The 1,153,433-nt window shown below is 36.4% G+C and overlaps 6 protein-coding genes across 17 annotated transcripts; 3 read left to right on the top strand and 3 right to left on the bottom strand.

The window, feature by feature from the left end:
- Positions 1 to 104,092: 104,092 nt before the first annotated feature.
- On the top strand, positions 104,093 to 121,653 carry LOC131667448 (dolichol-phosphate mannosyltransferase subunit 1). 5 transcript variants are annotated; one of them, XM_058940885.1, is made up of 5 exons: positions 104,093 to 104,305; positions 104,417 to 104,532; positions 104,604 to 104,814; positions 120,990 to 121,180; positions 121,267 to 121,653. In XM_058940885.1, exons 2-5 carry the CDS (start codon positions 104,435 to 104,437, stop codon positions 121,484 to 121,486), a joined length of 720 nt encoding a protein of 239 aa, XP_058796868.1. In that variant the 5' UTR covers positions 104,093 to 104,305; positions 104,417 to 104,434; the 3' UTR covers positions 121,487 to 121,653. The 5 variants fall into 5 exon arrangements, with proteins under 5 accessions (XP_058796868.1, XP_058796859.1, XP_058796850.1 ...); XM_058940876.1 differs by having other exon boundaries at positions 104,093 to 104,335; XM_058940867.1 differs by having other exon boundaries at positions 104,093 to 104,348; positions 121,267 to 121,652.
- A 99,715-nt stretch (positions 121,654 to 221,368) lies between these two features.
- LOC131667351 (ATP-dependent DNA helicase PIF1-like) lies at positions 221,369 to 222,103 on the bottom strand. The gene has a single exon (XM_058940700.1). The coding sequence runs from the start codon at positions 222,101 to 222,103 to the stop codon at positions 221,369 to 221,371; it is 735 nt and encodes a 244-aa protein (XP_058796683.1).
- Positions 222,104 to 222,136: 33 nt separating this feature from the next.
- LOC131667344 (uncharacterized) lies at positions 222,137 to 223,218 on the bottom strand. Its single transcript, XM_058940687.1, has 2 exons — positions 222,681 to 223,218; positions 222,137 to 222,468 (listed from the first exon to the last, which is right to left on the bottom strand). Exons 1-2 carry the CDS (start codon positions 223,216 to 223,218, stop codon positions 222,137 to 222,139), a joined length of 870 nt encoding a protein of 289 aa, XP_058796670.1.
- A 60,288-nt stretch (positions 223,219 to 283,506) lies between these two features.
- Positions 283,507 to 824,000, bottom strand: LOC131666766 (dystonin). Of its 3 annotated transcripts, XM_058939663.1 has the most exons (38): positions 823,658 to 824,000; positions 792,188 to 792,430; positions 750,052 to 750,113; positions 688,448 to 688,465; positions 688,084 to 688,143; positions 685,962 to 686,051; positions 634,441 to 634,614; positions 558,960 to 559,239; positions 557,582 to 558,885; positions 557,457 to 557,480; positions 555,681 to 556,151; positions 555,348 to 555,590; positions 553,390 to 554,385; positions 553,211 to 553,294; positions 550,495 to 550,716; positions 475,295 to 475,441; positions 475,005 to 475,228; positions 458,859 to 459,659; positions 457,874 to 458,712; positions 457,463 to 457,752; positions 456,314 to 457,357; positions 455,761 to 456,238; positions 455,482 to 455,651; positions 454,587 to 455,408; positions 451,619 to 454,512; positions 450,463 to 451,542; positions 449,274 to 450,333; positions 448,890 to 449,137; positions 444,804 to 444,881; positions 444,360 to 444,531; positions 444,095 to 444,212; positions 442,321 to 442,550; positions 442,119 to 442,236; positions 413,719 to 413,864; positions 401,810 to 401,990; positions 373,470 to 373,583; positions 371,678 to 371,894; positions 283,507 to 284,360 (listed from the first exon to the last, which is right to left on the bottom strand). In XM_058939663.1, the coding sequence occupies exons 2-38, from the start codon at positions 792,327 to 792,329 to the stop codon at positions 284,198 to 284,200; spliced, it is 15,804 nt and encodes a 5,267-aa protein (XP_058795646.1). In that variant the 5' UTR covers positions 792,330 to 792,430; positions 823,658 to 824,000; the 3' UTR covers positions 283,507 to 284,197. The 3 variants fall into 3 exon arrangements, with proteins under 3 accessions (XP_058795646.1, XP_058795654.1, XP_058795663.1); XM_058939671.1 differs by lacking the exons at positions 688,084 to 688,143; positions 688,448 to 688,465; XM_058939680.1 differs by lacking the exons at positions 634,441 to 634,614; positions 685,962 to 686,051; positions 688,084 to 688,143; ... (2 more) ...; positions 792,188 to 792,430; positions 823,658 to 824,000 and adding exons at positions 591,851 to 592,041; positions 592,227 to 592,710.
- Positions 824,001 to 833,857: 9,857 nt separating this feature from the next.
- LOC131667337 (histidine-rich glycoprotein-like) lies at positions 833,858 to 834,619 on the top strand. The gene has a single exon (XM_058940673.1). It carries the CDS (start codon positions 833,858 to 833,860, stop codon positions 834,617 to 834,619), a length of 762 nt encoding a protein of 253 aa, XP_058796656.1.
- Positions 834,620 to 965,717: 131,098 nt separating this feature from the next.
- On the top strand, positions 965,718 to 975,081 carry LOC131666783 (uncharacterized). Of its 6 annotated transcripts, XM_058939694.1 has the most exons (13): positions 965,718 to 965,832; positions 966,396 to 966,519; positions 966,696 to 966,803; positions 966,998 to 967,127; positions 967,268 to 967,346; positions 967,459 to 967,885; positions 970,260 to 970,452; positions 970,657 to 971,070; positions 971,292 to 971,512; positions 971,909 to 971,941; positions 973,979 to 974,153; positions 974,230 to 974,338; positions 974,400 to 975,081. In XM_058939694.1, exons 6-13 carry the CDS (start codon positions 967,463 to 967,465, stop codon positions 974,473 to 974,475), a joined length of 1,644 nt encoding a protein of 547 aa, XP_058795677.1. In that variant the 5' UTR covers positions 965,718 to 965,832; positions 966,396 to 966,519; positions 966,696 to 966,803; positions 966,998 to 967,127; positions 967,268 to 967,346; positions 967,459 to 967,462; the 3' UTR covers positions 974,476 to 975,081. The 6 variants fall into 6 exon arrangements, with proteins under 6 accessions (XP_058795677.1, XP_058795686.1, XP_058795704.1 ...); XM_058939703.1 differs by lacking the exon at positions 967,268 to 967,346; XM_058939721.1 differs by lacking the exon at positions 971,909 to 971,941.
- The last annotated feature ends 178,352 nt before the right edge of the window (positions 975,082 to 1,153,433 follow it).

Raw genomic sequence — 1,153,433 nt, 5'->3', positions numbered from 1 at the left:
AAAAAAGTTATGCTTCAATCATTTTTTTACAGAGTATCATTATTGTAAGAATTATATACTATAATTATATAAAATAATTATCAAAAATATCAAACATATGTACGGGATAAATAGAAAGTTGTATTTTATATATGTTAATATGTATATAAATGTAATTATTAAAAAAAATAAATAAATAATATTTATAATAAACAAAATGTATAATAAAATGTTTTGTTATTGCCACTTTGGGACTCAAAATACAAATTTTTTCGATAAAATTTGATATCACGTTTGAACGTGTAATTTCCCCCATAATTCGAATCTGCCATAAGCAACAGTAGTTTCCATTTGAAATTTTCAAGTTGAGCCAGATTTGGGCCAATTTTTGGAATTGGACCCAAAAAACTGAGTTTCCCATTTGAAAGAACGAAAAACATTACAAAAGAAACACTATAAATCTTTTCAAGTGCAAAAAACACGACTTTTACACATATTTGAGGTTATGTAAGATCATAAGATAATTTCTTTCGGTCAAACTAATTAATATATCTTAAAGTATGAGTCTTTCCCTTCAAAATGAATTTTGAATCGTTCGGATATCTTTTTCTTTCACCGAGATATGATAATTTGAATTTAGGGTCTCGCCAACTTATGCACTTCAAGCGTATGTAGATAATTATAATTGGCAACCCTGTTTTTACCACCTAAATTACCGTATGGGCCGCTACAAAAAAATACGTGTTCAATATTTTTCGATATTCTAATCGTATGCAAAGTTTGAAGTAAATCGGTGACGGACACCTCCCTGCCTTCCCTTGTAAGTAGTAGGGGCTAAGGGGATCCTAAGCCACTTACCATGAGATTTTTCGATGCCTACCCTACCGACGATGGTAACGTTATAAATCTTCATATTGGCGATCTGTGAGCTGCTTTATCGACAGATGTTTATCGACCTGCTTGACTGGAATCGTTTGCGACCGACTGTGTATCGACGTGCAGACCCCATGGACCCCGCCGGCAATTACGGGTTCTTGTATCGACGTGCATGCCCCCGGCCTCATTCCCCATGCCCCATGCCCCATGCCCCCGGTTCCATGCCAAAATAAAAAAAAATGTTTGCTTTATGTTGATTGATTGTGATTGAGTAGAAAGTATAGGTCTATACTTAAGTATAGGTCTATATTTAAGTATAAGAGCTTTTTTATTATCAACTTTGTTTATTAAATAAACAGAGATATAATTTACATGAAAAAAAATCTATTTATTATTATAAATTATAGACAACTGAACAATTATTGAGGTTGAGCATGATGATTATATGCTTACAATGATTATATATGTACATATGATTATTTGTTTTTTTTTCCATTGTCAAACTGTTGATTTGCAGAAGACGAGAGTACTTCACGTTTGGATAGCGGTCCATATTATTTGAATGTTTGGTGCTAAATGATCTGATGATGCTCAAACTGCGTTACTTATAATACCTGACAACTGCATTTGTCATAAATTCGAAAGAGTAAGAAGGATAGTTACGTTCCAATTTTTCCATCATAGTCATCAGAGGTTCTTGTACTTTTTCTTCAAGCCATTTCTGATAAGTTTGAGTTGAGTGAAGAGGAATAGTTTCCACTTTGAACAGCTTGACTTTTATTTTTCATGGAAATTGATTGCTAATTTGTTCTTGATACACAGCTGTAAAGACAATGTCTACTTCCCTTAGAAATGACTTTTTGAGCAAATTAAATACCGTGGCTTGAACACATTCAGCCACATATTTGAAAAAAACCTTGTTTATTGAATAACGAATATTCGTCAATGTTTGTGTAGCTAACCCACTTTGAATAGCACTTGGAATATCATCTAGTTTAAAATCATGAATATAACCATTTCTATGATCAAAAGTCTTTTGGTAATCTTTCATGTACCAAAGAGCTTTCAACAAGGCTACGGAGTATTCGATTCTTCTGCAATCTTTCTCCGAATATTCATAATCATAAGCATCTGTTATCAACTCTACACCTTCGTCATAGTAATATTCTAAAGAATACATCCCTTTTTGAATCGTAGGGTCTGTACCATGAAACATAGAAATAATATGTGCATTCAAGCTGGTTAATACCTTAGCTTGAATAAATCAATAAATTGTGTCACGATTGAGTTGGTGCTGCTACAGATGGCGAACGAGTCGTGGTGCAGATACAGAAAGTGAATGAGGTTCACTTTCTGCAAAAGTTCATGAGCCAAGCTTCTTTATACAAGCTGCAAGCACATCATGGTGGGGGTAACTGACTTTGCTTCAACTTGTCAATGTCTGAATGTACCGCTAGAAATTTCATATCAAGTTCCTCTCGATGACTATCGATCAATGAACTCATTTCTTTTAATTAAGCGTTTAACTTTAATATTTTTTAGTTCGACTAACAGATTCTCATGTAAATTTTTCGAGTTTAATTCGTCAGCTCTACCAAGTTTGCGTCCAAACACATCAATACTCATCGTTGAAATGAATGAAAAAGACTGAAGTATTTATTCGACTTGGGTTTTATTTATGCAATATTTTGTTACATTGATAAAAACTTTATGGTTTTGCAAATTCAAGTAAATATCCGCCAAGATATCTCAATTGCTTTTTTCTTCAGTTCTTCAATTAGAGTAACGTATTCAGAAAAAGTATACATAGCTATTATACGAGTTATACAAGTTTGGTTACATGACCACTTATAGGATTATACTTAACTATACGATCGTGTAAAATCAAACAATATGCAGCTGTTTCCACGGGCACATCATTTTTAGTTTCAAACTCAAGACATACATCGACAGTAGCTTGTTTCAAAGATTCATTTTGCTTTGAACAATCTATCACTATTAACGGTGCATGTGTGATAAATTGTTTTCGATCTAAAAGTGTATTGAACATACAGTCTCTATTGTAATAGTTCAATTGGATTTGAGCATCCATATCATATAAGACAGAGTATTGATTGCTACTTATATCAAGATTCAAATTTCTATATGGATATTGCTGAGAATTTAGAAAAAGTTTAACATTGGTTACATTACAATGATCAAATCTGCTAGGATTTTTAGTTTTATCAGACTTGCGTTTTGTTTGAAAACCTAATACAATATATCTCGGTTTTTCCAATTGATTGAATGTTTTTACAGTCCAAAGATGTTTTGATGTTTGTAGTAATGCTGGATACTCATAAAGTTCCTACGACCGAAAACTCATATAACTTTTTCTGAATGAAATTGAACAATTGTATTTTACGCCTATCGGGCATAATTACATACGGCATTAACCATTCAATTCTTGTGAGTAAACATATTTCTATTTTAAAAGGCTCATATATATCAACATTATCAATTTTCACAGTATCTTTCATGACTGCGTTTAAATTATCTCTTGATCGAGTAAGAATAAGTTCATGCTTTACATTCACAACAATTTTGTGATAATCTTCAGCAAATCCTAAAATCATTGAAAGAGGTATTGACACATCAAAGTTACTATGGTTGTCAGTTATCTTCTTAGTTTCTTCAATATCAAGCCAGCCAGCATTCTCCAGAAACCGACTTTGATTTTTATTCAATGAAACCAAACCTTTCATCGTACTTGTTAGTCCAACATTTTTAGATTTGTCTATCTCAATGGCATTAATTTCATATTGGATATCTTCGAATAGGTGACATATAGCATTATTGATGAACTTTGTTTTAGTAACAATAGTACCATCTTGTCTTCTTATTTTTCCAACGATGTATAGAGAACTTTTTGATGATAAAAGACATAAATCTTGATGTTATTTCAATATGCGAATTTCATCGCTATTATTGGATGTTTGTGAATTATAAGGTTGATGTACATGAACTTTATAGTGAGCTATGGATTCATAAAAAATGACAGGTGCTTGCACACTAAGTATTTCTTCCATCTTTGAGGTGACAACAACAGACAAATATACAAGTTAGTTTTTCAAATTTTTCACGTTTCTTCTTCTTTTTATTGCGACGCTTCCGACGACGTTCAGACCGAGATTTTTTAGGAACTGAATGTTGCGACGTGTTAGACTTTTGGCTATCCGTCGATGACTGACTTTCTGAGCGCATGATGGAGTTGTTATATAGCCATTGCCTACTTTATGATTATAAACTATTCCCATCATAAAACTCTTTTTATGTGTAAACGGATTGTGATTGTTTCACCACGAAAGTTTATTAAATTTCCATCTTGATCAATTAGACGTAGCTGTAAATGATCGATAACTTTGACAGTTACAGGCAAATATATGATCTGTTTAGGAACTTCAATAATTTTATATCCTGGTGGTATAGCTGTAAAGAATTCGTGAATGATATGTCCCTTATTTTGATTGACATATGCTCCAGATGTTATGTTACATTCGACGCGTAGAGCGTTCACTTTGAGAATGGCAACAGACATGTCAGAGACATTATTTATATGTTCGGGTAACAACCGTTTGGTGAAACCTAACAAACGTCCAGTAGAATTATTTGATTGAAAATCGATTGGTTCATTACAAGTTATTTCACTGCATATAGTATTGTTGTTGGGCTTTATTTCAAGATTTATCCCTGTTGACTTCAAGTAATCTTTCAAATATTTATCTATATCACCAATTTCATAACTACCTATTGGTAGTTCAATTTCAATGTCACCAACTTTGAACTTATTGTGTCCAACATCAACATTTGGTATCGAATTGAATGTAAGTAATTCTACCAAACCAAGAACATAAGTTTTATCTCTATCTAGTTCTATCGATGGAAAATAGTATGTTTCTAGTATAGATGATATACCAGACAAACTGAGGGTTAATGATTTAACCATGTTGAGTGATCGTTCAAAACTTAATTATTTATTCACAATTCTCAGTATTTATACAAATGGTAATTGTCATGATGCTCTAGCAAATCACATAAAAATTTCTATGATATTTTTTATAATTGTATTTGATTTGATCAACTTTGAAATATTTCATAAGATCTAGAGGTGGTCTTAAATCACCAAAACTATCAAAGTAATAAACATTTTTGCCACTTTTTCGATATGCTACCCAATGCGTACCAGGTCCTGAACTATCATCAAGATTTACAACAGCACACTCGTTAAATCGGGGACGCATTGGAAGAGAGTTCCTCATAAAAACACCGCGAAAATTCGCAATTTGCAATTCGCGAGCATATTTTTTTATATCACAATCTGTTAGAGGACGATGAGGTAGTTTTACTTCAAGTTTTTTTTTTTTTAGTCTTCTTGACTTTACTTGTTGTATTGAAGGCTACACCAAAACCTTGTTTATATAGTCTCAAATATAGACCTTTACCAATAGCTAAAACTTTAACATGTTGGTTGTGTCTCTTCTTTTCTTCTAATTGTTTTTTGGCAGAACTCGCTCGGTTAAAAGCCTGAGCTATCCCCACTGCACCGCCTGCTAAAGATCCAAGAGCGCTGAGACCTGCAAAAACCGGAACGAGTGCAGGTAGAAAACCTCCTACTTTTGGGATTGGAAGTATTCATGGTAAATTTATATTTTTCTTTCCACCAACACTTTTGATATTTTTACGTGCTGCGTTCAAAGCAGTTTTAATAACAATTTTTGAGCCATTACTAGGAGTTATGGATTTCTTTGTTATACTGATTAATCTTTTCATACTTAAAGTCTTTCTCTTCTTGGAACGTTTTTTCGAAATCTTCTTCCTTTTCTTGAGATGCTTCTTGCCGAGCCCCATTCCAAAGGTTGATTTTGCTTTCGTAATATTTGTAACAGCGTATGCTGTAGCTTTTTCATCTAAAGTAGCGTTAGAACTACGTACACGTTGCCAAGTTTTATTAGCTAACATTTTGTCTGCAGCGTTTCGTGCTTGAATATCTTTATTTTTAGAGTAGGCAATGTCGTGATCTTTACATGCAGCGTCTAAAGGATTAATGCCAGGGTCTCCGCGAACCAATCGTTTATATAGCTTTGTTCCAGGTCCACAATACTGATAACCAAGTAAATGAACTTCAAAAGGTAAGTTATTTATCAAGTTGTTCAATAGCCCTCTATCCGTTTTCCTCTTCTTTTTTCTCTCATGGACGAGCATTGTTTGAGCGTTTGATAATGAATGCATAAAACTTATATATATATAAACTCTTTTATAGTAAAATTTATCAGTTTTAATTCAGAGTTTGATGTAAAATGGATATAAAGGAGCAGTCTCTGAAGCTTCCCATGATAAATTTTGACTCTTTGACAGAAAAAAATGAAAAGAAATCGTAAAAGCATGGAGATCTATTGCCAGAGAGCATACGTGCAGTATGTTGTGGTGCGTCTAATTGTGGAAAGACAAATGCGCTTCTATCTCTTTTAACCCATCCCAATGGTTGAAGTTTGAAAATATTTAAATATATTCTAAGTCGCTGAACCAACCGAAATATAAATTTCTTGAGCAACTTCTTGAACCCATCAAAGGTGTTGAATATTTACCTTTCAGTGAGTATGATCTTGTTGTATCGCCAGAAGAAGCACGACCAAACTCTATCATGATTTTTGATGATCTTGCATGTGAGAAACGAGATAATGTGAAAGCATTTTACTGTATGGGAAGACATAGAAACGTTGATTGTTTTTACTTGTGTCAGTCATATGCTCAAGTACCCAAACACTTAGTGAGAGACAACGTGAATTTTTTAATAGTCTTTTGACAAGATGATATGAATTTAAGACACATCTATAATGATCATGTAAATACTGATATGTCATATCAAAGTTTCAAAGATATTTGTTCTTCATGTTGGAAAGAAGATTATTGCTTTCTTGTGATAGACAAAGATCGAAAAATAGATGCTGGTAAATTTAGAAAAGATTTTGATAAGTTTATTATAAATGCAAATAACTCAACATAAAACTGGTAGTGATCAACTGGATTGCAAGTAGATAACATGGTTGATTTAAGTCAACAGATTGGTGATCTTCGTCAGGTGGAAAAAGCTCGTGAAGCAATACAACAGAAATATAATTTATTGAAGTCAGACAGATTAGAAACTGAAAAATTTGTTAAAGAAACTTTCAAGCCTATGATTGAACCACTTGAAAAGTTGGTTGATGGAACAAAACTTATTCAGCAGAAAAAATCGAAAAATAAAAAACTGTTGCAACTTAAAAAAGAAGAAAAAGAAGATGACGATGAAAAAGTTAGCTATGATATAGATCAATTGTTTGAAAAGGAAAAAAAACCTTTAGAAAAGTTATCAGATGAAGATGGTGGATTGGATGAAGCATCTAATGCTTATGAAGGAAAATGATGATATTGTTGAATTTCAGACACTGAAAGTGATTCACTTAACAAGTATTTATCAATGTTGCAAAGGAATCAAGTAACATCATTGGATACGACCTATGGAGTACGTAAATGAAAAGATGGTTCTTTTATGATAAGTGATAGACCATTGAATTTTGAAGGTGATAAAATTGTCATAGGCAGAGATACTTATGAAAAAAGTCCTGGATTGATTGAACTATTGTTCACGAAAAAACCTGATGCTTCCAAATCCGGTGAATATGGTGGCTGAGGCATGATTATGGTGTTGTTTTTGGCCAAAAAATCTCTCACAAGCAAAGATGAGTGAGCAGAGGCATTATCGTGATGCAAAAGCCATGAATTGTTTTTCCACAATTCTGGGCGTTTTCTTCGTATTGCTTCTCGCAAACGACGAATAACTTCAAGATAATACTGTTTATTGACCGTACATCCATATGGTAAGAACTCCTGATGCACCACGCCATGATAATCGAAGAAACAGTGAGCAAAACTTTGACATTTGATCGAACTTGGCGTGCTTTTTTCGGTCTTGGCTCATCTGGGCTCTTCCATTGGGACGATTGGACTTTGGTTTCGATATCATAAACATATGGGTAATTCTTGCCTATTTCGATTGACTTGTAACCCTTAGGTTACGGATTTTTTTTTAATTTGCCACAATTGTTGTACACATAAAACTGAGATTTTTCCCAAATTTTGAAGACGATACATTAATTATATCAAAAGTTATTAACAATTAAAGAAAAATGATAAAAAATTTTCAAACGGCTATATTTTAAAAACTAATAAAGATATCGAAGTCGGATTTTTGCCAAATTACTTATAATACCTTGAACTTTCGAAATAATTACAACAATAAACAATAAAAATTTTTTTTCGAAAGTTATTAACTTTTTGTTTAAACAATTGCTAATATCACAAAAAGTATATTTTTTTTTGAAAAATTCTTGCTCCTACGTATTCCTGAGGATTTTTGCTATCGAAATCAACCATAAAATTCAAGGGCCCGACATATCGGAAAGCGTAGCCCTAATCAAAAGAAGACGCCTCGGCGTAAGGCTGCGGTAGCGCTCCAGCGGACTCACGGTCGAAAGGTACTTTAGCTTTAATCTAAAAAACTAATAAAGATACCGAATCGGATTTTTCCCAAATTACTTATAATACCTTGAACTTTCGAAATAATTACAACAATAAACAATAAAAATTTTTTTTCGAAATTTATTAACTTTTTGTTTAAACAATTGCTAATATCTCAAAAAGTATATTTTTTTTTGAAAAATTCTTGCTCCTACATATTCCTGAGGATTTTTGCTATCGAAATCAATCATAAAATTCAAGGGCCCGACATATCGGAAAGCGTAGCCCTAATCAAAAGAAGATGCCTCGGTGTCCGGTCGCAACAGCACCCGAGGTCCCCTCACACTAAATAACCTCTTGAATGTCTTTTGGACCTTTATTTGGCTTTCTTAGAAAAAACTCGATCAAGCAGTTACTCTTCTGTGTATTTGAAAGTTATTTAAGCATTATCTAATTACTCAATTATTCATGAAAATAAAATATTTTTAGAAATAGAATATGTTAAATGAATCATAAATAAGTCATAAATCGCCCTATTAACCTTCAAACTATCGGCAGTTTATATACATAAACATCTAATACATCTAATTATAATCTAATACATCTAAACCTATTAAGACCAAATAAAGGCCCAAGAAATAGCCGAGAGGTATCGTGCTGTAAAGCGTCTTCGGAGTCAGCGGGACGTCTTCGTGGTCTTAAGCTGAGGCATCTACTTTTGATTAGGGCTACGCTTTCCGATATGTCGGGCCCTTGAATTTTATGATTGATTTCGATAGCAAAAATCCTCAGGAATATACGTAGGAGCAAGAATTTTTCAAAAAAAAAATATACTTTTTGAGATATTAGCAATTGTTTAAACAAAAAGTTAATAACTTTCAAAAAAAAATTTTTATTGTTTATTGTTGTAATTATTTCGAAATTTTAAGGCATTATAAGTATTTTGAAAAAAATCCGACTTCGATATCTTTATTAGTTTTTAAAATATAGCCGTTTGAAAATTTTTTATCATTTTTCTTTAATTGTTAATAACTTTTGATATAATTAATGTATCGTCTCCAAAATTTGGGAAAAATCTCAGTTTTATGTGTACAACAATTGTGCCAAATTAAAAAAAAATCCGTAACCTAAGGGTTACAAGTCAATCGAAATAGCCAAGAATTACCCATATACCCATGATTCATCACCAGTTATGACCCTTTTGAGTAAATCTGGGTCGTCGTTGACGTCATTCAACAGTTCTTGAGCGATGCTCATGCGACGGTTCTTTTGGTCAAAATTTAGCAATTTCCGTGTGACTTTTTCCTGTTCCCAAAATTGAAGAGACCCATGAAAGGACGGTGTTTTTCCTCGATTGAAGAAATAAAGGCCGAATCGCTGAGAGTGCTCAAGGACATTGCAAAAAGTGAATATCAAGAGTGCTTCGAAGATTGGAAAAAACGCTGGCATAAGTGTATTATATCTGAGGGGGGGGATTACTTTGAAGGGGACTACATTGATGTAAACGAATAATTAAATATTTTTTTGGTCATTCAGCGATTGACCACTGTAGTGTACAGACGTGCAAATACAGCGCTCTAGCCTAAAAGCGAAAGTATAAACCGATCTAAGTGAGGTGACAGTGAATTTACAAAAATTGATTGTAATCAAGAAGTTAAGGAATGTAATTAACAAAGTTCACAAAAGAAACGGCAGAAATGGCCACTCAGTCGGGAGATATTACTCCCAGTAAAAACACCAAGGACTAGAAAATAGCAAGCGTCAAAAGAAAAAGAGTTAGCCCTGACAATCAAACCCACGACAGGGAAAGACAATCAAAATTACCTGAGTATTGGCTAAGTAACACGAAAAACAGGTACGAGCTTCTACAGGAAAATAATGAAAAAGGACATGAAGAAGAAAACGGAGTAAGTAAAGATTTAAATACACCTAAAGTCAAATCACCTCCGATCTTCGTATATAATGTAGAGGATATTCGCCCGCTAGAAAAACTGCTAAATGAGATACCAAAAGACAGCTATACCTTAAAGATAACCGGGCAAAACAAAATAAAAATACAACCGTTAATAACTGAAAAATACTTGCCAATTGTTAGCGCTTTGAAAAAAAAACACACGCAGTTTTACACATATCAACGCAAAGAAGAAAAAGGATTCAGAGTAATTTTAAGAAGTATACACCCTTCAGTAGACATAAAAGAACATAAAGAGGCTATAGAGGAACACGGTCATAAAGTGATGAACATCAGCAACATTCGACATCGTACCACAAAAATACCGTTACCATTATTTTAGGTGGAAATAGAACACGATTACAAAAGTCAAGAAATTTATAAAATAAACAGGCTATTAAATACAGTAATCAAATTCGAACCACCGAATGTTAAGAGAGAAATACCGCAATGTCATAACTATCAAGAGTTCGGACACACAAAAAACTACTGTTTTAAGAGCGCAGTATGTGTTAAATGTGCTAAACATCACTTAACCAAAGATTGCCCAATAAAAGAAAAAATCAAAGAAATAGTATGTGCAAATTGCCTAGGAAATCACACTGCTAGCTATAAAGGATGCCCTACACGAAAACAATTACAGCAAAAATTATATCCTAGACTCCGAGAAAAAATATTACATCAAAATCAAAACAATACTCAAATTCAGTTAAATTCAAATTTAAATCTCGACAACAATAGTATCAGACCAAACACATCATATGCTCAAGCTGTTTCAAAATCAAAACATAACGATCAGAGAGAGACAGACATACCAAAACAAATAGATGTACAAACAGACTCAAATAATTACTCACAAGACCAAACAAATAACAAACTTGTACGCATGATGGAACATATAACGCAAAAAATGGACAAAATGGTAAACTTACTAACAATACTAGTAAATCATATGGCAAAACAATGGAATATCTAAAAACTGTAATCTGGAACGCAAACGGTCTTATGCAAAGGCATCAGGAATTACGAGCATTTCTAACGTACGAAAATATTGATATCATGCTGATTTCAGAGACTCACTTCACAAGCAAAAATTTTCTACACATACCAAAATATTCAGTATACAAAACAAATCATCCACACGACAAAGCACATTGAGGTACCGCAATCATCATCAAAACAAGAATAAACCATTACGTCAATGTACACTTTAGTGAAATAAATATACAAGCAACTAGTGTAACCATCAACGACAACAACGGTCCTATAACTGTAACAGCTGTTTACTGCCCCCCAAATAAAGCAATAACAAAAGAAAACTGGACGTACTTTTTCCACTCATTAGGAAATCGCTTCATAGCAGGAGGCGACTACAATGCCAAACATCCGTGGTGGGGTTCGAGATCATCAACTCCAACATTCAGAGGCAAAGTGCTATACGAGATAATACAAACAAATAATTACACCCCAATATCCACTGGAGAACCAACATATTGGCCAACTGACATGACAAAAAAAACCAGATTTGATCGACTTCGCAATAGTTAAGGGTATTAATAAATCACACATTACAGCTTCCTCATGCTTAGACCTTACTTCAGATCACTCGCCGATAATAGTCACTTTAAACTCCACAGTAAACAGAACAGTAAATAATCTCACAATAACAAAATGGAAAAAATATACAAGCTTCATTGAGAAACGTATCAAATGTAATGTCCCTCTTAAAACAACAAGGGATATAGATAACAGTATACAAACACTCAATTCTCTTCTAACTGAAGCCATCAATAAATGCTCTACTACTGTAACAAGGAGAGAATCTCAACTAAGTATCTCCTCAATAGTAGAGAAAATAATCAAATAAAAAAGACTACTGAGGAAAAGGTATCAGATTACAAGATCGAGCCATGACAAAACAAATTTAAATAGAGCAGTAAAAGAACTGAAGCAAGTATTGATTATAGAGAAAAATGCAGAGATACAGAAAAAACTCAGAACACTTAGCCCAACTGATGCAACGGACTACTCACTGTGGAAAGCAACAAAAAGGCTAAAGAGACCAACCTCATTCATTCCACCCATACGTAGAGACTATGGAACTTAGGCCAGATCGGACGAAGAGAAAACGGAAACTTTTGCTTAACATCTAAGTGAAGTATTCAAACCACATAAACGGAAAATCACAAAACAAGAAGAGGAAATATTACTCGAAGAACATAATGCACAGGACAGCACTTCGTTTAAACCAGTTAAACTAAAGAAAGTATACAAAATCATCAATACCATAAATAATAAAAAAGCCCCCGGTTATGATAGTATTACAGGAAAAATGATTAAAAAGCTTCCAATGATAGCAACTCGATACATAACAATAATATTAAATGCATGCTTCCGTCTTTGCTACTTTCCATCACAATGGAAAAAAGCTGAGATCATCGTAATACCAAAACCAGGTAAAGAAAATGAACTTGTAACATCATACAGGCCAATCAGTCTACTGCCTGTACTTTCTAAAATCTATGAAAAATCCATACTCGCACGAATAAATCCAATCATAACAGAAAAAAAACTCATCCCGGACCACCAATTTGGATTCAGGAGCCAACATTCTACGATCGAACAAGTCAACAGAATCGTATCAATAGCAAGGAAATCAATAGAAAATAAACAATTCTGTACAGGCATATTTCTTGACGTCGCGCAGGCGTTCGATAAAGTCTGGCACAAGGGGCTAATACACAAATTGAAGGGGTCTTTTCCAAAATGCTATAGTGATTTGCTCGAATCTTACCTGCAGGATAGAACATTTCAAGTAAAGATCAACAAAAAAGTGTCAACATGGCAAGAAATCAAAGCAGGAGTACCACAGGGCAGTGTCTTAGGCCCAACACTATATCTGCTATACACATCCGACCTACCAAAATCTTCAAATATATCGACAGCAACATATGCAGACGATACAGCAATACTCACAACACACCAAGAAGCAAAAATAGCATCGGAAACAATTCAAAACTATGTAAATAACTATCTTCAAAATTGGCTAAATTCATGGAGAATAATAGTAAACGAGGGGAAATCAACTCACATCACATTCACTCTGCGTAAAGATACCTGTCCATCTATTTCGCTGAACGAAAAACAAATACCACAGAAGGACCATGTTAAGTACCTAGGTATACACTTGGATAGAAGACTGACATGGAAAGAACACATATTCACCAAGAGGAAACAATTAGGATTAAAATGGAGGAAAATGTACTGGCTAATTGGAGGAAAATCGGAGCTACAAATTGAAAATAAACTTTTACTGTACAAAGCTGTACTCAAGCTAGTCTGGACCTACGGCATTCAACTATGGGGAGCCGCTTTGAACTCGAACATTGAAATTTTAGAAAGATTTCAAGCGAAAGTCCTACGCAATATAACACGCGCACCGTGGTTCGTTCCCAACGATATCATTAGAAATGATTTACAAATTGCATCAGTGAAAGAAGAAATTCAAACCTTCTACGCAAAATATTACACAAGACTACAAAACCACACAAACAAACTCATTAGTATACTTCTGGAGGAATCGATTACAAATACAAAACTAAAGAAACACAAGATAATGAAACCATGACATAACTCAAGATAAAAAAAATAGAACCTTTTTTAATTCATGAACCTTTTAATTCAAAAAAAACAAGATAGAATACTTATTGGAGTACTCTGCTGATATCTAGTAAAATTCTCTGTATAAAATAATTTACTTATTGTCATTTAGTCTTACTTGGTCGATAGATTGTAAATATACTTAGAAAATAAATTAAAAAAAAAAAAAAAAAAAAAATTTTTTTGGAAAAACGATAATTCCGGGACTTTTTGAACACACCTCGTATAATCGAAGAATTGAGAGAGGCTGAAATAATATATCAGTAGTGTTAGTTAGCTTTCAAACTTATTATCGTTATAAGCATTGATCTTGTTGGACGTCATTTGAAAGCATTGTCCACAGATATCACGTTCCACTTGGCTTAGGATTCAAGTTTACAAATAATGGTCAGTTTCATATAGAAAATAAAAGACTTTGTGTAGTTGCTGATGCTACAGACTTGGACGCTGTCAATGTGAAATTTGTATGAAAAGTTGTCAGTGACAAGTCGGAAAAAAATTTTCATCTAAATGCTTAGAAGCTTGAAGTTGATGAAATACGTTCGAATAATCAGTTTTTATACGGTGACATTGAACAAAAATTGATAAGTATCAACAAGAATATTTCAACACTGAATTCAAGATTAAGTGCTATTGAACAAGAACTTTTGAGTTTGAAGAAAAATGGAGAACAATCGTAAAAGTTTTATAAGCCAGCTCGAATTATCGTCGTAATTATCTACGTAGATCATTTGACATTCGTGATATTGATGAGGCATGGCAAATCGATCTTGTTGAAATGATACCATATGAACGAGAGAATAAAAGTTATAAGTTCATCTTGTGTGCTATTGACAGTTTTTTAAGTATGCTTGGTGTGTTGCAGTCATTGCTTTTGCTGCACGCTAAGTGATGATTGCTTTAAAATTTTATTCAAAGTTAGCAATGAAAAAATACATTGTTTTTTCCATCTCTCTATAAGATTCTCATCACGTATATTTTTTGAAATAATAAGATTTGTAGCTTCTTCAATCGCATGAAAATGTTCCAAACCACTATTTAAAATTTCCATTCTTATGGTATGCACATGAATGTAGCAGAGATCAATCACGAATGAGCCACCACCGATGTCATATATACGTATGTGTATCAATCCTCTTCACAGCTGTTGAATATAATTATCATAAGCTCTATTGATTAATTCATCATCCTCACTAAATATTTCTTCGTTTGATTCTATCGCAAACTCCAAAAGCAACTCTGTTAATGGTCGATTATGTGGAATTTCCTTTTGTTATGTGACAGAAATTGAGCAGTGGCTAAAACAAAGTCTCGACACATGGTAAAAGCGTCAAGGCCAAGACTTCAGCGATAAGCTGCTGAAGTCAGCAGCGTACGTGTGCGCGCTTGTTGAGCCTTTGTAGCAGAGACAAAGCAATGAGAAGGAGAGAGGGAGAGTAGGCTGCGGTAGCGAGGCAGGCGCGCGAGTAGTTGCGATTAGCCGGTTCTAGAGTACGGACGCTACTTTCGCCAGAGTATTAATTAAATCTTACCCATTACTTATATTCGACTTGAGTTAAGTCTCCGAGCATAAGAGAGAAAAGAGTTTGCCATTAATTATCGTGTTTCAAATTCAAATAATAAAGCTAACACCACAAATCAGACTTATATAAACGAAAAAAAAGGACCAAAACAACAGAGTGAGTACTTCAACGCTCTATTCTCGATAAAGCGAAATCTCTTCCTTGTTTTCTCTTTCTCTTTATTTCGATAACTACTTACTATATTCAGTGTTCCCCTTTCGGTAAATCCATTTGTTTGCGTACCGGAATCGGGTGCGTAACGACGACCGACCGCATATTTTAGAATAGTTATTTAATAAATCGTAAATTAGATAGTAACGCGATTGAGGTATCAATACTAGATATGTTATCTTCTGTATCTATATATATATAAATCTATCTTATGTTACCCGTGTATTTTCATTTTAATAATCCAGCGAGCCGCACCCCCCTCCCCCATTACTCTCACTTATCCCTCGCGTGGACGAATTTCGGACATTGTCGGCAAAAACGCGATCCATTCGCTGAGATGGTCGGGGTACCGTACCGAAGGTTCAATTCGCCCGGGTCAGGACCAGTTGGAGCTAAAACGGTCTAACACGTGGTCGTTTTAAAAAAACATCAAAACTGCCACGTATCAAATGGTAGCAGAGCATGGTTTTCTGTCTTCGATTAGCTGCCAATAAATCATTGTGTCCTTTTCTTAATTTTATTGATAGGTATTTTTTTTTATATATAATAACGTGTTGGCTCTGGAATTTTTTTTGGGAACGGCACGTGGAGTTGAAACCCGAAGCGTTTCCTCCGCCGTATAACTTGAGCTTTGGCGAGGAAGAAATTTTCGCTCTTTCTCACGCGTTTGATTTCGCTGAAGTCAGCGGGAAATTTGAACACCCTCGAATTTCTTTTGCTGACTGAGTTTTTTTCTTTTCTTTTATCCTCTTCGAGTGTATTCCTCGTGCTTCTTAATTATCTTGCAAATATTAACAAAATTAACTTAGAGGTTTTGTGGTCACCTATCTATTATTTAGTTTTAATTGAATTAATTACTTTTGCTAAGCACTTTTGCTTCAATCCTTTTATGAAGGTGAAGTTTTTTTTCTATTTTCCTCTTTTTGTTTGATAAGTGGTTTGGACTAACTAATTTCACTCTTCTCTTATTTCTTTTAAATGATAAGGATTAGTGAAAAGTTTAAATGGGATTACTAAGAATCCGACACTTTTATCTAATGGGGAGCAACCGATAGAATTTTTATTTGCAACTTTAGTCAGTTTTATTGTCTTATACTTCGCTAGAAATTTATATTATTCACTCCTGTTAGGAAGGTCAGATTAAAATAACGATTCAAATTTCGGTAATTTTGGACTTGTGGATTTGAGTTTACTCCTTTTTTTTTACTTTGTGTAAATTTTATTTGAGTATTATTATCATTCTTAATCGAATTTTCTGTTTCTCCCTTAGCAATAATAATTATTATTTACTTTTATATTATATAATCATTTTGCTTGTGATTTAGTGATCGCGTCTTATTTTTTTTTGTGTGTTTTTGTCTCTTACCACCTGACTCCACGAACAATAAAGTCTTTCTACCATGGCGACTAAACAAGCGACTTTAAATCTTCTAACTAGTATGTCAGCAAGTTTTACTTTGCAAAATATTGTGCAAGGAATCACGGAATTTGATGGGAAAAATGTTCCCCTAAAAAACTTTATTCAGGACATCCGTAACGGAAAGGCACTTATAGCTGATACACAAGAAGCGAATTTTATTCGCTTTATCATAGCGAAATTAAGGGGACCAGCGAGAGATTGCATTTACGGTAAAACCGTAAATACTGCCGAGGGACTAATTAAAGTACTCAAGGAGCGTTTTGCCCCGTGCAAGGACTTTTCTTATTATGATTCGAAGATTCATAGTTTGCGAATGAAAAATGGGGACGCGGTCGGAGATTTTCACGACCGTATCAATATCTTACTAAACTGCGCACAGAATACGCTGAAAGAAGAACTTGGAGTTGAATATAGCGATGTTATGATGACCCCGATAAAGAATTCTACAATTAAAACCTTTATTGACGGGCTCCCAAAAGAAATCTGGGACTTAGTCGATATTAAGCAGCCGAAGTCTCTTGAGGAGGCTTACAAGGAAGCCCTTCGCATAGAAACTAGGAATAAGAATAAGCCGAAAAATGCGGACCTTAATATGAGTAAGTGGCTGTCGATTAACCGTGGATTTAACGTTGGCTATATTCAGGATCAGCAAGTTGAAGCTGAGGAACCATATTACGAAGAATAGGAAGAGTTACCCGCGGAAATCCAACAATTTTTTATCCAATGCCAGAATGGACGATTTTACCAGAATAATCAACGAAAGCAATACCAGAATCAGAACCAGGAGAGCCAGCCTCAACAACAGCAAAATCAGTCCCAGGGGCAAAGGCAGTTTATGTTTAGAAATTGGAGGGTACGCCAGCAGAATAAAAATTTTCAAGATAATGGCGGTCACCCAGGACGATTGTACAATCCTGATACGGACATGTATCAAAATCCTACGGGACGAAGATACGGGGCAATTGACTATGACCAACAACAGAAAACCAACGAGTTAAGACTGAACCCGCCGTATCAGTAGTTCGGAGGAAATGTTGGTAATTTAAACTCCAACGGGGCTCGCCCTGGAGTGAATGCGGCGGGCCTATCTCAGACATCCCCGACACAGAATCATCGGCAACAACAGGCTGATGACGGAAGTTCGTTAGATGCCGGAAGTGGAGAAGCCGGGAGTACCGCCAGCAAAAGTGATGAGAATACTGAAAAATTCGGAGACGTTTCTCCTGAGTCAGTCGTCGCAGTTGCCGCAGATCGGGGACCTAGCGCAAGAGATAATAAAATCTATGCGCCTACAAGAGTAAGATTGCGAATACCCGAGACCGATAAACGGTGGACCGTATTTATGGTCGATAATGGATCGGCCGTAAATCTTATAAACTTTAATGCTTTACATTGGACTACGAGGTTCGACCCAAGAGAGTCGACTACGCTGAGTGGCATAACTGCACACACGGTTCCGACCTTAGGCACTGTATTGCTAACAATAAATGGCAAGCCTGCTAAATTTCATATAGTGTGGAATAATTTCTCCATTGAAGAAGATGGCATGCTAGGAAGGGACTATTTAATAGACACGAGTGCAGTTATATCGTATTATAATGGAACTCTAATGGTAAACAGTGACTTGATGAATCCGATACCATTTGTACCTGTTAATGTACCTGTGGAGCGCTTACAAGACAATCTTATCAAAGCTATGCGCATAGTACCAAAAGACGATGAAATATCAGAACTTGGAGCTGATTCGAACCTGGATTATGCGATAGAGCAACTTGCTAACGAAGGGATTAGTAACACTAAGCCCGGTCGAGCAAAGGACGACGTCAGTCACGGTAAAGTCAGGTACACCATAGGACCAAGGTCCCGTCAAGTTATTCAAATTAACTTGATCAAAACCGAGTTGACAGAAAGCTACTTGCCCAGGATTGTCGTGAAGGACGAAAAGGTATTTCTTGGAGAGGAAGTAGTCGCAAATGTAAATAATACCTGTAAAATCATGGCGATTAATACACATGATGACGAGGAAGTCACCATTGAAGTGGACCTGAAAGAAATTTTACCATTCGAGCAGTTTAAATCGCAGCTTTCCAGCTCTGAAGGCGAAAGTTTGTCGGAGTCCAAAGTAGCCGTGCAGGCCAATAATTAATATAAGAAGAGGGGAAAGAACCTATTACAATTGATAAGGACCGGACATCTTAGTCCAAGCGAGCTCCAAAGCGTTAAGCGACTATTAAAAGGGTACCCACTCGTATTTCTACTTCCTGGAGAACCATTGCCCTGCACGGACTTAATAGAACATGAAATTCATCTTGAAAATAGAATTCCTGTAAATACCAAACAGTATAGGCACCCTCCCGTTCATAGACAATTTATTTCTCAAACGTTAAGAAAACGATTGGAAGATGGAATAATAGAAGAATCGAATTCACCATATAACTCGCTACTTTGGATAGTACCTAAAAGCCCGGCAAGTGATGGGACCCCAAGGTGGAGAATGGTCATCGATTTCCGAGAATTAAATAAAAAAACTGTCGGTGACGCTTACCCTTTACCGAATATAGGGGGAATTAACTAGGGGGATTCCTTTATTTTTCAACGTTTGACCTTGCGAATGGCTTTCAACAAATACCTTTAAGAGAAGAAGACAGGCCCAAGACAGCTTTTTCATCATTTGATGGGCATTTCCAATATAAAAGGATGCCGGAAGGATTGATGAACGCGCCAGCAACATTCCAGAAAATAATGAATGTATTGCTGCGCGGACTACTAAATGTAGAGATGCTAGTGTACTTAGACGACGTAATAGTTTATGTTAAGAACCTTCATGAACATGAAGTGAAGGTTGGAAAACTTTTTGAGAGACTATCGGATGCGGGACTAGTCCTACAGCCCGACAAGGTAAATTTCCTTTGTAGGGAAGTAAAATTCCTTGAACATTTTGTAAGTGGTCGAGGAGTCGAGCCAGACCCTAAACTAGTCGATGCTGTAATGTACTTCCCAAGGCCAAAAGGAGTGAGAAGCGTTAGGTCTTTTCTAGGACTGTCCGGATACTATAGGCAATTTATTCAAGATTATTCGAAAATTGCCAAACCCCTCAGTGACCTTACCAAAAAAGGACAAGAATACGATTAGGGACCTAAACAGGAAGAAGCCTTTGAAAAGCTTAAAAAGCTCCTATGTGTAGCTCCGATTCTAACATTTTCGGACTTCAATAAACCATTTACACTAACTACAGACGCCTCAGATTACACGATTGGAGCGGTACTTTCGCAAGAAGAAGATGGAGTCGATAGGCCTGTAGCTTATTTATCAAGACTGTTAAGTAAACCCGAAAGAAATTATACGACCACTGAGAAAGAGTGTATCTCGGTTTTATACGCGATGAATCAGTTCAGGCCATATCTTTTGTGCAACAAATTCACGCTGGTCTGTGACCATGAACCTCTGAACTATATGCATACGCGTAAGGACCCTGGACAACGCCTTATGAGATGGATGTTCAAGTTTACGCACTACCAATACACCTTCAAGTACAAGGCGGGGAAATTGCATTGTAACGCCGATGCACTGTCAAGGAACCCGGTAAATTTACAAGAATACTTGGATGAAAAGGAACAAAAAGAGAAAGAATTGAATGAAAACATACCGAAAATTTAAGTAATGATGCTGAAAAACAAAGTGACTAAAAGGAAAGTCAATAAAGAACAGACCGAAGAAGATCCAGAACAATCGGTAGCGATACGAAGAAGAGCGCATACCATATCCAACGAGCCTAGACCGAAAGTCAGGCCAGTAGGAGCCAAAACGAATAAAGGAAAACTGCAGCTGGATCATAGCACTGTAGCGGAAAGAACGAAAAGTAAAAGGCCTGTGCCTACGACGTCAAAATATACTAAGAATGTTCGCCCAAATGTTACTAATACTGAAATACATGAGAAAACCTGGGCGACAGCCGATAAAGAAAAGATGCTGTCGAAAAGAGTTCAAGAACTAAAGAATTACAAAGCGGAACTTTCCACAGACGACTCAAGTACAGAACCCATCGAGGAGACCCAACAGAGAAAACGACTGACCAACCAAAACTATGAGTCCGTGGCAAGTACTTCCGAAATAGAAATAATTGTAAATAAAAATGCAAATGAGGACGAGAAACGAAAGTCGGCTCGTCCAAAAGCTACCTCTCCGAAATTACATTGGCGCGTGCAAGAAATTTTAAATCGATTGGACCGAGAGAGTCAAAGCTCGATTTAGAGAAGGGATCAAAGACCAGTCTAACACCAGACGAAGTCTGGACGTCGGCAGAGAAATTCGAAGCCAGTCTACGTCGACCTAGGAGCTTGGACAACGTATCGTACTTTTGGGACGATTTGGGTCTAGCTCAAGATAACAAAACCATAGAAATGCCTTCTCATTTTTCAGACGGTGACGAACCGTCTCCAGAAATACAGGAAACACTATAGGAACTCGACCCATATGACGACGAAAATAATACTAATGAAGAAATGGCTGGACGAATCAGAAAGTTAGTGGAAGAATCTCAAAAGGTCGTTGCCTCTCAAATTGAACAGAGTAGTGATAGCAATGAAAACGACGCGTCACATGAAAACCAGAGCCAACACACGGAGCATTCAAGCGAAATCAATAAAGAGAACCGTGACGACGAGGCGGAAGTGCCGCGTCATAGAGAAATTTCAGTGACTCCGAGCATAAAGGTAGGAGCACCAATTGCCAAAAGTACGCCCATGGTTCAGGAGCGACGCCCTGTAGTGAAATTCAAGGGACTAAACGCTATTACTGAGGAATCAGCTACGAAAGACGAAACGCCGGTAGAATTACATTTTTCATAAGCACCTGTAGAGGATGAATTGTTTCTCATGGTACCCCCACCCTTGGGACCATTAAATCAATATAAAAGACCCGAAAATTATCGAAATCCGACTTCTAGTAGCGAGGGTACTAGCGGTGATCAAACGTTGGGACCTGCGAATTATATCCTTCAAAATAATATCAGCACGAGCCAGCAGTGTTTGAATTATAAGAGGGATAACAACGTTCATTTTATTTCACGGAATTGCGACAATAAGACCTCCATCTCCAAGCTATTACAGGAAATCGAAACGATAGATTTACGGAACATGAAGAATCAAAAGCCTAAAATTGGACAGATTTTAACAACCGAGTACAAAAACAAAAATGTCTTCTCAATTGTTGTTAAGGACAAGTACCACGACTCCACAAGCATGAAAGCCATTAAAATAGGCTTAATAAACTTTTTTTTTAACTTTTTTTTTTTTTTAATTTAATTTTTTTTAACTTAATAAAAAAATTGCTCCTGCTGAAAAAACTGAGCAGTTTTCGTATAGCTCGAAGAGGAGATTATTCTGATGACTTAGGGCACGGACTATTAACCGAAATCTTGATAAGAATATTCAAAAATAGTCCTGTAAAGTTTACCATTTGCTATGGTAAATCCATTATACCCCCAGAGGACGAAAGAAAAGAGATTATCCGAACTTTACATGATAGTCTTGTGGGAGGACATAAGGGAGTCAATCAAACTTACAAAAGATAAGGGCTCGGTATCATTGGACTGGACTACGCAATGATGTGCTGGATTACGTCAGAAGATGTCCGAGGTCCTCGAAAAAAAAATTGACCGGCATAAAACAAAAGAGCTAATGTTGATCACAGATACGCCGATAGAGGCGTTTGATAAAGTATCAATTGATATGTATCATGAGTTATGAGATACATATGATGAAGTTTTAAATTCTAGTTATTACACCTTAGTATCAAATCCTTGCACATACTATTTTTAACATATACTATACTTTACACGTCAAAATTAAATTAATATGTGCTCATTGGTTGCAGCATCATTTAAATCACATTTTGAAATCTTAAATCGTTTGATTTTAAAAATAGTAAATTACATAGATAATGAACTATCAAATTTATAAATTATTTGATAACTGTTTAGAAAAAAACATTATATTATACATTGAGCTTAAATCTGGTGTTTTCTTAAATTAAAGAAAAATTTATAAATAATCTTTTTCCAATAATAATAATATCAATCTTTTCAACTATAATTAACATCACATATTTTTATTTGGACTGATTAATAGCATAACGAAGTTAATACTGCTCAACTTTAAGAAGCAAAATATATTCTAATATATAATAGAACATTTCATCTTAAAAAAAAAAAGAACTTTTAAAACGTTGAAAGAAAGAAATAAATAGTAAAAAAAATAAATAAATAAATAGTAAAAAGAAATAAATAAATCTAAACTTCATTAATCATCCTTTTTTGTGCCGTCAACGGTGTTCTCGAAGTCCATTTTAGCAGATTTCCTTGTTGAATTGTGCAAGTTATCTGTATTATCCTCTTGCAAAAGGGCCAATGGATGACGAGGAGATTTTACACCTTTACGCACCTGTTCTGATGTCATTGGTTTTTCACCAAGAAGGACAGAGATATCTAACATGCTCATGCAATGGATTGTAGTGCGTGGTTCTAAATAATTATGAAACCACTAACAGATATTTTGGTCCCTTTCTTAATTGTTGACTTCTCAAATTACGTAATTTGTATGTTTATTTTAAACACACCATCAGTGATGGCTCCGAATCCCCAACTTGATGTTTTTTTGACGTTCGTTACCAAAGTAAATTCGGTTTTCAAATATCCTTCGATCACTAAAAATAGAAATAACAGACATAAAATTAGTTGCATGATTATAAAAAGAAAATTAATTATAAGTATTTGAATATTAAATACGAGGTGTGTTCAAAAAGTAAGGTGACTTTTCAAATTTCACGGGCAACGTACTTTCGATTATCGATTTTTTTATAAAGATTATAAAGCTTTTACGATTGTTCTCCATTTTTCTTCAAACTCAAAAGTTCTTGTTCAATAGCACTTAATCTTGAATTCTGTGTTGAAATATTCTTGTTGATACTTATCAATTTTTGTTCAATGTCACCGTATAAAAACTGATTATTCGAACGTATTTCATCAACTTCAAGCTTCTAAGCATTTAGATGAAAATTTTTTTCCGACTTGTCACTGACAACTTTTCATACAAATTTAACATTTACAGCGTCCAAGTCTGTAACATCAGCAACTACACAAAGTCTTTTATTTTCTATATGAAACTGACCATTATTTGTAAACTTGAATCCTAAGCCAAGTGGACCGTGATATCTGTGGACAATGCTTTCAAATGACGTCCAACAAGATCAACGCTTATAACGATAATGAGTTTGAAAGCTAACTAACACTACTGATATATTATTTCAGCCTCTCTCAATTCTTCGATTATACGAGGTGTGTTCAAAAAGTACCCGGAATTATCGTTTTTCCAAAAAAATATTTAATTATTCGTTTACATCAATGTAGTCCTCTTCAAAGTAATCCCCCCCCAGATATAATACACTTATGCCAGCGTTTTTCCAATCTTCGAAGCACTCTTGATATTCACTTTTTGCTATGTCCTTGAGCACTCTCAGCGATTCGGCCTTTATTTCTTCAATCGAGGAAAAACACCGTCCTTTCATGGGTCTCTTCAATTTTGGGAACAGGAAAAAGTCACACGGAGCCATATCTGGTGAATATGGGGGTTGGGGCACGACTACGGTATTGTTTTTGGCTAAAAAATTACGAACAAGCAACGACGAGTGAGCAGGTGCGTTATCGTGATGCAAAAGCCATGAATTGTTTTTCCATAAATCGGAGTGTTTTTTCGGATTGCTTCACGCAAACGTCACATAACTTCAAGGTAATACTCCTTATTAACCGTACGACCTTGTGATAAGAACTCATGATGCACCACGCCCCTGCAGTCAAAGAAAACTGTAAGCAAAACCTTTATATTTGATCGAACTTGACGTGCTTTTTTCGCTCTTGGTGACGTTGAATGCTTTCAGGTGGACGATTGTGCTTTGGTTTCGATATCATAACCATACACCCATGTTTCATCACCAGTTATGACGCTTTCAAGCAAACTTGGATCGTCGTTGACGTCGTTTAACAGCTGCTGAGCGATGTTCATGCGATTGATTTTTTGGTCAAAGTTCAGCAGTTTTGGAATGAATTTTGCTACCACCCGTTTCATGCCCAAAACATTTGAAAAAATGTTATGACATCAGCCAATTGATATGCCAACTTCATCAGCAACTTCTCTAATTGTGATTCGGCGATCATTCAGAACCATTTTTTCCACTTTTTTCACATTTTCATCGATTGTTGACGTGCTGGGTCGACCGGAGCGTTCGTCATTTTCAACGTCTTCGCGGCCATCTTGGAAACGCTTATACCACTCGTAAACACTTGTTTTTTTCATAGCAGACTCACCATAGGCTTTTTGTAACATTTCACACACTTGTTACACTTTATTTCATTTTTTACGCAAATTCTTTGATCCATTTCTTTTAAAAAACGAAAATCGCCGAGCTCATAAAAACACGTCAAACCTTAGCGACTACCGCAGACAAAGTAAACAGTGAATATAGCTGAAAATTTTATCATACTTCAGGGGCATGTATACCAACACAATAAAAAAAAATTTTGACAATTGGACTCTCCAGACCCGCGAAATTTAAAAATTCCGAGTATTTTTTTAACACACCTCGTAGACTGAATTTCATTCACATGATTTTGATTACCAGTTGATGTTTCAGCAATTAATAATCTAAGACGTTTTACAATCTCATTGGGATCATCCCAATATACATAACCAGTATGATTATCAAGTCGTGCAATTTTTATACGATGACTTCAAAGAAAATTCTTGGCCAGATGATGAGTTAACTGGTGTGTCTTCAATCAACTTAGAAATAATATCTTGGAATTTATCGCTTGTTTGATAACGTACGAGGTGTGTTCAAAAAGTAAGGTGACTTTTCAAATTTCACGGGCAACGTACTTTCGATTATCGATTTTTTTGTTTTGTTATGTTGGTACACTCTTCCCGAACATCTGTACCAAGTTTCAAGTGTATAGCATTTTTTGTTTGGTTGTGAGAGGCGTAAAGGTTATAAGTGTTTTGCGTGCTCGGCGATTTCTTGCTATCGAAAAATATGGATCAAAGGATTTGCATTAAATTTTGTGTAAAAAATAAAATAAAGTGCTCCGAAACACTTGAAATGTTGACGGTGGCATACGGTGAAACTGTTCTGGACGCCCAAGCACGTCAACAACTGATGAAAACGTTCAAGCAGCGAAGAAAATTGTTCTGGAAAATCGTCGAATCACTATCAGAGAAGTTGCTGAGGATGTTGAAATATCGCTTGGCTCGTGCCATGAAATTTTTTCTAACGTTTTGGGCATGAGACGTGTGTCAGCGAAGTTTGTTCCGAAAATGCTAAATTTTGACAAAAAGAACCGTCGCATGAGCATCGCTCAAGAACTGTTGAATGACGTCAACGACGACCCAGATTTACTCAAAAGGGCCATAACTGGTGATGAATCATGGGTATATGTTTATGATATCGAAACCAAAGTCCAATCGTCCCAATGGAAGAGCCCAGATGAGCCAAGACCGAAAAAAGCACGCCAAGTTCGATCAAATGTCAAAATTTTGCTCACTGTTTTCTTCGATTATCATGGCGTGGTGCATCAGGAGTTCTTACCATATGGACGTACGGCCAATAAACAGTATTATCTTGAAGTTATTCGCCGTTTGCGAGAAGAAATACGAAGAAAACGCCCAGAATTGTGGAAAAACAATTCATGGCTTTTGCATCACGATAATACCCCTGCTCACTCATCTTTGCTTATGAGAGATTTTTTGGCCAAAAACAACACCATAATCATGCCTCAGCCACCATATTCACCAGATTTGGCCCCATGTTACTTTTTCTTGTTCCCAAAACTAAAGAGACCTATGAAAGGACGGAGATTTGCAACGATTGAAGAGATAAAGACTGCATCGTTGGAAGAGCTCAAGGCTATACCGAAAAGTGCTTATGAGAACTGCTTTGAGGATTGGAAAAACCGTTGGCATAAGTGTATTGTATCTGAAGGGGATTACTTTGAAGGGGACAACATAAATATTGATAAATAAATAAATATTTTTTCTTAAAAATACAAAGTCACCTTACTTTTTGAACACACCTCGTATATATTCAGAGCGATTTGACGATTGGGACCGTTTGACGCCGTTCGCGCTTTTCACATATAATACTAGTATTCATAAGGCGACCGGCTATACCTCGTTCGAATTAGTATATGGACGAATTGCTCGGTTCCCGATGAAAATACCGTGAGAAGAAAAATTACGAACATACAATCAATATTTGAAAGACCTTGTTTTACGTCTTACCGAATTAAAGATAGCGGCCGGCGAAAATCAAATACGTGAAGGTAGGAGACTACGCATGGGTCCTAAACGAACCGCGAATAGGGAAGGCCGATAGTTATTACAAACAACCTTTGAAAATTATCGAAATTTTAAATCGAAAAAATATTTTGTTAGAATTCCCGAATGGAAAGAAAGTACGCAAACACGGAGATAAACTGAAATTGAGACATTGACTATATGCTTTTTAAACTTGATCTTTTAAGGCTATAAATCTACACTTACTGTCTCGTACCTTCTAGGTTCTTCCTTTCCATCATGCGAAACTTTCTCTTTCTTCTCCTATGCTCTTTACTCGCATTATCTGTTACGGACCCCCAAGCTTACACAATAGAGAATTTGAGCCAAAATCCAGGATTATATTATAAAAGATTGGACCCCATGAGAATAAAAAGAGCGGATCGGAAAGTATATATTACAGTTGATACGAAGTACTTCTTGGCCAGGACAACTATTATACATGACTTTCATATACTACTTGGGAATTGCACCAAACACCTAGATGGAATGACGTGTAACAACATGCTAAACAAAGATATTTTGGATGTGAAAGAGCTCACGCTTCAACGACTACAAGCGGAAATTACTGAATCAATCGGAAACATGGGAAATACCCAACCACCCAAGGTTCGGGGGCCCGGAAGCATCAGGACCAAAAGACTAATACCGTTTGGAGGGATAGGAAGCTTAAGCCACAGTTTGTTTGGATTGGTAACTGTGGACGAAACGAATAAAATAGACGCAAACATCGATCAATTATACCAAGACCAGAAATCGTTAATCAATCTCTTTAATAAAAGGACACACATTATTACCACGGGAATAAACAAATTATTCAAAATGATAGATATACATGGTGACAAAATCTTTCAGCTTGGGACCCAGATGCAGCAGAAATTCGAAAAATTAGAAAGTGAAAACGCACGCTTAGAATATATGATTTCTGTACAATCTTTTGGAAGAATGTTGGAATCTAGACTAGATTATTTCATTAAAGGTTCAGAAAGATTTCTAGAAATTCTCCGTGCATTAAAAGAAGGAAAAGTGCACCCAGATTTAATAGACACTGATGTGCTGCATCAAATAGCTAATGATATCAAACATACTGTAATGGACCTTGATTTCTCCATTCCAACGGAGCATCTCAGAGCGGAAGAAGTTGTTAGAATTTCAAAAATTGACGTATCGCATCGCGAAGGAAGGACATATATAGTGGTGCACTTGCCCCTTGTGGACAGAAATTACTACAATTTATATAGATTGCATTCTATATTAGTACCACAATTATCGATCTCTAAAAAGAAGTCGGCATATATAAAATATAATTAACCTTACTTAGCTTTGAGCTCGGATCAAAAACAGTATATGCAAATGGACCATCAATCTCTATCAGATTGCATTAGAACTCACTACACCTTTGTATGCTCAGTAAAAGGACCCCTTCTAGATGTTAATCTGAATAAAAATTGTGAATTAAGAATGCTAATACAACCATCCAACCATGAGTTGTACCATTGTGATATAGTACTGAAAAGTCAGGAAACGACGCACTGGAATTATATTTCAATGAACGGGTCGTGGATTTTCTCCGCTCATCAACTGGACACTATACGAATCACTTGTCCGGACCGAATGGACCAGATGATCCACATACAAGGGCTAGGGATACTCAAAATCGCCCCAGGCTGTATTGGATACACGAGCGATGCGACTCTCTTAACAGAAGCTAAAAAAAATGACACAAACATTTATCTATATAAACCAAATTTGAACCTCAACTTAACGAATCTATATTCACCGTACATCTCTTATTCGATTCAGATATAAAATTAGAAAAATGGGTCCCGCAATCTGGAATGTGGACTAGCCAAGAAAAAGCCTTAAATGATATTATGGAGAAGGCAGAAACTATAAGTCAACACAATAAAATTACTACATATTAATCCGGACTGATCTACGGAGGATTAAGTATCGATATTATTATGATAATGTTACTAATCGCACTTGCGTATAAATTTTGCATTAACTGCACATGGACCTCACATAGCACTACAACTCACAAATCACCCGACATTCGTACACCTAATCGAGACCCGATCGCGAGAACCACATCGATTTTCCAATGTCTAAAAATGACTAAGACTAGAGAGGATTCTAAACGCATGGATGAAACAAGAAAACCTGTTGGCCATACGTCAAGCGACGCTTCATTGGACCAAAATGAAACAAAATCACAAGCATCATCTACACCGATACCTAACCCCCAAAAGCGACACGACAATACCCTTGCACTGCAAATCCAAATCGCAGAATTGACTTAATGACTATTAACATACTTATACGACCAACTCACGATTTGTTTCAGAAAAAAAAGAGAAGAAAACACGACATTAGTGAAATAACCAGTAATACGGTACAGGGCCCTAAAAGTATAAAAATTCTTTACCCTAACCATCTATTATTAAATGAACTTCTACGCAGACTGGAACAGATCGGACCAGTTCAGGAGTTTCATGCACTGGAAAAAGTGGCCAAAAGCAGCGTAAAAGTTGTGTTATGTAAATTCGATCAAATCGAACATGCTAAAATAGCTAGGAGGACTAAATCATGGACCCCTGACCCAATAACTAAACATTCATCGCGTATAGAAAGGACCAGAGTCTTTAAGAAATCTTCACCAAGACCAACTGATAACACACGCTTATTCTACAGACTACCGTAGATTATCGAAGAAAATCGAAGAGAAGTGGTCTTTTTCGAGCATTTCGTAGAATTTGGACCCTTACTATATCACAAAGTATTGAAAGACTCGAGGGGATCATTGGCCTTGGGATACGTCCAATACTACGATGCAGCTGACGCCAACAGGGCAGTAGAAGAGTGTGACCCAATATATGGCGCAGAATTCGCGCAAGTACGGAAACGACGTTGAAATCTGGACCATGAAACCAAACACCACTGGTTATGTGATGAACAAATAGAGCTTACGATTTACGAAGACCATGACTTGCATGTGGCAGCATCAGAAAAGGATAAGGGAGAAAAAGGCTAATGGACGTTTTCTCACGTCTCGTGTTATTTTATTGTCACTAATTATTTTTGAATGCCACTTGCTGGTTTTGTTTGTTTGTCTATAGAGTTCTGTACGTTTTTTATCAGTCTTGTTATTTGTTAAGTGTTTTTTGTTTGATCTATTTTTTTCATCCGTCTTATTACTTGTTAAGTTTTTGTTTGATTTATCTTTTTCATCCGTCTTGTCATTTGTTGAATTTTTGTTTGATCTATTTTTTGTTTTATCTGTTTTCTTACTTATTGATTTTTTCTTTTGATTGTGACTATTTTTTTGTATGAGTAAATATGAATCTGTTTTGATGTGTTTGATGTGTTTGTACATTTTTTTACTATTTTATTTTGTGATCCAGACTTTTTATGGATGCGAGGTACAAGGATCATACGATTATTTGGAATTACGAATAAATTACGATTACTTGCCCGATCATCCCTGTGCATAGACGAAGAAAATCATAAATTTGACCCCTACATGACCTTAGGCGGGGTGGGGGGCGCACCCCACACATAATACGTTATCTAAACGTAGAATTTTCCGCTCTTTCCGAATCCGGGATCAAAAATATGGATTCCTATTCAAAAAATGACTTTGACCTTCAAATGATCTTGAAAATAAATCTCAAGGTCAAATCAGATTTCACAGAAGGGTTGCCCCATTGTCCCAAACAACTGTTGTCTGAACAATTTTTTGTACAACGCCAACTGTCGAAAATTTCGGGGTGGTTCCTTTAAAATGGGACACCCTGTATATGTATACATACATACACTTGAAATTTATTATCAGTCTATTACCTGTTTTAAAATTTTTTTCCATTTGAGAAATTCCCTCTGCTGCTCACACTATTAATACAAAAAATTAATACAAGATATTGAAATATTACATGATATGATTGGAAATATAAAAATAATTATATCGGAGAGGGGGGGTATATTGACTATCTGCAGACTACTCTACGTTCTGTACGTGCAAGTACATTTTGTTGAATTCATTTTGCAAATTTTCTACGAAACAAACTCTAAAAAATTCTTTTAAAATATTTCAGCTAAATATATGTATTTCGTCTACAGGGGTTGCAACCCAACCCCCTAAGTCGCCTGAAAGAAAAGCTATGTTTTCAAATAATTTCTTGCAAAATTTTTTCAGAAGAAATAAAGTTTATAAAATTCCGTTTAAAATCTAATACAAAAGTATTCAGTATCCGTCAACAGGGGCTACTACCCCTTCATTGGAGAGTGACCAGAGCATTCATTTGTTACCCTGATCCCCTACCACCCCGAACCCAATTTCCTTAAACCTCGAGCTGGTTACCCTGCTACGCTCTAACCCCGAACTCCTACACCCGAGTTTCATCAACCCTCGAGCTGGTTACCCTGCCACGTTGTAACCCCAAACTCTTAACCCCAATTTCCTTAACCCTCGAGCTGATCACCCTGCTACGCTCTAACCTCGAACTCCTACACCCGAGTTTCATCAATCCTCGAGCAGGTTACCCTGCCCTTTCCAATTTTCTAGCCCGAAACCCGGATCTCTGTTATTCATAATCCCAATTTCGACATATTTGTAATATCTCTGAAGAAAAAGACATAGGCGAAATTATTGTAGAAGATAACGTTAAATTTATTTTATTTTTATGTTATATTTACGTTATGTTAATTCGTCATTTTAGCTGATATTGAGATTACATTTTTTGAATAGAAAAAGACGATCCGCGCTCATTATCACTGTACATATTGTGAACAATAATGATACTCTATAAATAAATGCTGTAGACATATTAGTTTCTTGCACCATGCACATTTTATAATTGCTATTTTCTCACAAATCTCGCAGATAGGCTGTTTTGAAATTTCGAAGCTATTGCTTGAATATTTTCAACAGGATTGTCGAACAAATCACGTTTTTTATCCAATTACTCACTTTTGTACCAAGCATATTTAAATACGCTTTTGAATCTAGGTGAAGATAATTGATTATGTGTGATAGACTGTAATTTTATAATATTATTCCTCTCATGTAAACTGATGTCTGATCCGAATAAAATAATGGCATCAGATATTTTTCTTACAAAGTTTTTCCAAAATCAAAAACCGAATACATCCAGTGGTTGAATTTTTGCCTGTAGTACACTTAGGAATTGTCATCAATCAAAAATTTGTATCTGCTGGTGTCACTTCTCTTACAGTTCGTTCACACTGTCCACTCCATGAGCCTAGTAATAGAACTGCTGTTTTCCCACAGTTAGGAAAAAATACATGTTGCAACCATGTTTGAAGTAATTAACTCGACAGCTTTCCTGATGCATTTGCTCGTAAAAATATAAGGTGCATTGAATAGTTTTTTTGAAACAATGGGTCCAAACTCTCCGTTTGTTTCTTTTAATACCATAAAATGATAGCAATGTACCTTGTGAAGATATTGTCGGTTGAATCGTATAACTATGCGTAGTCGATGATACTGATTGTACTACTGATTCAACTGTCTTCTTACCTTTTTCGCTCAATCTTCTGCCAGTATGCATTTTAAATTAAATCCACTTTGATCGAAATTATATATGTTACTTGCACTTTTGGTTGATAATTCTGTTTTTATGAGGTTGATAAAATTTTGACAATCTAACTTTAAACTAGCCTTATTTTTAACAGATACTTTAGTCACTTATTTAGTTATTTTACGCGATACAATTTTATGCTTTTTTTTAATAGTAATATCCAATTGGGTGAAGCTTTAAACCAAGGCATATCTAACTCATACATCTTTTGTAAAACCCATCTTTTAAGATCTAAATCTTGCACTGTTAACTTCCGATCTAAAGCATCTTTAAGTTGTTGTAAAGTATATTCTGAAACTTTAAACAGATTCTCTCTTTTGGTCCCGCCTGTCAAAATTTGCTGTTTCCATGTTCTCAACTGACGTTCTGACGAAATTTGCTTATATTTACTCTGGACGGAACTTAAAGACAGTTTCTTTTTCTTACCACTTTCCTAGTATTCAACAGCTTTTCTTTTATATCCATCGTCGAGTACCGTATTTGTTACCGTACAAGTAGGTACCTCGGCATAGTCTACACCATGTATTTCGTGAAATTGATCGTCAATTACTTCTGGATTAATATCAAAATCATCATCCAGGAAACATAAGTTCTCACTTGTCTCACATTCAATACCTGAATTCGTTTTAATGCTTCTTCTCAATATATCTTGAACATAATCGTGTAGCTGCTTCTCTGCATCGTTTAACATAGGTATGCTTTCTACAACCGCACTTATATGGAATGTTTTCAGTAATTTTTGAATGACGTTGTGAAATTCAATTGCCATTCTAACACAATTTTGATATTCAAAAACGTAGATGTAAAGCAAAGTTCTATTATTAATTTACTGAAGTATGCTGATCGAATATGCTCATATGTACTGTAAGTGAAGAAAACATAGTTTGAAGTTGGTACCACACAAACCGATATCAAATCAAGGTGCCCGAGGTTCCTCCACTGTTAGATCTTGCCTTATCACATACGTCAACGATTGTGATTTCTATCAAGAAAAAAACAGTTGCAGTTCCAATCTTACTATTTAAATCAGTTTGTCTAATGAATTTTTTCGTAATAACATAATAATCGAATTTTCGTAAAGGGATAGTAGTAATATTTGTTGAACATAATGATTTAAAAATGAAATTCCCCGTAGCCATTTCGAACTTCAAAAATTTGCATGATTTGGTAGTTGCATTTGCAATTTCCTACCTATACATAAATTTACGTAATTAATTAAACGTTATCTTCTACAAAAATGTGCATATGTCCTTTTATTTAAAGATACTATAAATATTTCGAAATCGGGATTATGAATGCCAGGGAGCTGGGTTCCGGATTAAAGAAAATTGGAATGCAGGAGTTACGGGTTACAGAATGTCAGGGTAACCAGGTCGAGGGTTGATGAAATTGGGGTATAGGAGTTCGGGGCTACAGCGTGGCAGGGTAACCAGCTCGAGGGTTGATGAAGTTGGGGTGCAGGGGTTACGGGTTACAGCGTGGCAAGGTAACCAGCTCGAGTGTTGATTTTTCTATTCAAAAAATGTAATCTGAATATCAGATAAAATGACGAATTAACATAACGTTAATATAACATAAAAATAAAATAAATTCAACGTTATCTTCTACAATAATTTCGCCTATGTCCTTTTCTTTAGAGATAATACAAATATGTCGAAATTGGGATTATGAATAACAGAGAACCGGGATTCGGACTAGAAAATTGGAAAGGGAGAGGTAACCAGCTCGAGGATTGATGAAACTCGGGTGTAGGAGTTCGAGGTTAGAGCGTAGCAGGGTGATCAGCTCGAGGGTTAAGGAAATTGGGGTTAAGAGTTTGGGGTTACAACGTGGCAGGGTAACCAGCTCGAGGGTTGATGAAATTCGGATGTAGGAGTTCGGGGTTAGAGCGTGGCAGGGTAACCAGCTCGAGGTTTAAGGAAATTGGGTTCGGGGTGGTAGGGGATCAGGGTAACAAATGAATGCTCTGGTCACTCTCCAATGAAGGGGTAGTAGCCCCTGTTGACGGATACTGAATACTTTTGTATTAGATTTTAAACGGAATTTAATAAACTTCATTTCTTCTGAAAAAATTTTGCAAGAAATTATTTGAAAACATTCTTTCTTCAGGCGACTTAGGGGGTTGGGTTGCAACCCCTGTAGACGAAATCCATATATTTAGCTGAAATTTTTTAAAAGAATTTTTTAGAGTTTGTTTCGTCGAAAACTGTGCATAAAATACGAAAATTTCGCTATAAAATGGTGTTGAGGGGTAAATTTTGGGGGTAGCTTTCACCCTCTAAATAATTTATTCGACAGAACAAAAGTATACATGTGTTTGGCTTTTTTGAGCGTCATAGAACATGAAATAACCAGCATAATCTGCGATTAACAACTGCTTATATTGTATTAATCACATTAAGTGGTAGTTCACCCTCGAAATAATAGATAATAGGAAAACCCCGAAACACGTCAATTTTGTTTTATCATTTTCTACTGGAATATCATTTTTTTAATTTTTTTAACATAATTTTTTGATTTTGTAAGGTAAAAAAACATTTAAAAATACAGTTTTTCCTCTATATAACTTAGGGGTTGCAACCCCCGGGGACCAAATTGTGTCTGATACTTTTTTTATAAGTATCTTGTGTTTTTTTGTTTTATAAAAAAATATTCATTACAGCTAAAGATATTGCTACATAATTGCTTATGGGGCTGTTCTATGGGAGGTGGGTATCATCCCTTAGATAGCTTTTTCCGCCGATAAAAAAAATACGGGTCTCTTATTTTTTTACGAACTATAATATATCTCAATTACAGAAAAATCAGAGACAGAGGGTTGGGGTGGTTCCTTTGTTAGTCGCTAAGATGAAATATGAACTCTGCACGCACGCAAGCTGCTTGACGTTGTAGTACTATCAACACAGCGAGCGGTGTAGAGCGAGGACTTAGTTATCAGAATACGAGATCGACTACGCGTAAAGGCAGTTGCCCGCGTACGCGTTAAATATAATAAGAATTTGGTCGCTTCGACGAAGAGCGCGCACTGAAAATAACTTTGTAATATGCGCGCGCAAGGTGATTAGTTCTGTACTACTTATCACAACGAGCACTATAATAGGAAATTGGATTTTTTTCTTATGTTTTCATGCGTAAAAAAGGATATAGCCAAGCACTGTAGTAGGGGTTATAGATTGAGTGGGGGAAAAATATATAAATTTCATTGACTTATTAATCATTAATTCATTTGATTGAGCATATTAATCATGGCACGTTGTCTACCTTTTATACAGTAAAAAAAAATTCAATACATACTCTAACTTTTCATTTCATAAAAAAGACTAATTTTTTCCGCTATTTCATTGTAGATTCGCTATGTAAATTGTCGTTGACATATAAGCTTTCAAGTTAAATAATGAACTTGTGTTTAAAGAGCTTGCAGCCATCAATCTCAATAATGACCATTTGACACCATCTCATTTTATTTTTTCACCACCATGTCTTTGGGAAGATCTTCCCAATCATTTGAAAAGAGAGAATTTCTGGCTCATGCAAAACTTCTATGGAATCGATTGGAATACAAGCAATATACCATACGATCAACATCCTCAAATTATAGAGAACTTAGGTCTTTCAGCTTCTGACGATGATTCAATGAGAATCTATGTTAAGGGACGGCAGAAGGTAGAGTGGTCCTCACGATACGTGGCTCACGTATTTGATTTAGAGGAAATGGGTTGTCCTTCTTTATACGAACCAGGATTTCGAAGACCCGTTGTCTGTTCTTGCCATCAACCTGGTTGGTCAGAAAATTGTGCACTGGAAAATTTGATGACACTTAAAAAGTGGCTAAAACCTTCTTTTCATTTACAACATATGCCGTCAGACACTGATGATGAGGAAGAACAAATCTTATCATCGCAGAGTAACACTTCTGACGACGACGATGATGCTTATATTGATGAAGCATATTATACATCAGAAAGTACTTCAGTGGCTTTAGCATCCAATAGTGACGATGAAATGTATATTGATGTGATGGATAGATTATCTTTACAGAATAAAGAGGAGGGGTATGACACCATGAACTAGGAGTGGGGACAAGGTTATATACGCAGCATCGATAAGGTGAGCATTCCTTCAGTTTTCTACATCGTGTGTAGTATCAAGCATAATTATATTCATTCAATATTAAAAAGAATATGTATGTAAAAACTTTGACTTTATAACTACAATACTTAAATATTCAATACGTTATTTTTGTAATACATATAACTGACGTTTTCTCTTCCTTTGATCAGTTCACAGATCCAACACCATGGACGTTATCAACCTAGTTGCAAAAACTTCAAGCTTTTTACCCACAAAAAAACTTGAAGTTTTGGAGCAAAATATTCTCTACGCTATCACCGGCATGAAAAAAGTAAACACTAAATATGGTGTGAAGATCGTTCTAGAATTGGATGCATCATTTAATATTTTTCTTCCCAATAAAGTCAACGAACTTCTTGTCCAGAACGAATCTTCATATGAGAATTTTAAGAAAGTATTGACAGAGCAGGATATAAAATTAAAATCTCTCGGTGGATGTTTCATTGAATTTATATAGAGAATTGAAATTTGATAATAAAAAAGCTTTTATACTTACACAGACCTACACATTTTTTCATTCATTTTGACTGAAATTCATTTTGAATGAAATTCATTTTGAGATCATGAAACTCCCATCTATACTTTCTACTCAATCACAATCAATCAACATAAAGCAAACATTTTTTTTTATTTTGGCATGGGGCATGGGGCATGGGGCATGGGGTATGGAGCATGAGGCTGGGGGCATGCACATCGATACAAGAATCCGTAATTGCCGGCGGGGCCCATGGGGTTTGCACATCGGTACACAGTCGGTCACAAACGATTCCAGTCAAGCAAGTCGATAAAAATCTGTCGATAAAGCAGCTCACAAATCGCCAACATAAGGATTTATAACGTTACCGATCGTCGATATGGCCGAATTGCCACTCGACTTCGTGAGAAGACTTTTTTGAGAGTTCCCCCACAGAGTAAAGAACAAAGACATACGAATTTACGGTGCCGCTATATCAGCCTGTGTAAGCTTTATCGAGACGTAACACCTCTGTCCAGAGGAAAAAAAGTATGGAGTCTAAGAAAGAGGCTTCCACTTCTTGGATCTATTCATTTGGCAAAATTGGTTAGAAGTAGTACTATAGATAAGCAATGTATGTTTTGGGACACAAAGGAGCCGACAAAGGATGCCGCCAATGTATAAGGATACGTGTATGTTCTGGGACACAAAGGAGCCGCCCGATGAAGATGTGAAGGTAGTGACACCTTTTAATTTATGGTCAGACCGCATGGTGAGTGTCTAAAAGGTATTTAATGTACCTTTGACACCTTCCGCGTGCCAGTGGGCCCCATGCTAAGTGTTAAAGGGCATTTGATGTTCGTTTGACACCTCCCGCGTGCCAGTGGGCCCCTTCGAGGGGTCCAGTGCCCCCCCGGCCCCTCTCTCGCTCTCCTTTGATAGTAGGGCGTTTCACCCACCCACCCACCTACAGAGGTTGTTAAGGTAGGATGTTGTAGAAGTCGGTAGGGTGTTTGGTAAACTATATGCTTATGCTGGCTGAGTGTGGACCCTCGGAGAGGGGGTAGCGTCTCTAGCTTGCTAGGCGCGTACGCCGTATAGTGTGGATGCTGTTCTCTCTTTTTCTCGCTCTCCTTAGTAAGCTTATGCTGGGTGAGTGTGGGCCCTCGGAGAGGGGGTAGCGTCTCTAGCTACCACCTACCCACCCGCCCACCCACCTTCTACCTTTCGTCTGACTACTCCCTCTTCAACCTACAGCGCCGAAACCGCTGCTTTGAGCGCCACCATAGTGCTTAAAAGCCGTGCTGGATTGGAAAAGAGCGCAGTCTTTCGAGACAGCCCGATTCACTAGCTTTCTTAGCAGTGACAAGCAGTAGTATTAGTAGTAGTAGTAGTAGTAGTAGTACTAGTAGTAGTAGTTGTATTACTAGTTATCCCACGTGCATTTTCATTACAATGGCTTCTATTTCTTGTTTTGAAAATACAGTACGCGATTTATGGAAAGCCTATTACAACTCAGACGCTAATAAGGATGATTTTATTAGATGGAAAAATATAATAATTACCGCTTTGCATTCTCTTGAAGAATATATGTTACGGCCTAACTTAAGTAGAGCAATACGACAGAGATGTCAAACATGCGCTACTCACTTGAATTCAATCGAAGTTAATTTAAATAATTCCATAAAAGTCGGAGGAAATGTTAATTCATTACGAGTCATTCCAAACCAAATTGAAGGGGACGGAGTTATTTGGCGTGAAACAAATTCAGCATTTGAAAAACGTATCATTACTGCATTCATAGCCAATCAAGAACATACAGATATAAAGTCATTCTTAAAAGCAGCAAATAAACTATCACAACTACAAATACCAAAATATCTTTCAATTCATAATGCTCTAAAAATAAATATAGAAATGTCAGCTTAATTTACCGCAATAAAAGATAACGTAGAGGACATTCAAGTAAAGTATTTCAATACCGAAAATGTTTCTATTTATAGAACGACAGATCTTAAATTATGGTTTACAGAAAATATTGAAGATGTTATACTTAAAAATTTAGAAGAATTTCAAGAAAAAGATTCCGGTTGGACATTAAAAACTATCAACGGTATTACTGTTAATATAAATAAATTTAATCCTTTCAAACCTGGCTCATATATTCAACTACCAAAACAAATAGTAGATAAAAAAGCAATTATCAATGTTCAAAATACAGATAATGAATGTTTTAAATGGGCTGTGCTTGCCTGTCTTCTTCCAGCTAGATTTCATAGCGAAAGAGTTCAAAATTATATGCCCTTTGCGAATGAATTGAAATTCGATGATATAAACTTTCCTGTTGAAGTAAAGAATATTCCTAAATTTGAAAAATTAAATAGTATTTCAATAAATCTATACATACTAAAAAAATACGGTTTTAAATTCGAAGTCTCACCATATTATATATCAACTTTAAAACAAGATAAGCATGTAAATCTTTTGTTACTACAAAGCGATTATATTGATGAGAATGAAACAGAAAAATCTAATAGATCAAATAACAATGATAATTTCAAATTAAAATTCCACTATGTATGGATTAAAAACTTATCTGCTCTTGTTAGAAGTCAAGTAACGAAACATACTGCACAAATTTATCTCTGTGAACGCTTTCTCCACTATTTTAATAATAAAGAAAAATTGAATATTCATGAGACAGATTGTTCAAAATTAAATAAATATAGAATTAATCTACCTAATTTTCCTCTTCTGAAATTTAATCATTATGATCGAAAAAAAATGGTTCCGTTTATTATCTATGCTGATTTAGAGTGCTTATTGAAACCAGTAAATAACGGACGATCCTTCCAAGATCATGAAGCCTTTAGTGTGGGGCTTTATATAAAATGTAGTTTTGATGATTCCAAATCAGTCTTTAAGATGTATAGAAAAAAACTGAATGAAGAACAATCACCCGCACAATGGATTATCAAACAATTTCAAATTTTGTTAGATGAAATGAATCAAATATATAAGAATGCAATAGAAATGAATCTTTCATGGCGTAATCAAATGGATTTCAAGATGAGCAAAATGTGTCATATTTGTAGAAAATATTTTCAACCTGATGAAACAAGAGTTAGAGATCATTGTCATTTGACGGGCCGATTTAGAGGTGCTGCTCACGCATCCTGTAATTTAAATTATAAGAATCCTTATTTTATACCAGTTGTCTTCCATAACCTTGCTAGATATGATTCTCATTTTATAATAAAAGAAATAGCTACTAGCTCTGATCTTGAGGGAAATGTGACTGTTTTAGCTGAAAACAAGGAAAGATATATAGCTTTCACAAAACACGTGGACGGTAGTACTATAAATTTTCGATTTATTGATTCGTTTCGTTTTATGCCATCATCTCTCGAAAAACTGTCTTCATACTTAACCAAACTAAATATCGTAGAGCATGAATTCAAGATAGATAAATATACAAAAACACAGATAGAATTATTGAAGCGAAAAGGCGTTTTTCCATATGAGTATGTTAACAGTTTTGAAAGATTAAAACAGACTCAATTATCACCTATCGAAGATTTTCATAGTTAATTGATAGATAGCAACATCTCTGAAGCTGACTATGAGCATGCTCAAAAAGTGTCGAATGCATTTGACATCATTGATTTAGGACAGTATTCTGATTTATATTTAAAAACTGACGTATTACTCTTAGCCGATATTTTTGAAAATTTTCGTAAAACTTGTATGGATGCGTATCAACTCGACTCAGCACACTATTATACTACTCCTGGATTAATATGGGATGCTATGTTAAAGTGTACAAAAATTGAGCTAGAACTTTTAACCGATATAGACATGGTTTTATTCATCCAAAAAGGCATTCGAGGAGGTATTAGTCAATGCTGTAATAGATACTCAAAAGCTAATAATCGATATATGGGCTCAGAATATAATGAAAAAGAACCTAGTAAGACTTTGATGTACTTTGACGTTAACAATTTATATGGATGGGCGATGACGCAATCATTACCATATAAAAATTTTAAGTGGGTCTCTAACATCGATGAGCCTCATTTTTTCAATGTTTCCGATAATAATGAGGTTGGATATATTTTAGAAGTTGATCTAGAGTATCCAAAAGAACTACACGACGAACATAAGGACCTTCCACTTTGTCCTGAACACAACACAACACCTGGATCAAGACAAAAAGAACTTTTAACAACACTGTATAATAAAGAACGGCATGTCATTCATTATAGAGCGCTAAAGCAGGCTATTAAATACGGATTCAAAATAAAAAAAATACACAGAGCACTTCAGTTTAATCAAAAGCCGTGGATTAAAACTTATGTAGATTTGAATACTGATTTGATTTGAATAGATTTGAATAATTATGTAGAAGAGTGGAACAATATCTCTCATGATAGGATTGTGACACTTATTAAATCGATGCCTCACCGATGTGCTGCCGTGATAGCATCTAAGGGTATAGCAACGAAGTTCTGATGACTGTGTTACATTTAAAACCATTTCTAGTTTGTTTGGTTTCATGTTACTATATTTTTTCTACTTGTAATTGCCACATTCATGGTTGGCCGGATACTTATGAATAAGCCATAATTGTTATTATCAATATTAAATTTTGTTGATTGTTAAAATGAATTGTTAAATTACATGTTTTGAGTATATAATAAAAGTACTTTACGATGATGGGTTATATTGTGACTTGGACGAGAAAAGACGTGTCTTGTGTGAGTTCTGAATATAGGCCGATTCTGGAGAGAAGGAGAGCAGGAAGTGAAGAGAAAAGTGGAGAAAAGGTGCAGGAGGAGTGGAAGGGCGTCAGGAGAAGAGAAAAAGTGAACGAGATAAAGGGTGAAGGAAGAAAGGTGAAAAAGAAATAAAGGGAGAAAGGATAGGTTAAGGTAGATAAGTCAGAAGGCGGGAAAAGAGGAGCGTAGGAGAGGGGCATAAAGGCGAAGATAGAGGGAATAAGAGAGAAAGTTAGGCGGGAGCAAGACGGGGAATAGGAATAGGAAACAGGAACGAGATGTTTACAACGACAGAAACAGCGAGAGAGAGAGACGGTAAAGGGGATAAGAGGAAGGCAAAGGGGGTGAGAGGTAGAGAGAGCGAAGAGGGCATGAGAGGGGGAATCAAGGAAGAAGTGAGACAGGCGAAAAGGTACAAAAATGAAAGTGAGGGGAGTAAAACAGAGGGGGACAAAGGGAATGAAATGGACAGAACATTGATAGGGGTGGGGGAGAGTAAAGGAGAAGACAATGCATTTGAAAGAGTACTAGCAGAAATGAGAGAGTTGAGAAGAGAGGGGAAGAGAGAGAGAGAGGAACTGCTAAAGGAAATGATGAGTCGAATGGAAGAGGCGGAGAAAAAAAGAGAGGCAAAATGGGAGAGAGGTTTGGAAAAACTTAGAGAAGAATTAGAGAAAGATAGAGAGGAAAGGAAAAAAGAGAAAAGAGAAGAAAAAAGAAGACAAGAGAAGTGGGAAGAAAGAATGAAAGGATGGGAAGAAGAGATGAATGAGATGAAAAAATACATGGAAGGAAGAGAGACAAGGGTAGAAGTAAAAGGAGTAGATAATAGGGAAGAAATGGATTACATGAAGGAGAGGATGGATAGAGAACGTAGGGTAAATAATATAATTGTTACAGATCTGGAGAGAGAACTAAAATGGGAAAAAAAAGGAGACGCAGAGGAATGGTTAAAGGACAGAATGGGAATAAAGGGGGAAATAATAAGCCTAAGGAGCATAGGAAGACCAGAAATAAAACAGAGACAGGAAGGGATAGAGTATAAAAGGAAGAGGATGTGGCAAATAAAGTGTGCCTCATGGGAGCAAAAGGAGGGAATAATGAAGAAAAAAAGTAAATTAGGGGAGAAAAAAATATATATAGATCACGACTGGACGTGGAAACAAAGGAAAATAAGAGAGGAGGTAAGAAGAAAAGCAAGGGAATTGAAAAATAAGGGTAAGGAAGTTAAAATATGGCACAACGGGCTAAGAGCAGGGGAGGAAGAGTGGAGGTGGAACGAGAGAGAGGAGAGAATGACAAAGAAAGGAAGGGAGGGGTTTCGGAATTAAAGGGGGGAGAGGAGAGAAGAGAGAAGAGGTGAAGGGAAGGAAAACAGTAAAAATGTTATTTTGGAATGTGGCGGGAATAAAGAGCTTGGAAGAAGAGGACTGGAAATATATTAGAAATTTTGATATAGTAGGACTTACGGAGACATGGGTGAAAAGAGAAGAAGCAGAAATAGGAATAGGAAGAAATCTGAATGGGTATAACATTGAATGGAGGGACTCGAGAAGGGAAGGAAAAAGGGGTAGGGAGATAGGGGGTGGACTGATGGCAGTAAGAGAAAGACAAGAGAGAATAAAGGTAAAATGGAAGGAAGAAAGGACAGAAGAAATCATAGTAGGGGAAATAGAGATAGAGAGAGAGAAATGCACGGTTGCATCAGTCTACATGCAGCACAAGAAAAAAGAAAATTATGAGTACCTAACCGAAGAAATAGAGGAAAATAGAGGGAAAATATTAATAATAGGAGGAGACTTTAACGCTAGAACAGGAGGCGAAGGAAGAGAATGGTACAGCGAAGGACAGATAGGAGAAATAAAAACAAAGGATAGTATGATAAACGCAGAAGGGGAAGAGATGGTAAAATGGCTAGGAGAGACTGGATTAGTGATTATGAATGGGAAAAAAAAAGGAGATGAAGAAGGAGAAATTACATATATAGGAGCGAGAGGGATGTCGACAATTGACTATATAATAGGAAACATAGGAGGGGAAGAGAGAGTGAAGAAAATGCAAATGGGAGAGAGAACTAAATCGGATCACCTACCAGTAGAAGTGGAACTAGAAAATAGGGTTGAAGAAGAAGAAAACAGAGAAGAAGAAAGGTTAAGAGAAGACTGGAGCGAAGAAGGAATAAAAGAGTATCACAGATGGATAGGAGCAGTAGAAGGAACGGAAAAATGGGAAGAGATAAAAATCAGAGTGCAGAACGCTGTAACAAAAAAGAAAATAAGAAGTAAAAAAGGAACAAGGAAAAGCTGGTGGAGAGAAGAATGTAAGGTAAAAAGAGACAAGGTAATGAATGCTCTGAAAGAACTAAGAAGAGGAACTGGGGATAGAAGCAGATACTTGGAAGCAAAGAGGGAATACAGAGAGGAAATAAGAAAGGCAAAAGAAGAGAAAGGATGGAAAGTGGCGGAGGAAATAAGCAAAGATAGAACGAGAAGGAAATTTTGGGAAAAAGTGAGCGGAGGAAAGAAAAAAAGAACAAAAATAGACAAAAAAATAAGTAATGAGGAATGGCTAAAACACTTCAAGAAGCAGCTGGGAGAAAAAGAAAAGGACTACAATCAAAAAGAAGAAAGAGAAGAACCGGAAAAAGGTGAAAAAGAGGAGGGAGGGGAAATAAAAGTAGGGGAGGTAGTAGAAGTGATAAAGAGAATGAAAAAGAAAAAAGCATCAGGAGAAGATGGGATTGTAAATGAAGCGTGGATGGCAGGGACAGAAAGCCTAATAAAAGACCTGACAAAATGTCTAAATGGAGTATGGAACGGAGAAGGATTCCCGAAGGAATGGAGAAAGGGAACAATAATACCAGTCTACAAGAAAGGAAAAAAAGAAGAAGTAAGTAATTACAGGGGTATAACGCTGATGGACACAGGTTACAAGATATATGCAGAAATAGTAAGGAAAAGACTAGATAGAGAGATAGAAGAAAAGGGAATACTAAGCTATACGCAAATGGGATTCAGACTAAAAAGAGGAACAATAGATGCAATATACGTGCTGAAAACGGCAATAGGAAAAGAAATCAGGGAAAAAGTTGGGTAATTGTTTGTCTTCTTCGCTGATATGAAAGCAGCGTTTGACAGGATAAGAAGAAAGAAGATTTGGGAAATAATGAAGGAAAAAGAAATAGATAAAAGGATCAGAAAAAGTATAGAAGAAATATATAAAGAAACAGGATGCAGATTAAAAATTAGAGGAGAGATAATAGGAGAATTCGACACAGAAAAGGGAGTGAGGCAAGGGTGCCCGCTGAGCACCACGCTATTTAATCTTGCCTTTGCGGAGTTAGAAGAGAGAATGAGTAAAATTCAGGAAGGAGGAGTGGTAATAGGAAGAAAGAAAATCTGGACGATAGGATATGCGGACGATATAGTAATGTTGGCAAAACATGAAAATGGGATGAAAGAGATGCTGAAAAAACTAAGGATATTCTTAGAAGAAAGAGGGTTGGAATTAAATGTGGAAAAGTCAAAAATGATGAAATGTAAGAAAGGAGGAGGAAGAGGAATGGAAGAAAGTTTTGAGTGGATAGGAAAGAAAATTGAAATGGTAAAAGAATATAACTATCTGGGATTCACAATAAACAAAAATAATGGGAATAAGAGACATATAAAGAAAACAGAAGGTAAAATAAATATGGGACTAGGAAAAGTATGGGGGTTGGGAGAAAGATTATTTAAAGAAAATTGGAAGTATATATATATATATATAAATATAAATATATATATATTAACGAGTGGCGTAATAGTGGGGTAATATATATATAAATATAAATATATATATATTAACGAGTGGCGTTAATGAAAAGCGTGATAATGTATGGAGCAGAAATATGGGGGTGGAAAAGATACGAGGAAATAGAAAGATTACAAATGAAATATATAAAATGGGTACTGGGTTTGGACAGAAACACACCGAGTTATCTGATAAAATGGGAAACAGGAAGAAAAGAAATAAAAGAAAAAGCAATAGAGAGAGCGATGAGATATGAAAATAAAATAAAAGAAGAGAGGGATGGAACAATAAAGAAAGAAGCATGGAGGGAAATGAAGAGAAACGAAAAGAAAAGAGAAGAAAGAAATGAAAAAAAGGAGAGAGAGAAGAAAGACTAGGGGAAAGTAAAAAATACAGAGAGAGAGAAGAAGGAGACGATGAAAGAGAAGAGTTCTGGGAAGAAGTAAGAGAAGAATTGAAGAAGAAAGAAGAAAAAGAAATGGAAGACAAGATGGAAGAATCAAGATATATAAGAGAGTGGAAGGGGATAAGAGAGGAAATGAAGAAGAGTAGACTAATAGAAATACAAAATGAAGGGAAAATAAGAGGGCTACAGATAAGAGAGAGGTTTAGGTTAGGGAACGAGACAAGAGGGTGTAGATACTGGGAAAAAGATGAAAATAGGAAATGTAGATTATGCCAAAAAGAAGAGGAAGACTGGAAACACATAGTAGAAAAATGCGAAATGACAAGAAAAGAAGGAGAAAAGTGGGAAGAAATAATGGTTGGGAGCATAGAAAAAATAACATGGATGAGGGAACTAAAGTGGAAAAGAAGAAGAAAAGAAGAAGAAAAAGAGAAAGAAAAAGAAAAGTGAAAAGAGAGAAGAAAGATAACGGTAAGAGAGAACCGTAGTAAGCATGAGTGAAAGCAGAGGGAGCGGAGGACATCGCAGTAAAGGTGTAAAAGCCCTAATACGGACAAATGAAAGAAGAGGAAAAGGAAGTGCAAAGAAAAAGAAAAAAACACTAACACACCAAAATACAATCACACACATATACAACACAAAACACTAACAAGAAACAAGACACGTCACTCATCAAAATTGAAATGTATATTGTAAATCATTGTAACATTAAGTTGAATAAACTCAATATACTTTACGATGATGTATTTGTGTTGGCACTTTGCACCCTTTGTACATGATTAAAACATAAAAACAACTTTGGCCGGACACTTTTGCCCGCAACTGTAGATTTGATTACAGAAAAAAGAAAACAAGCTAAAAATGAATTTGAAAAGTTATTCTATAAACTCATGATTAATGCAGTATACGGAAAGACTATGGAGGATGAAAGGAAACGAAAAGACGTTAAATTAATTAGTGCATGGAGTGGCAAATATGGAGCAGAAGCAGAGATCGCCCAACCCAACTTTCATAGTAGTTCAATCTTTGATGAAAATTTAGTAGCAATACAGTTATCATGGACGTCTATTAGTTTTAAAAAACCAATATATATTGGACTTTGTGTGCTAGATCTCTCAAAAACATTAGTATATGACTTCCACTATGGCTACATAAAAGAAAGACTACCTCATAAAGCAAAATTACTTTATACTGATACAGATAGCCTCGTATATGAATTTCAAGATGTTGATATATATGAAATAATGAAAGAAGATATCAATAAATTTGATACATCAGATTACTCAGAAAATAATCAGTTTAATATGCCGTTAGTTAATAAAAAGGTTCTCGGTATTATGAAAGATGAATGCAATGGTAATATTATGAGAGAATTCATTGGACTTCGAAGTAAAATGTATAGTATACTAATAGAAAGCCATCAAGCAATAAAGAAAGCAAAAGGCGTAAAAACACATACTGTCATAAAAACAATAGATCATGAAGATTTTCGAAACTGTTTATTGGATTTAGAAATTATTAGGCCTGAGCAATGTAATATACGATGTGTATTGCATCAAGTAAGAACAGAAAGAGTGCAGAAAGTAGCACTAAGTCCATATGATGATAAACAATGTATATTCGATAAAAATCCTGATACACTTCAATGGGGTCATTACAAAACTATTGAAACGTCAAAGCTTAAAATTGAGAGTGCGGAACAACGCAGGAAAAGAAAGATCATAGAAATGGTAGAAAATCCTCAAGAAAGTTGTAAGCTTCTTCCAACCTCCGACAGAAGTCACTCAGAACAGAGTAGTAATAGTGGGGAGGAAGAAGGCCTAGTTAGGAAAAGACTAAGGATAGAATAGTGAGAGAGTGGGGATAACGGTAGAGTGGGGGACAACGGCAAACATAGCGACTGAAGTCTGAGGAGTATGGGCAATGGAATCATATGAGAAATTACTCAAGTGGGGATAAGGCGAAAAGAGAGGGAAATTACGACGGCTCGAGTTCTCAGAGAGGGGACGCATGGTACAAAACGGAGAACACACCTCAGTCCGTCGCAGTTATTCAGCAGTAGGTTGAAGCAACAGCAGTAGTCTCTCTTCCTAGTTCTCCTATTAGACTTCTAGATTTTCTCTTAAAAGTAAGTTTCTTGTATACTAGTAGCTCTCTAACTATATATCCTAGTAGTATTAATTATTGATTGATTTTTTTTATTGCAGAATGGACTTTTCATCAATTAATAAAATAGCCAAATCGGCATTCTTAACAAGAAAAACGATGGCACAATTAGAAAATAATTGCACCTACATGATAACGAAATTAAGATGGCTTAATACTCGTTATGGATTTAGTGTTGTTATAACAGTAGACGACGAATTCGAAATTTTTCTACCTAAGCGAGTAAGCTTAGCGTTAGAAAAAGATGAAGATATGCTGAAAAAATTATTCGAGACTATGGAAAAAAAGGAGTTGTTTATTTACCATAGAGAAGGCTCGAATTTTGAATTTAAAAATTAATCAAGCATAATGTGTAAATGTATAAATAGTAAATAAATTTATATTTAAAATTTTAATTATCTCTTTAATCCTAATTTAATTATTCCTTCAATTCCTTTTTTTTTGGAGATGTTGAAGTAATTACTTATGCGTTCTTTCTGCCGAGTTTCAACTTAGTGTAAAGGTCTCATAAGCAATGTTAGTAGTGGAAGCACCTCACAGGTGAGAGCGATGGTTGGGGCTCTCACCATTCCCTAACAAAAAATAAGAAACAGAGGGGGGGATTTCGGCGGCTCGAAAAGTGAAGTAGTGGGGTTATATTCTAAAATATCGATAAGATGTTAATAGGAATACCATTCTGTTCGAAGCAATGGTAAGAAGAAGAAGTAGTAGTAGAAGCTTAGCCATGCCAGCTATAAGAGACAACAGGAGATCTCACTCCTCTTCTAAGCATGTATGGTTTGCGAAGAATGTTAAAATACATCATCTTCCATACGAAGAAAAAGACTCTAGAAAAGGTATTTGGGAGCAAATAGCACGAGATCACGAACGTTTCCAAAGACGTATTGCTGAATTGAATAAAGTTATATCACGAGTATTACTCAAGAAACGTATATTGATGATGAATAGAATGCTTGGTCCTATATTAGGAAATCATCACACTATATATATGTTAAATAAAATGGAAATCTAATTTAAAGTAGTGTCCTTATTTATCCAAGAATTGTGAGTATTATCAAAGCCAAGCCATTTTACATAGACTTCATTACCCCGTCTTCTGAGAATTTTTTCTACAAGATAAATATCGGGATAGATAGCTTTCTGTAGTTCTTGCTCATAAAAACCACCAACAATGGGATTTTCTTGATAATCTAGTAGGTGATATGTTACAGATTTATTTCTCGAAATACGATAAATAGTAAAAATTTCTGTAGACCAATTAGGCGTATATCCTTTTTCAAAAACGTGTTTAGACTTGCTTACTCGCACTTTATCTCCTACCTGGAATTTCCGTTTTTTGAAAAGACGATGATCGTAAGAGAATCGTGTCAAAACCTGCATTTCATTTTCTTTAGTCACGTCTTTAGGCTTCATATTTATTGTGCGATGTTTTCGATTATTATAAGATTCTATTAAACTAGGGAGAAAGTCAATCCACTTATAATTTCCTATTAAACTGAATTTTTTCCACATAATATTTTTTAGTGTTCGATTGAAACGTTCACAAATTGATGCTTTAAGATTGCTATAACTAGAATAAAGGTTTATTTTATATTTTTTCATTAAACTTTGAAAATTTGTATTGTAGAACTCTTTGCCTCTATCCACTTGGAGATTTTTAGGAATGCGTCCCTTTTTTAATACAGACTCCATTGTGTTAGTGACATCTGTAGCAGTTTTCTGTTTTACTGGAACTCCCCAAGCATATTTAGAGAACATATCTATAATAGTTAATAGATTTATTCTCTCTAGAATAGCTTTGCATCTCAACAAGATCAGCTTGCCACGTCTCATCTATTCCGCGTATATCGACTTTTCGACGAGGATAGTTTCGACGTGCTGGTTTATGTAACTCATCCACCACTCTTTGATGTTTCATTTTTTCAATCTATTTGTTATAATTGAATGAAAAGTCAGACGGCGTAATCCTTATTTCTTTCTCCTTATTATCATTATTATTATTTGTTTGTAAATATTGAATCGCTTCTCCATACGATCGTAATTGTATTCTTATTATATTTAAAGATTTTTTAAAATTATTTATTGTAGTCGTAAGCGTATCGACGTTAACTTCACTAGTTTTTTGCAGATTATTTATTGTAGTCGTAAGCGTAGCGATGTTAGCTTCAATAGTTTTTTGCAACGTTCGTAAGTTTACAGCATCGTTACTCTCCTGAGGATCGGCTATATAACAAATTCTTTTGTCATTCGCGTCATATGGTCCGTCTTTAGTGATATTATACCCTATACCAGGAGGACCTTGATTACCCTCCTTTTTTTCAATGTACGTCCAAACACATCAACACTCATTTTATTACTGAGGAATATTTAGGATTCTCTTAATATATTGTAACGGTAGTCGATTCAATTAATCGAACCGTTCGCGATTCTGATTTTCGCGCGTTAGTTCTAAGTATTGAGAGAGAGAGGGGGCGCGGGATCTTTTGAATTAGCAGTTACATCTCAGCTGTTACGTGTGTAGTACCGCCAAAATAGTTTAGCACAGTGTTACAACGATTTTCCAATAAAAAAGTTTACTTGGATTTTGGATACGTGTACAAGGGTGAGCGAGGAAGCAGCAACAGTAGCAGCATCACGGAAGCAGCAGCAAAAGCAACAGTTATTATACAGCAGATTTGCAATCGAGGCAGCACAGCTGATTCTGATCGGAGGAGCACCTTTAATTTGCTTCAACAATTACGGCTGATCACCGTAATTGCACCGCAGGGTAGGTGCACCTCCCTTAATTATCGCGTGACAAAATACATTTGGTATTTTGTCCAACCGTGTTGGCGTTAATTTTTTGTATTCGCGTCGAGCGTTAGATCGCGCCAATATTCGTATCTTCTCTCTCTCTCTTTCTCACCGAAAGTTATTTAATTGTAAATCCTATTCGCGTGCGTCAGTCTTTCGGCTCGACAAAGACTGTAGAGATTTTTTTATTAATAAAATCTATTAAACTTATTCGCCGATTTCGTCATATAATTTTTCCTAATAGTTTAAACAATTGAAAAAGGCTTAGGTTTTAATCCGATTATAGCTAGGGGATTAAGTGGATTAGGAGCAAAGTCGATTACACTTAAAACTCATCGAGTATCACAAGGCACGTGACTTAAGGTGAGTTCAACTCTGCTTGATCGAAGACAACTAAGTTAAGTCAGCTGACGTTAAGGCGAATACACGTATTAACATACGTGTTAACGGAGCGGCGGTTTGCTCTGCATCGTGGGAGTTTGCTCTTAAATAAATTTCTCATTTTGCAGATTTATCCCCCCGTTACATGGCGTCCAACTGGTATTAAGACCCGTGTCGTGCGAATAGGATTGTGCGTCGAAGGTAATCGACGCACGAGAGAGAGAGACGATTGCGCGAGCGCTTAGGAAGGTTTGAGCGGGTGGTAGAGCGAGATCGTGAGCGGTACGCCCTCTGCTGGTGAAAAAACGAAACCACTTCAAACCTTTTGTTAAAAATTGTTAAGACTATTGTAAAAAGGGCCGAAAGCGATAATTATTAATTATTAATTATTATTAATTATTGGTAGGTCGAAGTGATTTCAGATCGTACGGGATAATCAGGTGTTAACCTATTTCAGCCACAGTTTGGTGAATAAAGGGGGGTTGGTAGCACCTGATCAACGATAAAGCAGAGAGCGCGACCCAAGCGTGCAGTCCAGAGATTAGCCAGGCGGAGCAAGCAAACAGCAGGTTCCAACCTTAGATAGGATATTTTTATAATATTTATAGAAAGTTTGCGGAGACTGCACGTGCTCATAATCTCCTTTTAAAGAGCCTTATAAAAGGAGGCATTAAAAATAGTAACACTAAATAGTGTACACCCCGCTCATACCTTGGGTGATAGGAGGCGGTAGTGGTCGATTAGGCCGAAATTTTAAACCTCAACAGCATCCTACACCCGTGCGGAGGCAAGATGGCTCTGTTGTCAGCTCAAATCGACAATTGGGCATTAGAACTGACCTCCGCACAGCGCGAACGCCATTTAGCGGATTTGGAACTGCGCAAGGATGGAAGTGTCATCCAACAGGCGGCTAGGCTTGGGAGATGGTTGCTGGGTGAGTACACCGCCACAGATTTTCAAGAGACCACGTAGAGCAAAGAGGTGGCGGGGCGCAGGAGGCGAGCCCGACAAGCGTGGCTCGACACAGTCTGTGACGAGTTGGAAAACTCCAACGCGGATGATAACAGCGACCATCCCCTTAGGATCATCAATAGGGAGGGAATATCATTGACTGATATGTCAAGGACATTCACCTGCCCGGATGAGGATTCTGAGGGTGAAGCCAGCCGCCAAGAAGAGGATGAACTCATCCAGAAGGCCCTCCGCACGCAAGAGCAGAAGGAGGGGGAGAGGAGACAGAGCAATCCGGATCCTAGGTCGCAGGAATCCTGTACTCGGAAGGAACCTCAGGAAGAATTATCCTTGAGGGAAGCTTTCCGGGAAATAGAGTATCTGAAGGAGGGAGTAGACCATAAACAAAAGTTGGTAGGTCGAATCCTAGAAACCCTTCAGACTCTGCAGGGATTATAGGTGTGTGCGGAGCGCGAGGCGCAGGACATGCGCATACGAATTCGAGAGCTGGAAGACGCAATGCATGACATGGCCAGTGCTAACCGTGCTTCTCAGCGTGACTCGGTTCAACCGCGCTCCGGACGTAATGTGGACTTTCAGGACACATTCACCTGTCACTACGACTCGGGGATTCCGGGGAGTACACCGGCTCCTCCAAGACCAATACCTAGGAGAAGGGACTTCACCACACCGGAATTCCTCCAACGAAGAGGAGGTGAAGAGGATCCGGAAGTTTATTCAGAGATCCTCGAAGGTAACGCGAGGACCTGGTACGATAACAACAAGTACCAGTGGCTCAGTTATGACGAGTTCGTCGCGGACGCCCGGGATTGGTTTGGCACAAGTACGCAACAGCAACAAAGGCTGTTGCAGGAAGCCAAGAACCGGTTCCAGGATGAGGACGAACTAGTGCGAGACTACGTGTCCAACCTGGTGGCTCTTGTCAATAGACTAGAACCGCCCATGCCCTTGGAGAGGTTATTAGACCTACTCCATGCAAACCTCCTTCCAAGCATCCAAATCCAGCTGCGTCGGAGCGAGATGACGTCAATATGCGAATTCAACAGGAGGGCGACCGAGGTACAGAACACCTTATCTTATGGTCGCCGTCCACGTGTATTCGCTGACCCCAACTCGACGATCTTCCCTCAGCATGCCTACCAGCCGAGCAAAAGAACGGCTGGTAGTAAATCTCAAACCGCTGCAATGGCAAGCGAAGGGAAGGCGCGTGCGAAGAAGGAGGGAGATCCGCAGCGCGGACTGGGCGTGGAGAACCCCGCCAGGAGGCCTACCGAACAAGCATCGGTATCGGCTACGCAAGCTTTCACTTCTGATAAGAAGATGGAAGAACGTCTGGAGGGCATCGAGCGGATATTGCGCAAGTTGGCCACTGACAAGCAAGGCAGCCCTCCAGAACAGCGTAATAGCCGATGGCGTGGAGGAAGGAAAAATTCTCCTTCTTCCAGATCTCCTGACGAGCGGCGAGAAGGGCAGAGGCGGAAGATAGACTTTACTAAGCCTCTCCAATGTTCCGCTTGTGGCAAACTGGGATTTAGTCGCAAGTTTTGCCCAGATTGCAACAAGAGAAACGGCAAGGAGAGCGAAGAGAAGAGGTCATCTTCGCGCCTCCAGTAAATTCGACCTCTCGCTGCGGGTCGCCGATGGGAAACAGCAAGTTGTCGGCGACCCAGGGATCCAAACAAGTCCTGGGAGGGCATCAAGAGAGCCCAGGACATAGCAGTATATTAGAGCGGAAGGCAATTGAACCCGATGTCAGCCCTCGGCAGAATAGGGGAGTGGTTATCGTGAAAGGACCAGATGGCCACATACAGGTTGTGGAGGAGGGGGAAGACTCCAGGGAGAGCCTCTCCACACAAAAAGCTCCTCTGTCGAAGGGATCCACGAGTAGAAGCCAGCCCACCGTCGTCGCGGCAGCGGAAGGAAAAAAGCCGCTGAAAAGCACGATGAAAGGAGGCGAAGATGGAACTCGTCGATATGACCCAGAGGATGAGACCAGGTGGTGGTTGCGGGTAGACATAGGTGACTTTAAAATTAGAGCACTCTATGATACCGGCGCCTCATCCACGGTCATGGGTCAATTAGGGCTGAGATTGGCATCGGAGATGGGACTCGGGTTGAATGTGACCAGGGCGGGCGATGCAAGGCTTGCTGATGGACGCCCGTGCCCTATAATTGGTCACGTGATGTTCCCTTTTAAAGTAGGGGGAATCACGAAGACAATCAGAGTCGCCATTACGCCGCTCCTTACAGATGACTGCTATGTAGGCGCGATCTTTATAAGAGAGTTCCGCGCAATTTTGGATCCCGATGAGGATGAATTATGGCTTAAGGACGCCCAAGTGAAAGTACCAATGGAAGTGGCTGGAATTGATGGTACGGCATTTCTCGTACCGGTAGGACTATGGGAAGCCACGGAATCACAGCTTGAAGAAATTAAAAACCTCGTCAGAAGGTTGATTCCTGACGGGGGTCAGGCTTTAGGTTGTGCCGTGGGGGTTGAGCATGAAATAGATGTTGGAAATGCTCGACCCATCAAACAGAAGTACTACCCAGTCTCAGATAGAGTGCGAGAGGAAATGCACACGCTGGTCAAAGATATGCTGGAAAAGGATGTTATCGAACCAGAGACCAGCGGATGGTAAAGTCCAGTAGTAATGGTAAAGAAGGCAGATGGAAAATATAGGTTTTGTGTGAATTATCAAAAGGTAAATGCAATTACCAAACCTGATGCCTATCCTTTACCATATATGAACGACATCCTAAGACGAATAAGGGATGCAAAGTTCATATCTACTTTGGACTTGAGCAGTGCGTACCATCAAATTCCCTTAAAGGAAGAATCGCGTCCAATATCAGCGTTTACAGTTCCTGGATTAGGGCACTTTCAATTTAAGAGAATGCCTTTCGGACTGTCATACGCAGGAGCGACCTTCCAGAGGTTGATGGATAAGGTGATAGGCCCGGATATGGATCCATTCGCTTTTGCTTACCTTGACGACGTAATGGTGGTTTCGTCGTCCTTTGAGGAGCATAAGCGGCACCTGGAAAGGGTATTAAAAAGAATTCTAGGTGCGGGCCTAACCATCAACAAAGATAAAAGTCACTTCTGTAAGACGGAAGTCAGGTACTTGGGAGTTCTTGTGAACCAGGACGGAGTAAGGCCAGATCCCGAGAAAATACGCCCGATATTAGAATATCCAACACCCCGGACAGTCAAACAGGTGAAGCGGTTCATGGGAATGACCTCGTGGTATAGACGTTTTATACCCGACTTTGCCATGATCGCTGAACCTATAAACCGCTTGAGAAAGAAGAATGTACGTTTCTCTTGGAAGGAGGAGCAAGAGCGAGCTTTCACGAGATTGCAGGAGGCGATGACTTCTGCCCCAATACTGCAATCACCCGATCCGAACGGTCAGTTTGTACTGCAAACTGATGCCAGTGACAGTGGAATCGGGGCAGTTCTCGCACAGGATGTCGATGGAGAGGAGCGTGTAATAGAATACGCCAGCCGATCACTCAACAGTGCTGAGAGAAATTATACGGTCTCTGAGAAAGAGTGCTTGGCAGTGGTATGGGCCATTGGAAAGTTCCGGCCGTATATTGAAGGGCATCACTTCAAGGTCATCACTGATCATAGTTGCCTGAAATGGCTCCACAATATGAGAAATCCTACAGGAAGATTAGCGCGATGGGCGCTAGCATTGCAAGGCAATGTCTTCGATATCGAATATCGAAGAGGGGATCTCAATGTGGTGCCAGACGCTTTATCTAGGGCCTATGAGGAGGAGGGGATTGAAGTGAGTGCTATAAATAGTCGGCCGGAGACCACTGACGCCTGGTATTTGCAACAATACCAGGAAGTATGCCAGGACCCCTACTCTCACCCTACTTGGAAGGTGGTAGGAGGGAGACTGTATCATTATCAGCCTGATGAGGATGGTGAAGGGTCCATCGACAACGAGGAAGCGTGGAAGCTTGCGGTGCCTAGGGAGAAAAGGTACCAGGTGCTCCAGGAAGTCCATGATGCTCCTACTGCAGGACATCAAGGACGAGAGCGTACGTTCTCCAGGGCTAGGCGCTTGTACTACTGGCCTAAAATCTATGATCAGGTCAGGGAGTACGTAATGAGTTGCCCGGTATGTCAGCAGTGCAAGGTGGAACAAAGAGCACCTTGCGGGCTGATGGGTCGTAGACAAGTATCACGACCCTGGCAGGTGGTGGCCGGTGATATCACTGGTCCATTTCCCAAAAGCTCTCGAGGTTTTGAGTATATCTTAGTATTTGTAGACTTGTTTACTCGCTGGGTAGAGTGTGTTGCGATACGCAAGGCCAATGGGAAGACAATCGCAAGGGAATTACACGAGAGGATCGTCACTAGGTTTGGTGCGCCAGAGGTATTCTTGTCGGATAATGGAACCGAATTTAAGAATCAGGAGGTCGATTTATACCTGCAGATGAACGGCATCCAGCGCGCTTTAACTCCCGTGTATCATCCCCAAGCGAATCCCACAGAGCGAGTAAACAGGACACTCAAGACCATGATCACGTCTTACGTAAGCCGTGATCATAAGAGCTGGGATGAACACCTGTCAGAGTTTAACTTCGCGTTGAACTCGGCAACTCATAGCGCCACCGGATATAGTCCTGCGATGCTCATGTTTGGGCGTCAGCCGGTACCTCCTTTGACGTTCAGAAGAACCCAAGATCAACAGGCCCTTGAATGTTCAGAGGGTCAGGCTGTGGAAGATTGGGCTGAACATATGGAGAAGCTTCCTAATTTGTGGGAGAGAGCTAACTCCAAGTCAAAGGAGGAAGCTGAGCGTCAGGCGGCTTATTATGACCGGAAGAGACGGCAACCCGAGTTTAAGGTCGGAGGGTTTGGAAGAGGAACAGGATTCTATCTTCAGCTGCTCGAGGTATTTCAGCTAAATTAGCGCCGAAATATGCCGGCCCGTACGTGATTGAAGAGGTTTGTGGTTCCAACACGTACAGGCTAAGCACTCAGCTGGAGATCCTGTCTGAGCTCTTTCATGCCAAGGACCTTAAACCATATTACGGTCCGGATGAGGATGGGAAAGGCGAGGAGGTCATCGGACCTCGCGAGCCGCCAGATGAACTGCCGTCGGAGGAAGCGAACGATTCCGCGAATGCGCACGAAAATCCGGGAGGGGATTTATCGGATAGCGAGCGGGTCCAATTAGCAGTCCCCACGGCCGTAGATAAAGTTCCCACCGAGGCGTCGGATTTACCGGAATCTGCCCCAACTAAGAGAGATCGAGGTCGACCTCGAAAGGTTCCAGAGACGGTCACCGGTCCAGCGAGGGGCAACAACTCTCCCGTGAAGGAGAATAGAGGGAGAGGTAGGCCTCGAAAGACCGTGCCCGTCGTACAAAGGACGGTTGGGCCGATAAAACCGAGCGGTAACCGACGAAGGCCGGGACGTTCCCACAAAGAATCGCGAGGGAGCGTATAACTCGGTGGGATGCGGCTATTATTAGGATTTTTTCTTCGCGCAGGGAGATTTATCCGAAATTTGTTGTTTTTGGATGTTTCAGATGGACCGGAGAATCGTCGTCGAAGAGAAGACCTTCGAGGTGGTCACACAGATGCTGTTAGATATGCAACTGGGCCCTGATGCGACGCAGCTAATTGAAGATCTGCGAAGCGACGCAATGCCTCGGTGGCAGAGGTTCTCCGGGATTCGTCGTGGGTCGCCCCGAAGAAGGCTTCTCGGGACGCTTCGTCACAGACCGAGAACCAGGACAGTGTCGAACGTCCCAAGTCTACAGTGGACCAGGGGGTGCAGACCCTCAAGTCCGGCGTAACCCTTACGTCGGACAGTGCGAGCCAATGCCCAGGACCCAGGGAAACCTGTGGGGCCTCACACTGGTTCTGCAATCATCCCCGGATCCCTGAGCAGCCTACTCTCCTCCTCGACTTCAGACACGTGCGTCTGGGGATCAACGAGGTGGAGAGTGCATGGCGGTTCACTCAAGTACTGCAGTCTCAGGTGCAGGAGCACCTGAGACGCTTTTTGAGCCACCAGGGCGTAGAAGAGCTGCTCGGGGAGTGGGCAGGGATGGCTCAGCGTCAGAGGGCCTACGGAGAGGCCCTGCTGCGGGTGGATAACGGACAAGAGTCCTCCGCAGCGCTCCCGGCGCCGGCTCAAGAGAAGAGAGCCCCGAGAGTTACTGACGCTGGACCGACGCTCACGGTCCATGTGGACGGGCGCATGGCTCCTGATACTACCATCGTGGTCAGGTCGCAGGATGGACGTGCGACCACCACGGTGGGAGGTGTGACCATCACCGCCTCACAGGGAGTCAGTGCCCAGCAGTCCCCTCTGGCTGCTGAGCAGCCATCACAGAACCGGGAGGCTGCTCAATCTCGGTCGCAGCTGAGGGGCTGCTACATCTGTGGGAAGCCTGGGGTGACCAACTCCCAGCGGTGCCCGAAGAAGGCTACACACTGGCGCTACCCGAAACATCGCGCGCCAGGTGTAGCCAAACGATGATGTAGGCCCTGGAGGGCAAATAAATTAGCCGAAATAAAGAAGGGGGTTATTATTTTGTTTCCTTTCCTTCTTTATTACTTTCAGGTTCCTGATGGCAGCGAATCGCGGGTATTCGTCCTGCCCGGGTAGTCAGGACTTGGAGTGGGCTGCAACGGTAGTCGATTCAATTAATCGAACCGTTCGCGATTCTGATTTTCGCATGTTAGTTCTAAGTATTGAGAGAGAGAGGGGGCGCGCGATCTTTTGAATTAGCAGTTACATCTCAGCTATTACGTGTGTAGTACCGCCAAAATAGTTTAGCACAGTGTTACAACGATTTTCCAATAAAAAAGTTTACTTGGATTTTGGATACGTGTGCAAGGGTGAGCGAGGAAGCAGCAACAGTAGCAGCATCACGGAAGCAGCAGCAAAAGCAACAGCTATTATACAGCAGATTTGCAATCGAGGCAGCACAGCTGATTCTGATCGGAGGAGCACCTTTAATTTGCTTCAACAATTACGGCTGATCACCGTAATTGCACCGCAGGGTAGGTGCACCTCCCTTAATTATCGCGTGACAAAATACATTTGGTATTTTGTCCAACCGTGTTGGCGTTAATTTTTTGTATTCGCGTCGAGCGTTAGATCGCGCCAATATTCGTATCTTCTCTCTCTCTCTTTCTCACCGAAAGTTATTTAATTGTAAATCCTATTCGCTTGCGTCAGTCTTTCGGCCCGACAAAGACTGTAGAGATTTTTTTATTAATAAAATCTATTAAACTTATTCGCCGATTTCGTCATATAATTTTTCCTAATAGTTTAAACAATTGAAAAAGACTTAGGTTTTAATCCGATTATAGCTAGGGGATTAAGTGGATTAGGAGCAAAGTCGATTACACTTAAAACTCATCGAGTATCACAAGGCACGTGACTTAAGGTGAGTTCAACTCTGCTTGATCGAAGACAACTAAGTTAAGTCAGCTGACGTTAAGGCGAATACACGTATTAACATACGTGTTAACGGAGCGGCGGTTTGCTCTGCATCGTGGGAGTTTGCTCTTAAATAAATTTCTCATTTTGCAGATTTATCCCCCCGTTACAATATATAGCCAGCTTCACGTAATTCTTCAATGATTGAATGAACTTCATTAATATGACTAGGATTACCAGCGGTTTGTTCGGCGATAAGCAATCTCAATCGATCAACGAACTCGTTTGGATCATCCCAATATACATAATCAAATAATGTTCCTTTTCTTGCTATTTTATAGTTAGGAAAAAGACCTCTTCCATCAATAGTCAATTTTCGCTTCTTAGCACTACCAATTAAAGATAAATTTGGACCAATATACTTTTTGAATTTATTTACACGCTTATTGCGATATTCTCCATTTGTTTCATATCTCTTACGATGAGCGTTTGTGATTTCAAGAATTTTTATATAATTTTCAATATCTGATGAACTGATTAATTTAGAATTAGGTTCTTTACGAAAGAGAAGTTTCATTAATCCAGGCGTCTTGCTGAATGCTTTATCATTTATAGTCACATTATCGTTTTGGAAAGAAATTGGAGAATTGCCTATGACATATGTATTTTCATACAAGCGAACGCCAAATGTCTTGTCTAAATTACTTTTCTGTTGCGGTTCATGCAATAGTCGAATATAGTTTCCTACAATCAAGTCATCCAATAGCTGTTTTTGTTGTTTTGTAGTTACATTTGAACTAACATTGTCTAAATTTATTGCAGTTCTATCAAGTGTTGATTCACTAGTCTTACTAAATTCGTCTTCATCACCATCATCAGTAGCATCAGCAATAAACATAGCGGATTCAAATGTAGAATCAAGCGGATGTAATGTTGAATTCAAGTCATTAACAGTACTATTGAAATATTGAGATTTATAGGGAGTGTCAGCTGTTGTTTTTGAAAACTTTATCGAACGTAATTTTCTTCTCCTTGTTCGTTTCCTGTTCAGTATTATCGTTAGTTTTATCAATAGCTACCTCCACAAGTTTCTTCAATGGATCAACCATAGGTTTAAAAGTTTCATTCAATGTATTTTCTAAATCAGCTTTGTCACGTTTTATTAGTTGATACTTACGTCTGATGGTATCACGCCTCAGATAATTGCTCGAGCATCTTCTTTTCTTTTTCAAAATTAGCCATGTTGACGCTTGCAATTTCTAAAGTTAAATAATCTTCATTCGTTCACTCCGTTATATTTATAGCAAAAGAATCGAATCCTTTTCTATACCGTCCATGATTGATTGGTCTATCTCTATCAATAACTATAAATCCATGATTATTGTCTCTCCAACATTTTGAACAAATTGCTTTAAACTTCTCAAAAGTCATATCTGAGTTAACATGATCGTTGTAAATATGTTTAATATTCACGTCATCTTGTCGAAACAAAACTAGTAAATTCACATTATCTCGAATGAGATACTTCGGTATGCGAGCGTATGATTAACAGAGATAGAAACTATCTACTTTTTTATGTCTTCCCATACAGAAGAATGCTCTCACGTTATGGTCTTCATCTGAAACCATATTCAAGTGGAAAAGGTTTAAAAAAAAAAGCTTGAAATAACTTTACCTAATCGAGCACTGACAGATCATGATATAAGAAAATATGCTTAAATACTAAAAATTGCAAATTTTCGAGGTGTTTTTATGCGTGATGCTCTACCGACCGATGGACCTCGATATCAAAAGACAGCTATTGTAAATTTGGATAATAAACGGGGGCCAGGTACTCATTGGGTAGCATATAAAAAGAAAGGCGATGAGGTTATGTATTTTGATTGTTTTGGTAATCTACAGCCGCCTATAGATCTATTGCTTTATCTCAAAGTTAATAGAATCATGTATAATTATATTAGATATCAAGATTTTAATACATATAATTGCGGCTATCTTTGTCTCAAATTTCTTTTAAACAAACTATAGAAAAGACAACTAGTATAAAAAATACTCATTCGACAAATGACTGTCATTTGATATGAATCTGTCATGGAGAATACACTAACATTGAGTCTCTCGGGAACATCATCCGTACTCGAATCATATTATTTTCCACCGATCTAATTGATAGCAAACAAAAAATACGTTCTTGGCCTAGTTGAACTATTGACATTTAATTCAATACCAAACATTGACGTTGGTTGTAATAAATTTTACATTGAAGGTCAAGAAGCTATCACTTTACCAATTGGTAGCTACGAAATAGAAGATATTGAAAGCTTTCTCATAGACGAATTAGCACCTAAAGGTATATCGTTTAGCCTAAAACCAAATAATAATACTTTACGCAGTGTCATTCAGTGCAGTCAAAAAATACATTTTGAACCAGAAGATTCGATTGGATCAATTTTAGGCTTCACTAAACGCACGCTCGTTGAAAACGAAACACATAGTTCTGACTTACCCGTCACTATACTCAAAGTCAATGCTTTACGTGTAGAGTGTAATATTACTACAGGCTCTTACATAAACGATCGCAAAGTACATACTATACATGAATTTTTCCCAGCAGTCCCACCTGGATATAAGATTATAGAAGTTCCCTCTCACGTCATTTACCTTCCAGTCACTGTGAGGAGCATTGATCATTTTCAAATTCGTATAGTTGATCAAGACGGAAACCTAGTTAACTTTCGAAGAGAAGACATCATAGTGCGAGTACATATAAAGACCATATCTTAGTAATGGATATCATTTACAATATAAAGAGTGGCCGAGGCTATATTAAAAGACAAAAATGTCGAACAGCAACCAGTCAACAGCGAGCTATCAGACCGCTCACACCTCAGAACATTCAATTCCTGAAAAGCTTGAGACTAGAAGTCGTCGAAAATCGTGGAAGAAAATATTGTGCATATTAGTGTGTTGTATAAAACAACAACAATATGGAGGGATTTCTAGACATTCATTCAGCTGTCGCTTTCGATGAGTCTATAGCTCATTATGAAGTTCATGCGCATCAGCCTTATTCATTATCATATTTCAATAATAGCGATGAAATTCATATAGCAATTCAACATCAAGATTTATCTCTGCTTCCATGGCGCAGTATGATTTATATTTGTGGTAGGTTAACTAAGCCGGACGGTACTACGCCAGTGGAGAACACTTTATTAGTCAACAACGCCCTCTGTCATTTGTTCGAGGAAATACGATATGAAATAAATGCTATTGAAATTGATAAAGTGAAAAATGTAGGCTTAACAACTCTCATGAAAAATTGGCTTTCACTCAATCCATGTCAGAGCTCTATCGCTGAAAATGCCGGTTGGAATGGTGATAACAGTGAAGTTTTAATATGTAATGCTCTAGGTTTTTTTGATGTTACTATACCTCTTAGTATGTTGATGGGCTTTGCTGAAGATTATCGAAAAATTGTAGTCAATGTCAAGCATGAACTTATTCTCACAAGATCAAGAGATGATTTGAATGCTATTTTGTGTGCTCCAATAGGGAATCCTGCTGCTTCAGAAAAAACAAAAATTACTTTAACTAAGGTTGAATGGTTGATGCCATATGTGATGGTTGCAGAGAAAGAAAAAATCAAATTACTCAATTAGATCGGACGTGATCGTGCAATTACAATGAGTTATCGTACTTGGGAAATGTATGAGTATCCAAAATTACCACGTACATCAAAGCATGTTTGGAGTGTTAAGACTTCCAATCAATTGGAAAAGCCTCGCTTTGTTATTTTAGCTTTTCAAACTAAACGTAAAAGTTCGGCGAGTGTTAATTCTAGTAATTTTGATCATTGTAATATTAGTAATGTGAAGCTATTCCTCAATTCACAATGCTATCCGTATGGAAATCTCAATTTGAATATCAATCAAAATCAGTATGCTGTTCTCTACGATATGTATACTAATTTTCAAAACGCTTACTATGGTAAAGAAAACGAGCCGTTACTCAATAAAAAAGATTTCATTAATAAAGTGCCGCTAATAGTTATAGACTGCTCCAAACAAAATGAAACATTAAAAAGCGCGCCAGTCGATGTTCGCCTAGAATTTGAAACTCGGACTGATTTTCCTGAAGATACTGCAGCCTACTGCTTAAAATTACACGATCGTATTGTACAATATAACCCGATTAGTGGTAATGTTAAAAAATTAGTTTGAAATTAACAAGACATTATGTAATCAATGTATACAATGCTTTTCAATAAAAAAAGAAAATAAATTATATATATTGTTGGAATTTAATAAAAACTACCTATAATCATACTATATAGTGACTATGACGCCCTATACTTTCGATTGGTGAGGTATGGTGACTATGTCGCGCTCTACTTTCGAATATTGAGGTATAGGCTTTATATAGAACAAACACGTGCCTCTACTCTCATAACGGTTTTGGGAACTAGTAGAGTTCACATTAACTTCAGCATCTTTTTAAATGGATTTCATAATAGATTTTCAAGGCTTTCAAAGTTTAAACGAGACTTTTGTTTGTAAAGAACTCGCATATCTACCATTAGATGTAGATACTGTTCCAACTGTGTTTTTCTTCGAACCACCATATCATTGGTTTCAACTTCCTTTCAAGTATCGAAAAGTGAATCATTTCTTAGAAACGTGTCATCATGGTTTATTATGGAGATCCGGTCTTATTCCATATAAACATTTAGCACGTGTACTAAACAATCATTTAAATAATTCTAAAAATATTTATGTAAAAGGATTAACAAAGAAACAATGGTTGCACAAAATTTTACCTGAAAAGTAAGTATTTTTATTTATTTATTTTTTTGTTAGAAATTAAAATCATTATTAATTAAAAATTTTTTTCCTTTTTTAGAAAAATTTTAGAACTTGAAAGCGAGATGAGATGTCCACCAATGAGCGCATTACCTTACCCATTAGAAACAATATGTACATATCATTATAATAAACCAGCTAACTTTGTATGTGCCGTTACAAATGCACAAAGATTGTTTTCATGGATAAAAGCTAGACTGAAGCAATCTGAAATGTAAGGTATTGATGAAGTTGACAATATTACATATAAAAATTCAACTCAATATTTCAATATAGCGATGTCAAATACTGAAAATAAAGATTATAGACAGACTGTATTATATTGAATGTATAATTGAATGAACAATAAATTAATAATTAAACGAAAATTCTATAAGTTTTATTAATTAATATTCGAATAAAATCAACTGTGAGGTTGAAAGGTTCCCGAAATCTAATGAAAATACTATAGCGCTTGCTTAGAGAAAGAGAGAGAGCAGCATATAGTTTACCAAGCTATATGCTATCCTCTCTCCAAGGGCCCAAATACCCTACTATTAAAGGAGAGCGAGAGAGAGAGAGAGCAGCATCCACACTATACAGCGTATGCGTCTAGCAAGCTAGAGACGCTATCCCCCTCTTCAAGGGTTATACGGCGCACGCTCCTAGCAATCAGCTAGAGACGCTACCCCCTCTCCAAGGGCTATACGGTGTACGCTGCTAGCAAGCAGCTAGAGATGCTACCCCCTCTCCTAGGACATGCATCTAGTCAGCATGTTTACTGTTGAAGGAGAGTGAGAGAGGAAGGGAGAGAGAGAGAGAGAGATATTTTTTTTTAAATTTAAATCAATTTATTTAATTTTATTAAATTACATTAAATTTAATTAAATTACAAAAATTTTTTAATTTTTTAATTATTTTTCCTTCCACATGGTTTGGTAGGTCGTGTAGGTTTCCTGTTAAAACAAGAAAATACACTAGGGTCCTGGATTATTTTAATACATTTTACCTTAGGTACCACTTTCTGCTTGCTCGTGGTAGGTAAAATCATGCTGCTGCTGCTGCTGCTGCTGCTGCTGCTGCTGGTAGCGATGACTGCCGGTGGAAGGGCATTTTCGATGCTACTCATGGGGCATCTCGATGGTTCATTTCGATCCACAGCATCAGTAGCAACATTCATCTAAAAAATAATATTCATTTTAAAAAAATTTAGTTATTAAATAAAAAATGTATTTATCTATAATAATAAATAATCTTACCTTAAGAAATTTCTTCTTTGGTGGAAGAGATGTAAACGCTGCTAACGGAACAGCGTTTACACATCTTTTTTTGGCTGCTTTTACGGCTGTTGTTTCGCTCGCAGCCCTCGCAGCCTTTTCGGCTGCAGACTTTGCAGCCCTCGCCGTCTTCTCGGCCGCAGCTTTAGCAGCCCTTTCAACCCTTTCAGCTAAATATTTTGCAGCCTTTGCTGTTCTTTCAGCCGCGGCCCTTTCGAGCTCAGCGGCCCTCTCGCTTGCGGCCCTTTCGAGCTCAGCGGCCCTCTCGCTTGCGGCCCTTTCAGTTGCAGCTCTCTCGGCCGCCGCCCTTTCTATTCTCTCAACATCGCTCTGTAACTAAGAAAACAATATATATATATACTTATTTAAAAATACTTATTTAAATATAATTATTTATATACATACCTTTATAACTAATATAATTTATTCTAATATATGTTGAATATGTCGCCTATGCGACGGCTCCGTCACGATTATATTTAGCTGAAAAGAAAAAATAAAAAGATTAAAAATAAATATATTTGATATTATATAAAAAATACTTACCACTCTTAAAATCGCAATCATTAAACAATAAATATGCTAGTTGGTAAACTAGCTAGCAGGATCGGAGGAGTCTGAAAAAATAAAAAATTTATTATAAAAACTATCTTAAATAATTAATAGAATATATAGATGAAATACTTACATTAACCATGAAAATAATCATGGCATTTATTGTACTTATTATTTGTACTCTATCCATTTTAATTTTTTTATAAAAAGCAAAGAATAGTTACTAAAAATATTAAATGCTTCGTCGATGTATACTTCTTGAGCACTACCGAACGATTGACTCCGGAAAAGATTCTCGGAAAAATCAGGATGATTCCTACTCTTCAAAAGAAACTCCAGTCAAATTAATAAAAATCTTTAAAGGAAGAAGAACATTGATTTCGCTTTAGACGCTTAGCATGTTGGAGGATGTTCACGCAACTAAACAAGGCTAACTCAAAAACCTTATCTCTAAGGCAAAAAAAAGCAATAAATTGACTAACAGACAATTCGTCATTAAGATTACTCTATCTCCAATCACCTGCTACGTACATACTTTCGAACGCATCTTCATTGAAAAAGGAACATCGAATGCGTTTTAACCCTCAGCATGAGGTAAAGCGTTATTGGAGAAAGTGCAAGCTGGTGTGGGTGGTCGAAAGTTTCCTAAATTATATATGTGGCCCTGAAAAAGGATAGTGCACGCTGCAAGAACGCATCTTCATTTAAAAAGGAACATCGGTTATGCTTTAGACTCTTAGCAACGACTTCTACAGCAACCTACCTTAACAACCTCTGTAGGTGGGTGGGAGAGTAGGTGAATGGGGGGGGGGCACTGTCGAAGGGCCCACTGGCTTCTGTCTCAGGACATACGCATATACCTTATGCATTGGCGGCACATCTTCAATGCATAAACTACATCGATTACCTTTTAGGTACTCAGCGGGAGGTGTCAAAGGTACATCAAATGCCTTTTAGACACTCAGCATGGGGTCTCACTCTGTCGAAGGGGCCCCATAGCGCCCTACTATCGAAGGAGAGCGAGAGAGAGGGATAGAGAGAGAGAGAGAGAGAGAGAGAGAGAGAAAACAGCATCCGCACTATACGGTGTACGCGCCTAGCAAGCTAGATACGCTACCCCCTCTTCGAGGGTCCACACTCAGCCAGCATAAGCGCCCTACTATCGAAGGAGAGTGAGAGAGAGAGGAATAGATTGATTGATTGATTAATCTTTATTAAACCATGGGGTAGGACCCCGTGTGGTTGGAAGAAATACACAGTTGACAATATATAATAGTGATAATGACAATAGCAGTATTGTAAGCGTCCAAACGGCATGTTTTTGTTTAGCAAGCGGATTATTGCAAGACAGCAGTCGAATCTAGTTGATACATAGAAGTGCAAGGCAGCGCAAATGTACGTGTAGAGACTAAAGCTAATTATAATCTAAGAATACAAATAAGAGAACCTCAGAGAGGTGCGCACGAGCTTAATATATAAACTTAATTTAATGCAGTGGGAGGGGGGCATATTTACAGTTTAGATTGGAGGGAGAGATTTGGTTCATCATTCAGGAATCGATAACGCAAATATCTGCCGCCCACCAGTAGATATGAAGGATTAGGAGCGAACGCAGAGACGTTGTACGGGCGTGAAATATGGGGTAGGTAAGCGAGGGAGGCTGTACCTGTCATTTGCTCCTGTGCAACCCGGATAGCGAATCTGTCAATTTCAAGGAGGAAAAGAAGATCAATAACCAGTATTTGGATGGCAACAGCGTCATAGTGTGAGTGGGATACTCTGTCCTCAAGAAGGGCGAAATTGCCGCCGTGGTTCAGGCGGTTCACATTTGCATGTGCTACACGGAGAATGAGAGGGGGGGCAACAGTTGGGGGCTGTATTGACCCTGAGGGTCAATCGATGGTAGGTGGATTTTCCATAGTGCATTTAGTGGGAAGGGATGCATCATCTGCGATGTGGGAAGGTGGACGGTAGTTCGTGCCACTTGAGAGTGAAGGTTCCGCCGTATCCATTGCAAGTGAAGACATTCGAGGGGCAGCATCTGGACTGATGCTCGGATGATTTTGAAATGGGGGTTGGCTAGTGTGAGAATTGGAGGATGCTGTAACAGCGGGTGAGGGATGAGCAGGCAGAAGAGGGAGCAGATGCGGACCAGAGTTTTGCGCCGATTTCCGGCCACGATTTTTCTGCAAGCATTTTTGTTGGTGCGTGGCTTGCAGGTGCGGTAGCTGGGGCTGTTGGAGTGGCTGATGCTGGGGTTGGGCATAGAACGTTTGGGGCTGGTGATATTGTTGCTGCAGGGACGGGGATTGTTGATAAAGCTGTTGAGACAATTGGGGTGGCTGATGCTGTAGTAGCTGCTGACTGTGCTGAAGTTCCTGTTGTTGCTGCCGTTGAGGTGGTTGCTGCTGCTGTTGCTGTGGTGGTTGTTGCGCTTGTTGGTATTGTAGTAGTGAGGGTAACTGATGCGGGTATTGATGCTGATTACTTTGTGGGTGCTGCAGTCGCTAGGAATTTCGTGGAATGAATGGTCGAGAGCCACGAGTAGGGGTAATAGCGTTGAGTGAGAGGTTTGCTGAGCGATTTTGATTTTGATTGGGGGGGGGGAGCAGGTGTAGATCCTCCTCGCAGAGAATCGGCAAAAGCTCAGAATTAAATGAAGGTCGCACGAAGATACGCAGATTGCGGACTAAAGGACGGATATAGCCAAGAGATGTGCAGGCAGCTCTAGCTTTTGTGAGGAGATCGTAGATGACTTTGGGGTAGATTGGGCGCACGTAGACAGGGGTGCTTCCACCGCACCCAAAAATGGATAGGGCGGTGAGCTCACGAATACGAGCTGTTGCAGCGATAACGCGATCGCGAGAGGAGGTTGATGAGAGGTAGAATGAGAAGGTGAGAAAAGGGGGGCGTGGGTGAGAGGACTCTGCGGGGGCGTCAACATTTTGTTGCGCATTTTGGTAGCGGTTTGGCGGATACCATTCTCGGGTGGCCTCGATAGCAGGGATGTCATGGCCGTGGCCAAAACCAAGGGCGCTTAATATGTAGCGAGCGGCATCATACAGCGAGCCATTAAACTGCGAGGGGAGCCCGCGAACCATAACCTCTGGGGTATCAATGTGTGCAGCAAGTTTATTGTTGATATCATTTTGTTTGACGGAATGCTGGAGAGTGGAGCTGATAGAGTTGATATCATTTCTGAGGTCTTGGAATTCCTCGAGGAAGCCAACAAACCAAGTAGGTGGTTTATCAGACATGATTGGCTCAGATGTAGGCTCTACCTGTATAGTCTGGTGAGAGGCAGTAGAGGAATTCTCCAACGATGCAGGCGAGGATCTGTCTACAGTTGTTGAATTGTGGCGTAACAATGGAGGACCCAGGCAATGGAGTTTCGGTGCGTGTAAGCTAGACAGAGTGGACGAGGCGAGCCGCTTCTTGGAGAGATACGGTAAGAGGGACGCGCCAGCGGCCGGTGGACCTACTGGTGAAGACTGGGGAAGAGCCTCGACGACAGACGCCAACGACGAGTCGCCAACGGGTGATTGCGTGCCAAGCAGACTCTAGCTAGCAACTTTTCCCAGCTGAATCGGTATACAAACGTACAGGCAAAATGTCAACATAAACACAGTATTTGGAAACTCAGCAATACTTATAAGAACGTGTTATATGAAATGCACGATAACGCAAGGGAATACAATAACGCAAATTTATGCAACGCATATGAGGATGCAGATAGGCATGCACGAGATTTGGGTTTTTTCTCTCTCTCTCACCAACATGTAGGTAGAGTGCAGTCGAGGACAGCTACGGCAGGTTGGAGCAAAGTCGAGTGTGTTGAATAAGTGCAGCAGCAACGATATGCAGCTAATGCAGTGGACGCAGATGAGAGCGTAGTGTGTAGTAGCACAGATGAGACCGTAGTGTGTAGAAGCGTAGGTGTGCAGAAGCGTGTGTGTGTAAGGCGTTGTAACTTAAGTTTGTAGGTTATGTTGTGTAGCCGGGTATTTAATCGCCTCCGCGGCTCGAAAAAGGCAATAAAAATTGCGATTTATTGCCCAGGCATAAGAGCCGCAGTTGGCGAATACCCTGCAAAGTGAGTTTTCACTCCAAGAAGGAAAACAAAATGAATAAGGCAGAGTATTAACGGAGCGAAAGAAGGAGGTGTTGTACGTACCACGGAGAGAGAGAGAGAGAGAGAGAGAGAGTGAAAACAGCATCCGCACTATACGGCGTACGCGTCTAGCAAGCTAGAGACGCTACCCCCTCTCCGAGGGTCCACACTCAGCCAGCATAAACATATAGTTTACCAAACACCCTACCGACTTCTACAGCATCCTACTTTAACAACCTCTGTGGGTGGGTGGGTGGGTGAAGCGCCCTACTATCGAAGGAGAGCGAGAGAGGGGCGAGGGGGGGGGGGCACTGGCCCCCTCGAAGGGGCCCACTGGCACGCGGGAGGTGTCGAACGAACATCAAATGCAACACTCAGCATGGGGTCTCACCTTATCGCGATTAAAAGGTGTCACTATCGCGACACCTTCATCGGGCGGCCTCTTTGTGTCCCAGAAGATACACATATCCCTTATACATTAGCGGCGCGCGCGAGGTGTCAAACCAACATCAAATGCCCTTTAACACTCAGCATGGGGCCCACCAGCACGCGGAAGGTGTCAAAGGTACATCAAATGCCTTTTAGACACTCACCATGGGGTCTGACCATAAATTAAAAGGTGTCACTACCTTCACACCTTCATCGGGCGGCTCCTTTGTGTCCCAGAACATACACGTATCCTTATACATTGGCGGCATCCTTTGTCGGCTCCTTTGTGTCCCAGAACATACATTGCTTATCTACTGTTAGAGATTAGCATCCTCTAGCGAGACTATATTGTGGTTTCAGGTAAAATGAATGAAAATACGGAGGTTATAAATTATATTTAGAAATCATACAGGGCCATTCAGAAGTATTGTAGTTCCCGAAAACCCCTTGTAGAAATAAATGTTCTGAATCAAATGGCGTTTTCAAAAAATGTCTATCTTTAATAGTTGAAATTTGAAAATTTTTAAAATTAATATTTCGGCCAATCAGAGGCGTTCTCCGAGGAACGGAGAAAAAAAAACTTTCTTTTTCCTTTCTCCTACCTATTATATTTGTGTTTTTTTTTTATTGATTCTTTTTCTCTCTCTTTCTAAAGCCCCATAATACTCCTCGAGCCCTGAAAGCCATCTCTGATAGGATTGATACTTGAGACAGCCACGTCAGACGATGATTTACTTGACATGTGCTAAATTAGCTACCGTCATATTAAGTAAACCTAGACCTATACAGAGCGATTCAGAAGTATTATAGTTCCCGAAAATCCATTGTAGAAAAAAATTTTCTGAATCAAATGGCGTTTTCAAAAAATGTCTAACTTTAATAGTTACTGTGTAATAGCGTCGGCCGTCTTTGGCCGATAATCCTTTCCCGCTATCATCTAATTATTTAAAGAGGAGATAAGGGAGGCGATGTATCGCTCCCAGCAAGGCAGAAGAGGAAAGGCAATCGTAATAAACATTCTAATCCTTTACCAATCAAATATATTTATTATAAAATCGCCACCTTGAGCGATGACGAACAGAACAATCTATCAAACTTTAACCTAATACACAATAACTTCTTATCAGTTAAATGAAATGACCGGCACGTGAGCACCTTGCCATCTCATCACCGACTCGATACACAATAAAGAAAGAAAACTTATCCACTATTTTAGCTGTGCCGGTCCGCGAGAGCCTGGTACAGCGCACAAGTCGCGAATAGCCAAAAAGGCTAAAACCGATTAAGGAAGAGAAAAGAAATGAGAGAGTATGACCTGTGTAATTGGCGAAATCCACTGGGCTGGCACGTTGATCTTATTTCTTCAGGCTAGTGACTTCCTGGAATATGGCGTGACTGGTGGACAAAGGCCGCTCTCGAGAATACTGTACTGGTGCGTTAGCTAGTATGCTCTCGCTCGCGGGGTTACTTCCTTAATGCTCGCGAGAAACGACGCAATAGTGTGTGAGAGACTGCTTCTCATACCCTCCCTACTCACTTACCTAATCGGCAGCACGCGGCACCGCCACACGTGGCCAGTGTCACGCGCTTAGCCGCACTATAACTGCACTCTCTCTCTCTCCCTCTCTCTCTCTCTCTCTCTCTCCCTCTCTCTCTCTCTCTCTCTCTCTCTCACTTTCAGTGGCTGACGACAGCGCATGTTGTTGCGCGCTCCTGGCCACTAATACTGCTGCTGCTTTCTCTCTTTCTTTCTTGATGAAGAGAGAAACCGATGCTGAAACAAAAGGCTGGCATCAGGCACAAAACATACGTGCGCCAGATGCTCGCCATGAGCCCTTGCCGATGTTGGAGAGAGAGAAGGGATGCACGGTGTAGACCATGACCAACCTACACCGTTACAACTGAAATAATGAATTTTGAAAATTAATTATTTCGGCCAATCAGAGGCATTCTCCGAGGAACGATGATGCTCTCCCCTCGATCGCCGCTCTCCCCTCCACTCGGCCACAACAACGAAAGCAGTTTGCGCTCGAAACGATCATGGCAGCGGTGGCAGATTAACGCAAACAAAAAATAGCTGTCGCACCATTTGTCTTAATCTTACATTCATCATATTTTGTTCACGACATTCATATTTATAATAATCACTTGACGCATCGATAACATAATCATTTTATAATTTATGCATGATGGCGCACCCGTATATACTGCAGCGATGATTACAGAACACTTTAACGCGGTAACTCCCAATTTGCTTATTTTTAATTTTTTATTATTGAAAAAGCTTATTCATTAAACAATAGCTTGGTGCGCGCGTTTGAACGCTGGAATGAACAAAATTACATTTTTTTAGAGCTCCTTCGCTCGCTCTGTCACTCTTACCTAATTTACCACTGCTGTTTTCGTAAGCATAACAAAATTCAATATTCAATTTGATATACACGAGAATAACGAGGAAATAATTCTTAGTATTACGAATTAAAATTTTCTTACTTTATAATACAAATATTTTATTAGAATAATTTCTGAACAGATGAAATTGTCTTAGCATACATTTAGTTTCAAACGGAAGAGCCGAAAATGACCGGAAAATATTAATATAGTATTTAATATCTTGTAAACATCGTTTTAATAAATTACATTAGAATGACAAATTTTTCGGAATGACAAGCACTCCGTAGAAGCTTTCATTTTTTTATGAATTAGAAGGGCTTCCTCATATTTTAAACCCATTTTTTCCGAAATACAATTTTTGTTCCTATAACATGGAAAGAAATTCTTTTAAATATGAAAAAACAACTTTCTCAAACATGGCCCTCCCAAATCTATCTCCTTTTACACTGATCTTCTAAAACTTGTGGTAAATTAACTTTTTTAAATTAAATAAGATGTTATGCAGATTTAAGGTTTTTATAAATACGACAAAGAAAATGAAGGATTCTACCGAATATTAAAATATGGAAAAAATTTTCCTGAAGATATTGTGACGACAGGCCGTAATTTAATTTTTTTTAATCTTAATTAATTAATAAAAATCAATATTAAGAACAGAATGAGAACCTTCAAGATATATAAAAAGAACAGGGTTGAGAGTCGCTACTAATAAAATTTCCCATGAGGAAAGCACATCTGAAATAAGGTGTTGATATAAAACCTTGATAGTGGCTTAAACCTGTGTATTCAGCCTTATAATCACTGCCTTATCCTGCTTTGTTCCACTCGCATGTATTGACAGGAGCCTACGATCATCGTGTATATATTCTGAAGCACTATCTCATCGATAAGAAAAGGGGCCATAAAAATACAATCTATCTTTTTTCCCCACCTAATTTTCTCTTTGTAAGAAACTTTGCCATTAGCCATTGAAATCGATTAAAATAAAATTGTTAAGATTCGGAAATTTTTTTTATTAATATATAATCATGGCTTCTAGAAACCTATAATCGAGTTCTCATTCTGAAAATCATTTTAGTCAGAAAACACTAAGGAATATCCGAAATATTAAATGGCTTTTAATTAATTTTGTAAGTTACTAACAAATAGTGATAGTTCTAATAATGCGCATCTTTTAATGATATATTATTTATCTAGTTCAATCCTTGCAAGAACAAAATAACTAATAAATAATTTCATGTTTTAAACGAAAAAAACAATCGAACCGTAATGCATTTCATAATAACTCTTAGAAGTTTATGGGTTTTTCTATATGTTTTTCTAAATCGTATAAGAAAATTTTCCCACCAATACAGAAAATTTCAATCTTAATCATGTCATGGGCCGGAAGAAAGGGATTTCCACCAAACCATCCACTGCTTATAATAAGCTCTGTACAAGACTGCGGGACCGGTGCTGGAGGAAACACAGAAGGATAGAACATTTTTTAAGAAGAATCAGTAGTGCTGTGTAGTGCCAAGAAGTCAGCCAAGAAAGAGAGAGAGAGAGAGAGAGAGAGGGAGAGAGAGAGAGAGAGGGAGAGAGAGAGAGAGAGGGAGAGAGAGATTAGATTAAACCATTTTTTTTTATTATTTAGCCATGAGGTATAACCCCGTAGGCTTCAAGAAAAATAGAGTACTATTACAATAATAAAACAATAAAACAATAAAAAAACAATAATAATAACCAATAATAAACATTAATAAACCAATAATAAACAATAATAATAAAACAATAAAACACACTAGATAACATACGCGATACATTGGCATTATAACAAGAAACATAACAGGATAAAACGCAATAAGAAAGGCAATAAGAAATTACGGAGTGTGAGACAATAATATCACACTGATAAAATAATAAGAATAACAATACAAAACTGGAGATACGCAGGTCGCAGAGTACAGGAGAAAATAAGTCGCATAAAAGAAAGAGGGGAGAAAATCATGTGAGCAAAAAGGATAGGTGGGCCTCAATGAATGACCTCAAGGAGGCAGATAAATCTAGTTGATAACGACAATTAATGCGAGTCATGTGACAACTACGTTAGAAGGATAGAAGGAGGAGAGGAGGGAGCGAAGAAATAAGGTCTAGACGGAAGACGGAGGAAGATTCAATATTCCAGTTTTTATGAGTTGAAGGGAGGGAAATTATAGGAGAGGTAGGAACCAGGTGTTTGCAGGTAATTTGGACTGTCAGTGAAGGCTGAGACGTTGAAAGGAAGGGATACTGTGGGTAATTTTCGAAGGGATGAGAGATTTGTTAAGGATTCGGACGTGACCCTCTGGATGAAGTGCTGATGTTCTAGGACCGTAAAGAGGGAGAACAGCCATGACTTGAGCTCCTTATATCTGGAAATGTCAAAGTCAGTTATGGATAGTTGATTTAGCAGGTACATGGAACGAACTGTAAAAGAGAGGTTCCAAGTCGAAGTACGCAGAGCTGGATATGAGAAAGCTGAAGGTGGATTGCGGGAGGAACGTTTTAAATAAAGACAGTTTGGTGATTGGAAATGGGTAGTAAGGTATGAGGGATGAGAAAGACAAACTGTTTTGTACGCAAGAAGGATTAGTGAGATGTTTCTGTGAGATTCAAGGGAGAGCCATCCAAGACGTAGTCTATGAAAGGTGACGTGGGATTCAATGTCAGGAGATGGGATGAAAGGGATGTAACCAGTAGCAAAACGGACGCAAGCGTTGTGAGCAACTTGTAGAGCAAGCCGCCTCGTTTTATCCAGGTTGTGGAAAGCAATAGAAGCGTAAGTGAAGTGAGGGAAGATGAGGGATTTGATTAGGTAGGATCGAGTGGAAATCGCAAGGGACTTCCTGTAAAACTTAAGTGAATTTAGATTCATGTAGATCTTTTTGAGCGTATTGTTGATGTGAGTTTTCCAATGTAATGATGAGGATATCGTGAGTTCAAGGCTTTTTACGGATGAGGAAAATGGAATGATGATATTATTGATGGAGATTTGGGGGAGGGAGTCTAGATGTAAAGAGGATAAATAAAGCTCGCTGCCGATAACAATGACAGGGGTCTTGGAAACATTTAGTTGCAGACCATTTGAGGTAGCCCAGTCTGCGACTGCCTGGGCATCAAGTTGAACTTTCGTGAGGGCTGGAATAATTTCAGAGGAAGAGCAATGATGATAAATTTGAGTGTCGTCAGCATATATCATATGCTGACAGAAATGCAGTACCTTGGGAAGATCATTAATGAAAATGGAAAATAGAAGAGGTCCAAGAACGCTGCCCTGGGGAACTCCGGAACAGACACGCAGCCAGCCAGACAATGAGCCCGCCCGATCAACCACAGCCTGCAACCGATCCGACAGGTAGCCAAAAAACCAGCGAAGTGCTGAGTCAGCCAGGTTACAGGCTCGTAGCTTCCGGACGAGCAAGTCATGGGGGATACTGTCAAACGCTTTGGAGAAAACGAACAAGACAAGAATCGTGAGCTGACGCATCTCAACAGCACGTCTGACATCCTCCAACAGACCAATCAGAGCGGTCTCAGTAGAGTGCCTCTTGCGAAATCCAGCCTGTCTTGGGTCGAAGAAATTGCTGGCCTCCAGAAAGTTCAAGAGTTGTTTGTGATGTAAGCGCTCCAGGACCTTAGAGGACTCGCAAAGCTGAGCTATTGGCCGTGTATCAGAGGGAGACTGGGGTGATTTAGTTTTTGAGAGAGGGCAGATAATAGTGCGTTTTCAGGCTGAAGGAAAGACTGAAATGAGAATGGATTGGTTTATTATGAGTGTGAGGAGGGGGGCTAGAGAACTAAGACCAAGTTTTAGCATTTGGGAGGAGAGGCCGTCGTTTCCTTTGCCTTTGGAGCGAAGGGCCAAGACCTCGAACTCAACTTCACGCTGGGAGACAGTAGAAAAGGTGAAGGATTGTGGAAAATGAGAGGGAATCGGTTCGAATATCGGAGCATTAATTATGTCATCGAAAGCTTGTTTAGTTGGAGCAGGGTGACGAGAGGCAACTGAAACGTAGTAAACATTCAGAATGTCAGGGGAAAAGAGGAGTAGTGGAGAAGGAAGAGGGTTGGAAGCTACACCCATGTCACGGAGGGCTCCCCATTTGTGTGTGATAGACTTTGCATTGTGGATGGTGTCATGAATGAAGGAATTCTTTGCAGTGTCTAGGGAATTTGAGATTTGATTACGAAGTGACCGGTATTGGGAGAGTACTTCAATAGAACCTGTCTTTTTGTAGCGAAGGAAAAGATGATCCCGTGTGCGCATCTTGGATCGTAGCTCCCCAGAGACCCAGGTCTTTTTCATGGATGGGATAGTGATCTTACGAAGTGGGGCAAGCTGATCAAAAGCAGCAAGTACATTGAGATTAAAGATAGATTCAAGCTGATCAAGTGAGGGTGAGAGGCCCGGTAACGGTCCGGAGGAGAAAACTGAAAGATTAGTGTCGATTATCAAATTAAGGGCTGAGGGATTAATGTGTTGGAGAGGACGGGAGGAAAAAGTTTTCATGGTATTTTTGATGTATGTAGCTGAGATTGAGACAGCGATTAAGTCATGATAAGGAACAAAGGATGAATTAGATTGTGCAAACTGTAAGATGTTAGTTGAGTGGTTGGTGATAAATAAATCAAGGGTTGTGTGTGTGATTTCCCTAGTGGTTGAGGTAGGATGATGTGTAGGTACAGTAGAAACAACCTTTAAAGCAAGAGAGTCCAGGTGATCCCGAAAAGCACGAACATGTGGAAGATCAGAGGTGAGATCACAGTTGAAATCACCTGTGATTAGGATATCGTTGTAATAAGGAAGAAAAGTAGAGATGGAGTCAAAGAAGAAAGAGGGGATGGAGGCTGAGGGACGACTATAAACTACAGCAAAAAGTAGCCTATTACGTCGATTCAGTTGAATGTCGGCAATTATAAATTCAGGAGTATTGTCATAGACGGGATCAGACTCGGCTAGTATTTTGATCATCAATGGGTTCCGCGCATAAAAACCAACACCTCCACCCTCCTTACCCACACGATCGTGTCGCACAAAATTGTAATCCGGAAGAGCAAGGTGAGCATCTGATACAAATTCATTAAGTTTAGTTTCGGAGATTGCTATTAGGTCGTAAGGGACGGTCAGGACTTCATCTTCAAGAAGAGAGAAATGTGAGGGTACATTTAATCCATTAACATTGACGTGCGCAACAGTGAAAGATGAGTTTGACTCAGTTAAATTGTTGCATTTCTGTGAATGTCAGACTGGGTTAGTGTTAATTTGATGGAGCATAGAGGGTGAGGGGGACGGTCGTCTGTGAGTATGAGTTTGCTGAGAGGGTGGCCTCACAGCAGACGGTGTCACGCGTTGGAGAGGCACGAGCCCGCGTAAGTCAGCCTCAGTTAATATGGGGATCAGCTCAGAGCGCTGAGTCTGCCTGCAGAACACTTTCAGGTTACGGACCACCGGCCACGCGTAACCAAGCTCAGCACTAACCTTTCTCGCTTTTATGAGAAGATCGAAGACCGGCTTCGGCCATATAGGGCGAACGTAGACTCTCGTCGGTCCACCGGTACCAAAGATTGACTGGGCGGTGTGCTCCTTTAACTTCGGGGAGAAACGAAGAATCCTATCCCGGATCGATGGAGAGTCCACTAGAAAAGCGAATGAGCGGGCAGACCGACGAGCATCGCCGGGAAGTGATAGTGAGCTTTGCGAAGAGACAGAAGAATGGTTCCAATCACGTGTATTTATGATTTGCGGCAGATTGTGCATCCCGCCAAAACCGAGCGCAACAAGCAGTGAAGTTGCTGCTTGGAACAGTGTGCCCTGATAGTCTGAGGGAAGACCATGGACGAGAAGTTCCGGCTCGTCTGTGACTGCGAAAAGAGCATCCCTGACCTGGTGCTCCAAGCGCAATTGGGACCACAAATCGCGCATCTCTTGATGTCTGCCGGCATTTAGTTGGGCCTCTAGTTTGAACCACTCAGGTGCATCCGCCATGGTAGTAGAGTGATCTGCGCCTTGGTATGAGATTGAGTGCGAGGACGATTGCAGGTGGTTCTGATTCGCAGCGAAGACGTTGGTTGCAGGAACAAAGGACTCAGATGACGAATGATGAGGCGCAGTACAATATTGCTTGGGTACCGGCGACAATAACGGCTGAGTAGGCGAGGCTAGGCGTTTCTTGGCCCGCAAGAGTATAGATGGAGAGTGTCCGGTAGGCGTCGCGAATAGCGCGGCTGTATTGGCGATCGGTAATTGGTTGGAAGGTGACAAATCAGCACAACATATAAATTCAGTAGTTTTCGATATCGGACTAGAATTTGGGGATATACAATTAAGGTGGTAAAGGGAGTTGCAGGAGCCGCACAAAAGAGATCTGTCGAGTCGTCGCAATGGAAGGTAACACTTTGCACAGTCTCTAATTGACATTAAGAAATCGTAGGGGATTACAAGTTTAGGATTTAGAGGATTAAGAGGGAGTCGAACTACGTTAAACTCAACAAGTAAATAAACTGGAGAGGAAAGAGCGAATTAACGTAGTCGAAAAGGTCAGGATAGTATGTATGTGGTAGATAGAAAATTTAGCGCGAACAAGAGTAAACGAGATCTGTGACTCCTACCTGCAGTTAGATGAAATGCAAGATATTTCGGAATTCGCGGGAATATTAATTAGTAGAGGAACTTAACCTAAATGGCGCTCGGAATTATGAGTACTTAAAATTGGTCGCTTAATAATAAATTGGCTGATGACTAACAGAAACAACAAAACAAATCACTCAGTCAAAAAGGTAATGATGACGGCTACAGGAGAAATTGATTAAGGGCGCAGCCGGATAACGAGGCGAGAATTAGATAAGATTAGATAAAATAAAATTGGTGATTTTGATGTATCTCTCTCACGAAGCGGTGTGTAGGCGATGATAATGTGTTTTAGTAGCCGATGTTGCAGGAAACCGGTGTGCAGGTCAAATCAATGTAGTGATGACAGATGATACCAGTAGCTGCTGAAGTCTCACGTCCATTCAGATTGAGGTGGATCAGGTTATGTGACAACTGTAGATTGAGGTAATGTGTAATTCCAGGGCAAATTATGCACTAACCAGCTCAAGCCTAGCTACCCCTTGGACAACACATCACCTGGAACAAGTTGCTCGCAGAGGTGCAACAAAATTATATTAGTTAAACTGTAAAAACCTGGAGCCGATGTGAAGTGCGTGCGGCGCTCACCAGAGAGAGAGAGAGAGAGAGCGAGAGAGAGAGAGCGAGAGAGAGAGATAGATAGATAGATAGAACAAACTTTATTTACTCCACGGTAAAAATTACAAATTTAGTTACAATACAAATGTAGTGTAACTAATAACAATAGTACAGTTATAACATGTCAGCAATTAAAGTCGTATGACATAAAATTTCCAGTAAGTCACATATCATAAAGTTTTGGTAGGTCACATACATAAAAATTAGAATGAGTCATACACATAAAATCAAAACCAGTCGTATAACATAAAAATTGATTAGTCATACAACATAAAATAAAATAAAACAAAGTAAAATCAGTCATATAACATACTAATTAACGTGCTGTTCATTTGCTGATTTCTATCTAAAACTCCGGTGTTTGATGTTTTAAGTGCTGATTGCAAAGTCAGGAGTTACATTAATCGAGGCTAAGTTTGCCGAGTCAAAAACACTAGTCGGCCCGTGCGGCCACACCGTTGGCCACTCCAGCCCGACCCTCCGGACTATTGTCTAGGCTTAGGATGTACCCCCGAACCGCTACCTTGAATGAGGCAAGCGTTGGAAGCTGCCGGAGCGACTGAGGAAGGGAGTTCCAGTATCGCGCCCCCGCGACCCCGAATGATCTTAGTGCAGCCTCAGTGCTCACCGATGGCACCTTCAGCTCGGCCCTCTCGCTACAGCCCCTCCCCGGGTACCTGGACACGTGCAAGGCAAATAAATGGAATAGGTACTGTGGCTCCCTCATTCGCAGAACCTTGTACAACAGTACCGCCAAAAAGTAATTTCTGCGAGAATTGGAGAGGAACCAGCCAAGCCGTTTCCTGTAAGGAGTTATGTGCTCATCCCTCCTGACACCAAAGATATACCTGATGCAGGAGTTACTGAGCCTCTGCAGCCTTTGTAGCTGTTCCTTGCTCGCATCCAGGCACACGACCGCGCAGTAGTCCAGATGCGGCTGAACCAGGGACTCGACCAATCTCCGTCTAAGTGATGAAGTTGTACAAGCCCTGATAAAGCGCAAGCTGTACAGCGCCCTATTTACCTTTTTGGCCACCTGGTCTATATGCTGCCGCCAAGACAGCTTGCTGTCCAGCGTCACACCCAGACTGACCACCTCATCTCGAAAAGGAACGAAGACCCCGTCCCGCACCTCCACGCCTGGCAAGCACTCACTGTTTAGGGTGTTAATGTTCGGTCTCGAACCACAGATAATTGCTTTTGTCTTACCAGCATAGAGCCGCAGGCCGGAGCACTCCGCCCAGTCAGACACTAAACGCGCCACACGCGACAACCGCGATATTCCTTCATGAAGCATACCCTTGCTCACACTCATGTAGATCTGCAAGTCGTCAGCATACAAGATGTGGCTAATGCCCCGATCAGCAATCACATTCTGCAGGTCGTTGACAAAAAGACAGAAAAGTAGAGGTCCCAAAACGGACCCCTGCGGGACACCCAGATTGGTTTCAAGCCACCCCGAGTCGCCCGCTTTAGAGGATACCCGTTGGGTGCGACCCTGCAGATATGACTTGATCCAAAGCAAAGCCGACCTTGAAAAGCCCATTGAGCGAAGCTTGCACAGAAACTTTGACGGAGAGATGGTGTCAAAGGCCTTGCTGAAGTCAAATAGCAGCAAAAGTGTTATTTTGCCTTTGTCAATAGACATGCGTATGTCATCAGTCAGCTTCAGCAAGGCCGTTTGAGTACTATGATGCCTTCGGAAACCAGTCTGAAAGGGATCAAGAATGTTATTATTACTCAAATACTCCGTGATCTGATCATGGGCCAGCTTCTCAAGTACCTTCGACAGGAAGCAGAGCAGCGCAATCGGTCGGAAATCAGAAGTGGAAGATGGTGTTCCGATCTTCTTCAGAGCAACCAATCGCGACCGCTTCCAGAAACTCGGGAAGGCACCCCTGGCAAATGAGGAGTTAAACAATTTAACAAGATGGTCACCGATAACCGGAAGAGCCTTCATGACCAGCTTCTGCGGGAATCCATCTACTCCTGTTGCTTGAGTAGTAAAGTGTGCAACAGCTCTAGCCACATTGTTACGCCCGATATGGCGAAAGGTGAAACCTTCTTCATTCGCAGTTGTTAATTCATCCATGACATCATCAATGTTCTCGAGCGGAGAGACGGACACCCCCGCAAAGTGGGCATTCAGCTCATCCGGTGTAAAGCCATGCAACTCCTCCTCACCGCTCTTCGGCAGCAAGCCAACGCGCCGCATTTCCTTCCAAATATTTTTACCACTGTCAAGAGCGTCAGTTAAGTGCTTACTAAGGAAGGAATTACGCTCTTGCTCCATGCGCACGTCGACCTCGCCATTAAGCCTAATAAGCTCATCGCGGAGATCAGCACGTCCTGTGCGTTTATATCGCCTGCGCAGTGCCTCACACCTGTCGACCAGCCTCCTCAGCCCGGGACCAAACCAAGGAGCATATTTTTTATTTAAACGCACCGACTTTAACGGTGCCAAGGCATCAAGAGCCAGTTCCAGGTTTGAGCCAGTTCCAGGTTTGAGAGAGAGAGAGAGAGAGAGAGAGAGAGAGAGAGAGAGAGAGAGAGAGAGAGAGAGAGAGAGAGAGATCAAAAAGCGGAGAGTACGCAGCCTAAGTATCAACCAGTCAAATAAAATAAAAAGTAAGTGAATTTCATATGTAGCTATCTTTTCTTTTCTTCCTTATCTGTTCTTTTCTTTCTCTCTAGTTTTTTAAAGCGTGAGTCTGGTGAATTTTCCTCAGAGTCCTATAAGAACACATTAAGTGAGAGTCTGGTGTGTTCAATAATAACACTCAGTTATTATGTCCCGGTTAGTAGTTTCTCTGCGCAACAATATTGCTCATCCTGGCTTATGCGTTGTACGCAAGCCAAATGAGAGCAACCCTGAGCTTACGCTTACTCCAAGCGTACCTGAGAGTGACTCCGACGTCTCAATATCTTTATTAGGACGATTTTTACAAGATAACAAATAAGATTATCAATTCCCTCTAATTTTCTATAAATAAGATTGATAAAAAAATTGTACGTATTCTCAGAGTGATATAAAAACTTTTTATTCTTAGTGATTTCCTTGGTTTCTTCATATTTTCTGACAAAAAAAATTCACGATTATTAATAATTATTAATATTCATAGTTATAAATTATTATATAATTGATAATACTTAATAACGTTTTCTAGATAAATATTAATTTAATAAATTATATACTATTTATGTGATAAAATATCACATTATTAAGTACGATAACATTTGGTTTACCAAGGTAATGGTTTTTCAAAAATGTAATATCAAATAAATAATATTTTAAATTCAGACAATTTAAATAGATAATACTTTTAAAGTATTATACAGCATTCAAACGATATTGTTGTCTTTTTTCAGCCAGGCAAGCAGTTTATCAATACTCGTTTTGCGTGAAGTAACAATAGATTTGTCATTCACCTTCTTACCAAGTAAACTAATAATACCAGCTAATCTAGACGTAGTGTAAACATTTTTAAAATTGTCAATTGTAATCCGAGATTTCACTAATTTTTTTTGAAGCTCTTTACCTAAAACACCATTGAGTGATTGGAACGAAGGAATTAAGTCTTGTACATGCTTATGTGACGGCTAGCCGTAACTTAGTTTTTTTTTAATTTAATTATTAAATATGACGAACGGAGTGGGAACCTTCCTGATTTCCCACGATGAAAACGCGTTCGAGATAAAGTGTTTATAGTGGCTCGAGCCTGCGTACTCGGCCTTACAATCAACGCTCTATCCTACTTTGTCCCACGCGCATGTGTTGACAGGAGCCTACGATCATCGCGTATACATCGTGAAGTGCTATCACGCTGATAATGGAAGGGGACCATAAAAATGCAATCTATCTTTTTTTTCCCACCGAATTTTAAGAAAATATCCGTAATATTAAATAGATTTTCATCAATTTTGTAAGTTATATAATGCGCATCTTTTTGTCACCGAATAACCAATAAGTAGAACAATAATGTATTTTATAATAAATCGTAAAAGGTTTGAATTTTTCTGAATGTTTATAATAGTCACTATGTATCGTTAAAATTAATTAAGTTTAGTACGATTTTGTATAAGTAATTATAAACTTTAGCGTTACTCTTGCTCTTAAAAGTGGCACTCCGAGAGCCATCTCTGGAGAAAAAGGCCCAAGTTAAAAGGGGACCGCCCTTTCTCTCTCTAAAAATTTACGCCCACAGACCAATAAAGAAATCCTAGATATGATTAGAAAATTTCCCACCAATACAAAATTTGGCCATTATCGCTTCATGGGCCTGAGGAAAGGGATTTCCACCCAACCACCCACTGCTTATAAAAAGCTCTGTACAAGACTGGAGGACAGTGTGGAGTGGGCACCAGGAAGTGATTATTACCTAACAAGAAGTGATTACCAGTGAGTGAGTGCTGAAGGAAGCATCAAAGAAGAAAAAGTCAGTCAAAATTCAATTAAGAAGCCACCTAAGTATATTTAGAATATATAGAGAGAGAAAGAGGCCAAAGAGCAGAGAGAGCGCAGCCTTAATAATAAGTAATTAGAAAAAATAAAAGTAAGTAAAATCTTATATCTGGCTATCCTTTTTTTCTTCAAGCAATCCGCCCTTTTTTTTGGAAATTCATTAAGCGTGAGACTGGTGAATTTTCATTAAAGTCCCTTAAGAACACATTAAGCGTGAGTCTGGTGTGTTCGTAATAACATTTGGTTATTACATTCCGCGCTAGCATACAGTTTTCTTAACGCAACAATATTGCTCGTCCCAGCTAATGTGTTACACGATAGCCAAATGAGAGCAACCCTGAGTTTACGCTTACTCCAAGCGTACCTGAGAGTGACCCCGACGTCACACTTATCTTCTTACCATTTTTTCAACTTATCAGAATATTTTTTGACCTTTTCTACTAAAATATCATAGGTGATTTTGGCTTTATATATAATTTTCTCTAACATGGCCACGTCTACACAAGCATTGTTGAAATGAAACGTTTGAAATGTTTAACTACTCAGTTAAACCAGTGAGGGTACATACGCCTATCTTTGTGCGTAAAGTTTGTTTTTTGATAACAACTAAACTATCAATAAAACCTATTACAACATCAGAGAATTCTTCGTGTAATAAGCATACTGTGATTGCGTCAATCAATCGTGGACCATCAAAACCTAAATTATAAGCAGCAAGGTAACATTTTTTTTGCAAAGTCTTTAAAAAATCTAGAAATTTGGCAACAGCAATTCTTAGCGGTACAGTTAAAAATTTTTTTCCAATGTAACATTGGGTCAGCTTCATTTTTTCTCAATCCAAGTACGGCAGAGGCAGCAGCGAAAATTTATTTGGTAGGAATAATATAAACATCAAATTTGTCTTTACCACATTTGGCTGCTATTTGCAAAATATTACAACTTCCTTGAAAGCCTGCAGTGTCTACATCTACATAAACAATAGGATTGTCTTCTTTCTTTGTACCTTCATCTTCACTTAAAATATTAGTACATTTATCAACAGCTGGTTCTGATGATGCATAATTACTTTCATAAGTAATGGCTATTTTTTTCTAGTCCTTCTTTTTGATAACGGGTAGTTTTTTATATTTCTTAAGTATCGTTCTTCTTTGGCTGAATAAATGAGTTCTTATTTTAATTTTTCTATTTGCTCTTATCTTGTCAACTCTAAATACGTAGCGAGAGTGATATCTACCATGTGAAAATTGCAAAACGCCGCTTACATTTTGTGTGTAAATTTCACCTTGATTTTTTTGAGCTATAACTCTACCCCAGCGGATATCTGCTGACGCTATGAAACTCAAACATTTCGATTTTTGAGCTTTGCTCGCCATACTAGCATTTAGACTTTCGTTTATATTGCTGGAAACTCCGACAGAAAACTTTGCTGCATTGATGCTAATTTTTCAAAATTATCTTTGAGAAGTGTAAAAAGGTTTTCATCGAGAAATCCTCCAGGCACTATTTTGTGATCATAATTTTTTGGATCTTGAATATATCCACACTATAGACGACATTGAGAATGGTCGTTAAGAGCATGGTACGGTATGGGACGTACTGCTTGTGCCATATCGACACTTTTTCCCTTATTTTGAGCTACGGAATAAGTAAAACACCTCTGTAAATACTTAATGTCATCTTTTGTTAACTCAGTGTTATATTTTTCTACGTCATATAGTTCTTTTTTTACTGTCTTTGAAGTGTGTTTCGAATCGGAAAGTTTTGTTATTAGGTGAGAAGCTCCGGCACGACAAGCAGCCATGGCCGAGCTGTCGTCGTCACCAACTAGAATGCTTACTTGCAAATTTGCAGATTGTAAAATCAAACTTTCATTTACTAATCTATTAGCATCGTAAGCCTTCATAGTTTTTGCAGATCCGTAAAAATTTAGCCGACAATTATGATTGAAAGGAGAATATCCTATATCACATTTTTTTCATTTTCGATTGCAAGTAAAATAATCTAGAACTAGTTGATTAAATTTGTCAATAATACAACCAAATCCCTTGCAACTGTCGTAATCTCGACCAGAACCTTTTGTTATCCATCCTATGTCGTAAGAAGCCGTTATCTACACTATCGTCTGAAATGTTACAGGAACATTTTCTTCTTGCTCAGGAGAGTAAAAGTATGATTTCATGCATTCAGGCCTTAAAAATAAATAAATAATAAAATCTTATGGAATAATGTCAAAAAATTAATTTCAATTAAGATTTTTAGTTTGCAATGTTATTCTAGTTACATAAAGATAGATAATCAATCAGTTATAATACTTCTTATGTTAAAATTACTTATAAAATATGATATTTTCATAGAATATATAGTTAACTTAAAAACTAAGTTCTTATGTAAAAATTATTTATAAAAATACTCTATTAACAAAATGTGATGTTTTCGCAGCAGAAACAATTAATTTTAAAACTAATTTCTTATATAATTATTACTTAAAAAATATTAAATTGACAAAATGTTATGTTTTTTTGTAAACATAGTTAATTTGACGATTCTTATGTAAAAATTACTTCGAAATTAATTAATTTTCAAAATGTGACGTTTCTTCGTAGATATAATTTATTTGACCATTTAAAAAATATATTTTTATCAATCATAAGTAACGTTAATATGTTTAACTTCAAAATTCATTTACTGAACGTTATCTATAAACACTATCTCAAAGTGCTAAAATATTTATTTGTATTTGTACAATTTAATTCTTAGAATCTTATTTTGCAAATTAAAAAATCTCTAAAATCTTATAATTTTTCGGTACTCCATGCGCAAAGTGCGTCTTTCCCGAATGCTCGCCAGAAAATGTGCGTTGAAAATTGCACTTTTCACACGTCGTATCAAAAGATACGGTATAGCATATGTTCGGGCATGAGTTTCTCGTCTCATGTACCTTTCCACCCTCGCTTCGTTCGGGAGTAAACGCCATACGAAACAAGAATCTATTTTCCCGCACTTGTATCGTAATGTACTATTATGATTTGATGTTATAAAAGTTGCTTGACAAAACGTTAAGAGCGTCAAAAAAAAATATTACAAAATTTCTTGGATTGTTGCTGCATTTTTAATCGTCGATTCTCGTTCCAAGGCAGCAGCATCTTCGCAATTTTTTTTGCAACCAATTCTAGTGCTTTGCCTATCTCTGCTTCGTATCTCTTGAATGTTTTAAAATCAATTATTGGAATATTTAACCAGACAAGCAGTTTAGCGTGTCCAATACCAGCATGAACCATACCTGTTGGGTATATAAAATCATTAATTACACATTATAACTTTACATAAGTAGGCATATATTTGCAATTTGCAACAAAAATATTTATATATGTTTATTAATAGCCAATATGTGTAAAATTTTTTTCAACATCAAACGTGTACAAGTTTTACTCCTTAAAATACTATGATTACATTTAACACTCATGAATAATTAAAAAAGATTTCTATATATAACTCTAAAATAACGTCAACTTTAAACTATGTTTTTGTTAATGAACTAATGGCTTACCTAATGCAGCTTTTGAGTTTACATCAAAACGTGTATTTTTTCGTGCACATCTCCTTTTACTGAATGTTGCTTTCCAGTAATAACTTCGTTTATTATTAAACATTTGTGACACCGTACAAGCAGAACAAAGCCAAACCCTCGACGATATTCATTTTCAATATACTCTAGCGAGAGACATTCTTTGCAGGAACAGCACCACATTTGCTTTCCAAGTACAGGTACGTGTAGCTCGACGAGACGCCGACCTTCTCCAGTTTTTATTTCATTTTTTCTGGATTTATTTTTCTCAAACCGTCTTTTTCGGCTAGAACTATCTTTTTTTTTTCCAACCTCGACTTGAGCTAATCTCTGCTTGTACACTTTCTTTACAATTTTCCTTTCCACATAAATCTTTGAGTTTTCAACATTGTAGTGCGACTGGACTTGTTTACAACAAAATAAAGGAGTGCATATATAACTTTGTAACATACTTTCTCTCTCTTCGCGTGAGCTCTTCCGCCATATCTATTTATTGACAATGCTATAGATCAGTAGACAATGCTGCCACCATTCTTCAAGTAAAATACATTCAGTGATGCGATAATATTTTACATTATTACACAGCAAAATAAATGTATTAAACGTTGATAAAATAATATGTTGGACATTTTTATACCGGGATTATATATTTTAATACTTGGTTTTGTGAGTTTAAATTCAATTATTACTATTATATTAGGTTGAAATAAGGGGATTTTTGTGTTCTAAAGTTAAAGACAGCATTGCGAAAAATATAAGAAATCATTATTACATATACTTTTAAAGTGACTGAATGATATTTTAATCTATTGGCTTACTTCTCCTACTAGTGTTACGTACTTTACACTACGAAAATGGACTTATATAGAGTGAAAAAAAATATGTATTTCAAATTCTTATCACTTTTTGCAGAGACTGTATAGCCAATACAACCTTAACTCTTCCGTTTGAAATTAAATGTTTGTTAAAACAATTTCATCTGTTCAAAAATTATTCTAATAAAATATTTGTATTATAAAGTGAAAAATTTTAATTCGTAATACTAAGGAATAATTTCTCGTTATTCTCGTGTATATCGAATTGAATATTGAATTGTGTTATGCTTACGAAAACAGCAGTGGTAAATTAAGACAGAGCGAACGAAGGAGCTCTAAAAAAATGTAATTTTGTTCATTCCAGCGTTCAAACGCGCGCACCAAGCTATTGTTTAATGAATAAGCTTTTTCAATAATAAAAAATTAAAAATAAGCAAATTGGGAGTTACCGCGTTAAAGTGTTCTGTAATCATCGCTGCAGTATATACGGGTGCGCCATCATGCATAAATTATAAAATGATTATGTTCTCGATGCGTCAAGTGACTATTATAAATATGAATGTCGTGAACAAAATATGATGAATGTAAGATTAAGATAAATAGTGCGACAGCTATTTTTTGTTTGCGTTAATCTGCCACCGCTGCCATGATCGTTTCGAGCGCAAACTGCTTTCGTTGTTGTGGCCGAGTGGAGGGGAGAGCGGCGATCGAGGGGAGAGCATCATCGTTCCTCGGAGAATGCCTCTGATTGGCCGAAATAATTAATTTTCAAAATTCATTATTTCAGTTGTAACGGTGTAGGTTGGTCATGGCCTACACCGTGCATCCCTTCTCTCTCTCCAACATCGGCAAGGGCTCATGGCGAGTATCTGGCGCACGTATGTTTTGTGTCTGATGCCAGCCTTTTGTTTCAGCATCGGTTTCTCTCTTCATCAAGAAAGAAAGAGAGAAAGCAGCAGCAGTATTAGTGGCCAGGAGTGCGCAACAACATGCGCTGTCGTCAGCCACTGAAAGTGAGAGAGAGAGAGAGAGAGAGTGCAGTTATAGTGCGGCTAAGCGCGTGACACTGGCCACGTGTGGCGGTGCCGCGTGCTGCCGATTAGGTAAGTGAGTAGGGAGGGTATGAGAAGCAGTCTCTCACACACTATTGCGTCGTTTCTCGCGAGCATTAAGGAAGTAACCCCGCGAGCGAGAGCATACTAGCTAACGCACCAGTACAGTATTCTCGAGAGCGGCCTTTGTCCACCAGTCACGCCATATTCCAGGAAGTCACTAGCCTGAAGAAATAAGATCAACGTGCCAGCCCAGTGGATTTCGCCAATTACACAGGTCATACTCTCTCATTTCTTTTCTCTTCCTTAATCGGTTTTAGCCTTTTTGGCTATTCGCGACTTGTGCGCTGTACCAGGCTCTCGCGGACCGGCACAGCTAAAATAGTGGATAAGTTTTCTTTCTTTATTGTGTATCGAGTCGGTGATGAGATGGCAAGGTGCTCACGTGCCGGTCATTTCATTTAACTGATAAGAAGTTATTGTGTATTAGGTTAAAGTTTGATAGATTGTTCTGTTCGTCATCGCTCAAGGTGGCGATTTTATAATAAATATATTTGATTGGTAAAGGATTAGAATGTTTATTACGATTGCCTTTCCTCTTCTGCCTTGCTGGGAGCGATACATCGCCTCCCTTATCTCCTCTTTAAATAATTAGATGATAGCGGGAAAGGATTATCGGCCAAAGACGGCCGACGCTATTACACAGTAACTATTAAAGTTAGACATTTTTTGAAAACGCCATTTGATTCAGAAAATTTTTTTCTACAATGGATTTTCGGGAACTATAATACTTCTGAATCGCTCTGTATAGGTCTAGGTTTACTTAATATGACGGTAGCTAATTTAGCACATGTCAAGTAAATCATCGTCTGACGTGGCTGTCTCAAGTATCAATCCCATCAGAGATGGCTTTCAGGGCTCGAGGAGTATTATGTGACTCTAGAAAGAGAGAGAAAAAGAATCAATAAAAAAAACACAAATATAATAGGTAGGAGAAAGGAAAAAGAAAGAAAAAAAGGGAAAGGATTTTCTTTACATCTATTTTGAATGCTTTATATGTGTGCGGGTCAGAGTTTCTCGAACTTTGCGTTTTGATTTTCGAATTTGATCCTTGTTGGCATGAGTTAGTATTTTACTGCTTGGGGGTTAATGATGACGAAGTCTCCTCTACGTGTGCTTGACCCTGCGATTTTTCGGTATCTACCTGAGGCTTGGATTTGGGTTTGGAGAGATAGATGAGGAAGTAGACTAGCGATGTCCAGACAGCTGTGAGTATGTGGACGCTCCAGCCGCAGATAAGATAAAGGGCATAACCGTGTATGATGGCATCTATTATTGATTTAACGGATTGTATAATCATGAATATCGCAATGAGGCCCCACGCTATGGTGTCGAACTTCATAAAGCCATTCCAAACGCTCGGTTAAAAGCTTCTCTGATTGATAACCAAACTGTATAGTGTCAGTTGAGTTAACAAAGTATACGTCGGGAATGTAGGTGACGTTATCATATACCTTGATACCTTGTCCTTGGTATAGGGTTTCGTATTTGTCGTAATTACACGTTGGTGCCGGAGTTATTATCTAGATTGCATAAGCTTCCTTGATGATGATGAAACAATGTCCGTTGGAGTAGACACACTGTGTATCGGTCCGGAGGTATATTGTATCCTTTTCCTTGCGTACGCTTGCGTAGAATTCTTGCACAGCTCATCTTGATTCCTGAAAAGAGCGTCTCTCCATATCTTAGCTCTCCATACCTAGCTAAGTCAAAACATTCATCGGAGGATACTCTTTTGATGGAGTTTTCAACTCCTCCGTTTACGTCAAAGTTATGATGAAATATACAGCATAGGCGGGCCGTTCGTTTTTGGCAAATTTTGCATTGGCGGACAAATACTTCTTCATACTCGACTGTCTGTAGGAGTTGGATATAAACAGGAGTTTGGACGGGATTTAGGTTTTGAAGGTCATACGATTCAATATCTACGAGGGAGACCATAGTCACGTTCGGTTTGTCAAGGCCTCATCTGAAAGCTTGTATTCTGTCGGTGGTGACGATTAGAAAAGTGAGGGCTGCCAGTGGTATTAGCATTCTTCAGCTTAATTATCTACGAAAAATGACATATACCGTTACAGAGTATAGTTTTAATTTAAATTTAACTTGTATTTTTGTTAAGAATTGTACATTTTACCTGAGATTTATTTTTGTTTTTTGCATGATAGCGTTTACAATGTTTCGTTAAGACTTATATTACTATAATTTGTTTCGCTTGTGTCATCCAGGTAACTTGCTTCCTGACTTACGCTCACATTTGCATCACTTATTTCTATTTGATCCATAACTGACGTGCTTAAGTTGTATAGAGCTACTGAACTAATTTCGTTACATCGTAAGTGACTCTGGCTTATTTGGGTAAACTACGCATGTGCTGTTTCTATAAGATATTTTGAGATTCTTTCCATCGTCCTGTATTTCTAAAATTCTGAACGGGCCGTGATACTGCGGTTGTCATTTTCCTTTGCGATGTTCCAGGAGTAGCATCATGTAATCGCCAATTTGAAAATTACAAGGGTTACACCTACGCTCGTAATTTTTTTTGGAGCGAATTTTCACGTGTACTAGGTTTTCTTTAGTAAGCTTTTGCAGGTCAGCTAGTCGCTCTTTAAGATTTAACAAGTAACTAGTATAGCTTTTACTTATTTAATTATCTAAATTAACTCGAAGGTTGGGCACACACTCGGGCCAGCTTACCGTAGACGCATTCGAATGGAGTTAGTTTAGTGCCTTCATGTACACTAGTATTATAAGAGAATGCAGCGCATTCGTACTAGGTATCCCATTCTCTAACATTGTCAACGTTATTGTCAAATTCATGAGCCATTCTTTCATCGATTGATGCATGCGCTCAATTGATTTATTTGATTGACCAGAAGATGCGGTGATTTTGCATGTCTTTATCTTACAAAGCTTGGCTACATTCATAATAAGTGAGCTTGCAAAATTTTTTCCTTGATTAGTCAGAATTATTTTTGGTGAATCATGTATGAAAATAAACCGTTTGAGGAATGTACTGGCTCTGGTTTTGGAATAAATTTTTGTTAAGGGAACGTAGATGTAAAACTTTATAAGTAAATACTGCATCGTCAGCACATATTCGTTTTGTTTTTTTGAAGGGACCAACAATGTCCAAGGCTAATTTTTCAAAATAGTATCTGGTGTGTCAGTTACTACGATCGGTTGTCGTATCTTTTGTCAGCGAAGCTCATAGATCTCGCATTATTCATGTGATGTTTGTATCACTTATAAATAATTCAAACTCTCGTATCTAGTTACGCTAATAATTAAGAATTCGTCTAATGAATCTACTCTACTTATCAAATAAATTGAGAAATCAAATATAAGGTGATAATAATAAATCAAATATATGCGAATATGGCTAAGGTTTTAAGGAAAGTCAGACTATGCCCTAGTTTCTTATGGTGCGAATCGTCCCATAAGCAGAGCTAAAGTCTTCTTGGGATTGGATATAATTCGGCCCAAGTTTCTTATAGCGCGAGATGTTCTATAAGTTGAGCTCGAATTATAGGAGAGGAAAAGTCTTGTTCAGTTAATCACAATGAGAGAAAGAACTTAGGTATTAGCCAAGTTTATTCAGACTCATGTGCTCACTTTGCAAGGCTAGAAGCCAATGCCAGCCTGTGCAATAGTGGGCGTATTTATACACAAATTTTCCCGCCTATTTTCGCAGGAGCGTTTTCTTCGAGAAGTTTTCGAATATTCGAGAAACATTCGCGAATTTTGAGAAATGAGTTTTCTTAATTTACAAGTAAATAAACATTAATAATGAGCTTTCAACGCATGTGAACTTTACAGAATTCGTTATTTGTTGAATTAGTGTAATTTACAATTATTGCAATAGTGTCGTCAAAAGTTATTAACTAATAAAGTTAATTAATGTAATATTACAATATTTACAACAGAAAATTATCAAATTTTTACATAACTTTATAGTTTATTAATTTTAGAAGGATTTTCTAAAAAGAAATATTCAAATTAGTTAATAACATTTGAATTATAACAAATTTTCATATTTTTAACGGTTTTTTCTATTATCTTATAACGTAATTATTAGATTAATAATCTAAGATTTATAAATTATAAAGTTGTCATTATTAAGTATAAAATTAACGCTTTCGTTCTATATACAACTTATTGTTTAAATAAATTATTAATTGTTTATTTATTAATAACAGTTATTATTAATCTGTTATTAATGAAACCAATTCTTACTTATGTTTATTTCTTATTCATTTTGCATTTGGACTATTTACATTTTTCTAATAATTTATATTTTTAGTGTAATAAATAAATTAACTTTGTATATTAAAATTCATTATTATTTAATAATTAAACGCAATTCGTATGACTATATTCTAAATCTACGTACTAAAATCTATATAAGAAATGCTTTGTTATATCAAAATTATCTCTAATTAACATATTTTTCTTAAATAACAAAATCATTATGTCTATATCTATTACTTTGTGACGTCACGCTCCTTATTTTGGTTATGAAATTAGACTCTTGTACTAATACAATCAAATAATCGGTGAGATGGCGCCGTTTAATGTGCTGATTTGAGTAAACAGATAGATGCGTTTGATGGGTTGCAGTGATTCAGTAACATAATCAACTAGCTCATAGGTAGGACCATTACATTCACAAATATCAATAAGTTACTGTATGTCAGATTTCATATTTGGCCAGAAGCAGTTCTGGCGAATTCATTTGTAAGTTTTCGAAACGCCCTTCTGACCGTTTACTGGTGACTCGTGTATTTCCTTAATAATTTCTTTGTACAGGGCTTCTTCCGGCAGTCGAATTAGATTATTACAGATTAATAACTTAGTATAAGAATTATGAAAGTAAATTTTGAAGAAATTTATCTTTTTAATCTCGCACCAGTCGAGGTTATCGATTCTGTCCATTTTCGAGATTCTAATTGACATACGTCAAAAAGTAAGTCAATTGAGTCCTTGAATATTTGAGGATTGACTGGATTTCTCAGATTCTCCTTTATTCTCCTTTATTGAAAGGTTGGTTCTTTACTATGACGAAATACACTAAATTGTCTTTGGCTAGCAAGACATTATCTCGAATTTCTACGATATTAGGAGCAGGGCAAGGAGCATTTAACTCACTACGGCAAAACTCGTACTCTACTTCTAAATTAATTTCGTCTGAGCTGTCGTTATAGTTGGTATCGCTACTAGGGTGTAAACCTCGAGAGTGATAGGATTTTTGTTCGTTCGGTTTGTTGATGTCAGTGAGATCATTGGGTGTGGTAGTTGTGATGCCTCTTAGAATATCCTTACAATTTTTCATTTCTACGTCAAGGTCGGAAGAGGTCAATTGTCATTCGCACGAATGATGTATTGTGTCTCTGAAGGACGGGGGTTTGGTCTGTTTTTTTATCAGCGTCTATAGAAGCTTCAAGTGCTTGTAGAATTTTATCTCGTTCTTGCAATGGAAGTCGGTAGGTGGTGGTACTTTTTCCAATTGTATGTCCGTCAAAATATAAGCAAAACGGATCCTATCGTTGAAATCTAGGTTGAACGATTGTTCGCTTTTTTTACTTTTTATCAACCATTTTATTTTGATCTTTTTAAATTCCTTATTTATGTTTTTTAGAGTTTTACATATAAAAAAATCATCGTCAAAGACACGTATAACGATAAATTTGCCTTCATTATATATAATTTTCTATCCTTGGTTATTTAGTCTTAGACGTTTTTTTGGTTTAGAGATTGTTGGTCGACAAGATCGTACGTTCGTTGCGTCTCCTGATGGGCATTAGTTCCTTTACATTTATTGGTGGGCTACGTGAAAGGGCATCTACTACGTAGTTTGTTTTTCTTGGTTGTAGCAAACTTCAAAGTCGTATTCTAGTAGCTTATAGAACCAATGCTTAAGCCTAACATTGGGCATTTTGAGATTGTAAAGCCATATGAGGGGTTAGTAATCTGTTATGATGGTGAATTCTTGTCTAAAAAGATAATAACAGAATGGCTTGATGCAATATACTATCGATATAAGTTCCTTTTCAACTATTAGTATTTTCGTATTATTAGTTTCGGGTTTAATTAATGCTCTAGAGGCATAGCAAACAAGAAGATATTTGTTGCCTATTTTTTGCCCTAAGAGGCCACCGATAGCATACTGTGAACCATTCGTCATCATAAAGAATTGTTCATTGAAATTGGAATGTATGAATATCGGCTCAGTGGTTAGGCAAGTTTTTAGGATGTGACGAGAGTAAGCAGTTGCCTGTTTCTTGTCGGTCCCTCTGCTTCCCCACTTTGCCCTCGACAAAGGCTCAGTGGTCAGTATTGGGCGCACTTTTTCTATGCGCCTAATACTGTAACTCTTTTTCAGCCGCCATAAATTACCAGGCCCGGCTGAGATAGCCTAAGTAGAGCGAGAGAGAGAGTTGCAGAAGGAAAACGTAAGAATACACTGCAGTTGAATAAAGAGAGAGAGACCTAGAAAGAGCGCTCACATGAGCGTACACTAAGCGGTTATTAGGCAGGCGGGCGACGCGCGACCAATTAGCGCTTTGTCGCACGCCGCCTAAAAATGGGCTAAGTAGGGATAGTTTGCGAGAGAGCGGTCACTGCCCGCGCAGGAGTATAGCATGGCGTCACTTTACGTCAGCCATCAATCGAGGTCAGTTGACCAAGGAATTAGCTCGCGCTGCCATTATCTTAGCAATTTTTCCCTGCGAAGAAGAGGTTGGCTGCCTTCCATTTTGAGCCTCTTCCACGCCCTGGCCTTTCGTCAAAGCGCACCACCTGCAGCAACGACAATGATGAGAAACCGGACAATCGGCCTGCCCTGCAATTGCCACCTTCGCCTCCCAAGAATCATCGAGGAGAAAACAAAGGTCAGGTTATCTCTCTCTCCCGGTTATTCTCTCTCTCGCAGTGATGTGCGGTCGTGCGAATTACTTGCTTAGTGGGCTAGGCGATTACTTGCTGGCTATCTTTGTTTAATTCCTTTTCGTCGATAATTTGTATTGCGTGTTTCGTTTAGTTATAAGTGCGCGATAGCCAGGCGATCACTCGCCGGCTACTTTAAAAGTTTTTTTGCGTTAGAATAAGTCGCGTTTATTATTCGGTTAAGGTGCATAATGTTGTAGTCGTACGATTAAGGTGTTTATATTTTGATTAGTTTAAGCGCGCGTTTGTTTGAATTATGAGATAATAAAAGGTTTGTCATTTGGTATTAAATAAAATTGGTTTATTTACCCGTTTTCTCCTGATTGCATTTAGAGCGAAAGCGCCTTTCTTATTTTCCCCATTAAAAATAGGTAGCAGCGCGTCAAAATTGTTACAAGGATTTCAAACGCATCTTTTTGAGCATCTTGTCAAATAAATATTGTATATTTTTCTTCGTAAGATCGGTCAGAGGCTTGGCTATCTTTGAGAAACCAGAGATGAATCGGCGGTAATAACCGGAAATGCCAATGAACTCTTGTATATTATTGGAAGTACTTGGTGTTAGAAATTCATTGACGGAGCGAACATTGGTAGGACCTGGTTTTATGCCGTTTGGAGTTAAAATGTGGCCCAAATATTTGGCCTCATTTCTGTATGGTCTATATTTTTTAGGGTTAAATTTTAATCCTGCATCAATAAAAAGTTCTGTTATTTGCAGGTATTTCCCGTCGTGTTCGTCAATATTTTTAGCAAAAATATTCAGATCATCGACATAGACCAGGACTCTTTTGCCTTGTATATCTGTGAGTATATTATTGATCATGCTTTGAAATGTACTCGAAGAATTTTTTAGGCCGAAAAGCATCCTTACAAAATGAAAGTCACTGTATGAGATTGAGAAAATGGTTTTATGGTCTTCAGAGTGAAGTAAGATTTAATAAAATTGGTGTCAACAAGAATAACAAACGGAGTCACTTTCAAATATATGTTTTACATTACCTTCTGAATCCAGTTTTATCACAAATTTTACATTTTTTATCAAATTTTATCACAATTATACAAAGTGTGTATCTAATCGTATTCCATTCCTTCATCTAAGGCAATCACGCTCTCGAATTACTGATCTCAGAATGACAAATTGTTGCTAGGGCTTTCGACCGAATTTGCGTTACGAGTTTCGTGGGTTAAGGTTAACTCTAGAGTTTTTCGGTTTGTACAAGTTAAAGCATTATTTTCTCTAGGTTTTGACAGCTTTTATATGCTTATCTGCTTGTAGTTTTGATACCACCGACGTGTTCACGCAGTGGTCTCTCTTGGTCCTTTAGCCCTTGTGTCGAGTCTTCGTTTTTGTTAATTTCTTGAATTATTGAAGGTCAGGGAATAGAAGTAACGTACTCGAATTTGTGAGAGCACGTAAAATAGCGTTCATTTCTCAAATCCACATCTTTATAATTTTCAGAAAAAATAAGCAAGCAATTAAAATACATTTACATACCATTGTTAAATTGATGTCTATAATGTCTGCATTTACTCTCATCATAGATCCTCACAAATATTTTGGAATAGTTACGGTACATGATTTGTTGAAATGTAAGGGTAAAATACGTAATCTTATAAGATAACCTATAACTGTTGAGCAATCAAGCTGCAGTGATGTATATTTATATTATTGAATCCATCTGTGGTCAAAGAAGATTAATTTATTCTACAATAATTTATAACTTCCTACATCCAAATTGAAACTAGTCTGTACTAATTTTAATGAAACAATTAAACTAATAATAATATAAGGATGATTGATGGTTAATTCTCTAAATTGGATTTCGTCAACTATAAGTTCTGATTCATTGAAATATTGAAATATTATATTCGACCATGGAGACGTATACAGTTTCCATGTTATCGACCATGGTACTGTAGGTGACGAAGATAACCCGCACGTGAATATCTTTTTTTATAAAAAGGGATAAATTAATTTTAAAGAAAATGAATACTGTTTTACGATAAAAAAGTATTGCTATTTTGTTCGTAAATGTACATTTTCAAAGTTGAGTGAATAACGTTGAATTTCCTATCTTGAAAAAAAAAATATATTGTGACGGTAAACGTCAAATTAGCGCTAATAATCTAACCTAATTGCTGCCTGCGGGGGCAGCACCTACCGGGGAGACGAAAAACGTAACGAAGGAATTCGGCACGCGAGCAGACGGAACGCGCGCGATTGAAATTGAACCAGTGAAGCACTGACCATCATCACGCTCACCCGCAATTACGACGCTAATTACCGATACGCGAGCCAGAGATCGAACTATACAATCGGAGTGTCCGAATTAGAGCCGAACACCAGCGACCGTTACCACCGAGTGTTGACTTGACCCAGCTGAAAGCCATTGTACCGGCGGCATCGAACAGTGTGTGTGAGGTTTCGCCATCGAGGGTGAAGCCACGTGCGCGCGAGTTCGCGATCCGCGACACGAACTAACAAACAGACCGCTTTCCCGCAGTGCGACTTTTTGCCGTCATCTTCGTGCGTCTGCCGAATAAAGGTAAGCTGGCCAGCTTCATTTCGCGGTCGCGATACGATTGCATGTGTAACGACTAATTTCCCGCGGCCGAAGCGTGCATGTAGTAGCTCTTCGAACAAAGAGCAGCGAGCGTCCCGACACTGCATGTTGTTGTCGAGCGAGCGCCGATGTAAATGTAAACACGCGGGCCGATCTAATGTAGCATTTGATAAAGAATAAATGTGAGTAAGTGAGATTGTTACACACACGCACACACACTTAGAATGATTTTCAAGGTCATTTGAAGGTCACAGTGATTTTTTGCATAGGAACCCCTATTTTTGATTCCGGATTTGGAAATAACGAGAAATTCTACGTTTAGATAAGGTATTATGTGTGGGGTTTGATTGATGATGATGTTCCCGCATATATTTAATATAAATAATTAAATAATGAATATAAAAACTGAATTTAATATTTTGACTGTTTGCGTAGTTCTTTAGATTTTAATTTTTTTGCACATCATGGACAATATTGTGTCGCTTGCACGCCATTTTCATTCGTCTTTCTAAATAGTAAATTATGAATTTGTATGATAATTTTATTACATTATCTGTACAACCAACAAACGCTAGAGAGTTCGTTTTTATTATTTTTTGAACAATGAACTGCATACTATCTCTAGTCATGCCATTATTACACTCAATTATAAAGGTCACACAATTTTCAACCATCTTAAATAATTCAAAAACATTGTCGCTAGACTTAATTAAGCCACCAAAACTCTCTCTAGCATTTGTAAGTTGATGGCATGCAGCATCACTGGAGAACGACTCCAAATGCAGATTGCAATTTTCGCACTCGTTGTCCAAATGTCGCGTCTCCCAATCTAAAGAAGATAATTGATTCATTTTTTGTTGTCATTCAAAATCAAAGTAATTGCCAACATTTAGTTTTTACTAAATTCAAAACAGGTGACAATTACTAACAAGACTATATTTAATATAAACAAAAAATAATTATAATTATTGTAAATTTTTATGTTCAAAATCTATGCTTTTTATACAATTGAATTATGGCTTTCGTAACAATATTTTTCTATTAAAAAGATAACACAGGCCGACAAAAAATTTTACCAAGAACCCGAGTATAGTTTTCCGAAGGTTTTTTGCGCGCTGAATCCGAATCCGAGGTCAGAATTACTCTGGGGGCTCCGGTTTTCGAGATATCCTAACCTTCAAGTGCAAAAAACGCGATTTTTGCCTATATTTGAGGTTATGTAGCAAAGAAAAGAAATTTTTTTTCAAAAAACGGTATACATCAAATTAAAGTATGAGTTTTCTTCTTTCAAATGCCGTTGAGTATGCTCAGATATCTTTTTTTTTCACGAAGTTACACAAATTTGAAAATTTCAAATTTTATGAATTTAAAAAGCACCACACCATTCAGCCCAAGCTATCTAACAAGTAACCATAGTAAAGAGCCACTCACCAATTTAAACCAAACTTGGAAATATGACAAAACACTAAAAAATATTGTGAGCATCGTGCTTCTATTTACAAAATGCTCTCTTACGGGTAGAAACCACCCCTGCCAACCCCTAAACAAGCTCACTCATATAACCCTGGGTAGAGCAAGTTTAATTAACTGCTTTTTGATAAAAAAACTCATTTTCTAATCACAGGTATGCGTACTAGTATGATCTAGATAGGCCTCATCTCCAAATACCTCCTCAACCCTTTAAAACCAGCCCTCCCAACCGCGTACAAAAAATAAGCTGCGTATGTCTATCTGTGATTAATTCCTTCATCGAATTTCACATGATTAAAATAGCTTACCCAGGGTTCTATGATTAGCCTGCCCAAGGGTTTTTAAGGGTTGTACATGTATACAGGGATAAGGCATATCCAGGTTAAGATGTGTATGTCTATTTGTGATTAAAAAATTAATTTTTTCATCAAAAAGTATTTAATTAAACTTGGTGTAACTAGGGTTACGTATATAAGCCTGCAAGGGGTAGATAGGGGTGGCTTTTAACCCTTTTCGGCATACATTTTTCTATTGACTATTCTAGCTTAAAATTTCTTACTCGGGGGTTTTCGGGGTCGCTGAATACGAATCTACAGTCAGAATTTTCATTTTTGAAAATCCAAGATGGCAGATTCAAGATGGTGGATGAAAATCATAGAATTAGCATATTTTTGGTTGGAAATTAGTACTCGGGGGTTTTCGAGGTCGCTGAGTTCGAATATACTACCAAAATTTCGTTTTTTCAAATCCAAGATGGCGAACGCCAGATAGCGAATTCAAAATGGTGGAGGATATTTTTTTGAAATCAATATTTCGCTCGAAAAATAGTAACTTGAAGGGTTTCCAAAACCCCCGAGAATGAGTTTTTTTTACCGAAAAGCAGTTGATTAATCTTGCTCTACCCAGGGTTATATGGGTTAGCCTGTTTAGGGGTTGGCAGGGGTGGTTTCTACCCGTAAGAGAGCATTTTGTAAATAGAAGCACGATGCTCACAATATTTTTTAGTGTTTTGTCATATTTCCAAGTTTGGTTTAAATTGGTGAGTGGCTCTTTAATATGGTTACTTGTTAGATAGCTTGGGCTGCATGGTGTGGTGCTTTTTAAATTCATAAAATTTGAAATTTTCAAATTTGTGTAACTTCGTGAAAAAAAAAGATATCCGAGCATACTCAACGGCATTTGAAAGAAGAAAACTCATACTTTAATTTGATGTATACAGTTTTTTGAAAAAAAATTTCTTTTCTTTGCTACATAACCTCAAATATAGGCAAAAATCGCGTTTTTTGCACTTTAAGGTTAGGATATCTCGAAAACCGGAGCCACCAGAGTAATTCTGACCTCGGATTCGGATTCAGCGCGCAAAAAACCTTCGGAAAACTATACTCGGGTTCTTGGTAAAATATTTTTGTCAAATTCTGTCGGCCTGTGTAATTATTTTACACGGTAAAAATTTCGTGGATAGTTGACAATGACCACATTAATCATCGTAACTATCATTAAAGTTAAGTATATCGAATGTTATTTATTATTAGACATTATATTGTTTAATAAAGAAATATAAAAACAAAAAAAACTATAAAATTATTAAAATCGAGTGATCGAAAAGCGTATTCTACCATATCAAAAAATAACAAAAACGATATATTGCAAGACTTTTTCATCGTAAAATAGTATTAATTTTCTATAAAATTAATGGATTCCTTTTTACAAAAAGATATGCAAGGGCGGGTTATCTTCGTCACCTACAGTACCATGGTCGATAACATGGAGACTGTATACATCTCCATGGTCGATAAGCTGCGCTCATATTGTAAGTCTTCTAGTGGTTCACTAGCTACCGAGCACGGCGCTAAAATCGGCTAATTCCCTCCGAGAAAAAGAGAAAGTTGCCTAGATAAATCGTCTCTGCCTCGCCTCCTGTATACAGTCTCCATGCATAGGAAAGAGCTCTTTGGGTGTACGGCGTACACACTGAAGTTCGTTGCACACTCGGAGCTGAGAGCTCTTTTTTTCCAAATTAAACTATCGAAACTTCACTATTTAACGTGATAAATACTATTTTATTACAGTAAGAATATTTTACAGTTAATCCCATTTGGTAATTTTCCAAAGTAAACTATCGAAACTCCACTATTTAATGTAATTATTACTATTTTATTACAGTAAGAATATTTTACAGTTAATCCCATTTGGTAACATGAAAAAAAATAAATACTCAATATTACTGCCTACTTATAATGAAATTGAAAATTTACCGATTATAACTTGGCTTATTATTAAATATATGAGTGAATTGTAAGTAAATAATACTATACCATACAAATTTGGTTATCCATGAATAATTATTAGTTGAATAAAATGAATAGGGAAATTCCTTATGAAATCATTATTATCGATGATGGTTCTCCTGATGGAACTTTAGATATGGCAAAAAAACTCCAAAACTTATATAGTAAAGATACTATAGTTTTGAGACCAAGAGAGAAAAAGCTAGGATTAGGTACAGCATATATGCATGGCATTAAACATGCCAAAGGTGATTTTATTCTTATAATGGATGCAGATTTATCACATCATGTAAGTATATAGCATAATAGTTCTTATAATATATTGTAACTTCAAAAATAAATACGAAACTTAAAAGACTTTGGTTTCCTTATAATTTCTGAACCGATTGCCATTTAAATATCCAAATATAAAAGGAAAATTAATTGAAGTATGTTTTAAAAAATAAGTTGAGGCAACCAGTCATTAATTAGTAATGAATTTTGAGTTTTCTTGATTATTGTAGAATTTGACTTCATTTCGATATTATCATGAAACTTTTAAATGTATTTTAATGTATTCTCAATAAACAAAAATTTTAATCACAAGTTTTATAAAATTGTCATTTCTATAACATCTTGGTTATAGAAATGTAGTATGTTATGTGTTTTTAAATATTTAATGAACAAAAATAATTTTTAGAAATGATTTATTTTGTTGGAATCTATGTACTAGATGAACATTTTTCACAAATTCTTTTTTTTTCATGATTTGACATCAGTTTTTTAAATTATAGTAGAAAAATTTTTGAACAATCTGATTTGTAAATATTTTTCTAAAAAAGTAATTGTTCAGAGGCAATTTTAATACCACTATTACTCTATTAGAAAATTACTATTAGAAAACTTAAGAAATTCATAGTTAGATCCTGGATGATCCTTTAATAAGTTTGATGACTAATGTTCTTATGAAACTAGTCTAATGTATTCTGTTTTAATTGTTAATGTAGCATATAAGCATGAAGTGAGTACAATCTATGAGGTATTCAATGTGGACACTTCTGTCTTATGTATGAAATTAAATTGAATCATATGGTATATTCTCAGTTGTAATTGTACTAACAATGAAAAAAGTATAATATGGTTAAAATCTGAGTTTAATTCAAAATGAAGATTAGATTTGTTCAGTTACTCTGTGGTTTTTCAATTCCAGATATATATAGAAACATAATAAAAAATACATTTCAAATACAGAATCCTTTTCTTTGTTAAAGTTAGCAAAATATAATTTGGCATTGAAAAAGAAATAAAGATAAAATGCTCCTGCTTTTTTATAAAAAAAAATTTATCATACATTTCAGAAAATGAATAATAGGTTCACTTTTGTTATAGAGGTATTGTTACTGGCATTTGAATATTAATAACAAATATTTTTTAAAGTGGATGAAAAATGAGTGACACTATTTAGCTAAAACAAGAATATTTTATGAGAATTAATTAATTTTTAAACTGTAAACATTACATACATATGTTCATAACTTTATTCAAATTAATAAACTGTCAAAATTTGTGTTTGTTTTTTAATACAGCAAATTTTTTTCCTTGAACCCTCACTGGAAATAAATATACAAATTATGTATAGAAAATGTATGAAATTTGTACAAGAATATATATACAAAATCTGTACGAAGCTTGTTCAATACTCATACAAAATTTGTACATATTATTTTAGAAAAGATGTACAAAATTTTTATAAATTTGGGACAAGTCTTATAATTCTACACTAAATTTGCATGAAATTGATACTCAATAATTGACTTTTTCTTAAACATTGAATAAATAAATAATACATGCATATTATGGATAAAATAACGTTAGCAGCTTTTATAGAAAATTAACTATGTCAGCAAATTCACAGAACTTTTAGATTTGCAATTGAAAAATAAATTTTCTTTTTGAGAGCACATTTTTCATATGTGAAATGCACATCACACCATCAAGACCTTACAAAAACTGCATTCATAATCGATTGTAACTTAGCTACATGGAGATTACAATTGAAAAATATCTTGAAATTTATGTAAAAATTTATTAATTAAACATTTAATAGCTCCTAATGAAGCTTTATTGAAATAGGATATAGACATAACAAAATACACTATATTTTGAAAATGCAACATTCATAGAACTAATTTTGAATATTATAACAATAAAAAATGAAAATATTTATGTGTTTCATAACTCAAATTATTTTCTTTTCTTAATAGCTACTTTTTTACAATTTATTTAACAATATTGTTATTTGGTTTTTATACTGTTGAACAAAAAATTTAGCAGGTTTCAAAGGGTAATAGTTACAAAGAGGCTTATCAATATATGTAGAACAAGATAAGTAGTTTAAAAATAAAGCATCTTTTTTGGAACTTCGTCAGATTATTTGATGAATTTTCATAGAGTTCAGTGCTGATTTCATGTCATCAGACAATAAATTATCAATATCAGTTATATCAGATTCTTTGACTAGAAATGTCTTAATCTTTTCGAATGATCTATTTACAAGGTCGACAACATGTTGTACACAAATCACATCATTACTGTATTGTACGGCCCAGTCACATAAGCTTTTTACGGTACCTACAATATTATTCGCACTTTTGTCGTGATCAGCAGTTGTAAAATTCTATGAAGCGTTCTTAAGATATAACTTTTTATAAAAATGCGCAACCAAATAGAAATTGGTTTTATTTTTGTATTAAGAAGACGACCCGTCACTCTGAATGTGTAAGCTTTTGAGTTTTGGTACAAATTTCTCGATTATTTTAATATTCAATATACCCACACAGAAACAGCATCGTCACAAAGGCATCGGAATTAGTACAGAATGACACACATTGTAACTTGTCATTTTTTGAATTAACATAAATAAATGCTCCTGTTTGCAGAGAAATTTGCTTCTTAGACGCCCCAAAATGAATTTGAGAACTATATTTGCCTACCTAATTTTCAGAAGTCGATGGTCGCTAAACGATCCACAGACCTGGTGCAGCATTCCAAAGAAGCGCTGAAATAGTACATTGCGATACAAGTGCGGGAAAGTAGATTCTAATCTCGTGTAGCGTTTACGGCCGAGCGAAGCGAGGGTGAAATGGTACACGAGACAAGAAACTCTTTCCCGAACATGTGCCGTACCGTATTTTTTGATACGACGTGTGAAAAGTGCGATTTTCAACGTACGTTTTTTGCCGAGCGTGCGGGAAAAACGCACTTTTCGCACGAAATGTCGAAAAAGAATTTTCTTTTACTATTACGCATATTAGAATATGTTTACAACAATTTTAAGAATATTCACATTGATATACTTGTGCGAAAATATCGTTAAACTGATGAAAAGCGTTTTAGAAATTATTCTTTTTAAAAACCACAAAAATAATCTAAAATAATGAGTATTGAACGATGGTCAATAAGAAAAATTGCAACTAATAATTTAACTTTATTGTTTTTATGCTTCCAACGATCAATCTTCTAAATCTTTTTCTTCGCGTGAATAATTTTGCGTGGAAAGTACACAAGCGATTAATATAAAAAAAATTTGCATATGTAACTTATATACATTGACGTTAATAATTTATGAATCGGCGACGATCATTCGTCTTCTTTCTGGTGATGTAAATTTTTAAAACTTGTTCCTCGTTCATTTGGCAAATAATCAAATGTGTTTGAACAAAATTTCATTTCCTTCTTCGACGTTCCTTTTATTTTTATTTACGTTCGTCGAGCGAAATGTAATGAGTTGAAAGAGTCGTCTCGCAGAGTAGTAGCAAAACTCGGAGATAGAAAGGAAAAATGGGTTATAACGGAGATGCGGCTCATGCGGAGAGGAATTAGCAGCACGTTACCAGGTCGTGGAAGGTTGTTCAGCATGATCACGGAAAGCGAAAGAATAAAGACGCCGGAATTAGGTGCAGAGAAATAACACAAAGGTATAAAAGAAAAGTAGAGTTTAGTAAGTTGAAAAAGCGAATACAAAAGTCGTAGTGCAAGAGTGAGAGATAATCAAGCGAGATCTAAGAGAGACAATCGATTTAGCAGGTACTTGTAGGTTGCGGATTTGCAGTAACCTCGGGTACAGATAAATACGGTGATCGCGTTACAGGTGCAGGAGAAACAAAATAAGTCCTCGGGGGAAATGCAGGCGGCAGTTGTTTCCAGCACACACAGTCACCTCATCACTGTGCAACAAATTACGGTTTTTTTTGTTTTTTTTTGTTGCAACAAATCGCGACCACACACGGCAATATATCCGTTAATCTACAATTGATAAGTACGTCGAAACACACAAAGGTCGATCGCTCAGTATCTCGGCAAAAGAGGGCCTGTTTGCGGCTCGAGAGCGTGGTCTGATTGATGGCTTAGTGACACGCGGCAGGACACTCTCCCCTCTCTCTCCTAATCATGGCGTCTTTCTCTGTCTCGTGCTCTCTCGCGGAAATTCGGAGCTCTCTCTCGCTTACCTTTAGCTGGAAAAAAAAGACGCGCGCGCGTGTGTGTGTATATGTATATATATATATATATATACTAGTGGGGCTTCGCCCCCCTACTCGCTCCGCTCGTCAACCCCCCAAAGGAGAGTTGAGTAAGATTGAGTTACATGTTGCAATTTAAAAAATAGGAACTGATAATATTATATTCAATGAATGATATTATTTCCACACCACCGTGGAGGTAAATATCATGGCGCGTTTATTTTTATAGTGGTATCCCCCGTAGGCCTAATCCACTGAAAATATTTTTCAATATATAAACTGTTCTATATTGAATACCTTGATTTATAAAACCTTTTTTTAAGTCGATAACTCACTATATTTGCTTATTGCGTATACATAATATGATAATATAATTTTTTTATTTGTCATATAGTGTCAATATTTTGACATATTTTCTTTTATCATATAGTATCGATACAGTACTACTTGTGGATTAATTAATTAATTATATTAACATTTCATCATTTGATAATTTCAAATATCAAAAAATATTTCTTCCTATACAACGTTTTGAATACAGTTATCATCATTTGAATTATTTTGAATATGAATTTTTTCACGGTTTCGACATCTACTTAATGCAACATATAATTGACCATGTGAAAACAATGGCTTATCAATATACAATCCTACTGAGTCAAAACTTTGTCCTTGTGCCTTATTAATTGTCATACAAAATGCTAAAACGATAGGGAACTGTTTACGGTATAAAATAAATGGTAACGTAGAATTTTCTCCAGTGTTCAATGTTATTTTTGGTATAAAAACTTTCTTCCCCATATTTTCACCTGTTAATATTTGAACTTCAATATTATATTTATATAACTGTATAATTTTTAATCTAGCTAAAGCTTTCTTTGAACTTCTACTATTGATATGCTATCAATATTAGAAGTAAATACATGGCATTCATTAAAAAAAATGCAAACATAAATATATTTTGTTAAAATTCGCATAAAAACATGTAAATGAACAAATGGGGAGGGGGGGGGGCAAAATTGTGGGGTGGGGGGAGGGGTCATTTTTTATTTTTTGATGTGGGGAGGGGCCATGAAAAATTAAAAATTTCATCAAATCACTCAAAAACACGGTGAAAACACGGTGAATTTCTCTGATTTTTATGCAATCTTAAAAATATCAATTGGGGAGGGGACGGGGAGGGGACAAAATTATGGGGAGGGGGGGGGGGGGGAGGGATCAGATTCCGAGGCCCCCTTACGACTATACATATATAGTTAGATATACACACACATGTATATACACTTCTCGCATGAATTAAAGGAACAAAAAACATTTCTAATTTTTTTGCCAATTTTCAACAGGCTGTATTTCAGTGAGAAATTGTCGTACAGGAAATAAAAAAATATAGTTTTTGAAGCTTGAAAACTTTAGATTTCAAATTTTTTGGTTACAAATTTTTCAGAATACCTGTAGCCATGCAATTCTTGGATAAAGCACAAACAAAAAATTTTTCAACATTTGTACTTTATTATTTTACTCTACGGGCATGAAAAAATTTTTTCGAGCTAAACCAATGCATAGGTCGCATAGCCTGTTCATTCAGCTTCAATTTGCTTTTTGTGGGAGACAGATACGACCATTTTTCTTTGAGATATCGAATTTTGAATGCAAAAGGATCCTTTTTCACTCAACTGCCGATATCTGTGGTGTCTCACGCGAGGTCGCTACTGACACCACTCGAACGCCTGTGCCTTCAGCAGCGCTGACATCCACGCAGCGGGGAAATGGCTGTGGTGGCGCTCAGGTGCTGGAGGAGAAGATAGCAGCTCATGATGCTGATCAGAGCAAATCTTCCTTTCTCCTTCCGGACGCTAACCAGCGAACACTCTCTCGCGCACGCAATCGGGTCGATTATTACAATTGCCACGTGGCAATTCAGTTTGTAATTCCGCTTCGTTGTCGACTTGATTTTTGTGCTCCGTCTTGTTGGAAATCTCTAATAATAAATAAATTGTAATTCTGCTCAGTTCACGCCTATCTTTATTTAGTTCCCCCCGCTTGAAGAATTACTAAATATCTCTGAAACTACTGGTCGCCCAGCGAACGGAAAGGGGTTTTCGTTTTCTACAGAAGATTTCCTACAAAAATCTGTTATAGTTGATTGTAAAAAAAATTTTTTTTTTGTTAATCAATCTTCAGAAAACTCAAAATTGAGTAAAAAGTAAGTTGAGTAAAAACCCCCTTTCCGTTCGCTGGGCGACCAGTAGTTTCAGAGATATCGGCAGTTGAATGAAAAAGGATCCTTTTACATTCAAAATTCGATATCTCAAAGACAGATGGTCGTATCTGACTCCCGCAAAAAGAAAATTAAAGCTGAACGAACAGGCTATGCGACCTATGCATTGGTCTGGCTCGAAAAAATTTTTTCATGCCCGTAAAGTAAAATAATAAAGTAAAAATGTTGAAAAATTTTTTTTTTGTGCTTTATCCAAGAATTGCATGGCTACAGGTGTTCTGAAAAATTTGTAACCAAAAAATTCGAAATTTAAAGTTTTCAAGCTTCAAAAACTATATTTTTTTATTTTCTGTACGACAATTTCTCACTGAAATACAGTCTGTTGAAAATTGCCAAAAAAATTAGAAATGTTTTTTGTTCCTTTAATTCATGCGAGAATTGTATATATGATTATGTATATAGTATCAAGAGCAAAGATAGATAATATAGTAGGGGAGAGAGATATACAAGGTGTCAAATAAGTAACGGAACAAGGCTGTAGCTTTTTAGGTACAGATTATTAGACCAAGGTCAAGGTCATTCCTTTAGTAACTTTCAACGCGGAATCCGATGGTGACCTTGGATTTGACCTTGAGATTGACCTTCAAGGTTATTTCAAGGTCAACTTTGTTTTTTTAAATGGGAACCCCTATTTTTGACAACGGCAATCGAAAGAGCGGAAAATTTTACGTCCAAAACGGTATTTTAAAATTTTTTTTCATGGCCTTGAGAAGGTCGATTTAAGGTCAAATGCTTGAAAAACTGCCTAAAAGCGTTTTTTTAATTTTTAAGATATCGAAAAATGACCTCTACAAAATTTGTTCAGAACAGAGTGGGCCACCCAATGCACCAAAAACCTTTGACCTTTAACCTCATTTTGAAGGTCATTTCAAGGTCGAAGTGTTTTTTGTAATGGAAACCCCTATTTTTGACCCCGGATTCGCATATAGCGCGAAATCAGAAAGAAACATTCAAAACGCAGTGAGTGGAAAAAACTTATCCGGCAAAAAAACTGTACCTATGTCTCTGCTTGCTCCTCATTTGAAACAACTTGACTTTCGGTTTGGATAACCCGTTACTTTATTATTCAAACAATCAAAGGTCAAAGATAAGGTCACTGTAACATGCTCTCAGTAGAATTTAATAAATTTAGCCCGAAACATTTTGTAAATGTTTCGCGAATAATATTGGATCTAAATTTCACATGACCTTAGCGATGAACGTCGTGGATCAATCGAAACTCAACATAATACCTTATCCAAACGTCGGATTTCGCGCTATGTGCTAATCCGGGGTCAAAAAGAGGGGTTTCCATTACAAAAAACACTTCGACCTTGAAATGACCTTCAAAATGAGGTTAAAGGTCAAAGGTTTTTGATGCCTTGGGTGGCCCACTCTGTTCTGAACAAATTTTGTAGAGGTCATTTTTCGATATCTTAAAAATTAAAAAAACGCTTTTAGGCAGTTTTTCAAACATTTGACCTTAAATCGACCTTCTCAAGGCCATGAAAAAAAATTTTAAAATACCGTTTTGGACGTAAAATTTTCCGCTCTTTCGATTGCCGTTGTCAAAAATAGGGGTTCCCATTTAAAAAAACAAAGTTGACCTTGAAATAACCTTGAAGGTCAATCTCAAGGTCAAATCCAAGGTCACCATCGGATTCCGCGTTGAAAGTTACTAAAGGAATGACCTTGACCTTGGTCTAATAATCTGTACCTAAAAAGCTACAGCCTTGTTCCGTTACTTATTTGACACCTTGTATAACGAGGAATATATTCACTTGTTATAGGGTTATTAAATTGTTCGCTGCATAGTGGAGGAATTGTATACTTTCTTCTTAATACGATATTAGCTTTATTTGAACTCTCCCAATCAAGTAATCCGTACCAGTGTTTTAGTGAAATAAATCCATCGGACGTCTAACAAATTGTAGTGAAAAAATTTGAAGCAATGCATATAGTTAATTGAAAGCAACAAAATTTATGATACACAATGTAAAACAAAGCATAATTAAAGTATTACATCGTACTTATAAAATTTATTTGTGTTGCTTAGAAAAGAAATTATACAAGCACTCAAATGCGGAAAGTCAGAGAAAAACTAGAGACGACGATTAAAATTGATTGGGTGATCATTGCTGACGGTATCTTCGCTGACTGCGAAAATATTCCATATATTGTGATTCCAAGAAGCACCATTACTCATTATCGCGTTGACTTTTAATCCAGCATTCTCAGTCAAAATGGTTGCTTCTAATAAAATTTTGTATAAGACCGTGTCTCTTGCACTTCCCTTACTAAGAATACTATCTAATGTCTGCATCCACTTGCCTTTGAATAGCTGAAACAAATAACCAATGCATGTTCTCCTTTATTCCCTTTTGATGCTCAAGAGTATATTTTCCTAAATCAGTAAATCCCTCGAATTTTAGTTTTTACTTATTGAACGATAACATTTCAGATTATTTCATCTTAGTAATGCACCTGCAAAAAATGTATTTGTAATGTATCAACTACAACTTATTGCTATTATTATAATGTGAGTATTAACAAATATTAGTATGTTATGTAGTAAAATATGAAGTCATACCGCGAACATCGGTTGGATCCATATTTGCTATCTTCTTTTTAAAGAGATCAAAAGTTTTCTCTTGGAATCCATAACAGCCTTTTATTCTTTTCATGTAGTTAAATCAAAGTTGTGATTGATGGCAAAGCGAGTAGTATGCGCTTGCGTAGATGTTCGTAGCTATTTCTACTTTTTATTCTAAGTAACAAATATTTATATATCCATTATTTTTTGTCGTACCGGACGTTGTAAATGCTCTTTACTCTGAATGCTTTGATACGAGCATCAACATTTAATCGTTGATTCTTCGGTAGCTTCTTAATTTTTGCTTCAATCTTCTCCGTACTTGCTTTCGCGCATTCATTTTGCAAAGCAACGATTTTCAACCTATTTACCTATATAAAATATTAGTAAGTTAAAACGTATGTGTAATTATTGTGAAACTGAAGTGAGTGTGTTCTATGTAACTCCCACTAGACATCATAGCCAACTATACGAGTAGTTTCGTTTTTTTATTTTATAAAGAAATGTACTAGCGCCAACAATTAAAAATGTGTGAATTTTTACAAACGAAGCGAAGGGCAATGAATAAAATCAAAATTATATTGACAGTTAAGCTTCTGCAAAAGCTCGAACTCCCCTGAGCTCCGTAGAGCCAAGCAGGCCGGATCGAGTTAAGCTCCAATTTAGCGAGTTATATTTGAGCCTTGAGCTCTAAACGTCGATTTTCGAGCCCTATGACCCAAACTATGAGTTTCCAGTTACAAGCCTAAATCAAATATTTGATTGGCTTGAAACTTGATCGGCTCGGCTTAGAGCTCGAAAGTTTAAAATTTTCCAGTCGGTTCGGAGCTTCGAGCCGAACCGAACCTTTGCAGTGTAGTCTCCTGTGCGCAGACTTATCATGCAGTTATCCGAAAGTTATCAAAATACAGATCGATGTGCGCGAGCTTGACATTAAGAATGTATGAAACTACATACTTCTTCCTTTTTCGAAGTATATGACAAACAGTGCACTAACAAAATTTATTGGTTTATTATTGCTCAAAGCAACCGATATAATGAACCGAGTCAGTAAATATTGCCAGGATGATGAATTCATAATAGTTTTATAGTAAAAGATTAAAAAAAGTTACTTGTAATTTCTTCATCTTCAATTTCATATTCAAACTTTTGCAAATTATAACCAATGGCTTGCACTTCTTTCTTTTATTTGCAAGACTTTTTTTCATTTTCTTTTTTTTTATAACTTGAGTCACTCTTCTTTGCAATATTGGCAACGATTGACTTTCCGCCCAGGCACAATAGATTGTACAATAATGAAGCTGCACATGTTTGTACTCTAAAAAAAAATGGTTGCATTTATTCATGTCGAGTAATAATGAATGCGAATACGCAATCTCGAAAAAAAAACACATATATACGAGTATATACAGGGTATTTCATTTGAATCCGACCACGCGCATAACCTAGTAAAAACAAACGTTATCAAAAAACGACCTCTACAAAAGTTGTGGGGGACTGAGTGGGCTACCAAATGCTATCATCAACTTTGACCCTTAATTTGATTTTCAAGGTCATCTGAAGGTCACAGTGTTTTTTTTAATTGGAACCCCTATTTTTGACCCCGGAATCGTGTAGAGTGGGAAAAATTACATCCAAAATGCTATTTCAAGTTTGTATTTATGACCCGAGAAGGTCAATTGCTCAAAAAACCTCCTAATAACTGGTTTTTTTAATTTTTTGGTAGAATAAATATTATAAAGATACCTTTTGAAAGTAATTGTGTAAAATGCCATGATGTCTTTGAAGCCATTTTTGCAAGGTCATTTGGATGTTACATCCTGAGACGTAAATATTTCTTCATTTTGATTTCATCAGCAATCGATTAAAAACGAAATAATGTATAAACGACGAACGGCATCTTTACGAAATACAAACTCAGCGAAATTAAAAGATGAGTAGTCCGAAAATTGAGGCGCACGACAATTTGATTTTCTGATTACTCAACACATTAATATGGGCCGAAAAGTCAATGTCCAAACAGAGACTCGACTTTTCAGCAGTTGATTCGCGACGCGCGACTACTCAATAGCACTAAAAAATATTGTTAAAGTTCTTACGAGCTGATTCGCGATGCGCGACGGCCGAATAACGTACAATTTATCTATTGTTATTTTTGAGAAATCATTTCTGTCCTTTGAATAAATAATTAATTACTTGAATCGAGTGTTCGTGCATCATTACCGACCGACTTCACATATACTTCATCGAGATAGAGCTAAGCAGCCAATTTAACTCGAAATAATAAACCCAGGTAAGTTCCTGTCACAATAATAATTATTAACAAATGAATGATCATACATATTCTAAAATCACACGTCACGGCTACGTAGTCGCGATATAACATGGAAGTCACAGTGCTTGTTGTAACAGAAAATTTTTTTTATCAAGGATCCGAAAATGGAAAAATATACATTTTGAATGTGACAATGTCCTGAACCCTATTATTGATATTCAAGGTCATTTGAAGGTCAAATTTTTATCCTACCATTAGCATCGCCCAGGAATAACGACGTGGACGTAATAGGATTGTGTTCCCTTTGGGGTGCTTGATTAGAGTGAGTCCCCTTGGCTCTCACTTTTCTTCAGAATTCAACGTAGGTTTTTAAAGATACTACCATTTTCTTGAATACATAATTGTATTCGTTGCTGAAATTATTCTACTGTTCTGAATAATACAGCCCTTTTGTCGGGATATCGATTTCGATAAACAGCAGCAGCTTGTCGGTAATTACGCCTACATTCACCAAGAACCAATAGAATATCAACCCTTTCAGCCGCTGGGTAATCAGCAATAGTGAAAATTTTGATTATAACAAAGTAAAAAAAAACGAGATAATTTTTCTGCGACTATTAAATTTAAGAAGAAAACAAGGTTAAACAAAAGAAATTTAATTAGTTCAACTATTCAATAAGTAGTGCTATATTAAATATAAACTGTATGTAACAATAAGCAAGGGTCAAAGTCAATATGAAAAATTATTTTTAACTGAAAAAATTATTTACTTCAATAATAAATAGGGGACAAATTCATAATGAAGAATCAGAGAATTAATTAATTTACTTAATAAATTTTACATAGACATCGGTATGAGAAAAATAGTTTTCTGAGCATTTGACCTTTAATTGACTTACTCTGGTCACAAATACAAACTTGAAATATCATTTTCGATGTAATTTTTCCCGCTCTACAGGATTCCGGGGTCAAAAATACGGATTTCCATCAAAAAAGCACTTTGACCTTCAGATGACCTTGAAAAACGTATTAAAGGTCAAACTTGATGATAGTATTTGGTAGACCCCTCTGTCCCCTGCAACTTTTGCAGAGGTCATTTTTTGATAACGTTTATTTTTACTAGGTTATACGCGTGGTCGGATTGAAATGAAACACCCTATATATATATATAAGATTAACCGTTATTTTCCAAAATACTTAAATACCGGCTCTTATTACGGAAACCGTATATATGTATCCTAAAACTAAAAAAGCAATTATAAAAATCGGATTAAAAAGCTATTAATATGTTTCAATTGACGAAAGAAGCTTTTTTCATTTTTTCAAAATTTTCATACTTATACGCTCGGCATTTATACGTATATATTGCTTTATAGTAAACGCCAATCAATTTAGTTTATTAGTATGGTTGAAATCAAAGATTCTAGTAATGATTATAAAGAAGAAAAAATATTTCCTAACCTCTATAGTGCCTTTTTCTTATACAAAAATCTACAAAAACGAACTTTTTGTCGATTTTCCGAATTTTTTGATATGTTATGGTCATTAAAAGCCCAAGTAAGCTCTTTTATCGGAAAGTAGGATTGAAGAGCTTTGATTTGTTTTTTCACAAAAGTTTCTAGCAATAAGGGTCCTGGCCATGCAAAAGAAGTGACTACTCAAGACATGTTCTATAAAGTTCATGATATTGTCAATCCTTGATTGAAAGTGCATGAGATTAATGAGACTCTTAATATTTCAGTAGAGTGCACATGGAACATTTTACATAAATATTTGGGTATGAGAAAGTTGTCTGCTCGATGAGTGCCACGCTTGCTCACAGCTAATAACAAGCAAGTTCGTGTGGTTGTGTCTCAGCAATGTTTGAGCATATTTCAACGTTATCCAAAGAAGTTTTTGCGACACTATGTTACTGTTGATGAAATATAGATTCATTATTATATGTCAAAGATGAAAAATTAGTCGAAAATGTGGACTAGACCAGGTGAATCAGCGCCGTAATAAGTGAAGACGATACGATCGGCCGGAAAAGTCATGGCTACAATTTTTTAGGACTCAAGTGGTATAATATTAATCGATTACGAACAGAGTGAAAGAACTATTATAGGAGAATATTATGTATCATTATGAGACCGATTTAATGCTATACTGAAGGAAAAGCGGCTCCATTTGGTAAAAAAATAGTATTTTCCACCACGACAATGCACCAGCTCACACGAGTTCCATTGAAACGACCAAATTATTTGATTTACGCTACAAAATACTTCCTCATCTACCTTATTCTCCAGATTTTGCCCGTATCGATTATTTTTTGTTTCCTGACATGAAAATTTAGCTTGCAGATTAAAGATTTTTATCCAACTAAGAGGTTACAAATGAGCATTTTGAGGAGTTTGATAATAGTATATTACTATTTTATAGCTCGTATGGCATAAATTCGCCAATAGGATGATTTATGAAAGAGAGGGGTGGGTTAGAGGGGTGAGTGGGAGGATTCGGAGGGGGTCCGCAGGCCCTCCCGAGTGTAAAATAATTAGTAGACAGGATCGAAAGATGCATATTACCTTCGAGTATGCTGCTTTATCATATGATTCTCTCTTCTCTGTCTTACCTACATAGTTTTCTTGTCTTTATGACTTGACTGTGTTGCTGTTCTTTCGTATTTCTTACGTATAATAGTTGCAAATGAGTTTAATTGATCCCACCATCTTGATGGCTGAGCAATTACAAACAATGAACTCATCTAGTAGTGATAGTGATGACAATGAAATTGTGCCTGAAGCTATTAGACAAAAAACCGATAAGATATCTTTAGATTCTTTACCCGATAAATTAAAAAGGTTATACATTAGTTGTTATAATGCTTTCAAAAAGTGGTGTAGGGAACAAAAAATAAACTCGTTCTGTCAGGATGTACTTTTGGCTTATTTTTCTGAACGTTCAAATAAATATGCTCCTAGCCGCCTATTCTCTACATATTCGATGCTAAAATCTACAATTGATTGTTTAGAGTCACTCAACAATAAAAGAATATCTTTTCAAAACATAAATAGTAGAATTAAGGCCAAACTGATTCGTAAAGATGCACAAACAGTTTCTTCGAATAAAGGGAAATGTCAACCCAGAATTCCACTTGCAGACAAAATTAATCAAGTCCAGCCACAATATTCAAGTTTTAGTGAGTGTTTTAAAAGCAAGATGATACAAGTTATAGCTCAAATTCATCAAATAGAACCACAGACATCACATTATGAGTCTTCGATGAATGAAATATCAAATCCATCTCATCGAAGAGAAAGACAGATATCACATTATTAGTTTTCGATGGATGAAATATCAAATCTACCTCATCGAAGAGAACCACAGACATCACATCGTGAGTCTTCGATGGATGAAATATCAATATACCTCATCAAAGAGAACCACAGACATCGCTTCATAATAAACCACTAATAACTTCAAAAATGGGACCTAATGTGTTAAAACAAGTTTATTATGATCCAGATATTGGACTTTATATATTAGATGACCATGATGAGAAATGCAATAACACATTTATTTTCAATAATTGCACTGTTGCAATTAATGGAATGACTTCTGCAGCATGTCAAGTTGGAATTGATCAAGCTGTTCAAACAGATGATTAAAATGTTATTGATTTATAATTTTTTAATATTTTTTAATTTAAAGTTATTTAATGAGTTAAATTCAATAATAATTTACTTTTTTTTTATATATTTCCATATATTTATTCGTAGGGTATACGATGGGATTACTGATTTCATGATTAAAGTATGTTAAAAGTTTTAGAAGTGAAAAACCAGACCTTTAGTTATGTGTAGATTAAAAATATTATTAAATGAAAGTCGTTAGAGTTGTTATTTATCATGGAACAAGTGTTTGTTGACACATATTTTTAATATTAAATAAGATACTCATAACTCGAATTTCTATGCATTAAACACGAGAATTAAAAATGGATTTAATCCAAAAAGTAAAAATTTTAGAAGTAATCTGTTAATTTATTGGTCGTTAATTATCGGCTAATACTTTTATTATACTTAAAGTACTTCATATATACTATTATATGAAGTACTTATCATACATATCATATACATATTTTGGAACTTATCCAGACTTCTTCAAAACTTACTAATAAGCATTTGAAAATTGTGTTGTATTGCTTCTCTCTCTCTCTCTCTCTCTCCTCACTCTTCTTCTACTGCCGCCTATGTCCTCCTTCGCCGTTTGTCCTAACGCTGTACCTTAACTAAGAAAAGGCAAGCATGAGTATGTGCTCTCAACGAACACACTCGCAGCTTGACACGACTCGTAGATCTCGGCGAAAACCCGACGGCAGAACGGCGGCCATGCCGCGATTCTCCGTACACAGCAAAATATAGTATAGCGAAATTTTTTACTCTTTACAGGCACTTTTGATTATCTGCATATTAAACAAAAAAAAATTTATCGGAAAGGTGTAGCATTGTAAACAAATTTCGCGATTTTGGGACTGTAAAAAATGCATTTTTTATATTTACTTGCATACTTTCGTGCACATACATAAGCATATATACATACAAATATGGATAAATATGTACATACGTATATACATACATATATACAATCTGTCATACATTTTTAAACGTTCTACTAAAACAATATTCTTGTAGCTTGTTTGTTAAAACGAATAAATAATTTCATTTCTTGAAATACACTTCACTGACGATGAAAACATTGTATTTTAGCATTAGATAATTAAATCAATCAATGCAGCACTATTTAATTTACAATCTGATGAAAAAATTAAATTAATATAGAAATTATTCCATGATTCTAGCCCAAATTCATTTCTCAAATGATTAAAGAACAAGAAGAAAAGAATCTTGATATAGTAACTGGAACGAGATATAATGGAAATGGAGGAGTATATGGTTGGGATTTTAAAAGAAAACTTATAAGTCGAGGGGCTAATTTTATAACACAAGTCTTATTAAGACCTGGAGTAAGTGATCTTACAGGAAGTTTCAGGTACTGAAAATTACTTTCTTTACGAATCTTCTATGATTATAATTTGTTCTATATATTAAAAATTTCTGAATATACTTTTATTACAGGTTGTATAAAAAAGAAGTTCTAGAAAAATTAATTCAGTCTTGTGTATCCAAAGGATATGTTTTTCAGATGGAAATAATTGTGAGAGCAAAACAGTATGGTTATACTATAGGAGAAGTACCAATATCATTTGTCGATAGAGTTTATGGTGAATCAAAATTAGGTCGCTCTGAAATTATACAATTTATAAAAGGACTTTTATATTTATTTGTTACTACATAACTGATGTTAAAGTGTATTCATGTAATAAATGAACTAATGAACATTACGAAAAATGAAAAAAAGAACTTTTCATAAATTGTCATTAAAAAGAGAGAGAACAATCTGTCTTGTAGCAATTATATCAATACTAAACTACAAAAAAAATACTATAAATAAAAGTTGTTAGGATCTCAAAGCCCATTAGTTATAACGTAATTAATACTAAACCATGGAGACTAATACATAAAAGGCCAAATATAAATGCGTGTATGCCAATGCTTATAAACAAGCTATATGTAAGCTCACCTGTGTTGCAACTAAACTATTAATTGATTTGCATGATTGCAATCCAAACCATTAATTGATACCTTGAGTGGAAGAAAAAAAGCTTATAATAAATCTTTATTTGAAATTTTTTTGGAAAAATTGTTTTCAGTTCAAAAGTTTTAACAAAAATATATTTTCAATAAATAAATTCAATATCATGAATTTTCAGGTAAGATTTTACTGAGTTTGAATTTACAAATTTTACTGAGGCCTTCATACCAAACTGTATCGAAGGCTTGAGCTACATCAAGGAAAACTACAGTACAATATTTATTTCTTTCAAAAGATTGTAACGCTAGAGATAGATATGCGGCAGAGGTGGCGTCTCTAACGCAGCATATCTCCACGCGCGGGGTAACCCCCACAGCCGTGAGTCTACTCGGACTGCTACTAGCTCTGTGAGGATAATTTGGATTTGATACTGAGAAATCGGTAAAGCGCGCCTAATTACGAGAGCGTGACCACGTTGATGATCGGTATCGTGTTGATCGTCGGCAACAACTCGTGGCAACTAATCGACTCGGGGTCACCCCACCCTCAGAGTAACGGGTGAGTCAGTCCGGTAAGCTAAGGCTTACCCGCCGATCAGATGGTCACGTGAGTGGTCGCTCTTAAGGGGGGATTCAAAGGGTTAATTCTCTGGGATTCACCAAAAGTGGTGGGTGGGACGAAATCACCCAGTCACCGTGGCTTGAAGTATCGTCTTTCCTTTATAAGGGATATTGCAATGCTCTAGCCTGCCTTCCCTGGAGGGCATCGGCCGGGTATGTTAAATGCGTATGGTTATCCCAGATCAGGGGTGTGTATGGCCGTCTGGCAGATGTTTGCGGAACCGACAGATAGTAACGGTGGCGTTACAAGATATTTTATTATTGATTGGGGCGAGGTATAGTAGAAATAATTCTTTAAGAATATGCTTATAACTAGTCATTTTATTTATTTTAATTACTGATAGACAATAGTGCGTTGAAGAAATTATAGTTCGAAATACAAGAAAATATGAAACGAGTAACTAACGAAAGTAAAGAAACGCAGTAACTCCACAGTAAACGCCGCAAGGAAAGCAACTTGCTCTTATTCGGGCTCAAGGCGGCGTACGCACGTTTCTTTCTTGACTAAATAAGTCTCGAAACAGTCAATATGATGATAGTCAATAATATGACCGCTATGTGTTAATCGGTATTCCATCTTAAAATTACCATAGATAAAGGAATATAAGCACATTGGCCGCGTCTCTTGACCTTAAATGCCATGCATTTATTATGCGTTGGTTTATCTTGCGCTGTAATGTACCTTTATGCTTATTAACTGTTGCTGGCAAAACTATAGTTGTCCAAATTGATGTCCCGTGTAGTTGTATTGTCTCTACAATTATTTACAGCAACTTCTTGCACGTTGAACATGATCCTCCTATGTTTGGCATGGGTTGAGACAATGTCGTGTATACTATTAACGGTTTCGTTCAATAATTATTCCACTAATTATTTCCAGTTTAATTGCAGTATAATTTCAGTATAATTATAATTCAGAATAATTTAGTAATTAGTTCTAGAGTTTCACTGATTTTACTTTCTCTAGCCTCGCTGTTTCAGCTACCACTATTAGCGCCAAATGGTTGACAAATCCGACTAACGATATATTATTCAGTAGCTGTAGTTTCAACAGATCATCGTACATGTAGATTCATGAAAAGAGATCTTTTATTGATGCTTGTGGTATTCCTGCAAAAAGGTAAATCACAATCTTGCATTCTGAAGTAGTTTTCTGTCCTTAAGATAATTATTTAATATCTTTAACAGATACGATTTTAATAACTCGTATTGTGTTATCTTCTTCTCTTTCACGAGATATTGATAGATGCATTACCAGCTATTGGAGTTAAAGATTCTCAGTTAGCAAAGTTACGCATTTTTGACGTCCAGTGATTTGATGGCACTACATTCTCCTTGATTGGGCCGCTCGTAGAGATTTTCTAAGACTTTTGAACTTTCTCAAAGCACAATGCGTAGACACGCCTATATGTTTGGTTTCCATATATTTTGAAGAGTAATCTTTCTAACAGTTTCTTCCCTGTCGAATCATTTACAGCAGTCTGTACAATTAGGAATTTATCGTAGTACTCGCTTTATCCTTAGGTTGGGTATCAATGCTAACTTCTATCTCCTCCATATTATCATAAAGGTTTCTTTGGCTAGGTATTTATTGAAGATATTCGGTAACATCTGGGTATTTTTTTTTTCAAAATCTCGTTAGGGATACTGTCCAAGCTTGGGCTTTTTCCGGTACTTAATCTACTTGCTATAGTTCTTAGTTTTTTCAGGGTAAAGGATTCTTTTATTGGACCACTTGATTTATTAAGAAATCTAGTTCGAGGTTCCCCTTTCGGAAATAATACTTCCAACACTTCCAAGAGTCTCTGTAAGCTCAGTTCATCGTTTGGCTTGTCTCTTCTTTATGACTTGCGTAATTTACGTATCATTATCTTGTTAAGCAAGCCCCAAGGATTTCAATTTTTTGACTTAAGAAATTTCTTTCATCTCTCATTAATGCGGCGTACGCACGTTCAACACGCCCTCAATATTATCTCTCAATCTTTCTCTCGTTCACTCTCACGCTCGCCAGTTGATCCGACCATGGGATCACCCTTTTCGTCATTTCCGGTGATCTGCAATGCCCGGGAGGACCACGTATTCTCCCTAGAGAAGCATTCAAAGGGCTCGAAGCTACGTAGGCTTTACAACCACGGTACCGCCTTGATGCGTCCGCGCATGTTCAAAGGACGAGCCAGTGCAGCGACAGATGTGAAAGCTTCGGATGCTACTTTTTTAGCGGTTATACCATGGGATTGCAAATATGCGCAATCAACCCAGTCGCTTTCTTTATTTGTTTTTATCGTCTCTTAATCTTACGCTTAACAAAGGAAATCTTAAAGGTTAAAGAGCAGCTAGGAGGGCGAACAATTTTCCACGCAGCGATTTGTGCACGCAATTATCTGTGCCATACGTGGGCCTTAAAGACCGTGTTCGGTGTTTTGGGCCGTCATTTATTGCGTACGTGGGGCCATCCCTTGTTGGGATTTCCCCAAATATTGGCATGTGCCTTGCCAACTTTTTCCTATTTTTTATTTTTTTTCACGTTTTTTACATCCTCCCCTTAGGTTGGAAATTCATTTAATTTTCTCAAACTTCTTTATCTAGATTGAATATTTTTACGAGTTTAGAAACTGGTTGCACAAGTTATTTTTTATTTGTGAGCACTTTTACTACGCTAACTATATTATCAAATCTATTCAAGTAAACTTCGATGACCCTTTCTTTACGAATTTCAAGGCGCTTGATAGTCAACGATGAGGATGATGTCACCGATTTGAAACGGCGCGATCAGATTATGCCATTTAGAACGCGGTAGCAACGACGGCAGACACTCATGTAGCCATCTTTTCCAAAAGCGATTCGTAAGATTCTGAGCCGTTTCGAAAGTTTTTCGTGGATAGAAGGCTTCCACTTCATATTTATTAAACCTTAGGTGTCTAAACGAGCCACCTATTAGAAAGTAGTTAGGCATGAGCGCTTCTTCATCGCGTGGGTTCATCGATTTCTACTATTAGTGTGTGAAGTACTTTTTCCGTTGGCGCGTCGCGAAGGTCGAGCGTGTGCTTAAGCGAGTTCTTCACGGAGCGAATCAACCTCTCCCATGCTCCCCTATATAGGGGCGTCTGACGGATTGAAATGCTATTTGAAGAGGTGTTTCTCTGCGAATCAGTGGTATTATTTTCCGTCCGTTTTTACCGCTTTAACCGCATCTCTAATTTCTTTATCAACTTGGATAAAGTTCATTCCGTTGTCGCTGTAGAGGTGTCACGAAAATCCCATCTTAGCAGCTAGTCACTTCACAGCCATAATTGCTGAGCTCGCAGTCAAAGTTTTCGCGCGCACGGACATGCAAGTGAAAATCACGCCCTAACGTTTTTCTCATTACTTACCGATCTTTATTTCCATCGAGGCAAAGTAATCAACACCACAATGCGTGAATTGTCATTGTTGATACGCTACGCGAATAGGCAGTACGGCACTCGGCGGGTTCGGTCGAATAACTGCCGAACCCGCCAACACCTAGTGCTTGGTAAGTCATCGGAGTCTAGTCCTGAGTCCTATGATATGGAACTGTTGATTTAATTGGTTTAGAACCGTTTGATTGTTCGCGTTAATGTACCACTCGTACAAATTTCTAATTAGCAGTTTTGTTGCGAAGTGACTCGTGTCTAGAATTATCGGGGTGGCTTGAAATTCACTCTTTTCTCTCATCTCGTTTTCCATTGTTTCCAGACGCATCTTTGTCCATATGATGCCTTCGTTATTGATGAATGGTTCTAAATGAACAAGTTTGCTGCCTTTCGGTAGTATTTTTTCTTGCCCAAGCAAAAAATAACCGCAAAAAACAGCAGTTTTTTGCTTGTTTTTGCACATTCCACAAGCGTATAAAAAATCCTAAAAATATGTATTAATATGTAAAAATCCTAAAAATATGTATTAATTGTCGTGAAAAATTCAAAAGGGCATCGATCTTTTTTTTTGGAAATATTGAAAACCTACCCTTAATTGAGGGTTGAAGTCACCCTAAAAACGTATATTCCAAAAAGAACAAATAGTATAAACCGTTGAGTCATACATTATTCCACTGCATATTTTAGTCTGCATCTTTCTACTCGGGTCGCTGATTACGACTATGAGATCAGATTTTCATATTATCTAAACCCAAGATGGCGGATCCAATATGGCCTATTATATCCAATAGCCATGAATTATTATTAGACTACTGTACAATAAGAGACTACACACATCTCTTTATTTTGACTTTCTTGTCACCTTCATATTAGTATTAATTGGCAAAACTAATAATTAATTGTTAGTAACATTAGTCTACTGTGCTCTGAATTCACTGATGTTCACAATTGTTAATTCTTTCCATGCATTCTTTCTACTTTCTGCTATAGAGTACTGACATCTTAGTATCTTCTTTTATCCAGTCGTTCGCGCAGCCGACTCATGCGTCCTCAGTTATTATTTCTCATATATATGTGTGTGTGTGTACGTGTGTGTGTGTTTGTATGTGTGTATTTATATATATCTAACTTGATTTCAAATATTACTCTGTGAGATAAATTGCAATTTGTTTCCGGTATACTTTTGCTTATTGAGCACAAATCAGTAATCAGTTTTTACAAGTACGTGTATTTCTTCTAATCGCTAAAAAAGCTTCAAAACACAGAAGAAGTAACGGGTCAAAATATTTTTTTCTAGTAATATAGCTTTCCAAAATAATAATGACTGATGTACCCTCATTTCTTCATACAAAAAGCATTAATGAATTTTACGTAGAAAAAGGTGAATAAATGTACCCTCTTCAAGGATAATAGAGCCTCAAAAATTATAGCTTCATCTTTTTAGTTAAAATGAATATAATATTTATATTTTTCATGAGTCATAAAACAAAAATATGCTATACTTACAAGGGAACCACCCCAATCCGACCGCACCGATTTTAATGATTTTTAGATATGTTGTAATACTCTAAAAAATATTCGACATCTGTTTTTTTATCGGCTGACATTCACTTTTAAGGGGTGAAATCCAGCCCTGAAAACCACCTCGAAAAATGGTTTTTTTAATATATTTCTGCAACAAATAACCCCTTGGTCTAAAGTTATATCAGAAGAAACACCTACTTATAAAAAATATTTTGACTTTGATTTTATTTAAAAATATGCATTAGATACAGAAAGTCGTGGCACAATCATTGGTTTTACTGGCTTGATTCGGGATTTTGCCATCACGATGGACACCTTTGCGCTACCGTCTCGAATTCGATTCTTAAATACGCGACTGTTGCGTATGCTTTCAAGCTCGTGTCGCAAAAAATATGCAGCTATGTTCTAACACCATCCCTGTCAGAGATGCAGTGGCAACGCGGGATCTTATAATTCTTTATTTCTAACAGATTTTTTACCATCAACCAGATTCTAAATTCCTTTTCCCTAATTTTCGCATCTCATTTTATTCCGCTTCACCAGATATCTTCCACTATCAGCTTCGCTTGCAGTATAAATGGAGAGAGTATGTCTAAGGAATTGTAGACCAATATCGTCACACTAAAAAATTCATGCTTCGTCGTGGGTACTTCGCCTCGCGCCAATTCTACTTGCATTTTGCTTAGTAATACGTTAAAATTAAGTATGTCGCTGCCTCTGTCCCAGTATAATCCTAGAATTTTTTTCTTGGTTATCACAGAGGTTCGTCTTGTCTCCTTTATTCAATTTGCTCTCTTCGGGCACATCACCTTACACTTGTGGATCATTGGATGCCCATCCGTGCATTTTAAAATTCGCTTCTCTGTTGATGAAGATGACGTCGCGCATGCGTTATCGCATTTCGCTGATCAAATTTCTTGACGTGAGATAGTCGTCTTTGTATCTTTCACGATGTATCGTACGGTTTCGGATTTTTTTTTGGAAAATCGTTCGGCGTTCGTATTTTTCACGTATATTGCGAAACATGAAAATGACCTAGAACCGAAAATTAGGCTTGTGTTTTCGTACTCGTCCGGCTTGCGAGTACGGTCAGCATCTCGCCAAAGAAATAATTGCGCGCCACGGTCTCTCTCTTTTTCGAGGTGTTCAATCCAAAATCAATGATGCCCTTTCATGTGCGCTATTCTATTTTTTTGTCACTGCGACTGCGAGATTCTCGATGTCGAAATAACTCTACATTAGATTTTCTAAGTCCGTAGTGTCTAGTTCTTCATTGACTTTTGATGTTTCTGCTTCATAGAAGTTTATTTGTTCGGTAAGAGTTATCGACTCTCCCTACACGCAAAACAATGGTCTTGTCCAATAAGAATGAGCAGCCACGCGTCCGCGTACGGTTCTAACTCTATCTCCGCTCGTTCTTTTACGTAACGTACTATTTTTACGACAAGGACTGATCTGGTAAATCTAAATTCGAAATTGCTACGGTGTGTTCTATTTTTCACTCTCCGACATCGCTCTTCGCTATAAAGCTTAATTTTTTGCACCTTGTACTCACCACGTCACTCCAGAGACCTCAGATAGACATGCTTGTTCGCCTCGTAAACCTAACTTATGGGCGAAATTTTTATCGATTACCGTTATCGTGGAACCGCAGTCGAGTAACGCTACGTGTTCTTTTCGCCGCTCGGATCAATCACTTGCACGAACACAATTTTTAGCAATTCCTATCACACATCTAGACATTTTTTTAGTTTACGAGAGCGCAAGCGCCAATTGCGTTTTCAGTTTCGGATATCACGCTTGTCGCGATCTTTTTTCTCCTTATGATCTCGGCTTTCATCACGGCATCTGTCATCGCGATCCTTCTCGTCTCTATAGAAATGTAGTAACGGGTGATTGTATTTCCAACACGCTAGCAAACTGTACACTCCTCGCATTGATAACGTTCATCTCCAATTCCAAGACACTTGAAGCACAAGCTCATTTTCTTAACTAAAAACTACCTACGTTTGGTGTTTTGTTTTTTAAACTCTCGGCAATTCTTCACAGTATAATTGCTTCGCTTGCAATATTGGCATCTATCCTTCCTTTCTTACGCGCGGCTCCTTCGTCATCACTCTCTTCACTTGATTCTTCGACCGTTAATGCGCAAATTGCAGCTGTTCTCGAAGGCTTTACGTGTCTTTTGAATCGATCGCTTTTATGATGGGAGGTTTTCGGTTCCTCTATGTCGAGTAAGCCAACGCTTAACACTAGAGTACAATCTTTATTTACAAAGTTTATCAGGTATTCGATTCTTACCGACGCTGGCACATATGGGGCATCGTCGTGTGCGCAATAGAAGGCTGTTCTCAAGTCATCAGTGAGTTTCTCGGATATTTTTATACACAAATCGGTGCTGTTAAGATAGTCCGATAATCCCATTGATTATTGATTGTTTTGTTCTTTGTCTTTAATCAGCCTTCTCATGATAAGGTGGCGATTCCCATACTTCCTATCAAACTTATCTACTAAAAGATTGCGTGGTGTGTGAGAGGTTTCCGACAAACTCTTTGACTTGGCCTCTCTGCGCTTTCTTCAGATGAATCATCGGATAACGGAGGATATTTATTTTTTGTCTCCTTCTAAAACAATTTGAAGTGGTTCCACTTGAACAGGTTAACGCAAAATTTGGGAAACTTTCGATACTGCTCAGTCAGCTCCATGGTACGCCCACTGCTCGTACGAGTAGAGCTTACAGAGCCCATGGTGCACAGTGAGGACTGAGACCATTTTAGCTCAACTTGTCTGCCTGCTCTTCAATTTTTCACCGATTATGATCATTTTTGTTTTAAAATGTTCATTTTGTATTATATTTTAACGGATCACTGCCTGTTGTTTTTATATTTGCAAAGTAACCCTTTAAAATTAATCTCGAATACTGAATTTTATTGAATAGCGTATGTTATAGTACATAATGAGACTGATTTTTAACTTTTTTTCTTGAAATACTGCAAAAGTTAAAATTAAAACATTAATAAAAGTCCATAAATAAAGCATAAAACAAATTCTACTATCATAATGCCCCTCATCCCTTCTCTATCCCAAAAAAATGCCCTAATACGATGGTGGTCCGATAAGTACTTAGCCTCACCGCCCGATGGTGCCACTCTCGCAAAAGAAATATTCTATCACGTAGTACAACCTTCTCGATGGCTACTGTTAAGATTTCAGCCGGATCGGAGTTGTAGTTTATTTTTGAGAGCGTGTGAAAGCAAGTGTGTTCGTCGATTTTTGAAAAGTGGAAAAAGAGCAGTATCGGTTGATGATTCGATTCTTGTTTTTGGAAGGGAAATCGCGCAGCGAAATCAAAAAGCGCTTGGATGCTGTGTACAGTGACTCTTCTCCTTCGATGGCGACCGTCAAAAATTGGTTTAACGAGTTTCAACGTGGTCGCACGTCGATTTTTGAAGAGCCACGTCCAGGTGCTCCGAAAACGGCTACCGCGGAGGATAACGTGACAAAAATTCACGATATCGTATTGGCAGATCGACGATTGAAGGTGCGCGAGAGAGCTAAGATCGTAGGCATCTCAAAAGACCGCGTGGATCATGTCCTGCATGAAATTTTGGGCATGAGAAAGCTGTCAGCGTGATGGGTGCCGCGTTTGCTCACTCCGGACAATAAGCGCAACCGTGAGACAACTTCAGAGCAATGTCTGTCGCTGTTTAAGCGCAATCCGAAGGAGTTTCTGCGTCGTTTCGTGACAGTCGACTAAACATGGATCCACTGGTATACACCACAGACCAAGGAACAGTCGAAACAGTGTACTTTACCCGGCGAAAGTGCTCCGAAGAAGGCGAAGACTGCCCTATCGGCCGGAAAGGTGATGGCCACCGTTTTCTGGGATTCACAAGGTGTGATCTACATCGACTACCTGGAGAGGGGCAAAACGGTCACAGGGCTGTACTATACCGAATCATTGGGCCGATTCAACGTCGAATTGCAGAAAAAACGGCCCCATTTGGCGAAGAAAAAAGTGCTCTTCCACCATGACAACGCACCGGCTCACACCTCCACCGTCGCCATGGCCAAATTGGTCGAATTAGGCTACGAACTGCTGCCCCATCCACCGTATTCTCCAGATTTAGTCCCGTGCGACTTCTTTTTGTTTCCAAACTTGAAAAGGTCACTCGCCGGGCAGAAATTTGAGTCGAATGAGGAGGTAATCGCTGCCACGGAAGCCTACTTTTCAGACCTCGAGGAACTGTATTTTTTAGACGGGTTAAAGAAGTTGGAGCATCGCTGCGCCAAGTGTATCGAACTAAAAGGAGACTATATTGAAAAATAAAACGTCACTTTTCCAGAATTTTCGTTTTTCTTTTGTAGGCTAAGTACTTATTGAACCACCCTCGTACACGTTTATCTATCGGAATAATTTTCTTTCCTCATTTTGCATAACTTATCTTTAACTATAATTCTACTCAAGTAAGGCATACGTTGCATAAATTTGCAACTACTTAGCCCTCCTCCCCTCTTTCAGGGTTTTTAGGGATTAAAACCATCCTTACCAACTCCTAAGTAGGCTAACCCACCTGATCCTGGGTAGAGCAGTTTAATCAACTGCTTTTCTTTTAAAATAAATCAACATTTAAACCACAAACAGGTAAATCTACCTTGACCTTGATATACTTTGTCCTCACAAACCCTTAGAACTAATATAAACGACTCCTATCTAGTATGTGTAGTATTCAATAATTTAAGTTTTGTCAGCAGTATATTCGTAAAGATAATAGATGTTAATGAGTTATATGAAGGTGGGTTTGCTTGTTTGTGGTTAATATGTTACTTTCTTTTATACAACAAAAGTTAAGTAAACTTTCTCTACCCAGGGTCAGATGAGTTAGCCTACTTAGGGGTTGGTAGGGGTGGTTTCAACTCCTAAAAAGTTTAGAAAGAGTTTATCATCAGTTTATCATCAGATCTTAATCAATCAGATTGAATCTTTATTCAACCGAGTAAAACCTATTATTTATTAAAGTAATGAAAATAACAAAATCAGAAGTTTATTTTAATAATCCATTAAATTTATTTACAGGATTGTCATTCAATTATATAGTTTTAACTAGTTGAGTAATTAGTTTATTGTAACACTAATTTTTTAGCTTCTTTACTTAGTGGCAACTCTTTCTGTTTTTTTACTATTCTAAAACTACTAAATAATGAATCTGAGTAAATTAGCAAATGATGTAATGTATCTTCATTAGTAACTGTCTGATTGCTCATCCTACTGTTCTCTAATCTTGCTTTTCTAAAAACTCTGTTATTCGCTTCCTGGGGTTCTTCTGATAACTTGCCAATAGGTATTTTACAATATTTAATTATATCAGCACCATGGATTAAGAGTTTGTGGACACTAGGAGGAAGTTTATACCTAGGGTACTTTTCGATGCACATAGATGCAGTTTTTAAGCAATAGGTTTTGAACTCTTTTATCATTATTGGTATAATCTGCTTATCAAAACTTCATCGATACCAGTTGCCTTCGCTACAGCTTCTGATTTACGAAAAAAATCCCGAGCTACGTTTCCTGTGTTTGTTGTTCCAGCTCCTTATTTTACGACATCAACTGTAATTTGCAATTTTTTTAACTCGGCTTGAACAATTAATTTACTTTCCTCTCTTAATTCTTTTTTTGATTTTTTTGGGGGATTATTTCCTTCCATGAAATTCAAATCATAAAGTATGTGTAGAAAATATTCCAAAGAGCAAATTTTGCTATGTAAAGTTGACAAGCCAAATTTATAAAATTTTTCGTTACACTGAAGTTTCTTAACATACTCGAGATTATTTATAAATTTAGGATCAACTTTACGAATATTACAACATCTTGTAGCTTTTTGACCTGTGACAGCATTGCAAACTTTTCCATCAATCATTTTAAGAGTTACATCAAAAGTTATATCAAACTTTATACTTTTGAATTCTATTTTGTATATTTTTATTTTATTTAATAGTTTTTCACAATATGAGAATTCTTGTTTTACCAATTCGTCTGATTCTTTCGCAAACAAAAATTTTATAGGTCGACAATACAGTACGGAATTTGGTGTTTGATTTTCCCAAATTATAACTCCATCAGCTTCCAAATGCAGAGGTACAAACGATATCATAAATACTGACGCATCACTCAAAATGGTATTGGTTTTTTCATTTTTCGATGTACATGTTGCATTGTTTTTGTTGTGACTGTATTTTCGTCTTCTTCACTACTTGTTTCACTTTCACTTTCGGTTTCATCGTTAGAAGATAAGTCTCTTTCACTATTTTCTACCACTGACTCTCCTAACATTATCGACATTCACATTCCATTTTTGTCGTGTGGTTTGCTGGATAGAAGCACCATCCATTCCATACTTTCCATATAGTTTTAATTAAGTTAAATTAATAATTTAATCAAGTTTTAATTAATAGGTAGTAATGAAAGTATTCTTTTTGTAATATGTTCTAACAAAGATGTAATGTGAACACTTGCTCCAGACTCATTTACCTCGATATTTTCTGGATAACAATCAGACTTAGCTTCAGCAATACTCTTGTAAGGTAAAAATATTTTCTGCATGTTATCTCTTTTTATGAGCTATTAAATTCTCATATTTATTCTTTGATAAACGTACATCCATATACATAGCTAATTCCTTTGCTTTAGTTATTAATTGTTCTTTTGATGACTCTTCATTTTTCTCAGGTTCGATGACTTCTCTTGACTCCTTTTTGAAGTGTTGTAGTTCTTTCAAGCTCTTCTTTGGAAAATAGCATGCACATTTCTTGCATCCGTTTTCTCTTGGTATTAGCAAAACCATAACTTACTCTACTACGACTTCTTTTAACAGGTGTATGACTTGAAGGATTATTATTTTTTTCATTTAAATTAATTAAATCGACATCTACATGAAAATCATCTTCCATAAATAAGCTAAATTTATTTGAAAATCTAAACTTATCTCTATTTACACTTTTCCATTTTTTGTTATATTGTGGCAAGAAAGAATTAACATTTTTTTCTGATTGATTGCAGTTGTATTTCAGTAAATGTGTATGAAGTTTTAATGTGTTCTATAATATTATCAGCTCGTGTCAGATTTTTACTGTTATCTTTGTTCCAAATCGCTTCACATTGAACTAAATTTTTAACTGAATAAAGTGTCATTATTGTAATAAAAAAAAAATAACTAGAAAGTTACACAAACTTGATGTGAAATCACATATTTTTACACGCATTTCCCGTAAATTATGCACTTATACTTTACATGAATTAAACGATCCGCGATAGAGAACTAAGAATTCAAATTATACAATAATTAGTTTAGTATAACTCCATTTATCACGAAAAAATATAAGTTATTTACTTCAGAGAAAAGCTGTTAATCTCTCACAAAATAATGTTTATTTCATGTAGGTTATAACGAGCGGCCAGACCCTCGTTATGTCTCTCTCTCCCTATACATAATTATAATTATTCTTATATATGTCTTATAATTATCCCTCATGTATGGCAGCCAAAGGTAAGTCAGAGAGAGCGCTAATAGAGGGCGAGCTAGAGAAAGAATTCGGGAGGCCGGCGCGACGCGTGCGAGTAGAAGAGTTCGGAGAGGCGCGCGATAAGGACTCCTGCTTGTACCGGCGACTTCGAAGCACGTGGACGTGTGACGAGCGGCTATACTCGTGCTTGCGATCTTTTGCTGACCGACTTTACGCGACTAACTTTTGTGACTGATATTTCGATTGTCTGCGAATACGCGAGTGTCCACTCGGTGTGAGATATCGGTGTCGAGATTGCCCCTAGTGCCTTTGGCGGGCTAGTTCCTGCGACCGCGCGTGCGAGCCTTTAAGGCCGCCCGCTTCTTGACTGCACCCGAGCTGTACACTGCGCGTCATCGCGAGCCACGTGCGAGGCGGAGGATATCGCCTGCAGGGCTAACGCCGAGACGTTATTGTAAGTACCTTCTCGAATACATTTCTCTCTCGCTAGCTTTCGCCACTCTCTCTCCCGCTTATGCTGCGTATTAAATTTGTATTACTTTCCGTAGTAAACTCGATGCTATTTGTATATCTGTTTTCTTCTCTTGCGCTTCCTTTTACCTATCGTAATCAATCCCGTTCCGTCCGGCTTTCGCACCTAAATTTCGTGATTATTCCAAAGCGCCCATAGGACTACACGACGCTCTCCGCGGGCCAAAGTAACAGACGCTGCACCACGACGTTCCTGTTGCCGCTGGGCTAGGCTTTGCGCAGCCTATTACGAGGCCCACGCCGAGCTGTTTATTCCCCTCGTAATTTATATAACGTGTAACAGGCTGCCGTTTAGTCTATAATCACTTGAAAGTACCTTTATAATGACTAGACGACGCCTAGTTATCTATGTGCTCAAAGCACATCAACCCACCTTGCCTCGGAGTGCGCCTGCGCAGAGTCTCTTCACTATTCCGAGTTGGGTTCCCCCAACTCACCGCTTGGCGGCGCTGTCGCCCCTTACTAGTAGCGCTCGTGCGGCCGCCGCTGGAACCTAAGTTGACGATTCCCGTCTACCGGTATCCGCGTACTCCGTGCTACGCTACCGGCGAATTCGAATCAACTGTAAACAAATATAGACGCGACCTCCGGACAAAGGAAAGACACAATAACGACTGCTTGACTTAATAAAGATTAATATTCACTTTATTTAACCGTTTCAATTACACGGGGGTTTTGTCGAGAGACTTGCGCACGCTGGCGCGAATAACAACACACGCTAAATGAGAGAGAAAGAAAACCGCGATTACCGCGAACTAACCGCCCGCACGCAACAACTAATTACCTCGCGCACGCTGCGCGGGATCACTCGCTATAACAATAATAAAAAGGGGGAAGGTGCACCTACCGCGAGAACGATGAGGATACGGTGGCCAACCGTATCCGAACAACCAACTGTTGAAGCGCTGCTTCTCTGCTCGCCGCACAGAGCGGTATTGCCGAGCGCTGTGTTCGTTTTCAATAGTCTCTTGGTAGGATAAAGATAACGAAACGCTGGATATCTCAAATTAAAGATAAAAGGGCCTAGAATAACGGGGACGAAGTCCCATGTGATTATTTTTTACTGAAGAATGCAAAAAGACCAATAAAAAATTTTTGAAAAAAAAAAAATTTTTTTTATATTATACATCACAAACAAAGAATGAAAATTTTTTATTTTATTAATTATACTCATTTTTTTATTCTTATGAAATTTAAAGATAAATTTATTTATAAATCAAAGCTTAATTTATTATAATTGGCCAAAAATACTATTAAAATCAGATTTTGTTAAACTGATTTGTCACAAAATATTTAATTAATAGTAATGCAAACAACAAGTATAAAGATTATGTTTCTTCATCCATACCAATTTCAGTAACGTTATGTTACTATCTTATACACTGGTTATTTAGAAAAATAAATGCATTTAAATTAATGTTTATTATATTTAGTACAGTAAACGATCTCAAAAACTCTCTTATTTTTTAAAAAACGCGTATACTCTCCTTGAAACTTTTTTATTAAATTCAAAGACAGATCCAGTTATAAAAGCAGCTCGTATTTTCATTTACTTTACATTTACTAATATGTCATTTAATTAATATATATTGGCAATGTGTTTTCCAATCTTATGCATAATATATCATCTTTTAGTTTAATTTAATTCACTATAAATCAATTTTTAAAACTAAACATATAAAATATGTTAATTCTATTTATAGTTACACTTTTTTCTGTATATTAAAACATGTAACAATTATTTTTATACTTCGCAAATTTAAAAAAAAAATTTAGTGTACTTTAATTGTTATGGTTTACTTACATATTATTATTTAAAGAAAAAATTTCAAAATAGCTGTGGTTTACTTACATATTGTTATTTTAAAAAAAAAAATTTTAAAAATAGCTAATGATGCTTTTAAATACTGCAGTATACCCATTAGAGGTCGAATAACAGCTCCACTTTGAACAGTCGAAACTTTAAAAAAATAACATTTAAACTGCATCTTGCTGTGAGAAAGTGAGTAATATTGCTAGGCAGAACAGAGTGGAGCTCCACAAATAGTGAAGCATGTAAAGACTTACTCTGATAACGCTGCATTATTTATAATTTAATACAGCATAATTTATAAAAAAGAAGTATATTAGCATAAACCAAAGTTAGTGTAAATATAGTCCTCGATTGTAAAATCAAGGTAAGTTAAATAAACATTCTTTAAATTTTGTTTTTGATACAGGCTTGTCCTCTTTATTTATTAATTTTGTTTTATTATAACAATGATAAGTTTATCTACTTGATTGCGTATAAATTTCTTGAATATTTTCATAAAATTATATTATATTTTTCGAACAAATTTAATTATTTATAAGTAAATAAGCTAATAACAAAGGTGGAATAGTTATTAAACTTATAAAAGTTAATAACCAAGGTGGAATAGTTATTATACTTTTTAATGACTCTAACATCTACTCTTATCTATTAAGATCTATTTAATTATTTATTATATTTCATCTTTCATAGTCAATAAATCTCAGATTTTCTTTTATCTTATTTATAATTAGATAATAATGCCAAGAAAAAGATCAAAAAGTAAAACAAATAATGGAAAGCGTGGTCGTGCTAAAAAGAGAGGAGGAAAACATGCTAATTCAGGTCGAAAAAAGTTATCTCTGAAAAATGCTTCTAGATATGTGTTGTATAGACGAGCACATGAATTATTAAAATCCAATGATTATAATTATGAAGTGATAAAAATAGCTGCAAGATTAGGCGAAAAGAAGAATGTTGAAGATGATAATTGTAATAACAATAGTGTTGAAGATGAAGAACAAAGTGAAAGTAGTTCGAGCAATGGTACAAATGCAAACTGTGATCAAAATATAAAAAGTTAGAGACACTCTAATGAATCTGCTTTATCATTTTATTTAGAGTCTGATTACACTATGGATCAGTACAATTTATTAGTAAGTGATAGCATAAAAAGAAAATGTCCGATCTATCCTTGTTATAAGTCTATACAAAAAGCAATGGCTGAATGTAAACCAGAAAATTACACTAATTCCGAGAAGGAAGTGTTTATTCCTTTACAAAATTTATTAAATAAAACAGCTGAAAGATTGTGCGAAAGTGTAGCTTGTAATTGGGACGAACATGATTTGCTTAATTTACAGATGATCGGAACTTCTGGTTTCGATAGCTCATCAGGGCATCTCAACCCTCATCAAGGTTATGAAAACAGCGAAAATGTTAATTTGGATGCTCAACAATCATTACTTGTAAGCAGCATAACTCTTATTCAATTACGAAGTAAAGTCTCCACAAAATGTTGGGTTAATCCAACACCACAAAGTGTTCGTTTTTGCCATCCACTGAGAATTTCACTAGAAAAAGAAGATAACGAGACTATTATTCGAGAATACAGTCGCATAGATAAAAGTATCCAACTCCTTTTACCTCATGAATTCATATTACCAAATGCAAAGTCGGTCAAAGTGAAATTCAACATTGCAACAACATTATTTGATGGCAAATGCTTAAATATCATTACTGGTAACAAAGCTACTTGTCGATGTTATATCTGTGGTCGAACAACACATGAATTTGGTAGACTTCATGAAAAATTTACAGCAAAGGAATCAACATTGAAGTTTGGATTGGGACTTTTGCATTGTGAGATTAAGGCTTTTGAGCATCTTCTTCACATTGCTTATCGCATTCCTCTAAAAACATGGGATGTAAGAGCAGGATTAAAAGGTAAATAAATTACATTTTGGAAATATTAAAAATCGTATCTTTTATTGAAATTAATGTATATTTTCTGAATATCGATGGCTGAGAAGAAGAACCGGAAATTTCGGAACGCTAGAGGTAAAACCGGACATTTCGGCGCACTAAGAGAAGAACCGGCCATTTCGGCGCGCTAAATGTAAATTTACATTTAGCGCGCCGAAATGTCCGGTTGTACCTCTAACGCTCCGAAATTTCCGGTTCTTCTTCTCAGCCATCGATATCAATATTATTATTATAATTCTAAAATAGTTTCAAATTTTTTAAAATCGAAATTATAGTGGACTAGGTATTTATAAGTTATGTTTTTTTTATTTAACGTTAAAGTTTTAATTAATTTCTCGTATGTTGAGCGTCTATATTTTTTTTATTTGCACCGGTTTTTATTTACATAAATATGCAGTTTTTTTCTCAAGAAAGCTAATAAAATTATGGTTACTATTTTTCTAAAAGTAAACTAAATATAGAAATGTTTCTAAAAGCATTCATTCTTTACAGATAATTTTGAAAATCAGAAAAAAATTATTCAAGGAACTGTATATGAAAAAATTAGAGTTAAAGTCGACCAAGTTTTGCAAGGACATGGAACCACAAACACTGGGAATGTTGCACGAAAGTGTTTTCAAAACTCAAGCCTTTTTTCAGAAGCTCTTGGTGTCGACGTTCAATTAATAGAAAACATTTCAACCATAATATCTGCTTTTAAAAGCAAAAAGTATCTTAAACTAGACAAGCTCGAAAAATTTTGCTGGGAAACATATTGTCTACATTACAAATTGTATCCTTGGGCACGAATGAATCCTACACTGCATAAAATATTGACATGGTTGTAAGATAGCTCGTCAATTTGACATCCCGATTGCATATTATGCAGAAGATGCTAATGAATCCTGGCACAAATACTATAGAAAAAATATGACATCACACGCAAGACAAACTAGTAGGGAAAATCGGTTGCTAGATGTTTTCAATCGAGCTATTTATCTTTCGGATCCAAAAATATCTCTAATACAACTGGAAAATCGATTAAAATTTCATAAACATCAACAAGTTTCAAAGAAAGTACAGGAATTTTTTGAAAGCACGTAAGTTTTTGAAGTTATTGATTGTACGTAATAAATTTCTATAAAAAACTTTAATTCTAGTAATGTTTATCTTTATAGACAACCATCACAAGATAGTGACTTTGCCGAAATTAATAGCAATGAGGAATGTGTATCGGATTCCTAAAAATCTATTTATAATAAAATACCAAAGTTTTTAGTTCAAGTTAAATGTATATCTCTGCTATAAGACATTAAATTTTTCAAATATTTTATTTTTTACAAGAAAAACTTGTACATTTTGTTATTTTAAAAAAATATATAGTATCTGCCACTGTAAACATTGATCTTTACATTTATATTTTTGAATTACTGTTAACTAAATATTTTGTGACAAATAAGTTTAACAAAATCTGATTTTAATAGTATTTTTGGCCAATTATAATAAATTAAGCTTTGATTTATAAATAAATTTATCTTTAAATTTCATAAAAATGTAAAAAAATGAGTATAATTAATAAAATAAAAAATTTTCATTCTTTGTTTGTGATGTATAATATAAAAAAAATTTTTTTTTTTCAAAAATTTTTTATTGGTCTTTTTGCATTCTTCAGTAAAAAATAATCACATGGGACTTCGTCCCCGTTATTCTAGGCCCTTTTATCTTTAATTTGAGATATCCAGCGTTTCGTTATCTTTATCCTACTAAGAGACTATTGAAAACGAACACAGCGCTCGGCAATACCGCTCTGTGCGCCGCACCGCCGCGATTACTATTGCTGCTGTTGTTGTTGCTGCTGTCGCTGCGACTGCTGTTGTTGCTGCTGCTATAGCTACTGCTGCTGCTGTTGCTGCTGCTAGCACACCCACGCAAGTTCGCACTGTTCGCCTTAGCACCACCACACGAAAACTTCAAAACGGCTCGAGAAAACAAGTTAACGACATAGGCGGACTGAGTGACACAGTCATACTGCCGGTCGGAGCCTCCCCTCCCGGTCATTGCCCCTACGCGCTTTCTCTCTCTCGCGAACCGAACGCGGCTCCTCTCGTTTAGCCGCTCATTAACCTCGCGCGAGTCTAACGATTTTCGGTAATCGTTGCAAACGAATGACCCGCGCTGGGTCAAAACCCCGTTATAAGGTTCTAACATCAGTAAGAAAATTATTGTAAAACAGAAGAAAAAATTAAATCTGAACTATTGTGATAACGTTTATTTCGTATTTACATATTAGATTGAGATTAGAAATCTTTTTACCTGTTATACGACTTACCTAAGTTTCAATAATTATTTTATTATTCATTATTATACTTCCGATTACTTATAAATAACGCAAAAAATTGAATCGTATATATTAAATTATTATAAGCCAATCGGCTATCATTTATACTCAATTAGCGAGCCAAAAGCACAGTTTTATATTGTGCCTCATAATATCAAATTTGGAGGCTTGCAATGGCTCGGTCAGTAGGGCGACGGACTCGCACCCGGTAGGCCCGGGTTCAATTCCCAGTCCCTGCTAATTGATACAAGCACCACTGAAAAAAGTTGCATGTGCTTTGTTCTCAAACACATAGCAAGCTTTCGTCGCTGATTATCACTGATGGAGCATAAATAGAGCGACGTTAAGTAAAAAAAAAAATATATATCAAACTTGTTTAGGAAAGCCACTAGATTATTAAACTCAAATTTATACACTTACATATTCATGCGAATTGAAAGATTTTTTTAAGGGTTACAATAAACAATTTATGATTTATATATCTCCCAAAATTCAATCGAATATGTAAATTATAAGCTCCTTCGTAGAAGCTTTGTTGCATTTTTATAGAAAGTGAATGGTATTCAAATATAATAAATTCAATTAAGTTTTACATACTGCTGTATAATGTCAAACTTGTCAAAAAAACACAAGATTATTAAACACACAATTGTACATCTTATAATGTGGTCGTAATAAAACAATAGTCTCAAGCCTGAAAACACAGAGAGTAGTTCGTGTTTTTTTCCGATTTTGAGTAACTTTGAGAATACAAATATAGTATTGGTTTGTCTCTGTCTAATTTGTAGGATGTGATTTCAATATACATTCACGTATTAGTCAGGGATGTTATGTATTTTGATAAAATATTTGTTAAAAAGGGAGGTTGAAAGTCAGTAATACTGACTTTTCTCTCCTTTTCTTAAACATATTTTGAGGATTATAAATTCTTGATAGCTCTTTTGAGTTAATAACATTAATAATAATCATACTAACACTTAATAACGCTTAGAAATACTACCGAAGTGTAACTCAACAATCACAATGAAATTTTGCATACCGATAAAATACTAAAAAATTATTATTTGATTTCGGCGGAATCCACTTAGGAATTGAAACCACCCCTACCAACCCCTAAGTAGGCTAACTCATCTGACCCTGGGTAGAGAAAGTTTACTTAACTTTTGTTGTATAAAAGAAAGTAACATATTAACCACAAACAAGTAAACCCGCCTTCATATAACTCATTAACATCTATTATCTTTACGAATATACTGCTGACAAAACTTAAATTATTGAATATTACACATACTAGATAGGAGTCGTTTATATTAGTTCTAAGGGTTTGTGAGGACAAAATATATCAAGGTCAAGGTAGATTTACCTGTTTGTGGTTTAAATGTTGATTTATTTTCAAAGAAAAGTAGTTGATTAAACTGCTCTACCCAGGATCAGGTGGGTTAGCCTACTTAGGAGTTGGTAAGGATAGTTTTAATTCCTAAAAACCCTGAAAAAGAGGGGAGGAGGGCTAAGTAGTTGCAAATTTATGCAACGTATGCCTTACTTGAGTAGAATTATAGTTAAAGATAAGTTATGCAAAATGAGGAAAGAAAATTATTCCGATAGATAAACGTGTATTAGGGCATTTTTTTTGGATAGAGGAGGGAGGAGGGGCATTATGAGAGTAGAATTTGTTTTATGATTTATTTATGAAATTTTATTAATGTTTTAATTTTAACTTTTGCAAAATTTCAAGAAAAAAAGTTAAAAATTAGTCTCATTATGTACTGTAACATATGCCATTCGATAAAATTCAGTATTCGAGGTTAATTTTAAAGGGTTATTTTGCAAATATAAAAAAACAGGCAGTGATCCGTTAAAATATAATACAAAATGAACATTTTAAAATAAAAATGATCATGATCGGTGAAAAATTGAAGAGCAGGCAGACAAGTTGAGCTAAAATGGTCTCAGTCCCCACTGTGTGGCGCCGCTGCGCATAGCATTCATCGCGTCAGCTATCAAGTGTGTTAACCGAATCAACGCATGTTCGGTCGCACTTATTTCCAGACTTGTAGAACTACACTCCGTGTTACCTTGAACCATCTAGTTGACGATGCTGCTGTAGTTCCTCCCCATGGAGCTGGTGGACGTCTGCATTTGTGTCTCTTGCGGTGCGATGATAATCGCCTTGGCGTTCTCGGGATGAACCGATTGTGGTTGTGGCCGCTCTTGCTATGGAGTAGCTTCTCGCTGTTGCTGTTGTTGTTGCTTTGTAGTAATTTTAATTTTTGTGTTCATTTAATCTTATTTGTACGCATTGAAATCAAATTTAGTATATATATATTCTGTTTATTATCATAGTTTCTGTTACGTGACGTTTCATTGTGTTATAATTGTATTTTGTCGAATAATATTTCGCTCTCGAGATTTCCGTTCGGACATAGTATAGCTATTCGTGTGCGCGACTCGGTGGGAATGAGCGGCAGAGGCTGATTCACGCTGCGGCAGCATGCTGCGACAGCATGCTGCAGTCAGCGTGCTTAGCTAGGTAAGACGAGCCGATACGAGAAGCGTAAACGTCTAAAGCATATGTGCGAGAGAGAGACGGAATGCGAGGGACAAGGGATATATAATGAACCGGCGAAAATAACGAGGAGAGATTAGTCAGTTAGCAGTGAGCGCTCAACTAAGAAGCCTGCATTTTTTCTACTGAAGTTAAATCTATAATTTAAGATAAGAGTTTGAAAATATAAGAGTTCGAGTTATAATTAAGTATTAGAAGTGTCGAGTACATTCATTTCAATAATTTTGCGTAAACGAGAATCATAAGAATTATCATTTTATTGTGTGTAGCCACATTATTGGATAAAAAAATATATTGGACCAGTTAATCCGACCAGATTCAAAAAAAGGAGTGATTGCCTGCATAACGAAGTAAACAATATTTCGGACCAATTTATATTTACAATATTAATACGAAGTGAGTAACACTTTTTATGTAACCAAAAAAATAATAGACATCGCGAGGTGAAAATTAGGCGTCTGAGAATTTATATATTGTGACGGTAAACGTCAAATTAGCGCTGATTATTTAGCCTAATTGCTGCCTGTGAGGGCAGCACCTGCCGGGGGGACAAAATAGGTAACGAAGGAATTCGGCACGCGAGCAGACGGAACGCGCGCGATAGAATTCGAACCAGTGAAGCTTAGACCATCATTGTGTCCGCCCGCTTTCGCTATTATCGCCGCCGAATCACATGCCCTTGACGACTACACGCCAGATCAGCGATATCCGAGAGTACCAGATAACCGTGACAGCTGCCACCGAGGTGCCAGGCATCCGTCAGCTCGAGACCAGGACGAGAGAGAGTGTGTGAGGTTTCGCCATCGAGGGCGAAACCAGTATGTGCACGCATTCGCGACCCGCGAGCAAAACGAACATTAAAAACTGTTCCGCGCTCTGCGATTTATCGCTGTGTTCTCCGATCGCCTGCAAATATAAGGTAAGCTGGCCAGCTTAATTTCGCGATCGCGATCGCATGATTTATAACTAATTTCTAATATTCGATGCGTGCATGTAACGGCTCTAATAACAAAGAGCAGCGAGCGTGCCGGCAAAGCGTGTTGCCGATGAGCGAGCGTCAACGTAAACAAACGCGCGGGCCGACCTTCTGTAGATTATAAGGAATAATAAAAGATCTAGTCCATTTTACTAACAGGTATTTTCTTTTGATTCGCTTATATCTCATAGCTTCCAATCACTCCCGATTGATTATAGGTTATTTACACTTTCCTTCGATAAGACGACTTGCTGGTTGACTGGCGACTATCTTTACATGCTCTCCGATTTAAGTACTGAGCATAATTAACTACGCGCGTCCTTTTAGTGTAATTGCGCGAATAAAATAATTAAACGGTTTTACCCCGTTACATGGCGCCCAACGTTAAAGAACCTACGGTGTTTTTGATAGTGCAAAACACCGGTTCTCAATAGTAAACTCGCGCCCAGTCAACCAACGACCCAGGTGGCAGTCAAGTGTTGTTGTGCGCACTTGACACCGAAGGCCACATTAGTAAACAAAACCTGTTAGCTAGCTTGCGAAGGCCCCCCGCGGCGAAAAATTGTAAATATTAGCTGTGAACGCGTGCGAGTGCGACCGAAAGATTCTTGAACGTAAACACCAACGAATTTTGAAAGTTGCCGCAAAGAATATTATACCCGTTGGCCCGGGGAAAACTAACACCGGCAATTTTCAAACAAAATTAATTTAATTGAATAATTTTATTTGACATCATATTGAAGTAACGTAAATGTGTTTTTTTTTAATATTATTAACTGCGGTTATTGGTGATTACGCGCAACGCTCGTTACAATATTTTAAATACTAACTCACACAGCCGCACTAACAAACAGTTAGTGCGTCTGATAGGTAGGATAATTATATTGCGTACTAACGAGCGAAGAATCTTTCGGCAAATAATTCGTAAAACGCCGTTGATCAAGCCCAGTGTTGGCTAATAAAATTTTATTATTTTTTCATTCGGCGTACGAATTATAATACAACACTCGCACCCGCGTAACATAACTGTAAATTTTACAAAGAAGGCAAACGCAAGCGAACAAACAGACAATTATGGACCGCACTCAGACTGAAGTAGAAAATTGGGTATGGACGCTCCAGGAGGAGGAAATCGAAGAATACCTCGACCAGCTGGAGCTCAAAACTAGCGGGAGCAAGCTCTCGAGAGCTGCACGACTGCACAACTGGCTACTCGGCGACTATTCCGCAGCAGATTTCGCGGAAGTCGAACACCAACACAGCAGTCCAGCCAAAAGAGCCGCCCTACGCTCGGGGCTAATTGTGTCCCTATGCCAGGAACACACAGCATCCGAGCAGGAAGGAGAACACCCGCTAGCCCAACTATTACAGAGCGCGAACGTAATATCGCGAGTTCAAAAAACCGCGATAAACATCGCGAATGCCCTGGACAGCGGAGAAAAATCAAATAGTAAGAAGGAAATCACTATAACAACTGACGGAGGCAGCCAGTTTGAACTCCCGCCGGCATTCGCGGTGATGATACAAGACCTCATCTTCCGGTCCAGGGAACATGAGAGGAAATGGGAGGTACAAGACTCACGAAATTCAAATGCGTCTAACCTAACCCATATAGTAGAACAAATCGTCAGTACTAACATCAAGGTGCAGGAACAAATCGATAACCTGTCAACCAGGATGAAGGAACTGGAAGATGCCGTACACAGGAATATGCGGCAAGATGAGTCAATCAGTTCCAGTGAGGAACCACAACCGGAAAACACGCGTAGGAGCATCGCATTCCAGGATACATTTACATGCCATTAAGACGCCAGGCTACCCCAGAGCACTCCAGCCGGACCCGGACTGAGGCCCACGGGGGCCGCCGGCAGGACCCCCCGCCGGACGCCCCCTTTCGGAGAGGGTGGACAGCATCAACTCGGTGGAGTTAATGCTAAAGTTAACAACCACCCGCCGAGCATGTGGTCATCCCAACAGACGTCAAGCCCGCTGTCGACAACAAGGGACGTCGGACGCATCGTCCGAGGATGGAAACTCAGGTTCTCCGGAGAAGGCAACGCGAGTATCGACACCTTCTTATCAAGGTTGGACAACTCGAGGAGCAGCGCTGGAGTTACCGAAGACGAGATGCTCACGGCCGTATCCGAGCTACTCGCCGGTCCTGCCCTCGTCTGGTTCGAAGCGATGCGGAATGAATGGTTCTCCTACGCGGATTTCGAGGCAGACGCCAGAGCATGGTTTGGAACCAGCAGGCAACAACAGCAGCGTCTAACCAAAGAGGTCCAAGACCGATACCAGGGCCCAGACGAATCCGCGAATGTATACATCGCGAACTTGATGGGCCTAATGAGCCGGCTAAACCCCAGAATGACGCACGAGAGCCAGCTGGACCTGCTACATGCCAACCTCCTGCCGGAAATCCAAAGCCAAATACGGAGATCAGAAGTGGACTCCGTACGGACCCTAAACGACCTGGCCTCGACGGCCCAGAACAACTTGCATCAGCGGAGGATGGAGCGGACGATACCGGACCCTCAGTCGACGTTGTATCCTGAGATGGCGTATCACCCCCGCACCGACGCGAGCAAGGGTCGTAAAGGGAAAGTGGCATCAATGTCCGGTGACAAACCGGAAGTCAGCCATAGATTGGACCGCATGGAAAAGGTACTCGAGAAGGTGACGCACCAGGTCGTCTATACACCGACGCCCTCGGGGGCGACACCAAATCCGAGCCTGGAATCCGTCGATGGCGAGAAAAAGGTTCTGCCCATCGACGTGTTTAACCAGTTGCTGTTGTCCATCAAGGAAATGACGGCGGAAATGAAGAATAACCGCGTCGACAAAAGCTTGACTTCCGAGGACCGAATTAAAAGGCCGGAGACTCCCCGTAAACGAGGAAGAGAGTTCTCAGGGCCGATCAAATGTGCCGAGTGCGGCCTACTGGGTTACTATAGGAAGTTCTGTCCCCAGTGTAATAAGGGAAACGAGCAAAGGAGTGGGTAGGTGGGGTTGATCCCACTCCTCAATCCAGTAACCCAAACCCCGTCAAAGAGATCTCGCAGCCTCCGCCAACACAGCCCACGCCGTTAGTAGTGAGCGTGTTGAGCGACGAGAGCGAGAACTCCCCTAGTAACGCCAAAGATAAGCGTGGCGGTAGAGTGCAATTGGAGAAGAAGGGTTACGACGCTAGTAAGGCCAGAGACCCTAGACCAGCCGAGGCAGTGACGTATGGATCGCACACGCCCTCGAGGGCACGGGCAAAGGCGGATAAATCGTCGAAGAATAACCCCAAGGAAACTCCGATCGTCCGAACCAAAGGGGCTCGGACGACAAGTAACGTCACTCGACCACGCAAGAGCACAATGGTTAGCGTTATGACGAATAAAGAGCAAAGCTGTGGAGCCGTCGAAGCTGTTTCCCGATATTCCACGGAACAGGAGACGCGTTGGTGGCTACCGGTGAAAATAGCGTCTGTGCTGGGCGTCAGATTGGACACCACCCACGCGGGAACAGCAGGATTACCAGACGGTCGAAAGTTGACGATCGTCGGTCACGCCATGCTACCATTCACCGTGGGAGGATTGACGATGCCGACGAGATTAGCCATCCTCCCTACCCTGGTCGAAGAATGTATTTTAGGAGCGAACTTCATCAGGTTGTTCAGAGCGGTACTTGATCCAGACGATAACACGTTGCTGTTCAAGGGATCGCAGGCCAAAATGGAGCTAGAAGTAGCTAGCTTGGAGGCTGGTCCGAGATTAGCCACAATCGGACTGGCCGAGGTTACGGCTACACAACAGACCATGCTGCAGAAGACCATCGACGAGGCCCTATCCCGAGCCCCGACGGGCTTGGGATGTGCGGCAGGCATCGAGCACGAGATTCGGGTCGGTGATACGAAGCCAATTAAACAGCGTTACTACCCGGTATCGCACAAGGTCGAGCAGGAAATGCATAAACTGGTAAGGGAAATGTTAACCCAAGGGGTAATCGAACAAGCAGACAGTGGCTGGTCGAGCCCAGTGGTTATGTATGATACGCAAGAAGGACGGTTCGTACAGATTTTGTATTGACTTCAGAAAGGTCAACAAAGTCACTAAGCCGAATGCGTATCCCTTGCCGTTTATGCAAGATATATTAAGGCGTTTGCGAAACGCGCGCTATATATCCACGCTCGACCTCAGTAGCGAATATCACCAGCTCCCACTCAAGATCGAATCTCGGCCGATTACGGCCTTGACGGTACCCGGACTGGGACATTACCAGTTCGTACGAATGCCATTCGGTCTCTCGTACGCCGGTGCCACCTTCCTGCGGTTGATCGATAGTGTGATCAGTCCCGAATTAGGCGAATTCGCCTTCGCCTATTTGGACGATATCATAGTGGTATCGTCCAGTTTCGAGGATCACCTACGACATCTAAAAACCGTATTGGACAGGGTGTGCGAAGCTGGCCTCTCGATCAATCGAGAGAAAAGCGTCTTCTGCAAGTCTGAAGCCAAATACCTCGGCCTGTTGATTAACCGCGAGGGGATCAGGCCAGACCCTGAAAAGGTGCGCTCTATCATGGAGTACCCACGACCAGAAAACGTGCGACAGCTGCGCACCTTCCTGGGGGTTGCTTCATGGTACCGCAGATTCTTGACCGACTTCGCCACACACGCTCAACCGTTAATGAGGTTGACAGGAAAAAAGAGCGAATATGTGTGGGGAGAGGAACAGGAACAAGCCTTCGCCAAAATTAAGGCACTCATGATGTCCGCACCATGCCTGGGATTACCGGAACCCGATGGGCAGTACGTGCTGGAGACAGATGCTAGCGCTACCGGAATCGGGGCCGTCCTGATACAAAAAGTAGGAGACGGCGACCGAATCATAGAGTACGCTAGCAGAGTCCTTAATCCGGCCGAGCAAAACTACTCAGCTACGGAGCGCGAATGCTTGGCGGTCGTGTGGGCCATCCAGAAGTTTCGCCCATACATAGAAGCGTACCCGTTCAGGGTGGTAACTGACCACAATAGCCTGAAATGGTTATACAACCTGAACAACCCGATCGGACGTCTCGCCCGATGGGCCTTACAACTTCAAGGCCATACTTTCGAGACCGAATATCGAAAGGGGGCAGACAATGTGTTGCCCGACGCCTTATCACGCGCTTTCGAGCCCACGAAGGCAGAGGTTGGCGCAATGGACTCGCCGAAGCCAAGGGACAGCGCCTGGTACATGGATCAATTCCGACGCGTCGAGAGCCAACCAGAACAATACCCGAATTGGAAGGTTGTCGGCCGGGTGATGTATCACCGAAAGCCGAATTACGATCATCAAGGAGGAGACCGATATGGCGACGAATAGAAACTCGTCGTGCCCCCGGAAGAACGCAAAGCGGTGTTGTTCGAAAATCATGACCTAGAGACGGCAGGACACTTAGGACGCGAGAAGACCTTCGCCCGCGTCACCCAGTCCTATTACTGGCCGGGAATGTACACGGATGTGAAGGGATACGTTCGAAAGTGCCAGGTCTGCCAACAGTGCAAGGTCGAGCAGCGACCGCCGCGCGGGCTCATGCAGGACCGAACATGGTCTATGCCTTGGCAAGTGGTCGCGGGCGACATCGCCGGACCCTTTCCGAAGCGCCCACGAGGGCACGAATACGTCCTGGTATTCATCGATGTATTCACACGATGGGTCGAATGTATACCCATACGTAGTGCTAACGGCAAGACGATCGTGAAGGAACTTCGGGAACGAATAATCCTACGTTTCGGCACGCCAAAGATCTTCTTGTCCGACAACGGCACCGAGTTCCGCAATCGGTTGGTGGACGGGTACCTGAGAGATCAGGGGATAAAACGGACCTTCACCCCAACCTATACCCCGCAGGCTCACCCTACGGAAAGGGTTAACCGTACCTTGAAGACGATGATAACGTCGTATCTGCGGGGGAATCATAGAGAATGGGACCGAGCGCTACCCGAACTCATGTTCGCGTTGAATACGGCCGTCCATAGTTCCACCGGGGTTAGTCCGGCCATGCTCAATTACGGCAGACAACCGGGAGCCCCGAATACTCTTCGGAAACGGATGGACGAGCTCGCCGCACAAGAGGAGAGTTTGTTTCGAATCGGGCAATGGAACGAGCACATGCAGAATAGCCGTTCCGCCATTCAGCAAGCTCACGAGAGCGCCTCGGATGAGTCCCTGAGGCAGTCCAAGTACTACAATACCAAGCACAGGGACCACAGGTTTAAAGAAGGTGATTGGGTGTGGAAAAAGAATCGCATACTGTCCTGCGCGGCGCAGGGCATTTCCGCGAAACTAGCACCCAAGTTCATCGGCCCCTTTATCGTCACGAAGGTACTTGGTGCCAACTCATATCGCCTCGCCAACCAACAGGAGGATGTCACGGAGCTAATACACGCTAAGGACCTCAAACCCTATTATGGACGAGACGACGACATACCGGAAAATGGGACCCGAACGCGAGATGACGACGAGACCTCTACCACCGAGGGAACTAAGGCGATAAGCGTCCCGCCCAATACGAGCGACACATCGATGTACGGAAACGGGAGCGCCGACACTTCAGATAATACACTCCGAAATGACGACGCGACAATTCCGAAATCACCTCGCCGTACTCGCCGTAATCCCCCCAGCCGAGTCCCACTAGATATCCCACCTACTAACCCGACGAAGCGCCCACGAGGAAGACCTCGTAAGTCCGCGCGAACTACACACACTACACAACATCGACAAACAACACGAGCCCCTCCTCCCATCATCGGGAAGAGGAAGAGGGGCAGACCACCGAAAGCGATAACCGTGGATGCATGATACACGGCGAACGAAGGACCTGGGAGACCGACACCAAGGACCCCACCTTCGACTCCGGCGACGAAGGCCCTGGGCAGCCGAACAGGCGCCCACCTTCGATGTCCAAAATTATTTCAGGACACTAACTCGCTGGATATTTACAGGATGCAGATTACGCTCGAACAATTCGAGCAAGCGGCAGCCGCCCTCATCGGCTTGGACTTAGGTCCCGCCGTCGAGGGGGTGGAGCATGCCGCCCTCCACCTGCTCGCCGCAAAGAAGGAGGAAGAGGAGCGAGCGCGGGTGCGAGCTCACGAGAGCTCGACATCCGTGCTCATAGAGGAGCTCCCGGCAGAAGAGCCGACCGCGATGCCGTCGACAAGCCCCGGCATCGCGCGTGGTGACGCCGCACCGCTGCCCGGGCCCCCATCGGGACCAATCCCCCGGAAGGCCCCAACCTCGACCATCGGCACCCAGACGGAGGAGGGTGCCGCCGACGCGACCTGGCGTCCCAGGTTCACCAGTCAGACACCTCCGTCTGGCGGGCGGACCTGGGGAGACATCGTCGAGGGGTTGAGGGAAGTCAAGCACGGCTGGGCGACCCTCAACACCCTCCAACGGGCTGTGTACGCCGAATACGACACGTACACAGCCGCGGGACACCACCCGGAAGATTTAGATTATTGGGATAAGGTGGTGTCCCGCCGTCGTCAGTTCGCGTCGGCGATCAGAGAGGTCCAGCAGCGCCACCGCCAGGCCATTGAGGGCCCGGCGAGTGGCGATTCCACGAGCCTCCCCCAGTCTCCGATCGCCGGAGCCAGGACAACGGCTCCGGAAACCAGGTTGGGGATCACACCGCACCAGGGCCCGCAAAAGTGCGGGGAAAACCTGGTGGTAAATGTGGACGGGAGCCAGGGCGGTCACGCAACGGGGCCCATCCACATCAATGTGGTTTTAGGCCCCGCGGGTGCGGACTCCACGGTTGAAAGACCATTGTGGTCCGCCCCGAACCGTAGAAACGGGTTACCTCTGACCCCCAGAGAGCGAGGCCTCCCAGGGGGCATCCTTTTCCGCGCTCAGTGGGAAGGGTGCAACGTATGCCACTACCCCGGGGTGAACCGCACGGACCGCTGCCCACGCGTGCGACAACACGCCGACTTGGTCCAAGAGAGGCTGGGGTGGGAGGCGCGCGGCCTACCCCCGTTGGACGACCAGGACCAGGAACTGCCACCGAGACCAGCCAGGTGATGATTCCCTGCCCCCGTGGGCAGGGCCACCGATATATCGCCCTGTCGTACAATAAAGTACAAATTTCACATCACTTGGACTATAACCCTTTATTATCCTTCCTCTTCTCCTCCTCGGAAGGGGCAGCGCTAATGGAATTATCGTCGAGGACCCTATAGGTCCAGACTGGAAGGGGACTGTGACGGTAAACGTCAAATTAGCGCTGATTATTTAGCCTAATTGCTGCCTGTGAGGGTAGCACCTGCCGGGGGGACAAAATAGGTAACGAAGGAATTCGGCACGCGAGCAGACGGAACGCTCGCGATAGAATTCGAACCAGTGAAGCTTAGACCATCATTGTGTCCGCCCGCTTTCGCTATTACCGCCGCCGAATCACGTGCCCTTGACGACTACACGCCAGATCAGCGATATCCGAGAGTGCCAGATAACCGTGACAGCTGCCACCGAGGTGCCAGACATCCGTCAGCTCGAGACCAGGACGAGAAAGAGTGTGTGAGGTTTCGCCATCGAGGGCGAAACCAGTGTGTGCGCGCATTCGTGACCCGCGAGCAAAACGAACATTAAAAACTGTTCCGCGCTGTGCGATTTATCGCTGTGTTCTCCGATCGCCTGCAAATATAAGGTAAGCTGGCCAGCTTTATTTCACGATCGCGATCGCATGATTTATAACTAATTTCTAATATTCGATGCATGCATGTAACGGCTCTAATAACAAAGAGCAGCGAGCGTGCCGGCAAAGCGTGTTGCCGATGAGCGAGCGTCAACGTAAACAAACGCGCGGGCCGACCTTCTGTAGATTATAAGGAATAATAAAAGATCTAGTCCATTTTACTAACAGGTATTTTCTTTTGATTCGCTTATATCTCATAGCTTCCACTCACTCCCGATTGAATATAGGTTATTTACACTTTCCTTCGATAAGACAACTTACTGGTTGACTGGCGACTATCTTTACATGCTCTCCGATTTAAGTACTGAGCATAATTAACTACGCGCGTTCTTTTAGTGTAATTGCGCGAATAAAATAATTAAACGGTTTTACCCCGTTACAATATATATATCTCTCTATCTTGCTTAACTTATTTATGTTATGAAACTGACTAGAATAAATATTATAAATATAAACGTTGTGACGGGGTAAGACCGCTTAATTATTTTATGCGCGCGAATACACTAAAAGGACGCGCGCAGTTAATTATACTCGGTACGTAAATCGGAGAGCATGCAAAGACGGGCGCCAGTCAACCAGTAAGTTCTCTTATCGAAGGAAAGTGAGTGGAAGCTATGAGATATAAGCGAATCAAAAGAAAACACTTGTTAATAAAATGAACTAGATCTTTTATTATTCCTTATACTCTACAGAAGGTCGGCCCGCGCGTTTGTTTACGTTGACGCTCGCTCATCGACAACACGCTTTGCCGGTACGCTCGCTGCTCTTTGTTATTAGAGCCGTTAGATACACGCATCAAATATTAGAATTAAATTATTATTCATAAGATCGCGATCGCGAAATTAAGCTGGCCAGCTTACCTTATATTTGCAGGCGATCAGAGAACACAGCGACAAATCGCACAGCACGGAACAGTTTTTCTATTGTTTTGCTCGCGGGTCGCGAATGCCCGCACACACTGGTTTCGCCCTCGATGGAGAAACATCTGACACTCTCTCTCTCGTCCTGGTCTCGAGCTGGCGGATTGCTGGCACCTCGGTGGCAGCTGTCACGGCTATCTGGCACTCTCGGATATCGCTGATCTGGCGTGTAGTCGTCAAGGGCACGTGAATCGGCAGTTGTAATAGCGAAAGCGGGCGGACACAACAACGGTCAATGCTTCACTGGTTCGAATTCTGTCGCGCGCATTCCGTCTGCTCGCATGCCGAATTTCCTAGTTACGAATTTCGTCCCCCCGGCAGGTGCTGCCCTCACAGGCAGCAATTAAGCTAAATAACCAGCGCTAATTTGAGGTTTACCGTCACAGCCCCCTTCCAGTCTGGACCTATAGGGTCCTCGACGATAATTCCATTAGCGCTGCCCTTTCCGAGGAGGAGAAAAGGAAGGATAATAAAGGGTTATAGTCCAAGTGATGTGAAATTCGTACTTTATTGTGCAGCAGGGCGATATATCGGTGGCCTTGCCCACGGGAGCAGGGAATCATCACCTGGCTGGTCTCGGTGGCAGTTCCTGACCCTGGTCGTCCAACGGGGGTCGGCCGCGCGCCTCCCACCCCAGCCTTTCTTGGACCAGGTCGGCATGTTGTCGTACGCGTGGGCAGCGGTCCGTGCGGGTCACCCCGGGGTAGTGGCACACGTTGCACCCTTCCCACTGAGCGCGGGAAAGGGTGCCCCGTGGGAGGCCTCGCTCTCTGGGGGTCAGAGGCAACCCGTTTCTACGGTTCGGGGCGGACCACAACGGTCTTTCAACCGTGGGATCCTCACCCGCGAGGCCTAATACCACATTGATGTGGTTGGGCCCCGTTGCTTGACCACCCTTGCTCCCGTCCACATTTACCACCAGGTTTACCCCGCACGTTTGCGGGCCCTGGTGCGACGTGATCCCCGACCTGGCTTCCGGAGCCCTTGTCCTGGCTCCGGCGATCGGAGGCTGAGGGAGGCTCGTCTGATTGCAACTCGCCGGGCCCTCGATGGCCTGGCGGTGGCGCTGCTGGACCTCCCTTAGCGCCGACGCGAACTGGCGACGGCGGGACACCACCTTCTCCCAATGATCCAGGTCATCTGGGTGGTGTCCCGCGGCTGTGTACGCGTCGTACTCGGCGTACACAGCCCGTTGGAGGGCGTTGAGGGTTGTCCAGCCTCGCTCGACTTTCCTCAACCCCTCAACTATCTCCTCCCACGTCCTTTTGCCAGACGGGGGCGTCTGACTAGGGAACCTGGGGTGGAAGGTCGCGTCGGGGAACCCTCTTCTGTTTGGGTGCCCACGGATGCCGTCGGGGCCTTCATGGGGATGGGTCCCGCTGGGGGTCTCGACGGTGGCGCGGCGGCGTCGCGCGTGACGCCGGGTATAGTCGTCGGCGTGGTGGTGGTCTCCTCCGCCGGGAGCTCTTCTATGAGCACGGAGGACGAGCTCACGAGAGCTCGTCCTCCGTGCTCGCTCCTCTTCCTCCTTCTTTGCTCCAAGCAGGTGGAGGGCGGCATGCACCACCTCCTCGACGGCGGGAACTAAGTCCAAGCCGATGAGGGCGGCTGCCGCTTGCTCGAATTGTTCGAGCGTAATCTGCATCCTGTAATAATCCGGCGAGTTAGTATCCTGAAATAATTTTGGATATCGAAGGTGGGCGCCTGTTCGGCTGCCCAGGGCCTTCGTCGCCGGAGTCGAAGGTGGGGTCCTTGGTGTCGGTCTCCTAGGTCCTTCGTTTGCCGTGTTTCATGCATCCACTGTTGTCGCTTTCGGTGGTCTGCCCCTCTTCCTCTTTCCGATGATGGGAGGAGGGGCTCGAGTAATCTGTCGGTGTTGTGTAGTGTGTGTAGTTTGCGCTGACTTACGAGGTCTTCCTCGTGGGCGCTTCATCGGGTTAGTAGGAGGGATATTTAGTGGGACTCGGCTGGGGGGATTACGGCGAGTACGGTGAGGCGATTTCGGAGTTGTCGCGTCGTCATTTCGGAGTGTATTATCTGAAGTGTCGGCGCTCCCGTTTTCGTGTATCGATGTGTCCCTCGCATTGGGCGGATCGCTTATCGCCTTGGTTCCCTCGGTGGTAGAGGTCCCGTCGTCATCTCGTGTTCGGGTCCCATTTTCCGGAGTATCGTCCTCTCGTCCATAATAGGGTTTGAGGTCCTTAGCGTGTATTAGCTCCGTGACCTCCTCCTGTTGATTGGCGAGGCGATATGAGTTGGCGCCGAGTACCTTCGTGACGATAAAGGGGCCTATGAATTTGGGTGCTAGTTTCGCGGAAATGCCCGGCGCCGCGCAGGACAGTACGCGATTCTTTTTCCACACCCAATCACCTTCTTTAAACCTGCGGTCCCTGTGCTTGGTGTTGTAGTACTTGAACTGCCTCAGGGACTCGTCCGAGGCGCTCTCGTGAGCTTGCTGAATGGCGGAACGGCGATTCTGCATGTGCTCGTTCCATTGCCCGATTCGAAGCATGCTCTCCTCTTGTGCGGTGAGCTCGTCCATCCGTTTCCGGAGAGTATTTGGGGCTCCCGGTTGTCTGCCGTAATTGAGCATGGCAGGACTAACCCCGGTGGAACTATGGACGGCCGTATTCAACGCGAACATAAGTTCGGGTAGCGCTCGGTCCCATTCCCTATGATTCCCCTGCAGATACGACGTTATCATCGTCTTCAAGGTACGGTTAACCCTTTCCGTAGTGTTAGCCTGCGGGGTGTAGGTTGGGGTAAAGGTCCGTTTTATTCCCTGATCTCTCAGGTACCCGTCCACCAACTGATTACGAAACTCGGTGCCGTTGTCAGACAAGAAGATCTTTGGCGTGCCGAAACGTAGGATTATCCGTTCCCGAAGTTCCTTCACTATCGTCTTGCCGTTAGCACTACGTATGGGTATACATTCGACCCATCGTGTGAATACGTCGATGAATACCAGGACGTATTCGTGCCCTCGTGGGCTCTTCGGAAAGGGTCCGGCGATGTCGCCCGCGACCACTTGCCAAGGCATAGACCATGTTCGGTCCTGCATGAGCCCGCGCGGCGGTCGTTGCTCGACCTTGCACTGTTGGCAGACTTGGCACTTTTGGACGCATCTCTTCACATCCGTGTACATTCCCGGCCAGTAATAGGACTGGGCGACGCGGGCGAAGGTCTTTTCGCGTTCTAAGTGTCCTGCCGTCTCTAGGTCATGATTTTCGAACAACACCGCTTTGCGTTCTTCCGGGGGCACGACGAGTTTCAATTCGTCGCCATATCCGTCTCCTCCTTGGTGATCGTAGCTCGGCTTTCGGTGATACATCACCCGGCCGACGACCTTCCAATTCGGGTATCTCTCTGGATGGCTCTCGATGCGTCGGAATTGATCCGTGTACCAGGCGCTGTCCCTTGACTTCGGTTGGTCGATTGCGCCAACCTCTGCCTTCGTGGGCTCATACGCGCGTGATAAGGCGTCGGGCAATACATTGTCTGTCCCCTTTCGGTATTCGATCTCGAAAGTATGGCCTTAAAGCTGTAAGGCCCATCGGGCGAGACGTCCAATCGGGTTCTTCAGGTTGTATAACCATTTCAGGCTATTGTGGTCAGTTACCACCCTGAACGGGTGCGCTTCTATATATGGGCGAAATTTTTGGATGGCCCACACGACCGCCAAGCATTCGCGCTCCGTAGCTGAGTAGTTTTGTTCAGCCGGATTAACGACTCTGCTAGCGTACTCTATGATTCGGTCGCCGTCTCCTGCTTTTTGTATCAGGACGGCCCCGATTCCGGTAGCGCTAGCATCTGTCTCCAGCACGTACTGCCCATCGGGTTCCGGTAATCCCAGGCATGGTGCGGACATCATGAGTGCCTTAATTTTGGCGAAGGCTTGTTCCTGTTCCTCTCCCCACACATATTCGCTCTTTTTTCCTGTCAACCTCATTAACGGTTGAGCGTGTGTGGCGAAGTCGGTCAAGAATCTGCGGTACCATGAAGCAACCCCCAGGAAGGTGCGCAGCTGTCGCACGTTTCCTGGTCGTGGGTACTCCATGATAGAGCGCACCTTTTCAGGATCTGGCCTGATCCCCTCGCGGTTGATCAACAGGCCCAGGTATTTGGCTTCAGACTTGCAGAAGACGCTTTTCTCTCGATTAATTGAGAGGCCAGCTTCACACACCCTGTCCAATACGGTTTTTAGATGTCGTAGGTGATCCTCGAAACTGGACGATACCACTATGATATCGTCCAAATAGGCGAAGACGAATTCGCCTAATTCGGGGCCGATCACACTATCGATCAACCGCTGGAAGGTGGCGCCGGCGTACGAGAGACCGAACGGCATTCGTACGAACTGGTAATGTCCCAGTCCGGGTACGGTAAAGGCCGTAATCGGCCGAGATTCGATCTTGAGTGGGATCTGGTGATACGCGCTACTGAGGTCGAGCGTCGATATATAGCGTGCGTTTCGCAAACGCCTTAATATATCTTGCATAAACGGTAAGGGATACGCATTCGGCTCGGTGACTTTGTTGACCTTTCTGAAGTCAATACAAAATCTGTACGAACCGTCCTTCTTGCGTATCATAACCACTGGGCTCGACCAGCCACTGTCTGCTGGTTCGATTACCCCTTGGGTTAACATTTCCCTTACCAGTCTATGCATTTCCTGCTCGACCTTGTGCGATACCGGGTAGTAACGCTGTTTAATTGGCTTCGTATCACCGACCCGAATCTCGTGTTCGATGCCTGCCGCACATCCCAAGCCCGTCGGGGCTCGAGATAGGGCCTCGTCGATGGTCTTCTGAAGCATGGTCTGTTGTGTAGCCGTAACCTCGGCTAGTCCGATTGTGGCTAGTCTCGGACCAGCCTCCAAGCTAGCTACTTCTAGCTCCATTTTGGCCTGTGATCCCTTGAACAGCAACATGTTATCGTCTGGATCAAGTACCGCTCTGAACAACCTGATGAATTCGCTCCTAAAATACATTCTTCGACCAGGGTAGGGAGGATGGCTAATCTCGTCGGCATCGTCAATCCTCCCACGGTGAATGGTAGCATGGCGTGACCGACGATCGTCAACTTTCGACCGTCTGGTAATCCTGCTGTTCCCGCGTGGGTGGTGTCCAATCTGACGCCCAGCACAGACGCTATTTTCACCGGTAGCCACCAACGCGTCTCCTGTTCCGTGGAATATCGGGAAACAGCTTCGACGGCTCCACAGCTTTGCTCTTTATTCGTCATAACGCTAACCATTGTGCTCTTGCGTGGTCGAGTGACGTTACTTGTCGTCCGAGCCCCTTTGGTTCGGACGATCGGAGTTTCCTTGGGGTTATTCTTCGACGATTTATCCGCCTTTGCCCGTGCCCTCGAGGGCGTGTGCGATCCATACGTCACCGCCTCGGCTGGTCTAAGGTCTCTGGCTTTACTAGCGTCGTAACCCTTCTTCTCCAAGTGCACTCTACCGCCACTCTTATCTTTGGCGTCACCAAGGGAGTTCTCGTTCTCGACGCCCAACACGCTCGCTATGAACGGCGTGGGCTGTGTTGGCGGAGGCCGCGAGATCTCTATGACGGGGTTTGGGTTACTGGATGAAGGAGTGGGATCAACCCCACCTATCCACTCCTTTGCTCGTTTCCCTTATTGCACTGGGGACAGAACTTCCTATAGTAACCCAGTAGGTCGCACTCGGCACATTTGATCGGCCCTGAGAACTCTTCGTCGTTTACGGGGAGTCTCCGGCCTTTTAATTCGGTCCTCGGAAGTCAAGCTTTTGTCGGCGCTGTTATTCTTCATTTCCGCCGTCATTTCCTTGATGGACAACAGCAATTGATTAAACATGTCGATGGGCAGAACCTTTTTCTCGCCATCGACGGATTCCAGACTCGGATTAGGTGTCGCCCCCGCGGGCGTCGGTGTATAGACGACCTGGTGCGTAACCTTCTCGAGTACCTTTTCCATGCGGTCCAATCTATCGCTGACTTCCGGTTTGTCACCGGACATAGATGCCACTTTCCCTTTACGACCCTTGCTCGCGTCGGTGCGGGGGTGATATGCCAACTCAGGATATAGAGTCGACTGAGGGTCTGGTATCGTCCGCTCCATCCTCCGCTGATGCAAGTTGTTCTGGGCCGTCGTGGCCAGGTCGTTTAGGGTCCGTACGGAGTCCACTTCTGATCTCCGTATTTGGCTCTGGATTTCCGGTAGGAGGTTGGCATGTAGCAGTTCCAGCTGGCTCTCGTGCGTCATTCTGGGGTTTAGCCGACTCATTAGGCCCATCATGTTCGCGATGTATACGTTCGCGGGTTCGTCTGGGCCCTTGTATCGGCCTTGGACCTCTTTGGTTAGACGCTGCTGTTGTTGCCTGCTGGTCCCAAACCATGCTCTGGCGTCTGCCTCGAAATCCGCGCAGGAGAACCATTCATTCCGCATTGCTTCGAACCAGACGAGAGCGGGACCGGCGAGTAGCTCGGAGACAGCTGTGAGCATCTCGTCTTCCGTAAGTCCAGCGCTGCTCCTCGAGTTGTCTAACCTTGATAAGAAGGTGTAGATGCTCGCGTTGCCTTCTCCGGAGAACCTGAGTTTCCATCCCCTTACGATGCGGCCGACGTCCCTTGTTGTCGACAACGGGTTTGACGTCTGTTGGGATGACCACATGCTCGCCGGGTGGTTGTTCACTTCAGCATTAACTCCACCGAGTTGATGCTGTCCACCCTCTCCGAAAGGGGGCGTCCGGCGGGGGGTCCTGCCGGCGGCCCCCGTGGGCCTCAGTCCGGGCCCGGCTAGAGTGCTCTGGGGTAGCCTGGCGTCGTAGTGGCATGTAAACGTATCCTGGAATGCGACGCTCCTACGCGTGTTTTCCGGTTGTGGTTCCTCACTGGAACTGTTTGACTCATCTTGCCGCATATCTCTGTGTACGGCGTTTTCCAGTTCCTTCATCCTGGTTGACAGGTTGTCGATTTGTTTCTGCACCTTGATGTTGGTCCTGACGATTTGTTCTACAATTTGGGTTAGGTTAGACGCGTTCGAATTTCGTGAGTCTTGTACCTCCCATTTCCTCTCATGTTCCCTGGACCGGAAGATGAGGTCTTGAATGATCACCGCGAATGCCGGCGGGAGTTTGAACTGGCTGCCATCGTCAGCCGTTATAGTAATTTCCTTCTTACTATTTGAGTTTTCTCCGCTGTCCAGGGCATTCGCGATGTTTATCGCGGTTTTTTGAACTCGCGATATTACGTCCGCACTTTGTAATAGTTGGGCTAGCGGGTGTTCTCCTTCCTGCTCCGATGCTGTGTGTTCCTGGCATAGGGATACAATCAGTTCCGAGCGTAGGGCGGCTCTTTTGGCTGGACTGCTGTGTTGGTGGTCGGCTTCCGCGAAATCTGCTGCGGAATAGTCGCCGAGTAGCCAGTTGTGCAGTCGTGCAGCTCTCGAGAGCTTGCTCCCGCTAGTTTTGAGCTCCAGTTGGTCGAGGTATTCTTCGATTTCCTCCTCCTGGAGCGTCCATACCCAATTTTTCTATTTCTGTCTGAGTGCGGTCCATAATTGCTGTTTATTCGCTTGCATTTGCTTTCTTTGCAAAATTTACAGTTATGTTACGCGGGTGCGAGTGTTGTATTACGATTCGTATGCCGGATGAAAAATAAAAAAAATTTTATTACCCAACACTGGGCTTAATCAGCGGCGTTTTACGAATTATTTGCCGAAAGATTCTTCGCTCGTTAATACGCAATATAATTATCCTGCCTATCAGACGCACTAACTGTTTGTTAGTACGACTGTGTGAGTTAGTATTTAAAATATTGTAACGAGCGTTGCGCGTAATCACCAACAACCGCAGTTAATAATATTAAAAAAACACATTTACGTTAACACAGTACAATGTCAAATAAAATTATTTAATTGAATTAATTTTGTTTGAAAATTGCCGGTGTTAGTTTTCCCCGGGCCAACGGGTATAATATTATTTGCGGCAACTTTCAAAATTCGTCGGTGTTTACGCTTGAGAATCTTTCGGTCGCACTCGCACGCGTTCACAGTTATTATTTACAATTTTACGCCGCGGCGGGCCTTCGCAATCTAGCTAACAGGCTTTGTTTACTAACGTGGCCTTCGGTATCAAGTGCGCACAACAACACTTGACTGCCACCTAAGTCGCTGGTTGACTGGGCGCGATTTTACTATTGAGAACCGGTGTTTTGCACTATCAAAAACACCGTAGGTTCTTTAACGTTGGGCGCCAGTCAACCAGTAAGTTCTCTTATCGAAGGAAAGTGAGTGGAAGCTATGAGATATAAGCGAATCAAAAGAAAACACTTGTTAATAAAATGAACTAGATCTTTTATTATTCCTTATACTCTACAGAAGGTCGGCCCGCGTGTTTGTTTACGTTGACGCTCGCTCATCGACAACACGCTTTGCCGATACGCTCGCTGCTCTTTGTTATTAGAGCTGTTAGATACACGCATCAAATATTAGAATTAAATTATTATTCATACGATCGCGATCGCGAAATTAAGCTGGCCAGCTTACCTTATATTTGCAGGCGATCAGAGAACACAGCGACAAATCGCACAGCACGGAACAGTTTTTCTATTGTTTTGCTCGCGGGTCGCGAATGCGCGCACACACTGGTTTCGCCCTCGATGGCGAAACCTCACACACTCTCTCTCTCGTCCTGGTCTGGAGCTGGCGGATTGCTGGCACCTCGGTGGCAGCTGTCACGGCTATCTGGCACTCTCGGATATCGCTGATCTGGCGTGTAGTTGTCAAGGGCACGTGAATCGGCAGTTGTAATAGCGAAAGCGGGCGGACACAACAACGGTCAATGCTTCACTGGTTCGAATTCTGTCGCGCGCATTCCGTCTGCTCGCGTGCCGAATTCCTTAGTTACGAATTTCGTCCCCCCGGCAGGTGCTGCCCTCACAGGCAGCAATTAAGCTAAATAATCAGCGCTAATTTGACGTTTACCGTCACAACGTCTATAAGTTTATCCATATGCTTTCCCATTATATTAAAGAAAAACTCTATTACATTTTTCTTTTTTTATAAATAAGCGAAAATTGTTATAAACGTTCTATTAATTATTTTACAAATCCGATATCGAGTGTCGGATTACAATTAATAGGGATTTCATTAATGACGCGCGAACGGGCCGGGGTGCCCGAAAGCCTGACTGCCGCCCGAGTCTAAGGCCGCTCGGCTGTTAAACAGGCCTTCGTACGGGACAAACTCGCCTCGCCCGAGTTGTCACCCATTAGTTTCCATCGGACTTGTATTTACTATTTATTTTTTATTTATTTTTCTGATGATGATTCAGCCTATATTGATATATATTGTTTTTAATTCTTTGAAGAATATCGAAAGGGGTTGTTTTATTATGCTGTGTTTAACGTTCGTAATTCTAATAATATTATGAATATATGATTTAATTTCTCTCTTAAGTTCATTTATATCGCCCAATCGATGCATGTTTTTCAAACATGTGTCGATTGAAAAGAACTAATTTACAAGTTTCGCAATGACCGATATACGACGTGTGTTCAAAAAGTAAGGTGACTTTTCAAATTTCACGGGCAACGTACTTTCGATTATCGATTTTTTTGTTTTGTTATGTCGGTACACTCTTCCCAAACATCTGTACCAAGTTTCAAGTGTATAGCATTTTTTGTTTGGTTGTGAGAGGCGTAAAGGTTATGAGTGTTTTGCGTGCTCGGCGATTTCTTGCTATCGAAAAATATGGATCAAAGGATTTGCATCAAATTTTGTGTAAAAAATAAAATAAAGTGCTTCGAAACACTTGAAATGTTGACGGTAGCATACGGTGAAACTGTTCTGAGTAAAAACAATGTTTACAAGTGTTACAAACTTTTCCAAGATGGCCGGGAAGATGCCAATGACGAGCCTCGCGCTGGACGCCCAAGCACGTCAACAACTGATGAAAACGTTCAAGCAGTGAAGAAAATTGTTCTGGAAAATCGTTGAATCACTATCAGAGAAGTTGCTGAGGATGTTGGTATATCGCTTGGCTCGTGCCATGAAATTTTTTCTAACGTTTTGGGCATGAGACGTGTGTCAGCGAAGTTTGTTCCGAAATTGCTAAATTTTGACCAAAAGAACCTTCGCATGAGCATCGCTCAAGAACTGTTGAATGACGTCAACGATGACCCAGATTTACTCAAAAGGGTCATAACTGGTGACTAATCATGGGTATATGGTTATGATATCGAAACCAAAGTCCAATCGTCCCAATGGAAGAGTTCAGATGAGCCAAGACCGAAAAAAGCATGCCAAGTTCGATCAAATGTCAAAGTTTTGCGCACTGTTTTCTACGATTATCATGGCGTGGTGCATCAGGAGTTCTTACCATATAGACGTATGGTCAATAAACAGTATTATCTTGAAGTTATGCGCCGTTTGCGAGAAGCAATACGAAGAAAACGCCCAGAATTGTGGAAAAACAATTTATGGCTTTTGCATCACGATAATGCCCCTGCTCACTCATCTTTCCTTGTGAGAGATGTTTTGGACAAAAAGAACACCACAATCATGCCTCAGCCACCATATTCACCGGATTTGGCCCCATTTGACTTTTTCTTGTTCCCAAAACTGAAGAGACCTATGAAAGGACGGAGATTGGCAACGATTGAAGAGATAAAGACTGCATCGCTGGAAGAGCTCAAGGCTATACCGAAAAGTGCTTATGAGAAGTGCTTTGAGAATTGAAAAAACCGTTGGCATTAGTGTATTGTATCTGAGGGGGATTACTTTGAAGGAGACAACATAAATATTGATAAATAAATAAATATTTTTTCTTAAAAATACAAAGTCACCTTACTTTTTGAACACACCTCGTATGAACGAAAAAAATGACTGGACGTGTAAATTCCTTTGAAAATTCTTTAATTTTTTCAACGACGATATCTCCGGTTCAAAAAATTATAATCATAGATATAAATAGTGACATAGAAAGCTGAAAAGTAGCCCTTCCTGATGGTTATTTCAGATTTGAAAAATAATAAAAAATTACGATGTGATGGATGCTCAAATATGCCGAATAACCGTGTTTTTCGCACTTTTATGTTAGGGTTACTCAAAAACTTGATGTGATGGAGTAATTCTGAACCCGAATTTGAGTTGTACGCTGAAAATTAATTTAGAAATTTCTATTAGCTACTCTATAACAATCACATCCTCATATTTTGCAGACCTATATTATTTATAAAAAAACACTAAAAACAGAAATAGAATCTGAAGAAATGTTCAATTCAAATTTGATTAATAAAATAAAAATAAAGATTGAAAAAACAAAAGACAAAACTAAAAAATACATACAGTGCTGGTCAGCCACTTTTACCCCCCCACGGGCAAAATCAGTCTAACTTCAAAGTTTTATATCTCTGGTAGAAATTAACGTACAGAGACGCGCGTGAGTGCGTTTGAAAGGTCTTTCGGAGAGCTTTCAAATGATATGACTCACGGTTGCTATTGATTGTTTTTTTAAATTTTGCAACAATTATGCAAAATTGAAAATTCTGAAATTTTTTTATTATTTTTGACAATTAGCCAATTTTGGAAAAAAAATCGTACGAAAATTTGAAGTACACCATTTTTTAGCTATTACCAAGCCCTATCTGAATCACTCATCAAAAATTTATTTTCGTCAAATATGACGCGCGCACGGGCATTTTTTCCTGGAAGTGACAGTTTTTTTCAACATTTTTTATCTCCGTCAAATTGTAACAATCGAAAAAAATTTTATAGGAGAAAAAATGTTTGTTTTTTCACGTAGAATACTGTAATAATTTTTTTTTCGGTTTTTCGAAAAATTTTTTTTTTCGTTTTTTTTCAATTTTTTTTTTCACACAGTCGGTACGCTAAAAAGATGAGAAACCACAAAAAAAATTTTTTTTCCACCCATTCAATAATACTACATAACAAGTATCGTAAATTATATCAAAAAAAAATCTTTTTTTTTTCGACCTTGAAAAATAATTTAAACCGAAAAAAAAAATTTTTCGAAAAACCGAAAAAAAAAATTATTGCAGTATTCTACGTGAAAAAACAAACATTTTTTCTCCTATAAATTTTTTTCGATTGTTACAATTTGACGGAGATAAAAAATGTTGAAAAAACCTGTCACTTCCAGGAAAAAATGCCCGTGCGCGCGTCATATTTGACGAAAATAAATTTTTGATGAGTGATTCAGATAGGGCTTGGTAATAGCTAAAAAATAGTGTACTTCAAATTTTCGTACGATTTTTTTTCCAAAATTGGCTAATTGTCAAAAATAATAAAAAAATTTCAGAATTTTCAATTTTGCATAATTGTTGCAAAATTTAAAAAAACAATCAATAGCAACCGTGAGTCATATCATTTGAAAGCTCTCCGAAAGACCTTTCAAACGCACCCACGCGCGTCTCTGTACGTTAATTTCTACCAGAGATATAAAACTTTGAAGTTAGACTGATTTTGCCCGTGGGGGGGTAAAAGTGGCTGACCGGCACTGTATATTTGTTTTTTCTCTTTCAATAACTATTGATAAAATCCAATCTGAAATTAGCTGCACTATTTATAATATTATAAATTTACTATTATTTATTAATATTATACGACTTTGGCTGTAAGAAAACTGCATGAGATGGAAGGCAATTTATCACACTCTACATCACGTACTAGATAGTACATAATTACGTCCGAAATCGTTGAAAAAGTTGAATGATGATGCGGATGCACGCGTAACGTGAAAGCAAGATGTATGTATACATCATAAGGCTTTACGACAGAACCCAACGGACAGCAAAGTAGATATTAAATCTGTACGGAAAACCAAAGACGGATCGGTATTTCTGCAACTTGATAAGGACGAAGGATGACAGGTGTTTTAAGATGTATTGTGTAATGGATTGAGAAATACCGCTATAGTGAAGGCATGGTTTACAGTGTGACGCTGGAATTTATGAACTTAGACTGTGTTATGAATGTTAAAGACGTTGCAGACGCGATCAATCACGTTATCGGGACTAAAACTAAGAAAAAAACGTGCACGTTTTTGAATCAAACAAGCATGGATAGGCTTTGGTGATATGTGAGTGCTACGCCAAAGAAGCGAAAAACTTTCTAAAAAATACTGAATTAAAATCGAATGGGTTAACTACCGGATTCGACACAGGCTCTGCGTCTCGAGATGCTACAGATTCCTCGACTACGGACACGCGAGGACTAAAAAATCAACAGGCATTCGAAAAAGGAGGTGAAAAACTTTCAGAAATACTCTTGCAGCCTTTTATTAAAACATTAAATTTTCATTTTTTATGATTGATAAAAAAAAGATTAAAAATGTTAAAAATTTCATCAGACTTTAACAGGCTGCAGATTTATATCCTATAGGTGGAAAAAAAACTGTTCACAGGTTCGAAAGCGAATTATTTTAGCATTAAAATCAAAGGTTGAGCACTTTTTCCGATCGTTTTTTACCAAGTTAGAGCATTTCTCATCAAAAACGAAGTTTTATTTAAAACATAAATACATAAAAAATAAGCTAAATGAAACAAACTATAAAGAGAAACAAGATGTAGTTTTATCTATGGATTCCTCCTCAAAGGGTTGTTGACCTTGACGTATGCCTGGAAAAATCGGCGGGGAGGCTTACCTCTTGAGCGGGGAGCATAAGGCCCAGGCTATCAGTAACCGAGATAGATCACGTGAGGCCGGCCGAATCTTTATAAGCAGACTCTTTTACAGGTTGTGATTAATCCCAGGGAGGCTCGGATGTCTGGAACATTCTCAGGGGTGGAACAATCCCCGAATCGGAATGGTAGATATAGTTGGGTATTATATTACCCCCAATCTAAGGTATAGAATACCGTATTGAAGGATACTTGATACAGAGGGGGCTGATCAAGCATTGACACTTCCTATGTAAATGCCCAGCACTAATGGTCAACAGACAGAAGTGGATGGGTACAGGGATATTAGATCCTGAGATATTTAAAGAGGTTGACCTGAAGAGCATACTTGCATTCTGCAAGGTGACAGGAATCACTGATATCTCTTAGGCAGACTCTGGGGAGGAGGTAGAGATACAATAGCGACTGCTAAGTGTCTCTGAGCAGGCCATCTGCACCCCAGACAGAAGTATTCATTATTATTATTATTCTTATTATCTATGGAACGGAGATCTATAGTTTACATTTGGTTTTGAGAAACATTTTTTTTCGATTGTTTTACGTGTTAAAAAATTTAAATAACTTACACTAACATGCAGCCAATGAAATGCACGCTCGAATTTAGCTGAGTCTGTGAAACAGAGTAGTGGCTGTGAACAAATAGTGAAGGAGTCGCGTAGGACTTTAGACCTATTCCATTCGATTCCTCGGAAAAAAATACAAAAGAATCATGCTTAAGAAGTTAAAAAGACGTGGTGCAATTTTGCCAGTGAACCAAAGCTCAACGCACAATCATTGTAACCGTGGTTTCCCCATGCAATAGTTCTCCGCATTGATTGCTATACCGCCACGGGCGCACACAGAAGGGATATCTGTATTTCCGAACATATATCTTTATGTATTTTGATTCGCTGAATCTGAATTTCAAGTCAAAATGATACGAAAACCCCTCGAAATCCTAGAAAAATAAAAAAATAGCCAAAATCGCAAAAAATTGGAAAAAATGATGTTGACGAGTGTGAGAACATTCCATAACATTTTTGTATTTTTGATTCATATTGGGTATGTTTCTTACGTATTTTGATGCGCTGAATCCAAATCTGCAATTATATATAATATTATATGATTAAAAAAATAGTATCGTACATTTATTTTACAGCCACTTTGGAAACTTGAATTTGACAATGTTTTAATTTTTATTTATTTTTATTTATTTATTCAAAACCAAATGCATTACAGTTGTAAAAAGCATACATACAAATTACACTGTACAGCCTGCAGAGGTGATATAATCACCTGTTCGCAGGTTTGGTATCTTAAAACTAACTTACGTACTAGAGAAACTAAACTATATTTGATTTATGCTGATCATGAAATATGTATTTTAATATTCACTGTGGTAATATTGAATGTTAAATGTTTCCAACAATCCAATTTTTTAACTTCTTCTTCAAAGTTTTATTATTACAGTTCAATAACTTGAGTTCACGTGGAAGACGGTTAAAAATCTTCAAGACTTTAATGTAGCCACTGTTTCTATATAAAGATTTTTCGATTTTCGGCAATTGTATATTTTTAATTCTTGTAATACTCTGAGAGTTAACATATTTATCTTTTCATTTTGTACCTTTTCCAACACCAAGTTATAATATTCTTAAATCTAGGTAGAGCCGCCGTAAAATAAATGTACGATACTATTTTTTTAATCATATAATATTATATATAATTGCAGATTTGGATTCAGCGCATCAAAATACGTAAGAAACATACCCAATATGAATCAAAAATACAAAAATGTTATGGAATGTTCTCACACTCGTCAACATCATTTTTTCCAATTTTTTGCGATTTTGGCTATTTTTTTATTTTTCTAGGATTTCCAGGGGTTTTCGCATTATTTTGACTTGAAATTCAGATTCAGCGAATCAAAATACATAAAGATATATGTTCGGAAATACAGATATCCCTTCTGTGTGCGCCCGTGGCGGTATAGCAATCAATGCGGAGAACTATTGCATGGGGAAACCACGGTTACAATGATTGTGCGTTGAGCTTTGGTTCACTGGCAAAATTGCACCACGTCTTTTTAACTTCTTAAGCATGATTCTTTTGTATTTTTTTCCGAGGAATCGAATGGAATAGGTCTAAAGTTAGCGACGGGCCGACTTCCCAGTCAAAAATGGAGAAAAAGATAAAAAAAATGAAAAAAAGTGCTTTTTTTTGTCCGAAAAAGCGCTCTAGCGAGCTCCAAAGCCTCAGAAAAAAAATAAAAACAAATGTATTTGTTAGTAAATTTTCTCACCAGTAAAACTAAAACAAGTACGTTGAAAAATATTGATTTGCGTCTGAGTTACGAGGCCAAAACGTGAAAAAGTCAAAAATCACGATTTTTAGCGGTTTTTTGTGTCCCATTTTGCCCCAAGTGCATTTCGGGAGCTATAACCCGGTGAAAAGTCATCTTTTAGCATCCCAAATATGATCCGCTATTCAGTTTTGAAATCGGTTTCTGGGCCCAGAGCCCCATACAAAGTCGTCTATGGCCTTTACCATTAGAATATAACAACGGCCTTAACCTGATCATCAATACCCAAGATTATTTATAGGTCACATCTTTTATTCTACCTTAAACATTACCCAGGAACAACGACGTGGACGTAATAGAATGATGCGGTCTTTGCTGCGCTTGATTAGAATGAGTCCTTGCTTCTCACTTATTTGCGGAATTCAACGTATGGTCTCTAAGATATGATAATATTGCTGTCTGCATAAATCTATTCGCATCTTAAATTTCTATACTATTCTTAGTAATACAGCCTTTGGGATGTTTGCACACGTGGTTCGTATTCTGAGCACCATATCTTCTTTAGTTGGTAGGTGTTGATAAATAACATTTTTCAAATATCCCCACAGATACAAGTCCGATGACGTCATATCTAGGTGGTCATCAAATATGGTGTCCTGTTGTCGTCTACAATGGAAAACGTCGATCTGTGCTCGTCTAAGATAAAAAATATTGCCCTGTGATTGTCTGACTTTGGAAAAGTTAGCTCTGCATTCGTCTGACCTTAACAAAGCACGCCGTCTGCTCATCTGCATAAAAAAATACGAATACACTGTGCTTGTGTATTCTTTATAATGGTAGTCTTCGATTCATAAATTTATCAGCGGTTGATTTAGTAAGATTACTACCTGAAAATGTACCCAAATAAAGTACCCGCAAATAATTCTGAAATAAATAGTTGATAGACTTCATAGAAATCCATTAATAAGTGCTGTAAAAAGTTCTCACATAAATATTCAAATAAGCACACGAAAAGGATTAAATTTTTACAATAATTTTATTATTACTCAATGCTTATCAAATAATAATTAAATTTCGTTTTTGAAGCACAGTCGCGAGGCATTTTCTTGCTTTTCTTGCTTTGTCGAAGTTCCGGTTTTCACTCGTTGCACTCCTTTGAGTTATTGAATTTATATTTATGACCGGGCGATCGAATGTTGACGTGCTGGTAGATAGAATTTGTAAGAATTGTCGAACTCTTAAGCATACACGGAAGCGCCGCCTACAACCAGATGTTTTGTCTCATGGCATGGTATTTCGTGAAGAAATTGTTTAAAAAAAAGTCCTAATCGAACCTTTCATTCATACACATCCCCTAATTATAATTCATTATAAATTTAGCACTTGATCACTAATTATACCCCACCACCTTTTTCTTGAGAATCGGTTCTGGTGCCGGTTAGCAATAACCAGGCTTGGATTTTCTTCGATGTAGTAATGATTTTTACGTATATTGAAATTTTCATTTCCGCCGAACGACGATTCATCAGAGAATAAGATGAGATAACAAAAATCGGGATCATTTTCCAGCTTCTGTAGCATTCTTTGGCAAAAATCGACTCGCAAGAGATGATCTTGTTCATTGAGCTGCTGTACTTTGGTGAAGTGATAATGATGAAGTCGGTTATCTTTAATAATTATTTGTACTTAAGTACGAAGAAAAGATTTGTACAATCAGCACTGTCAAATGTCGAAGTGAAAATCTAATGGTATATTCGTTTTAGCGATCGTAAAATATAACGTCAACCACCTGTGCGCGTATCAAGACAGCAGAAGTTATAAACTCGGGTTCTGAGATCCGTAGTTGTAGAAAACATGAAGAAGGCTACCCCGTCTACCTAACATCGGAGAAAGGGCTCTTATAATTTGCGTGCGTCAATTTTTTGTAAACTGGTTTTTTCCCGTTCAATACCGGGGTTTTGATGTTGGTCTATTGTTAAATAATAAATAAACCAATAAAAATTATAAATAATCATTTCTGCTGCTCCTCACCCCTTACAGTAGTGATACCAAGACATAGAAAAATTCTTCTCGCCAGAGTTTTGGCAAGTTTGCATAACAAGAAAGTTTGGCTGTTTTATGTTTCTCGTTTTCGTGTGTTAGTTATAAGTAAAATACTATATGTTGCTGGATATAATAGTCACCTACGACGGAACAGGTTAACACATGGTCAATCCTATAGAATCGGTAAGCTAGGAATCGAGAGAATAGACTAGGACGAAAGGAATGCGTACACTATTCAACGCCCAAAGACTGCGCGGAAAAGTTTACAGAAGTTGAAGGGCAAATGGAAGAGGCGTTCGTCGGAAATAGAAAATATCACTCTACTTCTTGGACAGCTAGCGAATAAATAGATCACTTGTTCTTATCTAGTCCTACGCAACATAAACTTTTTAGTATTGTAACGGTCCTGTCTGATTTGTCTCCTATTTTCGTCTGCAAAACGACAACCCGTCATACACGAAACAATTAGAGAAAATCGGTAATTGAGCGTAGGCGCTTTTCACACGTATATGCAAAGGTGTTAGGGCAACTCTGCGAAAACATTACCATATAAGGAGCGTGACGTCACGACCGTGGGAAAATTTATTGTTTACAACCGAAAATAGTTAATTATAAAGTTTTTTAAACGAACAAAAGTATTTCTTAGTCAAATTTGATGCGCTGATCTTGAATTTCATGTTAATTTAACTCTCAAATAGATATTTATTAGTCGAATCTAATTTACAAGTTAACATTGTTAGTTATTTTGCAATAAACAACGATATTGTTATTTCAAGTATGCGATTACAATCTCGACGTGTTAAAACAGAAAAGCAAGAATTTGACACTTTGATAACCCATTATTAACTGAGTTATCAATAAATAAACAATTTATAATTTTTTTAAGCAATTAAAATGACACGGTTAGATAGAAAATCGATCATAAGTATCTGTAAAATTGATGATTAAGATTGTTACTCATTTGCTGATTTTTAAACCGCTAAAAAAGAAAATTGCAAATTTGTTTTTTAATTATTATTCAAAATTAAAGAGCAAAATTAATCATCTTTTATATGGATAACAATCTTCTAACCACAAGCGATTTTTCCATGTAAAAATTTTCCATAATTTTATTGTAAAAATGGCGTAATTTGATTGTTAAATTGTATAGCTTATAACTTTAAAAGGCGATTTTTCCTAGAGATGCAATTTATATTAAAAAATTCATCTTTTCCAGTTTCATTTTTTAAATCACATAATGGTAAATTCGTTCGAGCCATTTTGCGATAAAATATGTATAAAATTTGCGCCAAAGACAAAAATAGCGTTGTAGGGGCTACCAAGCGTAGAAAGGAGCCTATTTCGCATGTATAAATTCGCTCGTCGCTGCGGCAAAAGGACTCATTCTCCTACCTTGCTTAGCAGCGCGAGCACTGTTGGAAATAAAGCCTCAGCTATCTCCTGAGACGAATTTCTTAATCAGTGGTTAGCCTGTTAACTTCCCATCCTATAGATCTCTAAGAGCTCAACTCATGAGACCATATCTCTCATGAGAAAAAAGCAGCCTTAGAGATCTTCCCTTCTAAATACACTTGCTATTGAGAGATCAGATTGAGCAGTAATTGCGGCGCTGTCGGGCCTTTCCCCGATAGATGCAATTGCTCTCAATTACATCTCGAAAACGATTCATCGAGTTGGCAAACGTCGTGGTTTGCCACTCGAAAGATTTTCTTTTGATTTTTCAGACTGCGCGCGTGTCAAATTCTTGCTTTTTTCGGAAACGTTATTGCGAATTTTCTGTAAAGAGTCCGAACTTTTATTAACGTGAGAAATACTCAAACGTTACATTTGGCGCCCGAACAGGGACTCTTTAGAAGTTTGTTAACAATTTTCGAGCGAAAGATTATTGATTTGTCGCGTGCGTATTCGAATCTGTATAATGACGAATAGCCGAAAATTGAAGTTAGCGAAACGCAAAAATGCTGCGTTACGAAAAGAAGTTCAGGAATTGCGAGAACGAATTAATATATTAGAATCGCGATTCGAGACGGTGTGCCATGTAACGGCGACGAATATTCGTACCTTACACGAGGACCTGTTGTTTGTACACAATATGTGTACATTCATGGTCGATTCGCTGCCCGTTCCAGCAGCCTAATGACTAGTGCTTGATATAAACATGCTTTACTTCTTACTCTATTATTCGAATGTATTCATGGAGTTAGAAAATATAGCGTAGTCTTTCATCGGTTTGTTGTTTATTAAATTTGAGTAATTAAAATACGATCTCTTATGTTTTGACTCTCTCATTATTTCTTTGATCAAGGCGACGTTTTAAGCTAATTTCCCAAAATGTCGGGAAATAAACGACGCTCTATTTTCACGTCAACTGAAATCACTTCAGAAGCGATCCTAAACGAGTTAAATAATGACGTTCTGGATGATGATTTGAACGATCACGATAAGAAAACTCGAGAATGGGAAAAAGCGGTTGTTGGGGAGTTAAAACAACTAGATTGTGAACAAACGAAACTATTTCATGATTTTGCTACTATGTCTGAAACTATCAGCAAACTTTGCAACAAAGTCGAAAGACTAACAAGCAAAGTAAATGAACAAGAAACATTGATCTCTACCTTGAAATCAAATTTAGATGACTCAAATGCAATTATCGAACAGTTGAAAGAACGTTGCGATGAAAACTTAAATGATATTATCCGCGCTAAGGATAATATTATTGACGAAATGAAAGAGAATATTTCAGAGCTTAGAGTAGAAGTAGAGAAATCAATAGTAAATGAAAACAGTAAACATACGGTTAACGAGACGATAGTAGAGACTTTCAAACAGCCCACGTTGACGTGCCCAAAGTTTGATGACAGCTACAAATATCGTCCCATTAAATATCTAAATGATTTCAAAAGATATTTACAAGCAAGCAATTGTAACACGGCTCAGTTGCTCTGTTTAATTTTCCAATCAATAGCCGGTGTGAATTCTGCTTGGTATGATCTAGTACAACGGGAAATCAATAATTTTAATGATTTTGAACGTTTGTTTAGAGAAAAATTTGGAATGCAGAAATCCGTAGAAACATTATGCGGGAAATTGAATTTGGAAAGTATTACCCTAGTGGTAAAATATCCAGGTATAATTATGCAATTCGCAAAATAAATTTAGCTTATGATATTAATGAGAGCTTAGAGGAGGAAGAACTCATCGATAAACTCTCACGTCATTTTGATAAGGATGTACGCTTACTAGTGCAAGCTAAAAGCGTACGCAAAGTATCTGAATTTATTAGAATCCTCTCTTCATTTGATAACGACGATTATGTGAGTAATCGCAACTCACCTAAAGAGAACGCTAATGAACACCAAGTCAATAGCATTTCAATCAATTCTTCGATTCAAAAACCTCAAAATAAACGGCGAGAGCGTAAGCCCAAAGTTTTCTTTGAGGAGATCAGTGAAGACTTAGTAAAACTACAAGAAAACACTGCATCCTCGGGAAACGAGTAAGCGTTGCTTCTCGCAACTCGGATAAGAAAAACAAATCTCAGCGAGTAGCAACGGTAAATAATTGCGATTTGAGTAAAGATTCAAATGATAGATCAATATGCACTATATTTGATGATCCTCGGGATGAGATTAAGAATGAGCTTGAAAACAACGAAGATAACACTTATATTAGAAAATGCCCTGAAATTAAAGTTATTATAGAAGGCATTTCGGTTAACGCGTTGATAGATTCGGGTAGCGAGATTTCAGCTATCTCCGATGAATTTTATAATCGAAATGCATCCACTTTCAATCTAAAACCGACCTTGCCTATTAGTGGACATGTAATTAAAGTGGCCACTGGACAAAAAACGGTTAAGCTGAAAAAGCAAAGTTATTTAAATGTTAAATTAGGTGACCTTTGCGTAGATCTAACTTTTCTCATTATTCCACATTTAGTAAAGGAGTGCATCATAGGCTATGATACTATGAGAAGTCTAAGGATGAAAATGGATACTGAGCAGGAAAGTGTAACTTTTGAAATAAATAATGTAGTGGGTTGTTTGAAATATAGTGAAACATCTTTAGATGAAAAAACATATCAGAGTCTGTCGATTTGGCATGAGTATGACCAGAATTTTAGCGAAGAAGCATCCTTATTCGGAAATCTGACCCAAAACCACATAGACGTAGGAGCCGCAAAAGACGACGATACGAATCTGACGTGGACGGAGATTAACGAAAAAATTAGCGTATGCTCAAGCTTAACTGAGAGTCAGAAAAACGAATTAGCAGCATTAGTATATGAATTCAAAGACGTATTCCGCAAAAAACCCGGATTATTGAAAATTTACACTCATAAGTTAGTGCTCCAAGATGAAAAACCTTACTTTTCGAAACAGTATCCGGTGCCTTTGAAACATCGCGAAAACGTGAGAGTTACGATCAAAGAAATGTTGAGAGATGGTATCATACGTAGGTCAAAAAGTAATTTTATTAATCCAGTTGTCATCAGCGTGAAGAAAGATGAATCCGTTCGATTCTGTCTCGACGCTAGACAACTGAACAAAAAACTGATTAAAGATTATGAAACTCCATTACGAATGGAAGACATTTTTCAGCAATGTTTTGGAATTAATTATATGTCGAGCTTTGATTTAACGAGTAGCTTTTGGCAAATCCCATTGGACGAAAAGAGTAAGAAGTATACGGCCTTTATAATCGAAGGAAATACATACGAATTTAACGTCGTACCTTTTGGAACGTGTACTAGCACTGCCGCTCTGGTAAGGGCTTTGAATCTATCCATTGGCGATTTAAAACAATTTGTAATACCGTTTGTAGACGACATTCTTTGTATCTCAAAAACATTCGCAGAACATATGTATCACCTCCGTGCGTTATTCACTTGTTGCCATAGGGACAATTATACTTTGAAATTTTCGAAATCGAAGCTAGTACAAAACGAGATGGAATTTTTAGGTCATGTCATTACACATGCCTCGGGCATCAAACCCCAAAGGGAAAAATTACAGCTTTTAAAAGATTTTAAAGCTCCTAAAAATCTTAAAAGCTTGCAAAGCTTTCTAGGTTTTGTCAATTTTTATACTAAATTCGCTGAAAATTATGCGGCCGTCTGTAGACCTCTAATGGATTTGTTGCGGAAGAGCAGTGGTTACCAATGGTTACCTGAACACCAAGTGACTTTTGAGAAAATTAAAGAGTTATTCATTGAAAATATCACTTTGATATATCCAGATCCTGAAAAACCATATATCCTAACCACTGATGCCAGTTACCATACTGTAGCTGCAGCCCTTTCGCAACTGAATCAGGAAGGCGAAGAAGAAGTGATAACTTTCATTTCGCGAACATTAAAGGGAGCTGAGCTGAATTATTTTACTACCGAAAAGGAGCTTTTAGCCATCGCATGGTCTTGTTCAAAATTAGATACGTATTTAAGAGGCGCGAAGAAAATTGTCGTTCGTACTAATCACGAGGCTCTTAAATTCTTGTCTACTTGTAAGTTCACTAACTCGCGATTGATGCGTTGGTGCCTATTTCTACAAGACTACAACTTGACGTGCGAGTATTTGCCGGGAAGTCAGAATAAAGCAGCAGACTTTTTATCAAGATATATATTAAACGATAGCGACGATGAAGAAGGCGTGATTAGTATAGCCAGTTTGATGAAAAAACCATCACAAGCTCTTATAAAAAACTTTATTAATCTCCAATATCTTCAAGAACAGGACGCTTTCATAAATAGGATCAAGAAACGAGAAAGTTTTCACAACCGATTCGTGGTCCAGCAGAATTTAGTGTTCAAAAGGGACAAAGGTAAAACCAAACTTGTGCTCCCAGAACACATGATTAATGACTTAATAACTGAACTTCACGAAATGTACGGGCATGTAGGATGTCGGAAAATCTTCAAGATGCTAGAAGAAGACTTCTACATCCCTAAAGTACGGAAAAAAGTTAGCAGCATAATTAAACGCTGTGACTTGTGCCAACGTACCAAGTACTACAATCAGAAGATAGATACAGTAATGCAACCAATTCTAGTGAATGAACCTAGAGAACTATTGTCGATTGATTTTTATGGTCCCCTGCCTACTTCAATTGGAGGAGTCAAGTACATTTTGACTACCATTGATGTTTTTAGTAAATACGTCGTAATGTATCCCATGAGACGTGCTACTACCCATACAACCATCAAAAAGATTTTTGAAGACTATGTGCCAAAATATGGGAAACCAAAATCAATCATTAGCGACCATGGTACTCAATTCACATCAAAGAACTGGAAAGAAAAACTGGTATCTACGAACATAAATCTGATTTTCTCCAGTATACGCCATCCGCAAAGTAACTCAGTAGAGCGTATACATAGAGAGTTGGGACGCTTCTTAAGAGCATATGCCCATGAAAATCCAAAAGGCTGGGCCTCGTTAGTCCCAAAAATACAGGATATAATGAATTCTGTTTATCATGATACAACCGAATATACACCTATGGAAATCCACCTAGGAAGGAAACCAGATCGCTTTTGGCATCGCTGGTTTTCCCCAAATAATTCAACAGTATCTAACAGAATCATTAATATCCGCGAAAAAGTTCATGAAAAGCTAAGCAAAAGAGCTCTAGAACACAACATGAATTCCGAACACAAACCATACAAAATAAACGACATTGTGTTACTAAAAAGTCACAATGCTACAGATAAATCCGAAGAACGCTTCAAAAAATTTATGAGACTGTACGAGGGACCATACATCGTACAGTCAATCATAGGTATGGATACCTACATACTCCGTCACAAGAATGGAAAAATTCGGGGAAAATTTCACACCTCGTTATTAAAGCCGTATCACTGTTAGTCGCCAGAGGTCGATTCAATATATGCAAATAGATTCTCCGAATTCATGCCTATATACTAGTCTTCATCGAGGATAACTCTGAACAATTTTTGGCCATGGCCCTCTCAAATAAAAGTCAAGGCACCCAGACCGACCTCTCGGATTTGAGGGACTTTATCCCTCATCCGCAGGGTCGGCCCTTTATACCTTCTTCCAACCTGGTACCTTGGCTGGAGTGCAAGAGAACGCAAACTCCAGCCAGGTTCCCCCAGGTGGACTCCCCTATGGCGAAGCCACCGAAACCAAGGGTGAAGGATGCCCCCATCCCTTTTCTGCCCTCCAGCGTTCCTCGACCTGCCAACACCGAGCCTGTTGTGGAATAAAGAAAGGCCTCCAAACAACAGCTCCGCAGGGTGAGGAAACGCATCGCCAGGCTAGGGGCAAAGATAGCGGAAAAGGAGGAGGAGATCAAGCGGCTACGGGAGGAAGCAACCACCAGCGCGAAAAATAAAAATAAATTGTAAATAAAAAAAAAAAAAAAAAAAAAAAAAAAAAAACACAACAAATCAGACACCATTAATCACATTAGAATGGCTCGTTCGATTCGCCATTCTAATGGGGGGGCTATGTAACGGTCCTGTCTGATTTGTCTCCTATTTTCGTCTGCAAAACGACAACCCGTCATACACGAAACAATTAGAGAAAATCGGTAATTGAGCGTAGGCGCTTTTCACACGTATATGCAAAGGTGTTAGGGCAACTCTGCGAAAACATTACCATATAAGGAGCGTGACGTCACGACCGTGGGAAAATTTATTGTTTACAACCGAAAATAGTTAATTATAAAGTTTTTTAAACGAACAAAAGTATTTCTTAGTCAAATTTGATGCGCTGATCTTGAATTTCATGTTAATTTAACTCTCAAATAGATATTTATTAGTCGAATCTAATTTACAAGTTAACATTGTTAGTTATTTTGCAATAAACAACGATATTGTTATTTCAAGTATGCGATTACAATCTCGACGTGTTAAAACAGAAAAGCAAGAATTTGACACTTTGATAACCCATTATTAACTGAGTTATCAATAAATAAACAATTTATAATTTTTTTAAGCAATTAAAATGACACGGTTAGATAGAAAATCGATCATAAGTATCTGTAAAATTGATGATTAAGATTGTTACTCATTTGCTGATTTTTAAACCGCTAAAAAAGAAAATTGCAAATTTGTTTTTTAATTATTATTCAAAATTAAAGAGCAAAATTAATCATCTTTTATATGGATAACAATCTTCTAACCACAAGCGATTTTTCCATGTAAAAATTTTCCATAATTTTATTGTAAAAATGGCGTAATTTGATTGTTAAATTGTATAGCTTATAACTTTAAAAGGCGATTTTTCCTAGAGATGCAATTTATATTAAAAAATTCATCTTTTCCAGTTTCATTTTTTAAATCACATAATGGTAAATTCGTTCGAGCCATTTTGCGATAAAATATGTATAAAATTTGCGCCAAAGACAAAAATAGCGTTGTAGGGGCTACCAAGCGTAGAAAGGAGCCTATTTCGCATGTATAAATTCGCTCGTCGCTGCGGCAAAAGGACTCATTCTCCTACCTTGCTTAGCAGCGCGAGCACTGTTGGAAATAAAGCCTCAGCTATCTCCTGAGACGAATTTCTTAATCAGTGGTTAGCCTGTTAACTTCCCATCCTATAGATCTCTAAGAGCTCAACTCATGAGACCATATCTCTCATGAGAAAAAAGCAGCCTTAGAGATCTTCCCTTCTAAATACACTTGCTATTGAGAGATCAGATTGAGCAGTAATTGCGGCGCTGTCGGGCCTTTCCCCGATAGATGCAATTGCTCTCAATTACATCTCGAAAACGATTCATCGAGTTGGCAAACGTCGTGGTTTGCCACTCGAAAGATTTTCTTTTGATTTTTCAGACTGCGCGCGTGTCAAATTCTTGCTTTTTTCGGAAACGTTATTGCGAATTTTCTGTAAAGAGTCCGAACTTTTATTAACGTGAGAAATACTCAAACGTTACAGTATGAGCACAACTTTTTCCTTAATACGAGGTTTTTTATGCCGTTCAGTTTATGTAATTTGTTTCTTTAAATAAAGAAAAAAAAATTAAAAAAAAGGAAATTTCTTTATTATGCCAGCTCACCTGAATCATAACAACATAAAAAAATTAAAAAATTATCGTAGTAGATAGTAATCGGTAGTTACGCCTTCGATCGGGAAACATCTCGGCATATAGATGGACGCTGCATTGGCGTTATTTTCTGCCCGGTCGAACAACATTATTATATCGATATGTGGAGGTTGGGTGAGCAAAAATAAGCAAGGTGACTATTCAAATTTATATGACAAATGCTTTATTACGTATACACAGATGAAGACATTAACGACGAAAGGCTGCCTAATAACTATAACCGCACGCGCGCTTAAGCCAGTCAGGCGAAGTTGCCTGAACCGAAGCTGAGCTCAAAGTGGCGAATTTTCTTATTTTCTCTCGTCCTATCTCATCCATCTCTTCTCCGCTTTTCCGTCGCAGTCGTGGGCGTGGCCATATGACCCAATGGACAGTGCGCACCCGCGTGTGCTCATCTTTCTCCTTCTAATGTCTTCTGTCGCGTTGTCTCCTCCAGCCTTGCTGTGGGCTGCTGAAACAGCCTCGGTTATGCCTTGTGCAATTTCTGAGCTGTGTGACCTTCTCCAGGCGTCCGAGGTCAATGCAGCCTCGGAGATGATCTTCGAGTTGTGGGGCTCACCGCCCTGGCTGCAACTATGTAGCAGTCATGCTAGTCATGACGAACAAGAGTACGGAGAATACGCATAACTCCTTATGAGTTGATAATTATATACCCGTGTTTTTATTATTTAAATAAATAACATCATACAATGTAAAAACACGCAATACAAATAAACAGAATTACACGCAGTAGACAAAACACATTACAATGTATACCTATTATACTAACTTAAATTACATAATTATCCTTGAAACAGAGCCACAAAGAAAAAATCAAATTGCGATGCCATGAATTACAAACAAAAACCACATATAGTATTAGCGCAACTTACAAAGAGATTTTCATTCGCGCCTGCTCTTTTCGTTCTCGTAAATCCGTCGAAAGTTTTTATGGCCGCTAATAGTAGTAAAACGCTCGAGTTTTCTCTAATTGTTAAGACGTGCCGTTAGACTATTTTTCGGCGGCATGTGTGCCACAGAAGCAAGGTAAACATAGACCGTAGGCAATAAATTATTAAGAGAAACAAAAAGGAAAGTTGATGGTAATTCTCCGCGGTCGAGCTATACCGTTTCTTGGGGAATACCGACGCATGCTCTCAAAATAAAGCCTCTATTGGGTTTTCCCGATAATCATAAGCTCGATCCGGAACACGATATACTCAGCAGCAATATAAGGCGCATCCTGATTTTCACGAGCCATAATGCGATGAAAAACAACATAAAGGTGTTATATTTGTAAATGTTACAAACGTGGCTACTGAAGAAATGCGAACTGCTTCGTCAAAACAATTGAATAGTCCACATGTTGACAAAATTCTCGATCTTGTAAATTTTAAATTCGAACGCATCAGTCCAAAATAATTATTTTTGCTTTATAAATAAAATGAAATACTTACCGTTAATTAAACTGACCAGATTCGAGGAAACGTGATCAGAAAAATAATATCTTGTGGCGGGCAAGATTATGTTCATGCGACGTCACGTGTAGTTACGCACGCCATCGATCGGCGAGGAGCGGTGGTTCGCGCGTTAGCGGTGAACCTTCTTCGGCCTTACTCTTCGTTACCGATCCTCGTCAGGCCGTGCTCAGCACGCCGCTATCCCGTTAATGTGCTCAAACGTGTTGTTGAGCAACTGCTATTCGACAGGCTAAAATGCGCGAAAAATCTGTTTTATACTTATTTAAATAATAACCATTCATTGATTATTCATTGCATTGAAATGCTAAGAGAGCTCCATAAAAATAGAGAAAATTGTTCCGGACAAGTAACTGTTTCGGGAATAGACACTCATTCGTGCCCGTTATAGTTCGAAGACGTTGGGTTTTCCCAGCGCATGCCGAAAATGTGTGCAAACGCGTTACGGGGAGATTTGGCGCGGTCGATGGAGCGCGCGCGGGTTGTAAAGATAAACGAACTAAAGAGAAATGCGGAGAGGAAAATGAGGGTGCGGCAGAGAGCATGTGTGCCGCACGTTTCTGATCGACGACGATGTCGCGGCGAGATAGCGCAGCTACAGTTTAAAATTTAGATTTACGGTCGCGTTTTGGAAAATCTGAGAAAACAGATGTCTTCCTGTCCGTGTGCCGCCGCAGGGTACTAAAACGGTCAGCGAGCGTCAGGGTCGAGCGCCTTTACAGGGCGGCGGGTGAAGCTCGAATCGTCGAGGTCGCACCCAAATAGGTGCTGCGGATGTAAGCCCTGATACGTCCCGCGTGAATACTGTATGTTCACTAAATATGTGTTATATCGACAGCGAAATTATAAATAGCGAGAAGCGAAACCACCTCATCGCGCGAGCTCCCGAGTTTCCTTTCGTTTGCCTTGGGCCTTTGCAGCTCCACAAAACAACGCCGGCCGCTAGGAAGTTCCCCACGCCTTCATCCACTTTCGTATACCCACGTCATGCAGTGGCTAATGCCCTGCCTCGTTGTCGAAGACGCAACGCCACTACCACCGCCCTCGACGCATACCACTACGCGCCGAGAGCGCTTATCAATAAGCGAGCTCGCGGCCGTGTTTGGGTATTGGGCCGACAACACATCGGTTTTCACGTTCGATACCCGCAAAGATCAGGAGTCCGTCGCTCCCACCACTCGAATCTGCGGAACGGGAGGCTAAATCGGGCCTCACCGAGGCCGACCGGCAGCGTCGCACGAGGAGCGGGGTGGTAGACCGCGCGCACAATTGGCCAAACAGCCGAAGGAAATTACGCCCTCACCTATTTGGGCCATATAGAAGGGGCTAGGACGAGCGAGGTTCGCAGCGGAAAATCCGGCGGAAAGCAGGACACGCCCCGGTCAGGGAGACGGAGTGGAAGGAGAAAACGAGCAAAAACTTCTCTCAGCGGCCGAAAGGGCAGCGAAGTTAGTTCACTCTCAATCGGGCGCTCGAACGATCAGGTGGTTTCGTTATGTAGCGTAGCCGTTCTTCACACTTGCAAGTGTAGATTAGTAATTCCTTTCGCGGCTTAGCCTATAATTAGATTTGCGTTCGTCTCAACTTGCATTAGCGTTAAGCTTTTCTTTGTACTTCGGGACTTAACCAAGTTTTTTTGTAGTTGATTTGTTCAACCATTTAACAATACCATTTATACATTAAAGTACACCTTCACTCTATCGATCGACTATCATTTCACTCTTCCTTAACCCGAACAAAAATATAATGTAACGGTCCTATCTATGAACTCCTAGACTATTTTCTCATTTTCACGGTATTACGGCAACCCGCTAAACTCGTAAATCTACAGCTATCAATTAGCATATAGAACAGCGCCACCTCACGTATTATATGATTGTATTAGAACAAGAATCCAATTCCATGACCATATAAGGAGTGTAATGTCACTCTACTTATAGATAAGTTAATTTTTATTATTCAATGAAAATGCGTTATAAATAGTAATTTTGATGAACCGAATTTTTTTAATGTAAATTTTAGGGCATAGATTAAGATTATCATATTTTCAAGTACTTTTAACTATTGAATATCATTGGATTTTAATGTAAAAACTTAATTTATTCATAACTTTGCAAACATTAATTATTGTAATAAAGCGAATACTCTGAGCTCGAGATGATTTTAGGAACATGAGTAAGAATTCGTTTTATTGATAACAACTTAGTTACTATTTTTATCAATAAATAAATAATTAATAAGTTATTTAAACAAATAAAAGTATATTAATCAAAAGCGTTGATTCTGTAGTTACTGACAAAATTGTTAGAATTGATAATTTTTAATTAACCGATTTTGTATTTACATTATAAGATTTGGCTAAAAACGTAAATTAATTATTATTCAAATATTATTAAATAATTCAAGTATTTCTTATTTATAATTATGTTTACAAGCGATAAGTTATTTTTCTATGTAAAAAATTTCAATTATTTTATTGGAAAATTTGCGCTATTAAATTAACGAACTTTATCAGTTAATAACTTTTAACTACGATTTTTGCGATAATTGCAAATTCTGCGTAAATTATCTATATTACATCCTGTATTTTTTACACTATTTACATTTTTTTAGCGCTGTTCATTTCTTTGAGGATTTCGAGTGTTTGTTTGATATTTTCTATTATTAAGAGGAATGATTGTCCCGTATCAATACATAGTATGAATAACTCTTTTGAATTTATTTTTAGAACTTCTATTTCATTTAGTTTCAAAGGACATCACAGCATTCTTATAGGTAATGGCTTTCGGCTGATTTTCTTGAATCTTTGTAAGATGATAGTCCTTAAGGCATAGAATAAAAGTCTCCATAGGCCTAAAGTTCCAAGGATCTTAGAGCTACAGTCTGTCAAAGTCGAACTGTTTTACCCATACGCTGTATAGCGTAAGCACGGGAGTGATGTTTTTATCGGAGATATATAGATATATATAAATAGATATATACACATATATCGATATAGGTGTTATCTATATATGTATACATATGTATGTATGCATGTATATATATATGTATATATACGTATATTTTGGGTTATTTGGTTAACCGATCTGCTATAAATAACCCAACAGATTGTTGTGATCACACTAACGCTGATATACATATATACAGGGTGTCCCATTTTAAAGGAACCACCCCGAAATTTTCGACGGTTAGCGTTGTACAAAAAAATTGTTCTGACAACAGTTGTTTGGGACAATGGGGGCAACCTTTCTGTGAAATCCGATTTGACCTTGAGATTCATTTTCAAGGTCATTTGAAGGTCAAAGTCATTTTTTGAATAGGAACCCATATTTTTGATCCCGGATTCGGAAAGAGCGGAAAATTCTACGTTTAGATAACGTATTATGTGTGGGGTACAGTTAACCCCCCCCCCCCCGCCTAAGGTCATGTAGGGGTCAAATTTATGATTTTCTTCATCTATGCACAGGGATGATCGGGCAAGGATAAGTTTAATTGTAATAACCCAATAACTCGATAACTCAAATAACCCAATAATCCAATAACCCGATAACCCCAATAATTCAATAACCCCAATATCCCAAAAAAATTGTAGGGTCAAATAACAGTGACCTTGAGCTTAAACTTCAGGTTGATTTTCAAAGTCGACTTCATGTATTCAAAGCCTTCATGAGAAGTGTCATTTTCCATTTTGTGGGATAACATGTTATTTCCATTCTTTTTTCTGTTGTAATTACGGACAAGCCTACAAAGTTTCAACTAAATTGTTTAATAACACTTTTTTAGTATTGTTTATGACAATAGTGATTCGCGAACAGTCCTTCTCAGGATAGTTCAAGTGTAATTTTCTTAGTCGACTTAAAAGGAGGGAATGTGTCGGATTATTCGAGAAACGAAATTGTTGATGTTCTGTTGTCTCTCGGGGCATGTCAAGGCCGATATCGTACTGCGGCAAGGTATTACCCGCAGCACCCGGCTAGGTAATCAATACCTTGCCTTCATTGGCTGGGTAATCAATACCTTGCCTTCACTAGCTGGGTAATCAATACCTTATTAACCTCACCCTTGCCGTGGTAGGATGAGGGGGGGTGAACCGATTCCCACACATAATACGTTATCTGAACGTAGAATTTTCCGCTCTTTCCGAATCCGGGATCAAAAATATAAGTTCCTATTCAAAAAATGACTTTGACCTTCAAATGACCTTGAAAATGAATCTCAAGGTCAAATCGGATTTCACAGAAAGGTTGCCCCCATTGTCACAAACAACTGTTGTCTGAACAATTTTTTTGTACAACGCCAACCGTCGAAAATTTCGGGGTGGTTCCTTTAAAATGGGACACCCTGTATATGTATATGTGTGTATATATATGTTCATGTATAGTACGTAAGATTGAGAGCAAATGACATTTGTTCATAAAAGTATTTTTTCAGGTGTAAATATTTCACTTGTTCATAGATTCCTTCAGTATCTTGTTAAGTAAATCAATTAGTCATTAATTATTTCTACTCCAAGATTCTAAGTATTTCGATTTTCAGCATCCAATGTGGTATTTAGTAAGGATTCATCGGAATACCTGATATTTTCATGATGCCGTGCATATTCTAAAAACCACACTACACTAGCAACGTGTGCGCATGTACCTAGAGTACGTGCTACACTTTGACAGATACAATAATAGCCTAAAATCAGTTCTTTATCATTTTCTTCATCTGTATTGTTCGCATTTCGATCTACGTATGATATAAAAACATGATGTCTAGTCGCATTACGAAACCTGAAATAGACGCACTCTCAAGAATCCAGCCTCATTAATATTTATATCAAGTTGGATTTATTCGTCATTATCTCTCGCCAGCCTGTCTTGAACGTAAGATGAAGAAAGCTTTATTAGATAAGTTCCTACAGTCAGATCTCTAAGGTAATTTAAGTCGAGTATAGGAAAATTTAGATCGTCTTGCAACGGTAGTCGTTTCAATTAATCGATCCGTTCGCGATTCTGTTACTCGCGCGTTAGTTCGAACGATTAAGAGAGAGAGGGGGCGCGCGAGCATTTGAAATAGGCAGTTACGCCTCAGCTGTTTTTGTGACAATACCGCCAAATTATTTTGCACTGTGTTTCGCCATTTACAATGTTTTCTGAGACAATTTTTTACGTGCGAGTGTAACAACCTTATCGCAGCAGCAAGCAGCAACAATAAAGCAGCAGCAAATCGTAGCGAATTGGAGAGCGAGGCAGCGTAGCTGATTTATTGGAGGAGTATCGGCAGTTGATTTTTTCATCAACAATTACGGTTGATCACCGTAATTGCACCGCAGGGTAGGTGCATCGCCCTTTATTATTGCGTGACAAAATACATTCGGAAGTATTTTGTCAACCGCGATATCGAATCTTTTTTGTATTCGCGCCGAGCGTTAATTTCGCGGTAATTTTCGAATCTTCTCTCTCTGTCTCTCACCGAATAATAATAATTCATTGTAAATCCTATTCGCGTGCGTTAGTCTTTCGACCCATAAAAGACTGTAGTTTTTATTGATTAAAGTTAGTTAATTTTATTTGCCGATTACGTCATTTCATTTCCTATTAGCTGAAGTGATTCATAAAGGCTTAGGTTTTAATCCGATTTCATTTAGGGGATTAAGCGGATTAGGCATAATGTCACTCACACATAAGATGCATCGAGTGTCACAAGTCAAGTGACTTACGGTGAGTTCAACTCAGTTGGTAAGAAGACACCGAAACAAAATCATCTGACGTAAAGGCGGATACACGTACAACTATACGTGTTTAACGGAGCGGCGGTTAGCTCTGCATCGTGGGAGTTTGTGTTTAAATAAATTTTCCATTTTGTTAGATAACCTCCCCGTTACAGTCTCCATTATTAAGTCGAGTCCACTGTGCATTTCTCCGCGTTATTTCTGAAATTTCTGAAATGATAGTTTTTGGTATCCCAAGGTCTTTTTCTAGTTCTCGCACAGTCATACGACGATCTTGTTCGATTGCAAGTCACACCCGCTCAATATTATCTGCGGTTTTTGTTGTCGAAGGTCGGCCAGAACGCGAATCACTATCGACAGAAGTGCGACCATCCTTGAACCGTTTATACCACTCTTTTATTCGTGTTTTGCTCATACACTCGCTTCCGAAGGCCTTTTGCATCATTTCAATAGTTTCCAAACTCGTTTTTCCGAGTTGAAAGCAAAATTTGATGCAAATTCGTTGATCTTGTTTTTCAGTCATTTTTGACAATATCAAAATCCGACGAACGCGAAAAAGGCACTGTAAACAAAGACACGCTGCGCATGAATTATACGTCCGGCAGGTGTTAGTAAGTAACCAATAGATTCGTGAGGCTTTACTGTTGATATTTCTGACTGGTAAAGGTCGCTCGAACACTATGGCGCGAAGATATAAATGTAGGCCCGATACTTTCTGGACAGACCTCGTATTTCCACTTATACAAAAGAACAAGCAGGCTAACCCACCTAACCCTAAGAACAACAAGTTCAGACGCTTTTTTAATGAAATATTAGTATGTAAACTACGAGGGCGGGTCAATAAGTCTTTACAAAATCCAAAAGATGGCGCTCGTCACGCTTAAATTATGATGTTTTTGACAAGCAATACTACTAACTAGATATCGTACAAAGTTTCAGCTCGATTCATTAAGTCATTTTTTTTTGTGAGCGTTGGTTGAAAAAAAAGTTATTGGTTTATTTGAAAAATGGAAAAAACAGAGTTTCGAGCGTTGATAAAACATTTTCATTTGAAAGGCCTACACCAAAAGAAATCACAGTTGAGTTGAACGCCGTTCAAGGCAAGTCTGCCCCTGTGTTTGAGACTGTTTATAACTGGATAAATAAATTTAAACGCGGCCGTACAACAACAAAAGATGAATCTCGTTCAGGACGCCCCGTAGAAGTGAGTACACCGGAAATGGTCAACAAAATCTACGATATGGTGTTGAGTAATAGAAGATTAAAATTGTGAGAATTAGTTGAGGCCACAGGGGTATCAAAGGGTACAATCATTTTAATTTTGTTTGAAAAATTGGGGATGAAAAAAATATCAGCAAGATGGGTGCCGCGTTTGCTCACTGTTGAAAACAAATGAACCCATATGATCACCTCTGAGGCTCTTTTGGCACGCATACGTCGTAATCCGGAAGACTTTTAGCATCGACTCGTAACTATAGACGAAACATGGATACACCACTACAGTCCTAAAACCAAAGAACAGTCCAAACAATGAATTACCGCAGGAGAACCAGGCCCAAAAAGGCAAAGACAGTAAAGTCAGCTGGCAAGATTATGGCCACGGTTTTCTGGGATGCGTATGGAATCATCTACATCGACTATTTGGAAAAGGGCCAGACGATCATTGGACAATATCATGGGTCATTATTAGGTTAGCTGAAAGAAAAAATCAGAGAAAAACATCCTCACTTGAACAAAAAAAATGCCTCTTCAAGACAATGCTCGAGTTCACAAGTGTGCAGTTTCGATGGCAAAAACTAATGATTTAAAGTTCGAATTAATTGACCATTTACCATATTCGCCTGATTTGGCTCCCAGTGACTTTTTCTTATTTCCTAACCTCAAAAAATGGCTTGCCAGACAACGATTCACGTCGAATGAAGAAGTCATCGCCGAAACAAATGCCTATTTTGAGGGTTTTCAGAAATCATATTTTTCTGATGGCTTAAAAAAACTGGAAGGCCGTTTAATAAAATGTATCGACCTTCAAGGAGATTATGTTGGAAAATAAAAAAAAATTACATACGCAAAACTTTTTTTTCCTTCTTTTTGTAAAGACTTATTGATCCCCTCTCGTAATGATAAAATAATATTGACCAGTTTCGGAGTTTTTTCGTTATTTAATATTTCGAGGGTGAACCACCCCTAATCTCTATTATTGCTGTATGAATAGTTGCCAATCACCAATTTCGCTGATTTTTCATTTGCTATGACGCTTAAAAATTGATAAGAGAATTATACTGTTGTTGTGCTAGAAAAGTAATTTGGGGTCTGGAAAATATCCTCAAAAGCCACCTCAAAAACCCTGTTACAGCAATATCTTCGGTATTTATGATTATTTTTCGACAAAAAAATTTGAAAAAATCTATATAAAAGAGAAATATAACCATACAGGTTTTGTCACTAGGGGTTCCCAGCCATACGTAGTACAGTAGTATTCCCAGCCATACGGATTCGGAAAGAGCGGGAAATTTTACGTCCAAAACGGTATTTTTAAATTTTTTTTCATGGCCTTGAGAAGGTCGATTTAAGGTCAAAAGCTTGAAAAACTGCCTAAAAGCGTTTTTTTAATTTTTAAGATATCGAAAAATGACCTCTACAAAATTTGTTCAGAATAGAGTGGACCACCCAATGCACCGAAAACCTTTGACCTTTAACCTCATTTTGAAGGTCATTTCAAGGTCGAAGTGTTTTTTGTAATGGAAATCCCTCTTTTTAACCCCGGATACGCACATAGCGCGAAATCCGACGTTTGGATAAGGTATTGTGTTGAGTTTCGCGCTATGTGCGAATCCGGGGTCAAAAAGAGGGGTTTCCATTACAAAAAACAGTTCGACCTTGAAATGACCTTGAACATGACCTCCAAGGTCAAAGCCAAGGTCGTACGGATATGTCCCCCTCGAAGCCCAGCAACTTTTGTCTGAAGCAGTTTTTGATTAATCTATTATTTTGGATTCTAGAGGGGGTGTACGGGTGGTGTGGAACACCCTGTATACGTATGTAAGTGAAATTTCAAGGAAAGTCAGACTTTGCCTAGTTTCTTATAGTACGAATTGTGCCATAAGCAGAGCTAAAGTCTTTTTTATAAAGGATATAATTCAGTAGATAAACAATGTATGTTCTGGGACACAAAGGAGCCGACAAAGGATGCCGCCAATGTATAAGGGATATGTGTATGTTCTGGGACACAAAGGATCTTCAAATTACGTGTCACTATTACATGTCTTTAGCGGCTGTGATACCACGTCTGCTTTTTATAACCAAGGTAAACTCAAATTCGTAGATCTTCTTAGGAACAACATGCAACTACTCGATCAACTAAAAATATTTTACAACAGTACAGCAACGAAAGCTGAAGTCGAAAAAGCTGGCACAGAATTTATAAAATATGCATATGTGTCGAAACCAAATCACAATGAATCGTTAAACATGCTACGATTTACATGTTTTTTAAAATCTTCAGCTAAAAAAACTTTTAATTTAGCAACTTTGCTACCAACGGAAGCTGTAATGAAATTTCATTCTTTTAGAGTGTTTTCTCAACTCCGGTTGTGGGATAAGGATAAAACCATTATTGACAAAATGAAGCCTACCGACTGGGGTTGGAAATTCATTGATAATTATGGCCTCGCACCAGAAATGACTGACGACGTACTTGTACCCGACGAATTATTGAAAATTATTTCGTGTTCTTGTACCACAGGGTGCTCTACTTCCAGGTGTGGTTGTAAAAAAGTTGGCATACATTGCACGATATTATGAAAAATTGCGAAGGCAAAAACTATTGTAACATCGAAATTGTAAGTACAGTACTTGACAATGACAAGGATGATAATGAAACTCTGAGTGATGAGCCGAATTTTGATACTAGTCAATTACTCGATTGTGAACTTGCAATTGATAGTAGCAATAATATCGATGAGGATTTGTTTGCTAATGATAATGAAGAGGAAAATTGTATAGAGCCACTTCCTCAGAGACCAAAAAGGGCGAGAATGTGTAGAAAATAGATGTAAATTTGTAAATAAATATTATTCTTATTATCTACGTTTCAAATTATGTATAATATATATAATAAATGGATTTATAGATATAAGTTATAAATATCATTGTACCTTATTTCTAGCAATATGTAATGGTTGATAATAACCATACTATTAGCAAACCGCAAAATTTTTACAAAGAAAACCAAAATAAAAGCTTGAGCTTCGTTCAATAGCGAACGAGCGCTGACCCCCCACCACAACGCCAAGCAGCTGCCGCCGCACCGTTGAGCGGGCTAGGATTACTATTCTCTTTTGAATGGACCAATTGACGGTAGAAAAATGAAAATTTGTGTTTAAGTTGAGTTGGGATTCGAAAACCTAACAAAGTGATCAAAATTTGAAAATTTCAATCGATATTATCACAGAATCTAACAGACTTTGAATTTGTTTATCTCAGCTTGTAAAAGTCGCATCTAAAAAAATTTTTTTTTAAAATACTCGTCTTTCAAAGACACACATTTTTATAATGTAAAAACATATTTTAAACAAATTTTCCAACGCCAAAATGAGAAAAAACTAGATGGAAAATTTTTTATTTTTGGTCAATGTTCTAAAAAATTATGTAAAAAAATTTAAAAAAATTTTGTTTATGTTATTTATAAAAATATAACTTTCACTCTGCCGATTGCAACAAACCGTTTCTCAATATCGTTAATGTTCATAAATTTAGACGTGATTGAAAAAAAAAAATTTGTTTCCAATTTGCGCAGCCGCCATTTTAAATTTTCCAAATCTGAAAAAATGTGAATTTTTAGAAGTTTTCTCTCTATGTTTATCTATGTTTTGACCTCAATATTAATATTTTATTTATAATTACCAGCTAAAAATATAATTTTCGAAAATTTTTTCAAATTTTTGGAAAATTTAAGATCGGAAAATTTTTTTTTGAAAAAACTATTGACGTCACCTTCAAGACCATAAGATTTGCTTCAATTTTCATCTCTACGATTTTTTTGTAAGAACATATCCAGAAATGACACGAGCATAAATCTCTTGAATTTTAGGTGGTCTGAGCTGTGCTTGCAAGCTGCGTCGCAAGCTCCAGCGGAAATTATTAGATAATCTAGGAGAGTGATGCTGGGTCAATATATTTTCATTTAAAAATGAAAAATCAATTATGGGAAACTTTTGAATTTTATTTCCTTACTTTCTCGGACTATTTGATGTACCTTTGACACCATCCGCGTGCCAGTGGGCCCCATGCTGAGTGTTTAAAGGGCATTTGATGTTCGTTTGACACCTCCCGCGTGCCGCCAATGTATAAGGGATATGTGTATGTTCTGGGACACAAAGAGGCCGCCCGATGAAGGTGTCACGGTAGTGATACCTTTTAATTTAAGACCCCATGCTGAATGTTTAAAAGGCATTTGTTTTTTGTTTGACACCTCCCGCGTGTCAGTGGGTCCCTTTGACAGAGTGCCCCCCCCCCACCTTTTTTGTTTTTTTGTTTTTCAGAGTCGCATGCTTATGTGTTTTCTCAGAATGCACTCTCTGACGGCGTTTTACCTCATGCTGAGGGTTTAAGACGTAATCGTTGTAACTTTTTCTTTTGAAGTTACCTTGTATCTTAATTACGAATCGCATACTGAGCAACTAAAACTAAATTCATTACCTCTTCCATTAAAAAACAATACCTTCGCTATTTTTGAATGGAGTTTCGAGAGTAGGAAACTTTTGGGAGGAACGAAATAAAAACGTCTTCATTTTCAGAAAATCTTTCATTAGTAGACTAAGTCTCCAAGAGAAGACTTCTTAAAAAGTGTGTAAAGTGATTAAAAAAAAGTGTATCATGAATCCAATCAAAATTATAAGAACAATAAATGCCATGATCGTATTCATGGCGAATGTAAGTAAAAAAAAGCAATCTTTATATTAATATTATAATTTAATTTATATATCTTTCTTTAGACTCCTCCAAACCTGCTGGCGGGCATTCCGACAACATCATTTTACCATTTACTACTAGCAATTTTATCAGTCGTAAGTAATTTTATTATATATTTATTTTTAATTATTGTAATCTTATATATTTTATTTTTCAGCTTCATTCAATCATGGTCGATCCTGCTCAAAAACTGATGATTAGCCAGCTGCTGCAGGGAGTAATCGAGGTAAGAAATTTTACTTATTTATAACTTGCTTCATATAAATATATAAATATTTGTTTGTTTTTTAGTTGCAGCAGATATTTGAGTTTGCTGAGCGCTCAGCAAGACAGCGGGCTGATGCCCAAAGGGCCGCTGTTCAAAGGACTGCAGTCGAAAGGGCTGCAGCCGGAAAAGTTGCAGCTGAAAGGGCTGCAACCAAAAAAGCTGCAGCTGCAAGGGCTGCAGTCAAGAAAGCTGCAGCCGAACCGGCTGCAGCCGAAAAGCCTGCAGCCGAAAAGCCTGCAGCCGAAAAGCCTGTAGCTGAAAAGACTGCATCCGAAAAGGTGTTGGTGGAAACAGCGAGGCAAAGGAGGAATCCGTTTGCGTCGTTACCACCAAAAAAAAAATTTTTTAAGTTATAATTTTTTAATAATCATATCATTAATTATAAAATTAAAATTTAAAAAATTATTATTTTTTTTTTCAGATAAGCAATGTTGCTCGAGAGCCCTTATGCAGTATTGAAAATGCTTTTCTAAGGGCAAAGTCTACTGCCGCTGACACCACCACCACCACTACTACCACCACCACTACCACCGATGCCATCGCTACCACTAACATCACCATCATCACCACCACTGCTGCCGCCACCACCACCACCATCACCACTACCACCGCCACCAACAAGCGGAAAATAAAACTTAAGAAAATAGAAACCGTGAATATGATGTATCCAGGAATGGTTCGAAGGTCAACACAACCTTCCAAACCATACGATAAAAAAAAATTAAAAAAAACATTATGTAAATAAATAAATAAATAAATATATAAATAATTGTAATAATTAATATTATATTTAATAATTGTATAAATAAATAAAAAAATTAATAAATTACATAATAAAAAGTCCCTCTCTCTCTCTCTCTGTCTCTCTCTTTTTCTCTCCCTCTCCTCCGATAGTAGGGCGCTTCGTTAGTAAGCTTATGCTGGCTGAGTTAGGCTCACGGAGAGGGGGGTAGCGTCTCTAGCTGCTTGCTAGGAGCGTGCATAGGTTATTGTCAATTATAGGTTGCAATAAATTACATAATACAAAGTCTCTCTGTCTCTTTCTCTCGCTCTCCTTCGATAGTAGGGCATGTGGGCCCTTGGAGAGAGGGTAGCATAGTATATAGCTTGGTAAGCTATATGCTTCTCTCTCACTCTCTCTCTCTCTCTCTCTCATCAAGCGCTAAAATTTATATAAAATAAGACCGTAATAAACCATGATGACACGTTTCTAAGAAATGATTCACTTTTCGACATTTGAAAGGAAGTTGAAACCAATGATATGGTGGTTCGAAGAAAAACATAGTTGGAACAGTATCTACATCTAATAGTAGATATGCGAGTTCTCTACAAACAAAAGTCTCGTTTAAACTTTGAAAGCCTTGAAAATCTATTACGAAATCCATTTGAAAAGATGCTGAAGTTAATGTGAACTCTACTAGTTCCTAAAATCGTTATGAGAGTAGAGATACGTGTTTGTTCTATATAAAGCCTATACCTCACTACTCGAAAGTAGAGGGCGTCATAGTCACCATACCTCACCATTCGAAAGTATAGGGCGTCATAGTCACTATATAGTATGATTATAGGTAGTTTTTATGAAATTCCAACAATATATATAATTTATTTTCTTTTTTTATTGAAAATCATTGTATACATTGATTACATAATCTCTTGTTAATTTCAAACTAATTTTTTAATATCACCACTAATTGGGTTATATTGTACCATACGGTCGTGTAATATTGTTGAAATATGCGAATTTATATCTAACGCACTTATTGAGAATGAATGAGTGCGCAGTACGATACGAGTAAGTTGAATGCCACTTCAGTTAGTCCGGCCGTACGAGACGGGTCGTGACTATGTATTTCACTGTATATAATTTCACCTTATCATTGTTAATAAATAATTGTCATTAAACATGGGCGTGTTGATCCCTAATTAATTGATCCCAAATTAATCCATATTATTTATCATGGTAGCAGAGCGTGGTTAGTAAAACAAGTGATAAGTATAATTGAAAACGTGCATAAAGTGAATGATTGAAATACAAGTTTTGTCAACGATAATAAAAGTTGTTATAAATGAACGAGAATTGAAAAATATTGGTGTCTAATAACAAACGACAACAATAGAACTTTGTTTGCAAAAAGATTTTTTGAAAATTAATGAAAATTTAGGAAGATTCAAACAGATATAAAAGTTCAAGTGAGGTTATGCTATATGAACACCTGGCAGACAGTATACACGTATTGTTCGAAACTTAGTATAACAGAGATACTATACGCCTTTTCTCAATTTGTTGATGAACTTCATGATTGTGTATTGCTTCCTGACTAAGGTAATAGTGCAAATTTATCGATTTTTTGAAAAAGACAGAGATGGTAAGAAAGTGGACTTTTAAACTTTTTTGAAACATAGATTCGGTGTATAAATTTGTTTAAAAGTGAAAAATATTGACACCTAGGTGAAGTTAAAAGACTAATGAACAATTTTCATTAATTTTTTTTCATTCGATATTGTGAGATTCGAAAGATAAGAACGGAAAAATTTTTTTTGAAATCGATTGCACGTGGCTTGTATTGTATGAAGGTTATGTGCAAATATTGAAATCACGTTGTTGCGCATTGCAATCATGAGTAAAGACACGGAAGCTGATGTCAAAGTTCCTAGTTTCAACAGAAAAGATCTTTGTCTTTGGAAAAAAAGAATTCTAGTACATTTAAAATGGAAGCATTGCGATGAAGTTATAACACGTGAGAAAGTAACTGAAGACAAAGATTGGGATCAGCACGAATTGAAAGCAATTAACATAATTTATTCGAGTATCTCAAATGAGCAATTAAAGTTTGTTGTTAACGAAGATTCAGTAAAAAAGATTCTTGAAAAATTTGATCAAATGTATAGCAAAACGTCTACATCTTTACAAATAGTACTCAGAAATAAGCTTGACAGATTGAAATTAAAAGATTTTGAAAATTCTACCATATTTTTTTATAATTTTGAAAAATTAATCAATGACTTAAAAACTGCTGGTGCTACAGTATCTGAACAAGAAAAGGTTGATTATATGCTCAAAACACTTCCAGATTCACTCTCTCATATTGGAGATCTTATTGATACTTTGAAGAAAGATGATAGAACTTCTAACTACGTTAAAAATAAAATACAGATGTACGAGATTCAGCATTCTCAAGATAACAACAAAAAGTCAAGTTTATTCTTAGTAGAAAAAAAGGAGATAGAATGTTTTAAATGTCACAAAAAAGGACATATCCAAAAGAATTATTAAAAGGCCAAGATAATTATGTTTCGAATTTTAGCACACAAATTTTTTCATGAGGAGGTGCAAACAACAGAGGCAACTCACGAGGGAGTACACGTGGACGGAACCAATGGCAAGGAAACAGTTATCAAGGAAACAATCATTCAAATTTCATGCATCAACAGAACTTTGGTGGAATGGAGGTTATGATCACCGAAAAGGCTTTTCAAACGGAAGAAGAGGATTCATCCATCGGGCTGGAAACAGAAATTTCAATCAGCAAAGCTGCTACCAAAACCATTATGATGCGCGATATGTATATGATGATAAGTATTATAACAATAATGAAACTTTTCTTTTACAAATTGATCATACTAATAATAATTTTTTGAAAAATACAAATTTCGTAAATAATTGTAATTATGAAAATCAAAAGAGTAACTTTGAAAATTCTCAAATAGATTGGATTCTTGATAGTGGTTGCACTGATCACATAATTAAAAATGACTCATTTTTCTCTGAATGCAAAATATTAGAAAAACCTTTTGATGTTACAATAGCTGATGGTAGAAAGATAAAATGTGATAAAGTAGGTAATATAATAACTTCATTTGTTGATAGAAATTTTAAAACAGAAATTACATTATCGAACGTATTTTACCTAAAAGAATTATATAGAAATTTACTTAGCATGTCAAGAATAACTAATAGAGATTGTAAAGTTTTATCACAAGGTAATACATCAGAAATATATAATCAAAATGATGAGAAAATTTGTACTGCATACAAAGATAACGGTTTATATAAAATTTCATCTTTGGTTGATAAAAGAAATATTAACATCAACTTAGCTAGTTATATGACAAAAAAAGAAAAACTTCACAAAATTCTTGGCCATATTAGTTTCAAATATTTAGAAAGACTATGTAAAGACGAATTAATTGAAAGTTTGCCAAAGCAATTAGACCCTGAATATATGAAATGTGCTATTTGTATTAAAAATAAAATGCATAATATACCTTTTGAAAATAACAGAACTAAAGCTAATGAAATACTTCAATTAGTTCACACCGACTTAAATGGGCCCCATAGAAACGGTTATGAAGGTTCAAAATATTTTCTGACTTTCATTGATGATTTCAGTAAACGTACTTTAATTTATACTATCAGACATAAAAGTGAAGTTTACAATTGTTTTCTAGAATACATAAATCTTGTTAAAACGGTCGAGAATATATAAATAATAATGTTCGTAATTTAATAAAAGAAAAAGGAATATATCTTGAACCTTGCCCGACCTACGTTCATCCTTTAAATGGCACTGCAGAAAGATACAATAGAACTGCTATGGATACAGCGCGATGCTTACTGTCAGAAGCAAAATTACATATACAATATTGGCCAGAAGTGTTAAAACTGCAGCATATCTAAAAAATCGAACGATTGCAAATACTATTTTGAACAAAACACCTTATGAAATATTTTTTGGAAAAAAGCCAAGTTTGAAATATTTGAAAATTTATGGAAGTAAAATTTTTGTCAGAACACCTGAAGTTAAAAGAATTTCAAAATGGGACAGAAAGTCAAATTTAGGTATTCTAGTCGGCTATGATAATGTAGGATACAGAGTATTAGTAAATCATAAAATTGTAATTGCTAGACACGTCGATGTCGTCGAAGATGATGTAAAATTAGTAGGTTTGAGCGATGATAGTGATACTGATTCTGAGTCAAATAGTTCTGAATATCTCGATGTAAATGGGGTTTTTGATGATAAAATTAAACATGAGAAAAGTAACGATCAAGTAAAGAAAAAGAAATCGAGTCATGAATCCATATCTGATAATGAAAATGTAAGACGTAAGTCAACTCGTGATAAGAAAACACCTGATTGGTATGGAAATCCAGTTACAAGTTTTATTTATGTAAATAATGTTAGTGCTGATACTCCTAAAAATTACAATGATGCAATAAATAGCAATGATTCAGACTTGTGGAATCAAGCTATGAATAATGAAATTAAGTGTATTGAAAAAAATAAAACTCCGACACTAGTGAACAAACCAAAAAACAAAAAAGCATTAGACTTAAGATGGATATATACGAATAAGTCAAACGTTGTACGAGGATATCAACAAGATGAATATATTGAGAATATTTACTCACCCGTTGCCAAAATGCAGACTCTAAAATTATTGTTAGCACATTGTAACCAAAATAAATATAGTATAGAGCAAATGGATGTTGAATCCGCATTCCTGAACGGTAGAGTAAAGTCTGAAGTATATGTTAAACAACCGGCTGGCTATGATAACAAATCAGACAAAGTTTTGAAACTAGAAAAAGCATTGTATGGTTTGCGTGAAAAAGCCCAAGAGCTTGGTATGAATGTTTCAACAAGTATATGAAAACTTTACATTTCAAAAGGAGCGAAAACGATTATTGTTTGTTTCATAAAGTAGATAAAGATGATATAATATTTTTATTAGTATTCGTAGATGATGTATTAATTTGTTCAAAAAGCCAAAAGAAAATTAATGAAATTAAGAAAATGTTAATGAGTAAATTCTCCATGAAAGACTTGAGAAAAATTAAAATGTATTTAGGAATTAACATAGAATATGATAGCGAGAAAAGTATATTGACCTTAGATCAAAAGGATTATATAAATTCGTTAGGAAATCTGTATAATTTGGAAAATAGCAAATTATATGCAACTCCTATGGAGCAAAATTTACAATTAATTCCAGAAAAATTAGCATCGACAGAGATAAAATACAGAAATTTAATAGGTGTACTCCTGTATATAAGCACATGTACAAGACCTGATGTAAGCTATAGCGTTAATTATTTAAGTAGATCCCAAAATTCTTACAATAGAACACATTATAAATATGCTCTAAGAGTATTGAAGTATTTGTACTTAACCAAAAATTTGAAACTAACTATTAAAAGAAACTTGAAAGATGAAATTCTTGATTGCTATGTAGTGTAACGGTAGTTGATTTCTTCGTAAATAAATCGCCGTCCGTTAACAAGATATCTATGATGCCGCCGTTTCCTCTTTCGGCTAGCTGCGTATTGGATGCGCGGCCTGAAAACGAGCGCGAAAACACGAAACGACACGAAAGAGCGGTGGTTGTAGGTTCTCAGAAAACGTTGCGGGGGAGAAGGGAATGTAGAGAGAATTCGGTGTAGTCGAATAAATTCGCCGTCTTACTCAGTACAATCACAGCGGATTTTATTCGTTCTTTGTTTACATACTAGCGCGCATTCCGCATTGACCGAGAGATTCGCGGCGCATGGTCTCCTTAAACGTACGCGTGAGAGAGAGATAGGTGATACAATTTCGGGTGGCGCGTAGCCTGCGCAGTCTTCCGCACGCAAATATTACTATACCTAGGTAGACTTACGCGAACGAACGCTGCTGCAGACAGCTTCGTCTTATAATCCAAGCTTAATTTCGCGAAGGTCGTCGCCCAGAATTGTCGAAGTCGGGCGAACTATGATTTGTTCCTTATGTACTGTGGGCGACGAGCCGCGACGAGCCGGATCCCCTCGCTCGGATGGTGTCTTCCAATCCGATCACTCTGACACGATAGCCGCCGCAGGACACCAACCTCAATCACCGCACTTCCTCTTCGCGATAATTGTTCCACCTCACTCGATTTCTTCACACACCAGAAACGACAAAAAAGATAAAAGACGATGGATACTCGAACGCGTGCTATCCGCTTGCCGGTCTCACGTGTTCTCTTCAATCCGTGTGTCGTAGCTATCTCTCTCTCTCTTTCTCGCTGCGCGGGTCTTTTGCACATGGCGCGCTATTTCAAATTCCGCTCATCTACGAGCCTACTCATTACAGTAGATGCTGACTGGGCTGATGATAAAAATGATAGGACATCAACTAAAGGTTTTTTTAGATACTATGGAAATGTTATTTTTTGGTAAGTCAAAAAACAAGGTAAAGTTGCAAAATCATCCACAGCATCAGAATATGTTGCTCTATCAGAAGCTGTGAGCGAAGTGAAAGTTGTTAAAAATTTATTGAAAGATTTACATATCAAAATTGACAAACCTATTAACATTTATGAGGACAATTCTGCAGCGATTGCGATAGCTAAATATGGAAATTTAACTAAAAAAACTAAATACATTAAAACGCATTTTTACTTTGTAAATGGAAGTTATGAAAGCAAAGAAATAGATATTGTAAAAGTTGAATCTGAAAATAATACTGCTGATATCCTAACAAAAGCATTAGGACACATTAAGTTCGAAAAATTCAGAAAAAATTTAAATATAATATAAATAATTGAAATGGACAACATAATACAAATTAACTAATGAGTTGTAATAAAAATATATTATTTTTTTCGAGATGGTTAAAATTACGTAGAGTAAGTTTATATGAATTACGAAAAATTATATTTTGAAATTTTATGTATACAGAAGAGATATAAATTCAAGGAGGTATGTTGAAATATGTGAATTTATATCTAACGCACTTATTGAGAATGAACGAGTATGCAGTACGATACGAGTATGTAAGTTGAATGCCACTTCAGTTAGTCCGGCCGTACAAGACGGGTCATGACTATGTATTTCACTGTATATAATTTCACCTTATCATTGTTAATAAATAATTGTTATTAAACATGGGTGTGTTGATCCCTAATTAATTGATCCCAAATTAATCCATATTATATATCAAATATTACGCAGTAGGCTGCAGTATCTTTAGGAAATCAGCCCGAGTTTCAAATTCTAGGCGAACATCGACTGGCGCGCTTTTTAATGTTTCATTTTGTTTGGAGCAGTCTATAACTATTAGCGGCACTTTATTAATGAAATCTTTTTTATTGAGTAACGGCTCATTTTCTTTACCATAATAAGCGTTTTGAAAATTAGTATACATATCGTAGAGAACAGCATACTGATTTTGATTGATATTCAAATTGAGATTTCTATACGGATAGCATTGTGAATTGAGGAATAGCTTCACATTACTAATATTACAATGATCAAAATTACTAGAATTAACACTGGCTAAATTTTTACGCTTAGTTTGAAAAGCTAAAATAACAAAGCGACGCTTTTCCAATTGATTGGAAGTCTTAACACTCCAAACATGCTTTGATGGACGTGGTAATTTTGGATAACCATACATTTCCCAAGTACGATAACTCATTGTAATTGCACGATCTCGTCCAATCTGATTGAGTAATTTGATTTTTTCTTTGTCTGCAACCATCACATATGGCATCAACCATTCAACCTTAGTTAAAGTAATTTTTGATTTTTCTGAAGCATCAGGATTCCTTACTAGAATACTTAAAATAGCATTCAAATCATCTCTTTATCTTGTGTGAATAAGTTTATGCTTGACATTGACTACAATTTTCCGATAATCTTCAGCAAAGCCCATCAACATACTAAGAGGTATAGTAACATCAAAAAAACCTAGAGCATTACATATTAAAACTTCATTGTTATCACCATTCCATCCGGCATTTTCAGCGATAGAGCTCTGACATGGATTGAGTGAAAGCCAATTTTTCATGAGGGTTGTTAAGCATACATTTTTTACTTTATCAATTTCAATAGCATTTATTTCATATCGTATTTCCTCGAACAAATGACAGAGGGCGTTGTTGACTAATAAAGTGTTCTCCACTAGCGTAGTACCGTCCGGCTTGGTCAACCTACCACAAATATGAATCATACTGCGCGATGGAAGCAGAGATAAATCTTGATGTTGAATTGTTATACGAATTTTATCGCTATTATTGAAATACGAGGTGTGTTCAAAAAGTAAGGTGACTTTGTATTTTTAAGAAAAAATATTTATTTATTTATCAATATTTATGTTGTCCCCTTCAAAGTGATCCCTCTCAGATACAATACACTTATGCCAACGGTTTTTCCAATCCTCAAAGCACTTCTCATAAGCACTTTTCGGTATAGCCTTGAGCTCTTCCAGCGATGCAGTCTTTATCTCTTCAATCATTGCAAATCTCCGTCTTTTCATAGGTCTCTTTAGTTTTGGGAACAAGAAAAAGTAACATGGAGCCAAATCCGGTGAATATGGTGGCTGAGGCATGATTGTGGTGTTGTTTTTGGCCAAAAAATCTCTCACAAGCAAAGATGAGTAAGCAGGGGCATTATTGTGATGCAAAAGCAATGAATTGTTTTTCCACAATTCTGGGTGTTCTCTTCGTATTGCTTCTCGCAAACAGCGCATAACTTCAAGATAATACTGTTTATTGACCGTACGTCCATATGGTAAGAACTCCTGATGCACCACGCCATGGTAATCGAAGAAAACAGTGAGCAAAACTTTGACATTTGATCGAACTTGGCGTGCTTTTTTCGGTCTTGGCTCATCTGGGCTCTTCCATTGGGACGATTGGACTTTGGTTTCGATATCATAACTATATACCCATGATTCGTCACCAGTTATGACCCTTTTGAGTAAATCTGGGTCGTCGTTGACGTCATTCAACAGTTCTTAAGCGATACTCATGCGAAGGTTCTTTTGGTCAAAATTTAGCAATTTCAGAACAAACTTCGCTGACACACGTCTCATGCCCAAAACGTTAGAAAAAATTTCATGGCACGAGCCAAGCGATATACCAACATCCTCAGCAACTTCTCTGATAGTGATTCGATGATTTTCCAGAAAAATTTTCTTCACTGCTTGAATGTTTTCATCAGTTGTTGACGTGCTTGGGCGTCCAGATCGAGGCTCGTCATTGGCATCTTCCCGGCCATCTTGGAAGAGTTTGTACCACTTGTAAACATTTTTTTTACTCAGAACAGTTTCACCGTATGCCACCGTCAACATTTCAAGTGTTTCGGAGCACTTTATTTTATTTTTTACACAAAATTTGATGCAAATCCTTTGATCCATATTTTTCGATAGCAAGAAATCGCCGAGCACGCAAAACACTTATAACCTTTACGCCTCTCACAACTAAACAAAAAATGCTATACACTTGAAACTAGGTACAGATGTTTGGGAAGAGTATACCAACATAACAAAACAAATAAATCGATAATCGAAAGTACGTTGCCCGTGAAATTTGAAAAGTCACCTTACTTTTTGAACACACCTCGTATGATAATGAATAAGGCTGATGCGCATGAACTTCATAATGAGCTATAGACTCATCGAAAGCGACAGCTGAATGAATGTCTAGAATTCCCTCCATATTGTTGTTGTTGTTGTTGTTGTTGTTTTATACAACACACTAATATGCACAATATTTTCTTCCACGATTTTCGACGACTTTTAGTCTCAAGCTTTTCAGGAATTGAATGTTCTGAGGTGTGAGCGGTCTGATAACTCGCTGTTGACTGGCTGCTGTTTGACATTTTTGTCTTTTAATATAGCCTCGGCCGCTCTTTATATTGTAAATGATACCCATTACTAATATCTGGGTAATTCTTGGCTATTTCGATTGACTTATAACCCTTAGGTTACGGATTTTTTTTTAATTTGGCACAATTGTTATACACATAAAACTGAGATTTTTCCCAAATTTTGAAGATGATACATTAATTATCAAAAGTTATTAACAATTAAAGAAAAATGATAAAAAATTTTCAAACGGCTATATTTTAAAAACTAATAAAGATATCGAAGTCGGATTTTTCCCAAATTACTTATAATACCTTGAACTTTCGAAATAAACAATAAACAATAAAAAATTTTTTTCGAAAGTTATTAACTTTTTGTTTAAACTATTGCTAATATCTCAAAAAGTATATTTTTTTTTGAAAAATTCTTGCTCCTACGTATTCCTGAGGATTTTTGCTATCGAAATCAATCATAGAATTCAAGGGCCCGACATATCGGAAAGCGTAGCCCTAATCAAAAGAAGACGCCTCGGCGTAAGGCTGCGGTAGCGGTCCAGCGGACTCACGGTCGAAAGGTACTTTAGCTTTAACCTAAAAAACTAATAAAGATACCGAATCGGATTTTTCCCAAATTACTTATAATACCTTGAACTTTTGAAATAATTACAACAATAAACAATAAAAATTTTTTTTCGAAAGTTATTAACTTTTTGTTTAAACAATTGCGAATATCTCAAAAAGTATATTTTTTTTTGAAAAATTCTTGCTCCTACGTATTCCTGAGGATTTTTGCTATCGAAATCAATCATAAAATTCAAGGACCCGACATATCGGAAAGCGTAGCCCTAATCAAAAGAAGATGCCTCGGCGTAAGGCTGCGGTAGCGCTCCAGCGGACTCACGGTCGAAAGGTACTTTAGCTTTAATCTAAAAAACTAATAAAGATCCCGAATCGGATTTATCCCAAATTACTTATAATACCTTGAACTTTCGAAATAATTACAACAATAAACAATAAAAAATTTTTTTCGAAAGTTATTAACTTTTTGTTTAAACAATTGCTAATATCTCAAAAAGTATATTTTTTTTTGAAAAATTCTTGCTCCTACGTATTCCTGAGGATTTTTGCTATCGAAATCAATCATAAAATTCAAGGGCCCGACATATCGGAAAGCGTAGCCCTAATCAAAAGAAGACGCCTCGGCGTAAGGCTGCGGTAGCGCTCCAGCGGACTCACGGTCGAAAGGTACTTTAGCTTTAATCTAAAAAACTAATAAAGATACCGAATCGGATTTTTCCCAAATTACTTATAATATCTTGAACTTTCGAAATAATTACAACAATAAACAAACAGCGACCGGACACCGAGGCATCTTCTTTTGATTAGGGCTACGCTTTCCGATATGTCGGGCCCTTGAATATTATGATTGATTTCGATAGCAAAAATCCTCAGGAATACGTAGGAGCAAGAATTTAAAAAAAAAAAAATATACCTTTTGAGATATTAGCAATTGTTTAAACAAAAAGTTAATAACTTTCGAAAAAAATTTTTTATTGTTTATTGTTGTAATTATTTCGAAAGTTCAAGGTATTATAAGTAATTTGGGATAAATCCGATTCGGGATCTTTATTAGTTTTTTAGATTAAAGCTAAAGTACCTTTCGACCGTGAGTCCGCTGGAGCGCTACCGCAGCCTTACGCCGAGGCATCTTCTTTTGATTAGGGCTACGCTTTCCGATATGTCGGGTCCTTGAATTTTATGATTGATTTCGATAGCAAAAATCCTCAGGAATACGTAGGAGCAAGAATTTTTCAAAAAAAAATATACTTTTTGAGATATTCGCAATTGTTTAAACAAAAAGTTAATAACTTTCGAAAAAAAATTTTTATTGTTTATTGTTGTAATTATTTCAAAAGTTCAAGGTATTATAAGTAATTTGGGAAAAATCCGATTCGGTATCTTTATTAGTTTTTTAGGTTAAAGCTAAAGTACCTTTCGACCGTGAGTCCGCTGGACCGCTACCGCAGCCTTACGCCGAGGCGTCTTCTTTTGATTAGGGCTACGCTTTCCGATATGTCGGGCCCTTGAATTCTATGATTGATTTCGATAGCAAAAATCCTCAGGAATACGTAGGAGCAAGAATTTTTCAAAAAAAAATATACTTTTTGAGATATTAGCAATAGTTTAAACAAAAAGTTAATAACTTTCGAAAAAAATTTTTTATTGTTTATTGTTTATTTCGAAAGTTCAAGGTATTATAAGTAATTTGGGAAAAATCCGACTTCAATATCTTTATTAGTTTTTAAAATATAGCCGTTTGAAAATTTTTTATCATTTTTCTTTAATTGTTAATAACTTTTGATATAATTAATTTATCGTCTCCAAAATTTAGGAAAATTCTCAGTTTTATGTGTACAACAATTGTGCCAAATTAAAATAAAATCCGTAACCTAAGGGTTACAAGTCAATCGAAATAGCCAAGAATTACCCATATGGTCTTTATATGTACTCGCACTGTGATGACTTCTCGAAAGTTAACTAGGTTTCCGTCTTGATCAACTATACGAATTTGAAAATGATCAATGCTCCTCACAGCGACTGGAAGGTAAATGACGTAAGAGGGAACTTCTATAATCTTATATCCAGGTGGGATTGCTGGGAAAAATTCATATATAGTATGTACTTTGCGATCGTTTATGTAAGAGCCTGTAGTAATATTACACTCTACACGTAAAGCGTTGACTTTGAGTATAGTGACGGGTAAGTCAGAACTATGTGTTTCGTTTTCAACGAGCGTGCGTTTAGTGAAGCCTAAAATTGATCCAATAGAATCTTCTGGTTCAAAATGTATTTTTTGACTGCACGAGATGACACTACGTAAAGTATTATTATTTGGTTTCAGGCTAAACGATATACCTTTAGGTGCTAATGCTTCTTTGAGAAAGCTTTCAATATCTTCTATTTCGTAGCTACCAGTCGGTAAGTGATAGCTTCTTGACCTTCAATGTAAAATTTATTATAACCAACGTCAATGTTTGGTATTGAATTAAATGTTAATAGCTCAACTAGACCAAGAACGTATTTTTTGTTTGGTATCAATTCGATCGTGGAAAATAATATGATTCGAGTACGGATGATGTTCCCGAGAGACTCAATCATTCTCCATGACAGATTCATATCAAATGATACTCATTCGTCGAATGAGTATTTTTTATACTAGTTGTCTTTTCTACATTTTGTTTAAAAGAAATTTGAGACAAAGATGGCCGCAATTATATGTATTAATTTTTAATATTATTAATTTTCTTGATATCTAATATAATTATACATGATTCTATTAACTTTGAGATAAAGCAATAGATCTTTAGGCGGCTGTAGATTACCAAAACTATCAAAATACATAACCTCATCGCCTTTCTTTTTATATGCTACCCAATGAGTACCTGGCCCCCGTTTATTATCCAAATTTACAATAGCTGTCTTTTGATATCGAGGTCCATCGGTCGGTAGAGCATCACGCATAAAAACACCTCGAAAATTTGCAATTTTTAGTATTTTAGCATATTTTCTTATATCATGATCTGTCAGTGTTCCATTAGATAAAGTTACTTCGAGCTTTTTTTTTAAACCTTTTCCACTTGAATATGGTTTCAGATGAAGACCATAACCTTTACAATGTGGTTTCAAATAAAGTCCTTTACCAATAGCAATAGCTTCCATAGTTTTATTGTGTCTATGAGCTTCTTTCAATTAATTTTGAGCGACCTTAGCACTGTTAACGGCTTTTGCTATTGAAGCAGCTCCTCCAGCTAAAGCTCCAGTGGCGCTCAAAGCGGCAAATAATGGAATTAAAAAACGAAGAGCTCCACCCACTTTACTAGGAATTGGTAGAATACGAGGCATATTTATTTTTCTTCTTCCTCCAGCCTTCTTCACAGCTTCTTTAGCGCCTTTTATAGCCGAACGAATGACAAAGAGTGATTTATTACTAGGTACAACACTTCTCGAGGCAGCGTTAATAATTTTTTTCAATGTAGTTGATAGATTTTTACTTTTTACATGTGTCTTTTGTCGCTGTCGTTGTTGTTGGCGATTTTTTAATCCCTTACTTCGTTTCTTTCCTCGTTTTAAAATTTTAACACCCATACCAAATTTACTTTTAACTTTCATTATGTTGGCTACAGCAAACGCAGCTACTTTCTCACCAAAACTACTATCTTTCCCTTGCACTCTATCCCAGGCCTGTTTAGCTAGAATTTTGTCGGTTTCGTTTCTCGCCTCAATGTTCTCTCGATCTTGAGAATAAGTAATATCGTGATCTTTACAAGCAGCATCTAGCGGATTTTTTCCAGGATCACCACGAGCAAGTCGTTTTTTCAATTTAGTTTCCGGCCCTTAATACTGATAACCAGGCAAATAAGCTTCGAATGGTAAGTTATTAATGATCTTATTCACTAAGCCAGCACCACCAGTCTTTCTTTTGTGACAAATGATCATACCTCATCAGAAGACAAAGTCTTAATGAAACTAAAAAATATATAAACAGTCTTTTTATAGTTAGTAGTCTCATTCGTCGTTCGATCGGTGACTAGAAAACAATATGGACTTCAAAGAGCAACCACTTAAGTTGCAAGTCATAAATTTTGATAATGTGGTTGAGACGGACAAACGAGAAAAAAGACATGATGAACTACTGCCTGACAGTATAAAGCAGTTTTCTGTGATCCTAGTAACTGTGGGAAAACTAACTGTTTGTTAACTCTAATCACACACCCTAATGGACTTAGATTCGAAAATGTTTATGTTTATTCAAAGTCCCTCAATCAATCAAAGTATAAGTTTGTAAAAGATTTATTGGAACCGATTAATGGTATACAGTATTATGTATTCAACGAGCATGAGGTAGTTGTTTCACCGGAAAAAGCTAATCCAAATTCCATCATGATTTTTGACGATATAGCCACTGAAAAGCAGGACAACGTGAGAGCATTCTTCCGTATGGGAAGACATAAAAAAGTAGATAGTTTCTATCTCTGTCAATCATACGCTCGCATACCGAAGCATCTCATTCGAGATAATGTGAATTTACTAATTTTGTTTCGACAAGATGACGTGAATATTAAATATATTTACAACGATCATGTTAACTCAGATATGACTTTTGAGAAGTTTAAAGCCATTTGTTCAAAATTTTGGAGAGACGATAATCATGGATTTATAGTTATTGATAGAGATAGACTAATCAAGCATGGACGGTATAGAAAAGGATTCGATTCTTTTGCTATAAATATAGCGGAGTGAACGAATGAAGATTATTTAACTTTAGAAATTACAAGCGTCAACATGGCTAATTTTGAAAAAGAAAAGAAGATACTCGAGCAATTATCTGAGGCTCGTGATACCATCAGACGTATTAGTATCAACTAATAAAACGTGACAAAGCTGATTTAGAAAATGCATTCAATGAAACTTTTAAACCTATGGTTGATCCATTGAAGAAACTTGTGGAGGTAGCTATTGATAAAACTAACGATAATACTGAACAGGAACCGAACAAGGAGAAGAAAATTACGTTTGATAAAGTTTTCAAGCCAAAAACAACAGCTGACACTCCCTATAAATCTCGATATTTCAATAGTACTGTTAATGACTTAAATTCTACATTACATCCGCTTGATTCTACATTTGAATCCGCTATGTCTATTGCTGATGCTGCTGATGATGGTGTTGATAATGCTGATGAAGACGAATTTAGTAAGACTAGTGAATCAACACTTGATAGAACTGCAATAAATTTAGACAATGTTAGTTCAAATGAAACTACAAAACAACAAAAACAGCTATTGGATGACTCGATTGTACGAAACTATATTCGACTATTGCATGAACCGCAACAGAAAAGTAATTTAGACAAGACATTTGGCGTTCGCTTGCATGGAAATACATATGTCATAGGTAATTCTCCAATTTCTTTCCAAAACGATAATGTGACTGTAAATGATAAAGCATTCAGCAAGACGCCTGGATTAATGGAACTTCTCTTTCGTAAAGAACCTAATTCTAAATTAATCAGTTCATCGGATATTGAAAATTATATAAAAATTCTTGAAATCACTAACGCTCATCGTAAGAGATATGAAACAAATGGAGAATATCGCAATAAGCGTGTAAATAAATTCAAAAAGCATATTGGTCCAAATTTATCTTCAAGTGGTAGTGCTAAGAAGCGAAAATTGACTATTGATGGAAGAGGTCTTTTTCCTAACTATAAAATAGCAAGAAAAGGAACATTATTTGATTATGTATATTGGGATGATTCAAACAAGCTCATTGATCGATTGAGATTGCTTATCGTCGAACAAACCGCTGGTAATCCTAGTCATATTAATGAAATTCATTTAATCAGTGAAGAATTACGTGAAGCTGGCTATATATATATTAAGAGAATCCTAAATATTCCTCAGTAATAAAATGAGTGTTGATGTGTTTGGACGTATATTGAATAAAAAGGAGGGTAATCGAGGTCCTCCTGGTGTAGGGTATAAAATTACTAAAGACGGACAATACGACGTGGATAACAAAAGAATTTCTAATATATCTGATCCTCAGGAGAGTAACGATGCTGTAAACTTACGAACGTTGCAAAAAACTAGTGAAGCTAACGTCGCTACGCTTACGACTACAATAAATAATCTGCAAAAAACTAGTTAAGCTAACGTCGATAAGCTTACGACTACAATAAATAATCTTAAAAAATCTTTAAATATAATAATTATGATCGTATGGAGAAGCGATTCAATATTTACAAACTAATAATAAAGATAATAATAAGGAGAAAGAAATAAGGATTACGCCGTCTGACTTTTCATTCAATTATAACAAATAGATTGAAAAAATGAAACATCAAAGAGTGGTGGAGGAGTTACACAAACCAGCACGTCGAAACTATCCTCGTCGAAAAGTCGATATACGCGGAATAGATGAGACGTGGCAATCTGATCTTGTTGAGATGCAAAGCTATTCTAGAGAGAATAAAGGTTTTCGCTATCTATTAACTATTATAGATACGTTCTCTAAATATGCTTGGGGAGTTCCAGTAAAACAGAAAACTGCTACAGATGTCACTAACGCAATGGAGTCTGTATTAAAAAAGGGGCGCATTCCAAAAAATCTTCAAGTGAATAGAGGCAAAGAGTTTTACAATACAAATTTTCAAAGTTTAATGAAAAAATATAAAATAAACCTTTATTCTACTTATAGCAATCTTAAAGCATCAATTTGTGAACGTTTCAATCGAACACTAAAAAATATTATGTGGAAAAAATTCAGTTTAATAGGAAATTATAAGTGGATTGACTTTCTCCCTAGTTTAATAGAATCTTATAATAATCGAAAACATCGCACAATAAATATGAAGCCTAAAGACGTGACTAAAGAAAATGAAATGCAGGTTTTGACACGATTCTCTTACGATCATCGTCTTTTCAAAAAACGGAAATTCCAGGTAGGAGATAAAGTGCGAGTAAGCAAGTCTAAACACGTTTTTGAAAAAGGATATACGCCTAATTGGTCTACAGAAATTTTTACTATTCATCGTATTTCGAGAACTAAACCTGTAACATATCACCTACTAGATTATCAAGAAAATCCCATTGTTGGTGGTTTTTATGAGCAAGAACTACAGAAAGCTATGTATTCTGATATTTATCTTGTAGAATAAATTCTCAAAAGACGGGGTAATGAAGTCTTTGTAAAATGGCTTGGCTTTGATAATACTCACAATTCTTGGATAAATAAGGAGACTATACAACAATGAATTACAAATATAAATTTATATGTATATAGCTTGTATTTAAATAAATAATTGTTTTCATTTATAAATATTACATTGTTTTTTTTTATTTTAAGGATAAGAGCCCCAACCTTCGCTGTTACCTGTGTGGTACTTCCATTTTTTTTATATTCGACACTAGTGAGTCCATTAAGACAAGTCGAAACCTGCTTTAATAGAAACACTAATGACTCATTTTCCTCTTCAGAAAATATATTTATATAATACAATCTTTATTGAGATATAATAAGATATACAAATACATTTACTTAATATTAAATTGAAATCGATCACATCCATGATATTGAATAAATAATGCATATTTTTGTACTCTATCAGAAAGATAAATAAAAAGATCCAAATGATGAATTATCGCTCTTGACATTCGGTCCGGTAGAACAATTTCAAACTCACAATCAAGTTCAAGAATAATTCAAGATTCATCTTGTCTCATGAATGTTATTAGATAAGTCACATCTTCATGCAATTCATAATGACTTTTTTCAGGAAGTATATCGAAAAGCTTCATTCCAATGTTATTCAACATTTCAAAATTTATCTTGCTATAGGTAAAGAGATCTAGAATGTTACGTATTCTTCTTCTTCTAATACTACATCTACTACTACTTCTACTACTACTTCTACTACTGCTCTCACTGCTGTTGGTACTGATGCTGCTGCTACTGCTGCTGCTACTACTACTCGATTCTTGAGACAGAATGAAGCTCTTCGAGGCTCACAGCTCTTTTAAAACCTTTTCCCACTACTTTGGTTTTCGAGCCGCCACAACCGCCTCCCTCTACTTTAAATTAGTTATCCATTTTATTTAACATATATATAGTGTGATGATTTTCTAATATAGGACCAAGCATTCGATTCATCGTCAATATACGTTTCTTGAGTAATACTTGTGATATAACTTTATTCAATTCAGCAATACGTCTTTGGAAACGTTCGTGATCTCGTGCTATCTGCTTCCAAATACCTTTTCTAAAGTATTTTTCTTCGTATGGAAGATGATATATTTTAACTTTCTTCGCAAACCATATATGCTTAGAAGAGGAGTGAGATCTCCTGTTGTCTCTTATAGCTGGCATGGCTAAGCTTCTACTACTACTTCTTCTTCTTATCACTGCTTCAAACAGAATGGGCTTCCTATTAACATCTTATCGCTATTTTAGAATATAACCCCACTACTTCGCTTTTCGAGCCGCCGAAATCGCCCCCTTCTCTCTTTCTGATTTTTTTTTTTTGTTTTTTATTAGGGAATGGTGAGAGCCCCAACCATCGCTCCCACCTGTGAGGTGCTTCCACTACTAACATTGCTTATGAGACCTTTACACTAAGTCGAAACTCAGCAGAAAGAACGCATAAGTAATTACTTCAACCTCTCCAAAAAAAAGGATTTAAAGGAATAATTAGGATTAAAGACATAATTAAATTAAATTAAGATTAAAGACATAATTAAATTAAATTAGGATTAAAGACATAATTAAATTAAATTAGGATTAAAGACATAATTAAAATTTTAAATATAAATTTATTTACTATGTATACATTTACACTGTGACGGTAAACGTCAAATTAGCGCTGACTATTTAGCTTAATTGCTGCCTGTGAGGGCAGCACCTGCCGGGGGGGGACAGAATAGGTAACGAAGGAATTCGGCACGCGAGCAGACGGAACGCGCGCGAACGAATTTGAATCAGTGAAGCACCGACCATCATAGTGTCCGTCCGCTAACGCTATCGTTTCCATCATTTCACGTGCCCTTGACATCTACACGCTTCGAAAAATAGCAGTAATTGGTGATCCAGGATTGCAGCCGCCAAGGAGCTATCCAGCTACGAGCCAGAGGCCAGAACGAGAGAGAGAGAGAGTGTGTGAGGTTTCGCCATCGAGGGCGAAACCAGAGTGTGCGCGCATTTGCGACCCGCGAACAAAACAATACCAAAACTGTTCCGTGCTGTGCGACTTGTCGTGGTTTTCTCCGATCGCCTGCAAGTAGAAGGTAAGCTGGCCAGCTTAATTTCGCGATCGCGATTATACGAATAATAATTTGATTCTAACATTCGATGCGTGCATGTAACGGCTCTAATAACAAAGAGCAGCGAGCATACCAGCAAAGCGTGTTGTCGACGAGCGAGCGTGCATGTAAACAAACGCGCGGGCCGACCTTTTGTGAATTTTGAGGGATAATAAAAGATCCAATTTACATTACTAACAAGTGTTTTCATTGATTCTCTCATCTCACACAGCTTCCACTCAATTTAGCATAGGTTATTGATGATTATTGGTTGACTGACGCATACTTTCTCGTGCTCTCCCGGAATAGTAGTGAGCATTGACAATTTCGCGTGTCTTTTTAATGTAATCGCGCGAATATAATAATTAAACGGTTTTACACCGTTACAACACATTATACTAGATTAATTTTTAAATTCAAAATTCGAGCCTTCTCGATGGTAAATAAACAACTCCTTTTACTCCATAGTCTCGAATAATTTCTTCAACATATCTTCGTCTTTTTCTAATGCTAAGCTTACTCGCTTAGGTAGAAAAATTTCAAATTCGTCGTCTACGGTTATTACAACACTGAATCCATAACGAGTATTCAGCCACCTTACTTTCGTTATCATATAGGTGCAGTTATTTTCTAATTGCGACATTGTTTTTCTAGGTAAGAATGCCGATTTGTCTATTTTGTTAATTAATGAAAAATCCATTCTACAATAAAAATCAATCAATAATTAATACTACTAGGATATAGTTAGAGAGCTACTCGTATACAAGAAACTTACTTTTAAGAGAAAATCTAGAAGTCGAATAGAACTAGGAAGAAAGACTACTGCTGTTGCTTCAACCTACTGCTGAATAACTGCGACGGACTGAGGTGTTCTCCGTTTTGTACCATGCGTCCCCTCTCTGAGAACTCGAGCCGCCGTAATTTCCCTCTCTTTTCGCTTTATCCCCACTTGAGTAATTTCTCATATGATTCCATTGCTCATACTCCTCCGACTACAGTCACCATGTCTGCCGTTGTCTCCCACTCCACCGTTGTCCCCACTCTCTCCATATTCTATCCTTAGTATTTTCCTAACTAAGCCTTCTTCCTCCCCACTATTACTACTCTATTCTGTGCGACTTTTATCGGAGGTTGGAGGAAGCTTTCTTGAGGATTTTCTTCCATTTCTATGATCTTTCTTTTCCTTCGTTGTTCCGCACTCTTAATTTTAAGCTTTGACGTTTCAATAGTTTTGTAATGACCCCATGGAAGTGTATCAGGATTTTTATCGAATATACATCGTTTATCATCATATGGACTTAGTGCTACTTTCTGCACTCTTTCTGTTCTTACTTGGTGCAATACACTTCGTATATTGCATTGCTTACGTCTAATAATTTCTAAATCCAATAAACAGTTTCGAAAATCTTCATGATCTATTGTTTTTATGACAGTATGTGTTTTTACGCTTTTTGCTTTCTTTATTAATTGATGGTTTTCTATTAGTATACTATACATTTTACTTCGAAGTCCAATGAATTCTCTCATAATATTACCATTGCATTCATCTTTCATAATACCGAGAACTTTTTTAATAACTAATGGCATATTAAACTGATTATTTTCTCAGTAATCTGATGTATCAAATTTATTGATATCTTCTTTCATTATTTCATATATATAAACATCTTGAAATTCATATACGAGGCTATCTGTATCAGTATAAAGTAATTTTGCTTTATGAGGTAGTCTTTCTTTTATGTAGTCATAGTGAAAGTCATATACACGTACTAATGTTTTTGAGAGATCTAGCACACAAAGTCCAATATACAGGGTGTGCCATTTTAACTTTCGGATGAAAATTTCATGGGTATCGGAAAAAATGTTTCAGATGAATGTTTCTCAACTTTGAGGGAGCCATATTATGGTGACCTTTTCGTGACCTTGAAGGCCATTTTTAAGGTCATTTCAAGGTTAAATTCATTTTTTTAAATGGCAATCCCTATTTTTGACACCGGATTCGGAAATAGCGGGAAATTTTACGTCTAAAATGGTATTTTTAAATTTTTTTCATGACCTTGAGAAGGTCGATTTAAGGTCAATTACTTGATAAACTGGCTACGGGTGATTTTTTTTTAATATTTAAGATATCGGAAAATGACCCCTACAAAATTTGTACACAACAGAGTCGGGCCCCTATGGGTATCAACAACTTTGACCTTGAACTTTATTTACAAGGTTATTTCAAGGTTAAAGCGTTTTTTTAATGGGGACCCCAATTTTTGACATTGAATTTGAAAAAAGCGAAAAGTTTTAAATGTAAACTCCCATTTTAAACTTTTTACAATTATCTTTAGAAGATCAAATCAAGGGTAAATACTGAAAATTCGCAAAAAATCGTTTACTTTAAGCTTTTAAAGTTTATGAACGAGTAAATATTAAGATGAACTCGTGAACCAATGACCTTGAGTATTTTGCTCTTGAATGCAGTTTTCAAGATTATTTTAAGATCAAAGTAATATTTTTTATGGCAACGCCTATCTCTGACACCGGATTACCGCGATTGGAAACAATAATAATTTTTAGGCTCTAAATAACTAAATTATTATTTTTAAATTGTAACAAAATAACGTAAAATTGAACATGAAATAATTGTCAAAAAATAATGATCTATGGCTATTAATTAATATTACTAAACTAATATTTTAAAATTATAAATTTGACTCGAGTGTAGTTCAATGTGTTTATGACGGTACGTGTTATTTTCACTGTCAGTGCTTTTCGTTAATAATAATTTTTACTCAATCAACTGTCAAGAATTGAGTTGGCATCCCTTATTAGAAAATTTGCTATGACTAGTATTGTTATGTGCGCTTCATGCAATCTTTCTTAGGAAGCATGATTCTTTCGGCGTGTCTTAGTTTCTACGATACTATTTTGTTTCTCATTATTAAAATAATATGACTTCCGCAAGTTTTTGAATTTGCGATATTTTGAAAAAATATGGCAAATTATTCAGCAAATGAATGCGTTGAAATACTACTGATTCTTGGAGAATGCCGTCGTTATTATACTGCATATACAGAGACGTAGACAAAGAAATTTAAATAGTAATGATGGAAGACTTATTACCGTATTGGCCATGGTTCATTTAAACCCTCATATAAGTACAAGAACAATTGAACGTCAAATCGGAATTCCTCATTCTACAGCTCATCGTATGTTAAGATCAGTGCGTTACCACCCATATCATATTACACTGCATTAGGAGTTGAATGAAAATGACTATTTACTCAGAATGGATTTCTGTAGATGGGCGCTTAATCAGCTAAATGAGGATTCAGATTTTTTTTGGAATATTTGTTTTGGTGATGAGGCTACCTTTAAAAGTGATGGTACCCTTAATAGACATAATTCTCACTACTGGTCTCCTGTTAATCCTCATTGGCATCGAGAAGTAATTAATCAACATCGCTGGAACGTTAATGTTTGGGTCGGAATCTGTAATGGACAGATCGTTTGCCTGCATTTTTTTAATGGCACTGTCAACGCTAATAGATATATCGACTTTCTGGAAAATGATCTACCTGGATATTTGGAAAACATTCCGCTGAATGTTCGACAGCAAATGTGGTGACTACAAGATGGTGCTCCAGCTCATTTTGAAAGAAACGTAAGAGCATTTATAAATAATTGATTCCCAAATCGTTGGATAGGTCGTGCTGCCAGTTCCTTGGCCATCAAGGTCACCGAACCTTAATCCATTAGATAGTTATTTCTAGGGATATTGTAAAAATGTGGTTTACGAAGACGTGCCTACGACTAGATTAGATATGATCGCGAGGATCAGAAGAGCTTGTGCAGCAGTCACTCCCAAAATACTTAAAAATGTTATGAATAATTATCGACACAGACTGGAAATTTGCTTGGCGAACAATGGAGGATCATTTGAGCATCTTATGTAATTAAATTTTTCAAATATTATTAGTTCATTTAATTCTAATTAATAGTTTTTTTGTCGATTTGGAAAATATTGTTTAGTTAAATAATTATCATTATTCGTTAAATGAAATCGTTATCGTAATTTGAAGTTTTTTAAAAAACTAAAATTACTGTAAATTTAATAAAGTTACCTTATTCTAAAATCTCTATCAACATTTATTTTTTTCTACCCATCCAACTTTTCCAATTACGAAATCAGAAATTAAAAAGATCGTTTTATGCAATAAGAACCTAAGTGATAGTATTATGATTTGAAAAATTTTCACGCAAATAAAATAACCCAATAATTTACCTTAAAAGGTTAAATCGTCCCACAGTAAAATTTATAATTTTATAATATTAGTTTACTAATATTAAAAGACCTTGGTCTTTAAATGACCTTGAAGATGAATTTCAAGGTCAAAGTTGTTGATACACTCAGGGGCCCGACTCGGTTGTGTACAAATTTTGTAGGGGACATTTTCCGATATCTTAAATATTAAAAAAAAACCACCCAATAGCTAGTTTATCACGTAATTGACCTTAAATCGACCTTCTCAAGGTCATGAAAAAAATTTTGAAATACCGTTTTGAAAAACGGATTTAATGAATAAAATGAATTTAACCTTGAAATGACGTTAAAAATGGCCTTCAAGATCACGAAAAGGTCACCATAATATGGCCCCCTCAAAGTTGAGAAACATTCATCTGAAACATTTTTTCCGATACCCATGAAATCTCCGAGTAATCTTCATCCGAAAGTTAAAATGGGACACCCTGTATATTGGTTTTTTAATACTAACTCGAACCAGTCAGCGGGCTTCGCGCGCCTTTATTTTCATTGCTAATTAAGATTAGTATTATTGCTATGAGTATTTTGTTTAAAATTCATTAAATTATTATATAGATATGTGCATGCGTAAAGCTAGACAATAAGCTTTTCACGATTAGAGCTCTTTGAAAACATGATTTTTGACTTTATAATTATTCCGTTGTTGATTTCCAAGGTCAATTTTAAGTATATCCCATGAGCGTACTCTCGACTGTAACGGTGCGGTTAATTTTTTGAATAGTTCGTGTTTATGCGAAATTCGCGAATAAACCTACCGTAAACAATCGAGACTTTCGTCTCGTTTCTCGCGAGTTCGCGAGACGTTGCAGACCTTGCACTGGTCTACTGTGCAGCGGCTAGCGCAGTTTTAAAACACGGGCTTACTCGTGTTTGCGGAGGCGGCAGGGTCCTTAATTTTGCGAGGAAGGTGTCAGCAAATAAGTGGGAGAGCCAAATGGTATTTTCAATAACGAAACAATAGACGTTTATTCATTAAATAAAAAGAATTAGAATAGAGAAAATTACAAATGAATGCTCCTCGACGAGCAATATTCGAAAGGGAGAAAACGTTGGAACGTGAGAGAGAGAGTTGCTATATGATAAGAGCTGGCACTTACGAATATGCGCGTACGCTCGCAGATTTTCCAAAATGGATCGGCCGTCACACACGCACGACGCACGCTCTCGCTAACCACCTCCGGTTCGTTCTCCAACACAGTATTTTTCGAGGTAATCGTATTCCTTGTTTCGCGATCTTCCTGAAAACGTCCGAGCTCGCCGCCAGCGTATCTCTTCTGCTCTCCCATCTCATCCCCGCCCAGCTCTCTCTCTCTCCAGCTTACCCTCTCTCTCATCTTGTTTACGTCTTCTCTCTCTCTCTTACAGTTGCGTAACTGTAAACAAGCTATACATATTACAAACTTCTATCGAATATTATATTATAGCTGGTGAGAGTATGACGATTTAAATTTCTTCGTCATACGACATTGCTACGTACAATTGACCATGATTAAAAACATCCCTACGAAGAACAATAGCAATATTTTCAAACGTTTGACCTTGAGCTTTATTGATTTTCATCGCAAACGCTAACTTAACTGAAAATTGGCGTCTTTTGAAAGTAAATGGATACTCATTTATACAAAATAATGAAATACGATTCAAGAATACAATATTATTTGATTTGTCTCCCGCCAGAACTTCGCATTTCAACAAATGTTTAGAAAAATCTAACACCCTTAAACGTGTACCATTGCATAAACCTTCATGAATACTTATATTTCTAATTAACATTACAATACAATTTTTTCTTAATCGTAATTCATGTGGAGGCAAACTGGAAGGATTCAATGAGTTTAAGTATTCTGGCAAAAGTACTTCGTCAAATTCACCATTGTCACAATTTTCGGTGCTATCAATGCCGGTATAAATATGTTCAGTAGATCTATCTAACAAATCAATAACTGATTTATTTAATTCATCTACGTCAATATTTCGGGCGGACAAAATAGCACATTTACTCATTATATCGAATTTCTTGTCTATGATCAATTGTTGAAACACAGTACGAACTATATCATTATTTTTAAGAATACAATGTTCAGGTAAAAATAAATTGTCGCGTTGGTCATTCAGAGTTCCATCACCAACTAATAATAAAAATTTAGCGAAATCAATTTCATGAGGTAAGACTCTCATATTTGTGGTAAGATTATATTTAATAAAATACCGTCATAATGCACTGTATTTAATAGAAAGGTTTAACGTTTCAGCTCGTGTTCCATTAATTTTGATGGGAAGAAGTTGTCTAAAATCACCGCCCAAAATCATAATTTTACCACCGAAAGGTACGTCATTGTTCATGATATTTTGTAGAGTTCTGTTTACTATTTCTAGAGCATATCTTGGAGTCATAAGTGCTTCGTCCCAAATAAAAACTTTTGTTTCCATGAGTAGAAGACCTTCCTTAGATTGTGCTGTTATGTTTGATGATGAATCGCTAAACATTGGAACAGGAAGACTAAATGTTTTATGTACTGTTTTTCCTTTTGGAAGTAATGTTGCTGCAATACCAGTGAAAGCCATTGAAGATACTTTAATATTTTGTGAACATAATAAATTGTAAATAGTAGTATAAATAAAAGTTTTTCCGGATTCTCCTGGGCCATTGATATATATACAATTAGTATCGTGATTATTAGTATCAATAGCTTAATCCAAAACAATATCAACAATTTTTTTTGCTGTTCATTCAACAGCTCATATTGTTTTTTACCGATATCTTCAAATTCTGTTTGTGATAATTCATTATCGTTTTCTGTCAATACATGTGTAGTCACTGTTTGATCCATGGAAGGAAAATCAGACAAACTTTTACCTTCATAATTTAGTAAATTATTTATCTCAGCGTATGCCATTTGATGACTCAAAACACTATTATTCATCCTTGCAAATTCCTCAGATAATACATCTTTGAATTTATCCCACAACTCTTCAGGGTGTATCGGTTGGCAGTGTATTAAAATTCTAGTAAATAATTGTCTAAGTCGACGTGGCATCATCCACATTGTTGCTTCTTCCATTGCTTTAGCCCATTCATGATCATCCTCTATTAAGCCCAGTTCTAAGCACGCTGCTGTAAATGTAGGTTGGACTATGCCATTAACTGTTTTTAATGAATCAAAGCTTGTAGCTCCTTTTACGTGCAACAATAATAATAGCAAGTGAAATAGCTCTACTTGTGTAGGACTGACAGAAAACATTCGTCCAATACAGTTAAACTGTTTTTTACGTGGAACCCATTTAGATGTCATGATCCCATTAATTTTTATTTTTTTATGAGTAAAAAAAGATGGAACATCGCTATAGAAGTACTGGCGTGCATTTTCATTTTCAATGTTTATTTGGAAAAAATCAAGTAACTTACTACTTGCTTGATTCAGATTTTCTACAAAGTTGTCTTCATTAAAAATTATAACACTCTGTTGATTTGGTAAATGAACTAGTAATCTTTCTACAATGTGACTTTTACCTTATAATGATTTACTCAAAATTCGATAACATGCTTCAACGGGTCCAACATTGTTGATAATTTTAGATGAATTTTCAGCTCCAATAGTTACAGTAGCTGTGTCATGACCTTTATAAATATATTTATATAAATACTTGACAGCTCGAATACTTGAAACAATTTCCACATTTATATGACAGTTAAACTTTAATAATTATGGCAATGCGGTACAATCCATCGATTATCAATGACGTAACCATTAGGTAGTTCATGAGTAACACCGTCATTTTTCCTTTGGTAATGATGATATCCGTTTTCATCCATTGTTGTTTCATTTTGAAAATCTTTTGGAAATTTCTTTGAACACTTGTTATCTGTAATACACCAGTCACTACAAGGTCTATGAGTCACGTTTTTTACAAAGATGTCATATAAAATAGGATCACGTTCTTTATCGGGAAGTTTATCTGATATAAAAATTTCAAATAAATGTTAATAATTTCAGGTGTGGTTATTTTATAAGAATGTTTTAAAATTAACAATAAATGTATATGTGGTAGTCCACGCTTTTGAAATTTAACAACATAGACATAGGATGCTACTTCTCCAAAAAATCTATCCTTTATGATTACATCAAGCAAACGATTCTTTTTCAAATGAAATACGCGAGCTACAATATCAGGTCTATCAGATGCCTGCTGACCTGGTAAAAGATTTTCTTGTATCTCTTTCCATCTAGGATTGCAAGTCATTGTAAGAAAAATGTCCGGTTTACCCGTTTTACCGACTATAGCCATTGCATCTTGGTAATTTTGTTGCATGTGGCGAGGGGATCCTATAAAAGTCGAAGTTAAAATGATAGTTTTACCGACTTGACCATTAATGTCATTAGCAGAATTCTGCAAATAATCGTGTAGTTCTTTGTACGTATCTGCCTTTATCTGTCTTTGATTATCTTTGCACCACTGAATTCTGTCTTTTTCAATTTTAACATAAGCATCTACTACCCACTGTTGAAATAATCGACGACCTAACAAAATAGCGTTAAATTCATCTGGCCTTACGGCCATTTTAAATTTAGTGTAGGACATTCGTGTTACTCGAATACTTGGATCATTATCATTCATCTTAATACGTTCTAAGTTTTTATGCCATCCTCGTGATCCATAAGGGTAAAATAATGGATAAAGCCATGGTTCAACGTTAGGATCCATCGTACAAACGTATTGTAACACTTTTGTATTTTTGTTTCGAATAATTACATAAGACTCTGGAATTTCACCATCAGCTGTTGTCGAAAAAATAGTAGCAACTTCATTTGTTCGCTGAAAATTAAATCTCCGTCTATCAAAACCTGGTTTCAACGAAAATAATAACTGTAATTCAGGTTCATGTGCCTCATTCATCTCTAACCTGTGATTATTTATTTCTTGTTTCATCATCTCATAAGACTGTGCAAAAATATTATTCTCTCTTATTACTTTATCTAACATTGAAAGTGTTTCTTGATCAAGATGAGGATTTTGAGTTTTTTTAACATCAAGGGCTTCTTCTTGATCAACAAAAAACAATTGTCCATATGCAGGATTTTCATTTTCACAAGGATACAAACCTGTATTAATTTAATAGTATATCTGACCATGAATTTTGAAACAATATGGTCCAGGGCGGCGTGATTGAAAATTAACAAAATTAGCATTAAAAGAGGCGAATGAAAGTGAATTATTATAAAAACGAATATGTTCAAAAAATTATTTGATTTATAATGACTTCTATCAAATAAAGTGGACAGTTGTGGAGGAAAATTTGGTGTACTTTCTAAAGCTACAGCCCCATGAGAAAAACAATCATTAAAAGAAAAACCTTTATTTGCAACCTTCTCTGATGCAAAATGTTTTGCATTGCAATGTGCACATAATATATCCATTTTTCCTAAGTAATCTTCTACTACAGCATTTACTTGCTGATTATTTAATTTACACCATTGTCACTACATACAACTTGTTCATTATTTAGATCATTATGATGATTTGTAGCGTTACGTCTATTTCTCGCATTTTCAGAACGTCTTAAACGCTTTTGAATTTGATAATTTTGTTCCTCTTCTGTAGTACGTATTATTTTCTTCTACCCATTTTTTGTTTCAATGAAAAAAAACAAAAAAGAATTACTTGTATGATTATATGAAATAAATAATTATACTAATAAATAACTTATTAATTGAGAATTGAGACGTGATAAATAAAAAAATTGTTTTGACCTATTAATTACTTTCTAGTTATTTATTTTTGGAAAAAGCAACACAAAATTTTGTATAGTACAGAACAACTGTCTAATACATGGTTCCAAATTCAAATAAAGTTGTATCTATATATCTTATTTTCATGTATATAAAAAGTTCATATTATGCTCATGCGTAATGATAATGAAAAAAAAAATAAAATGCTGGACTGAGTGTATACAATGAACGTTATTAATACTTTAATGTTTTTTACATAAATATATACAATACGGTATTTAAAATGTTGAATTTATAAATAACTACTGGATTTGATTTTTTCAATTGTGTAATTTTTTGTGAATTTTTGCTAGATTGAATTTTTAGCAAAGACAAAAATTTGGTTTGGTTTCAAAGTTTCGGTTTGGTTTGGTTTCAAATGTTCGGTTTGGTTTAAAATATTTCGTTTGGTTTGGTTATGTATATGTTGATGGCAATAGTCACAAGCAAGGTTTTAACGCTGAATTTTATACGTTTTCAATATCTATGTAAAATCAATTCAACAGCGATGATACCACGGCAACCTGGAAAAAATGAACATGGAATATTAAAAAATGTATATAGAATCAGAGAAATTTGAAAATATGATTAGATTATATGATTAGATTATTAGATTTAAAAGTTTATTATGTCAAATGAAGACATAATCATCATATCATATATTTTTGGAAAACGTTAACTGTCAACGTTATTTATAAGCAATTGCTAAAGCATGTCACTAGATAGAAAGTATAAAGCATGCAGTAAGTAGTAAAAAGTATCCCTTCGAAGGAGAGTATCAATTTACACAATGATCGACTCAATCCAGATACAAATAACTAGACAGCTTTGAAATTTTATCATCCAGTGTATCTCTAATATACAAGGTGTGTTCAAAAAATATCCGGAATTTTTAAATTTCGCGGGTCTGGAGAGTCCGATTGTCAAAATTTTTTTTTATTGTGTTGGTATACATACCTCTGAAGTATGATAAAATTTTCAGCTATATTCACTGTTTACTTTGTCTGCGGTAGTCGCTAAGGTTTGACGTGTTTTTATGAGCTCGGCGATTTTCGTTTTTTAAAAGAAATGGATCAAAGAATTTGTATTAAATTTTGCGTAAAAAATGAAATAAAGTGTAACAAAGTGTGGAAAATGTGACAAAAAGCCTATGGTGAGTCTGCTATGAAAAAAACAAATGTTTACGAGTGGTATAAGCGTTTCCAAGATGGCCGCGAAGACGTTGAAGATGACGAACGCTCCGGTCGACCCAGCACGTCAACAATCGATGAAAATGTGAAAAAAGTGGAAAAAACGGTTCTGCATGATCGCCGAATCACAATTAAAGAAGTTGCTGATGAAGTTGGCATATCAATTGGCTCATGTCATAACATTTTTTCAAATGTTTTGGGCATGAAACGGGTGGCAGCAAAATTTATTCCCAAACTGCTGAACTTTGACCAAAAAAACAATCGCATGAACATCGCTCAGGAGCTGTTAAACGACGTCAACGACGATCCAAGTTTGCTTGAAAGGGTCATAACTGGTGATGAAACATGGGTGTACGGTTATGATGTTGAAACCAAAGCACAACCGTCCACCTGGAAGCATTCAACGTCACCAAGAGCGAAAAAAGCACGTCAAGTTCGATCAAATGTGAAGGTTTTGCTTACAGTTTTCTTTGACTGCAGGGCGTGGTGCATCATGAGTTCTTATCACTACTTATCGTACGGTTAATAAGGAGTATTACCTTGAAGTTATGCGACATTTGCGTGAAGGAATCCGAAAAAAACGCCCCGATTTATGGAAAAACAATTCATGGCTTTTGCATCACGATAACGTACATGGAGGTCGTGCCCCAACCTCCATGTTCACCAGATATGGCTCCGTGTCACTTTTTCCTGTTCCCAAAGTTGATGAGACCCATGAAAGGACGGCGTTTTTCCTCGATTGAAGAAATAAAGGCCGAATCGTTGAGAGTGCTCAAGGACATACCAAAAAGTGAATATCAAGAGTGCTTCGAAGATTGGAAAAAACGCTGGCATAAGTGTATTATATCTGGGGGGGGATTACTTTGAAGGGGATCACATTGATGTAAACAAATAAATAAATATTTTTTTGGAAAAACGATAATTCCGGGCACTTTTTGAACACACCTCGTAGCATTTGTTTAATAGTGGAACCCTGTAAATTATAAATGCACTGACATTTTGCAGTAACAACATAAACAAAAAATAAGTTGTACCTGTATACATACATTTCAGTAAAAAATGACGAAATTAACGATTGAAATATAACAAATGTTACATATCAGTATTTCTACAAATAATAGGAGGACTAATATACGAGTATAATGTCATCCAATTTTGATGATTGTCACGGCAAGTTTTACACGCTGCGGTAGCGATGGTCGAGTTATAAGGCGCGTGTGGGTACTTGCAGAAATCTAGGCGTCGAAGTCGGCAGTTATATAATAATACTTTTTATTATAAAGTGATAGAGCTCCAGAGAGATGTCTTTACAAGGCGAGATCGTGTACAGGACTGACTGCGCTTGTCCCTCTCGGGGGCTCACAAACTTAAGATAAGTCCCTACCATTTCCTTCAGGAATAAGTATATCCCGGGAACCAAGAGAGTCATATCACTTAATTGTTTATTTAGGTTTGCAGCTGTCTATGTTCTATTTCATTTCTGGTCTATCATGTATTTACCGCGTACAGTTTGTTTGTTTCGGCCTATCTTATGTCTTCTACTTCAGTCGGCCCGCGTGTGCAACGAATACGCGTGTATGACATATGTTCTTAGCTACAGGAGATAACTATATTATTTTATTATTAGTTCGCATGATAATAATTGATTAACTTAATAATTAAGGGGATGCCATAACGTAACCAAACCTATAAATTCATAAAAACCATATATACCCGAAGAATATTGACTTTTCATAGAATGTAACAGTTTTTTACTATTCTTTAGATTGTTCCTCAAGGTCGATGACCTCAGTAATTTATTATTAAGAAATGAGTATAGAATGAATGTTGACAATTACAACATCATGCAGCGTAGAGATACTCCGCCAACCCGCTATCGTAGTTTTCGTTATGCGTGTTTATTATTCAGTTTTTAACAAGAATAAGGACGATCCGCGTTTTGGCATGATTAGAAGTGCGGATGACTGCGATATTTATTGTAAACTATAAATTATTCGCGTATAACGGAAACTACTGAGGTGTGAATTTTATTATGACATCCCCTTAATGTTTAGATAACATAAAAAATAATTATTTACATCGTGAATTATAATTTTAATATATTTTTAATTTAAATTTATTGTTGAATATTGATTGATTGATTTAGTTATTACAAAGCAGGTTAGACTTTTTTTTCAATATAAAATTATATATAGTTTGTCAAGCAGGTTATTCATGCTATTCAGTAAAACCAAGTCATACTCACTGTAAGCTACAGCTATTGAAGAATTGTATTTCTTCTTTTTTTATTTAAGCTAGGATCAATATTTTAATAATGTACGCAATTAACAACGTTTTATCAATGTAAAATAGCGTGGTTGATTGCCGCCATCAGCTTTACTATATATAGTCTATATTATCGATGAATGCGTCTATATTCGTTGATATTATATATACAATATAGGTTGGCTCATATAGATCACTATACGCCTGCACAAATGTTATAACTGATGATCATTAGAATAAATTAATTTACGTATCCTATTTATTAATAGATTTTCTTGTTACGATAAAAAAAAGAATTCACCGTAAGAATTTCGATGAAAACATGGAAAATTATTGTTAAAAAAACAATAAGTTTGAGTATAACTTTGGAATAGAAATGTCAGCCGTAATATTTTTTTATTAGAAAAATATTTTCAATATTTTCTATTATTCATTTTTTTAAAACAAAAAAGAAGGTGAAGGTGAGATTTTTATTCATGAGTTATGAGATACATATGATGAAGTTTTAAATTCTAGTTATTACACCTTAGTATCAAATCCTTGCACATACTATTTTTAACATATACTATACTTTGCAACGATTACCGAAAATCGTTCGACTCGCGTAGGTTAATAAGCGGCTGGGCGGAATAGCCGCGATCGGTACGAGAGAGAGAGAGGGCGCGTAGGGGCAATGACCGGGAGGGGAGAGCTCGGTAGCCAGTACGACTGTGACACTCAGTCTGTCAGCATCCCGCGAAATATCGTGTGAACTCTTGGCGAGTATTCCGCGGGTGAGATTCAAGGAGTGGAGAACTTAGTGGAAGCGGGTGGAGTGTGGAGTGTGCGTGCGCAGCCACAGCAGCAACAACCACAGCAGCTACAACCAGCAACAACAACCTCAGCAGCAACACCCACAGCAACAGCAATAACAGCGGAAGGGCAGCGAGCAGGGGAGCGGCAAATCAGCGACTCGCGTATCAGATACGGTTGGCCACCGTATCCTCAACTGTCTTGCGGTAGGTGCACCATTTCCGATTTTGTTTTTGTCGTGCGATTCCGCGCAGCGAGCGCGAAGAAGTAATTTATAGCGTGCGAGCGGTTAGTTCGCGTCGATCGCGATTTTCTCTCTCTCTCCCACCCAGCGTATTGTCAATTGTGTTTGCGTGTGCAAGTCTCTCGGCGAATCCCCCGTGTATTTAATTAACTTAAATAAAGTGAACAACGGTTGTTACTAATTGAGTCTTTGCTTTGTCTTTCCTTTGTCCGGAGGTCGCGTTTATTTACTTTCGATTCGAATAAACCGGTAGCGTAGCAAGGATCACGCAGAGATCGGTAGAGGCGAATCGCCAACCTAGTTTCAAGCAGCAGCCGCAGGAGCGCCGCTAAGCAGGAGCGACAGCGCCGCCAAGTGGCGAGTTGGGGAACCCAACTCGGATTGGCGAGGAGACGCTGCGCAGGCGCACTCCCGGGCAAGGTAGGTTCACGTGCTTCGAGCACATAGATAACTAGGCGTCGTTTAGCCATCAAGTAGGTATATTCAAGGAGAATTACAGGTTAAACGGCAGCCTGTTACAACTTTACATGTCAAAATTAAATTAACATTTGCTCATTGGTTGCAGCATCATTTAAATCACATTTTGAAATCTTAAATCGTTTGATTTTAAAAATAGTAAATTACATAGATAATGAACTATCAAATTTATAAATTATTTGACAACTGTTTAGAAAAAAACATTATATTATACGTTGAGCTTAAATCTGGTGTTTTCTTAAATTAAAAAAAAATTTATAAATAATCTTTTTCCAATAATAATAATATCAATCTTTTCAACTACAATTAACATCACATATTTTTTATTTGGAACTGATTAATAGCATAACAAAGTTAATACTGCTCAACTTTAAGAAGCAAAATATATTCTAATATATATTAGAACATCTCATCTTAAAAAAAAAAGAACTTTTCAAACGTTGAAAGAAAGAAATAAGTAGTAAAAAAAAAAAATATAAATAAATAAATAGTAATAAGAAATAAATTTAGAGGCCTACAATGGCTCGGTCGGTAAGGCGACGGACTCGCACCCGGTAGGCCTGGGTTCGATTCCCAGTCCCTGCTGATTGATACAAGCACCACTGAAAAAAGTTTCATGTGCTTTGTTCTCAAACACATTGCAAGCCTCCGTCGCTGATTAGCACTGATGGAGCATAAATAGAGCGACGTTAAATAATAAAAAAAAAAAAAAAGAAATAAATAAATCTGATTCCTTGTTGAATTGTGCAAGTTATCTGTATTATCCTCTTGTAAAAGGGCCAATGGACGGCGAGGAGATTTTATACCTTTACGCACCTGTTCTGATGTTATAGGTTTTTCATCAAGATCAAGGACATCATCACATCATCAAGGACAGAGATATCTACCATGCTCATGTAATGGATTGTAGTGGGTGGATCTAAATAATTATGAAACCATTAACAGATATTTTGGTCCCTTTCTTAATTGTTGACTTCTCAAATTGCGTAATTTGTATGTTTATTTTAAACACACCATCAGTGATGGCTCCGATTCCCCAACTTGATGTTTTTTTGACGTTCGTTACCAACACAAATTCGGTTTTCAAATATCCTTCGATCACTAAAAATAGAAATAACAGACATAAAATTAGTTGCATGATTATAAAAAGAAAATTAATTAAAAGTATTTGAATATTAAATACGAGTACATACTTATCGGTCCTGTATAACCAACCGTACCCACAAAATCCAATTTTTTTGGAGGCACCTTTGCTGCTTCACCATTTCGTTGACCATGGTACCCATAGAATTCAATGCTAGTTGCGTTTCCAACAAGGAGTTCGAAGGGGACAAATAATGAATCGTCCTTGTGATAATTAGGATTCACAGCCTTGGAGGTAGCTCGTTCAACATGTAGGATCTGAAATTGAAAAATATAGTTCCATTCATATTTTTAAGAGTTTAATATTTTCATTTTTTTTACACTTACACGATTCAAATGAATTTCAGATTGGTGTTTATCAATCACCTCTTGACCCCAAAAAAGTAGAGTAATTTTTCTAGTGCCGTTGCTTAAGCAACTATAGACTCCACGTAGCCAACCACTTCACTGAAACCAATTTATTAAGAGAGTTACGCAGAGTAATACACTATAGAGTATATTTTTCATTATACATCATATAGTACGTACTATAATCATATATAGTATGTTTTTCAGGTAATAAAAATATTATTTTTTCAATACCATTAATAATTATTATTATATTTAGGATAAAACAAACTACTGAAGGTTATAAAAAAAAATCAGAGTATAAAATTGCTCTGTAAATATTCACTGAGCGTGCTATTTAAAACTTTTAACGCTAATAAAGAAAAGTCAAAAGTTGAAAATGTTGCGAAATAAAATAAAAAAAGAACTTACACGCTCTTGTCATTGTTGGATATTTCTAAAACTCTTCGTCTGTTGTGTATGAAATTGAAGCGACGTTGTCCTGCATGTTGAATTGAATGCTGTCGAAATAAGCTGTTCAAAAAGCTGCGATATAAAAAACATATGACATATTATAAGATAAAAAAAGTTGTGCGTGTTTTTCTTTCTTTCGTCACTGATCACCGTGTAAATTTCTAATGATTTTCAAATTATGTTGATACGAATATTAAAAGCAATTATGTATGCACTGAAATGCACACAACACCTAACCTTTAGTTCGGCAAAGCATTCCATGGAATATTTTTTTCTTTATTATAAAAATTATGCAAAAATATTATAGATTAATTACTGTTCTAGATTTTTAAATACAATATTTAAATAAATAAGCTCCGTTCAATTAATAATCACTCAGATCACGATAGATTAATAATGGATTAATCAACTTACCTATCCCTCGTGTCATTAATCGTACAACCTTGTTGAACTCAAATCTGAAGTGTCACTTTTCGTCTTTTTCTATCTCTCTCTCTCTCTCTCTCTCTCTCTCTCTCTCTCTCTCTCTCTCCCTCTCTCTCTCCCTCTCTCTCTCTCTCACTCATTCACTAACTGATGACGACAGTTTCAACCAATCAGATCGCGAATAAAAAGGATACAACATGGCTTCCATCACTTTTTTATAAGGGGATAGACGTCCATGATAACTGTATTGCTACTAAATTTTCATCAAAGATTGAACTACTATGAAAGTTGGGTTGGACGATCCGTGCTTCTGCTCCATATCTGCCACTCCATGCACTAATTAATTTAACGTCTTTTCGTTTCCTTTCATCCTCCATAGTCTTTCCGTATACTGCATTAATCATGAGTTTATAGAATAACTTTTCAAATTTATTTTTAGCTTGTTTTCTTTTTTCTGTTCAGGACAAAGTGGAAGGTCCTTATGTTCATCGTGTAGTTCTTTTGGATACTCTAGATCAACTTCTAAAATATAGCCAACCTCATGATTATCAGAAACATTGAAAAAATGAGGCTCATCGATGTTAGAGACCCACTTAAAATTTTTATATGGCAATGATTGCGTCATCGCCCATCCATATAAATTGTTAACATCAAAGTACATCAAAGTCTTGCTAGGTTCTTTTTCATTATATTCTGAGCCCATATATCGATTATTAGCTTTTGAGTATTTATTACAGCATTGACTAATACCTCCTCGAATACCTTTTTAGATGAATAAAACCATGTTTATATCGGTTAAAAGTTCTAGCTCAATTTTTGTACACTTTAACATAACATCCTATGTTAATCCAGGAGTAGTATAATAGTGTGCTGGGTCGAGTTGATACGCATCCATACAAGTTTTACGAAAATTTTCAAAAATATCGGCCAGGAGTAATACGTCAGTTTTTAAATATAAATCAGAATACTGTCCTAAATCAATGATGTCAAATGCATTCGACACTTTTTGAGCATGCTCATAGTCAGCTTCAGAGATGTTGCTATCTATCAATTAACTATGAAAATCTTCGATAGGTGGTAATTGAGCCTGTTTTAATCTTTCAAAACTGTTAACATACTCATATTGAAAAACGCCTTTTCTCTTCAATAATTCTATTTGTGTTTTTGTATATTTATCTATCTTGAATTCATACTCTACGATATTTAGTTTGGTTAAATATGAAGCCAGTTTTTCGAGAGATGATGGCATAAAACGAAACGAATCAATAAATCGAAAATTTATAGTACTACCGTCCACGTGTTTTGTGAAAGCTATATATCTTTCTTTGTTTTCAGCTAAAACAGTCACATTTCCCTCAAGATCAGAGCTCGTAGCTATTTTTTTTATTATAAAATGAGAATCATATCCAGTAAGGTTATGGAAGACAACTGGTATAAAATAAGGATTCTTATAATTTAAATTACAGGATGCGTGAGCAGCACCTCTAAATCGGCCCGTCAAATGACAATGATCTCTAACTCTTGTTTCATCACGTTGAAAATATTTTCTACAAATATGGCACACTTTGCTCATCTTAAAATCCATTTGATTACGCCATGAAAGATTCATTTCTATTGCATTCTTACATATTTGATCCATTTCATCTAACAAAATCTGAAATTGTTTGATAACCCATTGTGCGGATGATTGTTCTTCATTCAGTTTTTTTCTATACATCTTAAAGACTAATTTAGAATCATCATAACTACATTTTATATAAAGCCCCACACTAAAGGTTTCATGATCTTGGAAGGATCGTCCATTATTTACTGGTTTCAATAAGCACTCTAAATTAGCATAGATAATAAACGGAACCATTTCTTTTCGATCATAATGATTAAATTTCAGAAGAGGAAAATTAGGTAGATTAACTCTATATTTATTTAATTTTGAACAATCTGTCTCATGAATATTCAATTTTTCTTTATTATTAAAATAGTGGAGAAAGCGTTCACAGAGATAAATTTGTGCAGTATGTTTCGTTACTTTACTTCTAACAAGAGCAGATAAGTTTTTAATCCGTACATAGTGGAATTTTAATTTAAAAATATCATTGTTATTTGATCTATTAGATTTTTCTGTTTCATTCTCATCGATATAATCGCTTTGTAGTAACATAAGATTTACATGCTTATCTTGTTTTAAAATTGATATATAATATGATGAGACTTCGAATTTAAAACCGTATTTTTTTAGTATGTATAGATTTATTGAAATACTATTTAATTTTTCAAATTTAGGAATATTCTTTACCTCAACAGGAAAGTTTATATCATCAAATTTCAATTCATTCGCAAACGGCATATAATTTTGAACTCTTTCGCTATGAAATCTAGCTGGATGAAGAAGGCAAGCACAGCCCATTTAAAACATTCATTATCTGTATTTTGAACGTTGATAATTGCTTTTTTATCTACTATTTGTTTTGGTAGTTGAATATATGAACCGGGTTTAAAAGGATTAAATTTATTTATATTAACAGTAATACCGATGATAGTTTTTAATGTCCAACCGGAATCTTTTTCTTGAAATTCTTCTAAATTTTTGAGTATAACATCTTCAATATTTTCTGTAAACCATAATTTAAGATCTGTCGTTCTATAAATAGAAACATTTTCGGTGTTGAAATACTTTACTTGAATGTCCTCTACATTATCTTTTATTACGGTAAATTGAGCTGACATTTCTATATTTATTTTTAGAGCATTATGAATTGAAAGATATTTTGGTATTTGTAATTGTAATAGTTTATTTGCTGCTTTTAAGAATGACTTTATATCTGTATGTTCTTGATTGGCTATGCAGTAATGATACGTTTTTCAAATGCTAAATTTATTTCACGCCAAATAACTTCGTTCCCTTCAATTTGGTTTGGAATGACTCGTAATGAATTAACATTTCTTCCGACTTTTATGGAATTATTTAAATTAATTTCGATTGAATTCAAATGAGTAGCGCATATTTGACATCTCTGTCGTATTGCTCTACTTAAGTTAGGCCGTAACATATATTCTTCAAGAGAATTCAAAGCGGTAATTATTATATTTTTCCATCTAATCAAATCATCCTTATTAGCGCCTGAGTTGTAATAGGCTTTCCATAAATCGCATACTGTATTTTCAAAATAAGAAATAGAAGCCATTGTAACGAAAATGCGCGTAGAATAACTAGTAATACTACTACTACTACTACTGCTTGTCGCTACTAAAAAAGCTAGTGAAGCGGGCTGTCTTGAAAGACTGCGCTCTTTTCCAATCGAGCACGGCTTTTAAGCACTATGGTAGCGCTGAAAGCAGCGGTTTCGGCGCTGTAGGTTGAAGAGGGGGTAGTCAGACGAAAGGTGGGAGGAGGGTGAGTGGGTGGTGGCTGCGCCTAGCAAACTAGAGACGTAACCCCCTCTCCGAGGGCCCACACTCAGCTAGCATAAGCTTACTAAGCGCCCTACTATTGAAGGAGAGCGAGAGAGAGAGGGAGAGAAAGAGAGAGAGAACGGCATCCACACTATACGACGTACGCGTATAGCAAGCTAGAGACGCTACCCCCTCTCCGAGGACCCACACTCAGCTAGCATAAGCTTACTAAGCGCCCTACTATTGAAGGAGAGCGAGAGAGAGAGAGAGGGAGAGAGAGAGAGAACGGCATCCACACTATACGACGTACGCGTATAGCAAGCTAGAGACGCTACCCCCTCTCCGAGGACCCACACTCAGCTAGCATAAGCTTACTAAGGAGAGCGAGAGAGAGAGAGCAGCATCCACACTATACGGCGTACGCGCCTAGTAAGCTAGAGACGCTACCCCCTCTCCTAGGGCTCAGACTCAGCCATCATAAGCTTACTAAGCGCCCTACTATCGAAGAAGAGCGAGAGAGAGAGACAGAGAGAGTGAAAACAGCATCCGCACTATACGGCGTACGCGCCTAGTAAGCTAGAGACACTACCCCCTCTCCGAGGGTCCACACTCAGACAGCATAAGCGCCCTACTATCGAAGGAGAGCGAGAGAGAGAGAGAGAGACCATCATATAGTTTACCAAACACCCTACCGACTTCTACAGCATCCTACTTTAACAACCTTTGTAGGTGGGTGGGTGGGTGAGTGGGGGGCACTCTGTCGAAGGGGCCCACTGGCACGCGGGAGGTGTCAAACAAAAAACAAATGCCTTTTAAACATTCAGCATGGGGTCTTACCTTAAAATAAAAGGTATTACTACCGCGACACCTTCATCGGGCGGTCTCTTTGTGTCTCAGAACATACACATATCCCTTACACATTAGCTTGTGTCCCAGAACATACACATATCCCTTATACATTGGCGGCACGCGGGAGGTGTCAAACGAACATCAAATACCCTTTAAACATTCAGCATGGGGCCCACTCTCACGCGGGTGATGCCAAAGGTACATCAAATGCCTTTTAGATACTTAGTATGGGGTCTGACCATAAATTAAAAGGTGTCACGGGAGTGACACCTTCATCGGACGGCTCCTTTGTGTCCCAGAACATACATTGCTTATCTACTTAATTCAGCCCAAGTTTTTTATAGCGCGAAGTATTCTATAAGTCGAGCATGAATTATAGGAAAAGAGAGGATTTGCTCAGTTAATCACAATGAGAGAAAGAACTTAGGTATTATCCAAGTTTTATCAATCACATGTTCCCACTTTGCAAGGCTTGGGGTGAATCCGAGCCTGAGCAATAATCAGCGTATTTATACACAGATTTTCCCGCTTATTTTCGTAGGAGATTTCTCTTCGAATCTTCGAGAATTATTCGCAGTTTTTGAGAAATGAATTTTCTAAATTTACAACTAAATAAACACTAATACAAAAGTTTTAAAACATGTAAACTTTACAAAATAAGTTAATGATCGTTTTAGTATGATTTCCAATTATCACAAATAGTATCGTCAAAAGTTATTAACTAATAAAGTTAATTAATGTAATATTACAATATTTACTATAAAACAATATTAAAATTTTACATAACTTTATAGTTTATCAATTTTAGAAGTAATTTCTAAAAAAAATACTCAAATTAGTTAATAACATTTGAAATATAATAAATTTTCATATTTGTAACGGTTTTTTCTATAATCTTATAGTGTAATTACTAGATTAATTAATTAAGATTTATAAATTATAAAACTGTCATTATTATGTACAAAATTAACGCTTTCTTTCTATCTACAACTTAATGTTTAAATAAATTATTAATTATTTTTTTATTAATAACAGTTATAATTAAACTGTTATTAATGAAACCAATTCTTACTCATGTTTTTAAGATATTCATTATGAGTTTGGAGTATTCGCATTTTTCTAATAATTAATATTTATAATGTAATAAACTTTGCATATTAAAATTCAATATTATTTAATAATTAAATGCAATTAAAATTATTATAATCTAAATGTATGTACTAAAATCTATATAAAAAATGCTTTGTTCTATCAAAATTACTTTTAATTAACATATTTTATTCAAATAACAAAATTATTATATCTATATCTATAAGCCTGTGACGTCACGCTCCTTATATGGTCATGAAATTAGACTCTTGTACTAAGATAATCCAATAATAGGTGAGGAGGCGCCGTTTAATATACTAATTGATGTAAACAGATTGATGAGTTTAACGGGTTGCAGTGATTCAGTGAAATAATAGACTAGCTCATAGATAGGACCGTTACAACCGTTACAGCCTCCTCCAAGTCCTGAATACCCGGGCAGGACGAATTCCCGCGATTCGCCGCCATCAGGAACCTGAAAAAGAAAGGGAGGAAAGGAACCAAATAAATGGAAAGCTTCCCTCCTTTATTTAGGGCTACTTCATTATTAGCCCTCCAGGGTCTACATCACTTTTTGGCTACACCAGGCGCTCGATGTTTCGGGTAACGCCAGTGTGTAGCCTTCTTCGGGCACCGCTGGAAGTTGGTCACCCCAGGCTCCCACAGATGTAGCAGCCCTTCAGCTGCGATCGGGATTGAGCCTCCCGATCGTGTTGGATCTACTCAGCAGACCGAGGGGGCTGCTAGGCGCTGACTCCCTGAGAGGCGGTAATGGTAACGCCTCCCACCGTGGAGGTCGCACGGCCATCCTGCGACCTGACCACGATTGTGGTGTCGGGAGCCACACGCCCGTCCACGTGGACCGTGAGCATCAACCCAGCACCAGTAGCTCCCGGGGCTCTTTTCTCCTGAACCGTCGCCGGGAGCGCTGCGGGGGACTCCTGTCCTTGTATCACCTGCAGCAGCCTCTCCTGCTCCTGCACCTGAGACTGGAGATCCGCGGCGAACCGCCAGGCACCCTCTAACTTATTGATCCCCAGACGCACATGTCTGAAGTCGAGGAGGAGAGTTGGCTGCTCCGGTATACGGGGGTGGTTACAGACTCAGTGCGATGCCCTATAGGTTTCCCTAGGTCCTGGGCACTGGCTCACACTGTCCGACGTCTGGGGTACACCGGACTTCAGGGTCTGCACCCCCTGGTCCACGGTGGACATGGAACGCTCGACTTTATCCTGGTCCTCAGTCTGAGTCGAAGCATCCCGGAAAGCTTTCTTCGGGATGCCCCACGTCGCGACCCGGAAAACGTGCGCCACCGATCCGTGGTGGTACTCCCTTTGGGTGGCCTCCTCCAATTGGGCCCTGGCGAAGCTCCGCAAATCTTCTATTAGCTGTATCGCATCAGGGCCCAGCTGCAGATCTAACAACATCTACGTGACCACCTCGAATGTCTCTTCATCTACGACGATTCTCCGGTCCATCTGTAACATCCAAAACACAAATCTCGGATGAAACTCCCTGCGCGAAGAAAAACCCTGTTAAACGCCGCATCCCACCGAGTTATGCGTTCCCTCACTATTCTTTGCGGGAACGTCCTGGCCCTCGTCGGTTACCGTTCGGATTTATCGGCCCAACCGTCCTTTATACGACGGGCACGGTCTTTCGAGGCCTACCTTTCCCTCTAGATTCTTTTAAGGGAGAGTTGTCGCCTCTTGCCTGATCGGTGACCGTCTCTGGGACCTTTCGAGGTCGACCTCGACCTCTCTTGTTTGGGGCAGATACCGACAAACCCGAAACCTCGGTGGGATCGTTACCTACGGCCGTGGAGGCTGCTAGGTCGATCCGCTCGTTCGACAAATCCCCCCTCGGATCTTCGCACGCTTTTGCGGATTCGTTCACTTCGAACAGCCCATCTTCGCGCGGCTTGCGAGGATCGTTGACGATAGCTTCCTTGCTTTCCTCTTCCTCCTCCAGACCGTAATACGGTTAAGGTCTTTGATATGGAAGAGTTCGGGCAGGATCTCCAGCTGATTACCCAGTTTGTACGTGTTGGAACCGCAAACCTCTTCAATCACGTATGGACCGGCGTATTTTGGCGCCAATTTGGCTGAAATGCCTTGGGCAGCCGAGGAGAGAATCCTGTTCCTCTTCCATACCCAATCTCCGACTTTAAACTCGGGTTATCGTCTCTTCCGGTCGGAATAACTCGCCTGACGCGTAGCTTCCTCCTTTGACTTGGAGTTGGCCCGCTCCCATAAATTAGGGAGCTACTCCATATGTTCAGCCCAATTTACCACAGCTTGACCCTCCAAACACTCAAGGGCCTGCTGATCTTGGGTTCTTCTGAACGTCAAAGGAGGTACTAGCTGACGCCCAAAAATGAGCATCGTAAGGCTATGGGCGCCATGTAACGAGGTAGATTAGCTAATGCAATAAGAATTTATTGAAGCACAAACTCCCACGATGCAGAGCTAACCGTCGCTGCGTTGATCACGTATGGTTATACGTGTATTCGCCCTTGCGTTTGATACTTTCGTTTTAGTCTCTTCTTTCTAACAGAGTTGAACTCACCTTAAGTCCCCTGACTTGTGATACTCGATCTATATTAGGTGTGAGTAACACGATCTCCTAGATGAAATCGGATTAAAATTTAATCCGTGATAGATCTGTTAAGCTATTAGAAAACGAAATAACGTAATGTGGCGAATAAAATTAATAACGTTTATGACTAGAAAATTACAATCTTTTACGGGTCGAAAGACTAACGCACGCGAATAGGATTTACAATTATTAATAATAATACGGGAAGAGAGAGAGAGAGAGAATTCTAACTTTTGACGCGAACACTATCGCTCGGCGCGAACACAAAAAATAACGCTCGCGATAGACAAAATACTCTCGCTAGTATTTTGTCGCGCAATAAAAAGCTACCCTGAGGTGCAATTACGGTGATCAGCCGTAATTGTTGAAAAGAATAAACGGTGCTCCTCAAATGAGCTGCGCTGCCTCGTTTGCTACCAAACTGCTGCTGCTTTATTACTGCTGCTTTGGTTGCTGCTACTGTAATGCTGCTGCTGTGATTTTTCCTCGCTCATACTCGCACGTAAAAATCCAGGAAAACTTTGTATAAAAATAACGGCGAAACACTGTGCAAAAGATTTGGCGGTACTCTCGTAAAAGCAGCTGAGGCTTAACTGAACTTTTCAAACTCTCGCGCGCCCTCTCTCTCTCTTAGTCGTTCGTACTAGCATCACGAGTATACCGAATCTCAAACGGATTGATTAATCGAATCGACTACCGTTGCAAAGTATATTGAAAAAAAAATGTATTACAATATTTATATTGGACTGGTCTTCATACCGCAACAAAAAAATTTTTATTTTCAATATTTAATCCTAATAAGTCTTTTGAATTTAATTCTGATTGAAATAGGTAACTGCTCAATAGTCAGATAAAATGTTAGGTTTCCTTAATATGAAAGAAAATATTTACAACTAAAATTATTCATACAAAATATTTCAATAAGTATAAATTTATTATTAATTTGATCATAAAAGGTTAATGAACTGTAATAGGAAAATTTTATAGAGAATATTTTTCAATTAAAATTAAAATATGTGAATAATTAGGTGAATTTTGAAGAATCTGTAATTAAAAATTACTATTTACTACAAATGAATACACTGATAAAAAATCCAAACAATAAAGCTAATGAAATTTTTGCACTCTCTTGTCATAATACATTCCTTGTGATTTTTTATTCTACTTTTTTAAGATTAAGTAATTGAGACAACATGTAAATTATGTATAAGTATAACTAAAATGTTACTATTAAAATGTTACTATTAATGTTACTATTAATGCTACTGTTAAGAATTAAAAATTGTTAACTTAAAATAAACGTAATATATTATTTGGCGAACATGTTACGCAGGAGTTAAAATTAATTTTATGTGTGTAAATCTAATGTATCGATTAGAATAATTTTGAATGGGCTTTATAGTAACTTTTTTTTTCTTTATTAAGCTTCAAATCTTAATACAGATTTATTTGTTGAGTACATTAATATTAGTAAAGTACAATAATTAATTACAGATCGGTAGAAGAAAAAAAAATTGATGGTAAATTACATTTTCAATCAGTTTACAGTTTGATGTTACAATTGTTAAAGTATTCGAGGATGATCTCGAATGCTTGTACAGTAGGTTCGGCAAGAATTATTGACATTTTCATCGGAAGTTGGTATCCAATTTTTGATAGATTAGAGATAAGCGGTATACGGTGGCTGTTTAACAAAGAGCATTGCCAGATGACGTGATCGAGATCTTGAGGAAACTCCTGGCAGTTACATTTCGATTCGTTAACTAAGTTCATTCTGGCCAGAGACGCTGCAAGATTGTAATGGTCCGAACGGCTTCGATTTATTGTTACAATAAGTTTTCTGGGAAGTCTTTGCTTGTGAAACCACGTGTACATATATTCTTTGTAGTATAGTTGGAAGTACGTTTTACCTTTTTCTTGGCTTGAAGCTAGAAGACTGGTCCGTGTATTGATATTCATGTGACTTTTGTACATTTTTTTAAAGTCCGAGAAAGGAAAGTTAGGCTTTTCGAGAGCTTTAAGGTTATTTTGCTCTGGCTAGTGAATCGGCTAACTCATTGCCATCTATGAGAGGGAATCCAATAAAATTTAATCGAAAAATTACCGTCAGTTTCTTTGGTATAATCTAAGTATTTGCTTTTTATTTGTAAAATGTACGGGTTCGTTTTAATGTTAATTTCCTGTTTGTTGAGGCTCTGTAATACACTTAGAGAATCTGTAAGTATGCAAAAATCTAGGTTCTTTTTACTTAGCGCAGTGTCAATAGCGTCATTGATGGCAATGCACTCAGCTCTGAATATGGAAGTTTTACTGTATAGATTCCTGACTACACTAGCATTCAGCGTAGGACAGTGGCAAGCAGAGTTTATGAGAATGTTATTAAAATCTTTACTACCGTCAGTATAAATTTCCACGATTTGGAGAGCATCTAAGTGTTTGCATAGTTCCGAGTTTGGATTTGCATCTATTTGGAGTGACATTCCTAGTTCAGTATCAAAGGGTACTGCCGTTTACAATATTTTATAATCATACTTATAGATTTGATACATATCATCTATAATGAGAGGCAAGTATGATCTAAAGAGTTCAATAATGCATTCTTCAAAGAGTTTTTTCCGTTTATTCTTGGATTTTTTCAAAACATTGAGAAAGTACCTTTTTACATTTTTTAAAACCAGTAAACCTTTGTTAGTCAGGATTTTCGATAGGAATGAATAACATAAAATTCTGGCTCTTTCTTTGATTGATGGAAGTTTCGACTCGGCAAGTAAGACGTTCGTCAGAGTAGTCTTGCGGAAGCCCATAGCGGCTCGTATAGCAGCGTATTGAATCTTTTCCAGCTTATTACTCAATTCCTTTCTAGTTGGAAAAAATAGATAACTATTGTAGTCGATCATGGAACGAATAAAACTTTTATAGAGGGTCAGTAGGATAATTGGATGGGAGCCCCACTAAAGCCCTTGCAAGTATATATATCTTTTTTATTTACAATTTATGGTACATTTGGTTTACAATTTCTACTTCACTATTTGTGTCTCGTGTTCAGTTTGTGTAGTTGCTAATGTATGTGTTTTGTGTGTGTATGTGCGTGTGTGTGTGTGTTTTGTGTATATGTGTACGTATGTAGGTGTGTCTGCAAATCTTGTGTCTCTGTCTTCTGCGTTTGTCTGTTCAGCCTTTCTTCCCATTTTTCAGTTGCTTAATCTTCTCTTCCTCTTTCTTTCCAAGATCTGTCTTTTCCACTCTTCTGTTTTTCTCTTTCTTGCTTATTTTCTTTTCGACTTCTTCCTTTGTTACTTTCTTTTGCCTTTTCATCATTGCCTTTTTTTTGCTTTTGCTCTTTTTTTGCTAATCAACTCACCTGTCTTTCTCCTTATTAGGGCTTTGATACCTTTTTCTCATTTCCTATTGCTCCCTCTGCCTTTCATTTCCTCAGTCTCACTTATTTCCCTTAGTATCTTATAATTTTGTCTTCTTGTTTTCCTTTTTCTTTCTCTTCTTCATTTCTTCTTCTTTCCATTTTTACTCCATCATCCAATATCTGCTTCCTTTCACTTGTGTAGTTGCTAGTACGTGTGTATTGTGTGTGTGTGTGTGTGCATGTGTATGTTTGCGTGTGTGTGTGTGTGTTTGTGTGTATGTGTGCGTATGTAGATGTGTCTGCGAGTCTTGTGTCTCTGTCTTCTGTTTCCGTCTGTCCTTAGGGTCTTGTAATTTCGTCTTCTTGTTTTTCTTTTTCTTTCTTCTCTTCGTTTCTTCTTCTTTTCCATGTTGTCTCCATCATCCACGTTATCTTTTCTTTGCTTCCTATTATTATTTTTTCCCATTCTTCCCCTTCCTTTTTGCTTTTTCACATTTTTCTACTATGTTCTTCCAATTTTCTTCCTCTTTCATACACATTCTGCATCTCTTATTTTCTTTTATTCCCAATACCTGCTTCCTCTTGTTTCATTACCTAACCTAAACCTTTCCCTTATTTGTAGACCTTTTATTCTTCCCTCTCCTTGAATTTTCTTTAATCTATACTTTTTCATTTCTTCTTACAGTTCTTGACTATTCTAGCTTTTTTTCTAGTTCTTTTCTTCTTTTTTCTTTAGCTCTTCTCTTATTTCTTCCCAAAACTCTTCTCTCATTTCGTCTCCCTCTTCCCTCTCTCTATATATTTTACTTTTTTTAGCCTTTCAACTCTCTCCTCCTTCTTACCTTTTTTATCTTTTTCATTTAATTTCCTTCTCTTCCATGCTTCTATTTTTATTGAGCCATCTTTTTTTCTCTTATTTTGTTTTCATACCTCATTGCTCTTTCTAATGCTGTTTCTTTCATTTCTTGTCTTCCTGTTTCCTATCGTATTAAGTAACTTGGCGTGTTTCTATCTAATCCCAATACCCAATTTATGTATTTTAGTTGTAATCTCTCTATTTCTTCATATCTCTTCCATCCCCAGATTTCTGCTCCATACATAATTACGCTTTTCACCAGTGCGTCGAACAGGTTCATCCTTAACTCCCAATTTTTTCTAAATAGCTTTTCTCCTAGTCCCCATAGTCTTCCGAGTCTCATATTTCTTTTCCCTTCTACCTTCTTTATCTGGTTTTTATTGTCGTTATTTCTGCTTATCACATATCCCAAGTAGTTGTACTCTTTAATCATCTCTATCTTCTCACCTTCCCATTCGAATTTTTCTTCCTTCCCCCTTCCTCCTCCTCTCTTGCATTTCATAATCTTCGATTTTCCTACATTTAGCTCTTTTCTCTTTCTCCCCTTTCTTCCAAGAATCTTTTTAATTTTTTCAGCATCGCTTTCATTCCACTTTCACTCTTTGCCACCATCACTATATCATCTACATATCCTATTTTCAACCTTCCTATCACTATCCCTCCTTCTTGCACCTGTTTGATCTTAACTTCCAAATCGGCGAAGGCAAGATTAAATAGCGTGATGTTCAAAGGGCACCCTCGCCTTACGTCTTTGTAAGTCTTAAACTCCCCAATTATTTCTCCTCCAACTTTTACCTTTCTCCCTGTTTTATTATATATTTCTTCTATTCTTTTCCTGATATTTCTATTTATCCCTTTCTCTTTCATGATTTCCCATATTTTCTTCCTCTTTCTCTTGTCAAAAGCGGCCTTTATGTCGGCAAAGAATACGTACAGTTTTCCTCCTTTTTCTCTTATTTCCTTCGCTATTAATGTTTTTAATATATACATGCGTCCATTGTTTCTCTTTTTTTCCTGAATCCCATCTGCATATCGCTTGGCGTTTCTTTTGCATCTAATTTTCGTTCCAACTTTTTCCTCAGTATTTCCGCATATATTTTATATCCCGTATCTATCAGCGTTATTCCTCTGTAGTTTTTTACTTCTTCTTTCCATCCTTTTTTATATATTGGTACTATTATTCCCTTCCTCCATTCTTCCGGATATCCTTCTCCGTTCCATATTCCGTTTAAGCATTTTGTCATATCTTTTAACAAGCCTTCCGTGTCTTCCATCCACGCTTTATTTGCTATATCATCTTCTCCTGTATCCTTTTTCTTTTTCAATTTTCTTATTACCTCTTTTACTTCTTTTACTTTGATTTCTTCACCTTCCTCTCCTTCACTGTCTTTGATTTCTTCCCCTTTGCTTTCTTCCTTTTCTTTCTCTCCCAGTTGTCCCTTGCAGTGCTTTAACTATTCTTCTTTTCCTATATTTTCATCTAATCCAATTCTTTGTTCCCTATTGCAATTCACTTTATCCCAGAATTTTCTTCTCGTCTTATCTTTTCTTATTTCTTCTGCCACTCTTTTCCCCTCAGCTTCTTTCGCCTTTCTTATTTCTTTTCTGTATTCTCTCTTTGCTTCTAGGTATTTGCCTCTGTCTCCTTCCCTTTTTCTTATCTTATTTAACTCTACCATCACCCTAGCCGTTTTTATCCTACATTCTTCTCTCCACCAGCTATTTTTTGATCCTTTTTTTTTCCTTATTTTCTTTTTTAAGATTGCGTTTCTCACTCTATTTTTTCTCTCTTTCCATTTTTCTGTTCCCTCTATTGCCTCTATCCCTCTCTAATACTCTCTTATACCTTCTTCGCTCCAGTCGTCTATCATTCTTTCTTCCTCTTCTTTTCTTTCTTCTGCTATTTTGTCCCCAATTCCACTTCTACAGATAAGTGGTCCGACTTTACCCTCTCCTTTATTTAAAACCTTTTTATCGCCTCATTACCTTCTTCGTTACCTACTACATAGTCTATCGTTGACATTCCTCTCGCTCCTATATATGTTATTTCTCCCTCTTCATCTCCTTCTTTTCTCCCATTCGTTATCACTAAGCCCATTTCTCCTAGCCATTTTATCATTTCTTCTCCCTCTGCGTTTAACACTTTATCCTTGGCCTTTATTTCTTCTAGGTTTTCTTCTGTCTCCCATTCTCTTCCTTCGTTTCCTGTTCTTGAGTTGAAGTCTCCTCCTATAATTATTGTTTTTCCTCTGTTCTCCTCTATCTCTTCGCTTAGGTATTCATAGTTTTCCTTTTTCTCATGATGCGTATACACCGTTGCTATCATGTATTTCTTCCCTCTGATCTTTATTTCTCCTAGTATTACCTCACTTGTCCTTTCTTTCTTCCATTCAACCTTACTCATCCATTTCCTCTCTCTTACCGCAATTATTCCTCCCCCTATTTCTCTCCCCCTTCTTCCTTCCCTTCTTGATTCTCTGTACTCTATGTTATACCCTTTCAATTGCTTCTCCACTCCAGTTTTTGCCCCTTGCTTCTTCATCCAAGTTTCCGTTAGCTCTATTATATCGAATTCCCTAACATATTCCCAGTCGTCTTCCTCCATGCTCCTAATCCCCGCCACGTTCCAGAACAGTATCTTTACTGACTCTCTTCCCTCTCTCTCCTTCCCCCTCTCTCTCTCTTTTTTACCTTTTATTTTCGAAATCCTTCCGCCCTTTTTCCTACCATTTTTCCCTCTTTCTCGCTTCATCACCATTCTTCTTCCTTTGACTTCACCCCGTTATGCCACATCTTTACCTCTTTACCTTTACTTTTTATTTTTCTCGCTTTCCTTCTTACTTCCTCTCTTATCTTCCTCTGCTTCCACGTCCTGTCCTGATCTATATAGATCTTTTTCTGTCTCAGCTTCTTTTTCCTCTTCATAATTCCTTCTTTTTGTTTCCATGAAGCGCTAATTTGCCACATCTTTTTTCCTCTATCTCTCCGATCATCCCTCCCCGCTATTCCTCCTATTCTTCTCAGATTCACTATCTCCCCTTTCATTTCTAGTTACTCCCTTAACCAATCCTCTGCCTTTCCCGTCTTTTCCCATCTTAACCCATCCTCTAAGTCTGTCACTATTATATTGTTTATTCTACTTTCTCTATCCATTTTTTCTCTCATATATTCTATTTCTTCCTTATTGCCTACTTCTGTTCCTCTTTGCTTTTCGTTTCCTCCTTCTATACTTTCTGTTAGTATCACGTACTCTTCTTCCAACTAGTTCGTCCTCTCTCCCCATTTTTCCTGCTATTTCTTTTCTCTAACAAGGAAACCCCCCCCCAACCCGACCTCACCGATTTCAATAATCTTTTGATATGTTATAGTTCATCAAAAAATAAGACATACGTATTTTTTTTTATCGGCGGAAAAACACTTTGAGGGGGTGAAAACAACCCTCAAAGTTCACCCCCAAAAATAGATTTTCCAATGTATCTCAGCATCTAATTGATATTTTACGACCAAACAAATTTCATATCACTTCTCATGTGAAAAGCAAACTAGCACATGCAATTCCGACCACAAGGGATGCAACCCTTATTTTTTTTATTTAAAATACTATCTATTTCATGGCTATTTTTATGAAAAAAATTAAAATAACCCGAAAAAAATTGGAAAAAATATTACCCTACATAAAATACAAAAATAAAGTTAATCTAGTCAAGCTTTTTTTCAAACTACCCCCTTAAAGTTGAAAAACCACCCCTAAAAAATTGTTTTCAATACATTACAGGTGGTGTTGATAATTTAGTGTAAAATTTGTTAAGTATCATTTATACTGTACAAAAACAACTATCTCGTGCAGTTTCGACCACAAGGGTTGCAACCCCTAATTTCTGTCATCAAAATTTTTACCTTCTTCGTACCTATTTTTGAAAAAAAGTTCATAATGAGCTTGAAAAAATTAGTAAAAATATTACCGTGGATAGAATAAGAAAAAAAATTTACCTTTTATTTTTAAAACCACCCCTTATGTTGAAAAACCACCCCCAAAAAATTGTTTCCAATACATTACAGGTGGTGTTGATAATTTACTGTAAAATACGTTGCGTATCATTTATAATGTACAAACACAATTATCTCGTGCAGTTTCAACCACAAGGGTTGCAACCCCTAATTTCTGTCATCGAAATTTGTACCTTCATTATTCCTATTTTTGAAAAAAAGTTCATAATGAGCTTAAAAAAATATTACCGTGGATAGAATAAGAATAAAAAATTTACCTGTTCAAACTTATTTTCAAAACCACCCTCAATGTTGAAAAACCATCCTAAAAAAAGTTTCTGACATATCGTTGCAATCTCTTCTAAATTGAATAAGCTATGATTCCATAGCTATTTTGTTGCTCTCTTTTAAATTTTTTACGTTCTATCGTTTATTAATTCTATCAAAAAATAAATAACTTTTATTATATAAAAAAACAAGTCAAGAATAATATAATATTATAAGTATACCTAGAAGATAAGTATAATTTCTCGGATGCGCAAAAATTTTGGTATATGAATGATAGTATTATAAGAATTTTATTTACGTCCTACTATCAGCGTCTCTGACGATTGTCTGTTATTTTCATGATTGATAAATATGAGTAAGTAATTCTTCATCAGTAGCCAACACAACTTTCTTGTTGTTGGACGTATTGTATCGACTATTGAACTAACAGCATAATAAATAGTAATAAGAATATAAGATTATAAGTACAAATAATAATAAGATACTATTCCGTTAATTCGTATTTCGTACTACCTGCTACGTAAGTATAACTATAAAATTATTTTTTATATGCAAATAATTTTACGGCTTTTTAATATTTGTTATTAAAAAAATTGAAATTACACTGATTATGAGGATTTATTAATTAATGATGTTTATAATTATTGTTTACTTATTGATTTGTTTATTATTATTGTTTATTAATTAATATGTTAAATTTTTATTTTATTAATTAATTTTTTTCATGAATGTTTCCTATAAGTTGTAACGGGGGTGAAACCGTTTAATTATTATATCGCGCAATTACATTAAGGGACACGCGTAAATCGTCAATGCTCGCTACTATTCCGGGAGAGCACGAGAAAGTATGCGCCAGTCAACCGATAATCATTAATAACCTGTATAAAATTGAGTGGAAGCTATGTGAGATGAGAGATTCAATGAAAACACTTGTTAGTAATGTAAATCGGGTCTTTTATTATCCCTCAAAATTCACAAAAGGTCGGCCCGCGCGTTTGTTTACATGCACGCTCGCTCGTCGACAACACGCTTTGCCGGTACGCTCGCTGCTCTTTGTTACTAGAGCCGTTACATGCACGCATTGAATGTTAGAATCGAGTTATTATTTGTATAATCGCGATCGCGAAATTAAGCTGGCCAGCTTACCTTTTACTTGCAGGCGATCGGAGAAAAACTACGACAGGTCGCACAGTACGGAACAGTTTTAATATTGTGTTTGTTCGCGGATCACGAGTGCGCGCACACAGTGGTTTCGCCCTCGATGGCGAAACCTCACACTCTCTCTCTCTCTCGTTCTGGCCTCTGGCTCGTACTCGATAGCTCCTTGGCGGCTGCACTCCTGGATCACTAATTACTGTTGTTTTCAAAGCGTACGGATGTCAAGGGCACGTGAATCGATGGAACGATAGCGTAAGCGGACGGACACTTATGATGGTCGATGCTTCACTGGTTCAAATTCGTTCGCGCGCGTTCCGTCTGCTCGCGTGCCGAATTCCTTCGTTACCTATTCTGTCCCCCCGGCAGGTGCTGCCCTCACAGGCAGCAATTATGCTAAATGGTCAGCGCTAATTTGACGTTTACCGTCACAGCCACCTTCCAGTCTGAACCTATGGGGTTCTCGACGATAATTCCATTAGCGCTACCTTTTCCGAGGAGGAGAAGAGGAAGGATAATAAAGGGTTGTAGTCCAAGTGATGTTAACTTATAATTTATTGGGCGGCAGGGCGACATGTCGGTGGCCCTGCCCACGGGGGCAGGGCATCATCACCTGGCTGGTCACGGTGGTAACTCCTGGCCCTGGTCGTCCAGCGGGGGTCGGCCGCGCGCCTCCCACCCCAGTCTCTCTTGGACCAGGTCGGCGTGTTGTCGCACGCGTGGGCAGCGGTCCGTGCGGGTCACCCCGGGGTAGTGGCATACGTTGCACCCTTCCCACTGGGCGCGGGAAAGGGTGCCCCGCGGGAGCCCTCGCTCTCTGGGGGTCAGAGGCAACCCGTTTCTACGGTTCGGGGCGGACCACAATGGTCTTTCGACCGTGGAGTCCGCACCCGCGGGGCCTAAAACCACATTAATGTGGATGGGCCCCGTTGCTTGACCGCCCTGGCTCCCGTCCACATTTACCACCAGGTTTACCCCGCACTTTTGCGGGCCCTGGTGCGAAGTACTCCCCGACCTGGTTCCCGGAGCCGTTGTCCTGGCTCCGATGATCGGAGACTGGGGGAGGCTGGTGGTATTGCCACTCGCCGGGCCCTCGATGGCCTGGCGGAGGCGCTGCTGTACCTCCCTTAGGGCCGACGCGAACTGGCGACGGCGGGACACCACTCTCTCCCAATGGTCAAGGTCATCCGGGTGGTGTCCCGCGGCTGTGTACGCATCGTATTCGGCGTACACAGCCCGCTGGAGGGCGTTGAGGGTCGTCCAGCCTCGCTCGACCTGCCTCAACCCCTCGACTATTTCCTCCCAGGTCCTTTTGCCAGAGGGTGGTGCCTGGCTCGGGAACCTGGGGGGCCAGGTCGCGTCGGGGGCTCCCTCTTCCGTTTGGGTGCCCACTGATGCTGTCGGGGCCCTCATGGGGATGGGTCCCGTTGGGGGTCCAGACGGTGGCGCGGCGTCGTCGCGCGTGATACCGGGTGTCGTTGTCGGCGTCGTGGAGGTTTCCTCGATCGGGAGCTCTTCTATGAGCACGGATGACGAGCTCTCGTGAGCTCGCACCCGTGCTCGCTCCTCTTCCTCCTTCTTCTCGGTGGAGTGCGGCATGAACCACCCCCTCGACGGGGGGACCTAAGTCCAAGCCGATGAGGGCGGCTGCCGCTTGCTCGAACTGTTCGAGTGTAATCTGCATCCTGTAAATGTCCAGCGAGTTAGTATCCTGAAATAACTTTGGATATCCAAGGTGGGCGCCTGTTCGGCTGTCCAGGGCCTTCGTCGCCGGAGTCGAAGGTGGGTTCCTTGGCGTCGGTCTCCCAGGTCCTTCGTTCGCCGTGTATCATGCATCCACGGTTGTCGCTTTCGGTGGTCTGCCCCTCTTCCTCTTCACGATGATGGGAGGAGGGGCTCGTGTCGTTTGTCGATGTTGTATAGTGTGTGTTGTTTGCGCGGACTTACGAGGTCTTCCTCGTGGGCGCTTCGTCGGGTTAGTAGGAGGGATATGTAGCGGGACTCGGCTGGGGGGATTACGGCGAGTACGGCGAGGTGAGTTCGGAATTGTCGCGTCGTCATTTCGGAGTGTATTATCTGAAGTGTTGGCGCTCCCGTTTCCGTGTACCGATGTATCGCTCGCGTTAGGCGGGACTTTCTTCGCCTCGGTTCCCTCGGCGGTAGCGGTCTCGTCGTCGTCTCGTGTTCGGGTCCCATTTTCCGGTATATCGTCATCGCGTCCATAATAGGGTTTAAGGTCCTTCGCATGGATTAGCTCCGTGACCTCCTCCTGTTGGTTGGCGAGGCGATATGAGTTGGCGCCGAGTACCTTCGTGACGATAAAGGGGCCGATGAATTTGGGTGCTAGTTTCGCGGAAATGCCCTGCGCAGCGCAGGACAGTACGCGATTCTTTTTCCACACCCAATCACCTTCTTTAAACCTGTGGTCCCTGTGTTTGGCGTGGTAGTACTTAGACTGCCTCAGGGACTCATCCGAGGCGCTCTCGTGAGCTTGCTGAATGGCGGAACGGCTATTCTGCATGTGCTCGTTCCATTGCCCGATTCGAAGCAAACTCTCTTCTTGCTCGGCGAGCTCGTCCATCCGTTTCCAGAGAGTATTCGGGGCTCCCGGTTGTCTGCCGTAATTGAGCATGGCCGGACTAACCCCGGTGGAACTATGGACGGCCGTATTCAACGCGAACATGAGTTCGGGTAGCGCTCGGTCCCATTCCCTATGATTCCCCTGCAGATACGACGTTATCATCGTCTTCAAGGTACGGTTAACCCTTTCCGTAGGGTTAGCCTGCGGGGTATAGGTTGGGGTGAAGGTCCGTTTTATCCCCTGATCTCTCAGGTACCCATCCACCAACTGATTACGGAACTCGGTGCCGTTGTCGGACAAGAAGATCCTCGGCGTGCCGAAACGTAGGATTAATCGTTCCCTAAGTTCCTTCATGATCGTCTTGCCGTTAGCACTACGTATGGGTATACATTCGATCCACCGTGTGAATACGTCGATGAATACCAGGACGTATTCGTGCCCTCGTGTGCTCTTCGGAAAGGGTCCGGCGATGTCGCCCGCGACGACTTGCCAAGGCATAGACCATGTTCGGTCCTGCATGAGCCCGCGCGGTGGCCGCTGCTCGACCTTGCACTGTTGGCAGACCTGGCACTTTTGGACGTATCCCTTCACATCCGTGTACATTCCCGGCCAGTAATAGGACTGGGCGACACGGGCGAAGGTCTTCTCGCGTCCTAAGTGTCCTGCTGTCTCTAGGTCGTGATTTTCGAACAGCACCGCTTTGCGTTCTTCCGGGGGCACGACGAGTTTCCATTCGTCGCCATATCGGTCTCCTCCTTGATGATCGTGGTTCGGCTTTTGGTGATACATCACCCGGCCGACAACCTTCCAATTCGGGTATTGTTCTGGACGGCTCTCGACGCGTCGGAATTGATCTGTGTACCAGGCGCTGTCCCTTGGCTTCGGCTGGTTCATTGAGCCAACCTCTGCCCTCGTGGGCTCGAAAGCGCGTGATAAGGCGTCGGGCAATACATTGTCTGTCCCCTTTCGATATTCGATCTCGAAAGTATGGCCTTGAAGTTGTAAGGCCCATCGGGCGAGACGTCTAATTGGATTCTTCAGGTTGTATAGCCATTTCAGGCTATTGTGGTCAGTTACCACCCTGAACGGGTACGCTTCTATGTATGGGAGAGAATTTTTGGATGGCCCACACGACCGCCAAGCACTCGCGCTCCGTAGCTGAGTTTTGCTCAGCCGGATTAAGGACTCTGCTAGCGTACTCTATGATTCGGTCGCCGTCTCCTGTTTTTTGTATCAGGACGGCCCTGATTCCGGTAGCGCTGGCATTTGTCTCCAGCACGTACTGCCCATCAGGTTCTGGCAATCCCAGGCATGGTGCGGACATCATGAGTGCCTTAATTTTGGCGAAGGCTTGTTCTTGTTCCTCTCCCCACACATATTCGCCCTTTTTTCCTGTTAACCTCGTTAACGGTTGAGCGTGTGTGGCGAAGTCGTTCAAGAATCTGCGGTACCACGAAGCTACCCCCAGGAAGGTGCGCAGCTGTCGCACGTTTCCCGGCCTTGGGTACTCCATGATAGAGCGCACCTTTTCAGAATCTGGCCTGATCCCCTCGCGGTTGATCAGCAGGCCGAGGTATTTGGCTTCAGACTTGCAGAAGACGCTTTTCTCTCGATTGATCGAGAGGCCAGCTTCGCACACCCTGTCCAATACGGTTTTTAAATGCCGTAGGTGATCCTCGAAACTGGATGATACCACTATGATATCGTCCAAATAGGCGAAGGCGAATTCGCCTAGTTCGGGACCGATTACACTATCGATCAACCGCTGGAAGGTGGCACCGGCGTACGAGAGACCGAACGGCATTCGTACGAACTGGTAATGTCCCAGTCCGGGTACGGTAAAGGCCGTAATCGGCCGAGATTCGATCTTGAGTGGGATCTGGTGATACGCACTACTGAGGTCGAGCGTAGATATATAGCGCGCATTTCGCAAACGCCTTAGTATATCTTGCATAAACGGCAAGGGATACGCATTCGGCTCGGTGATTTTATTGACCTTTTGGAAGTCAATACAAAATCTGTATGAGCCGTCCTTCTTGCGTATCATGACCACTGGGCTCGACCAGCCACTGTCGGCTGGTTCGATTACCCCTTGGGTCAACATTTCCCTTACCAGTCTATGCATTTCTTGCTCGACCTTGTGCGATACTGAGTAGTAACGCTGTTTAATTGGCTTCGTATCACCGACCCGAATCTCGTGCTCGATGCCTGCCGCACACCCCAAGCCCGTCGGGGCTCGGGATAGGGCCACGTCGATGGTCTTCTGCAGCATGGTCTGTTGTGTAGCCGTAACCTCGGCTAGTCCGATTGTGGCTAATCTCGGACCAGCCTCTAAACTAGCTACTTCCAGCTCCATTTTGGCCTGCGATCCCTTGAACAGCAACGTGTTATCGTCTGGATCAAGTACCGCTCTGAACAACCTGATGAAGTTCACTCCTAAAATACATTCTTCGACGAGGGTAGGGAGGATGGCTACTCTCGTCGGCATCGTCAATCCTCCCACGGTGAAAGGTAGCATGGCGTGACCGACGATCGTTAACTTACGACCGTCTGGTAACCCTGCTGTTCCCGCGTGGGTAGTATCTAATCTGACGCCCAGCACAGACGCTATTTGTAGAGCATTACTACCCATGGCTGTGGTGGAAGCTCCCGGATCATAGAGGGCCCGTATTTGGAAGTCCCCCATCTTCACCGGTAGCCACCAACGCGTCTCCTGTTCCGGGGAATATCGGGCAACAGTTTCGACGGCTCCACAGCCTTGCTCTTTATTCGTTATAGCGCTAACCATTGTGCTCTTGCGTGGTCGAGTGACGTTACTTGTCGTCCGAGCCCCTTTGGTTCGGACGATCGGAGTTTCCATGAGGTTCTTCTTTGACGGTTTATTTGCCTTCGCCCGTGCCCCCGAGGGCGTGTGCGATCCGTACGTCGCCGCCTCGGCTGGTCTAGGATCTTTGGCTTTCCCCGCGTCGTAACCTTTCTTCTCCGAGCGCACTCTTCCGCCACGCTTGTCTTTGGCGTCGGCAAGGGAGTTCTCGTTCTCGACGCCCAACACGCTCGTTTCTAACGGTGCGGGCTGTGTTGGCGGAGGCCGCGAGATCTCTTCGACGGGGTTTGGGTTACTGGATGAAGGAGTGGGATCAACCCCACCTATCCACTCCTTTGCTCGTTTCCCTTATTACACTGGGGACAGAACTTCCTATAGTAACCCAGTAGGCCGCACTCGGCACATTTGATCGGCCCAGAGAACTCTCTTCCTCGTTTACGGGGAGTCTCTGGCCTTTTACTTCGGTCCTCGGAAGTCGAGCTTTTGTCGGCGCGGTTATTCTTCATTTCCGCCGATATTTCCTTAAGGGATAACAGCATTTGGTTGAATACGTCGATGGGTGGAACCTTCTTCTCACCATCGACGGATTCCAGACTCGGGTTAGGTGCTGCCCCCGGGGGCGTCGGTGTGTAGACGACCTGGTGCGTCACCTTTTCGAGTACCTTTTCCATGCGTTCCAATCTATCGCTGACTTCCGGTTTGTCACCGGACATAGATGCCACTTTTCCTTTACGACCCTTGCTCGCGTCGGTGCGGGGGTGATATGCCACCTCAGGATATAGAGTCGACTGAGGGTCTGGTATCGTCCGCTCCATCCTCCGCTGATGCAAGTTGTTCTGGGCCGTCGTGGCCAGGTCGTTTAGGGTCCGTACGGAGTCCACTTCTGATCTCCGTATTTGGCTTTGGATTTCCGGCAGGAGGTTGGTATGTAGCAGGTCCAGCTGGCTCTCGTGCGTCATTCTGGGGTTTAGCCGGCTCATTAGGCCCATGAGGTTCGCGATATATACGTTCGCGGGTTCGTCTGGGCCCTGATATCGGCTTTGGACCTCTTTGGTTAGACGCTGCTGCTGTTGCCTGCTAGTTCCAAACCATGCTCTGGCGTCTGCCTCGAAATCCGCGTAGGAGAACCATTCATTCCGCATCGCCTCAAACCAGACGAGGGCAGGACCGGCGAGTAGCTCGGAGACAGCTGTGAGCATCTCGTCTTCCGTAAGTCCAGCACTGCTCCTCGAGTTGTCTAACCTTGTTAAGAAGGTGTCGATGCTCGCGTTGCCTTCTCCGGAGAACCTGAGCTTCCATCCCCTGACGATGCGGCCGACGTCCCTTGTTGTCGATAACGGGCTTGACGTCTGTTGGGATGACCACATGCTCGGCGGGTGGTTGTTCACTTCGGCATTAACTCCACCGAGTTGATGCTGTCCACCCTCTCCGAAAGGGGGCGTTCGGCGGGGGGTCCTGCCGGGGGCCCCCGTGGGCCTCAGTCCGGGTCCGGCTGGAGTGCTCTGGGGTAGCCTTGCGTCGTAGTGGCATGTGAATGTGTCCTGGAATGCGACGCTCCTGCGCGTGTTTTCGGGTTGTGGTTCCTCATTGGAACTGTTCGACTCGTCTTGCCGCATAATTTTGTTTACGGCATTCTCCAGTTCCGTAATCCTGGTTGCTAGGTTGTCCATGTGTTCCTGCACCTTGATGTTGGTCTGGACGATTTCTTGCATTACTTGGGTTAGGTCAGACGCATTTCTATTTCGTGAGTCTTGTACCTCCCATTTCCTCTCATGTTCCCTGCACCGGAAAATAAGGTCTTGAATCATCACTGCGAATGCCGGCGGGAGTTTAAACTGGTAGCCTTCGTCGGTTGTTATAGTAATTTCCTTTTTACTATTTGATTTTTCTTCGCTGTTCAGGGCATTCGCGATGTTTATCGCGGTTTTTTGAACTCGCGATATCACGTCCGCGCTCTGTAGTAGCTGGGCTAGCGGGTGTTCTCCTTCCTGCTCGGATGCTGTGTGTTCCTGGCATAGGGACGCAATTAGCTCCGAGCGTAGGGCGGCTCTTTTGGCTGGACTGCTGTTTTGGTGTTCGACCTCCGCGAAATCTGCTGCGGAATAGTCGCCGAGTAGCCAGTTGTGCAGTCGTGCAGCTCTCGAGAGCTTGCTCCCGCTAGTCTTGAGCTCCAGCTGGTCGAGGTATTCTTCTATTTCCTCTTCCTGGAGTGTCCATACCCAATTTTCTACTTCAGTTTGAGTGCGGTCCATAATTGCTGTTTGTTCGCTTGCGGTTAAATTCTATGTAAAATTTACAATTGTGTTACGCGGGTGCGAGTGTTGCGTTATAATTCGTACGTCGTATGAAAAAAATTATAAAATTTTATTAGCCGACACTGGGCTTGATCAACGGCGTTTTATGAATTATTTGCCGAAAGATTCTTCGCTCGTTATTACGCAATATAATTATCCTACCTATCAGACGCACTAACTGTTTGTTAGTACGGCTAAGTGAGTTAGTATTTAAAATATTGTCACGAGCGTTGCGCGTAATCACCAACAATCGCTTTTAATAATATTAAAAAAAACTTTTACGTTACGGCAATGTCAACTAAAATTATTCAATTAAATTAATTTCGTTTGAAAATTGCCGGTGTTAGTTTTCCCCGGGCCAACGGGTATAATATTATTTACGGCAACTTTCAAAATTCGTTGGTGTTTACGCTCGAGAATCTTTCGGTCGCACTCGCACGCGTTCACAGTCAATGTTTACAATTTTTCGCCGCGGCGGGCCTTCGCAAGGTAGCTAACGGGCTTTGTTTACTATTGTGGCTTTCGGTGTCGAGTGCGCACAACAACACTTGACTGCCACCTGAGCTGCTGGTTGACCGAGCGCAAGGTTAATATTAAGAACCGGTGTTTTGAACAATCAGAAACACCGTAGGTTCTTTCACGTTGGGCGCCATGTAACGGGGGTGAAACCGTTTAATTATTATATCGCGCAATTACATTAAGGGACACGCGTAAATCGTCAATGCTCGCTACTATTCCGGGAGAGCACGAGAAAGTATGCGCCAGTCAACCGATAATCATTAATAACCTGTATAAAATTGAGTGGAAGCTATGTGAGATGAGAGATTCAATGAAAACACTTGTTAGTAATGTAAATCGGGTCTTTTATTATCCCTCAAAATTCACAAAAGGTCGGCCCGCGCGTTTGTTTACATGCACGCTCGCTCGTCGACAACACGCTTTGCCGGTACGCTCGCTGCTCTTTGTTACTAGAGCCGTTACATGCACGCATTGAATGTTAGAATCGAGTTATTATTTGTATAATCGCGATCGCGAAATTAAGCTGGCCAGCTTACCTTTTACTTGCAGGCGATCGGAGAAAAACTACGACAGGTCGCACAGTACGGAACAGTTTTAATATTGTGTTTGTTCGCGGATCACGAGTGCGCGCACACAGTGGTTTCGCCCTCGATGGCGAAACCTCACACACTCTCTCTCTCTCTCTCGTTCTGGCCTCTGGCTCGTACTCGATAGCTCCTTGGCGGCTGCACTCCTGGATCACTAATTGCTGTTGTTTTCAAAGCGTACGGATGTCAAGGGCACGTGAATCGATGGAACGATAGCGTAAGCGGACGGACACTTATGATGGTCGATGCTTCACTGGTTCAAATTCGTTCGCGCGTGTTCCGTCTGCTCGCGTGCCGAATTTCTTCGTTACCTATTCTGTCCCCCCGGCAGGTGCTGCCCTCACAGGCAGCAATTATGCTAAATGGTCAGCGCTAATTTGACGTTTACCGTCACAAAGTTTGTTTATCATTATTGTTTACTTATCAATTTGTTTATTTATTTGTTTTTATCCTAATTTGTTTATTTGTTATTCAGTTTATTTCTTATTCCCCAGCGATATCAGGAGAGACCTATACAGAGGAAAAATAAGGAAAAAAAGGGGACGGATGGATGGACGGACGCACGGAGAATTTCGCGCCTTCTGTTTAATATAATAGAAGATATATAAGATATATATATATATATTTTTTTTTTATTTCAGATTAAAAAATGAAAATTAACGCTCTGAACGTTTTAAATTTATTATTAGCTTACTTTCAAACTCTACAAATACCTGAAAGTGAGACAAATTATAAAGAGATTCAATTGTCGGAAAGAATTAAAAGCATTTTAATAGATTCCGTGAATGATTTCAATGAAGTAGATATGATCGTTGAAGATACATTAGATTTTCAAGAAGATTACAAAGATCATGCTGCAAAAATAGTAGAAGATGAAGTTCAACACCATTTTCCTGACGATTTCGAAGCACCCACCGACCATTGTACCAAAGACAATGAAGATGTCAGTTTTGAATATAAGCAAAGAGCCGTAGAATACTGGAGAAGTGGCAAAAAAAAAAATTTAAGTGTTGAAAGTGTACGTCAAAAATTTAAGAAAGTTTCATCTGTGAGTCAGTTGAAACGTTGGGCTCATACAGTCAACAAAGGTGGTACTTATAGAGAAAAAATTGCAAGAATTTGTCAGTACACTTTTGATAATTTTAAAGCAGCAGTAGACGCTGGTTACATCATTCATGATCGTGACATACGTCGATGGGCATTGCAAGCTCAAAAGATTATAGGATCAGAAGATGTAAGATTCAAAGCTTCGGATAACTGGCTTTGTAAATTCAAGAAAGCTCATAGAATAGTATCCCGGAAAATAAATAAGTTTATAACCAAGAAAACACTAGAAAGTAATTCAGAACTAACGATTAAAGCAAATACTTTTATTGCTGATGTTAAAGCAGGCATAAGAATAATTGGAATTCATAATGTGTTTAATTCTGATCAGAGCGGATTCCAACTGGAAATGCACTCCGGAAGAACGCTAGCGGTTGAAGGAGAAAAGTAGGTACAGTGTTTAGTACAGTCAGTTTCTTCAACAACCCACAGTTATACTATACAGCCACTCATATCAGCCACAGGAGAATTACTGTCACCAATCTTTTTAGTTTTGAAGGAATCTAGCGGTGAGTTTGGACCCATTGTTGAAACCACTTTATTTAGACCCGAAAATATTTACGTAGAAGCATCTAAATCTGGAAAGTTGACTACAGGTATACATAATCCCATCTAGTTACAATTAATGTCATTATAAATGATTTTACAAATAAGATTTTTGATTTTAGATCTCTTTAAAATATGGCTGCAAAAAGTATATTTCCCTAATGTAGGTTCCAATACGATGCTGTTGCTTGACTCCTGGAGCGGTCATTGTGACAGTGCCATAGAAACTGTAACTCCACGTGATAAAATTATAAATTTTAAAAAAATACCGACTGGCACAACGGGAAAAATTCAGCCACTTGATGTTTTTGGATTTCGCATATGGAAGAACTTTGTCCGCCAATTTTCAGATACCGTAATTTTGATGAATTATGATTTGGATTTACATAAAAGAAACAACATTATTAAACTTCAGTCGTTAGTCCACAATCAATTATCTTCACCAAGATATACTAATCTTTTTAAATATTCCTGGTTCAAGAGTGGTTACCTCACTAAAAAACCAGAAAATTTTGACAATCCTGTTGCTTACAGTTTTGGAGATTCCTGCAATACACATTGTGACATAGAAGGATGCAAAAATGTGGCTATTATACGTTGCGGTTGGTGCAAAAAATCATTATGTTTCGAGCACTTCTATGAAGAATATCATTATTGTAAGAAGTATGAACAATAAATCTGTCCTAATTTTTTTGATTGTTTTTAATTGTTAACTGAATGAATTATAGTAACGCATATAAAAATCAATTAAATATATATTACTTGGCAGTTTACAATTTTAGTCACAAGAAAGGAGAAAAACTCAACCAACAAAAACAATAGACGTGAATCGTTGTCCGGCAAGCCATTTTTTGAGGTTAGAAAATAAGAAAAAGTCACTGGGAGCTAAATCAGGTAAATATGGTTGATGGTCACTTAATTCGAACTTTAAGTCGTTAATTTACCATCGAAACTGCACACGTGTGAACTCGAGCATTGTCTTGAAGTAAGAGGCATTTCTTTTTGTTCAAGTGAGGACATTTTTCTCTGATTTTTTCTTTGAGCTGACCTAATAATGACGCATAATATTGTCCAGTGATCGTCTGGCCCTTTTCCAAGAAGTCGATGTAGATGATTCCATACGTATCCCAGAAAACCGTGGCCATAATCTTGCTAGCTGACTTTACTCTCTTTGCCTTCTTTGGGGCTGGTTCTCCTGCGGTAATTCTTTGTTTGGACTGTTCTTTGGTTTCAGGAGTGTAGTGGTCTACCCATGTTTCGTCTACAGTTACGAGTCGACGTCAAAAGTCTTCCGGATTACGACGTATACGGGCCAAAAGAGCCTCAGACGTGACAACGCGGGTTCGTTTGTTTTCAACAGTGAGCAAACGCGGCACGCATTTTGCTGATATTTTTTTCATCCCCAATGTTTCATGCAAAATTGAAATGAGTGTACCCTTTAATACCCCTGTGGCCTCAACTAATTCTCTCAATTTTAATCTTCTATCAGTCAACACCATATCGTGGATTTTGTTGACCATTTCTGGCGTACTCACTTCTACGGGGCGTCCTGAACGAGGTTCATCTTCTGTTGATGGACGGCCGCGTTTAAATTCATTTACACAGTTATAACGAGTCTTAAACACAGGGGCAAACTTGCCATGCATGGCGTTCAACTCAACTGTGATTTCTTTTGGTGTAAGGCCTTTAAAATGAAAATGTTTTATCACCTCTCGAAACTCTGTTTTTTCCATTTTTCAAATAAACCAATAAGTTTTTGTTCAACCAACGCTCACAAAAAAACGACTTGATGAATCGAGTCAAAAACAAAATGATTTTGTCAAAAACATCATAATTTAAGCGTGACGAGCGCCATCTCTTGGATTTTGTAAAGATTTATTGACCCCCCCACGTATATTTAGAGTCCTGTGACATTTTTCATAAAGGTGGCTTATTTGTTGTCGAAAAGTAAGATTGTAGTCGAATATAATTCCTAAAAATTTAGCAGACTCACTTGATTTAATGATTATGTTGTCGCTCATTTTGAGTTCGGATTTTGCAGGACGGATGCCGTTTTTGTTGAAATTCATGAAAATCGTTTTGTGAGGAGCAAGGTCAAGTTCAAGGAGGGATAAATCATCGTCAATTGCCTTAATTACTTTGACGTTTTTGTTCGTAGAACAGAGAGCAATTGCAGAGAGCAATCATCTGCAAATTGATAGATAGAGACCGTTTTGGGAATGTCGGAGACTATACTTAATACATAGATTAAGTAGAGGAGAGGGCTGAAGACCCTTCCTTGAGGAACACCCTTGTAAGTTTGCATACTTTCAGTATGGACTCTTGAATAAATATATCTCTCATAAGTGAGAAATTTGATGAACTTTATGAGTCTGAATAGGCAGCCTATTTCTGCTAGTTTTTTTATTAGGAGATCGCTATTTACGTTGTCCAAAGCCCCACTAACATAAAGAAATACTGCATAGAGACTCTTGTTTTGTTTAAAGCTTTCCTGTATTTTTATTTTAAGATTCATGAGGTTATCTGAGCAAGACTGGCCTTTTTCGAAACCAATTTGGGAGTTTGGCAGAATTTTCTCGCGTTTGATCCACCACTGCATTTTATTTTTGATGATAGTTTTAAACAATTTACAAAACGAAGAAGTAAGAGATATGGGACGAAAGCTTACTCCGTCTGGTTTGATGACTAGGTGAACATAAGATTTTTTCCAGTTAACCGGGAATTTACTTGTTCGGTACATCTCATTGAAGATGTCGACAAGAAGATGACAGATAATTGGAAGTTTTTGAATTGAAAAGTAATCGATGCCATCAAGACCGAGAGACGAGTTAAGCTTGCGTGAGACCGTGAGGGCTAAGTTAAGCTCCACGAAGATGAATTCACCATCCAGAAATTCATTTTCTTTATAGCTAGGTAGATATTCGGGATTTGTAGGAATCCAGAGAGGGCATATTTTATCGATTGCTTTAATTCTATTTTCAGTTTCGAGATTTTCCGATAGATGAGATGGAGTAATTTTCACCCACTTGTTTTTGAGTATTTTTGACGTATTCCATACATATTTTAAGTTAATATGGCTATGAAGACTTTCAGTGAAGCGCTTGAAGCTATCTCTTTTTTTATTTTTGAAAAGTCTGCGCGCGAGAGCTCTGAGTCTTTTAAACTCAATAAAATCTTTTTCATCTTTATTTCTATCCCACTTTTTAAGTGCTTTATTTCGTGAGTCTTTTATTTCTTGGCACTCCTCGTCCCACCAAGGGACAGGATGCGATGGATTTTAATGTTAACTACTTTTTTGGTAGGAGTGTTGTTTTTGGTAGAATCAGAGATAATTTTAACATACCTGTTATACTTTTCGTTAGAAGGAAGAACACAGTAGTCTGATAAGAGAAAATGAGAATAAGCTCAATCAAGATAAATATTAACTTTCTGCCAGTCAGTACGCTTAGAACGAATCTTAAGTGATTTTTGAAGATAGTATGATTTTTAAGTATTTATCTGTATATAGATGGGATAGTGATTGGACCCCCTGATGTCAGGATGAGCCTGAGTTTCAACTTGATCTTTCAGATTATTGCTGGTTACTACTAAGTCAAGAATAGACGCAGAGGATTTGTCTATGTGAGTTATCATATAAGTATTATGAATATAGAATTTCGCCTTTCTAATACATTCAAGTAGGTATTTGCCGTTGTAATCAGTTTTACTACAATTCCATAATTCGTAATGAACATTAAAATCCCCCATGAACACATTATTACTTCTTAAGTCGAAGTTTGAGAAGACTACATCCCATTGCTCTTGACTCAGAATGTCACCGGGAGCTCGATAGCATACATAAATGTTTAGCGCAGGGTTAGTATTAGTTGTACGCAGTCCACAAAGTTCTACTGAATGATTAGGAGTGGTAAGATTTCCTATTTCTTTATAAGCAATATTTTTACGTATTAAAAGCACTATATCTCCACCACTTGCGTAAAGTCTATCTTTTTGGATAGTAGCGAAGCCTGGGAACTGGAACCTTTTGCTTTCGTTGAGCCAGCTCTCTACGCACACTAATATATCAACGTCTTGTAGGAAGGTCTGTAGTTCTTCTTTTTGCTTGATAACGCTTCTTGCATTCCAGAATATGATACGTAGATTGGAGTTGAGCTTAGAATTTTGTGTATTCAAAGCCATCTTTATGAGAATATGAAAAATAAATAATTCAGTCTTTTTCGTCACTTGAACTAAAGTCTTGGTCTCCGAGTTTCTCTAGTTTTTTCTTTAGTCTAGTGATCCTGCCTTTCAAAGGATTACTGTCTATGTTATCATGAGTAGCTTGGAGCATATGCAGGAGACCTTGTATATTTGTAGGAAACTTGGCAGCAGTGCTGAAAACATCGCGAATGCCATACGTTTCAAGAAGGAAGAGTGATAGCTGATCAAACATGAGGGGAAAGTCTGACGCTTTTTCATTGAAAAAGACTTTTGCAGAGCTGAGTTGAGAATCAATTTCATCGGGAGTAATACTTTTCTTGTTTTTTTTTTTGGAAGATTGACAGTTGAAGAAGCTTCAAAAGCAGCTTTTTTGATCTCATGGATATTCGGTAGGTCTGACGAGTTCGTAGACAGGCTTAGAGAGCATTTGATACCCTCACCAAGAGTGACTTGACTTGACTTGGAGTAGAGATTGGCGGTGGCATGATGAGAGCATCATTTTGAATATTTGATGGTGTAGTAAACTTAATGTTGCTATCTTTATGAGAGAGGGAGTTTTCATCACTGTTGGAAAAAGTTGGGAGAGAGGGGAGAGACTCATTCACACTGTGAGATTCCCCGTCTATAACTATCTCTGCAGAGCCATTCGCTGTTTTCGTCGCCAGGCAGTATTTGGCAAGATGCCCCTCCTATTTGTAAATAAAGCATGTGAGCTTTTCACTTGATAGGTAGATCCAATAGACTATATCTTCAAAATTAATTTGTAGACTCTCCGGCAGTTTGCTTATATCTTCAGGTTTGATATACATTTACCTTCGGAAACTCATTATGTGCGCATATTCAGGTTCGTTTATTCCTGCTCTAAGAAACGTTATTTGCGATGTAGGTACGATACCAAATTCAAGGAGTTTTTTTACAATTACTGAGTGTGGTATGATGGGGCAAACATTGGAGAGAATAATTCGCTTGGCTTTTGAAACTAAGAGAGTGAGTTTTGAAACTAATGGGAGAGAGTGAGAGCCAATGTTTACGTTTGAACCTGGAGCGGATAACTTGTCAGCTAGTTCTTGCGAGCTGAGATATAAACAAACTCTTGCTTGAGAAATTCTTGAGACAAATTTGATGTTCGAAGGGCCAACGAGTTTTCCAATTGTTAAAACGTAGTCTTTGATCTGTATACCTTCCACAGCATCAGTGACAATAGCTTGTTCCTTCTTTGGAAATTGAACTGCGTTAAATTATAGGATATTAGAGGAATTTCCTTTATGAAAAAACATTGTGTGGATTGGTACTTGCAATGATAGACCATCCCTGTTGCCAGTAAGGGTCATCGTGAGTGTGTCAGCGACGAAAGGGGGTAAAGTGCAACTGTACTTTTCCGCAAGTCACCAGCACGCAATTCACTTTACTCTATTATACACTTATAACTTTAAGCATATAACACTCGTAAGTAAACACTCGATAGCACACGTAGGTAAACACGTCTTACCTCTACGACGGACCGGTCGAGACTCCCTTATAGTAACTTAATTTAATAAATGAATTTCCTATAAAATTCTTATAAAAACATTGTACTCGATAAAATGTATTCACATTTGTATAGTTATATATATTTTTTCATTAATGACCGTTAGGTTTTACTCATTTGTATAGTTATATTTATTATTATTTTATTATTCTTTTATTATAAAATTAGACTTTTATACAACAAAATGCTTTAATCTTATATAGTCCAGGAAAAATAGGATTTGAGGCGGTTTTTCATTTCGGCAAGACGATTATTTTTTGACAGGTAGTGTGAACGGCGTACAGTAAGATAACAACTATCCATAGTCTGAGAAAGTATCGGAACATTGTTAAAATGTCCATAAACTAATAAATTTTGTGACTTTTTTCGTTATTTTCTTTATAACTTTGTTCCGTTAACATTTACAACAAAATAGTTCCTGTTAATAATAATGAAGAAAAAAAAATGACATTTTTTTATAAATAAATTTTATGCCATTGTTTATAACTTCTGCTCATTTTATATAGCGGGAATAGATTTCTCTCGTCGCGGGGTATCAAATTAAAAAAAAATGATGAAAATATGTTGAATAGTTAACGAGAAAATAGCGATTTTAATTGCGCTGCTGATTTTGAGGGCCAGACTCAATTTTTCTGTCGAGTATTCGTTGGCTTCCCCCACTCCGCCGCCGCGCGATAGATCGTGAAAATTATTGCCGAGGGCTGATTTTCCCAAATTTTTTTAAGCCGTTTACCTTTTTCCCATAGACTTGAAATTTTCATCCCTAAAAACTAGAGGTATTCCGCCAATGACGATATTTTTTTTTTTCCACTAGTGGCATAAATTGTTGAACAATAAGCCAAAAACTTTGCCTCCTGTAACTTTTTTGTTTATCAACGGATCTGTGCCATCGTTGTTTTAAATTGAAGTTTATTTGAATTGCTATCCAAACCCGAAATAATTATTACAAAAAAGTTAATGAAAATGTTATTAATCTATTTTGCAATTAAGGTCGCTTTTGTTTTTTTGCTCCCACGGTCGCAATTTTGATTTTTTTTGATAAATCATTTTGGAAATCGATAGAGGGCATTGAAAGACATAACGTAAATTTTTTTTTCATTAGTGGATAACAATTGGGCTTCAAAAAATAAACGAGTATGTAATTTGTTTATAAGACGATAACTCGTAAACTATTAAACTTACAGATTCGCGATTCCGTACACATCATCTCGTAACAAAAAGACACCATTCAACGAGAAGCGGTGGCACAATGTTTATAACAACGCTAAAAAAAATTGTTTATAAGATTTTCAAAATACAAAAGTTAATAGTTAATGACTTTTTACCTGATGGATATTTTTTGACGTGCAACCTATGGTTTTGTAGGTAATTTATTCACGAACAAAAAAGTATCTAACTATTTTGTTGTAAATGTTAACGGAACAAAGTTATAAAGAAAAGAACGAAAAAAGTCACAAAATTTATTAGTTTATGGACATTTTAACAATGTTCCGATACTTTCTCAGACTATGGATAGTTGTTATCTTAATGTACGCCGTTCACACTACCTGTCAAAAAATAATCGTCTTGCCGAAATGAAAAACCGCGAAACAGCCTTTTTCGGCCTATTTTTCCTGGACTATATAATTGAGAGAAAGAGCTAAAATTACGAGGATGGTCCGATAAGTACTTTGCCTCACCGCCCGATGGCGCCACTCTCGCGAAAGAAATATTCTATCACGTAGTACAACCTTCTCGATGGTTATTGTTAAGATTTCAGCCGGATCGGAGTTGTAGTTTATTTTTGAGAGCGTGTGAAAACAAGTGTGTCCGTTGATTTTTGAAAAATGGAAAAAGAGCAGTATCGGTCGGTGATTCGATTCTTGTTTTTGGAAGGGAAATCGCGCAGCGAAATCAAAAAGCGCTTGGATGCTGTGTACGGTGACTCTTCTCCTTCGATGGCGACCGTCAAAAATTGGTTTAACGAGATTCAACGTGGCCGTACGTCGATTTTTGAAGAGCCACGTCCAGGTGCTCCGAAAACGGCTGCCACGGAGGATAACGTGACAAAAATTCACGATCTCGTATTGGCAGATCGACGATTGAAGGTGCGCGAGATAGGTAAGATCGCAGGCATCTCAAAAGACCGCGTGGGTCATGTCCTGCATGAAATTTTGGGCATGAGAAAGCTGTCGGCGCGATGGGTGCCGCGTTTGCTCACTCCGGACAACAAGCGCAACCGTGACACAACTTCAGAGCAATGTCTGACGCTGTTTAAGCGCAATCCGAAGGAGTTTCTGCGTCATTTCGTGACAGTCGACGAAACATGGATCCACTGGTATACACCAGAGACCAAGGAACAGTCGAAATAGTGGACTTTACCAGGCGAAAGTGCTCTCGAAGAAGGCGAAGACTGCCCCACCGGCCAGGAAAGGTGATGGCCACCGTTTTCTGGGATTCACTAGGTGTGATCTACATCGACTACCTGGAGAGGGGCAAAACGGTCACAGGGCTGTACTATGCCGAATTATTGAGCCGATTCGACGTCAAATTGCAGAAAAAACGGCCCCATTTGGCGAAGAAAAAAGTGCTCTTCCACCATGACAACGCACCGGCTCACACCCCATCCGTCGCCATGGCCAAATTGGTCGAAGTAGGCTACGAACTGCTGCCCCATCCACCGTATTCTCCAGATTTAGCCCCGTGCGACTTCTTTTTGTTTCCAAACTTGAAAAAGTCACTCGCCGGGCAGAAATTTGATTCGAATGAGGAGGTAATCGCTGCCACGGAAGCCTACTTTTCAGACCTCGAGGAAACGTATATTTCAGACGGGTTAAAGAAGTTGGAGCATCGCTGGGCCAAGTGTATCGAACTAAAAGGAGACTATGTTGAAAAATAAAACGCCACTTTTCCAAAATTTTCGTTTTTCTTTTATAGGCCAAGTACTTATCGGACCACTCTCGTAAGTATACTTAAGAACACGGAATAGGATCATCAAATTGACCCTAAAAGCGTACCAATATCGTCAGAGTACACCCGGTAGCTGTCACTTTTTATAAATGGACAATTTTTTTCTTGAAAGTAGAAGAGTTGACGTATCAAATGACTCCCCGCATATCGAAAAATATGAAAAGTTTTCTGAGATACGAATTTTTCAAAAAAACACTTGTTTATTATAGCGTATGTAATCTTCAATTTAAAATTTATAAAAAAATAATATTAATAGAAATTGATATTTGACAGAAATGGGAAAGTACGGAAAGGTAATATATTAAAAATAATTGAAATTGATACTTACAAGAAAAAAAAGATCTTTCATTTCCATACCCTTTCAATGTACTCGTATATTGAATTATATGGTAATCTGACTAAAAAGGTCGGTTACTCATAACTGGTGGTGAACCTTGTAACGGGGTTGCTTACGGTTTAATTATTTTTATTACAATGATCGCGTAAACGTGCTTGCAATCACCTATATCAAATAAGAAAGTCGGAGAGTAAGAGGGAACGGGTGTCAGTCAACCAATAAATCTACGAATCTACAAGGAGTGGAGTCATTACGGAATAAACACGCTGAGAGCACTTGTTAATATCACGAACAGAACCTTTTATTGTCTATCAAATGCTATATTAGATCGGCCCGCGTGTTTATGTTTACATCGGCGCTCGCTCGAGAACAACATGCAGTGTTGTCGGGACGCTCGCTGCTCTTTGTTCGTAGAGCTACTACATGCACGCTTCGGACGAATAATTAACCAAGCCGCGATCGTATCGCGACCGCGAAATTAAGCTGGCCAGCTTATCTTTATATTGCAGACGTACGAAGTGGACGATAACGAGTCGCACTGCGAGAAAATGGTCTGTTACAGCTTTTGTCGCGGATCACGAACTCGCGGGCACGTGGCTTCGCCCTCGATGGCGTAACCTCTCACACACTTCCAAAGTCACAGGACACAGCGCTTTTCCGCCGGCTCCAGTGTATACTCGTGGCCGCTGTACGGCACCTTGGCAACAGCGGTCACTCGGAATCAGCCTGGTACGGACGTTCTGTTCTTGGAATTCACCCCTGCGGTTCTTGTAGCGGTAGTTAGCGTTAAGATTGCGGACGAGCGTAATGATGGTCAAACCCTCACTGGTTCATTTTCAATCGCGCGCGTTCCGTTTGCTCGCGCGCCGAATTCCTTCGTTTCATTTTTCGTCTCCCCGGTAGGTGCTACCCCCGCAGGCAGCAATTAGGTTAGATTATTAGCGCTAATTCGACGTTTACCGTCACAGCCCCCTTCCAGTCTGGACCTACGGGGTCCTCGACGATAATCATATTAGCGCTGTCCGTTCCGAGGTGGAGAGGAGAAAGGACAATCAAGGGTCATAGTCCATGTGATATTTAGATCAATCTTTATTCGGCGAAATAGTGTAGGTGTGGCCCTGCCCACGGGGGCAGGGAATGATCACCTGGCTGGTCTCGGCGATTCCTCCTGGCCTTCGTCATCTAATGGAGGACGACCACGCGCCTCCCATCCCAGCCTCTCTTGGACCAGGTCGGCGTGTCGTCGCACACGGGGGCAACGGTCCGTGCGGGTCACCCCGGGGTAGTGGCACACATTGCACCCCTCCCACTGAGCGCGGGATAGGTTGCCCCGTGGGAGGCCTCGTTCCCTGAGGGTCAGTGGCAACCCGTCCCTACGGTTCGGGGCGGACCACAGCGGTCTTTCGACCGTGGGATACTCACCCGCGGACCCTACTACCACATTGATGTGGATGGGCCCTGTTGCATGACCCCCCTGGCTGCTGTCCACGTTCACCACCAGGTTTACCCCGCACGTTTGCGAGCCCTGGCGTGGCGTGGCCTCCGACCTGACCTCCGGAGCCGCTGATCTGGCTTCGACGATCGGAGGCTGGGAGAGGCACTCACTGGTATGTCACTCACCGGTCCCTCGAGGGCCTGGCGGTGACGGCGCTGGACCTCCTCGAGCGCGAGCGCGAACTGGCGCCGGCGGGACACCACCTGACTCCAGTATCCTAAGTTACTGGGGCGATGTCCCGCGGCCGTATACGCGTCGTATTCCGCGTATACGGTTCGCTGGAGGTTGTTGAGGGTGGCCCAGACTTGCTCGACTTCCCTCAAACCCTCCACGATTTCTTCCTAGGTCCTTTCGCCAGGCGTGGACGCCTGGCTGGTGAATCTGGGGCGCCAGGTCGCATCGCTGAAGGCCGTCTCCTCAGTCTGCGTCCCGATAGAGATTGGTGGGGCTCGCATCGGGATCGCAGCTGTTGTGGCTCCCGGTAAGTGGGGTGTCTCGGCGCGCGTGATCCCGGGCGTCGTCGACGGGTTTGAGGTGGCCTTTTCATAGGGGAGCTCTTCGATTAGCACGGACGCCGAGCTCTCGTGAGCTCGCGCCCGTGCTTGCTCCTCTTCGTGCCTCTTCTGTCCCAGTAGGTGCAGGGCGGCGTATATGACGCCTTCGACGGCGGGGCCCAAATCCAACCCGATGAGGGCGGCCGCCGCCTGCTCGAATTGCTCGAGCGTGACCTGCATCCTGTAATAATCCTGCACGTTAGTATCCCGAATATTTTTCTCGGATATCGAAGGTGGGCGCCTGTTCGGCTGCCCAGGGCCTTCGTCGCCGAGGTCGAAGGTGGGGTCCTTGGCGTCGATCTCCCAGGTCCTTCGATCGCCGGGTCTCATGCATCCACGGTCGGCGTTCTCGGTGGTCTGCCCCTCTTCCTTTTCCCGACGATGGGAGGAAGGGCTCGAGTAGTCTGTCGATGCTGTGTAGTGTGTGTGTGATTAGCGCATACTTGCGAGGTCTCCCTCGTGAACGCTTCACCGCATTAGTAGAAGAGGTGTTTAGTGGGACTTGGTTGGGGAGATTAAGACGGGCGCTCTCGTGAGCTAGCTGAATAGCGGAACAGTTATTCTGCATATGCTCGTTCCATTGCCCGATTCGAAGCAAACTCTCCTCTCGCGCGACAAGCTCGTCCATTCGCCTTCGAAGAGTATTCGGGGTTCTTCCGGGGCGCTTCCGGTTGCCTGCCGTAGTTGAGCATGGCAGGGCTGGTCCCCGTGGAACTATGGATGGCCGTGTTCAACGTGAACATGAGTTCGGACAGCGCTCGGTCCCATTCCCGGTGATTCCCTCGCAGGTATGAGGTTATCATCGTTTTTAAGGTACGGTTAACTCTTTCCGTAGAGTTAGCCTGCGGGGTGTAGGTTGGGGTCCGTTTTATCCCCTGGTCTCTTAGGTACCCGTTTACCAGCTGGTTACGGAACTCGGTGCCATTGTCGGACAAGAAGATCTTTGGCGTACCCAAACGCAGGATTACCCGCCCCCGCAGGGGGGTGTGCAGCCAATTTTAAAAAACTGCTGGAATCACCCATATCTTTTTTTCCTCTCTCATTCCTCACACTCCATCTCTCTCTAGTACATACGTTTTAATTATTTCGTATTACTTAGACTAGGACGCTGAGTGCAGCATGCTGTCGCAGCATACCGCAGCAGCATGCTCAGCGTCTCCCACTCGCTCCCGCCAAGGCGCGCACACGAGTGTGTGGGATTCCCGAAAGCGAGAGTCTAATCAAGCATACGGTTGCACAAAAAAAGAGAATGGTCTGTCACGTAACAAAAAGCATTTCATTTTTTTAATATCATCTATGATTTCTGTTAAAGTCAATATATAACCTATAAATTACGATCGAGAAAGCGAAGCTCGGGATCCGAATCCGAACAAAATTATTATTGACGCGCTAACGGGTCGGGGAGCCTAATAGCTTGAGGGCCCCCCGAGTCAAAGGCCGCTTGGCTGTAAGGAAGGCCTGATACGGTGCAATTCTCCTCCCGTGAATTATCACCTAAAAATTGGTAGCAGAGCGTGGTTTCTCAGGCTTTTATCTTTTCTCTTTACTTTCGCGTTAATAAAATTTTTTTATGAATTAGACAATTTCATAAAATTAGAATACGTATTAATATTTATCCATTTATCATTATTATTATTATTATCTTCTCATATATCATATATTATTTTATCTTAATTTTGTATAATATCTAGAATAATTATAATTGCGATTAAATATTTATTTGTTTGATTTGCGATTTTGTGCTTCCGTAAAAAATTTTTATTGTGAATATTCTGTGCTGTGTGAAACGCGATACGAGTAAGTAAGGCGCTCATTTCCAAGCAGGCTAAAGCCACGCCGGAGACGTGGAAAATTTTCTACTCATCTTTCCTTGTGAGAGATTTTTTGGACAAAAACAACACCACAATCATGCCTCAGCCACCATATTCACCGGATTTGGCCCCATTTGACTTTTTCTTGTTCCCAAAACTAAAGAAACCTATGAAAGGACGGAGATTTACAACGATTGAAGAGATAAAGACTGCATCGCTGGAAGAGTTCAAGGCTATACCGAAAAGTGCTTATGAGAAGTGCTTTGAGGATTGGAAAAACCGTTGGCATAAGTGTATTGTATCTGAGGGGGATTACTTTGAAGGGGACAACATAAATATTGATAAATAAATAGATATTTTTTCTTAAAAATACAAAGTCATCTTACTTTTTGAACACACCTCGTACACAGGATTATAAACGAAATGGAGTCGGTTACCTTACAGTTATTGACTAGTATGTCGGCCAGTTTCACCCTAAAATATATAATGCAAGGAATTACAGAATTTGATGGAAAAAATGTCCCACTTAAGGACTTCATCCAGGATATTCGTAACGGAAGAGCATTAATATTAGACGGACAGGAACAAAATTTTGTTCGTTTAATAATTGCTAAATTACGAGGACCCGCACGTGACTGCATTTATGGAAAATCTATTAAGGCAGTTGATGATTTAATCAGAATTTTAAACGAACGGTTCGCACCTTGTAAAAACTTCGCATACTACAATTCTAAAATTTATTGCCCAGCCTCAATGTCAACTTCGTACATGGTCAACAAAATGATCAAGAAGAACAATTAGAAGACAAGTGGGATGAATTACCCGCAGAAATCCAACAATTATTTGTACAGAGAAATATCGGACAGCAGCCGTATACGAATATCCAGAATAACCAAGGATAACAACAGAATCGACCTCAAGGGCAGAGACCGTAGCAAAATAGAAACTGGAAGCCTCGTTACAAAAATTATTAAGACAATGGACCGCATGCAGGACGGTTATATAACCCAGACACAGACTCGTATCACCATCCCTCTAGAAAACGCTATGGAACAATAGCCTATGACCAGCAGTAAAAAGGCGAGCTTAGATCCAATCCATAGTATCAGTAGCAGAATAACACGAATAATTTAAACTCAGATGGGACTCGCCCAGCAACGAATGGAGCGGGCCTTTGTCAGACGTGCCGCCAGAACCAAAACAAGATCCAACACCAGCAACAGAACGCGAAGACGATGTTGACCGAAATTCAGGAAGTATCAACGTCCGAGAAACCAGAAGTACTTCCGGCAAAGGTGATGACGATACTAAGAAATCCACAATCCCTAATGAACCAGTCATCGCAGTTGCCTCAAATTAGGGACTTGGCGCAGGAAATAATCTATGCGCCAACGAGAGTAAGGTTTCGTATACCAGAAATCTGCAAAAAGTGGACCGTGTTTATGGTTCATAATAGATCAGCCGTGAACTTAATCAAGTTGAATGCACTAAATTGGACTACGAGGTTTGATCCGAGGGAGATTACTACCTTGAGTGTTATTACGGCACATACCGTTCCGACCATAGGTACGGCGATATTAACCATTAATGGAAAATTCGCGAAATTCCACATAGCATGGAACAATTTTCCTATTGAAGAGAACGGAATGTTAGGCAGAGATTACTTAATCAATACCAACGCAGTGATTTCGTATTATCATAACAGACTAATGGTAAATAGTGATGTAACTAACCCAGTACCGTTTTTACCGAATGATGTTCCCATTGACCGACTACAAGATGATCTGATACAAACTATGAGTATTAAAGCTCGTGAGGATGGGGTATCGGATATTGAAACTGCAGCGGACCTAGATCGAGGAATAGAACAACTGGTTTATAAAGAAAATGCAAATAATAAGATTATAAATAGCAAAGAGGGACTGCCGGTCGGTACAGTACGATATATATTAGCGCCAAGGATTCATCAAGTTATACAGATTAACCTGCTGAAGAGTACGCTCACAGAGGGGTATCAACCTAGAATAAACGTGGCCGACGATAAAGTGTTTCTTGGGGAAGGCATAGTCATTAATGATCATGAGACTTGTAAGATTATGGCTATCAATATCCATGATGAGAGAGAAGTAATAATAGAAGTAGACCGGAAGGAAATTATTCCATTTGAATATTATAAATCGGAATTCTCTAGTGACACAAATTCAGACCAGAAAGGTAGCCTTCAGGGACCATAGACTATGGATCAATTCAAGAAACGATGCGATCAGTTGTTGCAATTGATTAGAACAGGACACCTTAGCTCGCATAAACTGAAGAGTGTTAAACGTTTATTGGAGAAATATCCAAATGTGTTTCTACTTCCTGGGGAACCTTTACCGTGTACTAACTTAATAGAACATAAAATACACTTAGAGTACAATAGAGTACCAGTTAATACTAAACAATATAGGCATCCACCTGTATACCGGAAATTTATATCGAACTAAATTAAGAAACGTTTAAGGGAAGGAATAATCGAAGAATCTAATTTACCTTATAACTCGCCGCTCTGGATTATTCCTAAAAGCTCGGCGAGTGATGGTACACCAAGGTGGAGGATGGCTATCGACTTAAGAGAATTAATTAAAAAAATCATTGGTGACGCCTACCCTTTACCTAATATTGCTGATATTCTAGATCAGTTGGGAGGTTCAATGTACTTTTCAACGTTTCACTTCATCAGTGGATTTCAACAAATCCCCTTAAAGGTTGAGGACAGGGACAAGGCGGCATTTTCGACCTTTGATGGACATTTTCATTATATCAGAATGCCAGAAGGACTAATGAATGCGCCAGCGACCTTTCAACGAATGATGAATGCGTTGTTGCAAGGACTATTGAATGTAAAAATGTTAGTGTACTTGGACGACGTGATAGTTTACGCTAAGAATTTACACGATCATGAAGTTAAAGTAGGGAAATTATTTGAAAGACTTTCCAATGCAGAATTAGTTTTACAACCGGACAAGGTAAATTTCCTATGTCGAGAAGTAAAATTCTTGAGACACGTTGTCAGTGCTGAAGGAGTTGAGCCAGATCTTAAATTGGTTGAAGCCGTAAAGAAATTTCCAACGCCCAATGGAGTAAAAAGTGTTAGGTCTTTTCTTGGACTTCCCGGATATTACCACGCTTTATTCAAGACTACTCGAAGATAGCCAAGCCTCTCAGTGATTTAACGAAAAAGGACCAAGCATATAGCTTTTCTTGATTTTGAGAAGACCTTTACCTTAATCACAGATGCTTCGAACTATGGAATAGGAGCGGTTTCATCACAGGAAATGGATGACCATGAAAGGCCTGTAGCGTATCTTTCAAGGTTATTGAATAAAGTAGAAAGAAACTATACTACCACGGAAAAGGAGTGTGTTGCAGTTTTATATGCGATGAATCAGTTTAGACCTTATCTCTTATGCAAGAAATTTACTGTAATCGTTTGTTATGGGAAAATGATTCTTCTACCACCAAACCAGCGGACAGAAATAATTAAAACACTACACGATAGCCTAGTGGGTGGCCATAAGGGTGTTAATCAGACATATCAGAAAATCCGAGTGCGATATTATTGGTCAGGACTACGAAAAGATATATTAAATTATGTACGGAAATGACCGAGTTGTCTTAAGAAGAAAATTGATCGTCACAAGACTAAGAAACCGATGCTGATTACGGACACACCAATTGAGGCTTTCGACAAGGTATCAATAGACACTGTAGGAAAATGCATTAGCTAGACCTCTATATGCCAATTCGGTGCCCCAAGAGCGATATTGTTAAATCGCGGGACGAGCTTTCTTTCAGAGATTGTAGAATAACTATTACACTTGTCCAAATTCATCATTTAACGACTTCCGGATATAGACCTCAGACTAATATGGCTCCCTCGAGAGAAACCATGCACCCTTAATCGATTTCTTACGAATATATTCGGAGCGAATGGATGACTGAGACCGGTTAACCCCCTTTGCCGTTTTTACATATAATACGAGTATACATAATGGAACTGGTTACACTCTCTTTGAACTAGTTTATGTAGTAATTTTTCCCTAGGGAGGAAAAATTAGGGACTTATAACCAATACCTACGCGATCTAGTCTTACGCTTGATAGAACTAAAGATAGCGGCGGGTGAGAATCAAATTCGTAAAAAGGAAAAATCTAAAGATCAATACGACAAACACACTAGACCCTTTAAAGGGAAAGTTGGCGATTACGCCTGGGTATTGAACGAACCTCGGGTAAGAAAAGCCGATAGTTATTATAAAAAACTCCTAAAAATTATCGAAATTTTAAATCATAAAAACGTTTTGTTAGAATTACCCAATGTAAAAACAATATGCAAACATATGGATAAACTTAACCTTCAGGCGTAACTGTATAAATTCAATTATTCACTTATCTTATCTATTCTACATTTACTTTGTTCTGTTCTTTCAGGTACTATTTCTTTTAATATACTTCTTTTCATTTAATATGTATCTGATCTTACTTTCCTTTTGCTCCGTATTCGCCCGGTCTATTATGGACCACCAAGCTTATTCTATAGAAAAGCTAGACAGCAATCCAGGAATATACTACGAAAGAATAGATCAAATGAGAATAAAGAGGACAGACTGGAACGTTACATATCCATCGACTTCAATTTGTTCCTGGCGAAGACCACGGCTATAATTGACCTATGGTCACTACTACAAAATTGTACTGGGCATCTCAATAAGGAAACTTGCAGTAATATAATCAGAAAGGATCATATTGACCTGAAGACAATCGCTCTTGAACAAATACAAACGAAGATTAAAGGACCTATTGAGAACATGGACATATTCAACCAGCCGATGACCAAGGACCTAAAAATATCAAGCCAAAAAGACTGGTATCTTTTAGAGGTATAGAAAGGCTGAGTAATAGTTTATTTGGATTAGTAACTATTGACGAGACTGATAAAATAGAAGCCAATATAAATCAATTATATGCAGACCAAAAGGATATCATTAAACTTTTCAATGACAGGACCCATATAATCACCACAGGAATGGATAAACTTTATAAAATGATGGACGTTCACGGGGACAGAATTCACAATTTAAACCTCCAGATGCGACAAAAATTCAAGAAATTAGAAAATGAATGCTTGACTGGAATACATGATTTCAGTACAATCATTTGGAAGAATGTTGGAGGCAAAACTAGACCATTATATCAAAAATTCGGAAAAACTTCTTGAAATTATTCATGCGTTAAAAAGGGGTAAAGTACATCTGGACCTTATAGACTCTAACATGTTGCACCAGATAGCAAATGATATCAAATTCATGGTAACGGACCTTGATTTCCCAATTCCGACTGAACACCTCAGAATCGAGGAAATATATAAAATTTCCAGCATTGATGCAATCCAGCGAGAAGGGAAGACATACATTGTCATTCATTTACCTCTAGTTGAGAGAAATTACTATAACCTATACCGTCTGCACTCAATATTGATACCACAATTACCAAGTTTAACTGAAAAATCCGCATATATTAGACATAGATATCCGTACTTGGCATTAAGTTGTGATCAAAAACAATATATACAGGTGGACCACTCATTACAAAGTTATGTGCGAACACACTATACTTTTATATGTCCGGTAGGAGGACCTGTCTTAGACGCTAATTTAAATAGAAAATGTAAATTGTTCAAATTGTTTGCCCAAATCAAATGGACCAAAAAACCCAAATACAAGGGGTAGGAATACTAAGAATTGCCCCGGGGTGCATCGGATATGCCAAGAATGCAACTTTGTTTACGGAAACGAACAAAGACAATACGTATATTTACCTATATAAACCAAGACCCTCAACCAAACACATCTTTACCCGACGCTAACCTATTTATCTGAAACAGATATTAAATTAGAAGAATGGACTGCACAAACTGAAACCTGGACCAGCCAAGAAAAGACATTAAGCGATATTATGGAAAAGATAGAAATGATAAGATATCATAAAAAATGACAACATCGCACTAATTTATGGAAGATTCAATATTAATATCCTAATCATAATAATTATCAGTATAATTTATAAATGCTGCATCGTACGCACAAAAGCGTTAACTAATACCATAACACACGAATCATCTCACATGCCTACACCAAAGTCGTCTCAACACGATTCACCGGATCCCCGACACAGATCAATTTTTCATAGCTTCGGACTGACCACGAATAAGCAAACGCCTACCCGGATGTCCAAAGAACAATCTAAGAAACAAATCCTTCATATTCAACCTTCAAAGAAACCGAAACCCTCCGCGACTATACCTAATCCATTGATAAGATCTGAAAGTTCTTCGGGTTTACAAATCCAGACAGCGGAGTCTATATGAAAATTAATCAATAATTTATTGATCATTTGTTTCAGTATTCAATATCATCATCAGTGTCGTATCCGAGCATTGGATTATAAATCCGACGTGCATCAAGATATGATATTTAAAACATAAGTCGCTGAGTGAACTTTTGACACTATTAGAAAATATCAGACCCATACAGGAATTCCATTTATTACAAAATCTCACGAATAATAGTACAAGAATTATTCTCTGTAAATTTACTAAGATTATATATGCAATTGAAGCAAGAAAGATAAAAAATTGGAACATAAATACGATAAACCATACCCGTATTGAAAAACCAAAACCGTTACGAACAAACAATTCAAGACCCACGGAGAAAACCCGATTATTTTGTCGACTTTCCTGGACAATCGAAGAAAATTATAGAGAATTATCTTTTTTCCAACACTTCGTACAATTCGGACCCTTATTGTATCATAAAGTGGTGCGAGATAACAAAGGAACCCTTGCTATAGGATATGCCCAGTATTACAAAGCTGCTGATGCAGCAACATCCTTAAAGGAATGCGATCCTATTGACGGCACTAGATATGCTGAGATACGGAAAAGAAGATGGGACAAAAGTAATGAAACAAGACACCACTGGCTTTGCGGATAGATGCATCAATCTACGAAGTTCATGATACTACCTGCAGGTGGCAGCACCAGAATAAACTCAGGAAAGGAAAAATGAAAAGACAATACCCTAAATCATAAGTGAGAAAAGTAAATAATATGAATTCGACCAAAACAAACCGACCTGGCATAAAAATAGACAAAGATGGACCTTCTACAGACCTTGTTACGCTCACGGAAATTAAATTACTGGACCCTATTCCTAGTCCACGGGTAACTTTACGAAAAACACGACGAATTAACTTAACAGAAAAAGATATGACAACAGGAATCGACCCTGAAGATAGAAGATATTTAGAATCAGCCGTATAATTTATAAGTTATAGGATAAAAATTATTGAACCTCTTGAATCGTATTTATTATTATTTTACTTAGCGGACCCAAAACTCATTAATCTTTGACCTATTTTTTCACTTTTGTCTATGTCTAGCCTTAAATCTATGTATCTTTCTTTCTCTCGACCATGCCACTAACTGGACCATATTTTACCTTAGGATGGAAGAAATTAACGGTATTCGCCTCCGAGCTGTTGGACCAGTAAATAATTATTCTACCGCACTGCAAGTCAGATATGATGATCCTCGATAAGAGGCTGCGATAATTAAATCATTTGGTACTGTGGGGACCAAACGGTCTACTACAACAATATTATCTTCACTTTCCCCATAGTAAGGAGAATTTATAATAGAATTTCTTCAAGAAGATGATTACCTTGCTGTGGTCCTGAAATTCTTCCCGTACACCGTAGGAGATTGGTCTCCTCGTAGTATAGACGACCCTTCTACGGAGGACGAAGAGGAGGAGAAAATAGACCCTGTAAAATTGACACCACAACCAACTACATCGGCCCACACAAGAAAAGATGATGCCGACCGACGCTTATACTTCCTCATACCGAATCATGACGAACAACGAAAACCATAGTCAGAGCAGCGGGTCCGTGATGACTTCGCACGGTTTGGATATGTCGAGCCCTTGAATTTTATGATTGATTTCGATAGCAAAAATCCTCAGGAATACGTAGGAGCAAGAATTAAAAAAAAATATATACTTTTTGAGATATTAGCATTTGTTTAAACAAAAAGTTAATAACTTTCGAAGAAAAATGTTTTATTGTTTATTGTTGTAATTATTTCGAAATTTTACGGCATTATAAGTATTATAAAAAAAATTCGACTTCGATATCTTTATTAGTTTTTAAAATATAGCCGTTTAAAAATTTTTTATCATTTTTCTTTAATTGTTAATAACTTTTGATATAATTAACGTATCGATATCAAAATTTGGGAAAAATCTTACTTTCATATGTATAATAATTGTGCCAAATTAAAAAACAATCTGTAACCTAAGGGTTATAAGTCAATCGAAATAGCCAAGAATAACCCATATACTTATCACAGTACTTGCAAACACTATGTAACTAAAACCGAATTGGAGGCACACAAAATCATTTGTCAATATTAAAATAGAAAAGTACTAAGAACTCATTGGTTCTGCGGAAGAGCTGTATATTTCTGCGATTGGGAACAGCATTTAAAAGAATGTAATCTAGGGACCTATGATTACAACGGGTCCTCTTTTGATAACATAAAGAAGTTGATATTATTTTTACAAAATCCCTCAACCAAATCTAAGGACCAGGATTTACTACTACAAGATCAAACTTCCTATCTACAAGACTTCGAGGGGTTAGATTTAACAGCTGGACAAGATACCCGCCAACTTTCGTTGCGCAGATGAAGAGCAAGTCCAAGACTATAAACTTTTGTCTCTTTGTTATTTTTTTTTGTTTGTATACATAAACAAAGAGGACCATATATATTATTATTTATTTTTATTATTATTTATTATTATTAAGTATATTATTATTTTCTATTCTCTTCCTGTACTATCCTAATTGGACCCTTCTTAAACGTTACCGAGGACGGTAACGATTCTAAGGGAGGAGGGGTGTTACGTGACGGACCATTCTCTTTTTTTTGTGCAACCGTATGCTTGATTAGACTCTCGCTTTCGGGAGTCCCACACTCGTGTGAGCGCCTTGGCGGGAGCGAGTGGGAGTCGCTGAGCATGCTGCTACGGTAGGATGTTCAAATTTGTACACTTGATTCGTGAACAATTATGTTGAAATGATTATTTCATTCTCAGAAACAATAAAGGAAAACATAAATATGGTATAACCGTATGAAAATTTGTGATTGTTTCACAAAATAATTGCTGCTTTAGGTGAAGATATAATATTTGCATAAGTTGATAGAAGTAAACTTTTTATTTTAAAAATTAAAAATAATATTGATATATAATAATAAATGCGATAGTGAAAATTGAATTAAAATTTGAAACGATAAAATTATTAAAAGAATTTGTTAAATATAAAAAATTATATAATTTTTTAAATATGATAAATAATAAAATTATAAATAATGTAATATACGTTAAAAATAGTTATACAATAAAAAATGATGTTTAGCATAAAATTATATATTTAGTAATTAAAATAATTATACTTGATAAATTTTTACAATTTTTATAGTCGATATAGATCAAAATAAATATTAATTCATCTACATAAATAAAAATAGTACATTATGATACAAGTTTAGGAAAGAAATTCTTCTCTCGTGTGGTGTTTATGCTCGAACAAAACAAGGATGGATCTACTTTTCCGCATTTGTGTCATATCGTACTATTTCAAGAAAATTGCTATTCCTTTTCCCTATACTTTATAATCACTTAACTAGCTTCAATGTCTAATAATTTAATAATCACTTTTTGTAATAGTATTATTGATTGGTAAAAAACTAATATTTTATAGACATATTGTTACGTGAATAATACATAGAATTTTTGTTCAGTGAAAATATGAAAATCGTAAGGATGTATTATATTCCATGAAAATATATCTCTTTGCGATTTTATAGGTTCAGATAAAGTAATTAAGAATGATTTATAATTTCTATAAAAATTTTAATATGTTTTCTCTAATAACATTTTGTTTAAAAAAAATTAAATCTATTTTATCGCAACAGTATATAGAGCAACTTTTTTCTGGTAGTTTAGAGTAGCTCGCAACATTATATATATATATATATATATATATATATATTATATGAGAAAAGCTAAGTATATTACATGCTATTATAACAATCAGTAAATGATTTTGCAATAGTTTCTTTCATACATTTATGATCAGTAGAAATTAAATATAAACTATAATCTGAAAGGGGCTCTCTGATCTATAGATGTTTGTTGTTTACTTTTTCTTTGCATATGCGTCGAAGAGGCTGACAAGTCTGAAGCTTCTGATGCTTTTCCAGAAAGTTTTGAGGTTGAAGATGCCGTAGTAGTGATCTCGTTGGATGTAATTTTCGTCCTAAATAGAACAAAAAAAAATAAGTTAATGAAGACAGCTATAAAAAAAGTCGTTCAAAAATGATTATTCTAAGATAGACAATAGTGCGAAAATTATTAATATTAGGGTTCAACAAAATAGCATCTACACAATAGTATACATTTTACAGTTAGTAACTAATATTAGCTTAAACGTTCCTAAAATCGCGGCAACATATATATCCTCAATACAATAGTGAAACCGCTATTTAAGAAATATGAACTTAAAAAAACATGATAAAATATATTAAAAATGTTATTTTTAAAAAGTTTTAAACCGTAAAAAAATTTTCTTTTATTAGTACGAAAAAATTAACTATACCATATTAGTAAAGGTGCGATTTAGAAGTTATTGTATAAAAAATATCATATATCAACAAGTACTCGGCGCAACGGTGCATTATTTATTAAAGAACTAAGTTTTCCTAACTTTTTTATTTGCAGATATTATCCCAAAACAGAAAATAGATTTGTACTCGTATAGTAGACAAAAAAATAATATGAGGTTCAGTTTCATGCAACCTCGCGAAAAAAAAGAAACAAAGTCGCACAAATTGGTTTTTCGATAATATTTAAAAAATTATTGTTCCAATTTGATAACTTTCAATGGACAAGTTGTAAGCATTAAAAAGACCTATCGATATTCGATAGACGTATTTAGGTACTTAAACAGTTTTGTTAATTTTCGTGATATAGGCAATTTTCACAAATTTCGGATTTCATTATAAAAAAAATTTTTTTTTGATATTTTGAGCATATGTTTAAGATTTTTAATATATGTTCCTTCAGCTGTTAGAGTATAAAATCCAACCTGGTGCAATGAGGCCAATCAATGAAGCCAAAAATGAGGTAATTTGTGACATTAATACTATCAGCAAACCGACTATGCAAAGTTGCTTAATACTATGTGTAGATGAAAACGTATATGTTTCCAACTCGCAACTTTCATTTAATAACTTTTTACAGTCGTTTGAAATTTGCAAAAACATGTTTTTCGCGTATAAAAACAAAACTATTGAAGTTAGGTATGTACCTCAATGGAATAAGTTATAGATAATAGAATTATCTATAAAATGAGCTATCGCTCATCTCAATCGAGTAATTAATAATTAATATAATTACAAAAAACATCAAAATTGATCAAAAAAGGTAACATTTCCAAATTCATATCTCCACATAGAGTGATGTTGAAAGAATTAGCTTATGATATTTTGTAGATTGCATTGTCTTCTTCATGTATGCTAAATCTGAGCTATATATAATTATTACTTTCGGCACTACAGTAATGACAATTAAACCTTTTTTTTAGTACATCTTGCATAATGCCCTGTGGCTCAGCCGTTAGAGTTATACATTATTTGAAAAAAGTTTTTTAAATTTCAATAATCAAACTACAACTTTGTCATTTGAACTTTTGCTCTAAAATCAGTTTAAAAGGGTGAAATTTGTCGTTGAATATCGGGCAAAATGCGCCCGAGCGTTAAAGAAAGCGAGTGGTGGGAGATACAGATCCCGCGGAGGGGAAGTATATATAGTAATAGAAAAGCCAGGCGCTCGGCGTTTGGCATAAATCACATTATAAGTGTCCCTAAAACGTAACTCAAACTGTTAATTAAATTTCAGTAAAATAGCGTAATTATATATACATCAAAATAAGTAATATTAAAGTCAAACGCCGAGCGCCTGGCTTTTCTATTACTATATATACTTCCCCTCCGCGGGATCTGTATCTCCCACCACTCGCTTTCTTTAACGCTCGGGCGCATTTTGCCCGATATTCAACGACAAATTTCACCCTTTTAAACTGATTTTAGAGCAAAAGTTCAAATGACAAAGTTGTAGTTTGATTATTGAAATTTAAAACACTTTTTTCAAATAATGTATAACTCTAACGGCTGAGCCACAGGGCATTATGCAAGATGTACTAAAAAAAAAAGGTTTAATTGTCATTACTGTAGTGCCGAAAGTAATAATTATATATATCTCAGATTTAGCATACATGAAGAAGACAATGCAATCTACAAAATATCATAAGCTAATTCTTTCAACATCACTCTATGTGGAGATATGAATTTGGAAATGTTACCTTTTTTGATCAATTTTGATGTTTTTTGTAATTATATTAATTATTAATTACTCGATTGAGATGAGCGATAGCTCATTTTATAGATAATTCTATTATCTATAACTTATTCCATTGAGGTACATACCTAACTTCAATAGTTTTGTTTTTATACGCGAAAAACATGTTTTTGCAAATTTCAAACGGTTCTAAAAAGTTATTAAATGAAAGTTGCGAGTTGGAAACATATACGTTTTCATCTACGCATAGTATTAAACAACTTTGCATAGTTAGTTTGCTGATAGTATTAATGTCACGAAAAAATCTTCATTGATTGGCCTAAATGTTTTAAAGCAACGCACTAAACATTATGAACGTTTTTTAAATGTTTTTTAATTTTTTCGTGATTTTTAACTTATTTTCAAAGAATAAGTCAGTAATGACATGAATAAATAAATAAAAAACCAGTGAAGTCAAATTTAAAAAAATTTTATTCCACGTGAAGGTTATGCGACGAAATCCGCCAAAATATGCACTTTCTAAGTACCGAAAATCGAAAATGTTTTTTTCAATCTAGCATTTTCAAACAAATTTTTTTTATTCTGTATGGAGCAATTCGAAAAATTAGCTGTGACTTTATTTTCCATTTACAATAATTAAACATAAACAATAATTAAAATAACAATAATTAAAAATAAAACCATAATTCTAATCAACTAAGTACAAATGATCAACTTTGAAAAGAAATAAATGTTCAAGTTATTTTAAATAACAAATTTGTGCCCTGATTTTTTAGTGGATTTTTAATGAATTTCATCATAATATACGGTAACGGTTGTAAGGGCTCGAAGTATTCGATCGACATTAATGTATATTCAAAAGACCATACAATGAATTCGACGTCACTTTGAGTTCACTGACATTGAATGCTGCAATTAACACTGCATTCGAAAATGTGTTCGACAAGTTATTAATGTCAGACTTTATCGATTTTTTCATTCAAAGTGTATTTAAACAGAAATTGCATGCGTACTAAATACAAACATTTTCTTGAATTTTTCATATTTTTTTTTACTCTGTAATTTTTAAAATTTTGATAAGTAAAATGGCAAATGAATTTTATGTTAATAGTGTTATAAATAATGGAGCTCAAATGTATTTAGTCAAAATTTTTAAAGACAGATGATTTGCTAATAAAAAAAAGATGCCTTTTTGCTTCTTAAATATACATTTCATGTTTACTCCCTAATTATGGAAGCATATAATTCCACCATGTATAGATTTGTTGCTTTTATACCCTAGAATACTATCCATGTGGTTTTGTTTACGCACCAGTAGCAATGCGGCATAATAGTAACAAATATTAAAAATGCAAAAAAGTAGTCATGTCACTTTGGTACCTTATAACTTTTTTCTTATTAAGATTACACATTTCTAATGTATAATATTTATTACGCTCACTAAATACTTGAAATTCATCACCCATTTAAACATTATCAAAAGACACACCAAATTCTACAGAGAAAAAAATAAGAAAATCACGTGTCGTTTTCTGCAAATTCTCTTATTTTATTTATGTATCATAAGTATTTTTGTCATAAAAAGGTATACTTTAATACTTTTCATTGTGTTTACATGTTGTAAACAATGTATTTAATCTAGTTCTTGGATGATAAACAACCAAAAATATTGTATTAGCACAAAAAATATAGCGTCACACAAAATACCGGACTAATTGAAAATTACCCATATATTTAAAAACTAAAAATACAAATATTCTAGATATCATAAAATGTTGGCACTTCTTATCTGTCTTTTTGTATCTAGAAAACTCTTATTAAACTAAAAATATTTTTTGTTTGCAAAATTTGAAAATATTGATTATATTTTAAGATGCAACGATTTTTGCTAAAAAAAGGCATCTCGTAATATGGAAATTTGTTGACCACATACGAATAAACAAAGACTATTATTAGCTTATTTTCTTTAATTATTATAATAATAAAAAATAATTGCGAATTTATTTGTTTAAACTATTAACAAGTTGTAAAAATTGCACTTTTTTCTGCACGTCTCTTCTTAATAATTTACTTAAATAAACTTATTAATAATTTATTTTGATTAATTATTTTTTCAACAAATATGGCTATTTGTTTTTATTAATACAAATTTTATTATTTTTATACGTTATAATTAATGAATAATAATCAGTAAAACTATTTATTAATGTATATGATGTACATTCGAGACTTGTTATATCCTGTATTATTAAATATTATATAAGGTACGCTAAAAATGGTAAAATATTTAAAATTATGAAATTTGTTAAAAAGTGATTAAATGTGGATGAGAAACACTTTCAAGTTTGAGTACCGCGATTCAACCATCTATTATTCCTGATAAAAAAAGAATACATTGTGACGATAAACGTCAAATTAGCGCTGATAATATGACTTAATTGTTGCCTGTGAGGGCAGCACCTGCCGGGGGGACGAAATTCGTAACGAAGGAATTCGGCACGCGAGCAGACGGAACGCACGCGATTGAAACCGAACTAGTGAAGCTTCGACTACCATTGAGTCCGCTCGCTTTCGCTATCGCTATCGCTGATTCACGAGCCGTCAACATCAACACGCTAAAGCCAGTTATCCGTGATTGTAGCCGCCAAGGTGCCATTCAGCTGCCAGTTCGGAGCCAGGTCAAGAAAGCGTGTGGGAGGTTTCGCCATCGAGGGCGAAACCATATCCGTGTGCGCGCGTTCGCGACCGGCGACAAACATTCAAAAACAGTTCCGCTCTGTGCGATTTATCCGTGTTTCCTTCGATAATAAGGTAAGCTGGCCAGCTTAATATCGCGATCGCAGGTGCATGATTAATAACTAATTTCCGATATTCGAAGCGTGCATGTAGCGGCTCTAGTAACAAAGAGCAGCGAGCGTCCCGGCAATACGTATTGTCGATGAGCGAGCGTAGATGTAAACAAACGCGCGGGCCGACCTTGTGTAGCATTTGAGGAATAATAAAAGGTTTAGTTCGTATTACTAACAAGTGTTTTTCGATTCGCTTACACCTCATAGCTTCCACTCAATTTATTATAGGTTATTTACAATTACCGGTTGACTGACGCACGTTTCCACATGCTCTCCGATTTATGTATTGAGCCTAAATAATTACGCGCGTCCTTTTAGTATAATTGCGCGAATAATATAATTAAACGGTTTTACCCCGTTACAACATAATACAGAAAAAGAAATATTATATGATCTTCGTTTAATCCTTTGTTTGCCAGAGTATGAAAGAAATAACGAGCCGCATTTAACAGTTTTAGTTGTAATTTATTAACCTATGAGCACTGGTGAACTCTTTACTGCATTCCAGCATTTGTCCAGTATCTAGTCTAGTCAATAAAAAGTTGGTGAGAATTTAATTTAATTATTTTCTCACTATTCTTTAATAGTATTACAGAAATCTTTGAGTATTGTTTTATTTACCATTTTCCAAAATATACTAATTAATATTACAGATCATGAAGTTTACTTTAAATTTTAGTGTCTGATAAAGGTTTTTTCATTGCTGAATATTTATTAAAAGAAAAGAAGAAAAAACTAATAATTTTGAAAAAATCTTAAAAAAAAAAATAAATAAATAAAGAACTGGAAAGAAAAGCTGAAATGAATCTTAAATCCTGGAGAAAAATTGACTTGTATAAACGTGATCACAGATAAATCATTAAGAAATAATAATTATGACAGTTTTTTAAATTTCAATGCTAACTTAAATAGTAATAGTGCACCTAATTTAACTATGTTAAGTAAACCTAAAATTAAATTAAACATAAGGTTTGATAGAAAGCTTTTATTATAGAAAAAGACAAATTGCAAAGTGTAATTTTTTCATCCTCTCTTAAAAAAATGATGTGTCGCCGATCATCCGGCATTGTGATTGGTTGAGGTATAAAATGGTGCGGAAATAAGAATTTTGATATTTTTATTTGAAATATTCTTGATCCTCTCTAAAAAAAATGATTCAAATAAATAATTCAAATAAATAATAGTCATAAGCATTTTAATGCGTTGAATTTTAATGCGTTTAAACATTTTAATTTGATTGAAATGATTTCATATTTATTTTTGATTAATTGATGATTTACATTTAATTGATATTTGACAATACCATGATGCAAGATACGACTGCGCATGAGCAATCGAGGTCAATGTCAAGTGTAAACCTAACGTGGCCTACTTCCGCTTTCTTTTTGTGAGTTCCTTTGATGTGTCGGAAGTGCATGTGCATTAAGATTGACAGCTTCGCATATAATTAACAAATTTGGTAAGTTATTTTTTATTATTTTACGAATTTTCTTTTAAGAGAAGAATTCATTATGAAGTTGCGAAGACCGCGTGCGAAATTTCAATCGAAAAATTGTTAAAAAAGTAATTTAATTTAAAAAAAGTAAAAGTACTCATAACCTCTAAAAACCACGTGCAAAAAAGTAATAGTACTAATCACCTCTGAAATCACGTGCGACATGTAAATTCATTTATAGAAACTTTTTTTTAACTAAGAGAAAGAAATAAGAAATACATTTTTTTTATTTAGATAGCTTATACTTCAAAATGATTCGAAATCAAGATGATGCTATTAACAAGGAAGAGAAAATTCTCTATACAAGTGATGAAGATTTAGCAGAAATCATTAATAAAGATACAAATTTGTTAGTACTTTTTCGTTGTTATTGGTAATTTTGCTGTCCAATTAATCTAATGTTATGTTTTGATCTAATAATTTTGTTTAGAGAAGTCGTTGGTTATGTTTCTTCAGTCGTTGCTCCTCTTGAATTAGGTTCAAATAAGAGCAAAAAGTATCTGTTATTTAAAGTAACCCTAAGCAATGGTTCCAGCAAGATTATGGTTTTATTTTGGGGTAAGGAACTTATCAACAAGTATGAAAAAGATTTTACTACGAACAGGGTAATAAATTATACTCAATGCTATGAATGTGACATTGCTATTAATAAATAAAAGTTATAATCGTTAAATTTTTGTTTCAGATTGTGCATTTAGAAAAAACGACTGCAAAATTAGCTAACACTACCTTTAAGAAAGACGACGACCTGATACCCTATCAATTGATAGTTACGAATTCAACTATAATTGAATTCCTCGGAACCCATGATCCAGCATCTAATGTTTCTATTGAACCGAAAAATGTTGGGGATGACGTTTTAAATACAATTGGATTTACTGGATCAATAGGTATTATAATATTTTTTGGAAATTATCAATATTAAATACTAATGTATTTATATTTTTTTCAGTCATCCAAGGTTGGCTAAAAATTTTATTTTCATTAATTACCCATCAAAATGGCACATCCAGCTGGGGAAGTGGTGCAATTACAGATGGCCGCCACAAGATCAATGTGCAAATAGCACAGTTTGCTGAATCCAATATTAAAAAGGGTACAAAAATTGAATTAAAAGGAACTATCAAGTCTAATGGTAACTGTCCAAAATAGAACCTCCAATAACTATTCATTGCATGGATATGACTTGCATCACAGAAGTTCCAAGTGCCAAAGTAATGACCGAACAGGAACTCAGTTCGAACTCCACGTAGGCCGCTGGCCGACGTAGACAATGAAAATTTTAAGAAGAAAATAATTCAAAGATGGATGTAGATAAAGAAAATAATGACCAAGCCGCTGTTTCGAAAGAAGCATAAATTTGAAGAGGATGTCAGAAAAGATCTTTCTTAAATCAGTATATCGTTTTATATAAAAGTATTTTCATTTATTTATATAATTTCAATTTCAAATTTAATTTCAATGCATTTTCAATTAACAAATTACAATTGTTTCAATTTAATTCATTTAAAATTTCATTCTTTAATAATTTTAAACATCTCTGATTCTGATTTTTCAATTCCATGTCGTAAAACTAAACTTAACGTTTCATATTTTTAACTTAGAATGTTTTTTAATGATAAAAAGTAAATTTTAAAAAATGTTATGACTTTTCAAAAAAAAGTTAATTATTATTTATGGAATATTATATAATTAATATGTAACGATTAAGATTATGATTAAGAAATATTTATTTGACTCTAAACGTATTAAATTATGTAAAAATTATCAGCAAAGTATTTTCGGTAATAATAAAAGACTGATATTAGTTTATAGTTGGATGAGTATTAATATTTATTTAAATCTTTATGTAAGATTACGGTTATTGAAAATACTAGCCTGATAATTTCCTTTACAATTTATATCTAATAAAAATGAATAAATAAAAGAAACCTTCCCTTTATATAGCGAAAAATAAAGTTGATAAAAATATTCCTTTTTCTCATTTGATTTATTTTAAATTGAGTCAATGTCATTAATTTTTTACTGCAATTATTAAAAATTAACAAAAATATATACATTGTGACGGTAATCGTCAAGTTAGCGCTAATCATTTAACCTTATTGTTGTCCGTGAGGGCAGCACCTCCCAGGGGGGACAAAAACATGTAACGAAGGAATTCGGCACGCGAGCAGACGGAACGCGCGCGACAAGATTCGAACTAGTGAAGCATCAACCTTTGTTGTGTCCGCCCGTTTCGCTATCGTATCGCCGCTGATCCACGTGCCTTCGCTGACCGTACATCAGATCGACGAGAGGACCACAGCAGATACAGCCGTGATAACCGCCATCCAGGAGCCAGACGTCCGATCACCTGAGGCCAGGACGAGTGAACGAGTGTGTGTATGAGGTTTCGCCATCGAGGGCGAAACCATAACGTGCGCGCGTTCGCGACCGGCAACAAAAACAATACAATTAACTGTTCCGTGCTGTGCAACCCGTCATAGTGTTCTCCGGTCGCAGATAAGTAAGGTAAGCTGGCCAGCTTAATTACGCGTTCGGAATTACATGAATGAATAATAACTCGATGCTAACATTCGATGCGTGTATATAACGGCTCTAGCGACAAAGAGCAGCGAGCGTACCGGCAAAGCGTGTTGCCGATGAACGAGCGTGTATGTAAACAAACGCGCGGGCCGACCTTTTGTGAGTTTTGAGGAAACAATAAAAGATCTGATTTAGCTTACTAACAAGTGTTTTCGTTAGTTCTCTCATTTCTCATAGCTTCTACTCAATTCCGAATAGGTTATTAATGATTACAGGTTGACTGAGGCATACTTTCTCGTGCTCCCCGAATTCGTATTGAGCATTGATAGATACGCGTGTCCTTTCGAATATAATTACGCGATTTAATTAATTAAACGGTTATACCCCGTTACATGGCGCCCAACGTTAAAGAACCTACGGTGTTTTTGATAGTGCAAAACACCGGTTCTTAACAATAAACTCGCGCCCAGTCAACCAACGACTTAGGTGGCAGTCAAGTGTTGTTATGCACACTTGACACCGAAGGCCACAATAATAAACAAACACGTTAGCTAGCTTGCGAAGGCCCGCCGCGGCGAAAATTTGTAAACAAAACCTGTGAACGCGTGCGAGTGCAACCGAAAGATTCTAGTACGTAAACACCAGCGAATTTTGAAAGTTGCCGCAAATAATATTATACCCGTTGGCCCGGGGAAAAACTAACACCGGCAATTTTCAAACGGAATTATTTCAATTGAATAATTTTGTTCGACATTGTATTGTGTTAGCATATTTTTTTTAATATTATGTACTGCGGTTATTGGTGTTTACGTATAACGCTCGTAACAATATTTTAGATACTAACTCACACAGCCGTGCTAACAAACAGTTAGTACGCCTGATAGGTAGGATCATTATATTGCGTATTAACGAGCAAAGAATCTCTCGGCAACCAATCCAATAAGCGCCCTTGATCAAGCCCTGTGTTGGCAAATAAAATTTTTTTTATTTCTCAATTCGGCGCACCAATTATAAAATAACACTCGCACGCGCATAACATACTTGTAATTTTGCAAAAATCAACCGCAAGCAACCTAACAGAAAATAATGGACCGCACTCAGACCGAAGTAGAAAATTGGGTATGGACGCTCCAAGACGAGGAAATCGAAGAATACCTCGACCAGCTGGAGCTCAAGACAAGCGGGAGTAAGCTCTCGAGAGCTGCGCGACTGCACAACTGGCTACTCGGCGACTATTCCGCAGCGGATTTCGCGGAAGCCGACAACCAACACAGCAGTCCAGCCAAAAGAGCCGCCCTACGCTCGGAGCTGATAGTATCCATATGCCAGGAACACACAGCATCCGAGCAGGAGGGAGAACATCCGCTGGCCCAACTACTACAGAGTGCGGACGTAATATCGCGAGTCCAGCAAACCGCAATAAACATCACGAATGCCCTGGACGGCGGAGAAAATATAAACAGTAATAAAGAAATTACTATCACGGCTGATGATGGCAGCCAATTCAGACTCCCGCCGGCATTCGCGGTAATGGTACAAGACCTCATTTTCCGGTCCAGGGAACATGAGAGAAAATGGGAGGTACAAGACGCAAAGAACTTAAATGCGTCTAACCTAACCCATATAGTAGAACAGATTGTCAGTACCAACATTAAGGCTCAGGAACAAATAGACAACCTGTCAACCAGAATTAAGGCTCTGGAAAAGACCGTACACAGAGATGCACGGCAAGACGAGTCGAACAGTTCCAACGAGGAGCCACGTCCGGAAAACACGCGTAGGAGCGTAGCATTTCAAGATACGTTCACATGCCATTACGACGCCAGGCTGCCCCAGAGCACTCCAGCCGGACCCGGACTGAGGCCCACGGGGGCCGCCGGTAGGACCCCCCGCCGGACGCCCCATTTCGGAGAGGGTGGACAGCATCAACTCGGTGGAGTTAATGCTGAAGTGGATAACCACCCGCCGAGCATGTGGTCATCCCAACAGACGACAAACCCGTGGTCGACTACAAGAGACGTCGGCCGCATCGTCAGGGGATGGAAGCTCAGATTCTCCGGAGAAGGCAATGCAAGCATTGATACCTTCTTATCAAGGCTGGACAGCTCGAGGAGCAGCGCGGGACTTACAGAGGACGAGATGCTCCTGGCAGTATCCGAGCTACTCGCCGGTCCCGCCCTCGTTTGGTACGAGGCCATGCGTAGTGAATGGTTCTCGTACGCGGATTTCGAGACGGACGCCAGAGCATGGTTTGGGACCAGCAGGCAACAACAGCAGCGTCTGACGAAAGAGGTCCAAGGCCGATACCAGGGCCCAGACGAACCCGCGAACGTCTACATCGCGAACATGATGGGCCTAATGAATCGGCTGAACCCCAAAATGTCACACGAGAACCAGCTGGACCTATTACACGACAATCTGCTCCCGGAAATCCAGAGTCAAATACGGAGATCAGAAGTGGACTCCGTACGAACCCTAAATGACCTAGCCACGACGGCCCAGAATAACTTACATCGGCGAAGGATGGAGCGGACGATACCGGACCCTCAGTCGACGTTGTATCCTGAGATGGCGTATCATCCCCGCACCGACGTGAGCAAGGGCCGTAAAGGAAAGGTTGCATCTATGTCCGGCGACAAACCGGAAGTCAGCGACAGATTGGACCGCATGGAGAAGGTACTCGAGAAGGTGACGCACCAGGTCGTCTATACACCGACGCCCTCGGGGGCGGCGCCTAATCCGAGTTTAGAAGCCGTCGATGGTGAGAAAAAGGTTCCTCCCACCGACGTACTTAACCAATTGCTGTCGTCCATCAAGGAAATGTCGGCGGAAATAAAGAATATTCGCGACGACAAAAACCTGGCTTCCGAAGATAGATCCAAGAGACCAGAGACCCCCCGCAAACGAGGGAGAGAATTCTCAGGGCCAATCAAATGTCACGAGTGTGGCCTACTGGGCTATTATAGGAAGTTCTGTCCCCAGTGCAACAAGGGAAACGAGCAAAGGAGTGGATAGGTGGGGTTGATCCCACTCCTCAATCCAGTAGCCCAAACCCCGTCAAAGAGATCTCGCAGCCTCCGCCAACACCGCCCACACTGTTAGCAGCGAGAGTGTTGGGCGATGAGAGCGGGAACTCCATTAGTGACGCCAAAGATAAGCGTGGCAGAAGAGTGCGCATGGAGAATGAGGGCATCGACGTTAGTAAAGCCAGCAACCCTGGACCAACCGAGGCGGCGACGAAAGAATCGCACCCGCCCTCGAGGACACGGGTAAAGGCGCGCAAGTCGTCGAAAGGAAGCCCCAAGAAGACTCCGACCGTCCGAACCAAGGAAGCTTGGACGACGAGTGCCGTCGCTCGACCACGCGTCAGCACAGTGGTTAACGCTATCAGGAATAAAGAGCTAAGCTGTGGAGCCGTCGAAACTGTTTCCCGATATTCCCCGGAACAGGAGACGCGTTGGTGGTTACCGGTGAAGATAGGGGACTTCCAAATACGGGCCCTCTATGATCCGGGAGCTTCCACCACAGCCATGGGAAGTAACGCTCTACAAATAGCGTCTGTGCTGGGCGTCGGATTGAACACCACCCACGCGGGTACAGCGGGACTACCAGACGGTCGTAAGGTAACGATCGTTGGTCACGCCCTGTTGCCATTCACCGTGGGAGGGTTAACAATGCCGACGAGAGTAGCCATCCTCCCTACTCTCGCCGAGGAATGTATTTTAGGAGTGAACTTCATCAGGTTGTTCCGAGCGGTACTTGATCCAGACGATAACACGTTGTTGTTCAAGGGATCGCAGGCCAAAATGGAGCTAGAAGTAGCTAGCTTGGAGGCTGGTCCGAGATTAGCCACAATCGGACTAGCCGAGGTTACGGCTACACAACAGACTATGCTACAGAAGACCATCGACGAGGCTCTGTCCCGAGCCCCGTTGGGCTTGGGATGTGCGGCAGGCATCGAGCACGAGATTCGGGTCGGTGATACGAAGCCGATTAAACAGCGTTACTACCCAGTATCGCACAAGGTCGAGCAGGAAATGCATAGACTGGTAAGGGAAATGTTAACCCAAGGGGTAATCGAACCAGCAGACAGTGGTTGGTCGAGCCCAGTGGTTATGATTCGCAAGAAAGACGGTTCATATAGATTTTGCATTGACTTCAGAAAGGTCAACAAAGTCACTGAGCCGAATGCGTATCCCTTGCCGTTTATGCAGGATATATTAAGGCGTTTGCGAAACGCGCGCTATATATCCACGCTCGACCTCAGTAGCGCGTATCACCAGATCCCGCTTAAGATGGAATCTCGGCCGATCACGGCCTTTACCGTACCCGGACTGGGACATTACCAGTTCGTACGAATGCCGTTCGGTCTCTCGTATGCCGGTGCCACCTTCCAGCGGTTGATCGATAGTGTGATCGGTCCCGAGTTGGGCGAATTCGCTTTCGCCTATTTGGACGATATCATAGTGGTATCGTCCAGTTTCGAGGATCACCTACGACATTTAAAAACCGTGTTGGATAGGGTGTGCAAAGCCGGCCTCTCGATCAACAGAGAGAAAAGCGTCTTCTGCAAGTCTGAAGCCAAATACCTCGGCCTGTTAATCAACCGCGAGGGGATCAGGCCAGACCCTGAAAAGGTGCGCTCTATCATGGAGTACCCACGACCAGGTAACGTGCGACAACTGCGCACCTTCCTGGGGGTTGCTTCATGGTACCGCAGATTCTTGACCGACTTCGCCACACATGCTCAACCGTTAACGAGGTTAACAGGAAAAAGGAGCGAATATGTGTGGGGAGAGGAACAGGAACAAGCCTTCGCCAAAATTAAGGCACTCATGATGTCCGCTCCATGTCTGGGATTGCCAGAACCAGATGGGCAATATGTGCTGGAGACAGACGCTAGCGCTACCGGAATCGGAGCCGTCCTGTTACAAAAGGCAGGAGACGACGACCGAATCATAGAGTACGCTAGCAGAGTCCTTAATCCGGCTGAGCAAAACTACTCAGCAACGGAGCGCGAATGCTTGGCGGTCGTATGGGCCATCCAAAAGTTCCGCCCATACATTGAAGCGTACCCGTTCAGGGTGGTAACTGACCATAATAGCCTGAAATGGCTATACAACCTAAAGAATCCAATTGGACGTCTCGCCCGATGGGCCTTACAACTTCAAGGCCATACTTTCGAGATCGAATATCGAAAGGGGGCAGACAACGTATTGCCCGACGCCTTATCGCGCGCTTTCGAGCCCACGAGGGCAGAGGTTGGCGCAATAGACCAGCCGAAGCCAAGGGACAGCGCCTGGTACACGGATCAATTCCGACGCGTCGAGAGCCAACCCGAGCAATACCCAAATTGGAAGGTCGTTGGCCGGGTGATGTATCACCGGAAACCGAATCACGACCATCAAGGAGGAGACCGATATGCCGACGAATGGAAACTCGTCGTGCCCCAGGAAGAACGCAAGGTGGTGCTGTTTGAAAATCACGACCTAGAGACGGCAGGGCACTTGGGACGCGAGAAGACCTTCGCCCGCGTCGCCCAGTCCTATTACTGGCCGGGAATGTACGCAGATGTGAAAGGATACGTCCGAAAGTGCCAGGTCTGCCAACAATGCAAGGTCGAGCAACGACCGCCGCGCGGGCTCATGCAGGACCGAACATGGTCTATGCCTTGGCAAGTGGTCGCGGGCGACATCGCCGGACCCTTTCCAAAGAGCCCACGAGGGCACGAATACGTCCTGGTATTCATTGACGTATTCACGCGATGGGTCGAATGTATACCCATACGTAGTGCTAACGGCAAGACGATAGTGAAGGAACTTCGGGAACGAGTAATCCTGCGTTTCGGCACGCCAAAGATCTTCTTGTCCGACAACGGCACCGAGTTCCGCAATCAGTTGGTGGACAGGTACCTGAGAGACCAGGGGGTAAAACGGACCTTCACCCCAACCTATACCCCACAGGCTAACCCTACGGAAAGGGTTAACCGTACCCTGAAGACGATGATAACGTCGTATCTGCAGGGGAATCATAGGGAATGGGACCGAGCGCTACCCGAACTCATGTTCGCGTTGAATACGGCCGTCCATAGTTCCACCGGGGTCAGTCCGGCCATGCTAAATTATGGCAGGCAACCGGAAGCCCCGAATACGCTCCGGAAACGAATGGACGAGCTCGCCGCACAAGAGGAGAGTTTGCTCCGAATCGGACAATGGAACGAACACATGAAAAAGAGCCGTTCCACCATTCAACAAGCTCACGAGAGCGCCTCGGGTGAGTCCCTGAGGCAGGCTAAGTACTACAACGCCAAACACAGGGACCACAGGTTCAAAGAAGGTGATTGGGTGTGGAAAAAGAACCGCGTACTGTCCTGCGCGGCACAGGGCATTTCCGCGAAGTTAGCACCCAAGTTCATCGGCCCCTTTATCGTCACAAAGGTACTCGGCGCCAACTCATATCGCCTCGCCAACCAACAGGAAGAGGTCACAGAGCTAATACATGCTAAGGACCTCAAACCCTATTATGGACGAGACGACGACATACCGGCGAATGGGCCTCGAACGCGAGATGACGACGAGACCTCTACCACCGAGGGAGTCGAGGCGATGAGCGTCCCGCCTAACGCGAGCGATACATCGATACACGGAAACGGGAGCGCCAACACCTCAGATAATACACTCCGAAATGACGACGCGACAACTCCGAAATCACCTCGCCGTACTCGCCGTAATTGCCCCAGCCGAGTCCCACTAGATACCCCTCCTACTAACCCGACGAAGCGCCCACGAGGAAGACCTCGTAAGTCCGCGCGAACTACACACACCACACAACATCGACAAACAACTCGAGCCCCTCCTCCCATCATCGCGAAGAGGAAGAGGGGCAGACCACCGAAAGCGACAACCGTGGATGCATGATACACGGCGAACGAAGGACCTGGGAGACCGACGCTAAGGACCCCACCTTCGATTCCGGCGACGAAGGCCCTGGGCAGCCGAACAGGCGCCCACCTTCGATATTTAAAGTTGTTTGTAGGATACTAACTCGCCGGACATTTACAGGATGCAGATCACCCTCGATCAATTCGAGCAGGCGGCAGCCGCCCTCATCGGCCTGGACCTAGGTCCCGCCGTCGAGGGGGTGGTACATGCCGCGCTCCACCTACTCGCCCAGAAAAAGGAGGAAGAGGAGCGAGCACGGGTGCGAGCTCACGAGAGCTCGTCATCCGTGCTCATAGAAGAGCTCCTGGATGAGGAAAACCCCACGACGCCGGCAACGACACCCGGCATCACGCGCAGCGACGCCGCACCACCATCCGGACCACCAAAGGGGCCCATCCCTATGAGGGTTCCCACCGTATCGGTGGGCACCCAAACGGAAGAGGGCGCCCCCGACGCGAGCTGGTCCCCCAGGTTCCCGAGCCAGGCACCACCTTCTGGCAAAAGGACCTGGGAGGACATTGTTGAGGGCTTGAGGGAGGTCGAGCGAGGATGGACGACCCTCAACGCCCTCCAGCGGGCTGTGTACGCGGAATATGATGCGTACACAGCCGCGGGACACCACCCAGTAGATCTTGACCACTGGGAGAGAGTGGTGTCCCGCCGTCGCCAGTTCGCGTCGGCCCTAAGAGAGGTGCAACAACGCCTCCGCCAGGCCCACGAGGGCCCGGCGAGTGGCGACACCAACAGCCTCCCCCAGTCTCCGGCTGCCGGGATCAGAACAACGGCTCCGGAAACCAGGTCGGAGATGACGCCGCACCAGGGTTCACAAGAAGGCGGGGTAACCCTGGTGGTCAACGTGGACGGGAGCCAAAGCGGTCAGGCAACGGGGCCCATCCACATTAATGTGGTCCTGGGCTCCTCGGGTGCGGATTCCACGGTCGAAAGGCCATTGTGGTCCGCCCCGAACCGTAGGAACGGGTTGCCTCTGACCCCCCGTGAGCGAGGGCTCCCACGGGGCACCCTCTCCCGCGCTCAATGGGAGGGGTGCAACGTGTGCCACTACCCCGGGGTGACCCGTACGGACCGCTGCCCGCGCGTGCGGCAACACGCCGACCTGGTCCAGGAGAGACTGGGGTGGGAGGCACGCGGCAGACCTCCATTGGACGACCAGGGCCAGGAGATACAACCAAGGCCAGCTAGGTGATGATGTCCTGCCCCCGTGGGCAGGACCACCGATACATCGCCCTGTCGTCCAATAAAGATAGATTTGACATTACTCGAACTATGATCCTTTATTATCCTTCCCCACCTCCTCCTCGGAAAGTACGGCGCTAACGGGATCATCGTCAAGGACCCTATAGGTCCAGACTGGAAGGGGGCTGTGACGGTAATCGTCAAGTTAGCGCTAATCATTTAACCTTATTGTTGTCCGTGAGGGCAGCACCTCCCAGGGGGGACAAAAACATGTAACGAAGGAATTCGGCACGCGAGCAGACGGAACGCGCGCGACAAGATTCGAACTAGTGAAGCATCAACCTTTGTTGTGTCCGCCCGTTTCGCTATCGTATCGCCGCTGATCCACGTGCCTTCGCTGACCGTACATCAGATCGACGAGAGGACCACAGCAGATACAGCCGTGATAACCGCCATCCAGGAGCCAGACGTCCGATCACCTGAGGCCAGGACGAGTGAACGAGTGTGTGTATGAGGTTTCGCCATCGAGGGCGAAACCATAACGTGCGCGCGTTCGCGACCGGCAACAAAAACAATACAATTAACTGTTCCGTGCTGTGCAACCCGTCATAGTGTTCTCCGGTCGCAGATAAGTAAGGTAAGCTGGCCAGCTTAATTACGCGTTCGGAATTACATGAATGAATAATAACTCGATGCTAACATTCGATGCGTGTATATAACGGCTCTAGCGACAAAGAGCAGCGAGCGTACCGGCAAAGCGTGTTGCCGATGAACGAGCGTGTATGTAAACAAACGCGCGGGCCGACCTTTTGTGAGTTTTGAGGAAACAATAAAAGATCTGATTTAGCTTACTAACAAGTGTTTTCGTTAGTTCTCTCATTTCTCATAGCTTCTACTCAATTCCGAATAGGTTATTAATGATTACAGGTTGACTGAGGCATACTTTCTCGTGCTCCCCGAATTCGTATTGAGCATTGATAGATACGCGTGTCCTTTCGAATATAATTACGCGATTTAATTAATTAAACGGTTATACCCCGTTACAACATATACACATTTTTCTTAATGAGTAAAATAATATTTTAGTATAATTTCATTTTTCATAAAAAAAATTAAATTCACTCGTAGCAACATTAATTGATTTATATGGAACGTCAGTTTTTTACCTTTCAAATTATTGAAATCGAGAAAAGCAAAATCAAGTACTAATTAATTTATAGATGGAGGTGTTAAAATAAAGTAATTTTACGCATGCACGTTTTAATTGACTCATCAGTCATCAACTGTTTATTGACTATTGGAAAGCATACAACGAGCTTTTTGTGCTCTTCTTATCAATTAAGTGAATAATTACATTTGTATCACGATAACTATTAATAATAAAATAGAGTTCTAAATTCAGCAACTAATAACAAAAAAGTGTTCAACACTGATCAACATATTTTACTTTCGCAATTAATGTAAGTATTCATTGAATACAATTGCAAACAAATTTTCTAACCACAAATTTAATAATATGGATAATCTGATTAATATATTTCAAATCATAGCAGTTTTGAATTACTACATGAGATATAATTTTGACTTATATTTAGTAGTGTTAATTTACAGATGCTTTGATGATTATTTTGAATGAAGTTATTATACGATTACTTATTTTATACAGAATGTCATTTGCTTTTGTTTACAGTGATGTAAGGTGACCGAGACATTTATATATAAATTTCTATGATAATTGTCGTCACATTTTCAGCGGCTTGGCAGTTAGGCAATTACGTTTGAATTTTGGTTTCGATTCTGAATAGGAAAACCTAATATTTAGATCATCATTGTTTGGATACAAAGATCAGATATAGCATTTGCTTATACTTGCAAGTCTGTTCAAGTGGTCCGGCAATTTGACTTCAGTCTCAAATTGGATTCTACAGAGAAATACACTTTCACAGGTACCTTTTTTATATAAACTTTATATTCAAATTTCATTTAAAATTGTTGAAAAGTTATAAAATCATTTTTCTTCATAATTTTGTAAGTTAAAATTCATTTTAAAAACTTGGCACTGATGTACCATTTATAATTAATATTGTAAATAGATAAATATTAACAGTAAACTAGAAAATTTTATTTACATTAATAAATGAAAATGATTTTTTTACAACTAACGTATTATGTTCATTAATTATTATTTGTTCTTTTTCAGGATCCACTACAATATGAAACGTACTTGAACGAAAAATATTCCTAACTTACGTTAAACTACAACTTAACTAAACCAACGCAACAACCAACTTTAACAAATAATAAAAAAGAACTTATCAATAAATAACAAACAACCGACATTAACAAATAAAAAATAACTTACCAACAAATAACAAACAACCAATTATTGCAAATAATTACATTAACTTAAAAAAAATTTATTTATTGAAATCATAATTATTAAAATAAAACCTCCCGTCTACATTGTAAAGTACATTTCAATTAATATTTATTTGTTATATAATTTTTATATTTTAATACATTAGCTAAAATTTTTATAATTTCTTTACTTTTCATAAGAATAAGAAAATGTAATATTTTTTGAATTAAATAAATTTGGAAGTTTATTGTACATATACATTGGCTGATTTCTTTGATATCATTTAAGTATTAAAATAAAACCTTTCCTCTACATTACAAAGTACATTTCAATTAGTATTTACTTGCTGTTTTATTTTAAATACATTAGCTAAAAATTTTTTTACTGAGTATAAACAAATTTACACTTATTGAATGTAATTAAATAATCAAATATTACTACTTATTGAATGAAATTAATTTGGAACTTATAGTCACATACATAGGGTGATTGCTTCAATATTATTTGACTTCAAGTTTTTCTTATATAATACTTAGTTTTTATTATCATTATGCCTGCTAGAAATGTTAAAGGTACACCAGAAGAACAACAAATCTTTCTCAATGCTAAGCGACTTCGAGATAGAGAAAATACACAACGCAGACGTCAAGCAGCTCGAGATGCATTACATCAACGGACAGAAATTATAGAACAAGATTACTTAGGTCCAATGGATGTACTATGCTCTCATTGTAAAGCTAAACATTTCAAAAATGAAATGATTTCTAATAAAGGTTATTCATTCAGCGACTGCTGTAGTCATGGTGCAGTATCATTAAATCCCTTGCCTGAATTTCCATCAGAACTTCATTCATTATTTACAGGTCAACATTCTAAATCTAATTTATTTATAAAAGATATTCGATATTATAACAATTCATTAGCTTTTGCTTCGTTGAATGCAAATTTATTTAATTTTGCACCAAATCGACCGGGACCATTTTGTTTTAAAATACAAGGTCAAGTTTATTACCAAATATGTACAGCACTTTATCCAAATGAAGGGGAAAATCCATCTTATGGACAACTTTTTATAGTTGATCAATTAGAAGCTTTAAACTATCGATTACGTAACAATTCAAGACTAGATTCTGAACTTTTAACGACTTTTAACGGGAAAAAAATATTTTTGCACAATCATACGAGATGATGAAAGTAGAAATAGATAGACAACAATCACTGTTAGGCAATAATACTGAACGTGAATTACAACTGTTATTTACTTTGAAACCGGGCTTCGATAAAAGACGATATAATTTTCAACGTGTTAACGAAGTTGCTGCAATATTTTCAACTACAGCGGATGGAGAAATTCCGGAATCATACGTAACGATTAGGAATAAACATACAAAAAATTTACAACATGTCAGTACGATGGATCCCAACGTTGAACCTTGGATATATCCTTTATTTTACCCTTACGGTACTCAAGGATGGCACAAAAATTTAATGCGTGTTAATGATAATAAACGCATTTCTCGAATTGCGTATTACAGACATCGAATGGCCATAAGACCAGGTGAATTTAATCCTTTTATTATGGGCGGAAGATTATTCCAACAATGGGCAGTAGACACATTCAAGAGAAGACAATTTCCAATCAAATTAGCTTTTGCAATGACTATTAATAAAACTCAAGGACAAACTTTTAAAAAAACGGTTGTCGACCTTCGAAAAGACGTATTCAATCATGGTCAACTTTATGTAGCAATGTCTAGAGTTAGATCTTGGGATTCTATCAAAATATATTTAGAAAATTATACACAAACAAGAAAGGTTAAAAATTATGTTTACAAAGAATTATTCTTGGAATAAATTTAAATTTTCAATAATTGAAATTACATAATTAGTTGAAAAGAATACTAATAATGTTATTTATTTAATCATAATAATGTTATTTATGAAATATTTTTAGTGCAACGATTACCGAAAATCGTTAGACTCACGCGAGGTAAACGAGCGGCTAAGCGAGAGGAGCCGCGTTCGGTTCGCGAAAGAGAGAGAGCGCGTAGGGGCAATGACCGGGAGGGGAGGCTCCGACCGGCAGTATGACTGTGTTACTCAGTCTGTCAGCGTCGCGCTAACCTCCAATCTTCCTGAGTTTCCCGTGTTTTGCCAGAGACATTGCGAACTTAAGTGCGTGGGTGGGTGTGCTAACAGTAGCAGCAGCAGTAGCAGGAGCAGCAACTGCAGTAGCAGCAGCAGCAGCAGCAATAACAGCAACATCAGTAGCAGCAACAGCAACAGCAGCAACAGTATACGAGGCGGCACAGCGAGCATCGAAGCGGCGTATAGCAACTTGTTGTTCGGATACGGTTGGCCACCGTATCCTCATCGTTCTCGCGGTAGGTGCACCTTCCCCTTTTCAATTGTTAATATAATTTGCGTGCGAATCCGCGCAGCGAGCGCGAAGAATTTAATTGTTGCGTGCGAGCAGGTAGTTCGCGGTAATCGCGGTTTTCTCTCTCTCTCTCAATCTGCGTGTCTTGTCATTCACGCGAGCGTGCGTAAGTCTCTCGGCCAGACCCTCGTGTAAATAAGTTGCGTTAATAAAGTGCATTTTAATTGTTACTTTCGAGTCAAATAGTCGTTATTTAGTCTTTCCTTTGTCCGGAGGTCGCGCCAGTGTTTATTTTCAGTGGATTCGAATTCGCCGGTTGCGTAGCACGAATCGTGCGAATTCCGATAGACGCGAGTCGACAACTTAGGTTCCGGCGGCGGCCGCACGAGTGCTACTAGCAAGGGGCGACAGCGCCGCCAAGCGGTGAGTTGGGGGAACCCAACTCGGAACAGTGAAGAGACTCTGCGCAGGCGCACTCTGAGGCAAGGTAGGTTACTGTGCTTTGAGCACATAGATAACAAGGCTTCGTCTAGTTATAATAAGGGCACTTTTTAGAGATTATCGACTAAGTGACAGCCTGTTACATGGCGCCCAACTAGAATTAAGACACACACACGAGGGAATTTGCACGAAAAGAGAGAGCGACGCGCGCGAGAGAGAGACGTTTGCGAGCGGGTAAAATAACGCGTGACTCGTTCGGTACGTGCTCTGCGGTAGGGGAAAGACGCCTCTCCGACCCAATAACACCTGCTTTTGTGAGCCGAGAGCACACTAACCCCAGGGGTCGAAGAGACGTCCGGAGTCGCTCTAACTCGAATAAAAGAGGTGACAAATAGTATTTTGGTTAACTTTTTGCTTTTAAGTGTTTACATACACGTCGAAGTAATTAAGTGGGGGTTAGTCACCGAGCGACAGTACCAGCAGAGCGCGCAATTGGGGTGTGTGTAGGGTTAGATTTACTAACCCGGTGGAGCTAGCAAACAGTTAGCCTCCACCTATAGGCAGGTAGTTGCGAAGTGGAAGTTCGTACTTCCTTAGAGTACGCGATACCTGCACACACCCACAAGCCACGCGTATTGTTGCCTTGTAAATAAAGGCGTAAGTGGGCAGTTGGCGATAAAAATCGCAACACCCCGCTCGCGCCTTGGGCGATAGGAGGCGGTAGTGGTCGAATAGGGAGATTAACCTCAACCGTCACCTACGCCCCAGCATAAGCGACATGGAGGATACCGCCGACGCGATAACCCGGTGGGCTTCGGAACTGCCTTCGACACAGCTGGACAGATACCTAACGCAACTGGAGTTGCGCACAGATGGTCCCAAGCTGATGCAGGCAGTTCGATTAGCGTATTGGTTGCTAGGCGAATATATCGACCTAGACTTCCAAGGAGCGGCGTTGGATAGGGAGGCCACACAACGCAGGCGAAGGAGTCGAGAGAGGTGGCTGGAGTCCAGGCGACAAGAGTTAGAAGCAGCTGATGCCGAGGATCTTGTCGCCCACCCACTCATGCTGTTATACAGAGATGAGGTGGTAGAGGCGAACCTGACGCGGACTCTCGCGGTCTACGACAACTTAGAAGAGGAGAGTCAGAGCGAGACGGGGGAGCGAGAGCCCGCAGAGGAAGGGGGAACCGGCGAGGTCAAGGGGCCCACGGAGGGGGTCAATAGTGAGCACAAGGGCTCCACCGGATCGCCGGATAGGCGAAGAGCCCGTCGTTTCGAGAACGCGGAGCTACAACTTCCAGAAGAAGAGGAAGAGCGGTGCGTGACCGAACGACTAAAGGAGGAGATTGAGCGCAACCGGGTCGGGATAAACCGCATATTAGAGATGCTGGAAAGAAACGACCAGGTATGCGCGCGGTGGAGCGACCAGGTGACCGCTCTGCAGGTGGAGGTCCAGCAGTTAAGGAACAGGGACCCCACCAATCGACGAACGGTCATACCAGAGCGGCCCCGGAGGACCGTGGACTTCCAGTCCACGTATACGTGCCACTACGACCCAAGGGTACCAGGTAGTACCCCGGAACCCCAGCGACCGACCCCTGGCGAACCTCGAGAGGCTCCCCAAAGGCAGGTGCCTTCAAGGACGGAACAGCCACCAAGAAGAGGACCAAGAGACGCCGACATGGGTGAAGATCAGGCGATCCCGGAAGGATCCGCCTGGTATGACGCTAATGCGGCGTCGGGGTACTATGCGACTCGGGACGCGGGTAGGATTGTCCGAGGATGGAAGCTGCGATACTCTGGCACGGCTTCAGAGTGCGTAGACACCTTCCTATCAAGACTGGAGGATCTACGCGCGGGCTCAGGGCTAACGGACGGCGAAATCTTGTGCTCGGTATCAGAGCTCCTAGAAGGCGTTGCGAGGACCTGGTACGAGCTTAACAAGTTCAAGTGGAGGAATTACGCCGACTTCGTGGCAGGCGCTCGACGATGGTTTGGGTCAAGTGAGTTGCAGCAACAAAGATTGCTGCAAGAGGCCCAAGCCCGATACCAGGAGAAAGGAGAGCTGGTGCGAGAATATGCCTGCCACCTCCTCTTCATGTTAGCCCAGCTACGCCCACCGTTACCAGAGCAGAGGCAGTTAGATTTGTTGTACGCAAATCTCCTACCCGCCATCCGGATGCAGCTGCGGAGGAATGCGTTCTCCAACGTGGACGAATTCCACGCCCGGGCGACAGAGATCGAGACCGCCTTGCGGGACGACGAGCGCCCGAGGACCAGGCTGGAGCCAACGTCCACGTTGTACCCCGAGCACATGGGGGTGTCAGCTAAGGCACCACCGCCCCGGGCAGGACCCCGAACGGCGGCCATGTCCAACAAGCCTCGGGGTAGGGAACAGCTGCAACCCGAGTCGCCGGTTAAAGCCCCGGCCAGGAAACCCGAGGACCGGCCCACAATCGCCGCAACGCAGGCGACAGACCGTTTTGAGGATCTGTCGTCGCAAATTGCGACCCTGCGACGAGATATGGACCGGTACTTTAAGGAGAGGAAGGCTAACTCTCCCAGGCGGCCGAGGGGTCGGCCGCAAGAGAAGGGGAGGAATAAAACCCCCCCCGGGGTCTCCTGGCCAGCGACGAGAGGGTCAGCGGAGGAAAATAGACTACTCCCAACCGATTAAGTGCTCGTCTTGTGGCAAGCTAGGCTTTACCAGAAGGTACTGCCCGGATTGCAACAAGTGAAACGGGCAGGGAAGCGGAGGACGGAGGTCCCCTCCGCGTCCCCAGTAAAAGTGACCTCTCGTCGCGGGTCGCTGGAACGGGGCAGGGGCCCGCCAGCGACCCCAGGGTTCAGGAAGGTCTCGCTAGGGATATCGGACCCTACGAGACCTGGCAGTGCGGTGGCGTTGGAAGCGACAGCGACTGAACTGATGCCTGATCTGGGTAACCGGGCATTTTGTATCCTCGAAGGGTACGGAGGCCGGATTCAGGTGGTGGAGCAGGGGTTTGAATGGGTCGGAGAGGAGACCATCAGACCCAAAAGCTCGAGGAGACCACCTGACACTCCGGAGGATACACCGGCGACCCAGACACCTGCGGGTGAGAGCACGTCGATGCGAGTAGCGGCTGCCCAAGGCAAGAAGAGCCGTGAAAGCCTCCCGTCTACAGAGGGGAGAGAGACGGCGAAAGCTCCCCGCAGGTATAGACCCGAGGATGAGACCAGATGGTGGCTTCAGGTGGGGATAGGTGCCTACAAGTTGAGGGCACTCTACGACACCGGGGCCTCATCGACGGTAATGGGTCAACTCGGGCTCAGATTGGCAGCGGATATTGGACTGGGCCTGGATGTGACACGTGCGGGAGAGGCAAAGCTCGCCGACGGTCGCCCATGTCCCATCTTGGGTCATGTGATTTTCCCCTTCACGGTAGGGGGAATCACAAAAGACGTAAGGGTCGCTATAACGCCACTGCTGTCTGATGACTGCTATGTCGGCGCGAATTTCGTAAGGGAATTCAGCGCCAACCTGAACCCTGACACGGACCAGCTGTACTTGGCGAAAGCCAAAGTGGCGGTACCGTTGGAAGTGGCAAGCGTCACTGGTACGTCGTGCCTCGCACCCATAGGCCTGGTAGAAGCCACGGAAGCACAGCGCCAAGAAGTGGCTAGCCTCGTCGATGGATTAATTCCAGACGGAGGCGAGTGTTTAGGCTGTGCTGTGGGGGTCGGGCATGAGATAGATATCGGAGACGCTCGACCCTGTAAACAGAAATACTACCCGGTCTCCGACAGGGTGCGAGACGAAATGCACGCGCTGGTCAAGGCCATGCTGGACAACGACGTCATTGAACCAGCAACCAGCGGGTGGTCAAGTCCAGTGGTGATGGTTAAGAAGGCAGATGGCAAATATCGGTTCTGCGTAAATTACCAGAAGGTAAACGCAGTAACCAAGCCGGACGTCTATCCATTACCCTTCATGAGTGACATCCTGCGAAGGATCAGGGATGCGAAGTTCATCTCGACACTGGATTTGAGTAGCGCGTACCACCAGATACCTCTTAAAAAGGAGTCGCGCCCCATTACGGCGTTCACAGTCCCCGGCCTGGGGCATTTTCAGTTCAAGAGAATGCCCTTCGGATTGTCTTACGCCGGCGCGACCTTCCAGAGGTTGATGGACAGAGTGATTGGCCCGGATTTAGATCCTTTTGCTTTTGCGTACCTGGACGACGTGATTATTATCTCGCCGTCCTTTGAGGAGCATAAGCGACACCTGGGATTGGTTTTACAACGAATCCTGGGTGCGGGCCTCACTGTGAATAAGACCAAAAGCCACTTCTGTAAGTCGGAAGTCAAGTACCTGGGGGTCCTAGTGAACCGTGAAGGGGTAAGGCCAGATCCAGAGAAGATCAAGCCAATCATGGAGTACCCAGTACCACGGACGATCAGACAGGTGAAGCGATTCATGGGGATGATGTCGTGGTATCGTCGCTTCATACCCGACTTCGCAACCATCGCTGAGCCGATAAACCGCCTGACGAAGAAGAGTGTCCCGTTTGCGTGGCAGCAGGAACAGGAGCAGGCTTTCGAACGGTTACGAGACGCGATGGTCTCGGCACCGATCTTGCAGTCGCCAGATCCCAGCGCGCAGTTCGTGTTACAAACGGACGCGAGCGATAGTGGGATAGGCGCGGTATTGACGCAAGAAATCGATGGACAGGAGCGCGTGATTGAGTACGCCAGTCGCTCCTTAAACAGTGCGGAAAGGAACTATACAGTCTCCGAACGAGAGTGCCTGGCAGTAGTATGGGCTATCGGGAAGTTCCGGCCTTATGTTGAGGGGCACCACTTCAAAGTCATCACCGATCATAGTTGCCTTAAGTGGCTCCACAGTATGAGGAATCCTACAGGAAGGCTAGCGCGTTGGGCGTTAGCACTACAAGGACACGTCTTCGATATAGAGTATCGAAAGGGAGACCTCAACGTGGTGCCAGACGCTTTATCTAGGGTCTATGAGGAGGGAGTGGTAGAAGTGGGTGCTATGACTCATCAGCCGGAAACTGCCGATGCCTGGTACCTTCAAAGATACAGAGAGGTATGCCAGGACCCACATTCTCAGCCTACCTGGAAGGTAGTGGGTGGGAGACTGTACCATTACAATCCGTCTGAGGAGAGTGAAGGGTCCATCGATAACGAGGAAACCTGGAAGCTTGTGGTTCCTGCTGAGAAAAGACCTCAAGTGCTCGAGGAGGTACATGACGCGCCGGCAGCGGGACATCAGGGGAGAGAACGGACGTTCTCCCGGGCTAGGCACCTGTATTTCTGGCCGAAGATGTACGATCAGGTCAGAGAGTACGTGAGGAGTTGCCCGGTATGTCAGCAATGCAAGGCGGAACAACGGCCGCCTTGCGGGCTGATGGGTCGTCGAGAGGTCTCGCGACCCTGGCAGGTGGTGGCCAGTGACATTACTGACCCTTTCCCAAAGAGCTCGAGAGGGTTCGAATATATTTTGGTCTTTTTAGACCTGTTCACTCGGTGGGTGGAGTGTGTACCCGTACGTAAGGCCAATGGAAGGACCATTGTACGGGAATTGCACGAGAGGGTGGTAACCAGGTTTGGGGCGCCAGAGATATTTCTTTCGGACAATGGGACCGAGTTTAAGAATCAAGAGGTCGATGCCTACCTGTCGAGGAACGGCATCCGGCGCGCCCTTACCCCAGTTTACCATCCACAGGCAAACCCCACAGAGCGAGTGAACAAAACCCTCAAGGCCATGCTCATATCGTACGTGGAGCGGGACCATAAGAGCTGGGATGAGCACCTGCCAGAGTTCAACTTCGCGTTGAACTCGGCAACTCACAGCGCGACAGGTTACAGCCCGGCCATGCTGGTCTTCGGTAGACTGCCCACTCCTCCCTCGACCTTTAGGAGGGCCCAGGATCAGTTGGCTCGGGAAGCTTCCGAGGGCCAAGAACTGACCGAATGGGGTGAGCACATGCGCCAGTTACCCAATTTATGGGAACGCGCTGGCTCTAAGTCCAGGGAGGAGGCGGACCGTCAGGCGGTCTACTACAACCGGAGGAGACGTCAGGCCGATTTTAGGGTTGGGGACTGGGTGTGGAAGCGGAACCGCATCTTGTCTTCCGCGGCTCAGGGCGTTTCGGCGAAGTTGGCGCCGAAATATGCTGATCCCTACGTAATTCAAGAGGTAAGTGGGACTAATACCTACCGCCTAGGTAACCAGCAGGAAGAGTTGCCCGAGCTGATCCACGCCAAGGACCTCAAGCCCTATTTCGGCCCATTCTCGGATCAAGACAACGAGGAACCAGGAGGCGGGGACTCGGCACCGTTGGAGGAAGAGGAGGGCGTAGGCGACCCGCCAGCGAAGGTCGAGGAATCCAGCGAGGATCCGATATGCGAGCGCGTCGTGATTGAAGCCCCCGCGAACGAGTGTGAGAAACCCGCGGCGGCTCCAAAGGTACCGATCGAGGCGCCGGTTAAGCGAGGCCGGGGTAGGCCGCGCAAAAACCCTGCGTGCGAATCTCAGGCACCAGGTGGGGAGGACCTGGATGGCAATGCGGTAAGGGGAAGAGGCAGGCCACGTAGAACCGCTCAGCACGTGCGGAAGGTGGTCCTGCCAGCTACCCCCGCAAGTGGGCCATGTTCGCGAGGAAAGCGCAGGGGAGCGGGACGTCCACGTAAGCAATAGCGTCAAGCGTAACACTGCGTCGGTTAGGTTAAGGGCTGAACCTGAGAAATCCCTTAACCCCACTTCTTCTCTTTTACAGATGGAGAGGAAGCTGGTCATCAGTGAAGAGGCCTTCGAGACGGCCACCCAACTGCTGCTCGACATGAGATTGGGTCCGGGCGCCGATCGGTTGATCGGTGATCTCCGTGGGTTTGTCCGGGCCCAGGTCGAGGTGGCCGCTCGCGAGGGCCGCTCACGCCAGCGGGTGGACGACTTCCTCCGGGAAGGAATGAGGGCCCAAACTTCCAGGCCCGTGACTCGGGAAGCGTCCACCCAGACCGACGGCCCGTCCGAAGAGGGCCGTCGGTCTAAGTCCACGACGGACCAGGGGGTGCAGACCCCAGAGCCGATCAAGTCGGCGACGGCTGACGGCTCCACGCAGTGCCCCAGGCCAAGGGAGGCCTGCGGCCAGGGGCAGTGGGTCTGCAACCACCCACGGGTCCCCCAGCAGGTAGGGCTTGAAAACTCCTGGAGGCACGTGAGGTTGGGCCTCCAGGAGCTTGAAAACGCGTGGGAATTCGTCGGGGAACTCCAGCGCCAGGTACACGCACACCTGGGGGAGTTCCTCGACTTCCGCGGCGCCCAAGAAATGCTGGGGGAGTGGGCTCCTGTGGTCCGGCGGCAGCGGGCCTATGGTGAGGCCCTGCTGCGCATAGACCGGGGACCGGAGTCCCCAGCGGCCGCGGGCTCTCCGGCGGTTTTGCCACCGCCAGCGCCAACAGATAGAGTCGCGGCCAGGACTCCGGCCAGGCCCCCGACCCAGACTCAGGCCAAGAGAGTCTCGGGGGCCACCGGTGCCGGACAGGAGTTCACGGTCCGCGTGGACGGGTCGGTTTCCGACCCTACCGTGGTGGTGTGCACCCGAGGAGGGCGCACATCCGCCACGGTGGGCGGCGTTACGTTTACCGCCGCCCCGGTAGCAGCAGCCAGGGGACGGAGCCCGGCCTCAGCAGAAGACCGGGCAAAGGCTGCTATATCTGCGGCCATCCCGGGATTACGACCACGTCCAAGTGCCCCAACAAGTCGGAGCACTGGCGCTACCCCAGGCACAAGGCGCCAGGAGGCTCCGGCAGGTGACGTGGGGGAGTGGTGGCCCGGGATGGGCGAATAAAGCCATATGTTAAAAAGGATGGATTGTGCTGATTTCTCTCCTTTCCCAATCCTGTCCTTAGGGTCGCGAGTCAATGGGGTAGTTCGATCCGGTAGTTCGAAGCTAGGAGGGGGCTGCAACGATTACCGAAAATCGTTAGACTCGCGCGAGGTAAACGAGCGGCTAAGCGAGAGGAGCCGCGTTCGGTTCGCGAGAGAGAGAGAGCGCGTAGGGGCAATGACCGGGAGGGGAGGCTCCGACCGGCAGTATGACTGTGTTACTCAGTCTGTCAGCGTCGCGCTAACCTCCAATCTTCCTGAGTTTCCCGTGTTTTGCCAGAGACATTGCGAACTTAAGTGCGTGGGTGGGTGTGCTAACAGTAGCAGCAGCAGTAGCAGGAGCAGCAACTGCAGTAGCAGCAGCAGCAGCAGCAATAGCAGCAACATCAGTAGCAGCAACAGCAACAGCAGCAACAGTATACGAGGCGGCACAGCGAGCATCGAAGCGGCGTATAGCAACTTGTTGTTCGGATACGGTTGGCCACCGTATCCTCATCGTTCTCGCGGTAGGTGCACCTTCCCCTTTTCAATTGTTAATATAATTTGCGTGCGAATCCGCGCAGCGAGCGCGAAGAATTTAATTGTTGCGTGCGAGCAGGTAGTTCGCGGTAATCGCGGTTTTCTCTCTCTCTCTCAATCTGCGTGTCTTGTCATTCACGCGAGCGTGCGTAAGTCTCTCGGCCAGACCCTCGTGTAAATAAGTTGCGTTAATAAAGTGCATTTTAATTGTTACTTTCGAGTCAAATAGTCGTTATTTAGTCTTTCCTTTGTCCGGAGGTCGCGCCAGTGTTTATTTTCAGTGGATTCGAATTCGCCGGTTGCGTAGCACGAATCGTGCGAATTCCGATAGACGCGAGTCGACAACTTAGGTTCCGGCGGCGGCCGCACGAGTGCTACTAGCAAGGGGCGACAGCGCCGCCAAGCGGTGAGTTGGGGGAACCCAACTCGGAACAGTGAAGAGACTCTGCGCAGGCGCACTCTGAGGCAAGGTAGGTTACTGTGCTTTGAGCACATAGATAACAAGGCTTCGTCTAGTTATAATAAGGGCACTTTTTAGAGATTATCGACTAAACGACAGCCTGTTACATTAGACAACATCTTTCTTAAGAAAACGAGCAAAAATCTCGATAGTACATTGTATATTATTCAAGAGAAATATGAAACTACAGCGCGCGTAGCGCGCTTGATTGTTTCTAGTCTAATAAAAGAACCAATGCAAATTCACTCACTTTAGAAAACGTTGAAAAATCTATTTATTTTCGTGATATTTAACTATAAATTTACAAGTGGTGGCGGAAAGTTTGTATTCCAATCAACACTTGTTCAATGAGTCTCGTGTGTGTGTATGTGTGCGTAAGTGTGTTCGTGTGTAAGGAGTCCTAACCTTCATAAAAGCGGAACACTGTACGTATAAAAATAAATTATAAGGTCAACATGACCTCTACTAAGTTAAATGAAGGTCAAAAGGATGTTGACATAAATCCTGTGGAATCCCTGTATGATCGGTGGTAAAAAAATTATCTATCTCTTTAGTTATTTTTGCCGAAAAATTGAATGGTGACCTTGACATTATCCATAAATGTAATTTTTAAGGTTATTTTCAAGTCACTATTTTTGGAACTGACGGGAAAGATAACTCAAAAACTAATCATCCGATCAAGTTTTTATAACTATAATAAAATTTTTTTCACATATATATTAGTATTTTCCATAACATGAATGTACTTATTCCAAAAAAATTCATGTATAAACCTGTTTAAAAAATGTTCAAAGTACAAAATTTTCAAAACAATAAAGGTTTCTTTCGGATTAATGAAACTATAATAATATATCAATTTTCTATAATATACGCACATTCATATTCTTAAAAATTCACTATTAATATGTTTTTTTTTACTTATTATTTTATTTTAAATTATGTTATTTTAAAAATATATACTGTGATGCAATCTATTCTTATTAATCGTCCGGATGAATTGCTATCGATTGAATTTTATGGTCCCTTGCTAATCTCAACAGGGAGTGTGAAGTATATTTGAACCATAATTAACTTTTTCAGTAAAATGTTATACAAAACAATTTTGCAATTAATAAATGTAATGCGAATTTGAATGTCACACACCGAAACTAGCATCTTAAGAAAGAGAAGCAAGAATATTGAAATAAGAATATTGATATGTTGAAACTAATTTTTTAATACAATTATCAATGAATAAAAAATTACTGATTTATTTAAACATTTTTAATTACGTTGTGAAATAGCGATCAAACTATACATACTTATAAAATTAGTAAAAAAAATTGTTATCATCCATGTTATCGTCAGTTTTATATTTGCAAAAGAAATAATTTGCGAATTCGTTATTTAATCATTATTCTGTTTGTTGAATTGGTAATATTGATTTTGGATTATGTGTATCGTAGATAATTTTTTGGTATTAAAAATTCTTATAATTTTATTGCAAACTTGATTCTATTCATGTAATTAACTTTTTTTGTTTATAACTTCGTAAGGCGATTTTTTTCCAAGAAGCGATTTATATGATAAAAGTCAGCGTTTTTAACTCAATTTTCACTCAAATCACAAACTTTTCACTTCGCGTACGTGATGTCATAGTAAACCTCCTTTAAAGTTTCTGCAAATTTGCGAAAAGAGCGTTGTAAATACAATCCAGCATAAAAAAGGGCCTTTTTCGCACGTATAAATTCGCTCATCGTTGCGACAAGAAGGATTTCAATCCAACTTACCTAGCAACGCGAGCACTGTATACATGAAATAAAGTCTCAGCCATTTCCTAAGATTTGCTTTCAAAATTCAGTGGTTAGCTTTGTTACTCTCCTCTCCTACATGATAGCTGAAGAGGTTAACTCATAAGATTCTTTCTCTTATAAGAAAAAAACAGCCTTAGACTATCTCCTCCCCTGATCATATTAATACAGCCTAGAGACTCGGCTAAGTTTTTATTATGGCGCTGTCTGGCCTTTCTCAAACAGATGCGACAATGCTCAGCAGAATTTTAAACGGTACAGCAAAGTAGTTAACCGTGTCGTATTAGTCTATGTTCGTTGCTTGATAATTGAATTCTCTAGTTATTTTCGAAATATACTTACTCTCTACCACAAGCCATCGAGAATTGTTATTCTTATAGCTTAGACTTGGAGTAATGAATTTCCGAAGGTTTCAATAGTAATTGTTGATGTTCATGTAAAAACACCTCAATCAGTACAAGTAAGCCATTTACAAATATTATTTTGATTATATATTATTATATGTCATCGTCTTGGTTACTCTCGGAAATATGATTTACAAATGTATCTTAGAGTTCGGACTTAATCTATTACAACGTAGAATTGATGAAACGTTACTATATACAGGGTGGCCAATTTCAATTAACCTATTTACATATCTGGATTGGTGAGCGTTTTCTTGAAGAAGTTTTAGTTAAGTTACTTAATTTTGGATGGGGGTGATGGAGGAGCTAATGTTTTGGTAATCTTGGATTTGAACTTGAATATGGTTAATTAAGGTCATGTCAAGGTCAATGTTTTTTTTAAATCAGAATCCTTATTTTTTATCACGGATTTGGATTATACGTGAAATTCTAGGTTCAGAAGATGTTAAATTTGTGGGGTCTGCATACCCTAAGGTCATTCCAAGGTCAACGTTATTTTTTGAATGGGAACTCCTATCATGAAAATATTATGTTGCCTTAATTCTTGGACTAAAATAATGTGGTCTGCATGATATCGAAGTTTGTTAAGAATAGATAAAGCTGTTATTCTACGTAGATAAATTTCTCTTTTGCCTGTTGCTGATGTGAAGATTCAGATGAACAGCTGCTATTAATTTTGAGCTTGTTGAGTCAATCTCCATGAAGTTGTACGCCCAGAATCTCTTCTATTTGAAAAACAATCTGTATAAAATTTTGCCGCTGCTCTGTCACGGTTACGATCAGAGAGTAAGAGAGAAGGATACCCAACGCCATATACGAGAAGTGAGACGTTTCCACCGGCAAAGATCGCCAGGCTCACTTATCGGAATAGCTGACACTAGCTAGCGTCAGACCCCTCTAGCGAGCGCCATTCGTACTGCGTAGTAGGTTGATTTTATCTACCGTTCCCTGTCAACTAACATGCAACAACGTATATGAAATTATGCTTCAAAACTGTGCTTAATTATGATGACGATATGATTTGAGTTGACATAAATGATAAGTTAGCTATTAAGAGACTCAAACCCCAAATACTATAACCATAAACTTAATCACAAGCCCCTCTCAGCAACTTAAATATAAATTTTGACATTTATACAATGATATAAGCACGTTATCCGAGAGGCTAAGGTTTCTGCTTTGATTTGTTAGGATCGCCGGTTTGAATCCTAGAGTTGAATTTTTTTTTTCGTCATTATGGAGAATATTGGAATCATATAAATACGTAAAACTAAATTAAAAATGCAAATAACATATTATTATTGATTCTGTGTTTAAATGATAAAGCACATACAAATGAAATTTTTTGAAGATGATATTTAAAAAAAATTAGCATAGACTTTCACCATTTTTTCCTGTACCTATTCAAAATATAAAATGATAGAAAACGTCCATGAACATTTGAAGAGTTTACTGGGGCATTTTTATCAACAATTTGATATATTTATCCTTAACTGAAATGCGTGCCACAAAAACTAAGCTTTAGCGCTTTTCACATGAATGCTGAAAAAAAATAACACTATGGTATTATACGAAAAAATGAAAAATATCGCCGGTTAGAAACATGTAATACATTTTTCAAAATATATGTTCATTACGCTTGAAATTCAAATAAGTAAAACTAACGCATCAACAGACTGTGCTGTCAGTTCGTTTAATCGATACAAAAAATCAATTTATTTTCTATATTTTTCAAGAGCTACTGAAAATTATTTTCAATAATGCGACGTTTATTTGAGATCTACTTTTTTGTTATACGATATGATGATATTATTCGTATAAGTATAGATAAACGAATGTTGCAGTGATGTTGTATAAAAAAAATATATTTAAAACAATGGAAATGTTATATGAATATGTGTGTGTGTGTGTATAAAGAGGAACATCTGAAAGCTTGTATGAGCGAAAAACTTTCGCCTGTTACCATATATACAAATAATATTGTTTGTGAAGGTATGATATCGACGTGTAAATAAATCATTTTAAAAAATTATACTCGTATAAATACCCTTGAAGTCAATTCCAATTCTCATTTAAAAGACAGTTCAAATTATTTTAATATAATTAACATCAATATATAATGATCATGCATCAATATATACTGAATAAATCGTTTGAAAAAAAATCTGTTAACATCTCAAATAAACGTCGCATTATTAACGCGCTAAAAATAAATTTCACTGTGTCTTCGGACGTTTTTTCGATTGTTGTTTGAGGTATACGAGGTCTGTCCGGAAAGTATCGGGCCTACCTTTATATTTTCGTGCTAGCGTTATTCTTTATCATCTGGTGGATGGCATCCTTCAAAGTAATCCCCACTTGATTGAATAACACGGTTCCATCGATGTTTCCACTTTTCAAAACAATCCTGGAACTCACTTTTAGCGATAGGCTTAAGTACACTCATCGCATTATTTTCAACCGTTGTTTTGTCATCGAATCGGTGTCCTTTGAGTGGTTTTTTTTTTTGGAAACAGCCAAAATTTACAAGAGGCTATGTCGGGACGATACGGAGGTTGTCGAAGAAATGCGATATTGTGTTTGCTCAAAAAATGCTGCACAAGATTGGATGAATGCGCTGGCGCATAATCGTGATGGAGAAGCCAGTCACCACTTTCCCAAAAGTGCGGCCGTTTTCTTCTTACTGCATCACGCAAACGTTTCAAAATTTGAACGTAGTATTCTTTATTGATTGTTTGACCTGTTGGTGCATATTCGTGATGTATAACACCTTCACAATCGAAAACAAACAATCAACATTGACTTAACATTGCTCCGACTTTGACGTGCTTTTTTTGGTCTTGGCGATTCAGAATGCTTCCACTGTGAAGATTGTTGTTTTGTTTTAGGATCATAACCATAAACCCATGATTCATCACCTATAATAACTTTTCTAAGCACATTATCATCATTATTGACCATTTCCAGATTGTCCAGAGCGATTTCTAAGCGAATGTTCTTCTGCTCTGCTGTGAGCAATTTTGGAATGAATTTCGCACACACGCGTTTCATTCTTAAATTTTCGGTTAATATTTCTGAAATGATAGTTTTTGGTATCCCAAGGTCTTCTTCTAGTTCTCGCACAATCATACGGCGATCTTGTTCGATTGCAAGTCGCACCCGCTCAATATTATCTGCAGTTTTTGTCGTCGAAGGTCGGCCGGAACGAGAATCACTATCGACAGAAGTGCGACCATCCTTGAACCGCTTATACCACTCTTTTATTCGTGTTTTGCTCATACACTCGCTTCCGAAGGCCTTTTGCATCATTTCAATAGTTTCCGAACTCGTTTTTCCGAGTTGAAAGCAAAATTTGATGCAAATTCGTTGATCTTGTTTTTCATTCATTTTTGACAATATCAAAATCCGACGAACGCGAAAAAGGCACTGTAAACAAAGACACGCTGCGCATGAACTATACGTCCGGCAGGTGTCAGGAAGTAATCAATAGATTCGTGAGGCTTTACTGTTGACGTTTTTGTCCAGTAGAGGTCGCTCGAACACTATGGCGCGAAGATATAAACGTAGGCCCGATACTTTCCGGACAGAGCTCGTATATAGTGGTAGAAAACGATAAAGAATATTTGACAAATTAGTATTAATATTTTTTTCAACCCTTTTATTCGACATTATTTTAGATGATAATTTTTACCATTTCAAATAGGCGAAAGTTTTTCGCTCATACAAGCTTTTAGATGTTCCTCTTTACACACACACACATGTTCATATAACATTTCCATTGTTTTAAATATATTTTTCTTATACAACATCACTGCAACATTCGTTTATCTATACATATACGAAAAATATCATTATATTGTATAACAAAAAAGTAGATTTCAAATAAACTTCGCATTATTAAAAATAATTTGCAGTAGCTCTTGAAAAATATAGAAAATAAATTGATGTTTTATACCGATTAAATGACTGACAGCACAGTCTGTTGATGCGTTAGTTTTACTTATTTGAATTTCAAGCGCAATGAACTTATATTTTGAAGAATGTGTTATATGTTGCCCCAGTAAACTCTTTAAATGTTCATGGACGTTTTCTATCATTTTATATTTTGAATAAGTACAGGAAAAAATGGTGAAAGTCTATGCTAATTTTTTTTAAATATCATCTTCAAAAAATTTCATTTGAATGTGCTTTATCATTCAAACACAGAATCAATAATAATATGTTATTTGCATTTTTAATTTAGTTTTACGTATTTATATGATTCCAATATTCTCCATAATGACGAAAAAAAAAATTCAACTCTAGGATTCAAACCGGCGATCCTAACAATTCAAAGCAGAAACCTTAGCCTCTCGGATAACGTGCTTATATCATTGTATAAATGTCAAAATTTATATTTAAGTTGCTGAGAGGGGCTTGTGATTAAGTTTATGGTTATAGTATTTGGGGTTTGAGTCTCTTAATAGCTAACTTATCATTTATGTCAACTCAAATCATATCGTCATCATAATTAAGCACATTATTGAAGCATAATTTCATATACGTTGTTGCATGTCAGTTGACAGGGAACGGTAGATAAAATCAACCTGCTACGCAGTACGAATGGCGCTCGCTAGAGGGGTCTGACGCTAGCTAGTGTCAGCTATTCCGATGAGCGAGCCTGGCGATCTTTACCGGTGGAAAGGTCCCAGATTTCTGTTGGCCGGCCATACTCATACGAGTGAGGTCTCCTTCTCTCTTACTCCCTGGTTACGACACTCACCTAAAATTAGAATTATATAATTTTCTACGGGAACATAGTCGGCCATATACAAAATTTCAATTTGAGATAGAACACCCAGTATAAATAATATTTTGTTAATTAATTAAAAAGATATATCTAAAAAATTTGTAGAAAAGCGAATGTAAGATTTTTATACGAATTTCTGCAATCTACTACGCATGGAGATTTCCAATTAAATATTTTTTATCTGTTAAAGATGCGAAGGAAACTGTAATATAGTATATAATATTTATACAATGGTTGCAAAAATAATATAATAATGCTAAAGAAATTTTTGAATATCACAAGTATTTAAAAAAAAAATTAGTTTACAACCAATTGAAAATGTACTTTTCGATAATTTATACACAACACTACATTAAAAAAATCGGATTATTTGAAAAAAGCTTTAAATAAAAAACTAATACTAAATAATAAATACACTTCCCCGATTTAAACTAATTTTTTGAAAAAAGATACTTGGAATATTCAAAGATTTCTTTAGCATTTTTATATTATTGTTACAATCATTGGATATTACATTTTGTATTAAGTACATATTACAGCTTCCTTCATTACTTTAAAAATTAAAAAACACTCTATTGAAAATTTCCATGCGTAGTAGATTGCAGAAATTTGTATAAAAATCTTACATACTTTTCTACAAATGTTTTTAGAAAACCTAGAATATATACATTCGATTTTAATAATATTGATTTGTATTTTTGGTATCGAAATTTTGGATCAGTTAATAAAAAATCTATTCGTGCTGGTTTTTTCTTTCTCAGATTTAAATATTTTTAATATAGCCGATTATTCTTCGGAAGAAATTTTTGATGATTCTTATTCTAGGAGAAAGTCGTAGTAGTTACAAATTAGTGGCAAGATTTTATGCAGAACGTTTTTCAAATAGAAGATATTCTGTGCATACAACTTTACAGAGTGTTAGGGGTGAGTATGAGGAATAATAATAATAATGTATGAGACTCAATATTTGTACAGACTTGTATTTATTTGAATTCGAATTAACATTTAGATTTTCGCGTGTAATAATTGTTTATCTTGAAAAGTTGACGTCATACGACAAAATTTTTAGACTAAAGTTATTCAGGACAGTGGGGGTCATATATGTATTATGTCAGTGTTGACCTTGAACTTCAATTTCAAGGTCATTTGAAAGTCAAAGTGATTTTTCTTCAAAGGGAACCTCTATATTTAACATCGGATATGAAAGGAGCGGGAAATTTTACGATCGGAACGATATTGAGAAGGTCAGATACTAAGATCAAATTAAGGTCAATATCCGAAAGAACATTTGTTAATGAACTGAAGTAATTTGTTGTTATTTGATTTCGAATTCTATAGTTGCATTGTGTTCAGTCGATTTAACCCATTAACGCGCAAAATCGCATTTTTGTGCACACAATTTCAAGTACCCGACTCATACAGAAAAAGACGGTTTCTTTTTCCCAAAATACCACCTTAAATTATCCTGATAATCATGAAAACAAAAAAGTAAAGAGATCGTTTTATTTTGAGAAGAGCATAAAAAATAATTTTGATAAATATTATTTATTTCTCAGCGAAAAATCACATGTAGTCTCTTCATTATTCAGAAAAAACTCACATTCAGTGATGAAATAAAACACATTCCATTTACAGAAACCGACTTAACGTGGTACCTTGCATTTTTTGTTGGAAAATTTATTTTCTTTGAGGGCACTATCGAAAGTGATTTACATGCATAATTGAAAATGGAAAAAATAAATAATAATTTTAGTTAGAATGTAATCTACAGTTACCATCCGACTACTCCCCTAAAATCTAGAACTTTGGTAATTTCTGATTACGGACTTTTTGAAGAGCAGTTACTCAGATGGATCACTCTAAATTGGATGTTAGATCTTAAAATGACTTTGAATTCCGTAACAATTTATACTGTATTAAAATTACTCAAGTTAAAATGCTAACAATTAGTTAGTAACTTGAATTTAAATGAAAATGGAACAAAAACATTGCATACCAAATAAAACAGAAAAAGGATAAATTCAAAAGAAAAATTAACCCATTAACGCGGAAAATCGCATTTTTATGCACACAATTTAAAGCGCCCGACTCATACAGAAAAAGACGGTTTCTTTTTTCCAAAATACCACCTAAGGGGTTTTCGAGGGTGCTCTTTCAGAATTTGGTACCAGTTTTATGTTAAATTGTCAACAACCCTATTTTTTTGCGTTTTAATAAAAACAGACCCATTTTTTCTCGATTATTTTCCTGTTGCGGCATTCAAATCAATATTCTATCAACAGAAATCGCGGTCCCGATGTTTGAGCTTTCAGTAACCGCCCGGGGAAATTTTTTTTTCTTCCAGCATTTTTACAAAATGGCGGTTTATTATGGCAGTGCTCTATGAAAGTTTATAATTTTTTTACTCTAAAAGTATCAACTTTATAAAAAAAGTTAGTACTATAAAAAATACTTCAAATTATTCAAAGAATACATGTGAATTTTTTCAGAGCTGATTAAAAAAATTTTGGATTTTTTTATTTTGACCATATTTTAAAATATAAAAAATTTACGTAAAAATTCTGGAAAAAATCCTATGAGTTTTCTGACTAATTTTAAGCATATTTTGTAGAATAAATTTTTTGTGTTCGGTTTATTTTTTTTAATAAAGAAAATTCTGAAATTTTTTTCATACTTTCATACAGTTGTTCAAAATCACTTTTTTCCAAAATATCTGATGGTTTCATTATATCAGCTTGAAAAATACCAACTGGCTTTTGTTAAAATACATAAATGATGCTTGTAATGTAAAGAAAAATCTCAGTAAGTCATTTATATTATTAGGCCTTTTTGGAGTAGATTGCGGAGAGGTAAATACATTGATGGATTATAACTAATATTATCGGACTGAAAAGAATTGTCCAATATTTTACTTTTTAGTTTTTGATTAATTTGAAAGGTATAGCTGAAGAAAATTACAATGTCTAAAAGGAAAAGTGGTAATGTAAAAAAAAGACGTCGCCAACCTGAAATACAGGTTGCAGAATGTGATGAATATTACGATGTCTCTGTAATACCAGACACCGAAGAATTCTCAAACAAAGTTAAAGAAAAATCACATCTATGACTGGGTTGAAGGCGAAATTGAGTACAATGAAAGTTTAGAAAATGAAATATTAATAAAAGAGTGTGATCGCAAAAAAATTTTGAATAGTTCATTGACAGAAATTTTTGAATTTTTTTTCACTTGAAATTAAAAAAATATCATTGATTGTACAAAAGCAAATGGCTATGAACTTTCTTTGGAAGATTTGGATAAATTTATTGGAATCATAATTTTCAGTTGCTTCGATAAGAAATTATCTCAAAGAGATTATTGGTCAAAAGATGAGTTTTTGAGATCAGATATAGTGGTATCATGTATGGGCATCAAACAGTTTGAAATGATCAAATCTAAATAAAAACTCCATCATCCCGATGATGAAAATAAAGAAGACAAAGTTTGGCGGGTCAGAGATTTTATAAATATTATGAGGGAAAATATTATGCAATTTGTGGTTTTCTCTACAGCGTTATCAATAGATGAAATGATGATGAAATATTATGGGCGATGTTCTTTGAAACAATTCATCAAATCAAAACTAATTAGATTTGGAATAAAAATGTGGGGTCTTGCTAGCGCTAACGGATTTTTATTCGATTTTGATATATACGACTGTGGAAAAAATGGCAAAAGCAATATTTTACCTAAAATTTCTCTTGGTAGTCGTGTCGTAATTCAAACATTGGAACAGTTTTTGTCTCGAACTACACCACGTAATATGTAAAAATACCATTTATATTTTGACAACTTATTTTGTTCTGCAGATCTTTTGGTTCATTTAAGAAAACTAGGATTGCGATGTACTGGAACAGTTAGACAGGACAGAGTACCTGTAAAGCACAACATAGATAAAAAGAAAGATGAACGTGGAAATTATGAAGTAAAGCACGATAAGAACAGCGGTATCAATTATATCACAGTGATGGATTCTAAGCCAGTCTCAGTATTGTCTACTGCAGCTGGTGTAAATCCCACTGGTTTTATTGAAAGGTACAATAAAACTGAGAAAATAAAAAAAAAACTTGATTCACCAAGAGCGTTTTTATTTTTCAAAATATGGTCAAAATAAAAAAAGCCAAAATTTGTTTAATCAGCTCTGAAAAAATTCACATGTATTCTTTGAATAATTTGAAGTATTTTTTATAGTACTAACTTTTTTGTAAAGTTGATATTTTTGAAGTAAAAAAAATATAAACTTTCATAGAGCACTGCCATAAAAAACCGCCATTTTATAAAAATGCTGGAAGAAAAAAAAATTTCCCCGGGCGGTTTCTGAAAGCTCAAACATCGGAACCGCGATTTCTGTTGATAGAATATTGATTTGAATGCCGCAACAGGAAAATAATCGAGAAAAAATGGGTCTTTTTTTATCAAAACGCAAAAAAATAGGGTTGTTGACAATTTAACATAAAACTGGTACCAGATTCTGAAAGAGCACCCTCGAAAACCCCCTAAGTGGTATTTTGGGAAAAAGAAACCGTCTTTTTCTGTATGAGTCGGGCGCTTTAAATTGTGTGCATAAAAATGCGATTTTACGCGTTAATGGGTTAATTTTTCTTTTGAATTTATCCTTTTTCTGTTTTATTTGGTATGCATTGTTTTTGTTCCGTTTTCATTTAAATTCAAGTTACTAATTAATTGTTAGCATTTTAACTTGAGTAATTTTAATATAGTATAATTTGTTACGGAATTCAAAGTCATTTTAAGATCCAACATCCAATTTAGAGTGATCCTTCTGAGTAACTGCTCTTCAAAAAGTCCGTAATCAGAAATTACCAAAGTTCTAGATTTTAGGAGAGTAGTCGGATGGTAACTGTAGATTACATTCTAACTAAAATTATTATTTATTTTTTCCATTTTCAATTATGCATGTAAATCACTTTCGATAGTGCCCTCAAAGAAAATAAATTTTCCAACAAAAAATGCAAGGTATAACGTTAAGTCGGTTTCTGTAAATGGAATGTGTTTTTTTTTATCACTGAATGTGAGTTTTTTCTGAATAATGAAGAGACTACATGTGATTTTTCGCTGAGAAATAAATAATATTTATCAAAATTATTTTTTATGCTTTCCTCAAAACAAAACGATCTCTTTACTTGTTGGTTTTCATGATTATCAGGACAATTAAGGACAATAACTTTAAAATGCTAAAATTGATTGCGTCAAGTATCAGAATCACGGCAACTACTCTCGAACAGTAAATTTATATCATCAACGTTTTCCACAGAGAAAACATCCAAGTGATCATCAGATTGCAAGAATTTTAGTTTTTCAACGATACCTTTAAATAGAAGATGGCGTAAAATGAATGTGCTTGTAAGAGATTATGAGCAAATATTATATTGGGTTACGTAAGTATAAATCCACATAATAGTTTACGACAAATTGAGAAAGAATTAGGTATCTCTAAATCTACTGCTCAAAAAATATTGTCTCTTCATAACTTTAATCCGTATCATATCATGTTGACGGAACAATTAACGATGGATGATTTCCAACGGAAAATAGTATTTTGCAGATGGGCACAAGAGATGATACGACTGTATTCTTATTTCTTCCACTATGTTTTATTTAGCGATGAAGCAACATTTCACAGCACTGACTAATTAAATCGATATAATTGTCACTATTTGGCTTTTGAAAATCTGCATTGGTTTCAACAAATTGATCGTCAACATTGTTGGAGTTTAAATGTGTGGGGTTTATTGATGGTACCTTACCATACTTTCTTGATGATTATGTAAAGGGTGCAAACCATTTACAGTTTTTACAAAACGAATTACCTCAACTTTTTGAAAACGTTGCCTTGCAAACTAGAGCACGTATATAGTTCCAGCAGGACGGAGTAACAGTACATGGAAGTAGACGAGTGTGCGAATATTAGGATCTAATATTTCTAAATAGATAGATAGGATGAGATGGTTGACAGATTTGATAAGTCCAGATTTTTCGTGTGGAGATACTTAAAAAAATGTTGTTAACACTTTTGATGCCTCAAACGTTGAATTTCAATCATTTAACCCAGAGTTATTGAACACCAAAGTTAAGTAGCAGTACGCGGTTGTCAAACAATGACTTCATAAAAATAAGTACCGTCGTATTAGTTTACTCAAATATTTTACATATCCTTAAAACAAAAATACGTTACACATATAAATATTGCAGAACTGAATAAAAAGAAGAGCTAACTCAAGCGAAATCTACTATTCGGCGTTAGAGTTGCAGTAATGGAGGAAGCACGACGCAGCTACGAAAAAGTGAATCGGTGAGTTAAAACTCACTTTGCGCTCTTATATTGACTATTCTTCGCTTGTAATCAACGAATTTGGATGTTTTTTTAAATTTGATATAGCGAATCTCGAAAAATGAAAATATTAAGTTACTTTCATTCCATTTTCAAAAAATTTCGAGTTGTAGTTTTCATTACTCAACTCACATCCATAATTTAGGAATTTTTCTGCTAATTCGACCAAACTATTAGGGCATTCACAGAAAGACTGTTAGGAATAATAACACAAATGCTATTAATCTCAACTCTCGACATCTCGATTAATCGTGTACTGCGCACGTGTAGCATAGAAATTGTAGTCAGTTTATGTATATAATTTTATGTTTCAATTATAAGTAGCAATTGAATTTATTTTGTAAACAAGCACTAAATAACTATTAATAACTGAAAATTTTTGTTAGAAACCGTTAATATTTCAGAATAACATTTGTAAAATACATAACTGCTTAAATCTACCGTTTATAAACTGTGATATTTACTTTGTATAATTAAACAAAATTTAAAATGCTGCAAAATTTAACATACTACCCGTTCACTCCTTCTAGATTCAATATTTTATAATATTATATAATAGTATGTTATTTATTATAGTAATATTATAGTATATTATTATAGTAATATATTTTAATATAATATTATATTAGTATAATATTTTATAATATTAATATAAAATTTTATAATATTATACAATAGTATATATGTTTATTAATATTATAAACAATTTGAATGATATTGCTTGATAATAAGTTTAGTTCTATTTATATAAACAAACTTCCTATTATTAATACCACATAAAAATTGTTTTACAAATAAGCGTTTTATATTGCGTATTCAAACTTTAGATAATATCAAAATTATTAATGATAAAGAGATAATAAATATACAAGACCTTTAGCAAATGATATATTTTAAAAACCTTCCAGAAAATAGTTGATATTTTAGGTATATATATGATGTAACGGGGATTTAGTCCGCTAGACTATTTGATAACCGAGAGATGCGTAATAGATGACGAAGCGGGCTCGTGCAATGGCCTTGCACAACCGACCCAGTAGCACAGACTGCCGATGGATTTGCCGGGTGGCAACGGCCCGCGGAGAGCGTCATAGGTCGCGTAGCTGAAATCGCGAAGGTGTAGGAAACGGAAGGAATGATAGAAGGCGCAGAGTGAAAGAGACGATAAGTGTAATAGAAAAATATATATATTCTACGTGTATTTGTACAGGACAGTGCAGAGAGAGAAGCAAAGCGGGTAATGCGAGAGAGACGCAAAGAACGAGTAGTACTTACATCGGCTGCCGTTGTCAAAGAGATTAGCCACGAGGCTCGACAATAAAAGTTCGGTCTACCGAACGCCAATGCACGCCGCAACCGGTAGCACTCAATCTAGCACTCAATCTATCGCTCAATCGTGCCACGAGGTGACGCAAATCACAAAACGAATGTCGTCGTCAATGGCACAACCAAGCTACGAATCCCTCACGCCGTCGCACGCGTGTCACCAGTTCGAGAGGCGTCAGCTAATTGCCTCTCCTTTGTCAAGCAGCACATGTCTTTCGCGGCACCCGGCTCGCTAATCCTACCAACCTACGCGGTCTCTCTCTCTACTAGCGTTCTCTCTCTTACCTTAGTTCAGCTGCTGTCGTCCGCTGCGGCTGCTAGTAATATAATATAAAAGTAGATACATGAATATGTACATATATTATTGTTATATAATTAAAGTGGAGAGAGACATAACGAGTTGATGACAATCTCGTTATATCCCCCACCCCCAGACGTTGGTAGCACGGTACCAACTCGAACCTTAGGTCTCTCTCGTAATGAAGGGACAAGTCATAGATAGATAAATAGTTTATTCAAATAAATAATAAAAAGAAATAAAAAAAAGGGACTTTTCCTCATCGCTCTCTCTCTCTCTGCGATGACGGGGCCGTGCCAATAAACCAAAAGGGCGTCAATGCCTGATCATACAATGAGGCACGGCTAAGCTTAATACTAGCGCAACGGCGCGAACGAGGTATGGCGCGCAGGCCAAAAGGCGGGAGGAGACGCGAGTATAATAGGAGCTCGTCTTCTTTCCGTCTTCTTCTCTCTTCTCCTCTGGTGGCGTTGTATAGTGTGAGGACGCAGTGAATTTGGGGAATTATTCGTCGAGCTTGCCTCTAGGACGCAAACGCCGAGGCAAAGTTGTGACCGGTAGCGGTACGGCTTTCTTGGAGCCGCGTGGCCGACCCCTTTTCCGAGGAGCCATAGTTATCGGTATCTGAGGGAGCTGGCCCGAACTTGGCTGTGCTTTCAGGTCAGCGTCCACAGACGCCGGGGTATCCGCCACTATCGAGTCACCCTTTATAGGTAGAGATACGGCCCGAAGGCTTTCATCGAGAGCAAGCTCTGGATCTTCCCTGTCCGAAGCATCGTCTGCGTCATGTGTCTCGCCTAAGGGAAATTGCTCGGCATCGTAACAGGGTTTCAAGTCGTAAACCACGACTTTACCTATGTCGACTCCACTTTCAGTCTGTAACTAATAGGAATTCATGCCGAGATGAGACTTTACAATAAAAGGGCCAGCGTATTTCGGACACAGTTTAGCTGCTATGGCCTTAGCGGCCGAGGAAAGTACTCTATTCTTCACCCATACTTTATAACCGATGTCGTAACTGACATCTCGGTGTTTCTGGTTATAGTACTTCTCTTGTCGCAACTGAGCGGCTTCACTCCTCTCCTGGGCATCGGCTCGCAATCTGTCGAGCTTTTGCATGCGAGAGTGCCATTCCTCACGGGCCGTAGATTCTAGCTGCCGTAAAGCGGCACGCTCTTCCTCGCGTCGAACATTATATGGAGGTTCAGGATTCCGTCCATAATTCAGAAAGGCTGGACTAGAACGAGTAGTTTCGTGGATGGTCGTATTGTAAGCGAACGCAAATTCGCCAATGAGCTCGTCCCACTTATTGTGCTTTTCAGCATTAAATGCAGCGATCATAGTCTTGATCGTGCGGTTTACTCGCTCAGTCGGGTTCGACTTTGGAGAGTAAGGAGCGCAAGTGCCGTGAAAAACGCCATGGGCCTCTAGAAAAGAATCCACTAATGAATTCTTGAAAGGCGTGCCATTATCCGATAGAAATCTATCAGGAATTCCAAAACGTAGAAAGATCCGATGGTTTATCTCTCTCTTAATCGTTTTGGCATTGGCCTTACGGATCGGGATGCACTCAATCCATCTCGTGAAAATATCCATCAGGATGAGAAGGTGTTCATTGTTCATGGATCGTCCCCAGCTTCTTCTACCACCTCGGCCACGTCCGTTGCCACGAGGCGAGTTCCCATTCGAACGGTGAAAAGTTCCGTTTGGGGCTGCTTTTCCGTTAGAACTTTCGTTCTTCTCGGATGAAGCAGGAAGCTTGGAGATGTCAGCATTTCCTTTGGCTTTCTTCTCCAGGATCTTCATGATTATATCCTCTAACTCTGACTCCTTCACTAGCTAAGTTTTCTCACTTAGAGAGGATAACGATGGCTTAGCCTTAGTCGCTTTGACTCGCGGCTTGTAGGCCGTTTCAGGGTATAGACTCTGATCGGCTGAGGGCGGTGGCCTCCATTGACCATCTTCATCATTCTCGGCTTCTTGAGCTTTGGCCAGAAGTACTTGCAAATCTGTGAGATTGTCTCTAAAATGCTTCAATCTTTTTCTCAATCGAGGCAGCAGGTTGTCGACGATGAGGTTAACTTGTTCCTGCATGCTCCATGGAGGATCAACTCTTTTCATGATAGTAAGCAGTGAGACAATGTACTCAACTACAGGCTCGTCAGTACCTTGTGTACGCAGCTGAGCTTCTACCTTCAGACTCCTCTTGTCCCTCTTCGATTTGCTGTAAAGCTTAAGGGCCGCTTCCTTAAAGTCGCTAAACGTTTTCCACGAGGGCCTTAAGGCACGATACCAGAAGAGAGCTGCCTTCTCGAAAAGGGGAGTCATTGAATCTAGTAGCTCGTCATCAGCCACTCTATCTAACCGTCTATTTTCCTCAACGCGTTCCAGAAATTCTTCGATGCTTAGTCCTTCGCCTCCTGAAAATTTTATCTTCCATTCTCTCATAGTTTTCCTAAGGGTTTGCTGGGAGAGTACCTAGAGGGTGTGGAATTAAACGTAGTCGCTTGCTGTGGGTTAGCAGTGAAGCTTTGACTACTTATGGGAACGCTACTCGTCGTTTGTTGCGATGGCATTTCTGCTGACGTACTGGGCAGGACCCCCCTCCCCCAGGTCGAGGACACGGGGGTGAATGAGCTTGCGAGGGATATCACGGGGCCGAGCGATGAAGCAATGCGAAAGGACGTTCCCCTCTCCCCGACCGAGCTTGCAGGAAAAGGCATCGCAGGTAAAAACGACGTAGTAATCGGAAATGGCGACGGCATTGGCCTTATAGAAAAAACCGTAGAGGGTTGAGTTGTCGAATTAAACAACGGAGCTTGCGGGTTGAGCAATGATTGTATCTGTGAATGTGCAGTGTTGTCAAATTGGCTTGATAAATCATAATAATTTAATTCGAATGTATCTTGGAATTGTACATTCTTACTTTGCGCAGTAGCCAGCCGTTCTTGCTCTGCGAGATGAGCCATTGACACAACTATTTTTAGTTGTTCCTGCAAACTTTTATTAACTGCATTTAAATCGATCTTTTCTCTTTCAGCTTTGGCTAGTCTCTCTCGCAATTGTGCAACTTCTGCTATTATTTTATCCTTTTCTCGTTTTTCTGCTGCTACATGTCTGAGGCATTCTTTCTGCACAGCAGAATAATCCAATTCTGTTTACCAAGCTCGTCTTAGTTCGGATGCTGCGCCATAAGGCATAAAATGCACTTTAGCGTCTGGCATCGTTACTTTGACCGTGCGTGTTTCTTCTGAAGTAGCGTAGATTCCTGTGGAGTATCTACTCGCATTCGCTGCATTTATTGACGTTGTAATGGTTGTTGTTGTTGCTGTTGACATTATATGTTGTCCTATATTTGGCCGTGGTTCGATTGTTGTGCTGTTGAAATCAAGTCTTCGACGTCTTGTATTCACCAGTTCATATGTACCTTCACTGTCATTATCTCTGTGTTCTTCTTGTATAGGCAGAGTTACAGAATTATCTATGGCTGTGCCATGTGGCGAGCTTGTTGTCAATTGTTCGTTGTCATCTAAGTTCACCTGTTCTGTTGCGTCGAGAGCTTCTTCTGCATTCATTGCGGTTTGTAAATCTCTCTTAATTTCTGCTGGCAGAGTGTCTGACATGAAGAACATACGGCTAAGATTGTCTTGTCTTTCTTGTGCTTCTTCTTCATTCAAATCTTGCGTTGCTATGAAATCTTCCGCTGTATAATCGCCGTTTAACCTACGGAATAGTCGATTCCCACGCTCGTATAACGATCCGTCGGTTCGCAATTCCAATTGTATCAATGCGTCGTCAACTTGTACACTAGACAAGTTTTTAATCCAAGTTGTTAATTTTCTATCAATATCATCTTTGAATATTGATAGATCGCTAATTGACCAATTTGTTGCCATTGTATATCTATTTAGCAATGGGTTCAACGCAACGTTGGCGTTTTACAAAAACAAAAAAAAACGATAGCAAGACAATTCAACCAAGAAAAAAAAACAACAACAATAAAATTATTGTAATATACATGAAATATTTCTGCGTCAAACTGCAGCGATAATTATAATTAGTATATAAAAAAATTGACGAGATATTTGAAATAAATATCAGGCTTGTATTAGTATTAGCAACGTAACGTATAAGCCAAAATGTAACGGGTGCGAGAGAGAGAAGAGAAAACAAAAAAAATTTTATTATGTTATTTATGCGTTGCAATTGGACGCAGAGTTGAATTAGCCAACGCCTCGCCAACTAAACTACTCAAAAGAAAATAACGGAACAAATTATAGATTAATTAGTATATATTGAAATCATAAAAAAAAAATTGTATAAAATATTAATTATATAAGGCTTAGCCACGCAGTATTTACTGTGATTTCGAATCACGCATATAGCATTCGAAATATACAATTTTCGTGTATACGGCCAGCGTGGCAACCTTGAAAATAATATTCGAATAAAATCTATAATTCTCCTTTGCTTAGAATATCGGTGTATCGCTCGACGAGTTTACACTTGTTCGCTAGCGTCGCACATGTGGCTCGCCGCGCGGCTCGTGTTTGTCAACAACACATCGCGAGAGATCGCGCACTCCTTGTCCTTGTAAGAACGCCTATGGAAAAATTTCTCTCGGTGCGATTTTCGCTACACAGCCAGCACCAGAACGTTTGGGCGCCAAAATGTAACGGGGATTTAGTCCGCTAAAATATTTAATAACCGAGAGATGCGTAATAGATGACGAAGCGGGCGCGTGCAATGGCTTTGCACGACCGACCCAGTAGCACAGACTGCCGATGGATTTGCCGGGTGGCAACGGCCCGCGGAGAGCGTCATAGGTCGCGTAGCTGAAATCGCGAAGGTGTAGGAAACGGAAGGAATGATAGAAGGCGCAGAGTGAAAGAGACGATAGGTGTAATAGAAAAATATATATATTCTATGTGTATTTGTACAGGACAGTGCAGAGAGAGAAGCAAAGCGGGTAATGCGAGAGAGACGCAAAGAACGAGTAGTACTTACATCGGCTGCCGTTGTCAAAGAGATTAGCCACGAGGCTCGACAATAAAAGTTCGGTCTACCGAACGCCAATGCACGCCGCAACCGGTAGCACTCAATCTAGCACTCAATCTATCGCTCAATCGTGCCACGAGGCGACGCAAATCACAAAACGAATGTCGTCGTCAATGGCACAACCAAGCTACGAATCCCTCACGCCGTCGCACGCGTGTCACCAGTTCGAGAGGCGTCAGCTAATTGCCTCTCCTTTGTCAAGCAGCACATGTTTTTCGCGGCACCCGGCTCGCCAGTCCTACCAACCTACGCGGTCTCTCTCTCTATTAGCGTTCTCTCTCTTACCTTACTTCAGCTGCTGTCGTCCGCTGCGGCTGTTAGTAATATAATATAAAAGTAGATACATGAATATGTACATATATTATTGTTATATAATTAATGTGGAGAGAGACATAACGAGTTGATGACAAACTCGTTATAATGAAAAAAATAATTTTTTCTATTTTGTGATAAATAGAAATAATTTTTGTCTGCAATATGTGATAGAATGAAAAAATTTATTAAACTTATTATAGTTTGTTAACATAACTGTTACGTGACTGTAATCACGTAATTGTCACTCTTTTGATTAACCAAAAAATTCTTTGATACTCAATTAAACCTCTGTTTTATATAAAGAGGAGGATGCAAAATATTTGAATGATCTATTAATGGTTTATGTATGTTTTTGGTTCCTGGATAGAAATCTACTCTTGACGACCACTCTTTCTGTACAGAGTTTTTGAAGAGGGGAAGTAAGGGACCAAAACTCGCGTGGAGGGGTGGACGAAAATTATTTTTTCTGATTGGAGAGGGGCTATACATAAAATTTTTGTTAAGTTTATTTTAAAAAAACATCCTAAAAATTGTATTTTTAACAGTTATACATATAAAACGTTATGGGTAGGGGGAGGGGTTATAACTCAAGGAAGGAACAAAACTGGTGCCCCCCTTACGTCTCTATATATAGATAGGTAGATACATGTGCATATTTCAACTATTGCAACTCAAGCAGATTATTAATTTACTTATAATATGATGAGAGGACTGTAATATATGGCTGTTACTGCAGAAGAATTAGTCCATATCATTATTTGTATATCAGTAGAAATCATACCTCGGTCGTGCAATAAGTCTTTGAATTTAAATAATAAAATTTATTTAAATAATTCCAATTTATTTTTCAATATTAAACTCCTTAAAATACTCTTTTATCGCAACAGTTACCTCTTCATTAGATGAAAATCTTTCGCCAGCAAGCCAAATTTTCATATCAGTAAACAAAAAATAATTGAAAGGGGCCAAATCTGGAGAAAAAGATGGATGAGGAAATATTTCGTAGCGTAAATAAAATAATTTGGCTGTTGCAATGGAACTCGTGTGAGCTGGTGTATTGTCGTGGTGAGAGATGAGGACGTTTTTCCTTCAATATTCACTTTTTTTGGCGCAGATTCACTTGGCCTAATCCACATTTTCGACTAATTTTTCGTTTCTGGCGTATAATAAAGAATCCATATTCTTAACTGATATTCTGACGTAACTAATTTATACTTATTTTGAACGGAACTCAAAGACAACTTCTTTTTTTTCCACTTTCCTAGTATTCAACAGCTTTTCTTTTGTATCCATCACCGACTGTTGTATTAGTCATAATAAAATTAGGCATCTCAGCATAATCTTCAGCATGTATTTCCTCAAAATCATCGTCAATCACTTCTGGATTGATATCAAAATCATCATTTAGGAAACATAAATTGTCACTTGTTTCATACTCAACGCCTGAATAATTACCTTCAATACTTTTTTTCAATACATCTTCGATATAACCGTGTAGCTGTTTCTCTGCGTTATTCAATTTTGGTATATTTTCCACTATTTTAGTTACATGGAATGTTTTTAATAAACTTTGTATAACATTGTGAATTTCGATTGCCATTATCACACAATATTGATATTCAAAAAAATTATACGATGTTAACAAAATGGTATTACTATCCGACTGAAATATGTTGACATAATACGATATATATGTGTGTGTGTGCGCGTGTGCGTGTGTGTGTGTGTGAGTGTACGTGTGTGTTTTAAGTTAACAAAACATGTTTTGAAGTTTGGACCACATAAAAAGCAATTGATTAATCTTGAGTTGCCGTGTATATATATATATATATATATATATATATATATACGTACCGCATATCATTGCGGTTAACGCCGTAAACTAAGATTGAAATTCGATTTGATTGCGGTTAATGAGGCAAACCTAGATTGAAATTCTATCAGAACAGTTTCTCCCTATTCAGTAAAATAGGCCGATAGAATACGATAACATACGTAACTTGAGGGAACAAAAAAAGTTTTGCAGTTAGAACTACATGAACAGTAAAAAACAGGATTACGAATATTCTAGTAAGACTGGAAGTAAATTCTGAAGCAATTTTATGCGTAAAATTTGAATCCATCCTCAGAATTGAGTAATCACATCACGCTTTCGAGATATCCTAACGTAACGGACCATACACCATAAAGTAGTACTCCTACCCTTCAAAATCCATTTTACAGATTAGGAATACATTTTTCATTATTGAGACGATCGGTAATTCCTCGTGGAGTTAATCAGTGGCTACGCGAGTGGAGTTGATCACGGGTATTCAAGTGGTAAGCGAGTGAAGTTACTGATGAAGTGTTCAGGGGTACGCGAGTGTAGTTAATCAGGAGGTATGCGAATAGGGTTAATCAGGGGATGAGGTTGATCAGGTGATATGCGAGTGGGGCTGAGGGTGGTTTCCAGACCCCAAATTCCTTTTCTAGCACAACAGTATAATTCTCTCATCAATTTTTAAGCGCCATAGCAAATAAAAAATCAGCGAAATTGGTGATTGGCAACTATTTATATAGCAATAGTAGGGTTTAGGGATGGTTCACCCTCGAAATATTAAATAACGAAAAAACATCGAAGCTGGTCAATATTATTTTATCATTTTCTAGATGAAAATTTATTTTTTAATTTTTATGATAATTTTGTGATTCTGTACATTAGTCTAGGCGCTAGAGGGGTCACAGTGGCCTTTTCTGTTTAGATGGGGCCACCCAGATTATTTTTATGTATTTTGACCCGCTGAACACGAATTTCGGGGGTGGCTTTCGATCCGACGGTCGGATAATTTGTTATTAACAATTTAATTGTTTAAAGCGCTATATCTTTTGAACTAATAGAGATAGGAACGATTGGATGGATATGTTTTGTTCCTTATCAAATAACGAACAAATCCCATTTCTATTTATCTCGATAAAGTTATTAGAACCGAAGATATTGTTAATTAAGTGCAAAAAGTCGCTATACCACCGGGCGGCCTGGACAAATGTAGCTATATCTTCGCTCCTAATCAATATTTTTCGTCGTATGTGGTACCATTTTAAAGGAAAAGGTATATCCTATCGTTATGCGAAATAAAAAATATCTATAATTACTTATAAACAAACGGGAGCCGTAAAATGTGTGAATTTTGTCTGGTTTTTCGTGAGTCTATTTGTTTATAAGCGTATACATGATGATTGAGCCGAGAAATCCCATTTGAAAATCACATGAATGGATGGGGGTTTATCTATAGATTAATAATCAACTTGGTTTTTCAAAAAATATCGAGTAGTACTCGAGTTATTGACGTTTTACCGCTCACCGCGCATAGCGTCTACTACGCAACTGTCCAGCTAAGAGAGATTTCGCGACCAAAGCTAATGAAATGCGTCTCACAATGGTTTTTTTATACATGTTGAGTTATCTAGTTATTTAGTTATGTTGATTTATTAATTGTCAATAAAATAATTTATTTAAATGGTCATACAAAATATACATGCGGTCTTACAAAATTTAATAATAACACCAAATTTATAATTTTTCTAAAGGAAATTTACAACTACTTTCAACAAAAATGACATCTCGTAGTATTTATTATGGAAAATAATTTTTTATTTGCTTTTGCATATGAATAGAACATCATTTTATTTGTCTATATCAACTTTTCAAGAATAAAATAATATTCGCTGCAATGAATATTTAACTAATCTTTTGGAGTTTTATATCAGTTAAATGATACTAGCCGTTAAATTTGAGATAAATATATTTTTAATTAATTGTCTATTTGTCATTATATTTATTATATACACATATTTACAAGGGTTCATTTACGTACTATCTAAAATGTTTTCGTCATTGTTTCTTTTGTTTTTACAAAACTTAGTTTTCATGCACGCACAGAAAGAACAACATTTTATACCGTTTTTATTACAAGGACATGCTTTTGTGCTGCAAACTTTGCAGTTATAAGGAGGCACTAATTCATCAATTGCAGGTACTAAAGTGGTAACTTTTTGAATTTTTAATTTTCCATCTTCTATAGCAAAACCGAACATAGTCGGATTAAGCTTAATGGGCGTCATGTCAAGGCACGTTAATTGAGTGTAAACTACGTAAAATGCTCGACGAATATGTAAGTTTATTGAGTTTGATGTCGGTGGCAAATCTTCAATAGAACACATTCTATGACGGTAAGACCATAGTCGTAGTTCATCAAAATTTATGCAATTTGCACCGTTGTTTACGACGCGAGCTAAATATTCTTCAGCTAATCTGAAACTTTCACTAATAGATTCATCTGAGATATCTGTAAATATTGAAGAATGTAAAAACGTATTCTAATCACATCGCTACATGAACATTGAAGAATGCATGTTAATAGTTATTTACCTGTACCAAAATTTTGCAGAAACTTTGTAGAATCTGATTGTAAAGCTTTTAATTTAGTACCAACCTTACTAGTGTAATCAGCACCAGTAAGGTGATGCAGAGCTGGCAAAACTGTACGTAATTCATCCCCATGAAATTCAGTGAAAGAATGAATAGGTATATCTCTTACACTATTACCCATTCCTGCATGAACCCATAGAGTCTGAAATAATAGAAAATTAATTACGTATATTTGATAAGCCAATAGTGTACTTTTTCTCTGATTAAAGCTATTACCTGTAAGCCATGACATTTGAAATATTTATAAAAGTGCATGATCAGAACAATAACATCTGTATCAGATGATATAACAAATATATTTTCGAATCCTTTATTTACAGCATGATCTATATGCAATATAATTTTGACATCTACTTCTTCGATGTCTTTTCTTTGTAATTTGGAATCAATAATACCTTTATAGTTAGAAATACTTGGTTCATCATTAATTGTACTGAATATTAAATGAAATGATAAAAAGCTTTCGTATTTTATAATATAATCACGCAGGAAAATTTGCAATAAGACTTTATTAGTTGAAGATCTCCAAAAAGTATCTGAATCTTTTGGTAAAGCTGTTTTTTCATTAAGAGTGCTGTAATTTATTACAGTAATTGATTTCAATCTTCTTTCATGTTCTGACATTTTTATCGATAAATCAAAGTATGAATCGAAAACGAAATCAATTTGTGTTACATTTTGCAATGTAGCCAAGTAATCAATAGATTTACAAAATTTAGCAGCTAAATCAGCAAACTTTGAACAATTTTTCCACGTAACTCTTCTCATAACTAACATAAAATCAACTATCATACAAGTATTTATATCTACATCAAAAATTTCATCTGTATCGAAATCTTCAGATTCCAACCATGATATCAATTTACTTTTAGCAGTCTCTTTTTTTATCAAACCATTCTCATCGAATAATGGATTTTTATCAGATAATTCGTACTTAAAAAGTTTTTCTACCGGATAGTTTCTTTCTCCTGCAAGAGCTATGATACGATGTGCTTCGCTAATTTTCATCTTTTTTTGCTTCGGAGATTCTTCTGGAGCAGGTACAGTTTTGAAATTTGGCAAATTAAACTTTTTTATCGTAGCTGATAATGGCTTGATTTTTTCCACGAACCTTTCATTTACAAAATTTTCGTACAAGTTCAATCCATTTTCAAAAATATTTAAAATATCTTGTTTCGCAGATTCGTGCGTGATTTCTTGCGATATTAAATTTCTGAGCGCTTGGCTGTCTTGTTTAAAAGGATTTACTTTATGAAATTCGAGATATTGTAATATTGTTTGAACGGCTTTTTCAGAATTGCGAGTTGATGATCTTGAAAAATTATGGTGAATTTGCAAATCTTCATCGTTGTTAGAGAAATTAATTATTTCATTGAAAAGATTACTAATAGCTAAAAACTCGCGGTACGTCAAATCCCAAACTGCAACTCTTTCTTTTGCGTTGAACCTTTAACGCCGCCAGGGCTTTTAGACGTTCTGTTGATCGTCTGTTCTAGGGCCTGATCTGTAGCTACAGATGTGAATGGTAATCAGATCTCTTGACCGTGAACCGACCTTTCATTAGCTGTTCATAAGCCTCTGGATATTTTTCCATTAATGAACGCATATCGGCTAGGTAAACTGCACACCAGCGAGCATAATTTTTTCTGTCCATTACGTGAAAAATAGGTTGAAGTTTTTCTATAACATTTAGGTGTAAAGTAAAATCGCCAGTGCGATCGGCTCGAATAAAATCAAGTAATAGATTTATCAGAATTAAGACATTATTCCAATATTTAAACATTTCTGATTTTTCACATGATTCCTTAACGAATTCATTGAACTCCTCCAATAATTGTTTTACACTAACTTTCAAATTATCAAAAATATTTTTAGACTCATCATTTTCATTTAAATCAATGCACTCTTGTAACATTATTATCGTTTCAATAATATTTTCATTTTCCTCGAGCTTGCGCTGCGTGCAAAATTCTATCAATTGAAGCCTTCTCAATACTTCGGCCAAGTACATGTATGCTTGCAAACAGCGGGCGTAATTAATTCCATCTAGTACTTGTTCAAATACTCTACTACCGAATAAATAAGTTTCTACAAAAATTTGTTCAACGCCTCTGTTTTTTAAGTATTTTCGGATACAGCTCAATACAACTTTGATTATATGAAAATTACCAAGAGCCAAAATAATATTTTCAAATTCTAATCCGCATTCAAACTTTATTTTACGAGCTAATTTATACACACCTTCGTCACAATAAACTACTAAATGTATTTGGTCAAGTTGCTTGAAAATATTATTAAAATTATTCAAACATGTGTAAACTGTACTTGTGTCTGTAATAGGTGCTGGGATAACCGGAAAATAACCTACTTTTTGTTTTGTGCGTTCATCTGTAAAAAGTATTGAATTAAAAGAACTCCAAGTAGGAACTGTTTGATCGGTTGGGCTTGTTGATAATTTACTCCTATCTGTAGAAACATCCATTCGAGTTAGATACCACAAAAAACCGCTTGGATTAAGACTGTTTTTATAACTATCGATAGATAGTTTTTCCTCGCTTTGCTTCATTACAAAATCAGAAGGTAATATAATATCTTTTTTAGATTTATTGTACTCTATAATTTTTTGACATTCCAGTAGTGAATCAAAAGACCTTAAACGTTTATCAATTCCTGATTCCGATACGTTTGGTTTTTTGTTAATATTTTCTGTCTGATCCTGATAAAAGACGATGACTGAATCATGAGACGCATTAAGGCCTGAAATTGTAGCTTCATTCCAATCAAAATTATCGAAAGCGGCTGTTACATAACTCGACCGATCAAATTGACTAGGAATCGGTGCGATGTTCAGAGAATTTTTTACACAGTAAGATGCAAGCTGGGTTCTAATTCTCGCAATCTCATCATATGAAACTGAGACACCTAGGCGATTCAATGCTGTCACAATGTTTTTGCTTTTCGTAGTAGTATAAACAAAAACACCAAGATTGGTGAGTAGTGGACTTCTTGTCAGTGGGTGACGAATCGAACATATTATTTGGAAAACGCTTAGAACTTTTAATAACTTTGAATTATACCTGTGTTTTATATTAGAATCATCGGTTATATAATCAAGGAAATTTGGCTTGTTTAACATATTCATACTTTTATCTAATAAGAGCTCGTCGTCAATATCAAACAATTTTGAAAAAAATGTAGAAAAAGGCTTTGGCACATTCATTGACTCCCACGAACTTCACAAATCCACTTCATCGCAAAATTTATCACTTAATCCAAAATCAACTAGTTCAATAGACTCTTTCAACATCGACGCACAGTTCGATATGCAGTTATGTTCATAAGCTGCTAATATAACATTCTCTGTATTTGTTGAATGAAAAATCTCAGATTTAAACTTTTGTTTTCTCTAGATGAAAGTAATTCTATTTTGAAAATGATTGCTTAAAGCAGATTTTAATTTCGAGTATTTTACATTATCGATTCCATGTTTACTGAAAAGAAGTCTCGATAAATCATCTAACGAAAAAATTTCACCTAAAAGAAATCGTGGTTCAATTGATTTAATGACGTCCAATATATGCTCATCTAACACGTTGACATTTTTATTTACGTCTCTTTGATTATCTACAAGTTTATCAGCTTGTCCATCAATTTGCCTTTGAGTTTGCGATTGTTTATTTTTATATTTATACATATACGAAACCATGCAGTTCTTATGATACTTCAACTTAGCTGCAAGTATTTTTTAGGACTATTACAATCGACAAGCTTGAAGTATACATCATCCTTAATAGCGACAATTGCATTGTAAAAGCATTCCGCGGAATCGTCTTTCTGCATTTCACGTAAGGTCTCATCATTATTTTTTCTCTTACAACTACAAATAATACATAAATCATCGCGTATTTCTGCTTTTAATTTCAATCTTTTCTATTCGCGCACGCTATTTGTTTCTTCAATAAGATCAATAACTTTTTAATATTTTTAATATCAATAAATTTTTATAACAAGTTTGCGAGTGATATTGAAAACCAGCTAAAAAAATAAATAACCTACATAAGTTGCTGTTCTATTGAAATCAGCAGATTTTTTGTTTGTTAAATCATTCGTCCGAATAAATCTTTTATACATAAATTGAATAATTAAGACATACCTTCTTTGTCCAATACTTGAAGTCGTAGAAAAACATCGTCTTTACGTACATTACCAGCGTCTCGTATACACAACCAGGTTCAGTACTAGTAGTTTTAACGTTAACATTTTTTTGACAAACCAAGCACAAATTGAAATCAAACAATTTATTCATTTCTATTTACGATTTCCATCGCCATAATTTTCAACTAAACGCTATTTGTATCAATTTTCACTAACTAAGTCTAACACAGAATGCAGAGTGCGAGCAGAACAAATGCCTGTTGTAACTTGCAAAACGCAACAAAACATCCTGTAGAGTAAACAAGTGAAAAACGCTTACTCAACCCGCGAATTTTTAAAGGTTCCTTTCAAAAATATTATATTGAAAATATTTGATACTTTGAATTATATCGTATACAAATAAAATGCAAAAGCAAATAAAAAATTAGTTTTCATAATAAATACTACGAGATGTCATTTTTGTTGAAAGTAGTAGTAAATTTCCTTTAGAAATATTATATATTTGGTGTTATTATTAAATTTTGTAAGACCGCATGTATATTTTGTATGACCATTTAAATAAATTATTCTATTGATAATTAATAAATCAACATAACTAAATAACTAGATAACTCAACATATATAAAAAAAACCATTGTGAGACGCATTTCATTCGCTTTGGTCGCGAAATCTCTCTTAGCTGGACAGTTGCGTAGTAGACGCTATGCGCGGTGAGCGGTAAAACGTCAATAACTCGAGTACTACTCGATATTTTTTGAAAAACCAAATTGATTATTAATCTATAGATAAACCCCCATCGATTCATGTGATTTTCAAATGGGATTTCTCGGCTCAATCATCATGTATACGCTTATAAACAAATAGACTCACGAAAAACCAGACAAAATTCACACATTTTACGGCTCCCGTTTGTTTATAAGTAATTATAGATATTTTTTTATTTCGCATAACGATAGGATATACCTTTTCCTTTAAAATGATACCACATACGACGAAAAATATTGATTAGGAGCGAAGATATAGCTACATTTGTCCAGGCCGCCCGGTGGTATAGCGACTTTTTGCACTTAATTAACAATATCTTCGGTTCTAATAACTTTATCGAGATAAATAAAAATGGGATTTGTTCGTTATTTGATAAGGAATAAAACATATCCATCCAATCGTTCCTATCTCTATTAGTTCAAAAGATATAGCGCTTTAAACAATTAAATTGTTAATAACAAATTATCCGACCGTCGGATCGAAAGCCACCCCCGAAATTCGTGTTCAGCGGGTCAAAATACATAAAAATAATCTGGGTGGCCCCATCTAAATAGAAAAGGCCACTGTGACCCCCCTGGCGCCTAGACTACATGAAAAATCCACTAAAAAATGTAGTTTTTCCCCTGTATATCGTAGGGGTTGCAACCCCCGAGTCTAAAACTATGCGGTATTGTTGTTTTTTAAGTAAGAAATTTTTTCCATTTTGTTTCATCAAAAATATTCATTACAACCAAAGTTACTGCTGTTTAACTGTTTTTTGGGTTGGGTTTTTACCCCCTAGACAGCTTTTTCGGTTGATAAAAAAAATACGTGTCTCTTATTTTTTTTTATAAAGTATAACATATCTCAATTGCAACAAAATTGAAGGTGGACGATTGGAAATGTTCCCTTGTTAGTTAATGATTTGATTGTTCGCGCGAGTTAACGGTCTTCGCGAATTCTTAGGTGGATCTGAGATTTTTGACGAAACCGACTCGCTACCGAATAAATTTAGTAAGGTAACAGAATTAGTTGTCCGTTTCGCGATAAATTCTGCTCATACCCTGCCCTATACCATAGAGTTGCCTTCGAGAGCTAGCCTAGTCAACCTTAACTTCTGCTCCAGTAAGGGATACAAACGAGTCGTTGGAGGAAGAAAGCGCGCCATTCTGTGAAGGTCAACTCGGCCGTTGAACACCGGAACCTCGAACACCTGTCGCAGTCGATAGGTGTTGTGCAAGGAAAGGTCGGCGTTTTTTCGATTCAGATTCTCGACGACTGTAACACCCAAGGAGAGTAGTTTCGGCTGGCGATATATCCCGAAATCCTCCATTACAATATTAAACTGCATATTATTTCTATTTTATATAAAACGATTTCAATTATATTTATTTAACCAAAAGTATACTTCAAAGGAACGTAGTGCCTTCTGGAAGACGCTTGCTCGGTTCTAACTTAATTTTCCAACAGAACAATGATCCGAAACATACCTTGAGCATTTATAAAAATTATTTGGAGAGCTTGTAGAACCGCGAAATACTACTAGCCATGATATGGCCTTCTCAATCACCTGATCTGAATCCTATTGAATTATTATGGGAAGAACTCGATCGAGCAGTAAGAAAAATTTGCCCTACGTCTAGAGAACATTTATGGACGATACTGCAAGAAGAATGGAATAAGGTTCTAGCTTCCACCCTAGAAAATTTGATCCTGAGAATGTTAATATTCTGCAAAGCAGTTATCAAGAACAAAGGTTGGTATTTTGATGAAAAAAACATTTAATTACAGTATTATAATTCTATAGTTCAATCAAATTCAAATAGATAATATTTTGTGAGATTCTCATACTGTTATGTTATTAGAAGTGACTTGACTGTTTAGATGTTTCTATTAATATATAGATATGTGTGTGTGTGTGTGTGTGTGTATTATTATTTTTTTTACAAGGAGTTGCGGAATTCTTTTTGCGGATTCAGTAAAGATACTATTCTGGAACGTGGCGGGAATTAGGAGCATGGAGGAAGATGACTGGGAATATGTTAGAAGATTCTATATAATAAGGCTAACGAAAACTTGGGTGAAGAGGCAATGTGCAAAAACTGGGGTGGAGAAGCAACTGAAAGGGTATAACATAGAGTGGAGAGACTCAAGAAGGGAAGGAAGAAGAGGGAGAGGAATAGGGGGAGGAATAATGGCGGTAAGAGAGAGGACAGGGATGAGCAAGGTTGAATGGAAGAAAGAAAGGATAAGTGAGGAAATAGCAGGAGAAATAAAGATCGGAGGGATGAAATACTTGATAGCAACGGTGTATATGCAACATGAGAAAAAGGAAAACTATGAAGACCTAAGCGAAGAGATAGAGGAAAACAGAGAAAAACAATCATTATAGGAGGAGACTTCAACGCAAGAACAGGAAATGAAGGGAGAGAATGGGAGACAGAAGAAAACCTAGAAGAAATAAAGGCCAAGGATAAAGTGTTAAACTCAGAGGGAGAAGAAATGATAAAATGGCTAGGAGAAATGGGCTTAGTGATAACGAATGGGAGAAAAGAAGGGAGATGAAGAGAGAGAAATAACATATATAGGAGCGAGAGGAATGTCAACGATAGACTATGTAGTACGTAACGAGGAAGATGATGAGGCAATAAAAAGGGTTTAAATAAAAGAGTGAGTAAATTCGGATCAGTTACCTATAGAAGTGGAATTGGGAGACAAAATAGCAGAAGAAAGAAAAGAAGAGGAAGAAAGAATGATAGACGACTGGAGCGAAGAAGGTATAAGAGAGTATCAGAGATGGATAGATACAATAGAGGGAATAAAAAAATGGAAAGAGATAAAAAATAGAGTGAGGAACGCAGTCGTAAAAAAGAAGATAAGCAAAACAAAGGATCGGAAAAAGCTGGTGGAGAGAAGAATGTACATTGCCGGTCAGTCACTTTTACCCCCTCTCGAGCAAAATTGCTTGAACTTGGAAGTTTCATATTTTTGGTCAGAATCAACGTACAGAGACGAGCGGGAGCGCATTTGGAAGCTCTTTTCAAGAGCATTCGAATAGTATGCATCGCAAAATTTATGAAATCGGGTTTCTAATTTTTTAATCGAATATTCATCAAAGAAACTTCAAAAATTTTCAGTCTATCTTTGATAACTTGCCAATTCTAGGGAAAAAATCCCACGAAAATTCTCAGCACAGCATTTTATTCCTTTTTCTAAACTCTATCCAAATCACTCGTCAAAAAATTTTGTCCATCAAATATGACCCTTGTATGAGAAATTTTCTTTAAAATTGTCACGTTTTTTCAACTTTTTATAACTTTGTAAATAAACATCCTAGAAAAAAGTGTACATTAAAGAAAATGTTTCTTTTTTCATGTAGAATGCTGTAGAATTTTTTCAGATTAAAAAAAAAAATATTTTTTTTTATCCATCTTTCTATGGATGGTCAAAAAAAAAAGTAAAATACGAGGGTGGTCCGATAAGTACTTAGCCTACAAAAGAAAAACGAAAATTTTGGAAAAGTAACGTTTTATTTTTCAACAGTCTCCTTTTAGTTCGATACACTTGGCCCAGCAATGCTCCAACTTCTTTAACCCGTCTGAAAAATACGTTTCCTCGAGGTCTGAAAAGTAGGCTTCCGTGGCAGCGATTACCTCCTTATTCGACTCAAATTTCTGCCCGGCGAGTGACTTTTTCAAGTTTGGAAACAAAAAGAAGTCGCACGGGGCTAAATCTGGAGAATACGGTGGATGGGGCAGCAGTTCGTAGCCTAATTCGACCAATTTGACCATGGCGACGGCGGAGGTGTGAGCCGGTGCGTTGTCATGGTGGAAGAGCACTTTTTTCTTCGCCAAATGGGGCCATTTTTTCTGCAATTCGACATCGAATCGGCCCAATAATTCGGCATAGTACAGTTCTCTGACCGTTTTGCCCCACTCCAGGTAGTCGATGTAGATCACACCTTGTGAATCCCAGAAAATAGTGGCCATCACCTTTCCGGCCGATGGGTTGGGTCAGTCTTCGCCTTCTTCGGAGCACTTTCGCCGGGTAAAGTCCACTGTTTCGACTGTTCCTTGGTCTCTGGTGTATACCAGTGGATCTATGTTTCGTTGACTGTCACGAAACGACGCAGAAACCATTCGGATTGCGCTTAAACAACGTCAGAAATTGCTCTGAAGTTGTCTCACGGTTGCGCTTGTTGTCCGGAGTGAGCAAACGCGGCACCCACCGCGCCGACAGCTTTCTCATGCCCAAAATTTCATGCAGGACATGACCCACGCGGTCCTTTGAGATGCCTACGATCTTAGCTATCTCGCGCACCTTCAATCGTCAATCTGCCAATGCGAGATCGTGAATTTTTGTCACGTTATCCTCCGTGGTAGCCGTTTTCGGAGCTCCTGGACGTGGCTCTTCAAAAATCGACGTGCGACCACGTTGAATCTCGTTAAACCAATTTTTGACGGTCGCCATCGAAGGAGAAGAGTCACCGTACACAGCATCCAAGCGCTTTTTGATTTCGCTGCGAGATTTCCCTTCCAAATACAAGAATCGAATCACCGACCGATTCTGCTCTTTTTCCATTTTTCAAAAATCAACGGACACACTTGCTTTCACACGCTCTCAAAAATAAACTACAACTCTGATCCGACTAAAATCTTGACAGTAACCATCGAGAAGGTTGTACTACGTGATAGAATATTTCTTTTGCGAGAGTGGCGCCATCGGGCGGTGAGGCTATGTACTTATCGGACCACCCTCGTATTCATCTGCAACGTGAAATTGTCTTCTTGTAAAATAAAAGTTGTAGATTTCAAAAACTTGTTGTTCTCATTTTTTTTCCTAACAAGAACGTTGTTTTTCAATTATTTTTCATCGCTGTTTTTATAGCCAGTGCAAAAAAAATATATATTCTACAGGAAACGATAGTGAGTATACGTGTGTGTGTTCACACCCAGTAATCACAGGCTTATTTAGTAGGTACCCAACACGCTGTATACTAAGGTGTTTACAAATAAAGTTATATACGAACGCTCACCATATGAAATGTGGTATCTTCTTAAATATTTCTGTGTCTACGATTATGAGCAAACTAGTCGATAGCGAGCGTTTCAAGTGTGAACAACTGTTTGTGTAATGTGTAGTGAATATGGCAAAATCGCAAAATTTCTCGGTGCATGAACGTAATAAGATCATTGCCATTAATGAACTGCAAATGAGTAGTCACGCTATTTCAAAGCAGTTGAAAATAGACTGGCGCGCAGTGGCTTATAATATTAAAAAGTTCTGTACATCTGGAAGTGTCGAAAATTTTGCTCGAGGGGCGGGAGGGGGGGATAAAGGTGACTGACCGGCAGTGTAGGATAAAAAGGGCTAGGGTGATGGCAGAGTTAAATAATGTAAGAAAAGGGGAAGAATACAGAGGGAAATACCTAGAAGCAAAGAGAGAATACAGAGAGGAAATAAGAAAAGTGAAAGAAGCTTAGGGGAAAAGAGTGGCAGAAGAAATAAGAAAAGATAAGACGAGAATAAAATTCTGGAATAAAGTGAATAGCAATAGGAAGAAAAGAATTGAAATAGATGAAAATATAGGAAAAGAAGAGTGGTTAAAGCACTTCAAGGGACAACTGGGAGAGAAAGAAAAGGAAGAAAGCAAAGGGGAAGAAACCGATGACAGCGAAGAAGAGGAAGGTAAAGAGATCAAAGTAAGAGAAGTAAAAGAGGTAATAAGAAAAATAAAAAAAGAAAAAGGCGACAGGAGAAGATGGTATAGCGAATGAAGCGTGGGGGAAGGCACTGAAGGCTTGTTAAAAGATATGACAAAATGCCTAAACGGAATATAGAACGGAGAAGGATATCCGGAAGAATGGAGGAAGGGAATAATAGTACCTATACATAAGAAAGGGAGGAAAGAAAAAGTAGAAAATTATAGAGGAATAACGCTGATGGACACAGGATATAAAATATATGCGGAAATACTGAGGAAAAAGCTGGAAAGAGAACTAGAAGCTAAGGAAACGCTACGCGATATGCAGATGGGATTCAGGAAGAAAAGAGGAACAATGAAGGTAATATATGTATTAAAAACAATAATAGGGAAGGAAATAAGGGAAAAAGGAGGAAAACTGTATGTATTCTTTGCCGACATAAAGGCCGCTTTTGACAAGATAAAAAGGAAGAAAATATGGGAAACAATGAAAGAGAAAGGGATAAATAGAAAAATTAGGAAAAGAATAGAAGAAATATATAAGAAAACAGGGAGTAAGGTAAAAGTTGATGAAAAAATAATTGGGGAGTTCGAGATTTACAAAGGCGTAAGGCAAGGGTGCCCTTTGAGCACCACGCTATTTAATCTTGCCTTCGCCGATCTGAAAGTCAAGATCAAACAGGTGCAAGAAGGAGGGGTAGTGATAGGAAGGAAGAAAATATGGACATTAGGATATGCAGATGATATAGTGATGATGGCAAAGAGTGAAAGTGGAATGAAAGCAATGCTGAAAAAATTAAAAAGATACCTAGAAGAAAGGGGATTAGAGCTAAATGTAGGAAAATTAAAGATGATGAAATGCAAGAGAGGAGGAGGAAGGGGGAAGGAAGAATAATTCGAATGGGAAGGTGAGAAAATAGAGATAGTTAAAGAGTACAATTACTTGGGATATATGATGTGCAGAAATAATGGAAATTACAAACAGATAAAGAAGGTAGAAGGGAAAATAAATATGGGACTCGGAAGACTATGGGGGCTAGGAGAAAAACTATTTAAAGAAAATTGGGAGCTAAGAATGAACCTGTTCGATGCACTGGCGAAAAGCGTGATTATGTATGGAGCAGAAATCTGGGGATGGAAGAGATATGAAGAAATAGAGAGATTACAACTAAAATACATAAAGTGGGTATTGGGAGTAGATAGAATCACGCCAAGTTACTTAATACGATGGGAAACAGGAAGACAAGAAATGAAAGAAACAGCATTAGAAAGAGTAATGAGGTATGAAAACAAAATAAGAGAAGAAAAAGATGGCTCAATAAAAAAAGAAGCATGGAGAGAATTAAAGAAAAGGGAAAGAAATTAAAAGGATAAAAAGGGTAAGGAGGAAAGAGAGGAAAGGCTAGAAAAAAGTAAAATATATAGAGAGAGGGAGGAGGAAGACGAAATGAGAGAAGATTTTTGGGAAGAAATAAGAGAAGAGCTAAAGAAAAAAGAAGAAAGAGAACTAAAAGAAAAGCTAGAAAAGTCAAGATATATAAACAAGTGGAAAGAACTGAAAGAAGAAATGAAAAAGTACAGATTAAAAGAAATTCAAGGAGAGGGAAGAATAAAAGGCCTACAAATAAGGGAAAGGTTTAGGTTAGGTAATGAAACGAGAGGAAGCAGATATTGGGAAAAAGAAGAAAATAAGAGATGCAGAATGTGCATGAAAGAGGAAGAAAACTGGAAGTACCTAGTAGAAAAATGTGAAAAAAAGCAAAAAGGATGGGGAAGAATGGGAAAAAATAATAATAAAAAGCAAAGAAAAGATATCGTGGATGATGGAGCTAAAATGGAAAAGAAGAAGAAACGAAGAGGAGAAAGAAAAAGAAAAACAAGAAGGCGAAATTTCAAGACCCTAATGATAGATGGAAACAGAAGACAGAGACGCAAGACTCGCAGACACATTTACATACGCACACATACACATGCACACACATACAAAACACAAGTACTAGGAACTACACAAGCGAGAGGAAGCAGGTATTTGATGATGGAGCTAAAATGGAAAAGAAAAAGAAACGAAGAGGAGAAAGAAAAAGAAAAACAAGAAGACGAAATTTCAAGATCCTAAGGACAGAAGGAAACAGAAGACAGAGACGCAAGACTCGCAGACACATCTATTTTTTTTAATATAAGCTTTATTAACACTTTTATAGAGGTTATTTAGCTAATACATATTAGAAAGAATTGTAGTACAAAAGCTATAGTAAGAATATAAATAGTATGACTAAAGATATAAAATGGACGAATGCTGGAGCATCGGGCCTTATCATATCGCTTGGCTATACGGCTATTTTACATTTCTTAATGAAATTAAAAACAATATCCATAGGTACGCTGTTAGGCTGACTAAGTATACATTTAACATCTAGTGGTAGGTACATTTTCTTTTTATATAATGCTGCCAGCATAACTTTACGTTCATTGTCAAAAATTGGGCACTGCCACAAGACATGGTTGAGGTTTTCAGCCTCTTGTCCGCAGTCACAGCTTGAATCATCAATAATTTTAATCCTTGCCAGGGATTCTTTTAAACTATTGTGATTGCTGCGGCTTCTGAAAATCGTAACAATATAATCTCGACTATGAGTAAACCCCACGAACCATGGTCTAATCGTTTCTATATGGTAGTTTTGAAAGTAAAGCGTTCCTGTAGTTAGACTTTTGTTTTTAATATACTTTGACGTCTCACGGCCTGAAATTGTTTTAAACATTTGTTTTAGATCTGTGAAAGGGATTTGGCGGATTAATGGCTGTTGCTCTGATGCCTCTTTAGCGTATCTATCCGCAAGCTCGTTTCCCGTTATGCCAGTGTGAGATGGGATCCAATATATCGTGATTGAAGTGTTTCGGCAGTTGTTGTTGTAAAAGGTTAAATTCTTTTTGCGAATTTCTAAAAGGTGAAAATTAGAGTCGACCTTATTTTTGGGAAAACTGAGTGCTAAGACTGCACTAAGTGAGTCAGTAAAAATTTCGATATTGCGATCTTTATGCATCAGTGTAACGTCCATTGCGTCAGAGATGGCTGTAAGTTCAGCGGTATAGATTGAAGCTTTGTTTATGCTGCTTTTTGTTATAATAAGATTTTCCTCAGGGCATACGCACGCGGTGCCTACAGAAAGACTTTGCTCGCTTTTACTGCCGTCAGTGTATATTTTAATGGCCCCGGAATTGCCGAACAACTGTATAAACAATTTATTAGGATTTTCACTTGAGAGTATTTTTCTTCCGAGTTCATGGTTGGTGTTGATATAAGTATTATTGATCGCGTAGTCGTAGTTGTACAAACAGGGAAGCTCATCTACGTGTATCAGTTTTTCTATACCCACTAAGCTTTTAATACTCTGTTTGAGTACATTAGTCTTTTTCCTAATATCTGTAATTATCGATGGTACTAGTTTTTTAACAGTTTCCTTGACTATAGAATTATTAACGCTAAACGCTTTTAATAAAAGGTTTTTACAATGGATTTTGACTTTGTGTTGGAGCATAATAATTTTTGATTCATCCAACAAAACATTGATGGGTGTACTCATTCTAGCGCCTAGTGCCATTCTGATCGCCGCATGTTGAATACTTTCAAGCTTTTTTATTTTCGTTTTTTGAGCAGGGAAGTAGGAGAATGAGCCGTATTCAATGATAGGCCTAACAAAGCTTTTGTAAAAAGTGAGGAGAGTGGCTGGATGCGCTCCCCACCAAACACCCCTTAGAAATTTAACTACGTTCAGTGCTCTGTTACTTTTTTCCAGTACGTATTTAATGTGTCTATCGAAACTTAATTTATAGTCAAAGTACAGTCCCAGAAACTTAACAGATTCGATCGACGTTAGAGTTGTGCCTGACAAATTTATTTCTAAATCACCAGGGTAGAATCCTATATTATTGAAATGAACTAAACTAGTTTTGGCTGGAGCTGCCTCTAGACCTAGAAATCTCAACCTCTGTAGTACAATTTCTAAAACTTTTTCTATTTTTATTTTGGCGTTCTCTAGGTCGTCGGAAACTATATAAAGAACAAGATCAACAGCGAATTGTAAATCTTTGATATCAGGGTCAAGATCTGTCAGTAATCCCGCCACATATAAAATATACAGCAGCGGGCTGAGAACTCCTCCTTGGGGAACCCCTTTGTAGATATGCCTGGGAGAATCTTGGTTGCATTCAGAAAAGAGTAGTCTATGTTGGGTTAGAAATTGGATAAATTTTAGTACCTTTTGTGAGAAGCCATTTTCTGCGAGTATGTTTATCAGTATGTGACTGAGTACGTCGTTAAAGGCATTGCTGACATCTAGAAAGACCGCTACTGCGTGCTTTTGGTTACTGATAGCATATTCTACATCGAGCTTGAATTTTGTTAAATTGTCCGCACAAGACATGCCTTTCCTAAATCCGGTTTAGGTTCCTGGCAAGATATTGTTTTTCTCTACCCAAGATCTCATTCGGTAGGAAAGCATGAGTTCAAATAGTTTACTAATGCATGAAGTTAGTGCTAGAGGTCGTAGGCCATTTCCGTTTGGTTTGTCCACAAAATGTATATAAGTGCTGATCCAGCTTTCCGGGTAAATGTCATTGTCGTACATTTCATTTAGAATGTCTAAGAGAAGTAAGTGGAAATTTATTGGAATATTGTGTAGGGCTTCATAGTTTATGCCATCAGTACCCGGGGCAGATTTATCACCACGAGATCTTAATGCTGTGTTTAATTCAATATACGTAAAATGCTGATCAAAGAAATCTTTATCGGGAGCAAGAGGTGTAGGGATAGCGTCCGGGTCTGTGGGTACCCAATCAGGGCACAAGTTATCTAATGCAGTTTCGATACTTTCTTTTTTAGGTATGAATGCGTTCCGACTTTTAGGGGTGATATTTGTCCATTTATCTTTAAGGATTTTCGCTTTGTTCCAAGTGTAAGTTAAATTGGAGTGAAGATTTATTGTCCCAGTAAAACTTTTAAAGTACACTTTCTTTTTATTTTTGAAAGTCCACTTGGCAACGGCTCGCATCTTTTTATATTCGATATGGTCAGCACTATTGCCGGAGTAAGCCCATTTCTTATACGCTGCCTGTCTTCGCCGTTTGGCCCGATCGCAATCCTGATCCCACCATGCGACTGGGTTCCGATACTTAGTTTTACTAAAGGTTTTTTTCTTAGGGGTAGCTTTCAATACCGCGCCTGTGACTGTTTCAATATAGAATTCGTATTTTTCAATGGGAGAGAGGGAGTCGTAATTTGGAGAAAGAAATTCGTTGTATTTAATTTCTAATGATTCAATTACTTTAGTCCAATTTGTGCGTTGGGATTGTATTTTATAAGTTTTTTTATAGTAGCAATATTTACTCGTGTCATAGTCAATAGCTATTGGAAAATGATCGGAACCTAGAGAATCGTCCAAAACTTTAACTTTTAATAGGTGTGCGATATTAGTTGTTGAGAAAGCTAGGTCTATGTTACTTTTACAATTGTCATCCGATCTTGTACGAGTGATAGTGTTGCTATTATGCAGGAATAATTCGAGTTTTTCAGTTTGATCTAGTAGCCGCTCCCCATTAAGATCCGTTTTAGAGCAGTTCCACGACTGGTTATGAGAATTGAAATCACCAATCATCAAGCACCTAGTATTTATTTTTGAGTTTTCCATAATAATGCTCCACTGGGATTCATTTAAAATGATTTCTGGCGGTTTATAGCACGCGATGATCGTTACAGGTTTTTTGAGGTTTGTAATTTCAATTCCGCACAATTCAGTATGACAGTTCGCTTGTTTTATACCTTCTATTTCCTTATAATTATACGTTTTCCGAAATAAAAATACAATTCCGCCGCCAGTCGCATGTATCCTGTCTTTACGTAATGTATTAAATCTCGGAAACTGAAAATTTATATCGTCCTTAAGCCAAGATTCGACACAAACAAGGACATCAATATCCAAAATAATCTTTGCAATTTCCTCTATTTTGTTACAGACGCTACGAGGATTCCAGTATAGGATACGTAATTTATTAGAACAAAAGGTATTTGGATCCGACGCTTTCATGTTGCAAAAAATTGTATACTTAAACAGTTAAATGGAGCTACTAGATTCGTATTGTTGATCGTCCTGGCTATTGGAGACCGACGATCCGGCGTCTTTAAGTTCCATGTCCTCCCCTGTGTTGTTTTTCATTAGTTGGTTAGTGATTCTGGTAAATCTTGCTTTAATAGTGCTGCAGGAAAGGTTTTTGCGAACCTCGTTAAGCATAACAACAAGTGCCTGCTTATTTTCAATTTAGTGTTGCTTGAGAACAGTAGAAATGTCGGCAATTTTATAACTATAAGAATCGGCTATGAATTTACTGAGGTTATCAAATGACAAAGGAAAGGTGGGTACAAGTTCAGAGGATATTTTGTTGGCAGCCTCTTTAGTGAGAGTAACGAGGTTATCCGGAGGTAGATTCTCGTGGGTGGTTTTCTTCTTTTTCGTCGTCCGTTTCTCTCTTTTGTTTGTTTTTGCCTCAGTCTTATCTGGAGGTAGCAAATCTGAATTTGTCGTAGAACTAGGAGGGGCCGTTCTTTTCATTTTCGGAGCAGTTTCAGGTAAGTTTGGTTTTTTGAACAGAGTCGTTCCGTTGAATTCCAATGTTTGCTTGGTAGAATCCGTATTGCTTTGTTGGTTGAAATCAGGTTTGTTTACATCAGTCAGTGTGCTGGGTGTAATACTTTCATAATTCCCCGGTTCATTTTCGTCAGTATTTGAGGAGAGTGACTGCTGATCGGTGGTGTCTTGAGTGCTATGTTCTTGACTTTGGGTATTTTTGGCAATAGGGCAGTATTTAGCGGTGTGTCCTTCAGCGTTGCAAATAAAGCAGGTTATTTTATCCGTGGATATATATATATATATATATATATATATATATATGGTGAACGGTGTCTTCATAATTTACTGTGAGCTCCTTTGGTAGTTTATTTACATCGGCTGGGCTTATGAACAGTTGACGTCGAAAGCTAAGAATTTGAGTGAAGCCGACCTCGTCAATGCCAAGTCGAATAAAACTCATGCTAGACTTGGGGGAGATGCCTTGGAGTTTCAATCCTTCAATAATAAGATCGTGTGGGATACATGGGTGCACATTGGAGAAAATTACCCTTTTAGACTTCAGCACGTACGGCCTCATTTTCAAAGTCTGCCCGTTTATCACGATTTCATTATTTCCCTCTTTTGTTAACTGATCTACTAATTTAGCGTCGTTCAAATAACAGCAAAATCTGTTTTGAGATATTCTGGAGGCTGCAACAATGTTTGTAGAAACAGTTTTCATGGCTATGGCTTTCAAATATGTTTTAATCTCGACTCCTTCTAGAGAGTCCACTATGATGGCTTGATTCTTCTTGGGGAACATACTATTAGTGACAACTTTGGAGAAAGAAGGGGCTTGCTTCTTTTGGCCTTGGATGCCTGATTGGGTTTCACCACTATTTGGCATTTGGGTAGGATACCCATTGCCGTTTACACTATCATTTTCAATCATCTTGAGCTACAAAACCTTTACGAACAATTCACAAGATAGAATGTATGTACGAGAAAAGCACGCCGCGGTCAAGCCGCGGCGCAAGTAAACAAACACTCGCAGCGCCTGGCAGAGCAATCGACAACACGTCTCACTCGCGCGACAGCTAAAACCGTACTGGGAAAAAGAAGAAAATAAGAGATGTAGAATGTGTATGAAAGAGGAAGAAAATTGGAAGCACATGGTAGAAAAATGTGAAAAAAGCAGAAAGGAAGGGGAAGAATGGGAAAAAATAATAATAGGAAGCAAAGAAAAGATAGCGTGGATGATGGAGATAAAATGGAAAAGAAGAAGAAATGAAGAGAAGAAAGAAAAAGAAAAGCAAGAAGACGAAGCTACAAGACCCTAAGGAGAGACGGAAACAGAAGACAGAGAAGCAAGACTCGCAGACACATCTACATACGCAAACACAAGACACAAGTAACAGCAACTACACAAGCGAGAGGAAGCAGGTATTGGAGGATGGAGCAAAATGGAAAAGAAGAAGAATCGAAGAAGAGAAAGAAAAAAGAAAACAAGAAGACAAATTATAAGATACTAAAGAAAATAAGTGAGGTTGAGGAATGGAAAGACAGAGGGAGCAATAGGAAATGAGAAAAAGGTATAAAAGCCCTAACAAGGAGAAAGACAGATGAAATGATTAGCAAGAAAGAGAGCAAAAGCAAGGTAAAGGCAAAGGTGAAAAGATAAAAGAAAGTAACAAAGGAAGAAGTCGGAAAAAATAAGCAAGAAAGAGAAAAACAAAAGCGGAAAAGGCAGATCTCGGAGAGAGAGAAGAAGAGAAGATTAATCAACAGAAAAATGGAAAGAAAAGCTGAACAGACAGAAGCAGAAGACAGGGACGCAAGAGTTGCAGGCACACCTACATACGTACACATATACACAAAACACACACACACACACAAAACACAGACATCAATTACACAAACTGGACACGAGACACAATTGTAATATAAGAAGCGAGAACCAAATGTAACATATAAGTTGTAAATAAATAAATAAACTAAACTATATGTGTTATAAAATTATTTTTTCACTTATATGATATATAAAGAATATATTTCTGTTACACAATTTTGTCGAGAAATATCTGATGAAAACTTTAACAAAATATAAGCAAATCTTTATTTACCATCAAACATAATACATATCTAAACGTTACGCTGGAGCTATTTTCATTGCAACAAACAGAAAATTTTTCGAATCAAATCTGAATAAATAATACAAGAATTAAATTACACACGAAATTCTGTTTATGAAGTCAAAAACTATGATGTAGCAAATATAATCAACAGAAAAAGAACGATTTCAAACTTTTATATTTTTAATAACGTTAATAAATTAGTATACACAGTTGTAAGAAAAAGGAATATGGATAGTGAGTACTTGAAATTGGGAATAGACGAAGGTGATTATTTTGCAATTCTCTCTTCCTATATAATCCTTCCTATATATCCTGTTTGAAGTTGGCGTGACAAAAATATTATTACTTGGCTTCGTAATATACACACAGATACTAGAAAATTATAAAAATAATTTGATGTTATGGCAACTTTTGAAATTTAAAAATATTAAAGGCTTCAAATTAGCAAATGTTCTAACAGATAATGTCACATTCAAGTTTGTATCCTTGTACGCGGTGCACTGAATCGAAAAAAAGCCTTGATGAATGTAAAGTTTTTAAAACTAATTCGGAATCGAGAAAATATAAGCTTGCTCTTACAAGGGAACCACCCTCCGCTTCCGATTTTTCTGCAATTGAAATATGTTATAGTTCGTAAAAAAATAATAGACCCGTATTTTTTTTTTATCGGCGGAAAAAGCTATCTAAGGGATGAAACATACCCCCAAAAAACAGCCCTAAAAGGAGTTCTATAGCAATATCTTTAGATGTAATGAATATTTTTTTATGAAACAAAAAAACTCAAGATATTTATAAAAAAAGTAACAGACACACATCAATTTGGTCCCCGGGGGTTACAACCCCCACGTTGTATAGAGGAAAAACTGTATATTTAAGTGTATTTTTACCTTACAAAAGCAAAATGTTATGTTAAAAATTTAAAAAATGATATTCCAGTAGAAAATGACAAAACTAAATTGATGTGTTTTAGGGTTTTCCTATTATCTATTATTTCGAGGATGAACTACCCCTTAGTGTTATTAATACAATATAAGCAGATGTTAATCGCAGATCATGCTGGTTATTTCATGTTCTATGACGCTCAAAAAAGCCAAACACATGTATACTTTTGTTCTGCCGAATAAATTATTTAGAGGGTGAAAGCTACCTCCGAAAATTACCCCGCAACACCATTTTATAGCGAAATTTTCGTATTTTATGCATAGTTTTCGACAAAACAAACTCTAAAAAATTCTTTTAAAAAATTTCAGTTAAATATATGAATTTCGTCTACAGGGGTTGCAACCCCCTAAGTCGCCTGAAAGAAAAGCTATGTTTTCAAATATTTTCTTGCAAAATTTTTTCAGAAGAAATGAAGTTTATGAAATTCCGTTTAAAATCTAACACAAAAGTATACAGTATTCGTCACCAGGGGCTGCTACCCTTTCATTGGAGAGTCAACAGAGCATTTATTTGTTACCCTGATCCCCTACCACCTCGAACCCAACTTCCTTAAACCTCGAGCTAGTTACCCTGACACGCTATAACCCGTAACTCCTACACCTCAATTTCATCAACCCTCAAGCTGGTTATTCTGCCACGCTGTAACCCCAAACTCTTAACCCTAATTTCCTTCACCTTCGAGCTGGTTACCCGGCCACGCTCTAACCTCGAACTCCTACACCTGAATTTCATCAACCCTCGAGCTGGTTATTCTGCCACGCTGTAACCCCAAACTCTTAACCCCAATTTCCTTAACCCTCGAGCTGGTTACCCTGCCACGCTCTAACCCCAAACTACTACCCCTGAATTTCATCAACCCACGAGCTGGTTACCCTGCCACGCTATAACCCCAAACTCTTAACCCAAATTTCCTTAACCCTCAAGCTAGTTACCCTGCCACGCTCTAACCCTGAACTCCTGCACCTGAATTTCATCAACCCTCGAGCTGGTTACCCTGCCACGCTGTAACCTGTAACTCCTACATCCCAGTTTCATCAACCCTCGAGCTGGTTACCCTTCCACGCTTTAACCCCGAACTCCCGCATTCCAATTTTCTGAAATCCGGAACCCAGCTCCCTGTCATTCATAATCCCGATTTCGAGATATTAATAGTATCTTCAAATAAAAGGACATATGTACATTTTTGTAGAAGAGAACGTTTAATTAATTACGTATATTTATGTATAGGTAGAAAATAGCAAATGCAACTACGAAATCATGCAAATTTTTGAAGTTCGAAATAGCTATGGGGAATTTCATTTTTAAATCATTATGTTCAACAAATATTACTACTATCCCTAAGGAAATTAGATTATTATGCTATTACGAAGAAAATTCATTAGACAAACTGATTTTACCATACTAATAGGTATACGTATGTACGTATTTCGCGAGGCGGTTTTAGCCAATATAAAAATACTGACATGAGATAATGTTATTCTTATTTTCCACCTTAAACACACTCGAGTATAAACAATAAATAAAATTTGAAAACATATTCTTTCAGGCGACTTAGGGGATTGGCTTACAACCCCTGTAGACTAATTCCATATTTTTTGCTGAAATTTTTTCAAAGAATTTTTTAGAGTTTGTTTCGTCGAAAACTGTGCATAAAATAAGAAAATTTCGCTATAAAATGGTGTTGAGGGGTAATTTTCGGGGGTAGCTTTCACCCTCTAAATAATTTATTCGGCAGAACAAAAGTATACATGTGTTTGGCATTTTTGAGCGTCATAGAACATGAAATAACCAGCATGATCTGCGATTAATAACTGCTTATACTGTATCAATAACATGAAGGCGTAGTTCACCCTAGAAATAATAGATAATAGGAAACCCCCGAAACACGTCAATTTTGTTTTACCATTTTCTACTAGAATATCATTTTTTTAATTTTTAACATAACATTTTGCTTTTGTAAGGTAAAAATACACTTAAGTATATCATGACAAAGATTAATGTATTTTATTTTCACCTACCTGATTTTTATACCTAAGTTGAAAAAGGTCTAGGTTTTTACAGCGGATAAGCTATGAAGTCATTAAATTTAGACTTCCAAAGTATTTGGTCTAAATATAAAGTAGGTGAATCTCATCCAGATAATACACGAAAATTGTTTAAAGCCGTTCAAAAATATAATTCAAGGCATATATGGGCAAATCCCAGAAACTTTTGATTTTTGTGTTACTCGCTTCTACAGCTGCGTAGACATGAGTTTGGTCAAGTTGTAATGGCTTAAATTGAAAGGTCTGCAACGTGTGTATCAGGAAAAAAAATATTATTTGTTCAATAATAACCTTTGCATGCAATTCTGAAGGTCAAAAATCCAAAAAGTCGGAATATTGATGAATTTTGCATGTTACTTTGCAAAAAAAGAAATTTCGAATTGCTGTAAAACGTGGAGCATTGTTTGAATTCTATTGAAACTTTTAGAAGTTGTTCTCTGTACTATGCCCTTGAAGAAATATCTTCATTTTTTCATGTGCCCTTAATAAAAAATAAATGGGAGTAGCTACAAGTTTTGTTACTGGTTTTTTGCCGAATTCGATAATTGTCGATTTTCGCTTATAGCGATTGGAGCATTGAATGAATCATAATATAACAAATTTTTATGTTTAATTGATGCTTAAGTAAAGCTATTTATGTGCCAAAAAAGTGTGTGCTCGTTAAAACTAGCTTTTTAATCGATGTCAAAGATCGAAATATCTCGCGAAACTTTTTTCCACTATCGTCATATTTTAGTAGCACAAAAATAGTAACATGTTAAAACCGTCGACGATCACTGTGCTCTATTTAATATCACCAGTGGAAGCTTATAACAAAATGCTAACTTAATCACTCTTTTTATTAAAAGAATAGGGCTATTATAAATTTTAATGTCAAAAATCATGGGTATCAACTTTTTTATATTAGTGATTAGAACATTGTAGATTAATTTTACATGTTTTAAATATCTATATTTTGTGTTCTATTATGAAAAATAAGTATAAATAATTAAATTAATAAATTGATAATAATGAACATAATAAATTATTATTAATAATTAAAATAATTAATTATACATGAATAAATGAAAAGTTCATATCTGTATTGTTGAAAATATTATGTCGATGACAAGACTATTCTATTTAAAAGTTTAGTAGATTCGAATTTGTAAATATAGTCTGTTTATCAACACGAATACAAATCTGATTTCGGGCGCCAAATATTCGTCTATTAGTCGGGAGTGAGAAATCAAAGTTGAATTAATGAATGAATATGAAACAGTGAATAATAGCAATGAAAAGCTTCGAAAAAAAAGATTGCAGATGCAACAAAAGCGTTTGAATGAAGGCTTGAAACGCGAGCGAGAGAAAATTAGGAAAGATTAGTACAATGAAAATAAGCGAAAGGCAAGAGTGTCCAAAGAAAAAAATGAGTGAGTATGCTAACTATCATAAAAACACACGAATTAAAGAATTGAATTAAAATATTTATTTTATATTTTATTTTATTACGTTTGTAGATCATCACTCGGAATTGGTCAAATTAACATCACGACATCTACCCGACTGCGTAGTTCGTCAAGAAAAATTAGTTCAACGGAAACTGCACCTTCAAATGGGCAATCCTCAAGCCAAGCGCAGAATTTTATTCTATATTTTATTTTATATTTTATGTGTGTGTGTGTGCGTGCGTGTGTGTGTGTGTGTGTGTGTGTGTGTGTGTGTGTGTGTGTGTGTGTGTGTGTGTGTGTGTGTGTGTGTGTGTGTGCGTATGTATATGTGTAAGTGTAAGCATGTGTTTGTGTACAAATAGGTATGTATTATATGTCGAGAAATACAGAGATATATGTAATATTTTGAGTACTATTATATTGTTAATAGAGAAAGGGTTGCAGCTGGTGGAGCATTATATAAAAAATTAAGCACAACTATTCTATCAATTCTTACACTAGTTCCTGTGATCCTGACCAAATTTCACAGGTGTGCTCCAAAAATTGGCCAATTCTACTTTTTTTGACCAAAAATTAAAAGTTTTTGGGATTTGCCCATATAAGTGATGAACTAATTATAAATTAATTCTCAAAAACTATAATAAACTAGGTTTTACGAGGTCTGTCCGGAAAGTATCGGGCCTACCTTTATATTTTCGTGCTAGCGTAATTCTTTATCATCTGGTGGGTGGCATCCTTCAAAGTAATTCCCACTTGATTGAATAACACGGTTCCATCGATGTTTCCACTTTTCAAAACAATCCTGGAACTCACTTTTAGGGATAGCCTTAAGTACACTCGTCGCATTGTTTTCAACCGATGTTTTGTCATCGAATCGGTGTCCTTTGAATGGTCTTTTTAGTTTTGGTAACAGCCAAAAGTCACAAGGAACTATGTCGGGACTGTATGGAGGTTGTCGAAGCAATGCGATATTGTGTTTGCTCAAAAACTGCTGCACAAGATTGAATGAATGCGCTGGCACATTATCGTGATGGAGAAGCCAGTCACCACTTTCCCAAAAGTGCGGCCGTTTTCTTCTTACTGCATCTCGCAAACGTTTCAAAATTTGAACGTAGTATTCTTTATTGATTGTTTGACCTGTTGGTGCATATTCGTGATGTATAACACCTTCACAATCGAAAAAAAACAATCAACATTGACTTAACATTGCTCCGACTTTGACGTGCTTTTTTTGGTCTTGGCGATTCAGAATGCTTCCACTGTGAAGATTGTTGTTTTGTTTTAGGATCATAACCATAAACCCATGATTCATCACCTATAATAACTTTTCTAAGCACATTATCATCATTATTGACCATTTCCAGATTGTCCAGAGCGATTTCTAAGCGAATGTTCTTCTGCTCTGCTGTGAGCAATTTTGGAATGAATTTCACACACACGCGTTTCATTCCTAAATTTTCGGTTAAAATTTCTGAAATGATAGTTTTTGGTATCCCAAGGTCTTCTTCTAGTTCTCGCACAATCATACGGCGATCTTGTTCGATTGCAAGTCGCACCCGCTCAATATTATCTGCAGTTTTTGTCGTCGAAGGTCGGCCGGAACGAGAATCACTATCGACAGAAGTGCGACCATCCTTGAACCGCTTATACCACTCTTTTATTCGTGTTTTGCTCATACACTCGCTTCCGAAGGCCTTTTGCATCATTTCAATAGTTTCCGAACTCGTTTTTCCGAGTTGAAAGCAAAATTTGATGCAAATTCGTTGATCTTGTTTTTCATTCATTTTTGACAATATCAAAATCCGACGAACGCGAAAAAGGCACTGTAAACAAAGACACGCTGCACATGAACTATACGTCCGGCAGGTGTTAGTAAGTAACCAATAGATTCGTGAGGCTTTACTGTTGACGTTTCTGTCCGGTAGAAGTCGTGCGAACACTATGGCGCGAAGATATAAACGTAGGCGCGATACCTTCCGGACAGACCTCGTATATGTGCCTTATATATTGGTTATGAGTTATAAATGATTTTTTTATGACTTTTTTCGAGAACGGCGCTTAGAAACATTACAAAAATTTAAGTAAGCGTATATTCTATGATTCTGAATCGAACCTTTTTTTGTGGTGCTTTTGTAAGCCATTTAAAGTTGGTTCAGAACCAACGTATAAAGTTTAAAGAATGAAATAAAATGCTTAGGAGTATGTCTTAACATTTAATGATCATTCAAGCCTTATACTAACGAAAATATACGAAACTATCGATGCCATCATTTTTTAAGATATACGATAGCAGTTTGGTTTCAAGATTGTTCCTGGCGAGAATACTGCTTTCTTTTGTTTTGTCTTTTTGCTATTATTGTTGGATATTTTATTAATCTTATCAAATATAAAGTCTATCGATTCATATTTTAACCTTTTTATATTTTTTTTGTATTCCGGATTTTTTGTATATTATTAGTAAAATTATCGCGACAAAAATTTTACTTTTAATAGAGCCTATAATACATTCCTCATAAAATATGAGAAAAAAAATGCTAAAACTTATATAAAATGATATTGACATTTCAGTGCAAAACCTGGCAAGGTACTGCTCAAAAATGTCATAAGAAGAGCTGGAGAAATGTATCAAAAACAAGCTTGAGAGTCTTAGTATTACAGTAAGATATGCCACTTTGAAAAGTTTTTTAAGGGATATTTTATTATACAATATTTTATTGTTTATCATTTAAATTATAAAAAGACCGGAGTTTTGATATCCCTATTTTACTTGAAAAACATATTTAGTCCTATCTTTAACAAAACAAACGAAATTTTTTTTAATTTCAAATATACGAGGTGTGTTCAAAAAGTAAGGTGACTTTGTATTTTTAAGAAAAAATATTTATTTATTTATCAATATTTATGTTGTCCCCTTTAAAGTAATCCCTCTCAGATACAATACACTTATGCCAACGGTTTTTCCAATCCTCAAAGCACTTCTCATAAGCACTTTTCGGTATAGCCTTGAGCTCTTCCAGCGATGCAGTCTTTATCTCTTCAATCGTTGCAAATCTCCGTCCTTTCATAGGTCTCTTTAGTTTTGGGAACAAGAAAAAGTCACATGGGGCCAAATCCGGTGAATATGGTGGCTGAGGCATGATTGTGGTGTTGTTTTTGGCCAAAAAATCTCTCACAAGCAAAGATGAGTGAGCAGGGGCATTATCGTGATGCAAAAGCCATGAATTGTTTTTCCATAAATCGGGGCGTCTTTTTCGGATTGCTTCACGCAAACGTCGCATAACTTCAAGGTAATACTCCTTATTAACCGTACGTCCTTGCGATAAGAACTCATGATGCACCACGCCCCTGCAGTCAAAGAAAACTGTAAGCAAAACCTTCACATTTTATCGAACTTGACGTGCTTTTTTCGCTCTTGGTGACGTTGAATGCTTCCAGGTGGACGATTGTGCTTTGGTTTCGACATAATAACCGTACACCCATGTTTCATCACCAGTTATGACCCTTTCAAGCAAACTTGGATCGTCGTTGACGTCGTTTAACAGCTCCTGAGCGATGTTCATGCGATTGTTTTTTTGGTTAAAGTTCAGCAGTTTGGGAATAAATTTTGCTGCCACCCGTTTCATGCCCAAAACATTTGAAAAAATGTTATGACATGAGCCAATTGATATGCCAACTTCATCAGCAACTTCTCTAATTGTGATTCGGTGATCATTCAGAACCATTTTTTCCACTTTTTTCACATTTTCATCGATTGTTGACGTGCTGGGTCGACCGGAGCGTTCGTCATCTTCAACGTCTTCGCGGACATCTTGGAAACGCTTATACCACTCGTAAGCATTTGTTTTTTTCATAGCAGACTCACCATAGGCTTTTTGTAACATTTCACACACTGTGTTACACTTTATTTCATTTTTTACGCAAAATTTAATACAAATTCTTTGATCCATTTCTTTTAAAAAACGAAAATCGCCGAGCTCATAAAAACACGTCAAATTTTAGCGGCTACCGCAGACAAAGTAAACAGTGAATATAGCTGAAAAGTTTATCATACTTCAGGGGCATGTATACCAACTCAATAAAAAAAAATTTTGACAATCGGACTCTCCAGACCCGCGAAATTTAAAAATTCCGGGTATTTTTTGAACACACCTCGTAGAATTGTAAGAGCTTTCTCTTAACAGCAGAAAAAATAAAAAAATATCAATGTTGCAATAAATATTTGATATCTTAAAAATGGCCACTTCGACAATTATTGGTATTTTTTGTAATAACTAATGAATGAAAATTATCATACAATAGCTTAAAATGTAGCTTTTGAATTTTTCTACAATTTTTATCTAACCATTTTTTATTGTTTTTTATTAAAAAAACCGCGGCTTACAGACTTCTAAACTAATAAAAAATAAAATTTCGAGTTACATGTTATATAGGGCATCTAATTACAATATTTCTGATATATTTCCGTCGAGTTTTTCCATATCTGAATTTTCGTCAAAAATGACCGTTTTTTGTCCTTATTGATTGGACTATATCATAAAATAGTCTATTGAGAAGATCTTATGTTATCGAAATTCAAAATTGGAAATTTAACACAACCCCAGCTACTCTGAAAAAGACTGTTGAGTTAAAAGATTGAATGACAGGTCACGTTATCAATTTTTATATTCTATAACATTCGAATAATAACTTAAAAATACCATAAAAAGTTGTTTTTTTATATTTTTCTCGTAAACTGGATATATAACCTTTTAATTTTATTTTGATTTTAGATTTAGTGTTAATAATGTAGAAAAATGTAATACTTTTAATTAATAAAATTTTAATACTTTTCAACGTCGTAAACAGATGCACAAGCAAATGATCAAATAGCATTGAATACGAGCGCTAGCAAATTATTATGCTAATTATGACTCGCTAGAAACTAAACGTAGCTACCCTAAACTAACGATGCAAAACTAATGCAAATCTTAAGTCACGGAGAAACGAACCTATAAAATGTCGTACAATGCTTGCAACTCAAGTATTCTATTATTGCAACATGATTATCACTTTCAATTGCACACGGGCGCTAATATCATGCTGTGGAATAGCGGGATATTTAAGTCACATGTATAATACACTAGTCTTGCTAGTTAGAAAAATAAATTCGTTTTTTACGTTAAATAAAAAATATATTAATGATTCTTCTGTGTTAATAGAGACTGACGTGAATTGAGACATAGTTACAATTTTGGTGAATTCATTTTTCCATCAAAATATGGAATAAGCTGCAATCATTTGATCTCGATTATACTTATTAATATTCGATTTATTCATAGTTACAGGCTATTTTCACGCAAACAGTTAAAATACATGATTATCTTGTAATTAAAATAGTTTGTATTCTACTCGACATAAAATTATCCAGTTCCTATCGAGAGTCGACAGATAATAGACGTATTTACAAGTCGCTTCTCATAACTCTCGGTGCTATATAGTACAATCACAATAACAAAATCAGGGCAATTGCCCTTACAATTATTGCTCTATCGCGAGTGATAAAACATTCACCATCAAAATGTCTTCGGAAATAAAAAGTCAAAGTTATAAAGATACACAAAACAATGAAATTCCAACGTTCGAACCAAAAAAATCAATTAATCCTAGTTATGCAGCTGTAACTCAATCTGTTCCAAAAAGAAATCAAGGCCTCATTATGGAGTGCGTGGACGATTTAAACTTTACCGACTACGCATGTGCAGTAGGAGAAATAGTGGAACCAACTAATATCATTGCAGCATCTAGGATCTCAAACAACCGAATCTGTTTATACCTGTCCAACAAGAATCTCGTCAACGAAATCACAGATAAGCATGAATTTCTAATAATAAAAATTAAAACAGTTATCATTAGACCATTAATAAGTAAATTAAAAAAAGTAATTTTCTCAAATGGTCCAATTTGTATTCCGAACTATGTATTCGAAGATATACCCGAACAGTTAAATGTAAAAAGAGGCTCACCAGTTACAGAACTGAAAGCCTCCATTGCAAAAGAAGGATACTCGCATATTTCAAGTTTTAGACGCCAAGTTTATATTAACCCAGAGGACATTATAAATATTCCAAAAATTTTCAAAATTTTGTATGAAGAAATAAATTACTTTATCTATACAAGTACTGATTTCCTTAAATGTTTTAATTGTAACGTAGAAGGCCACTTAGTCAAAGACTGTAAGACTCTTAATAGTTCAAATGTAAACATAAACGATAATCCGCAAATTCCAAGCGATGAAACTATTGACGATACTGTCATAACTCATATACTAAACGAAACATTTATGGAAAATATAGCTAACTACAAAAGAACACACTCTCAAATTAGATCGACAGATTCTCAACATGAAACAAGCGTAACTAAACAACAAATAAAAAAAAACTAAAAATCATTTCAAACAAATTAAAAAAGATTTACAAGCCAGTAGTTCTAATAGCCAAACTCAAACAGTGGAAACAATTTAATTAAAGCATGACGAAATGGACGAAAACCTAAAATCTATAAAAAATAAATTAGACAAACCAGGTAATCCTCTAAACTACATTTAATTCAAAAGTTTCTTGGATAATATAAAAGAAGTTAAAAATCCAATAGATATAATAAAACAATACACATAAGATTTCAATGAACTAAGATTATTTATCGAAACGGAAATATATACAGCAGTTAATAGCAGAAGTATAAAAATTCGCTGTACATCACTATTAAAATGCCTCAAAAATCCAAATACAGTAATTACACCATTACCAACTCCTGGAAACTCTGATACCGAAGACATGTAAAGAACAACAACATCAACAACAAAATTACAAAAATGGCGAACTTCCTCCGGTGGAATATAAATAGTTTTAGAGGTCAGTATGAATTTCTACAAGAACTAATAGCTGAACAACACTTAGATATAATATGCCTCCAAGAAATAAATCTAAAAAATGATCAATCCATTCAAATAAAAAATTATACATGTTACAATAAAAATCGATTAAACTGTCTAACAGCTATGTAATAACTAAATAAACTTTTTTTAGACTCGACTTTTAAATAAATAAATGAAAAAAATTATCATAATATTATCAAAGTAAAACTAAGATAAAATCCTATTGATAGAGAAGAAAATTTATTAATTCGTTGAGAAGTTATGAGACAACAAATTGTTATTAATATATTAATTTTTCGAAAAAAGAATTTTATTATCAATATAGTCGAAAATTGAAAATAAAAGAACTTTTCAAAACAGTTCATCTTTTTCCAATAATTTTTTTTTCGTATAGAAATGATTTAATTTCAACTTTCTTTTGATGATATTATAAAATATATCGTATATTATAAAATATACGATTTACTCCTTGTTAGTTTTAGATAAATTCATTGGAATCAATTTATGAATTAGCAAGTTATGAAATAATTATAGTGCTTGTATTTATGTTGAATATTTTGAATATAATATTTAACTAGGAATTCAAAAATCTATAATAGTATTGAAATAAATAACAATATTAAATATTGATGGAAATCAACAAGAAAATCATAACTCCATACCTAGCGGTAAAAGTCGACCCTGAGTTTGAAGTTGACCCGAATATACCACTAGGTGTGCGTGGTCTTGACGATGAGCCATTAAGCGCCGAAGAGAGATTCACATTAGTATGTTGCTGCTGGGAGAACAACTTTTTGCCTGATAGACTATTATGACGACTAGAAGTAGGTGTGCTTCCACTAGTTCTTCGCGGAATGCGGCTTGGCGTACTTAAATCATCTGTAATTTAAAATAATAAAAATAAAGTTACCAAATTTTATTTTTGGAAAAAGAAAATATAACACAGTTCTACAAAATAAAGGTTTTTGTTTATCGCACGAATGTCAGTAACATATCCCAAAACTTTTTGATGTTCCGAATCCGGTCCTAAATTACGCTATCATATCAGATTTTTGACAATTTTTTTAGGGTGTCAAAATACAATCAATTTATCAGTTAGAATCTCCAACTAGAAGAATTCCAAGCTATTCTAAAAAGAACTGCTAAGAAAATTCTACTGAAATAATACACTACAATTGAATCTCTTACTATTCTGAAAAGGAATGTTGATAAAAAAGGAGTACTGGAAAATAAACGAGGAATAAAAGATTATTTATTCGGGCTCCAGTGTTACGACAGTTAGCATATACAAGTTTGTAGTAATAAAGTTGCAGGTTTTCGATCTAAAGGATTAGAAAAATTAATATTTACGGGTTTGAAATTATGAGGTAGCAGAGTTCCAAGCACAGGAGTTGAGAAAACGGGGTGTAAGTGCCTAGTGTATAAAACTGGTAAGGTTTTGTGCTCTGGAATTATAAGGAAGAAAGATTTCTGAGCCTCAAGTTAAAGTATAAGGATTTAGGGTGTAAGGATTCGGAGTTATGGAATAGTAGGAGTTTGTTCGACAATGTATGGTTGCCAGTAGTGTAAAGGAAGATTAGTCGAACGCACCATTCGGGCCTTGTTGCACAAACCTGGCAAATGTTCACGAGCGATATTGCTGACTTGTTCCCTCGAAATATTCAGAAGTGTGAAATAATTCTTCTAGTTTAAAATCTGTTCATTTGACTGATAGAGTGCGTTCGAATCGTAAAGGTGAATATAAAAGTAACACTCAAAAAACTCCACGAGCGGATCGTGATGATATTTAACACGGCAGAAGTGTTACTTTCTGATAACGAACGGAATTCAAGAATAAGGTCATGGATGAACAACTAGAGCGATGCGGAATACGTTGCATAAAATAGGCCGGTCTATGGCCTATTCTATGGAAAAGATTAGTAGTCCCTGAAGGCCACGATCCGCTCTTTCATCAAGAGTAATCACAAGAAGTAGGATCGGCACTGTACACGTTCGAATCATGCTGATCTTACTCCGTTCGAGTTGCATTTTTAAGGGTTAAGGAAATTAGAATGTAGGGGTTCAATATTATACATACCAATAGAAGGTAACGGCGCATTTTATAAGCTGATCGCATTTTAAAGTTGTAAAGAAATTCTTAAAATACCCAGCTTCGATTAATTATACATCGAGGAAAAGAATGATATTTCCGATTTGAAAGAAATGTATTGAAGAATAAGAGTGTTACTTTCCGGTAGTCAGTAAATTAAAAAAAAATCATTCGCGTTTAAATGCATCCTTGAAAAGAACGAAAAACTGTCCTTTTTGCACATTTAGGTAAGAATATCTCAAAAACTAATTCGACAGCGTAATTCTAGGACAGATTTTAGATTCAGCACATCAAAACGCTTCGGGATACGTTACTGATATTGTTGCGATAAAATCTTGTAGATTTGTGTAATCAATGAAACTCACCAGTACTATCAAGAGATTGATTTGAACCGTATCGACTTGAAGGCTTACTTGGTGGTCTACTGGCTGGTCTGCTAGCTGGTCTACTAGCTGGTCTACTAGACGGACGGCTGCCTCCTGTAAATATAATCTCCTTAGAATATGTTGGCTCAATAAAAGTAATACATTATTTTTTTTAATTAATATTTAGTAGGGTACAATTCATTTACTTTTGGGACGATCTCTATATGTAAGGGTTTTCAAACTAATTTATACGTGAAAAAAGCGTTGTGTATGTTCTTTACTCGCTATTCTCTCGTAAGAAAATTTGAAGATATTTTGCATAGTATCTAGTTCTCTAAAATCTTTACCGAAAATCAATATGTACTTTCGTTTATTCAGAAAAAATAAAAATCTCATAAGTTAAGAAATGCGAAACTTTTATAGATAAAACGCTGTTACGAATTGTCGAAAGTGAAAATTTTTCTACTTTTTACTATATTGTTATAGATGTTACTAAAAATTTATGCATCAATTTTGAGATAATAATATTCATAAGAAAAATTATAAACGATTTATTGAAACATCTATGTGTATGTACAGTGTAATGCCTTTCTGTATGAATTTTCAATTAAATTATAAGAAAATTTATATAGAAAGCCTCTGTAGATTCACAAAATTTTGAAGAAATCAAAATTAGTACTTCGTGAATACATAAGTGTGTTAAAAAATAGATAGCGATATGTTTTCATAAGTCATGAACAATATTGTTGTTAAAAACTGATATCACCGTATTATATTGTTCTATTAAATCTTTATTATATTTTTTCTTATGAATATTATCATCTCAAAATTAATACATACATTTTTAGGATCTTTTATAGCAATATTGTATTGAAAACATTGTCATTTTTGACAATTCGTAACAGAATTTCATCCCTTGAAATTACGCATTTCTTAACTTTTGAAGTTTCAATTTTTTCTAAATTAATAAAAGTACATATTGATTTTAGGTAAAGATTATTGAAAACTAGATACTATGAGGAATATCTTCTAATTTTGACACTTCAATTTATTAATAATTATCTTATTATTTATTAATAATTATTAGAGAGTAGAACGTGTACGGTGCTTTTCCCACGCAAAAAGTTACTTAAGAATCATTACATACAAAAGAATGTCTACAAAAGAATGCCTCTTATCTTAGATGTTAAGCTGGGAGTGAAATTAAAGGGAGACGAGAAGAGTGAGAAAGGTGAGAATATTTTTGAAAAAAAAGTAAGTCGGACACGGTTATCCTGCAGGAAAAGTAGGCCTAAAATGGATCCAAAATCTGCTAACGCAGCTAGTTTCTATATCGTTTGTAGATTAAAAACAGTTTTTTTTTTATATTTAAACTTTCACATCATATACAGATTTATTATAATATAAATAATACAATAAGGAAAAAAAAGTACAATAAAAGAAATAGTATTCACTGATACATAATATACATGAGTATATGACTTTGATCTTTGGGATGGAACAGTTATGATCACGTTGAGCCTTATACTAGATGCGCAGGGAACAATTTTTCAAAAAGTTAAGTACGTATGTAGGTGCACACTGTAATATTGGATTCTTTTATTAGGATGTTTATACTGAGCGGTGGTTGTAAATTCAATCCTACTAGTTGCTTGTTCATTATAACTCTCGGATCTATAAATAAGAGACAATGCCATAATATGTGATCTATGTCTTGAGAGTTATAAGAACACGGTCTCTCAATATCCTTTTTTTATAAAACCACGGCTTTCTTGAGTCAGTATAGAATTCATCAAAATAAGTTTTTCCCTTGTCAGGATCTGCATTAAGGAGTACATCGTTTGTATTACGATACATATCACGTTTTTGAACTTTTCCGCCAAATCTGTATATGGAAGTTAATCTAAATCTGTAGGCTTTGCAGTTCGCCGCTAATTTAGCTTGCGTGTCAGCGACTTCGATTTCTGGGATTGCTGAGTGCCAAGAAATCCAATAGAGTTGGAAATCTCCATTTTCATTTTTTCTTTGTTGAAATTCTAAATATTTACGTTTAATTTCATATAGATAGAAATTGGCTTTGATGTTGTGAAGAGGCCTTTGTAGGCTTTCAAGTACTCTCAGAGAATCACACAAAATGCAGTTATAGACATTAACGTTGTTAACCGCTAAGTTTAGAGCGTCCCTTACCGCGATACATTTTGCTGTGAAAACGGACATTTTTTTTTCGATAGACTTCTTTTGATTACAACATTTTTCTTTGACTTTACACAAACCGACCAGGTCGACAGAGAGATTGGGCTTTTGCTTCCGTCTGTATAAAACACATTGGTAAAAGGAGAATCTAATTCATCGCACATTTCACTTGAATTTCTATGTTGATTATCGAGCCTCGTGAAAGGTACAGAGGTAGAGATTACGTCATAACTATATGCATACATGTTATAATTTTGTATTCTGTGATTTTATTATATTTTCAACTGAACAAGATATGTTATGAATGCACGTTTCAAATAGATGTTTCTTTTTCCTTTTGCTCTTTTTAGTTAAAGCGTAATACTTTTTAGTGGTTTTATTCACGAGTAAACTTTCGTTCGATAGAATTTTGGAAACGTACGTATTGCCTAAAAATCTAGCCCTCTCATGAATAGACGGTAATTTGGACTCAGCTAATAAAATTTTGGTTGATGTTGTTTTACAAAATCCCAGTGCTAGTCTTATAGCTTTGTATTGTATATACCTTCTAGCTTTTTTTGTTGACTCTTCCGCGTAGGATAGGATAATAATGCCATAATCCAGGATAGACATCACATAACTTTTATAAAGGTTAAGTAGAGTGAATGGGTCCGATTGCCACCAGATTCCTTGTAGATACTTGATTATATTAGATGGTCTGTCACAACGTGATTTAACTTTATTTATTTGAGGGATAAATGAAAGTTGGTAATTAAATATTATTCCAAGGAATCTGGTAAATTCGCTGGATTTGGTTATTAATTCACCCACTTGAAGTTCTGTCTTACCGGGTTTTATATCGTGTTTATTGAAATGCAAGAAAACGGTCTTTTCAGAGGCTAAGAATACGAGGGTGGTCCGATAAGTACTTAGCCTACAAAAGAAAAACGAAAATTTTGGAAAAGTGGCGTTTTATTTTTCAACATAGTCTTCTTTTAGTTCAATACACTTGTCCCAGCGATGCTCCAACTTCTTTAACCCGTCTGAAAAATACGTCTCCTCGAGGTCTGAAAAGTAGGCTTCCGTGGCAGCGATTACCTCCTCATTCGACTCAAATTTCTGCCCGGCGAGTGACTTTTTCAAGTTTGGAAACAAAAAGAAGTCTCACGGGGCTAAATCTGGAGAATACGGTGGATGGGGCAGCAGTTCGTAGCCTAATTCGACCAATTTGGCCATGGCGACGGCGAAGGTGTGAGCCGGTGCGTTGTCATGGTGGAAGAGCACTTTTTTCTTCGCCAAATAGGGCCGTTTTTTCTGCAATTCGACGTCGAATCGGCCCAATAATTCGGCATAGTACAGCCCTGTGATCGTTTTGCCCCTCTCCAGGTAGTCGATGTAGATCACACCTTGTGAATCTCAGAAAATGGTGGCCATCACCTTTCTGGCCGATGGGGCAGTCTTCGCCTTCTTCGGAGCACTTTCGACGGGTAAAGTTCACTGTTTCGACTGTTCCTTGGTCTCTGGTGTATACCAGTAGATCCATGTTTCGTCGACTGTCACGAAACTACGCAGAAACTCCATAAACTAAAAAATATATTTAACATAAATATCGGATTGCGCTTAAACAGCGTCAGACATTGCTCTGAAGTTGTCTCACGGTTGCGCTTGTTTTCCGGAGTGAGCAAACGCGGCACCCATCGCGTCGACAGCTTTCTCATGCCCAAAATTTCATGCAGACATGACCCACGCGGTCTTTTGAGATGCCTACGATCTTAGCTATCTCGCGCACCTTCAATCGTCGATGTGCCAATACGAGATCGTGAATTTTTGTCACGTTATCCTCCGTGGTAGCCGTTTTCGGAGCACCTGGACGTGGCTCTTCAAAAATCGATGTGTGACCACGTTGAAACTCGTTAAACCAATTTTTGACGGTCGCCATCGAAGGAGAAGAGTCACCGTACACAGCATCCAAGCGCTTTTTGATTTCGCTGCGCGATTTCCCTTCCAAAAACAAGAATCGAATCACCGACCGATACCGCTCTTTTTCCATTTTTCAAAAATCAACGGACACACTTGCTTTAACACGCTCTCAAAAATAAACTACAACTCCGATCTGGCTGAAATCTTGACAGTAATCATCGAGAAGGTTGTACGACGTGATAGAATATTTCTTTTGCGAGAGTGGCGCCATCGGGCGGTGAGGCTAAGTACTTATCGGACCACCCTCGTATGTCTATGTCGGCAAGATTGTTTTTTACTATTTTTATTGCTTTTTGTAGTGACTTTAGATTACTCGAATATGAAGCAATATCATCTGCCAATTAAGAAATCGAGACTCTGTTCGAAATATTTTTAATGATGTCAGCTACATAAATAATGTATAAAAGTGGACTTAACACTCCTCCTTGAGGAACTCCTTTGTAAGTTTTTTTAGGATCGTTAAGCTCGTCTACGTAAACATATCTTTTTATTGTTATGAAGCTAATGAATTTAACTAATATGAGAAGACATCCTATTTTCGCAAGTAAACAAAAAATTTACTTTGAAATGACCTTAATAGACTATGTCAAATTCAAGATCACTATCAGACTTTCCCCTCGATATCCTACAACTTTGGTCATTACCTTTTTTTGATTGGAGTCCTGCCAGAGGACTTCTGCTGGTGGCGTTTAAAACTGGCTGCATGACCTTGAAATGACCTCCGGTACCGCAAACAAACATACCATTTAGAACGTACAATTTCCCGCTCTTTTGTTTTTCGCAAAAAAAAGTAGGGTTCCTATTAAAAAACTCCAAGTTGACCTTCAAATAATCTTGAAAATCTCGTTCAAGGTCAAATCCAAGGTCATCATCTGACTTCCCCCTCGATATCCTACAACTTTGATCTCTACAGTTTTTTCGATTGGGGCCGTCCCTGACGAGTTATTTGCGGTGCCCGTTTATATTGGGTTATCCTGTAGTAAAAAATATAAACAAAAATTATTTTGAAGTGTCATCATGCTTAGATTTATCATTAGATCATTCGCCAGTATTAATTATTCTACATCACCAAGTATTTAATAAAGTAAATAATCATAGAAAAGTCGACTAGGAAAAATATGCTCTTTACATAGAGGAACGGATAACGTGCAACGTTACTCTTAAAACAGCTAATAATATAGAACGCAGCATCAACTCACTCAACGTAATTCTAACTGAAACTATTAACTAATGCTCTAATACAATAAATAAAAATAAAACACAGCAAATCACATCGATTAAAATAATATTTTAATCGATGTGATTTGCTGTGTTTTATTTCTATTTATAAAAACAAAAGAGTTCTATTTTTAAAACCAAAAAATAAAAAAAAAAGAAATTATTAAGAAAAATATATCAGATAACTAAATAGAGTCAAGACAAAACTAAAGTAAATAAAGCATCCAAAGATCTAAAGAAAATGTTATATGAAGAAAAAACTACAGAAACGTAAAATTATATCAGATCACTAAGTCCTACAGAAGTAACAAATTACTCATTATGGAAAGCTACTAAACGACTTAACGACTTAAAAGACCAACTACATGTATACCGCCTATCAGAAAACATGGTGGTAATTGAGCAAGATCGGACAAAAAAAAAGTTGAAATGTTCGCAAATCATTTTAGTACAGTATTCAAGCTTGACCAAAGAATAATCACCGAAAAAAAAGAAATCTTACGAGAAGACTCTGTCGTCTAAGACAGTATACCAATCAAATCGATTAAAATAAAGAAAGTATTACAAATTATTAATAATATTAAGAATAGAAAACCTCTCGGTTCTGGTACTATCACAGGAAAAATGATCAAAATGTTAGCCTCAATTACAATAAGATAACTAAAATTATTTTTAATGCATGCTTGCGTTTCTACTATTTTCCTTCCAAGTGGAAAGTAGTAGAAATTGTTTTAATACCTAAACCTGATAAAAAATTAGAACTGGTAACATCATATAGACCGATTAGCCTATTATCAGCACTTTCTAAAATCTTTGAAAAACTAATTCTAGCTAGAATTAGCCCAATAATACTAAATAGAAAACTTATCTCTGACTAATTTGGTTTTAGGTATAAACATTCCACAATTGAGTAAGTAAATAGAGTAGTATCTCTTGCGAGGAGAGCCGTCGAAGATAAATAATACTGTACTAGTATATTCCTGGATGTTGTCGAGGCTTTTGACAAGTTTTGACATAAAAGGCTACTGCACAAGCTCAAGAGGTTATTTCCTCAGCCCCACTACGAATTGTTAGTCTTATCTACATAATAAAGCCTATCAAGTTGAAATAAATAAAAATGTATGAAAACGTCAGTTAATAAAAACAAGAGTATCGCAGAGCAGTGTTCTAGATCCAACACGACATCTATTATATACCTCAGATCCACCAAAGTCTATTAATATCTTGACAGCAACATATGCAGATGATACAGCAATTTTAACAGTACACCCAGAGGCAACAATAGCAATCAAAACATCAAAACTACATAAAAAATCACCTTCAAAATTGGTTTAATTCCTGAAGAGTAATAGTAAATGAAAGCAAATCAATACATACGACATTCACAATTCAAAACGATAACTGTCGTGATAAATATATTCCGCGAAGCAATCAAGTAAAATATCTAGGTATTCATCTAGACCGAAGACTTACATCGAAAGAACATATATTCACTAACCGTAAATAGTTAGGTCTAAAAAAGAGGAAAATGTACTGGCTTATTGGAACAAAATCAGAGCTGTCAATCAAAAACAAATTGCTGCTATATAAAGCTGTGCATAAACCAATCTGGACATATAGTATTTAACTATAGGGTGCTGCTTCTAACTCGAATATCGAAATCCTTGAAAGATTTCAATCGAAAGCCGTACGCAATATAGTACGGGTCCCATGGTTCGTACCTAATGAAATTGTTCGAAATGATTTACAGATACCTACAGTTAAAGAAGGAATTAAAAAATTCTACACAACTCATAGTTCCAGACTTCAAAAACACCCAAATAACTTGTCAACAAACTTCTAAAGACATCCATCTCGTAAATTTTCTTTTTTATTAGACGAGAATTCAGATTGAACTTTTTCTATAAAGTGACGAAATATAAGTAATTTTAAATGATTGCACAATTCATCAACAAAATTTTCTGTCAAAAGATATTGTTGTACGAGAGTGCCGATCGGTGGATTGCCACGAACTAAATATTACCTGCTCTATTTTATTTTTTTCCAATAATCCAAAAATAAGATAAGAAAATTTTTCCATTCTGGGACATCTCGAGTAATTCAGCAAAAAACAATCAGGTTTATTCTTTTTACATAAGATGAAATCTATGAAACCTTTATAATCTTTAATTCAGTTTCAGAAACTTTGGTTATTATCTTTAAGTTCGCAGCATCGATCTTTATTTTCACAGTTCGACGTATCGTGCAAACACAGACGCTATGTATTCTTGCACTGTCAGCATTAACACATCATTTAAGGCATAGCTCAGCAAATTTGGATGAACCAATAGTAAGTTATGGATCCTTAAACATTTTGTATAAAATTTTAATATTATAAAGAAGTAAATGCTTCCAAGCGGCCGGAATTTAAGAAAGAGACAAAATGCAACTTTGAAGAATATTTTTCCTACAAATGATCTAAATAAACCCCATATATGGGTCGACCAAAATGGTGATAAGATCTGACCTTTCTTGGTTAGGAAGATTTTAGGAAAATATATATTTTTTTTCGTTGAGAATTTTGGCATTTAGTAATATGATTTTTGTAAGAGGTTGTTGAGGTCGCTGATGATGAATCTGATGTCCAAAAAAAGAAATATTGAAATCCAATATGGTGGATCAAATATGATGGAACAATATCGTATATCTAATTTACAGCTTTAGATTTTTTTTCATAGGCTAAATGTACAGTAGGCCTAATGTACAGTTTGATTGTTTTACAATTTTATCGAAATTAGGTTCAGCTCAAATCTCGATCTCAATGCCCCTTAACATCACCCAGGACTAACGACGTGAACGTGGAAATTGTGTAGCCCCTTTTCTTTTCATTTTTTATCATTTTTTGTAATTTTTTTGAATTATGTATATGTATATATATATATATATATATATATATATATATATAATATTATAATTATAATATTATATATATAGTAACGGGGTTGATACCCGTCTATTTATTTATGCGCGCGATTACGTCGAAGAGCGCGCGGGATTATCTACACGTTCAAACCGGAGAGCAGGAGGGAACGGAATCAGTCAACCAGCTTTCTACTAGTGCGAAATAATAACATCGAAATTACAGACAATATCACATGCGAGATCGTTTATTTCCTCTTATTTCTACAATGTATTAGGCCCGCGTGTTTATGTTTACAAAGCGCGCGCGCAACAATAACATGCAGTGTCGGATCGCTCGCCGCTCTTTGTTCGCCGGATTAATACATGCACGCTTCTTATGGAGTACGAAAGATTAGTTATTGGCAATTATATAGCAATCGCGAAATTAAGCTGGTCAGCTTACCTTATTATCGAGCGCACTTCTTGCAATGGAAAAAGGAGACAAGTCAGGTAGCGTCAGTCTTTGACAGGAGCAGGCTGTTCTTGGTTTCGACCTCGATGGCGAAACCTCCACTCACACTCACTCACACACACACTCGCTACCCCAGCGACGACAAAAGTACAGCTCTCGGTTCAGGAGATTTTTCAGCTGGTTCGCTTCAGCACTCGGAAACTCTCGTTCTTCTTAACTACGGCTGGAGATATCGATAGCTAATCCTCGACTGGTTCATTTTCATATGCGCGCGTTCCGTCTCGTCTCCTGCCGAATTCCCTCATTACACATTTTCCCCAACCGGTAGGTGCTGCCCTCGCAGACAGCCGCATGGTTGGGCTGCTAGCGCTAATAAGACGTTTACCGTCACAATATATTAGACGGGTATATTTGTTATTTTTTTATAAGTTCTATATTAGCTTTTTTTTATTTTTTTCCCTTGGTTTTCATTTTTTTATTTTTACAATGCCTCTAATCTATGATATTCTTCAAAGCAAGAGTCTAAGCATAATGATCATCATATTTTGGGCAATAATATGGCGTTTTATTGAAAATTTTGATCCGCGTCTTAGTGTACAAAAAGTACAACGCTTTCTATCACATGCATTGAACTTTATAAAATGTTTGCCTATAAGGCGAGTTGGCTGAGGATAGATTGGTAATTCAATATTTTTATTATCAATTACGAGGCTATTTATTATACACATTCGAATCTCGGTGAAAGAAAAATAAAGCATGTGCATTTATTAAAGCAAGATCAAGTAGATGAAAAAATAGCTTTTTATACCATTTAAGGGATTTTCGTATTGACTGGGTTAAAGCTAATTGACGATCGACATTATCTATACCACCCATGATCTTATTGTAATCAATAATACAGTTTGGTTTCAATTTTATGTCACCAGTTTTGTAATGAACTTTACCTGTAGATGCGTAATTGAACTCATGTACAGTAATGATCATCTAAATTTCTTTTTTATCCTGCCATTTTAATACCAGCCATATCATGTTATATCCTACTTGTGATTCTCCTTTGTCTAACTTACTTTCTAATTTTTGAAGACCAGTTCTATTTTTTCATAGTGTTACAAAGGCCAGTATCATTTTCAAGCAAATATTCTGCTAATTTTGGAGACGTGTACCAATTATCTGAGTAAACAATGTATCTTTTTCCAAAGTAGGGTTCCATGAAATGATCAATTATATTCCTAGTCACACCGAGATCGAATTTAATATGCTCAGTGTCCGCCTGAGTATAAACAATAAATCCTAAAATAAAACCGCTAGTATAATCTACTTCTTGAAATAATTTTATTTTAAATCAAACCCTTTTCAATGGTACAAACTGTTTAAATTTGAGTCTTCCGTTCCACAATAAAAGGCTTTCATCGATACACAAGTTTTTACCAGGATTTAGAAATTTTGAAAACTTTTCATTTAGATTATCTATTACGATTTCGATTTTTATCAAAGGATGGTTCAAAATTTACGTATTTTCGTGAAAATGCATAAATTTTATGATTTGTTCATATCATTTCGTGTCATTGTTTGCGAAAAAATTGGAGTGACTAATAAAGGATTCGTGCTCCAATAATTGTTTAACGAAACTTTTTTATGTGATCCATCAACATAGTCAGCCCAAGAAAGTTTTTGAGCTCACTTATCGATAGATCTTCCCAAGGTTTCATGTGCAAACGATCTGGTTCAGGATTTAGAAATTGAAAAAGGTTTGTTAAATATATTATTATTATATATTTTTATAGAATGGCTCTTCAATCCAAGAATTTAAAATAATCAGGTGGTGTATTAGCTACTTTTCCTTTTAAAAAAGGTAAGAATTTAAATGAAGACGTAGTCGTAAAAGTAATTAAATTCTATGAATCTTAAGATAATAGTTGAATAAAAATAAAAACCTAATAAAAAAGATACTTTTAATCTAAAAATTGATGGCCAAATAAAAAAATAAATAAAAAAAGTTATTAACTTCCAGGCGCCGAGAAGAGTCAGATATAGCGACTAATCTAATCAACTATCAAACTTTATAAATGCATAAAAAATTAATATTTTATTGATCAAAAATGAACTATTTGGCATTGAAATCGATCATGCGCGCCACTCTAAAGACAGATAATGTTCACTAAAAGGCTGATAAATGGCTGGGGATAAATATCTCCCCAAAGGAATTTTTCATCTAGAATACACAAATAGAGGTTCATAGAGGTTCATAAAGGTTTCAAATCAGAATACAACATCGACATAATTGCTCGGTGTAAACATTAGATCGATCATTTCCGTCGTTTGCAGTAAATATCACGACATTTTTTTTGTGAATAAGTGTATTTGTTTTAAATCATATCTTCAGATCCTAATAGTAGTGGCGAAGAAGAGAACGACAATGTTGATCATGACGATGAAGCATTTGATACTCTTATTATTAATGACAGTGAATATATACCAGAACTTGAAATATTGTATGATAATAATTATTATCCATCATTAAAATAGTTCATCGGACAGCCAGTTACATGAATAACAACATTCATTTAGGTGGTTGTTCACCAATAAATTATTTTTGTTTATTTTTGATGAACGTAATAATAATATATTTATATATTATTATTAATATATTTATATATTATTATTAATATATTTATATATTATTATATATAATATATTTATATATAACATATAAAAAGATTTCACGAACGCTTTAATAGTTTGAGGCGGGGTCATATTTTCAAAATTCCAGTTGGGGGATCCAATATGGTGGACAATATTTCGAAAATTTTTATATTGTGAAGAGAAAAAATGTTCTATTCAAAGGAAAGGAAGTCAAAGGTAAAAAGCTCATTTTAACAGGGAAAAGTCTTTTGTAATCTTTTCGTAAAATGCATATTTAAACCGTTATGAACTTTTGAAAGTCGAACATTTGGCATTTTTTGCTATATTTGAATGTCAAAAACTCTTTAACTAGTGAATATTTAAAAAATATAAAGAACCTTCAATACCTTCCCTTCAACCTGATATCATTCAAAATTGAGTCACCGCGCTATAAGTTTAAGTCATGGCTGCTCAAATATAGCGTTTTTTTGGTGACTATTACGTGTATTCGCGTAGGCGAATACTGAGCGCGCGGTGCAAAACCAATGCAGTTTCCTCGCTCGCGAATGTTTCGTTACTTTATTGCATATAATTTTTCTTCAAAAATATTAATGACGAATCGACGTATACCATAAACTATAATTTAATTCAGATACACGAAAAACGCACTGTATGTTCAGATAATCATTAAATGCTTTCCATGTAGATTCTTCAATATTGTTCTATAAAAAAATCGACCACGAAATAATATTCATTGATGCAGGTTCTGCATAATTTAATATTATTATGTTTACAGTACGTTGTCAATAAATAGTAATTCAAATTATTAATTACACAGGATTGCACTACACAAAAAATTAATATTGCACCATAATATTACACATACCTATATGCTAACTTCGATCGGATTCATTGTATTGTATTTGCATTGTATTTTTACATGTTTCATTTTTTTGACAAGAACAGAGAAAATGAGCCGCGACACATATTCGTGCAACAAACACCCGCTCTCGAGATTTCATCTGTTTCTCTACGTAGAACTTAAGTTACAATTTTTAGAAATAAGTTTGAATAAGATGTCTTTGTAATTTAGAATAAGTCTATTATCTTTGTACTCGATGTAATTTAAGCGTTGTGAAAGAGTGAGTGTTCGACTAGATTGTTTTTGTTAGTAAGACGTTGGCTGCAAATGGCAGTGCATCGAGTTGTGTCACTAGTTTTGCGGTGACTCGATCGAGATTGTACCTTTTGTTTAGTCGGTCACTTTGCCTGACCCATTGATGTGCACGAACGCATTGTTTGATGTAGCCGTAATAACATAAATTAGCTCTGAGATATCTCGGAGGCTATCAGACTCTGCGATAAGCTGAAAGCATATGACTTCGAGGTGTGTTGGGTCGCCCAGGTATGGATAGGGGTAATATATGGCTGTGTTAAGCCGGTAGGCTGACAGGTAAAAGCGGGCGATGAAGCAATAAGCACTTGAGACATACAAAAAGGGATGCAATAAAGGAGCGGGAGTAGAGAATTAGCACATAGGCGGAGAAAAGTTACGCGCCGAGAGCCCGGCGTTACACCCGCAACGGTAAGAGAAGTGGGGAGAGCGGAAAATTCGGCATTGCGTAGGAGGTACATGGCCTCGCTTTGTTTGATTCTGCGTTGACGGCTTGTTAAGGCAAGGCACCCGACTATTACGTTAGATATTTACGTGCGTTACCTTTAATGTCTTATTGTTGTTGAATTTCATTAAAGGCAATTCAAATTAATTTATACTCTATTATTTCCACTCAACCTCATCCCTTCTAACTCTACTGATGCTGAAGTTGATGTTAATTTATTGACGTCGCAATTTGTTAAATAGAAATAATATAAGTGTTGGAGTTAGTTAAACGTATAACAATTATTAAATTTGTGAACATCGACTAGATATTTTTTTACCATTTCTATGCAATAATTCGTAAATATTTCTGAGGATTCTGTAATATATAAAAATTGAATAAACTCATAAAATTAAGTAAAAAAAATAGTGTTACCATACATCACTCGAAAGATATTTTTGTGATTCTGTACAGACAGAGTTTAATAATTACATGACACATTTCAAAGCCCAGTTTTATTGCAAGCTTATAAATAGATAATTTTCGAATTTTAGCCCAGCGTAAATTCGCATTCACAATTCCTAAATAATTTGACGATTGAATCCATTATATTTATAATTAAATAATAACGACGATAAAAATCGTACCTATGATCCGTTAGACATAAAGGTATTTCAAAAATTTATATTGAATGTCTATATCTGCTAATAGCATCAATATATTTTTAATGCCTTTATTACAATAATCATTCATGTGATTTATTATTTTTACATCAACTTCCTCTATACCGATCACTGTAACAAGTTCATAAATGGACTTTTTTTCAAATGCAAAACAGTTAAAATGCATTCCAATGTTTTTATTGTACTAAAAACTAGTTCTATATGAGGCCATAACTCAATACATCATAAAAAAATGTAGTTATGTAAAAAAATTTGTAGCATCTTATTTATTTGGTAGTTCAAAATTTATTTTCTTTAGATGGTAGAAGTATCTCTGAATTTATTTCAAATATATGTTATCTGTTTGACGACTACGATCATGTCGCAAGATGGCAAGTGCGATTGGAAGGGGGTAGTATTATAAGTTCGCAGAATAGATTGTAATTTACAGTGTGGTTTGAAACGTTGTACTGGGATACTCAACTATCAAAATAAATATCTTTAACCGATAGTTTTGTTTCTATTAATACCCTCTCAGCTCGGAAGTGGGATAATTCCTGGAATAAGAGCGTGGATAACTGGTCTGGAAATGGAGGAGTACATAAAAAACATAGTTACAATTCAGCAAGAAGGTCGCCAGATGCTGGATACTATGATTTCGTAACTCCCTCAGATGATGCAGTTATTGGATGCACGAGACCTGAGAGATTGTCTAGTTGAGAGAAGAAGCACAACGTACTAGTGAGGCAGAATTGGACCAAACCCGACCAACAAAAATTCATGTAAACAACGGGAAACCACCGTATACGGATATTGCATCTCAAATTCTAACTCTTAGTTTTAAAGAGGACTCCGTGTCGGTAGAGATGTAGTTAAAAAAAGTTGGAAGTATTCAGACAGCGTGCAAGATGACGTCATGAAAATGCTAGCAACAAACAAGTTTTCCGATCAAGTGCGGAGATGGTACCATACACGAGGAAATTTGTGGGAATTTACGTGGGGAGAGCTGAAAATCAAGTTGAAGGAGGTTTCTGGCGAAATCAAGGATATGAGAAGGGTCATGGAGCGAGTGCGCGCCAGGAAATAGAATCGAAATGAGCGACTAAAGGACTATTATATCGATAAACTTAGTTTGGCGAAGCAAGCAGAATTACTGTATGCTGAAATTATCCCGTAAGTAAAATTAATTCCAATTTTGAGAGCCAACCCGTTGTAAAAATAAATCAAACACTCATATTAGGTTACACACGTATGTTTCGTTGGCAGATATCCAACCTCATCAGATCTTTATTAACAATAAATGAAAAAATGGTTACAAAAACAAATATATAAAAAAAAATTTTTTTAAAATCAAACTAACAAACATTTACCTCAATTTATCAATCACAATCCAATTAACAAAAATTAAAGTATCAAAATCATCTTCTAACTTTCTCTCACACAAATATTCAAATTTCAACTCCGACAACAACTATGAAATAATGCAAACCGACCGGTGTCTGTTACCTTTTATATCAAAACAAATCATAAATATATACACACTTAAATGTATCCCCTCTCATATGTCGAGAAGAACCGGTACAGTCAGCATCACTGCACATCAAAACAACATTCAAAAACATTCAATCAAGTCAATCAGATAAAATATCAAACAAACTCTTATATTGCTTACTTAGCAACTTACTATCTTCTTGTCTGTTTATAGTGTTGTCAGATAAATTAATGTATATCATTTCCGAAATCAGTCTCTTATAATAATTCGACTCTCTATCTAAAATTATTGTGTTATCCCAATCAAACGCATGCGAAGGATAATTTTTCAAATGCATCGGAATAGGAAGAGATTTTTCTATAGGTGTTTTACTATGTTCATCTATGCGTTTTTTTAAACTTCTCTTAGTTTGACCAATATACATAGAAGGGCAAATGTCACAATAAAATTTATATACTATATTTGTCTCATTCCATTTATCCGTTGCATCTTTGCCCAGTTTTATTATACTATCCAGCTTATGATTAATTAGTGGTATACAGTGAATATTAAATTTTTTCAAACTAGAGTTACATAAGTGAAAAAATTTTTTATAAAAAGGTAACGGTAAAAATATTGATTTAATTTTCGTATTTTTTCTATTCTCATGAGTAGTAACACTATTACGGAAAATATGTTTACGAATACGATCAGATACACATGCATCAACAAATTTGTCAGGATAATCATTATCTCTTAAAATGCCCTTAACAATTTCAATATTTCTATCATGAAAAGTTGAATCAGACAATAATAAAGCTCTGTCAATTAAATTGTATACGATATTTCTTTTTTGCTGAGTTGTGTGGTTCCAATAAAAGTTTAAAATTCTGCCTGAACAAGTCGGTTTTTGGTACCAATTAGTAACAATTTTATTATTTTTAATTATTAACAAAATGTCTAAAAAAGCTATACTATTATTAAATTGGATTTCATGTGTGAAATTTAAATGACTATTATAATTATTAAAAATATCTAACACCAATTGTAATTCTTCCTTTTTTATACATAAAATTGTATCATCTACGTATCTAAAATAAAACAGTGGAGAACAGTTATATTTTTCACGCAAAACCCTCAAACAATCAGTCTCTAAATCATCCATTACTAAATCAGCAAACAACGGCGATATCGGAGAACCCATAGGAGTACCAAAAATCTGTTTATAAATTAAACCATCAAACTGGAAAAAAGTATTATCAAACAAAAATTTTACCGTATCGACTATTTCAACAAACGGTATTTTAGAAACAGAGTGAATTTTATTAAATCGTCTATCAAGACTCTCAATGACCAAATTACACGGAATGTTTGTAAATAAAGAGCTGACATCTAAAGAAATTAGCATATAATCCGACGGTATTATTATGTCCTGGAGTTTTTCTATAAGTTGAAAACTATTATCTATATGTGAATGTGGACGTAAGTTGCATTTTTTTATTTCTTTGTCTAAAACCGTGGACAAAAAATGAACCGGGCTATTAATAGTTGAAATAATTGGTCTAAGTGGATATCCAGTTTTGTGAATTTTAGGAAGGCCATAAGCTTTTGAGAGTACCGTGCTGGTTTGCGTAAGAGCGTATTTATTATACTTAAATTGTAAATAACCTTTTTCATTGAATTCGCGAAGAATCTTGTAGACATTAGATTGTAATGATCTTAAAATATTTTTGGTAGTTATAATTTTATACGTACTCACATCATTCAACAATTCATTCATTTTTGATTTATAATCATCAACCTCTAAACAAACCGTTAAATTACCCTTATCAGCTCGTGTAAAAAATATATTGCTATTATATCTAAGAAATTGCTTAGTGTGATGTATTTTATGTTTCAATTCTCTCTCCAACTTTGACACATGTAAAGTATTACTAGTAACTCTCTTCAAATTCCCTATTACAGTATCTCTAATCATATAGCTATTTGTTTTTTCTTTCTTCTGAGAAGCAGTATTATCAATAATGTTAACATCACCATCCTCATTGACATCCAATTTATTTCGTAAAAAATACTCAACATTTTTCATTGTCAAAATAATATCTTTTTTTGTAAATTGAGATGTATTGAAATTCGGGCCCATCGATACAACATCTATTATTTCAGTAGGTAACACAATATTAGTAAGATTTTTAACCCATTTTTCACGATGCTCAACATTACAAACAACATACTTCTTTCTGTATATCATCTCAAATTTATCACTCAATGTCCTATTCAATCTATGAAAAATGTTAATACTCTTTATTTCGGTAAAATTTCTAAATGAATTCACAATATCACCATCAATACGCAAACCATCTAACAAACAAGACAAGGAATTTGAATTTGATGCATGTGTATCTGATCGTATTCGTAAACATATTTTCCATAATAGTGTTACTACTCATGAGAATAGAAAAAATATGAACATTAAATCAATATTTTTACCGTTACCTTTTCATAAAAAATTTTTTCACTTATGTAACTCTAGTTTGAAAAAATTTAATATTCACTGTATACCACTAATTAATCATAAGCTGGATAGTATAATAAAACTGGGCAAAGATGCAACGGATAAATGGAATGAGACAAGTATAGTATATAAATTTTGTTGTGACAGTTGCCCTTCTGTGTATATTGGTCAAACTAACAAGGAAGGTACCCGAGGTGTACCTTACCGATTTTCTTGAAATTGTGATATGTTGTAGAACATCAAAAAATATTCGACGCGTATTTTTTTATACGTGCCCATAAGCCCATTTAAGGGGTGAAACCCACCCTTGAAGTTCACCCCTAAAAACAAATTTTTTTTAATTTCTCGAATACAATTCGTAATTTTTTACTGAAACAAAGTGGGTAACACTTGTTATTGAAAAGCACATATTTATGCATTGTTTTTAGTCATCAGACTCGTAACCCCCGTTTTTTATTAATGAAAAACTATATTTGATGACCATTTTTTTCACTATACACATTCCAAAATCTGTTAAATCTTGACAAAATTAATTGTTTTATGCACAATAATCAAAAATAAAGTTGACCTGTTCCGGCATTTTCAAAAAAAAAATCCCTTGAGGGGGTGAGCTACCCCTAACATTTATACTATTATATTTCATTATTCCATTACGATATCATGGTGTAAATCTCTTGGATACTATTAAAATTGTTAAGAAGTTGATGTAGTTTGAAATTTTCTGAAATCAGCCCTTACAAATGAATTCATCCCTAAAACTCAATCTCAAGTATTATTTTTTCATTACTTGAAAATACCCTAGGACTATTCAGTGGCATAAAACGTGTAATAATATTAGTTCACATCCTTGGTATTGAATTAGAATTCTTCACCCCACTAATGTATCAACCCCTATTTTTCAATAAAAAATGACACCCTTTTCCATATGAAAATACTAGTTTCTTGAGTTTGACGAATAAAAATTTTGGCAGTATGCACAATATTCAAATACGAAATCGACTGTTCTCACCTTAATAAAAATAACCTATAATAAGGGGTGTACCAGCCCCACAGGAGATATTGTCGTATCTCTATGATTTTATTCTTTTTCTATGTGACTTTCAAAAGTAATAAAAAATTAATGATTCAAAGCAAGAAGAACTAACTAATTATCGAATAAATGCATACGAAGAATAAACGTATAAACGCTTGGAAAACAAATTAAGAGAAGTGAACAGCTTAAAATAACAAGATAAGATTAAATTTATCATTTTCTTGTTGTTGTTGTCGAGATCGGACGGTGGGAAAAACCTCAACGGTTAAATTATCGTCTTGCTATGTTTTGGATAGATAAGACCTTTTTCGACGATGCGATCACACTCTTGAACTCACAATCAGCTCGCCAAAACAACACTCGAATACTCGATATTACCTCTCATCATCAGTCTTTAGTCAGAGCTTCATCGAGCTCGTTTGAATCAGTATATTAATTGTGAGTGCAGTGTTTGTTGAATTTACAAGAAATTACATTGGAATCCAATAAATGTGCAACCAAATTTCAAACTTCAAATTTCATCAAAGTATAACATAGTATTTTGGAATTCGTACATATTAATTCTACCATATAATTTTTGGTCAATACTTATTTCCTGATTGTAAGTAAAATTTCCTTTTGCGTAAAATTTCTTAACGCGGTAATTGATAGATATTGTATACATGCCCTCGCCATTTTTCAAAAAACGCACAGAAATTGAAAGTACTCTATTTTACAGCTCTTTACAAGCCCTATCTAAAGAAACCATAAAAAATTATTTTCATCATTTTTTTTACTCTACATTTTTGAATTAAATATTTTTCCGAAGAAAAAAGCTCAAAAATTTTCATACTCACATCGTATTTGACGAAAATAATTTTTTAATTAGTGATTTAGATATAGCTTATAAAGAGTTATAAAATGCAATACTTCATATTTTTATGTGGTCTTTTTCCAGAATTGGTGAGGGATCAAAAATGGACAAGAAATTTTGGAATTTTCAATATTCAATTATCGTTCGAAGAAATTAGAAATGAAATTGATACGTAATTGTCAGTGTAATGTTGATTTAAATGATATTAAAAATTATTGCCTGACTTTGTAAAAAAATATTCAAATTAATGCGCTTCGGATTTCATCATATAAAAAACAAATAATAATTATTATTTCTAGGAATTGGAAAAATGACTATTAATCCTATAAATGTTATACAATTATTATTATTATCTTTTCAAGCTATGAATATACAAGAAAGTCCCATTACTAAAGATGAAATTGCTTTGAAGGATAATATAGAAAAACTATTACTTGATTGTATAAATAACTTTGAGGATCCAGAATTCATTGTGGAATCTACATTAGCTTTTCAAGAACCATTTAAGGATACTGAAATGCATATTGTTGAAGATATTGATAAAATCTGGTCAGCGGATGTTGATGAACACTCACTAGTATGTACAGCGGATACAGAAGATCTATCTTGGGATTACAAACGAAAAGCTGTGGACTATTGGAGAAGCGGAGTTACGAAAAATCTCGCTCTGCAAACTGTGCAGCATAGATTTCGAAAAGTCCAATCAATTACACAGTTGAAACGATGGGCGCATACTTTGAATAAAGGAGGCACTTATAAAGAAAAAATTGGAAGAATCAATAAATTTGTATTAGATAATTTTCAGTCGGCTTCCGATGCCGGTTATATAATTCACGATAGAGATTTACAAAAATGAGCATTACAAGCTCAGAAAATCGTTGGACATGAAGATATAAGGTTTAAAGCGTCACGTCATTGGCTACAAAATTTTAAAAAGGCTCACAGAATAGTCAGCAGAAAGATAAATAAATTCGTAACAAAAAAGACTGTTGAAGGGAGAGAATATTTACAAAAAACAGCTGATGATTTTGTTTCAGATGTGAAAAAAATAATTAAAAGCAAAGGTTTGGAATCAATTTACAATTCAGATCAGAGTGGATTTCGAATTGAAATGCACTCGGGAAGAACACTAGCTATTGAAGGCAAAAAGCAAATTGAATGTCTTGTAGAATCTGTAAGTTCGACGACTCACAGTTACACAATTCAACCACTCATTTCAGGTGATGGGAGACTGCTTTCCCCATTATTCATTGTTTTAAAAGAAAGTAAAGGAACCTTTGGACTGGTAGTAGAATCCAAATTATTCAAGCCATCAAATATTTACGTGATGCCTTCCGCTTCTGGCAAACTGACTTCAGGTATGATATTTATTATTGATGATTACAGTCTTTAACTTATATCATGTGAATAAAAATGAGTTTTTTCAATGGTTACAGAACATTTCAAAACATGGCTGAAGGATGTGTATTTTCCCAATGTTGGGCATTCAAGTGTCTTATTAATTGAATCGTGGAGTGGGCATTGCCCTGATGCTGTAAAGGAAGCAGCACCTCCAAACAAAATTGTTGATGTAAAAATAATTCCAAAAGGAACAACAGGCAAAATTCAGCCACTAGATGCTTTCGGCTTCCGAGTGTGGAAAAATTACGTCCGTCGCTTCGAGGACAGTGTAACATTAATGAATGAGGATATAGAACTTCATAAAAGAAATAACATTATAAAACTCCAATCCTTGGTACATAATCAATTGTCATCTCCTCGATACAATAACCTATTCAAATATTCATGGTATAAAAGTGGCTACGTTGAATCAAAGCCAGATAAATTTGATAACCCCGTAGATTTTAGTTTTGGTAATGATTATAATGAGCGTTGTGAAGTTCCTGGTTGCTCTAACTCAGCAATTGTAAGATGCTCTTGGTGTAAGAAATCATTATGCTTGAAACATTTTTTTAATGATTATCATTATTGCCAGGATTATAAAAAGTAACATTAAAACTCGAAACTATTGAAATATTAAATTAAAAATTTTTTTGTACTTTGAATCATTAATTTTTTATTACTTTTGAAAGTCCCATAGAAAAAGAATAAAATCATAGAGATACGACAATATCTCCTGTGGGGCTGGTACACCCCTTATTATAGGTTATTTTTATTAAGGTGAGAACAGTCGATTTCGTATTTGAATATTGTGCATACTGCCAAGATTTTTTTCGTCAAACTCAAGAAACTAGTATTTTCATATAGAAAAGGGTGTCATTTTTTTATTGAAAAATAGGGGTTGATACATTAGTGGGGTGAAGAATTCTAATTCAATACCAAGGATGTGAACTAATATTATTACACGTTTTATGCCACTGAATAGTCCTAGGGTATTTTCAAGTAATGAAAAAATAATACTTGAGATTGAGTTTTAGGGATGAATTCATTTGTAAGGGCTGATTTCAGAAAATTTCAAACTACATTAACTACTTAACAATTTTAATAGTATCCAAGAGATTTATACCATGATATCGTAATGGAATAATGAAATATAATAGTATAAATGTTAGGGGTAGCTCACCCTCTCAAGGGATTTTTTTTTTGAAAATGCCGGAACAGGTCAACTTTATTTTTGATTATTGTGCATAAAACGATTAATTTTGTCAAGATTTAACAGATTTTGGAATGTGTATAGTGAAAAAAATGGTCATCAATATAGTTTTTCATTAATAAAAAACGGGGGTTACGAGTCTGATGACTAAAAACAATGCATAAATATGTGTTTTTCAATAACAAGTGTTACTCACTTTGTTTCAGTAAAAAATTACGAATTGTATTCGAGAAATTAAAAAAAATTTGTTTTTAGGGGTGAACTTCAAGGGTGGGTTTCACCCCTTAAATAGGCTTATGGGCACGTATAAAAAAATACGCGTCGAATATTTTTTGATGTTCTACAACATATCACAATTTCAAGAAAATCGGTGAGGTACACCTCGGGTACCTTCCTTGTAAGAGAAGTTTAAATAACGCATAGATGAACATAGTAAAACACCTATAGAAAAATCTCTTCCTATTCCGATGCATTTGAAAAATTATCCTTCGCTTGCGTTTGATTGGGATAACACAATAATTTTAGATAGAGAGTCGAATTATTATAAGAGACTGATTTCGGAAATGATATACATTAATTTATCTGACAACACTATAAACAGACAAGAAGATAGTAAGTTGCTAAGTAAGCAATATAAGAGTTTGTTTGATATTTTATCTGATTGACTTGATTGAATGTTTTTGAATGTTGTTTTGATGTGCAGTGATGCTGACTGTACCGGTTCTTCTCGACATATGAGAGGGGATACATTTAAGTGTGTATATATTTGTGATTTGTTTTGATATAAAAGGTAACAGACACCGGTCGGTTTGCATTATTTCATAGTTGTTGTCGGAGTTGAAATTTGAATATTTGTGTGAGAGAAAGTTAGAAGATGATTTTGATACTTTAATTTTTGTTAATTGGATTGTGATTGATAAAATGAGGTAAATGTTTAGCAAAATTTTAAACCAATGAGGTAAATGTTTGTTAGTTTGATTTTAAAAAATTTTTTTTATATATATTTGTTTTTGTAACCATTTTTTCATTTATTGTTAATAAAGATCTGATGAGGTTGGATATCTGCCAACGAAACATACGTGTGTAACCTAATATGAGTGTTTGATTTATTTTTACAACGGGTTGGCTCTCAAAATTGGAATTAATTTTACTTAATAAATGGAGAGTGCTACATATAATACATATATTAACGGTCGCCAATGGAATATAGATCAGGTTCCGGGAAGGAGGAACTTTTTTAAATTCATCTCTACGAGATATGGTATTGAATCAGAGAATATTTTGAGAAAATGGACAAAATACAGATGTGACCTTGTGACAGCAAATGCTAGAATAAAGTTTTTAATCAATTGCAGACGTAATGATCTGTTGCCTTCGCATATAGAACGTTTTCGTTCAAAAGGTTTTCAATTTTATAGTGAATCATGCGCGATGGAATTTACAAGCCGTATCCATAGTACAAACCGGGAGATTATGTTATGATTCACCCGACTGTGTTGGATGTTGAGGGTAGCGCTAAGTTGAGTAAAAGATTTATCGGGCCATATCTAATCAAAAGAAATTAGATCGAAACCGCTATGTTGTAAGCGATATTCCAGGTTATCCTATTAAACAAAAGCTGTATGAGTTCGTATTGTCACCCAAACAACTGAAGCCGAGGATTAGTTTGAATAATGATTCGACAAATGATGATTGTTCGACGGATGAGTGTGATAACGACAGGGACGTGGATGCTGCGGTATCGCGTCAGGGTGGGCCGAGCTGTTAGCTGTTTGATAACGGCGATCGTGTCGTACGATGGCAAGTACGATTGGGAGGGGATAGTATTATAAGTTCGCCAAATAGATTGTAATTGACAATGTGATCTAAGACGTTGTACTAGGATAATCAACTATCAAAATAAAGATCTGTAAACGATAGTTGTTTTTTTATTAATATTGATACGCCATTTTACTTGTCTCGACCCTCTCATATATCTTTAAAATCGCATTTTTATCAGCGTATCCTTTCAAATAATTTACGGATAAGTTCGAAATAATTATCAAATACAACATCGATTCTTTGTATGATTCTTTTTTTTATTCAAATAATTTAATTTAATTAAATTACAAAAAGCTTTTGCGAAATCTCCGAAAGTTTTCAAATTTTTCCAGAATACTTTACGAGAGTAAAGCATAACATTGAGCATAATGCACATAGAATGGTTATTTGATACTGTTATCTTTTGCAGGATTAAGATTTTTTTCTAATAATATTATCAACTCACTTTTTTTTTATTTCTTTCTTTTTCGAATCCGTTGCTATCGAATAACATAGATGGACTTATTTCTTAAAATAATAGTTTCTGGATACTGAAATAGAGTAACTTCATGTGTGACGGAGAATCTCGGCTAGGCCGATCTCGTCCGTTTGGCTCTCGCAAATGTCCGTGCGCCGCGCCAGGCTGAGAGTGTGTACGTTTGGCACACACAATCATGCTTGGACCTTTTGTTTGCGAGGTGCTGAACACGGATTGAGCTGACGACTGGAGCGACGCAGATGGCGCAGAAGAAGAGAGAAAGAGAGAGAGAGAGAGAGAGAGAGAGAGAGAGAGAGAGAGAGAGAGAGAGAGAGAGAGAGAGAGAGAGAGAGAGAGAGAGAGAGAGAGAGAGAGAGAGAGAGACCGCTCGAATTGCGGATCACCGCGGAAAAATTCGAGGAGTCTGCTAAGCGAGGAGCAGAGGAAGTCGCGCGCGCGGATAAAACCGACGGTGACAGTTTTTCAAGGTTGGCCTCGCGACCTCGTCGACGATCGTTCGTTTTGGAGACACGCCCGGTGCGCGGACGAGTATCGGAGAGTGAGGCTGGGTCGCGCCCAGCCGTGTCCCGAAGTATACCCGGCACCGGTGCGTGTGAGTTATCGGCGAGGTGCGCGGGTGCGCGCGCGAGCAGTCAGGACGGGCTGTCGTCCAGGACAATAAAAAGGCGGCGAAGACAGCAGCAACAACGATCAACGAGCGGGTTGCGGTTGAGGCGGCAATATTGCGGAGCGATCGAGAGGACGAGCCAGAAGACAGATAGCGACGACAAAAGAATATACCAGCGATACGGTCAGCGAGGAGCACACCAGTGACGTCACGGTGCAGAGCGCTCCAGCCGTCGGAGAGGCTGAAGGTTGAGGTCGGTGCCGTATTTTTCTCTTGTCTCTCTCTCTTGCATGTTTGGGCGTCAGTCTATGGTTGGTAGCACAGCAGACCTGCTGGCTACCGTTAATAGCCTATCAGCGAAAAGTGTTTGTCGGGCATTTGTATAATATCTAGTTTTTATAAGGGAATCGGCAGGCTGACCAGCCACCGATTCACCTTCGCGTTCGCATTTGTTATTGTACCGCTCGTAGTGTATAAGTCCGAGGTTGCCGTATTGTAATCGTTTGTTGACAATTAAAGACTAGCGTATTAATCCGCTGTTGTGTTTATTCGCCGCTGTATCACTCCTCATCCCGACTTCGAATCTGTGCGTTTAACGTGTTTATGCTCAACGCGTTATTCAGTCGTGGGAACGTCTTTTGTTTCCCGAATCCCCGAATAAATAATTTGTGCGGACGGTCGCGAGCAACCCAGACGGGTACGGCCGGAATTCTCCGTTACACATGTGATGTATTATTTCAGAGAATGGTACTTTTTTACGATATATTTCTGTATAGAGTGATTTAATTTTTTGTAACCAATTTTGAAAACATTAAGGATTTACTCAGCTACTTTCTCATCAAATTCTTCGGTAACTATGTTGCGAAGAAGTTGAAAGTCTACTTGAAGAAGGTTTACTTGTTTCATTGAATATTAATTTTAATTTTATTGTACTATAATAATAATAATATTAAACTATGCAGAACTTACACCAATGAATATTATTTCGTGGTCAATTTTTTTTTACAGAATAAAAAACCACAATATAAAGAATATCCATGGAAAACATTCAACGATTCTCTCAACACACATTGTGTTGTCCGCGTGTCTGAATCAAGTTATAATTTGTTATATATACCTTTTCACCATTAACGTTTTTGTTTGAAAAATTGTATGCAATAGATAACGAAACGTCTGTGAGTGCGGAAACTGCATTGGTTTCGTTCCGCACACTCAGTATTTGCACGTTCGGCCATACACTGAAAAATGGCTATTTTTAAATGGCGGTGACTTAAACTTATAGGGCGGTGACTTAATTTTGAAACTGGATACTCTCGCAAATAGCCATGACAAGCAATGAGATTGCAGACACACAAGCAAACTTCGCAGCACACAGTAGGCCAATCGATTTAGACAAACTTCCCTATTTAAATTTTAAAGAAAAATTCAAACTAATTACAAGTATCACAAACACAAAAATAGTTTACTTAAATGTACATTCTGATAAGGCAAAAATATATTTTCATTGAAACTTTTTTTGTGTGGTTTCATAAAAAATAATCTTCAATGCGCCTTAATAGTTATTGTTAATCGATTCGCAGTCAGCCACTATAGTTTAAAATGAATTTCTCATAAAATATTAATAGTAAAATATCATAACTGTCTATATTCTTTTTTTTGTCTAGATATTGACCATATATTGTGGTATATGCTGTAACGATAAACGTTATATTCCTGGGCTCGTCTCGTTGGTGGGACTGTCCGCAGGGTCAGCACCGGCCGGCTAGAAAGTGAGGGCACGCATCGCGTACGCGGTGATACAGGGAGAGAATACGCAGATAAGGACTCACGCAGAGACTGCTTTTGAACATACACGTTCCTTTCGAGTTCCGGACCTTCGAGCTTCGACGGCGGACGAATGCCGAGGCTACCATGTGCGTTCTTTCCCTAAAAGAAAGAAAGGCATCCTAAACAAGCATCAAAGGATACGAGACGTGCATAACCTCCTATAAGCATAATGGTTACCACAGGAAGAACAGGAGAAGCCTTTTTTCCCGATAGCGGAGACCTGAACGGCGTGAAATCGCAGATATCACGAGGTAAGCTAGCCAGCTCCACGTAATATACCCGCACGATCCATTGTTGTCTTATACGTGTAATATAAGGCATAATCCGAGATGGATCGCCAACCGATCTCACGTGAGCTCGGAAACCGCGACGATATATAATTGTGTGCAAGTGAACGATCGCTACGTGCATGTGGTAGCGGACAAGATGGTGACGCCTGCATCTGCCATATGCTAGAAATTATCATTGCAGAGGCCTCAATTTATAACCGAACCATTGTTTAATAAAGGATACCGTCGTGATAGTTAAAAACGACTGATTTAATCATTGGTTGACTCTTCGAAGAAGTGCCCTTCTTCAGAAGTGTCCATTCCTATACTCGCGTATTCGTTTCTGTCATAAGCCTTCGTACTTATGCGTCCCTTTTCAGCTAGCAGAATTTAGCTATATTTCCGAGTGAGGCTGAAGCTGCCCAGTAAAAGTACCGGCAGCAATTAACAGGGACTTCGCTCGGAAGCAAGGGCACGCACCCAAGATAAGGTCTCGATGCAAGATTAGGCTCAAAGGAAGCGCATTCGGTTGCCAGTGAGGGCAGCCCATGAAAAGCACACAAAACATCGCTAAAATGTGCGCCATTATGCACGGCGCGGCGACACTCGCGCAGCTCCTGCTGATTTGTGCGCACACGAAGAGACTTGCCCGCAAACCTTCGCACCGCGTAGCCCACTAAACATCTTACCCCATTATACAATGCATATTATATTCAGATCAGAGAAAATAACTGATCAATCAACAGTCTCAAATCAACTTTGAATGACTTGCAAAGTAAATATTATAAAAAAAATTATTTACCACGCATATAAATAATTATTATTTTATCAGAATAACGTAATAAGTGACTACATTAAGAATTATATAAAATAACTCAATTTTGATACGTAAATGATTGTTTTTGTTCTAATCACACCCATAATAAAATGAATAAATCAATTAATTTTAAAGCTTTAAATAATAATAAAAAAATACGCCTGTAAAATCTTGCATTCCAAAGCTTTCTCAAAACTGCATCGATTTATTTGAAACTTTTTTCGCGTAACAGATGATAATTAAGAATTTCAATTTGACCGATAGAAGCAATGATATTGATTACGTATTTAAATAATAAATTTATTATCTTTACTACAGGTCGCAATCGACATCTTACATATATAGAAAGTCCCACTCTGTCGCTGTTTGCTGTTTCAAGGCTACTTCGTGTCTATTCATATGCAACTCACTACCACAAGTCTAAGTTTACTTTATAAAAAAAAATTTCAAACCTGGAGTAAGCGAAGTTTTACTGGAAATACCACTCTTTCTAAAAGGCGTCCGAAGGGAGTTGCTTTCGTTGTCACTAAGGCTGTCTGGAGTGCCAGCATTTAATGATGTTCGAGATAGCGAAGCTCTCGTTTGTTGATGATGTTGACCCATTGGTAAGCTACGAGCGCTGCGTTCTCTGACCTATATTAGTAGAATAACACCAAATTTCAATTAAATATTATTTTAATTTTGCTTGAATACTATTTTGTTTACCTAGGGAAACGGGTAATGATTTGAGCACAAATTAGGTATATTTTAAAATATTTTGATGTGTACATAACTATTTGTATTATAATGTAAATGCAATCTAAACCACTAAAATTTACGATGCATTAATAGGTTAAGTCATTTTCTGTAAAAATCCTGCCTAATAAAAAGTGGTCAACACGACTTAAATTTTGCATACACTGATGATAAAATGAATATTTTGTATTATCATACATTTTTTAAATATTAAAAATTGAAAAGTCTTAAAAATTTACGATGTATAATGAAATTAGTGCATTTCTTAAAATCATTTTCGACAAACAGAAAATAAATTTCTAAATATATTCATTATAAAGTAATTATTAATATAATATTATGAGCCAGCATTGAATATCTCAGTTGAATACACTAAAGGGACTCAAGGTAGAAGTGTTAAATTAACCAAAATGTATAATAAGTTAACTCAGAATAACCAAGACGCTTCCAATACTTCTTCTCTGATCGATTATTCGAAGTCCGCTCACGGTACCAACGCTTGCTTACACGCCATGATTTTACAATTTCGAGTTTTTAAAATAATTAATTATTATACTGATTTTTATATTTGTAATCTATTAATTTAATTTTTTTAATTATTTATATATTTTTAATCATTTTTATACTGATTTTTATAATTTTAATCAATTATTTCTATATTAATTTTTTACGTGTAGATTAGGCCTGTTCAGAAAAGTGAGGTTTTTTATTTTTATAGCTCCAGTCGACTCAATCGATAACTATTTAAATTAGGAATCACTCTAAATTTTTTCAGAATTTTTAAACAATTTTAAGACCACCCAATATGCGTTATAAAATTTTCGAAAAATTGAGAATTTCTAGAAAGTGTTTAGTGACTCTAACCGCAAAAAAATATGGAAACAAAAATGCTTGTAACAGTTTGTGAAAAATAAATTAACGTGAATTCCGAAATTGCATGGCGAACATGTGTACCGTGGCTGTGCGTCTCCCTCTCGCCGTCGACGCTGAGTGCGCAGGTAGCCGCGTATACCTTGGGATGAAAATTATTTATTTGTCTTGGATTAAATATTATTAATAACATGTAAACGTTTTTTACAATAAAAGAAAACAAAAAGAAATAAATAGATGAATAAGTGGAGAGGGTTTTGGTTATATTTGTGTTTGTTGCACTTGTAATTATTCGTTTTTTACAATTAAAAATTCATTAAACTCGCATTTTAATCAGCTATTCAATTATGTAAATAAATATTGTAATTTTTGCACCATTAACAATGTTCATTTAACAACTAAAAAGGTAGGTAAGGTCATAAAAAGGATTAGCCAACCGAGGGTCCGCGCGGCTACCTGCGTACTCGGCGTCGGCAGTGAGAGAGACGCGCAGCTGCGGTACACATGTTTTGGGTTGACTCGTTATCACTAGGCTAATGGAGTCATCTTCGTTCAAATTTCGCAGAAATTTTCACTTTATTTTCATCAGTTTGACAATGATAAAATGTATTGAGTAAAATGCTATTGACTGTAATCTATTATCATAGAATAAAGCTACATTAAAGTGCTAATTGTAATAAACTCTGATGATTAGAAAGGCCTCGAGAAATCGACAAAGTATGATTGTTGTCATGCATTTATTTAATACAAATTATCTAAATTTTTTTTTTTTATTTATTACTCCAATATATTTACAATCTTTCCTCGGGCAATAAGAAATTGTTATAATTGCAATTCCATCAATTGGTTACAAAAAATTTGTTTGAATTACATGAAGGTCCACGATTAGTACCAGTACTTTAATACCATGCTTGTTTAACTTTGTGCAAATCTGTTTTATATTTTTTGAATCTTGAAAATATCGGTGTTGTGTGTATTAGCTTCTTTGGTAATTTATTTGAGTGTTCCTTTATCCTGTTGGTGTATTTTTGGCGAGCTGTTTCAATTTCTTCTCTTACAGTGTTTATGTTGACGTCTTTCCTTATGTAATCGTTAGAAACAAACCATGGTGCATCAGTAATAGCTCTTATAGTTTTGTTTTGAAATCTTTCTATTATATCTATGCTTGATTTTGGAGCAGTGCCCCGAAGTTGTATGCCGTATGTCCATACCGGTTTAATTATTGACTTATATATACGAAGCTTATTTTTAATTGAAAATTTAGATTTTCTCCCTAATAGCCAGTAATACGAGTACTTCCTTATCTGTAGGTTGAGTTGTTTTCTTCTAGTCTATATGTGGTCTTACCATGTTAATCTACGATCAAAGTGCATTCCAAGATATTTTGATTTATCTCCTTGTAGAATTTGTTGATTTTTAATGTATACTGGTGGACAAGATCCTTTTTTCTTGGTGTAGGTTACTTGAATTGACTTTGTTTCATTTATTGTTATCCTCCATTTATCAAATCAGTCTATAGCTATGTCTAGGTATTTTTGCATATTATAAGAGGCTATTTTTTCGTTAGCATGTGATATTAGTATGGCTGTATTATCTGCGTACGTAGTGATGTCAACATTTTCCTTGATTGGCAGATCATGTGCGTATAACATGCATAATATCGGAGCGAGGATACTTCCTTGGGGAACGCCGGCTTTAATTGGGTATAACTTAGTTGTTTCGTTATTTATTCTTACCTTAAAAGTCCTAGCGCTCAAGTACGATTTTAATAACAGATAGAGATTTTGTCGTATGATTTTTTCAAGTTTATATACAAGTCCTTTGTGCCAGACTTTATCAAAATCTTGAGCTACGTCAAGAAATACTGCATTACAGTATTCGTTTTCAAAACTATTTATTATTTTATTAGTTACTCTATTATTTTGTTCGATTGTGGCGTGATTATTACGGAAACCAAATTGGTGTTTAGGAATTAGGTTTTACTCAATTAAAATTTTGTTTAACCCTTTAATTATTATTTTTTCACAAATTTTTAACAAAGTAGGCAGTAGGCTAATAGGTCTGTAGGACGTGACATGTTGGGGCGGTTTTCCCGGTTTTGGTGTGAGTATTATTGTTGCTATTTTCCATGCAACAGGAATGTAGTGTAAACGAAGTATTGAATTTATTACGATGGTTATATATCTTATAGCTTTTATTGGCAGTTCTTTCAGTAATGTTGCATTTATATTATCATGTCCAGGGCTCTTTTTATTTTTTAAATGACGTATTATGTGGTTTATTTCTTTTACTTTGGTATTGTTAGTTAGTTGATTTTATTGTTGTTGTATTGCATGGTTTTCAATAGATTTTGTTCTTCTACTTCTGTTATTTTACGTTGTGAGAGATTGAAAACATTTTGTAGGTGTTTAGCAAATGTGTTAGCTTTTTCAATGCTTGTTCTAGCCCAAGTCATATCATTTTTTAATATAGGAGGAAAGAATTTTTGTGGTTGATTAATTTTTTTAGTGGCTTTCCAGAGCGAATAATCAGTAGCCTCAATTACAGTTAAGTTAGTTAGATAATTGTTTATATTTTCATTTTTTTCGTCGTAAAGAAGTTTTTTAAGTTCTTTAATAGACCTATTATATGTTGTTTTATCTGTTGATAATCTAGTCTGTTGCCAAATTGTTCTCAACTTTCTTTTTTCTCTTATTTTATCTGTTACTACTTTGGAATTTATTTGTTTTTTATTTTGTTTTATCGAGTACGTAGGGGTTGCATTTTTAATGGCTGTATAGATGTTGTTATTTAAATTTTCAATCGCAGTATCTATATTCTATTCTGTTTTTAGTGGTATGTTACATGTAATTTTATCATTTATTATTGCTCAGTAAAGATCGCAATTTGTTTTTTTATTATACAAAAGGCTATTTTTTTTTTGTCTATTTTTATTGTTGAGTTGAGGTTTATAATAACTGGGGAATGATCTGAGGTTAGGTAAAGACACAATTCAGCTGTTAGGTGTTTAGGGCATAGTCCTTTTATAATAGCGAAATCTATTAAATCCGGTAGTTTATTTATATCTGAGGACCAGTAGGTAGGTTCGCCTGTTGACGTTAGCGTTAAGTTTTTCTTTTTTATTACTGCACATAAAGTTGTTGCACCTTCTGGATTTAGAGTTATTGATCTTGATACCTACCATGGATGCTTTGCATTATAGTCTCCTCCTGCGAGAAAACGGCTTCCCAGGCTATCAAAATATTTTTTGTATTGTTTCTTTTTTATTGTATGTTTTGGAGGGCAGTATAATGCCGAGAGAATAAATTGACCATTGCTGTCGATGATCGCTACATTTATTGCATGTGGGTAGTCGTATTTATGTGGTTCTATTTCGTGGTGTTTAATAGTGCTTTTTGTTAATATTGCCGTTCCTCTATGAGCCTTACCGCCAGGATAGTTTGTATTATATAATGTGTATTGCGGTATCTTTAAAAAGTTTTTATTAGTGAAATGTGTTTCTGATATTAACATGATGTCTATATTGTTTTCTATCAGAAAAGGTTTTATTTCGATATTTCTTTGCGCTAAACCGTTAGCGTTCCAAATTACTATTTTTATTTTTGTGTTCATTATGTCTTATTTATGAGCATGGTAAGCAGATTTAGCATCGTGTCTATCTTGTTTATTAATTGAGACGTCAGTTGAGTCATCATATTTACCAGCTGATTCTTATTGTTATTGTTTACTATTGGTTGAGGTGTCTGCATTTGTTTTGATTTTTCTTGTGCTGTATTTAAATTTTCGGCTGCGGCCAGCGCATATGAGACGTTTGATCGAACGATATTTTCTGTACTTGTTATTTGTTTTGGTCTTAGAGTTGGAAATAATTTTTGCTGAAATAATTTTTTTGCACTGCAGCCTTTATAACTAGCTACGTGGTTTCCTCCGTAGTTTGCACGTTTAACTTCTTTTATTTTTTGTTGAATGGGACACTCCGTTGGAAGATGATTATTTGCATATTTAATGTAAACTGGTGTTTTATCACTATAGCTTTTTGTATGGCCATATTCTTGACATCTCATGCATTGGGGATTTCTCTTTTTTTATATGGTTCTTCAAAATAGATTATTTGGTTCATTAGTTTGTTAATTTTATATATTTCTTTATTGTTTTCATTTATTTTTATTTCTACAAAAAATATTGGTAAAGGTTGTTTTGTTATATTATGTTTAATATTAAAAATTCTTATTACTTTGTGATTGAAGGCTTCAATTTCTTGTTTTAGATCTGTTATATTGACCGATGCATGCATGTTTTTGAGTACGGCTTTAAACGGTTTGTTTTCTTTTTTTTTAATAAGTTTAAAATTTAGTTTGTTTTTTTTCTAACTCGGCTATTGTGTTAGTGAATAGTTCAAGATTACTGATTTGAATTTGAATTTCGTTATTATTCAGAACTTTTAATGTGTATTCATTTTTCGCGACGTTATTAAGAAGGTCAATTAAAGAACTGATGTTTAAAACTCCACTTACGAATATGGGCCGTGATTTCGGCGATGATGATGACGGCTGTCGATATTGCTGGCTCTTTATTTTTGTTGCTTGTTTCATTGTTTTCCATTACTTTAAATCTGTTACTTACTTCAACGGTTGTGTTGTTCGAATTTCTCAGCCAATACTCTTTGATGCTTGCTTGCCTTTTCTTGTTTATTCTATTTTCTTCAAGACTATCTCAGGATCTTTTGTTGTTCACTGTATTTTACTCAGTATCTTGCTCATTTTCTTTATTTCCAGCCATAATGGCTGATTTTAAGTTTATAGGATTTTAACTAGATTTATTTTGTAAGATCTTATATGTATTACTTTCAATAAGTAGCTTAGATTCGGTTTCAGAGAGCGTTTCGATGCAAGTCTGATCTGTACGAGCTCTCGAACAAAAGTGATCTAAATTTAAGTGTTAAACCATCATAAATAATAGGATTTTGGAAACTAAAAAGAAACACAATTTAAGATTAAATCAAAATAGATTATTTAAATGTAAAAATGTGTATTTAAAATGGCGTTGTCATTTTTACGTGCATTTTCCCATAAGAACGAAAAGTTGTAATTGGGAGCACCTAAATTTGTTTAAAAATTCTGAAAAAATTCAGAGTTATTCGTAATGTGACTAGCTACCGATTTAGTTGACTGGAGCCATAAAAATAAAAAACCTTACTTTTCTGAACAGGTCTAGTGTAGATAGAAGTAGTTTAATTTTTTTATGTATGACCAATGAATAAAATATTGTAGAAGTGAAAAAAATTTATATTACTTTTACTATTAAACTTTTATTTTTGTGAGCTAACAATCTTATCAATAACGATCTGTGTGGATAAGATGAATGTAAATTGTATTATTACATAAATAAAGCAATATGACAACAATCTTAGATTAAATGAGAATGCAAAAGTTTTTTTAACAACTGGATTTAATTCTGGTTGGAAAAAGCGAAGGACCGGTTATTCCTATAATAGCCTATCTGATTAGTGCATATATCTTAAATATTGTACTTTTATAAAATATAAAAATTCATTTTGATGATGCTGTTAGTTTTATTTTAGCAAGTATGAAGATTGGCAATAATGTTTCTAAGATACGGTACAGTATTTGGTTTTCACTTCGGTAAAGTTTTATGTTACACTGTTCGTTAAAAATAATGCTTCTGTTTTCAACTTGGACAGTTTAAAGACAATTGTCGCGAAAATTATACGGAATCATCAAAGTCCATGGAACTACATGTGGCTATTGAACTACTTACAAAAAAGAAAATATTCGTTATAGAAAACGTTGCTGTTAATATTTTAATCCGAGAAAATATTAATTGTATAATAGCAGGAGTTCGAAAAAATCTTCTGATGCTATTGAAAAATGGTCCGACTTCAATCATGTACACAAAAATTTGACAAGCTCGCCATACGCTATGAAGTTACTAAAGAGTTTAATACAGTATTTTTCCAGTAATTTTTTATTCTTAAAGTTTTTCGATTGCCGTCAAACAAAACAAGGGTAGTGCAATCAAAGTTAAGAACGCATTAATAGTAGTAGTTCCTTATGTATATAGTAACCATCAGCTGTGTGATAGGTGGTGCATGGTTTTGAAATTGGAAAGTGATTTTACATATCGCAATTGACCAAATGAACAATTGCTGAAGGATCCTAAGCTGCGGGTTAAGCTGATACAAATATTCGCTCATTTTGCTACAAATGCAAATCAAATTACTGACTGTGGTTTAACTCAGGTAAATGAATCTTTGAACAATATTACTACATAAAAAAATTCCAAAAATAGACATTATGGAGCATCAAAATCTCTAAATTTTAACACTTTAAAAAAGATAGCACAACTAGGCATTACTCCTAGAAGTATAGAAAAATCAAGGATAAAATTTACCAAGTAAAAGCTGAACGTAATGTAACAATTACAAATAAAAAATAAAGAAGTTAATTAAAAATATTACACTCTTCACAAAATGTAGCTTCTAAACGAACAGAAGACATCACAGATGAATGTGGAGATGGTTTTAATGATGTTTCAGAATTGATTAAAAACCAAATTTCTTCTATCAAAGATAGGAATTTCAATGATTCATGTAAAGTTCTTGTATATGATCTGAAAACATCTGATTTTTCAAACTCTGATGATATCCTTCAAGTAAAAATATAAACGTAATTATTACTTTCAAAGTACTTTATCATTGCAACTATTAATTTTTTTATAGATCGCTTTTACGTGTGGTAATGGATTAACATTCAACGTCTACATTATTCCATCGAAACCGATGTTAAAAGAAGCATCAAAAGTAACAGATCTTCAAGTAATTGGTGGGGACTTATATGTAAACGAAACTAAGATTCATACGAGGGTCGTTTGAAAAGTCCGTGCAAAGTCAGAGAGACGGCGCTACTAGTGCGTATCAAGGTTATTTTTAGTTAGTGGCATATCTTGGAAGAGCACACACTAAGTTTCAGCCAGATCGGCCAATTACTTTGCGTTTTACATTCGTTTCAATCAAAGAAATCGAGTGGTTGTAAAAAAATGGACGAAAAAGAATTTCGTGTATTGATTAAACATTACTTTTTCAAAGGCAAAACGCCTCAGGAGATTAAACAGAAGCTTGATCAACATTATGGTGATTGTGCACCTTCGATTAGAATGGTTTATTAGTGATTTCAAAATTTTCGGAATGGCCATATGAGCACAAAAGACGCTGAACGTTCTGGACGCCCTATTGAGGTTACCACTTCAGAAATCACTGATAAAATCCATGATATCGTGATGGCTGACAGAAGAGTGAAGGTGCGTGAGATTGCTAGTACTGTAGGCTTCTCGAGCGAACGGGTATATAATATTTTGCACCAACATTTGGACATGAAAAAGCTATCCGCTAGATGGGTGTCGCGATTGCTCACGATTGACCAAAAACGAGATCGTATGAAGTGTTGCAAGAATGGTTTGCAGCTGTTCCAGCAAAATTCGCAAGACTTTAAGCGTCGTTTCATCACTGTAGATGAAACATAGATACATCACTACACTCCTGAGACCAAAGAATAGTCTAAACAATGGGTTACCAAGGGGGAATTTGCTCCGCAAAAGGCGAAGACAATTCCTTCGGCCAGGAAGGTTATGGCGACTGTCTTTTGGGATTCGCAAAGAATAATCTTCATCGACTATCTGGAAAAGGGTAAAACCATTACAGGCGAATATTATTCACCGTTATTGGATCGTTTGAAAACCGAGTTGCTAGAGAAACGTCCACGATTGGCCTACAAAAAAGTCCTCTTCCACCACGACAATGCGCCAGCTCACACCTCAGCAGTTATGGCCGCAAAACTGATGGAGATAAGGTTCCAACTCGTTTCACATCCCCCCTATTCTCCAGACTTGGCTCCGTCGGACTACTATTTGTTCCCTAATATGAAAAAATGGCTGTCGGGGAAAAGATTTTATTCAAACGAGGTGATTGCAGAAACGAATGCCTATTTTACAGACTTGGACAAATCCTATTATTTGGAAGGGATTAACAAACTAGAGCAGCGTTGAATGAAGTGTATAAGCCTAAAAGAAGACTATGTTGAAAAATAAAAAAGATTTATTAAAAAAAATCAAGCAGTTTTTATTTTTGCACGAACTTTTCAAACGACCCTCGTACAGTGTCAGCTACAATTAGAGCGCTATAATTTATTGATTATTTGAGAAAAATGGATTGCCTAATCATTCTACTAGCCTATAACGGCCATAAGTATGTAATTATTAGTGATTTTTATTTATTGAAAACTTTAGTAATAACTTAATTTGTACACAGTTTTGATACAATAAGATTAATAAAATTAAGGATAACTGTTTGGTTAGAGTAAGAATTTACTACTATCGTCAAAGGATTCGTTGATTCTTTTCATTTAGTTCAAGAAATGCTTCTAGATAGAGTAAAAAATAAAGAAAAATTTTTCGATATTGACTCTAGTCAGTAATTATATACCAAAAATGAATATCAACTCTCTTCACAACGCCGTTGACGATGTAGATGTTTTATATAAATTGATTGAGAAGATTGGTATCTTGAATAATTATATTATTGAAAAATCAAAAAATTTAACAATGATTCACAAAGGACAGAGAAAGAAAAATAAAACAAAATGAAATAAAGCTTCTCTCATGGAATAGAAAGAGAACATATTCAGTACTATGATGAATAAAATAGCCGAATGCGGCATTATCAAGCAAGTTTTGCAGCTTGCTTTAATAAAAGGTGAATGTTTGTTAGGAAGAAACATAAAGGGCAAACTATGAATCACGAAAAATAAAAAAGACAAAATTTCTGCTACGTAGTATTTAAAGTTCAAAATACTTGTTTTTTAAATATCACGTATTCATATTACAAAATTATATTCTTTAGTGTAATTGTAACATTTCGTAATATTACTATTGGTCATAATTTTATTATTAGTATTAATAAAAGCTTTTTTTTATGATCTGAAAGACCGGAAGTTAGGTGATAATATGATTATTTATAAAAACTTGAGTATTTGTTTGAAAAACGTAATATTATAACAACATTTTCGAAAATAATAAGTATTACTTATAGGAATTTAAAGTAATGTTGAAAACTGTAATTTACAAGTGTAATATAATGTTGAATGACATTATATACGTATTAATGTATATAAATTTTATTTCCATTATTTTCTTATTTTTACAGTTCATATCTATACGTAATCATTTTTTATTAAAATTTAGTCATTTAAAAAAATTATAATATATAGTAAAATTATATACCGAATATCAAAACGATTATAAGAAATCTTGTTCTAGAAATATTCAAATTTCGGGCTATTTTCCGTTGTCGGTGGCATAGCCACAGTAACCTATTCGCTACCATACGCTAATCCTCATGATTAAATGAGCCGCTTATTTTGAAAGTGGTCTAACTCCATTTATCTTCAAATCGAGATATTAAAAGTTTAAGCCATTTTCAAACTACACGGCTCAGTTATTCAATTAATTCGGAAAACTTATGTGTAAAAAATGTATTATTTTCTCTGAATATAAGCAATCTGAAGTGCGTCACTGATAAATAACATGAAGTTGTACATGTAATCATTGTAAGCGGCAGAAAATTGAAAAACGGAGTTAGGTCACTTTCAAAATAAACGGCTCAAATATCTTTTTAGGATAATCGGTAACCGATATATATTAATAAATCATTAAAAAGCTTGGAATTTCGTCTTATATTTAAGTTTATATTTATATTTATCTTATAAGTTATAGTTTTTGACTAAGATTTTTGATGTTTGTGAAAAGAAAGACTATTATTTCCGGTAAAAAATAGACGTTTTCTGATAATATCTGTGTTAAAAGCCTGCTTTTCAAAAGACTATTTCTCTCATATGATAGGCAACAGGGTATGACATTTTTTTAGTGTCCAATTTATGTTTATTAATAGTCTGCCAGAGTTTTATTAAATTCTATGAAAATTTATTTCGTATGTGAAACTCTTTAAGTTACCTCTAACAAAACCAAACCGTGACGCTATTTTCTAGAATGAGAACTTAAAATCTTCCAATTTTTGATTTTGGATATTATTACGAATTTAGACATAATAGTTGTTATTATTAAAATATTTCGTCCAATTACTTTGTCTTTGTGACATTTATCAGTAATTTCGGATATGCTTGGTTACAAGCAATCATATTCCAATTGTGAGAAAATGATACTCATTGAAGTATCATTTGATTTATAGATATCTTATGGAATAGTACTTTCAATTACAGTACAAAATTGTAAAAGTAAATTTTACAAGTACTACTAAGACTTTTGCAATTTTATACTATAGAAATTTATAATTTAAAAAAAATTCCAGAGTACATTAATAACAACAAATAATAAGTTCTGTATTTCAACATATTTAATAGTTTGTGGATTATTCAATATCCCACTCTTATCATCTATGACGAACTCTTGTCACCTGACATGAAATAGATTTTCATATGAATTTTCCATAAGAAACGTCAAGAAAAATATCTAATACAGATACAGAACTAAGAATAAATGCAACAATCAAATATTAATTTGGAAAGAAACACTTTGCAACTAAGATACCGTCATCTCAATTAATGAGTAACTTTTCAAATAGTTTTGAAAATTGTTGACATTATTATTAAGAAATATCAAATAAAAATAAAGCGAACACGACAGACCGAGTGCATATCATAAGATTAATAATATTTGAGTTGTTTACCTTGGTTATCGGTCCCGCCGATGACAATGGATTACGCTGCAAAGTCGAAGTTGGACTTGACTTCGATCTAAACGCTGTCATGGATTGACTTACACCGTCCGCCAGTATGAATTTTTCCCTCAATTCAATATTTGTTCTTCCCTTGGCTGATAGTTTGTATAAATGTAAATAAAAGAAAATCACAAAAATGTCAAAACATTAAAATAAATAAAATATTATTTTGTAAGTTATTATTAGTTATTTACGTTTATTTAATGTATTCAGCCTATGTACTAGTTATTTACGCATCTAGAGAGAGCCTCAGTGGATTACGTCAAGGCGCGTTGGTGATAGGTGGATACTACGCGGCCTCGGCATCATCTACCCCCACTTATCAACGCGCCAAGACGTATCCGAGGCTCTCTCTTGATACATAAAAAATTTTTCAGTTTTGGACCCCGTAGCGCCTGATTTTCGAGACACAGTGGGATTAAAATTAAAAAATTAGTAATTTTTTTAGAACATTTATTGTGATATTATTTAAATAAGATTAATATACTCTCGCCATAGTACATTACGATACAAGTACGGGAAAGTAGATTCTAGTCTCGTGTAGCGTTTACGCCCGAGCAAAGCGAGGGTGGAATGATACACGACACGAGAAATTCTCTTCCGAACATGTGCCGTACCGTATTTTTTGATACGACGTGTGGAAAGTGCGATTTTCATCGCACGTTTTCTGTGGAGCGTGAGGAAAAAACGCATTTTCCGCACGGAGTGTCGAAAAGTATCTACAGGCCATCATATGCCTAATAGTATCGTCGAGGAGCCTGCGGCTCCTTGGTCATATGATGGTAGTATGGTCCAGGAACCGTAGGCTCCTCGACTATATTCATGATTATGGTCGAGGAACCGTAAGCTCCTCGACTATACTCATGATTATGGCTGAGGAGCGTAGGCAAGTGGAAGGGGAATCATGATTATGGTCGAGGAGAGACGCGCAGAGTATACTCAGCGCTCGTACCTACTGAGTATACTCTGCGCGTAATCAGGCGCATACGGGGTCCTAAACTGAAAAAGTAACTTATATACATCTTTAGGCTTTTACAAATGTTACAGGAGGAATCCTTGTATTTTTTGTAAGATTATATGAATCAATAAATCAATTAATCAAATTAATTAATTACGTAAGGATATAGCAAGAGTGAATAATAGTAATTTTAATCTAAATGGAATTTAAACAACTAAAAATACTATCATTTAATGATAAAATCATTTGAATACGAAAAAGGAACTTGCGTTCTTGTATACGATTTTGCAATAGATACAAAAACGTGATAAAGAGTGTCCACACGGGATCTGTGCCTCTCCTCAACCCCGGGTCCGAGTTTTTGTATGCACACACCATCTTTTCTATCTACAATTTCGAGTTCAGTGGTGAGTTTAATATTGAATGCAAAAAACGCATCTATGATTTTTTTTTAAGTTTATTTGCTTATAAAAACTTACAGTATAGTACAAGATTGAGGCGAAAATAAAATTTACAAAAAAAATCTTAAAATAACGGAGGTCTGCAAACGTATGGCCCCAACGGGCACTCGCACCTGAGCAATAGCGTGATTTGAGAAAAACAGACTTTGGGGTGTTTAAAAGCGAGTGACTGATTCATCGTAATCGCTAGAGGTATCAGTACATACAGCACCGGGAAAAAAGGGGAAGGGGCGTATAAGTGAAAAAAACCTGTACCTTATTAAGATAACTTAAGACTAAAGACTTATGGCTAGATAAAATAATAAATATAATCAGCCGCTTGCTACTTTACATATAGTATAAATGAAATAAATTAAGATTGCAGCGTGTGTAGTCTAACGGAAATATCGGTACATTGTTGATTATGATTTTTTTTTGTGTTTGGCACATTTTCTAATTTCCTCTAGATACTTGGCATCTTTAGTTAGCCTCCAATATTTTTTAAAATTGAGCCTATGCGTATCGTTATAATCAGTATCCGGGATAGAAGTAGAATAACGGATCTCAGCTTTATTATCAGGATCGAGAGAGATTGACTTATTGGCAGAGTTGCGCTTAATGTGATATATAACTGATACGTTACACGCATCTTGGATATAGCCTTTATTGTCGGAATACATGAATTGTTGTGGAGGGAAATAGCCAGAGGTGGCTGTGGCTTTACAGTCAATTTGATCTAGGGAAGAGAGCTTCCTAATAATTTTATTTTTTACGTTGGGTAAATTGGAAAAATAATCCTTGCATAGCTTGACGATGAAGTTATCGATTCGGGGGATTGCGGCTTTATTATAGAGGTCTTTGTTACTTATGAATTCTTTACTATCTTCTTTCCTATAACAGTTGAGCGCCGCTCGGAGGCAGTAACGTTTGAATTTGTAAAGTTTGTCAACAAGACAGGCTCCGAGATTTCACCAAATAGAGCATGCATAGGTTAATATGGAACGGATGAGTAGTTAGTAGCAGATGAATTTAGCACGAGGCGTGAGCGCTCTATTGTAGAAGAGACGACTATATCCTTTAAATGATTTTTTGGCTTTTTGTAATTGGGTATTGATGTGATTATTCATTCTAAGCAGATAGTCTAGGCGAACACCAAGATATTTGACTATTTTTTTATGTTTGATAGGGTGAGATTTGTTATTGTTGTGGAAATAAATTTGAAATTTATTTATTTTATCTCTAATGGAGGGAGTGATGAACCTTAACGGACGGTGGAATAGGATAGTTTCACATTTGCCATAGTTAACTCGAAGATTGTACAAGTTGTAGTAATTATTAGTTTTATTGAAAAGTTCTTCGATTTTTTTTTAACTATGAGTAGATCTTTATCAGCTACTAGTATGACATAGTCATCGGCAAAAGCTGCAGGGTAGGTATTATTACCGGAGTTAAGGTCCAAGAGATTGGAGATTTTATGGGTGAATATATTAAAAAGCTCAGGTGAATTAACAGTTCCTTGCATTAAACCTTCTGCAATGATAAACATAAGGGAGAAGATTTCTTCACCATTCCAGGTGAGGAAGTAGCGGTTGGTAGTCATGCTCCAAATTAGTCGTATAAAATCAAATGGATCTTTGAGAAGGGATAAAGTATGAAGTAGGCCGTGGATCCAGACAGAATTGAAAGCATTTTCGAGATCGACTAAACACGCGCCAATTACTTCACCTTGGTGGAGGTGGCTATTGATATTAGATACAAGTTTGTGGACTGCATGGAATGTTGATGACAGAAGCCGAATTGATTATCAGGAATGATATTGTTTATGGTTGTGAAATTGAGAAGATAGGTGTTGAATAGGCATTCAAAGGCTTTACTAATAGCAGGAGACAGACTAATAGAGCGGTGACTCGAGACTTTGTTAATTGGTTTGCCTTTCTTGGGGATGGGGAATATTTTTTATTTTTTCCAATTATCTAGATAGAATCTATTATTAAGACAGTGGTTGAAGAGGATAATGTAGCTGTTTATGACGTTGTTGGGCAGATGTTTGAGAACTAAACCGGCTGAGGTTTTGTTGGGAAGTGAACAAAAAATATGTGCAGTAGCATAAGTGCTGTGGAAGGTGATACTATTTTCAATGGAGTGCGGGTTGTGGGCTGGATTGTCTGAAGTAAATGAGCAAATGGAGAGGTTATTGCGTATGTTGTTTTGGAAAGAATCGATCATTAACTCTACTGCTGAGTCTATCTCTACTTTTAAGGGCATATTAGTATTGGTGAATCTAGGGGAATTTATCTTTTCGTAATAAGCACTGATAATGTTTAAGATATCGCCAGGGGATTCAATAAGATAAGAGACAGCTACTTTAGGAAGCACATCAGCGTTGATGTTATAACGATTGAGTAGGTTGAGTTCACTAGGACCGATTTCTAAATGGTCTATTTTTATATCACTCCTTAGATAAAAGAATCGGTTAATCATTGGAAAAAAGGATTCTGATTTACGATGGTGAATGGCTTTAAGCTGACATTCCCAATATTTATTGTAAGTAGATTGTTATTCAGTTTTGAGTTTTACATTAGTGTCACAGATAAGGTCACGGAGGAGGGGAGGGTCTTGAGGTAATTTGTAACGGAGCGCGTGATTGAGTGAAGTTATAAGATATGACTTTTACTTGTGTAATTGTTTTATTCTATGATTAACGTAGTTGAATACGAGTACGTTATCCTCAGGTTTTTATCTGGGAAAGTATTTCCCAATTGCTTCTTGGATGATAGTTTCGATTTCAGTTAGATAATTACAAATTTCTTCATTATTTAAGTTACGATCGATGGGAATGTTAATATTGTAGTTAGCCTCCAGTTTTTTTTGTTGTGAATTTTACCCATTTAGTCTTTTTGTACATGAATCGGAAAGAGAGTCATGAAGCAATACATTCAATCAGAAAGTCTAGAGCTACTGTGAAGCAGAGGGCTTTATAATCGAGAGTGAGCAACTTGTTATTGAATAGGTCAAGAAAAGGTTTTCACAAATACAGAGGTCTAGAAATGTGTTGGATTTGGTGAATGTAGCATTAGATGGGGGGAAAATTTTAACTTTAAAAGTGTTGCCGTCGTTAATTTCCCAATTTTTTTGTAAGATGCCCTTTTTTTGGTGACAGTATCTCCCCATTCAGTATGTCTCGCGTTGAAATCACCTGCTATTATATAAAAATTTCTGGGGTTAGCTAAGTTTAAGCTATTACAGAGAAAGTTGAGTTCATAATCAAAGATCTTTTGGGCTTTATTGTTGGCATATCCGGCAATGATGAATAATTTATTGGGGGATAAGTCGATCTGAATAATAGTATGTTCGAGGATGGAATTATTTTTGGAGGAAGGTGAATGAATTTTTTAAAATGGAATAGTGCGTTTGATGAGAATTGCGGTACCGCCGCCTCGAGCGCTATTAGGCCTATCAGATCTAATGAGTTTATAATCGGAAAATTGGGGTTTATATTTGGAATTGAGTTTGGTTTTACAGAGTAAAGCAATATCTATTTGGTAATTTTGAACGAAATTTAACAGATCATATCTTCTATTGAGTACTATAATGGAGTTTACGTTAATGGATGCAATTTTGAAAGTAGTGAGAGAGCAGACACCTTTTCGACTATCTGAGGGGGTGGTGCGGTTATTAGTCGAACCCTCCATCATAAGCGAGATCTTGGAATAGCAAATTAATTCTATTGGTATTTTCGTGTGTAATATCGCATATCTGATCAAAACAGGTATTTATAAAGGTTAATTGGGAGCAAAGTTTTGACATTTGTTGTTTAAGTTCGTTAAACATAAGCGCAACATTATTATTATTTCCACCAACATTGTTAACGTTATTGCTGAAAAGATGTTCATTGCTAGGCAGGCGGCTTTGCCAAGTGGGGTTACGATCAGGAGGGACAGCAGGGGTAGTGGTGTGAGCGAGATGAGGCACAGATAAATTAGGGATGCCCGAATTGTTATTGAATGAAGCATTATAATTATTATTGAGAGATTGAGCTATGCGATTAACTTTGACGTTACGTTACTTAGTCTGTGCAATTCTGGCATTTGTTCTGGATTGCTTCATGAATAACAAATAGGGGCAGCCCCTGTATGACGCAGGATGGCCGTATTGCTCGCAGTTACAACAATATAATTTTGATTTATTGATGTCTTTAGCGAGTTTACATTTATTTGGACCATGAAGGTACGGACATTTTACGCATCTATAGTCTAGCGAGCAGTTACTATTGCTATGATCGGTCCTTTGGCAATTGGTGCATTGAAATTGGTTTTTTTTTTCAAGTCGTCCCAAGAGACGTTTTGATAACTGATTGACTTTATTTTCCGTAATTCTGTACTATTACTACCAGTAGAATTAGAGATTTGCACTAGATAATGAGGAATTTCGGGGTTTAGTTTGCTAAGACAAATTTTTGATATTTTAATTATTTTGACATTATGGGGATTGTTACTCAAGATATCATTTTTTTATGTCGTCGATGCACCAATCGCCATTGACACCTTTCAAAATAAGGTTTTGCGGTTTCCTATCTTTTGGAGTAAAAGAAAAAAACTTAATATTATTGTCTTTTATAATAACTTTTGCGGCATCGTATGCAATAATGTCATTCGTAAATACCGTTTGACAATCTTCTAATTTTTGTTTAACTGTAAACTCGGCTTTTTTGAGTTTCACGCAAAAAATTTAACTATCTTACCTAAGGTAATGTTTTGCGCGTGGATGGGAGGTGGTCTATCACGTAGTTTACTTGTGAAGTTGTCTGGAGAATCTTGTTACTGAGCAGGCGAGGGGTTGTGCTGCTTTTATTGAGAGAGACGGGGCTGCTGCTGACGCTGGGTAGAGCTCTACTGCTGGCAGTGAGTCTGTTGTTTAAAGACTGCTGGAGGCTGTTAATAACTTGTGAGAGAGTTGCCATAAATGGAGATTCCAGCTAGATGAGATGGTTACGAGTCGAATACGTTCTGTATGTTGTTGAAAGGACCGAAGCGGTTTTTGGTAACAATCTGATTATTGAAAGAATGTTCGTGATGAATATTGGTAGTCTTGAGAGATTTCTTTGGCATAATCCAGGTATCTTGATTATTGACTTTATTGATGGGTGAGCCTGCTGGTGGTGTGTGACTAGACGAGGCTTCATGTAGTTTCTTTTCGCTTTGTGAGAGGTTAGGTCTGATTGGGCACGGAATTTGTACACCAAGTTGTTTTCTAGCTTTCAGTCATTCTCGTTCAAGTTTAGCATTATCGTATCGGTCACCTGTCGAAGGCGGGAGCATTTTGTGGACAGCTCCTTTTCTGGGGCGCATTGCTTAGCTGCTGATGGACTCTTTCAGTGATTTCAGTTTTCTGATGAGATGCATCGCTAGCCTGCGTCTCGGTATTGGTGTCCATGACTGAAGCAGTCTCGAGGTTATCCTGGGCTTCTTTCTCAGGTTGCACCATGGTTAAGTAAGAGGGCTTCGTGTGAGAGAGGCCACTTCATCAATGAAAATAACCGTCGATGCCGACCACGCGTCTGGCGCGGCGGTGTGGTTACTATGACTTAACTTCCAAATACACTATTGAGATAAACGAACTTGTTGAGTGAATAATGATGAAGGCAGGGATGAAACAATAGTATGTTCAATCGCGGGAGCCACTGTATTATGAATTTTCACTGCACGCTTGAATAAATTACTTCAGGAATACGATAAAAGTAATAAATGATGCGGGAGCACGAGGCGAGTGTGTTGCCGCGGCCATAGCTCCGCGGGGAATCAGAAACGCATCTATGAAATTGCTACATCCGTGATTTATCGCCTTGTAGGTATTCGTTATATATTTTGCAATTTAATAAATTTAAAAGTATTAATAATTAGTTGTAATTACGGTTTACGATATAATGGAAAGAAAGATTACGAACTCACCAACTTACACGTTGAATAAAATTAGAGCTGTGAATCACGGATATAGCAACTTCATAGAAGCGTTTCTCGCATTCAATATTGAACTCACCACTGAACACGAAATAAATTATAGAGATGGTGTGCGCATACAGAAACTCGGACAGAGACGGATTCTGGGTCGGGAAGAGGCACGGATCCTATGTGGATACTCCCTTACACGTAGACTCATAGCAAAACAAAGATTTTAAAATTACATCTATCTTACGTTTGATAGCATTTGAATGAACCTTACCAGAGATAACAAAATAGATAACAAATAATTATTTCTATTGTAACGGAGAATCTCTGCTAGGCCGATTTCGTCTGTCTGGCTCTCGCAAATGTCCGTGCGCCGCACCAAGCTGAGAGTGTGTGCGTGTGGTACACACACTCATGCTTGAATTTTTGTTTACGAGGTGCTGAACACGGGCTGAGCTGACGACTGGAGCGATGGAGATGGCGCAGAGGAAATGATAGAGAGAGAGAGAGAGAGAAAGCGCGCTCGAATCGTGGATGATCGCGGAAAATTCGAGAGTCTCTGCTAGGCTTTGGGTAGAGAAAGTCACGTGCGGATTAATCCGAAAGTTGACGGTTTTCCAAAGTTGGCCCCGCGACCTCGTCGACGTCTTTTCGTTTCCGGAGACATGCCCGGTGCGCGGACGAGTATTTGAGTGAGAGGCTGGTTCGCGCCCAGCTGTATCCCGAAAGATACCCGGCACCGATGCGTGTGGGTAACGGGTGAGGTATGCGGGTGTGCGTGCGATCAGTTTGGACGTGCTGCAGTACCGAGCAACAGAGAGGCGGTAGAGACAACAGCAACAGCAATCAACGAGCGAGTTACGGATTGAGGCAATAGCATTGTAGGACGAACGAGAGGACGAGAAAGAGGTAAACAGCGACAACAAACACCAGCGAGACGGTCAGCGAAGAGCACAAGGGATGTCACACTGCCGAGCGCTCTAGCCGTCAGCGAGGCTGACGGTCGAGGTCGGTGCCGTGTTTTTCTCTTGTTTCTCTCTCTCTTTTACATGTTTGGGCGCCAGCTTATGGGTGGTAGCACGGCAGACCTGCTGGCTACCCCGTTGATAGTTTAAGTGTTTTGTCGGGTATTTATTGTAACATTTAGTTTTAACAAGGGAATCGGCAGGCAGACCAGCCACTGATTCACCTTCGCGGCCGTGTTTATTATTGTGCCGCTCTTAGTGTATAAGCGCGAGATCGCCGTCTTGTAACCTATTGTTGACGATTAAAGGATTAGTGTGTTAATTCGCTGTTGTGTTTATTCACCGCTGTATCACTCCTCATCCCGACTTCGAATCAGTGCGTTTAACGTGTTTATGCTCGACGCGTTATTCAGTCGTGGGAACGTCTTTTGCTTCCCCAATCCCCGAATAAATAATTTGTGTGGACGGCCGCGGGCTACCCAGACGGGAACGGTCGCTAATTCTCCGTCACACTATTTTATTCGACACGGTTGGATAGAAAATATTATTTGATTAATGAAAGTCATTTAGAGTTTACTTAAAATCTAAAATAAATGTTAAACTTATTTAAAATGCTGATTCCTCACCTATAAAGCTTTTTAATAAAAGATTAACCGTGATTAACGGATATAATCCCTTAAGTCAATTTTTCTTAAATTTTGAACATCTAAGAAGATTTAGATCAATTCTTAACCTTTAGAGGGGCAGAGTTTTGCAAATTTGTAAATCATATTTTTCTATAGTAAAAATGTGGTATAAGGTCCGTACAGTAGGGCCAAATTAAGTTGGGATGTTGGCAGGTCAGACCTCTTGCACCTAGAGGCATATTCTGGTTGGGTAGGGGTAAGGCGAAATATTAAAATTATTAAAATTTCAAAATAACATTTAATTGCACTATTTTTCTCATTCTTAGCTTTATTTCAGTTTTATCTATCAAATAAATTCATTTTATATCATTATTTGTTTCTTACGAGTGAATGAAAATTTACAATGTATCTTACAATATTCATTTAATAGTAGTAAAAATGCTCCATTTCATTGTGTATTACTTTTTGCTTTTATACTTACACACTGAAAAAGATTTACCATAAATGATTAGTTACTATATGTAAAAAATAAATAAATAATTTAATTTTTTTAAGTCTCTAGACGTTTTCCGGTCCTTTAAAGGTTAAGTAAAGTCGCGATGATATGATTGATTTTTGTGAAAATCATGCCTGCATAACAGCACAAACAGAGACAAAATTGATGTTTTTTTAATAAAGTGTATATTCTCAATATTATCATACATTTGAAAAATATCGAACGTTGCAAAAGCTATCAATCTATAAATTGCGATTTTGTATATTTGATGTTTGAATAATTTAAAGAATAAGTAAAATTATAATATTCTATAAAAATGCGAAATTGATCGAGTACAATGATTTCGACACATTTGTAGATTAGACTATGCTATGACTTTCTCTTAATTACTTTATTTAAGTGAACCAATAAATTTCTATTCTATGAGTGAATTCTAAAATAAAATGCAATTTTTTTAGAATGTTAGAAAGTCGCTAATTTTTTTTTCAAAATTTTTGTTTCTCAAATATTTCTTTCTTCTCATTTCTCCCTTTGTAAAGTTGCGTGCAAAAGTATCCGGTCAATGATGAATTTGGCACTTATATATAAAAAGTATAGTAACGTGAAATAAAACAAATTAAATGTAAAATAGTCATTAGTACTTCGCAGCTAACTCGAAGAAGTTATTACGGCAGGACATCGGTGAAGCATCGATTCTATAAGTTTGGTAATTCTATTATGAGGGATATTTTTCCACATTTATTACATTTTTTATCATAAAGCAGCTTTATTAGGATAATTTTAAGTCCCTAAATCTTAATTTTAGCTATTATCATAAATGTTCAATTGGATTTAAATCTGGAGATTGACTAGGCCGCTCTAAGATTCGAATTTTTGTCTTTATAAAAAATTGCTGGAGGAGCTGTGATCGGTATTTTGGATCGTTATCCTGCTGAAATATTCATCCTCTTGACATGTCATGACGAGCATAAGGTAGCATTTGCTGTAGTAAAATATTTTTATATACGTCAGAGTTCATAGTGCCTTCTATTTTAAATATTGGACCTACGCTTTTCCAAGAAAATGCACCCCATAGCATAATGCTACCTGCACCGTGTTCCATAGTCGGTATTTGATATTGGAAATCATATCTACTACCTTGTGGTCGCCGTACGTACTTCCTACCATCATTTCCAAGCACATTAATTTTAGTTTCGTCCGAAAATAGCACTTTCTTCCAGTTCTCAACAGTCCAACTTTGATAGGCGTTTTTTTACACCAACAAGTCCAAAAATCGTACGTCTCTCAGTCTGTATGAAGTACTTTATCTTATGTCTGCTAAATTTTATTCGTGTAATTCGCGTGCAATAGTGGCAGCTTTCTTTTTGATGCCTGCAAAAGCCTTTGTTTTAATCACTTCATTAACGTGATTAATGATTTTTCTGGTCTTCCAGGACATTGTTTACCTTCTAGAATGTGAATATTCTTAAATTTATTTATTATATCGTTTACAGTTGATTTTCCTATTGCCAAAGTTTTAGCTATTTCACTTGAAACTGTTCCTTCGTTGTATAATTTAATCATAAGTTTTCAAAAGTTTAAATACGTGCGCTTCGACATGTTTATTGATTGATATTGATTTCAGAGTTTAATCGAAACGTATTTCCAGCGCTTACATACTTTTATAACCCGTTAAGTAAAGAAAGCGAAGTAAATTGTATCTACTTAATATTTGGTCGGATACTTGTGGATAAGGAAAGTTTGTTATCTTCTCTATAAAACTTTGTTAATTGTTAGAATCAATTTTTAAATTAACATGTTTTAATTACGTAATAAAAGTACTTCATGAAAGTATATTCGTGTTTCCACTTTCCACCCTTTGTACATTGCTAAAACATAAAATTATCTTTGATCGGACACTTTTGCATGTAATTGTATCTCTTCATTAAAATCCAAGTTTTCGATTATCATTCAGAAAAACAACTAATACACCAAGTATGTTTACGTAGAATTAACAGACTTGCTGTGGAGAGAGCAAGATATTTTGCAATTTTGCAATAATTAATTTCTATGAGAAATATAATTTGTTGCAGTAGTAATAAAGTAATTTATGTAATTTTTTTTAAATGTCAGAAATTTTTTTTAAACATGAAAAAACTATTAATAAAGCATTCATTACTTTTTACTCAGTTAACAGTTTTTTTTGGGATTTCACTTATTTTTACGTAAACTACGATAATGAGAAAATACCAATTAAAATTATTTATTTGTCACCATATATTAAATAGCAAATATAATAATTGTAAAATGACATAAGTAGAATTTTTGTGTTATAATTTAAATACTTTGAATGAATAATAATTTTTATTTATATGTCGGTTGATATCTTTTATGAGCTTCAATTTGTTCTGTAACAGGCTACCGTTTAGTCGCAAATCCCGGGTAATTGTAGTTATCAATACGGCCAAACGGTGCTCTGTTAGCTGTATGCTTCGAGCACACTGACTCTCCTTGCTCCGGTGTACGCATGCGCCGAGTCCTCTCAGCGATCTAACTTAGATGCGCGAACTCTCCGCAAGGGGCGCTGATGCGCTTGCTTACCAGCGCTCCATCGGCCACTGCAGGCAACTCGGTCGACGAACAGCTCCTGCTATGACTTTCGCGATCCGTGTTGGATTACCGGCGCGTTCGAATCAAATGTATAGAATAACACCGACACCGGACAAGGTGAGACGAAATAATAAGATCATCTCTTATTGATGTTCAACCACTTTATTTGACGAAATTACCCTGTACAAGGGACGATTTGCCGAGAGTCTGAACGCACGCAGTATCGACACAATAATTCGAACGGGGGGAGAGAGAGAGTAGATTTCGCGGACGTCGCGGACTATTCGCACGCACGCTACCTAAAAACTCGCCGCGCACGCTGCGCGGGATCGCACGCAAAACGTTACACAAAGTGCAGTGCACTTACCGCTGAATCGATAAGGATACGGTGGCCAACCGTATCCGATTATACTAAAATGACGAACTGCCTCTGCTACTGCCCTTCGCTGACGATGTCGCGTTGCGCCGAGGGTGCAACGGAGGTTGCGGTCGCTGCTGCCGACGCCGCACACGTTAAGCAGTGTGCGCACTCGTCACTCCACTCACAATTATCTACACTAACTCCCTGGATCTCACTCGGAAGGAAAAACACGTCGTTGCTTCTAATGCAATAAGCTGCCATGTAGGCAGACTGAAGGACACAGTCATACTGGCTCGCTACCTCTCCCCTCCCGGTCATTGCCCCTAACGCGCCCTCTCTCTCTCTAACCCAAGCCGATCACGGCTATTACACTTACAATTAGCCACGCTCGACAGTCTACGCGAGTCCTAACGATTTTCGGCAATCGTTGCAGTTCTAATAATATATAAATGTCTTTTGTGGCATTTGACCATGGGTTTTTAATAATTTTAGAATCACAAATATAAAAACAATTAGTTTATCTGCGTAATACATCATTTTTGCTATTTGATTATTTCAAAAGGATTTGATTGATAAATATATAAAATTACAGTATACCATTACAGGAAAAAACAAATTCATTCAATAGTTTAAAGCATGCTGATTTTTAATTTAAAAAATAATTGATTCATAATAATGATAGATAAGATGATAATATATTACAGGACAAAGCAAATTCCTTTATCGCTTCTAAGCAAAAATTTAATATCAACTCTTAATCTATTGTTTAATCTGCTTGAATATTTTAAAAAGAATGGATTTATTTATCTACTACACTAAGTATATCTTTTCGACACTCCGTACGCAAAGTGCGCCTTTCCTGCACGCTCGGCCAAAAATGTGCGTTGAAAATCGCACTTTCCACACGTCGTATTGAAAAATAATACTCGCTTCGCTCGGGTGTAAACGCCACACGAGACAAGAATCTATTTTCCCGCACTTGTATCGTAATGTACTATAATCGCTTACAGGTTTATGAGTACATAATGCACAATACGTGCAGACTAGAATAAAAGGTTGTATTGAATTCTTGATTTCAAATGGTGAAAGGTTTCGTTTTTTTTTATGGAAATTGATATAACAGTTTATATAATCATTATATAATTCAAAGTATTAATTCAACACAAATTATTTTCAAAGCAAGTAACTACTATCTCATATTGACATAAACTGTTGCGAAACACCTAATTCTTTCATCCCTTCAAAACAAAATTTTCATATTAACTTTTAATACAGTTAGTTTATACTCATAAATCTTTAACCAATTCAAAACAATCATTTTTCATGACTTTAAATCAAAACAATAACCAGTTCAAAAATTGTAAGTATATAAATCAACAAAATTATAAGTTTATATCAAATTCTTGTTTTGAAATGATGAGGTATTAATTATTTCCTGCATAACAATTCAAAGTATACTATACTACTTAAGAGAGAACTTGGTTGGACGACGCGAGAGTGTGTACATGTGCCTCCAGCGTGTCTGAGCATTAAAGACGAATTTAAAAACAAAAACAAATGATTGATAAAAAGAAAGCGATAGCAATGAGTCATAAAGTGTAAAGAGTGTGAAAATTTAATAATATTTGTTACAATTTAAAAAAATAAGGTGTAAAAAGAAGTTTATACATGTGATCAAGTTTGGAGGTTAGAAAGTGCGAAAACTAAACTGTAATGAAACAAGAGAAGGATAGTAGTACAAGATAACAAATTGGAAATATCCAACGGTGCCTAATTATGAAGATATTTAGTTAGCAAAAGAAATCAAAACAACTTTCTACTTGCAATTATTATATATGTTCAACTAAACGATTTCAAGGTAATTCTAAAGTAGTTAAGGGTAAAGGTCATATATGTAGTTTTCACACCAAAATAGATAAAAGTAATGGTCTGCATGGCGCTGCTTCCAATATTCTACTTCCTTTTACATACGGAAAAAGTAATAATTAAAAGAGAACCACTATAAATATTTGTAGTTACTTTTTAAAAAAAATGCAAATCCTTTTTCACCTAGTGCTCGTAAAAACATCTTGAGTATGGAACGGTCTTATCTATGAGCTATTTTCTTAACTCACTGAATCACTGCAATCCGCTAAATTCATCAATCTGTTTACATCAATTAGCATATTAAATGGCGCCACCTCACATATTATTTGATTAATACAAGAGTCTTAGTACAAGAGTCTTAGTACAAGAGTCAAATTTCATGACCATCTAAGGAGCGTGACGTCATATACTTATAGATATAGATATAATAGTTTTTGTTATTTGATTAAAATATGTTAATTAAGAGTAATTTTGATGAAAAAAAAACATTTTTATATAGATTTTAGAACATAGATTTAGATTATAATAATTTTAATTGCGTTTAATCATTAAATTATATTGAATTTTAATATGCAAAGTTGATTTGTTTATTACATTGTAAATATTAATTATTAGAGTAATACGAATACTCTAAATTCATAATGAATATCTTAGAAATATGAGTAATAATTGGTTTCATTGATAACAGTTTAATTATAAATTATATCAATAAATAAATAATTAATAATTTATTTAAACATAAAGTTGTATATAAATCGAAAGCGTTAATTTTGTACATAATAATGACAGCTTTATAATTTATAAATCTTAATTAATTAATCTAGTAATTACATTATAAGATTATAGAAAAAACCGTTACAAATATGAATATTTATTATAATTCAAATGTTATTAACTAATTTGAGTATTTCTTTTTAGAAATTACGTCTACAATTGATAAACTATTAATTTATGTAAAATTTTATTATTGTTTTATTGTAAATATTGTGCTATTACATCAATTATTTTTATTAGTTAATAACTTTTGACGATACTATTTGCGATAATTGTAAATCATAACGATCAATAACTACTTTTGTATAGTTTACATGTTTTAAAATTACAGTATTACTGTTTATTCACTTGTAAATTTAGAAAATTCATTTCTCGAAATTGCGTAGACAACTCGAAGAGAGCCGTCCTGCGAAAATAGGCGGAAAAATCTGTGTATAAATACGCTGAATTTTGCACAGGCTAGCATTCACTCCTAGCCTTGTAAAGTGAGCGCATAAGATTGAATAAACTTAAGATGAAATAAACCAGTGGCAGACTAGGCAACAAGAAGGCTCCCGGACCAGACGGTATACCGAACATCGCCCTAAAAAAGGCGATAAAAATAGCGCCAGACATGTTCCTCCACATGTACAACAGGTGTATCCAAGAGAGCTACTTTCCGGCTCAATGGAAGCTGCAGAGACTTATCCTCCTTCTGAAAGGGAAAAAGCCACCGGACGAACCAACAGCTTACCGTCCTCTCTGCATGTTTGACTCGATGGGAAAGATCCTTGAAACGATCATCTACAGGAGAATCGAGGTGATAACTGAAACACACCTCTCCGACAGGCAATTCTGATTCCGGAAAGGAAGGTCAACTGTCGACGCTATCAAATTAGTAGTTGACACTGCCAGAAATGCAATTTCTGGAGAACGATGGAAGAACGGCGACAAAAACTACTGCGCAGTAGTGACACTTGATATGGAGAATGCCTTCAATTCTGCAAAGTGGGACAAAATCCTGGAAGCCTTGGAACGGATGAAAGTCCCTCTATATTTGCAGAAACTGATAGTCAGCTACTTCACTGACAGAATTCTGCAGTATGACACGGAGAATGGACCCAGGGAATACAAGATTAGCCGAGGAGTGCCCCAAGGCTTAGTTCTGGGACCACTGTTATGGATCATTACATAGGCCTGCAAAATAGAGAGTCGTCACTGTTCTTTTACAACTTACGGTCATTTCCGAAGTAATTTTTGGCGTAGAATTCGAATCCGTCATCAGAATTTCTCCATCACGTCAGGTTTTTGAGTAATCGTCCCCTAAAGGTCGAAAAAACACGTTTTTTGGCCATATTCAAGGCTTGATTACATCGTGAGTTTATATTCTTTTCAAAAACGGTTGACGGCATCTTAAAGAAGCACTCTTACCCTTCAAAACCCATTTTTCAAATTTAAGATATCATTTTTTTTCATCAAGATATCATCAATTGAAGTTTGCCATTTTTGAGGTTTCACCATGAGCTTAAAAGTTCGGCCAATTTTCCTGGAAGAATACGATATATTTCTTAGTTTTTTTTTTATAATGATTCTAGAATCATTATCCAAAAAAAAACTAAGAAATATATCGTATTGATGAAAAAAAATGATATCTTAAATTTGAAAAATGGGTTTTGAAGGGTAAGAGTGCTTCTTTAAGATGCCGTCAACCGTTTTTGAAAAGAATATAAACTCACGATGTAATCAAGCCTTGAATATGGCCAAAAAACGTGTTTTTTCGACCTTTAGGGGACGATTACTCAAAAACCTGACGTGATGAAACAATTCTGACGACGGATTCTAATTCTACGCCAAAAATTACTTCGGAAATGACCCTCAGTTGCAAAAGAACAAAACCTTGCCGGCCTGTGTTATGTACAATGGCCTCCTCAACCTGAAAATACCAAGAATGGTAACAACTACGGCATTTGCAGACGATATTGCTCTCGTGATCATAGGCAAGTACATAGAAGACATCCAGAACCTATTCAAGAAGACTTTCAGCATATACACTCCCTGGATGGACGACTCAGGACTGAAGATAGCAAAACACAAGACAGAGGCTGTACTTATAAGCAGTAGGAAAAAACGCGAAACGCTGAAGCTACAAGTAGGTGACTGCGAAATAAAATCGCAACCATCCGTCCGATACCTTGGGGTAATGATAGACGCCCGACTCTGCTTCAGGGATCAGGTCGAACACACTAGCAAAAAGGCATCAGCAGTTGGAGGAGCACTGAGCAGACTCGTGCCGAACCTCGGTGGACCAAAACCCAGACGAAGGGCTCTTCTTTCGTCAGTGGTCATGTCAATACTGACATATGGAATTGTCATATGGGGTAGTGCACTACAGCTTCAAGAGTGCCAGAGACGAATATACCCGGTATGTCGGCAAATGGCACTGAGGGTCGCGAGTGGATTCAGGACCGTCTCCAGAGACGCCGCGCACGTGATATCCGGTCTGCTTCCTATCGAGATCTTGGCCGAGGAACAAAGAAGGATATACCGCCACCGGAACAGTAGAGTAGCAGATATAGATGACTGCAGAAAGAGAGAAAGGCAGAAAAGCCTCCAGTGCTGGCAAGCGCAGTGGGATAGCTCGGGCAAGGGCAGGTGGACCCATGAGCTCATCCCAAATCTGGCGGAATGGGTGAATCGCCAACATGGAGATCTCAACTACTACCTGACACAGATGCTCACTGGACACGGATGCTTCCGCAAATACTTGTACAAGTACAAGCACGAGGACTCACCAGAATGTCCAAGATGTCATGGAATAGAGGAGGACGCACGGCACGTGTTCTTCACGTGCCCTAAATTTGGAAACTAACGACGACAGCTTGAGAGCACAATAGACGCGACGATCATGCCATGCAACCTCGCACAGAAGATGCTTGCATCGCAGGAGGCTTGGAACGCCACAACAGACTTTGCTAAAGAGGTGATAACGCAACTTCGGAAAGAAGAGAAAGAGAGGAGAAATAGTAGGAGTGTCAGACTATCGAATAATGGGCTCCATAAAAGAAGAAACTAACTACTGAACCTCCAGCCAACCAACAACGTCTGGAGGGCATAGGGTAGGAAGAGAAGAAGGAAGAGCGAACCAGCTATATCCTCCCCGTGAAGTAATACCTAGCGGCAGTTCCGCGGGGAAATAAAGGATTCTTGAAGAAGCAGACGTGGAGGGGGTTTTAGTCGGTATGCTCCTCGGTTAGATTATACCGTTGAGAATCCGACATAACCCACAACATCCGGGTATCTTTGGAAGATTTCCCCCTCCACGAGTAATAAAAAGAGAAAAAAAAAAAAAAAAAAAAAAAAACACGCACGCACACGCACATCCGCACACACACAACTGGACTAACTAACTTGGTTTTCATCCACTCGTTTGAAATATTTAGATAAAAAAATAAAAATACCCTTATCTAAAAAAAGGACAGCTAGGATTTGAATTCAAGTGGACTTTTAATGTACAATCGAATGTTACAAAAATTTCGCTATAATTGGCATTTTACATCAACCTACTTATTCTTTAAACAAAGAGTGGTAGAAAAAGAGATATTAAAAAAAGGAAAAAAAATTTTGAGAATAAGTGAAAGAAAATAAGACAGATAACTCAAAGTATATAAAAATATGTATAGAAACATAGCAATACTAACAAGACCAGAGTACGTATCTTTCAAAGGGAGTACAGATAGTTTGAGAAACAGAAGTAGATGATGAAAAAAGAACTATTGAAGAGAAAAAAACTCTGTTATTGTTAACCAAAGTAACACGATGAAAAAATTACAGTGCGTCTCATATCTATAGAAATACATTATATGGTATTATACAGTATTATATGGTATTATACAGTATTATATGGTATAAGTAGATTACATTTTGTAAAATTCTATGAACACTCACCAAAACTTTGTGTTCGTTTTAAATATCCATCACTCAGCGTTTGATCACTGAGGTGTGTAAATGTGACAACATTACGCTCTACCCGAAAAGCGAAAACTAATCAGGGAAACGACAGTTAAATTCAAAATTTAATTTAATAAACTCCAAAAAAAGTCAGAAGAAGACAAAACCATTCCTAATAAAAACAACGAAAACTGTTAAATCGTCAGCGGAAAAAGACAAAGAAATAACCCAGAAAACCAAACGGCAAGTCCAATTATCGGACTACTGGCTAAGTAACACAAGTAATAAGTACGAAATGTTACAAGAAAATAAAAAAAAATAAAGAAAATAATAGTGAAGAAGAGAACAATGAAGCAAATAAGTTGAAAAGCAAATCCTTCCCGATCTTCGTTGACAATATAGAGAATATTAAATCGTTAAAAAATATTTCGAATACAATAGCCAAAGAAAATTACACTTTAAAAGTGACAGGATAAAACAAAATTAAAATTCAGCCAAACATCATGACAGCAACATACGCAGATGACATAGCTATTGTTACATTACACTCAGAAGTGAAAATAGCAACGGAAACGATACAAAATTATATAAATAATTACCTACAAAACTGGCTAAACGCATGGAGTATTAAGGCAAATGAAAGAAAATCAGAAATCAGCACATATAACTTTCACACTTAGGAAAAATACCTGCCCACCTATTAAATTCAACGACAAATTCATTTAGATTAGAGACTTACATGGAAAGAGCATATTTAGAAAACGTAAACAACTGAGACTGAAATGGAGGAAAATGTACTGGCTCATTCGAAAAAAATTAAAGCTTACAATAGAAAATTAAATACTGCTTTACAAAATGATAATATAATTAAACCAATCTGGACTTATGGCATTAAACTATGGGGTGCTGCTTCAAACTTGAACATTGAAGCTCTAGAAAGATTCCAATCTCAAGTATTAAGAAATATCGTATGAGCCCCATGGTTTGTACCAAATCATATCATCAGGAATGATCCATAAATACCATCAGTAAAAGAAGAAATCAAAATATTTTATGAAAATACAACACGAGATTGAAAAACTACCTAACAAACTTATTAGCAAACTTCTCTTGACAACTATCATTACTACCAGACTAAAGAAACATAAACTGATTAATATATAATAAAATCAAAATTAATAAAATGTAATACACATATTTGTCAAAAGTAAAAACATAATATTTACTGGAGTAACTATAGAAACACTAAATATTTCTATTTTTTCAAGGAAATAAATAATTATATTAAACATTTTCTTCAAACACTACAAATTTAACTAAACTCAATTACTTAATACTTTGTTTGTGCCTTATTCTTTTGAATAAATTCAAAAATGCGATTCTACATACTGAAAATCAAATTGTTGATAGTGTTTAAGTTAATTTCACACCACGCTCGCAGAACTGCATTTTTCAACTCTTGGACAGTATTATATTGCTTGTTATCAGCATATACTTTTCGAACAATGCCCTAAAGATTTTCCATAAGATATCTGGAGAACACTTGAGCCAATTTAAAACTATAATGTTATTATCGTTAAACCAAATTTTAGTTTCTCAACTTGCATGTATCGCTGCATTGTCTTGCTGGAAAACTAGCTCTAATTGTTTATTATTGTCCACATATGGTAATAGATTGTCTGCTAATATGTGAATATACTCTGCAGAATTCATTGTACGAGTACACGATGGAAAAGACAAAAACAATGTTCCAAGGGAACTGAAAGCTCTCCACATCGTTAAGCTTCCGCCACCAACATTTCTACGAGAAAAGTATTTAGGTTCTATTACTAAATCCCTTTATTATGAATGACTACCTTCTAAGCCATCAGGGTAAAATTTCTTTTCATCGGAGAAAATTACCTTCAAAATTATAAATAATAAAAATTTACTTTTGATTAAAAAAAATCTTATGAAATTACCATTTTCCAGTTAACCCATTAAGTCCTGAATGGACGAATTTTTACAACAACCTTCAATGTATATATTTTTTACGAAAATGTGTTGTAAAATATATGCAACTAAACGTATTCGACATAGAATTTAATGGGCTTTCTGAATCTCTTATCATATTTCCCGAAAAGTGTACCCGCCTAATTCTAAATACGATTTAAATTAAAAAAACAGGGTTTTGAAAAAAAATGTTTGCTCTTCAATTTTCCACATTGAAGTCGTTTAAATTTTTATGTTTGGAGTGAAAATATCGTGGTCTCGAGTCCTGAGCTTCAAAATGTGCTGGTTGAAATTTCGAAAAAAAAGTTTGAAACATACGCGGAAAAACTTTCAAAAACTTTAGAAATTTTTTACCTGAAAACGATGAACTGCCAGAAAAAATTTTACTGATGAAAAAGTTCTTAGAATTGATCAATAAATACACTGCAATTTTTTCAGAATTTATCGAACATTTAAAACAATTTTCAAAATTTTTCGAAATTTGAAAATTGTTTGAGAATTCTGAGATAATTCCAGTGGGTTTTTTGATCAATTCTAAGAACTTTTTCATCAGTAAATTTTTTTCTGGTAGTTCATCGTTTTCGGGTAAAAAATTTCTAAAGTTTTTAACAGTTTTTCCGCGTATAAGCTGCCATTTTGTATGTTTCAAACTTTTTTTTCGAAATTTCAACCAGCACATTTTGAAGCTCAGGACTCGAGACCACGATATTTTCACTCCAAACATAAAAATTTAAACGACTTCAATGTGGAAAATTGAAGAGCAAACATTTTTTTTCAAAACCCTGTTTTTTTAATTTAAATCGTATTTAGAATTAGGCGGGTACACTTTTCGGGAAATATGATAAGAGATTCAGAAAGCCCATTAAATTCTATGTCGAATACGTTTAGTTGCATATATTTTACAACACATTTTCGTAAAAAATATATACATTGAAGGCTGTTGTAAAAATTCGTCCATTCAGGACTTAATGGGTTAACATTCTTATTCAGTTTAACAAAATTTAAGATTGCTTATTTGTGACACGGCAGTAATCTTAGAATTTAGTCATATTCTGTCTTGTAATATTTTGAAATTGTTACATAACTCAATACACAGTTGATTGTGAAACTTATACTGTTAAAAGATTTTTTATCTGATTTAAGCTTTTTGTTGAATTACTAGCTGCGTTAATAATTTGACGTTTCAAGTGAGGAGTGATTGTATTTTTTGGTTCGCCAGTATTTTTACTATCATAAATCACAGGGTTCTTCCAAAAGCTGTGGATAACTTTGACTGTTCTTTTCAATTTTTATATCTTTCTCAAACTTATCTTTTACTCTTTTCTTGGTCTGTTAGATGTTTCCCTCTTGGCATTATGTTTGCGATTGTTGTATACGACGGATTTCGTTTTCTAATAAAAATGATTTAGGTAACAGTGTATGTACTGAACTTCATTCGAACGAGATCCGTTACTCCAACACTGTACGTATACACCAACTACACTTACTCGACTTATACAGGAGATGACTACATTATTGACATCGACATAATAGCAATCAATGTGGCGTAAACGTTCAAAAATATAAATGCATATGCAAAATAAATTTTTATACGTACATTACAATATCAGCAACATGCAAGTAATTGCAAAAAAAAAAATTGACGGTATGCATAGACACTTGCTTATTCCAAATTTGAAGGTATCCAAATGAATGGTGGGTACACCTCGAGATACAAAAAGTATTAAATACAATCAATTTATTCGATTAATTTGTACAAATAAATGAAGTATGTAATTGAGTTTAGTTGAATTTGTATTGTTTTAGAAATAACTAATGTTAATATTTAATATAATTAATTATTTCTTTCAAAAATGGAAATAGTTAGGGCGTTTATATAGTTATGTGTAACGTTTGATTCTATCTTACGATAGTAAAGTAAATAGTTCGGACTCTAATTGTTTTATTTGTTATCGCGTTTCCGAGAGTAAGCAAGAAGTTGACACGTGAATGCTCTATAAGTATTGATATTTCAAAAATCACCGAATAGCGAACACAGTATTCGCTGTTTCGATAAGCCGTTTAAAATACAATTGAGTATTGTTGCATCTATCGAAGAGAAGTCCGCCAGCGCCGCAACGAATATTTAATTTAATTTCTAGGCGATTATTAATTTCAGAGAGGAAATAGTCTAAGGCTACTTTTTCTCATAAGAAAGAGAGTCTTATGAGTTGAGCGCTTAGATTATCATAAGGAAAAGGAATTAGCAGGCTAACCACCGAATAATGAAATCAGTCTCAGCAAATAGCTAAGTCTCTATTTCGTTCAATGCTCGCGCTGCTAAACAATATAGGATAGTGAATCCTCTTGCCGCAGTGACGAACGATTTATACTTGCGAAATTGGCTTTCTACGCTTGGTAGCCCCTACAACGCTATTTTTGAGATTAACATAAACTTTGTACAGGTTTTGTCGCAAAATGGCTCGATCGAAATTGAAAATTAGTGATTTAAAAAATCAAGTATAGAATAACAAATTTTTTAATATAAATCGTTTCTCAAGGAAAAATCGCCTTTTAAAATTATAAGTGATATAAGTTAGATATTTAAATGACACAGAATTTATAATAAATTTACGAAAAATTTTCAGATCAAAAAATCGTTATAAGTGGAACATTATTCAAAATGAAAACGATTAACTTAACAATCCATTTTTGAATAATAATCAAAAAACGAATTTGTAAATTTATCTTTTAGCCATTATGAAATGAATGAATGGGTAACAATCGTTATCATTAATTTTATAGATATATTCAGTCGAATCGCTACCTCGCAACGCAATTTTAATTATTTAAATAAATTATGAATTTTTTATTTATTGATAACTCAGTCAAAAATTAGTTATCAAAGTGTCAAATTCTTGCTTCTCTGTCTTAATACGCTACGATCGCTATTGTACATTCGAATTTGCAATATACTCATTTATCGCAAAATTGCTAGCGATATTTACTTGTAAATTAAATTAAACTAACAAATACATATTTAATGACTATAACTTGAGATTCGAGATCAACGCATAAAAATTGACTGAAAAATGCTTTTGTTCATTAGAAAAAACTTTGCAATGTAAACAATAATTTTCCCACGCTCGTGACGTCACGTTCCTTATATGGTTTTGTTTTCGCCGAATTGCCCTAACACATTTACATGTATATAAGAAGAGCACCTTTGCTCAAGAACCGCTTTTCTTCAGTTTTCTTGTGTACGACGGGTTGCTATTTTGCAGTGAGAGAAAAGGCAAATCAGACTGAATCGTTACATATGAGATAAAAAAATGTATAATAATTTAGACTTTGTTAAAATAATTGATTAAAAAAATTATTTATTTGGCTTCTGATACCATGAATCAATGAATTTCTTCAGAGTTATGATGTAAAACGTATTAAAAGTTTTAGCGAATGCTCATAGAATTTTACGAAACATAATCTACTTATACCCCATAACACGAAGGTATTTTTATAGTTATGAGATACACTGTGTATTTAAATATTATAAAAAAATTATTTCTACTACTTTGAAATCTTTAATGCATAAATAAAAGCCATAAAAATTACTTATTTGTCAAATAGTTTTTCAATAAATGTTGTAACGGGGGGTTTTATTCTGGGCGGAAATAAAAATCTTACCCGTTAAAGAAAAGGATATACGTTGCGAGGCTAACCGTCGCCTCGATCAGCTTGTTCGGACAGCCTCAACCTTCTGACCTTTCGCCCCAGAGCCCGTAAAAACCCACACGTGGAGAACACGTGCGGCGATCCGGGTTGCCCAGTGACTCAAGGTCGGGCAGGTTCTGTTATGGACGATAGAAGAGAAAAACAAAAGGGGATTCGAACAAAATCTCAGCTAATTGTCGCAAGATCTACAAATTTATTCCTCTTTGCCGCGTTCGGTTATACAAAGGTAAAGTTGTGGCCGAGAGATTTCGCCGGATATGTCGCGTTCGCGATAAGAGAGAGAAAGACGCGCACTATCTGATTTTGATATTCGGCCACGCGCATTTACATCCAATATCGGGGACTTACGTCGCGGGAACGAGTCGTTGCAGACAATGGCGTTCTTGACGGTGTCCCGTCGACTTCTGGCCCTTCCTTGCGGCACTCTCCTCAGCCGAGGTTTTCCCTGCCCGGATTCACAGTTGCCCGCGATCCTCGACTGTTGCCTCAGATTGCTCTGGGCAACTGGCTATAATGGGCAGTGGACGATCTTTTCCTCAGCTGCGATTCTCTGCTCCCTTGGAACTATCGGCCCTCCGCACGATGTCGGTCGAGGAGTTCATCAATTTCTTTTTTTGGTCACTTGTCACTCGTGCTTTTCTATCCGCAGGTCCGGACTCGAATGTCACCACGCGCTCCTCTCCTCTCCTTTCGCCTCGCGCACTCCGGCCGGCGGCCTAATCGCTCTCATTTCCTCTTCCCTTTTTCCTACTGTCCCATGTTACGCGCGTTTAACGCGCGCTGACCGATGCCCTAATCTCTCTCCTCTCTCCCACTTTCTTTCGTTTGTTCGTTTCGCGGGCGCTTTCCGCTTCCCCTTATCTGCTTTATTCTCGCGGGCCGATTTTTGCCCCACGCAATGGAAGCGCTTAGGCTCTACCTTTAACGAGCGACACTCGTTACAATATTTAAAAATATTGCAAATATAAATGAAAAATATGGAGACTGAAGCCATGGCATGTGTAGTGTCTCATAAACTACACTTCTGGCCACAGGTCGTTGCCGCGACCTTTGATATCTTGAAATCAGGTTAATAAGATAAGATTTATATAAGGTTTAAATAAGATCTAGTTAAGATTAAGATCATAATCAAGAACATATTAGCAACGCGAGATAGTATAAGATCAAGATAGGTCGAAAATAAGATTTTTAATTTTATTTTCTGTGTAATTCCATTTCGATCCTTTAAACCATAAGAATAAAAAAACAAAAGTTATTTGATGTTATTTTTAATTGAAATATGAGTTATCATAATTTCATTTTTATACTTGGCATTTGGTAATAAATTACTGTAGAGGACTCATATCATCTTTGGAAGAAATGAATATATACTTGGCTTCGAAATATCTAGCAGCTAGGCGTCCAATGAATGCTGTTATATCCTTACTGAGGAATTCAGTCAAACAGGAAGGATGAAATATCTACTAATTTAATTTTTGGAATTTCATTGAAAATTTTGCAAATGACAGCACGCTAAGTTAGTGATAATAATTCATTTTATTATCAGAATTTTTGAGCTGATGATATCGAATGATTTTTTATATTTATCATCAAAAGACGAACTGTTACAATTTCATCTTTAAGACAAATAAAGTTTGGAACCCGTAGCATTGACTAAAAATTTCGCAATTCTGGGACCTTAAAAACTGCATTTTATTTTAGAATTCACTTATATACATGGAGTAGTGTAAAATGCATAATCGCTTACGTCAATTTAATTGGCATAACAACTCAATTTCACTTTACAACCGAAATTGTCGGGAAAGACTATATTTTCGTAACAGTAAATATATTATTCAAAATATATTCTTTCAAAAGCATTTTAACAATAGTTAATTTTTGCCTAAAATTAAATTTCAAAAATAATTGGCCAGTCTTACAAATCTATCACAAAAAGTCAGTGATGAGAATCCGATGAGGCTACAAAAAATTTCATTTTCATGAATTCGTATCGCATGTATATTATTTATACAACTATGTCCAAGATGCTTGGCACTGTCAACTATGAATCTTGGGCATAGTTGTATAAACGATATACGAGTAGATGCAATACGACTTCATGAAAATGAAATTTTTTTTGTAGCCTTATCGGATTCTCATCACTGCAGAAAGAGGATTTAAGCGTTCACATTGAGCAGCCGTAGAATATATTTCTCAATAAAATGATCTATAATTTATTTAAGATCTGTGCAACAAAATTTGTTGGATAAGAACTTACTTAAATTATTTTACCGAAAAGTATGATTCTAATAAAAAAACTAATGATAATATCAAAACTTTCACTTTTAAGACTTAATGTTTTACTTTATTAGTTTTTTTTGTAGATAATTTTTTACATTATTACCTTATTTGTAGGTATAGAAGATGTACAATGTCAACTTAGGCCTAGAAGCGTTTTGGGTTGAGGATGATACAAAAGTTTTCATTAAAACGCGATAAATAAGTTAGAGTTAACAGTGGCCACAATGTAAGTTGATTGTATTTAAAAAATAGCAATTCTTAGGTTTCTCATGTTTCAGAGCCACTTTGAGATACGTATTACTACATATATTTTAAAAATATTACTCTCTCCTCTACACTTTTATTATTATACTTTCATCTGAAGCGATGTCGTTATCGATAATCTCCAAAACAATTTTTGATTAACAATTTCTCATTATTGAAAGATACATATTATAATTTTAAGAGAAAAAATATTTGCGAAAACCCTCCATCGTTAACTAATGATAAATTAATTAAATTAATGACTAAAACCGTTCATCTATTGCATAGATGAGCTGCAATTCAAAAAATTGAGCGTCTATATTGTTGGTTAGGGAACAATCTTCATTTTTTATTTATACGAGGGCTATCTGAATAATTTTCTAATTAAACCTGAAGATGGTAGCACTTATCTACATAAGATAGAATATATGTTTGTGAATGTCTCGAGAGATCCTCATTAAAATTTTAGCCATTTAGGCCAGTTAGCTAATAATAACAGTGAATCAAATTATTTTTAAATGAATTCTAGCGTTGTTTCGGATTATGAAACTGTGGTATCTTGACATTATAAATATTGGTAGTTACTAAGCAAAATAAAATTTTGAAGAACACGTTAATTTAATGGTGGTAGATTATAAAATGTATTGATGTATTAAAAATAGTACGAAAAATAATGGGACTTCAGAAGTGGTAAAATAGAAAGATTAAACGTATGAAAGCTCGGAATAAGCAAAGAGTACGCGATTCACGTAAAAAATCATTTTGTTGAAATAAATATGTATTTTTATGATGGTTAACGAACTGTTAAAGCATTAAATCAAACAAAATAGTGATAATTTGGTGATCAAATGGGATCGATCAAAATATGAATTACATTATCATATTGTTAGGTATTAAATTAAGAAGTATTTAATAGTAATCGCTAATAGATAACCATGAAGTGTTTGAATATTGATAACACGTGGAAGGTTTGAGCCACGCTTACAAAAAAAAAAAGAAATTTCTCTATTATGACAAATAAATAAACCTACCAATAAATAAAGAAGTCAATTTCGACACATGTATTAATAAATTATTTTGCTGGTCTGTAGAATGTCAGAATATTTTACAAAAAATCGAAGAATTCCTGAACTAAGTTCTGCTGTTATTGACATTTAATGAGGTATTTGTACTTACCACGACAGGGATCGTTCTTGACAAGGAATTCATCGAGAGCTACCCATCCACCTCCTACACGTACCATAACGGTAGAGCGAAGAATCCTGACTAAACGAAGTTTTTGGCTATCGCCAAACTGCAAAAAGCAAAGTACATATTAAATATTAAAAGAGAAAGTATACATATCGTACATAGGCTAAGCAAAACTCGCAACACATACTCTATATTTGCCTTCTCCTACTTGATAGACTCGAAATTTTTGGCGACAGGTACAAAGCATGACCAGCCGTCTGACTTCATCGTGAATTTTGTCACTATCATTGTAGGTACGTCGTTCTTGCCAGTCAGGCCTCAGTGCCGCTATAAATTCTTTCCAATCGATAAGTCCTTCGCCATGACGATCAAATAGGTCAGCCACAGCGCCCATTTCTAGTCGGGATGTATCGAATTCTGCGAATACCATCAAGCATCACAAATATGGTAACAGGTTTCGATAATACGAAGACCGCCTTTCCTACTCTCGCTACTGTTCCTTCACTACGTCCACACCGTGATTAAAATCGCTTGCAATAGTTATGATTTTATCTGTTTGATAAGTTTTCAAAGTTTTTGACTGATTCGTTTTACTAATTCATGTATTATTCTGAACTTGAATACTGAGAAACGTGATAATGAAGGTAAATATTACATTTAGGTTAAAGTCCTTCTATAATAATCTATAGTTTTTATATAAACAATGTTTGCTCCAAAGTTTAGCCATGAATAAAGCTTGTAAGGCCTTGAAAATACTATAAATATAATTTAGTAGATTAATTTAAAAGTACTATGAATTAATCAAGGCTCATTTAGTACATTTGTTTTTCTAGAGAGTAATTTTGAATACGAATTTGCAAAGGTCTTATTGGATTGTCATTTGAGTTTTGTTCGTATTCACAATTTAATTTAAAAAAATTTTTTAGAGGAAATTACTGTACTCAACAAACGGTAATATATATATTCAAGGCATTTACATCGTACTAATCTACTGATTTATATGATTTTCAAGCATTGCGATGCATAATCGTAACGAACTCTCGGAACAAAGATGGTGCATTATTTGCGTGTGTGCGTGCGCGCGTGTGTAGTGATATAGGGAGAGGCCTAAAATAGTTATATATATATATATATATATATAGGCTTATATGTATGTATGTATGTATGTATATACATATAAGCCAAGGCAAACGCGAGTACACTCTGCAGCGCGAGATAGTATAAGACTAAAACATCAAACGAATCGAGCATTGATGTTTTATAATCTTACGATAAAATTATAGTTATCGAAAATATTCAAGACAGTATTGACTTTTGTCTCGGCTATGATGCTTTAAAAAATTTTCAATCCTAGCTCGCCCATATTCAGATTTTTCATGTAGCTGACAATCAGTAACTACGTCCAATCAAACTTACACTCCGCGTGGTAAGACAAAATACGCACTAGAACGTTTTACAGCCGGCTGTGTTAAGCGTAATACAGCTTAGGAGCACTAACGATCTCTAGTTATCTGAGCTATACACTATTATAGCCGCGGAGTTTCTCGCGTATTCGCGATCTATTTACCGATGGAGGTCTTCTGCATGGAAAACCTGAAATACGGTAGCCTAGACTGAAAAATAATTAAAAATGAAAACGTTTTTAATAATGTACGTGATTTTGTTCAACTTTTAAAGAATCAAAAGTATTCCATAGATAAATCACTTAATTTCAACTTTAAAAAACTTTTCCAAATATTTCATCTCACGTTGGGCTCTTCAAAAACCGAGATTCGATTTAAATTAGAAATAATTGAATGAATTGAAAATTTGTAAATATAAAACGTTCTTAACTGTTATTGAATGCTATTCATATATGATCATGATTTATTAAATTTCATGTCTTGTTTAAAATATTAATTTTCCGCTACTGCAACCTCCTTGATTATTACTTGTTTTGCCACATTCAAATGAATACTTACTCGTATTCAGAATTCCTTGAATAAAGTCATCTCGAGGAATGAGACCATCATTATTTTTATCCATTTTTCTGAAGAGATCGGTTAGCCGCGACTTTTTGTGGTTCATAAATTTCAAGAACTGCAATAGAAGAAATTTCCAGGGTTAATGTAATTTTCGAAACACTACTCTTAATTTCTATCATAAGTCCGACTGTGGAGTTGTAACTTAGTAAAACTGATTAATTGTAAAGGCAATAATTGATTCCTGTTAACTTTTATTTATTACCCTTTTTCTCCACTCTTCCCAGCTGAAATTGGCTACTCGATCTAACTCATCGATGTAATTGAGCTTATCCTGAAGTCTTCGCTGACGTTCCCAAGCTAACATCCAAACATTTCTCCATCTATCCCAGAGAAGCTTCACCCGGGGATTACGGAATTCTGGTTCAGCCCCTTTACTATAACATAGGCGTAAGCTCCATCAGCATCAACATGACAATGATCGTTCAATTAAAATCTACTCATTACTGCTATTCAAAGCAAATTATTGGAATCTTAAGTCAATAATTTCACTTACAGTACCTATATATTTTAATTATTTTATTAAAGACACAACAATATTGAAGCAATCACTAAATAATAATTTAACAATAGATTATCTTCATGATTCTTGCTCATGTTGTTTTCAAAGTTGATTGGAGCTATAGCATAGCAATAAAATGATACGAACCTTCCTTTTGGTGGGAACCGTGGGCCGATGTGTGGTAGTGATGGATCTGGGGTTCTTTCGCGACCTGGACTGCTTCGTCTAAACAAGAACGAACATGCCTCGAATCACTCAAAAACACTACTCTTAACTATTCATGGAAACATTTCTCAGTTTTTCTTTAGCTTCACTTAAGTATTTTCGCTTCCTTTATTTTATTCTTTTTCAAAAATGTCGGAATGTAACACTAAATACTTTATTACATTGTACTATTTTGCTTTACGGTCGCATTCACGTCAGTTAAGATTATATAATATAATAAAACTTCTCAATTTGATCATTCTTTTAAATTGACAATCTTTAAATTTAGTGAAATAACGTTGGCTTATTTATGTTTTATATCGTAGACTGACGTATTCGAGTTATTACGGACACATGACACTTAGCAGTAAATAGGTAATATGCGCGCGACAAGCTCCCCAGCCATGTAAGGGGAAGGAAGGGGGGGGGGTATACGGACAATTGTGCACTGGTTTATTACACACAGTAACATAGCATAAGAATTAATATACGCTGAGTCACGCTATATTACTGTACAGAATAATTTATGTGTATAATAAAACCGGGTACCATAGTCTGCACGCCTATAAGGACCAAGCGGGTATCCGCAGTCAATCACATCCAACTTTTCTAGATGTATTTTGACTTCCAGGATCTGAAGAAGATGATTAATTAGACAAGGTACCTTTTAATTATTTATTTACAATTTCAATGTTTATAACGTTACATATTTTTTGGTGATGAGTTGAATTGATTGAATTAGCACCTTGTATTGAAATAACTAGATTAGTGTTATAATCATCTGAATCCTGATTTCAAAAAGACAGCTTACGCTCTCGCACGCTACGTCCGGAATCGATTTTGTTAATTTATTATATTTTCAGTTCTACATGATAATGATATTTTTATAAAATATAAAAATCCGCATACTGCTCATGAGACTGAAAATTATTTAATAGATCAAAATTCATCTAGGAAACTTGCGTGTTTCAAGAGAACGTCGATCGGCAACGGGTACTCCCCCTTACCTGTAGACTAGTATAGAAGCTCTGTATAGCCTAGGAAGCCGTAGTGAGAATGGCTACTGGATTATATTGAGTTGTACGCAGCAGTATTCACTCTTGTATATCGGTTTACCACCAGATGAAGGGACTCAGCGGAAAATCGACGAAAATCGACTCGAAATAATTATAGAAAATTCCGCGCCTTTATGTTAATAAAATAATTCCAAAAGTTGAACACTCCTAGATCAATAGAAATTTAATTTGTGTGTCGTTTTAATACGAGTTTTAGAAATAAATGTGTTGAATCAATAGCAAAAATAACGCACAATTTTTCTATCCAATCAAAATATTATTATAAGCATCTGTTAAAGAATAAATATTTTTTTCATACCAGCGATAGATGCACCTGAAAGATCAGTCCGTAACATAGATTTACACCTTTGTGGAATTGTAATTTATCAATGTTAACTATTTGTCAATTCTTTAACCCAAATAAATCTTCAAGTACTTAAAATTATTGGTTATTGAAAAAATAACTCATTAATATCAGTACAATTCTTGCACTGACATTCTTGGGAAGATATTTTCTGTTGAAATAGTTGACATTGTTAAATTTTTGAAAAATCATTTATGCTTATAGATGCCCTTTTCAGAGCACAGTATGTCTTGAATCTACGTTATCTACTGATCTTTCAGGTGCACGTATCGCTGTTACGAGAAATACTATTTATTACATTATAACGGATAGTTATAATGATATTTTGATTGGATAAAATAATTTGTATAAAAATCGAATGAAAACACTATGCAGATTAATTTCTATTTATCTAGGAATGTTTAACTTTTTGGAATTTTTTGATGAAAAAAATCCTAATTGCGCGGAATTATGAATGAGCTTTGCTATATTTGCCAATCGCGCACAGTTTTTCTGTAATTTTCATCGATTTCCTGCTGAGTTTATTCATCCTCTACCACGTGGGTTGTATATTTATGAATAGAATAATACAACGACGATAACTATAGGTCTTAAAAATTAGCATCCAGAATTAGTTTGTTTACAATACTCGATAAACTAATTATACTATTAGATAGTTCATCTAATGAATTTTTGTTATTTTCATTTGTTAGTTTGTCCACAAATATTATCTTAAAAATAATAAAATAAGCCTTGAATGCTAGGCTTCAGTACCCAAGTTTGAATCGAGTTAAAAAATTGTAAAGTGCTTTTGAAAAAATTTTTAATGACCAATCCTTATGAACTAAAAGCATTTAGAATAAAAGCGCTGATAGATCCATTATTTAACGAATAAAAAATAAAAAAACCGTTTTGATCTATAGTTTAAGACATACGACCACTAGTCGAAGTGGCGTACGCATGCGGCTTAGATACGCACGGTAAGAGCTACTACTGTTGGCGAAGCCGGGTGTCAATTATTTTATCGAAGTCCAACTTGGTTTGTCTCAGCTACTTACAGTAATAGTGCATACCCAAGTCGCATGCGTGCGCCACTTCGACTAGTGGTCGTATGTCTTAAACTATAGATCAAAACGTTTTTTTTATTTTTTATTCGTTAAATAATGGATCTATCAGCGATTTTATTCTATATGCCTTTTGTTCATAAAATGAACTAACAATTGGCTAGTTAATGGTTTTTTTAAATGTACTTTATAATTTTTTAACTTCATTTAAACTTGGCTACTGAAGCCCCTAGCACACCAAACTTATTACATTATTTTTAAGGTATTAGTTGTGAACGAACTGACGAATGACAAAGTTGTTGCTTATTCGATAAACTATCTAATGGTATAACTAACTTATCGATTATTATAGAAGAACTGATTCTAGGTGCTAACTTTTAAGACCTATATACTCTCGAAAATTAGTGTATTGTTTACATCGTGCACTTATTAACAGAATCAACTTCATCTGCACGTAATTTGAATATTAACCAAGAATATAATAGTACCAGTACATTTCGATATTATCGCAAGAAAGTGATCTCAGCCTCGTGTGGACGTTTGTGCCCGAGGAAAGTTAGGGTAAAGAGATCGCACGAGGCTGAAATCACTTTCTCTCACATGTATCTAACTTTATTTTTCAATATTACGTACGTGAAATGAGATTTTAAGCATGTTCGATTTTTCGAGTGTGCCCACACACTGAGTGTCAAAACATTTTCTAAGTGCCATAGCAGAGTCATAGCTAATACTACTTTTTGGAGCTTGGCTCACCCAAAACACATAAATAACCAATATTGGAGTTCACTTTTATGTAATTATGGATAAGTTGCAATCAGAATTGATCAGCATAGAGAAGTTTCATTGTATAATATTTATTTAATGATAATGAACATTAAAGCAGAGTAAAATTATAGATTACGATTATTTGTTTTATTTTTTATTTTTTACTACAGTTAACACATTTTTTTCATCATAATAATAACGATTTTTTCTGCATAAATCTAAACTAAATTAATTTAAAAATCTTGCAATCAATTACCGTTTTATAATTTTTCAAAGAATTGTAAATATTTTACAAATAATATACTTTATATCATTAATGCAAAAAAGAAAGACTGATCTATGATCATTTCAATAATTTGAAGATCCCATATTTAAAATGTCAGTTTTCTAAGGTGTTTTAACTGATTGTTTACATTAAAGCATGCAAATTACATTCTTAAAATAAATACTCACCTTCTCCATGTATTAGTGAGTATCAAATAAATAAGTATTCACCTGAAGTTACGTTTCAAATAGAGTCACGTATTTTCTCAACCTCTACCAAACTTCAATTTTACATATTTTCAAAGCCTATTGAAGTGAATGCTTTATGCAACAGTCATACATGCTAACACACCGTGTAAAATATAATATTAGTAAGCAAACAAATAATTATTTGTAAAACAATGAAGTTATATAATAATGAAGTAACTCGTCTTTACTATACATCACAAGAGGTAATACAGACACATATAAGCGTATGTATTTACACACTCACGCACATACACACATATGTATAAAGAGTAAAAGAAAAGCAACATACGCAATTGTTGATGGTTTGATTTTAAATAGTTTCCGAGAGTCCTTTATAGGTTTAATTTGTCTAGCTTTGCAGACTCGATCGACTTCATTTTGACGCCTTGCAGTATTTTCCATGAACTCTCGGTGATCAGAGATTAGCGTTTCGAGTATGGCATGGTCATCAGGCAATGGTTCACCCTCCAGGGTGATGAGAGTTGTTTCTAGACCTTCCAGCCATGTGAATAATTCGTCCAGTAGATTATCTAAATCCTAAATAATAGAGAACAGAATGAACGGAGAAGACCGGATAATAGATGGGGGAGAAAATTGGGACGATAAAGAATATCGATCATTGTGAAATCCAACATATTAAAATAGAAAAATGAATTGGAATAAGCTAAAATACCTGTAGAGCTTGCATGTGAGCCTCAAGTTTTTGATTACGTTGGTGAGCCCAAGTGGCAACCTCATCCCATCTAGACTGTATAATAGTGATCCAATGTTTAATAACGGCAATCCCGTCAGGATGGGATTCAGTTAGAATAGCACGAGCCAGCTCGAGAGTGTTCTCCTTCTCGGGCTCTTTGGTCGCGAGTTCCTTGAGAAAATGTTCATGCTCGAGAAGTTGGATTCTGCTCTCCTGCTCGTCCTCGGGAAGTATTCCAGCAAAGCGTAGCTTCATCTCCGCATCACTAAGCCACTCAAGCAGCAAATGTACAGCCTTGTGAAGTCGCTCCGCATCCTTAAGCGCCTCCTCGAGTCTGTGGGACTTGGCTAAAGAGAGTTGACTAACCGTCTGCCAAAGTGAGTCGAGTTGGCGCAACTGTAGTGCAATGCTTGCGGCGTCCTCGGCGTTAGCTTTGGCCTCGAGCTCGCGGCCGGTTCTGCCAACCGAGTCCATCTGGAGTGCGCGTGACTCAAGATCGGCTTCGAAGCCACGATGCTGTTCGACTAGTTGGGACACGGTGTCAAGGTCACCATGTACAGGACCAGCAGCTTCGATGTCGCGCTCTGCTTTGTGCAGCCAGTCAAGGAGGGCCTGAACGGCCTCCTTGAACTGACCGCTGAACAGTAAAGCCTCCTCAAGCTTGCGCTGCCTGTCTATGCTCTTGGTGCAAACTTGCGCCCATTTAGCCTTCAGTTCGGCGAGCAGTTCGCGTAGCTGGCTCTCATCCAACTTAGGCGCTTTGTCCTTCAAGCTTTTGCCGTTCTTCATGCACGCATCATAGCTGGGTTGCTTAACGCTGATCTCGCGCTGCACTTCACGGTGTCGAGCCAATCGCGACTTTATTTTGTCGGGCTCCTCACCACCCAGGCCTTCGTGCGCTACCTCATCCAGGCTACGCTCCGTCTCATCGAGCCAGGTCATCAGACTTGACCAGGCATCGTGGAATTCGCGTGCTTCCTTGTAACCATGATCGAGTGCCCGAGTTCTCTCGGCTGATTTAGAGACAACTCTCTCCCACCTGTGCAGACAAAAATTAGAATCAGCGTAGTTAAAACTCGTTGCTGGAGCTTTCGGGTATTGAATCAAGATAGTTGCCTAGCTCTAACTACTACTGACACTCGCCACAACTCGACTTACTATTTCTTACCTATGCTGCACGCTAATCAGCAAATTCTTGATAAGAATTACGTCCTGCTTTTGCGAGAAATACTTGAGGTGAGTACCCTTCTTGTCGAGGTTGAGCATTGTCTCGCGATGCACACCAACATCCTTCTGGAAGGATTTGTGCTCGTCTATTTGACCGAGGATTGTTTCCATTACGCGCGACACGGGCTTCAGATTTCCGAGTACTTTCTCAGCGTTGCTCAGCCAGTCGACGAACAGTTGCAGTGCATCGTGGAATTCATTGGCCTCTTTCAACGCGATCTCGAGCTTGATCTTCTTGTCGTTGGCTCGAGCACAGACGTTATCCCAACGTTGTTTGAGTGTCTTCAGGCTGTGACCGAGACTTCCACCGCTTAAACCGGTAGCATCTTTGAGGCTGGCGCGCCTCAGATACTCTTTGCCCTGCTGTAACACTGCTTCGACTTTGGCTCGATTCTGCTCAATCTCGTTATATACTTCCATAAAACGCTCAAGCTGCTCACTCGCCGTTTCTGGCAGGCCACCTACTGGCTTCGAAGCAACGATCGCACTGTCAACGTCGGCCAGCCAAGAAAGTAGGTCCTGCACTTCACCAGTGAATGACTGAGCTTCACGGAGTGCGTCTTCAAGCTCCCGCTGTCGATCAGCTGCGCGCTGCAGCAGCTCACGCCAGCGCCGATTGAGGGTACCAAGCTTGTCCGCAGTCGAGGAGGCCTCAGCACTACCTTTACCATCCTCGATCAACTGCCGGCCCGCGTCGTTGAGCGTGTCCACACTTGTCTGGTGAGCCTGGATGTCATTCACTAGTACCTTCAGCTTGGCCAGCTCGACCTCGATCACCTGCGCTTCGCCCGCCATCACTCGTAACTCATCGAGGCTACGCCCACTCTTTTCAATCCACACGAGTAGTTCGTCAAGCGCGTGCTGGAATTGACCGAGGCGCAGTAGCGCGTTCTCCAGCAACCGCTGTCTCTCCACAATGGCTCGTAGCAGCGCATCCCAGCGTCGGTTCACTTGAGTCAGAGGCTCCTTTATAGCCTGAGCTTGCTCCGAAGAAGTCCGCTCGGTCAGTTCCGCGGCTTGCCTGTAAGAGATGAAATTCAGTTAATACTACTCGATCAAGAAAAATAGGAAAAGGAGAAATTATAATCTATACTTACCTGTTGAGCGCTTCGACCTTAACCATATGTGGATCAACGTCAATCTTAAAATCGGCAAGTTGTTTTATCTGATTCTTAACCTCAAAGATATCGCTGCCAAGCGCGCCCATGACGGCGAATCTGTCCTCAGCTTCTTGCAGGAAGTGCCGCAACTGTTTGAGAATATCGTGGAACTCCATTGCCTTTTCCATGGCGTCAATTAAATTCTCTTCTCGCCTTGCGTACAGGGCTGTGATATTGTCCCACGCCTGATCGAGGTCTTCGATGTGTTTGCGGACTTCGGGCTTGTCAGGTTCGCCACATAGCCCCATCAGTTCGTGACCAGACTGGCGTACCTGTTCCACTTCGGGTTTCGTATGATCGATTTCTTGGCGTATCTCTTGCAAAGCCACCTGCTGCTGTTCGATAGCTGAAGGCTGGGCCGCTGGTGGCATTTGGGCCACGAGAGCATCATGCAGCTCAGCTAGGCTGGCCATCACACCACCGAGCTCGGACCAGAAGCGCTCGGCGCAGCAGAGGGTCTCGTCGAGACTACGAGTACGCTGGTCACTTTTTGAGTGCACTTCTATCCAGAGTTTTCCAAGACGTTCTAGCTTGCGTTTCACTTCTTTGTGCGCCGGATCATTCAAATTGAGGGCCTTATTGATGACCTCACCAGCGGCGCGTTTCACCGCGGCATACGCCTCTGCACGCTGGGCTAACTCCTCCGTTAGGGCGGCATTATCATCGAGTTGCTCACGTAGCCGCGGCGGGTGGGCACTGATCGGCTCCGCTCCTGCTAGCTGTTCAGCCGTGTGTCCGAGAGCGCGTAGCATGCCTTCAAGCTTATCGGCAAACTCGGCCGACTCTTGCAGCGCCTGTTCAAGGGTCTGTTGACGCTGCCGCAGTTCTGCCCGTAGGGCCGCAAAGCGAGCGTTGTCCTGATCAAGAACCTCTTGTACTTTAACCGCCTCCTCGCGATTGCACAACCGCTGTAATGCTTCACCGGTTTTATTCAGCTTATCGATGAGAGGCTTGTGCTCGTTCAAGGCCGCAACTAGAAGTTCATTGCGGTCTTGTTGCTGCGCGATTAGCTCGGGCCTGAGGCCTGGCATAGGCAGCATCGCCACCTGCTGCTCAATTTCGTCTAACCAGGATGCAAGCACGAGATGGGTGTCCCGAAGATGTTCCGCTAACGGCAGCGCTTGCTCGAGAGAGCCTAACCGCTCACCCGACAATCCTGCCACCGTATCAACGATCTCGCGCAGCTCCTCCATACGCTCTCGGATCGCGGTGGCGTCCTCGCCAAAGGCCTGACTAGGAACCCCAGCACCACCTGTGCCTTGTTGTAACGACTCGCGTGCGTTTTCCCTTATAACCTTCTTCGCCTGGCTAATCACCTCGCGTACGCGAGCCTTCTGCGCGGCGATGTCATCATTAAGCGCCCGATGCTCTTTCAGTTGTACCCGAATAACTTCGGGCTCGCTACTTGGCGGTTCAGCCTCGCGCAGCTGCGCGTCCGCTTCACGGAACCACTCCAACAGCTCGTCGATGTCACCAATCACTTCAAGGGACCGCTGTTTGCTCAACCGCAGTCGTTCGGCCCTGCGCTGGATCTGTTCTGCGATCGCGTCGAAGCGGCGTTGGTCCCTCAGTACCAGAGCCTCGATTGTCGATGCACCCTCGCCTGGTGACACCTGACAGAGCTGTGGCCCCAAAGCCTGTATCTTATCGAGAACTGGACGAAACTCGGTGATCTCGAGCTCCAGCCGCGTAATCTCATCATCGTCACCACGCGCTCTTTCGGTAGTTGTGCTGGCACCAGCTAGGGCCGCTTCCGCAGCCTGCATCCAGTCTGTAAGCCGTGAGTGGTGTTGGTGGAATTGCTGCACAATTGGCAATGCCTCTTGTGCACGACGTAGCAACTCCGAGCCTCGCGTCACCAGTTCATCATAACGTCGGCGCAGCGAGTCTAACTTGTCTTTAAGCTGTAGGGCCTCGTCGGCGCCAATGTGGGTCATTAGTTCGTGGCCGGTTTCGCTAGTGGCCTCGAGCTCACTCTGACGCGAAGCCAATTCTTCGCTGATGTCGGCCAAGTCCTCCATTTGCTGCAGTAGTCTTTCGGTATGTACGGCTAAAACACGGTAGCGTGTTAAGCGAACCTCTGCCTCTTCCATCCAGGCCTGCAGCTCTTGGTAGCTAAGCACTAAATGACGCAGGCCCTGCTTCGAATGCTGCAGCAATGTTCCGAGAATCTCAGAGCGCTCGGCGAGGGCCCCATAGCGCTCGGCCACCTGCTGAAGTTTATCGGCTAGACTCGTGGCCTCGTCCTCACCCACCAGGCCCATGAGGCCACTTGCCACGTCAGTCAGTTCGCTGAAAAATGACCGCTTGGCTAGGATATCTTTGTGCAATTGTTGATGCTCGCCTATTTGCTGCTGTATTCTTTCCTCATCCGTAGGTACGAGCTCCATCTCGCGAACACGCGCCTCCGTATGATCAAGCCAAGACGCAAGTGGACTCAATTTGTCTTGAAACTCCTTAGCTACAGACATTGCGCGCTCAAGAGCCAACATACGTTCTTCTGCTGCCGCGTTCAAATTCTCGAAACGGCCCATCAGGTTACTTAACTGTACCTCTATGGTCTTTCGCTCCTTGGCTTCAGCGCCTCGGCTCACTTCGTGGCCCATTTCGTACAATGAGGATATCGAGTGCTGTCGGTCAACCAGCATCTTGCGCAGAAACTTCTGCTCCTGCAGCTGGGCTTTTACTACTTTGAAGTCTGACGATGGTGGTTTTTGATTAGCAACCATTTCCTCGGTATCAGCTAACCAATTTTCCAAACCATCCAGAGCCTCCTGGAACTTACCGGACTGTAGTAGCCCGACGTCCAACCGGCGATCTCGCTCGTTTATCTGTAATTCAAATCGATTAGAATCATATCGACTGTGTTATCACTCGAGAGTAACAAGACGATGCGTTTACTCACCCTCTCCTTAAGCTCATTCCAGCGCTCGTTCATCCGGTCAAGATCTCTCTCGATGCAACTCGTATTAACGTCACGGCCAGCGCTCTGAATGAGGCTCTGACCAAAGACATTAGCCTGTGTGACGGCCTGGCTAAGTGGCTCAATTTGCTTGGCTTTGAACATTCGGAAGTCCTCTTGTTGTGCGCGAATCGATTCTACTTCCGAGCCCACTGGCTTTAATTTGCCCACCTGTTCATGAACTTCGCTCATAAGGTCCAATGCCTGAGCTTGGGCCTTGGCGAACTGTTGCAGCCGGGCGAGTGTCTCATTCAACTCGTCCTCTCGGGCCCGTGCATTTTCTTCGAGCCTAGTCAACTGCCTTGAGAGCGACTCAATCTGCTGCCGAGTGGCTGCGGCGTCGGCGGCGAAACCCAAATCCACCAGGCTCTCGCCGCTGCTCACTAAACGACTAACGTCCTCTAACAGCCGGCCTATCTTAACCAGTAAAGCCCTCGTTTTCTCTATCTGCTCGCGTACAGTCTTGATTTCGCGGCCAGCAGGTTTCATATCTTCGAGTTCTCTCTCGAGAATGGTTAACTCCTGTACGAAACTTCGCAAAATATCTGTGAATTGAGCTACAGCGGTGGCCGCGCTCTGAAGCTCGTTACAACGGTCGTCGAGTTTGGCCTGCAGGTCTTCGATGCGATCGGCCACGCTGTCTACCTCGTCCAAAAAATGACTAGCATCCACACCCTGCTCACGCGCCTTGTGTCCCAGATCAATGGCCTGCTGGCGTACGTTGCCGAGTGGTCGCTTTAAGGCCACTGTCTCTTCCCTTAGTTTCTGTAGCAATGTAAGTAAGTTTTCCAATAAATAATTCGATTGTCCAACTGGTTCGTAACTTATCTTTACTTACCTTGATTCGATCGAGGAGTTTTGGATCTTTTGCCGCTCCTCCCAGAGCATCATGCGATGCCAGTTTGTCCTCACATCGTTCAAGCTCATGTACTAATTCTCGCAAGCTCTCGTTAAAATCGGCAAGGTGTCTCGCTGTGTCCTCAAGCGACTGCGTTCGTTGCAGCAATTCTGTGGGTGGAGAAATGACATCTCAGCTTTATTGGCTAGGCCTAGTAAAGACAAGACTGCACTGGGGGGCAGCTTTTCCAAGTTACACTGAATATACTATTATACTTGCCATTATTTAGTTTATCCCATCTGGCTTGCATGGTATTGAGTTCGTTCTTCACCACATCCTTGTCGATATCGCAGGCGCTAACAAACGTTTCGCCGAGAGTATTATTGTTTTCAAACTCTCCAGATTTCTTCCAAACTTCGTTTCGAAACCCAGACAATTCTTTCAGTTGCTTCTCAATGTCTTTACGCTTGAACGACATCGGCTTGAAACTCTCGAGCTTGTCTTCGGCTACACGCAACCAGGGCAAGAAGAGATTTTGCGCGCGATAGTATTTATTGCAGTGCTCGGCACAAGTTTGTAGTTTGGTGTGTCTATCAAGAGTATCCTTCTTCAGACGGTCCCACTGGAATTGCATTTTGTCGAGATCACGCTGCAGGGTTCGGTTCTCGAGCTTCTGCGATCTAGCAAGTATGCCACGACCTTTATTCAATAGCATTATCACCTCATGTTCCCTGCTCATGACGCTACGATATACCGGCTGAAAGATAAAAATAAAAAATAGTCGAGAAAAAAACTTGGAGTTGTCATGGAGGTTCCCTAATGGACAATTTACCTCGTGATGTTCAAGTTGTTGATGTAATAACTCACGATCGGCTGAGACAAGCAGCTTCTCGGACATGCCACTAAGCTCGTCAGCCAACCAACCAAGAATCTTACTGCATGAAGCATCATACTGGCGACCGTCTTTAAGACTTCCTTCGATTTCAGCTTTCCTGTAGTCCAATTTCTTTTGTAAATTATTGTATAGCTTATTAACGGAGGCAAGCTTAGCCTGGATGTCGGATTTGGAGGCTGGATCACTGAGAACCTGGCATAGCTGCTCACCCGCGGCTTCAGCGTCTGCGAGTAGTGGCCGCTGGCCCTCGAGCTGCCTGCCAAGATGTTCGATTTTGCGCAGCTGTTCCTCCGGATCCTTGTCGAGTGGTAGTTCGTCCAAATTATCCGATATGGTCTGCAGAGCATCGCGTAATCGGCTGAGACTAGCATCGAACTCTCGGCTGGTGTCGACGGCATTGCCCAAGCTTCGTGCACGCTCTTCCAACTCGGCCAATTGATTTTTCCAGCGCTGCAGAATACCGTTGAGTTTTTGGCGTATTTTGTGAGCATCGACTGAATCTGTAGCCAACCTCACGAGCACGCTATCGGCTACGTTTACGAGGTGGTCCAGCTGAGGCTGCTGCGTGCGAAATTCTTCGCGGAGGACCTGCACCTGCTGTACCTGACTAGCCACCATACGTGGGTCTGGCGATATCGGGCCCAGGGCCCCTAGCATCCGCTCCTTTGTGCCAATCCAGGTACTCAGGGCCTCATAAGTATCGTGCCACTGCTTAATACTCTCTAGAAATTTCTGCCTATCCTTGCAAGCTTCGGATACAAACTTCCAACGCTCGGCTACCTCCTCAAGCTGTTGATTCAGGACGTCAACGCCACTTGCTCCAACCTTTCGCCTTACCAACTCACGCACCTGGCTTTTGGTGCTATCGAGTAATGACTGCTTCTCATACATTTCTTCCATAAGGTGCTTAATCTGCTTGCTCGTCTTGTCGGCTTCCATCTTAGTCTCATGCATCGTTTCCTTCGGCAATTGGCGATGCACCTGCCAGAAGAACTCCAGTTATCAACCAATTTACGAGCATCCGTGTAACATTTCAAGAAATAAAAACGATATCAACCATCAACAAGCTAACTTTGCAGCACTCACCTTATCGAGAAATTGCAAAAGCGTCTTCAAATTATCGCGGTATTTGCGCAGCTCCTCGCGGACGTTGTCGAGTTCGTTTTGTCGTCCAGACAGCCTTACTCCCAGAAGCTCGTAGCGATTGTTAATCTCCACTAGCTGCTGTTGTACCGGTGACAAATCCTCTAAAAGAAATCCGTCTTGACTGGAGCGACGGCTACCAAAGCCACTGCTACCACCTGGGGAGACAGGACTTTGAACTCCGTAGGTTTTAGATGGAGACGGCGAGCGAGCATCTTGAGGAGTTCGATGCACTATAGCGGAGAGATAAAAGAAATCAAAGAAAAGTAAATGAGTTACTGGATAAACGAGGTGCAAGGACAAGGTTTAAGTAGCAGATCAAGATCGAGAAGAACGAGATGAGAGGTGACTCACGTGGGCTGGCGAGGCTAGGCCGTTTAGTTGGACTGCTGCTGCCACCGCGACGTCTGCTTGGACTAAAACTGCGTTCCTGAGTCATGCTATTATAGGCAATTCCCAGATCGTTGAGCTTATCGACAGTGGCGGCATGATCACGATACTCCTTATGCAGTGGCTTGAGTTCTTCAAGTTGTTGGTTGATCTTGTCAAGATCAACAGCTACTGGGGCCAGACGCTGCAATCGGGACTCAGTGCGGCTTAGCCACTCTTGCAGCTGCTCACGTAACTTTTCGTACGTGGCCAACCGCTCAGCGCGTGACTTATTCAGGCGCTGGCGCTCATCGAGCGCTACACTGAGTTCCTTCCAGCGCGCTTCTATGGACTTGAGGCGCTCACGTATTGGGCCCTGGTCGGTTACGTCCTTCTTAGTAGTAAGAGCCTTGCCTAAACGCACGAGTTCTTCGTAAGCGGGCCGTTGTTCCTCGCGCTTCGCCGCTAGCTCAGCCAGCTCAGCCTCGACCAGCTCGCCACCCTGCGCCAGATGCTCGGTCAGTCGCGCTGTCCAGCTCTCGATTTTGGTCTCCTCCTGCTGTAACCGTAATAGTTCGCGGCCGAGTTCTTCTAGTAGCTGGCTCCGGCGACTGCAACGTTCATACAACTTGTCGAAACGCGCCTGTGCATCCTGCAGCCTGCTCTCTGCACGTTTGGCCATTAGGCTTGGCGCATCACATAGCATGCACGTTACGGCTTCGAAACTTCTACGATGTCCGTCCAAATCGGCTTGCAATATTCGCTGTTCCCGCTGCTGCTCTTCCAAGCGCTCCCGCAGAAGGCTCGCCGGTCGAACCATGTTTCTGTCAACATTCAGAGAATTATAGATACGAATTTCTAAGAGAAACAGAGAGAGAGAGAGAGAGAGAGAGAGAGATGATGGAAAAAAGTAATCGATACCGTTATCATTGTGAACTTCAGCCACACGGAAAACGGGCAGTGAACTCACTTGAAATGGAGCTCGGCCTGACTGAGCCAGCCGAGTAGTGAATCGAGGGCGTCCTGTAGGCCTTGGCTTTGCAGTAGTCCCGCTTCAAGCTCTCGGGAACGTTCTGCCAAAGCCTGACTCAGCTGAGCGTGCTTGACCAGAAGGTGCTGTACGGGTTCCTCAAGATCATGCCGCTGCTGCGAGGCCAAGTCCGGTACCCCGGCTTCGAGTAGCGCCCGCACAGCCTGTTCGGCTCCGAGTAGCAGCCGTTCATTGGCCAGCAATTCGGCGTACAGAGCCTTCACAGCACGGAGCTGCTCTTCCAACTGCTTGGGCTCAAGTGACTGGCTCTCATCGAGCAGTCGTTGTGCCCGCGGCTCGAGCTCGTTTAGCCATGCCGCGGCTTTGTCCAGGGCCTCACGGTACTCGCGCTGTCTTGATATAAGCTGCGCCTGTAACTCAGCCAGTTGCGAGGCACGCTCCAGCAACTCTTTATAGCTGGTGGTCAGTTGGGCCACCTGGGCCCGCACCAGCGAGTCTTGCGTTGATATAGGCTCCTTGTGCGGGAGCCGTTGTGATAGAGAAGTACGGAAATCGTTTAGCAGCTGCAGATATTCCCTACCCTCATCACAAAACTTCTGCCCAGCCATGGTGATGAAGCGTAGATCCGCTTGGTGGGCGATCACTTCACTCACAAGCTCGCGCGTGCCCTCCTGCTCCCGGCTGCTCGCCAAACCCCGTAGCTCACTCAGTCCGCGTTCCTTTTCCTCAAGCTGCCGCAGCAATTTATTCAGCCAAGTCTTCAACGATGACACCTCACAACTGCAATTGCAATGCGAGGCATCCTTTTAGTATTATCATTACTGTACAGTCGTTGCCTACAAAGATCGCGGCAATAAACAACAATTTTCAATCTCGTTGACTCGCTTCAATTTTTAATTTTATTTTTTTTGTTTAAGATTTTAATACCATTCTATAGTCTTGTTAAGTGATTTGAAAAGTTTAGCAAAGGTTTAAACACGGAAAAATAAAAGGTTAATTTGTTCATCTGTAATAACTACCTAATAAAGGCATCATCACAAAACGTTTTTTACTTTGAAGAACGAGGGAGGGTCATTAAGTCTTTACAAAATCCAAGAGATGTCGCTCGTCACGCTTTAATTATGATGTTTTTGGCAAGCAATACTACTAACTAGATATCGTACAAAGTTTCAGCTCGATTCATTAAGTCGTTTTTTTGTAAGCGTTGGTTGAACAAAAAGTTATTGGTCTATTTGAAAAATGGGAAAAACAGAGTTTCGAGCGGTGATAAAACATTTTCATTTGAAAGGCCTTACACCAAAAGAAATCACAGCTGAGTTGAACGTCGTTCATGGCAAGTTTGTTCCTGTGTTTAAGACTGTTTATAACTGGGTAAATGAATTTAAACGCAGCCGTACAACAACAAAAGATGGACCTCGTTCACGACGCTCCGTAGAAGTAAGTACGCCCAAAATGGTCAACTAAATCCACGATATGTTGTTGAGTGATAGAAGATTAAAATTGTGAGAAATAGTTGAGGCCACAGGGATATCAAAGGGTACAATCATTTCAATTTTGCATGATAAATTGGGGATGAAAAAAATATCAGCAAGATGGGTGCCGCGTTTGCTCACTGTTGAAAACAAGTCACCTCACGGTTTTGTCGGTTTTGTGGGATGCGTATGGAATCATCTACATCGACTTGGAAAAGGGCCAGACGATCACTGGACAATATTATGCGTCATTATTAGACCAGCTAAAAGAAAAAATCAGAGAAAAACGTTCTCACTTGAACAAAAAAAATGCCTCTTTTTTCAAGACAATACTCGAGTTCACACATGTGCAGTTTCGATGGCAAAAATTAACGATTTAAAGTTCGAATTAATTGACCATCCACCATATTCGCCTGATTTGGCTCCCAGTGACTTTTTCTTATTTCCTAACCTCAAAAAATGGCTTGCCGAACAACGATTCACGTCGAATGAAGAAGTCATCGCCGAAACAAATGCCTATTTTGAGGGTTTCCAGAAATCATAATTTTCTGATGGCTTAAAAAAATTCGAAGGCCATTTAATAAAATGTATCGACCTTCAAGGAGATTATGTTGAAAAATAAAAAAAAATTACATACGCAAAAGTTTTTTTTCCTTCTTTTTGTAAAGACTTATTGACCTCCCCTCATACTAAGTAAATTCTATAACGTTATTGAGCGCTCATCATCTTATTAATCAAATAAATAAGCGCCGTGCACACAATTATGAATGTCAGGATTACACGAAAAACATTTTTAAGACCTAATTTTCTGAGTTTCCATCTGTCGTCAGAGTCGAAATATTTTTTCAATATGAAACCATGTTTTCATATTTCCAAACTGATGTTTTCAAACAAATTTTTAAAATTAGTTTCAAAACATGAAGAAAACCCATCATATTTACGATGAATTTATGTTGTGCATACTTGAGATTTTGCTTACGGCTTACAAAAATTAAAGTTTTTGATGATATTTTTATTAAAAATATTTTTATATTTTAACTAATAAATCACATTTTCACATTATGACTGATTTATTTTAATTAAAATTAGTGTCAGATGTACTTTGCGTACTCTATTTTCATTTGTACTGATATTTATTTTCATATATGCTTGAATCAAATCACAATTACTTATGGCGACATGGAAAATTCTAAAATACACCACATACGAGGTGTGTTCAAAAAGTAACGAGAATTTTTAAATTTCGCGGGTTTGGAGAGTCCGCTTGTATAAAATTTTTTTTTATTATGTTGGTACACATGCCCCTGAAGTACGATAAAATTTTCAGCAATATTCATTGCTTACTTTTTAAGTGGCAGCCGCTAACGTTAGACGTGTTTTTCGAGCTCGGCGATTTTCGTTTGTGAAAAAAAATGGATCAAAGAATTTGTATTAAATTTTGCGTAAAAAATGAAATAAAGTGTAGTAAAGTTTGTCAAATGTTAACAAAGGCATATAGTGAGTCTGCTATGAGTAAAGCAAGGATTTATGAGTGGTATAAGCGTTTCCAAGATGGTCACGAAAACGTTGAAGATGACGAACGACCCGGACGCCCAAGCACATCAACAACCGATGAAAACGTGAAAAAAGTGAAAGAAATGGTTATGAACGATCGCCGAATCACAATCAGAGAAGTCGCTGATGATGTTGGCATATCAGTTGGCTCATGCCATCAAATTTTTTCGAATGTTTTGGGTATGAAACGTGTGGCAGCAAAATTCGTTCCAAAATTGTTGAATTTCGAACAAAAACAGCGGCGAATGGAAGTTGCTCAGGAGTCGCTAAATGAAGTCAATAACGATGCAGAACTACTAAAACGTGTTATAACAGGTGACGAAACATGGGTTTACGGATATGATGTCGAAACTAAGGCTCAATCGTCCCAGTGGAGGCATTCTGGATCGCCAAGACCGAAAAAGGCTCGACAAGTGCGGTCGAATGTGAAGGTTATGCTCACTGTGTTCTTCGATTTTAATGGCATAGTGCATTATGAATTCTTGCCACAAGATCAAACAATCAATAAGCAGTACTACCTACAAGTTCAACGTCGTTTGCGTGAAGCAATCCGAAAAAAACGCCCGGATTTGTGGCAAAACAATTCATGGCTTTTGCACCACGATAATGCGCCTGCTCACACTTCATTGCTTGTTCGTGAATTTTTGGCCAAAAACGAAACCGTAACGATGCCTCAGCCTCCATATTCGCCAGATATGGCTCCATGTGACTTTTTTCTATTTCCAAAAATAAAGAGAACATTAAAAGGCCGTCGTTTTACAAGCATAGGTGACATTAAAAGCGAATCGCTGAAAGAGCTAAAAGCTATTACAAAGATCGAGTTTCAAAAGTGTTTCGAGGATTGGAAAAAGCGTTGGCATAAGTGTATTGTATCCGAAGGGGACTACTTTGAAGGCGACAACATTAATGTAGATGAATAAATAAATATTTTTTTCATAAAACGAAAATTCTCGTTATTTTTTGAACACACCTCGTATATAAAAAAATTCTATACTTTAACATGATAACATCCATCAATATTAATTGGTAAATAAACATTCAATTATAACTATATTTGTAGATTTTATTATAATTTCAAATCTAATAACGTAGTAGATTTTTAGGTGTTAAGCTATAGGTAATGGGAAGCACACTACGTTTGTTCCTCCATTTTCGTCTTCTAAATAAATAAATAAATGAAACCGTCAGTTGAGCCTGACAATTATATTTTTTATATTTTTTAACATATTTGTTTAAAATTTAGAACTTTTTTGTACGATATTCCCACATCATTTGATGATATGGATTTGAATGTATTTTGTTGGTAAAAATAGTGGAAGTCATTTTCGGCTCACTTGGAGCATTGTTTTTCACAAATTAAATTTCAAAATTTTCACTTTCAGCAATCAATGTTACTATCATCTTTCATTTATGCAACCGTTACATTTTAACTTTTCATTTACACTTATAAAATTAATTTCACAAAAATTTTTTGACGTGCAGACAATTATGCACGGTTTTATTGTAAACATTAACTATTGTGCACAATAACATGGTGCGAATCAGCGTTTATCAATTCTTATATATTACGTTACTTTACGCAATAATTTGTGCGTATAATAAAATGGTACACGGTGCTCTAGAAGCGACGATAGATATAACAAAAATGTCGAATAAAACCGTTTTCGACACTCCGTGCGGAAAGTGCGTTTTTACCGCACGCTCGGCAAAAAACGTGCGTTGAAAATCGCACTTTCCACACGTCGTATAAAAAAATACGGTACGGCACATGTTCAGGAAAGAGTTTCTCGTCTCGTGTACCTTTCCACCGTCGCTTCGCTCGGGCGTAAACGCCACACGAGACAAAAATCTATTTTCTCGCACTTGTATCGTAATGTACTATTACGTAATTCAATTCTGTATTAGGTGAGATATTCGTTTAAAACGAAATCCTAGCGATTCTCTAACTCGAAATAACATTATTAAACTATAGTACAATTTTATTGATTTTTTTACTTTTAAACTTTCAACTAATGCACTTGTAAACGTCACAATCAATATTAAGTTGTACAGTATCACAACTATAATATATATTTCAATCGACTTCCGGTCGAGAGCTCAGGCGGGATAGACGTGTGCGGTGTAGGATAGCAATAAAGATAGTGATATTAGGATAAAAGAGAGAAGAAACAATTGAAAAATGGACTAGCAGGTCAAGTATAAGTAAGAAGATCAGCAAAAGTGCGGTTATGGCGGTAACGAGCAGGAAGGAAGAGACGAAGAGCGGAGAGCAAGAGTGGACAAAGAAGGGACGGGGCAGACCAAAGAAAGTAGGAAATGAGAAGAAGGAAAATAGTGGAGAAAAGGATATAAGAAAGTTTATGCAAAAGGAGGAAGATAACAAGGAAATATGATTCGCAAAAAGTGTCAAATTAGTGCATACACCACCGAGGAAACCAGATGAAAGGTCATGCGGTAAAGTAGGGAAAAATCACAGTGAAATAATTGAGCAGATAGAGGAAATCTCGTATTTTATGCATTTTACAAGCGGGCTGATTATTCACGGCTATATGCACTCAAATAAAACAATCAAGCATTTGGTAGTCGAAAGGAGCGTTACCTCTAGAGAAATTATATCTAGGGGCCCAAAATTATCCTACTAAATTTTTCGCTCAATTTAGTACTGTACATACGAGTATACCTACTTTTCGATTCGACTAAGACGCTCGCCCCATAATCAGCTGGGGCAAGTGATTAAAAGCAAAATTAAAGGCAAAAGATTAAAAGCCCCATAATAATTCATAAATTGCAAATGAATTGAAGTGATGTTTGAAAGGTTTTCATTGGATTAAATAACAATTAAAAGTAAAATCAAGTTTTTTTCTTTTAATTTCTGTGATAACACGTTGTTTCACGCCCAGTCAAAACTTGAAAATTAAGAAGTACGGCGCTGTCCCAGCAGATAATGACAACTAAATCAAACAGAAAATCTAATAGGATAATTTTGCACCCGGAGATATAATTTCTCTAGCAGCAACGCGGGTCAAAAGTCAAAAGCAGTCGATGTGCGAACGGCCGAGAATGAAGTATCTTTACATAATCTAAAAAGCGCCTGCAGTTACCGGATACCAATCATAATATTCTATTCGGTGCAACGACTCTATGCTATAAATCACGAAAGCTTGCAGTTCAAGTTTCATTCGAATAAGTTGCATTGAATTTTATTTCACTTATAATATTTACTCGTTGTAAGATATTTAACACAAAATATCGAATATATGAGTAGATATCATATAGACATATAATATTGAATTACATAAATAGACAGGTTAAATATCAACATTGAAATCAATCGTAATAAAATTGACAGATCTCAATAATCTTTTTATTATATTAACTTCAGGTTATCATGATTATTACATGTGATGTACGTATCACTTATAAATAAAAATAATTCGAACTCTCGTAATGTAGCTAATGAGTAAGAATTTGTTTCCGATGATTTTACTCTAATTGTCAAGAAAATAGATAAATGAAACAAATATAATAAATAAGTAAATCAAATATATATAAGTAATTGCGATATATCGAGGAAAGTCAGGCAATGCCCTAGTTTCTTATGGTGCGAATTGTCCCATAAGCAGAGCTAAAGTCTTTCTTTGATAGGATATAATTCGGCCCAAGTTTCTTATAGTGCGAGATGTTCTATAAGTCGAGCTCAAATTATAAGGAAAGGTTAGTCTTGCTTAGTAAATCACAATGAGAGAAAGAACTTAGGTGTTAATCCAAGTTTATTCAGACTCATGCGCTCACTTTGCAAGGCTAGAAGTGAATGAATCTAGCCTGTGCAAAGGTGGGCCTATTTATACACAGATTTTCCCGCTTATTATTGCAGGAGAGATTTCATCGAAAATTCGAGAGACATTCGCGAATTTTGAAAAATGATTTTTCTTCATTTACAAGTAAATAACCATTAATATTAAGTTTTTAAAACATGTAAATTTTACAGAATTAGTTATTTGTTGATTTTATACAATATACAATTATCGCCAATAGTGTCGTCAAAAGTTATTAACTAATAAAGATAATTAACGTGATATTACATTATTTACAATAGAAAATTATTAAAATTTCATATAACTTTATAGTTAATTAATTTTGGAAGTATTTTCCAAAATTAATTATTTAAATTAATTAATAACATTTGAATTATGACTAATTTTTCATATTTGTAACGGTTTTCTTCTAATCTTAATATGCGATTATTAGATTTATTATCTAAGATTTCTAAATCGTAAAGTTATCATTATCAAGTATTAACTTAATATTTTCGTTCTATATATAGCTTATTGTTTAAATAAATTATTAATTGTTTATTTATTAATAACAGTTGTTATTTAGCTGTTATTAATGAAACCAATTCTTACTCATGTTCTATGCTTATTCATTTTACATATAAATTATTTATATTTTTCTAATATTTCATATGTTAATAAATAAATTAACTTTATATATTGATATTCATTATTAATTTATAATTGAATGAGATATTGTGAATCTGTATGTTAAAATCTATATAATCGATACTTTGTTATATTCAAATTATCTATAATTAACATATTTTTCTCAATATTATGGATCATTATATCTATGTCTATTATTTGTGACGTCACGCTATTTGTTTTGACTCGACTCTTATTTGTATACAGTCGCGTAAACAGTGAGGTAGCGCCGCTTAATGTATTGTTTTGACTAACCGATAAATACGTTAGACTAGTTGCAGTCATTTAATAAACAGCTCATAAATAGGACCGTTACAACATATGACTTATTTAATGTCAAATGTATTTAATATAGTGCATTATTAAGAAGCAATTAAGGTAATCGTATAAAAATTACACTTTGTTGTCTTTATTTTTATAAATGGATCACGTTAAGTGTACGTACGACAATCGAAAAAAGTTTGCGCTCTTTCCAGTATAAAAATTTCATTCAAAAATCATAATATTGATAGATTTCACATCACAGAAAAACAAAATTACTTGATAGTCAAATTTGTGAATGCATCTTTCGACCTCAATGATTCAAAGTTTCCTTTAAATATATGTGAGATACGTCTCGCGTAATTCTATCAGAACATGAGAAAAGAAACAGAAAAAGACCACTACAAATAATGCTAAATTACTACATGATTCTACCAAAAGAAACTAGTACTCAAGATGATGTATGCAACTGTTATATTTGTTTGACAGGACGAACACATATAAACTTTAAATCGAAAAATAATAGTCGAGGTCACAAAAAAATATTATCGTTAAAAATTGATGTATCTAATGAACTTTATGGAAATTCTGTTATCGATAGCACTACCAAGAAAGAACGTATTGATAATGTACCAAATGCTTCTATAAAAATATTCAGTACTTGTTATCAAGAGATAAGTAAAGGAAAGCAACATGATTGTGGTACTCTAACGAAAACTTATAAAAATGTTATAAAATTAGTCACGGTGGTCTTGAACCAACTTTAAATAGCATGGAAAAGCACCACGAAAAAAATCATGGGGTTCGATTCAGAAACACAAAATGTAAGCTCATTTAAATTTTTACAGAATTTCTGAGGGCCGTTTTTGAAAAAACTCATTTTTGAAAAAAGAAATATAAAAAAGTAAAAAAAAATCACGTTTATGTCAATTTTTTTCACGAAAAAAATATTTGCAACGTGTAAATATATTTTTCGAAGCTTAAGTAAAAGTAGTTTTTCTAATTGGTATTCAAATAAAAAATTATTTTTACAAAAAATTCTCTATTAGCATAAATGATGTACATCTTTTCATTATAGTGCGTATCAATATATCAGTCTTCGTCGAAATGTTGAAACAGAGCGTCGCACTCGATTGTCAGGTGTGTTGTGGAAGTTATTTCTCTGTTTTGATCGCGTCAATGCATGAGAAGTATTGTAGTCTTTCGCGAATATGCATAAAATAAAAAGTCGCGCTCTAACCCACGAAGAAAATCGATCGAAAATATGTTTGTTGTGTTTACAAAAGAAAAATGATTTGAGGGATATTGCTGGTGCATTACTGTTAAAGATTGAAAAAGTTTGCAGTTATGATGTTAATGATGTTAATTTACCCAGTGCTATTTGTAGTTCATGTAAAATTAAAGTATATCGTGCTGCGAAGAAAAAAGAAAATGGTGATAGTACAATTAAAATCACTTTGCCAGATTATTCTGGTTTCAAAAAAGTTATTCGTAATACGAGGAATGTTGATGGTAATATTTGTCAGTGCGGCTTGTGTATGATTGGAAGATCAAATCGTGCTACATCTAATAAAAATGACACTGCAAACCAAGAGAAAAGAAAACGTGCCAAGTGTCAACGGAATTACACTTATGGACGAAAACATATTTGTCGAAAAGTTATGAACTATAAAAAAATAGAACGTGTCACACAAGATTTGACCTTGAAAGAAAAGGAACATTTGGCTTGTAAATTGATTAAAAACATAACAGAAGAAACAAATACATCGTTTGATAAAGGTAAACTAGTAGCATTATCCCAAACTCACGGAAAGAGAATGCGAATAGAAGTTAATAAATCTGAGCCAAAAGGTAAAAAACTTTGTCGACAAATTTCGGCTGAAGACTTTAACAAAATTTCAATAGATCTCAATTTATCATCAAACAAAGCTAAACGTTGTGCTAGAGCTATTCGAGTTGCAACGAATGATAGAAAATTTTTGGAATCCAATCTGAATATTAAATTACAGAAACTAAATCACACACTCGATTCTTTTTTTAAAGTCAAAAACTGTGATATAACAGATATAGCGAATGGAAAAAGAACTATTTCCTCCCAAACCCTCGTATTTTGTAACAATGTTGAAAAATTAGTAAGCACAATTGTAGAAAAAAGAAATATTAATAATAAACACTTGAAATTCGGAATAGACGGAGGTGGGGGTTTCTTAAAAGTCTCTCTTTCAATACAAAACGACGATGACAGTATTATAGAAACAAGAAAAAATACACGGCAAAGTTATAGGGATGGTATTGCTGCAAAGCAGTTTAAAGATACAGGTGTGAAAAAAATATTATTACTTGGCTTGGTCGCACACACACGAAGATTAAAAATATTGAAAGTACAATAGCGACGGACTTGAAATTAGCAAATGTTCTAACAGGTATAATGGCACACTCAAGCATGCATCCTTGTACGTGGTGCACTGCATCGAAAAATAATCTCAATGAATGTGGAGTTTATAGAACTATTCAAAATTGTGAAAATAGTGCCTGTTCCTGGAAGAAAAAGGGAAGTATTAAAACAAATGCTAAAAATTATAATAACTGTACAGATAACCCAGTGTTTTCATCACAAGACAACAATCAGAAAATCATTGATATAATACCACCACCTGAATTACACCTTTTAATTGGCGTTGTAAATACTGTACATAAAGATATGCTCTCTTGTTGCGAAAAAGACAGCTTACAGTGGGCTCACGATTGTAATGTAACTCGTGAATTCGTGCACGGTAGTCCAGCATTTGCCGGAAATTCTTGTAAGAAACTTTTGAATAGTGTTGATTTATTACGAGCGAAATGTTGTATCAATTGCTTGAAATACGTTCAGTGCTTACAAAATTTCCGAATCGTGGTTGACTCTTGTTTTTCTTCTGTGCTTAAACCTGATTTTCGGTCTTGTATCGCTAAGTTTAGAAGTAGTTATATTGCTTTGGATATTTCAATCACGCCGAAAGTTCATGCAGTTTTTTTTCATGTACCTGATTTTTGTGCCAAAGTTGGAAGAGGTCTTGGTTTCTACAGCGAACAAGCTTTGGAGTCATTGCATTCCGATTTTCAAAGTATTTGGGCGAAATATAAAGTTCATGAGTCTCATCCAAACTATGCCGAAAAATTGTTAAGAACCGTTCAAGAATACAATTCGAGGCACATATAAGTGATCGATCAATTAGAAATCTATTCTCGAAAACTATAAACTATGTTATATATGTGCCTTATATAATTGTTATGCGTTACTATATGAAGTTATTTTATTTATTATGTGTTTTATGAAGAATATATTTATTACAAAAACTCAATTGTCATTTTTATTTCTATTTTCCAACGTATCATTTATGCTAATAGAGAATTTTTTGTAAAAATAATTTTTTATTTGAATACCAATTAGAAAAACTACTTTTACTTAAGCTTCGAAAAATATATTTAGACGTTGCAAATATTTTTTTCGTGAAAAAAATTGACATAAACGTGATTTTTTTTCACTTTTTTATATTTCTTTTTTCAAAAATGAGTTTTTTCAAAAACGGCCCTCAGAAATTCTGTAAAAATTTAAATGAGCTTACATTTTGTGTTTCTGAATCGAACCCCATGATTTTTTTCGTGGTGCTTTTCCATGCTATTTAAAGTTGGTTCAGGACCACCGTGTTAGTAGAAAGTTTACCACAAAAATAGCAAGAGCAAGTGGTTTCAAACATTTTGAAACATAAATTGAATATTGAAAATGAAAACGACGGAAATTGCAGTAATACTGAAATGAATTTGAGTAATTGTGGTAAAAAAATGAGATGTGACATAAACCCTGCAAAAGTAAAACCCGTTGGTTTCTCAGCAGAAAATTTAGATAATTATCAAGTAAACGTTGGTGCATCATGTAATGAAATGAAGAAATTAACTAACTTTTTAAGATGCAATATGGGAAGGAAATCTGTACCACCGTATTATGAAAAACATAGGACTAAAAATGCAAAATCCATGGAAAATATGTACAAAGAAAGCTTACATTATTTCGATACTGACATTAGTGATGTAAAAGAAAATAGACCTGTTATATATGTTGCTGTGGAAAAAGTACTTCAGTTTGTAACGGAAACGCGAAATTTAACTGGTAATTTAAATATTAAATGTATGGCAGATGGCGGTCAAGAATTTTTCAAAATAAGCATCTCAATACTTTCAGAAGACTATCTATCAGAGTTGAACGAAGAGGATAAAAATTTAGTGAGTAGTTCAAGAGTTCTAGGCAAAACTACATATTTAAAGAGCGAAAGTACATGTAAAAGAGGGCTATTAACCATCGTTGACAGGTTAATTATTTTGTGTGTTGTAGTCCGTATTGAACAGAAGTATGACAACATAAAATTGTTGTCTGAGCTGACTAATATTAACAATATACCCTTTAAATATGTCTCTGACTTCAAAGTCTTGCATCGTTAATTGTCAACAAATAGCACCAGCGTCTTTTCCTTACCCTTACTGTTTTGTCTCATTGAATGATCTGAGCACTCATAAAGACTTACATATCGAAAGTGAAAATGGCAGTGAGCTAACTGATTGTGTTTCTTCGCTAAAAACTTATGGTGACTTGCGAAATGATTATAATAAATTTTCATCTTCTATAAATAATAAGAAATTTACTAATCAATGCCATAGTACCGTAAGTGCTCCTCTTTTTTATTAAAAATGATAATATTTACGTAATAGAAAAATGCATTTTACCAGAGTTTCATTTTTTACAAGGTTTTGTAAACCACATGTTTTGGAAAGGTTTAGTTCCTATGCTAGGACGTGAGCAAGCTTTGATTTGGCCTTAAAAATTAAAACTTGTGCCGAAACATTTTCGAAGGAAATGCTTGCTGGGTACTTTTAAAAGAAGCCGATAAATTGTGTGATTCAGAAATTCAGAAATATATATATATAAGATACTTCAGATTAGTCCCGTTTATTTCCGCATTCAAAGGAATGGATAAAATTGTAAATAGTTATTTTTCGACAAGACGATTTGATAACTGTGATTTAAACAAACATATAAAATAACTTCACACAACACTTGCAGCTATTGAAATATCTAAAACTTTAAAAATTCATTTATTTTAGAACATCTATAACATTGTTTACAATTTTTGAATGGTATTGGGCTCGGTCTCTGATCCGAACAAGCTGGAGAATCAGTTCATAGAGTATTTATTCAATATTGGAATAAATATAAAATAAACATGAGCAATGATGAACCTTATGTACATCGACTGAAAAAAGCGGTAGTAGAATATTCTTCTTTTCAACTTTTAAAATTTAATTTAATTTTATTTATAAAAAATTATTACCTAAAGGGCTATTGTAAATACATTTCACTTGTTTATGTATAAATAAAATAAATTTAATTATTACTGTTAATGTTGTTGCTTAATTATTAACATCCATGTTATTTATTTATGAAAAATTTGATTGAAAGCTCAAAAACGATATTTATGAACATTATAAAAAATATTAATGAAGGCTAAATAACGTTATTTCGAGTTAGGGAACCGCTAGGATTTTTGTTGAAACGGATTTCTGACCTACAACTTACACAAAATCGAACTACGTAAACGGTTTTATGAAACATTTTTATTATACCTATCGTCTATTCTAGAATACCGTGGGTGCTCTATCGTTATTTTAAAGCTGATTTTTTCATGAAATTATACTGCAGCATATTAGCCGAAGTCACTTCATAGTATTTCATGTAAAACATTGATTTATGATTTTTTTTATTGTTGATTATATTTATATGAATCTAAACTTGATAATATAAAAATTCAACAAAGCTATATGCCCTGAAAAAAAATGTAATTTATATGTATTAAGATAATTTTACCATATTATTGTAAGGTTAGACCATCACGTAAATATGGATTTTTATCTTCCTCTGATACCTATGATTTGTCTTAATTTTTATTAATTTAATCAATCGATAATAACTCAAGCTATTAATTAGCTCCAATTTGCTATTTTTGCCACCAATTAGCTTTCATACCCATACACATCCTTCCTTACAGATAACTCATATGACCATAGTTCAACCAATCAGAACACGAATAAACAGGATTCACTTTCAGACCCTCCTTTTATTACAAGGATTTTTTCGTGGATTATTTATTAATACATTAGTATAAAAAATTAGCAATATTATTCAAAAATTGCAATTTTTCAATTTTGAAACATCTTTAATTCGATAAGACATAATAAATATCCAGAAAACGTCAAAGAATACATATACTTAGCATAATTTATCGAATATTTTGTTTAAATAAAATAATAAAGTTTCTTAAATTACTTTCAAAATTACGATAATTTAAACAAAAACAACCACTTTGGAAGTCACTTGACTATAGTTTTACTGCTTATATGAAACCAGATTAATGAAAATTAAAAGTGAATCTATTAACAAGACAAATAAAATGACAACCCTTATTTTAAAATCTTAAAAATTGACAAAACTACCCTGTATGAAAGTCTGATATTTAATGTCAAGACATTAAATATTATAGTCTAATATTTAATGTCTTGACATTAAATATCAGACTTTCAGATTAGAATAACTTTCTATGTAATAATAAAAATGTATCTTTATAGTACATGTATAAAAATTTTCGGACTGAATAATTCTGTATGTATTATATGTACATATGTCAATTTCTAGGATTTAAACTTTCTAATTACATTTCCAACAGAATTATAAAAATTATAATTTTTCAATTGTAGAAAAAACTTCAATTTTAGGCTAATTTTTACCTACACGGGAGTCAAGATAAGTTATTGATTAGTGGGAAAAAGATTCTTAAATTTTGTTATATTTTGAGTTTTTAATTAACGCAGATAAAATATATATCTTACAAATTTGTTTTATTTTTTTTTCCTACTGTGATCGAAAAATTAAATGTCGCTCTAACACCAACAACTCTTTTCCGCACTGATAAATGACATGCGAGCTAATTAGCTTACGTTAGCTAATAATGAACTCATTTGGTATTTGTTAGATAATTGCTATCACTTATCGACTGAACCGAAAGAAAAGTATTGTACATTATACGTGACAAAAGCAGAATTCAACTGTATCACTCGTATCCGGCTTCACCTTAGGGGGCAATCAATACATCGGGAAGGATGTTTGACTGTCGTCTCAATGTAGTGCAATATATTATTTAACTTATTTATACTAATAATAAAAAAGGCTAAGAATGTTAAATTTTTCAAAACATGAACAATTTTTTTAATTTTACCAAAGAATAGTTTTGAGCTTTAAAATCTAAAAACTAGTAGAATATATATTTATAGAAAAAAAACAAATAAAAATTTATATTCAGTGAATTGACGTGAAGCTGCCTATACATATATACATACCCCTCCTGAAAATAGAGCATAAGATCTTGGGTAAGAACTTGTGTCAAAAATTGCATAAGAAATACCATGGGAACTTATTCTTATGCAAGACCTATCGGTGGGTTTTCGACGTAACAACTTGCGTACGAAATTACGTAAGAACTTAACTACGATTGAACTTAAAAAATTATTTTAATTATTATTTGGCAATAATTCACAATTTATTTATGATTTTAATGCTCTACGCTTGTGCCAATAATCAAGCATAATCGCTATGCACATACGATAACTTTTTACAAAAATTATTCGTCAACCTAGAATTTATAGGATATATGCATGATATCGCATCGACTGATCTATCTTATATAATTACCAATCAGCTGTACGAAATCAATGTACTATTTTTAAACCCGAATCCGTCATTTACCCATGCATCTATGAACTTTTCCAAGAAATAGATGTGATTTATTAGTTCATTAATATTTAGACAGATGGTGTACTCGAAAATAGTACATCGATTTCTTATAGCTGCTTATAAATCACAAGAAAAATTACAACTGGTAATTATATAAGAGAAATCAGTCAGTACGTTAACGTCCAGTTCCATAATTTCTAGATTGGCGAATAATTTTTATGAAACGTTATATTAAGTATATAACAATTATGCTTGATTATCAGTACGAGCGTAGAACATTAAAATCATAAATAAAATAGTCAATTATTGTTAAATAATAATCAAAATAATTTTTTTAAAGTAAATAGTCGTCAAGTTCTTACGTAAGTTCTTACATCGAAAATACACCGAAAGTTCTTAGATAAGAACTTACTTACTTTTATAGTATTTTTTATACAATTTCTTATGCAAGTTCTGATCTAAGATGTTAAATGCTCTATTTTCAGGAGGAACGTTATATAAGGATAGTTTAGGTTACGTTTCATAATAAAATTTGATTCACCTGAACTTTGCTAACTCGTCGCGGGCCATCGTCAGGCGCCGTAGCAGTCTCTCTGCACAATCGGCTGCTTTTTCGAAGCGATTTTTCAGCAAGCATCCATTTTTCTCCATACTCGAGAGCTCGTCACTTGAAAGTACTTCATTTCCAGACAGAACGATTTGCCTTAACTGATCGAGACATAACGATATCGGTCTAGCGTGGACATCGATATCTTCTTTCACTTGCTGCCACAGAAATTGATTGTATTTAATATATTGCGAGTATCAAGTTTGCTATTCATCTATGATTACCTTCAAGCTATTAATTTGATTTCTAAGCTCATCAACGTCCTCATTGACGACATCTTGATGAGAAAGTCTGTCCTCAATTTCAGTGATCCATTGTAGCAGCTTGCCCAGTGTCTCTTCACATATCTTGTATTTTTCTTCCACGGTTTGCTAAAATGTGTCATTTCATTAGTCAGCGATCTTACGAAAACTTTTCACGCGCTGAATGCAATAGGCTCGATTTGCGTACTGCCATCTTACCCAGTGGCAATTACTGCAAATAAAGCATTGCCAAATACCTAATAAATATTTGACTTATAAGCTCGGACATGCAGATATTATATTTAGAAACACGCACGCACACGCACATACACAAACACACATGATAGTTCATGAGATAATGCAATGTAATATCACTTCAATAACGCAGCAAATTATGAACAATAGTAAATATCATTAATCTACTTCATTCATAAAAATTTGCTCTAATGTATCTGTTAACTCGTACCAAATAAAAATTTGGTAGGATAACCGTGTCACCGATAGATAAATGGTACAATTAACTTTCACAATGGTACAATTAACTATACACATTACCAAATTATAAATTAGGTAGTTTATAACAACTAATAATTTTTTTTAATTCTTTTATGAAACGGATATACTAAAGCAGTTGATCAGGATGATAACGACGAAATTTCGGTCTACCCCATTCTTGACGACACAAATGTTAGTTAGATGCAAATTAGAAGTTATGATAAATGGTATTTAATAGAAAATAAATAAATTAAAAGTTTCAGTGCAGTTTCTCTGCTGCTGAAAAAAATATACAGCATCTTTAGTAAATAAAAACAATACTTCAGGATTTCTTTTACAAAGAAAATAATGTATTTATTGAAACCATTTCAGCCTATATGAGTACAGTAGTAGTACGTATAGGTCACTAATCACGAACAATATCATCCATGTAAAAGAGGTCGAAGTTTCCTTTTGTTTATAGTGTGGAAAATGAATTCGCTGGATTGAAGAGGTAAAATGATACCTTCTTTTTTCGATTTAAAAGAAATTACAGACAAATACGCGCGCGCGTATGATCATCTCCAAAGGTATAACTTATTTTAAGAATTCTGAAAAGGTCAGATACATCGATGTATAAAAAATCAGGTACATACACGATAAAAATAAACGCACATTTGGAGGTATCCTTTCCACTCCTTAAGATACATTTTTTTAGTTAACCTGGAGATAGAATGAAAAGTAGCCAATAGGCTTTACTTTATGTGTCTCGGATTCATGTATGTAATGATTCAGAAAATTAAATTGTTAAAAATTAAAATAATTATTAGCTGTAGAATATTTTCTTTAGATAATTTATTTTCCAAATTAAAAAATTTCATTTCAATTTTTTACTAGTATACGAGTTACGATGAACTTATGACTTAAAACAATTATATTTTAATTCAAAAACTTGATTAATTGTAAGGATATTAAATGGAAAGTCCTATAAGTTTCGAAAAAAGTTCTATATGTTAAAGTCTTCAAAGTTTTTCTGTTTCTAAACAAACAAAAACCATTTGTCAAGTTTAGGCCAAAACCATGACCCTCTCTCTTAAGTTTTAGTTCCATTGGTAAGTGTACATGCACAAGATCTTTATTATACAATATCAACAATACGTAATATTTTCATTGATTTTTCAATTTTTATCACCGTCGTTTATAAATTTTTCAGCTAAAGTCAATCTTAGAAGTAAAGATAAGTAACTTCGGACGTGATGGAATACTAGAAAATGATTCAGGGGCAGTCTTTTTTACAAAAATTACTTCACTTATCAAGTTATTTTTATGATATTTTAAAAGTACAAATAAAAGTTTGTCCGTTAAATGTGGAATAGATATAAGATATTTCTTTTACGGTAATCCTGCTTTAATTTTTCGTGCTGTTGTACTCACCTCTAACTAATTTCGCGTATCTATACCCTGCTAATTAAGCTTGCTTTATTTCGTGCTATTGGTTTTGCGTATACGATATAATTTGAATCACGAAACTACCTATAAATATATTAGCCCTGAGAAATAAATTTTAAATTATGGTGTTAGTCTAACATAAGACAAAACTATTATTTCTCAAAGTTTGTTTATTACTGTATTATTTTTCATTGTAATATCTTTGTTGCCATATATAATTTAAATTTTATGTTATTTAACGCAGTGTATAATGCAGTTACAGAAGTTTAATATTAATAATTTATCAAATTATCAAACCGGACTCCAAGGAGTAATAAAGGAACTATCTGTTTTTCTGCGCTCGAAAGTTTGGAAATTGAATGACCATAAAATCGCACAAATAAAAATATTAAAGTAACTTTTCATAAATGATATACGATTTTCCATCGTCAGTTCATATGAAAAATTCAAAATTAAATTTTTCAATTGAATTTCTCTTTTCATATGATTAACCTATTAACGGTCATAGATGTCATTTTTTGGACATGTTGATTGCAAAATTCATATGTAAAACAAAACAATAAATTGATTTAACTTACATTTCCTTATGTTTTTGCTAAATACGAATCCATGCTCAAAAATTGTATTAAAATGTTTTATCAAAAGTGTTCTGCAAAAAATTTGAAAAATTTGAGTGTTCCTTGATCAATTTTAAAACATTTTTCTTCTTTAAAACTTTTTCCTAAACTTTATATGTTTTAAGAAAAAAATGGTAACGAAAAATGAAGTTTTTTTCAGGTTTTTGCATTTTTCCGTCATTTTGGAAAAAAGCTCATATAAAAAAATTTCTTGTTAAAGTTCAACAATTTTGTGTACTGGTAGTTGAAGAAAGATTTCGATATTGACGCGTTTTATGCTACAAAAAAATTGATAAATAAATTTTTTTTGAAATTTCACTATTTTTTTGTAAAAAATCCCGACATATTTAATTTTGCAAACAAAATTTTTTAATTTTGAGCACGGATTCGTATTCAGCATACTCAAAAACATAAGAAACGGTACATTGAATTAATTTATTGTTTCATTTTATACATGAATTTTTCAATCAAAAACATGTCCAAAAAATGATATCCATAATCGTTAATAGGTATAAGTCACTAATTTAACAAATATGGTAGATATATTGATAATTATAGAAGAATTGAAATAAATTTGGTTCGTTTCAACGAAGCTCGAAGTTCATAGATTCGCACGTCTATTTTTTTAAGTGTATGCAAATCTTCGACGATTATACTCTTAAGACTAATGTTTCTAAATTATTTATGTTTCCAAACTTATGATGACAAATAAAAATGCTACATGTGGAAGTTATATTTAAGCCGATCGAAAGTGGTCGTTGAACGCGTGTACAAAAATGTTGAATCGATGATAAATATTCTGAGTAACAATGCACATCAATGGGATCCAACTCACAGATACAGGATTAAGACGCAGATGCATAACAGAGATGAAGTAAAAGTACAAGAAAGTGCGACATACGCACAGTTAGCTAAAAGCATAGCTTGATATTAAAGAAGCTCAGATTTGTAACAATATGTAAGTAATACGTTCATCACTTTTTTTCTGATGCTCAAACAAGCATCAGCCATATGGTGTTACGATCACAGAGGTAATCGAGCATCTCGAGGATCAGCTAGAATCAGACTGTGCGAGAAGCTGATAGGTAAATATCCAACATGCAGCTCTGCTTCACGAACAAATACTTGCCCAACATTAAGACTCAATAACAGTCATGTAGAAACGAGCCAGGCTTAAACTTACCCCAGCTTCGACGGTGAGATTATAGCGAAAACTAGTGGCTGAATACGAGAGTAAGCTGAGCTCCTCTGCAGGCATTTCTCTAAATATTAGGGCCTGACAAAAAGGTTTGTCCAGAAACGGAATTTCTTCAGTCGAAGCTTCCATTGTTTCGAGCTGCACGTGATGACTTTCTCTAAGAAATCCAGACTCTTTGACGCTGACTACTATCTTGCGTTCACTTTTATTTGCTTGGAGCTTTTCCACTGAGACAGACGTACTTTCGGAGTAGCTGGCTGATAAAAGCTTCGTCTGTGCAATTAGTCCCCAACGAACGGCCCCGAACAAAGATATTTCTCGTCCAGTATCTTGATCGAACACGTAGTCAGTGTTTTGGTCGATTTGTGGCTTGACAGAGATTTCTTGCAGGCTATGAAAAGCGTCAGTGTTGGCTCTGGATCGATTTTCGATAAGAACTTTCACAAGATCAAATATTCCAAGGCTGAGAATCGATTCAGAGAACGAAATGGCGTCGTTTGTTCTTGAGTATAAAAATTTCTGATTATTCAAATCGAAAGTCCGTAACTCGATGAATCGACTGGCAATAAGGTCTGACAAGATCGCAATTCTCCACTGAATCTCGTCCTCTCCGGCCGATGTTATACTTTGCTGGAGTTCTTTTGCGACAGGGCTTTGCTGTACTTGTGCTTCTGCCTCGCCAGTGCCAATCGGACCCGCGGCGTTCGCTGCTTGGTGCGAAACTGGTGCACATGTAAGAAGTCGCTCGTCATGATGTGTTATTAGTGTCGAGCCTGAAGTTTCCATTCGACCCTCGCCAGTAATATTGCTTAGTGTTAGAGTGTAAAATTTGTTCTGAGACGAGATAGACTCTAACTTAAATTTATCGATTCCTGTTCCTAAAGTAACTTTTGTAGGCATAACTTCCTTCATACTATCAACTGTTATCACGTTTAAACCTGAATTATTGTACATGATTTTTATTTTATTGGCCATTTTCATTTTTGTGGATGATAAGTAGTTGGGAGAACGATGAGTCGCAGATTTAACTTTAGATACGGATAGATCGAGCGTCGTAGACGCATTTCCGTCAAATGAGATCTTCAGAGAAGCTAGGCTTTTTATCGAGTTGACTAAATGACTTATTACTCTGCTTTCTATTTCAATAAGGCTGTAATAATTGCTTTCTTCGAATGGAGTATTAGTGAGATAACGTTCATCAGGCTTGTTTTGCTTTCCCTGAATGCATCCGATTTTTTTGTTATTCTCTGGCATAAGGCTTTGCTTGTGGAACTTATGCGAAACAGTACTTTCCGCAAAGGATTCGGCATTTCTCTTGTTACGGATTTGTACGTTTATAGGTTTTTTTTTATCATTCTGTAAATAGTTTGACCTATCATTCACCATAATTTCACCAAGTGGACAAATTATCTCGCTTCTTGTTCCTCTGGCCAATATCAGTTCATTTCTTTCACTTTTCCTCTTTAAATAACAATTACATCCAGAAATAAGATCAACCTCCTGGCTTGAGTCACTTGATATGGGTGACGTAACCCGGTCAGGGCTTCCATCGTGATTGCCGGCTGCTGTGTTGACGTATCGATTCACTTGCTGGTCTTGATTGAGCTGATTAACTGCAACCTTGGCGACATCATACTCCAATGTCGACGATGCGTCACGACTGTTTGCGATGAATTTTACTAGAGTTAAAATCGTAATTATTTCTGAAGCTGAGGACAGTCCTTTTTCTTTTTTCGAATCATACGATGTTTCAGCTCTTGCGATATCTGCAGCCGCGACAAGTGAAGTTAGTACTGTGATTGATCTCATTCTGGTGGTATCATTGAACGATCTGCTCATTTTATCATTGCATCTAAGCTTACTCTCTTCCAGGTCGACCAAACTACCATCAACGGCCTCATTTAAGCTCATTTCTCCAGCGCCGTCTACATCCTTGACAACAATTACCACAGATCGCAATTTATCTGATCCCAACAGCACCAAAAGATCCTCCGACTTAGAGGATTCCGTGAAAATGACCGGCGCCTTGACTGAACCATAAAATAACCAACGTTCCGTTTGCACTGGATCCAAAGTGAAAGACTCGCAAGGCTCCTTTGACTGAAAGATATCAAAGCTGAGCTTCACCGCGGCTCCAGTCCCGTCATTTTGACCTCGCTTCAATGCTCGGTACTGCAGCAGGTGCGTCAGCTCGTCGGAACATGGCTCCGATAAAGCTATCTCCCAAACAGATCGATTCTCACTTGACTTAGCAGCGTCGCTCGCGATCACGAGCACGAAGGCCCTTGCCGACTCGCTAGTATCTTCTCTGCTGTACCGTTCAATGTAGGTCGCACGTTTAAAATTGGCAAGGTTCAACTCGCACTTATCCCAGAAGTCAACCGCCTTTTGATATGAGTGTAAGGCGTCGATGACATCTTTGACAATGGCTTTCTCGAGCAGCAAGCGATTATACAGTGAGCCCACTGACGGTGTATTGACAAACTGGTAGCGAGCCACTACTGCCTCCACTGGTAAATTCCAGACGCCAGCTACCTCCTGGCGATCATCGTGGTCGTCGTTACGGTCGAAGTCATAATCGTCGTGGTTGTTGGAAATTCGCGACGCGGTTACCTGGTGCCTTGATTTGAATGTTACGCTGATTCCATCTGAGTTGATGAGTAAGTTATGTGGTTGGTTTTGCCACTGTCGTTCCTTAACTGACTCGTCATCGCTTTCCATGGACGGTGATGGTTCCCTTTCCGATATTTTATTTTCGTCTAATTCCGACTGTTTCCAACGAAGGTTATTCCTAGATAACATGTGATAAATGCGTGGTTTCTAAATAATCGTTCCATAGCTGTTTACGCACACCCAAACTTGGAATAAACACATATTGCCTGGGATGATGGAAATTAATTAGGAAAAACACTATAGCCATAGCGAATAAGAAGCCATCTTGGAACCCGCAAACTACTTAACTTACTCGCTCAAACAAATAGCGCTGAAATAAATCATGAACTCATATAGATCCAAAGGAAAGAAGAGAGAAATATCACGAATAAATAAAAAATGACAAATAATTAAAGGGACGAGGATCAATTGAGTAAGCAAAGGAAATATAAAATCACGATGAGGCGAGAAGTTCCGTGATGCAAGACGCAATAGCACAAACTGACGAATGGAAGCAGAGGGATAAGGAGGGAACGCATGAAGCGATTAGGCCAAAACTACTCACTGTGATTCAGTGTAGTGGCTGATACTGGAGGTGTTTTGCTCTTCGTGTACCAAGCTCTGATGTATGCTGAATTCACTACGAAAAGTTCGGAATGGCCATTGCTCGTGATGAGCATGCTGAAACATCCATGATACAAGGTAAGTTATATGAAACATATTAGCTTGAAAACTATGGATAATGATATGTCCAATCCCAAATGAACGTCACTCGAGCTGTAGTCATCGCTCTTCTTTGCCATGCGGCGCTTGAATGTTGAATAGTGGAAGAAACTTTACGACAGCGACAACCAATATGAATTTCCTAAAAATGTTACAGTTCTTCTATAACTACTTCATTAGTAGGTCCTCATGACTGCTTAACGAGAGTTGTTTCATTAGCCTCAGCTTTTCATTCAAGTTCAACGATCTCGCATCAGTATGCAATCAATCGTAGAGTGATAATACTGACTATGGATTATATTAATGAAACCTTGACCGTCTGTGTATCATGGACTTGTCTATCGATCAGTTACTACCTCTAGATATCCATATAGACGATATATATATGTTATTTGGCCACTTATTCAATTTATCACGCTTTATTATGCACATTCGGCTCATCTAATTAAACAATTTTCGCGTTAGCAAACTGTCAACAATAAAAGTTTTATATTTTATATAAAGGTGACAGAACAGCATTCTTTGAGAAAGCCTAGATCTCGCTACGTAACAGTCTACGATTACACCAGCGTGCTATATTAATAGCTATTATTCGTATTTGACGATGTCGATAATTAATATTCTGAAAATGAGATAGATAGATAGATATAGACGGGGAGAAGAAAAGAAAGAAAAATATACAATTAATAGTAATTTATACGAGTATATCAGAATATGCTTTCGCTTTCCGCTTTCCTATATAACTTGCACGAAAGGTGTTTAATAATAACACATCAAAAACGATCGACATAGAATTGGCATGAATCTGGAGAGTTAAAATACGCTCTTATAAGATTTGTACGTACTTTCAATTTTTGTTTCGTTTATTGACCAGGATGTTTTCTGTGTCTAAAAAATGAGAACACAATTTTTTAATCAAAGTACATAAATAAACTTTATTTCATTGCTTATATTAGCGGTCCCAAACGTCTCCACCAATTAAATTTGTTAGTTTTGGATGCAGATCGAAAAAGTAAAATAATGTCATTGATCGGCATATGAGTAACTACAGAAATCATAAAGCGCTATCATAATAGGGCTATAATAGTCGACTTATGATTCATCATTGAATAGCCCTGCTATAAAAGTTCCATTGAAAACCATTGAAGAATTTCTGAATGGTTTTCAATCTTCGATCTGAACACTCCAAATGACCATTGAATATGATTCCTCATCCAACAGGAAATGTCAAGATATTAAATACTATTGGTTCCAATAATATAGATTACTATTGATTTCTAATCGAGATTAATCATTATCAATAGAAAAATATACTATTAAAGTAATGGTTTTCAATAGGATTCAATGAAATTTCTCATGTATGTTACCCAATCGATTTCAATGGTAAAATTCGTGGTCAAATCGAAGATTTGAAACCATTCGAATGCGATAATCAATTTGATTGAATTGATATCAATGGTTTGTTATTGCAACATTCAAGTCTCGTATCGTTGAATAATTTTCAATAGTTTTGAATATGAAAGTCCTAACATTTCAATAATATGCAATAGAAAATATCAATCTAATTGAATGGGTATTAATGGTCTTTTATCGCATGATCAACTTTTTTTCTGACGTTGAATAATTTTGAATAGTTTTTAATGTGAAGATCACATCAATCCACTATTATACAATAACAGAAATTAATCTCATTGAATAGGTATGAATAGTTTGTTATTGCTTAATCAAGGATTTTTGTGGCGTTGAATAATTATCAATAGTTTTGAATGTGAAAATTGCAACAACTCAATAATATCCAATAGGAAATATCAATCTTACTGAATGGGTATCAATAGTTTGTTATTGCATAATCATGGATTTTTGTGAAAATTCTCGAACATGACGACGATTCATACATTGTTGTACAAACGTACAACGTATTTCCAGAATATCCATTTGAAGGAGTGACTCATATCCGAAAAATTCAAAGCGAAAACGAGATTGATCTCATCAAACCCATTGGTGAAATAGATTGCAAAATAATTTTGGTAGACGTTAGAAATGCTAGATATTTATGCAAAATGCCCAATTCATTTGAAATCCAATAATAATGTTCATGTCAATTTTTGTAATTTGTTGATGTACATAAAAAACCATTTATTTACAATTGAAAAAAAATCGAATACCCATTAAAAATTATATTCGAATATGTTTTTACTTAAAAACTATTAAAATTGATAAAAGTCTATTCAATCAAATCATATACGGAGTTTTTTCATTCATGACCTATATAAAATTATAATATCCAAAGCATAAGATACGATTCTTCAATTATAGTATCGAACAACTATTCAAATTTATAAAAAATCATTCAATTATGGAAATTTTTTCTTTCATCATCTAATGAAAAATTATAGAATAAAATTATATTTGATAAGTTTGTAGAATGAAGGATTATTCAAAACTATACAAACAACTTCTCAATAGAATACGATTGAGTTTTACTTGCATTTACCAATCATTAGATTTCATTAAAAAATATTCAATTGAAAATATTTGAAATTTTTTTGTTTGCCTTTCATAAGAAATTATAGAATACTATACCTCATTGAATGCGATTGGGTTATTTTTATATTGACCAATCATTAAGATTAAAAAAAAAACTATTAAATGAAATATTGCTAAAGTTACAGTATTGCTTTTGCTCATATTGGCATATATGGAAAACCATTCTATAAAATATTATTGACCAACCGTGTAATTGGATAAAAATTAATATCCATATAATATGATTCAATAAAATATGATTGGACAATTATTGTATCGAAAAATTATTAAAATTCATAGAAAGATATACAATAAAATATCATTGATTAATTATTTTATTGAACTGTGATTGATATTCATTCAATGCAATTGGATAGATTATCATTGAAACCATTCCTATACAAAGTATTATTCAGAAAGATTGCATTCTATTAAATTTAATGGTAAGTTTTACTATTAGTTATGCTTACCATGAAGTATTATTGAAAATCATTCAGTTTTAATCGTCATCGGAACATTGAACCATTCAGTTCATTGATTACCATTGAATATGAATGATCCCGAATAGGAATGAATGGAACTTTTTTAGCAGGGAGAGTTTGAAAAATTAGCAACAACTTTGTGTGTATCTGTGTGCGTGCGTGTGCGCGTACGCGCGCGCGTGTGTGTGTGTGTGAATAATCATATACATTTCTTCTATCACCTTTTCGTGATATATTCTATAAAATATGATCAGCACTTGAACGAACGCACCGTTTTAATAGTACTTTAAACTGTCATTATTGTAACGAATTATTGTAACGAATAATAAAATAATAAGATTCTATGTCACTCAATGTGTAGTAATGGTAATTTGTAGTTGATTACTGGCATATAAAATTCTTTTGCAAAACATTCTTCAAATATCTAATTTTCAATTAGTGTCATACGTTTTCAATCAATCATTTTGAGGGCTTCAACAGAAATAATAGGGGATTAAAATATTATTATCTTATATTATCTTCTTTAAAAGCACATTTAAAAGCAAAGTTACTGAGTGTTGTTAAAACCCAAATGTAATTTTGGCTGTGTTTTGAAAATTTTTATGTATTTATTTTTTTTTTATATTTGACAATTTTCATTCTATTTTTTAAATATAAAGGATACATTTTAGGTATATGAATTGTGACGGTAAACGTCAAATTAGCGCTGATAATCTAACTTAATTGCTGCATCTGAGGGCAGCACCTACCGGGGGGACGAAATATGTAACGAAGGAATTCGGCACGCGAGCAGACGGAACGCGCGCGATTGAAACCGAACTAGTGAAGCATTGACCGTTGTTGTGTCCGCCCGCTTTCGCTATTACCGCCGCCGATTCACGTGCCCTTGACCACCATACGCTGAGACAGTGATATCCAGCTGAGAGCCAGTTATCCAGTACTGTAGCCGCCAAGGAGCCATCCAGCTACCAGCTTGAGGCCAAGCCGAGTGTGTGTGTGTGAGGTTTCGCCATCGAGGGCGAAACCATTCCGTGCGCGCATTCGCGACCAGCGAACTAAACATTAAAAACTGTTCCGTGCTGTGTGATTTGTCGCTGTGTTCTCCGATCGCCTGCAAATATAAGGTAAGCTGGCCAGCTTAATTTCGCGATCGCGATTCCGTGATTAATAATCAATTTCTAATATTCGATGCGTGCATGTAACGGCTCTAATAACAAAGAGCAGCGAGCGTACCAGCAAAGCGTGTTGTCGATGAGCGAGCGTCAACGTAAACAAACGTACGGGCCGACCTTCTGTAGATTATAAGGAATAATAAAAGATCTAGTTCATATTACTAACAAGTGTTTTCTTTTGATTCTCTTATATCTCATAGCTTCCACTCACTTTCCTTCGATAAGAGAACTTACTGGTTGACTGGCGCCTGTCTTTGCATGCTCTCCGATTTACGTACTGAGCATAATTAACTGCGCGCGTCCTTTTAGTGTAATTGCGCGCATAAAATAATTAAACGGTTTTACCCCGTTACAGAATATTAAAACTCTTCAATTTTTCATAGCGATTCCACAAATTTTATTAACTTTTAAAAATACTTAATCCCACATAGGCACAGACACACACACACACACGCGCGCGCGCGGCATTTTTTGCCAAATCGATCAACCTCATGTCCAAAATTTGACGCTACGTAGAAAGTCGCCTGACATTTCATTTTAAAGCTATTCGTATGTATTCGAAAAATGATGATAATTCGCTCAATTTTTAGATTATTAATTATTTTAGAAATACAGTATCGCATCCGAAATCACGTTATACTTTCAAGGTTACTAGAATCGTCAAGTACACTTCGCGCGCTTATCTTTTATTTGTACTAATATTTCGTTTCATAAATCGTAAAGAAAAAATTAAAATTATATTTTTATAAAATTGTAATTTCAAATCTAATAACTTAGCAAATTTTTAGGTGTTTAGCTTTAATTAATGGGATGTGCACTAAGTTCGTTTCTTCTTTTCCGTTTTCTAAATAAATAGAAACATCGCAGCTGCGTCTGACAAAATTTTCTTTATTTTTTAACATATTTGTCTACGTTTCAAGACTTTTTGCACGATATTCTTACATCAATAGATTTACTTTATCGAAAAAAATATTGGAAATCAGTTTCGGCTGATTTGGGGCAGTGCTTTTCACAAACTAAATTTTCATAAACTTAATTTTCACTTTTAGTATAATCAAAGTTACTCTTATCTTTCATCTATTTATATTTTTTATTTTATATTTACATTTACAAATTTAATTTCAAGAACGATTTTTAAGAAATTATATACTCTTTATTGTTGATTATATTTATTCAAATTTAAACTTAATAACATGAATATATTAATGTAATTGAAGTGAAGTAAGATTATTTTACCATATTATTTTAAGGTTAGGCTGTCGGGTGAATTTTATTCTTTTTCTGATGCCTATACGAATTGTCTTACTTGTCATTCATTTAATCAATTGTTAATAACTCGAGCCATTTATTAGCACCGATTTGCTACTTTTGCTACCAATTCGATTGTACATACCCATACATGCCATTACAGATAGTAACCCTCCTGAGCAAAATGCAGCTAATCAGATCACGAATAAACTAGCTTCGCTATCAGACCCATCTCTTTTTCATAATTAATTTAAGTTAAACGACTTTGTCGGTTAAGATGACTTTTGACAAATACACGATTCAGACGATTTGTACAACGAACGTACTATAGGACCACATTTCACGACTTATCGAGAGGATAGCTGAAATCTAGAATTAAAAAGATACTCTGACTATTATTATTGAAATACAATTCGTAATGATGAGGTACATGAATTATCATAATTTTTTGAAAATTTTCGATAACATTCCAAGGTTTGAGACGCCATATTGGTGCCGCCATCTTGGATTTTCAAAAAGACCATGGTTTAATAAAATCTACATACGGATAGTTTTAAAGTGCCAGAAGGGTTAATTGATTTTGCAAAAGATGCGCAAAATTAAGTGTACGACATGGTTTGGATCATATTGTTTTTACCTAACTGGTAGTTATTTCCAGAACATACCCTCGATACGTCACTAGTCATTGAATCTTAACTCCTTGTATTTTCCAAAGAATTCTTTAATAACAAAAATATACCATTATTTACTAAATTCCTTATTTGACTAAAATTATCAAATAACATAGTCTATCTCTGATGCTCAAGTTGGACGGATATATATTTATCGATCCCTCCGTAGCTTAAAAGTTTTATATTAGGCAAGCAATAATAATTGCCAATTAAAAGATAGTTAAGACAGTCAACATGCTATATACAATAATTTAGTTAAATGGATAACTCTGAGAACAAAGAAACTAATAAAGATAATGATGTGCATTTTAAAGTAGTTCTATCATCAAGAAGTCGTATCATCGTAGAATACCATACATTAATCTTATTAAAACATTTTAGAAATTTTCATTCATAAATTAACTATAAATTATGTAAACCCAAGCATTTCATTGAATATAAACATTCAACTCCATAACTCAAATATTAGTTAACATTTCTAAAGAGGACACCTACGATTACGATACCGCGAAATGAAATGTGGCAACGCCGTGTCTGATTCATACTGATATTACTAATAGATTAGTTATCGCCGCGGCCGACATATACATAAACAAGTATTCGATTGAATGTGTATTTGAATCATCTTATTTTTAATCAAAATAAATAGAAATGGAGAATTTTAATATTCGATTATCAATTGATAGAAGTAAGGAACAGTTCGAGATACAACTAGTGAAGCTTGAACTTGAAAATTTTACTGACAAATCGAAAGCGAGCACGTTTAGAAAGTACTGATAACAGTGAGCAAGAGGTTAATATAAATTTGAATGATTGGAATACTGAATATCAACTGATCAATTATTAAGTTGTAGATTATTTTTAAAACTTCGTTCCGAGATTTGAAACGATATCGTGTTAGTTAAAAAATTTTAATTTATAGAAGTTTGTTAAAAATCCTAACCTCAAAGGACGTCTGTTTATTTAACTTAAAACATTAGCATCTGAACTATGATACAATAATTGTAATGATTGATATTAAGATATGTTACTAGTAAAAGGAAATTTGGGCTTGCTAATATTTTTATAATTCAATGCTATAGATATCAGAATATTTTAAAAGTACTCACATGCAAATGCAATAAAGAAAACTCGCAGTTTTTTAATGTAAATATGAAAGCAGTACGTAATTTTTAGAGAAAAAAATAACAAAATTAAACTAACAAAAATAAATTATAAATTGTGAAATTTGCCATTATAAAAATTGTTGATCATGCTTTTGGCGAACGTGATAATTGCAGTGAATGGTATAGACATAAAGTAGATTCTAATGTACGATAAAAGTACTTTTCAAAAGGCAAACCTATGTCGAAAAATGCTATGAAAGCTGGTAAACTAGTAAATAAATTCGCTAAAAACGTTTAAAATTTAAACTTTAAAACAGTTACTATTTATTAATGTTGTTTTATAAGATTTGTTAATTAGTTATATTTATTTTTTATAAAAAGAAATCGAAAAGTCGGAATAATTGGAAATTTTTTAATTATTATGTTTTATATTTACCATTCTTATTATTTAAAAAAATTTTAATATGTAAAATATCATGGAACTTATGATATTACACATCCACGTCCACGACGTTACGGAATACTTACTATCAGAGATAATTATTCAAATTACCCCCAAATATGTATTTCAAGTCGAAGTTGTTGATTTTTACTCGACTTAGCTCGGTTTTCCAAGTCCTGCGGCGTCATATTGGATTCGTCATGTCAAATTTCGAAAATTTGACAACGGATTCGTTTTCAGCGAACTCGAAAACCCCTAAATATATATTTTAAACCGACGTTGTTGATTTTTCCTTGATTTATCTCGGTTTTTCAGGTTCTGCGTCGACATATAGGATCCGCCATTTTAAATTTCGAAAATTTGATTACGGGTTCTAATTCAGCGAAAAAAAACTACTCTACAGAATATATTTGCAAGTAAATTGTGATAAAAATACGATTTTTATAACAAAAATCGTTAAAAATTTAGTCGTAGAGGCTTACTTTTAGTGGTCATATTGTTTCCATCATTTTGAAAATCCAAAATCGTCAGAGTTATTTCGAAAGTGCGGTCCAAGACGAACATTTTGAGCCGTCGTATGACTTATTTGGATGTTCTCAATGTTGGCGGAATTCGATAGTCGAGTTGACGCGAAACGCGTCATATATATGGACCATGGAGACTGTGTCTCCATGGTCTAAGCTATCGAGTTCAAGACTTAACAGTGGTTCCAGTACAAAAATCGAATAAAGAGAAATTTTTTTTCAAACATATTGCTTTTAAATATCTCCAAATTTTTTAATTATCAACTAACAAATCTTATAAAACAACATTAATAAATAGTAACTGTTTTAATCTCTTGAATTGGCACAAATAGTATAACAAGAAGAAATCGTTTCATTCAGTATTAAAACCATATTTAACCCATTAAGGCCCATGCCAAACCTGGGAAAGATAGCGCCAAACTAACTATGCCAATCGTAGCTAAATCGAAAAAAAAATACCCGTGTTTTTTCTTTTGCCATTTTCAATTGTTTATAAAAAATTATTTAAACAAATTATCAAAAAGTTATTATTTTCAAAAAACTGATAGCGGCAATCGATTCTACGGGAAAAAACATGAAAGAAATGTATATAACGTTTTTTTGTCAGACGTCAATTTGTTAGTGTAAAACGGCTATAAACAATTGCAAGTCTGTCAGGTACATGTGTATACGCCAAATCCCAAGCAAAATCTATTGCCGATAGCGCCAAACTAACTATGCCAATCGTAGCTAAATCGAAAAAAAAAATACCCCTGTTTTTTCTTTTGCCGTTTGCAATTGTTTATAAGAAATTATTTAAACAAATTATCAAAAAGGTATTATTTTTAAAAAACTGATAGCGGCAATCGATTCTACGGGAAAAAACATGAAAGAAATGTATATAACGTTTTTTTGTCAAATGTCAATTTGTTCCAAAAACAAATAACTGTAAAATAAATGTACTTGAAATGTCTAAATATACTAAAAACTTTTGTAATGAAAACTGAATCCATAATATTACATAAAACCGTTAACCCGCCACTCAAACGTGATCTCTAATACGGTTTAAATAGAAAAAAAATTTTGCAAACTCTTTGCAACTTCGTAACCCAACAATTACTATGTTAGTCAAATTTCCAAATGTACAATTTGTGAAAATTCAAAGCTTTCTGTCCTATTTTCTTAAACAAATTGACGTCTGACAAAAAAACGTTATATACATTTCTTTCATGTTTTTTCCCGTAGAATCGATTGCCGCTATCAGTTTTTTTAAAATAATAACTTTTTGATAATTTGTTTAAATTATTTTTTTTAAACAATTGAAAATGGCAAAAGAAAAAACACGGGTATTTTTTTTTACGATTTAGCTACGATTGGTATAGTTAGTTTGGCGCTATCTTTCCCAGGTTTGTCCTGGGCCTTAATGGGTTAAACTCGATAGCATACAAAGAATTTGGCGTGCATTTCGTATTACTATTGCTGCGCGCCGAGTTTTCTTTACGCAAGTGCGCCGTCATCAGGACTGTGAAGGTAGCCCCCTCGACTGTAAGGGAAATTTTTGAAATAATTTTGACAACGGTATTAATTGCCCTAATTGTCCGTGACAATGGTGATACGTAATTTCCCATTTTCGATTCGTCAACGGAAAATGTGTGAAAATCATGATTTTCCTCGGTACGTGAGCAGACTCGTTTACTCTAATAACTATCTACCAAATTAAAGAAAATAAGTTTATCTTTTCGGTATACCTTTATAGCATATAATATTTTTAGTGAGAGTTGCAATTCCCGTATTTTTCTGTATACTTATTGAACATTTTGGGTAATCTAAAATAACGTTATTAAAATATTCGATATGCTTTGCTCTTGTTATAGAGTGAATTCCACTGTGTTGTAATTCTTTTACACAAACAATTGAGTTTGCTAAAGTTGGTAATCTCAGAATGAATTTACAAAGTCGGTAGGATTTTCAAACATCTCTTTTTATTCGAAAGAGTAATATTCGTTAGATTTAATATCAATTAATTTTGCTGATTTATTCATTATGTATAAAACTTCCAGAATGTTCTCGTTTATATTCTTCACAATGATCTCCTTTTCCATATCGTTCAAAAATGAATCATTGAGACTTGTAGCATGATTTTTGCAATCATCATCACATTTAATCAAGTTTGTGTGCTTATTTTCCCTTATATTTTTCATATTATTTTCTTGATTTATTTCTGTTAAGATTTTTCCTAAAAATCTCTTTTGTTTTTTCGTAATTTTCAACTTCAATTTCGTATGTAATTTACCTAATGAATATCTTTTGTTATGATCAAATATAATGGTATCATATTTCCATTTGATATTGTTAATTTCTAGATATCCTTATTCTAGTCATAGTTTATGGTTTTACAAAATAGGAACGTCTATAACTCTATCATATGAAGCTTGATAATTTTTTAGAGCAACATAGAAATTGAATGATAATTCGTTCATACTAAAATTTCTAATTTCTAATAGAACTTGATAGTAAATAGCATTTCTTTATAATATTAAATGGTGTCCACTATTAACTATCAGTTTCAAGCTTGCGTTAGAGAATGGGTTCGGTATGCGAACATATTGAGATAGATCTTTTGCTTCTATATCATTTATTTGTTCATTATATTAATAGTTAATTTTTTTTGTCAGAAAATGAGACTCGCATTTATTTTCATTTTTAATTGTTAAATCGTAATGACCTACTAAAGCAGGTATATCAATTTCACGAAGTTCATCGTCGTCAGCAGTTTTGACAAAATGTGATGTCGATATATTATCCACTATTATTTACTTATTGTTTGACTTTACACAATATGGGGTATAATTTTTTTCTTCAATATACATTTTGAAATTTTGTAAATTTGGACGACTACTAACTGCGTGATCACTCGACTTACAAGTTTCGCATTTTAATTTAGGATCTCGAGTAATCTCTTTTTGATTTTTATTTTTGATTGTTCCTCAAAAACTGTTATTTTTGGACAATTATTAATTATATGGTCATTTTCACTGCAATATTTATATTTTAGAATGTCACGATATCTTCTGACTCTACAAATTCTAAAATAGCTTGATATACTGGACAACTTTCAATTTCGTAACCGATTTCGCCGCAATACTTAAAAATTATGATGCTAATTCTTTTTGTTTTTTTGTAATCTATAATTAGTTGTACATTCGGACATTTTGCCGACATTGAAAGTTATAAAGTATGTGAGGTGAAATAGTTTTTACTCCAAGGTTCATCATACATTTTTTTTCATTATTTTGCTCAAATGTTAGTCGTCGTTATTTGAATGAAATTAATTTCATGGTTTATTTGTTAATTTACAGTTTTTTTTCTACCCGCATACTTTTGATTATTATTTCCTTTTTATATTGACATTTTTCTATTAAACGAAACACTATATATTACCTACTATTAATATCTAATTTTTTTATTGAATTCTCATACCTACTTATATTTCTTGTGAATTCGAACTCGTATTTTTGCGGAATTGCAGGTGACGGCAGGACTGTGAAGGTGTAGCGCCATCGATTGTAAGGAAAATTGTTGAAATAATTTTGACAACGGTATTAGTTGCCCTAATTTTCCCTGATATCGGTGATAAAAATTTCCCGTTTTCGATTCGTCAACGGAAAATGCGTGAAAATCACGATTTTCCTCGGTACGTGAATAGGCTCGTTTACTCTAATAATTATTGATGAATTTTTATGTTTCATAGCTCAATTTTAAGGTTTTAACTTCCCTCGACAGTCCCTCAAATTGCTATTCGTTGCACAATTGTCAAATTAAAATTATTAATAATTTTCAAGCCGCGGGTGGCGGGAAAACGGTGTTAGTTCATATTTCAGCATTCCATTTCCAACCAAGGACGTATATGAAGCATTGCAACGCCCATGTTTGGCGGGCAGTGTGTCAGCGACATGCGGTTTACCTTTTCACAGCTTAGACGTTGCTGTTTGTTAGAAAGTATATCAAAAAAATGCAAATAGTGCAACATTCTCAGGCAAAGCCTTGTAATGTACGGCATTACATACTAACCCATATAAGGAATCAATTGTTAATTAAAATAATTAACTAAGCACTATTCATTTTTTCTGACTTCAAGTACTATTCCAGAAAAAGTAGCTAAAAACTAAAATTAAAAATATGTTGATTATACAAAACAAAAAAATTTTACTGGAAAAATAAAATAGAATACTATGGCTATTATGGATGATTCTGAAATCGCCTGTAATACTTTAATCAATATGATTAAAAGCATCATAATTAAAACAAATTTAATTATTTCAAGCAGAACTAAAATTAAAAGACCGGTTAAAACTTGGATCTTTGAAGATATAATCATTTCTTTTAAAGAAAATGCAATTATGAGATTTGGCGTAGTGCATCGATGATTAACAAATGTAAAGAAGAATAAAAAAAGTACAAAAAATGTTTTAAATAGAATGAAAAAACACCAAAATCAAAAATGGATCAACCTACTTTACTATGCTTGAAATAGTACATCGGGATACAAGTGCGGGAAAGTAGATTCTTGTCTCGTGTGGCGTTTACACTTGAGCGAAGCGAGGGTGGAAAGGTACACGAGACAAGAAACTCTTTCCCGAACATGTGCCGTACCATATTTTTTGATACGACGTGTGAAAAGTGCGATTTGCAACGCACGTTTTCTGCCGAGCGTGCGGGAAAAACGCACTCTGCGCACGGAGTATCGAAAAAATAGCATAATTATATGGAAATATATCGATGGCAAATCATAAGAATTATTTATAGAATTTCGAATAAAGATACAAGTACAGCCAATAAAATACAATGATAAGTATTCACAAAATCTAGAAGAAAAATTAACAATGATGATATACAAACATAAAATCTACCATTTCAAACTTTAGAGATCACAGTAGGTGATTTTGATGGAATGTGTGTGTGTGTGTGTGTGTGTGTGTGTAAATTTATCTTTAGAGTACATTTTTAATTTGTGAATATATAAAGCAACTTGGCCTTCTGGACTGAAAATAACAGAAATAGTACCTATACAGAAATCGGAAGATAAAACATTGCTAACTGACTACAGACCTATATTATTATTCTCAAATATTTCTAAAATATTTGAAGATTTGACTTACGTGAGATTATACAGATTTCTATCAAAACACAATAGGAATAATAGTTTTAGAAAAAAAGTTGGAAGAAAAAATACACTACCACGTATAGTTAATCAAATAGATAATGAAGTGGATGATGATTAAAGATTTCTAGATCTAGTCAAGGCGTTTGACATTATCGATCATAAAATATTACTTAAGAAGATGGAAATATATCGAATTCGAAGCCTTACATATTTGTTAGCCTTACATATTTGTAAGCTATTTAGTAATTAATCAACGGATTCAAAACAATATGTACTAAAAAAAAAAAGAAAAGTATCAAACATCTGAAAGTAAGAGAACCAAATGATAGCAAGTACCATTCTTAGATCACTGCTATTCATAATATAAATTAATGATTTACTTCATACCTTGCCGGAAAATATAATATCGTCTTATGCCGATGACACTATTATTATTTGTTCGGAATAAAAATGATCTGAATAAAAAATAATAACTACCTAATTATGGTTAACAGTTGGATGGCGTCAAATCACTTATAACTCAATGTCTTCATCGTATCTCAGCTAATTTAAAAATTTATATGAAGTATTTATTTGAGTGTTCTCTTATAAGTATCTTGGGATAGTGATTGACTCTAGAGTTAAGTTCGAAGCATATAGCAAAATAAACGAATTTTATGACACTATTGACAATGTATTACGCGTTATGTCTGAACACGGTTAATTATGGCATTATTGTATGGGGTGGAACTTGTGATAATAAATGTATGTAATTCAGAAAATATAGAATAAATTAATTAAAACTTTACGTAAAAAATTAAAAAATCTCCCTTTTCTAAACATTTTTATTTGGTACTGTAATGAAAAATTTAAATTACTTAGTTGTTAAATAAAAGCCTAATAAAAAGATAACAAGATATGAAATAATTATGCTCAAAATAAATAAAACATAACCAGTAGAAGTTAAAAATATGTTGCTACTAAAATTTTTTCTGAAATTTAGCAGTGATATGGAAGGTCTAGAATTTACAGTTAATAAAAAGAATAATAAATTAATAAAAGTTGATTAAAGAACAATACACATAATCTGCTAGAAAAAATATATTAAATACAGTATAACTACTAAAATTGGCATAAATTTATATATTATACATTGTTATTTTTTAGTCTTCTTTACTTGTTTTGTTTTGGCTGTAGTTTCCCTTATACTTACTTACGTATAGATACCTGCGTGTACTTCTACAAGACTTTACTACATAGTTGTATCAAAGTTGTTTAATAAATGAAATAAAAACTCTATTATACTTAATAATCTATTACAAACTTTCAAATTTATTCCACTTGTATAGTGATGTTTATATTCCAGTCGTATATTCCAGTACGAAAAAAAATTCAATCTACATTTTTTGGTAGCAGTGATTTTTTTTTTAATTTAACTTCTGGTATCTTTAATAATTAATTTCGGAAAACGATAATATTAACAAAATAAATACAACTTTTCATAAATTTAAATACAAGTTTTGTCCGATCGCTCACAAGCAAATTGTTATGAACTATAGCCTCTCAAACTTTCAACTTTAACAGTGTACCGCACCTGTCAGAGTCGTATTTGAACAAATTGAATTATTGTAATAAGTGGGGAATGATAATATTTATCACTTGGCACATTTTTAGATTTTTTTCGCGTTTTTTCACCGAGAAAAAGCTAATAAAAGAAAATTGTTTAGTTGTAAAATACAATTTTATTATGAAGAAAACAGTCGTGAAACCAAAGAACAGTCCAAGCAATGGATTGCCACAGGAGAACCTGCCCCAAAGAAGGCAAAGACAGTAAAGTCAGTTGGCAAGATTATGGCCATGGTTTTCTGGGATGCGTATGGAATCATCTACATCGACTACTTGGAAAAGGGCCAGACGATCACTGGACAATATTATGCGTCATTATTAGGTTAGCTGAAAAAAAAAATCAGAGAAAAACGTTCTCACTTGAACAAAAAAAAATGCCTCTTTCTTCAAGACAATGCTCGAGTTCACACGTGTGCAGTTTCAATGGCAAAAATTAACCATTTAAAGTTCGAATTAATTGACCATCCACCATATTCGCCTGATTTGGCTCCCAGTGACTTTTTCTTATTTCCTAACCTCAAAGAATGGCTTGCCGGACAACGATTCACGTCGAATAAAGAAGTCATCGCCAAACAAATGCCTATTTTGAGGGTTTTCAAAAATCATATTTTTCTGATGGTTTAAAAAAACTGGAAAGCTGTTTAATAAAATGTATCGACCTTTAAGGAGATTATGTTCAACAATAAAAAAAGAATTACATACGCAAAACTTTTTTTTCCTTCTTTTTGTAAAGACTTATTGACCCCCCCCCCCCCCCCCCCCTCGTATACTCATATAGGTATTGATACAAAAAGGAATCTATCGAATTGATATGGCTGAAGATCCTGTTAGCATTGCAATTGAGCATGTTCTTAACAAATAAAAAGCTCAACAAAGTCAAAAAATAATGCTAATTCTGATGACTCATCAAAAGTTGATAATGCAGATGATGATTAGAGTTTAGATTGAATAGTACGTATCAAAATTGAAATAATTAAGCAGTTATATTTGAAACAATATTAAAATTAATACAATGATTGAATGGTTCTTGTAAAAGCTCATAAAAATTTTATAAAAATTTTGTCGCATAAATAGCTTTCATTGTAATAATTGAGATCGATTAAATATTGTAGGAAACTTCGTTTTTTGTACTTCTATATCTAGATATTAACATTCATGTCCATTTTTATACATTAGCTTACAATAGCTCGTAAAAAGAAACCTGGAAGTTTTGATACAGTTATACTGTCTATAGCACATGCGTTGATGACTGCAGTTCGACTGAGAACATTTATATCATCTTTACAACAGTGTTTAGCATTTGTATTAAACAAAAGATACGCCTCAAAAATGTAATCAATATTTTAAACAAAGTTGATTTTTGCACATCGTACAGGGAATCGTTAATTTTTGAAAATTCATTAGTAACTTGTTCTAATAATGAAAATATTACAAATACTTTTGGACAATAAGTCTATGACAATCGATCATAATGTTAATACATTGAATGAGCATAGAACTTTTCATATAATGGGAGCATTCAAATTATAACACCAGGATATTCTATTATTCACGATGGTCCCATTATAAGAAAAATTAGAATATCCGATGAAAACTTGAAAAATCACTTTTTCAGTACTCCTATAATTCATTTTCGTCGAAATACAACCTCTCAAAGATTAAGAGAAATCATTATCAATGATATTCTCCAAAATGAATTGATTTGTTACGATAATAATATATTATCAGCAGATATTTTATGGTTGTATGGGAAATGTGCAAATTAAAAAAAATCAAAGAATGTAATAGTTTTATGGAGATATTAACAATAGAACAATCGTGTCAGAAATCAAAGATTATATTTTGTCATTTATAACGCACCTGCGAGTGACTACGGTACGATATTTACTGCCATTACTGATGCTGCAAACAGACCTAGAAATTTAAAACAAACATATTGTTTTATAACGTCAACCTTATACTGATTCGATTAATCCTTATACTGGAAGGGTAGAGAAGTTTTGGAGTGCTCTGTAAATCAGTTTACTAATGTTAGTTTTCCTTAGATTAGGAGGTTTACATTTAATAATATCCTATCTTGGTTCTATAGGATATATAATGGATGGAAGTGGCCTGAAGGAATTGTTTGCAGTTGTTTATAGCAGTACCCGATACTGCCGACGAAGTTGAAAAGATTCATTATTTTGCGTACTTTCGGGTGAGGAGCAAGAAAAATAATATACGACTCTAGCCAGAATGTTAGATGCCCACAGTGTTCTTGAAGGTCGGAAAAGTTTGATCAAAATGTGGACGAAGTTGCTTTGCGCAGGTTAATTCTACACCAAAAGTAGATTTAAAATTCGCAAAAATTGAAATCGTAGCTGATCCCTTTTGCGATTTATGACATTTTTTCGAAAAAAATACGTTTTTTACGTTTTAAACGTTTTGTTTCGTAATAACTTAAAAAATATTGATTTTAACAATATAAGTTTGAGACAAAATTTGTGTATTTTATTATTTTGAAAAACTTTTCATACTTGTAAAATTTTTGTAATAGATATTTTCCGAAAAAATTGACATAATAGTTGAAAAATTTTCATTTTTAAAATTATTTTCTAACTTGAAATTAATTTTGTAATTATTTATTTAATATTTCATTAGTTACATATAATTTATCTAAAGTACTTTTTTTTACCGCTAGGTGGCTGCTATAATTTTGTACACATACCTAAATTAGAACAGTTAAGTTATAAGTATACCCGTGTTATTGTGTCATTGGTTTACTGTATTATTTTTAATATACATGTTTTTAGTGCAAAAATCATTTTATTTTCGTTTGTTTTAAAATGGGCAACGGAAATAAATCTTCTCATGAAGATAATCAAAAAAAAGTGTGTGGTCCCTGTGGCAAAAAAATTGTTTTTAAGAATAAAACTCAAGATCATTTTAAAATAAATGAAAATACTGAAAAACTTATCAAACAATTTATATCTGAAGACTATGATTTGAAAAATGACAAGTATCCTTTAAGCATTTGTAAAACTTGTCATGTTACATTACTCGATGCTGACAAAAACAAAGAAAAAGGAAACGCTTCAATTGAAAAGAATAATTCGCAAAGACCTTTTCAGAAAATGCCAAATTATGCTGATTTGAAATTACCAAAGACAACTCGTGAATCACGTGATACATCATGCAACTGTTACATCTGTTTGACAGGGAGATACAAAGGACATGCTAAAGTTAAAAAGGGTAAAGGACACAAAAGAGAATTAAAGAACGTAATTAATAAATCTACAGGACTTTATGGAGCTTCAACTACAATAGCTCAACTCCCTGTTTTAAAAGAAGAAAAAAAAAATTCAAATACGACTACATTTTGTAGTAACTGTTATCGAGTGATTGGAAAAGGTGTAAGTCACAATTGTAGCAATCAAAGCGGAAATTTGTTAAAAATAATGGAAACTTTGCCTGAAAAAAGTCAAGAACAAATTGCTTCTAGTATTTATGTTATTCTTAGCACTCTCCATTTTGTTCAGCAAAAAATTTTTTAATCCAATTTTAGAGCCAACCCGTTGTCAAAAAATAATCAAACAATCATCTCAGGTGGTTACACACGTGTGTTTCGTTGGTAAATATCCAACCTCATCAGATCTTTATTAAAAAACAAAACGAGAAAATAGTTACAGATATAAACCAAAACAAATAAAAATCACACTAACAAAACATTTACCTCAATTCGCAAGTCACAATCAAATCAAATATCTCAATAAAGTCAAAAATACATTGTTAAACTCATCTTATAACTTAACATTCGTTCAAATACTCAAAATTCAAATTTGCATTATTTCATAGTCGTCTGATTTGAATTTTGAGTATTTGAACGAATGTTAAGTTATAAGATGAGTTTAACAATGTATTTTTGACTTTATTGAGATATTTGATTTGATTGTGACTTGCGAATTGAGGTAAATGTTTTGTTAGCGTGATTTTTATTTGGTTTGGTTTATATCTGTAACTATTTTCTCGTTTTGTTTTTTAATAAAGATCTGATGAGGTTGGATATTTACCAACGAAACACACGTGTGTAACCACCTGAGATGATTGTTTGATTATTTTTTGACAACGGGTTGGCTCTAAAATTGGATTAAAAAATTTTTTGCTGTGCTTCTAGTATTATTGAAAAAAAGCTTGAATCTACGACTCCACCTACAGTTACGACGGATATTGCTTTGAAGTTATCTACTAGCGGACGCGAAAAAATAATCGTATTGAATCCTAGTTTAAAAAAAATATATTATTTGATAAAGAAAGTTTGGATAACGTTAGAGTAAATTTAAAAGTTTCAGGTAAAAAAATGAATAAAATAGTAAATTATCTAAGATCGAAAGTAGGAAGAAGATGCGTTCCACCGTATTATGCGAAACATTTTTCAGATAAATCTAAGGTTTTAAGTGATGTCTATAAACATGCAGTATGCGAGTTTGATTGTGAAAATGATTCTAAAAAATACCCTCGATCTGTTATCTTTGCTGACGCTGAAGAGCTTTATGAAGCAATCATAGAACATCGGAAGATAGAAGGGAATGTTCTTATTAAAGTTTTTGCCGATGGAGGTCAAGGCTTTTTTAAGATAAGCTTGATAATTCTTCCAGAGAATTATTCAACCTCATCAGATTATGGTGTCGAAAATAATCAATCAGATTTTGATGACGAATGCGAAAATGAATCGACTGGCAAAAGGAAGCTTTATTCAGAGGGCGGCAGTATCAGCAAGAAAGGTAAGCTCACCAGTGTAAATAGATTAATACTTTTGTGCGTGGTTCCTAATATAAAGGAATCGTATGATAATATTAAAACAATATTTGAAATTACAAAACTTAATAATATTCCTTTTAAGTTTATTGTAGATTTCAAACTTCTCTTGATTGTTAATGGACAACAAACTGCAACAGCGACATTTCCCTGTCCATACTGTTTCATCACATTAGACGATTTAAAAAAAAATCCTTTTTGTAAGCATCAAACATGTTCTAGTAGTAATTCGAGTTTGACTGGTAGTTCAGAGATTGAAGATGATGTACAATTAAAAACTTATGGAGATTTGAGAAATGATTACAATAAGTTTATTCTTGTAGGTAAAGATAAAAAATTTAGCAAAGACTCTCGCAGCACTATTAATCTACCTCTTTTTGCAGAAGATGATGAAACTTTTGTCCTACAAAAGTGCATTATCCCAGAACTACACGTTTTACAAGGATTGTTAAATCATTTATTTTGGAATGGTTTAGTTCCTCTTTTAGGTAGAGAAAAAGCATTGTTGTGGCTTAAAAAAGTAAAAGTTATATCTAAAAATTACCATGGAGATGCTTTTGAGGGTAATGCCTGTCGAAAATTGATTAAGCAAGCTGACAAACTTAATGATTATGAAATTTTTCAAAATGTAGGTTATTTGAAAATTGTGCCTTACATTGCTGGTTTCAAAGCAATGAATAAGGTCGTTGACTGTTGTTTTACTTCTGGCAAGGTAACATGTTCACCAGATGCTTATGTACATGAATTAGGCAAAGCATTGCAAAGTATCGATAACCTTTCAGAAACTTTAAAAATTCATGTGATTCTTGCGCATTTAAAAGCAAGTTTACAATTAATTGAAAATGATAAAGGCTTAGGGTTTTGGTCGGAACAAAGCGGAGAATCGGTACACCGAGAATTTTTAATATATTATAGCCGCTACAAAATAAATGATATTCACGATGAGTCATATGGATCAAGGTTAAAAAAAGCAGTGGTTGAATTTTCTTCGCTGCACTTGTAATTTTGTTTTATTTAAACATTTCAAATCAAAATCAAAATTGCTTATTTTTTTCCAATAATGAGGGATTAAGGCACACATGCTAATATTGAAAAAAAATACAAAAAAACAAAAAAAAAGCAAAAAAAGAGATGGGGTCAGATAACCACTACGTCCACGCTGTTGACCCTGGGGTAAGCTGAAAGTGGTCTTCATATAAATTTTCATGGAAAATATCTATTTTATAACAATGGTACGGATTTGGAAAGTTGTTTGCAATAAAAAATACACAAATTTTATTAAAAAATTTCTTTGTTAAAGCTAATATTTTAAACTTATTACGAAAATAATGTAAAAAACATATTTTTTTCGAAAAAGTGTCATAGATCGCAAAAGGGATCAGCTACGATTTCAATTTTTGCGAATTTTGAATCTACTTTTGATATAGAATCAACCTGCGCAAACCAATTTCGTCCACATTTTGATCAAACTTTTCTGACCTTCAAGAACACTGTGTGCCCAGGAAGTCTCATTTTCTGGCCACGCGTCGTAATGTACTATTGATGGGTATCCTGAAAATTCAACTAAATGAATGACTAAGGCTACTGAAAGAATGAAAAGATGTAAGCAAAAACAATGCCCCGATTATGACATAAACTACAATCTCATTCCGTCTCTGTTACAATCGATCTTTTTATCATACGAAAACATTGAACGAAACTTATTTCACATTGAAAAAAAGTGCTAGCAAAATCGAATTACGGAGTGGAGCACGTCAAAAAAGATGCAGATGCGATGATTGTACATACTGCAATTAGGGAATCTTAAGAATATGATTTTATTATTACTGTTGGCCAAGATATAAATTTACTAGTTATACTGACATATGTAGCACCTGTAAATATCAAAATTTTTTTATCATAAGCCGAGTGCTGGCAATGAGCTTACAAAAATATTTAATAATACCTTTTTTAAATATTTTCAGCTTCAATTACCGTGCTGCATGCTTTTATAGGATGCGACACCACATCAGCTTACTTTGAAAAAGGAAAAGCAACTATATTAACCTTACAGCGAAAGACCACACCTTACAGTATTTATGTAAAAAAATTCGCTAATAGAGAAAATTTATGAATACTAAATATAGTGGCGTTAATAGGCTTCAAACTGATAGCATATTTATATGATATTACCGAGTCTTTTGAAGAAAGAACACTTCGAGAAGTTTGATTTGAAATGTTTAAATAAAACAGAAAAACTTGAATTTCTAAATGCATTTTTTACTATCATCAGAAGATGCTGCCGTACAGCATTGTCTATGAATTTATTATCAAATTAAATTATGGGATACTGTTGAACTTAATGTCGAAGAATGGGGCTAGAAGAAAGCAGAATATGAATTAACTTACAACGACAAAACCTTTACTGCCAGATTGTATAAGCAAAACAATATCCTTTTCATGTAAAAGAGGTTGCACAGGTTGCTGCGATTGTCAAAAACAAGGTGTGCTGTGTAATCCATTGTGTAGTTCTTACAAAGAAAAAAATTGTTCCAATGGACAAACAATTAATTTGATAAATATGACTGAAGAAGGCGACAAAACAGAAATTCTAGAAAATAAATTAAGTGTAGCCTATACAAATATTTTTTCCGCAGAATAAATAGAAAATAAGGGCCTTTCTTTCAATCTTGAATTTGATGACTCAGACCCAAATTATGTTAATATGTATGATGATTTTGAATCTTGCAATAGCGACGTAGAAGATAATTCAGTATCGCATAAAAGAAAAAGGCACAATTAAAACTTACAGTTTAATGCGGAGGAAACTCCTCTCGTGTCTTATTAGAATTAAGCTATTTGTATATGAATGTACATTTATTTGTATTATATACATATATATTAAATATGATTACAATTATAAGAGATAATAAATGTATACTTATCAATATGATCTATGTTATGTAAATGTTATTTTATCAATAAGAAATATATTAAGTTATCAAAAAACTATGCATTTTCAATTTAATAAACAAAAAACTATACTTACTTTGTTAATAAATTTAGTTTTTTACGTTATAATACCTTTTACTATAAACGATATGTGTATTAAAAAATATTTTATTTTAAGTAGACGAGATAATTGATTTAGCAGTCGTTTATATTTGATACAAAGCTATAAATTTCGGGGTAAATGTTTAAAAATTAAGTTTCATGAACGAGAATAAACATTTAATTAAAATATACTAGTGAATTCATACATTTCAGAAAAAATACTATTGAAAGAAAACAAAAAATTTTTTTCTACGAGGTTTATAAACCGTTTAAATGAATTATGCAACTAATATTTAGGATTGCTCCGATCAGGGAAAAGACGCTTCCTCTGACACTCCACCAGCGCTACAGCCACACCGTTAGGACTTACGGCGCATTAATTTTACTAGTATTGCATTTAAACATACTAATCAGTGCACTAGAGACTTAAGAAAAATTTAGCTGAGACTGTAAGTATTTAGTAATAGGGATCTGAAAGAATTTTTCCGAAAAATGCGTTAGCAGAGGAGTAATCATTAAAAAACTAAATAACTTTTTCTCGGCTTCTAGCAACATTTCGAAGACAATTTTTTTAAATTGAAGGTTTTTTTTTATTTGCAATAGATTACCGTTTCATTTCATTTGATAACTTGTTTTCTTCATAATAAAATTATATTTTACAACTAAACAATTTTCTTTTATTAGCTTTTTCTCGGCGAAAAAACGCGAAAAAATCTGAAAATGTGCCAAGTGATAAATATTATCATTCCCCGCCTGTTACAATAATTCATTTTGTTCAAATACGACTCTGACAGGTGCGGTACACTGTTAAAGTTGAAAGTTTGAGAGGTTATAGTTCATAAACAATTTGCTTGTGAGCGATCGGACAAAACTTGTATTCAAATTTATGAAAAGTTGTATTTATTTTGTTAATATTATCGTTTTCCGAAATTAATTATTAAAGATTCCAGAAGTTAAATTTTTTCACTTTTTTACAAACACTGACATATATTGTTATTAAAAAAAATTTAATTTTTTAATATACATATCTTTATGTAAAATTATCTCAAGAATCGAATGCCATCACTCCTATTCTGTTACGATAAATAAAAGCAAAGATATTGACGAATAACTGAAAAAAGTGCCAAATTTTCGTCTTTATTTGTTACTAATTAGTTGTTCCCTTATTTCTCATGATTCAACATTATTTTTCCTATTATCTACGAGTTATTCCGCGTTGATTAAAAAAAATTGGTGTTACCAAAAGATGTAGATAAATATACTAGAATGACTGAACTATTAGTAATTTTGAAAGTTACAGATAGTGATGTAAATTCATATAATGGGTTTCAAAATAATTTATTCAAAATAGTTCCTATAACATTTATAGGTATAGTACACACTTCACTAGTACGAGAAAGTAGATTCTAGTCTCGTGTAAGATTTACGATCCAGCGTATCGAAGTGTGGTAAATTTGTACTTTCCGCACATCGTGTTGAAAAAAGATTAACACCTGACCATTTCATTTAATTATAAAGTTGACGGACAAACAGTAGTATAAATTTATATCAATTTTATTTAATACTATGAATGTCATTTTCATTTAATACAAAAAATTGTAAACCAATTGCGAAATTTCTTTGGATTGACAGAAAAAAAAATTAGTAAATGAATAATGAATAAAAAAGTAGGTAGCATAATTATACTTTTTCAAATAATATAACAGATGTATACAAACTCTATTATGAAAATTAGTTTCAAGACATTAAAAGAGCAGTTTTATGTGAAAAATGAGTAGATATTCCTTAATAAATAGGGCCCAAAAGGTTTAACAAGTTGCTGTTTCGTTGTACTTTTGGCGCTATATGGTTACTCATGTAGCTGAATTTCCTAAATAACGAGTGGGTATGGAATGAGAGCCCAAAAGTGATAACATTTGGTAGTAAGGTAATTTTACGATTATTAAATGAGCTTCAAAAAATGATTATGAAATAACTCTTTGATGTGACAAAATTTTGTGTATATCTTTCGAAATATATCAGGTATTATCATGCAGATAGAATAAATTTGAAAGCTTGTAGTACATGACAAGTAGGATTATTATGTGTAATATACTGTAACTTAATAATTTTAGTTATAGGAAATTTAGTAATAAGGCGCTATATGGTTACTCATGTAGCTGAATTTCCTAAATAACGAGTGGGTATGGAATGAGAGCCCAAAAGTGATAACATTTGGTAGTAAGGTAATTTTATGATTATTAAATGAGCTTCAAAAAATGATTATGAAATAACTCTTTGATGTGACAAAATTTTGTGTATATCTTTCGAAATATATCAGGTATTATCATGCAGATAGAATAAATTTGAAAGCTTGTAGTACACGACAAGTAGGATTATTATGTGTAATATACTGTAACTTAATAATTTTAGTTATAGGAAATTTAGTAATAAGAGTAGCAAATTGTTATTACTAATTAATCCTTTGGAAAATACAAGAATGAATTGAGATACCATGACTAGTAAGGTATTGATAAAAAGGTCTTGAAATAAGTTACCTATTAGTGAAAAAATATTTGATCCAAATCTTGTCATATACTTAATTTGACTTATACACATGCGTGCGCAGGCATACACAGGGGGGGGGGGTATTTAATAAATACGTAACTTTTCAGAAGATACTGTCGTTATTGTAACGTGTTTTACGCTCTACGAAAATCCCATCTAGTATGAGTACGTATATAAAGATTCAAGTGAGTACGTTGGTATGAAAATTTTTCCAGCTATTTGAATTTCATGTGCTTATTAAACATTATTTTCCACGAGGAAAAGTAATCGAAGAAAATGAAAGGAAGCTGCGGAAAGACTGAGGACTATTCTATCACATGGTATGGTTCAAAAGTGGTTTATTGAATTTTGTTGCGGCCGTACGAGCACAAGTGATGCTGAGTGTCCAAGCTTTCCAAAAGAGACTTCTACTCAGAAAATGATCGATAGAGTTCATGATATTGTCCTCGCCAATCGTTAAAAGTATGTGAAATTAGTAAGACTCTAAGCAATAGCATGCTCATGGAACATATCACATGAATGTTTGGATATAAGGAAGTTTCTTGGAAGATAGGTGTCGCACTTGCTCATAGTTATAACAAGCGAGCTCGTATGGTTGCATCTGAATAATGTTCAAGCATAGTTCGATATAATTCAAAGGAGATTTTGCAATGTTACGTTCCTGTGAAGGTATGAAAAGTGAGTCAAAAATGTAGACTGAGCCTGGCGAAAAATGTGAAACTTACAATAAATCGGAAAAGTTATAACCACTATTTTTCGGGACTCAACTGTTATAATGTTAATCGATTACTTACAAACGGAACAAACAAACTATCAAAGGAGAATATTATGTCTCATTATTATCCCTATCAGGTGAAAAAAAAGTTTTTTCCCACTACGACAATATACCGATTTACATGAGTTCCATTGCTATCGTCAAATTATTTAAATTACTTTACGATGTAATTCCTCATCCATCTTATTATTCAATTTTGTCCCCTTCGGATCTTTTCTTATTTCTCAATATAAAAATCTGATAAATTGATATTAAAATCAATTTTTAAATAAATTTAAAAATAAATTTTTAATTTTAGCGGGTAAATGGTTATCACCGGTAGAAGTGGTAATTGCTGCGATAAGTGAACATTTTGAAGACTTTGATAAAAATTATTTTACAAAAGGCATGAAAAACTTGTACTACCTTACTATAATAAATGTATAGAGTTGAAAGGTGACTTAAAAAATAAATTGGAATTATTTATAAATTAATTTTTATTTCAAAGTCACAGACTTACTGAACGATACTCGCGCGTATGTATGTGTATGTGTGTGTGTGCGTGTGTGCGTGAGTTTGTAAATAGTAGTGGATAACCCTCTACTCGCTTCAATTTGAAGTCCGGTAATCTTTATACTCTTATTTAATATTCGTTGATAAACTACATTGTTTCTTTTTGAAGATTGAGGAATGTGATTAGTGAAAGACTATGCTAGAAATTGAAAGGTGGAAAAAAAGTGTTAAAATCTACGTTTTTCATAATGACCCATGATGAACATTCCCCTATTCACTACCTAGGGTGGTACCGAATGTGGGATCAGAAACTCGGCATAAAAATGACTGTCTTTCTACTACATGTATATTGAAGTTTTCTTTATTTATAATTATGATCTCATTATACGACAAATATTATCCATTTATTAAATGTAATCCTTTAATTATGTTGTTTTATGTATTTTGATATCAAAATTGACACTTTTGTATAAAGTATTTTTTTTATAATATTTTATATAAATACAAATATTAATATTGTTTTAATTAAGATTCTCTTTTTTTTTGTTTTTTAATTTTTTAATTTTTTAATTTTTTCTTGTTTTTCCTTGTGTTTTTTATTTTTACATTTTTTAAAAGTTTTTACATATTTTTCGATATTTTTTATTATATTTACTGTAACATATCTAATAATAATTTATTTAAAAGTTAAATGAGTGTTATTGAAGCATTGAAAGGAGAAATTGTAATCTTCAGAGAACTTGTTACTTCGCACTGCACATTTTTTTCATTACAATTCTTTGATCCATAAGTTTCATTTTTTTGTATGATCTTGCTTTTTTATCTTAAGACATTGATAATAATCTCAGGAGCATATTCTTTCGTACCAACTTTTCCATCAATCTTGTTACATATGTTGTATAAAACAGTAGCATTAATTATAAACGATTGTATCAAGCATTCAAAAATCATCCATATCCATTTTTTTAATCTTGTTATTGAAAAAAGCTTATTGCAGTGCTGATCACACATATCTACCCTTCCTGAAAATTTATTATAATAAGTCAAAGCAGATGGATGTTGTAAAGCGGTCTTCCACTTCTATATTTTATGGTAACCTTTTACTTTTGATACAGGCTTTGAATTAACGACTATAATAAAATTAGTCTCCTATCTTTGTCGCACACAACAATATAGATGCTTTTTGCAACCTTTTTATCTATTTCATTGTTTTCTGGAACTTTAACACGTCTAACTGTGCCAGTTGCTTTAAAACCAATTGTTTTCATACGGACGAACGAATCTGAACTTGTAAAGAGATTGTTAAAATAAGTATGATATTGAGGTATGTTCTTGGCGTAGCATTTATAAGTAACTGTTGCAACAATTGAAGAACGACTCTACTCCTCTGAGCATAAGATAAAGATTACATCGTTATTGCGCAACGATTTTTTAAATTTCTTGTAAGACCGTATTTTTAAGTTCAAAATGATAATAGGTGACAAAAATATTAAAAACAAATTGTTTTATAAAGACTGTGACGGTAAACGTCAAATTAGCGCTGATAACCTAACTTAATTGCTGCCTGGGAGGGCAGCACCTACCGGGGGGACGAAATACGTAACGAAGGAATTCGGCGCGCGAGCAGACGGAACGCGCGCGAGCAGACGGAACGCGCGCGATTGAAACCGAACTAGTGAAGCACTGGCCATCATCACGTTCGCTCGCCTTTGTTTCACTAACGCCGATTTACGTGCCGCCGATACCGGAAGCCTACAAAAACACGTGCCAGTGATCCAGAGAAGTGCCAGGACAGTAACCGCCGTTGACGTGGTGCCACACACCTGCAGAGGGAAGGATCACGAGCCGCCGAAGGAGAGTGTGTGAGGTTTCGCCATCGAGGGCGAAACCGTGTGCGCGCGAATTCGCGACTGGCAAAAATAAATAAGACAGTTCCGCGCAGTGCGACTACTTTTCGTTCGCTCCGTACACCTGCAATAACAAGGTAAGCTGGCCAGCTTAATCGCGCGATCGCGGTTGCATGTTCAATAATTAACTTCCGACATTCGAAGCGTGCATGTAGCGGCTCTAATAACAAAGAGCAGCGAGCGTCCCGACAATACGTGTTGTCGATGAGCGAGCGTCGATGTAAACAAACGCGCGGGCCGACCGTATGTAGTATTTGAGTAATAATAAAAGATTCAGTTCGTGTTACTAACAAGTGTTTTTCGACTCGCTTACTCCTTATAGCTTCCACTCATTTTATTATAGGTTAATTAGAATTACTGGTTGGCTGACGCCTGTCTCCGCATGCTCTCCGGACTACATTTTGAGCATAGATTATTACGTTCGCCCTTTCAACAAAGTCGCGCGAATAAAAATATAATTAAACGGTATTACCCCGTTACAAGACATAATATTTTTATGATTTTCAACGGAACACCAATACCACGAAAACAATGGCTACGTGCGAAATCAACGATAATGCATGGAAGTTAAAAAAATTGCATTCCGTAAAATTTATTCTGTTAGTTCCATTTATTATCAGCTTAAAAGTTTACATAAAATTATTAATAAAATATTTCATCCAGAAATCATCGTTTCTTATTATTAATCAGGTGCAACCATGTGATTTCCAGTGTATCCATGTCAATTAAACAAACCTCCACCCCAAGAATCTACATTTTAGCAAAATTTCATTTTATATATTACTTTGCAATAATAAAAGCTACCAAAAAGTAATTTATGACCAAGATATTTTATGCGCAAGTTGTTGTTTCTTATTATTAAACAGGTGCCTATACATATTTTCGAACGCATCATAGACAATTAAAAAAATTTCCACCCTAAAGATTTACATTTTTACAAGATTTTATTTGGTACGGGTAATAAAATAGTATGATAATATCAATTGAATATTTCATCTGGACATAAATTAAGTTCTAAAATGTCTTTACAATGAAAATTTTATACATTATCTTCTCTTTTAAGATAACCGAGTACACAAAATGCAAAGTTTGAATGGATACAAATAGTGCAGTTCCCTCTCTGTATAATTTTGCAGTTAACCTAAAAACCGGTTGTATTAAAAACAAAAGACCGGATTTAATATTACATTATTTTTGATATACCATATAATGAAAACGCATTTTTCAAAAACGAAAATCAATTGTAAATTGTGCTTTGGAAAAACAAAAATACACTACAAGATTCTTTATTTTAAATAATCATGAATCGCTCACATACGGTACTGTAATTGGTTAACGCATCTAAGGGCAAAAAAATGTTAACTTGCATATTATGAAACAATTGCATTATTCATGCCAAAGTAAAAATTGTAAATTTTTCCATAGAAAATACCATTTTTCAGAAATAATGTAGATCAAGTCTACGAGAAAAAATGAATGAAGTTATATTTTTATTTCAAAAAATGAAGTACAAAGTGTAAAAAACAGTGCAAAGTGGCCCAAACCAACTTAGTCACAATTATTTGAATATATAATTCTAAACAATAATAGCTCAAAATTTAATCAAATTTGTTTGTATTTCCATATTTATAATAAGAATAGTTGTATAAAAGCAAGTAAATGTTGAAGAGATGTATATCTTATACATGAGATTGTAGAAGACAACATGCAAATTTTCTATTGTAAAATCGTTATAACACTTAACTTACGACCCGATGAAATATTCAATTGGTATTTTGCTTTTGACTAGTTGAGATGGTGGCAAAGTCTGTATGAAATAAAATTTTATAGAAATAAAAAAACTTCGGATGTAGATTGTTTTGGCTAACCGCAATAAGCTGAAAATTATATGTTCGTGTCTGACGATTTCTAGAGAAAACATATTGTTGATAATTTTTTTTAGGTAGCTATTATAATTATAAAGCTATGTACACATTAAAATTTTGTGAAAACTCAGATGCTTCGGATGGAATTTGTTTTTTGACCGTGATGAGCTGAAAATCATATGCGCCTGATAAATCAAATGTTAACAGCCTAGCGTAGTCGTGAAATTCAAATAAGTTATGTACTAATTAGTTATAAACTGATAATAAATAAAAATGATTAAAGTCAAATTATAAATACAATAGTTTGCCGTTTACAGATAAAGATAAATAAGTACATGGCCAACACGGTCGACGTTTCAAAATCTGAGCAAGCCTTGCCAAAAAATCAGAAAATATAAGCGAAAAAGAAACAAACAAGTGGAAAACAGCAAGAAATAAAAGAAACAGGAATAGCGCTATTGAAAACAATATTATTAAGGAAAGACAAATAAACTTTCAGGATACTGGCTCGGCATATCAAACGCATCAATCGAAATGGAAAACTCATTCAAAATACTAAACGTACATACAAATAACGAAAATATCTCTAACAAAAACTCACCAATATAAAAAAAAATCATCGCGCATCTTCGTATGTGGTTTAATAAATATATGCCCGTTAAAAGAACTACTTGATAATGTCACAAGAAATAATTTTACTGTCAAAGTACTCTTTAATAAAATATAGATAGAAAATTCGGAACTATTCGTTCCAATCGTCAAAAAATTAGAAAGTGAAAACATATTATTCTATGTTTCAAAGTAAAGAAAATAAACCACCAAAACTGTCTTAAAGAAGATTTATACATCGGTTGATATAATCGAACTTAAAACAGAAATTGAATTATAAAACCATAATGTTATTAAAATAAGGAATGCTAAACATTGAATACTGAAACAACCCCTCTTCCACTACTCTTCATATAATTAAAAATAAAAGTTAACAATAAAGGAATCTTTAAAATTAAAAAACTGCAAAATCAAATTATTAATTTTGAGCCGACACGTAAAAAGAGAGACACTCCGCAATATACTCACTGTCACAAATTTGGCCACACTAAAAACTACTGTCACAAAATTCCTGTTTACGTGAAATCCGCAGAAAACCACCTCACCGGCGAATGTCTAATTAAAACAAAAATAAAAGAAGTCAATTTTGCAAGCTACGGCGGCAATCATTTAGCAAGTTACGAAAGACGTAGCGCGAGAAATCTACTGCATCAAAAAGTAGTCTCATTATTAAGATAAAAACCAGTTACCGCGAGAAATTTAAATTAATAAAAATAACATTATGGCACACTTCTCATATATACGAATGCAGTAATCGGTAATCAAAACGTAATCAAAACGTAAATTGGAACAGGACTATAGAGCACCGCCATATTGATAGACCGATAGTGTTCGAGTGAGCGCCGCCATTTTTAAACAAGAGGAATGATCGATATAGCTTATTTGATCGATGTTTTCGATTTCGAGTTTAAACATTGGTCGATGTTTTCGAATAGGTGTTTGATGATGAACGACAGTTCACAGTTTTCAGTTAAAATAAATTCACAGTTCGTAGTTCAGTTTAAAATGTTTGAGAGCAACATGCAACTAACAAAAGAGGATTTTACATCTAATGAAGTCATTGAAGAATTTGAGATTGGAGACAACACAGTGTACGTAATATGCTATTTTTTTCTATTATTATTAATTATATTAATTAATGTGCTTTGAAAATTTAATTTTTATTGTGTTGTATTACAGTGATATCGTTGGCTATGTTAAATTAATTAACACCAATGTACATTCGAGTAAAGCATCCAAATATATGAAATTTGTATGTAGTAACGGCACGAAAAATGTTCAAATTATAGCCTGGAACCACTTGATTCCTAAATTGGACTTGGTGAAAGAACTTGGATCAGTAAGTGTTGCCATTTTATTTTTCTTTTTATTTTACCTAATGATTTAACCTATCTAATCAAAATAAACATATAAAAGCTAATAACTTTAGAGTGCTGCCATTATTGTATATATTATATCAATCAATTTTAATATTATTATTTTCTTTCTTTTTATATGAGATTGTTCATGTGACGTCCGTTAAATGTGTAGCTATAAAAAATACAGCATACAACAGTGGAAATGTTAATTTTGAGCTTCTTATCAAAGATTCTTCAGAAGTTAAGGTGTTTGGTTTATACAATGCTGTTGATGTTGATTATAATACCATCGAGGAATTATCAATTGTTGAAGCTTATGAAAAAGTTGGCAGTTTTATCAGTAAGTTTTTGATTTTTGAATTTCAAAAATATTTTAACCCATTAAGTCCCAAACGCACAAAATTTTAACGTTGACTTTGACTGCGCATCATTTTTAAATTTTTTTTTTTTTTTTTTTTATTTAACGTCGCTCTATTTATACTCCATCAGTGCTAATCAGCGACGGAGGCTTGCAATGTGTTTGAGAACAAAGCATATGAAACTTTTTTCAGTGGTGCTTGTATCAATCAGCAGGAACTGGGAATCGAACCTGGGCCTACCGGGTGCGAGTCCGTCGCCCTACCGACCGAGCCATTGCAGGCCTCATGATTTTAAAATAAACGAGGGACTTTGAACTCAAGGCACATATACTTATGTTTTTGAGGTCGCTCTTTCGATTAGCGGTGTCGAAAATTCCGAAAAATAACGTTTAACCTATTATTTTTCAACAAATATAAAAAAAATGCACTTTTTGGACTCGGATTTTTTTTTCAAACCTAATTTCAGCAATGTTCCGAATGTCTAGGCAACTTCTAATACAGATAAAAGGTGTTCCCGATACTTGCACTTCAAAAATATGCAGCGAAACATTTCGATATATAGTGTTATCCAATTCAAAATGGCGTCCGAACGCCAAATTTTTGTTTTAAATTTCACAGATTCTTTTCTCGAAAACTATAGACGTTCATAAAAATTTCCTAAGAATAAAAATGTTTTAGATTTAGTCAAAGAATATACTCAATTTTTTTCAGATTGATCCGGTACGATTTTGGATTTTTCAAAAAGTCAAAAAATCGAAATTTCGAAAAACGTTCGTAAAGACTGAAAAAAATTGAGATCATTCTTTGATGAATTTTAAAACATTTTTGTTCTTTACAAAATTTTATAAAAGTTTATAGTTTTTGAGATAAAATTCTGTAAAAATTTTTTGTCGTAAACGTCCCTTTGCCTTTATTTATAATAAAGTTTTCCGATTCTTACCGCGAGGAGGTGGACGATTGAGAGAATCATGTTTTCTTTTTTTTTTTTAATATTTTTTTTGTTTTTTTTAATTTTATTTATTTTGTTTATTTTTCAATTTTATATTTTTTAGAGAAAAAAACGCTAATCATTAGTATGATTCTTTTCAAAGCATGGTTGACAATAATACGAGGAACACGTATTACAAAATTTTCTTGTTCGTGTCTTGCAGGTTTCAATAATACACTTTCTTGGCAAGAAATTTTTTTCTATTGTATGCTTACTTCGTTTTTTGCATTTGTTCAAATACGTTTTAGTCACATTATAGCAAAATCTTTTGTACTCATTGGAGCTTTCTTACCTTTAGTGCAGATATTATATAATACGTTAGCATTGACGAGAGAAGTTTGTATAATTCTTAAAAAGATTACCCATGTCCATTTCTTAGACCTTATTATAGGTTGTATGTTATTACAGCGTTGATCGTGCAAATCAACGCCGCCCATAAATTCATTATAATTTAGAAATGCTCTGGGAAAATCTAGATCTTTCTTTTGCTTTTTACCTTTTTGGCGACGTTTCACAGTACCTAGTGGTGTTATTCCAGCAGCAGTGGTTAAAACAGAGACAGGTTTAGAGTCCATTACGGTTATGAAATTCATGCCGCTATGTTTATCATGTTGAACGTCATACTTTCCTCGGTCATCCTTTTTGTTAATTGTATTTTTAACAGCAACTCGGTTTTCTCTAACGGTACCCGTAGCGTGTAATCCATATTTCTTCAAATGAACAAGAAGATGGGCTCGTAAATAAATTATCGAAATATATGTGTAATCGATCTCGGTTACGCAGACGTACTGTATTTATGACAACTTGAAGCAGATTTATTACTACGCGACTACCAAGGGCACAATTAGATAATTTATCATCCTTATTGGAAGATTTCCTACAATATATTTCAAAATCGAAGAGGTAGCCACTGGCACTACAAAGAGCTCACAATTTTATTCCGAATCTTATTGGTTTTCCCCTTATGAATTGCTTCAAAACCGATCTGCCGACAAATTTCACCATCATCTCGTCTATCGACAATGCCGTTTCAAAAATTCCAAATCTCATCAAATTTTGTCTAAAAATGTTTACAAATTTTCTTACGCGATAAATTCTATCATTATTATTTTGATCTTGAAGCTCGTGGAATTTAATTTTGGATTTGATATCATAAAATTTGTTACGGCTCATTGCAGACGCCACCAATTCACTTCTCAAGCATGGATCTAAGGACCAATAATCCTTCTGAGACAGTCTTTTATTATACATTGTAAAAATCATAATACCTATAAATATTTCTAGATCGGTAACTGTGATATCATAATCATTTATATTTGAGCATTTGACAATGTAAGATTTAAGTTCGAGTGAAAAGTAGTATTCAAATAATTCTGTCGGAGTACTTTTCAATATAGCAGACACATTATTTTTACTAAGAAAAAGCTCATTTGATAAAGTATTATTGTGACTATATTCTCCTTTGATCCACTCATACTTGTGATTATCTTCCAATTTTTTTTGTGAACTGGTATAACTGTCATACACATTATTATAAGATTGAACAGTAAACTTAGAATCGCAATTATCCATTATCTCAGAAGAATCAAATTTAGAATTATCATCATCCTCATAAATATTGGATGCATCTGAATCGGAATGTTCACAGTCCGTAAAGTCAATAGATGGAATAATGCTTCCGTTCACGAAATGTTCGTGCTCATCATACTCGACTGAATTGAATTGTAAGTTATTTGGCCGATGTTGATTGGCAGGAGCTGTATTAGATTTCCTTTTAGACATTATGTTCTCTGTTTTATATAAAACTTATTAGAGATTTTATTCAAATTGAAATGAACAAAAAATTACGCTCAAGTTTATGACAGGAATTTACTTTGATTTGAATAGTGGCAGTGCGTTGTTAAATTCTGAAACGTAGCGACTTTTTTTGGTTCTTGCATAAAGGTAATTGTGCAGTTTGACAGAAACGCAATTACTGCGTAGGAAAATAATACATGTACAACCTACACCTATAAACTATATTCTAAATCCTTGACAAACTTCGTAAAATTAATCTCCATTCGATATGTTGAAGTCACTGATATGTAAAGATTTCTTTTCGAATTTTTATTCAAATTTCATCTCAAAAACTATAAACTTTTATAAAATTTTGGAAAGAACAAAAATGTTTTAGAATTCATCAAAGAATGATCTCATTTTTTTCAGATTTTTTAAGGACGTTTTTCGAAATTTCGATTTTTTGACTTTTTGAAAAATCCAAAATCGTACCGGATCAATCTGAAAAAAATTGAGTATATTCTTTGACTAAATCTAAAACATTTTTATTCTTAGGAAATTTTTATGAACGTCTATAGTTTTCGAGAAAAGAATCTGTGAAATTTAAAACAAAAATTTGGCGTTCGGACGCCATTTTGAATTGGATAACACTATATATCGAAATGTTTCGCTGCATATTTTTGAAGTGCAAGTATCGGGAACACCTTTTATCTGTATTAGAAGTTGCCTAGACATTCGGAACATTGCTGAAATTAGGTTTGAAAAAAAAATCCGAGTCCAAAAAGTGCATTTTTTTTATATTTGTTGAAAAATAATAGGTTAAACGTTATTTTTCGGAATTTTCGACACCGCTAATCGAAAGAGCGACCTCAAAAACATAAGTATATGTGCCTTGAGTTCAAAGTCCCTCGTTTATTTTAAAATGATGCGCGGTCAAAGTCAACGTTAAAATTTTGTGCGTTTGGGACTTAATGGGTTAAAGAAACTATATTGTATTTTTTATTTTTAGGAATCGAAGGCATTGTAGTACTTAATAAAACATTTGAATTTGATTTTTGAAGTTTATAATAAATTAAAGTGACAAGTTTATCATAAAAAAGTAAGCGAGACAAATGTTAAAAGCGACAATATTGTTAATTTGAATGAAATTACCACGTATTCTGTATTAATATTAACACGAAAAATTGATGTTACTTGGTGTTATTATAAGAAATATATAATTTTAGTTTCACTACGTTAGTTTTGAGAATATTATAAGATTACATGATTTGAAATTATTTTTAATATATTATAATTGTTTAGAAATGTTTAACTGTATTGTATTATATGTACAATAAAAAACACTTAATAAAGAAAATAATTTTATATATTGGATATGTATTTGAATTTATTAATAAAGCATTAACATGAATCATAATAATATAGTAAAAATATCTGTAGAAGAAAAAGAATGTAAACAAATAACTTTAGAAAATCAAAAAGGTTATAGTATTAATCCAATTTATAACGATCATACTTATGTAAAAATCAATAAAATTCACAACCATGTAAAGGCAGCTATTACAGAAAATAATCATAATTTATCAGATTTGAAATGTTTACAGTTTAAAAGAAAAAAAAAACAGAAGAAGAAGATCAAATATTGAAATTACGTAATATTGAAAAAAAGAGAATATCAACGAGTATAGAAAAAAAAAAAGAAATTCACAGATTGAACAAAATGATAAAATTTTGACCGCTGTAAAAGTACATGTTGATTTAAGTAACGTAATAAATTCACACACATGTGATCACAATAGTACAGTTTTAAAGAATAACTATTCAACTACATTTGATGCAATTGTTGATTGTAGTAATTTTGTTGAAATATGCAATGAAATTCATGCAATTAATTCTATTGAACATGAACAAAATATAAATATTTCTACTAATTCACAAAATGTGAATAATTGCAATATTATATATGATAATTCTCAGCAACTACATGATAGTAATATTATTAGGAATACTGATTTGAATCGTTCATTAAATATTATTGATCATATACAAAATACAAATATACATATAAATCCTATATATAATGATCATAATTATGGTAAAAATTATAATAATAATGTAGCACCAATCATATCTGAAAATTATCTTGGTCAAATGGACATACATTATATTCACTGCGATGCTAAACATTTTGTTGGTAAAAAGTACAAAACAAAATTCATGTTAATTCTTTCAATGATTGTTGTAGTCATTGTAATGTGCATTTTCCAAATTATGAATTTCCATAAGAATTAAAATTAATGTTTAACGCAGAGCACGAATTATCCACACATTTCTTCAAGAATATCAGAGTTTATAATAATTTATTTTCTTTTGCTTCTTTTAATTCAAATATCATTAACTTTAATAATAGACGACCAGGTCCATATTGCTTTAAAATACAAGGACAAATTTATTATCAAATAAATACTGCATTACATCCAGCAAACAATGAGAAACCTTCATATGGACAATTATATATTATAGACCCTAATAAAGCAATTACTAATCGAATATCTTATAACGACGGATTGAATTATGACGTAATATTATATATTAAAACAATAATGCGTAATTATAATATTTTTGCCAAATTCCATGTAATGATGGGCGAAGAATTGAAAAAGTTGGATAGTAATTTAGCAGAAGAATTACATTTACTTTTTCCAATAAAATCTGGTACAGATTTACATCGTTATAATTGTCCTAAAATAAATGAGGTAGCTGCTATATTTTCCACTACTGCTGATGAAGAAATACCTGATTCCTATGTTATTATACAGAATAAAAATACAAAAAAGTTACAAAAAGTATCATCTATCGATTCCAATGTTTTATCCAACAGGTTTACAAGGTTGGCACAGATATATGATGCGCAATGATGGTAAAAAAAGAATATCAAGAGCAGCATTTATAAAAAATTTGATAGTTGTTAGAAATTGTTTTAATCCATTTATTTTAGGTAGGTGATTGTATCAACAATTTTTAATTGATTCATATGTAAAAAGTGAAAAAGATAGAATAGAATACCATAAATCTCATCAAGCAGAATTAAGAATTTGGTCTTATAAAGGTCTTATGGATTATTTGAGTACACGTACTAATAATAATGCAAATATGCATATTGGAAAAATACTTATTTTACCGTCAACATTTATAGGATCACTACGTTACATGTAGAGTGCTATCATGATTCTATGGTAATAGTACGCAAAAAAGGAAAATTCGACTTATTTATAATAATGACTTGCAATCCCCAATGGCAGGAAATTCAAGAAAATCTTTTACCAGATCAACAAGTATGCGATAGATCTGATTTGGTTACCCGGGTCTTTCATTTGAAAAATTATTAAATTTAATCGTGAAAACAAAAGTTTTTGGACAAATAGACGCTTTTATATGTTATAGAGCTTCAAAAACGTGGTTTACTGCATTGTCACTTTTTGTTTAATTTATCTACACGAAATAAAATGAATTCTATAGACATAATTAATAAACATCTTTTTGCTGAAATTCCTGATCCAGAAGTATATCCTGAACTTTTTGAAATAGTTATGAATAACATGATACATGGACCGTGTGGTGATTGGTGTTTGATCGATGGAAAATGTTCGAAAAAATATCCTAAGCAATTTCAGGTAGAAACAATGATTGATGATAATGGAACCATTACATTGCGTCGTAGAGATATTGGAAAAAATTCTTACGTCCTAATGGATATGAAGTTGATAATCGTTTGTCGTACCATATGCTCCAATATTGTCATTAACGTTTAATTGACATATTAATGTTGAAATTTGTTCAAGTATCAGGTCTGTTAAATATTTACATAAATATCTTTACAAAGGACACGATGCAGCATCAGTAATAGTTACAAATTCTACAGTTGGATCGGTTATTGATCATGATGAAATTACTCAGTTTATTAATCCACGCTACGTAGGACCAGCAGAAGTAGTTTGGCGTATTTTATTTCGACCACATCATGACAAAAGTCACGTAATTGTTCGTTTACCTGTGCATTTACCAAACCATCAAAATATAACTATTCATACGGATCCTGTTGACTTTGAATCGTCAATAAGGGAGAATACCATAGGTCTACAAGTATCAATGTTGATGGATTATTTCGATTTGAATATTAGAGATACTAAAGTGCGACAATTTTATTATTCTGAAATTCCAGAATATTATACTTTTAAAATAGTTCAAATTAATGGGAAAAACGTTAATCGATGGATTGAGAGAAAAAAATATATTAATTGTATTGGACGAATGTATACCGTTAATCCAGGTCAATATGAATTATTTCACTTAAGAATTTTATTGCTCCGTATAAAAGGATCTACAATTACAGGAAACTTTTACGTCAGCATGTGTAGCTTACGGATTTATAGAAAGCTGCTGCTTTTATGATGCCAATACAACTTAGAAGGTTGTACGTACGAATTGTATTACACTGCAATCCTATTGATCGAATTAAATTTTGGAATGATTTTAAAGATCAATTATACGAAGATTTTATTTGTAAATATAGTAGAAATGAAAGTTATTATAAAGTTATTACGGATATACATTATTTATTTGAAAATGAAGGTAAGAGTCTCGATGAATTTTTACAAATACAAAATTTAATGCAAAATTTTAGTGAACTATTAATTGATAGGGTATACGAAAATACAGAAAACTATTCAACTATAGGTCATGAAAGATATGTAGAATTGAATGAAAAGCAAAAAGAAATAGTTGATAATATTTTGAATATTGTATTAAATAAGATAACGATCAAATGAATCATTTTTATAAATATTGCTTTATAGATGGCCCTGGCGGATCAGGTAAAACATTCTTATACGAAACACTTTGGTATCTTTTAAAAGGAAATGATAAAAAAGTATGTACTATGGCTTTTACTAGGATAGCTGCTACACTGTTAGCTCAAGGAAAAACACTACATAAAATATTTAAATTACCAGTACCATTATTTTCAGATTCTACATATTTAAAGCTACATATTTAAAAGAAATAGATGTATTTATATGGGACGAAGCTCCTATGGCTTCAGATATGCAATGGATGTAATGGATCGAATTTGACGTGATATTATGGATGTTGATTATTTCTTTGGTGGAAAAATAATTATTTTAGAAGGATATTTTAGACAGTTACTTCCTGTCAAAGTAAACAGTACACGCAGTGAAGTAGTTGATTTGTTTATCAATCGTTTTTCATATTGGCAAAATATTGTTAAATATTCATTAACTCAAAATATGCGAGTTTTACTTCAAGACATAGAATTCACAAAATTTTTATTAAATGTCGGTGATGGAATAATAAACGACATTCATGATAATTTGAGTTTACATAATATTCCCAAAAAATGTATTACAATAACTAACAAAGTAGAAGATATAGTTGCTGATATTTATGGTCATATATTCCATTGTAGACAATATAGACAAGCAATTAATTATGCAATTTTATCTGCACGAAATGTGAACGTTAATGAAATTAATGAAAAAGTTGTAAATTTGTTAGATGAAACGACAGAAAAAAATTATACAAGTATTGATAGTACTGAAAACTGTGATAATGAAGGATTTAATGATATTTTATTACCAGAATATTTAAATACTTTGAATCCCTCATCTCTTCCTCCGTATGAATTGAGACTGAGAATAAATTCCATTGTTATGATTATTCGAAATCTTAGAATTAGTGAAGGTTCATGTAATGGTACACGATTAATGGTTTTAAAACTTGCTAATAATATACTAAGATGTGAATTATTAACGGGTGATAAAAAAGGTGACAAGGTATTTTTTAATCGTATAACTTTATATTCATCAGAATATCCGTTTATTTTTAGAAGACGTCAATTTCCTATTAAATTAGCATTTGCAATGATAATTAATAAAGCTCAGGGACAAACTTTTGAAAAAATTGGAATAGATTTAAGAAATGTTTTTAGTCATGGACATTTATACGTTGCTTTATCTCGTGTACGGTCATGGGATTCTTTAAAGTTATATTTTAATTGTTCTAATAAAAATAGCATAAAAAATTATGTATATAAAGAGTTGTATTTATAATTTTTTTCATTTATATTAAAATATTAATGATATAAAATTTGTTATTAATTTTATACTATAATATATTACGTTATATATTGGTACATATATAGTAAAATAAAAAACAATCACTATTGAGAAATATGTTTTAAATATATTATGAATCATATGTTATAGGTTAATTATTACGTCAATTGGCTAAGTCTACCAAGTCTACGAGTACGCTTAGTAAACTTCTAGTGTTTTCAAAACACAAGAAGAATTCAAACAAAGACAGGCTCAACTGTTACCAGTAAATGCCAATAAAATGGAAACTATGATGATGTAAATGTAACTACGAACAAAATGAACACAATGCTAAAACTGATTACAGTATTTATACATAAGATCAAATGAACGCAGAAATTGAAATTGCTGTTTGAAACGCAAATGGACTAGTTCAACAAAGTCTCGAACAAAAAACCTTTATAATAATTAACGATATTGATATAATATTAACATCCGAAATTCACTTCGCACACAATAATTTTTTGAAAATAAAGCACACGGTGGAACAGAACTTATTATTAAAAATACGATTAAAAATCAGGTAAACGAATTTTTTAAACACAACTACCTCCAAGCGCCTAATCTTATAGTTGAAGATAAAAAAGATTCATTTATGCTCTCTGTCATATATTGTCTTCTTAGACATTCTATGACTAAAGAACAACACACAAATACTTTGATAGTTTAGGACATCGATTTTTCACAGGAGGTGACTACAACGCTAAACATCCGTGGTGGGAATGAAGGTCATTAACTCCAAATTCAAAATGAGCTATTCTCCACTCAGTATTTTATGCAACAAATTAATTCCAATATCCATGTATAAACTAAACCAATCGATTTTAATAAATTAACCGACTTACAAGGGAAGCACCCCAACCCTCCGCCGCCGATTTTTCTGCAATTGAGATATGTTATAGTTCATAAAAAAATAAAAGACCCGTATTTTTTTTATCGGCGAAAAAAGCTATCTAAGGGATGAAACCCACCCCAAAAAAACAGCCCCAAAAGCAGTTCTATAGCAATATCTTTAGTTGTAATGAATATTTTTTTATGAAATAAAAAAATACAAGATACTTATAAAAAAAGTAAGAGACACACATCAATTTGGTCCCCGGGGGTTGCAACCCCTACGTTGTATAGAGGAAAAACTGTATTTTTAAGTTATTTTTAAGTTACAAAAACGTTTTACGTTACATTATTTTTACATTTTTCGGGGTTTTCTTATTATCTATTATTTCGAGGGTGAACTACCTCTTAATGTTATTAATACAATATAAGCAGTTGTTAATCGCAGATTATGCTGGTTATTTCATGTTCTATGAAGCTCAAAAAAGCCTAACACATGTATACTTTTATTCTGCCGAATAAATTATTTAGAGGATGAAAGCTACCCCCGAAAGTTACGTCTCAACACCATTTTATAGGGAAAATTTTCGTATTTTATGCATAGTTTTCGACGAAACAAACTCTAAAAAATTCTTTTAAAAAATTTCAGCTAAATATATGGATTTCGTCTACAGGGGTTGCAACCCCCTAAGTCGCCTGAAAGAATATGTTTTCAACTATTTTCTTGCAAAATTTTTTCAGAAGAAATGAAGTTTATGAAATTCCGTTTAAAATCTAACACAAAAGTACTCAGTATCCATCACCAGGGGCTACTGCCCTTTCATTGGAGAGTGAACAGAGCATTCATTTGTTACCCTGATCCCCTACCACCCCGAACCCAATTTCCTTAAACCTCGAGCTAGTTACTCTGCCACACTATGACCCGTAACTCCTACGCCCGAATTTCATCAATCCTCGAGCTGGTTACCCTGCCACGCTCTAACTCCGTACTCCTACACCCCAATTTCATCAACCCTCGAGCTGGTTACCCTCCCACGCTATAACCCCAAACTCCTACACCCGAATTTCATCAATCCGCGAGCTGGTTACCCTGCCACGCTGTAACCTATAACTCCTACACCCCAATTTCATCAACCAGCTCGAGTTTACCCTGCCACGCTCTAACTCCGTACTCCTACACCCGAGTTTCATCAACCCTCGAGCTGGTTACCCTGCCCTTTCCAATTTTCTAGTCAGAAACGCGGTTCTCTGTTATTTATAATGCCAATTTCGACATATTTGTAATATCTCTGAAGAAAAGGACATAGGCGAAATAAATGTAGAAGATAACGTAAAATTTATTTTATTTTTATATTATATTTACGTTATATTAATTCGTCATTTCATCTGATATTGAGATTACATTTTTTGAATATAAAAAGACGATCTGTGCTCATTATCACTGTACATATTGTGAATAATAATGATACTCTATAAATAAATGCTGTAGACATATTAGTTTCTTGCACCATGCACATTTTATAATTTCTATTTTCTCACAAATCTCGCAGATAGGCTGTTCAAAAATTTCGAAGCAATATTCAACAGGATTGTCGAACGAATCAGGTTTTTTATCCAAGTACCCACTTTTGTACCAAGCATATTTAAATAGGCTTTTGAATCTAGGTGAAGATAATTGATTATGTGTGATAGACTATAATTTTATAATATTATTCCTCTCATGTAAACTCATGTCTGATCCGAATAAAATAATGGCATCAGATATTTTTCTTACACATTTTTTCCAAAATCGAAAACCGATTACATCCAGTGGTTGAATTTTGCCTGTCGTACCCTTGGGAATTGTCATCAATCGAAAATTTGCATCTGCTGGTGTCACTTCTCTTACAGTTCATTCACACTGTCCTCTCCATGAGTCTAGTAAGAAAACTGCTGTTTTTCCACAGTTAAGAAAAAATACATGTTGCAACCATGTTTGAAGTAATTCACTCGACAGCTTTCCTGATGCAGTTGCTCGCAATAATATATTAGGTGCATTGAATAGTTTTTTTGAAACAATGGGTCTAAACTCTCCGTTTTTTTCTTTTAATACCATAAAAAGGGGTGATAGCAATGTACCTTCTGCAGATATTGTCGGTTGAATCATATAACTATACGTAGTAGATGATACTGATTGCACTACTGATTCGACTGTCTTCTTACCTTTTTCGCTCAATGTTCTGCCAGTATGCATTTCTAAGTTGAATCCATTTTGATCGGAATTATATATGTTACTTGCACTTTTGGTTAATAATTCTGTTTTTATGGGGTTGATAAAATTTTGACAATCTAACTTTAAACTAGCCTCATTTTTAACAGATACTTTAGTCACATACTCGTATTTAGTTATTTTACGCGATACAATTTTATGCTTTTTTTTTGAATAGTAATATCCAATTGGGTGAAGCTTTGAACCAAGGCATATCTAACTCATACTCTTTTTGTAAAGCCCATCTTTTAACATCTAAATCATGCATTGTTAACTTCCGATCTAAAGCATCTTTGAGTTGTTGTAAAGTATATTCTGAAACTTTAAACAGATTCTCTCTTTCGGTCCCGCCTGTCAAAATTTGCTGTTTCCATGTTCTCAACTGACTTTCTGACGAAACTTGTTTATATTTACTCTGGACGGAACTTAAAGACAGTTTCTTTTTCTTACCACTTTCCCAGTATTCAACAGCTTTTCTTTTATATCCATCGTCGAGTACCGTATTTGTTACCGAACAAGTAGGTACCTCGGCATAGTCTACACCATGTATTTCTTCAAATTGATCGTTAATTACTTCTGAATTAATATCAAAATCATCATCTAGGAAACATAAGTTCTCACTTGTCTCACATTCAATACCTGAATTCGTTTCAATGCTTTTTCTCAATATATCTTCAACATAATCGTGTAGATGCTTCTCTGCATCGTTTAATATAGGTATGCTTTATACAACCGCACTTATGTGAAATGTTTTCAGTATTTTTTGAATGACGTTGTGAATTTCAATTGCCATTCTAACACAATTTTGATATTCAAAAACGTAGATGTAAAGTAAAGTTCTATTACTAATTTACTGAAGTATGCTGATCGAATATGCTTATATATACTGTAAGTGAACAAAACATGTTTTGAAGTTGGCACCACACAAACCAATATCAAATCAAGGTGCCCGAGGTTCCTCCACTGTTAGATCTTGACTTATCACATACGTCAACGATTGCGATTTCTATCAAGGAAAAAAACAGTTGCAGTTCCAATCTGACTATTTGAACCACATGAACCGCATTCGTTGATTGTGGTTTCCACGTCATGCCACAGTTTAATTTTGTTTTGCCACGCACATACTCGAGTGTGTTTAAGGTGGAAAATAAGAGTAACATTATCTCATGTAAGTATTTTTATATTGGCTAAAACCGCCTTGCGAAATACGTACATATACCTAATAGTATGGTAAAATCAGTTTGTCTAATGAATTTTTTCGTAATAACATAATAATCGAATTTTCGTAAAGGGATAGTAGTAATATTTGTTGAACATAATGAAAAAATGAAATTCCCCGTAGCCATTTCGAACTTCAAAAATTTGCATGATTTGGTAGTTGCATTTGCAATTTCCTACCTATACATAAATACGAGGTGTGTTCAAAAAGTAAGGTGACTTTTCAAATTTCACGAGCAACGTACATTCGATTATCGATTTTTTTATTTTGTTATGTTGGTACACTCTTCCCGAACATCTGTACCAAGTTTCAAGTGTATAGCATTTTTTGTTTGGTTGTGAGAGACGTAATGGTTATAAATGTTTTGCGTGCTCGGCGATTTCTTGCTATCGAAAAATATGGATCAAAGGATTTGCATCAAATTTTGTGTAAAAAATAAAATAAAGTGCTCCGAAACACTTGAAATGTTGACGGTGGCATACGGTGAAACTGTTCTGAGTAAAAAAATTTTTACAAGTGGTACAAACTCTTCCAAGATGGCCGGGAAGATACCAATGACGAGCCTCGCTCTGGACGCCCAAGCACGTCAACAACTGATGAAAACGTTCAAGCAGTGAAGAAAATTTTTCTGGAAAATCATCGAATCACTATCAGAGAAGTTGCTGAAGATGTTGGTATATCGCTTGGCTCGTGCCATGAAATTTTTTCTAACGTTTTGGGCATGAGACGTGTGTCAGCGAAGTTTGTTCTCAAATTGCTAAATTTTGACCAAAAGAACCTTCGCATGAGCATCGCTTAAGAACTGTTGAATGACGTCAACGACGACCCAGATTTACTCAAAAGGGTCATAACTGGTGATGAATCATGGGTATATGTTTATGATATCGAAACCAAAGTCCAATCGTCCCAATGGAAGAGCCCAGATGAGCCAAGACCGAAAAAAGCACGCCAAGTTCGATCAAATGTCAAAGTTTTGCTCACTGTTTTCTTCTATTACCATGGCGTGGTGTATCAGAAGTTCTTACCATATGGACGTACGGTCAATAAACAGTATTATCTTGAAGTTATGCGCCGTTTGCGAGAAGCAATACGAAGAAAACGCTCAGAATTGTGGAAAAACAATTCATGGCTTTTGCATCACGATAATGCCCTTGCTCACTCATCTTTGCTTGTGATAGATTTTTTGGGCAAAAACAAAACCACAATCATGCCTCAGCCACCATATTCATCGGATTTGGCCCCATGTGACTTTTTCTTGTTCCCAAAACTAAAGAGACCTATGAAAGGACGGAGATTTGCAACGATTGAAGAGATAAAGACTGCATCGCTGGAAGAGCTCAAGGATATACCGAAAAGTGCTTATGAGAAGTTCTTTGAGGATTGGAAAAACCGTTGGCATAAGTGTATTGTATCTGAGGGGGATTACTTTGAAGGGGACAACATAAATATTGATAAATAAATAAATATTTTTTCTTAAAAATACAAAGCCACCTTACTTTTTGAACACACCTCGTATACGTAGTTCATTAAACGTTATCTTCTACAAAAATTGTGCATATGTCCTTTTATTTGAAGATACTATAAATATTTCGAAATCGGGATTATGAATGACAGGGAGCTGATTTCCGGATTTTAGAAAATTGGAATGCAGGAGTTTGGGGTTACAGCGTGGCAGGGTAACCAGCTCGACGGTTGATGAAATTGGGGTGTAGGAGTTATAGGTTACAGCGTGGCAGGGTAACCAGCTCGAGGATTGATGAAATTCGGGTGTAGGAGTTTGGGGTTACAGCGTTGGAGGGTAACCAGCTCGAGGGTTGATGAAATTAGGGTGTAGGAGTACGGAGTTAGAGCGTGGCAGGGTAACCAGCTCGAGGATTGATGAAATTCGGGCGTAGGAGTTACGGGTCATAGCGTGGCAGAGTAACTAGCTCGAGGTTTAAGGAAATTGGGTTCGGGGTGGTAGGGGATCAGGGTAACAAATGAATGCTCTGTTCACTCTCCAATGAAAGGGCAGTAGCCCCTGGTGATGGATACTGTGTACTTTTGTGTTAGATTTTAAACGGCATTTCATAAACTTCATTTCTTCTGAAAAAATTTTGCAAGAAAATAGTTGAAAACATATTCTTTCAGGCGACTTAGGGGGTTGCAACCCCTGTAGACGAAATCCATATATTTAGCTGAAATTTTTTAAAAGAATTTTTGAGAGTTTGTTTCGTCGAAAACTATGCATAAAATACGAAAATTTTCCCTATAAAATGGTGTTGAGACGTAACTTTCGGGGGTAGCTTTCATCCTCTAAATAATTTATTCGGCAGAATAAAAGTATACATGTGTTAGGCTTTTTTGAGCTTCATAGAACATGAAATAACCAGCATAATCTGCGATTAACAACTGCTTATATTGTATTAATAACATTAAGAGGTAGTTCACCCTCGAAATAATAGATAATAAGAAAACCCCGAAAGACGTCAATTTTGTTTTATCATTTTCTACTAGAATATTATATTTAAAATTTTTTTAACCTAATTTTTTGATTTTGTAACGTAAAAATAACTTAAAAATACAGTTTTTCCTCTATACAACGTAGGGGTTGCAACCCCCGGGGACCAAATTGATGTGTGTCTGTTACTTTTTTTATAAGTATCTTGTATTTTTTTATTTCATAAAAAAATATTCATTACAACTAAAGATATTGCTATAGAACTGCTTATGGGGCTGTTTTTTAAGGGGTGGGTTTCATCCCTTAGATAGCTTTTTCCGTCGATAAAAAAAATACGGGTCTTTTATTTTTTTACGAACTATAACATATCTCAATTGCAGAAAAATCGGAGGCGGAGGGTTGGGGTGGTTTCATTGTTAGTCGACTTTGCAGTCGTCAAAGTCCAATGTTCGAAAAGATCAGAAACTAAATTAAGTTCAGATAATTTCTGAATGACCATACACTATTTTTCAGCAATAAACACTAATACAAAAAATAGTTCTTTTTATAATAAAAAAAATAACTCGGATGTACAGTGCCGGTCAGCCACTTTTACCCCCCCACGGGCAAAATCAGTCCAACTTCAAAGTTTTATATCTCTGGTAGAAATTAACGTACAGAGACGCGCGTGGGTGCGTTTGAAAGGTCTTTCGGAGAGCTTTCAAATGATATGACTCACGGTTGCCATCGATTGTTTTTTTAAATTTTGCAACAATTATGCAAAATTGAAAATTCTGAAATTTTTTTATTATTTTTGTAAAATAAGCCAATTTTGGAAAAAAAATCGTACGAAAATTTGAAGTACACCATTTTTTAGCTATTACCAAGCCCTATCTGAATCATTCATCAAAAATTTATTTTCGTCAAATATGACCCGCGCACGGGCATTTTTTCCTGGAAGTGACAGTTTTTTTCAACATTTTTTATCTCCGTCAAATTGTAACAATCGAAAAAAATTTTATAGGAGAAAAAATGTTTGTTTTTTCACGTAGAATACTGCAATAATTTTTTTTTCGGTTTTTCGAAAAATTTTTTTTTTCGGTTTTTTTCAATTTTTTTTTCGGTTTTTTTCAATTTTTTTTTCTCACAATCGGTACGCTAAAAAGATGAGAAACCACAAAAAAAAATTTTTTTCCACCCATTCAACAATACTACATAACAAGTATCGTAAATTACATAAAAAAAAAAATCTTTTTTTTTTCGACCTTGAAAAATAATTTAAACCGAAAAAAAAAATTTTTCGAAAAACCGAAAAAAAAATTATTGCAGTATTCTACGTGAAAAAACAAACATTTTTTCTCCTATAAATTTTTTTCGATTGTTACAATTTGACGGAGATAAAAAATGTTGAAAAAAACTGTCACTCCCAGGAAAAAATGCCCGTGCGCGCGTCATATTTAACGAAAATAAATTTTTGAAGAGTGATTCAGATAGGGCTTGGTAATAGCTAAAAAATGGTGTACTTCAAATTTTCGTACGATTTTTTTTCCAAAATTGGCTAATTGTCAAAAATAATAAAAAAATTTCAGAATTTTCAATTTTGCATAATTGTTGCAAAATTTAAAAAAACAATCGATGGCAACCGTGAGTCATATCATTTGAAAGCTCTCTGAAAGACCTTTCAAACGCACCCACGCGCGTCTCTGTACGTTAATTTCTACCAGAGATATAAAACTTTGAAGTTGGACTGATTTTGCCCGTGGGGGGGTAAAAGTGGCTGACCGGCCCTGTATACAGAAAATATTAATAATGTATAATACCGCTTAAAATTAATATAGATATAGATAGGACAATAGAAAATTTAAACAAAAATATTTACAAGTAATCAATATAACCGCTAAATATTCAATCAATTTAACATACAACGTATTTATTCAAAAAATGATTTTAAATAAATTAAAAAAAAAGACAATTCAAATAAATATGGTAAAAAAGTGGATTAAAAATTGATAAAACAAATTATATTTGATCAATTAAAAAACTAAAAAAAATTCTCTACAAAGAAAAAAATGTATAAAATCTTATTTAGAGAATTTTTATTTCACCGTCACGGAAGGTACAGACTATTTACTCTGGAAAGAACAAAAAAATTAATTACCCTCAACGGTTTTCTCTTCCTATACTAAAAATGACATATCATGGACAAGAACAGATATAGAAAAAACTACTATCTTTGATATAGGTACTCAAGAAACGTATTTAAACCCTCACCATGTAGCATAATAGAAAAAGTAGAGTTAACCTTACTAATACCATTATAATTAATGCAATAATCTGATGATCATACTTTTCCATTCAATGGAAAAGAGCAATCAAAAGTACGTGGAAAATAATAATTGAAAGATTAAATAAAATATTAATAGAACAAAATTATGACCTGAGTATTAATTTAGATTTTATAATTATTATGTGGCAATAGAACAAATTAATAAAGTAACTACTAAAATTGCATAAACAATTATTTTTGAGTTCTATCTTTTTAGTTATCAGACGTGTTTATCAATTGCTCCACGTCAGATGCGACTCGTAAGTTGTGTTTATATTCCGAAAATCTGGGCCTGGCCCACCTAATGCGCCTTTACAAGTTTCATCGCGAGTTCATCCACTCGCAACTGAAACCGTGATCAAATGTGTTCACTAACGCACTTAGTTCATCACAGCAAAGTTATGTTACAGCCGTTTAAGCAATATAATAGGTTGTATTGATAATTGCAATTTAACAGATTACACTAGTACAGTTGGAGAAATAGTGCAACGAAGTAACATAATTTATGCTACATGTATTTTTAAGAGTCGGATCCAATTTCATCCCGACCACTCGAGTTTCTTCAAAGAGCTCCATCTCTCCTGAGACCGGGCACGTGGTCGGAAGTTTGGATTAGACGCGAAGCTCGCGGAACGCCGAAAGGTGCGTAATATCTGTCACAGAATTGTTTAACAAAATAGAGACCTATAATAACCTACATATTTATCGACATAAGCACACGATTTTTGCAACTGAAATTTTAATTAATACTGATCTCGGATTTAAATTAAAAAGCGAATATAACCTAACCGCAGCATTAAACAATTACATTGTACAAAAAGGCGCAACTGCTATATATATATATATCAATGGCAGCAAACTTAAATACGAGGGGGAATCAATAAGTCTTTACAAAATCCAAGAGATGGCGCTCGTCACGCTTAAATTATGAAGTTTTTGGCAAGCAATACTATTAACTAGATATCGTACAAAGTTTCAGCTCGATTCATTAAGTCGTTTTTTTGTGAGCGTTGGTTGAACAAAAAGTTATTGGTTTATTTGAAAAATGGGAAAAAAAAGTTTCGAGCGATGATAAAACATTTTCATTTGAAAGGCCTTACGCCAAAAGAAATCACAGTTGAGTTGAACGCTGTTCATGGCAAGTCTGCCCCTGTGTTTAAGACTGCTTATAACTGGTATATAAATGAATTTAAACGCGGCCGTACAACAAAAAATGAACCTTGTTCAGGACGCCACGTAGAAGTGAGTACGCCCAAAATGGTCAACAAAATCCACGATATGGTGTTGAGTGATAGAAGATTAAAATTGCGAGAATCAGTTGGGGCCACAGGGCTATCAAAGGGTACAATCATTTCAATTTTGCATGAAAAATTGGGGATGAAAAAAATATCAGAAAGATGGGTACCACGTTTGCTCACTGTTAAAAACAAACGAACCCGCGTGGTCACCTCTGAGGCTCTTTTGGCACGCATACGTTGTAATCCGGAAGACTTTTGACGTCAATTCGTAACTGTAGACGAAATATGGGTACACCATTACACTCTTGAAACCAAAGAACAGTCCAAACAATGGATTACCGCAGGAGAACCAGTCCCAAAGAAGGCAACGACAGTAAAGTTAGTTGGCAAGATTATGGCCACGGTATTCTGGGATGCGTATGGAATCATCTACATCGACTACTTGGAAAAGAGCCAGATGATCACTGCACAATATTATGCGTCATTATTAGGTTAGCTGAAAGAAAATATCAGAGAAAAACGTCCTCACTTGAACAATAAAAAATGCCTCTTTCTTCAAGACAATGCTCGAGTTCACACGTGTACAGTTTCGATGGCAAAAATTAACGATTTAAAGTTCGAATTAATTGACCATCCACCATATTCGTCTGATTTGGCTCTCAGTGACTTTTTCTTATTTCCCAACCTCAAAAAATGGCTTGCCGGACAACGATTCACGTCGAATGAAGAAGTCATCGCCGAAACAAATGCCTATTTTGAGGGTTTTCAGAAATCATATTTTTCTGATGGCTTAAAAAAACTCGAAGGCCATTTAATAAAATGTATCGACTTTCAAAAAGATTATGTTGAAAAATAAAAAAAAATTACATACGCAAAACTTTTTTTTCCTTCTTTTTGTAAAGACTTATTGACCCCCCCGTACTTCCTTCAACGGCTCAGCTTGCTACTGCCTAGATCTGATTATCATCATGACAAAAACAATTGATAGTCATTCATCGGTGTACACGGCCGAGTGCGTCGCTTTAAGTCAAGTTCTATCTTTGACACAGCGTCAAATATAGTCGATCGTTATATTTTCATATTATCTGAATATCTGAGTGCATTATAATCTCTAAACTCTTTTAAAATCGATTCCAAGACGAATAACTAAATTCTTCAAATAAAAGAAGAGTTTAGTCGTATTAATAAAAATGTAGCAAATAGTTAATAAAAGGCAACGATCCATTTTTTGGATTGCGGCTCATATCAGAATTATAGGCAATGGAACAGCTGATGAGCTTGTTTAAAATGCCACTGAAAATAATGTACTTAATGTGGAAACTATACTTTACTCTGACCTGTATGATATATTTAAAATAAAGGCTCAAACATCAACTGATGAGGCCTGCAATGGCTCGGTCGGTAGGGCGACAGACTCGCACCCGGTAGGCCTGGGTTCGATTTCTAGTCCCTGTTAATTGATACAAGCACCACTGAAAAAAGTTTCATGTGCTTTGTTCTCAAACACTTGCAAGCTTCTATTGCTGATTAGCAATGGTTGAGCGTAAATAGAGCGACGTTAAAAAAAAAATAAATGAACTGAAAAAACGAGAAATGAAATAAGCAATATAACTAGTAAAAATTACTTTGACCTATTTCATCTTCAAACTAAGAAACCCTGGTTTGCTGCAAAAAATTAGACAGAGAATATGTAGTCAGCATCAACAGAGCACGTGCTAATTACGACAGCATGGTAAAATCTCTCCATCGCTTAGGCTAAATTGATAGTCCTATATGTCGATGTAACAAAGAAAAATAAAACTTAAATCACGTGCTCTGGCAATGTGAACTATATAATGATCAGAGAAAAAATCTTATCAAATTACTTACTTCAGTAAAAATAGAATTTCCAATAATGCAAAATCATTGCTAGCAAATTCCACAAACAAAGCAAATAAATATATTGTTTCATTTCTCAAAAATTATAATCTTAAAATCTAAGTTAAAATACTCACTGTATCAATAGTATAATTTATAATGTAATTAAATTCAATTAAAATCAAATTTATTCTCAACTGTAGCAGTAATAAACCACTAAGTTTGAATTGTTCAATAAAAAAAAGATAAACATTTTGAAAAAAATGAAGATTGTACTGCAGTGTTTCTGGATGTACCTCAAGCTTCGGACAATGTTTCAATGTTTGGCATAACGTACTATTATTTAAACTTACGCATATGCAAAAGCTGCTTTGTCGTTGTAATTGAATTAATTATGATATTTTAATTTATTTGTAAAAAATATTATTGCTTTCATATTATACCATTTCGGGGCGAATCAATGTGAATAATGAGAAATATTTTGAGATCTTTAGATATAAAAAATATTAATTTTTGAGGAAGCTATTATTTCATAAAGTTGGTTAAAAATTTTTCAACTACGATAATTTTTTCTTTTGATATGCAAATGGCAAAATTATTTGGAATATATAGGTTATCTGAGCAAAATTAGCTTAATAAAAAAAAATTTTATTTCCTAATGTTGAGCATTTTTCTGGGCTGATCTCGGGAGAAGGAGGGTTAATTCCTTCTACAACCGGTCAAAGGAAAAAAAGAAAGATATTTAACCTCACAATCTGTCTATTGCCATCACAGACATATAAAGGATAGATTGTTGATCCAAGGTTATGGATTGTCTGCGAAAGTGAGAGAGATAGCAACAAATAGTGGGAAGCTCTTGTCTCTTTCTAGTCGACACTTATTGACCTTATTGGTTGTCACCACGTAAAATAAGCGTTGAATACAAAGAGCCAGAAGTTTCCAACTATTTCTTGCTATCTCTCTCACTCTTGCGGACAATTCCATAACCTGGCATCTGTAGTCTATCCTTTATATGTCTATTATATTCTTTCTATTGCTTTCACCCTATGGACATAACCAAAACATGGCGCCATCCCGCGACCGTTACTTGCAGCAATAAATTGTACCGATTAATTATTTACACTTGGTTCGTTAGCTCAGTAAATTTAAATATGCCTTAGTTGTGATATGTATGTATGTATGTATGTATGTGTGTATGTATGTGTGTGCGTGTGTGTGTGTGTGTGTGTGTGTGTGTGTGTGTGTGTGTGTGTGTACAGTAAAGGTACTTATTGTCAGCAGTTGTTCATTGTAAAGTTTAGCGAAAAATTACACATAGGGTCTATGTTACATGAGTTCAACGGGCAAAAACATTGATAGTTTCGATTTTTTTAAATTCAATATATCATTCTATGTCAAATTTCATGAGATACGTATGTTTTCATTTTTCCGAAAAACATTTTTGAGATTCTTGGAGGGCGGGGTCAAAGTTGATACTTTCAAATTGATATACGGGAAATGAAAATTTGTATTTTTTGAATGACAACTATTTTGGTCCAAATTATGCTATGAGGAAATTTTTTCCTTCAATATGTGAGGAATTTCATCAGCTTTCGCGTGTTGTTTTCAATTTTTGAATATCTTGAAAAACAACTGCACAAAATGGTAAAATCTGAAAAGTCTTTTTTTTCAAAATCGATTCTTCGAAAAAGTACATCTTTGATTCACGCGAATTTCTTATGTTTTTCAGGATTATATATAAGCTACCTTCTGGCCGAACTACAACATGCCATTTTGCTCCGTTCACAAAGTGTAGTCTGACAAAGATAAAGTACCATTTTTTACATGTTTAAACTAGTGTTATCCGCATATGGTCAACTCTCCGAAGTTATTAATTTTTTTGTCCCTCTCTTTTTTTGACGAAATAAAAAAATTATCAAGCAAAACTACTTAGAGTATATGAAAGAGTATTATTTTTACAATATTTCCTTTCAATAACAAGTTCGATTTGCGCAATAATTAATTAGTTCAACGAGGATCTTCGTGAAAAATGCTTAAAATTCGCATATTTAATGTGTTCCTTGGAAAAATGTTCAATGGTTGATAACTTTTTTGAACATTTGGAATAAAAATTGGAAATTTGAGATGGTGAAAATGAGCACATAAACGTATCTTTTAAGTTTATCGGTTTGTGTGTGCCATAAAAATATCAAGAATAGCAGCTTGTAATATCGTCCCTACTACTTTTGGAAATCCGTTTTTTTTTCACTTTTTCACAAATAAAAAAATGAACATTGTCTTAGTAGTAACTTTTATTTTTTTTTAAATATTCGTCTTTTTCAAATAAATGATTTAACCCATTAACGACCAAAGAGGTCAGTTTTTGAACATATTTTTGATCGCAAAATTCATTTGTAAAACGAAACAATAAATTGATCCAGGGTACCATACCTTATGTTTTTGGGTGTGCTGAATCTAAATCCGGGCTCAAGATTCAAACATTTTGCTTACAGAATTAAATATGGCCGATTTTTTATAAAAAAAATAGGGAAATTTTGAAAAAAAAAATTTTTTGGAATTTTTTTTCTACCATAACACATGTCAATCTCGAAATCTTTCTTCAACCATAAGTGCACAAAATTGTTGAACTTTAACAGAAAATTTTTATATTCAAAGTTTTTTTTCCAAAATGGCGGAAAAAATGCCAAAATCTGGAAAAAAATGCGTTTTAGGTTACTATTTTTCTCTCAAAAACTATGAGGTTAAGGAAAAAGTTTTATATGACAAAAATGTCTTATAATTTGTCAAGGAACACTCTAAAATTTTTTGAAATTTTTTTTTAATTTTTCAAAAAATTACAGAATTGAAAATTTCACCAAAATTTCGAAAAATTCTGTAAAAATTAAAGAGTATTCTTTGACTAATGCTAAGACATACTTGATCTTATAAATTTTTCCCGAAAGCCTATAGTTTTCGAGAAAAAAATTCTCAAACAATTGTGGAAATTCTATTCAACCGTTTCAACTTTTGGAATTTCATAAGATAAGTTGGGATGCAAATGTACGGGATTTCCATTCTCCATGAGGTTGGAGGAAAAAATCGTATTACCTGAGTATTACCTGAGTGCTCATAACATTTATATTTAGATTTTACTCTCAGCGTAGCCCATCTCTTCTCTTAGAAAAGTTTTACCAAAACCTATTTGGGCAGATCGAATGAAGTCGATAAACATAACGTAGTTTTTCAACTCAAAAGTTATTCAAATTTATCCTTTGAAATTAGGAGATTTTCTTAACACTTTCGTGTTTATACTAGCAATGCCTCGAAAAAGATCGAGAAGTGCTGTTTCTTTTGAATCTGGAAGTGAATCTGAATCATGCACCACAGACGATGATGAAAATTGCATGATACCAAATGCAGAATATTCTGGTTCGTCAGATTCTGAAAATGATTTAGATAGTGATTCAGATAATTACCGTGATGAAAAAATACCGAAAGCTACTTACAAGAGAGTTTCAAAAAGTTATCAAGCTGATCAAGCTAAGCTTGAAAAAGATCATAAATTTGATTGAAATGAAAAATTATATTATCGATGCATGTAAGGAAAATCATTTTGACTTATCATTAGCCGACCTAAATACATTCATTGGAATCATTATAACAAGTTCATTCAATAAACGAAAATCTCAAAGAGATTATTGGTCAACTGACCCTTTTTTATCTTGTGAAAAAATTTCTTCAGCAATGTCACGATCTCATTTTGAAATGATAAAGTCTAAATTGAAATACTCAAAGGCCAAAGATAAAGATCCACAAGATAAGGCTTGGCGAGTTCGTGCTTTGTTGAAACTGTTTCAAAAGAATATTCTGAAGTTTGGCTTTTGGAAATCAGCTTTATCAGTGGATGAAATGATGGCTAAATCATATACTAGAACGAGTTTGAAACAGTTTATACGAGGTAAACCTACACGATTCGGTCTTAAATTTTGGGGTTTGTACGCTGCTAATGGATACTTATTCAATATAAATTTATACCGTGGAAAGAATTCTGTAATAGGAGATAAGTTATCTAAATGCACTTTAGGATCTCGCGTGGTTTTACATTTATTGAAGCCTTTTTTTGAATTGACTTCTGATGCAAAAATTCCTCTTTATCATCTTTATTTTGACAGTTACTTTACAAATTTAGATCTTGTTGTGCATTTAAACCGATTAAAATTGAAATGTACTGGAACTGTTAGAGACAATCGTGTCCCAGTAAAAAATGTCATTCATAAAAATGCTCCACGTGGAACATATGCAGTAAAGCATGAAAAAACTGGAATAAATTACATCACGGTTATGGATTCAAAGCCAGTGTAACGGCGGTTCAAAAAAAAAGAGAGAATAAAGAAAAAAAATACCGACCACACATTTAGCTCGTAAATTAAGATGAAAAACTGCGTGCGGATGAATAAAAACGATTTTTCCTGTGAACGGCAGTTTTCGGCTCGTGCATCTGGCGACTTTCGGGTACTGGAGATTATCAGGGCGATTTTACGATCGCGTCATCCGGAGTAGTCAGATTGCGCGTATGTTTAGAAAGAAGAGATCTGTAGCGCACATGTGCATCCTGCCAACAGTACTATTATTTTATTTTAAATAATTTATTTTCATTTTTGCTAATTTCTTTTAAATTAAAGGAAACAGATTTGCTTGCAGGTCTCTCGAAAAATTGCGAAATTTGTCTTCCCGTATTTATTGGTTCATTTTCTTTACGAGTTTCGTATATATAATTGTTGGGTGCGCTTAACTTTGCGTTAGACAATTTAAGAATGACTTGAATGAAAGTTATTAATTATGTTTGTTGCAATTAACTCTGATTTTTTCAGCATTTCTCAAAACTTTTTAATAATCAATTAATAGTTAAAACTATTAATATCCTAATTGTTCTTAGATAAATGTAATTCTTAACTTTTGTTCTATCATTTAGTTTTATTATAGATTAAGAAACATTTTTGTAAAATTAGAGTACCACACACACAATTAATTTTAAATAAAATTAGTTTAAATAGATAAAGGCCAGAATAGTACATAGAGGGCCATCTATGCGAAGAGGGCCCAAAACACTAAAATGAAGCCACACCCGCACACTCCGCCCCCGGCCAATTAGGATTCGAACCTTGCTTACGCTGAGATACTCCTCAAATTTTCCAACCAATTAAGTGAGAAAATTTTAGTTCTTCCTGCCCAAAAATGACAAAGATTTTCGAGTGGGAGTCTCTTGTAAAAAAGTATAAAAGAGATCTTTTCACGAAAATTCAGGCATTACATTATTATTTTTTTCGAAATTCAGTTCGTTCAAAGTTAGTAGCTCAGATTTAGTTCATTCAGTTCGTACAATTTATTTGAATTCGTTAGCTATTCTTCAAGTTCGTCCAGACCCAGTCAATCTTTTAGTGTGTGTGTGGGAAAACCATTATAAAAGTGAGTAAGAAAAATTAAATAAAAATTTTTTACATTCTAACTACTCTCCTTTAACTTCTCTCTCCTTACTCTTCGTAGTTTCGCGTACGGGATTTTCTTTCTTAGATAGTTACACTCGATTGCCAAGCGTGTGGTCGAGTGCATATTAGATAGGCTCCCTTTACGTTATTTTATTGCCAAGAGTGTGGTAAAATAACACGAAGTATTGCTATATTGCCTAGCGTGTGGTACAGCAAAGCTTCGATCCTCCGTCGCCGAAAAAAGGAATTTCCCGCGATAGTGGTAACGCACGTCCCGGTTATTGTCCGCAAGGATAGACCAAAAAGTGCGCCTGAGAATTGTTTCGTCAACCGACGTCACACCAGTATCAATACTATCTACAGCTGCAGGGGTCACTCCATTATCATCAGCAAAGAGATACAGTTCGATCGAAAAAAAAAGTCGATATACCAGTTCCGCAAGCTTTTCACCTTTATAATCAGTCCATGGGTGGAGTTGATGTACACGACGGTCACTGTAACAATTTGTTGCCAAGTATTCGTTTAAAGAAGTGGACGTTGGTGGTTTTCATCAGACTTATCCAAGCAGCAATTACAAATGCAGTTGTAATATTCAATGTTGCTGATGATAGTAAAAAAAAAGTCAATAGCGAAAAGTTACATTCATGATGCTGAAAAAAATAAGGAAAAGCATACAACAATTCGAAAAAAGAAACAGAAAAAGTATTCCATTTGTCCAATAAAAACATATGTGTACTGTGAGAAGTACAATTTGTTTTTTTGCAGTGCATGCATGAAAGCAAAGCATGTCTGATTACAGTGAGAGGCCAGGGAACTCATTATAAAAAAGCACCTCGTAGAGTGAGAGGCAAGAGGACTCACTATAAACAAGCACCTCGAAGAAGACATGATTTTACTACGTCCACGCTGTTATCTCTGGGTTACGCTAAGAGTAAAATATAAATATAAACTGAAAGTAGTCACACTTTAGAGGTACTTACGCAATACTTTATTTAGAACCTCTTGATAAATTAAACTTCGGTACGTTTATACCCCAACTTATCTTATGAAATTCCAAAAGTTGAAACGGTTGAATAGAATTTCCACAATTGTTTGAGAATTTTTGTCTCGAAAACTATATGCTTTCGGGAAAAATTTATAAGATCAAAAATGTCTTAGAATTAGTCAAAGAATACTCTCTAATTTTTCCAGAATTTTTCGAAATTTTTTTGAAATTTTCAATTCTGTAATTTTTTGAAAAATTAAAAAAAAATTTAAAAAAATTTTAGAGTGTTCCTTGACAAATTATAAGACATTTTTGTCATATAAAACTTTTTCCTTAACCTCATAGTTTTTGAGAGAAAAATAGTAACCTAAAACGCATTTTTTTTCCAGATTTTGGCATTTTTTCCATCATTTTGGAAAAAAAACTTTGAATATAAAAATTTTCTGTTAAAGTTCAACAATTTTGTGCACTCATGGTTGAAGAAAGATTTCGATATTAACATGTGTTATGGTAGAAAAAAAATTCCAAAAAATTTTTTTTTTCAAAATTTCCCTATTTTTTTATAAAAAATCGGCCATATTTAATTCTGTAAGCAAAATTTTTCAATTTTGAGCCCGGATTTAGATTCAGCACACCCAAAAACATAAGGTATGGTACCCTGGATCAATTTATTGTTTCGTTTTACAAATGAATTTTGTGATTAAAAATATGTTCAAAAACTGACCTCTTTGGTCGTTAATGGGTTAATAGGTCGCTAGTAGGCATACCTCAAAAATTGAAAAAAGTTATTGACCCTTGAACTTCATACAGAATTTATTTCCTGAAAATTAATTTTATCATTTCGTAAAAGCACACTCATACATTTGAATAAATTAAATAATGTTGATAATAATATATATAAGAATAATAATAATTAAAATAATTAATGTTAATAACTTGCTTGCTTGGTAATTTGTGATGTCCAAAGCTTTGTAAAAAAATGTTCAATAGCCATAATTATTTGTGTGTGATTATTCGACGACTTAAAATATGAAAAATGGTATATACCAAATTTACCACTGTGAAATTCTGTTCTTTGAGTATTAAAACGTATACTCCTAAATCTGTAAGTATAACTATGATTGTGTTTTGTTGTTATTTTGTTGCAATAAAATGACTCGTCATCTTTTGTTCGAAAAAGCTTACAGTTCATCGTCTACGTAATTGAATTGATCCATCTCATTCATCCATCCCACTTCCTCATATTAATCAAAATGTAATAGAACTTATAATTTTGTGGTTTTGTATTATATTAAAGTTATCATTTCGTATGCAATGATATTTTGTGAAAATTCAATGATTTCTGTGTTATTATTTTTTATTTTGTATTAATCTCTAACTTTTTGAACATTAATTTAAAATGAGGTAACGCCTCAAAATCTTGTGTTTCATATATATCTGAAGGTAATGTATCAACTAAAAAAAGTGTGCCATCAGTTTGAAAAAAAATATTTTTTTCGCAAAAAGCAACAACTTTGGAGATTTGCCCGTATAGCACTTTCTTGATGATTTCTATGATGAATCTAATCAAACCATTGTATCCAGTGTAAAAAGGTACACCCAACGTGAATTGAATCGCGACCCCCCCCCCCCCCCCCCCAGTTAGGTTGGTATGAGAATTCCGTCGTTGCATCGGAACGAAGAAACCGCGGGAAAATTCAAAAATGAAAATTCGTTTTAAGATACGATAAAAAGCTAAAACGTTACTAATTTGTTTTTAGGTTTAAAATTAATTGTTTGCCGAACAATGAATTTAGATGCATGATTATTTGATTTTAGGTTTTAATTATATAATTTAAGAACGAGCGTTATACTATGACCGATCTGAAAACCACCGTTACGGACTGAAAGTAGCACTCATACCAACCTAACGGGGGGGGGGGGGGGGTCGCGATTCAATTCACGTTGGGTGTACATCGAAAATATGTGTGTCATGTTTGAAAAAATAATTTGGCTGACCTTGTCAGCCAAAATCAAAAACTAAACAAACATAGAGTATAGTATTCGGCTTCCTATTCGTGTTCTTAAGCATACTTAATCAGTTTAATATAGTCTGTTCATTTACAATATTACACAGTAATGTTATTAATAGTAATTTTTAACTGTTATTAATCGTTACTATTTGAATTTTGTAAATTGAAACAGTGATACAAATAATTATCAACTACTACGTCATCTATATGTTCTAGCTTCAATGATAATTATTATCAGCTGATGCCGACGAGCAGGCTGCGCTTCAACGTCGGCTGCTCCTTGTAGATGTTCGGATCTGAATAAACAACTTCGTGTTATCTCATAAATAATATTTCTTTCTTTGACTAATGCAGTGTAATTGAAAGCTTTTCAATCTATTACAGTAGTACGCAAATACGTTACATCATTCAAGGTGTTATATAAAACTATATCGTATGTTATCTTTTATGTCTTTGAGAGGTTAGAGTTTACTGACTTTTAATGAGTAAGTAAAAGCAGTATTTGCCTTATATCTTTTTTCTTCGTTCCACAACTGACTATTTTTTCTTTAGTTTAGATTGGGCTGCGCTAATTTATTAAGAAATGAATTGTTACTGTCTGCCAGAATTGAAATTATCAACAATGAGTGCGTTTGGTTACCAACGAGCTCAGAACGGTCCAGATTTTAGCAAGATTCATAAAAAAGGTTGTGTATGACAACAACAAAGGCCCGTTTAAAGTGCTCGGTGATGTAGTGAATGAATTGTTGATATCCGAAGAATATCAAAACTGTGATATAACAGAAAACACGTCTGTGTGTTCTCTTTGTTATGAAAAAATCTTGAAAATTAAAGTACAAGAAATAGTTTCCTCTACTCCATCTAGTTAATATTAAAACAACTTACCAACTGAGTCTCAATCCTTTGTGAGCAGTATTCAATTACAAAATTAATGGCATTGTGATTAGGAACAATTTATCACTATCACCATTCAAGTCTTTTTTGAATATTAGCTCAGCAAATATAGAAAACTATGTCAATCGCAAACGCAAACAATTATTCAATACTCTCACCTAAGAAAGTAATTGCAAAATTAGAAAATTATATGATGTTTTTACAGACAAATTAGTATTTAATAAATCCAAGACATGTCACAAGTCGAATAAAAATTTCAGTTCAATTTTTTAGCAACGCTGATACCTTTGAGTCTTTAAAAAATTTACACTTCGTCACATATCAAGGGAACTACAGATTACATGATCTGAAATTCATCAAAGCTTGTGCAAACTAAAGGTATATACGAACAGCCTGATCCGTATTCTCGAAATCCTATTAAGAGTGAAACTATCAAGTTAATTAAAAGATATTACTTTGACGATAATCTAGATTGGTTCAGACAAAAACGACGTCAAAGGTATTAACCCATTAAGGCCCATGCCAAACCTGGGAAAGATAGCGCCAAACTAACTATGCCAATCGTAGCTAAATCGAAAAAAAAATACCCGTGTTTTTTCTTTTGCCATTTTCAATTGTTTATAAAAAATTATTTAAACAAATTATCAAAAAGTTATTATTTTCAAAAAACTGATAGCGGCAATCGATTCTACGGGAAAAAACATGAAAGAAATGTATATAACGTTTTTTTGTCAGACGTCAATTTGTTAGTGTAAAACGGCTATAAACAATTGCAAGTCTGTCAGGTACATGTGTATACGCCAAATCCCAAGCAAAATCTATTGCCGATAGCGCCAAACTAACTATGCCAATCGTAGCTAAATCGAAAAAAAAAATACCCCTGTTTTTTCTTTTGCCGTTTTCAATTGTTTATAAAAAATTATTTAAACAAATTATCAAAAAGTTATTATTTTCAAAAAACTGATAGCGGCAATCGATTCTACGGGAAAAAACATGAAAGAAATGTATATAACGTTTTTTTGTCAGACGTCAATTTGTTCCAAAAACAAATAACTGTAAAATAAATGTACTAGAAATGTCCAAATATACTAAAAACTTTTGTAATGAAAACTGAATCCATAATATTACATAAAACCGTTAGCCCGCCACTCAAACGTGATCTCTAACACGGTTTCAATAGAAAAAAAATTTTGCAAACTCTTTGCAACTTAACGTAACCCAACAATTATTATGTTAGTCAAATTTCCAAATGTACAATTTGTGAAAATTCAAAGCTTTCTGTCCTATTTTCTTAAACAAATTGACGTCTGACAAAAAAACGTTATATACATTTCTTTCATGTTTTTTCCCGTAGAATCGATTGCCGCTATCAGTTTTTTGAAAATAATAACTTTTTGATAATTTGTTTAAATAATTTTTTATAAACAATTGAAAATGGCAAAAGAAAAAACACGGGTATTTTTTTTTCGATTTAGCTACGATTGGCATAGTTAGTTTGGCGCTATCGGCAATAGATTTTGCTTGAGATTTGGCGTATACACAGGTACCTGACAGACTTGCAATTGTTTATAGCCATTTTACACTAACAAATTGACGTCTGACAAAAAAACGTTATATACATTTCTTTCATGTTTTTCCCGTAGAATCGATTGCCGCTATCAGTTTTTTGAAAATAATAACTTTTTGATAATTTGTTTAAATAATTTTTTATAAATTGAAAATGGCAAAAGAAAAACACGGTATTTTTTTTTACGATTTAGCTACGATTGGCATAGTTAGTTTGGCGCTATCTTTCCCAGGTTTGGCCTGGGCCTTAATGGGTTAAAATTGATGAAGAAATAACAAAAAAGGTAAACGATTCCTCACTCGTAGCATCAAAGAAATTTGTGATTTGATTTTCAAGTAAAATCTAGATCTCATAATTTCAAGAGCAAAGATTCATCGATTGCGTCCAAAATGGGTTATTATTTAATATTTAACGACTCATGTTTATGTGTTCATTGTACCTATTTCGACCTTTTAGTGGCCGCTTTAAAAAATACACTCAAGAAGAGACATTCTGAATTTTCAAGTTTAAAAGAAGAGCTCCTAGCCATGATAGTTTGCTCTAGAAAGAACAATTTATGTATTCTTCGAGAGTATAAAGAATGCCAAAATATAGTTATTACTGAATAAAATTTTCATCAAGAAAACTTACTTCATGATGAAATCACTTACGCAATCTAGAAGAATAACGATCTAGTGAAAAAAAAACTTGTATATTTTATGTTTATCTAAAGGAACTAAACAAGTACGTAGAAAAAATGAGCAAGTATAGACCAATCAAAGCGCTTCAGCAAGGTACCATCAGATTAGAGAAAGAAGCCGGCAAGTTGAATAGCCATTGTTTCATTCTTCATGAAGATTTTGCAGAATGGCCCCTCGTTCAGACAAATGCTGTTCTAGGATTTCATTAGACAAATATACAGATATTTATATATGTATTTATCTGCTACATTGGAGAAGTTACCGAAACTTTAGGAGAAGTGAGTGATGACAAACAGCGTGATACAGCGTTTGCTTTAAAAGCTATAAATTTGTTAACAAGTGAGTGTAAAAAATTAATGGATACGATGAATAGTTTCACTGCAATATCTAATGATGATTCAGCACATTTCAAGAATAGATTCCAGTTTCACGAATTAAGCAACGATTATAAAAATACAAAGTGGATCTTTTCAGCAAAACGATATGGAAAGAACGCATGTGATGGAGGATTATTACGCTACGGTTCATAACTTGCCTTCATCGCCCAATGAAAGTATACAAAACGTTGGAGATTTTTTTAAATATATGAGGAAGTATATCGATAAAATAAGACTTATACATTTGAAAGCTGAAAAGCTTGAAGATTTTCGTACTCAGAAATACGAAGATCAAAAATGAGAAGAAATGGAATTCAGTAAAGTCTGTTAAAGGTATTCGTGATCTAGCCATATTTGGCAAATGACCCGACAGACAAATAATGACAGAAAATATTTTGTACAAAGAGCTATGTAAAAAACAGCTAAAAATGAATGGATACATGTTCAGTGCTGAATCTTTCTGAAAATGATACTACTACGTAATTACTATGCTTTTCTGTGATTTCACAGACTAAAAATTAATATTAGTAAAATTACTATATATCATTGTTAATGAACAGACTATATTAAACTGATTAAGTATGCTTAAGAACACGAATAGCAAGCCGAATACTATACTCTATGTTTATTGAGTTTTTTGAGGTCAACCAAATTATTTTTTCAAACAAGTAACACATGTTTTCAATGCAGCTTTTACACAGAATACAATGCTTTGATTAGATTTATCATATAAATCATCAGGAAAGCGCTATATGCGGATAACACTAGTTTAAACATGTAAAAAACGACACTTTATGTTCGTCAGGCTTTATTTTGTGAACGGAGCAAGATGACATATTGCAGTTTGGCCAGAAGGTAGCTTATATAATTCTGAAAAACATTGAAAAAATTCGCGTAAATCGAAAATGTACTTTTTGAGAAAATCGATTTAAAAAAAATGACTTTTTTCAGATTTTACCAATTTATGCAGTTGTTTTTCAAGATATTCAAAAATTAAAAACAACAACTGAAAGCTGATTAAATTCTCCACATTTTGAAGGAAATAATGTCCTCATAGCATAATTTGGGTTAAAATGGCTGTCATCTGAAAAAATGCAAATTTCCATTTCCCGTATATCAATTTTAAGGTATTAACTTTAACCCCAACCCCAAGGACTTCAAAAACGTTTTTTGGAAAAAAGAAAAAAACACATATCTCCTGAAATTTAAAATAGAATGATATATTCAAATTTCAAGAAAATCGAAGTGATCAATTTTTTTTGCCGGTAGAATCCATGTAGAAATGGACCATGGATGAATGATTTGTGCACTCGTATTAAATTGTTTTTAACATTTCCCAATCGTCGAGGATACGACTAATGCATACTTTAAATAATAAACTTAGATGCATGAGTGGAGAAATAAAATTCACTCTTGTTTATCTTTTTCATCCTCGTTATTTATATAGAAACTTTTGAGTAACGTGATTTAGTCATATATTTAATTTGTACATTCTAATTACATTTACTAGTCGTCATGTGACCTTTTAACCAAATGATTTTTTTTCAATAGGGTAATATTTTATTTGTTGTAAATAATTTGGTCGTCTTTTAATTTCTAGTTAGTTTTATTTGTAGTTCAGCTATTAACATTCCTCAAACTGAAAAAGAATAATGTATTTTGAGAACGAACCTGAAATAAAATTGATAAGTACAGGAATTCATCCGAGGTAAACGAAAATCGATTGAGTGAACTTAATAAAACTCTATTTCAATAAAGGGGTATCCTTGTAAAAATGGAAGGGTTCATGAGCGAGTCGGTATCTCTAACATATACGTATGTATGTATATAAATATGGGTGCGTATATGTACGCGCGCGTGCGTGTGTGTCTATGCGTGTGGTGTGCGTGTGTGTGTGCGTGCGCGCGCACGTGTATTAAAATAAAATAAAATGCGTTCACGTTTTTTCAAACAGATAAAAATCTCCAATTATGATTTAGATTATTATGTGTACAATAAATGCAGCTTGATGTAAGAAATACTACTGTTTCAACACGTCATGCAGAAAGTACGACTTTTCCGCACGCTCGGTGAAAAACATGAGCTTAAAATTGCGCTTTCTGTTTTTCAAAAAAACAACCTAACGAAGCTCAGGCGTGAACGTAACACGAGATGAGAATATTTTTTCTGGATACGTTAGGTACTATGTTTTTTCAAAATAACGTGTAAAAAACTCGAGTATGAGCGCACGATTTTTGCCGAGCATGCGAGAAAGTTATATTTTCCGCACGGTATGTTGAGATATACTATACCAGACGTGCGATGGTAATCTAAAGTGAAGTGACCAAATGCATAAAATGTAGAATAGTAGACTCACCTGTAACATTGAGTTATAAGGATAAATGGCAGCTAATTTTCTAGTTCTTTCCTGTAAAAGGGCGACTAGAGTTGTGTATCTACGGTTGAGAATATCGAGTTCGCGCGTTATGCTATCAACTGTGTTGACATTGTCCCGCCGTGGCCTCTTGACCGAGGCATCCATCGATGGGCAAAGCTCTTCCAAAACTTCCTTGAAAGCTCGTAATTTCTGTCCGTAAATCTATGGGTTCGGTTAGTTACGTTAGAAATTAGTACGGTTAGACCTATTTGAGCCATAAGCTACCAACAGTATCGAAACAGCGGAAATTGAAGGTGCTCTATCGATAACTCAATATGGTTTTACTATAATGCGACTATACGTATAAATTTAGATTGTTAAGTTATTTCATAATACAATTTCTCTTAGTGCCTGTCAAGCGATTCACGATTTAGCAATGCACATTAAGAGCACTGTTCGATAAATTAACTTTGGAATAGACAAATTGCTTTACCATTATTCCTGAACAAGATTTACTGTTTTTTATATAAACAAGCAACATAACAATTCAATGGTTGTTTGAAGATAGGGAATGAATTAACACAGCGTTAGTAGTTTCACATATATTTCAATTGAGGTACTACAGTAAGTTACCGAATGGCTGGACTTTTGAGGAAACCAATAATAATTTCCAAACGTTTACTTATCCAAAAGATCTGACCATGATCCACTAACGTGGCGCGTTGAATAACACTTGGAGAAATAGAAACAGTGAATTAACCCGTTTCAGCCGAAAACACCACTAGTGATATATCAGTGTTTGGCACCTCGTAACTCATACTATAGACGTCAACAAAAATTGAGAGGAGCACATTTTAAAATCTTAAAATAATGATTAAAATTATTAAGAAATATGAAAAAATGGTGTTTGAACAAAATAAAATCATGGATTTTCCTCTCTCTCTCTCTTTTTTTAATCTAGTTTTCAAAGCTTTTCAGGTTGGGAATTGACCGGGAACTTTTTTAACCGATGGAATAAATAGTTGAACCTTAAGAATCCATGGTTCAAAATTCGATTTTTCACCTTAGAATTTCAAAATGGCGCCCAAATCGCAAAATTTTTTCAAATAATTCATGATTTTTTTCTCAAAAACCATGAACTTATAAGAAAAGTGTCAAGAAAAGAAAAATACGAGTTTTAAGAAAATGTTTTGTTTTTTTAAATAGCAAGGTTTTGCAAAATAAAAAATTTCTCAAAATGTGTCCGAAAATTTTTTGAAATGCACTGCTTGTCAATAAAAAAAATTATCCTCACACTGAGTTGATTCTGAATCATTTTCTTTTGAAATTTATTTTTTAAAAATGCTTGGGCATTTTTCAGTCTATCTGAGAATCCAAAGTTTTTATTGTAGAAGTAAATAATCTGTTATTCTATCCACAGAGAAAATAATGCACGTGAGGGATTATTTACTGGAGTACGCCAATGACTTTAATCGACTAAATAACTGTCTTCGGACAGGACTTTCTACAAACAAACTAGGTTTATGGACTGATCGCTAGAAAATTTTTCAGTAAAGACCAAACTAACGTAAAGGCTATCAACTTCCTAGCACAAAATGTACAAAAAATTACAAATCTCAAATCGTGTTACCAAACGGTATCACGAAAACAAGAAGGAAAAAAAGGTTATATACAGCTACAGAAATTTTTAATTGAAAAATCGTATAATTAAAAAAAATTGACAAGAATAAAATATTTCTAGAATTAACAAAAGAATACATGACAATTTTTCGGACATATTTTGAGAAATGGTTTATTTTGCAAAACATTGCTATTTGAAAAAACAAAAAATTTTCTTAAAACTCGTATTTTTCTTTTCTTGACATTATTCTTATAAGTTCATGGTTTTGGAGAAAAAAATTATGAATTATTTGAAAAAATTTTGCGATTTGGGCGCCATTTTGAAATTCTAAGGTGAAAAATCGAATTTTGAATCATGGATTCTTAAGGTTCAACTATTTATTCCATCGGTTAAAAAAGTTCCCGGTCAATTCCCAACCTGAAAAGCTTTGAAAACTAGATTTGGAAAAAAAAGAAAGGAAAATTCATGCTTTTTTTATTCAAACGCCATTTTTTCATAAATATTAATAATTTTGACCAATTTTGAGTTCACCGTCAGAAAGGGATTATTTCAAGCATTTAAAATATGCCCCTCTTAATTTTTTTAACGTCTATAGAATAAGTTACGAAATGTCAAAGACTGGTATATCGCGGTTGGCGTTTTTTGAAACGGGTTAAGTTGTAAAGTTGTTGGTAATTTTAATTAAAAAATAAACGTCATTATAACTGATGATATCTACTATAATGTTCATTGAATCGACTACTCCGAATCGACGATGCAAACGAGCCCATTAAAATGGACCGTACTGCAATGCAGCAACTGCAATTGTAATATGCAGACGCCGCATTATGTGTATCTGAATACATACGTTTGAAATCGAAATTCAGTGAATTAAATAGCGATTCTCCGCGTGATAAAAGAAACTTATCGAGATCAGCTGCAGTGCGAGAAGGTATGAGAGGATCTTACAGTGATGGATGGTGTATGCGTGTGAAATGTGCTTTCACAAAAACTCTGGAAGTATCTCATTCATACAACTGATCACGCATATAATCGCTTTCCAAGTCATGAGTCACTGGCAGACAAGATAGCGATAGAGCCAGCGAGGTAGCTTACCTTGCCTTCTCGGATAAGACGTCCACCCGTGAGGTTGACCGCCTCAACAGCTGGTGCCCGATCGGTCAATCTGTTCAGTATATTCTACAATAGCAACAAAAAAGACGATAAAATCAAGTTGGAGTTTACTAGAAAGATTAGATAGATGAAATAATGATTCAAGAGAAATGGTTTGATACCTTGGTAGTCTCCAGTTCCTGTGCCTTGGTGTGCACCGGAGCGAGGTTCTCAAGGCGTGCGTAGCTCTCGTCGACAAAATCGACCTCACTCTGATAAGACGTCTGATATTGCTGAGCAAGACCATAAGCAGTCTCCGCGCTGCGTAGACGGTCAACCAACTGGCCGCATATATTAGTCCACCTGGAGTTGAGGCGATTGACTTCCATATCAAGACGATCTACGTCGACGTGAGGGCCTCGATGATTAGGCCTCGACTTCTCGACTAGCCGCCTGGTCTTGAGCGCGTCATCGTTCAGTTGATCAATGTGAATCTGCTGCTGAGAAATGCTGTTCTGTAGTTGCATCAAGTCGTCGAGTACATGATGCAGATCACCAAGATCCGAGGGCAGTTGGGAAAAAGAAGCGAGCTTAATCTCGAGCTCAGAGATAGCAGCGCCGCAGTCATCGAGACCGCCGAGCATGTTTTCAAAACACTTAAGGCATTCAATATAAATGTTACTTAATTCCCGGAGGCGATTCCAGCGCGCCGCCAAACCATCGAGCTTGGCCTTCATCTGCGGTGTCTTGAGGGTGATGCTTCGAAAGGTTTGCTGCAGCTGTTCAACCTCAGGCGCAAGATGCTGCAAGTTTCGCTCGAAATCTTTATGTTCGAGAACCAGATGCTCGAGACTGTCGAGATCACGTGGTATGGGAGCAGCCACGCGAGCCACGAGTAATCGCTCGACTTCTTCTAATGCTTGCTCAAGTGAAGAGGCCTGCTCGCCGAAAATCCGGCCTGCCTGTCTCGACTCCTCCTCCGCCCTGGCACGCTTCTCAAAATCGTCGAAGAGTCGGTTAACCTCGGCCATTTCACGACGTAACCGGCGTAGTTGCGGATCGGCGGGATCGCCCTCGGCCAAGAGCTTATCCGCATCCTCATTCAAAGCTTTGCGTATGGCGCTGCGCTGTTCTTGGCCCATATCCAAGAATTGCTGTAGGCTCCAATCCTTTACAACCTGTATGATTACGATAAAGTTCGACGACAAAGTAAATAGACGGGCAGAAATGCAGTTCAACTGAACGGCTAGATGCAATAAGGTATTGAGCGCTTAATCTTATCAAAATAAGACTTGATAATTACTATAATTAAAAAAATGATTTTAAAAAATATACCGTCGTGTTCATTATAAAAAATGTTATATTATAAAAAATGTTATGTTTTTGTAAAATGTCAGCTTCTTGCATTAAGAATTAAAAACTGATAAAATTAGAAACTAATTTTCAATAGTTTCTTTTTAAATAGATCGCTATAATTTCGTAAAATATTATTTGAATGTACACGTTAAACATTTCAAGGGTCATTAAAGAATAATTGATTTTAATCATTTAATAATTATTAATGGATAACATTTGATTACACGGATACAATACGTACAACTACAAAAAATATACAAGTAAATTTAGTACTGAAAAAACTTTCAGAGACATTGATTAGTTACTTAATAATTAAAAAAGATTGCTACAAAGTTTTAGAGCGAAATAATAACTCGTAAAGGTTATCGAGTGGTTTCGTCACACTCATACTGAATTCTCAGAGCGAAACGGATAGAAAACGATTATCAAAATTTAAAAAAATTATTCCATAATGAATCCAGTATATGTTTAACGATTACACTATATAATATACGAGCCTATTAAAATAAATCGTTAAATTCAATGTTATTGAAAACAAATAAAAATAAGTTTATAGTTTTTTAAGTTCTTAATTTTTATCTCTTAAAGTTGACATTTTGTATAACAAAACCATAAATATAAAAACTTGGTATTTTTCATGCCAAATATGACTGTATTCTAAAATGATTTTTTAATTTTTTAATTTTTTCAGTAATCGATAATTATTTTATATCGTTTTGGAAAGATTAAGCGCTAAGCTCCGTATTACATTCAGTCTCCAAATTAGATTTTTATAAAAAGAAACCTTAATCGTTGCAAATATCATGTTCTGCCGGAGACGCAGTTGCTTGCGCTGCCAAAGAGCAATACTCCGCTCATATTGTCGGCGAATTTTCTCAGAGGCCTCGAGAGCTTCCTTATCGGGTGGTAGCAGAGAAAAGCAGACACCAGGCACCGGGGACTCGACTCCCTTTGAATTTTTAACCCGCCACTTGATCCTGCCGGAATTATCGTAGAGCATGCACTGCTCGTTTTTCTCGATTGACATCTGTACAAATGGAAAGTGGCATAGAGGTGATGAGAGAAAAAGAAAAGATACGTTGATTGTGAGCGTAATACAAGATATTTAAATGCTCACGTCGGCTTGCATGTAAGTGCAAATACAGGTAAGCTGGAGAGGCCGGGTGACCGGCTGCCTACGCTGTTTCATTGGCACTACTTGCTTGGCCCGCTCGATAAGTTGGTGTACGCCATCGCCGTAGTTATTGAGCTCCTCCCTGAGCTCCTGCATTCCCTTGAGAAGGTGCTCGCCCTCATCGAGTGTGAACTCAGACTGAGAATAGTGAGTATTTAGGAGCTCGTCTCGCTTGGATATCCACTGCTCAGCCAGTTGGACCTCGTTAAAAAAATGTTGGCTGCAGGTGGCGTGCTTGAGATGGATCTCCAGACAGAGGGTGAGCTGTAACAGCCAGGCCCACTGGCTCTGCATAGCCGACATATATGCCTCGATAGTTTTGGAGGCTGGATGATGTTGTAACACGAGGCTTTCACCCCGGTCCTGTACTGCTGAGAACTGGATCTCGCGTTTCTCCAGATCGCTCATAAGCGTCTGCAAGGATTAAATCAGATCAGACTGAGTGTTACGGATCAAGTTCGCGCAATTACGAGCGAGAAATTTTCAAACGCGCATGTGTCCAGCAGATATTCGGAAAAGGTTTAGGCAGAGATCTTTGTTTCTTTTTTTTTGTCGTCGAGCGCACACCGGTAGTCTCCATTAATTTAGCCCGCGCGGCCTTTAGAGCGAAACCCCCATTAAATATCGACGCCTGTTTGTTTTATTGCTCTTTTAGTGTGCTTTTTGGCATTATGACCCGTCGTTGCTCGTCTGGTTTCATGGGCTCACGTTTAGCGCAGAGGGGTCTGTTGACACGTTTTCTTAGACTGGTTTGAAATGTTGGAAAGTCTGCTCGTCGTGGACAATCGTTAGAATAATTGCGACATATGCGATGAAGCTGTAGTCTTGGGTGTGTGAGTTGAGTGTAGATCAACGTTTGCAGCGCGAGATGCGAATGGCGTTTGTACCAGAGAAACATGAAGTCGAGAAAAAATGGCAAGCGATTTAGGAGGAAGGCGCGTGCTCGCGTGGGATCTGGAAAACAGAGCTGCAATTATTTATATTAGCATGCGTGAAGAATTGTTAATCTCCTCTTTGCCGTTGCTCGTCGTGACCAGCAAGGTTACTGTTTAGTTCGTAACCTAGGCGGTGAGCCCAACGACCCAGACATCGACCTCTGAACCCAGACAGAGGGTTGTACAGCTCGGGCCCTGCAAGCGGGCGGGTCCGAAGCTGTATTGGCACTATACGAGCAAGGCAAGAAGAGAGAAACAGAGAGAAAGAGCTCGCCAGCGCTATTTGTTTTTTCAGGCCCTCTACGGGTCACGCCCCAGGTTGGCGATGTCACCAAAAGAGAAGGGAGGAAAATTTGCTTTCCCGAGAAAGAGAAACTTTGACGGCACTCTGAGCTCAGATCTCGCACGGGCAAGCTGTTCGTGTCCTTTAAGTAGTATAACGTGCGTGCGATTTGCGTTTACCGTAATCACGGCCGTAAACGTATGTTTATTGTGTATCGCTTCATTTGTATTGTATTTGTAAATCAATTTAATCTTATTTGTGTTTGTCAATAAACTTGTCAGCCTTATTTCGAATTTAAATACGCACATTCATTCTTGTTCACCAACCCCAACACTAAGGTAAAATTAGATGAGATAAGATTCTATCAGATAGGCGTAAATGGTATGTCGAATGTATTCGTGTGTGTGTGTGTGTGTGTGTGTGTGTGTGTGTGTGTGTGTGTGTGTGTGTGTGTGTGTGTGTGTGTGTGTGTGTGTGTGTGTGTGTGTGTGGCTAGCTCACCTCGAATCCTACGCCAAAGGTTTGCTTGAGACAAAATAGATATACATGGTATTATTTATTGAAGAGAGAAGCGAAGACGGACTCAGTAGATTATTAGAAGAGAATAAGCGAAGGGGTAAACTCACCTCATAATAGTGTTCAATAGCGTGCAGGTCAAGGTTCTTTTCGCTCCAGTCGCGCGCCAGTTCAGTCTCCTCCTTGCCGTTAAGCCAGACGAGCTCATTAGTAGCCGACTGCACGAAATCATGCAACGTTTCGAGGTCAGCCAAGCGCTTGACGGAGGCTTGCAGCAGTTCCTGGTAGATTTTATGCAGCTGATGCAAGTGTTGCGAGTAAAGCTGTAGCTCCTCGCCTTGGAAATTGGTTTTGGCTTGGTCGCAACGATCGAGGCCCGTGCCACGGAAATGGTCGATCTGCTGATGCTCGTGCTGCCAGTGGTCAAGCTCATATTGCACCTGCGTCGGCTCGTTACCGTAATCAGCTTCATCGATCAGCGTGAGTTTCTGCCGACACCAATCAAGCGCCTCATGGAGCGCACGAAAATGCGGATTAGTTTCAACGAAGCGCTTTTCGTGGACGGTCGTGCGTTGCAATGTGACCAGCCGCTCTTCAGCCACCGGACAAGATATAGCCGCTGCGGCTAATGGTTGGACTAATCGCCGATGCAGCAGTGAGCGCAGGCCCACCCAACGCTGGTGCAGCCGCTGTACGCGCTTGTGCAGTTCAGGGGCCTGCGCGTGGCGGGCCTCCGTCAGTGCGTGTACATCCGCAAAAATCTGCTGGATGTGCAGCTCAAGTGCGCGGGTCTCCTGCTCGAGCAAATCGACCGCACGCTTCGCTTCAAGCGGGTGAGGCGCGCTTGTCCCCAGCAGTCGTTGCGCCTCCTCTTCCACGCGGTATTCCAGTTGCTCGAGACGCACGTCCGTGGACTTGATCTCGCGTGCCACCTTCTCGGCTAGTCGGCCGAGTCGCTCTAGCCGTAGTGCCTCCTGCTCGAGTGCGTGCTCACGCTCTTCGCGCAGTGCAGTCAACCGAGCCCAGACGCGGTCCAATACCTCCCAATACAACTCCGGCTCAAGTTCCACCTCGCCTACTACTTCAAAGTACTTGTGCAGTTCGCGCCAATTCTGGGCGAGCCGGTGGCGATCGCGTGTCCGCCCTGGCCATTCGTCCGCGACCAGCCGTCCCAACTCCGCCTGCAGCTTGCGTACCTCGATCAATGAGGGTGGCAGATATCGCTCTTGTAGCTGCGTCTGCTTCTCGCGCATCCATCCGTGCAACGACAATGCCACTTCACGATACTCGGCCAGCCGGCGTTGTGCCTCCACGTCGTATAGCGGGTGGATGGCTGGTGGCTCCGGGAACACGTCGTACAGCGATGATATGTAGGTTATTAGTGACTTTTCGTCCGGTTCAGGAGTGTCGACGTCTGTAACCAAAACGCTCATCGTGTCACGATGTATATGCATGTAGATACATATTAATTTTCGTTTGTATACTTACCTTCGGGATCGAGTAGCCTGGTGACCCCGTACTCACGTTCGGCAACGTAGAACACTCGTTCAAGGCGCTCACGCACTTGCCAAGTTCGTGCAACGCGCCAGTCAAGCAGATCCGGTCTATTCCTGTGCACGAGTGCACTGAACGCAAGTCCATCGCGCCATGAACTCGTGAAGTCGCTTACGCGCACCCCTGGATAGCGCGCTGTCGACCTGCGTGCCCACCGTAGCAAAGCCTCTTTAGCCGTCACGTGGGACTCCTGACCCACTACGATATCCGAAATCTGCAACAAAGTACTCATTATTTATGAAAAAGAAACCTATTTTATTGGAAATTGTATTGATATATTTTTAAATTCATATAACTTTTGAACGGTCGAGTTAAATTTTACTAATTTTTCTTCGACCAAACCTGTTGCTTGGTAACATTCTAAAACCTCCTAATCGATTAGGTTTATACAAATTATTTTAATTGCTAAATAATCCTGTATTTTTATCAGTTCGACGAAAATACCCTATAACTGAAAAAATTGGGTGTTCTATCTAGTAACAATTATTTATATCTTTATTTACTAGACTTTTCCAAAGTCTCAAGCAAATAGTTATAGAAACAAGTACAGGGTGTCCGAAAAGTTCCGAGACAGCATGATAACTCGGCGAAAATGCATTTTCGGGAAAAATGTTTCATACAAAAGTTATAGGATTATTCCCTGGTTATTCAATGGTGAACTTGAATTGGATCTTATTCTTGATCTTCCAGATAATTTGAAGGTCAATTTCAGTTTTTTAAATGGAAACATCCATTTTATATTGCAGAAATAAAGAGCGGGAAAAATTCCCTTTCCAACGGTATAAGGTATATGGAGGGTTAAACGTGATTCAAAGGTTATTTGAAAGTCAAATGTTCTTGGCATCCAAGAATTCTTGAAAAGCATTATGGTTTGCCTAGATTGTATTTTCGGAAATATGTTTTCTAGAAAAGTTATAGGATTTTGTTCTGGCTATTCAATGATGACCTTGAAGTTGACGTAGGATTTGATCTTCAAGGTTATTTGAGCGTCAAGTTCAATTTCTTAAATGGAAACCCCGTGCACTCCAACTGAGTTGTCATACTGTTTCGGAACTTTTCAGATACTCTGTACATATACAACTATATGCAACAATCATAAAGACACATACACACACTTATAATAAATCATTCGCTTAGTAAAACATATTGATAATATATTAAACAATCATATATAAAAAGAACGATCCATTTTTTATTCGGCAGCTTCACGGAAATCAAGGTAGATGTACATCATAAAATCATCATTAATGTGGACAAATTGGAACTTTTGACAGTGAGCAAGTTTTTCAATAAATAATATTTCATTTCAATTAATTTATAGTAATGTCTTGTTCATGAATGAATATAAATATTTATAATAAAATACGCCTTAAGTATAAGCGTTGGAAATAGGCTTATTATAGATTCTAATAAAAAATTTTATTGGAGAGATTGGCTTTGCATGACTATAATAAAAAAAAGTAAATGAATCGAATACGAAGTTTTTAATCAAAGTAAAAAAAAATAACAGTATACTTACTTCGTTTGATATACTTAAATGGAAAACACATAACGAATATTCTAATGTTCCGGAGATGACGCTTACAAGTGCTTTTATACGTCTACATATATTAAAACCGTTTTATTTTACATATGAACAAGTTAATTTATTGAAACCCAACTGATAAGCATTAAATCCACAATTTTGTGGTTACTGTTACAAAGATAAAAATAAAGACGAAATATTACGTACAAAAACAGTTACAACTCTCTATTCATCTCTTGATCAATTGCTACCAAGCTACGTTTGTGTAAATTGTTCAATAAAAGCATGTTGCTGTCATACAACAAAATAACCATATATCCTTCTTTACAAATGTTAAGTAAAAAATTCTTAAATTTTTCATATATCAGATAAAGGCCTACATTTGCCATCTTAAAATTTGATAATCTAACTCCGGATTCGGATTCAGCATAGGTTGAGACCCTTTCAAATGTATACAATTTTTTTGCATTATAACTGTAACTCTTATGTACTCGTATATAAAAGGGTTAAAAAAACTTTCAATATGAATTTGTAACGGTAAGCTGTTTTATTATTATTTAAAATTATATCATTTATTTCAAATTGATTAGTAATTATTAAATATTTAAAAAAGAAAAAAAGTATAATCAATAATTTTTCAGTTAAAAAATTGTAATGATTGTGTGCAATAAATTAGCTTGAGAGAATAAATATAGACTTGTGACCCCACCAGTGCATGTGCCGCACGTGGACTCACTCGCACTTCTTAATTTTTTTCGAGAGTGTCAAATAAAAATCAATTTTAGATTATCATACACGTTTGATATGTATTTTTTCCCGTAGAATCAAAATTCAGACTCACATTTGCGATATTTCAATTTTGTCGACTTAAAACGAGAAAATATCAAATTTGCAGTCTAAAATTATTAATAACAAAAAAATGACCTGAAATTGGACTTGGCACCTTCGAAATTTCGATTCAGCGATCCGAAAAAGATAAAATAAGCCATTGTTGCCGAGGAACCCTCTCAAAAAACTTGAACATCAGTGCTCGTACTAAGGTATCCTTGGTTGATTTTACAATTAGGGAAAAAACGTGTTTGAGATAATAGCGTCATTCGATAGTCAATATAAGGTTTTGTTATAAAAATTTTTTTCCTGGATTTTTTAAACGCATATTTGCATTTAAAAAAAATTATTGAAAAGTGCACTTTTTCAAACGTGAGACAAACGCGCCGAAACGCCGACTAGCGGCTAGCAGAAGAGCCCGTGACGTCATCACTATAAAACTTGGATATTTTAACACGTAACTGCGTTGAACTGCGAGTTTAAATTGATTGTTTTCAAAAGTGTCTTGATACAATGAGTGAAAAAGAGGTTCAAGTATCATCAAAAACAAATATCAAAGGCTATAGAGCATGTTTTGTTCCATTGTGTGGGAACAATTCAAAGAAAAATCCTGACAAAGTCTTCGTGTATGTACCCGATAATTTGAATAAGAAGCAGCAATGGTTTAAACTTGCACGACGTGGTGACAAGCCAACTAATTCACAATTTTATTGTTGCCAGGATCATTTAGATGTAAGTGTATTATTAACATATATAATTAAAGTAATACCACTGAATTAGTGTAATCTAACCTACAAATACCTGTCTCCTATCTTTTTTGTAGATTGAGAATGATCTTCAAAACTACATGCGATTCAAATTATTTGGAGGTCGAATAAAATTGAAAAACGATGTATTGCCACGTTACTTTGATTGTCAACCTAATCGCAAAAGTGCTACCAAACCATCTGCAAGAAAAAGTTTCCAAAATATCAAACACAAAGCAGCTGTTGTAGAATTATTTTCCAATAGCAATAGCTTTCGACAAAAAAATGAAATACATGCAAAAAATGAAATTACAAGAGAGCTTGGCAATACAGAAATAGTAGATTTGAACATTCATAGTAGTGAGAATCAATACCGAAAGAAAAAATCAAGTCTATTGTGTACAAAAATCCCAGTATTGCAGCACAGTCAATTGAACAAGCAATTTAATTTTATAAATCACAATCAAAACGTAAATTTAGGTTTATCATACATCCCGGAGAAAACTTTACAAGAAAATGAAAAGGAAAACATGCAGTTTGATTTTGAAAATTATAATGAAGAAGAAAATTCAAATTTATCACACATTCCAAAAAGAGTTTTGAATGAAAGTCAAAAGTCGAACATATTATTGCAAGAGAATCAAAAGGTAAACATTCAATGTAATTTTAAAAATAGTAATCAAGGAAAATACTCAAATATATCTTACATTCCACAGAAAGTTGTACATGAAAATCAAAAGTCTAATACAGAATTACGAGAAAATCTTGAGGTCGATAAGCAATGCATTTTCGCAAATGACAATCAAGAAAAAAATTCGAACTTATCAGCAGTGAAGGGGGTTCTTCGAGAAAGTCATGAGTCAAATATCAACTTGAAAAATAGTAGTCCAAAAAAGTATAGCAACAAGAAAATTCAAGTCAACCGAAAACCGCCTTTTCGCAGTTTAGGTGTGATGGTAAAATGTAAAACTGCTGAAAAGTCTACGAGTACCAGTGATATTGAAGATGGTGTGAGTAAATTAAAAATTAATCAAACGTATCCTGTTAACAATCTACAGAGGTTAGACGCTGATTTAGTAAGCTTATCAATCACTAATACTTTGATCTCAAAAACCATTAGCGAATATAAACCTTCATCTGGAGAAGTTCAAGATATAGAAGAAAATGATTTAGTGTGGAAAAGGAATGCCTTGAATATGACTGTATATTTTATTGCTACTGATCCAAAAAGATACTTAGGACTGCCACTTGAATGGTTTTGGCTTTTAGAACATTTATCTATATTAACTGGAGTCGGTACAGATGACATAAAATTAACGCTTATGAAAATAAAATTGAATGACACATTTGTCAGATTAGGCCATCAATTTGGAGTGAGTTCAACCAAAGCCAGTAATATTTTTCATACAACAGTATTCAAATTAGCTAATATTATGAAGACTTTTATTTATTTTCCTGATAAGAAGACAGTTATAAAATCAATGCCCATTCAATTTCGGGCAAATTATTATCACGTTCGGGCTATTATAGATGCTTTTGAAATACAAATTCAGAAGCCATCAAACAATACTAATCAAGCATTATCATGGTCTGAATATAAAAAAGGAAATACATTGAAATTTTTAATATCATGTTCACCAGATGGATTTATCAATTTTATTTCTCGTGGATGGGGAGGAAGAATTTCAGATACACTATTGTATCAAATAAGTACAATCGAAGAAACTTTACCACCAAAATGTACTGTGATGGCTGACAGAGGGTTCAAACACATAGATACTTTATTGTCAGCAAAACAGTGCAGGTTGGTTCGACCTCCAAGTAAGTCTTCTAATAGCAAACTAACAAAACTAGAATCAAGAGAAACTAAACGTGTTTCCAGTTTACGCATTCATATTGAAAGGGTTATTGGTAGGATGAGAGAATTTGAAATGCTGTCTCCTCATGCAAACTTGCATCATTCTGTTATGCCTTACATCGATTCAATAGCTATTATTACAGCAGCTTTAGTTAACTTGCAGTCACCAATAATAAGACAATAAACTAGTCTTTCACGTTTGGATGTAAAAACTGACATGTATAATAAAATTTTGAATTTTTATGAAGAAATTAACCTGTAAGTTGAAAAATAAATTTTTCATTTTTTAATAAAAAATTTGGGACATTTTTCTTTCTTCTACAAATAATAAAATTGAAATCACTTTTGTGCCACTTGATTGATTCCTTCTTTGATTTTTATTTCAAAAATAGTGTAACACACAAATACAAATATTTTGATAGGTTTACTTTTTACTAATGTAAGAAAACTTCACATCAGGATACAGATGTCATCAGTCGAGGGAAAATATATTTCTTCCAAAATTCAGTTGCTTTTTCTATAGTTCCAGTAAATTTATCATCATATGTCAACCAAACTGTAGTTACTTTTTTATTCTTTTCAAAAAGAGGATCTGCTACACAAAATAAACCTTTCCTTTTGTTCGCACACAACATTTGTGTAAACATTTGTGCTTTACATTTTTCACTTATGACACCTTTTGACAAATAAGTTTTGATATTATCAGTTGAAGAAGGGCATTTTATTTCTACGATGAAATCTGATCCAACAGCATCTGGCGAGGCTCCAATAACAGGGCACGACGACAATAAATATAATCCGCAGCTTCTACAACTTATGTTTTTCTTTTTTTTCACTTCAAGCAATACCTGCTTTTCCAAATCTTTGCCTCTCTGCATGGCTTGTGAGAGAAAAACTTTAGCAGCTCCAATGATTTTTTTCACCAATAATCCGTCGGCTGTACGGCAATGAGCAGCTTCATAAATTAATGATGCAGTTATTCGTCCATACCTACATTCATACCATAACGGATCATCACTTTGACTCTTTGTTGCTTTTTCCACCTCTACTATCATTAATTTTTCAATTTTCTTTTCAGCAAATTTTAGGAATTCATCTGCTTCATTCATTTTCATTTCATTAAACAAAATCATAAGTTGATGCAATGATACAGCTTTGATATGGTTATTACTATTTATATCAAATAAATGTCGAGTAATCTGACTATCAATATTTTTTTTCTGGGCTATTTCAGTTACTGTTTGAAAAAAGTGTTTAATTTTTTCTGGTTCAATGTCATTTGGTGGTACAGGTAATTTTTTACCTTCAAACAAATCAACTGCTGCAACATACTTATTTGTAGTTGTCACTTTAGCTAAATTGGACTTTTTCCAATAACATTTAACTTCTGTTGGAGCAGGTTCTTCAGTCCGTCTATTGACCCACATCAAAAGTGCAATCGCATGCTTACAGCCACCTGTTTGGAGGAAAATAAAAGGCAACATTGATTTGCATTTCAGAAACTTGACTACCTATTTTTTTATTGATTTTATATTTACCAAGGGATGCGGGGCAATCTTCACACTCTACCGTGTTAACAGTATTACTTTTTTCGTTAACTATCAAAGTAACTTTGTACGGCGTATCACGAACCTTGTGTTCAGGACAAATTGAGGCTTTTAATATACATAAAGCTCCGTCTCGTTTCAAGCAAACATAACCCATAGCAGCATCTCCGTAATTTTCTCTTGAAGATCTATAGACAATAAACAAAATTGTTAAAATACATAAAAAATAATTATGCCGAACACTATGTTTATAACATATACATACTCATTCATTTTTGCATTTCGGACTTCAGGATCATTGAAATTGTCATCATTTTTTATGTAATTTAAAACCATAAAAATATTCACTTTTGGAAGATTTCCAGAATCAGCTTTTAAGAAATCAGGATCTAGTTTATTACTCATGTCTACTATTTTCAAAATAATATGTTTTACATGCGTGTATCTTGATCAACAATCCGTCCACCGTATAAACACTGCACATGAATCAACAGCCGGTATAGTAATGACGTCACGCGCACTCGGCAGCCATTACGGCGAGCAGGCCTCTCGTTTGAAAACAGTTTAAAATCACACAGTTTTGAATAATTTTTAAAAAACATTCCGACGAAGTATAATTTTTTAAAAAATTATTATTATATTATGTGTTACACGTACTTCATACTGTAATAATTATAGACGATTTAAAAAAAAAATTTTCTACCTAATTGGGTAACGTTTCTTGAGCTAATTTTCGTTTAATCTATGTTGTATTTTGTATCATACCTCACTGTTTTATTTAATCTTGAATGTTTTATTTTATAATGACTAATTCATTTTTATCTATTGAAAGTGTGAGTACATTGGTGCACTTTTGATTAAATGAGTAGTAAAATTCAATCACAATGGTAACTCATACTGAATATTACTGTCACTAAGTTTACGATGCTTTAAGTTAACGAAATTACCGTTCAAGTATATAATATTTTCAGAGATAAGAAAATGTTTTATCATTTTTTTTGCCTCGTCCCAAATTGTTATTTGAATTATTATTACAAATCTATTGATTAACAAGTAAACCTAACTAGGTATCCCTTGCCAAATCGCACCACACTTAGCAGAATGATAAAATATCAAAAAAATATTCAACATGAATATTTTATTTCGGCGGAATTCCATATTTAGGTGTTAAAACTACCTGTATTATGTATTTTACTACCGGTTTGATACATACAATTTTCTTTTCGATAAATTCACTTAAAAATGTGCATTCAGGAGCTTTTATTTTGGGAATCTCAAGTCGGAAGTTATTAATTCAAAATGGCAAATCCAAAATGGCGAATTCGAATTTATATGAAAAAGATGTGACCTTAAAAATTTATACTCGGGGATTTCAGAAGTCGTTGAATATAAATCTGAATATTAAAATTTTTTATCCAATCATTTAAAAAATAATTTAAATTCATCACATGTAATTATATAAAATTAACATTTCCCAAATTAACTTTTCCCTAAACCTGACATCTTCGAAATACATAAATTTTCCAACCTCTAAATCCATCAACCTTAAATATGTTAACATGAAACCTATCAATGCCGCACCCTCGAACCCTATTTCTATAAATGTTCGACCCAAATAACCTTCAAACATTACATATTCTATTATTAAAATCTTAATAAATTATTAAATGTAATCTAATAACAGTACTAATTAGGTTTAATGAAAAGTTAATTTAGCGGATATTAGTTTTGTGATGAATTCAAATTATTTTCTGCAAATTTTGATAAAAAATTTTAACATTCCAACAGCAGATTTATAATCAGTAACCCCTAAAATCCTAGAGTATAAATTTTTATGGCTATATTGAATTCTTGAATTGTAAAATTCCGACCTCAAAGCTCTCTAAGTAAAAATTTTCAAGTTAATTCAGGAAATAGAAAATTGTATATATCAAAAGGCTAGTAAAATACACAATAGTTTTAACTCCTAAATATGGAATTCTACTGATATAAAAAAATACGTGTTAAAAATTTTGTTTTATCATCTTGTAAAGTTTAATATGATTTGGCGCGAGAAACACCTAGGTAGGTTTACTATAGCTTAAATTTTATCACATTATTTTTTATTTCCATTTTTTTTCAACAATGCCAAATAACTTAAAATTATATAAATACAAGAAATTAAATAATTAGTTTTAACACTTTTTTCATGATTAAAAATAAGTATATCAACTACTTATTATTTGTGCAGTATATTGTTACTTACACGCACTTCTGTAATAATAAAAATATTCTGCAATTTCTTTTGTTAAAATCACATTTTCAATTTCTTTATCGTTCAAAATGTAGTAATTATTTGTTATTATCAACTGTTTTTTTATGTGTTTTTGTGATATTTCTGACTTGTGATATTTTTCATTTAGTTTCAATAAAAATACAGATTGATAATACGTACTGGTTACATATCAGTTCAAATTACACAATTAAAATAAACATTAGTAAAGGAAAATACTTTTATAGATTATCCAGTCGAACTGTAGCAGTCAAACTCAAAATATCAAGTTTTGCTTAACGATATGGAGATTGTGATGTAGTCTCCATACAGATACAAAGGACTAACTTAACTTTTTTGTAATTTGTTTAAATAATTTTTTACAAATAATTCCAAAGGGGGAAAAAAAACGTATATTTTATTTTTTGATTATGCAAAGGATGGCATAGTTACTTTGTCGATACCGTAACCAGTTTTTACTTGGGACTATACATAGTTATTTTAACTAGGCGGGATGCAATTGTTTATCCTCATTTTACACTAACAAATTAAACTCTAACAAAAAAATGTTACATAGATTTTTCCCATAAAATCGATTACTGAATTCAATTTTTTAAAACTATGAATTTTTATTTTTCTGACCTCTTACAGACTTTAGATACAGTAATGCGCGAAAAAAATGCTTTTGCTCAATCATACAAAATGATGCAAATAGAAATAGAAAGACAATAAGTATTACTGGATAATTATTTCGAACCTAAATTTTAATTATTATTTACTTTGAAACCAGGCTTAAATAGAAGACGATATAACTTTCAGCGAGTAAATGAAGTTGCTGCTGTATTTTCAACTACAGCGGATGGAGAAATTTCGGAATCATATGTGACGATTAGATATAAAGATACAAAATATTTACAATATATTAGCTCAATGGATCCAAAAGTTAAACCTTGGATACATCCTCTATTTCACCCTTACGGTACTCAAGGATGGCACAAAAATTTAATGCGCGTAAACGATAATAAACGCACTTCTCGAATGGCTTATTATAAACATTGGATGGCCATAAGATTTTACAAATTCAATCCTTTTATTATAGGTGGTAGATTATTTCAACAATGGATTGTAGATAGTTACGTTAAAGTTGAAAAAGATAGAATCCAATATTGTAAAAAACATCAAAGAGAAATAAAAGCTGATACTTATAAAGGTCTTAGTGATTAAATAAAAAATGCTGCTGATGAAATTGGTGGACAAGTAGGTAAAACTGTTATTTCATCATCGTCATTTACCGGATCTCCACATTATATGCAGCAATGTTATCAAGATGCTATGGCCATAGGAAATGAAAAAGGTAAACCGGATAATTTTCTTACAATGACGTGCAATCCAAAAAAATCTTTTGCCTGGTCAACAAGCTCATGACAGGCCCGATATTGTAGGCCGAATATTTCATTTAAAAATAGCGATTACTTGATTTAAATGTAAAAAAAATTTTTCGGCTAAGTAGCTGCTCATGTTTATGTATGCGAGTTTCAAAAACGAGGTTTATCACATATGCATTTAGTGGACTACTCCGGAAATTGTCAATAAATTTCTATTTGCTGAATTTCCCATTAAAATAAATAATCCACGTTTGTATGTATGTGTACTGAAGCATATGATACATGGCCCATGTTGTGATTGGTGTATGGAAATTGGTAAATGTTCTAAAAATTTTCCAAAACGTTTTCAAGATGAAATAACTATGGATGAAAATAGCTTTTTCAATTATTTTCGAAGAAACACTGACTGTACTCATGAGCGGTCTAATGGTTATCAAGTTGATAATAGAGGGATAGTACCTTATTGTCGAGATTTATTAAAAATGTTTGATTGTCACATAAATGTCTAAGCTGTGTCAAGTATTATGTCTGTAAAATATTTATATAAATATATATACAAAGGCCACGATACTGAAACAGTTGTTATTCAAGATTCTGAAAATAATGTAGCTATTGACAAAGATGAGATTCACAAATTCATAAATACTCAATATGTCGGACCTGTTCAATCAGTCTATCGTTTATTAAGCAACACTTTACGAGAAGAAAGCCATACCAATATTAGATTATCGGTACATTTATCTGATTATCAATCTATCATTATTTCCAATGATACAAACAATTCATTAACACTACAAAATATAAACAGTACAAGTAGTATGTTGCTAGATTACTTAAAATTGAATTTAGAAAATGAAAGTGCAAGACAATATTATTATTCAGAAATTCCACAACATTTTACATATTAGAAAAAAAAGATGGTAATCTATGTTTAAGTAAATGGAATAATAAAAAAACACTTTAATGTTATTGGTCGTATGTATTCTGTGAGTCCAACTCAATTTGAATTATTCCATCTATGATTATTATTTCTTCATGTAAAAAGAGCTATAAGTTTTGAAAGTTTAAGAATTGTTGATAACATAATATATCCTACTTTTGTCGCTACTTATCTGACTTTAGATCTAATTGAAAATGATGAAGAATGGAAAATAGCATTAGAAGAAGGATCAAGGTGGATGATGCCTCAAAGACTTCGATATTTATTTCTACGAATTCTCATACATTGTCAACCACTAAATCCAGAAGAAGTGTGGGATCTTTTCAAAAATCCTATGTCTGAGATTTTTTCTTGATATTATCAAGAAACCGTAAGCCATAAAATAGCTTACTCTCACATTAATACTTTATTAAATAAAGAGGGCCATACTTTAGCAGACTTTCCTACAATGAATTACTCAGTTGAATCAAACGAATTTTTTAATTTAAATTAACCAGATACAAATAACACATTAAATGTTGTATCTTTTGGAACTTAAGTACTATTATAACAAATAACAGAACAAGGAAAACAAAGTTATAACAATTTAAATCCTCAACAAAAACAAATGGTTGACATGATTTTTGAATTAGTTCACAATTCAAACTATACTGGTCCTAGCTGCATTTATATGGATGGACCATGAGGATCTGGAAAAACTTATGTTTATGAAACTATATGTTATAAATTAACCTTTTAATTGCACACCTTATTTTGGTCACGTAACTGCTCGGTGGGGTAAATCTACCCCAGCCCTAAAAACATCGAATAAATCAGAGAATTTTAGATATTTTGCTATGAAAATTTTTTCTAGTATATTTCAAACCTTTTATTACAAAAAAAAATATTCAGGTTAACAATTTTTAATGTTACACACACTGAAAAAAATTGTTGAAAAAAAATTAATAAATTTTATTTATTGTTAAATATTGTCTGGGGTAAATCTACCCCACATAGCAGTTAAGGATTAACTTCTGAAAATTTTAAAGTATGTTCAATGACATTTACTGGAATTGCAGCTACATTACTTCCAAATGGAAAAACTGTACATAAAACTTTTGGTTTACCAGTACCTATGTTTCAAGATTCTTCTTCTAATATTAAAGCACAATCTCATAAAGCTCAAGTACTATGAGAAACTGAAATATTTATATAGGTTGAAATTTCAATGGCTCTAAGATACGCATTGGAAATTGGAAATTAGAACTTTACAAAATGTTATGAACAATGATTTGCCTTTTGGAGGAAAACTTATCATAGTAGGAAGAGATTTTAAGCAACTGTTACCAATTAAAGTTCGAGGAACTCGAAGTGAAATATTAAGATAATTGATATATTTGGTAACTTAATCCAAAAAAAGAAATTTCAAGAAATGAGTAAATGTGCTATAATATCAGCTAGAAATATTGACATAGAGAATATTAACAATCAAATTACTAATTTATTGAGTAAAGATTATGAATGTTTATATACTGCTATTGATACTGTTGTTAATAATAATGGTGAATTAGACGATCTCATTTTATGAGAACATTTGCATAATTTGAATTCACTAAGTTTACCTCCTCATGAATTACGATTGCGAAAAAATTGTATTGTAATGCTTATTAGAAATATTAGTATTAATGAAGTTTTATGTAAGGGAACATGTTTACAAATAATAGATTTATCGAACCACTTAATAAAATGTAAAATTTTAACAGATGATAAAGTTAATGAAATTGTCTTTTTAAATCGTATACTGAAAATGATTATCCATTCTCATTTAAAAGAAGACAATGTTCAATCAAACTAGTTTTTGCAATGACCATCAATATAGCTGAAGGACAAACATTTAAAAACAATATTATTGATCTTAGAAAAAACGTATTCAACCATGGTCAACTTTACGTAGCAATGTCTAGAGTTAGATCTTGGGATTCTGTTAAAATATATTTAGAAAATCACGCACAAATAAGAAAAATAAAAAATCTTGTCTAAGAATTATACCAAGAATAAATTTTGATGTATTACAATAATCAAAATCATACTATAGAATTATATTATTTAAAAAAAATACAAAACTTAATAATATAACTGATATGATCATAAAATAATATATAAGAAATTTTTTTTAATAAGAAATATATATATATTGACAACAAATTTTAATAAAGATAAGAAATTATTATTAAATTACAGCGCGTGTAGCGCGCTTGAGAACATCTAGTTAGAGTTGAATAATTCATTTGTTTTATTTGATCATGCTGTTAGTAGTGAAAGTTCATATTTATTAAAAAATAAAAGTTTTTAGTAATAGTTCTACTTTGCATTTAAATATTTCATCAGGCGTTTTTCAATAAATCCATGAAATTAATATTTCTACCAATTCATTTTCCATTGACTGATATTGTAATTGAGAATGTTTAATGTGAACAAGAAATGAATATCAATATTATTAATATTTTACAATCATTATTATTGTAAATCATAATAATTTAAATAATTCATACAATTCTTATCAACAAGGAGATATTAATAATTTAACTAATCCAGTTGATACAAATAATTATTACATTAGCTTTTCATATACTAATAGTGTACAAATTCTAAATATTGTCAATAACCAGAATTATTTATTAAGTGTAACGTTTGAGTATTTCTCGCGTTAATAAAAGTTCGGACTTTTTACAGTGAATTCGCAATGACGTTTCCGAAAAAAGCAAGAATTTGACACGCGCGCAATCTAAATGATCAAAAAAAAAGAAATCTTTCGAGTGGAAAACCACGAGGCTTTCCAACTCGATGAGTTGTTTTCGAGATGCGATTGAGAGCAATTGCATCTATCGGGGAAAGGCCCGACAGCGCCGCAATTACTGCTCAATCCGATCTCTTAACAGCAAGTGTATTTCGGAAGGGAAGATCTCTAAGGCTGCTTTTTTCTCATGAGAGAAATAGTCTCATGAGTTGAGCTCTTAGAGATCGTTAAGGAAGGAGTTTAACAGGCTAACCACTGAAAAGAAATTCGTCTCAGGAAATAGCTGAGGCTTTATTTCAATAACAGTGCTCGCGCTGCTAAGCAAGGTAGGAAAGTGAGTCCTTTTGCCGCAGCGACGAGCGAATTTATACATGCGAAATGGGCTCCTTTCTACGCTTGGTAGCCCCTACAACGCTATTTTTGTTTTTGACGCAAATTTTATACTTGTTTTATCGCAAAATGGCTCGAACGGATTTACAATTATGCGATTTAAAAAATTAATCTGGAGAAGATGAATTTTTTAGTATAAATTGCATCTCTAGGAAAAATCGCATCTTAAAGTTACAAGCTAGACAATTTAATAATCAATTTACGCCATTTTTACAATAAAATTATGGAAAATTTTTACATGGAAAAATCGCTTATGGTTAGAAGATTATTATCCATATAAAAGATGATTAATGTTGCTCTCCAATTTTGAATGATAATTAAAAAACTGATTTGCAATTTTCTTTTTTAGCGGTTTAAAAATCAGCAAATTAGTAACAATCACAATCATCAATTTTACAGATACTTATGATCGATTTTCTATCTAACCGTGTCATTTTAATTGTTTAAAAAAATTATAAATTGTTTATTTATTGATAACTCAGTTAATAATGGGTTATCAAAGTGTCAAATTCTTGCTTTTCTGTTTTAATATGTCGAGATTGTAATCGCGTACTTGAAATAACAATATCGTTGTTTATTGCAAAATAACTAACAATGTTAACTTGTAAATTAGATTTGACTGACAAATATCGATTTGAGAGTTAAATTAACATGGAATTCAGGATCAGCGCATCAAATTTAACTAAGAAATACTTTTGTTCGTTTAAAAAACTTTATAATTAACGATTTTCGGTTGTAAACAATAAATTTTCCCACGGTCGTGACGTCACACTCCTTATATGGTAATGTTTTCGCAGAGTTGCCCTAACACATTTGCATATACGTGTGAAAAGCGCCTACGCTCAATTACCGATTTTCTCTAATTGTCTCGAGTATGACGGGTTGCCGTTTTGTAGAGGAAAATCGGAGACAAATCAGACAGGACCGTGACATAAGCAAAAATCTTTTTCTAAATATTCATGCTAATGTAAATAGTTCATGTAATTATCAGTTATGAAATAACATGCAATAATCATACTAATATAGATAATGATATTCCCGAAAATTATTTAGGCGAAATGAACATTGGATATTACCATTATGGAGCTAGACATTTTTCTAGTAAAAGAATTCCTTATAAAATTAATATAAATTTTTTTAATAATGGCAGCGGCCATGGTAATATTAAACTAAATAATATCGCATTCACGAAAGGTTTGAAATTATTATGGAATTTAGAACATGAAAAGTCTTCACAATTTAAACAAAAATATCAGAGTGTATAATATATTTTATTTTGTTTTGTTTATGACAGAATCTGAAAATTATTTTCAGATCTCTTATGCCAATTGAATAATTATGTATTAAATGACGTAATAAAAAAAGCAAATCAATAAAAAATTTCGTGTATGATATTCTATACTTGAACTACTAGCTAGTGATATTTAAGGATATATGATATTCATTTTTTCATGGAGACTTTGTTAAAAGTCAGTACTTTTTTTAAAATAATGAAAAAATATATGTCATATATTCTTGAAAATGACAAGCTATATGAAAATGACAATATTTTAAGTGTAGAATATCATACACGAAATATTAAATTTATTATGATTTGTTTCTTTTATTGTGTTATTTAAGCCATGAAGGCTCATGTCGAAACTATGTAAAATAGCGTTCAACTAATTATGCCATTCGTAACGTATTAAAAAAAATGACCCATGTTTTTTCCTTTGCCAAATTATTCAAACAAATTACCCAATGAGTCATTATTTTCTAAAACTGATCACGGCAATCGAATCTACGGGAAAAATTATGAAAAAAAATATATAATACTTTTTCGTCAGACTTTAATTCGTTAGTGTAAAATGACCATGAAATGTGTAGTTTCAGAATCATTCATATCCGTACGTCCCCAGTAATACAACGAAAAGGTGGAATGGGTGAATTTGAAAAATTCATTTTCCAGTCAGAGTAATTAAAAATCGTGTTATAGATCATGTTTGAGTGGGTAGCTAACGGATTTTTATGCAAAATTTATAAAATTATTCTTTCTACCTAAACTTTCAATGTTTACTTTTCCGGTATTCAGGGTTGCAGAGCTTTGGACTTTAAAGCTTCATCTACTAATGGAAAAAATCATTTGTTTATCCGAAACAGTTCTTCATTTCATATTCCTGAAATAACGAATAATGCTAAAACCAAGTTGGAGAAATAACACATTTAGCTGATATTGATAATATTAATGTCAATGTCGACATGTTGATATCGCATTCATTCCTAATGATCATGAGAGTTCAGATGGAGATTCCGATTGCGATCTTGATGAAGATTTATGATCATAGTTCATTCCTATTGGTTCCGGATCAGAAATACGTATACTAGTACTCAAAAGTTGTTGGAATCTAATTATATTTATGATTGGTAAGAAAATGCTTTCAATCACGCCTTAACTGTGAATAATGACAATCGGTTTAATATCGAACCAATTATGCATTTATTTCCATAAAACTATTAAAGGTTATTTGAAATATATTTTTCGATTTCAATGAAAAACTATTTTATCGAAATTATATCAGAAAACATTTCAACGAGTCTGGAAAAATTTATTGTCATATTAATGATAACAGTTTTCAATTCTAGAAAGAATATCCCTGACCATTGGTCTGCTAAAAAAATCTTGCAGTGTCCAGTTATAGCGGATTTTATAACAAGGAATACATTTATTGAAATCAAGAGACGAATTAGATTTTATAAACTTGAAAATGAAAATAAAAATGACAAAGTTTGGAAAGTTAGGCAATTATATGATTATTTTCGTAAAAATAGTATGTAGTTTGATTCCTTTAACTACAATTTATCAATCCTTGAGGTACTGGTAAAATATTTTGAAAGGTTCAGTATAAAACAATGTATCAAGAATGAACCAATTAGATTCGGCATAAAGTTATGAGCATTTTGTTCGATAGATGGATACATATATGATCTAGATAATTATGCAAGATAAGCAATATTGATGAATGAAATCCCCTATTTTCCGTTTGTTTGGAATCCAAAGTTGTTATGGAGCCGTTTTCATCCCTATTAGAAACAACTAAAAAATCTCAATAAATACCATTTATACTTTGACAATTTTTTCACCAGTTCGGATCTTATGCTTTATCTAGAAAAAATAAGATTATAAGCGACTGGAAGTGTCAGACAAAATTGCGTGAAGGAAAAAGTTGAATGCCCAAAAAGGCTGAAAGAAGAACTACTATTGTACATGATGAAAATTCGAAATTGAACTATATCACGGTAATGGATTCAAAACTTGTATCCATTTTTTCAACGAAATATGGAGATGATCTAAAAATTAAACTACAGAGATGGTATGAATTATTTTGGCGATTTTTAAAAATTTTCTATGAACGTATGCAAATGACATAAATAAGAACATATAGGCAATCCTGCATAAAAACATAAACATGCTACAATATTAGTGGGATTTGACGTGACCACCTTGGCTGTTTGGGCTGCTATTATTTATTTTATACTAACAAATTGAAGTCTGACGAAAAAGTGTTATATACATTTTTTCATAAATTTTCCCGTAGAATCGATTGTCGTGGTCAGTTTTGAAAAATAATGAAATTTTTAGTAATTTGTTTAAATAATTTTTTATAAACAGTTGCAAATGGCAAGAGAAAATACATAAATATTTTTTTGGATATTCTATGAATGGCATAGTTAGTTTGACACTATTTTTTCCAGTTTTGGCATGGGATTTAAATGGTTTAGGTTAATACATAATTATTTGATTCGCATAAGAGATGTGACGGCGGGCAGTATAATTTAATTCAAAAAAATTTTTTCTAGTATTAAAACCGAGGACGGGGTAAACACCCTTTGCCTACTAGCGAGGGGAATCGAGTTGAGCATCACAGTAAAGATTTCCCTTGATAGTCTCCAAACGGCAATAAAATCTATACTCAGCATTGGTGTAGGCGCACGTCTTTTTTTACTATGTTCTTCCAGCCAACGTGCTCTTTCGCTCGTATACAAAGGGCATGCAGCCTCCAAACACGTGTTCGGAAAGCGCCAACATGTCGATAAGAGGAAAGGGTCATAAAACTGCGGCTACATCTTGTTTTCATCCTAATCAACGAATTTTCATTTTTCAAGACGGAAATTTAGCATTAGAAAGAAACACATTTATAATTTTTTTTTAATTTAAATATTTAACTTCCGCAATGTGTCGTAAATAATTTTGGTCCCTCAAAATCTCTTACCGAGTTCTCGCTCCGAAGCTTAGTTTAGGCATAAAATAAAAGATAATGAAAAAAATAAGTGTTAATTTTAATAAGTTCTCTGCTATTTGGCGAACTTTTATTATAAGAAATTGGGAAAAATTAGTTTATAAACGGCCAGTTAATTTATATAAGAATTTTTGTATGAGTTCTCCGATTCAAAATTTTAAATAAATAAAACTACGTGATTAGCGAATAATTTAAAATTCTTGTGTTTAAAATTAAAATAATAATAGACTGTCCACAAATTTGAACAATACAGCGTACGAAACAACAAGCGTCGCTTTATTTTTATTTTTTTATTACTAAACAATTAATAATTAACTGTACCTTGCGGCGGATTTAATTGTAATATTGTTCTTAGTATTAAGTAGTATATAAGTAATGTACGGTTAATTAAATTTGTTCAAAATTCAATTATTAAACAATTATAAAATTTTTGAACAAATCTTGGTCGCGAACGGTACTTGAAGAGCCATCTCGCGAGCCAAGGCCTGTACCCCGGCGTCCACGCCCCCGATTTCCCCCACGTCCCCGCTTCAATCAGGGCCTGAAAACCAAGCGAGGAAAAATCGGAAGAGACCAGCAAACCAATTAGCACGCCATCGCCTGCTCTAGTCCTTCCGAAATCGAGAGGCTGAGAAAGGGACTCGCCTCCCAACCACCCCCCGAGTATGAAAGGGGCAGTACAAGACCCAAAAGGAGGATTTTTTCTCGTGCTACCAGCAAGAAGTTGAGGAAGCCAAGCAAGCTAAGCAAGCCAACCAAGAAGTCAACCAGAATAGAATAAGTGTGTGCGTGTCCATAAACAAGGAAAAATTTAATAAAACAGTAAGGAAACAAAAATATTTAATTTTTCTGTCTCTTCACTATTTAGTTTAGATGAGAAATCGCACTTCTAGCGACAGCGAAACTCTGAGACTGCATCAAGCCTCAGGTGCACCTGAGATGTGTCGTTGCCACGACGTCACAGAGATCTGAAAATAATTTTCAGTATCCGTATCATTTTTAGATTTCATTACTTTCAAAATTTTACAAATAATTTTGAGCAAATAATGAGATTGATAGAATATGAATTTAAAAATAAGAAATTTGATAAATTTTCTCTTGAGATATATCTAGCACAATATAAAACAGTTAAAAAAGAACGAAGACTATTAGCGAAGTCTTCATGCAACTTTTTTTATATTAAAAATAAAGTTCACCCTTTTTATTATAAATAAAAATAACGAATAGCGTTATTCAATTTTATTAATGTAGGAATACTATACCATTCCTACATTATGCTACGAAATATTCCTACATGCTATTTTCGTCAAAAACGTTTTTTATGGGATTTCACTTATTTCAAAGTCAGCTATGGTTATTGATTTTATGTAAATAATAATATAAAAATCTATTAGTAATAATCTATCAGTCACTATGTTTAGTTTGATAAAATAAAAAAATAGTTTTTAAACATCAAATAACAGTTTTCTGCAATCAAAACTAAAATACTTTTAAATAACTTATCACTTTGAAAACTGTTATTTCAACAATCTTTTCAACTATAATTATCTAGGATGATTATTCTACCGTATTATTTATTACTATTACTATATTGACAATAATTTTGAGACTTTCACAGATAGCAAAAATAAATTATTGGTTAGTAATAATGAATAATTAGCATAAACCTGAAACGTAATATCTTATTTTTTCAAAAAGACGTATCTCGCACGCTTAATCAAATCAGCGACAGTCATACATGAATAAATCTCAGAAAGTTTTAAATTTTATGTCACTGGACAATTACACCAATTCCATTCAATCTTTTTTACTTTTTTTATTGTAATATATTCAATACGTCAAGTTTTAAGTAATTTATCATGTTTATAATGTTATATTAATGCCAATATTTAAATACCAACGTTGTTTGGAAGAAAATTATCAAAAATATGTCTATTTAATGTGTCACTTTATTAAATCGAAAAGAGTTTTGATAGTGTAACTTTTTCAGCATTGCTTTTATTTTATTGAAACTTTTCTTAATAATAATTGACTATAAAATAAATATAATACAAGACTTAAAAAGTGTGTGCTATTATAAAAAAGAAAATGGCGGAAGCTCCAAAATGTGTCCCTCATATTTACAAGGTTTAAAAATTACATAGTTTTTCTTGTATAACTTTTTCAGCATATCAAAATGTTATTTTTAACATAATACACTATATTCTTTATTGAAAAAGAAATAATTTGACACCTGTAAATAGTTTGTGCATTAAAATTTGAACGAGATACACTAACTTATATTTTTTTAAATGATGCGAAACTTTTTTCAAAATATCATTATTTTTGATAACACATCATTATTTTAATGTTAATGAGTATAGTAAAGTGTGTTCCTTTTTTGTATTCATATAAGAAATCATATGCTACGTCGCTAAATTCAACAATGCTATTTCAGCATCTGTGCGATATTATATTATATCACTAAATTTGGTTTGGCTTTTGCGCAAAGATTTTCTATATGTTTACACGTGTTTGTCATACATAAACGTGTATGCGTGTATTTATTCTCAGGCACACATACTGGATATACAGGGTGTCCAAAAAGTAACGATACACCTGAGAAATTTTCTAAGCCGGTTATTTTTTTAACCGGGTGAAGGTTGTTCTTGAAGTAACTTTTTACGAGGAATCCGATGGTAACCTTCGATTTGACCTTGAACCTCATTTTCAAGGTTATTTTGAGGTCAACCTCATTTTTTTAAATGGAAACCCCTATTTTTTATGGCGGAATCGGAAAGAGCGGAAAATTTTACGTCCAGATATGTATTGAGGTATGAGGTTGAGGTAACCCCTAGAGGTCAACTGGAGGTCAAAGTATGAATTCTTAAAAATCTCGCGAATTCAGTGGTTAAACAAAACAAACAAAAGGATAACCCCAGGTAACTTTCAACGGTGCTCTTTAATTTGTTCTTGAACCTCATTTTCAAGGTTATTTTGAGGTCAACCTCATTTTTTTTAATGGGTACCCCTATTTTTTATGGCGGAATCGAAAAAAGTGAAGACTCTCACGTATGGATGAGTTGAGGTTTGAGGTTAATGTGACCTCTAGGGGTCAGATGAAGGTCAAACTGTGGCTTTGTAATAGAACCGGGATTTTAGTGGTACAAGGAAGCAAATAAAGGTCATGGAAACCTCCATTTTCGACAGCGGCAATCGAAAGAGCGGAAAATTTCACATCCAAATATCTACTTAGATCATAAGTCAAGGGCGAACTTAAAGTTTAAGGTCAGTCAAAGGTCATCCAAACTTAAAGACGCCCTAAAATTTTTTAAAGTTTTTTTCATAATGGAGAAGGGTATTTATTTAGTAATTGCCCATCGGAGATCCGTAACCTTGAATTTAACCTTCAACCTCATTATCAAGGTTTTTTCAAGATCAATTTTTTTTACTTTTAGCGTTACCCAGGAACAACGACGTGGACGTAGTAAAATCTGTCCCCTTGGGGTGCTTTATTTTCGTGAGTTCCCTCGCCTCTCTAAACCATTTAAATCCCATGCCAAAACTGGAAAAAATAGTGTCAAACTAACTATGCCATTCATAGAATATCCAAAAAAATATTTATGTATTTTCTCTTGCCATTTGCAACTGTTTATAAAAAATTATTTAAACAAATTACTAAAAATTTCATTATTTTTCAAAACTGACCACGACAATCGATTCTACGGGAAAATTTATGAAAAAATGTATATAACACTTTTTCGTCAGACTTCAATTTGTTAGTATAAAATAAATAATAGCAGCCCAAACAGCCAAGGTGGTCACGTCAAATCCCACTAATATTGTAGCATGTTTATGTTTTTATGCAGGATTGCCTATATGTTCTTATTTATGTCATTTGCATACGTTCATAGAAAATTTTTAAAAATCGCCAAAATAATTCATACCATCTCTGTAGTTTAATTTTTAGATCATTTCCATATTTCGTTGAAAAAATGGATACAAGTTTTGAATCCATTACCGTGATATAGTTCAATTTCGAATTTTCATCATGTACAATAGTAGTTCTTCTTTCAGCCTTTTTATTAGTGTGACACCCTCTATATTAGTGTGTGTGTGCATGCGTGCGCGCGCGTGCGTGTTTGTGTGTGTGTAGGAAATCCGAAAACAAAGTCAACTTTTTCAGTGAATGGTAAATAACAGTGGTGGCAAGTAATTTCTTGGGAACGACAACTGAAGCGCCGATCGCGTGTATACGAGGTGTGATCAAAAAGTAAGGTGAATTTTGAAATTTAGCGGGCTACGTCCGTTCGATCTTCGACTTTTTTATTTGGTTATGTCGATACACTCGTCTAGAACATACGTTCCAAATTTCAGCTTTGTAGTATGTTTGGTTTGTTTGTGAGAGGCATCAAGGTTAGAAGTGTTTTGCGTGCTCCACGATTTGCTGCTGTCTAAAAACATGGATCAAAGAGTTTGCATTAAATTTTGTGTGAAAAATGGAATCAAATGTTCCAAAACACTTGAAATGCTGAAAGTAGCATACGGTGAGTCTACTTTAAGCCAAAAAAATGTTTACAATTGGTATAAACTCTTCCAAGAAGGCCGAGAAGACACCGAAGACGAACCTCGTTCTGGACGCCCCAGCACATCAACAACTGATGAGAATGTTGAAGAAGTGAAGAAAATAGTGTTGGGAAATCGTCGAATTACCATTAGAGAAATTGCTGATGATATTGGCATCTCATTTGGTTCGTGCCAATCAATTCTGACGAGTGTTTTAGACATGAGACGTGTGTCAGCGAAGTTTGTTCCGAAATTGCTCAATTTCGACCAAAAGAAACGTCGCATGAGCATCGCCCAAGAGCTACTGAATGACGTCAACGATGATCCAGATTTACTCAACAGGGTTATAACAGGTGACGAAACATGGGTATACGGTTATGACGTCGAGACTAAGACTCAATCGTCCCAGTGGAGGCATTCTGGATCACCAAGACCAAAAAAAGCACGCCAAGTTCGATCAAATGTAAAGGTTTTGCTTTTCTACAGTTTTCTTTGACTGCAGGGGCGTGGTGCATCATGAGTTCTTGCCACAGGGTAGAACAGTAAATAAGGAATATTACCTGCAAGTTATGCGCAATTTGCGCGAAGCAATCCGCCAGAAACGTCCGAATTTGTGGAAAAATAAAAATTGGCTTTGCACCATGATAACGCCCCTGCTCACACATCGTTGCTTGTGCGCGAATTTTTGGCTAAAACCAACACAGTAACGATGCCAAAACTGAAGAGGCCCATGAAAGGACGGCGTTTTGCCACGATTGAGGAGATAAAGACGGTATCGAAGGATGAACTAAACAAGATCACAAAAAATGATTTTTTGAAATGCTTTGAGGATTGGAAAAAGCGTTGGCACAAGTGCATTATATCCGAGGGGGATTACTTTGAAGGAGATAAAATAAAAATTGATGAATAAATAAATATTTTTTGAGAAAAATAAAAATTCACCTTACTTTTTGATCACACCTCGTATATATGAGCCGCTTATTTTGAAAGTGGCCTAACTCCATTCATCTTCAAATCGAGATATTGAAAGTTTAGGCCATTTTCAAACTACACGGCTCAGTTATTCAATTAATTCGGAAAACTTATGTGTAAAAAATGTATTATTTTCTCTGAATATAAGCAATCTGAAGTGCGTCACTGATAAATAACATGAAGTTGTACATGTAACCATTGTAAGCGGCAGAAAATTGAAAAACGGAGTTAGGTCACTTTCAAAATAAACGGCTCATATACTGATGTCTATACTCGCTCGTGCACACATAAATATTAGGAAACATCATTTCGAGAGCGACCTTTGCTGCAGAAGTTTAATTTTTCATACCATGGAAAAGTACGTTAGTAGTACTGAGACCAAAATTAAATTAAGAGTTTATGATGAGTAAAAAAAACTTCGAGTGTAAGAAAAGGCTTTCCAGCAGTATTAGTGATATTATTATCAGTAATTAGTGACAATTTGTGATCAATTATTTCTGCTTTTCAACAATGGGTTAGTATTCAGTATTTTTCTAGTAGTTAACTTAAAGCAATAATAAAATTTTAAAATATACTTACAAAAACTTTTAATTATTTTGTATAAAATATTTATAGATGAATTGGAGCTTAAAAAAAGACAATATGTGTCGAAAAAACGTGCAGATGCTGCAATAAAAAAAGCATTTGAATTGAATCAAAAGCAAAAATACAATGATGATATTAAACAGAAAAATAGTAATCAGACGCTATCAAAAAAAATCTAGAATTAATAGGTATTAAATTTTAACTATGATAGTATTTAACTATTATTCTATGTTTCTTTAATTAATTAATATTAATTATTCTTTATAAAATTTGTATTTAGTGTTAATATTAACAATGAACAGAAAAGAATAACTCGTCAAAATTTTAGTGGAGAAACTAGAAATAACGAGAAAAATAATGTGCTAGCAAAACGTGACATAATAATTGATGTTGCATCTGATAAGTTTTGTACAGAACCTTTGCCAAATGTAATATTTGAAAATGAAATTGAAGTTATAAGGTAAAGTAAAAGAAAGTATTATATTATATCATAATTCTACATAGAAAATTAATTGTTAAAATGTTGTAACTGTTTTTTTTAAACAACAATTTTAGCGATAAATTGTATTATCAGACCAACTTGGAAACTCGCGAAACTCCATATAGTAATACTATGCCTGAATGTTTGTCATCGCCCTGTAAAGTGAATAACTGTAATGATCTTAAAAAGAGAAAGGAAATAAATACAATTAAAGCAAGACAGTTAAGATTACGCAGAGAAATAAAAAAGTTATATAATATTATAAAAGATAAAAATAAAACTATTAATTTATGGAAAAAAAAAATATTACAGACAGTTAAAAAAACTATGCAGCAAACTGAGGGTGATGTACAAAATAATGTTAAAAAAATCATGAATAATGGAGAAAAGTGTATAAAAGAAAAATTGATAGAGCACGAACTATTGCAAAAACAGCTGACAGTGATTAAAGAGAATTTGACAACTGAAAAAGAAAAATCTCTGTTTGCTCAATTAACATGTTCTGGAAAAATTACAAAAAAGTATCGGCAAATGAAGAAAACTTCCGAATTAGTTAGTTATTATGATCAACAAAAATTTGCGAATAGAAAATCTGTAATTTTTCAACGAAACAATATTAATAAAGAAAACAAGATTAAGCTCATTACTGAATGTGTTACGCAATTGTTTGAAAGAGACGACAATTCAGCATTGGCACCTGGTAGTAATGATACAATTACGAAAAATGGTCTGAAAAAAAGAAAAAGATTCTTACTAGATACTGTCGATGCTTTGTATGAGAAATATAAAAAAGTGTCTCCTACTAAAATGTCACGAGCTACTTTTTATCGGTTGAGACCTTTTTGAGTTATATCTAGAGAAATTATATCAAGAGATACTTGTATGTGTAAAACGCACACTAATATGGCACTTTTGTTGGAAAAATTGGCACATCTAAAATTAATTGAGAGCAAATCATTAAGCAAATTTATTATTTCTCGGTGTTGTGATAGCGATAGTAAAGATTGCATGTACGGTAGTTGTCCTGTTTGTAAACAGAAAAACATTGCTTCTACTAATTGTCATGAGGAGACATTTTAATATAAATGGATAACACGTGAAATGTTGAAAGAATTAGATAAAAAATAAGACTTTCAAAGTTAAAATAACATCAAGAGAAAAAATTCTATGTACTACTGATGAATTAATTAAAGACGTAAATTGTAGTATACCTGATTTTTTAAAACATGCATATGATGCAAATCATCAGTACAAATGTATTTCTTCTATAAAAAAAAATTTTTAAATAAATGAAATTTTCGTAGTTATTGACTTCTCGTAAAATTATTTATATAAATATGCCAATGCCATTCAAAGCGCACATTTTGGTGCATCAAAAAAACAGATCACATTACATACAGGTACATATTATTATACAGATTTAGAATCAGGTGTAATTAAATGTGTATCTTTCTGCACGATTTCAGAAAGTTTAAGACACGATCCATCAACTATTTGGGCTCACCTGACCCCCATTCTACAATCTATAAAAAGTGCTTTACCAAGGATAACAATTTTTCATTTTCAAAGTGATGGGCCAACTACACAATACAAGAAGAAAACAAATTTCTTTTTATTTCAACATTTTTACAATACTTCTAATCTTCAGTACGCTACGTGAAACTATACGACACCAGGACATGGTAAAAGCAGCGCTGATGGGGTTGGTGGTACAATAAAAAATGTATATGATCGAGAAGTTGCAAATGGTAAAGACGTCTTATCAGCGCAAGATATACTAAATATTGTGACGCAACGAAACACAGTGGTGAAAACTTTTATTATTTCTGAAGAAGATATAAAACATGTTGATTTGTTCCTGAAAATAAAATTGAAAGCAGTACCCAACACATTAAAAATTTTTCAAATGATATGGATAAAAGAACAAAAAAGCAAATTATTTTTTCAATAATTAACTTGTTCATACTGCATTTTCAATGGTCTGTGTAATATGCCGTGTAATCATTTTCCGTTAAAAACTGGAAGCTGGTCTTTTCAGGATGGCAACAAACATACTTCACAGAAAACAAATAGAAAAAAAAAAACGGTAACAAAAAATCTGTAAATACAAGAAGAGTTACCAATGTGAAAAAACGTGCTAATAAAACAGATGTAAACAAAAGAAACGAAAAAAAAAATTCTAATAAAAAACACTGTAAATAAGCGACATAATATTATTTAGGATAAAAAACGTTGATTAGTAAAAATCAGATTTTGTTATATATTTTGTTACATATTTTGTTAATAAAATTATTTTGTTATTACATAATAAAGTTGACGTATATTATTTTATTTTGCAGTCCATTAGATCATAAATGGACCTTTTACAGTCGATTGTATTTTTTGACCTCGAATTTAGCTAGAGTGGGTCTTTTTACATAAATAAACTATTCAATCTAATAAATTTGCATGATTTTGTACATTCAATGAGCGTAAAGGCAATATGGTGTACCGTAAATTTAACCGGTCGAAATAATATTTTATAACTTTTTCAGCATTGGTGGAAAAATTAGGAACATAATTTTTTTTCACATTATACGTTATCAGAAATATGGAAAAAAATTTTGGTACATGTGCACTCAAAATTAACAAATTGATATGTTTTTTCTTAAAATTAGAAACTTCCTGAGATTTGGTCATATGCGTGTACATGATACGTCATACCACATGACCATCTATCAGCCAATCAGATCATGAATAAAATGACTTTACTTCACAGTCAATCTCATTTAATAAGTAGGATAATCATACTTATCGTAATGAGCATGAGTCGTTAGAATTTTTACTCGTATTATATTTATTTTGATATGTTTTTGTTGTATAAGGAATTCTTTACTAAATTCTGCAAACGTAAGTGAATAAAGATGTGCATCTTACCACGTAAATGTCATTCCAGTTAACGTGAGCTTAATCTTGAGCATATTTTCAAAAACTCGATTCCGAAAGTTACAGAATATGTTCTTTTATCTGCTTTGTTGAATATACAAAAAACATTAAATCATGAAACGAAAACAAGATCTGACTTCGTTGAACTTTCAAATCTTAGAGATAAACCAACTAACATGAATATTAATAAAATTTTTGAATAATGTGGTGACTACCTCATATAATGGAAAAATGCAATTGGATTTAAATTTGAGTCAAAGGAATAAATTTTGGATTGCAAATTACTTTCAAACAGCTATAAGTCGCAGAAATATAATCAAGCAAAATTTGAAAAGAAAATTATCTAACAAGCGTCATAACTTGGATAATTTCTTTGCGCATAAATATAAACTAGATGTATGTGGAACTTTTAGAACTATTGGAAATATTGAAAAATATATAATATACTAATTGATAGAAAGATGGCGGATATAAAAAAAATACAAAAAATTATATAAATAGTACAAATATACCAATAATGAAAAGTTCTAACGTCTAATCCGATACCGTTGATTATAGATTTAATACCACTTTTTCATCTCCATTTAATTGGTCTGGTTAACACTATTTTTAACCACACGTTGAAAAGTTTCGAAAAAACCACATTGAACTAGGCTGATTTTTATCGCGTTCTGCGAAAAATCATTGGTTGTTCTCGATTTATTGGTAATAAATGTAAATAATTATTGGAAAAAACAGATGTTTCAAAAAGTATTTGTCCTTCGGAGTGTTCAAAATTCATTAAAGCAATTAAAGATTTTCATGCTGTTGTCAAAGCTTGTTTCTCAAAATATTTAAATGCTGATTATTACAGATGTATTACGAAATTAAGGGGAATGATAAAAATTTCGGTATAACAATCACCCCAAAGGTTTATGCTGTCTTATTTCATGTTAAAGATTTTTGTGCAAAAAATACTGTTGGTTTAGATTATTATTTAGAACAAGCAATGCAATTTGTTCATCATGATTTCAAGGCTAGTTGAGAGAAATATAAGATCAATTCGTATCATCCAAATTATATACAGAATTTATATACAATGAAAAATACAATAGTCTTGGCGTGCGATGAGTAGAAAAAGGAATAAAAATTTAATAGAAATATAAATAGAGTATATATAAAATGAAAATCAAAAAATTTGAATATTTGTAAGAATTGTTTCAATAACGTATTTTGCTTTTGTTTATAAAATAGAAATACAAAATTTTGAACCTTATATATAAATGTACTTTGATGGCAAAGCATAACCGTTAATATACTAATTTGGTAATTTCACATTTATTATCTTCAAAAAGATCTACCTAGCCGATTTTCATTGAAACAGAAAATACTTCCATTTATAGTATTGAAGACATACCAGAAAGAATTTCTCAAGTAATTTTTATTTTGATAAGAAAATCGTTAAAACTCACTGTGAAAATCATAATTTTTGATAACTCGTCAAAATAAGAAATATTATTTATGATAAAGAGGTGAAATAGTGTATATAAATCATATAACATTCTATTCATCAGAAAACGAATATTTATTTTTAAAGGCCGTTAACTTCCTATTAAATTACTATTTGCAATAAAATTAATAAAGTGCAAGTTTAAACTTTAGGAACAATTGAAACTGATTTAAGAAACGTTTTTAATCATAGGTAGATACATGTTACTTTATCCCGAGTTTGATCATGATATTTTTTTTAAACATATACATATTGTCCTCATAATGATATCATCAAGAATTTTGTATATAAAATTATATTCCTAAAATATTAATACGCATATAAATTACATATTTCAAATAACATTTTTTTTGAATTAATTTTGTATTTAATCTGTATACTAATATTTATTCAGGAAAATTTATAGATTGAGAACTAAACTTATTTTTTTACAAAATCTACAACAGAATTATGAGTTTTGTATAAAAATTAAACGGCAATTTTCATTTAAGAATAGATTTATACTATCGCTAAACAGTTTAAGCTTACCACAAATGAAACTGCAAATTTTAAGTTTTATATTTCAAGTTCTATGCATCGTAGAAAACTTTTATACGGCTAATTTTAAAAGTCTTGTAATACTCTTTCACTGTATTTAAAAACAAAAGCGAAAAAAATTTTTTGTGATAAGTTTATCTGTTTTGTGTATGCGCAAATTTGTAAAATTTTTTAAAATTCTTGAAGTAATTTTACGGCTTGCATAACAGCCAGAAATAATATCTGAGTAAACTTCAAGTCATTCAAAGGCATTTGCTGAAGCTTCAAATTGATTTATCTAATATTATGCTTAATATTTTTTTATGATACGGCAGATGATTTTGTAAAAAATTATTATTTAAAAAAATGTTTTATATTTTGAATATTATGCATCGTACAAAAATGAGTAAAGAGAAAAAAGGTTTGTTATTTAATGAAGAATAAAGTTAGAATAGTTTTATTTCAAAAATAAAATTTCTAATTTTTCTTACTTTTCATTACATTTTTTTAACAATTGATTTTGAAATTGAATGAAAATGTATTATATGTAGCAAGATTCGGTATGAATATTATGTGTCCTAAGAAAGTAAACAAAGTCACGCAGCAATCATGCTCTTGCTGTACAAATGAGAACTTAGAAACTATAAGGGCACGCGAGCTTTTAACGTTGTTAGAAAAATAAAAAATAAATTACAAAAAATTTTTTTTTGCGATAAAACTATTCTAACTTTATTCTCCATTCGAAAATATACCTTTTTTCTCTTTACCGTTTTTTTTTTGTGGGATGCATAGTATTTAAAATACAAAACATTTAAAAAAATAGTAATATTTTACAAAATCATCTGCCGTATCATAAAAAAATATTAAGCATAATATTCGATAAATCATTTTGAAGCTTTAGCAAATGTCTTTCAAATGACTTTAAATTTACTCAGATATCATTATTTCCGACTACCATGCAATCCGTCAAAGTTGCTCCGAAAATTTTTGAAAATTTTACAACTTTGTGCATGCACAAAATAGGTATACTTATCGCAAACAATTTTTTTCAGTACATTGAAAGAGTATTACAAGATCTTAGAATTACCCGTATAAACGTTATCTACAATGCATAGAACCTGAAATAAAAAAACTAAAAATTTGCAGTTCTTATTTGAGGTGAGCTTAAACTTTTCAGCGGTAATGTACTATAACGTGACATTCTCTATATAAGCAATAAAAAATGACAAACTTGTACTTCCCGAGGAGATAGCAAACCTTTTATGACAAAAGCATGAATATGTTGAGTTCAGAAATATAATAAAAGAAAATTCTATATTCACAAAATTAGAAAAAAAAATAAGTAAAATCATTCATCCTTCTGATTTATGTTAAAAAAACAAAATATGCAACTACAAGTAAAACAACAAATTACAAAACCGATACTGGTTGGAAACATAATAATGTATAATCTAAATACTTAATTTTAGAATATATAGCAAGGAGAATCAAAGGACAATTTAACTTTTTTATCAGCTTTCATTTCACTGATAGGAACATCGGAAAATAAAACGTACAAGTAATTGAATAAATAAAAGCCTTTCGTGAGGGCTCTATACTCGCTATCTTATTGCATATAGTTAGATACTCATAACAGGCTTACTCATCTGTTCCTTTACAATAATAAATTAAATATAATTAAAGATCTAAAAATGTTTAATATGAATAGAGGAAAATATTATATCAAAATAAATCATTTACTAATACAACAATTACGTTACTAATGTGTTATTTGAAATGGCATGAAGATATTCACCGAGGCCAGAATGAGTTTTATTTTTTTATTTTGGAAATCTTTTTTTAATATTTGTACGTATACCTAGTACACAAAAAAAATTGTTCAGTACTATATTGACAAATTTTGAAGTATGAGATTTGGCTGTATATGTACACCAATGGTCAAAGTTTTAAGGCATCCTTAATTTCGCTTTATCTCATTTTTTAATTTTACGTTTTACACGAGCTTGGATTTTTAAATATTCTAGTACACATCCTCAATGATTTTTCCACTCAAAATAGATATTTATCTAATAAAAAGAACGTTAATTCAACATAGGTGTGATTCACTAAAAAATGTTATGCATATTTTAATTTGAAAAGTTATGTTTCATAAAATAATAAAAAATCATCTATTTCTTTATTTTAGACACTAAAAATTTTCTATCAATATGCCATGACATAATTCAATTTATATTTAATTTCAGCTTTTAAGTTTAATTGTCAAAAATTAAAAATAGCTTTGTACGAAGATGTTTAAACCACACACAAATGTATAATTTTTATTATTTTATAATCACTGAGTTTTAGCATTTGAAATCACTTTTTCACATACGCTCGTTATTTTTTCGATGCAACATGTAGAAATTAAGTGTCAATATATTTTTAGTTGATTAAAACTAATTTATTTTGAAAATAAAAATACTTAAGAATAAAACAAACCCATATGATTATTTTAATCTTTTTATAACATTTTAGCTCCATCGAATAAAGAAAAAGAAAATGTCATTCTTTCGCTACTTTATTCAATATCATAATATTAATATCGAATCAAATATTAATATAAGAGGGAGAGGTTGTCGAGATGTAAAAGGTGCAAAACAGTACAACTTTAGTGGCGCACTCACGGCATTGCATGAACATGCCAATCGGCTTGTCATCTCTCGTCAAAAAAAAATGACTCGTTTGATGAGAAGGTAGCAGTATCTTGATAGAGCGAGTGAAAATTGATAAATAGTAGGAGTGGCGCTTACCCTTTCTGAACTGGGCTGGTGGCTAGTGGCCTTTTGGTACCGTAACTTCTGCACGGATTCGTGCTGGTGCTCTTGGACGCGGTCCTCTTCGCCACGCGTCAGAGTCGTCGTTTTACGAACAATGTGTGTGACTATGCGCCGTGCTCCATTGTCAGATCGGCGTGAAGTTTTAGTAGATTCGACCGACGAACCTAATAAAACGCTCTCCATTAAAGGCTACGTGAAACTGCACTCAGGATAATCAGTCTAGCGAGATTCGCAGTCCCTCTTTCATCGATGCCACGATCATTCTAGTTGAACGAGCGGCTCAAAAAGATTGCGAGCAAATCTCACTAGGCGGACCAACCCTCTTGGTCTCAATCCACTTTTGGCTCACCTAAGAGCTCGGTCGAGAGCTTGCGCTTGATGTGGACTGCCTGTAAGTCCATGGCTGAGCGTTCGATTCCTGTTAGCTGAATCGACTGCACGTTGTCGGGGTCCTGTTGTTCCCTACTCGCTTTGCAAAATAGCCGCTTGCCGGTTTTGCTGAATTTGTACACAGACATTCGATAATTCTCACTGACTCGGTGTAACGTCAGATCTGTTTATGACAGCGATGACTCTGATTAGGTTCCGTTGAGCTTCCTGGCCAATATATAACGATAACGGACACGTCTATGTAGCAAAATTGGTCAGAGCTGAGCAGAATCGAGTACAGCCCAGTTAAACGAATACACCAAATCGAGAGCAAAAGAACAGAAGAATCGAACGTGATACGTGTGCGGTGAAGCTTGGTCGAGCAATGAGGGCTTTAAGTAGGGAATGACGACTATATAGCTGGTATATTGCGTGTGATGCTCTGGTGGGTCCCAATAAAAAATGTACTAATACAACTTAGCGAGCTAGCAAACGACTGCTGGCCATCGCATGAATCGTCTCCAGGGCCGGGAGTATTCCCCACCTGTCTGCTTCTGCGTTTCGCGCATGGCTGACTACTTGTAGGAGATAAGAACGCTCACGTCAACTCTACGTACGTGAAACTGGAAATCAACAGGTGTCTATACGACTGCCTAACAGGAGTGGCGGCGGCACTAGCGGGAGTGTCGGTCAACTGCGCAGCACTCTCTCTCTCTCTCTCTCCCTCTCTCTCTCTCTCTCTCTCTCTCTCTCTCTCTCTCTCTCTCTCGACTCCCACTCGACGATCACTCGAGTTATGAATGCCTGCAACAGTGCTGCTCTCGTACTTGCACGCTGTCCATTTTCAGGTAGAGCCGGATGGACGTGCGTGGGAGTCGCGTTGCTTTGGCTGTTCCGCGCACTCTACATTTTACCTCGAGTTGTGCCTTCACTCGCGTTCACTTGTGATCGTGCTGTTCTTGAGACAGCGATGACGAGAAGCACGATTACGTAGTGCTCGAGGCACGGCGAGTCGAGGGACGAATTCCAAATTTGAACCTACCGCCGCAAACCAGCACCGGTAACTTTGTTTTCGCCTCCTGCCTCCTTCCTCTCTCCTTCTCTCTTTCTCCCTCCCCCACCTCTGTCTGTCTCATTCAGTTTTTTCGTTGCCTGATTCTTCCAGCCAGATCTCGCCATAAACGGAGCTCGTTCGCTACTGTTTCAAGACTTACTTCGTTTACAAGCAATGCACTTACGTTGTTATCGTTACTTTCCTTCGTTTACACCGCTCATCTCTGCTATAACGGTCCTCTGTTTATATTATCGTGTACTTGCAACACCAAAATAATATTCAACTGCTAGATATAAGCTGTTTTATGATCTCATTTCATTTCATTTATCTAATTTTATTTACAATCCATAAGTTTCGTGCATTTTTCTGGCATAAAAATACACGGATACTACATCGCACTTCTCACTTTTTGATTTTTCCAAACTTCTCTATCACTTTATTATACTCTATTTCTTCTCTAATAATTATTGTAATTTGCATATTCCATCATTCATATCACACGCTAAACATAAATGAGGTTCTGAAATGTTTCTCGAACGTACGACTGACTGGTGCTTCACTATGTGTATATTTATTCTCTTTGTCGAAAAGTGTAAGACGCATATTATTTTCGACATCAATATTAATGAAGCGATGGAAAATTATCGTAAATTCACATTTTGTTTAGTCAATGTCGTTACTATGAATAAATCAATCGCTCACCCACGTAGTTTCTTCATAGTGAAGTTGGAGGGAATTGATGTTTTGTAAAATCAAAAAATAAAATAAAATAAAGCGAGGAAGAGAGAGAGAGAGAGAGAGAGAGAGAGAGAGAGAGAGAGAGAGAGAGAGAGAGAGAGAGAGAGAAAGAGAGAGAGAGAGAGAGAGAAAGAGAGAGAGAGAGAGGACATAAAATTCAAATAAACATATTTACCTCTTCCTGGTTATTTTAGTAAATAAATCTTGCAGAAGTTCGTTTTGGTTAATCGCTAATGCTACGGCAGTTGGTCAGGGCTCAGTGTAGGTGGCGGTGTTTGCGGTCAATTGCAAATTGACTAGCGATTGTCATTAAGCTTCAACAGTGAATGGTTACTCAATAGAAAAATAAACAGTTGAGTTATTCCAATGTAATTGAATACGAAATAATTCTGAGTCTTTGATTGATTTGGGAAAAATATAAGAACAAAGTCAAAGGACAAAAGGAAAATAAATAATTTAACGATAGAGATTCATAAATATACTATTTTGCTTGGGTGTTTTCAATGCTGATATGTTACAATTCTTAACTGATGTTGAAAATCGTCGTGACAAGTGAGAGTAGATTCAACAGCTTACGCCGACTAAATTATTGAACCGAACACTGCTCGTGATATTCGCGTAGTAGCAAGAGAGGCTCAAAACTATAATTGAAAGATGTGCACCCAAAACAGTATGAGTATAATCATGAACTATCAGATAAGCTCCAACGTGAATTTGACGTAAGATAAACGCTGATACAAATTCGATTTAGTGATCACTTGAGTCGTTATTCGTTTCTTACAATAGCAGTGTATTTCTACAAGACAATATAATTCAGTTATTGAACTGCCAGGTCTGACATGTGACTCTAAATTCATTCTCGTGTGGCCTTCCACTTATAACTCCGAGTTACACTCAGATGCTGGACCCACGCGTTAATTAAATATATTATTGACCAACAAAAGCAGCCGTCTGCTCAATTTGACTAACGAAATTATAACTTTATACATAATCTTGCTTAGTTGCCTATTATTTGACTACTTGGCACTTGGTCGCTGTCTCTAGAGAGCAGTGAAGGCGTCAGCATATAAAATGACATGAAAACACTCCTTTAAATACCAACTAAAATGTATCTTCCACAAATACGCCACAGCCAAATGCCACCAGCCGTTTATTTCACTTCTTTTTTCCGCCTCTACTTTCATTGTCAATCTTTTTCATCTGTCAATCCGACTTACATTGTCCTAGTTCTAATTGAATATCAAGATTTCTTCCACACTACTCGTATTTCCTCAACCGTCTGGTTTTACACGTTTAAAAAATCATAGCTATAGATAGTACTGTAATGTGATACATCACATCTTTTTCACCGTTTTATACTCACTAGAGGTGTTTAGTGCGCTTAGCGCGCTCCTTTTTTTCTTTACATTCATTTTTAAGCACAAATATAGATCACATTTTGATTGGCGAAATAGAACATTCAAAAATTCAATATGCATTAAATATTTCTTTATTTGAATGAAGTTGATTCTTTGTGTATCATATAAAGGGCATTGCCATAGAACATGATCAAGATCTTGCACTTTGTAGCCACAGTCACAAGTAGTATCATGGCATAAATTAATTTTGTTGAGTGAAGCTTTTAAGTTATAGTGATTGGACCTACAGCGGTTGATTGTAGTGATAACTTTACGCGGCAGGTTAAGACCAGAGAACCAAGGTTTGGCTTTGTTATTGTGAAAGTAAGAGAAAAAGTGAATGCCCTTATATGTACCTTCCTCCTTTATAATTTCGTTGGTATTAAGGATCGAACTTTTTTTTATATACATTTTAAGGTCGGTGAAAGGTATTTTAATATCGGCGTTAGCTGTTAACTCTGTTGCATTTTTGGTTAGACAATCAACATTATCATTACCCTGTATTCCTGAGTGAGCTGGTATCCATAAAAGTTGAAGTTTACTGTTAGTAATAATTTTCGTCTGGAATTCGATTAGGTTTCTTTTAATTTCAAGTAAATAAGGATTGATTTTAATGTTGAAATTGATATTTTTAAGGGATAGCAGCGCATTAAGAGAATCGGTGAAAATGTTTACATTGAGGTTGGGATTGGTGAGAGCGATTTTAATAGTTTAAAATAATCAAATTTTAAAACTTTAATATATTAAAATCTCCAACGCTCTAATATATTCCTTCCATCTTCTAGCACTGTACTTTTATTCAATATAAATGCTAATATCGCTCTCACTATATGTAAATACTTAAATGATTGTAACCTAGCTATGTACATTTTTGTACTATATATATTATACGCTAATTATATTAATCTTTATGTACTTCTTAGCAAAATAACCCAATAGGGTTCAATTTGCTTAAATAAATAAAAAAAAATTTCTTTATTTGGTATGAGATATAGCCAACAATATTATTTAATGATAAATAAATATAATCATGATTTCAAAATTTTATCAATGACATTTTAAGTTTTTATCATCCCAAGTTCTGTGTTGAAAAATCATGATTCAAAAGTTTAAAACAAGATAACAAATGTATTGCAAGTTCTAAAAACATTATAGTTTTCTATAATCATATCCGTCATGACGTAAATAATATACTTCAATATAGAACGTTCACAGTTGTAATTAGTGCTTTTTCAAAAAAAGTCTAATAATTTACGTAACGTAATAAAGCCGAAACTACAATATTTTATCGCGATAATCTGTCAATTTATATCTGTTATGGTTAACTTTGTTTATTTAAAGTTAAACTTTCAGATAAAGCGAAATTTAAGTAATTTCTCTACTGAGGTATCAGGTGGGTATCATTTTGAGGTTAGTATAATTAAAACGATTGATTCATATGAAATTCATGCTCACTATATTGATGCACTTTTCAAACATTAAATTATCTATGGAAATTGACGCTAATATTTCATGAGCATACATAACATATACCTATATATAATAGCCCAGAACAGCCGAACACGTGATTATCTTTCAGCCAATCAGCTTACGAATAAACTGGCTTCACTTTGTCTGGTTCTCGTTTTTATAAGAGGGGTATTTTTATAAGAGGCGGATTCAATCGCAGATCAAAGTATCAATCTGTGATCTTACTCTTATTCAAGTACGGGAGAATTTATAGTAATAATATCATAAGATAATAGGATGAAAATCGATGATATCCGGAAGCGAAACTTACACCTGCTTTATTAGCTCATCGCGTCATTTATTCTGCACGCTAATTCATATGAGTTTGCAACCTAAGTAAGGCAAGATAGAATTGTCTTGAAAATTAATACTAAAAAAGAAATAGGTCTTTACAAATTAATATTAAAATCGAAGAGGAAACTCATAGGAGAGACCTGAGAAAGACGGACACCTTAAAGAAAAATTGCATAAAAAGGAAGTGAATAATAAAAAAATATGTACTATTATATTTTTTAATTCAAAGTAGACACGAAAACCAACATATATATGTAATTACATACATGAAAAAAATTTTTACTTACACAATAAATTAATAAAAATTTTGTAAACTTTGGAGCACTTCAAAAATTGCCGAGCAAGACGGACATCCTAGGAGATAATGGTTTATATGACAATAAATGAATTTGTTTACGTTTCAGTTTATGTTTTTGTTTTGAGCAAAATGGACAAAAAATATGATAAATAGGACCAAATTTAAATAGTGACAAATTATTTAAACAAGTAAATTGAATTTTTTTTACATATTAAATTCTAAAATTTTGAAAAAATTACTTAAAAAATGATGTTTTAAAAAAACTCAATAAACAATTGATAACATGACAAAAAAGTCGGTTTTTTTATTTTATCATAAAATAATAAGTACATTATTCAATAAATTATTGTTAAAACAAATAAAATTGAATTTGAGAGATGTCCGTCTTGCCCGATACATGCTACATAACTTGTAATACAAAAAACACTGTTAAAAAAACGTTAATCGCAATTTTAGATTATAAATCTATTAAATACGAGTAATTTAAGTAATTTTATAATATTTCCTAAGTTTGTAACCGATTATAGTGAGTATTCGATACACTTTCTTACCTTACCAAAGTCGTAAGCCGATCATCAAATATAAGCACTGCTGGTTTACAGACAGTGTTTTTGCCGCAAGCACCGCGCATAGACTGTCATTTGTACTCATAAAACCTAGAGAATATACGTCTATATTTTGATAACATTCGCTATAACCAATCTCAAAATAATAGGGAGTGTTCGTCTTGCCCGGGTCTCCCCTACCAGCTTAAATGTCGGTCTGTTTATAATTTGCGAAAAATTGTTCAGTAAGGCATTGTCCGATATCTGATTTATCTTTATTTTCTTATGAACCTCATCCAATACCAAGTAAAAAGTAACGAATAACAAATACAGCATAGTATGAAACACTAACAATGTGTGGAAAAAAGGATACAAACATTTAGGAAAAAGCATTCGATACATCCGGCTCGTTCAATTTCATTCAAGCTACAGACAAGATATTCAAACGAGTCAACCAAATAATTAAAATCGAGATATTATCATTGCAACTGGTGAAGGTCCCTCATTAGAAATTTTGCTCTTCATCGTAAAATTAACCTATGTTAACCTATTAGTTTAGCTAAAAAATTGAAAGTCAATGTTTGTGATCAAAATTAAAAGTTTTAAAATTATTTTTGAATAATCGGCTTGAAAAAGAGAGCTACTATTAAGTAAATGCAAGTGTAAAATACTAAATTATCAAATCATATACTTTTTCCACGTTCCCTGCTAAAACAAGGACATTCAACCGGATTTAAAATCCAATCCGCTTCGAGTCTATTTCTGAATCCTACAAATAATAATTTAAATTTATCAAACTGGAATCGATCTGAATCCCCTTTAATATCTTTCCATCCTGAAATTAATTATTATAATATGTAAAATTAATTTCAGGATAAAAAACATTAAAGTGAATTAAGATTCATTCTACTTTAATGAATTTCAATTGTTAATTGTAGGATTCAGAAATAGACTCAAAGCGAATTGGATTTTCAATCCGGTTGAATGTCCTTGTTTTAGCAGGGTTATTATATACGAGGTGTGTTCAAAAAATAACAAGAATTTTCGTTTTATGAAAAAAATATTTATTTATTCATCTACATTAATGTTGTCGCCTTCAAAGTAGTCCCCTTCGGATACAATACACTTATGCCAACGCTTTTTCCAATCCTCGAAACACTTTTGAAACTCGATCTTTGTAATAGCTTTTAGCTCTTTCAGCGATTCGCTTTTAATGTCATCTATGCTTGTAAAACGACGGCCTTTCAATGTTCTCTTTATTTTTGGAAATAGAAAAAAGTCACATGGAGCCATATCTGGCGAATATGGAGGCTGAGGCATCGTTACAGTTTCGTTTTTGGCCAAAAATTCACGAACAAGCAATGAAGTGTGAGCAGGCGCATTATCGTGGTGCAAAAGCCATGAATTGTTTTGCCACAAATCCGGGCGTTTTTTTCGGATTGCTTCACGTAAACGACGTTGAACTTGTAGGTAGTACTGCTTATTGATTGTTTGACCTTGTGGCAAGAATTCATAATGCACTATGCCATTAAAATCGAAGAACACAGTGAGCATAACCTTCACATTCGACCGCACTTGTCGAGCCTTTTTCGGTCTTGGCGATCCAGAATGCCTCCACTGGGACGATTGAGCCTTAGTTTCGACATCATATCCGTAAACCCATATTTCGTCACCTGTTATAACACGTTTTAGTAGTTCTGCATCGTTATTGACTTCATTTAGCGACTCCTGAGCAACTTCCATTCGCCGCTGTTTTTGTTCGAAATTCAACAATTTTGGAACGAATTTTGCTGCCACACGTTTCATACCCAAAACATTCGAAAAAATTTGATGGCATGAGCCAACTGATATGCCAACATCATCAGCGACTTCTCTGATTGTGATTCGGCGATCGTTCATAACCATTTCTTTCACTTTTTTCACGTTTTCATCGGTTGTTGATGTGCTTGGGCGTCCGGGTCGTTCGTCATCTTCAACGTTTTCGTGTCCATCTTGGAAACGCTTATACCACTCATAAATCCTTGCTTTACTCATAGCAGACTCACTATATGCCTTTGTTAACATTTGACAAACTTTACTACACTTTATTTCATTTTTTACGCAAAATTTAATACAAATTCTTTGATCCATTTTTTTTCATAAACGAAAATCGCTGAGCTCGAAAAACACGTCTAACGTTAGCGACTGCCACTTAAAAAGTAAGCAATGATTATTGCTGAAAATTTTATCGTATTTCAGGGGCATGTGTACCAACATAATAAAAAAAAATTTTATACAAGCGGACTCTCCAAACCCGCGAAATTTAAAAATTCTCGTTACTTTTTGAACACACCTCGTATACCCAAGACGAAATTAGGGAGACGAAATTTCTATGTTTTGGTGTGCTGAATATAGATACAGAGGGACCTTCAGTAGGCAAATTTTGCTAAACGTTGAGCCGAACATAGTTTTCTGTAAGCGAAATTAATATTGTAACAACCGTAAAATATTCGACAGTTTAATTTCACGTTTAAGTTTTGTGATTGCATCAGTGGTATAACTACGGTTATATTTGGTGTTTCGTAAGAAACCATTCTACGTCTATTGATATTTATATTATAGATCAATAATTTACACAGAATTATCATTCTTGTTGTTGTTGTTATTATTATTATTATTATTATTTATTTTAGTTCTCCCTGTATGCTCGACACTAGCTCGGTACTGTTTATCACATTACTTTGACCTGGGCAGTTTAACAAATATTATTATTATTATTATTATTATTATTATTATTATTATTTTTATTATTATTATTATTATTCATTATGTGACAGATACCGTTACGCATGATGTAGTTCTGAATAATTATTCATTACCAATGTTGAAAAGAAAATTGTTATAATTTAATAATGTCATAATGCTTTTCATTTCCGTAATCGATAAAAAATCAACTTATTATTTATAACAAAAGTGGATTAAAGTGAAAAGTGCTGCATGAATTTTTTTTTTATTTATTTTAAAAATTATCATTAATACTAATCAGTTTTCTAAATGGTTCCTACATTAATGTTCTTATACCATCTAAAAGTTTCAATTTTTTGTATTTCTTAATTCTTATTTAATACATAAAGAGAAATAACATTATAACATTTATTAAAATTGTAGCAAAAATTATAAAAAAACATAGTTAAAGAGCGATATACTTGTTTTATAGGTAAAATTACTATTTCACGTAGTAAAATTTACAAAAAAAAATTTTACTGAAAAATTGTTAGATAATTATTCTTTACCATAGTAAATATTACTAGCAAATGGTAACAAAATTTACTTAATATAAAATAATTCTTATTGGTATGGATTTCAAATGAAAAAGATACTCGATTAATTGTGAATTTGAATTATAACGTTAATTGTTGAAGATGTTACATTTTTAAATTTGATGAACCAACCATCACTTTACATTAAAAAAAAATGAAATTATATTCTACTTAAAATTGTTGCAAGTTTTATTCAATAAGGAGTATTCACGATATTTCAATCTTCGAAGCACGTAGACTGTCGGCGTAGAATAAAACTCAACCTACGTGACAATATTAATGGCACGCTGTAGAATTCTTATATATTAAAGCTTGCTATATAACAATAAAACAGATAATATAATTTACCTTTTCTAGCTATGTTACCTAGTAATCTATGCAAAAATTTTGTGAAAAAACATTGAGAACAATAATAAAAGATCTATTAGCTTTCATGAAAGAACTGTTTGCTATACTATAGTAAAATTACTTACGTTTTATTGAAAATTTTATCAGCTTAAATTTTATTGTGAAAAATAGTATTTTTCATGATATATTATAGCAATTTTTATAATCATCTGATCACAAAATTTATTACAAATAATTGTAATCTTTGATTAAATCATGTTAAAACTTGCCATAAAGCAATTGTTTCACTCATTTACATTTTTTTATAGTAATTTTTGTTAAAATTTTAATACATTTTGTAAAGTTGATTAAAACATGTATGCAATGTGACATAAAGACCAATTGTGAATCTTAGATTAAGTAGCATACGATTTCTTATTATTATTTATTGTACATTAAGTATTATCATTACTCAGCAAAAAAATAACAACATACCTACATTACTGTAAGGTCATTTCTCTCAATATAACTGAGTCAACAATAACTTATACGTATTATCTCGTAAACTATTTGTATTATATTTTGAAGAAATATTTTCAAGTTTTTCAATAGAATATATATCTCAAAACATTAATATAGAATGTTACAATTTTCTTAAACTTCATTAATAATTTGAGATTTTTTTCGTTAGACATAAAAATGTGCCTGGTACACTCAGTTTCGTTTATTGTGATGTTCGTATCACTTATAAATAATTTGTACTCTCGTATCTAGTTGCGCTAATGAGTAAGAATTTGTTTCTAATAAATCTACTCTACTTGTCAATAAAATAAATAGATAAATCAAATATAAGCTAATAATAATAAATTGAAAAATCAAATATATGCAAATATGAATGAGGTTTCCAGGAAAGTCAGACTATGCCCTAGTTTCTTATGGTGCGAATTGTCCCATGAGCAAAGCTAAAGTCTTCCTAGAATAGGATATAATTCGACCCAAGTTTCTTATAGCGCGAGATGTTCTATAAGTTGAGCTCGAATTATAGGAAAGGAAAAGTCTTGCTTAGTTAATCACAATGAGAGAAAGAACTTAGGTATTAGCCAAGTTTATTCAGACTCATGCGCTCACTTTGCAAGGCTAGAAGTGAATACCAGCCTGTGCAATAGTGGGCGTATTTATACACAGATTTTCCCGCCTATTTTCGCAGGAGCGTTTTCTTCGAGAAGTTTTCGAATATTTGAGAAACATTCGCGAATTTTGTGAAATGAATTTTCTTAATTTACAAGTAAATAAACATCAATATTGAACTTTCAACACATGTGAACTTTACGAAATTAGTTATTTGTCGATTTAGTGTAATTTACAATTATCGCAAATAGTGTCGTCAAAAGTTATTAACTAATAACGTTAATTAATGCAATATTACAATATTTACAATAGAAAATTATTAAATTTTTACATAGCTTTATTGTTTATTAATGTTAGAAGTAATTTCTAAAAAGAAATATTCAAATTAGTTAATAACATTTGAATTATAACAAATTTTCATATTTGTAACGGTTTTTTCTATAATCCTATAACGCAATTACTAAATTTATTATCTAAGATTTATAAATTATAAAGCTATCATTATTAAGTATAAATTTAACGCTTTCGTTCTATATACAACTTATTGTTTAAATAAATTATTAATTGCTTATTTATTAATAACAGTTATTATTAAACTGTTATTAATGAAACCAATTCTTACTCATGTTCTTTAGTTATTCATTTTGCATATGGACTATTTCCATTTTTCTAATAATTCATATTTTTAGCGTAATAAATAAATTAACTTTGCATATTAAAATTCATTATTATTTAATAATTTAACGCGATTCGTATTACTATATTCTAAATCTACGTACTAAAATCTATATAAGAAATACTTTGTTATATCAAAATTACATCTAATTAACATATTTTTCTCAAATCACAAAAATCATTATATCTATATCTATTACTTTGTGACGTCACGCTCCTTATTTGGTTATGAAATTATGTAGACTCCTGTACTAATACGAGTACAATCGAATAGTCGGTGAGGTGGCGCCGTTTAATGTGCTGATTTAAGTAAACGGATAGATGCGTTTGACGGGTGCGGTTATTCAGTGATATAATAAACTAGCTCATAGATAGGACCGTTCCATTATTCAATTACAACCTTATAATATATCTATGAGTTATTTATAAAGTTTCTATATATATCTAAATATATCTATAAGTTATTTATAAAGTTTTGATGAATTCGATTATTGAAAATTATAAATATAATTTATTTTACTTGTTCGTATAATTTCAATGTCTTGAAATATATAGTTGATTATAATAGTCATTACTAATTAATTGATTAATTAATTAACACGATTTAATTAAGAATACTATTTTTTAAATCTTAAATAATCATTTATCAATCAGTGTACTGATACAGTACAGGATACAGTGACAGACAATACAGTTACAGGATTCTCAGTTGATTTGTTATTAATATGTTTGTCAGCTAAGATTACTAATACACACTACTCATAAATAGTTCAAAGTGTCGAGTGTTTTCATTAATAGTATTAAAGTTAAGCAAAATTTGGACGTTTCCAAACTATTAAAAACGAATAATTTCCAATGAAGTAACGAAAAATATGGGTTCATAAAATGAAAGAATGTATCAGTCTAGTATTTATAAAACTTCCATGGGATAGATTTGTACTTTCGGAAATTCAGTGAATAAAGTTAATTGTAACAACAATGCATAAGTTTTTTTATGTTTCTTTTTTTATTTACGATAAAAAATATTAAGAATTTAGAAAAATGTTTAAAAGAATATAATAAACATCAATATTATTTCCAACATATCTTATAACTAAAGATGGAGCGACAAAAACCTTAATTATAGATTTCTTATATAGATACAGTATCTTCCAAGAGATTTGAATTGAATAGTTTTATTAGGAAGATTTGAATGATGATATGCTATTGCCATATATCATGTTAAAGTTAAGACATAAGAGCAACATTATCTTAATATGTACAGTTGCTTACTCTACAATCGGTAGCATGAGTATAGTTGCATGCAGAAGTATCCGGTCAAAAATTATTTTTCGATTTATTAACATATAAAAAATATAAAACGAAAAATCAAATATACTATTTTAAAGAACATTTAATTTATAATAAAATTGTGTAATTCAAAAATTTATTTTAACAAATAACATTTTCTAACGAAAATAACAAATTTTGTTTATTCATAAGTATTTTGCCAAATATTAAATGTATATAATTAGCTCTGCTATATTTATGTTATCGGTCGCAAAGATATGTAAATGTTAGAACAACGTTTCTGTTGTACTTTACAATTAATATCAATCAGTATCAACCGGTAAATGTCGAAACACACGTCTTTATATATTCGACAAGTTGTTATTAAATTACACAGTAAATAAAAAGTTTCATGTGATATTAGTAAAATCAATGATGAACAATATTATTAATAAATTTAAGAGTACTGGCAGCCTGAAAGATAAAAGGTGTTCTGGAAGATCAACAAAAATTAACAGCCGTGTTGACAAATTAATTTTAAGTTCGGATTAAGGAGTGAAAGTAAACGGAGATTATTGAGGAACACTTGATGACTTATTATAAAATACAAGTTGAACATAGTGAACAGTACGAAAGATAAAACTAACGCTAAATATGCTAAAAATATACAAATGAGTTGCTGGAGACAACTCTCGCAAAAGAGAAAAGATAGCCCTATCTCGCCTAGAGCCTCGCCTTGAAAAATTTTTTTTTTATTTTTGAAAAAAAATGTTTTTGTTTTCCATTTTTTTCAAAATTAATCGTAAACAGACATAAAATTGTGTAAACAAACAAAAAAAAATGGAATTTTTTGATTTTTAAAAAGTTTGCTTCGAGTTAAGGAACCAAAACCTTGTTCCTTTAATTTTTTATAAATTTTGATCAATTGTCCGGAAAAACCGCTGAACCGATCGCTCCAAAAATTTAGGGGGTTCTTTGGGGGATATTAGACTGTAAAATTTCTCTTTAACCGGGCCTTTTCCGCCCATATTACTGAAGATACAGTCAAGTAACCAAAAAAGGGGAAAATGTCACTTTTTTTCACTTTTTTCAATTCAATGTTAGAGATAGAAAAAAATTGTTCTCTTTACTAATGTTTGACAGTATTGCATCGGAAATTTTATGCAGATGATGAAATTCGGTGTCCGCTCGCTGTGCGACCAGTAGTTCCAGAGATATCGAATTTTGAATGCAAAAGGACCCTTTTGCATTCAAAATTCGATATCTCGGAGACAAATGATCGTAATTGAGCTCCGCGAAAAACAGCGTGAAGCTGAATAAACAGGCTAAAAGACCTATGTATTGGCGTCGCTCGAACAAATTTTTCCATGCCCGTAGAGTAAGAAACAAAATGTAAAAAATTTGGATAAATTTTTTTTGCGCTTTGTAATAAAAGGATTGCATGAAATACGGAGCTCCAAAAAATTTTTAACTAGAAAAACTAAAAACTAGAGTCTTCAAGGTTCAACAGCTTTATTTTTTTATTTCCTGTACGACCATTTCTCATTGAAATACCGCCTGTTAAAAATCAGCCAAAAATTTGACAAATTTTTTTGTTCCCTTAATTTTTGCGAGGAGTGTATTATTACTAGGTATTTTTTATTTTTTTTTATTTTGACTGATTTATTTATTTACAGAGTGCAAATGAAATACAAGAAAAAATTGAAAATCTTCTAGCACTGGTCCCGTGGTCTTGTACAGAGCTTTTTATAAGCAGTGGGTGGTTGGGTGGAAATCTCCTTCTTTTGACCCATGACATGATGACGATTAAATTTTCTGTATTGGTAGGAATAATTTTCTTATCCGATTTGGTATTCATAATTGGTCGGAAGGCGTGAGTTTTCAGAGAGAGATAGAGCAGTTCTTTCTTAGCTTGGGCCTTTTTCTCCAGAGATGGCTCTTAGAGTGCCATTTTCGAGAGCAAGAAGGACGCTATGATTTATAATTATTTACACAAAATCGTTATGGACTTAGTTAATTTTAACAATAAATGGTGATTATTTAATAGTAAGGGAATTATAATAACTATAAATTACAATTATTCAATAATTAACTATTATAAACTTTTAGAAAATTCCGCGAACTTCTAAGATTTATTATAAAATGTATTACGGTTTTATTGTTGTTTTTGCTTGAAACATGAAATTACTTATTAGTTATTTTGTTCTTGTAAGGGTTGAACTGGATAAATAATATATCTTAATAAGATACGTATTATGGTACGTTGGTTATTAGAACAATCACTATTTGATTTCCTATAATAATAACTGACAAAATTTATTAAAATCTATTTAATTTTACGGATATTCTCTTAGTGTTTTCTTTATTTTCTGACTAAAATGATTTTCAGGATGAGAACTCGATTATAGGTTTCAGGAAGCCATAATTGTCTATTAATAACACAGGTATACAAGATTTTATATCACAAGCGAGCTATTGTATTCCCGGAGTATTTTGGTGCGCTGAATCCAAATCTGGCCTCAGAATTGTTCCATAACGTCAGATTTTTCAGATATCCTAACCCTAAAAGTGTCAAAAATACTGCTTTTTGACATATTTAAGATTATGTAGCATCGTAAATAAATTTTTCACAAAAAACTATTTTAAGCATCTTAAAGTACAAATCATCTCCTTTTAAATGCCTTGAGTTTGCCCAAATATCTTTTTTTTTCGCCGAGATATCGCATTTTGAAATTTTTATATTTATGAATTTCTTAAAATTCGAAAATCCATTAACCCTTTGTTGTACGAATTTTTTTGTTCAGTGAATTTACTCAAACATTGTTACTCGGGGGTTTTTGGCGTTGCTGATCATGAATCTGAAATGAACGCACACTCACGCATATACACACGCATACCCACGCATTTTTTCGAGATTCTAACAGCATAGATCAAAAGTTTAGAAAATTTTAGGTCAGAAATATCAATTCCTGATTTCTATTCCTGATAAAAGACCAATTGAAAAGAGGAAAAAAAAATCGTTCACTTAGGACTTAACCCGTTAAGGCCGAGAACGCCCCTCCTGGTACACCGCTCTTTCGACTATCATAACTCGTGCAATTCCACGTATAAAAAATTGAAAGATACACTATTTCAAAGCTTAAGATCTCCCCTTTCCAACGGTGTGCCGAAAAATGCGATAAAAAAAATGTTAACTATGTGAAAATATTGTTTAAATAAAAAAAAAACACGATTTTTTCATAATTTTTTTTTATAAAATCAAGTTTTCAGAATGGATCTCGGTTTGCAATCCACTTGGAACCTCAATAACTGGTGGCATAATTGTCTAAGCTTTCATAATATACCGGGTGTCCACAACCACCCGTCCACCCCTTTTATTTCTTTAGCAACACGTTTTTAGGAAATATGATATATACGAAAGTTTTAGCAAATCAATCAAGGATTTTAGCGGTGTCCTTTAGTTTGACCTTGAAGTTGATTTTCAAGGTCATTTCAAGGTCAAATTTCGTTTTTTAAATAGGAACCCCTATTTTTTATACTGGATTCTGAAAGAACACGAAATTTTGAGTAAAAAGTGTTTTTAGTATTTTTTTTATTAGACGCATATTTAGCGAGAAAAAAATTCAGTGATACCGGTGTCCATACCATCCGTCTAATTCTTCTAAAATCTAGGTAGAATACCTATTCAGCGAATAGTAAAATTCGAAGTCTTGTGCTAGTAAGTGCATTGTGCCTATTGATTGGTCATGCTTTTAACATTCACTTCCGGCCGAAAGTAGCCTACTGGGACAGGAAGTCAGTTTTTTTTAAATGGTGTAGTACTTTTTTATCGTGGATTTTGATTTTACATCGATTCCACATAAAAAAATATCTAGGTATGAAACTTTTGTTTAAAAATCTTTATTGTAAAAATGTACCACCTAGTAGTAATTATAAATAAAAGAAAATGAAAATTTTCTTTTTAAATTCGAGTAGTCAAAATGCAATGTTCGGTACGAATACTATGCAAAATTAAGTTTACTTTGTCAGAGGTGATTTCGTAATTAAACCCGACGTTGGAAATTATCTATCATTAAAGAAATAAATTATAAATTCATCATTTTCAGAGGTAAGTTTTAACTCGGAAAGAATTTGAACCATTTTATTGCGTTTCTCTTACTAAATGACAAATTAGATTTATTTTCTTTTCAAATAGGTACCTATGGTGTATTCCAAAGAAGAAGCGCACGACATGTTGCAAGTTTTATTTGAAGCTGGGTCATTCCTTGCTGCTGAAAGGTTGTGGCAAGAGCGTTACCCCAACAGATTTCCTCATTCTCGTAAAGTATTTTCGCGTCTATCTAGAAGAATCAAGAATGAAGGACTTGTCCAACCTCATCACAATAAGGGAAGGAAAATTCGCCGACGAATTAGAGATGAACGGTCTGTGGATATCGTCGCATCAGCAATCATTGAGCCAAATGATTCTGTAAGGCGCCGGGAACGTGATTCTGGTATAAGCAAATCCACTATCAGTGTTATTCTTCGGAGCAATAAATTTCATCCCTACAAAATGGAATTACATCAAGATCTGAATAATGTTGATATTGAACAACGTCTTGCATTCTGCAACTGGGCGAGTGGCCAAAGAGAAAATTTTCATCGAATCGTACTCTTTTCGGATGAATGTACTTTCAAAAGTGATGGTGAAGTTAATACGCAGAATTTTCGTTATTGGGCAGCGCAAAATCCGCACTGGCTGAGAATGGAAGACCACCAACGGGTTTGGAAAGTTAATGTATGGTGCGGCATTATCGATAACCAAATCATAGGCCCAATTTTTTTCGAAGGAAACCTTAATAGCTTTAGATATCTCCATCTTGTAGAAAGAGAATTAGCCCCTTTATTAGAAAATGTTAATCTTGAGATACGTCGTGACATATGGTTCCAGCAAGATGCATGTCCTTCGCACACTGCGCTTATCATTCGAAGAGCTTTGAATCGTTTATTTCCGAATAAGTGGATTGGAAAGTACGGTCCTGTCAATTATCCACCTCGATCCCCGGACCTTTCAGTATTAGATTATTATTTATGGGGAAGAGTAAAAGATTTAGTTTACCGTGAGCGTCCAACTACGCGGGCTAACATGATTCGCAGAATCACAGAAGCAATCCGCTCGCTTGAAGTAGCAGAAATTAGAAGAGCTGTTGATAATTTTGAAGCTAGAGTGCAGGCATGCATTTTGCAAGGTGGAGCGCATTTCGAACACTAAAATAAATAACCCAATAAAAAAAAAGTTTATTATGTTTATTCAGATTACAGTTTATTTATTTGATTTGTTATAAAAATAAAAATTTTTTATAAAATAAATTATAAAAATAAAATAAAAATAAAAATAAACCAATGGCAAGATTCTTTCTGAATTTTTTTCTCGCTAAATATGCGTCTAATAAAAAAAATACTGGAAACACTTTTTACTCAAAATTTCGTGTTCTTTCAGAATCCAGTATAAAAATAGGGGTTCCTATTTAAAAAACGAAATTTGACCTTGAAATGACCTTGAAAATCAACTTCAAGGTCAAACTAAAGGACACCGCTAAAATCCTTGATTGATTTGCTAAAACTTTCGTATATATCATATTTCCTAAAAACGTGTTGCTAAAGAAATAAAAGGGGTGGACGGGTGGTTGTGGACACCCGGTATATTTCCGAGATCGTTTTTTTATCTCAGTATCATCAAAATGGCGCTTCAATGACGGAATTTTCGTTCAGACATTCATGAATTTTTTCCTTGAAAAGTATGGACTTTTCGAAAAAGTCAAAGAGAAGAAAAAGTTCTTAAAATCCCTCGTATAATACATCAGAATTTTTTCGAAAAGTTTGGAGCAATTTTTTGAATTTTGCAAATTGTCAAATTTTGAACATTTTCAAAATTGACCGTAATTTTTTGAAAAAATTCGAGTGCATTCTTTGCTCAGTTTTGAAAACTTTTTATTCCTGGTAAATTTTCATATGAGTTCATTGCTTTTAAGAAAAAAATTCACAAGTGTCAAAGTAATTGCCCAATACGTAAGTCATTAACATCCAATCTTTGATCGCCTGTCTGCCGCAAACAGAGTTTGCGTTGCCTAACTATCACCAACGAGAAGGTCGACGAATATAGATAGTTTTTTTTTTCTTTTTTTTTTTTTCATATGTTAGTTATTTTTTTTTTTATTTTTAATTTTTTTTTATTGATGAATTTTTCTGGAATCGATAATTCATTTCGCTACCTTTCCTGCGTGTAATTTTGAAAAACATTCGATACAGTAATATTCTTTGCAATCAATGCAGTATCTGGTAGTCCTTACACAACATCCTTCGCTATTACATTTGTTTCTTGTTCTAGTATCGTGCCTGTGAGATTTGAGATCACATATTTTCGATTGCGCTAAATACTTTCTACTCACTTCTTTACACATTTCTTGCGTTTTCATTATTTTTCTATCCTTTCTGCAAAGATTGCTTATTGTTACAGCGTTCGTTATTGACATTTCAATAATTCGTGAGAAAATTTTGAATGGCCACTTCTTTGAACTGACACTTGGAGAAGCTTTCTTGCATCGAAAATCGTGCAAATCCACTCCTCCCATGTACTTGTTATACGAAGAAAAAGCACAAGGGAATTCCAATTTTGATCTTTTCTTAGCAGTTCTCGAATATCTTTCCATTGGCTCCAAGGCAGTGACGCCAGCTGCCGTAGAAAGAATAGAAACTTCTTTTGAGTCAATTACACTGATGAGATTCATTCCACTGTTACGATCATAACTCGCTTTGTTCGTTCCTCGTGGTGCTTTTTTTTCAAAATCATGTTTTTGTTTCACTCTATCTTTACGAACAGTTCCTGTAGATCGTAAGCCACATTTGTTCAAGTGAACGACTAAATCAGGACTAGTGAAATAGTTATCAAAATAGACATGATAGTCAGACAATTTTCTTTTTGAAAAGCTATGTAGAAGTGGATTAACCATTTGTAATACAACTCTGGAGCCAAGTGGACATGCGGATAAATTTATCCCAATGCTTGTATCGTTCTTACCACAATAAATATCAACGTTGAATATATATCCATTTGCTCCGCACAAGGCCCAGAGTTTGATCCTGTATCGGTCAGGTTTAGAAGGCAAATATTGCCTCAGATACGTGCGACCAAAAAATCTAACCATCATTTCGTCAATGGAAAGAGCAGTTGAAAAATATCCAAATTGTTTAATATTGGTCCTAAACAATTCCAAAATATGACGGACTTTCCAAGCTTTATCATTATCATTTTTGGTAGTAGGTTTTGAATATTTTATTTTAGATTTTATTTCACTAAACCGATCGCGCGTCATCGCTGATGAAACAGCAGAGCAGTTTTCGAGAGGGTCGGTTTCCCAATACTCTCTTTGATTCTTTCGAATATTGTAAGATAATAATAATAATATTCCTATAAATGTGTTGAGTTCTTTTGTAGATAATTTCAAATCATTTTCTTCACTGGCTTGAATAATATAATTTTTTATTTCTTCAGAGAAAAAGATTTCGAACAGTTCCACGTGTGACATTGAAGATATTTTCTGCTTTACGGAATCAGGCAATAACAATTGATCTTTCAAATCTACAGAGTAAACTTTTTCTCCTTCACACCACGAAAAAGTATGATTTGGCTCTAACAGTTTTTGTTTTTCTGTATAACTTTCAAAAACAGGTCGATATGAGACATTTGGTACATGAATTTCCGATTCAGAATTGTCTTCATCAGATAGTTCTGATTAAGAATTGTCAGTATCTGACGAACTTCTCCATCAGTGCCATAGTCATCAGGATTAGGTATAAAAATATGCTGTTTATTTTCATTCGAATCTGACTCTTCATCAGTCAATTCACAGTAACTCCTTTTCGCGGCTCTCCTTTTCGACATTTTTCTCAACCTACTGAAATAACTTCAGTGGAACGTCCTGTTGGTAGGAAGCCTGTAGCAACCAGCTGTATTATTCGGGCCGATTTACGGATTTTTGCTTCAATTGATGATAGTCAATAATACTCAATAATTTGCAAGATTCAAAATTCAATGTATTTCATGAATCATTCCAATGCGATGAATTTCGCTAAAATTGGATTTTCAGGCCACCTATGAACGAATGATGGGCTTCTGCGACACGATCGGCTATTCAGGATTTCGCTCCGATATAAATTGCAGTTATAAGTAGATAGTTTATTTTGTTATTTTCATCACCAAATTAGGTTTTTCTAAAAACGTATTCCTTTTCATATCTTTTTTCACCAGTACAAGCTCACACACTAATTGCAGCGTGGATACCTCGGACTATACATACTGTGCAATTATTTTGACACTTGTGAATTTTTTTCTTAAAAGCAATGAACTCATATGAAAATTTACCAGGAATAAAAAGTTTTCAAAACTGAGCAAAGAATGCACTCGAATTTTTTCAAAAAATTACGGTCAATTTTAAAAATGTTCAAAATCAATGACAATTTGCAAAATTCAAAAAATTGCTCTAAACTTTTCGAAAAAATTCTGATGTATTATACGAGTGATTTTAAGAACTTTTTTTTCTCTTTGACTTTTTCGAAAAGTCCATACTTTTCAAGGAAAAAATTCATGAATGTCTGAACGAAAATTCCGTCATTGAAGCGTCATTTTGATGATACTGAGATAAAAAAACGATCTCGGATATATATATATTATGAAAGCTTAGACATTTATTCCACCAGTTATTGAGGTTCCAAGTGGATTGCAAACCGAGATCCATTCTGAAAACTTGATTTTATAAAAAAAAATTATGAAAAAATCGTATTTTTTTTTTATTTAAACAATATTTTCACATAGTTAACATTTTTTTATTGCATTTTTCGGCACACCGTTGGAAAGGGGAGATCTTAAGCTTTGAAATAGTGTATCTTTCAATTTTTTATACGTGGAATTGCACGAGTTATGATAGTCGAAAGAGCGGTGTACCGGGAGGGGCGTTCTCGGCCTTAACGGGTTAATGGGTCAATGGATTTTTGAATTTTGAGAAATTTATAAATATGAAAATTGCAAAATACGATATCTTGGTGAAAAAAAAAAGATATTTAGGCAAACTCAACAGCATTTTGAAGGATAAGATTTGAAATTTGAGATGCTTTGAATAGTTTTCTGTGGTAAAATTTATTTATGATGCTACATAACCTCAAATATGTCAAAAAACAGTGCTTTTTGCACTTTTAGGTTAGGATATCTCAAAAACTTGACGTGATAGAACAATTCTGTGGCCAGATTTGTATTCAGTGCACCAAAATCCTTTGGAAATACCATAGCTGGCTTGTGATACAGAAAATAATCTATTATTTGTACCTGTGTAATTGAAATAAGAAAAATTCCCGGATCTTAACAATTTTATTTTATTCGATTGTAACGGAGAATTAGCGACCGTTCCCGCCTGGGTAGCTCGCGGCCATCCGCATAAATTATTTATTTGGGGATTCGGAAAGCAAAAGATGCGAAAGCACAGATTCGAAGTCAGGATGAGGAGTGATACAGCGGCGAATAAACACAACAGCGGATTAACACACTAATCTTTTACTTGTAGACAATAGGTTACAATACGGTGATCTCGCGCTTATACACTACAAGCGGCACAATAATAAATCCGAACGCGAAGGTGAATCGGTGGCTCATCAGCCTGCCAATTCCCTGTCTAAAACAAAATATTACAACAAATGCCCGACAAAACACTTCAAGGAACAATTGGGAGAGAAAGAAAAGGAAGAAAGCAAAGGGGAAGAAACCGAAGACAGCGAAGGAGAGGAAGGGGAAGAAATCAAAGAAAGAGAAGTAAAAGAGGTAATAAGAAAAATGAAAAAGAAAAAGGCGACAGGAGAAGATGGTATAGCAAATGAAGCTTGGGTGGAAGGCACGGAAGGCTTGATAAAAGATATGACAAAATGCTTAAACGGAATATGGAACGGAGAAGGATATCCGGAAGAATGGAGGAAGGGAATAATAGTACCAATATTTAAGAAAGGGAGAAAAGAAGAAGTAGGAAACTGTAGAGGAATAATGCTGATGGATATGGGATATAAAATATATGTGGAAATACTGAGGAAAAAGCTGGAAAGAGAGCTAGAAGCTAAAGAAACGCTAAGCGATACGCAGATGGGATTTAGGAAGAAAAGAGGAATAATGGACGCAATATATATATTAAAAACAATAATAGGGAAGGAAATAAGGGAAAAAGGAGGAAAACTGTTCGTATTCTTTGCAGACATGAAGGCCGCTTTTGATAAAATGAAGAGGAAGAAAATATGGGAAACAATGAAAGAGAAAGGGATAAATAGAAAAATTAGGAAAAGAATAGAAGAAATATACAAGAAAACAGGGAGTAAGGTAAATGTTGGAGGAGAAATAATTGGGGAGTTTGAGACTTACAAAGGCGTAAGGCAAGGGTGCCCTTTGAGCACCACGCTATTTAATCTTACCTTTGCCGACCTGGAAGTGAAGATCAAGCAGGTGCAGGAAGGAGGGGTAGTGATAGGAAGGAAGAAAATATGAACATTAGGATATGCAGATGATATAGTGATGATGGCAAAGAGTGAAAGTGGAATGAAAGCAATACTGAAAAAATTAAAAAGATATCTAGAAAAAAGGGGATTAGAGTTAAATGTAGGAAAATCAAAGATGATGAAATGCAGGAGAGGAGGAGGAAGGGGGAAGGAAGAAGAATTCGAATGGGAAGGTGAAAAGATAGAGATGGCGAAAGAGTACAACTACTTGGGATATGTGATAAGCAGAAATAACGGAAATAAAAAGCAGATAAAGAAGGTAGAAGGGAAAATAAATATGGGACTCGGAAAGTTATGGGGACTAGGAGAAAAGCTATTTAGAGAAAACTGGGAGCTAAAGATGAACCTGTTCGATTCTCTGGCGAAAAGCGTGATTATGTATGGAGCAGAAATCTGGGGATGGAAGAGATATGAGGAAATAGTGAGACTACAACTAAAATACATAAAGTGGGTATTACGATTAGATAGAAACACGCCAAGTTACCTAATACGATGGGAAATAGGAAGACAAGAAATGAAAGAAACAGCATTAGAAAGAGCAATGAAGTATGAAAACAAAATAAGAGAAGAAAGAGATGGCACAATAAAAAAAGAAGCATGGAGAGAATTAAAGAAAAGGGAAAGAAATGAAAAAGATATAAAGGGTAAGAAGGAGGAGAGAGAGGAAAGGCTGGTAAAAGTAAAATATACAGAGAGAGGGAAGAGGGAGATGAAATGAGGGAAGAGTTTTGGGAAGAAATAAGAGATAAGTTAAAGAAAAAAAATGAAAAAGAACTAGAAGAAAAACTAGAAAAATCAAAATACATAAACAAGTGGAAAGAGCTGAAAGAAGAAATGAAAAGGTATAGGTTAAAGGAAATTCAAGGAGAGGGAAGAATAAAAGGCCTGCAAATAAGGGAAAGGTTTAGGTTAGGTAATGAAACGAGAGGAAACAGGTATTGGGAAAAAGAAGAAAATAAGAGATGCAGAATGTGTATGAAAGAGGAAGAAAATTGGAAGCACATAGTAGAAAAATGTGAAGAAAGTAGAAAGGAAGGGGAAGAATGGGAAAAAATAATAATAGGAAGCAAAGAAAAGATAGCGTGGATGATGGAGATAAAATGGAAAAGAAGAAGAAACGAAGAGAAGAAAGAAAAAGAAACGAAGAGAAGAAAGAAAAAGAAACGAAAGAAGAAAAAGAAAAGCAAGAAGACGAAGCTGCAAGACCCTAAGGAGAGACGGAAATAGAAGACAGAGAAGCAAGACTCGCAGACACATCTACACACACATACTACACACACATACACACAAAACACGAACACACGCGCAAACATAAACATACACATGCACACACACACACAAGACACAAGTAATAGCAACTACACAAGCGAGAGGAAGCAGGTATTGGAGGATGAAGCAAAATGGAAAAGAAGAAGAATCGAAGAAGAGAAAGAAAAAGGTAAACTAGAAGACAAATCATAAGATACTAAGGAAAAATAAGTGAGGTTGAGGAAAGGAAAGGCAGAGGGAGCAATAGGAAACAAGAAAAAGGTGTCAAAGCCTTAATAAGGAAAAAGGTAGATGAAATGATTAGCAAGAAGGAGAACAAAAGCAAAGGAAAGGCAAAGGTGAAAAGGCAAAAGAAAGTAATAAAGGAAAAGCTGAAAAGAAAATATGCAAGAAAGAGAAAAAAACAGAAGAGCGGAAAGGGCAGATCTTGGAGAGAGAAAGAGGAAGAGAAGATTAATCAGAAGAAAAATGAGAAGAAAATAGGAACAGATAGGCGCAGAAGACAGGGACACAAGAGTTGCAGACACACCTACAAATGCACATATTTACACAACACACACACACACACACACGCGCGCGCGCGCACTCACACACACACACACACAAAACACATACATAATCAAATACACAAACTGGATACGAGACACAAATAGTAATATAAGAAATGTAAACCAAATGTAACATATAAGTTGTAAATAAATAAACTAAATTAAACACTTTCCGCCGTTAATTCATCGACTGGGTAGCCAGCAGGTCTGCCGTGCTACCACCCATAAGCTGGCGTCCAAACAGAGAGAGAGAAACAAGAGAAAAACACGGCACCGACCTCGACCTTCAGTCTCTCCGACGGCTGGAACGCTCTGCAGTGTAACGTCACTGGTGCGCTCCTTCTCGCTGACCGTCTCACTGGTGTTTGTTGTCGTAGCTGTTTATCTTCTTGCTCGTCCTCTCGCTCGCTCCACAGTACTGCTGCCTCAATTCGTTGTTTCGCTCGATGATTGCTGTTGTCGTTGTCTCCGCCGCCTCTCTGTTGCTCGGTACTGCAGCAACGTCCAAACTGTTCGCGCACGCACCTGCGCACCTCGCCGGTTACCCTCACGCACCGGTGCCGGGTATCCTTCGGGACACGGCTGGGCGCGACCTAGCCTTATACTCAAATACTCGTCCGCGCTCCGGGCGTGTCTCCGAAAACGAACAATCGTTGACGAGGTCGCGGGGCCAATTCCGAAAAACCGTGACCTTCGATTCAATCCGCGCGCGCGACTTCCTTTGCCCAAAACCTAACAGAGACTCTTTCGAATTTCCCGCGATCATCCGCAATTCGAGCGCGCCCGCTCTCTCTCTTTCTCTCTTTCATCTTCTTCTGCGCCATCTCTATTACTCTAGCCGTCAACTCAGTCCATTTACAGCACCTCGTAAACAAAAATCCAAGCATGAGTGTGCGTACCACACGCACACACTCTCAGCTTGGCGCGGCGCACGGACATTTGTGAGAGCCAAACGGACGAAATTGACCTAGCCGAGATTCTCCGTTACACGATTTTAATGATAAATTTTTAAGTTTCTTATAAAGAGGAAATTCGGTGGGAAAAAAAAATAGATTGTATTTTTATGGCCCTTCTTCTTATCGGCAGGATGCGCTTCAAGATATATATATACGCGATGATCGTAGACTCCTGTCAGCGCATGTGAGTGGAGCAAAGCAGGATAGAGCAGTGATTGTAAGACGGGGTACGTAGGCTTGGGCCACTATGAAGTTCTATATAAACACGTTATTCTAGATGTGTTTTCATCATGGGAAATCTTAGTTGCGACTCTCAATCCTGTTCTTTATATAAATTTTGAAGGTACTCATTCTGTTCTTAATATTAATATTTATTAATTAGTTAGGATTTAAAAAAACTCAATTAATACCTGCCATCTCAGACGCGAAATGACTTTTACTTTTAAAATATAACTACTAAAAATTCTAATTACTTATTTATGCTATTGTTATACGCAATTGTTTTAAATATCGACGATATCTCAAAAATTACACGGCAACCAAATAAAGCTAACCGTTCACTAGCTACTCGGCTACTTATGCGTTTGCTGCTCGTACGGTACATGTCAAACGCTGCACACGACAAACGCCATTAACGAATAAATAATTTCATACTCTATCACTCTCTAAGTATTTCTTTAAATAATACATAAACTAATGAAATAATATTCATAATAAACTATTTTTTTGTATGTTGTTATGTAACATTGAATAAAACACTTGCTCTCTTTCCATGTAAAAAGAAATGTTCAATCCATACCTAGTCCATCCATTACCATTAATGTATGGACTGTGCACAGAAACGGTCATGCATAATCAATACACGATTTGACTCACGTTATAAACCATACATAATTTATGCATTATTTATGCTTCAATATTATTTCTGTACAAATAATTTTAAATTGTTGTTAGTTCAAAAGTTTATACTTATAGAAAACTGAATATAATACAAAATTAACCAGTTAGATAAACATATCTTTTTATACATTTTATTATACATTACATTTATCATTAATCATAAATGTCTTATAACAATTATACGAGTGCGATGGTTATATTTGGTTTTCATATGAATTTAGTAGTAATTATAAAAAATATCATTTTTTTCCAATTCATCCAAAAGTATGTTACGACGGTAAACAAAACATAGATCTTAATTGCGCTTTCTTTTTGGTCTATCCTTTCGGATAACCGGGACATGCGTCACCACTATCGTGGGAAATTCTCTTTCAACAATAAAGGGTTGAAGTTTCACTATACCGTTGATGTTATAGTAACGTTATCTTACCACACACTCAGCAATAAGGTAACGAAAGAGGGTTAGCTAAATATATTCTCGACCACACACTTAGTGATTCAATGCAACTAACTAAAGGAGCCGTATACAAAACGAAGACTGAGAAGATAGAGAGAAAAAAATAAAGAGAACAAATATTTATTTAAGTTTTATTTCCTTACTTTCTCCTTTTTTTGAGGCAAGATGCTATTTTCCACATACATAGACATACTAGATATTATGACGATGAGACGAAGATCCTTGCTCTTTTCTTGTGACGGTGGCGAAGTTGATTTTTCTGCGTCTTTTTCCTGAGCAGCAACTGAACTAGGTGAACTAACTGTTTCTGCCATTGGGACCTGCTTTTAAGCTTTCACAAATAAGGATCCCACCCTGGAATTTTGGTCGTCCTGGGCAGGACGAACTTAGTTTTTCCAGGTTGCATTGGTTGGAAAATACTGGGAGTGTTCTCGCGTTAATGAAATTTGGACTCCAATTGATCGGAGACTAGGTGTATGAAAATAGCCTCATTTGAAATTCAAAACACTTTTTCACATAGATGGCCCTCTGTGTACTATTTTCAACTTTGTTTCTATTCACTTGTTAACATTTTAATCTATTTGTGCAATACAAAAATGTTACTAAGGATATACTGCCGGTCACTTACTTTAGGTCCCCCGTCGTAAAATTAATCAAAACTTTAAACTTCAATGTCTCAGGTAAAAATTAACGTACAGAGTTGTCCAGGGGCATATTTGGAAGGTCTTTCCAGGAGCTTTCAAATAGTATGACTCATAGACGCCATTAATTGTTTTTTAATTTTTTGCAACCAATAATTCAACTTTGAAAATTCGAAAAATTGTTTGCGAACTTTGAAAGTTTGCCCAAACTGGAAAAAAATCTTACAAAAATTTGAATTAGAGTATTTTTTAGTTTTTATCAAGTTCTATCTGAATCACTGGTCAAAAAATTATTTTCGTCAAAACCGACGCGTGCACGGGTATTTTTTTCGGAAAGTGACAGTTGTTTAAAACATCTTTTATCGCCGTAAATTCTAAAAATTCAAAAAAATGTATAGGAGAAAAAATGTTTGTTTCTGCAAGTGGAATACTCTAATTTTTTTATTTGTAATTTTTTCGAAAAAATTTTTGACGATTTACCGAACGAGAAATCCGAGAAATCTAATATTGAATTAATTTAACTCAATTCTAATGATTTTGATTTGGATTACTCCAAGATGACCGAAAACCGACAGGTATTGTAATATCTAATTGTGATTTATTAATAAACATTTTCTTAGCAAAAAACATCAAGTTTTAATGTGTTAATCACTTTACCAGAAAATTACTAAATACAAAAAGTGTACTAAATACAAAAAGTGTAAATACAAAAACACAAAAATAGACCAAGGAGTACACATATATTTTTTATTAAATGATTCGAAAAATTTTTTGCAAATCACAATTGGAATTTGTTAAAAATAAATTTCAAAACATAGTCAAATAAATTATTTATATTAGCGATGGTGATTAAAAGATGGCCGCGGTAGAGTAAGGACCGTGTGTGCCGTAGCGAGTGCAGAAAACAAAGTAATTAAAGTAGAAGCGAAGGGAGATTGTAAAAAGTAGAAGGAAACAGTCCAGAAAAAGGGGAGGTTCAAGTGAGAGTGAAGGTGGAGTGAGAGGAAAAGTGTGACGGAAAAGGCAGGCGCTTGAAGTGGAGAGTGCTGTCAGAGGTTAGGACGCGGAGAAGGAATCAAGGGGAAGAAGGTGTTGTTCAAAGGCATGGAGGACAGCAGCGAGAAGGAGACGGGGAGCCATCAGCGTTCAAGACAAAAAATAGGAAAGCGAGGACGAGGTAGACCGCCGAAGTTAAGGTGCGAGCAGGAAAGGATTGCGGCAGGTATGGATAAATTTATAATAAAAGGGGATACAAAAAAGGCAGATGACGAAAGTGAGGAAGGGAACTTAAGAGAGGGGGAGGAGGAGAGTGATGCAGCATGCCGGCAAGCGGCAACGATGGGAAAGGGACACGAGGGGGCCAAGGAACAACGAAGAGAGAAGAGCGAAGGAGAGGAAGCTGAAGGCGATGAGCATTTTGACGAAAAGGCGGGGAGGGAGGAGAGCGAAAGTGGAATAGAAGAGTTTATCGACGGAGGGACAATGGTGTTTAGTAGACGTGACGAGAAAAGGCCAAAAGACGTAGGACGGACTATTCAAAGAAGGGGAGAGGGGATACATAAGAGGAATCAAGAAAAATCATGCGACAGTTGCTCCAAAAAATTGGATAAAATGGAGAAAATGTTATGGAAGACATTGGAGAAAGTAAAGGAGAACAATTCGAAGAGGATCGGGGTAGTTGAGGGGAAATTGTCTGAAATGATGCAGGAATTGGAGAGGAGCAATATTGAGATAAAGAGGCTAAAGGCGAAGCTGGAGGAAGAAGGGAAACAAAGAGAAATTTTGGAAATGAGACTATGCAATAGAATTAATAGGGAAATGGAAACGGAGGGGAACGGACGACGCTCTAATGCAGCAACACAGGGAAGGATCGAGGACTACGGCGAAGAGAAGAATACGGCACAGCAGGTCACCGGGGAGGCTAAAGACTGGCTGGAAATGGGAGAAAGGGTAAATGAAGGTGAAGGGGACAGAAGAGTGATAGAATCAAGAAGAGCTAAGGGGGGAAGGAGAGTATGGGAAAGGGAAGGTACAAGGAGCTTTAACACTAAACCGGACAAGATGGCTAAGGGAGAGTTGGAGTTTGAGTTAAAGGAAAGGGCTGCGAGAAAACAGAATATCAAGATTAGGGGACTGCCAGCGATAAGGGGAAGAGATGTAATTAAAAGAATGAGGAAGAAAATGGAGGAACTTATGCAGAGGTCGGTAGGGTCTACAAAGTAGAATGCACGAGGGAGGGAATGATAATGACAATGTGCAGCATGGGGGATAAGTTGAATTTAATGAGGGATAGGGGAAAATTAAGGAAGACGAATTTAATGCTTGAAGATGATTTAACGCCTAGGGAATGTGAGGTGATGGAGTGGCTACTGAATATAGAGAAAGAGGAAAAGTTGAGAGGAAACACAGCAAAGATCGGATTTATGAAAATAAACGTGGAAGGGGATTGGTACGAGTGGAGGGAGAGAGAGGGCGAATTGTGCAGGTCTGAGAGAGGAAAATGACTGAAAACCTACGTTAAAGGATGCCAGAAGGAGAGACAAGGGGGGATTAGTGGGGTATCATGGAACGCAGCAGGGATGGAGAATATGTGGAAAGAAGTCGACTTTCTGAAGAAACACGACATTATTATGATACAAGAAACGTGGATCACGCAGGAGAAACTTGAAGGGACGCTAAGGAAAATGGACGCCAATTATGAATGGAGGGCAAAGGCAGCGGTTAAAACGAAAAAGAAAGGGAGAGCAAGTGGAGGGGTGCTTGTAGGAATACGGAAGGGGATGGCTAAAGGGACTACTATAGAAGAATGGTCATGTGGGCTGATAGTCAGGAATCTGAAAGTTGAAAGGGAGAGAAAGTGTAGTTTGATAGTAATTTACAACAACAGAGGGATGAAGTTAGCGATAAAGGATATGAGGGAACTGATTGAAACCGAGAATGAAGACGAAAGAAGAATTTTGATTATAGGGGACTTTAATGCGAGAATAGGGGAGGCTCAAGAGGAGGGGGACTTTAAGGAGGAAAGGAAGTCAGAAGATAAAAAACTAAACGAGGAAGGGAAAAAATTGATGACGTTTTGCAAAGAAACAAACTGCAGGGTAAGGAATGGAAGAACGGAAGGGGACTGGAAGGGTGAGATAACATATGAGGGTGAGGGTAGTGGCTCAGTTCTTGATTTAATAATTGAAAAAGAGGAAGCGGAGGGATCTCTGGTGAAAAAAATGAAGGTGATTGAAAGATTGGAATCGGATCACCTACCACTATACTTTGAATTAGGTTATGAGAGAGATGGACAGGAAATACCAAAGGAAGAAAGCAGGGTCAACGAAGAGGAAAAAATTTTCAGATGGAAGAACGATAGGAAGGAAGAGTATATTGAAGAAATGGAAGAGGGGGCGGATACTAAGTTGGGGATGAGCACGGCGGAGAAGTGGAAGAAATTAATCGATAAAATGGAGGCGGTAGGTAAAAAGTTAGGAATGTGCAAGAATAAGGGGAAGCAACGAAAAAGTGGAAAAGAAATTTGTAAAAGAATATATGATGGTGAATATAAGCTGCAAAGAAAGATAGTTTGGAAATGTCTAAAAAGGTACTTAGTAGAGAAAGGGGAGACTGAGAAAGGCAGACTAAAGGAGGAAAGAAATAAATTGAAATGGATAATCAAAGAAAAGAGGAGGGAAGCAGCAGAGGACAAGTGGAGAGAAGTGGAAATTAGCAGGAAGGGGGGGGGGGATTTTTGGAAAGCACTGGCGGCATTTAGACCCAGAAGAACGAGAAGGGGTGAGGGTATTAAGAAGAACGAATGCATTAGACACTTTAAACCTGAGGAGAAATTGGAAGAAGAAGTAATCTACAGAAATGGGGAGGAAGAAATGAAGTGGAAAGGAGCGAGGGACACGTTTGAAGGAGCAAGGAAGGAAGGCGCAAGTGAGAGGGAGGAACCGAAAGACACATTGAACAGAGACATAACTAGGAAAGAGGTGGCTGACAAAATAGGAAAGCTCAAGGACAACAAAGCAGCAGGGGAGGACGGAATCACCGGGGAATTTTTCAAAAACCTCTCGAAAAAAGGGAAAGACACGCTCACTGATATCTTTAGTGAATTATGGAGGGAAGGGGAAATCATAGAAGGTTGAAAAAAGGCAAGAATATTTCCGATTTATATGGCAGGGGATGAGTCAAGAGTAGAAAACTATAGAGGGGTATCACTATTGGACGTTGGATATAAAATTATGGCTGGAATCATTGATACTCGGTTGTGGGCATGGATAGAGGAAAACAAAGTTCTGAAAGAGACACAAGCGGGATTTAGGAAAGGGAGGAGCACGAGAGACCATATCTTCGTCCTTAACAGTATAATAGGGAATAAATTAAAGAGGGAGGGGGGCAGATTATACTTGGCATTCGTGGACTTCAAACAAGCCTTTGACATGGTGGACAGGGAAATCATGTTAGAGAAATTAGAAAGGAAGGGGATAAATGGCAGGATGCTGAAAATGATAAAAAGAATTTATAAAGAAACGAAGTGTGAGATAATCACTGGGGAGGGAATTTCAGATAGTTATAGAACAAGAAGAGGGGTAAGACAAGGGTGCCCAGTTAGCCCCACAATTTTTGGTCTGTACTTGGATGACATAGACGAGGAGTGGGAAAGGAAGGAGGGCGGCACAGTGATTGGGAATATTAAAATTTATGGACTGAAATTTGCGGACGACATTTTTACGGTCGCAGATACGCCAGAAGGGTTACAGGATATGCTTCGAAGTATGGAGAGGTACAGCGAGAAGAATGGAATGGAAGTTAACACCAAGAAGACCAAGGTGATGGTTTGCAGAAGAGGAGGGATCATTGGGAAGAATTTGTGCTGGAAATACGGGGGGGAGGATCTAGAAGTGGTCAAGGAATATAAATATTTGGGTTACTGGTTCACAGAGAGGGGAGGAAACGGAGCTCATACTAAATACATGGCGAAAAAGGCAAGGAAAGCTTTAGATGCAGCATGGGGGATCATGAAAAGGGCAAGACTAAGTTCTGTAAAGAAGAGACTCCATTTGATGAAAGTCTTGGGAAAATCAGGGGGCTTATACGGAGCGGAAATATGGGGTTGGGATCAGCAAGAAGTAATGGAGAGGATTCAAGCGAAAATGGGAAAGATGATCTTAGGGATAAATAGGAACACTCCTAACTACATATGGAGAATGGAGTTGGGACTAGGAAGCCTAAGGCTGGAGACGCTAAAGAGGGTGGGGAGCTACATAGCAAGGATAATGGGAATGGAAGAGAATAGACTACCTAAGTTTTGCTTGAGAGAAGAATTAAGGGCCATAAGCAACAGAGAACCTAAGAGATGGGGAAGGGGTTGGGAAGAAGCGATGAGATCGGTAGGAGATGGAGTAACGTTGGAGCACTTATCGGAAGGCATGGGGAGCGAAGAATGGATGGGCAGATTAGAAATGGCAGTGAAAATATTGGCGGAACAGGAATTGCAAGACAACTGGAAAAGGATTGATAAATCAGGGTACTGTAAGTACTACAGAACATGGAAGGTAGCGATCGGACTGGAAAATTATTGGCAGGAGAAGGGAACAGCGGGCTACCTGAAGGAGCAATGGGCAAGGATAAGATGTGGAAGCATTAGCTTGGAGGGAGAAAAAGGGTTTAAGGATAGGGGATGTAGGCTACGTAAAGACGAAGAGGAAGACCTGCAACACATTTGGGTATGTCAAGAAGCGAGAAGGAAGGTAAAGAAAGATTGGCTGGAAGCGGTGGACAAATGGAGGGGGGGCAGTAGAGGGGAGGCTTTAATCGAGAGACTGAAAAAGATTCTGAAGGAACCGATTGACAAAGGGACTTGTGAATACGCGAAGGAATTTGAGGAGTTGGTGCGGAAAAGGAAGGAACAATAACAGGGAGAAAGAAGAAGAGGGAAGTCGCAGGGCAACGGAAGGATGAAGATACAAGGAAGTAGGATTTAATAGAGGATGAAGCATGAAATACATTATATGAAAACTTTTGTAAACTTTTGTAAATTTTTTGTAATTATAATTTTTGTAATTTATGTAATTTTTGTAATAATTTTGGTAATTTTGTAATTTTTGTAATTTCTGTAATTTTTGTAATTTTATAATTTTGGTAATTTGTGTTAAAATTTCTGTAAGTTTTTGTATGTATGGGGATATTGTATGAGGGGGTAATGTAAAAAACTTAATGTTATATATTTCTGGAAATAATATATATATATATATATATATATATACATATAAATATAATTAACAATATTAGCGATGGTGCAGGAAACGTATATAAAAAAAAATGCATGAATTTTCTAAATTTAGCTCGTCATTAAAAAATTTATTATATTAACGCATAGTGGTATTTTTTGTAACGCGGCACAATACAAGTCCAAGTAATGGTATCGGTGGAGATATAAAAAGATTGGCTCGACAAGAGAACTTGCTCGGTTGATTAATAAGCAATTCTGCAGAATTTTACAAATGGACTAAGCAATCTAAAGTAACTGCCTAAAATAACTTTTATTTATTGTAGTAAAGAAAAATATGAAGTCTTTCAAATGAGCACATACTTTTTCTACAGTATTTTGTATTTTTTATTTAAATATTCTACAGCTTTTCTTAAAAACAAGATAACAGCATTTTTATCATGTTTTAAACATTCTGAAATAGTTACTAAACTATCCTATTTAATTTCAACATCTATTTTTTTTATAAAATAAAAACGGAATAGATATTTAATCATTGTAAAAATCGATTGTCTGGATCGCATCTTAGAATTTAGTCACGTAATTTTCTGTAAAGTTAAAATTTGCCATAAATTCATTATCTTTTAAACTTGCTTTACAACTTTTTAAAAATTCGTTCTGGCTGGTTGCAATATGGTCATATATTCCAAATGAATCTATAAACAGCACTTTTAGTTGTTAAACAAAGCCTTTTCTTGGTAATACAACATTCATAAGCTTAAATCTTAATTCCTTTTTGCCTTTAATGGCTACCTTTTCATATTTATTAAATATAATATTGGTAATTAAATTATCTATAAAATAACCAACCAATTTACAAGTAAAGTTATTGAAGCCAGGGCATTTCCAACATGCATCAAATCAATACGCTTCAGTTATGTCGTAAAATAATGATTGTTCAAATAATTCGCACATTTTCAACTTAACCGTTGCCTTCATTTTTAATTTTCCGGCGTTCAACATTAGTTTTATATTTTTCTGATGTATACATACGCAAGTATTATTAAATCTTCTTGAATCATTAATCAAAACACTATCTTTTGAACAAAAAGTAAAAAATAAGGTTAAGCCTATTTTAACGTTACAATATTGATTTTTAAAAAGAATGAAAGCTTCGTACAACGTATGAAGCAGTAAAATATATTTCACATTTTTAAAGGATAAATGTCAATTATCGTCAAATTAAATAAAAGTCAGAGCATAATATTGTTATGTTAATACCACCTATTATTTATTATTTTATTCGTGCTCTCGTGGTCTGTCGTGTTAATGAGTAAGAATTCGTTTAACTTTGAAAAATATATATAAATATTGAATTTGAAGTAAAATTATAAATGAAATATCTATAATTGTTAGGATTGAACTTAAGGAAAGATAGACTTTAGCCTAATTTCTTATGGTGCGAAGTGTCCCATAAGCAGAGCTTAAGTCTCTCTTGAAAAAAAGATGTAATTCAGCCCCAGTTTCTCATAGCGCGAAATGTTCTATGAGTCGAGCGTAAATTATAGTGGGAAAGGAAAGAATTGCTTAGTTAATCATTAGAGAGAAATAACTTAGGTATAAGCCAAGTTTATTCAATCTCGAGTGCTCACTTTGCAAGGCTAGGAGATAATACCAGCCTGTGCAAAATTCAGCGTATTTATACACAAATTTTCTCGCCTATTTTCCCAGGTCAGCCCTCTTCATGCTGTAAAATCATTTTCTCTTGTTTACAATAGAATAGACAGCACTAACGAAAATCTAAATCATGAAAAAATATAGAATTTGATATAGATAATTTAAGTATAATTTACACTTATCGCAAAAAATGGAATTAAAAGTTACTAACTAATGAAATTAGTAAATACAATAGTTCAATATTTACAATAAAATAACAAGAAAATTTTACATATAAAAATAGTTCATCGCTTGTAGAAGTAATTCTATAAAAGAACTACTTAAATTAGTTAAAAACATTTGAATAATAATCAATTTTCGTATTTTTGCAAAATATTATGATGTAAATTATAATCTAAATCTAATATAATATAAATAAATTATATCTAACATTTATAAACAACCTACAAAAAAAACCAAGTGTTATAATATGTACTGAAACATGGAATTTACAACATTTCCTAGTCTTCAATATTGAAGGATACAGTATGTACTATAACAACAGTAGTATTAATAAGGCTGATGGCGTGGTGACCTATATCAGAGACGACATAATTGAATCAACAGAAATAATTCAAATACAAAATTTAAAAATTTTACAAACTACAATACAGTTAGAAAATGAAAAAACTATACTGTTAGCAGCTATATACAGATCACATGACCTACACAAACCACAATTCATACAATCGATCAAAATATACATAACTCAACACATAAAGAAAAAAAATTCAATATTAATAGGCGATTTCAACTGCGACATTTTAAGCCAAGATCCTTGGGATCAAGAATTCTTGCAAATGTTAATGGAAAAAGGACACCATCCAGGATTTAATACGATTACCAGACCGTCGCTGGACAACAACAACAGTGGAACATGCATTGATAATTTTTTTATAAAAATGGAAAATAACGCATACAAAACTTTCAACGTCAACACCCCGTTCAATGACCATTATCCACTAATAATGGCGTTGCAGAACCAAACAAAAAGCATAAATCACTCACATAATAAAAAACAAATTAATTACCGAAAACTTCAACATATAGCTCAAACTATAAATTGGAATGAAAATAGTGAAACTAATGATACAAATCAATCTATCAATAACTTAATCATGAAAATACAATATTGCCTTAAACAGGCAGAAAAGAAAAATGTCACAAACAAAACTATTAATAGCTTGAAGCCAAGAAAAAAATGGATCACCAAAGGCATAATAAACTCATGTAAAACTAAAGAAAACCTATATATTGAATGGAAATATAATCCTCACGATACAACAAAAAAAAATAACTATAAAAATTTTATCAAAATTTTAGATAAGATAATTACAATAGCAAAAGAAAATTACGATAAAAAAATCATAGAAATGGTGCAACATGATCCTAAGAAATTATGGTCAGTTGTCAACAACAAACTAGGGAGAAATACTCAAAATAACAAAACTATTGATTACATAACGGACAAAAATAATAGAATCACCAATCCAGAAGAAATTGCAAACAAAATGAACACATTTTTTTGTGAAATCGGAACGGAACTTAGCAATAATATAATACAACCGCAAAATGCAACGCTCAACCTCCCAAAAATAAACCCGAAAACAATATTTTTAAATTTTACAAATGAACAAGAAGTAAAGAAAATAATTGGCAGACTAAAAAACAAAAAAGGAGGAGTTGATGGAATTAATTCATCATTATTAAAATCATTAATCCACTACGTATCTGAACCACTTGCACTTGCTATAAATAAGTGCATTATTAATGAAACTTGGCCTGATGCTTTAAAAGAAGCGAATATTATACCAATCCACAAATCAAAAGAAAAACATTTAGCAAATAACTACAGACCTATTTCTCTAATCTCCAACATAGCTAAAATCTTTGAAAAAATAATACATAGAAGAATTCAATCTTTCATTGATAACTGTAATTTGCTTTCCACAAATCAATTTGGCTTTCGAAAAAACAGAAGCACAAAACATGCACTAAATTATATTTCAAGCAACATTTATGAACAATTAGATGCAAGTAAACCTATAGCAATAACTTTTCTGGATCTTGCCAAAGCCTTCGACACAGTTGACCACAAGATACTGTTACAAAAATTATACAACTATGGTATTAGGGGTAGTGCCTATAACCTTATCAAAAGCTATCTAACAAATAGAAAACAATGTGTGAAGGTAAATAATGCAAGTAGCGATAAACAAATAGTAAAAATAGGTGTTCCACAAGGAACTATACTGGGTCCGCTACTTTTCCTACTATACATAAATGATCTACTAACGATACTACCAGAAAAATCCATACTATCTTTTGCAGACGATACAGCAATCATAGCAAAAGGTAAGAATTGGAAAGAAGCTGAAACTAATATGAACAGTTATCTAAAAATAGTGGGAATTTGGCTTGCTCTTAATAAACTATCTTTGAATATAGACAAGACAACGTACATGGAATTTGGAAATTATCATGACAGTACGCCAAAAAACCTGAAAATTGAAATCTTAGGACATCCAATACACCGAGTTGAAAACACAAAATATCTTGGAGTTACTTTTGACAGTAATATGAAATGGGATTTACATCTACAAATCCTATACCAAAAAACAAAATATCTAACATTTGTCCTATATAAGCTATCAAAAATAATGAATACCAGTACATTAAAAATGATCTACTACGCACTCTTTCACAGCATAATGACCTATGGAATTATAGCTTGGGGAGGAGCGTACACAGGTCGAATTAAAGTAATACAAAACTTGCAAAACAGACTACTAAAAATAATCTATAAAAACCAATTTGTGACACATGAATACCCACTTAACTTAGATCAATGCTTTTCATTGGAATCTCTATTATTCCACTACGTTACTTTTAAGGACAAATATATTGGAAAAGAAAGAAAAACAAGATTCGCCTCAATCCAACACCCAAAAAGAACACTAACTATCAGCATAAAAAACAGTTATGTAAGAGCAATTATGTTATACAATAAACTACCAAATGACTTGAAAACAATTAACAACACGACAACTAGGAAAAACAAACTTAAAAAATGGATCAAAGGAAACCCAATATGGCAAATAGATTAAACTGCAAAAATATAAAAATATAAAACAATTAATTGATCTCTATGGTACTCTGTATCCGATATCGGAAGTCCACGAGGATGCAGTAGACCACAACAAATTAATACTAGATATTAGAACATATATTTGTGCAAATAACAATTGCAATTTATCTCCAGCAAGATTAACAAACTTAGAACGTGTTATCTACAAAAGAACCATGAATGCAACAACAGGATATTTCACTACAGCCAGACAGATGCTAAATAGAACATGGGATTAAAATAACAAATCACGAATATCTTTAAACAAATTATTAATTAGTTTTAAGTATTAGTATTAGTTTATTAAACATGCCAGACCAGCGCACAGGAAGAAATTCCTCTGCTGGATTACATGTAATGTAATGTAATTGTATATTATTAATCATTATTAATGTATATTTACTCTGGACTTAAATAAATAAATAAATATAAAATCGGTTAATTAATATTAATAAATTATAACAATGTTGTCATTATGTACAAAATTAACCCTTTCGATTAATATACAATTATTTGTTTAAATAAATTATTAATTGTTTATTTATTGATAGCAGTAATAACTAACCTGTTCTCAATGAAACGAATTCTTACTCATGTTTCTCAGATTGTCATCTTGAATTCAGAGTACTCGCTTTATTATAATAATTAACATTTATAACGTTATAACCAAATTAAATTTGCACATTAAAATTTAATACGATTTAGTAGTTAAAGGTAATTAAAAATATTATAATCTTAATCTATGCCCTAAAATCTATATAAAAAAATGCATTTTAATTCAACAATAAAAATTATAATTTCTATATCTATAGGCAGATGATGTCATGCTCCTTATATGGTCATGAAATTTGACCCTAGCACTAATACAATTATATAATATGAGAGGTGGTGCCGTTTAATATACAAATTGATAAATGTAGATTCATGAGTTTAGCGGGTTACAGTAATCCAATGAAAAAAAGAGAAGAGCTCATAGATAGCACCGTTACAATATTTGTACTGAATTTAAATAATTTTAAATACGTTTATGACTTTAAAAATTATTTTATGACTAATAAAGTTATAAAAAACAGCTTCTATAAGTTTCAACAAGACAGACCAATGAAAGGCGAGATAAAAAATTTTAAGATGGGATAAAAGTTCTTTTGTAGTAACTACGAGTACGTCCTAGCGTCGAGTGTCCGAATGCTGAACTCGCTCGTTACAGCAAAGCAGAGCATCTTCTTTTAATTGGTGCCACGTATTTCCTTATGTCGGGCATTTGAATTTTATAACAGTTTTTTATAGAAAAAATACTTAGAAATGCGTAGAAACAAGAGTTATTAAAAATACTACATTTCGACATATTCAAATTAGTATAAGAAAAAAGCGAATAACTTTTTGTGATGTATTATCATTCATCATTGCAAATATTTTCAAAGTTTAAAGCTTTATTTTTTTTAGATAAAATTGATCACAATATCTTTATTTTTAGAAATAAAAATAATATATATTTTACAAATGCTTACTAATTGTGAGAATGTAGCGTTCATTTAAAAAATTTTGAAGTCATGTACGACTACAAAACATGAAATTTAATTCATGAAAGAAGTATTTCAATTGCTTTCTTCTACACTTTTTGTAGTGGTACAAAGCACTGGCCTCAAGTATGTATAGTGCCCTCGACCTTACATTAGGCATGTATCTATTATATTTTTATTAAATTTATGAAATTTCAACTAGTAACTGCTTTTAGAATTTAAGGAAGTATTTATATGCCATATAAATACTTCATATAAATAGATTATGAATACTATTTGAATATCAAATACTTCTACACTACTCTATTTATTGAGCCGACCCTGTGGTAGGGAACCTCCTTAAGGCCTTCATAAGAGAGCAAGTGTTTTATTCAATGTTATATCAGATCGTACAAAAAATTAGTTAATTATTAATATTATATCATTAGTTCACTTATATGTTATTTAAAGAAATACTTAGAGACTAATAGAGTATGAAATTATTTATTCTTTAAAGGCGTTTGCCATGTGCAGCATTGGATATGTACCGTACGAGCAACGACCGTCTGAGTGGCCGAGCAACTAGCGCGCGATTAGCTTTAATTCGATAATGTGTAACTTTAATAACGAGTACTTGATTTTTCAACAGTTTATAATTTAATATTTCTATCATATTTTCAACTGAAACTGTACGCACACGTAGACCTCTATATAGGTAATAAATATATTAATTTTGAACAAAATCGATAAATTCGATGTTATGGAATGTATGAAATAGTTAAGAATAACAAACCATCTATTTGCTCTTAAGCTGAGTAGCGGTGGTTGATAGGAATTGCCATAAGAGAAACAATTTATCCAGCATTAGTAGTAACAATATCTTTAATGAAAATTGGTATCCGATTAATAATTTTTGGTAAATTTATTAATAAATTAAATAATAAATCGAAACAAATAAAAAATTACAAAATTCACGTAACTCGTAAGAGTGGTTTTTGGGTAGCTTTAGGGTGTTGAAGTTACTTAAAGGATGTAAAAATGTTAAATACATGATATTTAATGACTCTTATCTATATGACATTAATATCAACTAAACATTTTTTGCTTTATTAATAGTAATTGGAAACCGACCGTAATAGCCTCCGTGCTTATATTTATTCTAAACGTTCGAAACTTTAGATTCATTTTTTTTCATTATCATTTAGATTCATTATCATGACATAAATTTTTCATTAATTGAATTTATTACTGAAATATAAATTTCAACGACTCGTTACATTTTTAAAATAAGAAACTGTCATTTTCAGTACGCTGCACAATGTGGAAAATGTGCGTTCCACGTGCATTCAGCGGATGCTGAACGATAAACATGAGTTTGAATTCGAACTTTCTTCACGTTATTTTGAAAAATACCGTACTCAACATGTTCGGGAAAGTTCTATCATGTGCTTTTTTACCCTCGCTTCGTTCGAGTGTAATAAATATTTTACAAGGCAAGAATCTATTTTCCGCACTAGTTAGGTAATATACTATTATTACATAATACGATATACTAATTATTAGCAAGTTCAAATTCATGAATCAAATTTTGTTTAAATAAATTGTAACGATAATTTATTCAAACAGTTTTTCTTGACCAAAAGTAAAATATAATGCTAATAATGGCACTAACAATCTTTGTTGGATTAATTGTTATATAATATAAATATCTAATAAAGAATATATGTATTAAGCTGGTGCAACATGCATTGACACTGATAGTTTTGATGTAAACCAGAAGTACCTGGAAATGTAGAATGATTGTCCATATAAGGCCGAGTGTTAACTTTGGATTGCCATCGACGATATCCTCCGCTTGGATGTTGACAAGCTTGATATTTTTGCATTGCAAAAATCGTAGAGCTATCCGGACATTATCCAACATATGAAAGCGCATACTCCCAGAAGTTTCTCTCGGCTACGAAAAAAAGTCAAATTTGTATTAAGTTTGATAATTTAATTGCTTTCTTCCGTGCGTAAGTAATAATAATCTAACAATTTTGCATTTTGATTTTCACTATTCTAAAATTACGTAATCAGATTTGCGTACTCATATATTCAACACATATTTATGCACGTTTGCAAAATGTTCTAAATCATTAAATTATATTTGTTAGTAATTTTGAGAAAGGAGCATTAAGGGTTTTATGTATTACGATATCAACAAGGTGTTAATTGAGAATGAAAAACTATTTTGTTTTTTGTAATTCATTATAAATAATCGTTTCACACTAGTTGTTCTGTACAAATATTGATAACACATCTATTGAGCTAAGTAGAAAATAGTTTTTTTGTAATGAAAAAAGTTTGATATACGTATTTATTGATTTATAAAAAATTTTAGTGACTATTCTGCATGTATCTAATATCAAAAGTAATTTTTAGACCAATTTAAGTAATTTGGACCACATTTTCTAACGGGTGCGCAAAGACTTTTTGAAGAAAATAAGATGTTTACAGTACGAGCCGAAGGCGAAATTAGTAGATTGCGTACCTTGACCGGAAAATATTGGTAAGTCCGTAGCATATAAGAATTGACAACCGAGGCAAACTCGCCTCCTACTCGCGCCGTAAATTTTTCGTACCTCGTGCGTATAGTGCGACTTTCCTGCAGGTTTAGCCAGAAAGGTACGTTCAAAATCGAACGTTGCATACGTTGTATAAAAAAATACCGTATGATACACACATGTTTGGGAAAGTAGAGTCTTGCATTGTGTGGTGGTGATTTGTAACGTGATGTGCAACATGATCGAGTTCCATTATACTAGATAGATTTGTTAGGAATGTTGAGATAAAGATGTAAACATCTGACAATATTATATATTTATCAAGTAAATATCTTAATTTTTTTTTAAACTGTTTAAGAATTGTTAAATTTCATCTTAAAAGTACTTCATCGAATGTGTTCTTTGGCATTTTTTAGACACTAGAGCTCTGCTCTAATCTACAGGGTCGATGATTTTTTATTTTTAGTCTAGGCTCCTCTCTTTATGTGCAGAGCATTCTCAACGTAGAAAGTTGCTCAGTCTAGGGGAGGGGGCTCCTGGACTATAATAACTCATTACAGCTCAAGTGCCTGGCTCGCTCAACGTAATAGCATCTATTACGTCGGAAGAGTAGTATAAAAAACTTCAATGTAGAGGGTTTTGAACGGAAGTTTTCGAAAAGTATAGTGCCTGCGCTTAGAAAGTGATAAAAATAGGGTAAACGTCAAAGGGATTAGTAATGTTACAGTGAAAACTTCAATTATTAGTGAAAATTGTTTACAATGAATTTAACGAGAATGTTTATGGCAATCAAAGAAAATGTTGATCCAACAAGTGACTCTGACAGTTATGAAGAAAATGAGAGTCATAATAATCAAAATAGATTGAACAAGCTACTCGAAAAAGCGAAGTGTCATTTCCGAAAAATAAAAAGCGTTGTATGAAGTACAGTATTTAAAGTTTAAAGAGTGATGTACATAAATGAAAGTAGACCAAATAAACGAAGACATTTTACTAACATACTTTCAAATGTTATCTGAAAAGTATGCAGCTATAAGTTTATGGTCTACTTATTTAAAACAGAAATCTATGCTGAATTTCAAAGACAACATTACTATAAAAAAATTTTGATGGATAAAAAATGATTTTGTCAGAAGGGAAACTGTTTCATTGGCTTGAATCTTTCTTTCATATTTTAATTTATTAAATTAGTTAGTTAATCAATATAAATATGCAACATATGAACTTATAAATTATAAACCAAGAAATGAATATCCGTGATGATGCCACTCCCATCAAAGAGGAATATTTTAGAAAATAAAGATTTGAACGTGGATGCCGCTAAGACTTTACTGAACATCATTATAAGACAAAACATTACACTAAATGATTATCAGGAAATAAAAAGTATTTAGCAAGAAAATATTGAAGAAGTGTTGATTAGCCAATTTTCTGAAGCTTCATCATAAATGAATAAAATAGAAAACATAACTCAGGAAGAATTAAACTTTGAAGTCTTAAACACCTAGTTTGTATTAGATAATGCAACAAAAAGGAAAGCACTGAACTCAAACGAAAGTATAACAAAAAAAAACGAAAAGAATTTTCATTTTCAAAAATTGTAACATAATCTTTAACAATTAAACAGATAAAATTATTAAGTTATATTTTTATATTCGATTCGTTTAATTTATTCTAAACATTTTAATTTTATCAAATTATTATAAGTTATTTTATAATTTTATCAAAAAGTTATTTTTTTTCATTTATATTTAAAAAATGTAAAAGTTATGAATAAATGTTTGAAATGTAATCAAAATTAATTAATCCATTACGCGTAAACCAAATCACAGCAACCACGCTTACTCCAAGCGTACGTGAGAATGACTCCGACGTTACACCAAAAATACACAAAAGAAAAAATAAAAGTGTTTCGATTGTATACTGCATGAGAAAGAGAAACAATAAATTATTTTATGTTTTCCGTGAAATATTTTGTGTTATTTTAAATGTAAAAAAAACATGAGTATAAAATGTGATCTCTTTAATAATAAAACGAAATAATAATATGAATAAATAAATAAATAAAGGAAATATAAATAATGAAATGAAATCTCTTTCTGTGACAGACAGTCTGTGGAAAAAACTCGCGATAGTGATCGAAAAACAGTAGTGTAAGCCAGCAAGAAAAAAAGTGTAATGAATTGGATTAAATCTTTGAAAAACAAAAATAGCCACTATTCCAGAGGAAAAAGCATTAATAGGATTTAATTATCAAATGGCTTGAACGAGAGAAAATTATTTAATCTATATAATAAAAAAGTATCTCTTGATATGCAAGTAAGAGAAACATATTTTAGAAACATTTTATCGTATCATTTCACTATTGGTTTTGAATCACCTCGCACGAATGTTTATTCAACATATTTGTCACTGAAGGAGGAAATTAAACAGATTCCTTTTAGGAACCGTAAAAATAGCTTAATCTAAGAATTTTCAGTTCATGAAAAAGAAGTAAATTGTTTTTACGATGAGCTCAAAGAATCTAAATCAAATATAGTTATTTTCAAATATAGTTACAACTAAAAAAACTTGCCGCTGCCAAAAATACCAAACGAAATAACATTATAAAAAACAACTGCACAATAATTGTACAACAATTGCATGGAAAATTTAAAAATTTCTTCGAACGATTCTGAAAAAATTTTGAAGTATTCCTTAACTGATTTTAAAATATTTTTTTTAATTTTAGGGAATTTTAACAAAATTTGATAGTTTTACAGAAAAAAAATGTTCTTTCCGGTTTGTATTTATATAATTTTGTACTTATACAATTTTGCGGTTATAGAAAAATTAATGTTCGAATGAAATAGCATCGACGTTGCATCATACATTAAAGAACAAAGATTAGTAAAATAGTAAAATAAATAATGTATTAAGTATCTGATGAATGTACTGGTTCATATAAAAATATAGTTTTATACGCATTTTCAAGATTGCTCGCCATTGATGCTTCAAAAAATGTAAGAAAAATAGAAATGATTAGTCCAATAATGGGTCACTTCTTTTTATCAACCGATAGAGTGTGGTAGAATTGAAACGCAACTAAACAAGTTTAATGCTTTCATCACACCTCAATTTTTTTCTCGAAAACTACATTCTTTGATAAAATTTTCCTAAAAATAAAAATACCTTAAAATCAAATCAAGAATATTCTCAAAAATTTTCAGATCTTTCCGATATAATTTAAAAATTTGCAATCTTTTGACTATTTAAAAATTCAAAAATTTATTTGGACGATTCTGAAAAAATTTTGAACTACGAGGGTGGTCCGATAAGTACTTAGCCTACAAAAGAAAAACGAAAATTTTGGAAAAGTGGCGTTTTATTTTTCAACATAGTCTCCTTTTAGTTCGATACACTTGGCCCAGCGATACTCCAACTTCTTCAACCCGTCTAAACAATACGTTTCCTCGAGGTCTGAAAAGTAGGCTTCCGTGGCAGCGATTATCTCCTCATTCGACTCAAATTTCTGCCCGTCAAGTGACTTTTTCAAATTTGGAAACAAAAAGAAGTCGCACGGGGCTAAATCTGGAGAATACGGTGGATGGGGCAGCAGTTCGTAGCCTAATTCGACCAATTTGGCTATGGCGACGGCGGAGGTGTGAGCCGGTGCGTTGTCATGGTGGAAGAGCACTTTTTTCTTCGCCAAATGGGGCCGTTTTTTCTGCAATTCGACGTCGAATCGGCCCAATAATTCGGCATAGTACAGCCCTGTGATCGTTTTGCCCCTCTTCAGGTAGTCGATGTAGATCACACCTTGTTAATCCCAGAAAACGATGGCCATCACCTTTCCGGCCGATGGGGCAGTCTTCGCCTTCTTCGGAGCACTTTCGCCTGGTAAAGTCCACTGTTTCGACTGTTCCTTGGTCTCTGGTGTATACCAGTGGATCCATGTTTCGTCGACTGTCACGAAACGACGCAGAAACTCCTTCGGATTGCTCTTAAACAGCGTCAGACATTGCTCTGAAGTTGTCTCACGGTTGCGCTTGTTGTCCGGAGTGAGCAAACAAGGCACCCATCGCGCCGACAGCTTTCTCATGCCCAAAATTTCATGCAGGACATGACCCACGCGGTCTTTTGAGATGCCTACGATCTTAGCTATCTCGCGCACCTTCAATCGTCGATCTGCCAATACGAGATCGTGAATTTTTGTCACGTTATCCTCCGTGGTAGCCGTTTTCCGAGCACCTGGACGTGGCTCTTCAAAAATCGACGTGCGACCACGTTGAAACTCGTTAAACCAATTTTTGACGGTCGCCATCGAAGGAGAAGAGTCACCGTACACAGCATCCAAGCGCTTTTTGATTCGCTGCGCGATTTCCCTTCGAAAAACAAGAATCGAATCACCGACCGATACTGCTCTTTTTCCATTTTTCAAAAATTAACACACACATTTGCTTTCGCACGCTCTCAAAAATAAACTACAACTCCGAGCCGGCTGAAATCTTGAAAGTAACCATCGAGAAGATTATACTACGTGATAGAATATTTCTTTTGCGGGAGTGCCGCCATCGGGCGGTGAGGCTAAGTACTTATCGGACCACCCTCGTATTCCTTGACTGATTTTAAGATGTTTTTGTTTTTAGGGAATTTTGATAAGAGTCCATCGTTTTACAGAAAAAAATTTTTCATTCAGGCTGCCATTTCATTTAATCAAAAAATTTTTATATTCGGAAAACCTTACTTATTTTTAGTTCAGATATCGAAGCCGCGATCTAGAGAGGTTCTAGACATATTAAAAAATGTTAAGAGATCAAACAGTCAATTTAAAAAGGAAATTCAAACGAAAAATCTAGTTTTTTTTTATTTTTGACTTTTCGATGGTAACACTTTTCTTGAGAGACTTTTTACCAAAACGACTGAAAATAACACCGTCGAAAACATAGGGAACAGTGGTTTCTAAATTTTTTTTTTGTTCGAATTCATGCACGGCAACTATTTAAACGTAGCTCTTAAAAGAGCATCCTGATTATTTTTATCTCTGTTTATTTTTTAATCTACATTATTTTTAATCTCAAACTCAAAAGTATTGGACTATTATCAGTATTAATAAATATAAAAAGTATAAATTATATAATAAATTATCAATTCTATAGAGTTTTGCTGAGTCTGTAAATCTGAAATAATTGCAGAAGTTACGAGGGTGGGTCAATAAGTTCTTAGAAAATTCAAGAGATGGCTCTCAAAGCATCCCAACTTATGTTGCACCAGCAAGCATCACTATTAATCAGAGTGCTGCCAAAGTTTCAGCCAAATACATTGAGTAGTTCCGTTTTTATATTCGATCAAAGTGAACAACTTTTGTTTCTTGTTAACAATGGAAAAAAGTGAGTTCCGAACGGTAATAAAACATTTCTATTTAAAAGGCCTTACACCGAAAGAAATCAAAGCTGAGTTAGATGCAGTTCATGATGTATCTGCCCTTGTGTTTGCAACTGTTTACAATTGGGTAAATGAATTTAAACGTGGCCATACATCGACTGCAGATGAACATCGTTCAGGCTGTCCCATAAACGCGAGGATTCGGAAATGATCAATAAAATCCACGACATGGTGTTGAGTGATCGAAGAATAAAATTGTGCGAAATAGTTGAGGCCGCAGGAGTTTCATAAGATACAGTCATTTCGATTTTGCATGAGAAATTTTTCAGCAAGATGGTGCCGCGTTTGCTCTCACTCGGGAACAGACGCAGTCGAGTTTTTTGGGTTGGGATGCACGTGGAATTATCTTCATCGACTATTTAAAAAAAGGACAAACAACCACCGAAGAGTATTATGCGTCGTTGTTGGACTGGTTAAGCGAAAAAATAACGGAAAAACATTCTCATTTGAAAAAAAAAATTCTGTTTCATCAAGACAATGCACGAGTGCACACTTGCTTAGTTTCAATGGATAAAATTAAGGAATTGAAGTTTGAATTAGTTGACCATCCACCGTATTCACCAGATTTGGCCCCTGGTGATTTTTTTTATTTCTAAACCTAAAAAAGTGGCTTGCCGGACAACGATTCATCTCGAACGAGGAGGTCATAATAAACAAATGGCTATTTTGAGGAACTTTCAAAATTATTTTTTTCTAATGGCTTAAAAAACTTGAAGGACGCCTGGAAAAGTGTATTGAGCTGAAAAGAGATTATGTTGCCTCTCACTGCCCGTCACCTACTTTTAAGGTTCTTTCCAAGAGCTTTCAAAATGTACCTTACGACTGCATAAAATTGTTTATTTAATTTTTACAAGAGATTTTTTGACATTGTAAATTGCAACATTTTTTTCTTATGTTTGAAATTATGTCGGACGTGGGATCAAAGTGATAAAAAAATTTGGCAAAGTGCATTTTATAACTCATTTCAAGCCCTATTCGAATCATTCATTAAAAATTTTTTTCATCAACTATGACTTGTGTACAAGCAATTATTTCTTAAATTGATAGTTTTTTTCAACATACTATATCTCCGTGAGGTCCAATAATAGAACAAAATTTATATAAAAGAAAATATTTACTTTTTTAATGTAGAATACCGTAAATTTTTTTTTTTTAAACCAATTTTTTTAACTTTTTCTCCCCATTCGACACGCAAAAATTTTTTTTGAGAATTATATGAAATATTCTTTTTGGCTTTTACAATAATACACCGTAAATGTTACAGTTTAGAAAAAACAATTTTCGCTTATTTTCTAATATAAAAATTTTTATAATTAAAAATATAAAATATAAATAAATTTTGACGTGGAAAACTTCATTATTTCGTAGAAAACAATAAGTTGGCGTTATAAATTCACTTAACATATTCGTTTTAGAAAATGGAAATAAAACGGAAAAAATATTTTATATGAGCTGTAATATTTAAAAAAATTTTGTTTGCACGCCAAGTAGGAGGAAAAAAGTTAAAAAAAATTATTCAAAAAAAAATTTGAACAAATTTGACAGCATTCTACATGAAAAAGCAAACATTTTCTCTTATATACTGTGACGGTAAACGTCGAACTAGCGCTAATAGCCTAACCTAGTGGCTGCCTGCGGGGGCAGCACTTACCGGTAGACGAAAAACGTAATGAGGGAATTCGGCACGCGACGAGGCGGAACGCGCGCGATTGAAAACGAACCAGTACAGGGCTAACTACCGATACGAGGAGCGACGAATATAGGTTCAGCCACCGTTTCACGAGACACGATAAATTGAAAGCGAGATCGAAGTCCTCTGATCGCAGGTGATTTTGTTGTTGCCGAGACGCCCAGAGAGAGCTGACCTGAGCCTGCAGACGCAGTGTTTTCGCCTGTTACCACAAGTGTGTATGTGAGGTATTTCGCCATCGAAGGCGAAACCGTGCGCGCGTGAGTTCGCGACCCACAAAAAAAAAAGGGAACAATAGACTTTGCCCGAACGCGCTGTGTGTGCTAAGTTTCGTTCGCTGCCGAACACTCGTCATTGAGGTAAGCTGGTCAACTTAATCTCGCGACCGCGATTGCATGTCTGATAACCAATTTTCCGTACTCGAAATAAAGCGTGCATGTAACATCTCGGCAAACAAAGAGCGGCGAGCGATCCGACACCGCATGTTGTTGTCGTGCGCGCTAATGTAAACAAACGCGCGGGCCGAATTTAATGTAATATTGAGAGATAATAAAAGTTCTCGTCTGTGACATTTACAGTATTTTCGAAGTGTTCTTTTCGTATTTGTAGTTAGTTGGTTGACTGACACCCGTTACCTCTTGCTCTCCGACTTTCGTATTTAACACAGGTAATCCCGTGTGCTTTTAGATACGATTACGCGGATAAAATTAATTAAACGGTATTAACCCCGTTACAATACATTTTTTTATATTATTGGAATTCACAGAGATATAGTATGTTGAAAAAAACTGTCAATGTAAGGAAAAAATGCTCGTATGCGCTTTACAGTTAATGAAAAAATTTTTTAATGAATAATTCAGACAGAGTTTGGAATGAGTAATAAAATGCACTGTGCCAAATTTTATTACCACTTTCATCCCACGTTCGAGATAATTTTAAAGATAAGAAGAATTTTTTTCAATTTACAACGTCAAAAATCTCTTATAAAAATTGAATAAACAATTTTATGCAGAGCAACGGTAGTCAATTCAATCAATCGATCCGTTCGCGATTCGGTAGCACTCGCGATGCTAGAGCGAACGACTAAGAGAGAGAGGGGGCGCGCGAGAGTTCAAAGTTTCAGTTAAGCCTCAGCTATTACTTGTAGAGTACCGTCAATTAGTTTTACACAATGTTTCGCCGTTTTACATAAAAGGTTTTCCTGGAATTTTTAGATACGTGCGCGAGTGATTGCAAGCAGCATCATAGTAGCAGTAAAACACAGCAGCAAGCGAGCAGCAGATTTTGTCGGAGCAACAATTGTTCGTGAGCGAGGCAGCGCAGTAGGTTTCAGAGGAGCATCAACATTTGATTTGCTACAATAATTACGGCTGATCACCGTAATTGCACCGCAGGATAGGTGCACCTCCCTTTTTATGCACGACAAAATACTAGCGAGGGTATTTTGTATATCGCGACTGTTATTTTATATTCGCGCCAAGCGTTAGTTTTCGCCGCAGAGTTTTGAATTCTCTCTCTCTCTCTCCCCATGTTATTGTTAATCATTGTAAATCCTATTCGCGTACGTTAGTCTTTCGGCCCATCAAAAACTGTAATTTTCTAGTCATAAACGATGTTAATTTTATTTGCCGCAATACGTTATTTCGTTTCCTATTAGTTTACCGGATCTATTAGCGATTAAATTTTAAACCGATTTCATCTAGGGGATTAGGTGGAATAAGCATTAGGTCAATAACACCTAAGATAGATCGAGTGTCAAAATCAGGTGACTTAAAGTGAGTTCAACTCTGTTGGAAAGAAGACATCTAAACGAAAGTACGAGGGAGGGTCAAAAAGTCTATACAAAAAGAAGGAAAAAAAAGTTTTACGTATGTAATTTTTTTTTATTTTTCAACATAATCTCCTTGAAGGTCGGAACATATTGTTAAACGGCCTTCCAGTTTTTTTTAAGCCACCAGAAAAATATGATTTCTGAAAACCCTCAAAATAGGCATTTGTTTCGGCGATGACTTCTTTATTCGACGTGAATCGTTGTCCGGCAAGCCATTTTTTGAGGTTAGAAAATAAGAAAAAGTCATTGGGAGTCAAATCAGGCGAATATGGTGGATGGTCAATTAATTCCAACTTTAAATCGTTAATTTTTACCATCGAAACTGCACACGTGTGAACTCGAACATTGTCTTGAAGAAAGAGGCATTTTTTGTTCAAGTGAGGACGTTTTTCTCTGATTTTTTCTTTCAGCTAACCTAATAATGACGCATAATATAGTCCAGTGATCGTTTGGCCCTTTTCCAAGTAGTCGATGTACATGATTCCATACGCATCCCAGAAAACCGTGGCCATAATCTTGCCACCTGACTTTACTGTCTTTGCCTTCTTTGGGGCTGATTCTCCTGCGGTAATCCATTGTTTGGACTGTTCTTTGGTTTCAGGAGTTTAGTGGTGTACCCGTGTTTCGTCTACACTTACGAGACGACGCTAAAAGTCTTCCGGATTACAACGTATGCGTGCCAAAAGAGCCTCAGAGGTGACCACGCGGGTTCGTTTGTTTTCAACAGTGAGCAAACGCGGCACCCATCTTGCTGATATTTTTTTCATCACCAATTTTTCATGCAAAATTGAAATGATTGTACCCTTTGATACCCCTGTGGTCTTAACTAATTCTCGCAATTTTCATCTTCTTTTGTTGTTGTACGGCCGCGTTTAAATTCATTTATCCTGTTATAAACAGTCTTAAACACAGGGGCAGACTTGTCATGAACGGCGTTCAACCCAACTGTGATTTCTTTTGGTGTAAGGCCTTTTAAATGAAAATGTTTTATCACCGCTCAAAACTGTGTTTTTTCCATTTTTCAAATAAACCAATAACTTTTTATTCAACCAACGCTCACAAAAAAACGACTTAATAAATCGAGCTGAAACTTTGTACGATATCTAGTTTGTAGTATTGCTTGCCAAAACATCATAATTTATGTGGGGGCGAACAGCTCTCTCACGGCCAGAGTCGGTAACTCTCCTCTCTGCCCGACCGATCATGTCTCGGCGCTATGCCTTAGCTCGCGCGCACATGCGCCAGTCCGAACTTGCTACTCAAGCCGAGCTCACCTAGCTGTATATCTGACTTGGTGCTAAAATAAATCTTTTGCTTCCAGACCGAGTTGTCTCTCTCTCTCACCTCCATCAACTTGCCTGGCAGCGGTGGGCTGCCATCCTCAGACATACCCTCTTCTGAGTACTTACTTCCCACATTGGTGACCCCTTGACGTGGAGGAGAGAGCGGTCGTCGTGCGGAGAATTCCGTCAGAGCACCTTACCAGCGCGCTTTGCCGCCCTCGCCTGCGATTCCCAGCACGCTTCGCCGTCCACCCCGCATGTTTCAGCACGCGTTGCCTTCATCGCCCACGTGCCTTGTCTACACGTACTTCTCGGCGCCAAGGTACCCTGGGGCCCATACCTGATATACTTAAGCGAACTTCGTCAGCAAGCCCGAATCGCCACTTCTTCACTCGACCTTAAAGTAAGCTAGTGAGTAATCGTGCAGAGGTCACAGACAGTAACATTCTACGAGTGTTCATTTTATTTGGTGTGCGTGTGTATGTGCATTTTGCAAAGCGGTGTGCGTGTGTTTTAGGCTTTTGCCTTGATTCTTAGAATCACGTTTTCCCTTAGCGTCTACGTAGGAATCAGTGTTTAGCTTTCGCGCGCGCGCGGCTTCGAGCAAGCGAGCGTTTCGTGGAATTCTTGTGCGTTTTGTTTTCTTACGCGTGCATCGAAATTTACTAAAATAATATTTAGGTTGTCAGTGTCGCGCGGCATTTTGTTTGTGATGTACCTGCGTGTACACATTAGCTCTTTGTTAACACTGACATGCGCGTAACCTGTTGCTGCGTTGCAATCAGTGTCGACTTATTTATTTTTCTGTCGTACTACACCTGCGAGTTCTAGTTAGCCCGTCTTTCGACAACACTGATAGCGTTCCCCCAGCCTTATCATGGCCACTCAGCAACAGGCCGACGAGCTTCAGGCAGCCCTCCGCCTAGCTGTTAAACAGAACCAACAGCTTACTGCTGCCATTGCTGCAGCTCGTCCCGCACCTCAGGTAACTGCCTATAGGGCTCCGAAGATTCCCAGTTTTCTACGTAACGACTCCAGAGTCTGGTTTTCACAGTGTGAGATTACTCTCCGGAATGCAGGGATAACTGCGTGTGACACTAAGGCCGATTTCATCGCAGAAAAGCTCTTTGATAAATTCTCTTTGTACTAGCTAATCCACTCCGTTACAGCAATTGTGAAGTACATATTTTAAAAGTTCTTGGAAAGAGCTTTCAAATAAGTCTTACCTCATCTCTGTACGTTATTTCATACTAGAGATAAAAAACTGCAAATTTGACTGATTTTTGTGTGGGGGGGGAGTAAAGTTACGTGACCAGCAGTGTATATGTTGTGGCTATTATATTTATTTGTAATATAGAAACTCGTATCGTTAATAACATACTGAATGTATTATATTAGCTATAAATTGTAGCAGAAACTTATTTTTATTTGTTATCATGTAAAATCAATAAGTAAAATAAAATCAATAAAATTATAAGAATAATAAGAATAATAGTTTTTCTTTAATTATTTATAATCAGTGATTTCAAGTTCATGATTTTTCATCACTACTTGGATTGAGGATCAGACTCTCATTAGTACTTTTGATCGTCATATTAAACAAGTTTAATTTTCGTTCCCGACTGCTGTGTATTATTCGTCGAGAAGAAACCGATTGGCAACCATTAGATTGAAATACTCTCATAAAAATAATTCTAAAACTGCCTGGTAGTTTACATTCCAGCATAAGTCAAGTACAAAAACGGGTAATTAATAAAGTTTGCAAACTAAAATGTATTACGGTTCAGGCTTATACATCCTTTTCTAAAAACTTATTTGAAAAGGCGAAATTGATTTTGAAAAGGGGACACAGTTTTCAAAATTCTTTTCCAATAATAAATGAAATCGATTATCAAGTTTAGAAGCAAAGTTAAAAGATGTTAGTGAATTTATTAAAAAACATTTTAGTAATACTTAGGCTCTATTGATGATCTACAATGATACGTGCCTATGCTTCAAAATAAGGAGAACAGAGCATCTGAATCAAGTATCGGATAATAGTTTTTGATAATACTTCGGATTCTATTAATGATAAAACATTTTGGCGATACTGGGGATTAGTGATGATTTGCAATGGTGTGGGCTTGTGCTTCAAAATATAAAGAACAGAGAATCTGAACCAAGTAGCGAAGACTCTAAAGAATAATTGTAACGTTTTGACTATGCTGCGTTATAATTAAATTCGGACTCTAAGATATATTTGCAAATCGCGTTTCCGAGAGCAAGCAAGAAGTTGACAAACAGTATTCGATACTCGAAATAATCGAAATAATAGTTGTCTGTGTAATTTAAGAGTTGTTATTGAAATCAAACAGCGAACATAGTATCAATCTACACAATTCCCTACTTTGAAGTGCCATTTGAAACGCGACTAAGCATCGTTGCATCAATTGGGGAAAGGCCCGACAGCGCCGCAACAAATACTCAGTCGAATCTCTAAGCTGTATTAATATGATCAGGAGAGGAGGCTGCTTTTTTTCATAAGAGACAAGTTTTTATGAGTTAAGCTTTTAGACAATCACGTAGAAAAGGATAGTAGCGGGGTTAACCAGTGAATAATGAATACCGATCTCGGGAAATAGTGAATCTTTATTTCAAAGTAAACAGTGGTTATGCTGCTAGGCAAGATAGGATTAAAAGTACCTCCTTGCTGCAGCGACGAGCGAATTTCTCTACTTGCGAAAGAGGCTTCTTTTCACCCTTGATGGTCCCTACAACACTTTTTTTAACATTTGCAGAAACTTTAAACAAGCTTTGTCGCGAAAACGCGTACGTGAAGTTAAAAGTTGTTGATTTAAAAAATTAAGTTGAATATTCCAAATTTTTTAGTATAAATGGCTTTTTCAAGAAAAATCGCCTCTCAAAGGTATAAACGATTAAAGTTAAATAAATGAATAGCATAAAATTTAAATTAAAATTATTCAAATTTTTTATCTTAAAAAATTATTTATGATACACGAAACATTGTTCAAAATCAAAATCACCAATTTAACCAACAGTATTTGAATAATAATTAAATAATGAATTCGCAAATTATCTTTTTTGCTATTATAAAATCAATAATCGGATAACAATCGTTTTCACTAATTTTACATGAATGTACAGTTGGATCGCTATCTCGCAATGTAATTTAAAATGTTTAAATATATTATAAATTTTTTATTGAAAACTCTGTTAAAAATCAATTATCAAAGTGTCAAATTCTTACTTCTCTTTCTTAAGGTGCTAGTATCACTGTTTTATATTCAAATGCACATTACATTTATTTATTATAAAATTACTAGTGATATTTACTTGTAAATTAAATTAAGTTAACTAATACGTAATAAATGATCATAATAATTTAAAATTCGAGATTAGCACATTGAAATTGACCAAAAAGGTGCTTTTGTTCATTTGAAAAGCGTACAATTATTGATTTTACACAGTAAACAATAAATTTCCCACACCTGTTACTGATAGCACTTTCCGTCAGTTTTCGGATGTGTAGCAGGTTACTATTGCGTAGTGGAAAGCGAAAAAAAGAAACAGATCAAACTGGACCGTTACAGTAACAATTTTGTTAAAAATTGTGATTTGACATTTCATTCAGAAAAGGTAAAATAATTGAGGTCTAAATAACCTCCAAGGTTATGTGCGGGATAAGCCTCATTTATTTTCTAAATCTTTTCATACGAATGATCGGGTATGGGTAATGTTTAGGAAAAAATATTTTAGACAAAAATTGCTCAACTTCGACAAAGCCATATTCCCATGATTTCGCCTTTGACCATGGAGATCATGCTCAAGGTTATTTGAAGGTCAATTTTGTTTTTTTAAATGGGAACTCCTATTTTAGACTCCGAATCCGAAAAGAGCGGGAAATTCTACCTTCATATAAGGTAAAATAGTTTGAGTCTAAGTGACCCCCAAGGTGACCTTCAAATGATCTTGAGCATAACTTCTAAGATCAAAGACAAAGTCATGGAAATATAGCTTCGTAAAAGTTGAGCAATTTTTGTCAAAAATATTTTTTGCTAAGCATTACCCTTACCCAATCGTTTGGGTGAAAAAATAAGAAAAAAGTGAGGCTTATTCCAACATGACCTTGGGGGTCAGTCGACCTTAACTATATTACCTTATCTGGATGTAGAATTTCCCGCTTTTTCGAAATCCGGAGTCAAAAATAGGAGTTCCCGTTTAAAAAAACAAAGCTGACCTTCAAATAACCTTGAAGGTCACACTCAAGGTTGTATTCAATGTCACCAGATTTCTCGTAAAAAGTTACTTCAAGAATAACCTTGATCATTTTGAAAAATTACTTTGCCTGGAAATTTTTTGGATGTTTGCGAACTTTTTAGAACATCCTGTATAAGTTCACTGATACAGGTTTAGACAGCTGTAAGTAAATTGTTTCCATATTGAGTATGATTTTTTTCAATTTATATTTTGCCTAATATTTCTTAAAATCGGAATGTAAGGATTCAATAGTTTGGTGACTAAAGTAGCCCAGTCCTTGTTCCGTTTGTAAATAAAAATACGTTTCGTGAAATCATACTGCATATACTTTAGAAGTAATATTGATATTTCAATCACAATAAGTCGGTCGTTATTTATGTGTACAAAAAATTGAGGATCGAGTTCAACTTTAAACCATGCATTTACAATTTTCAAAAAGTGTAATTTAGGAGGTGAAATAACAACGACGATTTTTTCATTTTCATCTATTGAGCAAAGTGGAGGATGTATACAGTTCTTACATTTCGTGACATCCTTGTTTTTTCCTCCTTATACATAGCTAAGGCTCATAATTTTTTCTGTGTTTGTCAACTATCTTGTACTTTCACGTATATTTAAATTATTTTTAGTAGCGGTACGCTATGTGCACGGAAAATTACTCGATTGCAACATCAAGCCGTTTACTACAATTGCTGACTTCAAGTTGTAGCTGTGACTGCGTTTGCAAAATCTTTGATATTCTAAATCGACCATAACTTTTGAATATTATCATAATTTTCTTGATACAATTCAGATAAACTAAAAATAATTTTTAATAATAATTTTTTCAGTCTTGAATACTTGAACTTTTTTGTCACAACAATTTCATTGCATGTTTGTTGAGCATAAGTTTCACTATTAGTTTCACTATTGTCAAATAACTAGATAAACACTTTTAAAAAAGCGCTGCCACCGTCTATTATAACCTTTAAGTGTACTTTATCTTCACTTTCTTTCGATTTCTTTATATAATTAATCAATTGTTTCACATGGTTACAAAATACTAAATTTTCTATAAATGTTTTGTAACGTTATTACCAATACAGAATCCGGAACCGTATTACAATTAATAGATTCAGACTCTAAGAAGCAATTGTAAAATGATTTCCTGAGAATAAGCCAAAATTCGACAAGTAATCATTTGAATTCGACAAGATTGAATTTGATATACTATCACCGCGGCAGGAACTTAGAAAATTCACTGTATTGTGTATCTTTTATTTTGCTAAAATAAAAAAGTTTACAAGAATATTCAATTTTTAAATACACGTATACGTATAATAAATAAATAATGAAAATGAATAAACGGAAGAATCGAATTTTTTACATTTGAAGAAAGCGTGTGCGTATCCTATGGACTTCTGAAGTGTATTACTTTTTTTGTTTTGTTTTTAATTGACTCTTCGTCTTTTATCGATTGTCACCTCATCTAAAACAAAAACATAAAGGTTGATGCTCTGATGGTTGCATAGACCATCATTTGTTTAGAACAAAAATAAGATCATTTTGAACAAATTGGACTTATGATGTTTTCAGTGCGGACGGATAGATTGCCTTAGGCTATTTTTTTCTCATAAGAGTAAATGTCTTCTGAGTTTAGAAACTAAGCATGATTTGAGAATGGAAATATTTGCAAGAGAAAGAGGGCTGAAAGATTTTTTTACTTTTAGACAGTTTTAACATTTCAAAACAAAACTGAAGTTAAAGTTCCAAACTACCACAACAACGAGAAAATTTATACCTATGATAGGTGTTACCTTCCACGCTGAGTTGTCCTTACAACTATTACGCTATTTTTGCAATGTTACACTAATTTTGAACAAGCTTTTATACAAAACTGCATATGCGAAGTGAAAAATTTGTGTTTTAAAAAATCAAACTAAATACGTAGAAATTTATGATTGTAAAAAGAGTTGAGATTATGTGAACGATATGGTCTTTATTTTTTGTGAGGTTATTATTTTTTTTACAAATTGTTCGGAGAAAGCGAAGGACAATGATGAGCGATGTGTAGTTGGCTAAAGCTAAGTTCGCACTGGCGCGCGCCTGTTTCACGTTTTTAAGAGACAAAAACCCTTCGAAGCTCACATTTTTTTTAAATTAACGACTGTTTCGTGCAGTGGTCGATGAACAGACGTACTCTTCTTTTTTGGCCCAACAGTCCAGTAGCCATGTGCATACCGCGGGAACTACAGCCTCCAGGAAACCTGGAGCTGTGTAATTGGCGTTACGGCAACGAAAACGCACAATACGTCAATGGGTCGAGCTATCGGCCAAACGAGAGGCATAGATTTGCTGATATGGTTGCATCTTCAAATGATCGCAGCATGTCATGCGATTGATTGAAGCCGCAACCCACAGCATTCCCACTCGCTACTGATTTTAAAGTTGCTCAATATACAATATTGAGCCTTGGCGCATTTTAAAAATCGCTAATCAGTTAATCGCGAGAACAGCTACATTTTATTTCACGTTTTTTACAATTATGTCAATGTTTTAACATAAAAAAATCTCATTACAAAATTATAAACAAACAAAATTAAATAAAGGAATAAGAGAAAATTAAAAATAAAATTATATAAATTTATCACACCAAAAAATACCTTATAATGTGTGACGGTAAACGTCTTGTTAGCGCTATCGCCTCAACCATGCGGCTGCCTGCGAGGGCAGCACCTACTGGTTGGGGAAAATAGAAAAAGGGAACTCGGTATGAGACGGGACGGAACGCACGCGAATATAAAAGAATCAGTCGAGGATTAGTTATCCGAGCATCCAGCCACAGTTAGCAATAATGAGAGTTTTCCGGAGTTTCCGAGTGATGAAGTGAGCCAGTTGAATTGGACGGACATTTACACCAGCTGCACTTTCGTCGTTATTGTTGTGAGAGTGCGAGTGTGAGTGAGTGAGATGTTTCGCCATCGAGGGCGAAACTGAGAGCGCGAGACACCTCGTTCAGAGACTGACGTGCCGGAGGTTGACAAACGAACTTTCTCCTCCCCCTGCTAATAGTACGACCGCTAATAAGGTAAGCTGGTCAGCTTAGTATCGCGATTTTTTATATGACGGCGCGGAACGCATTGTTATTCCCTCGTACTCTGTAAAGATCGACAGCATGCATGTATTAACTCAGCGAACAAAGAGCTGCGGCCGCTCCGGCACTGCATGTTATTGACGCGCGCGCGCTTCGTAAACATAAACACGCGGACCAAATATACTGTAGAGAATAGGTAAATAAATTAACTCGCATGTAATAGAGATTATAATTTCGTTGTTGTCATTTCTAACTAGTAGCAAGTTGGTTGACTGACTCCCGTCCACTCCTGCTCTCCAATTAATGAATTGGAATATTTCGATAGTACCGCGTGCGTCTTGCGACTGCGCGTCGACAGAATAATCGGAATAAGAACGGAGCATTCACCTCGTTACAAATGCATAGAAGTACTCGTATCAGCAACCGGGAAACTTTTATAACCACTTTTTATAGTATTAAAAGAACAAAGTGGTCAATTCGGACCCATAGAGGAATTTTCATTATTTAGACCAGAAAATGTGCATGTGGAAGCATATAAATCTGGAAAATTAACGACAAGTTAGTATAATTTTGTTTATTATAATGCAATGACATAAAAAAATTTTGACATTTTTTTATTTTAGATTATTTTAAAATTTGGTTGAAAGAAGTTTTTTACCCAAATGTTGGACCTCAATCTGTACTATTACTCGACTCTTGGAGTGGACATTGCAATAAAAAATCGATAATCGAAAGTACGTTGCCCGTAAAATTTGAAAAGTCACCTTACTTTTTGAACACACCTCATATATCCATGATAGGGCTTATTAACTTAACAAATCAAATTTGAATAACACAGCCTAAAAAAAAAAATGTTTAAATCATTTTTACAGTGAAAACCAGCGAGCCAGATGTACTCCTACGTAATTTTGAGCGATTATCCGATTTTGGGGTTAAAAAAATCGAAAAACTCGCAACAAAATGTTTTAAGGCTCAAAAGCACCCTGTACAAGAGGTGAAAATAATATTAAGCTCACAATTTTGGGTACATGCACTACGGCGCGCGGTTTGTACTTCGTACACTCGAGTCGTGGTTTCGATATTTCTCGATGACACTATTTTGTTTCAACGTTTTATTGTCAACGAATCACTACAGAAACAATCACTACAGGAATCACTACAGGAATCGTTAAATAAATGAAAATTATTTATTTATTACACTGTAATAAATAAGTACGTCATCGCTGTGCTTTTGTCACCAATTCTTTATAGGGGAATAAGAGATACATTTTCGCTCTCAGTAATCAATGGAGGGAAAAAAAGATAGGTCAACAAAATAATTACACATACCACTTATATCAAAATACAAAATCTTAAAATAAATAAAGAAACTCACCTCTTAGATTAGTTTTAAAAAGAAAAGAAACAATGCATAGCCACTTACAAACTACAATTCTGTCAACCGGAATGTGTGATTTAGGTGCGAACTAACCGGAGGGTAAACACCTTCGCAGCCCACTACCTGTCGCCCGTACTTAGCTTATGGAGCTACTGCTTAGTACACAAAAAAATGTCAGATAGCTGACGAGTGAACGCCTGGCTATCGAGCGTTACCGGACTCAAATGCAAATCTGCCATGACAAGAGAGACTCTAGAGAGAGAACAAGAACCTGACCTTCTGAACTAGCTGTTGACTGGGTGAAGTAGGCGGTTGAGCGAAACTGCGTTGCTAGTGCCTCTTACCATACCTAGGAACCGGCGTAATTGAGATACATTACTTGGTGCAGGATAACCAACTATTGACTTTATCTTATCCGGACGCAAGTCCTCACGATTTAACCTGTATTCTAAATATGTTACCTCCGTGCAAAAGAAATCAGCCAAATCACATGACTTTTTATTTCAGAATCTGCGCTAACTACCAGCACGTCGTCAAGATATCAGAAAACGTGCGGCTTATACTCTGGATCAAAAAGCACATCCATAAGACGCGCAATAGTAGCCGCACTTACAGTTGCGGGCAAAAGTGTCCGGCCAAAGTTGTTTTTATGTTTTAATCATGTCTAAATCATGCAAAGTAGCAACACAAACATATCTTAGTAAAGTACTTTTATTATGCATTCAAATCATGTTGTCCAACAATTTGTTATAATGCTTAACAAAATTTTATATCGATAATAGAAAATATGGCTTATTCATAAGTATCCGGCCAACTATTACGTAGATACAATTCGCGTGGCTTTGCTACATTATCGGTCACAAAGGTATGTAAGCGCTGGAACTGTCTATCAGTTATGCTATGACATCAGTATCATTCGGTAAACATGCCGAATCGCACGTCTGTAGATATTCGACAAGTCGTAATTAAATTACACAATGAAGGAAAGGTTTCTCGTGATATATCTAAAATTCTAGGCATAGGAAAATCGACTGTGAATGATATATTTATTAGATTCCACAGCACTAACACTCTGAAAGATAAAAAAAGTTCTGGGAGATCAAGAAAAACCACTAATCGTGTTGACAAATTGATCAAAAGAAAAGCTATCGTAGATGTTAAAAAGAATGCTGCCATTATTGCACGCGAATTACGCGAAGAAAATGTAGCAGACGTCAGTCGTAGTACTGTATCACGTAGACTGAGAGAAGTGGGACTTGTTGGACGTGTTGGTGTGAAAAAACCACTTATTAGTAAGAAAAACAAGAAGGCCAGACTAGAATTTGCTAAAAAATATGAAAGCTATACTGTTGAGGGCTGGAAAAAAGTGCTGTTTTCGGATGAAACTAAAATCAATCTATTTGGAAATGATGGTAGAAGGTATGTACGGCGACCGGTAGGTAGTAGATATGATTCAAGATACCAAATACCGACTGTGAAGCATGGTGGAGGTAGCATAATGCTATGGGGTGCATTTTCATGGAAAGACGTCGGTCCAATCTTTAAAATAGAAGGCAATATGGACTCTGTCATGTACAAGGATATTATATTGGAGCAAATGTTACCTTATGCTCGACAAAACATGCCCAGAGGATGGATATTTCAGCAGGATAATGATCCAAAACACAGGTCACACCTCCTTCAGCAAGTTTTTAGTAAGAAAAAAATTCGAGTTTTACAGTGGCCGAGTCAGTCTCCAGACTTAAATGCTATTGAACACTTATGGCAAGAGCTAAAAATGAGATTGGAAATCAAAACTATGCTAATAAAGCCTCCCTATGGCAAAAAGTGCAAGAAGAGTAGAACAATATCTCTCATGATAGGATTGTGACACTTATTGCCTCACCGATGTGCTGCCGTGATAGCTTCTAAGGGTATGGCTACGAAGTTCTGATGACTGTGTTACATTTAAAACCATTTCTAGTTTATTTTGTTTCATGTTACTATATTTTTTCTACTTGTAATTGCCACATTCATAGTTGGCCGGATACTTATGAATAAGCCATAATTGTTATTATCGATATTAAATTTTGTTGAGAAAATGAATTGTTAAATTACATGTTTTGAGTATATAATAAAAGTACTTTACGATGATGTATTTGTGTTGCCACTTTGCACCCTTTGTACATGATTAAAACATAAAAACAACTTTAGCCGGACACTTTTGCCCGCAACTGTACCAAACGGAACGGCATTCACTTGAATTCCCATAGACCAAGACCCGGAACTGCAAATGCCGGGTCAAAAGTTAAATCAAAGTTATGGTTAATCTTAATGTAGATATTACGTATTGAAGTTTAAGACTTACTAATATTTTGCAAGTGTAATGGTCCTATCTATGAGCTCCTAGACTATTTTCTCATTTTCACTGTATTACGGCAACCCGCTAAGCTCGCAAATCTACACCTATCTATTATTACATTAAACGGCGCCAGCTTACATTTATATAATTGTATTAGGGCTAGAGTTAAATTTCATGAACATATAAGGAACGTGACATCACTCTACTAAGCTCGAGATAATGATCCAAGAAACATGAGTAAGAATTCGTTTTATTGATAGCAACTTAGTTATTATTATTATCAATAAATAAAAGATCAACAATTTATTTAAACACATTAAAAGTATATTAATTGAAAGCGTATATTTTGTACTTACTGACCAAATTGTTAGAATTGATAAATTTTATATTGACATTATAAGATTTGGCCAAAAACATAAATTAATTATTATTCAAATATTATTAAACAATTTAATTATTTCTTATTAGTAATGATGTCTATAAGCGATAAGTTATTTTTCTATCTAAAAAATTTTAATTATTTTATTGTAAAATTTGCACTATTGAATTAACTAACCTTGTTAGTTAATAACTTTTAACTACGATTTTTGTGACAAATGCGAATTATGTTTATATTATTTATATTACATTCTGCAGTTTTTACACTATTTAAATTTTCTTTTGTGCTGTCCATTTTATTGTAAAAGCATAGATTTGAAGTCGGGATGAGGAGTGATACAGCGGCGAATAAACACAACAGCGGATTAACACACTAATCCTTTAATCGTCAACAATCAATTACAAAATGGCGATCTTACGCCTATACACTACGAGCGGTACAATAACAAGCCCGAACGCGAAGGTGAATCGGTGGCTGGTCAGCCTGCCGATTCCCTGTCTAAAACTAAATGTTACAACAAATGCCCGACAAAACACTTTCCGCCGCTAATCTATCAACGGGGTAACCAGCAGATCTGCCGTGCTACCACCCATCAGCTGGCGCCCAAACATGCAAGAGAGAGAGAAACAAGAGAAAAACATGGCACCGACCTCGACCTTAAGCCTCTCTGACAGCTAGAGCGCTCTGCAGTGTAACGTCACTGGTGCGCTCCTTCTCGCTGACCGTCTCGCTGGTGTTTGTTGTCGTCCCTGTTTATCTTCTTGCTCGTTCTCTCGTTCGCTCCACAATGCTACTGCCTCAATCCGTTTGGTTGCTCGTTGATTGCTGTTGCTGTTGTTTCCGCTGCCTCTCGGTTGCTCAGCAGTATCGAAGACCGCTCACGCGCGTATTCGCACCGGTGCTGGGTATCCTTCGGGACACGGCTGGGCGTGACCCAACCTCACATTCCAATACTCGTCCGCGCATCGGGCATGTCCCCGAAATCGAAAACATTGATGAGATCGCGGGGCCAAGGGCCAACGGGGAAAACCGTTAACTTCGTTCTCTCCTTAAATTTTCCGCTATGATCCGCAACTAGAGCGCTCTTTCTCTTTCTCTCTCTCTCTTCTTCTGCGCCATCTCTATCGCTCCAGCCGTCAGCTCAGCCCATGTACAGCACGAAAACAAAAATCAAGCATGAGTGTGCGTACCACACGTACACACTCTCAGCTTGGCACGGTGCACCGACATTTGCGAGAGCCAGACGGATGAAATCGGCCTAGCCGAGATTCTCCGTTACAGTCTATTTATCCTCAATTTTATTTAAAATAATCATATATATTTTATTGCATAATTTTTATTTTCAAATTCAATATTAGTTAGTTTATTTATTTACAACTTATATGTTACATTACTTTACATCTCTTATATTACTATTTGTGTCTCGTATCCAGTTTGTGTAGTTGATTATGTAAGTGTGTGTGTGTGTGTGTGTGCGCGCGTGCGTGTGTGTGTGTATATGTTGTGTAAATATGTGCCTTTGTAGGTGTGTCTGCAACTCTTATGGCCCCGTCTTCTACGCCTGCCTGTTCCTCTTTTCTTCTCATTTTTCTTCTGATTACTCTTCTCTTCCTCTTTCTCTCACCAAGATCTGCCTTTTCCTCTCTTCTGTTTTTCTCTTTCTTGCATATTTTCTTTTGCCTTTTCACCTTTGCTTTCCTTTGCTTTTGCTCTCATTCTTGCTAATCATTTCCTCTATCTTTCTCCTTATTAAGTCATTGACACCTTTTTCTTGTTTCCTATTACTCCCTCTGCCTTTCATTTCCTCAACCTCACTTATTTTTCCTTAGTATCTTATAATTTGCCTTTTTCTTCTTCGAATCTTCTTCTTTTCCATTTTGCTCCGTCCTCCAATACTGCTTTCTCTCGCTTATGTAGTTGCTGTTACTTGTGTCTTGTGTGTGTGTGTGCATGAGTATGTTTATGATTGCGCGTATGTTTGTGTTTTGTGTGTGTGTGTATGTGTGTGTGTGTAGATGTGTCTGCGAGTCTTGCTTCTCTGTCTTCTGTTTCCGTCTCTCCTTAGGGTCTTGTAGCTTCGTCTTCTTGCTTTTCTTTTTCTTTCTTCTCTTCATTTCTTCTTCTTTTCCATTTAAACTCCATCATCCACGCTATCTTTTCTTTGCTTCCTATTATTATTTTTTCCCATTCTTCCCCTTCCATTCTGCTTTTTTCACATTTTTCTACCATGTGCTTCCAATTTTCTTCCTCTTTCATATACATTCTGCATCTCTTATTTTCTTCTTTTTCCCAATACTTGCTTCCTCTCGTTTCATTACCTAGCCTAAACCTTTCCCTTATTTGCAGGCCTTTTATTCTTCCCTCTCCTTGAATTTCCTTTAACCTATACCTTTTCATTTCTTCTTTCAGCTCTTTCCACTCGTTTATGTGTCTTGATTTTTCTAGCTTTTCTTCTAGTTCTTTTTCATCTTTTTTCTTCAGCTCATCTCTTATTTCTTCCCAAAACTCTTCCCTCATTTCATCTCCCTCTTCTCTCTCTCTGTAAATTTTACTTTTTTCCAGCCTTTCCTCTCTCTCCTCCTTCTTACCCTTTTTATCTTTTTCATTTCTTTCCCTTTTCTTTAATTCTCTCCATGCTTCTTTTCTTAATAAGCCATCTATTTCTTCTCTTATTTTGTTTTCATACTTCATTGCTCTTTCTAATGCTGTTTCTTTCATTTCTTGTCTTCCTGTTTCCCATCGTATTAGGTAACTTGGCGTGTTTCTATCTAATCCCAAAACCCACTTTATGTATTTTAGTTGTAGTCTTTCTATTTCCTCATATCTCTTCCATCCCCAGATTTCTGCTCCATATCTGCTTTTTGTTTCCGTTATTTCTGCTTATCACATATCCTAAGTAGTTGTACTCTTTCACCATCTCTATCTTCTCATCTTCCCATTCGAATTCTTCTTCCTACCCCCTTCCTCCTCCTCTCCTGCATTTCGTCATCTTTGATTTTCCTACATTTAACTCTAATCCCCTTTCTTCCAGGTATCTTTCTAATTTTTTCAGCATTACTTTCATTCCACTTTCACTCTTTGCCATCATCACTATATCATCTGCGTATCCTAATGTCCATATTTTCTTCCTTCCTATCACTACCCCTCCTTCCCGCACCTGCTTGATCTTCCCTTCCAGGTCGGCGAAGGCAAGATTAAATAGCGTGGTGCTCAAAGGGCACCCTTGCCTTACGCCTTTGTAAGTCTCAAACTCCCCAATTATTTCTCCTCCAACTTTTACCTTACTCCCTGTTTTCTTGTATATTTCTTCTATTCTTTTCTTAATTTTTCTATTTATCCCTTTCTCTTTCATTGTTTCCCATATTTTCTTCCTCTTTATTTTATCAAAAGCGGCCTTCATGTCTGCAAAGAATACGAACAGTTTTCCTCCTTTTTCCCTTATTTCCTTCCATATTATTGTTTTTAATATAAATATCGCGTCCATTGTTCCTCTTTTCTTCCTAAATCCCATCTGCGTATCGCTTAACGTTTCTTTAGCTTCTAGTTCTCTTTCCAGCTTTTTCCTCAGTATTTCCACATATATTTTATATCCCGTGTCCATCAGCGTTATTCCTCTATAGTTTCCTACTTCTTCTTTTCTCCCTTTCTTATATATTGGTACTATTATTCCCTTTCTCCATTCTTCCGGATATCCTTCTCCGTTCCATATTCCATTTAAGCATTTTGTCATATCTTTTATCAAGCCTTCCGTGCCTTCCACCCAAGCTTCATTTGCTATACCATCTTCTCCTGTCGCCTTTTTCTTTTTCATTTTTCTTATTACCTCTTTTACTTCTCTTTCTTTGATTTCTTCACCTTTCTCTCCTTCGCTGTCTTCGGTTTCTTCCCCTTTACTTTCTTCCTGTTCTTTCTCTCCTAGTTGTTCCTTGAAGTGCTTTATCCATTCTTCTTTTCCTATATTTTCATCTAATCCAATTCTTTTCTTCCTATTGCTATTCACTTTATCCCAGAATTTTCTTCTCGTCTTATCTGTTCTTATTTCTTCTGCCAATCTTTTCCCTTCCTCTTCTTTTGCTTTTCTTATTTCCTCTCTGTATTCTCTCTTTGCTTCTGTCTCCTTCCCCCTTTCTTACCTTATTTAACTCTGCCATCACCCTATCCCTTTTTGTCTTACATTCTTTTCTCCACCAGCTTTTTTTTGATCCTTTTTTTTTCCTTATCTTCTTTTTTACAACTGCGTTCTTCACTCTATTTTTTATATCTTTCCATTTATCTGTTCCCTCAATTGCATCTATCCATCTCTGATACTCCCTTATACCTTCTTCACTCCAGTCGTCTATCATTCTTTCTTCCTCTTCTTTTCTTTCTTCCGCTATTTTGTCTCCCAATTCCACCTCTATTGGTAAGTGGTCCGACTTTACCCTCTCCTTTATTTGAACCTTTTTTATCGCCTCATCACCTTCCTCGTTACCTACTACATAGTCTATCGTTGACATTCCTCTCGCTCCTATATATGTTATTTCTCCCTCTTCATCTCCTTCTTTTCTCCCATTCGTTATCACTAAGCCCATTTCTCCTAGCCATTTTATCATTTCTTCTCTCTCTGCGTTTAACACTTTATCCTTGGCCTTAATTTCTTCTAGTTTTTCTTCTGTCTCCCATTCCCTTCCTTCGGTTCGTGTTCTTGCGTTGAAGTCTCCTCCTATAATTATTGTTTTTCCTCTGTTCTCTTCTATCTCTTCACTTAGGTATTCATAGTTTTCCTTCTTCTCATGTTGCATATACACCGATGCTATCATGTATTCCTTCCCTCCGATCTTTATTTCTCCTACTATTACCTCACTTGTCCTTTCTTTCTTCCATTCAACCTTATTCATCCCTTTCCTCTCTCTTACCGCCATTATTCCTCCCCCTATTTCTCTCCCCCTTCTTCCTTCTCTTCTTGAATCCCTCCACGCTATACTGTACTCTTTCAGTTGTTTCTCTACACCAGTTCTTGCCCCTTGCCTCTTCACTCAGGTTTGCGTTAGCCCTATTATGTCGAATTCCCTAACATATTCCCAGTCGTCTTCCTCCATGCTCCTCACCCCCGCCACGTTCCAGAATAGTATTTTTACTGCCATCCTCCCCCCTCTCTCCCTTCTCTTCTCTCTCTCTCTCCATTATCCCTATTGCTTTCGAAACCCTTCCACCCCTTTTCCTACCATTTTTCCCTCTCTCTCGCTCCACCACCATTCTTCTTCCTCTGATTTCACCCCGTTATGCCACATCTTTACCTCTTTACCTTTACTTCTTATTTCTTTCGCTTTCCTTCTTACTTCCTCTCTTATCCTTCTCTGCTTCCACGTCCAGTCCTGATCTATGTATATCTTTTTCTGTGCCAAATTCTTTTTCTTCTTCATAATTCCTTCTTTTTGTTCCCATGACGCGCATCTAATTTGCCACATGTTTTTTCTTCTTTCTCTCCGCTCATCTCTCTCCGTTGTTCCTCCTATTCTTCTCAGATTCACTATCTCTCCTTTCATTTCTAGTACCTCCCTTAACCAGACCTCTGCCTCCCCCTTTTTTTCCCATCTTAACTCACCCTCTAGGTCTGTCACTATTATATTGTTTATCCTACTTTCTCTATCCATTTTTTCTCTCATATGCTCTAATTCTTCCTTATTGCCTACTTCTGTTCCTCTTTGATTCTTGTTTCCTCTTTCTATTCTTTCTTTTAGTTTCACGCATTCCTCTTCCAACTGGTCCATCTTCTCTCCCCATTTTTCCTGCAGTTTCTTTTCTCTACGTTCTGCTTTTTCTCTTTCTTCTTTCATCTCTTTCTTTCTTTCTTCTCTCTCTCTCTCTCTTGTTTTTTCCTAACTTTTCCTATTTCCTTCTCCCACCTTTCTTCTCTTCTTTTCCCCTCTGCCTCCATTCTTTCCATTTTTCCCATTATTTCTTTAAACATTTCTGTCCATTCTTTCTTTTCCTCCTCCCATACCTCTCTTAATTCCCTTATGTCTGTCCGTATCTTTTCCATTATTTCTTCTGCACCACCATTTTTTCCCCCTTCTTTTATCGTGTTGTCCAGTCCTTCTCCCCCCTCCCCGTCCATCTCGCTTCCCTCGCTCTCACTCTTGCATCTCTTTGCCTCCCTCATTTCTCCTCTAATATTCTCCCTCAGTCCCTCCCCGCTCTCTCTCCCCCTCGCCACCTTTACTCTTTTCTTCTTTTCCTCCTCTGGGCCTTTCTTATCCAACCTTCCACCTTTATCTCTTAATTTTTCTGTTGTCACAAATCTTTCCATCCTATCTCGTTCGCCTTAATTCGATTCTCTATAACTACCCGTGATCCCACCTTTATTCCCTGTCTTACCTTTTCTGTCTCTGCCTTTACTTCTTACCGCCCCTCCTCTCTGCCTGTCTTTCCCGTTTTCTGATTTTCTCTCTTAACCTCAACTTTTATTTTTTTTCTTTATTCCATTCTCTCTGCTTTTTCCTGCTCCTTTCCTGGCCTCTCTCTCTCCTTTCCACTCCTCCTCCACCTCCACGCTCTTTTCACCTCTATTTCTCTCCTCAAACACTTTTCCTCTTTGACTTTCTCGCCAAAACTCGCGCTCACATCCAAGACACGTCCACACCTCCCTCAAGCGAAATCTAAGCTCCTTCAAATTCAATATTAATATCATTACTTCAAATTCAAACGAATTCTTACTCGATAACGCAAGAAGAATAAATTCTTACTCATTAAGAGTACAAACTAAATACAAATACTAGGTGATAAGTAACATCACACACGGAAAAAAGTTATCTGGAAATAGTGATCTGGAAAAATTTCGGAATTTCGTATGAAATTTACATTTCTATTCTCCAAACACTTATACTTTTGTAAAGAAGAGTTTTGACTATTTATTACTTACGAACTCTTCAAGGGTGTTTACGAAGTAACAATTATTCTCCTGGAATTTCATTCAAAGCCATCAAAACTAGAAAAGATTAAATACAGAAAACAAATAGAAAGAAAGCACACAGTTTTCAATTTAATCTGCGATGACATGTCCATAAGACAAAAAGTCGAATATGATTCTACTGTAAATAAAATGATAGAATTTGTAGATTATGGATCAAATAACAAGTTTTTTACAATTAGTGAAAAATCAGTATCTTCGTTAACTACTAATGCATTAGTGTTCATGTTGGTTACTGTTAGCACTCACAATATTAGAGTATCATCTAATATAAGAATGGTTGAAAATTTCGGTGCACAATTAAAAGTAAGCACGTCTGAGGTATCCTTCAAGTATACATCAGGTAGTAAAACGAAAACTATTTAAGGAGGTTCAGGAGTCTCATGAAAATGCACAGATTGTCATGAAATTGAAAACTGTGGTAGAGTATGACATAGTAATAATATCTTTTTTTTTTTTTAATTTTGACCGTTAATTTTGAAGAAATCAATTCTTATAGTTAACATTATTTTAAATAGCCTTCTCATATTGACTAGTAAATTAGCCTTATCTTACATGAATAGTTCGATGAAAAATGCATCGATTTATGATTGGTTATGATGAGTTGAAAGAGAATGAAACCAAGATTGTTTTTTTGTTATAAAAAATACCGCTTACCATGCATTTCGATGAAATAACAGTAAGTTTGTACAAAAATTTTGTAACTTTTTCCAAGCCGACGCTGCTAACCAAAGAAATGTGGCAACATCGCCATTACAATATAGCTATACAAACGTACTTTCGCCGTAGTCGGTATAACAGAGCACAGCTATAGCATGATATTTATTTTTAATTGAAACTTAATCAACCTTAATAGCTTAATAACTTAAATTAATGAAAAATTGGACTTAACGTAGTTCTTATTCTGTAGTAAATTGTGTACCTAAAAATGATATAAACGATATAAAATGATATAATTTGTTTAACATGAAAATTGTTGAATTAATTAATGTGAAACTTGAAACATTAATAGAATAAATAATTTATTAACAATTAATTTTCAATAACTTATCAGTACATGTTAAATAATCTTTTGCTCATACCTAACTTAGACATTTGGTATATTCTTCTTACAATTTCTAAATAATTAAGCTTTAGTTTTTAAGAAGTCCAAAATATTTTGGAGTACTTTTTTTGATTTTATGATAGTTGGTTTTCAGTTCTCGCGTCCTTCTAACAGACTTTCTTCCCCTTCTGATCTATAAACTCGCAAAATTTCTTCATAGCCAATACCTGAAGAGCACAGCCTTTTTCTCATACCAATGGAAATATTTTTATCCATTTCAGCAAAGGAAGGTAATAACTTTTGCGTATTGTCGTTGATGTCTAGCATAGTAAAAATGTTGTCTACTGTCTTTTTACCTTGAGTAATTTCGTCAATGGTCAAAAATTTAATGCTGAACTTTTCCAATAGACTTACGTTAAAACTAGCATCATGCGCTCCTTCTGAAGGAAGAGACAAAAAATCTGCTGGTAAAGTTGTTAGTTTATATCCATTATCTCTTTTGGGATATTTTTTTTTAAACAGCGTTAATGAGTCACTGAAACCTTCAAGGACCCTTGTACAGTCATCGAGCAAGCCTAAATTTCTCAAATTCAAAATTAGGCGACTAGCATCAAAAGTGCAGTTATGTGCAACTAACAAACACTTTTTTTCAAAACTTTGCAAGAAACTCAAAAGCTTCATAAAAACTAACTTTTGCGACATAGTTTCAACTTCAATTCCGTTCTGAAATAATTTCTTATTGACCTTAGTAAGACCATTAATATTGAACGCCATTGAATTTATTTGTTGAGTGGGAGTTACGAATGTCTTGAAAATTTTCTGCCCAAATTTGACGCATATTTGCAGTATTTCATTTTTCAAACTTAATCCAGCAGTTTTAAGGTCAAAAAATAAAACAGCTACGTTATCGTTTTCAAGAGTACTTGAGGCACATGTTAATATTTCAACACAATTTTTGTCATTTATTGAACCTTCATCGAGTAAGGTCATACTAAACCGGTACATCTCTCCTTCACATTTTCTTTCTTATATTTTAATTGGGATCGTTTAGCTTTCAAATCTAAACGATTTCTTTTAAAAGCTGGTGTAGAAGCTTTTGCTTTTCTGACTAGTGATATTTTATTACATTTTTGAAAGTGTGTATTCAATATCTTCTTATGAATAATGCCGGCTTGATCTAAACATTGTTGTAAATACGATACTCCCTTATTTTTTTCGGCCACCGTGGCACTGAATATATAGTCCGTATATTCCGATGTACTATATATTATGCCTTTTGGATTTTTACGACACATGGAGTTATTCAGACTTTCGTTGGCCTGACTACTGGCTGCTCCAACAATCTTGTAAGCGTTTTCAGACAAACCATCGAACAACTTCTGTAAGTTTTCAAATAAGATTGGATCTTTTAAAGCAATACTATTCGAATTTTCGTCACCGTTTTTGGTTTTGCACCAACCCCCACAATTACTAAGTAAATTATTATTATTTAAAGGTGCATGAACGATATCTTACGAGTATAAGTATAAAATGGTAAAAGTTCTAAAGTACTTATATGCTATTATAAATGAATAACAAGAGAGAAAATGTAAATATACTAACGTTAATTATTTACCTCTATTTATTAATAATTGCCAAGATCTATTTTTCTATTTTGATTTTAATATATCATATGGAATGATCAATGTAGATTTTTTCAGCGATAAATATTGTAATGATGGATTAAGCTGAGCATAAAAAAAATTGGTTTCCATTTGTGTGATCAATAAATAATCTTTAATTATGTAGCGATTCTAGTTTCTATAATTCTTCGTTGGCAATAAAACATTGAAACAAAAAAAAACGTGTCATCGAGAAGTATCGAACCCACGACTCGAGTATGCGAAGTAAAAAAATACGCACCTTAATACATATAGCCATCACCACACATGTTAAATTTAGCACTGGAAGTCATATAATTCTGTGCTTTAGAGACACATGACCCTCTTAGAAAGAGAAAGCTATACTTATTAAACTCGCTTTTTCCCTTTCTATAAAGAAACGTTGATGAATCAAAGAGATTGATGGTCAATATTTTATATTTATACGATATACTTACATCTGCACAAAGGGTTTAAGTCGAGTTCGTTAAGCATCGGCTATTTTGTTTTTTGACGCGTTAGTTTGATTGTTTGACAATTGTCGCATGTACGTACAAATTGCCATATCCGTGTAAAATTGTACAATAATCAGATAAATAATTAACCACTAAATTATAAATTAACCACTAAAAACCACAAAGAGGAAAGATAAGTGTCCGGTATGAATAACCTTTATATACAAGTGACAAGTCACGTTCAAATAAATTAAAGGTAATAAATATGATATGTATTATGAGTTTCACATTTATTCAGAACAACAAACTGATTCGCGTATTATCAATACAATTATGAACGATTTTAATGCATATTTGTTTCGGCATATAAATACTGAACTGCTTACGTCTCGTTCACTCCCAGACCACGATGGTTATCTTCGCTCGCCTCTGTAAGATAGATGCGACAAGTCACGACGAGCCAATGTTGTAGAGATATTGCCAGGCTAGAAGGTCGGAGTCGTGCAAATATAGCAGCTTGTTATTTTAACTGATGGTTAAATACGAATAGGGTCTTTTGCATCCGGCGTCGTTGTCCTTATGGCTATAGAGCGCAGCTAGATACTGTTGAATGGATGGTGAACGCCAAGTGAAAAAATCTGAGCTCTCGCTAACTCCAGCATTTAAAGGTAGCAGAGACAAGTGTGTCAACTTGTCAATCAAGCAAGTCAATCAAGCACCGATCAGCAATGACATAGCAAACAAACCGGGTTGATATTCATATTTTGAATATCGTTCGTTACATCTGTATATTTTACGTGCATATTTTGCTAGTAGAATTCACTTGCCATCCTTAAATATGTTTCAGTTAAACACTCATAGCCTCCTACTGTTAACTCATGATATTCTTTAATTAATCGATAACTAGGATAAAGATTGAAATTTTGATTTTTGACAGATTGAATCAGAATAACCAGCGTGTTTTAAATCTACGACAAGCTAACTCTGGAGCTTAAAATCCCAAACACTATAACCCACGCGCTTCAAACCTACGACAGGTTAACTATCAGCTCAAAACCTAAAAATACTGTAACCCACGCGTTTCACACCTACGACAAATTAACCTCCAAGCTCAAAATTCAACCCAAAAGTACTATAACCTACGCGTTTAAATTCTATGACAAGTGAACCTCTGAGCTCAAAACCACAAAATACTATAATCTACGCATTTCAAATCTGCGACAGATTAACCACAAACTCAAAACCTCAAAAACAGAACCAACGCGTTTCAAATTACATGTTATCGTCCGAGCTCAAAACTCGAAAACATTATAACCTACGTGTTTCAAACCTAGGACAAGTTAACCTCAGAGCTTAAAACCCCAAGACACTATAACCTATGCATTTCCAACCTACAAGTTACCTTCCAAGCTCAAAACACCGAAACACCATAACCCACATATTTCAAACAACAGTTTAACCTCCAAGCTCAAAACCTCGAAATACCATAACCCACTTGTTTCAAACCTACAGCAAGTTAAACTCCGAACTCAAAATCCTAAACACTATAATCCGAACCCACGCATTTCCAATCTACGACAAGTTAACTTCCAAGCTCATGACTCCGAAAAGCCCTACCCACGCATCCAATAACACTATAATCCAATATAATAATATAATAGATAATAGAGAATATCTGCTTTTTTTCCAAATCCGGGATAAAAAATAGAGATTTCTGTTAATACATTTATGGTTGACCTAAGGTCAAAGGCAGTCATCACAACATGTCCCTCCTAAAGTCGGACAACTTTTGTTTGAAACGCCAATCAAATGTTACTTTTGTTTGGTAAATTATGTGGAAAAGAAAATTGACCTTAATATGATCCTAGGAAATCACGCCCCAACTATGTTATCTTATCTAAACGTAGAATTTTCCGCTCTTTCTGTATCCGGGGTTAAAAATTGAGGTTCCTATTTGAAAAAACAAAGTTGACCTGTAAATGACCTCATAAATCAAGGCGAACGTCAATTTAAAGATCACCGTTAAATGACCACTTCCGTCTCCTACAACTTTGATATAGGTTATTTTTCGATGCCATACACCCTTCGTCCGCTATTCGACTCCCGTGATTAAAATGGACTACCCTGTATATAAATGTCAGTGTGTACGTATTTTTTATGTTCGTTAATAAAAAGTAGATACTTTTATCTGTAGAAAATTATACTAAAGAAAATAAGTTTTCGGCCATTCTAGAGGTTTGCTATTAGAATGAAATAAAACAAATTAAATAAGTAGAACTTTTTTAGATTTTATTAAAAAAATAATCTAAGTAAATGTGATAATATTCATTTGCCTTGAATTATATACATTTATGAAATATAATTAAGTTTTAAAGCTTTAATATAAAAGTTCATTGTGGATATAATGTAGCGTCAGTTGCGTCTCCGGCATTCATGCTGCAGATCGTGACCGTAATCTTTGATACATCACTTCCTGATTTTTGTCTGCTAATTCTTTAAAAATTTCATCCTTCCTTATCATAGTTTTGCAGGGATCTAACGTTATCTGGGGAGACTCAATGGTTATCTCTTCTTCGGTTGTATTGATACACAAGGAGTATACATTCCCTTCTGTGTTGATGGTGTCAACATTTTCAAATAGTAAGCCCTCATTGATGTATTGCAAAGGTATATAATCTAATGTCTCTTGGGAGTTGATGATACAGGCATATATAACTTGCTGCGTGCGCGGCGGTATAGTCGACTGACTAGCCTCTTCGAGCAACACATTCCTTAGAAATAATAATAGAAATAATGTATAATGTGTCCAATGTATTTATTTTTGGTATATGTGCTATTTCACAGCTATTGACGCAAGCACTTGCATTGATGCAGCTTAATTTTATAGTCAAAAAGTCTGCACCTGAACTCACTAAAAATGTTTCCACTTTTCAAGTGTTTGCATTTTGAGTTAATTATAGGAGGTTCTTGTTTGACCCCCGCGAACTCCTTCGCAGGCAGCGACTCTATATCTTTATATGGAACATCATATTTTCATTTTTATAACTCTTGCATTAACGATTGAATTGGCTCTATACAACTCGCTCGATTTTCATGAAAATCAACTGGCGATCTTCTAGCTTTTCCTTGTGAATTTTGTTCTCTTTATTGATTGGTATTTTCCTTTCGTTTTGTTTCTTTATCAGTTCAATTTCTTGATTGATTTGCCGTTCCATCTCTTGTAATTCTGTCATTGCTACAGTTTGTTCTGAGTTATATAGACTCTTTTATCTTACATTTAAGTTATTTAATATTAGAGTCCATTCGTTTTCTTCTTTTCGATTTATTTGCTCAACACTGTCTCACAGTGGAAATTTTCAGCAGTTTTTGTATCGAAATTCCTTTCGCAGGCCAATTTTCAATCAGATTAGGTAATTTTTTTTAAATACTCATTATACTTTGTACTTTGAGAGAATAGTATACAAATCCTACAAATCCTACAAATCAGAAATAATTCACCTCCTGATATCAGCCGCTAATTAGTTTAAAAACTCGACGTTAGGTTGTTTTAGACGGTTGTTGTAATGTGGATTTTGTTGCGGTTGCCACACATTCTTATTTTGTTATCGTCGTCACGGTGGTAATTATTTCTGTAGTAATAACATTGCACATTTTTGGAGACCTTGTATTGCCTTGTAATAACTACGATTAATTGGACGATTGTGTTCTTGATCGACGTGACCTTGATACCGCCTGTCATTAAAGTAGCCATAATTGTTGTTCCTCGAACTGTTATAACGCGATCCATTGTAACAACCATGCCGATCATTGTTGTTCTTATAACTATTGTATTGTCCGCCATATTAGCATAGGTACCCCGATTATCCCTAACGTTGTAATAATTATTGTGGTTGTGATCTGTACTATGGTTGTTGATGTATTATTGTTGTGATATATTATTATATCCATTATTGTTGTTTCAGGAGTTCCCTAACGTGTTTTCACGATATTCATTGCAGCCTTGGTCCGGTCTATGTCTACTATTACCGTCTTTCTAGCGTTGACTGCTATCTACAGTTCCAGTGTTAGTGGCGACATGCTATTTAGCGTATAGTGGAGTGGCGGATATAGTTAAGCACGGTCTTGCATGACTGCTAATGCGGAAATCAATGTATACGTCAGGGTTTAGGTATAAGCCGTGTAACGGAGAATTATAATCATGGTTCGCTGATTTGTCCGTTAACTTTCATCATCATCTGATCGCCACCTCAGGCTGAGAATGTGTATGGGCGTATTTTCATGCCGATTTTCTCTATTCAAGGTACGATGAGCGAAGTAAGTTGTGAAGCCAAGAGCGGCCGATGACGGGTGATAAGAGACTGCAAACGTGGGATCGAGAGAAACAAAGGGGAAAAAGATAAGAGAAGAGACAGAGGGAGAGTTTGGTGGAATGTGCTGGACCATTATATCATGCATGTTACTGGTTTTTCATTCGTTTTCGACAATTCGATTTTGAGTTTTCGGTCAAGGCTTCACCAGTGGTTGACTTTGGTTTTGTTTTGCAGATATACGCTCGGTACTCATGTGAGGATCCCGACGACGATCCATGCGGACGGCGCGCGTGCGACTTGTTCTTTAGAGTGGAGAACGGCAACGGCTAGCAACCAGCGGTGCGCAACCTTGTTCTCTGAGGTTGACGATGATCGAGGCTAGACGATCAGCAACTGCACGGGGCAGTAACAGTATCAGGGCAACGGTGCCAGTGGGCAGGAATCAACTGCAGCAATAGTAACCCCAGCAAACGCGGGAGCAAGGAGCAGCAAAGGTCATCGACGGTTGAGGTCAGTGCCCTCTCTTTCTCTCTCTATCCTTTTTTTGCATTTTTAGGTGCCTTGCTTGCGAGTGTGTGTGACTGACTAATCTTGGTAGCTCCTGCGTCGATCGTCGTCGTTTGGTTGTGCGTTTGTCATATTTAGGGAAAAGAGGTTTACCGATCAGTATGCCGATAATTCTATCAGCACGATTAAGCAGATTAATGTTATCACGATAATCCCGCCTAATCCATTATTGGATTTTAGGATGGGCGCATTATTTTAATGTATTATCTTTTTTTTATTGTTTGATTAATAACACAGGCCAACAAAATTTTACAAAAGTCAAGAACAAGAAACCAGACATAGTATATTTAATAGATATTCATGCGCTGATTCTGAACCTGGATTCAGAATTGCCATCACCCTTAATTTTCCAGATATCTTAACCTAAAGGTGTCAACAACACGCTTTTTTGCTATATTTGCCCACCTGTAACATGACGAAGGATTTTTTCTGCGCAATTTTGACCATAGTTTCTAAAAGAGCAACTCTTCATTCAGAGTGAATTCAGACCAAAATCGATCCCATTCTTTGTGATTCCCCCGGGAGGTACGGCGTGACCATTGTCTTTAACGGTTAACTTTTTCCGTAGAGTTGGCCTGGGGGTGTAAGTCGGAGTAAACATCCGGCTCACACCCCCTGCTCTTTCAAGTAACCATTTACTAGCTGATTCTTAAATTTTATACCGTTATTGGTCAGGAAGATTCTAGGCGCACCAAAGCGCATGATCACTCGTTTCCTAAGTACTTTCACGATCGTCTTATCGTTTAGCTATGTATGAAAACACATTTTATCCATCGCGTAAACAAATCGATGAATACCAGTACATACGTATTAGTGTCCTTGAGCACTACGAGGAAATGGCCCAGTGATATCGCCAGCTACGACCTGCCAAGGTGAGGTCAATACCCGGTCTTTCATCAACCCGCGTGGTAGTTGCTGTTCGACCTTGCACTATTGGAATATTTGGCACTTCCTGACATACCCTTTCGCGTAATTATACATGCCTGGTCAATAGTAGGACCGGGCGATACGGGCGAATGTTTTTTCTCGGTCCAAGTGGCCGGCGGTCTCCGTATCGTGATTCTCGAACAGATTCCTTTCTCGATTTTTAGGCGGTATGGCTAATTTTCAGGCATCTTTGTCTTCATATTCTTTCTGATAGTCACTGGTAGGTCATCCGTAATACATGACCTTGTGGCGAGCTTGACGAACTGAATTCTATATTCGAATGCGAATTCTTCGTTCGAAGCTGAAGTTGCCGCAGCATGTTTCTTTTATTACGATCGTATAAAAGTGTGTGTTATAATTGTTTTCTGAATAGTCGTTATTTTGACAGCTCAGTATAAACTTTATAATAAAAGCTAATTATCGAAATCAATATATTTGCATTAATTCACTTCATTGGTGACCCCGACTACAAAAAAAGAAGAATGGTATTCCCACGTGATGACGAGGTTGAAGCAGCCAACATTCGTGCGCAACTCGATCAACTTCGTGCCGACAACGAGCGGCTCGTTCAGCAACTCGCCCAACAGCAGCAGCAACAACAGCAGCAGCAACAACAGCAGCAGCAGAATGGAGCGCTTTCAACAGGCCTCACAGCAAGTGGTGCGCTCGCTCAGGCTAACCTCATCCCCGCGCCAGCAGTTCATCGGGTTGCTGTCAAGCTACCGCCATTTTGGTCCGATCGACCAAGCTTGTGGTTTGCGCAAGCGGATTCCCAATTTTTCATCTCGAACATCAATAATGAAGTAACGAAATTTCATTATGTTATTTCGCAATTGGAGACGCGCGTTGCTGTGGAAGTCGAGGATATCATAAGGAATCCTCCTAACGAGACTCCATACACATATTTGCGCAGTAAACTCATTGAGCGTTTGTCTGCTTCAGAAGAGCAGCGTGTGAAGCGTCTGATCAGTGAGGAGGAACTCGGCGACCGCAAACCCTCGCAGTTTCTTCGCTATCTTCGCACGCTCATTGGCACAACGATTATTCCGGATAACCTATTGCGTCAATTCTGGCTCCAGCGCCTTCCATCTCACGTCCAGGCGATCATCACTGCCCAAATAACTGCCCAACCTGCTTTGACCCTCGATAATCAATCCGAAATCGCTGACAAAATTATCGAGGTATCACCGGCAACTCCTCTATCCGTCAGAGCTGCATCTTCATCAACTTCTGTCGAGCAAGAGTCGTCGCATAGCGCGCTGATTTGTGCCATCGAGTCTCTGAGCAAACAAGTTGCAGAGCTTTCGACGCGTGATTCTTGCAGAAATGAGCATCGCAGCAACAATCGTGGACGACGTCAACGCAGCCACTCTAGGCAAGACTCAGGCTCTGATTCTTTACGACTCTGCTGGTACCATCACAAGTTCCATGACAAGGCTAAGAAGTGCATCAGCCCGTGCGGTTGGAAATCGGGAAACGCCGACGGCAGTTCGTAAGGACGGCGTCGAACTGTTTGTCTCCGGGAAGCCGTCTCTTTGTGACGGATCAGACCTCCAAACGAAGCTTTCTTATTGACACTGGCTCTGATATTTGTTGTTATCCTCGTCGTTTTCGTCGTGAGCGTTTTTCAGCCTCTAATTTTGACTTGATTGCAGCAAACGGTAGTAAAATTAAGACGTACGGTTTCCTCCCGCTCAATCTAAATTTTCGTTTGCGTAGGGAATTTAAATGGAAGTTTGTCATCGCTGACGTTGATGTGCCAATCATCGGATCCGATTTTCTGTCGCACTTCCATTTGCTACCTGATTGTCGTATGAAGCTTCTTGTCGATGGTACTACTAATTTAAAAACAGATGCTCAAGTAAGGAACGTTTTTCAGCTTAGTGTCAAGACGGTTGATTTATCTTCTTCACCTGAATTTTCGTACATACTCGCTAAATTTCCTGATTTGACTCGTCCTTGCGGTAAACATCGTGACATAAAGCACGAAACTGTTCATTATATTCGCACTTCTCCAGGTCCTCCAGTCTCCACAGCACGTTTCGACGTTTAGCTCCAGATAAACTCAAGATCGCCAAGCAGCAATTCAACGATATGATCGAAGCTGGCACAGCTCGTCCCTCATCGAGTTGCTGGTCGTCGCCGTTGCACGTAGCTCCGAAAGACGAGTCGGACTGGAGGCCTTGCGGTGATTATCGTCTTCTTAATCGTCGCACTATTCCAGATCGATATCCGGTTCGGCATATACATGATTTCACGTGCAATTTAGCCGGCAATATTTTTTTTTCAAAAATAGACCTCGTAAAAGCTTACAATCAAATTCCTGTTTTTAAAGACGATATTTGCAAAACTGCTATTTCTACACCTTTCGGACTTTTTGAATTCCCTTTCATGACATTTGGTTTACGTAATGCTAGTCAAACGTTCCAACGTTTCATGGATGAAGTTTTGTCCGGTTTAGATTTTTGCTTCGTAATACATTGACGATATTTTGGTTTTCTCTCATTCTGTTGATGAGCATAAACAACATCTCAAAATTATTTTTGAACGTCTTCCTCGTTACGGAATTGTGGTTAACGCATCAAAATGCATCTTTGGTGTGCCAAAACTAAATTTTCTCGGATATATTGTATCTTCTGATGGTATTCAAGCTCCTGAAGAGCGCACTACGGCAATTCAAAATTTTTCTTTACCGGAAACTGCGCAGGACTTACGACGTTTTCTCGGAATGATGGATTTCTATCGACGATTTATTCCTCATGCATCAGAGTTTGAAGCTCCTCTCCATGATGCCATTAGTAACCCCATTCTCAAAGGCAAACAAAAAGTAACGTGGACTCAAAAACTTAAAGAAGATTTTCAAGCTTGTAAAGATTGTCTTTCTTCGGCCACTCTTTTAGTCCATCCTCGAATTGACGTACCTCTTGCTTTATTTACTGACGTTTCGGGTTTTGCTATTGGCGGAGGTCTTCATCAATTTGTTAATGGTTTTTGGCAGCCCCTCGCATTTTTTTCAAAAAAATTGACCGCTAAACAAGTAGAGTTACCAGCGTATTATCGGGAACTCCTTGCTATCTACGAATCAGTTCAACATTTTCGTCATTTTCTTGAAGGTCATCACTTCACCATTTTCACTGATCACAAGCCTCTAATTTATGTTTTTGAACAAAAACGTGATAAATTACCTCCTGTACAACGTAATCAGATCGTATTTATTTCTGAATTCACCACAGATATTCAGCATATTAGCGGCGCAAACAACATTGTTGCAGACACACTTTCTCGCGTTGAGGCAATTTCCAAACCTTTGGATTACGAGGCGCTGGCAAGATCTCAAGAAATGGATGAAGAAATCAAGACTTTTCTAAACCAACCTACGTCTCTCGAACTTAAAAAGATCGAAGTTCCTGGGTGTCAAACACTAATATATTGTGACGTTTCTACAGGTAGAGCAAGACCTTTTCTCTCTGCTCCATTTCGTCGTCAAGTTTTCGAACAGCTCCACAGTCTTAGTCATCCAGGTGCCAATTTGACCGTTAAATTTATTAGCGATCGTTTTGTTTGGCCTTCCATGCGTAAGGATTGTCACAATTGGGCTCGAGCTTGCTTGGATTGTTAACGCTCTAAGATTTCACGTCATGTGAAGTCATCTATTGGCACTTTTAACCTTCCAGCTCACCGTTTTTCGCATGTGCATATCGATATCATTGGTCCTTTGCCTTCTGTTCGTTCTCTTCGGTACTGCCTGACAGTCGTCGATCATTTTACTCGATGGCCGGAAGTTTACCCTCTTGAGAACATCACTGCGGAAACCGTCGCTCAAGCATTCCTTAACTGTTAGATTTCTCGTTTTGGTTGTCCTGAAATTATTACATCAGATAGAGGTTCACAGTTTACTTCATTTTTATTTTATGTTTTTGACAACTATTTCGGCATCAAGCATAAGCATACCACCAGTTGGCATCCTCCAGCCAACGGGATCGTTGAATGTCTTCATCGACCCCTCAAGGCTGCTATCATGGCTCATGATGATATCAATTGGGTTGATGCTCTTCCACTTGTCCTCCTTGGCATTTGTTCTGCGTTCAAGCCAGATATTGGAGCTTCATCTGCCGAATTTGTGTTCGGGGAATCCTTGCGTCTCCCAGGCGAGATGTTTTCATCCAGCGTCCCTAATTCCGAAGATATTCCAACTTTTCTTGCTGCAATTCGTGAGCACGTGGCTCGTCTCCGACCTGTACCAACTTCTAGACACTCGAAACCTGGCATATTTGTGTTCAAAGATCTCGAACACTGCACACATGTTCTGTTACGTGAAGGGCCAGAACTACGATCTCTTCAACAACCTTACGAAGTTATTGAACGTAACGATAAAACAATGACTCTTAAGATCTACAACAAGCCAATCACTGTTACAATTGACAGAGTGAAGCCTGCCTTTATTTTGAACGATCAAGAACCTCCACCGACAAATATAGCTGATTCAACGTTACCAACAGTTTTTATATCGCCGCCGAAGCCTACATTTTCACCTACACTGCCAGCATCAGAAAAAGTGGTTACCACATGATCTGGAAGAAGAGGGCGATTTCCAGATCGTTTTCAATCCTGAACCTTCTTACTCCGCAGGGGGGTGGTGTGGCGAGCTTGACGAACTGAATTCTATATTCGAATGCGAATTCTTCGTTCGAAGCTGAAGTTGCCACAGCATGTTTCTTTTATTACGATCGTATAAAAGTGTGTGTTATAATTGTTTTCTGAATAGTCGTTATTTTGACAGCTCAGTATAAACTTTATAATAAAAGCTAATTATCGAAATCAATATATTTGCATTAATTCACTTCAACCTTACCAGTGACCTTCCAATCAGGATATTTTTTTTGGTTGAAGTAACTTTTTGAATATTATTTCTATACCAAGCGTCATCGCCTCCTTTGTATCGGTTCATTCCGCCGGTCTCAGCCTCTGTGGTCTTGAATGCACTTGACAATGCGTCAAAAAAAGACTTTGTCGGCTCCTTTCCGAAATTCGATCTCAAAAGTATGGTCTTGGAGCTGTAGCGCTCATTGAGCTAACCGGTCCATCGGATTCTTTAGGCTATAAAGCGATTTCAAGCTGCTATGATTCGTTATGACCTTGAATCGACAAGCTTCTACATAGGAGTGGAACTTTTATATTGCCCACACGACTGTCAAGCATTCGTGTTCCGTGGCTGAGTAATTTTGCTCAGCGGGGTTAAGGACCCTACTAGCGTACTCGATGATCTGGTCCTCGTTACCCACCTTCTGGATCAAAACGGCTAAAATTTCTGTAGTACTAGGGTCTATCTCCAGCACATATTGTCCTTCGGGTTCCGGAAGCCAGATGCTCGGTACGGAGATCATGAGTGCCTTAATTTTTGCAAAGGCTTGTTCTTGTTCTGATCCCCACATATACTTTCGTCCCTTCCCCGTGAGCTTGGTCAACGGTTAAGCGCACGTAGCGAAGTCCCCCAAGAAGCGACAGTACCCTAAGAAAGTTCGTAACTATCCAAGGTAGCCCTAGGAAAGTTCGTAACTATTGAAGGTAGCCCTAGGAATGTTCGTAACTATCGAAGGTAGCCCTAGAAAAATTCGTAACTATCGAACATTTCCCGGTCGTGGGTACTCTACAATAGAGCGTACCTTTTTGAGATTATTTTTTTTTGTTTTGTAGAAAATTATGTGTACTTTGAGAAACAAATGATATCCACCGTCTGCAAGATAATGTCACACTGCTATGTCTTAATCAGGCATACCAACTTTTTTTTCTTAAAAAATTCAATAGTTTGCACGTATGCCTGGATTACCAAAATTTTTTTTTCGAAAAACTACAGATTTCCTTTCAAAGTGCACTTTTCAACGAGTATTTTAAATCAAAATTCGACACTCCACGATTTTTTTCGACCGAGTTATGCCATTTTAAAGATATTCCAATGTTTTAGCCAAATGCCGCCAACATCAGCATTACCCGATGCGTACCGCGAGGTTGTTGGTCGGACTTACGCATCATTGTGGCCCTGAAAAGGGCCGATTGTGTAAACCGTTTTTAACATTAGGGATCCCGCGGCTCGTCACTTCCGTAGTATTTTTTGACTTCAAACCCTATGCGCTTAAAGCCTTTAGTATCGTGTATTGCCACCTCGCTGACGAATTACCTCTCTTAAACGTTCTTGCATATTAATGCATGCTCTAATTGAATCCTGAGGTATCTCGTGCCAAATTTCATTCGGAATTCTCCCAAGCTCTTGGAGGTTAGCAGGAGGTCTCTGTAAGTTACGTAATCGCCTACCCATCGTATCCCACACATGTTCTATAGGATTGAGATCTGGGCTACAAGCAGGATGAGGCAATACCTCTACGTTGTTTTCTGCTAAGTAAGTACGAGTTATCCTTGCAGTATGAGGGCGTGCATTATCCTGCGTCAAGATAAAATTACGACCCATTTGCCGACGCATTAGAATTACGTGAGGACGTAAAACTTCGTTTATGTAACGTCCCGCTGTTAGTCCAGGGGTTGGGATAATCATTAAATCTGATCGATGGTTCATTGATATTCCACCCCAAACCATAATGGATCCTCCACCAAACGCACCAGTTGGATCAACGTGATTTGGTGCAAAACGTTGTCGTCGACGACGCCAAATTCGAATCCTAGCATCATTTCCGTACAGACAAAACCGAGATTCATCTGTAAAAAATACATGTCTCCACTTTCTTGGTGTCCAATATCGATAATTTCGGGCGTAATTCCGACGAGCTCGTCGGTGGACTGCTGCTAAATTAGGCACTCTAGCACGAATTCGTGATCTCAAACCTCTGTCATGAAGGCGTCTCCTTATCGTCTGAGCGCTAATTCGTCTGCCTGGTAAAGCATTATTTCCAATTTGTCGCGCAACCTGCCTTGGATTGCGCAGAGCTTCATTAACAATGTTGCGATTCTCTCGATTCGTAGTAATCCTATGTCGACCTTGACCAGGTCTCCGGCGATAAGAACCTGTTTCTTCATACCGACTAAGAACGCGTGACACCGTTGAACGATGAATCCCTATTCTTCTGGATATTTCGCTTTGATTCAATCCCGCTTCTAGCAGGGCAACAATTTGAGCAGATTCGATTTCAGTAAGCCGAGGCATTTCGATTGCGACGGTAATGGTTAATTGTTGTGGACGCTGTATAGTAAAATTAATGTTGAATGATTTTTTGCCTTAACTCTTGGCCAGTATGCCACCTTAAACTGTTATTTTATTTTTTTTAATTGATTTGTCGATAAGGTTGACTAAAACATTGGAATATCTTTAAAATGGCATAACTCGGTCGAAAAAAATCGTGGAGTGTCGAATTTTGATTTAAAATACTCGTTGAAAAGTGCACTTTGAAAGTAAATCTGTAGTTTTAGGAAAAAAAAATTTTGGTAATCCAGGCATACGTGCAAACTATTGAATTTTTTAAGAAAAAAAAGTTGGTATGCCTGATTAAGACATAGCAATGTGACATTATCTTGCAGACGGTGGATATCATTTGTTTCTCAAAGTACACATAATTTTCTACAAAACAAAAAAAAATGATCTCAATACGATAAAAATTGACCGAGTTACAAGCATTTGAAAAATGGCAATTTTTCGATGAAAAATCTTTGTTGCGATAATTTTGTTGCCGAGTGTATCTCGATTAATCAGGCACTTAGCCTTTGACTTGCAGAAGACGGTCTTATCTCGATTCCTTAGGAGCCGCAATTGGTCCTTAAATCTTGACGATACTACCATAATATCGTCCAGATAGGCGAAGGCAAAATCGCCGAGCTCGAGACCGATCACGCTATCTATCAACTGTTGAAAGATGACACCTGTGTACAAGAGGCCAAAACGCATCCGCAGTAACTGAAAGTGTCCTAGCCGTAGCACGATAAAGGCGATGATAGCTCGAGATTCGGGTTTAAGCCGTATTTGGTGATACTACTAAGGTAGAGGATAGAGATATAACATGGAACGCGTTAATATAACAAGCGTCTCAATATATCTTGCATGTACGGTAAGGGGTACGCATTTGGCTTTATTGACCTTTCACCCGCTTCTTACCATCGGAGGTCCTTCGAGAATCCTGGTTGACGGGTTATCTGATTTTACCGATGCCTCCAAGGACGTGGACATTTTGCTCTCCATCACCTCGGCCGAATCATGATCCTCGGCTTTATTATCGTCGAAATCTCTTCTCTCCGTTGTCACTTACTATTGTTCGCATCGCAGGCACTACTAAGACGATCCTTACTTCCGTCACTCAATGCGTTTGTCGCTACCAGCGCTTTTTGTGGCAGCGAGGACGTGTGAATCACGCAGCGTGCCATTGCCGAACTATTGGTCATCGCGTTTTCAACACACGTACGCGACCATGTCACATCTACGGGTTTACCATTAGGAACAAAAGAGTGAGATCAACCCAATCTAACCACTCCTTTTATCGTTTCCCTTATTACATTAGAAACGGTACCTTTTACTGAAGCCCAGCAGTCCGTACTCGATACATTTGAGTGGCTTGGTGAAGTCCATCTCTTATTTTCGGGAAATTTCTGAACTCTTCGTCTCGTAAAGTTTGATTTCATTCCCTCCCATATTTCTTCTAGAGATAACAGTACCTGGTCCATTATGACAGGCTGTGTACCTTCTTTTCTTTTCGTTCTCAATCGCGGCTAGGGTCGCATTTGAGGTCGATTTCACTTGCGTCGGTGTATAAACGATCTGGTCCATCACTTTTTCTAGCACCTTTTCCGTCTGACTTAGCCGATCATAGACCTCTGGTTTCTCGTGAGCCATCGCCGCACTTTAGTTTTGCGACTCTTATTCTCTCCATTATGAAGACGGTAAGCCAGATCGGGATACAGAGTCGTTTGAGGATTTGATATGATGTGTTCCACTTTTCTCTGGTTCAAGGTATTTTGTGCCGCCGTGGCCAAGGTGTTCAGTATGCGGATAGAGTTTACTTCAGCTCTACGCACCTGGCTCTGGATATCAATAGGGAGATTGGCATGTAGCAGGTTTAATTGGCGCTCATACGCCATGGGCGGATTCTGGCGCCGCATTAAACCCATCATGTTGGTCACGTATACTCGTACATTGACTGGTTCATCTGGGCCTTGATATCGGCTTTGGACCTGTCTTATCAGTCGTTATTGCTACTATATGCTGGTCCCGGATCATTCTTGTGCTTCAGCTTCAAATTCAGCGTAGGTAAGCCATTCTTCTTTCATCATATCGTACCAAGTAAGCGCTGGTCCGATTAGTAGTTCTGACACTGATAAGAGCATCTCTTCTTCTGTGAGTTTTGCGCTGCTCCTTATATTATCGACCCTGGACAGGAAGGTATCTACGTTAGCGTTGCTTTCATAGAAAAATTGAGTTTCTACTCTCTGACAATGCGACCCATATCTCTCGTGGTCGACCACGGGTTTATCAATTTCTGACTCGACCATGCGCCTGGTGTGTGGTTATCCACTTCAGCATTAAACCACCTTCTAAAGGAAACATCTTGCGCAGGGTCCTGTCAGCCGCCTCCGTGGGCCATTGGCCGAGCGCTGCTGGCGTACTTTGAGGTAAGTGTGCGTCATAATGGCAGGCGAACGTGTCTTGAAACGTTACACATCTGTGTGTTTCCTTGCTGTTGTAAATTACCTATTTGGCTCGTATTGGTATAATGTACATCTATATTTCCTCTGCTCTCTAAGACAACTGCTCTGGCGGTCAAGTTTTCCTGTTGTTTCTTGATCGCGTTGCTGTTGCTCTATAGTGTATCCGATAATACCTTTGTTAAACTCGATAAGTTTTGACTTACTGAGTTTAACAACTCGAGCTTTCTTTCACGCTCTCGTCAGCGAAAGATTCTCATTTTCAAATCACTTTCCAATGGTACTTCCTTAACATACCCAAGAAATTTATTATCACTGATATCCCGAATAAATACGAGTATAGGTCATAGTAACCAGCCATCCAAATAATAGCAACAAAATCTAATTTATTTCAACCTTGATACGAGGGGGGGGGGGGGTCAATAAGTCTTTACAAAAAGAAGGAAAAAAAAAAGTTTTACGTATGTAATTTTTTTTTTATTTTTCAACATAATCTCGTTGAAGGTCGATACATTTTATTCAACGACCTTTCAGTTTTTTTAAGCCATCAGAAAAATATGATTTCTGAAAACCCTCAAAATAGGCATTTGCTTCGGCGATGACTTCGTCATTCGACGTGAATCGTTGTCCGGCAAGCCATTTTTTGAGGTTAGAAAATAAGAAAAAGTCACTGGGAGCCAAATCAGGCGAATATGGTGGATGGTCAATTAAATCAAACTTTAAATCGTTAAATTTTTGCCAACCAAACTGCAAACGTGTGAACTCGAGCATTGTCTTGCAAAAAGAGGCATTTTTTTTTTGTTCAAGAGAGGACGATTTTCTCTGATTTTTTCTTTCAGTTAACCTAATAATGACGCATAATATTGTCCAGTGATCGTCTGGCCCTTTTCCAAGTAGTCGATGTATATGATTCCATACACATCCCAGAAAGCCGTAGCCATAATCTTGCCACCTGACTTTACTGGCTTTGCCTTCTTTGGGGCTGATTCCCCTGCGGTAATCTATTGTTTGGACTGTTCTTTGGTTTCAGGAGTTTAGTGGTGTACCCGTGTTTCGTCTACACTTACGAGACGACGCTAAAAGTCTTCCGGATTACAACGTATGCGTGCCAAAAGAGCCTCAGAGGTGACTACGCGGGTTCGTTTGTTTTCAACAGTGAGCAAACGCGGAACCCATCTTGCTGATATTGTTTTCATCCCCAATTTTTCATGCAAAATTGAAATGATTGTACCCTTTGATACCCCTGTGGCCTCAACTAATTCTCGAAATTTTAATCTTCTATCACTCAACACAATATCGTGGATTTTGTTGACCATTTCGGGCGTACTCACTTCTACGGGGCGTCCAAAACGAGGTTCATCTTTTGTTGTTGTACGGCAGCGTTTAAATTCATTTACCCAGTTATAAACAGTCTTAAACACAGGGAGAGACTTGCCATGAACGGCGTTCAACTCAACTGTGATTTCTTTTGGTGTAAGGCCTTTCAAATTAAAATGTTTTATCACCGCTCGAAACTCTATTTTTTCCATTTTTCAAATAACCCAATAACTATCTAGTTAGGGCAATTCTTGGCTATTTCAAACAGTTTAAAACATCAAATCACCAAATTTTTTTCAAAGTTGGTAGACTTGTTACCTATACAAAGGTCAACATCTGTGCAGAGTTTTAGATCAAAATATTGATAAGAGGTCGACTTATCAACTGTTGAAAAAATATTGGACTTTTTTTTATTCATTCGATTTCTCGGAGACTAATAAAGATATGGACATAATTCTTTTTTTAAAAGACGCGGAAAGAGTTTCAATTTTAAAATGGAAATAGTAAAATACCAAATCATTTATTTATGTCATTGTTATAAACAATTTTTTTTAAATCGACGATATCTCAAAAAATAATATTTTTTTTAATTTTTGCACCATCGTGCTCCTTGTCATTTTTGACGTAAGAAACCGTTGAGAAAATCAAGTGCCCGCTATTAGGATTAAGACAGAACTAAAATGAAACGAACCGCGTGCCAGCCGCTTGGCCGCTCGAACGTCTGCTACTCGTGCGGTTCCAACGTTGCTTGCTACAATTGCCTTTACCGAATAAATAATTTCATATTCTATCAGTCTATATGTATTTATTTAAATAATATATAAATTAATTGATTAAATAAGTAATGTAAACAAACTAATTTTGTACAATCTTTTATTTTTTTTATTTTTATTTAACGTCGCTCTATTTATGCTCCATCAGTGCTAATCAGCGACAGAGGCTTGCAATGTATTTGAGAACAAAGCACATGAAACTTTTTTCAGTGGTGCTTGTATTAATCAGCAGGAACTGGGAATCGAACCCGGGCCTACCGGGTGCGAGTCCGTCGCCCTACCGACCGAGCCATTACAGGCCTCAGTTTGTATAATCTGATATAATATTGAAATTAAACATTTGCTCTCCACGTTTAATCGGGCTTGAGACCGGCGCAAATTTACGAAGCGGCCGCATTAAAAATGTTTTTTTATCGGACCTACACCATAATACTCTTAATGAGTTATTTACAAGTAATTTGTTCTAACCTATTTTCTACCATTCATTTTTGAATATACGTCATTCTCACGCCCGATCAAACGCACAGAGTAAATGTTTCATTCAATCTTGTTTCAGATTGTACAAAACAATAGTTCATTTATATTACTTATATTACTTTACTTATATTACTTTATATTACGTTATATTAAGTAAATAAGTCATTAAATTTAATTTAAATTTTCGTTTCATTTTAGTGCTGTCTTAATTCAATAGCGGGCACTTGATTTTCTCAACGGTTTCTTATGTAAAAAATGACAAGGAACACGATGGTGCAAAAATTAAAAAAAAAAAAATTGTTTTTTAAGATATCGTCGATTTAAAAAAAAATTGTTTATAACAATGACATAAATAAATGATTTGGTATTTTACTATTTACATTTAAAAATTGAAACTCTTTCTGCGTCTTTTAAAAAAAGAATCATGTCTATATCTTTATTAGTCTCCGAGAAATCGAATTAATAAAAAAAAGTCCAATATTTTTTCAACAGTTGATAAGTCGGCCCCTTATCAATATTTTGATCTAAAACTCTGCACAGATGTTGACCTCTGTATAGGTAAGAAGTCTACCAACTTTGAACAAAATTGGTGATTTGATGTTTTAAACTGTTTGAAATAGTCAAGAATTGCCCGTTAGTAGTATTGCTTGCCAAAAACATTATAATTTAAGCGTGACGAGCGCCATCTCTTGGATTTTGTAAAGACTTATTGATCCCCCTCGTATAAGCAAGTTCTTCCGATGAAAAAAATTTTTGATAGATGTTCATAAGTCGTGATTTCATTGGTATACTTAATTCCTTATAAATTTATAAAACGTGATTACCAACTGCATTTGTTTTGTTGAAATTAAACGAAAAACATAATATTGTATTTTATGACTTTTTATCTGCCTATTATTAATATTTAGCTATTATGACGTATGCATACGAAATACGCGTTTTCAGTTCATTTCCACGAGATGAAGATTTAATCATCGTAAAGCAATAAAAATGATAGAAAACTTACAAGGTGTTCACTTGAGAGGACTTCCAACAAAGAGATGAGGTTATGGCCATCTCGTAAATCTTGAAATAAATCTCCAACATGTCTGCTCGCCTGAAACACATTATGAATATCAAATACCAATTTTGAAGAATAAATGTTTAGGCAGATTTGTTATGCATCTGATAAGAGAGTATAACAAGAAATGAAGAAAAGAGGCAAGCAAAATAAAAAGATATATACATTATGCTATTTTAACAATGTCACCACATTAACAACTTGAAAAATAAAATTTACGAAAAATCAAATTAAGTACTGATTTTCTTGGTATCATTAATACGATGGTCGTTTTTAATAAGTCCTTACAAAAAGATAGAAACAATTTTTTTGGAGTAGATTCTTTTTTATTTTTTAACATAATCTCCTTTTAACTCTATACATTTTGTCAAGCATTTTTTCAAATTTTTTAAGCTATCCAAAAAGTAAGGTTTCGGAAGCTCTTTAAAATAGGCATTTGTTTGGGCAATGACCTTGTAGTTCGACGTATGTCGTCCGCCAAGCTATTTTTTACAAGTTTGGAAATAAGAAAAAATTAATAGGGGCCAAATCTAGTAACTACAGTGAGAGATGTAATAATTCGAATTAATGTAACAATTACGATGGCCAAAATTATTACATTAATAATAAGTAGTATATAATAAGCAAGTATATATCCATACATTGTCTTCATGCAAAGGGACATTTTTCTTTCGTTTTTTGTTGATTTCTTCGCTCAACCGATGCAACAACGATGCATAATACTCTTCTATTTTCGCCTTTCCTTTTTGTAATTAATCGATGTAGATAATGCCGCGTACATTCCAAAAGACCGTGTTCATCATCTTGTCAATGCATTTTACCGTCTTTATCTTCTTCAAAGCCCATATGCTTTTATAAATTCACTGTTTTTACCGTTTCTTTGTCTCTGAAGTATAGTGTAACCGTGTTTTATTGATAGTTACGTATCAACGCAGAAACTCAGAATTACGACGGAAAAGAGTTGAAACAGCCTAAGAGTTGACTACGCAATTTATTCTGCATTCTAAGCTAACGTCACACCTATCTTGACGAAATTTTTTACACAAAATTGACGCAACGGTACTTTGTGATATGCCTGTGGTCTTAACTTTTTTGCGCATTTCTATTCGTCGATTACTTAAAATTCTATGATGGATTTTGATAATAATTTCGGGAAGTCACTTTTACAGACTGTCCCGAACGATGTTCATCTTTTGTAGATAAGCAACTACATTCAAGCTTATTCTAGTAATTGTAAACAGTTGCAAACATAGAGGCAAATTTACCATAAACTTCAACCAATTCAGCTTTGATTTCTTTCAGTATTAAGCCTTTTTAAAAGAAATGTTCTATCACCATTAAGAATTCACTTTGTTCCATTTCAGCGATAAACATAAGTTGTGCACTTTGATGAACGGTAAAAAAAAAAAACGGAACCACTTATGATGGATCTGGCTGAAATTTTGGCAGCACTCTAGACAAAAATTATGCTTGCTATCGCATTATAGGTTGTGAAGTTTTGAGCGACATCTCTCGGATTTTCTAAGGACTTATTGAACGACCGACATCCATTGTTAATTTAAAGGAGATAAATCGTAGTAAGTAAGCGTAAATTGAATATGTGCTAATATGTTAGCCATTTTACCTTCTTAATTTTTGTACTTTGTTTTCATCTATCACATAAAATACGCATCATATAAATAAATTGACTATTAGTGATATAAGTGATAAAAATATTTTCTCCAACATGTTTCAATATGTATAAAAACAGCAAAAAAATTCACTAAACAGCTGAAATTATATGTGCGTGTGCATATGTGTGTGTACGTGTTCGCATGCGCGCGCGCGCGCGTGTGTGTGTATGTATATATATAATAAAATATAATAATAAAAATAAGTATAGTGAATAATGATATAATCAACAATGCAATAACTGTATTTCTAGCAGTAGATTCACGTAAATAAGGGATTAATAAAATCACATATAAGAAGCATCAGTGCGCACAACACAAAATCTACGCATATGCAACTGAAAAAAAGAGATCTAACGATTTTAAATATTCGCCAATGGATGATCCGAATGACTTACAGGGGGAGAACAGCATGGCTGGTTGTTGACGTTGACGCATACGTGCAAGCACGTGTATGTCTGTAAACAAAACTTAATCAAACTTTTATTTGTGTTGATTTTGCATCTCCTTTATAAAATGAAAGTTACAACTTTAAACTTTCGACTTTTTATATATATAAAACAAACATAATGGTTCCGTTTAATTTAAAAAACATCAGAATAACCGCTCAAAATATCAATGTCAAGTAAATAAATAATGTCATAAGTGGACATTTTCGTTCATAGACAATTGTTAATTATTAATATATGCAGTGATTTTCGAATGTAAAAGCTATCAAAATCAGCGAATAAGATAATCCACAGTAAAAAGATAATTTCATACCTTGACGTATTTCCAGTGCTGGAGGTAAGCGTGAAAAATCGACAATTAAATTAAATTTAATTTATGATTTTCTTTGAATAATTGACAAAATTTATTTTAAGCCAATGAACATACACACAATTAAAAGAAAGCATTGATAATTATAAGTATTTTTGGTTAACTGAATTGGGTAGAGTAGGGAAATTTGGACCCCGCAGGTAATATAAATCACTTTCTGTTTTCTGTAAAAGCGAGTACTTTAGGTATCATAGTTTTGTTACTGTGTTTACTAGTTATTCCACATCATATTCGATAGATTTTGGAGTATCGTCCATAGACCTGGAATTTTTTCTACACTTTTGAATATTTTCGCATATAAGTTACCAATGTTTCTTAAGGAGGTTTAGGACAATAACTACGAGAACAGTGCGGGGCGATGCCCTTCACACCACGTACGTCGCTCCACACCTTTCCTCATAACCTATAAACTTGAATTTTTTGTTCATATTTTGATTGATTACTTACAGTTTTCAGTGGTAACCTTAGCTTAAATTTTTGAATTAAGTTCTGTATATTTATTTTACATTATTAAGTTTTTTTTAATGTTCTGTGCATTTTTTCTCATTTGAACTTTATTTGAAAATGAATCGCTTTCTATTGAAAGTGAGTCTATTGAGCGAGTGAACGTGGTATTACGTTTCCCATAAGAGATCGTATATAAAAGGCGAACGTCTCAATACATTTTCTTTCCATTTTCGATGGTAATAAATTTTGAAATCGTGCCTGTTTCATGTTCTAATCTCATAATTTTTAGATTTATGAAGATTTATGTATTTTCATGTAACTCATAAACCTCTTTAATTTTAACGTAGAACATATGTGTAAACTACATATTCATTTCAGTATTTTTTCTTCAGTTTACTCAAACACTAACAAATACAATATCCTATCTTCAAAATAATTTTTCATCGATATAAAGTTTTTCTATACTTCTAATTATAAGTAAAAGAAAATATCTTCAGGGGAAACGAATCACTAATGCTTTGGATGATATGGACTACCACAAAATTTCATTGTATTCAATTATATCATATTTCTTTACTTCACTAAGTCCTTTTGGCTTTAAATTATGAAAGCAACTCAAATTGGCTACAAGGCAATATATAATTTTTGTCATGTAACGAGCTAGTCACGAGCAACTGACAGTTGGTGAAAAGCAGTTTCTTATTTTAGTCTGGAAATAATTGATAAAATATTGAATCTGCAAAACTTCATAAGGTACGCACGAACTATAACAACATTAGGTACATTTGCGATTTTTACTGGTAGCTATCTTTCATCTGCATGTACTGTAGATTTATTAGTTAAAATAGCTTTATGATCTATTAATTCTCTTTTTAAAATATGATGAGTTGCTGATATCCAGCGTTGTCATTTGTTGATATGTAAAAAAGCGTGAATATCTGATTCTTATAAAAACAATATTTAAATAATAAAATAAGTAAAATTTTACAAAATTTGGATCATTCCAAACTCCGAGATTATTATAAAAGAAATAGATTATTCCGAATTTACGAAAATTTTTTATTTAAAATTTTATTTTAAAATATGTATATATATATATATACACACACATTTAAAAATAAAATAGAATATTATATTACATAATGTATATATATATATATATACTACTGTGGGCAAAAAGTAAGGTGAATTTTCAATTTAAACTTCGCGGGCTTAACATTTCGGGCTTGTTCTTTTTTTCTTGAGTTGGTAGGACTGCGAATGACATCTGGGACAAATTTCATGTCAATGTCATCATCAGTAATATATTTACGCTTGTGTTTACCAAACGACCAAGAGTGCATGTTTCGATTTTTACAATGTCTGATTTAATTGAGCAAAGAAGTGCCATCAAATTTTGTTTGCGGAATGAAATTTCGGCTGCGGAAACGTTGAGGATGTTGCGGAAGGCCTTTGGTGATTCTACCATGTCGCAGAAAAATGTTTATAAGTGGTACAAAGACTTCAAAGAGGGTCGAGAACGTGTTGATGACTTGGAGCGCTCCGGACGACCATCGACGTCAACAGATGACCAACACGTCAATAAAGTGAAGGAATTAGTGCTCGAAAATCGTCGGTTGACTGTTAGAGACCTTACTGATATGATCGGAATATCAGAAGGATCTGTGAAAACAATTTTGAAAGACCATTTGGGCCTACGAAAAGTCAAATCTTGTTTGGTACCGAAAACGCTCAATTTCTTGCAAAAAAGTCGCCGCGTTGATGTGTGTGAAACAATGCTTTCTGACTATCAGGACAAGCTCAAATGCATGATTACGGGAGATAAGACTTGGATTTATGCTTACGACCCTGAAACAACCGACCAATCAAGCGAATATCGTGCTAAAGGCGAGGCCAGACCGAAAAGAGCACGTCAAAGTTGTTCAAAAATCAAGGTCATGATGACAGTTTTCTTCGATTTTCGTGGTGTGGTGCACTATGAATTCCTTCCACCCGGCCAAACTGTTAATAAGGAATATTATTTGAGCGTTATGCGTCGTCTGCGTGAAGCAATTCGTCTAAAAAGACCAGAATTATGGGCCAACAACTCTTGGTTTTTGCATCACGATAATGCACCATCTCACACTGCACTCGTTCTTCGTGACCATTTCGCCAAAAATTCGACGCATATCGTTCCGCAACCACCGTATTCGCCTGATTTGGCTCCGTGTGACTTCTGGCTATTCCCAAAACTCAAGAGACCACTCCGGGGAACGCGTTTCGAGTCGATTGAGGAGATAAGAGCTGAATCGAAGAAGGCGCTTATGGCTATACCGGAAAGGGACTATTTGGCATGTTTCGAGGATTGGAAAAAACGTTGGCATAAGTGTATTTTATCGGGAGGGGATTACTTCGAAGGGGATGACATTGATGTAGAAGAATAAATAAAGATTTTTCATTTTACAAACAAATTCACCTTACTTTTTGCCCACAGTAGTATATATACCAAACTAAAATCACGCCATTCATACAGCACTATGCACAGTTCAAAAAGTAAAAAAAAAATATAAGTACGGACGTTTACAGAATGATTCTGACACTTAAAAAATGATATGAATTATGAGAAACATGTGAATTAACACATATAGATTTAAATCTAGAATTAACACATAGATTTAAGTATCCTCGTGTTTGTTAATAGTATTATTGTACGAGGTCTGTCCGGAAAGTATCGGGCCTACGTTTATATCTTCGCACCATAGTGTTTAAGCGACCTCTACCGGACAGAAACGTCAACAGTAAAGCCTCACGAATCTATTAGTTACTTACTGACATCTGCCCGACGTATAGTTCATGCGCAGCGTGTCTTTGTTTACAGTGCCTTTTTCGCGTTCGTCGGATTTTGATATTGTCAAAAGTGACTGAAAAACAAGATCAGCTTTTAGATCAGTTATTACTTTGAAGGATACCACCCACCAGATGATAAAGAATAACGCTAGCACGAAAATATAAAGGTAGGCACGATACTTTTCGGACAGACCTCGTATGTATTGATAAATAAATCATTTCGAAATTAATCTTTTATTCTTACTAATTTCATTATAATTTAGCGTTTGACCACTAAGGTGTGCAGATGTTCCAACACTGCGCTATCCCCGAAAAGCTAAAGTATTAGCCAATCTGGGAAGTGATAATTAAATTCAAAATTTAAACAGCAAAAGACAAAGAAATAGCCTAGAAAACCCAACCCAAAACAAAAAACGACAAGTACAATTATCGGATTACTAGGTGTTACGTGACGTTTCATTATGTTATAATTATATTTTATGATTAAGATTTCGCTCTCGAGAATTCAGTTCGGACATAGTAATAAAACACTATAGCTAGCAGTATTCGTGTGTGCGACTCGGTGGGAATGAACGGCAGAGGCTGATTCATTTACGAGAAGTGTAAACGTCTAAAGTATATGTGCGAGAGAGAGAGAGACGGAATGCGAGGGACAAATAATATATAATAAACCGGTGAAAACAACAACGAGAGATTAGTCAGTCATTACTGAGCGCTAGAGCAACTAGGCCGCAATATTTCCGCATTACAGAGTTCATCTCGCCGATTGAAATCTAAATTTAGTTTGATTCGTCCGAGTTATCCGGTATTATTCCTTTACTTAATTAAAAGTTGAGTTCAGTTTGAGTATTAGTAAAAGGCAAAGAAACACAGCAACCGTACAGCCAACTTGTTCACGCCGCTAGGACCAAGAAAAAAATATAAATTAATCCACAGTATTAATTGGACATATACGAATATACGTGTACATTTGACGGACCTTACAATCCATTTAAAGAGAAACAGATAGGAGAGAGGACCGATAAATAGAAAATAATATATAAAGGACCGATTGTCAATAACTTTATTTACAAAATAAGTGAGTACCATATTGTTTATAGATAATAGACAACGCAAGGCGAAGAACACGCGTCTATATATATATATATATATATATATATTGTAACGGGGTATAACCGTTTAATTAATTAAATCGCGTAATTATATTCGAAAGGACACGCGTATCTATCAATGCTCAATACGAATTCGGGGAGCACGAGAAAGTATGCCTCAGTCAACCTGTAATCATTAATAACCTATTCGGAATTGAGTAGAAGCTATGAGAAATGAGAGAATTAACGAAAACACTTGTTAGTAAGCTAAATCAGATCTTTTATTGTTTCCTCAAAACTCACAAAAGGTCGGCCCGCGCGTTTGTTTACATACACGCTCGCTCATCGGCAACACGCTTTGCCGGTACGCTCGCTGCTCTTTGTCGCTAGAGCCGTTATATACACGCATCGAATGTTAGCATCGAGTTATTATTCATTCATGTAATTCCGAACGCGTAATTAAGCTGGCCAGCTTACCTTACTTATCTGCGACCGGAGAACACTATGACGGGTTGCACAGCACGGAACAGTTAATTGTATTGTTTTTGTTGCCGGTCGCGAACGCGCGCACGTTATGGTTTCGCCCTCGATGGCGAAACCTCATACACACACTCGTTCACTCGTCCTGGCCTCAGGTGATCGGACGTCTGGCTCCTGGATGGCGGTTATCACGGCTGTATCTGCTGTGGTCCTCTCGTCGATCTGATGTACGGTCAGCGAAGGCACGTGGATCAGCGGCGATACGATAGCGAAACGGGCGGACACAACAAAGGTTGATGCTTCACTAGTTCGAATCTTGTCGCGCGCGTTCCGTCTGCTCGCGTGCCGAATTCCTTCGTTACATGTTTTTGTCCCCCCCTGGGAGGTGCTGCCCTCACGGACAACAATAAGGTTAAATGATTAGCGCTAACTTGACGATTACCGTCACAGCCCCCTTCCAGTCTGGACCTATAGGGTCCTTGACGATGATCCCGTTAGCGCCGTACTTTCCGAGGAGGAGGTGGGGAAGGATAATAAAGGATCATAGTTCGAGTAATGTCAAATCTATCTTTATTGGACGACAGGGCGATGTATTGGTGGTCCTGCCCACGGGGGCAGGACATCATCACCTAGCTGGCCTTGGTTGTATCTCCTGGCCCTGGTCGTCCAATGGAGGTCTGCCGCGTGCCTCCCACCCCAGTCTCTCCTGGACCAGGTCGGCGTGTTGCCGCACGCGCGGGCAGCGGTCCGTACGGGTCACCCCGGGGTAGTGGCACACGTTGCACCCCTCCCATTGAGCGCGGGAGAGGGTGCCCCGTGGGAGCCCTCGCTCACGGGGGGTCAGAGGCAACCCGTTCCTACGGTTCGGGGCGGACCACAATGGCCTTTCGACCGTGGAATCCGCACCCGAGGAGCCCAGGACCACATTAATGTGGATGGGCCCCGTTGCCTGACCACGTATACACTACGTATGGGTATACATTCGACCCATCGCGTGAATACGTCAATGAATACCAGGACGTATTCGTGCCCTCGTGGGCTCTTTGGAAAGGGTCCGGCGATGTCGCCCGCGACCACTTGCCAAGGCATAGACCATGTTCGGTCCTGCATGAGCCCGCGCGGCGGTCGTTGCTCGACCTTGCATTGTTGGCAGACCTGGCACTTTCGGACGTATCCTTTCACATCTGCGTACATTCCCGGCCAGTAATAGGACTGGGCGACGCGGGCGAAGGTCTTCTCGCGTCCCAAGTGCCCTGCCGTCTCTAGGTCGTGATTTTCAAACAGCACCACCTTGCGTTCTTCCTGGGGCACGACGAGTTTCCATTCGTCGGCATATCGGTCTCCTCCTTGATGGTCGTGATTCGGTTTCCGGTGATACATCACCCGGCCAACGACCTTCCAATTTGGGTATTGCTCGGGTTGGCTCTCGACGCGTCGGAATTGATCCGTGTACCAGGCGCTGTCCCTTGGCTTCGGCTGGTCTATTGCGCCAACCTCTGCCCTCGTGGGCTCGAAAGCGCGCGATAAGGCGTCGGGCAATACGTTGTCTGCCCCCTTTCGATATTCGATCTCGAAAGTATGGCCTTGAAGTTGTAAGGCCCATCGGGCGAGACGTCCAATTGGATTCTTTAGGTTGTATAGCCATTTCAGGCTATTATGGTCAGTTACCACCCTGAACGGGTACGCTTCAATGTATGGGCGGAACTTTTGGATGGCCCATACGACCGCCAAGCATTCGCGCTCCGTTGCTGAGTAGTTTTGCTCAGCCGGATTAAGGACTCTGCTAGCGTACTCTATGATTCGGTCGCCGTCTCCTGCCTTTTGTAACAGGACGGCTCCGATTCCGGTAGCGCTAGCGTCTGTCTCCAGCACATATTGCCCATCTGGTTCTGGCAATCCCAGACATGGAGCGGACATCATGAGTGCCTTAATTTTGGCGAAGGCTTGTTCCTGTTCCTCTCCCCACACATATTCGCTCCTTTTTCCTGTTAACCTCGTTAACGGTTGAGCATGTGTGGCGAAGTCGGTCAAGAATCTGCGGTACCATGAAGCAACCCCCAGGAAGGTGCGCAGTTGTCGCACGTTACCTGGTCGTGGGTACTCCATGATAGAGCGCACCTTTTCAGGGTCTGGCCTGATCCCCTCGCGGTTGATTAACAGGCCGAGGTATTTGGCTTCAGACTTGCAGAAGACGCTTTTCTCTCTGTTGATCGAGAGGCCGGCTTTGCACACCCTATCCAACACGGTTTTTAAATGTCGTAGGTGATCCTCGAAACTGGACGATACCACTATGATATCGTCCAAATAGGCGAAAGCGAATTCGCCTAACTCGGGACCGATCACACTATCGATCAACCGCTGGAAGGTGGCACCGGCATACGAGAGACCGAACGGCATTCGTACGAACTGGTAATGTCCCAGTCCGGGTACGGTAAAGGCCGTGATCGGCCGAGATTCCATCTTAAGCGGGATCTGGTGATACGCGCTACTGAGGTCGAGCGTGGATATATAGCGCGCGTTTCGCAAACGCCTTAATATATCCTGCATAAACGGCAAGGGATACGCATTCGGCTCAGTGACTTTGTTGACCTTTCTGAAGTCAATGCAAAATCTATATGAACCGTCTTTCTTGCGAATCATAACCACTGGGCTCGACCAACCACTGTCTGCTGGTTCGATTACCCCTTGGGTTAACATTTCCCTTACCAGTCTATGCATTTCCTGCTCGACCTTGTGCGATACTGGGTAGTAACGCTGTTTAATCGGCTTCGTATCACCGACCCGAATCTCGTGCTCGATGCCTGCCGCACATCCCAAGCCCAACGGGGCTCGGGACAGAGCCTCGTCGATGGTCTTCTGTAGCATAGTCTGTTGTGTAGCCGTAACCTCGGCTAGTCCGATTGTGGCTAATCTCGGACCAGCCTCCAAGCTAGCTACTTCTAGCTCCATTTTGGCCTGCGATCCCTTGAACAACAACGTGTTATCGTCTGGATCAAGTACCGCTCGGAACAACCTGATGAAGTTCACTCCTAAAATACATTCCTCGGCGAGAGTAGGGAGGATGGCTACTCTCGTCGGCATTGTTAACCCTCCCACGGTGAATGGCAACAGGGCGTGACCAACGATCGTTACCTTACGACCGTCTGGTAGTCCCGCTGTACCCGCGTGGGTGGTGTTCAATCCGACGCCCAGCACAGACGCTATTTGTAGAGCGTTACTTCCCATGGCTGTGGTGGAAGCTCCCGGATCATAGAGGGCCCGTATTTGGAAGTCCCCTATCTTCACCGGTAACCACCAACGCGTCTCCTGTTCCGGGGAATATCGAGAAACAGTTTCGACGGCTCCACAGCTTAGCTCTTTATTCCTGATAGCGTTAACCACTGTGCTGACGCGTGGTCGAGCGACGTCACTCGTCGTCCAAGCTTCCTTGGTTCGGACGGTCGGAGTCTTCTTGGGGCTTCCTTTCGACGACTTGCGCGCCTTTACCCGTGCCCTCGAGGGCGGGTGCGATTCTTTCGTCGCCGCCTCGGTTGGTCCAGGGTTGCTGGCTTTACTAACGTCGATGCCCTCATTCTCCATGCGCACTCTTCTGCCACGCTTATCTTTGGCGTCACTAATGGAGTTCCCGCTCTCATCGCCCAACACTCTCGCTGCTAACAGTGTGGGCGGTGTTGGCGGAGGCTGCGAGATCTCTTTGACGGGGTTTGGGCTACTGGATTGAGGAGTGGGATCAACCCCACCTATCCACTCCTTTGCTCGTTTCCCTTGTTACATTGGGGACAGAACTTCCTATAATAGCCCAGTAGGCCACACTCGTGACATTTGATTGGCCCTGAGAATTCTCTCCCTCGTTTGCGGGGGGTCTCTGGTCTCTTGGGTCTATCTTCGGAAGCCAGGTTTTTGTCGTCGCGAATATTCTTTATTTCCGCCGACATTTCCTTGATGGACGACAGCAATTGGTTAAGTACGTCGGTGGGAGGAACCTTTTTCTCACCATCGACGGCTTCTAAACTCGGATTAGGCGCCGCCCCCGAGGGCGTCGGTGTATAGACGACCTGGTGCGTCACCTTCTCGAGTACCTTCTCCATGCGGTCCAATCTGTCGCTGACTTCCGGTTTGTCGCCGGACATAGATGCAACCTTTCCTTTACGGCCCTTGCTCACGTCGGTGCGGGGATGATACGCCATCTCAGGATACAACGTCGACTGAGGGTCCGGTATCGTCCGCTCCATCCTTCGCCGATGTAAGTTATTCTGGGCCGTCGTGGCTAGGTCATTTAGGGTTCGTACGGAGTCCACTTCTGATCTCCGTATTTGACTCTGGATTTCCGGGAGCAGATTGTCGTGTAATAGGTCCAGCTGGTTCTCGTGTGACATTTTGGGGTTCAGCCGATTCATTAGGCCCATCATGTTCGCGATGTAGACGTTCGCGGGTTCGTCTGGGCCCTGGTATCGGCCTTGGACCTCTTTCGTCAGACGCTGCTGTTGTTGCCTGCTGGTCCCAAACCATGCTCTGGCGTCCGTCTCGAAATCCGCGTAGGAGAACCATTCACTACGCATGGCCTCGTACCAAACGAGGGCGGGACCGGCGAGTAGCTCGGATACTGCCAGGAGCATCTCGTCCTCTGTAAGTCCCGCGCTGCTCCTCGAGCTGTCCAGCCTTGATAAGAAGGTATCAATGCTTGCATTGCCTTCTCCGGAGAATCTGAGCTTCCATCCCCTGACGATGCGGCCGACGTCTCTTGTAGTCGACCACGGGTTTGTCGTCTGTTGGGATGACCACATGCTCGGCGGGTGGTTATCCACTTCAGCATTAACTCCACCGAGTTGATGCTGTCCACCCTCTCCGAAATGGGGCGTCCGGCGGGGGGTCCTACCGGCGGCCCCCGTGGGCCTCAGTCCGGGTCCGGCTGGAGTGCTCTGGGGCAGCCTGGCGTCGTAATGGCATGTGAACGTATCTTGAAATGCTACGCTCCTACGCGTGTTTTCCGGACGTGGCTCCTCGTTGGAACTGTTCGACTCGTCTTGCCGTGCATCTCTGTGTACGGCCTTTTCCAGAGCCTTAATTCTGGTTGACAGGTTGTCTATTTGTTCCTGAGCCTTAATGTTGGTACTGACAATCTGTTCTACTATATGGGTTAGGTTAGACGCATTTAAGTTCTTTGCGTCTTGTATCTCCCATTTTCTCTCATGTTCCCTGGACCGGAAAATGAGGTCTTGTACCATTACCGCGAATGCCGGCGGGAGTCTGAATTGGCTGCCATCATCAGCCGTGATAGTAATTTCTTTATTACTGTTTATATTTTCTCCGCCGTCCAGGGCATTCGTGATGTTTATCGCGGTTTGCTGGACTCGCGATATTACGTCCGCACTCTGTAGTAGTTGGGCCAGCGGATGTTCTCCCTCCTGCTCGGATGCTGTGTGTTCCTGGCATATGGATACTATCAGCTCCGAGCGTAGGGCGGCTCTTTTGGCTGGACTGCTGTGTTGGTTGTCGGCTTCCGCGAAATCCGCTGCGGAATAGTCGCCGAGTAGCCAGTTGTGCAGTCGCGCAGCTCTCGAGAGCTTACTCCCGCTTGTCTTGAGCTCCAGCTGGTCGAGGTATTCTTCGATTTCCTCGTCTTGGAGCGTCCATACCCAATTTTCTACTTCGGTCTGAGTGCGGTCCATTATTTTCTGTTAGGTTGCTTGCGGTTGATTTTTGCGAAATTACAAGTATGTTATGCGCGTGCGAGTGTTATTTTATAATTGGTGCGCCGAATTGAGAAATAAGAAAAATTTTATTTGCCAACACAGGGCTTGATCAAGGGCGCTTATTGGATTGGTTGCCGAGAGATTCTTTGCTCGTCAATACGCAATATAATGATCCTACCTATCAGGCGTACTAACTGTTTGTTAGCACGGCTGTGTGAGTTAGTATCTAAAATATTGTTACGAGCGTTATACGTAAACACCAATAACCGCAGTACATAATATTAAAAAAAATATGCTAACACAATACAATGTCGAACAAAATTATTCAATTGAAATAATCCCGTTTGAAAATTGCCGGTGTTAGTTTTTCCCCGGGCCAACGGGTATAATATTATTTGCGGCAACTTTCAAAATTCGCTGGTGTTTACGTACTAGAATCTTTCGGTTGCACTCGCACGCGTTCACAGGTTTTGTTTACAAATTTTCGCCGCGGCGGGCCTTCGCAAGCTAGCTAACGTGTTTGTTTATTATTGTGGCCTTCGGTGTCAAGTGCGCATAACAACACTTGACTGCCACCTAAGTCGTTGGTTGACTGGGCGCGAGTTTATTGTTAAGAACCGGTGTTTTGCACTATCAAAAACACCGTAGGTTCTTTAACGTTGGGCGCCATGTAACGGGGTATAACCGTTTAATTAATTAAATCGCGTAATTATATTCGAAAGGACACGCGTATCTATCAATGCTCAATACGAATTCGGGGAGCACGAGAAAGTATGCCTCAGTCAACCTGTAATCATTAATAACCTATTCGGAATTGAGTAGAAGCTATGAGAAATGAGAGAATTAACGAAAACACTTGTTAGTAAGCTAAATCAGATCTTTTATTGTTTCCTCAAAACTCACAAAAGGTCGGCCCGCGCGTTTGTTTACATACACGCTCGCTCATCGGCAACACGCTTTGCCGGTACGCTCGCTGCTCTTTGTCGCTAGAGCCGTTATATACACGCATCGAATGTTAGCATCAAGTTATTATTCATTCATGTAATTCCGAACGCGTAATTAAGCTGGCCAGCTTACCTTACTTATCTGCGACCGGAGAACACTATGACGGGTTGCACAGCACGGAACAGTTAATTGTATTGTTTTTGTTGCCGGTCGCGAACGCGCGCACGTTATGGTTTCGCCCTCGATGGCGAAACCTCATACACACACTCGTTCACTCGTCCTGGCCTCAGGTGATCGGACGTCTGGCTCCTGGATGGCGGTTATCACGGCTGTATCTGCTGTGGTCCTCTCGTCGATCTGATGTACGGTCAGCGAAGGCACGTGGATCAGCGGCGATACGATAGCGAAACGGGCGGACACAACAAAGGTTGATGCTTCACTAGTTCGAATCTTGTCGCGCGCGTTCCGTCTGCTCGCGTGCCGAATTCCTTCGTTACATGTTTTTGTCCCCCCCTGGGAGGTGCTGCCCTCACGGACAACAATAAGGTTAAATGATTAGCGCTAACTTGACGATTACCGTCACAATATATATATATATATATATATATATATATATCTTTTTAATTTTCGCTCTATCATTTATTCATGTACTTAAGCTTTATAAAATAAATTTTATAAGTACTATTAAACGCGCTTGAGTATATCCATATGCTTCCCCGTTATTGCTTATTATATATATAACCGATTACGGATAAATATATACAAATACGTCCGATCGAATATCTCACAATCGCGGTATCGGGAGCCCGGATTCATATCTACGAAGACTTTGTTATTGACGCGCGAACGGGACGGGGTGCCCGAGAGCCTGATTGCCGCCCAAGTCAAAGGCCGCTCGGCTGTTGAAAGGCCTTCGTACGGGACAAACTCGCCTCACGCGAGTTGTCACCCATCAACTGGTAGCAGAGCGTGGTTTCTCAGGCTTTATCTTTTCGCTTTTTCTCGCGTTGATAAAATTTTAATAATTTAATGAATAACTTTATAAATTTATTCCGTATTGATTTTTATAGGTATATTGGCTAGCACGTGTATTAAATGCAATTGGTATTAATACACTATACGTGTTGACTAGTGTGTAAAATATATATTATTACATAGTGTTAGTATGTGCTGACGCGTATTAATTAATATTGATACATATTAATTAATCCACCGTCATTCTCATTATTATTAATATTTTATTTTTTTTTATTTCATATATTGTTTCCCTTTAATTTTGTATGACATTTAAGTTATATTTAATTATAATCGCGATCGAAAAAAAAAAAAAATTAAAACCTCTTTCCTGTACTAGTGAACTGCGATACGGGTGAATAAGACGCTCGTTTCACCGGCAGGCTAAAATCCACGCCGGAGACGTTGAAAATTGTTTTTCACACGATCGGAGGCTCCGGAATTCAGCGGAGTTTCGTTTTTGGTCGCGTAAGCGTAATTAGAGTTTTTGCTTTTAAGATCGGATGTGTGCTTCTTCCGTTCCCACATTTTGTGCTTAGTTGACCGACTAGTATTGGCAACGTGAAATTTTAAACGCGGCTTAGCAAAATTTCTTTGGGATATCATTTCATGAACGATCGTTCGAAATTTGATGTGCGTGTTTGCGAAATATTTCCCTTCTGTGAAATAGACGAATTTATTAATTTTTTTTTTATTTTATTTTATTTTTTTCTAATAGGGGATACTTGACATTATACCGTACCATCCTGCTATTAAATTTCTCTTAGCCATTTTACCCTTTTTATTATAGGTATATATATTAACTATTAATAATTAGTATTTTGTTAATAATTATTATTTGAATAACTTAATTAAATTATTGATTAGTAAATTGATCGTGAATAATTAGTTGATTAGAGGCCTGCAATGGCTCGGTCGGTAGGGCGACGGACTCGCACCCGGTAGGCCCGGGTTCGATTCCCAGTTCCTGCTGATTGATACAAGCACCACTGAAAAAAGTTTCATGTGCTTTGTTCTCAAACACATTGCAAGCCTCCGTCGCTGATTAGCACTGATGAAGCATAAATAAAGCGACGTTAAATAAAAAAAAAAAAAAAAAAAAAAAAAAAATTAGTTGATTAATTATTATTCGAATAATTTAATAATCAATAATTTACCTTGTTAGGAATTATTATTTTTAATATTTTTTTTTATTAACAACGGAAAATTTTATTGTATTGTCGCCTTTATTTATTTTTTTTAATTTTATTATTTTATTTTTTTTTCCTTTTCTACTATATTAAAAATAAAAATAAGACCCTAGGCGACATATAATCCATAAGCTACTCCAGGGAAAAATTAGTGCGACCTTATATGAAAAAGAAAGTAACGTACATAGGACCGTAACGAAATGGAGTCGGCTACTTTACAGTTATTGACTAGTATGTCGGCCGGTTTTACCCTACAGAATATAGTACAAGGAATTACGGAGTTCGATGGAAAAAATGTGCCGCTTAAAGACTTCATCCAGGATATTCGCAATGGAAAAGCATTGATAACAGATTCGCAGAAACAAAATTTTGTCCCGTTAATAATTGCTAAACTACAAGGACCCGCACATGACTGCATTTATGGAAAATCCATTAGGGCAATTGATGACTTAATCAGAGTCTTAAAGGAACGGTTCGCACATTGCAAAGACTTCGCTTACTACGACTCCAAAATCCATAGTCTGCGTATGAAGCAAGGGGACACTGTTGGAGACTTTCACGACACGATAAACATCCTTTTGAACTGTGCACAGAATGCGCTGAAAGAAGAGCTTGGAGAAGAGTACACTGAGACAATGATGACTCCAATGCGCAACTTAACTATTAAGACTTTCATAGATGGATTGCCAAAAGAAATTGAAGACTTAGTGGACATTAAACAGCCTAAAACTTCGGAAGATGCTTATAAAGAAGCATTACGTATAGAAACAAGGAATAAGTTAAGGGCAAGGCATGGGGAGTCGAACCCTAACAAATGGACAAATTTATTGCGCAGCCTCAATGTTAACTTCGTACGAGGGTGTTCCGATAAGTACTTAGCCTCACCGCCCGATCGCGCCACTCTCGCAAAAGAAATATTCTATCACGTAGTACAACCTTCTCAATGGTTACTGTCAAAATTTCAGCCGGATCGGAGTTGTAAGGAAAAATGGCAAAAGAGCAGTATCGGTCGGTGATTCGATTCTTGTTTTTGGAAAGGAAATTGCGCAGCGAAATCAAAAAGCGTTTGGATGCTGTGTACGGTGACTCTTCTCCTTCGATGGCGACCGTCAAAAATTGGTTTAACGAGTTTCAACGTGGTCGCACGTCGATTTTTGAAGAACCACGTTCAGGTGCTCCAAAAACTGCTACCACGGAGGATAACGTGACAAAAATTCACGATCTCGTATTGGTAGATCGACGATTGAAGGTGCGCGAGATAGCTAAGATCGTAGGCATCTCAAAAGACCGCGTGGGTCATGTCCTGCATGAAATTTTGGGCATGAGAAAGCTGTCGGCGCGATGGGTGCCGCGTTTGCTCACTCCGGACAACAAGCGCAACCGTGAGACAACTTCAGAGCAATGTCTGACGCTGTTTAAGCGCAATCCGAAGGAGTTTCTGCGTCGTTTCGTGACAGTCGACGAAACATGGATCCACTTGTATACACCAGAGACCAAGGAACAGTCGAAAGAGTGGACTTTACCAGGCGAAAGTGCTCCGAAGAAGGCGAAGACTGCCCCATCGGCCGGAAAGGTTATGGCCACCGTTTTGTGGGATTCACTAGGTGTGATCTACATCGACTACCTGGAGAAGGGCAAAACGGTTACAGGGCTGTACTATGCCGAATTATTGGGCCGATTCGACGTCGAATTGCAGAAAAAACGGCCCCATTTGGCGAAGAAAAAAGTGCTCTTCCACCATGACAACGCACCGGCTCACACCTCTGCCGTCGCCATGGCCAAATTGGTCGAATTAGGCTACAAACTGCTGCCCCATCCACCGTATTCTCCAGATTTAGCCTCGTACGACTTCTTTTTGTTTCCAAACTTGAAAAAGTCACTCGCTGGGCAGAAATTTGATTCGAATGAGGAGGTAATCGCTGCCACGGAAGCCTACTTTTCAGACCTCGAGGTAACGTATTTTTCAGACGGGTTAAAGAAGTTGGAGCATCGCTGGGCCAAGTGTATCGAATTAAAAGGAGACTATGTTGAAAAATAAAACGCCACTTCTCCAAAATTGTCGTTTTTCTTTTGTAGGCTAAGTACTTATCGGACCACACTCGTACAAGACCAACAAAATGATCAAGAGGAACAATTAGAGGACGAGTGGGAGGAATTACCCGCGGAAATTTAACAGTTGTTCGTACAAAGAAATAACGGACAGCAGTCGTATACGAATAACCAGAATAACCAAGGACAGTAACAGAATCGATTTCAAGGGCAGAGACCGTACTAAAATAGGAACTGGAAGCCTCGTCACAAAAATTATCAGGATAATGGACCGCATGTGCAGGACGGCTATATAACCCGGACACAGACTCGTATCACCATCCCTCTGGAAAACGTTATGGAACAATCGCCTATGACCAGCAGCAAAAAGGCGAGCTTAGATCTAATCCAAAGTACCAGCAACAGAATAATGCAAATAATTTAAACTAGGATGGGGCTCGCCCAGCAGTAAATGGAACGGGCCCCTATCAGACGTGCCGCCAGAACCAAGACAAAATTCAACATCAACAACCGAAAGCGAAGACGATGTTGACCGACATCCAGGAAGAATCAACGTTCGAAAAACCGGGAGTGCCTCCGGCAAAAGTGATGACGATACTAAGGAATCCGCAATCGTTTATGAACCGGTCATCGCAGTTACCTTAAATTGGGGACTTGGCACAGGAAATAATCAGATCTATGCGCCAACAAGAGTAAGGTTTCGCATACCAGAGACCTGTAAAAAGTGGACCGTGTTCATGGTTGATAATGGATCAGCCGTGAACTAAATTAAGTTTAGTACATTAAATTGGACTACGGGGTTTGATCCGAGGGAGGTCACTACCTTGAGCGGTATTACGGCACATACCGTTCCGACCATAGGTAAGGCAATATTAACCATTGATGAAAAACCCGCAAAATTCCACATACTATGAACAATTTTCCTATTAAAGAGGATGGAATGTTAGGCAGAGATTATTTGATCGACACCGATGCAGTGATTTCGTATTATCATAACTGCCTAATGGTAAATAGTGATGTAATGAACCCGATACCGTTCTTACCGAATGATGTTCCCATTGACCGACTACAAGATGATCTGATACCAACAATGAGTATTAGAGCTCGTGAGGATGAAATATCGGATATTGAAACTGCAGTGGACATAGATAGAGGAATAGAACGACTGGCTTTTAAGGAAAGCGCGACTAATAAGATTACAGATAGCAAAAAGAGACCGGCGGTTGGCACGGTACAATATACATTAGCACCAAGGACTCGTCAAGTTATACAGATTAATTTGCTGAAGAGTACGCTCGCAGAAGGGTATCTACCTAGAATAAATGTGGGCGACGAAAAAGTGTTTCTGGGGGAAGGCATAGTCATTAATGATCATGAGGCCTGCAAGATTATGGCTATCAATACCCATGAGAGAGAAGTAACTATAGAAGTGGACCCAAAGAAAATTATTCCATTTGAATATTACAAATCGGAATTCTCTAGTGACACGAATTCAGATCAAAAAGGTAGCCTTCAGGGACCACGGACTATGGATCAACCCGAGAAACGGCGTAATCAATTATTGCAATTGATTAGAACAGGACACCTTAACTGGCATGAACTCAAGAGTATTAAACGCTTATTGAAGAAATATCCGAATGTGTTTTTACTCCCTGGAGAACCTTTACAATGTACTAACTTTATAGAACATGAAATACACTTAGAGAACAGAGAACCAGTTAATACCAAACAGTATAGGCATCCTCCTGTGCACCGAGAATTTATATTGGAGCAAATTAAAAAACGCTTAAGGGAAGGAATAATCGAAGAATCTAACTCACCTTATAACTCGCCGCTCTGGATTGTCCCTAAAAGCCCGGCGAGTGATGGCACACCAAGGTGGAGGATGGTCATCCACTTTAGAGAATTAAATAAAAAGACTATTGGTGATGCCTACCCTTTAACTAAAATTGCTGATATTCTAGATCAGTTGGGAGGTTCGATGTATTTCTCGACGATTGACTTAATCAGTGGATTTCAACAAATTCCCTTAAGAGTTGAGGACAGGGAGAAGACGGCATTTTCAACTTTTAATGGAAATTTTCATTATATCAGAATGCCGGAAGGACTAATGAACGCGCCAGCGACCTTTCAACGAATGATGAATGCGTTGCTGCGAGGACTGTTGAACGTAGAAATGTTAGTGTATTTGGATGACGTGATAGTTTACGCAAAGAATTTACACGAATATGAAGTTAAAGTAGGGAAATTGTTTGAAAGACTTACCGACGCACGGTTAGTCTTACAACCGAACAAGGTAAATTTCCTACGTCGAGAAGTAAAATTCTTGGGACACATTGTTAGTGCGCAAGGAGTTCAGTCGGACCCTAAATTGATTGAAGCCGTAAAGAAATTTCCAACGCCCAATGGAGTGAAAAGTGTCAGATCTTTTCTTGGACTCTCCGGATATTACCGTCGCTTTATTCAGGACTACTCGAAGACAGCCAAGCCTCTCAGTGATTTAACGAAAAAAACCAAGCATATAACTGGGGACCGCCACAGGAAAAGGCTTTCGAAAAGCTGAAGCGGATGTTTTGTGAGGCTCCTATCCCAGCTTTTCCTGATTTTAAGAAGACCTTTACCTTAACCACAGATGCTTCGAATTACACAATAGGAGCGGTTTTATCACAATAAGTGGATGGTCACGAAAGGCCTGTAGCATATCTTTCAAGGTTGTTGAATAAAGCGGAAAGAAACTATACTACCACGGAAAAGGAGTGTGTTGCAGTTTTATACGCAATGAATCAGTTTAGTCCTTATCTCTTATGCAAAAAATTTACCCTGATTACTGATCATGAACCTTTAAACTTTATGCATAATCGCAAGGACCCAGGACAAAGGCTAATGAGGTGGATGTTTAAATTCACAGACTACCAATATACATTCAAATATAAATCCGGAAAATTAAATTGCAACGCAGATGCACTCTCAAGGAACCCGATTAACTTGCAAGAATATTTAGACGAAAAGGTTCAGAAAGAAAAGGAGCTGAATGAAAATATCTCGAAGATTCAGGTAATGATGCTAAAGCGTAAGACTGGAGGAAAAGAAACACATGAGAAAGAGAAAGTAGAGCCACGGGAATCGATTGGTAAACGAAAGGGCTCATACTATCTCGAATGAACCAAGGACGAAAGGAAGGCCTGTTGGGGCCAAGACGAAGAAAGAGAAACCAAATTTAGATCACAGTACCATTGCTAAAAGAACTCGAAGCAAGAAGTCTGTGAAAACCGCAGGAAAAACTCTCCGACTACCGAATGAACCCAGACCTGGCACATCTAAACTTAAATTGGAGGTTGAAAAAGGGGCCAAATTAGACAGGGATAAACCCTTACCCAAGAGGCTAAAGGCGTTACGAAAAACTACATCGGATGCGGCAATAGATGATTCCGGATTGAAAACTGGTGAATCCGACAAGGAAACCTCGCCTAAAGTTACAGAGCGGGAAGGAGTAACGTAGACTGATAAATCTGCTATCGAAGTTGCCGTGAAGGAGGTCGATAGTAACGAGTTCGTTAAAGATTTGTCTTTTGGACAATTTCTGCCGAGTGGGCGACACAAACGGGTACAGGATATTTTAGATCGATTGGAAAGGGAAAACATTAGCGCCAGTGTTTCGGATTCTGATAGCGAGGTCGGATTGAAACAGGCAAGCTCCTCTCGGGGACCCTTGTTATCCTCAACTAGGATTAAGGATAAAGATCCGAAAAATGTCCAAGACAGTACGGAAGACAGACCCCCGACAGAAGATCCGCGACATAATGGGCTGAGAAAGGTAACCGAAACGGAAAGGGACAACTCAAGCGATGAAGTTCAGAGTGATAAATCGGAATTTACTGAACGAATAGAGCTAGAAGTTAGTGGACCTTAAACCAGCGGGAACTCTGGAGAAGACGATGAATTAGCAGAAAATGAAAGTTCTATTAAAAGATGCGGAGAACGAGCCCCGGCACAAAGGACTAGTTTATCGGCAAACGAAGTGTGGGAATCGGCAGAAAAATTTGAAGCCAGTTTGCGAAGACATAAAAGTTTGGATAATGAATCTTATTATTGGGACGATATGCCCCTTGCGCAAGACAACCGAACCATAGAAATGCCCTCTCATTTCTCAGATGGAGACGACCCCCCCCCCCCCCCCCCCCGAAAACTACAAGAGGCACTATGGTGGCTTGACCCATATGATGAAATAAATGATTCTGATGAGGTAATGGCGAATAGAATAACGAAGCTAGTGGAAGATTCGCAAAAATTAATGGAAACTCACCTAGAACACGACAGTGTCTCAGACACAGATCGACCGGATGAAGATGAAAATCAACGTCTCTCGGATAGGACGAAGAAAGGAAGTCCCGAAAGAATTAAGGAAGCTGAAGAAACCTTAAGGCAACCACGATATCGAGAGATATCAGTAACCCCAACTATTAAAACAGGAATACCGGGAGCCAGAAGTACTCCTATGGTTAAAGGACCTCGACTTATAGTAAGATTCGAAGGGCTTGAGGGTATACCCGAAGAGTCAGATCCTAGAAACAAGAACCCTGTGGAATTACACTTTTCAAAAACACCCGTAGATGATTAATTATTCTTCCTGTTATTGCCGACAGGACCAATTAACCAATATCAAAGACCGGAAGACTATAAGAACCTAAGCTCAAGCAGTGAAACTGGGAGTGGAAATTCTTCAATAGGACAGGCAAAATATATCTTATAAAATAATGTAAGCACGAGCCAACAATGTTTAACCTATCGACGAGATAACATTGTACATTTTATATCACGAGACTGTAATGACCAAACTGCTATCTCGAAATTATTAAGTGAAATTGGGGCTATAGACCTACGCAATATGGAATCTTTGAAACCTAAGGTCGGACAAATACTAACAACCAAATATAAAAACCATAATATTTTCTCTGTAGTTATAAAAGACAGATATAATGACTCCATTACTATAGAGGCTATAAAAGTCGGACTTACAAATTTGAAGAAGATACTGATTAAAAGAAATATAGTAAGTTTCCGGATTGCTAGACGAGGGGACTATACTGATGACCTTGGACTTGGATTATTAACAGAAATATTAATAAGAATTTTTGAGAAGAGTCCTATAAAAGTAATTGTTTGTTATGGGAACATGGTTCTCCCATCGGGAAACCAACGGACGGAAATAATTAAAACACTACATGACAGCCTAGTGGGTGGCCATAAGGGCATTAACTAGACATACCAAAAAATTCGAGCAAGATATTATTGGCCAGGACTACGAAAGGACATATTAAATTACGTACGGAAATATCCGAGCTGTCTTGAGAAGAAAATCGATCGTCACAAGACTGAGGAACCGATGCTGATTACGGACACACCAATCGAGGCATTCGACAAGGTATCGATAGACACCGTAGGAAAATTACGAACCACTCCTAGTGGAAATTCTCACCTGCTGATCATGCAATGCAATCTGACCAAATACTTAATTGTAGTGCCAATAAAGGACCTTAGAGCAACCACTATCGCTGACGCGTTAGCCAGACACTTAATATGCCAATTCGGTGCCCCTAGAGCAATATTGTCAGATCGCGGGACAAGCTTTCTTTCGGAGATTGTAGAATCACTATTACACTTATTTAAAATTCATCATTTAACAACTTCCGGATATAGACCTCAGACTAATGGGTCTCTTGAGAGAAGTCATGCACCATTAATCGATTGCTTACGGATATATTCGGAGCGTTTTGACGATTAAGATCAGTTAACCCCCTTTGCGGTTTTTACATATAATACAAGTATACATAATGGCTCTGGTTACACCCCCTTTGAACTAGTTTACGGACGATTCGTTCGTTTCCTCATGAAGATACCTAGGGAGGAAAAATTAAGGACCTATAATCAATACCTACGCGATCTAGTCTTACGTTTGACAGAACTAAAGATAGCGGCGGGTGATAATCAAATTCGTGAAAAGGAAAAATTTTAAAACCAATATGATAAACACACTAGACCCTTTAAAGGGAAAGTCGGTGATTACGCCTGGATATTAATCGAACCTCGGGTAGGAAAAGCCGATAGTTATTATAAAAAACCCCTAAAAATCGTCCAAATCTTAAATCATAAAAACGTTTTATTAGAATTACCCAATAGACAAACAATACGGAAGCATATGGATAAACTTAAACTTCAGGCGTAGCTTTATAAATTCAATTACTCACTTATCTTATCTGTTCTATATTCTTCGTCTATACTATTTACTTTGTTCTGTTCTTTCAGGTACTATTTCTTTTAATATACTTCCTTTCATTTAATATGTATCTAATCTTACTTTCCTTTCTCTCCGTATTCGACCCGTCTAGTATGGACCCCCAAGCTTATTCTATAGAAAAGTTAGACAACAACCCAGGAATTTACTACGAAAGAATAGATCTAATGAGAATAAAGAGGGCAGATTGGATCCATCGACTTCAATTTGTTCTTGGCGAAGACCACTGATATATTTGACCTACAGTCACTACTACAAAATTGTACTGGGCATCTCAATGAGGAAACTTGCGGTAATATAATCGGCAAGGATCACTTAAACAAATACGAATGAAGATTCAAGGAGCTATTGAAAACATGGGACATATTCAGCCACCCGATGTCCAAGGACCTAAAAATATCAGGCCGAAAAGACTGGTACCTTTTGGAGGCATAGGAAGACTGAGTCATAGTTTATTTGGATTAGTGACCATTGACGAAACTGATAAAATAGAAGTCAACATAAATCAAATATATGCAGACCAAAAAGATATCATTAAACTCTTTAATGATAGGACCTATATAATTACCACAGGAATGAATAAACTATATAAAATGATGGACGTCCACGGGGACAGAATTTATAATTTAAACCTCCAAATGCGACAAAAATTCAGGAAATTAGAAAATGAAAATGCCCGACTGGAGTACATGTTTTCAGTACATTCACTTCGAAGAATGCTAGAGGCAAAATTAGATCATCTTATCAAAAGCTCGGAAAAACTTCTTGAAATTATTGATGCGTTGAAAAGGGGCAAAATACATCCGGACCTTATAGATTCTAACATATTGCACCAGATAGCAAATGATATAAAATTCATGGTAACGGACCTCAATTTCCCAATTCCAACGGAACACCTTCGAATTGAAGAAATTAATAAAATCTCCAGCATTTACGCGATCCAGCGAGAAAGGAAGACATATATTGTCATTCATTTACCCCTAGTTGACAAAAATTACTATAATCTATACCGTCTGCATTCAGTATTGGTACCGCAATCACCAAGCTCAACTGGAAAATCTGCATATATTAGACACGAACACCCGTACTTGGCATTAAGTTCGGATCAAAAACAGTATATACAGATGGACCACCATTCATTGCAAAGTTGTGTGCGAACACACTATACCTTTATATGTCCTGTAGGAGGACCTGTTTTATATGCTAATCTAAATAGTAAATGCGAACTAGGACGGCTATTACAACCATCCAGGCATGAACTATACCATTATGACATAGTTCTGACAATACAACGAATTACCAGTTGGAATTATACAGGGTGGCCCATTTTAAGTGATCCACTCAGATATCTAGATTGGAGTGAGTTTTATCGAAAAAAGTTTCAGACAAAAGTTACTCAACTTTGAGGGGGCCATGTTTCTATGACCTTGGATTTGACCTTGGAGGTCATGTTCAAGGTCATTTCAAGGTCAACTTTGTTTTTTTAAATAGGAACCCCCATTTTTGACCCCGGATTCGGAAAGAGCGGGAAATTTTACGTCCAAAACGATATTTTTAAATTTTTTTTCATGGCCTAGAGAAGGTCGATTTAAGGTCAAATGCTTGAAAAACTGCCTAAAAGCGTTTTTTTAATTTTTAAGATATCGAAAAATGACCTCTACAAAATTTGTTCAGAATAGAGTGGGCCACCCTATGCACCAAAAACCTTTGACCTTTAACCTCATTTTGAAGGTCATTTCAAGGTCGAAGTGTTTTTTGTAATGGAAATCCCTCTTTTTAACCCCGGATACGCACATAGCGCGAAACTCAACACAATACCTTATCCAAACGTCGGATTTCGCGCTATGTGCGTATCCGGGGTTAAAAAGAGGGATTTCCATTTCAAAAAACACTTCGACCTTGAAATGACCTTCAAAATGAGGTTAAAGGTCAAAGGTTTTTGGTGCATTGGGTGGCTCACTCTGTTCTGAACAAATTTTGTAGAGGTCATTTTTCGATATCTTAAAAATTAAAAAAACGCTTTTATGCAGTTTTTCAAGCATTTGACCTTAAATCGACCTTCTCAAGGCCAAGAAAAAAAATTTAAAAATACCGTTTTGGACGTAAAATTTCCCGCTCTTTCCGAATCCGGGGTCAAAAATGGGGGTTCCTATTTAAAAAAACAAAGTTGACCTTGAAATGACCTTGAACATGACCTCCAAGGTCAAATCCAAGGTCATAGAAACATGGCCCCCTCAAAGTTGAGTAACTTTTGTCTGAAACTTTTTTCGATAAAACTCACTCCAATCTAGATATCTGAGTGGATCACTTAAAATGGGCCACCCTGTATATCAACGGATGGGTCATGGATATACTCAGCCAACCAACAAGATACAGTCCGAATTGTCTGCCCGAACCAAGAGGACCAAAAAACCGAAATACAAGGGGTAGGAATATTAAGAATTACCCCGGGGTGCATCGGTTATACCAAGGATGCGACCTTGTTTACGGAAGTGGGCAAAGACAATATAAATGTTTACCTATATCAACCAAACTTAACCCTTAACCTAACGAATCTTTATTCGACACTAACCTACTTATCTGAAACAGATATTAAATTGGAAGAATGGACCCCACAAGCTGAAACCTGGACCAGCCAAGAAAAAACATTAAGTGACATCATGGAAAAGACGTAAATGTGTGATAAGAAATCATAAAAAAATCACAACAACGCAATCAGAACTGATTTATGGAGGATTCAGTATTAATATCCTAATCATAATAATTATCAGTATAATTTATAAATGTTGCATCGTAAGCACAAAAGCGTTAAATAATACCATAATACACGAATCACCTCACGTGCATACATCGGATCCTCGACACAGATCAATTCTTTATAGCCTCGGACTGATTACGAATAAGCAAACGGCTGCCCGGATGCCTGAAGAACGATCTAAGAAACAAGCTCAAATTGAAACCCTTCACATTCAACCTTCGAAGAAACCAAAACCCTCCGCGACTACACCTAATCCGTTGATAAAATCTGAAAATTCTTCGTGTTTACAAATCCAGACAGCAGAATCTGTATGAATTTTTTTTATCAATAAATTATTGATCATTTGTTTCAGTACCCAATATCGTCATGAGTGACATGTCCGACCACTTGATAATAGACCCGACTTGCATCAAGATATGGTACTTAAAGCATAAGCCGCTGAGCGAACTCCTGACATAATTAGAGAGTATCGGACCCATAGAGGAGTTTCATTCACTACATAATCTCACAAACAACAGTACAAGAATTATTCTCTGCAAATTTACTAGAATTAAATATGCAGTTGAAGTAAGAAAAATAAAAACTTGGAACATAAGCGAGATAAATCGTGCCCGTATTGGAAAACCGAAACCGTTACGAACAAACGATTCTAGACCCACGGAGAAAACCCGACTATTTTGTCGACTTCCCTGGATAATTGAAGAGAGTTATAGGGAAATCTCATTTTTCCAACACTTCGTACAATTCGGACCCTTAGTGTATCATAAAGTGGTGCGAGATAACAAAGGAGCCCTTGCTATAGGCTACGATCAGTATTACAAAGCTATTATGCCGGAACAGCCTTAAAAGAATGCGACCCTATTTACGGCGCTAGATATGCTGATATAAGGAAAAGAAGATGGGACCACAGTGATGAAACTAGGCACCACTGGCTTTGCGACGAATGGATAGACGCATCAATCTATGAGGAACACGATACCACCTGCAAATGGCAGCACCAAAATAAACTCAGGGAAAGAAAAATGAAAAAACAATACCCTAAATCAGAAGTGAGAAGAGTCTATAAGGAGAATTCTACCGAAACAAGCCGACCTAACATAGGATTAGACAAAAATGGACCCTCTACAGATCTTGTTACGCTCACGGAAATTAAATTAATGGATCCTACTCCTAATCCACGGGCAACCTTACGAAAAGCCCAACGAATTGACCTAACGGAAGAAGACGTGATAACAGGAATTGACCCTGTAGATAGAAGATACTTCGAATCAGCTGTATAAATTATAAGTCATAGGATAAAAAAAAAATTATTGAACCATTCAATTATATTATTATTTTACTTAACGGACCCATAATTCTTTAATCTTTGACCTATTTCTTTACTCTTGTTTATGTCTAGTCTTAAATCTTTGTACTTTTTCTCTCCTCTCGACCACGCAACTAACTGGACTATATTTTTACCTTAGGATGGAAAAAATTAACGGAATTCGCCTCCGAGCTATGGCACCAGTAGATGACTCCTCCACTGCAATTTGAGTCAAATTTGATGACCCTCAACAAGAAGCTGCGGTCATCAAATTATTTAGTACTGTGGGGACCATACGCTCTGCTACAACGATAGCAGACTCATCCTCCTCACATTATGGAGAAATCATTATTGAATTTCTTCTTGAGGATGATTACCTTGCGGCAGTATTAAGATTCTTCTCGTGTACCGCAGGGGAATGGTCACCTTACACTTCAAATGAGCACTCTTGTGAAGACGAAGATGAGGAAACAACGAACCCAATTGGGTTCACGCCACGATCGACTACACCAGCCTATGCGAAGGAGTATGACGCCGACCGATAATTACATTTCCTCATACCGCACCACGATGAACAGGGTAAACCATGGTCAGAACAGCGGGTCCATGACGACTTCATGCAATCTGGACCAGTAGATTATATTAAAACATGGCAAAGCTCTTGCGGGCCTATGAGAGTAATCAAATACATATTTAGTTGGAGTGTCACTTTAGCATTAAGCAACTTAAATAAACGTTATAAGGCGAAACATTCGCCACCTCGACATCTCGCAGCCAAACTCCGGAACAGATCCATGTACGTTTATCATGGTGCCTGCAGACACTATGTTACCAAGACAGAATTAGAAGCACATAGGACCATTTGCCAATACCAAAACAGGAATGTGCTGAGAACGCATTGGTTCTGTGGAAGGGCAGTGTACCTTTTTAGATTGGGACCAACATTTGCAAGACTGTAATCTAGAGACCTACGATTACAACGGGTCCCCCTTTGATAGTATAAACCAGCTGACCTTGTTTTTGCAAACTCCCTCAGCCAAACCAAAGGACCAAATTTTGTTACTCCAGGACCAAATTTCATGTCTACAAGACTTAGAGGGGTTAGATCTAACAACCGGATAGGATTACCGCCAACTTGCGTTGCGCAAATAAAGATTGGACCAAATTAACGAGCTTTTGCCTCCTTCTATTAACTATTTTGCTTGTATATCAATAAAGAGGACCATTTATATTATTTTACTATTATTATTTATCATTATTATGTATATTATTATTTTCTTCTTGTACTACCCTAGTTGGACCCAAAACGTTACCGAGGACGGCAACGATTCTAAGGGGGGAGGGATGTTACGTGACGTTTCATTATGTTATAATTATATTTTACGATTAAGACTTCACTCTCGAAAATTCCGTTCGGACATATTAATAAAACACTATAGCTAGCAGTATTCGTGTGCGCGACTCGGTGGGAATGAGCGGCAGAAACTGCAGTCAGTGTGCTTAGCTAGGTAATACGAGCCGATACGAGAAGCGTAAACGTCTAAAGCATATGTGCGAGAGAGAGAGAGAGACGGAATGCGAGGGACAAATAATATATAATAAACCGGTGAAAACAACAACGAGAGATTAGTCAGTCATTACTGAGCGCTAGAGCAACTAGGCCGCAATATTTCCGCATTACAGAGTTCATCTCGCCGATTGAAATCTAAATTTAGTTTGATTCGTCCGAGTTATCCGGTATTATTCCTTTACTTAATTAAAAGTTGAGTTCAGTTTGAGTATTAGTAAAAGGCAAAGAAACACAGCAACCGTACAGCCAACTTGTTCACGCCGCTAGGACCAAGAAAAAATATAAATTAATCCACAGTATTAATTGGACATATACGAATATACGTGTACATTTGACGGACCTTACAATCCATTTAAAGAGAAACAGATAGGAGAGAGGACCGATAAATAGAAAATAATATATAAAGGACCGATTGTCAATAACTTTATTTAAAAAATAAGTGAGTACCATATTGTTTATAGATAATAGACAACGCGAGGCGAAGAACACACGTCTATATATATATATATATATATATATATATAGGTCATTCCAGGAATTTTTTAACATTTCGATTTGGAGTGGGGTCACCGATTTTGTCCGCGATTTTTTCTATGATAGGGTATGTAAAATGAAGCCTTTTAGCTATCTCAATTTTATTTTTAAATATATATATATATGTATATATATTTTTTCAAAGGTCGAAAAAATGGTCTTTTTTAGGCTATCTTTGAAAAATCATAGCTCAGTGAGTTTTTATTCTTTTTAGTCGTGCAACAACTGATTCTCTTCGTCTGTTCCCGTACTTTTGAGAAAAAAATTGACTCAGACTAAAATTGTCCATCAATCTTGTCTCAATGTTGGTTAAATCAGCAAACTTGCAGACAGTTTTAGAACCATTTTCTAAGAGCTATAACTCAGTCAGTTTTAAATGTTTTTGAACGCGGTTTGCGGCATTTGATTTCTTATATCAAGTGCTTTCATTTGAGCTGTCGCCCGTTTTTCTAGGCCAACTACAACCGAACTTATGGCGGTTTTAATTTGGCGGTTTTTTCAAAACATGCGATTTTCAATGTCGATTTAAAAAAAACTAAGTGCTTCTTCTTTTCATTTTAATTTTTCGTACTGCCCTTTGTTCAAAATACAATCAAAATTTACACGCACAAAAAAAGTGAGTCATACTTTTCGGTTGAATGATAGACGTACTATTACACAGTGTATTTCGTTTTTATTCATGTGAAATTCATGATTTGCAAGTATTTACTTTCAAGACCTTACAATCGGTCATTATTATGCTGAATTTCTTAAGTACTATTTACACCACAATCAACCAAAGTTGTAGAATGCATCAACTATATATGTTGTGTGTAATACGTATTTTTTAATTATTATTTCACGCCAGTCAAACCTCAAGTGTTGATTCTTATTTCTGAAAAATAAATATATTACAACATTAATGTGAAACATAAAAACGAATTATGTAAGTTGTAAAATCTATCTCTTTCTGTAATCCTTTTGAATAACCGAAAGTGCACTATTTCTGTTAACATCAAGATGACACCATTTTTTTTAAACTTTAATATTACATTTCTATGACGAGAACAAGTTTGACGGTCATGATTTTATTCAATGAGAAAAGATACACTCCATTGTCATATTATTTCATATTATAATTCCATCATGCAATATGCAATCAAGTTTTGCAGAATTTAATCTGATGTTAGTTGTTTATTGCATTAATTTTTAGTCAAAATTCTATGTGCGTATAAAAAAAAGTTGTAGCTATTAACGGGGCTGCAAGAAATTTTAAATCAATGAATAGTCCAGTTAAAAAGTATATTTAAAAATAATTAAAAATGAATATTCTGGTATAATAATATCATTTTTGAAAATAATCCTGTGCTACAAGATATCAATAAGTCAATAAAAAATACCAAATTCTTAAACTTGCTAGTTTGAAAATAAATAGATAAATCAATATCTTTACAACAAATGATTCAATCCAATGGTACAAATCAACTAGATAGAATAATCGAAGTAAACAAATAAAAATATCGTATATGCAAATTAAAAATACCAGGAATGGCAAAAATAAAATACATGAATATTATGTCAAGATCAATTTTCCATAATTAAAATAATCCTAAAATAATCTTAAAATAATCTTTGTGAACAATTAGTTAAAAAAACTTATTCTATTAATTTATTCTATTAATATTCTATTAATAATTAAAAATGAATATCAGAATATTCACTTTTAAATATTTTTAAATATACTTTTTAACTGGACTATTCATTGATTTAAAATTTCTTGCAGCCCCGTTAATAGCTATAACTTTTTTTTATACGCACATAGAATTTTGACTAAAAATTAATGCAATAAACAACTAACATCAGATTAAATTCTGCAAAACTTGATTGCATATTGCATGATGGAATTATAATATGAAATAATATGACAATGGAGTGTATCTTTTCTCATTGAATAAAATCATGACCGTCAAACTTGTTCTCGTCATTGAAATGTAATATTAAAGTTTAAAAAAAATGGTGTCATCTTGATGTTAACAGAAATAGTGCACTTTTGGTTATTCAAAAGGATTACAGAAAGAGATAGATTTTACAACTTACATAATTCGTTTTTATGTTTCACATTAATGTTGTAATATATTTATTTTTCAGAAATAAGAATCAACACTTGAGGTTTGACTAGCGTGAAATAATAATTAAAAAATACGTATTACTCACAACATATATAGTTGATGCATTCTACAACTTTGGTTGATTGTGGTGTAAATAGTACTTAAGAAATTTAGCATAATAATGACCGATTGTAAGGTCTTGAAAGTAAATACTTGCAAATCATGAATTTCACATGAAAAAAAACAAAATACACTGTGTAATAGTGCGTCTATCATTCAACCGAAAAGTATGACTCACTTTTTTTGTGCGTGTAAATTTTGATTGTGTTTTGAACAAAGGGCGGTACGACCGTAGCAGCGACGCTCTACGGTAAACATCGATGACCATGATTCAACTGGTTGGTCGTATCAGTGCAACGAATAGATTAAACATAATCACACCAAAAATTAAAAAGACGCTTACGGAACGGAGTTACAAGTTACAAATACGAAGAATATCAGAAATCATATAGCACATAGTTTTGTTTCATATTTATTTTATCTCTGTTGCGTTTTGTTCTAGCAACTTTTTCTAGTAACTTTTGGGTGCCTATAGAATTTTAGGGTTTGGACCTTTTCGAACGACCTTTGTAGCCTTGTATCTTCATTTTGAGAGATTTAATTTGATCGCCGGCCCGTTTTCCTAGCTGCTCTGGAACCGGAGCTGTGTCCGGTCAAAGTTGGTCATTGTCGAAAAAAATGAAAATTTCCAATTTTCAAAAAATGTTTTCTCAATAAGTAAGTCAAAACACAAAACAAAATTTTAGGGGGTTGTTCTACTAGCTAAGGAGTATCAGAAAAAAAATTAAAATGAAAAGAAGAAGCACTTAGTTTTTTTTAAATCGACATTGAAAATCGCATGTTTTGAAAAAACCGCCAAATTAAAACCGCCATAAGTTCGGTTGTAGTTGGCCTAGAAAAACGGGCGACAGCTCAAATGAAAGCACTTGATATAAGAAATCAAATGCCGCAAACCGCGTTCAAAAACATTTAAAACTGACTGAGTTATAGCTCTTAGAAAATGGCTCTAAAACTGTCTGCAAGTTTGCTGATTTAACCAACATTGAGACAAGATTGATGGACAATTTTAGTCTGAGTCAATTTTTTTCTCAAAAGTACGGGAACAGACGAAGAGAATCAGTTGTTGCACGACTAAAAAGAATAAAAACTCACTGAGCTATGATTTTTCAAAGATAGCCTAAAAAAGACCATTTTTTCGACCTTTGAAAAAATATATATACATATATATATATATTTAAAAATAAAATTGAGATAGCTAAAAGGCTTCATTTTACATACCCTATCATAGAAAAAATCGCGGACAAAATCGGTGACCCCACTCCAAATTGAAATGTTAAAAAATTCCTGGAATGACCCATATATATATATCTTTTTAATTTTTCGCTCTATCATTTATTCATCTACTTAAGCTTTATAAAATAAATTTTATAAGTACTATTAAACGCGCTTGAGTATATCCATATGCTTCCCCGTTATTGCTTATTATATATATAACCGATTACGGATAAATATATACGAATACGTCCGATCGAATATCTCACGATCGCGATATCGGGAGCCCGGATTCACATCTACGAAGACTTTGTTATTGACGCGCGAACGGGACGGGGTGCCCAAGAGCCTGATTGCCGCCCGAGTCAAAGGCGGCTCGGCTATTGAAAGGCCTTCGTACGGGACAAACTCGCCTCGCACGAGTTGTCACCCATCACTAGGTCAAATAACACAAGAAACAGGTACGAAATACTTCAAGAAAATGAAGAAAATCATAGTGAAGAAGAAAATAATAAAGCAAATAAGTTGAAAAGCAAATCCTCTCCGATCTTCGTTTACAATGTAGAGAATATCAAACCGTTAAAAAATCTATTGAACTTAATAGCCCAAGAAAATTACACCTTAAAATCATAGAACTAAACAAAATTAAAATTCAGCTAATAACTTCCGAAAAATATTTGCCCGTTAGTTGATATAGTCAAATGAAAAACAGCCATTGAAGAACATGGATATAAAGTATCATGTATTCATAATATAAGGCATCGCATCACAAAACTACCATTGTCGCTATTCACAGTTGAAATTAAACATGATTATAAAAGCCAGCAAATTTATAAAATAAACCGACTATTAAACACGGTAATCAAATTCGAGCCACCGAACGTTTAACGAGAAATTCCTCAATGTCAAAATTACCAAGAATACGGGCATACAAAAAAACTATTGTTATAAAAGTGCTGTGTGTTCAATCAAACAAAAAACAAAAGAAGTCAAATGCACAAACTGTGAAAAAAATCACACCGCAAACTATAAAGGATGCCCAATTCGTAAGCAGTTACAGCAAAAACCATTTCCTAGACTAACAAGTAACCCTACCCAAGTGTCACTCACCGATTTTAACCAAACTTGGTACATCGTTAGAACACTAAAAAATATTGAACCCGTGTTTTTTTATTTTGGCCGAATCCACTGTTAAGGGGTAGAAACCACCCCTAATAACCCCTAACCAGGCTAACCCACCTAACTCTGGGTAGAGCGAGTGTGATTAATTATTTTTTCACAAGAAAGTTAACTTCTCAACCTGGATAGGCTAACCCATTTATAACCTGATATAACCGATCCCCACAAATCACTATATCCCTTATACACCATCCCTATCAACCCCTAAGCAGGCTAACTCACCTAGCCCTGGGTTCATCAGCTGCTTTTCTATAGGAAAATATAGATCATAACCAGAGAAAGGTCAACAAAATTTTACTTTGTAATAAAACTTTTGTATAAAAAATGAGTTAAAACCTGTAAATTTCATAGAAATAAATAAAACCGCAGCCAACTCGTTGGAAGTAAGCTTCTTCAAATAAAATGTTCATTCGCAAGCTTTTTTTTGTAACAACGACATATATATACTTTTCTTGTATTATCTTTGTATTTTTTTTAAGGTTTAAAAAGTTGAAAAAAATCTTTTGACCTCAAATATTTTGAGAATAACATTAACTGTGATTTGAAATTACTTTTTGAAGAACCGTCGACATTAGCGTGACCCAATGTGCACCGCGTGGAGGTTATCGATCGGATTTTGCACATCATTTGGCCATGAAAAGGGCCGTTTGGAATTTTAAAAGATTTTTTATAGTAAGCGGAGTTCGTTTAAATATCATAAATTAGTGAAGACAAAAGTAACACGAAACAATAAAAAATGTACTATTATTTAAAATATAAAATATTCATAATGAAATTACTATTATTATTTTAATATTTATGTGGAATTAACGTATTGCTTGCAATAGTATGGTTTATCGACATTGTCAAGAGCAAACAAGTGGTTTATACAAAGACATTTGGTGCACCATGCACATGTGACAATCCCAAATAGCATACAAAAGTGGCATTTAACATCAGTATGTTGAAAACAATACTGAACAGGGGTTTGCCAACTATTTGGTTTTTCAAGTACGTAACCACTTTTGTACCATCCATATTTGAACATGTTTGTAAATCGTGGTGAAGAAAACTGGTTATGCGTAAGAGATTGTAATTTTAAAATGTTATTACGTAAATGTAAGTTAATGCTAAAATTGTACAACATAACTATATCTGAAAAGTTTTTTACAAAATTTTTCCAAGGTCTAAATCCATAGACATCTAAAGGCTGTATCATTCCCGTCGTTCCAGCAGGTATAGTTTTAATTTAAATATTTTTCATACCTGTATCCAATTTTTCAAACACTTTTCATTTTGTCCAGTCCAAGAATCTAAAATTAACAAACTATCCGTATCAGCTGCAAGTAAAAAAACGTTTTTAAACCATTCAGTTACAATATCAGATGTTAGTTTTCCTGATTTTGAAGGTAAAACATAAATATTATCTGCTTTATAAATAGTAGATTGTACCAATGGTCCAAATTTACCATCAGGTTCTTTTAAACCTATTAACAAAGGTGAGTGTAGTTTTCTATCTGCTGAAACGATTGGCTGAATTGTATAACTATGTGTTAAAGAATTTATCGACTGTGCTAGACATTCTACTTTTTGGGTGCCTATGATTGATAAAGTACGGCCAGCGTGAACCTCTAGATTAAACCCTGATTGGTCAGAATTATAAATATTTTTTTTACCTCTTGCTTCCACTTCTGACCATACCTCGTCTACAAATTCAGAAGCTGCTTGTTTCAATTCGTATTGATTTGTCAACTGTGCAGTAGTAACAAACTTATTAAGTTTTCTTGAAACTATTCCATGTTTCACTTTAAAATTATGCACCCATTTTGGCGACGCTTTAAAATATTTTGAAGCTAATTGTACACTTTCTTTTGCCAATAACCTCCATCTTTTTAAATCGATATCATGAACAGGTAAACGATTTTCAGTAGCATTATTGAATTGCTAAAACGTATTTTGAAATATTGCGTAACTTTTCTAATCTGGATCCTCCTTCTTCTATTTCTTTTTCCCATCTGTACAGCATTCTCTCATGTTTTACCATCTTAAAATTTTTCTTTACTGAATCCAAACTTCTCCTTTTTTTAGTACTACTTTTACGCCAAAAAGTAACTGCTCGTTGTTTATAATCCAAATCGACATCCTCTGATTGGTCAGAAATTTCTTTTTCTTCATAGTCATCGAAATCTTCTTCTACTTCATCTTCCACGCTTATAGCATTAGCTTCTACGCTATCATCATAGTAACATAAAGTTCCATAATTTTCAACAAAAATTTTAGTATTCGATGAAACTTTTATTAGGTCTGTTAAATACGAAGCAAAAGATCGTTCTTCATCTGTTATTTGACTTTGGATATTATATGCTGGGTCACTAAATGCAGAATACAATAAATTCAAAATATTTTTTGGGTTCATCAGCATGGTGGGCTATTTGAATTATTATTGAATAAAAAGAAAGAAAAAGATACTCGTAAGTTATCAAATTATTTATTTCGCACGATTCTTCTGTTTCTCTTTGAATTTATTTCTTATAAGTTGATATAAAAAATGATAGTAGATAAATTTAAATTATGTTCTGTTTTTAGTTGGTATAGGTATTTTAAATGATGCTTAAGGTTGACGTTTCGATATTATTCCTTAGAATCAATTAATATCATCTGATTGCGCGTAAACTTAACCCTGAAGGTACATACAGGACTAAAATACCCGGATGTAAAATTGAAAAATGTGTGAAAAATTCACTTTTGATTTTGTAAATCTCTAAATATAATATTTATACTTTAATAAAAAAATGTTTGTCATATTTCCAGAAAAATTTACTTTTGTTAAAAAATATTATATTTAATAAAATATAAAATATATTTAAATTTAATAAAATAGAAAATTAAATCAAGATACGAATTGTAAAAGAGACCATAAATACATCCACAGTGTACCAAACTGAAGCTTTAGGATAGTACACCTTAAAGGTTAATTTAAATTAAGTTTTTTATATTTTTTATGTATTGAAAGATAGAAGCATTTTAATACTTGGAAATTGATAGGGGCGGTTTATGAGGATTTAACGGGTTTTTTAGGATAAGATATATCAAGGTTAAGGTTGTGTTGGCCTATCAGTAGTTATGATCTTAATTTTCTTACAGAAAAGCAGCTGATGAAACTCGCTCTACCCAGGGCTAGGTAAGTTAGCCTGCTTAGGGGTTGATAGGGATGGTTTATAAGGGATATAGTGATTTGTGGGGATCGGTTATATCAGGTTATAAATGGGTTAGCCTATCCGGGTTGAGAAGTTAACTTTCTTGTGAAAAAATAATTAATCAAGCTCACTCTACCCAGAGTTAGGTGGGTTAGCCTGGTTAGGGGTTATTAGGGGTGGTTTCTACCCCTTAACAGTGGATTCGGCCAAAATAAAAAAACACGGGTTCAATATTTTTTAGTGCTCTAACGATGTGCCAAGTTTGGTTAAAATCGGTGAGTGACACTTGGGTAGGGTTACTTGTAAGAGAAAAAACATTAAATCAAAATAGTATTCAAGTTCATCAAAATTTAAATTCAAATTTAAATGCCAATGTTAATAAAGTTAGACCAAATATAACATATGCACAGGTAGTATTAAAATAAAACGATGAGAGTGAGATAGAAATATGAAAACAAACGGTTGTTCGAGCAGAGCTAAGTAGACATACTAATGAAGTAAACACAAATAATTAACTCGAACGTATGATGGAGCAGCTGATGCAAAGAATGGATATTATGTTAAGGATATTCTCTTGGCTGTGGGGCTGCTCAACCGCGGCTGCGTGCGGAAAAAGGGATACTTGTGTTTATCTCACTTTTAACAAGAGAATTATAGATAGATTGAAGTGGAAAAATTTAGAGCTATTCCTCAGCGTATCTATTTTCTTATAGTTGGTTCAAAAATTTGATTGATGCTTTAGTTTATTCATAAAAAATCATAACTTTAAAAGTTATGAAACATATAACTTCAATCAACAAAACTATGTTGTAAACTCTTGAAAATCTAAATTTTTTCAACACAACTTTATTTATTGACATTCCTAAAATGTGTCTATCAAATTTGAGATCTTAATATTAAAAAGAGAAAAATATGAAAGCTATCCGGTGAAACGACATTTAACGCGATTTTTAATAAAATTTTCGTTATTAAAACTTAAGGAAAACCGATTGGTATTATTTTCAATATGACAATCTATACAGCGAAAAATACGCTTCCTTTGTTCAGAGTACCGCGATTTTCCAAAGATGCATTCTATGCTGTCTTTTGGTATAATACATTAAGACATGGTTCCCTATGTATTTCTCCATAAGAAGCAAAAAAATCATCTTGCTTTTGATAAAAACCATAGAACGCTTCTTTAGAAAATCACGATACTCTGAAGAAAGGAAGCGTATTTTGTGCTGCATAGATTATCATATTGAAAATAATATGAATCGGTTCTCTTTTAAAAGTTGTAAACGAAAATGTTATTAAAAATTGCGTCTGTCGCGAGATACCGTTTAACCGGTTCGCTTCCCTATTTTCTCTTTTTAATATTTAATATATTTAATATTCGCAATAAATTACTATTTTGGCGAAAGGTCAACGCGGATAATTTAACCACTGGTTTTCTTTGCCTGATCCTAACACTCACGTTCGATTGTGCGAAATGGCGGACAGGTCAGCGCGACTAATAGGATCAATGATTTTATTCGACTAAGTCTACATCCGCAACAACTAATATTTTGGCGAAAGGTCAGCGCGAATTAACTAAATCTCGACTTTTAATTCGCATACTCCCAATATCCGCGATAAATTACTCCTAGCGAAAGGTCAGCGCGAATTAGTAGGCACCGGTATCGACGGATCCACGCGTTGCGACAACCTACTACACCGAAAATTCCACTCCCGCACTCCGCGATTGATACTAATGAGTGGCACTTTGCCTACTTACGGTTTTCCTTGCTGAGATTCGGCGAACGAAATTAGCTTGAGAGAACAATGGTAAGCGCAATTAATTCTGCGAGACAAAAGTATCAGACACCAGCACTCCCTCTGGCTCGAAGAACAACAGCAAAATGGACGAGAATCGGCTTTTCGCGGTCAAAGATCGCTTTTCTTCTCCTCTTTCCGAGAAGAAATGTTATTATTGGTCAATATGCTAATTCGGATATCGGTAGCGCCCTCCGAATATTTTATCATTGGTCCGTATGTAAATTAGAAGGATACAGCGCCCTCCTTAACTCTCCTACTTTCGTCGTTATTTACCCTCTCTCACCCCCACTAAGATAGCTATTATTAATTGATGGGAAAGATCTACCCCTACTCTAATCTATTTTTCTATCCAGACGGAAATCAAATTTTATTCTAATTCGCTTATTGGTCATGACGTCACCAGCGAATTTCGTCAGAGGTTCGAATTCTGTCGGTTAATTTATTGATTAAATTTAACGGGGTATTTGTCGCTCGCTATTATAATAGGGGGTGTGTCGGTCGCATGCGAATTTTTATAATTCGGTATTTCTTTCATGTTCATTTTCTAATTATAATTTTAATTTTAGTTCGTTGTGAATAAATATATAATGTACGTCGTCTCAATTGCAGCGCCCCCATCTTCGCATTTACATATAATTCTATTCATCATTTCATATAATGTCTCTCTCGCTCTTTTTAGTCTATTTCGCTCGCTCTGTCTTGCTCGCTCGCTCTCAGTCTGTCTCGCTCGCTCTTATTTAGTCTATCTCACTCGCTCGTTCTCAGTCTGTCTCGCTCGCTCTCAGTAGGTCTCGCTCGCTCATGCTTAGTTCATCTCGGCGCTTCAAAATGGCCGCTCGGTCTCTCGCGTGTACATCTCGTGTTCTCGTAACGATCGTTGGAGCGCCTCCTGGGGCGCTCCCGTGTTGGTCAAGTGACGTGTTCCCGGGTATTTATGTGTGTTCACCGTTGTGAGTGTGTCCGGCGCTCAGGATATCGCCGATGGTGTTCGGTAGCCCGACACAGCTGATTGCCGGCTGCCACTTCATCGGCGATTTTCTGCTCGCCCCAGGTGTTGTTTAACTCTGAGCCATGTTTTGGTGATATTGCATTCGTCCTTGAACGTGTTTTTCCAAGGTTATTTCATGGTCAAAGTTGTTTTTTAAATAGGAACACCTATTTTTGATGACAAATTTGGATTCGGCGGGAAATTTTACGTTTAGATAACGTAATATGTGTAAGGGTCTATTAGACCCCCACCCCACCTCCAAGATCATTTCTTGGTCAACCTTTTATTTTAACGAGAATCCTTATTCTTGATCATATATTCGCATTCTACGTTCATTTCTACGTTTAGACAAGATTATGTCTGTGGGTCTAAGTTACCTCCACCTCATTCCCAATGTCATTTTGAGATCAACCTAGGAAAACGTTATTTGCAGTCTACATCTATTTTTGCGTTTAGAATGGTAATACGTATGGGATCCAAGTGACCACAACCTCATTCCTAAGGTCATTTTGAGGTCAACTTGAGTGGAAAATCCTACTTTGAAAACCGCTATATGTCTGCAATCCGACTTTCAAAATAAATCTAAGGACAAATCTTCAAAATTAATTCAGCAACTTTTGTTCATAATATTCGGTTTTTATGACTTGTGGCTCCTCCGACGAATACCTTACAAATATATCCACTTCGATGAAGGTAAAACTTACGCTATAGTAACAGTGAATCTAACAAGATTGATATCCTTCAGGGTGTTTAATAATAACATACTCGGAAAATAATCATAGTAAATTTTAATACAGCGTTTTAAAGTGTTTTTTGACATACCATGGTCTCCAATGTAGAATTCTTCATATTTGTTCAAAATAAAAGATAACTCATCAAAAATTTCCATCTGTAGTAGACTGCAGAAATCTGTATAAAAATCTTTTATTTTTCTAGAAATTTTCTAGGTATTCTATATTCTGAACTTTCGGTACTACTATTGATTTAGTTGTGGTATCTTTTTGGCATCTTTTTTTTGATCGTTTATCGAAAATTGTATTAACTGTCTAATTTAAAGTTAAAATTTTGAATATGGCCGACTATCCTCCGGAAGAAATTTATTTAACTTAAATTTTACTTCTATCAATTAACTTTAAAAATGATACAAGAAAATCTTTTTTTTCAGATTTGTACTTTTTTTTTAACGAGGCGAAGTTCTGCAACGATGGTCAACTTACCAGACATAACTGTCATTATTGGTCAGATACAAATCCTCATTGGTATAGATCTGTCGATAGACAACGTCGGCGGAGTTTCATAGTATATCAAGAATTTCGGAATTGAATCAAATTCAATTTCGGTAGATAAAAAGTACAGAAACATTCCCTTTTTGATAGATTGTAATAAAAAACAACGACTTTCTGTCATATCGATTTCTCACCCCTTATCAACCCTTGCAACCCTCCCCTACTACCCTAATCATTTCGTGTTGTATATCTATATGTAATGGTAACTCAAATTACATTTCGGGTGTATATCTCATAAAAAAATCATGTTAGTTTAAGCAAGATCAAAAAAATTTGGCTTCAAGGCCTTCGTGTCACGTTTTAGTCGCAATTTTCTTGTTTTTAGAGATTCAACTCCTGATAGCGAATTTTTGGGGCGTTGCAGGAGGAATCTTATTAAAAAATCGTGTAGATCAGCCAATTTTACCCCTAAAATGACTATTGCAATGTAGCAGCAACGAAAACTTTCGTTCTAGCAAATGTGTGTCACGTTTTGGTCACTTGGACGTCAATGGGTTAACGATAAGACCCTTGCTATTGGAAAAATTGTTTAACCAGCAAACGTATTATTTGTTTTAAAAAACTCCGACGGAATAATCTGGGTATACCTAAATAAACAAGAATTAATCAAAAAGCTCACTAAAACTGCCTATCAAAATAAAACATTGGATCGTACGATTTGACTCTTAGACCACTGATATTTAAGGTCAAAAAAAAGTAATCATCACTAATATTTATCCTATCATTCTACACTTAGTCATTGAAGATAGAATTAATATACTCAACGCCATTCCCGTATCACAAATAACTTGCATCAAGGTAAGTATAAATGAATCTGAATATGTATACATAATGAGTATTATGAGGCAAATTTAGATCAACCCTAAAAACACAGAAAATCTACCTGAAAGTATGTCAATCGAATTTGATGACACCGTTTAAAGAATATATATTATTTCGAGTGAAAAAGCTTCATGTTTCTTTTGCAAAGAGAAAAGGCACTTGACCAAGCAATGCTCTATTCAAAGCAAAAATACTAATTCGACCACGAATGTAGTAAACTATGTAACGGAGAATCTCGGCTAGGCCGATTTCGTCCGTTTGGCTCTCGCAAATTTTCGCGCGCCGCACCAAGCTGTGTGTACGTGTCACACGCACACTCATGCTTGGTTTTTGTTTTGAGGTGCTGTGTACGGACTGAGCTGACGGCTGGAGCGATCGAGATGGCGCGGAAGAAGAAGAGAGAGAGAGAGAGCGCTTAAGTTGCGAGTCGCCGCGGAAAATTAAGGAGAGTGTCTGCTAAGATTTGGGCAAAGATTAAAATTAAAATTTAAAGGATTAAACCGAAGTAAGCGGTTTTCCGGAGTTGGCTCTGCGACCTGGTCAACGTTTTCGTTTTCGGAGACACGCCCGGTGCGCGGACAAGAATTAGAGTGTTGTGGCTGGGTCCCGCCCAACCGTGTTCCGAAGGATACCTGGCACCGGTGCGTGTGGATAACCGGCGAGGTGCGCGGGTGCGCGAGTAAGCAGTCTTCGACGTTGCTGTAGTATCAAGCAACCGAGGAGCAGCGGAAGCAACAACAAGAGCAATTAACGAGCAGAACAACAGATTTGTCGGGCATTTATTGTAATATTTAGTTTTAAACAGGGAATCGGCAGGCTGACCAGCCACCGATTCACCTTCACATTCGCGTTTGTTATTGTGCCGCTCGTAGTATATAGGCGTGAGATCACCGTTTTGTAGTCGATTGTTGACGATTAAAGGATTAGTGTATTAATCCGCTGGTGTGTTTATTCGACGCTGTATCACTCCCCATCCCGACTTCGAATCTATGCGTTTAACGTAGTTGTGCTCGACGCGTTATTCAGCGGTGTAAACGTCTTTTGCTTCCTGAATCCCTAATAAATAATTTGTGCGGACGGCCGCGAGTTACCCAAACGGAAACGGTCGCATATTCTCCGTTACAACTAAACTTAAGACACCGCAGATATGAATTCCACAAACACAAATGTAATAGACACGCACATGCTAGAGATGTCACCACCGATCGCTCTCACGGTCTCAAGCATAGGTGTAAAAAAGACGAGCAGTGTCTTATCTGACTCGACTGTGTCTAATTAAAGGGAAAGTGAATAAATCAAAGAAGCAAATAAAACCAAACTAAACAACAATAAAAGTGTATCTAAAGCTCAAGATAAACATCCTAAAAAGATGGCGAAAAATCACTGCACACAAGAAGAAATTGACACGCAACTTACACCAGCTGAAAATTTTTAAAAAATAAACTCCAACAACTATCTAATTAAATTTGCCAATTTAGCGGGATTACTCAAAGACGCTCATGGAAACACACACATCCCAGAGCTGGCGCGATAATATACCTCTGATTTACCAGGCTTTAACAATATGCTTGGAGAAGCTCCCACACCTATTTGCTCGCAATCTGAAAAGCCGCATTCCTAAAATACGGAATGCTCTGGAAACTCAAGAAACCACTAATGACCGCAACTTGATAGATGATCAAAAGTACTACTGCACAGAATCTTTAACCACAAAAAAATGAATATTAAGAAAAATAAATTCATTAAAAATTTGTAACGAAAGCTCGTTCGTTAACTATTTTTTAAGGTGGGCAAGTGAGGCGCACTCGCTCATAGCAATTATGGTGGAAAGGGGGAGAAGGCAAAGAAATGAAGATGGTTAGGGAATTATATACAAAATACAAATTCGCATTTAAATAAATCTAATTAAATCAAATCAAAATCAATTTACACTTATATTTCAAAACCGTACATGAATAACCGCATAATAAAAAACCGCATTACAAAATGAACTCATAAAATCAGCTTTTACATACTCTTAATCTAATAAACACAACGATGCTCTTAATACCTATTACAAAAAAGAACAAGTTAACTAATCGCACTTACAAATCTATACAAACACGACGCGCGTCGCCCGGCAGATGACCGCCTGGACGACAAACCGACTTAGGCTACTTAGCTAAAAGAGAAAGTTGCCCGGCGAGGGATCGGCTGGACGATTTCTCTTTGAGCGATTTATGACACCGACCGTAAGGGCAGGTAGCCGGCATGTGCACACCTTGCTACCTACCTAACACTTAAAATTACGCATTGTGCCATCGTCGAAGAGAGAGAGAGAGAGGGAGAGAGAGAGAGAGAGAGAGAGAGAGAAACTTGCGTGACTTGACCTGTGATACTGGAACAGGAGGCCTGGCTGCGCCCTGCGCACGATGTTGCTGGTCGTCGCTGGGCAACTCCTGCCAGTTTCCCAAGTAGCGTCCCAAGCAGATGCAGGAACAAGCCGTCCTCTGTCCTCTCGGTCCTCCTCGGCCCTTGGCAGTGTGTGCGTTCGGCTGGCCCCTTTTCCTCAGCTGCACTTTTACTTCGCACCGCTGACCGTCTGATCGACCGGGAACCTTCTTACTCTGCTCTCGACTTACTATCGTCTGTCACTCGTTTTTCTCTTCCGCGATCTACAGCTTCTTCGTCGTTCTTTTTATCTCCCCACTTGACCTACTTATTAGGCAGCGCGCGACCAATGCGCTAATTGGTTCGCGACGCGCGCTTGCCTAATCTTGCGTAGGGCACGCACGCCCCCAACTATCTCTCTCTCTTTTTCTAATACCTCTATACTGTCGTCAGCGTAACAGCTTCGGGCCGGCTCGGCCTCGCTCGGCAATCTTCGTCGACTGAAACAAAGACCATGCATTAGGCACATTCTTAAATGCGCCTAACGCTGGTCACCATGCCTTGCCGAGAGAGAGGGGGAATTGGGGAAAATTCCGACGAGAACAGGCGCAACGCTTGCTCTCGTTTCAAATTCTCCACTGGAACGCACGAAATTTCCTCAAACGCGAAGACGCAAAGCGCACATATAGAAAGCTCTTACAGACATTGACACTCTTGTGTGCGTTGAAAATTGTCTTTACCCAGGAATAAATAACATCAATTTCTCTGAAAAAAAAATCTATTTATACATAATACTGATAGTTACTTTTAGATAGGCATCACTTTTCCATCGAATATTGACTTAATTATTTCAAACGAAAACATTGCAGAATAAACAAACGGTCAAGTATATGACTATACGTAGGGCTCTGCCCACTACCTTATCCACATAAATTTTAGTGCTAAAAAACATCTATCACAAGAAAAGCCATAAAATCAGATAAAGCCATAAAACAAATTGAAACAACATAATGCAACATCTAGACAGCACTTACGTTAATTTTCTATCAAACAATTACGATAACTCAAGTCCTAGCCAAAAATACTAATACTTGATAAATAAAATAATTAGAGCGATTACTGACAACAATTAAAAAAAGAAAAACTTGTTAACTTTAAGTTCTATAGAAATCCGGTACCGTAGTGGAATGTGGAATGTTTTGAAGTTAGAAAGCAAAGAAATGCAGCTTTCAAAGCATCGGAATGAACAAAACACTTAGACGACTACATTAAGTATAAAAAATTCTTAGCACTTTCAAAACAACTTTTACAAAGAATAAAAAGAGAATTTTTACAAATTTTGAAGCACTAATAACTTACTAACAGATGGGCGATATGTATGGAATACGTACAAAATTCTCAAGAATAAGCGGATAAAAGTAAATGTATCTCACTTTTTAAAAAATTAGAAGCTCTCAATAAATCGTACCCTCCAATTAAATTACTTTGCAGACTGCCAGCCAAATGACTTTCTAGAAATTATTCCTTCAATTTTGCTGTGCTCTAATTTAACTATGCTATAGACTTTCGGAACACTGACTCATCGCCAAACTTAACCGAAATGGATTATTATACAATAAAAAAACTCTTAATCAAGTACAAACTTTTGGATATACAACGAGATGTATAGAACTCGAATTTTCAGCCGACTGGAAAAAGTCTTATGTACACCTTATCCCAAAATCCGACAATAAAAGCTACAGAGTCATGGCCCTTACCTTAAAGCTCCGTAAACTATTTGAGACTGTAATTAAAAATTATTTTTAATAATGGGTAAAAATTAATAATATTTTGCCTAACAGTCAGAGTGGCTTTCACAAAGGCCAATCTTGTTAAGATAATCTAATGAACTTATCAATACCAGTATAAACAGCTTTACGCCAAAACAATGATATATATTCTGTATTTTTAGATTTTAAAAGCATGTTTGATAACGTAAATTTTGCTAAATAAACTTGTAAAAATTAGATGTTTCTAATACTGATAAAGTTCATTAAATTTATCGTCACCAAAAGACTTGTACATTTCGACGAACTTAGCGAACCCAAAATGACGTGCAAGAGAGTTTCGCATGGAGTTCTTATAACTAGTCTCCTTGTATACATATTATTTGTCATACATATCATCAAAAATATATCTAACAAAGTTTTAATAACTCAATTTACCGATGATAAAGCACTCTATTTCAGTAACCTATCATCACTTCAAAAAACAATAAATTAAATTCAAAATAATTTAACTGAAATTGATATAATCTAACTTGAATAATCTAAATCTTAAACTTAAAATTATCTAACTTCACCCGGTAGGGCCGAATTCGATTCCTAGTTTCTACTAATTGATACAAGCACCACTGAAAAAAGTTTCATGTGCTTTATTCTTAAACACATTGCAAGTCTCCGTCGCTGATTAGCACTAATGGAGCATAAATAGAGCAACGTTAAACAAAACAAAACAAAAATAATCTAACTTAAATTATTTCTCGCACCTAAAAAACCATTCTCATACATTTCAAATACAGGAATGTAAAACCTGGTGAAACAGAAATAATAGATAACTTAGTAATTAAATCCAGCGAATTCACCAAGTTCCTCGGGCTAATTTTCGATTACAAACTTACATTTGCCAAAAAATTAATGTAGTCGAGTCCCGACTTAGTGGGGAGCGGATCCGACGACTCTGTTTATATTATTAAAAAACTATGTCACATACATTTGAGAGTAGAGAATTTCTGCTTAATACCCAACGCGCAAAGACCAAAAGAATAACTAAAGAGCTTGTAATACAATGCTATCAGACTAGCGCTTGGATACCGAAAAATGACGTCTACAAAAATATTCCTTGCCGAATCGAAAGTACCATTAATTCTTGAAAGGACTAAATTTTTATGTAACACGTATATTTGAAAAATTCTTTAGAATGGAAAGTTAAGCATTAACAAAACAATCAAAAAGTTATAATCACAAATTCGAAATAGAATAAGAAAAATGATTACATCCAGAACGCAATGCCCCTGTACAGCAGTGTGACGAAATCAAGTATTTATTACATGCACATATTTGAAATAACTTAATATGGACTTCTATAACTTTTCAAAAAATATCGGATACTAGGCCCAAAGAGTCTGACAAATTCCCGTTCATAGACTTAAAAGAAAAGTTCAGATCTGATATGCTCTCCAAACACTAAAAGTACACTTTTAAATGCGGATATTAAAAAAGAAAAAATATATTTTACACTTTTCTATAAGGACTGTAAAAAGCTCTGGTTCCATAAAAAAATTTCAAAGAGAACTCATTATAATCTTAATGCCTCTCTTGGGAAGGTATCAATAATAAACGATTCTAGTTACCCATGTCCCATCAATTCTTAGGATATTGATCATATCTTGTGGTAGTGTCCTTATTATCCAAACTAGAGATCTATTTTCTATCAGAAGCTCGCTCAACTAAACAGTCAACTTCCCCCCAGTACTAACTCTCTAATTAAAGAGCCCAAGTAGCAGTTTACTTCTTAATACTCAACTTTCTTCAAAACAGTTCATTAGGTATATCATACATTTCCAGCGAATAATGTACGAGGGTCGTTCAATAAGTCCATAACTTCTCAGGAAGATGGTGGTGTTATCGTATTTTACACTGTAAAAGAGTCTCATCTAGTATTAGTGCGTATACAAAGTTTTAAGCCGGTATATTGGTTTAGAAATTTTTTATAGTCATTTGAATTTAGTTTTTCATTGTGTAAACAAAATCATGGAAAAAATGAATTTCGTGTGCATATTAAACATTATTTTTTATGTGGAAAATCAATCAAAGAAACTGAACAAAAAGCTCAGGAAATATTATGGAAACTCTGCTCCATCGCATGGCATGGTTCAAAAGTGATTTACTAAATTTCGTTGTGGCCGTAAGAGCACAAATGATGCTGAGCATCCTGGCCTTCCAAAAGATATGACTACGCAAGACACGATCGATAAAGTTCATGTTATTGTACTCACCGATCGTTGATTAGAAGTGCGTGAAATTAGTGAGGTTCTTAATATTTTAGTAGAATGCATATGGCACATTTTACATTAATGTTTGGTCATGAGAAAGTTGTCTACAAGATTGGTGACACGTTTGATAATAAGCTGATAACAAGCGAGTTCGTATGATTGCGTCTGAGCAATGTTTCAGCATGTTTCAACGTAATCCAAAGATTTTGCTACGCTACGGTCTATTGGTGGAACATGGATTCATGATTATACGCCGGAAACAAAAATCAGTCAAAAACGTGAACTAGGCCAGGTGAATCTGCTCCAAAAAAAACGGAGAAATTAGGTTTGACGAAATAATTTGTCAAAGCTCTAGATAAGAACGGTGTTATGAGTATATAAAGAATAAATTCTCAAATCTGACAGACGCTAAAGTAAAAGAAGGAATTTTTGTAGGATCTGACATAAGAAAGCTTATGAAAGATAAAGTATTCAAAACGGAAATGCATCAGAAAGAAAAAAAATGTGTGGCTGAGCTTTAAAAGCTTTTGTGAAAATTTACGAGGAAATAATCATGATCCCGAGTACAAAATGATTGTCTCGCATACCATATGTTATCAAAGTATAAAGACTTAGGCTGCCTTATGCACTTGAAAATACATTTTTTATTTTCCCATCTAAAATACTTTCCCGAGAATGTTGGAGCATTAGTGAAGAAATGGATGAGAGATTTCACCAAGATTTGAGGAAAAAAGAGCAAGGTTACCAAGGCAGATGGGACAAAAAGGTAATGGCAAATTATTGATCACTCAAGACGAATGATATACTGATTAAACACAAACGTAGAAGCCTAAAGAGATCAATGGAATTGAAACGAGATCGTCTTAGTAAAAAACAGAAATGAAATAAAAGCTAAACTTATATGAAGATAACCTTGTAGATAACGCCAATGATCACGAAAGATAAAGCAATTCCCGATGTTGAGGGACCTCTTTATCGGATTCTTATCCTTGATACATCGCTTTACATTCCGAAAATGAGACAGAACGAACACCCTACCTTTCGTTGGTTTCATCTTATTGCGCACTTTGGATAAGAAAAGCAAAGTCATAGCTGTCGTGAGCTTAATATTATTGCGTTTGAGGTTATGGGCTCACGGCGTACTTGCGATTAGCCAAGTAGGGCCTTAACTATCGCGGGTTTGATGTTATTGCGTCTGAAGCAATAGGGTTAATGTGTAATTAAGATTGGATGAATAGAGCCTTATTTGTCGTGGGTTTGATGTTTATAGTTTGAGGTTATGGAGTGACTGCATACCTGGGGTTTAAGCAGCAAAGAACTACCTACCGTGGATTCAACGTTATCTATTCATAGTTGAAGAGATACTACGTACTTTGAACGTGGTTTGAACGAGCAGAGCACTTCATATGGTGGGTCCCTATTTGTCATCATCTATTTCATGAACTTGTTCTAATCAATGAATACAAATAATGAACGAAATATTACTTTTTTTTTATATAACGGTTATAGATAAAATTGATATAATTTTTCATGTTTCAATTGTCGATATCTCCGAGTGAAAAAGTTCGAATCATAATTATAAATAATGAAATGCAAAGCTCAAAGTTTGCTCTTTCCAACAGTTTTTATAGATTTTGAAAATAATCAGAAACTACGAAGTTATCAGAGCTCAAAAACACGGAAAAACAGTGTTTTTTGACCTTTTAGGTTAGAATATCTCGGAATCCTGACGTGATCGAGCAATTCTGATGCCGGATTTGGGTTTAGTGGATCAAAAACTTTCTGGAAAGTATAGCCTGCTTTTTGGGTTTGAAATTTGTTGACCTGTGTAATCCAATCACGATGATTTTCGTCTATAGCAATAATTTCAAATCTAATAAAGTAACAGGTTTTTGGACATTTAATTATATATAGGTAATATAGAGAGTGCAATAAATAAGTTGTTTTTTTTTTTGAAATAAAGAGAATGTAAGCAGCATCTAACAATTTTATTTAGATTGTTTTTTAACATAATTTTAACATTATATACGAGGAGGATTACTTTCAAGGAGATAAAATAGATATTCACGAATAAATAAATAATTTTTCAAAACATACAAAATTCGCGATACTTTTTGAACAGACTTCGTATATCTTAATCAATCAGGTCACGAATAAAATGCTTCAACATGCTTCTATCATTTTTTTATAAGGAAAATACATATTCAGTTTCATATGCTTGAATCAAATCACAACTATTTATAGGCGAAATTAGAAATTCAAAAATATACCACATACATCAAACAATTCTATACTTTAACATACTAACATCCGTTGATATTAATTGGTAAATAAAAATTCAATTAAAATTATATTTATAGATTTAGTTGTGATTTCAAATTTAATAACGTAACAGATTTTTAGGTATTTCAAATTAATTAATTAATTTAATTAATTTAAAATTTCATTCAACTTAATTAATTTAATTAATTAAAAATTTAATTCCAGGAAAATTTTTCAAGAAATTATGCTACACCATATTAGCCAAAGTAACTTCACAGTATTTCATGTAAAAAATTATTTATGATTCTCTTTATTACTGATTACATTTATTCGAAGCTAAACTTAATAACATAAATATTCAATAAATTTATGTGTCTTCAGAATGAATGTAATTTAAGTGCTTTAGGATTATTCTACCATATTATTTTAAGTATAGGTCGTCAGGTAAATATGGATTTTATTCTTCTTCTGATGTCTACGAATTCTTTTTTTTCTCCATTCAATTAATCGACAATAACTTGAGCCATCTATTAGCACCGATTTGCTACTTTTCCTACCAATTTTCTTACATATCTATAATTGTCGTTACAGACAGTAATCCACGTAACCAGAACTCAGCCAATCAAATCACGAATAACCTGACTTCGCTTCTAGATTTATCTCTTTTTTATTAAAGGAATTTCCAGGAGTAATTTGCAGCTTTAAATTTGTATCTGAGATAAATTTCTAAATACGAGGTGTGATCAAAAAGTAACGAGAATTATTTTTTTTCGCGGGTTTGGAAAATCCGATCGTCAAATTTTTTTTTTATTATATTGGTACACACGCCCCTGAAGTATGATAAAATTTTCAGCTGGTTTCATTGTTTACTTTTTACGTGGCAGCCGCTAAGGTTAGAGGTGTTTTTGAAAGCTCGGCGAATTTTGTTTGTTAAAAAAATGGATCAAAGAACCTGTATTAAATTTTGCGTAAAAAATGAAATAAAGTGTAACAAAGTGTGTGAAATGTTAATAAAGGCCTATGTTGATTCTACTATGAGTAAACCAAGGACTTATGAGTGGTATAAACGATTCTCAGATGGTCGTGAAAGCGTCGAAGATGATGATCGTTCTGGCCGCCCTAACATTTCAATTAACGAGGATAACGTCAAAAAGGTTAAACAAATGATTCTAGAAGATCGGCGAATCACTATCAGAGAAGTCAGTGATGATACTGGTATTTCATTTGGATCGTGTCAAGCAATTTTCAGGGAAGTTTTAGGCATGACACGTGTAGCAGCCAAATTCGTCCCAAAACTGTTAAATTTTGATCAAAAACAAACTCGCGTAGAAATCTCCAAAGAATGTGTGAATGCAGCCAATAACGATTCAGAATTTATGAATTGCATTATAACTGGTGACGAAACATGGGTTTATGGGTATGACGTTGAAACCAAGGCGCAATCATCGCAATGGAAGCTACCTGGTGAGCCAAGACCAAAAAAAATTCGCCAAGTTTGATCAAAAGTGAAGGTTCTTCTCACTGTCTTCTTTGATTCGAACGGTATAGTACATCATGAATTCCTACCAGAAGGTCGCACTGTCAATAAGGAATACTATTTAGAGGTTATGCGCCGTTTACGTGAAGCGATTCGACAAAAACGACCGATTTTGTGGCAAAACAATTCGTGGAAACTGCATCACGATAACGCTCCCGCTCATAACACGTTAGTTGTGCGTGAATTTTTGGCAAAAAAAAATACTGTTGTGTTACCTCAGGCACCACATTCACCGGATATGGCTCCCGGTGACTTCTTTTTATTCCCAAGATTAAAAAAACGTTGAAAGGACAACGTTTTGACACCATTGATGAGATAAAAGAGAAATCGCTGGAGGAGCTAAGAGCTGTATCAAAAAGTGAGCTTGAAAAGTGCTTTGAAGATTGGATAAAGCTTTGGAAAAAATGTATTATATCTGGGGGGGATTACTTTGAAGGGGACAAATTCGATATTGATGAATAAATAAATAGTTTTTCAGAAAAAAAATAATTCTCGTTACTTTTTGATCACACCTCGTATGTTTGATACTTAACTTGAAGAAGGTATATTTTTAGGACCTGATATGCAAATGCTCATGGATGACGACAAATTTGTATCAATTATGACGCTCAACGAAAAAAATGCTTGGATAAGTATCACAAGTGTTTTAGAAAATTTTCGTAGCGACAATAAAAACCTCATGTATAAAACCATGTTGACGAATTTTAAGAAATTAGGCTGCTTAATGAGTTTGAAACTACATTTGGATTACTTTCCTAAAAATGTAGAAACGCTGAACGAATAAATTGGTGAAAGATTCTATCAAGACTTTAAATAAGATGAAAAACATTATTAAGGTAGGTAGAACGAAAAAATGTTGGTTGATTATTGCTGGTCACTACATAGACATCATACATCCACTAAACATAAGCTAATATTTCATAAGCATTCATTTGAAGAAAAATGAGAACGATGTTATAAAAAGTCAAAAACGAAGCCAATCTAAGATTAGCGATTCTCAAAATATATACATAAAAAATAACCTGTCGTGCAGATTTATCTACTGTGGGTTTAAAATTTGTAGCACCTACAACATAATAATAAACTACGAAACTGTATTCAGTCAATCAGATAACAAATAATATGACTTCAATAAACAAAATTACCTTATCTGACTGTTATCTCAAAAATGTTTAATATGAGCATGGTGTATACAATTAGTTGAAATAATAATTTTCAATTAACGATATCTTGACGAAAAATGATTAGTTCTGTGACGGTCTTATCTATGAGCTAGTTTATTATGTCACTGAATCGCCGCAACCTGTCAAACGCATCTATCTGTTTACACAAATTAGCACCTTAAACGGCGCCACCTCACCGATTATTCGATTGTCTTAGTACAAGAGTATAATTTCATAACCAAATAAAGAGCAAGACTTTTCCTTTCCTATAATTCGAGCTCAACTTATAGAACATCTCGCGCTATAAGAAACTTGGGCCGAATTATATCCTCTCCAAGAAAGACTTTAGCTTTACTTATGGGACAATTCGCACCATAAGAAACTAGGGCATAGTCTAACTTTCCTTATTCATATTCGCATATATTTGATTTATCAATTTATTTTATTAACAATTAGAGTAACTTTACTAGAAACGAATTCTTACTCATTAACGCAACTAGATACGAGAGTACGAATTATTATTTATAAGTGATACGAACATCACAGTTTTTTCATTCGAAAAAGATCTTTAAAAGGTAAGGATTCTATTTTATAATCATTTTATTGGTTTCTAAAAAAAATAATTGTTCCACTTATGTAACCTTGTAAAGTGTTAAAAACTGTGTTTGTTTTATACTTTAAGGTTAGAATATCTTGAAAATCTAGGATAATGGAACAATTTTGAAGCCAAATTCGGAATCAGCGAATCAAAAGCCTTTGGGGACATATTATGCTTTTTGTTTTTTTCTCCCTATCGGCCTGTAGAATTATCTACAAAATAAAATAAATGACCTTGATACAGTGAAAAATAACGGAGTTACATTAAGGCTCGATTTCATACGGCGAGTAATTCGCTGCGAATAGAGGTCACGTGGTACAGTAAATGTAGAAAAGATAGAAAACTGCGAATACTCGCTATTAGTTCGGTTTTTTTCAAGTAACAGCGAGTATTCGCTGAAAGTGAATAAAAGTGAATTGTTTATTTAACAATTTTTTTTTTAAAATGTATTCTGGTAATGAAAATACTGTAAGTATAATTAAAAAAGTAATAATATTATATAGTACAGTGATAATTTTACATAATTTTATTAAAAACTGTTTTGATTTTAACCTAACCTTTCTAATATAGTTTATAATATGCATGTCGTTTAACTTTATCTTTTCTTTATTACCCATAGTTGTATGACTGTGGTTTATGTAATGAGACGTTATTTTATGAAGAACTGTCTCAACACAAATGCATGTTAGGACTTCGAAATATTTATTTAGATGAAGGAACAACAGTTTTTTATCCCCAAGCTTCAAGTAATCATTTTCTATTTCCTACATTGTATTAATGGTCATTATTGTTTATACTATAAAGTGAAATTTCAAATTTTTTAATCATTTATATATTTTAAACATTTTTATAGATGGGCAGATATTTTATTCATTTGATGACTTGACCACTTACAAAAATAGTTTAAAACAACAACATCAACAGCTTAAAGCCGTTCAAAGGGAAGTTGAAAGTTTTCAGCATACAAATCGAAGCAGTCAAAATCAAGTTGACAACGATCAATGTCCAGATTCAAGGAATCAAAATACATGTGAAAGTTACTCACAGAATAACTGCAATAATGGTTTGTTAGAGGAAGTTCTAATTGAGTTGGTAAAAGACCGAGCACCTATATGGAATTTTAAAGATTGCCTACCAAAAGAACGAACAAACGCAGCCAAAAATAAATTGTGGGAAGAGATAAAAGAAAATGTTAATAGTAGCACCAATGGTATGTATTTTATATTTGTTTATCATTATGTTAATGCATTTATTTTGTTTAAATTTTATAAAATTTTGTATTTAATGCATTTATTTTTTTAAATTTTATAAAATTGTATTAACAATTTTTTTTAGGTCAGTACACTACTTCTTTCTTAAAGAATAAATGGAAAAATTTGTATGATACTTATAAATCATACTTGGCAAAAGCGAAAACGACTAGTGGACAGTCTGCAAAATTTAAAAAACCTTGGAGATTCATGGAACCGATGAATTTTTTAAAAAATACTTTCGACTTAGGAATGAAACCGTAAGTTATGTTATATGTAAAAATATATATGAATTTTTATAATAATTATTAATATTTTTGGTATTTACAGGACTGTGAGTAATTTTAGTAAAGAGAGCGGTGAAGATGCTGGTGGGTCTGACACAGAGGAACTTAATTTTAGTCAAGATGAAACTCAACGTATCAGTAAGTGATAAATTAAAAAATTAATATATATTTATTGCAACGGTAGTCGATTCAATTAATCGAACCGTTCGCGATTCTGATTTTCGCGCGTTAGTTCTAAGTATTGAGAGAGAGAGGGGGCGCGCGATCTTTCAAATTAGCAGTTACGCTTCAGCTGTATTCGAACGAGCATCGCCGATTTGTATTTGAACAGTTTTTCTCGCCGACTAATAGTTTCTTGTCCTTAATAATTAAGTGCGTGAGTGCAACAACGAGACCTACGGATTGCAGCGTTTCGGTAACAGCAGATTTGCAGCTGATAGGCGGTACGAGGCAGCACAGCTGATAACCTAGGACCGGAGGCAGTTGATATTTTGCTGACATCAACAATTACGGCTGATCACCGTAATTGCACCGCAGGGTAGGTCCACCTCCCTTAATTATCGCGTGTCAAAATACATTTATTATTTTGTTCAACCGCGTTAGCGTTGATAATTTTGTATTCGCGCCGAGCGTTAGATCGCGCCAATTTTCGTATCTTCTCTCTCTCTCTCTCTCTTTCTCACCGAAAGTTATTTAATTGTAAATCCTGTTCGCGTGCGTCAGTCTTTCGTCCCGACAAAGAGTGTAGTAATTTTTATTAATAAAATCTATTAAAATTATTCGCCGATTTCGTCATATGATTTCTCCTGGTAGTTTAAACAATTGAAATAGGCTTAAGTTTTAATCCGATCATAGCTAGGGGATTAAGTGTATTAGGAGCAAAGTCGATTACACTTGAAACTCATCGTGTGTCACAAGGCACGTGACTTATGGTGAGTTCAACTCTGCTTGATCGAAGACAACCAAGTTAAGTCAGCTGACGTTAAGGCGAATACACGTATTAACATACGTGTTAACGGAGCGGCGGTTTGCTCTGCATCGTGGGAGTTTGCTCTTAAATAAATTTCTCATTTTTGCAGGTTTATCCCCCCGTTACATTATGTATATATATATATATATCTCCACGAGTACACAGTTGATCTTCTTTGCTCGGTGCTCATTCTTTTTTTTTTAGATTTTTTTAAATTGAAATGATAAAATTGCAGGGGAAAATAATTTTATTACATCAATTAATTAACAATCAAATATATTACCGTTGATTATTTTATATTTTAGGACCAAAAAGGAAAAAAGTATCTGGAGATAGTGCTTTTGAAAAAATTGCAGAAGCCCTTGCAACACCAATTCAACCTCCAAATATAGTGTTCCCAACACCACTTCCACCATCTCAGTCAGATAAATTAGATGAAATTAGTCATTTTTGTCAAACTATGTGTTTTAAGCTTAGAAAACTTGTGACTCTACTATGTTAGAAATTTATCAATTGTTATTTTCAAAAGAGTATGCTGAGACCGGTCACGCATAAGTTGTTTTCTCTTTTCGCATCTCGAGTCTTGTACTTGTAGCCGATACGTAAGTATTGAGTTCCAGGATTGAAAATTAAAGCTTGACCATTCAGTTGAAAATTCATAATACATTGAAATATTTATTTATAGAGCTGTCAATGTTTTTAAAAAAACAGTTCTTAAATTTATAAAAAAGAAATTACAAAATATTATCAATTGGCCAAGTTTTTATCCATTCTGTCAATGAAACTCAAACTTGCTTTGTAAGATTACGCGTCACGTTATAAACTAAAAATATTCAAAACCAAATTAATTAGATTTACCTCATTTATACTTTTATGTAATGTCTTTAATGTTTCAACATTTATTATTTAAACAATAATTATATTATTTACACGTTACATAATAACCATGTAATATAATAAAGTTCTTTTTCTGTAAATTTTGCATTTGTATTTTTTATTTATTCTATATATATATTGAAACTTAAAATAAAAAAATAGTTAAACTACTAACAATTTATTGTCAATTCCTCTCTAGAATATTTATATATTATTAAGTTTTAAGTTTAAATAAAAAAGTAAATTATTTAATTCATTTATTTATAGTCTATTAGAACTTAATGCTTGACGTTCACAGATATTCATCTTGCCAACCTAAAGCACCTTCGTTGTTAAAGTAACTTTTAAATGCTTCTCTTATTTCGATTGCATTTTTAGTACTATTATTGCTTCCAACTCTCGTTAATTCAGCTAATGTATTAAATTGATTTAACTCTAATCTCCAAGAACCTGGAATAAGAGAACCGTTACCATCTTCAGAGTCAACCATTGAAGATGTAATGTATTGCACGCTTTCTTCTCCTCTAATATCTGCACTTCTTAGCCAATTATGCCAGCAGAGTGACGCTTGAACAATCAACATAGTATTTTCCACACACATATTAATTGGTCTTCTGAAAATTCTCCATATGGAAGCCAAAATACCAAAAGAATTTTCTATTGTTCTTCTGGCTCTTCCTAATCGAAAATTAAATACTCGCTTTTCATAATCAACACTTTGTTTCCCTGGATATGGTCTCATTAAATAGGGCTTTAAAGGAAATGCTTCATCGCCAACTAGGCAGTATGGGAATTTTTCACCTGACTCGCATACTGAAGTAGGTGGTGGAAGATTCATCTCACCATTGCTGAATTTGGTACCCATTTCAGATTCACTAAAAACACCTCCATCACTTCTTCTGCCATAAGCTCCTATGTCTACAAATGTAAACATATAATTGGCATCACAAATGGCAAGAAGGACAATACTAAAGCTTCCTTTATAGTTATAATAACATGAACCAGATAATGATGGACACTGAATAAAAGTAAACATTTATTGTATTTACATATAAAATACTACTGCCTGGCATTTTATAAGAAATACTTAAGACAATTTAGGATACACACTTGAACAACTACATGCTTGCCGTCGATTGCACCAATACAATTAGGAAAATTCCATCTACGATAAAAACCGTCAGCTTTTTTCTTCCAATCTTCATGACTTAACTCTGCTTTTAAAACTATTGGTTGTAAATTTTTCCAGATTGCTTTGCAAGTTTCAGAAATAATACTAGATGCAGTTGTCACACCTACTAAAAACTGATAGGACATGGAGTGAACAGAATCTCCAGAAGCAAGACATCTAAAAATAATAGTTGTTCAAAATGATTTTAGAAAAAAAGAGTTAATAAATTAATAAATAGTTACACATTTTTCACCTGATAGTTAACGTAAGACGCTCAGCAACACCAATTGGTTCTTTTATAACATATTGTTTCGCAATATCAAAACTAACTAACAATAATAAACTTTCTAATTGCGTAGCTGACATTCTGAAATAGTTATGAAATCTTAAATCTTCTAATACAAGATAAGGCAGTACTGCTGCATAAAATCCACTGGTTTTTCTCCTTTTAAAAATTGGAGCGACAACGTATTTCTTTTCAGAATATTTTCTTTTTCTTGTACTGTGTAAATGTACAGATACTGCAGCTGCTGCTAATTTCCATTTTCTACACAGTTCCTGATAATTATAAATTGCATAAATTGTAAAAATAGATTGAACTAACAAATTATTATAGTCAATTTGTTGATTTTCCATTTTCTTTACACAATTATGGAAAACTAAACACATTAGTAACGACAAACATTTTTACTCGCGTCATAAGCAGCGAACACTCGCTGTTTATTAGCGAGTATTCGCTTACTCGCCATTCGCTATTCGCCAGCGAATTATTCGCTTCATGAAAACAAGCCTTTACTGGTAAAAGTTTTTGCCCACCCAAACACAAAATTATTAAAATTTCTAAGTTTTATATTATAGTTGGAAATCAACTTACAGAGCCTAGGGGGGGTTCATTTGAAAGATCTTTTCAAATTCTTTCAAAATGTATACTTCAAAATCACTTTAAATAATTTTCCCTTCATCCTATCATAAAAAAAATTGTCTTTTTAAAAATTTGTTGCTCATCTTCAAGTATTTGCCATTTTCAAAAAAAAAAAAAAAAATCACAGAAAAATGGACAAAATAAAGCATTTCATAGCTTTTTTCAAGTACTTTCGGAATTGCTGCTGCGAAATTTTTTTTATTCAAATTCAGCGATTTTATAAGCATTTTATTCCAAAACAACGTTCAATTGACTCTCCGTATCTTTGAACATTCGAATGATACGAAAATGTTTATTGAAAGAATATGCTTTATTTTGTACAGAAAAAACGTAGAAATTTTTTAAGAATTAAAAAAATATTTGTCTATTTTTTAACTAACATTTTGATGTGTCGCGAAGATGCACTGTGTCGACAGGCTATAATTTCGTTTTTTTTAATCTTAATTAATTAATAGAAATCAATATTAAGAACAGAATGAGAACCTTCAAGATATACAGGGTGGACCATTTTAATCGAAGCACCCAGAAATCTTTTTCCAGGTAAGGATGCGTGAAACATGTTACAGACAAAAGTTGCTGGACTCCGAGGGGGACATAATCGGGTGACCTTGACTCTGACCTTGAGGGTCATTTTCAAGGTCATCCGAAGGTCAACTTTGTTTTTTTAAATAGAAACCCCCATTTTTGACCTCGGATTTAGAAATTCTACGTTCGGATGACCTATTATACGTGGGGTCTGGGTGACCACCAAGGTCGCCCCCAACATCACGTAAAGTTCAATGTTTTTTTTTTCTTAATCTTTCCACCTAACTAACCTAAGATCGGTATGGTTTAGAGAAAAATGATGTAGACAAAAGTTATTGCGTTTTGAGAGGGGCATCTTGTGGTGACCTTAACTTCGACCTTGAGGGTCATTTTCAAGGTCATTTGAAGGTCAAATTTGTTTCTACTTTTCTATTAGTAGTAACAGTAGTAGTAATTTCTACAATACTTGTTTTGGGACTGTCTGTACACTAAAGTGTACAGTACACAAATTGATCTTATTTATCATGAAAAAATTATCATATTTATTATCTTTTTTATTAATAATTAATCAGGAATCACAAAGCATTGTGAAGAAATCTTAATAATTACAAAAAATGTCGTTTCAAAATATGGTTCAAGATATGGTTAAAGTTTCAAACGATTTTCAATTGTAGATCACTTTCTGAGGGTACTCCCTTAAGGGATTGCTCCCACGACTTACAGGTCCCTCGCTTCGACGTACCTGGGCACGTATTTCCATTGCGTTTCGGTCATCCCCGCTCACGCTGGTGGGTATCCGACATTCGAAAAGTTGTTTCCCGATTTTCGCCCCAATTTCGGATTTCGTTTTCTATGGAAAGGCTTTTATGACTCGCTGATACTGATCTCTGTTCTTTCGTTCAATATTCGTTGACTTTGGGTTAGGGATGGGGTCTCGCCTAGCCGACAAGGCGACTCCCCAGGTAGTTTTCAGCATTCGTGCCAGTTATGCCACTCATTCGAATCAAGTTCCAAAATTTAGGCTTAAATCAGGCATTTAATTAACGTTCGAAATTAGCATTCAAATTATTATGTTGGCCATATGGCCTGCGTTCTCATAGAGGACCGTTGTGTGTTTTGCCTTCTATCTCCTTGCAGAGATAGTGTTTTTAGTCCACCACGTAAAGGTACACACATCCGCACTTGTGACTGCAAGTCTTCTTTCAAATACACTTCGGGTCGACTTGCATTTACTGCTTGTCGAGGGCAATCGGTGGCGCATTTTGTACATCAGCATTTGCATTTGCATATGCCCGTACAGTCTCGCGGCTGGCCATATGGTGCACTATGTGCATCATTTATGTTTTTGCTAAGCGGATCGTAATCGAACTTCCTGAGAGCGTCGTGATTGCAACCGCCAGGACCGTTACACAATGCGAGAACAAGTAATAATAACGTATGCTGAAAAATAGTATCAGCAGGATGGAGCGATACCTCACTTCGGTAGGAATGTGGGAGCATACCTAGACAACTAATTTACTGGCAAGTGAATCGGAAGGAAAGATGCAACAGAATGGCCTGCTAGATTACCCGATCTTAACCGTCTTGATTACTTTCTTTGGAGATATATTATAAGTAGCTTACAATACTCAACCACAAAACTTAGAAGAATTGCGAAACAGAATTTTGTAAAAAGCTGCTTTCATAGATAGAAACATGATTTATGGAGCCTTCTACGAACGAATATCTACATACCAAGGTATTCAAGGATTACAGTTTCAACATATGAAATGAATTTCAGTGAATCGTAAGAGGCAAGGAGTCTCACGGTAAATAAATAAGAAGCGTGAGAGGCATTGAGAAGATCCTCAGAAGAAACACAGAACTTACTACATCTACGCCTCTATTCCTGGAAATCGCAAAAAGTAAATAAATTAAAGAAATGACTTTATCGAGTAAGGAAACATTTAAAAGTGATATTTTCCCTTTTTCCAATTGCCGATATTAGAACAGGAAGTTCCTGTCTGAAAAAAGAAAGTTGACCTTGAAATAACCTTGAAGGTCATTCTCAAGTTCAAAATAAATGTCACCATCAGATACCTCGTTAAAAATTACTAAAGAAATGACCTTGACCATTGTCCAAAATGTCTTATCTGACAAAACGCAGGCCCATACGGATTACTTTTTTGACTTTTTCAGATATTATCAGTTGTTTCCAACTTGATTCAAAATCAAGAATATTAGCAGTAACCCCATGAAATTTATGACTATGTTCACACATATAAATATTAATAGGCGCATATAGACGCATATATAAGTATAGCACGCATTTGACAATCTCGACTTAGCCTCGATCGTCAATTTGAACGTGCTCTAGCCTTGTCAATTTTCACCCATGGTGTGTATATTATATTTTTTATTCAGTGAGGCCCAAATGAACATGTTACTAACCGAAATGCAGTCAGAAAATACTACTTATGGGCCGCTGGGCAATAATAGTGCATTATGGACGCAGTGTATAATGTTGCCGACCGAGCGAAGTAAGTAATGTAATACATTCCGTAATTTAAGTTTTTTACGTTGGCTTATATAAACAGTTCTAATAAAAATATCGTGATGAATATTTTTCTTTGTGACATAGTACTTGGAATTAACTTTAATTTTTATATATCAAAATACCATGACGAAGTTAATAATTATGATTAGCCAACTGTATTTCTGAATAGTTTTGACGCTTCTTACCTTTTTCAAATGTTTGTTCACCCATTTTGTAAAAGTTTTCTTCTGTATAGCATCTCTTTCATCTGAAAAGGAAACAAAAATAGAGTAGGTTAACATAGTTCTAAGAAAGCAGTAGTCATTAAATGTCAATTCAAATGTGCTTCCAACTATCTAAATGGTTGCTATTTTTGCTAATTGAAAATATACTTAATTTTCTATTTTATTAACTGTAACAATAGTCCGCTAAAAGCCTTATTTCAACATATTTTATGAAAACTAGACATTTTTTATGAGTAGCAATTAAATTACTGCATGGTTACTTAAAAATAACCATTAATATTAAAATTCGGTTCAATTTAATATAGACTTAAACATTTTTCAATAACAGAACACTTCGTAACACAAAATGCTGAAAAGATTATTGAAAAATAATTTGTATAAATATTTTACAATAAATATACAGGGTATTTCAAAAGTTCCGCGACACCGAATAACTTGTAAAGTACATTATTTTTTTAAAGGGTTAAGCTGCAAACTTTAGTGATTTTCAACGAGAAATTCTATGGTGAGCTTTATTTTGATCTTGACAATGACTTTCAAGGTAATTTCAAGGTCAACTTTATTTTTTAATGGAAACCTCTCTTTTTGACTCCCGAAATATAAAGAACAGAAAATTTTACGTTCAAATACGTATTAAAATCTTAGGTCAAGGTGGTCTCTACAGGTCAAATTAAGATCAAATGTATGCAAACAGATGAATCCCTGAAAATAATGCAGGATTACTTTTAGAAATAAATCCTTAAGATTAGTCTATTAATAATTTTCGATGAGGAAGTCAATGGTGGCTTTTGCTTTGATCTTGAACCTCACTTTTGAAGTCATTTCAAGGTCAATACGTATTAAAGTCCAAGATGAAGGTAACCTTTAGAGGTCGAATGTAAGTCATTAAGGTTAGACCACGGTAAGAACAATGAGAGTATCGTACAGAGAGTCAGCTACTTGATATGCTAAAAAATTACTGGATATACTTTCTAGGTAGTTTACAGGATCGTTAATTACTAATCTTATTTCCAATAAAATATCTTTAACGACGTCAACCAAATAACAAATAAACTAGCGATGTATTGATATTTACTTTTAGCGTTTTCTAGAAACAACAACGTGGACGTAGGAAATGATTCTTTGAGGTGCTTAATTAGCGTGAATCCCCTTGCCTCTTATGTTTCGAAGTCCTTATTTAGCGTGAGTGCCCTTACTTTTCACGTTTGGAGTGCTTCATTAAAGTGAGTCCTTTTGCTACTTACATCATAGGCGTTTGGTAGAACGTACCAAATTTTCATCATAAATGTTCAAAATTTCTCCATTCACTGATCGATAATGACCCATCCGAATGAAGAAACTATGACAGCATATTGAGCAATTTCAGTTGGAATTATAGCACATTCATCAATTATTCTTTGTTACATTTCTGCTAACTCTTGAGTTTTAGTTTGTAACGGGGTGTGAATTCCGTTTTAATTTCTTTGTCTCGCCCGATGCGCAATCGTACCGGAATGCGCGCGGCGAGATCGAAATAGTCAATTTTGCTAGCTAACCGAGGAACAGGAGAGGACGGGTGTCAGTCAACCAACTTACTAATAGCAATGACAACAGTAAATTAATGTTTCAATCATACATGGACTAGTTTATTCATCATGTAATCTACAATGCATTTGGCCCGCGTATTTACGCTTATACGGTGTGCACGACAATCTTATGTATCGTCAATTCGTTTACAATCGATCGATAGAGTTATTCGCTTGCATGCTCACTCGCTACCGATTTTCTTGTATTCGCAGATGTGAGGGGAGAGCTAAGATGTTACGCGCGGTCTCTTATCGAAAACAATAACGTGAAGCTGGTCAGCTTACCTTATGCGATTAGTCGCGCTGTCAAGGGGAGCAGTTCTACGTCGTCTTTTAGCGTGAGGCTCAGGTTGCCACTTTTCCATTTTGAAGACGAGGCCTTTTTGTTCAACTCGCTGCTTTTGTCGGATCAGCTCGTTGAATTCGCCGCCGGCCTACGATGGCGTGTTCGCTGGGCTGACGCGATAACAGCAACAACAAAAACTATCGACAGTCTAGTAGTCGCACTCCTTGCGACGTGCACACTCACGCACGCTATAGCCGATGCTAGAGGCACTCCTGGGTTCGAACACGCTATTCGCGATTTTCGGGTAGCTGCACAACTCTAGCGTTAGTGCTCCTGGACTCCTGCACGTTGTTACCGGTGTCAAAGGCGCTCTCCCACTGGTCCTTTTCTCTTCGCACGCGTTCCTTCCCATTTCGGACCGAGTTCCCGTTTTCGACTTACCCGGGCCGGTAGGTGCTGCCCTCGCAGGCAGCCACGCGATCGAGATGGTAGCGCAAACCGGACATTTACCGTCACAAGCTTTAGAAACTCAATCTTTTAGGCAACCCTTAAAAAAGTAATCCAGGTGTTGAGTCTGATTACTTAGTTGGCCATTGAATTATACCTCTCAGGTTTCAACCGATTTCAATTTTGATGATTACCACACGCGATATTCTTTTGAAATCTTCATAGAGAAAGTATCTATAATGAGAAAATAGAGTTCTTGAAATCTGAGATATAGCTGTTTTTATTCACATACTTGTCATTTATGTAGAATTTTTTTTACTATTTTAATATAATAAATGATTACCATAAAATAAAATAAGATAAATTTTATCTACCAATAATTAAGTTATTATTAACGATATCTCAAATAGCGAGATCATGAAACTTATTAAGATCATTATGCTTGTCACGTAGAAAATTGAAGAATGATTAATTTGTCTTGCGAAGAAAAGAATAAATGACAACTATACGGTGTGAGATGAAAAGAGGAGATTGAATTAGTTATAAGCTATAAATCATTAGATATTAGATTATCAACATCGATATGTATAACATATTGTGTAAAACCCTACAAACTAACTATAGAAATTAAAAACTAACTGTTAAAAATTAATTAATTAAATTAATTATAAATTAGCCAACGATAAAAGCTATAAATAAGTAATCAATGATTTTTTGTAACGAATTAAAATACAGGGCAAACTGTCAAAAGCAAGCGTAAAATATTACATTAATTTATATTAATAATTAAAAATCTTGCAAATTTCAAAATATATTTATAATTCAAATTCTATTGTTTAAAATGAAAAACGAAAGTCGTCAATATGTTTTACAAGTTAAAAGCAATTTTTTGATATAAATTAAACCTATAATTTTATTGTAAACTTTGCGATGATCACAAGTCAAATTTTACCTATAAATAACTTTTTATGGCGATTTTTAAAAGTGAAGTGTAATATATAGCGTAATTGGCTTTGCATTAATAAATGAATGAAGTTTGCGTCAAAATGAAAAATATTGTATAAGCACAAATAGTATAAATAGGCATTTTAGTGTAATATGTTCGCGAATTCTGGGTATAAATACGGGCTCTTGAGTGGTCCAAAGCATGACATCTACTCCTACCTTTCCACGCATAGGATGCCCTAGATGGTAATAAATAAACTTTCGACTAATCTCAAAGAGTGACCACAAATTTAGCCCGGCTTTTCGACTTCGCTAGAGATTTATAGAAAAATGATGAAAATATGCGGTCGGGAGCAAATTACTCGTCATGAAAAATAAAGATAAGATTAATTGTTCGTTTATCGAAAATTTTCGAAAATCACCCCTGTTTAGGGCTTGGAAATACCCAAAAAATGAAATATTTAAATAGCATCAGTAAAAATATAAATAATATCAATCACATATTTTTTTATGCAGTTAATATTAAAAAGTCTTAAAGATATAAATATATTATTGATGGAATCTTTCAGTGTTTAAAAATTCACGCTTACAGCTTTTTAGAGGCAAAAATTGAAACATTGTTTAAAAAACTGACAAAAATATTTAGATGTTTTAGATCGTAAGAATTCGAGAGAAAATAACTTGCTGTTGATATTTATGAAAAAACAACCCCCACGCTCAAGGGTGAAACGACCCTTAATCATCAGAAATTGAGATATTTTCATGCAAATCAAAAGAAATACTTCAATTTCCTTTTTTTTCCTACAGAGAGGTAGACTTCATTCAATCTAGATATTTCAAATTATTTTTTATAAAATCAACCCTTCAGAAAGGATAAAAGCAACCCCTTACAATGATTAGATCCATACAAATTCATAAAAGTAAAAAAAAAATGATACGGACGGATTATCTGAAAGAAATTATGGAAACAGCACTCAACTTCAATATTTGTGAAAAAACTAGCCCTCTAAAGAAGGGAGAATCTACCCCTAAACGTGATAAGTTACGACACTATAGTTGAAAACTGAGAAATATTCAATTTCTCTTCTTTCAGATTTCAGAGAATGAAACTAAATAAACCTATATATTTCACATTATATTTTTTAAAAACTACTCTTCTGGAGGGTGAAATCACCCCCTAAATATTATTAGATCCATCATTATTCTTAAATATTAAATGAAAAAGTATTTGTGATTTTACACGATAAAAATAAGTTTAGTCGATTTTTAGTCATTTCTTTCTAAAGAGATGTCTAGAACTCAAAATTCCTGGTAAGTGGTGCATGGTACTAATTGATCAACCCGTAATTGATTTGTTTTATTTTTATTTATATATTGAGCTATGATTTTTTTCCGTGGTTACTTATTCGCCACTTTATTTTGTGATACATTTTATGAATGGTACCAGTTGTGTATGGTAGGATTTTGCTGTCTTGAATATATTACGGTGTTTGAATTTTTTGACTGTCCTTTTGATGATGATTGGCTATTTCGCCACTGTAAAAGTCTCTTTGAGAGCTCTTTTTCCATTCACTTTTTTAGATCTTTTTGGAGAAAAATATTTGGCTTTTTTGTTTGCGTGTAAGAATTACTTCTTCATTTAAAGTTTTTGAAACAATTCTCAAATTGAATTGAATGGTATTTGAACCGTGCCTTATGTTAATTGTTAAGGTTGCAATGTACGAAAAAGATCAAAACACGATCATTTCTTTTCTCTGGATTCTATAAACAATCCACTGATAGTTATTAATATCTTGAGATTAACATACAATGCAAAGAAAAGAAAATTAGATAGGATATTTGAAATTCCAATTAACAGCATAATCTGCAAATCGTGCTTTAATATAAGCAAAGAGCTTCATGTTCAAGTAAACTATGACACTACTCTAGACTTGTTAATTTACAGACATGGACTGAATTCGCACTCGTGACGTATATTTAGCTGCAAAACTGTAGAAAACTTGATCTCAGTTCTTAGTAAATTGCGCCAAATATTACTTATGATCTATAAGTTTTTTGCTAAGTATAATTCCCGTATATGTGCAGTTCATACAGAGACAGAAAATTATTGACCTCTGGTAAAACGAACAGTGGACGAAGTTAGTTGTAAGGATCACAAAAAAATTAGTGAACTCTTGTTTAAATATTATCACAAAGAAAAACCATCTTTGATTTAGATGATATGAATTTGATCGAAAACGACACATTTAAAAATTAGTTTGGGTACAAAAAAGATGAGTTTGATCCGATACGCCACTACCTTGAGTCATGCAATCCAAGGGACCTAGGTATTTTTCTCTGCAAAATACGTTCTGCGCTATCTGGCGAAAAACTTTCTTTTCTTTTTGGGTATTGTTCTCGAACAATAAGTAATTGTATGAAAATAGTTAGCGAAGATTTACGTGAGAATTTAATACCAAAATTTATAAATGGTTCTGACCATACTAAATTACTAGCTAATAACATTCCTATGACTAGAACATTATTTGATGCTAAGGAAGATCAAGCTTGCTGTATATTTAACGCTACGTATCGCCTTTTACAAAAATCCAAGAATTTCGCAGGCCCAAAGATGCTTTGGAGTGAGTAAAAAAATGCTTAGTAAAACCGATGGTTGCATGTACTCCTAATGGATAAATAACGCATGTTTTAGGTCCTTATGATTCTAATCATAATAATGCTGTAATTCTAGGAGATTACTTTCAGTCATTTGAGACCACAATGAATATTTTAGAAGAGGATAATCTGATTTTCATTGGCAAAGGTTTCCGTGACGTGGTTCAATTCCTCGAAAATGAAAAAAAATTCAAAGTTCTCATTCCTGGTCTTGGTCAACTTGACACTGAAAAAGCTAAATTCGTCTCGATTTGTTACGAAAATCAGATGAGTCATTCAGCAAGTTTTTGGTAGACTAAAAAATAAGTTTAAATTCTTTGCAATTCCAGCTCATAATGCAGCATTATTTCATGATTATGCTTATCTGCACAGTGCATTTTCACTGTTGAATTTATTCCATAAAAGAATTTATAGCGACAAAGAGTTTTAAGGTATCGCAGAATATATAAAGCTAGATGAAATGCACCTAATAATTTAAAAAGAGCAGTTGAGGAATTCAACCTTAACAAGTAAGAGTCCCTTATGTCGAATTCCATTATACTAGCCTTGATAATGCAAATAACAATAGCCTTCTCCAATTTCCATTTCTAACCATGAAAGAATTACACAGGTATACCAATAATAGGTCATTTTCTGTATCACAAGTGAGCTATAGTATCCCCGAAGAATTTTGGTGAGTTAAATCCAAATCTGAACTCAGAATTGTTTCATCACGTCAGGTTTTTGAGATATTCTAACTTAAAAATGCGAAAAACACTATTTTTTTTGACACATTTGAGATTATGTAGCATTGTAAATAAAATTTTTCATAAAAGACTATTCAAAGCATCTTGAAGTATAAATCTTCCCTTTCAAATGTCGTTGAGTTTACCCAAATATTTTTTTCACCAAGATATCGCATTTTGAAATATTTATATTTATGAATTTTTCAAAATTCAAAAATCCATTTTCCCTTTGAAGCACACTCTTTTCTATTAGCTTTTTCTGTTCGTGATTTTGAAAAAGTGAAATTTTGATGGCAGATTCATATTTAGCGACCTTAAAAAATCCCAAGTTTCTATTCCTATAACACAATTTATAATTTGAAAAATTTTTCATTCAGCCATTTTGAATTTGCCTTCTTGTAGTTTGAAAAAAATGAAATTCTGTTGCAATTAGCATTCAGAGACCCCGAAAATTCTTGAGTAAAAATCTTGTATACCTGTGTTATATCTCATTAGCTTAGGCCCTTACCAAATTAATAACGCAACAAGCTACTACGCCGACCATAAGCACGAAGATATATTTCTTGTTCACAAGTTTGAACCAGGTTCAAGACATGCAACTGCACGATTAGACTATTCAAATTATGGAATTGCTGTTGAAAATCCTTTGTTAGTTAAGGCATATATGAATGCTGTTGAAAATCCTTTGTTAGTTAAGGCATATACGAGTATGAAATTACGATTCCATGGCGGTAAATACCATCACATCTTCGTCTTTAGATAATTTTTTAATCACATCGACAAAAACAAGACTGGAAAGGATGCGATAGTAGAATATTATTGCACTTCTGAAAACGGATCACGAACCGTTGGTTGCTGTAATCACATTATGACTATTATCGTATGGTTCCTAGACTGTGGCCAATATTATGCACTACATGTACCTAATGAAGATATCTGTAATGTGTCCTTAACTATTCAAAAAAAAGTAAATGATATTAACAAAGATTGATTTAGTTAAAATATTAAACAATTATAATCGTTAAATTCTGAACGCAACACCAACATCTCATGAGAAGTAAGGGGACTCACGCTCAAAAGGCAACCCGTCGTGAAAGGCAAGGAGACTCACACTCGAAAAACACCCCGTTTTGAGAGGCAAGGGAACTCACGCTCAAAAAGCACCCTGTCATGAAAGCCATGCACCATCTAGCGGGCATTTTGAGTTCTAGACATCTCTTTACAAAGAAATGACTAAAAAATGACTAAACTTATTTTCATCGTGCAAAATCACAAATACTTTTTCATTTAATATTTAAGAATATTGATGGATCCAACAATATTTAGGGGATGCTTTCAATCCTTCAGTAAGTAGTTTTCTTAACCCATTAAGGACGGGACGGACACTTTTTTTTGTCCAACTTCAAGCTACCACCAAGCCAATAATTTAATTGCAAAAAAATTCGTGAACCACCGTTTCCTATGTTTTTAAGTATGCTCTTTCCGATTATGACACTTAATTTTTTCTAAAATGAGTTTTTTTATGTAAAATTTGAAGATTAAAAAAAAAGCACTGATTTTTTCGAAAAAAAAATTTTTCTGATCGAAATTTGTTTGCCTTTCGATTTTTTTATGGGCTTAAAATTCATAAAAAAGGTGTCCATGATACCTTAACTAAAAAATATCGGCCCTACAAAAACCCAAATATATATATTTTTTAATAAATTTGCATAAATAAACAAAAATTTCATTTACTAACTTCACCGATTTTTATCTCGAAAACTATCGACTTTCATGAAAAGTTTATAAGAACAAAAAATGCTTAGAATCAGTCAAGGAACACGTCTGAATTTTTTTAGATTTTTGGGGACCATTTTTGGTTTTTTCGAAAATGGCCATTTTAAAACAAAAAAACACAAAAAAAACGAGGCTCTTGATTATGCGTTTACCTCCCCGTAGTAAGAGCTGGGCAATGGTAGTGTTATTAGCCGGCTAAAGAACGCTTTTTCAAACTTAGATAATTTTTTTCTCGAAAACTATCGACTTTCATGAAAAGTTTATAAGAACAAAAATTTTATCTTTTTTTTCCCACCGAATTTTAAGAAAATATCCGTAATATTAAATAGATTTTCATGAATTTTGTAAGTTATTATAATGCACATCTTTTTAGTGACCAAATAACCAATAAATAATTTTATATTAGAACAATAATGTATTTTATAATAAATCATAGAAGGTTTGGATTTTTCTAGTAATGAAGTTATTGTAATAATCACTATGTATCGTTAAAATTAACTAAGTTTAGTACGATTTTGTAGAAGTAATTATAAAATATAGCGTTACTCTTGCTCTTAAAAGTGGCACTCCGAGAGCCATCTCTGGAGAAAAGGGCCCAAGTTAAAAAGGGACCGCCCTTTCTCTCTCTGAAAATTCACGCCCACAGACCAATAAAGAAATCCTAGATATGATTAGAAAATTTCCCACCAATACAAAATTTGGCCGTTATCGCTTCATGGGCCTGAGGAAAAAGGATTTCCACCCAACCACCCACTGCTTATAAAAAGCTCGGTACAAGACTGGAGTAGAGTAGTGGAGTGAGTACCAGGAAGGGCCTAATAAGAAGTGACTACCAGTGAGTGAGTGCTGGAGGAAGCATCAGAGAAGAAAATTTCGAAGACAGCCAAAATTCAATCAAGAAGTCACCCAACTACATCCAGAATAGAGAGAAAGAGAGAGAAAGAGGTCAAAGAGCAGAGAGAGAGCGCAGCCATAATAACAAATAATTAAATAAAATAAAAGTAAGTAAAACCTTATATCTGGCTATCCTTTTCTTTCTTTAAGCAATCCGTTTTTTTGGAAATTCATTAAGCGTGAGTCTGGTGTATTCGTAATAACATTTGGTTATTACATTCCGCGCTAGCATACAGTTTTCTCAACGCAACAATATTGCTCGTCCCGGCTTATGTGTTACACGATAGCCAAATCAGAGCAACCCTGAGTTTACGCTTACTCCAAGCGTACCTGAGAGTGACCCCGACGTCACATAATTGTCAAATTTTTCATTGTGCCATTTTATTAACAAGTATGTTTAATAAATTTAGCAATGTATCCATCTTTTGCATTGGCTGTTCCATCATATGTTCGAGTTTATTATTTGTGTTTATTTCGGACTTTGGTGGCGGCTGCTCGAGTGCATGCACGTGGCTCGAGCGTCTCTCGACATTTGATAAAAGTTTATTGGCAATGTGAGTTTAGAAAATTGTAGGGACGATGTAGGAATACGTAAGAAGCTAAGAAGAATAGAGTGAGTAAAAAGTTTTCGGCTTAAATAAAAAGCTAAAGTGACAAAAAGGAGTTGGCCATCGGAGCGAGGTTTGGAGGTTAGAAGGCGACGAGAGAGGTGACGAAGGCATGGCAAATAAGCCGGCCGAAGCAAACGCAAGTGAGAACGGTAAATTAAATCCTGCTTTAAAACTCACGAGACCGACAATAAATACGAGACAAAGACAACTAACACTCGAAAGAACGTTAAGCAAAACGCAAAAGAAAGTAACCTTTAGAGACGACGAGATGGAGGAATTGAAAAAAAAAGTAGAGGATTTAGCAGATCAAAATGCGAAGCTGAAGGAAAAGTGTATAAAGGAAAGTAATAAACGAGATCTGGAAAACAAAGAGATAAATAGGCAGATAGAGGAACAGAAAAAGGAAATACAGGAACTAAACGAAAAATCGGAAAAGTTAGAAGTGAAAGTTGAAGAATTGGAGAAGACGCTAAAAGAAGTTTCGGAAAGGTTAACATCGGCACTCGCAACGGCGAACGAGACGGAAGGGGAGGGAGACGACGAGTCGCAGCCTGCGAGCGGAGATATACATAGAGCGGCAGGCTCGGTGTGGAGTACGACAAGTACAAGGAGCAGACGAACCGCAAAGAGTAGTATTAGGAGAGCGGACAGCCGTGAGAGCACCTGGGCGAGCGGTATATCAGACGGATTCACTGATAAAGAGGTAACGCAAATGAAAAAATTATTATATAATAAAGATAGGATAGAAAGAGCATGCAACATAGTCGTGAAAGGGGCACAGAAAGAAATAGAGGAAATAGAGAAGAATGAAAATGAAAATTTGAGAAATGATTTCAAGGGATGGGTAGAAAAATTTTTGAGCACAAAATTAGGTATCAAGCTAAAAATAATTCACGCGAGAGTGGTAGGGGGTCGAGATAGGGTAATTATTGCTAAATTGGAGAATGAAGACGATAAGAGAAAGATTATGACAAATAAATCTAAGCTCAAAGGATCAAAAATTTATATAGAAAGTGATTTGAGTTTTGAAGATAGAAGAAAACAGGAGGAAATAAAGAAATGGTGTTATGACAGAAGGGTTAAGGGCTGGAATGTCAAAATTGGGGTAGGCAGGGTATGTGTGAATAACCAATGGATAAAGTGGGAAGATAAAGAGAGTATTAGGAAAATTGAATACGAGGAAGCAAAAAATGACGTAGTAAGACTGCGAAGAGAAGTGCCGGAGATAGCTGTGAACCGGGTAGAAAACAATCAGAGTAAGGAAACAAATACGACGGAAGCTAAGGAGGGAAACGGAACGCGGCCCCGAAACGGACTGTAGAGAAAGGAGACGAAAGAGGAGAGAGAGGAGGAGAGAGTAGTCGTACTGAAGTAATATTAGAAATTAACGATAGGAACAAAGGGATAGATAGAGAATTTAGGATTGAAGAGTTAGATAAGGAAACAAGGATAGCCATAAATAAAAGAGCTAGGAAAAATCTGATAGGCAAAGGAACTAAGAAAAATGCGATAGGTGAAGAAACTAGGAAAAAGGAAATCAATAACCAAAAACTAGGATTAGGGAAGAAAAGAGTGTTGTTTTGGAATGTGCGAGGCTTACTAGGTAAAGATATGGATTTTTGGAATTACGTAGTTAAAAATGATGTAGTGAGCCTGTCAGAAACATGGATAGAAAAGAAAAGATTTGATTACTTCAAAACGATACTACCACATGAGTTTGAATGGGAAATTATAGAAGCGAGGAGAAAATGCAAGGAAGGGAGAGCATCGGGAGGTTTTGTGATAGGAGTAAGAAAAGACTTGATAGGAAGCGGTCACACAAGGACAATAGAAATAGAAGAAGGATTGGTAAAAACGGAGATTATTAGTGCGGAAGAATCGTTCACCTTCTGGTCAGTATATAACTCGAAAAATACAGAAAAAATTATGGAAAAACTAGAAGAAATAGAAGTTAACGAAGAAGGAAAAATAATCATAGGAGGAGATTTCAACATAAGGATAGGAGAGAAAGGTAGATACATTGATCTCAGCGGTAAAGAGGACTATATCTATAGGAAAAGTAAGGATAAGAAATGCAGCAACAACTGGGAAAAGATAGTGGACCTATGTGAAGGTAAAGGATGGAAAATATTGAATGGTAACACACAAGGAGACAGAGACGGAGAGTTTACATATATAGGAGATAACGGGGTTTCGGTAATTGATTATGTAATGGTGAATGATGAGTTGTGGGACGAAGATTTAGAGTTTAGGATAGAAGATAGTATCGACTCGGATCACGCACCCTTAGTACTAGAAATAAAATCAGAAGAACACGAAAAAATTTATCAAAATTACACAGAAGAAAAAAAAGAGATCTGGAAAAAAATGACAATATGGAACGAAGAATCAATAAAGCAATTTAAAGAAAAAACCAAAGATTTATGTAATAAGCTAGTAGAAAAAAAAGAAGATAGCGTAGAAGACAGATGGAAAGATACAAAAGAGATTATAGGAAAAGCTTGGACGATTGAAAGGAAAAAAATTAGATAAAGGAAGCTAGGTTACAAAATATGGTGGGACAAAAACTGTTCAATATTAAAAAGAAGAGCAAAGGAAAAATATAAAAGGTGGAAAAAGGGAAAGATGCAAAAAAGCCATTACCTAGCAGCCAAGAAGGATTGGAGAAAGACATGCAAAGAGAAAGAAAGGAAGTGGAAAGAAGAGCAACTAGTGGAACTAAAGAATCTCAAAAATGAAAATCAAGTATGGGAGTACATAGGGAGGTTTAGGAGAAAGAGAAGAAGGGTAGAAAAACCGAATAAAATCACGGAAGAGCAATGGAAAACGCACTTCGAAAAACTATTGCAAGGATCAAAGGATAAAATAACAGGCGAAAAGAGAAAAACAGAAACAAAGAAAGGACGAGGAAAAAATTATAGAGACAGAGATAAGAGCCGCCTGGAAATCTCTGAAGAAAAAGAAAACGCCGGGCTAGGACGATATCCCAAATGAGGCATGGATTTATGGGAGCGAAGAAATTAATAACAAACTGATAGTAATAATAGGAAAAATATGGGATGGGGAAGAAATACCAGATAGTTGGAAAACAGGAGTTATTGTCCCAATTTTCAAAAAAGGAGATACTAATGACACTAACAACTACCGAGGAATTACGCTGCTGCCCACAGCGTATAAAATTTACGCGGAAATTATTAGGACGAAACTCGTAAAAGAGGTAGAGGAAAAAAAACTTTTGCCGGAGGGACAAGCTGGATTTAGGAAAGGAAGATCAACGTTGGATAATATCTTTATTTTGGATCATGTGATAAAAAGGGCAAAAAGAAAAAAAGAAAAACTATACGCGTTATTCATAGACCTAAAGGCAGCATTTGATACGGTAAATAGGAGAAAGCTGTGGACAATCCTAGAAAGGATAGGAGTAAGTAAATACTTGACCGAAAGGATGAAAGGAATATATGAAGAAACGAGAGTCAGAGTGAGGACAACAGACGGCACAACGGAAGATTTTTGGACGGAACTAGGACTACGACAGGGATGTGTTTTGAGCCCGATTCTGTTTTGTTTATACATAAGTGAACTAGAGAAAATGTTCAAAGTGAGAAAAGTTGGAGGGATAAAAATAGGTAATTCGAGAATATGGACCCTAGACTATGCAGATGACATAGTACTCCTAGCTCTAAATAGGGAAGCTATGTTAGACATGAAAAGCATACTTAGATTATTTTTAGACGAGAGGGATCTAACTTTAAGTACAGAAAAAACAAAACTGTTAATTTTCAATAAAGCAGCAAATGAAAAGAAAGAAATTTGGAAATGGAAAGGAAAAGAAATAGAACAGGTGATAAATTTCAAATACTTAGGATTTACGTTCAATGCTCAAGGAAATTATAAGAATCACATCAAAGAATTAAAGAAGAAAGGAATAACTGCAGTTAAAGAAGTATGGGGCCTAGGAGAAAGAGCGATTAAGGGAGATATAGGTAGAAGAGAAATGTTGTTCAACTACTTAGTGAGAAGTGTGATAGAATATGGAGTTGAGCTATGGGGATGGGAAGGAAGAAGAAGCTAGAGAATATACTCTTGACGTACTGGAGATGGGTATTAGGACTAGATATTTGCACTGCTAGGTATTTAATATATAGGGAAATAGATATATAAAAGATGAAAGGCAGATGGGGAGTCAGGGCGCTAGAATTTGAAAAAAAAAATAAGAGAAGAAGACGAAAGCAGATTGACAAAAATTTGTTGGCTAGAAAAAGAGAAAGAAAAAGAAGAAGATGACTACATGAAAGAAAAAGAAAAGTACCTGAACACCTTAGGACTGAGCTCAATAGAAGTACAAAATCTTGAAGAGAAAGAATTAGACACGAAAGAAGAGATTTTAAAAAGGGAAAAAGCTATACAAGGACAGATAATAGTGAAAAAAATAGAAAATGCGAAGTATAACAAGAGGTACAAGGAGAGTATAACGATTGCCAGACCAGAATACTTGACCAAGGGATGCAGACATTACAAAGAACTAGCGAGGTTGAGATGCGGAAACTTAGAACAGGCAAATAAATATTGGTTAGCAGAAGAAAACAGGCTATGCGACATATGCGGTATAGGACTAGGTACGCTTCAACATCTAATTAACGACTGCGAAGTAATGAAAAAATGGGCAAACTCTCTAGATCAAAGAATAGAAATTAGGGACTTCAAACAAGTATGGGAAGGCAAAAATAATAATAGGGTAGCAAAATGGGTAAAAAAAGTAGATACAGATTCAAAGAAAAAGAAGCGAATGAAAGACTTAATAGACGCGGAAGATTAGAATAGAAAAGTTGTAGGGAGGAATGGGTAGATTAAAAATTAGGTAGACTGGGGAAAAGTATACAAAGAATAGTACCTTATCATCCTCATCCCCCTCCCCGCCCCCCCCCTTCACATCCCGATATAAAAAAAAATGTACGAAAAGACTGAGATAAAAAAAGCACATAAACGTAAAAAAATTATATATAGATATGTTCACGCAAAGGCCTGTATTAAAATATATGTAACAGTTCCCAAATATGTTAAAAATATATGTACACAAGAATATGTAGCTGCAATGAGATAAAAATAGGAATAGTAATGCAAAGAAAAAAATAGAAACATGTAAAAATGTATAAAAATGTATAAAAATGTAAAATTACAAAATGAAAAAATGTAAACAAACTCTGTAAAAATAAGGTGAAACAAAATGTGACTTATGTACCAAATATATTTTTGTACTGCTGTTGTAAAGTATGGAAGATTGCGAACATGAGATATAGATTAAGCATATTTTTGTACGACTCAACCAAGTCCATTTCTGGGCCATGTAATAAGGCTGAAATCAATAAATACATACATACATACATACATTTGTGATTATTTCGTTGGTAAATCGATTTAGTCTGCTTAAACAGCTATTTGTTTTGATATTTCTATCTCACTCTGATCTTTTGTTTTGATATTACCTGTAATACATATTATTTTTTATCTAACTCTACTAACGTTGGCATTTTTATTTTTATTTGGATTTTGATGGATTTGTATACTGTTTAACTACGTGAGTACGGGTAAATAAAAATACAGGTGACATATAGAATTTTTTTAATTCAAATAAAACTTAGCGAAGAAATACAATGCTAAATCGTCTAGACTCGACGAAAGACTCGCAGCTGGCAGAGGGCCAAGCTCTAGACTGTAACGGTCCTATCTATGAGCTAGTTTATTATATCACTGAATCACTGCAACCCGTCAAATGCATGTATCTGTTTACTCAAATCAGCACATTAACCCATTAATACCCAAGCCGAATCTGGTAGAGATAGCCTTGAAATAACTATTGAGTTCATGTTATAGCTCAAAAATAATTTACACATGTTTTTTCATTTTGCATTTCCAATTGTTTATAAAAAGTTATTTAAACAAATTGACAAAAGTTTTAGTTTTTTGAAAAACTATTTACGGCAATCGATTCTACGGGAAAAACCAAGGCGAAAACCTCTTTAGCCTTTTATCATACAATTGTAATTAAAAATCATAAAGCAGTTTCCATGATTTGAATTTTACGAACCGAATGTGAACTAAAAATAACTTGAAAAAGATTTTCTACGGTTGTACTAAAATAATCACACCATCAGTAGAAATTCCTCATAATTTTATAATTCTTTCTAATTTTCATTCCTATCTTCATTTCAAATGTAAATCGACTACATAGTTCGGTGTCATATACTATTTCGACGATAGCTTGTCACTCAGTGAAATAGAAGACCATTCTATTATATTGAATAAATTACTGATTTTGTTCTTTTTATATACTTCAATATAAAACTGTAATACCATGACGAGGCGAAGAATTGCTTATTTGAATGAGATGGTTGACGGTGATGATATAGATGGTGACCATCATGTTGATATTGCATTTCTTTCAACAGAGCATGAGAGCTCAGATGAAGGTTCAAGTAATGAAGAAGAAGAATATACTTCACTTCGGCCGCTTCCTACAGGATCGTATGAACATATAAAGAGTTCTTATACTAGTGACCAGAAATTACTAGAACCGACGCATAAGTATGATTGGCGTGATAATGCTTTGAATTATGACGATCTTCCAGAAGATGACTATGATCTTTCATCTATTTCATCATTTTACTTAAAAAGTTCTTTGGAATTGTTTGAACTCTTTTTTTCTCAATCAATGAAAAACTTTATTATAGAAGCTACTTCCGAAAACCACTTTGAATTAACCAATGATGATTTAGACCGATTCATCGTGATCATTATGATTACTATAGTTAATTCTAGGAAATAGCAGTCTGACTATTGGTCCAACAAACGACTTTTGCAGTGTCCAATAATAAAAGAACTTATGCCAAGGGAAAAAGAGCCCTGCCGGGTAAGCATGTCAAAAATGCCCTTGAGGATATCGGATTCCGGACTGGAGGGACTTTTTTGTCATCAAAAGATATGACTTCTCTCAAATTTTCAGACCCCTAGGTGCATGTGGGGCAAGATGGGACGGGGTAATATGGTTTTTGGTTTTCGAACCATATCTTGGTCAATTTTTGAGCTACGTAAAAATTTTTTTTTGGAAAATGTGTCGTTTTTTAAGCCCTACAAGACTGTCTAGTTGAAAAAATTTTTGGCGCGAAATTCAAATTTTGGCGGCCATTTTAAAATTTGAATTTGCCGCCATTTTGTCTGTTTTATAGGTGCATAGCTAAAAAAAATCTTACAATACTTCTTATGAACGAGAAAGTATGTGTGAATTTTTTCAGATTTTTAAAATTGGTGGAAGGAGGTCAAAAAAATTAAAAACCACATTTTCGATGATTTTTCGTACGTACGTGGCCCCTAAATATCCGTAAATTGTTTTCCAAGTAGTTTTCACGCTAAAATCTATTTCATTGGCCTCTTTCATACATTAATAAGCATATCCGTTTTTCAGAACAATTAACCAACGTGTTTTTCACGAATATTCTTCGAAAATAATAACCCACGTGACTAATAAATCATTGAAAAAATAGGTTAATTAATTAATATTTTAGAGAAAGGGTGGGCTAGCGTTATTCAAATAAATTCGAAGATTTCGGTTTGGTGTATTCAAGGAATTTCAGAGTAATATATTTTCCAATACATATGTACAGAAATTGAATTGAAAAAAATTTTGATTTTGTCCTAATCTTCATCACTGTCTTCGTTAATGACGGGCGGTACTTGTTGAACTGCAAAAAGGGAACTTAAAATTTTAGCCGGTTGTATTATTTTCGCAAGATATCTTCCATGCGAGAGGTAATATATCACAGCAGCAACGTGAGCACAGCAACCGATCGTGCGATTGCCGTTAGCGCACTCGCAACAGTATCTAACGATACCTGCACAGCCGTTTGTTTGTGGGCGGTAATGAACGAAACAATTATACGTATTTCTATTAACGTGTCTCGACTTCACACGCACTTTTAGAATTTCATTTGTTGCTTTTAAATAGTAAAGTTCAAGCTCGCCATCTTCGTTCATCATTTCGGCCAGATAAGATACGCTCTGCTGCAATTGGTATGTTCCTGAAAACAATATCTTCAAATCCCTTTCAGTTAATTCTGGAAAATCTAGAACGTCACTGGATGTCATTGGTCGAAAAGGTAATTTTCTTCTACTCCAGTGACCATTTTCAGCTTCTGAAGCTAAAGTATTCTCCACATCTTTTCGTTGAAGCATACGTGAAACAATTTCATCCGTCATGGAAGGGTCTGCTACGAATCGCTTTCCGAACTTGTTTTGTAAAAAGCACGCTATCTTACAATACAAGCCAGCTTTTGGCAACATTGTATTGTAAAACTTATGACGAAGTAACTTGTACTTATTACCGATCACACCATGTACAACTTCAACTGGCCACCGGACCGCAGTAACAAAAAGAGAGTCGTTAGATTCTTGTCTTGTTAACTGTTTTTGTTTTCCTTTGAGAGCTGGCATTAATATTTTGTATCCCATACTTTCAAGATTGTCTTTTACATCACGAAAACCTCTGTCTAGAACCCAGATATCTCCACTGATCATCAATTTTCTCAGACCATCTGGCTTTTTCAATAGGTGATTTAAAATTTGTGCATCATTCAGATTAGCCTCAAAAGGGCCTGCTGAGTCTATAATGTATCCATCCAAAGCACAGATCGTAAACGGTTTGCATAAAGGTACTTTTTTCTGACCAGAAAAAGATTTCCTTTGATACTCATTATTTGCTCTCTTTTCGTGTCGGAGATAAGTTCCATCCCCAATCAAAGCCAGCTGATCTTCCCGAATATTATGTAATGCTTTGGTGACTGGAGTATTATGACTTATTAATTCTTCCCTACTTAGTGCACCAATACCAAAACGTGTTGGAAGTACATCTTTTTCAAAAGCTGTTAAAATAGATTGACAGAAAGCCGAAACCTGCTGCTCGCGTTGAACACCCAGAACGGCGCAAATGACTTTATTTGAATTTCCACTTACTAATTTAAACAGAAAAACAATCAATGCTTGTGTCACATTTCGAGATTCCGAATCTCTCAAGGATATCATCATATCGCGTAATTCTATAATATTTTCCCAACTCAACCCAGCAGTCAGCACGTTCAAGCGCTCCTCCGGAAAAGAAAAATCTCCAATTCTGTCATGAATTTCAGAATCTACTCGAATAGATAATTGTTCAAGTAGTTTTGATAATTCCGGAACTGGAATCATACTTGTCGATGAGAAAACCTCAATGCTCTTCAATTCTTCGTCATAAAACCTCTTGTTTATCAGGTGTTTAATGCAACATCTATTACCGTTAGGAATATATATTCTCTTTTTTGCATAAACTTGCATCCGAGCCTGATCTGGAACTAACACAAGGTTTTTAATTGATTTGCATAAACAGCAGTAAGCATGAGTGCTGAGTGTTCTTGTAATTGACATTTCAACTAATTCGACTTCTTCCATCGGTTTTGCTTCTGGATAAAAAACTCCTAGACTATTTGTAGATGATAGAGATGACTGAGTTTCAGTAGGAGGTGTTTCTGAAAATAATTCTCCCGCGTTTTCCAGAACTGCAGTTTTGACTTGATTCTCTTTATTCTGATGCACGAATTTCCTCATCTTCGAGAAACATTTTGAACATATTATAGTATTGAGATCTACTGTCTCATCGAATATTGCATGAAATTGAGATATTTCTTCATCAGTATCTAACGATTTTTTGTATCCTGAAAGTTTCTTCAGGGGAATGCTCCAACCTGGACACTTTGTTTGTTTTTTCTTTTGCTCTGACATGCTAATCTGTAAATAAATTTTCGAAATCAAAAAAGGAATCTTTCATTTAAGAAAATTAGTGTATGAATAAAAAAGGTTCTGATACAACTGAAAAAAAAGCAAACAATCTCTAAAGAGCAATGAAATACTGCATAAAAAAGCATAATTTTTTCGAATGATTAGATTTTTTCACTGTTTTTGTAAATAATAATTTTTAACAAGCATTCGTAAAATATATCTCTAATTCTTTACACATCTTATTTCAAAGACCGTAAAATTTCTCATTCAATACAACAAAATGTCCGAGAAATGTTTTAAATTTTGCAGTTCAATACTAGTGTTCAATAAACTGAATTGTAAAGTGATTAGTTTGAAATAAATAAACTTTTCAAATGCAGCTAACTGAAAAATATAATGGCTCTGAATAAATAAGAATACTGGCCGGTGTTAACATTTTGATAAAAAATGAAAAATATGAAGTTGAAGAAATATTCAGTTGTCGGAGTGATTATTTGAGAGAAATAAAATATAATTTTTGCTTCAAACAAACCTTGTGATAATGTACATATTGATTTGACTAAAAGAAATAAGAATTGTCCTACTGTTAGAAACATGATTACCCAAGAATTTTTATAGAGAATCTTTTAAATGATATGATGTTATAGATAAATCACAGCTGAAAAATCTCAAGAATATCATCAAAAGTTTTATTCAAGATCAAGAATGTGATCACATGACAATGAAGCGAAATAAACTGTTTTTACTACGTGCGAGTGAGCATTCTAATAGCGAGAAAAGTAATCATATTTGCTTTATTTATCATAGAATATCTAAAATATATTTCGAACTACATGTTGACATTGAAAACTAACTAACAAATCATGTTTTCATAAAAGTAAAACTATTAAAGCTTTCCAAACAGTATATTGTAAACTGTGATATTTGATTGACGATGAAAATGGTTATAAAATTAATAATACAACAAAGAATTGGAAAAAAGTTGAAAAAATGGTATGATAAAAAATTTTAAAAAGTTCTGTGCAGCATGTCATAGAAAATAATTTTTGTGAACTACAACAATTGTAAGAAATGCCGTCCAATGGGTTGTTAAAGTGAAATTACAGTTCAATGAGTATTCAGTGTATAGAATCCAATGTTTAGAAACTAAGCGAGTGAGATGCAAATAGTACAATTGTAATTTTTATTCAACATGTGGAGTAAACTATAGTATGTTTTAATCAAAAGTAGCTTAGGCAAGCTCAAGGCAAGAAGTAAAATAAAAACACAAATAGCTTCATGAGTACCTTTGTTAGGAACTGGTACATAATAAATATTGCCATTAAATTATAAACCTCAAGTCAAATTTTCATAAAGAATGGTGACAAGAAATATCGATAAATTGCAAATCTTGAACCCGAGTTCTAGATTTAAAATTAATTCAGAAACTAATATGAGACTAGTTACTATTTCCATGAGTCTATAATATTTTTTCTAAGTATACAACAATACGCATTTCAGTTTCTATCTTACATGGTTCTATATTATACCAATTGCCATAAAAAACAGTACTAACAGTAAAATCTTACTAATTCATTCCATGTAGAATAATCTGTGTAAAGAAAGGGGTTAGGTTGTTAACTTTATTTTTTTCAGATAAATGTTCACATGAATGTTGTCTCAGACTGGGCAAATATTGAATCAATTTGAATAGTAGTTCAATAAGAAATGGACATTTTAATTTTTTTCAGAAATGTTATGCAGTAATTATCATATTTATCGTACGTTATAATATAATAAAGTTTCAATACATTTCTTTGCTCTTTATGAGATTAAACTAATTATAGTTTTTCAGACTATTATTAATTACTAGACAAAAAGCTTCTTTAACAGAATTCAGAAACCTTTTTAAATTGTATTATATGCTGTTCATTTTCTATTTAATTATAAAATACTCAGTTAATTTGAAAGCTCACTTTTATTAACATCAATTCCGTTTGAAGCTTGAAAAATATTCAATTGATAGGATCTGTTACACAATCATAAACTTGTTATTGTCAACATAACACTTGACTTCCAACTCTTATGTCAATACTGTTTATGATATATACTTTATTTGATAAATTGTGATCAAAATATTTTCAGCAATGGACAAACAAGAATAACATAAGAAATGATTCTTTAAAAATCTGTATACATGTCATGAACGACATGAACAGGTGTACCATAACGAATTTTGAAATTGTCACTCGGATATAATAAATGTGAGATAATTCGAAAACTGATAATTTTTTCAGATTGTGCATCTCTTTCAACGTCGAATATAATTACAAAACCATTTGTGCGTTATTCATTTACACCTGAACAAATCAAAATCCGTTATAAATTCTGAGTTCCGATTGGCAATTCAACAAATTCAACGATACCAATGCGCCGCTCTGGTGGCCAAGAAAGAAAACTGAGCAACGCCTGAAAGTTTGAAAACTAGCATAGGAAAAGGCATGAATTCCATAAAAAAAAAATTTCCTGGGCCCTGAATACGTAAAAATCAACTGAAATTGAAAGAAAATTATGTTTTTGATTTTTGTATAGTTGAGAAGTTGTTAAATTATGTCTAGTTTTTTTTACATATTAATTTACATCTTACGAGTAGTGTAGAAGTGAGAATAGATTTTCTTGTTCAGGCGCTGGCCGATGGGGGTAAAAATTTACAATCCAAGAGTTATTTTATGTACTTTAACATGCTGAACACAAATCTCGAAAGTAGATTGGCGAAAATTTAACAGAAAATTAGTTATAAACCATAAAAAGTCCATTTATTATTTTAGCAACATTTTTTAGCAACATCCCTTATTTCATAACGAATATGTCGGTTCTTTTAGATTTGAAAAATATTGATTAGAATTGATACATGAAAAGTAGAGTTGATACATGAAAAAAACGTGATTTCCCACTATTATAAGAAACCAAAATCTTTGAAATTATTTGAATAACGCTAGCCCACCCTTTCTCTAAAATATTAATTAATTAACCTATTTTTTCAATGATTTATTAGTCACGTGGGTTATTATTTTCGAAGAATATTCGTGAAAAACACGTTGGTTAATTGTTCTGAAAAACGGATATGCTTATTAATGTATGAAAGAGGCCAATGAAATAGATTTTAGCGTGAAAACTACTTGGAAAACAATTTACGGATATTTAGGGGCCACGTACGTACGAAAAATCATCGAAAATGTGGTTTTTAATTTTTTTGACCTCCTTCCACCAATTTTAAAAATCTGAAAAAATTCACACATACTTTCTCGTTCATAAGAAGTATTGTAAGATTTTTTTTAGCTATGCACCTATAAAACAGACAAAATGGCGGCAAATTCAAATTTTAAAATGGCCGCCAAAATTTGAATTTCGCGCCAAAAATTTTTTCAACTAGACAGTCTTGTAGGGCTTAAAAAACGACACATTTTCCAAAAAAAAATTTTTACGTAGCTCAAAAATTGACCAAGATATGGTTCGAAAACCAAAAACCATATTACCCCGTCCCATCTTGCCCCACATGCACCTAGGGGTCTGAAAATTTGAGAGAAGTCATATCTTTTGATGACAAAAAAGTCCCTCCAGTCCGGAATCCGATATCCTCAAGGGCATTTTTGACATGCTTACCCGGCAGGGCTCTTTGTAAAAATAAAAAGAAACATAAGGTTTTATAAACTTCAAGACAAAGTTGAAAAAGATAAAGTCTGGAAAGTCGGATATTTATTTGAATTATTTAGGGAAAATTGTATGAGATGTGGATTTTTTTATTATAATTTGTCAATTGACGAAGTTATGGTCAAATATTTTGGAAGATCCAGCATCAAGCAATGCATTAGGAACAAACCTATAAGATTTGGGATAAAGCTATGGGCACTATGTTCTTCAGATGGATATATATATGATTTAGATATATATACGGGCAAGTTTGGTACTGAATCTGAAAATCCTTTAGCTTCTGTTTGTTTGGGATCGAGAGTGGTTATCAAATTACTTCAAAGGTTCCTGGAGACGGTTAAAAATGAAAATCTGGCAAAATATCATTTGTTTTTTGATAACTTCTTTACATCTCCAGATCTCATGATTCACTTAAGAAATATTGAATTATCGGCTACAGGAACTGTTCATCAGAATCGCGTCAAAGCAAAAATCGATATGTCAAAGAAAGCTGATAGAGGAACCACTATTTCAGTTCATGAAGCCAATTCAAAACTGAATTACATAACGGTGATGGACTCAAAATCCGTATCAGTTCTCTCAACTAAATACGGAGATGAACCGAAACTTGAAATGAAAAGATGGCATAATAAAACTAAACCAAAAATTCTCTTTCCTCAAGCTTTCTCAATGTATAATAGGCACATGGGTGGAGTAGACTTACACGACCAGCATTGTAATGCACTTATGCCTACAATCCGAAGCAAAAAATGGACGTGGTGTCTCTTCATGAGACTTATTCAAGCTTCATTAGCTAATGCTACTGTTATTTACAATAAACTCCATCCAGATGAGAAGAAAGGTTCAAAAGATATTGTGGAGGAAGTTTGTGAATATTATATTCAAAAACTCGAAAATACTCATCGACCCAAACGACAGAAAAAAGTTGCAACTCCGACAGAGGAACATCAGATAAAGGTTGGGAAACGTAGAAAGTGTGACAACGAAAATTGTTCAGTATTGACTGAATATTGTTGTTCATAATGTGATATTTATTTTTGCAAAACTCACAGAGAAAATCATTCGTAATTGTTTTTAAGGATCTGTTTTGAAGAAAGTAGTTCTTTTACCCATAATGATTAACAAAAACAGTTGGGTCGAAAAAAATAATGTTAGAGAGGTTTTTGTCAGCATCACTTCTCAGTTTCAAATTGTTTATAACGAATATACACCAACAAAATCGAGTCTGACAAGAAAATCTTACAGAGGTTTTCGCCTTGGTTTTTCCCGTAGAATCGATTGCCGTAAATAGTTTTTCAAAAAACTAAAACTTTTGTCAATTTGTTTAAATAACTTTTTATAAACAATTGGATGTGCAAAAAGAAAAAACACGTGTAAATTATTTTTGAGCTATAACATGAACTCAATAGTTATTTCAAGGCTATCTCTACCAGATTCGGCTTGGGTATTAATGGATTAAACGGCGCCACATCATCGATTATTCGATTGTATTAGTACAAGAGTCTAATCTCATAACCAAAATAAGGAGCGTGACGTCACAAAGTAATAGATATAGATATAATGATTTTTGTTATTTAAGAAAAATATGTTAATTAGAGATAATTTTGAAATAACAAAGCATTTATTATATAGATTTTAGTACGTAGATTCAGAATATAATAACACAAATTGCATTTAATTATGAAATAATAATGAATTTTAATATGCAAAGTTGATTTATTTATTACGCTAACATTATAAAATATTAAAAAAATGTAAATAATCCATATGCAAAATGAATAAGTATAAAACATGAGTAAGAATTGGTTTCATTATTAACAGCTAAATAATAACTGTTATTAGTAAATAAATAATTAATAATTTATTTAAACAATAAGCTGTATATAAAACGAAAGTATTAATTTTATACTTGATAATGATAGCTTTATGATTTAGGAATCTTAGATAATTAATCTAATAATTGCATTATAAGATTAGGAAAAACCGTTACAAATATGAAAAATTAGTTATAATTCAAATGTTATTAACAAATTTAAATATTTATTATTAGAAAATACTTCCAAATTTAATCAACTATAAAGTTATATAACAATTTAATAATTTTCTATTGTAAATATTATAATATCACGTTAATTAACTTTATTAGTTAACAACTTTTGACGACACTATTTGCGATAATTGTATATTGTATAAAATCAACAAATAACAAATTTTGTAAAGTTTACATATGTTAAAAGCTTAATATTAATGATTATTTACTTGTAAATTAAGAAAACTCATTACTGAAAATTCGCGAATGTCTCTCGAATGTTCGATGACATCTCTCCTGCAAAAATAAGCGGGAAAATCTGTGTATAAATAGGCCCACCTTTGAACAGGCTAGCATTCACTTCTAGCCTTGCAAGGTGAGCGCATGAGTCTGAATAAACTTGGTTAACACCTAAGTTCTTTCTCTCATTGCGATTAACTGAGCAAGACTGTTTCTTCCTTATAATTCGAGCTCTGCTTATGAGACAATTCGCACCATAAGAAACTAGGGCATTGTCTGACTTTCCCTGAAACATTGTACTTATTTATATATATTTGATTTATTTATTATTATTAGAGTACATTTGATTTATCTATTTATTTTATTGAAAAATAGAGTAAAATTATTAGAAACAAATTCTTACTCATTAGCTAGATACGAGAGTTCGAATTATTAATATTTATAAGTGATACGAACATCACAATAAAATATTATAATAATAACATAAATAAAGTGCTGGTCTATTTTGCTTATGACGAATAATCATACAAATAATAATAAAAAAGCAAATACCCATAAATAACAGATAAACTTCGACTACCGCTTGAGGTTATATAACACCTACCACTCAGTCAAAAAGAATATTTTTGACTATATTCGAGGTTATAATACAGTGTGAATTAATTTCTTTGAAAAAACGGGTTTAGCCGTCCTATAGTACGAGGGTGGTCCGATAAGTACTTAGCCTACAAAAGAAAAACGAAAATTTTGGAAAAGTGGCGTTTTATTTTTCAACATAGTCTCCTTCTAGTTCGATACACTTGGCCCAGCGATGCTTCAACTTCTTTAACCCGTCTAAAAAATACGTTTCCTCGAGGTCTGAAAAGTAGGCTTCCGTGGCAGCGATTACCTTCTCATTCGACTCAAATTTCTGCTCGGCGAGTGACTTTTTCACGTTTGGAAACAAAAAGAAGTCGCACGGGGCTAAATCTGGAGAATACGGTGGATGGGGCAGCAGTTCGTAGCCTAATTCGACCAATTTGGCCATGGCGACGGCGGAGGTGTGAGCCGGTGCGTTGTCATGGTGGAAGAGCACTTTTTTCTTCGCCAAATGGGGCCGTTTTTTCTGCAATTCGACGTCGAATCGGCCCAATAATTTGGGTTTTGCCCCTCTCCAGGTAATTGATGTAGATCACACCTTGTGAATCCCAGAAAGCGATGGCCATCACCTTTTCGGCCCATGGGGCAGTTTTCGCCTTCTTCGGAGCACTTTCGCCGGGTAAAGTCCACTGTTTCGACTGTTTCTTGGTCTCTGATGTATACCAGTGGATCTATGTTTCGTCGACTGTCACGAAACGACGCAGAAACTCCTTCGGATTGCGCTTAAACAGCGTCAGACATTGCTCTGAAGTTGTCTCACAGTTGCGCTTGTTGTCCGGAGTGAGCAAACGCGGCACCCATCGCGCCGATAGCTTTCTCATGCCCAAAATTTCATGCAGGACATGACCCACGCGGTTTGAGATGCCTACGATCTTAGCTATCTCGCGCACCTTCAATCGTCGATCTGTCAATACGAGATCGTGAATTTTTGTCACGTTATCCTCCGTGGTAGCCGTTTTCCGAGCACCTGGGCGTGGCTCTTCAAAAATCGACGTGCGACCACGTTGAAACTCGTTAAACCAATTTTTGACGGTCGCCATCGAAGGAGAAGAGTCACCGTACACAGCATCCAAGCGCTTTTTGATTCGCTGCGCGATTTCCCTTCCAAAAACAAGAATCGAATCACCGACCGATACTGCTCTTTTTCCATTTTTCAAAAATCAACGGACACACTTGCTTTCACACGCTCTCAAAAATAAACTACAACTCCGAGCCGGCTGAAATCTTGACAGTAACCATCGAGAAGGTTGTACTACGTGATAGAATATTTCTTTTGCGAGAGTGGCGCCATCGGGCGGTGAGGCTAAGTACTTATCAGTCCACCCTCGTATTATCCTTACCCGACAAAATCCATTTTTTACTTTTTCAATAAAATTTTTTTCTTTGAAGATATTGTAAAATAAAGTTGAGTATCTTAATGATTTCATATCAGCCTTAAAATGAGCGAAATATTTTTAGACAGTAAGTGATGTTAACTACTATGTTTTCTAGGAATATTGATCCGAATTTAATGTCATAATTGCTCCATGAACTCTATTTTGTAGAATATTCTAATCTAAAATTGCATGAGGTACAGTATCCTGCAGACTCTACATCTAGATCCGATTTTAATGCATAATAGCTTGCTTTGTAGACAGCTGAGTAACTTTGGTGTACTGTGGCATGTGGGCGCTAAACCTTCGATAAGTCAGCTTAAGTGCGCAGTTGTCAAGACAGGTGCATTTAAAACCTTAATATAATATTTTCTGTTATTGGAAAGATCACGCTGGACAGACACCAATAGTGCTAAAATCTCCAATCTTGAGAAGGACTGTCGGAAGATAACACCGCTGATATGCGATCGAGACCGAAGAGAATTCTCAACTATCCTAAAAAGGACTGTTGAGAATATCACGCTCGATCAATAGCTCTAAAGATAGAAGATTTTATTCGTAACTCTTACGTACGTGCACAAAGTAGACTGTAAGTGGACCTCTGTTCTTTATGTGCAAACTTAATGGATTTTTTACTCGAAAACTATGTGACAAATCAAAAAAATACTAGAAACGGTCTTTATTTATTTTAAACGAGAAATGCAATAACATTGTTCATTTTGTAAAATAATGACTTTTTGATATGTCGTCTGCTATATTGGATCCGTCATCTTTTATTCTCGAAATCTGACATCGGATTCTGATTCAATACGGATCGGGATTCCTTCGAGTATAAACATTTTTCCCGCACTATAGCTATAAACCTTATGTTCATCAAAAAGTTATTAAGGCTGTAACGATATCAATAGAATGTTAATCTTTAATTTGCGATATCTTTAGGAAAAATAAGTTTAACCAAAACATTTATAATGGATTGTGAAGGACGAGAGTAGCACCTTGAGATGGCATAACTCTTTTTCAGAAAAAAATTTAATTCGCACTGTATTATAACCTCAAACATGATCAAAAATCGTAATTTTTTAACTTTTAGATTACAATATCTGAACGATCTGACGTTCAGTTATTGTAACTTCAGATAGGAATCCTGATGTGATAGCTCAATTTTGAAATTGAATTCGAATTTAGAGCATCCAAAACCTTCGGAATAAGTACCTGATGTTCTTGCATTAAATCAAACCTGAAATTTGGTAGATCTGTGTTATTATCTGTATCATTCAAAGTTCCATTACCAACTTCCAGTAAATATTTAGCAAATTCATTTACACATGGAAAAATGTTCGTTTTCATATGAAATATTGAAAAAAGTGGCCATAATTGCGAGTTTTTGATAGATAAATTTCATATTTCATTACGCGTTCCATGAATCTTGATAGGAAGCAATTATCAAAAGTCACCACCTAAAAATATTATTTTGACACCAAATAAATTAATGTTCATCAAATATTGTGATGTTCTGTTAACTATTTCTAAAACGTATCTTGGGGCCATCGGAGCTTCATCCTGAATAAATACTTTAGTATTTTCTACTTTAGTATAAGCTGTTATGGAACACTTACTATTCCTTGATATTAAAAGATTATCAATAATAGTGTAAACAAAAGTTTTTCCAGAACCTCCTTGTCCATTTATGTAAAAACAAGTTGGCCTGGTATAATTGTCAGAACGTGACACTTCAATAATTTTATGAACTATTTCTTTTTGTTCAGCATTTATTTTTGATATTATTCATTGCCAATTTGTAATCGGTGATTTCCCTCATTGTTATCATTAATATCGATTATCTGAATCACGACATGTTGATTCATTGTTGGAAAGTCAGTTAAACTTTTTCCTTCTTTTATCAAAATATTATTTATTTCAGAATAGGCTGTTTGATAACTGATATTTAATTCATTGTTACGTGAAAAATATTCAGACATCGAGTCTTTAAGTGTTTCTCATAATTTGTCTGGCTAAAAGAATTGACAGCGTAATAATATAACACCAAATAAATATCAGGGACCTGTGATATTTTATTTTCGAGGTTGATAGTATGATATGTAAATATAATAACCGTGCAATAAAATATTAACAGTGTATAATAAATTTGTCAAAAATTAGTTATTGTAAAAAAACACGTCAAAATTCTATGACGATATCAGCAAAGAATTTTATTTTTTGAAGCTAAACATTTAACGAAAATATGATAATAGTACAATTTGATAATTAATAATAATAGCATAATTTGATATTTTAGCCTAAATTGTCAAACATATTGTTGAAACAATATAATATTGAAAAATTAATATCAAATTCGTTATTAGCAACCCCAAAAACCCAGGAAACAATATGTAACAATGTATTTCTGCATAGAAAAAATAAATTTATTAATAATTAACTTAATTACTTAAATAACTGAAATCCATTGTGTATGTTTCTGACTTATTTTTTCCCGTAGATTCTGCAAACATTTTTTAAAAACTTTTATTTTTTGCAATCATTTGTTTAAACAAATTGCTTAAACAAATTAATTTTGGAAAAATAATAGCAAATTCGTAATTAGCTACCCAAAAAACCATAGTAACCATGTGTAACTCGCAGGTTCGATATAAAAAGCGTGTTTTAGTCACAAAAAATGATTAGTTGAAAAATTACTAATTTTTTAAATTGTTTTTGCCTTTATTTTGCACCTACGGACTAATATAAAAATAAAACCAATAACACCAATCGAAAGTGCAAGAATCGAGGACACGGTTACACTATTCTATGGTTGAATAATCTCACGATAAGACCTCAAATATGTAAAAAGAAAAAGAAGTAGGTCTTAAAATTTGGGTATTTTTGCATTAATTGTCAACAATATTATATAAAAACGAATTTTTATGTAATTATGAAAACACCATTGGATAGAGCGACCTTGAAAATATTAGAACAGGTACTTCTCGAATTTTTTAACATACTTTTTCGTAGCGATATATCTTAGAGAAAATGGTAGTTAGAAAAAGTGTTCTTGTGACGTTAATGGGTTAAGCAGGCTATCAATGAAGCTTTATCTTCATTTTGTGTAATTATTACAACTTATTCATGAGGTACACTGCCCGTCAATCACTTTTGCCATGCTTACCTCAAAATTAGGCAAACTTGAAAATTTTGTATCTCGGTCGGAAATCATCGTATCACAAAAAACCGCAGGGCATTTTAAAGGTAATTGCAAAAGCTTCCATTTAAGACGTACAGAGACTTAAAAATGAAAATATGTGTTTTTTACAGTAAAAAAACTGATTAAAAAAATTTCAATTTTTTTAACCTCGACTTAAATCAATGCCAATTTAGAACCACGCGGTGGAGGGCAAATCGACCTGAGGGGTTCGGAGGGTAATGTCTTTCCCTTTAAAATGAGCTCCCGCGGGGTTCTATCCGATGTTTTTTAACCGAGTTACGGCGTTTTTTGTAAAAATCAACCTTTTTTTTCCAATCCTCAATTACTTCGACTTGCGTACGTTTTGGAAAAAAATGCCAAAGAGAAAAAAGTTTCATTTTGTGCCCAAGAATACGAAAATAAAGTCAAAATAAAGAAATAGAGAAAAAATTTTTTTTCGGTTTTTTAGCGCATTAAAAAAATAATGGAATTTAACTTTTTTTTTTACGCTTCGCTATAAAATGTGTAGGGACGTAGTAAATCACAAAAAAACTAAAACTAAGCGTAAAAAAAAAAATTAAATTCCTTTATTTTTTTAATGGGCTAAAAAACTGAAAAAAAATTTGTTCTCTATTTCTTTATTTTGACTTTATTTTCATATTCTTGGGCACAAACTGAAACTTTTTTCTCCTTCGCATTTTTTTCCAAAACGTACGCAAGTCGGAGTAATTGAGGATTGAAAAAAAAGGTTATCTTTTTACAAAAAACGCCGTAACTCGGTTACAAAACATCGGATAGAACCCCGCGGGGGCTAATTTTAAAGGGAAAGACATTACCCTCCGACCCCATCGGGTCGATTTGCTCTCCACCGCCTGGTTCTAAATTGGCATTGATTTAAGTCGAGGTTAAAAAAATTGAAATTTTTTTAATCAGTTTTTTTACTGTAAAAAACACATATTTTCATTTTTAAGTCTCTGCACATCTTAAATGGAAGCTTTTGCAATTACCTTTAAAATGCCCTGCTGTTTTTTGTGATACGATGATTTCCGACCGAGATACAAAATTTTCAGGTTTGCCTAATTTTGAGGTAAGCATGGCAAAAGTGATTGACGGGCAGTGTATGTTACTGATAATCTTGTGATGGTATGACTTTTATCTTCCAGTGTTTTACTTCAAATTCGGTAGCATGATGTCACAGGATCAACATAACGTGTTTCAATGAAATTACGACACTCATCAAGTTCCGTAGTGGCATTATTTTCTGTTTGGCCAATTGCTATCGTAGCAGCTTCGTAACTTTTATAGATATATTTTTATAAATATTTCACAGCTTCAATACTTGAAAGTATTTCCATGTTAATATAGCAATCAAAAATTAGTAGTAATTTAGCACAATATGAAATCACCTATCTATTATCTATTTTATGTCCGTTAGGACATTCGTAAGAAATGCCGGTGTGACGGCTAGCCGTAACTTAGTTTTTTTATTATTTAATTATTAAATATGACGAACGGAGTGGGAACCTTCCTGATTTCCCACGATAAAAACGCGTTCGAGATAAAGTGTTTATAGTGGCCCGAGCCTGCGTACTCGGCCTTACAATCAACGCTCTATCCTACTTTGTCCCACGCGCATGTGTTGACAGCAACCTACGATCATCGCGTATACATCGTGAAGTGCTATCACGCTGATAATGGAAGGGGACCATAAAAATGCAATCTATCTTTTTTTTCCACCGAATTTTAAGAAAATATCCGTAATATTAAATAGATTTTCATCAATTTTGTAAGTTATTATAATGCGCATCTTTTTGTCACCGAATAATCAATAAATAATTTTATATTATTTTATATATTATATTATTATATAAATAATTTTATATAATTTTATATATATAAGAATAATAATGTATTTTATAATAAATCGTAAAAGGTTTGGATTTTTCTGAATGTTTATAATAATCACTATGTATCGTTAAAATTAATTAAGTTTAGTACGATTTTGTGTAAGTAATTATAAACTATAGCGTTACTCTTGCTCTTAAAAGTGGCACTCCGAGAGCCATCTCTGGAGAAAAGGGCCCAAGTTAAAAGGGGACCGCCCTTTCTCTCTCTGAAAATTCACACCTACAGACCAATAAAGAAATCCTAGATATGATTAGAAAATTTCCCACCAATACAAAATTTGGCCGTTATCGCTTCATGGGCCTGAGGAAAGGGATTTCCACCCAACCACCCACTGCTTATAAAAAGCTCTGTACAAGACTGGAGGGCAGTGTGTGGAGTAGGCACCAGGAAGTGATTATTACCTAACAAGAAGTGAGTGTACCAGTGCGTGCTGGAGGAAGCATCAAAGAAGAAAAAGTCAGCCAAAATTCAATTAAGAAGCCACCCAAGTATATTTAGAATATATAGAGAGAGAAAGAGGCCAAAGAGCAGAGAGAGCGCAGCCTTAATAATAAGTAATTAGAAAAAATAAAAGTAAGTAAAATCTTATATCTGACTATCCTTTTCTTTTTTTAAGTAATCCGCCCTTTTTTTTTAGAAATTCATTAAGCGTAAGTTTGGTGAATTTTCATTAAAGTCCCTTAAGAACACATTAAGCGTGAGTCTGGTGTGTTCGTAATAACATTTGGTTATTACATTCCGCGCTAGCATACAGTTTTCTTAACGCAACAATATTGCTCGTCCCGGCTTATGTGTTACACGATAGCCAAATCAGAGCAACCCTGAGTTTACGCTTACTCCAAGCATACCTGAGAGTGACCCCGACGTCACACCGGTATTGATTCTACGATAATGTGAATAACCATTTTCATATACAACCATAGTAGTATCTTGTAGAAAATCTTTAGGGAAATTTTCTGAACACTTGCTCTCTTTCGTGCACCAACCACCATATTTCTTATAACGATGTTGTACAAACGTGGATTTCTTATTTTAATTGATATTTCAGCTGATATACGAGGTCTGTCCGGAAAGTATCGGGCCTACCTTTATATTTTCGTGCTAGCGTTATTCTTTCTCATCTGGTGAATGGCATCCTTCAAAGTAATCCCCACTTGATTGAATAACACGGTTCCATCGATGTTTCCACTTTTCAAAACAGTCCTAGAACTCACTTTTAGGGATAGCCTTAAGTACACTCGTCGCATTGTTTTCAACCGTTGTTTTGTCATCGAATCGGTGTCCTTTGAGTGGTTTTTGTAGGTTTGGAAACAGCCAAAAGTCACAAGGGGCTATGTCGGGACTGTATGGAGGTTGTTGAAGCAATGCGATATTTGGTTTGCTCAAAAACTGCTGCACAAGATTAAATGAATGCGCTGGCGCATTATCGTGATGGAGAAGCCAGTCACCACTTTCCCAAAAGTCCGGCCGTTTTCTTCTTACTGCATCACGCAAACGTTTTAAAATTTGAACGTAGTATTCTTTATTGATTGTCTGACCTGTTGGTGCATATTCGTGATGTACAACACCTTCACAATCGAAAAAAACAATCAACATTGACTTAACATTGCTCCGACTTTGACGTGCTTTTTTTGGTCTTGGCGATTCAGAATGCTTCCACTGTGAAGATTGTTGTTTTGATGGCTTTTGTAAAGTGAAAACTCACCCTGCTCCTTAATGACTCACATGTAGTGGCAACATATACGCGCCTATACACGTATACTACTTATGCAGTCGCCGACAAAAGTGTTTGTCTCTTTCTCTCGCACACGCTAAAGCTATCTACGTATGTAAACACAATCACCTCGGTCTTGGTACTTATAATTTGACACTTAAACGATATAAAAGAAAATGTTCATGTTATTTGTAAAATTTTGAAATATTATATTGTGTACATTTGTATCGGTATATATAAGTTATAAGTCAAGAAAGTATGTTTTTACACCAAACTTAGATGCCAAGCAGCTGTTTTCTAACCTTAACCCATTAAGTGGTAAACGTCCATGGCTGCAATGCTTCGATTTGACATTATGCCATTCGTACAATTCTCAATAGATTTGGATGAAATTTGGTTTCCTTATGTTTTAGTGTATGCTCTTTCGAAAAATCACCAAGTTTTTTTGAAAATCTTGACAGAAAAAAAAATATGGCCGATTTTTTCGAAAAAATTCTAAATTTTTTTCAATTTTTCTCCAATATTCGCTCTGCTGAAAAGAAATGGACCCTAAAATAGGCTCCCTAAATAATTTTTTTCGCGACATGGGACAATTATCTTTCAAGCGCATTCGACTTTATTAAAAAATGTTGATTAGAAAAAAAAATATGGCGGTTTTTGTATCGTAGTGTAATTTAGAAATTCATGATTTTTTTACTCGAAAAATATCAACTTTTGGAAAAATTGTTGTAGAACAAAAAGTGCTTAGAAGTGGTCAAGAAACATGTGAGAATTTTTGAAATTTGAAAATTTTTTTAAATTAAGTTTCTCTCTAAACAGGTTTTTTTGACAATTCTTAGTGATTTTATGACTGATATGTATTTGAATTCAACCGAAAATGTAACGGAAATACTATCCAAGTTTTGCGAATTTACGCAGCTAAATAAAAATTTTTAAATTAAAAAATCTCCACTTTAATAGTTTTTTTGTTTGTATTTTTGTATTTTGTAATTTTTGTTTTTTTGTATTTTTTTGTATTCAATTTTTATGTTTTTAGAAATATTTCTTTTTGACAATCATTTGTTACCAATTATTTATTTGTGTAAATTAGCAAAGCATTGACTACAATAATACTTTTTACACTCTTTGCACATGTAAAACGTACGAGTAGCACATCCTTGTCCATTGCAAGCTCTTCTTCTGATAGTTAGGCTCAAATTGTGGTTTTTCAAATCACCTACTTTAGCGTTTTTGACATAACTATCTACAATACTCAAAGCGAATTTCTTTGCGCTTACTTTTTTTTTGCCTGAACAAGCATTATAGAGTATTACTGCATTTGCAATAGAAGACTGGATAATTCTCATCAATATTGGCCAAGTCCATCTCTTACTTCTAATAATAGGTAATAAAGCACTACAGTACTGATCGTGTAGGTCAACACCTCCCATAAATAAGTTGTAAAGTGAAAACACAAGTGGCATAGAAATGTCAGTTCTCATTTTTTTTTCTTTGGAGTAGCGTTTCACTTCTTTTGTTGGTGTAACACCAGCTGTAGTTGAAATAATCGAAACTTGTTTAGAATCTACCACGGTTACGAAGTTCATTCCGCTATTTTTTTCATATTAAACTTTAAAAGTTCCACGAGGAGCTTTTTTATCAATTTCATTTTTTACTGGTATACGATCTTTCCTAATTACACCATTAGCTCGTAAGCCAAGCTTTTTTAAATGAACAAGTAAGTCTGGATTTGTGTAGTAATTATCAAACCAAAGATGGTATTCTTCAATTTTCTTTCTAGAAATTAATGAAAGTAAAGCTTCGCTCATAGATAAAACAGCTTGGCTTCCTAGAGCAATACTTGACAATTCATCATTATGAGTGCCTTTGCCACAGTATATGTCACAGTCAAAGAGGTATCCATCAGCACCACAAATTCCAAACTCTTTTATTCCCCATCGAGTTGGTTTATTTTTTATAAATTGTTTGATCAACAGTCTACCAAAAAATTTAATCATCATTTCGTCTATGGATAATCCTGTCTGAAAAAAACCAAACTGTTTTATATTTTTCCTAAAAATTTCTAATATAGTTCTAACTCTCCAAGCACGATCTTTTTCATTTTTATCTGTAGGTTTGGAGCATTTGATTTTTGATTTGATTTTCAAAAACTTTTTCAACGACATCAATGATCTAACTACTGGGGACTCGAGTAACTCATTTTTGGACCAATAATCTTTTTCAGCTGTTCTTTTGTTGAACGCAGAAAGAATAATAATGGCAACAAATTTATTTAGTTCTTCTATTGTTATATCTAAACCGTTAAATTTTGAAGCTTCAATGATATATTCTTTTATATTTTTACAAAAGAACATTTCAAATAATTCAACAGGGGTACTATTAGCAATCATTTTACGATCTTTATCTTTTAACAAATATTTATTAAATGGAATTTCATCATCATTTTTCTCTCCATCTGTCCAATCGTATATATGATCTTCTTGCAAACGTTTCTGAGTGTTAGAGTAACTTTTTTTAACTTCATGGTACGATAACAATCTTTCAACAATTTCTTGAACATCGTTTTCATCATCAGCGTCGTCATTTTCATCAGCATTATCTTCATTTTCGTCATCATTATCTTCATCACTAACATCTTCAGAATTGTTAGATTCGTTTTCAGATTCTGAATCTGAACTCTCAGGATGTGGTAGCATAACAACATCTACCGTTTCATCATTTTCAGACACTTCACAAGATTCACTTGAAAATGCAATTTGTTTTTTATTTTTATTACACCTTCTTTGAGGTAAAATGCGTTTTTTTCCAGACATAATACCAGCAATTATTCGAGAAAACCAAAATTAAAAAGAAAAAACTTAATTACAAGTAATTGCCTTTTAAGGTTTACAAAATATTTGAATGAAATGGTTGGATATCACACCACCTCAAACTAAAAATGTTAAGTTGATAAACTACACGGCATACGACAATAATAAAATCCTAAATTTTTTGAAAATATATTTTCACACAAAGAGAAATTTTGTTTGAAATAAATCCCTTCTAAAAGGCTTTCAAAATATCGCTGTAGTAAAATTGCAGGGATAACTCGAATTACATTTTTCAAAATAGCAAATGCTACAAAAAAATATCGACAATAGATATAAGATTATGATATTTTTGTAATTGATTTTTATAAATTAAAACTGAAGTTTATTATTATTATTTTATAAAACTTGCTTAGTAATGTGTTACGGCCAAGGCCTTTATTCATAACATATGTAAAATTAGTAATTTGAAGTAAACAAATATTTCTAAAAATGAACTATTATAGAACTCTTCTGCTCAAAATAATGAAAAATACTTATTAAAAAATGTTATAACACTTACATTTACTTAAAATTGGCAAAAATAAGCACTTCCAAAAAAAAGTATAAACATTTTTGGATTTTCGGGAAATTCAAATTTTCAATTTTCCAAAAATTTTCCAAATTATTTAGTAAAAATTCACACGTGTTCCTCGACCAATTCTAAGCACTTTTTGTTCTACAACAATTTTTCCAAAAGTTGACATTTTTTGAGTAAAAAAATCATGAATTTCTAAATTACACTACGATACAAAAACCGCCATATTTTTTTTTCTAATCAACAGTTTTTAATAAAGTCGAATGCGCTTGAAAGATAATTGTCCCATGTTGTGAAAAATATTATTTAGGGAACCTATTTTAGGGTCCATTTCTTTTCAGCAGAGCGAATATTGGAGAAAAATTGAAAAAAATTTGGAATTTTTTCGAAAAAATCGGCCATATTTTTTTTTCTGTCAAGATTTTCAAAAAAACTTGGTGATTTTTCGAAAGAGCATACACTAAAACATAAGGAAACCAAATTTCATCCAAATCTATTGAGAATTGTACGAATGGCATAATGTCAAATCGAAGCATTGCAGCCATGGACGTTTGCCACTTAATGGGTTAAGCATTGTTATCGGTAGTATTATTGTTGTCTTGTCCCTGATTAATTTAATACCATAAAATAAAAAATAAATAAGTCTTCATGAGAAGGATATGCAGATGAAAAGAAAGTTTTTAATATTTTTGATGAAGAGGCAAGATTCATGACACAAAAAGACATGTTACCTAAGAAATCTCCTAACCGTTATTTATTAGCCTATAATATATACGAGACTTTGAAAAGAAGAAAATGAAAGATCTCTAGCAATTTGCGAAGAAAGTAAACTGATTGTATACTTTAAAACATCGCAAAGTTCAAACCCCCGTGGAGTATGCTTCACAAGATTTTGAATACAAGGGAAAACATTAATATTAGGAATTTTCTGTCTCAAAAAATTTATAAAAAATAATGCTAAAGGGTATAAGCCCAAAAAAGCATTTGTTTTGAACCTTGCACCCGGTAGGCCCGGGTTCGACTACCAGTCCCTGCTGATTGATACAAGCACCACTGAAAAAAGTCATGTACTTTGTTATCAAACACATTGCAAGTCTCTGTCGCTGATTAGCACTGATGGAACATAAATAGAGCAACGTTAAACAATATAAGAAAAAAAAATCTTTGAAAAAAATAAATATTGCACTGTAGTATTTGTTGATGTAGCTCAAACCTTGAACAAAGTTTGACATAAAAACCTACCATTCAAACTCAATAAAATCTTACCTTAAAATCTTTACTTACTCTGAGCTCATGAGCATACTCTAAGCTGTATGAATTAAAATAAAAATTAATAATAAAATAACTAAATTATATTCCATAGAAGCCGGTTATCCCCTACGGTATTGCTTTTGATCCTTTCTTGTATTTAATTTACATTTGTGATTTCTTAATGAGGGAAGTTATAAGTATCACCATTTGTGCAGATGCCATAGCAATATTAACTTCATATCTTAATGCAAGACAAGTCTTTACAAATATACAGAAGTAATTGAAAGTGGCCCAACTTTGGTTCGAAAAATGAAGGGTAACGATTAACAAAGTACAATCTATATAGGTAAATTATACCTTCAAAAAAAGAATTTACGCTCCAGTTCACATAAAAGATCAATCAATACCGCAAGAAAATAAAACTTAATACTTAGAGATATATCTAGATGATTATATTTGGACTAAGCAAAAGCAACTTCACTGACGGTTACGAAAATTTTACTGGTTGTTAATCACAAAATCAAAATTTTCAATTAATAATATAATTTTAAAATGTAAAAGTTCAAAATTAGGCCACTATGGACTTATAGAATCCAATTATAGGTTGCGGCAACAAAATTAAACATTGATATTATTCAATGATTTGAAAACAAAGCTCTATGATTTATTCTGAATGCACCGTGAATGATATAAATGAAGTAATTAGATAAAAAACATTATGACAACTATAAAAGAAGAAATAGAAGCTGTATGCATAAAGTACCCAAATAGAATATTTAAGTATTCAAATCGCTTGGTGAAGAATTTGCTTCATACAATATCTAACAATATCTTCATACAATATCTAATCTAGATTAATCTAATCTAAATAATCAAAATTCAAAGATATAAAACACCTTTTATACAAAATTAATACTTGTATTGTTCTATTTATTTACAAAAATAATGCAAATATATAATGATAATGGTACGGATCACTGGAGAAGTACCTTCATATATATTTTTATTACTAATTGTTTTAGAAAATGCACTCATTATCATTTTTAGAAAGATTGCAAATAAAAATGGTTAATAAAAAAAACTTTTTTAGTGTAATATAATTGTGATTTATTTTGATTTCTTCAAAATGTTGTTGATGCAATATAAGTAAGTTTTTCTATTACTATTTGAGACCGATTATTATGTGATTACTATGAGTTTGTTTCGTTGTTATATAATTGCTTCTACTTCATTTTCGCTTCGCAAATTTGTTATTGTTTTGTTCATAAATGTAGTAAAATGTAAAATTTGTAAATATATAAAAAATATGGTTTATATATAAGTTGTTAAAAATTTTACATATTGTTTATGCATGTTAAAGATGAAATCAATAAATGTACATATTATTGATTTAATCTTATTAATATAATAATTAAAAAAAATAGAATAAGAAAATTTCTTTTTTTAATAAAACCATTATAACTATATTCCCCACCGAAAAATACATCATTTTCTTTTTATCATTGTTTTTCTTAAGTGCATGATATTCAAAATGTAGATAATTTTTGAAAAATTATAATTTTCTACAAAATAATTTGTAATATAATAAAAAATAAGTCAAGAATAAAGTTTAAAGAATAAACACGCGCAGTACAGCTATATATATCAAGAAAACAATTTCATATTATATTATAAGGGCATTACAAGAGCTTTCAAATAAGTGATATAACATTTTTTTATGACAGAATGTGTAATAAAAAAACTTAAAATTTGCTGTTTTCATTTTGAGCGACTTAAAATTTTTGAGCAGTAGTGTATATTTTATAGTATTAGTATTAAAACTAACAAAGTATTAACACTACTTTAAATTCTCAGACATTTATTTCGATAAAAAAGACTAACAATCAAGGGGCGCGACAGCACCCTGAGGCATGAATGCCGAAGGCGCGGATTACGCGACATTATACACAACGAAGTCGGGTGTTAATCAAATAGTATGAAAATAATTTTTGTTTTTTCTTACTTTTAATTCCCAGAAATATCTCGTAAAAAATCATCATATAAGCTATTAATTAATTCAAATAATAATGAACAAAATTTTTTTTCCTGAAAATGATTGAGGCCAAATGTAATATATAGGAACGTAGATTTCAACGATGATCTCCCGCTATCTTGCAGAATATTTGACGTGAGTTACAGGTAGTTTTTAATAAATAATAAGTCAAAACTTGACGTATGAAGTTATAATAATAAAAGTAAAATAAAAAAATGAATGCTAGATAAGTGACACACTGCGGACAAGCATACTGACACGCAAGTTAGCTCTCGTCGTGTTTATGAAAAGGTGGGGAATTAAAATGCGAACTAAGCTAGTAGCATTTGTAACTATAGTTATACCTATATGAATACGTATAAGTAATATAACTACTGCTGCCACCGGTTGTTTATTTAATGAGCTGGGCATCTAAGGCGAAGTTCAAAATATTGAAGAAGATAAATTATAATTGATGGAACGAAGTTTTTTCGGCAGAAATGAAAAAATAAAGTTCAATGATGTAAAAGTTGATAGTTATTTCGCTCGAGATGATTTTAATTGAGATATATTAGCAAGTGACAACAGAGTGTTTCCCAATGATTGGTTGACTCAAATGGAAACCTGGATACAATATATGTGTTCTATTCAACCTGCTACTCTAACTCATGAATATTAAAATAATAATAGCTAACAAAAACTCGCCAAGATAAGCTAACAGCACAAGTAGTAGCAGGCATTAAAACGGAGGATAGAGGGTAGATCGAGGGACGAGAGCTAGTTGTAGACGCATCAGTGGTGGAGGGTAAGACGTGTAACAACATGCAGCAGGTAATTGTAGGCAGTACAAAGCAGTCAGCGCAGAGTGTCACTTACCGTGAATCTCGGCGAACATGGCCCAGCAGCCCCAGTGGCCAGCTTGGGCATGTCTGGGCCTGTCCTCGAGCGACGTGAGCTTAGAGAGTAGTCGCTGACCTTTAAACTTGGAGAGAGACTCCTCGTAGCCACGCTGCTGCTGCTGCTGTTGCTCGTCTCTGAAATGGTCACGCTGTCCAGCTTGCAACGAGTCCGCCGGGTCGAAGCCTAGCCGGTCCTTGTAGTAAGCCTGCCTCGACATTGCGATCGTTGTTTTGTTCACAGTAGCGTCAGCTACATTAACTCTGCAGCATCGTCAATTGCAACACTGGTGGGCGCAAGCTCGTTATGGCACTTGAAAAACTAAAAAGGTCGTTGATCGTTGAGCAGATGATCGTTGAGGCCTATGATCTAAAGTATATGTGTATGCACACGTGCGCGTGTATGTGTCTGTGCGTATGCGCGTTGTTTCCGTAGAATGAAAACGCCGGGTTAGAAGAAGTGCAGCCGTGCTCCGAAAAACGACAACTGATCCGGCACCCGAGTACTCGGCCTTAAGGATCCGGAAAGTCTAAGCAATATTCCAAGCGAACATGTGGGCAAGTAAGAAGGGGCTGGGCAGCGTTCCGCAGCATGCGCCGCCATCCATCGAGCTACTGCCGTGCATGGCGAGATTTCTATTACCGCAAGCGACAAATCACGCAATCTCGATTCCCGATTCGCGTGGCTAGCGCATATATGGCAATCGGCCACGACCGTCACTACACTCTACTCTCGGCCGTGTGGGTGCCGATGACGCCACACGCTTTTTGTGCGAGTCTCCACACCTCTCGCACGATCTCTCTTGCCTTGTTGCTGCCTGTCTCTCAATCTTCCAAATGCTACAGAGATAACATGCGCAAGACTCAAATTTTCCGCTAGTCAATCTGCTTCAACCTTATTCTACCCTACATTTTAGCGTGCTTCCCATCAACCGTTGCTTATTCCTAGCGATGATAGTCGACTCATCTTCATATTTTCTCTTATTCCACAAATTATAGAAAATCGAAAAATCGAGTTTTTTTCAAAACAGATTGATTTATTTTAATTTCGTTGTTACGATTTCGAGGATTCTTTTCCACAGTCCATTATTCTAGAAATAAGATTATCACACAAAACTATTCAAGCTCTATAATTTATGTTAGGCACTCTGTTATCAATATTACACATTTTCTTTTAAATTTAGTTGATATACAATATAATTTAGGTCAGCGGAATAGTGAAATTCAGACATTTTTTCAAATAAATTTGGTTTTCATTAATTTTTCCACTTTGATTTCTTATCTTTATTGAATTATGATACAAATATGCGTTTATATTTATGAATTGTTTAAAATTTTATTCAAGTCTTATTTTCCATATTTCATAACTTAAAAAGTTTTATTTATAATGTCTCATAAAATTTTCCAATCTATATAACTATCTTTAAGACAGTTATCGAAAAAAATAAATAAATAAAAAATTACGACTGAGGGTTGAAAATGTACAATTTATATTGATTTTATATTTTTATAACCGTTTAGACATATGCAGATTATTTATCAATTCGTAAATATCATTAGGTTAGTTAGGAATATTGGTACAATCAAGGCTACATACTTGATATCAACTATTAAATTTGTTTTCTAAAGCAGACATTCCAGTAACAAAACATTAAAACGTTCGATTTATTTTTCGAAATTCCAATGGCCGCCATGCAAGAAAGTTTTTTCTTATAGCTCAAACAAAAATTATGGCCTTTCAAACAATAAAATATGTAGTCGTCGACGTTTTTTGTTGGTTAATTTGCAATATTTATAGTTCTAATCAATATTTTTGCCACCTGAAAAAAAACCAGTACGTTCCTTAATGAATAGGTAATCATTTGACTCATTTTCCAGCCCGATAACTTGATTAGCAACAAAGTTATGATCATTTAAGCTTTCAATTTGTTAATAACAAATTATTTTGACCATTTACAGCTTTCCACCATCAAAATTAAGAATCAGGAGATCAAAATGGATATAAATCACTTAGGTGATCTCAGAGACATTCAAGTTCAACGAAAACCCTTGTTACGCCTAGACTAAGGTAAGTGGAACACAATGTGTTCAATTGCAAAATTACAAAATTCATGTTTAATCAGTATAACACCAAACTACTATCGTTTTGAAAATGATAGTTACTTGACTTTAAAACCATATGTTTTTCAGAAATAAAATCAAATTCTGAAAAAATTATATAATAATCTTTTGAATACTATCTGTTAAATAAAACCGCCATCTCATTATAGAAGCATGTATCTTTGTGAAAAAAATCGCATTAGACTGAGAAATCTTTCGCATCAATTGATTCGCCAGTGGATCATCTAGATTGATCTAGATTATCAAAATTATTACGGCAATTGAAAAAAAAAAAATAATACGGATTTTCAAGCCTTTTCAGATACAAACAAATGCCTTTGTTTCAAGATATAAACTGCAAACGCCAGAAAAAAATTTAGCTTATATTTTCAAGTATCCCTCAAGTAAATGTGGTAAAATTGAAAAAATAACTTATTTTATTTTATACGGTAATCTTCAAAAAACATTATCTTGTCAATGGCTTGTCCAATTACGTTCAGATTTAATGTATCACAGTAAGTTTTAGAACTTTTTAACTGTTCATAAATTTTTGAATATATTAATTAAATTTAAAAGATCCAGCATCTCAAAGTTGACCATTTAGTTCAAAATAAGTTGTATTTTTTTTTGTTTTGGTTGTAAAGATTCAATGTATAACCCGAGTATAACACAAGACAATAGTTATATTTCGCTACACTTGTTCGAAGATATTTCACTTGTAGTACCGCAATTCGTTAGTGAAATATCTTCGAACAAGCTTACTCATATAATTGTGATCGAACTTCACTTGCAAGTTCGTTTAATCATCAATAGCTTACTGCAATCTGTAGCTACAATAAAATAGTATGTTTAGAAAACAATGCACTGGTATTTAACCATTTAAGTAATATATTCAAAAATTTATTAAAAATTAAATACATTAAATTGAACCAAATCTCAACTACATCTACCCGCACGCGTTTACTCAGCAAGTACTAGTGATTGTTACGCAATCGAACGCAAACATTGACTGCGGACCTTCAAATAAGCGGCGACTGTCGAGTTTTCTCGAAACTTGCAGGCAACTAGTGAACAGGTTTGCTAAGCTAGCTTCAGCTGATCTACCTATATCTGGTATATTACAATAAAGAAATATCGCCCCCGCCGCCATGCTAGGTAGATTTTTCGGTTTCTAGTTGATAAATATTGGTTTTATAGCGTAATACTTAATAAATTTGAGTGAGTTTTTTTCGGGTAATCAAAATACTTTTTCCCTTGAAGATCTTTTCAAGCCGAATTTATTTGGAAAAATATTATGACATTTCGGTAAATAATTTTGATAACCCGAAAAAACTTATTCAGGTTTGAATTTATTATAATTTACTTGAAAGACAGCATCATAATTTATTAACTCAAATTTTAGCGTCTAAAAATTGAGAAATGTTGGAGATATTATCACATTAGGTGTTATTATCTCAGCAACCCAACAGTTAACGGTTGAATAAGGAAATGTTGTTGCACGGTAGCGTTACGAAATTTATTTTATCGTCATAAATCATAAAAGAAATGAAAGTTTACAATATCGATTTGTGTTTAATTAATGTTTACTTAAAAATTTGACATATTTTATATTTTTATATTTTTAAATTGGTTTATCGACACTATAATAATCAATATAGCTGTTGTGTTTGACAAAAACTTATAAAATTTATTCCGTCACCATATTGTATTAATTTCCTATTCCTCTCACACACCTTTCAAGAAAGGTAAAACTATCATAAGAGTAGGTTTCAAATCAATATTTAGAACATAACCAACGGCAAGCATGTGCATATAGTAGAAATTAATTTGGATTACGGTAACGACGGGCCTTTTCCACTTAATATGAAATGGGTTGAACGACTTACTTTTTGGAACGAATAAGTTTCTCTGATACATTGTCTAATAGTTTAAAATTGATGCATCATAATCGGTATCGTAATTAATTTCTACTATATGCACTTGCTTGCCGTTGATTATGTTCTAAAAATTGATTTAAAAATAGTCGCTGAAGCCTAGTCACATGACAGTTTTACCTTTCTTGAAAGATATCATAAACATTCATATCATGTATTATCTATTTGATTTCTGCGAAACAACAAGCTGATCAATTTGAATATCTTTTTGGGTTACAGATAGCGATGTTACCTACATCTGCAGTTCATAACCATATATGCCATTGATGACAATGATGTTTTATGCGTATTGTATGTAGAGGGAATGCGTTGTATACTATAAAATCTGAGACAAAAAATTGCATGTAAAAATGAACCGTGTAAAAATTTTGTTTCTTGAATAACTTGTTCTAAACTGCATCGGTCGAGCTGAAATATTTTTCAGGTCTTACGTACTAATCTACACTTCCATTTTGAGTTATCAAAACATTGATATTAAACATGTAGAAGTAAGAAAAAAAATGATTTTCGACAATCCTGAAGTTGCTAACTCACGCAAAAATCATGAGAGCTAAAAATTTTTACTGCTCAGGAGCAAAACGTCAGAGCTCAAAAAATCCAACGGTATTCGAAATAGTAGATGAAAATAATCAAAAACTGCTACCATGAAATTAAAAAACTTTAAACGTGAGTTCTTTTAAGGTATTAAAAATTAGATGAAAAAACGTCAAAAATCTTGTGTTATTTTGACCCGCTGTAGATAAGTCCCGTAACGAGGTACTCAAAAAACCGACTGTTTGAAAGATAATTGTTGTAACTTTAAAACGAGGAATAGCGCGTTTTTTGAAATCGTTTTGTACCAATTTTTTTTATAAAAAAACACGTTATTTTTAGAATGTGAATATTTAAACAAATAAGAGAGATAGAGAAAAATGTTAAAGAACAAAAAGATGCATAGATCTGCATCTTGAAACGATATTTGAACAAAAAAAATTTTTCCAATTTCTTGACATATCAAGAAATTCAAAAAATATTTATTTAACATTCACTTATGCGGCATTTTATAAATTACTATTATTCTATTATTCTGAAATTGATTTACTTTTAAATTATATACTTTTTCAAGTTATAAAAAAATTAAAAAATGTGCTTCATTTTCATTAAAAAACTTAATTAAAAATTATTCTACAATTAAATATTTATTACTAAACTAATTATTCATTCTTTCTAACTATACATTGATCCACTCAAATTTAATTTCATCAACGTTATACTGTATCGCTTATTACAATAAAATGAAAACAGCTCAGTATTGTTTAAAAACACGAAGAATCAATTTTATAAGAATATAATTGGTAATGATAATTACATGCTTAATCATTGCACTGTATATATACTAGATATCATGTGATAATAAAAAGTCTTCTGTTCTACGAAATGGATGTTCGAAAATTTTTTTCTATTAAGTAAATCAACATTACATTACAAATGTATAAGTAGTTTATTTGCAATTGATCGGTACGAATCGTTATTATACACAATGGCAAAAAAGAACATGTTATCTCATGCTACGTGTAATCAAATTGAAGCACTGTTCAAAATTATTTTGTCTATCTAGTTATAATAAAAAAGTAGAATCTTAATAATCGAACCGTTGATTATAATGTAAAAAGTTTGAAGAAATTCGGTGTACGGAAAATAAATTAAATAGAAAATATATAAGAAAAACGACATCTTCAGAAGATATTGTGAATACAAGATATTGTGAATACAAATATATTGTGAATACAAGTTTACGAAATAGAAAATCATGTGGACTGGATTTAATAACTAACATGAATAGGACATTAAAAAATAAAGTAAGTGATTTTACAATTTGCAGGTTTAAAGAAAAAGGTATCTACAGACATGTAGCTTTTAACCTTTTCTGGTCGGTACCATGAACGGACAAATATAAAAATGTTTTTTATCGATATGTTGTTCCATAGTTCTAAAAACTTAAAATGTAAAGGAATATACGTTTAGTGGACACATTTTCTTATATAAGTGCGTGTTCACATATGTGAACATTAGTACTATTTAGAATGAAAACATTCAATATTTGTCAATATATGTGGACACAGATCAGAAGAGGTTAAGAAGTCACTTTTGAGATTATAAAATGTTAGAGAACAATTGTTATAGACTAAAAAGCATAAAAAATAGATACTCAATTAATGAAGAAAATTTCTGTGGAACGATAAAAATAAATTCAAAATTGTTGGTAGCAGAAAAAAAGTTTACGTATGAAGAAGACAAAATGAAAAATACATAAGAGATTTTATTGCTCCTAGCGTGAAATATGATGGAGAATTTATAATGCAATAGGGTTGGGTTGTTTTGTTTCAAGTCGGTGATAGGGTTGGTGGAATATTAAAAATGAATGAATATAAACAAAGTTTAGAGGACAACATCATACCATCTGAAACGAGCTTTATTGGTTCTTGATTCACTTTTTCATAAGACAATGATCCACAACACACCTCTAAATTATGTACAGAATATTTAGCCTTACTTGAAAAGAAAAAAAATTAAATTTAATGGAATGGCCACTTCAATTTCCTAATTTAAACCCAATCAAATTACTGTAGGAACAATTTAATCGTTCGATCAAAAGAAAATACGCCCCACGTCTGCATCAAACTTATCGACCATTTTATAAGAACAGCAGAAAAAAATTAAAAGTGAAAGTTTAAATAAATTGGTTAAAAAAATGCTAAAGTTTTTTCGAACTGTTATAAAATCCAAAGGATACCATTTTGATGAAAAAAAGGTATAAATAGTGTACGATATAATTTGTGTATTTGTTTGGATCATAAATTATGACTTGTAAAACTAGATGTTTTTTTTTTAATAGTAAAAATATTCTTTATTTGTTACTTGGTAATACTGTGCTTAATTTGTTGTTAACGTTATTTAAATGATGTAACTCTTCAAGACACTTTTTTTGTTTATTTATAACTATTTTAAATTAATTAAAATTTGTTCTAACAATGATGAGTAGTTGAACGATTTCCTGAATATTTAAATACTTTATTATGGTAATAGGAAATTGTAAGAAATAAAAAACTAAGAATTTATTCATTCATTATGTATATCACTTGTTGCAATCTATAAATTTAGATAAATTAAACAAATATATTTTTAAGGGTTAGATACACATTTTTTTCTTTAATAAAATAATTGTAAACACGTACATGTATAAAAAAGCACTTTTAAATTTTTTTATAATGGACTTGAAAAAATGCCTCATTTCAGAATAAAATCAATTTAAGAATAATAGAATAATAATAATTAAAAAAATATTGCATTATCTGAGATTTTAATGAATGTCTTTTAATTTTTCGATATAATATATAATCTGAATAAATTTTTTTGTTTAAATCTACAAGGTTTACAACTACACTTACCGATTGTAAAATAAATAAATAGATAAATAGGTAAATAGATTTGTAAAATAGAAAAATGTTGTGAGTAAATTTTAGTGTATGGCAATCAGGCAATCAATTGATAAGTACAGTCTTCCAAAAAGAGATTGGGTAGCCAAAATGTACGTATTAGTAGAAATATTAATTACGAGCTATGGCTATTAAATAATGAGACTGGTGTTGCTACAGATGAAGAACACATGCTCAAAACATTGACAACCTAAAGGTGTTTACCTTAAAGCTTGTCCTTTCATATGTAGTAATTTTCTCTTCTGTAAATAAATCCGTACAGCTAGTCTTCGTTTGCAGTAGAATTGTTTTTTTTTATTTTATTGGGAAAATAAGTGTAACAATAGAATGAAATGTAAAATTTCACATGAAACTTGGTAAAACCACTATTGAAACTTATAATTTATTGAAAAAATTGTATGGCAATGAATGTTCATCGCGTACGCGTATCTTGCAATGGTTTACATGTTTTCAAGATGGTCAAGAAATTATTGAAAATAATTAACGTCCAAGTCACCTTTTGACGTCAAAAATGGATGACAATATCGAAAAATAGGTAATCTGGTTCAATCTGACCGTTAGTTAAGTATTCGTGTGATGCTGAATTTGTAGGGATTGAGAAAGAAAGTCTAAGGCAAATTACATATGACAATATCAGCATGAGAAAAGCATGACAGAATTTTGCCTAAAATTATCTCATTCGAACAACAAGAAATTTGTAAAAAAATTTTGTACTGACACATTGAATACCATTGGAAATGACTCAAACTTATTAGAAAGGATAAATATATGTGACTAGTCGTGGTTTTTTACTGATCCTGAAACAAAGCGCTAATCCATACAATGCTAGAGCCCAATTCCATCGAAGCCAAAAAGGTTCGACGAATACGCAAATCAAAATTCAAAACAGTGATGACTGTTTTCTTTGATATTCATGGAATTGTGTACCTTCAGTGGGTTTCTGAAGATGAAAGTGTCAACCAACATTACTACATTTAGCATTGTTTTTTAACTCCATCAATACTTAAGAAAAAAAGATTCGAAATATAGGAAAACAAGTCATTGATTCTCCACCAAGACAATGAACCGGCTCTTTTTTGACGTTATCTTTCAAAAGGTTCAAGCTAAGTACAGTATCCTAGTATTGGTCGGATCTTGGGCTGTACGATTTCTATCTCATCCCTATGGTAAGATTTGCATTAAAATGAATGCAATTTGATTCTGTTGAAGCTGTGAAAGAAAAAGTGGAACGCGTTCTGAAGAAGCTTACAGGAAAAGAGTTCAGCACTGTTTCGAACAATGAAAAATTCACATGGAGCGTTGTAGAGATAGAGGACTATACATTGAATATGACAGTAAATAAATGTACGTGAAATAAAAATGTTTTACATGAGTCCTGTTATTTAACCTCATTTGATCGGCACCATCAATACATATATGAAAAAAATTTTTTTATGGATTTATTCTTTCTTTGTGCTAAAAACTTAAAGAATATATCATTTTGTGGATATATTTTTAGAATATAAAATAAATGTATGTAGAGCTCAGCACTACAATGCATTGCATAGAATGCAAACCTTAGCAATACGATGCACTCTTTGAAATTTTGATGAGTGCTGAGTTGCGTAATTACAACTTAACAGTTATTGGATATAAAGGCTCCGAAGTCGAGCGTGTAGTTTTAGTGTCCGTAGATTTATAAATATTTCAAGATCATATGTCTGTAATGCCACTCATCAAATATAATAAATACATATATGGAATAATTATCCCTTTTAATCATACTTTATTTCAACAATATTTTCTTATATAAATGCATATCCACATATGTATACACTAGAACTGTTTGAAATGAAAAGATTCAATATCTGTTCACATAAGTGGACACAGATCATAAGCGGTTAATAGCCACACCTTGTACTTATTGTAACGGTCCTATCTATGAGCTCTTCTCTTATTTTCACTGGATTACTGCAAACCGCTAAACTCGTAAATCTGCTTACATCAATTAGTTTATTAAACGGCGCCACCTGATATATTATATGATGTGTATTAGTACTAGAGTCAAATTTCATGACCGTATAAGGAGCGTGACGTCACTTTACTTATAAATATAGATATAATAATTTTTATTGTTCAATTAAAATGCGTTAATTAAGAATAATTTCAATGTAACAAAGTATTTTTTATACAGGGTGTCCCATTTTAATTTACCACCCCCTAAAACAGGTTAATAATTTGCTCTGAGAAAAAAATGTTTCAAATAAAATTTGTTGGGTTCGAAGGGGGGCATCTTTTGGCTATTTCAGCTGCGACCTTGAACATAATCTTCAAGGTCATTTGAAAGTCAAGACCAAATTTTCATATGAAATGTGCATATTTTATGGCGGATTCGGATTCTACTAAAAAAGAGAAACACTTTTTGTCTAAATCATTTTTTGATCATCAATAGGTAGGTAGCTCTCCCTTTAACTGAAAAGAGAATTTGTTCTAGAAATAAGATGTTTTAGATGAATGTTACTAGCTTCAAACAAAGAACAAAATGTTTCAAATAAAATTTGTTCGGTTCGAAGGGGGGCATCTTTTGGCTATTTCAGCTGCGACATTGAACATGACCTTCAAGGTCATTTGAAAGTCAAGACCAAATTTTCATATGAAATGTGCATATTTTATGGCGGATTCGGATTCTACTAAAAAAGAAAAACACTTTTTGTATGAATCATTTTTTGAAAAAATCCCAAATTTTTGTTGTAAACGGCTTTAAAAAAGTAGAAAAAATCATTAGATATCTCTACCTTAAACTGAGGTTAGAATTTTTCCCACAGTTAAGAATGATTTTGATGAATGTTACTAGATTCAATGAGGGACATACTGTAGTGACCTTCACCACGAACTTGCTTAAGAGCCATCAATGTCATCTGAAGGTCATCAAGATTTTTTGAAGGTCAAATGTTTATTTACAGGTAACCATTACATTTTATCCGAGGAATTAGAATATTAGAATCAGAATATTTTTCTCGTAAATGCTTTATTTCTCGCTAAAAGACATTTTTTTGCTTCGTTATCGTTCTATTGGTAAGGCTTGTAAATTCTTACAGCTCCTCAAAGCTTCTCATCATTAGGTTTTCATTGACTTTCTGAATTTCAGATTAAATAAAAATTAAATTATTAATTTAAGATTAAATATTCCCTAAAAATCTACCTATAACAGATAATGGCTGACTACACGCCATGATAGAGATAGTTAACATGATCAAGATTCTGGGAGAATGTCACGACAATTACAAGGCTGCAGCGAGGCTGTACGCTGAAAGGTATCCGGACGCTCGTCATCCTACTAGGAGGAATATTGAATTTCTAACGATAAGAGCTCAAGGAGGTAACTTAAGAAGGAAGAGGCGACGGACGGGCCCAAGAGAGCATATTGCGCTTGGGGTTCGTGCTGTAATTGCCGAGGATCCTCATATTTCGACGCGACAAATTCAGTGAATGCATGGAGTACCCAGATCAACAGTTTCCCGTGTATTGCGTTATTTTAGATTTCATCCATATCACTTGCACCTTACACATGCCATTGAGCCTGGTGATCCTGCCAGGCGACTTAGATTCTGTCAATGGGCGGAAACACGAATGCGCATAGATCCATTTTTCTTTGATCGGACTCTCTTTACAGACGAGGCAAAGTTCGACAATATGGGAGGAGTTAATCTTCATAACGCGCATTATTATGCAGAAGAAAATCAACATTGGCAGCGAGATCACCGTACACAAAGACGGTGGTCAATTAATGTTTGGGCGGGCATAGTTGGGGAATACGTTGTGGGTCCAATTTTTTATGACCGTAATTTAAACGGCGAGCTTTATTTAGATATTCTCGAGAACCAAATTCCACCTCTTCTAGAAAACATTCCGCTAGAAATAAGGCGAGACATGTGGTTCCAGCAAGATCGTGCTCCCGCTCATGGTCGACTACTTGTCAGGAGATTTCTGAACGCGACATACCTAAATAGTTGGATTGGAATTGGTAGTCCAATCTGTGAATTCCCTGCGCGATCGCCAGATTTGACCCTATTGGACTTCTTTCTGTGGGGGGCCGTGAAGCAGAGAGTTTACGCGGAAGCCCCGACGACGGCACAAAATATGATGGAGAGAATTGTTGCAGCATTCCAGGCGTTAACCCCACAAACATTAATAGATGTCCAAAGAAGTTTTCGGCAGAGAATACAAATGTGCATTCAACAAAATGGGCAATTGATAGAGCACTTGAGACATTGAAATTTCCGTGACTAGCTGAACGAAGGGGTCTTGCCTTAAGTGGTTGGACGTGAAGGTCTTGCCTTAAGTGATCCAAAGGATACCTCTGTCTTTGTTTGAAGCTAGTAACATTCATCTAAAACATCTTATTTCTAGAACAAATTCTCTTTTCAGTTAAAGGGAGAGCTACCTACCTATTGATGATCAAAAAATGATTCAGACAAAAAGTGTTTCTCTTTTTTAGTAGAATCCGAATCCGCCATAAAATATGCACATTTCATATGAAAATTTGGTCTTGACTTTCAAATGACCTTGAAGGTCATGTTCAAGGTCGCAGCTGAAATAGCCAAAAGATGCCCCCCTTCGAACCCAACAAATTTTATTTGAAACATTTTTTTCTCAGAGCAAATTATTAACCTGTTTTAGGGGGTGGTAAATTAAAATGGGACACCCTGTATAAATTTTAGGGCATAGATTAAGATTATAATATTTTTAACTATTTTTAACTAATAAATCATATTGAATTTTAATGTGCAAATTTAATTTGTTCATTACGTTGTAAATGTTAATTATTATAATAAAGTGGATACTCTGAACTCAAGATGACTATCTGAGAAACATGAGTAAGAATTCGTTTCATTGATAACAACTAAGTTATTACTGTTATCAATAAATAAACAATTAATAATTTATGTAAACAAATAATTGTATATGAATCAAAAGCGTTAATTTTGTACATAATAATAACATTTTTATAATTTATTAATTTTAATTAACCGATTTAATATTTACATTATAAGATTTTGCAAAAATACGAAAATTAATTATAATTCAAATTTTGTTAACTAATTTAATTAGTTCTTTTTTGAAATTTCTACTACAAGCGATAAATTATTGCTATATGTAACATTTTCTTATCATTTTATTGTAAATATTGCGCTATTGTGTTAACTAACTTTATTAGTTAATAACTTTTGACTCTACTTTTTGTGATAAGTGTAAATTATATTTAAATGATCCATATAAACTTCTGTAAATTTAACATAATTTAGAATTTCATTAGTGCTGTCGATTCTATTGTAAACAAGAGAAAATGATTTTGCACACTTGCGTAAACAGTTGAAGAGGGCTGTTTTGCGAAAATAGGCGGGAAAATCTGTGTATAAATACGCTGATTTTTGCACAGGCTGGTATTCTCTCCTAGCCTTGCAAACTGAGCGCTCGAGATTGAATGAACTTGGCTTATACGTAAGTTATTTCTCTCTAGTGATTAACTAAGCAATTCTTTCCTTTGCTGTTGTGATTTACGCTCGACTCATAGAACACTTCGCATCATAAGAAGCTAGGGTAAAGTCTATCTTTCCTTAAGCCCAATCCAAACAATTATAGATATTTCATTTATAATTTTACTTCAAACTCAATATTTATATATATTTTCAAAGTTAAAACGAATTCTTACTTATTAACGCGACAGACCACGAGAGTACGAACAAAATAATAAATAATAGGTGATATTAACATCACATTATCACTTTATTTCAAATAATCAATTAAACTATTTGGAGAAACTGAAAAATGAATTGAAACTAGGTGAAGTTCTAGCTGGCATCGATTTTTCTAAAAAAATAGGTTATGTCGTACAAGACGTTGCTCAGTCATTTCATCATAACAATTATCAATACACGATATACGTTTGTATTTTTTTATTACAGAAATGATCATTAAAGCAACATAAAATTATATAATAGCACAAATCATGACACCGCAGTGGTCTACATTTTGTAAGAAAGTATAATGCCTAAAATAAAAAAAATTCTGGCCAAATGTGAAAAAAATTATTTATTTTAGTGATAGTGCAACACAGCATTTCAAAAATAAATTTTGAACATGTTATCTTTTTCAACATGAGGAGGATATTTATGTTAACGGAAAGTGGTACCATGATAGTCTATTGCAAAAGAATTTGTGAAGGATCAGTTCAATATTTTAAAAAAGCTACTTCGGCCAACCTTCTAACTACACTGAAAGAATTAGTTTATAAAATTTTACGACTATTTGGTAAATTTTTACTAAAAAGTATATTAATTTGGTTACAAATTGAATCTATGTCAAGTTTTACTCATACAGTATGATTAATACTTTAAATGGATAATAAATTTTACTAGATTTAAATTAAATGTTATTATGCTACAGAACAAAAAAAATAAATAAAATAATTCTTATAGGTTAATGAATACACTAATACCAAATAAAAATATATTTTTTTTATTTACTTCTAAGGTACTTTACAATCTGTTTACATGAAGACAATAAGTACATTTTTATAACTGTATGATTAATTTACATGAATACAGAAGATTACTTTAGTGAGTATTTTTACTAGTTCTTAACATTATTGAGAGAAATACCAAATAAAAATATATGATTTTTATTTCATAATTAAAGAGATGCATTAATTAATTAAAAAAAGATTACACTCAATACTTCGGTGTATAGTAATATCCATCAGAAAGAAGGGTTATGTACGCTACAGTGCAATTTTCAGTATTAATTTATTAATACTGAAAATATTATAAATTATTAAAAAATATTAAAAATTTTGTATTATCTGGTATTTAAAGCTGCAGAATGATTTATATTTATTCTACTTGAAGTTAAGGACGTTTCCCTGCCTTAACCATTCCACAGTAGTTGTCTTGATTATCGACGTTGAGTTGAAACTTGGCAACGTCGCGCATGAGATACTTATATATGTGTACTGCTATGCGTGATATACTTACATGCAGAACTGCACGATGCGGCGTTGCCAAGTTTATCTCAAATGTACTATTTTCTTGTTATTTATATTAATTTCGTAATAATAACTGTTATAAGATGGTTTGAAACTTTGAGTGTTTAATAATAATATGTTTTTCTTATTAGTCATCAAAAATTTGTTCGCCTGTGTTATTTCTGGCAAGATTTATTGGCCATTTCAATCGCGCTTCCATAAGACCACGTGTTAAAATGCTCATCATAATTATTAAATTTCTCTAGTTTTTGGATTATAACGTATCTCCAAAAAACGCGTGTGGGTTCGGAATACTCTAAAGTATCATACTAAAAAGTTTCGTGAAGTTCTGTTATACTTTGGTTAAGGCAGGGAAACGTCCTTAATCATGACACATCTTTCCATATTTAATGGTGATAGCGTGCATCCCATAGTACTAAGTTCTTATTTTTGCAAGTTGTTCCAAACAGTGATTGCAAATCGATTGGTGTGGTGGACAGAACATTACAACCTTATTCTACAAGACCAAAGTGGATTTCAAAAGAATAAGTCATGCATAGGCAATATTACGAACCTCAGTCTTAAAATTGAAGAAGCCTTTATTGAAAGAAAGGACGTTGTAGCCGTGTTCCTAGACGTACATGGGGCTTTCGGCAATATCAACATTGATATTCTTCTCTCGATTTTAGCCAATATCGGTTGCTCAAGCCCTATTCTTAGGTACATAAAATTTTTGACGCACGAACTCCAAAATTTTTTTTGAATACATTAAAAACGGCTTTAGGCTTGTGCATAAAGGCGTACCGCAAGGGGGTGTCTTAAACCCTCTCCTTTACATCATATATGTAGCAACTATTACTTCCAGTCTCCCCAAAACTATAACTACATCCTCATTCGCTGCCAACCAATTCCTCTTTTTACGAAAGCTATGTGCGTTCGTTACACAGGTGTACAAATAATAAGTCATTTTCTGTATCATAAGCAAACTATAGTATTTCCGAAGAATTTTAGTGCGCTGAATCCAAATCTAGCCTTAGAATTGTTCCATCACGTTAGGTTTTTGAGATATCCTAACATAAAAGTGCAAAAAACACTTTTTTGACCTATTTGAGGTTATGTAGCATCGTAGATAAATTTTTTTCACAAAGAACTGTTCAAAGTAACTTAAAGTACAAATCTTTTCCTTTCAAATACTGTTGAGTTTCTCTAAATATCTTTTTTTTTTCGTCCAGATATCGTATTTTAAAACATTTATATTTATGAATTTCTCAAAATTTGATAATTCATTAACCCTTTGAAGCACACATTTTTCTATTAGCTTTTATTGCATTAAGAATTTTACTGGAGAATTTCTGGGGTTACTAAGTGTGAATCTGCAACCAGAATTACGTTTTTTCAAAATCCATATGTCTAGAACGTAATTTAAAAATTTGAAAATTTTTTCATCCGGTCATTTTGAATTCGCCATATTAGAATTCAAAAAAATGTAATTCTGTTGCAGATTCGCATTCAGCACCCCCGAAAATCCTCGAGTAAAGTTCTTCATGTAAAAAAGCTAATAGAAAAATGTGTGCTTCAAAGGGTTAATGAATTATCAAATTTTGAGAAATTCATAAATATAAATGTTTTAAAATACGATATCTGGACGAAAAAAAAAAGATATTTAGAGAAACTCAACAGTATTTGAAAGGAAAAGATTTGTACTTTAAGTTACTTTGAACAGTTCTTTGTGAAAAAAATTTATCTACGATGCTACATAACCTCAAATAGGTCAAAAAAGTGTTTTTTGCACTTTTATGTTAGGATATCTCAAAAACCTAACGTGATGGAACAATTCTAAGGCTAGATTTGGATTCAGCGCACTAAAATCCTTCGGAAGTATTATAGCTCGCTTGTGATACAAAATGTTGTATACCTGCGTTATCGATTACGGCCTTTTCGTTTACTATCTATCAGCATTCCAAGGTTTAGCGCATAGCGATTAGAGTTACTACGGGATATCACAACAGCACGTCAAACAATGTTATAATCACTGAGTCTAAATTCATGCCTATTAAACAGTGAGCTACCAACCTATATCAATGTCTTGGCTAAAGCCAGATCAAATAAGTGCTTACACTCAGCGAAAATCGTAAATAACTTCTAGAACTTATGCGATCGAAAAACCAAGTCGTACTCTATCAAATATGTTATTAGTGAATGTACTCTTGTGACGAAGCGATAAGTGAATCGAATGATCTCGCTAAAAGTGCGATCGATGGCTCGCTCGACCATGTCTCGCACGCAACTTCGTGCCGAGGCTTTCTTGGAGAGCTGCTCAAACCACGGAGCGCGGTTCACTCTGTTTCCCGCTGTCGAAGTAACATCTCCTAAGAGGGCTCCGTACCTTCTGCTTAGCGGATGAAGACGTGTGGCCATGAGTTGGTTCTTATTATCATTAGATCATCGAAAGACAAGTAGACTTTGAAGCCGTTGTAGCATGGGAAGGAGGGTTTCTTCCACCATCGTCGTCTTTGGAGTTGACAAGCTGAGTCACCGAAAGTCAGCCTAACCTAGCGTAAGTCGCCAATTGTCTACGCAAACCGTTTGATAATTCGAACAATATGATTTAATTTTATAAAGCTAGAAACGAAATGGCCGTCTGTGCGGAAGTATAAATGACGTAATTGATGTAATTTTATAAAGTATGATTAGCGTAATGAGTGATTGATTTAATTTTATAAAGTATGAATAGCGTAATGAGTGATTGATCTAATTTTATAAAGTATGAATGGCGTAATGAGTGATAGATTTAATTTTATATAGTGTGAATAGCGTAATTGACTTAATTTTATAAAGTATAAATGGAGTCATTGATTTAATTTTATGAAGCTAGAAGCGAAGCGACTGTGAAAAGATGAATAGCGTGAGTGATTCAATATTATAGAGTATGAAAGGCATAATTGATTTGACTAAGTTGCCGAGATTGCGAGATTCACGGTCTTGGACTGTAATGGTAATTGTATAAGAATTCAAAGCTGATCAATGTCTTTGTGTTATACAAGTTAATAAATGCCGAATTGCTCATCTGCGGGTTTCGATATTTATTCTTTTGTCTTTATTACCTTTCTAAGGCTTTGAGTTATGTAATCCGTAGAATAACAATATAATATTTAAATTGAATATTTACACTCTTTCCACCAAGGCAGTCGCTGACGTTATAGAAATATATGATAATCTCCCTGTACACACTTATGACTACGAGACGAATATCACGTCGATACCAATCAACGCCGAGCTGGGACATGCATTAAAAACCCAACCCAACAAGCTACTAAGCATGCTACGACTACATATTGTCAGAAGTAATGCAATCATCATTTACATCGATCACAGTAAAATCAATAACTGTCCAGTCATCGGCTGTGCCTGCCTTTTTCTAAAACTCAACATCTGCATCAAAAAAGTGTCAACCACGCTCTATCGCTGAGTGCATTGCTTTTTGTGATGCTCATGTGGCCGATATCAGTGGTTCGCGAGATATTCATCCTGTCAGGCTCCTTGAGCGCTCTACAATCTCTCCAAACCTCCAATCTTAAGCTTAACAGTCTTATTTTAAATATAAAACAAAAACACAATCACATTAACAATTCCAAACAGGGTTAAAAAATTCAATTTTACTGGATTCCCTCGTACATCGGTATTGACGGCAACGAAAAATTAGATCAGGCTGCTAAAGACGCGGCTAACAAATCAGAAATTGATATCAACAAAATTTCTTATTCAGATTTATATGAAACGTTCCATCGTGAAGCACATGCGGAGTCTGACAGGATCACTACAAACAGCAGCAAGAATACAGGCTGCAAATACTTTTAACTTTTTCACAAAAATGAGAAAAAAAAGTGACTTATTGGCAAAAAACTAAGTAAAGAGTACATTATAACTATAAATAGATGCCGTACCGATCACTACAATTTGGCGGAATCCCTGCACCAACTTAAATACTTAGACAATTCGAAATGCAAATGTAACGCAGATAATGAAAACCTCGATCATGTGCTTTAACAATGCTCTTTATACAACGAACAAAGAGAACACCTTGTCAGCTCTCTCAAATCTGGTAACGTTTATCCGCCTTTCAACATCGAATCACTTCATGTTAACCCCACAAGCGATGCTTGCAAATATGCACGTACCTTATGACCAATAATTAAACTTAAATTATTTAGAAAACAACAGATTTCAAATGACTACATTATAAGATACTTATTTATTAAATGTGATTTGCTGATTTCAAAAGGTTTATTAACACTTGATTGAGTAGTGTAACCAATTGAACATATATTATAGTTTAGTTCTTTCGAAGTGAAATACTTTTTAATATCAATTCAATAATATAAAATCTTAGATAAATCGTAATGATTAACTTGTTAAAAAAGATCATGTATTAAGTCAACTGCAACATTACGCATTACATAAAACCCTTTGAGTCTGTGAAAAATACATTCTTCTTTTATTCCTGACTTTTATAACTTTTTGTTTTACGTGATCTTTATAATTTTTTTTTCCATTGCGTAAAAGAATTTATTTTTAGAGAATTTATTTATTTATTAAACTAAAGTACAATTAAATTACAAAATCAATAATTATACATAATTACATTACCAATTGTAACCCAGTAAAATATAAGATGTTAATATTACTAAGTTACTGTTAATATTTGATACGACTTTCTATTATTTTTCATAACTGTATTTACGAAAATTATTATTTCTGTGTTTCTATCAATAAACGTCGTTGAATGAACATCCTGCCTTATGAATTCATTATAAAAGAAAAAAACATTTTTGTACGCTGGACTGATTATCCTTAAGCTAACTCAATAATACTTAATAATTAAAAATAATATTTATTAATTACTTAATAACTAATATAATATAAAAGGTAATTTAAGGTATGTAAAATATGTAGTTATAGTTTATATGTATAAGTCTTAGGTTTTTCGCTATTTTGCTTGATTCCAGTAGTGGTTACTACTAGGTCAAGTTAATAGTCTATTGCACTAGTTTTCTTAGTAACATCATCAATATCTAGCTAATATCTGTATATATACATATATGTGTATCTTGATGTAGTAAATGGATTTAATGTGGCATTCCTATCTTTTGCGAACAATATCCTTTTTCTAGCACTGAATCTTGCTGGACAAGTGAGTCCTTCCACACAAGTTACTCTGTAGCGTGGAAACATGTCACGATGCTGACAAGCTGTATGTATCACATTTACAAGTACAGGTAAAGACTGTAGCATCTAAAACTATTATATCTTTGTATTTTGGTTGCTGTATTATTGAGTGTAATGAATTTGTGAAAGTTTGTTTACCTCTAGTTCCTTAGTCAATGTACTCGTATAGTAATTCTTTGTTGAATCCTCGATAATTAATATCATATTACATGTCATAACTGTTGTTATCTAATATCGGTCATTTTGGTGCGTTATTCTCTTTTGCTACTATTTGTAAACTATTTTCCTTTGTTATACTATCTATTTCGGTGAAAACTGTGTCAATAAATTTGTAATTTTGTGCAATTTGTTTAATTTTATTATCACTTTTGCTATCTGTTTCCAGATACATATAATGAAATGTATGTATAAAATTTTATTTGTAGTAGTAGTTGTTTGATAATCGCAACATATATTATGAAGCGTTAGGTGTTGGATATAATTATTATTTCGTTGAATAGTGATAGAGGTACTATCTAGTACATATCTTTCTTGTGGAGTTTCAATGTTATTTCTTGTTTCGTCCACCCTTGAATATAGTATTATATCTGCAACTTTTACAATTACTTGTAGATATGTCTTATGATTTTTATCGTTTATTATTTTATTCCACTTATAGTTATATAATGAGAGTGTTTATTAATTTACTTATCGTCCTCGACCGCGCAGCACTGCCCCCTCTCCATTCAAAAAGTCTCGAGACGTAATACAACGTATTAATAATAACCTAAATATGTTAACAATTTTTCAATTTCACCGCTCATCCTCTTACGATTATTATTATACAATAATCGTAGACGTTTATATTAGATTTAAAACATGTATTCATAAATATTACATTTTTAAGAAAACATATCTTTGATAAAAAACTTATATCTAACATCAAAATCTAATCAATTATTTATTAAAAATAACTGTACAATTTTTAAAAACAAAAATGGGATATTTTTTTTGCTATTACTTGCTCCACTTTCATTTGGTTTTTATGTTTCTTTTTGGTGAATTCTTGTCAGGTAAAAATTCGGTGTTCAAGACTTCTTCGATTTATTCCTGCGTAATATTATCTATTTCATACTTGAGGTTGAAAAACTTCGTTTGTTAATATTTCTGTGATATTTCTTGTGAAATATTTTTAATTTCCTGGATATCGTTTTGAATAATATTTTGTCCAATTACCTTATTCAATAAAGATTGAGTTCCTTTTATATTCATATCTTTATTTGCTAAAATATTACTTTTTAGAGGAGGTGGCATCATTACAGACATCGATTATGCAATTAATTTGCTCATAGATTTATAATTGTACAGTGATTCATTCAAATAGCTTTCACCGACCACGTTGTTTGCCTAACCACCATGCTATGCTTCTTTATAGTTATGATGTCTATTCCATGGTTAGCAAACAGGGAAGATAGGCATGTCTAGTATATTTTTTTGGCTCTGGTAAATTCAGGAACATTGCAATGTCTTGCAAAATTGAAGACAACTTCCATTTTCCAACATACTGTAAAATTACAAAAATAATGTATTCATTGAATCAAGGAGTTAATAAATTATTACAGTATTGAATATTAATGAAATCATATCAAAATTTTTTGTGACTAATAAGTCATTTTTCTTGAAATTCTTGAATACAATTAATTGCATATATATTTTTGTTTGACAAATTACGTTGTTACATGTTTCATATTTATATTAATTTAATTTACTAATTCAATAAATTAAGACATTGGCCAAAGATTAAAGCTAATGAGAGAGTTAGTTTTATGAATATGTGATTTTTCCCAAGTAAGTCATTGGTCCCTCCAGAGATAATATGTGATTTCTCAAAAACTATCCATTTTATCAAATTGAAAATTAATATCATTTTAATACATTGATGAAGTAAAGTATTAAAAGTAATAATGGAACTTTGTATCTTCGATGAAAAAAAAAATTGTGTCTTGAATCAAAATTCCCATTTAACCTTCTTTTTAGGCGGCTTGCGACGCACAACTGATAAGCGTTGTGTCCAATGTCTACCTAGACCTGCATAGTGTGTGCGCTGTCTCACTCTCTCACTCTTACTGTTGGAGCCGTTCGGGTCTCTTCGGCCGCTCCTCGGCAATTATCGACTTTTAAACAAAAGGCCAAGAGTTAGGCACATTTCTAATATATATGCGCCCAGCCCTGGCCACTGTCCCGTGCTGAAAAACGAGAAGAGAGGGAGAGGCAGACGAAGAGCAAGTATACTACTTGCTCTCGCCACAGCCACAAACGTTTCCAATGAAAAAACTGTCTTTTCTCGATCCTCTGAACAAATTTTCATTTACCAATACCTATTTTTCAAATCTAAAGTCGAAAACTAAGATTTATTAGCTAATTTATTAAGAGTTAATAATAAATTCTAGTTAGCAACATGAAACCTCCATGTACCATATTATTTCTGTTTTATCACAACTGAAAAACATCAAGAACTAGAAGATTCTTCTACGGTTTCTTGTTTTTGCACATCCTTAATCATCTCATTAATTTTGTAATTTTAAATGTAAAGGAAAAGGACGAACCGGTTATTTTACAGGACAGCGACCATTTAAATCGATTTTATGTTCTACTAAATTATAGTGTCCGGTAACACAATCCTCTTGAAAAATATCTTGAAAGTTAATCAAAAATTGCAAAGAGTCTAAGGTATGACTCAAAGACATCTTTCAACAAAGTAGGTAATTCTTAAATTTACTCCAAAATCCTACAACAATTTTATTTATTATTGTTGACTGTATTTAGAGTATTTATGAAAATTTTATAAATTGAACTTGAAGTACCAGTTTTATTTAAGAAGTCACAATCAAGTACATAATCATCAGTAATATCGGCAACAAACACATTCATTTTGATAGAATATTCACCTAATTTTATTTGAATGAGTATTTTAAATTTAAGAGGAAGTTACTTCTCTAATAAGAAACTTTAAGTTTTCTTCTTTAAGAGGTATTCGATGAAATTGATCTAAAAGTTTTGAATTTACAATGGTTACAGCTGAACCTAAATCAATTTTGAAAATACAGAATATACTATTAATCAATCTATCAAATTCAAAAGATTTTAAAATTTGAAGAATTCCACGAATTTGTGGTTTGGAAAAATCGGTCTAAGGAGCTTGTTTATTTAATGTTAAACACGCTTCTGAAGGTTTAACGTATTCTAATTTTCCTGTTCTGTGCATCAAGATTGTATATGTCCTTTCTTATGACACGAAGTGTATAGCTATGATTCTCTTCATTCTTTTGATTATTGTAATTTTTATTTTCTGAAGAAGTTTGACTAACCTAAGGGATTCTATTATTTCGAGATATTGGATTTTTAATCTCTTCTTTAATTCATTATACTTTCAAAGTTCGAGCGAGAGCTACTGTAGCGATGTAATGCATTTAAATTGAAGAGTTTTTCTAACCCCTGAATGATAAATAACCATAATAAATTGAGCGCAAGCTATCTTATCCTTAATTTCGATGGAATACTTCAGATACGCAAGAATAGCTAACTTTTATATATCATCAGCTAATGTTGGAAGATCTTCACCAAGTTTTTGTTACATATATTGGAAAAGAGAATAGCTACTAGGTCCTAAATTTTCACCGAAACGCATATCCAGTTTTTCCAATAATGAATCTAAATCTAAAGTCTCCGTATTTCAGAAAGTATTCAATACATTCTTTACTTTACCTTGTAAGGAACCGGCTAAAGCAATAATCTTTTGTCATTATTCTAGTTATTAGCTTTTGCAATCAAATAGAATTAATTCAGATATTCATATGATAGTGTTGTGCTATCCAAGGTATCGAGTTTTAGATTATAACTCAATCTAGAATCACTTTGTAAAACTGTACAAGGTCTGTCCCAAAAGTATCTGACCCACCTTGATTTCTCAACGCTTGGTTTAATCTTCGTCATCCAGGAGGTGGCATCTTTCAAAGTAGTCCCCATTTGATTAAATTAGACGCTCATGTCGATGTTTCCACTTATTAAAGCACACTTGAAAGTCAGACTTCGGAATCGCTTTTAGTGCATTCGTCGCATTAGTTTCAATTATCTCTTTATCGTCGAATCAATGTCCCTTAAGCGGCATTTTCAATCGAGGAAACAGCCAAAAGTCGCAGGGGGCTATATCTAGACTGTATGGAGGCTAACGGAGCTGCGCAACACTATGTTTCAATAAATACTGCTGCACAAAGTTTGATGCATGCACTGGAGCATTGTCGTAATGGAGCATTGTCCAACGAGAGTAATGTTTAATAATAAAATATACAATTCAAACCTATCAATTTTGAATCATGTCTGTTTATGTCTATAAGGTACTATTCAAACCTGAAGAAATAATGAAGATATTTAATTCACATGTAAATAACAAATTCATAGTTAATTAATTAATCTGATTGTCAATAACTATTTCACTTTAATATTATTCAAACATTTGTTTTTCTATCTTGCCTACATATTTTTTACGCATTTTCCTATGCATTTTTTTGATTTTGCATAAATTGTGCAAAATGCAAAATTAAAAAGGTGCTTAAAACGAGTGAAAAAAAATCCGGCACAAATTTGAGTGATTCTAAGAACTTTTCGTCCTTACTCATTTTCTTAGTTTGCTGATATTTTTTGAGGAAAAAAAAATCATGAGTGTATTCGTGAAATATTTGTAGTTCTGGCGCCATTTGCAAAGATGTAAGTGAAAACCCTCTCAAACATACACGTCCTTAAAGTTCATACATTTAGTCTACCAATTAAAAATGATCCAGGTCAATAGCGAATTTGGAACCCTTTCAAAACACGATTAAAAAAAAAATTAGAAGAAAAATATCTTTTTTTTAAAGTGAATCTTTTTATTAAGAATATTTTTTCAGAGCAATGTTGTGTTCACTATCGGAAAGGGCAGCTTTAAACTTTGAAAATATGTCCCTTTCAATTTTTTCAGTCTCCTATAGCAAGAGTTATAAAGCCTCAAAGTTATTTTTCAAAATCAACTTTCGTTTTTTAAATAAAACTACTTTTTATTCCAGATTCAGAATCGATGAAAAATTTTACGTTTAGATGGGCTATCATGTGTATAGTACGGGACCCCCCCCCCCCCCGAATATAATTGCCAAAGTTGTAGGAATTTCAATGTTATTTTTTTAAATCTATCTACTCAAACGATCCTACGATTATGCGGTTTAACGAAAAATGTTTCTAACGAAAGTTACTGGACTCTGAACGGATCATTTTGTCGTGAACTCGACTTTAACCTAGAAGTTCATTTTCTAGATTATTTAAAGGTTATTTATTTTCTTTTACAAAAAAATTTATTTTTGAGCTTGGCTTTGGATTTAAAGAACGCAAAATAATATGTATTATGCATAACTTAATAATAGACTTCATCTTCTTTCAAATAACCTAACGATCAAACAAATGAAGATTACTATGGATAGTTGATTGTCTATTAACTGCTTAATCCGTTTCGGCCGAGAACGTCACTCATGATACTCCAGTCTTTGAGAGCTTGTAACTAACGTTCAAAACGTTTAAAAAAATTGAGAGCGTCAATTTAAAAATTTTGAGAAGTGCTCTTTACGATGGTGTCTACGAAAATTTCTGAAAAAGTTATTATTATTATAAAATGCAGTTAAAAAAATATATGATTCGTTCATCCATTTCTTTTTCGAAACCAAATTTTCAAAAGGTTTCACGTGTGTAATAAACTTGGAACCTTATTGACCGGTGGAATTAAATGTCTGAATATTAGGAAGCCATGGTTCACGGATCAATTTTTCACCTAGGAATGTTCAAAATGGCGCCTTGATTGCAAAATTTTTGTCAATATGCTTATAAATTTTTTACTTAATTACTATGGGATTATGGCAAAAATTCCAAGAGAAAAAAAGTTGTTAGAATCGCTCAACAAAGGCACTCGAATTTTTTTCAAAACGTTTCAATAAAAATTTGTTATTTTTGCAAAATGTCTATTTATACAAAATGAAAAATTTGTAAATAAAATCTAAAAAATTCTCATACATTCTACGATTAGTTCTAAAAATATTTTATTCTTACCAATTTCCCTGTAAATAAAAGTTTTTAAATAAAAAATTTCTAAAATATAAACTTATTCTAATTTTTTGTTTCTTGTATCCGTGATACCGTTTCGTAACTAAATTTATATTAAAAATAGGATTTTTTATGATTACGCAATATACACGTAATAGTAAATACGCAATAATTACGTGCTACAGATTGTCTTACAGTATTCTTTATATTTTGCGGAGTATTATATCTATATAAAGCAATTTTTTATTTTCTCTGGTATTTTGCGAAATTTCTAATTTTCTACTTTCTGTATTAAAGAACTTGTAGTAACCCTTCCTCTTCTTTTCGTCATGGAAAGTTTTATTCATTAATTGGATTCGCTAAGTGAGGGCTTTTGAAGGCTTAGTTTTTTAGGTTTATCATATATTGGAAAAAGATTTTTCACTTCTATATCTAAAGATCTCGACTTTTAGTAATATAAAATAAAATGCCTAATAGAACAGCATCAGAAATGTCGAAAAACAAAGACTCTAAATCAGATCATGAATATGACGATTCATTTTAGATTCTGAAAGGGATGATGAGTACGTTGTAATACCCGATCAATACAATTCAGGCTCTGAGGGAGATTTTGAGCTAGACGATGAAAATTTAGAGTAAAAAATTTTAATACCAATCGTATCATACAAATCTATTTTTCACGGGCATACAGAAATTCAGAAAAAACTAAAACTAGATCATGATTTTTCATGGTGTCATGAAGAGCAGCTGTGCTCTGGAAACTTTGACGATCAGTTACTGTTAAATAATGCGGTAAAAAAAATATCATTGCTATCATCGTATAATATACGAAATGATCAAAGGAAGTATTGGGAAATGGATCCTCTTTTGAAATGTTCCGTAGTTTCTTAAGCGACGACTCGAGATAGGTTTGGTGAAGGGAAAACAAAAAAAAATATATTTAAAACTTAACAATAAAAATAACAATGACAAAGCTCGGAAAATTCGCTAATTTTTAAATTTAATCAAAAAACATATTCAATAATTTAGTTTTTCTATGACAGCTCTTTCGATAAAATGATAGTCCGATTTTTCGGACGTATCTGCTTAAACCAATATTTACATTGCAAGCCTCACAGATATGGAATAAAGCTCTGGGGCTTGTGTGGAGCAAATGGATATATATTAAATTAATGATACTAGTATTGGAATAATTTTAACATCATATTCACTTGACCCCAGAGTAGTCATACAAACGATCAGTCCACTTTTACTCAGCTTTTCAAAAGGAAAGCTATCAGACTGTCGTCCTTATTTTTGAAGTTTATAAGTGTGTTTACTCCACACAGGTATTTATTTGATATATAATAGTTTCTATTATGCCTATAAAATCGATGAAAATATATTCACGAATTGCTAAAGATAGAACAGATACAGGATTTCCTATTACATTTCCTATAAGTTTCTTATAGGAAATAAAAATAGGAACGATCGATAACTTCTGCAGGACATGCAAATGTATAGAGTCAAGTCATATTGTCGGACAAAAGACAAGATTGCACGTCAAGGGTAAATGGTCTATACCGTAGTAGTTAAGACGCAGGTTATTGCTGAGTATTTTTTAATTGACTTTTATATCGTTAAATCGATTTTTTTAGGTATATAAATTTCCAACTGAGAATTGCTTTATACGTAGTGTCTATAATTTTCAATTAATGAATTAATTATTCATTACCAAAATTTAGACATTTCGAGTAAAAAATCAATATTTTAAGGCATCAGATTTGGTCTCTTTCGAAAAAATTAGGTTCCTCATTTTTTTACAAATTATTCAATAGGTCAAAAGTTATTGACATTCAGAGTTAATAATAAACGTCGAATTTTCAGCTTTTAATAATGAATTTATTATTTGAAATGTATACATTCATAAGAAAACTTCAATTTTTTAAATAAGCAAAATTACTTAAAAATTATTCACTCGAAAATAGCAATTATCCATTATTTAAATGATTGTGATTTAAACAAAATTGAATAGAAATTCGAACTAATAATTTCAAAAATTGATTTAGCGACTCGAAAAATATGAAGGAAACGGAAGTTACCGAAAAGATTTATACAAAATATTCAATGACCCATCAGCGTCTCGTCTATCATACCCAATTAACACGTTTAAGTGTCTCATATCATCATTAGCATATAGTGTTCACCTCAAATTACGTATTTAAACTAAATTTCAGTATTCTACTTTATTGACCTTTAAAAACTAGTCGCACAGAGATCAACAGTCGAAGAGCTATTGCAAGGCAATTAATGAAAAATTTACGTAAAAAATTGCTCGATAAGTGCTAAAAAAACGCAGTTAAATGATTCGTCGAATGATTATTTCATAATCAACCAAACTCAGCGTAAAATTAGTAGGCTGAAAAATCAAGACGCTTGACGATATCTTGATTTTTTGTAATCAAAATTTTTTGTAAAATGGTTTTAATATTTTGTATTGAACATTGAATTTGTATTATTTTGAATTTATATTATATTGAATTTATATCTATTAAATTTGTATCATATGGAAATTATATTGTACTGAATCGATACTATGTCTAAATTGCATTTGACATAATTACCATCGATTGAAAATGGATTACTAATTGTTGTTTTAAAATCTAACAAATACCTTATTAGTTATTTGAAATCGAATGTACCTATATAATTTTTATCAACCTTGCCAACCTCGCCGAAAGAGTGCAGAGTTAATTGGTTTGCTGAGTTAACAATTAATCAATTCACCAAAAAAAATATAAACTAGGTAAGTTATGACATTAGTACTCTATCTAATAAGAAGTAGATAATAAATATCAAATACAAAATAAATCAGTAAGGAAAATATAAGATTAGATAATCGAATAGAAGCATAAAAGCAACAATGTCAACCTGATCCCGGTCACTAATAGTAACTCGACTTGATATGACGTACTGTGCTCTCGTAAGACTCGTAAGATGGAGCCAGGCGGGTATAGTGCATAAAGAAAATAAATTAAGTTAAATGTCTACATGTCAAAACGAACCACAAGACTACACTAAGTATGAGTACGATCGGACGAGACGAATATGCAATCTATAATAATTTTCTAGTGAATTTTTAAGGCCTTCTTAATTTTATTGGTCACCTAGATTGAGAAGCTAGCCTAAAGTGGCATTCCCTCTCTGACTCAAGTTCGATCGATGAAGCAAAGAATAAACTACAAGCTGCGCTAACTTCCATTCGAAATAGAACGTCGCAGTGATTATAAATACATAAAAAAGAACGAAACAAAAGAGAGTGACAAAGAGAGATCGAGATGTGTGTTAAGTTACCCTAACATGTTTTTATGGTAATCCGAGTTTAATGATCCCGTTGGCTGTTGATCGGGACTACTTCTATAACTAACAATTGCAAGTCTTAGTTAACAAAAGATTAATTATAGATTCTATTTTATATGACTTAGGATAGTATCTTAGTGACTTAGTATATGACTTAGATCTGGCTGAAAGAAAATTGTGGACAACAAATAATAGAGCGTATGATTTCACATCAAACACATATATAAGTAAATTTTAAAATGAAGTGCATATTTTAGGATCCTAGAATTGCAGAATATTTTTTTTCTTTAATCCTATGATATCCGGATGGATTTCACCTTATGGTTTAGGTTATAAACAAACAAAAAGTGCTCACAAACAATAAAAATTTTCGCTGAGACTGTATTTATTCGGACGGTTTACAAAAATAGTCTTAAAAATAAAAATTTTGAAATACTTATTACGTGGCTTCTAAAAATTTTGAATAATTTTATAAATAAGCGATATGATAGTACATATATCATATAACTATCATATTGACTGTGAAGCTGAAATTCTTCATTAAAAAGGAAAGTATCAGTAAAAAGAAGGTATTATGAAACTACTAACTAAACGTCTGTATTTGTATAATGGCTTTGTTTAGTAAGTAAGAATAATCAACAATTGCAGTTTAATTATAGCTAAATGTGTAAGTTTTCGGCTTTAGTGATTTTTATATATTATATATTGGTTTTATGCTAACATAAAACCAATAACCCCATGTATTTTCAAAATATAAAAGTTTTGAAAATAATTTTGGTTTTTCTGGCATTGGAAATAAATAATTATATATGCTATTAGCAGCCTGGGTCGAACTACGATCGGCGTGGTGCAAGATATTATTTTATTAGAACGTACAGATAATATTATTTGCGGTTTTATTATAACTATTATTCAGAGTAATATGGCGTAAATTAATTCTTAGCAGTGTTACTATGCACAATAGTTATAATGTGTATAATAAAACCGTGTACTATTGTCTACATGCCTTTATTGTTAAATATATTAAAGGATACCAAAAATTACTTCCGATGTGTCTTGATATAATAGTGATGGTGTTATTAAATTGATGATACGACTGAAAAACTGTGGAAATGGAAAACTAATAAAAATTACTGGTGCTTCCGTTTTTCTAATCTGATTCAAACCATATCCTGTTAAAACATCTTCATATTTACTATTATAATTACCTGTTTGAAAATATACAGTCTTCTTAGGAAGCTAAGTAATAAGTATTTGAAAATTATCTTTTTTATATCATTTTTGCAGTAAAAAATTTGTGTATTATTTACAAAAATTATTTACTGACAAAGCCTTTAACAGAAGCTATAAATATAAGAAAATTTTTCACGAATCTGGGATCCAAAAAAGTACATTTTATTTAGCATTTACTGAGATACATAAACAAGTAAATTTACATTCTTAGTGCATATACATCAAACAATTAACTTAAAATTATAAAGTGTGGTTAAAGATGCACACACACACAAGTACACAAAGTTTGTAAATAATATAGCAGTAAGACGACATGAAAAATAAAACAACATCCCAAAAGCAGTAGTAAAAGCAAAAATAACTAAACTTATTTTAAGACCGCACTAAAGCTGCGCTATATTGCAATAAATAAATAAGCGTATAAAAGACGCAATACTCGAGCAAGATGCAGGATCAAAATAAGCATCTGTACATAAATGTGAGAAAATTAACATTACTGCTTTTCTCTCTCAATAAAACGAATAATCACTGCAGTAATGATAACTTTACCTATGTATGTAAATAATGCATGGACGCTAAATTTGACAAGTTATATTCCCCGAGAGAGAGAGAGAGAGAGAGAGAGAGAGAGAGAGAGAGAGAATGTGTATGTCGCCAACTAATGTCATTAACCTTGCGTTTGTTGGGGCTGATTCTCATCTATAAATATTTAGACGTTCGCTACTACCGAGTACACTTAAAACGAATACGTCCTGACCTATGATCACGGTTAGATAAGTAACAAAAATAAAGGCGGCGCGAGGTGATTGATCAATGTAAAACAGGGATTGCCTTGGATCTGAAGAAAATTATTCAACGAAAATATGCTATAAGAAAACAATGCAGATGGCTACGTCAAGCGTTGCAGGATCCATCCGTAATTGATCACCACTGCATACTGTTATACCGGCTGACGCCACAACTTATCTGTGTGGAAGATCATTTCTCTTACTCACTCAACATTCCTACGAGTCGTATCCGAGCTGACCTAAGCGCGCCTATACCAATCACGAGCAGGTGTGCATGTGCGGTTACATACGCGCGGAAGTATAAGTGTGCGTGTGTGAACGCCATGTTAAAGTATGAGAACGCATACCTACGCAATAAATGGTGTACGTAGCAGCAACTCGGCTAACAGGATTTGCTGCTACTCAAATGGTCATCGGGCACAAGATGTAATGCACTGCGGTCAATGCATTTTTAGCTAACCCTTCGGCTAAAAGAGGGCAACAATCGATCACACATATGTTACGCAGATTATCAGTCGACGGTAATCGACAGCTTGATTCAACAAATAACCAAATTCACTTTAATGATTACTATGAACACACGCTCGCTATCTCTCTCTCTTTCTCTCTCTTTCTCTCTCTCTCTCTCTCTCTCTTTCTCTCATTGATTCACACAGCTACCTTGACTTGACTGGCTTGACTGGCCTCGACCAAACTAACTATGCCGCCCACCCAACCGGCACTCTAGTATGCTACGCTGACGCTGCCGTTGGTATATTTTCTCTCCCCCCCCCCCCCCCCCCCCCACTTATTAAGATAGCTGTGTATGTGCGTGTATACTTATATAGATACCCTTCTTTCTTTCTCTCTACCTTTGACTGCTAACTGCACCTGCCGATAGAGGGGGCCCTATTTACACGATAATTACAATGCAAGCATCAACTCTTACTAACGGTTTGAAAATTAAAAGTTCATCGGTTATTTAGTGAATAACTTTATAGTCTTACAAATGTTTTTATAAGCGAAAATATAAGGAATATGAATATTTTTACATTTGCGAAATTAGTGAATAATTGTTATTTACTCGAAATCTGTTGATTTAGAGCTTTGTAACGAAATTTGTATGAAAAAATTTTACCATTTTCAATATTATTCTTATTATATTTATGTTTCAACAAGCGAAAATAAGTTCAGATAAAATAAGAAAAATGATTCCATTTTTTTATTCAAATGACGATACAAATCTCAAACTCAACAGATTCCAAATAAATGAAAATTATTTTAAAAATTCTCAAATTGGAAAAAGAAAATTTTACTAATAAAAAAAGTCCTAAAACTGAAAAGTATAAATCAGTAGGCGAGCTCGGTAGTGAATTGTCACTACTTAGGAAAGTTTATGGCTCTGTTTATATATATAGTATTACAAATATTTTAAGGGATTATGCTACGTTCACTTTAAAAAATGTATGATTTAGTAAACCCATTAAAAAATAGTAAATATTTCTATTAAACTTCGTTGAAAATCAAAGGTATGTATAAAACACAAGGAACAATATTCATATTATCATTACTTACGAACAGCGCCGGAACCTATACTTTTTATTTTTTCTTGAAGTATACATATTATATTCAAAAATCAACTAAGTCATTTCATATCGATTACTTGCTTTCTTCAACAATGAAACGTCTAAGAAATGATTTTAAGGTGGGATACTGTTATGTGAAGTAATGTCGAAACAAATGGCGTATTAGTCATTTTATTTTACTAATGTTCTTTAGCAGTCTTTGTAGACCTTTTCTTTTATATTTTTCTGTTATTTATTACATTATTTAAGCTTTTTTTGTGACAACTTTGAGATTCTACTAGTATGCATGCGTGAATAAATTATGATGTTTAAAACACACTACATCCATCGTTATTTATCGATGAATAAAAATAGAATTGGCAGCCATTGTATCACAAAAACCGATTAACTTTTACTCATTTAAAAATATATCGAAAAGATAATCTTAAAGATTAATGAAATCTACAATTAATATAATATACTAAGCTATTATACTAATATACAGTACTAAGCTTTATATACTTAATAATAGTGGTTACGGCCTCAGGCTTAGTTATTAATCATACTCATAATATTATTAACATTAGTATAAGTATAATACATGTGTGTGTTTTTGTTGCTTTATTAAAACAACCATGAATATTCTTCAAATTTAGCGGGTTTAATATTCTAATGATTAGTTTCTGTTGCCCACATACCTCTTAATTTACAACGTACAAAAGATAAGTATGTTTTTTCTTCTATTTAATTTTAGTCACTTTCTCTCTCCCTTTTAATCGAATTTTAAAACAATATTAATTTCAATGTCATAGATGTTTAAATTAATATACAATATCGGTCATAAATTTCCGAAAATTTTGTAGAAGAAAAACTATTCTTTAAACAAAAATATTTCCGATTCTATTGATCGTAGAATAAACATTAAAAAAAGTAAATTTAAGCAGAAAAGAAATACTTTCTATAGGGTGCGAACATTTTTGAAGTTATTTTTTTCTATTTTTTATACCACTTTAAAAAGTATCAATTTTCCAAAGTTTTTTTAATTTCTTTAATCACTTGTATTTTTAAAAATATCATTTTTTTAAATATCATATTTTTCTAATTTCTGCAATTCCAGAGGAATTATTCAAGTGAGAGTGTGTATTCGAAATGGATTAGTTTAAAATTCACTTTTCGTTAGTGATGACATTCCATCGCTTGTAGCTTCTAAAAAAATTCTAGTGAAAAAGGTTGTAATTAATAAATTTTAGGGTTTTTCAAGATCTTTCGATCTCTATTAGAATTTTTTACTTAACGTCCATATTTTCAAAAATATAAGTAATTAAATGAATTGAAAAAACTTTGGAAAATTGCCATTTTTTAAAGTGGTATAAAAAATAGAAAAGTAACTTCAAAAATGTTCACACTCCATAGAAAGTTAGTATTTCTCTTCTACTTAAATTTGTCTTTTTTTTATTCTACGATCAATAGAATCGGAGATATTCTAGTTTAAAGAATGGCTTTTCTTATGCAAAATTTTCGGAAATTTATGACCGGTACTGTAATATAGAAAAATTATAATATAATTGAATCTAAATAATTGCTTATTTTGTAAATAATTTTTTTATTTTCAGTAACTACAAATTTAATTAAGAGATGATACAATCCATAAAACTTATTTTCTTTTGTATGGCGATTCTTATTAATTCATGAGGATTATTGGCATTTATAAATTTTTTTAGAGGCAGAGAAGCATAGGTTTCTACAATTTTGAAATTCGTTAACTTTAATGAAATATTCTCTTTGTCAGCTATCTTTTTTTCTTTCTCTATTACTTTATTTGTAATCATGTTCCAAGCAATAAAAGAGCCTCTGAACTTTTCTTCTTAAACTTTGAAATATAATAGTATACTCTGCAAAATTCTCGCACATTACATGCATTCGCAGACATTATATGCATTTTAAGAATTTACGCTAGCCAATTGTTTTACTTTGTTTGCAACTGTTTCTTTTAGTTTATTACATTTTGAAATTATAGAAAGAATATCATAAAAGACTTGAGTGACAGATTTGAAACAATTTATCATTAATACTTTATCAATGAATGCAATGAATTGGGAATAATCAAACTTTCAATATTTGTATATTGAAATATATAAATATCAGTTTTCAAAATGAATTTTTGATTCTAACTATATAACAATTTAGAAAATTTTACCACAGCTCTTATAAATGAAACTGATTCAACGATTGTACTGTTTTGTTCTAACAGATAATTGACGCATCTTAATTCATGCATTGTACTGACTTTCGCTATCGAGGTTGACTTGATTTTACGTATCGACAAAATTTATGATTGGTTTAGTTTGCAGCAATTCGCAAGATATTTGCAGTTTGCCGAAACCATTTGTTTCCAGGTCGAAAAATACAATTATTGGTTCAGTCTCTTCTGAAAATTTATCAATTGGAAGAATTTTATCAAAATTCTTGAGCAGTTGACGGTCTGTTTCGTTGCTAGATTCTTCGTTAAGTTACCTTTTTTTAAATCTTTTTTTTTCAAATAACCATCAATTGATTAATCAATACTCTGGGAACTCAGAGTGCCTTTATCTGTTTTTTAAATTACATTTATTTCGATACTTATTAGTGTGTTTAACTGGAGAACAATTCAATTTTGCATTGAAAGCACATAAATGTTCTTCGTCTTTAATTCTTTGAAGTACAGCAAGAGTAACTCTTGTATGAATAAATGTTGACGTACCATATAAACTAAAACTATACTGCTATCATTATCTGCAATCATTATTTGAAGCTGCAACATTACAGCTAGACAGAATATTAGTATTTTTGGTTAGTTGTACTGCAGCATATGGCTTCATAGCTTTGTTCTACCTCGACCTTACCAAACCATAAGTAGGCTAACCCACTTAACCCAACCCTGAAAGCTCGCTGTTCCTAAAGTTAAGTAGATTAGCCTGGTTGTGATTCAGAATTTAGATATTTAAAAAAATGAGCCATTAGACGATCCTTACGAAAAGTAGCACGTTTGAAAACTATTAAATCGGTTTTTCCATAAAAACAAAAACTATTAAAGTTCTACCATGAAAAAATATAAATTTTCATTTCTCATTAAAGAAAATCATAAATTATTTTTCGCAGTTGAAAATAATCATGACTCACTTTCATTCGCAAAAAAAAACACTTTTCTATCATCAAAATAAATCAAAGTACAATTCAATTTTCACAACTTGAGAAAAAGTATAATTGAACTTTTGCGGTGAAAATGAATACATTTTCATTCTCGAATGAAAAATATCAAAATTCAATTTTTATCACGTCAAAAAGCACGTTTCACTTTGAATATTCGAAAAAAAACTTCGATTCAACTGTCAATAAATCTTTTATTCCTTTCGGAAATGAACAGGTGTCATGTTGGCGCAGTCGGTAAGGTGCTTACCTTTATTTAATTATTAACGAAATATGATTATTGAATGCAATAAAACTACATAAAATATTTGTATTAATAAACTCAATTAAGCATTTATTTGTCTTAAAAAGTACAAGTATATTAATGCATCTAGCCTGTTAATTGGACTATATAGCGTTTGAATGACTTTTTCGACAGTGGTGTAAGTTTTACGTATAAAAAATATTTATTGATTTCATAATTGTTTAGAAGCTTTATATCAATAAGATGTTTCAAAAACTTTCCATTCAATATTTCAAAAAAGGAAAATATATCGATCTGATTATTGATAACGAAATATAAATTTTTATTTGTTAAAAAATTATAAAACCTTGAAGTACATATAAGTGCATTTAATCTGGTATACTGTATGAAAATAAAAATAATATATGTCCTTACTTGTATAAAAAATCTAGAACAGTTCCCTTCAATGTGCAAAATATTTATATTAAAACGAATACGACAGAAAAAAAATTATTTAGTATCACTGAACGAAAGAATGAAAGAAATATTACAAGTATTATTTCAACTCCATTCGTTTAAAATATTATCAGAAAAGTAATGATATTCAGAAGGAATTGAATTCTTATCGAGCATTTTTCTTAGATCATTTTTTTCTCTTTGCCATTATTAGTTTTATGATTTGAAAAATCATGTTTCACTTGTACAAAATCCTGATTGAATTTTACGACCATTTCTCGTAGAGGCCATTTTTATAGGTACCCAATTAAATAGGTTAGAAAATTCAGCATCATCTATATTTAATTAGAGCATAAATATTTGTTTGTCCAACTTCTTTCACAGTGGAACCTTTTTGTTTTTTTTCTATCTATCCTCTCTCATTACCAAAAACCATTGTCCCTATGTATAGATGTTTCTGTGTTTTACCGCACGCTTGATCAGTGCATGTATATTTGTGACCACGAGATGAAAGTTTATTCAATCAATTTACTTATATTTAAATATGACGTATAGAAAAATACATAGTATTTAATGAAATAGTAGTATTTAATGGAAAATTCTCAATTGTAGTTTGAAGTTAAAGAACTGGGCAATTGCTGGATGTAGGTTTAATAAGTATCTGGTTTTAATCTGAAAATAATACACATAAATATTTTTTTGTTTTGTAAACTTTGTGATAATTTTACTTTTTTCAAATAGAAATCTTAGTTACTTAGATTTTACTAGTGAGTTGCCTACACTTGTACGCTGCAATATTAATCTGGAAGAGAGAAATGCAAATACTCATTCCTTGTTTTGAATTGATGTTTGGTATCGAAGTAATAACGTGATTACTTCGGTAGATTGCATTGATTTTTACATGACATGCTATACGTAGATATCTTAATTGAATATCAATCAATAATAGCTATAACTTTTAACAGGTAAAATTTGTAATGGCCACTACAAATTCAACGTTGTACCATTTTAAAGCCTGCAGAGAACTTCTAATCTAGGATACTTCTTGTTGTCAAAAATTTATCCAACAATCAAAAGATCTATCAGTTTCTTGAATATGTGCTATTGAGATATAACTGACGTATAAAGATCAGACAATAGTCTAAAGGATGAATGTCAATTATGCAAGTCTAAAACAATAATGTAATAGAAATTTTATTTGGCTAAATCCTAACACGTTAACTAATGAGTGATAGTCATGAATTTTTTAATATATAGTCCTATATGTTGACCAGGTTGATTCTACCATTTAAGCTCGTAACTGGCAATGGGAAAATAGACATGATGCCACTATATTCCATAGCAAAAACTTCAATGATACTTATACAAAACAGATTCAGATACATGAAAACTAGGGTAAGATATTTGAATGTCTACATACACTGCCGTCGGACGACTTTTGCTCGCTCTAGACCAAAATTAGCAAAACTTCAAAGTTTTATATCTCAACTCCAAAACATGCTACAGTAATTGACGGAATATGATATTGAATGTCTTTTATAGAGCTTTTGAACCATAGAAAAATACACATACGATTTTCCTTTTTTATGGGTTGTGCGACATAAATAAAATAAATTTTATCCGTTTTTTTTCTCGAACTTTAAAGCGATGTATTTTCGCGAGAATTTATCGGACAAAAAAGCTAGATATACCATACAAGAGCTCGTTTGAAAAGTTACAAAATCCATGTGCGAGATTTTTTAAACTTGTTTTTTATGAGCTACATATCGTTTTACAAAAAACTGACCTTTTTTTAAAATTCGTTATATCTCTTAAAGTTGTGGTTATAGAAAAAAATGTTGCATTTTTCATGGACTCGCTGTCTATTAGCTTGAAATATAAAAAATGAACATATTTTAAAAATTTTTTAATAATTAAAAAATAGCGAAATACTGTTGACCACTAGTGATAAGAGATTGAAATTGCAAATTAAATAACATGCAGAATTTTAGAAAGGGTATTCATATAAGTGTTTACTTGTTTACATATGTATATACATATGTACGTATGTAAGTATATAAACAGCATTATTCGTGTTATTATGACGATATTTGAAATTTTCAAGAAAGACTGTTTCTATTGTGAATTTTCCTATATTAACAAATTAATATAGCTATTATGTATTATTTTCGTTATTTTCTTTAGTATTTTATATTTATAGATTATACAAATTATTTTATCTAAAAAAATTATTAAAAATAAAAAAAATGTTCATTTTTTATATTTCAAGTTAATAAGCAGTTAGTTCTTGAAAAATGCAAAATTTTTTTTTCTATTAAAGTTTTTTTTATAATCACAACTTACAGAGATACAACGAATTTTTAAAAAGGTCAGTTTTTTATAAAACGATATGTAGCTCGTAAAAAAAAGTTAAAAAAATTTTTTCGCATGTGGATTTTGTAGCTTTTCAAACGAGCTTTTGAATGATATATCTAGTTTTTTTATCCGATAACTTCCCACAAAAATACATCGTTTTAAAATTGAAGACAAAAAACGGAAAAAATTTATTTTATTTATAATGTACACAACCCATAAAAAAGGAAATCATATATGTATTTCATACGGTTCAAAGGCTCTACAAGAGACCTTTAAAATCATATTCCGTCGGTTGCTGTAGCATGTTTTGGAGCCGAGATGTAAAACTGAAGTTTTGCTAATTTTGGTCTAGTGTGGGCAAGTCGTCCGACGGCAGTGTAACTATACACCAAGTAGTATTACAAGAAATAGTAGTATTACAAGAAATAGTAGTATTACAAGAAATAGTAATATTGTAATAATCATAAAATAGTAAAATTAGATAAGTAAAATAATTATGTAAATAACAACTATAAGTATATAATAAAATAATTTTAATATTTTTGTAAAATTCTTGAAATACAAAATTTTTTCTTATATTGTAGTAATGTGTATACATATTTTAAAACTAATTATAGAAACTCTAATAGACTTTTTCGAAAATGTTCATACATATTAATCACCTATATAACTATATAATTAAAAGTTATCCATGTAATAAATAATTTTAAAAACTAATCACTCATTTTAACGTATAATAACGATTTAACAAGGACATAAGAAATCTTATGCATTCTAAAATATCAAAATATACCATATAATAATTGTATATTACAAACACTCATGGTAAAGAAAAAACTGATCACTTTAAACAGAAAAACTGTTTCATCAATGACCTTGAAATCAGATCAGCTAGATAAACATCCTTCATGACTATATCTTCTATACACAGTGAATTTTAGGATTATCATAATCTCTCATTCTTATATAAAGCCTCTAACAAAAATAAAATTATTATGCTGAGTTCTCAATTAATTTATTATTTCATTGAATATTTCAAGTTATCTTTATTTTTTCAACACGTGCAAAGAAATTAAAAAGAAAACACATAATATTTTTCTATTTTCAACTTTATCACCTTTAATGTTTTTTACGAGTATTGTTAAGCGCGCTTCGCGCGCTCATCTTTTTTTTTGTATTGATATTGAATCTCATGTTTGAATCAAATCAAAATAATTATAAAATATACCGTTTACATAAAGTAGTTCTATGTTTTAATTAACATGCTTAACATTCGTCAACATTAATTTGTAAATAAAAATCCAATTACACTGATATTCACAGATTTAGTTATAATTTCAACATAAAATAGCGATAACTTAACAGATCTTTAGGTATTAGCTAATGAATGTCCATACATAATAATACATAAATAATGGACAATGTATCAAGTTCATTTCTCTTTCATTTTTTTCCGAATACCCTTGGTACTGTCACCTGCATCTGATAATTTTCTTTTCTTTATTTTTTATATATTTATCTATGATTTAACATTTTTTGTAGGATATCTTCATATTAACAGATGTTTCCTCTTTCGGTTGATTTGAAGCAGCACTTTTCGCAAACTTTATTTCAAAATTTTTACTTCCGGCAATATAACTATTATGTTTTACCTATTCATCCGTAACAATTTCAAAGTTATATTTTCATTTATAAGTTTAATTTAAAAATGCTGTTGAATTTTTTTTTAAATACTGACCACATGAAGTGAACGCCTTGAAATGAATGCTAGCAATTGTCTCATACTTAAATGGATTATCTCCAGCTATGGACGTGAATGTTATTGTTTTTACCATTCGAAGACTATAACGCTAACAAAGTATGTACAATTGAGAACAATAGTTAATTTGACGCTATCTGGTCTTAATTTTACTTTGATAGCAACTTATTTTTTATAACAAAAGTTTTTTTAACAGTAATGCCTAATGAGTCTTTCATATTTTGTTTATTATTCATTAATCAATTCATTATTAGTATAATATAGCATGCTTATTTTATCAATTTCGAAGTACGTAAATAAGATATTATGCCAACTATCATTGACTAAAATCAAACTTTGAATTTAAGAAGTTTTATAATTAAAATTAAAATTTTTATTAGATTAAGTATATGATTCTTACGAAAGAAAAATGTCTTAAAGTTTTTTAACAAAGCCACAACAAATCACCGCACGAGCAGTTGCTACCGATCGCTACTGTTAGTGTCTTATGCAACAACCGTTGAAATAGTTGATCTTGCTCAAACTTTAATCATTTTCACTCAATAATGTGATAACATTAAAGTGATTAAATCATGAAATTGTTTGATATAAATTTCTGTTTAATTAAAGCTCACCGATTTTTCTTAAATTTTTACTTTGTTGAAATGTACCAATGCAAGGCAGATCGGGACTTTCTTTTCGTGATTCATTGCTTACCTAAACGCGATGGAAGGTAAATTATACCAGTCAAAAAAATTCTAATGCTTTCGCCACAAACTGAGTAATACTATCGAGCTGCTAGTATTTTGACTAATGTGAAACGGTAAATAATAGTGTTAAGGGGCAATCGAGTTGAATGCTTGCGAAATATAGCGTAGAATCGACTCGGTTAGCTCAGGTTAAAAAAAAAGCAGAAAGCGATTACGTATTGATATTGTCGTAAGAACCTATTGTTAGTGTTTTTTATCAGCTATAAAAGCATTTGTCCGTAAATTGACAAGTCAGTCAATAGCTTAACCTGTGAGAAGTGAGATCAGAGAAATAACAGAATGTTATCGGGTAAAGGCGAGTGGTGGCGATCGTGGATCGCGCTGGCGATTGTAGTAATCATATCAGTAACAATAGCAACAGCCAAGGATGTCGATGTACGCATAAAAGACTTAGATGTGGCAGCAAGTCACCATAACCACCACAGCGAACACGGTGATGGCCAAGAACATCAAGGGCATCATCACGACGAACACGGCGAGAAAGGAGAAAAGGGCCACCATCACCATCATCACTATGATCATGGAGAACACGAACACTTTGGAAAGAAGCATGAAGAAGGACATCATCATGAACACGGTAACCATAAGAAGCATCATCATGATGAGCATGGCGATCATGGAGAGCACCACGAGCACGGCTATGAACATCATGGGAAGAATCACGGTCACAAAAAAGGCCACAAGAAAGGCGAAAAAACTCATGGCTACCACAAAAAAGCTCATAAGGACGAATTTCACAAGGAACACAAGTTTTACGACGACCATCATCACGGAGGGCATCACGAGAAACATGGACATCATCACGAGCATCATGGAAAAAAGGAAGGTCAGCACAACAAGGGAGGTCATCATCACTCGAAACATCATCACGATCACCACGCTAAGAAGGGTCATCACGATCACGGACATCACGACGAAGATCATCACGGGCATCACGGCAAGCACGGTCATGAGGAGCATCATCATCACCATGAAGATTGGGCCAAAAAAGGTCACCATCATCATGGAAACAAACATCATCATTCTACAGGTCATCATTGATTGTATTCTTTTTTTCTTATTTAAATAAATCGCTGCGTTCTTGTATAAAGTATTACTATTCCGAACCTCTATTTTCACCAACAGTTCCAAACAAAAAATTAAGCAAAATCTTACATACTTTTTCATTTTTAATGATTAAAAGTTTGATAATTTGATCTACAAAGCTTGGAAATTGATGATATCTGCAGTATTTCGAGCTTTATTCGTGAATTCATAAAAATTGGCAAATGTATAAAAATATAAAATGAATAAATTCAAATTTAACCCATTAAGACCCAGGCCAAAACTGGCACTGACAGCATCCGACTAATTACGTCATCCTTTGCATAATCGAATAAAAAAATACCTGTATTTTTTCTTGTGTCATTTACAATTGTTTACAAAAAGTTATTTAAACAAATAATCATAAAAGTTATTATTTTTAAAAACTGATTGCAGCAATTGATTATACGGGAAAAATCACGAAGAAAATTTCTATAACGTTTTTTTTTCAAAGGTTAATTTGTTAATGTAATAGGGTAATAAACAATCGTATTTTGTTTTTATTCTGACATGCAAGTGTTTATTACCACTTTAAACCAACAAATTGACCTTTGAGAAAAAAACGTGACAGAGGGTTTCTTTGTGATTTTACACGTAGAATCGATTGCTGCAATCAGTTTTTTTCAATTATAACTGAACGCTCCTTTAATTTAAAAAAATCGTTAAATTGATAAAATACTTTTTATTAAGCTCTAAATTGATTGATTCATTTAGAAAAATATTGATAATTTTACAAAAGTTATTAACAAAATTATGGTTAAAAATTTATGGTTCGTTGCGATATCATTCCAGTAAATTAATTCTATAATTGCATGTAATTAATACCAAGACTTCAAATTTGATACAAGTATTGTTAGATCATTCATAAATAGTATAGTATTAAAAAAATTTAGTTAAGAAAATTTATAATAAACTTTTATTAATTGAAATTACTCATTTCATAACTTTCGAGGTTATAATTTTTAATAAACCAATAAAAGTACTTATCCATTCTTAGAAAATATTAGAAATTTTATAGTTCAAAGAGTATGTCGAAATTTTTCCGCTCTAACCATCTATAACTTTCAAAATGAAATCGATTTGAACTGATGAAACACTTTTTTTCGTTATATAAAGTCTTCTCTGACAACCTAGTCCAGGGAATATTTATTTACTAATTTTTTTGCGGTAAGTAAGATTCTAGCATAGCATTCTAGCATAGCATAGTTAGAATACATTCGTCCACTTCGAGCTCACTCTTCAATCATTTGATGACAGAGAGCTTAGGTACATTAAAACCGGCAACGGTTTGAATTTCAGCTTCTTCCGTTACAATATCTTGTAATTCTATTTCCATATTATTTTCTATATTAAGTCAATAATACAATTGATTGTGTGACATTTCAGTTTCCACTATCTTTCTGTTTGTGTGAATTTTAATATATAAATAAACATCCATTCATCTTTAATTTAATTCACTTTTGATCATGATAAAGCCTCGACGAGATGAAAACGCTTAGAATCATAGAAATAACAATAGTTGATTTATCCAAAGAGATACGTTACTTTTATACAAGTTTTCATACGGCCTAAAACCAAAGGTCAGTTATCATTTATTGTATTGCGATCTTATAACTGCCAAACTAATAGAATACTATATCATTTTAAGATTGATAAAGTCAACAAAAAATATTAAAAATAAATATAAATAAATAAGCAAAAAAATATAGTAATTTCATAAATTATTATTATTTCTAAATTTAATAATAAAACCACCTTTTGTGTTTCCAGCAGTATTTTAATAACAAATAAGAGGTCACTCTACAATTTTATGACATTTAAAATTTTAATAATATGGTTTTACTCATAAAATCTCTTAATTATAGAAACCAGAACACTAAATACTAGCATTTATCAAAATTAATTACATAATGTTTTCATGTTCGAGACAAATTGCAAATAAAAAGTTTTCTAATGTATTTGCAACAACTTATACAAAACCGATATAATTAACATGAAGAAACCGAGCATTTAACGTCCTATACAGATACCGGAAAGTTTATTGTTTATATTATTGATAACTATGGCTGCTCTATATTGAAATTAAAAACCCTTTTCGATATAAAATCGAAAAAATAATTTTTAATAATTATGAAGTTGTATATAACCAACAAGGATCGATGCTTAAGTGTATGTCTTTGTTGATATAACGGATCGAAGAAAATTAAAGGAACCGAACCTCTAATATTCTAGACTTACTTCGAGAAGTTTTCAATACTTGAATTGTAATATTTTTTATAATTTGTTTATAATAAAATTATAAATAATCTGTAACGGAATACGACCGATAAATCAAATTGGTTAACCTTAAATTGCGGTCCGCATAAATTATTTCAAGACTGGATACGAGAAGTGCGAAGACTTCTACGGCTGAACAGTATACCGGGTGTGTATACTAATCATACGCGAAACTAACATTGAAATAAGGATCGGTGACAGGCGAAATCCAGTAATACTTGCTTAATTTGAACTCACTTTAATTACACAAACATAACATACATAGAAGAGAGTGCGCCAAATGATGTCACAAGAGCGAATACAGTGACGAACAGCACGCAATGCCGCAAAATGAATTACCAGCGAAATGTACTGTAACTTCTCTTCTTTATTTCAATGAACGCGGTCAATCGTTACGACCGATGCAGGGGTCCTGGTAAGACTGCACAGCCACACATACATGAAAACGACGAACGAACATATAAGAGAAAAGGAGAGAGAAAAAAATACGGTACCGACCTTCTACGATGCGATGATCGTTGTTGTTGTTTACTGCTGCTACTGCTCGTCGATGTTGTCATCGCTGTTGCAACTCGGTTTTCAAACGATCCAATAACGATGAATAATATTCGCCTGTAATGGTTTTACCCTTTTCCAGATAGTCGATGAAGATTATTCCTTGCGAATTCCAAAAGACAGTTACCATAACCTTCCCGGCCGAAGCAATTGTCTTCGCCTTTTTCGGAGCAGATTCCCCCTTGGTAACCCATTGATTAGACTGTTCTTTGGTCTCAGGAGTGTAGTGATGTATCCATGTTTCATCTACAGTGATGAAACGACGCTTAAAGTTTTGCGAATTTTGCTGGAACAGCTGCAAACCATTCTTGCAACACTTCACACGATCTCGTTTTTGGTCAATCGTGAGTAATCGCGGCACCCATCTAGCGAATAGCTTTTTCATGTCCAAATGTTGGTGCAAAATATTATGTACCCGTTCGCTCGAGATGCCTACAGTACTAGCAATCTCACGCACCTTCACTCTTGTGTCAGCCATCACCGTATCATGGATTTTATCAATGATTTCTGAAGTGGTAACCTCAATAGGGCGTCCAGAACGTTCAGCGTCTTTTGTGCTCATATGGCCACTCCGAAAATTTTGAAATCACTTATAAACCATTCTAATCGAAGGTGTACAATCACCATAATGTTTATCAAGCTTCTGTTTAATCTCCTTAGGCGCTTTGCCTTTGAAAAAGTAATGTTTCGTCAATACACGAAATTCTTTTTCGTCCATTTTTTTACGACCACTCGATTTCTTTGATTGAAACGAATGTAAAACGCAAAGTAATTGGCAGATCTGGCTGAAACTTGGTGTGTGCTCTTCCAAGATATGCCAATAACTGAAAATAACCTTGATACACACTAGTAGCGCCATCTCTCTGACTTTGCACGGACTTTTCAAACGACCCTCGTAATTTCTTTTGACTGGATTCTATTTAACGTGACATCATTTAAATTCTCACACATATCTCTTGTAGGCAATAAACAGACATTGACACGTAATTTTTCTAGTGAATCACATAGTGAATTCATTTTTGCTTTGCTATCACAGCAAAACAGATTCAACTTCCGTTTTTGCAAGGTTCCGATATCTGACTTTGTTACAATACCCATTCGAATTCTACCTAAAATTTCAGCATATGTCTTGTCATTTCTTTGTCTCATATTGATTGTTAATTCATCGAAATCAAAAAACGACCACAAATGGTACGAATCCGTCACTTTTAAATATTTTAATACTTTTTGTTTAGTTAGTTCTATAAAAATAAAGTCTTCATTAACCGGCGGTAGTTGTAATAAATCACCCAAATCGGATAATATTTACTTTTCTAAACCAACCATCTTCAATATTAGAGGTGGTTTTAATTTGTTGTAATCGAAAATTAATGTACATGAACAAGACGTTCTGTTCCAAAAGATCTTCTGAATTTACTAGAAGACGTGTATTTTTGTATACTTTGAGCTAATTCAAGGCATTCCATACTTTGAGAATATCAACGTCATTTTCCCATATAACTTTCGTCTTTTTCGGATTAACTCACAATAATATGTATATTTCTTGATTTTGCAATAAAATATCAGCTGCAGGGCATATTTTCTTTAAGGTTTCTTTAAAGGGGAGTAGTAAATGAAAAGTTCCATCGATGATTTTGTCAATTTTAATATGATGTATTTGTTTTTTCATAACAGTATCTTTTTTTACGATGGTTTGGAGCATTCTTTGAAGCAATACTTATTCAAAGTTATTAAGGATAGCCATTTCATTTGGAACTTCATCTGTGAACATGTTATTCAAAATGTAATTCGAAGCTTTAGTATTTTTGTTTAAATTAGTTTGGCAATCACTACAGATATAAGCCTTTGCAATATCATCGGTATTGTATTTCAATAATTTATTGAGAACAGACTTATTTACATCAAATAATGAGAACAATGCAATATTAGCTTCATCAGCAGTTTTTTGTACAGGCTTCAGTTGCCTCAAGCGTAAGAGTCACTTGCATGAAATACATACAGTAGCAGGAGGAGCCTTATTAACCCATTAAGTCCCAAACGCACAAAATTTTAACGTTGACTTTGACCGCGCATCATTTTAAAATAAAGGAGGGACTTTGAACTCAAGGCACATATACTTATGTTTTTGAGGTCGCTCTTTCGATTAGCGGTGTCGAAAATTCCGAAAAATAACGTTTAACCTATTATTTTTCAACAAATATAAAAAAAATGCACTTTTTGGACTCGGATTTTTTTTTCAAACCTAATTTCAGCAATGTTCCGAATGTCTAGGCAACTTCTAATACAGATAAAAGGTGTTCCCGATACTTGCACTTCAAAAATATGCAGCGAAACATTTCGATATATAGTGTTATCCAATTCAAAATGGCGTCCGAACGCCAAATTTTTGTTTTAAATTTCACAGATTCTTTTCTCGAAAACTATAGACTTTCATAAAAATTTCCTAAGAATAAAAATGTTTTAGATTTAGTCAAAGAATATACTCAATTTTTTTCAGATTGATCCGGTACGATTTTGGATTTTTCAAAAAGTCAAAAGATCGAAATTTCGAAAAACGTCCTTAAAAAATCTGAAAAAAATTGAGATCATTCTTTGATGAATTCTAAAACATTTTTGTTCTTTCCAAAATTTTATAAAAGTTTATAGTTTTTGAGATAAAATTCTGTAAAAATTTTTGGTCGTAAACGTCCCTTTGCCTTTATTTATAATAAAGTTTCCTGATTCTCACCGTGAGGAGGTGGACGATTGAGAGAATTATGTTTTCTTTTTTTTTTAATATTTTTTTTGTTTTTCTTAATTTCATTTATTTTATTTATTTTTCAATTTTATATTTTTTAGAGAAAAAAACGCTAATCATTAGTATGATTCTTTTCAAAGCATGGTTGACAATAATACGAGGAACACGTATTACAAAATTTTCTTGTTCGTGTCTTGCAGGTTTCAATACTACACTTTCTTGGCAAGAAATTTTTTTCTATTGTATGCTTACTTCGTTTTTTGGATTTGTTCAAATACGTTTTACTGCTTTGAAAAGAATCATACTAATGATTAACGTTTTTTTCTCTAAAAAATATAAAATTGAAAAATAAACAAAATAAATGAAATTAAAAAAAACAAAAAAAATATTAAAAAAAAAAGAAAACATAATTCTCTCAATCGTCCACCTCCTCGCGGTGAGAATCAGGAAACTTTATTATAAATAAAGGCAAAGGGACGTTTACGACAAAAAATTTTTACAGAATTTTATCTCAAAAACTATAAACTTTTATAAAATTTTGGAAAGAACAAAAATGTTTTAGAATTCATCAAAGAATGATCTCAATTTTTTTCAGATTTTTTAAGGACGTTTTTCGAAATTTCGATTTTTTGACTTTTTGAAAAATCCAAAATCGTACCGGATCATCTGAAAAAAATTGAGTATATTCTTTGACTAAATCTAAAACATTTTTATTCTTAGGAAATTTTTATGAAAGTCTATAGTTTTCGAGAAAAGAATCTGTGAAATTTAAAACAAAATTTTGGCGTTCGGACGCCATTTTGAATTGGATAACACTATATATCGAAATGTTTCGCTGCATATTTTTGAAGTGCAAGTATCGGGAACACCTTTTATCTGTATTAGAAGTTGCCTAGACATTCGGAACATTGCTGAAATTAGGTTTGAAAAAAAAATCCGAGTCCAAAAAGTGCATTTTTTTTTATATTTGTTGAAAAATAATAGGTGAAACGTTATTTTTCGGAATTTTCGACACCGCTAATCGAAAGAGCGACCTCAAAAACATAAGTGTATGTGCCTTGAGTTCAAAGTCCCTCCTTTATTTTAAAATGATGCGCGGTCAAAGTCAACGTTAAAATTTTGTGCGTTTGGGACTTAATGGGTTAATCTCGTTATACTTATTTATACATTCTTTGTATTTTTCTTCTATTTGAACTTTATTTAAACATATATTTTCTACGCAGGCAAATCTTATATGCGTGATTCATCGTATGAATTCGTTATTTTTTTTAATTATTCTATATCACAAAAATTTAGTGCCTAACTAGTTTAAAAAAGTGTATGGTTGGACGATTTTATTCTATAAATTAACCGTTTTACTGTTCGCAAATAAGGACAATGAGCAGACAAATAACTTAACCCATTAAGGCCCAGGCCAAACCTGGGAAAGATAGCGCCAAACTAACTATGCCAATCGTAGCTAAATCGTAAAAAAAATACCCGTGTTTTTTCTTTTGCCATTTTCAATTGTTTATAAAAAATTATTTAAATAAATTATCAAAAAGTTATTATTTTCAAAAAACTGATAGCGGCAATCGATTCTACGGGAAAAAACATGAAAGAAATGTATATAACGTTTTTTTGTCAGACGTCAATTTGTTTAAGAAAATAGGACAGAAAGCTTTGAATTTTCACAAATTGTACATTTGGAAATTTGACTAACATAGTAATTGTTGGGTTACGAAGTTGCAAAGAGTTTGCAATATTTTTTTTCTATTGAAACCGTGTTAGAGATCACGTTTGAGTGGCGGGCTAACGGTTTTATGTAATATTATGGATTCAGTTTTCATTACAATTTGAATGTATTATAGAAAATCGCTATTTTACATTTATTTGTTTTTGGAACAAATTGACATTTGACAAAAAAACGTTATATACATTTCTTTCATGTTTTCTCCCGTAGAATCGATTGCCGCTATCAGTTTTTTAAAAATAATACCTTTTTGATAATTTGTTTAAATAATTTCTTATAAACAATTGCAAACGGCAAAAGAAAAAACAGGGGTATTTTTTTTTTCGATTTAGCTACGATTGGCATAGTTAGTTTGGCGCTATCGGCAATAGATTTTGCTTGGGATTTGGCGTATACACATGTACCTGACAGACTTGCAATTGTTTATAGCCGTTTTACACTAACAAATTGACGTCTGACAAAAAAACGTTATATACATTTCTTTCATGTTTTTTCCCGTAAAATCGATTGCCGCTATCAGTTTTTTGAAAATAATAACTTTTTGATAATTTGTTTAAATAATTTTTTATAAACAATTGAAAATGGCAAAAGAAAAAACACGGGTATTTTTTTTTCGATTTAGCTACGATTGGCATAGTTAGTTTGGCGCTATCTTTCCCAGGTTTGGCATGGGCCTTAATGGGTTAATTTTAAAAATTGTGATTTTCACGAAAGCGGTTGATTACAACAAATTTTTGGATGGCCCATTTTAATCAATTAAATCGTCAACAATGGATCAATGATTGGATTGACGAAGACAAGTAGTATGATGACCTCATTCAAGAGTAGAGCAATGATGAGTGATTGCACTTTGTACCTTAAACATTTCGCCGCTAATAAAAATTATTTCATTATGAAAGGGTTTATAGGAAAGTTTATAGAATTTATAGAAAAGTTACGTGTTCTGATTTTCAGAAAAATTATTAAACCATACTACATGAAAAGATTAAGCTCTCTTTATTCTCTATATCAGCTTTCAAAATATGATTTAGAACCTAATCGTCAACATTGATGGTAGACATAAAATAAAATTAAGAATATAACTGTATGGCAATACTTTGAGCTTTGATCGTCAGTAATAGAAAAGTGGGAGGAGATTACAAGCTGAAAATATTATTTTTGTGTCGCGTGTGACGGGACCCTAGCCGGGATGGCCGGTCCTGTCTTGCTCGCTCTCTTTTCTATAACTCACTCCTTCGCTTGTGGCCATGGCGAACGTGATAAAAGCCAAGAACCATCACCGATGCTCGGAACGCTTTGTTTCAGGACCAATACCTGTGGCCAGCATCGTTAGTGGGAGCCAATTGCGAGCCAGAACGGCACCAGCGAGAAGAGAGAAGATGCGTCGTGTAAGACGAGGGAATGAACGCGAGCGACCCGCGAGAGCGAAGCCGCCGGCGCTGCTCGAGCCGACACGCGCGCGCTAAGAAGAGAAATTTTGAGCATTCGATCAGAGTATCAACCATGATGGCCGAAAACACGCGCGCTAGAATAGAGAGCGACATGTGAATCTGCGATGTCTCTCTCTATCTTTGCAAAAATCTTTGCCATTTACAATTGTTTATAAAAAATTAATTACACAAGTTACTCAAAAAAAATCGATTGCCCAATCAGTTTTTAAAAAGTATTCTGTATATACTCGATTCCATATATATATATACTCGATTCTACCGGAAAAAATATGAGAAAAATGTATATAACGTTTTCTAGTCAGACTGCAAATTGTTAGTGTAAAACGGTCATAATGAATTGTTAACACTAAGAACATTCATTCAGTTTTTTTTACGCGTTTATCTTGGTGTTTTTTTATACAGGACTATAGAATATACAAAAGAAAAAACGCGGATACTTTTTTTTTCACTTATATTATGAATGGCATAGTTAGTTTGACGCTACAGGTCATGGATTTTGCTTGGGATTTGACATAAACAGGTGAGCCTGTCTAGACAGTAATTGTTTATTGCCGTTTTATGCTATAATTTGAAGTCTGACCTGAAAACGTTATACAAGGTGTCAAATAAGTAACGGAACAAGGCTGTAGCTTTTTAGGTACAGATTATTAGACCAAGGTCAAGGTCATTCCTTTAGTAAATTTCAACGCGGAATCCGATGGTGACCTTGGATTTGACCTTGAGATTGACCTTCAAGGTTATTTCAAGGTCAAATTTGTTTTTTTAAATGGGAACCCCTATTTTTGACAACGGCAATCGAAAGAGCTGAAAATTTTACGTCCAAAACGGTATTTTTAAATTTTTTTTCATGGCCTTGAGAAGGTCGATTTAAGGTCAAATGCTTGAAAAACTGCCTAACAGCGTTTTTTTAATTTTTAAGATATCGAAAAATGACCTCTACAAAATTTGTTCAGAACAGAGTGGGCCACCCAATGCACCAAAAACCTTTGACCTTTAACCTCATTTTGAAGGTCATTTCAAGGTCGAAGTGTTTTTTGTAATGGAAACCCCTATTTTTGACCCCGGATTCGCATATAGCGCGAAATCAAAAAGAAACATTCAAAACGCAGTGAGCGGAAAAAACTTATCCGGCAAAAAAACTGTACCTATGTCTCTGCTTGCTCTTCATTTAAAACAACTTGACTTTCGGTTTGGATAACCCGTTACTTTATTATTCAAACAATCAAAGGTCAAAGATAAGGTCACTGTAACATGCTCTCAGTAGAATTTAATAAATTTAGCCCGAAATATTTTGTAAATGTTTCGCGAATAATATTGGATCTAAATTTCACATGACCTTAGCGATGAACGTCGTGGATCAATCGAAACTCAACATAATACCTTATCCACACGTCGGATTTCGCGCTATGTGCTAATACGGGGTCAAAAAGAGGGGTTTCCATTACAAAAAACACTTCGACTTTGAAATGACCTTCAAAATGAGGTTAAAGGTCAAAGGTTTTTGGTGCATTGGGAGGCCCACTCTGTTCTGAACAAATTTTGTAGAGGTCATTTTTCGATATCTTAAAAATTAAAAAAACGCTTTTAGGCAGTTTTTCAAGCATTTGACCTTAAATCGACCTTCTCAAGGCCATGAAAAAAAATTTAAAAATACCGTTTTGGACGTAAAATTTTCAGCTCTTTCGATTGCCGTTGTTAAAAATAGGGGTTCCCATTTAAAAAAACAAAGTTGACCTTGAAATAACCATGAAGGTCAATCTCAAGGTCAAATCCAAGGTCACCATCGGATTCCGCGTTGAAAGTTACTAAAGGAATGACCTTGACCTTGGTCTAATAATCTGTTCCTAAAAAGCTACAGCCTGGTTCCGTTACTTATTTGACACCTTGTATATATTTTTCTCATATTTTTCCGTTAGAATCGATTACTCCGATCAGGTTTTAAGTTATCAAAATATTTTTTTTATTGTTTCTTGTTTATTATGTCTCTTGGAGGACAGTACAAGGCCTGCAATATGATTTGACCGTTGTTATTTGTAATTGCGACGTTTATTGCTTGTAGGTATTCGTATCTCTATATTTCAATTTCATGATGTTTGATATTGTTTTTAATTAATTTAGCCGTTTCTTCGTGTACCTTGCCATCAGAATGGTTTTCTCTGTATGGTATGTATTATGGAATTTTTAAAAAGATTTTTTATGTGCAACATGTTTCAGATATTAACATAATATCTATATTGTTTTCTATAAGAATATTAGATTACGATAGAAATGCGAGAAAGCAGTTTCTTATCTCGTGTGGCGTTTACGCCCGATCGAAGCTAGGGTGAAAAGTAACACGAGATAAGAAACTCTTTCCCAAACACGTGTACCATATTTTTTGATACGACGTGTGGAAAGTGCGATTTTAAACGCACGTTTTTTGCCGAGAATTCGGGAAAACGCACTTTGCGCACGGAGTGTAGAAAAAGGTTTTAATTCTGGGCTTCTTTGCGCCAAACCATTAGTGTTCCAAATTGTCATTTTGATCTCTATGCTTATTTATTCTTGTTTATGAGCGAGATAAGCAGATTTAACAATGTATCCATTCTGTTCATCACTTGAGTCATCATGTTTACTAATTGGCTCTCGTTGTTATTGCTTACAATAGTATCAATAGATTGAAGTGTCTGCATTTGTTTTGGTTCTTCTATTCTTGTCCTTACATTTCCATTTGCAGCCTATGCATATAAGACGTTTGATCTAGCTATATTTCCTGTATGTATTATTTATTTTAGTCTTAGTGCTAGGAATAATTTTTGCGGGAGTTTTCTTGGATTCCAACTTTTATAATTCTCTATGTGATTTTCTCTATAATTTGCATATTTGACTTCTTTTATTTTGTGTTAGACACGATAGTTGGATGTGAGATGATTATTTATGCATTTTACGTAGACTGGTGTTATATGGCAATAATTTTTGGTATAATTAATTCTTAGCAGCGCGCATACATTTTGGAATTTATCTTTTTTTTAAGCTGTGGCGGGGAATTTCGGGGGTTTTAACCGCGCTCCGAGTTTCTTCCGCCACAAGGCCTGGTTGACTCACTACCTCCGATTATTTAGGGCGCCAGACCGCCGCCTAATTTAGGGCGATCGTCGGGGATAGGGTCAAAATAGGGCTTTCGTCGCGGGTATCCCGGCCCGCCTTCACGGCGACTGCGCAGGGTAGGCAAGCGGTTGAGTACTCGCGATTTCATCAGTTCAGGCCTCGGTGTCCAACTACTTGATTCCAATTTTTTCCTCAATTATGGTAAGCCGGCAGCTCAGATGATGGCTCCTTAATCCAGGTCGTAAGTCCGTTCGAATTCGCGCGTACGTTACCTATCGTGGGACCCGAAAATACAGCGAATCAGTGTTACCCGATTATAACCGCCCGCGGCTGAAAATCACCAGCATGCAATTGAGGCAGGTAACAGAAGTAAATTATATGTAAAGAACAATTAATCACTTTATTGACGTATCTAGTAATTCACAAATAAGAGATCGGAGTGAACAAAGTCGGTAAAACTCTGAATAATCATAAAATAGCAAGGGTACAAATTAATCGAAATGTTAACAATTTTCCGGTCGGTCTTCGATTAACAAAGATGGTGGAAGGGTCAGCGCACACAACTCAATCACGAATTTTCTTTGTCTGATCTTACCGCTCACGCTCGGTTTACGAAATGGCGAAAAGGTCAACACAATTAAATAAGCACGGTAATCTTATTCGGCTAATTCTACACTCGTAATAAATTGTTAGCGAAAGGTCAGCGCGAATCCTAAATCACGAATTTTCTTTGTCTGATCTTAACGCTCACGTTCAGTTTACGAATTGTCGAAAAGGTCAGTACAATTAATATAGCACAGAAATTTTATTCAGCCAATTCTATGTCGCAATAAATTATTAGCGAAAGGTCAGCGCGAATCCTAGATTACGAATTTTCTTTGTCTGATCCTAACGCTCACTTTCGGTTTACGAAATGGAGGGAAGGTCAGCACAATTAATATAGCACAGTAATTTTATTCAGCCAATTCTATGTCGTAATAAATTGTTAGCGAAGGATTAGTGCGAATAAATTAACCAATGATCTTATTCACCTACTTCTGCATACACAATAAAATATTATACGGCGAAAGGTCAGCGCGAATAATCGAACACTGCTTTTAATCCGTTAAACCTAACACTCACGTTCAATCCACGAAATGGCGGGAAGGTCAGCGCGATTCTATAGGCACCGGCGTCGACGGATCCACGCGTCGTGACGACCTACGGCACTGAAAATTTCACTCCCGCACTCCGCGATCAATATAAGTAAGTGGCATTTTGCCTACTTACAATTTTTCCTTGCTGCTTCTGCGAACAAAATTGGGAGGGAGTCGACCCCAAGATGGTATCCTAGCCGCAGCAGCTGATCGTGATGCTGCGCGGCTGGTCGGGGGTCCAGATAGGACATCCTCTGATCCTTCGGAGGAAAGATCCCCTGCATCCACCAGATCGTCCAGCTGCAGGTGGCGCCGTGGATTGTATTTGCGGCACCTGCCACTGGCCGTCCGGTAGTGCAGGCCCTGGACCTCTGGACGGTCGACGGGATCCATCCTGGGTATCGTTATTGGCCGGGTGGTGGTGGTCCGGCCAATTGGGGTCGACGTCACAGGCAACCAGCCTGGGTGACCTCGACTCCTTGTGGCCGACGGCTGGACGGTGGTTGGTGGCTGCGCGGTGGTGGTTGGTGGCTGCGCTTGTGGTTGGTAGCTGCGCGGTGGTGGTTGGTGGCTGCGCGGTGGTAGTTGGTGGCTGCGCGGTGGTGGTTGCCAGTGGTCGGTCGGTAGTGGTGGTCGATGGTCGGTCGGTGGCGGTGGAGGTCGGTGGTCGGTCGGTGGTGCTGACGGACGGCTGGGCGGTGGTGGCGGAGATGGTGGAGGCGGACGATTTTGCTGTCCCTGGGCGTCGGAGAGTAGGGGGCGGAGTTGGTGATCTAGTTGGTTGGGGGTTGATGGTCTCCCCCTTCCCAGCTGGTACTGACTCAGTTTCCCTACCCAGGTAGTCCTCCAGCTCTTTCTTCGCTTGCCCGTCTAGGGACAGCTGGGACCCCTTTGAAGTGTCCGAACAATGGGATTTGGAGGTCCCATGTTCGGACAGAGTCTCAGCTGTCCTGCCGTCCATCTGGTCTGCTTCCATCTCCTCCCGGATGGCACGGACCACCTTCATTCGCTGGCGTTCCTCACGCCTCCAGTCCGACTCAGGGATGCGGGTCTGGAACGTGAGGGCCCAGCGAAGGAGGCGCTCCCTTTCTTGGCCCTCCGGGAGGGGTTGTGGTGGCTCCTCCTGCTCCGCCACTTCCATGGCCTCCAGCTCAATCTCCTCCACCATGTCCTGGATGTACCAGGCTGATGGATTTTCTACCGGGGATGGGCTCGATGATGGGCTGAGCCCCTACCCTCTCCTGGTACCCAGGCATGGTGGCAAGTGCCTGCAGGCGAAGGCTCTCCTCATGGCGGTCGGGTTCCGGACCTGAGCTGGTATGGCCTCCTGCTTCCCGGTCCCCGTGATGGTCCTGGGGACGGTGGACAGCGGGATCTTCACCGTTAGGCTCAGGCCCTTTTTCTTCGCGATGAGGGTCCTTGGGGTCATGGTAGATCTGAAAATAAATCAGGTTAGTGCAAAGGTCTTTAGGTCAGTATCGGGACAGCACAGTGCATGCACTTATCTGCTGAGGGGTGTAGCTTAGACAGCGACTACACCCCCCCACTAAGCCTGGAGAAGCTAGCCTGTCCAGGCGTAGGACAGCACATCTGGAGGTCGATCACGAATGTTCGCGTAATTATCCCCCACGCCTCAACCGTGTTAGTACGCGAGTTAAACCCCATGAGTCGGACAATACAGGGTATGGTTAGATTGGTCAGGTTATCTATGTTCTCTTTCTTTAGTTTGATCTAAGTTTATAATTATTTTTGTCAGGGTTCTTAAATGGTTTCAGTTGTTCAATATGAACTTTACCAACTTTTTTCTTCGTCAGTGTCTCAATGGTAAATACTGTGTCTGAGAGTCTATCTAGCAATTTGAAAGGTCCTTCATATTTTTTGCTTAATTTGGTCGAGAATTTATTTGCTGCATTTGATAGGTGATGCGTTTTTATCAATACTAGGTCTCCGGTTTTATATTCGGTCAACTTTCTTCCAATATTGAATCGGTCAGCCATTTTCTCATGCTTTATCTCTAGGTTCCTTTCAACTAGTTCATATAGGTCTTTTAATCTTTTAAGCCTTTCTGTCCATTCCTCTGGTTTTAGTGTCAATTCTAGTTCGGTTGGTTCTACTTTTCTCCGTAAACTTTTTATTAGTTTCGGTTGTCTTCCGTAATTCAGGAATGCTGGGGATGTTTGAGTGGCTGATTGTATTGCCGTGTTCATGGTGTGTCGGAACTCATTAATGTGTTTATCCCAATTCCTGTGGTCATTTTCAACGAACATTGCTATCATAGTTTTTATCGTTCTATTACTTCTTTCGACGGGGTTGGCTTGTGGATGATATGGGACTGTCGTGTTGTGTCTGATGCCATATTCTTGTAACATGCCGTCTAAGTGTTTATTGACGTATTCTTTCCCATTATCGGTCAATAAGTAGTCGGGTGTTTCCCATCTGAATATGATGAGTTCTTCTAATGCTCTTGCAACGGTCTTTCCGTCTGCAGAGCGTACTGGTTTCATTTCTACCCAGCGTGTGAAGAGGTCTTGGAAAACTAAGAGGTATTTATTTTGTGTTTTGCTTCGAGGAAATTCCATCGTGTCAACCGCTACTACTGCCCATGGTCGGTCTATTTTCCGTGGTTTCATAAGGCCTTGTTGGCCTAGTTGGCTGGATTTATATCTTTGACATAGCGGACATCTTGTGACGAAGTTGTAAGTGTCAGTGTACATTCCTCGCCAGTAATATTCGGTACTATTTATTTATTTATTTATTTATTTATTTAAGTCCAGAGTAAATATACATTAATAATAATTAATAATATACAATTACATTACATATACATGTAATCCAGCAGAGGAATTTCTTCCTGTACGCTGGTCTGGCATGTTTAATAAACTAATACTAATACTTAAAACTAATTAGTAATTTGTATAAAGATATTTGTGATTTGTTGTTCTAATCCCATGTTCTATTTAGCATCTGTCTGGCTGTAGTGAAATATCCTGTTGTTGCATTCTTGGTTCTTCTGTAGATAACACGTTCTAAGCTTGTTAATCTTGCTGGACATGTTAGTCCTATTGCGCAAGTTTCTCTATAGTGTGGAAAAATTTCTTTGTGTTGTCTGTTCGAGACACATTTGCAAGTTGAGGTGAACGTTATGTCATCGACAACTACAATGTCTAGGTGTTGTGGTTGATATTCTAAAGGTGATGCTGAGTTCTTGAAAATTTGTGCTCCTTGAATACCTCTGTCAAAATTTAACAGGGCTTTATTGTTGCCTAGATAGTTTATGTCTCCATAGGTCATTCTGATACAATTTGATTGTTCTATCAGTTTTCCAGGGGCTGGCATCGGTTTTCTTGACAGTGCTCTATAGTTATTTTCATTTGCCATCTCATCAATAGCATCGAAAACTGTTTCTATGGACATTTTGTTATTACTGTTTATGTTATGTTCTTCGAGTGTGGACTTAGTGAATTTTATTCTGTTAATTTGTGTAGCTGTCGTTGTTTTCATATTATTCAAGAGGCTGTTAGCTAGCTTTGCGATCCTGTTGATTTCTTGTGTTGATCCTTTCAGCATTTTTTAACTAATTCTCATATACGTTTTTTCTATACCCAAATGTCCCGCTACCGGAAGGCAGTGTGCGTTTTTCATGATTTCCATTTGGTATTCGTCAGGTACTACCAGTTTCCATTCCGTTTCTCCATTTGTTAACGGGTCCATAATCGGGTATGGTCTGTTATAGTATAGCATGTCGTCTTCGATTTTCCAGTCAGGGTATTTGTCTGGTTTTTCTTTTACGTCTTTACGTTTTTTCAGGTACCAGTTGTCTTGTACTGTGCTGAAGGCTGCGATTTTGTTAGCCTCTTCGTCCATTCGTGACAGGGCATCAGGTACTTTATGCATCGTGCCTTTACGATGTTTAAAGGTCACGCGTTCTTGCATCAGGTCGCATATCCATCTTCCTAATCTACCTTTTGGTTCTTTAATGTTAAACAAGTATATCAGTGCTAAGTGGTCAGTAATAACTGTATAGTCATATCCTTCAAGATACGGTCTTAGTTTCTTGATGGCATATACTATTGATAATAATTCTTTCTCTGTTACTGAGTAATTCCTTTCTGGTCCGGTCAGTGTTCTGCTAATGTATGCTATTGGGTGTTCGCCATCATCAAAGTTTTGAGTCAATACGGCACCTATTGCAAAATCGCTTGCATCTGTCTGAACCGTGAATGGTCGGGCGAAGTCTGGTCTTGCTAATACTGGAGCTTCTGTTAATGCTCGTTTTAGCTTGTCAAATGCTTCTTGTTGGTCAGTTTCCCAGTTGAATACTTGATGTTTCTTTAGAAGTTTTTGTAACGGTACTTTTATTTCCGAACAATTTTTTATGAATCTCGAGTACCATTCGACCATTCCCAGGAAGCTACGTAGTTGTTTTACCGTTTTGGGTACTGGAAATTCTAGTACTGTTTTAGTCTGGTCTGGGTCAGGTCGTAATCCTTCTTGGTCTAACAGAAAACCTAAGTAATTTAAACGAGTACAGCCGAATTCGCATTTTTTCGCATTTATCTGCAGTCCAACTTCATTAATTCGACGTAGTACTAATTCTAAATATTTTGTATGTTCATCGAAGGTCTCGGTTGCTATAATAATGTCATCAAGGTATGGAAATACTTGAGGTTCCCAGTCATGTCCAAATAATGCGTCAGCTAATCGTTGAAAAGTCGCTGGGGCATTGACAAGTCCGAATGGCATAACTATGAACTCCCATAATCCTTCACCTGGGCTTGCAAAAGCTGTATATTCACAGCTGTTTTCATCTAGGGCTACTTGGAAGTAGGCCTGTTTAAGGTCAATTTTACTAATATATTTGGCGTGTCGTAATTTGTCTAGTATTGAATCCATGTTAGGTAGTGGATATGCGTCTTTCCTTGTAACCTTATTCAAATTGCGAAAATCAATGCAGAATCTCCAGGAACCATCAGACTTTCTTATCATTACTGGAGCACTACGCCATGCACTTTTGGACGGTCGGATAATGCCCATTTCGTACATTTTCCTTATTTCAGTTCGTAATATTTTTGGTATTGCGGGTGACATTCGTCGTAGTCATTGTCTTATTGGTTGGTTATCACCTACATCTTTTTATGTGTTTTACTATCGGTGTCCTACCTAGTTTGTCAGTCATAGGTGGTATTAAACGGTCCGTTATTTCTTTTATTCGTTTAGTTTGGTCAGGTGTAATTTCTGTGAGGCCAGCGCATTCTGCGTAGAAAGCTTCTCGTTGTGTCAGTTGTCTAGGTTGTAGGTGATGTCATTTACCATTATGTACCCTCCATTTCCTTTCTCGGAATAGTATGAGCATATTCCATTGTGTCAGAAAGTCTAGACCTAAGATAATTGGCGGTCCTGGTAGATTTTTCATTGCCTTAAATTTGAATTTCTGTGTATGTCCATCGAAATTAATTTGTAGAGGGAGTTCGCCTATGGTTTTCTCGGTTTTTCCCGTAATTTCTTGTATTGTAGTGGAACTAGGCGTTAGTCTTTCTTTGAATCTGTCTGTTATTTCCGGTCCTACCAGTGAGAGTTCCGCTCCCGAGTCAACTAAGGCGTCATATGCTATATTACCAATAATAATCGGTATGAAGCACCTACTGTCTGAGCTTAACCCTCCTATCGACTGTGGGGGTACGGTTAATATCACTGTCGTGTTTCCGTTTTTATTCTCATCTATAGCTTCTTGGTGTCTTTTATCAGGTTTTTCATCTGTTTGTAGATCTGATTGTGATGGTATTGTCGGTTCTTCATCTTTTGTTTGTATCATCTCTTCCTTGTGTAGAAATTTTACGGTTTTTAATATTTCTTTAGGCATTCCTGTATGCATTCTTTCAGGTTGTGTTTCGGGTGTAACAGTATCTATTTTGTCTGGCATTTTTATTATTTGGTCTGTTATTGTTGGGATCTGATGGTCAATGTCGTTCATTACTGTCACTTTTTCAGCTGGTGGAAATTCTAGGTTTTCCTCCGACTGTTCACTGTTTTGTATTTCCCCATCCATGTCGAATAGTAACGTTTCTTGATCCTTAAGGCGTTTTAGCAACTTATTGAGTGGTTCTTCATCAATCCATGATAGTTCCTGTCCATTTATTGGAGTGGTATATCTGTCGGTGTTTTCATCTTTCATCTGATGAAAGATGAAAACACACACCGAAAAGTTGAAGTTTTCATCTTCATCTGATGTCTGGTCATCTATCCTTTTATCGTCCTCTGATAATATTTCCCATATTGGGCAAGTATTTTCTTCCGAGTCTGTATCGTATGTATATTGTATTTTCATGGTTATTTCCCCTATGTTATCATGTTGGCCCATTATTGGGAATCGGGGGGAAGCAGTGGGCTCGTCTGCTCCCCACCTAGCGCGTTTCCCAACAACTCAGAACGAATATGTTGGCAAAATTTACAAAAGTCAAAGGGCGAGCCTATATTTTTACAAACTTGGCAGTGTGTCTGTCTTATTTTCGGTCCTGTTTTTGGGAATAAAGATTCTCTTTTTGGGCAGGATGCTGCATAATGACATGGTTGGTAACAGAAGAAACAAGGATTCTTTGGGCATTGTCGGTAGTTATGATCACCTTGGCAGCATTTGCATGGTTCTTTGTTTGGTCTGTCGGTCTGATTATCATTATTCATTGTTTCATCGTTATCTGTTTGATTGTTTTGAAATGGTATCAGTGAGGGCAAGTTCCATCTTGTTTCCGCACCATTCGATGTCGGTATTTGTTGACCTTGGCTGTAATTTTGTCTCTGTTGGTTTCGGTTGTTCATTCTGTCATTAGTCTGATTGTTATTCGCTGTATGTAATTTTTCTTGGCTTGTCCATGTCCGTTGTTGTTTGGCTGGTGGAAAGCCCAAGTATTGGTCAGGTCCTTGGTATGCTGCAATTTGTGCCATCATGGGTGCAGCATATATATTTCCTTGCTTGGTCTGTTGTTGTATATTATTTTGTTTTGTTTTATTTATATTGTCTTTTCTATTATTATTTTGAGGGTTTTCACGTGTATTGTTAGGTTTTGTTCCAATTCTCTGTACCGCTGAGGTTTTTGCTATCCTCTTATTGGTTTTTGGTGCTGCTGCTGGAAAATGTGTCTTGATCGAAGGTGGATGGTATTGTTCATCAATTTCCTTCATTTTCGGCCGTAATATGTCAAATCACTGAATCTTTCTATCCGTTTGTCAGACATATATTTTCGGTATGCCGGAAGGAGTCCTCGTCTAGCGATTTTAATTTGTTGTCGCAAGGAAATAGGACGTTTAAAATGGCTGGCTATATATCGGAAGGCGTTCAGGTAGTCTGTTATTGATTCACCTTCATTTTGTGTTCGCCGTCTGAGTTCTTCTTCAATGTCATCATCGGTCATTCGTCTGCCGTAGTGGTCTCGTAGGGCTCTTTTCAGGTCTCGCCATGAGTAGATTTCCTTTGATATCCCCCGGTACCACGAATTAACTTTTTTGGAGAACACGACCGTTATCGCTTGCAGCAGGTCATCACTTGACATTCTAACACGTCTTTTCTGGTCTTCGATCTGGCTAATAAATTCTTCTGGGCCGTCTGTGCCATTAAATCTTATTTTACGGCTTTCTAGTAACTTAATGTTACGGAGATCTCGTCGGGCAGTGTCATAGTCATGTTCTCTTAGTCTGTTTGAACGATGTCTCGATTTATATTCTGTTTCCGAAGATGAGGTCGAGCTTTCAGTGTCAGAGTAATATCTAGTCGGTTCTCGCCATTGTTCACGAGAATAGTGATAACCTGTATGTTTATTTCTGTATTTGGTTTGTGACCGTGATCTTGATCGAGAGCGATAATCTGTTCGATGTTTTGAGCGTCTGTTCTGTTGTTCCGTGTCAGATTCGCTTTCCGATGAATATCTTTTGTTCCTTCTATGTCGATGGATATGTCGTGATCGGATCCGGTCAGAGTGGTCGGGTCGTTGTGATTTTCTACTGTAGTGATTGTTGACGGATGTATCGTCTTCGCTATCTGAATATTAATTAACGCGTCTTCTTTTTTCTAATTGTTTGTTAGTTCTGTGGTTATCTTTATCACTATGAGTTTCTCTTGATGAGCTGAAGGAACTAGATGGTCAGCGAGAGCAATTATTGTGGCGTTCTTTAACTCTGTCAATTCTTTTAATTTTTTGTATCTCATCTATTCTGTGTGGTCGTAATATTTGTCGTTGTTGATTGTCATCGGAAGATTTCTCTTCCTTTGAATACTGTTTCTTATGTCGGGCTGGTTGAGCTCTGTTTATTTCTCCAGGGTCCTTTATAGGTTTCACATTAAAAGTATAATTTTTATCTAAATTTGTTTTTAATGGATTGCTTGGTCTCGTCCTTTTTACAAGCTCATCTGTGGATGCGAGCTTTGTCCTGGGCGGCTTAACTGTGGCAAAGTCTGGTCTGTATCCGTTTTGGTCAATATTTGACGGACCATGTATTTCTCTGGTTACACCCAAAATCACTATTTAACGGTCACTCAAATTTTGAAGAGTGATTCATCGCACGTCTGATTAGGTCGAGCATTAAGAGTGAAGTGACCGGATAAAAATGATAAAAACTTTTATATTTAGTATACTTATGTTAATCAGATATCAAAGATTATACAAATCCTTGAAATCCAAGCTGGTGGAATTGACTGAATTAGAACAAGAATTTTAAAGATACTGGATCCTTACATTAGCTTTCCATTCAAGTGTCTATTTAATAGACGCATCTACAAAACACATTGATCTTTAGTCCTTAAAATATTTGTCAAAGTACTGATTCACAAATTAAAAAAAAAAATTCTTTATTACAGGTCTATATCATTAATATTAGACGAGGCCTGTAATGGCTCGGTTGGTAGGGCGAGGGATCACAGAAAAAAGTTTCATGTACTTTGTTCTCAAACACATGGCAAGTTTCCGTCGCTGATTAGCACTGTTGGAGCATAAATAGAGCAACGTTAAACAAAATTTAAAAAAATAATTAATAACAAACATTGTCAAGATTTTTGAAAAAGTAATCTACATTAAGTTGAGTATCTGTTTTGGTTATATCTCGATCGTCTCCAGCATGTACGCGGGGGATTCATGATATAAGACCTGAGAAGCCTTTAGTGCAGATGTTGTAAGAGACACCAGGGAAAGTATTTCACTGCGGGATTTCCCGCACGTGCCGTGGAGCCAACCGCCTAATTACGGTGAGGTCCAGCTGTGAGACAGTCCGAGGAAACAGCTATACACACGACGGGGCCAGTTTCGGATGACACTGACCTAATTGGTCGCTTGCTAATGAGTGGGAGGACTCTGCCCATTCCTCGGGTTTTTTCTATTCGGTGCGTTGTTCTGGCGCGGAGGCTCGTCTCTCGGCAGTTAGTTGTTACCGAGTTGTTACGGAAATAACAACGGCATCTCCGCCTCATAGCTAGTGCGATATACGTTTTATTCTAAGTTAGTGTTTACTCCGACGCGTCTTTATTTAAGTGTCTGTTAAAGTTTATATTTGCGTGCGCATGCAAGGTTTGAGTGATCATTGAATTGTTTGAGGGCTGTACCCTCTTCTCTTCCACGGGGCTGTGCCCCGCTGGATTAAGTCTCAGTTTTACTGTGTCGTGTGCGACATTTAGACGTAATAGTTTTGTAAGTGCATTAAGTTAAGTTCAATTATTGTAAACTTTAGTATTCGGCTTTTTCCTCCACTGATCAAGTGGAGGTTTTTTATGCCTATCTACCTTTATTGAATATACGTTCCCTAATTGTTTTTATCTAAATAGTTTTCTTTATTTATTCTCCAGTTCACACACTCTTACAAACATATATTAATTTCTCGAGGTCAACTCACGAAACTTAATCTCAAGAACAGTATCTGTTCAAAAATAAAATCATTGATGATTAACAATTTGGCTTTAGCAAGAAAATCAGAACGAAAAATGTACTTTCACATGTGATACGAGTAAATCTAATAATTGGAGGTATTGACAATAACAAAAAAGTAATATCAGCTTAGTTAAATTTAGCAAAAACATTTAATACTGTTGATTATAAAATTCTACTTATAAAGTTGGAGACATACGGGATATGTGGTCTACCTAATCGATTCAAAAGTTATTTAACTAACAAACGGTAATATATCAAGATTCGAGGCCATCAAAGTGATTCATCTACAGTTATACTCGGTGTATTGCAAGGAACTATACTGTGTGCCTTACTATTTATCATATATTTAAATGATTTGATAAAATTTTTTCCATATATATATTTAATACCCATGATACTATAAAATATTATAGAGGTGGGTTTCGACTCGTGGAAGGGAGTGGACGTGTCTTGACTGTGAGTGCGAGTTTTGGTGAGAAAGTTTGAGAGGAAAAGTGTTTGAGGAGAGAGATAGAGATGAAAAGAGCGCGGAGGCGGAAGAGAAGTGGAACAGAGAGAGAGGCTTGGAAAAGAGCAGAAAATAGCAAAGAAAGAGGAATAAAGAAGGAAGAAAAGTTGAGGTTAAGAGAGAAAATTAAGAAGCGGGAAAGGCAAGCAGAGGAGGGGCGGTAAGAAGTAAAGGCGGAGACAGAAAAGGTAAGACAGGGAATAAAGTTGAGATCACGAGTAGAAGTAGAGAGACGAATTAAGGCGTACGGGATAGCGATGGAAAGATTTGTGACAACAGAAAAATTAAGAGATAAAGGTGGAAGGATGGATCAGAAAGGTACAGAGAAAGAAAAAAAGAAAAGAATAAAGGTGGTGAGGGGGAGAGAGAGCGGAAGGGAGAGAGAGGGAAGAGAGGCAGTAAAGATACTATTCTGGACCATGGCGGGTATTAGGAGCATGAAGGAAGACGACTGGGAATATGTTAGGGAATTTCATATAATAGGGTTAACCGAAACCTGGGTGAAGAGGCAAGGGGCAAAAGCTGGAGTGGAGAAGTAACTGAAAGGGTATAACATAGAGTGGAGAGACTCAAGAAGAAAAGGAAGAAGAGGGAGAGAAATAGGGGGAGGAATAATGGCGGTAAGAGAGAGGAAAGGGATGAGTAAGGTTGAATGGAAGAAAGAAAGGACAAGTAAGGTAATAGCAGGAGAAATAAAGATCGGAGGGAGGAAATACATAATAGCAACGGTGTATATGCAACATGAGAAAAAAGAAAACTATGAATACCTAAGCGAAGAGATAGAGGAGAACAGAGGAAAAACAATAATTATAGGAGGAGACCTCAACGCAAGAACAGGAAATGAAGGGAGAGAATGGGAGACAGAAGAAAACCTAGAAGAAATACAGGCCAAAGATAAAGTGTTTAATGCAGAGGGAGAAGAAATGATAAAATGGCTAGGAGAAATGGGCTTAGTGATAACAAATGGGAGAAAAAAAGGAGATGAAGTGGGAGAAATAACATATATAGGAGCGAGAGGAATGTCAACGATAGACTATGTAATAGGTAACGAGGAAGGTGATGAGGCAATAAAAAGGGTTTAAATAAAAGAGAGGGTAAAGGCGGACCGCTTACCTGTAGAAGTGGAATTGGGAGACAAAATAGCAGAAGAAAAGAAGAGGAAGAAAGAATGATAGACGACTGGAGCGAAGAAGGTATAAGAGAGTATCAGAGATGGATAGATGCAATAGAGGGAACAGAAAAATGGAAAGAGATAAAAAATAGAGTGAGGAACGCAGTCGTAAAAAAGAAGATAAGGAAAAAAAAGGATCGAAAAAAAGCTGGTGGAGAGAAGAATGTAGGATAAAAAAAGCTAGGGTTATTGCAGAGTTGAATAAGGTAAGAAAAGGGGAAGAAGACAGAGGCAAATACCTAGAAGCAAAGAGAGAATACAGAGAGGAAATAAGAAAAGCTAAAGAAGCTGAGGGGAAAAGAGTGGCAGAAGAAATAAGAAAAGATAAGACGAGAAGAAAATTCTGGGATAAAGTGAATAGCAATTGGAAGAAAAGAATTGGATTAGATGAAAATATAGAAAAAGAAGAATGGTTAAAGCACTTCAAGGGACAACTGGGAGAGAAAGAAAAGGAGGAAAGCAAAGGGGAAGAAACCGAAGACAACGAAGGAGAGGAAGGTGAAGAGATCAAAGTAAGAGAAGTAAAAGAGGTAATAAGAAAAATGAAAAAGAAAAAGGCGACGGGAGAAGATGGTATAGCGAATGAAGCGTGGATGGAAGGCATGGAAGGCTTGTTAAAAAATATGACAAAATACTGAAATGGAATATGAAACGAAGAAGGATATCCGGAAGAATGGAGGAAGGGAATAATAGTACCAATATATAAGAAAGGAAGGAAAAAAGAAGTCGAAAACTATAGAGGAATAATGCAGATTGACACGGGATATAAGATATATGCGAAAATACTGAGGAAAAAGCTGGAAAGAGAACTAGAAGCTATAGAAACGCTAAGCGATACGCAGATGGGATTCAAGAAGAAAAGAGGAACAATGGACGCAATATATATATTAAAAACAATAATAGGGAAGGAAATAAGGGAAAAAGGAGGAAAACTGTTTGTATTCTTTGCCGACATGTAGGCCGCTTTTGATAAGATAATGAGGAAGAAAATATAGGAAACAATGAAAGAGAAAAGGATAAATAGAAAAATTAGGAAAAGAATAGAAGAAATATATAAGAAAACAGGGAGTAAGGTAAAAGTTGGAGGAGAAATAATTGGAGAGTTCGAGACTTACAAAAGCGTAAGGCAAGGGTGCCCTTTGAGCACCATGCTATTTAATCTTTCCTGCGCCGACCTGAAAGTCAAGATCAAACAGGTGCAAGAAGGAGGGGTAGTGATAGGAAGGAAGAAAATATGGACATTAGGATATGCAGATGATATAGTGATGATGGCAAAGAGTGAAAGTGGAATGAAAGCAATGCTGAAAAAATTAAAAAGGTACCTGGAAGAAGAATGGGGATTAGAGCTAAATGTAGGAAAATTAAAGATGATGAAATGCTGGAGGAGGAGGAAGGGGAAAGGACGAAGAATTCGAATGGGAAGGTGAGAAAATAGAGATGGTTAAAGAGTACAATTACTTGGAATATGTGATAAGCAGAAATAACGGAAATAAAAAGGTAGAAGGGAAAGAAGGTAGAAGGGAAAGAAGGTAGAAGGGAAAATAAATATGGGACTCGGAAGACTATGGGGGCTAGGACAAAAACTATTTAGAGAAAATTGGGAGCTAAGGATGAACCTGTTCGACGCACTGGCGAAAAGCGTGATTATGTATGGAGCAGAATCTGGGGATGGAAGAGATATGAAGAAATAGAGAGATTACAACTAAAACATATAAAGTGGGTATTGGGATTAGAGAGAAACATGCCAAGTTACTTAATACGATGGGGCACAGGAAGACAAGAAATGAAAAAAATAGCAATAGAAAGAGCAATGAGGTATGAAAACAAAATAAGAGAAGAAAGAGTTGGCTCAATAAAAAAAGAAGCATGGAGAGAATTAAAGAAAAGGAAAAGAAATGAAAAAGATAAAAAGGGTAAGAAGGAGGAGAGAGAGGAAAGGCTAGAAAAAAGTAAAATATACAGAGAGAGGGAGAAGGGAGACGAAAAAGAACTAGAAGAAAAGCTAGAAAAGACAAGATACATAAACGAGTGGACAGAACTGAAAGAAGAAATGAAAAAGTACAGATTAAAGGAAATTCAAGGAGAGGGAAGAATAAAAGGCTTACAAATAAGGGAAAGATTTAGGTTAGGTAATGAAAAGAGAGGAGCAGCTATTGGGAAAAAGAAGAAAATAAGAGTTGCAGAATGTGTATGAAAGAAGAAAAAAATTGGAAGCACATAGTAGAAAAATGTGAAAAAAGTAAAAAGGATGGGGAAGAATGGGAAAAAATAATAATAGGAAGCAAAGAGAAGATAGCGCGGATGATGTAGCTAAAATGGAAAAGAAGAAGAAACGAAGAGGAGAAAGAAAAAGAAAAACAAGAAAACGAAATTTCAAAACCCTAAGGACAGAAGGAAACAGAAGACAGAGAAGCAAGACTCACAGACACATCTACATACGCAAACATACACACAAACACACACACATGCAAACATACACATACACATACACACACACACACGAAACACAAGTACTAGCAACCACACAAGCGAGAGGAAGCAGATATTGGATGCAGGAGTAAAAATGGAAAAGAAGAAGAATCGAAGAGGAGAAAGAAAAAGGAAAACAAGAAGACAAATTGTAAGATACTAAAAAAAATAAGTGAGGTTGAGGAAAGGAAAGGCAGAGGGAGCAATAGGAAATGAGAAAAAGGTGTCAAAGCCCTAACAAGGAGAAAGACTGATGAAATGATTAGCAAGAAAGAGAGCAAAAGCAAAGTCAAGGCAAAGGTGAAAAGGCAAAAGAAAGTAACAAAGGAAGACGTCGGAAAAAATAAGAAAGAAAGAGAAAATAAGAACGGAAAAGGCAGATTTCAGAGAGAAAGAGGAAGAGAAAATTAATCAACAGAAACATGGGAAGAAAAGCTGAACAGACATAAGCAGAAGACAGGAACGCAAGAGTTGCAGACACACCTACATCCGTACACATATACACAAAACACACACACACACATACACACACATACATACATACATACACCACGGATCTACTTAGTAGGCTAAGTGGACGGGGAGGTGAACCCCGACGTGGCGCGTCCCAGGTGGCGGATAGGGAGGCTCGCTTACTATTGGCTTGCTAATAGCGGGAGGGTCTGAGGGAAATAAAATACCTTTCGCGGACCAAACACAAACCCTGTCCAGGGTCACGGACTAGGAGTAGGAGCTCCGAATATAAACCAACCATGGAAAGTACATCAAACAATAATATACCCCAGGTAGGTAAACCCTCAAATGAGGTCAATCCTACCACTGGCTCCGATCGAGTGAAAGCCTCGGTGGCCGGTGCTGGTGCTTTGGATTCTGGGGACGCCAAAATGTACGAAAAAATGTACGAAATGCTAGGAGAAGGTACTCCGCATCAAAAACCACGTGAGGATAAGCTGCAGCGACTTGAGAAGGCTGTTGAAGAGCTTCTCGAGATGCTGGAAGACAAACAGCAGCGCACGATAAGCAACACCATACGTGGTATGGGCCGGAAGGTGAAAGCAACGCTGAAAAGCCTCAAAAGTGCGATGTCAAATGGAGAGGTATCTGTAACTACCAATCCTCGGATCCAAGAGTTATCAGGTGTTAGGAAAGTGCTGTTCTCTGCTCCTGTAGGAACGCCTACACCGAGTCCTGCGGGAAGTACGCCAAAGAGGAAGGCAAACTCACCGCCCACCACTGAGACGGCGACTGTGAAGAAGAATAGAAGGGCTCGCCAACCGGGTGTGACTCCACCTATGGAGCAGCAGCAGAAGTCTGTCTAACAAGACGATCGACAGAAAGAAGCAGGCGATGCCAACGACCGAAGCTGGAAAACAGTGAAGAAGAAGAGGGAAAAGAAAAAGAAGAGCTTCGAGCCGATACGGAGACCCCGGATGTTGCCGAATGCTCTACTTATAAGCGCTAAACCGGAGAAATCCTACGCGGACATCTTGAGGAAGGTGAAGACCACAATCCCGGGAAAGGTAGCCGAGGACAGCATTGAAAAAGTGCGTAGGACGGCAACAGGCCAATTGCTAATTGTGCTCAACCGGAAAATAGGAGACAACATGGGACCTCTCCAGAAGGAGATAGAAACAGCCCTGAAAGAAGAAGCTGACGTCACCAGTAAAACACACCAGGTAGACCTCGAAATCAAAGATATCGAGGAAACAACTACCAAGGCTGAGCTCTTGGAAGCTCTTCAAAGAGTGATCGGAGAAACGGCCATCGTGAAGGATGAATCGATAAAGTCTATGCGGATGGCATATGGGAAAACCCAAATAGCCTGCATGAGACTGCCGGCTGAAGTGGCACGTAAAGCAATAGGTGAAAGGGGTAAAATCCGGATTGGCCTTGTCAATTGTAGGATAAGAGAAAGCAATCGGCCTCTCAAGTGTTATAGATGCTGGCATCCGGGACATAGAGCGAAGATATGCACGAGTGAAGTGGACCGATCTAAACTCTGCATGAAGTGCGGTGGACCTAGGCACAAGGTTGCAGAATGCACCAAAGATGCATACTGCGTCCTATGCGCTGAATCAAAGCAAGCAGAGCACTGCAAACATGTAGCTGGCAGTATTAGATGCGCAGTTGCTAATGAAGCTAGCAAAAAGCGGAAACGACCACGACGACAATGAAGATATTGCTGCACAACCTAAACCAAGACCAAGGTGCGCACAACCTGCCCTTGCAGACAGTACGAGAATGGGAAATAGATGTGGCCATAATAGCTGACCCGTACAAGGTCGGAGTAACTCAGTCATGGGTCACCGACACGACAGGAGAGGCAGCCATCTGGCCGTGTGGAAACTTACCTTTCCAGAACACAGCAAACTGCACTCAAAGTGGATTCGTCAGAGCTAAGCTCGGTGGCATACACTTTTATAGCTGCTATGCACCTCCTAGATTAGACAAAGAGCACGGAAGATTTACGGACCTCCTAAATAGGCTGATGAAAGATGTCAAGGAACACTCCCCAGCAGTAGTCGCAGAAGATTTTAATGCTTGGGCAGTAGAGTGGGGAAACAGGTGGAACAACAACAGAGGAAATGAATTGCTAAAAGCTATGTCGTACCTAGACCTAGAGCTCCTCAACACAGGATCTATGCCAACGTACGAAAGAGACGGAAGATCATCAATTGTTGACCTGACGTTTGTCAACGCGGGTATTGTACGAAATTGCGTAAACTGGAAAGTGAATGACATTTTCAACTTAAGTGACCACCGAGTGATTACCTGGGAGATAGGAAGGAAGGAGACAATGCAAAGAAAAGCCAAATGCAATGGGATGGAAAGCAAAAGAGTTCGACTCTGAGCTTTTCATAACGGCACTTGATACGGGCCTTATCAGCGCTCGTGACGCCGAAGAAGAAGCTGAGAAGGTTATGAAGAAAGTCGCTGAGGCTTGCGATGCAACTATGGCTCGAAAGGGCACAAGAAACAAGCATGCACCGATATACTGGTGGAGCGAGAACATCGCTATCATTCGAAAGGAGTGCATCTCAACAAGAACGGCGGTAATATGCGGACGGAAGAAAGGCAGAAATATCATAGAGCTGCAAAACCAGTACAAAAGGGCTCGTTCAATCCTGGTAAAAGCGATCAAGGTCAATAAAAGACAATGCTGGAAGGAGCTTCTGGAAGAGGTCGATACTGACCCTTGGGGAAGGCCCTATAAGGTCGTCACCAGACGACTAAAGAGCCAGGCAACGGTATCACCAAGTTGTCCAGTGTTTCTCAAGAAGGTAGTAGAAAACCTATTCCCTCAACGACCTAGCTACGAATTTCATATAACGCAAAACGAGGGAGAAGTCATCCCACTCGTGACGAGAGAAGAACTGAACAAAGCATGTGCGAAGGTAAAAAACGCGAAAGCCCCAGGATTAGATGGCATTCCAAACGCTGCACTTAAGAAGGCTATAGATGCAGCGCCAGATATGTTTCTCAGCATGTACAACAGATGCATCCTAGAAGGGTCATTCCCCAGCAAGTGGAAAGAGCAGAGGTTGGTTCTTCTCCCTAAGGGGAAAAAGCCACCTGACGAACCATCATCATACCGTCCACTTTGCATGCTCGACACAGCAGGAAAAATTCTGGAACGAATCATCCATGGAAGAATCGAGGAAGTAGTAGACAAGCAGCTCTCCGATAAGCAGTTCGGATTTCGAAAAGGTCGGTCGTCACTCGATGCTATTGACCTGGTCACTAACATAGCGAAAGAAGCTATCTCCGGTGAAAGATGGAGAAACGGGAAGAAGAAATACTGCTTGGTTGTCGCACTAGACATTAAGAATGCCTTCAACTCGGCAAGGTGGGATCGCATCATGGACGCGCTAACGAAGATGAATGTTCCCGCGTACCTTCTCAAAATGGTGGCCAGCTATTTCACGGACAGAAACCTGAAATATGATTCAGAGGAAGGGCCAAATGAGTACCGGGTGACAGGAGGCGTACCGCAGGGCTCGGTACTTGGACCACTCCTATGGAATGTGATGTACGACGGTTTACTACGGCTTAAACTGCCAGGAGCAGTTACACTAGTGGCGTTCGCGGACGACATTGCCCTGGCCATCGTCGGCAAATACCTCGAAGACCTGAGAAACCTTTTCGATATGTGTTTTGTGAGATACCAAGAGTTCCTAGGTTACCTTGGACAGGAACTCGCAAAGCATAAAACGGAGGCGGTACTAATAACAGGCAGAAAGGTAACTGAAACAATTACATTGCGAGTGGGACAACACAACATCAGATCACAGCCGTGTATTCGATATCTGGGAGTGATGATCGATGCCCGACTTAGCTACAAGCAGCAGGTGGAAAACGCTGCCAGTAAGGCATCGGTGGTCGGAGTTGCCCTGTCGAGGCTCATGCCGAATGTGGGAGGACCTAAACAAAACAGAAGAGCGCTCCTGGCGTCTGCAGTTACATCAGTCATTACATATGGCATTGCCATCTGGACAGATGGTCTAAGGACACAGGAATCTCGCAGAAAACTATCAGGGGTATACCGACGGTGTGCCCTTCGAGTGGCAAGCGCATACCGCACTGTTACGAAGGAGTCTATCGAGGTCATCGCGGGGATGATGCCAATTGAAGAACTCGCAGGCGAAAAACGACGTATCTACTATCAAAGAAAGGATAGTCAGATTGATGCAGACCAGGCTAAACGTCAGGAGAGACAGGCAAGCCTGCTTCGTTGGCAAGAGGCTTGGGATAGATCAAACAAGGGACGATGGACCTACCGACTCATCCCCCGTATTGACAGGTGGGTGCAACGTGCACACGGTAGTGTAAACTACTATCTGACACAGATGCTATCAGGACACGGATGCTTCAGGGCATACCTGTACAAATATAAGTACGAAGATTCCGCGGAGTGCCCGACTTGTGCTGGACTCGAAGAAGAAGCGGAGCATGTGTTTTTTCACTGCCCGAGATACAAGACCTATCGCTGCAACCTGGAGCAGACGTTAGGACGAAGCATCACAGCGGAAACACTAGTAGAAGCCATGCTGACCACAGAAGAGGCATGGAACGCCACGACGAATTTCGCGACCGAGATTATAAAGGACCTACGGAATGAAGAAAAGAAGAGGATCCTACTGAAGAAGATCGAAGAAGGAAGAAGTACGCTGCCGAACCCTGTAACCGACCATCGCCATCTAGGTTAGTGCAGGGATGTAGGCAGCACAACTAAGAAAGAAGAGCTGGAAACAGCTAACGCCTCCTCCACGATGTAATACTTCACCGTCTTTCCGTGGAGGATTTTAGGCCGGGTGTAGAGAGGTTATTTTTAGTCGGTAGTGCACTTGGCATACGAATAAGTATGAAAAGGCCAAGATGTGGTCATACCATCAGACCACACAGGTTGTTTTAACACCCAACAACCTGGCGAGCCCGGCACAACGTGCGTCAATGCATTTTTTTCCTCTCAATTAAAAAAAAAAAAAAAAAAAAAAAAAAAAATAATACATACATACACAAAACATACATTATCAATTACACAAACTGGGTACGAGACACAATTGTAATATATGAAACGAAAACCAAATGTAACATGTAAGTTGTAAATAAATAAACTAACTATACAATATTATAACCAGAATAGCAGATACTTGGTTAAGAGATGAAGCTCTGATAAATCAGTACCTAATGAAAGCAAACGCATGGTTAAATTGAAATCACTTATCACTAAATGTCTTAAAAACGATTTATATGATATTAGGTCGTCACCAAAACAGCAATCCAATTGATCTTAATATATACATAAACAATAAGTCGATAGACAGGGTTTTTCATTATAAATATTTTGGAATATTGATAAACTCGCGTCCCAAATGGAATTATCATGTGAATTATGATGTAAAAATTATCAAATCTTTAGCTTACATAATGTTAAATTTCTGAAATTCGTTAGATTTAATCATATTAAAAACAATCTACAATACCTTATTTCACAGCTATTCACAACAGACATTGTCACATATAGCGTAATAATATGGGAAGGAGCATATAGCAATGCCTTCTATATTATACAAGAAAAATAGAATAAATTGATTAAAATTATACACGACAAAGACTACTACATAGTATTCCCACTGTTAAATATGAAGAGAGAATAATAATATCACAATTTTAACTTATTACTAGAGTTACAATTATTCACATCATTATTTATGTCTCTAGTTTGTTAATTTTGTATTATTTATATTTTATTTATTTTTTATGTTAACTTGCAGATAAGTTAACTAGTTTACATTTTCAAGAAAGTACGATTTATATATACTTCTCGCATAAACTAAAGGAAGAAAAAAAATTTTTTTAGCAATTTTTAACAGGCTGTATTTCTGTGATAAATTGTCGTACAGGAAATAATATATTTCGAATTTTTTAGTTACAAATTTTTCGGAACACCTGTAGCCATGCAATTCTTGGATAAAGCACAAAAAAAAATTTTTCCAACATTTTTACCTTATTATTTTACTCTACGGGCATGAAAAAATTTCTTGGAGATAGACCAATGCATAGGTCGCATTTGTCTTTGAGATATCGAATTTAAAATGCAAAAGGATCCTTTTTCACTCAACTACCGATATCGCTGAAATTACTAGTCGCCCAGCGAACGGACAGGGGGTTTCGTTTTTTGCAAAAGATTTCCTACAAAAATCTGTCGTGGTTGATTGGAAAAAAAATTTTTTTCCACCTGTAACGTTAACGTGAAAAAAGAGCAAGAAAGTGCCAATTTTTCTTTATTTGGTTAATCGACTGTATCTTCGGCAATATTAGGGAAAAACTTAGGTTAGAAAAAATTCCTTCCTTTAATTTATGCGAGAAGTGTAGTACTTCAGTGATAATAAACATCTAATTTGTAGATGTTTTTTCAGCAAGTACCCGTTATATGCATTTGCTTAGCTCGCAGCCGTGTACTCGATCTAAGTATACAACTGGAGTTTATGGTAGTTATCAATAGTTATTGATTCCTACTAAACGTATTATGTCGGAGCTAAAGAAAACGACGTGGTCAAAAGTTGTGATATTACTTGTACGTACATTCAGATACAGTGGCGACAAGCAGTTTATTCCTATCGTATTTTTTTATGGAAAGAACTATAGAAAGGATTTGATATCAGCTCTCAATTGAATAATATTCTGAAGACTACACTAATGAGTTTATAAGCTACATCTAACCATTATACATTCAAACTGAATCGATGAATCATCGCTTATTACAATGGACAAAAATAATACAAAAATGAATACAAACGTCAATTTCGACACGAAGAAATATTCTCATTGAAAATACTACGGTGCTTTCTGCTATTTTTCGACTACCTAAATATATGGTGGATATAGATCATACTAATATACGCTACTTTTCATTGCGCAGAGCTCTGTTGAAAATTATTGTCTAACTGTTCTATTCGATATTTTAATGTTACAGAAGTATATAACTGCTTAAATCTAGAAACAATGTATTACAATTCAATGATAATATTAAATAAACATTATTAGTAAAGTAGTAAGGTGTTGAATTAGTAAAGCACTAATTATAGCCAGTTTGTAAGACAAATGATACGTGAAGACCAGAAAAAAATTAGATGTGAGTCTGACTTTATTTATCAGACCAAATGCCCAAACTGTAGCCAGTTTAGCTCATCGCACCTCTGGCACACAATATGAGCATACATATTCCATCCACTATGCTAGTTCACATCAGGAGCGGCCGACGCTACCCCTCGGTAAAACTATTTAACATTATAAAAAATATTAATATTATAACAGCCTCGGAAAGCAAACTAAGTTGGAATTGAGATCGTATGCTTATATATCGGGTAAATGTAAACAACCAAAAGATGTAAGGATCGGCGAGCAAGTGATCTAAGAACTGACTTCGTTCGTCAGCGTCAAATGGAATGTTTACATTGAATTACAACTCTTATTGTTTGATATAGGTAGATATTCGTTATGGTAATATAATTAGGCATAGAACTAACAAGAGGAGGAAATAAGCAAAAGTTTACAATCAACTCACCGGCAATTCGCAGCACAGCTCTATCTGCAGGATCTAGCTGAAGAATACTGAGAGGTTTGTCTTTAGCCCACTCCTTGAGACTGCCGTCGAGCTCGAAGTCCATGATCAGATGACTCGACTTAATGTCTTAAGTTCCCTCTCAACTATGCCAGTTGTGTGATACTCGCTACTGCACGGCGAAACACGGCACGGCACAATACACAAACACGGCACAATATGCCTTGAATAGGCGCAGAGTTTTTAATATACCAGTACTAATAGATAGGTAAGCTGTCTACACAATGTTTACGCAAGTAAAGTCAACCCCTTTTTCTCTCTCTATTTCTCTACTTTCCTCATAACGCCAGAAATCGAGTCTTTTTTCTGTAATGACTGACGAGATTCGCAATCCGACGAGTATGCGACTTTTTCAAGGAATTACGCTTTCAGTTCCATTTTCTGTCTTAGCCTCAGATTGCATACTCGCTATAGCAGCAGCAGCAGCAGCTGACACCATAGTCCTTATTAGCTCCATTGACAGTCACTTAACTAATCTGCAACAGATACCAACCTCGGATTAATTTTTTCACCTTGATAGCATAAGATCTAAGCTGATGTGTTCTTTTATCGATCCATTATATTACAAGAATTAAAGAATAAATTAGAGCTTTCATTCAATGAATATAATCTTTTGAATATAATTAAATTAATCAATATAAATAATACGTATAATGACATATTGGAATACCACAGCAATCCATTTACAGTACGCAGTTATAAACGCTAATAATTACATAGACCAACATTTTTCAGAGACCCAAAGTAGAAAATTGGTGTGTTGAATTCGAATCCGGACTCAGAAATGCTTCATCACCCAAGGTTTTTGAAATATTCTAACCTAAAAGTGCAAAAACATTGTTTTTCACAGTTGTAGGCTTTCCTCATATCTCAAATTTTTATTCTATTACAAATCGGGTAAGAGCATCGGAAAGAACAAATATTCTACTGCAAAAACCACAACATAATTTTTCGAAATCAATCATTACAACTATAGATATTGTTTCTGAAATATATTTAAAATATCTTGTGAAAAGTTTTCCGTGAATTATTTTAAAAATGTCGTCGACTGTGTCCTGGTTGTGTTTTGAGTCTTCTCTCTTGCTTATCATTGTATATTTTGATATCCAAATGCTGATCAAATGCTGCAATTCGATAATGGTTTTTTGCTCTTCCGAACTGCTCGCGTCAATTCCAATTAACCCATTAACGACCAAAATGCTCAATTTGTTTGTCGATTTTCAATGCGTTTTTTTCGGTAGTCATAGGTCTAAGAAATTTTTGCAAACACGTATTTGGATGGGAAATTTAACGCTCTTTCAGAATCTTTTTTCAAAATTGAGATTGATTGCGTTATAAAAAAGTTATAGCCAATTAAACAATAAAAACCTGAAAAATTTTGCGAAAAATCAAGTTTGCGATTTCTTTTAGCAATGTTACCGCTAAAAAATCATCAAACAAATATGATCAGAGGTGATCGCGACTATCAAAGTATCTCCAGGAATTTTGGTGGAATTTTTGAACCACTTCTTCCAACAAAATGGGGGCAAAATAAAAAAAATTCCATAAAAAACATTTCTCATTTTTTATCTCGGAAACCATTAAGTTTAGATGAAAAGTTCATTGAACAAAAAAGTCTTAGAATTAAACAAGAAATACGCCTGAATTTTTTCAGAATTTTCCGAGGCGATTTTTGAATTGTCGGAGAATACGGAAAATCCATTTTTCCAAAATCATCTCCAAAAATTCTGAAAAAATTTATGCGTGTTCCTTGATAAATTCTAAGATTTTTTGTTCCATAAAATTTTTCTCCAAACTCAATAGTTTTCGAGATAAAAAACGTTCTACTCTTAACATGACCCCAGATCATGCTAAGAACTTGTCTCCTTTGGGATGCTTGATTTGAGTGAGTCCCCTTGCCTCTCACTGCAATACGAATTTTTTATTGAAACATTCAACACAAATCGATAAATCACATTTTTCACAGATAATTCTCGTTCTTACGGGATAATAAGAACAAAGTTTGAGTTTTGTTTGTTTGGACATATTGTGTTTCTCTTTTTTGCATTGTCTCTGCGTCATGTAATTTTTAGCTATTGAAAGTGCAAAATCTTTTGATCCAACCCTTTTTTTCTCATCATTGACAGTATTGAATAGTACAGTAGCATTTACAATCGAAGCTTGAATTAGTCTTAAAAAAACTACCCACGTCCACTTTTCTGAACGAATACTCGGAAGTAAATTGTTACAATGTCCATCGTGGACATCATTGCCACCCATAAAACTGTTATAGATGCTAATAGCCCTCGGAAAAGGTATTTCAACTTTTTTTCCTTCTTGCTTACTGTATCTATTTGAAAAGGATAATGGAGTTACCCCTGCAGCAGTAGAAATAATCGAAACTGGTTTTGAATCTATCACAGTGATGTAATTTATACCACTGTTCTTATCGTGCTTCACGGCATACTCACCTCTTTGAGCTTTTTTATTTAGAACATTTTTATCTTTGACTCTATCTTCTCTAATAGTACCTGTAAATTTTAACCCAAGCTTCTTCAAATGCACAGCGAGATCTAAGCTTGTGAAATAATTATCAAAATAAAGATGGAACATAGATATTTTGCCCGGAGGTATAACACGAAAAAACTTTTCTAATAAATTCATGACAACGCGAGAACTTAATGCACACTTACTAAATTTACTTCCCGTTGTAGAATTTTTTCTGCAGTATAAGTCAAGACCTAATACAAAACCATCGGAAGTACAAAGACCCCAGAATTTGAGACCAAATCGTATGGGTTGTTCTCGAATGAATTGTTTTAGAACCGTCCTCGCATAAGACTTAGCCATCATTTCATCGATGGAAAGAGCAGTTCTCCACACACCGAACTTCATAATATCAATTTCAAATAGGTTTAATAGTGAACGGACACTCCAAGCATAGTCAGTTGGATTTTTATCTTTCGTTTGTGAATATTTTAATTTTGATTTGATCTCTTCAAACTTATTACGTAACATAGCAGAAGAAACAACGTTACAAGATAAAAAGGGATCACGTGACCAGTAATCCCTCTGAGATTTCCTTTTGTTAAATGAAGTTAAAATGATTATTCCCACGAATGTATTTAAGTCTTTTAACTTTAAATCAAAATTATTTTCTTTGCAAGCATCTATAATATATTGCTTCATTTCAGCTGAGAAAATGTTTCAAACAGTTCTACTGGCTCTATTTCTTGTATTTTATTTTTTACCGGGTCTTTCAATAAAATTTTGTCTTTCAAATTATCATTATACTTTTTTTCTCCTTCCATCCACTGGAGTTCATGCGTTCTTTCTAATTTAGTTTGAGTTTCAGTATGTTTTACAAGCTTCTATGTATGTTATATTAGAAATTTCATCATCCGAATCAGTATAGAAATCTGATCCATCAGAACCAGAATTGTCAGGATTTGGAAGGGTAACTATATAATCGTAAGTGTTCTTTGAAGTATCAATTTCGTACATTTCATGGGAGCGAGTGGAACGTCTTTTACGTTTTTGCGACATGTTATATAAAATAATAAAAATACCTAATGAAAATAATTACTACAGTTTTCAATGCTTCTTGTCAAACCTAGACTTTAGAAAGCGAAAATAATCTATTCGATTCGATTTACTGTATGGTCTCAAAATATTAAGAGACTAGTAAGTAATAAAAATGAGCTGATATACAATTTTCTGAATTGCTTTTTTGATATGTGTATATTAGTATACGCTATACAAACTGCACTTGTATACACATAAAAAGGCAAAACATTATTATATTATTGTTGGATGGCTGTTCTTTATTCTGTATCAAAAATATTAGCGCTGCTAGGATTATAACCTAACTCACTTTTTTTCTCGAAAACTATTGAGTTTAGAGGAATAGTTTATAGAACAAAAAGTCATAGAATTCATCAAGGAACAAGCATGAATTTTTTCAGAATTTTTGGAGATGATTTTGGAAAAATGGATTTTCCGTGTTCTCCGACAATTCAAAAATCGCCTCGGAAAATTCTGAAAAAATTCAGGCGTATTTCTTGTTTAATTCTAAGACTTTTTTGTTCAATGAACTTTTTATCTAAACTTAATGGTTTCCGAGATAAAAAATGAGAAATGTTTTTTGTATGGATTTTTTTTTATTTTGCCCCCATTTTGTTGGAAAAAGTGGTTCAAAAATTCCACCAAAATTCCTGGAGATACTTTGATAGTCGCGATCACCTCTGATCATATTTGTTTGATGATTTTTTAGCGGTAACATTGCTAAAAGAAATCGCAAACTTGATTTTTCGCAAAATTTTTCAGGTTTTTATTGTTTAATTGGCTATAACTTTTTTATAACGCAATCAATCTCAATTTTGAAAAAAGATTCTGAAAGAGCGTTAAATTTCCCATCCAAATACCTGTTTGCAAAAATTTCTTAGGCCTATGACTACCGAAAAAAACGCGTTAAAAATCGACAAAAAAATTGAGCATTTTGGTCGTTAATGGGTTAAGGTAAATTATTCGTAGATTCAAAATTATTTTAAAAAACAACCAGCCACAGATTCTTACGAGCAACAATTTTATTTCATAAACGCTTACAGAGAATCGGTTAAAATTATATGTAAAGCAGATAAACGTAGAAGTAAGCCTCCGAAACGGCCAGAATTACGATCTCAATTGTAGCGGATATTTATTTAAGATTTTCGCAAAGTGATAGTGATCAAAGTTAAAGGCAAAGCAGTTATAGGAGGAGCAGTTATTGGTAGAATAGTTATAAGCAGCGAAGCAGAGGCAGACCGAACAAGGAACGGGCAGAGGTCGATTTATCGTGACCACCGACCTACAGCTCATTGGCACGGGGTTAAACAATCGCACGGCAACTGTAAGTACACCAATTTGTCTACTTGGCGAACGAGAATGCGTGAATCGGCAGTGTCGCAAATCCGACAATCTAGCGCGGCCGGCTGAGTGTGGGACAGCCACCTTTCTCGCTCGCGTGCCGTGCCTTTCTCAGATCAACCGACCGACCGACCACCCGTCCGATTTAACCAATAAAACGACCGATCGCCCGACCAAAACGTAAACACGTTGCGGTGCACCAACTAGGGCTAGCTCGTGTGTCCTGCGACGAGAGGGAATAACGCCGACGACGACCTTTAGACAGACCACGAGCGTATTGAAAATCGCGTCGACTGGATGGAGCAACTGAATGTAAAGGAATTTCCAACAAAATAGGTAAGAATACTGGCGCGTTGACCTTGGGTAGACCGGGGCCGATTTTTGGAATCAGACGATAAATAAATAGTGAGATTCCCTTTATTTATTGTTTCTCTTATTAACTACACCCAAAAGTGCTCCCCCCCCCCATTTCCCTCGTTAGCTAATGCGATCGAGCTGTGGGGAGCCGGCTAGTACGCGCCAATGCGCCGGCGCCATTTTGTATGCGTATCCGGCCGACTTATTTCACTATTCATCACTTCCCTTAATTGCTGACAGCGCCCTGAGACGCCACTCCGAGGATCCGTTGCTGAGAAGAGGTCCTCCCCCGATGTTTTAACCAGCCGCCGCCAGCATTTATTTCGCTCGTAAGCTACGTAAGCTTTCGCGCTCCCATACTTCACACTTATAGGTGGCTAGCGAGGCTAGTGCGAGCGAACGAAGACAAGCGCTTCGGATTTTCAGCAACACAAGCCAGCTGACTTGCAGCGCTACCCGTCCTCCTAACATGAAGACGGTAGCTGGCACCCAGAGAAAACATTTTAGCTACAAAATCAGGCTGATCACGCCGTTAGTGGCGGTTGAGGCCGGAATAATTAAATAAAGAAATTTTTCCTCTCCCCCTCCCACCTCAAACAGAAAATTGAAAAAAACATGTGTTCTTTAAGAATTATTTTTTTATTTTAAATCCAACTTTTGCTTACATAATTAAATCTGTCAGCTAATACATGCAAATTTGTTATAAAGCAATGACCAATTTGGCCATGGCGACGGCGGAGGTGTCAGCCGGTGCGTTGTCATGGTGGAAGAGCACTTTTTCTTCGCCAAATGGGGCCGTTTTTTCTGCAATTCGACGTCGAATCGGCCAAATAATTCGGCATAGTACAGCCCTGTGACCGTTTTGCCCCTCTCCAGGTAGACGATGTAGATCACACCTTATGAATCCCAGAAAACGATGGCCATCACCTCTCCGGCCCATGGGACCATGGGGGAGTCTTCGCCTTCTTCGGAGCACTTTCGCCGGGTAAAGTCCACTGTTTCGACTGTTCCTTGGTCTCTGGTGTATACCAGTGGATCCATGTTTCGTCGACTGTCACGAAACGACGCAGAAACTCCTTCGGATTGCGCTTAAACAGCGTCAGACATTGCTCTGAAGTTGTCTCACGGTTGCGCTTGTTGTCCAGAGTGAGCAAACGCGGCACCCATCGCGCCGACAGCTTTCTCATGCCCAAAATTTCATGCAGGACATGACCCACGCGGTCTTTTGAGATGCCTACGATCTTAGCTATCTCGCGCACCTTCAATCGTCGATCTGCCAATACGAGATCGTGAATTTTTGTCACGTTATCCTCCGTGGTAGCCGTATTCGAAGCACCTGGATGTAGCTCTTCAAAAATCGACGTGCAACCACGTTGAAACTCGTTAAACCAATTTTTAACGGTCGCTATCGAAGGAGAAGAGTCACCGTACATAGCATCCAAGCGCTTTTTGATTTCGCTACGCGATTTCTCTTCCAAAAACAAGAATCGAATCACCGACCGATACTGCTCTTTTTCCATTTTTCAAAAATCAACGGACACACTTGCTTTAACACGCTCTCAAAAATAAACTACAACTCCGATCCGGTTGAAATCTTGACAGTAACCATCGAGAAGGTGATACTACGTGATAGAATATTTCTTTTGCGAGAGTGGCGCCATCGGGCGGTGAGGCTAAGTACTTATCGGACCACCCTCGTATATACACGGCACCAGTTTTCGATAATGTTTTGTGCGTGCCTAGTGGATTATTATTTTCATAATCGTTAAAATACATGACTAGCGGAAAAACAATGTTATCTCCGGACTTTTGCACTCGCTTTTTTAAAAAATTCTGTTATTCGATTGCACGTATTTTAAATATTCTACAGTTTCTTTGAATACTTGTGAGAATTCCAAAAAGTGTTTCAATACATACCTTAAAGGAATAACTTGTGCATTTACCGGAACATCAATCAACAATTGTACATTATTTATTTTTCTATATACAAGCCTTTGACCTACTTGAATACTAACTGACTCAATGTAGGTACTAATTTTTTGTAATGAATAAGACGTTTACATTCTAGGTCAACAAGAGTTAAAAAATTAGGAAATGGTCCATTATTTTATTAATATTTTCTTCCGTATTTGTATTTGCGCTTTTCAATTCACTAAAAATGTCTAATTTCAAAAGCTTAGTAACATCACTTGTAATGCGGTGCATTACAAGGCTTTGCCTGAGTGTTGCACTACTTGCAACACCTCAGAGACGCTGTCCCCGTAACCAGCAAAATAATATGGCCCTATTTGCGCCTTAACAGAAATCCTACTTTATTTTCAAATTCGCCTGTTACGTCTCGTGCATCAACTACGAATAGCTAATGAATGAGACGTTCAAATATGTTGACTAGTGGTTAGATATGTCTCACTTATAATAAATATATGTGGAAATGTATGTCTGATAATTGCACTACCTTGATAATCGTAGTTTTTAATTGTTGACAGAAATGCAGCAGGCTCTAACTGCTTGTTGAATTGTATAAATGTAGCAGGCTCTAACTGCTTGTTGAATTGTTTAAATGTAGCAGGCTCTAACTGCTTGTTGAATTGTTTTGGGTAGGTTGTTGAATAATTACTTGCTCGATATTACTTTGTAAAAGTCTCGAGTTTATTAAGTATAGTAACCACCAATTGTCGGACCGGTGTGTACGGAGTTGAGTCTTACAGGTACTTATTGACTGACTGACGGACTACTGATCAACTGCCGAGAGTAATTTGTCCATTCCTTTTTATATCTTTTATAGCTCTTTTCAGGTCAGTATTGCGATATGGTGTGACATTTTGTTTTTGCTGAATATAAATTTTGCGTTTGGTGACTTTATTTAGGCGTGTCATTTACCTCGTGTTTCGTTAGCTTTTTGCTGACGTGCGAGTATTTTAACAGTTTTGAATTTCATGAATGTGCATTTGTTACAAAAAAGGATGCGTCGTAAGCCGTAACACTTATTTCGGAGTGTCATTCACCTTGCGTTTCGTCAGCTGACGTGCGAGTGGGTTAGCAGCTTTGAATTTCACGAATGTGCATTTGTTACAAAAAGGATGCGTCGTAAGACGTAACACGCCCACCCACGTCTGGGAAAACGATGCAACAAGTAAAACTGCGCGATCCGACGGATGTGAGAAAAATGGAGAAAACGCCCACACACACTCCCGACCACGTGTTGCCGGCTGGAGAAAAGAAAACGGAAAACCAATGGAAAAATGGGACAATACTGCATGCCAACGAAATGCTTGAATACGTGACACACTTGGGCATGATCACAGACACTCAGGGAAGCTGTCACACCTGGGGCGACCAGAAAATAGTAGATAAAGCGGCAGCCGGCCATCAGCTGTGCCAGACTGCTGCGCACCATCGACGACACCCGGAGTGCCACACACACTACTGCTAACCATTGGCAAATATCCGGATGTACACACGTGACACACGATCGAGAGAGAGAACTCCAGAGACCGTCTGCGAAGCACGAGGTTCACACGTAGGATAAAAAGTGGCCAACAAGAACATTATGTTGAGAAATAAAAAAAAATTACACACGCAAAACTTTTTTTCCTTCTTTTTGTAAAGATTTATTGACACCCCCCCCCCCCCCCCCCCTCGTACGACAGATGCAACGTTAACGGCCGGCGAAGAGCTGGAGACAGATGAACGACAAACAACGGAAATAAACTAATTGATAGACTTGCCAGTCAACGTAGATGTTACTCGTCGACAAGCTACGCTACCAAGGCAACTCCGCATACCCTCACCGACATTGACCTGGGGACAGACCAATGAAAACCAAGCAGATAATGACAATAGAACAATCGGGAAACGAAAGTAGCTCAAGTCAGCTCGGACGATGACTATTCCCGATTTAAGACGCCACGTTCGCCGTCATTCAACACACCTCGTAGTATTCGTACTAGATAATCAAAATGGTCAGACAAAACTACCTAAGACACTATTCAAGGAGCGAGTAATCTGGGGCGTAACCAGGGAAATCCACGGTCCGTCACATATTTACCATAACGGATACGGACCTGACTTCCACACAGTCAGACCGACCAGGGCTAATCTAGCGACGATAGATCAGGCCGTAAAAATGGACCAAACAGATAATACAGAAGTAACAGAAAAGACGAGCTTCGACAGAAATTACACCTCGGTTGCTAGACCATTAATGAACGATGTAGATAAAAACAAAGCTCACGCAATTAGGCACTTAGATTATACAGCACCCAACAATCTGACATCAATAACGGAAATGAAAACAACTAACAAAAATAGTCATCATAAAAATGGACATATAATTGTTTCCTCGGAACAAAATTCAAAAGACACTCAACCGAAAAAGGAAATAAATAGACATTATGAAATGGAATTCTAGTATATGCATAAACAAACAAGTAAACCAAATCATAAACATAAAGATCAATATTCAGACGACAGAGAATTTACAGATGACGTTGACAAGTACAAAAACTAATAATCGACAACGGAAATTAGATCGATCAGACAGAATGAGTAAGAAAGTTACCAATAATATACTACTTGTAAGATGTAGCCAACATACAAAGGTAAAAGAGCCTCGTAGATATCACTCACACTGACCGATTAGCCCCTTCAACTCGTCAAGGGAAGCTGATAGCGAAAAGGACTACAACAGACATGCTAGGCAATCGGAAAAGAGAGGTTGTATGAATAGACGGTACTCAGAATTATACAGTGAAGATGATGCATCCGACAACAGCCGTTACTCTAGGACAGCACATCGGTCAGACCACTCGGACCGTAGCCGCCCATGAAATAACTGCCGACATAAAGTCGAACGGCAACAATAGCACATGTCGACAAAGAAAAGAAGGAAAAATATAATGGAGAATGAATCTGACAGTGACCAACTAAGGAGGAGCTCAAAACACCGAGTAAGGTATTGCTCTCGATCATGGTCACGCTCACAATCTAGACGCAGGAATGGATATACAACCTGCCGACATTCTCGTGAACAATGGCAAGAACCCGCCCGATACTACTCTGACACTGAAAGTTCGGATTGATCTTCAGACATAGAATACGAGAGAAGACACCGTTCGCATAGATCACGAGATCGTGGCTTTGACATAGCCCACCGAGATCTCCGCAATATTAAATTATTAGAAAGTCGCAAAATAAGATTTAATGGCACGGACGGACCCGAGAAGTTCATTAGCCAAATCGAAGATCAAAAGAGACGAGTTAGGATGTCAAGCAGTGACTTGATACAGGCTATAACGACCGTTTTCTCCAAGGGAGTTAATTTGTGGTACCGAGGGATTTCAAAAGAAATTTATTCATGGCGGGACCTTAAGACAGTCCTGCGAGACCATTACGGCCAATGAATAACCGATGATGATATTGAGCAAGAACTCGGACGACGAACACAAAACGAAGGCGAAACTACGAGGGAGGGTCAATAAGTCTTTACAAAAGGAAGGAAGAAAAAGTTTTGCGTATGTAATTTTTTATATTTTTCAACATAATCTCCTTGAAGGTTGATACAATTTATTGAACGGCCTTCCAGTTTTTTAAGCCATCAGTAAAATATGATTTCTGAAAACCCTCAAAATAGGCATTTGTTTCGTCGATGACTTCTTCATTCAACGTGAATCGTTGTCCGGCAAGCCATTTTTTGAGGTTAGGAAATAAGAAAAAGGCACTGGGAGCCAAATCAGGCGAATATGGTGGATGGTCAATTAATTCGAACTTTGAATCGTTAATTTTTGCCATTGAAAGTGCACACGTGTGAACTCGAGCATTGTCTTGAAGAAAAAGGAAATTTTTTTGTTCAAGTGAGGATATTTTTCTCTGATTTTTTCTTTCAGCTAACCTAATAATGACGCATAATATTGACCAGTGATCGTCTGGCCCTTTTCCAAGTAGTCGATGTAGATGATTCCATACGCATCCCAGAATACCGTGGTCATATCTTACCAACTAACTTTACTGTCGTTGCCTTCTTTGGGACTGGTTCTCCTGCGGTAATCCATTGTTTGGACTATTCTTTGGTTTCAAGAGTGTAATGGTGTACCCATATTTCGTCTACAGTTACGAATCGATGCCAAAAGTCTTCCGGATTACAACGTATGCGTGCCAAAAAAGCCTCAGAGGTGACCACGCGGGTTCGTTTGTTTTTAACAGTGAGCAAACGTGGTACCCATCTTGCTGATATTTTTTGCATCCCCAATTTTTCATGCAAAATTGAAATGATTGTACCCTTTGATAGCCCTGTGGCCCCAACTGATTCTCGCAATTTTAATCTTCTATCACTCAACACCATATCGTGGATTTTGTTGACCATTTTGGGCGTACTCACTTCTACGTGGCGTCCTGAACGAGGTTCATCTTTTGTTGTACGGCCGCGTTTAAATTCATTTATAAACCAGTTATAAGCAGTCTTAAACACAGGGGCAGACTTGCCGTGAACAGCGTTCAACTCAACTGTGATTTCTTTTGGCGTAAGGCCTTTCAAATGAAAATGTTTTATCATTGCTCGAAACTCTGTTTTTCCATTTTTTAAATAAAGCAATAACTTTTTGTTCAATCAACGCTCACAAAAAGACGACTTAATGAATCGAGCTGAAACTTTGTACGATATCTAGTTAGTAGTATTGCTTGTCAAAAACATCATAATTTAAGCGTGACGAGCGCCATATCTTGGATTTTGTAAAGAATTATTGACCCATCCTCGTATCACATACTATCTGAACACCTTCCGATACATAGCCAGCCACTTTAGGATTCCCATATCATTTCGGACACGAATCAAAATCGCTAGACGAGGACTTCTTCCAGCATACCTTAAATATATGGCAGACAAACAGACAAAAAGATTTAGTAACCTGACATATTATGGCAGAAAATGGGAAGATTTGGAAGAGATGGAGGAACAATACCATCCACTCTCGACCAAGACACAGTTTCCAGCAGCAGAGCCGAAAATAGCAAATAAAAAGACAGCAAAGACTTCGGCCGTAGAAAAAGTTCAATCACTACCGAAAGTCACACATGAAAAAACACAAGACAGCAACGAAAAAGGAACATCACGTATAATAAAACAAAACATTATACAACAATAGACCAAACAACAAAATACGTATACCGCACTTATGATGGCACAAATTGCAGCATACCAAGATCCGCATCAATACTTGGGTTTCCCACCAGTAAAACAAAAATAAAATTGAACAAACCAGAATAAAATACCGACGGCAAGTAATGAACAAATCAACGACCAAAGTCACGACCGAGGTCAACATCAAGCTCAAGGTTATAGACAAGGTCAAATGGGAGCACTATCGAACGGACCAGAAACAAGATGGACTTTGTCCTAGCTGATAAAAACAATCTAACAGAACCAATGAACCAATGGTGAAAATAAAGTTAAAGAAAGAAGCCCAGAGATAGACGACTAAAGAATGTCCTGGATTGACGAAGAGCCACTCAGCATACTGCTAAAACGTTTAAAGGACCATGAAACATTATTATTTGATGTTAATGGGGAGGTACAGAAAAGTGAACTGATAGTGAAAAACCTAGCATTTCCACAACACCGATCGAATGATATCGACAAACAAAACTGACCAACAACCTCCAGAAATAGAAAAAGAAATAGTAAAAATAACGGAAATAAAAGTAATCACTGACACACCTGGCAAAACCTGAAGGTGCGATTACGGAAACGCCGAAAGAGACTAAAAGAACCGTTAAATTTACAGTCAACAAAAAAATTGAAAAAATGAGAGATGAAGTACCGACGATGATTCCAATATCAGACCTGCAAATATCTGGCGTGTCGGATAAAGAACTGAAACCATAGATGAAAATAAAGCTGGAAATGCTACAGCTTTATTGACCTCTCCTCCAAGGTCGATAGCAGGATTGAGCTTGGACAGTAGATATTTTATACCGATTATTATTGGCAATGTAGTGTGTGACGCCCTGGTTGACTCAGGGGCAGAACTTTTATTAGTGAGACCGCGAATCACGAATAAATTTGAAGCAAGCTCCCGAATTAAACGACAATTCAAGGAATTACGGGTAAAACAGAAAACAATAGGTGAACTTCCCTTACAAATTGACTTTGACAGGCACACACAGAAATTCAGGTTCAAGACAATGAAAAACCTACCTGGACCGCCGATTATATTAAGATTAGACTTCTTGACGCAGTGGAATATGCTCATACTCTTCCGAGAAAGGAAATGGAAAGTGCACAACGGTAAATGGCATCACCTACAGCCTAGATAAATATCGCACCGAGAGGCTTTCTTTGCTTAATGTACTGGCCTGACGGAGATCACATCTGACCAGACCAAACGCATAAAGGAAATAACATATCGCCTGATACCACCTATGACTGACAAGCTAGGAAAAACACCAATTGTAAAACAATTGTAATAGACGTAGGTGATAGTCAGCCAATAAGACAGGAATTATGGGGTATACCACCAGCAATAAAGAAAATAGTACGAGTCGAAATCCGGAAAATGTATGAAATGGGCATCATCCAACCATTCAGAAGTGCATGGTGTAGCGCCCCAGTAATGATACACAAACCATACGGCTCCTGGAGATTTTGCATTGACTTTCACGACTTAAACAAGGTCATAAGAAAAGACGCATATTCGTTACCTAACATGAACTCAATATTAGACAAATGACGGCATGCCAAATACATAAGCAACATTGACCTTAAACAAGCATATTTTCAAGTGGCACTAGAAGAAAATAGCTGTGAATATACAGCTTTCGCAAGCCCAAGAGAAGGATTATGGGAGTTCGTGCTTATGCCATTCGAACTCGTCAATGCCCCTGCAACTTTTCAACGCTTAGCTAACGCACTATTTAGCCCTGACTGGGAATCTCAGGTATTTCTCTATCTTGACGACATAATTATTGCCACCAAAACCTTTGAGGAACATACTAAGTACTTAGAATCAGTAATAAGACGAGTTAACGAATCTGAATTACAAATAAACGCAAAGAAATGTGAATTCGGCTGCACTCGCCTAAACTACCTAGGTTTCCTACTAGACCAAGAAGGTGTACGACCGAACCGTGACCGGACCAAAATAGTACTCGAATTTCCAGTACCTAAAACAGTGAAGCAACTGCGTAGCTTCCTAGGGATGGTCGAGTGGTACTCTAGATTCATCAAAAATTACTCAGAAATAAAGGTACCACTGCAAAAAGCTCTTGAATAAACATCATTTAATTAGGGAACGGACTAGCAAGTAGCGTTTGACAAACTAAAACACGCACTGACGGGAGCTCCAGTATTAGCAAGACCAGACTTTGCCCGGCCATTTACGGTTCAGACAGATGCACGCGATTTTGCAATTGGGGCCGTTCTGACTCAAGACTTTGACGATGGCGAACACCCAATAGCATATATTAGCTGGACCCTACCTGGACCAGAGAGAAACTACTCAGAAATAAAGAAAGAATTATTCTTCATTATATACGCCATCAATAAGCTAATATCCTACCCGGAAGGATACGACTATACAGTCGTTACTGGCCACTCAGCCCTAGTATACCTTTTTAACATAAAAGAATTAAAATGCAGACTAGGAAGATGGATATGTGACCTAATGCAAGAGCGTGTGACCTTCAAACACCGTAAAGGTACACTGCATAAAGTACCAGACGCCCAATCACGAATCGCAGAAGAGACCAATAAAATCTCAGCATTTAGAATGGTAGAAGACAATTGATACTTGAAAAGGTGTAATAACGTGAAAGAAAAACCAGACAAATACCCTGACTGGAAAATTAAAGATAACATGCTTTATTATAAACGACTAGACCCAATTATGGACCCGATAACAAATGGAGAGACAGAGTGGAAACTAGTGGTACCTGACGAATACCGTAAGAAATTCATGAAAAATGTACACTACCTTCCTGCAGCAGGACACCTGGGAATAGAAAAGACGTATACAAGAATCGTTACTGAATACTACTGGCGAGGAATGTACACTGATACATACAACTTCGTTGCAAAGTGCCCACTGTGCCAAAAATTCAAAGCCAGCCAGCAAGGTCCACAAAGTTTCATGGGACGACGAAATATAGACCGCCCATGGGCCGTAATGACCGTAATGACACTATAGAATTGCCTCGGAGTGAAACAAATACGTACTGGTTTACTAAGACCTTTTTACACGTTGGATAGAACTGAAACCAGTGCGCTCCGCAAACGGAAAATCCGGAAAAGTGAGGGTCAATAAGTCTTTACAAAATCCAAGAGATGGCGCTCGTCACCCCTAAATTATGATGTTTTTGGCAAGCAATACTTCTAACTAGATATCGTACAAAGTTTTAGCTCGATTCATTAAGTCGTTTTTTTGTGAGCGTTGGTTGAACAAAAAGTTATTGGTTTATTTGAAAAATGGAAAAAACAGAGTTTCAAGCGGCAATAAAACATTTTCATTTGAAAGGTCTTATACCAAAAGAAATCACAGTTGAGTTGAACGCCGTTCATGGCAAGTCTGCCCCCGTGTTTAAGACTGCTTATAACTGGGTAAATGAATTTAAACGCGGCAGTACAACAATACTAAAATAATTTTATTTTTATTTTTTTCATATGCTGTAATACGATGAGCACCAGCATTATTAATAATTAATAAAAAAACTAATACTGTCGATCATTCCTCGAATTATCACTGCCTTATGCCAACAGCAACATCACCTACGCAGAAAATGGATAAATTTAACAACAACATGAAGCTTGGCCGAAATGTGATGATAATAATTAAATAATAATTAAATAATTATCGCATAAAATAAGCGAAAAGATAAATAACACGATATTCGAAATATAAATCGAAATATTTCCTAGCTAACTTATTCCTGTGCAAGCGTATGCTGCGCTAGCCACGCCCACCTATATAATCTAATGTAAACGAATTAAAAAGAGATAGCTTAAGAAATTAAACAAGGAGGGCGCATCGCATTTACTTTGACGAGGCCTAGTGAGACATAGACTAATAGCCAAATCATATGAGAAAAGAAGAGCTAATTAGTAAAATTTCGCTAATTGATACTGCTAAGATCTACGGCTAGTAAATAAATGATAAGAGAGGGATGTCCGAGAGTATGCCGATGGCTTTATGATAGACTGGACGTCTGGTTCCAGCTACCAATTTTCTAAGTTTTATAATTGATTTATTATTGCAATTTCGTAAATTAAAATTAAAATGTTAGCATCATAGCTCGCTCGTGCTCATTGTAATTAATTTTTATACATTGTAAAACAATTGTCCAAGATTTATAACTGCCAGAATAATTTTTATAATTAATAATTGCCTATGGAATTGCCGGGACATTTGTAGAAAATTATATTTATTTACTGGAAGTCCTGGGAAACTGAGATACTATTATAAGCTCGGAATTACACCTCCATTACCCTAAAGTGAGTACCACAAAATTTGTAATTCAGCCAGCCTTAATTTTTAAGCAATTCCTCTCACTATTTTACGGAAGCTATTGCCGGTTTTTAATTGAATTTCAATCCTAAAGTAAAAGCAATGAGGAGTACTGATTAGTGCTCGCGCGACTCTAGTATTAATTACATTATTTATTTGAGATTATCAATTTCTTTGTACGAGGGTGGTCCGATAAGTACTTAGCCTCACCGCCTGATGGCGCCACTCTCGCAAAAGAAATATTCTATCACGTAGTATAACCGTCTCGATGGTTACTGTCAAGATTTCAGCCGGATCTGAGTTGTAGTTTATTTTTGAGAGCGTGTGAAAGCAAGTGTGTCCGTTGATTTTTGAAAAATGGAAAAAGAGCAGTATCGCTCAGTGATTTGATTCTTGTTTTTGGAAGGAAAATCGCGCAGCGAAATCAAAAAGCGCTTGAATGCTGTGTACGGTGACTCTTCTCCTTCGATAGCGACCGTTAAAAATTGGTTTAACGAGTTTCAACGTGGTTGCACGTCGATTTTTGAAGAGCTAGATCCAGGTGCTTCGAAAACGGCTACCACGGAGGATAACGTGACAAAAATTCACGATCTCGTATTGGCACATCGACGATTGAAGGTGCGCGAGATAGCTAAGATCGTAGGCATCTCAAAAGACCGCGTGGGTCATGTCCTGCATGAAATTTTGGGCATGAGAAAGCTGTTGGCGCGATGGGTGCCGCGTTTGCTCACTCCAGACAACAAGCGCAACTTCCGTGAGACAACTTCAGAGCAATGTCTGACGCTGTTTAAGCGCAATCCGAAGGAGTTTCTGCGTCGTTTCGTGACAAGCGACGAAACATGGATCCACTGGCATACACCAGAGACCAAGGAACAGTCGAAACAGTGGACTTTACCCGGCGAAAGTGCTCCGAAGAAGGCGAAGACTGCCCCATCGGCCGGAAAGGTGATGGCTACCGTTTTCTGGGATTCACAAGGTGTGATCTACATGGACTACCTGGTCACAGGGCTGTACTATGCCGAATAATTGGGTCGATTCGACGTCGAATTGAAGAAAAAACGACCCCATTTGGCGAAGAAAAAAGTGCTCTTCCACCATGACAACGCACCGGCTCACACCTCCGCCGTCGCCATGGCCAAATTGGTCGAATTAAACTACGAACTGCTGCCCCAACCCATCCACCGTATTCTCCAGATTTGGCCCCGTGCGACTTCTTTTTGTTTCCAAACTTGAAAAAGTCACTCGCCGGGCAGAAATTTGAGTCGAATGAGGAGGTAATCGCTGCCACGGAAGCCTACTTTTCACACCTCGAGGAAACGTATTTTTCAGACGGGTTAAAGAAGTTGGAGCATCGCTGGGCCAAGTGTATCGAACTAAAAGGAGACTATGTTGAAAAATAAAACGCCACTTTTCCAAAATTTTCGTTTTTCTTTTGTAGGCTAAATACTTATCGGACCACCCTCGTAATTGCTCATTAACATATTATGAACAACTTTGCAACTTAATTTTTGTAATTAATTTTAAGTGCCGAGCCAACACACCCATACAACACACTACACTTCACATAATTTTTATTTTGGAAATTTCACACTAACAATTACACATTTTGAATTAGTAAGTAAAAGGCTCAACTTTTATATCAAAATTTATCAGCCGAGTAAATATCATAGTTTCCTATTCTTCACCTTCCTCTCCTGTATTTACCCTACTAAGCGCGTCATAATCCCCGAGAAAGACAATAGACTAAGGAAAGTTGAAGAAAACAAGTTAATCCGACTATTTGCTATCGGAATGACCGCGACCTTGAATTCGCTCAACTCTCTATCCTTCAAAGCCGGCCTTGGCCTTAGCACTTTGTGTCCGCCAAATTTATTATCTAGAATTAAATTATTTGATCTAAATAATTATACGGAGTGGCACCCCTCCGAAGTGTAGGTAATCCTAGTAATATTGACACCTAGATATAGAAGTGTCTGGCGCCTTTATTTCCCCCTTACATTTCCTTATTTTCTTAGCTAAATCGCTAGTACCATGGTGACCTGTTAGTCGGCAGAAACCACCATGTTACAACCTCTGAGGCTCTTTTGGCTCGCATACGTCGTAATCCGGAAGACTTTTGGCGTCGACTCGTAACTGTAGACGAAACATGGGTACATCACTACACTCCTGAAACCAAAGAACAGTCCAAACAATGGATTACCGCAGGAGAACCAGCCCCAAAGAAGGCAAAGACAGTAAAGTCAGCTGGCAAGATTATGGCGACGGTTTTCTGGGATACGTATGGAATTATTTACATCGACTAGTTGGAAAAGGGCCAGACGATCACTGGACAATATTATGCGTCATTATTAGGTTAGCTGAAAGAAAAAATCAGAGAAAAACGTCCTCACTTGAACAAAAAAATAACGCCTCTTTCTTCAAGACAATGCTCGAGTTCATACGTGTGCAGTTTCGATGGCAAAAATTAACGATTTAAAGTTCGAATTAATTGACCATCCACTGTATTCACCTGTTTTGTCTCCCAGTGACTTTTTCTTATTTTCTAACCTCAAAAAATGGCTTGCCGGACAACGATTCACGTCGAATGAAGGAGTGGTCGCCGAAAAACAAATGCCTATTTTGGAGGGTTTTCAGAAATCATATTCTTCTGATGGCTTAAAAAAACTAGAAGGTCGTTTAATAAAATGTAAAGTGACCTTCAAGGAGATTATGTTGAAAAATAAAAAAAAATTACATATGCAAAACTTTTTTTTCTTTCTTTTTGTAAAGACTTATTGACCCGCCCCTCGTATATTTAATAGATTATTACTAAATTCTGATTCATTTATATCTTTATAAAGAGATCTACAAAAACAAAAAGAAAGATTTAACAGATACAATAAAAAAGTCAATATTTATCGATCAAAACAATCTAGATTCAGTACACAGTGAATAGGAGTAGATTAATTTGATTTTAGTGATTATACACTCTAGAAACAAATTATTGATAAAACACTCCTTTAATTTCTCATTAAACGTAAATAACAGATCTAATGTACACTGTTTGGAAATAATAGAAAAAACTGAATAAATTTCAATCGCTATAAATATATATTTTTGTAAACAATAAGAATAATTTTCAGTAACTAAACTTATTTATTTATTTAAATGACTTTTCTCTAAGATTACAAACTTGTTAATACATTTGCAATCTGCTACAAATACAACAAATTCCGGTTCTTTCAAACAAATTAGGATATACACAAATGTTCAGATAATTTATCATTTATCACTTGACTTATACATTTTACAAATTATCAAGAATAAGGAACACAGAGACATTAAGAATGATATACTATGCATTATTCCACAATGTTGCTATTTATGGAATAATAGCTTGGGGTAGAGATACTCAGGTAAAATAAAAGTTCTTCAAAACTAATAAACGAGGTTAATCAAAAGAGTGATAAAAATCAATTTATAACAAATAAAAATCCTCTAATTATTGATCAAACTTTTTTCTTGAAGTAATTATTATACCATGATGATTTATCACAAACAATTTTTAGAAAACAAGATTCAATAGTTTGCAATTACCAAAAAGATTGAAACAAATAAATATTAAAAACAGTTACGTTAGAGCCACGTTAATCTTTAATAAACTGCCTGACGACTTAAAATGCTAGGAAATATAAATATTAAAAAAACTAAATAAAAAATATGGTTATAATTCAATTCTCAACTATTAAACTAAATATGTAATATAATCAATCGTAGTCAACTAAAACAATAAATAAACCAATTATTGCATGATATTAAGTATCCTACTACGGAAATCCAGGAGGATGCCTAATATCAATATATACTAATGTCAGAACATAGATACAAAAGAAACCAACAGATGAATTAAACAAAATTATGGTAGTGACAAACATATGGGTGACTTTTCAATGAACAAAGATAACACAGGCCGACAGTTTTTAGACCCAGAGACCAAACATAGAGTACCCGAAGGACTTTGATGTGCTGAATTCAAATTTGGCCTCAGAATTGATCCATCAACCTCAGTTTCTAAGATATCCTAACCTGAAAGTGCAAAGTTCTAACCGAAAGGGCAAGTTATCTACTTTAAAAAACACTACCTAATTTTTTCAATTGCAATTTCTGAAGCGAAGATATTGAAAAAGAGAAATTCTTCTTTAAAATAGAGAAAATTTTCAATGGTACTATAAACTACATGAAAAATGATCTGAGGTGTGTAGAAATAGATTAATAATTCATATATAATCTACAAATTCCAGTTAATAATGCAATCTACTCAGAAAAAACTCACAATCTTATACAATTAATAAATTCAAAATGTCTTTGGCGTCAAATGACAAACCCTAATTGCTGAGTTATCCAATAACGTAAAACATGCATGAAACAAGAATTTCGAACATTCAAAGTTATAAATAATATGAACTCTATATTTCGACAGGTTATCGTCTAACCCAAACTTCAAGAACCCTAAATTTCTTACATTCATGACAGACAGGCCCCAAGTCACACTCCAAGAATCCTACACTTTTTTCTATTTCAAAGAACGATATCTGCGGAAAACAGTCTTTTTTGCACTTTTAGGTTAGGATATCTCAAAAACTAGGATGATGGGTAAATTCTGAGGCGAGATTCGGATTCAGCGGATTAAAGGGTCTAGCCTATTAAGATGGTCAAAAGTGCCCCCAACGATTTTGAAAAAGTGGATCGACTATCTTGTTCAGCATGAAAAACAACTAAGATTCCCTAATTTTCAGACCCCTAAGTTCAAATGGGGCCTGATAAGGCCCTATTTTGTGATTTTCAATTTTTCGACGATATCTCAGTCAATTTTTGAGCTAGAAAATTCTTTTTTTTTAAATTGTAGAGTTTTTTTTAAGCCCTACAAAACGGGGTAACTCGAAAAAATTTTGGCGGGAAATTCAAATTTTTAGAGCCGTTCGAATATTTCAAAATGCGATATTTCAAAAACAAAGACAGACTCATCTCTGAAAAAAATATATATTATGTATTTATAGTCCAGAAATGTCTGTGAATTTTTTCAGATTTTTAAAAGTGGTGGAACCCCTTCAAAAAAAATAAAAACCGATAAAAAATACAGTTTTTTTACTCTAGAGCCGCGTAGGTTAAACCTACGATAAAATAAATACCACCATTGTGTTTTAGGGAAAAAAATACATCGAAAACATGTATTATACGTTTAAAAATAGTTTAAACTCATTATTAAATCAGCAAAAATGATATTCTGCTAAGACTGTCGGCCTTATCCACACTGTAGACAGCTATGCCTTTTGTATTCAGAGGTAATTTAATATCATTTTCGAACATATGTTACATGTTTTCGATATATTTTTTCCCGCAGAACACGATGGTGCTATTGATTTTGGCATATCATCCACCTAAGATGGGTCAGAAGCGAAAAACCAACAAAAATCCTGATTTGTATGGTCTTTATATTATTCATAAAATCTCAAACAATCATTGTACATATTTTACATAATTTTTTATTCTCAGAATTAAATAATTATTGAACGTATTTTAATTGTACTTTTTACCTTCGAAACTTGAATGATTATTATACATATTTTACATATTATATTAAATAATTTTTTTTATTAATTATTCTAATGATGATAAATACAAAACATGCAATGCATATGAATTTCAGTTTTGATTCTTTTCAATCTATTAATAAATAACCCTGAAGAATAATACATAAAATAAGCTTAAGTTTTATGCACTTGGAATCAAAATTATTTTATAATGTTTACCATTATTATAATCTACAGCCAAGAAAAATATTTTGACAGCCCTAACCTCCAATAAATGCCTCAATAACAAAATACATTACAGGCACCTACATTACAGTAATTACTCCAATTATAGATGGTTCGCTTTCGTACAATACATGGCTACGCTAGATAAATTCTCACACACAAAAATTGTTTAATATTACAAACTTAAATTATAGCATGTGCCATGTAGAAACACTGAGAAACACCGGCTCATCTGATCACTGTATACTCGTGCCGGCAGAACAGTCCGCTAGAGTCACTAGTCGCAGCGCCAGTGGCAGCCATAATAAAAGTTACTAACACCATGCGTCAATCCACCTCGAATCGCATATTTCATTATATGAATTGATTGAAGTATAAAATGTAATAGCGTCGGCGTGCAATGCCGATATATTCACTACTATTACCAATTATTTATAAAGGGGGAAGGCAAGGGAGGCGGTGTATCGCTCCAGGCAAAGCAGGAAGGAGAGCAGCGGGCAAAATAACTTCACACACACAACTCGTTGATAAACCGTTTATTACAACGCACTACCTAGAGTGCCGGCGAAAGTACAAACACTTATTAACAATAACGCGCAAACTTAATCTAAATGAGATGACCGGCACGTTAGCGCCATGTCACCTCGTTAACCGGCTCAAACAATTACTTGAATTACGCACTGCCGAAAACTACGCCGGCTCGGGGAAGCCTGGCGTCGCAACGCGAACCGTGAGAATTGCCGAGGAAAGGAAGAGATATAAAGAGAGAGAGGAATGGATGACCTGACCAATTTTCGGCGGACGTCGCTGTCGCCGGCAATCTGGAAGATGTCCCACCGGCGGCCTGGCAGGAAAACCCTTGGCTACTGTGCAGCCGGTGATCTGGCAGAAGAACCAGCCGGGTACCGTCCTGATGGTGGCTTCTTGCAGGAACCTCCTGACTGCCGCGTCGCTGGCAGAGAAAATCCGTCCGGCTTATGCGTCGAGGAATGCCAACTTCTTCCCGGACAAAAGGGCGCAGGCTTTGCCGCGATGATCACCGACTGATATGATCGATCTCTTTCGCGTGCATTGCGTAACTCACTGTCGCGAGTGCATGAGAGCCGGCTTCTCACGCCTTCTCCCACGACTCGCCTCCTAATCGGCGGCACGCGGCAATGCCGGTCGCGACAAGTGCCGCGCGCCAAGCCCAACACTCAAACTATTGCTTTTCTCTCTCTCTCTCTCGCACTCTCAATACTCGATCGCGTCGTCGCGTCCACGGCTTCTCCTTCCACTCTCGTGCGTTGCTGAAAAATAAAAGGGCAGGCATCAGGCACGTGAAAATAACGTGCGTTTGATGCCAGCCGTGCGCCTTTGCCTAGGAAGGAGAGGGAGATAAGCACACGGTGCAGGCCATGACCAGCCTACACCGTCACAAAAATACTAGTTATTTAGATTCATATTGTTTCTCTATTTGTAACGAAGGGAGGATGATTATTATTTTCATCGAAGACTAGTTATTTTTTCAGTAATCAATGAAAATACTATTCTCGATAATAATGGTAAGGAAGATCCCTGAATGTTAGAAAAATTTGCTCCCCCATCCTCTTAAAGCTACCAAACTATACTGTTGCCTCTGATTTTCGTAAATAATTAGTATTATTTTTGGATTTAATAATCAAAATAATATTCAATGATAAAAACTCTCTCATATTTAACGATAAAAACATAATTCTTCACTTAGTATACTTATGATAAACAAACTGAATTTTAGCATACCTTGTAACTTAAACACCATATAGAGACCGAGCGTACGGAGCAGTACGGCTTCAGCAGTATGCGCATGCGAGAAATTTTTATCCCTACAAGAGATCGATTTTTTTTAATGCTTATACGTAATAAATACTCTATATATTTTGTAAATTAAATTTTCATAAAATAAGAATAGTATTTTGTATACCATAATTATACCATAATCATTCAAGTTTCGAAGGTAAAAAGTACAATTAAAATACGTTCAATAATTATTTAATTCTGAGAATAAAAAATTATGTAAAATATGTACAATGATTGTTTCAGATTTTATGAATAATAAAGAATAAAGAATAAAGATAATAATAATAATAATAATAATAATAATAATAAAGACTATACAAATCAGGATTTTTGTTGGTTTTTCGCTTCTGACCCATCTTAGGTGGATGACATGCCAAAATCAATAGCACCATCGTGTTCTGCGGGAAAAAATATATCGAAAACATGTAACATATGTTCGAAAATGATATTAAATTACCTCTGAATACAAAAGGCATAGCTGTCTACAGTGTGGATAAGGCCGACAGTCTTAGCAGAATATCATTTTTGCTGATTTAATAATGAGTTTAAACTATTTTTAAACGTATAATACATGTTTTCGATGTATTTTTTTCCGTAAAACACAATGGTGGTATCTATTTTATCGTAGGTTTAACCTACGCGGCTCTAGAGTAAAAAAACTGTATTTTTTATCGGTTTTTATTTTTTTTGAGGGGGTTCTACCACTTAAAAATCTGAAAAAACTCACAGACATTTCTGGACTATAAATACATAATATATTTTTTTTTCAGAGATGAGTCTGTCTTTGTTTTTGAAATATCGCATTTTGAAATATTCGAACGGCTCTAAAAATTTGAATTTCCCGCCAAAATTTTTTCGAGTTACCCCGTTTTGTAGGGCTTAAAAAACTCTACAATTTAAAAAAAAAGAATTTTCTAGCTCAAAAATTGACTGAGATATCGTCGAAAAACTGAAAATCACAAAATAGGGCCTCATAAGGCCCCATTTGAACTTAGGGATCTGAAAATTGGGGAATCTTAGTTGTTTTTTATGCTGAACAAGATAGTTGATCCACTTTTTCAAAATCGTTGGGGGCACTTTTGACCATCTTAATAGACCCTTTCTTCGGCAATACTAGATCTGGTCTTTAGGTCTAGACTTTCGTCAAAATTTGTCGGCCTGTGTAGTTAATATAAAACATGATGAAAAGATAAGCCCAAACAATTAGGTATTACACACATTCAATTCATTAAATCTACTTTCACTGTGCCAGAATCTACCACTAATACAAATACTCGTAAGTACAAACCTATTGAAACTATGTTCGACCTTATAGACACAACGGCAGAAAATAATAACAAAAAGACAAAAATATCACAAACGCAGCCAATTCCTGAGAAATCAATGCAATATGTAAACTGTCATAGTATAACTTATGGGAATATCAACTGCATAGAAAACAAAAGATCTCTATTGTACTTTGATAGGAATGCAAAAGGAAAACAAATTTTCGATAACACAGTTTATTCCTTAAAATCTCAACCAAAGCATAAAGATATAATAATTCTAGACGATGTGTTTTTATTTTACAATCTAAAGGTGATTCCATCCAACAACACCAAATTATTAAACAATTTTTCATGTTACAGCGTAAGTAAATTCAACATAAAAATTACTTAAAAACTATTTAAAATGTAAATAATAAATTGAATAATTATGTTATACATATACAAAGTCATATCTTCAATTAATACATTAATTATTTCTATTTGATTATTTTCTTTATAAAAAACTCATTAATAGCACCTAGATTAATTTATTACATCAAATCTTATTACTTGCAACAAAGTTAACATAGTTTCCAACAATTATGATCTGACATTTAAAAAAAATTATATGTATAACATGTTAATAAAAAATACCTTCTATATAACTTATCATTGACTAATATGTGCAAAGGACCAGAAGGGCTTAGTTGCACGTACGCACGAGACAATTTTCAACTCCGAGCGACCTTGACCTCGGGTAATTAGCACTATTTTCTTAATACAGAATTAGGTAGCACTATTTTCTTAATTCTCGGCTCCCGAGCGCGCGATATACTATAGTTTAAACTGATACGTAAACGCTGAGTATCATTGACGTTTGTAAAATTTCCCGCTTTCTTGTTGTTAAAGATAGCCGTTTTCATTAAAAAGAATTGACCTTTCACCTTAGAAGAACCTTCAAGGTATAACTTAAGGTCAAATTCAAGGTCACCAGTACATACTGTTACTACAAGAACCTCTTTAATCTCTTTAATACCCCAAAGTCAAAAAGTACCGATCGTCGCCAGTCTATACGTAAAACTTAATAACCTTCAGCTAAACGTGTTTTTTCTTTTATCATTTGCAACTGTCTATAAAATATTGCTGTCTATAAAATTATCCGAAAAGTTAATATGTTTAAAAACCGATTGCGGTAACCGATTCTACCGGCAAAAATATGATAAAAATGTATATAACGTCTCAGACTTAAAATTGACACTAGGAAATTACTATAAAATCTGTACATCCGAGACTTTGATACCAATGGTTATAAATATACTACAAACTAATGGTTAGGTATATGATTTTAAAAAATTCTTATTTTCACATAAAAGTATGAAAACCGTGTTAGAGATCACGTTTGAGTAGCAGGCTAACGGTTGGATCCAAATTTATAGATATCGTTTTCTTTTATGGAAATTTTAAAGTATGGTTTTCGGGTGTATGAGGCTGCGGAGTCTTTCACTTCGGAGTTTCTATCCAACTTACGAAGTGCGTTCTATAATATTCATTAAATTTTTACCATTTTGCATTCTTGAAAAATGTCTAAGCGAACAATATCAAGGTGCAGAATTACTGATATAAATGATTTAGTTGTGGATGATGATGCTGCGATCGATTCTCTAGCTAATCCTCAATTTGTCAATATAGCATTTATTTCTAAAGACCAAGAAAGCTCCGATGGAGATTCTGTTTGCGATCTGGATGAAGATATATGATCTCAACCAATTCCTACTGCTTCTTATGAACATGTCAAAAGCACGTAAACTCAAATATTATTAGAATCTAATCATGTTTTCGATTGACAAGAAAAGGCTGTGAATCATAACATAACTGTAAATATGACTGTCGTTTCAACATTGAACTGATTTCTTCTTTGTTCTATAAGAATTCTTTAGAGTTATTTGAAATATATTTTTCCAATTTCACTAAAAATGATATCGTCGAAGCTACTCAGAAAACAATTTTGATTTGAGTATAATTAAGTTAGAAAAATTTATTACAATAATAATAACTATTTTTCAATAGTAGAAAAAATCTTCGAGATTATTGGTCTACCAAAAGAATCTGACAGTGTCCTGTTATATCGGAACTTATGCCAAGAAACAGATTTATTGAAATTAAGAAGAAAATTGTATTATATAAACTTGCTGATGAACATAAAAATGAAAAGTTTGGATGGTTAGACAATTATATGATTATTTTCGAGAAAATGCAGTGCAATTCGGATTTTTTGATTATATTTTATCAGTTGATGAGGTAATTGTAAAGTATTTTGGAAAGTTTGGTATAAAGCAATGCATTAGAAATAAACCAATTAAATTTGGAATAAAGCTATAGACACTTTGTTTATCAGATGGATACATTTATGATCTCGACATATATACAGGAGAATCAAAAGTTGATGAGCGGAATCACTTAGTTGCAGTTTGTTTAGGATCTGAGGTGGTTATCAAATTGCTTTCGCATTTCTTAGAAGTGACTAAAAAAGAAAGTCTAAGGAAATATCATCTGTACTTTAACAATTTTTTGACTAATCCGGACCTCATGGTTCACCTACAAAAAATAAGATTGTCAGCTACGGGGACTGTTAGATCTAATCGAGTCAAAGAGCAAATTGAAATATCCGAAAAAACCAAGAGGGGAACACCTATAGCCTTGCACGATAAAAATATAGGTAGGGTCAATTTGCATAATCAACATTGCAATGTACTCATGCCTTCAATTAGGAGGGAAAATTACCTTGGTGTCTGTTTTTATAACTCCTTCAGGCAGCATTGACTAATGCTACTGCAGTTTACAACAAGCCCCATCCAGACTTGCCAAAAGATTCTAAGCAAATTGTGGAAGAGGTTTGCGAATACAATCTTCAGAAGTTTACGAGTAAACGTTCTAACAAGTGAAAGAAGCTGATCGATCATCCAATGAACACAAAATAACACAAGATTCGTACAAGAAATGTTCATCATTATCGTGTGTGACAAGAACTAAATTTTATTGCCCAACATGTTCTATAGCCCTGTGTAAAAAACACCAAAATAAACACATAAAAGGAACTGAATGAATATTCTTAGTGTTAAAAATTCATTATAACCATTTTACACTAACAATTTGAAATCTGACCGAAAAACGTTATATACATTTTCCTCATATTTTTTCCGGTAGAATCGATTACCACAATCAGTTTTTAAAAATATTAACTTTTTGAATAATTTGTTTAAATAATTTTTTATAGACAACTGCAAATGGCAAAAGACCTTTCTTTTCACTTATACTGTTTTGGCACGGGTCTTAATGGGTTAAGCTTTTTAGCTGTTTCGTTTTGCGGTAGAGTAGATAAGCAATAGAATAATTTGATTCTATCTTTTCTTGTTTCATAACTTCTAAAAATTTTCCACCTGTAAATTCTTTACCGTATCTGCTCTAATGTAACATGCTTTGTAGTTACTGCCTAATAAATTTTTCATTGTTTTGAATTATTCTTCTAAACAATCTCCTGAGTCAGATTTGTTTTTAATTGCGTAAGTTTTCGAAAATTTGGCTGATATATTTGTTGATCGTTAGCTCTTTCGACGGACGGAGTATGTACAGTACTGAATTTTTTTATATCAATCACAGAGTTGTTCTTATACACTTCCACAAATTTCTATCTTATCATTCTGGTATTTTCTTCTCACGCACTGCATGAATTCTTACTAATAATTTAGTTGTAGATTTCGTGTAGTTTACTTATCGATTAATCGAAAATATCAATTTGACAGGTGTCGACATGATTATGATCATTGTACAAAACGCGAGTTTTGTTATTCAGGTTTTCGAGTTTTACAGTTCACTTGAAATCTTGTTTGTCTTTAGTTCGCCTTTCGACCGGCGCAGTTATACTAAGCATGTGATATTTTATGGCTTTCCTTATCTTGCATTTGTATTGGTATTTTCAAGCGATATTAACTGATACTTATCTACGAATTTTCTCCCACTTTTCAATATTCCTTAAGACAAGGAAGTACACCTCGTGCAACTGCTACGTCAGTCAAAATCAGTCCACTAAGTCTTGCATGAGTTTGAACACTCTTAGCTGTAGCAATCCGCCTTTGTATAATAAACGACTTGTAATTCAAATAAAATCATTATTTAAAGTCATTTACCTATCAATAAATCGCATCAATTAAATTATTTTTTATTTAAAGAAAATACTAACGAGGTGCTATTGATCAATTATATATATTTTTTTCCACCACTTCTACGCCCTTTCTAGTTGTTAGGTTAGAAACTAAAAAATATGTATAAGTATATGGATGCACGAAACGTGTTGTGAAAATGAAACTTGTCCTGTAAGTTAATTATAAAATTTGTCTAATTTGTTATTGTTATCTCGTTTTTTTAAGTTATTATAGTATTTATATAAAATTAAGTTCTTTTTTTAGTAAGTGGCATATTAATTATTAATATTAATTAATAATAATAAATAATTATTAATAATAATTATTGTTATTATTAATTATTTAATATTAATAACACAGGCCAACAAAATTTGACAAAGGTTCAGAACCAGAGACCAGACATTATATATTCGAAGGATTTTGATGCGCTGAATCCAAATCCGAGCTCAGAATTGCGCCAGCACGTCAGAATTTTGAGATATCCTAACCTAAAAGTGCGAAAATCACGTATTTTGGCTATATTCGGTACTTTATAACATTGCGAATAAATTTTTTCATGCAAAACTGGCAACGGCATTTGAAAGAGCAACTCTTGGCCTACAAAATGCACTACCGATTTTGTTTTTATGTCTTTTGGTTATGTAGATATCGTCGTTTGAAATTTAACACCTATGAATTTGTTTATACTGCGACACACCAGAACGAGTGACCAGACATAGTACACCCGAAGGATTTTGGTCAGCTGAATCCAAATCCGAGCTCAGAATGGCACTAGTACGTCAGGATTTTGAGATATCCTAACCTAAAAGTGCGAAAATCAAGTTTTTTTGGCTATATACGGTACCTTATAATATTGCGAATAATTTTTTTCGTGCAAAATTGACAACGGCATCTAAAAAGCAATTCTTATCGTACAAAAGCACTAACAATCTTTAGTTTATGTCTTCTTTTATCGTCAATTGAAATGTACTACTTATCAATTGGTTTATACGGCAACGGAATGAATTTCGACTATTATAACTCAAATCCCTGATCTTGGAGCATTGTAACCTGCGGGGCAATAAACCTTGCCCACTTAACCCTAAATCCCTTAACCCCCGAGCCCTGTGACCTTCGATGCAATAATCCCCGTCCATTTAACCCTAAATATTTTAACCCAAGAAGGTTATAACAAGGCAATAAAACAATAAAACCTGCCAACATAACCCCGAATTTCTTCACCTCGGAATCCTGTAACCTGCGATACAATAGCCCTAGATTCCTTGTGGCGCAAATTACTGGGCTCAGGCATTAAGTGATTTGCGTAACGGCATCGAGGGTTATAACATCACAGGTTTCAGGACTACAGGGTTAACGGATTTAAGGTTAAGGGGGTAGTTTAAGGTTAAGGGGTCGGGGGTTTTTGGGTTAACGGATTTAGGGTTATGGCCACGCAGATTATAGCCTTCTAGAATATCTCGGAATACTGACGTGCTGGCGCAATTCTAAGCTGGGATTTTGATTTAGCACATCGAAATTCTTCGGGTGCGTTATGTATAGTGTTTGGTTCTGAAGTTTGTCGGCCTGTGACAGACATTAGAATTAAAAATTTAAATAATTTGTTTAAATAAATCTAAATTCACAAATCTGACATCAAACTCGTAATCAGTGACCTAAAACCATGGAAATGAGGTGCAACTTGCAAAAATATTCAATTGTGCAAAAATTTGTTTAAACAAATTGCTTGAATAAAATAAGTTTTGAAAATCTGATATCCGATACGATCAGCGGAATCAAAAACCGTGAAATCTTTCATTCGTTTTTGAAATTCTGTAGATAGATGATGTAGAATATTACGTAACTTGAAATGTATGATTGTATACTGAAGCTGAGATAGGTGAAAGCTGAGATAACTGATTTTATGTGATGCTAATCCTTCCGTGTTAGAGATCACGTTTGAGTGGCGGGCTAACGGTTGAATTTCCTGTAAATGCTATTATCTTATTTTCTTCTACTTTATTTATTATAAGAATATTTATCATAAGAACATTTTTTATCCTCTTTGTTATTTATTATAGGAAAAATGAGTTCCAGAAGCCCTTGTGCAAGAAAAATTGGTACATTTTTTTATGTTTGTGGGAAGTTTGAAACAACTTCTTATCGACGATCGATTAATGATTCAATCAAAACTCTATATATGAAATGTTATAAGGTTCCGATCGACAATTTAGATAAGACATGGGTACCATCTTCAATTCAAATCAAGATTTTTCATACTCCAGTATAAATCAATTGATAAATGGCACGTTTCAATACACGGTATCTCTGCTGGAAAAAGACATAAAAAAATCGGTAATGCATTTTGTCGGCCAAGAGTTGCTCTTTCAAAAGTGTCCAATCAAACAAAAAATCAAAGATGTAATATGTGCAAACTATAAAGGTTACCCGGTACGTAAGCAATTACAGCAAAAATTATTTCCCAAATTGCGTGGAAAAACATTTCAAAATAGCATACAAATACATATAATCACAAACGCAAATTCAAATTCGAATAACAATAGAGTTAGACCGAACACAACATGCGCTCAGGTAATACCTAAACATAACGACCAGAATGAAACAGAAACACCAAAACTAACAGCAGTACACACAGAACAAAACAGTTGCAGTAACGATGAAAAGTCAAGTAATAAGCTCGAACAATTGTAACGGTCGTATTTATGAGCTATTTATTAAATCACTGAATTACTGCAACTAGTCTAATGTATCTATCTGTTTATTCAAATCAATACATTAAGCGGCGCTACCTCACTGTTTACTTGATTGTATACATATAAGAGTCAAATCATAATAAATAGCGTGACGTCACAAAGTAATAGATATAGATATAATGATTTTGGATATTAAGAAAAATATGTTAATTAGAGATAATTTTAATATAACAAAGTATTTATTATATAAATTTAAGTACGTAGATTCAGAATATAATAACACAAATTGCATTTAATGATAAAATAAGGATGAATTTTAATATGCAAAATTGATTTATTTATTACGCTAACAATATGAATTATTAGAAAAATGTAAATAATCCATATGCAAAATGAATAAGTATAGAACATGAGTAAGAATTGGTTTCATTAATAACAGCTGAATAATAACTGTTATTAGTAAATAAGCAATTAATAATTTATTTAAACAATAAGCTATATATAGAACGAAAATATTAATTTTATACTTGATAATAATAGCTTTATGATTTAGGAATCTAAGATAAATAATCTAATAATTGCATTATAAGATTAGGAAAAACCGTTACAAATATAAAAAATTAGTTAATGATTAACCCATTAACGTCCAAAATGTCAAAATTTCTTGCACGTTTTCAAAGTGATTTTTTCCTATGTAATTGGCGTTGAAAAAATTCTTGAACCACATATTCTGATGTACAATTGCATGCTCTTTCAGAATCCGTTGCCAGAATCATGATAAAACTCACAGGAAAAGAGATATGCTCGATTGAAACATAAAAAACACCTAAATTTTCGAAAAAAAAAATTTTTAGGATTTTTTTTCGAAGTGTTACGGTGAAGATATCACCTTGCAACCGTGATCAAAGGTGATCATGGGATTTGAAGTTTAACAGGAAATTTTTTTGTTTACCTTGAACCATCGCTTCTTTACAAAATGGCGGAAAAAACGAATTTTTTTTTTCAATCTTCATCAACTTTTTTCTCAAAATCTATGGTCTTTAGAAAAAAATTCATAAAAACAAAAATGCCTTAGAATCGCTCGAGGAATATTCTCAAATTTTTTCAGAATTTTTTGAGACAATTTTTGATTTTTCGGGAAACTTGGGAAATGGAATTTTCAAAAATGTCTCCAAAAATTCTGAAAAAATTTTAGGATGTTTCTCGAGTGATTCTAAGACATTTTTGTTCTTATGAATTTTTTTCTAAAGTCCATAGATTTCGAGAAAAAAATTGATAAAGTGAACATAGCGGCCGAAACGAATTTTAATTTTTTCAACTTTATACATACTAGTTAAATCTACCTTCAAGCAATTAGTATACTCATCAAGGATAAAGAGGGACCGATTACAATATCAGCTGTTTACTGTCCTCCAAACAAAACAATCACAAAAGAAAAATGGACAGAATTCTTCAAAACACTAGGAAACCGTTTTATAGCAGGAGGGGATTATAATGTGAAGCACCCGTGGTGGGGATCTAGATCAGAAACTCCAACACCCAGTGGCAGGTTACTCTATGAAATACTACAAAAAAATAAATTCACCTCGATATCCACAGGAGAAACAACATACTGGCCTATAGACTTAAAAAAGCTCCCGGACTTGATTGACTTTGCAATAGTAAAAGGGATAAGCAAAAATTATTTAGAAGCAGCATCATGCCTAGACCTTACATCGGACCATTCGCCGGTAATAGTTACTCGTCAAGTACACAACAATGTAAACAAACACATAAAAGTAGACTGGAAAAAATATGCTCTTTCCATAGATGAACGCATTACGTGTAATGTTCCACTTAAAACAACTATCAATATAGAAAGCTGCATAAATTCACTCAACGTACTTCTATTTAACACCATTGATGACTGCTCTACAATAACAACCAGAAATAATACGCAACAAATCAACTCCTCTAAAATAGCCAAAAAAATCAAAGAAAAAAGATCACTAAAAAAAGATACCAAATAACCAGATCAAGTCAAGATAAATCAAAACTCAACAAAGCAATCAAAATCCTAAAGAAAATGCTACAAGAAGAAAAACATACCCAAACACAAAAATTATCTTAGAACACAGTCCAACAGAAGCAACAGACTACTTACTATGGAAAGTCACAAAACGACTTAAAAGACCAACATCATATATACCGCCTATCAGAAAACCGGATGGTGACTAGATGAGGAAAAAGTTGAAACCTTCGCAAATCACCTTAGCACTGTATTCCAGCCACACCAAAGAATAATTACCGAACAGGAAGAAAAAATTTTACTAGAAGAATCTGATGTACAAGATAGCACTCCGATCAAATCGATAAAAATGAAGGAAGTATTACTCATTATTAATAATATTAAAAACAGAAAAGCTCCCGGATATGATAATATTACGAGAAAAATGATTAAAATGCTAACCAAAAATGCGATAAGATACATAACAATTGTTTTTAATGCATGCTTGCGTCTCTGCTATTTTCCTTCCCAGTGGAAAGTAGCTGAGATTGTATTAATACCTAAACCTGAAAAACAACCAGAACTGGTAACGTCTTATAGATCGAACAACCTTCTACCATTACTATCAAAAATTTTTGAGAAACTAATAATAGCTAGGAGAGGGAGTCAATAAGTCTTTACAAAATCCAAGAGATGGCGCTCGTCACACTTAAATTATGATGTTTTTGACAAGCAATACTACTAACTAGATATCGTAGAAAGTTTCAGCTCGATTTATTAAGTCGTTTTTTTGTGAGCGTTGGTTGAACAAAAAGTTATTGGTTTATTTAGAAATGGAAAAAACAGAGTTTCGAGCGGTGATAAAACATTTTCATTTAAAAGGCCTTACACCAAAAGAAATCACAGTTGAGTTGAACGCCGTTCATGGCAAGTCTGCCCCTGTGTTTATAACTGGGTAAATGAATTAAAACGCGGCCGTACAACAACAAAAGATGAACCTCGTTCAGGACGCCCCGTAGAAATGAGTAAGCCCGAAATGGTCAACAAAATACACGATATGGTGTTGAGTGGTAGAAGATTAAAATTGCGAGAATTAGTTGAGGCCACAGGGGTATCAAAGGGTACAATCATTTTAATTTTGCATGAAAAATTGGGGATGAAAAAAATATCAGCAAGATGGGTGCCGCGTTTGCTCACTGTTGAAAACAAACGAACCCGCGTGGTCACCTCTGAGGCTCTTTTAGCACTCATACGTCGTAATCCGGAAGACTTTTGGGGTCGACTCGTAACTGTAGACGAAATATGGGTACACCACTACACTCCTGAAACCAAAGAACAGTCCAAACAATGGATTACCGCAGGAAAACCAGCCCCAAAGAAGGCAAAGACAGTAAAGTCAGCTGGCAAGATTATGGCCACGGTTTTCTGTGATGCGTATGGAATCATCTACATCGACTAATTGAAAAAGGGCCAGACGATCACTAGACAATATTATGCGTCATTATTAGGTTAGCTGAAAGAAAAAATCAGAGAAAAACGTCCTCACTTGAACAAAAAAATAACGCCTCTTTCTTCAAGACAATGCTCGAGTTCACACGTGTGCAGTTTCGATGGCAAAAATTAACGATTTAAAGTTCTAATTAATTGACCATCCACCATATTCGCCTGATTTGGATCCCAGTGACTTTTTCTTATTTCCTAACCTCAAAAAATGGCTTGCCGGACAACGATTCACGTCAAATCAAGAAGTCATCGACGAAACAAATGCCTATTTTGAGGGTTGTCAGAAATCATATTTTTCTGATGGCTAAAAAACTGGAATGCCGTTTAATAAAATGTATAGACCTTCAAAATTATGTTGAAAAATAAAAAAAAATTACACACGCAAAACTTTTTTTTCCTTCTTTTTGTAAAGACTTATTGACCCCCCCCCCCCCCCCAGGAATCACCCAAACAATAGCAAACAGGAAACTTATCCCCGAGCATCAATTCGGATTCAGGAATACTCACTCCACGATTGAGCAGGTTAACCGAATAGTGGATGTGGCTAGGAAGGCGATAGAGGACAGGAAGTATTGCACTGGATTATTTTTGGATGTCACACAAGCATTCGACAGAGAGTGGCACGAAGGACTATTATCCAAGCTCAAGAGTTTTCTTCCTGTGTGCCATTACGAGCTACTTCAGTCATACTTACAAAATAGAACTTTTCAAGTCAAAATAAACAAGTGTAAGTCAAAAAGCCATCTAATAAAGGCAGGAGTACCACAGGGCAATGTTCTTGGCCCAACGTTATATTTGTTGTATACCTCAGACCTACCAATATCGAATAACATCTTGACAGCAACATATGCAGATGACACAGCAATTCTATCTGTACAACCACAGGCAACAACAGTATCCAAAACAATTCAAAATTTCATAGATAATCACTTTCAAAATTGATTTAACTCGTGGAGAATAATAGTTAACGAAAGTAAATCAGTTCACACCACATTCACTCTCCGTAAAAATACGTGCCCATCTATTACACTAAATGACAAATACATTCCGCAAAAAGACCATGTCAAATACTTAGGCATTCACTTGGATAGAAGGTTGACATAGAAACAACATATATTCACAAAAAGAAAACAATTAAGATTAAAATGGAGAAAAATGTACTGGCTTATTGGAACAAAATCTGAGCTAACAATCGAAAACAAACTTTTGTTATACAAAGCAGTACTCAAGTCAGTCTGGACCTATGGCATCTACCCGTAACTATGGGGAGCCGCTTCGAACTTGAACATCGAAATACTGGAAAGGTTTAAATCGTAAGTCTTACGCAGCATAACAAACGCGCCTTAGTTCGTGCCAAACGAGATTATTCGAAAAGACTTACAAATTACAACTGTAAAGGAAGAAAAAACCAATTTCTACAAAAAATACCACACCAGACTGCAAAACCACTCAAACGAACTTATTAGTAAACTGCTCTCGGAAGAGACTACCAACACTAGACTTAAGAAACATAAAATTATGAACGACGAAATAGATTAAGTTAATTATGCAAAAAGAGCATACTCACTGAAGTGTTCTGTTATTTATATTGTGTATGTCGAGTAGTAAAAACATTTGCTTATTGTCTCATTATGTGAGACAGATTGTAAATTGACATGGAATTAAATAAAAATAAATTTCCTAACAATAAATAGGAAAAATTCACTTCTCATGGGGAAATACATAAAGATATATATATATATATATATATATATATATATATATATATATATATAAAGTTAATAATTAAAAACTAATACGTAACTTCTTTAAAAATCCGCAAAAATTCCACGAAATGAAACTTATTCAATTCTTAAGTAATATTTTGAAAAATATATGTAGAGATACATTTTCAAAAGTTATTAACAAAAATATTGTTAAAAATTGTACGTCAGCGCGAACCCGTATAGCTAAATCACTTCTATAATTTCTTTCAATGAATATTTAAACTTTATATTTGATATATATGTACTTATACGTACTTAAGACGTTGACAAAAAATGTAGTCATTTATGAAACAATTTGAACTTTCGAATATTTGTAACAGAGTTGTCGATGAACGCAACATTTCTTTTAGCTATGAAGTTTATAATTTTTTAAAACTAAACAAAAATACTTTTTAGAGTACTCACAAAAAAATTGAATTAAACTATGAGAAATGACGCAATAAGAGGAACATCTCTAAATTTGATTACTTCAAAATATCAATAACATTTTTAATAAGAGCGAAATAAATTTAAAAAGTACTCTTTTCATATCGTGGAAACTATATTAGTAACCACTGATCAAGCAAAAGTCCTTAAACATACGTCTCTTGAGACAATTACAGTTTATTCTTAGGATATGTCATTCTTAGTAGCTATTAAATACTCAAAAAATATTTAACTTTTCTTTTTGATTGAATTCCAAGGAGTATTACGTTTATATAAAAAAATTTCATCGTCCGAAATATTTACCATCTACATTAGTCTATATAGGAACGCCTCATGTAGTAAAAAAATCGATTTTCCTTCCGAACTCCGAGATACTTCTAAATTATTATATTTATAATTATATAACTACTATTGAAAATAAATTTCGTTCAATAATTTTTGGTTAGTCACAAGTTGTGCATGAAACACTTATAATTTTCGCGAGCGCAGGTTAGTGGGCAAGGTGATAGAGGTTATTCATAAAGGATGCGACACACGAAACTTTTTTTGTGGATCCTCAACAAACTAATCTTTTGTAAGAATCATCGCTGGTTGAATAATTTTTGTCTAATACAATGCTAAAAAAATATTGAATCACGTTTACTATAGTAAGAATGGATTTTTATAACGTTAATTTTGGGGGTGAAAATACACACAGCGATCAATAGCATATATACCAATATATTATCAATCTGGAGAGATAAGAATGGGTGTTAGTTCATAAGAAGTATCTCGTGTTTATGTCGCAATCTTACCACAACTTGTCAAGATGATCGGACAATTATTCGCGAAGTTACGTAAAAAGAGTTCTATGTAGTATCCATATTAAGGTTTCACCTATCTTAACCACTATATTTTCAAAATTTATATGTTCTTATCCTTTAAAGTTATACATTTTCGTGAATGTTTTACACTGTTTTTCACACGTAAATTTAGCAAGCTTTTAGTTTCATTTCCCTTTTATCCTTGTTGCAATTCCTGATATTGTTGTGACTTAAATTATCATCTGATATATTTTTAGGGTTACTCTATACGATTCGAAGCTCAATTTTCTTCCATGACATCGTCATCATGATTATTATAACACTTAATCTGAACATCCTATACATTTTTAAGTTATCTTTCAATCATGTTTTAACATATAAAAAATATTAGTTTAAGCACATTTAAATACAATCAATACGAGGGTGGATTGATAAGTTTCCGGCCTGACCAAGAAAAATAACGTTTTCAAGAATTTTTTTTTATTTCTCAACATAATCTCCTCCAAGGCTGATACATTTTTCATAGCGGTGTTCTAGTCTAGTAATGCCATCTCTATAGACTGATTCGTCAAGCTCCTCAAAATACCCATTTACAGCTTCGATTACTTCTTTACTGTCTGCAAATCTTTTACCGCCAAGCCATTTTTTGAGGTTAGGAAACAGATAATAGTCACTCGGCTAGGTCTGGAGAGTAAAGAGGGTGCGGCATCAATTCAAACTTCAGATAGTTGATTTTAGCCATCGCAACGATTGACTTGTGCGCTGGTGCGTTATCGTGATGAAACAAGATTCTTTTCTTCGCCAGATGAGGTCGTTCAATTTTTACCTCGTGGCTCAAACGTTGCTATAAGTCTGCGTAGTCTTGACCTGTGATAGTTTTATCCTTTTCAAGGTAATTAATGTACGAGGTCTGTCCGGAAAGTATCGGGCTTACATTTATATCTTCGCGCCATAGTGTTCGAGCGATCTCTATCGGACAGAAACGTCAACAGTAAAGCCTCACGAATCTATTGGTTACTTACTGACACCTGCCAGACATATAGTTCATGCGCAGCGTGTCTTTGTTTACAGTGCCTTTTTCGCGTTCGTCGGATTTTGATATTGTCAAAAATGACTGAAAAACAAGATCAACGAATTTGCATCAAATTTTGCTTTTAACTCGGAAAAACGAGTTCGGAAACTATTGAAGTGATGCAAAAGGCCTTCGGAAGCGTGTGTATGAGCAAAACACGAATAAAAGAGTGATATAAACGGTTCAAGGATGGTCGCACTTCTGTCGATAGTGATTCTCGTTCCGGCCGACCTTCGACGACAAAAACCGCAGATAATATTGAGCGAGTGCGACTTGCAATCGAACAAGATCGTCCTATGACTGTGCGAGAACTAAAAGAAGACCTTGAGATACCAAAAACTATCATTTCAGATATTTTAACCGAAAATTTAGGAATGAAATGCGTGTGTGCGAAATTCATCCCAAAATTGCTCACAGCAGAGCAGAAGAACATTAGTTTAGAAATTGCTCTGGACAATCAGGAAATGGTCAATAATGATGATAATGTGCTTAGAAAAGTTATTACAGGTGATGAATCATGGGTTTATGGTTATGATCCTGAAACAAAACAACAATCTTCACAGTGGAAGCATTTTGAATCGCCAAGACCAAAAAAAGCACGTCAAAGTCGGAGCAATGTTAAGGCAATGTTGATTGTTTTTTTCGATTGTGAAGGTGTTGTACATCACGAATATGCACCAACAGGTCAGACAATCAATAAAGAATACTACGTTCAAATTTTAAAACGTTTGCGTGATGCAGTAAGAAGAAAACGGCCGGACTTTTGGGAAAGTGGTGACTGGCTTCTCCATCACGATAATGCGTCAGCGCATTCATCCAATCTTGTGCAGCAGTTTTTGAGCAAACACAATATCGCATTGCTTCGACAACCTCCATACAGTCCCGACATAGACCCTTGTGACTTTTGGCTGTTTCCAAAACTAAAAAACCACTCAAAGGACACCGATTCGGTGACAAAACAACGGTTGAAAACAATGCGACGAATGTACTTATGGCTATCCTTAAAAGTGAGTTCCAGGACTGTTTTGAAAAATGGAAACATCGATGGAACCGTGTTATTCAATCAAATGGGGATTACTTTGAAGGATGCCACCCACCAGATGATAAAGAATAACGCTAGCACGAAAATATAAAGGTAGTCCCGATACTTTCCGGACAGACCTCATATATAATAGTTCTTGCAACCCAAAAAACAGTAGTCATAACCTTGTTCGCCGAAAAAATTATTTTTGCCTTCTTTGGAGTTGGTTCCCCTGGTCCAATCCACTGTTTAGACTATTCTTTGATTTCAGGAGTGTAGTGGTGGACTCAAGTTTCACCATCGGTTACGAATCGACGCAAAAATTCGCTTAGATTACGCTTATACAACGCCAAATTGGCGGTAGAAATGTTTTTTCGAATCAATTTTTGGTCGACTGTTAGCAAACGTGGCACCCATCTTGCACAGAGCTTTTCCATATGCAAATGTTGGTGCAAAATATTTTGCACACGTTCATATGACATCTTACAGGTCTCAGCTATCTCATGCACTTTTAATCTGCGGTCTTCCAGCACTATTTGATGGATTTTTTCGATCATATCTGGAGCTGTGACCTCAAGAGGGCGTCCTGAGCGAGGCTCATCAGAGGTGCTCACACGACCATTTTTAAACTCGGAAACCCACTGCTTAATGGTTGAATATGATGGGGAGGATGTCCCCAGTGTTGAGTCCATCTCTTCTTTGATTTCCTACGGCTTAAACCCCTTCAAATAGAAGTATATGATGACAGCACGATTTTCCAGCTTTTCTATTTTTAAGAAAAACACAGAGGCGTCTTGTTCAGTGTGCTTTCAAACCTAAACTAACATGGCGATCGGGCTTAAACTATAGCTACAAGCTATCTAAGGATGGTACTATAGAACGCCACCTCAAGGTAGGCCGAGTGGCGCCATCTCTTGGTCAGGCCGGAAACTTATCAATCCACCCTCGTATTTGAATAGATAATATTTTGACACTGAAGTATTGAAATATGTACAACCTTCTATCGTATGTATATTTCTCCTTTAGCATTACTCAGAGTCAAGGACGGAGATGTAGAGAAATAAAGTGACTCCATCTTTCTTTAACATTTTTTTAATTAAAAAAATTTGTTTATCATTTTATTATTTTATTAACTTTTTTAATATTCCTTAAAAGTGAGTGCTTAATTTTTTAAATTTTGGTGTAGTTCAAGAAAAATTAATTAAATTTATCCAACTGTAAGTATGATATTCAGAAGATATTCGTTTATAACTATTTTGAAAAGTTTCAATTAATTCAATGCCAACAGTTTTTAGATAAAAATGTGTCAAACATAGAAGTTTATTTTATATTGAGCACATGTTATAAATGCAGAGCTTTCATATTCGGCGCAATCACCTAATATTTCTTTTTTATTGAAGCAAACTTTATTTACATTTTTTAATTTGCTAAAATCGGCTACAACGTATCCAATTTTATATCAAGCGTACTGTAGCATTGGTCGGAAAATCTCTGCTGTGAACTGATTGTGAACCAGTGAATGCATCTTTAAGAAAAATATTCTATTATGAACATGTTGTTCAGTCTATTCCAACAAGGTTTGATAGTAAATTGCCCGTACTATAATCTTATATTATCTAAAAAAATATTTATCCATCCAATTTTTCTTGCTTCTTCAATATCCTATCGACGAAGATCAATTTCATGTGTGACGTCGGGGTCACTCTCAGGTACGCTTGGAGTAAGCGTAAACTCAGGGTTGTTCTGATTTGGCTGTCGTGTAACACATAAGCCGGGACGAGCAATACGAGGGTCGTTTGAAAAGTCCGTACAAAAATAAAAAACTGCTTGATTTTTTTAATAAATCTTTTTTATTTTTCAACATAGTCTCCTTTTAGGCTTATACACTTCATCCAACGCTGCTCTAGTTTGTTAATCCCTTCCAAATAATAGGATTTATCCAAGTCTGTAAAATAGGCATTCGTTTCTGCAATCACCTCCTCGTTTGAATAAAATCTTTTCTCCGCCAGCCATTTTTTCATATTAGGGAACAAATAGTAGTCCTCCGACGGAGCCAAGTCTGGAGAATAGGGGGGATGTGAAACGAATTGGAACCCTATCTCCATCAGTTTTGCGGCCACAACTGCTGAAGCGTGAGCTGGCGCATTATCGTGGTGGAAGAGGACTTTTTTGTGGACCAATCGTGGACGTTTCTCTAGCAACTCGGTTTTCAAACGATCCAATAACGATAAATAATATTCGCCTGTAATAGTTTTACCCTTTTCCAGATAGTCGATGAAGATTATTCCTTGTGAATCCCAAAAGACAGTCGCCATAACCTTCCCGGCCGAAGGAATTGTCTTCGTCTTTTTCGGAGCAGATTCCCCCTTGGTAACACATTGTTTAGACTGTTCTTTGGTCTCAGGAGTGTAGTGATGTATCCATGTTTCATCTACAGTGATGAAACGACGCTTAAAGTCTTGCGGATTTTGCTGGAACAGCTGCAAACCATTCTTGCAACACTTCACACGATCTCGTTTTTGGTCAATCGTGAGCAATCGCGGCACCCATCTAGCGGATAGCTTTTTCATGTCCAAATGTTAGTGTGAAATATTATGTACCCGTTCGCTCGAGATGCCTACAGTACTAGCAATCTCACGCACCTTCACTCTTCTGTCAGCCATCACCATATCATGGATTTTATCAATGATTTCTGAAGTGGTAACCTCAACAGAGCATCCAGAACGTTCAGCGTATTTTGTGCTAATATGGCCACTCCGAAAATTTTGAAACCACTTATAAACCATTCTAATCGAAGGTGCACAATCACCATAATATTTATCAAGCTTCTGTTTAATCTCCTGAGGCGTTTTGCCTTTTAAAAAGTAATGTTTAATCAATACACGAAATTCTTTTTCGTCCATTTTTTTACAACTCGATTTCTTTGATTGAAACGAATGTAAAACGCAAAGTAATTGGCCGATCTGGCTGAAACTCGGTATTTGCTCTTCCAAGATATGCCACTAACTGAAAATAACCTTGATACGCACTAGTAGCACCATCTCTCTGACTTTGCACAAACTTTTCAAACGACCCTCGTATTGTTGCGTGGAGAAAACTGTATGCTAGCGCGGTATGTAATAACCAAATGTTATTACGAACACACCAGACTCACGCTTAATGTGTTCTTAAGGGACTTTAATGAAAATTCACCAGACTCACGCTTAATGAATTTCCAAAAAAACGGATTGCTTAAAGAAAGAAAAGGATAGGCAGATATAAGGTTTACTTACTTTTATTTTATTTAATTATTTGTTATTAAGGCTACGCTCTCTCTGCTCTTTGACCTCTTTCTCTCTCTTTCTCTCTATTCTGGATATAGTTGGATGACTTCTTGATTGAATTTTGGCTGACTTTTTGATAATATACTTCAAAATTTTCTTCTTTGATGCTTCCTCCAGCACTCACTCAATGGTAGTCACTTCTTGTTAGACACTTCCTGGTACTCACTCCACTCCTCCAGTCTTGTACAGAGCTTTTTATAAGCAGTGGGTGGTTGGGTGAAAATCCCTTTCCTCAGGCCCATGAAGCGATAACGGCCAAATTTTGTATTGGTGGAAAATTTTTAAATCGTATCTAGGATTTCTTTATTGGTCTGTGGGCGTGAATTTTCAGAGAGAGAAAGGGCGGTCCCTTTTTAACTTGGGCCCTTTTCTCCAGAGATATAATTACTTATACAAAATCGTACTAAACTTAGTTAATTTTAACGATACATAGTGATTATTACAATAATTCAATTATTATAAATATTTAGAAAAATCCAAAACTTCTACGATTTATTATAAAATGCATTATTGTTCTGATATAAAATTATTTATTAGTTATTTGGTGATTAACCTGTTAACCGAGTGGGACGTATAAATACGTCCAAAGTAAACAACAATAAGTACGAGTAGGACATATGAATACGTCCTCGATATTTATATTGCGCCCTGGAACGGGCGGGACGTATATTTTACTACTACTATGGTAATACGTCATTTATACACGTCTTATTGTTAGTGGAAAAGGACGCGCCCGTTATATGTTGCGTAATTAGAAAGGGGTTTCCCCGGTTAACACGTTAAAAGATGCGCATTATGGTACAATAATAACTTACAAAATTGATTAAAATCCATTAAACATTACGGATATTTTCTTAAAATTCGGTGGGAAAAAAAGATAAATTGCATTTTTATGGCCCCCTTCTATTATCGGCGTGATAACGCTTCACGATGTATACGCGATGATCGTAGGCTCCCGTCAACACATCCGCGTGGGACAAAGCAGGATAGAGCGTCGCAGGTTCGGACCACTATCAAGTTTTATATAAACTCTTTATCTCGAATGCGTTTTCATCGTGGGAAATCCGGAAGATTCCCGCTCCGTTCTTCATATTTATTTCTATTGAAAAAAAACTGAGTTACGGCTGGCCGTCACACATGAAATGATAAAAATCTTTCTTAAAATTTTTCCACTACTTTCTACGTATATTTAAAATTTATGCATATGTTGTATTGCAAAAAAAATTATTTAAAATATTTTGTTTCTTAAAAAAATCAAAATTTGTTACCGTAAAATAATTTTTTTTTTCAAAAACGTTCAAAATTTTCAAATTTGACTGTTTTATTATTTTTGTTCGTTTACATTGTACTAAATAGAGATTGTGACGTCGTGGCAACGACACAGCTCAGGTGCGCCTGAGGCTTAGCGCAATCTCAGGTTTCGTTGTCGCCAGAACTGCGATTTCTCGCCTAAACTAGCGTGGATCACTCGTCAAGAAATTGTCTAAATCGAGGGGGATAGTGCCACAGAGCCTATAATTCTGCTCTCAGATTCCGATCGAAAGTCGTAATCTTTGAGCTAGAAGCACCACGGGTCCTATCAATAGTAGTACCCGGGTTTTCCTAATTATATTAATACCTAGAGCCTATCAAAAGTAGTCTCCAGATAATAAAAAAAAAAAGTAAAGAGAAGCACGAGCTATTTCTTAACTAGAAGAAAGAAAGGTTGAAAAACAGGAAATAAAAATTGTTTCGTTTGCTTACTGTTTTTTTTATTTTATAATACGCCATTTTCAGCCTGTGCGTCCTTGTTTTAAATCGGTTGATTTTCCGTTGTCTTCTCGTTCCGCTTGGCTGTTTGACTTCCTGCTCCTTACTAATAGTACTGCGTGATTTTTCTTCAACTCCCTTGATTTTTCCTTGACACTACCTGGTATTTCCTCAACTGCTTGATTTTCTTTTTCACTCTCTGATTTTTTTCTCCACAACTGTCGCTCGAAGCCCGTACATCTCTTTTTATACACTGGGGGTGGTTGGGTGGTAAGTCCCTCTCCTAGCGTCTTGGTTTTGGGAGGAGTGGAGCAAGCGATGATGCGTTCATTGGCTCGTTTGTCTCTTCTCATTTTCCTCACTGAGTTTTTGGGCCCTAATTGGCGCGGGAACGTGGAGAAGATCGGGGGAGCGAACGCAAAGGTACAGGCCTTGGCTCGCGAGATGGCTCCTCGAGTACCATTCTCAACCAAGATTTATCCAGTAAGCGGGTTTACAATAACTTAAAGATTATTTTTTTTTGTATAAACTCGATAACTTACAAGTTACTTAGTGCTAGAGACAATATGGTAGGTTTTTTCGCAATTACTGTTGATTACAATTTGTATTGAAAATAAGTATTACAAATAATTATAATGTAACGGCCGGTGAAATAATCAAATTATTCTCGCGGCCCGTTAAGAATTTTGTTTTCGCTGTTCGGTGCGGGGCTCACCGCCGCCCCGATCAGCTAGCCGCTTCCTGGCGTTCCGCCGAATACGGGCGGGCACGCGCTGCCCTGAAAAGGGATCGCGAAAGCACGGCTAAGCACGAGAGCGTGCGTGAGTTCTAATCACGGGCGTGGGAAGGGACAGAGGTGCCTTCCTAGGTACGCCCAACACAACGACAACACTAGTGCAGGTCAAATCGGGCTTTATTCTTTTAGGCAAATCTTATACACAATATCGCGTGCCGAGATTTTGCTTTGTATCCTATTTTAGAGAGAGAGACGCTCGCTCGCGCAACTGTCACGCTAAATAACCGCTTACAAACGCAACGAGACTCACCGTGAAGTAGCTGCTGCAGACAGACTACCCCTCGCTAGACGCCCGCGTTATCGCCCTTGCTCGGGCGAGTAAGTTCTGCCCCTGGTAATCGCCCACTCGAGATGACGATCTACAGGTTCCGGCGATCCTCGGGGATGGTCTCTATTTCCTTGTGCACTTTCACTTTTATTTCTTGCCGGTCGCTTTTCCTTTTCTTCCGTTCGTACGCGCACGTCACGATCCTTCCAGCTCGCCGGTCTAAGTCTAAGTCCCTCTAAATCGTTTTCTCTCCTCACTCTACTGCTACGGCACGCGCCTGATCGAGTCTCGTTCTCTCTCTCTCTCTTCACTCCTCGCTCGCTCGCCCGCTTGGCCATGCTCGGCCTCGCGCGCGGACAATCTTCCGCGAAAACGGCCCCGGCCGTTATAATAAGTATATAATTTATATTGATAATAAGTAATAAAGTATAATCTTATTATTTCGCACGCTGTATTGTACAGATTTATGGGTGTTTTATTAAATTCACTAATCATACAATTCTATTTAAGTTTTAATCGGAGTATTAATATAAGAAAAAAAACTTATGTAACTTAACAAGGCGATTATTTCCTAATTTCTTACAATAAAAATCCGTTTAACAACATAGTGCGCATATATAATGATTTTTTTCTTAGATTTTTCTTCGTTTTTCTTATTTTCTAGCTAATCCTAGCTTTGAAATGAGAACTCGATGAGAGGTTTGAGAAGTCATATTCATCCGGGATATATTGCGATAGTTAAATAATTGCATTTGGATAATTTTAAATTCTATTTCATTTCAATGGTAAATTTTTGAGCATCTTAAAAGGAGGAAAAATCCGTTGGGAAAAGTAGCATACAGGATGCAGTCGCGGTTTTACGACTCTCTCCTCTCATCGACATGTTGACGCTTGTTAAACACGTGCAAGGGGACTTCGCGCTCTTTGCATGCGTGAGAGAACGCTGGCTCGGATGCAATACGGATTTTATTGCATTTCGAGGGAAATTCTTATCGCGATACTCATCTCGGCCCTCCTCGCTATTGAGCAACTGTTCTCATTTCGTGCTTGCCTTAGATGCTATACAAAAAAAATATTTTTACGAAAAATTAAAATTTTAAAAAATGGTCCGCCGTCACAAGGTATTGATGAAATATTTTGTTTTTTTTTTGTTTCATATGACATTTGGGAGCTTGAAGTTGTACGAGGTGAAGCAAGTTATTGAGCGAAGATGCCCCGATAATCTCTCTTTTGTTAAGAAATTATTATTATTTTTTATTATAAAAATCATATTGTTTAGTACAAATATTTAATAAAACTTATCCAATGTTTCAAAACGATTGGTTTTATTACGGCTGAGAAAAAAAAATCTGAAAATACGGTATTTTCGGGCTTCCTAAAGCAGGTTTCCCCCTTAAACTTTATATTATCTTTTGTCTTTATTTAAATCTATTTATATGGTATACGTTGATTATTCAACATTGGGTTGTGATAAAATACTTAGGTTATGAAGCCTAGAAACGGTCATTCATCATAACAAAGTCGAGACTCCATGAACTCAGTAACTTATTATGATATTGATCATTTTGACGAGTTTACATCTTGGCTAATAATAGTACTCCTTACTTTTGAAACTTAAGCATGGAGGTCCAGAGTAATTTTTGAAAATCTCGCCACCATGATTGCACTGAATGACTTCCTTTCCTCTTTACTCCTTATCCATATGTGTTCGCGCTTATAGCGCTCCTTAACATTATAATACGTAGATCATGTCTATTCTACGTGCTGTCCTCCTGGCAGCAAGATGCTACACGATTTCCCCTTTGGGTAGTAAAAAGAAAAGGTGCGCTAAACTAGACATATTTTCGCAACACGTTTTTTACTGCAATTTGGGGAAAACCCACTTCGAGCCTTTAGCCGGGAATTAGTTTATGGTTTAAGATGCGTCGCTTTAGTGCGCGTGATAAATCACATGCAGCACTAACAGCGCTATTAGCGAGGATGGTCCAGGTGACTTATACTACGCGTAGAACAGCCAAAACTCCCATTGACCATCGTTAAGGGTCTAAAAGGAGTAGGGATGTAGTACTCGGCGAGTTTTCCTGTTAAAGGGAACTCGGTGACGAAGTTAGTTCCGTTCAGCAAATCATTCAGTAAGTCTCGCTTTAAAACTAATCTGCCTTTCGACTCCTCCCGCTACCATTAAGTCTTGCAATACGGTTGTTCTGCGATAAGCATCGGCTGGAGACGATACCCGCGTGTATTCATACGAAGAATTTGAGCGGCTTTGTTTGTATACAACAGTGCAGACGTGCATTTACGTTCATTGCTTAAGGGGACCGGTGACGAGCACAGGGCTAAGGACAGGACTGCCTGCTGCCTTACTAGAGTAAGCGCTACTTTCTCTGGAGTGTGCCCCACGTTGCCAACCTCATCAACTGCGGAACGCTAGCGAGGGCTGTCCCTGTTGGAGCTATGTTCTTGCTATCCGTGGGGGCACTTCCCTCCTTAATCTCACCTTGAAGCGTCGTCTGGTAAGCGAAATACATCGAATGGCCATTTAATAACGTAGGGTTTTTTATATAAGTAAGCGAGACCAATATCTTGCCGCCGCCTTTAAGGCATTTTTGTTATAATTTATATTGTCTTATATATCTAACGCTATATGTATGTATGAATATATCTTCAGTGTATTAAAAATTATTGTTGTATTAAACCCTGATACTTCTTTTGTACAACACGCATCCGGCGCTCCCGGACTCAAGAATTGTTTGTGAGACTTATCAAAATAATATACTTGGTTTTAAATTTGACTATCTAACTTCCACATCTTCCTTAATTTGCTGAATTAAACGATGTTACTCAATTTTCGTCTTCAAATAGTCACCTATGGGTACTTACAAGGGAAGGCAGGGAGGGTGTCCCTCACCGATTTTCTTGAAACTTTGCACAGCAGTAGATTATCGAAAAATATTAAATACGTGCTTTTTAGCTGTTGATACGATAATTAAGGGGATGGAAACCATAAAATTTACCCCTAAATATCGCCATTAAAACACTTTTGAAAATATTTGTATTACATACCAATTAATATTTTTGAACAGAATAAAATTATTTTTATTAACCCAGTAACCAATAACTCAATAGTAAAATCGACTTAAGAGTTTGCTTCCCTTATTTTGGAGGGGGTAGAATCGTATTTTATCAAGTATGTTTTCGTAATAAAAATTCAAAAATTAACTCAATATAAATAAAAAAAATTATTTTTACAATCTTCTAGAGTTTTTTTTATTACACGTCACAAATTCGTCATCAAAATTTTTAAATTTAAGTCGATGGATCCTATACGTTCGACGAAACTTTTTTCAAAACTTATAACCATATTTTCAAAATTTATAATACTGAATCTAATAAGGTGGAAGAAATTGATAATGAGAGTGTAATTTTTACAGAAACTTTGTTACAAAAAATTTTTACAGATAATTTTATAAAAAAAAATATATTTTATTTATCTTTATTTATAATTTAAATTTATATACAGTCTATTAAAAAAAATTTTTATTCCATAAAATGTGTCGATTTTATATTGGATTAGTCTATAGAGTTAATAGTGTAACAATAATAGTACAAATAAAAGATAATATGTAATATGTAAGATTATATAATATGTAATCTTAATATAATATATAATATTAATATAATATATAATCTTATACAATATATAAGATGTAATATATAACATATAAATTAATAAGATATATAATAAGAGGTCGCTGTCGCACGATAGGTCCGCTCTCGTGCAAATGGCAGGCGTCGCGGCGGACGGCCTTCGATGACGACGGCAAACAAGCTCCTCTGCGATCAGGCCGCGTCGAATACAGAGGAACGAGCTTGGCGGTGCTGCAGTCGATATGGCAGGGAGAGCCACGCAGCGTGGTGCCAGAGGGTCGGTAAGCGCTAGACGAGGCCGACCTTGATTTGAGGCTGAACTCGTCGGGCCCAGTACACTGTCATTACGCACCGAGAGGTCGGCCTAGTGCGTCAGTAATTAAATCCCATCCTCGATTTGGCAGATGGAACTCGTGGACATTCAACAGGAGCTGAAAAGGGGTATTCAGAAAACTACTGAGAAGGTCGCTAGCGCGCCAGCGGCGAGTTGTACGCTCGGGCCATCGACATGCGACTTGAAATGCTGGAGATATACTGGCTAGATTTCCATCGCAACATGGCCAGATTCTAACTCTCGGCGAGGAATCTGCCCTCGAATATTTGTCAAGCGACAGCTATACCTCACGACCGAAGAGCTTTACGCCGAAAGCCGCGGCTCGCTGCTCCATCACCGCACCTGATACGCGGCTTCGGAGGAACGCCCGTCGACCTCAGACGCCTCCACGCCAGTGGCGGCCCGTGGAATAGACTTTCCCCTCTCGAAGCTACCTCGCTTGGAGCTACCCACCTTTAACGAAAAGCCAGAGGACTGGGAGGTCTTTCGTGATCTCGTCGTGGACCTGGTCCATGACAACACCATACTAGGAGACGCGACCAAGATTAATTATTTGAAGACTAAGGTCAAAGTCCCAGTCGAGGAGGCGCTACGCGGTTTCCGAGTCATAGCAAGCAGCAATAAGCAGACGTGAGAGGCGCTCTGCCGACGTTACGATTGAAGCTCCAAGTGAAGGACCACCTGGCCGCGCTGGTAAGGCTCTTCTGTGAGGCCGCTTGGGAGGAGGAGCCCGACCCCCGAACGTTAGCCGACACCGCACCGATGCCTGGCGAGACGTCCTTCAGCCAGTCCGCGGAGTTCCTGCAGCGGCGGTACTGTACGTAGCGCGAGATCGGTCAGGTGATTAAATCATCCGCCCTTGAGTAGTCGGAAGAGGATCCCCAATCAATCGGCCTAAAGGCCATCTGAGCCCACGCCACGGTCCCGCTCCGAGAGAAGGGCGACTGTACGGCCTGCAAGGAGACCTACTACGTCGGCCACTGTCTCACCTTCAGAGGCTGACAGCCAGAGGAGTGAAAAAAGCTCTGACGACGAGAGACCTCTGCTATAACTGCCTCAGCAGTAGTCATACCGATCAGAACTGCCCCTCCAACAGTACTTACAGGAGCTGTGCTGGCACATTAGATACCGAACTAACGAGGAGCCGCAGCCATCGCAGCCTTGCGATGGAAAACCAGCGACACTTCAGGCAACGGCTACCAGCGCGAAACCAGTTGGAGAAGACAGCACGGTATGACTAGCCGTGTTCCCCGCGGCCATCGTTGCCTTGAGTAACGGCAGAGATCGCAAGGAGGCGGCACGAGCGCTGCTCGATCCGTGTTCTGATGCTACAATCGTCAGTCTCAACTTCGCCCGCAGACTGGGTTGCCGATTACACCGAACCAACATGAGAGTGACTTAACATGACGTAACTGGAACCATTATGAACTCGGCCAAACATCGAGCGATCATCTTTGTCGTCGATGCCTCGCAACGAGAGCTCATCTGAGCTGATACCTTCGTTCTCCGATCAATCGGTATTGTTAATCCGTCTGGGGTACGCCGCTCAGAGGTCTCGAATATCCGTCGCGAGCTGTAGTTGGCCGACCCTTCTTTCTACCAGCCTTGGCTTCTAAAGCGGCAAAGGGCCACTATCACATCTGAGTTCTCGACATCACGGTCCAGGATTGCGATGACAGCAGGCAGAGAAGCTTTTCTCGATGGTGCAATAATTTTGGATCCTTAAAGAAGTCCCGTCGGTTAGATGAGTCTCGGCTGCTGATCGCGAATGCAAGATGGTCTTCAATCAAGGAGTTCAACGGGCACCCGACAGTCGATACATCATCTGACTTCCTCTCAAGCCTGAAAAGGAAGTTCTTCTGGGGAGCAGTTTGCCCCAAGCACGCTCAGCGTTGCCTCCATGCAAAGACGAATGCGCTCGGATCTAACCTTGCGCAAGAGCTACTGCCAATTCATGGAGGTATACGAGCAACTCGGCCACATGAGATGACTGACTGCTGATGTTTGCGCGGACTCGGAATCGACCTTCTACATTCCCCACCACGGCATCTAACAGTACAGCAACGACGTAAACAAGCTTCGAGTTGTATTCAACGTCGCCAGCGCACTGTCGGTCCCACTGTGTGTGAAAAACTGCCATCTCTGGAGCGATTAGTGATTAGCGAAAGTTGCCCTCCATCGGCTACGCTTGGACGAACCCGTGGGACACAACATCATCGACAACTATGTGTCTCAAGTGCAGAAGATCTCTACTGGTGTCACTTTGCACCATGTGGCCAAGAGTTGCAACTCGGCCGACGTCGCATCTCGAGACACGGACACCGCCAAGCTTGCCTTGTACCCACTCTGGTGGCACGGTCCGGACTGACTTGCACGGCCGGTAAGCGAGTGGCCCCTCGAGGTAGACAGCATGGCATGCCAGACGGGCGGAACCCGGGTCGATGCTTGCACAGGGTGAAGAAACATCACGGCCGGAGCAGAACCACATCGACCGATTCTCCACCCTGGATACCTTGTTGCGGGACACTGCGCACGCGGTCCGACTACTGAGACGACAAGAGACCGTATCACCGATGGCCCACATCACCGCGGCCGAGCGCCACCATGCTTTCATCTCTTGTTCCAGGATCACTCAACGTTACGCCTTTGCCGAGGAGCTCACCTAGTTGGGGCTAAGCAGTCAATTGAAGAGCTGTAACAAGACCAAATCTCTCAAGCCCTTCCTCGACAACAACGGGGTGACTCGATCGCTCTTCTCTGCCATATGACGAGCGACATCCTATCCTTCTCTCCCCGGACCATTTCCCCTTGCTCAGTTAGTCATCCGGTGAGCTCACGAGCGGGGCCTTCACGGCGGCTTCCGGACTACTTACGCCCGAGTCCTTCAAAAGACTTGAATCACAGGCGTCAAGGTGCGCGTCTATGTTATTTATAAGGTTAGCGGTACCTGTGCCGCTGCAGTTTGTGCACGACTCGCAGCTCACACTACGGTTCCGCGCATGGCCACCCTCCAGCCGACTCGAGTGTGTGATGCGTTCCCGGCCATTCCCCACTTACGGAGTTGACTACACCGGGCCTTTCCGTCTGTGCCGCAACCGTGGACGAGGCGCTCCTACCGTGAAAGGTTATATTCGCCTGCACCTGCAACAAGGTCGTCCACTTTGAGCTCGTCGGCGATCTCACAACGGACAGCTTCCTCGGTGCACTGCTGCGATTCGTCGGCCAGCGAGGCAGATCGGTTGAAATTTAAAGCGACAACACCACCAAATTTCGTGCGGTGCTACCCTCAAGTTACACCGGCTCCTACGAGAAGCCGAGATCAACTGGGGACTCGTCGAAGGCGCATTGGCAAAGGAAGGTATTGTTTGGAAATTCATCCCCCCGTCGGCCCCTCACTTTGGCGGGCTATGGGAAGCGGGGATGAAGTCCACGAAGCGGCACATCCAACGAGTTACGTCGCCCCAACGACTTACCTACGAGGAATTCATGACGCTCCTCGTCGCCGTCGAGGCCACATTCAACAGCCGACCTCTCGTCCCGACATCTAGCGATCTGAACGACCTAGACGAACTTACATCTAGCCACTTCCTGATCAAGACTTCTGCAACTTCTTATCCCCAGCCAATCTCCGCCGACGAGAGACTGGACCAAGCCAGCTACTGAGAGCTCATCCAGGCTAAAAGAGGACATTTCTAGGCCCGTTGGAGCTGCGAGTACCTCAACAGTCTCATCCAACAGTCCAAGTGGAGGAAGCCACAACCGAACTTGCAAGTAGGAGATTTTGTTGTCATCACCGATCACTCTCTACTTCGCCCAGACGGCCGCTGGCCACTCGCGAGGATAACTGCCACACACCCCGGGCTAGATGGCATGGTCCGCAACGTTACCGTTCTTACAGCTACTGAAAAATACGTCCGTCCGGCCGTCAAGATCGCAGGACTCCACGTTTCGGATACCAAGGGCCAGCCTAGTCCGGAGAGCGATCAACTATCTGGTCATTCCTGGATACTGACACTGACGTCATTAGTTAATTTGGTATACTTATATGTTTGATCACAAAAGCTCATAAGGGAACGTTTCTGAGGATTAACTGAAGACTTGTACTTGGTTGGTGGTACAACTTTTCTAAATGACGCAAAAGCATCATACGTAGCCATAACTATTAATGTAATGGTCCTTTCTATAGAATCGATGTATGGTGTGTAAACTCATATCTAAATGAGAATCGACAGACATTTGCCAGAAAAGGAGGGAAAGAAAATTTTGCTTAAGAGTAGTAGATAAAGTCATTGTGTCGATAAAATTTAGTTAGCGAGTATAAAAATACCTTGTAAGTAGTCTAGTGACAAAGAAATCAAACGGAATACTAATGAAGTTAAAAAAAAAAATAAACGGGGTATGCGATTTTGAACATTTTTACAAAATTGGGATTCTTCACAATAAATAGGTTAAGGGTTATAGGGGACGGTACATTTCTGTCGGGACAGTGATAGATAAAATTAAGAGAGATGTTACAAAAAGCATTTTAAATAATTAAATTATGCCAAGTATTTGCTTCTTGTAGGATAGACGAAACATCAGCGTTAAAGTGACCAGTAATAATGACATCATGTTCAAACGGCGAAAAGGATAAATACAGTTGAAAAATGAAAATGAAGAAATGAAGCGAACGTCACACACAAATGTACTCACCAAAAGCACTCATTGGATCACCGCGAACCTGGTGGATCCAGGTTATCACTGCGATAGCAGCAACTAGCAATCAGTTGTGTTAGGTTACCGTGCATCATTAACCGTGCCCTGAACGCCACACAAACAACACACTACCTAATAATTAAAGGACGCACATATATACACATACGCTCGCGATATATTTCAAGTCGCTTAAGCTGCCTAGCGTGAGCGAGCGAGATAGATTACGTGAAAGCGAGTGAAGTAAAACGAGATAACTGAGTTTGCGCAGCAGACAAAGATAGCGAGAGACGTTAAAGACGTGATCGAATTTGTAGCATTAGGCTGCGTTTACATAATTCGAATAAATAAGAATGCCGAACTGACCGATAATTGACTTAGCTTATATTTATATTAAACAACGAATGCTTGATGATATATATGTGTATGTATATATGTGATGTATATTAGAGGTATGCGAATCAATAACTTATATTGAGCAAAATCGACTTATATGAATTTGCATTTACGAGGTCTGTCCGGAAAGTATCGGGCCTACCTTTATATTTTCGTGCTAGCGTTATTCTTTATCATCTGGTGGGTGGCATCCTTCAAAGTAATCCCCATTTGATTGAATAACACGGTTCCATCAATGTTTCCATTTTTCAAAACAGTCCTGGAACTCACTTTTAAGGATAGCCATAAGTACACTCATCGCATTGTTTTCAACCATTGTTTTGTCACCGAATCGGTGTCCTTTGAGTGGTTTTTTTAGTTTTAGAAACAGCTAAAAGTCACAAGGGTCAATGTCGGGACTGTATGGAGGTTGTCGAAGCAATGCGATATTGTGTTTGCTCAAAAACTGCTGCACAAGATTGGATGAATGCGCTGACGCATTATCGTGATGGAGAAGCCAGTCACCACTTTCCCAAAAGTCCGGCCATTTTCTTCTTACTGCATTCACGCAAACGTTTTAAAATTTAAACGTAGTATTCTTTATTGATTGTCTGACCTGTTGGTGCATATTCGTGATGTACAACACCTTCACAATCGAAAAAAAACAATCAACATTGACTTAACATTGCTCCGACTTTGACGTGCTTTTTTTGGTCTTGGCGATTCAAAATGCTTCCACTGTGAAGATTGTTGTTTTGTTTCAGGATCATAGCCATAAACCCATGATTCATCACCTGTAATAACTTTTCTAAGCACATTATCATCATTATTGACCATTTCCAGATTGTCCAGAGTAATTTCTAAACTAATGTTCTTCTGCTCTGCTGTGAGCAATTTTGGGATGAATTTCGCACACACGCATTTCATTCCTAAATTTTCGGTTAAAATATCTGAAATGATAGTTTTTGGTATTTTAAGGTCTTCTTTTAGTTCTCGCACAGTCATAGGATGATCTTGTTCGATTGCAAGTCGCACTCACTCAATATTATCTGCGGTTTTTGTCGTCGAAGGTCGGCCGGAACGAGAATCACTATCGACAGAAGTACGACCATCCTTGAACCGTTTATATCACTCTTTTATTCGTGTTTTGCTTATACACTCGCTTCCGAAGGCCTTTTTATCATTTCAATAGTTTCCGAACTCGTTTTTCTGAGTTGAAAGTAAAATTTTATGCAAATTCGTTAATCTTGTTTTTCAGTCATTTTTGACAATATCAAAATCCGACGAATGCGAAAAAGGCACTGTAAACAAAGACACGCTGCGCTTGAACTATACGTCCGGCAGGTGTCAGTAAGTAACCAATAGATTCGTGAGGCTTTACTGTTGACGTTTCTGTCCGGTAGAGGTCGCTCGAACACTATGGCGCGAAGATATAAACGTAGTCCGGACAGACCTCGTATACGTGAGGTAGAATGATACATGTAACTAGAAATGATAGTCTTATATAACTCACACTATTTATACGTAATTACACATAACAAATAGTGAAATTGATTATACTGACATCAATTGAGCGAATCTAAATAAAAATAGGGAACGCATCGCTGACGTCATCCGAGACATAGGTCAATAAAAGAGTAGCTTCTAATAATCAATTTTTGCCCTAATCACCAACGAATCCTGAGGTCGAGGATAACCCTAAAACAAGAGATGAAATATATCAACTGACCGTGGCTAGGGGCAAAAAAAAGGTACCGCTCGATCGGGGATAATTAGGGTGCGCACTCGGAATCCGAATTAACGATGCTCACCAATGCCGACTGTTCTTATACAGGGTGTCCCATTTTAAAGGAACCACCCCGAAATTTTCGACGGTTGGCGTTGTACAAAAAAAATGTTCAGCCAACAGTTGTTTGAGACAATGGGGGCAACCTTTCTGTGAAATCCGATTTGACCTTGAGATTTATTTTCAAAGTCATTTGAAGGTCAGTCATATTTTGAATAGGAACCCATATTTGTGATCCCGGATTCGGAATGAGCGGAAAATTCTACGTTTAGATAACGTATTATGTGTGGGGTTCAGTTACCCCCCCCCCCCGGCTAAGGTCATGTAGGGGTCAAATTTATGATTTTCTTCATCTATGATCAGGGATGATCGGGCAAGGGTAAGGTTAATTGTAATAACCCAATAACTGCAATATCTAATAACTCGATAACCCCAATAACCCCAACAACCCAATAACCAATAGATATTTTGAATAAGGACCCCCATTTCTTATCCCGGATTCGAAAAGAGCGGGAAATTCTACGTTTAGATAAAGTATTATGTTGGGGGAGCGGTTCACCCCCCCCCCCATCCCACCGGGGTAAGGGTGAGGTTAATAAGGTATTGATTACCCAGCCAGTGAAGGCAAGGTATTGATTACCCAGTCAATGAAGGTAAGGTATCGATTACCCAGCCAATGAAGGCAAGGTATTGATTACCCAGCCGGGTGCTGCGGGTAATACTTTGCCGCAGCACGATATCGGCCTTTACATGCCCCGAGAGACAACAGAATATCAACAATTTCGTTTCTCGAATAATCCGGCATATCCTTTTAAGTCGACTAAGAAAATTACACTTGAACTATCCTGAGAAGGACTGTTCGCGAATCACTATTGTCATAAACAACACTAAAAAAGTGTTATTAAACAATTTAGTTGAAACTTTGTAGGCTTGTCCGGAATCACACCAGAAAAAAGAATGGAAATAACATGTTATCCCACAAAATGGAAAATAACACTTCTCATGAAAGCTTTGAATATATGAAGTCGACACTGAAAATCAACCTGAAGTTTAAGCTCAAGGTCACTGTTGTTTGATCCTACAATTTTTTTGGGATATTGGGGTTATTGAATTATTGGGGTTATCGGGTTATTGGGGTTATCGAGTTATTAGATATTGCAGTTATTGGGTTGGGTTATTACAATTAACCTTACCCTTGCCCGATCATCCCTGATCATAGATGAAGAAAATCATAAATTTGACCCCTACATGACCTTAGGCGGGGGGGGGGGGGGGGGTGTAACCGAACCCCACACATAATACGTTATCTAAACGTAGAATTTTCCGCTCTTTCCGAATCCGGGATCAAAAATGGGTTCCTATTCAAAAAATGATTTTGACCTTCAAATGACCTTGAAAATAAATCTCAAGGACAAATCGGATTTCACAGAAAGGTTTCCCCCATTGTCCCAAACAACTATTGGCTGAACAATTTTTTTTGTACAACGCCAACCGTCGAAAATTTCGGGGTGGTTCCGTTAAAATGGGACACCATGTAGATCAAGAGATAGACGATAGACTTTTTCGAATAATGCGAACCGTGTATTCATCTATTTTTTCCTGTGTTCGCCAAACGACAGTACATATTTTTAACCTGTGCTGAGCCCATTACCTGTTGATGACATTTTTGTTTAGAGGATCACATAGAGGTAAGAAACTTAAAGTGCTATTGTGATGTAACACACTTATTAAAATAACCAGTTTTCACCATCTTTCTCTGCTGTGTGCTCAAGGTTCGGAACGCGTGAATCCGTCGCTGTCAACTGCCGACCTTCGGAGAGAGCTGTGAACTCACCGATCTGACAAGTCGCCATTTTAGAAAGGAATACTAACCAGTGTATTTAGAACTCAGAATAAAATATTGAAGACTAATTGGATTTATTCTCTGACCAAACATGTTAACACTCTCTCATATACTGTTATTCTATTTTTTGCCGCATTCGATAGATGTTTCATTCGGCTAATTTTGGTAAAGTTATTTGTACGCATAAATCGATTGTCGATTTATTTTCTATAGGGCTTTTATTTTGTTTCCGCATTCTATTTCTGACGTCATAAGTCGACTATCCGGTTTTCGTTAAAATCCGTTCGTACCCGAACCTAAGAGAGCAGACAAGAGTCAGCGTTAGCCAGCAATCCTTACAAGCGAATCAACACGTTGAGGACAAAGAACGAATACGAGTTGTGGAGCAGCTAGTTTGGACCAGTTTACATGAAATCCGCACAAGCCCTACGCAATTAATAGGTGCTTCTAAGCTTTTTCGCGTTTCTGACCTGAACCCCGGACGACTACCATAGATATAAAATATCAGTCTGATGCTCCGTTAAACAAAGTTAGAGAAACAAGTCTTTCAAAACTAAGGCAATCTATTTCTAAGTTTTCTATCACGATATCGGCAAATAAAGGAGAAATTGGTAATCTCAGACGTACTAAAATTTTTTTGATAAATTCAGGGTTAGGCGAATCTATCAAAAAGCTTCCAGCAGTTGACAGAATCAACCAACCCTAGATATATTATTACACTGAAAAATGTATGGTTAAATAAAAACTTTATAGTATCAACTATGGTTGTAAATGACATTTCTAAGAAACTATTAATATTGTGAAAACGCTTATCTAAAATATCAATAACCAATTTTTCGGAAATATTAGTAAACAAAGTAGCATCTAGCAAAATTAAAATGTGGTTTAAAGGAATTATGTAGTCTCGTAATTTTTTTTTAGCCTTAAAATGTTATTAATGTGAGAATATGGTTTATTAAGACATTCTATAAGTTCTGTATCTATTATTTTCCAATATATTGATAGGGCTATTTATAGTCGAAATGATTGGTCTAAGTAGTATGAACTTTTTATATCTTTGATAAGCCATAAACCTTGGATAATACTGTATTTGTTTGAGTTAACTTATTATTATCATGTTTGTATTCAAGGTCATTATTGTCATTAAAAGATTTTGAAAATCTTTTAACCATTAATTGCAGAAATTGCAATGATTCAATTTTCATGACCTTGTATGAATTTGTATAACTAAGTAAGCTATGCATTTTGGATTTACACTCATCTTTATTCAGATAACCTGATACATTACATTTGTTTACATGTGTAAAAAATGTTATTCTTACAGAATCGTTCCATTGTTAACAATTCTGAATTAAAAACCATCTCATTTACAGTTTTGATTTGGTAAATATAAAAATATTAGACAGGGAAAGATTATAAGAGAAACATTACAGAAATTTACTTTATTAAGAATACTAGTAACACTATAAACAGACATGAAGACAGTTAATTCTTAAGCAATCAATATATATGAAATAGAATTTTAACAAAGTAATTACAATTCAAACTAGCTTTTTTGACAATAATTAAAAAAATTATTTTGAGACAGTGGTGCAATGTGAAATGTAATTAAAATGATTTTCTTGGAGTTCTTGTGTTATTAAACATGTACATATTTTTTAAAAATTATATTTTCACCTCTATTGTTTCAATTAATTTTACAACATTTCAACAACTTATAATGTTGCCGATTATATACACAAGTTTATTAAGATTATTTAATTTGATTTGTAATCTCATGTTTTAGTTGATGTATTATATAGTGCTTATAATCACATAATACTTTACATTGTGATAAGTTTCTCTCAGTACAAATCTAAGAAATATAATGAAATGACTTACAGACAAAGAAAACATGACTATTGTTTTCTTGACTAGGAAATTTTATTCTTTCACTATCATGTCTACCAGAACTAATTTATAAGGTTATTGGTATATCTTAGTTATATATTTTAAACAACCTTATTTGATATAAACATCCATATTTGTACAGTTTTTATATTTTTTGTTTTAAATAAAGATCTGAAGAAGCCAAAAATGAATGGTAAAACTTTATTAGTCGAATGATGTTTGCGTTTAACTTATTAATTAGGGCATACTTTCTCATCTTTGATACTTTTAATTATTATATAAATATTAAAGCTTATTCCAAGCATTTTGAATTAAAAAATTTTTTTCAATGATATTTTTATTAGAAAAGTTTTAACAACCAAACTTTCAATTTTCAGTGATCAATACTGATATTCCCCTAAGTTTTAGGTAACTAGCCAAATTATGAAAGAATCACTTATGTATTAACTTTATTAAAATAAAATTATATTCGTATACATTTTATTTTTACTTCAAACCTCACATGCATTGGCTTATGATATAAGTTCTGAAATATCTTATGCAGCATTTAAATTAAAATTTTATATTTTAAAAATACTACTTATAATTTATTTGCTTACGGTAAATTTATTTTTTATAATTTATCATAATTATAAAGTTTGAGAATACATTTAACATAAGTTATTCTGATAAAAAATACTATTATTTATATAATTTCTAAAATTTATTTCTTAATAAAACCATTAAATAAAAATTAAAAGAAAATCAATAAATACTAAGAAAACAAAAGTTTTATAGTCTAATTGAATATAAGGCTTGATTTAGATGTTTTAAATATTTTAATGATAATTGGTCTTTCGATATTAAATTCATGACTATAAACTATCTTTTTCTAGAATCAATTATGATAACGCAAAAATTTAAAAAGTACTTTATAGATAGATCCATGATTGGGAAGAAAACAGTCGCAAACAATGAAACTTTTAGTAATGACATTAAAGTGAATTAACACTTTTGAGAGTTAAGCTTTTAACTGATAAATGTATAGAACATAAAAGCCAAAAAAGTAATAAATATAGATAAAAAGTAAGACAATAAATGACATTAAACAAATATGTACAATAATATAAATGTCTACACATAAATTTTTCAATATCATAAAAATTAGAAATATAGTACTATGCAGCAAAAATTATCAAATTATCTATTTATTACCTTTGAAAATGTAGAAAAGAAGTCAGCAACGTATGTAGTTGCATAGAAAAGCCTCATGCACAGACAGTTCGAATTTCGATGTTGCACTGAATTTATAACAGTTATAATAAATAAAACGAATATAAGCAGCTAAGCAGACGTATATCTTTTACACACATGAAGATGACGAAAAGAGTTAATAAAAATTCAAACACTTGTGGATATATTGATTTTTTTGACTTAATATTAATTAAATTCATCGAAAGTCATCTATCTGAATTAAAGTTGATTTAATTGTTGATCACTATCAACTAAATGAGACTGTAGAAGGTTTAATATGCTCTAATACATTAAGTCAAAGAATATAGACGTATTTACTTTCATTGATTAAACGAAGACTCAGTACTCAGCAGCTTGGGCTAGAAGCTAGGATGCATTAGTTTTATGTATATATATATCGGGACAAGAACCATGAACCCGCTATTCGCTCCATGCGAATGTTCCATGACCATTAACCAATAACCATGCATAATTTACAAACAGCGCTACCTATGGCAAATTCGTAAAACATATACACTTCCCCGATATAAATTCGCAACCCGCGAAATTTAAAATAAAAATAATTTTCTTTCGATTGGGATCACTGCGGTACGCGAAAAAAGGTTAGGTTAAAGTTTTTTTCTTGTGAATTACGTAGTTCGTGATCCAGGTAAAGTGGCGTTTTTTTAGTGTAAGTTGATAGTAATATTGAATTTTAATAACTACGATTAAGGGAAGGCAAAGTTAATAAAAAAAGCTGACGACGGAATTTATTTAATAAATAAACAATGACAACCGAAAGATGACGCCGCTTAATTTATCAGACAAGTTTACCGTGAAGTAAAATTATTTTTATTTAAAGTGATCTCCCATTATGGGACAATTTTACTTTATGTAATTATTATTTTATTTTCATAAATCCAATTCTTATTATTAAGAACTAACAAAGAAAGTAGCAATAGTTCATAAATAAAAATAAATCTTATTATGGTCTTTGCTTCTGAACTCGCTCTTCCAACTAGATAGAGAATAAACTAATGAATGCAGATATTTATTGCAGTTGTAAGGAAACAGAATAAAAATTTAGATTGTTAATAAGTAAAAGGCAAATTAATTATAATTCTAGTCTATTGGATAAGAAGAAATGGCAGACATATCAATGGAGTTTAAAGGTAATGTATTTTCAATATCTTGAAACATTAATAACATAAATGTCAACTTTTGTTTACCATAATATTTTTCATTACTTATTTCAAATTTTAAAAGATCTCCAAGGCTAATGAAAATTAAAAATTGATTAAAATTTGTAACGAGTAGACTCGTTAAGGGGTAGATGAGCGGGATTCGAAATGGCGCGCCATGCGCAATGGGCCCGCGCAGCGAGAAAGAGAGAGAGATAGTTACGACACGCCGATAGAGGAGTACACGTGAGACCGGCAAGCGGATAGCACGCGCATACAGATCCATTGTCCCTTTTGGCTTCTTTTGTTAACTTTTGGTGTGTGAAATAATCGAGCGAGGTGGGATAGTTATTGCGAAGAGAGAGTGCCGAAATTGAGGTTGGTGTCCTGCGGAATAGAATCGTGTGATAGCGACCGAATTGGAAGATATCATCCGAACGAGGGAATCCGGCTCGTCGCGAATCGTCGCCCACGGTAAACAAGGACTAAACCATAGTTCGCCTGGCTTCGACGACTTTGGGCGACGACCTTCGCGGGACTAAACTAGGATTGTAAGGCGAAGCTGTCTGCAGCAGCGTTCGCTCGCGTAAGTCCTCCTAGATATTGTAAGATTCGCGTGCGGAAGATTGCGCGGCCTGCGCGCCGACCGAAACTGTATCACCCGTCTCTCTCTCACGCGTATGTCTAAGCAAACCGTGCGGCTCGAATCTCTCGGTCGATGCGAAATGTGCGCGAGTGTATGAACAAACAATGAATAAAATCCGCCCTGATTATTTTGAGTAAGACGGCGAATTTATTCGACGACACCAGATATTCTCTACGTCCCCTCTTCCTTCGCAACGTTTTCCGAGAACCTGCAACCGTCGCTCTTTTGCGTTTTCCCGTGCTTTCGCGCCCGTTTTCAGATTGCGCTTTCAGCACGGAGCTGGTCGGAAGAGGGAAACAACGGCGGCATAGATATTTTGTTAACGGACAGCGATTTGCAACTACGAAGAAATAACTACCGTTACAAATTTAATCAATTTTCGTAATTATCAACGGATAATTTTTATAAGAATAATGACTTTTTAAAACTAGTGGTATTCGCGCAGTAATATTTACTTTCTAAAGAAGTCTCACAGAGCTCGAAATACTTATGAAAAATTTCTAAAATATTTCATGAAACATTTCTAAAACATAGGAATGTTCGAAACAAAAACTGTAATGGGGAATTAACCTGGTTCACCCCGTTGACATAAAAGATATTAGTTATTTACGCATCTAAGGAGGGCCTCAGCGGATTAAAGCGCTACGCGGCCTCGGCACTCTATCCCCACCTATCACCAACGCGCCAAGACGTATCCGAGGCTCTCCCTTGATACATAAAATTTTTTTCAGTTTTAGACCCCATAGCGCCTGATTTTCGAGACACAGTGGGATTAAAATAAAATTAAAAAATTAGTAATTTTTTTAGAACATTTATTATGATATTATTTAAATAAAATTAATATACTCTCGACGTAGTACATTACGATACAAGTGCGGGAAAGTAGATTCTTGTCTCGTGTGGTGTTTACGCCCGAGCGAAGCGAGGGTTGAATAGTACACGAGACGAGAAACTCTTTCCCGAACATGTGCCGTACCGTATGTTTTGATACGACGTGTGGAAAGTGCGATTTTTAACGCACGTTTTTTGCCGAGCGTGCGGGAAAAATGCACTTTCCACACGGAGTGTCGAAAAGTATCTACAGGCCATCATATGCCTAATAGTATCGTATATGATGGTAGTATGGTCGAGGAACCGTAGGCTCCTCGACTATACTCATGATTATGGCTGAGGAGCATAGGCGAGTGGAAGGGAAATCATGATTATGGTCGAGGAGAGAGGCGCTGAGTATACTCAGCGCTCGTACCTACTGAGTATACTCTGCGCGTAATCAGGCGCATACGGGGTCCTAAACTGAAAAAGTATTTTTATTTTTCTACGCGGCCTCGGCACTCTACCCCCACCTATCACCAACGCGCCTCGACGTAATCCGCTGAGGCTCTCCCTAGATACGTAAATAACTAATATCTCATGCACTCTAGGTGCGTCGTCAGGAATGCGTCTGCGTCGTTCGCTGTGCGGCTCAGACGGCGTGGATACGTTGCGTTAGCTGAAAAGACGTGAAATACGACGTAATGCGAGTAGAATGGACACAGAGGGACTAGATAAAAGGGTAGAGAGTCAACTCACAGATTTGCGATAAACATATATTTAACGTAATTCCTTATACAGAAATAACGATACGCGAGAGAGGGAGAAAGAGCATGTGTCGTGCCAAGCAGGACAGAGATAACTATCGAGCGGGTACTTATAAGTTTTGCGTCCTCGCTAGTCACAACTATATCCAAAATGTCGGCTCTGCTGAATGCGTCCTCGCTAGTCGTAACCCGTGCACTGCATTCGCCACAATCACTACGTGCACAGGGTTCACGCACGACAAGGAATCTTCTCCTTTTCTATGAGATTGATGTCAATGCATTGTTGCCGAAAATTCTGAGATGCCGAGCGTTTTGTCCTGTCTTCGTCCGTTCTCTTTTGAAGCTCTTCGCTAAGTTACTCAACTCGCGGGCCCCACTCATTCTCCACGCACGCATCTGTGTAGACCAATCCGCGTGCGTGGTAACAAGCCCGCGTCCCGTGCACATGTATCTCTCTCGCAGTCTAACTCACGTGCGTTAGAACTCCGTCGCATATGTGCCTCTCTCTCTCTCTTCCTACTCTCACTTACCTTGCGCTAGTAATTGTGAACAATAATTAATTGATCCGCATACAGCTGTAACTGTTATTCTATAAGGTCAAATGCAACATGATAATATTAATACAAAGAAAGGTAACTAATAAGGAGAGAGAGACATAACGAGTCAACATTCTTACTCGTTATTAAACCGAACTGAAATATTTTAGGCAATTTTTGTTCAACAAGCTAGAGAGAAAGATTCATGTAATTCTCTGTTCACAGTTAAATTTTTAAAGCTTATAGCATCTTTTACTCGAAGCAATAAAATTCTCAAATGAAATAATTCAAATTGACTTGAATTAACTGTGTACATATGTCCAATGCATGAAATATCGATTTTTCTTTTCACCCAAGCCAACCCAACCCAATCCATCTTCTTACTTTCCGTCCATCAACTTAAATTTGCTTAAAACATATTTTTCTCAAATTTCAAAGTAATAATATTGAAGCGCATTAGGATCTCGCATATTTCAAATTAAAATAATCCATGAACATGAATTGAGGAGTTAATTCGACATATATCGACTTCTATGGCCATCTGTCAGAAAATCGATGTCATAATTAAAAAGTAGAGTATTTTTTATTTACTTAAGATTATTTACAGATTATGTACAAGTATTAATATATACATATACATTGTGATTATAGGTTCAAATCAAACAAATATTTAGGTTTTACTGTGAAGAAAGTAGGTTCGTCAAGATCAAAAATACTTCCAAGGAAAGGTACCCAACCCGAACTCACCGATTTTGATGATTTTGATACATATTGTAGAACATAAAAAAATAGGAGACACGTATTTTTTTTATCGGCTAATTTCCACTTTTAAGGGGTAAAAACCTCCCTTAAAGTTAACCCCCAAAAAGCGTTTTTTTTAATATCTCGGCTCAAAATTTATATTTTTTAGTGAAACAAATTGGAGGTTATTTCTTACAAAAGGAGCAAGTATATAAAATTGTTCAAGTAGGGCATTAGGTATTAACATTGTAAGCGAAACAAAAGATATGGAATATTGAATGTGTCAAGAAGTACTATACAAAATTTTTAAAATCCCTTACAAGAATGAAATTATTACATTTCCAATAATTCATACTTATCAAGATTCTTAAGTTTCTGATCGGGTTTGTATCTAATTTGGGAGATATCGCTACTGAAATTTCGCCTCTGCGTAAATAGAAAGGTTCTCTTAGGCGAGAAAATGTAAGGTGTTGCGACAATATCGAGTAACACTATTTTAGAAGAATTTCTGCAAATTTTTCTCTAAGCATTTCTGCTTTAGTCTTGATTACAAATTTGAAATGTAACGGTATTACTTAAGTACATGATGTATATAATTTACTTAGAACGCTTCGATATTTGTTGTTGTCACTCTTTGTTGATACATTTTTATTATAATGGTAGTTGTAAAAATTTGATTAGGAATCTTTATACTACCCTGTCGAAAAATTCCATGTGGAATTGTATGGAGTTGGATGGAATTCCATGCAAAATTTCCATGGAAAATGTGGGCATGGATTTTCTTTAGAAATGCACCCGGATTTTTTAAAATTCACGTGGGATTTGAAAAATATGGGAAATAATGCACTCAACGTGAATTTTTTAAAGGTATTGGAAGGAAAAAAATTATTACTTTTTATGAAACAAAATTATGACTGTATGAAATTTAATAGTTTGAAAAAAATACATTGCTGAAATAAAATGATCAGCATCAAGAGTATCAAGGTGAGGTATGGTACAAAATTCTTCGTACAAATTTGAAATAGGTATCGCTCTAGTCTTCTACATTAACATCGAGTAAAATATCGCTTATAATAGAGCAACGATTTTTAAGAAACAATCAAAAACTTTGTTAAAAATAGAGGACCTAATTGTATTTGAATTTTGGGCATCATAGAAACTATCAATCCGAAACCAATACGAAATCTTATCTTAAAATAAATAATTAATTTAGTAATTTGTGTACTAATTAAAATTAGTACAGAACTAAAAATCTCCGTCATTACTCAGATGAACAAAGTTAAAATATAAATTATAAATAATAATAAATTTCATAAATCGCAAGAAATGTACTTATAATATGCAAGAAAAAGAATACGAAAACAAGAATAAAAAAATACGCGTAGGCGGGAACGTGAATAGTTGAACAAATTTAAGTTATTTCATCAGCTGAGTCTTCTTCTTCGTCTTCAGCACTTTCTGATTCCTCTCCAACACTTTCTGGATCCTCTTCGTTTTGCTCGTTTTCAGTACTTTTTTGTTCTTCTTTGATTTTTTTTGCCAATCTCAATCTCTTTCGCATTAGCTTATTGGCCTCACTCAAATCTTCAGAAATTGCTTTTTTTACCCGTGATAATAATTTCTGCAGTAATTCTTTGTTGTTGATTTTCTTTTTCTTCTGATAAAAGTATGACATGCATCCTGAAAAGAAAAAGTTATATAAATCATTGCGCGCATACATTTACGAATTTAGTTTGTATATTTTATAAATAAAAATCAGCGTACTCTCAACAGTAGCAATATTTAAATCACTGATCGGAGTCCTTAAGTTCTTTCCCTTAGGTGTCTTCAGACTTCCACTGTTTGTGAGGTACATTTCGGCAGCTTTATCTGGAAATTTGTAAATTTCACGTAAAATATATTTTGTGAGCAGCTTTGTTCTTGATTTTTTGATAGCCATCAGTTTCTTCCAGTTTGCAAGGGGAATAGAATACTGATCGTTCAACCTGATCATAGACACCTGCAAAAATATATTCAAATTAGATCATAAATTGTTTTAATAAATTAATTTAACAATTTATTGTTATAATTGTTGAATAAATGTATGTACAGAAATGAACATGAAAAATTGATATGGACGTAATCAACTCATATCCCACACAGCACCGAAAGTTGCAGCAAGGTTGCTGTAAGGTTTCATGAAATGTTTTAAACTTTTCTGCAACCTTTCATTGCAATATTGTTGAAACATTGATATGTCCGTGCAACTGAGCCCCCGGAAATATTTCATGAAATATTGTGGCATGTATTTTATAAAAAATTTGGGGAATATTCCATAAAATATTCGTACAATCTTGTAACAAACCTTACAGAAACATTGCAATAAATGTTCCAGCAATGTTTCGTGGTATGTGCATGAAACCTTTAATCGAAACATTGCTGAAACATTGATATGTCCGTGCAACTGAGCCCCTGGAAATATTTCATGAAATATTCATACAACTTTGCAACAAACCTTACAGAAATATTGCAATGAATGTTCCAGCAATGTTTCGTGGTATATGCATCAAACCTTTTATCAAAACATTGCTGAAACATTGATATGTCCGTGCATCTGAGTCCCCAGGAATATTTCATGAAATATTCAGGCAAGTTTTCATGAAAAATTTGTGAAATACTTCAGGAAACATTGCAAGAACTTTCCAGGCAATGTTACGTTAAACTCTCTGGCAATGTTTGTGCGGTATTGGTTGGAAGATTTAAGAAATTATCCGAGCAACTTTACGTAAAACTCTCTGGCAATGTTTGTGCGGTATTGGTTGGAAGATTTAAGAAATTATCCGAGCAACTTTACGTAAAACTCTCTGGCAATGTTTCTGCGGTATTGGTTGGAAGATTCAAGCAATTTTCCGAGCAATTTTACGTAAAATTTTCTGGCAATGTTTCTGCGGTATTGGTTGGAAGATTTAAGCAATTTTCCGAGCAATTTTACGTAAAACTTTCTGGCAATGTTTCTGCGGTATTGGTTGGAATATTTAAGCAATTTTGGGAGCAATTTTACGTTAAACTTTCTGGCAATGTTTCTGCGGTGTTGGTTGGAAGATTTAAGCAATTTTTGGAGCAATTTTACGTTAAATTCTCTGGCAATATTTGTGCGGTATTGGTTGGAAGATTCAAGCAATTTTCCGAGTAATTTTACGTAAAACTTTCTGGCAATGTTTCTGCGGTATTGGTTGTAATATTTAAGTAATTTTGGGAACAATTTTACGTTAAACTTTCTGGCAGTGTTTCTGCGGTGTTGGTTGGAAGATTTAAGCAGTTTTCCGAGCAATTTTACATAAAAATTTCTAGCAATGATTCTACGGTTTTGGTTGGAATATTTAAACAATTTTCGGAGCAATATCACGTAACGTTTTATGGCAATGTTTTCTGCGGTTCTCGTTGCAAGATTATTCGAATATTCTCAATTAAGTCTTTTTCAATCTATTTGAGCAATATTATAAAAAGTTTTCTAACAGTATTCTTCGGTCCTTAGTTGATTGACAAAAGGTCATTCAAAAAACATTGCCATAAAATATTTCATAAATTTTCATAGTATTGCTTGTAACTTTTCGTGATTTGGTATAGAAATATTTTAATGTATTATAGATATTGATAGAAAAGAATATATAATTTCTAAAAAAAGTGAGGAATGTACTATACCTTGAAATTTAAAAATCATATTGATATTGGTCAATTTGTCAAGTTTTACATTCGATTTTATTGATTCACAATTTCAAATACAATGGAAACAGTGTTTGATTATTGAAATGAATTGACATCTTTCAGTCTAACGTATTTAAAGTAATGATTTATGTTTAAATGTGTTATAAGTATCATTTCTTATTATTGTATTCTTAGAGTTCCTAGTTGTAAGTTTATAGTATCATTTTATTATTATCTCCTTAGATATTGACATCTTCTCCCTCAGATTCTTCATCCAATAAATCAAGTTGCAATGGCTTAAATGGCTCCGATTTGCGAATCGGTTTCCTGCAATATTTTGTGAACAATTAGTATTTTACTCTATATACACTTCTTTAATTATTTAAATTAATTATGATAAAACACATACGATTGGTTACGCTTGAGCCTTGTTCCAGCATGATCTAAAAAACTAGATAACGATTTTTTGATATCTTCGTCCGTAGCGGTCGGGAAAGACTTTTTTGCAGCCGCTACATTTATGACATAAAACGAGGTTTTAAATAATGAATATTTATGGGTATGAGAATATTATATGTTTAGAAAAAACTTACTATAAATGAAGTTGCAGATATTAACCCATTAAAGCCCACGCTAAGACTGGTTGAGATAGCGACAAACAAACTGTGCTATCTTTTGCATAAGTGAAAAATAAAATATACGTATTTTTTTTTATGTTATTTTCAATTGTTTATAACAAATTATTTAAACAAATTACAAAAAAATTCATAATTATCAAAATCTAAATGCGGGAATCGATTCTGGAGGTGAAATCAAGACGAAAACCTATATAACACTTTTTTGTCAGAATTCAATTTGTTAGTGTAACGTAGGAATAAACAATTGCATGTTGGGGAGAAAAAGTGACCATGTCAAGTCCCAAGCAAAATCTATCTGGAATAGCAAAAAATAAACTGTGCTATCCTTTGCATAAGTGAAAAATAAAATATATATATTTTTTCTTATGTCATTTGCAATTGTTTATAACAAACTATTTAAACAAATTATAAAAAAATTTATAATTTTCAAAATCTGAATGCGGAAATCGATTCTGGGGGTAAAGTTTAGACGAAAACCTATATAACACTTTTCTGTCAGAGGCCAATTAGTTATTGTAATGAAGGAAGAAACATTCGGCCTCCTGAGAGTGTTTCAAAAAATCGTATAAAATGAAGCTAATTATTGTATTTATCCATCAATATTGGCATGAATTATTGTAAATATAATCGGTGGGATTGAATTATTGTTCATTGCCATGTCCTTCTTTATGACTTTTGCAAACAGGCATAGAACATTTCTCACAATACCATTCCGTTCTTGTCCGACATGTTGAAATTCCACATTTCCTAAGACTCCCATGTTTCATCACGTGTTCTTGGGATGAAGTTTCACTCTGTTTCTGTCGTTTGGGGGGACGTTTGGAAGATAACTTGTCAATATAATATTCACAAACTTCTTGAACAATATCTTTGGAACCTTTTCTTTCGTCTGGATGTAACTTATTGTAAATCACTGTAGCGTTTGCTAAGGATGCTTGGATGAGCCGTAATAGAAGGCACCATGTCCATTTCTTACTTCGAATTGTAGGCATCAAAGCATTACAGTGTTGATCATGTAGATCGACGCCACCCATGCGTTCATTATACATAGAGAAACAATGAGGAAAAAGAATAGATTTTTTCGATGATTCCTGCCATCTCTGCATTTCAACTTTTGGTTCATTTCCATATTTCGAAGAGAGAATCGATACTGGCTTTGAGTCCATAACTGTAATATAATTCAATTTTGAATTCACTTCATGCATTGAAATAGTGTATCCTCTTTTAGCTTTTTTTGGCATTTCGACTTTCACTTTCACACGATTATGCCGAACAGTTCCTGTCGCCGATAAACCATTTTTTTTCAAATGAATCATAAGATCTGGGTTTGTGAAAAAGTTGTCAAAATAAATATGATACTTTTTCAGTTCTTCTCTCTGTGTTTTTTCTAATAAATTCGAAAGTAACTTTATCACCACTCTAGACCCTAAACCAACGGCAACTAAAGGATTTCGTTCATCGATTCCTGATTTACCAGTGTAAATATCAAGATCATATATATACCCATCAGAAGAACAGACTGCCCATTCTTTTATTCCAAATCTAATGGGTTTATTCCTTATACATTGCTTGATACCAAACCTACCAAAGTATTTTACCATTATCTCATCTATTGATAAATTATAGTCAAAGAAACCAAATTGCATACAATTCTCACGAAACATATCATACAGAGTTCTAACCTTCCAGACTTTATCATTTTGATCAGTTTCTTGAAGTTTATAGAATCGTATGTTCTTTTTTATGGCAACGAAATTATTTCTAGACATAAGTTCCGCAATTACTGGACACTGAAGTATTCGCTTTTTTGACCAGTAATCACGAATACTTTTTCTAGAATTGAAGATAGTAATCATTATGATTGTAATAAATTTTTCTAGATCATCCATACATAAATCAAAATGATTTTCAGAAGTGGCTTCAATGATATGGTTTTTCATTGATTTCGAAAAGAAAACCTCAAACAACTCAAAAGCATTTTTGGATTGCAATGATGAAATAGGTGAAATATTGAAGTTGCTCTCGACATGCGGAGAAATATCATTCAAAGCATCATTTTTCCAACTGTACTTATGATTCGGTTCCAACAATTTCTGAGTACTTGTGTATGTACTTTTAACATGTTCGTAAGAACCTGATGGTAATTCATTTGATAATGTATCTTCATTTGGATCACCGTCCGAATCTCCATCTGAACTTTCATATTCATTAGGAATGAATGCTATATCAATATGTTGACCTTCATCACTATCAGAATCTTCAACTAAATTTGGTAGATCGCTAATTCTCCGTCTCGGCATTATCAGTAACGTTACCAATTTAGAACAAAATAAAAACTAAAAGTTTTCCGAAATTATTATTTCAAAGAATAGATCCAATGTATAAATGTTTTCAACCGTTAGCCCGCCACTCAAACGTGATCTCTAACACGGAAGGATTTACGAAATGAAATAAACTTATCCAATTACAGTATAAGATCTCAAAATTTATCAGTAAAAAATACTGATATGATTCCAGATACCATGTGTGAGAATGAAAACACTTATTTGTCAATAGTTTATTTCTACATAAAGATATCAAATTGAACTCTGACAAAAAAGTGTTATATAGGTTTTCATCTCAATTTTATCCCCCGAATCGATTTCCGCATTCAGATTTTGAAAATTATGAATTTTTTTGTAATTTGTTTAAATAATTTGTTATAAACAATTGCAAATGACATAAGAAAAAATATATATATTTTATTTTTCACTTATGCAAAGGATAGCACAGTTTATTTTTTGCTATTCCAGATAGATTTTGCTTGGGACTTGACATGGTCACTTTTTCTCCCCAACATGCAATTGTTTATTCCTACGTTACACTAACAAATTGAATTCTGACAAAAAAGTGTTATATAGGTTTTCGTCTTGATTTCACCTCCAGAATCGATTCCCGCATTTAGATTTTGATAATTATGAATTTTTTTGTAATTTGTTTAAATAATTTGTTATAAACAATTGAAAATAACATAAAAAAAAATACGTATATTTTATTTTTCACTTATGCAAAAGATAGCACAGTTTGTTTGTCGCTATCTCAACCAGTCTTAGCGTGGGCTTTAATGGGTTAAGCTTAGAAAAACATTTGTTCTTAACTTCGTCTTTAGACTTTCGCCCATAGAAGCTATAGTTCTGTAGAACTTCATCAGTGATAATTTTTGGCATCATATTATGGATGAGGTCATGAACATTCACACCTCCTACTCCTTGAAGATACTTAATCTGAAATATTCAACAAAGTACAACATCTACATGAGTAATATAAAACTAATTTTCTTTATAAACCTTTTAATAATAAATCGTAAGCCAATAATTAACCATTCACTTTAATAAATATATTTTCAAAAATATTGATGAAGCAGGTATTGGACGCTGCATATTGTGACCGCGGACAAGAAAGTGATCATATGTGAGAGAGAAAGAAGAAAGGAGGCACAATAAGGAGAATACAAAGTGTAAAGACTGAAATTTGCAGACGATATGTACTAACTGTAGACACGCCTAGGGGTCTACAGAAAATGCCGAAAAGTACGGAAAGGTAAAATAGAAGAAACGGGATGGAGATGAATGTGAAAAAACTATAGCGATAATAGTCAAAAGAGAGGGCAAATTGGAGAGAAGAGTTATTGAAGTTGTTACTAAATATAGTACTATAGAAAGAAAATGGAAATAGTAAACAAGTACAAGTACTAAAGATTGAGTACACTTCATTCAGAAATAAAAATATTACTATAATGATGAAACAAATCTCCGGATACCTAATCCTATAACATGATATATAGAGAAGCTATATAGTTATTAATATATTTTGGGCTATATTACGTTGTATTACATCGAGAAACAAGTGAAAATGGAAGCGGAAGAGTCTTACGACAGCTTCCTTATCGACTCCAGACTTGATATGACATGAATAGCGCCAAATATACTTCAGTTTTAGCACTCTTAAGCTGATTTTCAACTTCTATCAAATCATGATAAAATATCTTAGATCATAAATATAGACAATTTCATTTTAAAAGGATATTGACATTATATATTTTATAATATAATGTAACAGGCAGCCGTTTAGTCCAAAATCACGCAAACGTACCTTTAAATGTGACTAAACGACGCCTTGTTATCTAAGTGCTTAAAGCACAGTAACCTACCTTGCCCCGAAGTGCGCCTGCGCAGAGTCTTCTACTTCTCCGAGTTGGGTTCCCCCAACTCGCCGCTTGGCGGTGCTGTCGCTCTTACTAGTAGCGCTCGTGCGGCCGCCACGGGAACCTAGGTTATTGACTCGCGTCTAGTGATACTCGCACGATTCGTGCTTCGCAACCGGCGAATTCGAATCTCCTGAAAATAAACACTGGCGCGACCTCCGGACAAAGGAATGACAAAATAACGACTATCTAACTCGGAAATAATGATTAAGATGCTCTTTATTTAACTAATTAAATTACACGGGGAAATGGCCGAGAGACTCACGCACGCACGCGTGAATGACAAGACACGCTATTTGAGAGAGAGAGAAAAAACCCGCGATTGCCGCGAACTACCTGCTCGCACGCGATAAACAAACTCTTCGCGCTCGCTGCGCGGATTCGCACGCAAAATTAATACAACGGTTAACAAAGGGGAAAGAAGGTGCACCTACCGCAATATCAATGAGGATACGGTGGCCAACCGTATCCGACAATCAAACAGTTGATCGACTGACTCGCTGCTCGCTGCACTGCTTCTAATCCTGTTGCTGCTGTTGTTGTTGCCGCTACCAATGCTGCTGTTATTGCTGTTGCTGTTGCTGCTACTGCAGTTGTTGCTGCTGCTGCTGCTGCTGCTGCTAGCACTCACCCACGCAAGTCACAATGTCAATGGCAAACGAACACAAAACTCGAACGGCTCGGAAACAGGTTAGGCGCACGAACTGACTGAGTGGCACAGTCATACTACCGGTCGGACCCTCCCCTCCCGGTCATTGCCCCTACGCTCTCTCTCTCTCTCGCGAACCGAGCGCGGCTACTCTCGTTGAGCCGCTCGCTAACCTCGCGCGAGTCTACGATTTTCGGTAATCGTTGCAGCCCCCTCCTAGCTTCGAACTACCGGATCGAACTACCCTATTGACTCGCGACCCCAAGGATAGGATTGGGAAAGGAGAGAAACCAACACAATTCATCCTCTTTGAAATACGGCTTTATTTGCCCATCCCGGGCCACCAATCCCCCACGTCACCTGCCGGAGCCCCCTGGCGCTTTGTGTCTTGGGTAGCGCCAGTGCTCCGATTTGTTGGGGCACTTAGACGTGGTCGTGATCCCGGGATGGCCGCAGATGTAGCAGCCTCTGCCCGGTCGTCTGATGAGGCCGGGCTCCGCCCCATGGCCTTGGCTTCCAGCTGGTGGTTGGGGCGGCGTGGCTGCTGCTGCCGGGGCGGCGATAAAGGTTACGCCGCCCACCGTGGCGGATGTGCGTCCCCCCTCGGTTCGCACCACCACGGTAGGGTCGGAAACCGACCCGTCCACGCGGACCATGAATTCCTGTCCGGCGCCGGGGGCCCCCGAGACTCTCTTGGGTTGAGTCTTGGTCGGGGGCTTGGCCGGAGTCCTGGCCGCATCCCTGCTCGTCGGGGCCGCCGGTGGCAACACTGCCGGCGGGCCCGCGGCCTCTGGGGACTTCAGCCCCCGGTCAACGCGCAGGAGGGCCTCACCGTAGGCCCTCTGCCGCCGGACTACCGGAGCCCACTCTCCCAGCATTTCCTGGGCGCCTCGGAAGTCGAGGAACTCCCCCAGGTGGGCATGTACCTGGCGCTGGAGTTCCCCGACAAACTCCCAGGCATTCTCTAACTCCTGGAGGCCCAACCTCACGTGCCTCCAGGAGTTTACCAGCCCATCTTGCTGGGGGACCCGTGGGTGGTTGCAGACCCAGTGCTGTTGGCCGCAGGCCTCCCTTGGCCCGAGGCACTGGGTCGAGCTCTCCGTCGTTGACGCGCTCGACCCTTGGGTCTGCATACCCTGGTCCCGCGTGGACTGAGACCAACGACCCTCTTCGGACGGGCCGTCGGTCTGGGTGGACACTTCCCGGGTCGAGGGCTTGGACGTTTGGGCCCTCATACCTTCCCGGAGGAAGTCGTCCACCCGCTGGCGCGAGCGGCCCTCGCGAGCGGCCGTCTCGACCTGGGCCCGGATGAATCTTCGTAAGTCGCCGATCAGCCGATCGGCGCCCGGACCCAATCCCAGGTCGAGCAGCAGCTGGGTGGCCGTCTCGAGGGCCTCCTCACTGATGACCAGCTTCCTCTCCATCTGTAAAAGAGAAGAAGTTGGGTCAAGGGATTTCTCAGGCTCAGCCCTTAACCTACCCGTCGCCGTGTGACGCTCGAGCTATTGTTTACGAGGACGCCCCGGTCCCCGGCGCTTTCCTCGCGAACATGGCCCATTTGCGGGGGTAGCTGGCAGTACCACCCTCCGCACGTGCTGAGCGGTTCTACGTGGTCTGCCCCTTCCCCTTACCGCATTGCCATCCAGGTCGTCTCCACCTGGTTCCCGAGGTTCGCACGTGGGGTTCTTGCGCGGCCTACCTCGGCCTCGCTTAGCCGGCGCCTCGATCGGTACCTCTGGAGCCGCCGCGGGTTTCTCACGCTCGTTCGCGGGGGCTGCATTCGCGACGCGCTCGCATATCGGATCCTCGCTGGATTCCTCGATCTTCGCTGGCGGGTCGCCTACGCCCTCCTCTTCGTCCAACGGTGCGGAGTTCCCGCCTCCTGGTTCCTCGTTGTCCTCATCGCAGAATGGGCCGAAATAGGGCTTGAGGTCCTTGGCGTGGATCAGCTCGGGCAACTCTTCCTGCTGGTTACCTAGGCGGTAGGTATTCGTCCCGCATACCTCCAGAATCACGTAGGCACCAGCATACTTCGGTGCCAACTTCGCCGAAACGCCCTGAGCTGCGGAAGACAAGATGCGGTTCCGCTTCCACACCCAGTCCCCAACCCTAAAGTCGGCCTGACGTCTCCTCCGGTTGTAGTAGACCGCCTGACGAGCCGCCTCCTCCCTGGACTTAGAGCCAGCGCGTTCCCACAAATTTGGTAACTGGCGCATGTGCTCGCCCCATTCGGTCAGTTCTTGGCCCTCGGAAGCTTCCCGAGCCAACTGATCCTGGGCCCTCCTAAAGGTCGAGGGGGGAGTGGGCTGTCTACCGAAGACCAGCATGGCCGGGCTGTAACCTGTCGCGCTGTGAGTTGCCGAGTTCAACGCGAAGTTGAACTCTGGCAGGTGCTCGTCCCAGCTCTTATGGTCACGCTCCACGTACGATATGAGCATGGCCTTGAGGGTTTTGTTCACTCGCTCTGTGGGATTCGCCTGCGGGTGGTAAACTGGGGTAAGGGCGCGCCGGATGCCGTTCCTCGACAGATAGGCATCGACCTCTTGGTTTTTAAATTCGGTCCCGTTGTCCGAAAGAAAAATCTCTGGCGCCCCAAACCTGGTTACCACCCTCTCGTGCAATTCCCGCACGATGGTCCTTCCGTTGGCCTTACGTACGGATACGCACTCCACCCACCGAGTGAACAGGACTAAAAAGACCAAAATGTACTCGAACCCTCCCGAGCTCTTCGGGAAGGGGCCAGTAATGTCACTGGCCACCACCTGCCAGGGTCGCGAGACCTCTCGACGACCCATCAGCCCGCAAGGCGGCCTTTGCTCCGCCTTGCATTGCTGACATACCGGGCAACTCCTCACGTACTCTCTGACCTGATCGTACATCTTTGGCCAGAAATACAGGTGCCTAGCCCGGGAGAACGTTCGTTCTCTCCCCTGGTGTCCCGCTGCTGGCGCATCGTGCACCTCCTCAAGTACTTGATGCCTCTTCTCGGCAGGAACCACTAGCTTCCAGGCTTCCTCGTTGTCGATGGACCCTTCGCTCTCCTCAGCCGGATTGTAGTGATACAATCTCCCTCCCACTACCTTCCAGGTAGGTTGAGAATGTGGATCCTGGCATACTTCCCTATACTTCTGAAGGTACCAGGCATCGGCAGTTTCCGGCTGATGAGTCATGGCACCCACTTCTACCACCCCCTCCTCATAGACCCTAGATAAAGCGTCTGGCACCACGTTGAGGTCTCCTTTTCGATACTCTATATCGAACACGTGTCCTTGTAGTGCTAACGCCCAACGCGCTAGCCTTCCTGTAGGATTCCTCATACTGTGGAGCCACTTAAGGCAACTATGATCGGTGATGACTTTGAAGTGGTGCCCCTCAACATAAGGCCGGAACTTTCCGATGGCCCATACAACTGCCAGGCATTCTCGTTCGGAGACTGTATAATTCCTTTCCGCACTGTTTAAGGAGCGACTGGCGTACTCAATTACGCGCTCCTGTCCATCGACTTCTTGCGTCAATACCGCGCTTATCCCGCTATCGCTCGCGTCCGTTTTTAACACGAACTGCGCGTTGGGATCTGGCGACTGCAAGATCGGTGCCGAGACCATTGCGTCTCGTAACCGTTCGAAAGCCTGCTCCTGTTCCTGCTGCCACGCAAACGGGATGCTCTTCTTCGTCAGGCGGTTTATCGGCTCAGCGATGGTTGCGAAGTCGGGTATGAAGCGACGATACCACGACATCATCCCCATGAATCGCTTCACCTGTCTGATCGTCCGTGGTACTGGGTACTCCATAATGGGCTTGATCTTCTCTGGATCTGGCCTTACCCCTTCACGGTTCACTAGGACCCCCAGGTACTTGACTTCCGACTTACAGAAGTGGCTTTTGGTCTTATTCACAGTGAGGCCCGCACCCAGGATTCGTTGTAAAACCAATCCCAGGTGTCGCTTATGCTCCTCAAAAGACGGCGAGATAATAATCACGTCGTCAAGGTACGCAAAAGCGAAAGGATCTAAATCCGGGCCAATCACTCTGTCCATCAACCTCTGGAAAGTCGCGCCGGCGTAGGACAGTCCGAAGGGCATTCTCTTGAACTGAAAATGCCCCAGGCCAGGGACTGTGAACGCCGTAATGGGGCGCGACTCCTTTTTAAGAGGTATCTGGTGGTACGCGCTACTCAAGTCCAGTGTCGAGATGAACTTCGCATCCCTGATCCTTCGCAGGATGTCGCTCATGAAGGGTAATGGGTAGGCGTCCGGCTTGGTTACTGCGTTTACCTTCTGGTAATTCATGCAGAACCGATATTTGCCGTCTGCCTTCTTAACCATCACCACTGGACTTGACCACCCGCTGGTTGCTGGTTCAATGACGTCGTTGTCCAGCATGGCCTTGACCAGCGCGTGCATTTCGTCTCGCACCCTATCGGAGACCGGGTAGTATTTCTGTTTACAGGGTCGAGCGTCTCCGATGTCTATCTCATGCTCGACCCCCACAGCACAGCCTAAACACTCGCCTCCATCTGGAATTAATCCATCGACGAGGCTAGCCACTTCTTGACACTGTGCTTCCGTGGCTTCTACCAGGCCTACGGGTGCGAGGCACGACGTACCAGTGACGCTTGCCACTTCCAACGGTACCGCCACTTTGGCTTTCGCCAAGTACAGCTGGTCCGTATCAGGGTTCAGGTTGGCGCTGAATTCCCTCACGAAATTCGCGCCGACGTAGCAATCATCAGACAGCAGTGGCGTTATGGCGACCCTTACGTCTTTTGTGATTCCCCCTACCGTGAAGGGGAAAATCACATGACCCAAGATGGGACATGGGCGACCGTCGGCGAGCTTCGCTTCTCCCGCTCGCGTGACGTCCAGGCCCAGTCCCATGTCCGATGCCAGCCTAAGCCCGAGTTGACCCATTACCGTCGATGAGGCCCCGGTGTCGTAGAGTGCCCTTAACTTATAGGCACCTATCCCCACCTGAAGCCACCATCTGGTCTCATCCTCGGGTCTGTACCTGCGGGGAGCTTTCGCCGTCTCTCTCCCCTCTGTGGACGGGAGGCTTTCACGGCTCTTCTTGCCTTGGGCAGCCGCTACTCGCATCGACGTGCTCTCACCCGCAGGTGTCTGGGTCGCCGGAGTATCCTCCGGGGCGTCAGGTGGTCTCCTGGAGCTTTTGGGTCTGGTGGTCTCCTCTCCGGCCCATTCAAACCCCTGCTCCACCACCTGAATCCGGCCTCCGTACCCTTCGAGGATACAAAATGCCCGGTTACCCAGATCAGGCATCTGTTCGGTCGCCGTCGCTTCCAACGCCACCGCACTGCCGGGTCTCGTGGGGTCCGATACCCCTGTCGAGACCTCCCTGAACCCTGAGGTCGTTGACGGGCCCCTGCCCCGTTCAAACGACCTGCGACGAGAGGTCACCTTTACTGGGGACGCGGAGGGGACCTCCGTCCTCCGCTTCCCTGCCCGTTTCCCTTGTTGCAATCCGGGCAGTACCTTCTGGTAAAGCCTAGCTTGCCACAAGACGAGCACTTGATCGGTTGGGAGTAATCGATTTTCCTCCGCTGACCCTCTCGTCGCTGGCCAGGAGACCCTGGGGGGGTTCTATTCCTCCCCTTTTCTTGCGGCCGACCCCTCGGCCGCCTGGGAGAGTTAGCCTTCCTCTCCTTAAAGTACCGGTCCATATCGCGCCGCAGGGTCGCAATCTGCGACGACAGATCCTCAATGGGGTCTGTTACCTGCGTTGCGGCGATTGTGGGCCGGTCCTCGGGTCTCTTGGCCGGGGTTTTAACCGGCGACTCGGGTTGCCGCTGATCCCTACCCCGAGTCTTGTTGGACATGGCCGCCGTACGGGGTCCTGCCCGGGGCGGTGGTGCCTTAGCAGACACCCCCATGTGCTCGGGGTACAACGTGGACGTTGGCTCCAATCTGGTCCTCGGGCGCTCGTCGTCCCGCAAGGCGGTCTCGATTTCGGACGCCCGGGCGTGGAATTCGTCCACGTTGGAGAACGTATTCCTCCGTAGCTGCATCCGGATGGCGGGTAGGAGATTTGCATACAGCAAATCTAACTGCCTCTGCTCTGGTAACGGCGGACGCAGCTGGGCCAACATGAAGAGGAGGTGGCAGGCATATTCTCGTACCAGCTCTCCTTTCTCCTGGTACCGGGCTTGGGCCTCTTGCAGCAACCTTTGTTGCTGAAGTTCACTCGACCCAAACCAACGTCGAGCGCCTGCCACGAAGTCGGCGTAATTCCTCCACTTAAGCTTGTTAAGCTCGTACCAGGTCCTCGCAACGCCTTCGAGGAGCTCTGATACCGAGCACAAGATTTCGCCATCTGTTAGCCCCGAACCCGCGCGTAGATCTTCTAATCTCGATAAGAAGGTGTCTACGCACTCTGAAGCCGTGCCAGAGTATCGCAGCTTCCACCCTCTCACAATCCTACCCGCGTCCCGAGTCGCGTAGTACCCCGACGCCGCATTGGCGTCGCACCAGGCGGATCCTTCCGGGATCATCTGCCCTTCATCAGTGTCGGAGTCTCTTGGTCCTCTTCTCGGTGGCTGTTCCGTCCTTGAAGGCACCTGCCTTTGGGGAGCCTCTCGAGGTTCGCCAGGGGTCGGTCGCTGGGGTTCCGGGGTACTACCTGGTACCCTTGGGTCGTAGTGGCACGTGTACGTGGACTGGAAGTCCACGGTCCTCCGGGGCCGCTCTGGTATGACCGTTCGTCGATTGGTGGGGTCCCTGTTTCTAAACTGCTGGAACTCCACCTGCAGAGCGATCACCTGGTCGCTCCACCGAGCGCATACCTGGTCGTGTTTTTCCAGCATCTCCAATATGCGGTTTATCCCGACCCGGTTGCACTCGATCTCCTCCTTTAGTCGCTCGGTCACGCACCGCTCTTCCTCTTCCTCTGGAGGTTGTAGCTCCGCGTTCTCGAAGCGACGGGCTCTTCGCTTATCCGGCGATCCGGTGGAGCCCTTGTGCTCACTACCGACCCCCTCCGTGGGCCCCTTGACCTAGCCGGTCCCCCCTTCCTCTGCGGGCTCTCGCTCCCCTGTCTCGCTCTGGCTCTCCTCTTCGAAGTTGTCGTAGACCGCGAGAGTCCGCGTCAGGTTCGCCTCCACCACCTCATCCCTGTATAGTAGCATGAGTGGGTGGGCGACAAGATCCTCGGCGTCAGCTGCTTCTAGCTCTTGTCGCTTGGACTCCAGCCACCTCTCTCGGCTCCGTCGCCTGCGTTGTGTGGCCTCCCTATCCAACGCCGCTCCTTGGAAGTCTAGGTCGATGTACTCGCCTAGCAACCAATATGCTAATCGGACTGCCTGCATCAGCTTGGGACCATCTGTGCGCAACTCCAGTTGCGTCAGGTACCTGTCCAGCTGTGTCGAAGGCAGTTCCGAAGCCCACCGGGTTATCGCGTCGGCGGTTTCCTCCATGACGCTTACGTTGGGGCGTAGGTGACGGTTGAGGTTAGTTTTCCTATTCGACCACTACCGCCTCCTATCGCCCAAGGCGCGAGCGGGGTGTTGCGATTTTTATCGCCAACTACCCAATTACGCCTTTATTCACAAGGCAACAATACGCGTGGCTTGTGGGTGTGTGCAGGTATCGCGTACTCTAAGGAAGTACGAACTTCCGCTTCGCAACTACCTGCCTATAGGTGGAGGCTAACTGTTTGTTAGCTCCACCGGGTTAGTTAATCTAACCCTACACACACCCTAATTGCGCGCTCTGCTGGTACTGTCGCTTGGTGACTGACCCCCACTTAATTACTTTAATGTGTAATAAAACACTTAAAAAGCAAAAAGTTAACCCAAATACAATTAGTCACCTTTTATATTCGCGTTAGAGCGACTACGGACGTCTCTTCGACCCCTGGGGTTAGTGTGCTCTCGGCTCACAAAAGCAGGTGTTATTGGGTCGGAGAGGCGTCTTTCCCCTACCGCAGAGCACGTACCGAACGAGCCACGCGTTACTTTACCCGCTCGCACCTTATTACGCACGCGCGCAAACGTCTCTCTCTCGCGCGCGTTGCTCTCTCTTTTCAAGTAATTTCCCTCGTGTGTGAGTCCTAATTTAGTTGGGCGCCATGTAACAGGCAGCCGTTTAGTCCAAAATCACGCAAACGTACCTTTAAATGTGACTAAACGACGCCTTGTTATCTAAGTGCTTAAAGCACAGTAACCTACCTTGCCCCGAAGTGCGCCTGCGCAGAGTCTTCTACTTCTCCGAGTTGGGTTCCCCCAACTCGCCGCCTGGCGGTGCTGTCATTTTATATTTTTATATTTCTATACGGCGCGCCGCTTACGACAGGTAAGCGCTCTCATTTATCGTTTGTCACAGATCATTTTGTTGGTGACGACGAAATGTTATGATAGTTGTAAAAAGTACTTTTTTCATTGAAAGTGCATAAGTCGACCCGCACTGTTCAACAATTAATCGACATTATCTAATCACGGGCATCGAGATCTCAAAACTGATTTCAATAGAAAAAAAAGACCAAGGAATCCAATGGAATCAAAATTTTCAAAAAAGAAACTATGGACCTATGAAAAAAATGCAATTGTTTATTTAAAGTTCAAAAATCATAAAAAAGAAAAAATTTCTAGTTTCCATCATCATGTTCTTCAATTACATATTTTTGCAATAAAGCTCATTGCGACATCTTTACTAGAAATGAAGTAATCGACAAAAATTCGAAAATTTTTAATTGTCAATAACTTTTGGACAAATCAATATTTTGACTTGAAAATTGGTACAGATGATTATCTTTATGTTGTTAACAAACTTACTAAGTTTCATCAAAATCAGTTGACTGGTCGCTTTTCGCATGTTAAAATAGCTGGGAAACAGGCATATACAGATGAAAGTTACGAAAATTTAATACTATACCATATATCTGTTTTAATGTAGGGTTCTCATCCGCCTCCACATGATAGCTATCAACAATTTGATTTCGCGAGCTTACAGCGTTGCTTGCGCCATTACTCGAGGATGAGAGAATATTGCTACCAAATTGTAGATTTTCATTCCGATTTACAAGAGCCCCAATTTCTAATGGGTCATGCTCTTCAGACCCTTTATCACTATCGTTAGAAGATAAATTTTTCTCGCAATCTACTTGTTCCAGAGCAATACGTTTTGCGGGCCCAACAAAATCACTTGGAAGACTTTTTTTATTTCGCCTTTTTCTACTATCCTTCAGTTTTTCAGCATCGCTTGGATCTGAGACATGCTCGATTTCATTCAAATTTTTTTCTTTCACTGCAGTTGTGTAATCTTCTATAACATCAAAATAGACAACAATGCGTTATTATCAAATTATACTGGTTAGCGTTGAAATAATATTTTATATAAACATTTAGCTCTACTAGGTTAAACTGGAAAGTTGTTTGAGTAATAGAAGTGGAAAATACTTGATAGCATAATTAATTGAGAATTTACAAAGATTAAGGGTGAGAACGAGACCCTGCAGGAATTTGGAAGATAACTGCTATGAAGACAAGGATTTTTGTTAAGTCCGAACTTGTTCTCTCTATATAATCAAGCTAGAAAAAGAAATATAAACAAGTAATATATGAGGTACTAAACTGAAGTGCACCGATCAGAAGGAAAAGAAAAGATAGATAATACGCATTATTATTAAACCAAGATCTAGTTATGGAAAAAAGAACTAGCAAATATGAAATGGTAGCAACAAGATCGTCAGAATGTAGTAACTGAAAGAATAGTTTAAGTTAACTTCAGGAATAAGTAATGACAGACACTCACTACATAACTTGATAAGTTTTGTAATAGGCTTCTCAATATAATCTTCACCTACATCGTCATCAGCAATTATTGTCTGTTTAATATCTACAGTTGAATCAGATGGAGGAAACATATATCGCGAATATTCAGAGTTTATCCAGCGTATTGGTATGATTAACTTTTCACGGTTTTCATCTAGAATGAGTGCGTAACGACGCGTCATGTTTACAGTCTACAATTTATAAAATTGATGATGAAAATACAAAACATGAAGTAAAAAATACAAATATACAACTAATTATTCATATTGCATTTGTTTAATAAGTCATGTGAGTTATCAGTGTGATATTTAATAGATATTTGACATATTCATAATTTAAAATTTTGGGAAGATTAAAATAAAAATTATTATAAATCTTCAAATGGTAAACATTTTTCAATGAAACGATAGGTTCATTATATTTCTCGGTACATCTAGGAGAAATGTAATGAAAAATGATATTACTCTACATTTTCTTTATAGTCCTTGTTTTTGGTGCTCAAAGAAGCCATTTTCATGAATCAATGGAAATCGTACAGTTGGCGCATTTTTTTCAACAGCTGAATTCTTTCCAAACCCGTTTTTTAAATAATCTAACCATTTTCATTTCGAGTATTTACAGAAAAATTCCAGTACTGGAAATATCATAAAGGCTGTCATTTAATTTTTGAACATGTAGCAGAATTTGGCAAAGTCAGTCAGCAAGGTACTTATTATAATACATGTTTTTCATTATTAGTTATTTAATATTTTATCGTTATCAATATCAACATTACAAGTCTTGGTTATTTTTTCAAACAAGCAATGGAAGCTGTCCCTTGCGATTTCACAACAATTTGGAATAATTGTCAAGTGTCCAATGATAATTCTAAATATTTCGACGATGTTATGAGGGCTACAGTTGTTGACAATGCCTCGCATTTAGAAAAAATTGTTTTCCATGATTATTTTGCGTTGAATTGAAGACACATTGCGTTAAAATGTTTTTATTTGTGTTATCATCGGCGTTAAGTTCCATATTGTTATTGATTGTACATAGTAATTTGTAAGGCAATATGAAAAACTACGTGATATGTATCTTTAATTTTATCACTATCAGATATTTCTATCGTTATATTCGCTTAGTTATTGTTCAATACTGTTATTGAACAATGCCGAAAATCACAATTCGGCAATTTGACTATTTTTCAAAAATTTTTTGTAAATATTAAATGAAAATGGAAAATTATTTGAAAAATTGGTTTGAAACAATTCAGCTGTTAAAAAAAGCTCCAACTGTACGATTTTCATTGCTTCATGAAACATCTTCATTGAGCACGAAAAACAAGGACCATCAAGAAAATTTAGTGTAATATCATTTTTCATTCAATTTCTCCCAGGCGCATCGTGATTTTCCAACATAACATTCGATAATTTTTTATTCCAATTAAAGTAAAAATACATAAATAGTATACGCATATGTCACGGGTGTATATCCAACCAGGAAAATATTTTGGACTCATCATATGTACGTTGAATATTAATCGAATATTCTAGTTTTTTCTCAAAACAAAGATCTTTTATGTCTGATAAGAAAATAGAAAATAAATCGAACAATACGTAAAAAAATTGACTATCGCCTTACATAAGATGGACCGCATTGACTAGTACCATTAGCGAATGGAATGATAATAAGAGCAACCCCTTAGAGTCAATCCAGTCTTGTGTCTTATAGTCTTTTGATATCCATTAGACATCTGTTCATTGATTTAATTAGATTTAATCCTGGAGTCAAAAAATGTTGACTAGCAGCAGTGTCAGAGAATGCAGATAAAACAAGGACAGCCCCTTCGGTACTTCAATTTCATATTACAACTACTTTTTCCAGCATTGCATCCAAATGATTATCGTGTTGAGAAAGCTTACTTCGACAGATATGAGTTCTTAGATTGAATCTATGGGCAGGTCAGGGAAATAATCGTTAATCTCGACTGTGGCCATGTGCTACAATTTCAAAGTGCATAAAAAAAATAAAAAAGTATTACCAACAATATAAAAACTGTTAGTGGAAAACGTTGATTTAGGATCTGCAGATATAATACCCTATCAAAAAAATCCAGTTGGATATCTAGTCTAGATTTCTAGCTAGAAATCCAGTTAGATTTCTACATAGATTTATATGGATTCTATATAGAATCCTATAGAATTCCAGGAGACATTTCATGGTGGATTTTATGGATATTCCAGGTGGATGATGTGAAAGTCCAAGTGGATATTTCAAGAAAATCCAGATGGATTTCGTGCATATTCCAGGTAGCATTTTTTGCAAATCCAGATAGATTTTTTCAATTTTCTAGATGGAATTTTTCGGAAATTCCAGATCGATTTTTCCAATATTTCAGATGGATTTTTTCAGAATTCTAAATAGATTTTTCCAATATTTCAGATGGATTTTTTCAGAATTCCAGATAGATTTTTTAGAATTTCAGATAGATTTTTTTGTTATTCCAGATGGAATTTTTAGGAAATCTAGATAGATTTTTTCAATATTCCAGATGGAATTTTTAGGAAATCTAGATAGATTTTTTCAATATTCCAGATGGAATTTTTTGGAAATTTCAGATAGATTTTTCCAATATTCCAGATGGAATTTTTAGGGAATTCCAGATGCATTTTTTTGGAAATTCCAGTTGGATTTCCAGGTGGAATGTCGGCGTGTTTTGGCTTTCAATGGAATTTCAGACGACTTATTTCATAATTAATCTAGATGGATCTTATCCACCAAATCTGATTTGTTGTAAATGCAAATGGATATATCTGGATATCGTCATGGATTTGCTTCTTATAAGGGGTACAATTTTAGGATGGTAGATGGGATTTCTATAGTTTGAGGTAGAATTTATTTAGCTTATGGTAATATCGATTTTATGAAAAAGCTAGAATCGATAAATTATCAGAAATGTTGTTATATTTTTATAGGAATAACTATCAAAGGGATTGATCTACAACATTTTTTACGTAACGTTATTCATAAAATTGATTTTACCATCTCATTCTTCGTGGAGAGAAACATTTAAAACGTGTTATTATATTTATTATATTATGTTATTATATTATAAAAATAAATGATTGGTGGTCATTGGTATAATCAAGAAAATATTTCTTCAGATATATTCAATCAGAAATGAAAATCAACTAAAGTACATGTACAAAATAGAATATAATTGGTCAAGACATTTCATTTCCAATACATATTAGGGACACTTGAAATATAATTATTGCCACCGACTTCAAGATAAATACATGTCTTATCAATATTTTTTGTATATGTGAGTTCAATATTACCATTGATTTCGGTAACTTGTTTTATGCACTGTAACTCATCACTAATAGAATGACCATTTCCAAATACTGAAACCGTTTTGTATGTGATATATTCTCTTCCATCCTCAATATTAACTAAAAATTGTTGAATTTCTACGTAATCGCCGTTTTTTAGAACTGCAAATGAATTATCTGATCTGTATAATATCTTTTCACATGATTTGAAAGGACATCCATCCTTAACAATTTTTTTGTAGGCTCTTATGTTCAACATTGGAATGTTGAATTGTCTTAAAACGTATTCATCAACTTTCGTTCTTCTAAAATATCTAAATGTAAATTTTACACATTTTTCAACGACATCATTATCTAAGTATCTGATGTATTCTAGACACGGTGATTCTTCGTTAGATTCTATGTATTTTCGTAATTTTCGTATGCCCTCTTCGTATGATAAATACCGACACACTTGGCTCAAAACGCCGTTGGCTGCATAAATAGTTTTTTTTATTCTCCCATTTCCTGCTTCAAATACATAGCCGCTATGGGCATACAGTGGACCCCAGTCAGCAACACTCTGTACTAACAAGGAAACCCCCCCAACCCGACCTCACCGATTTCAATAATCTTTTGATATGTTATAGTTCATCAAAAAATAAGACATACGTATTTTTTTTTATCGGCGGAAAAACACTTTGAGGGGGTGAAAACAACCCTCAAAGTTCACCCCCAAAAATAGATTTCCCAATGTATCTCAGCATCTAATTGATATTTTACGACCAAACAAATTTCATATCACTTCCCATGTGAAAAGCAAACTAGCACATGCAATTCCGACCACAAGGGATGCAACCCTTATTTTTTTTATTTAAAATACTATCTATTTCATGGCTATTTTTATGAAAAAAATTAAAATAACCCGAAAAAAATTGGAAAAAATATTACCCTACATAAAATACAAAAATAAAGTTAATCTAGTCAAGCTTTTTTTCAAACTACCCCCTTAAAGTTGAAAAACCACCCCTAAAAAATTGTTTTCAATACATTACAGGTGGTGTTGATAATTTAGTGTAAAATTTGTTAAGTATCATTTATAATGTACAAAAACAACTATCTCGTGCAGTTTCGACCACAAGGGTTGCAACCCCTAATTTCTGTCATCGAAATTTTTACCTTCTTTGTACCTATTTTTGAAAAAAAGTTTATAATGAGCTTAAAAAAATTAGAAAAAATATTACCATGGATAGAATAAGAAAAAAAAATTTACTTCTCATTTTTAAAACCACCCCTAATTTCGAAAAACCACCCCCAAAAAATTGTTTCCAATACATTACAGGTCCTGTTGATAATTTACTGTAAAATACGTTGCTCATCACTTATAATGCACAAACACATTTATCTCGTGCAGTTTCGACCACGAGGGTTGCAACCCCTAATTTATGTCATCGAAATTTTTACCTTCTCCATTCCTATTTTTGAAAAAAAGTTCATAATGAGCTTGAAAAAATTGGAAAAATTATTATCGTGGATAGAATACGAAAAATATGTACCAATTCAAGATTATATCACCTAACAAGACCCAGAACTGGGACAACGTTTTTCCAAAGTATTTTGTTGCGCCGATTCCGAATCTGTCCGGAAAAATGATCCATCACCCAGTAGCAATTTCTAAAACTCCCCTTATATCCCAATGGCAATTTCCCGCACTAACCCGCACTATCAGAATGCTTACAACCCCCCCTAATAACCCCCTAAAAACCTCCAATGAAAATGCCGTTAGCCCCCCACTAATAGCCCGAAGACATAGCTGAGCCCCCTTGCAACCTTATGGCAATGCTTGCAACCCACCGAATAACATAATGGCAACGTTATCAACCCTGCTAACTACTGGGGTTATTAGGGGGTTATTAGGGGGAGGGTCTTATTGGGGGGGGGGGGGGAGTTATTAGGAGGTAAATGGGGGGTTGTAAGCAATGCCATTGGGGGATATTAGGAGGGTTATTAGGGGGAGGTTTATTACCATCGCCATTCGGTGATTAGGAGGGTTGATAGCATTGCCATTGTTTTTGTTAGTTGAGTTTTTCTCCTTTCTTGTGACTGAAATTGTAAACTGCCAAGTAATATATATTTAATGGATTTTTATATGCGTTACTATAATTCATTCAGTTACCAATTAAAAACAATCAAAAAAATTAGGACGGATTTATTGTTCATACTTCTTACAATAATGATATTCTTCATAGAAGTGCTCGAAACATAATGATTTTTTGCACCAACCGCAACGTATAATAGCCACATTTTTGCATCCTTCTATGTCACAATGTATATTGCAGGAATTTCCAAAACTGTAAGCAACAGGATTGTCAAAATTTTCTGGTTTTTTAGTGAGGTAACCACTCTTGAACCAGGAATATTTAAAAAGATTAGTATATCTTGGTGAAGATAATTGATTGTGGACTAACGACTGAAGTTTAATAATGTGGTTTCTTTTATGTAAATCCAAATCATAATTCATCAAAATTACGGTATCTGAAAATTGGCGGACAAAGTTCTTCCATATGCGAAATCCAAAAACATCAAGTGGCTGAATTTTTCCTATTGTGCCAGTCAGTATTTTTTTTAAATTTATAATTTTATCACGTGGAGTTACAGTTTCTATGGCACTGTCACAATGACCGCTCCAGGAGTCAAGCAACAGCATCGTATTGGAACCTACATTAGGGAAATATACTTTTTGCAGCCATATTTTAAAGAGATCTAAAATCAAAAATCTTATTGTAAAATCATTTATAATGACATTAATTGTAACTAGATGGGATTATGTATACCTGTAGTCAACTTTCCAGATTTAGATGCTTCTACGTAAACATTTTCGGGTCTAAATAAAGTGGTTTCAACAATGGGTCCAAACTCACCGCTAGATTCCTTCAAAACTAAAAAGAGTGGTGACAGTAATTCTCCTGTGGCTGATATGAGTGGCTGTATAGTATAACTGTGGGTTGTTGAAGAAACTGACTGTACTAAACACTGTACCTGCTTTTCTCCTTCAACCACTAGCGTTCTTCCGGAGTGCATTTCCAGTTGGAATCCGCTCTGATCAGAATTAAACACATTATGAATTCCAATTATTCTTATGCCTGCTTTAACATCAGCAATAAAAGTATTTGCTTTAATCGTTAGTTCTGAATTACTTTCTAGTGTTTTCTTGGTTATAAACTTATTTATTTTCCGGGATACTATTCTATGAGCTTTCTTGAATTTACAAAGCCAGTTATCCGAAGCTTTGAATCTTACATCTTCTGATCCTATAATCTTTTGAGCTTGCAATGCCCATCGACGTATGTCACGATCATGAATGATGTAACCAGCGTCTACTGTTGCTTTAAAATTATCAAAAGTGTACTGACAAATTCTTGCAATTTTTTCTCTATAAGTACCACCTTTGTTGACTGTATGAGCCCAACGTTTCAACTGACTCACAGATGAAACTTTCTTAAATTTTTGACGTACACTTTCAACACTTAAATTTTTTTTTTTGCCACTTCTCCAGTATTCTACGGCTCTTTGCTTATATTCAAAACTGACATCTTCATTGTCTTTGGTACAATGGTCGGTGGGTGCTTCGAAATCGTCAGGAAAATGGTGTTGAACTTCATCTTCTACTATTTTTGCAGCATGATCTTTGTAATCTTCTTGAAAATCTAATGTATCTTCAACGATCATATCTACTTCATTAAAATCATTCACGGAATCTATTAAAATGCTTTTAATTCTTTCCGACAATTGAATCTCTTTATAATTTGTCTCACTTTCAGGTATTTGTAGAGTTTGAAAGTAAGCTAATAATAAATTTAAAACGTTCAGAGCGTTAATTTTCATTTTTTAATCTGAAATAAAAAAAAATATATATATATATCTCATATATCTTCTATTATATTAAACAGAAGGCGCGTAATTCTCCGTGCGTCCGTTCATCCATCCGTCCCCTTTTTTTCCTTATTTTTCCTCTGTATAGGTCTCTCCTGATATCGCTGGGGAATAAGAACTAAACTGAATAACAAATAAACAAATTAGGATAAAAACAAATAAATAAACAAATTGATAAGTAAACAATAATGATAAACAAACTTATAGAAAACATTCATGAAAAAAATTAATTAATAAATTAAAAAGTAAACATATTAATTAATAAACAATAATAATAAACAAATCAATAAGTAAACAATAATTATAAACATCATTAATTAATAAATCCTCATAATCAGTGTAATTTCAATTTTTTTAATAACAAATATTAAAAAGCCGTAAAATTATTTGCATATAAAAAATAATTTTATAGTTATACTTACGTAGCAGGTATTACGAAATACGAATTAACGAAATAGTATCTTATTATTATTTGTACTTATAATCTTATATTCTTATTACTATTTATTATGCTGTTAGTTCAATAGTCGATACAATACGTCCAACAACAAGAAAGTTGTGTTGGCTACTGATGAAGAATTACTTACTCATATCCCACAGAGCATGAATTAATTCACAGAATTAATTCTTGAATTAACGCAAAGAATTAATATCAAAATAATTTTCTAAGAAAAGAAAATTATTTCTTAATTAATACATGAAATATTACAAAGAAATATTCTAAAATTCTATTAAAAATAATTCAGGTAATGATTCCTGTAAAAATAAACAAATTAATACATGAATTAATTTAGAAAGGATTTTGAAAGGAATCATGAATTAATTTACAAAATAAAACTAAAATAATATCTTGAAATAATTTAAAACTATTTCAAAATTATTTCGTGATATGATTTTTGTAAAAATACATAAATTAAATCATTCATTAATGTTGAATTAATCCAAGAAATATTATAGGTTTTAATCTCGAAACTAACGCAACAAATGATTCTGAATTCATTTAAAATTAATTCTTAAATTATATGAAAATGCAAAATTTCGATTCACCCAAATTATTTCAGAAAATAATTCAAAATTATTTCTGAATTAATTCGTGATATGATTTTTGTACAAATGCACTAATTAATTTACGAATTAACGTACCGATAATCAAAGAAATATTATAGGTTTTAATTTCGAAATTAACGGAAGGAATGATTCTGAATTAATTCTGAATTAATTTTTGAATTAAATGAAAATGCAAAATTTCGATTCACCCGAATTATTTCAGAAAATAATTCAAAATTATTTCTGAATTAATTCTTGATATGAATTTTGTAAAAATGCACTAATTAATTTACAAATTAACGTACCAATAATCCAAGAAATATTATAGGTTTTAATCTCGAAACTAACGCAACAAACGATTCTGAATTCATTTAAATTTAATTTTTGAATTATATGAAAATGCGAAGGTTTGATGCATCTGAATTATTTCAGAAAATAACTTAAAATTATTTATAAATTAATTTGTGATATAATTTTGTACAAATATACAAATTAATTCACGGATTAACATACAGTTAATCCAAGAAATATTATTATTATTACACATCTTTTTCATAATAATTTTTCGAATATATATATTGTTCTAAAAATTTTTATAAAATAATTATTATAATATTACATTTATTCATTCATATTCACATAGATATTAAATAATTCTGATATATATATATATATATATATATAGTTTGAATCATAAATTTACTAGGCTCTCCATTGCAAAGGTAAGTGGCTGCTCTGGCATTGCCAGAAGAATACGCTACTCTGCTGACGCTTAAGCCTAAAATTGGTAGACGTTAAACAATTTAATATTAATATAATTCAAAGTTTTCAGTGATATAAATTTAAATTTGTACGAAGTCGGTAACTTAGGAGGGTGATTTTTACCCGTATACAGTGAAATAAATCAACGTCAAGTCAGAAGTATTAAACTAAGGAGAGAATGAAGCGCATGCGTCATGCGCAATATGCAGGATACCAGAACCGGCTTTTTTTACACTTGCCGCAACCTTTTCTTACCAATACCGTGCTCGTTGTGTCATTTATAGTTGCTCTGTAATTAAGAGTTTGCATGACAAATTCATAAAATCAGGTAATTAATCCATATATATATATAATTATTATATTTTATCTATAAATTATATAACTTCATATTCTATCTTGTCATTAAAATTCTAACGTATATTTGTATAAGCTGTGAACGGCACCTTTTTTTTATATCTTTACTTCAATTTTATGCGTAATTAATATATAAAATCATTTATATATTTAATTTATTTAGATTTATAAAAAGTTTATTTATGAAAGTTATGATTTGTTATACCATTTTCTAAGTTTTCATTTTAACCTACAAATTTTATAAGATTAATATACAACAAATTGTATTAATTATTTTAAAATGTTTTTTAGTGAACGACATAATTTCATGATAAAGTTATTATTAGTTACATATAGACAATATATAAACTGCTATATATTGTTGTTTAGATTACTAAAATGTATTTTTATATGAAATACTTTGTATACTTTCTCTATACATTTTTATCATCTGGCTTTTTCTTTTAAATATTTTTTCACGTTTGCTTAAAAACTTATCAACTTTATTTAGTTTTGTTTATTTAAATTACAAGATTTTAAACAACGTTTATTCTACAGGTGTTAAAGCCATTAATTTCTGCTTCAATTGCTGACTTCCACAACACCAAGGTCTCTCTCGGCTGTGCAGCGGATGAGAAAAATTTTCTTTTGCGCTGTCTCCAATTTGTATTTGTATATTGAGGTAAACGGTTATTTGTATTTTTCTAATGATTAATATACTCTCTGTATACTTCTTTTTAATGTCCTACTTCTCTTTTTCTATAAAACCGTTTTTTATTTCTCAAAATTTGCCACTTTATTTAGTTTTATTTACTTATGTTTAAATGTTATAAATATTAAATAATTATTTGTTTATAGGTGTACAGCCTCTATTTTATTGTGAACTTGCTGAGAGATTGCAAGGTCCCTTTCATAGATTACGTTGATTGAGAAAAATTTTTTATAACGCTGTCTCCAAATTGTGAGGTAAATATTCATATTTTCTTTATAATAATTGTTTGTAATTTTATAAATTGTCCATCAGTGCCTTTACCTTCTTTCTAATACTTTTTGCTTTAACTTTTTATTATTCTTTGAATTTATCTTTGTACACATTTGTAACTTTTGTGTTTTTCAAATTTATATACAATTCAATGCCTATTATTCACATTGATTTGTAGATCCAGTTTAGCTATAAGTTTCAGTAATTCTGTTAAGCAAACACTGTACAAAAAAGAAACTTGACTTGGATTTGTTGATAATTTTTCGTATGCTGATTGAGTGTTCAGCTTGATAATCTACAGTATAAAAGTTAGTACAAAAGTAATTAAATTTTTACTTCTTTAACTAGAGTGGATTGGTATAGCTTTGATGTTCCGCGCCGGGAGGAGGGAGAGGGGGGAGATTTTCAAAGTACGAAGTATTAAATTAAATCTTTATTATTCTTTCAGTGCATGCCATTATTTTCATTATTTCGAAAATCTAATAAGTGAATACATGCTTACATTCTCAAGCACTAGAACTTTCATAGTAAGTTTATTATGTTAGAATTATAAATGTCCAGCAAACTTAGAACAATTTATTACATTTGAATAAAATTAATTGACTTATATGTTGTAATAATATTTATCTATAAAATTAGAAAAATGCCAAGATTGAAAGAAGGTGAAACTCCTAAAAGTAATCGACATATTCGGAGATTAGTAAAAAGATCAACAGACAGTGAATTGAAAGAGATTTTAAAAAATACATTTAAAACCGACAATGAGTCAGCGACTTTTTCTAAATCATTGCAAGATTCTATTTTATCCGAGTCTGCTTTACTCGAGCAAGATAGCGCAATACAAAGAGAGCCCTTATCACAAAGTGCAAATGAAGTTTCTACCTCCACAGATATATTGTCTTCCTCTTTAGAGTTGCAAGAATTACCTGTATTAGATACTGGTTCGATTGATCAGGCTATTAATAATGAACCTAATCTACAATTTACAAATCCATTTTTAGACTTTAATAAAGATATTGGAAGAGCCATTCTGGTTATTATAGTTGTAGTAAATGTACTATTGAAGGTGAGTGGTTAAATAATCATGTTGCTTTTCCAGCAAAAAGCTTTGACGATTTGTTACAGAATTGTAACATTTTTTTAAGAACCGATGAAGGATTTTTTTTATTTTCAATATAAAGAGGATTATCAATTGAATGAAACAATCTTAAATCATATACCGTATGCTAATCTTGTTTCCAATGTTCCTCTTGATCCTATGCACTTAGTGTACTTAGGTGTTATGAAGCAATTGATAGCACATTGGCTTGGAGTTAGACGCAGTAATAGAAAAGTAGCTAAAATGTCAAATACTGAAATTCAACAAATATCTTTTAATTTGGAATGTTTAAAGAATTTATTACCTTCTGATTTTAATAGACGATCAAGATCTCTAAAATATTGGAAACAATGGAAAGCTACTGAATTTCGTCATTTTTTATTATACTTTGGAGTTTTTTTACTAAAGAACACTTTGAATCCTGTTGTTTACGAAAATTTTATTAAGCTTCATATTAGTATTACAATACTTTCCAATAAAAGTATGTTATGCAACGAAAATATTGAATTTGTTGAGACACTATTACTTCAGTTTTTAGAAGGGTTTCAAAACATTTATGGAAATGAAAATGTAACATTTAATGTACATAACTTAATTCATTTACCGAAAGATTCAAAAAAGTATGGTACACTAGATTTTTTTAGTGCATTTCCGTTCGAATCTTATATATGCATGTTAAAAAAATTTATTCATAAAGGCGAAAAACCGCTAGAACAAATTATGAGAAGATTATCTGAAAATGAATCTGTAACAAATTTTGTTGACAGTGTAACTACAAATAAACAGTTTGTCGTTGATAAGATTCATAGTAATGGTATTAAATATGATAATAAGTACGATTGTCAATATAAAATTTTAACTAAAAATGGCTGCCAAATAGATATTACCGACGAAAGAAATAGGTGTATCAGGCTTATAGATGGCACTGTTGTTGACATTTTAAATATAGCTAAAAGAAATGAAAATATATATATCATTGGTAAAAAATTTATGGACAGCAAAGATTTATACAATGTTTGTAATATTAGTAGTAGTACCTTGGGTATACAAATATTTAAATGCTTAAGTAAAGATGTTAAAGAATGGCCTTGTAAAAGTATCACCTGTAAAATTTTAAAAATTCCCTTTACGGAAGGATACATTGTTTTCCCCATTATACATACTTTTGAATGTTTCGAATCATAATTGATAATAATAAAAAAAACATATTTTTTGTATAACATAACAATCCACTTAAATTTTACTATCCTACCTTAAAGTCGGTAGAGATTAAAAATTTTTTTATCCGCGATGTTCAATTCGAAATTTTGCCAACATGGCAGAATTTAAGTTAATCAGCTAAACAATTATTAAAATATTCAAATCTTAACACACGCAGCACACTTATAAAAAGCTGCAAGCGGCAGTTGTGTTGGAAAAAAGCTTTACTTTATGCTGTTCAATCGATTTTACAAAAATCCCTAACTGATTGACGGCTAAGCGTACACTAACCAGTTTATTAATTGTTCTTTCTTTCTCTTCAAATCACGGCGGCTCGAAGGACGACAAAAACCGAGCACGCACGAAGTGGTCCGTATGGTGTCTTACATCATCGCGTTGCATACATACAGTATTTCGATACACAAAAGAAGTAGGAAAAGAGAGAAGAAGAAAGCCTTAAAATATAAGTAAAATACGCGTAACTACATATTGCATATGTTCTTCAATTTTAACCGAACAATTGAAATAGATTGATTTGTATACGCTTTTATTTAGTTTACTCCTGGTTCATGTTTTTCTGGATCATAAAAAAATTATACAAATTTGCTAATACAAATTGAAGATATTTCTAAGCTAGAAAAAAAATAAAAAAATGTTGCGTGTTCAGTTTGGAAAGTAATACATGAATTTGTGCTTCTTAGTTAATAAATAAAATATATTTATGTAATTTTAATGGACATTGTGATTTTGACAAGTATCAATTTCAATAAGCTTTATAATTTAGTCGATAGGAGGTAGGTGATAACCAATTAGTGGTGTTTGTCTGTTAATTGCTTGCATAGTAAAAAAATTTTCTTTTGATTATACATAGAACATACATAGTCAACTATGTACAAAAGTCATTCTGCACAAACTTGACAAAAGCTATGCATACAATTTTAAAATATCAGTAATGTCGAATTACAATTTTTTTAGTAAGTTATAATTATTATTTAGCTTTGTAAAAATAAAGTTTAATTAATTCATACAATATATGTGTATATATATATATATATATATATATATATATATATATATATATATATATATATATATATATATATATATATATATATATATATATATATATATATATTTATAGATGTATAAAAACTATGCAATTGTTATCGATGATCAGAATGAAAAATTGGTTGTTCCATACAAATGGTTAAATAAAGAGAAAACTACCATGTATTGGCCAACAGGTCAAAAGGATGTGACAAAATTGATTATTAATAATGTAAACGTGCAAAAAGATTGGGAGACGCTCAACATACAGTATATAAGAAGTTCAGGTAACTGTTGTATTTGTTATTACCGTTTAATAGATACAATTAAATTGCTCTTAAAACGATATGAAGCTGACAATCTAAATCAATTATTTTAATTTTATTAGTAAAGCTAGTTATAATTCTAAATAAAATAATGTTTATTAAAACCTTTTTGTATTGATTTTGTAGAAAATAATTTTCACTATAATTTAATTTTAATTTAATTAGATACATATACAGATGCAGTATCTGACATGAAGTTACTAGGTGATAAAGTTGATGAATTAACTGATCCGAGCGATGACAATCGTGTAAAAAGAACTAGAAGTGATAGGCACAAAAAAAAATTAGATGATTCTTCAGACGAAAATTCTCCTCCAAGTAAACAATTAAGAATAGATTATGCTACCGACATAGTAGATGGCAATAGTAATATTAACAAATCCTTTACAAACACTAGTAAAAATAATTTAATAGTTCCTGCAACAATAAATATCACTAACAGTGTCAAAGATACATCAACTTCCTCAAGTAATAAGCCATCGACGAGTCGAGTAACCGTCTCTATGTCAGTAAATGACGTTGAAGATACTGAAAACTATATTAGTCTGTCAGAGAGACAATTGTTGCTATTATCTTTAGGTAAAATGTTACATATACTACTATTTTCACATACAAACTGTAGTTAGCATTATCATTATTTTGCTTTATGTGCGATGATTCGTATACATTTTTAGTATTAAGTACATCAGGTCTTGATTTTTATTTAAAATGTAATTTTTGATTCACATGAAAATGATTTTATTTAACCAATACTATTCTCTTGTGCGTACAATTTTTTTATTTATTTGTTTTTTCTTTAGCCAATCAAAAGAAAATTATGACGAAGCTTAATAACTTCAACGCCAGAATTAATCAATTACAGTCAAATGTAAATATAAGTGGTGCTTCTCGCGAAACTCAGCACAGTCTTTCCGAGAAACACCTGCAAATCATAGCCAAGTACTTCCCAATCGATGAAGAAACAAAACTTTTGGCTACTGTGGAAGAAAAATTAAACAACCATTCCTTCTACACATTAGTTGTAAGTAACGTTGAAAATATTTTTTTCAATTTTAATATGATAAAAAGGTATTTTATGTCCTCCCAGCCTATAATTTGGCACCTTTGGTACTCATTTTTGGCTGGAAAGACGTAAAATTGTGTATAACCCAGCAGCGGAGGTGCCTTTTTGACAAAACTAGCAGTTTTTGAACCGAGCCGGAGGCGAATATATAAATAACTATTGCCACTCCGTGCGGAATGCTCGATTTTTCACACGCTAGGCTAAAATGTGCATGAGAAAATTGTGAGAATTGCCCAGTTACAGGCGCGTGTGTTTACAAATTGAATTTACTAAGAATTCAGCATTTTACTTCTTAGATGTATAATATTGTATATACACGTACTACTCTTATCAATAATAATTTATATTTTACAGATGTACCTGCAAATTGGAAAAATGTTTGAAAAGGTAACGTGTATTTAATTGTACTATGGTGTGCATTATTGAATTGTTTTTGGTAAATTGGCGTACTACACTATAAAGTTATAAATGAATGAGTTTATAAGTAATATATTTCAAAAATAATGCATGAAAATACTTATTAATATGTAAACATGAGAAAATGCGTTTGTATTTTAATGATTAAAAATGCTTGATCATGCTGGTGCTGAGATAAACTTATTTTTGTTCAGTAAACTTAACAAGTAGATAAACTATATCTTTTTTCAGGACGGGCGATAAACTATATCTTTTAATACAAGTGTAAAAAATTTATTTAGATATGTACGAAGGCTAATTTTTACAGGCATCTTTTTGTTGTAGCGCGAGTTGCAGAGTGTGGAAAATCGTTCTTTGCACATTTATTGACGAAAACAGACTATACTTACAACATGCGTGATTGTCATAACTTAAGTGTGAATACACGCAACACACTGTTAACACTTTATAGCTATAAATGATTTTTCTGTCGTTTAACCTTAAATTGATAACTTTGTACCAGATTTTGAGGTCAAAAGACAGAAAAATATTATCACTGTTTGCCATTACAGGACTGTCGCCGCCGGTCGGGAAGATACTATTTAATTATAGTTTTAGGAAGATTTTTAATTCGTCGATTGGTTACAATATGAACTTTTCCAAAAAAAGTTTTTTACTGTTTGTTATAACTGAAACGAGATCGATTTAGTTCGTTATTAAAAAAAAACCTATTTACTCCGAAGATTATTATTAAACTAACCGATCGGTTTAATTAAAGATTTCTTAAAAAGTATTTGTAGTTATCACCTTCAGTTATCTTAAGTTTAGTAGTATTATGTAAATATAAAGGGTGATGGTTACAACCCTAACTTGCATTCCTTGAAATTAAACAATTATTTATCGTATAACCAGTAGATAGATGTTAATAAAATGTAATATATCATAGCATTGGAAAATAGTATTAAATAAGCATACATATTACTTCCACTATAATTGAGAGAATAATAATGTGTACTTTCTTAATAAATTGAAAAGGATGAAGCACGTTTTATAATCCTAATTTCATACTGTTTTCCTTTCATCATATAAAGAGATCTTCATCTTTGTCATTTTTACTTTAAAATAGTATAACTATACTGATTACGCTGTTCTGTAGTCAATCTCTTTGAGTCAAATAAAATGGTTAAAAAAATAATAATCTAATTATTTTAAACGTTTTAATATACACTGACCTCGCCAGTTGTACTAAACAAAAGGAGAAAAATAATTATAATATACAACAAACGTTTGAGAAGAGAAACATCCAAATTTTGATGAGCTTTCTATACTTTATATACTTTTCTCAATTTATGCTACTAGTATCCATTGTGGATACTCACTATCTTTATAAATACTACTTTAACAATCTGTTCGTTCAATAAGTGCTCTTACTGGTATGAAACTACCCGTCCCGTAATATATGTCTTATATACTTTTATGTAAATATACAGGTAACCTTTGTAAGTGTGTGTGTGTGTGTGTGTGTGTGTGTGTGTGTGTGTGTCAGGTAGTATAAGACATGTTTTACAGAATGGGTAGTTTTATACTAGTGAAGTGAAAGCGCTAGTTGAACGAGCAGCATAATGACTGCATAATGTTGAAGTGGTAGTATTTGTAAACCTAACGTGTATGGTTACTAATAATACTAACAGAAAAAAGAAATTAATTAATCTCACCAACATTTGAATGTTTCTCTTCTCAAACGTTTGTCGTACTATATTATAAATATTTTTTTCCTATTCTTCAGTAAAGCTGATAAAGATAGCGTAACTATCGAAACATTCAAAATAAATTAACTAGTTTTTGTTTTTCATGATTACATTTGACTCGGGAAGATCATAAACAGAACAGCTTAAAAATGTGGACAAACCTAATAATAAAGTACTATTCATACTATTAATTCATTGACTTACATAAACTGCTTTCGATTTATTTTGGATAATGTTTTCCGTAATAAATTAATTAAATTTATACATTTTTTATTTTTAGTATTCTAGCATAAAAAATGTTGGTGGAACAAGTCCAAAAGCACATTTAGACGCTATGATGAAATACCTTGTAACGGACAAGGTCTTACAGGAGTACAGCTTTACTGGTCAAAGCAAACGAGCTAATCTTCAAAATAAAAGCTTTGTTTCATTACAGCTATACAAAGTCATTTTTCGTAAGTACCATTTTATCTTTTCTTCTCTATAATAAAACATATTTTTAGCAAATTTCTCTTTGTTTACTTTGGTTAGATTGTATGAAAACTCTTTATGGGAGTGAAATTATTACTGATAAAACTATCAACCGCTACATTGCCAATAATTTGGATACAGCTCGTACAAGAATTATACGACAAGAAAAGTAAGTACTCATTTAAAAAAAAATATATATATATAATAACAATTATAATTTATAATTTCAGGAAGGGTGTACAAAATCAAACATTGCCGGCACTAAGTCTTTCTTTATTGTTTGATGAGGATGAATTGGGAGAATAATCTTAAAATATTGAAACATGATCAATATGATATTTCTTTAACATTATTTATTTATTATTTAATTTAATACTTTGATCAATATTACTATATTAATATTTATAACACCATATACTTAATATAACTACATTTGTTTTATTTTTGTATTTATGAAACTTTATATTTTTATTTATAATTAAGTTTACCATGATGTAAACACATCGTAAAAAAGCTTTTGTACGCATTACTGAGTATATGAAACGTTCATGAAAACACCTACCTTACCGGCATTTACAGAACTTGAAATATTGCAGAATCAAAGTTAGATTAAAAATAAAAACGCTTTTTTAGGGTGTAGATATATGTCCAAGAATTACTCAGTTCAAATTTCACGCAATTCTATCGAATGGTTCTTTCAAAATTTGGTCAAGCAGCACCAAATCTTAATAATTTCTTCAAGGTGTTATCAGGGGCGTTTCATATCTCCTTAAGGGAATTTCAATTCAGGATTATTTAAACCCCTAGCATTGCGTTAAGCACTTCCATTTTTTATTATTATTCGTTAAAATTGAAAGAAATTCAATGTGAAAATTCGATAAGAAATCTGCTTTATGTAATCTTTATAATGTATATCTAATATATATCCATATACTAGATAATATTAAAGTAAACATTAAATAAAGTATTGTACGTTTATCAATTATTTTATTTCGTGTTCTTCCATAATTATATAAAATATAGCACTTTTAATAATTTTTAAAATTTTACTTATATATTCAGTAAATAATTTATTTATAGTATATCTAGTTGTGTTATATAATTTTAAATATTTTCTATAATAATTCTAAAAGTAATTAGATAGTATTTTATAAAATAATTCTTGTGAAATGGATATAATCATTTAAAATTATTTCAGTGAATCAATTCTGTATTAATTTTACGCCAGCTTTTTATTACTTAAGTATCATTTTGAAAATTAATTTTGAAACAATTCAAAACATTCTTACTGTAATGATTTCAAAATTATTATGTTAATATTGCATAAAATAATTCTTCTAAAATGCATGTAATATTTGAAAATTATTTCAGTGAATCAATTCTGTATTAATTTTATGTCCGCTTTTTATTTCTTCAATATCATTTTAAAAATTAATTTTAAAACAATTCAAAACATTCTTATTGTAATGATTTCAAAATTATTACGATAATATTTCATAAAATAATTCTTCTAAAATGCATGTAATATTTGAAAATTATTTCAGTGAATCAATTCTGTATTAATTTTATGTCCGCTATTTATTTCTTCAATATTATTTTAAACATTAATTTTGAAACAATTCAAAATATTCTTATTGTAATAATTTAAAAACTATTACGTTAATATTTCATAAAATAATTCTTCTAAAATGCATGTAATATTTGAAAATTATTTCAGTCAATTAATGTAGAAATAATATTCGTTATATTTCTGAAGGAAAAAAAAGGGACATAAAATTAATACAGAATTAATTCATTGAATTAATTCTAAAATAATTATATTATTTCATGAATTAATTTTGAATTATTTTAGAATTAATTCATGCTGTGTGGGATTTATCAATCATGAAAATAACAGACAATCGTCAGAGACGCTGATAGTAGGACGTAAATAAAATTCTGATAATACTATCATTCATATACCAAAATTTTTGCGCATCCGAGAAACTATACTTATCTTCTAGGTATACTTATAATATTATATTATTCTTGACTTGTTTTTTTATATAATGAAAGTTATTTATTTTTTGATAGAATTAATAAACGATAGAACGTACAAAATTTAAAAGAGAGCAACAAAATAGCTATGGAATCATAGCTTATTCAATTTAGAAGAGATTGCAACGATATGTCAGAAACTTTTTTTAGGATGGTTTTTCAACATTGAGGGTGGTTTTGAAAATAAGTTTGAACAGGTAAATTTTTTATTCTTATTCTATCCACGGTAATATTTTTTCCAATTTTTTTAAGCTCATTATGAACTTTTTTTCAAAAATAGGAATAAAGAAGGTAAAAATTTCGATGACATAAATTAGGGGTTGCAACCCTCGTGGTCGAAACTGCACGAGATAAATGTGTTTGTGCATTATAAGTGATGAGCAACGTATTTTACAGTAAATTATCAACACCACCTGTAATGTATTGAAAACAATTTTTTAGGGGTGGTTTTTCAACTTTAAGGGGGTAGTTTGAAAAAAAGCTTGACTAGATTAACTTTATTTTTGTATTTTATGTAGGGTAATATTTTTTCCAATTTTTTTCGGGTTATTTTAATTTTTTTCATAAAAATAGCCATGAAATAGATAGTATTTTAAATAAAAAAAATAAGGGTTGCATCCCTTGTGGTCGGAATTGCATGTGCTAGTTTGCTTTTCACATGAGAAGTGATATGAAATTTGTTTGGTCGTAAAATATCAATTAGATGCTGAGATACATTGGAAAATCTATTTTTGGGGGTGAACTTTGAGGGTTGTTTTCATCCCCTCAAAGTATTTTTCCGCCGATAAAAAAAATACGTATGTCTTATTTTTTGATGAACTATAACATATCAAAAGATTATTGAAATCGGTGAGGTCGGGTTGGGGAGGTTTCCTTGTTAATGATCTATGTGATACTTTATTGGTCGACTCATCAGTTACATCTAATTCGTTTGGAATGGATTCCTGTAAGGGTTCAATTATTGATACGTTTTCATTCTGTATAGTAGAGTCAAAATTTTCTTCTGAAAATGTTCGACGTAGTCTTCTTATCAAGCTATCAGTGTGACTACTTGAATGGGTTAAATAATCATTGCTTGCACTTGAAGTTGAATTGAACTCAAGCATGTTAGATGCATCACTAATTTCTTGACTTTCGTTATCGACAATACTTTCAATTTCCTCCTACAATCACAATAGTTTCAGGTTGGATGATTCACAATTGTTGCAGTTTCGATATTTTAATTACTGAAAAGATTAGATTTATTCTTATTCTTACCATTATAAATTTTCACAGATAAAGTGGCCAAATTTTTGTTAGTAAAATCACGAATACGTCTGTATTATTTAGATAGATTTTTCTTATGAATATAGAGCAGCCCAGAATATCACAATGAATGCTGAGGTTGGCGATTGTTTTGAAAAAACATTTTTTCTCATCAAATCTAATTGTTCCAATAATTGTTCTTATAACGGTGGCATATAAATCGTTGGATATGTTTTTGTTCTCTGCGGTCACGCGTGATTTGCAATCAAAAATAAGTTATGATCGAGAGCACGATTTTAGTATTACATTTAAGGCCCATGACTCATACACATTATTCGTGTGTATGTGACGTGTGACTGCGAGTCATGTGACTTATACACAAAAGTTTTGAGATTACAAAAGAAAATTGTTTACCCTATCTTTGTTCTACGGATTTGACCACATTGCCACATTGTCTTTCTTATCGTCCGTTATTTTGGAAAAAGTACTTATCAAAAATGGAGGATTTAGAATATTACGCCAAAATAAAGTATATAGACGACAATACCAGACAAATTGTACCCGTCAGGGACATTATTGAATTTCAAGATAATCCATCCGAGGCAATTGATAAATTCAATAAAAATTCAATTTATACTATCATGTGGGATGATGGGAATTCTGAAATTGCTACAGCAATTCAAATTTCATCGATCAAAGGTACGTATTTAGTTTTTATTTTTCTTGAATTTCTTGCTTTACCTTTTACGTTGATTTTTGCTTGAAAACAATCTGGCTGACTCAGATTGATTTGGACGAGTGGTTCTTTTTTCATTTTTATGTCTGGATTGAAAAGGTTATCAAGTTGATAAGAATTTTCAGGAAAATTTCATTATAGATAACATCATTTCTATTTTGCTAACTTTTATGCGTACATGAAGATATTCGTGTGATTCATCATCTTGTAGGAGTTCCTCTAATTTTTTAAATCTAGATGTCAACAAGTCTCTTTCGTCATTTGACAAATTGATGAAATCTTCCTCATCACTACTATCCTCATAACAAGCATTTACGTCAAATGGAAATGAATCGAGGCCCTATAACAGATAAATATATCAATTTCAGTACTTCGTGTTAATGATAAACACCCTCCTGAAAATTGAGAACAAGTTCTGACATCAGAACTGGTATCAGAACTTGCACAAGAACTGAGATGAGCTCTCGTACAAGTTCTGATACAGGTTCCTGTGATAGGATTTTGATTTATGAAAATACCATACAAGATGAGTTCTTGTGTGAGAACTTGCATCACAACTTGTATCAGAACTTGCCAACAATGAAATATTTAAAAACGTTGTTTGTAATTATGAAGAAGACAGTTTTTTGGTCCATTCAAACAAAACCATAAGAAAGGGAATTCATTGCATACTTATTTTTCCTCGCTAGTTTGCAAGATTAAAATTTTCAACCAAATTTAGGTCGACATTCTGTTAAGAAAATTGCCTCACACTCTACTAGTTAACAAAAGTATAACAAGAGGAATAACAGGGTCTATAACTTATACATGCTGCCTAATATCGTGCAGCTGAGCGTCTGAGGAGGGCTCTTCTATCCTTAGCGAGGAGTCCAATCCAATTTTTTGAACCTTATTTTGGAACTTCACTTCGACTGTTGAGCTCGTCCTGTACGGACGTGTGATGAAACGCTCGTGAAAAATCTGAGAAATTCTAAGTTTATTCTAAGTTTATTCTAAGATTATTTTAAAACACATTTATTCTCGAAATTAAACAAAACGCAGCCAGTATGGCTGAAAATAACCAAATAGTGCAAAAAGAAAAAACAACCGAAGAAACAACAGTATGGAAAACAGTGCAAAACAAAAGATTAAGAAGTAGCCCAGAAGAAAATCGTTTATTCAAGAAAAGACAAACTTATATTAAAGACTATTGGCTTGGTAATTCCAATGACACAGTTACACTGAACAACCAATTTGAAGTGCTGGAAGTAACGGAAAATAACAAAAACAATAAAAAGGAAAACGAAAACGTAAACACACCAACGTCATCACAGGTAGTCAGAAAACCAGCAAAATCACCGCCGATATTCGTAAGTGGCGTATTAAATATTAGTCCCCTAAAAGCCCTTTTAGATCAGGTTACAAAAAATGAATACACCCTAAAAGTATTGCCAAATAATGAAATTAAAATTCAAATAGAAAATCCGGAATTATTTACCCCTACAATAACTGAACTAGAGAGAAAAAACACCAACTTTTATACATTCCAAAAGAAAGAAAACAAACCATATAAAGCGGTACTTAAAAACATTCATCCGTCGGTTGATTTACAAGAACTTAAAAAAGAAATAGAATCGTATAACCACAGCGTAATTAGAATTTCGAACATTAAACACAGAATAACAAAGCAACCACTACCTATTTTTTTCGTTGAAATTAAAACCAATGTAAACAATAAAGAAATATACGAAATCAATAAATTAATGAACCAAATCATTAGCTTCGAGCCCCCGCGTAAAAAGCGAGACATTCTACAATGCATGCGATGCCAAGAATATGGCCATACGAAAAACTATTGCCATAGGTTGCCTGTTTGCGTGAAATGTGCGAAAAATCATTTCACGGCAGACTGCCCAATACACGCAAAAATAAAAGAAGTCAAATGCGCTAACTGTGGCGGAAATCATGTAGTTAGCTACAAAGGATGCAACGCAAGAAAAATTCTACAACAAAAATTGTTTCCGGCATTAAGACCAAAACAAATAGAAATAAACACGGAAAATATCATAAGACCAACCGTCTCATATGCACAAGCTGCACGAGGTAACATAAGCACAGCGCAAGAAGAATCAAAACAAACACAGACACCACACACACCTCAACTAATAGAAAACCAAAACAATAACAGTCAACTTGAAAACATGATGACACAGTTGATGAATCGAATGGACACAATGCTAAATCTACTTACGACGCTCATAAACAAAATCAAATGAACACAGAAATAAAAATAGCAATTTGGAACGCTAACGGTTTAGCGCAAAGAAGTATAGAAGTAAAACCTTTTCTCATAGAAAATAACATAGATGTCATGTTAATATCTAAAACACATTTTACACATAAAAACTATCTTAAAATCCCACAGTACACACTATACAGCACAAATCATCCCGACGGCAAGGCACACGGAGGAACAGCTATAGTAATTAAAAATACAATAAATCATCATGAAGTAGAACCATATAAATACGACTACTTACAAGCAACAAATGTAGCAATTTCAGATAATACCGGCCAAATAGTTCTATCTGCATTATACTGCCCTCCAAGACACACAATAACAAAAGAAAAATATAAAAAATTCTTTGATAGCCTAGGAAATCGCTTCCTTGCTGGCGGAGACTATAATGCTAAACATACATGGTGGGGATCAAGGTCGCTAACTCAAAATCCTAAAGGAGCAATACTATACGCAGTGATGAAAAACGAAAACTTAACACCAATATCAACAGGCGAACAGACTTACTGGCCCTCTGACATAAATAAATTACCAGACCTAATAGATTTTGCAATTATAAAAGGCTTATGCCCTAAATATTTTACAGCTAAAACATGCCTTGATTTAACTTCTGATCATTCCCCAATTATTATTAAATTTAATTCAACAATTAAAACAACTTCAAAAAATATCCCACTGTATAATAAAAAAAAACAGACTGGAAACTTTACAGAGAAATAATAGATGAAAAACTTACATGTAATATACCACTAAAGACCAAGCAGGATATCGATATCGCGATTGAAAAACTAAATAAAAATATATATCAAGCTGCCAAAACTGCAACTCCTATAAACATATCAAAACAAAACATAAATCAAACTATTTCTAAAACAGTAATGGATAAAATTAAAGAAAAAAAAAAGCTAAGAAAAATATGGCAGCAAACTAAATTACAAGTACATAAAACGCAATATAATCGATCTATTAAAGAACTTAAACAAATTTTATATGAAGAAAAAAATGAAAATATAAATAATTATCTTACTAACCTAACTGCAACTGACGCTACTGACTATTCACTCTGGAAAGCAACTAAAAAAATTGATCAACCGCAAAAATTCTCACCTCCCATATTAAAAAATGATATGACCTGGGCTAGAACTAATATGGATAAAGCTAACACATTCGCTAAACACCTACAAAATGTATTTAATCCCTCCCAACGGAAAATAACAGAAGTAGAAGAACAAAACTTATTAAATAATATACAAAATAACAATGATAATGAACAATTAAATAAAAATATTAAAGTAAAAGAAATAAATTTTATAATACGCAATTTAAAAAATAAAAAGAGCCCTGGTCATGATAATATTAATGCAAAACTACTGAAAGAACTACCCATAAAAGCCATAAGGTACATAACTATTGTAATAAATTCAATTTTTCGCTTAAGTTACTTCCCCACTGTATGGAAAATAGCAACAATGATACTCATCCCAAAACCAGGTAAACCGCCCCAAAACGTCGCGTCTTACAGGCCAATCAGCTTATTACCCACCTTATCTAAAATCTGTGAAAAAGTAATAAGTAAAAGATTAAACAAAATATTAACAGAACAAAATATAATACCTGAACATCAATTCGGTTTCCGTAACAATCACGCCACAATAGAACAAATAAACAGAGTCATTAATAAAATAAGAAAAACTTTTGAGAAGAATGAATACTGCAATGCTGTATTTCTTGATGTAGCGCAAGCATTTGATAAGGTATGGCACGAAGGACTTTTATATAAACTTAATAAAATAGTACCAAAAAATCTCTATTCATTACTAAAATCATATTTAAACTTTAGAACTTTCAAGGTAAAAATTAATAATGAAATAACTGGATTATACCAAATAAAAGCCAGAGTTCTCCAAGGAAGCGTACTCGGTCCTATATTATATTTAATATATACACACGATTTGCCAATTGTAGATAACGTCAACATAGCCACATACGCAGACGACACAGCAATAATAATATCACATGCTAATGAAATAGAAGCTTCAAACAATATGCAAAAATACTTGGATATAGCACTAAAATGGTTCAATAACTGGAGGATTACAATAAATGAAACGAAGTTAATCCAAGTAACCTACACAAAAAAAAAGGAATATGCCCACCAGTATATATAAATAATAAACTGATCCCACAAGGAGACTCAGCCAAATATCTAAGGATGCACCTGGACCGAAGACTAACATGGAGAGACCACATATGGACAAAAAGAAAGCAATTAAATTTACAGACGAGAAAATACTACTGGTTACTCGGAAGGAAATCCAAACTATCAATAAAAAATAAACTATTAATTTACAAAGCAATAATTAAACCAGTATGGACGTACGGCATTCAATTGTGGGGCACTGCTACAAAATCAAACATAGATATAATAGAAAGATTCCAAAATAAAACATTACGATACATCACTGACGCACCATGGTTTGTCACAAACGAATACATAAGGAAGGACGTAAACATAGTAACCGTACGAGAAGAAATAGAACCATTCTGCAAAAAATATACAAATAGAATCTCGGTACATCCAAACCAACTCGCCAAGGAACTAATAAATATAACGCCAACAGTTTCAAGATTTAAAAAATATAAAACACCATTTTTAATGTAAATTAAGTAAATACGGTAATTAACGTACAGGTACTGAGCAACGGTGAAGTACCTTCATGTAATCATAACAAATTTACGAGTATTGTAACCAATGTATGTATTGCTTAATAACATTTACTTATTGTCCTCGGACAGATTGTAATTTTTATTGGAAATAAAAAAAAAAAAAAAAAAAAAAAAAAATTTGGAACTTGCAAACAAGCGAGCCAGAAAAAATAAAAATGCGATGAATTTTCTTTCTAATCCTTTCGTTTGGATGGAAAACTGTCTTTTTCATAATTACAAACAATTTTTTCTTTTCAAATTTCATTGTTTGTAAGTTCTGATACTAGTTCTGATATCAGACCTTTCAGGAAGAGCATAATGCGCTTAAAATCTGTTTCGCTCATTCCATTGCAGATATGTTGTTGAATATCTGTGTCGAATGCCAAGTCAATTTCAGATCACAATCCTTCAGCATCATGAGTAACCCCATTTTTTTCATTTTTTTATCTACTGTTAATATCAACTACACTCCTGTTTGCAAGCCACTTTGACTGATCCACCGCTCTTCTTATATTTTTCTTCAGTGCTGACCTGTAAAAAAATAAAAAGATCCACAAAGAATCTAGTTTTTGCCTCCTGGGAAGTAAAATCAAGTATTTACTTATCTAATGAAACTGCTGAATGCTGATGTATTCCTTGCTTATTATTCAGTGCATTTTTTTTGTAAAAGACTTAGTAGCATCACTTTCTCATAACTTATGTCTGTTGCACTCAACAACAGGCTTAGTAGACACTAGCAGAAGACTGAAAATACATGAGTTAACCATGTGTTTATACTGTTTAGTTTGGAGAGTGTGTTCGGCTAGTGTCTAGTGAGTAGTCATTACCATCCATGACAATGTCAATTTGGCTCAATAAAAATCATTAAAAACAAAAAATAATTAGATTGCTTATTATCTTTATGAAACAAAAAAAATACCATCACATGTACAATAATGTGAAGAAAAATTAGCTGTGAAATAGAAACACTGAAAATCCATATTTTTTTCACATTTTACGTCGAATATTTTTTATGAATAGAACAAAACAAAAATCAGCTTGATTTAATAACAAAATATGTCCCGCAAGTTTTTTGTGCGATTTTTCACACAAAAAATATAATGATTTGTTTATAAAGAAATCTGATAAAGTTATTTTATTGTCGTTTTCATCATACAAATTCAATTTAAATTTATGACCTTGAAATCATAATTTTGTTAAATGGTATACGAATTTCATGTGCATATACTTTTATGTTTATATTCTATGTGTATGTACCACTCCACTTTTCGTGCAGGATAATGTATGATTCATAAATAAAGTAATTAGTATAGACACAAAATAAATCTGAGAATGAGTTGTGTACATGAAAAATAGTGTAACTAAAATAACTCATGTAACCACGTTAAAAAAATGGCTCAAACGGTAGAGTGTTAAGAGACCTTGGGTTCAACACACGCCAGGATTACAATATTTTTTTGTTTTTTGTTTTCGTAAAATATTTTAATATAGCAACAAGCTATTTTAAATTATAAAATTACGAAAGAGACGTTTTATGTAAATAGTGTATTAAAAATCCATCTGGGTTTGCTGAGAAATCCACCTGGATCCCAGCTGGATATCCATCCTGGAAATCCACGTCAAATCCATATGGAATCCATATCAATCCAGCTGGATTTCTAGCTGGATTTCCAGCTGGAATTTTTCATATGACTAATAAAATTTGTTGTTATAACTTAAGATTAGCAATGGCAAATTTATGCATCTATTACATTATGTTTAAGTTCAAGGCTCTCACAACATCTTCATTGACGTAGCAAACTTCTACTTGTTCTCCATTCAAAAATGTTTTTTCTGTATTCAAAATTGCAGATTCTGGTATATTCAAATAATTATTATTTTGTGCAAAATTCTCATTGTTGTGTGGCAAAGATTTTGAAAATGACGGTTCGCCAGAGACTTGTGAATAGTTATAATTTTGATTCAATTATTCAAGTGGTTTGCTTAATTTACGCCAAGTATTTCTAAATTGTACTTAATGTTTATGATAAACTAAAACTTAATTCTTAAATTAAGTTAGGTAGTTGGCCTACACCTTTGTTAAATTGCGAGTCAAACTATATAGGTTAGAGTAGACCGGCTCGTTTGCACGCGCAGATGCGTGCTCGCGTGTGCCACTCGTACCCCATTTCGTACTAATTTTGAATCATTAATTGAATTATTTTATAAAATTTTTCGAGTGAAAAAAAGGTAAAGGTTTGAAGTTTGATATTTAAATTATAAGATGCATCAAATTTTCATTTGAAAAATGATAATATTGCTAGTGCTTCGATTATTTGAAAAATGAAGCCAACATTTTTTTTCACTTCCAATTTACAAACACGATTCATTATTTATTAAAACTTGTTTCGTGTACTGTAAGCTCATATAAAAATACTAGGAGCATTACTATTTAAGTATAAGTACAATTGATATTTTTAATATTTGTCTATAAATAAAATATTTGGATGCCAAACTTAGGCGCCGTGCCACTCGTGCCCCACCCTCCCGTATGAAGCTAATGACTTGTGGCAAGTTTCAGCCCAATATCTTTTTTCATTCAAAAGTTGTAAACAATTTTAAAAAAAGGGAGTATTTTTTTCAAAACGTCATATTTCAAAAACTATGAGTCGGATCGACACGATCTTTTTTGGAAAATACGCGAAAAAACATTTATTTTAAGAATTTGTATGAATAATAACGATTAATTCATTTATTAAAAAGTTACAAACATTTTAAATAAACAATTGCGTTTTTCCCCCAAAGGGGCAATTCCGATTTAAAAAATTTTGGTTTCAATCGATTCCTTGGACAATTTTACATGGGAATACGAAATAAAAACTTTGTGTTTTCGATTAGGCGCTTGGTAATGGGCTTGCAAACAGAACGGCGCCGGTACGCGACGTTGTGGCGCGGCCGGGCGGGACCGACACCCGCTCGGCGACTAGCGCTTGACCTCCCGCGTAGTAAAATGATGCTTGTAAAGATCAATTCGTGTTTACAAAGGTAACGTTGGTCCTAAAATTTATAATCAACACACATTTTACCATATTTTTGAATTATCAATGTAAATGTCAACGTCGCGCAGTCCATCTCATCCATAACAAACTGAGTTTCTTTAGTAACTTGTGTTGAACTAGTCAAGTCATCTGGATTTTTTTCGTAGCAATATCTTCGACAAGTTGCTCATACTTTATCATCTTTTTTCACTCTAGGATACCACTTTTTGTAAGAATCTTTGGAAATCGACTTCAAAGAATCTCGGCGTCGTTCATATTTACGCACTTTGAATGGATTTGGACACTCTAACGATGGCATTATCAAATAATTTAATTTTCAATTGAATTCAAAAATTACTACTTATTATCATGCGGGTTGCGGTATATTGACAATCTGCTCACTTCAACAGTCGAATAGTAACTGACCTTTCCGTTTATTTGAGAAGTTAACAAAGTGTAAGTCAAGTAAGAAAACTGCGCTTTGGATCATTCTAGAACGAGTCAATAGTTCCCGGAAAACGAGAATAGTAAGTTAGTCGGATTATAGCTCAGGTAAAAACTTGTATTGACTTAAAATCGGAAGTTTCCTTACAACCGTTAAAAGCTATTCAAAATATAGCAAAACAAGATTTGCAACGAAGGACAGATTTTACGAGGGCCCTTCCCCCCGGGTGATTTCAATAACCAAACTCTCAGTGTCCCGAGCCGCGGGGGTCCATGCGCTAGTCGCCGAGCGGGTGTCGGTCCAGCCCGGCCGCGCCACAGCGTCACGCACCGCACGGCCTTCTCTTTGCAAGCCCATTACCAAGCGCCTAATCGAAAACACAAAGTTTTTATTTCGTATTCCCATGTAAAATTGTCCAAGGAATCGATTGAAACCAAAATTTTCAAATCGGAATTGCTCCTTTGGGGGAAAAACGCAATTGTTTATTTAAAATGTTTGTAACTTTTTAATAAATGAATTAATCGTTATTATTCATAAAAATTCTTAAAATACATGTTTTTTCGCGTATTTTCAAAAAAAGATCGTATCACTTTTTTTTAAATTGCTTATAACTTTTGAATGAAAAATGATTTTGGGCTGAAACTTGCCACAAGACATCAGCTTCATATATGTAATCGATGTCCCGAGTATAAAAAAAATGGAAGGCTTTGCTCCAAAATGCCGTTGAACTAGTCTGTTTTATAACCTATAAGAATAGTCATTAAAAAAAACATCATTCTTTCGACCTCAAACCCTGGCTGGGCTCCTTAACGATAATAGTAAGACCGATAGTGCTCATGAATGAAAGCTGAATGGTTCTGAATCATGAATGTATAAATACCACTTGAAATCGAGAAAAACACATACGCTTAATTTTTCATACTTGACATTGGATTTTATATTGAGATTTCTGAAAATGAACCTTTATTTCATTAATTTACGGTAGTGGGATGCAGTACGTACAAATGCATGATGTGAAATCACGCGTTGCGTACTTTGCTTAGTGTGTGCATGATCTACTATTTGTTCTAGGACGATACATTTTGTGTGAATATATTTTTGAACAATATTTAATTTTTAGCATTGAAGAATAAGAAAGAGCTCCAAGAATTTGAAAAAAAAAGGGGGACTTTTACTATACTACATGACTTCATAATAGAAGAGTATTACCAAGCTTAAAACACTGATGAAATTGATGTAGAAAAAGAAAAAGGAAATAAACAAGAAGCAAATGATCGTCGTTTGAACAACAAGGTTACAGCAAATAAAGATCGTCCGAAAAATTCAAATGTAAGTATTTGGTTTTCTCGAAGAAAAAGCTTTGTAATGTTGAAAATTTCCGATTACCTAATTATAATGTTTTCCTACGTTTTCGAGGTCATTGAGTTAAGGGGATGCCATAACAAATATACACCTCAGTATTTTTCGTTATATGAAAATAATTTGCAGTTTACATAAAATATCGTAGTTATCCGCACTTCTTTCATTCATGACGAATTGCGGATAACCCTCGTTATTACCAAAAACTGAATATTAAAGAAGAATAACGAAAAGTACGATAGCGGGTTTATGGGGTCACTCCGAGCAGCATAATTTTGATCGTTCACGTTCGTCCATTATTTAATTTTTATCAATTATTGAAGTCATCCACGTTGAAGAACAATATAAAGAACCAAGAACAAACATAATATCCCATACAAACTCAAAAATAATTGCGTATAATGGTTTTTACGATTTTATAGGTTATTTTTCGTTATGGCATCGCCTTAAATTACCTATCACGCGACGAAGTTCGGTAGTGTGTAGTGTTCAAGTACATATTATTATGCCTACATATTTATGGAATACCTCTGAAAGTTTCCAATCAATAAGAATTATCAGAAAATAATTTTCCCAAATTCTGTAGCATCAATCTATGTTTCTATACCACGGTTGGTGGAATTAAAGACTTATCTAGTTGAAAGTGACACATCCGAAAAGTTGCATGTTTCGCTTTTGCAATTTTGTATAACTATTAATTATAACTGTTACCGATTGATTTTCTAAACAATTGCCATAAATAACCTTAAATTGAATCAGAATCAAGATAGACGTTTTAAAATTTTGTCACGTTACGTGTTTATCCTTAAATATAAATTAAAGAGCGATGGCTCTGAGAATCTAAGTCACGTCCTTATTTAAAATATCTAGCTGGCATATTTTATTTCCAGAAAGATAAATATCTATATAGTTTCTCATGGATTTCATAAGGATTAAGTATTGAATTCCAGGAATGATTTCCATATGCATACAGGTGGAATATATTTTCGATGATATTAAAAAAAAATTCCGAACCAGGCATCTCTTGCTTTCTAATCTGACTCTCAACTTTCTTAGCTATTTTTTCATCTTGATTCCAATAGAATTTTCTGCTAAACTTAAAAACCACCTATATTCCACATGGAAATCCATCAATTTGCAAGTATGGCTTCTTGATCACTAGTCTACGGTCGTCACTACGCGTTTATACGTAATAATTTTTTAAGAGGCTGTCGTCCAGTTGCGTCCCGAGGTCATAAAAGTATACCAGATGATTCCCGGGCGGGGCAGCGTGCGTATGCCAGTTCTGTCCCGCTAATGACGTCTAGTTACGTCCGGTACCCGTGGTCACCAGTTTATGATATACCATTTGATTCCCGTTGATCTCCTCCCCCGCGGTATACCTATCTCTGCCAGTTTACGTTATTTGTATATCTGTACGTTTTCCGAACTTCATGTATTTCCACTTCTTACACCGATAGATATGTATTTGTATACAAAATATGTCTATGATAAAGCTATGAACTGCTACATACGTACATATATTATCACCTTTAAATTTTGGTCAGTTGTTCTCAGCTTCTCGTCATAGCTGCTCCAATTCCTTTTAAAGTTATTTCCAGTAGCAAAAGCAGGCCAGTATTTGCCTTTGACAGTTTTAAATTTTGTTACCACAAAGTTTTAAAAAAAATTTCTTTTTCACTGTCTTTTCCTCGTTGGTGAGTGGATGATTTGAAAGTGTCGTTGATGACTAGAAGTGGGGGAAAACATCTCGGGACGAAACTGGTATACGCACTCTGCCCCGCCTGGAAATCATTCGGTCTTGTCTTTATTACCTCGAAAATCAGCGGAAGGGGGTGGCGGGAATCAAGTGGCATATCACAAACCGGAGTCTGCGGGGTACCGGACGGAACTGGACCTTTCCCTTTTAAGATGTGCATTAAAACGGGATAAAAATAATTCTTTTTAGGGAAATTGTTTGGTGAATCGCCAAATTCGTCACCGAAAAAGATACGTCAAAACCATTTACATGGTAACAGAATGTATTCTGAACAACATTCTGATTCAGATTTCAATGAAATGTGTGTCATCGATACTGATGGTGAGACGATGGATTCCGGAATGGGAAGCAGCGCCAATCTCAATCAAAAAAGTTATTCGAATAGAGTTTCATTGTCTCAGAACGAATTTATGACGCTAGCACAATCTATGCATTCAATAAAGAAAAATAAGAAAGCAGAAAAAATTCAATTGGTCAAACAAAGTTCCAGGAAAGAATCTACGGAGAGTATGAACAAAAATGACAACGAATCAGCCATCCAAAGCCAATTTTATAATTTCGGGCACAGAGAAGCGATAACTAATGAAGAAAATGTAACAGTGAGTATATTATTTCATTCTTATATTCCTGATTTCAATTATTATAATATCAACTTATTATCAGATGAATTCAATTATAACGCTTGACTCTTCGAGTATTGACGAGATTGATAATAAGAAAATACGCAGACACTCGATATTCGTCATTCGACAGAATATTTATTTGATCCCGAAACTAATATTTAACAAACAATTCTCCATCACTATTTTCATGTAATAATAATAATTCAATGTTGTATATATACATCAATGTAACATCAGTTCAATATAAATTCACAATAATACAAATTCAGCGATATAAATTCGAGGTAAATATAAGTTCAAGAAATATAGGCTCAGTATAATATAAATTCAAAATCAAATGTACAAATATCAAGACCTTCCAAGTATTTGGAAGAGCTAGTTTACCTGTCGCGAGTCGCGAATTAACTGCCGAAAGATGAAGGTGTCATTAAGCACGTTGATTCTTCGGCCTATTAAATTCGTGCTGAGTTTTTGAAAATCGAGGTGTCGTCAAGCGCCTCATTTTTCGGACTACTAAATATCGCCGCGTTCGATCAATTGCAAAACCATGAACTCATTTATTATAAGAATAAAATAATTACGTTCCAGGACGTAGGAATAATATAAACTTTATACGAGAATTATTTATTTAATTCGAAACAATGAAGCCTTGAATATTTTAATATGATTCTATGGATCAGTTGACTTTTCTGGCCCTGCATTCACTACTTATCGTTTATAAAAACTGTGCAAGCAAAGTTAATCGAGGAGAAATTGTCTGAAATCAAAGAAATGGCAGCAGGGAATGGAAAAATAGCGTCGGTACAACACAAAAATCACTCAATGAATTTGGTTTATTTATTCTTCACTTCCAAAATTCAAATCCACAGTTTAACACTTAGATTTAAAAGAAAAGGGAAATGAAATGGTCTGCGCGATATGCTAGACTGAGAGTCGGAAAATTACTAGGGACAAATAGTCTCAAATCTGTACAATACCGTGTCGACTACGATTCTGCTTTCGCGTTGGATTCACAAACCCACGAAATACTCGTAACTACGACTCGCTATACACCTTCCGAAACAGACTAACAGCTCTCATCAATTTTCACCTCATCTTCCTCAATTTCCTCGGCTAATCTGTTATTTGCTCTTCCTCTCTAACTTTTTCTCAGTGGCACTGTAATGACGTAAACCTTTGAAAAATCTGCGAATTTTGAAGATCGTTACGAGCGTCTACTCAAGGCTACGGCCTGTGACAAAATGGACGAGCGAAGCTCGCGTTATCCGGCGCTTCATGTATCTTCTCAGGAGACTTAGAAGGCTTCCGAGAAGATGCACTTTCATTGGCCAAGGCACAGGAATTTTACGGCTCTTGCGCTTTCTCTATTACCCCCCATGTAGCGACGATATCATCTCTACCTACCTCTGCCGAGTCAAAATTTTCATCTATGCCTATACTATTATCCTACCACCACCCCAAAACCATTTATCGAGGATGGTGGAAGTCAAGAGTCTACAGTGCCACCTTGAATCATCGTTATTTCATTCGAATTCGCTATTATTAAGTCCTACGTTAACAAAAATGCAATCGTAAAATACAACGAAAGAAGCTCGCGAAGCCACGTATCATCTCTTGTGCTTCTTTCCTTTGTCTTTGTTGGGATGGGAATATTCCAAATTCCTTCTGCAGAAGTACAAGGGTGGATTGATAAGTTTCCGGCCTGACCAAGAAAAACAACGTTTTTAAGAATTTTTTTTTTATTTCTCAACATAATCTCCTCCAAGGCTGATACATTTCTCATAGCAGTGTTCTAGTCTAGTAATGCCATCTCTATAGACTAATTCGTCAAGCTCCTCAAAATAGCCATTTACAGCTTCGATTACTTCTTTATTGTCCGCAAATCTCTTACCGCCAAGCCATTTTTTAAGGTTAGAAAACAGATAATAGTCACTCGGGGCTAGGTCTGGAGAGTAGGGATAGTGCAGCATCAATTCAAACTTCAGATCGTTGATTTTAGCCATCGCAACGATTGACTTGTGCGCTGGTGCGTTATCGTGATGAAACAAGATTCTTTTCTTCGCCAGATGAGGTCGTTTAATTTTCACCTCGTGGCTCAAACGTTGCAATAAGTCTGCGTAGTATTGACCAGTGATAGTTTTACCCTTTTTAAGGTAATCAATGTACACAATACCTCGTGCATCCCAAAAAACAGTAGCCATAACCTTGTTCACCGAAAAAATTGTTTTTGCCTTCTTTGGAGTTGGTTCCCCTGGTCCAATCCACTGTTTAGACTGTTCTTTGGTTTCAGGAGTGTAGTGGCGGACCCAAGTTTCATCAACGGTTACGAATCGACGCAAAAATTGGCTTGGATTACGCTTATACAACGCCAAATTGGCGGTAGAAATGTTTTTTCGAATCAATTTTTGGTCGACTGTTAGCAAACGCGGCACCCATCTTGCACAGAGCTTTTCCATATGCAAATGTTGGTGCAAAATATTTTGCACACGTTCATATGACATCTTACAGGTCCCAGATATCTCACGCACTTATATCTGCGGTCTTCCAGCACTATTTGATATTGTCATATCTGGAGTTGTGACCTCAACAGGGCGTCCTGAGCGAGACTCATCAGAGGTGCTCACAAGACCCTTTTTAAACTAGGAAACCCACTGCTTAATGGTTGAATATGATGGAGAGGATGTCCCCAGTGTTGAGTCCATCTCTTCTTTGATTTCCTTCGGCTTCAACCCCTTCAAATAGAAGTATTTGATGACAGCACAATTTTTCAGCTTTTCCATTTTTAAGAAAAACACAGAGGCGTCTTGTTCAGTGTGCTCTCAAACCTAAACTAACATGGCGATCGGGCTGAAACTATAGCTACTATCTATCTAAGGATGGTACTATAGAACGCCACCTCAAGATAGGCCGAGTGACGCTATCTCTTGGTAAGGCCGGAAACTTATCAATCCACCCTCGTATTGAGCTTTTGTTTCTGTCACTCAAAAAACGAAAGAAGCCCTTGCAAACGTTCTATTCACTCGCGTACCTATTCGTACAGCTACTCGACGATCTCTTGACTGTCGACTATTATTAATTCATTTACTCGAATAACATGATTTTTTCAGAATGAAACCATGAATAAATAAAAATAATCGTTGAGTTTTTTCATTCAATTTACTTGCTCAAAGAATGCGTTGTGTAACAAATATTATTGCTTGCAGACAGACTACATTTGGTTGAATAAGGATACAAAAATCCTCTATGATGAGTGGAAGAACTTGTTGAAGGCGAAATCTGAGAGCAAGTTTGCAAAACGTGTTTTGAGACAATTACATTTAGACGAGAAAGGAAGCTATACGGAAAATCTTAGTCTTAGGTGTGTTTCGACAAATGGATCGACAGGACGAAGGCCTCTCAACTGGATTGAGCATACTACAATAGAGAGTACGTACTTTCCTTCTTGAAAGAATGTAGCTATAAAACCCGACTCGAATACGACATAGAAATCCAGCTTTATCCATATACATGTACACCTCAATTATGTATGTGTGTATATATACATATATATATATTTTTTATTTTTCTTTTCCATTGCGTATAGCGTATAGAAGACGCCTTACGTTACCATCCCTTAACTTTCGTTTTCCCGAGAAGCATCGGACTACCGCGTTCCAGAGTAGTCATATGATTGCTTTCTACGGTATGCTTCTACTTGACAGCTACCCCCTATAGATAATCTGGGCTGTCAGCTCCCAGAAAACTGGACCTACCCTTTATTTACAAGTCGAATCCGAACGACTTGAGAACCGCGGTGTTAAATTTTGGCACATACACTTTTGAAAAAAAGCCATTGGTACCCGCCGGGAATCGTACCCAGGCCTCCCGCGTGAGAGTCCTGCGTCTTATCCACTGAGCCACCGCGGCTCTGTGTATATATATATATATATATATATATATTGTAACAGGAGGGAATTAACTTATTATTTCGCCCATTGTCAACTAGTGTTCCGTGCAAGGCTTGCCGCCGCCTTGTTGCTGTTATGCTATATTTTTGTATTCTCATCGTTGGTGGCTGTAATCGCGAAAGTCATGCAACGACAGATTGGGAGAAAAGGTGACAATTCTACTCAATGATGCACTCGCGAATGTCAATTCACTGATTTCCGTATATTGTCAGAACCAGTAGAGTACAACTTCGAATGACGCTAAAAGGCCGAGAGTCTTCGCGACGGCGCGGTATAACAAAACGCGAAGAGAGAGATCAACTCGCTTCGCGGACTAAACGCATGCTGCTCTTTCACACACAACTTTCACTACTTTCATACGGAGAAATGTGGGGTTGCGTTGATCAGACGCAACCCAGGGTACGACGACTATGGCGATGGCGTCGTCTACGGCTCCTATTGCTTTGACCGGTATGTAAGCGGGAAGTACGCTGCTCTTGGCGTCTCGGCCGAGGCGGTAGCTATCTTCCTACCGGCCTCTGGATTCTCGTCGGAACTCGGCTGCAGTATACCGCACACTCACTTGGTTGTACGGCTGCCCCTCGGTGATGATGTTGCTGGCTCGTATACGCTAACTCGCCGCTGCTGTTTCTTGCTTACGCGTGGGAAAGGATTTTTCTTTTTCTTTTGAGAATGCGTGCCGCAGCTCCGCTATCCGAAACCGAACTGTCCTTTTATGTGGACTAATTGCGCAGCCGTCTCACTCGCACTCTCGCATACTGTCTTTCTTGCACCTACACGGTATTGTCTCTCTCTCTCAGGCGTCGTTTTCTCGCCTCGTGATTCGCAGATCCGAATTATCGCTCAAAATCGCAACGGACGTACGCAATTCATAAATTTAATTTCGTCGCCCGGTACATTATTCAGGTAGCTTGTATGTGAATTATAAGAATAGATTTCTAATTATGAAAATGGTTTATTAATAAAGTGTGTCTAATTTATATTATATTAGAGTTATTTATTTGATTTCAGAGAGCTTACGATACTATTGTAAGAAAGTTATGAAGGTGAATGAAACAAAAACTGAAGAAATAATAAAAAAAAAGAATAGTTTCCTGACTGAAGAGATTAATGTGTGTCGGCAAGCTGAAAAGTGAAGAAATAAACCACAGAACCTGGTTAAAAACTAGAATGTACATAAGAAATATATATATTATTTATTTATTTATTTAATCAACATATATATATATATATATGTTTTTTTTATATTTTTATATTGCGATGGACGTACTGAATATTTATTATTAATTTAAAAAAAAAAGAAATGTTACATTTATTTCTCTGCGGCGAGGAGAAAACGTCACTCCACCTTTTTTAAACCAATTTTTGTAGTTCATGATGATAGATATTTTTGAATTTTTTTGGTAGTTTTATGATCACGAAAAAATTTTTGATACGTTACAAATGTTTCAATAAATAAATATAACTTTTGTTGTACAATAAACATGTACTATAAAGCCAATTCAACTGGTTTTATATAAGAATTGATGTAAGCTAAATAAATTTTACTTTAAACTATAGAAATCCCATCTACATTTCCTAAAATTGTACCTGGATATCCGAAAAATTCCATCTGGAATATCGAAAAAATCTATCTAGAATTCTGAAAAATTCCATCTGGAATATTGGAAAAATCTATCTGGATTTCCTAAAAATTCCATCTGGAATAGCGAAAAAATCTATCTAAAATTCTGAAAAATTCGATCTGGAATATTAAAAAAATCTATCTAGATTTCCTAAAAATTCCATCTGGAATAACTAAAAAATCTATCTGGAATTCTGAAAAAATCCATCTTGAATTTTGGAAAAATGTACCTGGAATATTGAAAAAATCTATCTAGATTTTCTAAAAATTGCATCTGGAATTTCCGAAAAATTCCATCTAGAAAATAGAAAAAATCTATCTGGATTTGCAAAAAATGCTACCTGGAATATTCACGAAATCCATCTGGATTTTCTTGAAATATCCACTTGGACTTTCACATCATCCATCTGGAATATCCATAAAATCCACCATGAAATGTCTCCTGGAATTCTATAGGATTCTATATAGAATCCATATAAATCTATGTAGAAATCTAACTGGATTTCTAGCTAGAAATCTAGACTAGATATCCAACTGGATTTTTTTGATAGGGTAGACAATGAAGAGAGAAAAAAGATTATTCCTTAAGTCATATTAATACGCTTGCTATTACTATAGTGTGTCATTACTAAATTGACATAACAAAATATTCTATTTTCGTGTCGAAAGTCATGATAGTATAAAAATTATGTTACAAATATTGTAGAATTCTGAACGGATCGTAAAAAGCAAGTGAAAATGATAAATAATCATTCAGAATTGTTAAAATTTCTTTTGTTACTTCAACTCCCGGCAGATCAATGGTATGTAAAAACGTTCGTCCTTCATTATTTTTTGTTTTGGAGACCATTATTTGATTTTTCAAAAGTGCAGTTATAATGTGTGGCCCTATGTCTGGTAATGCACCAATATAAATACATAAGAATTTTAATGTTTTAGAATGCTTAAGCATTAGTTTTACACCTTCTTGGCACTTATATATATTCCAAGAAGAGTTAAAATGCTACGGAAAATTAATTTGCTCCAAGATAAATTGTCCTGATTTATTGGATGCTTCATAATAATTTATAAAATCCAAAGAAGACAAGTTCTTTGTTAAAATGAAGAGTACATCGACATTTTTCATGATGCCTTCGTACAGTAAGGATGTTTTAGTTTCTCTTTGTTTTCCATTTGTTATGCAGAACTGATTCGTACTTGCATTTATACAAGTCTGGTGGGGTTCCAGACGCACACGAGCATACCCAATCACATTCTTCGACTGTTTTTGGCTGTAAAAACTCCACTCCAACTTCTTCGTCAAAGCTTTTATCTGTAAACGACATGAAGTCTCTAGATTTTCGCAATAAATTCGTGCTGTACATCCTTTTCTGGAGCAGTAACGAAACAGCGATACTATACAATCGGAAATTGAATGATCCAACAGTATTTTAATCAAATCACACTTCTTCATGCGTTTATGTATGTTGTATAAAAAAAATGGTGCGCAACGCTTTCTTCAACAAAAAGTACTGGATAAGGAGTTAATTTTGGCTCTCTCAAGGGATTAGCACTATTAATGTGGCGGCTTATTCTTCTGTTTATATTTCGTAAATGATTGTTATATTTTTCTGTAATGTATTTCTTATATTCACTCAGTAATATCTCTACGTTTATACAATAAGAACGTTCCTTCAATTTAGTTTCTGGCAAATTTTTTCTATAAAGCTTCACTGACTGGTATAAGCTGTCTAAACGATCCATGATACGATTGTTCGTCGGAACTGAAAATCAATCATAAACTGTAACACAATACTTTATTCTTACGTTAGTATGAAATGACGATTGATTTAATTATCTAGTTTCTACGACCCCCCTCCCCTGTGCCTACAAATGACCGGAACATGCTATTTTTTTTCTTTCCCTATATGTCGAATCCTATCATATTTAAGGTAACAACAAATACATTTTTGTCCATACGCGGAATGACATTTGTTGACAAGCAGCACCAGAGATCTAAGTAAAAAACAAGGATAGCCCCTTCAGTATACTTGTCACTCGTACTATTTATTATCAAAAATCAAACGTATGAACTAATGGATATGTTATAAATCCCTCAGTACATGGAATTTTAAATACATTAGCATGTATTTCATTACAAGGCCATTAATGTAATGATTTAAGATGTCCTTGTTTAATTCCAAAATCATTTACCCAAGAGATTATTTCTTCATGAAATCTCTTATCGTTATCGGTTACAGCACCCAACGTCACTTTATTAAAATCAATTAGTTCATCCGTATCTGAATCTGAAATACTTTCTGCATCGCTGTCACTGTAGCGATATATATCAGAAGAACAGGAAGATTCGGTGTCGGAATCACTTCCATCACAGTTACTATTATTCGAATTATGTAAAATATTATAGGCAGCTTCACTTTCATCAATCCTTTTTGAAGAATCGACATTAACATCGACAGTTATCAAATTGAAGGCGAGTTCATGAGATTCATCTCTGCTATTGTCTTTCATTCCGACGTATTCAAAACTATCTTGTTCATTTGCATTATGTGTAGTTATGGTATTGGCAGGTGAAGTCGATGACCCGCTGTCATTATTAGATTTCTTCGATATAACATATTTGGAAATCCCATCATCTTGTTCGACAGTTTCATCATAAGATAGTGTATTGCTAGGAACCTTCGTTTGGGCATTTTGAAAAGAAGACTTATTACAAATGGATTCAATAGTCTCAAGGACTTTTTGGGTATTTTGATTTGATAATCTTCTTATATGTCGATCGCTTGACGGAGGCACTCCTCTTCTTCTCTTTGGCATTATAGTATTCAGCCAACTAAAATGGAAGGTAACAAAAAGACACGTATGTAATTATAGTCCAACATGTCCAACATGTAGTTATAGTCCAAGCAACCTGGTAACCAAGAGGTTGAAAGTAAACATAATAAGGAGTGCTTCTCCGAATAATGGTGTGTATTACACGAATTGAATGTCAATTGATCATTGAATGTTTTTATTTCTACCATATGCTTGGACTATTATACATGTGTGACTTCACGTCAAGACGCAGACACAACTTTTTTCAATTTTTTATTGTACCAATCTTTATTAGGTACTGGAGTATTTGACATCGATATATTTGGAAGTAACGACGGTTCATCAAGGAGACAAACGAGAGACGCGAGAACAAGAGTATAAGTGTACGCGACATTAAGCATGGAAGTCAAATGGGGAGGAATAGCCACGTGATACAAGATTGATGAAGTAGATGATAAATAGCAATAACCCAAACTAAACTAACTAAACTACAAGTGCTTAGATGCGCGATCATAATGTAAAGCAAAATTAACCCATTAACGTCCAAAATGTCAAAATTTCTTGCACGTTTTCAAAGTGATTTTTTCCTATGTAATTGGCGTTGAAAAAATTCTTGAACCACATATTCTGATGTAAAATTGCATGCTCTTTCAGAATCCGTTGCCAGAATCATGATAAAACTCACAGGAAAAGAGATATGCTCGATTGAAACATAAAAAACACCTAAATTTTCGAAAAAAAAAATTTTTAGGATTTTTTTTCGAAGTGTTACGGTGAAGATATCACCTTGCGATCGTGATCAAAGGTGATCATGGGATTTGAAGTTTAACAGGGAATTTTTTTGTTTACCTTGAACCATCGCTTCTTTACAAAATGGCGGAAAAAACGAATTTTTTTTTTTCAATCTTCATCAACTTTTTTCTCAAAATCTATGGTCTTTAGAAAAAAATTCATAAAAACAAAAATGCCTTAGAATCGCTCGAGGAACATTCTCAAATTTTTTCAGAATTTTTTGAGACAATTTTTTATTTTTCGGGAAATTTGGGAAATGGAATTTTCAAAAATTGTCTCAAAAAATTCTGAAAAAATTTGAGAATGTTCCTTCAGCGATTCTAAGGCATTTTTGTTTTTATGAATTTTTTTCTAAAGACCATAGATTTTGAGAAAAAAGTTGATGAAGATTGAAAAAAAAAATTCGTTTTTTCCGCCATTTTGTAAAGAAGCGATGGTTCAAGGTAAACAAAAAAATTTCCTGTTAAACTTCAAATCCCATGATCACCTTTGATCACGGTCGCAAGGTGATATCTTCACCGTAACACTTCGAAAAAAAATCCTAAAAATTTTTTTTTTCGAAAATTTAGGTGTTTTTTATGTTTCAATCGAGCATATCTCTTTTCCTGTGAGTTTTATCATGATTCTGGCAACGGATTCTGAAAGAGCATGCAATTTTACATCAGAATATGTGGTTTAAGAATTTTTTCAACGCCAATTACATAGGAAAAAATCACTTTGAAAACGTGCAAGAAATTATGACATTTTGGACGTTAATGGATTAATATGCAACGTGTGTAAAAAAACATTATATATTATTGTACATTTGTAGACAAGAAGAAAACCGAGACTGTTGGGGCGGTCGAAAGGAACGCTATAGTTCAAAAACATCATGTTTCTGATAAACAAAACGGATGCAAATATTATAAACTGTGTCGTCACAAGAGAAAACCGAGAATATGGTAGATGCGAAAATATCAGAAACAACCGAAGACACTGTGAGCAAATAATACGTGATGATTCGCGACGTGACTAACTGAAAGAAAAAGATTGTTGTAAGTGGTCCTAATGACTATGAAGAGTCCAGAGAAAACGCTCAATATATTTACCTTACTCGATGGAAGATCAGCAATAACGTTAACTAACGCGAAGTTTGCGAGGTAATGGAGACTGAAAGGGGAAAGATGAATTGCGTAATATCACGTGGATGACGGAAAGCGCGATACATCTGGAATTAGCACCTACACTCAATCCAAATTCCGCGATCATGGCAGCACGGCGATTAACGGGAGGAGGAGTTTTCCACGAAAAATGTATAGTGATAATGGCACAAATTTCGTACAGGCAAATAAAGAATTGAAGGACGCAATGCGAATTTTGGATTTTCCAGAAGTAGGAAGAGTTCGCTAAAACTAATCGTTTTAACCTGCCAGACACACGGCATGTGGAGGGAGCACGGGAGTGGCTAACTTTAAGATTACTTTGCATCATTTTCTAAACGAAGTAAATTCACGTCCACTAATACACACACATACGTGCCCATAGATCCTGAAAAGGAAGTCCTGACGCCTAATCACATTTGATTGCCGATCATCAACATCAACGGATTGTCCGCGATTTGAAAAATATAAAATCCAAAAATTTAGTCAGCGGAAAATCTTGGAACTAGCTCAACATCTAGCCAACGGATTCTGGAAAAGATCGATGCATGTTGTATACAATAAAGCTTCGATTAAAAAAAAAAAATTCGTATCTCGCCTCCTATATAACAAAAACACTTTTTTCTATGTCTGCGCCTTGAAACCAGCTTGAAGAATTTCATTTTCATAAATTAGAAGTAAATGACCCAGTTTTCGACCGGGTACCAGTAATTGACCAGTTTGTGTAAAAATCATTATTAATACATATCAACGAATTGACGACCATAAAATAAATTTTATTATTATTCTGGAGGTTCAAATTTTTTGATCCGATTTATTAAATATTTTGCACGAAAAAAATTTTATTCGTAAATTAAGAAAGACCACGTAATTCCACCCTTAATTTCTTGTTTCGATTAATTTGCATGTAAACTAATAAACTTAAAGAGGTGCTATCACTGACTTTTTTGTAGAAAATTTAATGCGGAACAACTTTTATTCAAAACTTTTTGCGCTAAAATAAGTAGTTTTCCAACTGCAGAGCAAAATGTGAAAAGAAATGGTGTTTCAAAATTGGTGAAAAAAAAGTATGTGTATATATATATTTTAACATATAGTAAGTGTATCTATATTTTGTGATTTTTCTCTGTTTCATAAAAATATTAATTGATTTTGTTAACAGAAATAGGAAAAACTCAATCGCTCTTGCTATATTGTGGCAAAAAAACTATGAGCGGTAGTAGGTGAGCATAATTGTAGAGTTCATTTAGGACGAGACTTCGGCAAAACCAGCTCCAGTGGGCGCGTCCTAAATCGCCGCCAGAGGTCGGCCTACACGAGGCTACCCTAGAGCAGTTATACGGCGGCTTAAAACAAGCATACTTTTTTACCTACCTGAGCTCGGCACTCGTGCACCTATGATATACTGCGATTTTGTATACCTGTATTGAGGAGATTTTTTTATAGTAGGGTTAAGTTGCTTTAATGTAGACTTGTTCAATTAAAATAATGGCCAAGAGAAAACAAAATTCTAATAATAGAATTGATGATGACAGAATCTGTGCGAAAAGAGGAAAATACAATATTTGACAGTATGGTCAAGATGCTTTGCAAGCAGCATTGGTTGATATAAAATCGGGTGCTTTGAGTATAAAAAGGCCTCTTCTTAATATGCAATTGCTAAGGGAACATTAGTAAATAAATTGAAGTCAGGCGATTGTGAAATTTAGAAAAGAGGGCCTTCATCAGTGTTAACGAATGAAGAGGAACTTAGAATAAAACAATGGATTATTGATAAAGCATCTATAGGTTATGCGATGCACCCGAGTGTTGTAAAATTAGCTATCAAATAAGTGTTAAATAAAGCTCCAAGACCGAAACCCTTCGAAGACAATTTACAAGGAAGGAAAAAAATGGTTTCAATTATTTTTAAAGCGTTATCCAGAATTAGGCTTGAAGCATACACAAATTTTATCTAAAAGTAGAGCCAGGTTACAGAGGAGAGTCTTAGACAATGGTTTTGAAAGTTGCGGTTTATATCCTTTCAACCCAGAAAAATCAACTACACAAAATGCATGTCAACGAGACATAAAAATATTAAAATAAAGAGATCAACAGATAATGACTCAAATGCGGAGGCTTCAAGTTTAGAAAATGACTTGCTAGTAAAAAAATTGAAAGTGATATTCCTTTGGACATATTAAACCAATTTGAGAAAGCTCATGCGAGTACAACCACTCTGTCCAAAGAAATAATCCCCTTTAACGTGTGGAAAAAGTAGAAGGATAGAGGACTAATTAATGACCAAACAGATACTACACTCTTACGTAATTTATGTAATAATGATCTACAAATAGATGTTGATACAAATATGCCTAGTGATATAGAATTAGCAGTCATTAATAATAATGTAGATGTAGAGTACCTTATTTATGAGGCCTTTGATAATAGTGTATATGTGCAAGAAGTAACATCAAATTCTCAGATCCGAAATCCTGAATAGTCAATCAACGTCAGTGATTTACCAATAATTGTTGCTCATAAAAATTCAGAAGAATTGGTTGTTAATTATGAGATGGAGTCAGCAATTCATAATCACTCATCTGATATAAGGCCAGGTAATTCTAATTTTTCTCATTCTTTATTATCTTATTTTAAAATGTTTAATAATCTTTGCAGATGTTGTTGAAAAGAATATGGAACAGAACTTGTCCTGAAACTTATACACAGAGACAAATAATGTCTTGCTGAACTGCCCACCGTATTCTGACCATTTCAAAGAAAAGTAATCATGCTCTACGCAGAGTGAGATTGGCCTTTTACGACCATCGAGTACTAAAAGAATAGAAAAACCCACAATTTTTTATATACATTCCAAAGAGAAAAGAAAAAGAAGTAGAAAGAAAGAGAAAGGCAGATGAATTACGAAAACAGAAAGAACTTAGAAAAATTGAAAGAGAAGTCCAATGGCTTTTTTACAAAAGTGTATGTGCCAAATTTAACGCCGCGGTTCTCAAGTCGTCCGGATTCGACTTGTAAATAAACAATAGGTCCAGTAATTTGGGAACTGACAGCCCGGATTATCTATAGGGGATAGCTGTCAAGTGGAAGCGTACCGCAGAAAGCAATCATATGACTATTCTGGGAAGCTGTAGTCCGATGCTTCTCGGGAAAAAAGGGGTGGTAACTTAAAAAGCAATTACACTATACGTAAACTGAAAAAACAAATAAATAGATAATAGAAAAAGTAAAAAAAAAAAGCAAGAAAGAAAGACGCAGATTGCTTTGTTTGTTGCAGATAAAGTGAAATCATTGAATATTGAAATACCTATAGAACGTCCAGCTTTGAATAATATTAGTAAAAATATATAAGAACATTATTTATTTATTTAATATAGAAAATTTTCTAAAAGATTATTTATTTATGTAGAATAAAGCTACTGTTTCAGACTGAATATGAACTAATGATGAAATCAATAGTTAATAAAAGATGAAAATATGTACCTTCTAAAGTTTGTTAAGAATTCATGTTGTAAAAAATTTTTTTTTATAAATAAATATTGAAACTTTATGGGTCGTCGATTACTGGTTCTATGCTGTTCATTATTTGGGTTAAAGCAGTCAAAAACTGGCTTTTGAAGCATTTTCTACTAAACAAGTCATTATGATATATTTCATTTGAATAATTTTTATTTTAATTATTATTCCTTGATATTAAAAGGTATTTGAAAAATGATTAACCAAAAGAGTATTGGTGATAAACGTCGGCATAATTTAATAACCAGCATTTGAAGGTCGCAATTTCACAAACCGGTCAATAACTAGGTCATTTACCCCTAGTAAAGTGTGTAAAATTGTTGTAAATGTAAATGTTTATTAGCAAAAAAGGTACTTTTTTTATAATGGGTTTTTATGCTATTAAAAAATTGTTTTCCCATGTGCCGCTAGTATATCATAAAATATACTCCAATTTTCTACAATAGTTTGAAACCTTTTGCAACTCGAAACGATTTGCCATTAAAAAGTTATACCCTCGGAATTCTCGGGATAAACTAATTACAATAAGTTAAGAACTAATTAACGAATTCAAATTTTTAACAGAGTATATTGTGTAAATTGGTATAAGCTTTATCATGCAAGCGAAAGATGTTACAGAAAAGTGAATGTTGCAATAAATCATTGATTTGTTAATAATGGTCTCTTTTGGTACTTTTTGGCTTATTTAGTAATAACCAACGAACGAAGTGGATCTAGCATTAGCGCAAATTAAAGGTTTTTTCATTATCTACAACTTTTATGTGTTGAACTTTTTTCTATTAAATACATTTCCACGTTTACAAAACAAAAAAACATCATTTTGTTAACTTTGCACAGTCCCAATACCGTCAGTCTGTGTTTTTTGTAATTACAAACTGTACAGTATTATTTCTTATATTGTCCTCAACACAAAAAAAACGGTCCTATTCATTCCGGATTTTTAGGCATAACAAGGCATTTTTTAGCCCTATTGATTGGTATCGGGGGGAAGTTATTGAAAATGTAGAGTAATTAAATAGCAAAAGCCCCCTTAAAACTATGCTACAACTTCGCAAAAATGTCGCAAATTCTGTTTCAGAAACTTCTTCGAAACAAACTAAAAAAGTTATAATGAAAAAAACCTTTACCAAACTGTTTCTTGCTTAAAAAACATTGAATCAAAGCTATCAAATCTTTTGCCATATAAATATTACATGGAAAAATTTTTTGTCCATTTCGAAATATTACTATCATACTATACGCAGTGTTCCTAAAACATTCTCAAAACTTTTCTTGAGTCATAATTTGCAATATTCCTGCAAAGTTGTAGCAAAGTTTTGCAATATTGGGAAAATATTTTATTGTGATAGTTTCAATTTATTTCAAAAACTTTTAATATTTTGGCAAGGCTTCCAAAATATTTCCAAAATATAGTTGATAATCAAGTGCCAGCTGACATACTCCTGAGTAATGCTAATAGTTTCGAAGAAACAATTAGAAACTTCATTGAAAATTTTCAAACTTTTTGGGTGGGTTATTTAAAATTGGACACCCCGTATAATGATATCAGTATAAAAAATAATGTAACCCAGGGATCTATAGATTATTTACCTAAAGTTGATATCCCTGAATTGCCAAAAACAATACCCAAAGTGACCAATATCAATTTTTTTCAACCCCAAAGTGATGAATTATGCATATATATATATACACTGTAATTGGTCACTTTGGGGTGATTTTATAAAGTCATAGATAGAAGTTTTAATGTCATAGATAGATTCGTTACTGCCAGAATATCATTACAAAATAATCAACTACCCTATCTATGGCTTATAAGTGATAATACATTGTTTCTATGATAATGAACGGCAGTTTGGGGAAGTATTAAACTGACTTAAACTGATTTCTATCAAATATTTTAGAACTTAGATTGTGGATAAAAATAAATTCGTAACTTGAATTGGTATTCAGTTACTCTATAATTTATTAATAGAAAATCATAATCATAAATTAAATCTTTAATCGTAACCGCAAAAACAAAAATTGAGTATGTTAGCAAATTGAAAAATTTTTTTTTCAATTAAAAAAAGGGCTTATTTATGTAAAATTATTTCCATTTATTTCTTCTTTTAACTTACTGTTCAAAATTGTAATTTAGCCCTGTGCTCTCCGCGTTGACGTACATATTGATTCTCACCACAAGAGGTCGGAACATTTTTATTTCTTCTCACATGAGTTAGCGTCACAACCATACGTCAAAATAAGTAATTTTTCTTTCAATATCTATTATTAGTGTTAGTGTGGTATAGTTTTTTCAACACACCGTACGGCAAGTACGATTTTCGCACACGCTCAACCAACCGTATGCGCGTAAAATCTAGCTTTCCGCTTTGTGGGGGGGAACATGGTGGGAACATGGGGGAAGAGATTTTCATCGCGTGTGTCTTTCATAATAGACGAGAATTGTTAGGTAATGCACTATTAATCTAGTAGTCTATGCTGCAATCGACTTTTAAGGTCCTTTATTCATTACTTGATCTTGTATGCAATTTATTGGTACATCACTGTTTTACAACATAAAATAACAAAAAAAAAACTAATTTGAGTGCTGGAAAACTACGTTTAAATTGATTCACTCCATATAAATGATTAAAATTAATAAAAATTGTTTTTGAAAAAGTTAAATCTTTTAAGCGACTTATATGTGTTATGTACCAATGAATTATTCATTTTAAATGTTATGATATATAATTACTACTACTTTAGATAATTGATATAAGCACTAAGCAACTACTGTTATTATACAAACAAAACAGTGAACAGACGCTGCATATTAGTTTCAGATTCCACATGATTGTTTTCAATAAAATGCAGTAATTGCAGTAAATTGATGATATGGTGATTTTCAAATTATTAGTATCATAATATCTTATTATGAGCTACTGTAGGTGTTTTTTAAATCTACTTATTTTAAGTTAGGGGAGGAAATATCGCTTTCATTGTCTATATCGCTAAGAACACAACTAATACAAGTATAAATAACAAAATCTTGTTTAAAAAAATCAGTTTATTTTATATAGCCATGGAAGTCATAATCAAAGTGATGCGCAACCCAAAATATACTGGGCTGTCCTGATAAAAAATCTGAATGTTTCTCCCTCATGAGTTTGATAAATATGAACACGTCTACCTGACAAAATAGATCATACCACAGTAATCACTTGATAATACCTTGACAGTAATAAATAATGCCTGCTAATGTCAAATCATTTTGAATGTATTTTTAATCCTGACCAAAACGCTGCACGCTCCTTGTCGCGAAAACCCGATTACCGGCTGTGTGAGGCGTATTTGTCATTCAGAGTTCTCTACAATAGCGGTGATCTCTCCAGTAAATGGTTTTGCATGCTACATACACAACTACCATATAAGTAAATAGTCGCTATGGTTTTATTGCTAGTTTACTATATCAAGATTCATATCGCAAAAATCTCTTCCCGACATAATTTGTATCAATATTTCAAAAGCTCAATTCTCATAATTTGCGTACATAACCAGGATAAGAATATAGTACTATGAGGTCAAATACAGTACACTAGCGATATAGATCATGTCCGTGAAATCACGTGCACCCAATACACTCCGTGTCGCGAAAATCCGATAGCCGGCTGATTCAAGGGTATTTGAAATTTAGATATCTATTCATTCGTAGTGATCTATCCAGTAACTCGTTTAAAATGCTATAAACAGAGCTATCAGATAAGAGGAAAGGTTTTACTGCTAGTTTACAGTATGAAGCATCATGTCACAGAAATGTCGGCTGATTCAAGGGTGTATGTAATGCAGACATCCCTACATTTGTAGTGATCATCCTAGTAACTTGGTTTGAATCCCACAAACGAAGCTATCAGTTAAGAGGATTGTCGCTAAGGTTTTACTGCTAGCTTACTGTATGAAGCATGATGTCGCCGAACCCACGTTCCAACATAGTTTGTTTCGCGAAAGTCCGGATATTTACTGATCACGACTATGCATTACTCAGTGTGTTGGGCATTCAATCTGATCGTTAAGTATCTCAAATCCTACTGTCTTCGTTTATTTGCCTGATAAAATTATAGTATCATTATGTCAAAAAAACAGAACTCTGGCATGGTAAATCTCATGACAGACACCACTTGCACCCAACATACTTCGTGTCGCGAAAATCCGATTACAGTCTGTTTAACGTGTATTTGTGATTCCGACATCTCTACAATACTAGTGACAATTCCAGATACTTGTTTTGCATGCGACACACTCCGCTACCGGATCAGAGGAATATCTCTACTGTTTTATTGCTAGTTTGCTTTATGGAGAATCATGTCGCAGACATCGCATACCAGTGTATTGGGCATTCAATCTCATCGCCAAGTAGCTCAAATCCTATATTCTGCATATAGTTGCCTGATGAAAATTCAGTACCATTCACTCCAAAAACGAGCTCCAGCATGGAATTTCATTTCGAAATGGTCACTATCACCCAACTCACACCGTGTTGCAAAAATCCGATAACCGGCTGATGCAAGAGTATTTATAATTAAAACATCTCCACATTCGTAATTTTCTCTCCAGTAACTTGTTTTGAATCACACTAACATTACTACCAGTTAAGAGGATTGTCGCTAAGTTTTTACTGATGTCTTACTGTATGAAGCATCACGTCGCAGAAATCACGTCCCAACATAGTTTTTTCCGCCGTGTCGCTGAAATCGGATAACCGGCTGATTAGAGAGTCAATGTAATGCAGACATCCCTACATTTGTAGTGATCATCCCAGTAACTTGGTTTGAATCCCACAAAGGAAGCTATTAGTTAAGAGGATTTGTCGCTAAGTTTTTACTGATGTCTTACTGTATGAAGCATCATGTCGCAGAAATCACGTCCCAACATAGTTTTTTCCGCCGTGTCGCTGAAATCGGATAACCGGCTGATTAGAGAGTCAATGTAATGCAGACATCCCTATATTTGTAGTGATCATCCCAGTAACTTGGTTTGAATCCCACAAACGAAGCTATTAGTTAAGAGGATTTGTCGTTAAGTTTTTACTAATGGCTTACTGTATGAAGCTTCATGTCGCAGAAATCACGTCCCAACATAATTTGTTTCGCGAAGGTCCGGTTATTTACTGATTATGACTAAATATCATCCAGTGTATTTGGCATTCAATATGATCGTCAAGTAGTTCAGATCCTATGTTCTGATTATATTTCCCTGATGAAAATTCAGTACCATTATCTACAAAAATGAACTCTGGCATGATATGTCATTTCGAAATGGTCACTATCACCCAACTCACACCGTGTCGAGATAACCCGATAACCAGCTAATTCAAGGGTATTCATAATTCAGACATCTCTACTCTAGTAGTTTTCTTTCTGGTAACTTGATTTGCATTCAATACACATAGCTACCAGATTCAAGGGTATTTATAATTCAGACATCTTCACATTCGTAATTTTCCCTCCAGTAACTTGTTTTGAATCACACTAACATAACTACCAGTTAAGAGGATTGTCGCTAAGGTTTTACTGCTAGCTTACTGTATGAAGCTTCATGTCGCAGAAATCACGTCCCTGCATAATTTGTTTCGCGAAGGTCCGGTTATTTACTGATTATGACTAAATATCATCCAGTGTATTTGGCATTCAATCTGATCGTCACTAGCTCAGATCCTCTGTTCTGATTATATTTGCCTGATGAAAATTCAGTACCATTATCTTCAAAAATGAACTCTGGCATGATATGTCATTTCGAAATGGTCACTATCACCCAACACACACTGTGTCGAGAAAATCCGATAACCAGCTAATTCAAGGGTATTCATAATTCAGACATCTCTACTCTAGTAGTTTTCTTTCTAGTAACTTGATTTGCATTCAATACACATAGCTACCAGATTCAAGGGTATTTATAATTCAGACATCTTCACATTCGTAATTTTCTCTCCAGTAACTTGTTTTGAATCACACTAACATAAATACCAGTTTAGAGGATTGTCGCTAAGTTTTTACTGATAGTTTCCTGTATGAAGCATCGTGTCGCAAAAATGACGTCCCAACATAGTTCTCTCCGCCGGATAAAATCGGATAACCGGCTGATTCAAGAGTATGTACTGTGCTAATGAAAGACCGACCCCATGTCAAGCTGTGACATCTTGTGGCGCCACATAATAACTATCATTAATCCCTCATCGTTAAACAGTATTTTAGTTTTAAAATTTATTTAATATGTGGTAATATATAAAATTTTTTAATCTGAGGTCGATTTCGAAATTTGCATCTTAACAATAAGCTAGTATTATCGAGATATAGCAAAAATAAAGAGTTATTATCTAATTCCTCAAAGAACCCATTTGCGATATGGCACTTTGAGGAGATACTGCAAACTGACCAATTCATACTTAGCAGTTTGAGGATATCCCCAATCTTCCAAAATTCCCCGCAAAGTGACCAATACTCCAAAATCTTCTACTCAAAGTGCCCAATTATAGTATATATATATATCAGTATAAACAATAATTGTAGAAAAATTGTAGAAACATTGTAGAAAATGAAGTAGGATAAAAATAGATATGGGACTAAAAATGTATCCGATGATTTGTATTGAGAAAATCAAAATGTAAAAGTGCTCTTAATTACTTTTCCAACAATTGTCTTTTATCGTCTGGATTTGGATGGCTATGAATGAAAAGATTTAGTCAGTTTACAAAATTAATTTGTTGAACAAATAGAAAGACAAATAACTAGTATGACTAAATATAGCAAGACATTTTGTTTATTCATTAAACGAATTTCATAAGCTGATTAATTAATATCATTTATAACTATCAAAGTCTAGACGATAACAGACAATTGCTTGAAAAATAAGAAAAAGCACATTTAGAATTTGATTTTCCTGGTTTATCGTCCACTTTCATAGCCATATAATTAAAAATAATATTATTCAAACTAGATATCAGTAAAAGCACCGTATTGGTCATACATGAAAATACTTTGATTTTTTTTATGGCTATCAAACTCTGGACGATATCAAAATACAGATGACATCTCAAAATAAGATTGTGATAAAAATATATACTTACAGATCAAATACGTCTCACAAAAAAATATTTCCAACAGATCTTTCTATTTTTTCTAATTATATTTTTTTTATCAACTATGTTAAATTCCCTTTTATATATATCTTTTGCCAACCAAATTGTTTTTTCCTTGTCTCCACAATGTTCTTATTTGTTTTCAATTGTCCTTTGTCCCATAAAAATTTTCATACATATGTAGTTTATAATATCTGCGAATATGAAAAAACTGTATAACTGATTCTGATATAACTGTTTAACTGATATCTCTGCAAATAAAAATCACAATTCAAAACTTTGTATAAAGTAAAGTAGATAGTTAAAAATAGATACAGGACTAAAAATGTATCCGATGATTTTTATTTAGAAAATCGAAATGTAAAAGTGCTCTTAATTATTTTTCAAGTCTAAACCACGTGTTCGTAAGGTTAAATTGAAAACGATAACGCGCAAAAAGAAAATATATAAAGATAAAATTGAATGAAAATTTTACCTGGTAATTCAACTGGAGCAACTGAATGTTCGGCCAGATTCCAAAAGATTTTCCGGATTACAAAAGAAAATCGGGATCGTGCCAATAGAGGATGATAGCGAAAATGCCGAAAAGAGAAAGAGTATTTGATGACTGTTGAACCCTCGTTCATGAATACCAAACAAGAGCGGAATCGGTATAGCCAACGGAATGATGTTGTATGTGGCGCTGCGTAGCGGGCTCGCTCAAGAACTTTATAGCACTACTGCATAGTATGCGGCATTTGTTCGCCATATACATTTTTGTAATACAACAATTTTTGATAATTCTAAGTGATGCGTGGTAAATATTTCACTTTGTATATGTGATTAAAAGATTCATAGGAAAAAATATTGTTGAATTTTAGTATATGATAATTTTTTGATTGAATATTGATTATCAACACTTACCTAAATTCAACATAGTTTGAACGCCGGTCGTACACCGGCCTATTTTCAAGTCTCACATGCGCTATAGATCGTTTCGCCGCATATATGAATGAATCACCATATATATTTTAAAAAGCCACTTATAAACATTTCGTCAAAACTTTGCTACAGCTTGGCGGAAATATTGCACATTATGTTTCAAGAAAAGCTCCGAAAATGTTTAAGAAAAACTGCGTGCAATATCGTAGAAACTTTTCCGAAACAAACTAAAAATGTTTCAATGAAAAACCATTTTACTGAAATATTTTTCAGACTTTAAAAACATGTCAAAGCTATGAAATTTTTCAAAAGTCGACTATGAATATTTACGTGAAATATTTCTGACATGGTATATTAAACATTACTGTTATGTGACGCTTCATTGTATTATTTTTTTTTCATTTTATTTTGTCAAATAATATTTCGAACCCGAGATTTCCGTTCTAACATAGTATAGTCAGCAGTATTCGTGTGCGCGACTCGATGGGAACGTGCGGCAGAGGCTGATTCACGCTGCGCCAGCATGCTGCGACGGCATGCTTCGGTCAGGGTGCTTAGCTAGGTAAGACGAGCCGATACGAGAAGCGTAAACGTTTTAAAGTATATGTGCGGGAGAGAGACGAAAAGCGAGGGACAAAAGATATAAAACGAACCGGCGTAAATAAAGAAAGCAATCCTTAGTCAGTCAGGAATCAGCGCTCGACTAAGAGCCCCTGCAAGAGTTTAAGAATATTAAAAATTATATCGAAGTCCCGAGAATCGTTATTTCTTACGATCTTTTATTCATTGGAATATTATTGGAATAATATTGGAATACCACTGGAATCCTATTGGATAAGGAAAATATATTGGACCTGCTTATTGAATTAATTCGAAACCAGTGATAAACTATTAAAACGAACCTAACAATACCAAGGACCTAGACAACAGAGTGAGTACTTTTGAGCTCTATCCCCGATAAGTTGAATTCTCTTCCTTATCGTTACTTTATAATCTCTCTCTCTCTCCGCTCTTATACTACTAAGCATAATCAAGGTTGCCTCTTGGGCGAATCCACGTGATTGTGTACCGGGACCAAGTGTTTAAGCGCCACTCGCCGCGCGAATATTTATTTAATAAACCGTAAAGCACGGAATAATATTACTAGAAGTGTCATTAGACGTATTAAAATATATATAAATATATAAACCTATATAACACGCCGATGTAAGTTCATTTAAGAAAACCGCCGAAGCCCCTTCCCTTTTGCTTACTCAATTACTCCTGCTGTCCCCTCGCGAGCTCGAAGTTCGGATATTATCAGAAAAGACGCTATCCATTCGGTGACACGGTCGGGGTACCGTATCGAAGGTCTAGTCCGCCGAGTCAGGACCACTCGGAGCTAAAAACGGTCTAGCACGTGCCCATTTTGAAAGGATATCAAAATTAGCACGTAACAATTACTATGAAATGTTTCTATAATTTATATTCGAACTATTTACACGCAGTGAAAACTTTAATGAAACTTTGTCCAAATATTGAAGAAATATAGCACATAATATTGCCAGGAAAATTTTTTCAAATATTCCGAATAATACTCCTGCAATGATTCACACAAAGTTACCTAACCTTTGCAAAAACATTTCATGAAATGTTTCCAGCAATGTTTCTGAAAAATTTCAGGAAAATATCGATGGAATATTTCCAAAGGATATGAGAAATATTGCAATGAAACATTGTCAAACCATTTCAGAAATATTACTCGAAATATTTCATTGAAACATTTTCGAATTATTTCAAAAACTTTCCTACATTATTTCGAGCAAAGTCACCTGAACTTTCCAAGAACATATCATCAAAAGGATTGAGCAAAGTTTTTGCAAAGTTTCAGAAATGTTTTTCTGGAATGTTTTCCAAGTAGACAGTGAATTTTCCAAAGTTCGTAAAGTCGTCCAAGTTGTATCAAAAAGCCAAGTTATCTGAGAAGTGTCGCGCGAAAAATTTGACGGAAGCATTTCCAAATTATGACGAAAACACTCCTGCAATATTTCGAGTGCAGTTACCTGCATTTTCCAAATGCATGTCATGAAATGAGTAAAGCAAAGTTTATAAATGTTTCTCTTGAATTTTTTCAGAGAACACAGTGAAAACTTCAATGAAACTTTGTCCAAATAGTGAAGAAATGTAGCACATAATATTGCCAGGAAAATTTTTTCAAATATTCCGAATAATACTCCTGCAATGATTCACACAAAGTTACCCAACCTTTGCAAAAACATTTCATGAAATGTTTCCAGCAATGTTTTTGAAAAATTTCAGGAAAATATCGATGGAATATTTCCAGAGGATATGAGAAATATTGCAATGAAACATTGTCAAAACATTTCAGAAATATTACTCGAAATGTTTCATTGAAACATTTTCGAATTATCACGAAAACACTTCTGCAATATTTCAAGTACAGTTACCTACATTTTCCAAATGCATATAATGATATGTTTAAAGCAAAGTTTATAAATGTTTCTCTTGAATGTTTTCAAAGAACACAGTAAAAACTTCAATGAAACTTTGTCCAAATATTGTAGAAATATAGAAATATAGCACATAATATTGCTGACAAATTTTTTCAAATATTCCGAAGCACACTCCTGCAATGATTCACACAGAGTTACCTAACCTTTGCAAAAACATTTCATGAAATTTTTTATAGCAATGTTTCTGCAAGATTTCCGGAAAATATCAATTAAATATTTTCAAAGCATATGAGAAATATTGCAATGAAACATTGTCAAAACATTTCAGAAATATTACTCGAAATATTTCATAGAAACATTCTCAAATTATTTCAAAAACATTCCTGCATTATTTCGAGCAAAGTCACCTGAACTTTCCAAGAACATTTCATGAAAATGATTCAGCAAAGTTTTTGCAAAGTTTTAGAAATGTTTTCCTGAAATGTTTCCAAGTAGGCAGTGAATTTTCCAAAGTTCGTAAAGTCGTCCAAGTTATATCAAAAAGCCAAGTTATTTGAGAAGTGTCGGAAATTTCGAAATTTTACTGCAATATTTCGATAAAAGTTACTTGAACGTCCCATCAAAATTTCATGATATGAATCGGGCAATGTTTCTGCAACGTTTTAGAAAACTTTCTTTGCATTATTATGAAAGCATATGAAGAATATTGCAATGTTGAACATTGCCAAAACATTGTAGAAATATTGCTGGAAATTTTCCATTGAGACATTCCCAAATTATTTCGGCAACATTCCTACAATACTTTGAGCAAAGTTATCAAAACCTTACAACGAGATTTTATGAAACGTTTCTAGCAATGTTTCTGCAAGATTTCAGAAAAGTTTCATTGAAATATTTTCAAAGCATACAAGGAATACTGCAATGAAATATCGTCAAAACATTTCAGCAATATTGCTCAAAATATTTTATAGAAACATTCCCATATTATTTCGGAAACTTTCCTGCAATATTTCGATATAAGTTGCTTGAACGTCCCAACAAATTCCACGAAATGAATCGAGCAATGTTTCTGTAAAAGTTTTCAAAAAATTTCTTCGCATTATTATGAAAGCATATGAGGAATATTGCAATGTTGAACATTGCCAAAACATTGTAGAAATATTACTTGAAATATTTTATTGAACCATTCCCATATTATTTCGGAAACTTTCCTGCAATATTTCGATATAAGTTGCTTGAACGTCCTAACAAATTCCACGAAATGAATCGAGCAATGTTTCTGTAAAAGTTTTCGAAAAATTTCTTCGCATTATTATGAAAGCATATGAGGAATATTGCAATGTTGAACATTGCCAAAACATTGTAGAAATATTACTTGAAATATTTTATTGAACCATATCCATATTATTTCGGCAACATTTCTACAATATTTTGAGCAAAGTTATCAAAACCTTACAACAAGATTCTATGAAACGTTTCTAGCAATGTTTCGGCAAGATTTCTAAAAAGTTTTATCGAAATATTTCCAAAGCATACAACGTATATTGCAATGAAATATCGTCAAAACATTTCAGGAATATTGCTCAAAATATTTTATTGAAACATTGCCAAATTGTTTCGGAAACTTCCCCGCAATTTTTTGAGCAAAATTACCAAAACCTTTCAAAAACATTTCATGAAACGTTTCTAGCAATGTTTCTGCAAGATTTCAGAAAAGTTTTATCGAAATATTCCCAAAGCATACAACGTATATTGCAATGAAATATCGTCAAAACATTTCAGGAATATTGCTCGAAATATTTCATTGAAACATTCCCATATTATTTCGGAAACTTTCCTGTAATATTTTGAGCAAAGTTACCAGAACCTTTCAAAAACATTTCATGAAACGTTTCTAGCAATGTGTCTGCAAGATTTCAAAAAAGTTTTATCGAAATATTTCCAAAGCATACAAAGATTATTGCAATGAAATATCGTCAAAACATTTCAGGAATATTGCTCGAAATATTTCATTGAAACATTCCCAAATTGTTTCGCGAACTTTCCCGTAATATTTTGAGCAAAGTTACCAAAACCTTTCAAAAACATTTCATGAAATTTTTCTAGCAATGTTTCTGCAATATTTTAGCAAAGTTCCATTGAAATATTTCCAAAGCATACAAGGACTATTGCAATGAAATATTGTCACAAAATTTTAGCAATATCGCTCGAAATATTTCATTGAAACATTGCCAAATTGTTTTGGGAATTTCCCTGCAATGTTCTTACAATCTTTTCGTGAAATATTTCATTGAATGTTTCAATGAAATGTTTCAGTGCTGTGTGGGATGGGTCCTATTGATTTTTTATCGAGAAAATTAGATATTATTCTGAAAAACATACCTCATTCTTGCCAACTTTTTCAGTATGTTCTTCTAGAAAATTATGAAAATGTTTTGAGAGATTTGGCTTTCCACTCTTGCAACTGTTTTCATCTTTTTTATTTCCCAATTTCTTCTTATTAACTAGATTCTTTGTCATCGCATCTATTTCAGTTAATCGTAAACTTATATCTGGAACTCTATTATATTTTTCTTTTTCACTTGGAAAAGTAAAATCATCAGAACTTTTCATTAAACCACTTTTCTTGCCTACAGATTCATAATCATCCATTCCCTAAATATAACATTCAATAAAGTAGACGATTACATAAATTACATATCTTATATTAAACATTTTTTGTAAGATACCGAATCAAATTAACCTGTAAAACGCCATCCACGTCATTAATGTCATTGTCACTGGCATAATTGAAAAGTTTTCTACGACTTTTTATTGGATCGTTACTTCCAGGTCTATTCTAATTTGCAGATCTTGTTTCAACATAATCCTCATGCACATTATAATTATTAGAATCTTCTTGTTGCACTATACAAATCGACTCATGAGGTATAGGTGTGCTCATACTACACATTTCTGAAAAAGAAAAATCAATTACAGTATTGATTGAACAATCTATTGACATTTGTAAGCTATCTTTCAGTGACGAGGAAAAAACAAATTATTTTGTTAATCAATTATGAAAAAGATGAAAAAAAAACACACATAATGACTCCTCAAAAATTTATTATGCGGTTGGATGATTCAGTCAACAAAGGACTGAAAAATTGAATTTTTACTTACTCTTTCTGACATGTGAATCTGCCAATGGAGGACTGTCAGGAATTTCGTGGATGCCATCAAAGTTAAATGGTCTCTTGTTGCCCGATAATTGTTCATCAGTACGGTCTTGCACTTTGTTTGGACTGATGGTGTTATTATTACCAGCTAGTAACTGTTTAATTTGGTCAAATTTATCGATAATGACTTGCTTCGACTCAAGTTCTTTCTGTAAATGAACAAGTTTGGACTTCAAACGATTATTCTCTTGTCGAAAAGTTTTATTAGCTTTTTGCAACATTGTTATCAAACGATCTTTATCAATCGTGTGCGTGCTGGGCAAGATAGTATCCTTTGGACTTTTTGTTGTTACATTTGTAACTCCTGTATTTAGATCAGTACTTTGTAAAAATGTTTCCAATCTCTTTTCGTACAGATCGTTTTGCTCTTTTTTTTTTCGAATCAGTTCCTCTTAAAAGTCTTTCTCACTTGCCTAAAAGAAATAGCAGTTGTTATATATCATAAAACTAATCTATATATGCAGATAAATCAGTCGACTAGAATAATAAAAATATATTTTTACACAATATTTTACGATGTACCTTTTTTCTTTCTTTCTTTTCCTTGTCCAACTTTTCTTTTGCCTTCGACTGTATGTTTAAGTTTTCTTTGGATTGAGCTGAACTGGTACTGTCAGCGTCAAGAGCATAGTAATCATCAATAGTTGATTGATTTAAGGCAGGAAATTTTCCTCTTACATTGGCAAAAGCTACTTTGTCTAGCTCGCATTCTATGACTATTAATTATTCAATTATTCATAATTGTATCACTTATTCAAATACATGATTAATACATGTCAAAATAGTGAGAAAACTAACCTCCAAGACCGCCAATTTGCACGGGTAGAGGCACAAGCTCGGGGTTTTTATCGTCTTTCCACAAACAATCATACAGAGCATTCTTATCATAATCATTCAAATGTTTAGGTGGATTATTTATGAACTGAATAACGTTTGTTATTTCAACATCTTTTACAGTTTTATCTTCAAGAAATCTAACTTTGGCATAGTTTATACCTGCAGCTATGATTATTAAAAATTCAAAATAGTTACGAAGGCCAAACAATTAAACCATAATCACGTAAATTATTTCACTTAAAGGAACCATAATACTCGTTGATTACTGGAGTACGAAAAAACCGTTGAGATATGAATTATGAAATGGTGTCTTTGTCTTTAACCGGTTTCTGTCTGTATCTTTAATTGTGGTGCACTTCATGGCTAAAAAACAATTATAATACATTTTACTTATGCACGTGTGCATGTATGCTACATACATATGTCCGTATGTGTTGATTCTTTATTTATTGATGAATAAATAAAGATTTTTCATTTTACAAACAAATTCACCTTACTTTTTGCCCACAGTAGTATGATCTAAATATTCATAATCGAGTGTTGACTAACAACAACGTTTCCAGCATTTCCCATACAGGCTCTCAATTTATGTCAATCGACCGACAGGGTACTTTAAAACTTAAAAAATATAACAGAAATGACTTCATTTATGTCTCAGTGATATTTTTTAAAAGCATAAATTATATTATTCAATATTTTTTGCAGATACTGTTGATGATGCCAGTACTGTAACTAGAGCCGCTGTTGAACAGAATGTTTTTGAAGATTCCTACGTAAGTTATACATTACAGTTAACGTACATCAGCTTATTCATTTAGTGCAGAGTGTTATTGACTGGGGCCCATTGTTTGCTCATTATGGCTACAACTTTGAATCGGGCAATGGAAGAATAAAGCAAAGTATAAAAGCTGCTAAAGGAGTAGTCAATCAAGTATGCAGAAACTTGTCATTCAATCGAAGTATTCTAAAAGTAGAAAAACACGTGAAATTGAAGGAAGATTCGCCGATTATAAATTACGTGGACTACTTGCGAAATAGAGAGGTTGAAAAAACCGAAAAAGTCGTTTATAGATATTTTGGATTGCCCGTTCCAGTTGATGAAAATATACTTGCTCGCTTGCAACGTACTATATATGACGTGCAAGCTTTTACTAAAATGGTGAAAGACAAATGTTTATTTAAATCGAGCACAAAACCGAATGTCAGATCTGATAATTCATTTGCCCAACTAACCGATGGAACTTTCGTTCAATTACAACAATTTTTGGTAGATGTCGGTAATAGAGAAGAATATACTGTTTATAAAAAAGTAGAAGTTTAAATTCAAAATACAATCTGCGAAGAATTAACTTGTATTAAGAAAGTAATAAGTATAGCAATGACAGAAGATGTAGTAGAAACAAAAAATATCAACAAACTTTGTGTATATATGTCATTCGGTTCAGAAAAATATGTTTCCGCTATACCTAATATGCATTGGAAGTGATTGTATAAAAATGTATTTTTCGGCGATTGATATTTTTCATTTCTAGATAAAAATTTCATAAAAAGTCAATTTTGTTTCATAAAAAGTCATCATTTTTTTTCCTTCCAATACCTTTAAAAAATCCACGTTGAACGCATTCTTTTCCATAATTTTCAAATCCCACGTGAATTTTAAAAAATCCGGGTGCATTTCTAAAGAAAATCCATGTCCACATTTTCCATGGAAATTTTGCATGGAATTCCATCCAACTCCATACAATTCCACATGGACATCCACATGGAAATCCATATGGAATTCCATGTGGATTTCCATATGGAATTCCACATGGAATTTTTCGACAGGGTACTAATAATTATATTTTTTATTTTGAAAAATATGACTTTAAACATACAAGAGAATGTCTATCTTCATGTTTCAATTTTAATTTCAAATCTATACTTTCGTATAGATATATCACATCGAAAATAAAAATAAATATTTCTCATAACATAATTTCAAATATGATTGAAAAGCATTAATCAAGAACCAATCTATTTGTAAATTTTATTTGATTCTGGTGAGAAATCAAACGAAATTATAATGTAATATTCGTTCATTCATTTTTTTGGAATTATTTCAGGGATGCAATGGGGAAGTAAATACCTGAACTATAAAAATATGTTCCTCTGAATCCATTTATTATTGCGCCCTGTTAGAGGAAGCTTTGTTTTATTGTAAAAAATTTTCAAAAAATATCATAAGTGATGTATGTTTTAAGATCCGAGAAGTAAAAATATGCTATTTTGGAAAATCTGTATGTATATTTCTGTGTATTGCAACGGTAGTCGATTCAATTAATCGAACCGTTCGCGATTCTGATTTTCGCGCGTTAGTTCTAAGAATTCAGAGAGAGAGAGGGGGCGCGCGATCTTTCAAATTAGCAGTTACGCTTCAGCTGTATTCGAACGAGCATCGCCGATTTTTATTTGCACAGTTTTTCTCGCCGAGTAATAGTTACTGGTCCACAATAATTACGCGCGTGAGTGCAACAACGAGACCTACAGATTGCAGCGTTTTGGTAGCAGCAGATTTGCAGCTGATAGGTGGTACGAGGCAGCACAGCTGATAACCTAGGACCGGAGGCAGTTGATATTTTGCTGACATCAACAATTACGGCTGATCACCGTAATTGCACCGCAGGGTAGGTCCACCTCCCTTAATTATCGCGTGTCAAAATACATTTATTATTTTGTTCAACCGCGTTAGCGTTGATAATTTTGTATTCGCGCCGAGCGTTAGATCGCGCCAATTTTCGTATCTTCTCTCTCTCTCTCTCTTTCTCACCGAAAGTTATTTAATTGTAAATCCTGTTCGCGTGCGTCAGTCTTTCGTCCCGACAAAGACTGTAGTAATTTTTATTAATAAAATCTATTAAAATTATTCGCCGATTTCGTCATATGATTTCTCCTGGTAGTTTAAACAATTGAAATAGGCTTAAGTTTTAATCCGATCATAGCTAGGGGATTAAGTGTATTAGGAGCAAAGTCGATTACACTTGAAACTCATCGTGTGTCACAAGGCACGTGACTTAAGGTGAGTTCAACTCTGCTTGATCGAAGACAACCAAGTTAAGTCAGCTGACGTTAAGGCGAATACACGTATTAACATACGTGTTAACGGAGCGGCGGTTTGCTCTGCATCGTGGGAGTTTGCTCTTAAATAAATTTCTCATTTTTGCAAGACCCCCCCCCCGTTACAGTATATAAAGTTATTTTAATTTAATGTGTAAGGACTCATTCAATGTGTTTTTAATTAATGGTGGGTGCAAAGAACGAGTCACATGATTATATGTATGAATATTTCTTTTTAATTTTTTTCATACTACATTTTAACGCTTAGATTTTTTATCAGAAAATCTTAGGTTATTTTAGTTTCTCTCTTTAAGTCTTTAGATGCTTTTAATTCACTTGTATGGTAGGAAAAGTGAATTTCATACAAATATTGAATAACATCGAAATGACAATTCAGTAACATTTAATTTACAGTGTGTCATAGCATTATTAAAATATCAAAGCGATTTCAAGTCATTGTATCGCATATAACGTGTAGAAAATTTTCATTCTTAAAGAAAGTCCTTATTTGCCATTCTCTCAATAACTCAATTTATTTTAATCGAATCATTATTAAATTTCGTACAGATATGGCTTTTTATAAACGAAGAAACTAGTTTCTTGAACAGAATGATTGGTTAAAGTTGAGGTAATGATAACTAGTTTTTTTTTATTTTTATCGCTTATGCACACTGTGTTTTTCACGCTAACCCCATAACTTGTAATCGAATCATTCTACATAATTCTGATCAAATAATATATTTAAGGAACCTAAATGTGATATTTAATAATTTTCTTAGTTAATCTTCATCTCCACAAATTATGAAGAAGTATTCGATCATAAAGGATGAGGAAGGTGAGGTACGAGTAGTACCAAGTAATTGGTTGACCGACGATAAAAAATCTGTTTATTAGCCTCCATATAAGAACTCAGCACGAGTTAAAACTGCTGCCATAAACTTGGAGTCAAGAAATTCCGATTGGGAACTTTACTCTTGTACTTTTATCAAGTCAAACGGTGATTGCTATCCCCTATTAATAATAGGATCCATCCTATGAATAATAGGATTAGGTGAAGTTATTGGTTTTTTGATGTTTCATTTTTGATGTGTCATTCACAGTAGCACGTACGCGAGCGCTTTTTGATAGTAGTGAAACGAACATTTAAAAAAATGTTGAAAAGCTGTAATGCGTTTATGCAGTCACAATTTGCGTGCAGATAAAAAATTACTTTGAGTACAGTCTCTTTCAGAGCTTACACTCATACCGGCTTTTTTATATATTTTGAAATGTTTGTGGGGGGGGGGGGAGATTTCAGTTACTGTCCAAGCTTCAAAAACGTTTATAAGTATGCATATAATTTTTTCAATCGGTGTAGTAGATTCCCTAAAAAGACTCCCGTACATAATCTTCAATTGAGTTGAACAGATTATTAGTCAGATACTTTACAGATGAAAGATAATAGAGTTCGACATACTCTACGCGACATTTGACGTATACTACACAGAGAGCGGTCAAAAACATATGATCTTATGGAAACTAAAAAAATGCAACATTTTTCAAATGGTTTTACTCAAATAACTTTCTCAAAACTGCATGGATCAAAGTAAAACTCTTTTTGGATTATAGGTAGTAAGCCAATCTTTCGATTCCTCGAATTGGAAACATCATAATAACTACGCAGTTGAAAAAAATAATAAAATGAATTTAGGAGGGGCATCGAAGCGCCATAATACTGTATAGAGTGTCGCGGTGCTCGCAGCGTTGCCGGCTTTGGCGCATAAACGCATGCGGCTAGCTTCCGCGACCCTTGATTTTTAGATAGGTTGTCGTGCTACTAAATATGTGAGTTGGACGAAGAGGGTTCACCTATCATTCACGAACCTTCCACTTGTTGCGATAACGATATTTTGCGTTATTAGTTTCTATTTATATGTTTCTTTGTTACTGATTCGCGCGTTAATCTTAATACTCGCTCAATTGTAACAGTATCCCGCGTAAAATTCGAAACTATTGGCAATATATTGCGGAAATATTGGCAAAAAGTATTAGAGATATATTGCCAATATATTCCCCATATATATTGCATGGCTATTGCCAATATTTACCTTGTGGTCTATTAGCAAAATATTGCCAATAGTTACTAGATGAGCCAGAATTTAGCAACTATTGGCAACATATTGGCAACAGTTATGTTGTTATAAATTTCTCCAATATATCGGCAATATTTTGGTAATTTTTTCAAATAAATCCTCCACGATAGCTTGCCAATATATTGGCAACACATCGGCAATATTCAATATATTCGCAATATAATATTGCTTCACTCTTGCCAATATTTTGGTAACATTTATTATTTTTTTCATTCGCTTTTTTTACAAATTAAATACACACAAAGATAATAGAGCATTGTAATTTTATTTCAAAGCAAAGGTAAGTAAAGCATAAATAAAAAAATCAAATAAGTTTACAGTATATGCATTACAAAGTACATATGAGTCAACAATTTTTACAATCATTCATTTTCAACACTATTAACTGGTTCTATAATATAATCAGTATCTATATTTTCAATTTTAATGTGATAGCAAATATTTATCAAACTTTCTATTTTCACAACTTTATAATTTTCATTTATCGCAATACATTTATTTACTAAATATAAAGTACCACCCGGCAAGTCTATCGAAAATGGATTTTGAACTACGATTTCCTGAACGATCGCATAATGTTTTCCTGGACACATGCATAATTTATTACATTTACAATTAGTAATACGTATAAAATTTTGAATTATACCAAATTCAACTAAATCATTGAAAACATACTTTACATAAAACGATTCGGTTTTCTTGTCAATATCGACTTTTTTAGATGTATACAAAATATTGTTCTTATATAACTTTGAAAAGACCAAAACATTTTTATCAGTCCAATTATTATTTACTAAAATTTCATGCATGTATTCAGGCTGATTTTTTAATATATAGCCAACTATAGAAATACTATCATCAACTTTTGTCAATTTTAATTTTCTCGTAGGCGATAAAATGTTGCAAAGTTCTGAAGCTTCTTCATTTCCTTATAACCATTTATTTTTGAAAGTATATACTGACATATGCATACTTAAATTTGAAATGATTTGCAAATGTAGAGATTTACTTCCACGTACCATTGCTTTTAATTTTCCGTTTAAATCCTCTAGAGGAAAGCATGAGGTAGTAAAGAGAGGGCCAAAACGACGTATCATTAAAGCTAAGTGTCTCAATAGGTGTAAATTACAACTCATAAATTTTAATTCATACAAATCTTCAAATTTTTTAATAAATTTTTCGAAAGATTTATCTGCTAATTCTATCATTCGATCTGTGATTTTCTCTTGCAATAATAATTGAAGTCCCAATACTAAATACATATAATGATTGAAATAGTCTTCAGGCAAGATCCCGTTCAAGACCGGTAATGAAAAATATAAAACCCAATTTTTTAGTTCAGAAGCTTTCCAATGACAATAGTGGGTTTTTATCGGCCTTGGTCGGCTTGCTACAAAGCAAGGTGGCTTTATTGTGCACAATCTATAATCGACAACTTCTACTAAATTATAAAATGAAAATTGTTCACCAATAAATTTTGCATCGAACCATAGTTGACCGACTCGTTTTACAATTCCTTCGAATGCACAATGCATTATGTCGATAGCTGTGGAAGTTATGTATCTGGGTACATATTGTGACATAATTGAAGGCCCTTTTACTCCACATACTATTGCATTCGCTTCTACGGCTAATCTCACATTATTCAGTGTCTCCGTGTCAGTTCGAAGCTGCACTTCTTTTCTGGAAGGGTATACGCGAGTTTTTGCTACAGTGAGACCAGGTTCCAAACAAATTTGACATCCGAATCTACCATTGTATTGGTTCATCGCAAGAAATAAAGCTTTCGCAGGTAAGTCAGCTGTTCCGCAAGCAATTATACTTCTAATTACTGTAGCTTTACGCAAATCACCTATATGAATTTTAATGCCTTTATAAATTTTCCTGAGAGATTCTGTGAGTGGTCTTAAAAATAAATTTGGGTTCGGTTTCTTTTCACCGAACCATAACGCAACTAACAGAACATTTTCTACTTTATATCTTAATGCATAAGGCAACTCTAAAATTATTTAAAAAAAGCCCCAAATGCTATACTTTGAGGAATTAAAGATTTTTACACCATTAGTGTACCAAAGAAAAGAAATGTTATTTTTTTCTGAAAGAATTTGGCCTTCCTGCGCGATTTGTTTATATATTTCACCATCATACAGGATGTCCAAAAAGTAACGATACACCTGAGAAATTTTCTAAGCCGGTTATTTTTTTAACCGGGTGAAGGTTGTTCTTGAAGTAACTTTTTACGAGGAATCCGATGGTAACCTTGGATTTGACCTTGAACCTCATTTTCAAGGTTATTTTGAGGTCAACCTCATTTTTTTAAATGGAAACCCCTATTTTTTATGGCGGAATCGGAAAGAGCGGAAAATTTTACGTCCAGATATGTATTGAGGTGTGAGGTTGAGGTAACCCCTAGAGGTCAACTGGAGGTCAAAGTATGAATTCTTAAAAATCTCGCGAATTCAGTGGTTAAACAAAACAAACAAAAGGATAACCCCAGGTAACTTTCAACGGTGCTCTTTAATTTGTCCTTGAACCTCATTTTCAAGGTTATTTTGAGGTCAACCTCATTTTTTTTAATGGGTACCCCTATTTTTTATGGCGGAATCGAAAAAAGTGAAGACTCTCACGTATGGATGAGTTGAGGTTTGAGGTTAATGTGACCTCTAGGGGTCAGATGAAGGTCGAACTGTGGCTTTGTAATAGTACCGGGATTTTAGTGGTACAAGGAAGCAAATAAAGGTCATTGAAACCCCCATTTTCGACAGTGGCAATCGAAAGAGCGGAAAATTTCACATCCAAATATCTACTTAGATCATAAGTCAAGGGCGAACTTAAAGTTTAAGGTCAGTCAAAGGTCATCCAAACTTAAAGACGCCCTAAAATTTTTTAAAGTTTTTTTCATAATGGAGAAGGGTATTTATTTAGTAATTGCCCATCGGAGATCCGTAACCTTGAATTTAACCTTCAACCTCATTATCAAGGTTTTTTCAAGATCAATTTTTTTTACTTTTAGCGTTACCCAGGAACAACGACGTGGACGTAGTAAAATCTGTCCCCTTGGGGTGCTTTATTTTCGTGAGTTCCCCTCGCCTCTCACGATCAGGATGCTTGATTTTCGTGAGTTCCCCTCGCCTATCAACAATGATTTTTTACGCTTATTTTCTTAATAACTTGATTAGCCGGTTAAACTTTTTAAGGTTACTATCCCATACCTATTCATTGAAAATCCACTAACAATTTCACTTGGTTCTATCCTTAGGAAATGTACTATGCCTAACTTTATCGTTTTGAGCTTATTCTTCGGGACAATTGCATTTTCAAAAATTAATATTTAAAAAAGCAACATATTGCAAAAGATTTTACCATTCGAAAATCTCCATAAAGCATTAGTGCATTAGTCGGACTGTAGTAGAACTTTTTTGTAAAAGTACTCAAATTATAATTTTCATTTTTAGAAAAAAATTAATTGGGTTGCAAACTTTTTGTTTTTAATTCTGATTGATTTTTGAGTAAATTTCGATTCGCTGACTTAAAATGGAACGCCTCACTGAACGAGAAAGAATATCACTTCTTATGATGAGAGGCTGGGGTGGAGTAGAAAGATCTTACAGGGCAGTGAGAAATCTTTTTAATGAGACATTTCGGGTTAATAGAACTCCAATTGCTGTGTCTACTGTTCAGAATACTATTTCAAGGTTTGTAAATTTTGGCCATGTCAGAAATCTACCTGAGTCAGTCAGACCATGCTCAGCAACAAATGAAGAGAATTTATTAAATGTTCTATTATCATTCACTGAAAATCAACATAATTCCATCCGCAGAGTTACTCAAGAGCATGACATAAGTACATCGTCCGTACATATCATTTTAAAAACAGCAAAATTCCATCCGTTTAAAGTACACCTGGTTCACAAGTTGAATGAAGACGATTTCGATCGTCGTGTTGAGTTTTGTGAAGATATGATGGCACGCATAATTGAAAATCCAAATCTTCCATCAAACATAGTTTTCTCTGATGAAGCAACTTTTCAACTTGACGGAACATTAAATCGACATAATTGCAGGTACTGGGCTGCGGAAAATCCACACTGGATGCGAGAAGATAAATCGCAATATCCGCAGAAGTTGAATGTTTGGGCTGGAATAGTGAATAATCGAATCATAGGGCCATTCTTTATTGATGGTAACTTAAACGCTCAAAATTATGAAGAGATGCTTCGTAATCAAATAGTTCCAGCAATTAGAAAAATAGTCGGAGACAACTTCGAAAATACATGGTATCAGCAGGATGGTGCTGCAGCTCACTATGGACGAGACGTTCGAATTTACTTAGATGAGGTGTTTGATAATCGGTGGATAGGAAGGAGAGGCACAATTGAATGGCCAGCTAGGTCCCCCGATTTGACGCCTTTAGATTATTTCTATTGGGGTTATCTAAAGGATCGGGTATACAAAACTAAACCCCAAAACTTGGACGAATTACGTCAAAGGATCATAGACGAATCAGCTCTCATTCCCACTGAAATGATCCAAAATGCTGTTGATGCTTTTTACCACCGATTAGCTTAATGTCAAGAAGTGAACGGTGAACAATTCGAGCACTTAAAATAAGATGTGCTGATGTAAGATAAATCATACGTGAGAGGCCAGGGGAACTCACGAAAATCAAGCACCCCGATCGTGAGAGGCGAGGGGAACTCACGAAAATAAAGCACCCCAAGGGGACAGATTTTACTACGTCCACGTCGTTGTTCCTGGGTAACGCTAAAAGTAAAAAAAATTGATCTTGAAAAAACCTTGATAATGAGGTTGAAGGTTAAATTCAAGGTTACGGATCTCCGATGGGCAATTACTAAATAAATACCCTTCTCCATTATGAAAAAAACTTTAAAAAATTTTAGGGCGTCTTTAAGTTTGGATGACCTTTGACTGACCTTAAACTTTAAGTTCGCCCTTGACTTATGATCTAAGTAGATATTTGGATGTGAAATTTTCCGCTCTTTCGATTGCCGCTGTCGAAAATGGGGGTTTCAATGACCTTTATTTGCTTCCTTGTACCACTAAAATCCCGGTACTATTACAAAGCCACAGTTCGACCTTCATCTGACCCCTAGAGGTCACATTAACCTCAAACCTCAACTCATCCATACGTGAGAGTCTTCACTTTTTTCGATTCCGCCATAAAAAATAGGGGTACCCATTAAAAAAAATGAGGTTGACCTCAAAATAACCTTGAAAATGAGGTTCAAGGACAAATTAAAGAGCACCGTTGAAAGTTACCTGGGGTTATCCTTTTGTTTGTTTTGTTTAACCACTGAATTCGCGAGATTTTTAAGAATTCATACTTTGACCTCCAGTTGACCTCTAGGGGTTACCTCAACCTCACACCTCAATACATATCTGGACGTAAAATTTTCCGCTCTTTCCGATTCCGCCATAAAAAATAGGGGTTTCCATTTAAAAAAATGAGGTTGACCTCAAAATAACCTTGAAAATGAGGTTCAAGGTCAAATCCAAGGTTACCATCGGATTCCTCGTAAAAAGTTACTTCAAGAACAACCTTCACCCGGTTAAAAAAATAACCGGCTTAGAAAATTTCTCAGGTGTATCGTTACTTTTTGGACACCCTGTATATATCATGATATTCACCATTTGGGGCAAAACGAACACCTGTGTTATTAAGACTGTTATAAAAATCTTTGCGATCGTACAAACTTTCAAGTTGCGGAATCATCGGAATTTCAAGGTAGTAATTTTCGTCTACAATATCGTCGCAATGACAGTATACGTCGTTGTCGGTAACCTCATCGATTTCGATCGATTCATCAGTGTCGACATTATTGACGACATTATTTAGTGGCGCTTGACATTTCTCGCAATAGTAATGCTTTTTGAATTCTGTCAATCCATCGTCAAAGTATTTTTTGAACTGATGATAGGTAGTTGGGCATTTATGCGGCTTAGTAAAACACAGCCCGAACAATTTTAACAGATCTGCAGCGCACGTTTTAGGAATGTGATGTCGCAGAATAATAGTAGCAAAAATAATAACAAACGCTCGTACAGTCATCGTAGATCCAGAGAATAGTTTTTCTTCATTGTTGGATCGCTGATGGTAACTGTCTTGCCTGACATCTTCATTACTTGAATCGCTGCTACTTTCGCTAAAATCGTCATCTTCTACATCACTTCCATAATTATCTATACGAAAAAAATGTATAAGTAAATATGAGTGCCAAAAATATGAGGAATAAGTTTTCAAATAAATGTACTTTCAATATTGAAAGTAATAGAGAGTAATATCGAAAGCTCGTTTGCTCAGTCGATATCACGTTCGAAAATGGATATCTTTGATATAACTCAACTTTATTTCCTATCCATGGATATTTCTTTAGTTATCCTACTTTGGGCTTTTTTTAAATAAATAAAAATAAAACTCCTGACATTTAAAAAATGTACCAGAGTAAGTGAATGAATCACATGGGATTCAATTTTTTTTCGTGAATGATGAAAGCGAATGATTAGCGCGCGCCATGAACTTGTAATTGGGCATATTGAAACGGGTGCCATCGCTTACAACAACGAAGCTCGCATTTCAATTCTCTCGACTATACTCGATATGACAAAGGTTATATGCACGTAGGTGTTCCGTGTGCATGTGCAATGTGTATGCGCCAGCAGCAGCAGTAGCAGCTGTAGCGCACTCAGCGTGGCGGCGACGGCGACAACAAAAAAAAGCTCTCAGCTAACCGCGAATGCCGCGATGTGCGTGCGCAGTGCGCGCTCTTCGAAAGTAATGTTAATGCTGCCAATTTTCTTACATTCAAAATGTATACCGTACGTACCTGTTGCCTTCATATCACACTTTGAAATATATTTCGTTTCGATAAAAGAAGGTTGTAACAATATTTGTAAATTTAAAAGTTGTTGTACCGTAATCAAATTTTGGCCAACTCATTGGATCGGTATTTGCATCGACATCCATGTCGGAGCAATCAAATAGCTCATTGAAATCATCATTTTCGACTCGAACGTCATAGCGATTGTCCAACTAAATGAATGTTTAATTTATCATCTTCATATTTATTCTTTCGTAAAGCTAATGTATTTAGACATCATACTTACATTAATGGATGTAGTCATGCAATCTGCAGTTTCATTTAAATCACTTTTCATAAACTTTTCTAAGCGATATTGGACCAGTGTAGAATACTCTGCGAAATGATTCTTGATTTTTGGCTTTTTTATTAATATTTTTATTAACAAAATTAAGTATATGGAACTACGTCATTTCAGGTTAATCAAGAGGTTAATGTATTGGAATTCGTTTTTTGTCACGGCTGCACCGTTTTGTTATTGTTATTGTTTTTTTCTAAAGTTAACTGAGGTTAGTTGGTTAAATAACGCTAGAGATAAAAAGGGAAAAAAGCTCTGAACTATAGTTATTTTCTTGCGGAAAAATGTTCGCGCTAATACTATGGACCGGTTATAATACCACGAGCACGATCGATATCAATCAATTAGTACCTGATAAAGAAGAAGGGGAAGAAACTATGGCCAAATACAGTGATGGAAAATTGTATCAAGTAAAAATTATTCGCAAAAATGGTAAAATAAACTAAAATAAATACGTATTTTTCAACAACTTTATTTCAAGCTTTTATCAATTTCAATTTTTTTTCTAAATTATGCAATGTAAATTCTAAAAACAATAATATTCTCAATGTAGTTGATGAACACTATCTAAGATCTCTAACTGTGAGCACTGATGGAGAACTAATTCCAAGAAAAGGCAACTCCCAAAAAAAGATAGCTTTATATGAACAAAAATACTTGAAGCAGAAATTGATTCTTGAGAAAAATAAATTTGAAGGAAAAAAACAAGCTACTAATGTATCATTATTAGACTCTAAAAGTGTTTTTCAAGATTCTGATAGCGAAAAAGAAGAGATTCCCCCGGTAAAAATGGAAAAGACTTATCATTCTTTATTATTTATTGTAAATATATTATATATCCTAGGACGTGGATTTTGATGAAAATGTACCAAGTGCAGTTGTGAAATCAGCCTGCGACGGCAAAAATCAGCGCCCAAAACGATTTGTAGTGAAAAAGAGACGCGATAGCATATATGAGTGGGGCGGAACATCGACTCGAGTATCAATTAACAATCGAAATACTTATTACATCCTTTTTATTCAATTAATTTAAATGTAACCCGTAATATTACCTATTATAAACAGAACGTGAGAACTACTAGTGAGCAGTCAATTGCTAAGAAAACTAATAGTGCATTCTTTGAAAAAAACCAAGAAGGGTCGACGCAAACGATCGCAACTGGCTTTAAAGAGAAAGACATAGCCTCAAATATTACTAACAAAACAGTACAGGTATTGTGTATTTGTTATGAATAATTATTTCGGTTTTACGATTTTTTCGTTATTCAATGATTGTTTCATGACAGAGATCGTTTCTTTAGCTCTCCTTAAAAGTATTATTATTTTGAAATGTAATAAAATTAACAATTTGCGATTAAAACATCTCGATCGCAAGCTGCATTATCATAAATCAGATCACCGATTAGAGATCGAATCATTCCGCGACTCACCAATGATTGTGAGAAACAAACGCTTTTTGTTCGCAAGCGTTGACCCGATAAATACACGATGTTACAATGCATTACATCATCAACGGCAACAGTATTATAATATGTAATAGGTTAAAAAGAAAACGGAACGCAAAGTTAAGACATCAGAGAGGGATTTTGGTCGTGATTTTTTTAATAACAATTGTCGCCGCGCCGCGCGAGCTTTTCTTCACCGCCGCGTGAGCTTCTCTGCGCTGTTGTAAATAGCACAGCTTATACACAGATCGTGCGCTGCTGTCTACATGTGCTTGCGTTTATTTTCAATTTACTTTAAAAAGGTTCATGAACAAGCAGAATTGGATGACGAACGCGACGGCGAATCATCAAAAAGAAAGCATGCAGAATTGGATGGCGAACGAGATCAAAACGACGACAGTGAAAGTGATGATTCCATTGTTGAGAGGAGCGGCTTGAATCTTGCTCGAGGTCGAAATGCACGGAAATCGAGGCGAATTTCTACGTCGGACGAGGTTGTTTTTTTTTATTTGAATATTTTAAAGATCAACAGGACGCTAGAAATTATAAATTGTTAGTTTGACGATGAGCGAGAGAAGGAAAAGGATCCGCTTGCTGATAGCAGACGCTCAAAACGAGTTCAAAATGACGACAGCGAAAGGTACGATGATTTGCCAGCTGAGAGGAGCCCCTTGAAACATGTTCGAGGTCGAAATGCATGGGAAACGAGGCGAATTTCTACATCGGACAAAGTTGTGTTTTTAATTTGAATATTTTATACGTTATATAACGCATGACGCTAAAATTTATATATTATTAGTCTGAGGATGACGGGGATAAGAAAGATGATCCGCTTGCTAATAGCAGATTATATAAATCTGGAAAAGTTTTGATATCTGAAGATTTTCCCGAAGTATGGATAAATAAAATCGATTTAACGTGTTTATTGAGATGGAGAAATAAGCCGAAAGAAATGGTGCGTCGATTGCTTAGATTGCTGGTTGGCGAAAAAAATTTAAAAAATATGTGTGCCAGGGGAAGGACTTCCAAAAAAAAAGCGATCCCAGAGGACATCACTGCCTGTATTGAGTGTAAGATCATAAAAACAATTTTTAATATTTATAAAATTCATACGATTGCGGAAAAATCATGTAAATATAAAATACTTTTATTACAGACTATGTCAACAAAAAATGTCCAGAAGGACTTACTCCAGCGCAGTTTACTACTGTCGCCATCTACCTGATTGGTTCAATACGTCATCCCAAAAAATGAAGCTTGGCTTATGTTTTTATTTATACTTTATTTACCTTTAAAATGCATTCTTAATTTATAGCGTTCTTATGTTTATAATTTTGCATTGTTTTAATGATTATACTTTGAAATAAAATTACAATTCTCTATTATCTTTGTGTGTATTTAATTTGTAAAAAAAGCGAATGAAAAAAATAATAAATGTTACCAAAATATTGGCAAGAGTGAAGCAATATTATATTGCGAATATATTGAATATTGCCGATGTGTTGCCAATATATTGGCAAGCTATCGTGGAGGATTTATTTGAAAAAATTACCAAAATATTGCCGATATATTGGAGAAATTTATAACAACATAACTGTTGCCAATATGTTGCCAATAGTTGCTAAATTCTGGCTCATCTAGTAACTATTGGCAATATTTTGCTAATAGACCATATATTGCCAATAGTTTCGATTTTTACGCGGGATATTGCACATTACTATGTATATCAATGAATTGAATTAAAACCGTTTGCAATGCTCTGGATGATCTTGAGCGCACGGCTTAGTACAATACCAACACGCATGCCATACAACTGTGCATTTAGCTCACATAAATAGCGGTTAAGTTAAGGCTTGTCTCTATGAGGCACACGGACACTGCAATATTTGCAACATAGCACGTATATTATGAGCGGTGAGTTTAACCACAAAACTGCCCTAGAATCCGCCAAGTGTTGTAATGTGGTACATTACAAGGCTTTTCCTGAGCGCTGTATTATTTGCAACACCTCAGAAAAGCCATTCCCTTCCCTTGCCGCCCCGTAACTGGTTGAATAAAATAAAGACAAACGCGCCCTATATAAAACGATTACTTTTTTTCACGCCCGAATAACCACACCGGAGATATCGGCGAAACAAACTCGACAAACGCGATCCGACGGACACTTAAAAGAGAGGAGAGAAAAAAAAGGAGCGCACCACAAAATAAGAGAGCGCACGCACACACTCACTCCCGACCACGTGACCGACCGGCAAAAGAAAACGGAAAAACTTGTCTGGGAAATGCAACGGAAATGCATATTGATGACACATGCAGATCTATTACACTCCCAGACACCAACACCAACACTCACAAAGCACTGACTCCTGGGGCGAGCAGAAAATTGCCGATGAAGTGGCAGCCGGCAATCAGCTGTGTCGGGCTGCCGAACACCATCGGCGACATCCTGAGCGCCACACACAAGCACAACAGCGACCACACAAACACCCGGGAACACGTCACTCAACCGACACGGGAGCGCCCCAGGAGGCGCTCCAACAACCGATACAGGAACACAAGACGTACACGCGAGAGACCGAGCGTCCATTTTGAAACGCCGAGACAGACTGAGAGCGAGCGAGCGAGACAGACTGAGATAGAGCGAGCGAAACAGAGCGAGCGGAATAGACTAAACAAGAGCGAGCGAGTGAGACAGATGATATGAAATGATAAATAGAATAATATGCAAATGCGAGGATGAGGGCGCTACAATTGAAACGACCTATATTATATACGTATTCATGACGAATTAAAATTAAAATTAAAATTATAATTGGAAAAGAATGAACATGGAATAGATATCGAATTGTAAAATTCGCATGTGACCGATACCCCTATTATGACAGCGAGTGACAACTACCCCGTTAGGTTTAAGCAATAAAATAACCGACAGAATTCGAACCTCTGACGAAATTCTCTAGTGACGTCACGACCCATCAGCGAATTAGAATAAAATTTGATTTCCGTCCTGATAGAAAAATAGATAAGAGTAGGGGTAGATCTTTTCCGACAATTAATGATAGCTACCTTAGTGGGGGGGGGGGTGAGAGAGGGTAAATAACGACGAAAGTAGGAGAGTTAAAGAAGGCGCTGTATCCTTCTAATTTACTTACGGACCAATGATAAAATATTCGGAGGGCGCTACCGATATCCGAATTAGCATACCGACCAATAATAACATTTCTTCTCGGAAAGAGGAGAAGAAAAGCGATCTTTGACCGCGAAAAGCCAATTCTCGTCCATTTTGCCACCGGTCTTCTAGCTAGAAGGAGTGATTAAGCCAGATAATTTCGTCACACAGGACTAATTACGCGGTCATTCTGTGATCTGAACGCAGCAATCTGATATTAGCTAATTTTGTTCATCGAAACAGTAAGGAAGAATTGTAAGTAGGCAAAGTACCACTCACTTATATTAATCGCGGAGTACGGGAATAAAATTTTCAGTGTCGTAGGTCATCGCGACGCGTGGATCCGTCGATGCCGGTGCCTATCGAATCGCGCTGACTTCCCGCCATTTCGTAGATCGAACGTGAGTGCTAGGTTTATACGAATTAGAGGTCGTGATTAATTATCTGCGCCTATCTTTTGCCGTATAGAATTTTATTGCTTACGCAGAAGTAGGCGAGTAACATTATTGATTAATTTATTCGCGCTGATCTGCTCGCCATTTAGCCGAATAGAATTGTCGTGCTTATTGAATTGTGCTGACCTTCCCGCCATTTCGTAAACCGAATGTGAGCGTTAAGATCAGACAGAGAAATTCGCGATTTAGGATATTCGCGCTGACCCTTCGCTAACAATCTATTGCGAACACAGAATTAGCTGAATACACTTACCGTGCTTATTTAATCGCGCTGACCTTTCCGCCATTTCCTAGATCTAAAGTGAGTATTAGGTTTATACGAATTAGAGGCAGTGGTTGAGTTATTCGCGCTGACCTTTCGCTAACAATTTGTTACGAACGTAGAATTGGCCGGATAAACTCACCGTGCTTATTTAATTGTGCTGACCTTCTCGCCATTTCGCAAACCGAACGTGAGCGTTAAGATCAGACAAAGAAAATTCGTGATTTAGGATATTCGCGCTGACCTTTCGCTAACAATTTATTGCGAACGCAGAATTAGCCGAATAAACTTACCGTGCTTATTTACTTGTGCTGACCTTCCCGCCATTTCGCAAACCGAACGTGAGCGTTAAGATCAGACAAAGAAAATTCGTGATTTAGTTATTTGCGCTGACCATTCCACCATCTTTGTTAATCGAAGACCGACAGGAAAATTATTAAATTTCGATTAATTTGTACCCTTGCTATTTCATAATTATTCAGAGTTATACTGACCCTAATCACTCCGACTTCTTGATTAAATTAATAAATACGTCAATAAAGTGACTGTTTTTTTTTCATATAATTTACTTCTGTTACCCTGCTTCAATTGCATGCTGGTGATTTTCAGCCGCGGGCAGTTATAGTCGGGTAACACTGATTCGCTATATTTTCGGGTCCCACGATAGGTAACAAACGCGCGAATTTGAACGGACTTACGACCTGGATTAAGGAGCCATCATCTGAGCTGCCGGCTTACCATACTTGAGGAGGAAAAATTGGAATCGAGTAGTTGGACACCGAGGCCTGAATTGAGGAAATCGCGAGTACTCACCCGCTTGCCTACCCTGCGCAGTCGCCGTGAAGGCAAACCGGGATACACGCGACGAAACCCCATTTTGGCCCTACCCCCGACCATCGCCCTAATTAGCCGGCGGTCTGGCGCCCTAAATAATCGGGGGTAGTGAGTCAAACAGGCCTTGTGGCGGAAGAAACTCGTAGCGCGGTTAAAACCCCCGAAATTCCCCGTCACAGTGTTAAAAAACGATTCATTTTTTGTTGTTTCCAAGTTAGAATGTAGGTGTGGGTGTTGTCATGGCTAGCCGTTGTCATTAGCCACTTCGCAAGTTCTTGGGCAATTGTGTTGTCAAGCACAACGCTTGCACTATGCGGGCTGTGTTGCTCACGACGCAGTGTCCACGTGCTTGACGCAGAAAATTATTAGCTTAGCCGCTGCTTATGTGACCTGATTGCACGGTTGCATAGCCTGCGTGTTGTTATTGTGCGAACCGATACTTTTGAACACATCCACTATATTGCAGAAATTCGATTCACTGCCATCAAAAAGCGCTAGCATACGTGTTACTGTGAATGAGCCAAAATTACGATTTCACAATAATATCGGAAATTGAAAAAAAATGAGAATATGCAAGCGATAAAATCCATGAAACGACATTTTTATTTATTTTTTTTTCAAATTAAAAACAAAATTTATAAAAAATTTTTCAGACGATTATGTTGATGCTCAAAAGGAAGCTCGGTTTCCAAATCTTGACGATTTAACTGATGCTAGTGATAAGGAAAGACTCAAAGCAACTAGAGCGGCTAGAAATAAAATAACAGCTTCACCTTCCAAATTTATATCATCATTTACAAAAGTTAAACCACCTAAGACACGGGAAACTAATAATTCAGTTGACGGCAGCAAGAGCACAGAAGAAATATCTCCTAAGAAAGTCCTCCTTGCTAAAAATTCAGTGAAAAATGCGCCCCTTCTGAAATCTTTACAAATAGATTTACAAAGAACCAACTCACCGGCTCAAAAAAGCCTGTTCCCAAGATCAGAATTTTCAACAGGTGGACACTCTGGTAATTCTGTAGTGAATGATTCAAGTCAAGAAGAAGAAGATGTATCAAATAACGAAGTGGAGCTGGAAATTACACTCCCTATGATCTTCGGTTTGTAATTTTTTTTCTTACAAAAACCTTTCTAAGCTATATTACTTTTTTTTTAAATTATACTTAAGGGGAGAACTCCATGTAATTGTACCAAAAAAATCAATTTTTTCTATTGCATAAATTGATAGTGAAACATTTTGAAAAATCCCAAAAATTCAGAATGAAATTCCGAATCAATTACGTACTACGGTTATTGAACGAATGCGCTTACGCAGTGTGAGAATTACTTTTCTAAACTTTGAAAGCCGTTTTCTCAAAACAACTGGTAGCCGTTTTACGTCTTCGTGAGCTACATCCTGACTTGTCTACATCGTTCCAATTTTTAAAACAATCTGTCAAATAGATTTTTAACATACAGTTTTTCCAAAAACTGTTCATTTTACCTCAGTTACAAGGAGTTCTCCCTCGTCTTTCTATCTAATTTAGTATGGTGAAACCGCAAAATATACAAAAAAATTATCTTTTCGACAAAATGTTTTATAGTATATTTACTGTGGCTTTTTGGCAAAATCGAATGAGTCGACATTTCCCTAAGTTTTAATGTTATGCATATATATATATATATATATATATATATATATATATATATATATATGTGCATAACTTTAAAAACTGAGATATTCTGTTAAACTGAGTTAGGCATTTGACTTTTTAGGAGCATAGGTTATAGTTTCACTCGTCTACGCTAGATATCTTGGACGAGGGTCCCTTAAATACTGGAATGTAGTTATAACTCAGAACTGTATTCGGTTATGCCGAGAAGCCTCAGATTTGTAATGTATGTGTTTCCTCAAAAAAAAGTTATAACTCCATTTTGTTTCGTAATAATTTAAATTCATCAAATCGATCGGAAATTTCGTACAAATGTTGTTTTGTGCATACTGAAACTTGCCTTCAAAGCGTCCACGTTATCAGTATTTATGAATTTGGAATGTTCATGCTGTGATAGAAATCGTTTGTGTTTCAGAAATTCAAAAGACAATGGTAACAAAACTCAACTCCTTGGGCATCAAAGTAGATAATCTATCAAAAAAGTTACAACGCTGTCAAAATATACGCTTTGCAGACAAAGAAATAGTGGCTTCTCAAGATATGAGTGAAAGCATGTCTAAAATATTTCCAATGACTGATGAGATTCCAGAAAGGAGTATGGATGACGTGAACGAAAAAATACGCACTGAACCAACTTTCAGAAAAGAATTGGTAAATATTAGTCCAGTTATCTTATATACTCCAATTAACGTAGTAATTATAATAACTAGGAAATTTTTTATAAAAGTTGGATTTCGGTTTTAATGTGGGTCACAGTCCATTTCGTAAAAGTAACGATAGAGCTCTATTTCCAGCGGGTTCAGAAGTTTCTTTTTAGAGTTTTAATGGTTTTAGGTAATTTTTTATGTTCTTCGTCTCGTTTTCATCGTGAGAACGAGTTCAAATCCGCTACAACTTGTATTTCAACTAAAAATCTCATTTTTATATTATAGTATTTTACATGGGGAAAATTTGATTTTCTTTCTTCACTTCCTGAACCGAAATGTCTTGAAAAATTATAGTTTTCATATTTTTTTAAACGGTAGATAAGTGCTGGGATTTGAAACCCATAATGAGCAGCCACATCTGTTAATTTTTTATTCATAACCTTAACGGCTTTGACAGCCTCAAAAACTACTTCATGGGCGTGTGTATGATTCTGTGTCTTTCTGATATATTTTCTAACCACGACTGATGGCTGTGAACAACAAATGGGTATCAGATGATTATTTTTAATTTTCTTCGCCAAACAACTCAAAATTGCCCCCAAGAGTACACTGAATACAATTCAAGTTTTCTCACCCAAAAAGTGTTGGATCTTCTCCAGGTTTGCTTCCACGTATTCGTCTTGAAAAACTCTACAAAATGACCTATTATTTATTAGGCAAAAAGTCTCGTCCGGATTAGAAATACATTTTTTTTAGAAGTCAGAAAGTAGAGAAACAAGCCAACGATGTACAATAAGTCCAAAACCGACGAATTTGTTCGAGAATGATCGTTGCATGTAGCTAGAAGCTTGACTCTAATGATGAATAAGTAGTCTACTTTACCGGTAACACCTTATAAAGCCGTATTTTGAAAATATAACCAATTGTTAGGATTGTCCCACACTCAGTTTTGCCCCACTCTCTCCTATTTGGATATTAAGAGAAAACTACGAAATTCAAACGTTGCCTCGTGAGTAATCAACATCTTGGGTAATTACGTAACGAGGAAAAAAAGTTATTTCAAAAAGTTGTAAAAAATAAATATTTCATTAATTGACGTGCGTCGAATTGACTCGCAAATTGAATACCGAAAACATAGCTGAAGCGAAACATTATTATTTTAGACTCTCTCTGTCTTTATTGTTTGGGGTCATTGAACCGTATATAAATGGCTGTATAATTAGCAGAACAATGAAAGTTGTTCATTTTGGTTCCGATAAGACATGAAAATGATATTAGATTTCTAGATTTTAAATTTTTTCTCTTTGAATAAAACATATCTCCCTTTTTCCTCATTTCGTGACTCTGTATTTAACTCGTTTTTAATTCCTGACAAGGTCAAATCCAATGGGTTCGCCATGCGATATAGCTTTCTCAATTGTTTTGCAAAAACTGACAAAATTGACAGTCGAGAACCCAAAAAGAGGTTTATTTCAAAATGCGATAAACCAAACTGGAAATGACCAAACTCATCGTATGATGATTCATTTTAAAGCGTGTATCGTATAGCTTCAAAGTGGTTCACTACACGCTCAAAAATTACTTTCAGTCGTATGTTACAGCCGATTTTGTAATTAGAAAATACTATTTTTTTAATTAAAATTCATGAAATCTATTGGGTGGGGAGTTATTTTAAAAGGCAGAAGGAGAGCTTGAAAACAACTTGTCATCCATAAAAAAAATTCGCTTCCGGTCGGAAGCTACGGCTATTTGCGTTAATCGCAGAAAATCCATATGACTGAATAATAGTTTTTAAATTCAAATTTCTTCATTTTTTTTTTTTAGCTCAGAAAGCCCATTGGCATAAAAGTCGAGAAAGGTTTGTAATATTTTTACGTACGGTGCTCATTTTTTGTTGGAAGGACGTAAAATGTGTTTCAGCATCGAAGAGACCTTTTGGTGACACGAGCAGTTGTCGAGCCGAGCTTTCACAACTGCTCGTGTCATTAAAAGGCTCCCTCCGCTACAGAGTCATAAATAACTATTACATCAAAAACGCTGTAAAATTTTCAGCTAAATCCGTTTTCCACGACCCCGAGATTCTCCTGGAAAGTATTTGACTATTTAATTCATATCAATATACAAGGTCTGTCCGGAAAGTATCGGGCCTACCTTTATATTTTCATGCTAGCGTTATTCTTTATCATCTGGTGCATGGCATCCTTCAAAGCAATCCCCACTTGATTGAATAACACGGGTCCATCTATGTTTCCACTTTTCAAAACAGTCCTGGAACTCACTTTTAGGGATAGTCTTAAGTACACTCATCGCATTATTTTCAACCGTTGTTTTGTCATCGAACCGGTGTCCTTTGAGTGGTTTTTTAGTTTTGGAAACAGCCAAAAGTCACAAGGGGCTATGTCGAGACTGTATGAAGGTTGTCGAAGCAATGCGATATTGTGTTTGCTCAAAAACTGCTGCACAAGATTGGATGAATGCGCTGGCGCATTATTGTGATGGAGAAGCCAGTCGCCACTTTCCCAAAAGTGCGGCCGTTTTCTTCTTACTGCATCACGCAAACGTTTTAAAATTTGAACGTAGTATTCTTTATTGATTGTCTGACCTGTTGGTGCATATTCGTGATGTACAACACCTTCTCAATCGAAAAAAACAATTAACATTAACTTAACTGTAACGGTCCAGTCTGATTTGTCCCTTTTTTCCCTTTGCAAAATAGCAACCCGTCGTGCACGAGACATTCAAAGAAAAGCGGTAATTGAGTGAAGGAGCTTTTCTCACATATATGCAAATGTGTTAGAGCGACTCAGCGAAAACATTACCATATAAGGAGCGTGACGTCACGACCGTGGGAAATTTATTGTCTACAATGGAAAATCGACAATTCTAAAGTTTTTCAAATGAACAAAAGCATTTTTTTAGTCAATTTTGATGCGCTGATCTTGAATTTCATGTTGTTATAATTCTCAAGTCTGTATTTATTGGTTTAATTTAATTTACAAGTTAATAGTGTTAGTTATTTTGCAATAAATAATTATATTGTTAATTCGAATATGCGATTACGTCCGCGACGTATTGAAACAGAGAAGCAAGAATTTGATACTTTGGTAACTGATTATTCACTGAATTATCTATAAATAAAATAATTATCAATAAATAAAAAAGTTATAATTTATATAAACAATTAAAATTGCATTGTTAGATAGCGAGTCGATTGCACATATCTGTAAAATTAATGACAATGATTGTCACTAATTTGCTGATTTTTAAATGGCTAAAAAAGAAATTTGCAAATTCGTCGTTTAATTATTATTCAAAATTGGATAGCTATATTAATCGTTTTTAATTTGAATAATGTTCTACTAATCACAAGCGATTTCATGACTTTTAGGGATAGCCTTAAGTACACTCGTCGCATTGTTTCCAATGTTGTTTCGTCATCGAATCGGTGTCCTTTGAGTGGTTTTTTTAGTTTTGGAAAGAGCCAAAAGTCACAAGGGGCTATGTCGAGACTGTATGGAGGTTGTCGAAGCAATGCGATATTGTGTTTGCTCAAACACTGCTGCACAAGATTGGATAAATGCGCTGGCGCATTATCGTGATGGAGAAGCCAATCACCACTTTCCCAAAAGCGCGGCCGTTTTCTTCTTACTGCATCACGCAAACGTTTCAAAATTTGAACGTAGTATTTTTTATTGATTGTCTGACCTGTTGATGCATATTCGTGATGTACAACACCTTCACAATCCAAAAAATACAATCAACATTGACTTAACATTCCTCCGACTTTGACGTGCTTTTTTTGGTCTTGGCGATTCAGAATGCTTCTACTGTGAAGATTGTTGTTTTGTTTCAGGATCATAACCATAAACCCATGATTCATCACCTGTAATAACTTTTCTAAGCACATTATCATCATTATTGACCATTTCCAGATTGTCCAGAGCGATTTCTAAGCGAATGTTCTTCTGCTCTGCTGTGAGCAATTTTGGGATGAATTTCGCACACACGCGTTTCATTCCTAAATTTTCGGTTAAAATTTCTGAAATGATAGTTTTTGGTATCCCAAGGTCTTCTTCTAGTTTTCGTACAGTCATACGACGATCTTGTTCGATTGCAAATCGCGCCGGTCAATATTATCTGTGGTTTTTGTCGTCGAAGGTCGGCCGGAACGAGAATCACTATTGACAGAAGTGCGACCATCCTTGAACTGTTTATATCACTCTTTTATTCGTGTTTTGCTCATACACTCGCTTCCGAAGGCCTTTTGCATCATTTCAATAGTTTCCGAATTCGTTTTTCCGAGTTGAAAGCAAAATTTGATGCAAATTCGTTGATCTTGTTTTTCAGTCATTTTTGATAATATCAAAATTCGACGATTGCGAAAAAGACAATATAAACAGACACGCTGCGCATGAACTATACGTCCGGCAGGTGTCAGTAAGTAACTAATAGATTTGTGAGGATTTACTGTTGACATTTCTGTCCGGTAGAGGTCGCTCGAACACTATGGCGGGAAGATTTAAACGTAGGCCCGATACTTTCCGGACAGACCTCGTATTATGATGTTCGTAAATCGATTATTTTCCCACATTGTGGTGGTAAACTCTAATCGCGACCGCGATTCTTGTTATAAGACGTTCGCTAGATACGCCTTTACAGAGAAAATTAATATTTTACGTATTTAATCGCGTCGGTGGCTTGGTAGATAGGATGCCAGACTTCCGTGAAGAAGACCGGAGTCTCATTTCTGGGTGAGTCACTGAGACTTTTTTTGCAAGGAAAAATACTGCGCTCCGCTATAGTCGTCAAAACGACCGGGCTATCGTTCCTGGCATAGGTTTTCCCACAGAAGAATTTTTCCTACGTCTTAGACGTTTAATTCAGGGAACGATAGCCTGTGTGGGACTGGAAACACACAGCCGTACAAGAAGACGGCACAGGTCTCATATGGCTACCCCGGACATATTGGTAGTCCGAATGCTCCTCAGTGAAAATACCGCTTCCAGCCATGGGATAACTGGACGGGTAAAAGTGTCTCTCAAACTATAATGGTGAATGAGGTACCGTAAATTCCCGTAAATGGTATAAGGAGATAAAATCAAATATAATTAAAAAATATATGTTTTATGTACTTTAGTCGTATATAATGTATTTATAAAAAATTTTTTAGGGTCGGAAATAATTGCAAAATTTGACTGAGAACACAACTATAAGGTTTCGGTTTTGTGATATTTTGAAGGATTGATTGGTAAGGGTCATTTTTATTTATATAAAAAAACGAGCGGGTCGTAAAGTATCATAATAACTTGATAATCTACATATACGCTAGAAAATATTCGTACGAGTACAATTGGGAGAAGAATTTCAAATAAAAATGATTTTCAGATGCCTTAGTGGTCAATAAACAAGAAAAGTAATGAAACATCTTTTTCTTGCGTCTTATTTTGCCCAAAAAGTATTTTTTGAGCAAAAATTGTAAAAGGTGACTTGCAAATATAGTTTAACTAAAGTCCTATAATTACTTTTACGAAATGGACTGGGGTCTACATTAACATAAAAACCCGGCTTTACTATTTAATGTTAAGTTTAATTGATAATCGTCGATAAAAATCAATCTTATCAACGCGAAGCTAATTTTTTTTTGTCTTAGGTGTAATGGCATTTTACAACGCACTTTCCTTGAGACTGGAAATGTGGTTGTGTGTCGCCCGATGAAGGCGCAAGAGTACCACTGCGCGGGGGTTTACGGAAAAATTATATTTATGCCACGGGAGGACATTAGGCAAACACGCACTGCGTGAAATTCCGACCTCACCTAGCTCGGTTAGCAACGTCGCGCGGGGCATCCTTTGCCCACTGTGCTCCCTAGATGCAAAATGTACTATTTCACGCAGAACTTTGTTGAATTCATATATATTTTTTTTGAAATGTCGCAAAAACAATATCGCAGGGCGATTTTTCAATGTTATTCTTCACTAGCAGATCGGAATTTCCAGACATTTTTTTTTCAATAGAAGGACTTGATCTCAGTTATGAATTGAGGGTGCCCAAATTACAACGAACTTATTGTATTTTGCTTTTAACGAAGCCCTGTATTGCCAAAATATCAGGTAAAAGTTTGGATTATTTTCAACTGAATGCCTGAATCCTTATAGGGGTTTTAATTTCGAGCAAAAAAAAGCCAACTGTCAAGTTTGAGCGAATCTATGCCTTAAACCTTTATACGTTCTTTACATTTAGACAGTCAATGCGGTTCTGTATCGCCGATTGAGGGCGCAAAATCTTCACTTCATTAGAGTGTGTAGAATTATTGTATAAAACACGGGAGTATAGTTGACATGCAAGAAGTGCATGATATGAACACGTCAAGCATTGCGCACAGTGCTTACTATACTTTTTTGGTGACTAATGTACTCTTTTAGCATGTTTGGGTGCAGTTATGACTTGCGCACATGCACAGATTTATTTTCCATTCTATAACAAATGGTAACAATTAGATTAAAACTGTTTTTGAAATTACGTGCATTAATTTTCATAAACTTTATTTGAATTGACATTCTATGTTATTAACTGGAAATACTGTAGATGCATTTTTACGTTAAAATAGATAAACTTTAATATATAGAGACCATTCTCTGCAAGTCGATATACTAGTTTTATACAAAAACTTCTTCAAGTAGCATAAACTAAGGTACCTGTACTCCATATCGGGCTACTAAGCGCGGACGGACCTAATTTTTGATTCGAAGCAAATTTTCAATCAAGAGTTGCCTTATTTAAAAGCTGCTATCAAAAGCTTTCAAATCAGCTCTTATACGACCAGGAAATTGCTTTTTGTCAGAAGTTACAGCAATTTTTAATCGATCTACTTTATTCCGAATTCGAGCCAGTGTACCTAATATCGGACTTTCTGTGAAATGCATTTTCAAAGTTCTAAATTAAAACTTAACAGGTAAAATATTACAGACTGAGATGTCATAATTTATTATTCTTTCGTTTTATAAAGAATTTGACAAAGTTTAACTAACTCATGAAAAAAATGAAGAAAGTTTATTTTAAATGATACTTTAAACATTTTTAAAATCATACTGATTCGAATAAAGTCCATCTTGCTTTCTGTGTACTCATAAACTCAAAACTTTTTATTTGATGTTGATATTAAGGTTTGGAAATGTCCAATATTGGGTACTTTCGAGCATGAACAGTAATCAGTCTGGCATTTGAACAATTTATGCATTATCTTAGGCGGAGGGGGGGGGGTGAAATTTCAGCCTACGTTTGAAAAAAAGTCGTAGGGACCTGAAATTAGAATCGATAATGTAGTATTTCGCACTAAATCCAATGTTGCTATCAAATTGTTAAAAAAATTCTTTTGACATTTTTAATTTTTTTGGTGTCTATTTTTTTTCGTGGAAGAAATCAATATTTTCAAAAGCCCATTCGCTAAATTCTTGAAAATTTAGCAATACTTTCACGTCAAGTCGAAAAAAAATTTAATATTTTGTGCTAATCGAAAGTACTGCTTATGCAGAATATCCCTAATTTTTCCCGATTTTTAAACTCATAATTGAATTTTTGGCAGAAGTTTCAAAATTGTCACTTTAAACTTCGACGTAGATTATTAAAATAATATTAGTTTTTAAAAATACACATCATGAAAAAAAATATATATATAAATATGTATACATTTACCAAAAAGTCAAAGAGCAACAAAGTTTAGATCAAATTTTATAACCAAATAATGGATATCCCTTTCCTTCTATAGATTTTAAGGGTCAGCGAAACGGGCGAAAAGTTACAGACAATGTCAGCGCTGGAATGAACGATACTTACGGGTGACCGTCAAATTTTCCCCGAGTTGTTAGTAGAGCGCCAGGTAGCTCGGAGGCTACCGGGGGAAAATCGTACTACGACGTGTGAATGTGAGAGCTGGTAGACGGCGGTCGGTCCACAGATGCTGGGCTAGCGGTAGGTCGAGTGGCAGAGAGCTTCCCCGTTGTCTGATTGGCTAAGTGAAACAAGATAGCCAGGTTCGGGCGTTAGGAGCCGGTTCAGAGATACGTTGCATAAAACGACTAATAAGAATCGAGCTACGCTAGATGGACATTTAATTTTACCGCCTGCGGTGGTATCAGGTTGCGATGCAACGTATCGTCTCAAATAAATTCTCAGATGCAAAATACTGTAAATGACTTAATGCTTCAAGTAGCCCGGTGATCAATATTTATATAAGTGTCGCGCTCGCGGCTGAAATTGAAAGTGATGACGGCGTACCAAGGGATAGGAACGTAGTCAAGATATCGCAAATTCAGAGGCAGTAATTAAAAAAAAATTGAGTCGATTTATTCCAAACAGTTTCCAAGGTTTCGCTAAAGCAAAGTTGAATTTGTAGTCGAAGATGAATGTGCAAGATGCACGACGCGTTCAAGCTCAAGGCCAGAACATCCGTGAGAAAAGTCGGGTCAGGATGAATGTTTCACTTCTACATCGGTCTACCATGAAAGTTTTTCCGGCATAATAGTCAGACGCCAAGTTCGCGGAGGATCGCTTTAGTTAAGGTCGCGGGTCGGTAAATGCCGGCCGCTGTTGACACGTGACTGTCGGAGTCGCGTCGCGAATAACGTTAGATCTGAATAAATAGTGTACTTACAGTGTGATAGAGTACGAAGATCAATATCTCGTCCCTCCAGCAACAATCTCTAGAGAGTATGTTTTGTCCGAACAAACTACTATTCACACAATATGGAAACTATGTTCAAGCACAAGAAATATGTCCTATCACTGATACAGCAGGCGGCAAAATGGATGGGCCGACGCGTCTTCTTCGTGCAGCTCGTCGTTGACTGTCTCTTTTTAATTTTGTGTTGAATTCGGTGATTGGTCGCAGAGAGAAAATCGGTCATTAGTCAAAAATGTCATCAGCGAGATAATTCAGTACTACATCATCACCTCCCCATAAATTCTCCAGTTTTGGTTGGTTAGTTAGAACCGAGTGATAGTCCCGTATAAGCGAAATTATTTGATTAGTAGATCGTAGCGCGCGAGTCTCTAAATCCAATAGATACGTCTGTGGAGCGGTCGTTAATCGAACGCAGATCCGTGCGAATGGTATCGAGCGTCATCTACCATGCATGGTCTCTCTCGCTATAGTATGCTCGTCGCCACTTTATGGATTTTCTATGCTCCGTGGTCATCAAGCTGCTCAGCTCCGCATGCTGCGTCGTCTGCTGCTCGTTCGCTTCTGAAGGTACCGCGTAGTCTGCGTGTCAGTGTGTATATATACGCGACCTTAGAATAGCGGGTTATACCGGTGTGAGTGTATGTGCGAAGTGAGAGGGCGCTCGCTTGTCGGGTCAACTCGAGATCGGCTGCTACGCTCAAATGCTAGCTAGCATCCGCCGGCTAGGAAAGTACGCGGGATCAGCTATTATACATTGTCGGCAGGGGATATCGTGGCCAAGTTATGATGCCATTTCCGCATCATAACAATATTTAACACGCAAATATAAAAAAAATCACATTATCTCATATATAATTTGATGTAGTTTCCCCACAATAAATAAAAAATAACAAAGTGAGACATGTTTTCGATGTATTTTTTCCCGTAGATTACGATGGTATTATTAGTTTTTGAATACAACTTACTTAGGAAGTAATAATAGTAAAAACCCTCTAAAAATCTTTGAAAAATCTTGTTTTTAGCTTCTAGCGCTTTTTAAAACTTTATGATAAAACTAATAATACCATCGTATTCTACGTAGAAAAATACATTGAAAACATATATCAATTATTAGAAAATATGATAAAAATTAGATATGTATGGTACTTCTCTGCCAAATTAGCTATTAATATATTGCCCTACACGCAGTAATTAGGCTACTAATATAACTATTATTTCTGTTCAAATACGAGTGTTAAATTATATGTTTTTCAACATATAGGATATGTTTTTATTGTATTTTTTCACGTAGAATACGATGGCATTATTGGTTTTATCATAAAGGTTACCGAAAAGGGCTAGAAGCTAAAAACAAGATTTTTCAAATATTTTTAGAGGTTATTTGCTATTATAGCTTTCTAGGTAAGTCGTATTCTAAAACTATTAACACCATCGTATTCTACGAGGAAAAATACATCGAAAACATGTACCACTTTGTTATTTTTTATTTCTTTTGGGGCAACGACATCGTATTATATATGAGATGATATGATTTTTTTGACATTTGCTTCTTAAATATATAGAAGGAAAAAGATACCCATTGTTTGCGACATTTTTTTCAGAAGCTACTGGAATAAGATACATTTTGATGGAATAAAATTTGATCTAAACCTTGTCGCTCTTTGACTTTTTGGTATATATATATTTTCAAAATGGTTATTTACATAAAATTATTTTCATAATCTACATGAAAAGTACATGTTATTTGACGTATATATGTATATATCTAACACGACTTCTTCCTACTCAAAAAAATTCATGAAGTTGGACAAGTTTTCAAAAATTTCAAAATTGAAATTTTGAAATTGCTGCTAAAACCTTTGATCCGGTGAACCGATGTGAAATTGCCCATATATATATTGTGACGGTAAACGTCTTATTAGCGCTGACAGCCCAACCAGGCGGCTGCCTGCGTGGGCAGCATCTACTGATTGGGGAAAGATGTAATGAGGGAATTTGGCACGAGACGGGACGGAACGCGCGCGTATGAAAATGAACGAGTCGAGGATTAGAACCTGAACACTCCGCTGCAGCTAGTGATAATTAGAGTTTTTCCCGAGTTTTCCTGAGTTCCGAGACGAGCTGATCAAGACCGACAGGAGCTGTGCTTTCGCCTGACTGAGACGACAACAAACCCTTGATCGACTACAAGGGATGTTGGTCGCATTGTCCGTGGATGGAAACTGAAGTTTTCAGGAGAGGGAAATGCAAGTATTGACACCTTCCTTTCTAGGTTGTATAATTTAAAGAACGGCGCGGGACTCACGGAAGACGAGATGCTTCTAACGGTATCGGAGCTACTCGTCGGTCCCGCCTTCATCTGGTATGAGGCGATGAAGGAGGAATGGCTTTCCTATGCCGAATTCGAGATGGACGCAAGGGACCGCGATGAAGTTCGGGACCAGCGTGCAGTAGCAACAGCGTCTGATGAGGGAAATTCAGAGCTGATATCAGGGCCCCGACGAACTCGTGAATGTTTACATCGCCAACATGATGGCCTGATGAAGCGGCTAAACCCCCAAATGACACCTGATTGCCAATTGGACCTGCTGCACGCTAACGAGGGTAGCTATACTCCCAACCCTAGTCGATGAATGTATCTTAGGAGTGAATTTCGTTAAATTGTTTAGAGCAGTACTTGACCCTAACGATGATACGTTACTACTCAAGAAGTCATAAACCAAGATGAAGCTAGAGGTAGCTAGTTTAGAGGCTGGTCCGAGATTAGCTACGATCGGACTAGCCGAGGTAACAGCCTCTCAACAGGCGATATTGCAGAGGACCATCGGCGAGGCCTTATCGCAGGCCCCCGTGGGACTGGGATATGCGGCAGGTATTGAACAGGAGATTCGGGTCGGTGATACGAAACCGATTAAGCAGCGCTACTATCCAGTGTCACACAAGGTCGAGCAAGAGATGCATAGATTGGTAAGGGAGATGTTAGACCAAGGGGTGTTCGAGACAGCGGACAGCGGCTGGTCGAGCCCAGTGGTTATGATACGCAAGAAGGATGGCTCGTACCGATTTTGTATAGACTTCAGGAAGATCAATAAGGTCACCAAGCCAAACGCGTATCCCCTACCGTTTATGCAAGATATATACGCTTACGAAACGCACGCTATATCTCTACATTCGACCTCAGTAGTGCATATCACCAAATTCCACTCAAACCCGAATCTCAACCTGTCACTGCCTTTACCGTGCCCGGATTGGGGCATTTCCAGTTCGTACGAATGCCATTCGGTCTTTCGTACGCCGGCGCCACCTTCCAACGGTTAATAGATAGCGTGATCGGACCTGAGCTTGGCGATTTCGCCTTCGCCTATTTGGATGATATCATCGTAGTATCGTCCAAATTCGAAGATCACCTGCAACATCTTAAGATCGTATTGGATAGGTTATGTCGAGCCGGACTCTCGATTAATCGAGAGAAGAGCGTCTTCTGCAAGCCTGAGGCTAAATATCTAGGTTTGTTGATTAACCGCGAGGGTATTAGGCCAGACCCTGAAAAGGTGCGCTCTATCGTGGAGTACCCTCGACCAGGAAACGTGCGACAGCTGCGTACCTTCCTGGGGGTTGCTTCATGGTACCGCCGATTCTTGAGTGACTTCGCCACACACGCTCAACCGGGCTATACAGAAGTTCCGCCCATACATAGAGGCATACCGATTCAAGGAAGTAACGGACCATAATAGTCTGAAATGGCTATACAATCTGAAGGACCCGATAGGACGCTAGCACGATAGGCCTTGCAACTCCAAGACCATACTTTCGAGATAGAGTATCGAAAGGGGGTCGACAACGTATTGCCCGACGCGTTATCACGCGCTTTTGAGCCCACGAAGGCTGAGGTTAGTGCAATGGACCAGCCGAAGCCAGGGGACAAAGCCTGGTACGCGGAACAGTTCCGGCGCGTCGAGGACAACCCAGAAGACTACCCGGACTGGAAAATAGTTGGCAAAGTGATGTATCACCAGAAGCCGAACTGTGACTACCAAGGCGAAGATGGGTATGAGGACACTTGGAAGCTTGTCGTACCGTCGGAAGACCGAAAGGCGGTCCTGTTCGAGAACCACGACCTTGAGACCGCGGGACGTTTGGGACGCGAGAAGACCTTCGCCCGTGTCGCCCAATCCTACTATTGATATTAGGTTTGATATTAGGTATACTGACCTTAACAGATAGTATGGCTAAAATAACTTAATTTATTTTTATTATGCTCTGAGTTGGTTTTTAATTTGTACTATTTGTATTATTTATTGAACTATATTCATGATATGACTTATTTCTAGCTTGGTATCCCTATAGTTGGGTTGACTCTTATCGAACTCATTTAATCGCATCACATTCATTCACTAACACAGTCCTACAAAAATACCTTAATTTTTTGCACAAGCAAACCATATATGTTTTCCCAAAGAATTTTTGGCGCTGAAACCAAATCCGGTCTCAGAATTGCTCCAGCACATCAGGATTTTGAGATATCTTAATCTAAAAGTGTGAAAATAGCGATTTTTACCTATATTTGAGGTTATGTAGCACCACGACATTATCTACACGTAAAAAACTACAAACGACATATTAAAGAAGCAGTCTAGTCCTTTTAAATGCCGTTGAGTTTGCTCAGTTTGCTTATTTTTTCTTTGAGATATTAAATTTCAAAGTTTTTCATTTCATGAATATTGTACCTTGCAGAGCATTAGCTTTGAACGTCGAATTTTGTGTCAAGCGTCTTGAATCAATTACTGTTCTACAACAAAATTAAGATATATACCATGGACAGGCTAACCCAACTTCAACCTAAATTACGTCATCCCCACGAATCCTTACAGCCCTTATAAACCACCCCTACCTGAGGAGGGGTATATCAGAGACAATGTCAATGAGATATTCATTTTTTTACAGAAAAGCAGTTGATTAAACTCGCTCTACCAAGGGTTAGGTGGGTTAGTTTGCTTGGGGGTTGGTAGAGGGGGTTTCTGAGGGTTGTAGGGTTTTCTGAGGATAGAGTACATCAAGGAGACAACAGGTAAGCCTATCTGGTTGAGATTTTACGTTCGTCATAGAAAAGCAATTGATTAAACTTGCTCTACCCAGATTTATCGTAGGTAGGTTAGCCTGTTTGAGGGTTGGCAGGGGTGGTTTTTAAGGGTTGTAAGGATTTGTGGGAATGATATAATTTAGGTTAAAGGTAGGTTAGCCTGTCTATGGTATATATCTTAATTTTCTTGCAGAACAGTAGTTGATTGAAGTCGTTTGACATAAAATTCGACGTCGAAACTTTCAAAGCTGTATGAGTATGTTTTGAGAGGTACAATATTTATGAAATCGAAAAACTTTAAAATACAATATTTCAAAGAAAAAATAAGCTATTTGAGCAAACTCAACGGCATTTGAAAGGACTAGGCTGCTACTTTAAGATGTCGTTTATAGTTTTTTGTGTATAGAGAATGTCGTAGTGCTACATAACCTCAATTATAGGCAAAAATCGCTATTTTCGCACTTTTAGGTTAGGATATCTCAAAATCCTGACGTGTTGGAGAAATTCTGAGGCCGGATTCGGTTTCAGTCGGACTGTGTAATAATCAGATTTTAATTGTTAGATAAATGAATTGATTCCCTTTGAATTCCAGGTACTTTTTTTTAAAGCAAAGGAGGCGCTGACACACATAAGTATATTTACAATATTCTACCCGCTGCTATGACTAATAAGGTAGCAAACAAATACAGCTATGTAGGGCATAAGAAGAAGCATGCATTTAAAGATTTGCCGTTGTGGACAGTTATATACAGTGAGTATTATATACGGATTATTTCTGATTGTTTTTCTGAATTATATAGAAATATATTCTTTTAGAATCAGTGCGTCATCTATTTCCATCAACACAGGAAGAGATTCGTTTAAGTATCAGTAGCTGGTTGGATGAGTCTCGCACAAGACTAAAGAGGGAATCAGACACTGAAGCGTAAGTATTACATAGTATATTACTTTACGGGTCACCTAAGTAGTTCTCTTATGTACAGAAAGACTGATTACCGACAAAACGTTAATAATGTAATCTTCCCTGAGGGTTCACCATTGCCTTAAAGCAATTTTCATGTTCCACGCGTGATTTCCAATTTCAAAACTACCTTTTTCACAGATATCCGATATTAAATACACTCATTTTTGCGTATCTAAAAAATATAGTATGTTTGAAAGTGGAATAGTTCGCGTTAGATTTGTCCAAATTGATCTTGCGATGGCTCTTTTAAGCGGCTTTAAAATAAGACCATGGGTAAAAATTAAGAATTTTTCCAGAAGTTACGTTTATTCGTGCTTATCTATTCGATATTCGGTGCTCGAAAATTATTTGCAATGTGCTTCAAACCACTCCTCGTAAGAATGAGAATATGCCTTCCAAGTAGTGTATGCCAACCTTTAATTGAAGAGTATTATTATAATCATTTTTAAACTTTTCGGTAACATTTATTGATTATCAATGTACGTCAGTAGCTTTATTTTTTGAATTTCAGTCCTACAAATACATTTTGATGAATTCTATTTTATATGCTATTTTTTGTCGGTTATGCCACCGTGATGCCATTAAAATTAGAACACCTTGGGGCATGCTCAAGCGCGGCCTATGTGCAGATTTAGGATACATAGTGCTATAACATAATGAATTCTAGTAACTTCAGATACCTATAATTTGAATTGTAATGAGTAATTTTATATATAAATTTCAGAGCAGGTTCCAAAAAACGGAGAAGAGGTGTAAAATATTACATCGATTTAGAGGAGAATACAGAAGAAGAAAATTCAATGAATGAAGAATAAACTTTGTATTTTTAACTTTTTCATGTACTATTAAAATAAGGAAGTTATTTATTAATAAATGGGAAACACATATTTATTTCTTGAACCTAAGCGTGAATTATTTCAATCCTTTTTTGCCGTTATATTTTAGAAATATATCAGGAAATATTTATAATAAATATTTAGAAATATATATGAAATGTTTTCTTTTTTCAGCGCAGTTGTAGGAAACAATTCCATATTTTTTTTGACACGGTGCGTGAAGTGGTTTCTGTACGCCTTCATATCAGGAAGCACAAAACTGCATGGACAGCCTGGCAGAACAATACTGTTATATTTTATGAAATATATCCGAAATATTTCATGAAATAATCCAGGAATGTCTATCATAATTAAGCTGGAATATTTCAGGAAATGTTACAGGAGTATTTCATGAAATATATCCGGAACATTTCATCTAATATTTCCGGAATCTTTAAAGCAATTTAGCAGTAATATTTCCTTCGAATACTTCTGTAATATCTTATCAAATATTCTGGGACTATATCATGAAATATTCCGGAACAATATCATGAAATGTATTACGAATATTTCACGAAATATATCCGGCACATTTGATCTAATATTTCCGGAATCTTTGAAGCAATTTAGCAGTAATATTTCCTTCCAATACTTCTGGAATATCTCATGAAATATTCAGGGAGTATATCATGAAATATTTCGGAACAATATCATGAAATATATCAGGAATATTTCATGTAATATTTCCGGGATATTTTAGAAGTGCTCCCGAAATCTTTGACTTAATATACCAGGAATCTTTCAAGCATTATAAGTAATATTTCATTCCAATATTTCTGGAATATTTCGTGAAATGTTCCGGGACTATATCATGAAATATTCCGGAACTATTTTATAAAATATATCGGGAATGATTCATGTAATATTTCCGGGATACTTCAAGAAATGCTCCCACAATCTTTAAAGCAATACATCAGTAATATTGCATGAAATAATGCAGGAATGTATATCATAACTTAGCAGGAATATTTCATGAAATATACCAGAAATATTTCCGAGAATATTTTCGAAATATTTGAAGCAATGTATCAGTAATATTTTATGTAAGATATCCGTGATGTTTCATGAAATATTTCGGTGCGGTTTGTTTGGCGAACATTCCTATATTTCCGAAATATTTCATGAAATGATCCAGGAATGTATATCTTAACTTAGTAAGAATATTTTATGATATACACCATTACTATTTCAGAAAATGTTTCCGAAATATTTGAAACAATATATCAGTAATATTTCATGTAAGATATCCGTAATATTTCCGAAATATTTGAAGCAATATATCAGTAATATTTCATGTAAGATATCCGTAATATTTCATGAAATATTTCAGTACGGTTTGTGTGACGGACATTCCCATATTTTCGAAATATTTCATGAAATATTTTAGTGCGGTTTGTTTGGCGGACATTCCCATATTTCCGAAATATTGCATGAAATAATGCAGGAATGTATATCATAACTTAGCAGGAATATTTTATGAAATACACCAGTAATATTTCAGAAAATATTTCCGAAATATTTGAAGCAATATATCAGTAATATTTCCTGTAAAATATCCGTAATATTTCATGAAATATTTCAGTACGGTTTGTGTAGCGGATTATTTATATATTTCTGAAATATTTCATGAAATGTTTTATCAATATTCCTAATTTTTCATGAAATATTTCTGAAATATTTCGGAAATATTGCATGCTCTGTAGATAGGCGATGAAAATACGAACATCTCGTCCATAAGTTGATCCAATACCTCACTGGAAAATTTGTCGTTGATGGTTGCTACGGCTGCAACAAGGACATCTTGCCACGGCGCGGCATCCATCGAAAGAAGCTCCTCCAAATCACGAAGAATGTTGTTCTTGTCGCTTTCCATTTCTTCTATCTTTTTATACAACCCTATCACTGAAGTTCCACTACTAACAAAATATTCACTGACCTAAGGTCACGAATCAATTAACATTTTATTCTTTTCGCAAACACTGACCAGGCATCGGTCATTGGAGTAAAAATTGGAGGTGGGAGAACACGCAATTGCTCTGATTTTTGTCGCGCGCATAAAACGATCATAATTAGTGATGGGAGTATTTAAAATATAGTGATGGGAGTATTTAAAATATAGTGTTGGGAGTATTTAAAACATAGTGGTGGGAGTATTTAAAACATAGTGGTGAGAGTAACTGAAATAATAGTGATTAGTGCGGAGCAGAGATGCAAAAGTGTATTAATACGCGATCGCGATCGTACTTGCGCTTTTTTTCATTCAACATGCAAGGCATTTAAATTGGACAACGGCAACGAACGAGCCGCAGGTGATAGCAAGCCGTTGACAGTGGCAAGCTGCATTGCCTTATTTCATTGATATCATCGATTATTATTTATAAATTTGTAATAAATTTTATAATAAATTTATAATGAAAAAAAACAGCAATTTGAGTGCTACACGTATGAACAAACAAAAAAAGATAATTATTGATAAACTGTAACCTTGCGTTTTTTCTATTCATCTCTATTAGTAGGTAAACTAGGCAGGCCACAGATCAGGGAGGGCCTCAGATCACGGGGGAGCCTCAGATCAGTGATCTGAAGTGCATGATCTATGAGATCAGCACTCGTAGATCAGGTGCCCCCTCTCCTCTTGAGATCAGGCGCCGCCGTCCCCTCTGTGATCTGAGCGCATATGAGCTATCAGATCATCACTGTTAGATCAGTCGCAAGAGCTCCCCCCCCCGCCCAATGTGAAATGCGTTTTAAATATCAAAATAAATGTATGTAATTAATTGCATTTAATTAATTTGACGCAATTGATTTACGTGTAATTCACAGATTTAGTAAAAAAAATTATATACTGATTATTAATTCATGAAATAGTGGAGTAGAGGGGCAGGGGGGGATAATCGTAAATATACACATTGTTTTTTCTTAAATAAAAATTTTTTATCGATAAAAAATAAATCTTATTCTACAAGTCATTTCCATTAAAAGAATATTTATAGAAATCCTTCAATAATTTCATCGCTCTCTTCCTAATTCATGCAGCAACCATTTAAGTAAAACTTTTTCATAAATTTGACATTTTGATGTGCGCACGTCGTTACGTATTTACCGTTATGATTAGGACGCACAGTAGCTAATTTTATATTTTCAAAAGGGGAATATCCATAATCATCCAAGACGAAAACTTTGAAGCCATATCGTTCTAACCACTCTTTTTTCAGATCTCCAGAAACAAAAATTTTTGTAGCATCTCTGAGCATGTCTGTGTTGATGAATTTATGCTCTTTGTACTTGAAATCACTAGAGTCACATTCTAATTCATGGTAGTAGATTTCCATCCAAAGATTATAACGCTTACATTTTTCAGTTAGTCTTCGCCATGGAAACGGAGGTTTAAATAATCGTACGAGTGGTTCTTCGTCGCAGTTAAGTGAAAGTATCGCTAGCTCCTTTAAGGCATACGTATTGTCAGGCATCATGAAACCTTGCATATCTACTACGTACTCCATTCTGGCTGCTACTGAGCTGCTTGAGGGTAGAGTCATCTCTTTAATACATCGATCTCCACTCCCTAAATAAGTTTCTTTACATCCCCACTTATTGGATTGTATTGAACGATGCGATCATGTAAAATGAGACAATACGCTGAAGTTCCTTCAGGAATATTTTCCCTTGTTTCAAACTCCAAGCACTGCATCCATCCACTGCAGAGTTCTTCAATGTCTCATTTTGTTTAGAGCAATCAATGACAATGAGTGGTACTTTCTTTATGAAGGTAGATTTTTTTAGCATCGGTTCAGAGTCTTTACCATAATATGCTTTCTGGAAATTGACATACATGTCGTATAACATTGCAAACTGATGCTTATTTATGTCGATATTAAGATTACCATACGAATAACACTGAGATTTGAGGAAAATTTTTACGTTACTAATGTTGCAATGATCGAATACACTTGCATTAACTGTTGAAATATTTTTTCGTTTGGTGGGAGTCAACGAATTAGATTGGTTAAAAATTATGGATGGGGTGAATTTGGGGGGGGGGGGGTGATCAAGAAATATTATTTTAACGGAAAAAGAAATTTTATTCGTCAAAAAAAATGGTGGGGGAAATAAGTGAATGTATGCCGTATATAAAAGGCTCATATATTTCGTGCCGGATATTCAAGTGTTTAATGTTTAATCAGTCAAGATGGAGTTTGTCGTAGACGTACAAGGCTTCAAGACTTCCCTGAATGAATTTGTGTTCAAGAAGGTGGCCATCGTTTCTATAGAAGAAGATGCAACTCCTTCAATATTTCTATTCAAACCACCTTATCCGTGGAGCTGGTTATTGAAAAAAAATCAATCCGAAAATCGTTAGCTGCTGAAGTACTTTCATGGCATTCCTGGGGAATGTGGCAATTTACCTTACGACGAGCTTTCGAAAATAATGAGAAAAACTCTCATTGGAGCTACTATTTTTGTTAAAGGCTACGAAAAAGCAAATTGGTTAAGATCTTTGCTGACCTATGCAAAGTAAGTTTATTCTTTCTCACAGATATAAAGGGTCATATATATAGGTCATTTCACGGGAACATGGCACACTTTCAGGTCCAACCATCCCAGATCTTTTTCCAAATTTTTCCTCTCAAAGGAGGCACCAACGATAGATGATTTCAGCCCTGAAACACCATTTTCACCCACTTACTGATCTGAGCCATGCTGATGAAGTCAGTCATTCCCATTTTTTTTTTTTTTTTTCAAACTCATACCTCGGCTTTGAATTCCTTTAAAAAAAATCGAATATCATTTTCGACGTAAAATTTCCCGTAGATTTCGAAAAAAATATCAGTTTTCCTGTCGAAAATGATTAAAGTCTTCAAAAATCAGAAAAAAGTTTTCCAATTGATTTTTCACAGTTTTCCCCAAACTTTTATTCAAATTTTATTTTTTTTTTTGAAAAGAGCGGAAAATTCTACATGAAAAACACTCTTAAAAAGAATGCGGTCAACATTTGTTCATACGTTATAAATAAATTGATAAAAATTAATGAATTAGTAAAATTTAAATTTGACGCCAAATTCATAAGGCGCTCTCTCTCTCTCTCTCTCTCCATGTGTTTTGATATAACGTAAACAAGTACCGATCATTTGATGAGAGTTCGTTGCTTCTGAATCTACAAAACTAGCATTACTTAATCGAAATAACATCAATTCAATTCTTTCTCTTGGAAATCAATTTTAACGGTATAAATTGTTGATATCAAGTATTGTTGAGAATTCCGAAGAAAAATGTCTTTCGCAAGTTTAGTTTTTCCATACGTTATAAATAAATTAACAAAAATAAGTCTTTCTACGACAAAACAAAAATTTTCAAGTCGATACTCACTGTGTATTCCACCCATTGCTCTTATTTTTTCACACTGTCTATTTTGTTCAAAAATCCGTTAATTCTATACAGAAAACTATTCATAAAAGTATAGGTGCAATATTTGTCCGAATGCAATGAATAAATTAGCGAAAATGATTTTTTTTAACAATAGAGCAAAAAATTCAACTTCGGTATAATAATACATAAAAAGAAAAATATATCAATGACTTTTTAAGAATGCGGATCTTTATTTGATTTTATGTACTTTCGAATCATTTGATACTGAAACAGTTTTCGTTATTATTTTTGAAGTCGAGTCTACATCTACTATAAATGCATGCGACTAAAGTGTTCCTTTAACCGCTCTGAGATTACTGAATCTTTCTTGTAAAAATTGACTGGTTTGGACGTAATCATCATTGCTGCAGTGAATAAAATCAATCGATTTGAATTTGTTCCGACCGCATTCATAAAACTCAGAAGCATTCAAAATGTTTCTCTGTGACCCAAATTGTAGGCAAGCTCTCCTAGCTTGACTCTTCACCATTTCACCAAGACCATCACACGGTCCTTTTCCATGAGCTGTTGCAAAAAAGTGCCATTCAGCATTCATTCCAAAATCACTATCATGAAGGCATAAATTTTTGAAATTTTTCTTGTTTTTAAATTGTTGAGGTGCTCCATCAGTAAAATAATATATTTTGTTGACGATTGGAATTTTTAATTTAATTAACTCAATCAACCTTTTTTGAAACATGAATACTGAATTGGTATCATGAGTTGTATTTTCTAAAACATCTAAAAAACTAAGATTTTTTAAGGTTCCGTTATCTTTATAATATACGACCGAGGGAAGTATAGCAATATTTGTGTTGTTCCAGTAGAATCCTTGAACGGCATTCTGAATTATTACTGCATAATTCTCAGAAAAGTCTAATGTTACCAACAATTCACCTTCTTTTAAATTATTTTTCAACTTCTGGTAGTATTGACTTTATGTTTTAGAAACGTAATCATGTTGCACAAGTATTTCAAGCGATTCTATTAAGGAATCGATGAATTCTGAAGTATTGCTAGAAACATTCATCAGCTTACAGCGATCAGTACTCATCCAAGCTTTGTAAGAAATCTCTTCTATGTCATTCTCTTGGTACACTTCTTCGATGAGCTCTTTTATTTCAGTACTTTTAGGGCAATTTTCGCAAGTACGAAAATAGCAACTTTCTGTTGGCTGCAGACATACAAATTTTTGTAACAAATCACTGTACGATTTGTATTCCCCGTCAAACAATTCATTATTTTTTACCAATGTTTCAAAATTACAACCTAAAACAAATAAAGAAAAACTGTATATTGTAATTGTTTCTAAAGTATTAAAATAAAATAGAAACTATAAAAATACCTTCCAACATTAATTTCACATTCTGATGGTACACGCACACACATACGGTATGAGTACCAGCACTTCCAGCAAGAACACAGTGTGGAGGTCTTAATAATGTGAATTTGGTAAATCCTATTTTCAAATCGCTTTCTTTCTTAAAACTTTCATAAAGTTCTTTTAAATTTGACAATATTAATTTTTTCTGCATCAACTTCATAGTTCCATCAGGCATTTTTATCGACTTAACATCTTTTCTACCAGGCAACTGACGTGAATTATCTTCTCTTTCATAAAAATTTTTGACGAGTTGTTCAATTTCGGCACTCAATCCAGTTTTTCCAGGCACCCTAATTTCAACTTTATCTTCTCTCAATTTTTTCATATCTCTAATCAAGTGGTTGGATTTTAAATTCAAAGAAGTTTGAATTTTTCGAACACTCCAATCTTCCGGTAACAACATCAGCATTTCAATTTTTTTGGATCTATTATTTGAAAAAACAAAATTGTAGGGAAAACCAATAAGATACGATAAAAAATGATTTCCATACTTATCAGTTTCACGTTTGAAGCTTTCTTCAATATTTGTTAAAATTTTATTGTAATCAAGAGTAATTTTTTCAGTTGATAATAACATAGAGCATTCAAAATCTGATTTGAATTTTTTGGTGGCAACTTCATGCACTTCATCTAATTTACCTGACATATAATTTTCGTTATCACACCTACATTATTAAAAAAATATATATATCACTCACTGTACACTATTATTGAAATTCAATTCATACCATTTCCTTTTGACAGGACTTATTTTCAAAAGCTTATCAATAGTTATATCACAATCAGAAGAACTTGAAATTTGAGTAGAGGCTAGAGATTGAGATAGTTCTTCACTACTAGCAGATTCAACGACATGTTCTCTCGCTTTCTTTCTGCACGTTAAACATAACCAAGAATCTGCCGTTGCAGACGGAAATTTACATAGATCTGATTCGGGAAATTTTCTCAAATCACTGATGTTTGTTGAATCTACGATCAATTGTATGGTATAAAATTGTTAGATATTCATACTGTTTATAAATTATTATATTTAAAAATACAACTAAATACATACGAGACATGGGTAAATTGAATGGATTGAAACATTCTTTCCTTCTTGCTAAAGACATTTTTCTTCGGAATTCTCAACAATACTTGACATCAACAGTTTATACCGTTAAAATTGATTTCCAAGAGAAAGAATTGAATTGATGTTATTTCGATTAAGTAATGCTGGTTTTGTAGATTCAGAAGCAACGAACTCTTATCAAATGATCGGTACTTGTTTACGTTATATCAAAACACATGGAGAGAGAGAGAGAGAGCGCCTTATGAATTTGGCGTCAAATTTGAATTTTACTAATTCATTAATTTTCATCAATTTATTTATAACGTATGAACAAATGTTGACCGCATTCTTTTTAAGAGTTTTTCATGTAGAATTTTCCGCTCTTTTAAAAAAAAAATAAAATTTGAATAAAAGTTTGGGGAAAACGATGAAAAATCAATTTGAAAACTTTATTCTGATTTTTGAAGACTTTAATCATTTTCGACAGGAAAACTGATATTTTTTTCGAAATCTACGGGAAATTTTACGTCGAAAATGATATTTCGATTTTTTTTTCAAAGGAATTCAAAGCCGAGGTATGAGTTTGAAAAAAAAAATGGGAATGACTGACTTCATCAGCATGGCTCAGATCAGTGAGTGGGTGAAAATGATGTTTCAGGGCTGAAATCATCTATCGTTGGTGCCTCCTTCGAGAGGAAAAATTTGGAAAAAGATCTGGGATGGTCGGACCTGAAAGTGTGCCATGTTCCCGTAAAATGATCCATATATATATATATATATGATATTATTTTATTTTTTTAAAGAACAACTGTGATCAATGTTGAAGATTTGGGTTGTCCTTCACTCAAGAAACTATCAAATCAAACTTTTTCTTCGTGCAGTAACCACACCAAGTATCGCTCAAATCCATTGTGTGCCCATAAAAACGCACTTGCTATCACCAAATGGATGCTTGCTCGTCAAATATATAATTAATTATCACTGATAATTACACTATTATGTTATGTATTAGAGTTTATATAACTTAAAATAAAATCAAAATGAATACTATTTTATTAAAAGTCTTTTCGACATGATTTTAATCATGAGATGAACATGTTAGTATGAACAATTTGAAATATTCCTTTTAAGAAAATTAATTGAGTGATTGATAGTAAAAAAAAACACATACCCACAATTAAAATAAAAAATGTTTTATTAAGAAAAATTTATACAAAATGAGCATAAATACGTCTCGTAATTACTTGGCGACATATCGGACAGTGATTGAGTTTTACTGCACATTCATCGCATGAAACAACATGCGTGCATGGTAAAAAGAATACACCAATTCTCGCATTGAAACATATTTTGCATACATTAAAATCAAGCTGTTGTAAGATATCAGCTGTATCTTGTTATGATTTTGTAATGACTTCTTCCATATCTTTATTGTGTTTAATAATAATCTTTTCGAAATGACATATAAGTTGTTGATAAACAGTTGCTATGCTAACTGATACATTCGTCATTTTTTCTAATAAATTTAAATTATCAAACACCTTCGTGATTTCATTAACTGATGCTATGGTTTGCTTTGCTGTGGCTGCACTTGCGCTAGCTGTAGCTGGGCTGTTTTCATTCTCTGTAACTATGCTGCTCGTTGCGAGCGCTGGTTGTCCTGACGCCCCAAACCAATACTCGAGCTTATACATTTCATAAACAATCCCTACCTCTTTGTGGCAGTATGGATACATTGCTCGATCCGATTGGTACAAGACCGCAAGCCTTATTACGAATAAAACGACATAGAAGACCCCATCGTCGATGTTCTGTCATAAAATCGTCATCTTCTTCCCAATTCAATATTTCTATGCTACATTCAAAGCAGCGTATCCGATCAATCTGTCCTGAATAATAAAAGCCAGCTGCGGTTAGATCTGTTGGTTACACATACTCGCAAGACCATTTACTAGTGAAGCTATCCAGCCTCGTTTGTTCAAATCTAGAAAAAAATGTATGTGATGAAAAGAAATTATATAAATTAATTTCAAATAAAAATAGTTACCTGTAGTCCATCACTTTCTCGCTCATAATCGTTGCAGAATATCACTTTTTCACACGAAAACGTTGCGTTACAGAAAGCTCTTACCATCTTTTTAATACTAACACGCTGGATGCGAATAGTCAAATGCGACTGTCACTGAGTTTCAGTCCATTTTTATACCGTGAGAAGCAGATGAACTAGATGAAAATTACCCCCACCCGCCCCCTCCCCTCTTCCCACTTCCTTAATTTTTCTATCCATTCAAAATAATCGAATATATAAGGCAACACATTTTTAGTAAACGCTTTAGTCCATTATTAGAATTTGATGACACTACAAGTATTTAAAAAATTATCGGTGGTTGATCTTTAACGATTAAACTATCAATATAACGTGCTTTGCTTGTTGTAATCATTTTTTCATCAGAATGCGGCAGAAAAATAGTGTATCTTACATGCGTCTTCCTGACATTAGTAAAAGTTCTAATGCAAATGATAAGAAAACAAAACCACCTTTGCCATGGAAATCATACACTGAAAATTATTCAACCAACACCAAATCTATACCAAAGTCAGAAGGATATGAAAAACTTTAAACCATCTACATACAACATGTTGTACGCTTGATATGAAGAAATAAATTGAAATTTTTTTATAATATATCAACTTATTCTTTCATGATAGTCATATCCTTATACCCTTCCATTTGAAGGGTATAAGGATAAGGTATCAATTAAATCTCTAACAGAAAAAAGATATTTGGATATTTAATTATATTTAAATATTTAATTTTACTTAAAATATTTAATTATATTTAAATAAATAATTCTTAAAAATAAGACAATATCCATCATTAATTACAATTATAATATTAATAAAAAAATATATATCAATACTACGGGTGGGGGGGGGGTCGAACTCGCGCTTCTCATGCGTTCGCCCGACTACGCTATGCCGCTTAAACCGTAGCCATTCTTTCAGAAAGTGCTAGTCACTATGCGCGTTTTGTATTCTTAATATCTATCATCTCTAATAAATATTCATATTCTGTAATATAATTATATACACTCTTTCTTGAAGACCGTATAATTCCTCTCAGCGCTGTTGAGTGATCTGCTGGCGTATTCTATCACACGCTCTTCTTCATCGACATCCTGCGTGAGGACTGCCCCGATCCCACTGTCACTGGCATCAGTTTGTAATATCACTGACTACTAGGATCGGGCGGTTGCAGTATTGGGTGGAAGTCATCGCCCCTTGCAACCTCGTGAAAGATCGCTCTTGCTCCTCCTCCCAAAAGAAAAGTACATTCTTCTTTGTCAGGCGATTTATATGTTCAGGGATCATGGCAAAGTCGGGTATAAAACGTCTATACCACGAGGTCATTCCCATGAATCGCTTCACCTGTTTGACAGTCCGGGGTGTGGATACTCTAGTATCGGTCTTATTTTCTCGGGATCTGGTCTCACTCCGTCCTGATTCACAAGAACTCCCAAGTACCTGACTTCCATCTTGCAGAAGTGGCTTTTGGTTTTGTTGATAGTTAGGTTCGCACCTAGAATTCTCTTTAATACTATTTCTAGGTGCCGCTTATGTTCCTCAAAGGACAACGAAACTACAATTACGTCGTTGAGGTAAGCAAAAGTGAATAGATCCATATCCGGGCCTATCACCTTGTCCCTGTAGAGTCTGAAGGGTTTCTAGGATTCGACCTACCAGCTTGCGGTTACGGTCGACTTCCTCTTTCAGGTACTCTATTTTCCGGAAGGTTTCGCTCAAGGATAATTCTTCCTGAAGTTCCTTCCGGGTGCATGATTCCTGCGATCTGAGATCCGGATTGTTCCGTCTCCTCTCCTCTCCTCCTGTTCCTGGCTGCGGAGGACCTTCTGGATGATCTCATCCTCTTCTTGGCGGCTGGCTTCACCCTCATCCAGGCCGGCGAATGTTCTTGACATATCTGTCAAGGATATTCCCTCTCTGTTGATGAGCCTCAGGGGATGGTCGCTGTTCTCATCTACGCTAAGATTTTCCAACTCGTCAAAGATCGTGCCGTGCCAAGCTTGTCGGATGCGCCTTGTGCGTCCCGCCACTTCTTTATTGCGCGCAGTTTCCTCGAAATCTTCCCCGAATCTCGACGGTGTACTCTCCTAGCAACCATCTTCCAAGCCTAGCCGCCTGCTGGATGACACTTCCATCCTTGTGCAGATCTAGATCCACCAAGTAGCGTTCGCGCTGTGCGGAGGTCAACTCTAATGCCCAATTGTCGATCCAGGCTGACAAAAGAGCCATCTTGTCTCCGCCCGGGTGTAGGATGCGGTCGAGGTTTAAAGTTATCGACCTAATCGACCGTTATCGCTTCCTATCACCCAAGGTATGAGCAGGGTATACACTAATTAGTGTAACTACCCTTAATGGCTTCTTTTTTTAAGCCGCAAACTCGCGAGATTATGAGAGCGTGCAGTCTCCGCAAACTATCTAATTATAAGATAAAAATATCCTACCTAAGGTCGGAGCATGCGGTTTGCTTGCTCCGCCTGGCTAATACGAGGGTCGTTTGAAAAATCCGTGCAAAAATAAAAACTGCTTGATTTTTTTAATAAATCTTTTTTATTTTTCAACATAGTCTCCTTTTAGGCTTATACACTTGATCCAACGCTGCTCTAGTTTGTTAATCCCTTCCAAATAATAGGATTTGTCCAAGTCTGTAAAATAGGCATTCGTTTCTGCAATCACCTCCTCGTTTGAATAAAATCTTTTCCCGCTAGCCATTTTTTCATATTAGCGAACAAATAGTAGTCCGACGGAGCTAAGTCTGGAGAATAGGGGGGATGTGAAACGAGTTGGAACCCTATCTCCATCAGTTTTGCGGCCATAACTGCTGAGATGTGAGCTGGCGCATTGTCATGGTGGAAGAGAACTTTTTTGTGGGCCAATCGTGGACGTTTCTCTAGCAACTCGGTTTTCAAACGATCCAATAACGATGAATAATATTCGCCTGTGATGATTTTACCCTTTTCCAGATAGTCGATGAAGATTATTCCTTACGAATCCCAAAAGACTGTCGCCATAACCTTCCCGGTCGAAGGAATTGTCTTCGCCTTTTTCGGAGCAGATTCCGCCTTGGTAACCTATTGTTTAGACTGTTCTTTGGTCTCAGGAGTGTAGTGATGTATCCATGTTTCATCTACAGTAATGAAACGACGCTTAAAGTCTTGCGGATTTTGCTGGAACAGCTGCAAACCATTCTTGCAACACTTCACACGATCTCGTTTTTGGTCAATCGTGAGCAATCGCGGCACCCATCTAGCGGATAGCTTTTTCATGTCCAAATGTTGGTGCAAAATATTATGTATCCGTTCGCTCGAGATGCCTACAGTACTAGCAATATCACGCATCTGCACTCTTCTGTCAGCCATCACCATATCATGGATTTTATCAATGATTTCTGAAGTGGTAACCTTAACAGGGCGTCCAGAACGTTCAGCGTCTTTTGTGCTCATATGACCACTCCGAAAATTTTGAAACCACTTATAAACCATTCTAATCGATGATGCACAATCACCATAATGTTTATCAAGCTTCTGTTTAATCTCCTGAGGCGTTTTGCCTTTGAAAAAGTAATGTTTAATCAATACACGAAATTCTTTTTCGTCCATTTTTTTACAACCACTCGAATTCTTTGATTGAAACGAATGTAAAACGCAAAGTAATTGGCCGATCTGGCTGAAACTTGGTGTGTGCTCTTCCAAGATATGCCACTAACTGAAAATAACCTTGATACGCACTAGTAGCGCCATCTCTCTGACTTTGCACGGACTTTTCAAACGACCCGTGTATTTTCTGGACTGCATGCTTGGGTCGCGCTCTCCGTTAATATCGTTGCTCAGATGTTTCCGGACCCCCTTTATCCACCAAACTATGGCTCAAATAGGCTAACACCTGTTTACTCAAAACGACCTGGTATTACTTCGATTTACTGTTTATTACCGCTTACGGTCCTTTTTACAACAAATTTAACAATTTATAAGAAAAAAGACGAAGTGATTCCGTTTTTCCCCTGCAGAGGGCGTACCGCTCACGATCTCACGTTACCACCCGCTCAAATCTTCCTAAGCTCTCGCACAATCGTCTCTCTCTCTCATGCGTCGATTATCTTTAATGTATAATCCTATTCGCACGAAACGGGTCTTAATACCAGTTGGGCGCCATGTAACGGGGTGGTTATCTAGCAAAAATGAGAAATTTATTAACGCACAAACTCCCACGATGCAGAGCTAACCGCCGCTCCGTTAAGCACGTATAGTTATACATGTATTCGCCTTTACCTTTAATCATTAAGTTTCAGTGTCTTCTTTCCAACAGAGTTGAACTTACCTTAAGTCACTTGACTTGAGACACTCGATCTATCTTCAGTATGACTGACTCAATGCCTAATCCACCTAATCCCCTAGACGAAATCGGATTAAGACTTAAGCCTTTAAAGATCTATTAAGCAAATAGGAAACGAAATGACGTAAACGGCGAATAAAATTAACAATGTTTAATTAACAAAAACTACAGTCTATTATGGGCCGAAAGATTAACGCACGCGAATAAGATTTACAATTAGTACTAATAATTTGGTGAAAAAGAGAGATAGAATTCGAAAATTGCCGCGAAAACTAACGCTCGGCGCGAATACAAAAATTTACGATCGCGATTGACAAAATACTTTCGAAAGTATTTTGTCGCGCAACAATAAAGAGAGGTACACCTACCCTGCGGTGCAATTACGGTGATCAGCCGTAATTATTGAAGCGAAGTTGAAAGATGCTTCTCGGATAAATCAGCTGTGCTACCTCGCTCACAAATTTGATGCTACTTGCTGCTACTGCAATGTTGCTGCCGCTGCTAAAATGCTATTGCTACTACTTCCTCGTAACTTATGCACGTATCAAAATAGTCCCAGGAAACTTTCAATTTAACAGCGAAACACAGTGCAAAAACTTCGGCGGTATTTTGAGATATGTTGTAGTACTTGAAAGAAAATTAGATACGTGTTTTTTTTTATCGGCCCATAAGGGCTATTAAGGGGTGAAATCCACCTTGAAAATCAACCCCTAAAATCAGTTTTTTTAATATTTCTCAGCATCAAATGAATATTTTTCAGTAAACTCAATGTTCAAAAATTTCTTATAAAAAGGCGCTTTTAAGGACATAACATTTATACCGAAGGGTTGCAACCCCCTTTTTAATAGGGGTAAATACACTAATTTCAGTACTGTTTTACGACATGTAATATAGTAAATCAGCTCGAGTGATTTAAAAATCGTTCCGATAATGAGAAAATACCAAAATTAAATTGACGTGTTTCCGGATTTAAAAAAAAAATATGTTTAAGGGGTGTTTCACCCCCTAGAAACCACCCCCGTCAAGTTATCAGCAGGTTAATCCACCTAACCCTGAGATAAACTAGTTTAGTCGTTTGTTATTTCTTGAAATAATTTAATCTTATGCATGAGCGAGCTACCTCAACTAACCAACCTGTCTCTAACCCACCAAACCTCCATAAACCACCCTTACCGAACCACATGCAGGCTAACCCACCTAATCCTGGGAAAAGCAACTTTAGTCGTTTGTTATTTCTTGAAATAATTGAATTTTACACCATAAGCGAGTTATCCCAGCTGAATCACATACCTCTTATCCACCTACCCCTAACCTATCTAACCCCCATCCTTATAAACCACCCTTACCGAACCACATGTGGGCTAACCTTATATAAATAGCGAAAATAAATATATTTCTTGAATAACATTCATGTTGCATAACAATATGTCCGAAGTATTACAAATTTTATGTAATAATTATTATTTTCTTTTCATTATAAATACAAAAAAGATAAAAATAATTAATAACGGCTTATAAATATAATATTTGAGACTAAAATAAATCATAAATAATTATTAACTATTTTGTTTTTTCCAAATTAATAATAACAGTTATAGTATCAGTTTTTTTTTAAATATTATTTGCATTGTATTACATATGGCTGTGTATAAAAGAGTAATAATAATAGTTATTATTTTTTAAACGTAAAGTTAATTCGTAATAAAGAAAAATAACAAGTAATAACAGTTAAAAATTATTAATTTCAAAATGGGAGTTTAATATAGTTATTATTTCTTTTTCAATCATTTACAATTTGTCACTGAGAAAAGAAATTATAACAAATAATTGATTATATTTGTAACGGGGATTCAGACTTCCTCGAGGAGAGTGTTGCTAGGTAGCTACTCAGCTTGTTAGTAGCTCGTTATGGGGTCACGCGGGACTCAGCCCAGTGGCTCAACCATGCCACTTGAAGGCATCCTTGCCTTCGGTCAGCGGAGAGCGTCGCAAGTCAGGTAGTAGCAGACAGCGCGAGTCAGCGCATGTATAGCGCGGAAGAGGAGAATGCCGAAAGGAAAGACACAGTGGTTAGCAGAAATAGCGTTTACTATAACGAAGGTAATAGCGAAAGCATACAAGTGACATGCGCCGTGAGAGAGTCAAGCAGGAAGCGAGCGAGAGAGAGACTTATGATCGAGCAGGCACTTACACGTCCGCTTCGCAGTAGCCTCGAGCTTGCTTCCGATACACGCAGGTATTCAGCCACGAGGCAGCTCCCTCGGCCTGATCAACGGTTGTCAGCACGCACGCACGCACAAGCAGACTGCAGGATGCACTTGGTGCCTAGGTCTTTCACTCAATTGCGCACACACTCTCGGTCCTTATCGATGAAAAAACTGGCCACGTAGCACAGGGCACCTACCGGTCGCGCGATGACGGCCAGGCTTGCGTTCTTCGCGAAGGCGGGCAGCTAATTCCTCGCACGCGGAAGAGATCCCCCTCTCTCTCGTTGGCTATTCGGCAGCGGCGCGTCTCAGCCAATTAGGCAAACGCACGCGACACTCGTGCGTCCACGCACTCACGCATACACGCGGTTCTCTCTCTCTGCTCGACGCTCTCTCACTTACCTCGTGCAGCATCAGCACCTGCGGCTAAATAGGAAAAATACATAAGAAAAATATGCAAGTTATTAATAAATTATAATTGGCTTGAGGGAAGAGAGAGACATAACGAGTCTCAACTCGTTATATTCCCCTCCCCCAGACGCTGGTAGCGGGGTCGGTACCAGCTCGACCAATTATCTCTCTCGACCAGGAAATAAATATAACTAATATGTGGAAAAATACGTTTTTAATGGGAAGATAGAATAAGTTACAAAATGAAACTACAACACTCAAGCAAAAGTAGCTTCGAGGCCTTGTCTCTCTTTACAATTTTAAAAAACAAGAATGAATTACAAGAAAAGGAAAAGGGGCGTCAGTGCCGATACAAAAAAAAACATAATCCAGCTTCGTGATGCTCCGAAGCGGTGGTAAAGAGAGGGAGGAACTGAAGCGACGAGGGGGCCAACGGGCCGGCGGGCGAATCGCGCTGTCGTTCCTCAGTCCCTGGTGAAGCTTCCGCGCCGTCCCGGGGTCGGTACAGGGCTGGAGGCCTCCGGGTACTCATATTTCGGGTACTTCCCGTTCCTGAACAGCTGGTGCAGGGTATAGTTGGGGCAGTTGTCCGTCCTTGATACCTGGGTCAGGTTACACACCCAGCAATACCTCTTATAGCGGAGGTCGACTCTTGGGCCGTCGGTCGAATCGGCCGCACGGCACGGTGGCTCCCTGGTACTGCAGTGCGGTTGGTCCTGCCTGTCAGCTCCGCCGAAAGCAGCCTCGGGGTGCTTTGACGCTCCTGCTCCACAGCAGACAGTTCTGCTCGGAGAGCCTCCAGGTCTTGGAGCTTTTGCCGCTGAAGGGCCATTAGGTCTGCCATAGTTTTGTCGGCCTCTTCGTTGGCCACGAATTGGGCCTCTATCGCGTTCAAGTAGCTACGCAGCTTAGTGGCTCTCTTGACCCGCTCCAGGAACTCCTAGGGCACCAAGGCTTTAGCACGAGCGTCGGGGTGGTCGGCGAACGCCAATACCTCCCAGTACGTCTGCTGTTCCTCTTTGGCAGCCTCCTGGCAAGCCTTGCGCCACTGCCTAGCCCGGCTCTCGAGTTGTGCCCACTGGATTCCCAAGGGGAGGGCGGATAGTCCTGAGTCCTTAACCCGCGAGGGCTCGGCGGGCGCCGCCGTAATGGCTGGCCGTGCCGGCGGGTGCCTGGTGGCTTTGATTGGGGTGTCGTCTGGTCGTCCCAACGGGAGCGCGTCTACCGCTGTGCGGGCTGTGGTCTGAGCAGCATCTAAGGCCGGCAATGTTGGAAGGGCAGCAGATGATGACTGCGCAGCGATGTGGAGGAGGCTGGTCTCTCCCAACAGCTCCGTCAAGCTCACTCCCGATGGGCTGGGAGGAACTGAGGAGGCGTACGCCTCCAGGATCTGATGGATAAGTTGCTGCATCTTGCGCAGTTCTTCCACGGGCATGTCGAGCCTGACGGTCTTGTCGACTTTCGCTGGCAGCATTCTGGTAGAGTTCTGGGATTACATGAGTATGGTTACATGAGAAACGATACTCGAAGTGAGCTGTTGTCCAAGCGGGTTAGCAGCAGAATGGCGAGCAAGGCAAGTGGCTGGTTAGCGAAGCAAAGCATAAGGAGAGAGAAGCAAAAATGAGAAAAGAGGCAACAAAAAAGAATAAGGGCAGCGGAAGATGGCTGGTTAAGCGCGCGGTCCCCCAGCTCGGACGTTTCTTGAGCGCAGGCGTCTCGGTGACGTTTCTACCGGCAGCGGAGCGCTCTTTTTCGAGCCGCGCGGCCTACCTCTTTTCCGAGGGGCCGGCTCCTCCGGCGCTGGCTCCAGCCTGGTGGCATTCTGGCTGTGCAGCGGTTGAGACGGTGTTTCGCGCTCGGAGGTCTGATCAGCCGAAAGCTTTGGTTCGTCGCTATCAGGAACCACCTCCGGCTCTCCGTCCGAGTCTAGTTCCTCTTCACACCAACTTTTCTCCGGAAACTGCTCCGCATCGTGGCAAGGTTTTAGATCGCACACCGCCACTTTACCTATATCGACACCGCTTTCATTTTGGAGCTGATAAGAATTTGGGCCTAAGCGGGCGGCGATAACAAACAGTCCCGCATACTTGGGACAAAGCTTCACGGCGATGGCCCGGGCGGCTGAAGAAAGCACGCGGTTATTCGTCCATACCTTGTCGCCAACGTTATAGCTAACGTCGTGGTGTCCCTTGTTATAATATTTTTCTTGGCGAGCTTGTGCGGCTTAGGAGTTTTTTGAGGCATAAGCGTGGAGCTTGCCAAGATTTCCCATCTTTGCCTGCCAGCTCTCGAGAGCTGCGGCCTCCTGTCTCCGTGCGACCTCCTGTCTCCATGCGGCCTCGAGCGTTTCTTCGCGTCTCGCCGTGCGAGGTGGCTCTGGGTTCCGCCCGTAATTCAGGAACGCCGGGCTTGAGCGGATTGCCTCGTGAATGGCCGTATTGTACGCGAAAGCGAATTCCGCGATATGTTCGTCCCACTTAGTGTGTTTTTCTTGAATAAACGCTGCTATCATCGTCTTTACGGTCCGGTTCAGCGCTCCGTTGGGTTGGACTTCGGTGAGTAGGGCGCACACGTCGCATGATAAACGCCGTGGGAGTCCAGGAAGTCATCCACGAGTTTGTTCTTGAAGGGCGTGCCATTATCCGACAAAAATTTCTCGGGGGCGCCGAATCGCAGGAAAATTCGTTGGTTTAGTTCTCTTTTGATGGTCTTGCCGTTCGCCTTTCGTATGGGAATGCACTCGATCCATCGAGTGAACATATCCATAAAAATAAGCAGGTGCTCATGGCCTTGTGGCGATTTCGAGAACGGACCCATCGAGTCTCCGCAAACTATTTCCCATGGGCGTGTGACTACATGCTTTCCCATTAGTCCCGCCGGAGCCACCTGCTCGACTTTCACCTGTTGGCATACGTGATAGTTGCGTACAAAATGGGCCACTTCTTTATAAATGTTTGGCCAGTTATAACGCAGAATTGCCCTCTGGTGAGTCTTGTAACGGCCGAGGTGTCCTGCCGTCGACTCTTCATGGCATTCTGCGAGGACTAGTCCACGTCGCTCCCGCGGTACCACCAGCTTCCAAGCATCATCGTCTCGTCCCATCACGTCGTCAATGACCGGGTCGGGACGACACACGTACAGGCGTCCCCCAACGACCTTTCAATACAGATGGGCCTTGGATCGGCTAGGACCTTCTTATTCCGGTACCAAGGGTCTTTCGTGTCTTGGCTGACGCTGAGAGAAGCTGTGGTGGCGATCTCGTCTTCGTCTGTCTCGTACATACGGGAAAGCGCATCCGGCACCACGTTATCTTTACCGCTCCGATGCACGATGTCGAAGTCGTAGGCTTGCAGACGCTAGGACCAGCGACCTAACTTCCCGTTGGGGCTCCGCAAGTTTCGCAGCCACACCAGGCTGTGGTGGTATGTCACCACTGTAAAATGGTAGCCCTCGATGTAAGGTCGGAACTTCTCGATCGACCAAATTACAGCGAGGCACTCCCTCTCTGTCACTAACAGCCTTCGCTCGGGAGCAGTCAAAGCTCAACTTGCGAAACAGAGTACGCGGTCCACTCCCTCGACGTGTTGTAGAAGAACACTGCCCAGCCCCGTATCGCTAGCATCGCATTAAACGATGAATGGAGCGGAGAAGTCGGGCCTTGAGAGCACTGGTGCAGAGGCCAGCAAAGCTTTCACCTGCTCAAAAGCTGTCCCCTGTTTCTCTGTCCACGCGTACTTGCAATCTTTCCGAGTGAGTGCGGTGAGTGGCTCGCTCAGGGAAGCGTAGCCCTCGAGGAACTTCCTGTACCAAGAAGCCATCCCTAGGAAACGTCTCAGCTGCTTCAGGTTTCTCGGCGCGGGGTACTCAAGGATCGGGCGGACTCGCTCTGGATCGGGCCGACAACCATCGCGGTTCACCAACAAGCCGAGGTATCGCACTTCGGTCATGCAAATCTTCGACTTTTTCCAGTTTATCGTTAGGCCCGCCTCGTTTAGCCGCTTCACGATACACGTCAACCACTTAATGTGCTCCGGGAAGGTTTCCGTTGCGATGAGGAGGTCGTCCAAATACGCAAAAGCGTAGGACTCCATTTCAGGTGTTATAATTTTGACAGCCAACATCTGGAATGTTGCGGGGCCCCCCGCTAGGCCATAGGGCATTCTAACGAACTCAAACAGACCGAGTCCTGGCACGGTGAACGCAGTGATTGGTATAGACCTCTCTGTAAGAGGAATCTGCCAAAAAGCTCCGAAGCAATCTAACGCGCTTATGAACTTGGCGTATTGAATCTTTCGCAGTATCACGTCCATATAAGGCAACGGATACGCGGTCACTCTCGTCTGCGCGTCCACCTTCCTGTAATCTATACAGAAACGATAGGTGCCGTCTTGCTTCGGGGTCATAACGACGGGGCTCGACCACTCACTTTTCGACTTCTTTTCCCATGCGCAGCATCTTGTGCACCTGCTCGTGCATCTCGTCCTCAATTTTCTTTGATACGGGATAGTATCGTTGCTTAATAGGACATGCGATTTCAAGTCGATGTTATGCTCAATCCAGCCAAACTGTGCATTAGCTCGTCGATTTCTCTGCGCTGACTTTCGGTAATTTCCTCTAAACCGAGCGAGGCTAGTGACATAAGCTGCTCAGCCCGCACTGACGAAAGAGTAGCCGGGATTTGCTCGTCACAGCCCTTAACCTTCAGCGTGTTCGTCTCTGGGTCGAGCATCGCTGAGAAAGCACGGGTGAAGTCGGCACCTAAAGTGCACTCTGTGTCGACTTCGGACAGAATCAGAACATCGAGCCAATGCGTTACCCCCCCTAAAGTGAAAGATAGTTTTGCATTGCCCATTACTGGTACGTAGTGTCCATCGACTGCTTTTGCCCCCGGGCCTACGTACGGATGCACTCGGCGATTGAGCGCCGAGGCGATTTGTAACGCGTTTGGACCAAGGACAGTGCGGGAAGTTCCGGTATCGTACAACCCTCTAAACGAATAGCCGCTGACGTCTACCGTCAACGACCACTGGGGCGACTTCTCTACGACGGCGCTGGCTACAGTACCTCCATCGTATGACGACCGCGCGTCGGTCGGATTACTCAGGGCTAGCATAGAGTCACCCGCCGTGCTGCAAAGCATCTGCGCTACTCCTGTAACGCTGTCGGTAGGGAAGGTCCGGTTTTCCCGAGGAGCGGTAGGGACCTTTTCTACGCACTCCCCATCTCGTTTTTTGGCTCTGCTAGTTTGGCGGAGCACTTTGGGCAGAAGAACCGGGTATGACCGGGCCAACTGCAATTCCAGCAGAGCACTTTGTCGCCACTGGGCCAATTTCTTTGTTCTTGTTCTTGTCGGACTTTGGAGTGACAATCTGGGCCTGATTACCTCCAGAACAGGCGCTTCTGCCTCCACGGCTTCCACCTTTCCCGCCTCGGTCACCGCCTGGTGGACCGCGGGGTGCCGCGCCGGTATCGGCCTTTGCCGCCGCCTGAGTACCCTGCTCGGGCTTTGCTACAGCACCTTGACTTCGGGTTGACGACGTCTGGGCCTTCGCTCCGTTGGCCGGCTTGAATTTTTGCTCTAAAAATTCCCTGAGGCATTTTTCCCAGTTCAGCTCCGCAGCTTGTTCGCTGACTGAGGCGATGCCGGTTGGCTTTATCTTAGCCGCCCTCGACCTGGGCTTGTAAGCCGCTTCCGGCAGCATACTTTGTTTCGCCGGAGGAGGAGGCCTCCATTGGCCTACCTCATCGTCCTCTGCTTCTTGAGCTCTTTCCAGCAGCTCTTGGAAGTCGGTCAAGTTATCCTTGCACCGCTTTAGTCGTCGCTGCAGTCGTGGAAGCATATTATCTATGACTAGGTTCACTTGGTCCTGCGCCTCCCAAGGCTCCTCGAACCGGCCGAGGATGGTGAGGAGGGAGACGACGTAGTCTCTCACAGGCTCATCTTCCCCCTGAGTGCGCAGTTGAGCTTTCACGATCAAGCTCCTCGTATTCCTCTTTGTCTTGCTGTACGTCTTGAGTGCCGCGTCCTTGAATTCTTGATACGTTTTCCACGCGGGCCTCAAAGCTCGAAACCAGAACAGCGAGGGCTTCTCGAACAGCGGCGTCATCGAGTCCAGCAGTTCGTCTTCCGCAACTCGGTCTAACCGGGGATTCTCTTCTACTTGCTCCAGGAACTCCTCAATACTGACTCCTTTTTCGCCCGAAAATTTTATTTTCCACTCTCGGACCGTCTTTCCGAGGTACTTCTCGTAAAACGCGACAATTCCATCGTGTTGAGTGTGTGAGGTGAGGGCCCCCTTGTGCTGTGGCTTGATGTCGGCAGCGCAAGCGAATCGTCCGCCGTCCTCGGGACAACCCCCCTTCTCCAGCTCGAGATTGCGGGGATAAAAGGGCTGAATAGCTGAGCACCCAATCCAGCAGCATTCTGTGGCTTTGGGGTGGCCCCCCTTCCCCCGATTATACCTCCGGGAGGAAGCTGTGGAGCGTAGTTTGTTGCTGGGATCGTCGGGTGCATACCTGCTGCTGTAGTCGCCATTCGTGGTGCTTCGTGCTGATTTTGCACTGACGGTTTCGTGGTCGAGTGGAACATTGGCGCTTGTGGGTTTAGTGTTGAGGGCTACGGTCGTATTGAACCATCGAACTGGCTTGACAGCTCGTAGTAGTTTAAATCGAAAGTGTCTTGGAAGTGAACCCCTTTGCTTGTTCGTGTTGCGTTCAAACGCGCTTGATTTTCGGCCGTCTGCTGCTGAGCATTGGCGACTATGCTTTTCATTTGCGCCTGTAGATCGCTGTTTATTTGCTCTACATTGCTTTTTTCCGACCGCAATGTGGCGATGGCTTGCAGCAGTTCCTTTATTTGTGTTTCCTGTTTTGTGCTACGCAACACTAATTCCTGCATTTCTGCTTGCTGCGTAGCCCAGAAGTCGTTCAAATTTTCTTTTAAAACGCGTGCCTGGAACTCTGCTTGCCACGCCCGTTTTAGCTCTGCAGCCGCCGCCGCACTCAGCCAGTGTTCGCTTTGATCGGGGAACATTACGCGCATTGTTCGCTTTGTAGCTGGAAAGGTGACCGGTTCGACTGCCGGCGCAGCGTAATGTTGTGCAGTATACGTCTCGCTGCTATGCGTTAAGCTCATTGCGCTTGCCGTAACTTGCGGCACCGACTGCATGCTGGAGGTCACGATCGGCTCGCTCTGCGTAACGTTCGGCGAGTCTAAAAGGTGGTTAGAATTCCAGCTTTCGTTGACCAGCGTCTGCACGTGAGCTCTCTCCTCTATAATCGGTGCTACTGCGGGTTCGTTTCTAACGTGAGCGACATGTCGATCGGCCCTGCGGCTCCTTGCGGCGAGCTTGCCGCAAAGCCTAACTGCTCTTCGTCATCTTCATTTTCACCGTTGGCACCTAACGTCGTTTCCGCGTCTAATGCCGTACAAATATCGTTAAGTATATCGTTCGGCAAGAGTTCTGACCGGAAGAAGGTGCGCGCTAAATCGTTTCGCCTTTCTTCCGCTAATTTAGGATTACCGAAACGCGTTTGTATAAAGTCGCTCTCGGTGTAGTCGCCGTTTAACGCGTCTGCCATTATATCGCTTGGCAGCCCTTGAACCCATGACTTCAAACGAGTATTAATGTTGCTCTTGAAAATTGTCAAGTTTTCAATTGTTCAGCTACCGGTTGCCATTTCGTCTACTCGTGGAGTTTGTAGCAAAAAGAAAAATTTTATACGGACCACGAGCAAGAGAGAATGGAAAGAAAAATATAAAATAAGTGAATTTAGCGATTAATAGAGCTCCGTAAATTGTCGAAAATTCTCAACCGACGCTGGGCAATTACACGGTCTAACTACAAACACGAATCGTACATACTCTATCTAGTGAGCCGCGTAACGCACGTTTCGTCAACGCTTACAAGTTTTGCGTGGCGAACATACAGTCTTTAATGTTGCGCGTAATATTTGTATACGGACGTTTGAATTAGCTGCCGCTGTTGCCTTTACTCGCCATACGGCCTTTTTCATAAGTTGCGACGCTGCTTATGTCGCTCCTTAGTGTGTACGTTTGCTCTGTAGCCACCGCTTTGTTTACATTGCGCGCTCGCACTTGGAATGTAAACACGGCGGCTCGTGTGCCTGTGTTTACTTGTTTTCGCTCTTTGATACGCGCGTTTACGCTTGAATCTTTTTGACTCGCAAATTTTATCTAGCCACTACAGACCCAATACCGGTTGGGCGCCAAAATGTAACGGGGACTCAGACTTCCCCGAGGCGGGTGTTGCTAGGTAGCTACTCAGCTTGTTGGTAGCTCGTTATGGGGTCACGCGGGACTCAGCCCAGTGGCTCAGCCATGCCACTTGAAGGCATCCTTGCCTTCGGCCCGCGAAGAGCATCGCAGGTCATGTAGTAGCAGACAGCGCGAGTCAGCGCATGTATAGCACGGAAGAGGAGAATGCCGAAAGGAAAGACACAGTGGTTAGCAGAAATAGCGTTTACTAAAACGAAGGTAATAGCGAAAGCATATAAGTGACATGCGCCGTGAGAGAGACAAGCAGGAAGCGAGCGAGAGAAAGACTTATGATCGAGCAGGCACTTACACGTCGGCTTCGCAGTAGCCTCGAGCTTGCTTCCGATACACGCAGGTATTCAGCCACGAGGCAGCTCCCTCGGCCTGATCAACGGTTGTCAGCACGCACGCACGCACACGCAGACCGCAGGATGCACTTGATGCCTCGGTCTTTCACTCAATTGCGCACACACTGCACTCTCGGTCCTTATCGATGAAAAAACTGGCCACATAGCACAGGGCACCTACCGGTCGCGCGATGACGGCCAGGCTTGCATTCTTCGCGAAGGCGGGCAGCTAATTGTTCCTCGCACGCGGAAGAGATTCTCCTCTCTCTCGTTGGCTATTCGGCAGCGGATCGTCTTAGCCAATTAGGCAAACGCACGCGACACTCGTGCGTCCACGCACTCACGCATACACGCGGTTCTCTCTCTCTCTACTCGGCGCTCTCTCACTTACCTCGTGCAGCATCAGCAGCTGCGGCTAGATAGGAAAAATACATAAGAAATATACGTAAGTTATTAGTAAATTATAATTGGCTTAAGGGAAGAGAGAGACATAACGAGACTCAACTCGTTATATATTAATAGTTATAAATAGTTATTATAGTCTCAATTCCTATACTTATAAACTGTTTACTTTTTTCAACTTTCACTTGTGGTTTAGTTTACTTTTTGTTGGTACTTTACTTTGCTGTACAATTTATCTTATTTACAATTTTGTCTTATCAATGGCTCGAAAAAGATAAGTTATATGAAATCTACGCCTCTTACGATAATAAGACATCCGATACATATTTCATTATTCATATTAGTTGAAGAAAAGTCAAGCAATAAAAAAGTTAAAGTTTTTTATAGTGCTGGATTTATAAATAAACTTATTTCTATATTTACATACAAATTTCCCGAACACGAAAATATAGTACATAACAATAAGAAAAGTTTTTGTCTACTACGTAAGTATTTATGTCACTTATTATATATAATTTTATTCAAATATTTTGATTTGTAAACATGTGAAATATAACTGTTAAAAACGTATGATTGAATTCTATCTATAGACTAGGTTTTCTTTTGTCTTTTGTAAAATTATTCAACTGCAAAAAAGAGTATTTATATCATGATTTGTTTTAGATTAAAACATGAAGATCAATCCTTTGAACGTAGTCAATTTATTATCAGCATATTTTCAAAGTTTACAAATACCAGATAACGAGATTAATTTCAAAGAAATTAAATGGTCAGAAAAGTTGAAAGAAATATTAATAGATGCCGTGTATGAGTTTAATGATATTGATATGATTGTTGAAGAGATGTTAGATTTTCATGAAGATTATAAAGATACTGATGCTAAAATAATCGAAAATGAAGTTCAACATCACTTTCCTGATCCTGATTTTGCACCAACAAATCAGTGCACAAATGATGATGAAGAAATCACATTTGATTATAAACAAAGAGCCGTAGAATTTGGGAGGATCGGAAAAAACAAAAACTTAAAACTGGATACTGTACAACATAGATTCAAAAAAGTTTCATTTATAAGTCAACTTAAACGTTGGGCGAAAACAATTAATAAAAATGGAACTTACCGAGAAAAAATTGCGCAAATTTGCCAATACACGTTTGATAATTTAAAAGCCGCTATTGCAGCTGGTACGATAGTGCATGATCGAGATATATGGAAATGGGCATTGCAAGCTCAAAAAATTGTTGGCCATGAAGATATAAGATTTAAGGCTTCTCAAAATTGGTTACTAAAATTTAAAAAAGGTTATAGAATAGTATCTAGAAAAGTAAATAAATTTATCACCAAAAAAACATTAGAAAGTAAAGAAGAACTACAAACTAATGCTGATGCTTTTGTAGCTGATTAAAATCATGTATACCACAAATCGGCATTGCAAACTTTTATAATTTAGATCAGAGTGGTTTCCAATTAGAAACGCACTCGGGAAGAACATTAGTAGTTGAAGGAGAAAAGCAGGTGCAATGTCTGGTACAGTCGGTTTCATCAACAGCGCACAGTTATACAATTCAGCCAACTATATCAGCAACCGGCAAACTTTTATCACCACTTTTTATAGTATTAAAAGAAAAAAGTGGTCAATTCGGTCCCATAGTGGAATCTTCATTATTTAGACCAGAAAATGTGCATGTGGAAGCATCTAAATCTGGAAAATTAACGACAAGTTAGTATATTTTTTTTATTATAATGTAATGACATAAAAAAATTATGACATTTTTTTATTTTAGATCATTTTAAAATTTGGTTGAAAGAAGTTTTTTACCCAAATGTTGGATCTCAATCTGTAATTTTACTCGACTCTTGGAGTGGACATTGCGATAAAGCTGTAAGGGAAACGATACCGACAAACAAAATTGTTAATATATAAAAAAAATTCCCACAGGAACGACAGGGAACATCCAAACACACGATGATTATGGATTTCGTATCTGGAAAAACTTCGTTCGACGTTTATCAGATCAAGTAATTTTGATGGACTATGAAATGAATCTACATTTAAGAAATAACAGCATAAAAATGCAGTCTCTTGTCCATAACCAGCTTTCTTCACCAAGATATACAAATATTTTTAAATACTGTAACGGGGGGATAAATCTACAAAATGAGAAATTTATTTAAGAGAAAACTCCCACGATGCAGAGCAAACCGTCGCTCCGTTAACACGTATGTTAATACGTGTATTCGCCTTAACGTCAGCTGACTTAACTTAGTTGTATTCGATCAAGCGGAGTTGAACTCACCTTAAGTCACGTGCCTTGTGACGCTCGATGAGTTTTAAGTGTAAGCGACTTTACTCCTGATCCACTTAATCCCCTAGCTGTAATCGGATTGAAACCTAAGCCTTTTTCAATTGCTTAAACTATTAGGAAAATTATATGACGAAATCGGCGAATAAGTTTAACAGATTTTATTAATAAAAAATCTCTACAGTCTTTGTCGAGCCGAAAGACTGACGCACGCGAATAGAATTTACAATTAAATGATTTTCGGTGAGAAAGAGAGAGAGAAAAGATTCGAATATTGGCGCGATCTAACGCTCGGCGCGAATACAAAAAAAATTAACGCTAACACGGTTGGACAAAATAGCAAATGTATTTTGTCACGTGATAATTAAGGGAGGTGCACCTACCCTGCGGTGCAATTACGGTGATCAGCCGTAATTGTTGATGTCAGTAAAACTATCAACTGCCTCTGGTCCTGTATTATCAGCTGCGCTGCCTCGTACCGCCTATCAGTTGCAAATCTGCTGCTACCGTAACGCTACAATCTGTTGATCACGTTGTTGCACTCGCGCGCGTAATTGTTCTGGATAAAACTATTACTCGGCGAGAAAAACAGTGCAAACAAAATTCGGCGATATCCACTCGTATCAACAGCTGAGTCGTAACTGCCAATTCAAAAGATCGCGCGCCCCCTCTCTCTCTCAATACTTAGAACTAACGCGCAAAAATCAGAATCGCGAACGGTTCGATTAATTGAATCGACTACCGTTGCAGCCCCCTCCAAGTCCTGACTACCCGGGCAGGACGAATACCCGCGATTCGCTGCCATCAGGAACCTTAAAGTAATAAAGAAGGAAAGGAAACAAAATGATAACTCCCTTCTTTATTTCGGCTAATTTATTTGCCCTCCAGGGCCTACATCATCGTTTGGATACACCTGGCGCGCGATGTTTCGGGTAGCGCCAGTGTGTAGCCTTCTTCGGGCACCACTGGGAGTTGGTCACCCCAGGCTCCCCACAGATGTAGCAGCCCCTCAGCTGCGACCGAGATTGAGCAGACTCCCGATCTTGTGATGGCTGCTCAGCAGCCAGAGGGGACTGCTGGGCATTGACTCCCTGTGAGGCGGTGATGGTCACGCCTCCCACCGTGGCGGTCGCACGTCCATCCTGCGACCTGACCACGATGGTAGTATCAGGAGCCATGCGCCCGTCCACATGGACCGTGAGCATCGGTCCAGCGTCAGTAGCTCCCGGGGCTCTCTTCTCTTGAGCCGGCGTCGGGAGTGCTGCGGAGGACTTTTGTCCGTTATCCACCCGCAACAGGGCCTCTCCGTAGGCTCTCTGACGCTGAGCCATCCCTGCCCACTCCCCGAGCAGTTCTTCTGTGCCCTGGCGGCTCAAAAAGCGTCTCTGGTGCTCCTGCACCTGAGACTGGAGTTTTTGAGCGAACCGCCATGCACTCTCCACCTCGTTGATCCCCAGACGCACGTGTCTGAAGTCGAGGAGGAGAGTAGGCTGCTCAGGGATCCGGGGATGATTGCAGACCCAGTGCGAGGCCCCACAGGTTTCCCTGGGTCCTGGGCATTGGCTCGCACTGTCCGACGTAAGGGATACGCCGGACTTGAGGGTCTGCACCCCCTGGTCCACTGTGGACTTGGGACGTTCGACACTGTCCTGGTCCTCGGTCTGTGTCGAAGCGTCCCGAGATGCCTTCTTCGGGGCGATCCACGATGAATCCCGGAGAACCTCTGCCACCGAGGCATTGTGTCGCTCCCTTCGCCTGTACGTGTTGGAACCACAAACCTCTTCAATCACGTACGGGCCGGCATATTTCGGCGCTAATTTAGCTGAAATACCTTGAGCAGCTGAAGATAGAATCCTGTTCCTCTTCCAAACCCAATCTCCGACCTTAAACTCAGGTTGCAGTCTCTTCCGGTCATAATAAGCCGCCTGACGCGTAGCTTCCTCCTTTGACTTGGAGTTAGCTCTCTCCACAAATTAGGAAGCTTCTCCATATGTTCGGCTCAATCTTCCACAGCCTGATCCTCCGAACATTCAAGGGCCTGCTGATCTTGGGTTCTTCTGAACGTCAAAGGAGGTACCGGCTGACGCCCAAACATGAGCATCGCAGGACTATATCCGGTGGCGCTATGAGTTGCCGAGTTCAACGCGAAGTTGAACTCTGACAGGTGTTCATCCCAGCTCTTATGATCACGGCTTACGTAAGACGTGATCATGGTCTTGAGTGTCCTGTTTACTCGCTCTGTGGTATTCGCTTGGGGATGATACACGGGAGTCAAAGCGCGCTGGATGCCGTTCATCTGGAGGTATGAATCGACCTCCTGATTCTTAAATTCGGTTCCATTATCCGACAAGAATACCTCTGGCGAACCAAACCTAGTAACGATCCTCTCGTGTAATTCCCTTGCGATTGTCTTCCCATTGGCCTTGCGTATCGCAACACACTCTACCCAGCGAGTAAACAAGTCTACAAATACTAAGATATACTCAAAACCTCGAGAGCTTTTGGGAAATGGACTAGTGACATCACCGGCCACCACCTGCCAGGGTCGTGACACTTGTCTACGCCCCATCAGCCCGCAAGGTGCTCTTTGTTCCACCTTGCACTGCTGACATACCGGGCAACTCTTTACGTACTCCCTGACCTGATCATACATTTTAGGCCAGTAGTACAAGTGCCTAGCCCTGGAGAACGTACGCTCTCGTCCTTGATGTCCTGCAGTAGGAGCATCATGGACTTCCTGGAGCACCTGGTACCGTTTCTCCCTAGGCACCGCAAGCTTCCACGCTTCATCGTTATCGATGGACCCTTCACCATCCTCATCAGGCTGATAATGATACAGTCTCCCTCCCACCACCTTCCAAGTAGGGTGAGAGTGTGGGTCCTGGCATACTTCCTGGTATTGTTGCAAATACCAGGCGTCAGTGGTCTCCGGCCGACTATTTATAGCACACACTTCAATCCCCTCCTCCTCATAGGCCCTAGACAAGGCGTCTGGCACCACATTGAGATCCCCTCTTCGATATTCTATATCAAAGACATTGCCTTGCAATGCTAGCGCCCATCGCGCTAATCTTCCCGTGGGATTTCTCATATTGTGGAGCCATTTCAGGCAACTATGATCGGTGATGACCCTGAAGTGATGCCCTTCAATGTACGGCCGGAACTTTCTAATGGCCCATACCACTGCCAAGCACTCTTTCTCGGAGACCGTATAATTTCTCTCAGCACTGTTGAGTGATCGGTTGGCGTATTCTATTACACGCTCCTCTCCATCGACATCCTGTGCGAGAACTGCCCCGATCCCACTGTCACTGGCATCAGTTTGCACTACAAACTGACCGTTCGGATCGGGTGATTGCAGTATTGGGGCGGAAGTCATCGCCTCCTGCAATCTCGTGAAAGCTCGCTCTTGCTCCTCCTCCCAAGAGAAACGTACATTCTTCTTTGTCAGGCGGTTTATAGGTTCAGCGATCATGGCAAAGTCGGGTATAAAACGTCTATACCACGAGGTCATTCCCATGAATCGCTTCACCTGTTTGACAGTCCGGGGTGTTGGATATTCTAATATCGGGCGTATTTTCTCGGGATCTGGTCTTACTCCGTCCTGGTTCACAAGAACTCCCAAGTACCTGACTTCCGTCTTACAGAAGTGACTTTTGGCTTTGTTGATGGTTAGGCCCGCACCTAGAATTCTTTTTAATACCATTTCTAGGTGCCGCTTATGCTCCTCAAAGGACGACGAAACCACAATTACGTCGTCAAGGTAAGCAAAAGCGAATGGATCCATATCCGGGCCTATCACCCTGTCCATCAACCTCTGGAAGGTCGCTCCTGCATATGACAGTCCGAAGGGCATTCTCTTAAATTGAAAGTGCCCTAATCCAGGAACTGTAAACGCTGATATCGGACGCGATTCTTCCTTTAAGGGAATTTGATGGTACGCACTGCTCAAGTCCAAAGTAGATATGAACTTTGCATCCCTTATCCGTCTTAGGATGTCGTTCATATATGGTAAAGGATAGGCATCAGGTTTGGTAATTGCATTTACCTTTTGATAATTCACGCAAAACCTATATTTTCCATCCGCCTTCTTTACCATTACTATTGGGCTTGACCATCCGCTGGTCGCTGGTTCGATAACATCTTTTTCCAGCATATCTTTGACCAGCGTGTGCATTTCCTCTCGCAATCTATCTAAGACTGGGTAGTACTTCTGTTTGATGGGTCGAGCATTTCCAACATCTATTTCATGCTCAACCCCCACGGCACAACCTAAAGCCTGACCCCCGTCAGGAATCAATCTTCTGACGAAGTCTTCAATTTCTTCAAGCTGTGACTCCGTGGCTTCCCATTGTCCTACCGGTGCGAAAAATGCCGTACCATCAATTCCAGCCACTTCCATTGGTACTTTCACTTGGGCGTCCTTAAGCCATAATTCATCCTCATCGGGATCCAAAATTGCGCGGAACTCTCTTATAAAGTTCGCGCCTACATAGCAGTCATCTGTGAGCAGCGGCGTAATGACGACTCTGATTGCCTTCGTGATTCCCCTTACTTTAAAAGGGAACATCACGTGACCAATTATAGGGCACGGGCGTCCATCAGCAAGCCTTGCATCGCCCGCCCTGGTCACATTAAACCCGAGTCCCATCTCCGATGCCAATCTCAGCCCTAATTGACCCATGACCGTGGATGAGGCGCCGGTATCATAGAGTGCTCTAATTTTAAAGTCACCTATGTCTACCCGCAACCACCACCTGGTCTCATCCTCTGGGTCATCCACGAGTCCCATCTTCGCCTCCTTTTATCGTGCTTTTCAGCGGCTTTTTTCCTTCCGCTGCCGCGACGACGATGGGCTGGCTTCTACTCTTGGATCCCTTCGACAGAGGAGCTTTTTGTGTGAAGAGCCTCTCCCTGGAGTCTTCCCCCTCCTCCACAACCTGTATGTGGCCATCTGGTCTTTTCAGGATAACCGCTCCCCTATTCTGCCGAGGGCTGATGTCGGGTTCAATTGCCTTCCGCTCTAATATTCTGCTAGGTCCTGGGCTCTCTTGATGCCCTCCCAGGACTTGTTTGGATCCCTGGGTCGCCGACAACTTGCTGTTTCCCATCGGCGACCCGCAGCGAGAGGTCGAATTTACTGGAGGCGCGAAGATGACCTCTTCTCTTCGCTCTCCTTGCCGTTTCCCTTGTTGCAATCTGGGCAAAACTTGCGACTAAATCCCAGTTTGCCACAAGCGGAACATTGGAGAGGCTTAGTAAAGTCTATCTTCTGCCTCTGCCCTTCTCGCCGCTCGCCAGGAGACCTGGAAGAAGGAGAATTTTTCCTTCCTCCACGCCATCGGCTCTTACGCTGTTCTGGAGGTTACCTTGTCAGTGGCCAACTTGCGCAATATCCGCTCGATGCCCTCCAGACGTTCTTCCATCTTCTTATCAGAAGTGGAAGCTTGCGTAGCCGATACCGATGCTTGTTCGGTAGGCCTCCTGGCGGGGTTCTCCACGCCCAGTCCGCGCTGCGGATCTCCCTCCTTCTTCGCACGCGCCTTCCCTTCGCTGGCCATTGCAGCGGTTTGGGATTTACTACCAGCCGTTCTTTTGCTCGGCTGGTAGGCATGCTGAGGGAAGATCGTCGAGTTGGGGTCAGCGAATACACGTGGACGGCGACCATAAGATAAGGTGTTCTGTACCTCGGTCGCCCTCCCGTTGAATTCGCATATCGACTTCATCTCGCTCCGACGCAGCTGGATTTGGATGTTTGGAAGGAGATTTGCATGGAGTAGGTCTAATAACCTCTCCAAGGGCATGGGCGGTTCTAGTCTATTGACAAGAGCCACCAGGTTGGACACGTAGTCTCGCACTAGTTCGTCCTCACCCTGGAATCGGTTTTTGGCTTCCTGCAACAGCCTTTGTTGCTGTTGCGTACTTGTGCCAAACCAATCCCGGGCGTCCGCGACGAACTCGTCATAACTGAGCCACTGGTACTTGTTGTTATCGTACCAGGTCCTCGCGTTACCTTCGAGGATCTCTGATACGGAACAAAGCACTTCGTCGTCAGTTAGCCCTGCACCTACGCGCAGATCCTCCAACCTCGACAGAAACGTATCTACGCTCTGTGCCCTACTGCCCGCAAACCTCAACTTCCGTCCGCGGACAATTTTCCCAACATCTCAGGTTGTGGAGAGCCCTGAGAATATCTGATGTCCGGTGCCAGATGATCCGCTTCGACTCCTCTGTCGAACGGGTGCAGATCTCCCATAAACTTCCGGATCCTCTTCACCTCCTCTTCTTTGGAGGACTTCCGGTGTGGTGACGTCCCTTCTCCCAGGTATTGGTCTTGGAGGAGCCGGTGTACTCCCCGGAATCCCCGAGTCGTAGTGACAGGTGAATGTGTCCTGAAAGTCCACATTACGTCCGGAGCGCGGTTGAACCGAGTCACGCTGAGAAGAACGGTTAGCACTGGCCATGTCATGCATTGCGTCTTCCAGCTCTCGAATTCGTATGCGCATGTCCTGCGCCTCGCGCTCCGCACACACCTGTAATCCCTGCAGAGTCTGAAGGGTTTCTAGGATTCGACCTACCAACTTTTGGTTATGGTCTACTCCCTCCTTCAGATACTCTATTTCCCGGAAGGCTTCACTCAAGGATAATTCTTCCTGAGGTTCCTTCCGAGTGCAGGATTCCTGCGACCTGGGATCCGGATTGCTCCGTCTCCTCTCCCCCTCCTCCTGCTCTTGCGTGCGGAGGGCCTTCTGGATGAGTTCATCATCTTCTTGGCGGCTGGCTTCACCCTCAGAGTCCTCATCCGGGCAGGTGAATGTCCTTGACATGTCAGTCAATGATATTCCCTCCCTATTGATGATTTTGAGGGGATGGTCGCTGTTATCATCCGCGTTGGGGTTTTCCAACTCGTCACAAACTGTGTCGAGCCACGCTTGTCGGGTTCGCCTCCTGCGCCCCGCTACCTCTTTGCTGTGCGTGGTCTCTTCAAAATCTGTGGCGGTGTACTCACCCAACAACCATCTCCTAAGCCTAGCCGCCTGTTGGATGACACTTCCATCCTTGTGCAAATCTAGATCCACCAAGTAGCGTTCGCGCTGTGCGGAGGTCAGCTCTAATGCCCAATTGTCGATTTGAGCTGACAACAGAGCCATCTTGCCTCCGCACGGGTGTAGGATGCGGTTGAGGTTTAAAATTTCGGCCTAATCGACCACTACCGCTTCCTATCACCCAAGGTATGAGCGGGGTGTACACTATTTAGTGTTACTACTTTTAATGCCTCCTTTTATAAGGCCTTTTAATAGGAGATTATGAGCGCGTGCAGTCTCCGCAAACTTTTTATAAATATTATAAAATATCCTACCTAAGGTCGGAGCCTGCTGTTTGCTTGCTCCGCCTGGCTAATATCTGGACTACACGCTTGTGTCGCGCTCTCTGCTTTATCGTTGATCAGGTGCTACCAACCCCCCTTTATCCACCAAACTGTGGCTGAAATAGGTTAACACCTGATTATCCCGTACGACCTGAAATCACTTCGACCTACCAATAATTATCGCTTTCGGCCCTTTTTACAATAGTCTTAACAATTTTTAACAAAAGGTTCGAAGTGGTTTCGTTTTTACCCCAGCAGAGGGCGTATCGCTCACGATCTCGCTCTACCACCCGCTCAAACCTTCCTAAGCGCTCGCGCAATCGTCTCTCTCTCTCGTGCGTCGATTACCTTCGACGCACAATCCTATTCGCACGACACGGGTCTTAATACCAGTTGGGCGCCATGTAACGGGGGGATAAATCTACAAAATGAGAAATTTATTTAAGAGAAAACTCCCACGATGCAGAGCAAACCGCCGCTCCGTTAACACGTATGTTAATACGTGTATTCGCCTTAACGTCAGCTGACTTAACTTAGTTGTCTTCGATCAAGCGGAGTTGAACTCACCTTAAGTCACGTGCCTTGTGACGCTCGATGAGTTTTAAGTGTAAGCGACTTTACTCCTGATCCACTTAATCCCCTAGCTGTAATCGGATTGAAACCTAAGCCTTTTTCAATTGCTTAAACTATTAGGAAAATTATATGACGAAATCGGCGAATAAGTTTAACAGATTTTATTAATAAAAAATCTCTACAGTCTTTGTCGGGCCGAAAGACTGACGCACGCGAACAGGATTTACAATTAAATAACTTTCGGTGAGAAAGAGAGAGAGAGAGAGAAGATACGAAAATTGGCGCGATCTAACGCTCGGCGCGAATACAAAATTATCAACGCTAACGCGGCTGAACAAAATAATAAATGTATTTTGTCACGTGATAATTAAGGGAGGTGCACCTACCCTGCGGTGCAATTACGGTGATCAGCCGTAATTGTTGATGTCAGTAAAACTATCAACTGCCTCTGGTCCTGGATTATCAGCTGCGCTGCCTCGTACCGCCTATCAGCTGCAAATCTGCTGCTACCGTAACGCTGCAATCTGTTGATCACGTTGTTGCACTCGCGCACGTAATTGTTCTGGATAAAACTCGGCGAGAAAAACAGTGCAAACAAAATTCGGCGATATCCACTCGTATCAACAGCTGAGTCGTAACTGCCAATTCAAAAGATCGCGCGCCCCCTCTCTCTCTCAATACTTAGAACTAACGCGCGAAAATCAGAATCGCGAACGGTTCGACTTTTTAATTGAATTAATTGAATCGACTACCGTTGCAATACGCTTGGTATAAAAGCGGCTACATTGCTAAAAAAACCAGCTAAAACAGATAAACCTGTTGATTTTAGTTTTGGAGGTTCTTGCAATATACATTGCGAAGTAGAAGCATGTAAAAATGTTGCTATAATACGGTGTGGTTGGTGTACAAGATCATTATGTTTCAAACACTTTTTCGATGATTATCATTTCTGTAAGGAATTCGTTGAATGATACATTTTAATTGACTAATAAATAAAAAAAAGAAAAAGATGAAAATTATTATGATAAATCAAAATATATGTAGTATCGCGTACGATGGCTCCTACGTAAATATATTTATGTATCTACATACGAATATAAATATATATGTATAGATTCAATGATAATTAGACCTCGTGTTATTCTCGTGTTTGTTTTTAAGAGATATTTATCGCCATTTTGGTACTATTAAAATAAAATGTATTAAACATATTTTTATTTGTCATAAATTATGCTTGAGCTACAGATATATTTTAAAAAAAAAATGGGATACCCCACGTACGGTGTAGAAATCAATTATTTTAAGAAAAAGCAACTGATAAACTCAATTCTCCCAAAGTTAGGTCTATTAGCCTACATTTGGTTGGGTAAGGGTGGTTTATGGGGATTTGGTGGGTTTAGAGGCAGGTTGGTTAGTTGAGGTAGCTCGCTCAGGCGTAGGATTAAATTATTTCAGTAAATAACAAACGACTTAACTCGTGTTTCCCAGGGTTAGGAGGTTTAGCCTGCTTGTGTTTCAGTAAGGGTGGTTTATAAGGGTGGGGGTTAGATAGGTTAGGGGTAGGTGGATAAGAGGTATGTGATTCAGCTTGGATAACTTGCTTATGGTGTACAATTGAAGGGCTCCATGCAATAAGGGGACCTCCGCTCGAAACCAGCAAAACGTGGCGTCTTCGTTACCAAATTATCAAAGTTGTTTAACCGAATTTTAAAAAATACTAGCTTATAGCAAATGAAAAAATACAACTTTTATCCATTTACGGTATTTTGATAAAAGTTATACTTTTTGAGATAAAAATTCAAAACCTAAAATTTCTCAAACTCATTTTTAATAGATTTTCAAAACATAAACTGCTCTCATTTCGTCAATTATCATCGCATTTTCACGAAACTTGGTACAGATGACTATTATATGCTAGCGCTGGACACGGTTTCATGATTTTGTCTAAATTTATTTATTTAACATCAAAATTTAATTACCAATCAATACAAATTCATTATTACATTTTTTTTTACTTTGGCGAAAAAAAGTATGCGGGGATGTTTTAGCAACGAAAAACTTCCAGTGAGACAATTGTTCCCTAATATTTGATAAAGTTTTGTAGAACGTTTCAGATCGATTCGTAAATAATTCGTCGAAATAGAACAATTTTACGGATATGTCGCATCCGCCACTAGCGCCGAACACCTCGTGCACTTCGACTGCCGTAAGAAAAATCCGATTGCCATAAATTGAAAGATCTTTGTCTAATGAGAATACAGTTTTTATCAGGATTTTTTAATATGTATATAAAAAGTGTTTTGTGAAACTAAAAACGACTACTGTATTGGAATGTTTACGTTAACATATTTATGATATTCGATATAAACAAAAGTATGTTTGATCGATCGTAAACACAACGATGGAAAGTGAATAAAAAACGTTGATGATAAAGTTAAAAAATACATCGCAAAATATAGAAAAATCTGCTGTATTATCACGGCTTAACGTTGCTTGTGCTTAGTATACACTCGTCGCAAAAATTAAGGGAACAAAAAAATTTGTCAAATTTTTGGCTGATATTCAACAGGCGGTATTTCAGTGAGAAATGGTCGTACAGGAAATAACAAAATAAAATTGTTGAAGCTTGAAGAATCTAGTTTTTAGTTTTTTTAGTTAAAAATTTTTTGGAGCTCCGTATTTCATGCAATCCTTATACAAAGCGCAAAAAAAATTTTATCCAAATTTTTTACATTTTGTTTCTTACTCTATGGGCATGGAAAAATTTGTTTACCATATACCAATACACAGGTCTTTTAGCCTGTTTATTCAGCTTCACGCTGTTTTTCGCGGAGTTCAATTACGATCATTTGTCAACGAGATATCGAACTTTGAATGCAAAAGGATCCTTTTGCATTCAAAATTCGATATCTCTGGAACTACTCGTCGCACAGCGAGCGGACACCGAATTTCATCATCTGCATAAAATTTCCGATGAAATACAGTCAAACGTTAGTAAAGAGAAAAATTCTTTTCCATCTCTAACATTGAATTGAAAAAAGTGAAAAAAAGTGACATTTTCCCCTTTTTTGGTTACTTGACTATATCTTCAGTAATGGGCGGAAAAGGTACGGTTAAAGAGAAATTTTACAGTCTAATGTCCCCCAAAGAACCCCATAAATTTTTAGAGCGATCGGTTCAGCGGTTTTTCCGGACCAATTGATCAAAATTTATAAAAAATTAAATGAACAAAGTTTTTGTTCCTTAACTTGAAGCAAACTTTTTAAAAATCAAAAAATTCCATTTTTTTTCGTCTGTTTACACAATTTTGGGTTTGTTTACGATTAATTTTGAAAAAAATTGAAAAAAAAAACAGTTTTTTTCAAAAATCAAAAAAACATTTTTCATAAATAAAAAAAAATTTTTTCCACTGACTATAAAATATTGTTCTCTAGCGATTGATGACCGATTTACCGCCGGCATTAGCGTTATCCAAAGCATACCACGTGGAGGTTGCTCGGTCGGATTTATGCTTCTTTTGTGCTTACGCACGTGTGCGAATGATTTTTGGCAAGAAGAGACCCCATGGCTCGTCAGCTCCACAGTATTTTACGATTCCAAACTCACTTTCCATAGTGTGTGTGTGTGTGTGTGTGTGTGTGTGTGTGTGTGTGTGTGTTTAATATCGAGTATTTCCGCCTCTACTCTGAATCACAGCTTGCAATCGCTGCCGCATAGTGGAAATGCAATTGCGGATCATCCGCTGAGGATGATCCGATGAGGATGGCGCTAAACTCTTATCAAAGCAATCTCTAATTTAGCTAAATTTCGGAGGTTTGGGTAACTCTGACGCAATCGGCGGCCCAAAATGTCCCAGACATGCTCAATTAGATTGAGATCAGGACTCATTGCAGGATGCCTTAACAACTGAATGTCGTTTCTCTCGAAGAATTGACGAGTGATGTTCGCCGTATGAGGCCTTGCGTTATCCTGCATAAGAATGAATCTTCTCGCGTTTCTCCATATTGGTAACACATGAGGTCTCAGAATTTGGTCGATATAACGCCTGGCATTGAGGTTATCTCGAACAATAACCAAAGGAGTTCGAGATCCTCGTGAAAGTCCCGCCCAAACCATTACTGATCCTCCATTGTAAGCGGCTACTGAACGCATCAAGCGTTGTGCATAACGTTCTCCTGTACGGCGCCAAACTCGAGGTCTCCTGTCGTTACTATACAGACAAAATCGAGATTCATCTGAGAAAAGAACATTGTTCCAGTTTCTCATGGGCCAGTTTACATGGTTACGAGCATACTGCAAACGAGCTCTACGATGTGCAGCGGTCAACATCGGCCCACGAGCAGCATTTCGAGCACGCAGTCCAGCTTCGTGAATGCGATTCCTTACTGTTGTTCGAGAAATGTTACGAGGCGGTCTTTGTTGTTGTCGTTGTCGTTGTTGTTGTTATTGTTGTCGTTGATGTTGACGGTTGGGGAAGTTTTGGACAATGATGTTTGCTGGAGCAAAAGGTTCTTGAAGGGCGTGTCGAATGATCGTCTCGGCGAGTCGTCTCTCGATGTCGGCCTTGTCCAGGGCGTCGCTCGAATCGATTTCTTTCCAGGTATCGGTTGTAGGCACGAGACACTACCGAGGGACTGACACCAAGTCGTTCACCGACCTGCCGATACCTATACCCCTCCTGAACAAGAGTTACTAACTGAGCGACTTCTGGGGCAGATAAATACAGCCTCGGAGGCATTATGAAAAAAATTAATGTTTACGAGAATCAAGCAGCCGTCAAAAAGTTTTTTAGAATTTACGAAAAGAAAAGTTTAGTTTTGAAAAAAACTGTTTTTTTTTTATCACGTTTTGGCTTCACAGAAGACGTTAAAAACTTATCGCGCGGAATTTCACAGACCGAGTAATGGATACGCCTTAGGGGTATCAACTTTGATTTTTTTCAAATCAATTTTTTTTAAGCGTAATTGAGACTTGAATGTATCCATGATCTAAATGAATCAAAATGAGTGACTAATCGATTATTAATTTTTTTTCAGTAAAAAAATTGAAAATGTTATTTTTTTTTTAATTAAAAAAAAAATTTTTTTTTCAAGGGTAAATCAGTCATCAATCACGATGGCTAAAGAATCATATTTTATAGTCAGTGGAAAAATTGAAAAAAAATTTTTTTTTTGATTTTTGAAACATTTTTTGATTTTAGAAAAATTTTTTTTTTGAAAAATTTTTTTAGATTTTTGAAAAAAAATGTTTTTGTTTTCCATTTTTTTCAAAATTAATCGTAAACAGACATAAAATTGTGTAAACAGACAAAAAAAATGGAATTTTTTGATTTTTAAAAAGTTTACTTCAAGTCAAGGAACAAAAACCTTGTTCCTTTAAGGAGGCTCCAGCGACTACCGCCGAGATCAAAAACACAACAAAAAATAAACTTTCAAACTAACGGCTAAAAAATCTTATAAGCAGTTTCTAAAGCAATATTATTACAAAATAGTACGATTTTCAACTACAGTTGGTAACTTTTTACAACAGAAGTTCCAGAACTTGAGTTTGTAACGACGCACATAACCTATAAAGTAGACAATTTCAGACTTTTTTGGAGAATATCTCAAAATTTTCTACGGCTATCCATATTTTGCAGTACATCATTCGAAAGACCAAGTTTTTATCTATAAGAAGATCAGTTTTTCATTGCGTAACTACACCATTACTTTTAGTTATTGATGAATTTCTAACATTTTTTCACCTTGTTCCATAAGATACTATACAAAAAGCGCAAACTTTAAGATGAAATATCTCGAAATTTTCCACGGCTTGAGGGGTAAAGAAGAATACCGTTGGATTCAGTGCATTTTCACTTATCGAAATCACTATAACTAACATCGAAACTTTTCAATACCCCTCCTCGCTGGAGCCTCCTTAATTTTTTATAAATTTTGATCAATTAGTCCGGAAAAACCGCTGAACCGATCGTTCCAAAAATTTAGGGGTTTTTTTGGGGGACATTAGACTGTAAAATTTCTCTTTAACTGTACCTTTTACGCCCATATTACCGAAGATATAGTCAAGTAACCAAAAAAGGGGAAAATGTCACTTTTTTTCACTTTTTTCAATTCAATGTTAGAGATGGAAAAGAATTTTTCTCTTTACTAACGTTTGACTGTATTTCATCGGAAATTTTATGCAGATGATGAAATTCGGTGTCCGCTCGCTGTGCGACGAGTAGTTCCAGAGATATCGAATTTTGAATGCAAAAGGATCCTTTTGCATTCAAAGTTCGATATCTCGTTGACAAATGATCGTAATTGAACTCCGCGAAAAACAGCGTGAAGCTGAATAAACAGGCTAAAAGACCTGTGTATTGGTATATGGTAAACAAATTTTTCCATGCCCATAGAGTAAGAAACAAAATGTAAAAAATTTGGATAAAATTTTTTTTGCGCTTTGTATAAGGATTGCATGAAATACGGAGCTCCAAAAAATTTTTAACTAAAAAAACTAAAAACTAGATTCTTCAAGCTTCAACAATTTTATTTTGTTATTTCCTGTACGACCATTTCTCACTGAAATACCGCCTGTTGAATATCAGCCAAAAATTTGACAAATTTTTTTGTTCCCTTAATTTTTGCGAGGAGTGTATAATAACTGGAGTACTCAAAATAATTAAAAATGTCTAACGCTGTGTTTGCAAGTGGCCGCAAAAAGTTGAAAAATGAAAAAGCTTGGAAGAGGAATCTATCGAAAATGTGTAGAAATCAGGTAAATAAATATCTCTGGTTATTTCATGTATAAACGACAAACGATTATATAAAAAGCAAACAATAGCATTTTATGAATTTGGAGTGAGTTATTCAGTCAAGAATAAAAGAGCTTAAAAACAAAATGATTGTGGGTAAAGTCGTGTACGATCGCGCAGATTTAACGAAGTGCATTTTTATTTTTTTTTTTGCATATCATTATCGTTTAATGTCTTTGTATTATTAGTGACGATTGAATTAAAACTATAAACGCGTCTATTTTATTTTAATTTCTTCTCTGTGCATTTTTTTGCAAAACTATCTAAAATAAAATATAAATATTCATAAAATTCAATAATGAATATATTTAATAGGGATTACAGTATGAATCAACAGTCAGTAAGAAGATAGTTTCTGAAAAACAGTTTTTAGATTTCCAGACTTGTTGTTCGAGAAAGTGTTTTTTAAAAATAGGCTTGGAGGACAGAAAGAAAATGTATACCGATTTTGGGCAAACTGGAGACTACCAAGCTCAAAATATCATTTTGAATAATATGATGTGTAAAACCGATGCTAAGGAAAATGCAAAATTAGAAAAATGGAAACACTTCTGCCTTTTCAATGGTACTCACACAGACGTATGTAAAAATTTTATTTGCAAAATATTTAGTATAGGAAAGAAAAGAGTTGAAACAGTGAAAAAAAAAATTATAAAAGGAAGCAACATGAAAGATGTACGTGGACGTTACAAAAATCAAATTGTGAAATTGACAGATGAAGTTAAGACTTTGATTTATGAACATTGTATGTCAATTCCGCATTCCTCATCTCATTATGGAGCAAACAATAGTTTTTTAAATTACTTTAATGACAAATTTCTCACACTTCAAGGGCTTTATACATTGTTTTTAGATTACTATGCTTCTGTAACCGGCGACAAAACTATACCAATTAGTGAAAATACTTATTTTGATTATTTCAATCATCACGTCAAGTTTTCTTTTGAATTGCCTAGGACCGATGTCTGTGATCTTTGCTACACTTTTGAAAGCAACAAATCAAGGCAGTTAGATTATGATAAACATACTAAGGAAGTTAAAGAGTGTAAGATACTAAGAGAATCAATGTTGTCTACTAAAAATGTATTCCATGTTGAATTTGATTGTGGTCAAACTTTACCCCTGCCTAAGCTACCTGTTAATGTACAGTTTTTTCGTCGATTGTTGTGGTTGTATATTTTTAATGTAGATATTTATGGCAATGAGCGAAGTTATATGTTTTATTTTATGGAAGGTAGTTTGAAGAAGGGAGCTAATACTGTTTGCAATTTGGTCGATTTGGCAATACGAAAAGAATTAGCCCTAAATTATTATGATAAAATATTTTTATATTCAGACGCGGAAGGGGGTCAGAATCGTAATTATACGGCATTACAATATTTTTCATTACTATCAATCAAACTTGAATTAGAAATTCAGCATGTTTACCCGGTCAGAGGTCACTCTTATTGTCAATGCGACCGAAATTTTGGGTTGTATGGACATAAAAAGAAATTGCGAGAAAGAATTGAAAGTTTCAATGAAATCAAAGATTATGAAAGTTTATTTGGAACTGATAAAGACATAACAAAATTAAAAATAAGTACAGTAGTAAAAGTTGTATATTTTCCCAATGGAAATATTGATTTATATTATAGTTGCAAAGAAAACCCGCTGACAATAAAAATGAGTAAAAGTTTTGACGTAGATGATTCCAAAGCACCGTCAGCTAAACAAGTAGGTATATCAAAAGAAACACGTAAAGATTACGAGCATTTGTTACAATTTTGTAGTGAGGCTGGACAAAATTTTGGAAATAGTTTTCTTAGTGCATCAATTGTAAAAGAAGAAAAAACAATCAAAAACGAGAAGAAAGTAGATATGAATCAAGTAAAAATAGAAAAAGTAAAAAAAGTCAACGGTATCAAAAATGAGCAAAAGAAGAATATTCATAAAAACCAGGTGAAAGTGAAAAAAAAACAGCGACAACAAATTAGTGAAGATAAATCACAAAAAACAAAAAAAGAGGCAAAGCGAGAGAAAGGAAAAAGGAAAAGAAAAATTGCAGATGAAAAATACTTTAAAACCTTCAGAAAAACTGAAAAAAGTGCCTAAGCGGAAAATCAGAAAAAAAAAAAAAATGGTATACTTACTTCGTAGGCTATACAGCCCTACATTTCCAACGTTTTTTAATTTCATTAATAAGGATATATTTATATTATTTATGTAAATAGTTTTTTTAATAAAGACGTTATTCTTACTAGCGAGCTTTGCTTTTATTGTAATTGGATTGTATTCACGAGGGCCGAAAAGTGTCACCGCGTGCGGCGGGTGCGCGATATCCGTAAAATTGTTCTATTTCGACGAATTATTTACGAATCGATCTGAAACTTTCTAAAAAACTTTATCAAGTATTAGGGAACAATTGTCTCACTGGAAGTTTTTCGTAGCTAAAACATCCCCGCATCCTTTTTTTCGCCAAAGTAAAAAAAATGTAATAATGCATTTGTATTAATTGGTAATTAAATTTTGATGTTAAATAAATAAATTTAGACACAATCATGAAACCGTGTCCAGAGCTAGCATATAATAGTCATCTGTACCAAGTTTTGTGAAAATTCGATGATAATTGACGAAGTTAGAGCAGTTTATGTTTTGAAAATCTATTAAAAATGAGTTTGAGAAATTTTAAGTTTTGAATTTTTATCTTAAAAAGTATAACTTTTATCAAAATACTGAAATTGGATAAAAGTTGTGTTTTTTCATTGGCTATAAGCTAGTATTTTTTTAAATTCGGTTAAACAACTTTGATAATCTGGTAACGAAGACGTCACGTTTCGCTGGTTTCGAGCGGAGGTCCCCTTATTGCATGGAGCCCTTCAATTCAATCATTTCAAAAAATAACAAACGACTAAAGTTGCTTTTCCCAGGATTAGGTGGGTTAGCCTGCATGTGGTTCGGTAAGGGTGGTTTATAGGGGTTTGGTGGGTTAGAGGCAGGTTGGTTAGTTGAGGTAGCTCGCTCATGCATAGGATTAAATTATTTCAAGAAATAACAAATGACTAAACTTATTCATCCGAGGGTTAGGTGGATTAACCTGCTGATAGTTTGATGGGGGTGGTTTCTAGGGAGTGAAACACCCCTTAAACATTGTGACGGTAAACGTCAAATTAGCGCTAATTACCTAACCTAGTAGCTGCCTGCGGGGGCAGCACTTACCGGTAGACGAAAAATGTAACGACGGAATTCGGTACGCGAGCAGACGGAACACGCGCGATTGCAAACGAACCAGTGGAGATCCAGCTACCGGTACGGAAGCCACGAAAGTTAAGGTTCGCGACCTAATTGCCCGTACGTGCCCCAGAGTCCTGAGTAATTGTCATCGAGCTACACGGCATGCAGACCTGAGCCAGCCGAAAAAGTAGCATTGTTACCTGCGGCATCAAGAGTGTGTGTGTGAGGTTTCGCCATCGAACGCGAAACCACGTGAGTAGTATAGGCTATAAGGGTTCTAAGCTACTTTTACCATGTGAGTATTCATTCCTTCCTTACCAACAGTCGGTAACATGATTAATCCTGCCTTACCGGCCACTGAAATGTTTTATCGGCCGATTTTGTATCGACGGTTTGCATTGTAGCCGACCGAGCATGTGCACGTGCATGTGCATGTGCATGTGCATGTGCATGTGTATGCTCGGTCGGTAGTTATCGACGTGGGTGATGCAGGCCCCATGCCCCCCCCGGCCCTATAGCCCTCTCCCTCCCCCCCGATGATCGATCGATGATGCGTCAGATTGATGAAAGAAAAAAAAGATATATGTGATTAAGTGTGTTTTGGGGGGTGTAATATTATCGATGGTGGCGTACAGTCATGACGCGCCCAGTCGGTATATCTCATGGAATGAGGTGGGGGATAAGGTTTATCATTATTATTAAAAATATTGAATACCTTTAAAATTTTTAAAACACATTTATTTGATAAAAAAGTATACATGTTTATTATATTATAATACTTATACAAGTTTCGTAATGTAACCACTTATTGGATTATACTTAACTATACGATCGTGTAAAATTAAACAATATGCAGCTGTTTCCGCAGGTATATCATTTTTTGTTTCAAACTCTAGACGTACATCTACAGCAGCTTGTTTCAATGATTCATTTTGCTTAGAACAATCTATTACTATTAGAGGTGCATGCGTAATAAATTGTTTTCTATTCAAAAGTGGATTGTACATACAGTCTCTGTTGTAATAATTCATTTGAAAATTAACATACATGTCATATAGCATAGAATATTGATTATTACTTATATCAAGATTTAAATTTCCATACGGATATTGCTGAGAATTGAGAAAAAGCTTAACATTGGTTACACTGCAATGATCAAATCTGCTGGGATTTTTAGTTTGATCAGACTTGCGTTTTGTTTGAAAACCTAATATAATATATCTTGGTTTTTCTAATTGATTGGATGTTTTTACTGTCCAAAGATGTTTTGACGTTTGTGGTAATGCTGGATACTCATAAAGTTCCCACGATCGAAAACTCATAGAAATAGGAATATCCTTTTGAATGAAATTGAATAACTGTATTTTACACTTATCTGACGTAATTACATAAGGCATCAACCATTCGATTCGTATGAGTTCTATTTTAAAAGGTTCATATTGCTCAGTATCATCAATTTTCACCAAGTTTTGTATGACTGCGTTTAAATTATCTCTTGATCGGGTAAGAATAAGTTCATGCTTTACATTCACAACAATTTTGTGATAGTCTTCAGCGAATCCTAAAATCATGGAAAGTGGTATCGACACATCAAAGTAACCATTGTTGTCAATTATTGTCTTAGTTTCTTCAATATCAAGCCATCCGGCATTTTCGAGGAATGCACTTTGATTTTGATTCAATGAAATCAAACCTTTCATAGTACTTGTCAATCCAACATTTTTACATCTGTCTATCTCAATGGCATTAATTTCATAGCGGATATCTTCGAATAGATGGCATATAGCATTATTTACGAACTTTGTCTCAGTAACAGCATTACCATCACTTCTTCTAATTTTTCCTACAATGTGTAGAGAACTTTTCGATGGTAAGAGACATAAGTCTTGATGTTGTATTAATATACGAATTTCATCGCTATTGTTAAATGCTTGTGAATTGTAAGGTTGATGTGCATGAACTTCATAATGAGCTATAGATTCATCAAAGATGATAGGTGCTTGCACAATAAGTATTTCTTCCATCTTTGAAATGACAACAGCATACAAATATACACGTTAATTTTTTAAACTGTTGACGTTTCTTTTTCTTCTTTTTGTTGCGACGTCTCGAACAATCTTCAGCCCGAGACTTTTCAGGAACTGAATGTTTCGACGTGTTAGACCTCTGACTATCCGTCGATGACTGACTTTTTGAGCGCATAGCGGTGTTGTTATATAGCCACTCCCTACTTTAGCATTATAAACTATTCCCATTATACTCTCTTTATATGTAAACGAATCGTGATTACTTCTCCACGAAAGTTTATTAAATTACCGTCTTGGTCAATTAGTCGTAGCTGTAAATGATCAATAACTCTGACAGTTAGAGGTAAATATATAATCTGTTTAGGAACTTCAATGATCTTATATCCTGGTGGTACAGCTGGAAAGAATTCATGAATGATATGACGTCTATTTTGATTAATATAAGCTCCAGATGTTATATTACATTCAACGCGTAGAGCGTTTACTTTGAGAATGGTTACAGGCATGTCGGAGACATTATTTATATTGGTTGGCAACAATCGTTTAGTGAAACCTAATAAACGTCCTATAGAGTTAGTTGGTCGAAAATCGACAAATTCATTTCAAATTATTTCACTGCATAAAGTATTGTTATTAGGTTTTATTTCAATTTTTATATCTGTTGACTTTAACTTTTCTTTCAAATATCGATCTATGTCACCAATTTCATAACTACCTGTAGGTAGTTCAATTTCAATATCACCAACTTTGAATTTATTGTGTCCGACGTCAATATTTGGTATCGAATTAAATGTAAGTAATTCTACCAAACCAAGAGTATAAGTTTTATCTTTATCCAGTTCTATAGGTGGAAAATAGTATGTTTCTAATACAGATTATGTACCAGACAAACTGAGGGTCAATGATTCAACCATGTCGAGTGATTGTACACAACTGAATTCTTTATTCACAATTCTTACTATTTATACAAATGATAATTGTCATGATGTTCTAACAAATTACATAAAAATTTTAAACATAAATGGCCACAGGTGTAAGTATTATAATTTTGATATTTGTTATAATTGTACTTGATTTGATCAACTTTGAAATATTTCAAGAGGTCTAGAGGTGGTCGTAAATCACCAAAACTATCAAAGTAGAAGACATTTTTACCATTTTTTCGGTATGCCACCCAATGTGTACCTGGTCCAGAATTATCATTAAGGTTTACAACTGCACACTCGTTGATGCGTGGTCGCGTGGGTAGAGAGTTTCTCATAAAAACACCACGAAAGTTTGGAATTCGTAATTCATGAGCATACTTTTTTATATCGTAATCTGTTAAAGGACGATATGGCAGTTTTAAATCAAAGTTTTTTTTTTTTTTAATGTCTTTGTAATTTTTTTTTCTTAATAACTTTATTTTTAGGCTTCTTGACTTTACTATTTGTACTGAAGGCTAAACCAAAACCTTTTTGATATGGTCTCAAATATAAACCTTTACCAAGAGCTAAAGCTTCAACACGTTTGTTATGCCTCGACTGTTCTTCTAATTGTTTTTTAGCAGCGTTCGCTCGGTTTACAGCTTGTGCTATTCCTGCTGCACCACCTGCCAAAGATCCAAGTGCGCTAAGTCCCGCGAAAACAGGAACGAGTGCTGGTAGGAAACCTCCAACTTTAGGGATTGGAAGTATTTTTGGTAAATTAATATTTTTCTTTCCACCAACATTTTTTATGGTTTTTCGTGCTGCGTTTAAAGCACTCTTGATAACAATTTTCGAATCATTGCTAGGAGTTATACATTTTTTTGTCATGCTGATAAGTTTTTTCATTGTTAAAGTCTTTCTTTTTTTAGAATTTTTTTTCGACGAAGTCTTCCTTTTCTTAGAACGCTTCTTGCTAAGTCCCATTCCGAACATTGATTTTGCTTTCATGATGTTTGTAACGGCATATGCTGCAGCTCTTTCACTTAAGTTAGCGTCAGAACTATGTACACGTTGCCAAGCTTTTTCAGCCAATACTTTGTCTGCAATGTTTCGTGCTTGAATATCCTTATTTTTAGAGTAAGTAATGTCGTGATCTTTACATGCAGCGTCCAGAGGATTAATGCCAGGGTCTCCTCGATTTAATCGCTTATATAGTTTTGTACCAGGTCCGCAATATTGATAACCTGGTATGTGAGCCTCAAAAGGTAGATTATTTATCAAGTTATTTACTAAACCTCTACCAGTCTTCCTTTTCTTTTTTCTCTCGTGGGCGATCATGGTCGAGTGTTTAGTAGTAAATGCGTAAAAACTTATAAATACACTCTTTTATAGCATCGATTATCAGTTGCGATTTAGAGCTTAGAGTGAAATGGATGTAGAGGAACAGTCTCTCAAGCTTCCTGTGATAAATTTTGACGCGTTGACAGACAAAAGTGAAAAGAAAAGTAAAAGACATGGGGATCTATTGCCCGACAACATACGTGCAGTATGCTGTGGTGCATCTAATTGTGGTAAGACGAATGCGCTCTTAGCTCTTTTAACCCATCCTAATGGTGTAAAGTTTGAAAATATTTACATATATTCTAAGTCGCTTAATCAACCAAAATACAAATTTCTTGAGCAACTTCTTGAACCCATCAAAGGTGTTGACTACTTACCTTTTAGCGAGCATGATCTCGTTGTATCACCAGACGAAGCACGTCTAAATTCTATTATGATTTTTGATGACATTGCTTGTGAGAAACAAGATAATGTGAAAGCTTTTTATTGTATGGGAAGACATAAAAATGTTGATTGCTTTTACTTATGTCAATCATATGCTCAAGTACCCAAACACTTAGTGAGAGATAATGTGAATTTTTTAATAATTTTCCGCCAAGATGATATGAATTTAAAACATATCTATAATGATCATGTGAATACTGATATGTCATACCAATGTTTTAAAGAAATTTGTTCTTCGTGTTGGAAAGAAGATTACAGCTTTCTTGTAATTGACAAGGATCGAAAAATAGATGCTGGCAGATTCAGAAAAGGTTTTGATAAGTTCATTATAAATGCGAATCACTCAACATAAAACAGACAGTAAACAACAAGATTGCAAATAGACAACATGACTGAGTTAGCTCAACAGATTGGTGTTCTTCGTCAAGTGGAAAAAGCTCGTGAAGCCATAAAACATACATATAATTTGTTGAAGTCTGACAAATTAGCAACTGAAAAATTTGTCAAAGAGACTTTCAAGCCTGTGATTGAACCACTTGAAAAGTTGGTTGATGAAACAACACTTAGTCAGCAGAGAAAAACCAAACGTAAAAAATTATTGCAACCTAAAAAAGAAGAAAAAGATAGCTATGACATACAAGAATTATTTAAAAAAGAGGAAAAACCATTTGAAAAATTATATGATAGTGGATTGGAAGAAGCATTGAATGCTAATGAACAACTGAAAAATAATGATGTTGATGTATTTCATACTCCTGAAAGTGATTCACTTAATAAGTATTTATCAATGTTGCGGAAAAATCAAGTAGCAACATTAGATACTATCTGTGGAGTACGTCAAAATAAAGATGGTACTCTTAAGATTGGTGATAGGTCAGTGAATTTTGAAAATAATAAAATTATTATAGGTAAAGATACTTATGAAAAAAGCTCTGGATTGATTGAACTGTTATTCAAAAAAAAGCCTGATAGCTCCATTGTAACTCAAGACGATTTAGGTACCTACGGTCGTATTATAAATAAAACGAATGCATATAAAACATTACAAACCTGACGAGGAAATACGCTATCAACCAAGTGAAAAATTTCGAGATATCATATCTCAGTTAATCAGAGTTATACCTTATAATTCACCAAGTGGCAGAGGATTTTCTTTGAAGGCCGATGATGACTTGACATGACGAGCAGTTCGATGTGCGTATGCCCATGTAATCATCTCATGTATTTGAATTTTTTCTTGAAAACGTACAGACTTTGATGATTTCTTTTTCTGGTTCAATCTGAAATTAAACAACACTGATTAAGACTAATTACGCATCTGTTCCATAATTATATATTAAAAAAATATTAATATGTTTTTTTGACTTACCTAATTTTGTAATGTCCATGTGCTAAAGTGTCAGTACTGTTAGGTAATAGATATCGCTTGTCATCATAAGGATTCAATGCAATTTTTCTTTGTTGAACAGTTTCAACATTGTGCAATTTAGATCTGATCGTACATTGCTGTCTTTTATGAATATGTAAATTTTGTAAACAGTCCAAATAATGATCAAATTCAATAGTTTTCTCGACAACGGAAGCCTTCACACCTTTAATTTTTTTCATAGCATCAATACCATTTACACGAGTACAGTACATTTTACTCCTCAAACCAATAAATTCTGTTAGTATATTTCCATTACACTCGTCCTTCATTAAACCAACTACCTTCTTATTTACCCTTGGCATATCGAATATGTTGTCAGCAGGATAGTCAGAAGTGTCAAAATAATTTATGTTAGCTTTCATATCAGCATAAATGTCTTGACACTTTATTGAGTATATGAAACTATCAGTATCCGTATAGAGAAGCTTACAGTTTTTTCCATACATTCTTTTCATGTAATCATAATGAAAGCTGTACATTAATGTTTTGGATACGTCTAATACTGTAAGACCGACATAAATAGGTTTATTCAAATATACCTGAGTTTTACGCAACTGAACAGCGACCAAGTTTTCATCAAAAATAGCTCTACTATGAAAGTTAGGTTTTGAAACGAAAGCTTCCATACCATATCGTCCATCCCACTTTGTTAAAAGTTTTATATCAACATGTTTGCGAACGTTTTCCATAGTTTTACCATATATACTATTATTCATGAGTTTGAAAAGATTTTTTTGAAACTCATTTTTAGCTTTCGCTCTCATCGAACTATTCAGGTCGATGTATGGTTTTAGCCATGCAGATTGCTCGAATTTCAATACTCTATGAATTTTTACAAGCTTGAGTCCATGTTCAACAGCTTGTTTAAGAGCTCGATAATGTATCACATAATTTCTTTTATTCATGAGAGTAGCACATAATTTTTCATGCTTAGAACCATGAAGCTTGATGTGCTCTGAGCAAAATGGAAAATCATTATGCTCATCGTGAATCGATTGCGGATAATCTAAATCGACTTCTAAAATATAACCAGTTGGAGTATCATCTGCAACTTGTAGAAAGTCAATTTTATCAAAATTTTCTTCCCACTCAATTTTATCTCGTGGCAAATATTGTGTCATCGCATATCCATACAAGTTATTAGCGTCTAGATAAACAAGGTACTCCTCTTCTACGCTACTATCAAATTTTTCTTTCATATATCTGTTGTTAGCTGCACCGTATCGACCTGAGCATTGACTCAAACCACCACGAATACCTGATTCTATAAATAAATGCATATCTATATCCGTCAAAAGTCTTAATGATATCTTTGTAAACTTGAGCATTGCATCCCATGAAAAACCTGGAGTTGTGTAATAGTGGGCTGGATCTAGACCATACGCTGTTAGACATTGCTCGCGAAATTGTTCAAAAACTTCTGCGAGTAATAAAATATCGATTTTCATGTATAAATCGCAATATTCACCTAAATTTTTTTATGTTGAATGCTTTCCAAACTTGGAGGGCATGCTCGTAATCAGCATTCGATACTTCTGAATCAGTGAGACAACTGTAAAAGTATTTTTTTTCAGGCAAGTTGATTTCTTCAAGTTTTTCCCAGCAATCGATGTATTCATATGGAAGCACTCCTTTTCGCGTCGACAAATTTATTTTTTCTTCTTCAGTATCTTGAAATTCTGAATTCACAATTTCATAACTATCCAAATAAGAAGCCAATTTGTCAAGTGACGAAGCCATAAACTTGAATGAATCAATGAATCGTAATTTGATTCCAGTATCTGCAACAGTCTTTGTGAATGCAATATACTTTTCTTTCGTCAAAGGTAAAATTTCAATATTTTCAGAAAAGTGATTGGATATATCACGAATAATAAAATGAGCATCATAACCACTAAGATTGTGAAAAACTACAGGTACTATACGAGAATCTTGATAGTTCAGATTGCAACTTTGATGGGCTGCACCTCGATATATTTTTGTCAAGTGACAATGGTCATGAACTTTCATTGATTCGTTAATTAATTTTTCACAAATATGACATACGTTTGTTGCCTCGAATTGAGCGATTTCCTCTGGCGTAAGATCATTCATAGGTTTTGGATCATCATAAATATTTTTTATGTAATAAGAAATATTTTTTAACTCTTCTGCGAACCATTTCGCTGGCTCAGGCCCGCGATAAGAATTATATCTTGATAAACTGTCATCATAACTACATTTCAAGTAGTAGCCTATGCTAAACATTTCGTGGTGTTGAATAGTAATCGTATTTTTATGAACATCTTGCTCATCAACTTTTGGTTTTTTCAATAAGCATTCACAGTCTCCATAGATAATGAATGGTGATTTTAATTTGAATCCATAGTTCTTGAATTCAATCACATCTTGACCTTTTCTTGGCATCTGTACACTACACTTATTTATTTGCTTACAGTTCCTTTCATGTGCAAAGAGTTTCTCTGAGGTGTTAAAATAATGCAAACATTGATCACAAATAAATTTTTTAGTTTTGCAGCGCGATAAACTGCTTCCTACTAATCTTGCAAGGTCTTTTATATAAATATAATGATAATTATTTGATATTTCATCATTTATCAATAAAAGATTGACATGATTTAATTTTTTATCATCTGTATGATAAAGAGGAATTATTTTTTTACCCTCTAAACCAAACACATTGATTGATATGCTGTTTTGTTTTTCAAATTTTGAAATTTGATTTAAAGAGACTGGATATGATATACCATTCAAATGGAGTTTATTCTCGTATGATATGTAATGACTTACTCTTTGAGGATGATTTGTATATTTAATTTTACATAAAGCTGCTAAGATTGCCCATATAAAGCATTTCTTATCATTATTTTCTACATTGATACAAGCATGCTTGTTTTTTAAAAATGTTGGTTGAGGTATATAAGAACTTCCACTTCACATTGGATTCAATTTATTAATATTAATTTGAAGATTAATAATAGAATCCAAAGACCAACCTGACTCGTTACTTTCAAATTCCTCCACCTCTTTTAATAATGGACTTTTAATATTATCATCAAACCATTTCTTGAGAGAGCTTGAAGGATATACTTCAATATTTCGAGTAGTAAAGTGCTTTGTGTCAAAAGATTTTTTCAATTTATCTTGATTACTTGAATATTTCCAAAATTTGCATGATAGTACAGCATTAATTTTACAAGCATTATTCACTCTTAAAATACTTTTGACATGTCTTGCAAATAAATCGCAAGCATCTTTTATGAATGATTCAATATCAATGTGTTGAATATTGGCTATAATACTAGTTTTCAAACGGTTTTCGAATGCGCTTTCCAAGTCCACCCATTGTATACGATTTTTTATACTATCATCCAAACCTCTTCCATAAACTCTACAATTTTCTAGTCTTAAATAAATACATTCAAGTTTACCAATGGTACTGAGCAATGATTGTTTTTGTGGCACACTAAGCGATAATGACTGTCTCAAAATTTTTTTCAAAGTTCGCAAAGATAAGACACATTATTTTTTCCATCGTTCTATAATTATTTCATCACGTAGGTTTTTAGAAATAATAAGATTTACAGCTCTTTCAATTAGATGGAAGTGTTCCAAACAGTTTTGTAAAATTTCCATTTTGTTTTTAGCATAGACGTTGACTGTTGCAGGTATCGATCAAGAATGAATTGAGATCGACTTCTACTATTTTATATATATATGTTATTAATCTTCTTCACCACATGTACTACAAGTATCTGAAGTTCCTATCTCAGACTCTTCATTTTGAATATAATCATCATCATCATTATCATCACTAAGTATTTCTATGTCGGATTGAGCTTCTTCTTCTTCCAGCTCCATAAGCAACTCTACTAACGTTCTTACAGTTGGAAAGCAGAATTTATTGATGTCTTGAGCGTGTTTTGGATAACACATTTTGAGCTTCTATATTTCTTGATAGATGACAAGAGAATGATCACATTCGCAAAGGAAATCTCATTTATATACATATTTAACAAAGGGTACAGCTTTAAATTTGTGTGCAAGTGCTTTTTTAATTTAGATGCAGTAATACTCGCATTGAAGAACCATGTCAGACTATAGGTAATTATTTTAAAGTATTCTTAGTAATTTTTTTCTTACAAATTCATTTTTTCCAGATCTGAACAAGTTAGGCAAAGCTTGACAACTGGCCATGCTCATATGTGCAGCCTAAGGATTTAGCAGCTGCCGGATTTTACTTTGTGAATGAAATTGACAAAGTCCGATGCTTCGAGTGTAAGATAGAGATTTTTCGTTGGGAAGAGGGTGACGATCCTAAGATGGAACATCAGCGATGGGGTGGCCGCTGTCGATTCATTCGCAACGTGCCTTGTGGTAATATTCCGATCGGAGTTGATCCGAGTACCATACCTCTACCAAATCCACCAAGTTTTGATGTATGTGGTATATACGAGCTTGAGTACCGACCGATTGCAATAAATATAGATTCAAACACATCATCACCAGAAGAAAATATCGATAAAGTTAGCGATGAACGAATTTGCCAAATATGCTTCGCTAAGGAACTTAGAAAAATTTTTTTACCTTGTGGACATATCGCAACATGCTCCACGTGTTCAATTAGATTAAGTTCTTGTCCTATTTGCCGCAAGAAAATAAAGCAAATTTATGATATTTTGTTTAATTTAAAGATGAATTAATACTTTTAATAAAAAATTATTAACACAAGATTTTAATATATTTTTTTTATTATAAAAGTATAAAAGTATAAATGTATAAAAGTATAAAAGTATAAAAGTATAAAAGCGCAAAATTTACAATTGTACATAAAAAATATTTACATTTTAAAATTTAAAAACTCATTCAGTCGCTTATGTATCGAGGAACACGAACTCGATCGTTTTCGAGAATGTTGAAATGGTTTTGGTCGAGAGGTGTTAGTGTCTGGAGGAGTACGTTTGTCATTGGAGTCTTGTCTTTGTGGAGAATTTTCAGAAGAGGAGCTGCTGGAAGAACTAGAGGAGCTTGAACTTGAATTAGAGGAACTAGAGCTTGAACTCGAGGAACTCGAGGAACTTGAAGTTTTTTTTGTTGGAGAAGTTTTTGGGGGGGATTTTTTTTTCTTCGGAGGAGGTGAATTATCAGAACTCGTGGTACTGATAATTGACTTTGAACGAGGAGTGGGTTTTCGTTGTCTAATTTTTGGTCGCGATTTACGAGTATTCGTCGCGTCCGTATTTTTATCTATCTGTTTTATATTTTTTTTGTCTATTTTTGTCGCTTCAGTCTTTTTTATATTTTTGTTTAATATAACGCGCGTCTTCACGTCACTTATTATTTTTGGTAATGTTTTTTTGTCATAAGTTTTCTTTTTTTGTCCGTCCGTTTTCGGTATTGTTACATGTTTTTTTACTGAGTTATTAGACGCTACATACTTATATGAGTTGTTATTCTTTAATTTGTCATCCTTCTTTTTCGGTACACGTGGCAAGGACTTAATTTTATTATTTGGACGGTAAATGTCCAAATGGTCTACCACATCCGGCTGCTGTTTCTGAAAAATAGAATTTTTTTCATTATATATTCATTAAAATTATGTTAATAAGAGAGAATATACGAGGATAAAAAATAAGTACCTCTGCACTTTTTTCTGCAACTTTATTAGATTTTTTTCCATTTTGCCGTTTCCATTCCACGTATTATTTCTTCTGATTACACTATAAAAATAAATAAGTAAAAATGATTAACTTTGGAAATTAAAAAAAATTAACGTTAGAAATTAAAAAAATATTTTACCTCTGAAGAGGGAACATATTCCTCGTATCCCTGCGTATTATCCTGATTTTTCGTTGTACTGTAGCTGTTTGATGGATTCTGAAAAATTTATGATAATAAATGGGTGTGCAAAAAATTTTTTTATAAAATATGATTTTGAAAATAAAAACTTACGATAGGTACTGGATAATATTCAGTTACAGCCACATTACTTTTTTCTTCGTTATACATTTTCTCAAAATCCTCCTGCAATCAGAATAATAAGTCGTTATGCAAATAATTTTTTTTTATAAAAATAAAATAGTGTTTCAACATACCTTTTCATAATCGGTGATGAAATTACCAATATCCAAAAGTGTCTAAAATTAGAAAAAAATTAATTTAACTTAAAAAATTCAATTTCTACTCCGACGTTAAAATTTTTTTTTAATTTACCATTGAAACGGGCAAATATTGAGTTGCAGACTCTTAATTTTTTTCGCCAACACGTGATTTCTGTAAATTCTGCAATCAAAATAATAAATCATTAGAAAAAAATTAATTTCAAAAATTTCCATTTCCATTGCGATGTTAAAATTTTTTTATACTTACAACATTAGGAACGATGACTTCTACAGTGACGTTTTCTTTCGAAGTCACAGATTTTGGATCTTCTATTTCCGTTTGCGTTCCAATTTCTTTAGTTTCGCGCTTATAAAAATTAAGTGGCTAAAATAATAAAGCAATCACTACACTGTTAAAACTACTTTTAAAAAACACATACATCAATTTATGAAAATTAACAAACTTACAACATGCTTATGTAACGGTGATCTCTCTAACTGCTGAAGTCGTGGATCCATTAAATGTTCATGTGCACGATCACAATTTTCACTTTTACATATTTCATGGATGAAATAACGCCTCGAATAACGCGACATTTTTCACTTTCAAAATCAGACGTTTGAACAGCACCACAGCTTTACACTGACTAAGATTTTTTCTTTCTTTCTTTCAAATCGAACTATGCACTAAAAATGAGATAAAGTGGGTGTATTTTTGTTTTGAGAATTTGTATTATAACATGACCTACGGCGCGACGTTTCAAATTTTTACGACTATGGATCAACTAACGTAACCGAGAGCACTCGTTACTATACACATGTATAGCAATGAACTAACTGTATTAGACTATGAATTCTAAGAAAAATGATTGAAAAAATTTTAATTTTCAAAAATTGTCAAAGTCAAGTGAGGATATTGACACTTGTAATATATCGTAAGTCTAATATGTTCGCGCGCGACTAAGTCCCTACATATCAATCAATGCATAGCAAAAGAAAAAAAATGATTGAAAAAATTTTAATTTTCAAAAATTGTTAAAGTCAAGTGAGGGTTGATTGAAAAAATTTTAATTTTCAAAAATGTTAAAGTAAAGTGAGGATATTGACATTTGTAATATATCATAAGTCTCGAATATGCTTGTATGTAACTAAGTCCTAATATGTTCGCGCGCGACTAAGTCCCTACATATCTATCAATGCATAGCAAAAGAAAAAAAATGATTGAAAAAATTTTAATTTTCAAAAAATTGTCAAAGTCAAGTGAGGATATTAACACTTGTAATTTATCAATCAATGCATAGCAAAAGAAAAAATTTTAATTTTCAAAAATTGTCAAAGTCAAGTGAGGATATTGACACTTGTAATATATCGTAAGTCTAATATGTTCGCGCGCGACTAAGTCCCTACATATCTATCAATGCATAGCAAAAGAAAAAAATGATTGAAAAAATTTTAATTTTCAAAAATTGTTAAAGTCAAGTGAGGGTTGATTGAAATAATTTTAATTTTCAAAAAATGTTAAAGTGAAGTGAGGGTATTGACACTTGTAATATTTTATAAGTGTCGAATATGCTTGTATGTAACTAAGTCCCTACATATCAATCAATGCATAGGAAGTCAAAGGCTACTTCATGATGGGGAGCTCTACGCAGAGTCATTTAACTCTGAACTTTCGCAGCGAGAGGATGAGGTCATTCGGTTGTGGACTTAGAAAATTTTCGTGCATGGTGTTTATGCTCGCTCGCGCAACTAAGACCACTTATACACGCGCGCGTGGCTATGTTCTTTCATGCGTGCACGCGCAGTCATTTAAATTTGAGCTCTCGCAGCGACAGGATGAAGTCATACGGTTGACTTAGAAAATTTTCATGCAGCCGGTTGTGGACTTAGAAAATTTTCGTGCAGCCGGTTGTGGACTTAGAAAATTTTCGTGCAGTTAATACTCGCGCAATTAAGACCACTTATACTCGCACGCGTAGTTATGTCCTTTCATGCGTGCACGCTTATAACTATCACGCTAACTACTTTCTTCATTAACTTCAAAAAAATTTTCAAGACAAATACATTACATTTAGAGCAATGAATTCTTGAAAATTTTTTCAAAGTTAAAATGAGCGCGTTGGTTTAGTAATTCATAGACTACAGTCGTGATGCTGTTCAATCATCAATTAACGCGTGTGCATTATGATCGCTCTTTATATTAATTCATGAATGAGAGAGAGAGCGCGCACGCATAGCTCGTAGCCACGCGCTACATGGCTAACTTTTGGGAGAGGGGGAGAGTGTGACGCATTGCACTGCTCCACGGCTAAGACCATATTACGTTCACACGTGTAAGTTCTCATATGACCGAAAACTTATGTTTTTCAGCGTGCGACATAGCTAATAGAGCTATGTCACTTCGCAGGCGCACGATTTTAAGTTTTTTTTTGTTTTGTATGCTGTAGAGACTAAGTGTCGATAGCAGAGAGAGAAATGAAACTTAGCCGCGTGCGCATTGGAAAGAAAGGAAAGAAATTGGTATAAGTCATCTAGCGTCAGCTCGTTTAAAGAGACTTAACTATATTCGCTCGGAGCTAGAGTTCTTGCAGCATATAAAAAGAACTTAGCCGCATTCATTTTAAAGGGACTTAACTATATTTAAACTATATTCGCTCGGAGCTAGAGTTCTTGTAGCATATAAAAAGAACTTAGCAGCATTTATAAAGACTCTTGATTGGACATAGACGTGTGAGCGAATTTTGATTTTCAAAATGTAACACTCACACTCTAAGTTTTTTTCTGTTTTGTATGCTGTAGAGACTAAGTGTCGATAGCAGAGAGAGAGAGAGAGAAATGAAACTTAGCCGCGTGCGCATTGGAAAGAAAGGTTATAGTATAAGTCATCTAGCGTCAGCTCGTTTAAAGGGACTTAACTATATTCGCTCGGAGCTAGAGTTCTTGCAGCATATAAAAAGAACTTAGCCGTATTCATTTTAAAGGGACTTAACTATATTCGCTCGGAGCTAGAGTTCTTGTAGCATATAAAAAGAACTTAGCCGTATTCATAAAGACTCTTGAATGGACATAGACGTATGAGCGAATTTTGATTATCGCGCTATTACTAACATATGAAAAAGTGGGAAGGGTTAAATGTATAAAATGCGTGTCAAAATCGATGCTACATCATATTCAGTCGAGCACTCATCGGTTCGAGCGATCATGGCACGTTGCAATCCTTTAACAAGGTATTGGAAAAATCAATGAACTAACATATTATTTAAACTATATTTCTGTCTAATATATTTTTTTTCATTATAGATTTAGCATGGAAATTATCGTTGATATACAAGCTTTTAAGAACGATGATCAACCAGTTTTTAAAGAACTTGCAATGATAAATCTCAATGACGATATAGAACCCGCTCATTGGATTTTCAAGCCACCATGTCCTTGGGAAGAACTTCCCAGTCATTCAAAACGTGAAAATTCATGGCTTACAAATAACTATCATGGGCTTGATTGGAATACAGGAAACTTACCATACGATTGCCATCCACTTATTATACAAGACCTATGTCGCTTAGCAGCTGACACTGACAAAGTTCTTATTTATGTAAAGGGACGTCAAAAAGTGGAGTGGCTCACTAGATTTATTGATCATGTCTTCGATCTCGAAGATCTGGGTTGCCCTTCCTTACATCAGCCAGGATTTTGCGAACCTATAGTTTGCAATTATCATCCTCCAGGCTGGACAGAAAACTGCACGCTTCAAAATGTCGTGGCTCTTAAAAATTGGTTGAAAAATCGTTATAGTCGACAATTAAGTCAGACTTGCGACTTCCCTGACAGCGATTCTTCAACGTCAGAGTCGAATAATGATAATGATGATTATGATTATGATTACGATGTGATCAGCAAACTAAAAATGTTAGATTTAGAGGATGAGGAAGATGAAGTAGAGGTGGGGGATTGGTACAAAGCCTTCAATTAAAATGATCGGTTTAACCCTATATATACAGTAGCATAAAGGTACGGATTCATTCGCTCGTCTGCGCTCACAGTAGATACTTCATATAGCTTGAATACTCTTTTTAATCAAAAATTGTATGTCAACTGTTACTCATAGAATTTTTTCATTTTTTATATTTGAAATTTTATATGTCGTAGGTATCAATCTTCATTATGGATGTTATTAACGCTGTAGCTCGTACCCCATCCTACTTGCCAACGAAAAAATTAAAAGAATTGAATCCTTCAATCCTTTACACAGTCACTGGCATGAAAAAAGTTCAAACAAAATTCGGAGCAAGAGTCGTCGAACTGGATGCTGAGTTTGACATTTTCCTTCCCAGCAAACTAAGCGAACATTTCATTGTGAACCCGGAATCGTACAATACTCTGCTCGGTCAACTTGAAAAAAGAATTGTTAAGATTAAGTATCTTGGCGGCAGCTTATTAGAATTTATATAAGTTACAATAATTCAATAAATATAAAAAAACTTAAAGAAATTAAGCATTTTCAATTTACTATTTATCATCCATTCATTACCTTTTTTTATTCATTTTAACAATGAGCATTGATGTGTTTGGACGCAAGCTCAGAGGAGCTGACGAACTAAATTTGAAAACTTCACATGAGATTCTTTTAACAGAGATTGAAAATATTAAAGATTCTATTTTAAAATTGAAAGCTGAATTAAAAGAAACTTATACATTGATTGATCTTCATCGAGAAGAACTTGATATTAAAATCATAGAAGTTTTATCTGACATACATAAGTTGAATGAGTCATTTACCCTCTCCATGACGCAGTTGCCGTTACAAAAGGAGCGCGATTCATTCGCCGCAGCTCATTTGCCGTCTGCGACAGCATCAGACACATTATGAATTCATTAAGTACCAACATTCGAAGTCGGGCTATAGCCTGCTTGCATGAATATCTTAGTAAACCGTATAATATAGATGATTCTATGATTCAAACAACGATGAATTATGTACAGTCACTCATTGACGAAGGTGCGGACCTGATACATTTTTCTAACATTTTCAACCTATCAACGCATAATCTCATAATAATTGAATATTCTATAGCCTTATTGAAAGGTATCTGGTACATGACAAAGGATAAGAAAACGAACAATTTATCTGAATATTCAATGGGTCTTTGTCATAAATTTACTCAGGAAGATATTCCTAGTTCTAGAACTGATAGGTTAGCTACAAAAGTAGTGATCAATGTTAGTCATTCCATACTAAACGTCTTTATACAATATGTTGCTGAATGTGTTCGCATCACCATTGACAATTATCTCCGAAATGAATTGGTTCTGGATGTACATTTTATATTCACAGTTTTATATCTACATCGTGAATATACCGATTCCAATCCCAAATTCAAAGTTAAACTTTTCAAAGTGAAATATATTCCTGTTTATTCGGCTTACACATATCGAAGATGGTTCTGCATAAAAGTGCTACAACCTCTGAAAACCAAGATTGAAAATTATCAAACACAGAATCCAATTTACACTCTTGGCTGTGTAACTAACGTAATTGTCAGCTATTATAAATAAGACAACGCAAGGATCAGATTATTCATCAGCCAGCATTCGAATAAAATGGACCGTTATCCGTCAGTCAAGTATTCGCGTCTTCCCCAAGAAGACCCAGGTGAAAAGAAAAAACAATCTACATGGAAACAAGTCACTTCCAAATTTTCAACCAACACTAGTCAATTTCCAGAACAAAAAGGCTACAAACAGTTCGACAATAAAAAGAAGTAATACAAATAATCAGATTACAAAAATTGTATAAGTATTATAATATAATTATAATATAATAAACATGTATACTTTTTTTATCAAATAAATGTTTTTTTAATTTTAAACGTATTCAAAATTTCGATGATTTTTTGTTGATTTTCCAATGATAATAAACCTTATCCCCCACCTCATTCCATGAGATATACCGACTGGGCGCGTCATGCCTGTACGCCACCGTCGATAATATTACACCCCCCAAAACACACTTAATCTTTTTTTTCTTTCATCAATCTGACGCATCATCGATCGATCATCGGGGGGGAGGGAGAGGGCTATAGGGCTGGGGGGGCATGGGGCCTGCATCACCCACGTCGATAACTACCGACCGAGCATACACATGCACATGCACATGCACGCGCACGTGCACGTGCACATGCTCGGTCGGCTACAATGCAAACCGTCGATACAAAATCGGCCGATAAAACATTTCAGTGGCCGGTAAGGCAGGATTAATCATGTTACCGACTGCTGGTAAGGAAGGAATGAATACTCACATGGTAAAAGTGGCTTAGAACCCTTATAGCCTATACTACTCACGTGCGCGCGAATTCGCGATCTGCGACAAAAAGAACAATCAGACTTTCCCGCAGTGCGAATTGTTTGTCTTCGTGCGTCTGCAAAATAAAGGTAAGCTGGCCAGCTTGATCTCGCGACCGCAATTGCATGCGTGATAACTGATTTTCCGCATTCGATGCGAAGCGTGCGTGTAATAGCTCTACGGACAAAGAGCAGCGAGCGTCCCGACACTGCATGTTGTTGTCGAGCGCCGATGTAAACATACACACGCGGGCCAATTCTAGTGTAGCATTTGAAGGATAATAAAGAGTTTTCGTTCGTGATATTAGCAAGTGTTCTTAGCGTGTTTATTCCGTAGTAACTCCACTCCTTGTATATTCGTAGATTTGTTGGTTGACTTACACCTGTTCCCTCTTACTCTCCGACTTTCATATTTGATCTAGGTGATTGCGAGCGTATTTACGTGATCGTCTTAATAAAATTAATTAAACGGTAAGCAACCCCGCTACAACATTTTTTTTTTTAAATCCGGAAACACGTCAATTTAATTTTGGTATTTTCTCATTATCAGTGCGATTTTTAAATCACTCGAGCTGATTTACTATATTACATGTCGTAAAACAGTACTGAAATTAGTGTATTTACCCCTATTAAAAAGGGGGTTGCAACCCTTCGGTATAAATGTTATGTTCTTAAAAGCGCCTTTTTATAAGAAATTTTTTAACGTTGAGTTTACTGAAAAATATTCATTTGATGCTGAGAAATATTAAAAAACTGATTTTAGGGGTTGATTTTCAGGGTGGATTTCACCCCTTAAAAGCCCTTATGGGCCGATAAAAGAAACACGTATCTAATTTTTTTTAGTACTACGACATATCCCAAAATCATTCAAATCGGTGAGGTCGGGTTGGGGTGGTTCCCTTGTTAGTCGTTCGAACTAACATCGTGAATTGACGAATCGCGAATGGATCGATTTATCGATTCGACTACCGTTAAAATATAAGATAACGTATGAACAAAAAAAGATAATTATTGATAAACTGTAATCTTGCTTTTTTTATTTATCCATATTATATTTCTTTTTAGCTGAAGCAGCAGGTAAGTATAGGTATCTTTTAAGTTATACTCATTTTATTAAAGACAATTGATAATAATTTTTTTCTTATTTGCTAAATCAAAAAGTAATATAATCAGCACGTACTCTACCTATAAGAATTGTCATAGGTCAAGCGATAGAGCGCTGACGTGCGGATGCTCGGAGCACAGGTTCGATTCTCCGTAATATTAAAATTAAAAAAAAAATTTTTTTTTCAATTATTTAATCGATTCCCAATGATAGGTTTTATGTAAATTTTAAAAATTTATTTTAAAAAATGTTAAAAATATGGACTTTTTTTCTGAAATGTTTGCAAGGGTTGTAATTTTACAATGGAATGTATGGAATTTATGGCATGCATGGAATTTTTTTAATGGAGGGGAAAATCTCAGCCATCCACTATAAAAATAATGGGATGTCATTAGCAGTCACATTCGCATGCATGTACTATGTAGTGTGTAAAGTGCGAAAGAAAGAAAGAAAAAGGTGATACGAGGATTCTACAATGAGCGTCAAAAAATTGACTATAGGTAATTATTTTTTTATTGTTTATAAAGAATATTTTATATTTTATATATATTTTTTTAATATATTTTTGCAATTTTTGATTTGTGCAGATTTAAGCGAGACATGAAGCTATTTAGCGAAGCTGAATAGCTTCATGTCTCAGTGGACATGCGTACGCGTACAACCAGCAGATCTTGCTGCGGCCGGCTTTTATTGTACGCGGCAGATTGATCGAGTGCGCTGTTTTGAATGAGGTCTGGAAGTCTGTCGTTGGGAATAAGGTGACGACCCTATTTTTAAAAGCATCTGATGGATTTGATAGATACGCGTTGTGGTTACTGCATATGGAAATGCTATCATTTGAAAGATTCTTGAGTGATGGACAACCCAAGTTTTCAACGTTAAATCACAGTCGTTCTGTAAGAAAAAGAAACAAAAATAATCATTAGAGATCTTTTTTTTTCTTTTTATGATGATACGCGATAAAAAGAAACTTACTGTGAATTGGTCAACAGATTTCTCAGTAATTTTATTTTTTAAAGACCTTCAACAAAACTAGTTGCTCCATTAAGTATTTTTTTCAATATTTTTCCACGGTCGTCATACGGTAAAACACCAGATTCCCACGGAATATCATGAAAATTTCTCGCTAACCACCGGTTTTCGTACTGATTTTTCTTTGATAACCACTCCCATGGATAAGGTGGTTTAAAGATAAGCACCAATGGAGTTGGATCTTCTTCTAGAGAATAAACAGTAATCTCCTTGAATGCGAATTCGTTCAAGGAAGTTTTGAAGCCCTGTACGTCTACAACAAAATCCATCGTAATAACTAAGGAATCAACGACTGCATTAATACACTCGAATGAATGTCTTTTTATGTTGGGCTTGGACTTGTTGATTCCCTACCAATTATTTTGTTCCAACCAATTAGATTCTCTTATGTTTGAAATAACATTTTTTTTAACACCATTATAATTTTTCGATCAATCACAATCGTTTACCCCCTCCATACTTTTACCAACCAATCAGCATTGACGAGTAGTGAATATAACGTGATGGATCTGTCAAATCTGCTCAGTTAAGTAATTAGCTTCATGGCTAAGTATTTCAAGAACATAGCCTTGTTGCTTTTGCGCGCACATCGTTTGGCGAAGGCTGGTCATACTAATGTCGAAGACATCGAAAGATGGTTGACACTGGGTTCATTGGCTTTGCGCAAAGTAGATGAGCGTTCTCGTTCATCTAACTTGATCGTGGCTGACAGACAGAAGCTACAGGCAGGTATGTGCATGATTAGAAGCGTTTTACATTTGCTAAGCGAATACAACAGTAGGCTGTTGGTACAGCCCCCCCATTACCACTTCATCGATTGCCGTACCTGTTGCGAGCAAGCATAGCGAACAATAGAATATAATAACCCCTCGTTATATTGGATGTAGTTGGTGAAGGTCTCGAACCGGCTAGTATTACAACGGCTGTTGTCAATCCAGCTCAAGATTCAACAGTTCGCTGGAACGACATCAATAGCGCATTTGACAGAATAAATACTGGTGTAATAACCAATCTGAAACATTTGGATTTGAATACGTTTTTGAGGTATGCTAAACCATTATTCCATGTTTAAATTAAGGGGACCTTGAAGAAACATAGTTCTTTAAAAGTGAATGCTGTACTAGATGCCGTGTATGCAGTCGAAAAGAATAATAATTGCGATGAAACGCTCAATGTGAAGCATTTCAATACGAAGATGGCACCAATGTACCTAACTACAGACATAGACGAGTGATTCGTCGAAAACGTTTTACAACCAATTAACACGGAAGAATTTCAAGAGCAAGACTCGATCTGGTCTCTTCGTGTTAAATTAAACTTAACCGTAAATATCAGCAAGTACAATCCTATAATTACTGGTTTTTACGTGGAATTGCCCGAGCCTATTAGAAGAAAGAAAGCCTGTGTGAATGTACAGAACAACGACAACGAATGTTTCAAATGGGCCACCCTTTCGGCGTTACATCCAGTCGCACATAATGCATGCCGTGTCATTGCCTATACTGCTCATCAAGATAAATATAATTTCAAAAATCTATCATTTCCGATACACCCGAAAGAAGTCTTGAAATTTGAAAAACAAAATGACGTATCAGTGGGCGTGTACTTTTTAAATTTGAATAATGGGTCCTATGAGGTTTTGCCGCAACATTTGATTGATGAGAAAAAAGAAAAGCACGTAAACCTTCTTTTAGTGGAAAATTATTATATCGATGTTAATGCCGATGGGAACGAAGAATAAATGGACCGTCCTAGTATACCTTACAAAGTGCACTATGCTTGAATAAAAAACTTACCTCGATTGATGTATTGACAGTTGTCATTTCGCAGATCTAAGTTGTAAATATGCCATCGTTGCTTACACTATTTTCGAACTGAACAGAGATTGAAAACGCCCGAGATCGACTGTAAAAATATAAATATGTGTAAAATTGTGCTTTTCAGTGAGAAAGATAAACTTTTACAATTTAAGAACGTTAAAAATGAGTGCGCAGTACCGTTTATTGTGTACGCTGATTTTAAGAGTCTCTTAGAAGCGGTGTCTAACGATGAATGGATCTACCAACGTCACCAATCGTATAGTGTTGATTTTTTCGTCAAGTGTAGCTATGATGACTCTCTTTCGTGATATCAAAGCTACAGACAGAGTACCGTCGATGACGTTGGTTCAGAGAAGTGGTTTGTTCACAATCTTCAAGATTTGGCCAAGTATCTGCACGACTTGTACAAAAACCCACAGCCTATGGAAAATTTAACCTTCCAAGAGACATTTAGCTTTTTTCATGCTACGTTATGCTACGATATATATGTAATAAGCCTTCTGACAAGAAAAGAAACACAAAAGTTCGATCATTGTCACTTTACTGGAAAAAAACGTAGAGCTGCTTACAGCACGTGTAACATTGCTTATCAAGAATCGAGAACCATACCCGTGTTTTTTCATAATCTCAGTGGATACGATGCACATCTATTTATCCGAGAAATCACGAACGAATTTTCCGGTCGAGTGAGCTTCATTCCTCAAACCAAGAAAAAATACATATCTTTTACCAAGTACGTGGAAGGTACCGATATAAATCTACGTTTCGTCAATTCTTTTCGATTTATGGCGTCTTCTCCCAACAAACTATCATCGTACTTGGAAAAATACGATATTGTAGAGCGAAATTTTTATTATTTTTTTATTTTTAAATTTTAATTTGATAGATACACACTGCCACAGATTGCCTTACTGAAAAGAAAAGGTGTTTCCGTATGACTATGTAGCGTCATTTACAAAACTCGAGGACGCAACTCTTCCACGAAAGCAAGATTTTTAAAGCAGTCTGTATGATTCAGATATCAATGATAGGAGTACGGTCATGCGGAAAATGTTTGGAGAACATTCGTTATCACCGATCTGGGCAATTATTCGAATTTGTAACTCAAGACGGATGTTCTCTTGTTGGCTGAAGTTTTTCAAAACTTCAGGGCCAAATGTCGAACGGCGTATCGTTTGGATCCGACCCACTACTATACAACTAACATACAACTATTATACAACGCCCGGATTGAGTTGGGATGCCATGTTGAAATATACGAGGGTAAATTTCTGCAGTAATAACATTTTCGACGACGAACTAGTGGCGATTCAAATATTATGGACGGAAATCACAGTGAGAAAACCCATTTACATAGGTCTTCACCGCTGTAACTTGGATAGGTTTCATACCAATAGTTCTATGTTTTCGATTATTGTAAGCAGCTGTAAGCTCTGGTAGTATATCCAACCATTTGTAGCTCTCACGAAAACTAAACTTTTTCCATATATCGTTCTTCAATGGGCGATTAAATCGTTCGCGTATCGAAGCTTTGAGTGAACTATAGGTAGAGTATAGATTGTTATTATATTTTTTCACGAGAGCTTTAAAATCTGCGTTGTAGAATTCCTTGTCTCTATCCGTATGGAGATTCTTTGGCAGTCTACCTTTCGCTAAAATAGATTTGATGGCCGCTGTCAAATTGCTACCGGTTTTTTGTCACTGATACAGCCCACGCGTACTTGGAAAAATTATCAATTATCGTTAAAAGCCAATTGTAGTCACGATTTGGCCCAGAGGAGACCTGCATATCGACGAGATCGGCTTGCCACGTCTCATTTATACCTCGAACGTCGTACTTTCGTCTTGGATAATTACGTTTCGTGTGTTTGTGCAGCTCCTCTACCACCACTGCTTCCATCTAATCGACTGTTTTCTAAATTTTAAATACTTGACTTTATTCGTGGTAATTCTTCTTTGATAATTTCATCCAAATCTTCAAGATAATCACAATATGAGAAAGAACTTAGGTATCAGCCAAGTTTATTCAATCTCATGCGGTCATTTTGCAAGGCTAGGAATGAATGCTAGCCTGTACAAAAATCAGCGTATTTATACACAGATTTTCCCGCCTATTTTCGCAGGACAGCTCTCTTCGAGTTGTTTACGCAATTTTGAGAAATGAATTTTCTAAATTTACAAGTGAATAAACAGTCATACCGAAATTTTAAAACATGTAAACTTTGCAAAAGTAGTCATTGATCATTTTAGTATGATTTACAATTATCGCAGATAGTATCGTCAAAAGTTCTTAACTAATAAAGTTAATTAATGTAATTGCACAATATTTACAATAAAACAATAATAAAATTTTACATAAATTAATAGTTTATTAATTGTAGAAGTAATTTCTAAAAAGAAATATTCAAATTAGTTAATAACATTTAAATTATAATAAATTTTCATATTTGTTATGGTTTTTTCTAAAATCTTATAATGCAATTATTAGATTAATGAATTAAGATTTATAAATTATAAAGCTGTCATTATTATGTACAAAATTAACGCTTTCGATCTATATACAACTTGTTTCAATAAATTATTAATTATTTATTTATTGATAACAGTAATAATTAAACTGTTATCAATCAAACCAATTCTTACTCATGTTTCTAAGATATTCATGACGAATTTAGAGTACTAGTGTTATTTAGCGCGCTTCGCGCGTATTTTTTTTTAATGTTTTACTATTATTTATTACATTATTTGAACCTTTTACATATCAACTTCAAGATTTCAATGGACACGAATAAGTCATGCTGTTTAAAATAGACTACATACGTCAATATTTATTGATGAATAAAAATAGAACATGCACCCATTTTTTCTAAAAAATCGATAAACTTTTACTCATTTCAAGATATATCGGAAAAATTATTAAAAAGATTAATTCGACCTAAGATCAATAATGGTATTATACTATTATACAACACTAAACTTACATATTCAATAGTAGTGATTATGGCTCCAATCTTATATTAGTATGAGTAATACATTTAAACATCGTGTACTTTTTGCTGCCACTATGAAAACACCCGTGAATATTCTTCTAATTTAACAGGTTTAATATTTTGATAATTAATTTCCTTTGTTCGCATACGTTTTAATTTCAAATATACAAAAGATATATATGTAGTCTTTATTTTATTTTTATTCATTCTCTTTTTCTTTATACCAAATTTGAACACAACGATATTGATTGTAGTATTGGAGATGGTTATAAAATTAACAATTTGTATAAATAATTTCAAAACATAACGTATTATGTTCTTAAACTAATTTACTAACATATTTCCATTCTTGCAGTTTATTATCCATGTTAATTATTCATAAATTGAATTTATCGCTAAAATAGAAATCTTACACCCTTTGATATCCCACACAGCATGAATGAATTCTAAAATAATTCAAAATTAATTCATGAAATAATATAATTATTTTAGAATTAATTCTGTATTAATTTTATGTCCGTTTTTTTTCCTTTAGAAATATAACGAATATTATTACTACATTAATTGACTAAAATAATTTTCAAATATTACATGCATTTTAGAAGAATTATTTTATGAAATATTAACGTAATAGTTTTGAAATTATTACAGTTAGAATATTTTGAATTGTTTCAAAATTAATGTTTAAAATTAATATTGAAGAAATAAACAGCGGACATAAAATTAATACAAAATTGATTCACTGAAATAATTTTCAAATATTACATGCTGTAACGGGGTAAAACCGTTTAATAAATTATGTCGCGCGATTACCTGGAAAAGACACGCGAAATTGTCAAAGCTCACTGCTATTAATACGGGAGAGCACGAGAAAGCATACGCCAGTCAACAGATTATCGTCTATAACTTAACTAAATTGAGTGGAAGCTATGTGAGGAGAGAATCAACGAAAACACTTGTTAGTATTATAGATCGGATGCTTTATTATCTTTCTAACTCACAAAGGTCGGCCCGCGCGTTTGTTTACACGCACGCTCGCTCATCGACAACATGCTTTGCCGGTACGCTCGCCGTTCTTCGTTACGAGAGCCATTACATGCACGCATTAAATGTTAAGATCGAATTATTATTTACGTAGTCGCGGTCGCGAAATTAAGCTGGCCAGCTTACCTTTTACTTGCAGGCGATCGAGGAGAAACAACGGGTACTCCGCACAACACGACACAGTTCTGTTATTGTTTTTTCTTTGGTGTTCGCGAGTCGCGGACGCGCGCACGCACTGGTTTCGCCCTCGATGGCGAAACCTTTCGCACTCTCTCTCTCTCGTTCTCGTCTCTGGCTCACAGCTGGGCAGCTCCTTAGCGGCAGCACTCCTGAATCACTAGTTTCGGCTGTTTTTTAAAGCGTGTGTATGGCGAGGACACGGGAATTAGCGACGATAGCAACGATAGCGGGCGGACTCCAGGATGGTCTCGGCTCCACTGGTTCAAATTCGTTCGCGCGCGTCCCGTCTGCTCGCGTGCCGAATTCCTTTATTACGTGTTTTTGTCCCCCCGGAAGGTGCTGCCCTCACGGACAACAATAAGGTTACGCAGTTAGCGCTAACTTGACGTTTACCGTCACAGCCCCCTTCCAGTCTGGACCTATAGGGTCCTCGACGATGATTCAGTTAGCGCTATACTTTCCGAGGAGGAGATGAGGAAGGATAATAAAGGATTATAGTCCGAGTAATGTTAAATTTACGTTTTATTGGACGACAGGGTATTGTATCGGTGGTCCTGCCCACGGGGGCAGGACGTCATCACCCAGTTGGCCTTGGTGGTAACTCCTGGCCCTGGTCGTCCAACGGAGGTCGGCCGCGCGCCTCCCACCCCAGTCTCTCCTGGACCAGGTCGGCGTGTTGTCGCACGCGTGGGCAGCGGTCCGTACGGGTCACCCCGGGGTAGTGGCACACGTTGCACCCCTCCCACTGGGCGCGGGAGAGGGTGCCCCGTGGGAGCCCTCGCTCACGGGGGGTCAGAGGCAACCCGTTCCTACGGTTCGGGGCGGACCACAATGGTCTTTCGACCGTGGAATCCGCACCCGAGGGGCCCAGGACCACATTAATGTGGATGGGCCCCGTTGCCTGACCGCTTTGGCTCCCGTCCACATTGACCACCAGGGTCACCCCGCCTTCTTGCGAGCCCTGGTGCGGCGTGATCCCCGACCTGGTTTCCGGGGCCGTTGTTCTGGCGCCGGCGGTCGGAGACTGGGGGAGGTTCGAAGGATCGCCGCTCGCCGGGCCCTCGATGGCCTGGCGGAGGCGTTGTTGTACCTCTCTTAGGGCCGACGCGAACTGGCGACGGCGGGACACCACTCTCTCCCAATGGTCAAGGTCTGCTGGGCGGTATCCCGCGGCTGTGTACGCATCATATTCGGCGTACACAGCCCGCTGGAGGGCGTTGAGGGTCGTCCATCCTCGCTCGACCTCCCTCAACCCCTCGACGATGTCCTCCCAGGTCCTTTTGCCCGAGGGTGGTGCCTGGCTCGGGAACTTGGGGGGCCAGCTCGCGTCGGGGGCACCCTCTTCCGTTTGGGTGCCCACTGATACTGTGGGGACCTTCATGGGGATGGGTCCCTTCGGTGGTCCGGAAGGTGGTGCAGCGTCGCTGCGCGTGATGCCGGGTGTCGTTGCCGGCGTTGTGGGGGTTTCCTCGTCCGGGAGCTCTTCTATGAGCACGGATGACGAGCTCTCGTGAGCTCGCACCCGTGCTCGCTCCTCTTCCTCCTTTTTCTGGGCAAGTAGGTGGAGCGCGGCATGAACCACCCCCTCGACGGCGGGACCTAAGTCCAGGCCGATGAGGGCGGCTGCCGCCTGCTCGAACTGATCGAGGGTAATCTGCATCCTGTAAATGTCCGGCGAGTTAGTATCCTAAAAACAACTTTGAATATCGAAGGTGGGCGCCTGTTCGGCTGCCCAGGGCCTTCGTCGCCGGAATCGAAGGTGGGGTCCTTGGCGTCGGTCTCCCAGGTCCTTCGTTCGCCGTGTATCATGCATCCACGGTTGTCGCTTTCGGTGGTCTGCCCCTCTTCCTCTTTACGATGATGGGAGGAGGGGCTCGTGTCGTTTGTCGATGTTGTGTGGTGTGTATAGTTCGCGCGGACTTACGAGGTCTTCCTCGCGGGCGCTTCGTCGGGTTAGTAGGAGGGATATCCAGTGGGACTCGGCTGGGGGGATTACGGCGAGTACGGCGAGGTGATTTCGGAGTTGTCGCGTCGTCATTTCGGAGTGTATTATCTGAGGTGTCGGCGCTCCCGTTTCCGTGTATCGATGTATCGCTCGCGTTAGGCGGGACGCTCATCGCCTCGACTCCCTCGGTGGTAGAGGTCTCGTCGTCATCTCGCGTTCGAGGCCCATTTGCCGGTATGTCGTCGTCTCGTCCATAATAAGGTTTGAGGTCCTTAGCATGTATTAGCTCTGTGACCTCTTCCTGTTGGTTAGCGAGGCGATATGAGTTGGCGCCGAGTACCTTTGTGACGATAAAGGGGCCGATGAACTTGGGTGCTAACTTCGCGGAGATGCCCTGTGCCGCGCAGGACAGTACGCGGTTCTTTTTCCACACCCAATCACCTTCTTTGAACCTGTGGTCCCTGTGTTTGGCATTGTAGTACTTAGACTGCCTCAGGGACTCATCCGAGGCGCTCTCGTGAGCTTGTTGAATGGCGGAACGGCTCTTCTGCATGTGCTCGCTCCATTGTCCGATTCGAAGCAAACTCTCTTCCTGTTCGGCGAGCTCGTCCATCCGTTTCCGGAGAGTATTCGGGGCTCCCGGTTGTCTACCGTAATTGAGCATGGCCGGACTAACCCCGGTGGAACTATGGACGGCCGTATTCAGCGCGAACATGAGTTCGGGTAGCGCTCGGTCCCATTCCCGATGATTCCCCTGCAGATACGACGTTATCATCGTCTTCAGGGTACGGTTAACCCTCTCCGTAGGGTTAGCCTGCGGGGTATAGGTTGGGGTGAAGGTTCGTTTTATCCCCTGATCTTTCAGGTACCCGTCCACCAACTGATTGCGGAACTCGGTGCCGTTGTCAGACAAGAAGATCTTGGGTGTGCCGAAACGTAGGATTACTCGTTCCCGAAGTTCCTTCACGATCGTCTTGCCGTTAGCACTACGTATGGGTATACATTCGACCCAACGTGTGAATACGTCGATGAATACCAAGACGTATTCGTGCCCTCGTGGGCTCTTTGGGAAGGGTCCGGCGATGTCGCCCGCGACCACTTGCCAAGGCATGGACCATGTTCGGTCCCGCATGAGCCCGCGCGGTGGCCGTTGCTCGACTTTGCACTGTTGACAGACCTGGCACTTCTGGACGTATCCCTTCACATCCGAGTACATTCCCGGCCAGTAATAGGACTGAGCGACACGGGCGAAGGTCTTCTCGCGTCCTAAGTGTCCTGCTGTCTCTAGGTCGTGATTTTCGAACAGCACCGCTTTGCGTTCTTCTGGGGGCACGACGAGTTTCCATTCGTCGCCATACTGATCTCCTCCTGGATGATCCTGATTCGGCTTTCGGTGATACATCACCCGGCCGACAACCTTCCAATTCGGATATTGCTCTGGTTGACTCTCGACGTGTCGGAATTGATCCGTGTACCAGGCGCTGTCCCTTGGCTTCGGCTGGTCCATTGCGCCAACCTCTGCCTTCGTGGGCTCGAAAGCGCGTGATAAGGCGTCGGGCAATACATTGTCTGCCCCCTTTCGGTATTCGATCTCGAAAGTATGGCCTTGAAGTTGTAAGGCCCATCGGGCGAGACGTCCAATCGGATTCTTCAGGTTGTATAGCCACTTCAGGCTATTGTGATCAGTCACCACCCTGAACGGGTACGCTTCGATGTATGGGCGAAACTTTTGGATGGCCCACACGACCGCCAAGCATTCGCGCTCCGTCGCTGAGTAGTTTTGCTCAGCCGGATTAAGGACTCTGCTAGCGTACTCTATGATTCGGTCGCCGACTCCTGTCTTTTGTAACAGGACGGCCCCGATTCCGGTAGCGCTAGCATCTGTCTCCAGCACGTACTGCCCATCTGGTTCTGGTAATCCCAGGCACGGTGCGGACATCATGAGTGCCTTAATTTTGGCGAAGGCTTGTTCCTGTTCCTCTCCCCACACATATTCGCTCCTTTTTCCTGTTAACCTCGTTAACGGTTGAGCGTGCGTGGCGAAGTCGGTCAAGAATCTGCGGTACCACGAAGCTACCCCTAGGAAGGTGCGCAGCTGTCGCACATTTCCTGGTCTTGGGTACTCCATGATAGAGCGCACTTTTTCAGGGTCTGGCCTAATTCCTTCGCGGTTGATCAGCAGGCCGAGGTATTTGGCTTCAGACTTGCAGAAGACGCTTTTCTCTCGATTGATCGAGAGGCCGGCTTCGCACACCCTGTCCAATACGGTTTTTAGATGTCGTAGGTGATCCTCGAAACTGGACGACACCACTATGATATCGTCCAAATAGGCGAAGGCAAATTCGCCCAATTCGGGGCCGATCACACTATCGATCAACCGTTGGAAGGTGGCACCGGCGTACGAGAGACCGAACGGCATCCGTACGAACTGGTAATGTCCCAGTCCGGGTACGGTAAAGGCCGTAATCGGCCGAGATTCGATCTTGAGTGGGATCTGGTGATACGCGCTACTGAGGTCGAGCGTAGATATATAGCGCGCATTTCGCAAACGCCTTAGTATATCTTGCATAAACGGCAAGGGATACGCATTCGGCTCTGTGACTTTATTGACCTTTCGGAAGTCAATACAAAATCGGTATGAGCCGTCCTTCTTGCGTATCATGACCACTGGGCTCGACCAGCCACTGTCGGCTGGTTCGATTACCCCTTGGGTCAACATTTCCCTTACCAGTCTATGCATTTCTTGCTCGACCTTGTGCGATACTGGATAGTAACGCTGTTTAATCGGCTTCGTATCACCGACCCGAATCTCGTGCTCGATGCCTGCACATCCCAAGCCCGTCGGGGCTCGGGATAGGGCCTCGTTGATGGTCTTCTGCAGCATGGTCTGTTGTGTAGCCGTAACCTCGGCTAGTCCGATTGTGGCTAATCTCGGACCAGCCTCCAAACTAGCTACTTCCAGCTCCATTTTGGCCTGCGATCCCTTGAACAGTAACGTGTTATCGTCTGGATCAAGTACCGCTCTGAACAACCTGACGAAGTTCACTCCTAAAATACATTCTTCGACGAGGGTAGGGAGGATGGCTACTCTCGTCGGCGTCGTCAATCCTCCCACGGTGAAAGGTAGCATAGCGTGACCGACGATCGTTAACTTCCGACCGTCTGGTAATCCTGCTGTTCCCGCGTTGGTGGTATCTAATCTGACGCCTAGCACAGTCGCTATTTGTAGAGCATTACTACCCATGGCTGTGGTGGAAGCTCCCGGATCATAGAGGGCCCGTATTTGGAAGTCCCCTATCTTCACCGGTAGCCACCAACGCGTCTCCTGTTCCGGGGAATATCGGGAAACAGTTCTGACGGCTCCACAGCTTTGCCCTCTATTTGTTATAGCGCTAACCGTTGTGCTCTTGCGTGGTCGAGTGACGTTACTTGTCGTCCGAGACCCTTTGGTTCGGACGATCGGAGTTTCCTTGAGGTTTTTCTTCGACGGTTTATTTGCCTTAGCCCGTGCCCCCGAGGGCGTGTGCGATCCGTACGTCACCGCCTCGGCTGGTCCAGGGTCTGTGGCTTTACCAGCGTCGAAACCTTTCTTCTCCGGGTGCACTTTTCCGCCACGCTCGTCTTTGGCGCCAGCAATGGTGTTCTCGTCCTCGACGCCCAACACGCTCGCCGTTAACGGCGTAGGCTGTGTTGGCGGAGGCCGCGAGATCTCTTTGACGGGGTTTGGGTTATTGGATGAAGGAGTGGGATCAACCCCACCTATCCACTCCTTTGCTCGTTTCCCTTATTACACTGGGGACAGAACTTCCTATAATAACCCAGTAGGCCGCACTCGGCACATTTAATCGGCCCAGAGAACTCTCTTCCTCGTTTACGGGGAGTCTCCGGCCTTTTACTTCGGTCCTCGGAAGTCGAGCTTTTATCGGTGCGGTTACTCTTCATTTCCGCCGATATTTCCTTAAGGGACAACAGGATTTGGTTGAAAGCGTCGAAGGGTGGGACTTTCTTTTCACCATCGACGGCTTCCAGACTCGGGTTAGGTGCCGCCCCCGGGGGCGTCGGTGTGTAGACGACCTGGTGCGTCACCTTTTCGAGTACCTTCTCCATGCGTTCCAATCGATCGCTGACTTCCGGTTTATCACCGGACATGGAAGCCACTTTCCCTTTACGAGCCTTGCTCGCGTCGGTGCAGGGATGATATGCCATCTCAGGATACAAAGTCGACTGAGGGTCTGGCATCGTCCGCTCCATCCTCCGCTGATGCAAGTTGTGCTGGGCCGTCATGGCCAGGACGTTTAGGGTTCGTACGGAGTCCACTTCTGATCTCCGTATTTGGCTTTGGATTTCCGGTAGGAGGTTGGTATGAAGCAGGTCTAGCTGACTCTCGTGCGTCATCCTGGGGTTTAGCCGACTCATTAGGCCCATCAGGTTCGCGATATACACGTTCGCGGGTTCGTCTGGGCCCTGATATCGGCCTTGTACCTCTTTGATTAGACGCTGCTGCTGTTGCCTGCTGGTTCCAAACCATACTCTGGCGTCTGCCTCGAAATCCGCGAAGGAGAACCATTCATTCCTCATTGCCTCGAACCATACAAGGGCAGGACCGGTGAGCAACTCGGAGACAGCCGTGAGCATCTCGTCTTCCGTGAGTCCAGCGCTGCTCCTCGAGTTTTCTAATCTCGTTAGGAAGGTGTCGATGCTCGCGTTGCCCTCTCCGGAGAACCTGAGCTTCCATCCCCTGACGATGCGGCCGACGTCCCTTGTTGTGGATAACGGGCTTGACGTCTGTTGGGATGACCACATGCTCGACGGGTGGTTGTTCACTTCAGCATTAACTCCACCGAGTTGATGCTGTCCACCCTCTCCAAAAGGGGGCGTTCGGCGGGGGGTCCTGTCGGGGGCCCCCGTGGGCCTCAGGCCGGGTCCGGCTGGAGTGCTCTGGGGTAGCCTTGCGTCGTAATGGCATGTGAAAGTGTCCTGGAATGCGACACTCCTACGCGTGTTTTCGGGTTGTGGTTCCTCATTGGAATTGTTTGACTCGTCTTGCCGCGTACTTTTGTTCACGGCATTCTCCAGTTCCGTAATCCTGGTTGCAAGGTTGTTCATGTGTTCCTGCACCCTGACGTTGGTCTGGACGATTTCTTGCATTACTTGGGTAAGGTCAGACGCATTTCTATTTCGCGATTCTTGGACCTCCCATTTCCTCTCATGTTCCCTGCATCGGAAAATGAGGTCTTGTATCATAATTGCGAATGCCGGCGGGAGTTTAAACTGGTATCCTTCGTCAGTTGTTATAGTAATTTCTTTATTACTGTTAATTTTCTCTCCGCTGTCCAGGGCATTCGCGATGTTTATCGCGGTTTTTTGAACCCGCGATATTACGTCCGCACTCTGTAGTAATTGGGCTAGCGGGTGTTCTCCTTCCTGCTCGGATGCTGTGTGTTCCTGGCATAGGGACACGATTAGCTCCGAGCGTAGGGCGGCTCTTCTGGCTGGACTGCTGTTTTGGTGTTCGGCTTCCGCGAAATCTGCTGCGGAATAGTCGCCGAGTAGCCAGTTGTGCAGTCTGGCAGCTCTCGAGAGCTTGCTCCCGCTAGTCTTGAGCTCCAGCTGGTCGAGGTATTCTTCTATCTCCTCTTCCTGGAGCGTCCATACCCAATTCTCTACTTCAGTATGAGTGCGGTCCATGATTTGCTGTTAGGTTACTTGCGGTTGAATTTGTTTGTAAAAATACAGGTATTATACGCGCGTGCGAGTGTTATATTAAAATTCGTGCGCCGAATTGAAAAATAAAAAAAAAATTTTTATTTGCCAACACTGGGCTTGATCAAGGGCGCTTAATGAATTAATTGCCGAAAGATTCTTTGCTCGTAAATGCGCAATATAATGATCCTACCTATCAGACGTACTAACTGTTTGTTAGCACGGCTGTGTGAGTTAGTATCTAAAATATTGTAATGAGCGTTGTGCGTAAACACCAATAACCGCAGACAATAATATTAAAAAAAAACTATGCTAACACAATACAATGTCGAACAAAATTATTCAATTGAATTAATCCCGTTTGAAAATTGCCGGTGTTAGTTTTTCCCCGGGCCAACGGGTATAATATTATTTGCGGCAATTTTCAAAATTCGTTGGTGTTTACGTTCTAGAATCTTTCGGTCGCACTCGCACGCGTTCACAGGTTTTGTTTACAAATTTTCGCCGCGGCGGGCCTTCGCAAGCTAGCTAACAGGTATTGTTTACACTTGTGGCTTTCGGTGTCGAGTGCGCACAACAACACTTGACTGCCACCTGAGCTATCGGTTGACCGAGCGCGAGGTTAATGTTAAGAACCGGTGTTTTGCACAATCAAAAACACCGTAGGTTCTTTAACGTTGGGCGCCATGTAACGGGGTAAAACCGTTTAATAAATTATGTCGCGCGATTACCTGGAAAAGACACGCGAAATTGTCAAAGCTCACTGCTATTAATACGGGAGAGCACGAGAAAGCATACGCCAGTCAACAGATTATCGTCTATAACTTAACTAAATTGAGTGGAAGCTATGTGAGGAGAGAATCAACGAAAACACTTGTTAGTATTATAGATCGGATGCTTTATTATCTTTCTAACTCACAAAGGTCGGCCCGCGCGTTTGTTTACACGCACGCTCGCTCATCGACAACATGCTTTGCCGGTACGCTCGCCGCTCTTCGTTACGAGAGCCATTACATGCACGCATTAAATGTTAAGATCGAATTATTATTTACGTAGTCGCGGTCGCGAAATTAAGCTGGCCAGCTTACCTTTTACTTGCAGGCGATCGAGGAGAAACAACGGGTACTCCGCACAACACGACACAGTTCTGTTATTGTTTTTTCTTTGGTGTTCGCGAGTCGCGGACGCGCGCACGCACTGGTTTCGCCCTCGATGGCGAAACCTTTCGCACTCTCTCTCTCTCGTTCTCGTCTCTGGCTCACAGCTGGGCAGCTCCTTAGCGGCAGCACTCCTGAATCACTAGTTTCGGCTGTTTTTTAAAGCGTGTGTATGGCGAGGACACGGGAATTAGCGACGATAGCAACGATAGCGGGCGGACTCCAGGATGGTCTCGGCTCCACTGGTTCAAATTCGTTCGCGCGCGTTCCGTCTGCTCGCGTGCCGAATTCCTTTATTACGTGTTTTTGTCCCCCCGGAAGGTGCTGCCCTCACGGACAACAATAAGGTTACGCAGTTAGCGCTAACTTGACGTTTACCGTCACAATGCATTTTAGAAGAATTATTTTATGAAATATTATCATAATAATTTTGAAATCATTACAGTAAGAATGTTTTGAATTGTTTCAAAATTAATTTTCAAAATGATACTTAAGTAATAAAAAGCTGGCGTAAAATTAATACAGAATTGATTCATTGAAATAATTTTAAAAGATTATATCCATTTCACAAGAATTATTTTATAAAATACTATCTAATTACTTTTAGAATTATTATAAAAAATATTTAAAATTATATAACACAACTAGATATACTATAAATAAATTATTTACTGAATATATAAGTAAAATTTGAAAAATTATTAAAAGTGCTATATTTTATATAATTATGGAAGAACACGAAATAAAATAATTGATAAACGTACAGTACTTTATTTAATGTTTACTTTAATATTATCTAGTATATGGTGTAACGGGGTTTCTTACCGTTTAATTATTTTTATTCGCGCGAGTTTATTGAAGGGCGAATGTAATCATCTATGCTTAATACATAATCCGGAGAGCATGGGGAAACAGGTGTCAGTCAACCAATAGATCTACTAATCTAAGAAAATGAGTGGAAGCAATATGGAATAACCGAGTCGAAAGCACTTGTTAATAACACGAACAGAATCTTTTATTGTCTATCAAATATTACACTGGATCGGCCCGCGAGTTTATGTTGACATCAGCGCTCGCTCATCGAGAACACACAGTGTCGGGACGCTCGCTGCTCTTTGTTAACAGAGCTATTGCATGCACGCTTCGAACACGAGAAATTAATTGTTATACATGCAACCACGATCGCGAGATTAAGCTGGCCAGCTTACCTTTGTTTTGCGGACGCTCGAAGATGACACCAATAAGTCGCACTCGGAAAAGGTCTATTGTTTGTTTGTGTCGCGAGTCGCGAACTTAAAAGCACGTGGCTTCGCCCTCGATGGCGAAATCTCACGCACGCACTAGCGTTATCACCGCGCACGGCGCCTTTGTCTGCTGGTTCAAGCCTTCGCCCTTATGAGCTGCACGGCACCTCGGCTGCGACGATCTCTGGAACTCAGGTCTTGGTGCTCTGCGAACGGAATTCTGCTCCGATAACTCGGGAAGTGACAGCTGGTCTCGTACACACCGGCGAACTCGTTGATGGTCAAAGCTTCACTGGTTCAATTTCAATCGCGCGCGTTCCGTCTGCTCGCGTGCCGAATTCTTTCGTTACGTTTTTCGTCTCCCCGGTAGGTGCTGCCTCCGCAGGCAGCAATTAGGTTATATTATTAGCGCTAATTTGACGTTTACCGTCACAATGGATATATATTAGATATACATTATAAATATTACATAAAGCAGATTTCTTATCGAATTTTCACATTGAATTTCTTTCAATTTTAACGAATAATAATAAAAAATGGAAGTGCTTAACGCAATGCTAGGGGTTTAAATAATCCTGAATTAAAATTCCCTTAAGGAGATATGAAACGCCCCTGATAACACCTCGAAGAAATTAAGATTTGGTGCTGCTTGATCAAATTTTGAAAGAACCACTCTATAGAATTGTGTGAAATTTGAACTGAGTAATTCTTGGACATATATCTACACCCTAAAAAAAAGTTTTTATTTTTAATCTAACTTTGATTCTGCAATATTTCAAGTTCTGTAAATGCCGGTAAGGTAGGTACTTTCATGAACGTTTCATATGCTCAGTAATGCGTACAAAAGCTTTTTTACGAGATTAAAACCTATATTTCTTGGATTATTGGTACGTTAATTTGTAAATTAATTAGTGCATTTTTACAAAAATCATATCAAGAATTAATTCAGAAATAATTTTGAATTATTTTCTGAAATAATTCGGGTGAATCGAAATTTTGCATTTTCATTTAATTCAAAAATTAATTCAGAATTAATTCAGAATCATTCCTTCCGTTAATTTCGAAATTAAAACCTATAATATTTCTTTGATTATCGGTACGTTAATTCGTAAATTAATTAGTGCATTTTTACAAAAATCATATCACGAATTAATTCAGGAATAATTTTATATTAATTTCTGAAATAATTCAGGTAAATCAAAATTTTCCATTTTAATATAATGCAAGAATTAATGTATTGTTACGTTTAAACTTAAAGACTTAGACTTTACTTTATTAATTTTAAAAAGTGTTTACAAACAGATAACCAAGTGTTAACTAACTATTCTGTGTTTTCTATTACAAACATAAACAAACAACATATACAAATTAATGTTGCAGCGGATACATATTCGAATAAGAACTATTCGAAAGATGCACTCGTAACAAAATAATTAATTTATAATTATATCTTGCGTTAATTTGTAACTTTAAACCTATAATTTTTCTTGGACTAATTCAACATTAATCCGTGAATTAATGTGTATATTTTTACAAAAAAAAATTAATTCAGAAATAATTTTGAATTATTTTCTGAAATAATTCGGGTGAATCGAAATTTTGCATTTTCATATAATTTAAGAATTAATTTTAAATGAATCCAGAATCATTTGTTGCGTTAATTTCGAGATTAAAACCTATAATATTTCTTGGATTAATTCAACATTAATGAATGATTTAATTTATGTATTTTTACAAAAATCATATCACGAAATAATTTTGAAATAGTTTTAAATTATTTCAAGATATAATTTTAGTTTTATGTTGTAAATTAATTCATGGTTCCTTTCAAAATCCTTTCTAAATTAATTCATGTATTAATTTGTTTATTTTTACAGGAATCATTACCTGAATTATTTTTAATAGAATTTTAGAATATTTCTTTGTAATATTTCATGTATTAATTAAGAAATAATTTTCTTTTCTTAGAAAATTATTTTTATATTAATTCTTTGCGTTAATTCAAGAATTAATTCAGTGAATTAATTCATGCTCTGTGGGATATAATAATAATAATAATATTTCAAAGTATAGGAAAATTCAAAATTCTATTTTTGCATCAACAAATTACAACGCTGGATGTCAGCGACTCATCTTTTTTTAAAGATAATATAGGAATAAAATATGTAAAAAGTATAAAAATAAAAAATAAAAATAAATATAAGGCAAGGATAAGGATAGGATAGAATAATCAGCTGCGCCTAACAATTTAATTTTGTTTCTTTTTTAACGTATTGGTTCATGGTATCAAGCTTTCCATAGGATTTCTCCATATCAACAGATATATTATTTTAATTTAACTGTTTTTCCATTGCTCATCTGAAACCATTTGGAGAGTTTGTTTACATTTATAAATTAAATTTCAAAATTTATTTAAAATAAATTAACGGTGCCGACTGCACCGAAATAAATTTGCAGAATTCCATATAAAATATCAATTTACCATTCTTCTCAATATTGATCATATTTATCCGAAGCTAAACTTTACAATAAAGATATATTCAATTAATTTATATGTCCAATAAATAAATGAAGTGCATTAAAATTACTTTATCGTATTTTTTTAAGGTTAGGCCATTGAAAGAATGTGGAAGTCATTTATAGTTTAATGCCTACAAATTATTATACTTATTTGTATTGATAGATGTAAAGTACTTCGATTTATTATTATGACCGATTTACTCATAATTGTGACACACGTGACGAAATTTAGTCAATCAGGTCATAAATAAAATAACTTCACTCAGCATCACTTTTTCATATAGGAAAATAAAGATATATTGGTTTAGATAAACTTTACGTGTTTTTACCTTCTTTTTTATTTCTTATATTAATATTAACATTATTAACAAATTACTTTTTTCAAAGGTAGATTTTTCAATTTTTTTTAAAAACCTATATCACAGCGGAAAATGTTTATTAGTGATGAAACACATTTTCAAATTTATGATTTATTATATCAAAAACTGCAATAAATATAATCTTATACTATTTTTTTCTCAACGGGTTAATTTATTATTAAACTTTTATTCTACTTTTTGAATAAAGATTGCAACATTACAACTTTTATTTTACACATTCAAAAACCAAATTTTCGATTATTAATAGAAAATATTTAGAGCAATTTCAACCTATATTATTTGTCACTTTTTTATAAGGGATAAAACTGATAAACAATGAACTACATTATGATCATAAATGATGAATAAAAGATTATATTTTTTATATTTTATTTATTTGCTAAAACCAAATTAAATTAAATCTGAAATAAAAAATCAACTAAAATCAATTTGAATTCTCGCGGTTTTTTTCATTTGGGCCAATCAGGTCACGAATAAAATGCTTCAATATGGCTTCCATTACTTTTTTATAAGGGGATTCGCATTATTCTGATAATTAATATTTACAATGTAATAAACAAATTAACTTTGCATGTTAAAATTCAATATAATTTTATAATCAAACGCAATTAAAATTATTATAATCTAAATCTATGTCCTAAAATCTATATAGAAATTGCTTTGTTTCATCAAAATTACTCTTAAATAACATATTTTAATAACATAACAAAAACTATTATATCTATATCTATAAGTGTGTGACGATACGCTCCTTATATGGTCATGAAATTTTACTCTGGTACTAAGACAATCAAATAATATGTGAGGTGGCGCCGTTTAATATGCTAATTGATGTAAACAAATTGATGAGTTTAGCGGGTTGCAGTGATTCAGTGAGTTGAGAAAATAGCTCATAGACAGAACCGTTATAACTTGAAAGGAAAAGTGAATCGAAAAGTCGTTGGACGTATTACTGGAGATTCTTCTTGTAGGTTGGAAGAAATACCAGTCCGATAAAGGGGACAGAAAATTGGAAACTAATGTTCGTGGAATGGATTGAAAAAAGGTGTACGTATACCTCACGGGCTGACCAGGGCTCGTTAAGCAATAGTCTCGACGAAAGTCTAACCCATGCAAGTCCACTGTTATCAATGGCCCTAGAGAAGACCATAAGTAAGCAATAGTCGAAACAAATCGACCCCGACGTGTCCATTTAATGGTGATCTATCCTCCATCACCAAAAGTGAAGGTGATAGATAAGGTATGGCATGCAGTGTGAACCTGATATCCACTGCAGCCCTGAGGTTAACGAGACCGACGGAATGTCGACTCGCAAGGTATCTGAAAACTGTTATCCTAGTAGTTGAATACAATTTGGAAAAGCGAATGGAGGAAGTGGAAAAAACCTCAACTCAACTTTAATTCGAAAGATTGTGCACGTTCGAGACACTTCATTCACAATAAATCCTCACTCGCTGGCTAAAGGCCCCTATAGCCAAAAACAAATAAAATGGAAATCGAAACCACCTGAACACAGGTGGATAAATAAACCTGATTATTAATCATGTTTAGTAGTAATCCTAAGTAGTAGTTTGTAAGATAGCGAATCGAAAGCGTAAGATCGAATAAAAGTAGAATTAAGGAAATGCGCTTAGAATAAGTCAAATAGAGTGAGACGATAGATCGAGCATAGCTCAGTAGTTGTAAGAACATTGAACAAAGCTGGAAGGTCTTAGCCTAAATCAAGGAAAATATTCAATCAAAGAAAACGCATCCGAACAAAAATTACTGATCTATAGTTTAGGAGAAACTGGAAATGAAGTAATGTCAAAAGTCAAAAATAAAGATAAAAAATATAGTCTATAAGAAAATAAAAATAAAAACCAACCATGTAAATAAAAGAGCCATCCGAAAACAAACTCCCGTAACTCACTCGCTAACTCGCTCTCTCGAAAGCACACTGTATCTTATGCAAGTACATACTGTTTGTAGCTACAAATAGAAAACCCATAATTGACTAGAGAGAACCAGATTAATGACAAATTAAAATTAAGTAATAGGAAGCTTAGCAACCATGACTACTATTAAAAAGCGGAAAAATCGAAAAAGGAGGCAATCTGAAGCAGATGAAAACCCAAATCGAACGTAGATTACGGGAACTCATTGCCTGGCGCTCAAAATACAACTTCCTAGTAATACAAAGGCTAGAAAGGGTTCCTTCAGGAAGAAACTATGTCAGAGAAATCTACATAGGAAAAGTAGGATTCCATATCTAAAGATACTACAACTAAATCTTGGCAGAAAATCGGCGGTAATGATGAACTCCGAGTTTTTATGTCAGACAAAGACTTATGTATTAAAGCTGCCTTAGTTCAGGAGCCCTATAACTAGAAAAGTATCATTATAGGACTAGGAAGTAGTATTGGCGTAATTCACGGAGCCAAAACAGACGAAAGCATCATGGCGGCCATACTCATCAACCTGAACGAGATAACCGCTACTAAGATCTCAGAGCTATGTAATTCATACTGTGCATGCGCATAATTGAAAGGAAATTTTGGAGAGATGTACGTGATTAGTCTTTACTGTCAGTTTAGTCATGGAAAAAATCGAAAGGGTCCATGAATATCTAGAAGGAAAGCAAATACTAATAGATATGGATGCGAATACCAAGGCAATAGTCTGGTCGGACAGAACTCACAAAATAGGAGAAGATCTCGAAGAACTCATTCTAAGTCTAGGAGTAATGGTCACTAATAGAAAGGGTCAGCCCAGAACATATCGCGGTACAAGGAGAGAATCAGACGTGAATCTACACAACAAATTTAAATAATCTCCTCAAGGACTAGTCGATAATGGACTGGAACAGAATAACTAGCAATCACAGACCCATTCTGATAACTATGAATCACTCCTCAAGACCAGTTCCTTTGGAAAAGATTTCGGAACCGAGATTCAATACAAGGTAGGCAGACTGGGAGGAGTTTGAAAGAAAATGCGAAATCGAAAAGGGAGATCTAGCGAAACTGCCATTATCAAATAAATTAGAAATCGAGATTTATATCTCAAAGCTAGAAGAGACGATAAAAAGAGCAGCGAGCAGATCTATCCCGCCAAAGGTGAAACATGTAAGAAAATCGAATACCTGATGGGATGCATCTTTGACAAGATAACGAAAAGCAGTAACAAGGCAATGGTACCAAGTTTTCAAAAATGCCACAGATGCACCTGATAGAAGACGCAGATGAATTCATAAAAAATTAGTCAAAAGGTTAAAAAGAATGAATTCAGACTACTCAAAGGCAATAAAACGCCGAAAGAGAGAAAGCTGGCAAGACTACTGTACCACAGAAAACGAGAAAAATATCTGGTCCCTACCATACAAACAGGCGACAGGTAAGATCAGTAGTGTAAGAGCCACATGCACAGTAAATTTAAACAGAGCAACTACTAAAGGGCAGTCCGAAACCAGCAAAGTCCTGTTAAACGTACTAGTCCCCGATGACGACACGAGTACGGAGTCCGAAGCGCATGCAGAGGTACGTACACTCATGCAGGAGATCCCAGAGACCAAAGAGGCACCACCGTTCATGCTCAGAGAGGTCAGAGAAGCTCTAGGAGTGAACAAAATTGGAAAAAGTCCAGGGGCAGATAGAATAGAGGCGATAATACTGGTAAAGGCTACTCCACTGCAACCAGAGTTAACGAGGCTTTTTAATGCATGCTTAAATATTGGAGTATTTTCAAGTAAATGAAAGAGTCTAAGATTAATCACATTATTGAAAGGCTCTAATAAACCAGAAAATGCGGTTAAATCTTATCGTCTAGTCTGTCTATTATCAATAATAGCCAAACACTGGAACGGCTAATGATAAGCCGTACGACAAACGTCATAAACAGCGATGAATGGGCCTCGCCGGACCAGTACGGATTTATGTCTGGAAAGTTCACAGATGATGCAATCTTCCGATTACGAGAGATTATTGAAGAAGTAGAAGCCAATGAAAGCTTTGAATATGTTGCGACTATTCTACTGACATCTCAGGAGCATTCGAAGTATTATGGTGGCCCAGCCTGCTCGTTAAAATAAAAAGATGGAAATGCCTAAAGAATATCTGTGGGCTCTTAAAAAGTTACTTAGATAACAGAGAAGTATGTATTACAGCATTGTTGGATGAAGATAAAAAGCAAGTAACTAAACTGATGCAAGTCTGACAAGATTAAATTAGCAGCAGAAAAATCAGGCCTTATAATATTAAAAGGAAGTTTGAGCCGAGCAAAACACCTAACAGTTAAGATTGGTACAGGCAATTTAAGGATGAAAAAATCGAATACCTTCGAGTAACAAGCGAAAGGGGCTTCAAGGTCCTTAGCCAAGCAAAAATGTGGGAGAATCCTGTGCTTAAACTTATAATGAAATAAGAAACATTGCAAGAGTAATATGGACTCAAGTTCAAATCGCTAAATCATATATACAAAGGTTTCTTGATACCGAAGCTAACATATGCCGCGGTAGGATGGTGGCTCAGATCAGATTGCAAAACTTGAAAGGCATTGATTGACTTGAATTTATCTTAATGCAAAGCGCTAATATGGACCATAATGGCATATAAAGGAACCTCTCTGGCCGCCATGCAGACTCTCGTAGCCGCGTGCCCAAGACCTCGGACTGGACAGAAAAGTCGCCAAATTCTGCGCCTGAAAGAAGAAAACTGTATTACTGTTCAATCTTAGAATAGAATCTGAAGAGTTAAGAATCGACATTAAAAAGGCAGAATTCATAATTGACGAGGAAATCAGTAGAGTATGGTAACAAAAATAAGATTCAGAGATGAAAGACCGAATACACGAAGATTCTTTCCCTCTGTTAAAAACAGAATAGAAAAGAAATGGCTAAACCCGGACCACTACACTACCCAGTTTTTAACTGGAATTAAAGTCTTTAAATCTTACCTACACCAGGTAATTTTTAATGAGACTCCTAAGTACAAGTGTGAAAGAATACAAACGTCAAAGCACGTTCTTTTCTTCTGTAAAATAGAGGAAGATTCTAGGAAACCTATGACAGAAGCAATAAAAAAGGAGGGCCATAAATGGTCCTGCCCTGAACGAGTCATAGTCTCGAATAAAGAGATCTCCAGAAAGTTTGATGACTTTGCAAAAAGATACATAAAACTTCTCGAAAGCACAAGACAGGTAAATTCAAATTGTAAAAGAATAGAAAAACAAGGATACCTTCTGTCACGAGATCAAAAACTCGTGCACAGAATCAAAATCAAAAGCATAAATGAATACATTGGAGAATATGAACTACTCCGGTTGATTCAAAATAGTTCAAACACAAACCGTCTCTTGATTCTTACATTTCGAACCCCGGTGATAATAGAAAGCGAAAATTGAACGAGAATAACCGTTCCATTAGAATAATCGTTGGATAAGAGATAAAAATTCCAACCATATGTTTTATAGAAGGGACCAAAATAACCAAAATTCTTTAGTCTCTGGATTATAAATCCTTAGACCACCTACCAGCATGACTAGTGTCCAGGAAATGCAATAGGGAGATACACGAAAATATGTAGGAAGGTACGGAGGACCTGTACAAGTACCTGGACAAGTACCTAGGGTGGGACTACAAGCCCAGAAGGTTTTTATTCAGTTTGAACGCATAAGTTTTTCTTCTCAGTCCCAGAAATGGGCTGAAATCTGCGGGGTAGTGATTGAAACGCTCCGGCTTGAGCTGAACTGTATCACCGCTATTGTGCGGATGACGCCGTTGTACTAGATCAATGATGAGCACTCACCAAAGGCCAATGCTCTAGGTTCGCTTTCCTCGCGCGATCCCTATAATGAGTTTGGTATTTTCTATTAGAAAGGGGAAGGCTGATGCTCCAAGTAAATAGAGCTCGTGCGCGATGTAATGACTGAACATGTTCGCATGCAAGGTTGTAACATCGGAAAGGGAACGTATAACAGAAGATTGAAAAATCCCTAGAAAAGTGTCTGAAACACACATACTCAAGTTCAAAGTCGGAAGGACCTTACGATTTGGAAACCAGTACAGGAAACCAGGTTCTTCAGGAAATGCTCTGCTGATGAACCCAAAACTCTGCTGCAGTTGAGATTCTACGTGCGGTATGCCGTCACAGCATCAGATTACATCCCATTTAGATGACCCTGATCACCCCGCCGCAGAGATTCGTAGAACCTCGAACGCACTTGGCTGTTGTGGCGTGACTGGCATTGGTGGCGGACGCGCGGCTTCTCGTCCTAGCTAGTGGAACTAATATTGCTTGCCTCACTAGAGTCCGAGGAACTCACGCTTCTGTTACGCCGCCTTCTGCCTAGTCTCCTACCGTAACGTGGTTTCGCCTGGTCCGTCTCACTCGACGACTTCGACAACGATGCCGGCAGGCCAATAGTTGTCGTTGGCCTCGTTCGCCGCTCCCTACCACTCATATCTGAGGTCGCGATGAGTTGTTCTAACTTCCATGATAAGCCATAGGTACTCGATCACCTCTGGACCTCGAGCTACTTCTTGGACTGCTGCAAAGTCAAACCTGCACGTATCAGTATCACTCGGAAGACAGGCGGTGCAATAGAAACCGGAGCCGGTGGTCACAAAGCTCTGCAAGATCAGCATCAGCTGGTCAAGCATGGTGGGATCCATTTGCAAGATTGCCAACAACTCCGTCTACAAGATCCGCCACATCACCCCGCGGCGTGCCCGAGATAACCATGGATGTCTTATTTCCTCTCACTACCTCCAACTTCGACGATCCACTTTCAGCACCCTTTCTAACAAGGGTGCGGTGGATGATGTCCGTTTTATCGATCGATTCTAATGTCGGAGGGGAGTGCTGAGCCTTCTTTCGCCTAGAGAGGTGAAGCAGAGAGGTTTCCATATCTCCCGGAGGATGAGGAATCTTTCCGTGGGCCAACGCCTGCTTCAAAATCGCAGAAAGGCTCTGATCCACCCCTGAATCCCTACTCTCTCTGTGAGTAGGTTCCAGCAACAAGCCAGACCAAAAATCCTCGGGGTAAAGGAGAGCGTCCGTCTTCGGCCGCACATCACAAACATACGGAGAAAACGGTCCTGAAGCACGGCTAAATTCTTTACCAAGCTCAGACTCTCCTGAAGTATTAATTCGGTCAATTGCTGTGGCGGCATCTTCAGGATGCGCGCTCGTAGCTGTTGGAGTTCCGGCTGCCTCATCAGATGGCGGATAGACAAATTTAGCTTTCCTAACGTGGGTGGCATTTTGACTAATTTCCTAAGTCCTAAGTAAGAACACGACGAGTTAACCTACCCACAGACCTAGAAAAATGGAAACGGCAACAAGGGGTGGAGTGTCCCGATGTCAGTGTGACCCGCTGGCACGTATGCCATCACAGACACCTTCTGCGCACGCTTTGGGCAGCCCCGAACGTACTGTGCACGCTCACACAGCAGGTCTGCCGCATTCCAGCAATTTAAGCACCGGTTCAGCACTTGCTTCCTACTGAACTAGCCCGCACCTGTGGAAAGATGCGCGCCCTTTATAACCAGTATGACCAACAACCCAAACAACTAAACGACGAGAAAAAACAAAAAAAATCTCTAAAACCCTTATATCGTGGAATATGGGCCCCCAGACTCCAGTAGTACTAGCCTGACTTTGCGCAGCAGCACTCCAATCCTAGGACCCCGATTTACTACGTCATAGATGAAAAACTAGGTTAACCCCTTCTGCGCATGCGTCTGAGCCGCTTCATTCACACTAGAGATGACAAAATCTTCAAAATTCCCTGTGCGCCCAACGCGATACGCTCCGTTCACGCGTCACCCTCGAGCACCTTGACTACTACTGCGCACACCAATAGCCACTTCGCACCTCGGCTTTCCGTTGCACACGCCCCAGACGACTGCGCAGTCGCTTCACTATTGCGCAGCTAATCCGCTACCGCGCAGTTAAGCTATTACTGCGTACGTCGGTCGTCTCCGTGCAGCTGACCGCCATTGCGCAACCGAACTTCTACTGCACACTCCATCTACTGCCGAGTAAAATATACCTCTCTTGTACGCAATACGTGCGCACCCACGTGGCGTGCGCTCAGGTCTGCCTCGTCACTCAGGCGAACCACTGAAGCTCACTCATTGCTAGGGACTCCCACTCTAGCTTACGAAATATACGAAACTGCCGCGCTTGCGCTCACGAATCGCAACTTTTTTCTACCTCTGCCCGCGGATTCAATCGCGCCACCACAAACTGTTACTACTCATAGATTCTCAACCGAAAATCACGCGCGCATCATGAGAAATCTCTACAAGGGATGCCATGTAATGGAGTAATCTAGCGACCGTTCCCTTTTCGAGTAGCTCGCGGCCTAAAACACCTAAAACATGCGAGAGAGAAAGAGAAAGAGAAATCATAGCACCGACTTCATCCACCTGATCCGCTCCTCTCCGTCGCTGTTATCCAAGCTGCTGTTGTTGTTGCTGTTGTTTTTATCATGGTAGCTGTGTGTACGGATGTTGTTGTTGCCGGTGTCAGTGAGTCCTCGCACGGATACGGCGATCGAGCGTGGCTATGGTGACATAGTATTCACGCGCTCATGTCGTTGCAGGGCTCGTGCTATGAAAAGAGGGGCAAAAGAAAGAAAAGAGAGCGAGCAAGTGTGAACCGACAGAACGACATAGACGATCCGATAATCAGGTCACGGGAGTTACTTGTTGAACCGTCGGTGCACCGGCTACGATTAGCAAGGATCGGATCTTTCTTCTGTGGATACTCGGCTGCTTCCAGTAGCCCTTTCATCTACCATCATTAGGCGAATAAGAAGCCAAGGGCGCCCGCCAGCGGCCAGCAGACCATCGCCGGTGATTTCACAAGCTCCACTGCCAGCGGGGCTACATTTCCGATGACGGCGGTTCTCCATCAGCGAGCCACGGACGGAGTTACACGGTGGATCGCATAACAAAATATTTTCTCGCGGACTCTCTCCCGCACCAGTTCTCCGCAACGCCACGATTTGTATTTGTCGCGTTAAGTTAGTTGAGCGAATATGCTCCTAAACTTTGTTTAATCGTCACGTTCCAATAGTCGAACGAATACGCTCCTAACTTTCGCGTGTTTGTCACGTTTAAACGGTTTGCGCGTATGCGCTAACCATTATTATATTAGATATAGTTCCATGTATTGTTATTGTATCGATGGCATCGGCGTAATAAAGAGATCGCCTTTTGTAATAATATCGACTTGCTTCCTTCACCTTTCCCGTCATCGCGTTAGATTCGCATTCGTGAGAGTTCGTGCCATTAAATTGCAGGGGCGCAGCATTGGCGTAATAAGCTGCGAAATAATTTCCCCCTTTGCAAGCTAGTATTAATTTTTTTCTAACAAAACCTATATCTGGTTTGATTTGAACCTTCGAACGTATCTGTGTTATAGTTTTTAGTAAAACAAAACTTATTACAAGATATCTAGTGTTCTTATTATTTTTCAGTTGATCATAGTGAAAACAAAGTAAATCATTTTGTTTTAACATGGCACCAGATCGTGGTTATTCCGTGTGAAAAATACGTATCTTCGGAACAACAAGGAAGCTTTGGATACTTTTGGATACAAGAGAAAGTTAAAAGAATACAAGTATAATGAATAAATAGTACGAAGTCGAAAAACTGCGAGGAGATGAAAATTGAGGCTTGTGGATACATGTTTTCAGAAACATAACTGTGAGCAACTGAAAGTGCATACGAGGATTGTAATGGCGAGTTAAAGAAGCCTAATGCGTTGGTTGGAAATAACACAGTGAAGGATCAACAAGCTACATATGTTGCTTTTTTCAAAGATTAAGACAAAGCAGATAGAGTTGCATGCCATAAGGTCACTCGTATGATTGATTCGAATGTAATGGCTTTGCTTCTTAAGTGTCGAACGGCCAAAGCGATATGGACAAAATTACATTAGATTTACGAGCAACAAACTAAACAAGCCGCTCATACTGTGCAAGCTGAATTTTTCAATTTTAGCTTCGATTCCACGAATAAAATAGCGAATCATATTGCCAACTTTTCGAAATGTAATAAGTTTACTTATATCAAGTGAGATGCGACGTAAGCAAAAAATTGTCAAGAAAGAAGAAACTGGGGCTTTGACGGCAGCAAGAGTGAAGACAAACAAGAAAAACGCACAGAATAGTGGTAACCATTACATAAACAAGAATTCAAGTGGTGGAAACAAGAGTAAAACTTTTAATATAAAATGTGATAAATGTTATGAAAAAGAGCATTTTAAACGAGATTGTCCAAAGAAAAATTATCTTAATGAGTTGAATTTCTCAACTAATGATGATAAAGCTTTCGTTGCAGAAATTTTAAGTACAGAAAGTAACGAGGACTTGTGGATTGCGGACTCAGGCGCTATGGATGATTTGACAAGGAATAAGGATTATTACACAGGCCTGCAAGGTTTTGTTCTTTTGCAACTGAGGGTCATTTCCGAAGTAATTTTTGGCGTAGAATTCGAATCCGTCATCAGAATTTCTCCATCACGTCAGGTTTTTGAGTAATCGTCCCCTAAAGGTCGAAAAAACACGTTTTTTGGCCATATTCAAGGCTTGATTACATCGTGAGTTTATATTCTTTTCAAAAACGGTTGACGGCATCTTAAAGAAGCACTCTTACCCTTCAAAACCCATTTTTCAAATTTAAGATATCATTTTTTTTATCAAGATATCATCAATGGAAATTTGCCATTTTTGAGGTTTCATCATGAGCTTAAAAATTCGGCCAATTGTCCTGGAAGAATACGATATATTTCTTAGTATTTTTTTTATAATGATTCTAGAATATATAAATATATCGTATTCTTCCAGGACAATTGGCCGAATTTTTAAGCTCATGGTGAAACCTCAAAAATGGCAAATTTCCATTGATGATATCTTGATAAAAAAAATGATATCTTAAATTTGAAAAATGGGTTTTGAAGGGTAAGAGTGCTTCTTTAAGATGCCGTCAACCGTTTTTGAAAAGAATATAAACTCACGATGTAATCAAGCCTTGAATATGGCCAAAAAAATTGTTTTTTCGACATTTAGGGGACGATTACTCAAAAACCTGACGTGATGAAGCAATTCTGACGACGGATTCTAATTCTACGCCAAAAATTACTTCGGAAATGACCGTAAGTTGTAAAAGAACAGTGACGACTCTCTATTTTGCAGGCCTGTGTTATTTTACTTTTGGTTACTTCGAAACTCTGATTAAAATTCATATTGGAGACAAGTCAACTATCGATGTAGTCGGCAGAGGTAAGGTTGAATTTGAAGCATTTGTAAATGGAAAATGATCACCGTTGTAACGGTCCTATCTATGAGCTAGTTTATTACACTAGTGTTATTTAGCGCGCTTCGCGCGCTTTTTTTTGTTTTACTATTATTTATTACATTATTTGAACATTTTACATGTCAACTTCAAGATTTCAATGGACACGAATAAGTCATGCTGTTTAAAATAGACTACATACGTCGTGTAACAGGCTGCCGTTTAACCTGTAATTCCCCTTGAATATACCTACTTGATGGCTAAACGACGCCTAGTTTTCTATGTGCTCGAAGCACGTGAACCTACCTTGCCCGGGAGTGCGCCTGCGCAGCGTCTCCTCGCCAATCCGAGTTGGGTTCCCCAACTCGCCACTTGGCGGCGCTGTCGCTCCTGCTTAGCAGCGCTCCTGCGGCTGCTGCTTGAAACTAGGTTGGCGATTCGCCTCTACCGATCTCTGCGTGATCCTTGCTACGCTACCGGCTTATTCGAATCGAAAGTAAACAAACGCGACCTCCGGACAAAGGAAAGACAAAGCAAAGACTCGATTAGTAACAACCGTTGTTCACTTTATTCAAGTTAATTAAATACACGGGGGATTCGCCGAGAGACTTGCGCACGCAAACACAGTTGACAATACGCTGGGTGGGAGAGAGAGAGAAAATCGCGATCGACGCGAACTAACCGCTCGCACGCAATAAATAATTTCTTCGCGCTCGATGCGCGGGATCGCACGCTAACAACAAAAAGAGAAGGTGCACCTACCGCGAGAACGATGTGGATACGGTGGCCAATCGTATCCGACTTACTAGCCGCTGATTAGCTACTTCGCCGCTCGCTGTACTGCCGCTATTACTGTTGTTGTTGTTGTTGCTGCTACAGTTGTTGCTGTTGCTGTTGTTGTTGTTGTTGCTGCTGCTGTTGCTGCTGCTCTCGCCGCACTCAGCACACCACACTCAAGTTCTCGTCTCTGGATCTTGCACCACCAAAAGAAACGCGTTAACGGCTCGGAAAACAGGTTAGCTCGACGCAGACGGACTGAGTGACACAGTCATACTCGCTACCGAGCTCTCCC

The sequence above is a fragment of the Phymastichus coffea genome, unplaced genomic scaffold, assembly GCF_024137745.1.
Source record: "Phymastichus coffea isolate CEN01 unplaced genomic scaffold, Cenicafe_Pcof_1.1 PCOF00004, whole genome shotgun sequence".
In the NCBI taxonomy this organism is placed as follows: domain Eukaryota; kingdom Metazoa; phylum Arthropoda; class Insecta; order Hymenoptera; family Eulophidae; genus Phymastichus; species Phymastichus coffea.
This window is presented reverse-complemented; position numbering and strand designations above follow the sequence as displayed.

Coding starts and splice junctions, on each gene's coding strand:
- LOC131667448 (XM_058940885.1), top strand. CDS start 104,435: ATGAAAAAAAATAAATACTCAATATTACTGCCTACTTATAATGAAATT. Junction 104,533..104,603: donor ATTAAATATATGAGTGAATT/GTAAGTAAATAA, acceptor TAAAATGAATAG/GGAAATTCCTTATGAAATCA. Junction 104,815..120,989: donor ATGCAGATTTATCACATCAT/GTAAGTATATAG, acceptor CCATGATTCTAG/CCCAAATTCATTTCTCAAAT.
- LOC131667351 (XM_058940700.1), bottom strand. CDS start 222,103: ATGAGAGTCTTACCTCATGAAATTGATTTCGCTAAATTTTTATTATTA.
- LOC131667337 (XM_058940673.1), top strand. CDS start 833,858: ATGTTATCGGGTAAAGGCGAGTGGTGGCGATCGTGGATCGCGCTGGCG.
- LOC131666783 (XM_058939703.1), top strand. CDS start 967,463: ATGCCAAGATTGAAAGAAGGTGAAACTCCTAAAAGTAATCGACATATT. Junction 971,513..971,908: donor ATTCCTTCTACACATTAGTT/GTAAGTAACGTT, acceptor TATATTTTACAG/ATGTACCTGCAAATTGGAAA. Junction 974,154..974,229: donor GCTATACAAAGTCATTTTTC/GTAAGTACCATT, acceptor TACTTTGGTTAG/ATTGTATGAAAACTCTTTAT.
- LOC131667344 (XM_058940687.1), bottom strand. CDS start 223,218: ATGACATCTAAATGGGTTCCACGTAAAAAACAGTTTAACTGTATTGGA. Junction 222,469..222,680: donor AACAGAATTTGAAGATATCG/GTAAAAAACAAT, acceptor CTGGTATTGCAG/CAACATTACTTCCAAAAGGA.
- LOC131666766 (XM_058939663.1), bottom strand. CDS start 792,329: ATGTCGAGGCAGGCTTACTACAAGGACCGGCTAGGCTTCGACCCGGCG. Junction 444,882..448,889: donor ATCAAACCATCAACAATTGC/GTATGTTGCTTT, acceptor GTTCTTGTTTAG/ACGAAGCAGTCCAGGTCGCG. Junction 284,361..371,677: donor GGGTCGACTTTTACCGCTAG/GTATGGAGTTAT, acceptor TGTTCTATTTAG/GACGAAAATTACATCCAACG.